The following is a 1,124,382-nucleotide window of genomic DNA, read 5'->3' on the forward strand; positions in this document are numbered from 1 at the left end:
CCTGACCCCGTCCCTGCGCCGGCTGCTGGTGGAGCAAAGCGCTGCCGTGCCAGGCACCGTCACCCCCTCACAGCTCCCCAGCAATAACCAGGGGAGCCCACGGTTCAGCGCGAGAGCCGTGGAGGAGCTTTGGTAAGGGGGCTCGGTCGAGAAGCTGGCCAGCCCCACTTAGACACGTCGTTATTATTCCTTGAGGGGAACCGGAGACCTGCCAGTTCAGCCCAGGGAGCAAAAACCAGAAAATCCATTGCTGCCGCTGCCTTTCCTGTTTGTTATTTACATTTTTATTGATGCCTACAGTGTAAAACACCCATTATTTTAACTGGAAAATCCATCGAGTGGTCTAATAAAGCTTCCCTTAAAAAAGGGATAGAAAGGCATGAACAGCTTGACGCCTCCACTGAAACATAAAATGTGTGTTTTACTCCAACTGTGAAATACCTGGAAATCTTTGAAAAATCAAACCCTTCGCCTTGCAGGAGCCGGAGAGGAGCCCGTGTCCTGTCTGGCAAAGGGAGGGCACGGCCTCCCATGCCTTTTGGGGGGACAGTGGCGGTGCTGCAGGTGATTTCTCTCACCACCTCTGGCCTGGCCGCAACGGGAAGATGCCACTTTGCCCAAAAAACCCGCTCCACTCTCAAGTCGGCAGCTTTGCGAACCGCTGCGCTCTCCATGGGGAGTTTCGGCACCGATGAGCTTGCAGCCTTTGAGGGGTCTCAGGAAGAGTCGGAGAGCCAGGGAGATAAAAGCGGCGGAAAACCAGGCACGGTGCTTTGCAGAGGTGCTGTCAGGTTGGCGGAGATCCTGATGCTCGTCCCTGGAAGGAGCCGCCAGCCAGGAAAAATAATAGTTAAAGCACCCCGACGTGACATTATGAGATGATTTGGAGACCATTTTTTGGTTACATTGTAACAGCTTGGCAGAAGAATACTAATGAGGACGCGTAATTAGTCCCGATTCATATTAATAGCCTGGCACATTAGTCATAGCTCGGCGTTGCCTCCGTTCAAGGAGCCGGTGCAGCGGTGCAGGATGCGTCCCGGCCATCCCGGGCTCGGACCCCGCGCTTTGCTCAGCTCTTTGCAGCGAGGTGGGGAGGGTCGGTGGCTCCGTCTCCCCCATGGCAGACCCTCCCAGCTGGGAGGAGGATGGAGAAGCACAGAGGAAGGCCCGTGTTTGCCCAGAAAAGGGCTGCTCATAGTAGCTGGTGGCCGGAAAAGCAGGGGACTAATTTCTTTTTGCTGTCTCGAAGCCAGCCAGGGTGTGTAAGTCAGCCAAGGGCACAGTCGCGCGAGGCCCCCCCCCGTGCAGATTAGTTTCCACTTGTTCCATCCTTGCTCAAGCTCATTAAATGTGTTGAAAAGCTTTGCTGAGGGCTCCTTAAAAAAACCAAAGCAAACCAACAGACCAATATTTGAAGCCTGCACAGCTGAGGGGGATGTTTCTGTAATTGCAAAAAAATATATATTTTTTTCTTCTTCCAGTGCAGAAAAGATTTAAAAAACTCTTGTGATGCAAGGCAGATTTCAAACCACTTATTAAATAATGCAGAGTAAGAGTTAAAAATTGATGCTAAACTTTATTTTCTTTGGCCTCCTGAGAGGCCGCTCGGCTTGTTACAGCCCGGTGTCTCTGCCGTTTATCAACAGCCGTAAGACTCGCAGCGTGTTAATACTTATCAAAGCTTGCGGTAAATCTCCTTTCTTTCATCTCCTCTCCCACCCGTGACTTTTTCAGTGCAATAACATGCTCTTTCCGGAGGAGCCCCTGTGCTGCGGGGTGGAAGGGGCTTGTGCTGCGGTGGGTCAGCAGCTCACCGCCCTGCCCGGCTGCCGGCAGCCCCGGTGCTGCTCCTTCCGTGCCCCGGCACAAGCGCACTGCCATCCCCTGGGGTTTTATTCAGAAGAGATACCCAAAAATGGAAGGGAATAGATGGTGGAAAGCAAACCTCTGCTGAGAACGGAGCTGCACCAGGGTGATTTATCCTGCCGGCATTGCCAGCGCAAAGCTTCTGCCTGCACAGTGCTGCAAGAAGTCTCCTGACTCCTCCTCAGGATTATTAGGCAATTAGACTTCTCTTTCTCTCTCTGCCAGCGCAGAGCTGATGCCTTCTGGTTGATAGCCACACAGGCTTTCGATAGCTACACCCCTGATGTGGGACTGTAAGGAATTCATAGGAGGCAATTTAAGAGACAGCCCTTGCCTGGTCCGGAGGCGGGAGGATCTGCTGGGAGGTGATGTGGAAGCCTTCCGTGTGCCAGAGACAAAGACCAAAACCTCCCTCCAGCCGTTCTCTTCAAAGGACTCACAAAGCGGCGGTTGCAGCGGGATGTCCACGTGGTCCGGGTGCCCGGTGGGGAATTCCTCGCTGGCCATGATCCCTGTCGTCACAGGCGTTGCCCTCGCGCTGCCCAAGAAGATGCCAGGGACACGTGGGACAAGTGGCCTCAGTGCAAGGGAAGCTGCTGTGTAGCACTTGGGCTTCACCGTGCCGGATATCTGCCAGCTGCCAGCTCAGAGGGAAAATCCCTCTGAAAAGACCCCGTTTGGCTCTCTAAGGGTGCCTCAGTGCAGCAGCCGCCGAGCTGGGAGATAAAATCTTTGTAGATGTATCACAAGCCTCCTGCAACATGCTTAGGTTTTAAACAGGCTAAATAAATATTAATAAACCATAAAGAACATGGGCTCCATTATAAAAGTAGAGGATAACAGATGGTCTGTAGTTAACCATAAAATTATTTTCAGCTGAGAAGCCGGGCTGGTATAAGAGACCGTGCGAGCAGCGCTTGAGCTCCTCTCCGGGCTCCTCGGACCGTGAGATGTGAATGCTTTGATGAACTCCAGCCCATCTGCGCTCTCCACCGCAGGCGGCAGGACGGGCTCGCTGCAGGAGGAGCCCTGGGCAAAAGGCACTGTGCGCCCCTTCGCCGTGCAAACCCATCGCTGCTGCGTAGCATGGGATGCTGCCGCTGCCACCACCCCCCCCCCGCCACCCAGGGCACCCAGCACCCACTGCCCCCGCCACCCAGGGCACCCAGCACCCACTGCCCCTGCCACCCAGGGCACCCAGCACCCTGCCAGCCTGCTCCGCCGGCCGGTGCCATTCGGCGGCTGCCCGCTGACGAGCAGTTCGTTAACTCAGGTGTCCGGCTGAGGAACGTCAGCCTGGATGGCCAGCGGGAAAGCGAAAGAGCGGGGCTTGCCGGCTGACCAAGCAGCTCGCGCCTTCGGGAGGGCGAGAGGTTTATACGTGGGCGCTGCCCGCCGCAGGTGCAAAAAGCAATTAAGAGGGGGGGAAAAGTGCCTCTGACAACAGAGAGGCCAGAAACCAGCAGTAAGCAGAAGGATCTTCAAAGAAGCTGCTGAAGCAAATGAGAGAAGAAAAAGCCGTTACGCTTTTTAATATTTTGTGCCAGGCTTGGAAGAAAAAGCAGCAATGTGAAAAGAAGCGCAGTGTAGCATCCTCTAAATTACCAGAGGAGTCCGGGGGCTTTGGGTGGTGACTCCCAGGGCAGGGGGGGCTTCCCTGCGGCTGGCAAAGCGCTTCATGAAGTCTGCGGCTGGTAAAAAGATGAAAAGGGAGGGAATGCATTGAGGGTTTTCTGCATTTGTTTTCTGTTTTCCTTTAGCAGGGCAAATAATGCAAAAAAAATCATCTGGCCACCTCCAATAATCATCAGAGGGAGATCAGAGGGCCCTTCATTCACTGCAAGTTTGTAGGAGAAAAGGAAGCAAGACGAAAGGATGGCATTTATAAATTGTAGCTGTTAAATCTAAAGGGGGGGCACGAAACAGGAGATAATTGAGCTGACCAGTCACTGCAAGAATAAGATTTAAATTTCAGCAGTCAGCAAGAAAGCTTTCATAGATAGAAATACCAGCTGTTCAGGTGGAGAACTTAAAGATCTCCACAGACGTGAATGATAAAAGAATTGCTTGAATACATTCAGAGCCCATTGTTCAGGAAAAGAAAGCAGAAAAGAAAAGGAAAACAGGGCTCCTCAAAGTAATGAGTGGAGCAGATGAGGGAGAACAAAGGCCCGGCAGCTCCCCTATCCAGTTAATTTGTTCCTATCTCATTGAGGAGAGTGAGAAGCGGGCAAGGCAGCAACGTGGCTGTTTGATGCTACAGAAAGGGTGCCGTTATTACAGCTTAGATAAATAACCGAAGAGGCACGAGTCGGGGGCTGATAAAGCAGATCAGGCTCTAGAAATTGAGTTTGGCATGCAAGCACTTCCTAAGAGGGTTTAACATCTCCGGTGTCTTTATAATGAATCTGATTGCACCCGTTCCCAGTAACTCCGGCAGCCCTGGCACGGGAGTCGCTCGCTCCCCGCGCAGCTCAGAGATGCGCCAGCAGAGATGTGCCGGAGCCGACATCCACGTAGAGCGGCCATCGAGCCAGCACCGCGCTTCCCCGCGTTAAAGCAAGCTGCCATAACCTCTCCTACCACGCTGTTTATTGTTCTGGGCTGCGCTTATTTCCAATTATGATTCAGTTTATCCCAATTAAATGCCACTTATACTTCAATGTAGTTATCCAGTCCAATACTCTTAATTAGTTTGTAAAGTATTAGAAGTCAATTTTAATTATTTCCAGTGGGTTTCAGGGAAATCTCAATTAGATGTCATTGCTTTTACTCCAAGCAGCGGCTCTTCCTTCGCCTCTCCAAGTGCCTTTTCCTTCTCCACGTTTCCCCTCGCCCACTGATGGAGCCCGGCCACAGCCGTGGGGATCCGGCCGCCAGCCTGGGAAGCACAGCGGGGGGCACGGGGGCCACCCAAGCCAAACCCAGCAGAGGGGCAGCCCCCGCCGCGGCGGGGTCCGAGGGGAGCATCCCCGCCGGCGGGTATCAGGCAGGGCGAGCGGCCGCCAGCCTCTCTGCCAGCTACCTGGGGAGCCTCCGCACTGATAATTATCTACAGTCATACGGCGCCTTTTTTTGGTAATTGCTTCATTTTGCATGGAATTTAATTACTGAAATCCACATGGGGAAATTGCTGCACGGTTCGATTTTATGTGGCTTGTTTGCTTCACGGCGAAGCCGTAGCTGGGGAGATGGCGTACGGGTGTCCCTCTCCAGGCAGACACATTGGTTTGGGCTTGTTTTGCAGCGAGGGACGCCTAAAGGTGGCTTCACCCAGGGTCTGGTGCTGATGGGGGTCCCTGTGCTGTGCCATGCTGTGCCATGCCATGCTGTGCCATGCCACGCCGCGCCGTGCCATGCCCTGGCCACCCACACACATAACATGGGAAACTCTTCACAATGGCACTGCGTGTCAGCAGGCGCTGAAGAAGCAGTCACCAATGGCAATGAGGGGAAAAGACAACTCCTTAAAATGATGAAAAATAATCTCCAAGAGCCCTGTTGAGCATTATTCAGACGTAGCCTTGCTGCGCAGCATCTCTGCGGACGTCCAGAGTCGTTCGGGTGAGCGGCACGTTAGAAGCCCTGTCACTTCGGATGGTGATGAGCAGCTGCCTGGCACTCGCGCCTCTTCACGTGCGGATAAATGCTCCTCGCTTGATCTTTGAGGGCTGGGAAAGCTGAGCAACAGAATCCCCCCTTTAGGGTAACAAAATAACAACGCCCAAAAAAAGATAAAGCAATTCTTGGCTCCGACTGAAGACGAATCCTCCTTTCTACTCATTATAAAATACCTATTATCTCCCTTTATCTCCTAGCCAACAGTGTTATTTCAATTTAACAGCGTATGAGAAATGCAAGGAAATATAATAAAGGAGCCATGGATGCACTATTTAATGTCAGAATGACAGATGCTTCAATTAGGCAGACAGGGCTATTTCTCCCCAAAATAGATAAAGATGAAATTTTTATAAGTTTGCATTGTTTGTGTTTACGATACAGTACTGTTACAAGCTTTCATTACAATATAAATTAAAGTAAAAGCTCCTATTTCAGTGGAAACCCAAACGGATTTGCCAATAATTTTGCAAGTCGTCAAACCAATCGTCCCCTCAGCGCACGGCACTGCCTCGGTGCTGCTGGGGCCGGAGCCGGGGCCGTGGGCAGCTGTACCGTCCACGCAGGCACCTGGCCGGCGGAGAGCCCTGCCGCTCCCCCAGCACGGCATCGCCACGCTCTGCACGGTGGCGGTGGGGCTTCCTCCCACGTGTCCTCCACCAAGATGACCGTGAGCGGTTCCCTCTGTAGATCGGGTGGGTTTACGGCCCCTCGGCTGCCTCACCACGCGGCAGCGGTGACCTTCCCGGGCACGTGGAGGCTGCCGGTGACACCGGCACCCATGTTCACTGCAGCCGACTCCAGCAATTTGCTGCTCCGGGATGTGTGTGGCTACCCGCAAGCCCTTGAAATTTCTGAAGCTCTCACCTTTCTAGCGCTGCTAAATTCCAAGGCATATTTGTACAGTAACTGGGTCAAGGGATAGTCAACAGAAAAGTTATGTCTGTGTTTACCCTGGAATTATATATATAGTTTGAATTATGCATGAATTAAAAAAGTCAACACAGCGACACAGTAAACATGTTGGCTTTGCCAGCAGTTTGAAGAGGGGGATCAAGTGGGGGATCGTGCCGAGAAGCTTCCCACGGCGCTGGAGTCTGAGGTGGAGCGGTGCCGTGGGGTTCCAGGATGCAGGCACTGTGCCGTGCTGTGCCGTGTCGCACTGTGCTGTGCCGTGCCATGCCGTGCCGTGCTGTGCCATGCTGTGCTGTGCTGTGCCATGCCATGCCATGCCATGCTGTGGTCCAGACCCTGATGGACTGGTACCACTGAGGCTGGAGCTGAACCGGGCACAGGGCTGCAGAGCGTCCGCTTCGGCACCCGCCTTTGCACACACGCTGCTGCACTTGCGCTGTTGAGTTTATTTATGGCTTGAGCCTGACTTTAATTGTTTCCATCTTGTATGTTTTAGCCATTTAGCGTGTGTCTGATTTGTCACATAGTGCTGAGGATGTTTTGGTAACTAAGTGCTATAAACATTATTTATTATTATATTTCAGCCAAAACAAGCATTACTCTAATTTATTTATTAATCACTTTTCAAATTCAAAGGAAACATCTGTGCAGATTTGCAATTAAGTGGGTTTATGGCTCAAGTGAGATTTCCCTAGAATTTCTATAAATAGATCCAGTTTTTATTCCTCATTGTCTTAATATTTCTGAACAATAATAATCATAATGATAATCCTTCCAGCCTGCTGTAACCTGTTCGTAGCCCTGTGACCCAGGCGCATCCCACTGGGAGGATGCAGTGATGCAGAAGTGCTGCTGCTCCTCTCCAAAAGCCTCCCCGCCGGGGCTGGGCTGGCGGGCAGACCGCTGGCAGGGTGGAAGCCTTCTCATGTGAGCTTGGGTGGCAAAACCAGCCCCGTCCCTGCGGCCGCATCTGGTCACTCCAGTGATCCCAGGAGCATCGCTGCTGCTGTTTGACCGCCGCTGGTCTGCAGGAAAAGTCTGCCGCTGCTCTGCAAGCCCTGAACAAGTGCTAAAGCCCAGAGCCTGCCGTGCCATCGGCACACCAGGCATGTCCGTGTGAAACTGCTCTGTCTCCTACCTGCCTGCTAATTAAGCCCCAGCGTGTCACTAATCCATCACAACTTGAAGCTGCCTCTTCGCCGCTGGAGCACTAAGCTCTGCTAACCAGCGGCCCCGCTTTCCCGCAGCCCTCGGGGCGCTCCGAGCTCCCCGCCGCTCCTCACCACCATTGCCATGATCCTGACAGAGCCCCGACCAGGGTCCCCAAAGCGCCACATGCCATTCGCCACTGGGTATGGGATGTGTAAAATCTGGCAGCATCCTTGGGGACAAAAATTCTAAATGAGGTGTTACAACTCAGCAGTTCCATCCAGCTCTCAAACTTAATAGATTTGTTAATGATAAATACATTAATACCATTAGCATTTCAGAGAACGAGAGGATGATGGAGCGCAGGAGAGACCTCAGGACATATAGATGGCTTAATTGCAAGGCAATGACTTTTGATAGATGGCAACGTGCTGCCTGCCCTTTAACAGCAAGTAAACACCTTGTCCTGAAGGACGTAGCTCCCAGGCCAAGAGTTTTTGGTCTTGCCCCAGCTCCGGCATGAGAAGGAGCATCTCATCTCATCTCATCTCACCTCATCTCATCTCCCCGAGCGGGCAGCCGCTGCCATCCCACACCGCCGGCAGCTGCAGCCCTGGCTATGGCACCGGCTGTGCCGGCAACAAGCAGCCCTGGCAGCCCCGGCTGCATCTTCAAAACTGTCACGCCTGGGAGCTAAACTGCTTCTAAAGACATTGGGAAACAGGCTCCATATTTCAACAATTTTTTCCATTTTGCTTTCGGGTCTATAAATCACCCTCTCTTAGCAGGAATTTCCATATTCTGGCCATGCTCTGCTCTGCCAGCCATCTCCGAGCCAGGCTCTAACCTGGTTTGCTACCCGCAGACACAAGTAACACGTTTAACCTTTTTTATGAGGCATATTTATTGCTTTCAAGGGCTACCCTTTCCAAATCTCCTCCAAACAGACATTTGTCTTTTCGAGGTTTCCAGTGTTTCCAGTGCAAAGTCTGAGAATCAATACAGCTCACATCGTTTCAGCTTTCCCAACTGCCAGATCCAGATTGGATTTAAGCGGGGCTCTGTCCCCCGTTTACGCTTTAAGCATCCCAAGACGGTGTGCGCTCACACAGCTTTATTGACTGCGGTGGGGAAAGTGTGATTTATCCTCACTGATCATCAGTTCAATTTGCCCAAAGGACCCACTCCTAGGGATGGTTGTAAGTAGGACTATAAATGTATTTTATACTCTTCTCCTGCAGCAGAAGAGGTAAAATATAGAGTAGATGGCTCTATTATATCAGCTTCTGGTTATTCTCTCTAATATTTATTTCAGAAATCCTGTGCAAAAAACACTTTGTGCAGGGAGGAGATAAACCTGCTCTTGAACTAATTCCAAATCACTTTTATTGGCAGTGCCAGCCACCGGCTTTTGCCGTGCGGTAGCTCGGACCCGTTTTTATACCGTCTATCAGAAACGAAGCTGAGATCACCCCGTCCACGGGAGCTTGCACTCCTCGTCCAGAGACGTCGGCAGCTGCTGCCCCAGGTGTGGGTGCCTGTCCAGGCACGGCTCCCGCGCCGTCCTCGTGAGTGATGTGAGAGAAGCCGTATGCCCGGCGCGGGGCTCTCAGAGCTGACGCCGGCTCGCCGAGCTTTGCTGTTGGGAAGCCTGGGAGAGAGCGCTTTACCGGGACGCGTCGTGCAGCTGCTTAGCCATTTCGCCCTTACAAGCCCATGCTTGAAAGAACCGGTGCCAGCGCTGGAATTGCAAAAGAGCTGGCAAAAGAGAGGAGGGATGTGGAAGGCAGCCAGGTGGTCCGGCAGCCGCAGCCTGGCACCCTGCGCTCCGCCGGCAGCCCAGCGACATTCCTGCAGGGTTGTCTCTGGCCTGTGTGCAATGGCAGCGTGCAGCTTGTGTGCGATGGCAGCATGCAGCTTGCGTGCAGCAGCAGTGTGCAGCTTGTGTGCAGTGACAGTGTGAGCAGAGCGCCCGTACATGTCCCAAGCTGCACGAGAAGCCGGGCTGCTCAGGTGCTGCTCCTCTTAGGATGCACGTTATTGCTGCTCCACGGCTGGCAGCGCACACGGGTTAGAAGTCATCCCTTCCAGGGGCCTATGTGCAAGCCATGGACGCCTGATCAAATGGGTACGGGGACCCCATTTCTTTAGGAGCTGGGCTATTCGTGGCACTTACTGTAATTATTTGCTTGCAGATAATTTCTGGACGAAGTTCTGTTTCCTCCCAGGAGAGGGCAATAACAGACACACGCTGGCGTGGCCATCCTACTGGAAAGGCTCCTGGCTGATGGACTCCGGAGATGCCTCTGGGAGCGGAGAGCAGAATGGGACCGCGCCGCCTGCTTGCACAGCTCCTGCTGCGAGTCCAGAGTGTGTACCCGCAGTCCCACTGTGGGCAAATCAATTTAAAAAACAAACCTTCACTCGTCTCCACTGAAGATGGCTAGAAAATCCCAGAATGTATGGGCTTTATCAAATCAGTAGAAATTAAAACAGCTTATTCTCAGGAAATCATCTGCTTCCCAGATAGTCAGGAACGACGATTGCTGGCATCCACCCAGCTCGCAGTTAACAAGCAAGCCTTGAATACGTGGCAGTGAGATCCGATGCAAATTATTTGTGCAAAGCTGGAGGATTTCATCTCAGGTGAGCTGCCAAAGTGGGAAGTTTTAATAAGTGAAATCCTTTAACATAATTAACCAGTGAAGAGATTGGCCCTGGAAGGTTTAAGCGTCACGGGCTCTTGGTGCTGCAGACCGAGGGCCGCGAACGGGAGCTGGGACGGCGGCCGGTCCCTTGCCAGGAGGAGCTGGAGCCCTCCCGGCCCCCCAGAGCAGCTGGGAATAACGCGCTCGCCTGATGCTGTCTGAAGGAAGGGCAGGCTCTCCCGCATGCCCAGAGCACCACAAACAAGCCGAGTAATTGAGTTATCTGTGCGAGAACGCGGGCAGAGGCTCGACCCGTGGCAAAACTCATTTCCCACGGCGCAGGGCTGGCTCCTCGCGTCCTCCTCCTGATTTCGGGGCTGGGAAGGGAGCCGCCGCGCCTGCCCTCTTTCTGTCGTTTTTCTCTCAGATCTCTTCCAAAGCAGCACGAGCAGGGTGAAGAGCCTTGGCGCGAGCAAATCCCCCGCAAACCATTCCCCGGAGGCGGTGAGGTCTGTGCTCTCCCTGAAAACTTCGGTCATCAGAAAGCCTCGAACAAAGTGAGTCTGAAATGGCCCTTCCAGAGCCAGTTTAATACAGAATGATTTGGAAGCTGACGAACAGGAGCCCTGCAAAATGCTCTGATTTGGGATTAGACCGTGTTTGGCTGCAGGCTCCCGTCGGGCTGGGCGGGCGCGGGAGAGTCGGAGCAGTTCATCAGCATTTCTGACTGTCAGCTCCGCGCAATTCCCCAACAAGTGGAGTTTCTTAAAGACCCGTATTAAAGCAATCATGTTGTCTTCTCTCCTCTGCTCTGGTGACAGTTTCCCCTGATGCTGCCGTTATTGGAAGCTATATTCATGTCACATCAGGAGTACGGATCGGCTCTCTGGAGAGTCCTTCTTTACTGGGAAGTGGCATCTCTGTCGTGTAGTCCGGAGAGAAATCAATGAGAAAACTAGTCAGGGATCAGCAGACAAGGCTGATAACTCTTTCCAGTTACACCAGCAAGCCTCATTTTGGCTTGTTTAAGGGGAGAAATGGCAGAAGTGTGGCAGACACTGAAGGTGGAGGGGCGGAACTGGGCGCTGGGGCTTCCCTGCTATAGTGGGTCTGCTTTTTCCCATCCCACCTTCTCCCTACCTGCATTTCCCAGGCAGCTGCGTCCCCCAGGACCGCAATATTTCCCATCAGGAGGTCAGGTGTGCTTGGGGTGCACTTCTTCACGCTCAGTAGGTCTTTCTTGCAGCGAGCAGCAAGAAGGGAAATACAAGAAAAATGATCAGATTTTCTCCTTCATTGAAACGGTTGAATATTAGCTCCTGATGCACAAGACAAAGCGGGGATAAAGGGTCACAATTCCATTAGATCTTCTTAATTGGGCTTTTTCCTGAAAGCGCAAAATCGATATTTTCATCTACATGCACCCGATAAGCTATTAGGGTCTCCTGTAATAATGCAAATCTGGCCCTCGTGCGCGCAGGCTGACGGGGTACGGGCAGCTGCCTGCTGCAGGCAGGGCGCTCGCAGGGCCCTGCCGAGGCCGAGCCGAGGAGATGCCCCCGCTGCGCAGCCGGGCACGGCCCCACGGCACGCCGGAGAAATGCCACCTGCAAGGAGCTGCCCGGGCCATGCCGCGGGGATCGGGGCCGTGCCGGCTGTTGGGAGCCCAGCCAGGCGCCGGTGGTGTGCGAGCGATCGGAGACTTTGGCGCCGGAAAAAAAAAAAGGCAATTGTGAGCCCAGCATCCTCAGTCAATACCTGCCAATTCCTAAGAAATTGGCCACCTTGAAGTAAATGAGTGACAAAATAGAGCCGATTAGAAAAATTAAACTCAGACCGAGCTGGAAAAAAGGCCATTCGGCTCACTGAAAACAGGACCTGCTCTAATTGGAAGCTTTGTTTAATTTGGCTTTGAAATTGAATTCCTTTTCCTTCCCAGAGAACTGTTATTACCTTAATTCTCTGCTTTGAATAAGGCCATTTATATGGTCAAATAGGGCTTGTTTGCAGCACGGCAAACTCACCGAGTGAAGCAGCGATTGCCTTCTTCCGTGCCGGCTAGCGTTGGGCAAGCCACGTTTGTCAGGCCCCTGCATTATTGCCTCGTATCGATGCGGTTTTACCCTTTTCGTTTTGCCTTCTCTCAGTAATTGTATTATCCATGAGAAGAGTGAAAGATCTGTTTTAACTTCATACTCCTTCCGAGGCAGACGCGGGCACTCCTCACGCTCCCCATTTGCATTCAGAGCAGCGGAAGGGGAGCGAGCTCCGCCACGGGAAGATTTGCAAGCGGGGACACCTTCGAGCAGGAGGCTGCAGCCCTGTCCCTCCGCCGTCGCTGCTCCAGCCGGCGCTCGCCGGCACCAGCTTCCCGGGGAAAAGGAGCCCATCCTAACGTGCCCGTGGCCGCTGCTGGTTCGGGGTACGAATGGCAAAGTGGGTTTTCCCGCCTCCGTACCAGCTCGTTTCACCAAATTTAGCCAGCTTGCTGTAGTGTAGCTTATTTGCAGAATGGCAGCAGAGGGAAGACAACAGCGTAATGAAAGCATTGCATCCCAATTTCCAAGTGTGGCCAACAAGATCAGTCAGGCACTTTGGAAAAATCAAGAACTTTATCTCCAATCAGCCAGCTTTTATCTGCTTAGGAATAAACAAGGCTGAGGAAGCTAGTGGTAGCAACAGCTGCATCGTAAATAAGCCTGAAGCCAGACCCTTCTGCTGGAAGTAAATAATTGATCTCAGAAAAATTCTGCTTAGGCAAAGCCATTTCAATTACCTGGCAGATGACGACGAGTGCTGGGAGAGGTTAATGGCTCTAAAATATTTAAAGCGAAGATGTTTGCCTGGGTGCACCGTCGTTTGTCTTTCATTTACCCAACTGAGGGAGATTATTTGAGAAACTAAGTGGCAGGTAGGTGTGACCGGCCCGGCCCGCTCCGGTGTGATTTATTGGGGCGACCCGCTCTCCAGGAGGGCTGTGAGGGGCACCCGGTTTAGGGGTGAAAGCAGAGATGGCTCTCCCCTGGCAGTGTTCCCGCTGGCCACACCAGCCTTAACTGCGACTTCTCCGGGCTCCCGGAGCGCATCAAGGGCTGCGAGCTCTTCTTGGGGATTTATCTGTAACGCAGCAGAAGTCAGGCACTTCGTGGAGCCAGGGAGGTGAGACATAAAAGGGAGTTGCTGTAAGTGAGGAGCCGCTGTGCAGCATGCCCAGGGGCACCGACAACCCGGACATTTAGTTTAGTGCTGCAATATTTCTCCCTCGGCAGAGAGCAGCCTCCTGAAACCGCCCGTCGCACTGCTGGAGCCGGGGAGCAGCGGAGCCGCTCGCTGCCGGTGGGGTCGAGCCTGGATGCTCTTAGCATCGCTAGAAACAGCCCTTCTTTTGGGGTGCAGGAGGGAGCCCTGATCTCCTTTCCATTGAATTTCAATACCGATGAGGTTTATTGCAGGATGGTATTAGTGAAACAACGGCTCTCGATGAGCACTGTATGCCCGAATGGCCTCCAAGTCCATTCCCCAGCGGCAAAGTGTATCCCCCAGACGGATGCACATGGGAGGGGAGCACCCCGCGCTCGGCTGCACCGTGCCGCTCGCAGCGCGCTATCAAAGCCTCTGTGTTGATCACCGCGGTGGGTTTCTCTGCGATTGGCTTTGGTTTTGCGGGAGCTTTGATCATGATACCTCAGCTGTGGGAAATGTGTGGTTCTCTTTGTTTCGGTTAACTTTCCTTTCTTCACTTTCATCCTCATAAATAATTTATTCTTGTTTGTTCTATTCACTTTCATATTTTTGTTTTCTTCCCCATTAAAATTCTGCTTCAGTGGCTCGTAGAGAAACTTTGAAGCTCTCCCTCCCTGTCCTCAACCTTTCTGGGGAAACAAATTCCTCCCCAGAAGGGTCGTGGGAGGGAGACCCTTAACTCCCTCGCTGCCAGCTGCTCTTCGCAAAGCGCTCGCCCCGCGTAAGCCCCTGTCCCCGCGCGCCTCGCGGGCGAAGAGCATCTCTGGGCGTGCAAGCAGCAACCAGGCATGGGAAGAGCTGGTGCACTGGACAGCGGGCAGAAACCCGGTTCAGCAGAGGAGCTGACCATGAAGATGAAACTATTTCTGGCATTATAGCATATTCCACTTTGGATATGCTGGGGCAATAAAAGCCTTCTCTAAGGAGGGCTTGCTTCTCTGATGTTAAAAAGATTTTAAATTTTCAAAGCAGAGCACAGATTCAGGGGACAAAAATGCCCTTATGCACAGCTGCTGAGGAGGTCTTTCAAAACCACAGCATTGCTTGTCCCCCATCATAACAACAGTGGTCCTCAGCCGGCTTTTCCTTTCCCTGCAGCAGCTTCTTTAGCTGGCCTCTTCTTTGTAGAGCTCTATTTTTTATCTTTTGTCAATATTTTTTCACCATAGAAAAATGGATTTTATTGTATTCACCCTTCAATGAGTCCTCCAAAAATAAACAAGGTGCATCTGCCATTTCCCATCCTATCTATTATACCCACATGGCTGTTTCCAGGTTTAGTAACTCCACCCGTGCTCGCATTAGCATCTGAGTGGGTTGGTTTGAGACACCTGTGATGGCAGCAGGTTTTCCCACTTTGGCAATCAGACCTCAGGCTTTAAAAGCCCCAGGGCTCTGGGTCAGGTTAGCAGCCCTCTGTCTGGGAAGCTCTGTAGCCCTTCTCCTGGGATGTGGGGCTGGAGACTGGCTGTGCTCTGCCAACAGCGCCCGGGGAGCAGAGGACCAGCCTGCGTGCGGAGAAGATGGGCTGTTTACCCTCTCGGGTAAACAGGTCGTCTGCAGCCTTTTGCAGGAATCAGAAAGGTAATTACTTGGAGGGGAGTTGAAATGCTTTCACATTAGGAGGTATCATTTGTTCTAGGGTAGCAAATTGTGCTGTTGTTGCTATTATTGCTTTGACAGCAGCACCCAGGGCCCTTCTGAGGAGGGAGATGCTGCTCCTCGCCTTGATGAGCGTGGCGTCTCTTGTCTCCTCTAGTTACCATCAATATTTATAAGTGTATTGTGGAGAACTGGGTGTGCTTTCCAGCTTATGGAGGCTCAGTGTGTGTCTCACCTTGAGCTACCCAGTGTAATAAAGGGGCAATTAACAATTATTGTCAAACATCTCAATGATGTGATTTACCCCAGAGGATGTGGGAGCACTCTTTAAATTACTGTCCCCAATCCTGCTGTTGAGGAAAGGACCCATGAAAACTTACTGAGAGTGAGTCTTGCCCCTGGTACACTATGAAATCGTGCCTGCAAGGCTGCCACTGGGGAGATGTTGCTCTGATTGTAGCTTCTGTCTGAAATTTCTGGGTCAGGATTATTGATTGGGATCACTAATTGGCCTGGCTCTGTGAGCGGGGGGGTGCAGGGCTCCATGCCACCACGGTGCCTTCGTAGGCATCTCTCTGCAGCAGCCTGCCGAGGCTTTAGTTCTGATTCTGTATGGGTGGGTCTCCTGGAAGATGCTGCTGGTTCATTGCCTTTTTTCTGTCCCTCTTCCACCACTTATAAATACAGCGGTGCGCCTCCTTTCCTCCCCTCTCTACGGTGCTTGTCCCCAACCCTGTGTGCCATACCCAGCTCCCTGAGTAATGCCTTGGGTGTAAGTGCCCAGCATCGCTGCGGGTCCTCAGGGCTCCCTGGAGAGCTGGAGCATGAATATGAGATGTCTTTACTGGTGTGCCTGTGCAGGAGGTCTCAATCTGCGATCCTGAATAAAGCCGGTATGGTTTTACATTCTCCCCAGGAAAGGGAAGATGCCAGCCCCACTTGTGAAAAGGCATATTTGTTTGTGGGGAAACTTCATATCTGTGACTCTCATGGCAAATATATTTCAAGCTGAAGGGCTTATGGCAATAATAACCCTCAGATATGTCTCTTTTCTTTACCGCTGTGGGATTTATAGCATCCAGAAAACAGTCAAGCCTGGGATAGCACCTTAACCAACACGTATTATGTCAGTTCACACCACGTTACCCTCCCTGCATATTTTCTGTAGTAATCGGATTTGACTACTTCCCTGCAAATTGACAGAGCTCACAGGTTGGCACATAGGCAGACACAACTCTCTGAATTAAAAATAGTTCTCCGTGTCAGGGCTCATCTCAGTAATCAGCACCACGGGGCAGCTTTGATCTCAATCCCATGCGAACTGCGATGGCTTTCCAGCTCGGCATGGCTCTGGTGCTGCGCAGGCGCACGCGCTGGGTGTATGCGCGCGTGCTGAGCACGAGTAGGGGTTTGTACATGTGTGCAGAGATGGGTGGGCTCCCAAACCTGCCTGAAGGACACTTTGTGAGGCCCTGCGCCTCTGCAATATGCTGAAAACTGATTTGAGGGCTGGGGATCAAGGCTGAGATCTCCAGAGTCGTGTGAGGGACCTGAACTTCCAGATCCCATCACAATGAGCCGACTCACTTAAAATAAGCCATCCAAATCCCGGAGAACTGGCAGGTGGGAGCACGAAGTGATGAGCAAGGGGGGACAGTTGTGGCAGGGCTCGGCTCCTCAAGGAGGGCAGGAGCAGCCCAGCATGCTATGGGATGCTGCATCGTGCGTTGTTTCGGCTGAAAGAGCAGTCCTGGCTCTGGCAACATATGTGTGCAAATTACTGGTGCATCAGGTTAACTCCCTGCCGTAATTCTGCCGCTCATTGTGACGAGAGCTTTAGCTACCTGGAAAGTGGGGAAGGGTCTCCCAAAAGAGCCCTCCTTGGCTGCCTGTGGGAAAAGGCTCCATTTCAGGGAGGAGCAGAGTATTTCTCGCATCCCGAGCTCCAGACCTATTTGGTTGTGACAGGCAAAGAAAAGGCACTTCCAAAAACCAAACTCACAACTGCAAATTTTTCAGAAGCAGTGGCTGGTTTGAAGGAAATTGGAATTTCTTAGCCTGGAGGAGGGAGGAAAGACAATAGATACAGTTCAGTTAAACAGTAATCACAGGTTGAGGAAAAGAGCTGAGACATTTAAAGCTAATTAAAAGTATCTGAGTTTTTCTAAACCACTTCTAAAGCAGACAAATGGAAATAACCTACTGAGTGATGATGAGCTTTGAATTTTGTTAGAAATCACAGAATAATAAATTTAGCAAATCGCCAAGAAACATCGGAGCTACAGCACACAGTTGGTACTGGTAATTCTCCAAATTCCTGACAATTATCCGTTTTGGGAGACATTTCCACTTATTTTACCTCACCTTAAAACCTCCCTATTGAACTCTGCCTTATTCGTGCTCACCTTTCTCTGTTCTCTATTATTGCTTTCCTCCATTTCTCAGCGTGGTGACATCCGTCCTCACCTACCTGTCCTTTTTCCTGCTACTGCTCCATCTAAGAAGGATTAAGCTTTTAATTGCAGGAGGGTTCTGCCTTACATTGCTGCCAGACAGCTCTGATGTCACAGCAATCTGAGGCTTCTGGGGCAGCTTGAAGACTTTCCAGAAAGCTGCAGCCCTGTGGGGTCCTGTGGCATTCCCCGACGGGGGGATGCTCCCGACAGCAGCATCCCTTCCAGGAGGGCAGGGTCTCCACCCCAACCAGATGTGCCAGGGAGGGCAGCGATTCTGCCTCTGGGAGCTGACATACGAATGCTGATATCTTTTTCTGAAAGAAAATGGAAGTGGGAATTTTCCAGAAACTGTGTTTTTAAAGGTCACATGCAAGACAGAGAAAATGCAGAGTGAATAAGGATGCCACCGTCAAGATGTCCCAACACCATTGGCCATGGCACACAGGAGCTGGAGGACGGAGAAGGAAGAAATTATGTGATGGCATAGTAAGGAAGAAGAGATAATAATAATAATAAAAAGGGAAATGAAATAAACACAAGAAAAAAACCAAGCTGCATCTCAATAGACTGTAGGGTTCAATGAGCAGCTGGGACAAAAAAAATGCAAACACCGTGCTTCCTGAATAATACAGAGAAGGGAGTACAGGTGATAAGGCAATGGAAAGGAGGGAAAAAATAGAAAGGAGAAATTACTGAAGGGAGAAATCTGCAGGTGATGTGCTGTTTTGCTATGCTAATAAAGAGATGAAAGCAAATGGATCAGGAGCAGAGACTGGCAAAAGTCTTACTTTTGTTGGAAAGAATAAGAGGATAAATGTTTTTAACATTTATGAAGTAGCAAAATAAAGCAAAGGAAGGCTCAGAACATCAAGCTCTGAGATGAGGAAATTAAAGTACATAAAATATTTAGTCATTTGTGCTTAGTGGCTGTCAGCCATGTGTGCATTGGAGAAATGGTATGTTTCTAGGCACAGTTTTATTCTTGCTCCTATTTTTTTCCTCCTCTCCCAGAGATGAACAGGAACAATTTGGTAAATAGTAGCTGAACGCTCAGCTCATTTTCTACATTCCATTAATGTTTCATTTCTTAATACCCTGGAAACAAAAATGGGAAGTTGGTATAAAACATTATTCTCCTTTCAAATCATGGTGAAAAGGAGCGTGGTTCCAGGCCAGTCATCAAGATTATAAACTGGCATCTGTATTAAAAGGGGAATGTAGTGCTGGTGATGTGTGCCAGATTGGAAGCGGCCCTTTAATGAGCCACGGAAAGAGAGATGTAACACAGGTTTTTTCATGTCACCAGCTGTCTCGGTCCTGGCCCAAGAGGACTGTTTCTGGAGGATGCTCTTGGCTTCTTGGCCTCTGAATATTTCACTTAACATCCTTGCTGACACGGCGAGCAGATTCATCAGCTCAGGCAACATTGGTTACCGCACTGGAAATGAAAGCAACTTCCTAATTACAGATGTGGGCCTCAGTGACTTGAAAGGGCAGCAGAGCACAGCATGTTCCTGAGATCTCTACTAGATGCTTCTTGTGGTGGCACTACGGGAGCGGTGCCACCAGTGCCTGGTGCTGTGCTCCTGGACCTGGGCACCGGGGACAAGGGCCACAAGGAACATCTGGCTTTGTGGAATCCCCATCCCTCCCTTCCCATGCCTTTCTGGAAGAAATCCAGCTGTGCACAGTGGGCAAGAGCAAGACACAGATCACTGCTTGGAGAGGGTGGCTTGTCCCGTGGCCGGAGCACCATGCCTTTGTGCCCAGGCAGGGGATGCGTCTGCAGGGGACCCATCTGCGGCACCCAGCTCCCAGTGCTGCCGTCAGGAGGAGCAGCACCGTGCGGCTCAGCAGCTCTTGGCACCGGGAGAGCGGTGCAGGGATGGTTCAGTCGCCGGTAGCTTGTCTTCATTGTCTGCGCAGCAGCGCTGGCCCCAGGCAGTGGGGATGTCAGCCTCTGGCCTATTGCTAATTTTAATTTGTTTGATAGGGAATCCCGGGTGCTCCGGTGACTTGGCTGGCATCGCCTGCTGCCTGTCAGATGCGTTTATTCTCCACCAGCAGCATCTAGAGTTTACCAACCCTGAGCTAACTTGCTAACTCCTCTTGTTCAGCAAGTATTTCTCTTTCGATCGCTGGGCTGCCGTTACCCATTTAGCTGCCTGTTTGTTTGGGCTTTGGGACCCCTGCTGAGCTGGTGCCCTGGGTCAGGCAGCCGAAGCTTCCTGGGAGCGGGGTGGGCTGTGGCGTGGGAGGCAGAGAGGTGCCCGGGAGAGGACCCAGGATGCAGGGGGGATGAGCCCGGGTGTGGAGCCGCCCAGGCAGAGCAGGGTTCTGCCTCCCTCCTGTGAGTGGCCTGGCAGGATGTCACGGGTGGCCGGAGCACGAGGACCTCCGGCCGGACTGGAGGCCAGGTCTGGAGATGCATCTCCATGGGCAACACTGCTTGGAGGGAGCTGCTTTGTCCTTCCAGCTGAGGTTGGGTGGGTGTCTGTTTTTGCAAATTACGAGTGCTAATGTTACATTTACATGTTTCCCTGGGTCTCTTGGGATTAATGGAAAAGCTGCTGGCTAGTCCAAGGGGTTTTCTAAATCCTACCCTTCCAGGAATGATATCACAGGAAAGCTCCAAGTGAGCCTTGGGCAGGGTGGGAAGTGCAGGAGAGCCCGCCTTCTCCTTGTGCATCCTTTGTAAAGCACGGAGATGTCGGTATTAATTTCATTATGAAGCTCCAAAAAACCCTTTATCTTGACTTTATCAGAAATGATAAATTCTTGGAGAATTTCTTAGTCTGGGCATTATGGTTTCCAGTGAGACACTTGGATAACATAAGCTAAAATCAATTCATTGACTTCAGTGGGGATCTGTCAACTTATACCAGTGGAAAAGATGGTCTTTTTTTGTTTTCTGTTGACAATTTTATCTAAGTAAAGCTGACCCAGCCTGAAGGAAACAAGGAGAAGCAGATAACCACAACAGGCAGTTTACCGCATACCCAGATGATGCAACTTTCATCTCTGATGCGGATCAGAATTTTCTCAAAGAGAGAAAAATAGAAGCAACAATTTCTCAGGATCACCACTGAGAAATCACTTTAACAGCTTATAATGACACTTTACGGAAGGTGCGCACAAGCTCCCACATCACCGCGATTACAGTACTTCCGAACCGCGGGTGCTGCGGTGTGCTTCCTAATTGTGCCCGATGGGAAGCTGGGCGCTGTGGAGAACTGGTGAGCAGTCACCCACAGAAACACGCTGCTGGGTCCTCGCCAGCCATGGAAGTCAAAGAAAACCCACCTGTGGGGATAGAGCTTACAAATGCGAGGGGGCTGTAATCGAACTGCGTGTAGATTTAAGTAAATGGGGAAAAGGGACTATTCTGGAAGAAGTCTTCTGTAGGATTTCCTCCAGATCCCTCGTGTCTCTCTGATGGTGGTTGACAGACGTAAGCTGTGTTTTGTGTATTTGATGGGCTGTGGCGAGGTGCTGCGGGGGTGCCCCCGTGCCCGTATGGCACTGGGGTGAAGGATGCGTGCTTTGCCTCTTTGCTGTGCTAATCCTCCCTGCCTCGCTCTCCTCTGAAGGCTGTGGTGCGCATCACGTCTTTGCTGGGCTCCAAAGCCCTTCGTATTTCCCCTGTGGCCTTTGTCGTCAATGTTCTGCATATAGACTCTCTTGCAAACCCTTGCACTTAATTCAGTCTCTGCTTAATTTAATCATCTAATTTAATCAATACTTCATGGACCAGGTCTTTGTTTTTAAAAAACAAACAAACAGAAAACCTTCTAGTCTTTTTTCTGATTGCTTTATGCAGGTATTATTAGGTCAATGCAATCAGTGGTGATAAAGCTGCCCTCCATTTAATGAGGGAGCAGCCTTGTTCTGCATGTCGTGGAAGGGAGGGGAGCTTGGAGAAAAACCCACGCGCTGCAGAAGGTGGGTTCTTGAGACGTTACCGCTGGCATCATCAGATTCACAGAGGTGACCCTTTCTGTTGCAGACATGATGGGAGGCACCAGCAAGGACTCCACCTCCTCTCCGGATACTCCGTGAGACGAGAGTGAGAGGCAGGACACGCTGCTGTCTCAGGAGGCGAGGAAGGATGGAGAAAGGTAGGAGGATGGAGAGAGCGGTGCAGTGAGGAGCACAGGTGGAGGCAGTTTGAGAGGTTTCCCCAAGGTCATGTGGCACTTACAGTGGGGAGTGCAGTCTCTGTTGACACAGCGTGAAGCTGCTTTTCCTCGTCAGAGCTCCAGTTGTGCCAGGGCACTGGTGCAAGGCTCCCAGTTCCGGGAGCACCGTTGGAGCACGTGCTCAGTGCTGGCTCTCAGCTTAATGAGACGATGCGCCTGCTCTCGATAAGGATGAATCCTGCAGCAGTTGTTCCATCCTTAATCAAATTTGTAGAGCCTAAGGCCATTCATGGGAGGGAAAAAAGTGTTTTCCATCTGTAATAAGGGGAAAGTTTGGCTGTCAAGGGGCGCAAATCCTGATAATGAAGCTATCCTTTCTTGTTGCATTTTGCTATGAATTTCTTAAGACTAATCTCAACAAAGTAATGATGCATGTAGAAGATTTTTCAAGCTCTGTAAGAGGGCTGGTAAATGGTAGCGGCAGCTTCCACTTCCAGGGCTTAGTGATGCATTAGCGTGTCTCCAGCTTTCTAAATCACGCTGTGCAAAGCAGGCGGGGAAGCCTGCTCATACAAAACCTTAGTGTGGATGGGTTTTGTTTAAAGGGACAAATGTGCAGAGGGCAAGGTGGGGGAGTGGCGTTGCCAGTTCCTCGGAAGGAGCTGCTTTGCCACCCAGGGAGCCGCAGGCTCCCAGCTCCGGGGATGCTGCGCCGCTGGGACTCTGAGATACAGTCAGTGCTGTGGGTGCTGATCCTGCTGTAGTGTGGGGCTGAGAGCGAGACCTCTGTGCAAAGTGTGTGGAACAAGAGCCGTGGTTCTGGCAGCTGCTTGCTGGGATTTTTCAGTCCTAGGTTGAGCATTTGCGGATGGTCCTTGACGTCTGTGTCTTCACCCATTTGGGAAATTTTGCCTGCAAGTTTTAGCGCTTTTGTTGCGTTGCACCTCTGCTGAAGAAAACTGACCATGATGAAGCTAGTGAGGAAATAAACCTCCAAAGAAGATGCAATAAGCACCAGGAGGGTGATAAAAAACAACAGAAACATCTCTACCGTCTTGTTTTTTTGAGACGGGTCAATTGACTCCCTGCAACCTCGGAGCCCATAACAAAATCGATGATGCTTCATCTTTAATTTGATTTTTCCATTCAATAAGGGTGGTAAGCATTAGTGTCGCTGTAATTTTACAGAGTACCATTAGATAACAGGAGAATATCAAACGTGAAGATTATGTGCAGTATCAGTGGCAAAATATTGTACCCAGCGATGATTTAGAAGAACATTAATGTCTCAGGCATGCTATAAGACATGTCATGAATTGGACAATAAACTGTCTCGTTCTTCAAATAATTACTCACGGGCTGACGTCTGGCTGTTCGGGAGGCAGATTGGTGCCCGTGGAAGTGAGTACCCCATCCGCAGCCTGTGACCTGCCAGTGGTCCTCCTAAGGCAGGCACCTCCGCTCTCCTGCGGCTAATCCTGCGTGGCAGCGAGGCGGGCGGGTGACACGGCCAGAGGAGTGACGGATGCTGCACATTTTAAGCAGGTCGATAACAGGATCGGTGTAGACCATGGTTATTTTTGTGTTTAATTCACTGAACAAAATGAAACAGGTAAATCACTCAGAGGAGATGTGAGCTGATGTTAATAGGCACATTTGCAGCACTATCTAAAAATGAGTTCTGCAATTACTGACTCATGCCATCGTTTGCGCTCCGCGGCATGGAGCCGGGAAGCAGCCCTCTCCCCCAGCATCCCGGGGAGCAGCCCCTGGGCTCCAGCAGCCAGGGCTGGGGCACCCCCGCCGCAGGGACGATGCCCGGACCCTGGCAAGGCGCAGCAGGCACGCGCTGTTCCGGCGGAGGTGCAGGGCATGCTCTGCTTTTCCGTGGCCATGCAGGAATGGGGCTGAGCCGGCCGAAAGCAGCAGGGCTGGGCAGCTCTTCCAGGCTGCGTTTAGCAAGAAAGGAGATCGCCCAGTCGTCTTGCCTTCCTTGCCCAAGGGCAGGAAAGCGAGCAGTTAGCGTGTCGGTGGCAGGGAGTCAGCAGTCTGTGCAGCTCTCTCTGCTCCCCCAGCTTCCCCACAAACGCTGGCATTGTGCATGGCCCAGGGAGCTCAGCTAATTTGGTGCTGCGGCTGCCGAAGAGCCCATTCACCCAGGGCTAATAGCAGGTAGCAAAAAGCACAGCCGCTAACAGCAACTGTGGCTGAGGACGAGAGACTCCAGGATAAGCGTGAAATTGGATCAGCACAGCCGTTTACCAGCGAGTGACGCCCGCAAGAAGCTGTGGCGTGCCCAGCTCCCCGCAGAGGAGGCTGAGCTGGCGTGGAGGCTTGCTCACAGGGGGGACACGTTTGCCTTGAACCACCCTGGAGGAGCCTCGTTAGAGAAATGGGCATCTGTCCGGGATGAGAGATGAGAGAGATTAGCAAATTATTATGGATGTGTTTCGGCACTGTTGCTATCACCTCTGGCTGTGAGCGGGCCCGCCTGCGGTGCTGCTTGGCTTCTGCTGGGCTCGCTGCCTGCCTGCTTCACCTGCGGGCTGAACGCGCTTCGCAGGGGATGTGGCTGAGCTGAAGGGGCTGCAGGTGAAATGCCAAAGGATGGGAGAAAAGTTCCGTATCCCTTCTGCTGAGTAAACCACCTTGCAGCACCCCAAGGCGGCTGGCGGTGGGGTGCCCGGGTGTGTGGTGTGGGTGCTGACAGTGCCGACAGCCGCTGCCTCTTGCTTGCGGTGGGACTAGAAATATCCCCGGTGGTACGAGGCAGCCTGCACCCCTGCACGCAGCCCAAACGTGCGTAAGGGTGCAGAGGAGATGTACACACCCCCATGTTGCACTACTATATTTCAGCATCTGTGCCAATTCTGCACAGCCGCCGGATCAGAGGCAGGGTTTTTCTGTGACTAATCTTTGTCCTGCTAGCTGCTGCGATGGAGGTATTGCTGAGCTCTTTGGCTAGCTTTGCTGCAGAGGACGCAGTGCCTTTGTCCAGAGGAAATGCAGAAGCTCGGCCATGGGGGTGTGTTTAATCTCTTGCCCCATGGCTGGGGTGGGACGCAGGACCTCCTGAGCATCCTTAGCCCCGACCCTTCCAGACCTCTGTGCGAGGACAGCAGCATCGGGATGGACCAGGCGTTAGGATGGGCCCTGCGGAGCGCTCTGCTAGCTTCCCAGAATAGCATCCTATGCAAGGCTGGATTAGTCCCTGCGGAGCCTTGCTGCTGGAGCAGCCCCCCGGGTGGATGGGTGCTGGGAAGCACTCCCACCGGCACGTGGGGTTTCCACCTCTGCAGAAGGAGAAGTAAAGGATTAGGGACCTGGATGCCAGAGCCATCAACCCTTTTATTGGGAAGGAGCAAAATTAATCGCTTGGATCAGCAGAGTCATTGTGGCTTACTGAAAACAAAACAAAGCCAATTATTATTCGAAACTTGTCGGGGGGGCTGTGGCTAATCTCATTACGCGCAGAGCAGCAAGGCACCGGGGAAATCTCACGGTGCCGATAAAGCGCTCGGCAGCTGCACAAAGCAATTAGGGTGAAACCTCTGGGCCACTTGCAGGGATGCGCTGAGGGCTCAGCCCCTCCTTGGGGCCAGGCAGGGTCTCGAGGGAGGGCTGTCCCCAGCTGAGCACCCCCTCCCTGCGCTGCCTGCCTTTGCAGGGAGCCCCTTCGTGCCAGTAGTGCCTGGCGAGCAGGGGCAAGGCAAGGAAAGCGCTCTTCCTCAAGTCCATCCTCGTGTCTTTTCCCATGTAAATGTCTGTCTGCTGTTGCCTGGTCAACACGGGGCTCTGCAAAAAACTCTGCTAGAAGCAAAGCAGTTTGCTGGGGGCTGCAGGACCAGCCCCTCCGTAGGCACCCTGAGTGGGCAACGACATTCTTGCGGTCCCTTGCCGGGGCCGTCATCCAGAAGGCCTCGGGCACATAACCCTCTTGGCACTGTGGAACAAAGATATCTTGTCCCAGAGGTGGTGAAAGATATTTATGGGTAGCCGTGCAGGCCGTAATTGAATGGCGTTAGAGTGGTGCTATTTTTTGGGGTTTTTTATGAATCTTAAATCATTCCTCAGCTCTCGCTACTGTTTTAAATTGTAACTTGGCTTTTTAAAAGTTTATCGTGCACTAATTCATTCAGCCTGTTCATTTACATTCTGCTGACAGGGTACAAAATTGCTTCTTTTTTCATCCCAGAGAATTCTAGCTTTGGCAATTTATGGTGCCTTTTTGATTTAATCAGGATATTTCCTAAACTTCCATGGCAATAATAAGACATTTTTCAAGAAGCACCTGAGAGAAGGCTGGGCGTTATTAATATCCCTGGTGCATGCAGTATTTCTGAAGGACTTCCCATGAGTTGCTGGCACTTGTGCACGGGCTGGAAGCCGCGGGTCGGGATAGGGGTCCCTCCAGCATCGCTTGACCGTGCTCCCCGGGGAGGACCTGGAGACCCCCTTTTATGCTTTTTTTTGCCATTGTTAAAAATGCCCGTGTGTCATTCTTCCCACCCAAAAGCCTTCAGGGACTCTCCAGGGAGAGCTGGGTGCCCATCCGAGGGACCTGCCACCACTGGCACGTTGCTTGCGTGCTGTGGATGGAAGCCCTTTGGCTCTGCTCCACAGAGCCAGTATCATACCGTTATGTGCTGAAACACTGTTATTTCACTCTTCTAAACACTATCAGAGCAAGTCACGGGAGGGATTATTTTTGGCTCTGTTCAGCGCAGTTACCTAGCAATTTGCAGGAGGATTGGTATTACTGGGTGGTTACTTGAGCCGCGCGAGCTGCTTTGCAGCGAGCAATTCATTTGTTGCATTTGGTTCCTTTTACTGCTCACAAATAGTCCAGACGCCAGCTTGGAGTCTTACAAATTTGTTCTCTGCTGGAAAGATTTCAGCCCTGTTGGTTGTTTGTGAAATATTTCCTCTGATCGTTGCTTTTGAGAGCTTGCCGCCTGTAATTCCCAAATCATGCCAGGGCTCGGTCCGCTGGCATGACGCAGTGCTTTTTCTCTGCCCTGTGAAAGGAAGGGAAAACAGCAACGTATGCTGATATGAATATCCTGTAGGACATTGCTTGGAAACCTCTTCCGATATTTTGCTTTCACATTTCTCGGGTTGAAAAGAAATAATGTGCAAACGCCTTCCTCTTCCGGCTTCTCGCTGCATGTGTTCCCATGCACGCACAGCATCACTGCTTTAATGAGCCATAAGTACTGTTTACATTTGGCTTATTATTTCTAAGGTAATTCATGCTTTTTTGCTCATCCAGGGCATATACAGGCCTTCTGTTCCCTGCAGAACTTGAAGAATTGTAAAGAGGAATTGTTATTATTCAGCTAGTGAGCAATATTGATTGCTAAAAAGCAAACAAAGTCATCGCTTTCCATCCTCCCAGTGTCAAACTGGAAGGGAAAAGCCTGGGGGAAAATCCCAAGTGGTGCAGAACAGGGAAAATAACATCCAGGTGGCAAAGAGCCATGGCGCTATGGTACATTTTCAAGAATCTTAATTACGAACAAATTAAAGATACTTCAATTCCATGTATAGCATTACCCACGTTTTTAAATTATAGCTGAAAAGGAAGAGAGAAAACCTGCTCTAGACTTCTGCTTATGGGCATCTCCTGTATCTGTCCCCAGCGCTGCAGAGGCTCCCGGGTACCAGGTCTGTGGCCCAGCTTTGTGCCCGTCCCAGTGGGTGCCCACGCTGAGGGCCGCTGGGTGCCCGCTGGGTGCCCGCCTGCCGCCCTGGCCACGTTTTGGCCCAGCCAGGCTGGAGGAGGCAGCGATGCTGCTCCCCACCACAGGGTCTGCACATGCTGCCTGCCGCTGCCAGCTGCCGGCGTTCCGTCCTCAGCCAGTGGCTCCGGGTGCTCCGGCAACAGCTTAACGAAGGCCACGACGCAGCTTCCTTCCCTTAGACACTGCAGCGAGCAGCAAACCGGCCCCACATCAGCACGGCACCTGGCAGCGGAGCCTTGGAGTGCAAATGCGTTTGCATACGTTGCAGCACAGATGTGTGCTCAGCGTTTTTTTGCAGGCGGCAGTTTCATATCCTGACGAAGCGTTTAGCGCAGGCGGAAGCTTGGAGCTAGTCTAGCTCGCAAGCAGCTTTCCAACAAGGCACCACCTCGACGGGTGCCTGCGCCTCCAGCCGACCTTGGCATCCTACCGCCTACGGTCTGGGCTTGCAGATGTGAAAGTGAGGTTTTATTGTCTGCTCCCTTGGAGATTTCTTGCAGCTTGCCGCTCACTTGCATGAGGCTGGGTGCTGCTCGCAGGTCGCCAGGAGGCTGAGCCCATCCTGGGGCAGCAGCAGCGGGTGAGAGCATCCCCGAATCCTGGCAGAAGCCTGGCAGCACGCACGAACTAATGAAGCAATTACCATAGCTGAAGGACACTCATTTAATCTCATCAATGCAGCGGCTGTGTTTGTTCTTCAGCAGGCAGCTTTTGTGCACGATGATGTTTTCAGGTACGGCCGATGCTTTTCAGGGGAAGCGTGTTTATGAAACTTTGCTCCCGTGGCACGTAAATGTTTGTTAGCTCTATTATCCCGACCATTTTGTTCTCCGAAGTGTTGCAGAGAAGACGAAATGAGAGCAACGGTTCTTTCGGAGCTCCAGCACGCACTGGATGTTTGCTTTAAATAGAATTAACCATGCAAATTGAATCATGTGAGCGTAAATTAGCGCTCATTTCACTGGTGCTCTTGGTATCTCTTAACCTACCATTTACCCTAAGACATCTGCTAAGTGCCATTCTTTCAAGTACTTAAACAGCACCTATTGCTACCAAAAAAGCCCCAGCCCCATGGCACAACAAAGCTGCCGGAAAGCCTGTAATTATCATTAAAGGACTATTGTGCTTCTGTCGATGATAAAGACGGCGGGTGAGGCTTTCCAGGCTGGCTCTCCCGCTTGCCAAGGGGAGGTGGAGTGGAGCTGGGGCCGAAGCCTGCTGCTCCCTTCCCCTGGCTGCTCCGGCAGCTGGGAATGTCCCCGGCACGCGACCACACCGATTTTGCCGAGCCCCTGCTTGGTTTCAGGCAGGGCCCGTCCCCTGGTGAAGCTCTGCAGCACGAGGCACCGCGCGACCTCGTAAGGGAGCGATTGGGGGGGGAGAGCCCGCACAGCCCGCCTGGCCGGCAGCTACCGGCTGCGCTGGGGTTTGGTACGAAGAATTGGAAACGTGCCGGAGGAGGAACGCCGGAGTGGGGCTGGGCTCCCACCCCGTGCAAGCCTTGGGGAGGAGACCACGCATCTGCCAGCAGATTTCAGCCTCCGCTATCTCTTGCCGGCATCGCTTCCTCTGCAGCCGATAAGGAGAGAGAGGGCCCACGGCTGCAGCGAGCGCGGCATCGCTCCTCCAAGCCTTCTGCAATGTGATCTATTATTTACATGGTTATTTAAGCCTTTGTTGTCGTAGTTGGGAGAATTAATGCATTAACCTCGCAGAGAAGATGGAGTGCCAGCAGGCTGGAAGCACCCAGCGCTCTGCCCTTCGGCGCAGGTTTGCTGCTGCAGGTGAGACCGCAGCTGAAAGCCTGACCGGTGGGGAGGAAGGGCAGAGGGGGATGGCATTGCTGGTGCCCGAGCAGCTCGAAGGGGTCCCACAGATGCTCAGTCTGCTCCTCGTCCGGGCCCCTCACGAGAAACATGGCTGGGATGCTCATCGGCTTCTCGCGAGATTCCTGCCCCCTTCCCGCAGCGTGAGAAAATTCATTGTGTCTGGTGTGAATAGAATTGGACACAATTCCTCCGAAGCGGTTATGCAAATTCCCAGCCATAATGACACATTGTCTCGTGTGATCCTGCGAACAGATGGCCCAAAGACAGGCTCAAGATCTGAATTAGTCCTGGGCTCCTGCAACGTAGCTGGGAGCATATGGTCCTCATAGATTTGTGGTTTAGCCTTAATAGCAAAGTGAACTATTTCAGAGGAATAAAGAAAAAAGAGGAGGAGGAAAAACAATATTGTGATGATTCAGTAGCACTCGGACTCTTCTGAAAAACTGAAATGGTCCCTCCTCAAACTCATCCATCCTTCCAGCTGCAGATGAAGTTTTGCTGTTGATGATCCGTAAAGACGTGAGCAGCTCCTCTCCTTTGCAGAAATACAGATTGCTCGGGCAGGTGCCTGTTCCTGGGCACGTCCCGGGACGGCAGATGTCACATCAGCCTGGAGGAAAGCCTCCGTTAATACCAGATGGCTAAGCTGGCTTTCAAGCTCACGTTGCCCAAGAGCCTGGCTGTAGTGAACCCGTCCTGCATGGCACGCTGGCGGGATTTGGGTTTCACGTGGATGTGCTGGAGCTGGATTCTCACAGAGGTCTTGCCTGGGTATCACAGACCACATGTGCGGTGAGCAAAGGCTGGAGGGCTCTGATCTCATCCTTACTGTGAAAAGCAAGCTGCCGCCGTCTCCAGCGCTGATTCCCCTGCAACGTGGAGAGGCAGGGATGCAGGCAGGAGCACAGTCCTGCCTGCAGCAGGGCTGCCTTTCAGCCAGGGCTGCTCCTTCGGCTCCCATGGCATCGCTCCCGTTTGACGGCAGCGGTCTGCATGGGCCGAGCTCAGAGCCTGCTTCAGACCTGTTATTTATGCTACAGCTTCCCAACCGGTTCCAAAAGTACCAGCGGTGGTTTGTAATTCTATTTGGCACTTTGTTTTATAGCAAGGCTTCAGGAATTGCTTTGATAGATAGCTTCTTTTCTCCTGTTTGTCACATCCGTGCTACATGTTGCATTAGTTGCTGGTTTCCAATTTGAAGCCATCAAGAGGGGCACCTGTGTTGGAAAATGGGGCATCATGTATTCATTTCTTATGGCTTTATAAATCCATGAGTTTCTTCTCTGGTTTATTTCAGCCTAAAGATGTTTTTAAGGCAGCTCATCGATGCTGCTTGGGATTTCTCTAAGGACCAAATAGGAAAGTAATACAAACAGTGAAAGTGCTGAGCAACGATGATTAATTCTGTCAGTTAAATATCATACAAGTATTAAACAGCGTATGCTGCCGTAACTGCCTCCCCTCTGACATCAGAAGAGCCATACCCTTCCCATCAGCAGATGAGCTGTCACTTCAAGTCCAGAATGCAGCATCTGGATGAAAAGGGATTTATTTTTTTTTCTTAAAGCTATACCATTTCTAATCAGTTGCGGGTCTGGGTCCTAATATCTGCCTAGAGCAAATTCTTTCAGTAATCTGAATAAGTGGTCCCAAGGCTCATAACTGTGAAAGCGTGCGGAAGGGATTTTGGCACCTGTGCCACAGCCACGTGGTTTTGCAGTGCTGCAGACACGGCCGTGCCAGGACTGGGCTCTGCCGGCTGCCCCGCCGCGAGCGGAGTAGCTGTCCCGGGGCTGCGCCAGCTGCTCCTGCGCTTCTTGCAGTTCTCCCCCCTACAAAAATAATAAGCAGCAGCAGATGTTCCAGCTATTTGGTTTTTTTTCCCATGTTTTGCATTAGTGTAAACCAGCTCAGCAGGTCTGCTGGGATTTCCCCGGTACGAGGGCACTCCCACGCTGGGTAGAGGAGAAACCCAAAATTCAGCATCTCCATGCAAATGAAGAGCTCCAGACGCGTGGGGACCCGGGGAGGCTTCAGGCAGTGGCACGGCAGGGCAAAGGCGCCAGGCGTTTCGGACTGGAAATGAAGTAGGGTGCTGTGGAGTGGGTCCGTCAGTCCTCGCTGCAGCTGTCTTTCTGCAATGTCACCTTTCTCTCATGTGAGCAAACGCAGCACTCGCTGCTGTCCCTGGATTAGTCGTTAGGATGCTCTTGGAGGAAGCTCAGGCTGTGGCAGGGGACATGAGTGACCTTTCATTTACTTTTAATTATAAAGTGGATTGGTAATTAAATTGATCCTGATATTTTCTTGGAGAGGGATGAAAAGAAGAGGACAACGTGGTTTCAAATCAGGACAGATGAAATACCAGGGCAGACAATATTTAATGGGGCAGTGCTGTGAGCTGCTTCTCCAGGCTTCAGGGGAGCTCTCGTCCCCGTGCTGGGCAGACTGGTGGCTGGTGACCGAGAAACACCGCAGGGTTTGCATGTCCTGTTCGCACGTGTCCTGCAAATACCTGGTAGAAGGGGTTTTCTGACACCCTCAGCCTCAAAGAGAGCTGGTCCGGGGCTCACCTCACCCTTGCCATCCCCTGCCCTCCGGCTGAGGCTGGGTGACCTCTTCCAACCCTTTCCACGGGGTGCGAGCAGTGCCGTGCTGTTCCAGCAGCGCTGGCTGTTTCCCTCGCCTGCAGAAGAGGGCTCGGCAGAACCAGCCCTTCCTCCCCACTGCCTTCCCGGGGTCCTGCCGGAGCCAGCGCTCCCCTGTCCCTCCTGCCCACCTCTGCGAGCCGCCGGGCATCGCAGACCTCCATCGTCAGAACAGGTCCCCCTGTGCTCACCACCAGCTTGGCAGCGCTGCCGGCATCTTTGGTTTCCGTGGCGACCGCAGGATGCTGTGCCGTGGAGCTGGGTACCTGTGCATGCCACGGCACCGCCAGCTTCTGCTGGTTCCTTCGGGAAGCGGGTGGCACGAGCTGCTTCGCAGCTGGAGGAGCCTGCGGGATCCCAGGCACAGGGCATGGTGCGTGGCTGGAGCCAGCTGTGGGGGATTTACTTTGTGGCAGAAAGAGAGCAGAACCTCTGTGCTGGAAGGGAACACTTGCAACCCTGCAGAGAAGCACAACATACATACATATATATATATATTTTTAGCAGGGCAGCAAGACAAACGAGCCCAGCTCTTTGAACCATTAATCTACCTCGTGTGCCCTGGACCCCTATTGCCATCACGACCTTTGCCAAGTAAATTAAGTCCTGCGCCTGGCACTACTTGCTCGACTGAGCTGTTGTGCTCTGAGGCACAGCAGCCTGCGGTGGGTTTTCAGGAGCCCGTGGTGAGACCCGGCTCTGTGCAGGGTGCTTGGCAGGCGGGGCATGATGCGAAGCGAAGCAACTGGGCTGCATGTCGCGCAAGCAGGAATTTCGGCCGTGTTTTCCTCTGCTGCCAGACACTACCTTGGGGAGAAGGAGGCTTGCAGGCTCCCAGGCCTTCCCAGTGCCTAGCAGGCTCGCTGAGTTGTGACCGTTATGCTAAACAAGGCGAAGAAGTGAGGAGAGCAAACCCCAGGGAGGAGCAGGAAAGCCACCAAGCTGTGCCACCACGGGACATGCTGCTGCTGGAGGGACCGGCGCGGTGGAGGTGCTGCCCCAGCATCGCCGCTCGTGCTGCTGGGGAGGGCACTGCCCAGCTGGAGCAACAACTGGTTTGGTTTGGTGTTAGAAAACAGCCCATCTCTTGTTTCTGCTTGCATAGGGCAGATATACGCCACAATTGCTGGGAAAACAGCTTTCTCTGATGCTGTCCTTGGAGTGAAAAGTTAGGATTTTATCCCCTGCCTTAACCAGAGACACTCGTCTGGATGCTCGGGGTGGACCGTGGCCCCGCAGTGACCGTGGCTGCCCACGGTGCTGCCCGTAGCCCCCGAGCAGCGCTGTGACTCCCAGCCCCTCGCCTGCCTTAGATGCTGCAGGCAGAGGGGACGCAAACTGTTAAAATCCGATGCTGGGGTTGTTCTAAGAGCAGTATCCTGGTGTAGGAGACTCCCTGCTGCCTTCCAATCACTCTTTGCTGACACGCAGCAGAAAAACCCAAGCAAGCAGGCTGCCGGCTGAGGCTCTGAACGTGCTCCCTGCACCCGTGGTGGATGGTGCTGCCGCCTCCCTTTCCTGCGCAGGACCTGGCTATGCCGACGGGAATTATTAATGCCTGGAGCTGAAGGGCAGGGAGAGGCAGGTTACACCTTTTCCAGCAGTCTCAGGAAGTCTGCAGGTGACAGATGCTTGTCTGTTCTCTTAATTTTCACGTTTCTTGCCCCCAGGGGCGAGGATGGGCAAGGACAGTGTGACAGCAAGCACCCCGCGCTGCGGCTGGGGCTCCCTGTGCTCCTGCTCCCTTTGATATAGGCACTTTTCTCTTTCTATAGATCGTATCTTTTATGTGTATTGTAACTCACTCCGCTTCATGCTGACCATCACCAGGTGGAACGGAAGGATTAACTTACCATGTGTCATATTCTGTCGGCATCGTGACCCCCGATGACGGGGCATCGCTTCCCTGCCTGGGAGGACTCTCCTCTCCTTTCTCCTGTTGTCGGAGGCTGGATGCTCGCAGCAGGTCTCCGCGGCCTCACCACCTCCCCTCCCAGCTACAGCCAGGCACCGGCACCTCGGCAGATTTCCCACGCACATGATGGATGCACCTCATTCCCTTTTTAACAACCCCACAGCCAATAAAAGGGAATAAAATGTGAAACGCCACGCAAACGGCATCCCCGAAGAGCGGTAAAGCGCTAAACTGCTGCTCCTTGTGACAATCAGAAGAGATTTTTGTCTTTAAACAAATAACCGTAGTTAACAAGGAAGAATATTCAGATACTGTAATAACGCATTGAAGGAGTAGAGGCGACTCCTTGCAGGCAGCGGGACGTATCCTGCGCTTGGCAGCACCCGCATCCCCGGGCAGCTGGAGCACATGCCGATGGGGAGGAGCAGGATGTGGCTCTGCCCTGCTGTCCATCTGCTGCTGGAAACAGCTTTAATCTCTCATAGTGTCTCACACGAAGCAGCCAAGCACTCAGACCTTGCACCCAGGGGGTCTGGGTGCTGCCCTGCAGTGCTGGTGCTGCGTTCAGCCCCGCACACTCGCAGCCCTCCCGGTGCTCTCGCCCGGTGTGCCGGCACTGCCCCGGGGCTGAGCATCGCCACTGCGGAGCCGGAGCCGCAGGGCCCAGGAGGGCTGGCAGGGGAAGCCACACAGCAGCACTTTGCTGGGGTTTCAAAATGTGCTGTATAAAGGCGAAGTGCCTGTGCTGCACCCCAGGACCTTCCCACCCTGGCTGGTGATCTCCAGGAAAGGAGCCCTCCGGCGCAGCGCAGAGAAGAGAACGGGGAAGGCACAGCAAGCACAGAGACAGAGGTAATTTGGGACCATCCTGCCCTAATGAAGTTGCCTGATGGAGATGCCCAGCGCAGCGCGGTGGAGAGCTCGGTCTCCCTGGCAATGGTTGCCATGCGATAGCTGCTGTGGCACTGCGTCCGCCTGACTTCAGTCAAACACGTTTTTCTTCCCAAGGGAATGTGCTTGTGTCAGAGTCCCCAGGGAGGCACAGGCACCAAGGAGCCCTGCGATGTGCCGACGACTCGGGACTGGGGACGGAGGGGCCCCCGCTGATGGGGAGAGGGGGAGAAGAGGGAGAGACCTGGAGGTCTGAACCCTGAAGGTGGAGCTGCCCCCGGGCCTGCAGCGAAGGCATGAAGTGGATATTGCAGCAGGAACAAACTGCGCGTTCACCAAACCGTGCCCGTGTCCTGCCCTTCCAGAGTCCTTCCCAGGTACAAAATCCCGTCGCGCCGTGGAACACGACCATCAGCCGCAGCCCTGCAGCAGATGCAGTTTTCCAAACATAAGGTGGCCTGGAAGACTGTTATAACCTACTTTTTGGTGGTTATTCAACCCTTTCAAGTCGATGCCCAAGCTGTAGTTTGCCTCTGTAGTCTCACAGCCTCTTCTGCGCTCCCACATTTGATGGACTAACAATTTTATACTAGTGTTTTCTGACCCCCTCAGCAAACAGTTAGAGTTACACTGTAAGACAACTCTGCTATTTTTAAAAATACATTCTCTGTAGGAATGTAAGTTTCTTATTCTAAATCGAAATGTAAAAAAAAAAATCCCATTAATGCTAGAAGGTAGTAGAAAACCAGTGGGAAGAGGCAACACCCCCAGATGAACAAGTGCTTTGTCTTTTGACATCCTGTGACTAGTTCAGCTCGGAGATGTACACCCATTCACGCTGCGCCGCCACGTAACGCTGCGAACGATGTAAGGAACAATGCCTGGAGCGCAGGGGGTTGCCGAGACTCCCACCAGCACAGGTTTTAATAGGCATTGCGTGCGGAGGGGTCCTGGCTTGGAAAAGTGTCTGATCACGCGTTGAAAATAATCAAGTAAACGTTTAAAATGTGTTGAGAAATATGCACCGGTTGTTTAGAGTAGGGCTGTAACCGCCAGCACCCGTCACTGGGTAGAGTCGGGTCCTGAAGAACCGCCTGTGCTGGGGTTGGTGGCTTTATCTGCCATCAGCGGCGATTTCAAGAGTTGTCCCAACAGAAATCGCCTGGTGTTTCATAAATTACTTGCATCTGACTTTTGTAGCTACTTTTCCACATGAACAATAACGTTGAAGCGAACGTCAGTCATCAGACAGACATAATTGGATTTGGGAAGTGTTATATTGTGAATTAAGTTGACTGATGGGGAAGTGTCAGTTTTATTAACAATCTTCCTTCAGATGATAATTTTATATCTGTAAGGATGAATTACAAAAGAGTACTTGAAGGCATCGGTTCAAAACGATGAAGTCATTTTAATAAAGGCTGACTTTCTCTTTCATATACTTGTTTTTAAATATTTTATCTCCTTGTGGGAAACTGTATCCAATTAGGAGCCAAAACCAGCGTAAAAAATGCCACATAATCAAGCGATGAGTTTGCATCCGGACCCCGGGCACGCGGAGCTGCTGCGCAGCAGCCGAGCAGACAAGCCCTGGTTGTCAATGGGAGGGTTTGGTTTCCATTTTGCTGGGGGGACCTGGCTTCTGGGGATGATCGCTGCATGTTACTTATTAATGAGAGCAGAGTGTCTTTTCCTCTTCGCACACCGAAATACCTTCGCCCTTGGGAAAGCTCCCCTTTAGGCGCAGCCTCGCAAGGAAGCCCTTGCAATGAAGGGAAAGGCGCCAGCCCTGAGCACGGCCCCAGCTCTGGGTGATGGATTCGAGCTTTGTCCCGTGATGCTGTGGGATCTGAAAACATTTTGCTGCATTTTTTCCCTCTGAACAGCTTTCATGGTTTGTTTTTCGCATTATTCCCGTGGCTGTGGGGAAAAGCGAATGGGCTGAACTCTCCGGGCAAGAAGGAGCCGGACAGTGTGTTCTGCTTCCAAAAAATAGTCTTTAAGAGGAATTCACTGCAATACAGTACTTGAATAAATCTGTGGATTATACCAGCGTGAAACAGTTGAAGTTTTGCAGTAAAAACCTGTTTCTGTTGTGTATTATGATAAATAACCATGTCATACGCAGATAAGAGCAAGCAGTGCCCCAAGACACAGATTGGGGATGTAGTTAATGTCTGAACTAACCGGCGCCAAGTCGGGATCAGGCAGAAGGTGTTGACATCTCTTCACATCCTCTCCCAGCGCATGTAACGGAGCGCACTCTCGTTGCCACACACCTTCAGGAGTTTATACCGTTGCCCCGCCGGGGAGATGCGGGAGGGAGTGGCTTCAGGTACCAAGTGCATCACCGCTGCCTAGGGTAGCTGCCTCCCCCTTAGCTCATCCCTGGCCCTGGCCTCCTCCTCCTCCCGTTATCCTGAGCTCCAGCTGGGTGGGGAGGCCGGCAAGCCTGCTGCATCCGGAGAGGCGGCGGTGGCAGCTAAGGAGGAGAGGGGCCGCAGGAGCCCGGTGCCCAGCCGGAGGGGACAGTCCTGGGCATGTCGCCTGCATCCAAACTGGCTGTCCTGTCATCCCAATTTCTCCACCACGTTGACACCTGCCGGTCCTTCTTCTTCGGGTTTCAATGCAAATCTGAACATTGAAAAAAATCTACTTCCTTTCATTGTATTCTTCCAGAAGAAAGAAGTGGGAAACACGGTAAGAAAAGGAATGAGACGGACAAAACCGAACACTTGGAAACGTCCCCAACTCCCTTCCACTGAAAGAAACTTATTATTGGCTTTGTTCCATACCTTTCACAGCAAGGAGATGTTTTTCCCCTCATTGTTTCCAGTCACAGTACTGCTGAAATCAAAAGGGTTGGGGTTTATACATCAGTGCTAGTGGGGCAGCTCAGAGCCCTCTTCTAAAGATGCAGGTCACTGCTTTATTTCCCTTTTCTACTTAAGCTTATTCTAATTAAGAATGTCTTAATAAATATTTGATGTGCATTTCAGCCGAAATGGAGGTTGTGAGCCATGCCTATTACAAACACTGGCCAATGCAGTCTGCAATCCTGGAGTCACCTTTGACCACTCATTTATCACCGGACAACGCCCGCTTCATTACGTCTCTATTGATCAGTTAAATAGTTTGTGCTTTATTTATCCCACCGACAGGAAGGAGTATTGCAGGAACAAAGAACAATCAGGTTAGACTAAAATCTAAGGAAGAAAAATGAGCTGATAAAAGCTGTGCTACGCCCGGCTTCTCTTTCAGAGGGGGCTTTGCAGGATTTGGAGTGGGGTTTCTTTTACTAATGAATAAAAGTGGCTGCAACCCTGGAAATCAGTGAAAAATCTCTTTGGCCAAAGTTTTAGTGTTCTGCACGTTTGCAAATGATTATGCAATGTCCCGGGTGAAGGAGAAGGTGGTCTGTACTTCCCAAGGGAGCAGTGCCCAAGGCACAGCAGTGCTCCAGGGAGCTCTGGGCTTTCGTCCCCAGCTCCTCTGCCTCCGGGTCTCGGTGGCACACGGTGCCCTTGGCCTGTTGTCAGGCGGCCTTGCTGGGCTCGGAGGTTTTCGGAGCTTTGGGAGGTGCTGGGAGCCTCCTGGCCCAGCGGGATGGCCTGGTCCGGGCAGTGAACACAAGCTGATTTCCAGAGGTGTCTTTGCCTTGAGCTTCGGATCAGAGGAGAAGAGTGAAACCCACTCTTCTAAACTGCTGTTGTTCTAAAATGGGTCATTGGAAAACAACAGGCATTGACCAAAATCCTCCCTGATGGCGTTTTTCCCAGCCATTCATTTCCCTTCCCCCTGTGCTCCTTCTCCGGCAGCAAGGCAGCGAGCCGCTCGCATCCAGGACCGGGGACGGACCGAGGGCCGGGGCAGACCAGCCGGCTCCCAGCCCCGGGTCGAGGTGGCCGCAGGCAGGGCCGGGCAGCGGCACGGACACTGCTGCCTGCCTCTGCGCTGGCGCTATGGCAAGTGTGGTGCCGGTGTCACCCCGGTGAGCTGATTCACCAGCACAAAACCGCGCTCCCAGCATCACCGCCCCTCCAAGCAGAAGGGACGGGTGGCCCGTTTATCTATATTTTCCTTGAGAGACAAATGGAGAGAGCCAGCTGCTGTGTTGGCCAATAACAAAATTAAACACGCCTGCGTAGCGCCTTGGGAGCCCCAGCGCTGTGCAGAAGGGTGAGGTGCTGTTATTGCGATCTAGACTACTACTATTGCCGGGATATAAACCCCCGCGTTTGCAGAGACCCGTCCTGACCCGCTGTTAGAGATAGAAAGGCGCTACATCAGAGGATGCTATCAGATATGCCCACCGCTTTTCCCCCTTATAAAAGGAATCCCAGATTTCAAAGCAAAATTAGAATTCCGGTTGTTCTTTGGTGAAGATCTGAATCACTGCCTTCTGCTGAAATGGTTTTGTGCTGAAATGGTTTGAAGTCAGATGCTTTAGCAGCACAGAGAGCGTGAGGCTGGATTTGCATGTGAAATGAATCACGCCTGATGTGATTAAAAATGCCATAAAGGTTGAATTTAAGACTTTTTTTTTGTTACTTACTATTAAAGTTTTTCAGTAATTTTCCACCCCCTCAGATGAGCGTTTTTCAGATGAACTGGAGAGAAACTTTCTCTGTGATTCATTACTGAGGGGTCTGAGGGGAATTCTTCATTTTTAAGTGAAAAAGCAAAGCTAAAAATAAAGGTTTTTCCATCAGATAAGTATTTTTGCATAAGCTGAGACTCTGGGAAACATGAGGGCAGCGTTTTATCTTGTGAATTGTCGGTGGTAACTAATTAGGAAAGGGAGAAGGAGCAGGCAGGGCGCAGTGTGTGATGGGTACGGCGAGGGATGAGCCGCTGCTGCTCCCGGTGCCCTCCCGTGTAAGCATGTTTGGCGCTGGCAGTAACGATAATATAATTCGATCTGGAAAACACAGGGCAGGGCAATGGAGAAGAGCCAATTTCCCTGCCATGGGATGATTCCCTGCACAGCTCGGCGGCTGACTGACGGCGCTGCCAGGCTCTGCCACCCGCCTGAGCTTCGCGCACTTTATTTGCTCCTTTGGCCCATCCCGGCAAAGCCCCGCTTCCATGGGATCTCAGAGATCTTAGAGGTCACCATGGATTGCAGAGATGTGCATTTGGGGTTAACGCCTGGCTGACCCGGTAAGTCATCTGGCTCCGCCATCCCCCCTGTACCTCCTTCTCCAGCAGACACCGGCATGAGTAGCACAGCCGCTCTGCGTGCTGGCAGCTCCCGGGAGATGGGGACGTGTTGCGCCAGCAGCTGCTTTCTGTGCTGTGGGACATGAAGTCGGGACCCGCCTTCAAAGTTTGGAGACTTTGGCAAAACGGAAGGTTGTGGTGCTCAGGCATGTGGGGGCCGTGCAGGGTCTGGGCAGAGTCCGTGCAGGGTCTCTGCAGAGCAGCTCTGGGAGCAAACAGGAGGCTGGACTGGGTTTGTGTTGCTCCGTGTTGGTATTTCAGCATTTGTGCATTGCTAGTTTGGAGAAGCAACCACTGGGCTCAGGCACGGGAATGAAGAGCTGACATGAGCTTTCCCAGCCATGTCTGGCACCAGTAGCACAAGGCTGTTGCCAGCCCTGGAGCCGAATACAAGCTCCCAAAGCTTGCATGGCACCTGTCCCCACACAAACAGCTGGCACAAATGTGCCTCGAGGCCTGGGAGCAGTTCCCACCAGCGTCCCCATTCCACCGCGTCCCCGTCCCACCGCCTCCCCATCCCATCAGCATCCCTGTCCCACCTGCATCCCTGTGCCACCCACATCCCCATGCCACTGCATCCCTGTCCCACCTGCATCCCCGTGCCACCCGCATCCCCATGCCACCGCATCCCTGTGCCACCGCATCCCCATCCCACTGCATCCCCATGCCCACGGACACGGCAGTCCCTGGGGAAAGATTATTTGCATGATTAAAAAATAAGGGGGAGGAACATCATAAGGAGCAAAACAGATTCCTTAACTGTACTCTTATGAAACAGATGCATGTCAGCACATGTCTTAATATGAGCGTCTATACCAATGATAGCACAATCAGTCAGTGGCTGGAAGAAAAAAGGAGATATCTCTCCATCTACGTAGATGCGGGGCTGGAATCATATTTGTATGTAAATGTGGTTTTTCTAAATGCACGCTAACTTACCAGTTGCTACAGGAGATATTGCGTATTCATAGCAGGAGAGCTTTTTACCAGAACAGGAATTTTCGAAAGTACTTTGCATGATTTTTTCCTTTTTCTCTGAGTGTCGGAGTTTGACTAACACATTGAAAATTAAAAAATAATTGAAACAGATCATATGCAACTCAGCAGGGGCATTATTTTCCGGTGAGTGGCAAGGGAACGGCGGAGCAGTAATGCACGGCTTTTGTAGCCTTGTCACTTTGATGAATTCTTTAGTACCATCAGAGGCAGCGCGGGGAGACTCGGGCTTTAATCCGCCTCTCCCGTCAGGGAGATGCCAGCTGGAGCAGCAGCGTGGGTTGGAGTCAGGGAGCCTCATTCCAGAGAAGAGCGCGTGTGTTTTCTGCTAATCAGCAATATACTTTTTCCTTGTAAACACGAATTGGACATGGGGAAACGTCGTTAGAAGGAGTGCTGATTCATGCCTGCGCTTTTCCCCGGGAGCGGAGCCTTTGGCCGATTGCAGAGGAGACGCCTGGCAAAGGCTCCCCTCAAACCCAGCAGTCCCACTCGGCAAGCCACGCAACGTCAACGGCTTTGTTTGAAATAGAAACCCCCAAAAGCATTCAAGTGTGGGGCATCTGAGCAGGGCAATCGATGCGAGTAAAGATTTACCTCCTAATTAACCGCGGATGCTACTCCCCCAATCCATGCCTTCGTCTCAAATGCAACCAATTTGTCCGCTCCGGGCTGCCCACGGCCAAGTTCACCTTAGGCGTTACATTACCCAGTGTTGGTCGTGAAGTTTGAACCCCCGCGAGGGGCGAGCGCATCTCTGGGGGGCACCGGCTCCTTGCAATACGCGGGTTGATCCCGTAATTCTGCGTGGGCAGCTGCGAATCGTGGCTCCTGGCAGACCCGACGGCCGCATCTGGCGGTGGTGCTTTCTGCCAGCAGATTCTGCAAAAACAAAGCCTGATCCCCGGAAGGCGCAGAGCAAACAAACACGGGGGTACGGGGGGGCGGCCGGGCTGGAGCGGTCCTGGGGCCCCCGACGGGCTCCTGGCTCTGCTCGGAAGGGTCGGCCAGGGACGACTTCCCAGGGAAAATAAAACCAAATCATGGCTTGGAATCATATCTGCCTGCGAACGTTTCCATCCTACATCTGCTGCTTTGAATTAGGACCTGAATATTCATCTCCAAAATGTATAATTTATACTTACAGCAGACAATTCATAATTTAAGTGTTATTGCTCTAAATTAAGTATAACATTTAAGCTGGCTGCAGACCAGATAACTAAAACCAAGATACCATGAAGAAGGATCCCGCTCTCTCGGTGGCTCACGCCACAGGGTACCAGCTGGATGTCGATACCCAAGCGCATGTCCAGGGCGGCCGGCGAGAGGATGCCCCGTCCAGAGCAGAGCGGGACCCGGCTGCGTGCGATGCCCCAGCCGGCGCCTCTCCCTCCTCCGATGGCAGTCGTTAGAGAAAGAAACAAAAAAAAGAGTCAGAAATGAAAAAGGAAAATTAAACATGAAAATTTAATTAAATCACCCTTTGATCACTCTCTGTGGAATGGACTTAGTTCAGAAGATTATTTGTTGGAGAGCAATAATAGCTTCTAATTAGGATAGGATTCAATGTGAAATGAGGTTTTTATTTTTTTTTTTTTTAAATCAACCCGTTTTTCCCCTACACAAATCAACAAAACTCTGTGCACATTACCAGCTAAATATTATTAAACTTGTATTTTATAGCCCGGTTACTTGCCATTGTTTATCTGTCTGAAATTTCTGGTTTAAAGTCAACTCAGAAATATAATCAAAGCAGTCGATGACGAAGCAGTTTGTGCTTTAATTGCAAAAAGTCGGTGCAGGCTGCAGCCGTGCGCTCCTACGGAAAGCAAGGTTGAAGAAGAGCGTTTTTCCCCGCCAAGCTGTCCGTCCTCTCTGTGGGTGCTGCTGTGCTGGGGTGGCCAGTGCGGCGTGCGCAGCCCTGTCCCCACCGTCCCCGGGGACCAGCCGGCCCAGCCGGGATGAGGGGCCAGGAAGCTGGAAGAGCCGGGGCTGGCGGAGCGGGCGGCGGGCGGCACATACGTACCCCAGTCTGGTGAAGAGCGGGGCCCATGGGCGGCAGTCGTCCCCATCTGCCAGGCTTTGGCTCCTATACTGTAAATCCCCTGAAAGAGCAGCCGTGGCTGCCTCAGCTTTGTGAATGAGGCCCTTAAAGATTTGCATACATCATAATAAATGTGAGTCATAACCAGCCAGCATTTAAAATGCTCACCGAAAGAAAGAACCAAATATCCCCATTAGAGCTTTTATCCCCTGCTATTTCATATCACAATAAAATGTCAAAAGGAAAAGAGAAGCAGATTTCTGATATTATTACTTTGAACTTTTCTCGGCTATACTCCCCTGAAGCATGACATTTACTGAGGAGAGGGAAAAAAGAAGAGGCTGGAATATCTCCTTAATCATCTTTATTTCAGCACTGTGGCATGGAGCAGCTGGACCTCGTCTCCTGCCCATTCGGGAGTGGTGAGCTGGGGTGGCACCGCGACCCTGGGACCCTGCCTTCGCCCCGGCACCCGCCGGGGACCTGGCACCTCCAGGCTGCTCTGCCTGGGCGCAGCCCAAGGGAAGCAATGGGCAGCATTTATATTATCATCATCATCACCATTATCAATATCAACATTAATATTAATATGGTAACACAGGGTGCAGTACAGTATAGCACGATATAGTATGGTAATACAACAATAACACCACTGAGCACTGTTCAAGGCATCAGCCAGCCGATCCCACTGCGCTCCCGAGAGGAGCAGCACGAAGAGCCGGTCCCTGGGTGCTGGCACAGCCATCCCGATGGGTCTGTCCTGGCAGTGCCCCTGAGGTCTGGCTTTGCCGTGGGATTTACACTGCGGGGTAAAGGTGTCTCCAGGGGATTACAAATGAATCGGCTTGTAAAAAAATTATAAGTCATTAAAAGTTCACAGTGAAAGGGAAAGTGTGAATAGACGTCGTAAAAAAGTTAGAAGAATAAAGTGTTTCTTCCATCAAAAGCTTTTACAAGTCCATTTAAGAAATCCATTTAACTGTATTTTAATTTCATTTATGGACCTAATAAAGTCAAATAGCGTCAGGGAAAGTCACAAAGGTGGGGCACTAACACCATGTACGACTTCCATTTCGGAAAAAACCCACTTTTTGCCAGGAGCTGACAGTGACTGAGCTTCCAGAGGCTTTGCCAGAGGGGAGTGGGTGGCAGGGGTATCCCACTGCCTCGGGACTGCAGGTGCCGGGGACACCAAGCAGCATCCACCACCTTCAGTGGCCCATGATGGGCAGCTGAGGAAGAATTGAATAGCAAAGCTGAAAAGTTAAGCCCGCGGACCAGGGTGTGAGGAGCTTCTCACGGGCATGAAGGGACCCTGCAACAACCCCGAAGATGCCTTCTTGACCGCTGCGTAGGGATGCCCGGAGTTTTGGCGTTCCCGTCGGGTTCTAGCAGCTCTGGTCCCCGGGAGGTTCAAAGCGGCTCCGCCTGGAGCTCCCTGCAGAGCGACTCCCAGACCGAAGGCGTGTTTTCCATCCGCTCACCAGGAATATTCAAACCCAGGCTGTGCTGCCAGGTTGCACAAATCACCGGAGCTCGTCTCCCTTCCCTGCAGCCTGGCTCGCGGAGGCGATCCACCAAAGTCTCAATTTCACGTCACATTTTCATTTCAAATTTGCTGGGGTGCTGGTCAATTTTGCAAATCCAAAGGGCATGCCTGCCGAGCGTTCAGGCGCGTGAGCTGTTTCCGTGTTTCCACCTTTGCCACGGCCAAACCGCGGCAAGGTTTTCTGAAAGGGAATACTAAGAGGATGAGGGGCCAGATGAAGCAAGGCTGTTTAATAAATAAATCAATCTTGCGTGGCGAGAAAGAACGGGAATTAACACGCACGGGCATTATTTGTCAGCTCTCGCTCTCTCCTTCCCCTGCCAGGCAGCTTCTCACCTCCCGCAGCCGAGGAGCTGCTCGGTGCCACCCGGAGGAGGGGGCTTAGGGGCTGTGATGCCGATTCGGACAGGTCCTGCCGTGCCACGCGCCCTCGCACCCCGCTTGAGGCAGGGAGAGAATTCGGGGATCCCTGGGCCATTTCTGTTCCCTTGGGAGCACGCGGTGTTGTAAATGATTTTCATCTTACTTCTGCAGAACTCCTCGAACCGCGGGCAGGGTCCGGCTGCCAGCTCTGGAGGGCTGTTTGCACGACTGGTCCCACGTTGCCCTTTCCGGAGGCTGCGCTCCACTCCCTCGTGGTGCTGCTTTGCCTTTGGTCCTGGTGCTGATGCTGCTGGGGCAGCTTTGATCTATGTAAGTGAACCCAGCGTAGCAGCTTCATCTCCCGTGTTTAATTTTCATGTGAACATAGGAGGCTTATATCCTGGCACAGCAAGGGTCCAGAGGCGGGACGGGGAACTTCTAATAGGCAGCAGCTTTAACAACTTTGTAGGAGGTACCTGGAGAGGGAAGTTCTTGGAGCGATGCTTTCCCTCTGGGCTCTGGGGAGATTTCAGGGCAATTAAAAAAAATATAATCAAAGCTCCTGCCATTGAAGCATCTCATGCAATCAGGATTCAGTGATAAGCAAGGACCTGGCAGATGAACGTGTTGACCTGCTCCTTCGAAAGACAGGAGCGGGCAGGAGCGCTGCCAAGGAGCTGCTGCATGCGGGGCTCTGGTTTTGTCCAAGTGATGCCAGAGGCGGCTCAAATCCTCCAAAACTGAGACCCAGAGCTGAACCATCAAAGGGCCACGGCGAAGCCTGGCAGCCGTGGAGCCGCAGCAGCGCCGGGGGGTCCTGACCGCGCCGGGGGTCCTGCCCGCGCTGGGGCCGGTGGGGTTTGGGGTTTGCTGCCTGCGGCGGGGGCAGAGGCAGGGAGGGGAGCGGTGGCTGCCGTGCGGGAGGAAAGGTGTTGTTATGGTAACAAATGACTTGTATTCTCCAAAGGAAGCACGATTTGGGTTTAATAGGGGGAAAACGCAGGGAAGAAGAAAAGGATAATATTTCAAAAAAATTTAATGAGACATGAATTGTACATGCTCATTCTCTGGAGTGTGTAATGGTTCAAGAGGGAGGACGAGTGGCGTTTACAACCCATCTCACCCGCCGAGCGGGGCTGCCACGCCGCTGCCAGCGCTGCGCCCACCAAGAAGCCAAACTTCAAGGCGCCTGCTCGGCTCCTCCGATGCCAGCAAGCCACCTCAGCCATGATGCCCTGGGAGATTTTATTTGTTCTAAAGCCTCAGCCTCTACCAAAAGATGCTGCTCATCCGATGGCGCCATGGGGGAGCCAGAGCCGAGGCACCCTATGTAGGAAAGTCTGGCAAAGGGGAGCACCCGAGCAATGCCGGGGGGCTGCTCCAGCCTCCCCATGGAGCAGCTTCCCTGGGAGGGACGGTGCTCTGCAGGCGGTGGGGCGGAGGCAGAGCTGCCCTCACCCTGCCTGCCCACTCGCCGCGGCCCTCTGGTCCAGGAGCATCCCTCCAGCGTGGCACAGCCGTGCCGGTGCGGCCAGCGCCAGCCGGGGCTGCCCGGGCATCCCTCGCAGACTGCTGCAGCGGCTGCTGCCTTCGTCTCCTCTACCCCGTCTCCTCTACCTGGCAGCATTGATTTGCCGAGGAAAGGCCGTGGTTTGATAAGGAACACAATAATTAAGCATGTGCCAGAAAGCAGGTATTAATAGAAGTGCTATTAGAGAATTTATGGATGATTTAAGATGCAGCCCATTCTCCTAGTGAATGCCTCGTCTGTTTAAGAGCAGTAATTGCCTATTATCTAGCAGCTTCTGATGTGCTTGGCTCGTGCTGGCATGGCACATGAAGATGCAGCACATATTTAAAGAGCTAATGCCAATTCAAAGGACCTGCTTGTAATTTTAAACACAAGAATCCAATAAAATTCAAATGGCAGCTGGGAGGTGGAAAAGCAAGCGGCACACGCCAGGCACCGAATCAATAAACAGGTAAGTGTGCCATAGCAGGGAAGCGGGCGCAGCCCCTGGTAGCTGCTCAAGCTGCTGAAGACAGTTCTGCTTGTCTTCAGCATGGGTATATTTTACCCCTCCCTTACTATATACCACTTATTTTGTGCCCTGCAGCAAAGACGGTTTCATTGATCAAACAGAAGCCAGTTAATGGCTAAAGGAACGTGGAAAATAATGTAACACTGAGCACGTCTGCGAGCGCCCTGTTTGTTTATCTGCACGTAACTCTTTTGAAATACACTGATTTGATTTTCTTCACAATATTGAGGAACCTTTTTGCTCTTTGAAGTGCACTAATCTACCAGAGAAGCCTTAATTTCTGGATTGGGGGTAAGCATCCTCTCTCATCCGCCGGCTGCTTTGTGCGCTGGGCCCCGCTCCTGAGCGGGAGGAGCGTGATGCTGAGTGTGGGCTGCCCCGCAGATGTGATGCTCAGGGGAATATCAACCAGCAGAAGCATCGAGCCAAGTTTTGGTCCGGCTCCGAAGCTCTGTAGCTGAGCTGACCTGTGAATGTCCATTTCTTGCACTGAGGACGGAGTGAAAGCAGCCAGTGACCATGCAGGAAGGAGAGCCAGACCCATGCTCACCCCATGCCAGATGGCCCTGGACCTCCCTGCCCGCAGACACAACCCGTCTTCCACGGCGACCTGCCAATGCCGAGCCCAACGCTGCCACTGCCGAGTCGCCTTGGTGCCTGCGACGGAGCCCCCTCCGTGCCTGCCTGCCTTCCCTGCCTGCCGCCACCACAGTGCACAGACCGCCATGGCAGAGGTTTTTCACATCTGCTGAAAGGAATCTTTTGGTGGCAAAAAGCTTTCTTGGCGGCGGAGGGAAAGTTCCTGCTGTTCAGCTTGCAGGGCTCTACCTCACTCTGCGAAGAATAAACGCCTTTTGAAAACCAGTCGCAGCAGCCGGGAAGCGCGTTCGACTGTCTTCTTGGCAGCTTTTAATTTATAGTGCCTGCACTTTGATGTGTTGATCTTCGTGATTGCACAAGGAATTGAATTTGATTCAGATTTATTTGTTCTAATTTGTGCCTCCTGTTACTTATCGCTGCAGCATCGTAGGCCGTGGACAGGTTTTGTTCAGCCATCCCAATTAAAGCCTGCAAAGTGCAAATACACACAAGAGCAGCTGGCAATATGATGAGCAAAGAGCAAACAGGCAAACAAGCCAAACCCCACAGTGACTGCAAAGCCCCAGCCGTTTTGGTGCGAGTTTCTCCTCCCACCCCTCTGCCAGCGAGGAATTGCCTTCCCACCGTCTGCCGCCCTGCTACGAGCCCGCACGGCTCAGCCAGCAGCCGTGCCCGATTGGGTGTCAAGAGCCGAAAATTACTGTGCGTGATCCAACCCCGGCAAAGGCTTCGGCCATCCGGAGTGGGCGGCGGGGACCCCACCGGGGGGGCGCAGCGGGGGGCTTGGCTGGGACCTGGGCTGCACCCATCTCCCCTGCCGCCTCTGCCTTGCTGACAAGAAGACCGTGCTAACGGCAGTGCTCGCGCTGCTCGCAACCATGAAATACTGCGAGATGTTTCTCCTGAGCTGCAGTGTCCGTTCTGCTGCCCTGGACATCTTCCCGCTCAGGTTATTATATCCTGCCTCCCTCCTGTCCCCTGCAGTCTCAGTTATTTAGAGCCTCATTTTCGGAGGGCTGAGCACCAGCAATTCCAGCTGACTTCAATTTCCTTGCCTGCAAAAAAGGGGACAATGAGAGCGACCTCCTTTACAAAGTAGTTGGAGATTTGCTGATCAACAGCTGCATGCAGGAGGTCAGGATTAGTAATAATGATTGGGAGTAAAGATAAAAGGGCTTTGCACATTGCAGTAGCAGTCCCTTTCTGGCTAGTGTGTAATTTTTTCCCCTCTGGAGGGGTGACCAGCACCCACAGCTGCCGGGTCCCAGACCAGCACCCTCCCTGCTCCCCTGGCTGAGCCCTCCCTCCCCGCCCTGGGGCCAAGACGATGCACGAGCGTGGCAGTCCTTGGCTGCTCCCTCGGGAGAGCAGAAAGGGTCCTCCTTGGGCTGGAAATACCAGGAGTCTGCCATTTCTCTCAGTATCGTTAATTGGCCATGGTGCGATCGGAAAAAAAGCCTTCAGTTTTAATTGGAGTGTGTCTGGCTTTAATTCCCGTCTGTTGGTTCTCGCAATACTCCTCTGTAGCTGGAAGCCCTGCAGTGCTGCCCCTCCCATGCAGGTCCTCGTGCAAAGGGGCCAAGTCATCCCCCAGTCGTCTTCTAATAAGCTCAATAGACTGAGTTCTTTCATTTCCTTTTGGGGGAGAGAGTTTTCCAGCCCTCAACTCATTTTTGCCTGCCTTTTCTCCACGATGCAGCCTGCCTTCTTTTTGTGGAGCGTTTGCTCTGTTTCTGTTGCCATTGGCTGGGATATTCCTTTCTCCTTTTTCAAAAAGTCTATGTTGTCCTCGCAGGTGGCCCTATAGAAATCCATAAACAAGTAACACCACTGCTGAATGGCTCCGGCGGGTCACACCCTCATACCTGCTTCTCCAGAGTTCAGAAGCATTCGGGGGCTGCTCCCGCCCGAGGCAGGCTCCGAGCATCGAGCAGAGCATCGCAGGCTCTGCCTGACCCCGGCACACCTGCCTGTCCCGGGGAAACCGCAGCTCCCCGCCATGCGCCGGTTACTGCCGACAATGTAATCTCGCTCCCTCCGGCCTCCCGTTGTGCCCAGAAGTGACAATGACATGGCAATCGATGGCAATGATCTCCCAAGTAGCCCAGCTGATAAACACGCTCTCAAGGCTGCTGCGAGCGTGTCTGAGCTGCTCGCTCTGAATAAATTGGGTTTGATGTATACAACGCGAGGTGTATATACTTTTAAATTTATTCCTTCAATTCCCCTTGCTTCCGAGCCCTGCTGCTGTGGGGGTAGACGGGAGCACTGATGAGGTCCCCAATGATCCGTCGGGGCATGCCCGTGCCTGGCAGACCCTGCCACCACGGGGACGAGGGGGACCCGGCTGCAGGAGCCAAGCACCCACCTTCGCAGCCGCACATCACCATGGTTCCCTGCGGTTCAGGACCACAGGACTGGTACTCCTGTGTGCTCAGCACACATCTGCTGTAAGGATCCCTCTCCCCCTTGATGGGGAGCATGTGTAAAAGCAGCTGACACACATTATCCCATCTATTTGAAATCAGTCGTTGCAGGTCAAATGCTTGCATTCACTTCCAGTGAAAGGGTTTAGCAAAGGTTGGGCTTTAATGGCTCCACCAAGGCTGCAGTAGAAAGCAGCAGCGGTGGGAGCACCGTGGTTTTCCTCCCTTAGCGGGGCTGCCGTGCCGGTTACCCAGATGGCAAACCTCTGAAGCCGGGCGATCTGCGAGCTGGGGCGGCAGCTGCTGCAGGCGGTGAGCGAGGGGCTTGGGAACCGCGGCTGGGGCTGGGGCTGGGCTGCTTCCCCGCAGGTGATGGTTAGGGCCAGGCATCGCACCGAGGCAGCAATGTCGCTGGCCTTATTTGGCTGAATGTTTTGTTTGTGTTTGCTTTGTTTATGGGGTATGTATGAAAAATGAATATAAAGGTGCTAATCATATTTGGTTCTGAATATGAATCTGCTGCAAGTATAAACCGAACAGCAAGTGGAGGGGAAGATTTTACTGGAAATCAGGTTTTCACTTCAGCTGGGAGCTATAACTAAAGCTCAGTCTCAAAGCCTCGACAGGCTTCACAGTCCGAAGCCTGACCGGAGCGAAGCAGGCGTGCGGGGAGGGACGGGCTGGGACGCTGTATGCAGCACGTGTACGGAGCCCAGCCAGTGCCTCCCGCCCCCCAGGGCTGCGTGCCGGGGTGCAGCTCCTCGGCGGGTGCTCCAGTGCAGGGGCACACTGCTGCAGCCTCCAGCACAGCTTGAGTGCTGGCCTCCGGGTCCCCTCTATCCTTGTCCTGTGCTTGACCTGCCGCTTGCAGCTTTATGTAAAAACATGGTGTTTGCACAGGGAAGGTGAGAAGCCCCGGCTCCCTGCCTCCCCGTCCCCCAGGTCCTTCCGTGCAGGTATCCATCATCTCCTTTGTTTGGTTGCCTTAATTGAGCTCGCTATTTATAGCTGATTATTGGAACCAGGTCGAACTCATCTCGGTGCAATTTCCGTAAGGAGACAGGCAGTGAGTCCCTCTGCGTCCCTCCTGCCCGTCCCTGGCGTTGTCCCTGCGCTCGGTGGCAGCGTGCAGGGCTGTGCGCGCTCGGGGGGATGCACACACGCTGGGCCCCGCTGTTCTCTGCTTAGCACCGTTACTGCCTTACAACCACCCAACGAGAATGCCTCTTAAACCTGAGGTTAGCCTTTGATTTACAGTTTTGTTCTGCAGAAAATATACATTAGCCTTTTGATCCCCAAAGTGGGCTTTTGAGAAGGATTGCAGTAAAGTCTTCAGGATGTGAATGTTGAGCTGCGTAATTACGCTCCTGGTAACATAATGAATGGCCGCAGCCAGCAGTTCTTGCCGTGTCTCCACGTACTTCAGCCGCCGTTTAACACAATCATTTTCTTTTGCTGGCTATAAATATGTTTGAATTCTCTGACCTCGTGAGCCAGCATTATTCTCGGAGGCAGAATTATTTCTTGCTCTGTGGCTCGTAGGTTAGCTTTGGCCTTGAAGCTCCCCAGCCCCTGACAAGTGCGTGAAGCCCAATTTACAAAGCAAACGAGACACCGGCAGCAGACCTTGGAGGGAGGCAGGGCAGTGGAGCAGAGCGCCCTTCCGACTCCAGCCCCCGCTGGCACCTTGGTTTTCGGGTGACAATTAGCAAACGATCATGCGCATGGATATCACTGCTGCAACCGCGGCCACGGTCCCAAGAGCCAGGAGGAGCCCGTGGTCCCACACGTGGGACCCCTGATGCTACGTGGATGTTTGCACAGGTGCTGCTGCACTGCTGCTTGCACCTTCCTGCGCTCCCCATGGCAGCGTGTGGCAAGTCTGTCTGGCAGCCACAAAGCAGCCTGAGAGCTGCTTCCCACAGACACCCCTTGTCTGGGGCAGAAAACAGCCCTACCTCACATGCGCTGCCTGCTCCTGCCTACATCCAGTACTGACCCCTCCCTTCATCCGCAGCAATTTGCTTGCATAATTAAGACTATGGTCTCCTATGACTTGTTCCTCATATTCACTGCTAATCCCAGCATTTTGCCAAAAACCTGTTTCTTATTAATCACTTCTGTTTTACAGTAGCTCTTAGCTGTGCAGTCACTTATTAGCAAACCTGTTCCGACGTTCTGCTGATGGTGACCTTGTCCCTAAACCCCTCTCTACTGCTCTTCCCTATGAAATCATTGTGCCGTAACAGTGCTAGAGTGGAAAGAATTTACTGCTCAAATAATTCGTCTAGATTCAGTACAGAAAGTCTTTTGAGGAGATTCATCAGCTAATAAAGAAAATTGATTCTGGAAGCCAAAGTCAATACGGGGTTAGAGAAACACCACCGCCCGCCGTGGGCTCCCTTCCAGAAGCCTCCGCTGCCACATCTGGCTCGTGCTGCCACACACCTCCCAAGCACCGCCGCCTTTCCCAAACCGGATCGTATCTGGCTCCCCACCCGTCAATCCTCGGGCACCTTTTTTTCCCTTTTTTTGAAGTCCTGTGTTTCTGGTGAGACCTGTACCTGGACAAGGCATCGCTCAGCCTGCTGTGGAAACGGAGAGCACGAGGGTGATTCACGTGGCAGAATGCAGTGCCACGGGGCGATAAAACCTGAGCACGAAGGTGACGCAGTCCCCCCTCTGCATGCTGTGATCCTCGGGGCAGCTGCTCCGTCGCCAGTTTTGGAAGATGGTCCAGCACAAGCCAGATCCTTCTGAGCTTGGTCACGAGACCCCACTCGCACAAAGCTGCTTCCTGGCACCGAGTTTGTCTTTGTTAGGTCTGACGGGCAGGTGAGGTTCTGTCACCCCTGCACTGTCCTTAGCTGCGGAGGCTCAAGATGAGAGCAATGCTCGGGGCCGAGCGGGAGGTGGGACTGATGCTGTAAATCCAGAGCGAGCAGCAGGGCAGCGCTGCCCCTTCTCCAGCGGCTGCCAGGGCACCCTCTGCCCCACAGGACCAGCCCTCTGCCCTACCCAACCACCCTTCTCTGATTTTTAGGGGATATTTTTTCTCTGTGCCATCTGGAAGACAAATACAACAAAATGTAAGAAATGGAAGCATCCAGAAAATGGCTCAAACTGGCCCTCAGAAAGGGAGGTGGGACGTGATGCCGTGACCAGGGATGCGGAGGAGACTGGGCACCTTTTGTGGCAGCCCATGGAAGATGAAAAATAGCCAAAGGAAAGAAAGAGAAAAGAAAATTTGGCAGAAATGTTTGGCCATATGGCTGATTTGTACTTCATGTGTGTTTCTCCATATGTTGCACGTACATGTGTTTGTTTACCCCCCATGCACTTTGCATGCCAGTGATAGTCTCAAACCCATCAAAATTATCTTGTAAAAGACTGAGGAGCTTTAGGCATGCTTTCCTTCCCTCGGCTGTTCCTCAAAGCTGTTTTCCCAAACCACCTTGATCACCTTGAAAAATTAAAGCTGACTTTGCCCTGCCGTGGCTCTTGCCCTCCCCGAGCTCTCCTAGCAAGCCGTGAAGCACGAGGTGTGCAGCACTGCAAGCACTCAGTGGGCTTAGCCAGTTAATTTACTGCAAGACCGATGACATTTGCTGGGAAGGGAACCACTCTCGCTGTCTTCATTGCCTCTGCTGGAACCCATGTACTGATCAATAATTCAGGTGCCCTTACAGCTACCACCAGCAGATCCCTCCCTGCCTGCTTAATGCGAATCCACGTTTCGGTGCCCGGCTCAGGCAGCGATCTGTGGGCGAGGAGCCGGCAGCCGAGTGGCCGGCTGTAGCCCTAGGAGCTTCCCAGCCTCCCTCCTGCAGCAGCGCAAGCGCCCGGGCCGCTCTGCCCCGCAGCCGGGCAGGCAGCCGCTGCCGAGCAGGGAGCCTAGGGCTGCCGGGTGCGAGCCGGGCTCGGGGGGCTGCTGCCCTCTGAACCAGAGAGATCGGACCTGAAGGTGAAGATGAGTGTAAAACTGGGAACATAGAGGAAAAAAAAATCCCCAGTCATTGCAATCATTACAACTGAACGAATATCTCCACGTGCCAAGCCTGCTCTCCGAGTGTGATTTAAGCTGAAAATTCAGAACCATTTCCTTGTACAAATCATTCGAGCGGGATGAAACAATCAATGGGAGATATAATCTGCGACTCCTCTCTGCAGCCAAAAACATCTCATCTGTGAACACAAACTCATTAGGAGGGTGATTAATGGGGTCTGAAAGCAGGAGTCGGGGGTAGCGAAGCTATCTGCAAGCTCTGCCCAGCGCTTAACCTGCGCAACCGGTGCCGTGCCAAACAGCAGCAGCCCTGCTCTCCCAAAGCCGAGGCATCCAAGCTCGCTCATGGAGCCAGTGGAGGGATGAGGAGCTCTGCACCACGTTAGCTGCCTCAAAAGTTTTCCAACAGCTTTTTCCTCCTTTGCTGGAGGGAAGAAATTTTGCACTCACTGGAGCCGAGGGGAACAGCCAGACCACTCCGTTGGCAGGAAAAGCGACCCTGGGCTGTTAAAGGTAGAAACAACAACCAAAAATGGTCTCCAAAGGGCAGGACCGACTGTGGAAAGACACAAAAAGAGGAGAAATGTGATTGCAATTAGTAGGTGACAGATGTAGGGGGGCTCTGCCTGGGGCCAGCATCCCTGCAGTGCTGGAGCGGGGAGCCAGAAGTTTCCCTGTCAGTGAGGTCCCTTGAGTGCAGCTGGTTTTCAGTGTCAGCAAAATTTGTATGCAGAAGGGACCTGATTTGGTTTCTCTTCTAAATTGCCTGCTTGATTAGATGTATCAAAAGTGCACTTGGAGGAACAAAGCTCCTCTTGCCACTGCGACCTGACACCGGCATAAGAAATGACCCAAAGCCTCTCGGTTTCCCCGTTCAGCGCTGATCCTTGCTCAGCAGCAGCCTGGGCTGCCTCCCAGCACGGCTCGGCGGTTAGCCTCCGCTCTGCTCCCCTCGGCCGCTGCGGAGCCTCACCCGGCGATGCCAGCGCGCTTGCTTTCCCCCTGCTCTGACCAGCGTGCGCTCTTTTCCCTTCCCATTTGCCGTGGGACATCCCTGGTACTCCCAGGATGCAGGAGGGGAAGGCGCAGCCCCGCTGCCTGCAGACCCCCAGCTCCATCCTCTACCCGCTGCCCGGGGGCTTGGTGGGACGCGGCAGCGCTGAGCCATGGGAGCGGTCAGGAGCACAAGGATGGGCAAGGTCAAGCAGGCTTAGAGAAGCAAAAAGGGGGGAAGATTTTAGGAATATGGTTCAAATAGTGAGGGAATTAATTCTGGAGATGCCATGGAAATGATGGCCCATAAAGTTAATGAGATATGCTGAAGAAAGGGTAAACAATTAGGACTATTAGCTGCAAAGATAAACCAAGACCTATTGCCCTCAGAAACACTGAAACTAATTAAATTGAAAATTACAACATGGGAGTACAAAAACAAAAGCAAATAAATTGAGAGAAAGAATTAACTGGCTTAATATCATGATGATAATATTATTAGCAATAGGAAGTGGGGATTGTATGATTAAAGCTGTTTATTCTCGCTCTCTTTCACTGAGAGCAGGCGGCGAGGGACTCGGGGCAGGCAGGAGGGGACCCGTGGCTCCGGGGGGTCTGCGTGGGGTCCCAGCCCCAACGCTGTGGCCCCTTGCAGAGGTGGTTATATCGTCCTGGTGCCCTCCCCGCTGCCGGCACTGGTGCCATCCCGCTGTGCCGGGCTGGAGGTCAGGCTCATCTGCCTGCAAACCCTCCAGTGCCCTCGCCAGCCGCAGCCCGGGAGAAACCTCCAGAAGAGTCATTAGCACTTCAATAATTGGTTCCATTTAAAGGGATTAGAGCCAAATCAACTTTGTGGTTTGCCACCCAGAAATAATCCTATTTTAAGTGGGCAGATTCTTCCGTAGCGTCCAAGGAGACTATGAATGGGCGATGTACTGCTGGAATGAATTCTCAACAGCGAAGGGGGCTCCTGGTCCTTCCTTGGGGGGACCTCTGGCACAAACAAAACTCATCTTATGGGGGTTGATGAGGTGGGGGCTGATGCATTAGCAACGGTTTCAGCCGGCATCCCAGCGTGGGTGACGAATTGAGGAAGAAAACCCAGGTGGAGAACAGTAAAGGGACGCTTCGAGCAGGAATTTGCGCACCGTGGAGGGAAAGGAGACAAAATCAATGCAGCCATTCGCAGAGCGCTCACTCCCAAAGCCAGCTGGCCCTGCCCGGCCATGCCCCGGCAGCACGGAGGCACGAGCTGTTTCTCCCAGCTGCCGGCCAGGAGTGCCAGCAGTGCTGACCATCCCCTTCCCCGGTAATTGCGAGCGGATTAACTCACTCAACGGAAGATTGCAGAGCCGATTTCCACGTGTCCGAGATGCTCTTTGAGAACATCAATAAAGTGGATGCAAAGGCAGCGACAGCCGCGGTTTGGCTCTGCACCACACACAGCTCCCAACCGGGAGGAGGCTGTGCCGCGGGCCCCGGGCTAAAACCTGGGCATTGCTCGGATCAGTGCAAGGCTCCAGCTGATAAAACAGGCATTTTGCTCTCGCAGATTTACCCCTTCTGGTAAAGCTGTCTTTCCTGCTGCATTGCAAACCCTGTGCTCAGATATGTGTGGCTTCTCTAGAAAATGATTCCTCCCTTTCCAGGTCTCAAAGACTGAACTCTGGGTTTAAAGCCACACGCAATCTTCCTAAGATCCTTATACACTTTTCAAGCGCACAAGTAAAGCTGAGCAAAAGGCAGCCGATACCTCGGAAACTAAGAGAAAGCTGAGAAGTTTGGGAAAGCAGAAAGCGTCTGCAAAGGGGGGTCGAGTTTATCGCTTGCTTCCATACAAACCCTTCTGTGGCTGAGGGCCAGCAAGCGCGGGCAGTCCAGGACCAGGAGCCTGGCCGCGTTATCGGAAGCAGATCAGCTGGAGGTGGAGGCCCCTCAGCAGAGCCGCTGCTGCCGGGCCGCGGTGGACAAGCCGTGCCCCCCCCGTTGGGCTTGGTGTCCTTGCGTGAAAGTCTGCGATATTTGTGATCTGGTGGTGGAGAGCACAGTCTCTTTTTACGGTCCTTTCATTATGATGCTTAATTTCTTCTGCAGAAGCAATTACGTTCTATGGGCGGAAAGCAATATTGGAGACGTACGATTGTTATTGCTATCCCACCAGCTCCTCGGCTGGCGGCTGCCGCTGCCTGCGCTCCCGCTGCCGCAGGAATAGCAATCAGGGCGCGGGAGCCAGCGGCTCGGGCTGCACCTGCCTGTGCCAGGACAGATAAGAGACTTTGCAAATGGGAAGATAACCCCGTCCACTGGCCAAATATTTACCTGAGAGGGGGTGCATATCGCATCCAAAGGACGGCTCTACAAGGGCTGATCAAACACTTGGTGACCTCTGGGAACAAACAAAATTGATAACTTGCCCCATGGCTGGGCTCCTTTGTTGTCTGTTTTCATCACCAGGTTCTCTGATTATTCAGGAAACTCATCAGCAACGTGCGTGGTTTGGGCTTTGGTTTTTATTTCTTACACTGTCTTCACCTAACAAAAGGAATTAAAGCCAATACATTCAATTTTCTATTTCTTATAGGCTAAAAAGAAGTCACTTCTTCATCCAGTTAAATGAATCTGGCAGGAAATACAAGGGGTTTTTTCTAGCCAGTGGCCCAATCTGCACAGGTATTGAGGGGGTCTAATTACAAAACATCTGAACCAATTAGGGACCTCGTGGCCATCAAACATTAGTTTGTTGTGAAGATTAGTCTACTTAATGATGTTTCCCCCATAATTAAAAGCAGTGTATCAAGGGTTACAGTGCATCATGTGCTGGAAAAGTAGCTCTGAAGGCAAAGAAAAGATTTGCCTGAGGATTTGCACGGGCTCTGTGTCAGGATACCACCATGCACACATGGTGAAGGAGCAGGAGGGGTGCTGAGCACGTCCAGGACCGCGCAGCATCCACAGGCAGACACGCGCCAGCTGCAGCGCGGCCCCAGCGAGGGCCGTTGCTCCTGGCCGCAGCTCCGGCGTGAGAGGTCTTGGCAGGAGGCAGCGGAGAAAGCGGTGACTGCTGCCTGGACGGCACCCGTCAGGGATCGTCCTGGCTTTGGCTTTCAAGGCTTGAAGGAAATTAACCGTGGCGGTCGCAGGAGCCAGGTCGGATGGTGATGGCAGCACCGGGCGCTGCGCGGTGCACAGGCTCGGCAGGACGGGGATGCTCGTGCCAGCCAGCGCCTCCCGAACAGGCAGCGGGGCAGCCGCAGAGCTGATGCGTGGCAGCAGCTCGTTAGAGTGTAATGACGTTTGCGGAGCCAAACGCTGATAGGAGCCGCGGTGAAGGATCTCCGAGTACGTATGGCGTGATATATGCTGCCCATCAAAAGGCAGCCGGGGCTGAGGCGCACGCAGGGCTCTGCTTGCCACCCAGGTGTCTGCTTTTAATGGATATAAATGCTGCTGAAAAAGCTGAATAGATACAAATATTACCAATACCTTAAGGGTGCACTGGGCCTCGTTATCCTTGGGTAATCGAGGTTATGTGGAGCTCTTCCCCTTTATCTGTCACTGTCTCTCTTGACAATGTGCTGAAGCAGAAAAACCTTGAGGATGAATTGCCCGGGAGGCTGGAGGAGAGCTGGGACCCCAAAACCTCGTCCGGCGGAGGGAGCACCCACGTCCTGCCTTGCTGCAGGCGCAGCTGCAGGGACAGAGGGAGCCTTCCCATACATCCCATGCATAACTGGTTTCAATTAAATCTCTGCAAGTAGTTCATCGTGCATTACTTAATCGATACGTTTTCGTTTTGTTTCTCTTGGTCTTTACAAATCACTGGCAAAAAGCGAGTGATATTCTCAAACAGATCCACAATTCTTTCTGACTCTTTCCTGGAAACATTGCAATTTGTGCTGTGTGCACTGAGTTGGTATCGCACAGGATAGTTGCTTTTCCTTCCCTGCGTAAACATCTACCTACGTGCTACCCATCGCTGCATGCAAATGCTATTCTGGAGAGCTACAGAAATATCCCTTCAGTAAACAAACCCAGTACTACCGAGACTACCCCTGGCAGTGAATTTCAGGGGGTTTATCGGTCTGGTGAAGCCGGCTGTGTTGGGGAATCCCACAAGCCACATGCGGCTCTTCCTGCTTCTTGGTGGGAGTTATCTCGCAGCGCAAGTTGTGTATTCTACAGCTGAATCTGTAATGCAAGCACCAAATGCATGAGCATTCAAGCTGAGAATTTGCTTTCTGCAAGTATTCTTACTAATGAGACTGAAGCCGTAAAATATCCCTGGAAAGTGCTTACAAAAGGCTTTCAGATATGTCAAATGATGTTTTTCATGTTATCTCAAATTTGCTTTCCATTTCTAAGGAATACTCAGACTTTCAACTCGTCCCCTCCTTTTCCCCCCCTGCTTGCAGTGCACGAGTTGGGTTTGTAAAGAGGAGTAAGGCGGTGTGCTGTATGCATAACTACAGAGCAGTGCATCCACCGATCTTCTTACCAAAATCTCTCTGAAAATATTGAGCTGTGTTTTTGCACTGAAACATTCAAACAGATTCATAAAGCTCCAACTCTATTTACTTCTTCATTAAAAGGGGGGAAAAAAGCAGAGTTTCAAATAGCTCTCCTTGGCAGAGTAGATAAGTAGTCCGCAGAGGCCAAAGCCGATCCCAAAGCAGCGTGTGACGTCTGCCAGGAGGGAGCCAGGACGCGGCTGCCCCGGGCCCCGGCGCATGCCATGTGTGCCCAGGATGGAGGCAGCCTCTTCACCGATCGCGTCCAGTTTGTTGCAATGTTCATCGAAACCCGCTGCCCTGCAGAAAAGCGGTGCCGTTGCAGAGCTGGTCCAAGCCCAGCTCCTCAGGTCACTTTTTTACTCTAGGCAGGAAAACCACTAATATGATGAAAATGACCTCAAATTGCTATTGCTGGACTATTTAATCAGGCCAGGCTCCTTTCCACTCTCAGCCACCATAAAAGAAGACAAATTGTCTGTCTGGTGTTTAAAGGTTTGGGAATATAGGACAGCATTGATTTTGTGTATCTGAAAAGGTGATGCTCCCTGGGCTTGCCAGCGAGTGGGGGGTTTTGATGACAAAGCATCCTTCGGTGCTGATCCTCCCCACGGATACTGCGCATCTCGCTTCTGCTCAGGGGCGAGCGGCTGGCGGCGGCATGGATAACCCAGGGAACAGGGAGGGCGGGAAGAGGTGGGGTGAGACCACGGGGAGGAAAGCATCAGCTCCCCGGGCTCTCTGCTGTCACCCACCCTCGCTGCCCACCCTGCCCGGCTCCGACCTGGGCTGGCTGGGACCCGGCTTGGCTCCACGGGGCCCCTCTGTGCCCGCTGCTCCTCCAGGCAGCTGACGCGTCGCCCCTCCATCTCCTTCCCGAGGAGCTGAGCAGATGGAGCGCTTTCCCTCTCCCTGGGAAGCATTATTTCCAGTCCTTGACTCAAAGGGGATAAGCGCTCCCAATTTCAGGCGTTTATCGAGCCCAGAGGGCAGCCTGGTCCCCGCGGTGCCAGCTCCTGCTCTCCCAGCATCGTGGCCTTTCTCACTCCCACCTTGCCGCCACCGGAACGGGTGGGGAAGTCTCTGTCACCCCCCCCCCCCCGGCGAGCTGCTGGGGCCACCAGCCCGGAGGAGAGCCAAAATTGCCCTCTGGGAATTCTCCCCCCTCCAAGAGCCCCCGGGCAGGGGGACGCGGGGCTGCGCACCCCGGCGAGCTGTGTGTCTGTAAACCAGGGCAATTACACCCCCAATTAGTTTACACACAAAATAAAATTAATTCCTTGTTTATGTTTCCTTCCACAAGTTCCCAGGAATAGCCCACAAAGGGGAAGCTACAAAAGGAAAAGTGATTAATTCTCGGTGGGACATTTAAACACCGTTTTTATTACAATTCATCCTTTTCACACACTTTGCCCTTTTCTGATTCATTCTTGCTCTTTTGAGGTAGAACAAGGCTGATGTGTTGCAGCTCCCCTTTCTCAAGAGGAGTTTTTAACTCTTGATTTGCTGTTGTAGCTGCGTGATGAATGAGAGCCTTTCCCGCCGCGCCCGCAGAAACAGGGATGCTCTGAGGATGCTCCCCGGGAGCAGCCGCACGCTCTGCTCTCCCAGCACGGGGCTTTGCTGCCCTGCAGGATCCAGCCCGGGCATGATGGGGTGCAGAGGGGTGCAATGGGGTGCAGCCGGGCCAGGGCTGTCCCCAGCCGAGCCACCAGCCCCCCCCCGGCTCTGCCGCGCAGCGCCTGTGCTGCAGCGTTTTACAACGCAGCACAACACCACCTGAAATGTGCTGGAAATAATTCTACTATCAAATGCATTCAGCTCTGTTTGTTTGCTTTTAAATTAACATTGGGGATGAAATAATTCACTGAACTACAAAGAAACGCCTTGACTTGACAAGAATCGCAGGCAGGATTTTTTCCGCTTTCAGTTATCACAGGAAAAAACATTTCAACATCTTGTCTGCTCAGCGCAAGAAAAATAGTTTTGTACTCTATGCCTGGGAAACAAGGAGCTTATCAAAAAAATCTCAGGCATCAGAGGGACGAGATGGCAGAGGCGCCGAGGAGGCACCTTTTCTCTCCGCCGTGCGTAACTGGGAGCTGCTGCGGGGAAGGACAGGTCTCCCAAGCCCTGCAGAGCCGCTCTTATTAACTGCTGGTGTCCGTGATGAACAGGACGGGTCCTGCGAGAGCCGTAGCAGAAGGAGCGGCTGCGCTAACAGGGTGTTCAGGGCCAGCACCACAGCCCAGAGCCAAAGAAACCGGGGAAAAGGGAAGGTTTGTCAGGGATTTTCCTGCAGAGAAAAGGGGGGAAATGGCCCGGAGATGCAGGGGGAGGAGCGGACAGAAGGAGCGGGCAGCGGGGTCCGTGCCCAACTGGGCTGCCCATGCCCTCATCACCCCATGCCCTGCATGCGGGTCCCTTGGAGGTCGCCCGCCCCTCCTCACCGTGCAGCATCCTCAGCCCGAGCAAGAAAAGCATCTCCCCCCCTCCCTGCCTCCCACCCAGGTTAAGCTCCTGGCAGCAGCCTGCAGCAGGGGTATTCCAAGAGCCTCCTTCATCCGGACACGAGGCACCCACGTGGGGACGGTCGTAATGATTAGGAGCTGCTTTAGGTAATGATGAGGAGCTGCGGCAAAGCAAGCGCGGGTGGATAAGCCGGACTAGTCAAAGAGCACATAAGCCTAGAGTCATAATTAGGCATGGGGAGAGGAGCCGTGACCTTGAAAGTATTAGGGAAGAGGACTTCTAATTAGGAGGCAAAAGGGCCATGCGCTGATAACCTGCTTCTAAAAGTCATTAAACTGCCCTGGATGACTTTATTGCCAAGAAGATTTGGAGGACGAGCCGACAAGCTTGACCAAAGCTGACCGGGTGAGGAGAGGGGCCGGGCTGGAGAGAAGGGCACACTCCTCTAACAGCCGGCCCCGGCGCCAAGTCCTCGGGGCTGCCCGTGCCACCAGCCAGGACCGGGCACGAGGTTAACAGCAGATCAGAAACAGCCGCAAGAATTCACCAGCAGCCTGCGGAGGAGCGGGAGAGTCCAACAGCTCCATTTGCTGGTGCCCTCAGGACAGGCTCCTGTGCAGTGAATATTTCCAGGTGGATTAGGGCTGGAAAAGGCATTTAAGTCAGGGAAGAGACTGGTGAGGTTTTGCTTCTGGGAAAACCAGACAGAGACAGAAAAATGGATGTCAGGGAAAGGTTCCTGGAGAAGATCAGGCCGCAAGTCATAAATTTCCAAACCATTTTAGTGCACAAATCCCTTTAGTTTTGGTGCCTTGGGAGCAAACACAAAACAAAGCTCGGAGAATTAAATAAGCCAGAGGAACTAAAATTTTCTCTCAGTTTCTTGCCCTTTAGGTATGAAGCTCCAGCTGCTGGTTCTCCAGCCGTGCAGAAGGCTTCCAGGAGTGCCCCGGCTTGCAAAGGCATTTCTTGCACAACGCTGACATGTCCTCTGCGGGTGGGCTTCGGGTGGGAAGCTGTTGCTTGGAGACTCATCAACACAGGTGAGAAGCTGAGGGATGTGGAAGTTTAAGCTTTAGGTTGGTTTTTATTTCTTTTTAATTGATCTGGCTTGCTAATTCCAGTTTGAAAGCTTCTGACTTTTCCAGAGTCAACAAGGTTACTCGACGATCAAGCTCTCTGCTTCCATCAGGTCTCTTCCACCCGCTTAATGAAAACAAATGCCACCCGGGACAAGGGCCATCCTTCTTATTTGTCTTCTCGGGCCCCGAGAACGGGCTTGGTTTAGACTTCTTTTTGTGTATGTTATTTTAACAAATGAACCAAATTATATCCTGGCTGCTCCCAGATACATCTAATTCCCCAAGCGTAATGGAGCTGTTTCTGGTCTCTGGTCATTAATCCTATTAGTGTCAGCCCTTGCGTCTGGTCCTGGGCGCGTGAAATACCAGTTGCTCTAAGAGGGCACAAGGTAAAAGCTCGTGGAAGCAGTTTCCCGCATCAGGGCTCCGAAGGGCGGGATGGGGCTTACGGCCAATTAACGGTGGCTAATTTCCTCCGGCCTGCCCCTTGCCCAAATACGTGCCCTCTGAAGGGGGGAGCAGTCGTTGCTGGCACGGCGGCGGTGGGGCTGCTGCAGGGCTGCGGGGGGGGTCGGGAGGGGAGGGTTAGTCCCCTTTTATGAAGTTTGTGATCCCGGCTTTGTAATAAAATCCGGTGTTTCAGCCGGTGAAATGCAATCGCCTTTTAAAAGCAGGGAATTAAAGCTTCCTAGACGGCTTACGGCAGACCCTGAACAGGAGAAAAGCACGGAGAAGCCAGACAGCGGGAGGGGATATTTGTGCCATAAGCCAGTCCTAAGACTGTGCAGGCAAGCAAATAAGAGTTGATGAGAATCAATTGGTTTGCAGCAGGACCTCGACTGCAGCAGCTCATATTTCCAGCAGCATCAAACTTCATTCACTCCTAAGGACCTCCAAACTTCAAGACCATTTTTTTCCCCTCAGTATTCAAGTGCTGGCAGTCTCTGGCTTGCCAACCCCGCAGGTACCGGGGGGATGAATAAGTGCAGCATGAAACAAATTGGAAATAACAGCTTACTTCTATTGTGAGATAAAAAAAAGAAGACAAGGGGAGAGTGGAGAAGCGCTTAAATAAAACTCTGCAGCTCGGGCTGGAAGTAACAGAGAGAGGCAGAGACACCTGAAGCAGGTAACTGCAGGGATGGGCGTCTCAGCTCCCCTCCATGGCTGGCGCACAAATCCTGCGGCCGCTTGTCTGTCTGTCTGTCTGCAGCCTCATGCGCTCGGTCCGCGCACGAGCCCTCGTGCAAGGCGTGCACACGCGCTCCATGGCATATGCATGCCTCCCATCCCGCCGAAGCGACTTTCACAGTAGCTCACCAAGCCAACCCTCCCTCCCGGGGGAAGAGCCGCCCGTGCACCGAGCAGGGTGCTGCCAGGCTGTGGCCGCGGCGCGGGTGCCGGTGCCTCGCAGCCTTCCCCTGCTGCCAGCTGCCGGCCGGGCGGCACCCAGCTCAGGTGCAACCGGGGATCCCTTTGCAGACAACCATGGAGGAGCCCCGAGCCCCCGGCCCTGCCCCATCCTTCCTGGCTGCGCCTCGCTCGCCTCGCTGCTGCTCGCCTGGAAAACAGCAGCGGGGGCAGCAGAAAAAGGCATTGAGTGCTTTGGTTGGGCAGAGACCAAATATTTAGGTGTTTGTCTCAAACTTGTTACGTTTGGCATTCTTCTGAGAGCGTTTACTTCCTCTCTGTGCTGAGAACAGGGAGATAGAGGTTGCAGCGGGGGTTGAGAGAGGACATGGCGATATGAAGGGGCTAGCATGAGAACATGGAGATGTTTTTTCTGCCTCTTTTGGAGGCAGCGAGCCAGGCTCCGAGGAGACCCGCGGAGGGTGGGATGCTGGCTGTCGCCTCCCTGTCCGCCCCACCCAGCTGGATGGTGGCGGCCGGGAGCCTCGCAGGGTGATCCGCGGCGCTGCCGGGACACCCTCTGCCCGATGCTTCGCTGTGCTCGGGACAGGGCGGCTGGGGCTGGGGAAAAAGCCACCCCCTTTGCCGGAGGACGGTGCCAGCGAGAGCGGTGGCGTGGGGGGCCGCTTGCCCCCGGGGCAGCCCGGGTGGACGCTGCCCTGGCCGGCACCGCGAGCTGCTCGGGGCTGCTGGCGAGAGGGCTTTACCCTTGAGGGCTTGTTTTGCTTTTGTTCTCTGGAGCAAGACACCTGCTTCTCCCACAAACAAAGCCATAAATTGTCGTGCAAGCAGGTTTCAAGGGGAAGAAAAAGCGGAGCCGGGATGACAGCGACAGGGAGCTGTGCGAGGAGGTGAATTACTTGAAGTATGGCTGAAAACTTCCATGCCATAAATATATTTCTGATCACAGCTAATAAATCATCGTAATTATTCTATAAATAAGGGAAAGGCTGGCTGTATGGTACCTGACTTTTTTTCTACAGGCCTCTGGAGCAAATTTGTTAGCATCTTAAAATAAACTATTTGCTCCAGATAGTTTTGTTTGTACTCTCCAGGCTGAATTGTCTTCTCATTCATTTTTCATCGCCTTTGGTTTGGTCGTTGGGAATCTTTTTGTGCTTTTTTTCCCTGCCTGGCTCTGTCAAAGAGATACTGGGGGGGGAGTGTGTTTAAAAATCAACCAGAAAGCGCTTGGTTTTCTTCTGTGCTGTGAGGGGTCTTGACAGCAGAGATCAAAGTTTCCTTCCACGTCCCCCCGGGCTGGCTAACGTCCACGTTTGCCTCTCGGATGGGGAAGGGATAAGCTGGAGAAGGGAACATGCTGGATCATGGTTATCCCACGGTGCGGAGCCGCGTGCCCGAGCATCCCAGCCCACCTGCGGCCCAACCAGAGACCTGCCTGTCCGCCGCTCCCTTCGAGGTGACAAAGACCATGAGATATAAGCTGCAAACACAGAAGGGATGAGGCATAAAGGGTAATTCTGCTTTCGTCCTGGCAGCTGCAGGAAATCGTGTCCGGCTGCTGGGTAAGCGGGGACTCAGCTGGGTGGTGAAACCTGCGCCGAGGTTTTCCCTCGACATGGAAATGACAGATTTCACGACCGGTTTGCCTCAGTATCGTCTCTGCAGCCAGTTGTTTCTGCGGGAAGAAGCCTTTCAGGGAAGTAAGAGTGCCAAGCGGCCTCTGATGCTGATGCCAAGCAAGGAGCGGGTCCTGAGCCACGTGTCCAATGTGCAGGAAAACACAGATGGAACAAGGTTTCCATTCCCCCTTTGCTGCATCTATTACTGGGGAGACCAGAGCTCCTGACTGGTGAGAGCGCAGCAGGCGCACCCGTGCCTCGCAGTGACGGAGAACGGCAGGGGAGCATCGCTGCCTCAGATGTCAAATCCTATTTATTTCATTTCGGGTTTCTTCAGTGGGAAAATGATCAATCAACTCCACTTACATTTAAAGTGGCTGTCACAGGGAAAGCTTGTACACGTGCAGGAGCCCATGCCCGTAGCCCCCCCGGTTGCAGGGGAGGAACCGCAGGGTTTATGAGTTTAATTTGAGGACGGGAGTCCCGCAGCCTCACGTCACCCAGCGCCTGCCTGCGAACCGATTTCTGTAAGAGAGTTTTATAAACGATAAAGGCCATATCGGTCTGAGATGAGACAAACTGTCTCACATCAGGTTTTATCCCGGGCAGAGGTGAAGGATGCCGAACGCCCCTGCAGCCAGGGGTGAGCCCAGTTCCCTGCACACACGCTGCATTCGTGCCCGTCTCCAGCGCGGAGTTCAGCCCCCCTGGTCTCCCAGAGCGCTCCGAGCTAAGGACGCCTCTCTTTAATGTCTTTTCCACAGGGCTATAAACTCACAACACACCATTTTTTCCCTTTTATAGATCAGCATTACTAATTTATTGGAAGTTTACTATTTGGAAATGTTCTCATATAAATTAATGGGAAGGTAATATTAAACCTCAGTCCCTGGGGGAGGAGAAAGCCAAACAAAAGCCACATTGCCTGTGCTGGAGCAAAGGCAGCCCGTTAAATCACCCCCTTTGCTCCGCAGAGGCCATCGCTCCAAGGGCAGAACAGCACGGAGGAGCTCTGGCGCTTGGGCTCCGGCTCTGCCAGGGCTTCCTGGGAGTCCCGTACCGAGGAGCCAGCCCGGCTCCAATGCCCGGGGCGCGCAGGTCGGTGTTTATCGCTCTCAACAAGATTGGCTCCTCTCCAGCTCCCAGGTCCGCACGATCTTCCTTTGTAACTTCAGTGGGGAAATACGCAGCCCGACTGTACTTTCTGTAGCGCTTTTCAGGCATGCAGACATCTCAAGACACTTCACTGAACATTTAATTACACGCCAGAGGAAGAAGCACCCTACTCAGACACCTTCACTTGCCGCTGCGAACGGGCAGCGTCCTGCAGGCCACGGCGCGCAGCACGAACCTATGCCTTTGTGTCAATTAAATGGCATAATAGGTCTGCGCATTCCTTCGTTAAACACAGACAAACCTGCACGGAGAAGGGGGGATAAGGAGCTGTTGGGTGCGTGTGAAGGAGGAGGAGCGTTTTTTCCAGCGGCACGAGCCCTTACTAAAGACTGCGCCTTCATCTCACGCGTGTCAGAGGCAAGAATGGAAGTTACCTGCCCCAAAACCAGCGCCTCCCAGCATGTCCCGCTTGGCAGGAGGTTTCCCAGCCCCGGGGCTGCAGCCCCATGGGCAAGCCCGAGCTGGAGGGGGGCGAACTCCCACTGCTGCCGGGGACGGGGCTCCCTCCGCATCCCCGCAGCCCGGGCAGGGCTTGAAGCGGCGGAGCTGAAGGGGAATGTTGTGTTAATTCACACGCGCCTCCTTTCATTTTATAAAACTATTGCCATTTATGAGAAAAGCTTATTGAGTTAAATCACTTCTCCCGCAGTAATATAAAAATGCTGCGGCTCAGGAATACTGACATGCATGAGAGTCGGGCTCACTTTTCTTGCTGAGCAGATGAGGAACAGGAATGATTATTTTGTATCACTTTATGAAAGAGACCTTACTGTAATATACCTGCTGTGCATTGATAAATAGCACCAGCAGATAATAAGGGCCTTAGGCAAGGAGCAAGGAAGAAAAAAGGCTTTCCAGCATGTGAACACAAATGCTTTAAATGTGAAGTAAATTGGCCTGATCATTCCTCAGATTTGCAAAATTAAACCGTGCCCAATTGTCAACATCACTGAGATTTATGAGACAAATATAGCCAAAGCAAAGGGAATCTATAACAGCCCTGCTAGAGACGCTTGTAGGGATTAAGAAGCACATACTGTTTATGAAACCAAGTGTTATAATTTTGTTATCCTCCCTACCACCTCCCAGCAATGGAGAGCCGGAAAAGTTCATCAGCCAGGGACACGCGAGAGACAGCTACACCGGCACCAGAGCTGGAAATAAGCCAGGTTTAGCATCACGTCTCCGCCCTTAAGAAAACCTTTCCATGAGGATCTGTAGAGCTGGACCTAAGCATACTGTGCACCACCATCAAGGTGAAAAACCCGTAATTCAGTGTGAATAAGCGTCCTAGGAAACAGCCTGCTGCAGACATGCTCAGAGCAATGGAGAAACCTGCACAGGGAAATCGCAGCCGGTAGCCCGCTCTTTCAAGCTTTGCCAAGCACTAGGTTTGCTAACGCCGTCATCTTCTGCTAGGGGCTGTAGTTTTAAAGCAGCAGCTGCTCCGCATGACGTAGTTGCTGTGTGGCCGACGGGGACTGCAAGTTAGTGAAATCAAAATTACCTTTGCTATTGCCCTGACCTCACCTCATTTACCTGGAGCTCAGGCTCCCACCAGAGCTTGGAGCCCACTCCTGCAGAGGTTCAGAAAGAGTACCCCTCTTGCTGCATTTCTCTTGTTGTATTTGCTTACCTTGTCCTATTTAGCAAAACAGGAGTGGATGAGCTTTTCTTTCTCCGTGAGAAACGGTGCAAAGCATTGCACCCTGTAATGGTACCTCTCCTTTGCCAGGCAGAGGAGACCTCTGATTTAGTTTCACATCTCTGGGTTGTTAATGTCTCCCAGCCGACAGCCACCGCGCAAAGGAGAGCCACCTTGCTTCACCTTGCAGCAGCTAGATGTAAAACCTGGGGAAACCATGGCAATGCTGAAGTCACTGTCACCTCTCTAACGATGCCAAGGAATTCTCGGCAGACTTAACAGAGGCAGGGTACCTCTCGAGCTGTTAAATGCACAGTCCCCGGCCTCCCGCAAGTGCTGGTCCTTATGTGTTTGCTTTTAACCCCAGCCGGTGTCCCCGGGCTCTCCAGCCCCTGCCTGACCCCCCCGGGCTCTCCAGCCCCTGCCTGCTCTGCAGCAGCTTACGAGAGACCTGTGGGCAATAACGAGCACCTCAGCCTGGGCAAACTCTGTATCTGTCGGGCACTGAGGCTGCTGGGGCTTTGGCATGCTCTGTGGCTGTATTAGGGGTATGGAGAAGGTAGGCATTTTTTCCTCCTTTCATTCATCTCTTGGGCTTTAGCTTAATTATGCTACTGGGCTGCTAAGTCAGGGCTTCATGCTTTCTGATTTTTTTCTTTTGTCTTGCATACACATACGAGACAGATTTTGCTTCCACAAGGGATATTTATAGGACATATGTTAGAGCTTGAAGAAGCTGATTAGCAATGTTTAGATTAACAAAGAAGAAACTGCACGAGAGCAGCCCAGCCAGACCAATCCTGCACAGGGTGCTCTCTTCTGGGTAGCGACTCCCCCGCCTTCCTTGCTGGTTCTCAGCACTGGACAGGTTCGGCTGGGAGGGCACGGAGCCGGGAGTGCGAGGCAGGCTCTGCGGCAGGGCCAGCATTAGTCAGCGAAGGCAGGATGCTCTGCCTCCTCTCCTTGGGGAAGGACTTGGAGGACAGAAGTGGCTAAATAGCATGCCTCCCTGGAAAAGTGAGCTCTGGCTGGAAAGCCAGGCAACATCCCCGGGCTGGCAGCCCACGCTGCAGGGAGGGCTCCGTGAGGCCACAGGGGCTTGTGGTGACTCTTCCAGGCAATGGGTGGAAGGCAGATGTGCCCCACTAAATACTTTCTACCTTTTTCACATCTTCTCAGCCCTCCCCTCCAGCTCACCTGCCTCTTGACTCCTTCCTTCCAGGGGTCTGGCGTGCCGGAGCTGCGCCTCGCTAGACAGCCCCATCGAGACCATTAGAGGAGTTTGAGACCTTGGGGGATGCTTTCTTAAGTGAATATAAGTCTGTGAGTCCCCTAAGAGCTGCTCAGAGTATAAAATCTGATAGGTGCTTTCCAGAATCCTAGTCCCTGTCAGCACTGCTCTGAAAAAACAAAGTACGATGTTCCAAGGAGGTAGAAATTGCATTATACTCCTCTCTTCTTCACAATCTCTAAGTAACACTTCTGCTTTTTCCATATGAAAGGAAAACGGGTAATGACAACCTAGTTCTATTGAAGAGACAATTTTCACTCTTCCCTGGCAAGTGTAGCCGGGGCAGCGTCTTTCTTCCCACTCAGAAGCAAATTAACAGATTTTGCCTCAAGACCGTGATGGGTGAAGTGCAGTGCAGCCGGCAACGTTCACCCGCCATGGTTAGCAGCACCCTTGGGGAGCCCACACCTGGTAAAGCTCACGGTGGGTGGGTGGGTGATAACACAGGTGTTGTTATGGGACACCTGGGAAGGGCAGTTCAGATCACAGGGAAAACCCCTCTTTTCTTCCAGACTACGGGTCTGTGTGAGCATCTGTAACCCGCAGCGTGGCAGCCAGCTCCAGTCAGTGCTTACAGCTTTGCACCAGCGTCAGGAACTTTACTCTCTCGGAGAGATGACTCTGAGAAGAGCAAGTTAGACAAATGAATTCGTTAATGACTTCCTTCCCTCCTACTTAAATGGTGGGATAATTCACAGTTCCGGCTCCTGCAGCGGGCTGCTCCATCGCCCGCCACCCGCTCTGTGCTAGGCAGCCCCGGCAGCGCTGCTGAGTAACTGAGCCAGACAAAGGGGGCCAAGATTGCCGATTGGCATCAATCCACCTTTTAAAACGCCACTAAAAATGGTGCGCTGGCTATTTTAAGATGGTGCAGAAGCGAGTGCCTCACGTGTCGCCTGGCCCAGCGGCGGGCAGGCAGCAGGCAGGGCTCTCGGAGAGCAGGGAGAACGTGGCTCAGACACCCAGACTCTGGCCAAGTATCCCCCTCCCTGCAAGGTTTACACTCCGAGCATCTCAAGCCAGCCCTGAACCCAAATAATGGCCTGTATATAAAAGCTCTGTCTGCAGCATTGCTTTGGTACTGTTGAAAGACTCAACTCCCCTTCGATATCTCTTTTTTTCTGGTTCAAACATGTTCTGGGAGCTTCTGGCTGGTAACGTTTCAACGCAGGGCAGAGGCCAGAAGCTCTAGAAGAGGCTAGGGGCCAGAGGAAAGCTGATGGCGAGGGCACGGGGCCTTTCAATACCGGGGTTCACTTGCCTTACTAATGTATATGGAGGTGTAACAGAGGTTTATAGCCAAACAAACACAGGCAAAGTTTCCTGCTGGCTTCCAGCCCCCTTTCTCAAGCTTGGCCAGTGCTGCCGGGCCCCAGAGCTCCCCAGACGCCATCCTGCGCCCCCACCCCAGGATGGGTCCCCGGCGCACAATCCCCGCACCGGCTCCATGCGTTTGGCACAAATGGGGAAATAATATTTTTTAAAGTGGGGATGAGTTAAGAGGATTTGTTTCAGATACAAGATAGCTCTCATTAATGTTTGTTCGTTTGGGTTTATTTAAGCCTTAATTGATTGTCTTCTACTTAACTGCGTTCCAGTATCTCCCAGGCTCCAGAACAGACTCTTACGAGACTGACAATTGCACACTCTTCCCTTCTTCTCTCTAAAGATCTTTCATGTTAGTTAGCTGGGTTTAATGGATGATAAAGTCCCTGGGCTTGCAGTAAAGCCGAGCTTTCTCTTTCAAGTCACTACACATACAGCCTCCAGAAAAACGGCGTCCAGGTGAGCGTTGTGCTTTGATATGTTTTTGCTGAAGCTGTTGTAATTTGCAGCTACGAACGTCACGCGTGAAATCATGGGTTTGCACGTAATGAACGTCCCTGGGTCTCGTGGCTCCCTCCCTCCAGGCTGTGGAGGGACGAGAACTGTGGCTGGGCAGAGCTGCGGTCCAGTTTGTAACTGGCCTCATTACGGGGAGATGGAGAGGGGACTGTCACCGACCTTGCAGCATCACCGAATGCACGCTGCCTGGCCTGAAAGTCGGGATTTCATCTGTGGCTCTGAGGGAACCGTGCCCAAACTGCCCCAGCAGGTCGGAAGCACGCTTAGGAAAAAAAAAAAATCAGCCTGGCCGTTATTTAGGTCGCTTTTGTATCCCTGGTTCTGCTTGGCCTTGGACAGGAGAGGTCTGTCTCCCCAGCAGCTGCAGTCTCACAGGATAAGCTGTTCTTCAGGCCAACCCCCGCGATTTCATCCTTCCCAAAATAGGGTCCTTCCAACCGGGAATCCACCTCCAAATAACGCGGGGGTTTGGATGCTGAACTAGAGCACTTCTAGCGGCAGTTGGAGCTGATCCACCGGGAGCACACAGAAGGAACAGGGACTTGCCAGGCGTCAGAGGGACAACGCTGACCTGTCGTCTGGCTGCCTCGCTTACAGGAGGCTCCTTCGGTTTCTAGAATGAGTTTACATGGAGGCAAGAAAGAAACCCAGGGACTCAGAAAGGCAGCGGAGACTCATTTCTACCTAAGTCTTGCTTCCTGGTGTGATTGTTTGGAACAGAGCGAGCCGTGGTTGTTGAAGTGCCCCTTCCTTGCTGGCCCCGCGCAGAGCCGAGGCGCATCGGAGGTTTGTTCTGCGAGGGGACCGCCCAGGCAGTTTGGACTGCAAACTGCGGGCGTCTCTCTCACTCGTAGCCAGGGGCAGCTTCGAAGAATCTGTCCCCAAATTCATACAGAAACTTCTTTTATTGCAGCAACTGAACAGACACCACCCAAAGCAGCTTATCTTGTCGGGAGAGGCACTTTCCTTTCAACACACTAGCTATAGGAATAATTTAGCTTCTTACTGGCAGCACCCCTGGAAAAAGAGAAAATGTATCAGGCTGTGATGAAACACCTCTTAAAATAACCAAAGCCCTTCCCAAACCGTTCACTCGTCCTCTTTGTGCTCCGCTGCCCTTAAACGAGCACAGAGGGAAGAAGGCACGAACGTTCAGCTGAAGGAGATCTGGTGGCGGCGGCCGCACATCTCTCCGACCCGGGAGTCGGGGGAGGAGGAGGAGGAGGAGGAGGAGGCGGCTGCCCGCGCGGATCAGCGCTCTCGCTTGCTCGACATTCTCCCCGCAGACCAGATGTGCGGGATCAGGGGTGGAAACTCCTCGGGGTTTTTCGGTGGGGAGCGGGATGCCGGCGGGCACCGCTGGCCCGGCCAGCCTGCGCCTGCTCCCCCGGCCGGCTGGCGGAGCCCGCCGCAGCCCGCAGCCGGGCCCGCTCCTCCGGGCGGCGGGGCCGCGGCTCCCGCACGGGGGGTGCGGGGGAGCGCTGCGCCCCGCGCCTCTCCACGCCCGGACTGAAGGCGCAGCCCCTGCCCCGCTGCCCTTGAGGAGATCGCCTCCGGCGCGGGGCCGCGTCGTGCTGGCGGCACCGGCTCCTGCGGGGACGGGGAGAAGCGCGGGGACGCCCCGGCCCCGCACCGCTGGCGGGCGGCGCGGCTGGAGCCGGTGCGTGCGGCCGGGCGGAGCGGGGGGTCCGCCTTCCCCGGGCGCCGGCAGCGAGGTGCAGGTCGGCAGCTCCAGCGAGAAGCAGCGCCCGGCGCGCAGCGAGGGGAAGCCCGAGGGGAAGCTGCTGCCCAAACGCGGCGCCCCGGGCCCCTTCCCGGCGGCCCCCCCCCCCCCCCCCGCGGGACCCCGCCCGCCGCCTGCGCGGGGGCTCCAGCGCCCGCCACAGCCGCGCCCGGCCCCGCCCCGCCCCGCCCGGCCCCGCCCCGCGGCCCCGGCCCGCCCCCGCCCCGCCGCGGCCGCGGAGCGGAGCGGAGGGGCCGCGCTCCGCCCCCGCCTCCTCCCCGCGCAACTTCCCCGAGCCGCGGCCCCCCGCCTCCGCCCCGCGGGTGCGCGCACGGGCGCGGGCGCGGGCGCGCCGAGCCCAGCCGAGCCCAGCCGCGCCGAGCCCAGCCGCGCCCGCAGGGGCCCCGGCCGCCCCGCGCCTGCCCCGCCGCGCATGGGGCGCGCAGCCTCCGCGGGCGCGCAGCTGCCCCGCCGGCGCTGAGGGGCCAGGGCAGCCGGAGCGCCGAGCGCCGCCGCCCCCGGGCATGCCCGCCCCGCTGCGCGCCAGCTGCCCCGCCGCTGAGCGCGGGCGCGGGGCGGCGCGCCCGGATGGAGAGCTGAGGCGGTGAGCCCCGCCGGGACGGGCCGGGCCGGGCCGGGCCGGGCCGGGAGACGTGACGATGTGGATGCGACGGCTCCCGGGAAGCAGGTAGGGCCGGCGCGCGGCGGCCCCGCGGAGCCCCGCGGAGCGAGCGCCGGCTGCGCTCCTCGCCGCCGCCCGCCCGGCGCGGGGAGCGGCTGGCGGAGTTAAATCATGAACTTGCGGGAGCGGGGCGCGGTGGGGAGCGGGGCGCGGTGGGGAGCGGGGCGGTGCAGCCCCGCGGCTGCCGAGGACGCGGCTGGCCCGGGGTCCGGGCGAGGTGGCACGCTGCCTCCGCCTCCCCGGCCCCGCTCGGCCGCCCTGCCCGGGCAAGTCGGTGCTCCCTGCCCCTTCGCCGGTTGTTCCCTGCTCGCCGCCGGGAAGGGTCCCCCCCCCCGCCGCCCCGGTGGTGCCTTTCGGGGAAGGGGCCGGGGCGTGTGCGGCGGGCGGGCAGACGGGCGGATGGATGGGTTTGGGAGATTAATCGAGAATTGCGAAGCGGAGGAGAGGGAGGCAAAGTGTTATGTAACGCGTTTTCATTACCGCTGCGAAGTCGTCTGAGCCGAAATCCTGTTATTCCCACGGTGCTGCGTGCGGAGAACGCTGGTTCCCCAGCGCCTGCCCCCCGCGCCGCAGCAGCACCCGCTTCCCTTCTTTGGAGCCTGTCCCGGTGGGATACGGTTAGAGCAGCAGCGTCTCAAACAAGCAAGATCGTAAGGAAAACTACGCTGCGGTGTGCTTCGTGTTCTGCTCCTCTCCCCCAGCCCGATTTCGTGTTTAAAAAGTCCTGGTTTTGAGGCGGCGAGCGGTCGGTGTGGGGCAGGGGTCAAGCCCTGCCACCTGCCCCAGGCCTCCCCTCCGCGGAGCGCGAGAGCGGTTCAGGCGCGGCGGCGTCTTCTCCAGCTGTGCGGAGGGTCTCGCTGCTGCAGAGAGGGGTCCCGCGGCGCGGGGTCCCGAGCAGGCGGCCCCACTCCCACAGCTCGCGCTGGGCCCTGCCGTCGCTCCCCAGGGAGCAGGACTCGGCATCCCGGACGGATGCGGGGTGAGCGGATGGACGCGGCCCTCCGCCAGCCCTACCCCGCGCAGCAACTAGGGGAGCCCCCAGCCGGCCCCGCGCCCCTGCGCTCCGGGGGAACATGGCTGCTGCTTTGGGGGCGCGGGAGGGGAGGCAGGCGGGGCCCCTCGGGAGCCGCGGGCAGGCTGCGGGTGATGCGAAAGGCCTTTGTCTGTCACCCGTCGGAGTCGCTGGAGGCTTTGTCCTTCCACCTGAGCTTTGGCTGGAGTCCTGGAGGGTGAAAGTTGAGCTGAGGTTTTGTCTGCGCTGAGGAGCTGGGGGAGCCCCTCGGCTTTTGTCTTACACTTGCGTGTGCCGTACAGCACATTCCGGAGGCACGTGGCAAGTGAGCTCCCGCTGCCCCCGGCCTCGTCCCCTGCCCTTGGCCGAGGCACCCCGACGGCCCGGGTACGCGAGCACCTCCCCGCTGCCGCCGGAGATGTCCGTCTGTCTGCCGAGGGAGTGCTGCTGCGTGGTGGGAAGGACAGAGTCTCTGGGGAGTCTGCGGTGCTGTAGTGACCTTAGGACTTACTCCTAGGGAAAGCACCCGAGATGTTTTCCGGGGTGCCTCGCGTTTGGATTTATTCTGTGGCAGATGAAAAGGCCGGTGGAGCTGGAGGGCTGTTTCCTGAGGCTGGAGCCAGCAGAAGACTGTAATCTTGGGAACAGAGGACGCCCTCTGCTTTTTTATTTTTGTGAGGAGTTTAGCAATGAAAACAGGAGCCTTCCGGTCGCTTCTCTCCTCGATTCGCCTTGCAAATTTCTGTGCCGTGTATCCTGGATCCCCGGTGCCAGGCTGTCCTCTGTACCACCTCATCAGCTTCCAGTCCCTCCGTGTTTTATTTTTAATAAGAGATAACTTTACTGCTAACCTCGCCTGCTGCTCTAGCTTCTCTCTAACTCTAATTGCTTCTGGCTTTATTTCTGACATTTCCCATGTCATTTCCCCTCATTTTCTTGAAGACTGTTAGAAAAATAGCTCCAAGAGAAGCAGGAGACCTTTCCAGCGCCCGTTTCACCCCGCGCAGTCTCTGCCTGGAGCTGCTGCCTGGCGCGGGGAGATGGTACCTTATTGCTCCTTTCAAGTCGGGTTCCTTTTGCCCCGGGGCAGCCGCAGCTGCGTGCCCTTGCAGGCGAGCCTTGCTCTTAAGCAGAGGAGGGCGAGACCTGCAAACCCGCATCACTCGGAATTGCTCTGCCCTTGCTTTCGTGGAGGGGAGCTTGCGGCTCCCCCGGTTCCAAGCGCTGCAAGGAGCCGGGCTGGGTGTGCGGCGTTACCCCTTAAAGCCCCTGCGCGGTCCCGGGGCTGCTCCGGAGCCGCTCTGCCCTCGGCAGCGTGGCAGGCGCGGGCATGGGTGCTGCAGGGCAAAGGTCTGTTGTTTGGGGGGACGGCAGCTACTCTGTCACCTCCTGAATGTGCACCGACATACGTGTGCGTGCGTACGGCTGCGTCAGTGCCTGCGCCTGCCTGTAAGGGCACGACAGCTTTCTGCAGCGTGCCGTCTGCCTGGCTTCTGGCTGTGGCTGAGGACTTCCCTCCCAGAGCTACAAATGCAATATTTTAAACAATATGCCACAATTTTACAGCGTTTAGCTCCGGAGTGATTTGCAGTATGAGTAAAAATACTGTTTGCAATTTCTTCCCGATTGTATAAAACAACTCATTAAAAGCATATATCCGTGCGCATTGGCGCTGAGGAAGCTTTATGGGCCTTGTAGTTACTGCCAAAGCAAACATTTTCCACGAATTTCACTCATCAAGTTCACGCTGTCAAATGTAGATTCAGCCGCTCGTCGAAGATGCAAGCCTTGCAGTCTGGAAAGTAATGAGAGGAGTAAGCAGTGGAAGTTAATGGCCTCCACTGAGGAGTCCTTACTCATCCCGCATCCACGCAGGGGCTGAGCTGGCTGCTCCCAGGTGAATTGATTGCCACAGAAATTCATCTAGTGTCACCGGCTATGATACTTAACAGCCACAATAATGCTTGAATAAACTGCACTTTTATGCAGCGGTTCGTACCTCCTAACTGGCAGCAATTTCACAGATGAGGCAAAGGGAGCGGCGCTGGGCTTTAGCAGCCTCTTCCCCAGAGCATGAATAATTGTTGTAACAAGCCGGAGCCGCCGCGTTGCCTTTGTGGCATCTCCGGCGAATGGGAGCTGCCGCTCGCCCTGGATGCTTTGGGGGCTGCCCCACATCGCCAGCCGTCCTGCCTGCCCATGGGACGTGGGAGCTGCCGGCCCCTCTGCTCCAGGCGTCGGAGCGCTGCAGCTTGGGTTTGCTTTACGTAATGGTCATCTGCTGAAAATAAGGAGCTACTAATTTTCCTTCAAAGCCCAGCCTGTAAAGGGGAACCACAGTGAGCTAGAGACCAGCTCTCCAGGTGGCCCGATAACCTTGTTCCTACCTTTCCTCACCTGAGTCTGATCTGCGAGGTCTCCCAGCACGGCTTATTTACATTTGTATCTATATGTATGTATACGGTGTGGCGGTGAGCACCAAGGGCGGCTTCACACAACAGCTCCATAGGGTGCGAATAATCCATATGACTTCCGACAGGTCTGAGGTTCATTATGGAAATGTATGCATGCTTAAGCCTTTAAATATAGCTAATAGGAGAAGGACTGGGAGGAAGGATTACGGGAATCAATATGCTGAGCCGGAGGAGCGGGAGCTGCTCCTCTCCGGGCTGTGGTATCCGTTATTCTCGTTAAGGGCTGGTGATGACAAAGTGGGTTACAGCAATTCAAGCCCAACAGAGTTTGGGTTTGAGACCAAAACTCTTCTGGCAGGGTAACTCCTGGATGCTGAGTGTGTTGGGCGGGATCAGCGGGGAGGATGGAGTGGCATCATCAATGCTTTCACCCCCTTGTTTAACACAGAGGGGTTTTTCCTTCCTTCTTTCCTTCCTTCCTTCCTTCCTTCCCATGCTGGATGGTCCCACTGGGAGAGGGCTCCTGGCCAAGGCCAGTGACCCGGCGGCCACCACCATGGGTTTTCTGGGGAGCGCTCCCGAAGCTGCCGCTTGGCCCTTCTTCGCCTTGGGTACACGGTTTTCGTCAGAGTGAATTTTTTCACTGGAATAACGTAAAACTCTGGACCTGAACTGCCTCCTTAAAAATGGAATTCGAGTTGATATGAATATTTCCTGTGGCTCTTCTTACCAGGGCCTGCACCTACAGACTTTGATAGCTTACATAATTTCCTGTGATGGAGATGTACTTCATCTAATTTCACTTTGAAATGCATTGATTAAATCAGAACTGCTGGGAGATTTAAACTGAGTCTCTGTGGCCTGAACTTAACTGTGGGAGGTTTACCTGCCTTCATCCTTCAACATTAATTTGGTTTTATGAGGATTCCTCGTGAAATGAGGTTTTGTCTGCCGCTGAATTGCTACTGCTTTCTGGGTTTATCAATTTCTTCCTCTGGCCTCAGCAGCTCCGCGAGTAGAAGCTGTGCTAAAGCCGCCTCTCAGCGTGGCGTTGGATGCCCGTGCGTGGAGCCACGCGGGGGGACGCAGCGGGGACCCGTGGGCGTTTCTGGCGAGGCGTCGTCTCTCTCCGGCGCTTCTTGTGTGGGTTGCCCAAGCTGGAGGTGGAGCGCCTGCACTGCTCGTGGTGTGAGCAGCAGGGCCAGGCAATGCCGCGGCAAAGCTCTCGCCCGGGGCCGTGGCTGCTGGGTGCGATGCTCATGGAGCAAGATGGAGACCTGCGGCGGTAACCCCAAGTGCAGGAGGATGTGTCCTCTCGTCAGCGCCAAGTGATTCAGCCCTTCTGGTACCAAGCAACAGCGATAAAAGGAAAAGAAATCCAGCCTGGCTGGAGATGGATGAGCAGTTGCATGGAAATCAGCAGGGACAGGGTCAGCGAGCACCGAGCGCTGCGGGGCAGGAGGCCGATGCACCCACCGGGGACTCATCCGACGTCCTTCCCGGCAGAGCAGTGGGTCGTACATCCCCGGCAAGGCCTTTGAGCCTAGGTCTGGTTTTCTGTCTAAGACCACTGACCGCCTTTGGGCCAGTGCCCCACTGAGATTTGGTGGCAGAGACTTCCCCAGCCCTGCACCCTCCACCTTCTTTGGCAGTCCTGGAGAAATTAAATGGATTTTAAAAAAAGGAAAAAAAATGAAGCTTATCATTCATAAAGTGTTCATTTTCAACTCTGCTCTGCAAAATGTCTCATCATGACTTGGAAGTGATGTGTGGGCAGGAGGCATACTTTAGTATGGGATGATGTTAGTTTACGTTTGCTCTGAAGGTCTTTCTCAGCCACTCTGGTTTTCTGGAAGCGTTGTTGCATCCCCAGCTGCACTGTGTCTGTTCTGCTGGTGGCTGCTGGTGCATCCCAACGAGTGATACTGCTGTCGTGCTCCAGCAGCATCTGGCTTGCCCAATCCTGCATGGAGCAAAAGCCGTTCCCTGGTGCCGTGTTTTGCGGGAAGCCTTGGCTGGAGTGGGTCATGAATACAGCTTGCTGGTTCCTAATGAAGAAGATGGTGGGGAGCGAGGAGAGGCAGAGCCTCGGCTGCAAATCTGCTCTTATCCCCGGGCGAAGGTGTCCGTGGGACGAGGCTTGGCTGTTGCAAAGTGGCAAGGTGGGAGCGGTGAAGCTTTCCTCCGCCTGGCTGGGGTGCGAGCACTGCAAACCCTGCTGGCTTCCAAATAAAGGCTGGGTAAAAGCTGCTTCAAGAACAACACGTTATCTGGGAGCGGTGACATGCTTCCTGCAAGAGAGATACGAGTCTAGACCCTTGAGGTGGAAAAACTGGAGCTTGCCCGAGTGCGCGTGCCCTAACGCGAGAGAAGCGAGGGGATGGGGACGTGCTGGCACAGGGACCCGTGGCGAGGGGGGTGGCTGTGTGCCTCGGGACGCCGCAGAGCAGCGCATGCCGTGCAAGGGACTGCGCTGTTCCGTGCAGGAAAGCGGTTATGTGGAGTTTAGCTACAACCTCGCAGGGATCGGTCGCTCCCATCCATAAGGGGCTTTGGCCGTGCCTCCCTTTCTGCAGCATCCCGGGGTGTTCAGGAGAATCTCCTTGTGATACCCACTCCAGCCGTGGTTTATAGCCCTATAAATAGGAAATGTGGCTGCGTAACGCTGGCTTAGTAACTGCGTAAAGCTTTTGTGGCTCGGTGTGGGAGGGCTGAGGGCTCGTTGCTCAGCAGACAGCATTTGAGGCTCCGTTAAGAGCAAACGTCGCTAATTGATGTTGCCACTTGACTGCGTGTCATTCAGGTTAAAAAACATGGCAAGGTCGGGGGGGAGCCTGGGTTTCCCCCCCCCGGGATTTGCCTGCCCGGCGAGCCGAGCCCGCCGCACGCGCGGCTTCCTCAGGGACGCGTTCCTCTAATTGCCGGAGTCCCGTGTGTGACCCCAGCCCGGCTCCCGGTGCCTGCGATAGCATCTCCGCCTCCGTCTGCAGGACTCAAGTAATGAAGCGTCAGTTAATTGACATGGATTAGGACATCCACTTAAGTACCCACCGAAACGTGGGTGATTAATGCTGGGAGCCGAGGCCACGTGGCCGCTCTTCCTGCCGGGAGCACGGTCGGGCTCTGCCTCTCCCTGGCAGAAGCCGAAGCTCGGCTGAGCCCGCAGCGGCTGGGTGTTATGCAGGGAAAGCGTTGCCATTGCAGATGCTGGCAAGTGCTGTTTTGGAAAGAGCTCCCGAGAATAATAAACCCATTTTCTACAAGTAGTTGCCTTTCATGGGTTTTCTTATTAAGTTTTCTCTGGGAAGGATGAGGATGAGTTACTCATCTTGTTTCTTGGCTTCGTAAGAGGCACTCTACTCCTTTAGCGTCCTCCGACATGAGATATTCAGAACGTCTTCTGGGTTCCCATCAAAGTGACATGCTCTCTAGCAAAATCAATTTTGCTAATTTTGATGGATGAGGATGGAAGCATTTCTTATGGGCAGCTCCTTGGGATGTTCTGCTCAGGCATCTGTCGGGAAGGGTTATGATTCCATGTTCTTCCCTTCCCTCCTTCCAGAGGTCCAGACCCGTGCTGTGTGATGTTGCTGGCACGCGGACCCAGCGCAGGGGCATTTCAAGAAGCCAAGATGCCGCAGGAGAGGCAATAAACTGCAGAAGTTTGCAAAAAGCAGCGGGGGACGCAGGAGGTCTCCTGCCGCCGCGGATCTGCCTGGCAGAGACCTCCATCTCTCCTTTAGAGATAACGCTCTGAAAAGTTTAATCGCTCCCGCGAAGGGGATTTTTTTTTAATGAGATGCAAAGCGCAGCGATATCTGACTCACTGGCAATTAGGCTCGGGAGGGTGTGTGCCCACAAACAGCACAGTGTTTTCTAGGCGCTCAGAGGGCCTCTGGTGACTCATGTTCACCTTGATCCGGCAGGATTTCGCTCCCGCGGCTGCCGGAGCGGGAGAGCCTGCGAGCTGCCCGGATGCTGTACGCGTGGTGAGGTGGCCAGGCAGGGAGAACTGCTCTTCTCCATGGAAGAGAAATTGTTCGGTGCTAAAAGGGGATTTAAACCTCTGTATGAAAGGATCAAGAGTCTTTGTTCCAGATTTCACTCTCGCTGCCTTCACTTTCTGTTTTGGTTTGGCTTTTTCTCCATCTTTTGGGGCCGTTCCCCATGAAGCATGTCGCGCCGTGAGCCTTCTCCAGCAGCGGGATGTCCCACTGCGGGGCTGGGCACAGCCCCGGTGCCTGGCTCGGGAGCTGGGGGGCCGGGAGCTCCCCGGCACCGTGCCAGAGCCTCGGCCGGGCGATGCGATGCCCTGCGCTGTGCTCCCTTCCCTCGCACCCCCACTCTCATGGCTTTGCTTTCTCCAGGCTTTCCTATTGATGTTTCACACCTTCAAAGAGTGCTCTGCTGCTTCTATTTTTTTTTTATATTGTATTTCTTGCTCCATAAAAGCCATCTGTCTATCTGTCTGCTTTTAGAGGCCGTATTTCTCTCATCTTCTCCATTTCTCTAAGAGTTACTGGGTCTTTTGAAATCCTTTACCCTTTCCGGGTGTTCATTCCCGTGTACGGCCGCTGAGGTTTCAGGGCAGGCTGTGCATCCCTGGGCTGCCAGGGACTTCCTGGGACAAAGCCAGGTTTGGGTCTTGGATACTCCGGTGGAATTAAGACCCGAGTCGGTCGAATTTCCCAGGGGATCGCACAGCCCTGTGCGGACATCCAGCCCTCGCCACGGGAAGGGGATGGCTGGGCCCTATGCCGGTCATCTGGGCATTTCCAGTGGGGTCAATGCTTGTCTTCACTCCTGGGAAAGTGGAGCTCTTTGGCAGAGAGTCATTAAAAATCCCATTAGAAGATATTTTCTCCTTGGATATTTTCCACAGCGGCAATATTTCCCATTCATGCGGATATCTCAGCGGGCGGAGTGGCGGACTCCGATGCGTGGCTCCTACGAAGCCCTATTGTGTTAAAACGATGCAACCTACCCATTTTAATTATTTTGTTTTAAAGCTTGTTAAGCTGCTACTTTATATGTACTGAGCTAACTTATATTTTTTTTAGATCAAAGCGTTTCCTGTGTAAGTTGTAATGACATGTTTGAGCACATTAATTTAGAAAATACGATAAGCGCTCGGGTTATTTACCAGTGGAGCGGTGGTATTAAAGGGTGCTGTAAGCATAGCTTGTACCATGGTCTTCCTCTCTGTAGGTCCCTTCAGAGCCGGAGGGCTGGGTTGAAATAGTCGCTGTCTCTTGAAACAACCATGTCTTTGTGGATGTGGGCTTCAGAGGAGGAAAACCCCTCGTAAGGCTTGTGCTCCAGCCTGGGATCAGGCAGGATTATCGCAATCCCAGTCTTTGTCCGCTCAGCTCCTGGCGGGGAGAGCCCCGCTCCTGCCGTCCCATCCCGCAGCGCTTGGGCTTTGCATCCCGCTCATGCACCCTAACGTGGTCGTTTTGTCGGAGGAGGAGGCCTGATCATCCTGCAAAAACCCGGCTTTGTCCACAAATCCATTATACAGAGGGTAGACGTGTAGCAAAGGAGGAAAATTAATGAGCAAAGGGAAACAAGCAGCTCCTCCGTTTGTGGCTACGGGGGATGCGCACCTTCCTCCGTGAGCCTGTGTCCGCATCGGGGAGCCGCTAAACCGAACTGCTGTCCTTGTTTATTCTGTACAGCGTTAGGGATGATCGCTAAGCTCCCGGGTTTAGTGCTCTCACACATATGTCGCAGTCCCTTCCCTTCCGCAGACGGGTTTTTACATGCATTTGGTAAAAGGGGGAGGTGTTCTCCGCTCTCGTGGTGGTGATGGAGAGGGCAGCGTGGTCCGGCGTGCCCGGGGACCTCCCGGTGAGGTGTTAGTGAGTAAAGACTAGGAAGTAATTTTGTGGTGCACACGGGGTGGTGGAATACACGAGGCGGTTTAGATAGAATTTAAAATAGGAAAAAACCCTTATTTCCTTAGATTTATGGGATTTTTTTAATATCGCCAAGAATGGAGCTTGAGGCTATGACTCTTCAACGGGATTTGTAGCAGATTTGGAAATCTAAGAGAAACTTCCCAGCAGGTTGTGTCTGAACTGATGCTCTTGTCGCTGCCTGATCCCCGGCGCTGGTGCAGAATTCGTGGGGGACGAGTGAAATAAGTCGGCGACAGGTGCAGGTTTGGGCTGGAAAGCCAGCGTTCACAAACCCCCTTTATCCAGCGGGACAAAAGCCGAGTGTTATTTCCGACGGTTTGATGAAGCGCCCCACTGTCCGGCCCTGCCACGCTAAATGCGCGCAGTGTTTGCCGGGCGGCAGCGGGGGAAGCGGCGGCCGCGCCGTGCCCGCCGGAGGGGATGCTCTAGCGGTACCCCGGCCGCAGGGGCCGAGCATGCAGCTGAGCCGTGCCCCTCAGCGAGTGCTCGGGGCGGTTTGTCACCCGGCCGGGGCGGGAGGCGGGGTGACCGCCGTACCCTGCCCGCAGCAGGCAGCGCAGCGTGCCTTTGCCCAGGCCCTGCCTTGCAGTGCCTGGCAGATGAAACCGCAGCCCGGTGGGTCTTCCTGGGGGAGCTGGGCCGTGCGTGGAGCTCCTGCCGCCGGAGCAGCGGTGGGTGAATCGCCGAGCGCCGGTTTTCACAGAAATTTGCTGAAGACATTTCTCTGCTGAAGGCACACGCCGACTTCTGGGCTTCCCACCCCCGGCGCTTTTCAATTCCTATCTGAAATAATCCCGCAAGACCAGGGAAACAGCAGACGTTGCATCCCTTTCAGATCAAGTCGAACTAGGCTGGCAGTCTTGGACGATGTTCGCCTGCTCGCTGCGTTAGCTGAGCTCTCACGCTCATCCTTAGGCTGGCTGCGGGCGCTGATCACCCCTTAGTCCTCTTGGCGTCCTTTTAAATGTTTAAAAATTAGAAATGAACTCAAAACCAGGGTTGAAGTTTGGCTCGGCTTTGGCAGCGACCAGGCACGTGGCCGCCATGGAGCAAACCTGCTTTTGCCTTTGCAGCAATGCCACGTGCGCCTGTGTTCTCCTTTTTCCTCTTCCCCGCCTGGCTCCGCAGGGCCGTGCTGCTTCTCGCGGTGTGGACGTGGGATGCACCGGTGGGGTCCCGCGCCGGTGGGCTCCAGCACCACCCCGGGCTGCTGCGCTTGGGGCTTTGCCCTTTCTCTGCCTCCGGCGAAGGACGGGTCCCGAAGGCGAGAGCAGCCGGGGCCGCGGCACTGCTGCGCCAGATCTGACAGCCTTGGCAGGGGCTGCGCCTACCGCATCAGCATATTGGCGGTACCGCTGGGTATTAATTATGCCTTCCGCACTCGCGGCTATTCAAATGTTAAAATTGTTTATTTGCAGCTGGGCGAGCTCAAGACAGAGGCAGCAACGCCGCGCGCGAGCGGCTCCCCCCTGCCGCGGCCGCCCTCCTGCCCCCCTCTCCTCCGCGGGGTGCGGCTCCCCACGTGCAGGCAGGGACGGATCCAGCTGCCTCTGTCTCGGCATTTCTGTCCTGGGGAGGACTCGCTATTCCCCAGCCCCGGCCGACCTCTTTCCACCCCGTTTTCCCGGGGAAACGGGGGCCGTCTGCCTGGCCGCGAAAGCGTGGTGGTGAGGATTCAGCCTATTTCACCCTCTGCTGATTTCCCTCCCTGATAAATCCCATCCCCTCCGCCGCAGGAAGCAGTGTCGGTTTAATTACTTGTGGGGAGAAGGGGGAGAGCAGAGGAACTTAGGACTTGTTTTAAATATCACTTTTATTAGTAGGTAATCCTGAAGCTCAGTTCTGTAATATAGATAGGTAGTGATGTGGCACATTTAATTTACCTAGGTGCTACTGTGTGTCAGCTTTTGTGCCTTAATTCCCAGTCCCGGCTTTAAAGAGCTTGGCAGCCATATTTTCTCAAATTTATAATTATCTTGGCAGAAGCCGTGACTGCAGACAGCGCAGTGGATAGTAAGTTCCCAGTTGCCGTTGGGTCTGGGCTCAGAGTGACTTGTCCCGGAGCAAAATATCGCTTCGGAGAGAGGTGCTCGGGTCGGCGGTGCCCGCGGTCCCACACCTCCGCTGCCGGCGCCCGGGGAAGCGGTGTGGGATGTGGTGGGCGCTGTGCTGGGTGCCCTGCCGGGGTGGTCCATGGGCTCTCCTGCTGATCCCGTGGCGTAACTTGCCATGTGCCTTTTGGCACCCATCCGTGCCACCCTCTCACGGGAACGTGCACCTTCCTTCCTCTCAGCCCTGCAAGGGTCTCGTTCCAGCCCGGAGTGAAACGGTGATGCTCTGTTTCCATGTCGATGGCTGGTAGTGTCACAACAAAGGACAGTCGCTGCACTGCAGGGATCCTCGGGCAGGAAAGCGGGGCTGGAGAGGAGAGCGGCTGCGGCAGGCGCCGGGTCTGCAGTCCCCATCTCGGCGAGGACACGCGATTACAAGCCAAGTGTCTACCACTGCCATCGCCGAAACTTTCCCCTCTTCCTCTTGCTCCAGTGTGAAAGTCGCCCACCGAGATGCAGCGGCCTCATTCTTTTTCCGTATGAAGCTGGCGAGTTCCTCCACATACTCTCAAAACACACCGTGTTCCGAACGCCTTTGTAGGATGCGCAGCCGCTCTGCTGAGGATGCTTTTCCTAGAGCGTGGCGCCTGCTTCCCTGCCATGTCTTGCCTGGGACAAGCAAACATCACCCCATCCCTCCAGCCACGGCTCCTGCTCGCGCTCCAGGCATTTGCAGGAGTGTTTTTGTCTCTGTCTTGCTCGGTGTACGGAGGTATAAAATGCTCAGAGTTCGTAAATCATCCCAACAAGGACGTAACCTTGATTCCCTGTGCAATACCAATAGATTACCTAACAGGAGGCATGAAATGGAAGAATGGCTCCATTTGTATAATTCTGCATTAAAAATCAGCCTATTCTGCGTTTAATGCTGCCTGTGAAGTGTCTCCACGGTCAGGGGAGAAAGGGGTTGGTGTTGGAGAGCAAACAAGTACCTTATGAAAGGGACGTAAATAAGCACCTCTCGCCGGCGCTGCCCGGGGATTCGCACTCGAGTGAGGCTTTTGAGGCCTCGGGGAAGTGGGTTATGTGCAAACGGCTCTCAAGCTGCTGACAATTTGTGTTTTGCAGTTTGTCAGAGCCACTTGGTGGCCGTGATCCCAGTTAATTGCTTGGACAGATTACCAAACTCGGGGATTTCTGGGTGCACAGCGGTCGCCTGGTTTTGCAGCTGCGGGATTAACCCCTGTCCTGCCCGCAGCATCGGGGCTCGCTGGCGGTGCCACCATCCTCCGAGGGTCCCTGGGAGGCGTTTCCCTCCCGCTCCGTGCACGTCCTCTTGTGCATTGGCTGCGCCGGCTGTTCCTGCTTTCCCTTCTTGCGTGTGTGCAAGTGACAGAAGCCGATTTCCAAGGCAGCATCCCAAAGTGGCGCGGGGCTGCGCAGCCTTCAGAGCTGCGTGAATTAAAATCCCAGGCTTTGCAGTGAAGCAGCAGCTTCTCTGGAAGCTCTGGCTCTCACTGGGGCATGGCAGAGTGCGCGTGAGAAGTAGCCTTGTGCAAGGGTGCGGTGGCTGGGGTGCTGCCAGCCCTGGGCTCGGGGGGCCTCGCTCCCATCGTGCTGCTGGACCCCCTATTCCCACAGCCACCTCTGCCCTGGGGATGCTCATGCCGGCTGCCTCTATGGATAGAAATGCAAAATAACATGCGTGGAGGGTGACAGAAGAAGAGGGGTTTTACTCCGCTTGTCCTGACTGCTCTCATCTTCTGTCTGTGCGGTTTTTCCTATGGATTTCTGCCCAACTTCCATACTGTACTGCTCTGCCAGTGCATGCAGCTCCATCATGTCAAAAGCAGTAAGCAATCCTCGATGCTCCTTATTGATTGGGAAACATCGTGTAGTTGATGCAAACAGCGCTCCGCGCCTGTGCATGTGCTTCAGAGCTGCAGCGGTGCTGCAGGAGCCGTGGCTGCGAAGCGGCAGCCCTGGGGCCACGGGCCCTGCTGATGCCCAAGGGGCAGCGGGTTTGGGTTCGTGGCCGGGATGCGGGTCGAGGGGGGCCAGGGGCGGCCTTTCCCAGGCCGCTGCTTCACGTGTTTATAAGGTAATTCCAGGACAGAGATAATCTTGCATTTTCAGCTCTGCAGCAGTCCGAGATGGCTAATTACCAAAGCATTTCTCTTGCTCGTGTGTGCTCCTCAAAGCACTCGGGGGCTTCTGGCTGTACATGAAGCTTCATCGGGGCGGGAGGGATTCGGTCGTCCTGGCTTTGCTGGCGGGAAGGAGCTGAAGGAGCACGGGGCTGGTGGCAAGAGCCGCGTTGCTGTTGCCCGCAGGGGCGGTGAGGAGTCAAGCAGCATCGCTGCCCCGGCCATGAAAGCGTCCCGGCAGCTTCTTCCCAACCAGCGAAGAGCAAGTCGAGCTCGCGTCCTTCAGCCTCCTCGAAATTAATCTCTCTTAAGTGCCGACTTCCCTCCTCTTCTAAGCAAACGGCCGCATCTGGAAGGATTTGAGAAGGGGTTTTCATACTGGGGAGAATTCTGGAATGTGAAAAGGCTGCGATGGCTCCATCCGAAACACCTTCCACACCCGTAACTCCATTGCCTTTAAAACAGATTGGCTCGGCTGGGCTCAGCAAAGCAACCCTGGAGCGCTTAACATGCACAATCCCTGTAATTATCCGAGTAGTTTCCTTGAAGTCTGCTCTTGTACTTCTCGCAAAGCACAGGTAAATATTTGTAGCAGTTTCCCTTATGGTGTGAGGATACGGCCGCCTCTCCAGCCATTAAGCTGTGGGAGCGGATTTGTGGTTCACGGGAGCAAAGGCTTCGAATGAGGAGGGCGAAGGAGGGATTTCATCTTCTCAAATATCTCTGCTGCTCCTTTCTTTTTTTAACCCAATTTCAGAGTTTTGTTGAATTTTTCCTTGAGTTTGAGAAGTATTTTGGGATAATGTTCCCATTCACCTCCAAGATGGGAAAAGAAATAACATGAAAATTGCCCACACTCCCCGTCTCTCTTCGCAATGGAAACAAAAGTTGTGTGTCCATGTGTATGGGGAGAGTCATGAATAATCAAAATCCTGCTTCCCAGAGGGTTCAGCGAGCAGCGTAATCGCAGCCCTGCCTGGTGCATCCCTCCAGCCCACCACGTAACCCCGGCCGGGGCTGGGTCTGTGCCCCCGAACCAAGGCAGACGGGTGCTACGTGCACAGCCGACCGATTTATCCCCTTCCCTATGACAGCAGCCCTCGCTTGGAGTGCAGTCGGTGAGTTATTCCATGCACTGCGAGCAGTGAAGGTTCCTCTTGCCTCTGCTTCCCGGCCGGTGGGATGCAGCTCGTGCAGTTGGAGGAGGGTTTGTGCCATTTGATGTCTCAGCAAAGCTCAAACGTCCTCCCGGCCTCTGAGCAGCAGTGATTTTTGGCTCGTGCCTCCCGAGAGGCGAGCGGGTGCTCCCCTGCCCGGGGTGGCGATGGGGAGGCGGGGGCTCCCCAGGGGCGGTGTGGCGGGAGCGGTGGGCTTTCATGGGACAGCCTGGGGTTTTTGGGGCTAGCACAAGGTGGCAGGACCTCCGGGCTGGACGTGTCCCCGCTCCCTGGGCTGACCTCTGGGACGCGTCTCTCGCCGCCAGCTTTGGCAGGGTGCTTGGGTGGGGCTGGGGGAGCGGGAGGGAAGGGAAGGGTGGTCCTGCGGCGGAGCCTGGGGCCCCGGCTGCTGCCGGCCCCGCCATGCGCTGCCGCATCCCCGCCGCCGCGCCGAGCACATCGCGCTGCGTTGCCTAGACAACGGCAACTCCTACACGCTGCTATTTATTCTGAAGGACACTTGCTCTTATCTGTTGTTGCAAAGCCCTCAAAAGATTGCATGCCACGCAAAATTCCTCTGAGGTAACCGGACTCGCCGCTCATGTCCCAAAAGCCACCTCCTGGGGATGTGCCAGCCAGCGGGGTGGCCGGGGGGCCGCTCCTTGGCTGACAGCCCCTTGGCCAGCATCGCTCAAAGGGACGCAGGCGGAGGGTGACCCATGCCGTCCTTGGGGCAGGACGGGGTGCTGCCGGGTGCTCTGCTGCCTTGCGCTGCCCCGTACGAGCCGTGGGTGTCCCCCACCGTGTTCCTCCCCATCACCAGAGGCTCTGGCCTGGGGAGGGATGCCAGGAGCAAGGGATACCCCTGCGTTTGGGTGTCACCCGGCACTGCCTGGCCATGCTCGAGCACAGCGTTTCTGGCATGACCCTCCTGAAGCCGGGGCTGCGCATTGCATTTTCCCACGTGTCCTCCTGATGCAGCCATGCTTGGGCAGGTCCTGCACGGGAGCAAACCCCCGCGAGCTCGGGGCTGCCGTCACTGCAGCTTGAGAATGCCACGAGCAAGCAGGAGGAAATGGGAAGAGGGGGAAAAATCTCTTTTTCCTGCAAGCTGCCAATCCCGAGGACTGGCATTTTTGTCTTTCAGAAGCTTCCGCACAGCAGCTGAGATTTAGCGAGCACCAAGTTTGAGCTGGGCGTATCTTCCCTCGCCTCGTTCAGCGGCTGTTAATACAAGTGGACCGTGTGCGCTGCTTGCTCACGGAGGGCAGGGAAGAGGTTTGGGTGCGAGAGGTGGTACCTGGGGCGAGCGTAGCCCTGGGGAGGTGCCCGGCACCTCTCCTTCCTTGCGAGGAGACATTTCAGGTGGTGTTAGGGAGTCGGGCAGAGGCCGAAGTCGAGCCCGACATGCCTCTGGAGTGAATAGGAGCATTGCAAAGGTGAATCTGTGTTTAATGCTCTCGCTGGAAACCTCAGCTCCTGACTCCTCGCCGGTGGAGACGGGGTGTTGCGGGTGGCACCACTGATGCACGGCACACGGGGGATGCTCTTCGTGCTGTCCCCCACGGCACTGCCGCTGCTCTGCCAGCCTCTAAAAAAAGCCCACCAGCAACATGTTTTGGGTGCTTTGGTTTTTTTGAAGCCTTGAAATCCTTCCTCCCCCAGCCTGAACTATTTTGGTTTATGTTGTCTGTTTCTGGCTCTTCCCTTTCTCCTTCTGCGCTCTTTTCCTGCGTCACCCCAAAATAAATGCTGTTACACTTTGAAAAAATACCCAATTAGGGGGGGGGAAAAAAAAAAAGAGGTCCTCTGAGCAGAAAAAGACTGTGCCTGAGAGTATCCAGGTCAGCTCCTTTAGCTTCATTTGCTCATGCATGGAGGGAGTGTACAAATGCTTCTGTCAACCAGATGCACATTTTGTAGTGCTACCAAGGACTTTACGGGGCGCGGCGCTGCGGAGGATTAGTCTATTTAGCCATATAAAGCTCTCATTAACTCCTGCTGAGTTCGACCAAAGTCTTTCTTGTGTAAAAGCTGAATAAAATGGAGTAAAGCTTTTTGGGCTTTGGCCTAATGATTTTTTTGCTGGGAAAAAAAAAAACAACAAGAAAAATTTGTGTATCAGCCATTTTCTTACCACGAAACACCGTGCCTCATGTGGGGTAGCATCTTAGGGGAAGATGGAGTGGAGCAGAACCTCGCAAGGTGCGGTGCCGCTGAGGAAGGACGAGGGCTTTGAGGTGACCTGACCTGGTGGAGGCACGTTACCTCAAAGCACAATTTTAAATACTGAGCGTGCCACCAGTGCAGTGTGATTTCCAGCTATTCTGTGAAAGAGAGAGCAGCGAAAGGGCTGCTTGTCCTTCCCTGCTAGGTCAGGGGCTTCGCTGAGGAAACACCCCGTGCAGTGCCCGGCAAGTCCTCGTGCCGCGGGGTCGCGTTCGGTGCCGTGCTCCACAGGAGGGGATGCTCCTGCTGCGGCGTGGGTGACCTCCTCAACAGGACATGGGTTACGCGTGGAAACACAAGAGTCCACAGACTCTTCTGCTTCAGCTCATTGAGGGATTAATACCACCGCCCACCGTGGGCTCGCTCCTTGCACCTTGGCTTGGAAAGCCGGGGAGCAGGGGCTGGGCTCCCCAGTACCTCTGCAACTTAGAGACCCCGGAGCAAAGGCTCTTGCTGCTGGCGCTCTGCTCGTGCTATCTGCTTTAGATAATTCATCTAAAAGGGCTGAGTTTGGGCAACACGGACGCTGGCCGCTTCCTCAGGGCATTTCGGGGTAAACACCATCCTCGCGTTGTTCACAGATCCACTCAAAAGCAGCAAAGTCACGGTTTCGGATGGGGGTCCTTCATCTGCCTAGCTCGTGGTGGTGGGTTTTACGGTGGGAGGAGGGTGGGGAGGGGGCGCAGGGTGCCCTGCGATGCTGTTTCGGGGGTGCTGGCTGGAGTGCCGGGGGAGGATGAGGGCATGGCTTTCCCGCGCTGCCGGGGGGTGTTTCGAGTGGCTGGGCTTGGGGAGCCGGGACGCGCCGTGCCGGGAGGGAGCCCTGGGTTGCTCCCCTGCCTTTCTAACACTGTCGCTGTCTGTCTGCAGGTCAAGTTGCCCGCTCGGAAGCCATGCTTGGGTTTTAATAGCCATGTTCCACCTAGCCATGGACCTCGCCAGCTGCCAGCCCCCAGCCAGCGGTGCTGGGGGGAGGCTCTCGCCACGGCCAGCGCTCCGGCACAGACTGTCCCGCGGCTCGCTGTGGGGCACGGAGAGCGGGGAGGAGCTGCGGCCCCCTGGCCCCCGCTGGACCTGCGCCCCCGCATCCCCCCCGCAGAGACCCCGCTCCCGCCGGCCGTCCCCCACTGCCCCACTACCCTCCGGCCTCCCCCCCGGCCGGCCCCGCTCCCGGAGGGGCCGGCGGCACCTGCGCGGCCACGGCTTCGCACCACAGGACGGGCAGTCCACAGGACTGCCCGAGGTCATCGTCTGGGGCCCCACGGGTGAGGAGGACTCCCTGGAGAGCAGCACACTGCCCGGCACCTTCGCCACCGCCGCCGCCACCACCGCTGCTGTGACCACCACCACCACCACCACCACTGCTGCCACCGGCACCGCTGCCACACCGCCCCGCGTGCCCCCCAGCACGCCGGCTCCCGCGCCTGGTGGGGACGCGCCCCGCAGCAGCCCCGGCCGCACCAGCACCGCCGAGCCAGCCGCCGGCCACAGCAGCAGCGGCAAGGATGCTCGCCTGCCCCGCGGGCTGGGAGACAGCACAGGTAGGGACTGCCGGGGGGCCGGGGCGGCAGCGGGTAAATGGGGAGGGCTGGGGGGTCCTGGAGCGGAGGGGTCGCTGCGGCACGCGTTTCCCTGGTACAGAAGTAAGCGTGTGATGTTAAGCAAGAGCACTCGGGAAGCAAGCGGTGGCTCTGATTTACCACTTTTATCTGAGGTGTTTTCTAGCAGCTTGCTGTGTTTTTCCCATTAGTGGTACCTAGCCACAGCCCATCTCCTGTAATCGTATTTAGCGCGGCGCTCGGGCAGGGCGATGCGTTCCCCCAGCGCTATCTGCTGCATGGACATGGATGGGAAAGCTGCCTCCCATTTATTTCAAATTATATTTGTTATTGCCAGTATTAAACTGTGGGATACCATTGTATAGTTTACAGAATTTATTCACTGTGCTTTTAGCCTACAGTGCTTTTCTAGTTGAATCGAAAGAGAGTTTTATGGCCTAATCTTAATCCCAATTAATTTATCTAGCCTGCCCTGCTTGGCAAAAAGAGACAAGCCAACCATAATGTTGTTCCTGACTTAGAGGAGTTATTTATAGCGGTGAAAAAACTCCCAACCTACACACCTTTTAAAAAAACGTTGGAAGTGGCTGGGTAAATTAGCAAGGGAGTATCAATAATGACTGCTGGCATGAGCTGCTCGCTGCATGACAGGCATGGTGAGATCTTCAGCCTTATCTCCCCAGACCGGCCGTGGTTGGTGCCTCCGGCTTCGGTGGCGTCGTCCAGTCCGGGTGCGCAGGGTCCGGTGGGCTCGTTGCCGTCGGCTGGCTGCGGCAGCCCGTCCCTCTGCTCCGTTTGCAGCTTGTGGGAGGATGGCCCTGGGCATGTGCCGTAGCTGAACAGAGTTGGCTGCCTGGTTTAGGCGAGGGTGACCTGCCGGTGCTGCCACCACCACCGCCGCCACCACCCTCCCTGGCCGGCAGATCGGCAGAGAGCCCCGAGCCTCCGCGTCCCGGCAGCCTCCCGGGGGGCCGGCTGCTCTAATCTGCCGGCTCTTAGCTCTCATTAGGGGTTTTTTCCAGGATTGGAGTTTTTGCTAATTAACTTATTTTCGTCGAGTGGTGAATGCGATAAACGCCTTCCTGGGGCTAAAGGACCTTTTTGATCTCAGCCCGTCCACCCTGTATTGAAAAGCGCCTGAGCTCCAGATCTGCTTTTCCTTCCGCTGCCGGGGCTGAGTGCCCAGGAAAGCCCCGGCAAGCTCCCGGCGGGGAGCACCGAGCCCCTGCAGCACTTTGGGACAAGCGTTTCGGGAGCCAGCGGCCACCGCTGTCTCGAAGCACCGGCCGTGCGATCGCCGGTTTTGCTGGCGGTGCGCCTGTGCCAGGCTGTGCATTTTTCAAGCCCTGCTCCTCTCTGTTATATAAGCTTTAGCGGCTGGAAGTGTTTGTTCTCTGCTGGGAAAAACATATGGCTACAAATTAGGATTAGGTAACTCATCTGTACTTTTTATTTGCCTCAGCAAGCATTGCGAATCCCCGTCCTGTGAGGCACTGCGTGTCGCGATAGGAGCCCGAGGTGGGTGGGTGGCTGGGGAGGGATGCTGCGCTTGCAGCCTGCGGTCCCTCAGCTGTCTCTGGCAGCAGCCCTGGGGGTCGGGCTGGTCCCGCCTGCAGCACCCAGGGGAGCTGGGGCCATCCTGGGAGGCAGCCAACCCACCCCCAGGCTCCTGCAGCCGAGCGGACCCGTCGGATCGGGTGCTGCTGTCGTGCTAAGGAAGGTGCTGCGTTCCCCCCGCGTCCCTCCTGCGCCGAGGCCTTCCGTCCCTCTGCGCGTTGCCGGAAAGGGACTGGCGAATGGGCGCCCGGTGACGCTGGGGGACCGCGGGGGTCCTTGGGGCGCGGGGGCTGGGGGCACTGTAGCGAAGGCAGCAGCGCTCGCTTAGATGAGCAGTTAGAGCAATCCTGCTCAGCCAGATCTTCCTCTCGCCCCGCTCCTCCTTGCTGAAGAAGCGAGAGAAAAAAAGCGAAAAACAATGTCTCCGTGACTCACTAGCAGCAAAAACAAGCTTAGAAAAATTTCCCTGGAATAGCAAATACACTGCTTGTAGGTAGGAGAGAAGGCAGATGAGTGATTACTTGTGCTGTGCGGAACGAAAGCAGAGGCTGGTAGGTGCCACTCTGGGTTGGTGGGTGCCGCCGGGCGGGGGGGTGTCTTGGGTAACCCACAGCTCAGGTGTGTTTGTCCCGGTGCCGCCTCTGCCTGCTCGGCGCCTGGCAGAGTGCTGATGGCAGTCAGATGGGGACGCAATATGTTCACCCAGGCGTAGTTTATGCTTATGCTTTTCAAAAATGTGTTTCCTTTTTCGGGGGCTGTCATAATCATTTTATGGTGGAGCATGGAAAGAGGCAAGGACTGTAAGGAGCTTTCACCGGGGCAGCCATGGGGCTGCCCTCCGTGCGGGCTGGGCTCCTCCGCCAAGGCAGAGCGTCCTCCTGGACTACGGGCTCAGCCAAAAAACAGAAGAGAAAAGAAGAATGAATCAGAGACTGTCAGAGTGAAGGCATGAATTGCGCTTGCTGGGTTGTCTGAGGCTCTCTTTTCAGTATTATTAGAATAAAGGCATCTTTAATTAAACCTTTAAGTGCTTTATAAGGCAGAAGACTTTATGTGCCGTCTGCTGCTCTTAATGGTGATTTGATCGCCGGTACACAACGGGTTTGGCATCGTGCTCTGCGAGCAGCGTGCTCGTGAAGGAGCCGGTGCTAAGGGGCACCCCCTCCCCAGGGCCGGGGCAGAGCTGGGGGCCGGGTTTGCTGGCCGGGGGTGGAGGCGAGGGGCTGCATGGGTGCTGGCATGGGCACCCGCCGTGCCGGCAGCCGGAGCCGAGCTCACAGCATGCCCCAGCCAGCCCTCCGCTCCCTCCCCGCTGCTGGCCAGGAGCGTATCGGGAATAAATAATAATAAAGAGACATTGGCTGCCCCGCTGGGAGATGACCCTGCCTTCGAAAAGAGGGTGCAGGAGAGGGGGCGCTGGATGGAAGGAGATAGCGGATGCAAAAGGCTTCAAAGGAATTAATTAAAGATAAAATGTGTTTAAAAGAAGACCCTGGGCGGTCGGGATGGAGCCGCTGCTTTGATCCGCCGTGCAAAGGCGTGGGGAGCCATCGCAGCCGGCGGCTGGAGAGGAGGCGAGGGGGCTGGACGGCGTCTCCTGGGCCAGCACCCGCCAGTCGCCTTTCCCGGGGGGTTCCCGAAGGATCCTTTGTAAGGCCGTGCATCAGCTGCAGTTTTCCTTAAGGATGGAGGATGATGGCTGAAGCAAGAAATGAGTGCGGCCGTAAGCTGAGCTCTCTCTGGCGAGGGAGAAGAGACGCTCTGTCTCCCCGGGATTAGCAGATGTCGGGCGTGCGTGTGTGCCTTCACCAAGTGTGTATAAATGAGCCAGAAACTCTCCTCTGCTGCTCTCAGAGATATTTATTGCTCGGTGATATTTGCTGTAACACCTGAGAAGATAAGTCCCAGTGTCTTTAGCATAAGCCCCTAGGATCTTTGTTCTTGGCAAGAATATTTCACAGCAGCAGGATATTCTCCTTTCATCAGTCCAACCCAAAATACCAGGAGGTTTCCAGGAACCCTGGGTTTTTTTGCTGAAGAGCTGCATTTTCACTTCAGGATGACTAATGCTCACTGGGCTGGATTTTGGAGCTGATCGCCCTGATTTACCAGGTGGAAAACCAAGGGGCTTTGCCTGCACAAACTCCGCTTTGAAGGCGAGAGGGGTGTTAAGAGGAGCAGCCCCGAGGCGGTTTCCCGGCGCAGCGGGTCGGGCAGCGCATGAACTGGCTTTGCACCGGAACAAGCTTTTCCAAGAAGTCTCCTGCCATATCTCCTCCCCTGTATCTAACCCTCGTGGGTTTTGTAAATTATTTTTCTTACAAGCTATTAAACAGCAGTAGGGTTTGCGTTACAGCAAAGTCCGACTGATCGCCCCTGGGAAAGGCCATTTGTGGCTGCAATTGCAGCAGAGTGGCCACGCAACGCTCCCGATTGAATTTTTCTGTCCAAAAGCAGTTTTATCGGCCAGATGAGGCTTTCGGGGATCAGATGGGTTTTCTGATGGCTGGGGAAGCTGTAATGCCTCTCGAGTCCAGCTGGTCTTCCCCAGTGTCTGCACGATGCTCGGGAGGAGGCAGAGGTCTCGGTGCCCAGGGCATGCAAGAACAGAGGCAGGAGACTCGTGGCAGGGATGAGGATGGGATGCCGAGCCCCGCCAGAAGATCCGCCCCCCCTTTGGAAAGAGCCCCTCCTCGGGCAGATGCCGGCACTGATGTCCCTGTGCCCAAAGGCAGCTGGGGACGATGCCTGGATGCCTCATGTGCCTGCCTGCCTGCCTGACTGGCGTGGAGTGGATCCTCTCCAGTGGTTGCCATCCTGCGTTGCCTGCTCCGCTCCCCGGAGATGCAGTACCCGGTGCGGCTGCTGCAGACCGGGGAGGCTCTGTGGAGCCCGTCAGGCCAGCCCTTCCCTGTTCTGGGCTTGCGCAGCTCTTCCAGCTGTATTTTGCCTGCTGGGATGTAGGCAGGGAGCCAGGCCAAGTGCCGTGGACAGTGGCTAAGCCACTGCTGGTACGGCTGTTGCGGGCAGCAGGTACTGATGTGCCCGTCAGGCTGGGGGACGCGGCGTGATCGGCTGCCCGATGCGCTGCCGAGCCGAGCGCAGGGCAGGGCGGAGGCAGTGGTGACAGCGCCAGTTGTTGGCTTCTGCATGGGCGGTGATGTTCACCATGGAAATCACTTAGAAGGTTATCTTTCCCAGGAGCAGTTGCCACGGCACTGATTCCATCTGCATTTCCATCATTTCCCTCTCTATAAGCTCTTCAGCTGCTCCCAGGAGCCAGTTTCTTTTCAATGCTCGTTTCTGGGAGCCCGTTTGGGAAGGTGTCTCCCTGGCTAGATGCACTGCTTTGGTTGAGGAGCGAGAGGGAGAGGCGTCAGGGCCTGACCGAGCACGTGGAAATCCTGCTGCAATCAAGGACGCGTCTCTGGCTCACCCCCGCGACGCCGCATGGGCCCTCCCCGCTCCCTGCCACGTGCCAGCAGACCCAGCCCTGGCTTATTTAGGAGATTTACCCTCTTCCAGCATTTCACCTCAATTTGGGAGTTGTGGAAAGGCTGAGGCAGGGGGGCGGAAAGGAGCAAGGAAGCAATCGCGCGGCACGTGTGCGGGAAGGGGCTGAGGTGCTTCATTGCAGCCCTCCCGGCTGGGGTGTAGCAGGTATTTGGAGCATCTGTTGTTTTCCTGCTGCTAACGGTAACTCAAGATTACGCTCTGCAAAATGAAATGGAGCTGGTTTTTCCTTTTTTAATTTTATGCAGCTTAGACGCCTTGACGAGGGTCTTCAAAGAGTTGCAGCTCATAGCTGTTTTTATTGGGAAAATGAAAAATACGGTCTCCCTAACCAGAGCTGTTGAAATAAAGGCCTTGGGGGATAGAGGTTCTCTTTGTTTTTAATTAAGAGCTTATATCTCCTGTTCGCTGCCATTGCACACTTCTGCAGTAGCAAGACATTAGTCTCAAATGGATTTTCTCATGGAATTAATTCTGTTGATGCAGAGCTGTCCGGGAGCCATTTCAAAAGGTGGCCAGAAAGGCCAAAACTCGGTGCTTTCATCTTGGTGGCAAATATATGGTCTTTAAAATAACATATAACACAAAGTCCTGGCATTTGCTTCCTTTGAGAAGATTGGGTTTTTCCCCGGACTTGGGGAATTTGGAGTTGCATTTTGCAGGTTGGCACATGGCCGCTGCCTGAGCGGCCGTGGCTGGGGCTGCTGCCCGCGGGGGTGCCGAGGCTGGGTCTGCCGCCGCGGGAGGGGACGAGAAGTCCCCGGCGAGAGCGGAGTGCGGTCGGACGTGTGAGAGTGGAAAAACCCAGCAATATTTCAGCATTTCCAAGGGTTCAAAGAGCGCCTTTGAAGAGCTTTCCCTCCTGGCAGGCGACACATTAAATTCTGCTGCACTAGCAGAAGCGCAGGGGTTTGGACACACTTTCAATTCCATTAAATACTTCTCCTGTAATTACCCTCGAGTTAAATGGTCACTGCGTCAAATTGCCTAGTAAAAGCCTTGTAAGAGGGAACCGCGTGCAGTCCCCTCGCAGTGATGAGGCATTTACAGCTGCCGTGGCCGGCGCTGGATGGGGCGGCAGCTCGCCGGGCGTCCCTCCCCGATCCCGCACGCCAGCCCCTGCCCTTCCTGCAGCTTGTTTCTTCACCAGTTATTAACGTGTAATTAAATGACGGCCGGGTTCTGTAACTTGCTGAGATCGGAGTTTTGCCATTTGAAACGTTTGCCACGGAGATGAGCAAACGAAACGCAGCCACCATAATTCCTGCTTGCAGGTTCTTTCCTGCAGCCCGCCCCGCGTTCTGGGGGCGCAGGCTTTCACTGTGAGTTACACGCGCGCCAGAAGGCTTCCCGCGCCGGAGGAGGAGGGTAATTTTGCTTTATGAGCTATTGATTTTATCCTCCAGGTCCCTTTCCTCCAGACAGATTGGGCTCCTAGGGCCGTGTTTAAAATAATGCTTTGCTCTTCGCAGCCATCTCTCTCTTTCATCTCGCCTCGCCCCCAGGTGGTACGTGTCCCTTACGGGATGCTCCCCTCTCCCAGGATGCCCCATCCATTAACACCTTCTCCTGCCGATTGGATATTTCTGTTCGATTTTGCTCTGTACAGTTCTATATATTTCTTTGAAGGCCTAGAGGAAAGGACCTGATATATTTGCAAAGTAAGAATAAAGACCTATTAGACTTTATTGCAGTGGGTATTGCTATAGAGCTTCCCAGGGAATCATCCCAGTTACCCATCCCGTCCCTTTCCCTCTTTCCATAGCTGCCATGGTTAATGCTGTTGGGAAAAACATCTCCCGTCCCCTTGAAATCCCCCCGGGCTCTGGTGCAGAGTTTATATGCGATGCAAAGGAACTTTCTTTTCTGCCGGTACATATGGCAACTTATGTATGTGATGGAGTCTAAAATTATCCAGCCTTTCTTAAAATCCATGTGTCCTGCTCTGAAGAGCTGCCATCCTTCCCAGTGCTCAGCCACCTGCAATCTGTTCTGCCTGTGTGTTTCCCATTATGTAAGTGCAAGGATTAATTGCATCGTTAGGTTCTCCCATGTCCCTGCCGCCTCTGCCTCGGCTCCCATCTTTGCAGAAGGTCTCATTTCCGACGCCGCTTCTGTTTTCAAAGGAATCGGGCACTGGGCTGTTTTTATTTTATTTTTAGAGTCTTTCCTTTTATCTTTTTCGGCAGTGTCCCACTGGGAGCTGCTCCAAGATTGCCGCGAAGGATGCGGTCGTGCTGGCTGTGCCGGGCTGCTGCTGGCGTGGGCATCGCTCCTGACCTCGGCACGCACGGGAGCACCGAAGCGGCAGGGCGGGCGTGAGCTGGGAGCTGGCGGCTGCACTCCTCGGGTCCGTCGGGACACGGCTCCTATCGCGACCGTCCTCTGGGAACCCAAAGGGCGGGGCCAGAAGCCTTTCTTCGCGCCTCGCCTTCAGCCAGCGGCGGGGTGCCGGCGGGAGGCGGGGAGCCCTGTGGCGTTTTCCCCGTGAATTCCCTCGGAAAGGAAAGCCGGAGGCTCTGGCTCCTGAGTCGCTGGTGGGAGGTGGCCGATCTCCCCAGCTTGGGGGAGGACGACTCCGCCAGCCCGTGCAGCTCCGCGCCCTGCCCCGGGTGTCCCCAAGGGTGTTGGCTGTCAGTTCAGAGCCCCCCCAGCCTGCAGAGCCATGAACGGGTTCTGCGATGCCCTGCCGGCCCTCCTCCTCGAGGGCACGAAGCCCAGCGGCTGCTCCCCAGTGTCGGACCCCTCCGGAGCTGGAGCTGGAGCTGGTGCGGAGGAGGTGGGTGCTGGGTCCCACCACCATCCCCAGCCCTCACCTTTGCTTCCCCTGACCCGCTCTTTGTTCTGCAGCTGCGGGTGCCAGCCGTTCTCCGAGGAGCCTTGTCACAGCCTGTTTGAACCAATTGAAGTGTAATTGGGAGTAAATGGAGGAAATGGGTCATTTGCAAAATAGGTGCTTGAGTAGAGGGAGAAAAATAGCCCTGACGCATCCCAGCCCGCTGCGCTTGGCTTCGCCAGGGCACAGGGGCTGGCGAGCAGCCATCCGTCTGTCTGTCCGATGGCTCCCCAGGGAGGGAGCGTGCGGCTTGCGGTCCTGGGGAGCAGAGGAAGAACCCTAAAGTACGCGGGGTTTGCAGCATTCTGCACCTCCTGTGTTTTGGTGGGCTTTTGCCTTCTGCTGGCTCGGCACTGAGACCGTGCCAGGACCCAAAGAGCCGGCATTTCGGAAGCGTTGGCCTTTGGGAAGTCATTTCTCCTTGGTCCTGTCTCTAGAAAACCCCTCTCGCCAGCGATGTCCGTGGCGTGGCTGATGTCTGCCACCGCCTCTCGCTCCAGATCACATCCTGTCCTTAAAACCAGTCAGGATCCTTGCTCTTTTCTCCAGCTCTTCTCCCAGATCTCCTCCATCGAGTATCCGCTGGCAAAGCGGAATAAACGCTAGAAGGTGCGGGGTGCGTGCTTCCTTCCAGAAACCTTGCTGCTTTTATTTTGGAGGTGAGTGCTTTTGCTCCGCCAGATGCCAGAGCTTTGTGGTCGCCGGGGCGGGTGCCAGGCCATCACTCCCCTCCTCTTTGCACCGGTCCTTTCCGGGCAGCCTGGTGTCGGTCGCTGCTGCTGCCCGCCCTGCGGCACGCCAGCTGGGAGTGAAGCCTTCCCCGCGAGCGATCGCTACCCCAGTGCTTGGCACCAGGCATGTTTTGGTGAATCAGACTCGCCAAAGGTGACCTTGGTTTTATTATATTAAACTGTCAAGGCTCACATTTCTGAGCATTTGATTTACGCTCGGGATGCATCCTGGCAGCAGAGTCCGCAGCGCTTCCTAAAAAGGTGTTGCTGCTGGCTGGCCTCATTGCTCAAAATCTGGGATTTTATGGGTCTCCGCATCCAGAGCGGGGATCCGCGCCTCCTTCCCAGGGCGGCCAGTGGCAAAGCCTAGGTCCTGCGGCGTGGACAGCATGGTGACGCTGACAAGGATGAGTGGCGGTGGCCTTTGAAAGGTGACTTATATCCCTTCATACCCCCGCGCTGAGCAGTTTCCATCTCCCCTCGGGAGCCCTTGCGGGTCGTGGCAGCCTTGTGTGGCTTTTCTCCCACTCTTCCCCAGGCCAGAAGCACTTTCCGTCACGTTTCAGGGGGATTAGGGGTTCTTTGGAGGTGCGTGGGCTGGGGAGGCGTTGAACGCTGCACGCCCTGGGAGGTGGCAGCTTTGCCCTGGGAGTCAGGCTAAGCTCCAGCAGCTTTTCTCCCTTGATGAGTTTTGTCGGCAGCGTGGGTGCACGGGCAGGGACCCGAAACCCCCGGGGCGCGGGGGTGAGCAGGGGGAGACGGGATAACAGATTTCAAGGGAGTCAAAACTTTTGTCCTTCGAGAGAAGGCAGTGGAGCAGCAAGCGTGATCCATGGTTTAAAATACCACCAATAAATCTCGTCTGGCCTAATTACCCAGCCTGGTTCTTGGGCTGCTGCTCAGCGTCTCACGCAAGCCTGCCGTGAGAGCGGTGTGTGCTGTGCCAAAAGCAGGGGAGACACGGCGTGGCCCCGAATCCACTGCTCAGGAGCGTGGGAGAGCCCTGTGCGGCGTTCCCGTGGGAGCGTGGGGATGCTCTGCACAAAGTCCTTGCGCAGAGCGGCACTCCGGGCTGTGGCGGGGGCACACTGCTCCCGACGTGTCTCTCCCGGGAGGGTTTTCTGCCCTCTGAGGAGGGGGTGTGCCTGGCTCACACCGCTTTGCCAGGGAAGGGATGTGCGTGCATACGGTTGAAAGAGCTGCTGCGGCCGGTTCGCTGCCGAGACCCGTGGCCGGGCAGGCAGGCAGCCGTCTGCACGCCTCCTTGCCAGGTCTGTGGCTGGGGCGGCCCTGTGGGCATCCCCGGCTCCGGCCGTGCCGTGGCCCCTGTGCAGAAACCGTCCTTGCCTGCAAGCAGCCGGCCAGGAGCCCGTGCGCTCTTCTGTGGGAAGGAGTAGTGTCTTCCCTGCCACGCACACCCGCACGAGCTGGGAGCGCTACACATATATTGCACAGATGCGCATATATATATATATAACGCTGCTTGTTTTCCTGTCATGCTAACACTTATTTATTTATTAAAAATACCATCCATCAGGAGCTGCAACATCTGTTTGTGAAAAATAGCACATCCTTGGGCTGCAGCCAGGAAAATCATTTCATTACGAAATTGCAACTGTAAAGCAGCACCAAATCACAAACATACTGTACATTGAGATGCTTTTGTTTCCAAACTGCTCATTAGGAATGATACACGAGCCAAAATTATACCCTGTGTAAGGTGAATTAGAAGAAAATGAGCCCATCCGACCTTCTAAGTGAGCAGCAGTTAGTGCAGTAATTATTATCTCTGGTTAATCCTGCACCCACTGCAAGGCTGCGCTCAAGTTTCCCTTTCTGTCCCGGAGGGGATACGTCTTCACATCTCTTCCGTTCTTCGTGCCTAATTCGGGCTGACAAGGAACATACTTGAGAGGATAGGAAATGAGAAGCCTGGCTTAAAGATTATTTTATGTAAGGCAGGAGAGAGGATTGCGTCGCCGCTGCCGGGGGCTGTGTACGGCCCCGTGCCGGGGAAGGACTCGGGGGGAGGCAGCGGGACGGGGGGGTCTCTTCGTGGCAGGGGGCTTTGCTCGCCGCTGCCCAGGATCCTCTTGGCTCCTGTTCCCACTCTCTCTCGTTTCTTTTCTCTGCAGGTCTGGCGGTTCATCAGATAATCACTATTACCGTGTCCCTCATCATGGTCATAGCCGCTCTGATAACAACTCTTGTCTTAAAGAATTGGTAAGGTCCCTCCTGGGTCTCTTTGGCTTTGGGGGTGGCGCAGGGATGGGGACGGGGGGGTGCCTTTCTGGCTGCTAGCGCTAAAGCCCGTGGCATCCGCTGGGATGGCTTCGGAAAGGCATTGCAGGAGAAAATGGGGTTTTTTATACTAAAACCTCCAAAGAAGGTTGAAGCACCTGGGTTCATCTGTGCCCCTGTGGCTCCCCCGCCTCTCACCGCGTGGTGGGTGGCTTTGGGGAGCAGCACGTGGCCAGGGTCGGGTGGCCGAGTGCCACGTGGGACACGTGCACATCACTGCTCTGGGATTGCCTCGCTGCCACGTGATGCCACCTGGTGAGGTCAAAGTCGTGCGTTCGGCTGCAGCGGCTGTCCCCGCAAGGGAGCCGGGACCTGCCCCGCGCTGGGTGGCATCTCCTTTGCTGCTGAGCTTAAGCAGCTTTGCTGCTGCTCCTTAAAACACCAGCCTGGCCCAGCAAGCAACAATTGCATTTTCTGACCTTCCCTACGACTCCAGGGACTGAAGGGCATCTTCCGAGCCCCTCGGATGCCGCCGGTTTGAAGTGCGCCCCAGCCCCCGGAGCGCTCATGCGCTCCTCCAGCTTAATTTGCTCCCATTTATTCTCTCGGCATGGCCAGGCGTATGGCAAAATAGGTTAGCTTGTCGCTTCAGGCGCTCGTGACTTTACCTATTTTCCCAAGGAAAGTGGCCTACTTTGAGGTCAGTGTTGCTGGACCGGTGGGAGAGCTGCCGCGTGGTGCTGCCGGGCTCGGTGGCGGCGGTTGTCTCCTCCGGTGGTCTCCTCTGGCCGGGCTGCCTCCTGCCCGCTCTGCCCGCCCGAGCTCTCCCCGGGTGCTGCGGCAGATCAATTCCCGCGCCCCAGAGGAAATTAGAAAACCGGGTTGATGAAGAAGCCTGCTCGCTCCCCGGGATTAGAGGAAAACCTATTAGCAGGGCAACGGAGGCATCTTAATCTCGGCAGAGCTTTAACGAAGCGTTGCAGCTGGCTGAAAGCGCCGAGTTACTCGCTCCACAGCCGGGTTTGCTTTGCTGCGAGCGGACCCGTGGGGAGGCATCGGGATTGCAGCTGGTGACGCCCGGTTTTGTCTCAGACAGGATTTACTTTACGAAACTTCCCTAGTTGTAGCAGTATTTCAGTGAAAGAGCATGGAAAATACTTTATAAAACACTTCTGGGATTTTTCTCTAATAATGGTCATAAGCAGCACACATCATTGATCCGGCCGACCACAGCTTGGCAGAACAGCTCGAGTAACATAACCCTGAAGCCAAAAAGGGGAAAAAAAAGTAAATACAGTAATCAGTGTAGAATAGAAATTGTTTACAATAAGTGAAATTGGGAAATCACCAGAGAATACCTGCAGGCGAGCGCACTCAGCAGTCAGATGTGTCACAAGCAGAAAAGCAACACCCGGATGGGTTTGCTCAGCTCTGACGTTTGCCAAACTGTGCTTTGGTTTGTCACGCATTTTTTAGGCTACCCCCGGCGCTGCGTGTGCCGGCGAGGGCCAGCCGCACGCTGGCTGCAGGCTCCGTGGCAGAGCTGACCCAGATCACACGCTTAGTCCCCGGCCCCAAACGGGAGGTGGTCTCTACCCCCGTCCTTTGGCTAGTGCGTGGCCCCTGCGGGCAGGACGGGTGAGCGATGGCTGTGCGTCATGCAAGCGTCCTCCTTGTCGTTACTACTTCTGCAAACGTGCCGTGGCGGAGCTGACGGTTATTTTAGCGGCTGTCTCTTTCGGTTGTGTCAGCCGGTGCAGAGCAGGCTGTGCCCCGCCGCTGGCAGATGCTGCCGCCCCGGCGGCCGGTGCCGCTCCCGAGGGAGCATCTTGCTCCTGGCCCCGCAGGTCTTCCTCCGCAGGCAGCGCGGGCAGCACCAGCATCCCCAGCTCCCGCTGCCCTCGGAGTTGCGATCTTCTGAAACTCCAGTATTATGACAGGCACTGTCAGTCCAGTTTGGAAGAAGTGACATCTTAATTAAGTCAGCGTCTAGACCCTTAAATTGGAAAGCCCTTAAATTGCTAGCTGGCATTCTCCTTGTTTCGCATGTACCGAACCAGAAGCCTTGCACAGCCACGCGGTCCCGTTGGAGCCTCCGGAGCCGGTGGAGTCACCGGCGAGCAGGCCTGCCCCGCCAGCCGTCCCTCAGCCGAGGGGGAGCGTGTCTGCCATGTCACCCCAGTTTCTGAGCTTGCTTATCCCAATAAGTTAAAACCTTTTGGTGCCTCCCAAATGGGAAGGGTTTAGCTTCATTGTTCTCACCTATGACTTTTCACTTGAAAAAAGGCTTTAATTTCCTGCAGGTATAAATGTATGACTTGCTAAGTAATTCCTCTGGTAGTAAAAAGCTTGTATTTAAAATTTAAATTTGAACCTTAAAAACAAAAAGGCAAGCAAAATGACTGCTTGATTGTGGCTGATCTTTCCAAAGTGCCTGCATTCTAATCTAATATTGAGCAATGTATAATTAATGGTCGATCACGCGCGTTCCCCTGCCGAGCGTCAGCGACGCGCGGTGCGTCGTGTCCCTTCTTCTCTCCCCTGCCGCCCCAGTTGCGCGCAGAGCGGGCGCCCGCGGCGCAACAGCCACCAGCGCAAGCTGGACCAGCAGGAGGAGAGCTGCCAGAACCTGACCGACTTCGCCCCCGCCCGCGTGCCCAGCGCCCTCGACATCTTCACCGCCTACAACGAGACGCTGCAGTGCTCCCACGAGTGCGTCCGGACCCCCGTGCCCGTCTACGCGGAGGAGGCGTTGCACTCGCCCGGGGATTATAAAACAACCTTCAATGGAAACAGGTGAGGTGGCCGGCGCGGTTTCCGTGCGGGCTGGGGAGTGCCGTCCTGCGCCGGGGGTCTGCTGGCCCCTCCGTTCCCTGGGGAGATGCGCGTGGTGGAGCTGCCTTCTTCCGGCTCCCCGTGCCGCGATGCTCGCCCACCCCATAGCTCAGCGTGGGCACAGCCGCTGGACCTCTCATCCTGTCCGTGAGGACGGGTGGTCGGCGCGGCAGCCCGTGTCCTCGCGGTGTCAGCCGGCCTGACCCCGCGCACGGCTCAGCAAGCCCTGGCCGCGTTCAGCACTGCACGTTTTTCAGTTCCCGGCTGCCGCCGCCAGCACATAAATGCTGCTGGATCCATCTTCCAGCATTCGTGCTGTCTCCTAAGTGGCATCGAAAGAGCTGCTGGGTTGCGAATGAGCGGGGTGATTAATGGAGGAGCAGGCGGCGAGAGCCAAATGAACCATTTGTCTGGCGTGAAATAATGATGCGTTAACAAGGGGTCTTCGTAGCAGCTGGCAACGCGGTGTAAAAGGTGGGAGCCCTCGCTCTGCGTGCCCCTTCCCTGCACGGGGAGGGAGGTGGACGGGAGGGTGGGGTGAGGGACCACCCCACACCCTGGGCTGGCTCCCAGAGCCCTTTCGGTGGGTGCTGGTGCGAAGTTTCACCGCCTGGTAAATGCATGTTCCCCATCAAAGCTAGACAAAAAATGAGGAGAGTTTTGAGGGAGAAAATGAGCAACGAGTGCTCCAGGCAGCCTGGCTGGACCGTGGCGTGCGTGCCACCCACAGCTGACGTCTACCTGCATGAAGGACAGACACCTGGAAGCCAACAGCTTAATAGACATCTTTTTAACCATCATCTTCCGTGTGCACATGGGGTTTTGCTAGTTCACATTTTTGGGGGTTTCCTCAGATCTTGGAAGGCAGAGACTTGGCAGAGATTTTCCAACCATTTCGTTGAACGTACGCGTGCATTGATTGTGACGTGAACCCCAGCCACGCAGCGCAGGCATGCCCTTGTCCTGGATGGAAGGGGTTCGTTGCTTTTCTGCCGTCAGGTGATGCTTTCTGGGATGCTGCTGCCCTCGGTGCGTTTCCAGGCAGCCTGGCGGACCCCGTGCAGGCGATGGGCATGGCAGACCCATGCGAGACCCACGGCGTGGGGCAGCGCTGCTCTTCGGCAGCTGGGGACGGGGATGAGGGAGGTGGCAGACAGGAGATGCTCTGCTGCCGTATCTCCAGGGCAATTGGCTGCGTTAAAAGGTGCTCATGCACAGGGGTAAAAACGTTCGATATTGCAGTCCGTCTTTTTCTTCTTCTTTCTCTGCTTTGCACCACCCTGGTTTCCAAGGCCTATAAGCCCATTCAAAGCATTACTTCAGGGATTTTCTTTTTTTCTTCCTCTACAAAAGCTGATTTTTGCAGCAGGCCAGCTCGGCTTGCTCCTTGTGTGTTACATACCAGCACGTGCAAGCCCCTTTTTCTGCTCGCTGCAGACCCTCTTCTTCTGACCGGCATCTTATTCCCGTGGCCTTTGTGTCTGAGAAATGGTTTGAAATCTCCTGCTGACTGGCCGAAGCCTGTTTGACTTCTGGGGGCAGGGCAGACGCCATCGGGCTGTTTCCTGGTACGTACCGCGCTCCCCCCGCGTCCATCCCCTGTCCACCATCCCGTGCCCATCGTTCCCTGCCCGCAGGCAGCCGCTCTCTTCCCTGCCTGGTGCCATCCTCCCGCTCGCGCTTCTTTTGGGACATCAGACCTGAGCGGGGTGGCTCACCCGGCCGGGATGGCTGGACACATCTCCTGCCGTGGATGGGACGTTGGGTACCACAGTGGCTTTTGCACGGAGGTGAATTACAGATGGGCACGAGCTAAATGTCAGGGACTGGGATGGATGTGGGCTTGAGAGCGAAGGGTCTGTGGGGCAGCCTTGAACTTCAGCCTGATCTTGTGGTTCCAGCTCACGTCTAAAACCTCGACAAGCGATAGTAATTTCCGTGCTGTGAAATGGCCTGATCTGTAATTAACCTCTTGTTGCATGATGGACAGCCCGTCTCGGTCAAGAGTCACGCATCTGACATGCATGCTCCATCAGTACCCGAAAGCTCATTTGATGATGTTTGCTGTCATAAACACTTCCATGCTCCCTCTGCAAGGGTGCTGGGGTCCTCCTCCTCCTTCTCCTCCTTCTCTTCCTCCTCCTCCTCCTCCTCCTCCTGCTCCTGCGCCCCTCCTTGCTCTGCAGGAAGCCGAGCCTGCAAGCCCATGTGCACCGTCCCCAGCAGCCAGGTTCACACCTCAGGTACTGCTGCAACCAAAGGAGTACAACGATGTTGTGCTGGTTTCAACAGTACATTATTTGGGGATTTTTTTTTCTTTTTTTTTTGGCTTGGCTTGAGCTGTTTTCGCCTCCTTGTATTGCTTTTGAAGGCGGCACGGCCGATAGCGGTGGCAGGAAAAGCAGTTAGGGTTCACGGTGTGCCAGCTCACCCTGGGGCAGCAGTACCTGTTCGAGCCACGCGCTCAGGTGAATTAATTGGTCTGTCCCAAGTCCCTGCTGTAATGAATCATATATTTGGTGAAAATGAAATTTCCAGCCTTCCCTGACTGCAGCTTACTCGGAATAGCCTGTTTAACATTATGCTCAGCTATTGAACACAGAAATATAATTAGATTAGAATGGAAGGGAATAAAAAGTTAATGGTTTCGGCTGTGCTCGGGGCTGGCTGTGCCTGGGCAGGCCAGGTGAGGTGTGCACCCGCCTGCCTGCGCGGCGGAGGGCAGAAAGCAGAAAGCAAGGGTTCAGCCGTCTGCCCGCCGGCGTCTTTGCCCGCCGGTCCTGCTGGCACGACCCCGCTGCTCAGCGGGGCGGCTCTGCCCCCCACGAGCCTCTCCTGGCTGGAGGGGCTTTGCTATTCAATGTGAAAAGGCTCTTACTCCCCATCTGTTAATGGGCTGTCGTTATTTCTCTGACTCTTTTGCTGTGGCCGCTGTCTGGGGGGACAAGGTGCGAAGGTACCTGGCCGGGGAGCTGGTGTTGGTGAGCAAGGGCAGCTGGAGAATGAACGGGAGAGGTTCTGTGCATGCGGATGCTTCAGAAAGCAAACAGCAATAACCCACTGTACCTTTTCCACCATGAGTTTTGTAGCTTGTGATGTCTGTCCATTGGCTTAAAATGATTTTTAAAAACCCACAAAACACAAAACCCAAGCCAGTCTTACTTGGATGCCATCAGCAGCTCTCGTGCCTGAAGTAGAGGGAAGGAGAATGAGCAGCTCTGAGCTGTTGCCCACTATGGGAAGCCTGTTGCAATTCCCACCGCTCCTGCCCGAGGTCCTGTGAAACTCTGCGCCGAAGACCATGCCCTGGCCATCGCCATAGATTTCTTTAAATAGTCCAAAGCCAGTCCATTATGCCTTATTAAATCCTTGAAATTCTCATTGACCTATTTTCATGGAATCCATAAAACTCCTATTGACGCACTCTGGAAAAATCTATCCAAGTCATACCTGGAGCATTAGCTCCGTAATAGTGTTTCAATTATTTATACAATTCTGGAAGCTGATGTTTGGTTTCATTAATGTTAACAAAATGAGATTAATCCAAAAACTGTTCTCTGCACGTGTACAGGTGTATGTGTGTATTTGTGCCAGGATATTTCTGTAACTCACATGCGAAAGTGGTAGGTCATGGTTAAAACCAGGTGACTGCCATAGATCCCTACCGTATGTGAGCAGTGATGTAGAGAATGTCACCACGGCACAGGTAACAGGAGAGATTGCCCTCATCCCAAAATGGCATCAACCCAAATCCTTTCAAAGTTCAAAAAAGGTCACTTCATATTTTTTCCACACTGTACTATTTCCCATGCACAGTTGCCTACATCTTCTGCCAGGGCATGGTTGTTAGAGTGAGGAATTGCCGGGGCACAGTTGTTAGAGTGAGGAACTGCCAGGGTCACGGCGTGGGTGTCTCCTGAGTGGGCTTCGTTCTGCGCAGCGGTGCTGCGTGGCTGTCCCTGCGGCAGCCCGGTGTTCGCCCCGCAGCCCGTGGTGGTTGGCGTGGCTCCCCGCAGCTTCCCAGAAGCCCGCACTTGAAAGATGCATCGCAACCCCATGCAGACAGCGTTTTGCATGAACATGTAGGTGCCAGTTGGGACATCCCACAGACAAAATGAATATTTCAAGTTTCACATGTCACTGTGTAAGGTAAAACCTTCCGAGAGCAGATGGCGTTGAGATAAGTTCCCTGGTAGACTGTCCCCTGTCGTCGCGGTTGCCTTGTACTGTCAGTGGACAGATGCTGCTAAGCGCCGGCAGAGCGGTGGGACTGAGGATACCTTTCCAGCTCTCATTTCTAGAGGAGAGGCTGGTGGAAAAGGAGATGCAGCTGCTTCAGACTGCGCCTTTTCTGGAGGGATGGCCATTTTCCTGGCTGGCTTTCACAGTAGCAGCAACGTAGCCTCAAGGTGACGGTTGATGTTGACCCGCTGCATCTCGGCAGAGGTGGAAGGATGCTCTAGAGCATGCGGAGCTTCCTGGCTGGAGGCGCGATGCGCAGCTTTTGTTTCCCAGCCCCTTTCTCTTGGCGTGTGCGGAGGACAGAGTGGGGCACGAGGGGGGCACCCCCGCAGCGGGACGAGCGGAGGATGGGGGGCTCTCCCCGCTCTGCAGGCACACGGCCACGCGCTGGGAGGGGTCAGAAGCTGCACCAGTCTCTGTGCCGGAAACCGCTCTCCTTGGAAAGGCTCACAGCACTTCACAAGTTTTAATTGATGGCACTTCACAGCTCTTAGCTGTCTAATAAGCAAATTAGTACTACGGAATGTGTAGAGTCAGAGCTGGAGGCACAAGAGGGACGATGTGGCCAGGGACGGGGATGGCAGGGCAGAGAGGGTGTGTGGACATTTCGACTAGATAAGCGTCGGAAGGCTGGTTGGAGTTTAATGTGGACTTTACATATTACAGTCCATCAGCACTGTGTGAGTACCGAACGTCGTGCTGCCTAAATGGCAGTCTGGCATTTGACGCTGCTGATGGCACCGTAAGGCTGGGCTGAGCGGTTGCAGGGAGCAGATGTAAGGGATGGCGCCGCAGAACAGTCTCCAGCCTGGAGAGCTGCAGGCAGCGCTGAGGTTGTGTCGGGAAACCTGGTGAAGCTCATCTAGTTACACGGCAAGCAGATGTTTAAGTTCTTTCCTGGGGTCGGGTTCATCCCGTGCCAACAGGAGCGACGGGGAGGGTTCCTGTGCCGCCAGCGCGGTCCCTGCCGGAGCACCGGCCCTCCCGAGAGCGGGCGGCGTCGCCCGCGGCGAGCAGCTGTTGGAGCTTTCCAGCAGATTGCCTCCGCCGGCGGCCGGGCCCCGCTGGAGCGCTGGCTTGCGGAGGGATGTCACACCAGGCAGCCGTCAGCAGCTCCTGCCGAGAGAGGACCCGGCCCGTCCGGGCAGCCCGGCGTACAGGCGCAGCAGCGTGGCCCAGGGCTGGTTTGGGTGAGGAGTAAAGCAGTCAGTTGACGCGTTTGTGCCAGGCAACTCACTGGAGAATTATCTGCACGGAGGTATAAGAAGCAAACCTATCTGTTCCCCGATCGCGGCAGATGACGGAGGAGGTGCAGCGCCAAGGCAGAGGCAGGAGCAGCCGCCGTTTTGCAAAGCAAAAGGTGAAATTTGCTGAAGACTCGAGTGGCTTTGGCCAGGCACCACAGCAAACCGTGGCTGTTTTGGTTTGATTTCGTACTGGGTTTGGGGCTTTCTGAAGTGAAGTTTGAGATTTCGCATTATTCTTGTCCTTAATCCCACTCTCTTTGACTGAAAAACCCCATGGAATGAGATTATACAAAAATCTGTAAGGTTGATCAAGCGCTGACCTACTTTGCACAAAGAGGCTATTTGGAATACAATATAAATTTTACATCCTGCAATGCATGCATTAAGTAGCATTCATCCAGAACTATGTAAATGTTCGGCATCGCTGTTAGGGAAGTGGCGATTTGAGACCTGAAAATCGTACTGGTACGGTAACATTGATCTGACCCTAGCTTTTGCACAAGGCAGTTAAAATTTACAGTTTTGTATGTTAATTCCGTGCTTTGAACACGGCGAGCAGCTGCTGTGATGGCCCCGTTCTGCCTAACAACAGCAAATGGTTTGTATTAACATTAACAGATAATGAGTCATCATAAAAAATCCAAGCTTGTCTTCGGAGGAATAACAGCAGTCCCAACACAGCCCCAGTGCAGGAGATTAAGGGCTCTGTAAAATCTGTCTTGCTAATTAAGACTTCAGTGTTGTTCTTGGAGGTGCTATATATTGGGCATCGTGCTTAAAAATAATGTTGAAGAAAGAACCCTTGAACAAAAAGCATACTGCAATGCTAAATGCTAATAACCAGCTAGTCAGAGGTCATAGTGTGGATTAGGGCATGAATGTCATGAGCACACTATAGGCAGCACTTCTGCATATGCTGTATATACATCTGCTGTATATAAAGCCCGCACGTGGGTAGCTGTCTCAGGCACGCGTAGCTGTATTACAGCAGGTGCATAAAATCACATACACGTAAAGCAAGTGGCCGCACGCTAATGATGGGGAGTAATTGTCTTCGCACAGAGGTTTAAGGATTACGTAGGGAGAGATCTTTCAGAAGGCAACAAATAAATAGCTTAAGAAGAACTTCAATAGGATCTCCGTTTTTGATGCTTAACCAATTCTCTATTGATTTCTTTAGGGCATTTAACTTTAGAAAATCTTGTTAGTACTCATCATCGTCTTCTCATCTGCCAGAGCACTCGCTGCTCTTAGCCCAAGTATGAAAAGCTCCAGAATGCAAGGATGCTCAGAAATAGATCACGCTTTGCAAAACGCACTGAGGAGATAGAAGTGTGCAGTAAGGTACACCGAAGCCTCTCAGTCACTCCCACTGCTCGCCAAAAGCATCCCCGTCCCAACGCGTGTGTCCCCGTTCAGGAGCCTGCCCCGCGAAACACGGCTGAAGACGAGCGGGGCAAGGCCGGGGCTTCTCCAGGGAGGCAGAAGTAGTGGTCCCAGTCCCAAATGCAGCCTGGCAGCTGGGGAGGGGGAGGTCGTTGACATCCCGTTGCCTCCGTACCCCGCTCCCCTGGGACGCTCGCCCACTGCCATCGGCATTTGTTCCCTTGTGCCCTGCTGTGCCGCTGCTGGGAGGAGGGGGAAGCCTCTGGGCTCCTGGGGGGCATCAGAGAAGCGATGCAAGTTGTGATGCGTTTCCCTAATCTTTCTTTTCTTCTTGTCCTTAACAGGATTCCATTGGTGAACCTGTAAAAAATATAAAAAAATAATGGGTTACCTGTACCTACCATTTCTGTTTACCAGTAGGAGACTCAAAGAGCAGCGTTCTATGGGCCAAATATATTTTTATAAAAATGAACATGCCTATAGGTAACTGCGTTTTTCAAAGAGCGCGTTTTTTGGAGAAGAGAAAGAAAAATGTGTGAGCAAAGAATCCTGTGGAGGAGGAGGAACCGGCGAGGGACCGAGAGGGAAGGACTGAGCGCCTGGAGCCTGGATGTGGACTGTGACTCTGAACCTGTGCCAATAATACCATTATGTGCCATGTACCGATGCAAAGACTTCACGAGAAGCCGAAGCTAAGTCGCTAACGCCTAGAAACGTTGTGGAGGACGAGTGGGGTGTCTCTTCTGGTGGGGTCATTCATTCCGGTCCATACGCATACATACATACGATATATGTAGAGAGGAAAAAAATATATATATACACACACAAACACTTTTTGTACTGTAGCAATTTTTGAAGATCTTAAATACTCATTTTTAAAGAAGATGTCATGGGCTAAAAGTCTTATTTCTTTAACACGCATAATACAAACTAGGTGAACCGATGTTTTCTACTTTGGCAGCTTGCCTTTCAAACCTATATGTGTATATATAGGTAGACATATATACATATATATACGTGTGTGTGTATGTATAAACATATATATGTATGTATACATATATATATATAGTTTTGGTTCTTTTTGGAAATGCGTTTCCAGTGGTGGCGACGTGACTGGACTGCATCAGCGGGTGGTGGGGGACGGCCGGGGCTCGCGTTGGTGTGCACCGTGCTGCCGGCGCGGCAGGCTGCCGGCATGGAGAGGGGGAGAGGCTTCCCAAAACCCGGGAGGAGCGTGGCTGCGCTGCCCCGTGGTTCCTCCAGCTCTGGAGGGATGGCGGAGCGCTCTGGAGGCTGGTCTGGAACGAAAGGAGAAGGGAAGCGGGCCGGGACTGTAGCTAGAAGGACGCGTCTGGGCCAAATTCACAAAGTGCATTCCTGCTGTAGGAGGTCAGAGGAAGCGTAATGCCGCGGCGAGAGGAGCGGGCAGGAGAGGAGCTCCCCTCCCGCCGCTGGCTGCTGCAGGGCTCTCGGCTGCCCCGGCACTCGCGGGGCGCTCGGCCGTTGTAAGCCCCCTTTCCCCGATGCGGGATGCCACGTGCGTGGGGCGGATCCTGCTCCCGCTCCCCACAGAGCCGTGTCTGAGGCAGTGCTTGTGCACCGTTGTGTTCCCGGGAGCAGGGCAGCGGTTTACGGTGTGGGACAGGGCGAGCGGGAAGCGAGCAGGGAGCTCGCAGCAGGCAGGTCCCCCAGCTCCCAGCAGCTTGCAGCAGCTCGAGGAGGTGGTGAAGGGTATTTCCAGGCTTTTGTAGCCCGATACATCATCAAGGCAGATGGGAAGAAGCCCGAAAGCCTGTGTCTGCCCTGTGTTTCACAGAGGTGTGGTCCCCGCTGTATTAGGGATGATGCCTCGGGGCTGGCCGGGGACGGGTTTTAGGCACGAACTTTCAGAGGATGGGCCTCTCTTGGCACAAGAGACAAATTTCAGGAGTGTGATGTGGGAGTTTTTTTGGAAAATGGGTTCTAAGTTGGCCACAACACCAAAGCTTGCTCAAGCCCTTGTGAGAAACAAGAGCGGAAGGAGCCCGTTGCCTCCTGACCCAGCCCAAGGGCAGCGAGCTGTGGCGAGCCTCTTCCTTTGCTCTCATGGTCCTGGCTGGGTCTGCCATGGCAGGAGAAGATGCAGCCCGCTGTCCGCAATCATGGGGATCATTTAATAGCATTAAAAAGGGAATTTTGCCTGATGGTTTGCCAGGGAAGTACCGTTCCGCTGGCTCAGTTTGGTGTGTTGCTCTAGAAACACGTTCCATTGCCCGTCCAGCTCCTGCTGGGGTGGGTGTTTTTGGTGGGTGCTGATGAGCACACCAGCCTAGCCGCAAGCCCCCCCGTTCAAGTCTTTCCACGGAGTTGGGTGCTGCGGTTGGTGCGGCAGTCTGTGCTGTGCCCCTCCAAAGCGGCACGGCTGGGAGAGCCAGGCGGGGCGGGGAGATGGTGGCGGCGGGCTGGGGTCTCCCAGCCTGCCCGGTGTCTCACCACAGTTTGCTTCTGCTCTTTAACACGTGCCCAGCTCCAAGCCCGGGCTTGCCCACGTAGATCGTGCCAAGGCAAAGCTTGCCGAGGGCTCCCAAGCGGCTGCACCATACGGCTTCGTGTGAGGGTCTGCTTCAGATGGGTCTCGGCTGGGTTGCTTCAGCATTACGTGGCTGGGAATGACAGCAGTGTTCAGACCAAAGTCCTCCAGTTCTTTTTGTAAACTGCCCTTCGTAAATATTAGTGATTTTTTAGAATTGTCCAGACACACATTTCTACTCATCCACTAATTACTCAGCTCCATTTCTTTATTATAATGAGCGTGCAGTTAAAAAAAAAAAAGCAGAAACTTCTGGTATTGCGCATAGCCACGTGTGCAGTCTCTCATTTCCGTACCCTTTTCTGTCCTTTCCCGATGGAATTGCACAGTCTGGATTATTTTTCCTGAATTTTTGGAAGCTGCCCTGGGAAGAAGTCAGAAGTCTTCCTTGCTGGACCTGACGGTTACCTACAGACTTGAACCAAGTATCTCCAAAGGCATTGGCAACATTCCCTGTGACTCCAATGAGCCTCGAGCATCTCCTCGGGCGCGTTCTGCACCGGGGTCGCTGCCATCCGGCAGCCGGAGAGGAGGAGGGGGGTTCCTGTTGCTCCTGGCCAGGTTTTAGTCCATGACTGAACCCGTTCCTTCTGCGGAGGTGGTTTCTCGTGAGCGCTGAGCTGGGCAGGCGTGGGTGGCAGCAGGGATGTGCATCCCCAGGGCTGAGTTTTGCTGTTGGGGGGTATTTAACAGGGCCAGGTCCCCTTAGTCTTCTGCAGCGGAGCGGAGATCGGCTCTTCTTTTTGTGTTTCGCAGGAGCCAACCTTTCCATGATGGGGCCGAGTGCTGGGCAGAGGGGTGTCTGCTGGGCGGCTCTCGTGGCCGGCTCTCCGGGGCGTTGGGTGGGATGCCTCCCCAGGATGCCTCCGGGGGGACAGTGTCTCGCTGGAGGAGTGACCCCCCCGAAGCCTTAGCCTTCCCTGGGAAATGCGGGGCGTGTTTGCCCTCGGGGTGTCCCAGGGGTCTGCCCCAAAACAGGGAGGCACGGCGGTGCTGCGTGGGGTCCTGGCAGTCTCACGTGCGTGCTGAGGGGGCTTTGGGCTGCAGCGCGGTGCAATTGAAAGCGCAGCGTGTTACCTTGCTTGGATTACAAATGCCCCCGCTCAGGGGGTGCACAGGGCAGCACCCCAGGCGCTGCTCCCCCCTGGGGCTCTGCTAGAGCAGCCAAAACCTCCCGAGGAGCGCGGGATCTGAGCAGCTACTCCAGGGCGATCCGTCATCTCAGTATACTGGGGCCTTTGTGTTTTACTGATGTGAATGGTGCAGCCCCTGCAAATTACCCTTGCTGGCCCAGTATTTGAATTCTCCTTCTTTGTTTGACTTCGCTGGCATCAATCCACTCCAGCTCGGGAGCTGCGTCTGTTGTGCTTCACCCATTGATCTTCCTATTTATTTGTATGTGCTGGCTGCACCCAGTAGTTCTTGTGGGTATACCAGTGTAATCTCGATAGCAATTTGACATCATAAAATACATCTCAACGCCCTCGTTCCCGAGCGTTTGAAGCATCGTTCTGTATTTCTGCATGTATGGAACCCGCTGCCTGAAGGGGAGTCCTCGGGCAGAGCTGGGGGCTGGCAGGGCGGTGCGGGCGGTGCCGGTGATGGTGAGGTGCCCTGCCCCAAGCCCGGCACCCGGCTCCCGGGAAATGCCCGGCGGAGCTGGGGGCAAGGAGGGGAAAGTAAGCATGTGTGTGTGGCTGTGTGTGTGTCAGGGAGAGAGAACAAAGGCAAATAACTTTGACCCCAGACGACGGGAGCAGGTTTCTGGCAGGACTTGCATGACCTTTCCACGTAGTCTGCAGAAGGACACATCCTGGTCACCCAGAGGTGAGCGGTGAGCCAGGGAACAAAAGTAGATGCACAATCTTCCCTTATTTATAAGGACCAACAGCACTTGCACTTTATCAGAGAAACCCTCCCATCCCTATGCATGCCAAGCACACCACCAAGGGACAACTGCCAGGAGGAAGGGAAGGAAGAAGGGAAGGGCTGGAGCTGCAAATGCGGTGATTTACGAGGCAGGATCCAAGCATCCCCATGTCTTTCACAGTGAAGAGAAATGAACTGTGGCTATTTCATTCCCTACCATTGATGAAAGCCAAAAAAAAAAAAAAAAGGAAGGAAAACATAAAGTCGTATTTTGATGGAATAGACCAACTGAGCAGATCTTTTACACCAGGGAAAAAGCAGGCAAGCAGACACGTTCCCTCATGAGCTTTGCCATGTTTCGGCCACATCGTCTTGCCCCGAGGTCTTTTGGCTGCTGCAGCCACAGGTGATGGCTCTAGATGGGCTCCTTCCATCGCTGCCCTTTGCCAGACACAAAGCTTCATCCTGAGCTGGCGGGAATTGTGCCAGGGTCTGTTGGCTTGAGCCAGCCCAAGGCTTACTCAGCAATAACGCTGTGGTTTTGCCAATGCTCGAGCCACCAGGTACGTTGAATCGGCTGGAGCCGCTCGCCTGAGCAGCAGAGTCTTGCTCCTGTGTGGGGACAGAAGGGACTTGGGCGCGTTTGGAGAATTAGGGATTTTCCTGTTGTCATCCAGAAGCCGAGTCCATTTTCCAGCCCGATAGCGTTGTGCAGGTAGCAGGAAATATTCCACCGTGAAATACAGCCCCGAGTGCTGGACGGCATCATTTGCATTGCGACGGATTGAGCAAAGGCTTACAAGTGGCTTGCGAGCAGTGAGGTGGTGATTGTCCCTTGTGAACGTCCCCGCTGTGTCCGGGCCAGCCACCTCGCTGCGGTGTCGTGCTGGGGAGCTGCGCGCACACATGTGGTGGGACTTGGTGGATGTACAGTAAATTCATGAGAGCAGCCACAGCGGGCGTGGGGTGCAGCCTGCAGCATAGCCCAGATGCGGCATTGGGCATCCGCCACCGCCTAGCAAAACTAGGTTTCCAGTGTGCCCTTTCCTTGGAAAAACAGAGCTTTTTACTGTGTTTTGTTTCATCGTGGATCTAGCAGCTTGGGGAAAAAAAAGTTTTGCTCCTTGCTTTGCCGTAGACTTACAGCTAGCTGCTGCTTGTTTCTTTTCGGTTCATTTTGCGGATTTCTTAGCCCCTCAGTAGTTACTAAGAAATGCGGCACAGCTGCTGAAAGGCTGCCAAATCCCCCAGATGTGTAGTGGTGTGTCTGTGTGTTGCTTGTGGCTCTGTCTTAGAGGGAGGATGGCTTGAGACGAGCCCTCCTCACCGCCCGCCTCCGCGGGAGCCGGCAAAGCCGGCTGCTCCTGTGCCGGGACAGCTCTGCTCTGCTCCCCTGGCAGAGGAGAGGCTGGGTCTTCCTCGGGCTCCGCAGCAAGCCCAGACCTCCCTGGGCTGCGCGGACCTCTCCTCCATCAAAACTCAGTGCAAACACCAAGCAGGAGCTGCAGGACTTGCTGCTCCTGCCGAGCCGGGGAGGCGGCGCGACTCCTGGGGCGAGGGCTGCGGGCAGGGCTGCTCGCTGCAGCCGGCGCTGGTGGGCTCTTCTCTGCGCCAAACTAGGCTGCTTTGGGGCTGCTGGTCCGAGCTCGGGGTACAGCGTGCAGATCGGTAGGGTTTGGTTTGGTACTCGAGCCTCTGATCTTTGCAAACCGGGGTATCCCCAGGGCAGCGTCTGCCCGTGGCATCCCCGGGCGCGCAGGGCTGCCCGTCTCTCCAAATCTCATCGTTTACCTTCACTCTGTCTTCCCAGCTGGGGAAATGGGCAGCCCGTGGCGGCGGCGGCGGAGGGGCTGTGCGGGAGGCGTGCTCCGCGGGGCCCTCCCGCCTCCGCGCCCTTCGCGCCGCAGTCGGGGGGTTGGAGCAGCAACGGCAAAACCAGCGCGGGAGAGCGTGCAGGGGTGGATTTCGGGTTTCCTCTTCTCCATTGGCAGCTTGTTGCGAAGGAAGGTAGTTCAGCTAAAATGGTAGTTAAATAGTAGATATTCTACACATATTATATATTTTGTAAAAAAAATGAAAATAAAATAGAACAAAAATATATATATATACTATCTCAGCCCACCCATTTCAGGATGAATGTGGTTGGAATTTTCATTCAACCGGGTATAAAATCTGCAAGCGATTTTTTCAAAACCAGCAAGAAATCCCTCACCATTTCAGAAGTCCGTGGGTTTGGTCTCCAGATCTCATGTAACGCTTCTCATGCATTTTTAAGAATTATTCTCAGCGTTTGTAGGTACATTTTTAATAGTGTCACGAGTGGAGATAATATTTACTTTGAGAAAAAGTATATGTTGCACAAAAATGTACACTAAGGGCACAGATTTCTGACCCAGATTCTTCTATTTTAGGTTCCGAGGGGTTTATTTTTTTGTTTGATAGGACATGTACAGTGAAGTTTACACTTTATTTTTTATTTTGCCGAAAACCGTTTTCTAACATGAGACAGCTTTTACTTTGTAACCGGTTTTACATCACTGAGTACTTCTTCATTTTCCTGGGAAACTCCTGCACCGCGAGACATCCAGCACGCCCGCGTGCGATGCTCTTGCACGCGCAGCCCTGGCAGTGGCCGCCAGCCCAGCGCCTGAGGCTGTCGCTGGTGGAAGCAGCCGTCGCCTTTTGGCATCACGGTCCCCCCGGGGCGCCCGCGGTGCGAGCCGGGGCGATGGTGGGGTGCTGGGGAACCGGCTGCCCGCGGGGCCACGCAGGCGAGAACTGTTTTCTTCCCGAGTGGTTTTTAATTTGTCTCTGTACTTCGAATCTGTGTATTTGGAAGCACTGTAAATGCCACCCTATACCGATTTCCCTGTGTATATTTAGTACTCTGATGTTGCTATTAAAACTGATATGAGAACCGCGCAGCCGGGTGGTGACTGGGTTCCTCTGCGCGGCGGCCGCAGTCCCTGGGGAGGGGATGGGTTCGTTTCGGGGCTGGGGGGGCCGACCCCTCGGCAAGAAGGAACCCAGGGGCTTCCCTGGAGAAATCTCCCTGTCTCCCCAGCTCACATCCCTGGGGTGAGCAGCTGAGCCTTCATCCTGGGAAAAGGGTCTCGCTTGTCCCCTCGGGGTCCCCACTGCGGCAACACCCACCTCTGGAGCCTGCGGCAGAGGCAGGAGCGCGCCGGGTCCCCAGGCTCGCCCAGTGTCCCCCCGGGGCTCGGGGGGGACACCCGTGTGTGTGTTGGGACAGAGTGCTTGAAAGAGGGAAGCCCTTTAATAGGACAGTTAGGGAGTTAATTAAACGTCACTAATGGTGTTTTAAATAAACAGCTACGCAATAAGGTGAGCGGGTGTTCTGGAATTGCTTAACCTAGATACATGTTTTACATAAAGATGCATTTTGCTGTGAGCAGACGTGTATTAAAATGGTATTTCTTGTTTGCAAATTCGGTTTGAATTGGTGATGATGGTTTACACTCGGGCCGTCGTGCTCCCTGGCAGGGCTGGCCCTGCCGTTGCACAGCTGCGCTCCGCTCGCCGGACAGACAGACGGACGAGGGGACCCGGGCACCGTGCAGAGGGGGCTCTTGCAGAGCTTGCCGGGCGGCAGGGACAGCTTCCAGAGCCCTCCTGTGCTCCCGCCAGCGTCCTCCCCTTCCCCAGGACACCGCGGGACGGCGCGGCTGCGATTCTTCGAAACGCCATCTGACCTAGAAAGGGGAAAAAAGCCTTTTTCAGCGTCTGTGTCGGCTTTGAAGAGGGATGACCTGAGAAGATGGAGCTCGGCACAGCCGCCTGCTGCTTTCATTTCCAGGCTGTGGCAGCAGCCTTCCCGCAGCGCCGGGACCCTTTGCAGCGATCCCTGCCAGGCCAGCCGCCTGATGGCACGCCGAAATGAGGACCAGAGGTGCCGTCCGCCCCCAGCCTGGCCAAATCCTCCCCAAAAGCTCCTTCTGTGGGAAAATATGTAGGAAAATAGGGAGGGACAAAGTGAGATGCTCTTCATTTTAGGGCCAAATTGCCAGCTTAAATCACTGTGACAATGTGTACAAGCTCACAGGATGCGAATGGCCCCGGAGCCACATATATCAGCCGGAGAGCTCTGTTCATTTCCAGATACAAGTGGGATTTCAGAGCATGAAATACAGTGTTGGGATCTCATTCCTTTCCCTGCTATTTATCACAGCCGGGAACGTACTCGCCAGCTTGAGTTGTTGCAAGTGTCGCTGCTGGGAGCACAGAGGAGAAATACTGTGCTGAGCCGTGCGGCGTGGGAGAGGGGACGTGGGGGACGAGGAGGAGACGAACGGCTCAGGAGGGTGGGTGCTGCATGGATTTGAGCGGTTCGCTCCCAGAGATTGCAGCCTCTAACGGCCGCGGGCAGCCGGTACAGCTGCAGGAGCAGGCAGGAGCAGGCAGCAGCTCGTTGCTGCTCTGCTATTTGGGTGATTTCTCCTGCTTCATGGAAGACCATTGCTGCAGGAGCTCCTGCCCAGCCCGGTGAGCTCAGCTTTGTCATGGCAGCCAAAGGGAAGAACCGGCCCAAACCGTGTCCCCGCAGAGCCGGCCGCCCCTGTCCCCCTCCAGCACCAGTCGCCCCCAGGCACGGAGCCAGGAGCATCCTCTGCTGCTGCTCACCCGCCCTGCGGTGAGGACCAGGGCACAGCCACCGTGTGCCGTGCCCCGGGGTAGACAGTGCCTGGAGCGGTCCCCGGGCTGGAGGGGCCTTGGCTGGGTCACCGTCTCCTTTTCAGCGCTGGAGGCGGCCACCTCTGCATCCCTTCAGGGCTGCCTCAGCCCAGCAGCGGGGTGAGACTGAAAAATGAGGCTGGAAACAAAACGCGAGTGCACTGATGCCGCAGCACACAGTTCTGCTAAAAAGTAGGACTAAGCATTATCCAAGTTTAATTATTATAATTATACCGGGGCGAAGTAATTGCTGGAGATATTTTAAGCATCAATCAACATGCTATTTTGAAAAACGAAGCCCTGATTTATCCAGGGCTAGGTAGTAACCATCAACATACAACAATGCTGCCTGCAGAAGGAGGAGCCTGCCAAGAAAGGGTTCTTTAAGCTGGTCATATCTTCTTATTGGCAAATAGGGATTTTGGGGGGTTGGGGAGAGAGATGAGAAGGGGGGAGGTGGAAAGGGGTCCCCTCGCCATGGGGAACCAGTCGTGCCGGCATCCCCATGTCCTGCAAGACGCGCGCTAGGAGCTGGGCTCCTGGCGCCAGGCTGGGCTGGCCAGGAGGAGCATCGGCTTCGGGAAGAGGAGCCGTGTGCGATGCGGTGGCCCCACCGCGGCGGTGGCTTTGAGGAAGATTGGCTGGGGCTGGATGATTTAGCGATGCTGAAATCATTTAAGCTTGTTACTGTGGTTTCTATGGCTCTCTGGCTGGATGTAACAAATTGTCTGCATCATTTTCCAGATGGATCATTCTTAAATCATCCAGGACAGGCTTCAGGGCTCAGCACTGAAGCAGTAGAAGGCATTTCAGTTCAATAAATGTTGGAAATGTGCTATACTGAGTGCTATTTCTTATTAAAAGTTTAAGTATATCATCCAAGCTGATGGGTCTCACAGCCAAGATCTCCGTGCTTCACACCCCTTCTAAGTGCCATTAATTCCCTGTGGGGATGGGGGACAGGGACGGGGCCGTGCATGGGTGCCCGTGGGCAGAGGTAGGGTGGCTCCGTGGCAGTGTGGAGGGGACTCTGGCAGATGAGCTCAGCCGGCAGCTCGTCCCTACCCCCAGTGTCCCCCCTCCCTGGACAGGTACCAGACCCCGGTGTGCGTCCGGCTCCTGGCTGGTGGCATGGCCCAAACATGTCTGGACTTCGGGCTGAACAAAACCTTTTATTCAAATTGGAATCACTTGATTCATCAAAAAGTTCCACTGCAAAACGGAGGGGTTTACTACTGCTGTTACCAGTCGCTGAAGCAGACCGTGGGGTCATCCACCCCGGCCTCGCGCCGAGCCCCCACCAGCAGCCCTGCGGCGGGGCGTGCTGCTGCGGCGGCGGGGCTCGCATCTCAACATTTGACCATGGACGTGCATGCCCAATAAATGACGAGCGCTGAGAGAGCATTTTATTACTGCCAGGCAATTTGTGCTAATAAGCAGTCTGAAGCAGCAAAACCTCTCGGTAGAGAGATGAATTACGGCAGGAGGGCGTTGGAAAGGAAGAGCCCCCAGGATGCCGCAGTGGAGGAGACCCGCATGGAAGGCGCCGGTGCAGCCTGCGGTGGGTTTGGTCTGTGGTGGGGTCAGCCCGTGGTTGGGGTCAGCCCATGGGTGGGCTCAGCCCGCAGGTCTCCTCTGCCTGCCCACCTGGGACAGGGAGCGCGGCGGCTGCCCACGGTTTGCGCTGGGGACCCGCTCCCCGATGGGACTCGTGTCTTCTCCCGAAGACTCAGGAAGCAAGTGTGGATGCGATTTGCAGGATTCAAATGCCAGGCTGGTGTTAGGTCTAATATTGGGTTTTATTGACGCTGATACGACTTCAGCCCCGAGACTCGGGGACCTGTTCAGCTCTGCCAGCAGTGACATGTCTATATGTTTTTAATAAACTTACCAGAATGAAATCCTTGCTGTTCATCCTCCGAGCATGATATTAACTGAAAACGCACATTGATCTTACTGCCTTGTCAGGCCGAAACAGGGCCGGAGTTTCTTCGGGGTTATTATTATCTTTCCCTTGCAGATTTTCAAGCATGAATAAGTGACTCAACTGGAGCGGAGGACGGGAGGCAGGAGCCGGTGGCGGGCGTCCTGGGAGCCCGCTCCTTGCCTCTGCCGCCACAGCGGACCAGCACGGGAGGTGCATTAGCACAAGCCCCGGTGGGACCCCGGGGCTGCGGCCAGGCACTGTCCCTGTGCGAAGCCCCGTGCGAAGCCGAGGTCAGCAGGGCTCCCTTCCCGGTGCCCAGCGCCCGCCCGAGCAGGGTGTCACTCAAGCAGCGATGCCAGGGGAAGCGCGTCCACCTCCGCGGGCGAGCGGGGTCCTCTCAGGTGCGGGGTTTATTGACCTGTCAAAGGGCTTAGACATGGCTGACCGCGCTTCCCCCTGCAACAATTGATTTTAGTCGGCTTAGATCAGGGAACAGTTGATTTCTTTGCCTGATACTCGCTCTGGCCTTCGATAAGTGTGAGTGTTTAGAAATACATCGCTCAGGTTTGCTGGCTGGAGAGCATCGCCTGATGTTTCCAGTGGGCAACACCACCAGATATGGCCCCAGTATGGCCTTGGGGCTTTAGTTTCCCAGAGAAAGTCATAGTCAAGCAATGCTAATTCAGCCTCTGGTTGCCCCTATCTCCAAGTTCCCTGCTAGCCCAGAGGACTGCTCTGTTCATGATGGTAACAGGAGGGCCAACCCTCATCCCATTTTTGCCTGAAAAGCGGGATCCACTCGGTGACAGCTCAGTGCTCTCCTCCGAGTCTCCTCTCTCCGACCTCGCTGGCTCCGTGACCGGGGCAGATCTGGACCGGCCCGTGCCCAGGCTGTGCTGCGAGGGACACGGCCCCTTTGGTCTCACACGAGCCGAGCCCGATGCGGGGAGCCGGAGCGCAGCATCCCGGTCCAGGGCCATCCGGCCAGGTGTCCTGATTGCCTGGTGGTGCGGGAGCCAGACTGTCCTCCTCCGGGCGCCTGTTTCCAATTGCCAGCACATCTTTCTCTACTTCTCTGCGTTTGAAAGGCTGGCCAGCACTTTGCCCTCGGTCTATAAAAAGCACAGCTTGACATTTGTTTTTCCCTATCTATTTCTCATTCGTGTTTTCCTTCTCCTTGCTTCAGACTCCGCGCTGACATCCAGACCAACAGCTATACACATAGCAGTGGATTGCAGCCAGCTCCATTTATAAAATGGTTTTGTGAAGCCATGAGAAGAGCAATATCCATGTAACACTCCATAAACCTGTACATCGAAGCAATTAGCCATGATCACAGTCCCTGGTATAGAAAAGCCCCACATTCACGAATTTGCTTTCAATCAGCCCAGAGAGCTGCTCAGCTGGGAACCATCCCGCAGCCGGTGACATCCGTCGCTGCTGTTAATGCTTTGGGCCGGTATATTTGCACTGTTATAGTCTCCCAGGGTTTTGGAAGGCAGGATCCCTCAAAATGTGGCCCTCCTGAGCAGAGAAATGGGGACGCTGGGGCTTTTCTGCAGCCGTACGTCGCCTGTCGCAGGGCAGGAGCTGACTTGTGCGTGCTCAGAGGTGCTACCCTTATTCCACCAAAGTCTTTGCAAGTCACGTGGAGCGTGTGGCTGAAAAGCAAGAGCCAGGGCTAATATTTAAAATGCAAATAAAACCTTTTCCCTCAGGGTTGGCAGGTTTTGGCGCTGTCTGGCTTCAAATAATTGACTCCCAAAGCCGCTGAGGCTGCCTCTCCTTGGGCAGAGGGTAAGGCAGAGCAGCGACCGCCCGTACTGAGCTTTTTACGCCTCCCAGGGTCTCCTCCACCTTAGAAGTGACTCAGTGGGATATGGGCGAAGAAGCAGCCAAGAGCCCCCAAAAATCCTCTCCTGAGCCCGTGTCCCTGCTCAGTGCCAGGACCCACTCAGTCCCTGCTCAGTGGGTCACTTGTGCCAGGGAGACTTGGAGCAGGGCGAGCGAGCCCTTCGGAGCAGACCCCATCTGGGGAGACAGCATGCTGGCAGGGACAAAGCCCGGTGACAGCTGAGTGACACCGAGCAGCGGCCGCCGGAGCCCAGGAGCATCCTTTCTCCAGGGGGCTGGGAAGAGACCGGACAGTGCAGCCTCCCGAGTGGCAGCCAGCCAAAAGCGCTCAGCACATTGAATGAGCAAACAAAGTGTCGGGACAAAAGGCCCAAAAGATGCAGTGCTCGCCGGAGACCATCTGAGAGCGGTTTTAACCCACTGAATTGATTTGGAACAGTTTTCTGGCAAAGCGCAGCCCTCAAGTCATGCTGGGGCTACACAAGTGGAGTGTCAGCTTGAGCTAGGTTTGAGGACTGCAAAGAAAGAGAAGAAAAGAAAAAGTGAAGGTTCACAAGCTGCGTGAAATTCCTTCCCAGAGTCCAGCTGAGGCTCCCTGCAAGGGAGCTGAGCGGGGGGAAACGCAGCAACCCTGGCAGCGGCAGGGCTGGCACGGCAATTCCCAGGGAAGCGAGGGAATACGGGTGTGTTTTCAAGGAGAAAAAGATGAGAAAAGGGAAAGGAGTAGGAGAAAGAAAGGAGGCAAGGCATCGGTAGGATGCAGCAGGAATGGTACCAAATGGGCACTTCTGCTCAACTTAAGCAAAGTTTGGAAGAGCTGTTAAAGCGGGAGATCAGTGAAGGGGGAAATTGAAATGTTAGGGGCTGGAACGGAAAATTAGGCACAGATAATGGCACAATAGCACTAGGGTTTAGAGCACCCTCCAATAATTTGTTGTGTAGAGCTGTAAAACGCTCCCTTGTGAGATCATCTATCTATCCAGGCACCCGGCGAGCAAAATCCCCGAAGCGGCGGCGTGACGGGCACAGCTGCCCTGGGGTCAGGAGTTCCTGCCGCTGTTCCCCGGCATTACCGATTGGTGCAAGCAGACAGCAGGATAAAACCTGGAGATGAAGAAGGGGCTGGAGATGCTCGGGCAAAGCAGCGGCAGCAAGACCTGAGGGAGCCGATTTCTGCAGCCCTTTCGAAAAAGGCAGCAGGAGCTGGCTTGGCCTCCCGAGGCTCTCTGGATTCTGCCCCGCTCTGGATTCATCCCCTTCTGCCCGAGGAGATGGGGCTGGTGGGCACCCGTGGCCGGGCGCCATGCTCTGCACCACCGGCAGCGCCGCGGTGCAGCGGGGATTAGGGCTCTGTCTGGAAAGCCAAGCGATTGGGCTGGGGAGGTGTGGAGGTGCTTTGAAATCTGTCAGAGTCAAATGCCTTTTGATCTAAAGAGGATTTGGAGTGGAGTTGGATGCGCTCGTCCCCCCGCGTTTTCACTGCCAGAAGCGATTAGCGTGGCCAGCATCCCTCTCCCACCAGCGCTTTTGCCTGTGCAGTGCAGCCGCCCCAGGCCAGGGCTGTTCCAGCGGCAGCGGGTCCCGGAGCCAGCGCACAGCCTGGGCTTAGCAAGCGCTCCGTGCACTGTGGGCAAAGGCTCAGCGAGTGTTTGAAAGCCCATCACTGCTTGGGGTGGGGGTACCCCGCGGTTACGTGATCTTTCTGTACTCCCTGACCCAGCTGGAAAGTGTAGGTGGACTAAATCACTCCTGCAGCCTTACGGGGGCTTACACCCTCTATCAGCACTCTCACATCAAATACAAGTGCCCGTGGAGCATGGATGTTAGCACAGAAAGCTGCTGCAGACCTTTTCCCCTGCTCATGCGGGCTATGAGAAGCGAAGGGAAATCGTGAACATAATGCAAATAACACACCAGAGGCTGAGCATAGCCGTGGGAGCTGGATGGAGCAACCACGTGCGGTGGGGTGGAAACCGTGGCGGGGATGGACGGAGAGCCTATCCGTCACACTTGCTAGCAAGAAGGGCTTTGCCATGGCTAGTAGGACTTGAAACACCATTCGGTCCATGAAGCAAGAAAATCCCTGCGAAGAAAACTGGCTGTAGCAGCCAAACACAGCTACAGCTGGACGCGTCTCAGCCGAAGCAGGGCTCTCTAAAGCAGGGCTCTCGGCAGCCCCAGTCCAGGCGCTGCCTCGCAGGGGCTGGGGACCACCAGCACCCAGGACACCCACGTTTCAGAAAGAGAAGCTTCTGCTGACAGCCCGTTGTGCGTCACAGCAGGTCACGCCGGGGCTGGGGAGAGCCGGTGCCCGTGGTCCCCTGGCTGGGCTGGGTGCTGAGTCAGCCCCTTTCACAGGTGGGCAGGAGGGTGGGTGGGCAGGCAGGCATGTGGGGCGGGGGGCGGGGGGAGAGGGTATTTAACACGCAGGGAAGGAGCCAGGGCTGCCTGTAGCTTGGGCCCTGCTTGTGCCTCCTGGGAGCCTGGTGGCAGCGTGTCCCTGGCAGGTATGTGGTGGCCCGTGGGGAGCTGCCCCTCTTTTCGAGGGCTGCCGTCGCATGCGTTTCCTTCTAGCCCTCCAGCTCGCGGTAATAAGCCTGGTTTAGGGAGATGTGCTAATCTGGCAGTTGCTATGAGACCCACTTGATGTTTTTGATGCAGCATGGAGGTAGGTGAGTCATTAAGAGGAATATCGTGTTTTCTGGCACTGTTTGAAGAGCTGCAGAAGTTTCCTGGCGGTTGGTGGGATGTAAATGCTGAGAGTCCCGGCTCCCCCTCTGCAGCGAGGGCATGCGCTGCCTGGGGAAGACGGGAATGGTGGCTTCTCCCTATTGTGGTTTCTTTTCTTTGTGGCTTTCTGATCTCCAGCAGCTGCTAGCTGCTTACAGGAGAATATTTCCCAGGGTTAATTCTGAGGAGGAGAGAGCTTAATACGTGCTCCGCTCTAATTGCGGCTCGGTCTCTGCCAGCAGAGCCTGGGCTGCAGCCCGGCGGCTCCCACTCTCTGTCAGTACTTACGGCTCCTCTTCAAAACAAGTGCAGATGGAGCGCTGGACGGGGGAGCTGGTGTTGCTGTGCGCGGCCCTCGGGCACACCGCAGCAGCACCGGCGCGGCGAGGGGGCACCCGTGTCCCCCAGCAGCGGGAGCTGGGGCAGGGGGTCCCCTGCCTGGGTCCTGGTGGTGAGCCGGAGGGGAGGGCAGAGCACAGCTCCTTCCTCACAGCCCTGGCATTTGCCGGAACGGGAATCATCAAAATGGGATCTTGTCTGCAGCGCTTGCATGATGTGCAGTAACCTACGTAACCGGCGGAAGGAACCAGCGCAGCAGAAACTTTTAATTATGTATTTGACTGTACTATTCTCAGTTTGAGTTCATGCAACATTGGTTAGTTACCTCAGTTAATTAGAAATTTTACAGATGAATAAAAAGTTTATAAACTACTGAAAAGAGCAGGGCATTCGAGATGGCAATGGTCTCTCTCTCTGTTTTCTGGAGAAGTGAACTGCTTCAGAGGAGCCATGCACTCAGCAGAGCCCCAGTTCCTGCGGCCCCCCCCAAGATGGTTTTGCTGGTGGATGCAGACCCGCTCCCTCCCAGTGTTCGGGTTTGGGAACTCCTCGGCCGGTGCCGGAGGAAGGAGGGTTCAGCCCAAGCTGCTGGCCCAGCCCAGCCAGGCTCGGGCATCCCCTCGCGGAATCGTTAAATGAAGCATAATCTAGCGGTAATTCGCAGTCATGATAAATGTGATCGATGGGCCCCAGAGGTGGGGACGGGGCAGTTGCCTTGGCAGCTGTGATTTAAGAGCAGTCCAAGGCCAGAAGGTGGTCAATTTGAGGTCTCATTCCACAGTTCCCCCGGCTCTTATTGACACACCCCGAAGTGCTAATTCAGGTTTTGTTAATAAGGTTTTTTCCTTCCTCCCTGGCATCCCCTTATTGAAGTCTGATAGAGCAGAGGTTCAGGGAGGATATTAATACTCACCTTGACATTATCAGCATATTGGAGAAATGGGTGTTTGCTCCCTCGCTGCCCGGGAAGCGCATCTTGGTGAAAGCCGTCCCCTGGAGATGCCGAGCACGCTGTGCTGGCAGCGAGTGTTGCTCTGCCGAGGGGTTTCTGTGTCAGTAACACATCAGCCTGCAGCGTTTTGGTCCTCTGGGGAAGAGGGATTCGAGGAGGGAAACATTAAAATAATACCTATTGCAAAGGAGTGTAACAGCACAGGCTATTATTTACATTTGAAGTAATAGCTCGGCGCCTCACGGCAGCGTGAGAGGTGTCTCAGGGCTGTACGCGAGGAATAAAACTGATGGATGCCCGCACTTCCCTTATGTATAAGGCTCATGATGGAGGGTGCTCCTGTGATTTAGCCGAGCGCAGCAGGCGCTGCGAGGCTGCTGCTTGCTGGGGCTGGAAACCCAGGGGCGAATGCCCCCGAGCCGCCGGCCAAGGTTTCGGCTCCGTTTGACCCCGGAGCTGCCCGGTCTGGTGCACCATCTCCTCCTTGAGCCTGGCTGGGCTGCTGTCTGTGCGGTTTTCCCCTCCAGCTCCTTGTAGCTGCTCATCATCCCTGCTCATGGCTTGCGTGGGAAGCTGTCCTCTCTGAGCAAACCTGCAGGAGATCCACCCCCAGGCAACCTCTTGTCCATACAATTTTAAATTGTTTTTTAAAGCCTGCATGATTTTCAGATTTGGTGCCATTAATTTACAGAAACAGCTTCCACAGATGAAGGTCTTGCAATGGCTGGTTCATGCAGATGCTGAAGTCTCCTCTGAAGCTTACAGCCTTGCAAATTGAATAAGTGTTTCTTCTTAAAGTATTTGAAATCAGTTTTATTTATGTAATCTGAAAAGTTATTATGTGCAGTCCTTATCTGAATCCATGATTTATGGGCAATATCCTCAAATCTATATTTGAAATTACTATTAAACAGAATTTTTTGCCTCTTCAGCTGAGATAGAAGCACCATTAACAGTTGTTGCCCTAGAGCTCAAGTACTTCATTAGTTTAGGAAAATTAATTGTTTTCCATTAAATCTTCCTAGGATTCTGATGCTATATTTGCTTGTAAACTTTCAATAATAATTTAAAAGTTCTGCTAGTTGTGATCTTTGGTTTCCTCCTCTCTTTAAGGTCTTGGGTACATGCAACCCGAGGCTGCATCGTTTGGCTCTGGGTTGAGCGGCAGGAAACCCCGCTGCTGTCGGGGGAGATGTGCATAGGCAGAGTCAGACCTTGTAGTTGAGGGGGGGGGAAAATCACCACCTGATTTAAAGCAGCTCATCTTGTACTGCTTCTTGTTTAGATTATTGTAATGTTCTTTCAAAGGGTTACTGGAAGAGCTGAAATTTCTGTGGCTAGGCTCCTAATCCAGTCTAAAAAGCCAAAGCATGCTTCAGCAGCCTCATTACCCGGGTTTGCTGCTAAAAGGTGCTTTGCTGCTTGCCCTGGGAGGCATCGCTGCTTCCCCCGCCCCCTCCCCGGGACCGTGGGTGCCTGTTGAGGGGTCCCTTTGGATCTCCCCTCTGCTTCTGTGCCTCCCCGGAGGGGCGGCAGGCAGGAGCCGGGGTCGGGGTGCATGCGGGCACCCCTGCCTGCGCCTCGCTGCCCTGTAGTGTAACACGAGGCCATATGCTCTCTGTTGTGTCGGCCTGGTTTTTTTCTGGCCCATGTGGATTTTGCTGCTGGAATTCAGCCGCAAAGCAGGAGGACCAGAAATAAGAGCAGCCGCCCAAGAGCATGGACCCAGGGCAGGGGTGTCCCAGCCTCACCCCAGCTCTCAGCGTGCTGCTGCCTGCCCCGCGCGCCTGCGGGCAGGGTACTGCAGCGGGGCAGGGCACGAGCAGGGGCTGCAGTCGCTCCAGCGTCGTGCAATGCGGGCGGGCAGGTGTTGGGGTCAGGCACCCGAGCTCCTTGCGCTGACCACAGCCCCTTTCTCTTTCCCAGCCCTCACCGTGAGCAAAACCCCGGATCCATAACAGATCGTGCATTTCAGTGGCTGTTAACAGGGCTGCTTCGCAGAGATAGCGGGTTTTAGTTAACACTGAATTATAAACAAAACCCAGATTGAGGGGGGAGTCAGATAAGAGCTGACTTAAGCTGTTTAAGATGAGCTGATTGCCCAAGCAGTGGGTGCTCCCTTTGTGCACAATAATGCACATTTGCAAAGCGTTAGAAACCCAATGTGCAGGTTACACCTTTTAACATCTCTCCTTGCAAGCAGCAAAGAGGAGGCAGCTTTTAATCTTCTGCTTAATGTGGGGGAGCAGAGCTGGGGTGGGGGGGGCAGAGGTGCCACACGTCTGGGGGGTGCCGTGACCCACCTCCGCGCTGTGGCGAGTGTTGAGAGGTTATGCAGAGATGCTCAGCAGAGAGTCAGGAGGTCAATTCCGATAACCAAAACTGATTGTCCACGATGACAGATGGCAGCGCCATGGGGTCAGGCTGGTGCGGTGAGGTTCCCGCCTCCAGGCGATGCTTAAATATCCATCTCTTATATACAAAGTTCAAATGAAGCTCATTTGGTCCAAGCTGGGGAGCTGACCAAGGAGGCGGATGGGATCGTGTCGCCGCGGGGTGCCGGCCAGCCCATCGCCAGCAGTGGGTGGCAGTGTTTGCGTGGCACTGCCATGCCCAGGCAGTAGGAGATGCTCTGGGAGCACTCTGGAAGTTCACAGTGCTCCTCTTCTCCATCCATCTGCTGCTCAAATCCTGCAGAGAGGTGCCTTTTCAAGTGAAGATGAATCTGAACTAATTTGACTTTCTCTTCATGAGGCCAGAGAAAACGCTAAAGACTTCTCATGTATACAGCTACTTCTGGCAGGTTCGAGGTCTTGTTAGAAGACACGTTACTGTTTTTGTGCTCCTCCAGCTTCATAACAAAAGAACTGATAGCAATCATGTGTATATACGTGTGTACTATTCCTAGCCTGGAATATTAATTTATATTGAATTCTATCACATTTTCTTACATCTTTCTAGATTAACTTTTTTCTTCTCCTACTTGGACATTATTCTGACATTTTGATTCAAAAGTCGATAGAGGCGGGCTGCAGGTCTCCTTCAGACGTGTTCACCACTCCCGAGGATGCCTCTGGCATTCTGTTTGCAATCACATAAGGATTGCAGAGCTGAGGACCTCTGAAACAGCACTGAAGAGTGAGGCAGTGGTTGTGTTTTGGAAAGCCAACCTGTGCAGCAGGATTTATGGAGATATTCAATACTTCATGGACAGCACAGTAAATTTCTCTTTAATAGAACCTTAAATATTCACTTGCAATATTTACATAAGCATTGTAACAGCTGCAAAGGAGTCATTAAGGACTACTTAGGAGATAAGCGCGATTTAAAAATTCCTTTAATGTGTGTTTCCAGAGAGATTACAGCCACATCTATCTGGTCAATAAAAAGCACATGCCCCTCCGCAGGGTTTGTCGGCAGAGTGGGAAGGCAATCGAAAATAACCGGGCAAAACGTATCCGGATTAGGCTGTGTTTGTTTCTGGCTTCTGTTGGCTTAGTTGGCAGCCTAATGCCATTTCAAAGGAATATCGTGTGTGCTAATTAGCTACCGTGCCTAAGCAATCAAATGCACAACTGATAAAATCAATCAATACCCCAATAAAAGGTTTTCCTCATCCACTTCCGTCCACTGGAGTTATTTGTGCTGGCAAAGAGAGGTAGGGTTTCCCATCTTCCTTGGCTAACGCGGAGAGGCGTTTCCAAGTCGTGATACTTGTGCTACGTCAGCCAGGGACTGCTGTTGTGGTGAGTTATTGATCGTGAAGGTGTTTCTGGGGCCAGTTTGTTATTGTTTATTCGGTTTCCAATTTTATAACCTTCCACAGCATCTCCTGGCAAGGACGGGTTTTGCCTGCGTCAGACTTCCTATTGCAGCACCGAGTTCTGCCAAAGCACCATGCTCAGCACCTTTGGCTAGGCTATGGTGGCTGCTATTTCTTTATCGTATGTATAAAGTTTAATCTCTTGTCGGAGCCTTGCTTGAGGAGTCTCCTGCACAAGCAGACTTTCTCCATGGCTGCTCCGTGAAGAGCCTGGTTCCCATCTAAGAGGAGATGAAGGAGACCAAATTGCCAAGCGCCTTCTCACAAATCCGGCAATAGCATGGTATTTAACGCAAGTTAAATGAAATATAGAGATTTGAAGATCCTGACTCCTTCCCCTCTTTCAACATTTCAATTGGCCGGGTGTGCAAAGACACTAATTTGAGCTGGCAGCAATTCATGTTCACTTCTCAGGACAGCATGGCATCGGAGTAGGCAGGAGCAGAGCTCGGCTGAAGAGTAGCTGAGAGGCCGGGGGGAGGGATACGCGGGGAGCTGCTCCCAATGGATTCAAATGGAAAAAAGGAAAAATTAGGCTGCTGGTCTCCACCTAACAGCTCTCCTGGGCTTGGAAATGCTTTCGCCGAGGTTTTCGTGAGGTGTTGCTTTTCATTCTCCCAGAGGGGCAGAAGAGCTGTAGGGAAGGGCGGGAGATGAGGAGGGGCAGGAGTCGGAGGCAGATGTGGGCAAGGGCAGCGTTTTGTCTGCAGCCCCTTTGTTGTGCAGGTGGCCAAGCAAAGCGGAGGGCACGGGCTACTTGCAGACCCATGTGCAATCCACTGGCAGAGCTGGCAGCAGCAGCATGGACCTTTTTTCCCTTCCCTTAAGCTTACAAAATGGGAAAATTTCCTTTGGAATCATGAAGAGATAATAAATATGGATCGTGTTGCTTTGTGAGTTTCCCGCACAGAACAGTACTTTAAGCACTGTAAAGCGCCACTGAATGTAATGGGAAACAATTCTGGGTTGAACAGAATGCATAATTGCCTTTCCATTCCTTTCCTTCCTTTCCTTCCTTCCTCAGTCCCATTGAAGCCTGGACCTCTTCCCTATTCCTGCTGACCTGGGAACTGCTGGCTCTGGGGGTTTGCCCTGGCAATCCCAATTTCTCTAATTCCTTGACTCTCTGAGCCTGAGACTCCAGAATCTTGTCTGTATGACAGCTGAGCTCGAGCTGCTGGAGGCTTTCCTGGTTGCCAGCCCGAGGTCCCTCGAGTGAGCGATGGCTTGCTGTGGAAGGTGGCAATTCACCAGCCTTGCTGTTCCCGCAGCGCCAGTGTGTTGCCTGTCAATTATTCATAGGTCGCAGCAAAGCCCGGCTTTGCCTTTCCATTGAAACCCTCATCCTGCAGGACTTGTACTCCTCCTGGTTATAAATATTTGATTGTGGCTGGGATTTCGGCATGCTATGAGCTGTGGGAGCAGAGTCGGTAGTCACCTCCCGTTCCTGTGCGATGCTCCCCATGGGGCTGGGTTGGGGCAGTCGGGGCTGGAGGTTGGCCCCAGCTGCACACCTGAAGTGATTACTCAGAGTTTTACACAGCAGCTTAGAGCCAAGTCTGCCCGGTGAGAGTGATTCCAATAACTCTGCCCTGCCTCTGAATCTGCAGAAGTTTAAGGAAATGAACCTGTTTGGTGCTGGGGCTGATTTGAAATGGCTTCACTGAACAGCCCTGCTTCACTGAGCTGGCAATGTTTGGTCTGAAACCTCTCCAGCCCAATGAACTTCTCCTGCCTCCCAGGCTGGGGTCTGGGCCTGGCAGGCTGCCCTGCAGCGAGGGACTTGCTTTGGAACAAGTCCAGATGCAGAAAAATACGTGGTTTCCTCCCCAGGCAAGCCTTGTTTTCTTTCTGCTGCCCCCCAGCAACCTCTGGTTCCAGCTGGCGATGCCCCGGCACTGCTCGTCTGCAGCTCTTCGGAGGAAAGCTTTTGGCTGGGAGGTTGCTCCCTTGACCTGATCCTGTTGATGGGGCAGAAACCAGCCCGGAGTTTCTCTGGGCAGCGCCACAGAGATGCTGTGTGGGGCTGGAGCTGCTGCGGATGCTGGAGAGGGGGATGCTGATGCTGTGCACAGGGGCAGACCCGCAGGCGAACATTGGGCTTCGGCTCTGTTCATGGGGTCCAGGAGCGGTTCAGGTGCCGTATCCTGTGCTGGACCAGTCCTGTGCCCTTGGCTCCACGAGGCTTGCGGCAGGCAGAGGGGAGGGCAGTGGGGCATCCAGCAGCTTTTCCCACGGCCCGCTGCCGAGACTTGCTCATTTTCAAGAGTGCGGCTTTCAAGCCCCTGAGCCTGCTTCTCACCAAGCCTAACTTTCATCCCTGGTGTAAGCAAACAGCACTCCATAGAAACTGCATTTTTCCTGGGCTGTCAAATATTGTTTTGCCAGAGGAGATGAATGAAAAATTTCAAAGTAAACACTTGGGAATAGGTGTAGGGGAGAGGAACCAGGACCCTCAGGATATTCTCCCTCTCTGCCAAGGCTATACATGCTCCTTTTAATTTCAAGAGGTATTTATAGCTCCTTCCTTCTTTTCCAATTATCGCCATGAGAAGGCGGTGGAAAGGAAGAGGAAAGCAGGAGGGAACCGGCTCCGAAGACGGGACCTGGGTCTGCCTGGCGTTTTCTCCTTGCCTTGCCCACCATGGTTCTGCCTGCAAATGTCGGAGGCTGGACCCTGTGCCGCAGACCTGCCGGGGCAGGGAAAGGCATCCCCGTGCTGTGCGCTCGGGAGGATCCCGAGAGGTGCCGGCTTGGGCGCTACCTTCTCCCCTTGCTAGCGAGAGGGAGCCAGGGGAGGGGGGGAAAAACAAGAGCCAGAAAACAAGCTGCAATTTCAGCTTGTAATTTTATTTCGTATGTAATAGCTGAAGCAATAATTGTATTTGTGGAGCCGAAAAGTGAAAGGAGATAAATGGTTTAATTTGAATCAATATTAATTTTATGCAATTTAACTTTTTATCACAGCAAATACAATTATCGTACTTGGGATCCATCAAGAAAGAAAAAAGTCCTTTCAGCTCAGAGAACGCTTAGCTAACCAGGCAGGGTGTTTGTGGGCTGAGAGAATTGTTTATTACTCCAATTTTGATGGGTTGCACATTTCTGTTTTAAAGGAGCCGGTCCCTGCGGGAGCGGGCAGCAGCTCTGCCCGCACAGGCAGGCAGGGCTCGCCCATCGGGTGTTGCTGCAGAAGGGAAGGCTCGGCAAAGCACCTGAGCGTGTGCTTCGCGCCTCCTTTTCCCTGGCACTTTAGGCCGCTGTAATCAGGGAAATGTCTGAAAATAAGGAGTTAGACCTCTAGCATTTGCTAAGAATTAAGAAGCAAGAATCCATGCCCCTTGTCGTCTTTCTGAATAGATGTCCAGGCAACAAGTAATTAAACTGCTGCGGGCTAAGAAGCAGCCATCTCTTATCTTCCTCTTTGCCACGACTGGCACAGGAGCAGCCCGAAGCATGCTCAATTTGCGATTGCTTGCGCAGGAGCAGCCCAAAGCATGCTCAATTTGCGATTGCCCTGGGGCTGTGCCGATACGGGATACCCATCGCACGCTCACCACAGCAGCAGGCGCGACGTCAATAATAAAGGGCTTATTAATGACGGCATCCCATATCTGCGCTCGCTTTCAGAGCTGCATTCAAAGCTAAACTGCATTCTCGTTGCGCACGAGCATGGTGGGAGCGGAGCCGAGTGGGATTTATTCCGCCCCTCAGCTGTGTGTGCGGTCTGTCGGAGCAGAGGTGGGAGTTCCTTACAGCACAGGGGCTCTGGCACAGGGTCTGGGGCGTGAGACCCTACGGGTCAGACCCGGCATCACTGCTCTGAACCAGCGTTGGCCGCTGGTATGAGTGGGCAGGGCTGCAGGCAGGAGATCGAATGCGTTTGTGGCTACACCCAAATGAACGATGTTTGTGACTTGTAACTGGAACAGAACAAAACCCTGTGGCTCCACTGCGAGCCTTCATGTCTTGCGATCACCTTTTAAAAATGCCAAAAGGCCGCTTGGGACAGAAGTGATCTTTTTCTTACAAGTCAAAGCTACATGCTGCCTTTTTTCTGAGCTTAAAGACATGAGAAGGTCACCAGAACAGGCCCACACTTGGCTTCAGCCATGCCCCCGGTAGAGCTGGTGCCGTGCTGGTCCTGGCACGGGTCCTCGGGGGGGCCGGGCAATGCGCGCTTGGCGCATCCTCGGGGACCGGCCGTCTTGGTTTGGCGCGGGAGCCCAATTCATTGGCACCCTCCCACTCTTCCCTGCATCTGTCCTGGGGAAACTTGGGTTTACAAACCCGGAGTGTCGGCTGCGAGGTGAAGTGTTGGCATCCTTTAAAACCGTCAATGTAAACTGTTTTAAAGTGAGTCCTCGCAGGGCCATGTTTTATCTCTTTCTAAAATGTCTCTCCTCAAACCGCCCGCCAGTCAAGGGGCTGCGTTACTAATGCATAGGCATTAATTGGGAAACGCTGGTACCGTCTCGTATACACCAAGGACAGCTTCTTGAACAATCATCGCTGCAAAGTATTAAACACAGCATTTATCTTTCTGAAAATTGGTACAGGCTTTGAACATTGATTTTTACCTTAGGGCTAACGTGTTACTTTGGGGAAATAGCTGTACAATAAAGGATGTTTTGATCTGTTTTGCTTTAACCTTTTTAAATACATCTCAAGCACAAATGCTGACTGCTCATTCATTACCTGTTTTTGATCACCTGCAACATGATTTGGAGGAGGAGAGGAGGGGGGATCAGAAGGACCGAGTGGTTATTGCTGCCGACAGCAGCTCGCGTCCGCGGCACAGCGTGCCTCTGGCTCGCTTTGGGACGCGCGTGCCACAGGGACGGGTGCCGGGCAGATGCTCAGCCCACGACCGGAGGCCAGCGGGACCAGCTGCGGCACAGTGTGGCGTGGTGTCTGCGTACGGCTCTTTGTGCTGACTCGGGATTCATCTCCTCTAACTTCAAGTGGCCAGCAGCTTGGTGCATCGCTCAGGCTCAGCTCCCTCAAAGTCCCCTGCAAAACCAGAAGCGCCTGCAGTGACCCAGGGATGCTCGCCGAGGGTTTTGGGTGAGCCGGGTGCGAGCACAGGCACATCCTCCAGTGTGCAGAGTGAGCGAGGCATCGCTGCACCTCCTGTCTGGGGCCGTGACCGCATCCCAAAGCCTTGGGCAGTGCAAAGCCCAGGGATGGGGGAAGTCCAGACTACACAAAGTGGGGGGGAAAACTCTCCCTTTGGGCTTTGCAGAGCTCTCGGCCAGGCCCTCGCGGGTGGGTGCGGAGCCGCAAAGGGCACTTCTTGGCTTGCTGGCGCAGAGATGCTCAGCCACTGACGTAGCCAAAGATTTCTGGCAGTAATAGCCGGACAGCCAGAATAACTCATTCTTTTTGCACAGGCCTGGGGGAGCTCTGTCTCTGTTACTTCTTTCTGAGAACCAAAGAAAAACCCACCAGAGACAGATGTCCGGATTTTAAGGTCATTTGTTTCCCTTTTATATGGTAATGTATTAGCTGAGCAGACGCGATCCTCAGTAAGTGCCTTAGGACAGAAGAGCTGTTTTAGGGAATTGGCTGTGAGATACTATCTTTCACTTAAAGTGCAAGAAATAAATATACTTTCCTCTTCAAAAAACATGGGGAAGCTATGCCATGAATCTTCCAGAAAGTTAGAAGACCTTTGAAGCATTCAGTTTTAGACATAATCAGTCATGCTATGTAGTTAAAAAGCAAGCAAACTGGGAAACCAAACTGCAAACCTCTCTTTAATGTGCAAAAGTTTTGGAAAGTTTCATTTTTCATGGTGACTGATGGTTGAGCAGGCCCAGCCGCTTGCTGAGATCTACATAAAGATCGCATTATGGTAAAATTTATGATTTCAAAACATGTTTTCCACATGCTCTACTAAATTCCTCATGTTTTACACCACCTTCTTATCAGTGCCAGGCAGGTATTGTATAACACTGAGGCTCCGTAATGTTAACAGACGACTGGACGAGCTCCTGCGCTCACGACTGCTGTGCGCTGCTGCGCTGAGAGGGTTTGGTGCCACGAGAATGACGTACGGCTGCATATGGTATGGTCCTCCATCCCTAACCCCACAGCGAGGAGGGCTTTGGCTGCTTTGCGCCGGGGTGGGAGTCCCCACCGCGCCACGCTCGCTCAAGGAGATGGGGCTGCAGTGACGTCTTGCAACACACAGTCTCGCAACACAAGTTAACTCCTCGCTGAGAGTGAAACGGTTACTCCATTTAAAGGACACGTCTTTACCTTGCAATGCTTTTTCTTTCTTGTAAAGAGTCAGGTGTAGAAACCATTAATGGTTTAAATTGTGTTCAGTCTTAGGAGTGGTGCTGGCTGCTGAATAGCCTTTTGAGCAGCAGCGCGATTAGGGTGTCCTCATCCCCCGTGCGACTGTCGGAAACGCAGGCAGGAGCTAGCCGGGAGGGACTGGAGCCGGGAGCGGGCATGGGGCCAAGACCCCAACCACCGACACGGAGCCGGTGCCGTGACGGAGAGAGCGTTACTCCCTCTGAATGCTACAGGCTCCAGCTGGAGCCGATTTTCACGGATGCCATTTCCCTAGCAGCAGGTCACAACGTTTTTACTGAAAGCAGAGGCAGCTCAGCATCCAGCTACGCGGCGAGCTTTCCTTCCCTGCGTGCCAGGGCCGGGACCTGGGAGGAGCCTTGCGAAGGGCGCTCCCCCTCCGGCGCAGCAATCGGTAAATGACCGTATTCATCAACAAACACAAAACAAGGTGGCGGAACCAACCAGGATTTTTTCAGGACAAAGCAAGTGGGTATAAAAGACCATTTGGAAACAAAACATATTTGGGATTCATTGTTCCCTTGGAGCAAATCTCACTTTTAAGGTAGAAAAGACTTTTGACTAAGTGCAAAAGCATGTACTACGTTCTCCTGGAAAGAAAAATGTGTGATTTGCATCGCTTTTAGCGCCAAAACCTCCCAAACCTACAGAGAAAGGCTGCGGCGGTTGTTCTGCTTGCAGAGGTGCCTCGGGCAGCTCTGCCCCTCGTCTCGCCCAGGGATGCAGCGTAGGCTGGCGGGTGCAGCATCTGCCCGAAGAGTCCCAAAAATGCTACCGGGGGAGACCAGGCATCCTGCTCAGTGTCTCAGCAGGCTTCCTGAGACTGGGGATCAAATAAAGCACTTCCCTTCATCTCCCGTGTTTCTCCTCAGTCTAATCATTAATTAAAGAGTGTGTCTACATTCCTGCCACGGCATTTTCACTTCAAATGCGGCAGAGGTCACAAATTCCAGAAGCAAACAGCTGGGCATCTGTTTCCCGTGAAATCTCACCAAAAGGAGGCCAAGCGGCAAAGCATTTTAAATATCTCCGTGAGCTTCCCACGACGCGTGCGGTCTGTCCTCGGCCACTGCTGTGCCTTTGTCCGAGCCCTGCCAATGTCCCGTCGGGAGGGTGCAGCTCGTGCTCCAGCTTAGCTTGTGCCTAAGTTATTCCAGGTTTTTAAGAAGAAGGGGGCGGGAAGAAAAGAAAAAGTGGTTTAAGGATTTAAGCAGAGGCCTCTTGGTGACGGAGGGAGCTGCCTGGGGCGGCGGCTTTGGCCGGGATGTCCTCGGGGTGACGGATCTGGGTGCCCAGTGCTGCCCTTCTCTGCCCACCCGTCCTCAGCTGCGAGGCGTGAGAGGGGAGGGAAAATCTGCCGAGGATGCAGAGCGGGGAGACGGGTTTGATGATTTCTGCGCTGGCCACTGCCTCCTCGACAGTATTCACACACCCGCCGATCCACTTCAGCGCATCTTCAGCTGCTGCCCTTGAAACTGCAATTAAAGCAAAGGGAAAAGGTACAATAAACCTGATGTATAATAAACACAATCCCGCATCTGCTGAAGCCGTTAACCAGCGCTTATCCAGCAGTGTTCCCCAGGCTTCAATCCGCTGCCTGGGCTGCAAAAGCATGAGCGGGGCCGGACGGCTGCGCCTCGCTGGGACCGCAGCCACGTGCCTGCGCCGGGCGCTAGCTCTGCCCTGGGGACCATGTAAAGCAAACGCCTGGGGAATGCGGTTCAAAGCTCATCGACACTCGGGGAATCTCAAGCTGGGTTATGATGATGTTGGTAGTCCGAAATAATTATGAAATACAATGTGTTGTGTCAACAGCTATTGCTTTCTATGGCATTTGCGGTACTAAGGCAGCAGAGTGCACAAAAACTGTGAAAGTTAAGTGGAATAAGGTGAAACAGCCTGTTTCCCAGTGCTGGTACTTCCCAGCAAGTTTCCCTGATTTCAGTAACGTAAAAACACTTCAGTATATTTCTGATATTTTCACATCAAAACATAATTATGTTTCACTATTCAAATATTTAGATGACAGTTCTTAACCAATCCTTGCTACATTAATTATTCCTATTAATTATGTATACATTTATAAATAGCAATATATTTAATATTTAACAGTATTTTTATTAGAGAATTTCAAAAGTGTGTTAAAAATCTGCATATCTGAAATGCTACCGTTTAAATCGAAGGACCGTTTTCTTCTTCATCTTCTTCCTCACTCTGTCTTATCAGCTTAAACACTGTCCATGCGTCTCCCCAGGGAAGATATTTTAGTTCTGGGCTTTTATTTTTTAATCATCATTTGTAGTAGGATGCATAAATTGGGTGTTGCTAATTAGAGCTGATCCCGTGCAGGCGTTATTCCCGGGTGGGAGGCCGGGTGAGGGCTGTGCCTCTGCCCCATCCCATCCCAGGGGAGCGCTGCACCTGTGGCTATTGCAGGGTAATTAATCACCAGGAAGCTGATTGATTGATTTCCTCCTGGGAGGGCTCAGAGCAGCTCGGCAATGCCCTGCCGACCGGCTGGAGGCGGCGGGCTCGCAGCGGAGCAGCAGCTTCCCTGGATGCAGCCAGGTTGGGGTGGTGCGAGGCTGAGCTGCACCTTTGGTCGCTCACCGGCGCAGCATTTCCCGAGCTTTGCTGGCACGAGGGGCTGCCCGTGAGTCCTGCGTGTCCCGCTCCTCTCTAAGGTGCAGGAGGACCCTTCGCACCGTAACGGGTGCCCACCAAGGCTGAGCCGCTGGGAAACCCCAGCAACCCCTCTGTGGGCTGTGCAGTTCGGAGCCCAGCATGGAAAACAGGGGTGATGTCAAGAAGAGGGGTGTCAGTCCTACCAAAACTGGTGAGCAAGTGCAGGCTGCCAGTGCTTGCTGAGACTTTAAACGGGCTGTTGATTTGCTGCAAGGGTAACAAAGGCGACTCGGGATAGAGGTAGAAATACTGGGGGGAAAACCCGCAATGGTTCAATTTGTGAACCAGCTAACGAGCCTGATGCTGTGCTCCCTGCCCCAAGCGGAGCGGACCCTGCCGCCTCCAGGCAGGCGTTGTGCAGCCGGCTTTGTGCTCGGAGAAAGCAGAGCAAAGGCTCCTGTCCCGGCCGAGGGGACAGGGCAGGAGGGTGACACCTTCCCAGGGGAGGCAACGCACGTCCAGCCACCCTGTCCCCGTCCCCAGGGCTCTGCTCTCGCCCCTGCACCGGCCGCGTTGCAAACGCAGACTGAAACGGGAGCGCGGTTCCTCCTCCCTGTTTTTCTCCATCACCCAATGCAGGAGCGGGTGCCGGTGGTGCCCGGTGCCCAGCGGTGCAGCTCGGCGGAGCCCAGCCAGCCGAGCACCTGCTGCCAGCGATGCCGGGCTGCGGTGAAGCCACTTACACAAATCACTCGGCTCCCGGGACGCTGAAAACACGAGTCAGCACAAATCCTCCCGGCTGCATCAGGTACGTGTATTTTCTCTATTAACATAATGCAATCCACCTGCCTGCGGTGCACACATTTTATTTTTATTTGCGATGCCTTTTACTTTCCCAATGGCATCCTCCGTCACCCGAGTGCGGTATTTCTTACCTCCAAACATCGGCATGAACATTTCTCAGCAAGTGCATTTGCTCCAGCTTGGAGATGGGCCCATTCTTGCTTGACTCATCACTTTCTCACTGTTTTCTGAAAAGAAATTCCAGGTTTTGTTGCTGATTTTATGCAGAGTGTAGCATCCCAGGAGTAGCTGGCGTACTCAAATGGGGCATAGCATCTGCCTAGATCTCTAAATTACGGTGTTTAACTCCTTGTGATGGCCAGTCCCGTCTGCACGCTGCAGCTGCGCTCACTGCAGCGAGGGGGTCCCCAGCCAGGTAGTCTGGTGGGGTTAGCGCCCCAAAGTGTGATTTTTGGTAAAATTGATGAAGCTATTTTCTCAAGAGAATGCGCCTCTATCAAAAGAGAAATTAATAATCATCTTTTCTCCTGGCGTGTTCTGCAGACTAGAACAAAAGAAGAAAAAAAACCTAGAATGAACTAATGGAAAATTTCAGTACAGTTTTAAATTGAGGAGAAGGAAATAAAGCCTATCTGTCGGCATCTCTAACTGCCGTAGAGGCTGCGTTTCAAGCCTGTGTTATCCCAGCAGCATTCCCCAGGCCCCAGGAACGATTGTTAGCGAGCGGGTTCCTGCGCTCCTGCCTTGCATCTTGAATTGTTTCCAGTCTTCCATCACCTTGAAAAAAATCTGCATATGGTGATGACACTTGGGTCATCAAGATTAATAACGATAGACTTCTGCTGGTGTTTAGTCAGGGAAAAACACCTGGAGCTGCTCTTTTATGACTGATTAATTAGGGGGAAAAAAACGCCGTGGTTCTAATTGGCATTTGAGTTCTTTCTGAGTTTTAACATTCATGCTATGCAAATATATCAATTCCTAACAATGTCTAACAAGATCATTTGAAAATGAGTCTCCCTGGGGGACTGCAATCACGGCTTTGGGAAAGGCCTCAGCCTGGTTGCCTTCCATGGACTTAGAGAAATCAACAGAAAAGTTGGTGTCTCCCATTCGGCGGCCGATGCGCACCCATTGGGTGCTGCCCTAGGGTGGGGGGCAGCTCCTGCTGGCCCCCGCCTCTGCTATCGCCTGCTCCTAAGCGTTGGGAGAAGATGCCGTTCATCTAACGCTTGTTTCAGCACCTAACTGTAAGAGCAAAGATGGGCTCCCGGTCTTCTTCCTTCGTCTTCATGCCGCCCCTTTGCTTTGTCCCCTCTTGCTTCCCCGCAGCTGGCGATGCTGCTCTTGCAGCCGGGGAAGAGGAGGCTGGGCTGCGCCTCTGGCCCCTCTCCTCCCTGCCTGGCACCAGATGTTTCGGCAGAGGGAACAGAATCGCCCATGATTAATTTATCCTCATGAAAAAAACATGTCTGACTCCGACTAATAGCTGGTTTTAAGGGTGTTGCGTAACTCGGCTCTGGAAGGGAGACTGCCGGTGCTGTCTCGGCGATGTAAGGTGTTCCTGGAGGTCTTGTTTACACCGGAGTGATAAAACAAGTCCTCGACGTATTTTAATGTGCTAATTGGGGGTTATTACAGCCCTTTTTATTTACGATTATATTATGAATGTAATACTCCGTCTCATTTTACTCTGCACTAAGAGCTTTGAAAGGATGATAATTACCTCTCATGTAAACCTATACTTATATAGAAAAAATGACGTGTGAAATGAAAGGCCTGAAGAAACGGCATAATCTGTGTTTGCTTTGCGTAGACGTGCAGGATACGCGCCCGCTCTGCTCCTGGATGTATGCAATATTTACACTGGAGCAGCTTGTTAGCGCCGCAGACGCGCTGCCGCGTTCGGGCACCGAAGGCAGCATGAGGGGACCCGCGTCCCTGCCACCTCCCTGCTGTTTGCTTAATATTAAGGCAGCCCTCTGTGTGTAAATGCTGGCTGAGAGGTGATGAATAATTCATCATCGGCATGCAGAGGGGACGGATTTTGCCTCATTTTCCCTCCCAGTTGAAGTCCTGCGTGCAAAGGGCATCACCACCCGCCCCGAGCCTGTTGCGTCCTCTGGAGGAGAGCTGAGATGTCTGGAGAGTATTGCCTCCCTCTCTGTTCCCCACGGGATTAGGGGTCCGAAGCTATCGGGTTTGGAGGGTTTGCTGGCCAGGGCTTGCGCTGCTCCACGCTCATGATTGCCTTTGCGTTTGTTCGTCTCGTTATACGGAGCGCATCGTGCCACAGCGTGAAAGATTAGCCAGAGATTTAAAAAAAAAAAAAAGTCCAAGGCTATAAAAGCAACAAGTTGGTGAGGCACGAAGGAGGGTACCGAAGCACCCGGACTCCCTCCCTCGGTAGCGCATCGTTTCCCTCTGCCTGCAGGAACACTGTGTCGGCTCCCGGAGCTGGTGAGGAAACTCGTTGCTGCAGCTCTTCCCTCGCGCTGCCTTTTCTGTTCCTTTTCCCCTTTTTTATCTCCAGGGCCTCAGGGTGATAATTATCTTTTGACTGGAACAATAAGCCAAAGCTCTGTGACTGGCAGGGAGAAGTTTGGGTTGTTATTTATTTTAAATGACTAAGCTGATTTGCTTAATGCTCATCTCTCAGCAGGGGACGTGGAAGGGGCGGCTCAGCTCGACCTCTTGCTTTGCCACCGCGGAGGAAAGGTAAATATTTCCTCGGGCAGAAAGTTTCTCCAAGCCTTGCGAGACATGGCAGCCGCTGCCTTCCAGCGCAGGGCGAACCTGCGGCCAGCTCGGATGCGCAAAGTAAATGTAACAGGGGCTCTGGCCCCACCGCTGTCACCACTACCCCGGAGGCCCGTGCGGTGGTCCGGTGCAGCGTGAAAGCCTCAAGGGACAGCGGTGATCCCGAAGAGAGGCAGCCCTGAGCTCGGAGCTCCCCATGGCGCCTTCGTCTTCCCCTAGGAATGATGACAGGAGCAGAGGGATGAGCTGGGCTGTGCTGGGTCCTCTCCCTGCCCAGCGCCAGGATGCGAGCATCCCGCGGGGGAGTGAGGTCGGGCCCCGGCACCCAACACCCGTCTCTGTTCAGCAATGCCTCCAGCAAGGGCATGTCTCAGTTGCATCAAGAATGAAATTCTAGCTAAATTTGAATATTTTTTCCCTTCTGTTTTTGAAGTTTGCCAGGAAACTTGCTAAGGAGGCTGATGTGGAGGCTTAAGCCTTTTCAGAGCAAAGCCAGCTGACCCAGTTAAGTCACCGGTCCCCCAGCATTACAGGATATCTGCTAAACCCTTCGGTGCTGCCGGGGAACCGCTGCAAATCCTCCCTGACGGTGCGCTGCGTCACAGCGGGAACAGGGGATGGGGTAACGGGGCAAAGCATCCCGCAGACTCCGTGCTGCGTCACAGCGGGAACAGGGGACACGGTAACGGGGTAACACATCCTGCAGACTCCGCGCACGGCCGCATCCCTCCCTGTAAGGTTTATTTTGATTCCGGGAAGGACAGAGATCATCCCGTTATCCTTGGGCTCACCCAGAGCACTGGAAAGGACTTGCCTTATGGTGGATGCAGCTTGCAGCGCTGCTCCGCTGTCACTCCACTGCTTGCTCGCCTCTTCTGTTTTTACTTTATTTTCCCAAAGCATTCACAAATTAGCTGGTCTCTGCTTTACAGCCCTGGCAGGCAACAGCTTTGCCGCACGGCTGGCTGCTGCGGCTCTGCGGGGCCTCTCGCGCCCGGGTCCAGCGGACGCTTCAAGGGCGCTTAATAAAAGCCAGCCAAACTACTTCCAGCATTCGAGCATGTCGCTGGGCTGCTCTTGGGGTGCTGAAGAAAGGGCTTTACAGCTGCCGCGGGCTCGCCGAGCATCCCTTCTGCCAGTGCTCTGCATCCCACCAGCAGCCCAAGGAAGATGCTGACAAACCACGAGTGGATGGTTTTACACCTACGACTGGGCCAGGAAGCGTCTCTGGTACGAGCTGCCACAACCCGCCCAAATATTTGCATTGCAACAGATGTTACTTCATACATTTTCTTTCCCTTAAGTCTGTGGTTATTACTGAGAGGCAGAGACGCCAGGTGTGACTCTAACTACCAAAATCAGGACTCGTTCAGTGCTTTGATGACATCAATTAGCTTCAGGGTGCAAGTGCCAAGATTTCTCCAATTATGGCAGGTAAATCTTTCAGTCTATAATAATCTCATTTGAAGTGGTTCAAATTAGTTCAATTTCTGTTATACGGAGACATACATCCATATCCACCTATAGATGTGTGGTGTAGAAAACTACTTGCTACACTGTGACCTTTGTCTATTAAGTCTGTGTTTACAGATACACTGATTTTTGTGGAAAAAAATCTCTTTTCTGCTGCTGTCTATGTGCTGATCAAGGCTGCAGCAAGTTGCCAGCGCAGGGAGCTTTCTGCAAGAAGAGAAACACCTTCCTGGAGTGAGCTGAGACCTTCCAGGCCACCACTGAGAACTTGTTTCTGGATGAATGGGAGAACGAACCTACAGAATTATAAGTAAAAAAAAAAAAAAAAAAATAGCACAAAACCAGTCAATTTTCAAGACATGGAAGATGAATTTCAGACAGTCTGGGGAGTCTGTTCCTTCGAGGACTCTGTAGCTAGATGAATAGTAACACGGTTTTCAAGTACTTTTGCAAGGAGGGAGGTGCTCGGTGCTGCTCACCATGGTCTGTGGTGGCTGAAGGCCATCGAGGTGATGGAGGGGCATCCGAGGCGATGCCTCTGCACTGGGCAAATTCCTCTGGAGCGGTTCAGCCGCAGCGGGAGAATAAGGGAACTGCAGAGATCAGCTATACAGAGGGAATAATTCATGGGCATTCTTGATCTGGAAAGTGCTTCATTTAAATCTAGTCAAGAACTGGGACCGTGGTCCCGCATCGCTGCCGGCGTTGGGTGGAGACGGAGCAGGAGCGGCTGTCCTGCAGGCAGGGCTGCCTGCGCGGGGAGAAGCCTTGTTGTCCTTGGTGAAACTGTTTGGTGGATAAACAGCCACGTTTAATCTTCAGAGCTTTCGCTCAAACACCTTTCATCAGAACTGTATTAACTTCTTTTCTTTTTTTTTAATGAGGGAGTATTAAATCCGAGAGGATTTGCAGCAGAAGTGAGTTTCATATCCCAGTTTCTGCACACAGGAAACCAACTACTGAGTCCAATCGTTGTCAGAAACGGTTACCAAAAAAAAAAAAGGAAGAAACTCAAAATCTGCACAGAAGAAGAAACGCAAAGTCTTTGGTGTGAAGGGAAGAGGCGTATCTCCCTGGAGAATATGATAATTTATAATGAAACATTATCTACAGACCCATATGTTACATTTTCTATTTATGGCTAATTTGCTTAAGCATTTATAATGTGCGCCCCAAGGGAGGACAATTTGTCTTTGGGCAGCTGGCTAGCCAGGGAGGGAAGAAACAACGTGCTTTTTCATCTGAGCACGCCAGCAGCCAGGAAGCAAACAGCACCCGCTCGAAAAGGTGCTTGGAGCTGCCTTTGGGGAGGCTGCGCCCGCTCAGAGAGAGCTCTCCCTGCAGCCGGGGCGGCTCTCGCCCAGCTAGCTGCGGCGCAGCCAGGATGCTCGCCATGGCGGAGGGACACCGGGGCACGAGCCAGGGGCAGCCGGCCGCGCTGACGGTCCCTCGGTCTCTGGGTCGCTGCTGCAGCCCCTGGGCTCGGGGCTGCCCCCAGCACATCAGGGGCTCAAGAAGGTACCTCCCGTGCTTGCAATTTCTGGTGTGAAATGTCAGGGGCCAGCTTCTCCCGAGGCACGGGCTATCCTTGGCGTTTCCCCTGAGCATCTCATCCCTCCTGGCCGGACCTGCTGCCGGTGAGGCTGAGGAAAGGGCTCGGTCCCTCTGGTGCCATCAGGTTAAAGCCGGGAGCGGTGCTGAAGGAGAAAGGCCTGCAGCAACCCAAAGAGCGTGTATGAAAATGATGAATGCTCCTCTCAGCCTTGCTAGGAGGCTGAGGAGATCCTGGGATATAAACATGACAGTTTATACGCCGGGTATGACTGCTCTGCTCTTCCCGGATGATATTCAGCCACAAACATTTCAATCACATCCTCAGCGAGGGGTGGATAACCCAGATGACTCTCTGAATCACGCTCTGCATCACTAAAATATTCTCAGATCTGATCCTAGACGTCTCAACAAGATGTTCGCAAATCAGCCCAGGAATAAGTCTCCTTGCCTCTGATGTTCAAATTTCGCCCTTGAGCTCTCAGAGCAAAAAAACCCGAAGATTTTGAGATTTCCTCCTGCTGTTTGACCCAGATGGCTCCTCACGAGCGCATGGAGCTCATCAGGGTGCGCGGGCCCGTCCAGAGCCCGGGGGGTGCTGGCCCCCGCCCTCCCGGCGGCAATGGCCCCACCGCAGAGGATACCTTCATTTTGCTGAAGCAAGGCTTGGCTGCATAGCCACGAGCTGCTTGGGGACATGATGTGATTTGGCTTCGGAGTGAGGTGATGGCTGTTTTGCTGAAGTCAGAGTTACGGGTGCTCTGCACCTGTGGGGCTGCAGAGGCGATTCATTCCTAATCCTGCCATTCCTTCTGCACGTGTGGCTGATCACACGAGGGTGGAGTAAGAGCGTTAATTTATCGGCTATCAGTGATATCCGTAGTAAGTTCAATCATGCTTTTCTTTCAGGGAATAGAAGATTACAAATCTGGATTTCTGCTCTGATGATCGTGCATGTACATGCACCATTAGCTGGGATGTAGATCCTTGGTGAAAGGAGCAGGTGTAGCGCTGGAGCTGTATGTACGTGTATGTGTCTGGTGGCAACATGTGCACTTCAGAAATGAAATAATATGTCAGTCAGCTCCTGCTTTTCCCTGGCCAGTTACATCCCCGTGTAGCTAATCAGCAGCGGAGGAGAAGCTCACCCTCCCTGAATACTCAGATGACAATTTTATGGATACTTCACACCCCTGAGACATCAATCCAGCTCTCAGCTTTGCCCAGGTTATTGATTAAAAGCATATTAACGATCAATAGCTGGTTTAATTGCAGGGCTGCTGAAATGGCTGCCTCCCACGGCTGTCCGCTCTCACCACGGCCGTGATGCTCGGCGGCAGCAGCGTGCCGTTCCCTCTCCCTCAACCCCTGGAAGCTGTACAGCTGCCTGATGTGTGACCGGGGATCTAACATCTCCCCAGTACAATATCAGACTCCTGGAGTCGATTTCAATAGAGGAAATCAAAGTGAACTATTAAAACTCATTACCATTTTTATCTCCAGTGCTGCAGATTCTATTTGCTATAATTTTATTTGAATCTGAATGCACTTTGTATTTGCATAGGCAAGAATACCCTGTCTTTCTCTCCCTCGTTTTTGTTCTAAGCAATACTCAGTTGTAACTGTAAGTGGAAGAACAGCAGCCACATGCATCCCTTTCGCAGCCAGGCTCTGAAAAGAAAAGCAGGTCTGAAGTGCTGAAGATCGGGGGCTGCAGAGTTGCTGGGAAGCCTGGACTGAGGAGACTGAAGTTCAATAACAGGGGTGAACGTTTTAGCGTGTTTAAGTATTTTAAACCGGTCAGCAGGTGTACGCGTCGGTGCTTTTCCTCATCTTAGTGCCTGTTGTCTCTGAGATGTGCAAGGACAAATGGGAAAGTTGGGCTCTGTTAGGCTGCTGCCGGGCTCTGGGAGCCCCCGCGTTCCCCAGCCCTCGCACGGCCAGCCGGGCATCTTCTCAAGCAGATGCCGGCATCACTTCCTTTTGCCAAATGCAAAGTTTAGTGTCTGTTTTACAGTAAACCCTGATGCTGTTTCTCCAGTCCCCTTCAGTGCTTTCGCTTGGGTGTGCTCCTGCCATCCCTCAGGGGCTTCACGGTTGCCTTGCTGAGATGGATGCAGCGCCAGCTGCCAATGGGGAGCCGGAGCCGGGCACCGAGAAGCAGCCTCTGGCCCTCTGCGCCCCTTGAAAAGGATGGACTGGATCCCACCTTCCGCTCAGGCTGCTTCTCAGCCTTCGGCACAGCCTGGCACACAGGGTGCCGGTGCTCGAGAGCAACGTAGAGAAACTCAACACACCCCAGCGGGGCTGCTGAGAGCAACTGCTGGGAACGAGACGGTTCAATTCCCCCCGCAGTAGAGGGATGCCAGCCGGCAGCGTGCGCTGGAAGGAGCCAGCTTGGCAAGTACCCCCCGCAGCGTGCCGCCGCATGGGGGTCCTGGCAGGACCCCCGACACGGGCGCAGCCGGGTGCTCCGCAGCGGCCGCCTGGGTCTGGCTTCCCCTCGCCCACCCGGGCGGACTCATTTTCACGCCTGCCCCCTCCCTGGGAGGAGCCGCGCATTTTCCCTCACATCATGTGCGAACCGCCTTTCACTGCAGCCCACGTGCTGGTTAAAGTTAGAAACAGATTAACATGATGCTAACACCAAGACATCGCTTGGAGCAGCACGGAGCACCACAGCTCGGGGCCATGCTGAGCGGTGAGCTGCAGGGAGTGGGGGGCAAGCTGGGGTGAGCCCCCCCGAGTTCCCGCAGCAGCCAGGGGCTGCCAGGCTGGGACGGGGCCAGCGTCAGGAGCATCCCACGGGATGCCGGAGTGTGGGGTCACCCGCAGCCCTGGGGTTCCCGCGGTGGCAGCAGGACCAGCGCCACGTTTCCCACGCTGCTAAAAATGACCATCAAGCGGCAGATTAATACACGCCTGTAAAGGCAAAGAGCTCAGATCTTCCTCCAAGGCTGGGCTTTGATGTTTCCCTCAAAAACACAAGGAGAAAGTGCCAGAAAGAGAGAGCCACACACCAGTATTTTTAGAGCCCAGTGTGTGGCTGTTGCAGCTGCTGAAGCCACGGCGCGTTTGGGCTCGTTACAAACAGTTGGCGCTTCTCCGATGGCAGCCTGGCCATGGGGATGGAACGATGGCGGCCGTGGGAGCAGCTCCCCGCGGCTCCCACACCGTGCCCCGAGTATGAGCCCTTTCCTAACCGCCGCTGGAGCGGGGTGCTGGCGTTGCGGGGGCAGCGAAGCCGTTGGCTGTGCCGGCGCTCACAGCTGCCTCACCCACCAGCAGCCGCTTGACGAGAAAATGCAAATAGCCATTAAGATGCAAAAATGTGAATTGTGAGGCAAAACGTCACCTCAGTAATTGGAACATGTCCGAGAAAGGAGGTGAACAAGCAGGGATGGCCACCACTTCTACCTCTTCCCACCCGGGTACAGAGCCGGAACTTCGGGGTTGTTTCCCTCCTGAAATAAATGACGCCCAGTTGTGTTTGCACTGCGCACTCACCCGGTCGTTCATACCAGCAACAGAAGTGGGACAGCCGGGAGAAAAAGAGCGATGTTCCCCCACCCTCCGAGCCTGCCGGGTGCGGAGGCAGCTGCAGGCAGCGATGGAGACCGGGCTGGGGGACAGCGCGGCGGGGAAATGGGGAGCTGGCACCGCGGCCTGGAGAGCAAAGGCTTTGGCTGGCGGAGCAAAGCCTCTCCGCCCTTTTCTGAAGATGCGGAGGGGTTTGGGAGCCCTCATGGGGTAAGGCCGGGCTGGCGTCCGGGCAGCGGGACAAACCCTGCCGACACCAGGGGAGGGAGACGACCGCGGCGTGAGGTCACATACTCCTTCCCATCCCCTGGTTTCCTTCTCCTCTACCCAGCGCCAGTACGTTGCCATGATGGTTTTCATTATGAAAACAATGTATTTCATAGTTTGCCAAAAGAGAAAAACAATATCGATTTACCCACAGCAGCACATTTCATTTGCCATTAAATTTTTATGGAGCATAACGAGCTGTGTGGTGGGTGTGATCATTCCTGAGCATTAATGTAATAGCTTCAGTAGATATGAATGTTGCTGGTAAGAGAGTTCATACAAATCAGCTGCTCCGTGATCGCCAGGTGCTGAAGGCTCCCCGGCCCCGGGAACCTTTTCTCTGCTTCCCACCGAAGATCCCGCAGCTTCTCACCCAGCCTCCACTTTGCTGTCATGCTTTATAGTTGGACTGAAAATGGGAAAGGATTCAGAGCAGCAAAAAGAGGCTTATTCTCAAGGCAGAGAAGATGCTTTGGTGCAGCTTGCTCTCCGGCGCGGTGAACGTTTAGTCTCTGGAACAGTTTTCCGCCTTCCAGCTATTTATCAGTTTCCCTGAGACACGGTTCTGTCTGCCAATGCACAAAAATTCATTCTCTGCTACCACACGTCGGGGCTTCGTCTCACTGTAGTTAAGGCTCAGGACGTTGAGGGGTTGTTTTTCTGGCTGCTCTGAGATTTTCTTCCCGTGTGCCACAGATGTTAATTCCAGCTGTAGCCAGCCTGAGAATGCAGGGAAATAATTTACAGCGGGCAAAAGGCAGTCCAGCTGAATGCAGGTAACTTCCAAAATCTTTCCTAAGATGTATTAGGCAGCTTTTCGTGATTTCTCTGTATAATTTGTCATTGTTATGCCGCTGTAAATTCTGCCGGGCAATAGGTGCAGCAGATGGTCTGTGGCAATTTATATTTTAATGCCTAAGCCATGCATAAATGTACCATATGTAAAACCAGAGATATAGGTATATTCAGCCTCTTACTGAAAACCAGGCTGGCTTTCTGGCCTGTGTCTTGCTCACTAGCAATATCCTGTCTGAAAGAATAAATTCCTGGCTTTTTATATACTATTTTTATAGTCTGAAAGAAAAAAGTTCTTAATGGGGCCAAGGTCCTCCCGTGCACTGCAGACCGACGAAAGCCTCAGTGTGTTAATTAGAGTTGCCCATTCCCACCACCCGGGTGCTAGGAAGCTGCAAAGGCATTACCCGACAACTACCGCAACGGCACACGGCAAAGTGACAAACACTATGTAGGGAAGTCATAAAATGAAAAAAAAGCTATCAAGCAATAAGCAAAGTAATTAAAAGTAAGGCATTGCACGTGGGACACAGGGCATAACGGGTCTTCGTCATTTCACTGGGAGGCGTAGAGACGCAGCGTAAGTTCAGTGGGATTATTGATGCGGAGGAAAACAACCTGTAGAAGACTTTTGTGCCATTTTCCTACAGAAGGCACTCCCCCCGGAGGGGGACTCCTGGAGTCACCGCTGCCTGTGACGTGGGACATGCGGTGCCTGGCATGTCTTCACAGCTCATGTTCAGCCTGGTTTCTGCCAAAAAAAATACAGACTGAAGGGTCAAACAGGGATTGACGGCCGTTCCTTAGGAAGGCGCCCAAACCCAGCCTGCTGCTCTCCGTCCACACTTCCATCCTTACTGTCACGAAGGGCCACTTCCTTGTATGCAGCTTTCCACAGCCCTTACCACACAGGAAAAATCCTTCAAAAGCAAAGTCTGCTCTTGTCTGCAGAGGTAACGTAAACCAAAACACTGAGCACTTGTTCCTTAACTGTGCAAAACCTCAGCACTTGGCTGAATTACTGCTAGACGTTGTGCTAGCACGTGCCAGGATTGCACGCAGGTGCCTCTGCTCTCCCCTGTACGGGCAGGTTCAGGAGGAGACGCAGACTTTCCCAAAATGCCATCCTTTCTGGTGAAATCCTATCCCCTCCCCAAGTTTCAGCAACAAAATCTAATCTTCTGCAATGAGCAGAGGTTCTTTTTTGACAGCCAAATTAATATTCATTATTCATCAGGGAAGAAAATGCTGAGCTGTTTATCATTGCTTCATTAGATTTAGCCAAATACCAGCTAAACATAATTACTTGCGTAAACTCCTGTGGCAAGGCTTGAAATCTGCAGTCAAAAAGGAAACTTTAAGGAAGGACGGTGGAAATCAGCCTCATGGGTCTTAGCGGGGGCCCACGCTCAGTGCTGGTTTCTGAGCTTGGCTGCTGCTGGAGGAGCAGGCTGGCGGGGGACATCCCACGCCGGGCACGGAAAACAGGCAGACACGTGCCGTAGAATGTATCCCTGGTCTTTGTCATCTCCTACAACTAGCAGCCGCCCTACCAAACCGCTCTGTTTCTGTCTGACCCTGCTGCAGCTCCAGCAAGGGAGCTTTCCCCGTCCCTCCCAGCGCTGCCGGTGCCACGCGCCTGGCACGGGAAAACCCGTACCATCCCCAGGCTGGAGCTCAGCCCTTCGCAGCTGTCCCCAGAGAAGAAGCAGGGGAGAAAATGTCCCTGTTTGCTCTCTTCAGCTGCCGTTCTATTTTGTTTATCACAGCTACACCCACAGAGGATCGCGGGGAGGCTGGACCTCCCTCCAGCCCCCCCAGGTACGGGCCAGAGCGGGGCCGGCAGCCCCCCCAGGTGCCCCCGTTGGGTTTTGTGGGTGGGGAAATGCAAGCCATTCCCCCTTCCTACACACTTAATTAAACTAATCAAGCCTTCCCCCTCCCGCTCTGCTTCCCTGCCAATAAAAGCAGGGTAGGGGCTGTAGGAGCCCCAGCTGCCGTGCCCTGCTGAAGCCCCGCTCCATCCCAGCCTGCCCACCGGAGCCTACCCAGGGATGCCGTGGGATGCTCTCCAGCGCGCGTGGAAGGCAGGTCACCTCTCCTCCTCCCCAGGTCCCAACCAACGTTAAATACCTCTGACAGGTACCCAAAGAGGAGGCAAAGGCTCTTCTCTGCCTTTCAGATCCACTTGCTAATTACAAAGCGCGTTCATTTTAGCACCCTGCTATCCTGTAATTGATGTTGGATACCTCTCACAATGAGCTTGATTTAAATGTATACATGTTTCTCCTTCTCCTGGAACCCTGCTGGCTGTGAGACACCTAATTAACAGCAGAGCTTTCAAAGTCTCCCTAACAAATGCATCCCTGTGTTTCTTAGTACAAGGACTCTCATTAGTGAAGCTGTGCTTTGTGATTATTTATACCCCTTCTATAATTAAAAATTCTGAAAGCTAATTACAATTATCCATCAGTTTTTCAACAAACCGGGACTAGAGTTCTTCACCTTTTTTTACCATTGTTTTTCTTTTTTAACCGACGTTCCCCTCATCCTTCAGGCACAGGCATGCACAAACCCCTCCCAGGCTACACCGCTGCCCGTAACCTCCTCTTCAGCTCCTTCCCGTCGCACTTCACAGCCGCTGGTTATTTGCTTTTATTACGTGCTTTGCTCCGTTGTTGCCAGCAATGGTGTTTGCTTTGGTAGCTGAAAGTGGAAGCAAGCAGCAGCAGTTGCTCCTGGCTCCCGAGAGCCGAGGGAGCGTGCAAGGTGCTCGCGCGTGCGTGCAAGGTGCACGTGCACACGTCAGCCCTGCTGCAGCCCTGGTGAAGCAACACTGCGGTGCCGAGGAATCGCGCGTGGCAGCAATTAAGGTTCCCCTCCCAGGACCGGTTGCCTGCATGGCACTTTCTCTTTCGGTTTCGGCCAGGTATTCCCATCGCCGTGGCAACCCACAAGTTGAGCTGGGTGCTGCATCCCCCATCCCTGGCCCCCCGGTGCGTCGCCCACCCCCCCGCTCCCTCCTCGCGTCGTGAACCCCCGTAGCACCTTTCGGGGTTTCGGAGTGGGGCTGAAAAGGGACTGTGAAAAATGAATTGCGCGCAGAGCATGTTCCCTGCGCGGGCTGCATCTGGGAAGTCATAATCTTAATATGAACATCTTTAAATATCCTTACTAATGGGCTCATTCTTTAATTTCCTGAAGCAATGACAGTTTCAACAGACCCTATATCACAGCTAAGATGGGATCTGTCACTGAATGGCTGAATTATATTTCATCCTTTATTTTTATCAGCTCTGCTGACTTATTTATTACATTTAGAGTCTCGGCTGGCTTTTGTCTGGCCTGTACTTTGCTGCTGCTCATAGAGGAAAAAGCAATAGTTTATAAAGCCATTTTCACAGCGTCCCCATAATTTTAGGCCATGTCTGAGGCTTCATTTTGAATGAAACTCTGTAGATAAACTGTTATTCATGGTGATGCCTGTGAAGTCCTTGGCAGCCCCCAGAGAATGCTGCCTGCTTATAAAGGGCTTTCCCTCAGATTTATTTTTGAAGAACAAAGGGCAATTTTCCCATCTTCGCAGCAGCAGCCCATGTGGCCGATGCCGCTCGGGGTGTTATCTTGCAGCACTTTTTTTATTGAAAACGTAATAAAATCCCAGGCCGCGTGTGGCCGGAGAGTGAGCCCTGGGAATTGCTTTCCGCGCAGGACCTCGGTGTCTTTGCAGCAGGCGGCTGCTCTGCGGGTTGGCGGCAGCCCCGGTTCCAGCCGGGCTGCTGGGCAGCGCCTGGGCGGGCAGGATGGTGGGAAAGCCCCCGCAGGTTTCCCCGCCGGGCATCCCTGGGTGGTCCTGCCCCGCCGCCGGCACTGCCGCATGCCAGTTGCCCGGTTTGCCCCGGCACGGCGGCGGGAAGGTGACTTCCCACCCGACTCGTCCCCCGCCACGCTCCTCCGAGAGCCTCACTCCCAGTGGTTCAGCCTGAAGCGAGTCCCAGCCAGGCTTTAAGCATCTGGACGTTATGAGTACGGGTGTTACTGAGCCAACAGAGCATTTGGTCGTGTTGTCCTGGATGCGTTCCCGTGCTCCCTGCTCCGCTCGAGTGTTGGCTCCAGGGTCGCGCGTGCCCCCAGGAGTGGTGAGCATCTCCCGGCGCTGCTCTGCGGCACCGGGATGGCTGAGCGCCATCTGCGATCCTCGCCGGGCGGTTCAGGGCAGCTCACAGTGGGGCACAGAGAGGAGCTGCCGGCAAATGTCGGTGACCTCCAGCCAGCCGCAGTTTCGAGGACAGGGAATTTTCCAGGCAGAAGAGGAGAGCAGAAAGGAGCCAGGGAAGCGGAGACGAAGCACACGAGCAACTCCAAGAACTTCTCCCGAGACCCGGCAAGTGCCAAAGTTAATACATTTAATATATTTTGTATGCGCTATGCCAGCCATTAGAAATGTGCTTGTTCTGTCATTGCTCTGAGGCAATCACGGTGAAGCATTTGTCCTCTGAGTGCACAGGGAAAAATTAGAGTGCCCTGAGCTGAATTGGTCAGCCAAAAATAATGTACGGCTTTATCCTTGGAAGGAAATTGGGCATTGATTGGAGGACAGAAGTTCAGCACAATACTTAAAGCAATGTGACATTTCCATACGTTAGGGAAGAGCGCACGGCAGGTGTAATTCAGGGTGTAAATCACCGGTTCCTGGTTGCACTCTTTCTCATGCCTCCGTAGTCGGAGGAGTGCAGCTCTCGCCAGGCACCATGTCCCGGTCCCCCGCTCTGTGCATCGCCCAGGCACGGCGCTGTCCCACGGGAGCAGCCGTGATCCTGCCGCAAAGTTGCTGCAAGATCAGCGATTTAGCACTGCCATAAAACCTCGAGTGGGGAAATGATGGCAAAGCTAATGCAGTCATTGCCACATACTGATTATCAGTCGTGGGGAGAGACGATGGAGCAAATGCAGGCAGCTGCCAGCCTGGACCCAGCCTGACCCACTGACCCATTCGTTGCCTGCCCTCCACCGCTGCTGTACGGCTCAGCGACGGGTAGGGTGGGATGAGACAGATACAGGGAATGGCTTCAGTTTTTAGGTGTATGGTTTGAGCATCAACAGCATTTTTCCAAGTCTTTTCATATTATTATTAGAAGTCTTCTTAGCAAGTATTTCTATTCCTTCAGTTCCTATGCCAATGGATATTAAGGGGGGGAAAAAAAAGGCTTAGGTAATTATGAGATTGCTTCTATTGCTGCTGACGCAACAGTGGGAGTATATGAGCTTGATTTCTTCCTGGAGAAAGGCTGAGCAAAGACCCAGAAGAGAGCCTTTGCTAGAGCATCCTGCTAGCACGAGGCGCCAGGCAGCTGCGCGTGCTGCCTGTGCAGGCTCGCGGCTGCTCAGCCAGTCCTGGCGTGCTGCAAGCAGCAGACCAGGACCATCTATTCTCCACTCTGGGGAGCGTTTCCAGCCTCATCGCGGGATGTAGGAAGGACAACCTGTTGCCACTCGTGAACAAAAGGCCTATAGAAAAATTCAGCCTGCGGATTTCCCTGAGAGCTTGTCCGAGGTGACAGCTCCTACAGCCCTTAGCAGGCTCGCAGAGGTAATTGCATTAGTTCCCGTGCATCAATCTGAAGAAGTGGAAGTTCAGATTGGACTGGCGCTCTCAAGAGGGAATTCGCAGTTGGCTGGGCGGCAGCTGTATCTGTGTTACTGCACGGTAGTAAAGCACTGTGGGAGCTTTTGGGATATGTTCCCGCAGCAGCGATGCAAGCGAACTGATGTGCATCAGGGCGAGAACATACTCACCGTGGCCTTCCTCTGTCTCACTTCACCACAGCTAAAACCTGGAATAGCCACAAAGCCGCAAGTGACCTAGAAAAATGCCGAGGTGTCCACCTCTTGCTCTCCGGTGGACAGTCCCTTAATGGCATATTAGCTCCAAGTGCCAGTCTGGTGCTGCCACCGGTGCAGGCTCGTGAGCCCCGGGTGACCAGCACAGCAATGCCCTTCGGGGAGTGGCGGACGTGGGGGGAGAAGCTGCCCAGACCCTTCGGCCGGAGGCGCTTTCCCCGTCACAACCCATCCAAACCATGAGAAATTTCTCTCAGCCCTATGAATATTTAAAGTAACTTGCAGGACCTCAAGGGCTCCCTGTCTGCCCTTCTTAGGGATGGTAATGATCTCTGAATATGGAATTAGGAATAATTATAATCCATTCATCCCTTTAATAGTGAGTCAAATAATTCCAGTGCTCGTTGGCAGAAGTTCTCTGAAAGTTTTCTGTCCTGTGTGAGCCGAAGCAATTTCACTGCCGGCTGAGTCAGTAGCTTTTCTCTTTGCAGCAGCTCACAGCCCTCCAACGCCTGGGGCGGTCCGGCCGGGCAGTGTGTGTACCTGCCTGGGGGCAGCCCCTGGCTCTCCAGCTCCTGCCCTTTGCACCGGGCGCTGCCCGGGAGCCCGCAGAGCCTCCGCGCAGGGTGCTCACCGGTGCTGCGGCACGTGCTCCGGCTCTGCCCCGCCGGCAGGCAATTTCCAGTTCCTGTCCCTGCATGGGAAAAGGCGTTGGGAAGTCTTCTGGGTTTCATTTAATTGATTTTGCTGTGGTTTTAATTAGCAAAAGGGGGATCAAGCTCCAACTCTCAGGTAATGAGGGCATTGTCTGTAGCTTATTTATGCTTTCCTATTTAAAGAGCATTGGCTTTTATCTCATTGCATTTTTCCCCTTCAAATAACTCAGTTGTAATTACCTTTTCTCATACGGATAGAATGCTTCCATTTTATCAGCTTGGTTTTTAAAAGGCTGCTAATAGCATAAATGCCGCAGAGACTCGGCACCGAGTGACGCGAGTCATGGTCCGCTCCTGCGCTTGCTGCCGGCGAGCTGCTCCGTCTGACGGGGCATCGTCAGGGTGCGTCCGAGAGCTGCGGCTATGAAGCGATCTGTAAAGATGGAGAGCTTTTATTTCAGAGCAAACTTTCCAATTCCAGCAGTAACTTGAGGAATTCCCAGGCACGTCCGAGGACGGAAAGCCAAGTGCTCCATTCGCAAAGCTAATATATATATAGACAACAAAAGAAAAATGGAGCTTATGACGAAACATTACAGTAGCCTGAAGAGCACAGCAGTATTTTAAGCTACTGCCTGCTATCTTTGGACTGTGACTCTCTGATGAGTAACAAAATATTTGCTTTTTCTCCCTTTATGGGTCTGTCATTTCAGTGGCAGAATCTTGTCCTATTGACCTGAAGAACCTCAATTTCAAAGCTATTAAAACCTAATTTTCTATACCAGGCTCCTGAGACAGGCACTAACTTTCATAGAATAATTCATTTCTTCCATCTGAAAAAAAAAAAGAAAAAGGAGAGAAGAGAAAGACGTTGGAGTGCCTATTCAAAGGGCAGCCCGGGACGGAGCCGCGCAGCCAGGCAGAAGCTGCCTGCGTGTTTGCTGCTGATATTTCCCTCCGCAGTGTCCTTCCAGGCGAGGAGCAGAAACACTCTCAGATAAATGCCCGTTTAGTAGCCGCAGAGCGTCAGCTGTATTTACGCAAGACAACTGCCATTTGCTGATAAAACACAAAGCCCGTGCCGCCGCGCTCCGTCCTGCTGGCGGAGAGAGCTGGGCAGCCAAGGTCGGCGGTGCTCCCCGCAGCTGGGCGGGCAGGGGCCGGCGAGGCGGCTCGTCTCCTCTCTTCTCAGGGGACGAAGTAAGCTTCCAGCCTCCTGCTCCTCCGAAGGACTTTGAGACCCTTGAGACCCTTGGGAGCTCGGTGCTGGTCTATAACCAAGCCCTAAGCCTTGCATGGCCACCACGCTGCACTGATGCGATGGCCACTTAGCTCCCGATATTCCTGCAAGGCTAATGGGGTTCCAGGGAGGTGGGTCAGGAGTCTGTAGCTGCTGGGTGAGTCAATCCCACAATGCTGCCGCTTCCTTTGCCAAAATATAAATGTAATGGAAGAGAAAGGCATGACAGAGTAACGCCTGAACTGCATTTCAGCACCTGGAGGAGGGTTTGCCGAAGAGCAAAGCCACGATCCCAGTGGGGGATGCGTTTTCCCAATCCGTTGCAAAAGAGGATTTCGAAGGCTGACGCCAACGCTGCTGCCAGGGCCGCGCTCACTGATTTCATTACTGGTCAAAGCACATGAGGAGTAAAAGGAAGGTCGCAGCGAAGGAAAATACGCCATTTTCTGGGGCTGGCATCTCCTTTTGGTTTCTGGTACCTGATGATTGAGCAAATATCCCATGGCTGCCTTCTGTAAGAGGAACAAAGGGAGCGTTTGGCTAAGGGACGAGTTCGAGGGGGCATGGCGGGGGGGAGCCGGCAGCAAACTGAGCAGAAAAAGTCGGGAGCCTGGGGACACCCCACTTGGGTATTGGGAAACCGGTGGGAGAATGGTGGTGTTTTGCTGGGCTGTGCTGTAGCGGGGCCATGGAGACGCCCCGGCTCTCCCTTCCCGCTGCAAACTCCTCACAGTGCTCGCTCGGGTGCCAGCAAACCCTGCAGCTGGCAGTGCTCCGCCGAGCCACCGTTTAATATTCTCAGTCGTGATAACACTTTGTTGGATAAGTGCTTTTTAAACCCTACAGATAGATAGAGTATCTGGAGTGGCATTTTAAAAGAGAAAATTGAGACAAGATTCATTACAGGCACCAGTAAATGTCGAACATTTTATCAACTGTGTAAAGTGCCGTGTTAAGCTGTCTTTTCCCCCCAAAGCTTGATTAAAACTATAAATGCCTTTTTAATATTAATATTATTCTCTTCTCCGTGCTGCTTGTTTGGTTATTTGCAATGGCAAGAAAGGGCTGGTGCTTAGCGGAGGAGGCAGCGTGGGCAGGAGAGGCAGGGGTGCAGGCAGCGGGAGCCCTGCGGCTTCGCTCAGCCCCGGCGATGCGGGTGCCGGGCTCGGGGCTGCCTCCGCCCTGTCCAGGGCTGAACCCTCCCGCTGCGGGACCCCCATCCTGGGGCAACCTTTCAGGCTCGGTCCTGCTCTGAAATTCCCCTGCACGCGTTTCTGTCGTACAAGGAGAGTTGTCTATAACAGGTCCTTCTCGCTAAGCTGTATTTAATTAAAAGCTGGCTCTTTGTTGCATGTGCTAATTAGCACTCTTTGCTTGGAGGCTCAGACTCAATCAATATCTAAATCCGTGGTCTAAATCTAGCGCAATAATAAATAGCTGCGCAGGCTGTTTCACGAGGATCCCAAAGCTGTTGTGGCTGTTGTCGTCTGCAGCGTGAATTCAACCCCGGCAGCGCTGAGCACGTCTGCCAGAGCCAGCCCACGGGGCCGGGAGGGGCTCGCACATTTCCCCAAAGACTCCCTGAATTTGCAGGAAACGTGCACTTTAATACAGTTTTCCTCCAGAAATTGCCTGTGTTTCCAGATAGGAGGGTAGCATGCCTTGGGAAGAGCCATCTGGGCATACCTTGCTTGCAGGGCGCTCGTTTCCCCCCTAAACCACCTGTAGCAGGTTCGTTCCCCTTTGCGGGTGCAGCCTGAGCCCCTCTGCAGCCCCTGAGACCCCACAGGGACCGCAGGTCCCTACCGCATGCCTCCGCCGCAGAGCAGAGCAAGCCAAACTGCATTTCTTTCACCGAGATGATCAGAACCAGCTTTTCAAGCAAATTATTCTTTATAAAAATTACTTCTGTTACAGATGCATCTGATCTTCCTAAAGGGTGCAGTTTCTGATAGCGGAACGAACTCATGAAAAATACATGACCCGGAGCGTCTCTAGGATATTTAATTATCCAGCAAGTCTCGCTCGGGGCGTTAGGGTGCTGCCACCTCCGGAGCCACCGGCTCTCACCCTGCCAGACCTGGGTCTTGGTTTTTGGGACTAGCCAGAGTTCCTGCATGCTGCCTGCAGGCACATCGCTGAGAGCTCTGAGTTGCATCTTGGCCACAAGATAAACCAGGGCATGCAAAGACTGCGCTGAATAGCCAACATCGGGTCTCCTAGCGAGGTTTTGGGGCAGGCATGAAGCCTGGCTGGGAGGCGGCAGCTTCTGCCCCGCTCAGTTCGCCCGGACTCTGGGGGACCGCAATTTCTCCTGCTGCTGGATAAGGCTGAGCCTGTGTTTTTCCAGTGTTTTCCTGATATTTTCCCTGCGAGTCGCCTTCAGCCAGGAGCCGGTCTGGCAACTTCAGCCTGGCTTCCTTTCCCTAATTGCGTGAATAATACCGCTGTGCTGTTGGAGGGACGTGCTGACACAATGAGTTGTGCTGGGCTGTGGCATAGCAACAAGGCTATCAATTAGTTTCATAGAGAGTGATAGGTAAAATAAATGACGGTAAATGAATTAACTCTGTTTGAGGATTATGGCTGCCTGCGCACAAATGGCAATGCTCGTGCTGGCCGGTGTTTTCCACTTGCGCCGGCCCCGGTGAGGCGGGCAGGAGGACGGCGCGGGTACCGGCAGCCTGCGTGGGAGCCGTGCCCCAGCTGCCCACGGGAAGGGGGGAGCCGGCAGGAGCCATGCTGAGCCCCAAGCACGGGTCCCATCACCTCATAGCGAAATTGTAAACGAATTTTAAATTTACACTGCTGTGCTAAATTTACAAACTGATCCTTAAGGATCAGCACTTTCCCAAAATGATGCTGTTAACTGGTAGAGATATTAACTGAGGCTTCCTATCGGTCTGTCACCTCGCACTGATGCTCAGCCTCGGCTATATAAACACCATTTAGCAGAGTCACTTGAAAAGATATGTAAATTGAGAGGGAAGAGGGAGGCAGAGAGAAGCCCAGTGAGCATTGTGGGGAGTCCGGAGGTCACTCAGTTGTGATAAAATAGGCATTTAATGATACTGGGCAAGACTGACGTGTGCTCCGTGGGCAGGGTATGATTCAGTCCCAGCAACTTTGCCTTCAAGTGCTCGCACTTTATAAATGAGGTAGTTGGTAACTACTTTGTCGTCACTTAATGGTCTCAGTGGGTTTGGGGCGCGGTGGTCTCCTGCCCTGGCGCCCGGCGGGAGCAGGCATGTCTCCCCCCGCACCCGAGGGGCGTCCTCAAGGGAGAGACATGGGACAGAAAACACTTTTCAGGGGTAACTTCATCCCTGTATCAGCACTGATACTAATCCATGCATTACACTGGAATATCAGACTCTTAAATCCCGTACCGAGAGCACCACAGAAGTGGATTAGAGCCAGACATTTAATTACCATAGCAAGGGGTTTATTTATTTTTTAGGTATGGGCTGGGAGCGGGAGGTTCACGCAAGCGCAGAGAAAATGGATGGTTGGCAACTCCCATCTGTGCAGTCCTACAAATCACCCGTGATTCACAGTTATATAAAGCTTCTTATATAGTAAACAATCTTGTTAATAAAAGCAGAAGTACAAGGTCCAATGTAATCCAGCGAGTGTGACTAACTGGATTTATAGGCTCACTCCCAGTGTCGAAGCGGAAAGATTCCTCAGATCTTACAGGAACTAATTTTTGCAAAGATCCTCAGCAGCGATTTTTCCCCCTGGAGAAGGGGCAATGGCATGGAAATAGGTTAGCGTGATTTTTATTTTTTTTTTTTTTAACTTGCTTTCCTAGAATCACGATTTGAACAGCCCACACCAGCACGACCCGCTCTCCACCGACACGGGCTTTGCATCTGCAGAAGCGGGTCCAGGGCCCCGCTCCCGCCTACCCCCAACGCCACGCCGGGGAAAGCCCGGACCCGGCCGGCAGAGCCCAGCTCGTGCAGGGGCGTTCGCGGACCACCACCACTGCCTTCCCCCTCCTTCGGCCCTTCCTCCCTGACCCTCGGGCCGTTTTGGGGACAGCGCTGGGTTTGCTCCAGAGGCAATACTTCCCACCCCACACTGGTCTCGCCGCTGCCGGTGACTCCTGGGCATCACTGATGGACATCCCACTGCCAGACCAGCCTCTGTGTTTTCTTGCTGGCTCAGCGTCAGGACAGAAAGCTGTTTTCCTTTGAATAAAGCGGTGATTATGGGGTGACCATCACCTCCCAGGGTACTTTCGCAGAGATGAATGTGTTCCCGTGATCCATAGTAGCCAGAGCTTTTCCAGCTTTCCATCTCTGGGTCTGGGGCAGGATGAGTTGGGTCTTCGCATTCCCATGATGGTTTTGTCCGTGCCGCTTGTCCCCCCTGGGAAGTGAATAGTGAGCTTAGGTGTGCGGTTTGGAGAGAGGAGTGGGCTTTGGGGAGGGCTGTTGAGAAGGAGGCTTTGAGAACAGTGAATATTTATAGAATATCACAGCAATGGCATTTGCAGATAATTTTGAATATTAAAGGAAAATAGCAGCATTTGCTTTCCCAGCTACACAAGGTATTTGTGCTGCCAGCCTCCCAATCCAGCGAAGGCACCGTTCCCATTGCTCCCGTAAAACCTCTCATGACTTCTTTTGTTACTCTCAGAGGCAGCAAGTGGGAGAGTTTTATCCTCCCAGAGGCTCCACCAGCCTCAGCGCTGCCTTCAGCATTCCCGAATTGGGATGCCCGTTCAGGGCCTGCCCTGGGCGCTGGCGCAGCCCCTGCCCCGGGGTTCTCGGTGGCGAGCCCCGGCTCTGCCCTCAGCCCCGCTGCTCTTCAGAGGAGCAGAGAGTAAGTGGAAACAATCAAATTAATTTAAGCACCTGCCAGACCTCCGCCTTCACTCAAGTGGAATAAAATTTTATAATTAGGAGAGTGTGCTTTAATTATATATTTGAAGAACTAGAGGTTCAGCTCTGGCGCTGACAAGGAGGATCCTGTTAATTGGCTTATTTTATCACCCAGCGCCGGCACGTGCCTTGCGGTTTCGCTGGGGCGGCGCTGGCAACGCGCATGCCTGCAGGTAATGGCACCCGCCGGCGCAGGAGGCAGCAGGCAGCATCCCGGTGGGACCGGGCGCGGGTGCCCTCCCTGGGGAATGCCGCTCCGCTCGCCTTTCCCTGGCCCTACCAGTGCCGATTAAACCGTCGTAAGCTGAGGTGCCATATGTCATCTTTCCCTACAGCCTTTTTAAAGTGCGAAGAAAGAGACAACTGTGAGAGATGGCATTTCCACGCTCGGTACCGCAACATATGCTTTTCGTGAATAAACTCAGCCTATTATAATACAGGCAACAGGTAGCGTGACATATTGCCGGGCTGTTCTGGAGACTTGGAAAGTACAAGTGGTGGCCTCTGAGCTGGCCCTTGTAAAGACGCTGCCTTCCCAGCGTGGGTTCGGGCTGGGTCCCGCCGGGGAGGATGCCAACACCCCGGCTCCAGCACGTCCCTGGCTGAAAGCCGTAATCGGGCTGCCCGGTGCTTGCAGCGGCTGCTGTCAGTATAACCTAGAATACCGCAGATCCGGCAACGCAGCTTAGCTCACCAATACAAACCATCTTTCCAGCTCATTTGGCTGCGATAGCTCTTCGGGCTGCTAATGTACAAGATGCAGCCGCTGGCTGCGGGCTCCCCGCTTGCCTAATTTCCCATTTCTCTCTTTTCTTTCTTTAAAATTCTGCTTAACACTCCCTGGGCTCGGGAGCCACCGCAGCATCCCCAGCAGCGGCTGTTCGGGCCGACTGCCTTATGTAAGCGAGGGGGGGACTTCGCAAAACTTCCTCCATTCTGAGGCTTATTTAATTAAAAGCCAGTTTTATGGTGCATGTGCTAATTATAACTTTTTAGCCCGGAGGATCAAAATGAACTTGTTGCTTATAATTCTATAATTCAAATCTCCTGCAATTAGGTTGGATGCTCAGAAATTTTCAAAATAATTCATCTATATAAATGTGCTTTGCTGAGATGATTTTTTTCTCACTTGAACTTTTTTTATATGCTTGTATGCAAAGGAACCTGCCTGAGGATGTGTTTCTTGCAAAAAGTAGGGATGCTGAGTCTTGAAACTATTATGCTGGTGAACAGTAATAATTATCCATGTTTTTTTAATACCGCAGTGTAAGATATCCCAGGCAACTGGGCATTGCAGAAGGGGGAGCCACCCTGGAGAAACACCAAGCCATTTTCCCTGGTGAGAACAGCAGCGGTTTCCCATTCGGGTGAGCTCTTGAGACATTAATTTGGTGTTTTCCTTTGAAGTACAAAGGCTGCCGAAAAGCCAGACCCCGTCCGTGACTGAAGGGGAAAGGGTGGGAAAAGCAAGAGGCCATTAGTCCCTTGTTAATGGCCTGCAGGCACTTTCCCTCTCGGGCAGCTCTGGGGGATCCATGGCAGCAATAAAGATGATTTCAGGGTTTGGCCGCAACACTTTGAGTAGCATGTGGGATTCGGGGAGGTTTGAAGTGCTGGCTGGCAAAAGGGAGGCCCGTCAGCGCATGGCTGGTGTGGGGCAGTGGTGGGACGGGTGAGGACCACGACGCCGAGCGCCCGTGGCTCAGGTCCATGGGGATGCAGCGTGGTCCGACCTGGTGCTGTGCTCTCGGTTCTCCCTCTCCATGGCTGGAGGCATTGGCTGTTGTCTGTGGCAGCAATTACAGACCCACCGGCCAGGAGGGCTGCTGCATTCCCATTTGCGGTGCCTTGTGTGTTTGCCAGCGTGGGTTTGGATGTGGGTGGATCCCAGCCCTTTGATGCAGAGAACCTGTTGTCGGAGCATGTGGTCCCTTTGCCCCAAGACAATGATGATTCTAAATGACATCCACATCCCTCCTGCCGTGTACGCTACGAATCGCTTTAGCACCGTGGCTCTGCCAGCACAGGAGCCCGGGGAAGGCATGCTGGACGAGGATGCCTGCACATCCTGGGAGTGACCTGCCGGACTCAAGAGGTGCCAGGGCTGGGGCCGGAGCCGGAGCGTAAGCCCACGCTCCCAGCATCTCCCTTCCACGCTGGCACACTGCTGCCAGAGGCCACGAACCGCAGAGCTGCGGGGAACCGGAGGGATCTTGCCAGGCAGCAGCACGTCGCCTGCCCTGGCCGTGGGTAAGTCGCAGCCCCCGCAGCACGAGCCGTGGTGTAAGCACCAACCTACCCCACGCATGTCGAAAGCCATTTGTGGCCTCTGTATCGCTTACTTTGGATAGACCAGGGAAACTGAAAGGGGAAAAAAAAGACTAGTCTAAGTTCAGAGTGGAAAAGGGCAATGCTGAATTTGTTCTGGAGAGTGGAGCTGGGTCTCCTGAGCACAAGCAGCAGCTGTTTTTCCTGAATGCAGAGTGAAAGATTGGGCCAAATTCTCCCAGGAATTTTTAATTTTCTGTCCAGTGATTTCAGAGCTGTTTCTATCCCGACTCGCGAGTCACGGCGGCAGGAGGCTGCATGCATGCTGATGCAGGGAGGCTGCCGGCAGCGCTGGCTTTCCCAGCTGCACCCCAGCAGCACCACCAGCCTCGGCAGCTCCTTTCCCAGAGCACGGATCGCACCTTTCGGCTCTGTCCGGAGGCAGCCTGACGAGCAAAGGACGAGGAAACGTTTCCCACTCAACAGCAGCCCCCCTTAGCTCCCCACTTCACACCACGCCAAGGCGGTGGCAACCACTGGGCAGCCTGGGGACACCTTGCACTGCCAGCTCTTACTCTTTCAGAATTACTTATTTTGATAAAACAGATTACTCTGGGGGAGAAAAAGGCTGTCTGGCCCTTTCCAGGCTGATTTGGAGTAAATCACTGTTTTTTCCTTTTGCCCAGTGACTTAGGGATGCCGGGGTTGGTTTGCCGTGCGTCCTGACCCTTTGGACGAAAGCCGAGTGCAATGGGTCATGCTGACCATTGGTGGGCGAGCGCTTGAAGCCAGGCACCAGGTCCCAAACGCAGCGAGCCCAGGAGGGCGTTTCGCATACTCCCGATTTCTTATTCTGTGCTTCCAGGAGTACCTGCAACAAGCTGCTTGCTCCACTTCCACTGGGGAAGATGGTATTTTTGCTTCAGTTCATTATAAATAAGCATCCAGGGAAATATTAAGTCAGGAATTAAATTCCAGCTACTTGTGGGATTGACACAGGAGCACATCATCTTTGAGGGCTAAGACGACAGAAGCTTATGTAAATAGAGCAGCTTACACGCGGCTCCGGCTCCCTGCTCTGCGCCAGCGCTCCCTCAGCCCCTGGACCGGGATGCGGGGGGCGGGAGGCGGCAGCCCACCCTCCCCGGGACCGGCCCAGGGGGCTCAGCCTCTCCTCCCTGGGGGCAGCAGCGGTATCGGGGGTTTGAGCACGCGCTGGGGCCTGCCAATGGAGGAGAGAGCAGAGGTTTGGGTCACGCCGCTCAGCCCCGTCCTTAGACGCCGACTCCCTTACTTCTTGTGCTCGAGGAGTTTGCATTCAAAGGGGAGAAACCCAGTAAATCTTGTTGAAAAGGTTGCAATCTGTTAATAAGTAAATTGCTCATTTAATGATCTTAATTATGTTTCGCTGAGCTAATGTTATTGCCAATACAAAGGGAAGAAAAGGAGAAAAGAAAAAAAATCCCCTGGATCAGCAAAGCCTCGATTACGGGCAAGTGAGTAACATGTTTCTTTTTAAAGCCTCGATTACTCTCCGTTGCACTTGATGGGCCCAGGCTGAAAGGAGCGGGAGAGAAGGAAGGTCGGGCTGTTTCCCCGCTGTCATTAGCACTGGTGACTGCCTCGCCGCTGCAAGCTCAGGGCACGGCAGTGGCTGGTTTTGTGCTTGGCTTTTTACCAGCACCACGTTCCCTGGCTTTGAAAAATCAAGGCAAATGCAATGAAGGTGGCTAGAGTCAAGGAGGAACGATTGACTGCCGTGCCTCGGTGCCTTTTGCTGGTGTGGTTACATATACTCTATCATTTCTCTGCAGTACAGTAAACTGGTGCTGTGCTGCTACCAAACACTGTACACGGTGCGTGGCGTGCCGCACGCGCACTTCCTGGCTGATGGTGACATTGCCAGTTCCCTCTGCGGTTTTTCAGATTAAATCTGCTTTTTCTCCTCCCTCAGCCGAGGCTGGGGAGTCGGCAGAGCTCCGTCGGGAGATGCTCTCTCAGGGCAATGTCCGCTCAGCGCGGCTGAACGCCCACGGCTCCGTCCTCGCCCTTCCTCCGGCGTTCTCCCCCGTGCAATGCTCTCTGTGGGAAGATGCAACTCTTTCGGTGGCTGAGACCAGGCACCGATTGGGATCAGAATAATTTCCAGGTTTTCAAGGTGCGCAAATGTCGGCGTTCGATCAGCACAAGGTGAATTGGGAAGGGCACGGCCCCTGTTCAGCCGGCTGCTGGCAGCGCTTGCAGAGCCCGTGATAAAACTGCCACCAAACAGCGACGCGTTTAAGCGTATGCTTAAATGTTGTGCTAATGAGGGCTTGTGAGAACATGTGCGGTAATTACATTTTTTTGCTGTTAAAACCGCAGCTACTATTATTGTATAAATAGATGGAGCAAAGGCAAATGTGTTTGTTTCTACCTTACCTTATGCGTTACAGGAAGAGCACCAGCTGCCTTAAAAAACATATTTATTATTCACTCAGAACACACTTTAAACAAAAAGGAATAAACAGCAAAGTCAAAATATTTGGTTTCGACAGCAAGCTGAGGCTGCCGTGGGACTTCTTACGGCATGGAAGCTGAGGAGCCGCACGCCACAGAGCTGTGGCATAAAATGAAGGGAAGAATAATTTGAGATCAAAAGGTTCCTGTTCAGCTTGGGGTGCTTTGGCATCAAGCTGTTGCAGCGCTGAGTTACATCATTCCAAGGGCACAGATCCACATTCCACGACGGAGCCAGCCACCTCTGCCGCTCCCGCGGGAGCGAAGCTTTTCTGAAACCCTCCTGTTTGCTGGCTCTTCACACCCAAAGAACTCCAACAGCCCCTAAGATGGCTCATTTCAGCAGTAATTAAGGCACCGGGAGACCTTGCAGCACGCTATGACCACAGCAGCCACAATTCCCTGCTGGTGAGGTGGGCGGCGTGCACACTCAGCTGCCGCATCACATTTACTTTGCTCGCGGGACGGGAAAGTCCTTGGCAGGATTTATGCGGCCGGTACCCGCTCGGACACGAGGCATGTCGCTGCAAGCATTACTGGAAGGGATATCCGCGGATATTGGGCTGGAAGGAGAGCTGGCTCCCAGCAGCATGTGGATAAATTATTTCGACACTGAGCAGTCAGGCTTTTCTGAAGGATGCTTTTTCAAGGTGTAGCGGGCGAGCACTCCTCCATATAGGTATAGGCCCCGATCGCATCTTTATGGCGATGGCACGTATGGTAATTACAGGCATTTTGTCTGAAGGCGTTTAGGCATTTTCTCCTATCAAACTGGGGCTGTTTTCAGTTTAAATGATGATAATGGTTTTTGGAGGATGAGTTATGGGCAGTGGGGAAAAGGAGAACTTTGTCTCGCTCCAGCGCTGCGTCAGGTGATGCCACGTGTCACCTTGTGCCCTCGTCCTCCCGATGTGTTTCTCCCTGCCTCTGCTTGGCCCATCCCCATCCTGGGAAGATAAAAAAATAGATAAATAATAGATAAATGATAGGTAAATAATAAGTGCTGCAACGGGTGCTCCCAGCAGCAGGGGACCATGTCCTGGCGCTGTTTCAGAGCAGCAAGCCCATCTCCGCGACCCACTCGCCAGCCCGAAGTTGGCCAAACTTCATGCGCTTCAGAGGCCAATTAGGCAGGGTGGGAGGTCTGGAGTGGCCGACGGACACCGTCGACAGCCGAGGTGTGCGCGGTTGCCACCACCCACCTTTCGCACGCTAGGAAGCTGAATAATCTGGTTTTCCCCAGCCCCAGACAGAACAAGCACGTCATAAATATTCATCTGCTCAAATGAAAGCATTAGCCGTTGTTTCCTCGAGTGGAACTAACTGAAAATTGATGATAGTTTTCTGAAAAATGCAAGATTATGTACACAGAAGCAATTACATATAAACTTATTAATTATTTAACAGCTTGTTTATGAGCGAGGTTTGGTGTTGTAGCTTGGGCCGTCCCGCCTGTTTGCTGTCGTGGGCGGCCAGGCATGGGGAGCTGAGGGACAGAGATGCTTTTCACGTCTTAAAGGGTGACCTTTGGATGCCGAGCTCCGGGAGGTGATGGTGGAGAGGCTGGCTGTGGGGCCAGGATCCAGCGGCGCAGCAGACCTCTTCATCTCCAGCTCCAGATGCCTGCTCGCAGCCTGGAAGCATTAGCTGCATTATACACTCTTGAAGTTCTCATTAAACATGAATAAATGGAAATAATTGGATTTTCTAATGCAAGCGAACCATTTCCATTGATAGACAATGCATGTTCCTTGAGCAGCACTGGTGTGCCAGAGCAGCCGGCATTGCTGGCTGGGCTGCCAGCGCCCGCTTTGAGCTTCCTGCAAATGGAGGTTCTCACTTTCGTTGGAATTCCCGAACACCCTGAGCTCTGTTATGTGCTAGCAGTGTGAACTGGTTTATGTTGTTAGGTGTGGGAGGTCTCCGGTCAGGTCCTGCTGTATCACAAGCACCCTGCAGTCACTTTGCAGGCGACAGGAATGATAAAGTTTGTTTCTATACCTGTTGTGGTGCTGCTTTCAGAAACTTTTTTTACATCATTACGACCCGTGCCAGAATCCAGATACGCACCTGTAAATCGGTGCATGGCACACGGGGATTCGGGGCGAATGAAATCCAGCAAGCCAGTTGCCTTGAGCTTGGTGGAAGATTTGTGCGTAATAAAAGTAAAAACTAATAAACACTTACAAATGCAAATAAGGGGAGGTACATTACTTATGTTAAGCAGCTTATGTGCATTACTTACAAATAGATTCCTTACATGTTCGTGGACATGGAAAGCAAAATACACCATATAACTGTATACGTGGATTCCTTTGCATGTCGAAATACTCCCCACCCCAGCCCAAGCCTCCACCGTGCAGCAGCATGAAGGATAACGATTCCCCAGCTGAGGAGCGGGAGCGGGATCGGCTGGGGCTGGGGCAGGGGCAGGGGCAGGGGCACGGGGTGGGTGGATGGGTGGGTGCAGGGCTCATTAGGGAAATTAAACTCAGCTGCAGAGGAAACGGCTTTGATGGCAGAGGGTGAAGCTATAAATTACCCCATCAGAGGGCAAGTTGCCTCTTAGTGCTTTCACAGCCTTCTTCTTTCTCTCTGTGTTGTTTCAGAGCAGAAAATCCTTGCTCTTTCTTGCAAAGCAAAATTTGCAAACCTGGGGAAGCTGCATTTGTCTCTGATTCTGCATTGAATTGGCATTAGAGGAGAAGGGCAGGAATATTTCACGAAGTGAGCAATAACAGGACGGCCTCTGGGCAAACCATGCCCTTGCTCCGCAGCAGAAGAGCACCAGCTTTCCCAGTTGCATGTGCTGCTTGGCCTGCCATCCATCGCAGCCCTTGGGGATGTCGCAGCCCTCGGGGACATCGCTGCCCAGCCCAGGCTGGTGTCTGGGCTACTCCTGCTGGAAGGCAGCTTGGGAAAAGACAGGAGCAGGTCAGGAACTGGCAGAACCGGTGAGCAAAGCATGAAATAGCGGGCAGTGGCACGGCAGGACAGGCAGCGGGTGTTGCAGCCAGGCACGTGGTCACATCTCTGCTGGGTTTGGCTGATGCTCTATTGCGGAGGTGCCAGGCAAGCCCGTCTCTGCAAGGCAGCCCCTTGCAAGGAACTGATCCATTAGTTTGCACTTTAATTCTCTTTCCTCTTCAGACAAGAGGACATTTTAAAATTAAATGTAGTGTAGATTATTCAAATTTAATATAATCTGCTTCCAGATTTCAGCACCAGGCTGACGGCAATGTTTTTTGCCCCATGAGCTAATTTACTTATTCCTAGAGGAAGCAATGCAAGATCTTGTTAACTGAAGTCTGCAGAGATTGTGTTTTAATTTGGGCAAACAGGAAAGCTGTCAGGCAGTAATCTGAGCAATGGAAAAATTAATAGGGGCATTATTAGAGACACGTAAATGCCATTAGCATAAATGGGGACAGATAGGCAGGGTTTATGATGTCTCGGTGATCATTACTGGGGAAACGGGATTCCATGTCAGTCAGGAAAATGCATTTCCGTTACTTTATTGATCGTTATGAACATGACAAGCAGAGTGGATGTGACTTCTTTGCATTTTAAACATCAAAACCTGCTGCGGAGGCTCTCTCGACCCCGGCCAGGCAGGGCAGGCACCCTCCGAGGCGGCTGCCCACAGCCTGGCCGGTTTATCGCCAGGGGCAGGCGTTTCCTCCCGAACGGTCACGGTTAAAAAGTTCTTTTAAAAGCTGCTAGCAGAAGCTGTTGGCAGCAGGTATTTAGATGTCTCGGTGGAAAGGCTTCCTGCAGAAGATGTGTAGGTTTAGGGCGGAAAAAAAGTCCTATCACATTTTTGAATACGTATCGCTGATGAGGAGTTTCATTGCATTATTCATCCTGGAAACTGCATAAACCAGGAAAGTTAAAAAGAAGGAAATTGCCGCTGTAAGCCAAGGTGTTTTAACATGCAAATGATGGCTTTTTTCCTAGTGATAAAACTGCTAGATTTTTAATTTTACATGCAATGTACTTGCTTCGCTGTCGGTGCAGGCGCAGCAGTCCTACAGCTCTGGCTGGGGTCTCCCCTATTTCCATTGCTATTGAGCAGCTCTCAGATCTGTGATAATTTAATTAACCTGCCCTATTCTGCCGTGTCTGTTGGAGCAGGGGAAAAGGATCCAGACATCCAGGCAGTTACTTCTTTGCCTGAGCACATACGTATCCTATACAAAAGCCACAGAACAGCAATTTCCCCACCTGGAGATCTCATTGTGGGATTTTAAATTATAGATCGTTTTCATAGACATGTGTCAACTGCTCGGGGCAAAGAAGAAAGCAATCTATTACACGGATGGTGTGCGGTCACGTCCGAGCTGACCCTGCCCACGCGGCTCCTGGGCGTCGAAGCTCCGGGGGAAGCTGGGAGCCAGGGCTCGCCGGCCGTGCTCGCTGCAAGCACTGTGTGTCGTTACGTTTGATAGCTGGCTGAAAACCCAAGGTGTTTGCACAAGGGCAAAGGCATTTCAGAAGTTTAAAGGTAAGCTTTGACCCTGCCGCTTGTCAATGTGATGCTTCATAGCTCTAAAAATAGAGCGTCTCTGACAGAGGAAAGTTATTTTTGGAAAAGCTAGTTACTGCAGCCAATCTTGTGTCATTACCACAGCCCCTGCTCGGAGCCTTCCTTTAATTTCCTTCTGCACGTACGTTTTATGAAGTGCCAAGAAAGAGCTGGCGTGTGCCCTTGCGAAGCGCCCCCCGGACAGAGGGGGCCCCCTCCTCGCCACCCAGCCGGGGCTCGCATCTCACCCTGGCAGGGGTGAGGCTGGGGGTCGATGTCCAGCCTGACGTGACATATTGTCTCTCTGCAAGCTTTAACCAGCCCCCAACCCTTGAAGTACGGCTGGGGATATCAAACCTGGCCAAATATCCCTCTCCGCCTCTGCACGAGGGCTCGGAGAGTTCGGCAAACTCGCGTGGAGGTGTGGGCACGGGGGTGCAGGATGCTGCAAAGGGCAGGGGAGCACACGGGGCGATGTGAAGCACTGTGTCCCCCCCGCCCAGAGATGCTGGGCACCTGCTTTTTAGAGGCAAAGTAATGAGCTGCCTGCAATCAGGTAGTAGGGCCGGGAAGTGGTGGGAGCCCCAAGAGATGCAATTAGTCATCGCTTCACTCAAGGCACTACAGTGAAGCCTGATTTGAACCATTAGAAAATCTGATCCCGTGGGTCGTGCTTGTGCCTTGTAATGAACTGAAGGGAATGCCCCTGGCAGTTTATTTACCAAAATCACTGCTCAAAACACGCTTTGAGAGGGACTCTAAATATAGGGAAGTGGCTAGAAATGAACTCCAGCTAGAAATCTGCTCGGAGAGAGCAGGTGCGAGAGGTGTATTTTTCTTTTTGTAAATGGAAAAAGAAAAATGTACTCTTTTTGCTCTTGGCTCCCAGCAGACAGCTCATGCCAGCTCTGCCACGTCTCCCTGATAAGGATGGAAACTGCCTTGGATGTCTCTTACAAGTACTGAAATTAATATCCTTCTTCATTGGAAGTGGCATATCCAACTACTCCCCCAAAGGTGAACATTAATATTCTGATTTTCACTTGTTAGACCCGTGCTCTGGCCTCAGAGCTGCAGAGATGGGGGAATGAAGGAGGAAAGCGCAGCTCTGTCTGGGAGCCGGGCAGTTCGGGTACCCCAGCCTCTATTCCCACAGAACCGGTGGAGGGCAACATCTCTGGTGAGGCCTGATCCTATCAGAAAGGTTGTGCCATGATAGGTCCTGTGTCAGATGGCTGTCTTGAAGCGTTTTCCATGCAAGAAAAAGCAGAGATAAATCTTCACGGATGCAGCCTCATTATCTATGTGGCATTTAAGCGTAATTTATGCCCGACGTCTCGCCACTTCTCTGGTAGGAAATTGCATTGTTGGTTCCCCTGCTCTCGGCTTCTGCGGCACCCGTGTCAGAAATATTGAAATAAATCGATCCGACTTGAGTTCCCTGTGCATTTTTATTGCCGGTTTATCAACACGGGCAAGGCACTAAATGAGTTATTTTCATGGGAGGAGGAGGAAGGCGAAGGCGCGGTGGCCTGGCTGCCCGTGCCGTCACTGAAAAGGGGTTTGGGTGTCTCAGCAATCGCTGCTGCCCACGCTAGGGATCCGGCTGAATTCTCTGTACCTCAAGTTTTCCTTTTCTTTTTTTAATCGCATCCTAATTAGGGAACCAGCAAAAGCTTTAAAAAAAGAAAACAAACAAACAAAATTAATGAGCAGCGTCAGGGGAGGAAAAAAGCGTTTTCTGGCCGGAGTCCTTGGCATGGGTAGGAAATAGCTGCTCCTCCTGGAGAGCGTTTAGTCCGCTGCGAGCTGCCAGCTGAGGAAGTCAAGTGAAAACCAAGTGCCTGGAAGCCGAGTTCGCTGCAGCCTCCCTCTGCTTAGCTCATTTAGTGCCTCAGCCTTAGCAGTGGGTACTTGGATGTTTATTCCCAGACTAAATTGCTTTTGGAGCTGCGACCCGTTTGTCAGTGAGAGAGAAAACAAGCTGTCGTTTGGACTAACAGCCTTCACAGCTCCTTCTCTTGGTTGTTCCTGCTGACATCGAGGAGGCAGGTGGTGAGCATCCTCAGCCAAGGGCCAACGCCATCCCTGTGGCGAGCGCTGCTCGGGCTCTGCGATTGAGGCGGCTGGTGGGCAGGGGAGGAGCCATTAGCATCTTGCTGATTAAATCCTTCTGTAAAGACCCAGGCTGGCATCTGGTCCCATGAGTTATAGCTGGGCTGAACATCCCCATGCCCCTGGGCAGCAGTTCCAGGAATCCCCCGGAGCATCCCACTGGAGCAGCCTGGGCTCCCTCCCTGCTCCTTGGCAGCCGCGCTGCCCGGAGCTGTTCGTGCCAATGTTTGCCAGCATGGAGAGAAGGGCTCCTGGCGCTGGCATCCGTGTGAGGGAGGCTGATGCACGCAGAGCCGCGCACTGAAGCTGCAGAATCTTGCGGGAAAACTTTCACACATCTGGGAAATGTCAGAGTCTCTATCAAACTTTGGAGCTTCCCGGTTCCTCTGGGAGACCGGCTTCGCTTGCGGGCTTTGCTCAAAACAAACATCGCCAGGTGCTCACACAAATTAGGAGGCTGTCTGGTATAGACTGCAAGCTAAGTAAGAGTTGATAAATCCCCAGCAGTTGTTTATACACGCAGCTCCTGTTTGTATACGGCACTGGGTAGCAGCTCATGGTGTAAACCTCCTTCATTTCTATATCCCCCTGTACAGTTTGGGGGGTCAGTTTTATTACCCTTGTGTTTGATTCTTTCTGGCCAATGTATATTTTGGGGTTGAATTTTTTGGCTTGTTCTCGCTTTGGGGGTTTTTGGCTGGTGGACCGCTCTTGCCTGTGGGGAACTGGTCCATCTGAAAGTCGAGTCTTGCTTTGCCTTTTGGCATCACCCGCTGCTGCAGGCAGCCATGCCGCTGGGCTGCGGCCGAGTAAGTGTGACTGCATACGAGTAAAATACTGATCCTAGTGGGTATTTCTGGAGTTCCCAGAGTCATCGGTGTTTTCAGTGGCTTTAAGCCTTTCGTTGCAAAGGTGGTTGATATCATGGGCCACTTCTGCAGCCAGCGCTCTCTTACCCATGGCAGCGTTGCCTTTCCTCTCTGGAAGGAAGGCTGAGCAGCAAAAGTTTTCCTTGTAGGCTGCATGAAAAACTCATTGCAGGGGAAAGATTGATAAAACCTTATCTTTATCCTCAAGGTCTGCTTCACAGAGGTAGCAGGAGGTAACTCACTGATTTTTAGTGACTCTGCCATATATTGGCCTGTGAAAGCCCTTGCTCCATGAAGAGTGTTTCTCATGCACGTGTGTTCTTCCTCTCTTCCTTCACGGACCATCCCAACTCTCTAGAGAAATCAGCAAGTGGTTTCTAGTCAGCGGGGAAGTGATGCTGGATTGCTTTTTTAGCAATGTTCCTTTTCAGTAGAACTTTCAGAATTTACCCCAAAGTTTTGGGTGGGAAGAAGAACATAGTTTTCTTGCTTCAGCGTGAAGTTAGGAACCCAGATAGAGCCATTTAATGCCTCACAGGGATTATTAGAAACAAGAAAGCATTGGAAAGAAAGCATGCCATAAATCCAAGCCTTTCTGTAAGCTCTAAATCTGTTACATGTTAGACCGTAGTCTTCTAAAACAAAAGTGACTGCACCAAATAGAGACTGTTATTGTTTAAATATTTCTGCTGGGAAATGCTGCATGAAGCGAAGACACAATAGCTGCCCTGGTGCAGGATTTATTAGAGCAAGTTGGCACCAGTCTATTTGTAGGGAGCAGAATATGCTTGTAGAGATTATACCAGATTTACAATGATTAATAATGGATTGGACATGGCAGACTTCAAAGGGCTTGGCTCCCTCGCAGTTTGGTGGTAGGTTGAATTGAAATAAAATTGCAGATTTGCTCCAGTGGTTCAAACAAGTTTTCTTCCTTGGAGAGCAAGGTTTTTGGCCAGACAGCATCGGCGAAGCCCCGCTCCTCATACCCTTGCCCCCCTTGGCTTTGTGTAAGCTTCACAGCCAACGCGGTGGCATGCTGAGGTTGCCACCCAGCTGAGCATCATTCCCTGCAGAGACCTGCTGGCCACCATGGCCAAACCGGACTCCGGTGCAGCACCCAGGTGGCCGCTGCACTCCGGGAGGGGCCCCGCTCCGGGGAAGCCACTGCACTGGCTGAAAATGACCCCACGGCAGCGAGAGCTGGCTGCTGGGGAAGGGTGAAGCCCTAACCATGGGAAAGGTTCTTCTCTGAGATGGAACGGGGAGCTCACCTACCAGGAGGATGAGCAGGGATTTTTGTCATCAGTCTGAGGGATTAAGCGAGCCGGGAAATGTAGGACATCCCTCTCGCTCGCAGTGTCGTCTGTGCACGCACAGACCTCGAGCTATTTTTAAAGACCTTCCAGCGTACGCTGCAGCTGTAACTTTTGGTATTAAACACTTGAAATCTGCTCCTTGCAGCAGGAGCTCCCTCTCCCACTTTGTCTGGAGGCTCCGGACCATGCTGAGGACAGCACAACAAACAGAGATCAAGACTTTTGAAATTAATCATAGTGTTATTAATTATGCATTATTATAAATACGCTCTCATTCTATCTTTGTCAGGCAATTCAGTAGTGTCCTGCATGCAGCTGCGATTGCACTCTGCCCAACCATATCACTTCTCTTTCCCCGTCTGCTCGAGCACTCGGATGTATGCCTGTGCATCTTAATGTAAGATCACTCAGAAGAGCTGGGAAGAGGCCAGGGCAAGTGCAAGTTGCCGAGGAGCCTTGGACGAATGTATTTCATAAGTGATAAATGCTTCGGTGTTAATCAAACATTATTGTGTGTTATAGTCGGGAGGCATCTCGAGCTAATGAAGACATTTTCCCTCTATCTGCCGTCATCTGGGCGCCTGGAAGAACTGCGGAGGAGCTCTCGTTCTGCTCCAGGCAGGGCTGATGGGATTTGCACTGGTCCCAGTTGCCATGGAGAAAGTGTTGGATGGCTTTAATACATCTCTGCGAATTTCTCCCCGGAGTTTTCCCATGACAAGCTGGACTGGAGGTAGCGTATAAGAAGCTATAATCTTCTAACTTTATGAAAAAATGATTGATGGAGCGTGAGGGGCGTAAACAGCTTACTGGGGCTCTGGCAGCACGTGGCACTGCAAGGCGGGTGGCGGGCGCCAGGAGGGACCGGCCGTGGTCCCTGGGGGCTCCCCCAAGGGACATGCCCCCAGACTGGGGCTGCACTGCGCAGCTCTGAACCGACCCCGCTCTGCCATCCAAACCCACGTGTCACCCTCGCCCCACGCCTCTTGGGGGTCACCCGGATGTCCCCCCCGGGACGCACAGGGCGGGATGGGGACGGCAGCCATCGGGCAGCCCCGCGCCGGGCTGTGCCCGCGCTCCCCTTCCTCATCGCCAGTCCAGCCATGTCTCTCATTACCCCTGCTTCTGTCAACAGAGCTGAGCCCCCCTTCTCATTAACATGCATTCACCAGGAATTAAAGGAAAGGAAATTAAACCTCTATTTGTTTTCATATTGATGTATTCCCGTTTAAAAATCTGAATGTTTATATTTGCCTGTTTGTTTTTTAAGTTGATGAAAACATGAATGATTCATAAAAAAAAAGGAAAAAATAATTTTGAGCTTGGTGTGCCAAGAAGCAAGTCATTCACCTGCCTGGATAGCCTGACTTCTCATTTTGGCTTTTTTCCCCCTTGACTCATCCCATTGCCCTGCCTTTTGCCTAAAAGATTATGGGACACGGATTGTGATGGAATCAGCTCAGCCTGAGCTGGATGCTTTCAATGAGAAAGGAGAAGGCAGGAAAATTAAGTGGAGCAGAGCAAGACGGGCTGGCTGTCAAAACCTGCAGTGGTTTCTGGAAACTTCAGGAACGAGACCCGGGCGGTGGGTTTGGGGGCCAGCCGGGGAGCTGGCAGTCATCCTGTCAGTGCCGTCTCCTGCCTCTTTCTTTTTGCCTTCTTACTGTATTATTTTTACCCCCCACCACCACCACCCCCAGTGGCACTTCTAGCTGCTTTAGATTCTCTAAACATTTTCTCTTCAGCAGCTCATGGGCTTTTGAAATATGAAGTCCATCAATCACCGGTTAATGTCACCTCTGCAGCAGTTTCTGCTCTCCGCCGGGGCCGGGCATGGCACTGCAAGGGGCTGGGTTTGGTGAGCAGCTGCTGCCGTAGCCAAAAATCAGGTCACCCGGCTCCTTCTCTCCTTCCCTTGTTTTCCAGGGGTTTCAGTGAGATCCCCCACAAATTCAGCCACTCCGCTGGAGGCCGCCCCAGCGCTCGGCTAGGACGACGATTTCCCATGGAGTGTGTGGAGAGGAGAGGTTGCACGGCGAAACGTGTGCTTCAGCTGATATGCCGGGGTTAAAAAGTAATTAATTAGTGAGTTTATGGTGTTTTCCCATCTGAAATTAAAAACAAAAATTATGCAGAACATACAAGGTAATTAGGAAGCAGCAAGCTGCAACGCACCTTTAAACGAGAGTTCTAAAAAGCATGATGTTCGGCAGCAGATTTTTAATGTAACAGCTAATAAAGGCTCATGCCCTCGGTCGTGTTCCTAGCAGCATTCATCACACTTTGCTCTTCCCTTACGCATCAGGTAGGATCCCAGCAACACCCGAATTTTTCATATTCTTGGTGCTTACCCATGATCAGATTTCCCATTTAAAATCTATTAGCCAAGATGAGAAAATTCATTCCTATTTTATGTGCCTAGTTTAATTTTTTTTCCCTTGCATTTACAACTGGCCCCTGGTGTTTCATCCACCCCCTAATGATTTAGCTGTGCAAGATGTTCCACCAATTTATTAGAGTGGAATGCACGGAGCAGGTCGTGCATATTAAACGTGAAGTTTTTACTACAGTTGGTTCAATAATCTGAAAGAAAAACATTTAATTTTTTTTTCTCATTTTTTACTGTGTACCAGCTGCTGCTTTTGGCAGGGCGGTTTCTCAGCCCGGCATCCGGCGCTGCTGATGCGCTTCCCGGGGGGAGTGATGCCCGGCAGGCAAAGGGCATCCCCTCCCTGCCCGCTGCGGGAAACAAACCTGTGCTGTGCGAGTCGATGTGACGAGGTACATCCAGGCGTACCACCTTTCGGGAGATGAGGCGACAGTTGATCCGTATGTCTCTCCCTTGGCACTAAAAGCTGGCAATCGAAGTTTTACACTATTTTTCCTTTCAGCCAGGTCTGCAATGCCGGCAGCAGAGGCGTTTGCACGGCGTGCCGCTTCCCCCTTTGCTACCCTCACCTAAACCCGTCTGCACGGAGGCTTGAGAGTTTTCCTCCTGGGAACCTTGTGCTTTGCGTGTGTTTCCAAAGGCTCCTCGTTTCTCTGTGGGAGGTAAAAGCTCGTTCTGGGAGCCGTGACCAAGGAAGCAGCTTCCCGGCCGGCTGGGCGATGGGTGGGGATGGCCGGGCCCCTGCCCGTAGCCCTGGATGGCCAACAGCCACCCTGGCAAGGCGGCTGGAGCTGTTCAGCCACACAGAAGTATTTCCCTGTCTGGGAACCATTGGCCTTCCCACGGCCCCGTTGGTACTCAGCAGCCGCTCAAATTTCCAGCTGCACTTTTGTCACCTGTATCCGTCATCGCCTGCTCTTATTGCTGGCCCAGAGAAAATCTTTGGTTAGATGGGGGCTTGATTTAAACTATTTTGCTTAGTTTAGCACATGGGGATGCTGGATGCCAGCCCGAGGCAGGGGAACCGGCGTGTCCGGCACAGCTCTGCACCCTCGACCCTGCTCCCAGCCGGGCAGGCTCTGGGCTGTGGCGTTCATTCCAACACTGCGAGCGCAATCAGGGCTCATATATTCCTGAGATAAGGACGACTAATTAACATACAGCCAATTGCTGCTGCCCTGCTTTCCCATTTCTTTTGCTTGTCAAGCTCAGAGTCGTATCATAATTGGAAATTTTTAGGAACAATAATTTTACATGAAATACTGCTTTTCCTCTTTTTCAGCGCAGGGGGTGGCTCGTGGTCCCGCCGTGGACGATGGCTGCTCTTCGCTTCCCACCAGCACTGAAAATAGCACGGGGGTCATGACTGGGAGCTGGCTCGGACAATTAGCCACGGGATGGCTGGTTCTCCTCACAGCCAACTGAGGCAGCAGCAGAAGGGAAGGGGGAGCAAACAGCCGAAAATTTGGTCCGAGCATCTTCTGCTGCAGGAGTTGCAGCGCTGGACTCATGGTCCACTGCCACAGGGGCCAGCCAGCAGCAGTGGTGCTCGGGGGACTCCTAAATGAAATTTCTGGTTATTATGAGCAGTAATCAAATCGGTTAAGCAATTTTAAAGACAGACCATTCATTTTATCATGTTTCTTAATGGTTTTCCCTGTTTTCCCCCCTGTTTCCCAGCCTGTGCGCTTGAGGGCAGTGCCCCTCGCAAAAAGCGGGGCGAGGGGGGATCGGCATGAGAAACGGTGGCGAGGGGAGCTGAGCCAAATGGGCGGCGGAAGAAAAGTCATCCTGGCAAAAATGCCAGCGTCAAACCTGGCAGGGAGAGAAGGAGAAAGATGGTGTTTGAAGGAGGAAAACATAAAAGCCTCTGTAGGAATGGTACCTGCGCGGGAAATACTGCCCCAAAAGACAATGTTGGGGGATGCTGGAGGTAATGACTCTTCTCTGCTTTATTAGCTTCACACGCACGCGCTGGGTAATGACTGATCATGCTGTTGTTTCTACAGTTTTCTCTGTATTTTGTGTTTCTACTTGCTTTCTCCCTCCGTTTTCTTTCTGCCTCTCTCTCTTTCTGCTATTATCTGTCTTTTCCTTTGATTGTAGGCAGCTCCCTCCCAAAGACGACAGGCGCATCTGTATTCCCCACAGCAGCAGCCTTATCTCCTGCCCCCGGAGCAGTCTCGCTCCTCGGGCCCTCTCGTAAACTCACCCAATCTGCTTTGCCCACGACGTCTGGTTATCCTTCCAGGTAATTATTACGTTTGCCCAGGCTCGCACTGCCCGGATTTTGGGCGCGTTTTCGAGGTTGCCGTACCCACCTTCATGCCGCCTTTTGCTTGTCACTTAACCTGCAGAAATAGCGAGGGATCCCCCGACGCACCAGCTCGGGTGGGTGGGGAAGATTGTGTGTGACGAATTTGCTGCAGGCAAAGGCCTTTTGTTTCTATCCCAGAGCTTGTGGGTGGCAAGGATTGGAGAGACAGGATGCAATGCTGGATTGCTCCCCCCCTTCATGACAACGTGAGGGACGGGACGGGGCAGCGCGGCGAGGAGGAGGCAGGGCCTCGTGGTGGCAAAGTTGCCGAGGATGGTGGGTGCAGAGCAGGCACCGCCGGCGCGAGGGTGTGCGTGGTGGTAGTTTGGTTCAGTGCCTGCAATCAATACGAGCTTGCTCGGGGTAATTTTTTTGTGTCTTTGGAACAGTTTATTTGGTTTCTAAAGTGCTCGTTTTCTAGAGTAATTTCTCAAGCCTTGTCCAAGCCTCTTGTCATGTCTGCGCTAAGTGAGTTTGAGGGCTATTTTCTAGTCCGCTTTGTCATTTCTATTTTATTTTTTTGTTGGCTCTAAATTTACATTGAAGTGTAATTCTGTTTTGTTTTGCTGACTTGGGCATGAAAAGAAATACGTTACCATCATCCGGAAACCACTACAAGGCACTTGTCGCTCAGGCAGCCTGCTGAGCTTTATGGGTTCTGCTTTTCTCATCCCAAGCCCTTTTCCCCTGATTTCTCTTCTCCTTCATTGGGCTTGCGCCATGCCCAGGGATGTGGGGATTTGGGGATGGAGGGATGTGGGGATTTGGGGATGCTGTGCCCCACAGCCATGCCAGCCCTACTGCCCCAAGCCCCTCTAAAATCAAGCAGTAAATTAAAGGATGGCCCATGAGCCATCATGGGAGGGAAGAGAAAGCCTGATCTTTAGAGATGACATTTAAGCCTGCAGAAGGCCAATGTATTTTACCCACTGTCACATTTAAAAGGCACTGAATTCATTATACCATTGAATAAATCATTTTTTAAAAATTTATTTATCCGGAGAAGAGCCACTGCTTTCCAGTCAAGAGCTGCTCCTGCTAGGGCAAAACCTTCCAGCTCGGGAGCGAACAACCCAGCTCTCTCCTCTCCTGCAACGCCCACAGCTGGTGTTCGGATCCCAGGCTGCCTTTCCCACGGGGACGAGGAGCCGAGGCTTTGCCTGGGGGAGCGATTGAGGGCTGACAACGCACCAAAGTGCTCGCACTCCTCCACCACTGACAGTCGCAAAGGGTTAAGTTTCTGAGATGCAGCTTGGTAAATCAGGCAGGAAAATAATCAGCTCCTGACTGAAGTGAGGAGATGCTTGATATTTTACAGCTTCTTTCACACACTTTACAGAAACTAATGGTTACGCAAATAATACCTAGGGGATGGTAACAGGCTATAAATAATTCAGGGTTCTCCGGCACAGAGCTGCCGGGTGCAGGTTTGAGGAGCGCACGGGCACCTTGGGATGACTCGTGCCCCGGTCGTCCCAAAAGAGGCACGAGGGAACGGTGTCCTCTTACCATCCCAGCATCCCTCTCAACAGTGTCCCTGCCATTTTCCCAACCTTTCCAGACCAGCTCCGCTTTCTCCCCTTTGCACCTGCGTCACCCGCTCCCCTGGCCGCTGCAGTGCTTATTGGCAGTGCCGTTTGCCGATGGTGCCAGAGGTTTCCCAGCCGCAGTGGGACCATGCAACCAGCTCGCCAAACCCATCGCCTTCCACACAGGTTTGTGCATAAGCTGCTTTGACGTCCGACTGACCCAAGGAAATGGATGTATTTCTACATCTGAGCTGAGCATCCCGGGAGAGCGACTGCCTCCTGCTAGCCCTGGGTCAGGGCCAGGCAGGCGCGGGGAAACGGCTCTGCCCAGCTCTGCGCCAGCGCAGCAGCGTTTTTCACAAGTATTTGAGTTTTTTTGAGAGCCATTGTGCAGAATTCCCCATCTGCGGATGTAGCGGTTTCAGTTAAACTCTGCCGCTAAATATTTTGACAGCCTCTCTTCTTAAAGCCTAGTACAGCGTGTCATGTTGTACGGTAACAGTCCCCTCGGCTCCCCGCCGTGGCACACCGGCACACCACGTGCTCCCTGCCACCGAAACAGGCTGCGCTGGGCAGCTGTGACCCTGCCGGTGGGAAATGCTCCCGGCTCAAACCCCGGAGATGGGAAAGGAGGCGAGGAAGAAAGCTGCTCCGCAGCTGGCTGTCTCGAAGCGGGGGGCAGGCTGCCTGCAAAAAGGGGGGCTCAGCTCATCTCCCCTGAAAGATTCACAAACACCAGGTTCCCCGGCTGCCCCACTGGCTGTCTTAGCATTTAGCCCACGAACTTCTTGCTCTCTTAATGAGAACAGGGCCAGAAAAGTTGGTGGCAAGACCCACAGCTCAATAAACCAAGAGAACAAAAACCTTCTACATCGCAATTTGGAAACAAGTTTTTTCTTCTCAGCCCGTTTCGCAGGGAGGAATTGATCTGTCTAATCTCTTATCTGTGACTATGAAATTGTATTTCCCTCTTAATAGGCCTACAAATGTTACAGATGAATAGTTTGGGAGACGCGCTGCAAACAGCCGGAATACTAAAAAGGGACATTAGGTTTTGCCCACTTTGGGTTGTGGAAACCAGCCTGCAGCAATGCCAGGACCTGCATCGGCTTCAGCCCCACTCCTCAGAGACCCGTCTCAAACCCCGACGTTTGTGCCCCATTCCTGCTTAACTCGGGCCGGGGAGGTCTCCAAGAAGCTGTGTTTAGTTTAGGCATCACGAAGCTGCCCTGTCCCCTCCTCGCCTCGTGCCTGCATTACAAAGGAAGAGGCGACAGCAACAGACCCGACTCTTGTTCCATCGATCCCAGTTTCCCACATGGAAAGGTACTGAAGCCTGGTTTTCCCACACTGGGATGGCCACCAAGTGCCTCAGCTGTTTAAGGTCCCCATCGGAGTGACAATTGCCACCTTCAAGGCAGAGGAGGGGGCTCTCACCGCCTCCCCCGCTGTCATCGCTGCATCCTCACCCTCCACAGCTCCGTCAGCCGGGTTTCTCCACAATTTCCCTTGCGAGTTTGCAGGCGCTGGCTCTGTGCTTCGATATTTGGGTTGCAAAAATGTGAGCTGACAAGGTCCTTCTAACCTGCGCTCCCCGCCTCGCGCCTGACAGGGGCTGTCTCGCTCGGCAGCGTCTCCAGCATGGATGTGATGTGTTGCTGTGAAGTGCCCCCAGCCCTGTCCCCCGCCTCCATCCCCAGGAGAGGTTCCTGGGACCAAACACCCGAGGTGAAGCAGAGGTGCGAAAAGTTCGCTCCAGCCCGGGAATTTGGGGCTGCAAGCAGCAATCCCAAAGCACTGCTAAATGTTTTAGAAACAGGGAGAAAAGTCAGCCTCCCTCCCCGCTCCCTGCTGCGAGAAGCCTGCACAAGCAAGGAAAAGCAAAAGCACACCAGGCCCCGCGATGACGCTGGTTGATGAATGAATTTGGAGCGGCCGAGGTGACATTTTCGGGAGGAGATGGATGCTGTGCCTGCCCCCGCACATCCCTCGTGCCTGCCCAGGGGATCGAGCCCTTTGCAGGACGCCGCTCGGCAAAGCCCCCACCTCCTCTGGGGCGCTCATCACCGAACCATCACAGTATTTAAATACCTCGGATTAATCACTTTATCATCCAAACACAGGTGGATTAATGCGGTCACCTAATACTCTGTTTAAGCAGCTGATTTTTAAAAAAAGCTAAATAATTGAGGGAATTACTGTAAAATTAGAAAACTTAACGGTTTATTTACTGCTTATTGTCAGAACTGCCGGCCAAGAAAAGCTGGTGGATGCACACGGCTGCCCTGGCTCGGTGGTGTGGCAGGGACCGGGGGACGGCAGGGACCGAGGGACGGCGGTGGTGTGCAGACCCCGCTGTGGAAACCGCAAATGCAAAAAGTGTGATTCCTCTACCTCCCTTTTAGCCGCCAACCAAGTCTTTACAGTGATTGCTGCTGCTGGTGTAGCTGAGTCCTGTTATCGAAACAAAACTGCAAAGGTGAGGAAATAATTAAAAAAAAGCAGAGGCACCGTTATTTTCTCTAGATAAAAATACTTCTTCGGTAAAAGCGGTATCAATAAGCTCTCATGTCTTCCCCTACAGCCCATCTCTTTTCAAACAGCCCATCCGTTAACACAAATCTGATGATCCTGTGCTTTGTTTGTCTTGACTGTGCCCAGGGCAGCTGAGCCGACTTGGAAAGCATTTGGGTTTTCAGCCCCTCGCACTGGCATTTGATTATCAGCTGTGGGCAAAGGCTTCTTTGGAAGAGGTCTCCATTGTTTTGCAGTGGGGAGAGGCAGCTCCTCCATGCCACATGGTAGCAGGAGATGCATCCTCACCGAGTTTTGCCACGCCGGCTCAGCCCAGGCAGACGGCAGCCCAGCCGTACCCAAGCCGGTGCAGAGGCTGCGGGGAAGCGAGGAGCGATGCCTTGTTCTCTCTTCTTTTTTTTTTGTATTCCATTCACTGGTACCTCCGTTCTTGTTGCAGATGAAAGGTGGCTGGCTGGTTGCAGGTGGCTTGGCCGGCCGAGGGGCTCGCCTGTCGCCTCGTGCGCTGGAGACGCGGCGCTCGCTGCAAAACACGACGGGGAGCGACGGCAGGAGAGCGCTCGGTGCTGTCACACAGATAAAAGCCCCATTTCCTCGGCACAAAGGAACACAGCTGCCACGAAATGATGGGGTTTATGCCGTTCATATTAGCAGGGAATGGGACAAAAAGCTGGAGAACTGCATGCTGCAGGTGGTGAAACCCCTGTACCCTCTTCTTCTCAGGCAGCGAGAAGACGGGGAGACAGAAAGACGTTTCTTGGTGGATGCCTGCCCAGGGTAAGGACTTCATTGCCCTCGGTGAGCAGATGCTGAGGCTGAGGGTCCTGGTCCAGCTCTGGCTCCAGAAGCCCTTTGGTCTCCCCAAAACGCAGCCGCGGAGCAGGAAGGAGCTCCCGGAGCTGTGGATGGGTCTCCTGCCCGGACCGCTGCAGCCAAGACTGAGCAGGCAAGTGTGAAAATAACTCTGTCATGGGAAGAGACGAGCTTCATCTCCTCATGTTTTAATACAGGAAATATCGCCTGCTTCCTTAGCTCCTCTCATAAACAGAGAATTTATCTGTCAGCAAGCTAAACCAATATAAGTTGAATAATATTTGTTGATTAATGTAGTCAATGAATTTCATATTTTCTTTAAAATATTTGCTGCATATTTCTGTAAATTATTCATCCGGTTTATAAGGCAAAGCAAATATTTGTGAATAGATATGAATTACGTGATTTATAAAAATGAAATATTCATAAGTCATTTTCATTATTCACCTCATCCTGGAATTGCTACATAAATCTGATCAAGCAAATAGATTTGGTGACGCTCAGCCCGAATTTACAGATATCATGGAGCTCACTGGCTCCCACACAGCAAACCAGAGTGGATTTGGACCAAACGTTTGAATGGCGTGCTCGACTGCTGCTGCTCAGGCTGCCGTCCCACGGCTTCGAGGAGAGGGAGGAAAGGACGTGACGGCTGAGCCTGCAGCGTGCTCTGCAGCACCTGCTTCACGCAGAAATCGGCTTTAACCTGAATTTCAGCAGAGGCAAGAGTAAGAACAGGAGACTAACGTTTTCCTTCCCTGACAAGGACGCCGGCACTGCCGGGAGGTCAGGCAGCACCGCAGGGAAGGGTGCCGGGGAGAGGTGTTGCGACTGGAAGGGACAACCGCAGACAGCGGGAGCATCGACCGTGCAAAACGAGTGAAAAACTGGATACAAGGCCTTCCTTGCCGTTGGGCAGCTTCGAACCTGGTGCTTGCAGATGCCCTTTGCCAGCCTCCAGCAAGACGGGGTTTGGCATGGGTGTGCAGTTGTGAGAAGTCCCCCCGAGCCACCCCGGCTTCCCGCGCATCCCTCCCCACCTGCCCGTCGTGCCTGCTCTCCCACCCGCCCGCTGCTGGGCATCTCGGGCTCCTGTGTCCATGGATTCTGAGCTTCAGGAGGGAAGGTTTTGCCCTCTGATCGCTCCCACTACCTGCTGGGGAGCCCTATCTTTCTGAGAGGCAGGCTGCTCTCCCATGTGCATCCTCCAGAACGTCATCTTTGCCCCCTACCTCTTCATTAAAAGCAATTTATTTGACAAGGCGCTGTGCAGAGGCGCTACCCAAACCGCTGAACGGCCGGAGCAGCGAGAGAAGTGTCGTGTGAAGGCCATGCTTGAGCAAGGGGCATTTATCTCAGCCTCTGCTTTCCAAAAACCAAAAAGCACCTTGGCGTGGTGAAACGAGGACAAGTATGGAGAACGCTGACGGCAGAGCCGTGACTCCAAGGGAGAGCCCCCAGAAGAGTGGGGGACGGTGGGACCCCCCCGGCCACAGCTGCTTCGCAGGGTCAGGGTGAGTCTGGGAAGGAATCTGCTGCCAGTCCTGGTGTTAAACAAAAATAAAAAAATTAATGTTAAATATTCAGTTAAGCAGATGCTTAACTTTTAGGACGTGAGTAATGCCTCCAACTACGCTGGGGCTGTGGGTCTGCTTAAATTTGTGCGCACGCTAAGTGCTGCTTGGACCGGTGCCACGCAGCGCTCGCTGCTGCTCAGTAATGAACTCGGCTTTTTTGTAAGCTGCAAAATGAGCACTCAAAAATTCAGCTTTGGGGACCTTCATATTTTCCAAAGTGTTAAAGTGCTTTCTTTTTAAATAGCAAGCTTCCATTTAGAAAATAGTCTGTTCCACAGATAGCATTATACATCTTCTGCCACCGGCGTGTTTTGCTCAACACTGCGTGGGGACATCATAAAAACCATGTGCTTAGCCAAGTGGAATTGCTGACTCTATTACCCTGGTCAGAGAAAACCGTCTGTCTTCATCCGCCCTCTTATCCATCAGGAAGGGGCCGGCGGTTCGGCACTGTTACGTACTACGCATCCCAGACCTGCAGCCGGAGCGGATCAAGGTGAATTAAGTGGAAACTCTTTGGGGATGCAGAACCCAAGGCCATGACTCCTCTCCGCTTATTGAAGAGGTCAGACTGACACGTAGGATTATTTAAATCTACCAGAGGGAGGACGGGCACCCTGGACCCCCGCAGCCCTCGCCAACGCTCCTGCACTGAGGTTGCAGCCATGAAAGCCAGAGCTGCCATGGCAGGATGCTGTTTTAATGGCATCCCAGAAAAGACGGAGCCGTTCCTGCAGTGGCTGCAGGTAGCGATTGCTCCTCGCCCTTGCACATGGCGGGGGCAGCCGAAGGACACCGAATCCCCCCGGCGAGGGGTGGGCGTGCAGGGACCCCGGGCAGCGGGGGCGGCGGCGGCACCAGCACCAAGGAAGGACACAGGGGCTGTGGGTCCCCGGCAGCTCCCTCTGCACTGCTGGCTGCTGGCACGCTCGCTCGCAGCTCCTTCTCCCAGAGGTCACGTTGCTGCCAGCAAGGCAGGAGCAGCGACGTTTTATTCTGGCCAAGGCAGTTCCTGAGTTTTCACACTAAACTCCAGACTTCTTCAACCGTGGGATGGCATTTTTCCCCTTGCTGGCTCTGGAATAGCCACAGAGAAGCCATTTATCAGCACTGCGTGTGCATCCAATCTCCGGGGCCCTCTGCTTCGCCTCCCGTTATCGGCTGTCTCCACGGCACTTAATGAAGCAGCTATTTTGAGGCAATGGCCTAATGAATTTGGAAAGTTTTTGACCCTTTTATTGCAATGTCTCAAATATCAGGTATCTGGAAAATAGTTTTAATGTTGCATAGACCATTATGAGCCAATGTATTTATTCTAGGTATTCTGCTCTCAGATGTTTCACAGAGCTTTGGGACAGCAGGCAGCAAAGTAGAGTAGTGGGAGATTCAGCAGGTAGGGCTTTTCCTTAGAGAGATTTAATTTAATGCTGCTTTCATTCTCCGTGCTTCTCCATTTAATGCTTCTTTCCCGTATAGCGTCTGTCCCATGCCTAGCAAGCACGTTGCTGCATTGTGAGGCTGGAGGTTAAAGCAGACTTGTGGTCACCACAGGCAGAGCCGGCATCAGCTTTGCTGTCGTGCCGAGGCTGGCCGTCCCGCGGCACAGCTGGCACTGAGGAGCTGCCTGCCCCGCTGGCCCTTGCCAAAGGGCTTGCTCTGAAGCATAAAGAAATAAAGTCTCACTGGCAGGAGGGCCCAAAGGGCAAGCAGAAGATGCCTGTGGGTGCCTTTCCCCTTAGAAAACAGGCTGCAATATTGAACGTGGGGTAAGAGCAGGTAAAGGCAGCAGGAAGCGGTAGCTAGCTGATCTGCAGGTCTTGCACGGGCACGCTTCACGCCGGCACGGCAACACCTCCAGCCTGTGGCAGGTCTGGTGCTGGCCACAGGGCACTGAGACGCAAAGCCTCTGTTTCCAGGATAGCAGCCTTTCCATAAAGACGCCTTTCCCATCAGAGGGCACGGCAGGCTGCTAAGCTGCTTAAGAGCTGCCAGCTGCAGACGCGGGCGATGCGGCAGTGCCGGCAGCGGGAGAGGCGGCTCACCAGCAGCAGTATCCCCGACAGGGAGCTGGGCTCACCGGTGGCATTCTCCAGGCAGGGTCCCGCGCGGGGTCTGGCCACACCTGGGTCTACTTCTGAGCCTGTTCAAACTCTTTGCTGTAGCTGTCTTGCTATGGAGAACGTGTTTCCACAAAACGAGCTCCTTGTTGGGAAGTCCTCCTCCGAGCAAGGGTGTTTCTGCATGTTTTGAGGCACAGACGACAACGCAAAGCCCTGGGAAAACACTCTTGCCGAAAACGAAGCAGATTCTCCTGTATCTGCATGCTTGGCAGGGAAGCACATTCAGCCTATGTGCCTCGTGGTGTGCTGGGCAAGGGCTGGACCGCGTGGTGCCCATGTCCCGCTGCGTCCCCATCACCCCTCTGGCTCCCGGATCCAGCCGGGAGCGCCCCATGTGCATCTGTCCCTCCCGAGCCGCCCGTGGCTCCCAGACCCACGTATTTGGGGGATGTTGAGCCGACCTTTGCAGGTGGGTTAAAGCCACGCGGGTTTTTCTGAAGCAGGAGGGAGGGGATGTGGGGAGGTACTGTTGCTGCAGCAGGGCCTCCGAAGGAGGGGACTGAGCTGGAAACCCCCCGGGCACCACCTGGCCACAGCTGGGAGAGGTTTCCGTGCTTTGGCCTCAGCTCAGTAACGATACACGGGTTTAGTAACAGAGAGAAATTGCACCCTCGGGTTAGCGCAGCTAGAAATAACGCCTGCCAATATTGGCCCATGTTTGTTCGGGTTTTTTTCCCTCCTGGCTCCACATGGTCTCGACAAAATGAAGCACAGCACGCAGGTGAGGGATCTGAACTCAGACAGCAAACTTTGTAGTGGTTTTGGATAATATGGAGTTTTACACAAGAAAGCAAGAGTTTGGTGACTTAGAGATGACTGAAGCTTTCAAGGGCAAGGCAGTAAATCGTCCCTTGTTCACAGCACTGCTCCAGAGAGACTCGGGCTGCGTCTGAAGTGCAGCGCTGCTCCGGGGTCAGGGGATGCTCATTGAATTACTGCAAGCGTGCCTCAATAAATACAGGATCCCAGCTTCCCATCGGCACGCTGTGCGGTCTCCTTGCCCGGGCTCACACAGTCAGAGGGAAATCCCAGCCACTTTCCCGGGTGCCGCAGCCCGACCTCCCGTGCCGCTGGCTCCCTCCGAGAGCACAAAAAGCAGCTGCTGCAGCCTCCCTTCTCAGGGATTTCTCTTTTCAAGTTTCTTTTCCCCCATCTGATTTGTTCCTTAGTCATTTACGTTTTAAAAGAAAACCAAGATAAAAATCTCCAGTCCTCCAAGGGACATTAATTGCTGCTACTTTAGAGCAGACAGTGCGGGTAATTTTATTTTTTGCTCAGCAGCTGATGGACTTGGAAACTGCATTTAACGCTGAAAAGGAAGGGTGAGGTATACCATCTCCCCGGTGAACCAAGTATGCGTTTTCGAGCACCGGGACAATGCCTGCGTTCTCCACGACAGCAGGGAATCCCATAGCAAGGGCTGGGAGTGGTGAAATGAAAGCCTGAAAGCAGCCCTTGAGGAGCGTGGCCTCTTCCCCCTTCCCCTCCAGAAACGCTTCTTGCAAACCCTCCTCACCCGGGACAGTTTGTTTGTCAGCACCAGGAAACAAATGCAGGCAAAGCCGTCGTTAGCTCCTGGCAAGATCAGCTATAATTTTAAGGTCTGTTAAATATGATTTAAATATTTTTTTACTCATTAGCAACAATTTAGAATGATTGTCTCTTTTTCAGAAACTTCAAGTATGATTGTAATAGCTTTGTAATTTGGGGCTCTATCATTAAAATTAATGATATCCTAATGCTCTATGTGCACTAGAAAAGTCTGATCAGTTTTTTCCCCTTTATATATCATTACTAATAGAACATTTTAATGGCTGTAATTTCCAGCCCTATAGATGGAAACCTAAAAATAGGAAGAAAGCCTATTTCATCACACCATGCCAGCCCCTCAATAATTCAATTACATAGACCGGAATATCTGAAGCTGGGTGTGTTCCCAGCTGCAGATAACCAAAAGTACTCGATAGGACTTTTCGAGCAGGGCTGGTTATTACGAGGTCTCACCCCCTGGCCCCCGCCAGGCCAGTGCCGGGGATGCCCGCATGCAGCCAGGATGCCCACGCGCAGCCGCCAGCTGCAGAGCCGCAGCAGCTTCCCCTCCCCAAGCCGGGGGCTAGAGACTCTGCCGGGCTCCGGATGGATCCTGCGGCGGGGCAGGAATGGGGCTCCAGAAATTCAGCCCGACTCGTAGTAAGTACAAATGCCCATCGCCGGAGGGCAATGCCTGCAGCCAGTGTCTGGCGAAGGCTCCTCCACAAGTATCTTGGGCTCCTCACTGAAACTGTCCCTCAAATGGCCCTTGCTGTGTTTTCCCTGCAAGTCTGTCTCTCCTAGCTCTCTTCCCCCATGGGGAGGGGCGAGAGCATCACCACAACCGAAGCCTCAAGCTTCCCTAAAACCCTGCTAAGCACCTGGTTTATTACTCCCCACGGTCTTTCTCCTGCTTAGCTACTTCTAAAGCCTTTCATCATCCTACACACACCTACGTACCGCTAACTCGTTTCACATCTTTACTTTGCAGACGTTATCAGACGTATTTCTGCTATTTATTGGTTTATTCTTTGCCTCCACCAGCAAGAGTTCCCCATTAAATTCTCACTGTGGGGTTTTTTTTCACTTCTTTCTTTTTCTTTGCCTAAGACAGTGAGAGGTCGTTCTCATGTGCTCGTGTACAGAGCTGGTATCTCCCTTTGGCAGCCCAACCCGAGTGGTGGGTGGGAGGAGAGGGGCAGCGCAGGTTGGTTTCCAGCCTATGTGTTTTCTCACTTCAATAACACACCGTTTTGCTCCAGACCCGCAGTGTCGCTGCCGGTCCCTTGTAAGCACAGCGGAGCAGAGCATGGGCTCACCGAGGCTGTGGCAGAGGTAGTGACTGTGCCATCGCATGCTGTCAATGTGACAGAGGTAGCAACCATGCCATCACATGCCATCAATGTGGCGAACCTGCCAACTGCGCCTGCCGGCGGCTGCCCATCCCACCAGCCTCACCTGCACCGCGGCTCCGCGGACAGCACGTCAGCGCCGGGCAGCAGGCGCTGCCAGGGGAAAGGAAAGAGAAGTCCAGAAGTTACCTGTGGAGGAAAGAAACACAACTTTTACATGTCTTTATTAACAGTTCATGAGCCAAACGTGGAAACAAAGGAGGCAGCCTGGCCCGCGGCAGCAGCAGTCCCACAGGGCAGCATCACAGCTCCAGCCACTTAGCCCCGACCACCGGAGCCATCAGACAGTTTGCGGTTAGGCATGACACAAAAGGCCAAAATAATTAACACAGGCACAGCTCGCGCCTGGGGACCCTTTCCAGAAACCCCCGGTGCCTTGGGCAACTGGCCACGCTTTGCCTCTTTCACCATTGTTTCCCATGGCTTTTCTCATGCCTCTCACTGCCCGAGTTTGCGGACCCACTCCCGGGAGCAGCCCCCCCCACGCTCCGGGTTTGTGGAGATTTTCACTTGGCTCCAAGCAACCCAGGCACGGGCATATCGCCTGCTGCTTGTTAAATACAATGCTGAGATTGTAGCTTTTTTTTCCCCCCCCTAGGTTTGCATCATCTGTGTGCTCCATCCCAGTGCACCAAGACCGAGGTTAGATGCTCATCTTTATGGTGAATATTTGTTTTACAATAATTGCCTGGTCTGAGCTTTCCTGTGGTTCCCCCCCCGGGTGCCACATCCTGAATATCACCTTGTACCACTGCGTAGGGAGGAACGGCCGGACTCCAGAGGGGAACGGGGCAGCGCTGGGACCTGCTCTCCTGTGCTGGCAGTGAGCCCTCGCCAGCGGAGGGATGTCAAAGGTAATTATTTAGTGGGATGGACCCAGCTCCCGCCCGAAACGCAGCAGACTGCGTAAGTTAACCCCCCTCCGCAGCTGCAGGTACGTAGGCACAGTTGGCCTTGCAATGCAAACTGGCAATTAAAACCTGCCTTTTTGTCTCTCCTGAGGGTCTCCTCAGGCTCCATCATCATTTACTGCCTAATAAGGAGAGCTTTTACATTTTGGCATTTCTTTTCTTGTGGTATTATCAGTGCTTGGGAGAAAAAGGCAAAACAACAGAGAAAATTAGTGCAGCTGCAGGTTATTGGGCTCAAAGCAGGAATGAGTGCGGGACCGTCCCCGGTCTGTGCTGCGGGAGCTCAGGCTGGGTGATGGGATGGGATGCGCCTGCAAATGCCGCACGCGTTGACCCCCCAGCCGCTGTTAGAGCATGGCCCTTCCCTCGTCCATTAGGCAGATGAGATTTGCAGGGGTCGAAGCCTCGTCTGAGAAACGAGCGTGGTGGAACAAGCCAGAGGCAATTAGGGAAATGTCAGAAATTGCAAAATTAGATATGAAACCCCTCCGAGCGTGGATCGGCGCGAGGCGGCTGAAGCGAGGAGCGGAGCTGACCCCGGGCTGGGTGAGGTTACGCTCCTGGGCAGGCGAGTGAGCCCTGCGTGATGTTTCCAAGGCTGTTTCCAACCCAAACCTTGCGCCTTCCCAGGCTGTCGGATTTGCCATCCTCTTCTCGCAGGGTGCTGCAGGCATGGCTCAGCCGCAGCTCCTCCTGTGTGCTCGGGGTCCCTGGCAAGCCTACGGCAGCATCAGCAGGAGAGCCTGCATCCCCTACGAGAGCTGCTCCGCTGCCCGTGGGGTCACAGCATCCCCGGTTCAGCCCTTCCCAGGTGGTAAAGCTACAGCCAATTTATGCAAAATGCGGTCGGATGGAGCTCAGAGGGCTGTTAAATCGATTTGGCTGTTCTCAGGTACCCACATCAGAAGGAAAACAGGCTCTGCCGAGAAAGAAAAATCAAGCGAGGTCGGGGAAAATTGCATTTATTTTCAGGTGGTACGCAAGTGAGGGCAGCTGGCAGTGGCCTCTGGCTGGCAGTATTGCCTCAGGTCTCCAAATCAATGTTTACCACAGGATGAGGCATTTAATGTAGGTTCTTCCTAGGAGCTAATATTGCTCAGATGCTAGCTGTGTGTTCAGGAAAGAAAGCAAACAAACACTTTTATTCCACCTCGTCTTTGGGCTCCCACCGTGGCAATGCCGTAGAGCCAGTGCACGTTTCGTTTTGCCTTTCGTGTTAAAGTTTGGGTGCCAAAGGGAATACGTTATCACCCGAAGAGCAGCACCCACAGCAGCCAGCTGTAGAATAGTACATGAATTTCAAATTGGCAAAAGCAGGCTGAGTAAAACAAGGTGTCGTTCCTTCCGAGACGCTGATTTACAATGCATCAGCCCTGACCCCGCCAGCACTTTCGCCGCGAAAAGGAAGCAATTATCTGCTTCCAGCCCTCCACTGAAACACAGCGCGAGGAATTTTAGCTGCAATATTCTGTATTTCAATTACTCTATACAAGTGGCCTGCCCGAGTTCCTAAACGATTCAGGACGTGTTGCGCTATAAAGCCGCTGGCGCTCGCCCAGCCCCGCGCACCCAGCCCTGAGGCGGGCAGGAGCAGGCAGAGGGGGTGCGGGTGCCCGGCTTTTCGGGGGGACAAGAGGGGAGATGGATCTGCTGCCCTGCTCCCAGCAGTGATCGTATTGCTCCTTTCTCCCTCGGAGGCAAGAAGCAAAAGTCAGTGAGCAGGAGGCCTTCCATGCTCTGCAACAGATCAGAAAACCACAGTATCTAAATATTTGGACTTGTTGTTCCCAAACTATTGCTGCATTAAAACATAACCAATGCATTAAGGATACAGCTCTTAAAGGCACAGTTATCTAAAACCACCAGGGTTATCGCCTTTCATTCTTTGAACGACACAGGTCTGAAAACGTGACATCCTGGCTGTTGAAGAGGAAGGATTTCTTTATTATGTTGACATTAGGATATCCTGATGCTTCTTGCCTCCTGCCCACAGCACCCAGCCCTCCCCAGGCTCCCGATGTCTCCGTTGCTCCGTGGCAAGTCACAGGCTGCGATTGCAGCGCAGGTAGAAACCCAAAGGTGGGTCTTTTCAAGGCATTTTAAGAGGCTCAGTCGTTCGGTTCACGCTGATTTGCAAGAGTACATTGCTCCCCACCTGGAAAGTGCAAAACAAAATCTTTTAGAAGAGGCAAACTGGGTCTTTGGGATAAAAAAAAAATTTAAAAAAATCCTGGCCAAATTCCCAAGGAGCAACATCAATTCCTTCGGCACTGGGGGCTGCAGCCCGCAGCAGTGATGTTTCCCCCGAGGAGCTGGGATGCCGTGCTCCTCCCTGGGCACTGCACATGCATCTCACCCGGGCCAGCGTCCCCCGGGCTGCAGCTCGCCCCATCTCCACACCGCCCTGCCCACGGCCCGCAGCTGTTAGAGGGGGAATTACCCTTTGCGCTTCCACTGGCGTGTAGGAAAATGGCTTTACAGCAACCAGGTTCTTCTGTGGTTTATCAAGGGGTTGATCTGCACATTTCTGAGAACAGGTCCTCACGCGCTTTGCAATATTTTCCCTGTGTACAAGGATCAACATTTTCTTAGGAATATGAATTTATCGTCACTTTTTTCCCCCTCCTGTCAGCAGCGGGAGTTTTTCCTGCCGAGCACAGGGGGAATGCAGAGAAGAGCACGTGAAATCGTGGTGTGGCCCAGCTGAGCTCCATGTGTGCTGTGAACAGCTATGGGACAGTTGAGCCATGAATATAATACTTTTCTACAGCGATATATTCAGTGCCTGTGTTCAAAATTGATACGCTTTTCTATCTTAAAAATACTAATTGGTGTTTATCAGTTGCATCAGACTTCTCCATGTGAGTCCTGTTCCACCATCAGCTATACACATGTTACAGTGTGGTAAAAGATATTAGAACATATTCAAAGCTGTATTTTGTGGCTTCTCTCCTCTTTGGAAATTCAATTCCCGGTGGGTTGTTCAAACGCTGGTTCTCAGGTCCACCATCTCCACGCTGGGAGCACAGCCCTCAGCCGCAGCCCCGCGGAACCTGCCACCGCAGGCGATGTGACACGGATCCAGCCGCAGATCACACAAAGGCTCCATCTAATTGCACTCAGTTTCCTTTAATGCATTCCCGGTTCTCGGCTGATGCTCTTTGAAGGAGATTCCCAAGTGCAGGGGAAGGAGATGGCTGTGACCTGCAAGCAGCGGTCTCCGAGCCCATAACGCTCGGTGTAACTCTCCAAAACTTCTTTTCTCACAACCAGAGAAAGTGCTCAGGGCAGCTATTAAAGTGTAATCAATCAGTGTCAAATAAAAGTCATCAGAATATGACTAAGAGTCTGATTGCCTGTAACCAACGTAATTAGACAGTGAGGATTTTCTTTCCTTCCCGTTTCTGTGAGAAGGCTAAAAGCCTCCAAAATTGGAGCTAATATCCTGTGTCTGGAGCAAGGTGAATTCACATTTGACCTATTGTTCAAATAAAAATTCTCCTCAAATCCAGCCCAACCTGGCGACGGCAATCACGGCAGAGGCTTCAGCACAGACCTATCCGAAGAACACTAAAAAAAATATAATCCCTGAAATTTCTTTCTGTTTGGTATGCGTGATCGGGCAGGTTTCAAGGGTGACGGGGCAGGAGAGAAGGTCTTCGTCTCGCTCATTAATCACCACCGTGCGAGCAGCCTTCGTCCCAGAATAGCTGAGCATCGGGCTGGAAGCATTCTCTAAATAAAGCCACGTGTGCATCGGCGACAAGGCAAGGGAGGGCGAGATAAACTGGGTTGAGGTGGGAGAGAGGGGACATGCCGCAAGCACAGCCCTCTCCCCGCGGCCCCAGTGTGGCAGCGTCTCCACTCGGGAAGGCTCAGCCGAGGGCAGCTGTGAGCCCCGGCTCCCTCCGAGGGACAAACGGCTCCTGCCGATGGGTGGCCCTGGGATGGATCAGGAGCAGGGCGAGCTGCCGAAGCCTCCCGCTTCCGAGATGGAAGCAGCAGCTCCCTGCCAAGGCTCTGCCGGGCTACGGCTGCTGCCTCCTGCCTGGGAGGTCCCGGGCTGGGACACGGAGCCTGGCACTGCTCGGCTCGGCAGCGAGGGCGGTCTGCCTTGCCTGCTCCTCTTGGGCTCAGACTGAAGGGCTCTGTTTTCTGCAACAAAAAAAGACCTTGCTAGGAAGCGAGGGATGAGCCTTTAAACGCGACCCCATGGTGCTGCGATGCTGCAGTCCTCTGGCCAGGCTCGAGCGTACCTGCACGATGCCAGCACTGCTGTCCCAGCTGGTCCCAGCCTGGGCACCGCAAGCATCCTCTATCAAAGCGGTCATCTTTGCATCTCCAATAACACTGTGCCGATTTCCTCAGCCTGATGAAAGTAGGCCGTGTTTCCACATTCCCTGTCACCGCTTATCTGTCTCCTCTCGCTCTCCAAATCCTCTTTCCATTTATATTGGCTTTAATGAAGTGCTGCCGACCCGCAGCGCCGCTGCCGCACCCTTGCCCATCCGGCACTGCCTCACGTACCAGTACCCTGACATTGGCCAGCTGAGCCAAAGGCCAAAGTTACGGCTCTTATCCCACGTTTGCAGAGGTGAAGCACGAGGTTTTCTGCCTGGTTGGCCATACCGTCTGGCTGGCGTTTAGGTGGGTTTTTTTATCTCCAGCTGTTTCTTTTTTATGAGATATTTGATGTTTTTCTCCTGGCATCCTGCCTTTAAGGCAACCTGCAAAGGAAGCAAACAAATGAGGCTCTCATTATTTTGTCCTTTTTTCTTCACTCCTTGAATGTTTTATTGATCCATTTCTTCCTCACCTCATTTGTGCATGTTTTGGCATGGAGGTTTTTTGGGAAGTTTTATGGTAGGAAAGGCCAGTTCCTTTCCCGATGCAGCTCTGCTGCCAGTGAAGGTGCTGTTGCTAGCTGGGAGCTGGCGGCAGCAGGGTGCTCTGGAGGAGCCGAGCATCGTGGTGGGCTCCCTGGACCAGGTCTCCTCTTCCCAGGGCCGGGTGATGTTAGGAGCCCTGGGGGTGCTGAGCAGTCTGAGCACACAGCCCACACGGACATCCCCGGCCTCTGCTCCACGGGACCAGCCACTGGCTTCACCAGCTGTCCAGACCTCAGCATCGCCCCAAAAGGTCCTCGGCATCACCCTGAAAGGTCCTTGGCATCGTCCTGAAAGATCTTCAGCATCACCCTGAAAGGTCCTCGGCGTTGCCCACCGCGGGGTCCCGTCGGTGCCGAGCATCGCCAGGCTGCCACAGCCAGCAACCAAACCATCCAACTGATCTACTTTCCTAAGCACAGAGTAATTAAAAAAACAGTGGATGGAAGTAATTCCCACTTAGGAGAAAGGACCTGCTGGAATTCATGATGGGAAGGAGGCATTCAACAGATGTGCATTAGCATAATGTGGAAATGGCATGAAGCATGATGCTATTTTTCTCCCCAAGCCGCTTACAGTAAGCGGAGCTGCCCTCCCCTCTGCTTCAGGTTTTCCTACCAAAAGGGAAAGTCGGAATAAATAAACCCAAAGAACGGTGTGGCTGGAAGTCCCGGTCAAGCGAGCACCAACCTTTCTCCCAGGGCTCTCCAGCGTGGGTGCAAACCAGCTCGGTGTAAGCGCGGAGAGGCTTCCTTCAGTGGTAGGGCGAGCCAAGCTGGGGCTGCGGGAGCCCTCCCCGGGGCACCCGACCCCCACTCCTGCCGCAGCCCCCCCAACTGCTGACATTTCTCCTTGGGCTCTGGCATTTATTTTAATCCACGCTGGTTTTGCATTTCCCTCTCAGGATTAACAGGCAAAGCAGCGAGCTGTTTATACACAAAGTTTGATTCACCCCATGTGGGAGACCCTGCTGTCAGCCACAGCCCGTGGTGAGAGAGGGGAAACTGAGGCAGCCTCAGCATTCCATGCGAGGGATGCGAAGCCCCCCAGAAACCCTGCAGGGCAGTTTTTTGTGCCTCTCAAGTGCTGGCATAAGCCATCAGACACACGGACACATGTGCCCAAGGGCCCACACCAGGTCCCCTGTCAGCTTGCATTGCAAAGCACAACAAGTCAAGACAGACGCTCTCCATCCCTGTCCAGGCATCGCCTGGGAGATGGACAGATGGACAGACAGACAGGCCATCCTGCCTCACTCCCCAGGCACTGCCTGGGAGACAGATGGGCAGACGGACCACTGTGCGTCAGGGCGGCCGGCCGGCCGGACAGCCGCTCGCCGGCCAGCGTCTTCCCAGCGGCACATCGTCTGCCTGCAGGCTCCATCTTGTGGAAGATGCTCCCCGGAGTTGCTGGAGCGGGAAGCCGCCCCTCGGCACGGGAGCCGGCGTGCGTGGGTCCGCTGGGTGCTGCCGGCATGCCGGCACAGCAGGAGGGTCCCCGGTGGGCTGGCGGTGCTGGCACCCAGCCGGCACCCTGGCTCCCCCACTCTGCCTCTATGGGCTTAATAATACATTACGCCCCTGTACAGTTAATTGGAGAAATAAATGCAGTGGAATTTATTTCAACAGATGGAGGACAATTTTCTTCTCGTCATTTAACCGACACACCGAGCAGCTCCTCCCTTCACAGGGTCCCTGGGCGGCAGAGAACTGATCTGGAGAGCAGGTGCATTACGCCGTGCTCATCCTGCCGCTCTGCTGCAGAGAGAATTTATCTCTCCCCATTTAGGGGCATTCAGATTCAGCAAACAAGAGGAAGGAATGAAAAGTGGTGGCAAGTCCCGCCACACTGTACTGGATAGCGATGCCTCGGGCTGCGGCGCAGCAGCACCAGGGCTTTGCCAGCAGCGGCACCGGGCAGCTCCCACCGTCCCGGCCCCCAGCACCCCGTACTGCAGCAGAGCAACTCTCACTCATTGTACGTCTCAGCGCTCAGCTGCAGGATAAAACTGGGTGGTTTTCAGTCTGCTGGATGTTCTGCCTTCGTTGAGGTTTATTTACCATATAACGTGACACAGTAATTTCACTGTATATAATTCAACGACACGTGATTAGGAAAGAATTAATCACTGGAAGCGGCACTCTCACTGGGCTGCTTCGGTGAGGTCTGGCGAGAGGATCCTCGCTTCCAGCTCTCGCTACCCAGTCCCGGGTGGTGCAGCCCCTCGGGAGCCAGGGTTCGTCGGGCATCGCCACAGCGGGCAGGCAGAAACGCTGCCGGCACCATCGCTGCCGGCTGTCTCTCCCCAAGTGGCCCAGGTTCCTTTGCAATCCGGCTGCGCCCCGAGGCTGGGGACACGGCTGGAGGGACGTGGCTGGAGACGGCGCTCGGTAAGAAAACAGGATACGCAAAACTCTCAAGAGCACATCCAATTTCCACTCATTAAGCCATAATTTCCATCATTTTAATTACATAAAAGGCAGATAAATGGCAAGTATGCTCCTACTTGTGCCTTTTCTCTTAATTATTAGTCCTTTGCACGGGCCAGTTTGCAATGAATCAGCCTTTAAACAGTGTTCAATCGGAACATGTTCTGCTTTATTTGAATTATCTTGTTGGCCGATCATTCCCCAGAACATAATAAAACAAACATTAATTACTACTTCAGCGGGTGTAATCTTCTTGAAAGCACTCAACGCTACTCAAATGCCATTGTAGCCTCATGCTCGGCACTTTAAGGCGCGTGGGTAAACAAACTCATTCAGCAGGTCTGTGTCCGCAAGCAGAGCTCACGCCTGCCACTCCAAACAGGCAACTTCAGAAAAGTTTGGAAAATGTGCAGGTAAGCAAAGGAAAAAGCCAAGCCTGTTGTCCAAAGAGGATGGAAGATCCTGCATGGTCCACCAGGCTGGCTGGTGGCTTGGTGGGATGCTGCGGGATGCAGCAGGATGCAGCAGGGTTGGACCATGCCACGTGCCGTGGCACACCAGGCTCCCAGTGCTGGGACATGCTGGACTCAAGGCAGCTGGCGAGCAGCCACAGAAAGCCATGCCGATGCTTGTGTTTCAGCTTGTACAGGGCTTATTTGGGTCTTGCCTCGATCGATTTGGAACATTTCATGTACATGTAAATGGCAACTCCTAAACTCCTCTCAAAGTTTCCGATGGCATTTCCAGCTCTGTTACTAAAAGACTCCGGGCGTCGCACCTCGCCAGGGGACAACGGAGAGCCGGGCGCTCAGCATGTGCAAATGTCTACTAAAACCCAAGCCGACAGCTCAGGATGGGATGGCAGGCACATGTCTCCATCTCACCTGTCCAGCTTCTTTACGAGCCCCAGCAAAATCAGCCAAGAGGCAGGGGGAAAGGAGGGGCTGGGGCCACGCTTTTCAGGGGTGGTGGAGCCAGCAGTGCTCCCTCCCCAGCTGGGGATGCTCACAGCTGGGGCCACTCAGCATGCCCCGGCAGCTCACCTATAAAGGGCTGCTGCAAAGCCCCAGAAGGCTTTTGGATGGAAGGAGAGGTCTCTGGTGTGAGGGCTGCCCAGCTGGATTCACTCCTCCTGCTCGGAAAATCCCTGACAGGTAAGATCTGCTGAGAAAACCTCCGAGCATTGGCTGCTGGTGGGGCTGCTGCAGGCTCTTGTGTGCAGCCAGGCTTTGCACCCCCAGGGCTCCTCTGCCCTCGGGAAAGGCTTTCCCACTGGCAAAGTGATCAGAGAGCCAGGAAAAGACCAGTGTGGGGCAGGAAAGAGGATTTTTCAGGAGTTGTGAGCTTTGTTGAACATGCATGAAGCCTCCTCATAGTAGCCCCTGGGCCAACACTGGAGACAAAAGGTGGGTCAGGGTTTGGGCTTTCCCAGCTAGGGAATGCTGGCTTGAAGGTGGCTCGGGAGGTCTGGTGGTCTTAATTGCCAACAGTGAGGTTTGAAGGTTTGGGGGGGGTCCTGTCCCCCAGGGAAGAAATCCCCAGATGCAGAGTGAGGGGAAAAGCAGGACTGCAGCCAACAGCTGTTGCGACACTGATCCAAAATTCAGGTGGTACCGAGTGGGTTTCTGTACAGACAACTGAAGGGATTTGTTCTGTTGGGGACTTCCAAACACAGGGGATTGAGGAATAAATCTCAATTCTCAGCATCTTTCTGCCACACTGACTTACAGGGAAGCCGTGCGCATCCGCCTAATTAGGGGCAATATTTCTGGCAGTCGAGTTTCTTCCTCTAAGAGATAAGTGGGATTTCTTCCCACTGGCACCTCTCGAGAGCATTGTAAATGTTCCCTGCCCAGGGATCCCTCTGGTTTCCTTCGTGGGTCGTGGCTGAGGAAGCATCTGATGTTGCTGGTGTGTGGGCATAGCTTCTTCCCGTACCCCTGCCCTCAGGGTATGTCGCTCCTGGCCTGCCAGTGCCCCCAGGACGGGGATGGGTGCTGGCCTGGAGGGTGCTGACTCTCACCAGCCAGCTTGGAGATCTAGTATTGCCTCTGGTGTTCTGGCTTGTCCGCAAGCAAGGAGGGGTTTAGCTTGGTGCAATCCAGCCATGCGTTAGCTGAGGGAGGGAAGAGACATGTCTGAAGCCAGGCAGCAGTATGACATTTTTCCAACCAGTTGAAGTTCAACATCATTAGACATTCCTCCTACACGTATCAAGGCATGGAAATGCTTCAGCAAGGTCTTTCCCTGGTGGGGCTGCCTTCTCTGAAGCCGCTCCCCACCTCCCTCCTGCTCCTCCACCTGCAGAAACCCAGCCGTTTGGGTTTTCTCTTGGAGTTACTAAAAGCTTTAAAAATGCGGGCAATTTTCCTTGCCCATAGCCCCACTGCCAGCTGCAGCACATTTCCAAGAGGATCTCTGCATTTCATTAGATGCAAAGCTTCTGTCTGAGAGAAATCAATTGCAGCCTGAATCTTAAAGACAAAAATCAATTGTAACTCCGCTTTCCAAGTGTGGGCTCATATGCATACATCGACTGAAGAGGCTCGGGCAGCCTCCGGGTCCAAAGGGACCCTTATGGACTGTCGTGTTAGGCATCTGCAAGAATGAAAATCAGATATGAATGCAAAGAAAGCACAGGCTTCTCTTTGGGGTGTGGTTGTTTAAGGGGCCGGTTCTTGTCAGTGTGGGAATGTACCCCAATGTAGTGAAAACCCCATCCCCGGTGCAGGTTTCCATGGAGAACTACGTGCAATCAAAACTTAGCCTGTGTCAATGCATTCTCAGGTGTGCGTATTCAAATACCACTACATGCCAAAAAGAAAATGTCTGAGTTTCCTAAATATTTGGTAATGTTACTTTCAAGCTCTGGGTTTGCATTTGTGCAAGAAAAAAGGAATTTAAATATGCTTTTAAATGAGAAAATTGTTTCATGTCATTTCGTTAACATCCCACGCACCCCCGAAGGGCCGTGCATTTCTTTTCCTTTCGTGTTTCCCCCGAGCAGGGTGCCCAGGAACGAGGGTGGAGAGGCGCAGGGCAGCCAGGGCAAGCCCCAGTCCAGCCCCGGCATCCTGGGGGGAGGAGGAGGAGATGCTCTGCAGATAGAGCCATATGTTGTCAAGTTAATAAAAGACCTTGGAAAGCATAAATCCTCTCTATGCTGGCTGCTAGCCCAGGTGCATAATTTCCTTGCCATTGGGGGGGAGCAGACAGCATCTGTACAGCTTCTGTATTGTAAGCTAATGAAAAAGCCCACAATGAAACGCTCCATCCCCCAAGGACGGCGAGGGAACTCGGCGCTCTCCGTCAGAGCCATTATTTGTGTTGGAGGAGAGCCTGGCAGCTCGAGCAAGGCTTCCTCCCGCTCCCTGTGCCGGGGAAAGACTATTCCTGCTGCAAACTGCTCCTGGCTCAGAGATGAGCATCCAGGGGTCCCGGGAGGCACGGTGTGGAGAGAGGCATCTCCGTGGTGTGTCCCCCCAGGGAACGTACCATGGGGGGAGCGAGCCAGGACCTCACCTGTGGCATGGAGGGGCACAAGGAGCTGCTCCTGCAAAAGGGGGAAAGGCCCATTTTCCTGCTGCACGTAGCTGACCTGCAAAACCTGTGGCTGCAGAAAAAAAGTCTTGGATGTGTTGAATGGGATAAGTGTGGAGGGGAGGAAGCAGCAAGGGCTGCGGGACCCCGAGATCTTCGCTCTGCCTGAGCCAAATGCTGCTTCAGGCGGCCCTGGGCCCTGCTGGGCTGTGGGATTTATGCCAAGAAATGTTTTTTATCAGTAAAACAAATTCTCAGTGACCCGCCGGAGGATTAGGAGGAACAGGGAAGCTATTGTGTATATGACTTAACTGTAATGCAAAGCTATTTCCTTTCTCATTTGCGAACCTGAACATTGAGACATTCACAAATTAATGAGTATTATTATAAGCCTCATTAAAAGAACTGTTCTTTAGGGGGAACCATCTTCACCAATACAAGCACTGTGTTCTGTTTGCTCAGCTATTAATTGATGCAAACTGTGAAATTCTCAATTTCATTATGATTAACTTGTGCAGTCTGTAACTTCTGGCTGGTCGCCTTCCCGGTGCGAGCAGCTACGGCGCAGGGTGCTGTGCTGTTGCCAGAGGGAGAGCTGGCTCTCGCACCCGGACACTTGTTAGGGCCCGTGGGGACAAAGTCCCACATGGCTGAGGCTCCTGCTTTGCTCTGAGTGCAGTGCCGCTCCAAGGACAGCCTTGCACCTCCAACACTGAGTGAATTCATGCCAGACTTCTCAGGGAAATAAATACCATGCTGATTTTTTTCTCCTCATCCTCATGTGGATTGATCCAATACAAGTGTTCATCCCTGCCTTAAGTAGAGAACCCACGCTGCATCTCGAAGCCTCATTTTGCCTTTTGCCATTAAATTATATTAAAAGGGCTTTCATGTTATCTCTTAAGTAGGTGCTCTTCATTCCAGCCACATTTCCTCCCTTACTGCCAGTCTTCTCTCCTCAAAGCGAGAGCTTTTCTTGCGTGTATAGAAACCGAAGGCATCTCGGTTATTTCTCTCGTGCAGATTTCAGGCACCTTAAACATGATGGGGTGTTACGATCTGAGTGACAACCTCTTTCCTGTGGGCGTGCAAATAGGTGTGATCTTCTCCTGCCCCTTCACTGCAGCCCGGGGGTCCCCCCGCCTCCTGGCAACCCCTCCATCCCCTGGGAATTAAAAATGCTCGCAGTGATGAGCTGAATGCCAGCGTGTCTGGAGCCGTACTCGCTTCCTGATGTTGAGATACGTGTTTTCTATTGCACACCCATCTCTAACAGACGTGCTGGAAATTGAGAGCTGGGCATGGATCTTTCTAATTACAAGTCATCAGTGATTATCTTCCTGGAAAAGGCTGTGCTTTCCTTGCAGGCACACGGACCAGCCTCGGGGAAGCAGAGGCTGTGCAGAAGGGTCTCCTCCTGCCCGCCCACCGCAGTGGGTTCCTTCATGTGCATTAATCTCAGTCTCAGAGACCAGGAGAAAAGGCCAGCTTCCCCGGCGTGCCTCCTGCAGCTTTCCAACTGTGCGCACGCGGTGCTGTAACACTGAATTATGCCCCTATTACCCGCTGCGCCCAGAGGATGGTGTCAGCTGGGGAGCAGGAAGACTGGGACCGTCTCTGACGAAGTCTGCAATCGAACTGGTTGAGGAGGAGGGATGGCTAGCTCATCACCCTGACAGAGAAACCATCAAGCCATCCCTACCGGTCCCTTGGATACCCAAGGATCCGCTGACTGATTGGGAGCGATGCGTGGCCGCTGACTAATTGGGAGAGATGCTTGGCCCAAGCCTCATTTGAAGTCTCGAGCAGATTTTTCTTTTACAATGGATGAAAAAACTCTACTTTCAAGAAGTGCATCAAGCCCTTAATTGGGATTTTAATTCCTAAATGGCAGCGGGTACAGCAAACCTGGCTCCCCAGGCTGATGCATCCTGGTTGTTAGAGAGCAGATAGCCCTTGAATGGAGGAGAGGCGGCAGCATTTGCATAGCAATGAGGCGTTCTGGCAGCCCCGAGAACCAAAGTTGATTTTCTTTTGCATCTAAAAGCAGACATGAGTGGTACTTATTAATTTGAGTCCACCTCTGAATGCACTTAACGATTCAAGTCCAATTAGTTTTCAGAGTGCCCAGGTAGGAAGCAATCATTAAAAACATGTAAATTAAGTTACTGGGGAGCTTAATAGATTAGTCATTGACTTTCTAGCTTATGTTGGCTCTTAACCTTCAGTTTAAATTAATCACCAACAATTCCTCTGAACCGGCTACAAAAGGTTAGAGCCCGGAGCCTGTGGCATCGACGGGAGGAGAGCCGACCTTGCCAGCGAGCGGGCAGGGGTCCAGCAGCCACACCGACAAAGGGAGCCTTCCCTCGGCATCTCCCTCGGGAGAAGGAGCCTGTGCTGGCCATCGTGCAGGAGACCCCCTCTCCTTCCAAAACCAAAGGCCCTGGTTGCTGCAAGTGCTTTATTTGTGGGTAGGGAGCCGCTGCGCCCGAGCCGGGGGGCTGCCTTCTGGCAGGGGGATTGCCCCTGGGCATCAGACCGCCCGGGAGGTCCCGCTCCCCGTGCTGCTGCTGGGCTCTGCCCAGACCCGGAGCCCAAAACCACTCACTGTATGCGGAATGATCATTTTATTAACTTACAAACAGTGATGTGTCTCTCGAATCAGTGCCTCAGGGATGAACTGTTTATTAAGCGCAGGTCTCCGTCTAATTCTCCTGCTGACATCTCTTTTACTGGGCTATTTTCCCTCAGTGTATCACTAGCGTGTTTCCCAGCCTGCAATAACTGAATCTCAGTTGCAACTGGAATTAATAACAGTTAATCTGAAATTATTAGGGAACTCCTAATAGATGCCCTAATAGATCAGGAGGTGCCTAACAGAAAGACAGAGTCTCCTGGAGTGGTACAAACCTCCCGGTCTGTGACAGGGGAGCACCCGCAGAGCCCCCGCTCACCCTGAGGCATCCCCTGCCCCGGCTGCCTGGGGCATGTGCCACTGCGGGCAGCAACTTTATCAAGGAGAGGAAAATGAAGGAAGTATCTTCTCAAAAGATATCAGGCTGTGAGCATTTGAAAAAGCTATTTCTAAAATTGCAATTACCACGAAAGAGAACAAATTACCACTTCAGGGACTGTCACACATGGAGAATCAGAGCTTTGGGAAATAATCAGAAGAATATATTCACAGAAGTGCATTATTTATACTGAAACATTTTAAAGTAAAGGTCACGAAGGGAACCTGAAGATTAGTAAATAGGAAAATGCGAGGATCACTTTACTGCTGTAATGATTATGGTCCATTTTGATTATGACTGCGTTAGTCACCAAGACACATAAGTCACCACAGATCAGCACCCAGGCAGAGGCTTTTAGGAGTTAAGGAGATGATGGATCCTCGCGCACCCCTCAGCGGCACCTTCGCTTCTCCCTGCTCCAGATTAAGCACTTGCACTGTTGGCAGTGTCAGCAGGAGCCTTCTCAGCGAAGGGCAAGGCCAGCCAGCTCTCTCCTCCTCATGCCCTCCAGGAAGCTTTGCCTTCAAGAAGTAGATTCCCCTGTCTCTGCAGACCCTGGAAAGGGTTTCTGGGACCTCAGGGGTCCCACAGCTCCTGCACTCGTGGGCCAGTGTGTGTTACCCTGCGTGCACCACCTCTCTGCCGCTCGCCTTGTGTTGCGTCAAGGTCTTGGTGTTTACTGATGGTATCCACCGCCTTTAAGGAAAAATCCCACATGTGGAGAGCTTTTCTCCCACAAACCCAACAGTGCGCAATACAGAGGACCTGTTAATCGCATTCCCTTCCGTGCCTTTCAGAGATGACTTCTTGTAAGACAGCGGTTCCTTTTTCCTCCCCTTTTATTATCATAGATCATTTTTAATACTGTGCTAACCTGTCAAGCTTCCCCTGGCCCCATCTAAGCTATTATAAAGGACTCAAAACAGGTATACAGGTGGTGTGAAAGCCCATACGAGGCAGGAGATAAGGGTGCTGGGTTGTCTCCTGAGCCCCTGGGGTGCCAAGCAGCGCAGGCGAAAGCCGGGGCTCACAGCCGCTGCCCCCTTGCACATCCTCCACGGGACAAAAGAGCCAGCTGAGCCGGACTGCGAGGCCAGCCCAGCTCCTACCCTCCTCCCTCCATGCTGAAGTAGCCCTGAGAAAATATTTGCCATTTATAAGCAGCAAAAATAGGATTGATTTACTGTAGCGACATCTCAAAGCGTGAAGTGGCACTTTCACACTCGTATCACCCATTAGACATCTGAAGGCATCAGCACAGCCCATTTCATTTTTAAAGACGTACAAAATGCTCAGAGGAAGCCATTTGACATCCCCATTCTGGGAGCTATGATAGCATGCTGAAAATAATACAAATGCATCAGAAGTCTTATGTCTACTTGTTTCGGTCCCTGTTTTCCCTTCGAGTTGTGTCAACACGCTGCTAAAGAGCTAGTAAGTGTTGCTCGGTAATTTTTCTATGTGTCACAGCTGTTGAAGAAGCTGCCTGTGGACAGTGCGCTTAAATCAAAGCGGCAGTCGGGTCCCCATCTGGCAGGGGCTCCAACCTCACGCGCGGGGAGCGTCTTATGGGGGATGCTGGAGCCGTTTCTGGAGGCGGTGTGTCCGGGCAGCCTCTGCTGCCCAGGAGGAGGAGAAAGGCACTTCGGGCGAGGAGCTTTCCTGCTTTTCCCTGAAGCTGGGCTGTGATAACCTCTGAAATCGCTGCCCTGTGTGGGGCATCCCGTCTGCGTCCAAGCGTGGAGTGCGTCACCCGAGGCCTCAGCCACCCTGGGGGCACCCCGGCTGCGTGGGGGCTCTTTCTCACCCTCTGCTCCGGGGCTTTTCTCTCTGGACCCAGCAGCAGCTCCCTGCTGGAAACGCTCACAACTTTTAATGGTATTAATCCGTCACCGGGTGCCAGAGGGGAAAGAGCCTGACTGTGTTTCTGAACGGTAATAGCTGCGTGCTGAATAGCGCTGGCCCTGATTTATTAACAAGGAGATTTCACAGGCTCCTGGCTACTGACAAATGGCCACAGTTTTAGCCCCCCCCCCCGCCCCCCCAATCAATACCTTTTAATCAAATCCAATCGCACCAAATTAAATTAAGGAAAGTGCCCAAAATAACCCCAAAGTGCCGGGGTGCCGGTCTCGGCACAAGCCAGCGTAGGGAGCTGCGGGAATTAATCACTTCGCTGCCGGCGAGAGGAGCCCCGGGGGCCGGGCAGGGGAAGGAAAGGCAGGGTAGACTTGTGCCCCCATCACCGGCGTGGGGAGCCGGCCGCTCTGTGCAATCCCCAGATTTCCTTGCCTGAACTCCAGTGGTTTTCCTGAACGTATCCTGGACCTGGAGGTGCTGGAGAGCCCATTTAATCACAAGGTTTCCTGTGGCCAAGGGCTGCTCTGGCAAAGCGTTTATACCACCCAGGAGGTGTTGAAGCAACATGCCCAGGAAACAAAAGGCCTAAATATATATATATATAGAGAGAGAGCATCCAAAACAAACGGTGCTGTTTCTCTGGTGTCCAACTTGGCACAAGCAAATCCAAGGAGCTGCATCCTTCTGCTGTGCAGAAGGAGCTGGTGGCGAGGGAGGGGACCTCCCACCCCTTCCCAAGGCTTTTCTCACTCCCCCTGCAACCCAGAGTGGGGGCATGACTTACAAGAACTATCCTGGAACATTTTTTATCATTGCTTCTGTATTGCACTCGCACTTCTGTCATGTTTGTGCAGTTTCCTTATTGTTCCTTGGGGTTTGCTCTATTTAGCTGCTCATGCTTCCACTAAGTTTTAGAGCTATTTCTGTGTATGAATTATTCTCTGACATAATTTTGCAGCACTGGTTATATTTAGAGAGCTCGTTCATTGGGTGAGGCTTTCTCATTTTCCGTTTCGTTGGGTGAGCTCCTCTGATTTCTGTATTCCAGATTTCAGGCTCCAGTTGATGTGCGCTAACTAATTACCTTGTGGGATGCCAGATGAGGCCGAGCTCGTGCTTCCTCTGGTTTTTATAGTGATATTTGTTTGTGATAACGCAGAAGGCAGCCGTGGAGATACACATCCCCGTGTGCGCGTATTACAACTGTATCAGCTTGCGCTAGATCAGCTATGAAAGAAATTTTCACCATGAAAAGAGAAAAGCTGGCGCAGTGGGACCCGGATTACTTTATTATGCTTTCTGTCTATTAAGGGCCCAGCTCTCTGCTGCCATGTCTGCATTTCACGTCCTCGGCCGAGCGTGGCTCTCTCCGGGGCCATCTGGACAGCTTTGCGGGATGGCCGGAGCCTCTCAGTCACCGGGGCGTTTTCCCTGGGGGCTGCGGCAGTTTGTCCGTCTGTCCTGACGTGGCTGGACGCTTCTCCTCCATCTTACACTGCTTCTCATCCACCGCTCCTCACACAGGCTCTCATTTCCCCAGCCACCTCTCTCACCTCGTTACCTTGATCTATTTTTAATGCTGCTCTTGTTTTTCCTCCTCATCCTTCTGCCTTCCATAAAATACTTGACTTTTCACAGCGTAATTGGTGTTTTACGGGTACTCCTCTTGCACGTGCCCTGGGTTCCCTGACAGCCGGCCGGCGGCTCTCGGGAGCATCCCGGCAGCCCCACGCCTGCCTCCCCAGCCGCTCGCCCGGCTCTGGGCACCGCCGACATGCCCCCACGGGCACTGCAGCCTGATTGCGTGCAGCGTGACCTTACTCCTGCCGGGAGTCCCTGTCACCCGGCGGTGGCTTTGGTGACCAGCCCCTCTCCTGGAGCTCCTCATCCAGGCCCAGCATCCCAGCACAGCCTTCGGAGAGGATGGCTGGGCTGCTGGAGCTGCGCCAGCCACAGCAGCTGGAGCCTGGCAGAATTAAAGCCTTAATTGCCTGTGATAATTAAAAATCTGAGGAAGTTTCCCCAAAGCACGAAGCTGCGTCCTGGCCCAATCCGAGCGTGCGCAGTTGTGGGCGGCGGAAGGACACCTCGTCTGTGCCTCCAAATCAGCCCAGCCACGGTTTGGGGATGGTTTGGGTTGCATTTTTTCGGACTCCTGCGGCAGACGGTGAGGCAAAGCTGCCCGAGCCCTTTTCCCCGGGAGGGGATTTGATCTGAGTCCTGGACCAGTGGTACTGTGTAGGCAGCTTCTGCAAACTGCGTCGGCATCCCGCCCAGCAGGTCCTGGGGAGGGGGTAGTGGCGCTTGTTAAGAGCGATGCCAGCCATGGCTAATTAACGGCTGGGGGGGGGGGGCACAGGCATCCCAGCTGCCCCAGCAGGCGCCAGCCCTTGGTGGGCAGTTTGGGATCCACATGCGGATGGCCCCACGTGCCATGGGGAAGGTGCTGTCAGGAACGAGCTTAATGAGCCATCGACTGAGGAGGGAGGGCCGAGATGGTGACAGAGCTGTAAAGGCACAGGGTCTGGCTCTGTGCTCGACTGCACGCACCAGGGCTGGTCTCGGCCCCCAGCGAGGGAGACGATGCAGGAAAGACTTTAATAACCATCTTTAGTCCTGTGCATGCAGTTAACTGCAGCTGCAGATTTACGGTTCTAATTAATTGTGCGAGTAAATTAGAGGCACCCAGGTGAAACCATAGACAGAAGACATTTTCTACGTGTTTTTCCTTCCTTGGCGCTTGCCCATCCATCCCTGCCCACCCCTTGGAGGGAAGGGCGGGCTCCTGCAGACCTCGGTCCTCCCCCACCGAGGAAGGTGTCAGGGACGTCGGTGTTTGTTCCCGAAGGCTGATGCTGCTCCCCTGGCTGGGTCTGCCTGCCCCCAGGGCCATCGCCCCCCCATGCACCCCACCTGGTGCCCCGCAGCCTGGCCCATTGCCCTGGCCCCTCCTTCGTCGCAATCAGATGTACAGGGGCCAGGCACTCTCGAGACTGTTCCGGGGGGCTGATCCTGTCCCTGTTAGGATGCACGGCTCTGCGAGCACCCTCCAGAGTGGTGCACGGTGCTGCAGGGCAGCCCCTGTGCTGCAAAGCTCTGCCTGCAGCCATCCCGGGAGGGGGTCATCTCTCGTGCTGGGGGCTCATGGGGTCAGACCGGTGTTGGCAGCAGCCCTGTGACCTCGCCGCTCTCCTCCCTCAGTCGAGACAAGCCCTGGCAGATCATTGCTGCTGCAGCAGGATGACCTTGCAGTCTGCACTCCGCCGCTCCCTCTCCTCACCAGCCCACAAAGCCGCGGGTGAGCTGCTGCTTCCCAGGAGAGAGATCCATCTTCCCTGTCGACAGTGCATCCCAACTCCCAGTCATCAAGCAAATCTCATCAAGCTCCCTCCTAACCTTTGTGCAAAGGTTGTGAGAAATACCAGGGCCGTATTTCACGAGAAATATGAGTCCGAGCGGTCCCAGGCTCGTAAAGTCTCCGGCAGGAGATTCAAGGGGGCGGCCAGGCTCTGCCTGCCTGCAGCAGGAGTTACCCAGCCCCTGGCAAGCGCTGCAGCAGCCACGTGGGGCCGGTTCGTTTGGAAGAGGCCGACCCTCTGTGGCTCGCTGCAATGGATTAGGAGAGCCAGGCTTGCCTGTGCTGCCTTATCTGCCCAATAATTGAACAGAATAAGCTCTCTTATCTCTCTGGTCCTGCTTTTCCCTGGCGGCCCACTTATCTCCCAGCCCTTGGAGAATGCAAGCAGCCGTCGAGCATCTCGCGAGGGTGCTGCATCCATCCGCTCCTGCTGGGCTTGGGCATCCCAGCATGGTGGGGGGGCATGGACCCTCCTCTGCCCCTCATCCTGCCGTGGAGACGCGGGTTCTGCCGGAGAGGGCTGTCCCGGGATGACGCTCCAGCCGGTGGCTGCGGAAGCGAGGATGCTGCTGGGGGCTGGGGCTGCAGGCAGCCGAGGGGTGGCGAGGGGTGCACAAAAGCCTCATGTTTTTAACAGAAACGGGACCAGAAATCCAGAGAGGACCTTGCCTGTGTGCCTGGACCACCCAGGGTTCCTGCTGCTTTCACAGCGTAATTTTCACGTGTGCTGTACTCTGCTGCGTGGTCTGCTCATTGCCTGGGTAATACAGGGGAAAACTGAGTCTGCTGCCGGTTATGGCTGCGGTTCTGGGGGTTGTACAGCAGGGTGGATGCCTCTCCACTCGGGCGAAGGAGGAACTGAACTCTTGGAAACAAATCCAGAGAACTGGCCCATCCTTTTTGTTACTGACCACCTCTTTGCTTTGCCTTTGATTAGCACCTTTCCTTGCAGGCACCCCAGGCCCTGTCCTTCAAGGCGCATGCAAAGATTGTGGGGGAAAATATTGACTATTTGGGTTTGCTTATTTTATTATCGATTATTGTTGATTGTATGAGAAAATGGAGGATAAAAAGCAGCTGTGAGTGATTGGCACTAGACGGCAATGAAAACGTCAACGTGCCTTGACGTACGCAGCCTGGCAGGGCTCGTGGCCCTGGGCTGCCAGCGGCAGAGCTTGCGGCTCTCTGGAGACATCCCCAGCTGCTAAAGGCCCCCCGGGAGTGAGCTCGGCCCCTGGGCCAGGGTACCCCAGTGTTCCCGGAGCCTCTTGCCCATTCCTGAGCCCTCCTGGGGAACCCAACAAATCAGGACAGAAACCATTCCGCTCTTTGTTTTTTCACCCAAAGCCTTGAAATTATTCCCCTGCCATACATGATGCCAGAGGAAAAGCTTTGCTGCGGATGAAGCGATCGGCGGTGTTCAGAGTTTATTTGCGATGTTCAGAGTCAGCCCGCTCGGAGGACAGCATGTAATTGGGTCTCTTAGGTAAACTGCGCTGCATTGAAGGCGTCTGCAGCTGTAAGAGCTGATGGACCACTGAGGAGACATTAGGATGTGAAATGATGACCATTAACTTGATTAAAGAAAGGACACAACACGCATTTTGTTCTTGTACCAGAGCTGCTTCTTCCCATGAATCGTTGGTTAGGGATTTTGATTTCCTTATGCCAGGAGACAAAACACCTCGGAAGTGATGGGTGATTGCTTATGGGCTGAGTTTTTCTAGGCTAACCTAATCTTGCTGGGGATTTGCTTTTAGCTTCAATGTGAGGATGGATCTTCCTTAAGATCTGGATGAAAAACATATATTAGAAGCAGAATAAATTACTTCTGAGCACTGGATTTACACAGGCTTTTCTTAAGCGATGGCTAACCCGAAGAAGCCAGCCCCAGTCCTATCCACGGGATCCAAGGACCAGCCACAATGGGTGTGATCCTGATCACGCCGTTAGCTCCTGGAAAAGTGACCGTATGTGTGGGAAAAATGCCTGGGCACCCCAGCCCGGGATTACGGCACGGGAAACTTTTCATGCAGAAAGCACTCCCCTGGGGATGGCTGGGCAGCACCCAGGGCTCGGTGCCGGGAGGGACGTCCCCAGGTCCCTGGAGAGGGGTGTCTGGCAGTGCTGAGCAAGCACCGCTGCCCCATCCCTCTCTCCTTCCCTCCCTCCGCTGGCCCTGATGCCGGCGCAGGTCAGCCGGGACACGGCGGGAGTGGGCAGATGTGCTTGTAATTAGGATGCATCAAATCAGTTAAAGCTGAAGACAAAGAAAATTAGAGAAAATGAAGAGGAAATGAAATGGCTCGTGCAGATGCAGGAAAAATATTTTTAGTTCTTCTAAGTCCATGGCGTCTGTTGTTTTTGAAGAGTCCGTGCTGAATCCTCCTAGGACTTGCTTCCTTTCAAATGAGGTTGCCGTCTCCCAGTGCTGCAATTAGACATGTCCGCACAGCTTCTATTTAGTACAACCAAAGCACTTAATTTTCATTAAAAAGATGACATTGTGAGCAGTTATGAAGGACAGGCAGCAGCCACTGGTATCCGCATTCCTGAGGACAGAACGGGACACACAGATGCATAAATTATCAGGCTCCTTTTCCACATTGCTGCTTCTGCTTCTCTGCAAAGAAGATTGACTCGATTATAGGTGCCTCTCCTGATATCTCTTTTTAAATCCTATTTACATTTGTGTTAGATAATTCAGTATATCCATACATTAGTGTTGAACATCAGTTTGTTTTATGGAAGTGTTGAATAATCTCCGCCTCATGTATATTCATGGTCCATCCCAGGATCCCCAGCAGAGGTAGGGGAGGCCGGTGAGCGTTGACAGAGAGGACCCTGTCCTCCTGCCGTACCCCTGTGGGGTCCCACCGAATTACCACTGGCCCATCGCAGGCTGGGGCGCTGCCCAAAAGCCAAAGCCAGAAGGGCATTAAGGGAGCTCTCACTCGATTTTAGCTCTCCGCGTGGGAGGTAACGGGGCTGCGTGCATCTCCCTCAGCATCTCACCAGGGCACGTGTTGTCCTTGCTCCAGGAGCGCTTCCCTGCCCCAGAGCAAGCCAGGGGTGCCCTCAGACCATGGATGCCACGCTTCGCATCCAACCCGGTCCAGCCACTGTGCGCTGTCATAGCCAAACTTCTACAGTGCCTTTTCTTGCTCCTGCCAAACCATTGCTGTTTTTTAAAGCACAAACCCCTGGCGCTGCTGCCTGCCTTGGTGTGGGGGCAGCTGGCACCCAGCTGACTTGCCCAACACCGTGGCAGCCGGCCAGCTCGCTGCGCATTGCACGTATCGAGGTTTACACCACAGCATGGCCAGTCTCTCCGGGAGCGGCAGCGGGCCCCTGCAGCCACGCTGGGCAAAGGCAGCCATTCTCACACGCTCTGACACGAGCCCTGTGGTCGAAACCTCGCACAGTGCCGAGAGGAAGAAACCAGGGCTGGATAAAATAGCGTCATTTTTATTTTTCAAGTTTTCCGTGTTCACGAAAGCAGAGATTCATGCGGCTGAGCCTGAAGACAAACTGCTTCAAAGAGCAATTTTAATTGAAATGATAATGATGAAAGTTTTGCAGCCAAAATAGAAATATGCATTACAAGTATTCCCTCCTCCTGCGAAGTGCGTCCACGAAGAGCAATAACAAAAACAGGGGTCTTTCGTGAGAGCCCTTTGGATTCTGTCTATGAGCGGTGGCAGTTTCCTCGGTCCACGGATTATCTTTTTCTCTGTAAAAATCAGTAAGTGACTGCACTACCCAACTTCTCTGCAGCTTTTCTCATGTTCCTCCTCTCCCCTTGCTCCAAGCACCCAGGCTGGTTGAGCATCGCCGCGGCACTCGCCTTGCCCACGCTCAGCCAGGTGCCGGCCGCTCCGCGCGCTGCACCGGCAGCACGCAGCACTAACTCACGCTGACGTATTTTAGCACAGCTCTGTTCCTGCTCCGAAATCCATCATGGGTGGCGGTGCTCCGAGCTGGGGCTGTGCCGTATGTCACAGCATAACAGCCTCCCGTGAAGTACCGTGCAAAGTGCTGCCGTCCCGCTGATGCACGGGGAGTCCCTTGCCGGAGGCCACGCTGCTGTAAGTGGCCTTGAAAGGGCAAAATTTAAGATGTTTTTAGAAAGGAGAAGGCAGAGGTGCTGGAGCCAGGGCCTCGGTGGAGCACTGGTCTCCCCGGAGCAGAGCAGTGCAGCAGCTGCCTCTCCCAAGCAGGGTCCCAGGGCTGCAGAAACACCTCGGAGATTTCTGGCATTGCTTTCCTTTTCCTATCAAAGCCTGAAAAAAAAGGCAGGGGTGAGGAGGTGGAAGGAAAGCCTTCACCTCCCCCGGGGAGACAGGCAAGACAGTGAGGAGGGGCAGGGGTAGGCAAGCCTGAGCACGGGGAAATGATCCCGAGTGGAATAGCTCTCGTCTGGTTTTGATGAATAAGAGTCGAAAACAGTAATGATTGCTTTTCAGCAGGCTGGCACTTGGGGAGTTATGACTTCGTTTCTAATGAAAACAAAACCGACTGGCAGAGCCGATGGGGTGAGCGTATGTTGGCAGGCGGTGGGATGCTGCTGGGGCAGAGGAAGGGGTTCAGTCAGGCTGTCCCACTGCCAGCACTTGGAGAGCCTGGCTGGGAAACAGGACGGATGCTGCCGGACCGACCTGCGCTCCTGCAGCGCTGGGACTTTCAGGTCTGCATCCAGGGGATGACCCTCCTGCCCTGCCCATGCAGGCAGCTGCCTCCCTGCTGCCAGCCTCCCCTGGGGCTGCCCAGCACTGTGCTCCTGTGCGGTGCAGATCTCTGGGTCACATCAGGGAACCTTCCCTGGGCAAAGACCATCAAAAAAAGCCAGAACACCCCTCTCAGTTCCAAAATGTCATATTCACAGCACATTCCCATGCAACCCGTGACTGTGCCCAGAGCGATGGCCAGATGAGACCGTGCGTAGTTCTTATTACCCGGCGCCAGGCATTTGTTGTTGTGCTACAAAGCCGGGAAAGAACAAAGCGGCATTCGACAGGAGGCCTTTATGGGGACATGTGTCTTTTAAGAGCTAAGGAGAAGACCAGAAATGTATCTGGAGGGAGCCGCTGTTTTACCTGCCAGGGAGTAGAGGGATGCTGCACTGCGGGGTCACTGCCGGCACGGCAGGAGCAGAGGGGCTGCATGGGGCTGTAACGGGGACCCCTCTGGTCTGTGCCTTGTGCCATTGGCAGGTTGTGCTGCCGCCAGATTTGGCACCGCTCCACCAGGTTAGCAGATGAAAGTGCGGAGCTCCCAGAGCAGGATGCTCCAGGATGCTCGCCCCAGGGGTGGGCTGGCTCCCAGCGGGGTCGGGATGGAGCACCCAGGCCATGCGCCCCGGCTGGACTGCTGCCGGCTCCCGGCAGGAGCACAGGGACCCCGGGGGTGAAAAGCTCCTCTGCTCCCCAAACAGAAAACGAACGCTGGTTCCCCTCTCCTCGGCATTAATCTCTGTCCCTCCTGGGAAATTACGCCACAATAAATCTTTATTTCTCCTGATGGCTTGCCAGCTTTAATAACAGTTTTGTGGGGGACAAGAGAAGCCAGCAAGCTGGAGCTGGAGTGTAGGCTGGAGGATGCTCTGCTTCACCTGCAAACACCGACAGATCAGGACTGATTTATCCTCCTTCCCCAAGCCCTGTGTGTCCGGCTGTCATGTAGGGCCGAGTGAATAAGTGTTTCCTCAGTAAATTTAGCCTCTTCTTAATCTTCAGGCATCCATGGGTTTCTGGAATTTGCTACCCAAATGGAACTGGATGGCAAGAGATGTCGGTGTTCAGACGCTCCTTATGCAAGGATGCCCACCTCACTCTTGCACCTGCAAATGTGGGCAGAAGAACCGGTCTCCACAGGGTGTGCTCCGGAGCCGGCCGCATCCTGCACGTGGAGCTGGCTCCGGCATGGCTGAGCAGCGCTGAGGGACAGCAGCTACCTGGGGTCCCACCACCGACAGCGGGATGCTCTGCTGCGTAACACACCGATACCTGCTCCCCGTTCTGCTGGCGTCTGGAAGGAAAACACGTTGCATTGCAGCACCTCGAAAGGGCTGGTTGGTTGCCTTGTTTGCTTGAATGTATGAATGTTGCGGTGCCAGGGATTTTTATTGTTTTCTAACTCAATACAAACCATTTGTAGAGCTGCGTGTAAGAAAAATGGAACTTGCTCTTAGTTCCCACAGTATCCGACTGGCAAATGTGAATAATTGTGTTTTCCCTTATTTGTGGAAGTAACTGAATGGCCAAATCCAATTACTTCTGGAAATTTTGCTGCAGTGCAGAGACCAGCATAAGCCCCGAATCGTTTTCCTCTGAACCGGCGTGGCCGGTGCTGCTGGTAAGCCTCGGGATGCTCAAGAGCCAGCCTGTGCTCGGCTGTCTGGGTCCCTCCTGCTCCTCTTCTCCGAGGAGGAAGGGGTTGAGAATACACACTTATGCCCAACGAATACGTGACCTACAGATGAGGAGAAAAGACCTGTTGCATCTCGTCCTGGGAGCCGGTGTGTGGGGTTGCCACACATTCCCTCGCCGAGCAGCCCACCGAGCCGGCGCCAGGCTGGCAGGTTTTGTGCCTCCCTTCCCACCTGCCCACAGGCATTTCTTGGGGAAATGCTGCCAAATAAACACCAAAATGGAGATGCTGCCCCTGTGACTGGGCCACTCCCACAGCCACCCGTATGGTGCTTGTAATGGCTTAAAGCGGGTCCTGTAATGGAGGGAGAAAAATGAGCACGGGGACTCCTTGGCCGAAGCTCCAGCCGAGGGCTGCTCCGCTCAGCTGGCAATCGGGGCGGCAGAACAGCTTTCGCAGGGGTGAGTGTCAAATGTTTTAGCAGGGAGTTACTATAGAAACTATCTCAACTCTTCTTTCTGTGGAGCCTCGTTGCTACTAATAAATAGCCTCATTATTTTGCAAAAAGTGCTTTGGAAACCAGCAGCACCACAGTACCAGCCAATACAAAATTAATGATCGAAAATAGTGGGGCCATTTTTTTTGTGTGCCATAAAAAGCGGGGAGGCTGGGGTTTCCATTAGGGAGAGTTATGGCTCATTTCTTCGCTTTTGCTGTATTTATGTTTTATGTATTTGAAAGTGATTTCAGCCACTATCACAAATTACTAATTCCCACGTTCCATTAAATGTCTGTGAACAGGAATGGCTCCTGCCTATCAAAATAAACCAGTAAGTGCCGTGCTGGCAGGGACCTGGCCGGGGAGCAGCACAGCTCGCTTGGGTGATGCTCCCAGGGGCTGCTGGCGCTGCCATGCCGACTGGTGCCGGGGGGGGGGGGGGGGGGGGGGGGGGGGGGGGGGGGGGGGGACGGGACTGCCAGTGCCCAAGGCAATGGCAGCCCTAATTTCCATGACGGATTTCTCCCCTCTGTGTTGCCCCACCTCTCTGCCTGGCTACTTAAAACGTGCAATTTCCATTTCATCTCAAGCGTGCTCTTCCCGGTGCCCCAGAGCAGCCCAGGAGAGGACAGTTAAAAATAATAACAGGAATAACACAACCCTCCAGAGAAAAGCTAAAGCACAGATTGCTCTTTATATATTAACAGGTCCTGTTGTTAATCACTTTTATTGCTGTTTCTCTCCCAGTTGGCAGTGTTCCATCCACGCAGGGCAGTCGCTGTGCCTGGGCTCAGGCACGTGCTGGACAGTGTATAGGCTTTTAGGATTTGCATTGCGGTCTTAAATGTTTGTGGACATCAGCCCTCTGATCAGCTCGACATGGTCACCGTCCTGTTGTATGCATCCAAAGCTCTCATAGCAAACCAGTTCCTTGTTGACTCCTTTAGTGCTGGAGACTCCCACAGCTTCCCCTGGATCTGGAAGGTCTTGTCCGACTCAGGCTCCGAGATCTAGATCGCTTGTGCCATCTAAAAAAACCTCCGGATTTGGATATCAAAAGCTGGACCCCTTTGCTCGTGCAGTCAGGCTTCACTTCATCACAAATACCACTTGTATTATCTTAACCGCATGCAGTCATACGTACAGCTCAGCAGTGGGTCACTCTTGTAAGTGCAAATGGAGCATTTTTAGGGAAAAGCTCCGGAGCCAGCTCTCAGACCTTGTTTTTTCTGACAGATAGCCTGTCCTCCTCTCGCTGTGGAGAGTACAACCGCTCCGATGGGAAAGGTTGCATTTTGCTCTTTGCATTTTGCACTGCCCTGCCCGTAGCTGACTGACTTCTGCTAAACTGAATATTATAATTCATGGATCCGAGAGGCAAATATTGCCCAGGAGAAGATGAGTTCAATATTTACCTCAAGGAAGATGGAAGCTGGTAGTCCCCACAATAAACCATCAGCGTATGTAGCGTATAGCTGTGCACCTTCCCCTGTGGTGTCTGCAGGCATCTTGTCCATGCTACCAGTTTGCAAAACCTTTCGCAGCCACAGTTTTCTCTCCTGTGCCTAGTAAAAGCTGGACGTCATTGTTTATATTCTCATGCCATGTCTCTATATGTAGGCATTTTTGTAAAGATCTGAAAGAAAACTAGAATTGATCGCGCTGGTTTGCCCCTGGCATGAATCACCACATACAAATAGGAAACACTGCTCTCCACGGCTCTTCTTGGAGATCACGTTAATGACTTTCCATGGTGCAGACCCAACATCTCGATGGGAGGCAGCCAGGCATCAGAGAAAATGATGGGGAATATAATGAATCATTTGTCTTCCCTGTAGAAGGAAGAGTGGCAGTGGAAAAAACAGACAGCTGCCTGCTGCTGCTGCTGCTTGTGTTCGCAGGCTCTCTGATGGGCAAGCAAAAGAGGGAAAAGGAGCACGGGAGACAGATGAAAGAGGACATTACCGTGCTGGCGTGTTTTCAGTGTTTAAAATGGATGCAGGCTTGCTCTCCAGAAAAGCCTGGTTGTCAGCAATTGCTTCTTTCACTGTTAACAATATAGGATTGCTTGTGGAAAAGGATTCAACTTTCTCAATAATGGTAAATAAAGTGGATTTGGCTTCATGTGCAGCATCCTTCATCTGAGGTCCTGGGGACGCCGGAGGCACCTGAAGACCGACGCCTCCAACATGGGCCGGTGGTAGAAGAAGCCGCATCTGCCAGGAGACAGCTGAGAAATCAAGGCAAGGCAAGCCCCAGTCCTTGCCCAGAGCTGCCCTTTCCAAGGGATGCTTTCGGACTGCATCTCTGCCTCTCCCCAGCATGGCTCTGGGAAAACACTGCCTGGTGCAACAGGCTTCGTCACCCAACTTTTGGGCTTCATTGTCCCTGTGGGACACCCCACCAGGACGTCCCCGCTTGCTGCTGCCCGGGGCCGAGCTGCCCGCCCTGCCAGCTCACAGCTCCGCAGCCAAGCCAGGCGCAGGGGGCAGGTTTGGCAATGACAGCAACAGCTTCAGCGCCTCGGGCATGGGAAGCGGGTCGTTGCATGGTTATGCATTGCAATATAAAAGGGCACGAGCCTTAAAAGCCTTGCGGTTAGAAACACAGTGACATGCAGCTAAATTAGAAGAGTATTTGCTCAGTGTGCTCAGCACCAGCCTCCTAATTACGGGTGGTGAATCAGTGATTTTACGCAGCAGCACCAGCAGCTTCATGACACTGGTTTTGACCTTTCCTTTACCGGGCAATAAAAATGAAAGCGCAAGTGAAAGAAAGATTGTGTGGAGAGGGCAAAGGTAACACATCTGGCCAACCTGTGTGCCCTCGTGATGAAGCATAAAGGGGTCTTAAGAGGCGAGATGGGGGGGAATAACCCAAAATTACATTGTAAAATTTTATTACAAAATCTGCTAAAATTTCTCCAGTTGTGCTAATATGTTTGTACATTTTGTAAGCAGTGCTTTTTGAACAGCTAGGGAAGCATGGAGCACAAGGAACCGTCCCGTTGGCCATGACCATGAACAAACGACTTTTTGCTCTAATTAGGGCACGGAGGGGCCTCCCCAAAGGCAGACCCCGGCGCCCTGAAACCCGGGGTGCCGGTAGGGCTGGCTGGTCCCCCCACGGCCTCCGCAGCCCTGCCTGCAAGCGCATCCGTTGGGAGGAGGGAGCGTGGGGTGGACACGCTGTGTCAGACCAGTCTTCCTTTCATTTAAAAATACGGCACGAAATCTGTTAGGGTCTAACTGCTACCAGTTACACTGATCCTGGGGGAGGGACAGCCTGGAGCCAGTCCACCCCAGCTAAAGTGTCTGAAACGGGGGGGGGTTCTTGCTGTGACCTGCATAGACGTGGAAGGGAATCATTTACCTGTCTGCGTGGGTTTGTGTTTGCAGAATGAGCACCCAGAGGCTGCTTTTCAGGTGACTTTTGCATCCTGGCTGCCGAGAGCTGTTTGGGGGGGGTTTGGTGAGGGCCACCCGCCAGCACGGGGGAAGACCGGTGACAGCGAAGGGGACCGGACCGTCAGGGCTGCAAACTTTCTGAGGGTCCCTGAACTGCTGATGGCTAGGAATAAATTACCAGCTCCCATTTAATCAACTCTGCTCATTGTTTCCCGTTGAGTGAATTAAAAAGCTTTCAGCGGCACGTACAAATTGCGGTCCAAACTTGCGAGTGAGAAATGTTCCTTTTGAACTTTAGCACAATAGGGGAGACGATTGAACTTAACATTTTTAATCACATAATTTATTTTAAATGTATTAGCCAAAAGAAAAGAAAGCGTTTTTTTTCTTTATTATTTTCTTCAGAGGAGTTGATGTTAAGGATAGATAAGGTAGTGCGGTAAGCTTGGCTCTGACATTACCATTCAACCTGAGTCCCACAGCTCGGGCTGAAATTGCCCACTTCCAGTGAAATTGGGACTCAGCCGGGGCAGGAATTTCCCCGGCAGAGTTTGGCAGCTTTCCCCACCAGCAGGTCCCACGGCAGAGCAGGCAGCAGGAGAGGAACTGGTGGCTCTGTGACAGCGGATTTGCATGGCTCCTCTTTGATCCCGGCTCCTCAGATCCTCAGTTGGAGTTTAAAGGTAACATCGTCCCGGAGCATCAGAAACCTGCGGGACAGAACTCAGGGCAGGGCCCCAACAGCAGCGATGCGTCTCGCAAGGCAAAATGGAAACAATGGCTCCCCTGTCTCTGTCAATTAAGGAATTAAAGTTGTTTCCCTCATAAACCACTCAAAAAGAGACATAATCAATCATCTCAAGCAATTTCATTAATACATACACGATCGTCTTTTTTTCTTTTCAATAAGATCTGACTTGTCTTCCTGAAATCCAGTTCTGCATTTTAACTCAACTCATGCTGGGATGAATAAGCCACAGTCACCCTTGAAGTCTGACAGCATAACTAATATTTGCAATTTAAATAGGGTAACTGCTTGTGGAGCATGAAACGAACATCACACAGATAATGAGCGCCCAGCTCTGCTCCTGGTGCTGCCGCGGTGCCACCGCAAACCTGCCAGCCTGGCACTTGCCGTCCTGCAGGACTTTCGCAGCCGTACGGACAGGTCTTATAACCACCATGCATCCCAAGTGGAATTTGCACGTAACAGCACAGTATATACATGCATTACAGGCCAATGAGCTTTCCATGATTATTGTTATTACCATAATTACCAAAGGAATTAGTAATGATAAACCATCGAGAGTTAAAGCACTGGAGGCTCAAGAGCCATCCGACACATTGAAACGCTGGGAAGCATTTTCCTAGTTAAGAGTCATACAATATTTACACAGGATGGCAAACACGAGAGGGCAGTGGGTACATAGAGCGCTTGGCACTGGGAATACTCACAGTACACTTGAAGCAGAGGCTCTGGGCTGCTGTCACACCAACGGCGTACGGGATGCTTTAGTTCACAAGACTGAAAATCAATGCAAGAAGGAGGAAAAAGGCCAAGTGCCTGCGCTTGGCAGGCGGAGCTGGATCCTGCCTGCCATGGACCGATAGCCAGGATGCAGCCGCAATCTCTGCCCTGGCTGGCTGCTGTGGAGCAAATCCCTGTGCCGGCTCGGCACCAGCCCTCACCCGTGGGACGTGCCAGGAAGCCGTGCTTGGGTTTGCTTTTTTTTTCCAACCGCATTGCTGCCGTGCAACGCAGAGCTGACAGGATTGCTTTCGCACTCTGGCTCTGGCCAAACCAGGGGCACGTTCTCCCTCCAGGAGCTCCCCCTCTCCATTAAGCAGGGTGCCAGTGCAGCTGGGAGCCGGTGCTCGGGCAGTTCTCATCACCGCACGGCTCCTACCTCCGGCAGCAGCCTTAAACCCAACCTGTTGATCTTTTTGACAACTTAATCTTTATTTGCTACTGACAACAGTGTATGTAATTACAGCCCTTGCAGATCAGATAGAGCACTCCAGACACTGCAAGGAATAAATGGTAACACATGGTTCAAGCTCAGTGCGTCTTCACCTCTTCTTGAGATAGCTATGAACTCTGCTCCGATGGCAGCAGCAGCAAGAGGACGATGGTCCTGCCACGATGTGCTGTGGGCAGTCCCTGAACCGGCTCCCTCTTGCAATGGCTGAACTTCCACAGCTCCGGGAAGTCACATCAAATCCAGTGGTCGCACTGGATCCCCGCACGTCCCGTTAGCTCCGACAGATACAGGCGCTCCTGGGGCTCTTGCGCACTTCCATTTTCGGGGATGAGGACCGGCTGTGCAGCAGGATGCCAAGCAATCACCGCCTCCTGCAAGCCTTATTGCCGTCTCATAATCAATGCCCCTGCCAACGATGCCAATAACTTTAATTCTTGATAAATGGCAGGCATAAAACTGAGCTATTGTGTTGCTAAAAGAAATTTAATTAAGGGCGAACAGAAGGGATTCATCACTTGGCAGCATAGCTGTTCAAGTCGACTGGTCGTCCAGCCCCCATCAATAGCCTTTCAGCAGCTCGTGCTGGTAACGGCAGGTCCCTGGGTGCTTGCAGCGTCGGTCCCCGCTCCCGAAAACCAGCCCATTCCCGTCACACGGCTCCGTGCCTCTCACTGCTGTACAGCCAAGCAGGTGTCCGGCCCCCTCCGCATCCCCTCTCAGCCTCCCCCCTCAGCATCCCTCCTCGCCCCCCTGCCTTCGGGCACATCCCGGCACTGGGGACTCGGTCTCACCACGGCCACTCACGGCCACCTCCAGCCCACCCTGCGGCCGCAGGTCCATCGGCCCGTCCCTTGGGTGTGCATAGAAGGGATTTTTGTCTGTGCTAAGTTTTTAATTACGGGCAGACTTTTCTTTGGGACACTTACTTATTTATGTCTGATTATTTTTCTTAACGCATCTGTGACATAATCAGGGTTTCCTCTGCACGAACAGGAAGACTTTCTTCATTAGTTATTAGATTTCAGCCCCTGAAGAGCAAATTAGGGGACATGAATATGCAAATCTAATGCTTCTAAACTGATAGCACCAGAGCTTCCTCTGGAGGGGATCAAAGCTGCAGTGACATTTGGCTTCCAACTCTTTGCGTTCGGGGGGGTGGGGTTTTAGACTGTCTTTAATTTGTTTTTTGCACTGGAGAGAGCTAAAAATAAAGCTTCCACAAAAGTTGTTCTTTTTGCTTGCTTGGCTGTGTTTGTTTTGGCTTCTTTCAAATAATATTTGCACCGTGTTGACAAAGCTGGCCAGCTTTCAGCCGGAGGGGCCGAGGCTTTTCCAGCCCGTGCTCAGGTGCCGCCCCAGCGGTGCGCTGCCTGGTCCCCGTTTAACACCGCAGTGGGCGGAGGGCGGTGACACGAGCACGGCTGCCACGGCGAGATGATTTAGCACGAGGGACAGCTTGGGGATGTGCTGGATGGCAGAAACTGTGCGGCATCACAGATGGCTTCAATTTGGGCTGTAACTTCCCCAAACAAGTCATTTCCCCCCTTTAAGCCTTTCCAATCCCACCCCTGGGAATCCTGCGGCAGAGCAAGAGAAGTCAATTAAAAGAGCTGCGGCTCTGCTCCCTGCCCGGGGCTCGCTTTGCAAACGAAGCCTCTGCAGCCCACGCAGGGTCAGACTCGCTGTGAGATGCCAGCATTTAATATGGGAGGGTTAGCTTTAAATCCGAAGTAATTTTGCAGGCTCCAGGGAGGATATTCGGGCTCCCGGACCAAGGTTTTTAAAACAATGTAGGTCAGCGGTGGTTTCTTCCCACCTGTCAGTGCTGGCACAAACACACAGTGTCGGGTCCGGGACGTGCCCCGGCCAAGGGGTCGGGTCCGTCCCGAGGCACTGCCACGTGCCGGCGTGGCACCGGCTGTCCCCACATCCCTCCTGGCCCGGGGTGCCCCCTCAGCGGGGGGCGGCCGGGGCTCCGCAGGCAGCAATGGCAGGTTTGACCACGGCAATTAAAACATGGACCTCCAGAGGGTAACAAATGAGGGAACGCTGTCAGGAGGGAAAGGGGAAATAAAAGAGGAAGAGCAATAAATTCTGCACATCGGGAAAGAGGGATATTTTTAACAAATACTCCATTAACTGCCAGCAGGATTTCATCTTTTTTTTCTTAGCATGCAAAATGCTCAGGGAGCTTCAAATGGTGCTTGGCGGCAGCTTGGCTCCTCCACTCCCATCTGTGCGATGCTGCGTTCAAATTAACAGCTACGCCAGAGCAGCCCCCACCCCGATGAGCTCCCCCAGCTCCCCCCCAGCCTCCCGCATCCTCCCTTCTGCCGGGGCTTTGGGCTTGGGCGGCTTTATAGGTCCAGCTCGGGGGCTGGACCCCTCTGCGGCTGCCTTGCACGGGAGCACGCAGGGACGGGAGGAGGCAATCATCCTCACCGCCACGTTATTTCATTATAAGAGAAAAAAACAGTCGCTTTGCATCTTTGTAAGAGAAAAGCACCCCCTTTGCATCCTGGCCTGGCTGGAAATGAGGTCAGTGCCACCGGGACAGTCATCAGCACAATTACCATAAGCAATCAGAATTTGTATCTTCTCCTGACAAGAGGACTCAAAAGCAAGCACGAGAAGTGAAACGAGTCCCGCTGCAATTATTAACCCCCCCCGGGCAGGCAAGGGAGAAGTCAGCGGGTGAGGGGGAGCGAAGGTGGGGTGGGCTGCGCTGCGCACCTCACCCTCCGCTCTCGGGAGCAGACAAGGAAAGAGCGATGGACCGAGGTCTGGGTTTGGGGGAATTCTGAACACCAGAAAAAGAGGCAGAAATTTACCAAACCTCTTTTATCTAAATTATGTGGCACTTCAGAAGATTAAAGACTCCACAGAAGCCGGCAGCCCCCAAGTTATCAGTCTCTAGGAGGAAATACGAGCTCCTGAGCCGTGCCATAGACGTTTGCAGTGCATTGGCAGTAATAGATTTCATCATTCTTTGCTGCGGATTGGAACAAAACAGCCTTTCCATGCGGAAGGAGAGACGATATTTCACGGGAAACAGGTATTTGCGAAATCATCAGGCAAACCAGCATAACACCTCTGGACGAGGTGTTGCAAACCTCTGGAGGAGTGTTGCAAACCTGCAACGCTTCTCCACATGTTCAGAGTTAACACCCTGGAGACGCCGAAGCATTTGCAGGATCCAGACCCGCTCCTGGCATTGATGCGTCCCGCTCCGTCACACGGGAATTTCTGCCAACAGATGCGTGGGCCTGAGTGTCTTTTCCCTGCTTTATAGCGATTTTTATCACGGTGCGCATCTCTTCTCAGACTTCATCCTAACTTTCGGGGCTGGAGGCACCCGCTGCCTGTCCCCGCGCTCCCGACGGATCTTTGGCAATGTGCATGCAAACAGGAGGATTCCCCACGCTTCCCAGGAAGGGCTGCACGCCGCCCATCCCACCTCCACCAAAGCATCCCTCCGAGCCCCCGGACCACCCCGGCCCCGCGCCCACCCCCAGCATCGCTGCTGCAGGCAGCTGCCTGCGGAAGGTGCCATCCCCTCCTTCCCCTGCCTGCGCTCATTAATAATGTACTGCAAATGAAAGCTAGCACGGCGCGCTCTTTTTATATCTAATCGCAGCGGGGAGAATTATAGCTGCTCCGAAACAAATATTTATGCTTTCTCTGGATGGCTTTCAGGGGCCCTCGCAGTCAGTGACTGCGGAGGCGAGGCAGTGAGGCGGGCTGATGCTTATTTGGATAGAAGAGGACGTGTCCCTGACCTGAAAGTGACCACGTGCTGATTCTTCTTCCTCACTTGATAGAATTAAATGCACGAAGCCCCGTGTATTACAGGAGGATCAATAAAACCGCAGTGCCAAGAAGAGTTATGTTCCCGATTGCCGCACATGAGCTGGGATCCAGCTGTTTAAACCCTCAGCCCCTCCGTTTCCAATAATGCGTGAGCCCGCTGGGATTTCATCCTTGCAGCTGACCACGAAGCTGACCACCAAGGCCCCAGTTACGAATCCCGCGGCCACGACCAGCAGGCAAACGTGCCAGGCTCAAGACAGCGGCAGTGCCAGGGGAGCTCAGCTGGCAGAGAGGGCTCTGCACGGTCACATCCCGCATCCCCGCGGGCATCACCATCCCGGGGGACCGCTGAGGTAACTCTTCGGTAAATGTTGGGAATCGGGGGGGCAATAAGAAACTCCAATAAACTCCTCGCCAGAAGCAGCTGTTAGTTCATGTGTTGCCACCCAGGGCTGTAAATGCCCTTGGCTGGCTTTCGCCCCCATCTGTGCCAGCCCAGCCTCTGCTAGTAAGTAATTAGGAGATAATTAACATTTGTAGCATACAGTGGGAAACATCTGGGCCTGATAACATATGAGGAGTCTTCGAGGGTGAGTAATGGGGTCTGGAGGAAAGAGAGCTGCGGGTGGCTCAGCAGAGCATCTTGCTGGTGGGGATGGGCTGGGGACTGGAGGGGACGGGCTGGGACAGCACAAGGGAGCTCCAGGGATGGGGACGGGGACATCTCTTCCCACCTCCTCCAAAGCAAGGGTGGGAAAGCAACGTCATGCCCCTGGGAAGAGGGTTTCCCAGTCGGGAGCCGATCACTCAGAAGCGACGCAGACTGGGAGGAAAAACAGAGGGCATGTGGTAGAGCTGGAATTTATTTCATATGACTCCTACTTAATTAAGTACTTCATTTGCATAACCTTGTGCAGTTACTTACTTCTGTCATCGTGAAATTCAGCCATGTGCAAACAGTTAGCAAAAATAACACACATAACTCAAACTTATGTTTGTTGTAAAAATGGTTTTACACGATGTGGTTAAACGGGCCTGACGTACAGCCCAGAACAGTCTTTCCTTCCCCTTTAAAGAGAGGAATAAATCTCTGCATTGATTTCCAGGGAAATTATTTTAGACTTTGCTCAGCTCCATCAACTCCGCTTTGGCAGATTTCCCTTTCTGATTGCTCCTCCGCAGCAGAGGGGGAAGCGTTGGACTACCCACAACCACTCACATTTAGTTCCCCATAAATTAGCAAAAGGCCAAGCTGAGGGGTCCTTAAGGCCTAATGTAACCTAACTAAACCTTTCCCTTGCTCTTAAAGGTTACCTGTGTCCAGGTCTCTCCAGCCTTTTAACTAGCAGCATACGTGTCGAATCACGAAGCAGCCAAAAATACATACGTCCCCATGCAGATACGTATTTCCAGGGCTGCTCTGACCTTCTGCAGCTTGCTGCTGTCCTCCCCGTGTGACACCAGGAGAAATATCCCCGGTGACACGTGGTGGCCGCTCAAGAGTGGCCTGCGAGCAAGCAGCACCGCGCCGCACGGGCTCGTCAGCTTTCAGGCGGACGGTGCAGCCGGGAGGGTTTAGCGCTGCGGGGTGCCTGGCAAACCCAGCTGACATTTCCCAGCATGACATTAATAAAGGCGGGCTTGAGCGACAAAGGGAGCTCCGGGGAGAAGCCGGAGCATCCCTGAGGAGGGAGACTCCAGGGTCTGCCAGATCCTGCTCTGCTTTTCCCTTTTCTCACCCGCAACGGAGTGATGCTTAAAAGCGGGGCGGCAGCAGCCTGTCCCGGGGCTGCAGCGCATGGCTCTGCGCATGCCTCTGCGCCCACCCCGCCGGTCCCCGGGCTCCCCGCTGCCCACCACCATGGGCGAGCAGCCCTTCTCGAGCCTGGCATTTCTAGGGCACCCGTGGCCATGGCGGCGTGAGCAGCGGCTGCCGAAGGACTCACCGTCTTGCAGACGAATGCTGCAGCCAAGCTCTCTCGTGGCTTCAAAAGGGCTCAGCATGGGGAAAGGCATCATCCCAGGGAGAAGCTTTTCACCCATATCTGAAGGTTTCAGAGTTGCTTGCAAAGTTTTTAACGTGTTAAGCATGAACAGGTCCAGTTTGCCAGTCTCTCTGCCACCCCTGCACGGCTACATCATTGCTGCTGAGCCCGGAGGTCAGGGGGTTATTTCCAGGCAGTCAAATGCCAGCTCACCCTCCGACATACTCAGCATGGAAAACTCATTTAAACGTACTCTGAGAGGCTCCAGGAAGCAGCTGAGCCTGGGATGCCCTGACGTGCAGACAGGGTTGCACGCTGCACTGGAGAACCGCTGCTTGGAATCCCCTCATTAGCAATATTAGCAAAGAGCAACAAACCTGCCCATGCCCCCGTCTCCTCCTCTGTCCATGGACCCATGCAGCTGCACGGTCCCGCCGCCGCATTGCCAGGAGCACGCACGCTTGTTTCTTATGGCAGAGGAAGAACAATTCAAAATGTCTATAAATACCCAGGAAGGTAAATGCATTAACCTTATCTTGATCCTGAAGTGTAATTACATAAAGCCTGGCTCCCAAGTAAATTAGTACATTAATAACAATTTTGTTCCTGTAATTACTATCATTTCTTAGATCTTGCAGCTATTTGCTAATTCAGCCGCGCATGCAAGGGCATTTCCACCACCGAACCCGCCGCCGCCTGCGATGGCCCAGCCTTGGCCAAACAGCTCTGTGCAATGCACAGGCTCTCAGGAAACCTATTTTCAGACCACAAAGACTGTACATACTTTAAATACAGATGCTACAAAAAAATCAACCTGATTCTTGTTCAGTGGAAGGGTCAGGTTGGTCCCCACCTGAAGATAAGTGCTTCTGCTGGCCAGGCTCCCCAGGGAGCCGGGGAGGGGGTCAGCTCTGATGTCCGAGAATAACTGAAAGCCTGTTCCAGGCGCACGTGCGCAAAGGAGCTGCTCAGCGTGGGATGTACCGGTGTGGAGTGAGGCACTGAGAAAGGGCATCGGCACTGACAAGGAAACATATAGCTGGGGAGGAGATGACGTTTTTTCACAAGGCGCAGACACCAGTGGTAAGGAGAGGTCCCGGGAACTCCTCTGGGACTGCCCGGGGAGAAACCCGCATTCCTCAAGCTATTCTTAACCTCCCTCCCGCACATGCATGGCTGCCGGTGGTGGTGGGCACGGGCGCCAAGCCCAGTGCTTTACGGGCAAAGCAGAGGAGCTGCAGCAGCGCCGGTATGCCCGGACCAAAGACGCCCGGTCCACCAACGGCAGCACGTGGCAGACGCGGCTGCGGAGCCGCTGGATGCCCAGGGACCCCTGGGCCCCCACCACGGGCCATCCCCAGGAGGGTGCTTCTCCATCGGCTCCGGAGGAAGAAGGAGCATCCGCTTAGATCTCCATGGAAACCCATGCCGAGCGGCAGGGAAGGCTTTAATTTGAAGTGCTGATTTGGCTGAGACCCTGGGAGCAATCGGCAGGAGATGAGCTGCATTAAGAAGCAGCAGGGGTGGGATGCTTCTCCGAAAATGGGTGCCAAAAGAGTATCTGATACCATTAGGCTTGAAAACCTGCTTCTGAAAGGCAGGGAGCCGAGCTGGGCAAGGGATTTATTTAATTCATTTGGCCCCTTTTTCTGTGCACAAATTATCCATGAAAAGACTTTGATTATTTTTTTTCTTTCTTAATTTGCCTGTTAATTTGAAGTGAGGGGGCAGATGGTCCGCGCAGGCAGAGCTCAGAGCATCCTCCGGCGTGCACCACAGGCAAAGGCAGAGCCCGCTGCTGTCCCCACACTGCGGGCACCTCAGCCACTGGCTGCCAACCCAGCGAATCACCCCAAGTTTGCAGAACCTGTTCTTGAGAAAGATGCAGGCCTCTGGTTTGGGGGCAGGTATTCCCGGGGCCAAAATGCCAGCGCTGGCTGCACCACGGTCTTCTGCTGTCAGCAGCATGCGGGACTCACCCAGGAGGAGGTGAGACGCCAGATTAATTATTTCCAGTTTGCCAGTGTTGGAGTTAATCACCAACAATTAACTGGGATGGGATGGGATGCTGCACGGAGCCAGAGCCCAGGACTGTTGGCGATGCTCAAGCACCCATCATCCAACAGGCTCCAGCCGGAGACGCCCAAGGCCGAGCAGAGGGTTCCCTCCCGCAGATCTCCGGGGGCACCAGGGGTGGCACTGGGGGGGGGTGCCGCCGTACTGGCAGAGGCGGGGGGAGCCGGGGGCAGAGAGCCCCCGCCTGCAGCTGACGCCTGCGCAGCCGGGTTCGTGCTGGGCGAGGGCTGGCAGCGAGTAATCCTGGAATTATCCCTCAGCAGCAGATGTAAATGCTAGCCTCCATCCCAAGTGGAATCTAAACCCATGCTGAAGGCAGAGGATGGGTTTAATCAATTCTCTTTTACAGCCGTTCTCCAGCAAAGCGGGTAGAACAGCACGGCTGTTCCCGAAACCCTGGGTGACACCATGTCAGATGCCAAGAGGTGACTCACCAGAAATTTTAAGAGATTTCCAGCTGTAAAAGCAAAGCCTGGTCCACCCGGCACACAGTGGATAACCCATTGACGTCACTCCAGGTAGAACAGGCAGCCCCTGCCCCTCCGGCTGTCCCGGCAGCCCCGCAGCAGGTTTTCTCCTCGGCTGGCACCATTGGAGATGCTGGTAACAGCCCCCCAGGCGATTTGCACAGGGCTGGTTTTCAGCAAACTTGCAGGTCTGGTCTTTAGGACCAGACACACCTTTCCTGAGGGAGAAAATACAAAGCATGGAAGTATAAGACGCTCCATCATACACGGAGCCACACAGTAAAACTAGCAGAGACCTGGCCTCGCCCTCTGGCATCTCCCGTTCCCATCTCCCACTCCATCCGTATTTTGGAGATAAACAGAAGGCCATAGCCTCTGAGGCTTTTATTCCAGAACTTTTCATTTAATTTAATTATTGAAGTATGTTTCCCCCAAGATAAGATCTGTGTGACATTTGATAAGCCGTACCTCCTGGCATCGTCAGCTCTCCTCATGCACCAGCTACCAGCTGAATAGATTTACAGAACCTAATAAACGGGTCTTTCTGCAGGAGGCAAAACCAACCTCCTCAGGAGGAGTCTTGGAGCAGCTTCGGTGAACACCTCATGGATGAGCAAGGAGGGTGGCAAGCCGGAGGAAAGCCGGGCACGAATCAAATGTTAATCTGGGCTGGGAAGTGACGAATGGCTGTCAGTGCTTGGCTCGTTGTGTCCCTAAAATCAAGTGCTCTCTAAGCGTGAATTCGGGGGTGCACTCTGCTGTACCTGCTTTGGAGACCTCCACGCTGGACTCCAGCTGACAAGCCAGAGGATGCGGTCTCGCTCCCACGAACGCCTTGTCGCCAGCCGCTGGGAGCTGCTGCAGGAGCAGCCTCGCCAGAGGTGTTTCATTGCCTACAGCACCCACACAGTTTATTTAAAAAGCTTAATAGTATTTGGAAATAACAAGTAAACACTCGATGCCATTGACCTTCACTAAGGTGGACGCTGCTTCCCACCTCTGTACAATAAATTAATTGGTAAATGAACACAAAGCCTCAATTCTTCATCAAATGTCAAGCCTGGGACAGAAAGAAGGGAAATGATTTAACAGCAACCGGCAGCTTACAAATGCTACAAATTTCTCATTATGTAGCTGCAAATTAGTATTAAAAACTAATCTGCGTTTCAGTGTTGCTCTACCTGCACAGAGCAGTCCGTGGGAGAGAGGCCCCGTCTCCTTCACCCGAAGGCTGCAGAAAGTCCCACCAAAGACCCCAGAAACCCTTGGAGCGTTGCAAACTCGGAAGCCCCACTTGACTTTAAACCCGGGCAGGAGACAAGCTCCACGGGGAAGCAGCCAACATCGCTCATGGCGGATTTTGATGTGTATTTGTCAGGATCCCCTCACCGTGGGTCCGGCTGCTGCAGCCCGGGCTGCAGAGGTGCTTCCCAAGAGCATCCAACGCCCTCCAGGCAAAGGCCACCGTTAGGCTATTTCACCTCGGAGCTCAGCAGGATGGCTCCCATCACCCTCGTCCCAACAGGAGCTGATTAGATAGCGAGGACATGTTTTGAAAATGCCCTTCACATCTCATCCATCGAAGCTGAATGGGAGTGCAGCAGCCACAGCTCGGAGGCTTTTCATCTCTTCTGCCAGCCCTCCTTTCTGCTGGAGATGCTAATAAAATGCATTTCCCACAGCCATTGTTTCACTTATGGAACCTTCAGCCTGGTTTTGATTGAGTGCACTTAATATAGTTGCTCTTGTTGTAGAAAGGATTTTGAGCCTGGTATTTGACAGCCTTGATCTTAAAGAAAGCCATTAAAGGCAGCTTTATCTCCAGGTTTTGTAACCATTAAATCAGTTTTTTATCGAGTTGGTGGTGCACTTTCAGGAAGACCTGTGGGGGAGATGGGGAATAAACCTCCCAAACTCCAGTGCTGGGACTGCTGTGCCGTGTTTGGGCTACATGTTAATAACCAAAAGGGGATTTTTCTCTGCAGAAGAACATCTTACACCTCACTTCAGAGAAGTACAGGGCCTGAACTTCCAGAGGATAAGAGACAATTGTAATCGGCCTAATAATAAATACTCCTTAGCATATTCCCTCTGGAAGGCGAGAACCAGGAATCACGTCTGGCTTCAGACACCGAACATCCACTGGTCCTGGTACCAGCAGCCACAGGGAATATAGGTTCACATGCTGTTGGAAACACCTTTTCTTCCTTCTCGGGTAGGAAAATTAATGATCCTTGAAGATAAAACTTCCAAAAGAAAGCTTTTGCTAAAAGACAAGGTGCCAGGACCCTGCCTGGGGCAGTGGATCCGGGCACGGCCCCGGCTGCGCCACAGGAAAGCCGGGATGCTGTCTTTGCACCTCAGCCACTGGATCTTTGGTTTTCAGATTTCTTCCTCTGGACAACCGTCCCGAGGAAAGGGGAGGGCAGAACCCAGGCTGGGTTTGGCTGACCCTGCCAATAAGCCCAGAGGAGCCCATGCCGCCCGGGAGGAGCCCAACACCCATCTCCACGGTGCGCTGTCACCTCTGGAGTAATTTGCTTGTCTTAAAACTAATACATTATTACTACCATCAACTATTTCTTCACTGTGAAGCCCAACAACTCCGTGGAGTAAACTTCTACGGGTTTTCTGAAACGCTTTTTCTAATAAGGAGCAAAGTATTTCAAGTTGTGCTGAAGGAAAGGCTGCAGGTGCTTGCCAGCACCCCCAGCATGCAGCCGCTTGGCGCAGGAGCAGGCAGGGATGAAAAGGTCACTTGTCCCACTAATGGCACAAAAATGTCGAGATCATCTTTGGCAACCCTGGCCAGCGGCTCCCACGCCTTCTCCTCACTTTCCGGCACATTTTCGCTCTCCCCTTGCACTCGGAGGCACCTTTCCCCGGGAAGGGCGATGGGGAGAGCCGGCAGCCCAGGAGATGCTCTGCCTTCACCCAACTCGCGGAGCCAGGGGCTCCTCTGCCCGTACGCTGCTGGTGCATCCGAAGGGCTCCTCCTCCGAGGGCAGCCGGGGCCACAGAGCACAGGAGGGCATTCAGCTTCTCTTGGGTGAAATGTACCCAAGAAAGGAAGAGACGTGCGGTGCTTGGAACCTGAGAGAGCAATTATTGAACCTGCAGCCAGAGATGGTTTGTGCAACCTCATTGAAGGTGCCTCGAGAAAAAAACAAAGTTGCCACATCTGCGTGTAACACATATACACACATATGATGCTTCGCATTGCGTGCATCAAAGTGAGCAGAGCAGTAGTCTGAAAGGTAGAAAAGTTACCTGGAGCTGATGACCCACCGCACGGCTCCCGCGCAGCTGCCAGCAGCCTGGTGGTGGCCACGGCGGTGCCCGTGGTGTGAGCCACATCCCGCGGCCGCTTGAGCCTGCTGCCCGAGCCCGCACCCGACTGGGCGGCAACATGCAGCCGGCGGGTTGAGGTACCATGTGCCTGCCAAAGACAAAACCCAATAAATTCATCTCGGGTGAATTAAAGCGTTTCATTCAGAATTTGACCTTTCAAAAGAAAATTAATAATGCATTTCAAAATAAAAACTCATTTCAGACTTGAGAATCAAAACACTTCCAGCTGGAAACGCCAGGGCAATCCATTGTAACCCAAAGTTTTTTGATTCCCTAGGTGGAAAGTCTGCTCCCTTAAATCTCGGTGCCAGCAGCCACCCCACAGGCAGCTGCCCTGGACCGCTGGGTTTTCTCTGCCCTCCTCCTCCAGCCCCACCAGGCTCCTCAGGGAATTCGCAGGAGTTCTTACAGAGCCAACGGAGCGGTGGTTTTCCCTGGTGTTGCAAGGCACAGCACTGGCCTGCCGGTCACCCCGGGCTCCGACAGCACCACCAGCTGCGTCCAGCACAGAGACCGTACACCAGTAAATTCATAGTGTAACCGTCCTTCCATGTGTTGTGGGTTAATTGATAATGAAAGTATTTTCCACATTATAATCGCCCTGAGGAGTGCCGGACCGTGCAGCAGGCTGGCGCAGCTGGCCCGGGGTTTTCGCCAGCCTCAAGGCTGGGTGATGCGCTGGTCGCACCCAAGCAGCCCCCGTTCTCCAAGTGCTCTGCAAAGGGGCTCTTTCAGGGGCTCCCCATCGCTCTGGGCACCGCTCCTTCAGCCTGCAATTAGGCATTGCAAAAGTTAATTGGCTTCAGTAATAGCCAGAAAGCCAGATCTGCTTCTCCCAGCTGCGACCGCTCCCCCCACCACGGGAAGAGAAGGCGCCCTGCAGCTTGGCCAACGCCAGCCAAAAGGCGAGGCACAGCTCCATCAGCAGGACGTCGCGTCTGCCGTAAGAAGGTGCCACACTACGCCGGGGGGGGGCTGACGCCGGGGGCGCCTTCTCAGCCCCCTCCTGCCACTCAGGGTGACACAGCCATCCTCTGCCGCGGCCAAGCCTCATCGGCATGTTGCAGAAGCATTTGCCTGATGCTGCAGTGCCACTTTCAAACGAGTCTATCAGCTTGCAATTTGGCAGAGACTCTAAATACTCATTTCAGCTAATAAAGATACGCGGTAGCGCTGCATTACAAGGCTGGCAAGCTCCCAGCAAATATTATGGTGAGTCTTTGTTTAATTAGGGGTTTCTCAGGCAGTCACAATTTGATCCTTATAATGGGAAAAATAAGGTGGGTTTAAAAGTTCGGGCTCAAGGATTACCCTGCTGAAACCTGGGCATCTTGGGAGCCCATTTCCCAGTCTGAAAGGGCATTTTGCTGGTGCAGGTGCTTTTGCACCCAACTCCCTTTTTCTTTTTTAAATTTATTTTCATCTTTTAGTGGCCTCTCCCTGCTTCAGGTGTGGGTAGGGCTGGGCCGGGCGTACGGCTGGGAGCTGGGGGTAGATTTAGCAGCTCTTCTTGCTCCTCTGCTGCTGTTCTTGCAACACCTCCCGCCTGCCCCTCACCTCTGAAAACCTGGAGTAACCTCCAGTGCCAGTAGCTGGGGATGTGGCGGTGCTGGCACCAGCGAGCCACCGCAGCTCCTGGGGGAAGGCAGCACGGGCAGCTGTGCGCAAGCATCAGGCAGGGCTTTCTGCCTGCTCCTGCCTCCCCCGGGGCCCCACGTTGCTGATTCCAAACACAGCCCCAGACAGGTTGTTTGTTCGGAGGATCAGTAAAGTTCAGCTGCCGCAGCAGCTCACCAACGGCAACTTCTGTCTGGGAACAAATGAATTTTGATGCGTTTTCCATCCACCATGCTCAGGATGGGAAATGCCAGCACTGGTTGGCAAAGCTCGCGGAGAGCAACCCATGGAGGCAGTGGGAGCAGGAGCCGGGCAGGAGCCATCCCAGCACAGCCGCCCGGTCGCATCCGCAGCCGGGGAGGGCGGAGAAAGGTGCTGGAGCAGCAGTGTGGCAGGGCGCATGCCGGCATCCCTCAAGGTTCCCATCATTACTCTGAGGCGAGGGGAGCGCATGTCCCACGGTGCCAGGGCAGCCAGCGCCATGCTGGATGCCTCCAAGCAACAGCTACAAACCCCACCGGGACACAGATGCCTAGAGAGGCAAAGCACAAGCAGACTCAAACCAAGCCGTGGAAAGCCTTCAACGGCTGGCTGAAGCACCTGGCAGAGACACAGAGCATTCCTGCCTTCACCTCCAGACAATTCAGCAACCCGTACCTGATTCCCACCAATGGAGCGCAATTGAAGAGCCGCTGAGGAGCGTTGAATCTCCATTCCTCGGGACACGCTGGGGCCCCAAGGCCAGGCAGCAGCAGAGCTCTGGGGGAGCAGAAGGGAAAGGCAGCCCCTCGCCAGGACACTCCAAGGATCTGTCCCCCGCAGGCTATGCTGCCTCAGGAACCCAGCCAGATCCACCAGCATCAGCGCCCATCAGCCACCCCAGCACCCCCGTTTCGCTGCCTGCATCCAGGCTGGCACGCAGCCTTCCCCGGGCTCCCGCAGCTTCCTCCTCCTGCTGCTGCATGCTGCCCGCAGCGCTGGTACAGGACCCAGGCTGCCGTTACACCCCTTTGACAGCTGCCGTGATATCCGAAATGCTGATTTGGGGGTGCACGTGCTCCTCTCGTGGAGACCTGCCGGGAGGCAAATGCCAGCGGGAGGAGAAACAGATTTAAGAGACTTGAGGCTGCCCGGGACAGAGCATCAGCGAGGTGAAGGCAGCGATGCTCAGGTCCCCGAAGGGCCCTGCCTGCTCCGAGAGGGCAGAGCAGTCCCAAGAGTTACTGAAACCACAGAAAGTGCTTCCCAGACATTTCTTCCCTGTGTGCTTTGGTGATGAGATGTGAGCTGAGATTTTTAGGGTGAATTCACAGAATCACTAAGGTTGGAAAAGACCTGTAAGATCATCAAGTCCAACCATCAACTAACACCACCGTGCCCACTAAACCATCTGCCACAATGCCTTGTCCACACAATTAATTATATCATTACTGGAATCCAATTTTCTTCCTGACATGAGTGCAATGGGAAGAGAACAAGTTGCATGCTAGACACATGGTGCTACAAGTTTCTTGTCACTAGCGGGGACAAATTCATTCACAAGTGCGAAGCCCAGAAGCGGCTCCATCCCAGCCCCTGCCCGGCAGAGCCGGGCGGCAGACGCTGCTCCTGCACTTGCCCTGTGCTCGAGCAGCAGCAGCAGTTCCAAGGGCTGTGGTTTTAAGGCCAAGCAGCATCGTGCACGACCACAACCCCTTTTCTGCCAGGCTCTGCAGCGGCTCTTTGCTCTCCAGCAGGATGGGGTCTCACCCCACCGAGCCCCCTGCCCACGGGGCTGCCCCTCTGCTGCCACAAAGGAGGAGCAGCTGTGGGTGTCCAGGTGCCTCCCAAAGGAGCCGGGACACAACACACCTCCCTGCCCACCAGCACATCCCATTCTGGTGGCTGTGACCACATGGCACTCAACACAGCCCCGGAGCTGCCTCTGCCGCAGCTGAGGGTACAGCACCAGCTCATTCATAAGCCTCAAGAAATATCGTTGTATGAAAATGTAATGAAAATTATTCAGCTAATCTACTTTAATAACCCAATGTAAGGGCCTCTCTGTGCTGCAGACAGTATAATAATTTTTAAAATATTAACTGTCATTTCCGATCAGTCTTTGGGAGGCAGAGGAACTCGGCACACAACTCCATCGAGGCTACTAATTCAGCAGCCGGCAACCCCTTGAAGAGAAGCAACGTGACATTCCTGGGGGCACAAATCTCCTGGGGGTGGTGAGCTGCCCACCGGGGCTCTGCCCATCACCCAGCTGCAGCAGCAGAGGGGCACAGTGAGGGGCAGGGACCCCCGAGCCACCCCCATGGGAGACACAGACACACACCCCGTTTGCCTGCCTCAGCTCCCTTTCTTGTCACCTCTCCGCGGTTTTCCCCCTCCACAGAGTGAACGTAATGCACCACGGCGTGAGTGAACAGCGACAGATGTGCTACAAGCTGGTGAGGAAAGGGAGGAGCCTTTTAGTACCCAAAAAAGCCATCATCCCTCAGCCCCGGAGGTGTCAGCCCACACCTTATTTTCCTGCCATTCCCCTCCACAGTCCCTGCACTGACCCCCAGCATGCTCCAGGGAACTGGGGGTGAGGCAGGGGACGCCCGGTGCTCCCCAGGATTGATGGCACCATGGTGGTGGGCAGGGTGAGCCCGGCACTCGCCTCTGCAGGACACGGACTCCAAGGGTTTCCACTCCCACGGAAGAAAACGCCGCCACACGCTGCCAGTTCTGCACAGCAAGTTTAATTGATTAGTAAAAAGTATCGAAAATCCCAGAAAACTGCTTCAGTGTGTGCAAAACTCACTGTAGAATATAAAATACTTTAAAAATAGTCTGCAGAATCAGATCTGCAAACTTTAAGTTAAAAAAAGATTCCAACATGCCTAAAATATAGTAACGCTTAATAAAAATAAAGACATCCTACGGCCACAACGCACAGTAGCAAATACAATTGCTCTGCCCAATTTGTGCAGCTGGAGCCGCGTGACACCACCGGCGCTCACGGCAATGCCCGGGGATCCTGGCAGACAGCAAGACCTCCCCAGCTCGGTGAGGTGACTACGAGGGGACCGGGCTCACAAGCCCCTATGGGAAAGACACAGGCATCCCCGAGGCTGCACTGCCGGGGCAGCCGCGGTGGCCAGTACAGAGACCAGCCGCCTTGCCGCGGCGGGCGGGCAGCCTCACTGGTAGAGGACCTTCACACAGAAGGTTTCCTCGTTTTTGTCCTCGTGGTCGTTGATGTGAATCAGGATCTCCTCCTCACCCACGCCCTGGCTCGGGGCGAACCGCAAGCCGATGGTGTACACCTCCCCGCCAGCGACCTGCAGAACAGGCAGGAGGAGAGGTGGCAGGACCTGGCGAGAACCCCTCCATGTGCCCACCCTTCCCAGGCTAGCACAGCCCTCCTGCAGCAGCATGCCCTGCATCCGCCAAGCATCGCGCTGCGCCCTGCACCCACCGAGCACCGCTCCATGCATCGCATGGTCCAGCCAGATGAGGGCAGGGGTCTGGCAAGGGGGTCCAGGGGCAGGAGGACGTACCTCGAAGGAGTCCTCCTTGAACTGCAGGAGGTCGGGCCGGTTGGTGCACAAGAAGTAGAGCCTGGGCGAGGGGTAGGGGTTGGTGTAGGTGATGCGCTTGTTGCAGCCTCTCCCACCTCCCGCAGGAAGCGAGATCTCGAACGCCTGTGGGTCAAGCACAAGCCGTGGCAGAGGCGGCACAGACCGCGGGGCGGGCAGAGGGAACAAGGGGCACTCCTCTAAACTGACTACGGAGGATTGCCTCCTGCACCGATGCACCGCGGGAGGCATTTCGGGGGCACATTGCCCTATGTCCCCTCCTCTCCCCTTCTAGACCTTACATTTGATCTCTGCCAGCAGGTATAAAGAAACCACCTTCAAGTGAAAGCATCCTCCTCGTGCTGCCACTGGCACCCACGCATTCGCAGAATTAATTACGAGCCCGAATGACAAAGGGCCAGGGGAGCAGCTGGGACTGTCCAGCTCATTCTCCAGCTAATTAATGGACATCCACAGGCTCTCAGATAACGCCCCGTGGCACCAGGAGGGGGGCTGGCACTTGGCAGGACATTGATCTGAACTTCCCCCAGTACCAAGGGTTTCAGGAAAACATTTTTAAAAGGAACACGTTAGCTGGGAAATCTAATTTTCTATCTTTGAGGCACAGACTCCACCAGCACAGTGCTAATGGAAAGCAGCATGCTGTAGCTTTAATTTCACAACCGGGGATACTTCAGAGTTGGCACTCCTCAGCATGGGACTGCCTTCAAAACAGCCTGAAAGACATTTTACCAAGGTCTTCAGTGAGATTATTTGAGCACCAGAGGGCCAAATGCATGCTCAGGGTGGCAAGCGCCAAAAACCCCATAGATGTAAAGAGAGGAAAAAGCAGGAGACAGCCCCAGGTTATTGGCCAGACCGCGACCACCGGTCCAGCGCCGTCACCACGTTTTTCCGGCGCGAGAGCCACCGTACCTTGGAGATGAGGGGCTGCCTGCAGGACAGGCAGAGCAGCCAGGAGGACACCAGCTGGTGGGACTCCACATCCACCAGGTTGAGGTAGATGAACCTGCTGCCAGCCCGCCGGGGCCTCACGCCGACGTACAGGTCCTGGATGCCGTTGGCGGGGAGAAGGAAGGCACCATCCGGATCCACCTGCAGAAACCAGCACCAGGAGCTGCAGCCATCCGCAGCAGCCTACCACACCTCCATGACGTCCAGCTTGGAGTATAAACTAGACCCCATTGCTACTAAAAACCTCTGCACCTATGCCACCAGTATCTGATCCCATCTAGGTGAATACGCCGGGACTGGCGTATGTGTGTCAGGAAGGAAAAGAGACACTCGGGGACAGCCAGCTCCTCCCCAGCCCGGGGACTCCCTCCCCTCACAGGCTTCGCCTGGGGAGACTTTCTTTTGTTTATGGGACAGTGATGGAGTTTTTGCCTTTTATTATTCACGTTCGCAATTAAGGCTAAACAAATGCTAAAGAATTGTTAGTTTTCAGATGGTCTCACTAACTCAGATAATTTGCCCTCCAGGGTTTCGTGCCAATGATCCTACACATGACAGCTCTAATCAAAAGATAATTATCACAAACACTTTACAGCAGTAAAGTGTTCATAATTCCGAATGGGCTGCCTTTCCCTTTCCAGAGGGGATTTCACTGGGCCTGTCTGGGCCAGCTCCCTGCTCGCCACAGCCACAAAGAACCTTGCCAGCCACAAGCCCACCCGTGGTAGGGTTACCTCCAGCTCCTGGGGGTGGGAGGTGAACGCCTGCACCCTCCGCGGGGCCGGGGTGCCCCGCAGCAGCAGGGAGAGGCGGGTGAGCTGCCCGGTCGTGCAGCTGACGTCCAGGCGCTGCAGCGAGTGCAGGTAGAACTGCCAGATCTGGACAGGCACCGCCAGCCAGGCGTCCCTGCAGCAAAGACAGACAGACGGGGCTCGCCGACGGCACCACGGGCTCAGAGCGAGCGGCTGAACGCCAAGCGGTGAGCCCAAAGAGGGAGCCTGAGCACCAGGAAAGCTTTTAAGGACCTCAATTTCAGTCTCCCCCATTCTTAAAACTCATGTAACAGGATCGTCTGACACAGAGATAGCCCGGCTGGCTCAGAAGGCGTTAGCTTGCACACCGGGGATGCTCTGGCCAGAGATTATTTAGAGGAAAAGAGAATGATGTAAAACCCTAAGGTGCAAACATTGTGGGAAGCCTCCTGCTCAGCTTTCTCAGCTAAGCCGGACAGGCTTGGGAAGCTGCGAGCAAGGAAGGGGCAGTGCGAGCTCCCCTCCTGCCCTGCCCACGCTCGGGGTTAATGTTTCTCGCTTTTTGGGGTCCTGCTACTTACGTATAAATAGCAACGAAGAACTTTTTGATCTGCGGACTTGGACCTCCGGCTACTTTTAAGAAGACATCCTGCGGCTCCCCAGGCCCCTGCGCGCAGAAATCAGAGCATCGTTCCAACAGTTAACCTCGAGATCAAACCAGCTAATGAGGACTCCAGGGTTTCCTTCCCATTAACGGAAAAACCCGCCACCAACCCACTCACGAAAGCAGATGCTTTCAGTATCTAGTTAAACTATGTTATTAAGTTATTATACAGCTTGGCTGAGCTCTTCCATTATTTTTAATTACAAAAGAGGATACAAATGACTATCGCATTCCAGGTCTGCATCTGTAATCAAATTTTGGCAAATTTTCCCCAAGTTTTCTAACAAGCCGTAATCCAATTATCACACTAACATGTTTCTGCAACGCCAATTAGCAACTACCCTTCATCACCATCTGCCCGTATGTGTGCAAGCTTCTTTTTTCTTTCTACCTGCCCCAGCTGCAAAGCAAGCCCAGGAAACTTTTGCTAGGCATTGCAAAGCGTGGGCTGCACGTGGGGAGGGACGCAGAGCGACGGCTAGGCTTGGCCCAAAGAGCACCTCAGCCTGGCATGGCCCTCCCCACCGCCCCAGCATCACCCAGAGCTGAGAGCTGCTCTGCCGTGCGCTCAGAGGACATGCCGTGCCCACACCACACGCCTCCAGCGGCTGCGGATACCCCAAGCAGCGGGGAAGCTCTATCCCACGCCTGACAAAAGGCTGCTTTTCCCCAGCATTTTAATCATCTGGTATTTGCTCAAAAGAACAAGCGAATACAGGCTGCTGCACGATGCGATAAGGTGCAGCATTCAGCTTCGACCACAAAAAAAAACAATGCAGCTCCTTCTAATTGGGAATAAAGGGCAATGCTGGCTTCATCACTGCCAGTGTTTCACTACCACGGGCTGATAAATGGGGTTGCTCTGTGGGTGCAAGGCATTTCTCTGCCAACGAAAACAACCCACAGCAGAAGGACGCAAAGGACAGAACAATGCCAAAGCGTAACCGGTACCATATTTTTGGTTTCGCAAATGATGTCAGGGTCACTGCAGCGAACAAACATCTCAGGCTCCCCTCCCGGCATCCCCACCGGCGCGCCTGCAGAGGAGAGAGACCGGCGTGAAACTGTATTCAGTGTTTTCTCAATTTGTGCATGCTACCCTGCACCCCACGCAGCCACAGGCCAGAATCCGTTATGCCAGGCTACCAGCAAACTACACGGGCATACTGGTGAAGGGAATTAAATATAAAATTAACACAGGCAAGTGGATGAAGAGAGAGCGGGGAGCCCAAGGCTATGAAAGGGCAAGGAAGCAGAGAGGAGCTCTCTGGATGCCATCCACACCTCCAGGAAGGCCCCCCATGAGCTACGGATGCTAACGAGGAAGAGCCCGAGCCCTTGGCACGCCGCACACTCACCAGGGAGGGTGTGCCAGGGGGGCAGCCGAATGGTCTTCTTCAGGAAGGTGAGCTCCGGGTGGTAGAAGCGGAAGGTCTGGTCCACCACGTGAGGCTGCGGCTCCACCTTCACCCGCAGGAGCGCGATGGGCTTCCCCCCACTCACCTGGAAAGAGACCTGTCCCGGGGGGTCGGCGGGAGAGGGACAGAGTTTTGCAAGAGTGATGCTTCTCCCACACAGCCCCTCAAGCAGCATTTTCACCCGGCTCCCTCACCTGGATGTGCTTTGTCCGCCCAGCCCCGCTCTTCCCCAGGGAGCGGGTGGCCACGTCAGCACTGGTGCCCAGCCCTGCCGGCCCCTGCGGGGTGTGAGAGCGTGTTGCCTTGGGATGCAGCACCGCCATGGCTGCACAGTGCTCCCTGCAGCAGTACCACCCTGCCCTGCATAGGCAAAACACAGCCGAGGGAAACGCTTCCTACTGGGAACAGCTCAAAACAGGGGCCCATGCCTACCTGCACCGCAACGACTGCAGGGTCCGCAGAGAAGGTCTGGTATTTGAAGGGGATGCGGACGGTCTCATTGGGGCGCAGGTAGACCTGAGGCCTGAGGTCGTCACGGAGGTGGAACATCTCCTCCTCCACCGGTGTAACGCTCTTGGTCAGTTCCTTGAAGTGGCGCCACTCCCTTGGGTCCAGTATGACACTGGGGGAACAAGAAGCAGAGGGGCTGGTTGGGAGGCGGTGCCACACTGGCATCTCCCCACACACATGGGGGAAATCCCGCTTCAGCCCCAACCTGAGCTCGGGGTGGTCAACCTCGATGGTCACGGTGTGCTGGACACCGTAGGGGTTCTTCAGGGCGAACTCGAAGAACTCTGCTGTCCCCAGCACAGCGTGCACGGTGTGGGTGGTGGTGATGGCCTGGCTGAGCATCTGGGAGATGCTCTCACCCTTGATGTGCTCCCGGTAGGCATCAATGATCTGCAGATCCCGCACGTGCCGGGCGCGCTGCTCCTGCCAGCCCTGCCGGGAGGAAGGGAACCGTAAGCCCAGAGCCACCACGGCATCCCCAGCCCAGTGCCCCTCTCCTCACCGAGAGCTGGGGCGTCCTCCCGCCGCCAGCGTCCTCCTGCTGCCGCACCAGTGCCATGCGCCGCAGCTTGCGCCGGCGGGCAGCCGCGGCCTCGCTGGGTGCAGTTGGGGGGGCCAGCCTTGCCTCCGGACGGCGGCTGCGCAGCACGGCCACCAGCTCGCCATGCACCTCAGCCAGCCTCCGCGCCCGCGACACCCGCCCACCTGCAGGGAGAGAGCACCATGGCACCGACAAGGGACCCCCAATTAGCGTGGCACTTCCTGAGGGCACCCTGCGATGCTGCGGGGCTGGGAAAGGGAGCGCCAGAGGGGGCAACCACCCCACGGCTGGGGTCAAAGTGCCGGCACCACAGTGGCAGAGACTGGCAGAGACCCTGCCAACCCAAACCCGCGTGGGGAGAAGGGCCAAGCCCCAGCCCGGCAGGACTCACCGCTTGCGGCATTCAGGGAGAACCAGCTGCCAGCTGGGATGCTGCCAGCGCCATCCGGTGTGGGCACGGTGCGGGAGCGGGACAGCAGCGGGGACGGTGGCTGCCCCGGGGTCTCCTCGCACAGGTGGCCTGCCACGAGCAGAGACAGGGGTGAGCGGAAACCATCCTGTTTTCACTGTTACAAAATCTACTGCAAATTTTTACCCTCACCACAGCTCTTTACAGACAATTTAAAAAAGCAGGAGCATCTGGTTGCTAATGATGCTCTGCGAGCCCTATGGCGCTCCCTCCAGAGCCTATTGCTGTTAGCACCATACAGCCATCAATCCAGAGATGGAGCAGCATCAAAAGCACAGTCCCATCCCGAATGAGTTACTGCCAAGCCCCTCACCAGCTCCAGTTTTCATTTCTGTAATCCCCATCCCTGGGCTGTGACGCTGCTGCCGGCACAGCCACACGCCCCTGTGTCTCCCCATTCCTGCTGCCATCCGCACTCCCACAAAGGTTATGCCAAGCGGAGCTGGACAAGCCTCCAAACCCACCAGGTATTCACCCAGCCTACAAATCCCACCCCCATCCTTCGGGCAGGGGCACCAAGCTTTTCAATACTATTTTTAACAACAGTATTTTGAAATTTAAAAAAGGAGGACAGCCAAAAAACAATCAAGGGTGGCTGTTGTCCTGGTGCAGCACCTCTGCTTCCTTGCTCCCTCTTCTTTGTGGGGTCTGAGTTAAACCTCTCTGTGGGTTGTGAATCTCAGATTCTCCTTCCCAGGAGCTTATCATCCTTTTGCAGGCAAAGTATGGAAACGCCGATTTAAGATATCTTATAATGGAGCTAATCTTTCTTCTGAAGATAAGATTTTAAAACCTGGAGTCACTGCACATTTATAGGACGGGGAATTAAATATATAAAATAAAAGCAGCCAGCAGGTTCTGGGAAGACTAACGTTCTTACAAGCATGGTTTTCCAGTCAGGTACAGCCCTATGCATGTCTCCTGGAGCCCCATTCTGTTTGCTAGCACCGAACCGCATAGCGCTGTCCCCGCACCACCAGCCTCCCCACTGCCTTGCGCCAGCATTTGCAGCTGAACAGGGACCAAAGCACAACCAGGAGCCACACACACCTCTACCCACAGCCCGGTGGCACCCGGAGCCGAGCAGCTGGCACCAGGACAGGGGCTCCAGCCGGCACCGGAGGTACCTGGTGAGGGGCACATACTGCAGGGCACTGGTGCCGGCACCCCAGCCTTTTGGCTGCGCGAGCAGCAGGCTCTTACCAACATTTGCCAGGCAGAGGTGGAGGCGGCCCCTCACCACCACGCGGACACCGAGGGGCCGCAGGGCGCCGTGCCGCAGCGCCTCCCGGCCCATCACCGTCATGTCCGGCTCATACTCGGTCGTGGCCACCTCCAGCTCATGGTGGGTCTTGACGGCCGCCCGACCCTGGCGCAGCAGGGGCTGGAGACAAGCAAGGACGGGCAAGGGGTAACGAGTTACGGGGGAAGTCAGGTTTGGGGGGTTAAGAGGTCTGGGTAAGGATGTCTCTGGATGTCCTAGGTCTGGGGGTTTAGCCCTAGAATACTGCAGGAGTTCCAGGGAAGTGGAAGAAAGTCAATGTTTTGCCATCACTTTTGAGAAGATGACAAATCCCATGATTAGGGGCTTGTCAGGCTGACATTGGTCTTGGTTACACAGAGACACTGACAGCAACTCAATTACTAAAGACGCGAGGGTAATGCAACAGCATCTCAACATGGAACCAAAGGAAAAGTCAGGCTCTTAACACTCTGCACGCTAAGCAGGGGGTCTCCATCATTAGTAGTCCTGAAGGCCTAAGGGGAAAGACATCCAACTTAACCGATACCTCCAGTTTAACCAATACCTCCAGTTTAACGGCAGCAGACCCAACAAGGAGCAGGGAGTCTCCATCCCAGATGTCTATCTGGAGGCTGTGCTCAGCCAGGTACCGCACAAACCAGCGCTGCTCCCCGGGTCGCAGGAAAGCAGGATCCACCATGTACTTCAGCTGCAAGCCCGGCGGTCCTGAGAGACACACAGCATCAGCGTGGAAATGGAGCTTCTGCCGGCACTGGCACGTCAGCTGCAACAGGGACACTCTTCTGCCCTGGAGAAGCCTGCCTGCTTGCACAAGCACCCTCCTCCACTTAATGAACCCGTCGGTCAATTAGTAAGGTCCAAGGTCCCCCAGGATTGGCACCCTCCCACAGAAACACTCGGTCTGTACAACACCGCCCCCCCCCATTTCCATTAACAGCTCCACGCAGAGAAGGAGCTTTATCAGCCAAAAGTGCTTGGTGTCTCTTGGGACCAGAATTTAATAAGACACAGAAAGAAACAAAAAAGCATCCAGCTAGGAGGATCAGAGCCGCTCAACTCCAGGTGCTACGCTCTCACACGTTGCCTTTCTGTTCGTAAGGTGCTTAGCTGCAGCAGGAGGCAGCAGCTTTGACATGCAAATCACACCACCAACACTTACCAGTGTTTTACTTCAGATGTTGGACATCATGATCATTTTTCATGATGTTCCATGCAAACTAGCAGAGGTTTGCTATTAAAGCAGACACTGGCCCGTTCCTCAGCCCGGAGGCAAGCCCAAATCTGACCGACAGAACAGGAGTGGCCACGCAAGGATGCTAAAACCGGAGCTTACCGGTGCCGAGGGTCCCATCCTCGTTCACCCGGACAAGGAACTGCGCTGGCACAGCTGGCCCGGCCACCGGCCCCCCATCTGTGCTGACCAGCTGCAGCCGCGGCGTGGTGACCGGCGGGAAACGGTAGAACTGGAAGGTGAGGAAGATGGTTCTTGGCCACGTCCCCTCCGCGCCGTCCTGTGCATCCCTTGAGCGAGAGAGGAGTTTGGGTTAGCTCATGGCATGGCACTGCCTCCCCATCACAAAATCCACATGCATTTGGCACGCACTGACAGGCAGAAGAACAAGAGAAGATCGACAGCATCACAAGTATTTGGACTTCTCTGAAGACAGCAGGCGTATGGTTTGCCTTGGCTTTCCAGAAAGCTTCATAATTCCAGCTGTCTCCCACCATATGCTACGACGGAGGAGCCCAGCAAAGGCAGCGTTTTACCTTCGCACAGCACACTGCCATCCACAGAAAAAACACAAGTGGGGCCTTATCCAGCCAAAGCCACCCCCACAGGTGCCAACTTTCTCAACTCCATATACATTTATGGAGAAACCCTGCATTAACTAGCTTTTACATCACATTGTGGCTAATGGCTACAACAAAAAAAATTGGAATATGATTTAAAGAGTGCCCTGAAAGGACAAGAGCATCATTGTAAAACCCTCTGTGGCTTTCCCTCTGTGGCAGGTGTTGGAGGAAGCAGCACCTTTGCAAGGACATCTTTCCGGGAACGAAAGGACTCTCCCCCAGGAGGCCCCTGGAATCTGCCTGCAGAAGGCGCCACAAAGAGCTGCCATCCCACCTGCCAAAAGCCAGGAACTGGAGGATTATTTCATTGCCTTGCAGAGGGTCAGCTTCCTCCAGCTGTGGGCTGAAACTCGCTGGGTCCGCCAGCTCCGAGATTTCCACCGGCTCCTGGTTGTGGTCTAGGATCTCTGGGAAGCCAGCAGCATGCAGGCGCGCCAGGGAGGCACGGGAGAGCGGTGTGCGGGAACTGACGGAGAAATGGGGGTGAGCCACATGAAAGCAGCCATGGGGCACCCTGACGGGCCACGCAATGGGGGCGCAGGAGCCCGGGGAAGGGCAGCTGAGCATCACCTGCCTGCCTGCAGCCCCATGGCAGCGATGGGCACCTGCAGCGGGGCGAAGGGCAGCGCCCGCAGCTGGTCGCCAGCACAGGGCTCTGGGTCCAGGGAGCCGAGGTCAGCCTCCAGGTGAGTGATCCCCGCCTCCTGCCAAGAGCCATGGCCGTGCAGCACCGGGCGATAGCCCCTGCCCCGCGGTGGGGCTGACAGCTGGGACACCGACAGCTGGCGGGAGAGCAGCGAGCGTGAGTGCCCGCAGCCCCGCGCCAGGGGAGCAGCCCCCTGAGGCAGCCTGCCCTGCGGGAAGCCCCACGGTGAGGTGGGCCAGCAGCCCCTCCTGGCTAAGGCAGCTCAGATGCCACGTGCTCCAGCATCGCCGCTCCAGCAAGAAGCGGCACAGCTCGGCTGCCCATGGGTTTGCACCTCTGCTTCCTATTTGGCAGCTGCATTTTCCCTGGCAAGGGGAGGGATGAGAACATGCAGCACGAAGATCAAGCCACTTAATGCGGTCTTATGAAGCATTTCATTTCATTAAAAATATTTGTGTGCATTGATCCCTGCATCGAGATATAAAAAAGCATAAAGAGGGATTTCAGTATTCATAGCTCTCCTTAAATCCCGGTAGCTCCACACAAAGAAACCGTGCATCACTGTCAGCACATACCAGGGACAACAGTACTCAGCAAATCTGGGCTGTCAAAAACCAGAACTGCCCTTACAAATACATTTGGGGTGTGAAAAGAGCTCAGGGAATTCTGCCCAGCACGTTATAGGGAGGATCCCTTTTGCCGCCCCAGAGGAGGTGGACTTGAGCAGGACACTCGGTGCCTCTTGGCCACAGCAGCCAGGAAAAATGGACAGGACCAGGAGCATGTCCTCAGCGCACGGGACTTCCCCCGGGAACACCACTGCCCGCCACCCACGTCTGCTGGCACGTGTGGCACTTACCCCTGGTCCCCGCGGGGAGGCTGCTGTTTGCAGCAGGGCTGGCGGACCTGCGGAGAGGGACAGGAGAGATGCTCTAGCAGAGCCGTTGTGGCTGTGCCCTCTGTCAGCAAGTCCCCTCCAACCTCCCACCTGCCCTTTTACTTTTTGGGGGTGGGACCAGCTTATCGAGGTGCCTTACCATCTCTCAAACACTTATTTGACTTATGTTTCCAATAAGACTGTTGCCTGGGGAGGGGGAAACATAACACTTCTCCAGATCCATCTGTTATTTTGCCAGGAATTAGGCTAACTCTGCTGCAAAAGGCAGCTCCTCCATCCCCAGACAGTGCTGTGGTTCCCCTACGGCCGTGAGGCGCTGCCTAAGTGGGATGCTTAATGAGACGTGAAAGTTTTAGGATACTTAAGGTTTTCATCGCTCCTCCGTTATTTCTTGTCACTCCCTTCATCTGTTCGTGCATTCGTGCCCCGAAACGGTACGAGCTTTATCGTGTTTATATTTGGCTGCTCGGCTCGCGCGCCAGCACAGCTGAGCTCGCTGTGCCGCGGGTCCTTCGGAGCAGACCAGGGGCACAGATGTTCTATCTCTGCATCCACGTGATGCTGAGACCTTATTTTGCTTTCACTGCCATGTATATTCCAGCTATTTCATGCTGACTGCTGTACAAAGGAAAGCACCCTGTCTCCCTTACATCTAAAATACTGTTTTCTCCCAGTTAGGATGGCTTTGGCCGTTGGTAAAGAGACGACAGACCATCAGCACCACCGGCAGCTGAGCTGACAGAAGATGCACTCAGCCTCCTCTGGCCAAAAGGACCAGACAGCAGCTCATTTTCCAACAGAGCACAACAAAAAGTTAATATGCTCTTTTTTTCAGCAGCTCAGGGCATGGGCTGGCTCTTGCACATGGCCGCTCACCTTGTGGCACGACTCTGGGACCACCACCATGCTTCCCAAGCTCTCCCAGGTGCCACCATCACCCCAGAGACAGGGAAACACCATGCAGCTCACCCCCCAAAATTGCCCTGCCAGGGCATCCCACCCTCACCAGGCACCCCACCTGCACTCCAGCATGCCCCCCACAAGCCAGAGCACGCCAGCCCAGCGCTGGGCTGAAGCTCACCATTGGCACACACTCGCTTCTCCCTTCATCACACTGCAACCCCCCCAACGCCCTGGCCGCCGCCAGCCGAGAAGCGTCCAGGAAAACTTTCAAGCAGTGCCAGGAAGGTACCAGCAGCAACGCAGCCACGTTGCAGAGAGCCTAACCCAGCACACCCCCAGACCCCTCGTTTCACGCATGAAGATCTCTGCTCTACAGCCCCTTACACCGGCAAACCCGGCTCCTCGCCGCCAGAAAGGCGGGACTTGCTGTGGCAAAGCCATGGTGCCACTGCCATCTCGTGGAAGGCGCAGCAGCGCCGGAGCCGGCACCGGGCATCGCCCCGACCCGCGGGCGATGGGTTAAACACTGTTAGGTATCATCTGGAGCATCGTACCCAGACCTGCATGGGAACCGCAGCAGAGGCAACACTGGAGGGGAAAGGGGAGTTTGTTTCCCACCGATTGTGAAAGGGGGGAGCAGACAGAAACAAGCCGGAGAGGATTTCCAGGAGGCCGGGACATTGACTCAGCTCCGCACCCAACCCAAGCCAACAGCAGTTTTCTTTCTGCCTCCAGCACACAGCAGATGGGCACAGAAACCCCGACCGCCTGGCACCCCTGCGTGATAGATAGATGCATACGCGCACACACGCATACGCAGCCTGGTTTTCCCCGGCTAGGTGCTGGCTCAGCCCGTGTGTGCCGATCGAATGCGTGCTGCTGTCACGCTCCCTGAGCAGCAGTGCAACGAGATTGTTATTTTTTTTCCTCAGCCTATAATTGACATCCCTCCTGTCCTGAGTGTCTGTAAGGATTCAGAGTCTAGACAGACAAGCAGCGGCACCGGCAGGGAGCAATGCGAGCGATGCACTGCTGGTGCAGCTGCTGCGCCCTTCCAGCTGTTCTGGGTGTTGAGCACAGGAACCCACAAATGCTGTCAGAGCAACCCAAAACGGGAGCGGGTTGGTGCCGTGCTGGAAATCCCTAGGGATTTTGCACAGGGCTCAGTGCTACTATCTCAGAGGAATTTTGCAAGTTAAAAAGTGAGAGCTGAATTCAACTCAATAGAAACTTGGTTTGCTCTGGTAATTCATAAAGTAGCTCACGGAAAGTCAGCAAAGTCGTGTTTTTTCTCGTGAGCAGACACCAGTGCCACACTCCGTATTTTAAATGTCAGCGATCTGGAAAACACTCACTCAGCAATGGCGTAGGAGGCTTCTCCGACTCGTCCCTGTCTTTACGTAGGATCTCTGCAGCAGTTACAATATGTTCTTCCGAATCAGTGGAAACATGGAATTGGACAGTCCCAGACTCCACGTGCTTCCCCTGAAATTGGAAATGAAATACTTTTAGACAGCATGCTACACGCAGACTCCCTCGTCCCTCTGAGAGACGATTCCCTTGCCCTGCAGCCAGAATAACAGTGGTGCAAGCTGGAGGCAGAGCTAGCCAGGGGTTCTACTTTAATAAACTGATCAAATACCTCTGCCCTTGCAGAGACAAGCACACAAACCTGCCAACTCCACCCATCGCCACCCGGTATAAGGCTTTACAGAGCAAGTTCTGCAGACACCCATCCATCCATCTGACCGTCCACCTGTCCATCCATCCCTCCCTCTCTCCCCATGGCAGAGACCAACCTGCACAGCTTAGCACCACAGCTGTATTTTGGCCACCACCCAGTGACTCCTTCACCCCAGCCCTAACCTCCTTTTGCTGATAAACACTTGGGAGCCAGGTCTTTATCTTTTGCACGTGCATCACTCAATAAACCAGCTCATGTCACAGTGGCCTCCAAGAAGTATCGCAATAAGTAACTGTGTTGACCAACTATGTGACAGCTCAGTCTGCACATCTGCAGCAACTAAAGTCAAGCAGCACTGGAAACGAAGTGCATGATCTATCAGCATCGATGCGTGCTGGCAGGGGGTGCAGGGCTGTCACCCTCCTCTTCCCATGCCTCTCCATTCAGTCGCAGATTAGCAGAGAGCTTCTCCATCGCCTGGGCCCTTACAAAGGTTTCGGCAAAGTGCCTCTCTAACAGTAAAGCTGTCCAAGCACCAGCCACGTTCCAGTGTATTTGCAGTGCAGAAGCAAGCCCTTACCTGGCGGGAGCTCCTGCTGCTCGGCGGGGTCTGGTAGACCAAGGCTTGGCAGGGGCCACGGTGGGCACCGCCGCGCAGGGGCAGGACCACCTTCTCCTCGCCGGCACCCAGAACGGGGCTCCAGATGGCCCAGCGCACCGAGCACATGTCAGCCGCCTCGCCACGGGCGCTGCCGGGCAGGGCCTGGATGGAAGCAGGGGGGAGCATGGTGAGCACGGGGCACCCCCGCCTCGCCACCAGGACCAGGGAGCGGGTGCTGCTGGACAGACATGGGCTCTGATCTCCCACCTGTGCCTTCCCACACCCTGCTCTGGCATTGCAGAAACCACTTCCCTTCAACCCGTTCTGGAGACATTCCACTTCCCAGCACCTCATTTCTCTTTTTGCACCCATTTTTCTCCCCCACCGACCACACCTTTCTGCTCCCATCCCTTTGCAGGCTCTGAGGAGCACCAGGAACACTTCTCTGATGGAGAGGGACACATTGGTCCCAGGGCGAGCACCTGGGATAACAAGACCTCTCATGAAAGAGCACTGAGCTGGCCTACATGGTTTTGAGGTTTGCTTCTCTTCCCTCTGCCAGCAGTGCCGCAGGCAGAACCGGCAAGGCTGACCACAAACTCACAGCCACAGCTGCACACAGGTATGAATCCCACTTTCTCCCTGTAAACCCCATACCAACCTTCCCACACAGGTACTCTTTGGTTTTTCTTGCACATACCCCATTTCCCCAGCCTGTGGCCAACATTATTCCCCTTCCTGCAAGCTGCAGTTGCAGTACATCAGGCACCCGTGCTCCAGGTAATTGCACCTTATCCCTTCAGCAAATGACACAAGGGACTACACCTCTACATTATGGATCAGCATAATATAATGCTGATATAATATAAAAGCACAATATAAGGCTTTTCAAAAATAACAGGGTTTTCATCCCTTGTATGTATTTAGCACGTGTAGGCTGAGACAAAGACACCAGCGCCCAACCAAAGGGCTGCAACCCCCTCAGTCAAGCAGCTGCATCAAGGGATATATATTTGACCCCCCAGCCCTGGCAGATGGGAAAGGCAACATAAAGGCTTCCACTTACCCAGGCACATCCACAGCCTCCCCTTAAACCGAAGGAGAGGCGCAGAAGCAAACCGAGAGGTCTCTACCAGCGCCCACAATCACCCTCGCAGCCTGCTAATTATGGCACGGAGGACAAGGCGATCAGTGTGGCAAGCGGCTTTGGGATTAACTGCTCTGCCCAAGGACTGCGCCGCCGGGAACCGGCTCCACCACCGCCCCAGCCAGCACTCCCAGCACCCAGCACAGCCAAACAAATAGAGCTGCATCTGGAGCCCCAAATCTCTGCAGGTCCTTGTGTTTCAGCTTTTTAAAGGCGTTGAACCCAACACCTAATTTCCAACAGCAAGGCTCAGCTTCTCCTCCCCCGCTCAACACAAATACCTCTGTCCTGGCACACATGTCCCACTTTATAAATACCCATTTTTCCCCCAGTTTTGCTCTGGACAGCTCTAACAAGAGAGACACTTGCTGCATTATCAACAAGCATCTTAGCGGGATGATTAGGGCCTCCAAACAAACCCATGGCCATTAATTCAGCCACACTACAGGCTAATGGCTGCAATAGCAAAGAGTCTTTGGAGGGGACAACTGAACTGCTCACTAAGCTGGGTTTAACATGCGGAAAGGTTAAACTGAAATACATGTACATGATCGGTAAGTAGATGTTAGCAAGTGTGGTCTCTGCAGTCAATACAGAGGCTTCTCCTGGCTTTAAGGTCCAGAACATCAGGCTGAATCTTGCAGAAAAGCCTCAGCATTCAGGACAAAAAAAAAAGAGTGGGAGGGGTTAACTTCTTTTCAGCATAAATGCTAAATTCTAAAGAAAAGCCTTTTTTAAATTAAAAAAGCTGAAATTTTCCAAATTAGCTTGGCAGAACAATATGGGACTGCTGCAGGCTACATTTCTCCATATACATATACACGGTGGAGAAATGTCACCACATGTAATTAAAATGATTCAATAAGCCCATTTGCAGGATATTTCATGCAGCACTGTGCAAAGACCTGAACACTTTGAAGGGCCGTTCATTAGGCAGCACGGCAGCGTGACGAGGAGCCGCTGCGTCTGGGGGGTGCGGGACGGCAAAACAGGGGCAGAGGATGAGTTACTCGGCAGGGCTCGCTCCCCCAGCGACAGATCTCTGCTCTTTACTAAGGGACACAGACGAGGTGCATGCACACCCAGCCCTACCTTCCCACCGGCTCTCCCTGAGGCACAGAAGACGTACTCCAGCAGGAAGCAGACCCCAAATGCCGGGTGAGGGACCATCTCGCTCAGGTGGATGCGGCTCCTCAGGACCAGAGCTTGACCTGCACCCCTGCGCCAGGATGGAGAAGCAGCTCTGGGCAGGGCCCAAGGCGGGAGGGAAGCAGCACCGGCAGCGCTGGAGGGTCTCCCCCTTACCTGGCTCCAGAGCCCAGCACCCCCGGGCAGCTGCCCTGAACCGTCTCTGCCTCCGGCACCAGCACAGCCACCTGTGGCACCTGGACGAAGCGCAGGCCATTGTGGACGCCGATGTGCAGCCGCCGCTCCCGAACCACCACCCCATCACCGTCTGGTGCAGCATTAGCCTGCAACAGGAAAGTTTTCCAGCTCAGGCAGCGAGGTGGCACGGGGCGGCTCAGCATCTCTCCCTGTGCTGCCCGTGGCCAGGAAAATTCAGGCAGTCCAACAAAAATCCATCGAAACAGAACCCACGCCCCAGCGGCTGATGGATATAAAAGTGTTTCATTCTTACGGCAGCATCCATGCAAATCTGGCAAATAAAGACCTGCCTGGCAGTCCTTACTGTGCACCGAGCGCTGCTGTTCCTAAAGAGACATACTACGATGAGCACTGCATCTTATCTTTGCATTTTCCATAGCAGAGCAAACCCAAATTCTGCTTATTAGTGTCTGGATGCTCAAAACAAACCCAGCACTGAGCACCTGTGCTCTAATCCAGCAGTAAAGCAAAAGGCTTGCACAGCAAAAAAAAAATTGGAGACTCCAAGTGAAACAAATACACAAGTGCCATTTATCTGAACTTTTCTGCTCTGTCCAGAAATGAAGCACCAGCATTACTGCTCGGGCACTATCCTTTCCCCTGCCATAACTGCATTGGCAGTACCTGAAGTAAGCGATCGCTGTTCAGTAAGTCCAGCAGTTCTTCCTCAAATTCCTCCAGAGAAGGGTACAGCTGGACAGACAGCCTTTCCAGATAGCAGGTGACCGGCTTCATCAACCGGGGTTTCTGCAAGCAGTCACCTGAAAAGACAAGGTGGTGGCCACAGGTCATGCTGCGGCCGGGGGGGAAGTCACTGGGACCACAGGGGCACCCACAGCTGGACCTGAGCCAAAAGCAGCACCTTTACACCCAGGAGAGGCCCAGATATACTCACCACCTTTGGTGTCAATGAATGCAATCTGTTTATTTAATAAAGCCACTGCCACTGTTGTGCTGAGATGCCTTGCGGTGCAAGATGCTGGGTCTCCCCTCTCCTGCTTTTGCACAGTGGTCTCAGCAGCACCGGGAATTCAGCTGCTTTGGAGACCTTGCTCAGCTCTAACATTAACAGTAACAACCCATAAATGGTTAGCAATAGGGTTTTCCAGGCAGTAATTGAAAGAATAATTCAGCTGCAGAATTGGGGATACTTTTTACCCTCTGAATCTTCAGATTATGTAATTTTAGTCACAGCAGCTTGAACGGCAAGGCTACCCACAGGGAAAGATTAACGAGGGCTGAGCGTGCGAGAGCTCGTCCCCACAAACCTGCCAAACCCCAGCAACCCTGAGCCCTGCCGAGGGGGACGACTTTAAACAAGCTGCAAGGGCTTCTCCTAAGACTCTGCTGAACGACTGTTAATTAAACCAACTATCGTTTCTCCCTAGCAGCTTCCCAGGAGTGAAGCAATTAACGGAAGAACAGACCGAAGCCATTTTGACATCTTTCAGGATGAGCTATGAATGCCAGGGCTGCAGCCCCGCCAGCCCATGCAGCGGGAGATGCTCTGGCCAAGGGGCAGCACTGCAGAGAACCCATTGGAGTGCCCAGAAACCCCACGCCAGCGCCCTGCCTGCCTTGCCCGCAGCCTCCCCGGGGACCTGCTGCCTTCAGCAGGAGCGGTGCAGGCAGCAGGGAAAGGGAAGGAGCCCTTACTCGCATCTCCGTGCACCGGCAGCAAGCCAGGAACAGTCTGCAGCCCAGATATCAGAAGGTTTTCGGGAAGGAGGTGAAATATCGTCTCCAGGGGCTTGTGGGGCTTCAGGGAGTACTGCAGGTGGCTCTTCTCCATCACCGTCAGGTATTTATTCTCTGAGAAGAGGAAACATCCCAAAATGACCAAAACCAGGGGAGACAGCTGTGTAGCGCCACTGTTGAAGAAGTCATCATCCAAGAACACACGTGTTGGGAGCAAAGCAAAAACCTGGGTTTGCCCAGCCAGGCTTTTCCCAGCTGGCAGTAAGGCACAGTCCACCCAGCACTAGCAGGGGACGGACAACGTATCGCATCGACTGGACACACACGATACTTATTTGGATAAGAGAGGCTGCCAAGAAAGGAGGGAGACACAATGTCTTGCTGCTTCTTACTTTCCATGGGGTCCTGGAAGCGTGGGTGCAGTAAGGCACGGGGTGTCCCATGGTACAGCTTCAGCCTGAAAGCAAAGAGCACATATGTAGTGATCAGTAAATCCACCCTGAAGCACATCATCTTCCACAATGCCTCTGCTCAACAGTAAGAAACCACCTTCTTACTCTGTACCTGTGGTAAAACCCTATCCTTTACAGAAAGGACAGGCATCACTTACAAACCCGTCACTGCTTCCCAACAGCAAAGAATTACATTTTCTAAATGTTGGCTTTGAGTCTGCAGCCCCAGGACCACCCTTTCCCCCCACACCAGCCGTGCACGCTGCCACCCTAAATCCCAACATGCCCCATCATGTGGCAGCAGGGGGACCTACGCTCTGTCCTCGGTGGCCGGGTCAGTCACCTCCGACCTGCTGCCGAAGAGGGGGATGAGTCCAAAGCCGCAGGAGAGATGCTGAGAGCCCCTGTCCCCTTTCCCGGCTGTCGCCACCACTTCCACGACGGCAGTGATGCCAGGGTGGTTCAAGGAGGTGTGGAAGTAAACGGTCTGGGACGGGAAAGAAGAGAGAAAGGGTATTTCAGAGCTGGCGGTGGCAGCTGCAGGCAGAGCAATACCTGTTGCATTTGGACAGCCCGCGGCACTACCAGAACATCCACTAAAACTTCCAGACAGTGACTCACGGCAGATGACCTCCAGCACTGCTCAGAAATCTCAACCTCTTTAAATATCAAGCATCATTACCATTTTGGGGTTTTCTTTTTTTTGTTGCTAACACACATTTTCCAGAGTAACTTGCAGGCTGCAGACCCTGCAAGAGCAGGGCTTCAACGTGCCCTTGACCTACAGCGTTACAGCAAGCCCTGCAGTGGGAAAGCCAAAGGAGCTGGAAACCTTCCTGCTGCAGGGAGGGGAGATGGGGGTGGCCCAGACCTGCAGGCAGGAGGGGACGGGACACAGGTCACCTCCCTGGGATAGGATTTAAAGCTAGGTTAATCTTTCTATTAAAAACTCATTACCACGGTGTCCCAGGTAAAACCTTTACTGTAATCACAGGCTGTCAGGAAGGTATAACGGAGAGAGACATTACTGCATCAACCCAGGGAAATAAATCGTTATTCTATTATCTTTTATTGCAAAATGTTGAAATAATGACTGCTGGCTGCAGACCAATGCCTCACCTTGCAAAGACACAGAGCCCTTAAAGGAGATCCCTTGTAAAACCGGGCTTGCTGTTCCCTCTGTGAACGCTAACAACACTTTGCGACAGCTTGTTCCTCTCCCCTAAACCCTGTGAGGACAACGCAGGGCAAATCCTGCTGGCGGGGTCACCCTAACCTGCCACACATGCAGACGCCGTCCCAGCCCATGCACCCTCCTCCTCCGGTGAGGCTGGCGAGCGTGCAGGCAGCACGTGCAGGCAGCAGCTCAGCACATGGCCTGTGCAGGCAGAGGATGCAATGCTTCCACACGCTGCCAGGTCCCGTAAGGCAGCTCTCTAGCAGCAAGGAGCAGTGCCTTTCCTCCTTCCTCACCTTCCACAAATTGATTGCGTCGTACCTGAACCCTTTGCAACACTAAACTGCTGAATACCACGAAGTTAAAGATCCCAGTGCTCAGCTGCGATGGCGGCTGGTCGCATCACACCTCAGACCGCCCCTCCTCTGCCCTGTTGCCTTTGCAAGTCCCCGCACGCTGCGGCTGCACTGTGAGCGTGCAGGGCAGGCTGCAGGGGACAGGCAATGCAATTCAGCGACTGCAGAGAGGCTGCAAGATGCAGTCCCCTAACACCCTGAAGCTACTGCCAACTGCTCCCAACTGTACACCAAACACCCAGGAAGCCTGCAGACACAGGGATGGTGCTTGGAAAGGCAGCTCCAGCCGGCATCTGGCAAGGTGGGGAGCAGCGCCACGCTTTCCTCACCACAGCACTCTCTGCCATAGTTTTTTCTCCATCCCTCTTCAAAATAGCAGGGATTGGCTGGTGATTAAAACACTCATGGAAGAAATGCATGCATCAATGCCCCTCAGGTACTACTACCAATTTAAATGAATGAAGGAGCATGGCTCTAATCAGTGCTACACTTCATCTGCAGCACAGGGCACTGGAGGAGGTGGAAACAAAAGTTAAATTAGAAAACATGACATCTCGGCTGTCATCCACGCTATGGGGCAGCGGGGCCTCCCCGGTAAGGGGGCACCCCGGTTTGCCGGTGTCAGCAGCAGATGGAAGCATGGCTTTGGCTGAGTTTAGTTCCCAGGTAAGGCAAGAAAAAAAGTGCTGAGCCGGAGGGCAGGCAGCTGCTCCTTCCCTTCCTTCCCACTTGTGGAGAAACACTGCTCTCTGCCGCCGGCTCTGAACGCAGCAGGCGGCACACAGCGGCACACCGCTGCTCCCATGCTGTCACCCAGCCCTGGAGGTAACCCAAAACCCCAATCTTCCCCATTCCGATAAACTGTGCATAGAAGCTTAATAATTGGGCAGTGTCTGGGATGCACCCTGGGCAAAGGATCGGGAAGCACTGGAAGGGAAAAGGATTTGCTGCTGCTGTCTGCCTGCATGCAGGAGAACGAACCGCCACAGACAAGGCTCAGCAGCAGACAGACCACAGACCAGAGCCTGTGCATGCTTCAGACTTGCTGCTTTAAAAGGCTCACAGCTACAGCATGCTGAACGCAGGCTTCCAGAGCTCTCTGAGCTCCACCTCCACCAGACTGACAGAGAAAACCAGCACCAAAGGAGAGCAGCTCCTGGCTAAATTCGAGCAAAGATAGTTTTTCCCTTCACGCATTAAAACCTCCCTCCTCAGACCTGGCTCCTGGCAGCTCCAGCCACCTCCCGGCGGGATCTCTGCCCCCACCCCCCCGGCTTCTCACCGCCCCTTCCCAGGGGGCTGCCAGCATTTTCCCAGACCCAGCCGGCACAGCTGCTCCCCTGCCCACCCACAGCCCCCAGCACCCTACCTCGTTGAAAGCCGCCCTGGCCAGGCGCGGCGGGGCAGCACAGGCAGCTCGCCAGCTGCTCCTCCATGTCCTCCCAAAGAAGTGGTGGTAAGTGGCATCGAAAAGGGAGAGGCGCAGCTGGTACTCGGCTCCCTGCAAGGCACGACAGGACAGGAGGTGCCAGCGTTCGGGCCCGCTCAGGGATACGCCAGCTCAGTGGCCCCCAAAGCTGCAGAAAACAGACTTCAGTAAGAGAGGACAAATAATTCCCGTTTTGTAATTGATGCCCAAAGCAGGCACACGGCCACATACAACTTCGCGCAGTGCTGGAGAACCTGTCTGAAAGCCAGAAGTTGAACAAGCAAAGCGGGAAAACTGAGTATTAAGCATATAATAAAAGGGGTAGCAGACTTTTAAAGTGCTATGCAGAGATTTTGATTTTAAAATGCTTACTTAAATTAAAAACTAACAAAAATTAAATTAAAAGTAAACACTAACTCAGATTTGCAGGTAAAAAAAGCGTGGGACTGAGACATGGCTCTGATTTGTGTTCCTGGGAGATTTACAGTTAGTTCCCCCAAACAAATAACCTTGTTTTGAAAACCTGCACCTTTGCGGGCTATGGCCCGCAAACACAGCGAACCCCAGCAGCACTGCAGAACAGCAGCAGGCAGAAACCAAACGCTCAGCGAGAAGGCACTGCCGGGCTCTCCTCCGCAGAGCCAATTCCCCCCTACCTGGGTGAGGGCAGCCCCTTCCAGGTACTTCAAGACACAGCGGAACGCCGTGGAGCCTGGCAGGCGATTCCGTCTCCGCTGGCAGTGGGGAGGAAGGGCGAGGTTCTGCAGAAACACCTTCTCCCACTCGCTCATCTTGCTCCCCCAAAGGTCCCCTCTCCTGCCCGGTGTCAGCTAGGGTGAGCGCTCGGCTGGAAAACAGAGGAGGGAAACGCACACTCCGGGAACGCGCTCCTGAGCTGCAGAACTGCACGCACAACAACCCCGACGGGACGCGTCTTAAAAGACTCCTGGGCCCTGCGGCACCCGCACAGCAACACACCGGCCTTCCCGTGGGAGCGGGCAGCTCACCAGGGCGTCGCGCTGAGCCCAGGGTGCGGCTGGAGCAGCCACCACGGGTCACCCGAGGGTGTGGTGAGCCACCCGTCCTGGCGGGCTGCAGTCCCTCCGGCTGCCACCACTCCTGTACAGCAAGACCCACACACATATGTGCACATGTGCACACAGAGACCCACAGACACCCATATACGTATGCGCACGCATGCACAGAGACCCACAGACACCCATATACGTATGCGCACGCATGCACAGAGACCCACAGACACCCATATACGTATGCGCACGCATGCACAGAGACCCACAGACACCCATATACGTATGCGCACGCATGCACAGAGACCCACAGACACCCATATACGTATGCGCATGCATGCACAGAGACCCACAGACACCCATATACGTATGCGCACGCATGCACAGAGACCCACAGACACCCATATACGTATGCGCACGCATGCACAGAGACCCACAGACGCCCATATACATATGGGCACGCATGCACAGAGACCCACAGACGCCCATATACGTATGTGCACGCATGCACAGAGACCCACAGACGCCCATATACGTATGTGCACGCATGCACAGAGACCCACAGACACCCATATACGTATGTGCACGCATGCACAGAGACCCACAGACGCCCATATACGTATGTGCACGCATGCACAGAGACCCACAGACGCCCATATACGTATGTGCACGCATGCACAGAGACCCACAGACGCCCATATACGTATGTGCATGTATGCACAGAGACCCACAGACACCCATATACGTATGTGCATGTATGCAGAGACCCACAGACACCCATATACGTATGTGCATGTATGCACAGAGACCCACAGACACCCATATACGTATGTGCACGCATGCACAGAGACCCACAGACGCCCACAGAACGTGTACAGAGACCCCCGCACATACGCGCACGCAGACACCCAGACAGGCGCGCGCCCACACGGACAGAGGCCCACACGCCGCCCTGCGCACACACAGCTCCAGGGGGTGCGGGACGGCCCCGCAGCGCGAGGCCAGGCCCCCCTGCGCGCCCACCCGCGCACCTCCCCGCAGCTGCGTGCCCGCGGCGCCGAGGGCAGGGGGAGCCGGGCCGCTGCCCACGCCAGGCCCGCCCGGGGACGTGTGCGCGGACGGGTCGTCCCCGCCGCGGGGTGAAGCCACGGACCCGCGTGGCGGCCAGCACGGCCTGTACGCGTCCCCGGACCCACACGTACACCCACGCGCGGCCACAGGTGCCCGTGCGGCGCGGCAGGGCCCGCGGCCCCCGCCGCCCGCCGTCTTGAACCCCCCCGCGCACTGACCACGCCCCGACGCCATCTTCTCGGGCCCGACCAACCTCGCGCCGGGCCGGGGGGGGACGGCGGCGCTGCCGCCGCTCACTGCCCCGCCGCCCGCGCTCCCGCGCCTCTCCGCCGGCGAAAAGAGGAGAGAAGCAGCGGCGGGTCGATCTCGGAGCGGTGCGGTGCGCGGCGGCGGCGGAAGCGGCGGCGGCAGGGGAGGCCGTCCCCCCCCGCGCGGGTGGTCGCGCCCGGCTCAGCATCGGGTTACTAGGGCGATGGTGCCGCACCGCGGGGGGCGGTGCCGCGCCGCTGGGCCGGACCGGCGCTGCAGCCAATGGGAGTGGCGCGGGACCCCCGTCATTTGCATGCGGCGGGAGAGGCGGGCGGCGCGGCCAATGGGCGGCGGGCGGGGCGGGGCGGGGCCTGCCCCCCACGAGGGCGCCGCGGCGGAGCGGTGGGGAGCGGCGGACGCCGGGCAGGTGCGGGGACCGCGGGGACGGGGACGGGGACGGGGACGGGGAGGGCGCTGCGGGGGAGGATGGTGCAGATGGCGATGGGGACGCTGATGGGGGCCGTGACGGGGCTGGTCGTGGGGATGATGGGGCCGGGCGCGGCCGCGGGCAGGGGTAGGGTCAGGCCACACCGCCGCCCGCGCGTCCCCGGCGCCGGGCTGCCGCTCCGGCGACATCGGGCGCGTGGCCCGGGCGCGGCGGGGAGCGGGGCGCGGCGCAGCCGGTGCCCCTTCCCGCGGCGGGCCGGCTCCCATCGTCGGCCGCGCCCCGGGCACCCTCCCGGGCGGTATCGGGGGGCGGCCGGCGCAGGCGCGGTGCCGGCGGCGCTCCGCGGGCGCGGAGGAAGACGCTCGGGCGCGGGGCGCAGCCCCGGCCCGGCCCCGCCGGCAGCCCGGTGCCCGGGCCCTGCTTCTCCCGAAAAGCCGCGGCTGTGGCGCAGGTTTTCCCTCTCCCGGGCGCTTCGCTGGCGGCCCCGTGACGGCCCCGCTCCCGCGGTCGCTCGGGCGGCCCTCGGTGCGCCCCCCGGCCCCGCGCGTGGGGAGCGGGGCCCTGGCCGAGTAGGGCCCCTTCCCCGCGCAAGGACCCCGGTCTGTCCCCCCTTCTCCTTCCCCGGCAAGGCAAGGTAACCCCGAAGCGGTGCTCCGGTTGCGGGCGGCCCGTTGTCGTTGCAGCGGGGAGCGGCAGGCGCTTAAACCCCGCTAACGCGCCGCGCTGCCAAACCCGCAGGAGAACGTAGATGTTGGGTTTTCCCAAAACGTCTTCCCCTGTTTTGTAATCGGAGCCACTTTGCGCACAGCGGAGACAAAACCGTCGCGCTTTCCACGGGAGACGGTGGCTTCGTTAACCCAAATGACACGTAGAGTCGTTGGAAAGGAGGACCCTTCTCCCGCGCGCTGCGGAGGATCCCCTGTCCTACAACCCAGCCACTGCCAGCGCTCCCCTGGGGCTTTGCTTCAACCATGTCCTAAACCCGCCGGTTTCTTTGGCTTGCGAGCCCCTCTCCAGCCTCCACTTCTTAAGGCTGTTTTCCTTGAGATCGGGGAGCCCCGTCAGTCCAGTGCCAGCTCAGCCAGCAGCCGGGCCCCCGTGCTGTTGTGGTTAACGCAGGCGTCCTGGGACTGTTCGGCCGGGCGCCTCAGGCTCTCGTCCCGGTGAGAACCTCTGGGTAGAAGAGCAGAGCCCGTGCTCCGCGCCATTGGGAGGTGAGACCAGGTGGCCGCCGGCTTTGTGCGGGTAGGGCATTGAGCCAGCTGCCCAAAAACCACAGGTTTCTTCCAAAAGCATCGCTGGGAGCCGTGGTGCTGCGTCGTGGATGAGTGCCAGAGCAGGCAGGCTGGGCAATATATATCCAACATATATTGCATGTATATACGTATTGCATACATGCAGCGATTCTCCTGCTGGTTAACAAGAAATGCCTCTGCTCGTAGCTGTTAAGGGAAGATACACAAGAGCTGCATTTTTATTATTTATTATTATTATTATTATTATTATTATTATTATTATTATTATTATTACTTTTATGAGGAAGGCAGCAGGGCCAGCCATCGCCTCCCCGTTTTTGGCGCGCAGGTCTGTGGGTCGGACACATGGCAGAGCAAGAGCAGAAAACCTCAGTGTGCAGTTTCCAGCTTCGGCTGGAGAAGCAAAGCCGCTGCCGTGCTGGTGCTGGGGAGCAGTCCCTCAACAGGACAGGGTTTATGGCCTTCCCCGCCTGTCGCACGCTGCTAGCGGAGCTGCCACGGCGTGGAAAATGGGCAACCTGCCAGCATCGCCTGCCCAGGCAGGGCCGAGCAGGTCCCCATCAGTGCCAGCGCGGTTCGGAGCGGGCCGCATGCTTGCTAGCCCTGTCAGTGGCAGGACCGCACCGGGAGGGCAGAGGAGGTGGCAGGATGCCGCAGTGAAGCTGAGCAGGACTCAGCGGATGGGGAGGGACCAGTTTTTCCTAATTTATAAATGAAAAAAGGAAAAAAGGGCTGCTGCGCACTTCCGAAGCCCTGACCCCTTTTTACTGGCTTGGCCTCTGGTTTTCATGTTAAATCCAGCTGCTGGCCAGGTCAGAGCTGTTATCGCTCCAGGATTACAGTGCAGTGCTGCCACTGGGGACCAGAGTGCTCCAGTTACTGGGGTGTCTCTGAACTGCATGCGCCGGGGTGGATTTTTTGCCCAGGGTGGCCAAAAAGCAAAAGCCACTGAGAAGGCGCGATTGGCGCATGTGGAGGAGGACGGCTGACTGCCCGGTGGGACGCGGCGCCTGGGCAAGCCCCGGTGCTGGGAGGCAGCCCCACAGCATTGCCTGTGGACACCCTTATTTTATTTTGTAAGAAAAACACCCGGCATGACTTAAAGGCATCCAGTGATGGAAATGTCCATCTCCAGACTCCCTGCGGCCGCCAGACGAGCCTCCTCTCATCTGCGCTGCGCAGGGGTGGCCGGTGCCGGGTGGCAGCTGCTCGCTCACCCACACACGCTGCCGGTGCCGACACGGTTAAGGCAGCGGTGGGATCAGGAGCCAGGCTGCACGCTACGGCTGCACGCCACGGCTGCACGCCACCGCGGAGCCAAACTTGCCGAGTCAGGATGTAAGAGCGGCAGGGACGGCTCTGCAGCATCCCTGGGTGCTGCCGCATCCCGGGGTGCTGAGGGCTCAGCTTTCCCTCCGCCAGACGCCTTTTCCCAGGGACGGAGCGGGAATGGGGTAGGAACCAGCACCTGCTCTGTTTGCCTCCGGCTGTCGCGGCTGCTCTGCACCGGCACCAGTGCTGCTTCCCTAAACCTGCACAGCCTCCAGCTCTGCTGACAGCTGGGGGGTTTTATTTCTTTTTTTGTGCCTCCTGACCACGCATCCCTGTTAGAGCACCGGAGCCAGGTAGGTGCGGTGCTGGGGTGGACGGCGCCAGCGGCAGGTCCGCGGTGCTGTGGCGGCAGCTCGGCCGTGCCTGGCCAGCAGCCACGGCGCAGCGGGGAGCCTGCCCGCCAGCTTGCTGGGGAAGGAGCGCATGCTGGCAGTGCTGCACATCGGGGACCTGTGGGTGCTCGGCAGCCTGACGGACCCCGTTGCTTTTGTGCTGGCGTACGTGAAGGCAAAGCAGGAATAACCCCATCTGACATGTCGCGTGTGGTTTTGGGCTGTGTCATTGACTCTGGCAGCTGAGCAGCACTGGGTGCCTGCGCTTCGGTGCGCACAGCACGATCACAGGCAACCTCACGTGTCGCAGCTAAATCCCCAACGCTTGTCTTGTTCGTTATCTTCATGACCAGCTTGTAAACATGCCCAAGCCCATGGGCCGCAGTCCGAGGGAGCCCGCGCCACATGGCAGGCTGGGGGAACGCTGCTCTGCAGCAGAGGCTTCCCCGGGCAGAGGGAAGGGGCAGGGCTGCTGCTCTGCGGATCCCTGCAGTGCCGGTGCTGCGTGCCGTGCCGGGGGCTGGGAGCAGCCGGGGAGCGCACGGGACCCAGCGCGGGGCATGAACGCAGAGGTGACAGCAGGAGGTGCCGGGTTGAAAGCCGTTTGCAAGCCAGAGCAGGGCAGTGTGAGTAATTGTGCTAAAGTCACCTTTCCAGTGGCATGTTGCCGGGGGGGGGGGGGTTAGTGGGGGTTGCTGAGGGTGCTGTTTGCAAATCCAGTAAAAAAGGGGTAGAAATACAGGCACAAGTACCTGGAGTGGGGAGATGCTCGGCACGGTCTCCCCTGCATCCCTTGCCTGAGCAGCTGGGAAGGACGCTGGGGTGCCCAAGGTGGGGGTCCCGCAGCTCCCCTCGCCCCAATGCCTCACCCTCGGGGGCTCAGGCTCATCAGTGGGTGAGGAGCTTCGTCCTGATCTTCAAATTAATTCCATGTACAGTTTTACCTCCTCTTGCTCCGACTGCAGCGTGTTTGGGAGGCTGCGGTCTGCAGACCATCCGCCGGGCTGGCCCACCAGAGCTTTGGCTCCCGGGGGGCTTCCTGGCCATAAATCCTCCCAGCATCCCAGCACCCATGCTCCCCCAACCCTTCGTGCTGGCGGGGAATGGGGATGGAGCTGGCTGGGAGCACAAGCTTTCAGGGCACCCTTGCAGCCGGGTCCCAGGCGCGTCCCACAGAAGAAAACACTTTTCTTCCCTTTCCATGCATCGCCCTGCAGAAACTCCTGCAGTTGCCGACTCATGGCTGAGTTTTGCCATGAGGAAGCTGAAGGTGCAGGAGTGATCTCAGAGAAGCACCAAACTGCCAGCACGGAGGGGACCAGGATTTCGGCAGCACCTTTGGCTCAGAGGACCCGGAGGGGCGGGTTGACCCCGGGAGCCAGGATGCTCTGGCTCCTTGGGGCGCAGAGCCCTGCCCCATGTCCCAGCGGTCCAGCGGCGCTTCCCGGCAAAGTTCCTCCAATGCTGTTGGAGACTTGCCAGCCACCGCACTCGGTTCCCCAGCGTTACCACGAGGTAGTGGATGCGGGGCCTTGGGTCCTGTTGAAAATTGCGGAGAGCTGAGCTCACCGCACCGCAGATCCCCAGCATGCATAAACAAACCCAGCCCTAAGCCCTGCAATAAGTTTGAGTCTCGGTTTGTGGCGGTGCAGGCAAGGAAACTGTACGGCTGCCCGCCTGCAGCTGGGGCGGGGGGGGGTCCAGCCATCCCTCGTGCAGGATTTCCCCACAGCTCACTTCAGCTTCGTTATACAGCCTCTAATTAGGTGACGCTGGATGGGCAGGAAGCAGCTTGCAGGAGCGTGCATGACGGTGCCCAGGTTGTTGACCCTGCGTTGCTGCAGGCAGCTGCCCGCTGCCAGGCAAGGGCCACGGGGAGCCGCAAAGGTGACACGAGCAGCCCCCGGGAGGAGTCGGGGGGTCGCAATGGCTTTGGGGGCTCGGCAGGGTCCTGCTCAGGATGCGCCATGCAACGATGCGGGGCCATGGGGGAGCAGCTCCCTCCTGCCCTCTCAAAAATAAACCCAGCTTTATTGAGCCCGATCTCAAGCCCCAGTGCGGCTGCAGCCAGAAGGAGCCGCGTTTCTGCGGTGCTCGGGGGAGGAGGGAGATGGGGCTCGGCACGAGGGCTGCAGTGGGGCTGGGGGCCGCGGCGGGCAGGCAGGCGGGCAGGCGGCTCCGCGGGGACGGGCTCGGCTGCCGCAGCCGCTGCCATTGGGCCGCGTGGGCTGCAGGGGCTGCGCCGGGATGCAGGCACGCGGTGCCAGGATGCTGGAGGGATGCAGGATGCAGGAGGGATGCGGGACGCAGGCACACCATGCCAGGATGTTGGAGGGATGAGGGATGCGGGATGCTGGAGGCATGCAGGGTGCTGGAGGGACGCGGGCATGCTGAGCCAGGTTGCAGGAGGGATGCAAGATACAGGAGGGATGTGGGATGTGGGCATGCTGAGCCAGGATGCAGGCAGAATGCGATATGCAGGCATGCCCTTCTGGGATGAGGGAGGGATGCAGGGACGCAGGCACACCGTGCCAGGATGCAGGCAGGATGCGTACCAAGACATGAGCACACTGTGCAAGGCCACGCTCTTGCTGTGCCCGGGGCAGCCTGGGAAGGAGCCCAGAGATCTCTCAGTCCCCATCTGGGGGAAAAAGCAGCCCATGGTGGGCCCAGTGGCATAAAGGTGGCATTTCACGGGCCTAAAGAAAGATGGGTTAAATTTAAAAATTAGCCTCAGTTTTGTAGGAAAGTGTTGTGGTTTTCTGTGATGCTGGAAACTGCTGACGGTATTGCAGGATGGGGAGCAGGAGCAGGACCACAGCACCGTAAGGAGCCATGCTGGATGCCCCCCTGGCATGGGGATGGGCACGGGGAGTGTGCCCCCCGGGCATAGGGATGGGCACGGGGAGTGTGCCCCCCTTTCCCTCGGAGCTCCTGCTTAGTGTGGGAGCCCTGGGGTCTGGGGCTGGCAGGGCTGCCGTGCCCTGCCTGCCCTTGCCCATGCCGCTGCCCTCACCACTGCCCGTGCCACACGCCCATCCGGCTCGCAAGCTTCTGCAACAGGAAGCGCCGTCATGCGCGCGCCCCAAAAAACCCCATTTCTTCCTCTTTTTCTCTTCCCCTGTTGCAGGGGTGAGGCGGCGAGTGGCTCCGGGGAGCCCAGGCTGGCTCCATGTATCCCGAATCCACCACTGACTCCCCGGCGCGACTCTCGCTGCGGCAGACAGGCTCCCCAGGGATGATTTACAGGTAAGGGCGCCGGGGGGTGCTGGGGGGGGCTCAGCAGGGCTTCAAACCCGGGGGTGCTACCCCTACAGGTGCCATGGCACCCCAAAACCGCTGCGGCACGCTTCATGCAAAAACTTCCAGGACTGCAAAAACCCACATGGCGGCAGCAGCGTTTTTGGGCTCTGGTGCCTGTTATGGGAAGAGTGGATACTTCTGGGGAGCGTGCCGGTGCCCACTGCACGGTGCCCCCAGCGATGCGGCAGGGGTGGGCACCACCAACCCTTCCCGCAGCCTCCGGCTCTGCCGCTCGGTCCCGCTCCACCTTTCTAACGGGGTTTGTGGCATCTTTCTTCTTTCTCCCCTTTGCTGTCGGAAGCGCGAGGTACGGGAGCCCCAAGCGCCAGCTCCAGTTCTACAGGTAACCCAGCCCTTCCCCCTCCCCAAAATCTCCCCCAACAAGCAGACGTGGCCAAAGCCCGGGTGGCCCCTGCCCGTGCCCGGGCTGCTGCCGGGATGGGTGCTGCCAGCATGGTGCTGTCCTGCCCGCCACGCGGGTGCTGCATGGGCTCCTGGGTGGGCATGTGCGACCACCTCCGCGCCGGCACCAAAATTCTCCAGGTGGCCCTGGCAGTGGCGGTGCGGGGGTCCCTCCGTGCAGGGCAGCATCGCCGGTGCCGTGTTTTCTCAGCCTGCTTGTGGATTCAGCAGTGCGATGTGGGGACCCCGCGTGTGTGGCTGGGTAGGCAGAGGCCGTCCTCACCAGGTTCCCCAAGCAGGCGTGGCAGAGCGTGGCCGGAGGGCTGCCGTGGGGCAGCCACTGCAGGGACGTGGGGCTCGGCTCGGGGGGAGCATCCTGTGCCAATGCTGCGCCGGGAAGAGCCCGCTGGCTTTTCCCAAGGGCAGCTCCAGGAACCCGGCCAGCCGCTCTGCTGCTCCTTCCATTAAGAGAAGCGTCATTAAGTGGTACAGAAGGCAACACTTTCTCCCCCCACCCTTTTATCGTCTGAAGTGGAGGTGGCACTTTCCCCTGCACACTGTGCCAGCGGCCGCTCCCGGGGCCGCAGCGGCCCAGCGGTGCTGGACAGGGTCTGTCCCGGCCGCAATGGGGCAGGGGAGAGGGGGCTGCCAAACCAGGCAGGCACAGCCACGCACCTGAACTGCTGGACACATCTGGTGTGAAAGGCTCCTGAGGCTGACCGGCAGGAGCCAGCTTGCCCATGGGCTGCCTGCAGGCAGCTGCCGCTGGTGCCTGTCACCCAGCCCCATTTCGGGGCTTCTGCCTGGAGGAGTCCATGTTTTGGTCCTGCCACAGCCCAGCTCCAACCCTGCTGCCGTGGGGACCGTGGGGAGGGCTCTGTCTGCTGCAGGGGACCAGCTCTGCTCCCCGACGGCCCCCAGCACCCCTGGCTGTCGCTGCCGCTCCGCGTGCTGGTGGCGCAGGACCTGTCACCACGGGGCGAGGGTTGGCTGCGGGCGGAGGCAGCAATGCCAGGTTTGATAAAGCAGCGGCGCATCCCCGGGCTTTTAGCGAAGCGGCCATGAATAATTTAGCTCCCCTTCGTGAGGAAGAAAATCCCCTAATAGGGCTAATGGAGCGCGGTGAGAAAGCTGGGCTCTGGGGGGGCCCGTCGCAGCCGCCAATTGCTTTGGACTCCGAGCGCCGACACTCCCCTAATGCAAAAAACCCGGCAGCGGTGCGTCTCTTATAGCTGCCCCAAGGCAGCCCGGCCGCCCAGAGCTTTGCCGTTGATGAGCAGCATCCCCGGTGCGTGGGTGAGTCGGGGCCGGCAGTGCGGGTGGCGAGCGGGGACGGGCACAGCCGGCGGTGCAGCCCGCTGTGGGCAGCAGGGAGGATTTGCTGCGCAGGAGAACTCAGGATTTGGTGGCTTGGGGAGGTTTTCGTTTGGGGTCTTTTTGGTTTTAGGCAGGCTGTTGATTGCCAACAAGTTCCCAGCTTGGCAAGCTGGGCTGGACGGACGCCTTTCCGAGCAGCTACCCTGTGCACCTGAATGTCACCCACTTGTTGTGCCCCTGACGCGCACTAACGGTCCCCTGTTATCCCGCAGAGCCTGTGTCCTGCCCCCATCCCCACTCCTTCCCTGCAAAACAGCCTTTCCTGCTTGGGCACAGCGCTGCTGGGGCTTCGGCAGCTCCTGCAGCCCCGTTGCTTCTCGTCCCTCGGGCAGCATCAGGATTTCTGCTAACGAACAGCCTGTGGATGAAGCCACTGCCTCCACGCTCTCTCTGCTGCCCGTAACATTGCTCAGCCTAAAATCAGGGAGGTGTTGAAATGAGGCAGCTGGTGGATTCCCACCCCGTTCCTCAAAGCAGCCCAGTCCAAACCCCCCGGCTCCCCTTGCTGCAGCCATTTCATTGCAGCACGGTGAAGCGAGCTCAGACTTTTCCCGTCCGCTATTGGGCAAGGGGATCCCACCGGGGGTGAGAGGATCCCGCCGGGGCTGGGTGCTGTGCCCATGCCCAGCCGGAGCCACTGTCACTGCCCTAATAAAAACCACCAGCTTTGGAGAAGGACTGGCGCCAGTGGTGCCGGCTCCGGACTCTGGTTTCAAGGCGCGGCAGGAAGAGGAGGCTGGTGGCCAGGGTTCAGTTTAGCTTTGCTGCAGGAGTGGGGTCCCCTTTCCACATCTCCCTGCATTCCCAAGCCCTTGCTGCAGAGCACGAGGAGCGCGGGAGTGTCTCTGGTGGTGCTGGGTATTGCAGGAGCCCACCGGGGCTTCGGTCACCCCTTGCCAGCTGCTGCTCTGTATCTTCTGGGTTTTCTTCTTTTTTTTTCTTGAGGTCACATCTCAATGGGAAAGTGCACTTTGCTTTTGGCTCCTGCTACCGTAACTTTGAGCTTTGTGGGGAAAGAAAAAAACCACCGGCTGGAGCCCAGCCGGAGCCTGATGCCAGCACAGCCCCAGCACAGTGCACTCCCAGCAGCCTCTTCGGCACCAGTGCCGCGGTTTTGGCCCGGTCCCCGCTCCTTCTTTCAGACACTGAGTGCGAGGGATGCTGCAGAGAGCAGCAGGGAAATTGATGCCGGTGCCACCGCCAGTGAGATCCCAAGCATAGAGGCAGCAAGCACCTCCGGCATGCGAGGAGCCCGCTCTGCGGCAGGCTATTTTCGGCAGCCCGCACCAGCTGGGAGGTCGCTGCCATGGCTGCGGGGAAGGTGTTGGCTGGCGACGCGGGTTGCGGCAGCCTGCCGCAGGCATGGCAGCCACCAGTGAGCGCCCGGTGCCCACAGCCACCCTGTGGATGCCCACCCTCCCTGGGGAGCCCCACAGGGCCATCTTTCTTGTCCTGACCTCTGCCACCCGCTGGCACGCTATGCTGGATTCTCACCAGAGGCACTTGTGCCACTGCTCGCCCCCCCCCAGCCCGCTTCCGGGGCCCACCACGTCCCTCGTGGGCATGCAAACCATTGGCAGCCCAGCTGGTGCGAGCTGGGAGGCAGCGCAGCCAGGGCATGTGCCAGGCTGCAGCAGCTTGCCGGGCTCAGGGCAGCCGTGGCGGGCACCCGCTGCAGCCCCAGCTGCCCATCGCCTGCCAGCCATGGGCAGCTCCGTGTCCCTTCCCTGCCGCGCTGCCGCCCTCGCCCTTCCTTTGCTCTTCGGCTCCCCTGCCAAGGTTTTACTCTGCTGAAGTGACTGGCTTTGCCAGGGTCCCTGCTCTCCCCTCCCCGCGCCGCAGACCCGCCGCACATCCTTGCAAGGGTGGGTGCCACCACTCCGGTGTCGCAGTGCAGGCGCAGGCACAACTCTTCCACGAGCAGCGGCAGAGCCTGGCGTCATGGCGGGGCACTTTCCTGGCTCTCTCCGTAGCATCCCTGAGCAGTCGGCAGCGGGGCCAGGCCGCAGAGCCCGCGCTCGGGTGGCGGGATGCTCTCCATGACGTACAGCGAGAGCCTGCGCAGCGTGGCCAGCCGGCACCCCCCCGAGTGGGGGCTGCCGCCGGCCCCCCAGCCGGCAGACACGCTGGAGCTGCGGCGGCTGCGGGACGTGCGGGCGGCGGCACGGGCGAAGACGCTGGAGGAGTTCCTGCGGATGCACGGGCTCTCACTGGCCGACAGCACCGCCCGCACCACCGGCATGAAGTACAGGTAAGGCAGCGCCGGCACCTGCCGAGGCGGCAAACACTGGGAGGGCCAAGCGCGCCTGGCCGGAGTTGTGGGGATGGAGCAGGGGATGCTGCTTAGCGCTGGTTTTACACCTTACTGGGGAAAAGCTCGGCTTTCACCGATTTCCCTGTGCCCAGCCGAGGTTGAGAGGAGCTGGTGCCCTTGGCGCAAAAGGCAATCTCGTGCGGCGTGTGCAGGAGAGGCTGCAGCAGGTCAGCGCCGTTACCTCTTGCTTGCTTGATGGTGGTCTTTGAGCTTCTCACTTGATGGTCCCTTTTGCTGTTGGGAAGTTTGCAAGTGCAAACACACTCTGTGCTTTTAAAGATCAGGTGGTTGGAGCAATCTACAGAGATGCTTTATCCGTCTGACGAGCGTTCATTGCAGAGCTGGTGCTCCATTAAGTTCGCATGCGGGTCCCGGGCGCAGCATAAGGTGTATCAGGATTTCAGCCAACTTTTGTCCTTCTCGTTACCCGCCTGTGTGGGGAGGATGCACCGGGCAGCCAGAGAGTCGGCCGCTGCTCCTCTGAGGGCACATGGCTGGTTTTCCCAGTACATCCATTCCCCTCTGCCCCAGCATCGCAGGTGGGGTGATGGGGCATGAGGCCGGGCACCCCCGAAGACCCAGTTCAGGCTTGGACTGGGGACACCAGGGCTGGGGCCAGCAATTGTTCCCCCCTGTGAAAAATGCAGGGGTGCCCCTCGCCCCCCCGCTGCAGCGAAGCCCCTGGGTGCCGGCAGCTCTGCCGGCTCCTGCCGTGCTGTGCCACGCTGCGGGTCAGGTTCCCCTCCGCTCACAGTGACAGAGGTAACATTTACACAGTGGCAAGAGCCCATCTAATATTCATGGGGCGATTATTTATTGATGGGGAGAGGCTGGCACAAGGCACTCCCAGCGATGCTTCTTCGGGCATGTGCCCACTGTCCCCAAAATCTCTGGGGTTTCTCCTCCTCCGGGAAGCTGCTGATTGCTGCCGGGTCCCCCCGCCCCGGGGCTGGCTCCAGCGCTGGTGGGATTACCCAGCTAAGGAGCTTTGTGGCAGAGGGAAGCGGAGATTACAAGATTTCTCATTAGGTCAGGGCCGAACATGCGTAATTTCCCCCGCAGGCAAAGCCCCGGCCCCACTCCTTGCTCCTTCCCCCGAGGGGCACGGCGGGTGCCGGCAGCCGGCACATGGCCCCAGTGCAAAACAGTGCTGTAGCACAGCCGGCTTGCATCCCTCCTTCAGCAGGAGATGCTGAACTGGCTTTCGCCTCAATCCACTTAGCTCATGCTGGGCAAAATCTAGGGGACGTGCCGCTGGGGCCGCAGCCCCGAGGCGGGCAACCAGTCCAGCTTCGGCAAACCACCGGGCTTTGCCCGCGGGAGAGCCAGCGGCATGGCCACCGCCTGCGCACTCGCCCCAGAATCATGTATTTGGCGATGTGCAAGCGCTCCTGCCGGGAGATTTTTGTTTTGGACGTGCATCCGCCTGAGAGGAGGGATGCTGCGCTGCCGCGGCGCAGCTGAAGGGAGGCAAGAGGCACCTTCGCCCCGGGGCCTCAGTCCCCCGCTGCGCCCCAAACCTGGGCTAGGCTGGAAGCGTTGCCCGCGGGGGCTGCCTGGCAGGGTGCGGGGGGTCCCTTTGGGGGACACCCGCTGCGGCGCTCCCCTTCCTGCCCCCCACCTGCCCGGGCACCGCTTGCTCGCTTCCTGAGCTCATCAAATATTGAGGGCAGGAGGGCTGACGGGAGCCAGCTCTGCGCCCGCTGCCTCGCAGCCCCCCGCCGTCACGTTGGTGGAGCGGCGGCGCGTGGGCGCGCAGGAGGAGCTCCCCGCCTCGCCCGGGGCGCTGGCTAAATTTAGGCAGCTGGCACGGCTGCCCGCCGGAGCAGCATGCAGGTCTCCTTTGTGTGCTCCGAGCACAGCATCAAGAGCCGGAGCGCGGAGGACCGGCTGAACCGGCAGAATGCCGGCAGCCCCAGCCTCGGCACCCGTGGCAAGTTCCGGGCAGTGGCCATGGTGGCCCGCAGCCTGGGGCAGCTCTCGGTGCAGAACGTCCCCTCCTCCAGCGAGTCCAGCATCAAGCAGCCGGGGATGAAATACCGGTAGGAGACGGGCGCGCTGCTCCGGCAGGCAGATTTGCTGCCTGCTCGGCTGCTTTCTCTGTTCCTTGTTGAGATTTAGGGGGTGGCGGGGGGGTCTGGGGTGGCTGGATGTGCTGCACTCCCCTGATCCCTGGCTTGTGTCCCGCTCTGTAGGTTTCTCGGTGCTAAAAGTGCTGACCGTGCGCCTCTGTTGCCTTCCTCGCCATTTACTCCTGTCCCCTCTCGGCGTGGGTTTGATCCAGTCTCACATAAAACCAGCAGGATGGGGGGCAGAAAGTCACCCTAAAATTTGGGGTAGGATTAGTAGGATCCTTGGGACCTGCTGAGCTGGGCAGGCTGCGGAACCAGGGGGGGTCTGAGAGTCGCGGGGCGAGATCTGCAGACTGCCATGCCATCCTTACGGCTCTGCCAGAGACTCGCTGCCCTGCGAAGCGTGCGCGGAGCTATAAGCCAGGATTCGGCCCTCGGCTGCCCGCAATGGGTTTGGAAACTAAGGGCGGCATTTGCACACTGTGCCCCCCGCCCCCCCAGCCAGCACCCGCTGGGTTAACGCGCTCCACGTCCCTGGCACTGGAGCAGAGCGCTGGGGGGACGAGTGTGTACCCAGGCTGGGGGCTCCCCCCGGGATGAGCGTGCACGCCACGGTCCAGCTGATGGCTGCTGCGTGCCCTCGCTGCAGCCCAGATGAGACCGGCATTGGGCTGCGAAGCGCGTCAGGCTGACAGAGCACGGGGATGAGACCAGCCATTACCCACCATCGTCGTCCAAATCAGCCGAGTCCCCTCGCCCGGGCGCTGGGGAGGGGTCCGGGGCGGCCCCGTCCAGCTCTCGAACACTGAACCCTGGTGGTGGCGGCGCTGGGGCCACGGGCAGTGGCACCCTCCGGGCTCTGCGCTCGTGCCCCGCGGTCGCGTCCCCATCTGGAGGAGGAGCGCACCAGGGGCCACCCTCTCCTGGGCACTGGGTGACCAGCTCAAGGGTCCCCGCCGGCAGCTGCGGGGGGGACGGTGACACAGGGGGAACACTGTGCAAACGGGCAGGATAGGAAGGCCATGGCGCAGTGCGGGGGGATGCTTGGCCTGCCCCAATATTTGCCAGCATCTCTGTTGGGCGGCCGGTCAACACGCTTTCAGGCAGGGAAGGTGGGAGCGGCAATGTGCTGCTGGTGCCCACCCGCCCGGGAGGACCCCGGCAATGCCCCTGCAGCCTGGAACGGCCGGGACAGGCCTGGTGCCATCCCCTCCCCACCGCAACCCCCCATCACAGGGCCCTGAGCCGCCCCTGCCCCACGGCGGCAGCCTCTCCCCACCGCGAAACGCTCTAAAAATAACGCGGGGTTGGGGGGGCAGCGCCCGTGCCTCCAGATGTTGGGCAATAATGCGGTGGTGCGGAAGGAAGATGCCCTGACTCGGCTCAGCCCGCGATTCACCGCCGCCGCTGCCGGACTGTGGCTGCTCCCTGCCCGGCTCCCCGTGCCCATGCCGGCGGTGGCGGTGCCTCCCGGTTGCTACGCGACACCCGTGCGGGCGAGCTGCCACGTCTCACCTACACTTTATTTATTTTAACGCTCATTGCTCGAGCCTTTGTCATTTTTAACGAGAAACTGACTCTCCATCACCGCGGCGAAGGCGTCTGCCAGCCCGGCCCCCTTCCCCAAAGCTCTTCTCCGGCTCCTTGTGCCAGCCAGATTTTCAGGGGTGCTCCATTTCTCCGGGATGCCGCTCTGCTCCCGAGCACTCTCTCCCCGTGCAACACCTGTGCTCCCCCGTGTCACACCGCAGAGAACGGGCACAGCTCGCGCCGTGTGTGGGATGCTCCAGGCCTGACCGCTGGTGTGCCATCTCCCCCTGCTCCTGCCCTGTCCCCCTGCGCTGGCGACACTGTCAGGGGAGCCGAACACTCCGGCCTCATCATGGGAGCCACTTTAATCAGGTCACTGCCCGCTGCTGCTCCCGATTAGCCTGCCGGGCACGGCAATTATTTTGCGTGCAGGAAACAGCATCTCTGCGCCAGTGCTGGCCATGCCGCCAGCGAGCTGCGGCGTGCCTGGCCTGGGATGGCTTTTTAATCAGTCGCAGGGAGACCGTCCCAGGTGGGGATGAGGATGGGCTCCCTACAGGAATGGCAGTAGGGAATGGGGATGGGGACCAGGGATGGGGATGGGGACCAGCACTGGGGACCACGACTCGCTGGCACGCAGATGCATTAGGCAGCATTTTGGGGCTCTCTGGTGGCTTTCCTAACGGGTCTCTGTCTTCCAGGAACCTCGGGAAGTCTGGGCTGCGCGTGTCCTGCCTGGGCCTGGGTAAGTGCCGGGGTTTGCCACGGTCCCTTGGCAGCTCCTCCGTCCCACGGCTACTGCCAGTGCTCCCTGGCGAGGGCGGCGCTCGCCTGTTCCGGCGATGCTTTGCAAAGGGAAGGAAAGGGTTTTCCTCCAGCCCGGCAGTGGTTTTGAGACACGGCCCAGAATTTGTCACATTATTTTCTCTTTTTCTCCTCCGACATGATAGGAAGTGACTGGGCTGTGCTGGGAGTGTCATGCCACATGTAGTGGGGCCAACCGCAGCCACCGCGTGCTGCAGCTGTGCCGGGGGAGCCAGGGTGGGTGGCCAGGGTCTTGGGGCAGCGGCGTTCGGTGCTTACTGCGATCACCACACTCACTGTGCTCACCATGCTCACCGTGCCTGCACCCTCTCTCCTCCGCAGGGACATGGGTGACTTTCGGAGGGCAAATCACAGATGAGGTAAGGATCGCACCCCATCCCTCCCCGGCCTTTCCCGAGCGAAGCGGGGAATGGATGGGGCTGGCACAGCCACAGCTGCTGGTCTCGGTGCACATGGTGTGCCGGAGCTCACCAGTGCGCGCCTCCGCACTCCAGCTCTCGGCCACCCCCTTCCCCAACCCTCCCCGCTCTCCCCTCGCAGATGGCGGAGCAGCTGATGACTTTAGCCTATGACAATGGCATTAATCTCTTCGACACAGCAGAAGTCTACGCCGCCGGCAAGTAGGTACCCCGCTTCGGCATCAGCATAAGGGGCCTCATCCTGCACCCTGGCCTCCGGCACCTCTGAGCCATGGCAGCACTGGGTGTCTCCTGGGTTTGCCAGCTGCAAAGCAGCTCCCCGGACGGGGCAGCAAGTGCTTGCTGACGGGGGGGTGATGGCTCATGAGGTCCTGCACTGCCTGTGGCTGCCTGCACCACGCAGGTGTAGCCGTGCACCCTCTGCGTCACGGCAAGCAGCGGCTGCAGCCGGGGAGCAGTGGCTTGGAGGCATCACAGTGTGTCCACATGCCCACTTAAAAATAGCGAGCTCGCGTGTCAGGGAGCAGCTCGGCTCTGCGTGCTGCAGCCGGAGGGGAAACGGCATCCTCACGGCCACTGCATTTGCCTCTTAGTCTGCCGGGGACTGGGGCCGTCCCTGCTGGCTGCCACCCCTCCCTGGGGCCGCAGCTGCCGGGGCACTGGCAGCTGACATCCCCTTCCCTTGTAGGGCCGAGGTGGTGCTGGGGAACATCATCAAGAAGAAAGGATGGAGGTAAGCCGGACTTCATTCCTGTGTGGCAAAGCCGTCACCACGGTGCCGTTGGGCTGGGGAAAGCTGGCAGAGCAGCCCCAGGCATGAATGCGTGCGGGCAGGGAGCGGGCAGGGAGCAGGCAGGGCGTGTGGGGCTTTGCAGGTGCTGCCACTGGTGACTCTTTCTTTCTCCCTGCAGACGGTCCAGCCTGGTCATCACCACCAAAATCTTCTGGGGAGGAAAGTAGGTAGCGCGCCTGCCCCATGGCAGAGTGGCCAGAGTGCGCCGTGCTCTCACCCACCTTTCCTTTCCCAGGGCCGAGACGGAGAGGGGCCTGTCCCGAAAGCACATCATAGAAGGTAGGGATGCTCACCGGCTGCTGCCGGCCTCGGTGCCAGACTGTGCCTGCGCCAGCTGCCTCACCGGCTGGTGGCACAAAGCCCGGCACCCCTGATGGTCCCGTTGGTGCGGCAGGTTTGAAGGCGTCGCTGGAGCGGCTGCAGCTGGAGTATGTGGATGTGGTGTTCGCCAACCGGCCCGACCCCAACACACCGATGGAAGGTGGGTGCTGTGCCGCGATGCCGCACTCCTCCCTGACGCCTTTTATTGCTGTCGCAGTTGGTTTGTGCCAGGTTTTTATTTCAAGGGCATTTTCCCTTCCCGAGCAGAAACTGCCCCTCCGCCGCCGCAGTCAGCCCACGCCGTGGCTAAGCCTCTGCCACCCTCAGCCCGCTGCCAGGACCCCCCTCGGGCTGTGGCAGGGGCGGGTTGGTGGCACGGCGACGGATCACTGCCCCCGCTCGCTCGCTCCGCTCCGCCGGCAGCGGCCAACTGCGCTCTCTCTCAATCTCTCTTTTATCACCAGGGCACCCATTTAGTTCCTCCAAGTCCAGGACTTTCATCATAGAAGGTACTCCCTGCCCGCACTCTGCCCGCCGGCCGCCGCCTGTGTCCCAGCGGCATTTCCTGGGGCAGACCCCCCACTCCTCTGAGATTTCCATCCCTGTCCCCCCTGCCCCTAGCAAACCCTGACGTAAAATGCACAGGCAGCAGCAGCACAACAAAAACACACCCCACCCCTTCAGACCATCGTGCTGTTAAAGGGGAAAAAAGCAAAGAGGCTCCCCAGCCTCCCCAGGGTCCTTGCCATGGGGCACCCTTCGCAGCCGTGCGGGGGACCACGGCAGGGTCCCTCCTCGCCAGGGCAGCTGTGAGCGTGCCAGGCCGTGTGCTCCGGCACCAGCCAGGCGAGCCTCGTGCCCATCGCTCTCCCCGCTGCCCGCCTTCAGCTGCAGGAACGCGCCTTGGCTTGGCCCCAGCCCGCATGGCTCAGGGCCGGCTCCCCCGGAGACCCCCCGCGCCCCCAGCATGGGGTCTGGAGTTCCCTCCCTCTCCTGGGTCTCGGTGCATGGGCGATGCTTCAGGTCTCTCCCCCCACAGCAGTGCCAAGCACGGCGCCGGCGCTGGTACCCTGCGGGGCGTGAGGCCAGTGCCAGGAGCCAAGCAGCTGGTGGCTGGAGAGCCCCGGCATCACTGGTGGCATGTCAGGGTCAGCCATGGTCCCCGGCACATCCCGAGCAGCTGCTCCCTTGGTCCGCATCCTGCTCCTGCTCCAAAAGCATCCTCCTCCTGCTCCGAAAGCATCCTCCAGACACAACCCAGCTCCTGCCTCCCGCCTTGGCATTGGGGAGTGGGATGCTCACCAGCCGTCGGCACAACACGAGCTCCCTCCTGCCAGTGCAGCACCCCGCTAACCCCTGCCTGCCGCTCTCCCCTTCCCTCCCGGCAGAGACGGTGCGAGCCATGACCCACGTCATCAACCAGGGGATGGCCATGTACTGGGGGACCTCGCGCTGGAGCTCCATGGAGATCATGGTAGGGGCCCGGGGGGCCGGGGCTGGCCGCGGTGAAGCAGCCCCGGTGCCACTGGTGCCACTGATTTAATTAGACAGCAGCTGTCAGGAGCCAAGTGCTTGCAGATGTGCTTGAGCCTTAATTATTTTTTGGGGCCGCTGCTCAGGGCTCAGCCAGGAGGATCGGGGAGGGGTCGACGAGGGGCTTGGGGTGGGCGGCGGGGCACTGAGGGTCCTGGCTCTTCGGCAGGAGGCGTACTCGGTGGCCCGGCAGTTCAACCTGATCCCACCGATCTGCGAGCAGGCCGAGTACCACATGTTCCAGCGGGAGAAGGTGGAGGTGCAGCTCCCCGAGCTCTTCCACAAAATAGGTAGAGCAGCGGGGGTCCTGCCCCAGCCCCCCCAAAGCACGGCACTCCCCAAAGCCTGGCACTGCCACGGCCAGGTGGGACACGGCACACGTCCCCGGGGCCAGCCAGCCTCTGTGCCACAGTGCCCGGGGGAACTGGGGGGCAAAAGCGTCACCCCCCGCTGTGCTCTGCCCCCAGGCGTCGGAGCCATGACCTGGTCCCCGCTGGCCTGCGGCATCGTCTCGGGGAAGTACGACGGGGGGATCCCCCCCTACTCCCGCGCCTCGCTGAAGGTGAGCCGAGCCGGGGCTGAGGGGGGGTCACAGGGGAGCAGGGCCAGGGGCATCGCAAGGTCCCAATGGGAGCAGGAGGTCCAGGAGCCATGACCTAGGAAGTTTGGGGATGCCCTGCCTGCGCAAGGTCCTGGTACACCCCAGTCCCACCATGACACCCCCTCCGAGCCCCCTCCCACCCCCCCCAGGGATACCAGTGGCTGAAGGACAAGATCCTGAGCGAGGAGGGCCGGCGGCAGCAGGCAAAGCTGAAAGAGCTGCAGGCCATCGCTGAGCGCCTGGGCTGCACCCTGCCCCAGCTTGCCATCGGTAAGGGGCCAGGGGAGGCCGGGGGGGTGCGGGGGGGGAGGCCGGGGGTGGCCGGGCCACGCTCAGGCTCTGCTCTCCCTGCTGCCCCAGCCTGGTGTCTGCGCAACGAGGGCGTCAGCTCCGTCTTGCTGGGTGCCTCCAATGCGGACCAGCTGATGGAGAATATTGGAGCAATACAGGTCAGTGCTCCCTGCCTCGTCGGCACCCCGGCAGCGCGCGCCGGGGGAGGCTTCGCCATGCGGAAGCGAGCAGACGCTGCTTGCGGGGCTTTAACCAGGCAGTGCCTGCCTGCACGTGCTTTGCTGCTGCAGTGCTGCAATGCACGCTCCTGCAGCACATGCTCCTGCAACGTCCAGTCCCGCAACGCTTGCTGCTGCAACGCGCTGTGTAGGAAAAGGAGGTTGTGAACCTCACTTGAAACAAAAATTATGGGTTTTGCTTCATCCGAAGCTGAGTGGCAGAGACGAGGCTTTGCTGGGCTGAGAAGGCAGGGGCTGAGCCTGACCCAGCCTTTCCGTAACTGGGTCGCTCAGCCGGCAAGCTGGGGCTTGTAGCATCAAGGTGGCGGAGTGGAGGCGGTGAGCGCGGCACGGCCACATGCTGCCCCTGGCTGCATCCTCCCACGTGCACCAGTGGCACGATCCCGACTCCCAACGGCATCCCCATCTACCGCAGGTCCTTCCGAAGCTGTCGTCTTCCATCGTCCATGAGATCGATAGCATCCTGGGCAACAAACCTTACAGCAAGAAGGACTACAGATCCTAAGCGCGCGCTTAAGCGCGCCGCCCACCGCGCAGCCCTCGCCGCCCGTTCGCTTGCTTACGCTTTGTTGGAGCAAAGTGGAGAGTGTGGTTTGCACCACGAGCCCAACGCGCCACGAGCGCCGAGAGCCAGCGCTCCCGCCCGCGCTGCCCCGGACCATCGTACCGCTGCCACCCAACATGGCTCTGGAGCGCAGGGACGGCCGCTGGCGGGGAACGCGTGAGGGCGAGCCCCAAGCTGCCCAGCCACCCTGCCCGCAGCCAAAGCCGCTGCGGGTGCCGCCAGCGCGGCATGGGGACCTGTTGCATGCGTCGCTCCCGCCCCCCCCGCGTTGCTGGAGGCGGTGGGCGTGGGGGCGGGTGTGGGGGCGCGAGCGGGTGCTGTACGCCCACAAGACCGACAACACGAAGCTGTTCCCCAGCCTGCGCCCCGGCCCCTCGCCTCTGCCCTGCCTGCCTTGCGGCGGTGCCAGCCTGGCACCGGCACCATGGGGGCTGCAGTCCCACAGGAGCACCCGCTCCCGGGAGGGGGGAAGGGGGCGGCGGGGCAGGGGGATGGGGTGGGGAGGGGGTACCCCTGTGGGTGGGGGGCAGCCCCCCAGGGCCACAGCTGCCCGCCGAGGGAGCCCGGGGTGCCCCCGCCTGGGCCAAGCAGGGCGCTGGGCTCAGCTGGGGTATGGGGGGGTGAGGGGGGGTGAAGGCCAGTGCGTGAGCGTGTGTGTGCACACATAGACACGTATGGATATATGTGTATGTGCACATTTTGTACACCTGTGTGCGTACATCTATATGCATATCTACAGGCAGCTGTGTAGATATAACACTGTATCTACAAGTACCTTTAGCTACATTTACATACAAATGCATCTATATATGCACACACATATATAAACTACAAGTTTATATACATACACACATACATCTACAGCTGTGTATACAGATGTAGATCATTCTCTACCTATATCCCTATAGTTATACCAATCTTTTTACAGATATCAATACCTATTTATATATCTAGATGTATGTATGTAGCTATATGTGCACACATCTATGAAAATTACATATATAATATGTATACAAACACACAAATGTAGACATGTGCATTTGTATATATACAGACATATATATCTATATAGTTATACGTAGGTATATAGATGTGTACATATCCACGTAAATATATTGATATAGCTACATATATATTTGTATGTATGTATATGCACACATATATGAAAATTACAAATAGATATATACATAAATGTGTGTATATACAGCTATATGTGTATATACAGATCTATCTATAGCAATACCTAGCTCTATAACTATATACTCATATCTATACCTATATGTATAAACATCTGCCTATATATACATGGCCATATACATATTTGTAATTTAGATATAGCTATAGATATATCTCTATATATATCTCTGCGTATGCTCTCTCTGTGTAGAAATACACACATCTTTGCCAATACCTATATATATATCTATGTCCACATACATAAATACACACACACATAAATATAAAAGTTACACATTTACATACAAAACTGTAGCTCTATGCATAGACACATATATATGTGTGTGTTTATCCACTGTATATGTAGATAGAACTACCGTAAATGTGTGTGCACGCGTGTCTCTATAGATGGGGGGTGTACGTGTACACGCACACACAGAGTCTCTCACAAACCCCACACCAGACATGTCACGAATCTCTCGGTGTGTTTGTGGGGGAGTCTGCGTACACACATACACACCCCCTTTAGATATGTCGATTTATTGGCATCTAACCTACAGACCTTTATCTATATGTGTATATCTATTTATAGATATAGAACTACATTATTTATAGATATAGAACTACATAGATGTTTGTAGGCACATATAAACATACATATACTCATATATGTATAAAATTACAAATATATATGTGTGTATCTGTGTATACACACATAGGTATACTACATATGTGTAGCTATACGCTTTTATCTGTATCTATGTCTACACTTATATATAAATATATAAAAATTACAAATACACGTGTGTGTATATACACACACAGATCTATATACCTATATAGCCATATAGAGATACAGATATAGCTATAGCTACATATGTGTGTGTGTGTATATATACATATATACATTACAAATATATTTTTATGTGTATATATACACACAGACACATATATGTGTGTATATACCTATGTAAACACAGATCTATACTTACATATATACATCTATGCCTATCTACCCATATCTGTGCCTATATCCATACACACACCCCTATATATTTACTTATAGATTTACATAAGCATATATCCATGAACACACATGGATTAAAGCTACAAATGCATTATATACACATGCCTATAAAAATATACAGATGTATGTGTATATATACACACAACTGCATAGATATAACTGTACCTAAGTATCTCTACCTTTAGCTATACCTAAGATCAATATATAAGCATACATAGATATAAATAGGTAAAGATCTATATGCACACACCTCTCTAAAAATTACAATTCTATGTGTATCTACAGATGTGTATACCTAGATATATACACATCTATATATATGTATATACATACATCTATGTATGTGCATATGCACCCATATAAAAATTACAACAAATACCAACATACACACACACATTTATGTCTGCCCGTGTGGGTGCGCGTGCGTGTGCAGGAGGAGCAGGGGGGAGCCGGGGGCTGCTGGGCTGGGAGGGGGCAGCTCCTCGGCCGCCGGCCGGGCAGGGACCCTGCATCTGCGTGTGCATGCGTGTGTGTGTGCACACCTGTGTGCGCAGGATGGCGCGGGCGCTGTGACTGCAGCCGGGACCCCCTTGGGGCCACCCAGTCACCGCCAGCGCAGCCGCCTCCACCCCCCGCGGCGGGACCCCTGCCCTCACCCCCCCCAGCCGCTTGCCCCCACCAGGCTCCCGCTGCATCCTTCCGAAAGGATTTATTAAAACACAGAGAACAGAAACCGGGACACACGGAGTACGACGTGAATGCGGGGGCTTGCTTACAGCTGCCGTCAGCCTCCGGCGAGAGGCCACCACCGTCCCAGCTCCGGCTGTCCCCTCCCTCCCACCTGCGTCACCTCCACCCGCGTGCCCCAAGCCCGGCACACGGGGAGCCCCAGCCTTGCCACGACCCCGCTGCCGGGACAGGGCTGGGGCTCCCCGCGGCAGCGCTGGCACACGCTGACGCTCCCACCAGGGCTGGGCAGGCAGGCTGCAGCAGTGGGGCTGGCAGCACGCATGCACTTGCTCAAACACCACGAGGACGTAGAAATGGACCTTACAGGGAAGCTCGGGAGCGGGAGCCAGCTCGGCCCCGGACGGGTGCCCTGGAGCCGCCAGCCAGGAAGCAGGGCTTCCCCTCACACCCGCACGTGCCAATAAAACCAGACACAAACACCATGACTCTACCTCCCTTCTCAGCTCAGCCCACCTTGCTCAGACAAACTCTTCAAGTCTTCAATAAGAAAGTGCAAAAAATGTACACGGAAATGAAACCCCCATCCCAGCCGCTCCGGCGACGGCGGGGGGTCGCGTCGGTTGAAGCACACTTGAAGCGGGAGCGGGAGAACCTGGCAGCGCCAGCAGCAGCTTGTCTTCCACGCAGGCAACGCCACTGCGCTTCCCCTGCCCTTCCTCCAGCGACAGGGCAGCTTTCGGCTGGGGGGCCAGGGAGCAGCCCCCGGGGTCTGCTGCAAGGAGAGGGGACAGCTGTCCGTCAGTCAGGCTTCAGACCTTCCCCACGCCAAACGAGGGGCAGGGGGAGCATGCCGATCCCCCCCCGGGCAGAGGCAGCCAGCTCGGGCATCCGGCCCAAGGGCTTTGGGAAAGATCCTGCCCCTGCTCCTGCCTCACACTGGTACTCGCTGCAGTTGCTCGAGCCAGAGGCCGCATCCAGACACCGGCACTTGGGGAAGCAGCCCAGAGCGGAGCCCTTGTACGGCCCCCTCGCATGTCTGCATGCGTGTTCTCACGAGGCCCCCGCGAACGAAACACGGAGAGCAGTGAGCGCAGCCCTACCTCAGCTGGAAACGGGAGCTGCAGAGGAAAACCGTGGGAACAGCTAAATATCTGTCATGAGAGAGAGGAAACACCCTGCTTACCCACCGTCCTTTGGCGATGCTCCTGGCCCATTCAAATCCACCCCCTGAATTTCTCTGCCCAGGAGCGACCACTCGAAACCCCTACCTACCGGTCACGTATGGTCCCAAAGGCATCTGACTGTAGTTGACAATCCCGCCCGGCCCGGGACCTCGGAAGTTTGGCCCGAAGTTGTTGTTGTAGATCTGGGAGGAGCCGAAGGAGCCCTGGAGAGGTAAGGAGGGAGAAAGGCCGCTGACATGCAGCCCCAGCCCCACTGCCACCCCCCAGCGAGGAGCTCCATCCTCGTCCCCGCTGACCTGCTGGACAGCGGGGTCCCCCCCGCGGGTGGCCAGGCGGCTGAGGATGCTCCGCTCGGACATCTGCAGCCGGGCGGCCACGGGCGGGATACGGGACAGCATGGAGGGCAGGCGCGTCACGTCGGCCTTCATGTCGCTCAGCAGTTCCTCGAGCTGGTTCAGCACTGCAAGCAGAGCACGGGGGTGCTCAGGCTGGGGGGACGCCTGCCAGACCCCTGGCAGACATGGGAGCACCCCTGGCGTCCCAGCCCCGGGGACTGGTGAGCTCCAGCAGCCAGGAGCCGATGGCAAAGAGCACTGTGGGCCCCGCCACCGCCAGCTGCAGCAGCGGCATGCCGCTTGCTGGTGCCCTCACTGGCAAAGTGAGCTGGGGAGGAGCAGGCAGCTCCTGGCCGAGGGAACGTGATACAAGGACAACCTCCCAGCTGGATTTCCCCACAGTCAGGGCAGCAAACCCTTCCCGGCGCCCTGGGGCAGGCTCCTGCCCCCACATCTGCGGGCACACACCCTTGTGCAGGACAGCATTTGCGGGCTTATTCCCAGCCAGGGACTCTTTGGAGAGATGCTGGTGGCTCTCGGCAAGGCACTCCACTTCAGCCAGACGGGCGTTCAATGCCATGGCCGGGTGACTGGGGTCTTGGGTCATGTTAAGGTACGCAGCCCTCCGCAGCTGCTCCTCGATCACCAGGGCCTGCTCCAGCAACTGGGAGGTACAAGAGGGGAAGGATTCAGGACCAGACCCCGCACCAGCGTAAACCAGTACCGCTCCGCAGACTCCAGCTGCCCACACAGTTTGTGCCAGCAGAGCCTCTGCCCTGCCGTGCACCCCACTGGCCTCACCCCAAAAAGCTCCTGGGGGAATAGGCTTAGCCCTTATGTTTTCTTATCCCAAACACCCATTCACATGCTGAGCGTCCCAGAAAGTGATGTGGGCAGCATTTCCACAGCATCGCACACGCCAGGAGCGGGCAGAGCACCCAGCCCAGCCCACTCGCAGAGAGGAGCCCAGGACAGCCAGCCTGGTCCCATGCACCATGCTGCAGAGCCTGCAAGCTCCCCGGGATCAAGCCCTGGCTGCTGGGTGCCTGCTCTCCTCTGGCGACCACAAGCCCCTTGCAAAGCACACAACCACTCCCTGCTGCGCTCCCAGAAGGCGCTGGCGGGTTTTCCCCCGGCTTTGGGGTGCTGCTCTGCTCCCCCCCGCCGGTAAGAACTCACCAGCCCTGGACATGCAACTCACCTTGAACCGCCGGGCAAGGAACTTGTTCTTCATCTCGAGGTAGTTCCCCTTGTGTATCTCTGACTTGAACGGCTCATTCAGGATCACATAGCGCGGGTCGTTCTGGATGTCCTGCCAGCGGGCATAGCCATGACTGGTGTGGAGGGAGCGTCAAGGGAAGAACCAGCCAGCCAATGGCATGCCCACCGCCCTGCAGCGACACCGCGTTGCCAAACCCCCTCCCTGCTCATCACCGCACCATCACCCCAGCTCCCATGCCCTGCAGAGGCCTCCCTCGCCTCGCCACCTCCCCGCCAGCCAACGGCAGGAGGCATGCTCCCACCAAGTCAAAGGGTACGTGACAATTCCTGCCAACAGCCAGTAGTCGTGTCGGCGGTGCCAGATGTCATAGATCTTGCCGGAGGAGATGGCAGCCCTTTCCTCGTTCTGCCACAGCGTGTGCAGCTCTGAGGAAGCAGAAGCAAGACAGCCCAGTCAGGCAGCAGGGCTGCCGGGGACATGGCACAATGCATCAGGCAGGGCGAGCGATGACATTTCCTGGGCGGCCACGGGCACAGTGCAAAACAGAGACACCCTGCTGCGAGGCTGAAGCACCATCCCATCTGCAGCCTTTTCACGTGGTTTGCATTACTTGCATGGCTTCAGAGCTTCTGGGCAGAAGCTCTGCAGGAGCGGCTGATGCCTTATCTCTTGCTCTTACCTGTAAAGCCACCGTCAGCAATGTTGAACATGAATCGGAAGTTCACGTTTCTGTCATCCTTCTTTCCTTCCTCCTCTTCCTCTTTGTCACCATTTTGCTGAGCCTCACTTTGCTCCTTCTCCTCCACCTTGGCGTCCTCTGCTTGGCAAACACAAGAAATTGCACCTGCCTAACCATACTCTGCCAAAAGACTGACCGCTGTCATCCTTGCCCCATCAGCTGCCGGAGGAACTCCCCACTAAAGTCACTGTTGGAAAAGCCACCAGCCTGCTCTCTGCCCCACGGCAGCCAACCATCTGCCTCTTCCAGCAGGTCCTACTGTTTGCATGGCAAGCACAGGCAGCGCCTGCTGTAACAGGGTCTTGCTCCCACTCGTGGCTCCCGAGCATCACAAGACGACAAGCACCAGCTGCTGTGGGTGCTGACAGCTGTCCTCGCCATCACCCCGCAGACACGCTCCCTTGCCTCTGCGCCAGGCACCTGCCTTGCTTTGGAGACCCTTCACACCACTTCTTGTCCCAAAGCCTCCTTGCACCTCACCTGGTTTGACTTCTTTGTCCTCCCCTTTCCCTGGGCTGCTGTTCAACTCCAGCTTCTCCAAAGGCTTCTCTTTCTCTTGAATCCCTTCATCTGCAGAAGGTAACGGGACATGAGAAAAGCTTGACATGCAAAACATTCTTCAGGGAACAACAACTTATTGTCTGCATAGACTTTCCCTTTTAGAGTAAAGTGATTATATTGTTTGTACGTTCAAGGCATTCAAAAGACTTCAAACAGAATATTCTTCTGCATTTTATCAAGAAAACTTATTTAGTTTTCCCTCTTCCTTGAGGCATCTGGAGGAACGTATTGCTAGGAACAGAAAAGGCCACCCAAAATGAGCACTTCTCATAATCTACAACCTGGAATTGTTGTTTTTTCAGGAATTGCTACAGAACCTTGCAACAGGTTTCCCACTGTGATTTGGAGACAAGAAAGACTCAAGCAAGATGCAAGTGCGGGAGCCTCCCACCAGAGGGAAAGCCCGCCCGTCAGGAGGCACCAGTGCACGTGAGGCTGGTAGGATGCATGCCATGGTCTCCACACAACTTCAGCTACAGAACTTCTCCAGTGCAAATTGATGTCACTGCTGAGTGCCACAGCCCCACAGAAGTCCCAGCCGCAGCCGAGAGGGGAACCTGTGCGTGGGGATCGCGTTCGTCCGAGCCACCGACACTCACCTCTCACCAGGGGCTCAGGAGAAGGCTCAGCCTTTTCACTCTCCTCTTGCTTCTCTTCCCTCGGTTTCTCCTTGCTGTCACAGCTTTCTGGGTGCTCTTCACTTTCCACCTTCTCGGCATTCGCAGGCACCTTAATGTAAAGCGCCCACACCAGATCAGTCCAGCCTTGCCCCTTCCTCAGGGAGCGCTCCGAGTTTCCAGGCAGGCCTCAAGAAGGCCTCCCGGAGGAGATGCCAAAAGAAGCCACCCTACCTGGCTGTCAGACACCTTTCTGGACTTCTGCTCCACTTGGTCCTTTTCCTCCTGGAACCCAAGCTGCATTTCTGTTTTGTCTGTAGCAACAGCGAAGCAAGGAAGCTATTGACAGGGGCCCCGGAGGGCCGCACACACTGCCAGGGTAGGCAGACACCTGCAAGACCTTCTGGTGTCTTGGCCCACCTCCCTTCCCGAGCCAGACCAAAGCCACGATCCCCTGGAAGCCCGTAGGCACAACTACCTGCAAGGGCCACAGCTCCCATGTGCATATGTGCTGGGCTGTCCGGGACAGGCGTGTTGGGATCTGAAGACACAATCTCGCTGGACTTCTTGCTCTCCGGGCCCTCAAGAATCAGATCTGGGGTGCTGTACTTCCCGTTGACATGCTCAAACTCCTGGACCTGGGGCAGATGCACACCATCAAGTCAAACACAGCAGAGACGTTTCCAGCCCAGTCAAAAATGGATGTGCACTGAGCCTGGGAGATTTAGTAGGGGATCCCTGGCGAGAGGCATTCAGCAGCCAACGAAACCCCCAAGCCTCCAGAACATACCCGAAATGGCACCTTTAAAATTTTACTCACCCACCTTCTTCCTTACTAGTGACATAACTCCTATGCGAGTCAGCACGTGCTGCCGTGACAGCCCTTCCCGGGGAACACCGTCCGCAAAGGTTTCAGCACCGTCTGCCCCAGGTTCACACAAATGTCTCATGAAGAGAGAGACGTACGCCCTGCGGAAGGGAAGCCAGACCTCAGTCCAGCTTGGCCCACGGACTCCGTGCTAAGCCAAGCACCCACACCATCTGCTTTCACCCACGAGTGAGGGTAGAGTCTCACATCCAAGCTAAGATATAGCCTATCATAAAGAGAATGATAGCAGCCCCCTCAAATGAAACAGGCATTGCCTCCCCAAAAAGAAACCTTGGTCGGGGTGTGCAGGCACTTGGGCTACTGCTGCCCAGCTGGCTTTGTCACAGCACAGCCTCTGCCTTGCCCTGGGGAGCCCGGCAGAGACGGTGACATGGCAAGACAACAGGGTGATCAGTTGGTCCCGAATCTGTGAGCTAAGTGCTTGCCGCGATCAACCAGAGCCCAGGACAGACCTCGGCCTGCCTGCCCGGGACCCCCAGTACCTGAACTCCTTCTCACTCTTCCCTCGCAGATCCCGGACCAGCCAGTGAGAGTTGAAGGCATCCTGGGGCGGCATGCCCCAGCGCATGATAGCGTTCAGGAAAGCCTTGCGCTGGCGGGCGTTGAAGCCGAGAACCTGCAGGGAGCAGAGGTGTGGCTGGGATCACAACGCAGCCTCGGAAGCATGTGGCATCTTGGAGCCTGACGGCTGTTACAGGCGTGCTGGACCAGGACTAACGCGCTAGTGACTCGGCACGGAGTAACCCAGCCCGTGAGCCCAGGGCAGCCCTGGCACAACTGCACCAGTCGTGCTCTGGCTGAGGCTGACACTCACCTCTATATTCCCCCCAACTCTTGCCAGCAAAGGAGGGAGAGGCTTGTCCCGGTCACTCTTCAGCTGTCTCCGGGATTGTCTTCTGCCACCTAGAGTCAAGCAGCCTCAGTGATGGATGGGCCCAGCCAGCGAGGGAGGATGGCTGAAGTGTTCATGCGGATGGCTCTGTGCCCCAACCTTCCTGCACTCCCTCCCGACGGAAGCAGAACCCGGGCAGAGCAGCAGCCCAGGCTGCAGAGTCCCTTCCACCCGTGCCGCTGGCCTCCCCGAGCCAGGGCACTCTTTTGCCCTTACCAGGTGAGGGGGTACCATGCCTGCTCCTCCTGCGGTCCCCATCCTTCCACCGCAAGGACCAGAGCAAGGTCCTGCAGCAGCCACTGAAGGAAATGGCAGGGTGCCTTCCCTGCTCTGGAAATCTCCTCACCTGGCAGGCAAGTGGGGATATACCTCCCCCTGAATGGAAGCCCAAAAGCATGCCAGTCCCTCCAACCCAGACATTTCTGTTGCACCTGAGTGCCAGGGGCTTCCCGCAGAGCAAAATCCCAAGGAGTATCAAACGCATTAACTCACTCTGACCTTCTGGCCTCTCTTCAAAGTCTTCATCCTCGTCCTCGGAGCCGATGGAGTACTCCGACTGGTTGTCAGAGAGCTCGTCCTGCCACTCTGCAGACCGCAAGGGAGGCCAGGTTAGAAGAGCACCCGAGCAGTGGGACCCTGCCTGGGAGGGACATGCAGGACAGGCGAGAGTCTGCCTGCAGCTGCAATGGGCATCCACCACCAGGCAGCGAGAAAGGAGGACACAACAAGAAGCAGGAAATCACATTCTTGGGTTTTCCAAAATCAGTATTCTGATTTGAAGTATTTTCCCACAGACACATTTTTTCCAAAATTCTTCCAGCAAAAACAAAGTTTACAGACCAAAAATAAAAAGAAAAGTCTTTGAAGAATTTCTATCCTGGAAAGTTTAGGAATCTGGGAAGTACAGAGTCACGCGGTCTACCGAACTACAGAGAAACGCCAAGCAAACCACGCCGCCGGCAGTATGTCCATCAGGGAACCTGTCTGCGCAGCTTTTCAGAGCCAGCCCGCAGGGCCTGCTGCCCACCCCGAGCCCGGCCAGGAGCCGAGCAGCCGCAGCCGTACCTTGGTCCTCCTGCGAGGCATCGTTGTAGTTGACCTGCTTGCGGATTCTCTTCCCTTTCCCCAAGTTCCTGGCCAGATCTTCCTGTTGCTGCTCATAGTGGTGCCGCAGCAGCTTCTCCCAGTAGTCCGGGTCCACATTCTCCTCTTGCTTGATGATCTCACGTTCCACCTCCTCCTGCAAAGCAAGACACAAGAGGCTTGAGATCGGGCAGCCACAGACCTGCCCGCATCGCCCCACTGCCTGTCCTCTAACGCACTCCAGGGAGAGAGGGAAGAAGGGCACCGAGCCACTGGCTAGAATTTGTCTCCTGGGTCTTTGCCCAAATGTACTGACCTCGGTGCAAGGTTGTCAAAGGGCCGAGACAATCTCCCACCCAGAAAAAGCTCTTCCGAACACTGCCATCCATCCCGCCCTGCAGTGCCCGCGCTCACATTGAGGAAAAAACTACGGATCTGCAGAGACCTCCCAGAACAGCAACCTACTATCGGCTTCATCAACAGATGAAGGAAAGAAGTCAGTCAGCTACTGGGAAAACAAATGACAGCAGCGCAGTACATAAGCAGCACCATGCCCGTTCCCAGTCTGCAGTGGAAGGGCCTTCAGAAGGACAGGAGAAGGTGCCTACGGATGCTTTGATCGAAATGAGGTCCTGTGCAACAGGGACAGAGTCCGGCTTGCACCGTGGGCTGCACAGGACAAAAACAACTGTGCTTCCTCTGCCTGCAGCCGGTCCAGTCAGCCCTGGGACCCCCAGGTCTGGAACAATCTACAACAGTCATAGACAGAGAGCAGGGAGGAGTCCTGTGCCGCACCGAAACACCCACAAGAATAGGAAGGGGAAGGGAAGAAACACAAACAGAGGGACGTACAAAGAGGTGCGATTGTAAGACATGATACTAATCACATTACCACACCATCCTCTTCTCTCACAACATACTGGGCCACTTTAAAGGAGCTGAGATACTCGTTCATATTCTGCAGCTCTGTGTCATCAGTCGCATCCTGGTTTCGGTCCAGAAGCTTAGAGATGGCAGCGTCGTCGTAGTGGATCACACTGCTGTCATCCACGTCCTTATTGTCACCTGGAGAGCAAAGAGAAAGGAACTGAAGTGCAAATCATCCTGCCAAAGACAGCCCGCTCCCAGAGCCAGGGGAGCTCAGGTTGGCTGCAGGGCCAGAGAAGGGGATGGGTCGCCCCAACAAGGTGGGCTACACACCTGGTGGGGTGCCGCCGTGCTTTTTTTTCATGCCGGGAGTCACGGTACCCCCTTTGGTTGACAGTGTGTCAGAGAAAGGGGTGACAGCATCCGGCATGGCGATCCGCTGTCCCTGAGACACCATGCCTGCAGGCGTAGGAAGAGGAGAATGCGCCCCAGCACCTCAGACAGGGCCCTGCCTCATGCAGAGCATCCCAAGAGCCTTCCCAATCTCACCTTCCACATCATCCTTGAAGAGCTCTTCTGTCCCAAACTTGAGGATGTCGTCCAGCTCTTGCTTGGTCATGGAGCCCGACTTGGAGCCGAGCCCCGGGCGGACCACCAGGTGAGTGAGCATCATCTTCCTTTTGGCCACCTGGGTGATGCGCTCTTCCACAGAGGCTCTGGTCACAAAGCGGTAGATCATCACCTTCTTGTTCTGCCCAATGCGGTGAGCTCTGCTGAATGCCTGTGGGCAGAAAATGAAGCTGTCGAGGACAGCTCCGTGCCGTGCCAGCCAAGGGGTCAGAGTCTCTCACCCCTCCAGGCTGCACAAAGGCAGCACGAGGTCAAGGCTGAACTCATCGTTCAGGCTGCTGTGGGGCAGTGGAATGAGAGGGGCTCCTCAGAGCCAACCTGAACGCGCTGGCCCCCTCCACTGACTGCAGGCAAGCCAGCCTCCCCATGTAGGCCCCTAACTGAAGGGTCTGAAGGCAGGCAGCGAGGACACGCTCCTCCCAGGAACCCTCTGGCTGCAGATTCACCAGGCCCGCACTGCTCCTTCACCGCCCTGCACCAGCACATCCTCTTGCCTAGGACCCAGGGCAAAGCAAACACTGGCACAAACGGATGGCAACAGTGGATGTAGCTTTGGAGAGGACCTTCTCCCAGCCAGGGAGCACGGGAGGGACACGCATTTCTCTTCACTTTTCCATTACTTTCAGAGGCATTGGCTGCTCGCCCACTCCAACTGCCATTTCCCATTGGTGGACAGTCCTTAGCTAGGGTCTGCCCCGGGCTTTTGGAAACACAAGTGGAAGCTCCCCAAAAAAGGAGGGGGCACCTGGTTGCAAACAAGCAGCAGGAGAAAGCGAGAAGCCAGCAGAAGAGAGACAGTTTTACATTCCAGGTCTCTGCCGTGCCGCACACAGGCCAGGGCGAGGCCAGAGGATGCGGGAAGGGGGCTGCTGAGCAGAAATGCGCCCCACAAACGCAGCAGAAAGTGTCGGCAGCCCTTGAGAGGAGAGACCAACTTCCCTGTGCAGGGTGTGCAAACAGAGGGCAGAGTCACAGAGGTACTTACTATATGGGAAGGAAAAGGAAAAGTCAGAAACCTGGATGTCATTGTGGGGATTCCAGTCAGAATCATAAATAATGACTGTGTCAGCCGTAGCAAGGTTTATGCCCAGACCACCGGCGCGGGTAGAGAGGAGAAAGCAGAACTGCTGAGCACCAGGAGCTGAGAAAGACAAACCCACAGGTGGCAAACGGTAAGACAGAAAGCAGCGCTGCTTACACAGAAAGGTGCAGTACTGCGCTTTAGGGATAAAACAGCGGGAACCGTCGGTCTAAGCCAACAAGCAAACAGGCAGAGAAGGCAAGGAGTGAAAATACATTGTTCCCTGGGAACCAGTTACTGGAGAAAATGCAGCTCCAGAGCCGAAGGGGAAGCTCTGGCATGTATTGAGGCCTCAAAGGGAAATGCCGGAGTCCCTCAAACTAAGCAGCCTGCCGTTGGCACACTCACGAGTTCATTGTGGGACACAATTCAAGGGCTTAACGACACGGTACAAGCAGCCCGCACTGTGCCTGAGGAAGCTGGATCTGCCAGCACGGCACAACCGATGCCGCCTGGCCTTCAGGCGAGCAGGGACTCTCGGGCACAGCCAGCCGGCCCCGCTGCTGGCTGCGTGCTGCAAATCCACCCCGCGCCCTCTCCTCGGCAAGGCAGGAACGCGAGTACCGTTAAACCTGTCTATGGCCTCCTGGCGCAGGCCGCCGGTGATGCCCCCGTCTATCCGCTCATACTTGTAGCCTTCATACTCCAGGAAATCCTCCAGCAAATCCAGCATCTTTGTCATCTGCAGGACAAGGCGACCCTGCCGTGAGCGGCTCTGCACGGCCTGGCTCCCCGCCTGCCCCCGCGTCCCCCAGGGACCTGCCCTGCCCCGGCCAGGCCCCTGCCCGCAGCCCAGAGGCCAAGGTGGCGGCGGCACCGCCAACGGCTGAGTACGGCCCCGACAGGCAACTACCAGAGGAGCGACACTCGCGTCTCATCCTCTAGAGGCAGCTTTGCCAGCACGAGGGAATCATGTCTGAATGGCCCTCCCTGAAAGGGAGCACTGTTACTATTATCTCCTCTTTATCCATAGATAAAAAGAGGTTTTAAACTTTACAGGAGTCCCTCGGGAGAGAGTTGGGACACAGTCCATCCATCATGACTGCCACAGCTGCCACGCTATCTGGGGGATAAGCTGTCACCAGCTCTTCCACCCATCTTTATCCATTCCTAGCACAAAATTCTCATACAGTACCAAAAAAATCCTTTAAAAATGTATTTATTATTAATCCTTCCCTGTGCTCACCTGGGAGAAGATCAGAACTCTGTGACCCCCATCCCGTAACTTCTTCAGCATCTTTTGGAGCAGCATCAGTTTCCCAGAAGATTTGACCAAAGAATTCCCATCATAGGATCCATTGGGCAGAACCGGGGCCTCCTGTGAAGGCATCCTGGTTAGCCTCTTCCAGGACAATGCTCGTTAAGTTCACAGAGAAATTCACATGCATTTCAAAGACAAAATCCTTGTATGAAACCACTTGCATGAAAACCCACACCATTAACCAAAGCAAGATCATGGACACAGCCCCCACTGACGGCTTACACACAATATTCTGAGAAATGTCTCCACGGTGCAAATACAGTTGACGTACCACCGCCGCCACAGGGAAGAGGTACGGGTGATTACAGCACTTCTTCAGGTCCATCATGATGTTCAGCAGCGAGACCTGGTTCCCACCACCTTTTGAATTCAGGGCTTCGAAATTCCTTGTCAGTATGAACTTGTAGTACTTCCTGCAGGAACGGGGACGGGACAGACACCCTTGTTAATTTGGCTAGATGTGGGACTGGCATAAGCAGCACAGTACCAAATTAAACCCCACTCACGTCACTTCAAAAGGGACACTTGGACGTTTTTAAAAGCGACAGTTCAGCACCCTCAGCCCAGGGCCGAGTTTATTCAATTGCTCTGTGGACATCGCAGCCCCTGTAAGTGGGATGGGCTTGGGGGCACAGTGGCTAGGAACACTCCCCACTGCTGGGTGTAAACAGAGCCTTGCCCCGTCGTGCCGAGAAGAAGCGATGTGCCTTTCCCTGCAAGTCCCCCAATCATGGCAGAAGATGCTGTTGAAGCTGAGCAAGTCAGCCCAAAACAAACAGAGCTGAGCAACCGTCCCCTGGGGCAGCAGTGATGCTCTAGACTGACACCAGGCAAGCTGGCAGCACAGGCTAGTGCCCTGGTGCTGAGAACAGGAGAAGGAGAAGGGGCTCAGCCTCAGTGTTTTCTCTGTGCCCCCCAGAACTAGCAGGGCCACACCGACAGGCTGCCAGCATCAATCGCTTCCTGCTGAGCAGCCAGGACTGCACGGAGACCAATTTAACCAGGCTGAATGCGCTCCCTGGTGAGACATAAAGCGCTCCAGCTCTTCCAGCAGCAGGTCTGAGGACAGCAGGGTGTCTCTGACCTGTCAAACCCCACTGACACCCTGCCGTGCCGCAGACGAGGCAGGGTGAGGGAAGCCAGCCACCCTGGGGGAGCTGCGCTGGAATTACTCACTTCTGCATCTGGCTCAGCTCCACTCTCACAATCAGCTCCGTCTTGGCTGGCATGTTCTTGAACACATCTGCCTTGAGCCGCCGCAGCATGTGGGGACCCAGCAGATCATGGAGCTTTTTGATCTGGTCCTCCTTGGAGATGTCTGCAAACTCCTCCAGGAACCCCTCCAGGTTACTGTGAAAGCAGCCAGAACCACACAGTGCTGAGCAATAATGGGACATGTGAGAGCAAAGATATCTGTTTCTTTATGACTTAAAAACAAGGGCAGAGCTCTCATGGCATACGATGAGGTAACGCTCCCATGTCTGTATCCGAGCAGAGCAACAGCCAGACTGAGGAGCCGCACTGATGACTGAGGGGAAATTCGCACTAAATGCACTAATACAAGGTCTGAACAAGTTCCCCGAAGTACTTCTGTCTCCTCAGAGAGCGGGAAGAGAAGGCAGGTTTCAGCTCCTCAGTCACAAATCTCCTGACCGATAGCAAGGCAATGGCTACCCACAGGACCCAAAAAGCAGTAGTCCACGGGAATAAATTTGGGGTTACATAAAACGTTCACGTAGCTGCTATGACAAACCACAGGGGCGATGCGTTTTGCCATCTGCCTGCTGGTGCAGATCAGTGACATCGGCACAGCAGTAGCTGGATCCAGGCACCCCCACACAGACAGGAGCCCTGGGAAACTGGAAAACCTTTGCTGAGCCTCCCCACTGGCCAGCAAGAGACGAGGTCCCAGCTGCTCTCCCTTTTCGGAGGGGGGAACTACTGCAACTTACTTAAACCTCTCGGGAGTCAGGAAATTGAGCAGGTGGAAGAGCTCTTCCAAGTTGTTCTGGAGCGGAGTCCCAGTGAGCAGCAGCTTGTAATCGATCTTGTAGCTATTTAATACTCTAAAGAACTGGGAAAAGAAATGAGGTTAGGTGAAAAGAGCTCAAAGGAGCCGATTAGTCATCTGGGGACTCTGCAGACTGCGCACATGGAGACTCAGCAGTGACCTCTCCCCACCACCCGGCACGCAGAGCAGACCACAGCTTGCATATCCTGCTCTGAGCCATCCCCATTGAGCACAGGCAGCAACCCTGAATGTCCTTGGGTCACACCACCTGCCTCCCACTGCGCTGGGGACTGTGCGAAGGTCCCAGGAGCCAGAGACTGCATTTAGCCTCAGGTAAAGGGGAGAGGAAGGAGAGGGATCGGTTCCCTTCCATGACAGCACATCAAAGGACTGTCAGGCTGCCAGGCAGGCTGCCACCTCTTCCACTGCTGAAGGATTTTTAATGCCAGAGGATGTTAAAGAGAGCAAATCCACCGAAATGCAGGTCCCAAGCAGAGCCTGTGGAAGCTGAGGACATCTGTCAGCTCCCAGGGAGGAAAGCAGGGAGCAGCAGACCACCAGTGCTGGGGTGTCGTATCTTTGTGGCAGTGGCCACACCACAAAAATCACTCACAAACATCTGCTACCTACTTTGGACTGGTTGTTCTTCAGCCTGTGCGCTTCATCCACCACCAGACAGGCCCACTCTATGGAGCCCAGCACCGCCTGGTCAATAGTGATCAGCTCATAGGACGTGAGCAGGACATGGAACTTGATCTGGGCTTCCTTCTGGAGGAGCAAAGGGAGAGAAAAGCCTGGATAAAAGAACAGGGACCAGGACAGCCTCCACCTTTGCTGCTGCTGTACATGACCCAAGGAGAAAAGTGGGGGCTGCCTGCACTGCACTGCACAGTGCCAGCAGCAGGGCCGAGGCATGAGTCATGCCAGCAGAAAATCTATACCCATCTGAACATTAGAACCAAGTAGGGGACTACAGAAACAGAAAAGGGTCTGGCAGGAGTCTTTAAAGCTCATCACAAATCTCCCTCATTTGTAAATAGTGCCAGCTTCCCTCCTTGGAAAACAGCTGATTAGGGACCTAACCAACCTCCCTCTCAAGGTCAAATTCTGCTCTCTCCCCTTCTTACTGATGGTTAAAGTACTGGGTAGGGCACAGACTTCGCTCCCACCTTCATCCGGAAGACCTTCTTTCCACTCCGGATGGCATTGTCTTCAAAAGAAAACTCATTTTCCCGGATGACCGACCGGCTTTCTTTGTCCCCTGTGTAGGTCACGACGTAGAAGTCAGGTGCCCACATCTCAAACTCGCGCTCCCAGTTAATGATGGTGGAGAGAGGGGCGCTGACCAGATACGGCCCTTTTGAGTGGCCCTGCACGGGGAGACAAAGGGCAAGCTGTTCTCCCCGTACCGAGCAGCTCTCAGCCACCTCGGGGACTGCTGGGTGCTCCACTCACCTCCTTGTACAGGGAATACAAGAACACAATAGTCTGCACAGTCTTCCCCAGCCCCATCTCGTCAGCCAGAATTGTATCTGTCCCTTGGGCCCAGGAAAATCTCAGCCAGTTTAGCCCTTCCAGCTGGTAAGGATGGAGCGTGCCTCCCGTGGCATCGATGTACCACGGCTGCTTGTCAAACTTCACTGTAGGCTGAAAAGAGAGAGACACGATGCAAAGCAGTGAGAACCAACTCTCCCTCCTTTCTCCACGGTCAAGCACATCCCTCTTTAGCCTTGTGACACCAAACAGCCCCAAAAGAGATGCAGAAAGGGTCCTCAGCACAGCCCAGCCCTCAGGCTCCTCACAGCAAAGCCACCCCGGAGCTTTGAACGAAAAAAACCCAGGAAGGAACTAGAGGAGAAAAACTTAACAGGATAGGGTGGCTAGACAGACCTCCCTCTCTCTGGGCTCATGCACCGCTGCGCTAGCCCCGCCATTCTTACTCACATCCACGAGAGGCGTTTCTGGAGGCTTTTCCAGCTTCTCCTCTTTCAGCTTTTTCCCTTTCTTGTTCAGCTTCTTCAGAGGGCGCGTGTCCTCCCCCAGCATCAGCTCCCTGCAACAGCCAGTGTGCATCAGGAAAAGGCAGGCAGGCATTCCTCTCCCAGTCCCCAAGCTGAGGCACAGAAACGCCTCTCAAACTCCACTGCCTTTTCCCCACGGGAGCTTTTCTGGCCCAGTTAGCACAGGCACTCACGGAGTGTTAATTCTCCCCTCCCAAGAGTCCACACGACATCATCCAAAATGAAGAATAGCAATCTCAGCAGGGTGCTGTGGTTTTCCCCCAAAACAGACAGGCAGCAGCGCCATGGAGCCGCCCTGATGTGCTCTGACGCCACAAATATTATGGCAGTATAAACGTAGGGGAAGGGGAGCACAGGCTGGAAAACAACAGGTAGGCAGGACTTCCCAGCAGCCGTGAAATGGCATTTCAGGAGGGCCAGCTTTCCGAAAGTGCTCGGCCACTGCTCTCTGAAGAGAGGTCCCTGGGAGCGGTGCCAGTATGTTCAAAAGGGGGGCACCTACAAGCCCCGGGTCATCCCAAATGCCCGTGCAGGCTGCTCCAGCTCTGCCTGACTCTCCCAGGCTGCAGCAGCCTGGCTGCAGTTCCACTGCCCAGCTGGTTCCTACCTGTGGTTCCAGTAGAGGTGTTTGAGGTTTTCGTAGTACGGGATGTCTATCTCATCGATCTCCCAGGTGCACTGGTCATACGGCAGGTCTTTCCACTTGATCAGGTAATGGATTTCTCCCTTTTTATCAAAGCTGTAACGCAGGGCGTGCAAAGCCTATCAGTGAACTGACACTCAACCCCCCGGAAGCAGCTAGCCATAACCTTCCACAAAACCGGTATGCTTCATCCTCTGCTTTTACCTACAGACCACGACATCCAAGCAGAGGTAGAAAAACAAAGTATCGACACTTTCCGGCAGAAATGCCTATTAATCTGCTGCATATGTTAAATCATTAAGGCTGCCCTTCCATTCCACTGAACAACTTTGTTTTCCTGTTTTACCGGGACTGGATGAATACCAGCGCTCACCCTCCTTCTCCTGCAGCATTCACTGCCCTATGAAGTTTTGCTTACACTGAAAAATGAATAAACGCACTACCGAGTCTGATTATATGTCTATGGGGGAAAAAAACCTTGCCTTATTAGCAGACAATGTAAAGCTCGCATGAAAATTAGCCAGGCAGCTTTATTTATTTTCTGCCAAGCGGCTTTCAAGCAGAGTTGCCACTTGAAATTTCAAGTTGCCACTTGAAGCGTAGAAATTCAACAAAAAGATGTCTCTAGCCGCTCGATGTAAAAACCCATCTGCACATCATATTTCATACGCAGGAAATTTCTTCCACAGAAAAGAAATGCAAATGTCAAGACTTCATAAGGGAGTCAGGCACCTGCTCAAACTCCTCTCCTCGGGCACCATCCCTATAGGCATCAGGAGAGGTAAGCAGGAATAACGTACCTCTCGGGTACACATAGCACCCAAATCCCTTCTGGCGCCTCACCTTTGACGTGAGTGCAGAGGAGCTGCATAGTTTCCAAGAGTAGCAAATGATCTACATGGAAACGGGCTGCTGTTCCAAAGCAGTTTAGGTGAGCAGCAGCAGCCGCAGGGCACAATCGATGGAAGCAAGACCCACCATCGGGTTGCAGCCGAAATTTACAGAATGATTAGGCTGTAACAGGGACCCAAACAACACATCTGGGAAGAGTGGAACAACGCTGTGCATCCACCTTTGGGAAAATTTACTATCTCTATTTTTAACGTGCAACGTAGCACAAATTAAAACAAAGCAGGCATTGATTCACTTCTGGCCTTGGTTTCACCTCGGCAGCAAACCTCCAAGGTGACAGAGGCCTTGAAACAAGCCAGCAGCTGAAATTCCACCAGCCCGAGATTTGGCTTTGCAGAAGGACAGCAAGAACTTCCCAGCCCCGGCAGGGAGAACTCAGCCAAGCCCAGAAATCCCACAGCAGGCAGTCCCAGAGGCTCAGCTAACCGGGTAAACTGTCTGTGTGAGAGCTGCGCACGAAGGGAAAACCCACAGAGAGCACAGACCCGCTACTCAAAGCTTCATCTGCAGAACTCGCAGGGGTCCCACCAGCACCCATGCTGCTCCCCTCCCCGGCTTGCAATGGCATTGCACAGCACCAGCACTACCAGGGGCTCGGGCATCCTGGCACACGCCTTTCTGTGGCCCGTTCACGCAACCCCCCTGCACACAGTTCCTCACCTGTGGTTCAGGATGCGGTGGATCATCATCCACTCAGGCTTGATGCCATAGCGGTAGAACCGCTCCTCCATCTTGGCGTACTGTGGGTCTTTGTTCTTCCGCTTCTCCCTCTGGCTGTCCTCATCCCCAGAGCCGTAGTCGAAGGCTGGCGGCTCGTCCATGTCATTCTTCCGTTGGTAGTTGCGGTACATCACGGTGTGGTAGAGCTCCAGCTGCGGCAGAAGGGAGCTGCAGTCAGCCCGTGTGTGGCAGGGCAGCAGGCCAGGCAGGGGCACGACGACAACGACGCGCTGGCTCACCTGCAGCTCCTTGACCCAGGAGCAGTGCCAGTAGGAGAGGCCTGCCCACTTCACGAAGAACTCGCGCTCCGGGATCCCCTCCAGCACCTTCGGCGGGGGGAGAGCCAACTCCGGGTCTGGGGCAGGCAGCACGGGCGGGAGGGGGGTGGCTGGTGGCTCTTTCCAGGCCCAGTGCAGGATGCGTTGGACTTTGCCCTTCAAGGGAGGGCACTGGGTATAAAAAAGCAAACAGGCAAGAGCACAGAGTTTAAGGTGAGCCCCTGCCAGGGGCCACGGGCAGGAGGGCAGACCTGGAGGGCAGAAGGGGTCTCGCAATGCCGAGCGGACAGCAGCCATCCAGGGGCAGCACAGCCAGGGCTCCAGGGAGTGTGCCGACACAGCCTGTGCTAAAAGCTGCTGCCAGAGGGAAAGCCCAGGGCAGAGAGCAACCGTGGATTCATCCGCCGGGAGCCAAGTGTTGCAAACCCCAAACCGGGTGACCTGAACGGTCCCAGACCCTGCCTGCATCTCTCTCACCCCGCAAACACCACCACTGCCCCTAGGCACAAGCAAAGCACTGCCCAGGTCCCAGGCAGAGTTACCCGTTTGCTATTTCTAACGGGGCAGACAGAAAGGAGGCGGTGAGGGTGCCTAGGGTGGGCGGAGGCTGGCGGGCGCAGGCATGCCCGAGAAGTGTCCATGACAATGCCGCATGCCCCATGGGAATGGGTCTTGCCACCAGGCAAAAAAGGCCCCTCTACACAGGCTGTGCATCAAATGGGGCTTGATGTCCCAGGGAAGGGCAGGGAAGTTGCCAGCCAGCAATCCCCATGGGGAGACCGCACAGGCGGCAGAGCCATCCAGGGCCCTTGGGTGCACGCGACCGGCGGCAATGCTCCTCCAGGGAGAAGGGTTGTGGCAGAGGGCAGGACACCGGCCCTGCTGCAGGGCACCAGGAGAGGGTGCGAGGGGCAGTGGCAGCTGGGAGACCCGCTCCCGGGCTGGGTGGGTGTGGGAACAGGGACAGGGCAAGGAATGCTGGTAACACTCACTGTACAGCGAGGGCAGAGCCATTCACCGTTTGGTATTTCTGGCAGCGGCGGGTTCAGGCAGTGGAGGTGGTAGGAGGACGGGCAGGTGTCGCAGCACAGCAGCTCCCCTCCGTCCTTACAGACCCGGCAGAATTCCATGTGGTCGTCCTCCTCCTCCTCACCGCCTTCCTCTTCCTCCTCCTCCTCCTCCTCCTTCGGCTCCCACTGAATGCCCTCCTTCTCCTGGGGAAGTACAGCCAGCGTAACGCCGAGGGTTTCTGCCAGCCAGCCACCCACCCACACGCACAAGGCCCCAACCCCACTCACGCAGTGGGGGCAGCTCCACTTGCCCTCGGGGGCCTTCTCCAGCTCGGGGTCCAGGCAGACAAGGTGGTAGGCGCGAGGACAGGTGTCACACAGGATGATCTCCCCTCCCTGCTGGCACACCTCACAGTAGTCCTGGTGGTCCGTCTCATACCCGTCCCCTTCTTCAACTGCAAGCAAGGGACAGGCACACAGTCAGAAGGACAGCAGAGCTGCCTGCTCTCCCAGGAGGGAATGGGACACTTGCTCCTCTATGATACAGTTAAGGAAATAAGGAAAGCATTTCACCTTGGACCCCTCCTGTTACATCCCCCTACCTCTCTGTCCCTCAGCACCACAGTTCATCTTTGCACACAGCATCATCTCACCTCTGTCTCTCTTTCTCTCTCCACACTGTATCATCCTTTGGTTCCTTCAGGCTCTCAATGGAGAATGCCAGAACCTGGAGAGGTTGCAAGGGAGGCCAGTCAGAGAAACCTCCCCAGGTACCAGCGTCACCAACTGCAAACGCACCATGCAAGGGTGACACGGCCGAGGAAGAGGACTCCTCTCCTGGGTCTACTCTGCTCTTCCTGGGTGCTCACTGGCACAAAGGCAGGAGCTCTCTCAACTCGGCCCAGACAGGAGAAGGAAGGGAGGGACAAGGGCTTGCAAGCACCAGAATGGCTCATCTCAATTCCCAGCTCTGCCACAAACTCCCAGCGTGGACCTCCAACCTTCCACTCCTCCAGCACACAGCAGGAGCTGCCTAGCTCCAGCATGAGGGCCCTCGTACAGCAACAAGCCAGGAGAAGAAGCAATGCCCTTCACACGCAAGACACGGAGCCAGCTGGCCAGCCCTGCCTCTTCGACCGACAGGGAGGCTGGCCAGCGTCACAGCCTAACCGTCCCCCAGCCCAGAAGCCACCCTTCCATTTCTTGGAAGCAAAAACCCATCGTCAAAGCTAAGAAGCCAAAGGATGCGCCTGGATCTGAAGCATCTCGTCCCGAACGGGGATGCGAGGTAGAAAGGCAGCACGTGTCCTGCAGCAGTGCAAGAGGCAGAGATGGAGTGGGAAGCCAGGCAGGGCGGCACCGGGCCCCGACAGTCCCGGTCAGTGCTCGGAGCTGGAGCAGGTCTTGGGGCAGCTCGGCGAAGAAGGGCTGCTCTCAACAGCAGGGTGGGGATGGAGGTGCCATCGCACAGAATCCACCCGCAGCCCTCCGCGAGGAAAGGGATGAAGGAATATGCACACAAACGCGGCCACGCAGCCACTGGGAGACCCCGACAGATGCCTTCCACTGCTGTTCGCATGCCTCCCTCTTCCTGCATTGCTACCAATGATCTACCGCCTGCCTGCTGCCTGACCACACGTCTCACGCAGACAAAATGTCCCTTGTCTTAATGCTTTCTCACCCACAGCCTGCCCTACTCTGCTGGGAGCCTGCCACAAGGCATGTCTCTCCAGGGGCTGCTCCTCAGAAAAATCACTTCCCTGGAAGCCCCACAAACTCTGAAACTTTGCTGCTATAGGACAAATCCTGGTGGGATCACATGTGCAGGCAGGCTGCCAGGTGCCCACGCTGCCCGTGACGTGCCCCAGTGCCCAAAGCACAGGCAGGGTCCTGGGACGGGCAGGGGGCTCAGCCGCCCTGGGTGGCTGGGGCTGTGAGCGGGCAGCGAGACAGGGCAGGTGGGCTTTGCGAGCCACGGCACCACGGCAGGGCAGAGCACCACAACCATGGCTCTCCTGAAGCAACTCCAAGTGGCAACACAGAGCTGGCTCGAGGGGAGATGAGCCCCAGGCAGTGGCTGATGGCTGGAGAGAGGCCTGGAGGGAACGCTGACTGCGGATCGACAGAAAAGCCCTGCCGCTGGGCTGCTCCGCCGCCACCAGCAGTGGGGGGGGGAGCCGGCGCCCCACGGCGGGATCCACTCGCTGCCTTCTTGCAGGCACGAGCCCACCAGCAGCGGGGCTTGGACACCAAGAGAGCACCTCGCACTCCACACACACAGACAAGCACAAGCACGTCCTCTCCCACAGAGCCAGCACCAGACACAGCCTGGAGCTGCCAAGGCCAGGAAAGCACCATCTGAAGAGGAAAATCCAAACAGAACAGGAACAGAGTACAAAGGATGGCGTACTCCTCTTTTTCTTTCTCCTCCTCTTCCCTCTCTTCCCCAGGCCAGCTGAGCACTCGGACCGCACTGAGGAGCTGTTGATGCTGGCACTGTCAAAGTCGGATTCCTCCCGTTCTTCCTCTTCACTCTGCGGAGGGGAAAACCAAAGCACACACAGTCCAATCGCTGGCATCCCAGCGGTCACTCCCAGAGAACACTGCTCTGCAGCAGAACAAACCCCCAAAGACCCACATAAACCCAAGTGGGATCATCGACCAGCAGGTGAGCTTCTTGGGGTGCCCCCCCTTCCACATGCATCGACTAGCCAGAGCAACAGGGATGGTGGCAGGGCGAGCGCGCTCCTGGCACCGACAGACAGTGTTCATAGGAGTGTGGCACAAGGCATTAGGAAGCAGGGAAAACTCCTCTATCAGATCGATGTCCCAGCCAGGCAATCAATCAGCATAGATCTGGATTATCACTAGAGCCTGAAGGCAATTTTCTTGCACTGCTCAGCACAGCGGCAGCTTGTCCGGTTCACAGCACCATCGAAGTGCAATCACTGAGCAAATCTCAGAGCATGTTTAAAATACGTAAATCAACATGCCAAGTCCCTGACAAGAGGTGGGCTCTGGGTTTCCCCCCAACCTGCTGTCCCTGCTAGCACAGAGCATGGAGGTACCGCACAGTGCAGCTGGCCAGGCACAGCAGGAAAGGCTCAGCGTCTCGCAGGCATCGGGCATCGGCCAGCTGCAACACCCCACTGCTGTGACAACATTAGCGTGGGCGCAGACACCCAAAACAGAGACACGTGGTGGGACGACCCCCTACTCCCACTCCTGGGTAGTCAGGGGTCCCCTTCTCCACCGCCTGGCAGAACTTTGCTCCCTCTCTCTCGACACCCGTTTCAGCTTGTGTCAGCCTGTTTGTGTGCATGCATGTAGGCATTCACGCTGGACCTTCCTTACAACTTGAAAGGAGTTAAACAGGCCCGGCATTCAATGGCATCAAAACATAAAAGCACGTCTGAATTCTTATTCTGGAGACTTATGCATGCAAATTGCCAATTTGCATGCTATTAATCAGGTGCTTAGCGCTTCAGCTGCATGAGCAAGCCCAAGCTCTCTGTAACTTTCAGAAATGCGAATGCACGGACCTAGAGTGCACCTGGAGACAGCATGAAACTTCTGTGATGTGTGACTGAAAAAATGCAGCAGCAAGCGGCTGCCTCGGATTGCCCCTTTCGCTTCAACCTCTGATGCACAAAATTATTTATAACTTGTTGTGTGAACTAGAGCTAGAGAGTCAGTGAGCTCCAATATGGGTGAACTAATGGGATTTTGATAAATATTATCAAGACCTACAAGAGTTCCACCCCTATTCAACAGTTATTTATGAGATTTATTCTTTAAAATGCTCTGCTATTCTTTAAAACATGCCTGATAATCGTGTGCTGACAAGAGCACGGCACACAAACTGCAGTAGAGCCCTGTTGCCAAGCTCTTACTGGGAAGCTGTGATACCCCTGGGCTATGCTGCGGGATCACAGATGCCAGGAGGCAGGCTATACTAACATAATTAAAGCATTCGATAATTCGCTTTGACGTACGGTTCAACTGGAGTGCAAGCCCTGAAGAATTCCTTTGCAAATGAAATCTGAAATAATGGCATTACCAACCTCATCACTGAAAGCAAACATGATTATATGATTTTAGCGGAAATCATACCCAGGCACAACGTCTTTACAAATCTGAGCCTGGACACAGCTCCCTATCAATGGGATGAATGGACATGCTGACCAGAGACTGGCGCCTCACAGAGGGGCATGAACGAGGCTGTGACACCCCTACACATGGGGGGCTTCTAGGGGAGGGCTTGTCCCGGCATTTCCTTGCCACGCCCCCCGCACCCAAGGCCCTGTACAGAAAAAGGCGGTGCACACTTACAGAGGAGCCCTTTTTCCTTTTGTTGGGGATTCCTCCAAACCGAAATTTCAGGCCTGCCATCTTTTTCCCCTTCCCCTTTTTCTTCCCGTCTTTGGAGCCCTTAATTTTCTTCCGCACACCTGGACCTGGAAAAACAGAAGAGTTTTTTGCTGCTCTACGAACAGCTGTCCCCCAAATCACCCCTGTAAATCCTGGGGTTGTGGTGGGGGAAGATGAGAAAGCACTGGGGACCCAGGGAGCAGCGTGCCAGCTAGCACCATCCACTGAGCACGTCCTTTGAGGCAAAAGTCTGCAAGCCCAGACCCAGCGCTTGGGAAGAATCAGGGGAGGAAAGCATCTGCCCTGGGATCCAGGAGAGGGCCCGCAGCCCACAGACCACAGGGCTGCGAATACCAAACAGGGACTCGGGGTCTGCAAGGCCGGGAGAAAAGAGGCGGCCACAGAGAGGCAGGAACACTGCACTGAGCCCACCGTGCAGGAAGGCTGCTGCAAGCTGCAGTCTTGGTCAGCTGCCAGCTCCAAGCCGCTTGCTCAAAACCTCTCGAGGCATCAGGAATTGACAACTGCACAAGTGGAACGGCAACCTTCCCAAGGAGGACACGGTGCTAACAAAGGGAGATTCCTCCCTTTCCCACTACTGCCCAGCTTCTACAGCGATTCACTCAGCCCCTTCCAAGCGTAGAGAAAGCAGCACCAATCTGCCGTCAGAAACAGGGAAACATTGACAGCAAGAGACCCTTTCAATAAATATCAGACTATTTCCAGAGGAGCTACTGCAGATTTATATGGCTGGCTCACTTCCTGCAAGTGGGCTTTTAAGACAGTCACCTTTCACCCAACCGCGAGGAGAATAAATCCTTTATTCTGAAAAAGAACTGCAGCCTTACTGCCAGTGCCTTTCCATCACTGAACTCCTTGCTATCTCAGAGAGAAAGCATCCAGCTCGACTGCCAAACAGTGCACGTTCATCTGGCCAGACCATACCTGCTTTGCCAACTCACCTCTGTCCTAGCCTTGCTAACCTACAAATCTCTTCAGCTTGGGCACCAGACTCTGAGGATATTGCTGGTTTCTGGAGGGCTTTAGACCCTGCAGAATCCCCCATCATAGAAGATGGCACAGAAATACATGACCCAATCACTTATTTAAGATATAAGAACAAAGGTGAGCATTAATTCCCACAAACTGACAGAAGTCCAGAAGGTCCAGAGGCTGCCAGGGTGATCTGCCATGGTTCACAAACCACAGCCCCCTCTAGGACTTCTGCAAGGGAAACGGGAGCTGCAGACACACCTCTGGCACTACCTTCGCTTGCCCAGTTTGTTGAAGCATGTCTCCTGCCTGGAGAAGCTTTCCCACCTTTGCCAGCCTGAAGATGTGGCTGGCTAGCTCTGCAGGCCTGGCAGGCGGGCCGTACACCGCCGGTGAGAGCAGCCCCTCCGCTCAGCCCACCGCAGCTGGCACCTACCCTTGCCTTCCTTGGTCTTAGCCTTCCTGATGACAGTGGGCAAGGCAGACTGCTGGGGGCTGGCGGTGAGTGGCGGGGCGATGGTGACGGTCTCCACAGCTGCAGCAACGGCTGCTGCTGCCGCTGCTGCCGAGCTGCCCTTGAATGGGTTGTTGGCACTGAACTCTCGCCACTTGGCACCGAGCACGGTCATCATCTTGGACATGGGGATCTTGGGGTTCTTCTTGGCGATCAGAGGCCTGCAGGGCAGGGGAGAGGGAAAACCACGCGTTAACAGAAACGCTTCACTGCGCATCTGCTCCTGCTCGCCATGTGCTGGTACTTCAGCCCAAGAAATGCACCAGTGGTGCATGCGTCACAGCAGCAGGTTGCTGCGGCCCACTGGTAGCAGCTCCACTGGAAAGGCAGCAGAAACCAGAGCTTTCTTAAACAAGTAAAGATACATAAAGGAGCACACTTAAACTTCCTCAGAGACCACCTCTCCCTGAAATACCCATTGTGTTTTGAATGGCTCGCAGTACCAGCAAAAATTCATTATTGTTACTCAATTTTTCTCATGAAACTTTGCAAATAAGCTCATACCAAAAATGGCATTTTGGAGAGAGGAGAGGAGAGAAAAACACTTCAGCTGTTCAGTCAATCCTGCAATTAAGATGGAGTCCTGAGGACTGAGTCAGGCAGGGAGAAGCAAGAAGGAGCTCGCGATGCAGAATTTACTTCACAACCCACTTGACTGAGCAACGCCCAAATCTCAGCCGCTACCCAAAGCTTTGTCCAGACCTACAGTTTCCTACCTGAGAAACTGGCTGAAAGCCTTGTAATTAGTCAGAGTATGATAATCTTCTTCCGAGAAAATGTAATCTACGTCATCGAGGCCCCATTCTTCCATCAGCTGGGCTGAGCTCTTGGGCTCCTGTAGATTTACAGAGAGACATCATTAACGTAAATGACCGTGACTCTGCAGACAAGCAGCACAAAGCTGGGTCTGTCATGTGCTCCATATCAAATGCTCTCCCTAGTCAGCGACATGCAGGGATTTGTTTCTGTGATTTTAAAAACAGAGCAGGCACAAGTGCTTAATAAATTAATGCTTCACACACTTCCAAGAAGCAAATTAATGTGGCACCATCCAAATGCTCCCCATGCCACGTAATACAACGCAAAGCCTTGGCAGGTTTCACGTCTCCAAGAAATTGAATTTCTCTCTGCACACAAGATAAACAACAGTGAAATACAACCTTTCCTCTCCCAGTCATTCACCTGCAATCTCTTCCTCACCAAACCCAGGAAACCCCTAGGCCACCTTCTCTAAGCACAAGCTGCTCTGCCACTCTCTGTCCTCATGTTCAGAGGACAGACGCCATGAATCTGTTACTGGCAGGATGTGGGCAGACGATCCAAGAAGGCAAGCTGCTTCAGGCTGAGAAGCTGCAATTTGTCAGAAGATCCAAGCCACCTGCCTAGGCCTCTGACCTCAAAGTAAAACACGCTGGCTTCATCACCACGAAAGGTACTATGAGGACTTGTGAGCACACATCGCCACGTGGCTAAATGCACAGCCCACCAGGGAGCGCTTTAAGGGAAATTATTCATCAGCGCAAGGTGAATGGCCAGAAAACATGACTCGGCTCTGAATGAGGTAACTCGCAGGGATCTGCCCACACCCTGAGGTCTTATGCTCTCCCACCAGCTCAGGGTAAAGGAATCTTTGTTACCTTTAGACCTCCATCCTCATTGTCATCCTCCTCTTCATCCTTCTTTTTTCGTTTTGGTTTTTTCTCCTTCTTGTCCTTCAGTTTTTTCTTCTTTTTTTTGTTGGGGGAATAGTCACTCCCTTCACTCTCAGATTTCTCCTCGATATCCTCTTCATTGTCTGACATTTCATCATTGCTCCCCTGAAACGGAAAGTGACAGTAGAGAAAGAGCAGAACCTGCCCCCGCTCTGCTCTCCTCCTACAAACCCTCCCAGCCAGTACAAAGCAACTGCTGTCATCAGCCAAAGTCAACCCTCCCTCAAATAACCCTGCTGTTACATTGGGGGGCTGGGGCAAAACACCATGAAAATCAGATCTGGGAATGGCAAGAAGCACCTGACCACAGGAGACACAGACAGAAAGAAGTCTTTGGTTTATCTGGAAGTGTTTCTTCAGGGCAGTTCCGTGATCCCTAGCCAACCTTCTGCCCCAAGTCCCCACCTGTAAATGTGGAAGCCCTATGGAAGCACTGGAAAAAGAGAAGGTCACGCAATATGGATAAAACTGGGTTTTGGAAGAGCTTGTCTAGGCCAAGGTATATGGAATGGAACCTTTGTGCTTTTGCCTCAAGACTTGTTCACCGAGGGGGGCAAGAGAAGCAATACTGAGCCACAGCCGTGCAGATGGATGCCTGCTCTGCCTCCATATTGTAACGTGCTCCTCCAAAAGTGCCCAGACACTGGAACACCACAGCGCTCAGGTACTGTTCTGGTGAGTGGCGGTATGAACAGAAAACCAGGAGACAGCAAGCCAAGTAAGTGAATGCGCGCATTAAACATAGCTGCTTAGTAAACCAAAGGGCAACTCCTCTGAGAGGCAGCTAACTGTTCTGCTAAAAGATCCTAAATTTTCAGACAGGCAACATCTGGCAACATTTTTAATTGCTATACACAGGTAACATATGATGTTCCGTCTTGTGTTTGCTTACAGCTTTACACAAATAAAATCACACTCTTCTACCACAGTGTGAATGGCTAAGAAACTGAAGGAAAGGAAGAGGAGATCTCTTCAGTCATATGCAATCTTTTAGCTCACCAGACAGATACTGTGCTAGGGTTTTGCTTTGTTGCCGTTTCTTTTTCTGCCCGGCTGGGCACTACGTGCTGCAGTAGAGCTGCGTGACAACAGGAGGATTTCAGCTGTCACATGAACAAAACAGTCCTGGTGGATGCACAGAGAGTCTTGAAAGGGGCAGGAGAGCAGATTAAGTCAGGTGAGCCTGGCTGAATTCCCTCACTTTCACAGACAGGCAACCACATGAAACCTCCCATCTCCAGTAGCGACTTGGTCACACACAGCTTCAGCAGCAAGGTAAGCCAACTGCTTCAGAAAGGCCTGGGCCTGCCGGATGGCTGATGGATGCATTTTGCTTCCCGACAGTCAGAAGGGACCAGGCTCAGATGGCTACACCACGCTGGGCAGAGCTAGAGTGGAGACTGGTCAGGTGGAATTTAGGTTTCTTTCTGGGAGAGAGACCGTGACCCGCTGCACAACTCTGATACATTACCATCCTAAGGAACACCACCACCTGCCGCTGGAGCCCTCGGGTCCCAAGAGAGCCTGCAAGAGGATGTGTGCGTTCGGACATCCCTCCGTCCCACCCGGAGCGCTCTGGACCTGGACAGCAGAGCCCTCATCCCGGCGTGCGGAGCTGCGCAATAGCTCAGCGGGAGGGCTCAGCACTGCGGGGAGGGCCCGGCCCCGAGGACAGCGCCGGGCTCAGCACCGCGGACAGCGCCCGGCCCCGGCTCCAGCACCGCGGACAGCGCCCGGCCCCGCCGCCGCCGCCCGGCCCCCTCCGCCCCGGGCGCTCCTGCCCGGAGCCACCGCCCCGGCAACGGGAGTTCATCTCAGTGCCCAAAGCCAACGGCTGCCGAGGTGCGCTTTCGCTCGGCGGCCATTACGGAGTTCTGGTCCTTCTCGGTTCAGAATAAATCGAGCCTTTCCTTCAGCGGGGTTATAAACAGTTGTAATTTGGCACGGAATAATTGGTTGCCATGGTAACTGCTGCAGTACAGGTTGAAATTCCCCCTCTCCGCTCCCTTCTCTGACAAGGACCTTCATCTCCATACGCTGAGGTTCAAACCGCAGCCTGGTTATTTTATACAGATTTTTCCAGGGATTTGCAGCATCAGTTCCCACATCAGGGCTTCCATCAGGGTCGCCACAAACTGAACCAGTTCCACTGCGGCTGACGCTGGCCAATTCCCACACAAGTGCAGCATGGCAGGAGTCCTGCGCTACGCTCCAATGCCAAAACCATGGGGGACGACAGGGTGTCAGTCAGTCACGGCATGGGCACCAGCCCCACATCACAGGCTTGCACCTCACTCCCACCTTCCTCTGGCAGGAGGAAAGTCCACTTACCCCACAAAACCCTTGAGGAGGAGCTTAGGAAAAGGAAGCCCCGTTCAAGGCCCCCCTACCTTTTATATCCTCATCCCAAATGCAGCCCGGGTGCTGCTCAGTGCCTACCAACAGCTACAGCACCAGCTTCTCCCTGGCTTTGATAGACAAGGGAACGGTCTCCCATAGGCGGAACAGAGGTTGGTTAACACTGCCCACACAAGGCATTAATTAAAAAAACAAGCGCACTTAATGTTCAGCCTGTTATTTTCCCCCCACCCCCAGTAAGGCAGCAGGCAGACTCGGCACAAGCTGCACATGCTGCTGCTGGGTTCAGGCAGGCCAGCATTGACAGAAAATGAACAGAGGTGAAAATACCACAGGGTTTTATTTTATTCCCACCCTCCCCCCAGAAAAGCAGCATAGGAAAAAAATGCATCCAACGATGGAAGAGGCACAGGGAGGCAGAGGGCCTGAGCCAGCTTTGTGTGGTATCTGCAGAAAGAGAAGAACATCACCACGGCCATGAAGGAAAAAAGCTTCCTCGGGGCCGCAACTTCTGCAAAAGGCCAGCAGGTAACACAGTGCAGGATGGACTCAGCTTTCTTTAAATCAGCAGCTCACCCTGCTCCCATCAGTAGCAAAAGCACTTTAACGCGCTACCTCGTCCAGCCAATCTGTTTTTCAAATCCCACAGGGATCGGCTGGAGGAGGGGATGACTGGAGGAGATCAGCATCATTCAGCCCTGGTTTGGCAAGGGAAGGGGTGGGGATGCATCTAGTTGTGCTAGATGAGTGACTTCTCCCCAGCTGCAGTGTCTCTGGGGAAGGAAGGAGGCTGAAGAACCTCCGCTGTTCGCCCTTCCTTCCCAACAGCCTATTTGCATTTAGTCAGCGAAAAGACCAGCGCACAAGATGTCTGCCCCTGTCCTCGCATCCAGCGCTGCCCAGGGACGGGAGAGCAAGAGGCAGAGGCTATGTGGCGCAACACGGCAGGGAGCCCAGCTCCGGGACCACGCCGTGTCCGAGCCAGGTGCCCCGGCAGAGCACAGGCAGCACCAGTCAGCCTTCCCGACCAGACAGCAGACCCCCAACAAAGCCTCGGGAAGGCCTGATCCTCGAGGACACAACACCTCATCTTTGTTTTCCTACGGAAGACCGAAGAGCCCTTCCATGTGCCAAATCCTAGAAGTCACTATGCTGTCTCACTTGCAAAATGCCCTGGACGAATGCAACCAACACCGACATCCACAGAAACCTCCAAGCCCTGCCCTGGTCGCTCCCCCAACACGGCAGTTTGCATCTCCCTCTTCAGAAATACGAGCCCCAGATGCTGCGTCGGTACACGACGTGCCAGAGATATTTACTGCCCACCCCCAGAGATAACGGCAAGGAGGTGCTGCACTGCAGCAGGGCTTCAACAAACAGGGACAGACGGTACCATCGCACGCACCAACATACGAACCACAGCCGAGCCCCTCCCAAGGGGGTGAGCAGCTGCATCGCTGCCGGAAGGCGCGGTGGCCACTTCTCCCCCCAGCTGCTCTCCAGAGACACTCGTAGGGCAGATTTCCACCCCAGAGCATTCGAGCTGGACAAGAACTACTCTCGCCCCGGCTCTGGGTCACCTCCCAGGGCCAGGAGAGCAGCTGCTCAGCAAGGGAACATGCCGATAACGCCCCCATCCACAGACACCTGAGAGGTGTTTGCCAGCAGCGCCTTGAGCAGCCTGCCTCTGTGCCACAGCTGAGAGGAGCACCCCCGCCCCAGGCCGGCGTGAGAGCATGCAGCATTACCTCCTTCTTCCTCCTCTTGATTTTGGCAGCTTTGCTGTCTTTCAGCTTCTTGGATTTCTTTTTTTTCTGCACAGCGACTTGCTCTTCTGCGAAAAACTCATCCAGTCCTTCCAGCACCCCATCATCATCTTCTGGGGACAAAAGGGACAGCTCACGCAGACGGATTGCACAGGCACACAGGACACCACATTCGCATATATCCACTCAGGGGTGCGCACCCGAGCAGCAGCATCAGGCCACGAGACACAGAGCTCCGTGGCCTCTCCCGGAGACCCTCTCGCCAGCAGATGATCCACTGCTGCCCCTCGAGGGAGCCCCGGCAGAGTCCTGCCCAGGAGCACCGGCCCCGGCACTTCTTGTGCCCAATTCCTCGCTGCCACTCGCATACAAACACCCAAGGTTTTGGCAGTCTGCATTTCATTCTCGGGAGACAAGGGAACGCCCCTGTCCTCTGCCTGCTCTTACTGATCTGGGTCCGCGGGTAATTCGGGACCATTAGGCTTTTACCTTTCGGATCTCCAAGTAGAGCCCATTAAAACGGATTCAATGGAAAGCGAATGACGGAGAGGAAGGCCTCACGTGGAAGACGGGTGCCACGGCTCATGGGAGGTTGTTCTGCTGTGGCTCCACACTCGGGGAGCGCCACAGGCACCCAACCAGGCTGCATACGCCAACGCAGGGACCCCAGCCCCAGACAGAGGCACCAATCCCATGCTCTCGCCTTCCCGTCATCGTTACCTCCCCAAACCCAGCGCTCGCCAGCGAGTCCCAGCATCTTGTCCAGTCTTTGCATGTCCTTAAGGCCTACGTCAGTATTTTTCTCTTTAATTTCTGGGCTTATTCAGTAACAACACTCCAGAGTCGTCGGGACATATCTCATTTGACTTTAAGCTGCGCCAGTTTAGGCTCTGCCAAATCAGGTGCCTGAGCTCCACCGAATCCACCGGGAAGGGCAGAAGCTGGGCAGTGCCGGGAGCCCACCTCCTCCCGGTGCCCCGCGCAGAGCCCCCGGCCCCCCTGGGGAAGGGGTTTCGGAGCCGGCCCTCCGCTGTGCTCCAAGTGAGGGGCAGCCGTCTCTTAGGGGTGCAGGGAGGGGCTGGCGCCCGGGGAGGACCCGGGCCGCCGCCGAGCGCCGCTCCGAGAGGAAACCGCGGCAGCGCCCGGGCTGGGAGCGCAGCCCGGTGCTCCCCCCGGAGCCAGAGCCGCCCGGAGGCGGACCCGCGGGCGGGAGGGGAGGGCCCGGCACGGCCCGGGGACAAGCCCCGGGCCTCGGAGAGCCGCCAGCTCCGGCCGCCGCGCCCGGGCACACCCCCCTCGCCGGGGCCGCCGCAAAGGCACCGCCGCCCGTTCGCGAGGCACCGGGATAACGGCGCTGAGCCGGAGGCGCAGCGCCCAGCGAAGACCGCCCCGGGGCCGGGAGGGCGAGGCCGGCTGCCCCCGGCCGGGCCGCGCCTCAGGGAAGACGCCGCCGCCGCCGCGCCCCCCGCCCGCCCGCCGCCTACCCGAGACGTCCTCCTCGTTCTCCGCGTCGTCCAGCAGCTCCCGGCCGGCCGCCGGCCCCCGCATGCCGGGCGGCGGCAGAGCGCCGGGGCCGAGCGGCGGGCGCGGCCGCTCCGCGCCAAGATGGCGGCCGCCGCGCCACGCCCACCCCGCCCCGCCCCCGGGCCTCACGCGCCCCGCCCCCGGCCCCGCCCCGGCCCCGCCCCCGGCCCCCTCCCTCCCCCCCGGCGCTCCCCGAAAAGCGCCGAATCCCCCCGAACAGCCCCCCGGGGCCCGCCAGCCGCCAGCGGAGCGCGGGGTATCAACAACTCTCCCCGCCGTTTATTCCAGGAAAGCAAAACTGTACAAAATGGCTGCCGGGCGGCGGGCCGGCTCAATCCTCCTCCTCCTCCTCCTCCTCATCCTGGTTGATCTGGAAGTAGCGCAGCTCGTAGCTCTCCTTGCTGTTGGCCACCACGCGCAGCCAGTCGCGCAGGTTGTTCTTCTTCAGGTACTTCTTGGTCAGGTACTTCAGGTACCTGCGGGGAGAAGCGGGGCTTGAAAGCGGTTCTGCGCTCCCAAGTCTGCGGCGTTTCTCCAGCAGCACCTCTCTGTCCCCCTGCAACACCCACAACGGCACTTTTGGCAAACACAAACCCCCGTTCCCACAGGCTTCCACCTCTGCCAGGAGCAACAGGTCCCATTGGGCACGTCCCGGCAAAGCTTCTGCCAGGAAACAACACCGCGGGGGGAATCGCACCGGCACCCCGCGACACAGAGCCCAGGAAATTATTTCCCTCCCCTGCGACCACACGCCGTATTCCCATGCCACCGGTTCAACATGCCACAGCAAATCTCTGCTCAGACGGCGGCTAACTGCTGCCAGGTCCACAGCGGCTGCAGCACCGACGCAGAGAAACAGCATCAGCTGAAACGTGGGTGCTTACAGAACAGGGCACCGTCCCAACACCACACACGGTTTTCCTCTTCCCACCATTTTAGACCTCACCGTGCCACCTCTGCTGCGGCAAAAACCACGTTTAATCAAAGCCAGACAAAGGACGGGCAGAGGGCAGGAGACCAGCAAGACAAGGAGTGGAAAAGCCTGGCTGTGGATCAACCCCTAAACTCCGCACTTGGCATCCTTTCAGCTGTGCATCCTCCCCAGCTGCCCACCCCACCAGCCCTCCCAGCAGGATTATTGATCACGTATCTCTCTCAAAGATCATTTGGGAACAGGCAGCCACCACACGGAGCGTCACACGGCATTTAACCAAGAGTCTTGGCACAACTCCTGCACTGCGACATCTCTTCACTACCAGGCCCTCCTGCCAGCCAGGCTCCCATCTGAACGCCAGCGATCCCGCACCGAGGGCCAACTGCTACCAGCAGCAACCAACCACAGCTCCGGGCACCGGCAGCAGCCACCCATGGCTTGGCACAAGCCCAGCAGCGTGCCTCATGATGGTGACCGGCACCACTGGGACACGGGGCTGCCCTGCCGCCTCACCTCTTGGAGAACGGGACCTCCGACGTGACCGTGATCTTGCTCTTGCTCCTTTCGATGGTCACCACACCCCCGCCCAAGTTACCCGCTTTGCCGTTCACCTTGATCCTTTCCTGCAGGAACTGCTCCTGCAAGAGAGGAATGCCACTGCTTAGCCGGGACCACCAGCTCCTACTGGACAAGGCGTCCCCAGCTCACCTGCGCCCGGCACTTCGGCCTTTTGTTAGAGTTGGGGAAGAGAGAGAAGTGCCATTATGCCCAGGGGAAGCAGAGGAAAGCAGCCTTCCTGCAGGCCGGGAGGCTCTGAGCCTGCTGCTGGTGCCTTCCACAACTAATCCAACTGGCCCATTCAGACCTGCACGTAAGTGAGGTTCTCAAGTCCGAATGCACCGGATTAGCGAGGCAGGGACACGCTTCCTGCCTTCCGAGGGGCAGCCAGTGAAGTGATGGCTGGGTTAGGATTCTCCAAGGACACCTCAGCCACAGCCCTGTGCTTCAAACACACACTCGCATAGTTTGAATGAAAACAGGTTCATCAGACAGCACTGAAGCGCAGTGTGCTCTGCCCTTGCCGTTCCTCACAGCGTAACAGAAAACACACACCACAAGGTATGAACAGTAATACGGTTCAACAGGTAGGGAAAATGCTTGCGCTTTAACTACAAAGTGTTTAAAAACAATAAACATCTCATAGCCTCCAGCAACACCCAGGCTGCCTTTGTCTGCGGGGTGTTTCCCAGTGCTGCAAACTTTTATGCTGCGCCCTGGTGAGAGACAGAAACAGAGAGCAGGGGCAGCGGGGGCTGCCGGGGCTGTGCTCGCCAGCACGCTGCTGGGAACGGAGCCAGCAGCCCCCCCGCAAAAGGCCCGGCAGGGCAGCAGAGCCGTCATGTCTGCCCCCGGGGCGGTGGGGAGGCCCTGCACTCACAAAGTTGGCGGCGTCCATGATGCCATCCTCCACAGGGTGGGTGCAGTCCAGGGTGAACTTCAACACCTGCTTCTTTTTTTTGCCACCTTTCGCTGCGGGCTTCTTCTGCAGCGGGGGGAAAGAGAGAGCCGTGAGGGATTGGCTCCAAGCGACGGGCCCGGGGGCAGCAGGGATGAGGGAGGGGGCCAGACTCGGCTCCGGGCTGAAGGCAAGGGGACCAGGCCGGGCTCCATGCCGGGGAGAGAGGAAAGGAGCCCGGGACAGGATTCGGGCGGGGGGCAGCGGGGAGACGGAAGGGCCCCCCACGGTGGCCCGTCCGCCCGAGCCGCACGCCCGGCGCTTGGCGGGCTGGGCCCGGAGGAGGCCCAGGCCCAGCTCCACGCGCAGGCCCGGGCCGGGCCGCGCCGGAGGGGATCGCGCCGGAAGGGAACGGGCCGGGACAGACGGCGCCCGGAGCGCGGAGGCCCGGCAGGCCCCGTGCGGGGAGGACGGGGAGGGGCCGGCCCGGCCACCCGCCGCCGGCGGAGACTCACCACGGGCGCCATGGCGGCTCCAGCGAAGGGGCAAAAAGGGAGCGCCGCCCCGCGCGCATGCGCGGAAACACCCTCGGGCGGGCACGGCGCATGCGCCAGCCGCCGCACCGCCTGCGCCCACGCCGCCGCCGGGCCGCGCGCAGGCCGCCGCGCGCCGCGCGCCGCGCGCAGGCTGCCCTAGCCGACCGCTGAGAGCGTCGATGGCTTCCGGCCCCGCCCACGCACGCCTCTGACTGCCCCGCGAGCGCATAGTGCTGCCTGGCTGGGCGGCGCACGCGCGCGGCGAGCGGCGCGGGGGCGGGGCGGGGCGCTGGGCTGTGGGCGGGGCTCGGGGCGGGGCTTCGGTCCGGGGGCGGGGTCCTGGCGAAGGGGGCGGTGCCTGGCGGCAGCGGCTGGCGGGGCATGGGGGGCACCGGGGCCGGGGGGCCGGGGCCGGCCGGGATCAGGGGTCGGTCTGGCAGGGACGGAGCGGCTGGACCTCCCGGGGGCACAGGTGCGCCCCGGGGAGCCTCGCTGCCTGCAGGGCGCCCATGTCCCTGCACGCCGCTCTGCCCGCCCGGGGCCCCCTGCTCCCCGGGGCCGTCGCCGGGCCACACGGATGCCCACGTCCCGCGGCCCGGGGGCGCCCCGGGGCCACGCAGCGCCGTCTCCCCACGCTCCCAGGGCCGGCCCTGCCGCAGGGCGCCGAGGAGCGCGCGGGGCTATTTTTGGGCCGTGGCGTGGCAGCCGCCCGGCGGTGCCAGGGGGCCCCGCGTCACGGGGGCGGCGGGCCCCGGCCGCCTCGGCATCCCTCTCATTCCAGCCGGCGCACGGGGAGCGGCGGCGCGGCACGGCTCGGCACGGCGGAGCCCCCGGCTTGCAGACGGGGAGAGGTAAAGCCTTCGCCCGGCCGCAGAGCCCCCTGTGCCGGGGACGGGGGCTCCCCGGCGTGTGGGGCAGCTGGCTGCCTTCGCTGCTGGGCTGCCGTCACAGGGGACATCCCAGGGCAGGGGACAACCCGCCGGGGGGGGATGCTCCCTCCTGGGGGCCACCCTGGCCTGGGGCATCCCCCAGCCCTGTCCCAGGGGATGCTCTGCTGCAGGGGATGCTCCTTTACAGGGGACACCCCATCCCAGAGGATGCTCCTGCTCTGGGGACGCCTGCCCTGGGGGACACCCCGCTGCGGGGGCCATCCCACCCAGCCCTGCTGCCCCCAGACCGCGGTGCCGGCGGGACGGGGCGCATTGCCGCCAGCCTCGTGCTGCGCTGCTCATAACCTAAAAATAGGTGGCAGCTCGCAGGCCCTGGGGGCAGGATTCGTCCTTTGCGCGGTGGCCACGGTGCTCGCACAAAGTGGTGTCGTGCGGGGCCCCCCCAGCACAGGGGGTGAAGCAGGGCGGGGGGGGGCCGCTCTCTGCCCTGCAGATGGCCGGCGGCATCTTCTCCCCACTGGGGAGCTGCTCGGAGCTGGAGAAGGCCAACTGCCACCCGCTGGTCTGCCTGCTCTGCCACGAGCCCTACCAGCACCCCTGCCTGCTCGACTGCTACCACAACTTCTGCGCCAGCTGCCTGCGGGGCCGTGCCAGTGACGGGCGCCTGCGCTGCCCGCTCTGCGGGTAAGGGACAGGCACTGCCCAGGGGGACGCCGGGACCAGGGCATGCAGCACACGGCCAGCAGCCTCTCATGGCACTGCTCCCGGTGTCCCCAATGTTGCCCCCACCTGCCCTGGGCAGGTGTCCCCATGCTTATTGCCATCCCCATCCCTGTCCATGTCCCCATCCCATCCCCACAGGCACCCCTCGGTGGTGAGGGGGGGCACGGGGCTGCCCCCCGTGGACCGGCTCCTGCAGTTCTTGGTGGACAGCTCGGCCGACAGCGAGGAGGATGTGCAGTGCGCCAACTGCGACCGGCGCTGCACCAAGGCGGTGAGGGCAGTGGGGCAGGCAGGCGAGGTGGGCAGGGGACCCCCGCCAGGGCCATGCCCACCGCCAGCTGCCCCCGGTGCCCACACAGGAGCTGGACGCCATGTACTTCTGCAACACCTGCGGGCAGCCCCTCTGTGCCCCATGCCGCGAGGAGACCCACCGCGCCAAGATGTTCACCCGCCATGAGATTGTCTCCCTCTCCAAGCGCACAAAGGACATCCACAAGAAGTGCCGTAAGTCCCATGCTGTGCTGCACCATGCCATGCCAGCCCGCACTGTGCTGCGCCGTGCCAGGCTGCCCGACGCCCCTGTCCCTTTGCAGCGCTGCATGAGGAGCCCTACATCATGTTCTCCACCGAGAAGAAGTCCATGCTCTGCATCAACTGCTTCAGAGACATGCAGGGGTGAGCAGCCCTGGCCCCACGCCTGCCCCATGCCCCGTCCCATTCCATGCCCTGACACCCATGCCTGCAGGGAGAGCCGGGCGCACTGCATCGACATCGAGACAGCGTACATGCAGGGCTGCCAGCGGCTGGACCAGGCGGTGATGGTGGGCAGGGGCCAGCGGGTTTCGGGGGGGGCATGGGGGTGCGGTGCTGCCCGCAGCACCGCAGCTGCCCCGCTGCCCCTGGGCAGGCTGTGAAGGAGCTGCAGACCTCCACGCGCGAGGCCATCGTCCTCCTCAAGGCCATGATCGAGGAGGTGCGCAACAGTGCCAGTGAGGAGGAGGCGGCCATCAACTCCCTTTTCGGCCGCATGCAGGTGCGGGGCAACAGCCCACACACCGTGCCCTGCACCCATGGGTGCCCAATGCACAGGCACCACAGAGCTGGGGCAGCGGGAGGGGACCAGGGTGGCTGCAGTACACAGGGTGGCCATGGGACACATAGCAGCCACAGGACACAAGGCAGCCGTGCCTTTTGCAGGAGCAGCTCTCTGAGAGGAAGAAGACACTCCTGAAAGCCGTGCAGAGGTGAGGGGCCACAGGCTGAGCGCTCTCCCAGGGCAGTCTCCCTCCCGGGGCACGTTGGGGTGCCCTGGGGCCAGACGGCTCCCCGGTGCCCCACAAAGTCTGTGTCTTGCCCCGCTCTGCTGCAGCCAGCACGAGGAGAAGGAGAAGGCGTTCAAGGAGCAGCTCACCCACCTTGCCTCCCTGCTGCCCACCCTGCAGGTAGGGCCCCAGGCCGGGCAGGGATGCCCTGGCCCCAGGAGCCAGGCAGGGGCTCGGCTCCCACATTCCCGAGGGGTGCCAGTAGTGACACCCCCTCGTCCACAGGTCCACCTGGTGACCTGCTCGGCCTTCCTGAGCTCCGCCAACAAAGCCGAGTTCCTGGACCTGGGCTACGTGAGTGGTGACAGCACTGCAGTGCCACGGGGTGGCTGGTGCACCCTGCCAGTGTGCCACAGGGTGGCTGGTGCATCCCACCACAGTGCCGTGGGGTGTCCGGTGCACCCTGTGGCAGTGCTGGGCTCATGGGCGGGGTGCCAGGCACCCCTCACCGCGCCTCGCCGCTGCCTTTCAGCAACTGATGGAGAGGCTGCAGAGGATCGTCAAGCTGCCGCACCGCCTGCGGCCGGCCCAGACCAGCAAGGTAGAGCCCTGCCATCTGTTCGGGGCCAGGCCCCTGCCTGCAGCCCCGGCTGCCAGCTTGGCCCCGGCATGAGCCATGCTCACCCCTGTCTTGCCCCCCAGATCAACAGCGAGTACCGGGCAGAGTTTGCCCGCTGCCTGGAGCCCCTGTTGATGCTCAGCCCCCGACGCTCTGTGGTGGGCAGCGCCAGCAGCATTGGTCCTGGCATCGCCGGCACAAACATGTGAGGGGCTGGGATCGCACTTGGGGCCGGGGTGCATCCTGCATCCCTGGGTATCCCACCGGGCCCCCCGCCATGCCAAGCTTGCCCCCGCTGCTGCCCTTGAGCCTGTCACCTCGGTGGTGGCACGGGGACAGCACAGAGCACAGCTGTGCTGACGAACGACAGGCACAGGGGCTTCAAGTGACAATTCTGGGAAGTGGAGCGGGCAGGCAGGCAGGCAGCAGGGCTGGCAGCAGGGTGCCTGGGTGAGCCTGCACCCCACTCCCCAGCCTGGCCCCCCGCCACGGTCCCCGGAGGGCTGTGCCCTCGCTGCCGCGGGTGCTGCGCTGGGGCCAGCTCCTGCTTGCCCGCACACCCGCGGCGCCGCAGCCTCTTTGCCCGCCACTATTTTTATCAGAATTTCAGGGAAGTGCCCAGCCTTTCCTCGCCTGGGATATATTTAGGCCCGTTGATGTCACGGCAGAGCCGGACCTGTCAGGCACTCCTGCTGGAGAGGACAAACAGGCGCTGCCGCCCCATGGGGACCGCTCCTTACCCCCGGCCAGGCTCAGCACCGCAGGGTGGCTGAGCTTCTGAGGATTGCTGGCCCCAGCACGGGCAGGGGGAGCGTGGTGCTGCACGGTAGGACCGATGGCGGTGGGGCAGCAGAGCCAGGGTGGTGAGCAGCATGGGGAGATTGCGGAATGGGGGAGATGCACGGGCAACAGCGCCTGCCAAGGGGCCAGCAGATGCTGTTGGTGAGGGAGCGAGCTGCATCCTTCCATTTAGAAAGCGGAGCATGCAAAAGCTCTGCTCCTGTCTTCTCCCTGCCGCAGCTGGTACCGAAACTGTGGGCGTCGGGAGAGCAGCCCACGGAAACCTGACTTACGGGGCAGCGTAAGGCACCTCCAACTGACCCTGCGTGCTTGGGCGAGGGAAGGGATGTGCGGGGCTGGCGTGCCCCCAGGCACCCTGGGGGGCGAGGGGCAGCAGGGCTGAGCCGGCGGCATGGCCCCTGGCACCTCTCCCCCAACGCTGATTGCCTGCAGCGCGCTGCTGTCACCCTCTCTACACAGGCTCCCTGGCGGCCAATGCTCCAAGACCCTCATGGTACCCGGCTGCCCCACCGCCGGCGATAAAATGTCCACTGGCCCCATGGTGCGGAAGCCGACGATGCACCGGTACATCAGCACCAAGGTCCTGCTGGCCGAGGGGCGCGAGACCCCCTTCGCCGAGCACTGCCGCAACTACGAGAACACCTACCGGGTAGGGAGCACGGGTCGGGCTGGGACAGGATGGGCCGGGACTGGAGGGTGCTGCTCATGTGGCGGTGCCCCCCGGCCCCCGCAGATGCTGCAGACGGAGATCCAGGGCCTGAAGGACCAGGTACAGGAGCTGCACCGCGACCTCACCAAGCACCACTCGCTCATCAAGACAGAGATCATGAGCGAGATCCTGCAGAAGTCTCTGCAGATGGACGTGCAGATCGCAGCTCACTACTCTGCTGTGGAGATGATGCGCAGCGTCTTTGAGGAGGTACAGCCGGCGTGTTCCGGCAGAGCAGGGTCCCTCTGTGCCATACCACAGCACACTGCCCGGCTCCCTCTCTCCCTTCTAGGTCTGGGAGGAGACGTACCAGCGGGTGGCAAACGAGCAGGAGATCTACGAAGGTACTGGCGACCCCACTCCCCTGGCCCTGAACCCCCTGTGCCCGCTCCGGGGAGGCAGCCGTGGCCACAGCCCACTCCTCTCACCCCCCAGCCCAGCTCCACGACCTGCTGCAGCTGCGGCAGGAGAACAGCTGCCTGACCACCATCACCAAGCAGATAGCTCCCTATGTCCGCTCCATTGCCAAGGTGAAGGAGCGGCTGGAGCCCAGGTAAGGGATGCGGTGGGGCTTTCAGGGCTGGGTGGGACCCAGCTGTGGCTCATGCCCCTCCTGCCGCAGGCTGCAGGAGCCCCGGGAACCCAAGGAGGAAAAGGTGCAGATGCTGCTCAAGATCTGTGACGATAGCGAAGCGGCGCCAAGGTAGGCGACGGCAAGCGCCTGGGTGACAAATTCCCCCCGTGCCCTTTCCTGGCTGCTCACCCTGCCAAGGTGCCTTCCCTTCCCCAGGGATGCCTTGCCCAGCAGTAAGGAGGGGGCTCTGGCCAGCCTCGGGGAGGGCTGCACGCCCAGCAGCATCCCCGGAGACCCCTCCTCAAAAAGCGAAGACTGCTGCAGGGGCCAGCAGAAAAGTGGCGCTGAGAGCACGGCCCAGAAAGAGCTCGCACCGTAGAGCCCGATGCCGAGCGAGCACAAGGAGCTGCTTGGCACTCGCTGCGCAAAAGCGGTGCTCCAGTTGTCGACTGGCTCCTCTTGCCTCGTGCCACAAGCCAAGGCAGGAAAACACACCCCAGGCATACAGCATCTGCAGCGTATCAAAAGCCTGCCTTGGGGTGACTTTGTTCGTCTGAAAAAAGTAATTGTCTTTACACTCTCCCTCTCGTGTTACAAGTGAAATAAAAGGGCGGAAGTGTAGATGTCCGCTTGGTTCTGCAACTCTGGACAAAACGGGGTGGCCAGCTCAGGGTGGCCAGCTGCTCTTAACACCACAGTTTGCAAACATGGGGAAAAAAAAACCCTAAAAATAGCCTAGTTTAGGGTAGAGCCAGGAGCTCAACACACAGTCTGAGTGCGTCCTGCAAGCCGCCGACAGGCAGCGGAGGCAGAAGCACAGGCAGGGTGCTAGAAAGAGGTGCTCTACTCCTTGTGCATCTGTGCCGTTTAGAAACTTACCGACTGCTGTGGCGCAGGAAGGCAAGGTTTGACGGCTGACTCCGGCTTTTCACTAGATTCAGATGCCTTCCCCTCACCTGGTGAGCTCCTGTCTCTTCACTGAGCTTCCAGTCACAGGATTCGGGAAAATAAAAGGTTAAGAGAGGCTGCTGGTCTCAAAAGCACCGAGAGGGGTCTGAAGATTTTGCTCAAGGTGAAGTTTATCCCTTTCTTTTGGTGCTAACACATCCCACCTTGGTCAGACCCTGCCGCTACACAGCTGGAACCGGGGTCAGAGCTAGCACTGGCACGCTCTTGCCAATTAGGATCGAGGTGCATTTACTACAAAGAACAACTTGAGAATAAAGCTTAGTTTCCATCGTCGGCTCACGTCAAACCTAAGCGACAATCGCTTTGTTTGTTTGTTTCCACGTGCACTTCTGCAAGTTCACAGCAGAAATGTTAACACCTACAAAAAAATTAGTTAAAAATTAATTTGCCTGAGGCACATTGGCTACAACAGCAGGTCGCAGCTTCCATGAGGACATGCATGGGAGGCACAGAAAAGCCCGAGCAGTGGCCTATAAGTGACTACGCAGAGAAATCAGCACTATTTGGCTGGTGTATTTTCACATTTGCTCTTTTCTCCCAAGCTAAAAACATGCTCAGTAAAAGACAAATTACCAGCGATGTTCCATGCAGAACACACTCTGGAATACAAAGCAATACAAAGCGGAGGAAGGACTCTGCATCAGTTAAGCGAGGAGAGACAGAGAATTTGCCCCATCTCTGTGGCTGCGCGGCCCCGTGAGTCACGGTCGTGCTTCAATGCAACACTGGACTGTACTGGGAATTGTTTGGGAACTGCCTGGGAAAACCCACTGGGAACTGTAAAAGTAAGGATTCCCATTTTGATGATGTCACCAGCACCTCAAGAGATCTCCAAATAACCACCAGACAGAAATTAGCAGTATTTTTTCTAGTTTTTTATAAAAAAAAAAAAAAAAAAACAAACCAAAAACCAAAAGCAAAACCAAAGCAGTTTCCATCAGTGTCCCCTTTCCTGAGCCATACCACAGCACCTTCACCAAGGAACACCGCAAGCCCAAAGCATGAACTGACAAGCAACTCGTTTCCATTCCAGCTAGGAAGAATAACATAAAACTCAAGAAAACAGTGAACCTCTTTGGTATATAACGACAGAATAAGTTATACCACAAAGCTCAAGTAGGAACCACTTCCAATGGTAACGTTTAAAATAGCATTAGCTAGCCAAACTTTTTTCCCCCATTTGGAGAATTTCCCTAGAAGCATCTCCTAGTCGTGCCAACATCCCAGGTTCGCCCAAAAAAGCAGGGAAGGATCTTGAGCTCTAAAGCCCTTGGCAAGCCCAGCAGCTGCGGTTCTTTCCCAATCCAAAATCCTGGGATCTCTGCAGGACAGAGGCGGCCTGGCAGGATAGGAAGCAGCATGATTCAGAAGTGGGAAGAGGGAACAGAGGTGGCAGCGGGGAGGCTCAGGAAGACGGCGGCTGAAACGGTGACTCCCGAATTCGTGGCAGCAGCCAAGGGAAGAGTGGGCTCGCTCCCCTGCTGCATTTCAGAGATGCTCGCGATCCAGTGGCATGAGGTGAGCAGAAAAGGCTCCCTGTGAATGTTAATGCCTGGGGGAGAACCGACTGGTGCCGTGCTGCCGGCTCTCCAGCAAGCAGAGGGTAGGCAGCCCCTCCGCCTGAAGAGTGAAGAGCTGGAGGCCTGCCCTTGCAAGCCGCCCGCGCGCCAGCTTTCAGGATCGGGCCTAAAGAGATTAAAGTCGCATTGCCTGGCTTGCAAGGTCAAAAAGCTTTAAAAATCTAATTATGCCATAGGAACAATCTGCCGACCGGCACCTTCCCTGCACAGGGGCGGGAGGGCAGAGCTGTTCTCCGGAAGAATCGGTCCAGAGGCGTTTCAGTACAATTCAGCTGCTGCAGGCAGGAGGGTTCCATTCTCTTTAGGGTCACTACAGGCTAAGTTATCTGGAAGATCCCTGAATGTGCAATGAAGGACTTATCTTGAGGAGGACGAACAAGCTTCTGATCTGCTAGCGACCCGACAGGCCACCCAGCTCCACAGCCCTTCGCCAGCTCCTCCTGGGTGGCCGGGAAATACCAACAGGCTACTCCCGGTACCAGCACCACGCACCGTCCCTCGCCCTGCGGCGCCTGGAGCTGGGCATTTGCTCAGCCAGTCTGGTTTTCACCCACATTACAGTTCCACTTTGACTCCTTTAATAAAAGGGAGACCTGACGGCACCTTCCTTTTGTACTCCAGGTACTCTTCTCCAAAGAAGTGAATGAGCGTGATCTCCTCCTCCTCGATCCGCTCCCTGAAGAAGCGCCAGGATGCCAGTGCGTAGCCCACCACACAGATGGGATTGCAAAGTAACACCTGCGAACAGACACCAGTGGTTAGCATCCCCTCGCCCCCCAAAGAAACCGAGGCTGTCCCCCACCCCCACATGCTAATCACCCTTCATTAAGTTTGCCATGAGGTCTAAACGCTCTCCACAAAAAAGATCCCAGCACCTTTTGTGGAATTTCATTCTGGGGAGAAATTAGTGCTTATGAAGAAAGCAGCCTGTGGGCAGCTGCTGGCTCCTGCTGCCCCAGCTAAGAGCCCGTACATGGCCATGCTGCTCCATGTGCAGTCTTTACGGTCTCTCTCCAGAGAAATAAAACCAAATGCCAACCACCAGCCAACCAAAAGAAAAGAGCGACTAAGGCAGCGCTGGGTTACAGCTCGACTGCGGCTGGCTTCCAGTTTACCCTCTGGCCGGGGCCCTGGGCACTCTTGAGGGAGTTTTCTTTGCTGTCCAGCACAGGACTGGTATTTGGCAGGAGCAAGGTTGAGTCCGACTGCTTACGGAAGGCATTTTGGCCGTAGGAATGCAAGGGAACTCTGGACACCAGCTTTAGGCTAGCAGAGGATTACACCCCAAGCCTCCAAGAGTATTCTGGCTCAAACCACAGCCCCGCCACCCCTGCTTATTCTGCACAGGAAATTAAGGCAATGGGGTCTTCCCAAAGATCGCACGGGGCAGAGCGCTCGGCGTTTCCTGACCCTCTGCGTGCTGGTGGGAGGGAGGAGGCATCAAAATCCACGCTCAGGCCACCCCTGCCACCGACTGCTGGCGGTTTGCATCCTGTTACGGGTGTGGGGCAGCATTAAGAAGAAAGACCCAGGTTATAAGACGAAAGTATCTGAGCGCATTGTATACGGTACCTGTGTTCCAATACTCCAGTAAAACCATCCCACGTAAGACGGGTGCCGGAACCACCCATACACCCCACTTGTCACCAAAGTATGAGTATCCGATTTCTCATTCTGAACAATATGGTTGAAGTTGGAGCCAGCTGTGAGCATGGCCGCTTTCCTCAGACAATCCCCAAAGATCACCATCAACAACCCTACAGTACTCAGCCAGGTGATCTGCTTCAGCTCTGCAAGTGAATAAGGATGGGTCACAACACGTTTGCACAGGTCAAGCTCGCGGTGTGGGGGGTCACGGGGGTTTGGGTCGGTGGGTGGGCTTTTTCCCTCCCATCTCAAAGCGTGACAACATGTAAAACACAGCCAGCGTTCCATGCGCTGCCATCCCACCATCAAAAAAAAAAAGAAAAATAGCGTCCCCGGCCATGGAGGCACCCACAACACGGAGTCTGTACGTCCTCGTGGCCAACTGCCCTAAGGGGAACCCAGCGCCGAGGCGGAACCCAGCTTTACAGTCTACAGTACAGCCAACATAAAGCACAGGCAACCAGACACACTTGGGCTGGATGTGGGGAGCTCTGCAGCCCACACTGCCGTTATGAAGTGGGGAAGGAGGCTTTTAGCACAGAGAGATTAAGGCCACATCAAAGCCCTCCTCCACTGCCGGCACGGGTCAGCTAAGCGGGGGTCACCAGCGCTTTGCTTCCAGATGCGTGGGCCCTGGGCGAGCCACCTGCAGCCGGCAGCACCCGGCAGAGCCAGGGGACGGCAGGCAGGAGGGCGGGTGGCAGGGAGGGGCAGGGCGGCCGACCTGGGAAGAGGAGCTTCTCCAGTGTGAACTCCACCCAGGAGGAGAGGGCAGCCAGGTTGTACTCGAAGCTGTGGTTGAGCAGGAAGGAGTCCAGCGAGAGGCTGCGCGGGTTGTTGATGGCCGTCACCAGGTACTCCGAGTAGTGGAAGAGGGAGAGGGAGCACATGTACCTGCAGCGGGAGGGAGAAAACGCTTGGCAGGGCCGGGGGCCGTCGCACCCACCCGGCTCCCCCGGCCCCTCCCTTACCATCCGAAGTGGCGCCAGGCGGAGCGGCCGGCGCTGAGCAGCAGCCCGCAGCCGAAGGCGAAGCCCAGGAAGCAGGCCCGGACGGCGATCTGCAAGCAGAGGGAGGGCAGAAAGCGCTGCCGCCGCCCCCCGGGCCCGGTGTCCCCTGAGCGCCGTCCCCCGAGGGCCTCCCCCGCCCCGCAGCCCCCCGGGCCCGGCTCGCCCCGGGCCTCCCCCCGCCCCCCGGCGTCGTCCCCCGCCCGCCACCCCCCGCACCTTGTAGAGCGGCCGCGGGTAGAACAGCAGCAGCGCCGCGTTGACGCCCGCCACGTGTAGGGCGAGCGCCAGGCGGCCGCGCAGGCCCGGGGCGGCCAGCAGGCCGGGGGAGGAGCCCAGCGCCACCGGCAGCGCCGCCACCGAGGCGCCCAGCAGGAAGGCGGCCAGGCTGGCGCGAGCCTCCCGGCCCAGCCGCCCCCGCCGTGGACCCGCCGCCGCCGCCGCCGCCGCCGCCGCCGCCATCATGGCGGCGCCCGCCCCGCCCGCGTCGCCCGGGAAACGGCCGCGCCGCTCTCGCGAGAGCTCCGCCCCGCGCAGGCGCAGCAGTCCTGAGTGTGGCGTCGCTCTCGCGAGAGTTAGCGGCGCCGCGCAGGCGCACTCGCCGCCGCTAGTGGGACCGGGCGGCTCCTGGAGCCCTCCCGGAGCCCGGCCCGGCCGTGCGCGTCACCCCCGGCCCGGGGCTGGTTTTGCCTTTGGTTGTTGTTTAATATCGCAAACTGGAACGCGCCGCGCTGAACAGCCCCTCCGAGGGGCGAAGGCGCCGTTCCCGGCCCGGGCTGTAACCTTCGGGCCACCGTCCCCTCACCGCCCGCCGGGCCGGGGCCCGCCCGCCCTCTCCCGCTGCGTCGGGCCCCGCCCCATCCCCGGAGCTCGGTCTGGCGCCCGCCCCGCGCCTGGGAATCCGAGAGAAACGTGGTGCACCCCGCGGGGCAGACGAGGAAAGCGGTGGTCCTGCCCCAGCCGCCGTCACCCCCGAGGCCCAGCACAGCTCGCACCCGGCCTCGGGCCCCAGGGTGAAGAGCTGCACGGGGACCAGCCACAGTCCCGGCCCAGCGAGGGTGCGTGCTGGTGGGGTCGTGATCCTGACCGGATGGCTGCCCAACTGGAGCTATTCTGGGTTTACCATTGAAACTGGTGGGAGCCTGCTGCACCACTTGCGGAGCTCGGGAGGAACCGGGGGGAAAGGCAGGAAGAGGGAAGCAGTGCAATGTTTTGGAATAAAGCTCCTAAGCCAGAATTGCTGCTGCTTGAGACAAAACAAAACAAAAAAAAGCAATGCTCCTTTTATTTCAGTCAACGACAACAGACTTTATTTATGCCACAGGATTCCTTAAATAACTTAGATGTGCACAAAGAAACTACCTAGAGATGCCAATGAAACGGTCCGAGACATTCAGTACGATACCGGGGCGCGTTTCTTGTCACAAGTATCGTACATAAGCTTTGGTGTGCAGTTTTAGGACATACCGGCACAGCATCACAAAGACTTGTGGCCTCACGCATCCCTTGTGCCACCACGCGCCTCTGTCCCGCTCCGGCACGGGCGGGAGCTTCGCTTACAGGATTGAACAGTGAAAACAGGGCTGCAGAGGCGAACGGCGAGCGACCAGGAAGGCTCCCAGAGGCTTTTGGGGTGTTTAAGCCACCTAAAGCACAAGGTTTACGGCACTAAACCGATCAGCAGCGAAGCAACCGCACCGCCGTGGCAGCTCCGGCGGCAGGCCGGGGCGGGCGAAGGCGCGAGGCCCAGCGCAGACCGGACACAACACTAATGGGAACCTGGACATTTGGTGGGCGAAGGCTGCGAGAGTGCGGGGCGGGGTCACTGCTGGGCAGCCTGCTGCATCTGCGCCTGCCGCTTGGCTTTTGTCTGGAGGTACCTGCCCTTTCCTTCCTCGAAGCGCCGCTTCTCATCCTCCGTCTCTGTCTGCCGGCAACAGAAAGAAAGTGAAGCCACCGGTGTTAGCTGCCTCAGGGCACTGCAGCTCTCCCACACCACACCTTGCAAGCATGGGCGGGAGGGAAACGCGCCTCCCCTTGCAGGAAATGTAAAGGAAAACCTGTGCTCCATGAAATACATGTTTTGACAGCTAATGTACTCCTGCACAGAGCAGGAAAAACTGCGCGGGATAAAATATTAATCAAGAAACAGCCCCCAGTCAGGCGCGCCGCATCAGCAAAGCCCTGCTGGAATCAGGAGAGCTAAAAATAGGGAGGAGAGCTGGAGCGGGGACGCCACAGGGAGCAGGGACGGGGGGACACGGGGGCCTCTGTAACCACTCAGGGTCCCCTCCCATGCATCTCCAGTGGGGAGGGGAAGCTGCAGAGCCTGCATGCAGCCTGTCCTCAACCGCGAGAAAGGAAAAAATCCCCAATCTCTGCAATTTTCAGAAGAAATTAAAAAAAAAAAAAAAAAGCCCTGAAGCCTGCTTTTGAAAGGCTCATTCATGCTCATTTTTTTCTGCTGAATAATTCAAGGGAAGAGGGTTTGTTGGACAAAACAGCTGGCTGGGGTCTGCCCTGGGAGGAGCAGGAGAGGGGCTGGCCCAGCTGGCTCATAGCCCGGCGGGGAGAGCTCTTACCAGCAGCTGAGGGACAGGCAGGGGTTTCCCCTCCTTGCTCAGGGAGACGTAGGTGAAGAAGGCGCTGACAGCACGGTACCGCTCCCGGGGCTCATCCACAAACGGGTCAGCATCCACAAAAACTTCGATTTCCATGGATTTATTGCTCGTGAAGGTCATGCGCCCTGAAATGGTGATGACGCTGCCTGCGAAGCAGACAGGGGCTGGTTAAACAGGTAGCCCCCGCTTCTGCTCAGAGGAAGGGAGCAAGGGGTCCCACATGTTTTATGCTTAAGCCATGTCTTAAGCGGAGCTTCTCGGCACAGGGCAAGTCTAACGGGGACTAAATTTCTCTGCCAGTGTGTCCCGAGCACGCACCCAAGGGAGCCAGAACGTGGCACTGCAAGAGAGCAAAGCACCCGTCGCCACCCCCCCCCCCCATCACCTTTTTTGATCTTCTCGTGGAAGTTGATGGCATCCACCGAGGCAGTGACGATGTTGGTCTTGCAGTGGCGGGCAGCCACAATCCCGGCAACCTCATCCATGAGCTTCATGGTGACACCTGGGGGGGGAGGCAGAGGGTCCCATCTCAGGGAAGCCGGTGGGATTTGGGAAAAAACACATGTAGCTTGTTAAGGCCTTTGCACAACCAAAGCTACGCCGAGGAATTGGACCAGAGATCGAATCCTAACTGCAGGAAACCCCCGGTACCAGCACAAAGACTCCTGTCAAGAGTACCATCAGGGTGGCATCCTCCCAGACCTGGGCTTAAGATTTAGGCCAGCTTTGGCTCTCCCAAATTTCTTTGAGCAAACCTCAGCCTTGCAAGGCAAGATCAGTCCCACAAACTTGCTGCTTGGAAAGAGCTCTGCACCACATTGGGTTTTTTGGGGTTTTTTCAAGGACGCAGTTAGATGAAGAGTGGCATCCAGCATCGTCCCAGCCCTCGGCAAACACGCCCGTCACCAGGCTCACACTGCATGCATCTGCCCTGCCCTGCCCACCCAGCAGGCGATGGGTGCTGCCAGCCAAGAGGAAATTACTCCAGCAAATTGCAGTCATTGTACAATGAGAGTTTATAATCCGGGATTTGCAATTTAAGAGATGATGACAAAATTGTAGGATTTACAGTTTGAGTATGTCAGTTTTCGGGACCTTTCTTTTTTTTAAGCATAGAAAAAGATGAAGCCTTTGTCTCAGATGAAGCAATGCCGAACCTTACAGATGGTGGAAAAGGGCCCACATGCCTTCAGAAGCAGAGCCCACCTCCCAAAACCACCAAGATGCATGAGTCGCTCTCAAACTGAGCTTCTGCTCAGCTGTTGACCGAGGCAGCGCTTGCTCACCTCCGTGCACAAAGCCCAGCAGTGTGCAGTCCGACGGTCCCACCAGGTGGATCAGGCTGGACTGGCTGTAGCCAACGGTGTGCGGCTCTGGTTAGAGAAAGGGAGCAAAGCGGAGGTCAGAGCTGCTCAGCCAGCACCCGTATGCCACCGTACACCCCTGTCTTAAACTGTCTGAAGGACGAAAACGTGGGGCTGGCTTGTGCAAAGCTAAAGTATGTTCAAACCAGTGTTTAAATCAGCCCCGAGAAGTCCTGAGAGCAGAGGCCATTCACCACCTGATGGGCTGCCACCTCCCTCTAATGCCCACCCATCAATTTTATTCCAGCTCAGCTCATTTCTTCTTTTAAAGCTTTGAAAGAGCCCAAAAGCAAAGAGGAGTGAACTGGATGGGCACATGGCTGTACACCTTCCCTCCTCAGGCCACCAGCCGCAGCCAAATCTCCCCAAACCTGCCACTTAGCGGCGTCTACCAAAGGACCGTGCTTTCCCCTCAGTGTGAAGATCTCAGCCCCCACATCCCCCAGCCCTGGCATATGCTGGTGACACCTGACTCGCCACTAAATCCAGGTGACAGAAATCGCACCCTCTGACTGCCGGCAGAGAAAAACCACTCTCAGGGACAGCTGCGTTTTCCATCTAATGAGAGATGCTAAAGGCACTTAGCGCAGGAAAAACCAGCTGAGCCCCCGACCACTCGGCATCGCCTCCTCGGGGAGGACACCCAAGCGGCAGCGCCCGCGGAGCCTTACCTTTTGTCTGCCTATCTGTGAGCAGGGAGAACAGAGGGGAAAAAAGCATTTGAGCAACTTTCATCCCACATCACCCCCCCCAAAGATCCCCGCGTGCCACCTCTCCGCCTCTGCCCGCGGACCGCAGCTGGTCCCAGAGGCCATCGGCCGCTTGCGTCTTCGGCTTGCCGTCAGTGCTGCCATCGTGTTTCCAGAAGCCGGGGCAAGGCTTTCAGTAGGGAAGAGATCCCCAGCAATCCCCTGGGGAGACCATGACCCCCAGCTCCTCCCTGCCTTCAAACACCGGCTGATAAACTTTGTGCTAAAAACTGACTTCCAGAGAGGGGCTGCAGCTACAGAGTGTGCAAAACCCTCGCCCAGCGCTTGTGTTTACCCTATGCTGAGCAAAACTATCTCCTGCTGCCCAGGAGCGCATGAGGGATGCAAGGAGTGGTGGCAGGAACCGTGTTTTGGCAGAGGGCATCCCACCCACCAGCCCCAGCGGGGGATCACAGGCGCCCACCCGGCTCCCCACTGCTCATGCACTGCAGCTCCAAAGTCCTATCCCCATGCCCAACACAGTGTTTTGGAGCACACGCTTGCAGCCACAGGTGCCCGGGGATGGCCAGAGCTGCCTTGGGGACCAGTCTGGCCTCCCATCACTGCCGGGGCATTTCCACGGGCCATGCACCGCCTGCATTACCTGGGTTGATGACGGGGAAGATCATGTCACCATTTCTCTGCTTAGTTTCCAGCCGATCCAGCTTTTGCTCCTCATAACGCTTCTTCCCCTCGTCCTCCTGCTCCTTTCTTGCATACTGGAAGGAAAGACCAGTAAGAACAGGGCTGGCAAAGCCACCAGCGCAGCCGGGGGTGCCAACGGGGCCAGGATAGCACCATTGCCCAGGAGAGAGCAAGTTTCAGTTTTTGGGAAGCAAAGTGAGCCATCCTACCTGGATGGGGGGAACCTCAAGGACCTTGTTCACATTCTTCAGGGACAGAGGCACGTACCACAGTGTCGCCTTGTTTGTCACCTTCTTCGCCCCTGGAGGAGAGGGGGGCAGAAAGTGACCACACCAATGCCAGCAACGTTTCGCTTGCAACCAGCACTGCCGCGGTCCAGGGTTGGCTGCACACTGGCGATGCTGCCGGCACCAGGCAGCCCCCTGCCCTGCTGGCTCCTGCCTGGCTTTGGCTCAGGGTGGATGTGACAAAGCGCTTTTGGAAAGGCATGCCGGCAAGCAGAGCCGGTTGCCACAGCAACGGCAGGAAAAGGGTCTTTTTGAGGCCAAAGGCAGCCACAGGCAGCAAATTAGGCAGGAGGAGCTAACAACGGATTTTTCCGTTCTTCGCTAAAAACGATCAACGGAGCTGTAATCCCCAGGGAGCCTGCTTGGCTTCCCTTCCTAGCACTGACCCTCCCCACCACCCCCAGCACTCTCAATTAAAGTGTGTGATCTCCCCTCTGCCTGATGCTGCCGGCGACAATGGGCAGAGGACAAGATCACTGCCATGAGTTCTCAACTTATTGCGGTTATTCCTGGAGTTTTGGGACTGAGCCGATGGCAGCCACCCACCTGTTAAAATGTTTTCGGACATGACGTTGACCTGGACCTCCACAGAGTGCCGGGAGGTGTAGGTGATCTCAGCACTGACGTTGGCCACCTCGCCGATGCACACCGGGGAGAGGAAGTCCGTCCGCTCCACCCGCGCCAGCGCGGCCACACAGGGCTCCTGGGGATGGCGGGACAGCGAGGGTAGCAGCTGCAGCCATGCCGCGCAGGACCGCAGACGGCAGCTCCCTGGGGCCGGCCTGTGCCGCGTGCAGCTCCGGCACTTCAACCTTTGCCTTATCAGCCGGTGCTGCACTTCCTTCCCCGCCTGTAACTGATGCCGGAGCCGCCTCTGACTCACCCTTTGCGGGAGTTAAAACATTAACAGCAGCGTAATAACATTTCTGCTCATAAAACACAATTTCAGCAGGATGCTTCTGGCTACCAGGGCCATGCTCCGGCAGTAGCTGGAGCCACTGGCGGTTTGCACGAGGAGCAAGTGCTTCCGGTGTGGGGGGATGACCAGGGAGGCCCCCAGGGGTGCCCGGTGGCCCCGGGGGGCCCCCCCCTGCTCCCAGCAGATCCCTGAGGCGTGGCGGGGGGGTCGGAGAGTCACCGAGCCAGACCCCAGCAGGCACTCTGGCACCTACTCACCCCGGCCTGGGAGTTGCAGTGGCGGGTGCTGATGATGGCTCCTGCCTCTTCGATCATCTTCAGGATGGTTCCCCCGTGGACATTCCCCGCAATGTTGGCGTCGTCTGGGCGCATGATCCTGCCAGGGGAGGGACATGGGAGCTCACACCTCTCTGCCGCATGCCCAGCCCGGGTCCCGGTGCAGCCGCCCGGAGGCACCGCTCTCTCCCTACCGGACGAGCTGTCGGGCCATCTCACCACGCTGATGCCGGCAACGTCACCGGCACTGCCTGCACGTGGCTTCCTGCAAGCGGCGGTGGAAACCGCCCTAAATTATCGCTGAGAGGGGAAGGAGGCATCGCTCCTCCGCGGGGCGGCCGGCTGCTCGGCTGGCACCGCATCTCACCACCGCCCCGCAGGGGCGGACGGGGACTGAGCCGGGCACGTCCCACCGCTCGACCTGGCGTCCCGGCTTTCGCCGCAGCGGCAAAAAACTGACCGGAGGAGGGAAGGCAAGGCACGGTGGCGGTGGGGCAACGGCTGTGCGCCAGCCCGGAGAGGAGCGGCGCTTCGGCAAGGCGGCCATGCCGGGGAGCTGCAGCGGGCAAAGGCAGGAGAACCGGGGCGTGCCCTGCCCGCCCTGCCAGCCCACACGCACCGGAGCAAGGGCACGGCGCTGCTTCGCTGTGCCCGGTGCAGGCGGCGTCGCCGGTGCAGGCAGCGTGTCTGGTGCAGGCAGCGTGGCCGGTGCCGGCAGCAGTGCAGGTAGCCCCGCCGGTAGCATCCCGGTTGCAGCCCGGCCCCGGCGCCCGCCCGCGGCCCCCCAGCCCGCCGGCCCTCCCCCGCCCAGCCCTCCCCCGGGTCCCCGGCTGCGGGAGGCGCGGCGGGGCCGTACCTGGAGACTTGGATGGCTGCCGGCCCGGGGGCCGCGGCCCCCCGCTCCGACATGGCGGCACCGGCGCCCCGCCCGCAACGGCGCTGCGGCACCGCCACGCCTCGCCACGCCCCGCCCCACGCCGGGGGACTCGGCCCCCGCGCCGCCCCATTGGCCAGCAGCGTCTCGCCACGCCCCCGCGCCGGCAAGGGGGCGGGGCCGGCACGCTGCCGGCCGGCGCCGCGCGAGGGCACAGGGCGGGGCTGGCGGCCCGTGCTCGGCGGGGCTGCGGGGCTGCCCGGGGGCTGTGCCCGCCTCACCGGACAGGGGCCCCGGTGCCCCCCGAGCCCCCTGCGCCGTGCCGTGCCGAAACCGCCCCACGGCACCGCAAGGTGCCGCCAGCACGGAGTCATGGCCGCACCCCGCGATGACCCCACGGTGGCTGGGAGACGCCCGTGGCGGCGTTTTCCTGGCGGGAGGTTTCCGGCACACCGCCGGTTTTCCCGGCCACGCTTTCCCCGACTCGGGCAGCGTGGCGCTGCCAGGCGGGACCGGCTGCGCCCAGGACCCGGCGGGTGCCAAGCAGAAGTGCTTAGTCACCGGGAGCCCTTGCGGGCAACCGGGCGGGTGCCTGGCGTGCCCGGGAAGCTTTCCCGGCCCTGCCGCCCTGTGCACGCCGGCAGCACCCCGGCGGTGAGCGGCCGGGGCAGGTCGCGGCTCTGCGCCCCCGCTGCCCGGCAGTGCGGGGCGTGCTGGCAGGGCTGGTGCTCACAAACCGCCCCCAGCCCCTCACCGCCCGCCCGCCGTGCGCCCCAGCGAAGCCTCCACCGTCACGGTGCCTTTGCGGTGGAGGTGCCCCAGAGCTCGCCCCACTGTGGGGCTCAGCTCAGCCTGGAGGTGCTGCGGGCCCCTCACCTTCACCTCCCCTCGCTCCGCTGCCCGCCCCAGGGAGCGCCCTGCCTGCGCGGGGGCTCGCGGAGGCCACGGCCTTCGGGCCGGCACGGGCAGCCGCAGCACCTGCCTGAGCAAGCACACCCCCGGCGCGGGCTGCGGTGGGCAGCCTCCCCGCCTCGCTGGCGGCTCTCTCCGGTTGGGACAGCGCTCCATGGGGCGCCCAGGGGTTGCGGGGTGGGTGGAGGCGATGGCCCTCAGCAGCCGGTGATGGATTGCTGCCGAGCGCGGGCAGGGGTGTGGGTGGGGACAGGGACGGTGGGACGGATGGGGAGGGATGGAGGGGGTGCGGGCCAGGGCCGGGGGGGGCAGGCCTGGCCAGGATGGGCCAGGAGGATTGGAGGGACGCAGGCCAGGGCCGGGGGGGCCGCGGCACTCACGTCCTTGCCAGCCAGCGGCAGGATGAGCGTTTTGAGCTGGTCGAGGCTCTCGTTGATGTAGGCGCGGTGGCGCTTCTCCATGAGGGGCTGAAGACAGGGCGGTGAGGGCGGGCGGGGGGCCCGGGGGTGCGGGGGGGCCAGGCATGCCGGAGCTCTCATCTTGCGCAGCTCGGCGGCGGCAGGAGGGGGGCGTGGGGGCCGGGGGGGCTGTGGCGCGGCACCTGGCGGGGACATGGTGCTCCGGCACCGGTACCGCTGCCGCCACTACGGGCCGCCGGCGGGGCAGGGCGGGCAGGGAAGGCAGGGCGGGCAGGCAGGCAGGGAGGGCAGGCAGGCAGGGAGGGCAGGGAGGGCAGGGCGGGCAGGGAAGGCAGGGAGGGCAGGCGGGTGGGGAAGGCAGGGAGGGCAGGGAGGGCAGGGAAGGCAGGGAAGGCAGGGAAGGCAGGGCGGGCAGGGGAGGCAGGGCGGGCAGGGAGGGCAGGGAGGGCAGGGAGGGCAGGGCGGGCAGGGAAGGCAGGGCGGGCAGGGAGGGCAGGGAGGGCAGGGCGGGCAGGGGAGGCAGGGAGGGCAGGGAGGGCAGGGCGGGCAGGGGAGGCAGGGCGGGCAGGGGAGGCAGGGAAGGCAGGGAAGGCAGGGAAGGCAGGGAGGGCAGGGAGGGCAGGGCGGGCAGGGGAGGCAGGGCGGGCAGTGAAGGCAGGGAGGGCAGGGAGGGCAGGGAGGGCAGGCGGGCGGGGCGGCCGCGCCGCTGTCCGCGGTGCTGAACGCGCACCGCCGCCGCTGTCCCCGGTGCTGACGGCGGGGGGTGTCCCAGCCTGCCCGCGCTGCCCGCTGCCCGCTGCCTGTGCCCGGAGTAACCGCCGCCGCTGCCCGGGCTGCCCACGGGTTCCGCCGTCCGTTCCCGCGGAGTCGGGGCCCCCCACTGCCCATCCCGGCCCCCCCGCGGCAGGAGGAGGCGGGGCAGCCCACCCAGCATCCCCCCGCTCCTGCCTGTGCTGCCGGGACCGGCAGGCGCACGTCGGGGCTGCCGGAGGAGCCAATCACCGCCGCGCCTCTCGCGTTGGCGGGCGGCGTGCGGGGAAGGGGACACCCGTGGGGCGGGGGGAGAGCAGCAGCTCCCCGGGGCTGTGGACGGCAGGGCCGGCAGCTGGGCACGGGCGGCTCTGGGGGTCGTCCGGGTGGCCCCCGGTCCCGGCCGCAGCCCGGCAAAGCCCGGCTGCCCTGGCAGGGGCCGGGGGGAGCGACGCGGGCGTCCCGGGCAGAAGCAGCGGGCAGCCGCCGCGCCGTCGGGCGGGGCGGGCGGAGGGGCGGCCCCGGGGGAGGAGGAGGAGGAGCCGGCGGGACCGGGGGGCGGCGGGGCGGGAGCGCCGCGCAGTGCCAAGCGGCGGCCGGGGCCGCCGCCGGGGCCGCCGGGGCCGGGGCCGGGATGGCGCTGGAGCGGGCGCTGCTGGCGGCGCGGCAGGGCGACGTGGAGGCGCTGCGGGGGCTGCGGGCGGCCGGGCTGCTGCGGCCGGGGCTGCGGGACGCCCTGGGCGCCTCCCCCGCGCACCACGCCGCCCGCGCCGGCCGCCTCGCCTGCCTCCGCTACCTGGCGGCCGAGGCCGCGCTCCGCGGGGACGCGCGGGCGCGCAACGGGGCCACGCCGGCCCACGACGCCGCCGCCACCGGCAACCTCGCCTGTCTCCAGTGGCTGCTCACGCAGGGGGGCTGCGGCGTGCAGGTGCGAGCCGGGGCGCGAGGGGCGCGGGGGGCAGGAGCCCCGTGGGCGCGGGCAGCCGGGGACGCCTTTCCCAGCCCCGCGCGGGTGGCGGCCGCCGCGGGGCGACGGTCGCGTGTGGACCCTCCGGCTCTGCCGCCGGCGAGCCGGGGTCCCGGCCAGCACGGGCGGGACACCGTCGTGCAGAGTGGGTGGCAGCCGAGGGACCCGGAAAGCCCCCGGCATCCCGGCGGGGCTCAGCCCCGAGGGGGGCACTGGCCCTCCGCAGCCGTGCCCGGGGCTGCCGGCCCCTCCCGGGGTTACACAACGGCAGGACCGGGGCGGTAAGCGGCTTGCCCCGCGGCCGGCCGAGAGCTAACGACATGTGACGGGCCGGAGGAAGAGGAGGCGGCGGAGGGGCTGGGAGCGGGGATTAAGCGGGCAGGACGGCGTCAGCACGCTTCGGCAGCCTCCTGGCCGGGGGCCAGCTCTGCCCACGCCCCGCTGAGCGTGGAGGGCGGCCGGGCCGGCGGCACAGCGGGGCTCCGCGGCGAGCCCCCGCGGGCAGGGGCTGCCCGCCGCCGGCAGAACAAGGCGGGCTTTGTGCAGCACTCGCTGTCTGTGGATGCAGGCCCCGCTGGAGGGCAGGCGTGCTTGTCCCATGGCCCCTCCGATGGCCCGTCCCTTCCCTCCGGCCCTGCTCCGTGCAGACCGGACCTCTGCCCCGGCCAGTCCACCCTCCCCGGGGCCAGCTCCCAGCTGGGGGATGCTTCGCGGCCACCCGCGGTCCCCGGCCCCAGACACGCTCCCTTGCCGGAGGGGCTCGGGTCCCCGGTGCCGACAGCAGCCGCGCTTCCTCCCACAGGACACAGACAACTCCGGTGCCACCATCCTACACCTGGCAGCCCGCTTCGGTCACCATGAGGTGATCGACTGGCTCCTCCGCTTCGGAGGCAGCGACCCCACAGCAGCCACCGACACGGGAGCGCTGCCCGTCCACTACGCCGCGGCCAAAGGGGATTTCCCTTCCCTGAGACTCCTCTTGGGACACTGCCCCAGGTAACAGCCCCCGCTGCCGGTGGGCGAGGTGAGCTCTGCACCGGGGGGCTCGCCGGCCTACCAGCAGGAGAGCGGCTGGTGGGGGAGCAGGGTGCCCACTGCTACCCCATCCCTCCCTCCAGCCGCCGGGCAAGGTGCCAGCGCTGGGGATGGATGCTGCAGCCACCCTCATCCCCCGGCTCCAAGGGCAACGTGGCAGCGTTATCAGGCCGGGCAGCCAGCTGCACCTTCTTTATGGCCCAGAAAGGGCGAGCAGGAGAGCAGCAAGTGCTGGCAGAAATATTGCCGCCGGCTGCCGGATCGGTTCCCTGGGCTCCTGGCGCGGGGTGATAACACAGCCGCCTTTGTCCTCCCGCCGTTATGTAAATGGATTAGGCTGCCCGCTGAGGAGAGGCTGCTCCCCGCACCGGAGGCAACCTTTCTGCCTGGCCAGGGCCACGGGCATCACCAGACGCGGCAGCTCTGCTCAGCCAGCACCACCGCGGCAACGTCCCTGCTTCATCTCCCGAGCGGTACCCGGGGCCGGGCTGGTCCCCTGGGGTACGCAGCACGGCAGCCCACCAGGCACAAGGTGCCAAGCCTCACTGTGGGGCTGCGGCAGGCGATTAGGCCGCCCCTAATCTGATTTGCCGCGGGGGGCAGAGGCTGCTAGAAATAACCCCTGGCCCCAGCCAAGGTGGAGCCCAGGGGGACGTGCTGTCACCCCACTCTGTGCCCGGCGGGCTCGAGGGCTGCGGATGGGAGGGGGTGCACAGCTCCCCGGCATCCAAGGGGGTCCCGAGGCAGCAGGGGGTGAACCGGAGCTCAGCACCCCTCTGTCCCCGGGTGCCACGACCCCAGGGCCCCCCAGCCTTCCCACCAGGCAGGACCACAGAGGCCATTGCAAGGGTCCCTGTATCCCCGTGGCACTCAGCGCCTGCCCCTGCTCACCAGCTGCCAGCAGCCTCCCCAGCCCGGCCCTTTATCCCCTTGCCCCAGGTGTGCCGGCTCAGCCCCGGGCACCTGTGGGGATTAACCCCCCGCAGCCCACAGCCCAGTCCTGGCCCAGCCACGGCTCCCCTTCAGTGCCCGCGGTGTCAGCCCCGGTGTGGTCCGGCGCTGGCGGCAGCCCTCTTGCCTTGGCTTTCACGCTTCTTGCTAGGGTTGCTCTGCTGCCGGGTGCTGCCTTCCCCCTGAATTATTTAGGGCTGGCCCCGCTCCCGTCCCTGCGCCTGCCCAGAGGCTCTGTTACAGCCGCGAAATCCAACCCGCTGGGTGCTGCCACGGGCTGCTGGTGCTCCCAGCCCACCTTCACCCTGGCGCCGCAGGGTCCCCAGCAGCCAGCAGCCTGGTATGGTGTGGGGTCATGGCCATCTGGCAAAGCAGTTTACCAGCACTTGCCCAAGTAGCTTAACCCCTTCCCAATTAGTGGGAAATGGCGATCAGGGGCTGAATGTGTGCCTGTGTCCCTGCCGTCCCCTGCGCCCTGGCCCAGCCTTCCACCACCCCAGCTCCAGCCCCAGCCCCTGCTTGGGGAGCACCCAGTGGCACACCAGCCCAGCACTGCGGCACCGTGGGGCAGGCACCCTGTGGCACAGAACGGCAGGAAGGCAGCGCTGGCTGTGGCCCGTCTCACGGTTACAGGGATCAATTATTAAGGGCCCACGATCGTTGCGATAACAGAGCAGAGTATTTATTGCTCTTCCTTTTTTAAATATTCAACAGGGTTTTTTTATGGAGCACTTAATAAAACAGCTTCCTGCGTGGCAGGGGTGTGGGATGTGGGATGCAGGATGCAGAATATGGGGCTATGGGATGTGGGATGCAGGGATATGGGTTTTGGGATGCAGGATGTGGGCTGTGCAATTCGGGATGCGCAATGCAGGACGTGGCGATGCCAAGGCCTGCTGGGGTGGCGGGGGGATGCCCATGCCAGGCACCAGGGCTGGTGGGGGCAGCGGGGCCAGGCAGTGCAATGGTGCAGGTCGGCTTTTCCCCGCCGGCTCCCCTGCGGCCGGTGCTGCCTAAGCTGCTTATTTTAAAATACTGCTAAATTGCAGGGTCCAAAAACAGCCGGAGGAAGGAGCTTAGCCTAAGCAGGCTGATTAACTTAGTGACCTCCCGTCACAGCAGCCGCGGCTGCGCAGGGACCCAGGGGGGAGCCGTGGGGTGGACGGCTCCAAGCCCATGCTTCCCACTCTGCCCACTCTACCCAGCCCTGGCGCTGCCCTGCCTGTCCAGCAGGGCATGTCCCCTGTGTCCTGTGTGTCCCCTGTGCCCCCACATGTCCCTATGTCGCTGCAACCCACGTGTCCCCCGTACCCCCATCCCAGCATGCTGCCAGTGGTGGTGGCCGTGGGTGACAGGAGCTGTGCCCCGCTTGCAGCACGCTGAGTGCCCAGACCAAGACAGGGGCCACCCCACTGTACCTCGCCTGCCAGGAGGGCCACCTGGAGATCGTCCAGTACCTGGTGCAGGACTGCGGGGCTGACCCCCACGCGCGCGCCCACGACGGCATGACCCCACTGCATGCTGCCGCCCAGATGGGCCACAACACCATCATCGTCTGGCTGGTAAGTGCTGGCTGGGCACAGCGTGGCAGGGTGGTGGCACAGCATGGTGACACGAAGTGGGGCTGGTGGCGCTGGCACTCAGCTCACCTGCCCACACAGATGAGCTTCACGACGGTGAGCCTGTCGGAGCGGGATGCTGAGGGGGCCACGGCCATGCACTTCACCGCCAGCCGCGGCCACGCCAAGGTGCTGAGCTGGCTGCTGCTGCATGGTGGGGAGATCACCACCGACGGCTGGGGCGGCACGCCACTGCACGACGCTGCTGAGAATGGCGAGCTGGAGGTGGGTGCCGTCAGCTGGCAGGGCGTTGGAGTGGGGGGGCTGCCCTCTGGCCCTGCCACGCGCTCCCCCTCTCCCCAGTGCTGCCAGATCCTGGTGGTGAATGGTGCCGACCTCAGCATCCGCGACCAGGATGGCTACACGGCGGCTGACCTCGCCGACTACAATGGCCATGGCCACTGCGCCCAATACCTGCGCACTGTGGAGAACATGGTACGGCGGTATCCCGTGGCCGAGCGCGCGGGGAGCATGCAGAGCCCCACCGCTCCCGCCCCACCGCCTGACCGCATGGCTGTGCCAGCAGAGCGTAGAGCACCGCGTGCTGTCACGAGACCCCTCAGCGGACGGGGAGTGCCGGCAGCCCGACTCGGGCATGTCGTCGCCCAACACCACAGCGTCAGTGCCCCAGGCGCGCTTCGAGGTGGGCTCTCCCGCCAGCACCCTCTCCAACTACGACTCCTGCCACTCCAGCCAATCCAGCACCGGGGAGAAGAGGGGTGGCCCCGCGGGGGCCCCTGCCACCCGTGAGTGCAGGGCCGGGGGGTGCGGGGCGGGGGGCGGGGGGCCAGCTCCCCCTGAGCCCCTCCCCTGCGCAGGGGTGCCCGAGCCGGCGCTGGTGGACATGCAGGCGTACATGGACATGCTGGACCCCGAGATGCAGCCGCGGGGCCGGGGGCTGGCAGGTGAAGGCCCCCCCCCGCCGCCGCCCCCCGCCTTCCCGCCGCCGCCGCCCCCACCCCCTGCTGCCCGGCTGCCCCCGCCGCCCCCTGGCTACCCCGCGCCCATGCCGCCCGCCGCCCCCCACACTGCCGACATCTACGTGCGGGCCAAGAACAATCTGCGGCATGTGGAGACCCAGGCACTGCGCCGAAAGGTACGGCCCCGTGCACTCTGCCCCCTGCGCCGTGTGCACCATGCATCATGTCGCATGCACTGTGCACCATGCACAGCTGCTCCTGGCCATGCAGGTCAGGGGATGTGCCACCCAGGGAGGGCGTGCCACCAGGCACTGATCCCCCGTGGGGAGCTGTTAGCTCTTGATGGCACCAGGAGGGGATAGCCCCGGCTTGAGGCCACGTGCCCATGACACTGGCACGCACCAGGGGGCTGGGGTGCAACTGGGTGCAGCAAGCTGGGGTTGGCGATGCTCCAGTGCCTCCACAGCATTGGGTGGTCCTGCTCCACCGCCGTGCCGGCTGGGGCACCTGGTGGCACCGTGCAGGCTGGCGCATGGCTGGCCATTGCAGTTGCGCCCACGTGGCCCTGGCGATGCCACCAGCACCACGCCGAGCTGGGCGTGGGCGGCTGCGCAGGCTGTAACCCGAGCGGCCGGCTCCAGTGTCGCCTGCGCTGCAGGTGTCGGGTGGCACAGCCGGCGCTGCCAGGAGCTGAGAGGGCTCAGCCGGGCGTGCACAGGTAAGAGGGGTGCAGCCCCCCGGGGCAGGCCAGGGGGGCATAGGGACACGGTGGGCTTGGGGCTGCCCTGACCCCCTGCCATGGCTCTCGCCAAGGCAGCAGGCATGGGAGTCCAGTGCTCAGCCACGGCTGGGGCACTAGCAGAGCCTAGCGCCACAGGGGACGGGGGCATGTGGGATGGGGTCTCGTGGGATGGAGCAGTGTGTGCCAGGCCCGTGTGGGGCTCAGGACCCCATTGTGCTCGTTGTGCATGGCCCTGGCTTGTTAGTGCTTACCAGGGTAATGAGCAGCCCTGCCCGGGGCTACAGAGCCAGGCTGCCCTGAGGAGGTGCAGGTGTGTGCCAGCCCAGTGCCAGCGTGGTGCAGGCGCTCCATGCAGTGAGGCTGAGTGGCACAGACCCTTGTGCTGGACCAGGGCTGGGGCTGCTGGAGTGGCAGCCAGGCTTGGCACAGCGTCCACGGCAGTCGGAGCAGGAAGTGCTGAGCTGGTGCTTGTTGACTTAGCTGGGGCTGGCAGTGGCGGCGAGCAAATGCCACGGCTGGAGGTGGCACATGGGGAAATGCAAATAGTGGGGCCCCTGGCACGGGGAGCGGGGCCATGCCACTGTGGCACCCCAAAACCGGGGAGCGGGCACAGCCCCCTGCAGCGCCAGTGCTCAGCAGCACAACCCACAAAGCCGCTGTGGTATGTGCCAGGGTGAGCTGAGGCTGCACTGCCTGAGAGCCCTGTTCAGAGGGAGTTTGGAACCGGGCCCCAGCCCCACGGGTGATAAGCTCCTGGTAATCTGCAGGGCCGGGGCTCGGCACTCCTGTTCCCAGGGGGTTATCCTGGGGTAGGCTCATCAAGGCTCCTGGGCACAGGCTATGGGGTCACAGTGCCTGGCACCGACGGTGCATGCTGCCTCCCCAGCATGCAGCCCCTGGTGCAGCCTCGTGCCAAGCAGACCCCTGGGGCATGCACCGGCCATCTCCCCAGCCTGGCATCTGCCTCACAGGCACCAGTGGCATGGCCACGCTCCGCCATGGCTCTGCCCCACAGCCACCCTGGTCACAGCCGGGCATGGCTGCGCTGAGCTGCATTCCCCATTGCAGCTGGAGTCGCGGGAGAGCAGCCCCGAGGGCCTGCGCCGGGCCGACTCCACCAGGCGGTCGAGGAATTTCGGCAAGCAGCCGAGCACCGGCGACTACTACAAGCACCTGGGGCACGGCACGGCTGAGCAGCCCGGTCCCCGGCGAATGGCGCACAGTGAGGAGGTCAGCCCCCGGCCCTGAGCCACGAGCCTGCACACGGCTCACCGGCACTGGCACCAGCACCGGGCAATGCCTGCCCACGCTCTCTTTCAGGCGTTGCCCATCTCTGCGGACAATATGCGGAATGGGGAGAACAAGCCTGGCACTGAGCTGCCACCACCACCGCCACCGCCACCACTGCCCGATGCTGCCTGCCCACCGCCCCCGCCACCGCCACCGCCGGCTGAGACCCCCGCCGGCCCCCGCCGCTCCTCCTCCTCCACGGGAAGTAAGTGGCAGGGCGCCGGGCGGGCACAGGGAGCGATCCCGGGCACCGTCCCGTTGGCTGCACTGTGGCGCCAGCAGCCCTGGCGCATCTCCTCCTGTGGCACTCCGTCCATGTGGCTCCTGACGGCCTCTCTGTCCTTCTCTCCTCCGGTGTCGGCGCGGGGGCCCCCATGCCCGCCCGCCCCCGCCTGCTCTCACTGCTGGCCGCTTCTCTTCTCTCTTGTCTCGCGGTGGCCAAATCCTTCCTCTGCCACGCGCCCTGCGCCGCCTCTCTGCTTCTCCCCCTAGGAGGAAAGGCGCTCAGGCAGATGAAGAGTAAGTACCGCAGCCCCATGCTTTTCCCTGCTCAGGGGGTGCCCTGGCACGGGGCACGGCCGGAGGGGCCCGACCCGGCACAGTCCCGCGCCAGAGCCACGGGGCATTGATGGCCACCGGGGCCGGCAGCTGCCCGCAGTCCTCCTGCCTGGCGAGCCCTCGCTGCTGCGTTGCCAGGCTGGCGTGCCACGCGGGCGTCCTGAGCGCTGACGCGGGGCTGCCGAAGCCGCCGGGCAGGGCTGGCAGGGCTGGGCAGGCGGCTGGACCCCCCTTGCCCCCCGCGGCCCCCACGGCCCCGCTGCCTGCCCCGCACACAGAGGGCCTTTGTTTGCGCTCAGCCGGCCAGCGTGACCCCGCCACGTGAGCGCACCGGCCGCTCCCCCGCCACTGATTGCAGCCGGCGGGCTTGGCCACCGCTCAGCGCCTGCTTTATTAGCGCTGGCTCCCTGGGCTGGGGGGTCTCAGCCGGCACTGGATGGCAGCGCACGCGCCCCGCTGGCCCCTCAGCACCCGCAGCCGTCTGGCCCCGGCACGGCACAGCCGAGCAGGGCGAGCTGTGGGCACCAGCGGTAGGGAGGGGGCTCTGCGTTGGCACAGCACCATGGGCCATTAGGGACCCGCGCATGGCTACCACAGACGGTGGGTGCTCGCGGGGCGGGTGGCACGAGCAGCGGTGCGGGCATCCCCGGGGGCACTGCCGTGCCCTGGTGCCAGTGCCATGCAGCCCTTGGGGCTCAGGGCTGGGAGTGGGGCTGGCTCAGGCTGCCGGTGCGTCGCTGCTGGGGGCTGCGGGGGGAGTGTAGGGGGTCCACGGCCCCCAGTGAGGTGGCACGGGGCCATCCTGCTGTGCCAGGGCTGCTGCCAGCCACGGGCCCATCCCTCCACAGGCAGATCACTGCTATCGCAGCACAGTGCTGTGGGGTGGGTGGCACTCGGGGCTGGGGCCAGAGGAGCTGGATGCTGGGTGCTGCTCCAGCAGGGTCCCAAGGACCCAGTAAGCTGGGTGTTGGGATGCTGGTCGCATGGACCTGGAGAGCTGGTGTCAGGCTGCTGAGTGCTGGGGTGTTGCTCCGATGGTGTCCCATGGACCCAGGGAGTTGGGTGCTGAGGTGCTGTTCCAATGGACCTAGTGAGCTGGGTGCCAGGGTGCTGGTCTGGCAGGATCCCATGGACCCAGGGGGCTTGGTGCCAGGGTGCTGGTCCAAGGGATCTGGGGGGGCTGGGTGCTGGGATGCTGCTCCGATGGGTGACCCAGGGGCTCCCGGGTGTGGGGAGCAGTCAGACAGCCACCCAGCCACCCCCATGCCCCATGAGCCAGCGGGGGAGCTGGGCGGGGGGGCTGCTGCCGGCAGCGGGGCCCTTACTGCCCACCCTGCCTCCCCCCAGGCACCAAGTCCTTCAACATGATGTCCCCCACCGGTGACAACTCGGAGCTGCTGGCTGAGATCAAGGCTGGGAAGAGCCTCAAGCCGACGCCGCAGAGCAAAGGCTTCACCACCATCTTCTCTGGCAGTGGCCAGGCAGGGGCCAATGTAGGTGGTGGTGGGGGGCAGGGATGATGGTGGCACGGCATGGCGCAGCACGGCAGGCGCCCACCACACTCCCTCCCTCCTTCCTCCACAGGCAGAGTCGCCAGTGTCCTCCCCATCACCCACCAGGACACCCACCCCACCGGCCACCCCTGAGGCTGCCAGGCCGCCACGCTGCCTGGCAGGGGGCTCGCCAGAGCCAGTGCTGAATGGGAGCTCGCCAGTGCCGGCGGCGGGTGCTGGGGCGGCGGTGGAGGTGGAGGCGCTGGTGCCGAGCCATGACGAGCAGGGCCGGCCCATCCCTGAGTGGAAGCGGCAGGTGATGGTGCGCAAGCTGCAGCTCCGCATGCAGGAAGAAGAGGAGCAGCGGCGCAAGGTAGGGGTGTCCCACGTGCTATGGTGGCGAGCGCGGCGCAGTGCGGGCATGGCCCAGCGGCTCAGGACCTGGCGAGACGGCATGCGTGGCATCGCCTCTGGCTCCCGGCCGCGCCGGGGGACCACCCCACCTGCATGCAGGGGTGTCGTGCCCCAGGGGTGCCGCGCGCAGCGGCAGTGGCAGGAGGTGTGCACAGCGTGGCCTCAAGAGCCCCTTTGCCCTCTTTCCCGCCGCAGCCCGGGAGCCATTCGCCGCCCCCGTGCCGGCGTGGGCCACCCACCCGCGGGGGCACGCCGGGACCTGCCGGGCAGCCGATGCGGGAGGAGGACGTGCGGCACCTGGAGAGGCAGCTGGGGAGCCTGCGGGTGATGCACGAGGCACAGCTGGTGCAGCCACTGCCAGGGCGGCCGGAGGAGGAGCTGCTGCCGCTCCCGCCGCTGCCTGCCACCCCAGCGCCCCAGCGCTTCGCCCTTGCCCGCAAGGACCCGCCCGCCTGCGGCAGCCAGCCCCCCACGCTGCCGAGGAGGAGAGCTGCACCACCGGCCATCCTGGGGGGCTGGGAGGGCCCCAGGGCAGGGGGGACGGTGGGTGGCCCCAGCGCCCAGCACGATGCCTGGCGCGAGATCCTGGGCTGTGGCGTCTCCGTCCGCAGCCTGAAGGCCAACTATGAGGGGCCAGGGGGGGCCCCCACACCCCTCCCCAGGGTCACCAAGCGCAAGTGGGCACAGCCCCACGGCAGCACCCGCCGGCCTGTCCTGGAGGAGGAGTACGGGGATGGGGCACGGCGGTGGAGCCGACCAGTGCCACCAGAGCCAAGCAGCCCGCGGCAGCATGCTGAGGCACGCAAGGAGCGCGCCGTCTTCCTCTTCCTGGAGCACTGGAAGAAGTGGGCGCTGGCGGCGGTGCCCGGGGAGGAGCGGCCGCGGTGGCTGGGGAGGCAGCGGCCAGGGGCGGGGCGGCTGCTGGCCCGCTGGAGGAGCGTCGCCCGCCAGGTGCCGGGGCGGCAGATCCGGCGGCTGAGTCGCACTGCGGTGCTGTACTGGCCCCAGCACTTCCTACCCCATGTCGGTGGCTCGCCCATGCCCCACGACAGCCTCCCACTCGACCTTTTCATGCTGGGCTACTTCCAGCTGCTGGAGATGCCGCTCAGCCCCGAGGAGCGGCGCTTCCGCCATCTCCTCTGCTACGAGATGTTTGACCGCCTGGGCAGCCACAGCTGGCACCGCGTCCGCCGCTTCCACCGTGCCGTGCTGGAGCGGGTTGAGGCCGGCCACCGCCACTGGCTCGACGGCTTTGAGGACCTTGCGCAGGAGTTTTTTGGGGACGGCCCCGCTGCGGTGGTGGAGAGCCTGCCAGAGCCCCCCGCGGTGGCCCTGGGAGGGGAGGGGCCAGCATTGCCAGTGCCGGTGCTGGAGCTGGGCGAGTTCAGTGAGGAGGATGTCTGCCGCTTCATCGACCGCAGCTTCTCCTTCTGGAAGGAGAAGGAGGCGGAGATGTCTGACACCTGAGCCCAGTGGGATGCTGCGGGCTGTGCCAGCGGTGTGGCGCAGGGTTGGCCGGGAGCAGGCACCGGGGGCAGCCGGGGGCAGCAGGACCTGGTGTCTGGGTGTGCTCAGCCGCCTCTGCGGCTCTGGCAGTGCGGCGGCTCGGCTCGGTGGAGGGCTTGGTGTTGGTTTGCGCAGCCCTGGGCCGAGGTTGCGGTGTGCCGCTTGCCGTGGCTGTGTGTTGTGCAGGGGATGCAGCACTGGGGCTGTGCTCCCTTCTGGTGTGGCGTTTGCGGTGCCGGGGCAGCGTGGGCCCCTGCGTGTCAGTGCAATAAAGCTGTGGTGTGCTGCGAAGGGCTGGCCGCGCCACACACTCCTTCCTCCTCCCTGCGCCGGCAGAAGGCAGGCGGCGAGGGGCCACCTCAGCAAGTCATGTGCTGGCGAGCCCCCGCCAGTGCCAGGCCGGGAGCACAGCTCAGCCTGGCCGCCAGCGGGATGTGGTGCCACGCACCAGGGCGATGCCACTGCCCTGCAGTGCCAGCAGCAAGGGTGGGCTCCCGGCAGTGCTAGTAACACAGGCGTCTGTTGCAGGAGAAGGAGGAGGAGGCACGCCTGGCCAGCATGCCGGCCTGGAGGAGGGACATCCTGCGCAAGAAGCTGGAGGAGGAGAGGTGAGCCGGGGCTGGGGGATGCCGCACTGTCCGGCCGCCCCTGCACCGCTGCTAACCCCGCTCTTCCCTTTGCCTTCGCAGGGAGCAGAAACGGTGAGTGCTGCAAGCCCCTTCCCTGGGTGGGCAGACGGGCACGGTGGCTCTGCTGACTGTGGCGCCCTGTGCCCTCCGCTGCCAAGCAGGAAAGAGCAGGAGAAGCTGAAGCGGGAGGAGGAGGAGAAGGAGAAGGAACAGTCGGAAAAGCTAAGGACTCTCGGGTACGATGAGACAAAGCTGGCGCCCTGGCAGCGGCAGATCATCCTCAAGAAGGGGGACATAGCCAAGCACTAGCCACGCAATGCCGCACCCTGGCTCTTCGCAGCGGGAGGAGGCTGGCAGGTCCCACCATGGACTGGGACATGCCTCGGCACCCTCCTCCCGCCGCGGATGGCTGCGTAGCATGACCCAGAGGAGCCCCCACCACCGCCCCAGGCAACCGTAGGGCCCATCCCGCCGCTGCCAGCCCGACACGACCCCATGCTGCCCTTCGCAAAGCGAGCTGCCACAGCGTGGGGCACCTGGCTCCTCGCGTGCCGAACGGCTCGACCTCTGCGGCTGGGCACGCCGCGCCGCCTGGCTCCCCGTGATCCCCACTGCCACCGCTCACTCTTGCGGCTGCGGCGCGCCCGCCTCCATTCCTGCCCCTCCCACCTCTGGAGCCGCTCGAGGCCGGCTCCTGGCTCGCCTCTGCCCTGGACCGCCTGCCTTTCCAGCGATTAAAACGATAAACCCCGCCAGCAGTGCCCCGCGCCTTCCTGGGGCTGCCCATGCCACCCCCCTGCCTGCACTGCGCTGCGCCCACCGCCATGTCCCCATCGCCCGTATCGCCCCCATCACCCACATCGCCCCCATCGCCTGTGGTGGCCACATCACCAGTGGTGGCCCTGATGCCAGCGGTGCCCCAGTGCTCGGCTGGGCCAGTGCAGCCCCAGGAAGAAGGGCTGAGGGCCGGTGGACAGAGAACATGCCACTTTATTGGGGCGGGGGCAGGCGCGCCCGGCAGCGGGCGGCCTCGAGAACTATCCCATGGGTTCACGGCAGGCTCGGCGCCCGCTCGTCCTGCGAGCGGCCGGGCAGCCAGTGTGCCAGGGTGCGGGGTCCCCCCCGGCCCTGGGAGCAGGGGGACATAAATAGGAGGGGCAGGCAGGCAGGGAGGGGACATAAAACTGACATAAAATGTCTACACGGCATAAGTAACAATACTTAGGGGTATGGCTCAGCCGAGGCGCCTGGCAAGCCAGGGAGGCGCTGGGACCTCCTTCTGCCAGGGTGGCTGTGCCAGGGGGGTCAGTGGCCCGCCAGCAGGCTCTGGCGCAGTGCCTCAGCACAGCCAGCCAGCTCCATGCGCTCCAGGGCGGTGAAGACACGGTCGAGCGTGGCGCTGGTCTGCTGGCACCAGCGCTTCAGCATCTCATACTGCTGGTCGCGGATATGAGCCACCTCCAGCTCCACCAGCTCAATCTCCGCCTCCCGCAGCTCCAGCACCCGCATGAATTCCTTCCAGCGCCGCACTGGCACCGCATCGATGACGGTGTAGAGCTGGCTGCCCTGCAGCAGAGCGCCACGGGGCTCCGGGGGGGCAGGGGGCTCCACCTCACCGCCTGGCTGTGCCGTGCCACTGGGCTGCTCCCACAGTAAGGCCCGGTGCTCGGGGCTCTGCCTCGCCGTGCCAGTGGCACCTTCCGTCACCCAAGGGGAGCACGACTGGGTCCAGCACAGGCTGTCCCGCTGCCAGGCACTGACCTGGCACCATGGCGTGGCTGCAGCCCCGGCCATGGGAGTGACCGCCCGCACCACAGGGAGGGGTCCACCTGCCGGGGCATCGTGCCAGAGCCGCTTCCTCTTGTGGTAGATGGCGAGGGCACCCAGAAAGAGGGGCCCGGTGAGCGCCAGCAGGATGTATTCCAGCCCCGAGCCTGCAAGGAGGAGCAGGAGCATCCCTGTCAGCCGGCCAACACGGTGTCCCCCGTGCTGCCGCACCCAGCCCTGCCGACCCCGCACCTTGGCCGCTGCTGCCGCCGCACGCCCGCTGGCACTCCTTGCCGCACGTCTCCGGGGCGCTCCTGCAAGGAGAGGGGAGCCGTGGGCGCTGTGCTGCACCATGCTGCGGGCCCCGCACGTGCCCCCGGCTGGGGCACAGGGAGGGTCAGCGCTTACGTGCGGCATGGCCGGCACTCGCCACCCTCAGCGTAGAAGTCAGGCTTACAGCTGCCACAGAGGGTGTCCTGCGCCTCCGAGCCTGGGGAGAGAGCGGGCATCAGGCAAGGCGGCACAGCCAGAGGCAGCACAGCCGGTGGGGACACGCTGTGGGCTAGCGAGCCACACTCACAGGGACGCTGGATGAGCCGCCCAGTGCAGGGCTGGCACTGCTGGCAGCGGAAGTCGCTGCAGTGCTTGTCAAGGCAGTCACGGAAGTGGCCGGGCTCACAGCCGCAGGCGACGTTACTGGTGGCCGAGCAGTTGCTCAGCACGCTCTGGAAAGCTGCAGAAGACAGGCGGTGAGAGGCACGGCACAGCACCGTGCAACGTAGTATGGCACAGCATGGTGTGGTATGGGCAGCACGCCACCTGCTCACCTTGGCGGTCGCACTCGTAGCAAGCCTGGCACTCAGGGAAGGTGTTGGGCTGGGCACGGAAGGTGCCGGTGGGACAGGCAGAGCAGATGCTGTCGTTGCCGTGGCTCGAGCAGGGCCTTTTCAGGAACGTCCCTGTGGGGACAGTGGAGTGACAGGGAGCATTGCCACCTGGGGTGGTGTGTCTGGTGTGCCACAGCATGCTGTGCCACGCCACATGGGCCGGGCTGCTCTCACCTGAGGGACAGTGGGCACAGCACAGGCGAGCCCCCTCGATCCAGTTCATGCCAGCGGGGCAGGGGGGTCTGGTGGTGTGCCTCCGCAGGCGGGTGGGTGGCCGCACCAGAACCCGCTGCCCTGATGGCATGGCGTGGTCCTGGCACCCCGGGGGCTGTGATTTACTTGCTGCCAGCCACAGCGCTGCCAGGATCACCTGTGGGCAGGGAGAGGGCAGGGATGCAGGCAGCCAGCGCACCCCAGAAGCTGTACACCCATGGGGGGCAGCCCTCGCACTGTCCTCCCCACCCTTCCAGCCACACACACTGGGCTGCTGGAGCCAGAACCAAGCCCAACCCAGTGCTGTGCGGACACTAGTGCCTGTGCCAGGCAGGACAGCTGGAGCCCAGGCCCCGTGCCCCAAAGCTGTGTGGGTGTGTGGCCCCAGGGCTGGGAATGCCCCACGGCAGCCCCTGCGCTGTGCTTTCCCCACTGTACCGGAGCAAGCAGCTTCCTGCTGGCGCCATGGGGCACACATGCTGCAGAGGCCACTGTGCAACCCCCTGTGCCCAGGGACCTGCTGTCGGGTGCCTCTCGTGTGTTCTGCAAACTGTGCCACCAGGCTGGCTGGGGAGCAGGGCCGGGATGCTCGACAACCTGCCCCTTGCTGCATCCCTGGGGACAGGGACAAGGGAGTTGGGCACACGGGCCGCCGGCAGTGCTGGTGCTCCTGCCTATGGGATCGCCAGCCTGGGTAGGTGTCAGCAGCCAGGCACGGGAGGGTTAACGCTGCTGGCGTTGACTTCCCTGGGGTTTATCTCCCTCGCAGAGGAGGCGATTTCCTCCCAGAGAGGAAGCTGTGCCTGGCTCACGCTCTCCCCGATGCTATCGCGCCTCATACGTGCGTCCCAAACTAGGTCACCGCTCCCCCGCCCCGAGGCACCGGGCACTGCACCCAGGGGAGCCCCATTCCGCAGACAGCCCCAGCGGGGGCGGCGAGGGGGTGCCCAAGCTAGCACCCCCCACCCCAGGGAAGGCAAGGGACCTGGGGGCCAGGGAGGGCTGTGGCAGCGCGGGCAGGGAGCCAGGGGATTCCTCGCTGGGGGCTGGATTTCCCAGCCACGATGGCCCCGATTACAGCAGCTGAATCATTTTCTATTAAACCTTCCGCCACTGGCAGACTGGAAACCGCGCATGGGCTGCCCCGCTTGCAGAGTGCTGCCGGCAGACTGGGGCCTCTGCCTCGGCCGCCAGCGGCACGTCTGAGTCACCGCCGAGGCACGACCTTCCCATGGTGGGGCTCTGCCTGCGCACCCTGCCTGCAAGCAGGCAGCTGCCCCCTTCCCTGGCACAGGGAGCAGGTGCCCCCCGGGCAGGGGAGCCGTGAGCACCAATGCCACCCCACCGCTGGCTGTGGGGTGGGGAGAGCCACTGCTTCCTGTGTCGCGCAAGCGCCACCCTGCCTTTAACGTGGCCCCGGTGAGGCCTCTGCTCCTGCTGCCTGTGTGCCAGGGCAGCCACCTGCCTAGCCCCGGGATGGCCCCCAGCAGCCACCACCGCCGGCAGCCCTGACCCGTGGCCGCAGGCTGCTGGCACAGCCAATTCCCATGGCAATGCCCTGCCTGCAGCCCTGTGGCTGAGCCCACAGTTCCCATGGGCACATTGTGGCCGTGCCTGCAGTCTTCATGGCTGTGCCATGCCTACAGCCCCCGCGGCCGTGTCATGCTGCAGGTTTTTCAGCGAAGTAGACCCCAGTTCAAGGCATTCAGCCAGGAGGACGAGCATTTTCAGCACACTTGGCACTGGGCTTACCCCTGCCCCACCTCCAGACCCCCCATGGCCACAGCCCTGGGGCACCCCCCAATTGGTGCCAGGGGGCCACAGGACCCCGGCGCCGCTGCACTCACCCAAGCTGCCCCGGGGCAGCAGCGCTTCATCCTTGTGGCCAACGCGGCTGGGTCATGCCGGGGCGTCGAGGGGACCAGGGCGGTGGGCGCAGTGGGGTGTTGGGGCAGCTCAGCGCCTGGGCAGGGTGCCCCGGCACCCCATCACTGCTGCCGCCAGCACGCAACGCGTGGTGAGTGAGTGCCAGCCCTCCCCACACAGGCTTTTACGCCCAACCGCAGCAGGAGGAAATGCTTTTTTGGAAATGAGTCCAGGGGGTGTGAAACCACATAACGGGAGTGCTGGGTGTGGGAGGAACCTGTGCCGCCGTACCACCGTGCCACAGGCCGCCCAGGCGCCGCCCTACCGTTCCTGCTGGCTTGGACCCACCGTGGCCAGGGGTACACAGGGGGTGCGGGGAGCAGCACTGACACCCCTCCCCAGGGCTCCATCCCCACCCTGAGGCCCAGGGCACAAGGCTGGAGCCACCCCCAGCCTGGACGTGGTGTCTGCCCCTGCGGGGCTTCCTCGGTCGTGCCGCATGCCCCCTTGGTGTTGCCCACCATGGGGTGCTGCTGCAGCTGAAGGAGAGGCCAGGCAGGCACGAGTGTGCACCAGCTGGGTTTATTGCTCAGCCGGGACACGGAGCACAGCCCAGTAGGGGAGGGCAGCCAGCACTCCGGCTGCTGCCACGTCCCCCCACAGCTCCCACGCTCAGCCCTGGGTGCTGCTGTCTGCTGCCGCCCATCCCACCCCACAGGGCAAACCCTGCCCCCACCAGACCCTGGGGCCACCACCCGTCCCATCCCAGCCCCATCCCCTCCCACCACCACCACCCTCAGCCTCCTCCCCACAGTGCCTGCAGCACCCCACTCTGGGTACCGCATCCCTCTCAGCACCTTCCCCACTCACCACCACCACCGTCATCATCCATTCCTTGCCCACTGGAGCTGCCCTACAGCCCCCCCCAGCACTGGTACGGCTGGGCCCCAATCGACAACCCTCGTCTCTGCAGACAAGGGTTCGGTGCAAGCCACGTGCCGTGTCCATCCCCACTCTGGGGAGAAGCGGGCAGCCCTATGCCGACCTGCCCAGGGCACGTCCTCGCCGAGGGGACCGGTCTGCATCCCCATCCGTATCCCCAGCGGCAGGGCATCCTAGTGCCTGCTCTGCCCGGCCCCAGCGTTGCACTACAGTTAGAAGCGGGAGCAGCTCCTCGGCACAGCCATGCGTCCATCCTTGCCGCCCCAGCAACTCTCAGACCTCCCTGAAAGGCACAGAGTGGAGATGCCCTCAGCGCCAGGACCTGGTCCCTGGTGAGCACCCGGGAGGGCTGGAGCATCCTCCAGGAGCGTGCGGGCAGGAGCACACTTACGAGGCAGTCAGCGTGGAGTTGAGCAGCAGCGTGGTCCGGATCCGGTAGAGCTGTGCCAGCGTCAGCTTGCGGTGCTGTGCTGACTGCGGGTCCGAGAGGGTCCGGTGGGCAGTGGGCAGGGTCTTGCGACCGAGCTCCCCTGGGAGGGACGCCGGGCTCTCCACTGGCTCTGAGAGCTCAGAGGTGGAGCTGCCACTGCTGCCAGGGGTGGCTAGGGGGACAGGGGCTTGGCTAGTCCGGGGAGAGCTGGCGCAGAGGTCGGAGAGGCTGCGGCTTTGGCTGAGGGTGGCTGGGGGGCCAGGGGGCAGGAGCTGGGGCAGACTGGCCTCCGACTTGGACTTGAGCACCCTGGCCGGGCAGGGCAGGAGCTGCACGGGCATCCGGCGGCGCAGCCGGGGCGAGGGGGGCCGCGGGGCTGGGGGCGCCAGAAGGGGCTCCCGCCCTTCCTCGGCCACCCCCTCCGGCTGCTGGCCAAAGTCCCGCATGGAGGCAGGTGAGAGTGTGCCATAGGCGCTGTCGATGGAGGATGAGCGGCAGCCGCCGGCCTGGGGGGCTGCGCCATGGGGCAGGGGTACAGGCAGGGCACCCGCAGGCAGCTCCCGGGTGGGGGTCTCAGTGGAGGTGGGGGTGTCGGCAGAGGTGCCAGTGCTGACAGAGGAGCCGTCTGAGGTTGAGCCGAAGGGCCCCGCGTCCCAGTCCGGGGAGGAGAGCTCGTCGCCGCCGTCTGCCGCCACCATGGCGAGGGTCTCAGTAGAGCTGTCAGAGGGGCTGCGGGAGCAACAGAGTGAGGAGGGGGCTGCACTGGGCCAGGGGGTGTGCGGGGCCCCCCTCCCACTCCCTACCACCGCTGTGAGTCCGGGCTGGCGCTGCCGTGGCGCAGGACAGTGGGTGAGCTGGCAGCCGAGGCGCCGCTCTCGCCGTCCTCCTTCTCCTCCAGGTGCCGGCGCTGCCGCAGCCGCTGCAGCAAGTTCTGGGGACAGGGAGGCATCAGAGAGGCACGAGGCACTGGTGGGACCCCCGCCCACCCCCCATGCCCCTCACCTGGGCGTTGCGCACCGCCTCGACCCAGCTGCGGCACAGCGACTGTCCGCTGGCCTGGAAGGTGTAGGCGGCCACGGCACTCCCCAGCTCGTTCAGGTAGATGAGGAGGAAGGAGCCTGCAGGCAGGGGCTGTCAGCAGCACCCAGGGACCCCCCCCACAGCCCCCGTCACCCCCACCGCCACTCACCTGGGTCCCTGAGCTCCCGGCAGATGACCTTGTCCACCAGCAAGGGCTGCCGGACCACCTTGGTGCGCTCAGCCTTCTTGAGGGGCTTGGTGATGAGGAAGAGGTCAGTGAAGAGGAAGCAGTAGACGTCCATCTGGGGGCAAGAGCGGGGCCGTGGGCACCAGCCAGTGTGGCGAGTGGGGGCGGGTGGGCAGGGGCCAGGGCCAAGGCTCCCCGTCCCCCGCGGTCCTCACCTTGCTGTCTTTACCTTCCCGCATCCGCAGGCTGCCCTCAAGGAGGAGCTGCCGGGTGTCCTCCGGCGAGGTGCCGGGGATGGGGGCCGTGAGGTCCAGCCGCAGGAACTCCTTCAGCAGCTGCCGGGAGCCCCCAGCATCAGCGCCAAGCACAGCATTGGGTGGAATAGCGTGGCATGGCATGGCATGGCATGGCATGGGGTGGCTTAGCATGGCATGGGGTGGCATAGCACGGTATGGCATTGGGTGGTATGACATGGCAATGAGGTAGCATGGCTTGGGGTGGCATTGAGTAGCATGGCATGGCATGGGGTGGCAAGACACAGGGTGGCATGGCATAGTAGCTCCGCCATGCCCAGCCTACCTTGTCCACCTCGTCCGTGCTGCCCTCCACCACCTCATAGGCGTCGATGCGGTCAAGGATGGCGGCCAGGCGCTGCCGCTCCTGCCGCTGGCGCATCCGCGAGTTGACGTGGTTGATGAAGTGCTCCACAGAGCCAATCTGCAGTTGGGGTGGTGGGTGCAAGGGGCCAGGGGGGACCACCCCACACCTCGCCCAGTCACCCCATGCCCCTGGGCCCTTACCATGGCAGCGACGGCATCGCGGGCACGCGGGTCATCTGTCTTCTTCAGCACAGACTTCAGGAGCAGTGGGTACTTCGTGAGGCGCTGGTGGGGCTTCACCAGCATGTCACTCAGCTTCAGGCGGCTGCACTGCTCGTGCCTCTCAGCCCACTGCAGCACACAGGCGTCAGACCTGGCACCGGCCCCAGTATTGGCCCCAGCCCCCACCTGCTCCCCTTACCGTCACGTAGGCGCGGAAGAGCTCGCTGTCCCGCAGCAATGCCCGCATGTACTCCATGCAGCCCTCCTCCTCCATGCAGTACCGCACGTAGGGCTTGAAGAGGGAGCCGAACTGGGGGGGGGCGCAGGGAGAGGTCACCGCTGGGTGCGGCACAGCATGGCCCCCTCCTGTGGCATGGGGTCCCCACTCACCATCTTGAAGCCATCAAGGAAGTCAATGGGGTCGAGCAGAGCCCCGGTCTGGCGCGCCTTGGCCAGCACCGGGGCCATGACACTGCGCCACAGCTCACGGTGCAGCCGGATGATCTCCCCAATGTTGCCGAAGAGCCGCTCGGCATCCACCTGTGGGGTGAGGCAGGTAGCTGTGCGGGGACGGCCCCCTGGCCCTGCCAGCGTGGCCAGACTGGGGTCCCATCCCCAACCCGGGGGTACGCAGCCTCCCAACCGCTCACCTCGCAGAGCAGCCCTGACTCCTGCAGGTTCAGCAGGCAGCAGAGGAAGAGCTGCAGGGACAGAGCGGGGAGCCGGTGGGGTGCAGCCGCAGCCCCTGGCCCCCCGCTGCGGCATGGCTGCCGTCGGCACTCACATCGGTGATGACTTTGAGCTTGCGGATGTAGGTAGCCTCAGTGTGCAGCAGCTCCCAGATGGCTTCCTGCTGGTGGCACTGCCGGCGCGACAGGGCCTGCCGGGCTGAGTGTCAGCATTGTGCTGGTGGCTGGGCAGAGCCACCGTGGCCCCCCAGCCCCCCTGGCCCTACCTCCGTGCCCCGGATGATCTGCTGCCAGCTGTCCTCCAGTGCCAGCCCTGCCTCATCCCCATCCTCCTCCCAGGAGTCGCGGTCGAAGCGGAGCTGGGGCGGCAGCTTGGGCAGCCCGAAGGTGCTGTAGGCGTGCAGCCTGTTCGCTAGCTGCTCCAGCTTCTCAGTCTCCTGGCCGAAAGCGCGGGGCAGAGCGGCTGGGTGGGGGGCCGGCAGGGACGCGCCACAGAACCCCTCACCCTGCCTGCAGAGCTGGGGGGGCTCAAGCCCCAGGGGGACCCATCCCAGCTCCCCAGCATTGCTGCGGGTAGCTCCCACGCCCCCACCCTGTGTCCATGTCCCACCTACCCGCCCGAAGGAGCCGGCACCAGTGCCGGAGCCGAAGAAGCCACTGAAGCGGCTGGCGGCGCGGTTCTTCCAGGTGTCGGTGCCATTGGTGGGCAGGGAACCACTGCCGTGGGGGGCCGGCTCAGGGCCAGAGATGCTGGTGTCCCCCAGGAACTCTGTCATGTTCTTCCTCCGCCGGCCTGGAGCCTGCGGTGGGGACAGCCGGTGCCCCCCGGGTCACCGCCTGACACCGCATCCCCCGGCCACCAGGATGGGGACAGCGGCATGGCGCAGCGCGATGCCACCGCAGGGCTGACCTCGAGCACCCGTGGGACAGACAGACACCTAGATGGCACCCCTGGGCAGCGGGATCCCCCCGGTCATGCTCCCCTGCCCGCACTGACCTGCCTACCTGCATCCCGGGGGCGTCGGCCCCGGGTGCTGCCTGGCCAAGCCCAGCTGGTCGTGCGCAAGCGGCCCCAGCAGTGTGGGGCCTCAGGGCATCCCACGGGGCGCAGCAACCTCGCCAAGCTGCCCGCCCAGCCGCGCTCCCAGCTCGGATGGCGGAGCCAGGCAGGCAGTGGCCGGACTCCTCCGAAACAAAAGGAGGTGGGGCCAGTGCCGAAAACCTAATTTCCCTCCTCGCCAGATAAGCTAACCAGAGCCAAACAATTCACCGGCAGAGATCAAAGCACCCCCGGCCGGCCGCAAGAGCTGGGTCATGGCCAAGCGGCTCCTGCCGGCCCAGGCACCGCTGCACCGGCTGCTGCCTCCCCACATATCCATATCCCAGCCATGCTGGGACATGGCCCCTGCCATCTCCTGGCCCCCGGCACAAAGGACAGCAGAGCCAGGGCTCCCCGCCTGCCACGGAGCCACGGGACGTGGCACATTGCCACCACCACCGCTGGCACGGCTCTACGCCCTGCCACGTCCCCAGTCCCAGGTGGGGAGAGCCACCGCAGGCACCATCCCCGTTACTCACCATGCTGCTGCGTCCCCAGGTGCCCTGTCCGCTGCCAGCCCCATCGCCCTGGTGTGGCTCGGCTGCCACCTGCCCCCAGGAAGGCGGCCGGGGCAGAGACCCTTGTGGGGGCAGTTGGGTGCCCGCTGCCCCCCCTGCCCCGCCAGGGCTGTGCCGGTCCTGCAGCCAGGCATCATAGTGCTGGACGCGGGTGGCCACCAGCCCTGGCCACATGGCCAGCTTGCCACCTTCAAGGGCTGCCGGTGTGGGGCCGAGCACCGCGTCCCCCCCGCCGGCACCCCCGCCACCGCTCCCCACGAGCGTGGCAGCCTGCTCCCACGGGGAGTGGCGGCCAGCCCGGCCCCACGCCTTATCTGGGGCCAGGGTCCACAGGGCAGGACCAAGCTGTGCTCGGCAGCTGCCTGGCACTGCGGCGAGAGGAGGGCTGGCGGCCAGGGCGAGCCCCAGGGCTGGGGCGGTACTGAGCGGCTGCCACTGCTGGGGCCCCTGGGGCTGCTGTTTGCCTTTGCTCTAGTGCCAGCCTGTACGTGGCACAGCCGCAGGGCCCGTGCCACTGGCTGAGCTGCCATGCCTGGCACAGGGCGCTGCCCATGGACCACCACCATGGCACAGCCAGCATGGCACAGCCAGGAGCCAAACTGGCTCTTGGGGGGGGGGCTTCAGCCCACACCACACAAGGCCATCCAGGAGACGCCGTGCTGCTGCCCCACGTCCTCATCTTCCCAGCAAGGATGGCTATGGGGGAATCCTGCACCCCACCACTCCCTCCCCGATTCATCCCCCTGGGGCTGGCACTGGCACTCACCAGGCTGTCGATGCCCTCCCGGCACGCGGGCACCAGCTCTGGCGCTGTCCCGAGGAGCATGGCAGTGCTGACGGGGTGCAGGATGGGCAGGCTGGCCGACCTGGCGTCCTGCGCTGCCTGCTCCACCTTCAGCTCATCCCCAGGCTTGGCTGTGGGAGCATCAGGTGGTCAGAGTGCCCCGGGAGCCCTGGGCTGGCCGAAACTCCCACCGGGCCCCCACCCCACCTTTCACCCGCAGGTAGTGCCCCCCGAAGCGGTACGCCTCGAACTGGAGGGAAAGCGGTGTGTGGGACTGGTCCAGGTAGATGTCCACCTTGCCTGGCTCGATCGCCTTCCTCTCAAAGACCGGCAGCAGCACCTCCCTGCAGGGACACAAGCTCCACATCTGTCCCCACATCTGTCCCCGCATCCATCCCTGCATCCGTCCCTGGCAGACTCACCCCAGGGACTTCTTTTTCGTGGCTGGCACGATCTCTGCCTCGATGTCGACACCGAGGTCAAACTTCAGGGTGAAGCACTCCTTGCTGGGGTCCTGGGGGGAGGTGGCAGCCGCTTGCTCACGGGTCCCTCCCACCCACCAGGGCCATGCCGCTGCCCCACAGAGTGCCCCGAGGAGAGGGGCTGGTGCCTTACGTCTGTGTGCCTGCGCCAAGCCTTCTTCTTGGGCAGCTTCAGCGCCGAGCTCCTCCGCTCCCTGCGGGCACAGGGTGGGCAGAGTGATGGGGACGCTGCGGGCTGGGGACAGGCTGGGGACATGCAGGGCCGGGGGCTCACCCTCTGCTATCCACTGGTCCCTCCTCCTCCTCCTCCACATCAGAGGCGGGGCTGGTACGTGGGGGACACGAGCGCGTCGACATGTTGCGGGCCAGGATAGAGCCTGCAAATGGGCATTGAGCTGAGCTGTGCCAGGGCCCCCAGCCCCATGCTGGCTCTAGCTGCATCCCACTGCCATCCCTGTGCTGCACCAGCCCCAAGTGCAACCCATTCCTATTGCTGCACCATGCCAGCCCCAGGCACATCCCGTTGCCACAGAGCCACCAAGAGCAGCGGTGCTGGCCGCATCCAGCCCGGCTCACCTTGCAGGGGCAGGTCGAAGCGAATGTGGCCGTCGAAGTGCATGGCGCCATGGAGGCGGCTGTCGCAGAGCTCACACAAGCTGAGGGGGCCGCTGCGGTTCAGCTGCCGGCACTCTGCGTGGTGGCATACCTGCAGGCGCATGCGTCAGGGTGGCACAGGCTGCCCGGGGGCCACCGGCCACGGCACACCAGCAGGAGGGACGAACAGCACCATGAACAGCAGGGAACCCCCTTCCCATCCCCATCTTCTGCCCACACACCACTTGTGGGCAACATTGAGGCCAGAGTGGGTGCAGGGAAAGCAGCATGAGCAGGATACGGCCATAAGGCAGGGGGGTCTGCACCGCAGAGCCCCCTCCTCGCTCCACCACACTGAGCAGGGACCCCGGGAAGGCTGCACATGCCTGGCCCGGGGAGGGGGAGCTGGGGGACAGCCACCTATGCCCGTGCCACCCACACCTCACTGGGTGCTGGGGAGGCCGTGCTCCCATGTCGCAGTCCCTTTGTGCTGGCGAAAGCAGCGTCCCCGCGGCAGGACGGAGGAAGCGAGCGTCTGCAGCGAAACAATGCTTGAAGCCGGCGCATTTCCTCTGATTGTGTGCCGGCCACGGCCATGGCCCCAGCCCCACCGGGCATTCACAGCAGGTTATTTTTAAACCCCTGGCCTGTGACCCCCGGCTAGCATCCGCCTCGTTGCTGGGGACAGTGGTGCTGCAGGACACTGCCAGCGAGCCCCACTGCACTGCTGGCACATCCCCATTCCCATGTGGGACCCCCATCGCTGCCCTGCATGCAGAGGGGTGCGAGGGGCTGCCAGGGAGGAGGGAGCCCTGCCTGGGCTTGCCTGCAGTGCACCGTGCTGCGGTGGGAAGGAAGCACCCGTGCAGCTCCAGCCACCCCCGCTTCCTGCCCTCCTTCCTCCCGGCACTGCTGAAGTCAGAGTTGACGCGCTCCCGCCACCCGCACACTCCCTGAGGGGCCGCCAGCCCCTCTGCAGCACCCAGCGCTGCAGCACTCTCCGGTGTGCTGCCATGAGGCAGCCACAGCGCCAGAGACACGCTGGCCTTACCAGCAGCCCAGGACACCCCATGCCCCTGGCCCCAGCCCTCCTCCTCTCCCACCGCGTGCCCCAGCCCAACACCACTGTGGCCATCATGGCACCTGGGGGATGTGGAGCACAGCGTGGGGCTCTGGGCAGTGACCGCAGCCCGCGCTTGCTCAGTGGAGACTTCAAGGGATCCTCAGCAGCCGCCCCGCCGGGATGTGGGGCTCCCCATCCACCCTGTGCCAGCAGCTCAGCCCCAGGCTCGTCCCCACAGGAGGGGCCGGGCAGGATGCCCAAACCCCCCTGCTTACCCCAGGGATAAGCTCCCGGCTCCTGGTCCCACCGTGCTCCCGGCACGCGGCAGCTTCGCCCTTGGCAGCTGCCCCACAAAGCGAGGGGGGATGCGATGCAGCTCCATGCCACGGCAGGATGAGCCCCCAGCCCAGCCAGGACCCCCTGCCCCACGCTACCTGCCGGGTGCCATCGGGGGACTCTGGCGACAGCGGCGGGATGGCCCCAGCGGGTCCCTCCCAGGGGTCCCACCTGCACCCTGGGGCAGCCACAGCCCAGCACCATGCGTGTCCCCGCCGGTGCTGGCCCTGCTACCCCAGGCGTGCAAACAAAGCGCAGCGGCACACCTCCCGGTGTGGCTGGGCTGCCGTCCTGCCTACTGCGCCAGAAAGACACCGCCCGCAGTCCAGCGCAGGAACGTTGGGGACTCACTGGCAGCGGGTCTGTAGGTCCAGCCCGGCCCTGCACCTGGCCAGCTGGTGGGAGAGAAGGGACCCTAAATCCGCTCCGGCACCATGTTAGCAACCAGGGGGACAGACAGGCTGGCGCAGATTAGCCCAAATCACACCAGCTAGGGGAAATGGGCCAGTCGCTGCTGCGCCATTAAACGCCGGCAGGACCGCGACACCACCAGGGAATGCATGCCCAGCACGGGCCGGGGGGACACGGCTGGCAGGGGCTGCCAGCCATGCCAGGGGGTTTCGGGGAGCGGCAGGTTGGGCAGAGCTGCTGGCTGCCCCTTCTTACCTGCAAGACCGACGCCAGGCGCCAGCAGAAGGCAGCTGCCCGGCGCTGCCCACCACCCCACAGGACCCACCTTGGCCGCCCTCCTCTCGCCGGTGCAGTCAGGGTTCTGGCAGCGCAGCACCGTCTCCTCTGGTGGGCACGGCTCGGCTGCGGGAGAGAGTGGGGAGTCAGTGCTGGGGTGCCACGGTGAGCCCCCTCCAGCCCCGCTCCCAGCCCTGCCCGCACACGGGTGCTGCACTGAGGCTCCTGCACTGCAAACCCTGGGTTTAAGAGCTTGGCAAAGCACGCGGGCTCAGCCAAGGCTGGGCCTGCCCGCTCCTGCCTGCCCCACAGCCTATCCAGGGGGATGAAACCCCACGCCCAGGAGCCAGCACTGCTTCCCTGCTGAGGGAAGGCGCTGTGCATCCTGCAGGGTCTGGAACCTCCTGCCCAGCACCCCAATTCGCAGGATCAGGACACAGACCTGCCCCAGCTCCCGCGGGGCCGGCACGGACTGGGGCTGTAGCAGGAACACTAAATCTGCCACTTGCCAGCCCCCAAAGGGGCTTAGGAGCCACGTTAAGCTTTGACAGTTAAATCGGCCTTGAGAACAAATCCTATTTTGAAGGCTTTTGTTATGCGTCTCATCTAATCGTTTAAAAATAACAGACTCCCGATGGCTCGCAGCAAAAGAGCGGCGCAAACACCATCCTGCAGGACAGCCCTACCACAGGGCAGGGATGCTCCGACGGGAAGCTGCCCCACCAGGCAGGGAGCCGGTGCAGGGGCTGTGGAGAGGCCAGGCGGCGCGGCTGCACCAGGCAGCACAGCTGCTCCGGCCCGCACGCCACTGCGGCCCCGGCAGCAGGGCAGCCAGCACAGGGGCTTCCCCCGCCACACCGCTCCCCTCTCCCGCATCCCTCCTGCCAACAAAAACAGCACCCGCGCTGGCCCGAGCGGGACCACGGCCAAGGCCGGGGTTAGACTCAGTCTGCGGGAAAAACTGCCTTTCAGGGCAGCGCCGAAAAAGCTGCTGCTTCTGCCCGGAGAGGGGGAGTCAATGCGGGCCAGCACTGGCTGCCCCAGCTCCTGGCCAGGAGGCGATCCCGGCGCAGGCAAGGCTGCCCGTGCCGGCAGGGGCTGCCGCAGCATGGCGGGCGCTGCTGGACGACGGCGCAGTGGCAGCCGGGCAGGGCTCGGCTCGCCACCCCCCGGGAGAGGGCTGGGGCTGCTGCGCTGCCCCCGCGGCCGGAGCACAATGAGGGCTCTGTCCCCGCGGCCGCCCCGCAGCGCCCGCCGGGCTGGGCTGGCCCCCCGCCCCCCGCTGCTGCCGTTTCACTTGACCTATCGGGAATAATAACGGAAACAAATAAGAAATTCTTTCACACACCCAAGGGAAAGTTTTCCAAACTCACCGAAAACTCGAGGCCAGCTGGAGCGGCCGGCAGTGCCGGGGACCAGCCCCACGCCGCAGCCAGTGGCACGGCCGGAGCCGCGTTGCTCTTCCCAAACACTGACCCTCGCAGCAGGTCACACGCTCACTAGGGCCTTAGGTGTGCCGGGCGGGAGCTCCTCGGCAGGGACCATGCAGAGGGAGCCCCAGTTTCTGGCAGAGGCAGGAGGGTGTCTGGGTCCCCACCAGCCCTTCGGGGGCTGGAGGAGGGATCCTGTCCCCACCAGCTCCTCTCCCCAGCTGGTCACCTCCTCCTCCTGCTGCCAGCTGTATTATCACACCCACCTCTCCCGGTGACGGCAAATGAGTTTGAAACCGGACCGTCCTTGCACCAGAGTGCACCGCAGCAGGTTGCTGTTTCAGATGCCTGTCTGAGCCGGGAGGGAGCGGCGCTGGTGCCACAGGGCAGTTTGCCGAGCACTCCCCGGCTGCACCTGCAGCATCCCCACGGCATCCCCGCAGCACCCTCTCCTTATCCCTGTGGCATCCCTGCTCTGGCCAGAGCTTCTCCCGGCCCCTCACCCTCATTGCCAGGCCTAGAGGTTTCTGGCCAAGCGCAGCTGCCCACAGCCCGCCAGCCCCCCGTGCCCCCTCAGCCACCTACCCCCCAGCTCCTCGCTGATGTCCAGGCTGGAGCTCCAGGAGAAGCGCTCCACTGCCCCATACTCCAGCCCCGCCAGCCCGGCGGGCAAAGCCTCCAGCTCGTAGGCACCCCGCTTCTTCCAGTACAGAAACATCCTGGGGTCGTGGCCAGGGGGCCCCCCAGAGCTGCGCCCACCCCGCTGGGGCCACCGGTGGGACTAACTGGGGGAGCCGGGCTCCAGCTTTAAGAGCGGATCCCAGTCTCCGGACAAGCGGCGCATTCACACCGGCGGCCAGGAGCCGTGGGGCGGCAGAGGGTGCCGCTGGAGGCTGCCCAGCGCCCGCACGGGGGGCGCACAAAGGGCCTTTCTTCAGCCTCCTACAGACATTGCACAAATTTCACTTTCCGCTGTCTATGAAAGACATTCGTCCGTGGAGACAAGACGCGCTTGTGATTAAAATAATCGGCATGAAGAGGGGAGCTGTTCGGCGGCTCTGCCATCAGACGGCTTTGGGGGGGGCAAGAATGTGCTGCCCCAAGCCCCGGCTGCACCCCCGCACCCATGGGCACGCCGGGGGCCCCCAGCCTAGGCAGGGAAAGACAGGAGTCTTTAGGGGGGTTTCCCCCCATGCTAAATGCAAGCAAACGGGAAAGCACTGGCTAGGGCTTAAAACCCAAAAAGGCAGCAAAGGACAGCACCCTCGTCCTGCTGCATGCAAGTCTCCCTAGAACAGGGCGAAAACCAAAACATCGCGTAGGACGATCAGCCCAGCTGAGACCATCCCAGCCCCCAAACTCATTGGTATCAAAACAGCATCTTCTCCCGAAGGTGCCACATGCTCCCCATAATTTTGCTGCTTCTAGGCGCCCTTTGCCAGAAAAGGTAGCCAGAAATTAAAAAAAAAAAAACATTACTGCAAAGTTAATATATGCTAACATATTAAAAAAAAATAATCCTGCTTTATTTAGCACATCCTCGATCCTTTAAGTGCTAAGTAACTGATTTCCTCTCGATCACGGTACCAAGTGCCCCCCTCACCAGCAGGTTGCTACACGGAGGTTTAAGCTCCAAAGCCCCCAGCCACCCTATTGCCACTCTCCTTCTCCGGACAGACCTGTGGCGAGTGCTGGGAGCCCACGCAGTCCCCTCTGCCCGAGGCTGCACCATCCACCTCCGGGCCCTGGCAGCTTGGTGTCCGTGTCCCACCTCCCCACCCTCCCCCGGAAAGGTCCGAAACTGGACACTTGAGGCTCCGCACGGGCACACAGGGTTTAAACACTTGTCCCACGGCTCCAAGGGGGGGACCCCTGCCAGTGCAGGTCTGTCACCCTTGACCCGGCAAGGTGGTTGCTGGGGCACCAGGGACAGCACCAAGGGGGATGCTTGGCCCCGTGGAGTTTCAGCACTGGGCATTTCAGCCATGACGCTCACCCATCTCACCTTTCCCGGTGCCTTTTCCACCTGCTCCCCCACGACTTGAACCCCCGTCGCGCTTGGGATTTCCCCCCAGCTGCACGATGGCCCCTGTATTTATTTTAGCCACTGTTCAGGCCAGGTTGCTGGCCAAGTCCTTCCTTCACTGCCAGACCTAGCCAGATGGGGATAATTAGGCCTGGATTAAGTTAAAGCTTTAACTCTTTAAAAGGCAGCAATGCTGCACAGCTCCTCGCCGTTCCTCTCCAGCTCCATCCCCTCCCCGCTAGTCGTCCCATTTAATTTGTTCATTTACAGGTACACGCTTCTGGAGCGCTAGGAAATCTCCTTGCAAACCAGATAAAAGCATTTTTCGCAGATTACTCACACTCACAGCGGCCGCCAACTGAAAAGATCAGGCACCAAGCAGTGCACTGCATCCCTCCTTCCTCCGTGGGAGAGACCTGGCCACAGGGGATCTGAACGGGCATGCATCTTGGGAGGCTGCGGATCCCACGGCCAGACTGTCCCCCTGCTTTTGGAACACAGGCAGAGCGATGCCACATGAGCAGGAACCACAGCCAGAAGCTGCATTATTTTTGCGGTCAAGGATCCATTAAACGCCTCATGTGCCGATATTACCCATTCAGAAGTGGGCTGAGTTGAGGACCTTTTTGGGAAAGCCGAGACGCTCACTCACCTCTGCATGACTCCCACCAACCTCATCTTCACTCAGGAGTAAATCGCTGCCCCAACGAAGAGCTGGGGAAAAATATAAAAAAAAAATAAAGTTCCTCTAGTCTTTCCCTGTGGGCCACAGTCCAGGTGACGAGAGTCAGGCAAGACCAAGCATCCCAGTGCTCCATGCAGCACATGTGTAACAAATTCCTCCCCACTTTCATCCCATTTTAACCTCTATTCATTCCACAGTCTATTTAGACAATACGGGGCAACACATTCGAGCTAGACCCAGAGCTCTTCCCAGACCAGCGCTCAAGGCGTTGAACTCAAACCATAGCAACAGGGTACACGGCCAGGGCCAGCCACGAGGCGGAATAAAGCAGCATCCCCAGCCACAGAGGGCTGCGCAGGCCCGTCACCAAGGCGAGCTGTGACGGCGCAGAGACAAGCGGCGAGCGGCTGACTCCCTCCAGCGGCTGTATCTGCGGTCACCCAGGGAGAGAAAGGATTTTCTAACTTGCTCCTTCCTCCTCGGTCTCCTCTATGGGTGAAACACCCAAAGCTGCAGGTCAGCTGCAGTGCCACAGAGAGAACCTCTGGCACCAGCTCTTCCCCAAACCACGAGCAGCCCAGGGTTATGGCTACCATGAAGTTACGCTCACGCCACCGCAGATCATTCTCCAAAACCCAGAGCTAACCGAAGGCTAGACTTCAAAGGGAGAACTGCTGCTGATTCAAGACAGAGAGCACTTTCAATGATAACCACCCGCAGCTTTTATCAGTCATGTCCAAGTCAACACAGGCTAAGGAAAAAATTCAAACCAAACCAATGTTTTTAACAGGTATTTATTACAAAACACTGAAATACAAACTGAAAATATAAAACATTATCAAAACCAGACACGCTGTAGTATCTACACCGGACACCTGTTCAGGGTCTTTCAGAGCTCTGCAGCACGCAGGGCTTCTGTGACCACACCTGGCTCTTGCCAGTCTCCATACAAAACAAATCCCGCGGTCCAAGGTCCCCAAGGCTTTAGGCTTAACCACACTCGAATGTGTACTCCCTCCTCTTGAAATGCTTCTTCTTTTTCAGCTTCCCAGACCCCAAGATGCTGTAGTTATAATCAGATGTGACGTAGGGGATCTCTCCCTCAACTCCTTGCTGGAAAAAACAGAAACAAGTCTAAGAGCTCCTATCTTCAATGGAACGGGAAGCACTTTCCTCTACAGACTGACAGAGCTGACTGGAAAGGAGCAAGCTATCACTGAACAAACCCCGCTCTGGTATCTGAAACACGAGAAGAACGTTCTCCTTTCCGTGTTTTTCCTGTGTTAAGGACAATTTCCTAGAGAGATAACCATCTGCTAATGCCCAGACATCTCTGGGCATGCATAAGCCTCAGAAATAAGATGGAAAACCTGCCAGCCAGCCTAAGCTCAGCCAGCTTCCACCCTCTTCCTGTGCAGCTCCTACCTGGCCCACAAGAATGCAGTTTGGGATAGCAATATTTCCAAGGAGCAGACAATTCACTAGTCTCAGGTTCTCCGGAGGCACCGGCGTCAGAACATGGTAAAGCTTCTTCTCCATCTCAACCCCTCGGACAATTCCTGAAAAAAAATACAAAGTTCAGTCTTATCTCCACCTGATCATTTCAGACTGTATAACCAGATGCAGACGAAGCTCTTTCAATAAATGACCCTTTTAAAACCAAGAGGATTTGAAACACATCTTGAGAAAAACCTGCCTTGCTGTTTCCTGCTTTTCCAGTATCCCAGTGTACATACAGACAGCAAACTTTGCAAACTGCCTATCCTTGTACATTCCTACAGAAACTCGAGGAGCTCTGCATCAAACTCCAGGTCAGAACTGTAATATTAAATCGAGTCGTAGAAGGAAACTGATAGACAACTAAAAAAATTTTGCATAAGCCACGTGGAATCTCTTTTGAGAATGTGAATCCAAAAAGCAAGTAAATTGTCAAGTTACAAAAGAGTGAGAGAAGCAAGCTACCAAAGGCACCGGCTCAGTGACATTCCCCATAGCTGTTACCACAAGTTAATGAAAACCAAAGCACTTGAAGCACAACTTGTAATAGAAGAGAATTCATGATTATTCTTTTATCTCATCCCACTTTTTCAGTTGTTTCTGAAAGAGCAGGCAATTCCGTCACTCTGCAACTTATGCGTCAAAACATGACAGGTAAGAATGCAGCTCAAGGTTTCCTGGGCTGGCTCACCAAAGCCAAGGCAATCACAGACCGGTGTCTGTGTCAGCAAGACTGGCCCGTCGGTTTGGCATCTGATTTCATCCGGTATCCTACAGAGCCCAACCCAGCTGGCGTTCACTGCATACATTATGTTGGTAGGAGCAACATCAGTGTGAATAACCCTGAGTGCAACAGCACTGAAAGGTACCTGAGGGGGTAAAAAAGGAAGAAGAAACTGTATCATCAGCTCAACATCAATTTAGTTTGAGTTCAGAGATAAGATAACGCGCTAAGCACACAAAACCTGAAACCTCCCAACTCACACTTACAGACAGACATTACCTCAGTGGCAAACGCAACAGTTTCAACACCAACAACTGAACACACAGAAAACATGTGCCACACTGACGTCTCAACAAAAGCCTCAACTTCTAGATACACTGAATAAAGTCATTATCTTTTTACAGATTACAGAGCGGTTTTCCCTCTTCCAAAAAACATGTGCAGTACAAGCAGAACTGTCAATTACTACGAGCTGGGCTCTCTGCAACATCTTCAAGCCTTTCAAAAACGCTCATTTACCTGATATGGCACAAGACAGTGCAGTGGAAGCACCGCCCCTATGTCTGGGGACTGCAGCTGACCCAGGTAACCCAGTATGGACATGTCACGCAAGATGCTGCTATGTACTCGCCTGGAAAAATAACCGCAACAAGTCAAGGAAACGCAGCACACCCTCACACAGCGATTCAAAGCAGATACCCTGGACAGCCCCAAGTACGCCATGCAGTATTAGCCACTATTTCATATAAGTTTAGTTTTTAAAACTTCTACCGCTGAAGAAAATTTAGAGCTATGTTTTTAGTACCTCTAAGGAATCACAGGATTTAGGGCACTGTTCCACCTTTAAAAAGGCATTAATTAAGAAGGTTGGTGTTTGATTTTTTTTTTAAAACAAAGTCTGTTATTAAATAATGGGTAAGAAACCTCCCAATTAGAAAAAAAAATGGAGTCATAATATTCAATGATTCCAAGTGGAAGTCATGCCCAGTGTAGAAGTAAGTAACTGACAGCAGTCACTGGAAGTACAGCAGGGAGAAACAACCCCCTTGCCTCCCCAACGTAAAAAACCAACCCTACAACCTCCCCCCCGCCCCCCGAAACAACACCACCTCCCCAAACAAAATACCCAGAAAACCCAAACAAACACCACCCAAACATAACCCCCTAAGTAAACTAATAAGATCTGACCTATTTAATGGAGCTCTCAAGGCCAAAGAAAAGCAAGAGCCTTTACCGTCACGACTATGCATGATTTTGTTAAGCCCATAACCACCACATAGCACTCAACTTTCTACTTACGCTTCACCTGCAACCCCTGCTCGAGGGAATTCTGGATGGACATACAGCAACTTATACTCGGGAACCAATGCATCTCCCTCCCCTTCAGAGAGCTTCCAGTTCTCCGCTCCACTCGTAGCCATCTGCTTGCACTTGGCTTGCTGTTTGCCTTTGGTGTACAGGCCAGGAGTGAGATGAACATACTCTGGGGTGAGCGGAGCCATGGCCTTCCAGTCATATACATCCATCTGAACAATGTGACTGGGTGACAACAGCCGAATGATATCAATCAGAAGCAGCAACCCCTCACCTTTAGGGACCAGAGAAAACACGATTGCTGCCGCTACATATACAGCTCAGGACACTGTTAAGGAAGACCAGTACTAGCTCAAGGGGGATAAGCTGTATGTACTGGTTCCAGACTCTCTAGAAAGCATGGTAGTGTACTGCTACGATTATTACCTTCCTTCTGCACTACCTGTTGAGAACAGATTTATCCTGTTTACCTTTCACCCAGCCCATGGTGTTGATGACTAAAGGCACTTCCTTCTTGTAGGAGCTGAACACGTACTTCACAACATCAAGGTATCTTTCTGTGTCCTGCTCACAACTAGTCTGTCCGTAATACACCATCTTACGTGGGGTTTGTTGATGAGTGAAGGGTGGACCTGAAAAAGCAAGCAGCAAACCTCTTGTGGTTTCAGTAACTCAAATCAAAAAAATCCCATCCCTGTAGCAGCTACATGCAATCCCTTCCGAAATAATCTGTCCTCTTTCCACATGCTAACAGTCCTTCTTGTACAGCCTGTACCTATGTAGAAACTTTTCTGTCGCTTGCAAGACTCCATGCTAGGAGCTTTGTCTGTTTGGGTTTTTTGTTTTTTTTTTTCATTTGTGTGGTTGGGGTGGTGGTTTTTTTTTTTGTTTGTTTGTGGGGTTTGTTTTGTTTTGGGTTTTTTTTAGTCGCTGGTTACACACTTGTGAATTTTAAAACAACAGTCTTCTATGACAGACTATCTAAAAAGTAAACCCATCTGGCCATATCCTTTTTAGCCAGTAACACAAATCCACAATACCACCAATACCAGCAATTTCTCTGGCTCTAGTTTTTTTATGCTCATAACAGCCCCCCAGCTATGTGGATCCACTTTGTATTTCTCAAGCTAGTTTTATCTACGGATACTAAAAACTGGGAAAGATTTTCCCAAAGAGACCTTTCATTTCAAATCTGAAAGGCTGAAAATCCATTTTCACATGCCACAGCCTGTTCCACCACCTTATAAACAACTCTCTCCTCTCTTTAAAACAGAAAAAACAAGCAGGGAGAATAGCTCCCTGTTACTTAGTGAGATTTTCACATGGAGCTTAGATGCCCCTAGCAAGAAAACTTCAACAGCCTTTGTTTTACCTTTGACAGATGTGGCAACTTCCCCTAAAGTACAACCTCTACTCAGAAAGTACCTTGTGGAAATGCAACAGATTTCTGGCAACTGTAGAAAACAGCAAAACACGTACCAAGAATTGGCTCTGTTACATTACTTAAAGACACGCATCCAGGCGGTGTAAATTCAGTTTGACCTACGTCACATTCCATATATTCAACCGAGGGAAGGCTGTGGTGAAAGAAGCCTGTATATTAGCGTCCATTGAAAAAAGAAACAGGACACGACCTGAAACACATCAGAAGCAAATCTGATCTTGTTCCAGGTCGTCAAAATTAAATTCCTGAACACAATCAAACCACCACATGTCTCTCTCCTTCCCTCACTTGAGGGCATTAAGCAAGAACATAAAAGGCTCACCTACAGTTCAATATTATATTACAATAGCTTGATACCCATGCAGCTTTAAGGAAGTAGCTAGAACAATAATCGGAGGTGGTACTGATCAGTGTACTGCCTCTCCCCTGTTAACTGAGCACCCTGAGACCAGCCATTTGAGATTTATAAACTTTATCATCTTTATTTTAAGCATGCAGTCATCAGGAGAATAAGCTTCAACACCTTGATCTGCGAAGAATCTTCAAAGACCCTAACAAATATAACTTCCTGCGTGTTTTTAAGTGTTATAATTCCTAATTCCTTATTGAATCCTAACTGCTTGGTGCCAAATTAGTTCACATATTCCAAGACAGCAATTTAGTAGTATTTCAACAGAAATGTTTCAGTAGTCGACTTTTCTGAAAGCAATCTAAGACAAGAATGCCTATTTTTCTGGATATTTGTTTGTTTGTTTTTAAAAGATAAGCCACCTTCCAGTCATAACAGCTTTTCTGAGAATCTTGGCAGGCAGTTTTTTCCTTCTCCCAAATCCGATGCAGTACTTAAAACCTTGTAGAACATGAAAAGACTCACCGATTCAGTAACAGATTAATTAGGTATCTGTTAAATGTTGATTTCCCAGTGTTTTTTGGGCCACACACCAGAACCACAGGGACACCTTCATCTTCCGCTGGAAAAACAAACATACTCTGAAATGGACCAATGCTGTCAGTTACTTCGATGTGCCCTGTTTACAGAAATTTGTCAAAAAAACAAAAAGCTGGAAAAAACCTACAGACTCTGTGGTCTGACTAGGATATATTTTAATTAAACAGAAAAAAATCCAGTAACATTTCAAGCACATTAAGTGTACCAGTGTAAAGGGAAAAAGCTCCTGAAGTGAGAAGCAAGCCCTAGCACTACAACCCAGCGTATATGAACTCCAATTGCTCATGGTATTTTAGATGTTGCTGCATAAGTAAGGGGGTGTTTTTTCTACTCACTACAAGAGAGCAAAATTAGAGTTTTAACATCAGAGTGGAAAATGCCTTTAGAGCAGTGAGCTGTCTGTCTGGCAACAGGCACAAACCCACTCGAGGTGATGCATGTGGTCAAGACTCCCACTATTTAGGAGAAAAACACGACCCTCAATCAGCACCTGCCACAGGGCACACTCTCCCGAACTTTAACTCACAAAAAGCCTCATGAATTTCCTTTCATCAGGCTACTAAAGCCCGCAACCTCACCAAGCACACGCACTCACCACAGCACGCTTGGATCAGCTCCTCCAGGGCCAGGAACATGCTCTCCGACACGAGCAGCCCACGGTCTGGGCTACACTTCACGATGCCAACAGACGCCAGAACCGCATCTTCCGGTGTGAAGCTGGATTCTTCCTTTTTCTAGGGAAGAGCGGAAAAACGCTTAGTGAGGTGTGCGTAAGGCCTTGTAGCTGTGCTGCTGGGTACCGACAGGCACGCTAAGCGGGGTGGCCGCCTCTCGCTCTGCACGAGGCCTGTTCCGGGGAAGGCGCGGCATCCGCGCCGCCACCCAGGGCGGAGTGGGCATCACGACGCCCTCTGGGTCTCACCTGGGGCTCGAAGAGCCGCGACAGCAGCGGGTGGCTCAGCAGGAACCGCGTCACCGGTGTGTCCAGGTGCTCCAGCAGCACCACGGCGCACTCTGGCGAGAACCGCGCCATCACCTTCACCCGCGCCTCTGCAACGGGGGGAGAGCGCCGCCCTCAGCCCGCGCTAAAGCGCGGAGGCAGCGCCGCACGCAAAATGGCTGCCTCCCCGCACCGCACGCAAAATGGCTGCCTCCCCGCACCGCACGCAAAATGGCGCGCCGCAGCCGGCGGGCCGTCCTCCGCCGCCCCCCCCCGGGCCAGCACTCACGGCGGCGGACGCTGTGCGCCCGCATGGCGGCGCGGGCGGCGGCGCGGAGCTGTCGGAGGTCGGCGGCGGGCGGGCGGTCGGCGGGCAGCGCCTCCAGGGTGAGCGCGCAGTGGGTGGCCGGCGAGAAGACCGGCAGCCCCGGCTGGTGCGAGCCGACGGCGAAGCCCAGGAGGCGGACGGCGCCGTAGAGGCAGCGCAGGCGGCATTTACCGGTGAAAGTCAGCGCCTGCGGGGGGAGAGGGCGGTGAGGCGGCGGAGGGAGGGAGGGAGGGAGGGAGCGGCGGGGCCGGTCGCTGCTCACCTGCCGCGGCGCCAGGAGGAGGACGGCGGCGCCCTCCGCTGCTTCCACAGCCGCCAGGCCCGCCTCGGCCGGCGGCACCATGCCGGCGCGGGCGAAGGAGGCGGCGAACTCCCTCCAGGCCGCCTCCGCCCGGCCCCCGCGGGACGGGGCCCGGCGGGGGCGGCGGGACGGTGGGCCGCGCCGCGCGGGCATGGCCGCCTCAACCTCCCTCCGCCTCCTCCTCCGGGGCCGCCCCCCGGCCGAGCGCCGCCCGCCCCGTTAAGTGGCGCCGCCCGGCACGGCACCGCCCCGCCATGCCGCTGCCTGCCCTGCTCTGCCTCTGCGCGGCCGCCGCCGCCTCCTTCACCAGCCGCGGCGACTACCGCCTGGCCGGCCTCTTCCCGATGCACGCCCCGGCGCCGCGGGCCGCCGCCCGGCCGCTGGTGGACGGCTGCGACGAGTGAGTCCCCCTCGCCCCGCGTCGCCCCGTCTTCCCTCAAAAAATGCGGTTTTTCCCCCCTTAAAACCCCTCTGTGTTCGCGCAGTGCCGCCACCTTCAAGAGCCACGGCTACTGCCTGTCTCAGGCCATGCGCTTCGCCGTGGAGGAGATCAACAACTCCAGCGCCCTCCTCCCCAACGTCACCTTGGGCTACGACATCTACGACACCTGCTCAGAGCCCGCCAGCCTCCACGCCACGCTGCGCGCCCTCGCCCGGAAAGGCGGGCGGGAGGTTGAGGTGCTCCCCACCTTCCGCTGCTACGAGCCCGAGGCGGTGGCCGTCATTGGGCCCGACAGCACCCGGCTGGCCCTCACCACAGCAGCCGTCCTAGGCGTCTTCCTTGTACCGGAGGTAAGCGCGGCTCCCCCAGCAGACGAAGAAAAGGGCTCTGGAGGAGGGATGGTTTGAGGGAGAATGGCCTTGGAGCTGAGGAGGCAGGCTGAGCTGGAAACACAGCCCCTCTGTGCCTGCACTGGCCCAGATCTCTTCCCAGGCACTGTCAGCTAGCAGGCAGGAATTGCGGCTGGCTCGCTGTCCTTCAAAGGTTTCTCTCGTGGCAGTGCATTTGGCTCCGGGTCTGCTGCCTGCTCAGCCCCAAGTCTCTTCAGGAGACGAGCTGCCTGTGCCCTTAGCTACTAGGGTGCCGCTGCCTAGGGGAGTGCAGCCCCCTTTCCCCTGGCTCCCTTTGCAGATTAGCTACGAAGCCTCCTTGGAGACGCTGAGCCTGAAGCGGTTCTACCCCTCGTTCCTGCGCACCATTCCCAGCGACAGGCAGCAAGTGAAGGCCATCTTCCTGCTGCTGCAGCGGTTCGGGTGGACTTGGGTTGCTCTGCTGGGCAGCGACAACGACTATGGCAGGGACGGCTTAGATGCCCTCTACAAGCTGCTGACCGCAAGCGACGTGTGCGTTGCCTACCGAGGCATCATCCCTGTGAACAAGGACGCCGGCAGCCCGGAGCTCCACAACCTGGTCAGAATCCTCATGGACGTCAGGGTCAATGTCACCGTTGTCTTCTCCAACAGACGAACTGCCCACCCTTTCTTTGAGGTGGTGGTCCAGAAAAATGTCACGGGCATGGTGTGGGTGGGCTCCGAAGACTGGTCGTTAGCCCAAACAATCTGGCAGGTGCCTGGCATCCAGAGTATCGGCTCGGTGATTGGGATAACAGTTGAGAAGACAGAGTCCACAATGCTGGAACGCTTTGAATCTTGGAAGATGGCAGAGGAGAGCGCTGTGGCTGAATGTGCTGGCAGCACGGGGGCAGGCGAGGGAATCGGGTGGAGCACCCAGCTGGACTGCACCCAGCGCTGCACCGGCTGCCACTCGCTTGCTGCTGCCCCTGACATGTACGATGCTCCAGCCTCCTTCAACGTGTACTCAGCTGTGTACGCCGTGGCCCATGGCCTCCACAACCTGCTGGGCTGCGCCTCAGGGGGGTGCAGCAAAGGCACAGTCTACCCCTGGCAGGTAAGAGCAACACAAGGAAGGATCTTCCTCGTGGAAGAGGATCCATGAGGATCCTTCCTGACAGAGAAGGATTTTCCCCTTGTGCTTAGGGTTTTTCTGTCCTTCTGAAAGGCTCACGTCCCAGCTGAAGAACCTCGTGGGCTTCAGCTGCCCATCAGAGTCAAAGCAGCCTGGACTTAGACCCAGACCCCCACCCTAGATCACTTCTGCTCCGCTACTGCCAGCCCCTCGCAAAAACCTGGAAAGGACTTTCTGCAGCTGGGCATATGCTAGCTGTTGTGGGGGCAGAAATAGGAGCCATAGCAGAGAAGGGGCCCTCTAGCACATTTCCCTCCTGAGACAAGGCACTCCTCAGCCAGAGGCTCATCATCAGGAAGGGCTTTTCTCTTATTCTTCTGTTTTACAGCTCCTACAAAAAATCAAGCAAGTAAACTTCACCCTGTACAAGAGCCGCATCTCTTTTGATGCCAACGGAGACATTCATAAAGGCTATGACATCATCATGTGGAACTGGAGCGGTGCAAGCTGGGCTTTCAATGTGATAGGAACTTTCAGCGTGAATCCTGACAGCCTGAGCATTAACCAAGGCAAAATCCTGTGGCACACAAAAGATCGCCAGGTACTGTTCTGCACCCAGATCGTATTTATTGCTTACTGCTGAGCCAGCTACATCCCCAACACTGCCAGTTCTGGGGTATTTCCCCATAGCAGGACAAAAATGAGGGCAGAGAGAGATGGTATGGGGGGGCGAGCCGCGTTCTGAGTATCAGCTTTCATCCTTCCAAAAAACAAGCAGGGCACACGAACCGAAAAGGGTCCTACTTTTACCTTTAAAGAGTCTCATTTTCTCACACCTCTGTAAGAACCACAACGTGGCGAGCTCTCTGCTCCTGCTCTGGGTCTGTCCTGAAAGCCGGCAGCAAGCTGCCCGAATGCTGCCAGGCCTGGGACCGGTGCTCAGTGAGGTGTCCTGGTGCCTGCCCCCCTGGTGTGCCTGACCCTCGCCACACCCCCAACAGGCTCCCACCTCGGTGTGCTCTGAGGTCTGTCAAGCTGGGGAGAAGCGGCTGCAGCAGAGCCGCCACCGATGCTGCTTCAGCTGTGTGGCCTGTCCGGCAGGAACCTTCCTGAACAGATCGGGTCAGTATGCCCTGGAAGGCCACTCCCTCCCCTTCCTTCCTGCTTGGCTCCCCTGCCTGCATCCTGCCTCCTCCTCTCATCAGCTCCTTGCTTCTGTCTGCCGTTCCCCCAGCCTCTTCCCTTCCGCACTCTCTTCCTCCCTGTGGTCAGTAAAAACCTCTGAGCTGACCTGAATGCAGTCAGTCTGACTCCCATTTGCTTACCTGTGGGTATGCAAAGCTCACACCCTGCGCTTTCCAGGGAGCGCTGCCCACAGGTGGGCCCATGCAAATAGCAGAGATGGCACCAGCAGAGCCCCTTCTCCCATGGCCAGGGGACAAGGGACGTCCGGCCTGACAGCCGTTTCCTGCACCGCATCCTCTGGCAGGGAAATTCAACCCAGTGGTTGCCTTTGTGCCCCAGCTGGCACTTGGGGCTTCCGCACCACACAGTCACCAGCAGCTGGCATATGGAAATGTCCCCTGCCTGGGACAGGTGGCAGGAATCTCCTGTCTCAGAGTCACTGGCCACAACAACAAACCCCTTGCTGGCAGCTGGTCCCTCGGCAGCATCGGCCTGCACTTGGGTTGAGGGGAGTAGAAACGGACAGTTCCGGATAACAGCAGGAGCAGGGAGCCCCCAAGCACAGCTGGTCAGCATTACTGTCCCATACCCCAGCCTGCAGAAGTGGGGCGGCTGCTGCAGACCCATCCCAGCCTTCACAGGTTACTGCTGGATGCACAAACCCCTTCCCACCCACAGCCCACGTGCCCCTGAACCTCAGCTCACCCTGCTCAGCTCCTGCAGGCCTCGTGCTCTCAACCCAAGCAATGGACTTTTGGGAAGTCGACTGGGGGGACTTCTGCGGGGGTGTCTTTAGGAAGAAAGCTCCCTCTGCTCCCCAAGGCTTGGAAGTGCCCAAGGGGAAGGAGCAGAACATGAGGAGTGGGCACGTCTCGCAGAGCCCAGGGGGCTGCAAGGGTGGGGTGCTCCACAGTGGCAGATCTCTTACCGGGGTGTGTGAGGTGCCTCTGTCACCACCTGGGCTTGTGTCCTCTGCAGACCTCTACGGCTGCCAGTCCTGCGGGGTTGATGAGTGGGCCCCAGCAAGGAGTGAAGCTTGCTTCAACCGGACTGTCGAGTTTCTGTCCTGGTCCGAGCCCATCTCCTGGGCACTGCTGACCCCCACCATCCTCCTCATGCTGGTCATGGCAGGGCTGGCCATCCTCTTCGCCCTGAACGCTTCCACGCCAGTGGTCAAGTCTGCAGGTGGGAAGATGTGTTTCCTCATGCTGGGGTCTCTGGCCTGCGCCTGCAGCAGCCTCTTCTGTTACTTTGGGGAGCCCACCTGGCACACATGCCTGCTGCGGCTCCCCCTCTTTGCCATCAGCTTCACCATCTTCCTCTCGTGCGTGGCGACACGCTCCTTCCAGATCATCTGCATCTTCAAGCTGAATGCGCGCTGGCCGGCCCTCTACGAGGCCTGGCTGCGGCGGAGGGGACCTGTGCTCTTCATCGCCGCCAGCACGGCGGCCCAGGCGGTGCTGTGCCTGGCCTCGGAAGCCGCCAGCCCCTCGGCGCCGCGCAGGGATTACGGCGTGTCGGCTGAGCGGGTGGTGCTGGAGTGCGGCCCGAGCGCCGCGGCGAGCAGGACTGCCGCCGTCGCCTACACTGTGTTGCTCAGCGCCTGCTGCTTCGCCCTCAGCTACGCGGGCAAGGACCTGCCCGCCAGCTACAACGAGGCCAAGTGCCTCACCTGCAGCCTGCTCCTGCACCTCGCCTGCTCCGCCGCCGTCCTCTGCACGCAGGGCGCCTTCCGCGGCCGGGAGGAGGCGGCGGTCCGGGTGCTCAGCGCCCTCTGCACGCTCGGCGCCCTGCTGGGCGGCTACTTCCTCCCGAAGGCCTTCGTCATCCTGCTACGGCCGCGCCTCAACACGCCCGAGCACTTCCAGATGGCGATCCAGCGGTACACGCGGCGCCTGGCCGACGCCTGAGCCGCCGGGGACGCGGAGGGCCCGGCGGAGGCGGCGGCCCGGGCCCCTGAGGCGACAGGCGGGCGCGCCGCCCGCCTCCCCTCCGGCCGCGGCGCCCGCGCGTCACATCCGGCGCGCCGGCAGCCGTCGCGCCCTTACGCCACATCCGGCGCGCTGCCAAGATGGCGGAGGCGCGCGGGGCCCGGTAGCGGCGCGGCCATGGCGGCAGCGGCGGCGCACAGCGTCCGCGTCCTGCGGGAGCTGAACCGGCAGCGCGCGGCGGGGCAGTTCTGCGACGCGACGCTGGGCGTGGGCGGGCGGGAGTTCCGCGCCCACTGGCCGGTGCTGGCCAGCTGCTCCCGCTTCTTCCGCGCCCGCGGCCCCGGCGGGCCGGTGGCGCTGCCCGAGGGCCTCGCCGACACCTTCCAGCTCCTCCTCGACTTCTTCTACACTGGTCGCCTGGCGCTCACCGCCCACAACCGCGCCCGCCTGCTGGCCGCCGCCGAGCAGCTCGGCGTGCCCGACGCCGTGGCGCTCTGCCGCGCCTTCCGCCCTGCCGCCCCCCGCCAGCGGCCCCGCCGCGCCGCCGCCGCCCCGAGCCACCCCGGGGAGGCGGACATCGCGGCCGCGGCGCCCCCGCAGCCTGGCGGCCAGGCGGTGCGTGAGGGGGACGGGAGGGGGGGAGCGGGGAAGGGGGTTGGCCGCCCGGCGGGGGAGGCACGGTGACGGCCGCCTGTTCCCTCGCAGGCCACCCCCCCGGCCCCGGAGGAGGCGGCGGCGGGCGACGGCGGGCGGGGGGACAGCGACGCCGAGTCCCTTCCAGAGAAAAAGGCCCTGCGGAGCAAAAAGAACTCCCCCCCGGGGAAGGCGCCCATCAGCGTGGGGGCGGCGGGGGCGCCGGGGAGCAGAAAAGGTACAGCGGTGCCCGTTGAGTGCCCCACATGTCATAAAACCTTCCTCAGCAAATATTACCTTAAAGTACACAACAGGTAAACGCTCCGACTTTTCCTTCCCTTTGCGTTCGCGCGTAGGGACTCCTGCCGCTGCCCCGTGAGGCTCTGCCCCTTCCCGCCTGCTTTTCCACGGGGGGCGGGTGAACGGCCGGGCTTGCGGCCGGCTGGTCTCAAGACCTCAGTGTCCCCGGGATGGAAAGGGAGATCCCCTCTGCCCCCCGGGGCGGGGTTGCTTTGAGCTGGGGGGGTTTATACATCTCTGAAACCCACAACGACTGTCCCGGGCTCCTGCTCTTAGGGGGTCGGAGCCAGCCTGGCTCAAAAAGAAGGCATTGAGGGGCTCTTTCAGGGCTTGTGCCGCCTGCGGGTGGACGATGGCAAATCATCCTCTGGGCTTTCAAAATCAGCACAGGCTGTGGGGGAATTTGCCTGGGTTGTTGGGAGCGCACCGGTGTGGCTGGGCGCTGCGAGGATAACCAAGAGGGCTGATAACCAAGAGCAAAGCCGGTGACTGCAAAGAGAGCGCAAGCTCCAGCTTTGCTCGTCTGCAGGGGGCAAACCTTAGCCCCGTAAAAGTGAGGTTCCGCGGAGCACAGCAGGCACCAATGGCGTGACTGCACTCCGACGGGATTGGCAAAGCTGGCATAAAAGGCAGCTTTTGGGTGACTGTGCTGGCGGGGTGTAAAAGCTGCCTAGTCCTTCCCTCTCCCTTCCCAGTTCCTCCCCAGTGTCCTCGCCGGGCCTGTTCGTGCATCTCTGCTGTTGGACTGGCAGTGACGTTTGTCTTCCCCCTAGGAAACACACTGGAGAAAAGCCATTTGAATGTTCCAAATGTGGCAAATGTTATTTTAGAAAAGAGAATCTCCTGGAACATGAAGCCAGAAATTGCATGAACCGATCCGAGCAGGTACGCCTGGGAAGCTGCCACTGGTGGTCTGGAAAGCGGGTGCTGTTTTGCAGGAGCAGAATTAGAGCCTTTTTCCAGCCACAGTCCACGTCACACTCAGCTACCAAACAAAACCCCCTCATCACCACTGCGCGGCACGCGTGCCGCAGCCAGGATCCCCCCCAAGTCCGCTGCTGATGAGGACGGCAGCAGCTTTTGTCTGATTTACCAGACAACTCTCACTTTTTTTTTCGAGCACACGGGGATGCTCTGTACCATAAAAGATCCAGATCGCTGTGGGCATGGGTTAAACATCATAACCAGCTCCCAGCGCCCGAGTGCCAAGCACTGATCTGAGCTGTGGGCTTCACGTTGGACTCGGTTCTGCGGAAGCCGATGCCGCCCCTGTCTCTTGCAGGTTTTCACATGCTCAGTCTGCCAGGAGGTGTTCAAGAGGCGAATGGAGCTGCGGCTGCACATGGTGTCGCACACGGGGGAGATGCCATACAAGGTCAGCAGTGCCTGCCTTTGACACCCCTACAAATGCCTGCTAGATGCTGGCACGAAGGAAGAGGGGGCAAGCCTTTCTGTTTTGGGGCAGCTTGGCCCAGCCCAGCAGGGAAGCTGAGCACACCAGCTCCCTTCCCCAGTCTGCGGCAGGCCGCTGAGGGTCATTCCCCATCTCTGAGCCAGAACATGCCCCAGGGAGGCATCAAAACCAGGCGCGTTCTGCGGCCTTACCAGGGATTTGCGTTCCTTGTCACAATGGCGCTCCCCTGCCTGTTGCGCCGCCGGTCCTCTCTTTGCGCCAAAATTGCTGTTTGAGGGGCGGCTGGAAGCTGACTCTCCTCTCCTGTCTTTCAGTGCTCCTCCTGCGCCCAGCAGTTCATGCAAAAGAAGGACCTGCAGAGCCACATGATAAAGCTGCACGGCGCGCCGAAGCCCCACGCAGTAAGGGGAGCGGGCAGGCGGCGGTGGGCTTTTGGGAGGGAATTACTGTGCACTCAGGCCTGGCCTGGAGAATGGCACCCATTGTCCTGTCTGGCTCTGTTTAGCGAGACAGGGAGTTACAGAGCTGCTGGAAACAGGTTTTTTGAGTACGGGAGCAGCCCTCATCAATTTTTGGCTGATAGACCCAAGTACTGACCAGCATTTTGCTTTTGTCAGGCTGTCGCAGCTCATTAGGTGTCTTGGAGCTGGGGGTGCTGGTGCAGCTAGCCGCAGGGAGGGCCCCAAAGCAGCAGCGGTGGGCGGAGGGACGGGTCTTGGGCGGCAAGCGGGCCTGTTGCGGGCGTACGCTGTGAACCACACCCGGGCGAGCTGCCTAACCCCGCGCTCTCCTGTGGCCTTGCAGTGCTCGACCTGCTCCAAGTGCTTTCTGTCTCGGACAGAGCTGCGCCTGCACGAGGCCTTCAAGCACCGGGGAGAGAAGCTGTTTGTCTGCGAGGAGTGCGGGCACAGGGCCTCGAGTCGCAATGGCCTGCAGATGCACATCAAGGCCAAGCACAGGTATGACATGACCTGCATCTTCCCCTACGTCACCCTGGCTCTCCTGGCTGCGCTTCCTCCCCCAAGGACCTGGCTGGGTGGTGCTGGGGAGAGGAGTTGGCTGGAGGGTGGCAAGCACCCCCTTCCCAGAGGTGCTGGGCTGAAACTTCTGCCAGAAATCTGGTGAGGTGCCAACCAGCATTCTGCTTTTCTCTTTTCCAAAGGAAGTGCAGACTTTGGCACTTCCTCTGAGGGTGCAACCGTAGTAATGCAGGTGATGACCAAAGCTAATTCGTGTTCTTGAAGCGGCAAGCATGCGCCAGCGCCTGCTCTCCACACTTGTCCTTATCCACACTTGTCCTTAGCGTTCTGTTTCCTGGGCTGGTTATAGTGCCCAAGGGGCGGGAGGCTCCAGCTCGGGAGCCTGTGGCTATAGAATAGCATTTGTGGGCCTCCAAAATACTTCAGTTTGAGATGGGTTGAAGTAGGATTTAATTACAAGAACTTTGGGTGAGGAGCAGCAGCTAACCTGAGGGGCTGAAGCTGGCAAAGGCAGAGATGAAGGTAACGTTTCCCCTGCCCACAGGAACGAGCGGCCGTATGTTTGCGAGTTTTGCCACCATGCCTTCACACAGAAAGCCAATCTCAACATGCACCTGCGCACACACACCGGCGAGAAGCCCTTCCAGTGCCACCTCTGCGGCAAGACCTTCAGGACGCAAGGTATTCCCTTGGGCGCACGGCTGGGCTGGTAGTGCTGAGCACCGCGCTCTGGCATCCAGGACCTCAAGAAAGCAGCCGAGCTGTGAAACCCGCTTTCTCCTGCCCACTTCCCCTGGGGAGCAAAGTCACGCTCCTGTGAGCACATGCCGACGCTGAGGAAGGCACGTTCCCGTTACCTCCATTACCCTCACAGCACAAAAGAGGAAGAAATGGATGAGTTTTCTCCAGTAAAAAGGGGGAAAACTGCTGCTTGTATGGCTTCTAAGCCTTCCTAACCCGCCTGGCACAGACCAACTGCAGTGTGCACGTGTGGTCTTTGCTGTGGCATGGTGCATACCTGAGCCCGAGGATGGGGGGCACACACCCCACCACTGACCCGCCTTTCTCCCCCCTCTCTCCCCCTGCGAATGACAGCGAGCCTGGACAAGCACAACCGGACCCACACCGGGGAGCGCCCCTTTAGCTGTGAGTTCTGCGATCAGCGCTTCACGGAGAAGGGGCCCCTGCTGAGGCACATCGCCAGCCGGCACCAGGAGGGGAGGCCCCACTTCTGCCAGATCTGTGGGAAGACATTCAAAGGTAATGGCCAGAGCGCCGAGCTTTCACGTGGCTCTTTAGAAACTGCCCTCCTTCCCATGGTGTGGGTTAGCATCGCTGTGAGCCCGTGCAGTGCGGTGCCACCGCCAATGGGCTCTCGTTTCCCTTCTCAGCTGTTGAACAGCTGCGTGTCCATGTCCGCCGGCACAAGGGCGTGAGGAAGTTCGAGTGCACTGAGTGCGGCTACAAGTTCACGCGGCAGGTGAGGCCCTCCCCGGCTCCGGGTACGCTGCGGAGCACGCTGCACCAGGGGAGCCAGCCCTCACCGGGCCCCTTGTGGTGCCTCTTCCTTTTGCAGGCTCACTTGAGGCGCCACATGGAGATTCACGACCGGGTGGAGAACTACAACCCCCGGCAGCGGAAGCTGCGGAACCTGATCATCGAGGACGAGAAGGCCGTGGTGGTGGCGCTGCAGCCGCCCCCAGAGCTGGAGGTGGGCTCGGCTGAGGTGATCGTGGAGTCCTTGTCCCGCGGCTCCCTGCCCGAGGAGATCCCTGTGCAGAGACTCTGCTCAAACGAGAACTTCTCTACTGTGGATGTGATCGAGCAATCGCTAATTATAACGACGATTCCTGAAGACTGTGAAACATAGCGCGACCACCTGCGTACGTCCTTCCTACCAAAACACAATAAAGCGTTAGGCTGGAGCCACTCTCTGCCACGCTTGTTCTTTTCGAGTTGTGCATCTGCCCCTTCCCCTCCTTCCCTGCAGAGCTCCCACCCCAGGTTGCAGGGAAATTAAGTTATAATCGGGTCTCAAATGAAGAAACAAATGTGAAGCTACTTGGAATGGCTACTTAAATAAACGTACATACGCTTATGAGGCAGGATGTGACTGACAACTCCATGTGTGTAATACTGTGAATTACTTTTTAACGAGCTCTTGTGCAGCTGCAGGGACAGCTGGCCTCCCCTTTCTCCAGCACTCTCACCTTGCATGGGCAGGTCTGCCTTTGGGTCTGAAAGCTCACGACTGAAGCTTACCTTCCCCAAGAGAGCGCGGCTCTGCCCCTGCCCTTAAAGGCTTGCCGAAAGGATTCTCCTGTTAGATTTGTGCCTTATTTCTACTTTTTTTGTCAAGCTTCTGCTAATTGCTGTTTCTTTACCACATTAAAGGTGGGGCATGACCTGTATCTTCCCACCATTGAGATAATTTACCTGTTACTTAACTTGAAACGCATTATCTCAAGGAGCTGGACAATGCTCTAAGCGCCTGTTTTTAGGGGATTTATATTTGTCTGAAATAACATGATCCAGGATTGCCGTGAGATTGAGAATCGTTTCCTGAGTGTTCCCAGGGTGGGGGAAGATCACCGAGTATACCCACATGCCCCGAAATCGCAGCCGCGCTCTCTCCCTCTTTTACTCACTGAGAAGGCAGAAAGTTTCCAGTTTAAGTGTACCTCAGGCCTAGAGTGAGAAACATCACAGTAAAAACTTACTCCAGTAATCTTCCCCTCAAAAATGACAGGGAGATTTATGTAACGTGTTTTATTTAACTTGACTGCTGCAAGTAAATTTAAAAACAAACTATGAGAATAAAAATACATTATCTATAAATGTAAAATGCCTTTGTTTCAAAGGATGGTATTTAAACTGTACTCAAAGATTTGGACACAATGAATTTTACAAAAAATAAATACAGATCCCTAACTGTTCAGCTGGTTGGGGAATTTGGGGGTGGCAGGTCCAGCAGCGAGCACTACAGTACGAGACAGAGTGTGCGTGCTATTTATAGTTCAGCATAAATACTTCGGTCTGCAACGCGAGTTCAGCTGCGTGGCGCACTCTGTCTCTCCCTGGACACCACATGGTGCTGTGGGGACAGGCTACTTTGGCCTTGCGGGTTGGTACGGCAGGACATGGTCATTACTCCCAGAAACGAAGGAGCCGTCCCAAATCACGGGCCCCTGCGCGTTCCTGCCCCCCGGCTCCTCCGCCCAAGGCGGGGGCCCACCACACCCCAGACTGCGGCAGCGCCGGGGAGGGTTTTAAACCGAGAGGCTGCTACGGCGTGGTGAGGCCCCTCCGCGATCCTCCGCCGGCGTGCAGCGGTTTCAAGGCACTGTCAAATTTTCAGACTTGGAGAAGAGCCCAGATTTCACAAGCGGCTTTCCCAAGTTCCACAGCTGAGGAGTGGCATAAAACAGCATTCAAGGCAAAACAGATTTTTTTAAAGCTGCAAAGACGCTGATGTTGTGGAGGTGGGGCTCTGACACTACTCAATCCAAGGGCAAGCCAGAAGGCGCTATCAAGTATACGGGCTTTCCATCTGTGAATTAAGTTTAAATTCAATTTTTTTTCCTACTTGTTAAAAACAAAAGATGGAAAAAGCAAACGCATCCAGTCAACACTTCAGCCGTTGTCACACTTTTTTTTTTTGGTTAGTTTTCCCAAAAGATGTGATGCTCATTTTCAGGTGAGCCGTACCGCAGTTTTAGCTGTTTACTCAAGACAGATTCCATGAGTAAACTGCAGGCAGCTTCTCTTCAACTAAGGTAGAAAGAGGAAATACAGCCCAAGCTAGCTAGGTCACTTGGGCGAGTATAAAGGCAAATCTTACACAGGCCAAAAAACCCCCAGCAAACCCCAAACAAAAAGAAGAAAAAAAATCCCTAAAATAACTACCTTTCAATCCGCAACACTCTGGCTAGCTCCTACACCCTCGCCAAAACACCTCAGCGGCATTTCCCAATTGCCCAAATCCTGAGAGCCCCTGCAAACCAGAGGCACGACAGGCACGAGACCTCTCCAAAGGACCGGTGGGTTCCTTCACACCAGGTGATGCATTTAAAAGCAATTCTGGATCAAGGTATCTAAGCACCACCAGCCATTCTGCAAACTTGGGGTGAATCTCCTGAGGAAGCCGTGCTCACCTTTCCCAGTAAGTTTTTTTTTCTCTAAAATAGTACAACGCCAACTTACCTCCTTTAAAACAGTGAAGAAATAAAAACTCGCCCTTGCTGCACGGGGTCTATCTGCCCAACCCAGCGCACCAGCCGAGAGCTCAGCACAGGAGAACCGACAGCAAACAGCCCTCGCCACAAGCAGCAGCTTTTTCTGCCCAGTTCAGCCCCGCTATCAACAAGCCCCGTCACATCGGGAAAGGAAAACAGCTCCTCCCCGAGGGCAGCAGTGGCCAGCCCCAGGAGTCACTCCTTGGGCTAGCTGGGAGGGGTACTCACTTCGCCCCTTCCCCTTAAAGGGGGGCACAGCTGGGGTGATCAGAAATGAAAACAATCCGGTTGTGAGAAGGAGATTAAAAGATAAATAAGGGTGTTTCTTCTTAGAAGGAAAAAGTAGTCTGCTAGGAAGGGTGGGAAAACAAATACCTGCAGAAGTTTAAATGCTGCAACTTAAAAAAACCCCGCCAAACTACAGGAAGAACTGAAGTTCAGACAAAGGGAAAGGTGAAGCTTCATAACCCAGCCTCGGCGAGATCCCTGCTACAGGACCCCTGTTCTTTCTGAAGGCATGAACGGGAACCGAGGGCCACGGCGACAGGGCAGGAAGGGCCATGTTCTCATATTAACCTCTCACCCCTAACAGACCTCCAGCTTCTTGTGGGAAGGCCTTTCCCCTCTCTAACCATGCAGAGGAAGACATGCACAGGAAGTCTGTCTTCCTCCAAGGCACAGAACGGAGGTGGGGGTCCAGACCACCATCCTACCAGACGGACCCCTCCCAAAAAAGAAACTGAAGAAAGGAGTTTGGTGGCAAAGGAAGCGTTACAGGGTGAAGGAGCTCCCAGGCATCTGACTAAAAGCTGTAAGTTGCAATGTCGTTGCAATGCGATCGCTTTCCTCAGAGTTCACTTCTCGGGCCTCCTCTGCAGGCAGTGCGGCACCTTCTCCCATCCCAGAGAAGGGCCGAGGGACACCGCAGCGGAGGCCTCACCGTCTGCCGGCTGCAGTTCCACAACAGCACGTCAACGTTCAGAGTTTTCACTCCCTCTACGATCAGTACGTTTTTGTTTCCAAGCACCGGTTTGCCTCTGCCTTCTCTCAAAGCAACACAGGTTCTGGATAACAAACTTGCGTTGAGCCAGGGGGACAGTGCCTTCCCCTGCTAATGAAGCTCGTTGAGGTTCTGGTTGTGAAAGTTTTGGCGCTGCCTGTTCAAGTTGATGGTGTTGTCCAGCATGATGCCGTCGTCCCCCTGCGTGGTTTCCGGCATGAACTGCCGGAATATGCTGACGCTGCCATGCCAGAAGATGGGCTCAGGGAGTCGGCCCACCACACTCCATGTTCGTGTCTCGGGGTCGTAGGCTTCCAGGACGTCCGAGAGTTCAAATGTGTTATCGTAGCCACCGGAGACATAGAGCTTCCCACCAAGCACAGCCACGCTTCCGCCAACGTGAACCTACAATTTACAAATAAATATACATAAAAATTAGAAAGGAGGGGTTTGCCCAATTAGGCAGATGATAAAGGTGTCGGGTACTGTCCTGCAACTGCTCGCTTGGGTGGGACTCAGCGCCCACCACCTGCTGCCTCTGGACCAGCGCTGCCCAAACCCTGGGAGGAGACAGAGTTTTCTAGCTTCGCCCAGCTCTCGCCTGCTGGGCTGAACACACCCGGCTACACAATCACAGTCCAGGATTTTTTCTTCCAGTTGACTCTGACACGCTTAAATGCATTCCATGTGCAAGGGGTTATAATCTAAAGAGCACCTTGTTTTCCAAAGGTAAATTAAGCCAATTTTTAACACTGATAGGCATCCAGTAAGTCAGTAAGCGTCCTACCTGAAGCATGGCAGGGATTTTATCCCATTCATTCTTTGCTGGATTGTAAACATCCACTTCAGCCGAGTCATCTCTGTGGGAGATAACACAAAATTACTCTTCTGCATTCTAAAAACCTCCCGCCTTGTCAAGCCCCCCAGTTCAACAGCCTGAAACGCCACCGTGAGCACTTGTGCTCTAATCCTGCTACATATATCAGAGACCAAAGGGTTCCTGTACAAAGCACAGGTCTCGATGCAGACCCCAGCCTCCAGCACGGGCTTCTCCTGTGCCAGCAATGACGTCCAACTCCAGAAAAAACCCACTTTTCTGCTGCACCTCTGCACACGAAGCAGGCTGGCACAGACACTGCGCACGTACCACATATTAGCGCAGGAGTGCGTCTCATTCTCAGCACCAGTGACCTACATCCAAAGAGCCCGAATGCCCCTCTGATCTTCTCTACAGGCAAAGCAACGCGCTGTTAACTTTCTGGTATATGCTGAGTTTTAGGACACTGCCTAGGAGGGAGGGCAGACAAGATGACCGGAGACCAAGCAAGCAGACAGCATGCACTGTTTTCTGCCTCCTTAAGTTGGTCACTCCACCAGAGATGGGGGGCAAGCTGCTCCAGACTGTGACCCCACTTGCAGTCCAGCACGCAGCTACACCACTGCTGAGTCGGAAATTGCTGCGCAATCCCAAGGGCTTTCTCAAATCTAGTCTTTCTTTATGTCTGCATCTACAGTAGGTGTGTTTACAGACTAACTTTCTGCAAGCCTGCATTTCACAGACCAACCTGGCTTTGGTGCCAAGTGCTTCAGGGTCTGGAAGAAAAGTTACTGCTGTTCTGGAGAGGCTTACACCTCCATGCACTTCAAAGTAACAAAGGCATCCCTACTGCTTGAGTTTTTCGCCCACGCCAAATTTAGATGGGCCAGAGGACTGCGAGAGAAGAGCTGGCAGGGGCAGCGTAATCCCCCAAGGCTTCTCTCACCCGCTCCACTCGCGAGATGGGAGGGCGACAGCAACAGGTGAGGGACGTTTGTGACACAGAAACGCATGCTGCTGACACAAGAATGTGAAGAGGAAAAGGTCAGGGCAGCTGGAGAAGTGCTGTCAGTCACTCCAAGACAGTCCCATTACAGACGGATTCAAAAGGCCGCAAGGAATATTTTACTGTCTTTGTATCTATCGTGACATCGCGCATTGCTATGCATTGTGTGGGTGACAAGGTATCGCTATTGATTGCTGACATGAATCTGAGCAGGGGAGGGAGTGAAAATAAATGAGAAATCTCACCTACAACAGCAGTGCCTGTTCAGCAAACCATTACAGCAGAAATCTGCCTGCTAAGCCTGTGGTGAAGCCGATGTGCATGCCGTGGGACTTTCTGGTTACACTCTGGACAAGCATTCCTAAGGTACCCATATGATACATACTTTAAAGCCAATTTCTTTAGTTTGAGTTATTTTTTGTGATGTACCCAGAACTGAACTGATACTCATCTGAACGAAACATCTTTAACATGGGCACACGTAAGCGAGCACTCCAAGCACCACAGAGCCGCACTAAGACCAACCTTTCTTCCTCAGAACTGCTTAGAACCAAGAGCTGGCACCTGCCTTGGGACTTAAACGCTGCTGCCAAGCCGTTTGTACCTGGAAGAACTGCTGCTGTTCACAACGATCCCCATAACTAACAGCAGCAGGCAAGTCAAAGACTTCTAAGTATGAAGCTGAAAACCCCGATGGACTGGAAGGGAAACGAGGGGCAAAGGCAGTTCCAGGCACCGGTGATAGTCAGGCCAGGACCTCTCCCATCTCAGGGTTAGCTCTAAGAAGGATGCAGCTGAAGACCTAAGCCTCACTGCTATGCCATATTTATAGTTATAAAACTAGTCCCACTAGAGGGGATCATCAGAAGCTTTAGTCTGAGCTATTAAAACTAACCAAAAAATGAGTTTGCGACTTTTATTTGTAACCCATTCCTCTGTCCTCCAAAGATTATCTTACAGCTTTACACAGAGCAGCAGTCTGCGTGCAGCATGCGAAATGAGGGGAGAAAAACCTGACCCCGATAAACTCCTCATTAACTCCTGCAGATGCATAAGTGATCAGAAATCCTGAAGTGTCAATCATCAGTATCTTAAAATGGATAGGAAACTGGCAAACCTACAGAATCGGCTTGTCACAAGTAGCCAAATAGCTAGAACACCCCTGCCAGTATTTACTGAAAACCAGGTGACTCAAACTGCTATCTGCAAACAACTGCCAGGAACGAAGACACTTTGCTGAACCCAAATGAATCAAATAAAAGGCCTTGGGTAGAAGTTGCTGCTTTATGCAAAGCCAAGAGCAGATTAAAAAAAGAAAAGTGTCTGGAGGCCATCACAGAAGTCTATGTTTGCTCAAAGTCAACACAACAAGATGAAATACTTCAGTGCTAGCATGCTTTTCAGTTTATTTTTAATTAAGTGGATACCTGAAGTATTTCCACCACCAGGACAGCTTCAGATGGGTAATTAAGTCCCAATTTGGAAAGGCGCTTAAAAATAGTGACCAATCATTTCATCTTCAGTCCTCTTATCTCTGCTGAGACTGAGGATGTCCTCTCCTGCACTACAGTTTAACGTTTTCCTGGAGATTACTCGCTTATTTATAGCAACAAGGGGGGTTGAACCAGAAGCTAAGAAAACCAAGAAGTCTATTTCCAAGCAGCGCTGCTGGCTTCAGCCAGATTTATACCTGGCTATTCCCCAGTCCACAGGTTTAGATTTAGACATTTTTACACGATTTTAAGTGTAGTCCTTTGAGGTCTAGCTACAACAGAAGTAAAGGAAAGAGGTGTGGCAGTTTACTGACCCACCTGCACCATCAAAGGAAGCACCACTGTGCTTTCCCAGTGCAGCGCTCTCCTACGATAACATGCAAAATCCACACGTCTTCCAAGGGAAACCCTGGGCTTGCCCAGCGGGGATGTGGGGAAGGAGGCGATCGCTCCCACTACTCACCTTATGAAGTACATGAGGCCGTTGAGAGTGACGGTCTTTGGGGCAAAGGACCAGGGAGGCAGGTGGCCGCAGTTCACGAGGGACCAGAGGTCACTGTCGGGGTCATAGCACTGCATAACCATGGACTCTTTGCCAGCCAGGGAGCCTATGGCGAACAGCTTGCCACGGCACGAGGTGGTGGAGCAGTTGTCCATGGGGTACAGCATGGGCTGCAGAGCCTCCCAGCTGTCCACTGAGTGGTCATAGCGTTCCGTGCTGTCGGAGGCGATCACGTACAGCAGCCCATCCAGGACCGTGGAGCTGTGGTATTCTCTGGCTTTCAGCATGGGAGACACCTCTGTCCACTCATTCACACTGGAATTGTACCTCCAGACACAGTCATACAGCCTCGACCCGTCCGATCCTCCTGCAGCACAGCACGCCACATTTCAGAGTGTGGTTTCGCAAAGGGAGGTACTATGGGGCAATGGAGGAGAGGGCTTGGCTTGGGACCGGGATCTCTGTCATGTCTTCCAGCTACACCTTCTTACTACCCCACCCCACCCCCCCTTTTCTCCTTCCCAGGGCCATACATTATGACAATATTTCAGTACTGGGGGACCACAGTAGTGTGCACTGCAAGGATTTTCACAGAAGTTTTGCACTGTTTCTTTCCCAGCAAGCCAGGAAGGATTTCTCCCGTGTTGTTCCTAGTCTGTACTCAGCCACAACTCAGAATGAGTCTCCCAGGTTTGACTATCTCTGTCCTTCCAAATAACTGTTTTCTTCCCCATTTTGCAACCCCCACTCCATTTCTATCAAGAAGCTGCTGCAACATAGCGGAGACTAACACTCACCAGCGCCTGGCTGCCAAGGCAGCGTTACCGCTGGCAGCACAGAAAGCTTCCAAGCCTCCCCGCTGCCTGCACTACAACACTGACACTAAGCAGAACGACTGAAGATCCCCGCCAGCAATGGCCTTGCCGAAGCACGGGGGTCTCAGCAGTATCAGCACCCTCCAACCCAGCTGGCATTGCTCTGGAAAGCTCCCACGGGACATAAGGGCATCCGTACAAACAAGCTGCATGGTAGTCCATCATTTTGACACTTCTGCCCTTAAAGCATAGCCTTGTTTTCTGTTCGTGACTAGAGAACAAACAGTTTTCTGTTCACCTGCACTTGACCTGCCCTTCAAATCTTTGTCAGCGCGTCCTGCGCACCCAGAAGAAGCTGTTCTGCAGCACCTGGTTTCTCAGGCCTTGGTTTATTACAGCTGCCACAGGGCTGCTGCTCCAGCTATGGGGATGTAGTTCAAAGGAGGCATCTACATGCAGATTAACAGCCAAATTTACACATCCGTGTCACCTTGACAGAAGTAATTATAGCCTCAGCAGACTGCAAAGAGGCAGGATTCATGCCAGGGAAGGTACTGTGACTCACAGGCACTGGCTGGATGAGGAACCCGGGGCTTTCTGACACGCCTCTGCCTCGAGCACGCGCTTGGCTTGTGATTCACGGGGCTCTGAACCCAAATACCTTCTTTGCAGCCAGAAATTCAAAACCCTCTCAAGTCACTCCTGTCCCCCAGAGTGAGCGGTTAGAAAGTTCCACCAGTGCAAGATTTGCGACTTCTGCCCACATGCTCAAGAGCATTAGTCATGACAAAATACTTCCCGGATTAAGACCAGCTGCTAAATCCAGCACCGACTTCAGGAGTCCCTACATCTGTCTTCAGGCTGCAGCCATACTGAGCCTGAGCGGAGTTTCAGACTCTCTGCTACCCCAAGAAACACCAAGCCTCACTGCTAGAAGCAACCTATTTTCAATGGAAATCTCAACACTGGTGCTTTTGTGCCCTGCGCGCCTTACCGGTGACGTAGATGTCATTGCCCAGCGCAGCAACACTGTAGCCCCCGCCCAGGTGCTCCGGGAACTCGGCCAGGTAGCGCCAGTGGCCGGTGCGCGGGTTGTAGCAGTCGACGGTGACGAGCTCGTCGCAGTCGCGGTCGCAGCCGCCAACAAGGACGAGGATCTCGGCGAGGCCGGTGGAGGGCCGGGGGCGCATGCGGGCACAGGGCCCCCGGTCGTGGCGGTCAAGGCGGGCGGCCTGGAAGTCACGGGCCTCGCGCAGGAGACGCAGGCAGGGCGGGCAGCGGGCCACCAGTGGCTCGCCCTCCACGTGGGCCAGCAGGTAGAAGCGGCGCACAAAGGGCAGGCGGACGTGGGCCAGGAGCTGGGGCAGCAGCGGGGCGCGGGAGGCAGGGTCGGCGCGCACCCAGCGCAGCGCCAGCTGGAAGGCAGCCTCCTCCTTGGGGATGCAGAGCCCATCATCCCGCAGGTAGGAGAGGAGGCGTGGCAGCGGCAGCCGCTCCAGCTGGGCGCCCAGCTCGCCCACGTGCCGCAGGACAAAGCGGTGGGCGGCAGCCGCCAGCGCTGGGCAGGCAAAGGCCTCGGCGAAGTCCTGCATGTCCAAGGCATTGGCGGGCTCCAGCTGGCGTGCCAGCCAGGCACCGCAGGCCTCCTTGACAGCAGGGAACTGCAGCAGGTCAGCAGCGCGCAGCAGGCGTTCGGCGATGTCAGGGCCCAGCCCGCCCACCCGGCCGGTGTAGGCGAAGTCGAGGAGGCGTGCCAGGCACTCAGGCTCCACACCATGCAGCCGCACCCGCTCTGCCCTTGCCTCCCGCAACGCCCCGCCAAACATGGCACGGAAGTAGCCGGATGCAGCAGCCAGGACAGCGCGGTGCGCCCCAAACTCCCGGCCACCTGCCACCACCGTCACATCCAGCAGGCTCCGCTCCGCTCGTAGCGCGCTCAGCCCCCGCAGCAGCGACACCGCGTGCGCCAGCTCCCCTGTCGCCGCCGCTGCTGCCGACGTCCCGCCACTGCTGCTGCCTGTGTTCGCTGCCATGCTGTGCCTGTGGGAGAGCACACACTGTGTCACACCCTTTGTGGAGCCCCTCGGGATTCAACCCCAAGAGCAGCTTGCAGGACAAAAAGAAAAGGGAGAGGACAAAAAGAAAAGGGAGAGGACAAAAAGAAAAGGGAGAGGACAAAAAGAAAAGGGAGAGGACAAAAAGAAAAGGGAGAGGACAAAAAGAAAAGGGAGAGGACAAAAAGAAAAGGGAGAGGACAAAAAGAAAAGGGAGAGGACAAAAAGAAAAGGGAGAGGACAAAAAGAAAAGGGAGAGGACAAAAAGAAAAGGGAGAGGACAAAAAGAAAAGGGAGAGGACAAAAAGAAAAGGGAGAGGACAAAAAGAAAAGGGAGAGGACAAAAAGAAAAGGGAGAGGACAAAAAGAAAAAGGAGAGGACAAAAAGAAAAAGGAGAGGACAAAAAGAAAAAGGAGAGGACAAAAAAGAAAAAGGAGAGGACAAAAAAGAAAAAGGAAAGAGAAAGGTGGGTTAGTACAGGGAAAAATGTCCTCTGGCCAGGAAGCGGGATAAACTAAACAGCCCTTGAAAACATCCTCCTTCCCCCATCATGGAGCAGCGGCAGTTGCATAACGTGCTGGCGCTGCCAGCAGCCTTCCCTGCTTAGTCTAATTATATTTTTAAGAAGCCCGGGTTGAAGCTTCCCAGGATTAAGGCAGCCTCACAAGAGCTGGGCAGAGCTTGGTAAACCCGATAGCTTTGTGAACGTTGTGCCTAAGCCTCCGGGCGCCTCGCCTCAGGGACAGGGTGCCCAGCGGGAGCGGCCCCAGCCACTGTTTGAGGAGGACAGTGGGATCTTCCTCAAAAGCCAGGCGCCGAGGCGGGTGTTCCCAGGAGGCACTCTCTCCGACCCCCCCGGCTCCGGCCTGACCCCATGGCTCTGTGGTGCGGCCCATTATCAAAGGCAGGGCTTGGCTATGTAAAGCCAGAGACCTCCAGCGTTTTGGCCAAAAGCATTATGGCTGGTGTCCTGCCAGGCCTCCCCGTCCCTGCTTGCATCCAGCTAGCTCACTAATCACTGCCAGTCAAATAAATGCCATAGGAGTAAAATAAATTATTCTTCGCTAAACTCGTGGCGTTTTCAGCCTTTTTGGATGCAACGGTCCTACATAACCCACGTAATACTCCGCAGAGTACATGCGGGTGCGAAACAGGATTCCTCCATGTAGAGGATAAACCGCGCTTATCGTTAAAGAACCGAAACACGGTGGTAGCAGAGAAAGCAGATGCAGAAGCGGGGCAGCAGGTCCCTAAAACCAAGGCTGCCGCTTCGCGTCCCTCTCCGGGATCTGCTCTGTGCCAAGCGGCACTCAGGGGCCCAAGCCGCAGCCGGGCGCCAGCCATCGCCCTGCGGTCGCGAGGGTTCCAACGGGCCGGACAGAAACGGAGGGCTGCGAGGTCCGGGTTGCACCGCTCAGACGGGCGGCACCGCGCGGGGCCGGCGCAGGCCGGGCGCCGGGAACAACGGCCGGGAGACGGCGCGGAGAGGAGAAGGGCGCGGGTGCGGGGGCAGGCGGAGGAGAGCAGGGAGGCCGCGGCGGGGCCGAGCGAGACTGGAGCCGGGCGACCGACCGGGCCGCGCTCCCGAGGACAGCGGGGATGGAAGCAGCTGCCGCCGCCGGGAACGCGGAGGGCTCGGACGCTGCCGGGAAGGCGCCGGGTGTCTGCGCGGGGAGCGGAGCGAGAGGCGAAGGCGGCTTCCAGCGGAGCCCAGAGGCCAAGGCTCACGAGCTGGCGAGACGCGGCCGCCCTGCCCGCCGCTGCCCGTCCCCGCCGCCACCGGCCGGGCCCTGCCCCGCGGCAAGCCGAGGGCCACCCCCCTCCCACCAAGGCCTACTGCGACTCTGCAGCGGGGCCCGCGCCCCACAGCCGCCCCGGTAACGGGCCGCCCCCGGGCTCACCGCTCCGCTCCGCTCCCCGCCGCCGCCGCCGCCTGAAGCGCCGCCGCCCCGGCCTCGCCCTCCAGCGGCCGTGCCCAGACCGCCGCTCCCGGCGGCCCCCGCGGCCGCCACTGCGCATGCCCGCCGCCCCGCTCCCGGCGGCCGCCCCCGCCCAGACTACGACTCCCGGCAGCCCCCGCGCGGACGGACTACCGTTCCCAGCACTCTCCGCGCGGGCGGACTACCGTTCCCAAGAGTCCCCGCGCGGGCGGCCGCCCCTTCACCGCCTCCCGCCGGTACCGAGCGGTTCGCGGGTGTCGGCGCTACCCGGTTGCCGCTGCCGTCCCGGCCCCGCCTCCGCCTCCTGCGCCGGGACATGGACTCCGACTCCTACACCTCTCCGTTCGCCCCGGAGGTGAGCCGGGGCCCCGGGGCGGGTGGGGGGGCGTCTCCCGCCGCCCGGCCCGGCCCGGCCCGGCCCGGCCCGGCCCGGCCCGGCCCGGCCTCCGGTGCCTGTTCTCCGCCGCCTGCTCGCCGCCGCCGCCCCGCCGCGGGGCCGGGGCCATTTTGTGCCGGCGGAGCGCCGGGGCGAGGAATGGCGGCGGCGCGCCCCGCCGTGCCCTGCCGCGGGGGGCGGCCCGCCTGAGGGCCCGGTACTGGGACCGGGGGGTGCGGGGGGTGGGGGCGGTGGCGGCGCTGCCCGGCTACCGCCGCCGCGGGGGGTGGGGGTGGGGCGGCGCGGGGAGCGGCGGCGGGCGGGGCCCGACTGCGGGGAGCGGCGGCACCTCCCCCCGGCCGTGCCCGGCCCCGCCGCCGCCGCTGACCCCCTCCTCTTCCCCCGCAGGACTTCTCCCCCGCCTCCCGGCGGCACCGGACCGTGGAAGACTTCAATAAGTTCTGCACCTTCGTCCTGGCCTACGCCGGCTACATCCCCTACCCGCAGGAGGTGAGCGGGCGCGGGGGCACCGGGCACCGGCCGGGCACCCGCGGGGCGGCCCGGGCGCCCTCCTCGGGCCCGCGGCCGCAGCGGGTCCTCCGCAGCAGCGTCTGCTGGGCGTTCTTGTAGAATCGGACGTTGCGAGAAGGTTACGCCTCCGCGCCGTGTCCCTGAGACAAAAGGGGGAATTACAGCAGCAGGGAGGGCTTTCAGTGACGGGATGGGTGGCTGCTCTTTGGGCGGGGTGAAAAAAGTACGGATCCCGGAATCGCTCCCTCAGCCTTTCCGGGGCCTGGGCAGCTCCAGGCTGTGGCTCTGCCCGGCTGGAGATCCCTGCGGCAGCGCAGGCTAAGGGGCAGCGCGGGAGCTTGAACTTGGGCGAGACCGGCCATCCGAGGCAGGGCCTCAGGGGAAAAGGGCGCAGTGCCTCAGCGCTGCACGTGAGTCGGCTCCAAATTAATGCTTTTATCTGCTTTCTCAATGTTTTCCAGGAAACGCCGCTGAGGAACAGCCCTAGCCCTCCTAACAGCACCGGAGGCACGATTGACAGCGATAGCTGGGATCCCCGGTTCAATGACATCCCCTCTTCCGTTTCCCTGCCCGCCAAGAACAGAAAGAACTTTAGTCAGCTTAAGCGAGCGAAACCATATGGTTCCCTTTTCCAGCGGGCAAAACCTGGCAACTTCCTGCCAGAGCGAAAGCAAATTGATAAGATCAGGAAGAAGAAAAAGCTGAAGAGGAGGGAAACAGAGGTGTCTGCAGAGGAAGACTACGAGGAGAAGCTGCTGGAGCTGGAGGCGGAGGACCCTTACGTAGAGACGCCGATGAGTCCCTCATCTGAGGGCGACCCTCAGTCTGCAACTGAGCACTGCTCGGTGTGGGACTCTGACACACCTTCCAGTGTCTCCTACCCTGCCGGGACAGCCGAGCAGACAGTGGAGATCCAGAGCGTGGGCAAGCGCACGGTCATTCGGCAGGGCAAGCAGGTTGTCTTTCGGGATGAGGATGGCACCGGCGACGACGAGGACATCATGGTGGATTCAGGTAGGTGGTCTGGCTGTCGAAAGAGGATTAGCCAGGTGGAAGCTGTTGCCGATCTCTTTGGTACTTTACTTGTAGTCTGAGGATAACACCAAGATGTGTTGCCTCAGCAGAATTCAGTAGCAGTTGAGTTGTCAGGGGGAAGTGGGGCGTTGGTTGGCTGCTTTTGCAATAAACTGAGTGAAAAGCTGTGACTTTAGACAAGCAGCCAGCTTTCCTCTCCTGGATTATGGCCTCTCTCGTACTGCAGAGAGGCTCTTCCTGCACAAGAGAGACCGGGAAAAATCAGCAAAGTGCCTGTCTTTGAAACCCAGGTAGTTAATTTAGCATGAAAGGAGAGCAAATTCCCGGTGCGGTGGGAGGTGTTGGCCGTTAAAAATGTAGCTTGCTGTTTCTCTTTGCAGATGATGACTCGTGGGACCTAGTCACTTGCTTCTGCATGAAGCCTTTTGCCGGGCGGCCAATGATCGAGTGTAATGAGTGCCACACCTGGATCCACCTCTCCTGCGCCAAAATCCGCAAGTCGAACGTCCCAGAGGTCTACATATGCCAGAAGTGCCGGGACTCCAAGTTTGACATTCGCCGTTCGAACCGCTCCCGGACGGGCTCGCGCAGGCGCTTTCTGGACTAAGGGAGGGAGGTGCGTGCTGGTGCACTGCTTGGGCGGGCGGGTGAGCTGTGGACGCCGGCCGGGAGGCTGGGGAGAGCTCCCCCGAACTGCTGCTGCTCAGGCTGAAGGGCTGCCCGGCCGGCCTGTGGTAACATGGACGAGGAACCACCAAGTCATGGGCAGCCAGGGCTGGAAGAGGCAGACTGGTCAAAACTGCTGCTAGGCACCGATTAGCTCAAGGGACAGACTGAGCTCTCTGGGTTCGGTGGGGTTTTGTCCGGTTACAACTATGAACTGGGTGATGTCTGGGGAATGTATAATACCTTTGCCACGTATGTTTTCTCATCCCATTGGGAAACTGCAAAGCTTCTCTGTGCTCGGAAACTCCTCCTCCTCCAAAGAGGGAGGAGGAGGAGGGAATCTGTGTGAAGAGTCTGAAAAGTAAATGGCCATGTGTTTTAATTTTAATGTAATATTATACCTGCCCATTTGTCCGTATATATCAATCTTAGATATTCTAAGGCTCCGTAGGAGTGAGCATCAATGCATACTGACCTCTGCGTGATCTGCCTCCTCTTCACTGGGCCCGGGCAGTAGGGGAGTTCTGTGATATGGCATCGTTCATGTGAAAACGGGACTTCTTCCTCCGCCAAGGGACCGGCGTGTTTAAAAGAGAGCAGCGCTTTTACTGGACAGGCAGCGCTGGGGATTAGTGACATCAGATTTCTTCCTAGAAGGTCTCTTCTTACAGTGATTTTTTTCGTGACTTTGTTTTGCATGATCAGCTCAAATGTGTGTATGGGGGGATACTGTTTTCTCCGTTTCCCAGCCCTTCGTTAAACTCTAAGGTGCTGTTTTAAGAAGACGATGACTCTCCCTTTTCTCGGCCCAGAATTCAAATGTGGACTGTAAAAGGGGCCATAGTAAAGTTGGAACCTGGCAGGTCTGGTTTGAGATTTGATCATTTCCATCGAAGTACTACAGCTGAGTTGACTTTTGTTTTTGCTGTTTGTTTTTTGAGACTGGATTTGTAATCAAAGAAAATGGAATCTTTAACCTATTGCTTGCAAATTATATGGATAAAAGCAAATGGAGGCTATGGAGCTAGCAAGTTGAAGGGCAATGAAGATCTGTCTGGTGCGGGGGAGGACAGGAGAGCGCCCAGGCCCCTGCCGATGCTGTGGTCCCTCGACAGGACTTCCTGGGGCCTCAGCCCAAGGGAAATCTGTTCAGAAACGTGACAGGAAGTAAAGGTTCGTACTCAAGGCCACTGAGATGGCGGCGTTGTTCCTCGATGACCAAACAGAGCGAGCCGTATGTATCGCACAAATTCAGCTTATGTTCGAGGTATTTCTCTGAAGTTATGCCTGATGAACAATGTGTGCTCTGTCTGGTGAGACCATGAGGCAAGGGGAGTCACTGGATGGTACCGCGGCCAAAGCGAGACTAGCCACACTGGTAGGAATGTGTCCACGTTAGTCCTGCAGATACATTGTGTTAGACCACCGCCTTATCCAAGTACTGGCTCATCAGGAGATGCATCCTGGTAATGACCAAGTGTCTTTCCAGTACACAGAGTCAGGTACCTTCCTGCAGACGTGTGACATGGGGCTGCCAAAGCTTCAGGCAGGCAGTCCAACACTGCAGTGCCCTGGGGCTCCGCTGCGTGGGACACGGGGGTGAGAAAGGTCTGCCAGCCCAGGTCAGGATGATGGAGCTGCACGATGTGCAACTGTTCTTCAGTCCTGCTTCTTCGTAAAAATCCTGTTCCACTGAGCTGCAACAACTGACTCTAGGTTCTGAAAACCAGCTCTAGCTTCTGTAAAATCTTAAGACCGTGACTGTGGTATGCTGCCTTCCAGAAGCTATGTGGAACCATCGAGGAGTTTGCCAAAGACTTGCCCCCGATGGCTGCCTGACTGTTCTTTGCAGCCAGAAAAATAACCAAAGTTCTCAAATGCTGCCATTTCACTCTGCAAACAGAAAGGCTTTGGAAGATCCTGGTCGCAAGCTGCGTAAGGGCTGGACCTGCTCTGAAAATTGCTATCTCTGTGTCTACAGCATGTCTGAATTCAACTGGACCTCCGTGGAACGCGTTCCTGAAGCTTTTATGGGAGAAATGGTGAACTGCCAAGCAAACTGCCTCTTTTTCACAGAGGTTCGATACTAATCAATGTGTCTGACTCTTGTTCTGTTACCTTTTCAGATTTATCCCAATACATGGTGTCTGACAAGTCCAGCACATTACAATATCAGCAGAGAGGGGAAAAAAAAAAAGTACCATCTCCATTCTTTTAGTTCATCACTTTCAGCCATGTATAATTATAGTTTAATTCAGAACTTTATTTTTTCATTAAAACTGTTTTAATGAACCATGTTTTTTTCTTAAATGTGAAACAAGTGAACAATGCTTTTGTTTTATTCAGAACTCAGGAGTCTGCTGTTATGATTTACTGGTGTGTAAAGCAGTTGTGCCAGGTGGCAGCAAGACTCGACACTTCAAGCACTCTTCCCTAGATGATACACAAAGTCAGGTATGGATAGGAAGTGCTGCAAACATATCTTTCATGTGCTGACAGGTATCCCCACCTCTCTTTGTAGTGGTTGCTCCTTGCCCAGCCTTTGCTGTAAGGTAAATCGTGGTGGAGCGCTGGTGCAGGGACAAGCATGGGGCAGGGTGGAGCAATGGGAGGCAGGCGATGCCTCCTGCTGCTGCAGGAGCCCAGAGTGGCTGAAGGCAGCTGGGATGCTGCACTGGGCTTGCTGACAGGGACCCACTGAAAGGTGTGAAGGCTGGCGCGAGCCTGGGGGAGAGAGCTTGGGTCAAGATGCCTACAGAGTCGGCAGTGTGTGGTCCTGGCGGGGGTCCTTCGTGGAGAGCGCCTGGAGGCGAGTTTGGTGTGTAGAAGCCAGGCTTACGGCAGAGCAAATCAAGGGCTGGCCAAGGTGACCCCATGCCTGTCCCACTTGCCTGGGAGCTGGGTCCCTGCAGGACTGGGTGCTGCAGCCTCAGAAACAGAGCTTGGGCTGTGCTGCATCTGCCTCGCGAAGACTGGCCCGCTCAGCCAGACCCAAACCAAACCCCCTTTAAACCCTGGGGGAGCTGTGCTGAAGGAGAGCTCCTTCCTTCCCACCCCTGTCCCACTGCAGGGTAGCACTGAGGACCCCAAACCACCAAAGGGATGCTGGTGCCTTGGTGCCACCCCTCAGCTCTTGTACGTCCCACGACTGCGAAGGCACTGCTGCTCAGCCAGCTGCATTCAAAGCAGCCGCCTTAACATCTTAGCAAACTTAAAAGATGGCTTGACTCTTTGCAAATGGCACTGGATCATGTTAGAAGCTAAGCTCTGGTTGCTTATAGCTTCTATTTTAATTCTATTTGTAATTTTGTATTATATAGAGTGATAAACAGAAGTCAGAGGAGTTGTAGCTGTAAATTGGCAGCTTCTCACAGTGCAGAAATGGCGCTGTTGAAAGTAGCGGTTTCTCAAGTGGGGCTATTCTTACAGTCTCTTTAAAACTTTGCACTCATAGAAAATAAGCAAGAGAGGAGGAGGTGGGCTGGAGTAAGTATTCCGCAGGAGAGACCAACCCAATACCTGGCTCCAAGGGAGGAGACAGTCGGGCAGCGGACTCTGGCGTGTGGATACAATTCAGCAACACTTGGCAATTACAAACACTGCAGGGAAGCAAAAATGGAGCTCACAACTACCTGCTGTGGCAGCCTCGTGGATGGGGAATGGCACTCGCACTACTTGAAAGGAGGGGAAAAGCAAGAGTCTGAATTCTTGATGGGCTGATCTGGCAGGAAAAAACAAGCTATATACTTTTTATTACATTTAGCCAGGGAACGGGGCAAGCCTGTGTTAGTATTAATCGTGAGGGATTTTACTTTAACGAGCGTTGCAAATTCAAATGTTCAAAGTACAAAGTTAAGGTTCATCTGTCCCTTGCACAAATGTCTTTCCAATTAGAGAGAAAGATAATTCCAAGGTGCTTGGGAAGACAGCACAGAGGGGGAAGGCAGGAGAACCGAGTCAGTTCTCTGATGAGAACACAACTGTGATTAAGAGGAAAGCACCTGCTTGACTCCAAGCCCTGGCCCGGCAGCTAAGCCGTCTTCAGGTATGATCATACTGGTTGCGTTGCATGGGAGGAGGTTTAGACAGTTTTTACAGCAGAACTGGTGCCTGGAGCTGTGGCTTCTTGTAGCCTTTCACTGGCTGAGCCACCTCAGGACATGATTGTCAAAGATGAGAGCACATACAGGAAGATAAGGGAAGACTCTAAAAAGTAAATCCTAAACCTGTATCTCCACCTCAAAAATTTACAGTTTAAAGGCTCTGGCTGAAAAGACTAGTGTGTGTTCCCGGATCCTCATTATGGTATTTTAAGCATTTGCTGGGTCAATTAGCGACAGATGTGTCACCTCACACTTCTATGGCATTTTAAAGCTGGCACCCAAAAATGCTACCTTGTTACAGGTTTTACCTGCTGGAGTAGGAGCAATGCACTCTGCCCCTCAGAAATGTTATTTTTCAAGTGTAGAAATACCATGGGAAATCCTGAAGTACTGAAGCAGTTTTTAGAATCACATTGCTATTTCTCTACATTTTAATGTAGACTATGCAAGAAAACACGTTCATGACAGCACAAACTGCATCTCAGGAAATTGTCAGAAATGAGAATTGTTTTATTGTGAAAACTTTTTTCATAAAAACACTCCTCAGTGTCATTGCTCTGCTAGATACGGGGCTATGCTAAGATTCTTCTTTGTAATTAGCAGTAAATGTGTTGTCATTTTACACTTGCTTAGGCAAAGCTTAATTGTCAGTACTCCTCCTGGGAGTATTTTGCCATGTCCTAGTTACTACAGACTGGCTCTCACTCTTGACCATACACTTCATGCAGGGACAGGACATGAAAAAAGGCATTTCTGGTGGAGATTTCTGCCCAGTTCAACTATTCAACTACTTACACATACAAGCGATCAACAGAGGTCAATAAGCAGGATGTGACAGAGGGTGCAGTTACATTTACAAAACTTGCAACCCTTGCTTTTCAGGAGTTTATTTTTAAGAGTGTCTTACAGATGCAAAGGGAATGTGGGCTACTTTTCAGCTGAATATAATTTATTGCACATTTTACATGTAATTTCAGATGAACAGAGCACTGGTTGCAAGTGAAGTAAAATCCTGCACCAGGAGCTGGTCACAACTGAAGAGTTTTGTTTTTAATAAAAACAAGTGAACACCCCTTCATTATATGAACTTTTTTTTTAAAGGGGGGGAGCATCTCTTTCAGACTGGCTCAAATAAGTCTGCTTTTAGAAATCTAATTCTCCTGTTACAATGACTTGAGCAAAGAGAACCCCAGTTGCCCAGAAAGAGGGGCCAGGTATATGTCAGGAAATGGTTTATGGTAGTAGTTGTCAAGAGCAACAATGCACGGCCAAGATACATGTCCCGTCGTGTTCCCCCCCAGCCCCGTTTCTCACATGTAAGCAACAAAGGCTCTTCTAGGACCCACTAAGAGCAGAACGGTGACAGAAATAGCCATGATTATTCCTTTTCTTTATGAAAAAGCCTTGGTAGTGTTGACCTACACAGTGTGTAGTAGACACTGTAAGGCTGCCGTTTCCATCTGCTGTGTCACTAGAACAGGACTGTCCTTTTTGCTGGCAAATCACTGGCATGGCTTCTATACAAGATTAATCCAATAGATTTATGACATAACTGATGCTTTTTAGAAAGGGCAGCTGAATTTTCTGTTTTCAGCTCTTTACCCATTTGGCATCTCTCCTCACTTTGGTCTCGCTTACTTGTATAAACTATGTTCGTCTTTTTCCTAGAAATAAATTAGATAGATGGGAAGAGATAGCTGCAGCATCAGAATCAAATGAAAATAATTGCTGTCCTTCTCCCCCACTTGCTTTCCTCTTTTCTTGAAAAGCTTGATAGTACATGGTTCTAGGTGGCAGAAGAATTAATAAGACTATTATACCCCCTGTCCTTGTCTGGAATAGCAGTGTTTGAAATGAGCAGCTGGATGGATTCATGCTGAGGAGGTCCATGTTACTACAACAGGTAAAGAACTTCATTTCAAACATACTTGTTCTTAACAAGTACATTTCAAATACAGATTTGAGATGGAAAACAATCTCTCCTCTCTTTCCAACAAAAGTATTTACACAGAGGCCTTCCAGGAGGTAGCCAGAGAACGTAACTTCTCCTCAGGAGCAGAAAAAGGTATGTTACCTACCCCAGGAAGTATGTCGAGAAGTGAGAACAACAGCTCTTTTTCCCTGCTCAGTGCAAGAACATGTATGTGAGACCGCACAAACGGACCATGGCCAAATCGCAGCAGGAAAGACATGGCTGCATGACGGGTGGTGCTCAGTGCCCGCTCACACAACCTCAGCAGAAAGCACTGCGCATTCAGAGTCACGTTGCTTTATTGGTTACTGAGCCACAATTCAGAGAAGTATTGCCTTGGAGCCACCTGTAGAAGCAGGTTCTCTCATTTTGTCTCCTAACATAACTGGTAGGACACCACCTGCTATATGGATAGTAAAAATAAAAATGTCTCTGTTCAAACTTGTAGCGTCCAGGGAAGGTTTTGTAGTTTCCATTGACCCAAGTACTGTAACGGATGCACACACTCTCACCAGATTAGCCATCTGCATCGATTCTGTGAGCTGTTGGATGAGAACAATAAATGGAAACACGCCACTTCTATCGGATGAGACACATTCTAGTTTGAACTTACCACTGTACCAAGGGAGAGACAGGAACATTTCTGGCTGCTAATTGAACACGATTCATATACGCCTCCAATGCACTTATGGAAGCTTTGTAAGCTGGAAGCTTTGTAAGTTGGATATGCTTCTTAAACTGGGTGAGGGAGCTGGTCTAGAGTAAACACGAGGTTTGTGCCCTTTAGCCAACTCCCCAGACCTACAGGAGTACCAGTAAGACTTGTCACTAGCAGGTATCGGTTTCATAAAATTATTCTGTCAGGGAAAATGCTTTGGCAGGTAGATAAGCAGGGATGAGGAAGAAATCTGGCTCAGGCCTCCAACCTTGCCTTCATACATTCAATTCACTCCTCAAAGGCCAATCCAATGCTGTGAATTGCCCGACAGGGACACCAGCAACTGTAGGAGGCCTCTGCTTCTAACTCCAGTTAGATATATAAGGTTAGATGGTATAAACAGCTGCAGTGGTACTGCTGAGCTCTTTTAGGCCATAGTCCAGAGGCGTATCATGGTCAGTCCATTTCAGTAATCCCAGTTCTGAACCCCAGAACCCCAGTTCTGTGTGCTTTGCCACACAGAGCTGAAACAATCCTTTACTGGTTCCCGAAGGAAGAAGCAGAGCAGTCCTTGCTACTTACATTGCTTTGGTATCCTAAGAGCCTCATTGTCAGCTGACATCACTTGATGCAGAACTCCTCGGAACTGATAAAGCACTTTCAAACTCTTCTCCTCACCCACGCAGGGGTCGTAGAAACCTGGCAGCCCAGCCTTGAACCAGAGAAGGACAGACTGAGCATCAGGGAATGGACTTTCACAGCTCTTCAACTGACCCAAAACATTTATCAGTGCCAGAATGAGGTGTCATTAAAAAAAAAAAAAAAAAAAAAAGAGTTTTGTTGCCAATGATATGAGACAAGAAGCTAAGGAATCGCTTCCCCAGTGGCAAGTTCTAAATGCAGAAAAGAACGAATCAGGGGGCTGGGAAGTTTCTTGTGTACAGCTCCAGAGCCTGTAACACGCACTGTCCCACACTGAAAATATGGAGACACTGTTTCTTTGGCACTGGAAATGCCCAGAAAAACAGAAGTTCCTGGAGGTTCATAACACTTGGTATGTAAATGGCTTCTCTAAATTCATCTAGAGTCACTAGCTTCAGGCACACTGGAGAAATCCCCCAGTAGGACAGCATATTATTCACTCGAAATTCTGAGTCACACATTTGACCTCTGGGCTTTGACAGAACAGCTACGTACCTTGGATGCCTCTGTAAGGATGAGTTTAGAGTCTTTCACCAAGCACTGCAGGGGCACAGTCACATCTATTACTTTCACCTTCTCATTCTTCCTGCTGTTGTCATTAACAAACTTCCCATACCAGGCATTCACTACAATCAAACCTGTATTTCACATGAAACCACAGATGTGATGAAAGGCTTCCCACTGACAGCTAGGCAGACACTGATGAAAAGACTATCCCGGCATTTTCTCTTGCTTTCAATGACATTTAAATTTTCCCTGCCTGGACTCGTGCTTCTCAAGGCAGAAGAACATTTCTACTTGGGTGTTTGTTAGCAATCTTTAGCACTAGGACAGAACAACGTGACTTCAATGCCACACTGATGTGACAGTCCAAGTGGATGTCAGTCCACTTTGGAATGTTTTCTTGGAAATTGCTAGCAAACATCAGAATTCTGATTTCCATTACAACCCAGGGGCAAACTGCGTAAGCTAGGCACCAGCGAAACCTAAACTTCAGACTGTAACTTTTGCACATATTTATATACACACCTCTCTTTTGTGAAGAGGTGAATCCAGACTATTGTCTTCACCCTGTTGATCCACCTCACAGCATGTCCCAAGATAATATTCAGTGGATCCCTACTAAACTCAGGCACCAGAAGCCAAATCATAATGGAACTTCGCCAATACACGCACAACAGCAGTTACGCTGTGCTTCATCAGGGGTGGAAATGAAGAAACAATACCTTGCATTTCTCCCCTTCAACCACCCAGCCTTTGTATTGTTCCTTCCTCTCTCCAAATTTATGGAACAAGTAAATGGTGTTGTAATCTTTACCCATTCTGGCTTCCTCCGCTTCAATTATCCTCCGGACAGACTCTTGCATTAACCGGACCTGTCACAACACAAGGGGCAGAGCAAAAATCAAGCAGTGTCAGGCACCGTGTCCAAAACAGAAAAGTCCAGAGTGAAAACACCTTCCTTTAACTAAGGGGCATTAGTTACAGGAAAGGCTTACCGCAGCTTCAGCCTCCTGCTTCTTCTGAAGGATGTCGCTGGCTGTAGTCTCCCTTTGCTTCTCCAGCTCTCTGGCATAAGGAAGTCAACATCACATCAGGTCTACACAGTCGATGGGATTCAGCCACAAAGTGGCAGATGTCTACTTACCCATCCCAATTACAACTGACCCACAACCTCACACAAATGATCTCAGTTTTAAGGTTCTTCCCCACCTTTCAAGCTATTTTTGTAGGCTTCCAGAATTCAGTAGTATTGGTGATGTAGTAAACCACAGTGCCTCAGATGAATATCCCAGCCTTTGCACCAAGCTCCCAGAAGCACCTGAGTGGGACTTCCCAGCTCTGAATTTAAAACACAGTCTTGCGAGCTCACCTCTCCTTTTGTGCCCTGAGGTAGGGTTTGATGATTAGCCTATGCATGGCAAAGTAGATAACTAGAGGTCCCACAGTGGCATAGAATACAGCACTGGGAAGCAGCTGATCTGTTAGGTGGACAGGGAAGAAGTAGGTCTGGCTAGCCCTATTCAACCTGGAACAAAAAAACAACAGTGTGACAGGTAAGAGGAAACGCAGAGTTTAATGTGCTTGATTAAGTACACTTAGCAGCAGTGTATGCTGCTGAACCAAAGGAGAGATGAATGATGAGTTCAAAAAGGTGAAAATCTGATAAACCAAAACAAGACAATGGTAAGACAGACAGTTGACACTACCCAGAGCCAGACTTTTCTGTAGCAGACATCTTTTGTGACAGTACCTGGCTATTCTAAAGTGGTTTTTTAATCTTAGGAGAATTTATTTGGTCATTAATTTCACCAGGGAAAGGGACCAACATCATCGTCAAGAGAAAAGAAAATGCTTATAGAGAAGGTCTATGTTCAGAACACCAGCATGGGCCCACAAGGAAGGAGTACATTTATATTTTTCTGACACTTATAATAATATTTATTTTAGAAAACATTAGTTTTCTTGGGACAGAGGTCTTCACAGCTTTACAGCTTCCGCATCCTGGCACACCCTCTGCTGGCACCTATTAAAAGTGCAATACAGTGTATGAACCCTTAAAGGGTTCAGCCCCTCTTTGTGAATGGCATCTTATTAATAGTATAATCACCTATATTAGTTAACGATAATTCACTCATTCAAATATATACTTGTGTACAGTGTTATAAAAATGGAATGCAATTAAATCCAATTCTACTAATAATATTTTTGGAAATCTTCCATCCACTTACCATAATGCTCCAAACCTTACTTTAAGCTGTATTTTCAGAATATTTTGATGCACACACACACTAGTCCTGAAAGAGGTGGCTCAGGCTCAGAGTAACACCGACAGAAGGCACACATTGCTTCCGATGGGTACCACTTGTATTAGAGGTGAGGGCAGCTGCAACCTTTCACAGTGATATATCAATATACCTGTATTGCCCTAAGACTGGGACCTTCCCACCTGAATATTGGAAATAGAATAATGCAGGTTATGGTCAGCCTCTGCAATCTACAGTTGTAATCTTGAACTGACTTGATTTTCAAAGACACTCCTTGGGGAACACCAACACTGACGGTGGCTCCTAAAATGCTGTGCCTGGAAATCTTCCTCTCTGCTCCATACTCCACTATGGTCCCAAAGAAACCTGCCCTAGAACGACAGAACCAAAAACTGGTGAGACAGGGAAGACTCTTGAATTTCTCTTTACTGAATGCTGCAATTCCCCAACAAGTGAAACATGGAAATACATCTGTGTGCAGCAGCTGTTGATGGGATGTTACTGGAAGATTCATGGTGTATCTACAAGGTGAGATTAACCTTTTCGGCTTGTAAAGTAGTAAACAGACTACAAGAACTTCTGGCTGTCTTATTGGTGATGATATAGACATATCACGCACAAGCATTTTAAGTTCCACTTATCCGAAGAGGCACACAAAGCTAAGCCTCCAAGACATTCACTTCAGCATTTACCAGATTTAGTTAATGAAAAGCAGATTCCCCAAAGACCACAGAAGCATTTGATTTGTGTGGAACCTGGAGGCCCACAGCAGCAGGAGAGGACAGATTCTTCAGGCCATGAGTAATATGAATTTCCTCTTGCACACTTACTTGAGAGAACCTTTCACTCGTGTTTGATCCTCATCCTGAAACTTATGCTGGTAACTGACCATCATGAAAGAATGGGGGATTCCCAGCTGAAATACAAGAGGCACAAATGTATGAAAACCTACCCTCAGCCAGCACTGAATGTTCCCCCAAATTTCCTTTCTTATCCTTTAAGTGATGCAGAAAGCATAGCAATGCTTGCCACTGACCCATCACAGCCTGCAATCTCTGCAGTCTGTGTTCTGCATCCTAACTCTAATCTGAGCTGACCCACATTAGATATGACAATGTTGGGTGCAAAGTGTTGAGCTCTGCCAAATGCAGCTGGTTACCTATGTTACGTGTTCGTACGAGACAGTAACGACTGCTCTGCTATTCTCTAGTCCCAGGCCAAAATACTGCTGGGACAGAAAAGCTGAGGCACTTCTCTCCCACGGGACGGTATCACTGTCCCCTGTGTACAGCAACAGGACTCTCACCTGTAATGCCATGGTGAAATGGCTGGTTTTTGTATCTCGGACAATACTAGTGTTCATGGCTGACTGGATGCCCCACCGCCACTGTAAGTACCCCATTGTGTTCTTGTCGAGGTTGCGGGCTAGGACTGTGGTGAGGCCTGGGCGGATCCCACGGGATGAAAACTGCAGGGCACAGTTTGTAGTGATGAAACTAGGAGAAATAAGGAAAGCCTCATCAGTGATAAAACACAGGCTCCCAGATGGCCTCAAATTCCTTCTTTCTCAGGAGCCTTGCTGAATATGCAGGGACTATCCTGTAAAGAGCATGATGCCTGAGGGTTTCCAGGAAAAACTCAAAACTAATTTAGACTATACTGACCACAGCACCGCCCAGAGGAGCAGGGTTATGCCCTAGTTTTTTGGTCTGCCACAACACTGCAGCCAAGGCAGCAGGCTACCCTCCAGCCTTTACCCTTCTTGCCCTAGGCAGACAAAGCCCTGGTCTTCTGTGGAGGCAACACACTTGGCTGCTAGAAGATAGCAGCCCTGCTATTTAATAATCCTCAAGCATCAGCTCCAAAAAACAGCATTAAAGGACTCTACAGGGTCTACAGAGCTGTATAAGCTCTGAGAAATGGCATATTTACTGTTAGAAAATATAAAAAGAAGGATGTCTACACTGGCACCTACAATGCTCTAACATATATGCCTTCAGTCACAACCCTTACCTTGTACTCTCCTTTGCAACTTGAGACCTCTATTCATTTGTAAACAGACACCACACTAGTGGAAAATTTGGCATTATTTCCCTAAAATATGACATACCATCTCCTCTTTTGCTGTCAGAAACTCGGTCTTACACATGGAAGCCCCGTAAGAGCTCCCCAACTTTTTGTTCTGCTCCCAGAGCAAACTTCTTTTGCTCTGATTGTGAGATCACGCCTCAAGTATCACGAATTCATGACAAGATCAAATACAAATCTAAGGATGTGGAACACAGACCTTCCTTAAACTGGAAGTATGAAAATGGATGCCAACACACAAAAAGAATACAAGAATTTTGATGAGTACTAAAGCACAACCTTAAGTCTAAAGAAGAAATACCTTATTTTGTAGGATAGAAAACAAATTCAGAATTAACACGGAAGAGAATTCAAGTCATTTAGTTCCTTAGTGTGGAATATTAGCCATTAGACCATTTTTCTAATATTTACCATCTTGGTGTAAGATTACGGAATATCTTCAGACCGAAGAGAGGTCCTTGAAGGTCTCCTGCTCCAAACTCCAACTGTTTAAATGCACAATGTTGAATTGTTAGAAGAAAACATCTTTTACAATAGTGACAAAGTACTTCACAAGCGTCATTTACATCACAGACATTTTACACATCCGAGTAACATTTACCACATATTTCAGCATCCTCTCTTTTCTGCTAGCTTTGCATTCAGAGTAAGAGGAGTCTCACTGAGTCAAGTCCTCATGAGTAAAACAAAGCCAGTTTCGCAGTGCTACAGGCTACTACTACTGGCACCTGCTCTGGTTGCTCCAGTGAAAATGAAGAAAACACCTCCACCACAGCCCCACAACAGCAAACAACAAGGCTTGGCTTCTGCCCTCTGAGGATAAGAGTCCTTCTCTGGACAGCCTCACGGTAGTGTTGTGCTGCTGCACCATCTCAGCGTCTGCAAAATGCGGCTGCTGCTTCATCCACTAGTCTGGGTGACTTCCAGGGCTGCTATTCAATGTTTATTTGGTGCTGTTTAGTCTCATTAGCAGAAGCAGTTCTTAGACTTGACACTTCCCATGACAAAACCTGCAAATGCAGTTCCTACTACATCTGCATCTCCCAAGTAAGTTTATTACATGGGTTTTTTAAAGCTTTTTTAGTCAATTGACTCATGCAATATCCACAAGTATTAGTAATATTACAAAACTCTGATGCAAATCAAATGCCTCCGGTCTATCAATTCCCAAACAAGAGGAAAACTCCCATTTCTCACAAGCTGAGGAAACAGGTTAGCAGGAGCCAGTGTGCAGAAAGGAAGAAGCAGAAAGCAGCCACCAGCCAGCCATAACAGCGACGTCACCAGCATCTCAAAGCCACCGGTCTAGTGAGGCAGAGCTTGCAGGTGGTAAATGGGACCTTTCAGCTACTTAGATCACATCTGCTTGGGAGTCAAACTATTTTACCCCATAACTTCTTCCCTTGTGAGCAGAGCACTTTTTGACACGAAGGCAAACTATCACTCTGCCCTAAGATGCATGCTCACAGCCTCCGGAAGGCACCTGGGAGGCTTCAGACAGTGAAATTAGAAAGGCCCTGGAGACAACAGGTAATGATTCTGTCAGTGTAAGTGAAGTCCAAAATGCACAGCCAGACAGAAAGGGGAAACAAAGTTTGGTCTTCCCTTTTTCTTAAATTCCTTTGAGAATTCCTTTTTCTACATTCTACAGAATGCAGAAAATGAGAGATGAAACAGAGCTAAAGTTGCCTAAAGGAAATAAACACTAGGTAACTAATCCAAGCAGCCTGAAATAGGCTGGATATAAAAATGCTTAACAGCTAGTACTCTTACCTCTCCCCATCCCTTGGCAGAAGTCACTCGTCTCAGAGCAAGATTAATCGATCCACCTCCATTCCCATTCTGGGTGGAAAGGTTACCAGACAGTATTGCTGTGTCCGTGGCAGTCAGTGGTGCCTGAAAAATTAATATATTGTTACAAATTACTCTGATCCCAATTCACACATTTAATGCATGTTCTGCAAGGACATAATCATGACTGCAGAGACTGTAAGCTCAGAGAGACATGTAACATTCCAGTTGACTCCTTGCCCTCCACTAAGCCCAGGTATCACGTATGGCAAAAAGTGAGAAAATTCTTACAGTACCAGATATTTGTGACACCTTTAATGTGCCACCTTGAAGTCCTGACCCTGAGCTGCAAACCCTGCTAATCTCACTAGCAGACTAAATTTCTTCAACTCTCTGGAACAGAAGAATCACTCCCCCTTCTTTTCCTTACCCACATCCTCAAAAGTGGGAACTGTTTGTTTTCATACACTAAATACTCCATGTTCAGGGAGAACTAGATACCTGTTTTCAATCACGATTGAGCCTCCCTGCTAGCAGGAAGGCAGGACCGCTGCAGCCTACAAACCAGTCACACAAATGCATGCTGTACAGTCAACACGCAGTGCTGCTGGGACTGAGCTTCCTCTTCCCACCCACGCTGGTAACCGCGTCCTTCCGTAAATCAAGATGAGAACCCCCTGAGCAGTGTTTCATTTTCTGTTGCTTTGCACTGTAGTGCCTCATTAGCTCAGGCCCTGCTCCACACCAGCAGCAGTGTCTGCCCTCCTTACCTCAATGGACTGGGATATGTGCATTTTGTTTATCTCAATCTGGGGAAAGCTGCTCCCAGGCACATCTTCGTATTCTTCGTCGTAACGATCAAAGAGGTCAGTGGCATCTATTCCAACACTAATTGTTCCCTAAGGAATGACAAGTGAATAACTAGTTAGCATTAACAAACATCCAACACATATAGGCCAAATAGCTAAACCATCCTTGTATATGATTAAATTTTTTTGCAGTTTTTTCTTGTTCTGCAATGACCTTTTCCACTCTAAAATGTATTTCTTACACATTCAAAACAAACAAAAACGAATGATTACAACATTCTAAAACAGCAATATAAATCATAAAATAAACTGGATAAAAGACAGTTTTTCAGCAGGAATGCAACTTGCAATACCAGTAGGTAATTTTTCTATTGTGACACATTACAGAAGTAGGTAGAACACTTTTACACAGGAGGTTTCTCCTTTCCCCATGTCGTGGTTTAACCCCAGCCAGCAACTAAGCACCACACAGCCACTCGCTCACTCCTTACGAGTGGCATGGGGGAGAGAATCAGAAGAGCAAAAGTGAGAAAACTCATGGGTTGAGATAAAGGCAGTTTAATAGGCAAAGCAAAAGCCGTGCATGCAAGCAAAGCAAAACAAGGAATTCATTCCCTACTTCCCCTCGGCAGGCAGGTGTTCAGCTATCTCCAGGAAAGCAGGGCTCTATCACACGTAATGGTTACTTGGGAAGACAAAGCACCATCACCCCGAACGTCCCCCCCTTCCTTCTTCCCCCAGCTTTAGATGCTGAGCATGATGTCATATGGTATGGGATACCCCTTTGGTCAGCTGTCCCAGCTGTGTCCCTTCCCAACTTCTTGTGCACCCCCAGCCTACTTGGTGGTGGGGTGTTGTGAGAAGCAGAAAAGGCCTTGACGGTGTGTAAGCCCTGCTCAGCAATAACTAAAACATCCCTGTTTATCAACACTGTTTTCAGCACAAATCCAAAACATAGCCCCATACTAGCTACTATGAAGAAAATTATCGCAGGCAAAACCAGCACACCCCAACACTGACTCTGCTCTGTCAGTATTTTAAAGTGGAAATAATATATTTTAGAAATTGATTTTCTTCAATGGAACTTGGCCAGAAATCCTCTAAATGCTTTCTTCTTACAAGTTATCTGAAACAACTTAGTTTTGAGCTGCATCATTCACTTGCAATTGACCTCATTATTAAAAAATTTTGTTTTCTTTTTCCTAGTTTATATCTTGTAATCAGAAAAAAAGCTTGACAAACATAGGAAATATTTACCACTTGCTAAAAGTCTTTCTCAGACCATAGAAAAGCTTGTTTCTACAAAAAACTAGGCCACAGCTAAATAGTCTGGCTACCTGCTGCTGTGCTCACTCAAACTAACTGCAAGAGTGGGTTTATTTGAAAAGGGCACGATTAGATCCTTGTCTGGGTCATATAACTTCAAGAGGCTTTGGAAACCTTCCCTATAGACCTATTAAACAGCACTCCAGCTCATACAAAATGTACCAGTTGCAATAAAAAAACCCCACCTCTGCACACAAGCGCAGAATGAACTCTGAGCAATTTGTATAACGAAACTCAATAGCTGGCTAGGTACATCTCAATGTTTATTTTCTGATTTCTTATGCAGCAAAAATTGGATAAATATTTTAACACAGGCAGGTGTGATTATTTCCAGAAGAACTCTGGAACAGGGGCTGTGCCCCAACTGTTTACAATTTACTCTTGGCAGGCTGGCGAATTTCAAAGCAATTATGCTCATTGTTCTGTCTGTGGCAGCATCAAGACGAGCTTCTGCCCTTTCTGCAGAAGACTACTTTTCAGGAACCATCTGCAAAATCACCTTCAAGGGATGTGCTCTCCTGACACTACAGCTTCTTCAGTTTCACTCCTCTCCTATCTTGTGCTGTTCCTTGAAACGAGGTCAAAATAAGAGAAAAGCAAGGCAAAACTGCCAACCACCTAGGATGCGGCACAGCCCTGCGCTGCTGCTCCAGCCCTCTGGAAAGACACGGAGTAGAACAGCCAAAGAGAAACAGAAAGTGTCAACTCCACTCAACGAAATTCCAGCAAATGCACTCCAGAGTGGCTGATCAAAGGTGTCTAAATACAGGTGAGCATTTGTTTTAACAAAAGAGAGAACTATTTCCATTTTTCCCTGATGCTCTTTAATTGAAGAAAGTATAAAACCCAAGATCTTTTGTAACAGAGGCAGGATGGAAACAAAGGTTTTCCACGTGGAGCGGCACATTCAGCGCAGAGCCTTTGCCAGACTGCAACTCTGAATTCCAAGTTAAACATTTTTAAACGAGGAATAACATGCTGAATAGTAAGCATGCTGAATTTGAATGGCAAAAAGACAGAAAATTGCGTATTTTCAACTCGGACCAGAATATAAGCAGCAGTAATGCTTTCTCAAGAATTTGCATTAAAAAAAACCCCAAACACTGAAAAACATCTTACTGTAGTATGTTCATTCTTACTGCAATGCTTGTACTCTTTGTAAAGATGCACCAAGGTCCACACACATTCCTGAAATTCATTGCACCTCCTTTCTTTCAGTCGTACTCAAAATCTTATGATTTCCTTTTTCACACCTATGAATTTTAGAACAAATATCACTCCCAATTAAAAAGGAAAACACCTGAACCTGTCCATGAAAATCCACAAGACCCATTCAGAGGAAAGGAGCATCTCTCTGTTCCCTCCCCAGCTCCTCAGCAGATCTTTGATTTAGCTGCCTTTCGCTGAAGTGAGCAGTGGACTCCATGCAGGCATTTCACCTCCCACCAAGCAGGTGAAATCACCCTCAGAGGTCTATAGATCCTGGCAAGGAAACTGGCTCAGGTGCAAGCACAGGAAAAGCAGCAGATGGTAAAGTTAAAAATATTCCCAGAGAACGACAGCACCCCCTATGCCACCGGATAATAGAGAGGAGACCGCTGCTGCTCGCAACTCCCCATCAGCCACCTGCTCAGCCCACTGGAAATGTAAAAGCCCTCCCCAAAGTAAAAGCAGCAGGGAAAAAGCTGTAAAGCTCTGCTCAGAAGTCAGTGGTGCAGGCACGCAAGATGCTGCAAAGTGCACCAGCTTAACGGGGCAGGAAGCTGGGAAGCAGCACTACAGAACCATCAGGGTTGTTATCTGGTATCGTCTTTCAAAATCACCTTTGCCATCCTGTGAATACGAAACTGACTTTACTGATGGAATTACGAGGTGTGCCAGAGAAGAATATACTCTCTCCTCGCCTTTTTTCTTAGGGATTTACCTTCTGGAAGGTGACATATGGAAGCTGTGCAAGACTAAGCCTTGAGGGACCTGCATTTCTTAGATGTTGACCTTCCACAGCAGGAAAATAACAGGATTTAATTTCTCCTAACAGGAAGGCATTCTTCTCAAATCAAGTAATGAACTTTTCAACCCTTCTGCACGTCTTTGAAAGCAAAAACAAAGCTCTAAAAGCAAATAATAGACTCAATTTGAAACCTGCCAAATTGCCTACATCTGGTTATTGCTCAACATTTCTGGTTAAAATGCTTTATTTTGCTGGAACCATTTTATAGAACTGACAAAATGTTGGAAATTTTAAAATAACTTGCGTTCGTGTATGAAATGATCACAGCTGCGCTACCTAATTCCACAGGAACACTGCCTGGAGAGACATTTCTATAGGCTGCCAATCAGCAATTGCTGTAAACACCCAGATGGCTAATTTTATCACAGGACAGAGAGGCTGAGGCTTACAACACAGCTCCGCTTTTTTCTGCTCACAGCCACGGTGAGGCGCCCAGATAAAATGTCAAATTCATAATGTCACAGAGAAGCATGAGGTAGAGATAACCATGCCCCTGTCCAAGAATTCCCTTCTGACCCCAGTCACTCTCATCTCCAGCAGAGACAGTTCAACTTGCCCATTTTGTGGCATCCAGAAATCCCTTCCTGCCTGGAATAATGTCAGCAGATACTCATGTAACACCTTACGCTTATTTACCCTTCCAGTACAAACAAGTTCTTAGTATCTGTGCACTATCCACAACAGCCTGGTGATCTGTATTAATCCATTTGCTTAGCTAAGGCCAGCACAGATCCAAAGTCTGTGCCAAGGTGAATATCTGAAAACATTACAGGTCTTCCCAGATGGACATTTTTCCGATACAGTCCTAAGCATACTGTACTCGCACTTCGGTCCACTCAGAAAACATTGCGATTTTAAACTGCTGACCATGAAAACACCAGCAATCTTCAAAAACAATAGTAATAGTAGTTAACCAGCCGGTATTTTGTTTCTTGGGTTACGCAAGTTCCGCTACAACACTTTAGAAGTTCATGCATGAAGACAACGACACAGAAGACCTCCTCTTTCAAAGCCACCGAAAGAGTACTGCCACCTGTGCTTCAGGATGCAGAATCTGTGTTGACTGCAAGCCTCCAGTAAGAGCTCTGGGGATACCCAGTTTTCCACCAGGAATAGAAGCATTCATAAATAAAACAAAAATTGACATCTCATTACAGTTTATTTTTACAAGATGGAGAAAGTTTGTCTACATAAATATCTGCGCGGTTACCTTGGGTAGACAGAGGAAAATTAAGGCTCCCCCACCATGGACCACTTCTATACTGAATAGAAGAAACGGATTTCCAACACATTTCAAGAAATAGGTACAAAATGGTTTCTGATAGCTTAAGATATAAGTAAACTAAAGTATGAATACATTTGGTGAGTGCAGATGCAGCTCTTGGATAATGTTACTCACTGCATGAGAACCAAGGCTTTTGTGATTCAACAAGCTTTGAAACCTCAGTCAGTGACGATCCTGACAAAATCTGGGTTTGCCTAGCATACTTATCAAGCCAAGAGCATTAGCATTCTAAACTATCGGAGTATTCCAGTCGCAGCAGGTGACAGAGGAAGCAGCAGTTGATCGTCATTTCCACCTCTGCCTGCCATCCCAATGCTACCATGAGAACATTATCCTCAACATGGTATTCTTCATCATCTCTGAACAGCCAAGATTCAGCTGCGAGGTGGGTCATTTAGTGTCAGTTTATGGCTGCTCAAACAGACTGAGAGATGGAAATGGAATACACGATGACTCTCATCCTGAGAGAGCGATCAAGCTTTCCTAAAACAGACACTAACTGTGAAACTGCCAAGACCCCAATCCTGTTCAAGTTCATTTTGCTCACTCTGCTGCAGCCGGAAGAGTTCTGCTACCCAGCTGGTTTCGTAGCTGCCTCACATTTTTCATTGGTTTCAAAGCTGCGTTTGAGTATCTCCCCGCATTGATGTGACACTACAGCAGTGTCAAAGGGAAAACTTGACAGGTAACTGCAGGGAGTTTCGCTTTATTTGGAATACTTGGAAAGAAATCATAAACATTTCAGTGTAACGTCTGTTTTCTTGAAATTGCTGAAAGAGGTATTTTGCTCCTGCATGTTTCAACGAAAAAGAGAAAAATAACTTTCAACAGAGGATTACTGCTCAAAGAATTAGCTGTTCTCCCTACATTGTCCAGAGAAACTGCATATTCAAAAAAGGAAAAGTAACTCACTAAGTGTAGGTACCTAAGGGGCAATTTACTACAGCCCCTCATCTAGGCTCATCACACCCTGCATATTCATAATAATTTATGGATGCACTCTTAAGACTGGGATGAAGCCTTTGCTTACCTTTGGATTAGTTCGCTGCTGCAGTCTTCTCTCTTCCCTCTCTCTCTGCAAACGCTCAAATTCTTCCCTGATTTCAGCTGGAGTTCTCCTCCTTTCCACAACCTGCTCAGAAAGAAATTAAGAAAAACCCAAAAGATTACCAGAAAGAGGATGTTCAGGGCATTGCATTGCTGACAGGACGGAGGTCCACTGACCTGGTATGCTCTAACACGTTGCCCCTGCTGCTGCTGTAAGCCACTCTGCATGAATTTCAATACTCAGAGTTTGGAAGCAAACACCTGGGCCAGATCAAATGGCAGGCATGAGAGAAACCCCCATGCTTTGAGAGAAGGGAAAATAGTCTTGTTATTTCTACCCCCTTGACAAAACCAGGGCAAACAGCTTTCAGACCACAAGTACAAGATACTGCAGTGCAGCCGTTACCAACAGCCATACCTTAACTTCTCTACTAGGTGTAGACACAAAAATGAAAATGACTGAAAGTTTCTGGCCTGAGGTAAACTGATTAAGTGACTGTTTTGTGATTTTAGGCTACGCTGATTCATTTACCTTACATGGCTCAGGGAATGAGGGTTTTAAACAGGTATGGCTCTAGATATGGATAAAAAGAGTATTGGATTTGGCTTTTCAAAATAAGATCAAGTCTGCCACAAGCAGCTCAAAAATGTTACACACTGTCACTGCTCCACATTTCTTGCTACTAACTCCAAACTTGACCTTGGTACTGACCTGACGCAACACAATATGATTCTGCAGCAAGCAGCGTAGTGCAATCAACTAAGACTGGCAGAGGCTAGCAAGGGGACTTAACAACAGGAAAGCCAGGAATGGACAAGTTCTCTTTCAAAGCCTAAAAAAACCAAACCAACAAAAAAACCCCAACCCCAAAAAGCCCAGAAAGAAAAAGTAACTTCAAACTCAGAAGCTAGCTGATGCTGAAAAAAAAGTTTCAGATGAAAAAGATGAGACTAGATGGACAGTAACGACACATTTGTCTCAGACAAAGATATTGCCTGCCACGGTAATATGCTGTTAGGGAACTCTGAATGTCAGGTTTATTGTTCTCTTGTCAAGTGAAAAACCTAAGTATTCTTTGAAAATCCATCATGGTGTTTCAGCAGAGAGAGAGATACAGAAATAACTAAACAAGGTTGCCTTCGAACAAACAGGCATTTATTACCATGAAGGTGTCAGTGCAGCTTGATAAAACAAGAATGTCAGATAAACGTGGGTTTAGCCAATTCCACTGGCCATAAGGTGCTAGATTTCTCTCACCTCCCATCCTTCCATTTCCAGTCCTCTCCTCCCATATATGTCATAGATGGCTCTGGTCTGTGGATCACTAAGCACTGCAAGTTAAAAATCAAAAGAGAGGAGAGAACTCAGTTTTTGGTCTTCTCCTCGAATTTCGGACCAAGACACTAGTGTTACTTGGAATTCAAGCACAGATCCTGGAAATTCGTTGTTCTACAGTTGCATCCAATTTTTACATTAACTCCCTTTAATGTTTTGACATGCTATATTAACAGGACACACTGACTTTTCCCCCCAACAAATTCCTTTTTTTTTTTTTCCTCTTACTTCTAAAATGAAAGAGTGAAAAGAACACAAGAGACATGCAGACTAACTGAACATGCAGCAGGGTTTTTTAATATTGCTTTCTTTGACTAAAGGGTGACATAAGCCCTCTAACAATCAATCATTCAGATTATTAGCAATTCAGCGATAGCAATCCCTGGAAACTTTCTGAAGCAGAATGACATCTACCTCTGCCTAGCTTTCAAAGCTCTTTGGTGCTTCACTCCCTGCCTTTGACCTTCCTTACCATCCCTATTCACCAATCTTTTCCCACCCTGCCCAAACATGTGGAACATGCCAAGCACCAACACAGCAATTTCCATCAGTCAGTTAATGCCTTACCAAACATCAACTACAGGGTAATTGCAAAAATGCATGTAGAATGCAAATCTCCCAAAAAGTCACCCAATGCAATGGAGAAAATAAAATACACTAGGAGACTGCAGAACAGTTACTTTGGAAAAAGACTGCACGTAGAATTAAGAAGAATCTCTAAAATGTAAGGCCTGTTTAAATGCATAATCTCTCATACCACACCCTTCCTTAAAAAAAATATTAAAAAATCATCAGTATTTTTCCCACAGGGTTCCAAGACCAGCTTTATCATTATCATGTATTTCTTTTGACTGTGGAGAAACTGATGAGTCTTCAGGGAGCTGGGTGTGTATATTAAGGCAAGAAAAGGCTTATACTAGTAATTGAGCTTTGATCTGAACTACTTGAAGATTGTTGAACCTGTTAAATGTCACAGGCAAATACTATTTTAAATTCTGATAAAATAGATCTTTTGTTGTGTGATATTAAGAGATGGAAGAGGAGGGGGAGAAAATAGGCAGGAGGTGGGGTGGCTTATTTTCAAGATGCCAAAATTTTTGCTTGTAAAATATTATGCTCACGTGTGGTACTAAACGAGCAACAATTTACATATACATCACAACACAGAGCTGAGCAAAGCCACGGAATTCAAAGGGAAAGCTGACTCTAATGTAAGACCTGCTCATCACATTAAAATTACATTATTGAAGCATCCTGAGTTTTTATTCCCCATTCATCAATGTAAAACCGTCACTGTTCTCCCCAGCAAAAGCTTCCATATGTTCTGACGCCTAACTAGGGGCAGTGTAAAAGACTCCACCCATGTTCAAGTCCAACTGGAAGAAACAAATGCTTATCATTCAGAAAACACGAGAGTAAAAAAAAAAATTATTTTAGCTCATCTTTGAGGTATAATAAAGGAATATTTATTCATCATCTTGCTTTAGTTTCTCTTTAGGCTATGTGACCGGGCGTCTAGTTTGCTGCACCAGTTTTTTAATGCAGAAGAGTCCTACCAGCTTCTAATCCATTTGCATTCCAGGTGCCTCTTATCACACTTGCAAAATGCTGCAAGCTAATGCTAACGAATCACTTCCTTGTGCCTCAGTTACACTATGTATTACCTATGGTAACACCAGGATTTAAGTAAATGTCATCTTAATTCAGAGTATTTTTAAAGGCCTTTGGCATCCTTGGATGAGAAAAAAAACCTCTAACTGCTATGAATCAATTGTCGTCATCTCCGTCCTAAAATATGGAAGAATTTGCTGAAGAACAGTGGAGACCACAACCAGGTGATAGAGAACAGAAATTCAGGATGCATCAGTTCACAAGTAAAATACGACATTGCCTTTCTGTTTGAAGCCTTTCAGTCTCTTCTGGGAGAGTCTTTTCAGAAGTAAGGGAAGTGGCGAAAACATTATTTATGACATGCAGGAAATAAGACAGAGACTCCACATCTCGTTCATTGCGGAATTTATACTGCATTGCTCCTCTGATTTACAGGACAGAAGCAGGAAACAAAGCATTGATAAATATCAGCAAATTTTATTATTACTTTGTAATAATATCTATCTTCTTAAAAAAGCACGAAGACACAGCTGTCCTTCTAGAAAACCCCTGAAAATGGTTTCTGCAAACTTCAAACTTCCACTGACCTTCATAAGCTTGATGAACAAGGTTAAACAGCCGCTCAGCTTGAGTTTTGAGCTCGGGGTCTCTGTGCTTGTCTGGATGGTACAGCATGCACAGTCGGCGGTAGGCAGCTTTTAGCTCTTCCTGAGAGGCCTGTGAAAAGCAGGAAAAATGAATTCAAGTACAACCAATGTTATTTAAAAAAGACCATTCTCAAGATCAGCGCTAAAAGAGAAGTCCATCAGCTATAACATTACACTACTTTTACTTACACAAAATCAAGAATGGACTTCTGTTTCATTACATGTTAATGGAATGTTCAATTAAGCACACTGGTATTTTCCACACTATTGACAGTGCAACAAGTGACAGCAACAGCTCATCAGCATATACCTAGGTATAAAAAGTTAAGTAAAAAAACCCCAAACCACCGAAGCAATCTGTGTTCATAGATTGTTTTTATTAGGCAACTACTGTTTCCTTGATTCAATGCAGAAGAGCAAGGAAAAATAAAGTCACCTCAGGACAAAAACACTTAATTCCAGAGATGTACATCAAATTCTACTTGAATTTCAACCTTAAACCCTCAAGTAGACACTATAACTATCAAAAAGCACTGACTTTCCACAGCAGTAAAGGTTAAGAAACGTAAACCTACAGTTTTACATTCGTCCCTTCACTGCTATGCTCCCTAGCACCTCCCTTCCTATATAGCAAGGGCTCTCTGTTGTGCTGTAAGAAAGGCAAGTGCATCATCTGCCTGCAGAAACACACACACCTGCAGTAGATGGATAGCCAGAAGAATAGTGTGTCACTAAATGCATCAAGAAAAAAAAAAAAAAAGCCCTGTTCTTTACCACAACCACTCTGGAATTTCAGATGGCACCTGGCCTCATTCCAAAGACACATGGTGGAAACAGATTTCGGATGGCTCTTTCAGAATCAATGGAATGAATATTCATTATCATCTCTCAGGAGACAACCTCACAGCAATATTATTTTTTGACTCTAGAGAGTCCTGGTAACTTCCCCTTTCTCACCTCATTCCTGCAACAGTCCTTATATTGCAGCAGCTGTCTACTCCTTGGAGGCTGGTTAACACCTATTTAGAAGTGCCGTTGCCAAAATCAACCAGAACTTCCCCGAAAGGCACAGGTAGCACGTGCAGCTTCACAGAGCTACCAACTGGCCAGTTACAAAACTGGCCAGGCAAGAATCAGTTCCCAGGGCACAGGAAGCAGAATGCCACTTCTCTGCACCAGGAGAAATATGCAAAGTAAAATAACCAAAAGAATACGACATGTACATGCTGGCCTCCTTCAGGAAAATGTCATCCCCTTTGTTATAGCCAGCGGTTACAACAGACAGGAATGCAATGCCAGCAAGTGAGAAAGGAGCACCCAGAAAATTACTTTTTGATAACAGAATTTAAAGACCCAAATGCCATTTACTCTTAATGCTCTTCCGTGACTGAAGCTTTCACAGTTTCCAAGCTTCCATTGTGGAAATAAAGGCCCTAAAAGTTTGTTCCTTAAAGTAACTTCTTTTTTCCAACTTGTGGCAAGGAGTCTGGGTTTTCATCAAAAAAATGCATTAATTTGTGTACGAAAGCTAGAAATCCATTCAATTTTGAGGATGGCTTAGAATAAATGTTCTCCCTGCACATTTGTACTATTTCATGTTAATGTTTCTAAATGATATAGCAAAAGGGCATCTGCCAAATTTGCTGGCCCCAAGACAGTAAAGGTAGCTGCAGATTAGTTTACTTCTTTTTACTACCTTGTGCTTTCTTGGACATCGAATTTAAACTCGACTGAGAAGGCAAGGGAACATATAGGTCTAAAATGGCATTCTTTAATCAAATTAATGATAAATGGTTTCATGTGCTATTGATTATATAATAGAAATTAGTAGTTTCATTTTTCATAAATGCCATGTTCAGTAAAATGTTGGATTGGGCCTTTCATCATCATTGAATAGCTCACGTCATCGGTTCAATATTTCATGAGCAATAGCCTCTTAGAAACCACTAAAGAAATACTGACATCATTTCAAATTGCAATGAAATATGCAAGTCAGTAATAATCATATGTAAGTTACATTTCTATTACCAAAATTCCAGGCAAAATTAAAAGGCATCCCATCTCCCTACTTGGGGTTTAAACAGCTTCATTTAATGTCTCAAACAGGCCACCACATTTTTAGTGGATTGAAATCTCTAAAAGATTAAACATTTATATATGCACATATATGAAAATCACTGCTCAGCAGGCTTATTCTCCTTGTTGGGGCTGCAAAGTTCACTGGTTAACTATTATTTTAAGCTCAGCGGCCACACCACATGAAGTTGGCTCAGCACACAGTAATGCGAGTTCACTGCATTCCACTGCTTTGCAGGATAGTACTAGTAAATTTAATTAGCAAGGGGTAATTAACAAAGCAACTGCTACTCTCAGTTGGAATTACTCCCTCAACGACCATTTTAACTTGTTTTCCAGCTCCCTGCTGTACCAAATCTGAATTTTCTGGTCTCTAGTGAAGAGCTGAAAGCCTAGCTAAGTTAACTATTAAGCCTTCGCTATTAATCTCCCAAGCAGTTGCAACCCTTTTGTGGTTCCTACCTTTCTTTTAGCCTCTACATCTGGACACTGCTGACATTTGGGAGGATGAATTACAAAAGCTGTCGAGTGATCCAAAAGTACGGCCCACTGGCTTTTAACAAGATTTGGGCTTGAGTCGTACAGAAATTTTTCGAAAAAGAGCACACAGCATTAGACAGTTGTGCAAACAGAGTTACTTTCATACATTTTTCCTCCAGAAATGCGGAAGACTTCCACAAATGAAACACATGAAACTGCCACCGAGGCTGCCAAGTACTGACGTTAACTCCAAAGATAATTTTTTCAAAGCTATCAGACTGAATTGCTTCTAAGTTTTGAACTCCTATTACACGCAGTAGCAGTAGTTCAGTAAAAGCCTTCTTCAGCTCAAATTGTTAACATCTAGGCTGATGTGCCTGAATACTTAAGTCTGTTTACATATATGCACATACACATTTCATATATATGTATTTTGCTATTGCAGCTGATGAAACAAACTGCAGCACAGTTTATACATTCAGATCTTTGATGATCAACCTAATCATTACTATAAAAAACGTAGTTATCTGCCATTAAATTCCAAACTGTTCTAGTGTGGCAAAACTACACCAGTTAATACCAACCTATTCTTAAAAATGAAATCGAGGACTACTGATTCTCCTTTTTTTGACGAGAGAGGTGTTTTGCAAAAAACGTAGGTGTTTCCAGTTTGGAAACATTTGGGAAGTCCACACAGCGCTGACTGGAACAGGAACGAACATACAACCAAAGAGGTAAGTAGACTGTACCCGGGCGCGGAGGTGAGTCTAAGACCAAGCTACCGCACGCCCTGAGAAAAATCACATCAGCACAACTCGCTGCAAAAACCAACCGCCTCTCCCCCGGCTCTCACGTCCCGCCCCGCCCCGCCCGCTGCGCACACAACAAGCAGCCCTGCGATCCGGTTCGGATTTCTGAAGTCCCGCTCCCGGGCAGCGGCCGCCCCGCTCCCGCCCGCCCGGCCCCGCAAGGGCCGCGGCCCGGCCTGCCCAGGCGGGCACCGGGGTCACGGCCCGCCCGGCCCCGCCGCTCCGCCCCGCGGCGGCGCCCCGCCGCCCGGCCCCGCCGTCCGCCGCCGCCGCCAGGCCTACCTCCCGCCGCACGTTGAACAGCGAGTAGTAGTCCTCGTTGTCCGGCACCTCTTCCCCCAAGGCCGCCGCCATCTTCCCGACCTCTCACCCCGCGCCGCCGCGCGGCCGGGCGTTGCAGGGGCGTCGCAGCGGCGCGAGAGCGGACGCGAGGCGCGGCGCCGCTCGCCGCCGCGCCCCCTAGCGGCCCGGCGGGCCTAGCGCATGCGCCCGGGTACTGTCGCGCGTGGCCGAGCCGTCTGCGCATGCGTGGCCAGGCCCCGTCCCAGAGAGCCGTGAGGCGAGGCGGGCGGCGGCGGGTGCGGGATGTCGCGGTGAGTGCTCGGCTCGGCCCGGCCCGGCCCGGCCCGGCCCGGCCCGGCCCGCTCCGCCGCGCCGCGTCTGAGGGAGCCGCGCGGGATAGGCGGGTCTGGCCGTGCCTCCTGCCCCGGGGGGAGCGGCCCTGTTCCCTGAGGCGTCTCCCGCCGCGGTCGCTCCGTGCCCGCGCAGTCGCCTCGGCCGGGAGGGGGCCGAGTGGCGGCTGTGACAGCAGCCAGCGGGCTGCGGCCCGGGCTGGCGGAGCCGTGGGTGGTCAGGGTCTCTGTCCGCTCCGTTCCTAGGTAAGAGAGGGAGGAAGAGCGGCCGCAGGTGCCACATGCGCTGCTCTCTGCCTTGGTAAGGTTGCTACGGCGGTGCGTGTCCTGTCTGGCGAGTGCTTTCGCAGCGGAGCCCAGCGCTGTGCGGTTCCGTGCCGCTGTGCTCCGGGGCAGCGGCGGTGGGGCTTACGCTGAGACTGCAGCGTGTCCTCGAGGCGTGCTCAAAAAGGGCTGTCTCTTAAGCATATTATGTATGGGACCTGTAGTCGCATATGTTGCCCTGAGGCCTCTTGCCTGGCGTGACAAGGGGATCATTTCCACACCGTTTGGTGAGCAGTGTCTTTATTTCATGAGTAATTTCTTACGAGGTTGACTTGCACAGGTTATCTGAGAAATGTTGCAGCCTGTTACAATGCAGTATCGTGAGGTCAAATCTTTTGACTTGCACAGAATGCGAAGGTGAGCAAAAGATGATCTCAGCAATGTCAAACCTGCTGGCACAGAAGAGCTAGCAGGGAGCAAACCATGGCTAAACCTTGTTCTTATTTTGTCACCGGTATAAATCCGGAGCAGTTTTCTTCAGGTCACTAGAGCTGCTTTGGCTTTTTACCACAGAGCAGAGAATATGGCTCTAGAGTTATGCCGTGTTGCTCTACAAAGAGCAAACAGTCTTGATGGTGGATTAACCACGAGAGGGCACTCACCAAGTCTTACCCAGTAGCAAAATGGAAAGAAATGCCCCAAAAGTGTGGGGAGCAGACACAATTTTTAGCAGAAGAGCTTCCTGGTCTGTGCTTTAACCTGTGCCTCCTTATAAAGCATGCTGGCACAGACTGGGTGTTTGTTGGCTTTATTGCTGTGATAAGGCAGCTGGGAAGAAAAATAAGGCCTTTCCTGCTCGTGGTTGGATGTTCCCTAGTGACTGGATCTGATGTTTGTGTAGGGGATGGTGGAGTGATTTTAGAGTACTGCTATCCTCAAAGAGGAGCTTTTGAAAGACGGCTCATTAACACCAATACAGTCTAGCAAGAAGCTGAAACTGTGTTTTCCCATTCCAAAGCTCAGCTAATCTGTTTTGGGTTTTATCTTCACGTAACTTTTGTTTGAAAACAGGAATGTTTTAATATTTAGTAAGTTTTTTTCTGGTCCAAGGGTAGTTAACACGGAAGTATTGATCGTGTTATAGAAGTTCCTCTGCACTTGTAGTAAGTGCGATGCAGTCGTTGGAACAAGAGGTCCACAAAGGCTTACTTTCTGAGAAACCATGTACAAATGGGTCTGTTTCACAGGGAATCACCTGGCAACATGCTTTTCATGAATGAACCTGCCCGCTAGACTAGTTTTTTTCCACGTGCTTTAGGAGTCATTGAGTCTGTGCAAAAACGCAAAGAAGACTCGAGTTCTGAGGATGTCAGTTGCTGTGGCGATGCTGTTTCCCATGGATTTTGGTCCTGTTGTAATTGTGCTCTTTCTCTAACGTGGTTTGGGAGTCATGCAGTCCTTGGGGATGTTAGTGGCAGAGTTACTGGGAATCCTTCCCCTTATCAGATTGATCTAACACTTTCCTAAAAGACACAGCTGCTCGTTGCCAGCTCTGGCTGCTGTTCTGCATGCATCACAGATGATTCAGGGGAATTTTTTGAGAACAGTCCACAGATGTCACGTCTTGGCAGGGAAATATAGGAAGAGAGAAATATGACTTTAGGGAGCTAAATATGAACTGTGCTTTCTGAGCATGTAGAGATAGCTCTTTAAAACCCTAAATTATAACAGAGGAAATGTAATATCTATGGCAAAAAGCAATTTGGGGGGAAAAAATAAAAAAGAAAAGTACTTGTTTGTGCTTTACTGACTTGCCAAGTTTTGGTTCAGGGTGCCGTGTTCCTTTTGCTCACATTGCTACTCACAGATTCCTGACACCACACGAGAAACCATGACGGTCTGTGTGGGATGCGATCTTTGCGATGAGAGCAGCAGACCCCAGGAATCAGATCCTGGGTTTAGCCACCCCGTGTGCTGTCAGACACATGATGTTGCGGCTTCTGCTCCAGTGTGTGTAGCGTGCTCCTTTTGTAAACTGTGAGTAGCCTTACTAGTGTCCTGATACAGCTCTGGCATTTTCCAGAGGTCACAGTCTACCAGTACCTCTCCTCCTCAGACGTAACTGGTTGGGTTCCTTCTTAGAGTGGACTGTATGATCCATGGAAATATAAGAAACTCTCATTGTTACTTGTTTTTTCCCAAGCTTTAATGTCCCAGATTTTTTATAGACAGAAAAGAAACTATGCGCTCTGTTTAAAAGACATTGAGCCCGCACCTAGAAAGGGAGTTGAGCATAATGATCCTCAACATCCCCATTCTTAGCTTAAGGTGTCGAGTTCATAAACTCTGGTTAGGTGCTTGTTCTGGGTAAGCAGTGGGTAGCGGAATGTGCTTGAGAGGGTTTCCAGGAGGGTCCCTCAGGAGGGCTTGTGCAGTCCATCCGGCCATGTTGGAAGGGTGCGTCTGAAGTGCCAGCGTTTCTCAGCTTAGGCACCAGTGAACAGCGCTGCGTGGTAAAAGAGGACAGCAAACTGGGAATGTCCCTGTCTGGAAAGTTAGGTTTGGAGCAAAAAGTTATTTTTTTAAGCTAAGGGAAATGTCTGTGCTTGTGTTTCTCTGGCATGCTAGTGACTCCCCTACAAGGTGCAGAGGTGTTCCAGAATTGACTCACTTCTGCTGCTTTAGAGCCAGAGATACCTTCCATCTACTGAATCTTTCCTGTAAGCTAGCAGGCTGGATCGGGAACCATCTTCCCTAGCCTGGTGAGAGTGGCAAGTGACTGTGAGGAGGCCTTGTTTAGTAGATTTTCTTAGTAACTGGAATCATGTAGTCGTCGCTAGAAAATTGCCCCCGCACAAAGTGTTTTTGCTAATATTAACTTTAGTTCTATCTCAGCTCAATGGAGGGAAAAACTAGAAAGTACCATAAATTCAGCCAAGCTTGTCAAAGCTGTCAAATTACCACCTGATAAAGCTCCTACCTCCTAATGATTACAGCCATCAGCCAGAGAGGAAATGTATGCCGATGGGGCTTTCGAGCGACAGTGCCAGGGTTCAACGTTGTTAGACGTTTAATGTGGTGTCATCTGGGGGCTCTTCGGCTTCAGTGGACGATGAAGCTTTGAGCAGAGTTATTTCTTTTAAAAAAATGTTTAAAAAATCTAAGGATGTAGACTAGCATACTACCCCTCTCTTATCAGCCAGATTAATGCTGACTACTAAATTTTAGTAAAGGTCTTCTTTGGTCCCATTTGTTAGTATTAGGAGTCCACAGAGATAATGTCTTTTCACGTATAAAAGATGCTATTGATTTTCTGTTACTGTTGTCCTGAAATGTGCACAGTGTGTCTGTGGAGCAGTGACAATCCTCCATCACTAGCTTTGTGGGAAAAGAATGGTTATTGAATCTCTTCCCATAAAATATAATCTCTTTCTCTCTTCCAGAATTTGCCAGCCCTTGTGGGAGTCTCTCATGTTATCTCTTTGAGAAAATTGATTTTTTTTGTCTCCGCTTTGTACACTTGTGTTTAGTTTTATTTTTAATTTAGCTCATGTGATATGAAATGAAGCCTTCCCTAATGTTAAGCGTGCTTTCTCAGTGTTGTACTGCATCTTTTTCGTATAGATTAACACTTTCAGAATGTTTTAAAATAAAATAAAGATATTTGCTTGGCACAAGTCTCTCTTGTTGTTGCTGGGAATTTTTTTACTCTGAGTCATTGCCCTACTCTTTCTTTACAGGCAGGTCTGAGATACTGACAGCTTTTCAGCTGCTTACAGGTAAATTCGGGGTAAGTTTCTAAAGTCAACACAGGCTGATTGATTTTGGATGAATGACACTGTAGCGGAGAACACAACCTGCAGTACTGTCTGCTCAAGGAGCAGTGGTCTTTGAACTTGAACAGTGGCAAAAATACTCTGTCAAATTTGTCCTTTCCTCTGTGTAGCCAATGACTGACGATGGGACTTTTTCCTTTCAGGGAGGAAACGGCAACATGAATTCATAGATGATGAGTAGGATGCCAAAGCCAGAGATGACAGTGCTCTTGAAGAAATGCTGGGTAGAACAAAAAGGTAAAAGGAACAGCTAATTGAGTGCATTTTGGAGCCTGGGGGACTTCATGTGGTACCTTCCCTCATGAGGCAAATGGCACACTCCCTCAAACCATAGCTGAGTTTTCTGAATTCCCTCCTCTTCAATTTTGCATGAAGTCCCAGTGACGCCTCTCACTCCTGACCTACTCTTTCTATGCTTAGGTCTTCCCCAAAGCTGCATCATTCTGTACCTAAAACCCCTGCGAGACTTGTACTTTCAAATGTGTCCTTGCATGCACACACTTGCAGGTCCACCAGTCGTCTCATCCCGACCTGCAGCTCACACTGCCAAATTAGTCTAGCAATCATACCAGGTTGTCTGCTGCCGTGTTTTGTGATGAGAACAAAAAGAAATAAGCGATGAACTCCACTAGTTAATTTGTAACCAGTGCCATTCTCCTGAGGTGACGGTTCAGTGCAGTCATTGCCCGTACCGTCTTCTGACTTAAATCTGGGCAGATACACATGGTTAAAATGTTTGGAATGCATTACAAACAGGTTGCCTCCACGAGGACTAAATTGCTTTCTGCTACTCTGATGCTTTTTTACTGCATTTTGTGTTAATGCTGTTGAGACGCCCAAAGGAATCACTTCTTACTGGCTCTTTCATTCTGAGAAATTATCTCTGTAACTGAGGCATGATAGTCCACTTGGGGACTTTGGGAAGTAAGAGGCAGATTTAATTACACCTGCAGAGAGCCATGCAGTAGAAGGGCCTTCGTTACACTCATCCAATGGCAGCAGAAATGGCTGAAGCAAGTGACAAGAAGCAAGAAAATCTTCATTAGTAACGTAGCTCTCCTTGGGATATTTTCATGCTTGTTTATGGAAGACTGACTTTAATACCGCAAAAGTCAAAGGCAAACATTCTCCTTGAAAACGTTTCCAGGTTTGTAGTAATTATCTGCGTGTTGCCCCCTGCCTCTCAGCTCTTCTGGCAGGAAGTATATGGGACAGAAGGGCATTTCTGTGGCAGGCAGAAGATCTTGACAGTACAAGAAGCAGGATAAGGTGTGAATGGTTGATATATACGTAAATAACAGTTGTATTCTGCTGGAAGTGTCATCTTCAAAACAACAATCAGGGAGGAATTTGCTATAGTTTAGGTGTTGGTGCCAGTTGTGATTTTTATGTGCTCAAACTGTTTCTAATCAAGACATGGTCTGTCACACGGAGCATTGTGCAGGGCAGGGTTAAGGCTTTTGAATGCGCTAACACCACAGCCTCTCTTGAAGATCAGTAGTGCAGTTTTGACAGTGTCAGAAATTATTTCTTCGGGCTTCATACTGCTAGGAAGTCTTCTGAAAGATCCATCAATTCCATATGTGCACTTAGTGTCTAGGGAGGGAAGTGCTGGCTTTCTGTTGAACTTTGGCACCTCGTCGTTTCCCACTGAAGTGTGTTTCCTGCAGCAGTATAGCTTAAACCAGTGCATTCAGTGTCTTTGGATCCCTTCAGCCAACTGCGTAAAGAGCCTGTCATGGGGACAGAGCTCTGCGTTTGGGCATCGCTTTCATCTGTCAGAAGCTGTTTTCAGAACACACAGAGCTTGCCAGAAAGCCAACCTTTCTCACTTTGAAGATGAGAAACATATAGGAATTACTTACAGATACCATTTTCCATGGACAGCCCTCTGGATTTTGTGCAGTGTTGGTGGCTGGAAGCTGGTAACCCATATTCCCTATGAGCTCTTCTCTCTCCAAAATCAGCCTGCAACTTACCTCCAGTAGAGTAGTTCTCTGAGAAGAAGTCAGTGACTTCTACTACTGTGTCAGTGAGAATATTATTTGGACTCAATTCTACAGTTTAATTTTGCCTCTCTTGAGTAAAATACTTTCCCATTATTGCCATGATAAGGAGCTGCTCTGGATGCTACAAGATGTCCTAAAATCCTTGTTATGTTTAGACCACATGATGTCACAGGGGAGGAACAACATCAGATTCAACTCTTTTGGTGGAAAAGTAGTAGTTTGTCCTGTCATTTGGGAAATGTAACCATGTTTGAAATATCGTATGAAATATACAGATTATTTTTTAAATGATCATAACTTGCATAAGCTATCATATAGTTAAAATGTATGAGGATATAATTTTTACTTTAATAACACCAAAGTTGAGAATTCAGGCATACTTAAAATAGTAATTAGCAAATTTCTGTTGTTGTCATTCCATATTTTGTGAGATCTGATAGTTTTGTTCATTCTTTTTCTGCATATGTGTACGTTAAGGCTGTTGGTGTGTTATTCAGCTATTTCTATAAACTTGGATGTAAATCTGTTATGCTCTTTGAGTTTCAGAATTCTTCACCATCAATCTGGAAAGCTTTAAGTCTGCTAAAATTGGAGTACAGTCAATGTTGGCAAGGAGCTGTGTCCTTACGGTTGTGCTGGTTCCCCAGAGCCAGGACTTGCAGCCGTTCCCTGTTCCTCCCGCTCGCCGTTGGGGGCCCTGGAGCCTAGCCAGCACAGCTCGGTAGTGGACCGCGGCACCCTGCGAGTCTGGCATCACAGTGGGCTGCGCGAAATGGAGAACAGGGAGTTGTTTTTCAGTATTTGCTGCGGTTTCAACAACAAGCACTATATACATTTTATTTTACTATTCATGCCACTAAACGTTAGCTCAGGAAAGATGTGTGGTGCTATTGCTTTAACGTGGCTAGTGGCCACTAGCTGTGCTCAGCATCACCTCTGCCAGCTCCAGCATTGTGGCACGTGCTGTCAACTCAGCAGTGGCTGGAAAGCTCAGATAGGACCAGATTTGGCATCAGCATAATCTCTTCTGCAGGCATTGTGCTTTGGATGTTGCCAACTCCTCGGCTGTTTCTTCTTTCTTCCAGCACGTGGTATTTTATATGACCCTGAGGATAGACAGCTGCCTACTAGACTAGCTTGTGGTTTTTTGGTTTTTTCCCTCAGTTTTGTCGGCATTCAGGTTTTCAGTTGCAGGGGAGCACTGGGAAATACGTATTATATTTTGCTTGCTGTCCTGCTAACACTTTAGCTTGCTGGAGTCAGTGAGAGATGGCAGCAGTGGGAGTTAGTGTGCTGTTAGTCATGCAGGTGACATGGTCTGACAGAAAAAGCTCTCGGGCTAGTAAAGGAGGATGCTTATCTAAGAGAGTCACATCCAGTCGTTCAGTAGCCTCACCTTACCACTTGACGCAAATTCTCTTACTCAAATGTAGGTGGAGCTTTTCAGAGCACCTAATGTTATGTTTGTGTTTAGCCTATGTCTTGCAAGCATAGAAGAAAGGAAGGTGAATCACTCACTTGTATACTTTGATCTTAAAATTCAGTATTATTCCTTTTCTGTAAGTCATTTGTCAGACAAAATTTCTTAGTCATTGTATTTGAAGATCTTGCCCTCAATGTCAGAGGCAAGGTAGTTGGAGGAGATGCAGTTAGAATTCTTCCATCTGTGAAATACTTGATTTGGCATAGACTATTTCATGGACCCATCAATGCATTTTAGTAAGACCATATCCTGTGTCAGTGGCTGTTACTACAGTTGTTGTTACTAGAAGAAATTGTGGGCATTTTTGACTAGTATAGATTAGTTCCTCAGATGAGCCATGGACAACCTTTTGCTGCAACTTTGGGTGTTTTAATCCAGATACTTGCTTTCAGCATACTTGCTATGAACCATACAAGCACCTTTTGGGCAGATAAACTTTCAGTATCACTACTGAGAAGTTGAAATTTTGATTCTGTGGAAGTTATGATGAGTATATTAATATCTGCCACATGGTTTGTCTGCTTCCAACCATACTCTTCTAAAGTAAAAATTTGCCCTTTTTGAATAAAAGCTGGCAACTGATTGGCATAAAATAAACGAGGTATTTTGAGAGACAGATTTTCCCATAGTAGATGGTGGATATCTAGCACTAATGCACTGCTCACTTTATGGGATTAGTGTGGCTAATGAGTTATTTATAATAGTTTAGTAAATAAGGGCTTTTGTGGAGTCAGTGTACAAGGAGGAAAATGCTAAGAAGTCCCCATAGTGATTTTGGATATTTTTCTTTGAATGTTATCACACCAGTTATTCCTTGTGAAGGATGAACAGTGTTTTCAGCATTTCTTAATCATTGTTGCCCATAGAAAACTTAATTTTATTGGAAGTACCTACCTGGCCACTCTGAATGAAAATCTCTCAGGGAGAAAAACTGTCATTGATTGAGGTACAGTGGCTCTAAGAGTCTAGTTCAGTAAGCATGAGGTTGTCGCATGCCTTACTTTCCCAAAGAAGCGAACGCTTTGGGATTAATTAAACTCTTCCCAGTCTGTACAGCAGTGTAACCTCTCTTTTATGTATTTTAGGGCTTGCACCATGTAAAAAGTCAAATATGCTATCTGTGTGACTCCAAGGTAAAGACTTGGGGTAAAATTATATACGTTCTTGAAATGACATAGACTTGCAGCACTTGTCAGCATCTCACATGGCCCAAAGGACTGACAGAGTTCAAGGCGGAGGTGTTGTTCAGGTGTAGCTCCTAGACTTTCAGCAAAGGAGAGAGCTCTGTCTTTCTCAGTCTGTCTCAGTCTTTGGTGGTGAAGTGGCTTCTACCTGGAGCTTTCAGCAGGCCTTCCAGCATGTGCAGTTAGCACAGTTTTTTTCTGAATAACTGCTACATGCTACTAAAACCATCTTGGTTTCCTTGTTTAAGCCTCTCCCTGTACATAAGAAAGCTAAGCCACGCGGCCTGCTCTGGGCTGTTTCTGTAGCATTAGTACTACTCCGTAGCTGCCATGATTGGAGGAACAAGCTAACACATGCGGCTTGCTCTGTCTTCTAAGAGTGGCCAATCTGACATGTATGTACTGGTTTCAGCAGGTTGAGAGTCCCAGGCTGCACAATCCACGTACGATAGGAAAGACTGCTTACAGAGGGGAAGGGTGGTTTGAGTCAGGTGTCTGAAAACACTTGAGTTCCAAACGGGCCTGAGGCGCAGTTCTTGTTTTAAGAAGGTATCTGTGCGTGCCCAGTGTATGCCTCGGAGCGTTCACCTTCCTAATCTCTGTAATTGCTACCTGACCCGGCTTGAACTTGAAGGCGGTGCTTCTCACCCAGGGCTCATTTTTCCTGGACATCCAGTCAGCTGACTAACGATACTGGATTTAAACTTTTCAGATGTGAGAGGTTTAAATCTCAGTGTGAAAGAGGTGTAAAGCACGTGTTCATGTATTGCTGGCATGAAGAACCTTAGCGTTTTAGCATCTCCCTTAATGAGAAAGAGTGTATCCTATGTGAGGAAGGGAGCAGGACAGAGCTGTGAGGGATTCCATGTGCAAGGAGCTTCCCAGTAATGATGATACATACAGAGACCCCTTTTGCCTCTCACATCTTAAATGGTGCAAGGAAGGAAGCAATGTTTTTTGAGCAAAAAAATGGCCAAATGAGGTGGGAAATACTACATTTCCAAAATTCCGTGATTATTATAGACGATGATAAGCCATTTGTTAGAAAGAACGTAAAGGCTTGCTTTTGATTTCATACCTGAAACTTTGTGGTTAGTCTGTGTAACTGGAAGTCTCCGTGCTGACATGATTGTGTCACATAACACTGGCCGTTGTGGTGAGCCAATGCCATTACTGGCACTTACACCTTTGTATTGTTCATGCAAAACAATTGTTTGGATTGTGATGGGTGCTTGAGGTTAGGGACATAATTTCATCCCCCAGGCTTTCACCTTAACTGTAAGTCCTTTACGCTGAATACACCATAAGTAAGTGCAGTCCTTAGATTATACTCGTCATCAGCACTTAAATTCATAGGCAGACCTTGCAGATCCATTTCTGAAATGTGCTCTTCAGGCTTGTCATCCAGGTGACTGCCCATTTCCATTGATCCCATGTTAATTTCTGCAACTAAGATCTGTTTACTTTTTATTCTTCTGGTTGATTTTGATGAATTGGTAATCCTCCAGAAGGATTAACTTCTAGTTTTAATATTAATATAAATCTATTCAATTTTTTAAGCAGGAAGAGGTGTTACAAAAATTGACATTGTGCAACACTAGGTCACAGGTTTTACTGTTTAATCAGAGATGGAAGTTGAAAGACATCATTCCAAGGATAAAAGCTAATTCCAATATTAATAGTTCTCTTATCAGCTAAAAAGAAGTCATTTTATGCATAATTCTTTTCTTTAGGAGCGCTTACTAATTTTGAATGTCTCCCACTCTAAGGAGTCAGTGGAAGTTATTTTAAGCTGCATTTTGTGGTTACTATAGGTGAGTTGGTAGTAGGTATCTAGTCCTTGGGTGTCATGCTCAGTGTTGCATGACGAGGTCTTTTCAGCACCATGAGAATGGCAAAGTTGTGGTCATTTGGAGCAAATTTTAAAATGTGCGTGAGAGGCTGTTCATAGACGTAAGCACAGATAAAGAGAAGGTTGTGGACTTTGTGTAAATATTCAGATGAGGTTATGCTAACTTATGTTTTTGGAAGATGCTGTGCATTGTTTCCCTGGCAGAAATAGCCCTTCAGGTAAATGGTAAATACAGACTGATGCTGTCAGAAAAAGAGACTGTGTATCACTTAACACCAAAAGTGACACTTCATAAGGACCTTTTTCAATTTATAGTTCAATAAAAAGGGTAATCAGTGTAGGGATATTCTGTCCTTGCCTATAGTTCTGCAGTTCTGACAGGATCACGTTCCTGGTTTTACCTTCATGCTGTCCCAGGCTGAAATACCTCATATTTAACACTGCCTGTCTTAGCAACTGAAGAATAGCAGAAAATTGTATTGTTGTTGAATAATAGGGTTCTTCTGCATTCTTTACTCCTTTACGTCTTAATTTTCACTCTGCTGCTGAGAGTGTAGGAAATGATTTACGCCAATTCAGGAAAAAAAAGTATTACTGTTCCAGTCCTTCAGGGGAGGAAGTTTAGGGGAAAGTCAAGAACTTGCAAATGAAACCATCTAGTAAAGACTAGCTATTTCTGCATATTTTCTGCATATACTGTTTGTATATACTTGTCATTCCCTGCAACTCTCGTGGGTCATATGGGAAAGAATAGTTTTAATGGTTAGACAAGGTTTAGGCAAATCTAGAAAGAAAACTGCTCTGTAGCTAAAACTAATGAGAAAATACTAAACCAGTCATTTTTGTTTAGAAGAACTACTGCATATCCTTGATGACAGAGAAGAAAGTTTTTGTGTATTAAGGCACCGGACAGGCACCCGAGAGATGATTTGAGTAGCTGCACTGCCATAGTACCACTGTAAGCAAGTCACAATTGATTCTAGTTTGTGATACTGGAATTACACTTCCATTTGGTTTATCTGTTCATAAATAATGATGAAAAAAGTCAGGGAAGTTCCTTCTCATTGTGAATTTATAGCATGGCAGGACGCAATTGTGGTGGAGTCCTTTAAAGATTTGAAATAATGATTTCAACAATAATGCTTTTTAATTGAAAGCGTGAGTGTTGTTAATGATGCTTCCACGTTACGCATACACAGAATAAATCACAGGAGTGTATGAACGAAGACTTGGGTTGGTAACTCCAGGACAGGTTTTTGGGCAAAGGGCAGAGCCTGGGTGGTGCTATCATCACAAGTTCTTTGGGGGCAGACTGACTAAGTTACATTTGACTTTGCCTCTGGCTTCCAGTTCCCGAATCTATGTGGCTTTGAACACTTCCTGCCTCTCTTATCATCAATTTATCTTCCTTCGGTTCTCCTTTTGTTCTTCCGTTGTTGTCTTCCATTACTCATTCTTCTGTTTCCAGTGCCTGAGGCTGACATTTTCATACCTTGGTGACTAAAGTTTGGCTCCTAGATCCGTATTTATTCAGTTAATATAGACAGCAGTCCAATTTCAGAGGAGTTAAGTATCCTGGAAAAGATATTTGTTTAAAAGTAGGAACAGAAATTTAGGAGCATACCTTTAGGGATCTTAGACTTAAACATACTTTCCCGTTATTATTTGCTTCAGCTATTGCTAGAGATCTGATATCAAACTAACCTGAAGATTACGTTATCTTGTACATGTTGGGGGGAGAATAAGAATTATGGAAAATGGCCTTTTCCTCAAGTAATATTGGTTACTATATGGGTTTCTGTGCATGCTGTCAGCTGGGATTCCATGAGCTGGCGCTGCCACCTTTGTTGAGCAGCATTTCCTGACGAGTCCTGAGCTGGGAGCTGTTCATCTACTGCCCAGAACAGAGCCAGCTGTGTACCAACATTGCACACGATAGCTTTGCGTTACTGATTGTAGGGTTTATACTTTCTTCTTGCTTCTTAGGTAATAAGTGGAGTTTTGCATACTAGGAGGGGAGAGGGGTTAGGATGTGCGGGAAAAACATTCCCAGAGAGCAGCATCCAGGCTATACAGCTTGTTACAGGATGATGACAGCTTAAAAAAAATAAAATAAAAAAAAATAATCCTTCCATGTACCTTATTGAAGACTGCACTAAAATTATAACTGAGGCTACCATGAATGACAATCATATTACCTCCTTAAACTAAATAACTTGATTGTTGTCTTATAACAGAAAGCAAAGAGAAATGTCCTGAATATAGTGTAGGAAATTGTCTTCACTAAATCTAGCCCAGCATTTATGAGCATTGTATATATTATTTGATTTTGCCAGAATGACATAAATGGGGGAAAAAATTGTTAATGTAAGTTGACTACCAGAGTAAATCACAGCCTAATTATTCTTTTTTTCTGGCTAAAATTAGAATTTGATATACTGGTCAACAGACATTTTCTTTAATTTTTGAGACATAATTTCTAATAGCTAATCCAAATGAATTGGAGAAAGTTGCTGCAGAATTGAAAAAATAAATTATCTGAATATTATGGTGACTTACTGGTAAATCCCCTTAGTTGGAAGCTTTAATTTACCTCATATTTCAGTTTTTTCTCCTCCAGCTGGCTTATGGGTGTATATTAGAGCAAAATAATTGTTATTTTCTTAGTGTCACCAGGGTGCTTGGAGCATGAACCAAAGTGAAGACAGAGCCTGGCCTGTTCTTGTAGGGAAATAAAGGATTAAGGACCACAGAGGAAGGAACATTGGGGCTTGTGGCAGAGGCAGTGTGCCACAGCACTTGGTGTGGCAGGCATTCTCCCCTGGCATTGCTGCCTGCAGCAAAATGCTGGAGGTTGGCACCTTCAGTCAGTTCTGAAGCTGTTTCATGTTGTACTGGAATAAATGGGGCTCCAGCACTGCACGCCCCACCCCCCCCCCCAGCCACTTGTTTCCCTTCTGGACGCAGTGCTATTGTAGAGGAACAAAGCATTTTTGCCCTTGTTTTGGTTAAACAGGTAAATACTGTGTTTAGTGTTGAGGCTACTGGCTTAAACATCTACAAAAACTTCATGAAGCTTTGCACAGCAAAAACATCTTTCCTCCAGGGTCCATTAAAATGCCTTAGGCTCTGGAGTTATGCTTCAGTTTAGTCTGGTGTAATTCCCTATAGCCAACAGAGTTTTACTAGAGATTATTTGAATGTAGTGTTTGTATTTCTGAGGGAAATAAGTGGGCTCAGAACTGCAGAAGGAAAGGGGAGAAGAATGTATCCAAACCCCAGAATATGGAAAATGACAGAGTTCAGCCTCCTGCTAGGGCAGCATGCAGTTTCATCCATTCTGAGTGTAATCCAGTATCTTTAGTTCCTGGTGATGTATATTCTTCTTCCACACATCATTTTGGGCAAGTTATTTGGATGGCAGAGCCCTAAACAGAGTATGCTTCTCTGGAGAACCTTTCTGAAGAAATGCATGTTTTGGGATATTTAACTGGTTTTGATGAACCTGGGAATTGGCAATTATACTTCACAAATACAGTGAAGTCTTGTGAAGCAGCAGTGGATTTAGACCTACACATTGACTTGGTTAAGTCTTGGGTTTATTCCTAGAAGAAACAGCTTTTGATTCTGTAAGTGGAGAGAGGAAAGGGCAAAATAATTTCACTTCTATCATTGTGAGTGTTTTCTTAAGCATCTCTATTCACACTTCTAAGAGTATTTTTGTAAAAACACTTGGCATTCCTTGCTTCTAAATCACAGAGTAACTTTGTGCAAACAATTCAAAAGAAATGGGATTCCAATATTGTCATTATAGCTATTAAAACTGTCTGAATTGTTTTGCTTTGTGATGCTTGCCATAGCAATGGTGGATGTATAATTTGCTGAATATCCATAACAGGATATCTGAATATATTCTTTACAGTGTTACTTCTGCATATACCTAAACACACCAAATCATCACATTAACCCCATTAACCAAGCCAGACCCACATCTGCCATGGAATGACAATGAAGATTTTTTTAAAGAACTTGGTATTTCACCTCCCTCTTAACAAAAAGAACCAAACACCATACATCAGAATAGCAGCAGCTTTTACCAGTATGCTGTTAAAAATTATTCATGACTCAGGCTGCAAAAACTCCTGGCACATCTACTTTCTTGCTGCTTATCAGCTGGAGGTAGCTCTGTGTTTGTGCCCCTAGAAAGGTAAGACCGAGTCAGTTTATCCTGTACCATACATGCACAGAATCTTTGCGGTTCAGTACCTCTGTGCCTTAGTAGTGATTAGACCCATGATTTTTAAACAGTGGGAAGCTGGGAAACTTGAAAGATACCAACAGCACTTCAATTCAAATGGCTTGCTTATTTTATTGCACGAGGAATTAAATGAAAATATTTGGGGCTTTGCTGGCATGTTTGAAGAAAAATCCAGGTTCAAATGGCATCTGTAATACTACATAGATCACATTGCTGTAATAACCTATATGCTACCGGTAAAATAATGTATGATTTCAGGTATATAAGATTTGGTTTATTAGGGTTTTTTTCTCCTGATAGAAAGGCTTATATTGAGGAAGAGAATGAGTTCATTAGCCATGTGTAGCAGAGTTCATACACTACTTCAGTAACCCCTTAAAAATGTCTTATTTGTCCTCATCCACACAAATTCTCATCGTCTTTATGGACCGGGAAGGATCTAGAGAGCCAGACAGTGCTCCTGAAGACACTTCGTCGAGTAGGTTGCATGCTACTCTAGAGCCAAGGTAGGCTGTGTTAGTTCTGGGTGGAGCTATGACCAACCTGTTTAGTGGAAGTTCCTCCTTCCCCAGACTGTAAGGGCTGAGAGAAGGCAGCTGGTGTCCTAAACAACCTTGTCAATCAGACCACATGGACCTCATTACTCTAATGAGCCATAGAAGCATGTAAGGAACTACTTGAGCTTTGGAGAGAAGAAAGAGATGGACACTTTTGTGCACACATGTAGCTGATTGTGCATTTCATTATGCTTCTGGGTGATCTCAAGGTCTAACCCCATGTGGAGTACCTTATGGTTATTTGTTCTCAAGAGTATGTAAGTGAAAAATGCAGCAAGGGCAATGACTGAAATAAATATTTGTGCTCGTCTCCCTGAAAAGAAAGGAAAGAGTATTTGTGGCAACAGTTGCTGTCTACGTACTTTGGAGTGGCCTGGGTTCCTGCTTGCATTTCAGCCACAAGCACTGGTGACTGCAAAACTGAATCTGAATAGCTCTCCTACGTTACTGTGTTTGGTAGCAGAGTGAGAATCTTTTTAACTTGGAGGAGATGCGTTAGCTCCACTATTTCTCTCCTCTCCTTTTCGTTACGTAGTCTTGCCTGAATATCCAAGTGGAAGCTCAAGCCCCTTCTGAATGCCAGCCTGACGTTAATCTTGGGCAGGAGACTGACATGCCAGGAGATAAGCTGGTTCAGAGGAGACAGGCGGTGGGTAGGATTGGCACTCTGCAGGCACTGCAGGCTATGCTGCTTGGCTAATCCAGTTGCCCGTTTCTTGTTGAAGAAGAGATAGCGAGGTAGGTCTGTCCGTAGGGGGTAGACACAGGCACCTGCCACTCTGTGGAGTGCTGGGGATGAGTTCGACATGGGCTCGCGCTCTGCGTCTTAGTAGGATGTCGTCTAAACATCTGATACTTGCATCAGGAAATTGACTTCCATCTCTTAAGTGCAGAGGGATACCTATTTTAACCTAGTGTTTTGCTTTTGCCATAATGCAAACTGTGAGGAGCACCAACTGTATGGCTACCTTGTGCCTCTGCTAAGTGTACAGATCATCTCGGAAGAATATCCAAGGAGAGACACAAATTCCCTACAGCTCTGTAAGAAAAAAGATAGCGCTTTGCCAGCATGGCAACTAGAAAAGTTTCCAGCGTTATCTTGAACAGCTGAAGGAAACAATTAGCTGGTCCTGTAGCTGCACTCATATTTGTGTGTATTTATGGGACTAGAGTATACTAGATTAGCTTTATGACCATTGGGAGTGAGCCTGTCATTCTAGAGCCTCTCCATCAATGTGCCTTTCACGCTCCATGAGATTAGCAGCCGCTGAAAATAGGGAAAAGGAATTTTCCTTTCTTCTAGGAAGAAGACCCATCACACCATACTCCTCTTTTGTCTTGGCTCAGAAATGGCTTCGCTCCTTAGCAAAACTGGAGAGCCAACAGGTCTTTTTAAAGAAGTTCTACTCTCATGAGGATCTAAGGGAAAATATCCTTTTTGCGTGTTTAGTCACGCACATCAAAGGAAACAACCGTTTCAGTCTTCATTTGCATTGTGCAGGCATTAGATGTGGTCCAGTTACACAGAGCTCTGCTTGAGAAGGCAGAAGTGCCAGTACTCGTCAAGCTTTGACGGAGATGGGGAGAAAACTCGGCCAGGCAAAGAATATATTGGTCTTCCAGGGCACTTTCCGTTTTTAAAAGGACAGAGCATTGGTTTTGCAGGAGACTCTTAACAGCAAAAGGTCCTTGACATCCCGATCCTAAAGCGGTGTGTGGTGGGCCATGTGGTATATGCTGTAAGGGATCTGTACAACTGCAAACCGTCGCCCTTTTTCTCCTAGAATGTGTGCGTGCTCATCACAAACTCATTCCTGTATGATCTGCAGGGCTCCCTCAGACTTTTTACATCTCATTGGCAACGGTAACCAGGTTCTCTTTGGAGATCACAAATCCCCACCTCATCGGCTGTGTACCGTGCTGAGAATGGCTTTTTATCCCCAAGCATCATGCTGTCCACCCCAAAATACTCTGGTTGTGGAAGAGCACCTCAGAACTCTGACTTTTCAGTGGTATTGAAAAAATGGGGGAAATAACCTTTGCAGCCCTGTTGCTCCTGTTTAGGTCAGTTAAACAGCATGGCACTTTGTCTGTAATTTTAAAAAGGGGGGTAGAGCATCGGGTTGTGTCCCCTCCCCTCCCATCACAGACGGGCAGACCATCTGACCAGAACACGCGGGGAAATGCCGGTTCAGCACTAACGCAATCGAAAGACTGTAAAAAAGACTGCATTTCTAAATGACCCCTTTTCTAAAAACCAATTCTTGAAGATCTCTCAGCCTGAGGTTTTGTTTGGTCACTTAAGAAGAAAGCGCAGCTCCCAAGTTTCAGGTCAAACGCGGTGTCTCTTAAAACCTTTGACGCGTAACCGTGCGCAAGACCACCCGTGACTGAAGGAGCCGCGAGCGACTGCGGAGCCCTGGAGGTGACGCGCAGCGCCGGGCTGACCGCGGGCACGGGCGCAGGCCCTCTCTGCTTCTCCGGCTGTGCCGCCCCTCGCCCGGCTGTGGCAGAGGGCGGGTGCGGCGGGCCCGTGCTCACGCTGACGCCGTCGGTGTTACCGCGGTCCCGGCGGGCTGCGGGGGAGCCTAGGAACGGCGGAACTTTGTATTAACGGCCGATGACAAGCCCGCGGGCTGCGGGCCGGTGCAGCGGGAGACCGCCCGCCCCGTTAGAGCGCCGGGCTGACTGAACCGGCTCGGCCGCTCGCTGCCGGGGGAGCGTAACGCGGCTCTCGCTCCGCTCTGGAAGCGGGCGGCCTGGCGTTACAGGTGCCGCTGCCTCGCCCGCGCGGCCGTTCGCCCCGGCTACCAGGCGGGCGAGGCCGGGCTGGGCCGTGAGGAGGGCGGGAAAGGCCGAATCGCGCAGGGCCGCGGGGCGGCCCCCGCCGGGCGGGCGGGGCGGGCGCGGGGATTGGCGGCCGGGCCGCCCGCCGCGCCAATCGGCGGCTTTGTTTAGGGTTACAGGGCGCGGAGGGGGCGTGCGCCCGCCGGGGCCTCCCGCAGCCAATGGACAGGCCTGGGGGCGGTGGCGCCGGCGGCCGCCCGGCTCGCCCGTGCCATTGGCCACGCGCGCGGTCACTCTGGCGGAGGGCGCTCCTCGTTGGCTGCTGGCGGCGCCGTGCGTCAATCCTCGCGTCCCGCTTCCTCCGCGGCGCGGTTGGCTCTGGCGGCCGTCAGTCGCGCGGCGCCACTTCCTGAGTGGCCGCTGCGGCCGTCAGTAAAGTGTCCCGTCCCGCCCTCCTCCTCTTCCCGGCGCCGCCGTTGAGTGGCTGCGGCGCGTGTCACTGAAGCGCTGCCGCGCTCCGATTGGCGGTATGTACTGTCCATCGCGCCCATCCCCTCCGGGCGCCCGCCCTCTGCCCGTCGCGATTGGCCGCCGCGGGTGTCAGTGCGGCGGCTCCCCCAATGGGCGGCGCGGGGTGTGCGCCGTGCGCGCGGGGTGGCCGGCCCGGCGGCGGCGGCGGCGGCAGCGGGAGGAGGCGGCGCGCGCCTGGGTCCCGGTCGCGAGGAGGCGGAGGAGGATGTGGCGCGCGGAGGGGAAATGGCTGCCGAAAACAAGCCGGAAGGTGAGAGCGCGGCCGGGCCGACTCCCGCTCCGTGCTGGGCTGGGCCTGCCCGCCGCCACCGCCGCCGCGGGGCTGTCGGCGCGCCGGGCCTCCCGCGCCGCCCCCCGCCCCTGCCCCCGCCGCGGGGCGGCGGCGGCGGAGGCCGGGCCGGGCCGCGCGGCGCGAAGTTTGGCGGCGGCGGGCGCCCCCGCGGGGCCGGGCCGGGGCGGCAGGCAGGCCATGTGCGGCGGGCAGGCCGCGTGGCGCCGGGGCCGCGGCGGCCGGGCCGGGCCGGGCCGGGCCGAGCCGGGGCACGGGCACGCCTCCCGCCGCCCGCCGGCACGTGCCCGCCCGCCGCCAACATGGAGGCTGCGGCGGCACGGTCGGCGCGGGGCGGCGCAGGGCGCGGCGCGGGGCTCCGGGCCGCCGCTCGCCGCTGACGGCCTGGGCCCACCGCCTCCCGGGGGTCACGCTGCGCCGGGCCGGGCCTGGCCGCGCCGCCCCCGCTGCCCCCCCCCCCCCCCCCCCCCGCTGCCCCCCGCCTCCCCCCCGGGCGGCGGCGGCGCACGTGCCTCGCGGGCGCGCGCCCGTCACGAGCGGGGCGGCTTCGTCCGCGGCCCCGCCGCACCGGGGCCTCCGCGCCGCCGGGCAGCGGGCGGGCCGCGGGTGGGCGCTGCTGGCGCGGGCGGAGCGGCGCCGCCCGGCGAGCGGCGGGCCCGGAGGTGAGCGAGGGGAGGGCCCGGCCCGCCGCGCCTGCCCCCGCCGGTGGTGCGGCCGCGGCGGGGGGGCAGGCGGGGCGCCCAACTCCGGCCGAAAGTTACCGGCGCGGCGGGGAGCCGGGGCGCGGCGTGTCCGCAAGGGGGTAGCGCTGCTCCGCCCGTGCGCGGCCCCGCGGCGGCCGCCTCCCCCCCCGCGGCGGGGCCGTCCGGCGGGAGCACGGCGCCGAGCCCGGGCAGGGGAGCGGGGCTGGCGGGGGGCGGGGGCCGCGCAGGCGGTTTCGTGGCTGCCGTTCGCGTCGTATTTGGTATTTTTTGTTTTTTAACGGAAGTTTGTCCAAGCAGGCTGGTGGGAAGCGCTCGCGGTGACTCCTGACCCCGCCGTCGTCTGCTGCGCCGGCTCCGGACGCCCTCCGGCTCTCACGGACGGGGGCATCGCGCGCCGGGACAGTTGTCGCCCCGACTTTTATTTTAATCTTGTGGGGATGCAGGGGGCTGTGGCGGCCGCGGCCCCTCGGCCGTGCCCTCGCTTGGCGTAGCGTTGCGCAACGCAAACGGTACCCGGTGTCAGGGCTTCCATTTTATAGGGGCAGGAGGAGAGGGAGGTGGGTGGTTTGTATCCCACAACCGACTGGTTGCGTAACTAAAATTGGGTAAATTTACTAATACCTCGTGAGTTTATCTGGTTGTAGTTGGGCACCTCAAATGACTGTATGTAATCTGGCTAATACGGATTTTGTCCGTATCTGCTGCAGCAAACGTACTTCCTCACTTTTAACCCGTTTGCGCTCTTTATCTGGAAACTCCTTCTTAGGATACAGGGGTTGTTACCCCACCTCTTCATCTAGATTTTTGCTCAAAGTGCTTTGGGAGTATCTTTTTTCGGTTGTTTCCTGCAATTTAGCAGCCATGGAGCTTCTGTAGGCATGGCCACCTTTGGTTTGTGTTTTGCCTGCGCCTTGTCCAGCATGGTGAAGGCTGAGTGCTCTACAAAAATGTAAATTTTAAGTAGTAGTAGTGATTATGAGTGTTGTCAGCTTCATCTTTTATTAATCTCTTTGATGCTCCCAAATTCATTAGTTCCATCTTTCCTGTGGTCTGGAAAATGCCGGGCTTCATTCTTTTCTCATTTGAGTTGAAGTAAATGATTAACTCCACTGAAGTAGTAAAATGCCAAGTGGTTAACAGGGGTGTAAGTGAGAAGAGAATTAGCGTCTGTCTGGACTTCATAGCTCAAATTGTGACGTTTCGGTTCTTTAGCAGATGAAAGTATTGTCACCAAAGCACACTCGGGCTTGAGTCTCTTTTCGGGCTTCCTGTGCCAACATACGATGATGTTTTTTCTACGTAAAGCACAGGTTTCGGTATACTCGTTCCTGTGAGGCCAGAGCTTTACAGAGCCATGCAGATCAGCGCTCCTTGGCTTGAAAGGTAATTTGGCCTTTACGCTTGTTATTTAATGCAACTTCTATCATGTTTCATATTGGTAACTAATTTTTGTGGGCTGTTGAAGTGTGTTCTTGCTGAGGAGATGGGTCCGCAGCAGCGTTTGCTCTTGTATTGTGCATGAGCTGCTGGAAGAATGACTTTTGTGCCCAGCATTTAAATGCGCCCATCTGACGTTGTAACTGAGCGTTTCACTTGGTTGGTCAGTAGCTGGTTCTCTGCTTTGTACCTGTGTAGAGCACAGGCAGCGTCGCCGAGGTGGGAGCGGAGAATCTTCAGCGGCTCGGCTCAGCACCGGTGCCTGTCTTGTTCTCGTAGTAAGCACACAGAGCCGGTCCCTGTGCTGACCTAGTTCTGTGGTGTATTTTCAAAGAGGCGAGATATATAAACCATTCATTTCTTAAACTTAAATTCCGCCTGTCAGAAACTTAAACGGGAATTGTTTTAAAGTGTGATTCAAGACAAGTGTTTCACCAGTAGTACAGGTGCTGGAGGAGAGAACACAAGCCACTTCAGGTGTTTGTTACTTTAATATTTAAAAAACAAATGTAAATGGCAGCTACCAGGTTAGTTGCATGGAGAAGCACTGTGCTTTTATTGGGGAGCAATCTGCTCCATCCACCCGAAGTGGTACGGTAGAAATGAGCCTTGTGAATAGCAATGAACAGCTCTGCAGACCTGCCCGGTTTTGGAGTTACCCTGTCAAGCTTTGGTCGGGGCTTCTTGTGCCCAGCTAGCAGCAGAAAAACCTCAGCGGTAGGTGAAGGTTTGAAATGAGGCTGGCGTCTCTGTTCCCTGGCTGCAGGAGAGAATTCCATGTCTTGGAAAACTTGGATGAGTTTCCTGTTTCCTGGTTTCCTTAGGCAGGATGAAGTTGGGCTCGATGACCGAGCAGCTCTTACCATCCTTGCAGCAGAGGGTTTCTGGCTTTTGTAGTTCCTGCCTCATTTTGTGTGTCTGAACTGGAATGGGAGGACTGACCATTGGAGGTGCCATCTTGGCAGTTGTAATGCGCTCTGAACTCGATTGGGGTGGCGGGGTCTTCTTTAAATTAAAAAAAGAAAGTTTTTTAAGAAGTTCAAAATAGAAAGAATGTGCCTAGAGAACCTTTCTTTGCATTTCTGTGTGTTCTCATGGACAGGTATCTGAAAACCGATAGCTTTAAAGCAGAGTAGTGCTCATGTATTTAAATTGTGTATTTAAATTGTGTGGCTGACGCAGGAGCTGGGCACTTTATTTGTCATGCCCACTAAGTTCGGTTATATGCAGTCGTTGAGTTTTACGTCTGTTAATTCAGGCAGGGTCAATAGGTGGGAAAGGCAGGAGGTGGAATTTCTCCCTGTAACTCCCACATGAGCTGAGGACGGTGGCAGGGATTTTGGCAGCTTTTCTAGGTTTGTTGTGGATACTGAGCGAGAAGGAAGTTGGAGCTTCAAATACTATTGAATGCTGAGAGACTGTTTGGGCAACATACCTTTGGAAACAAAATATTCTTGATTTGGTTGTTAAACAGCAAATATTTACGTCCCTCTGCAGAAGCATTGAGTAATGTTCTATTATTTAAACAAGCCTGAGCTTATTGTGAGCGGGATGGATTGGATTTTGTGCCATGCTCTCTGTACTGCTGTCCTTCCTGGCAAAACTGGACAGTCACGGTGAAGAGGCAGGGTTTGACACTCGGCTCAGTCCGTTCATTGTCCCAGCATTTTTGCTGAATTTCAGCAGTTGGGTTTTTACCAAAATTTCTGTTGTCAGAGATGGAAGTGAACTGCCTTCTAGTGAAGTTTCTAGACCCACTCAGAGGGCTGTAAGCCAGCAGGACAGTTTCAGAGAGTGGACTCGATTTGCTTTTTCCAAGCAGCAGGAGGTATATGTGTGTGCGAGGTCAATTTTTTCAAGTACTTCTGGTATTACAACTGTTTTAAGTGCAAGATTCCTGATATAAGGAATGGGGCTTGTTTAAAGCTCTAGTTTTTAAATCCAACTCCACATCTCTTCTTGTTAATGATTTTCCCAAACACTTTGGCGCAAAGGTTTTTGGTTTATTTGTGTGGGTTTTTAAAGCTACTTCTGTGTAGGAGGGTTTCCTACAGATGTTGTAACTCAGATTTCATTTCCTGTATCGGGAAACAGTGAAAGGATTATGTAAAAGTAAGGTTAAAGCAAATGTTTTTAGAATTGAATCTTTCAAGGCTTGGTGCTAACTTTACATTACTAATACTTTTAAATGGTTCTTCTCAAACACGCAGTCTTTTAAAGACCTGCATACAAAGGTATATGTTATCGGAGGAAGGGGGGGAAGTAGCTATCCCACCTCTCTGTCCAGGCAGCCTTCAGAAAGAGGGAGCTGGAGTGTGAACTTCCTTTTTTTAGTGTCCCTTCTGTCACTGCTTCAATAAACCAAATATATCTGCGGGGGGGGGGGGCGGGGAACACTGGACACAAACCCAAACCTTTCCGTGGAGTGAAATGAGGCTGGTAGAGTGTGTTGTGGAATACAGTACCGGTTAATTAAAATGCAGGGCTTCCAGCAGCTTCTTGCATCTTCAGCGTTGCCTGGCTTCCCCTTCCACACCTTGCTGAGTCTTTTCTTCGTAGTTTTTTCTCTCACTTCATGTCCTGTTTTTACCTTCCGTGGCTTCCTGCGCCCCTTCAGCCCTGTGTTGTGTTTACCCTGTTTTAAACCTTGCGGGTTTTGAAAGGCAGGTATGCCTGTGGGTGCTGGTGTCTGTCTTAACCCCAGTTTTTTGGAGTGCAGCACCTGCCCTGTTCTTGGGGCGATGCTGAAGGTGCAGCTTCATACTGAGGAACAGTGACGGCACTGGGTGAGCAAGAGCAAGCTCCCGTTATCACTGGGAGTGGAGAGCTCAGTGTCCTCCTGCTCTTGTCCCAGCTTCAGTTCAAGGGTTTTTGTGGGTTTTTTCCCTGCCAGCTGTCCAGGTAGGTTTCCAAACTCAAACTGTTCATAGTGTGTTTAAAAAAAAAAAAAAAAAAAAGTCCATGGCTGGTGCCTGCCCATCTGCCCATGTATAGGCTCAGGGTAAGCAATTTCACTAGCCTTAGCCAATACTTTGGGACTTCTGGAAAATTTGTTGTAGTGTTCAGAGCGCTTGTAGTATTGAAAACTGTATAAATGGATGGTTTATTTTTGCTAGGCTTGGCTAATAATATCCGTCTCTCTTTAGTTTCATTGCAGTTGAATTTGATGATGCAATTTTAGTGAAAACCAAGGGATGAAGCAATTGATGACAGATCTAAACCAAATGCATTATTGGTGGCAGTGAGCAACGGTCTTACCGTTCTGTTGCACTTGTCATATTTAAAAGCAACATGGTGAAAGTCATGCTTGAACACACGAGCTGCGGGAAAAGTTGAAGCAACTGCACTGTTTCAGCGCTCCTAAGGATTGCTTTTGAAATAGTTACTTTTGTGTGCCTTCTGAATTTAACCAAATTCTCCTGGCTTGTATGGTTTAGCAGGGTGCTTTAAACCGCCTGCTAAGGTGGGAGAAGAAAAGAGGAGCCTGTGAAATAGAGTAGCCAGTTTTGTTGGTGGGGGGAAGTAGACTCCTAAGTGCTGAGCACAGTGATAAATGTACAGCATAAGAAATAAATAGCTAATTGTGTAAACCAGACCTTCTCAACCAGCGCGTGGGCTTTCATTAAGAAGAATTGTGCTATCAACTCTTCCCCAAAACACACCATTCGCAGTTTTACATAACTGTGTTTAAATTGCATGCAGTTATAAAATGTCAAGAAACTTTCTTCTATGTGAAAAAGATAAAATAACTTACAAGTAGCACATTATTGGTGGGGAGAACCAGGACGATAATACACAGCAGCAGAGTTTTAGCTATATTTGTATTTCTTACAATTTTAGAACAGTTTGTAGAGCTTGCCATAGCAACAAAATATTTATCAAAAATTTTCCAAGAAATTAGGCTAGATTCAATAACTTACTAGAGGAAAACTATTTCGTTGCTCATCCTTAATACTACTGCCATTTCTATGATTTCTTCCTCATTCCTCCCCTTTTCCCCCAGGCAGCAGTCACACCTGCACGCCTGCTGGTTTGTGTGTCATCTTCTTCTGTTCCTATTTCACGTTTTTTACCTTTGCCCGAACTGTTTATGCTTTCCTTGCATCCTCCCCTCAGCCCCTGGGCTGCTTCTGGGTCTGCCCACATCCTTTGCAGTGAAGGATCAGGAATGCCGTTGCTCAGCCAGCATCTGAGCTGAGTGCTGGCATCCAGTGGAACCTTGCTGGGAGAGCATTGCTGGAGAGCTGGACCAGGTTATCTTATCTTAGCCACTCTCTATTGATATTTAGAAATCTGCTTTTGTTGCCAAGAGATTTACAACTGTAATCGTCCAAATATTTCTAGAAAACAGACCAAAAGCTGTTGGTTTTGCTTATATTGCTACTTGTTTACTGATTGAAAATGCCAGGAACAAAGTTTAACTATGAGAAATAGCATGCCAGTCCTTCAGATGTTTGGATCAGGGATAATTCTTTGCATTTAATTCTGCCAGATTGAATTTATCGGTTTTGTCTGTGTCCAGAGGTCAGCAAGCAAAAGAATGTAGGACTTCAAGGGGACTTCATACCCCCACCCACAGCCCAAGACCGAGCAGAGCCAAATCAATACATGGGAAATACAAACATGTAAAAAAAAGCAATTTCTTTTGACTAAATCTAGATATCTTGACTTTCATTTTTGCTTCTGTCTTCGTATATCATCATTAGAAAAGTGAGTTATCAGAAGAGTAGCTTTTTGTAAAGGGGAAGAACTGCAGCAAAGCCAATAGGGTCGAGAACCACAACTCCAAAGGAAGGACAACGGAGTTGGTGCCTTTGCTTTGGGTATTGACACGGTCGCTACTGAGCTCTCTTACACAAGGCACACGTTCGTTATTTTCCTTGTGAGGAGGGCTGGTGCATGGGTTAATACTGCCATTACGCCAAAGACTGGATGACTTCAGGTAGCTTTCACTTACTGTGTTCGTACCGGTGCCACTTCTGAACTGTACTTACTCGGTTCTGCTGCTTAAGCAGCAGTGCGGTGCGTGGCATCATGGTTAACTTCACGCCCTCCCGTTCCATTTAAGTAGCTAGTAATTACATTGTGATTTTAGCTGTTTGTTTTATACCAAAGTGCCTATTTGTAATGTTTAAACACCTTTTACCTCTCTTGTGAGGTAGTTACGATGGCCAACCCTAAGTTATTATTTCCTAATAATGGGTTTATGAAACTTGTGTTTGTGGTTTTATAGGCATATTCTTTGTATTTATTTCCAGTATAGAACTGTCTGCAAATCAGCTGTTGATCAACACCCGTGCAGCCATTTCTGTATTCTCCAATTATATGTTATATTGATAAAGTGCGGTAGTTAAATGGTCTGCAGATCTAAATTCACCTCCTGGATCACAGAAGATTTAAGAACCAGTTAAAGGGGGGGAAAAAAGGTGTGGGGGAAGGTGATTGTTTGGAGAGCAGGGGTAGAGCATAGACTCACTGTGTGATTTGCTGTTGTGCGCTTTAAAGTTTTATGGCCCATGTTGCATCCCTTGGGAGGATAAAGTGCAAGGAGCATGAAGAAACCCATAAAATTACGAAGGGTTTATGTGGTATAATTAATACGGAACTTTCCATGAACTTTATAATAGTTGTGCTTTCTTAATTTTTTAAGTTTCTGGTTTCCTGATAAGTAATCTTGAAGATTGCTAATGGAACTTAAATTTTGGATTTTCATACTGAATTATAACAAGATACATTGTAGGCTGCTATATTTTAGTATGTAGCTTCCTTATTGTAGTTTTCAGAATTGGCTGTGCATGCCTTGGGAAGCATTTTTGAGCTGAGGCCAGCTTTGCACTAAAAAACCCCCATGTCGATACAGCTTTACTGGCAAATCCTCCTTGTGCAAGTGCAGCTTTGCTTGCAAAAGCACTTTTTATTGACACTGGATGGGTTTGCAGATCACAATGTCATAAGTCGCACCCATAGCAAAAATAATACGAGGAAGAAAGTTCAAGTACAAATCTGGCCTGGATTTGCACAGTAAAATCAAATAAGCATTGTGAAATTGCAGCTCCTTTTTTTAACTACAGAGGAAATTTTAGTTCTAAGTAAATGTAAAATATTCCCTCTGGAATGTGCTGGTTGCTCTGTAAGTTGGGGGTGGATGCTGAGCAGTGTTGATTCTTGCTCCTCTGACTATATCAGAATACTCTATGGTAGGTGAATGGGTACGTCAGGTTGACTAGAAATGACAGATTTGATTCAAACCAAAGAACAACCACTTTTTTTTTTTCCACCTCCCTAAAGATTTAAGTGTTTTAGTTGGAAGGATTGTGATTATTTGTGAGGACCACGAGTAGCAAAGCGATAGTTCATTTGGAGGAATGTGAACTCTTGGTAGCCAGTCTGTAGTGGGGATGACAGATCCTGTGTGGTGTTTGTGGATCTGCTGATGGCAAATGCTTTAGGAAGGAAGCTGAATCACGGGGTGGAGGTCCAGGTGTGACCGAGGTCTGCCAGCACCGTTTGTGCAGGTGGGAGAGCAATCCTCCTCTTCTGTGCCCGGCTACCCCCTTTTATCTGCATATACTCTCTTCCATTTGGGAATGCATCGTGAATGATTCCAGCGGGCAGAGAAGCAAGTTTTAAAGCAAGCGTGTGTGCATCGTTTGGGGCGAGGAACTTTCTTGTTCTTCATAGCTGGTTGGCCAACTTTGTCCTTTCCCAAGGTCAAATCTGTTTTTAGAGGTCATTGAATTTAGGATTCACTTCCCATAACATGATTATTGTGTGTCATTCTGACCACGGGGCTAGAGGATTCTTTAACCAAAAGCCTGTCAGATCGAGGCAGGTGGCAGTTGTTGTTTTCCAGGTTGGGGATTTTTTGGAATGAAGAAATGTCATCGCTAAATGTGGAAAAGGGAAGCATACGTGAGATGCAGTCACGTTACAGGATGATGAAAATTACCTCCCATTGCTATAATAACACAAAGGTATGAGGTGCTTAACAACAGGAGTTGGAAGGCTTGGAGTCAGCAAGTTCGGATAACTTCTACCAAAACATTTTTAAGGGATCTATTATCCATAGGCACTTTCTGGATTAATAATACCGATAATTGATGACAGTGAAAGAAAGTTAATAAAATGAGCTGAATAATTAGAGGTCTGCCAGCCCTGCAAAATGATGGAATGAATGATAGAGGACTTGACTGATACGGAGGTAAGGGGAAGTAATACAATTAATGTCAATTAAAATGTGCCCATGGAAAATAAGCTGATGAGATGTAACTGGGGATGTAGTTTGGCTGATAAAAGCAATAATGTGTGCTGTAAAATACTTTGCCGCCTTAATGAATTGAATGTAGTGCAATGCAATATTTTGAATGAGAAATGAAAACGGTATAAAATTAATGTAGGGAATGTTAAGTAGCTACTTGCTAAATCAGATGGCGGGTCTGAAAATACAGGTGGGAATGGCTGGGGGTCGCTGTGGGGCCCTGCCCGGCTCCATTCTTTGCCCCAAGCAAGTCGGTGTCTTTGTGAATAACCCCAAGTGTTAAAGACCTGTGTGTTTTTGAAGCTTTGAGCGGCCAGGGGTGGTGGGAAGTAACAAAGGCGACAGTCACACGTGCAGAACATTGACTGGGAGAAAGGTGTGGCCAAAAAGCCCTGTAGAGTAACAGTCTGAGATACTCAATGTCAAGCTAGAAATCCTGGAATGGTATACAAAAAAATAATTGAGAGAACCTTCTTCCCAGTTTATCAGTTCGGCAAAGACCAATACTGCCCAACTGCTTGTTTGCCCAAGAAGAAGTACGAAACTGGTAACCCTGTTGATTTAGTCTAACGCAGTCGTACAGTGAAGTTGCCAGTAAGTCGGGGAGCGCACAGGACTCATAAATTACAGAGCAGCTCACGTTTATCATACACATCACTGCTTATCTTGTAAACTCATCTGCTGTGCTTGCACGAGTAGTTGATTTAACAGCATGTATATTGTTGAACTTGACATATCCAAGAGTATAATCAAGCTTTAAAAATACTAGGGATGCCTAGCTGCTGGTTTGCGCTCTTTGCCCGCTTTCTAAAATGATTATGGGACGGGTTCTCTCTGGTTTGCTGCAGGTCACAGGAAATTTCTGTATCGTACATAATTACAGAGGAGTTTTAGCATGATGCTGGCATCTGTTTAATGTCATAAAATGATTAGATGTGTGAAAGGAAAAAGTTAATATCCTTTTTCTGTACACTTCCAAATGGGAAATGACTGTAAATTAATTTTGTAGGGTAAATGCCAGTGAATAAGTGTACTTTTTGTATACCACCGCCTAGTATCTGTCATGCAAAGCATGAGAATAGTGGAAGAAGGCAGAGATGGGGGGGGTTAGGAGGAGAACTAGTAAAACTCCTGTGCTGTAGCTGGGATGCCTTATCCTGCTGCTCCGGTTCCCTTTTCTGTGGGGACTGATTTGGTCTACAAACACGCATGGTTCATGGATGCTTTAGGTGGTGTTGGAGGTGTGATAGAGAGATACAATCAAGTTAATGCTTCTGGGACTCTGCATGCTGTTGTTGGGCTTTTGGATCTCCTTTTTGTTGTGTTTTTTTTTTTTTTAAGGGGGATCAATCCACCTTCTACATCTTCAGCAAGGAAAAAGAATAGTTTTGTTTTCTTCAGTATTTCTGCTTTTGAGACCCCCAGGTATAGTGAGGTATGAAGATTTCCATCCCTCTACCTCACTGTAATGTTGAGGGAACTACATTCACTCTCTGAGCTGTCTGTGGAAAGAAAAGTAACCTGTTTTTAATCAGGTAGAGCGCATTTTAGTTTTAAATGAACTAATAGACCTTGAGTTGCATTCCTGCTGCAGCTTGACAAAATTATAGCAGGTAGTGGGGCTCTGTGCTTATTTACTTGCAAATCCTGTCAAGTGTGAAATTCATTTACGACTTTCCTGGCAGGTCATACTGCTGTGGTCACAGCTTCTATAACGTTTTGTCGCTATTGCTTGTAAAATTTGTCACTGAGGGAAATAATAAGCTAAAATAGGCACAGGTAAGCATGCACGGAGGCTTCTCGTGCACAAATCCATCAAAGCTCTTCTCAAACTTTGCAACCACAAGGAGTTAAACTGTTTCTATTTCTGAAATAAAGGTGGAATTTCAACAGAAAGCTGTCGTTGTCTTTGCAATGACAAATTGCCTGCTCTTTGACAAGTGAACTGGTGGGTTTCCAAGTCTTGTTGTAGCTGGGGTCTCCTAGTGGAAACCACCCATTCTGCTGTATATACATCACATGTCTCCTCTTCTTTCTAGATGATCATGGGAACAGCAATGGCAGTCATGTAAAAATCTTTTTACCGAAGAAGCTGCTTGAATGTCTACCAAAATGTTCAAGTTTACCGAAGGAGAGGCACCGCTGGAACACTAATGAGGTAGTTAAATCTCTTATTTATTCTTAAATGTATCAGATTACGTAATGCTTATGGTTTATTTTTTGAGAGCATGCCATGTAAGCTACAGAATATAAATTCCCTGGCTCTGGAACCTGTTGTTTAAATAATAAAGTCCTATTCCATGTTGAAAGTGAGCTTTAAACTGGACTTGAAGGCAAATGTGGAAGCTGACTACTAGTATAGTAGGAGTCTATTGCTTGTGTGTGTGTGTCACTTGTCTCAAAGAGTCAAATCTTGTATAATCTTATTGACGTGTTTCAAAATTGCTTAAAATTAGGTGTTTTGGTACCATGTTAAACAGAATGTTACCTTACTTGTGTAAAGACTTCAGAACAAATAACCAGTGCATGTTCCTTCCTGCCAAACAGGGTCCTGACAAACAACTAGCTTACTCCTGTCTGAGAAATCCTATTAAGAAAAGGGGACACAAAGACTTGGGCATTTTATACGGGAATCCAGTTACTCTGCATGTGCTAGTTTGCATATCTCCTGTTAACACATCATGGTTGGGTTCATTGAAATGAAACAGAAGTATTTAAAATTCAGGTGTCTGGTGGGCCAAGGTAAAGTTGAAGGACAATCCAATTTGGTCTACAATCCTTTGCCTTTATTCCTTCTGGGCAGCAAGGCTGGAAGTTACACAGCAATACCCACAGTATAGTTTTAGTTTTTGGTAGCGCTGGCTTACAATACCTTTGCCATATTTGTGGGTATTATTTAATAATAGCAGTAATCAACTTTGAGAAACTACTGTAAAACTCCAGTTAGTACCTGCCTGTTGCAAGCTAACTGTTCTTGTCCCTCTCATCAATCATTTGTAACATCTAAACGTGTTAACAAAAACTGTACTCGCGAGTTTAACGACTGCAAGTGGTAAGCTGAGCGCAGAATCAAATATAGATCAGTTCGTGTGTGTATTTTTCAAAGTTGGAGTCCTTCACCCCCCCTCCTTCTTTTGTCTGAAAGTTAAAAGTCAAGTGTGTATTTTTGGCATACTAAGTGCTGTGACAGAATTAATTGGGTCTTTTGGGGAGTTGGTGGCATTGGCTCTTTTGTGTAGATGTTTTTGTCTTGGGTCATTTGAATTGAAATGTAAATTGTAGAAAATGTGAGTTGCAATTTATTCTGTGATAGCGTTTATACTAATGGGAATGGGGCATGGAGTAATAGCAATTCCAGTGGCTCTAAAAGATGATGTTTGGACAAAGACACTTCGGAAAGAAAGTGCTCTGCGCAGGTTTGTGGCAGAATGATGCTCCTTCTTGGAGCTGGAAACAGCTTGTTGGTTTTTAGTCACTTTTCTCTAGTGTTTCTGTTGTCCCTAGTTTAGAGCCATGTGTGTACATTTACACACGCAGGCTTTCAGCTTTTCTTTTTGAACAATGTCTGGTGTGTGTAGCCTCCCAGGGTACAGAATGTGGCAAGTGAAGTTAATCAGATAGCTGAAAATCTTTATTATTCATAAGCGTGATGCAAACAGGAAACCGTAGGTGCTTGCAAGGTGTATTAGGCTAGAAGAAAAATTTGGGAGCGTAGCGTTCCTTCTGAAGGATGTGTCAGCATTCTGGAGAGGCGGAAAGTGAATGGTTTTGATACTGGTGCTTCTCAGTATATTGCTGGTGTAGGTTTGTCTCATAACTTAATTCTAGATGGATTGTTTGCTAATAATCACAAATCATCATCTGGTTGTTAAAAAACCAAAACCAGTCCACCTCTGTCTTTTTGGATGTCAAGTTTGTCACATTCATTCGTATCTCTCTTTCCTCTGAAACCTGTCACTGTGGCCGCCACGCGGCAGAGACAAGGAGCTGGTTCTGTATGTGGGTTACTATGGGTGCCGGTTCTGTCAGCGTACGTGGTGTGTTGGTTAAAGTTTCCCCATTGCGTTATTTAAAAGGAAGAGCTTTCCTTGTGGCCAGAGATTTTGGGCCTCGTTAGCTCAGAGAGGAGGAAAAAAAAAAAAAAAGAAGGCAGAATCTTATGCCTAGGTGAAGTCTTGGAAAATTTCAGTTAATTATGGGGGAGGAGGGAGCTTAGCTTACAGATTTTATTTCCCTCCTCACCCCCAGCCTGGAAGTTTAATTCTGTTCAGTGTTATAAAACTTGAATTTTTCTTAGGGTATAATTGAATAATAATGTTGGACTACATTTCAGAGTAATTCCTAAGGGAATATATTTTTTCATCTGAGTACACAGGTGTTCTGTCTATGCTGGTGAAAACATGAGTTGTAAAATATAGAAGAAGAAAACATTTTATACGGCAGTACTTCCAGAATCTTTGTGTTAATTTCAAAATCACTGGTACTGCTTGCGAGGTGTCTTACTGATAGGTAGGTTTATTAAAAGATATAGAAGACATAAAATGTGTAAAGTAACTTACAGGTTGCAGTATGTCTATGACGTTGCTGTCCTCCCTCAAACTCGTATGTGTTTGGACAAACTCACGGATGTCTGGTCTCACTGTAGACTTCTCCAGAGTGCGAGTGCAGTGGGAATTGGTGTGGGATGTGTTGCGGGATGCATCCCGAGGGGCAGCTGGGGCTGGCCCTCCTAACCCAGCTACGACCTGGCTACTTTCCCAAACCCTGAAGCGTTGCTTCTTCTGCTCCTTTGTACGGGAATATTTCAAACTTATCTTGGCCCTTGTATGCATCTGCAGGTGCTTGAAATAAAGTGCAAATGTATTTACAGCCGCTTGGGCTGATAGTCAGCACAAAGGGCACGCGTTGTGCGCTGGCGTGTAGGCTGATGATTCCATTGCATCTGCAAATGAGACGCTGCCGACGCCTTCAAATGTGGAGGTCAGGGAGTAGCTGGGGTTTGTTCTTTCCTCTACCAGGGCATCGCCATGGGAACGCCGCAAATAACTTTTTCTGAGCGCTTTCATCTGCAGATTGAGGATAATGGTCATATGTTGCTCTGGATTGGGTAATTGGGATGGAGAAGCAATATCCTTTGAGAGCTGAATAGGTTGTGGTTGACTTTACACTTAGTAAAATAATGTGATGAGCAGCAAGAGAAATGGAGCATTTAAAAATGCTTAGAACGCGTTACCGAGATGTTTGCTTTCCGTCAGATTATGTAGTTTTAACTGAAATGTTTGATGGAAATACATTTCCATATCAAGATGTCATCTTGTCTTAAATCAAGTTTATAGTGGTTTTATATTTCCTGGTGAAGGAAGTGTTCCTTCTAATTCAATTTTTTTTTACCAGAGATACAAAATCATAAGTTTAGCCAAGCAATTTAATTACAGATTTACATTTTTTGAGATGCCTGTGAAAGTGTGTGTGTGCTTATTTCTCTTGCTCTGGGGGAGGATAGAGAGGGGATTTTCATACGATTTCTCACGTTAGGACAAATCAGTAAATTGCCAGAAAATTCTGCAACGCGCTGTGCATGTGAGGGAGTTCCTTGCTCTTGGGTTTTAGTTGTTGTTCATTTTGAACCGTTTTAGTGTTTATGTAATGCAGATCTGTTTCTGGTTTTAGTCAGCGGATGGGGCAAAGACTTCCCATAGCGTGGTGCTGCTTGTAGCTTGCTTGGCGTGCTTGTGGTGCGCCCCGAGTGCGGCTTTTGGGAGCGCTGGGTCTCAGGTCCCTTCCACGGGGAGCGGGGCTGATGCTCCCAAAGCACTGCTGGGCAGAGCGGGCCACTGTGGGTCCCTCTGGGTGCTCGGTTGAGCTCCCGCTTCACCCAGCATCTGTCATTACTACCCTTGTGCCTCGTCCCCTAATAGAGGTGGCAAAGGTCGCTGGCTCATTAACCGCTAATCACTTCGGGCAGCAGGAGACATTGTCCGCACGCATCCTGTGTCTTTCTGTGAAGTGACGAGGTTATCTGGGAACTGGGAGCTTCCCAGGCCGCTGTGCTCTCAGCGGTACGGGTGGGTGCAGGGGCTCAAGGGTGTCGGAGTAACCTTGTCCCTGTACGGCGCTTGCCAGAAGCGGGACTGCAGCTTTGAGCAGAGATGCCTTTCATTAATAGAGTTGGCAGCCGCAGTCATTAATCATCCCTGTAAACACTTAATGACACAGTAAGAGAAAGAAGAAAAAGTTAAACATCTGAAATGTAAGATGCTACCTAGGGCTTTTGTTTCTGACAGTATTCTATATTTATGTTCTCTGTTGGGAAAAGCCCAGAATTTCCATGGTAGAAAAAACCAGTAGTAATTGCTTTGTGTGCTTAGGCTTTTTTTGAGCGGCAAGGCAGAAATGCCCCGTTTTCCAATGTGATAGCTCGCATCAACTTTTTGCAAATTTCAGGCTTAGGTATTGCTTGGTAGTGTGCAAATAAGTGCAATTACAAAACTCTCTGAGCATTATTTAGCATAGGAAGAAATTCTTTAACGATGCTGTGTTGGGGAACTTGAGTCGCGTGCTCACTAACCTCTCTGATGTGGTCTTGCATTTTTGCTTTGCTTGCACGACAGTGACATTCTCCTCTTCTGCTTGACATCGAGTTATTTCCCATCTTTTCTCTAAAGAACAGAGAAGCTCTGGAAGGTTTGGAGAATTGCCTGAGGGACGTAAGGGACCCAGACTGATTTGGGAAGTGAGTCTCGAGCGTTGAGGGTGGCTATTATGCTATGAAATGCTAGCAAGGAGTAGGTGAACGCGATATGTCATCTGCCACCTGCTACTCCAATTCCCCCTCAGCCCCCCGGCAGATAAGTGTCAGGCAGCCAGTTACCGGCACGCTCCTGTCATCACAAGTTTGTTCGTCAAAGCACCACTCCGGGTAAAGACAGAGCAGTATGGCATACTACTACTTGTTTTTTTTGAATGCTTTTAAGTGGCTTTTAGAATTAACTCATAGGTGGTTTAAGTTTTCAGACCTAATTTTTTTGAGGCTGCCTTGGATGGTATGGTGTATTGTTAACACTGTGCTACATTACTGTACCGGTTCGTACCTTGTTTAAGAAAGTAGCTTAATGTGTTACAGATTCATGGGGTTGAGAGCAAGTGTGTGGGATCAGCTTTTGTCATCACCACAGTCAGAGCGAGGAAGGGGTGTCTGTCCAGGTCACAGCATCCCCTCTGCGATATGCCATCAAGACGGCAAAACTCACTGTAAAAGCAACAGCGCTCATTAGTTTCCTGAGGACTGTAAAGTTATTCACTGTGTTTTGTTTAATGCTTTCCGCTAAGCTCAGGTTAATTCAGATGTGTTTTGCTTAAGCGCAGAGTTTTCTGAAACCAGAGACTGGCCGTTATCCTGAGAGCTCTGCAGCTGCCGAGCGCTTGCAAAGCTGGAACGTCCTCGCGGTCTGCATCGGCTCTGTGATCTCTCAAGAGCAATGAGAATATTTAATTTTGACTAATTGCCTGCTGCCCATATGATCACAGAGTATAAAATAATACAGTGGTATTGGCAAATATGCTATTATTAGCAGTTTTGTTGCTTTCTGTTCCGCCTGATGATGCGTGTCCATCCTCTTGGCCAACAACAGAAACGTAAGAAGACCCACTTTTTTTAAAGGAGAAGAAAAAGCTCTGAAAGTGAAATCTAAAGGAAGTAACGGTTACACCCTGACTAGAGCAGAGTCAGGAGTAAACTGTTGGTACACCTGACTTATGCCATCTAGCACGTGTGGGCAGCTTTTCTCGCTGCGTGTGTGATTATGATTTAAGGCTGATCAGCGAACGAGATGGAAATTTCTCTTTAACAGAAGCAATTCATTATGGGTTTATTTTCTGAAATTAATGAAATTCTGTGCTTTGCTTAATGTACAAAGCAGAAAATCTGCTACTGGCTTTGCTTTTGCAGTTTCTCAGTCATGTTTACATAATTAGTAAATGTTGTGAGCAGGCTCGGTGATTTAGCAGAATTGAAAGGTTACTGTTCCTGGCAATTTTAAACAAAAGCGGTAATACTTGCTATGCTGTTCGTGCTGTAATAGAGGGAGATTCCTCATCTTCCTCTTAAGAAAATCAGACTTTTTTTCCTTCCCTTTTGTTAATGTTAGGACTGATGTTGTAATTGTATGATGATAAGTCTTTTAAAATGGCTGATTTTGCAGTTCTGTGCAGTTAATGTGTCAGAGTCCTGGGACCAGATTGAATCCCATAAAGCAGAGCAAACAGATGAAATGTATTGTTTTGGATAATGTACTGCCCTCCTGCCTTTTTTTTCCAAGTGACTTCAAATGAATGAATTAAATTAACTTTTTTACACTTAATGATAGCTAAAGAAAAAAATTACTTCGTAATGAGTTTTAGCATATTGTACACGAAGTGTAAAATGCTGATGGTAGTTAACTCGCTGGCTTTTTGACATTTGTAAACTATCAAAATACCTCTGAATATTTTTACAAATCTTGCAACTTTCTAGCAATTAGTTTGCAGTGGAATTGGTCCAGTTTGCTTTGAGCACTCGTGTGGCTGTGCCTCGTATACAGGCTTCACGGCGGGTGCCCTCCTACTCCTGTACGTAGAGAGGCAGCTGCTTGTGTTTTGTTGTTCGGGAAAGGGATATACGGGTTTGTGTGCTGCACCGAGTGACAGAGCAGATGAGAACAGTTCTTGGGTATGAGGACAAAACCTCCCAGCAAACCTTAAGTGGCTATTTCAGATGGAAGGGACTTCGGTTTTTTGCCACGTCAGGCACCTCCAAGTTTCTCCACTGAAAGTGTGTCCTGTACACAACCGTCGTTTAGCAGCAACAAATGCATGTCCAGACATCTATTCTTCTCTGTAAGAGCAGGCTCTGAGTCCTTTGTCTATAGTATACTTAACACACACGCACAAAAGGTATCGTAGATTGCTCTAGGAATGTAGGAAAATAAGGTAGAATATTATTTCCTCTAATTGATTAACCTGATGTACTTTTTCTAACCTGCATCATCTGCTTGGGCTTGTCTTTTTGAATGGTGCATGGTTACTCTGGAGTATAGTCTCAAAAGAGAATGTGGAATCCCATGTAGAGGGAATAAAAAGTTGGAGTTGGCAGTTATGTAAGCCTTTCTTCAAACGTGAGGCAATCAGCAGAGTGCATCAACTTAACTATTATTTAGCTGTTTATCTACAGGAACACCAACAGTAGTGGTAGGTACCGCTGCATCATCACGTATCTGGGTCTCTGGCTTGCCCAGCACTGAGTAAAATACCCACCGGTGCGTTATGCGAGTTGGACTTTGTACCACATTTAACAAGGAAAATGTTACAACAAAGTCAATTTACAAAGTCAATTTAAATGTCTCTCTGCCAGGGACTGGCATATATAAACACAAATGAATCGGTTCGCTTGTCAAATGAATGGAAACGGAGGATATTACATTTTGTAAGTGATTGAAATCCTGTCTTAGTCTCATGTTTGCTGCTTCCAAGGGTGGCTGTTTCATTTTGAAGAGAAAAATCAGGGGATTTAGAGGGAAAAAAGAAAAACTAAATTTGAAGGAAAAATTAGTACCAATAAAAGCAAAGATTTTGTGCAGAGGTAGTACTTAAGAAAAAGGACTGACAGTGAAACCAATTTGTTTTCTGCAAAAGGAGTGATCATTGGGGCATTGGGGGGAACAAAGTGTACCTGGGGGAAGGGTGGGAGAGTGGAGAAATCTGTTGCAATAGGGGAGAAATTAAAAAAAGTCTGTGTTCATTCCTTTGAAATTGACCTCTATACCCAGTTGTTCACAAACATGGCTGTGGATCGTAAGAGGAGGAGCGGGGAGCTATTTGCTGGCCGGCAGACAGCAGAGTGGAGTTAGCAAAATGCTGGTGAGGTGTTGGGCTTTCTGGGTCTGCCCCACGCTTAACTCCAGTCTGTGCTTTAACTCCAGTTTGGCTGCGGCTGCGAGTCAATTGCCACCCCACTGGTAAAATGTTCTTGCAGTTACTTTAAGCTCATCTTTATGCAAACTTTGTGTTACCTGAGAAGTCAGGAGGGAGCTGGGCTCCTGTTAAAAGACATGGCACCCATGACGCGGACTCGCTCCGGGGCTGCCTGCGCTGGCAGCCCTTGTCCAGCTGCAGGCAGCTGTCCATGGGGTGACTGTTCGCTTCCCCATCTCTCACCTTTGAGGAATTCCTGATGTATGGGGTCTTCCTGATCGTGTGATTCGTGGTAATACCTTCCAGCTGTTGAGTCACTGCAAATCTGTGTCTTTGTTGTTGAATTATTTCTAAGTTGCTTGGTTTCCAAACCACTTTTCTCCAAAATGAGGTGGTCTTGCAAATCTGTAGTGTAAATCATGACTAAAGGACCCAGCCTCAGCACACGGGTGAAATAACAGCGGAAAAGCTGACTTTTTGTTTTGGTTCACAAGAATTGGAATTGATAAATGTTGGAAATAATGGCAAGAACTTAGTTTTAACTCCAACATGTGGCAGTAACTTTAGCAGGAGAGTTTGCCAGACACTGCCGGTGAGGGGGACATTAAAAATACAGACCTTCCTGCTTTCTCCAGTGGGTCCTTGGCTGCGATATACGTAAAGCAGGAGTGAAGCAGAAAGATGCGATGTGTTTTCTGGAGAAACATACGGGCAAATTAGATCTATGCACTACACTTCAGCTTTGAATACAGTGATTTTCTGTTGTTGGTGGCTTCTTTACCTTACAAAGAGACAGTTTTGTGGGGTGGGTTTGTTTCTTGGCTTCAAGCGTGAAGCTGTTTTGGTCCAGATGAAAGACTCCCAAAACTTAACACCTTGCCAGGCAGGGGGAGAGAGAGGCAGGGGAGGGACGCTGAAATGAAAAGGGATGTAATGCCCTTGGTGGATGTCTTTCTCCTGAAGTTATCTGATGTAAATATTATGCTCTCTGCATAAATTTAGTATAGATAATTGACTGCATCTTGCTTGGAAATGGGTACCAAAGGGGGTTTTTTATGGCTTCTGTGTAATTGAAATTCCAGGAGGAGACGCCTTTGTCTTGGTAACCACATTTGAATTACTTTTTTATTGTAGCGTTAAACCAGTACGTTATGATGTTAGGAGTTCAGTGTGCATGTGTCAATAATTACTATATTTCCACAGTTACAATGAATAAAGCAAACTCTTGGAAAAGACCATGTAATGCTTACCCTGAAAACAGATGATCTAAAAGTTGTATTGACAGCTATTTGTGTCCTTACCTAAACAGAAGTCTCCCTAACAAAGGTAACCTGTCAGTGCAGTAGCAGGGCTGCATGCTTTGTGCATCGCAGCTCAAGCACTTGAGCCGTGCTGGTTTTTGTCCTGAGCTCTGAAACACATTTTGTATAATAAGAAACCAATGCACCAGTATGGAAGTGGGAAGACTTGTAGAAGGCATTCTTCAGGGAGGTTTAAAATATATATATATATATTAAAAGTTGCTAGAAGTAGGAGTGGATCTCCGTAGCCAGGGTGGTCGTGGCCGCAGGAGGGTCTGCTGCAGCAGGCGCCTCACGCTTCAGCGTGCCCAGGTGGGAGCAGGGCGGCCGGCGGGCGCTGCCGGGTGCTGTGTGTGAATCGCGAGAGCTTTGATATGATTCTATGGAAGGTATTAGTTTTACTCACTGAAGCTCCTTTGTTTTGCAGAGAACTTGATGCAGACGCCCTTTTGGATTTCTTTTTAATAATGTGTGACCCTTCACCTTTGATCCCTTGACCTGCATTACTTTGGTAATCATTTCATTTTTTTAATTTAATTTCATTTTTAATTTTGGTGTGCAAGCTGTAACATTTCATCATTTTAAACTGTAGCGTTCTTTGACCTCCCCAAATGTCTTTTTTTAATATGAAGGTATGTAATGTTGGCTTTTCTCGAATAAAAATTATATCAGTTGTTAAAAAAAAATAAAGTATGTAATTTTCACTGGTTTTTGCTTCTTTTAAGTTTAACTGTGTGTATGTTTCTTGTATATACATTACTTTTTGACCTGTGTTCTCCCAGTACTTAATCTAATTTATTTTGATATTTCTGTACATCTTTGGTTTTAATTTGCATTTCTCTACAGTTCTTTTGGTCAGTAAAACACATGCTGTTTACTGTTCCCCCACACCACCTCCCCAGTCACATTTTGATAGCTCAAAGTAATTGTGGGAGCATTTAAGGTACTCCTATGAGAAAGAAATGTTCTTGGGGTATTGTTTAAAATTTTGTTCCCTGTCCTGAAGATAACTTTTCCGAACCATCAGCTTAAAACTGATAGCTATTCCAAGAAAAGATTAGGCTTTAGACCAAAATGAAAATCTCAATCGAAACTCAATTTACATTTCTTTTTACATTATCACTGAAGCTGAAAGGGAAGTTGTCAGTGTTTTGAGATGCGCTTTAAGCACAGATGTGCTTAAAGTAGTAGTATTGTGTATACATGGGATAGTAAAACCCCCAAAGTTTAGTAGCCATATCTTTCCATTTTTCTACGGAAAGTGTACGGGTGTATGACACAGATTTTGGCCAGATTCTATTTTTGTCTTGTAAATGATCATATGAAATCTACTGAGCATGGCCCACTGAAGCACAGATTATTTTTTAAGGGTGTCATTACTTTATTCTCTAACATTTAATGCTGAAGTTTTAATTGCACACAGATGAAGCTGCTAAATGAGCACTGAAATGGATTTAGGTCTTCTCTGAGCCTTGTTTGATGCTTATAAAACTTTATATCGTTCATTAGAACTGCAGATTAAAACTGTAGTGAGCGGTTCGCCTATTACGAGTTGGCTCCACCGACCTCACCTGGCCACTGCCCTTGTCTGGCCTCTTCTGGAGGAGCCTGAAGCCCATCTGAAAACCCTCCTGCCGATGTTTTCCTTAGAGAACTCTGCTGCAGTGTTTGCTGGGGGTGCTGCTAACCTGCAGGGCTGAGCCTGAGCTGCCTTATTTACCCGTGAGTCCTCTGCAGGGCTTGGTGGGTTAAGCCCCAGTAGGTTTTACCCGTGAGTGGTGGGGAAGTGCCGTCATCACCAGAGTCTATTGCAGGAAGCATCTTCTATTTTTAATTAGCATCCATGCTTGAGAAAATGGTATTTCCAGCACTAATCTTTGTGCTTGAACAGCAAGATCTCTGTTTTTAAACTGCCCTTCATTGTGTTTGCAGAGTCACCTGTTAAAATAACGTGGCAGTCAAAAACAGTATTCACAAAATTCTGCTAACCAGTATCTTCTCCGTGTTGATGTACATGTTTCTCTTTGACCCAGTGGTTAGGAGCCGAGATGGACAATCCCAGCCTACATCAGTATTTGAAGCCTTCAGGTGGTTTTTTCCTTTTCCCCTTCTGTTCCAAATTTTAGCTGTAATAGTTTTTTTAGGCTTAGTGTCATCAATTCTGGTATACAAGGCTGCTGCTCCTACATCGAGCGTGTTTTGGATAGCTGGGATTTGGCCTTTACTCTGATTTTAGTGCTGCCTGTCAGCCTGAGAAGTATGATCCTCCAAAATCATCTCAAGCTATGACTCCAGTCTTCAGAACAGGGTTTTTAAAACTCAGTGGAAAAAATATTTATTTTGCCCAAGAAAATTCCTTGAAGACTATTTTTCTCCTCCTTGTAACACATATTTTATATCAGCAGCAGTTAGATGTGAATGCCTTAACTTTCTAGGAAAGCAATTTTTAAAAAACTTTCACTTAAGACATCTGGAAACCAAAGGGAATCTCCCTCCTCTGTGCAGAGGGCTGGCTTTCTGCTGCCTCCTGGTAGAACAAATAGCGGGGGGCGGGGTGGGGTGGGTGGGAAGCGATGGAATAAAAATGTCTGATGTTGGGAATTGGAGTCAATAATATAAAAACACATGAGGTTAAAAGATGGCTAGAATTTCTTGTTTCAGGAGGTATTTTGTCATGTCCATCCTGCCTTCTTTTCATAAGGTAAGCGCTCTTAGCAATGGAAGTAGTTGGGTATATCTCACAAGATGTTCGGGTGACACAGGATGATGCATGTTATCTTTTTCATGATCTTTCCAAATATTCCGTTTGATGCAGATGGTTATTCACGGAAATCAATGTAATGAATATGGATTATGCCTGTTTAGCTATTGCATGGGGTTCCAGTATGCTAGAGCTGCTGAGGAAGGAGGAGGTAGGGCCCTTGGAAAGGGAGGATAGGAATTGTTCTCAATTTCCTGTATAAACAACAGTAAATATTAGTAAGAAAAACTGCTTCGTTAACATGGCAATAGCATTACCGTTTACCCGAGCTTAAAGTCTGTCTTAGGGTTTCTGCTGCAGTGTTACTGGGTGGCAGCAGGCAGTATCAGCAACAATTGTCCATTTTATGGCAAGAGATGACGGAAATTAATTCATTTTACTAGCTTGTTTTTTACTGAACAGCTTGTTTTTACTGGTTTTTTTTTCAAACACTTAATCAAAGAACTACACAAATGCTGCAAAATGTTGGCAAAGCAAAACATTTCTCTATTTAAATATTAAGAGAATACTCTGAGAGATTTGTTCCTGCTTATGAGGTTTTTCTATTATTCAAAGCCAGAATATCGATAACATCCACTCCTGAAACAAGTCCTAATTTTGAAATTTATGCAATATCTTCTACTGCTGGATGCTTTTATATGCTAAGCTTAACATAAGGCTAAATGGCTGAAATGAAATACTTGGCACATTTACTAGATTTAGAACATTGCATGTCTTGCAGTTCAGGTAATGCAGCTGGGGTTGGATTAACCTAATCTGCTTTATTTAACCTAATAGATGCACTTGTGTATCAATCATCTGCACATGCTGTTCATTTAATAAAATACACATAGGCAACAGATAAATTGCTCATTTCAGTCTGGACTACTTTGAAAAACAGATGTATCAGTCAATACAAGCAAACATTGGGTTTTTTCTATTAATAATAAAACTCATCCAAACATGCAGGATGAAAAAGCCTACAGGACAGATTCCCCCCCCCCCCCCCAAGTCTGTATCTAAGAAAACACAGATTTTTGTACCGAATGTCTGTATGCAGTAAACTTAACAAATGATGCAGACGTCCCCTACTAATGTGTTTTAGGGCTGGCGGCTTCTAGACGAGAATCTTGTTGCTCTCATGCTTGGAGGGGAACGGGAATTCTCACTTTGCAGAGGAAAGCCTGAGCGTTGCTCTAGCCTTGCGGGCAACCCGCTGTTGGAGCAGCGGCTGTGGGAGGACTCATGCCCTGGCAGTCGCCTTCTTGGGGAGTTTTTCCTCTGGAGTTGGGGGTGAATCTCCCAGGCTTCTCACCCCGCTTGCTGCTCTGTATATATTGTTTTGCAAAGTCCTTAAATAATTTAATTACTGCTATTGCTTTAATCTTTAAATTCTCAAAATGCATTAAGGTCTTTGATCGCTGAAGGGGTAAGCCGGCGCCGTTGGGCAGCCTTCCCTGACTCAGTCTTGTGCTTCTGCTTTTACTCTGCTTACAGAAGTAGAACTCCTATAGCAATCGAAACCCTGCATTTGGCTTTCTCTATGTGCTAGAGCTATGGTCCTCTGTCTTTCCTTCGCTCGTAGCTGCAGAGCTCGGGTGAGAAAATGTTCAGTGATAAAAATATGTTTTTATTTCTCCTTCAGGTTTGGCTTGTCTGCTTTTCAGCTCTTCTAGACAGTGGAAATTCCAGTTTTTGTTTATTTTCTCTGGATTCCTTCCCACAAGACAAAAGTGAATTCGGCATGGATTGTTGGGGAGAGCCTTGGCTGGGAATAAGGATAATTGCAGTTTCTGGCTGTGCCACAGATTTACTGATGATTTCTTTTAAGTTATTCACCTGCACTGTATCTGTTTCCTCAGCTGTAAAATATGGGTAATTACCTCCATTGTAAAATGTTATGGGGTCTGCTGGTAATTATGTGAATGAAGTGCTAATTACAGTGATTATTACTTGGACCTAGTCTAGATCTGGGTGATACTCCTGTTGCGATGAATGTATGAAACAAATACTACAACTTGCCTTTCTCCATTCTTCGCGAGGGACCTGGAAGGCGAAGGTGCTGCAGCACTCAGATGTAAATTCCTGATGAGAAGCACCACTGCCTTTTCACCCAGGTCAATCTATTAACTTCCCGTCTTCCTTGGTCCTCTTGCGTTAGCAGGGCGGTAGGCTGATGAGAGGCTAAGAAATTACTAATTCAGTGGTTGGATCCACGTGTAATTTCATAGCAAGGGTTTATGCTTTGGCATTCGCTTTTCCTCTTGGAGATGTGCAGAAGAAAGCAGATTGGGAATGGTACTCTTCGGGACACTGACTGGGTTGGGGCCAATCTGCGTGCTACCTTGTGACCTCAGTTCCTTTGGAAGATCTGACCTTGATGCAAGGAAAGGTGTCCTTCCAGCTGTTGAGATTCTGTCCCTCCTGCAAAAGACTACAGCTTGCGAGACTTCATTATCAAACGTTTTATTTGCCTTTCTCTTCTCCATTTATTTAGGACACATTTTCTTTGTAGCTGGGAGTAGCTCTACTATCCACTAAGCAAGGCTGGGTAGTGGAGGAAGAATTGATATTCTTTAAGGTAGAAATGGAGTGTTCTCCTCCAGAAAATACTGCTGCTACTGCCTGGATGATGCTGTAGTTTCTGATGGTAGTAATAATGAGTAATGTCTTACATCCGTTAATGATGAGAGGCTCCTACCCAATACCAGCCTTCCCTGGACACACGTTTTTGTGGCCAGTAACAACAAAAATTGTGTTCTTGGTTCATCTTGCTGCAGTTCCTGCCCACTCTGTTCTGCCACATCTGCTCGCTCTGCCTTTCTGGGTTCTGCTGGATGGATTTCAGCCCTCACCTGCATGTACCTGCTTGCCATCAACCTCAGCCTTTCTTTGCCCTGGAAGAGCAGCCATAGATCTCAGTAACGTCTTCAAAATTTGGTAGCAAGCTAGAGGTGGTACACTGAGCAGCTCTTCCTTTCTCGTAGTTTCATGATTGCAGCAAATTTTTAACTTTCAAGAGGACAGTTTAGTTATTGTCCAGTATGATAATACGAAAAGGCTTTCCAGCAATGGAAAGGCAATTAATTGCACTTTTGCACTTGAATTTTCCAAACTAGATGCTGATCTCTGACAGCTTATTTCTGATTGATTCTACATGTTGAAATCAATCTGGAGTAAATCACGTCCTCGCAATATTTCAGTTGTTGGCAATGCAAAGTGCATCTAATGCAGCTTATTGGATTATTACTCTGTTTGGGGATAACTAAGGGAGACAAATAGCTCCAAGGACAGGTTTTTTCCAAGGCTTCTAGGTTTAAAACTTTTTAATTCTTTACTGTTCTCTTTGTGTGCATACATCTACATTAACATATACATCTACACTGACGCAAGTTGCAGTTCTGTCTGGAAATGTATGCTTTGCGCCAGGACCTAAACCAGCAAGCCTATGGCGAAGGCATGCTGGCTCGGCATTTCCACACAGCGGGTGCCTGCCCGCAGTGTACCAGACTCACAGATTTTTTTGCCACTGTTGCCCTTTGCACACCCTGTAGCTGCGTGGTTAATCTGCCACCCTACAGCCGGAGCTGGCTGCCTCTGGCCAGCCTCCTCAGCCATGGCAAACAGCCACTGTGTGCTTTTGTCATTTTGCTCTTGGCTTCATAAACGACCATTTTTTTTCATGACAGAATACTTGTGTGCTCCAGTGACGGGTAGCAATGTGTGATTCTGGACAAGTGAAAACAGTCATTACCAAGTAGTAAGTGTATGGAAAGAACTTACCTTGTTAGGTGGAGGAAAAAGTAAACAGAATATCATCCCTCCTGCAATCACTGTTACCTCGCTTTAAAGCATCTAAAATACCAGATAGTTGTCTGTATGTGTGTCTGTGCACTTCACCTAATATTCATGTTAGGTTTTTTTAAAAAATCCTATTGATTTGGGAAGCAAAAAAGTTGGTTCGTTCCTGCAGAATCATCATCTGTTAAGATCCTACAGAACCATTATCTATTCAGATCAATAAATTTGGTGTGAGATGCTTTGAAAGTGAATAATGCCATATAAATGTTCTTATTGCATGTTTCACAGGTGAACTGATCTGTGTGCACTCTGCAAGTCTTGTATAGCGAGGCACATTAAATTACTACATAACCTAAAGGATAATCTATAATTCAGATTCAAGATTTATTCAACTAATTTTACGGCATTCTTGCAAAAAGCAGGGAGGTGTGTGATATCTGTGGGATTTCTATGTCTCAATACCACTCTGAATGCTGTACATCAACAGTGTAAGTAACATCTGAGCTTCTTTTTAAAACTTAAATGTTTAGTAACTTAATAATTATAAACTCTCTCAAGCCTTCCTTCTCTTAGAAATCCGTGAACTGTCTGGTTTTCATCGCAGTGGCAAAGTGTTGCATAAAACCACTGTATTTTATGATAACAGTGCTTTCAAGTATCTGAAATAAAATGTAGCCTCACCACAAAAACAGAAGTATTATAGTGTAAGCGATTCCAAAATAATGTGCTGCTAGATGGAATTTCTCTAGTTTTGAGAGCAGGTTTTCAAACATTAAGATAGGTTGTTTGGGAAGCAATTGCAAACCCCAGTGAAGTAGTCGAGGTGGCGTTTTTATTTGTCGGTGTTACTAAGGAAAATCTGCTTTAACCGTTTTTGTTTTTTGTGTTTTTTTTTTTTTTTTAAATTACCTGTCATTACTTGGCTTTGTGAATCAGTAACTCACATGCAAACACGTTGGATGGTTTCACGCCGAGCGGAGGAGCGCGGCGGTGTTGGGAGCGCTGCTGGCCGCAGCCCCTGCCTTTGCCCCGTCCCGGCCGTGGGTCCCGTCCCCTCTGGCTGTGCCGATGGCCGCGGTGCATTTGGTGTCGCCTCGTAACCCCGGCCCCGCTCGGCAGCTGGAGACGTGGCGTGTGCCGGCAGGACAGCCTGGCGCTTGGAGCAGCCAGCAAAGGCGGCGTGTGCTGCCTGTCCCTGCCGGCGTCGCCGAGGAGGAGGGTTTCTTTCACGCGCCCCATTTCTAGCTGCCCCCGTCTCTGTACGGACGCGGAATCCCCACAGGAGGGTGCTGTGAAGGCATTTAATGTGCAGATTTTGCAGGGAAGATCGGCGTTTTGAGGAAACAGTGATTATAGGGAAGCCAAAGCTACGTCATTTCGGCAAGGACAGCGCATGGATTGTCCCCTGGGAGGGATGCAGTGAGAGGTCCAGCATTGGTGCTTGCTTGCAGCATCCTTGCTGCCCGTGCAGGTGGGCTTCCGCGTGATGGTGTCGGGGCTGCAAGTGGTGACAGCAAGAAAGCCGACGCTCTCAGGTGCCCCAGGGTCGAGCGTGCGGTAACCAGCAAAGCATCCCGGGGCTGTTACCATGCATCCCGTTTACGGTGGGTACTGGGACCCCTCACAATGAGTGTCATCCATGGCCAACGGATCGCATGGCTTCTCGCCAACAAGCCTTGGAGCCACTCGTCTACTTTCCTGTCTGTATTTAGAATATTTAATCCACGTAAGCTGCAAAATCCTTTTGTTGCAAGTAGAACCCCTAAGTTCTGTCCTAAAACACTTTCTAAATCAGACCGTTTCATTCAGCATGATCAGAAAGGCTAATGAAGAATAACGGAGAAAGCTCTTCTAGCTGTAAAACTTTACTTTCAAGTATTTTAGATAAAAGAGATAATTCCTTTTGTATAGTATGGACTCGTGCCAAAATACTTTTATTTGAGAAGGCCAGTTAAATAGCATTTCCCACATGCTGCTTTCTTCAGCTGGGGTGCTGTTTCGAACAAAAGTTAAGTGTGATCATTTAAAAGAAAACAAAACACCCCATCCCAAGGGGAGCTGCGGGCTGTTCTCGTTTGCCTCACGCTTCCGCTCTGCCCCCCACCCTGCTTCTTTCTATTGCTTTTAACTTTTTCTTCTTTTAATAAACTTTTTAAACTGAGGATTGTAACTGAAGTAGAGACTTATCTTTGGGACGACTTCTAAAATGTGGGGGGATTGAATCTAATTCTGTTATACAGAATATGGGTGCTCTGATTCTTTCTTTTAATGGCAATGAGATAAACTGATAGAGCTGTATTATTGTGGGGTTTTATAAATCAATTAGTCATTAAGTAAGAGTACATCTCTCTTAAACTCAGCGACTGGGATCTGTGCGAGTCCCTAGGGGGGTTCACCACTGGCTGTGCGAGTATCACTGCACGTGCCTGTTCTGCACCAGATCCTAGATGTCAGATGTTTGGATGGAGACCGTGTTCGGCAGAGAGGGTGCTTTGTGTTAGCCTTCATTTTTGGCACTTGACTTAAATTGCAGCACCTAAATCTTTTGACGGGATGGATTGTCACGAAGCTTGCCTAATAAACACTGTGAAAGGACGGTGCCCGACAGCAGCATAGGAGCTTTGCTTTGTTACCGACATGATAACACAGCCGTTCTATCTGCACGCCTGTTAAATTGGCCGCAGGTTATTGCAAATAGACTTGGATTTTGGCTTTGTAAAGTGAGACTTTCTGCTTCTTGGAGGAATTTTGGCCTAGCAGTAACCAGCCGTAGTTTTGGTAGTGCTTGGTTACCAAGCAGCATCTATTTGGATGTTAGAAAATTAGAGCATAAATTCTTACGCTGATCAGCTGTGTCATGTGCGTCACCTCCATGACCTCTAACTGCTGTTACTTCAAACAGTTGCCATTAAACACAGTCGATAACACCCTGATGTATTCTACAGGATCTTTTCCTCCTGCCACCTCAAATGAAAAATAAACAAAAGAGCTTAAGCACGCAACATGCTAAACAGACTAATAAGCTGTGAAAATATTTTACGGGGAAATCTGGGGCAAGAGCTGTCTGCTGAAGCAAGCCTATTAGACTTGGCAGCAGAAAGGCTTTGGAAGGCGTTCTTTGGGAGAGATAATTGAAAGATTTTTTCAAATGTATGTGTATTTTTTTTTTTCCTCCTTTCTGAGTAGTTTTAAGAAATCCCTCCCTTCTTAAATTGATTACCTCTCAGCATCAGAACGCCTTGGCTTTAAGTACCCGCTAAGCTTCTCCTGTGGTGATTTGACTTTGCCTTTCTGTTAAATGTAAAACAGTTTTTAATCTTCTCATTTAGATGTTTTAATAGAAGGTAAATATTTAACTTGCTTTGCTGTGGCATCCAGATCTTTAATCCATGGGAACGTTTATAATGAAACGAAAACGTGCTTTTGTTTAAACCCGGCGTTACTGGCCATCTGAGAGATGTCATGAGTATCGGCACTTTCTAGGTGGGAATTGTACATACGTGTCCGTTATTTTCGGCAGTGGCTAAGCATGGGTAGCTGTGCAGCTACGCAGCTGAAGCTGGAAGAAGCAAAAGTGAGTGGCACGGTTTTGAAGAGGCAAAAAGATGCTGGTTTGCCTCTCCGTGAGAAGGGGAGGTGGGTGGTGATTCCTGTTTGGAAATGCCTGGTGCTCACCTCCCCTCAGCTAGAGCTGGTGCCAAGATGCTCGTGTCAGGAAAAGCAAATAATCGTCCGTGAGCCGATTGATAGATGATGGGTTTTTAGGAATGCGACAGGGACAGTGGTGAGAACCCTGTCTTGGGACGGTTTCCAACTCTGGGGAATGGGGAAAGGTCTGTAAACGTGCTGTAAGTTAAGTGTTTATGAATACTGCTTGCAAGTTTAATCACAGCTTTTTCTGAAGGTTTGCGCTTGGAGATTATATATGTGTTCTGATGGTGTTAGAATTGTTGCTGCTCTAGTAAATGAGAGCTGAAGCAGTGCGCTTGCTAAGAAAACTCTGAAAAGTGGGCTAGCATCGGATTTGGTTCCTGTTACACAAGAGGGGGTTTCCACTCTTCTGTAGCCAGTTGGTGTATTTATTTATGCTTAAATTTAGTTTTATTTCTTAAAAAAGGCATTTACTGCTCCAGGACACAAATACTGCTGGCAAATTAACACGCCAAATTCAAAATTCATCAAGGGGAGGAAGCACAGAGCAAATATGGATAGAAACCATCTCAGGTGCAAAAGCAGCCGCTCGTGCCTGCTTTCGTGATGAGGGCAGGACGACAGCTATTTATCCCTTCAGATGCATTATCTGCCTCAAATAAAAATTGGGATTTTTTCAGGCTGAAAGTGTAAGTAAGTCCTGGAAGACCCAGAGCGCTGCCGAAGCCTTTACCTGTGTGTTTCCAACCAGCCTGTGCTGTTGGGAGGGAGACGCCTTTCAGAGCAGCTGGATTTGGAGAGGCACCTACAAATCCTCCATAAACACAATTTCTACCATTTTAAAGATAACTCCATTAATATAGGTTTGTCCGGATAAATAAAGTGCTCTAATTTTCAGGCTCGCATTGTAAGTTGTCAAGCTCTAATTTTGTAAGTGCTGGCGTTATAAATAGCCGGGTGCGTCTGGCAAGCCCCAGTCATCAGTATGCTGAGTTATCCTGCGCTTAGTAGTGAAAACCGGGAGGACGGTGTTGGCTTCTCCCCTCGTGCTCCATGCTCTTGCCAGCCTGAGCTCATTGTGGATGGTCCCCGTACCCACAGAGCCCAGTGCCCGGGCTGGCGATCCTTCCTGGGGACAGGGGCGAGCTCAGATGCAGGAGCATCCCGCGGCGCCTGAATTTGTACCCAGTTTGCACGTCAGCTGGGCTGTGTGTGGAAGCCAAAGAGAAGAAAGCTTTTGATAAAATAATAAATCTTCTTCAAAACAAAATAGTTTACTCCTCGCGAGAGTGAGTATCGGTATTAAGTGCCTCATTTGGAAAAACGTAAACTTAGTATTTCAACTTTTCTAATGAGTTGCTGTGCAAGAGATTGCCAGATTTGACTTTATTTTGTAGGTATTTGTTACTGCGCTTTTCTTCCTAGGGAGAAAAGGGAGCTTACTTCTGCCTCTTGCAGGGCTTGCACAGAGTCGTTGCCTTTGCAGCGTCCACGTTTCAGCATTAAGGTCGTCTTTCCCATGGATGGACTCGGCGCAGAAGATGCTCTCCCCAAGGTACCGCGGCTGCCTGCTGCCCAGCCCGGGGGTCCCTGTGCTGCTGTCAAAGTGACGCTAATGAGCCGCCTTTATTTTAATATCTGTGGGAAGTCCTAGCCAAAGTTTGGGAAAAGGGGGGGGAGAGCAATAAGCCAGACATTTTGTCACAGTAGATTTCACCTAAGGATTTGTCTGCAGTGTTTTTTTTCCAATAAAGGAAAAAAGAAAATCCCCATTTCTTCAGAGATGGGATGCATCAGGAGAATCACTGAGGCTTCGACTTGTTGCAGCTAAAGCTTCAGTGCTCTGAAAAAAACCAAACCCCAAAATAGCAAATAGCCTGTTGGGGTGAATTTGGCATGTGAGGAGCTGGAGCATCTGGGCTGGTTTCATTTCCCACAGCAGTCTGCACAGATACAAACACCTACTTCTGTTATCTTCGCTAATTTTGTTTCCTTTCTTAAAGGGAGTTGGGGGAAAAGTTTGGAAATGTTGTCTTCTGTCAGCTTTTTGTTACTGCCAAGGTAAGGGGCAGAAATCCCTTTTTGACCTTAAATGACAGGTCGCTGTAGGCTGCAGGACACAGAGCAAAATAAAACAGTTCTGTTGGGGACTTGTCCTACCCCAGTGGTGCAGAAGGCGAGGTGAGGGTGGGGTTCCGACAGGGTGCAGTGCCAGCTCCTTGCCCATGAGCTTTCTCATACCAGTTACAGGGTCGGGCATTTTTAATTGACGCGTTTGGATGAAGGCAGGTGAAACAAGATGATCAGTTAAAATGGAGGAGCCCAGCAAAGGCTCAGGGAGATTTTTCTCCGCATTTCTCTTCTTTCTTTGGTTTGTGACAGGGCCCTGGAAAGTTTCATTTTTCAAAATCGGTAGAAAACGGCAGCATTTCAAGGAAATCCCTTCTGCTGGGCGAAGGCAGTTGTCATGTCCAGCTCCGCTTGCTCCTCCCCAGCTGTGGCAGGGCTGGATGTGCCGTATCTCATTTCCACCAGGAATTTTGGACCGAGGTCTGCAGCGTCAATACGCTTATGGGCTGGCATTGCATCACAGGCGGGTGCCGATGGAAAATGATGTTACGGGGGGCATCCCAGCAGTGTCTCCAGCAAAGAACTTGCTGTTCTCCACGAGACGAATTGTGAGCGGTTTGCACCCATCCGCAGGGAAACAGCTGCTCCTTCGCTGTGCTCTGGATTTACAAGTTGGATTTACAGCATATTAACTTAAATGTTTAATTTTCTGAGTTGTAGTCGTTCTAATTAAATTAATTTGCAAATTCTGCCTGTTTGCCTTTTCCCCTTGACTTTGTTTCTTCGTTGACCAAAATCCTAATATCCCTAAATGGTCGCGGGTGCACCGAGATGCTGGGAAGGCAGGGGTGGGTCGAGGAGAGTGGAGCTGGTGCCGCGCTGGGAGGATTGCAGTGAGGTTGGGAACATCGGTGGAGGTGTTCGCATTCCCTGTAGCCCGTAGGAGCGGATTGAAACGCTACATCAGACATATGTATCACCAAAGTAATGAAAGCATTATGAAAGCAATCAGGTATAAGTTACCCGCTTGGCATGTTAGAGGCAGCTCCTCCCCCATGCAAGGCCAAGTGACTCTGAATTCATCCCCCGGGATTTGGCGTTAAAACGTGTTTGCTGCCAGCTGACAAAAGAGTCAAGCTCGGATTTATTGCACCGGCACCTGCAGTAAAAAATGACAGATGATGAAAATGTATTTAATTATCATTCAGCGCCACATCTCTGTCTGCTCCAGTCTCGGTGCTGCAGCTGTTGGCACACACTTTATTTTAAAGTCAATGTGCTTATCTGGAGAAGAGCCTGATCTCCCGGAGTAAATTGGCTGGGGGGAGCAGGGAATCGGCGAGGTCCTCCGAGGCGCAGCTGAGCAAATGCAGATTTGTGTTACACTCGCGTTCACTGCCTCATCCGCTGGACTTCCCAGCAACTTCCCTCTCCGTAAGGAAATGTGCCCTCTCCAAGCCCAAATGAGTAATTCCCTGGAGGCGTCGGGCAGCCTCTGTACAGGGCAGGCTGCCCACACCCGGCTGGATGTGCCTGCCGCTACCTCGCCATCACTGCCCGATGGTGGGGCAGCAGTAGCAGCAACCATTACAGGGCACAAGCAATGTAATTAAACAACCAGGCGGCAATAATTGGCTGCAGTTGTTATGGGGAGGGGGGAGACACATCTCAAAGGCGACTGTGGTTTGCAGCAAGGTCAGGGGAGGCAACGCATGTTGTTATTGCAGCAGAGGCACTGATAAGTCTCATTCCCGAATGACAGTTCCTCCAGTGTTAACTTTTTCTGTTGTAATGCAAAGCTGCGTGTCGCACTGGAGAGCTTTAGTATGTAACGTGTGTGAAAAGTTATATATATATGTGCATATGTATACATATATATTTGGCCCGTGTTGCTGGAGGTGGCCCAGGTGCTGCTGCCCAGCTGATTCCCGGTCCCTGGGGTGCCACGGCCTCTCCCAGCTGTGGTCAATGGGAGCTGACGAGGCTGCTGGGGGAACTGGGACAAGCCCAGCACCTGCCCAGGGCTGAGCTCATTTTGCCAGAGCCGCCCTGTGGTGCAGAGCCTGTTGGTCCTGCGCACCCCTCGTCCCCCCTGCCATCACCCTTGCGGCTCCCTGGATGCCGGTGAGTGCTCCTGCTCTGGCAAGCCTGCAGGCTGCCTGTGGTTGTGGCTGTTTTGGGGCAAAAAAAGGCAATTCAGAGGGTGAGCTGGGGTGCGTGTTTGCTGGAGTTGTGGCTGCAGGCTCTGCTGTAGGATGCTGGTTGCTGTCGGTGCCCATGTTGGGAGTGCCAGCACGCAGGGATCGATGCTGTGCTCTGTGACTCCTGGGTAACAGCAATGTCGTGTCTGGAAGTTGCCAAGGTAGAAAATGTTGTCTTCCATTACTGGGAATGTAGGAATGTGTCGTGTATGCGGGCAGGTGCTAATTCCCTGCCACCGTCTGCAGCCTATGGTGCTTTCCACAAAGCCTTTCAAAATAAACCATCAACAAACCAGGGTTTTAATCAGGATGCGTGTGTTTAAAAGAGAGCTCATGGGGAAGGGATCCTACATCCTCTGGCTTCCTTCTCCTTTGCATCCCTGTGGCTTGGTGGGGGCTGCTCCTGGCTCCCGAAGGCTGAGGATTTGGGGTTGCTGAGGAGTGGTGTCCTTCATGCTTTAGAAGAGGAAGAGTTGCTGTCAGGGCTTCATTATCACTTGTGTGTTGCTTGTGTTCACCAAACCGCTCAGGGCAAAAGGTTTTTTGGGAGAATTGAAACATCTGATTCTTGATGGCTTCTGAATAACAGTCCAGGCAGGAGCTTTTTGGACGTGAACTCCAGCAGCTTTGCACCACGTGGAAGAAACAATAACCGATGAGTAGAGGCAGTCAAACGAATCGGCCAGAAACCATTGGAAAAATCTGATTTTTCACGAAGCTTAAGAGGAAAAACTGAAGTATTTTGATCTTGCCAAAACACTTTTGACGTTGGAGGACTTTCTTTGCTTTTAATAATGATTTTAAAAAATACTAAGTTGAAAGCAAAAACTAGAAGTGATCTGAAAGAGAGGCATTTTCTTAAATGCCCTTTCACAAGGTGTCTTTGCTTTTGTGTGCGGAATAGGGAGGCATTTGCTTTTGTGGGAGATATTGCCTGGCAGGAGCATCTTGCACACCAAAACTTGTGCTTTTTTGGTGGGTACAGAGGTTTCCCCCCAGGGTTTTGGCTGGAGGAGCCAGGCAGGTGCGTGGGGCTGTGCTGGGTGGATGCTGCTCTCCGTTAACCACAATAAAATCCAAATTCAAAAGTGAAGCAATTGGCTGAAAAACAGGGGCTTCTAAAAAGTTTTCAAAGCTTGTGGTGATAATGTTCTCACTTCTTCAGAGTTTGGGGGCTCCGGGGGGGACAGGGCTGGGTGCAGGGCATCGCTCTCCTGCAAGCCCCTGACCAGGAGCGGGGGAGCCAGGCTGGGAAAGTTTCAGAGCGGGTAGTGAAACAAAGCAGTTTTTAGTATTCATGAAAAATGCTTGTGACAGCCTTACCCCAAGTAATGAGAAGCCACCTGCAGTTTGGAGCAGTACTTGATAATGCCGTAATTAGATTGGAGATGCAAAAAGCTCATTAAAATTAAATAACATATTTGTCACTGTTTTAAGAGGTGCAGATTGCCTTGAACCATGCTGGTCTCTTGACCTTGAGTATTTTGGCGTAGTCCTCGCTGTCAAGAGCGTGAAAATAACATTGGAGCATCCCGCGGGCAGTTCAGTGGTGGGGGTTTTCAGCACAAGGTTGCAGGCACTCACCTTCCCTGGTCGCGTCATTTGGCGCTGGCTTGTTTTCGCTGCCCTCACCAAACAGGGCCATGTTCCTGGCACCGGGACACGGATCCGGCCCCGCGGTTCGCAGACTGCGGGGATGTGGGCGCAACAGGCGGATGCTGTCAGGAGAAGTGGTCCCTGCCCGGCTCCATGCAAGGCATGGGTTTGCTCTGCTCTCCCCCCATATCTTTATAGGTTTCCTGCCTTGCTGTCGGGATCCCATCCCTTGTTAGGTGAGAAGGCGCTTTCCCATCTTCTTGGGAGCAGACGCCGCCTTTTGCTGTCAGATGTGCAAAGAGCTTCCAGGGTTTCATGGAGTTCGGGGTAACTTTTCCAGCTGTTGTCTGCCGACCGTGTTCGGGCAGGCAGCGATGAATTTCCCTCATCTCTCCCGTGCCACGTCAAAGACCAGCTGAGAGCTCCTGGCGGAGCAGAGCTGGGAGGAGCCGGTGCTGGAAACCCCGCAGTCCCAGACCCCGCTCCCCAGAAACCCCAACGTGTAACAGGGAGTGAAGTCAGACCGCGCCAAAATGCCGCGAGCTGGAGGGATGGGGAGGCAGCTTGTGAGAAGATGGGAGAATCACTGAATGCAATCGCTTTTCCTCCTTGCGAGTGCAAATTGCAAATGCAAATATACTCAGGTTGCGAATTTGTGCAATGCAGAAATGCGGGCTTCCAAAGGCATTCATCTGTATCTCTTCAGTTTTGATGAAATACAATAAAATGTCTTTTAAATCCCCTTCCTCCCTCCTGCCTGAAAAGGAATGTGCAAAGCCATAACGGCATCTATTAACAAGACTGTAATTTCCTAAAATTAATTTTTAATGACTAGTTTGTCTTGTTTTCAGATGTTTTATACAACACCTATTGTTTAAACTACATTTGTTTCTCCACAATGTCACGATGAAGGAGACCGGTGTTGGTTCAGGGTCTCCGGCTAGACCATCCATCACTGGCTTTGCTCTCTCCTGGGGAGGGCTGCCCTCCCAAAAGGGCTGCACCCGCCGAGGAAGGGGGCCTCTGGGGAAGGGCAGAGGTCACCCTTTACAGAAGGGATTTCCTTTTTTTCCACCCCAAAATGGGGCTGCTGCCAAACAGACTGTTCCCCTCGCTTGGGGTCCCTCCCTCCCTGCCGCTGCGGCCACGTGCTGCCTTTCCCCCCCAGAAGCATTAAACATTCAGGGTCTTCTCTTGCAATAGCTTTTATGCACAGAGAAGAGAATTAAAAACAAAAAGTTGGTTTTTCTTCCGCCTCCTTGCTCGTTGTGTGTAATTACATGTAGGCGTCTTGGAGTGGGAGTGTTTACAGATACTCCGTATTTTTGGAGTGTGGGGATTTTCCCTTTGAGGTGCTCACGTCGTGAACAGCACCAAAGGCACTGTGTCTGCTTGGCCTGAAGCCTGAGTCATCTTTTTAAGTTAGGGGGTGTGTGTGTTGTTTGTTTGTTTTCTTGTTTGGGAATTGGGGGAGAGGAGGGAAAGGCAAGTGTCCCCAAGCTTCTGAGGAAGGAGCATCCTTGCAGGATATTGCCCATCGGTGTCTCCACGGGAGGGGAGTTTGTAGTGTGACTTCTGGTGCCTTACAGAGAAACTTGTTTCTTTTTTTTAATACTTCTTTGCCTGCTTAGGAATGATCTTCAAAGGGCTAAGAATTGGGTGCTAGCAGCTTGTGCTGCTTTGCAGCTGGGCACGCTGCTTGGTTTTGCTTATTGCTGGTTATGTCAGTGTTTTCTTTTATATTCCTGGCACCAAATGGGATTTTTTTCTGAGCTTGTTCTGACTAATGTTGATGAAAGGGCAAAAATTCATTATTAGAGAGAAATGGCTGATGCTGGCTGGTGTTCCCTAGGTGCATGAGTAAATATCGGGGAACTTCTGTAGTGAAATTTCTTCTGCAAAACCTTGCCAGTGGCAGACCCCGCTCGTGCTGTGTGGGCTGAGCTGCGAGAGCCGCGCAAACCCAGGTGTTTGGAAACACCGTTCCCTGCACAGCACCTCTGTGTCTGCTACGGCCGCCCAGGTCTGCGCCGAGGGTCTCCCCGCCACCCAGGCACCAGCCAGCTCCTCTGGGAAGAGGCGGCTGCGCGGGGGTCTCCAAAACCAGTACGAGAGCCCATGATGGGCAGACAGAGCGGAACCTTAATAAAATAAAATAAAATAAGGTGTTTTCACAGGCACAGGTTGAGATCGGACCCATCCGCCTTCCCCTCTAGGGCTGGGTACTTGATTATTAGCAGAATAATCCTCATCCATCGCCCAAGTGAGGGAGATGTGAGCGAACGGGTCTCGCTGTCCATGACAAGCATTTCCAGATACAAAGGAAAGTGCAATTCCCGTTGTGCTCGGAGCGAAGCAAAGGGTTATCGCTCTGCCTCGCTTGGGCTCCCGGTCAGATCCATGCGGGTCCTTTAAGCAAGTCTCCAGCAGCTTCAGAGGAAAAGAAAACCCACCAAAAAACACTTAGCTTGTGTGGTTACACTGAGGAATCTGCTGGCAGAGTAAACCCTGGGTAAACATCCTCAATTTGCTGCCTCCTGAAATGGAGCAGCTTTTAGAGTTTCAAGCCACAATTTGTATTCAAATGAAGGTCATTTGAAAGGTGTAACATAGTAAACAGCCATTATTTCATTTTGATAGTGGTACTAAAATTATAGTGTTGGTTGAATTATTTTAGTATAGGACCATTACCATCTCCCTAAAACACTTATAGGGATTTTTATATCAGTGCTGCAGTCCTGAAATTAGAGGAAAATTAAAAATCACATGGCTGTGGTAGGGAAGTAATTTTTTCATGAGCGTGCCTTCGTTTTATCGTGCATTCTCTTTCCCTCGCTTCTCTGCCAAAAGAGAGATGCACGTCTTCTGTCGGGGGCTGCCGCTGACAGATTGCTGCTGCTGCCAGTCCTCTCCCATCGACTGCCCTGGGCCGTTTCTGCTTTGGCTGCGAATTGCGCTGGGACAGCATCCTCGTCCTGCGGCGGGCTCCATGCTGCTCGGCAGTTCCCGTCTGCACCTTCATGGTGCTCATGGCTTGAGAATAACACGTTTGAGAATCAGCTACGCCTCAACAGCGATCAGGCTTCATGGGAAAAGGTGTTGTGCAAAAAACAGATGGAAAAAAGAATGGCAGAATGCTGCAGGGTTGCTTTGGGGAGCTCCTGCAGAAGCCTGTGATGTTTCAAGCCTCCTGCTCCAAGGGTGGAAGCATCTCTTGCTGGCGCTTCCAACCGCACGTTTTCCTGGTACCTTCAGCCTCCCACCCATCTGCTGGCCACCGTGCCGAGCGTTGTCCTGTCGTGGCAGAGATGGCTTCGTGCTGCCAACGCTCTCCTCCCTACGGTAATGTCAAGCCTCCAGCGCCCGTGGTCCCAGGGCTGTCTTTGCCAGGGCAGACTGTTATCCTGGCTTGGGGTGGGCAGAGATTTTGTGTTCAGGTTGTGTGTCCAATCCAAAGTTTGGCATGACCTCACAATAAGCTCTGCCCAAATGCCAAGCGTGTCAGTGTACAACTTGACCGCGGCCACTGTGATTCTACAAAATGCATTTATTTACACTAAATTTAAAGTGCGTGCGAGGGAAGGACAGCCCTAATGATGCACTGTACACAGCGATGAAGTAATGGCTCTAACAGGGGAGGAGAGCTGGAAGTCGCCATGGACAGCCCTCTGAAAATGTCGGTGGCCAGCCGTGGCCAGAAGGGTCTGGCACTTCTGCCATGCCTGGCTTACCTGCTGGGCGTGCCGTGGGGTGCGAGCGCAGGAGGTGTTCAGGGAAAGCAGGATCAGTCTCTCTCCCAACTCAGAAACGAAACCCCAAGAAAAAATTTCTTTGCAAGGAGCTGGAGGGAGCATGCCTGCACCTGCATCCCTGTAAAAATGCAGCTGTGCTGCAATGAGCCCTAATAAATGTGCCAGCGGCTTTCAGGTGACCAACGACTGGTCCGGGATGTTTGGGGGATGAAGGGGCATCAAGATAATCTTAGTGACAAGCTGAAGACTTAAGAAAAATCGCTGCTTTTCCAATTTGAGAGTTGACCTGTATGGTTTGACTTCCATGGCACGCTGCTCTGCATCAGTAGCTCGTTATCACCCTTGGTTGGGTGCCCGGCGCTCTCAACACCCAGACAAGCTTTAAAGGCTCGCCTTGCTGAACGATGGGAAGGCACCAGTTTCCCATGAGTCGGGGCTTTCATGAGCCACCTGTAAAATGTAGTTAGGGTTTGTTGGTTTTTTTTCCCCAATAAAAAAAGGTGCCATGGTGTATCGCCTGACTTCAGTGCTCTTTGTCAGCATGCTATATTTAAAAGAATACTCGTGTAGGGGAGTAGATACACATTTAAAATCTCTCTGTATTTATTTTCTTTTAGGAATACATGTAATAAAAGTTTGAGTTAATAGGATGCCAGTAACTTCCCCCATCAGGCCTGCCGGGTGAGGGTGGCTGGACGTAGCACAGCAATTACGGCTGCCATTAGGTGGAAGGGTTGATGCACAAGGGGCTGCGCGTGAGCAGGGACTGTTGGACGTGAACAAAATCTTAATCGTGAAATTCCCATAGTTTATTATAGCTGCCTTCATTAACATTTTCACACTCGGCTGGCTAACAAATGAGGAGAAGTACCGCTGGATCTATAACGCTCCGAATCCCCTCCATACCTCTGTGCGTGCCAGAGGTCTGCGCCCTCGCCCTGTGGTGTGCTCATATTTAAGCAGAAGGGATTGTGTGCTTTTTATGGAAGGGAGAGAAAAAAACCCAGGCGTTCTGTGAGTATTTTTAGTGAAAATCCGTATTGGTGAAAAGCTTGCTCTCAATAAAATGGAGGAATACCATGCAAATAAAATTCACCTTAATTTATAATTCCCCCAGGAATTTAAGATGTGAAATTTCTGCTTTCTAGCTGCATCTTTGGCAAAGTTCAGATTGAGTTTTGATCTGGTTTTTATGGGTTCTTTTGATCTGTTACTGCTTAAACTCCGTGATATTTTTAGTTACACGAGGAGGATGCCAGTGTATATCCACTGGGAAAGAGCTTAAACTCTTAAACCTTGGAAGTTTTGCTGCTTTAACAGTACCAAAGCCGACACAAATAATGCACCAGCCAGGGAAGGTGGCTGTGGACGGCCACTGTGTCATGTTGCAGGTCAAGGGCATGCCTCGTGTCTCTTCTGCAGCCTCACCATGCCTCACCTTGCTCCTGCTCACAGTTTTGCCGCTGGAGCACTCCACGCCGGCAGCGTGAAAATGTTTTTGTGATGAAATCCTGGGACTTTCCCATGCAAGGTGGTGTTGGGGTGGATGGTCCCCATCCTTGTGTGAAGGATGCTCTCATAGAGCAGCTCCTCAAGAGGTTTCAAATGGGGGGAAAACCTACAGCTGGGTGGGGATGCCCTCAGAGACGAGCGTTGCAACCTGTTCCGTATTTGTTATGGGCAACAATTTGACTAAGGGAGAATTTAGATTAATAACATTCAGCCTGGAGAAGTAATTTCCTTTGAGAAAGCGATTTACGTGCACTCTGCCAAAAAGAGCCGTCACCGTGTGCTCTCGTCGTGTCAGCTCCAATAATGAAGTTGGAAATAACATGGGAGGTTAATAGGTCCTACTTATCTCCTTAGTGCCGGAAAGGAAGATTTACAGTGCAGAGCCTGGTTTGCATATTTCCATTGGAAATGGAAAGGTTTTTCCCAGCAGAGATTGATGAGACGTTGCAGTTACAGGGTGTCTGCTCTGCTGCTGCTCACGGCTGAGGCTGTAAACCTCCATCCTGGGGGATGCACTCGTGCCAGAGGGAGCCACCTTTCCCTAAGTCACTGGCCAGGGACTTACTTAGATGCCCATGCCGCCGTTCCAGTGATAATTATTTTTAACTAGCTATATTTCCTCTAAGCCTGGAAGTCCATATAGACACGGCTGCCATGCAGCGGTTAAAAAACGGGTCGAAGCTTGCTGGGTTTTCCCCTGGAGCTGCCCATGGCGTGCGAACAGGAAAGTCATCTGGAGATGCGGTGGGAGGAGGCGCCGGTGTGGAGGACGCCTGCATCGCATCTCGGGCTGCTGCTTGTGTGACGCCATCCTCTGGGCATACATTAGAGTGTGTTTTATCCTGCCGTAACCCCCGGGGAAGGTGATCTACGTGATGGCCCGTAGTGCTGGGAGCAGCCAGACGGTGCTGGTGTGTTAGCCAGGACCTGTTCTCTTAATTAGAAATAGTAATGACCTTGTCATCGCTGGCGAGGACGCTGCTGCCTTGGCTTTCGATGAGGCTGGAAATAGCTGGAGCCGCCCCTGCAATTGCACCTTCCCCCCCCTCCCTTTGCCTTGCTTACGTATGGATGGCAGCGGCGTGCGCAGGAGGGGCCGTTGCGCGGGCGTTGGAGCCCTGTCACTTCGAATTACTCTTATTAAACTCCCGAAGGACTCGTGGCACGTTATGGGCTATTGTGGGAGCTATTTCATTTCAAACAGCAAAGCTATCTGTGAGTTACAGGAGTACAGAAAAGCTCTCAAATTCTTCTTCTGCTTTTCTCCCCTCCCTTAGCTTTTTAGACAATAGCTTTCTAACTGCTATTCTCTCCCAGCAGATTTATGTTTGGGTCCTCGGCAGGTTGTTGGGCTCTTCCATACCGGGAGTGAAACAAACTTTGAAAAAAATAAAAAAATAAAAATTGTTCCCTCTTGATAATTTAAATCACATAGTGCGCTGAAGCCTGCTTAAAAGAATAACTCTAAAAGGGATAGAATTTTTAATAAATGTTCTGTCTAGCACAAACTGTAAAATATTCATTTAAGTGGGTTATTTCGCATTATCGAATAAGTGTAAGAAGAATTAACTTTCTGAACAGCTTAAGGTACAATTCAGTAATAACCTGAGCCATTTAATGAATGAAATATTTAACATAATTTGCATACATTAAGTGATGGGATACGGAGTATAACAAATGTAACTCCGAGTCGGAGAAGAACATTGGGAGGAGCAAACAGGAATTCCTCAGTGTGAACCCAGACAGCTTCCCTTTGCAGCAGCACTGGGATGGGGAGAGAGCTGAACTCGGAGGCCATCGCGCTGGGCAGCCCTCGAAGGCGGAGGATGGACCACATCAGTATGGTGGGTCTCACCGCCTTGCTGCCGTCTGCCAGCGCAGCGCTCCCTGCATCAAAAACCTCCTTGGTGGGCGAGGAGGAGAAACCTCCATGTGTTTGACTTCCCTGGATGGCGTTTTCTACTTCCGTACACTTCTTGCGTGTCTGCAAATAGCGTAGCTTTTCCTCATCACCTCTTCTCTTGGTGCTTGTCTCCAGGGTGGGGGTTAAGAAAATGGCACTTTTTCCTCCCCATCTTTTACTTTCCCATGGGAACCAAGCAAATGGAAACGCCACCATGTGAAGACAGGGCTGTGAGCAGACTTAGCCGAAGTGTTTTCTGTTAGGCAGCACAGGTTAGGGCGAGCATTGCTTCTGCTGCTTTTCCTCCTCTTGAAAACTCCCAGTCCCACAAAACACAATTTTTTGTGTGTTTTGTGTATTTTAAGTGCACACAAGAAGCTGGAGACTCCTCTTGGCAGCACAATGCTCAGCGTGACGTCGTGAAACGGCCTGGGAGCTCTCCTATCCCAAAATACTCCAGGAGACCTCCGACCACAGCTGGGTGTGAACCCGCAGAAAGCCCGTCCTCAGGAGGGGGCTGCCGGGCTCTCCCTCGGGGCACGCCTGCTACTGGCTGTCTCCGGCCGTGCCGTCTCTCTGCGCCCGGCGCGTTCAGCATTATCTGCACATCCAGACTTCCCCCTGGTCGACGTGGGCTTTGTAGCTGAGCTGCCCTAAGGGGTGCTGAGCGTGCACGTTGTGTCCCCAAGAGTGGGCATCCCTGAGCCGGCACTGCTTTAGGACGGTCGCAAGGTAAATTGGGGCTGATTAAGGTGGCAAAAACCCCAGGAAAGGAAAAGAAGAGGTAAACCTTGGTGCTTTCCTCCATAAAAATAGAGAGAGCTTTAACAGGCATTAGGTGACCAAGCAGTTTGTTCTCAACAGGTCACTTCGGGAGGAGGTGGTTGCTAATTTACGTGTGACCAGAAATTGCAGTTCATAGTCAAAACAGTGGCTAGATTCTCAGTTATGCCCAATTAATATGGGACTTTGATTTAGTTTTCCCTAGCTTAAGTGCTCTTTAATTTGTTAAATTCTCTTTCTTCTTCTCTAAGTGGCCACCCTTCTGGAAACTCCATAGTGACATTCAGTGTCCCAGGGGGAGAGTGTGTGTTTGTGTATGTATGTATGTATGTATATCTTGGGGGTGGGGAGGGAGGTGGCTGCCCCGTGAAGCGAGCCCTGGGCAGCGCAGGATGGACCTCTCCAGTCTTCTGCTGGTCATACCCCTCCGGCCAGCGGTAGCTGTTGCCCTGTCTTTACGTGAGCTTTTTAGACCTGGAGCATCTTGATGGCTCTTCTTCTGCCCTTTTGTTTCAAGGGTGTTCTGGGTGGGAGGATGATCAGTACAGCATGCGGTTATCCAGGTACAGCAGCACTGTTGACTCATCCGAAGGCTCTATAATCTTTTATTTCTTTATCCCGCTCCTTTTGCAGCCTGCTTCTTCCCTCTCTGCCACCCTGGCACGCTGAGCAGAGGTGTTTATCGTGCTGCATGCCCCGATGCTCTGATGATCTCGGATCACCTGGAGGTGATGCCATTAACGCAGAACCTCGCTGGCTGTATGCATAATGCATCTTTCTCTTCCAATCTCCATTACTTTACTTCTCCCCCGCCAACGCTGGTTTCTATCATGTTGATCATTCGCCTAGTTTGTTTAGGTCTCTCGGCTGGCTTTCCAGCCTGTCTGATCCTGATTTCTAAATGCCTTTTGTCACATTCACATGCTACCTCCTCACTGCTCGCTTTCCAGGTCGTTGGTAAATATTAAGCAATAAAGGGTGTAGGCTGAAGACTAAATATAAAAGGAGTTGGGCAGGGAATCCCTGTCTGGCCGGGAACGCAGAGCTCCTTGGTGTCAAAACTGACTCTTAAGAACTTCACATGCTTAAAGTTAGAGAAGAACAGAGTAATTCTGAAACGCAACCCTTTCTTTGATAAACAAGATATTTAAAACCACTTTTTTAAAAACAAAAACTTATGAAATGAACCCCCCACTATGGGCACGAAACACAGACTTGGATGAGTATTTGAGGTCCCCTCTCGGCAGCTGGATTTGGACTACCTTAAAAGAGGGAGGGTTGTTTTCATCCCTGCTGTCGATTTGCCTTGACAGCTCGTTAAAGTCAATATTACCCTAAAAATGTTCTGCTTTCATAACAGGCAATTTTGTTTGTGATGAAAATGCTTTGTTTGACTTCGGGAGCCATTCATTACAGGATCAAGGCTTCAAATTGGAGCCAATTAGGTCTAAGAGTTGCTTTTAAAAAGCTTTTTCCAAATGCCAAGAGCTTGAAGGTTAAAATGCAGTGAATTAAGCATCCAGCCCCGCACGCGGGGAGTCTGCCCGCCGTGGCATCGGGTACCACCCGGGGCCGGCATCCCCCTCGCTGGGGCTGCATCCCCTGCGGGAGCTGGTGGCTGCAGTCACGCTGTGTACGGTGGCTCACCCTTTTTCTATATTTAGTAAGAAATGCATCAGCATCCCTTTTCCTCCCTGAATTCCCTCTGGGAATGGAGCTAGTAAATAGCTGTTGCACTAAAAATAACACCTGCGCCAGCCCTGGCAGCCTCTTTCCCTTCTCTGGCTGAACAGGGACCCAAAGGGCTCTCACCCCGGGAGCAGATGTTTGGATTTACGATTATTTTTATTTAAAAAAAAAAAAAAAGCAGAAATCAACCACTTAAACATGTAAAGACCATGAAACCGCCTGTAATGCTTAACCTTTGGAAAACATTAGTAGTGCTCTCAGCCGTCTCCTCTCTATTTAATAAAACAGAAGGCAGCCCCAGCACAGCCTGCAGTGATTTTCCAGCCATTGCTGGCAGCCAAAAGGTGACCCAGGATTGTGCAGGCAGAGCGGCCGGATCGCTCCAGGAGCGCGCGGCCCTCGCACTCTCCCCTGGGTAATGTGGGCATCGTTCCTGGTTTTACACCGACCTTCCGGTCGACTCCTTTCCAAGGAGAGATGCAAGAAATCCTGGGCAATTTGCTGCCGTGGCACTGCTCAGAATTGTAAACGGCTTTTATCACACAAATAATGTCCTTTTTTTCTTGCTGTCTTTTTTTCACCTTGTCCTTTTTTTCTTAAATGTTTTTCGAAAGTGAGGAATGAGTAGAATCTCAGAAGTCTGAAAATAACTTGCAAAGAATTTACGGTTCCCTGATGCTGCTCTGGTTTTAGGTTGTTTACTTTCTTTTCAACACATCAAATAGTTCTGGGCTGGTGGGTGAGTTTCTAGCAGATGAAAACCAGCTGGCGAAGGCAGGCCCTTCTCAGGGGTCAGATCTGCTGCGATGCCCCAGACTAATGGTCCTGGGTTAATAGTCATGGCTGGATACCTACCTGGAGCGGAAATAACTTCCACTTTGATGGCCCATACAGAAGGGAGGATGGTTTGATTGCAGCCATGAGCATAACGAGTTGCACAGGAGCTGATCCCATCCGTTAATCAGCATTTGTGAGCTGCTTCCAGAAACTTGACCTGTCATTCCCGTTTCTGCAAAGAATCCGCCAATTTACTGGGGGAGATGTGGGGAAGAAAAACCCAACAAAACAAACAAACCCAACCAAGGGGAAAAAAACCAAACCAAACCAAAAAAACCCAACCCAGCAGCACCAGCTGGGAACTGGAAATGGCAGCCAGGTTCCAGTACTTATTTTTCTTTTTTTCTTTTTTTTTTTTCTTTCTAAAGAAAACCGCTGTTGCGGTTGCTTCCCGGCAGGGAGGGCTGGGGCATCCCTGCAGACCACCTGGCTCTGATGCTCAGTCTGTAGCTGCTCCGTCCTGCCCAGTGGAAGGAAGGCGTATTTCTTAATTCATTGTGTAATGGGATAATTTATAATGTTTTATGTAATACTACCAACAATTCCAAAAGGTCTTTTTTTATCCCGTTGACACACTAGGTTTTGTTTGAGGTTTATTTGGATTAATTGGGCCGATGTTTGGGGAAGAGAACAAATACCTGCTGGTATTTGATTTTTCTCGCACAGCTGTGTGATGAAGAGAAATGGCAGCAGAAGACCTTAAACTCCATTATATTGTCTCTGGGAAGATTTCTGAGGGATAGCTGGGTCCTAGAAACAGAACTTGGGAGCCTTGTCACTGCAGTTAACCAAGTGTTTTCAGGGCTGAGCATCGGGGTGACCCAAAGAGGCTTTAATAACTCAATGGGCACCACGTTTTGCATCTCTGAACGCTGCGCAGTAGGGAGCTCTTGGTTTCTGCTAATAGCTCTGTGGCCTGCGAGTAATGAGCAATCAATTTATATTAATATTTGAATAACATTTTTTTCTGTCTGCCTCTACTTGTTTACTCCTGTATTTGACATTGGTCCTTCTTCCATTTAGTTTTTTTTAGTTTAATAGAGCAAGACAAGATTATGGACTCTTGCAACAGATTGGCATCTGGTGATGCAGTGGATGCGCCTCTAGGAAGGACAACCGAAAGCTATTAGTCTCATAGGCCCTGTTCTTTTGGGATCTTGAATACTTAATGAAACGGTTGGGAGTTGTATCAGTGCATGGCACGGCTTCATTTCAAATGCTTTTCGTAAACTTTCATTGGCCTCACTGTGCTCAGGTATGGGGCTGTGAATGCTGTGATGCTTAAGACTCTATCAGTACAATTTTATCTGATCACAAATATGAAACGTTAAAAATTATTATAGGAATGATAATAATGAGTAGCATTGGTAGTTTTTTATGAGACTAAATGTTGTTTGCGATATTTACAGAGCACCTTGGAGAGCTGGGAGAGTCTTCCATGTAAACAATACAAAAGGAATAAAACCATTAAATAATCACTTAAGGTAAAGCAACTCCTTTATTTAGCTAGATCTTCAGGAGAAGAGAGATCCTTGCACTTGGAGGGCAGGAGGGGGATATATGAAGCATGAAAGCAGCAGTGTCCAGGACACCATTTTACACTAATTAAGATGTGGGGGACAGAGTTCATCGCAGGACAGCGCTGCTTTAGCCAAGAAAGTAAAACGTACCAGTTACTGCTACTTCCCGGTTTCCATGCTTTGTGGCTCTTGGTCCGACCAGCATCATCATTCGAACACAGCTTTTATCATGATTTAATATGTATCTTTTCAGAAGGGTTTTAATTCCCTGTTTGAAATAAGAAAATGCCATAAATCAGAGACAGAATCTTTTAACATTTACAGTTTTAAATGAATTCCTGTTGAGAGTCTCTTAAGCCAGATTTATATCTGATTCTGCACTGAACTGTGTCATTATGTGGGACTGAAAAACTCTTACAAAATTAGGCATAATGCAAAAACATGCTGAAAAGACAGTTCTGCAGGAATGTGAAACATTATTATGTTAGAGAATATTGGAATGAGGAATATGCAGAAAGGGACAGTTACTGCGGGTATTTCCCTTATAATGAACCTTGCACAATTCTTTGGTGGAAGGGTTTGCTGCTGTCTCCTAGCAGGAAAAGGCAAACTGAGAAAGCCCTAGCATTTTCACCTCATCTGGCATTTTGGCTTAGCTGCCTCGCTGCAAGGACCAGGACTTTGTGTCCCACACGTGGTGGGAAGGGGACGAGCCGGGCTGGAGGGTGATGCTCGTGGCCAGAGCAGGGTCAGCTGCTCCCCAGGGGGCTGGAAGCAAAGGGCACCTGGGTTTGAGGGGCTACATGCGCAGGCTCGTTAGCGAGGCCACCGTGTTCCCAATCCACAGGGGAATGTGCGATAGGTTTCTGGTCTCAACTCGGAACGAGGGCTGGGGCCAGCCAGGGCTTTGCTCGGCGCTGGATGGAGATCTCCCCGGGTGGGTGTATTGGCGGTATCTGCACAGCATCCTCGTACCATCTCGTAGCCTAGTGCCACCGACTGCGATTTACAACTATGCGTTTGGCACGTTGGAAAAGAATAATTGCAAGTACCAAGCACAGTGTCCTGCTCTAACTAGTGCTACTCATTTCGTGTCCATGTTTTACTCTTTGAAACCCAAAAGGAGGAAATCGTAGCAGCAGGTTGCAAATAAACAAAACCCAACGTTTTCCTCCAAAATGTGTTCCTAAGATGAGCAGTCCGGATTCTTACAGCTTAAAATCCACCAGCATCCTTCAGCCCCCTTGTTTACCGGGGCTGGAGATGTTGGACTCAGCCAGTCTTGATTGGAGATACGGAATTGCCTTGCACAGGAGAGCATGCCCGGTGGCATTGACGGAAGGTGATGGGAATAGCTCCACGGGTTTTCCTCTCTGCGGATCTCCTCCAGTGTCTGCTGTGGAATTGCTCCCTTGATCAGGGTTCAGCTTCGGGTGCTTCCTTGCCTGTGACAAGCTCCTGCTTTCCCTTAAAAAATGGAAATTGAGGGGGTTTGAACTCCTCTAATTTGGACAGAAAACAAGAAGTTAACCTTAGTGCATTTGCTGACAATGCGGTACTTAAACCTGAATAAAATAGGAAAAAAAGATTAAGAACGCAGATACCGCCTGAAGTACTACTTCAGCCACTCTTCTTCCAGCTGAAATTAACTTGGCTGTTTTATTGAAACAAGCCAAAAGAACTAAATATTCTCAGTTTGCCCTCCTCAATTGAAGAAGACAATAAAAATATGAGGTACTGTATGTTTAATACTGTAGCCCACATGCCTTAGCTGGGGAAGAATTAGAGAGGTGAAGGGGGGGAAAAAAACCCCTATCTACAGCATCATAGTGGCATGTTTTGTACAGAGATCCCTTGTGTTTCTCCCACAGGTATGATGGTTTGACTGGGCTCAGTGGGAGACAGCGAGAATAAACATGAAGTGGTTCAGTGGCAAAGTCATTTGGGGCCTTTTCTCTCCCGAATCTGCATTTTTGCTAAATCTTTGGGGTAAAAGGTGCCCTTTGATTTTACATTCAACAGGGCTCAAAGTCTTGCATTGCCCACAAAGGTAGGTTAACAGAAGGTGATCTGGTCTGTCCCGCCATGATGCACCGACGCGCAGTGGGGGTTCGCCGGTCGATTGGAGGAGAGCTGCAAAAAATTAAATGCTCCTCTTCGTTTCTGTGGCAGTCGAGAGCAGGGTAGCATCTCCCCATGGTGCGTGCCTGCTCCGGAGCACAGGGACAGTCTTCAGCATCTTCAAACCGTGTGACTGTTGGAATTATGTAAAATAACAGAGGTTTTTACTATTACACAGTGGTTAATACATCGTAGATACATGTATCTTACTGAATTTTCTTTTTTTATCCCACTGCATATTTGACTCCTTCAGGCAACGGAAGAGAAGTCCCGTTTGCAGTACTAAAGCTAGCAGCAACAGCAAGACGACAGTTCACATGTTTCTTTAAATCACAGGGTTTAGTCTAAGCTCATTTAAAAGAAAGAATAATAAAATAATCATATAATGATCTGTGGGTATTTTCCAGTAACTAGAGATTGGGCATTATTTAATATCGCTCTCTTTCACTGACTATCCCTTGGTTTGGGTCTTACATGGAAGATAAAATCTATCCTAATGCCATTAGGCACCGGCTGATTCAAGGTCTGACTTCGCTAATACTTGCGACTAACAGTACTTCTGAGCCGAGCGGTTCAGGACAACAATTGCTAAGTCTGTTTCTGCAGAATTAGGGTCTTGCTATTATAAAGACCCATTGCGTATTTAAGTTTACTATTTTCCATGTGTATCTGGCAGATGAAATTGCTGAGCAGATCTCGTTTAACTGTGGTGTCTGTAAACCACTACTTATTTTTTTGATTGGGTTTTTTTCTTCTCCTTTTCCTGTGTTTTAGAGAAAATTATTTTTTGTCTTGATCCAGTTTCTTCATACCAGGTTTAGCCTTCAAAATAAAGCACTTAAGTTGTCCACTTACTACTTTGCAGAAGTTTAAGAGTGACAGGGGCTAGCCACTTTGAGCTCTGGTCGTGCTGACCTGGAAGAAATGCCTTGGTTTAACTGAGCTGAGCCTCACAAATCTGTACAGCTCAATTGACGTTTTCCTTCTAGGAATAAACAATCTCCAGCAACTCCTCAAATTAAAATTTTAATAAAAAGTGTAGCAGAGTGGGCTGAAGTCTTACATATGCTGGAAAAAGATCTATGAATGCAGTCTAAATGGGATCGTGTAAAATAGTCATTAATTATTAATTATCAGCAGAGAGTGTCTGAATTTGCGGGGATGCAGGAAAGCGGTTGTTAAGTGGGGATGCTATGGGGCACTTTATCTGGATAGGTCAAGTTCTCTATTTCCGTGAAATATCCCTGGATGTGTTTAGGCGTAGGTGTAAAACCTATTGTGGCTTGGGTTTGGATGATGTTGGCTGCACGTCTGACTTTTTTTTTTCTTTTTCATGCACTCCTGTCTCTTTCCGCAAGTTTTCTTTGGCAGTATGTCCAAGCCTGTTCGAAGCCGTTTTTTCTCTTGTGCTGAGCCTGCCGTTGGTTTCGCTCTTTTAATCCTTTAACTTGAGGAGTTAAGCCAAGCTGCTCAAGTGTTAAAACTCGAGGGGCACCCCTTTCGGCAGCGCCCTGGGTGCGCGCTGCCCTGGCGTTACTGTGAAATGCCTTCACAGTCAGATGACTTGGTCGGCTATCAGAGCTCAGGATTCCTAAATGTCATCCTATAATGTCTAATTAAGGTTGCAGTTTGAAGACATCATGTACTTTAATTGAAAACTGTAAGAGTAATCTATTCCATTTTTTTCTGTTAAATTAATAGTGTGGACCTCTAGCAGATGGTTAGTGAGACGCTATTATTAATGAAAACATCCCACCGCCTGCAATCCAGCCACTTGTCGCCGTGCACAACGTGAGGAAACAAGACGTACATCTCCCCAGCCAAATGCGCTTTCCACTCCGTGGCTTTATTCTCCTGCGGTGCCAATTAGTGGTCCCAGGGCTGCCGTTGCACCTCTTTTGCAAGATTTAAACTCTGCAGAGGTGTTTTCTGCCAGGCGAGGCTGGGTGAAGGAGAGCTGGCAGCAGCCAGCGGGCTGCAGGTCGTCATCTGCTCTCTGGCAAAGCAAGGGAAAGCAAAAAACACTTTGGGCCCCCAAAATTGTGGGTTTTTTTCATCCGTTAGGGTAATAGACCAAGTGGCCTGGCTTACGCTATTTAATGATATTTTCACGGGTATAAATAAGTGCCTGTGCTGCGTGCGAGCACGCACTGTGTTAATAGGGGTGAGCTCTGCCCCGCATGCTTGTGGGTGAACGTCACTGGGTCGTGTTCGGCGGTACCAGGTTTTGGTAGCGAATCTTTTGTTCTTCCCTTTACGCTTCCTCTCTCCCTCTCCCCTCTCCTATTGCTTTGCCGCTTCCCAGGGGGACAGGCGGCAGCAGCGGAGACTGGGGAAAGCCAGAATATTTATCACTCTCTCCTACACAGAGGCTCTAAAACGGCTTCTGCAAAATAAATCTCCTTTAAGACCCTTCTGGAGTGGGGTTTGGCTTATTGCTCCAGGAATAAAGAACAGCCTTTTCTTCCCCAGGCGACTGGCTGGGACCCCCAGCGGTGATGGCTCAGGAAGCCGCCACGTCCTGGCAACTTGTGGTTTTTCTGTCCGCCAGAAAATGCGCATTTAAAAACCAGCCATTTGCTGGGGGAGCTGTGGTGGTGGAGCACAGGGCGAAGCAGAGCATCCTTGCGCAGGTGCCATCAGGCGGCTGATGGAGAAGGGCATCCCCAGGGCAAGAGCATCGCTCCGTGATGGAGGATGCTCAGAGGGAGGAGCGTCAGGGATGCAGGGATTCATATTTCCCAACAGCGCCTCATCTTTACGGAGGAGGAATTTGCATCGGCTCAGAGGAGATGAAGTTTGAGTCCCGATGAGGCAGGGACCTCGTTACAGAGCGGATCTCTGTCCCCCAAGAGTGTTGAGGAAACGGGGACCGATGCCAGTTTTCCACGCAGGGGACAGAGGCGCAGCGGAGGTTTTCTGCCCGGCAGCCCCCCCGGTACCGCCTCCCCCTCCCAGGGCAGGGAGCCCCTCGGCGCAGTGGTGACTGTAAATGATTCAATTAGTTAGCTGCAGATATTGATAATAAAACCTGGCTTCCATCTAATTAGATAGAACATTAGTTGGTGTATCCTTACTAAATTAGAAAAATACATTTTAAAATGAAGTTTTAATTTATTTTTGTCTTTAATTGCGTCACGATGGAAGAAGCAACGTAGTAACTGGAAAGCTTGCTTTCAGGTATCAGACACCAAATGAGGTCATGCCGCGCCGCTTCTCCCCACTGTGTTTTTGGGGGCGGTTAGAGCGCGTCCCACCAAAGTGCGGCTGCTGCTGTGAGGCTGGGCAGGTTTTTGGAAGAAAGTTCACGGCACGCTTTGGAAAACCAAAGCCACTCAAGTCCTGACTGACAGCCTACTCTGGCTTGTCTTGGCAAAATGCAATACTAGGAAGCCTCTATCCCGTTGGCCTCCAGCTTGTATCGCTAATGCAGGTTGTCAGTAAAACCATAGTAATATTTGGGCTTATTCCCCTTCTCAGCTTCAGAGTGCGCAGACCAACATTTTTGCTGTAGCGAGTTGCAGATAGGTAACAGTTCAAGACCAAACCAAAAAGCACTACCTGCAAAAGGAAATGAAACGTTTGGTTTAGAAGTTTTTTGTTGTTGACAGGTATTTGTCAACCAGCCGGCAGCCTGACTTGCGTTTCTCTGCTGGTTACTCAAAAGCTTTGTTTGCTTTTCTTTTGCTTCTGATTTCTCCCCAGCTCACCGAGCGATGTCCCTTTTGATGCTATCTTGCTATTTTAGGGCAAACAACTGGACGAGGGAAATGGTACTGCGATTTTTGTTACAGCGATGCTAAACAAGGTAGTGAGAACTTGTTCTGGGTGGCCCTCAGATCAGTTTGTGCTTGTGATATTCAGAATATTAATGGCTTTGAGAGTGGGGACGGCTAGAAAATGAAAACTGCTTAATCCCAGCTGAGAAGATGCTACATAATCAACATGAATTTGTATTTTCACTTCAGAGTGGAAGGACAATAAGGAAGCCATGGGCTGGAATTTGTCTTTATAGCAGTGAGGACGTGGAGATTTCCTAGGAGAATAAATGTGCTTGCTTAAGAGCTCGCAACTTTATTAGCTCTGTGGTATAAATCCAGAGTTGTGTACAAACTCTCCTGCTTTCTTTTAAAATATACATATATTTCAGGCTTATTAATTTGGATACGTATAATTCATATAAAGTAATAACTTGAAATTCAGACTCTTTTTTTTTTTTTTTTAAAACCTAATGATTTATTACTTTGAGACAAGATAGGTGGCCTAAGCTACCTAGCACAGGGAATCCTGTTTGGCTTCCAATTTCTCTTTCTCTTTTGAGAGAGGTCAGGTGGGAATTGCTGATACCCTCGCAACAATGCAGAGATGACCTGGAGGGGGATTGAGCTGGGAGAGAGCTACTGCTCGAATCCATGGCTTTAGACAGCCCCTCGGTACCGTCCCTGGGACAAGAATCCCAATTGACTTGTGCTGAGGAGTGCCTGCGCTCGGGGCTTAGGGTCAGAAGCCGTACGGGGCGATTGTCTGCCAGCTCTGTCAAGTGAGGCCGCTGCGCTTGCAGCCCTGCTCTCTCTGGAGCTCATGTCTCTATTAGCATGTGAAGCCAAGCTGATGTGAGCGTGAGCTCACCCTGGAGCGCACTGCGCTGCTCGGGCGCTCCTGCGGCACGCTCGCAGGGGTGCTGCCTGTTCTCCCCGTGCCTTCACTGCGGGGCAGGATGCTCCGTCCAATAGCGTCGGCGGGAGGTGCGACTACAGCTGCATCCTAAACGCATACGTCCCATGCAGTAGCCTTTCCTTGCATCTCCTCTGGGCTTAGTTCAGATTCAGAGACTGTCTTCTGCCAGGCAGCGGTGTTCATTGTGGATTTCACAGCCTTTTATAACTTTTTCTCCCAAACAGTGTGTGTGTTCCACCGCAAGTCTTTCAGCTCAGAGCAGAACAGAGTCCGCAGCTTTCCTGCGCGTGTGATGGGTAACGGGCCTCGCCGACACCGCCGGTGTGTTGGACCCCTGCCCATTGGTCCATCCCCTGCTCAGTGACAGTGTCCTCTTCAGCTCCTGTACATAAAGAGAAGCACACTTCACAGAAGCTGCTGTGCAGCACGCGGTGACGAGCGCTCTGCAGTGGGCTGCTCCCGGCTGCTCCCTGTCCCACACTGCCAGGCTGCAGTGCTGCAGCTCATCCTCTCCGCGGCAGCTGGGACACGGGAGGTGAGATCAGGTCGCCCGCTGCTGCAGCTCCGGGTGGCGATGTGCTGTCGTTAAATATTGAAGCAGCCAAGAAGCTGCAGTCACGTAGCGTTGGGTGGGAAGCATGGTGCTGGCTCTCCGGCCACCGCCGCCCCTCAGTCTGGGTCCCCGGCGCAGCACCCTGAGCTGATAACGTCTGCAGTTCATTCCTCTGCTCTGTTCACATGAGGCTTAACAGCGCAACTCCAGCGCAGGGCTTTTGGGGCGAAGCTGGAGGAAGAGCGATGGGAAGGGCTTCGGTGGCAGTCATCTAGAGACGCTGTAGCCCACGTGCGTCCTGTTTAATGCAGTTAACTTGGCTTTACAGCTGATGGCTCTTTGATGCGTTCAAACTAATAACCTTAATGAACAGGGGAATGCAAAATAAAAATAAAAGTTCATTTATAGAAAATGCTTTCAGCCTGAGCAACAAAGTATAAATTAAACCACTGAATTATATGAGTAAGTTTAAGATAAAACATAACTCATGTGATTTTTACTGTTAAATTACCTAATTGCTTTACAGGGTGCTTCCATTAGCTGATCAAATTAAACCTTTTTTCCTCAACGGTGTCTTACAAGCTGTGAATACAGGACTCGGTCCTACAGGCTCTCACTTAGGTGGCAAAGCCATGCTCTGAGCATTGCCGTGAAATCGGCAGGCGCGGTCGGAAACAGATCTGGATCTGCGCAACTTTCAGTATTTCGACCTTTCTCAGCAATTCTCGCTCAGTTTACTTGCTGACGTTGTTTCCAAAGCTGGGTTTAGAAGGGATGCGGGGCCGGGTGGGACATTCCGGCGTAGGGTCTGCTGGCCTTGGTGCGCGGTACCCTCACCCACAGAGATGTTCTTTGGTGGCCTTCGGGTCCACCCAGTGCCACTTACCCTGACTGGTGCCTCAGGGGGACTCGCCAGCAGCGGTGAGTTGGGTGTTTATGGCGAGCGTGCGTGTCCTTTTATTTTCTTCGCTTGCTTTCTGATTAAACAGCAAAGCTGAGGACAGAGAGCTGGGTTTCAAAGCTTGGCTCTGTCTTGTCTGACCTTGCTGGTGCTACGCTGCCTTTTGTTTGTAGTCTCGGGCAAGAAGCAATGGAAAAAGGGTTTGATAGGAGACAAAAGCAAACAATAGCCTCCTCCAAAGATACGATGAATGGGATGTAATTGAATTTTTTGGTGAAGACATTGATTTGACCCTGTAAGACACACAGAGTGAATCATTAGGGGAATTAATGCACATTAAAATGCAGGGTTTTTTTAAATCAGAGGGCTTTTATTGTGCCTATAGTTTTGGTTTTAATTATTTAATGACTTTGTGTCTTCTAGTGATAAATCTATTTCTTCCCCCTTTTTTCAAAAGGAGAAACAGCATTGGTGTGACAAAGGGGTACATGCCCCGAGCAGCTCACAAGTACCGGCTCTTTGTTAGCAGCTCTGCTTGTGCCCCAAAGCGCAGACAGGCACGTGCTTTAAAAAAGCATCTCCTGCAAACTGTTGATAAAACATCAGCGTTGGTCTGACCACTTTCATCTGGGTCTTTCAGATTTATTTTTCCAACCTGCATATAGCAAAAACTCTGTAGGAATTCATTTATTGCAAGAAGCTGTGTGAGATACAGTGTTCGGGAGGAAAATTTCCAGACTTGGGCTGCTCAGGGTGGGTTTGACCCTGGGTTTTTGGAGAGCCGACCGCTCCCAGCTGCAGCTCCTTCTGTGCTGCCTGCGGCTTCAAGGCTTCTGAGAAATCTCATCCTTGTATTTTGCGTCTCACAGGTGGTGCTTTCCTCACCACGCCGACAGATTTGAAAAAAATAGCTTTTTTTATGACTTGAGCTGCTCGGGCTTGTCCTTAGCTTGGTTTGGGCTTTGCTTGGAGGAGCTGCTTGGCTGCAGATTTGTGCGTGTGTGCCGCCTGCGTCGTCTCTTCCATGAAAAGCATTTCCTTTCGCTCCTGCCTCTGACCCCGGAGCATCCGCTGCTGCACGTGCAGTACCCATCTGTTTGCTGCCAACCCTGGATTCTGCGGTTTGCTGGGACTTTCCTGGGCGATGGACATGAAGTCATAAACTTACAGAAAGCAGAACATCTAAAGAACAGGATTTAAAGGGGGCTTGCTGCTGATGGTAGAGAAGCCTTCCCCGGTGCATCTTCCCCACCCTGGTCCTGTGCATCCCATCCCTGGGACAGGCTTTCCCCACCAGGCTGTGGGCGCTGACCCCAGGCGTCTCGCTGCTGAGCTCCTCTGCTTCTTGTGCCTGGTGCACGCAGCTCTCCTCTCTATTTCCCTTAGAAAACCAGCATTTCGCTGCGCAGCGCCGGTTTAGGGTTCACCCCAGAGCCCAGGATGTGCCTTTGGAAACTCGCCTTTTTGCCTGGCGCTGTGTGTGTGTGTTGTGTGTGAGTGTTTGCCGTGAGCATCACTGAGCGTCCCCGAGTCATCTGTTTCTCGCGGTTCTGCTCCAGTTTGAGGTGGCAGACGAGAGATGATTCTCCCAGAGTCTTGGTGCTTATGTAGTGACAGAAGTTGGCGCGTAGGTGTCAAACCGTAAATAGGCACTTCTGCTCGCTTCTCCCCTGCCTGGCCTGGGGCTGTGTGGCTGGGATGGCGTTCAGCCGCTGTGGCAGAAGCTCTCCTGACACCAAACCGTGTTGGGACTCTGCGTGCCTGGTTTCGGCTGCCCCTGCACCAGAAGCCAGGCGAACCGGATCGAGGAGCCGACAGCGCGGTAGCTCGTGACGCTGAGCGCGCCGGCCCCTCCTCGCTGGTGATGCCGAGACATCCCGGTGAAGGATGCGGTGCCCCGGGCAGTGGGGTTGCAGGCAGGCATGGGCAGGGCGAGCAGATGGTGCAGGAGGTTTTGGGGGGGGTTTGGGGGCTTTTTGCCCCATTTGCGTGCCAGTCCTTGTACTGGGTACTCGGGGCACAGACGGCAACGTGGAGGATTCGCTGTCTCTCTGCTGCACGTGTTAATTTATAGCGCTGCCGTGAGCTAGATCTTCCTTGTTATCCAAGGTATTGCCTCTGGAGGAGGGAAATCAGGCTGTAATATATCATTAAGCAGAAAGCCTGGGGGAGCTCCTATCCTAGTTGATGCGGATCCTTCTTTTATCCTGTTAAAAGAATTGAATTACACGTTTTGAGTTGTCTGAAGATCCAGCTTGGAGCCTGGTTGGAGCTGTGGCTTTCCGTACTACCGCAGCAGGGGTCGGAGCTCCCCGGACGTGTCAGTAACACGTGTGTGTGTTTCCGCGGGCCACCCGTGTGTCTGTGGCATTGATCTGCAGCTTATTCTTTGGTCTGCCCAAATTTGCTGAGCAGGCCCAGGCCAGCAGCGTTCTGCCTCCAAAGGGGAGCGTCTTGTTGCCGCAGCTCCTCCCGTCGGTGACGGTTTTGGGATGAAGATTTCAAGCGTGCGGGGTATAGGCCGGCTGGAAGCAATAACTTAAACAAGCCTCGGGTAAGACTGACATTCGTTTACCTGAAATACTTTGGTTTTCTGTGCTATAGCAGTATGTTTATTCAGCCATGAAAGTTAAAAATTGCTTTATTCTCCTTATGGCAAGTTGATTTTTTAGTAGGAATAGGCAAAATCCCATGCTAATCTGAAACCCCCCAAACCTGCCTGCTTTTGTAGGATTTTGAGAGTGCATCAGCTGGATCCACCTCTGCATTGAAGGGATTTGTTTCTGCAAATACCTCTCATACAGACCATCCACCACAAGCGTCCGGGGGACTTGGGTGTTACAGAGGATGTATAGCGAGCTCCCTCTTCGGCATCCACTGGTGCTTGTTCCTTGGTATCTCCAAAGCTCGTCTCGCTGTAAGGTGTGAGATGATGCAGATTTGTAGTGAGTCGAGGACATAACGTCGGATGGGTTGGGAATAAAATTCTGCAGACCACAGCACATTTGGTGGAAATACTGTACTGGCTTTAAAAAAAAAAAAAAAAACAGGGACCTTGTTTCACATTTTCTGAAGAATTTTAGTTGCAGAGTATTTTATGGGTTTATATATATACATATGTATGCATAAAATCAGTGGTTGGCTCCTACAACTTGCACCCTGCGTCAAAGCTGTGAGTTAATGCTGCATCGGCGGCTCTTGCAGGGAGCGATGGGTGGTGTCTCTTCGGAGCCCAGTGGACGCCTGGGGCCAGACCTTTTTGGCTGTGCAGTGTCTGAATTTTAGCCCTTGCATCTGATTGAACTGCGGCTCCTGTAAAAGTGCAAGGTTTGGTGCCTTCTCTGGGAAGGTCACGAGTGTAGGTGCTGTGCCAGTGCCTGGCGTCTCGGTGGAGGGCTGCACCGGGTTATTTTGATACTGAATTTTACGCAGCAATTAGCCAGCAATTAAAAAGAGGTGGTTTTGGAGCTTCGTGTCACTGCTCCTCCTCCTGGCTCACGTAGAAGCAGTACTGCTCCCATCGTTTGCCACTACGGTAATTGTTTAAAAATGCAGAGTCGGGCTTGGGAAACGAGGGGTGCGGCGGAGGATTCTGGGAGAATTTATTTGCAGTGTAAACATGTTGGTTAGGAGTCATTAATATGACATTCACACAACTCTAATAAAGTACATAACACGGAGATCTGGCACTGCTGCAATACCCGGAGGACATTAAGTATGAGTCTTAAAACCAAGAGTATTGGAAACAAGATATTTTTACGTCTCGTTTGGGAGTAATATAATTGCATTTTGTGGCTCTAGCAGATGCTTGGGCCAGCTGGTTGGAGAGCATTGTGGATTTTTTTAGCTTTGGTACTATACAGCTACAACCCTTATATAGAACTATCTTTAAAAAAAAACCAAAAAATCCTCTCCTGGTTGAAAGACCCGTTTCTTGCATCACCTTCGTGATGGCGCAGCCTGTAGCCACTTCGGTTGCAGTAGCTCTGGAGATTAAACTGCACGTGGTTTTGGGGTCTAATTTGAGGCAGTTGGACATTCAAGGCAGCTTCACTGACCCTTCTGCATAGCTTTTGCTATTGCAAGTCTCTCTGAGAGGGACACTCTGGACCCGGCTGGGAGGCAATTTTTGGGAGAGAAGCATCAAAAAACTACATATTTCTGAGTATGTCTTTATGTGTGGGGGGCAAAAGCTTGTTTCCAGCAGCCTGTGGACTGCAGCCCCGGGGGTCCTTGGCATCTCCAGGTGTTGGGACGTTGCTGGCGTGGTGACAGCAGCCGTCGTGGTTAGGGACTGTCAGTGGTCCTGCATCTCCTCTGGCGCGGATCGCCCTGGACTTTCCCAGGGCTGCCGACGATGCTCAGCCTGTCTGCGGAGTGGCTGCCCCACAACTGCTCTGGGTTTGTACCAAGGAAATTGATGGGCGGCCATCCCACGTTCGTCAGGCATACGTACAAGCACCGTTGTGAATTATCTCGCCGGCGCTGATAATTTCCTGCAAACAAATCGGTTCTGATCTGGAAGTAATCGCCCGTATCATTCCTGCAAGTGGGAGCGATGACTTATGTTGATGTCACCCGCTGGCTTTTTATGGCAACGATTAATAATTCAGTAATTCTCTCTGCAGTGATGCTGTTCTATTTATAAATATTTAATTTAGCTTCCTGTGTCCATGTTGTTGCTGCCCCCTCCCCTTTGCCTTCTGACGTAACACCAGGCTCTTGGCGATGCTGCAGTCACAGAAATTACCAGCAAATTGTCTGTGCTGGAAAATGTTAATGCCCTTCCTCATTTGCATCTCTTCCTTACATTATTTAAGTCTGGCTTTGGTGGCATGAATATGAACGTCGACCAAGTGCGCTATTTCAGTCAAAACCTGATTTAAGCTGCAGACCTAACCCGGGGCTGGCAGCTCCTTGCCTCTGTTGTAAAAATTCTCTGTTATAAAGCTTTCCAGTTTCCAATGCAGCCACGCAAATAACTTTTTTTTCTTTCTGCATTTCTCTTTCAGGAAATTGCAGCTTATTTAATAACGTTTGAAAAGCATGAAGAATGGCTAACAACTTCCCCTAAAACAAGGTAACGTTGCTCATGCTTCAGCATATTGACTCATTCTCGCTGATGACTTGACTCGCTAATCAATGTGTTGGCCACCGAGTGAAAACTCCAGTCATGCTTGATGGCTTGTGACACCAAACTCTCATTAATTGACTTAATGAGCATTTTATTGAATGAAATCAGATTGATTGAAAATGGAACAGCTGCAATCTTGACAGGTTAAAGTTTTAACCCAATTGTTCAGGATTTAATTGTATCCCTTCAGATGAATGGATCTGAAAGCCTTTGAGTGAGGTTGCAGGCTATTTATCTTGACAGTGCTCCCCGCAGCCTCCAACTTTAAATAAATAAAAGAGCGCAAAGCCCTCCCCTGTGCTCTGCCTGTTTAACATGCAGTCACAGGAATTGTTTGCATTTTGGTGTTTTTCGTGCTGGGGTTAAGTGTTTGATGGCGAGGAGATCCCAAAAAGCCGCATTCACAGACATGTTTGCAGTTTATTATTCAGTAAATGTCATGTCTTCTTCGCACTGCCATAAATGTTTAACTCCTCCGCTCCCCTGGGAACTGATTCATGAAGTTTCGGCTGCGGATGTTTTCCTGCCATTTCGGCTGTGTTCAGGTTCACAAAGTTTCTGTACATCTCACTAACATAAAAAACGACTCTTGCTTTCTGATGTTGTGAGTTTTTTTCTTTTTCCCAATCCACCCCTTCCCTATTGAAAAGGGCAGGGTTATTGAAGGGAGCCTGCTAGGACCAGGGCGGGAGAAAAGCCTTTTTTAGCATCCTGCATCCCATCGCCATCCGCTGCAGAGACCCGTTGCCAGAGGCATCCTGGGCAGCTTGTTGCTGGGTTTGGCATTGCCTCCCTCTGTAATTAGCAGGGGCAGAAATTATAGTGAGACGCAAGGTTCAGTATTGAACCTAAAGAATAGTACAGATTAATTCCCCGGGTGTTTCATAGCTCCCAGCCGAGGAGAAGCTGGAGGTGGAGGAGGGCAGTGCAGCAGCAGTCGGGGCACAGGGAGGACCTGCTTTCCGTGAAATATGGGAAAAAAAAAAAAAGAGCTATGCAATTTTAGTCATGTCCCTCCCACGTTGTCGTCCTCCTCCCCCCCGTCTCTTCTGTATTTTTTGTGACATCTTTAAGTAAGGCATTTGCTTGTCGTATTAAAATGTGTCTGTAATACCTGGAAAGGGAGACATTTGAAACCCGATTGCTCTCTCAAAGGGTTCTCCAAGACCCAAAGCTGCTGTGGTGGCTGAAGGGCCCTTAGATGGACCTTTGCCGCTGATGGCAGCTGAGACTCTCACCTCGGTGAGTGCATAAATGCTTTGTTTCGTGCCCCTTCTCGGCTGCAGGACAGCAGGTAATTTGATAATATTAGAGACGGCTTTTTTTGACCTGGTAATCCAAGCTTCAGAATTAACGCAAAACACTTTCTTGCTGAACCTTTGCTAGATAAGTCTATTAAGTGGTCAGAAAACATGTTAACTAGTTTGAGTATACATGGTGTCATTAAATATATGAGATTATAAATGTTTTTATAGCAGTGTCTTATGATTTTAAGGGTTTGGTTTGCTGAAGGCAATGCATGAAAATAATTTTCTGATTAATATTACAATACCTTCCTCCTGTGTGTTTACATTTGAAAGAAAGAATGTCCCAGGAGAAGGAAAGTTGCAATGGCTGTTCAAGGACCTTCTTAAATCGTTGAGTTAGTGGTTTGGTTTTTTTTTTAATATTATAAAAATTAATTGGGAGAGTTAAATGCTGAGTTCATACAATCAGGGCTCTCGGTGTTACAGAATTAATGACATCGATGCAGTGCTGAACTGGAACACTCCCTGTTCTTTGTTTGCTGCTGTGGGTGCCACTAATTTCATCTCAGAAAATTAATAAAAATGAATTGCACCACTGACACTACTGGAGTTTCTTAATAAGATGATGTATAGTGTGATTTGAGGAATCGCTGCTAGATGGATCGCTATAGTGGACTCTGAGAGCGGTTGGACGATGCACTTCAGGAGCCGGCGGCTGTCGGAGCTGTTGGCTGATGGTGGATATTGGCGATGGGGTTTCGTTGCAATCCAGTTCGGCTTCCGGCGAAGGAGCTGCCGCTGAGCGGGCTCAACGTGGTGTGACCCGCCAGGCCGTGGGCTTTGAAACTTCTCAGGGTACTGAGCTAATGCAGAAGGTGGCAAAAGAGGAAGGGTTCGTTTCGAGGCATGCCTGCCATTTCTGAATGTCTTCATCTCTTTCTCGTAAAGAAGTTCCCATGTTTACGACACAGTACCAGTCAGGTATTGCTTTGGTCATGGATGGAGGAGGAACCCTCTTAGGATGCCATTGTGGTGGCATTAGAGGAGTTATGAGAGAAATCTCTAAAACTGCTTTTTTTAATGAAACTTCTTGTTGAATGACTCTGATAAAATATGCTGATATAAATATACTGGAATATTATTACAACAGTCTTCTGAGCGCTCCAGTTTATCAACATAAATTAACAAGTACACCTCGCAAGGCATCGACCTTGATGTTTCCTTGAAGTGGTGTTTGGTTACTTGATAACATGCCAGATAATCCACAGCGGGTGTTCCAGGCAGCAGGGTGAACTGGGGAAGCTTTCTGCTAATGCAGCAAGGCTGAAGTCTCTGACATTTCCAAGTTTAAATGCAAATCGTGACGACAAAAAAAAAAATTACTTGACATTTGTATATGACGTAGAACTTAATTGTTATTTGCATTGGAATTCCAATGACAAAGCTGACTTTCTTAGTCCAAAAACGTTCTGCTAGATGAAGATACTTTGCTCATCTGTTTCCAAGTGCCTTCTGTAATTACCATTTTTAGAGTATTTCAAAAATACGCTTGAGCAGTCCGACGTAGCTTCACCTGTGTTTCACAAGTGAGGCTCAGGTAATCGAAAAGACTTGGCCGTGCCCAGAAGCTGCAAGGTTAGTTTTCAAGCTGGGAATGCAATTCAGATGTGTTTATGCCCATTACTGCGTTGCATTTACATTTCTGCTGCATGTACAGCAAAACCAGAGGTTTTTGGGCAGGCGGGCAGCAAGTACCAAGCTCTTGTTTCCTTCCTCACAAAGCCCAAAAGATAAATGTTTCTTGGGAAATGTTTCAGGAAGCTGACGCCGTGATAAGCTGTCGCTTGTACTAATACGCGAAGCGGCTGGGGAAATTCCCAGATGCGTGTTTTTCAGCCCGGAAAGAGCCCAAGTGCCGTTTTTAGGCAGCGAGACTTGGCAGTGATTAATATTTCTGCAACTGAAAAAAGTTGGGTGGCAGCCTGCTCCTACAAATCAATAGCGATTTGCATACACTGTCAGTATGCATTTGGGGTAATTCAGTCTTACTTCTGCTACCTACTGGGTTATTTTTAGCATTTTAATTCCCCTCTCCTGGCTTCAGGAAAACAAGTGTCACTTTGGGGTAATAGGCAGGGACAGTAGGCTGGGCGGCGTTTCCCACTGATAAATCCCAACCTAATAAATCACAGAGTTGTTGGGACCTGGTTCGTAACAGCGGCAACAACAACAAAAACGGGCAGAGCTCCAGGTCTGGGTGGGAGTGGGAAGGGCTCGTCCCGCCCGGCGGAGCTCTCCCTTCGCTCGGGAGCAGGCGTGCGCTGCAGAGGGCCGATGCTCTGCAGCCCCCATGGCGAGCCGAGACTTCGGGGCCGCTGGACCCAGCTCAGGTCCTGAGGACGTGCCAAGGTAGCGAAAAGCGGAAAAATAAGTAGCCTGGCTTTCTTTGGTCATAGACATTGTGTCTTGGAGAGGACTGTTCTACCTCAGCTTTTGCTGATGCTGGTTGCTAAAACAGGGGATGCAGATTACATTAGACTGGTTGGAAATCACTGTTCCCGATTGAAAATGCACTCACAACAATCACTGTTTTCCTCTCTTACTATTTTTAGTGATTTTTGCTGGCTCCAGAGTTTCAAAATTTCCTGAGAAATTAAATTTCTTATGTTAAATGTGGGCTCATGCCTAGGCTGGAGCGGAGGGTACCAGTCCGCAATGAGATTTAGAGGGAGCATGGCAGGAAAACCTAATACAATTATTGTTTCAGCAAAACTGCCTGGGGGGATGTAAAAGTGAGAAGAAACGCGCCCGTCTCCACTGGAGAGCATCGCCCTGTGCGGTGAGCCCTGCTCCGAGCCTGGCCCTTCCTGCTGCTGGTGCCGGGGGGCAGGCGAGGCGCTGGAGTCGGGGATGGGGCAGCGACAGGGTCAGCACCGACCTATCCCTCTGACTTAGAGGGATTGCTGGGGAGGACCGACGCTGCTCTGTGGCAAGGGGCAGGATGAGTGCTGTCCCTGGAGCCTCGCCTCCTCTCCGTCCTGCTGCCCATTGCCCAAGGAGCACGATCCCGTTCCTTACCTGTCCGTTGGTCCAGCTTAAGGAACATATTTTATATTGGCTAACTTTATCAGGGGCTTCTTAAAGATAAGTTAGGATCTTGCAGTATATTAATTTTGTATTACATAATTAATAGTAAAATTAATTGAATTCTTCAATTTTCAGGTAAAAAATAGGGTAATAAATATTCATAACTTATTTTATTAAGGGAATTTCCATTTCCTATGTCATTAAAGTGAGATTAACTAAGGTTGGGTTTAAATGAAGACTGAAAACAATTGTGCTTTGGAATTAATTTACTGCGTTAGGTCATTACCTTGCGAGGCGGCTCCCCAGTGCACTCTCTGGGGGAGCCATCCTGCTGTGTTGGGTAGATGCTGCTGCCAGGATGTCCTGGCACTTGTGAAATGGAAGCTCCGTGTTGAGGAGAAGCTCATGTGAGCTGGAGGTTGTGAAAAGGCGACCACCCAGAACTTGTGATCGATGGCAAAAGTTCTGTCCCCCTCCCCTTCTGCTTGTCGCAAATAAAAATACTCTTGAGATCTTGTTTAGACTTTCAAGGCATGTTTTAAAGGTCCTCGCTTTCTCACATAGCTCATACCCTCCACAATATCCAGGACCATCAACCTCACATATGAGCAGTGCGGAAATTTTGGGGTTTCTGCTCGTGCTGCTGGAAACTCTCGTTACATGTTTGGGGTCGTGTATGACCTATTTTTCCTTCATCAGAGGCAATGTGTGTGCTGTCAGCTTTTTCTGGGTTGGGATGCAGCTTGACATAATCCCTGCTAAATGTGGCATATCTCTCTTTACACTTTAGAGATTTCATGACTCTCAACACTTTCTTCTTGCTGCTCTCAGTATTTCCTACTCTTTCTTTTTTTTTTCCCCTGAAGAGGATAAACAGTACAGAGATGGTTTTAAGAGCCATTGATTCATATAGATTTTTAGCTGCTGTGGTCCAGGGGTGTTGAGACGCCAATAATTAATTCCTTTAACAGCTCACCCCGTCTGGTTTAACGTGACCTAACGGCAGGATCGCTGGTAGCCATCAGGATGCCTGGCCCAGATCAGTCAGCGGTCTTCAAGTATTTCATGCAAACCCTTCCCATGATTGATCCAGCCTGGGCAGTGGGTGCAGGCTGGTGCTCCTGGAGAGCTGGTGCTCCTGGAGAGCTGTTTTCCCTTCATATTTAACCGGCGGCTCAGGAGAGCTGCATCACTGTGGAAGACAGCACAGGCCAACTTGGACAACCGAGGTGAGGTGTCTGTATATCCATGACAGACGGGATTCACCTGGCACGGACGCTGAAGGTTGGCTCCTCCAGCCTGCTGATCTCTGCAGCCACCATGCGTGGTCACCAGGCTCTAACTTTGGCACAGGTCAGCTGGGTACAGTTTCAAAGACGCTGGCTCCATAGCTGGTCCGTGCACACGTTCATCTTCTCCTGTCCCCGCTGCCCGGCTTTGCGGGGGACGGCGGTGCCGGGGTGCGAAGGCTCCTGCTGCATCCTGCAGCATCGTCACGCCAAGTCAGGGGAGAGTCCTGCAGCATCACCCCTTGGAGAAGCAGAGAATCCTGGAAAACATGGAATCGTTGGAAAAAGCAATTATCTGATAATAAAGTGATTAAATTATTCGACAAACTACTGTCTGCCTTCAGCGAGGCTTGGTAAGCTTTTCCCGTTGATAGATATGGCCAAAGAAAATGCATGGCGTTCATTTGCAGACAAAACTGATACTCAAAATCTGGGCAGGCTCTGACTATTTCTAGATCAAAGGTTACAGGGGTGGGAGGATGCTCGGGGTTTCAGAGGCTGCTCGGTACAGGTGGGTCCCTCCGAGTCAACCGTGCAATCTGGGTTTAACAGGCTGTGAGCCAAGTAAGAGAGGAGCCGCCTTTGTCCCAGTTAGAGCAGATGACAGGTAAAAATGCGCAAGGAGAGTTTTTGGGTTGGGGCTCCTGATGGCCAGAACCAGACCCACCGGACCATCCAATATTTTCATGGATTTTATGCTTCCAGTCGAAGGGTGTACCGAGAAGGATGGAGGCTTTAATTGCCGTTGCGGGACCATTTTGGAGATGCCCTTTTCTACGTAACGTGCAGAGGCTGCAGAAGTGCTAGGAAAACTGGTATTTGTTCATACTGTTTTAAACAGCAACAAAATTAGTGTCTTTGTTGCATTTTAAAGACTTTGTAACTTAATTTATATTCTGTTATGGTAATGAAGAAGCATCTTTTGTCCAGGAGGTGAGATATGCAAAAATAACCTTTAAGTTGCTCGTAATTAACCTTTAATGATATTCTCTCATTTTTTCCAATATATTCTCTGTATCAAAAACAACGTACAGAAAGAGTGCCTGAGACGGCTTGTTGCATCTTAATGGCCTGCAAATACCAGCTCATTAAAAATAAACTATTCATTGGGATTATTTATTGACAAAGTTTTTTCCCTTCAGGAAATCTGGCACTGAAGTTGGAGTGCTGGGCTGGAGCCAGGCACCGTGGCTCTCCCCGCTCCCCGTCCTTGGCCAGCAGCGATCAGGACCCCCAAGGTCCGGTGGAAGGGGGTGTGTTGTGTCCGGAGGGTGGATGCTTTGCTTTCCAGATGGGGACGGTGTAATAGCTACGGCAAATATAGCTTGATTAAAACTGCGCATCGGCGCGTTAGCAAGCGTGTGCTAGAAATCTGGAAGTGGGAGGAGTATTTTTGCGCCCCGTGTGTGTGAAGAGCGGCCGGGAGCCGTGCATCACGGAGGGCCTGCTGTTGAGATTGGAAGAATACAAATTGATTTGTGTAACAAACCGTGTGTCAGAAGTTGAGGAGCTGACTACAGAGGCTGATTTTTTTCTTCTTTTTTTTATTTCTGTGCTGAGTAACGGTGTTTGTAGGTAATGAGCAGGCTTTTATCTTGATGTGGCGTGAGGAATAAATTGCTAACCTGCTAGCTGGCATGCTTGGCAGGTGCACGTGCCGTTCGTGAGCACGCTGCTAGGCTTGTAGTGCCCTTTGATTTCTCTAAAGGGGTCGTGGTCTTCCTGGATATTTACAGAAATGTGAGATTACTCCTTTTTTTCCCTCCAAAAGGTTCTGTCCTTTGCACTAGGAGTTTCTACTTTCATTTCTAGTGTACCTAAACAGTAAAAGACTTCTTTCTCCTGCTGCGAGGTGCTAACTTCAGCCTCCCATTGTGTGTTTCTTTTTCTTCCCTTTCCCTCCGAGCTTTTTGAACAACATCCTTTTGCAGTCGATGTGAACTGGTGCAACTGAGAGATGTTTGTTGCTGGTGGTGCAGGCGGCGCTGCAGGGTTTAATTATTCGACTAACGGGCAATGCCTGGCGAACCCGGCGCCCAGCTGCACGCACCTCGGTGCTGCGGGAGGGATGCTTATGCGAGGGTGCTGCTTGTGGCTGCCTGCTCTCGTTTCAACTCAAAACTTGTGGCTCTTTCCCCGGTTTGTCTTCCTGGCCCCTTGCTCGCTGCTGCGCAAGCTGCTGTAAACTCCTGAGGCTGATAATTCACATCTGGTTTCCTGCAATTTGCCCTCCCCTTTTCCAAGGCACCGATTTCACAGCCCCCCAGTCCTTGCTGGGGTTCTGCAATATCAACATTAAGACAAAGCTAATTTTGACCGTCCTTCTCATATTGTCACCGTCGGGTACTGAGGGACGTATTTTTCCATTTCGCTGCTGCTGCTTTTCTGGGCTTCACCCACGGACTGCTGTGCCTGCGGTATTCCATTTCCACGTGGCTTTACGCATTTTCCTATAGGTATATGGCTGGTTTTCCAGGATCTGTACGTCTGTGCTTGCATTTAGAGGAGAATCTTGTGGGAGACTCCTTGTGCGTAATGTAGCAACACGGAGCGCAGCTCTGGCCTCCCGAGTCTGGTTATCTGTGCGGAGGCTTCTCCGAGAATACACTGCTGTTTCAGCCCCCACCACTCGGCAAGCGGTGGCGAGAAATGCTGGCGAAGTGCACGAACCTGCTCAGTCCAGATGTGGAGGAGTTGGTGGGTGAGCAATAAATATGAAGGCTGAGAGCACAGATACAGAGGCTAAGATTCTTTTTTTTTTTTCTTTTTTTTTCTTCCTAGTCCTGACAAACACAGATTTACAAAAATCTGGCAAAGATTCTTCTGGAGTTACACTTGGTTGGCATTCTTGCTACGCACGCTGTAACAATACTTTAATATAATTAAATTTCAAATTCCGTGTAGAATCTGGTGGGTAGGCAGATGTACCGGTATGTTAAACTTTATGTAACTTAAAAATGGTTTTCAAGTACATCAGAGGGAGACCATCCAGCTGTAAAATTATCTGCTTTATGACGCTGCATCGCAGCTTTGGTCTTTTTGTTTTAATTAAAAATGTACCTTAAATCTCACACCCTCAGATAATTTCCACCATGACTTTTTGTTTCCTGTAGTTTACTGACAGAATGTAAAACGACACGATTCTTCTGCCAGTTTTTGGTTTACAGGGGGAAAAAGTTTGTTAATTAGGATAAACACTTTCCTGTTTTCCTTGGCTGATTGAGTGCTGGATTTCCTTCTGTCCGGCCGCGCGGCGGGGCTGGGTGCGCTTGCAGCCACCATGCTGATGTCTGGGGCTGGTGACTGTGCTCTCACGTGAAACAGCCCCTTCCCCGGGCTGTGCTGTCTCCTGGCTGGGAGCAGAGAGAAGGGTCCTGCCGGAGTTCGCTGGAGCTGCTGCTGCTGTTCGCTGGGCGCGAGAGTGTTTAATTTCCCACTTGTGACGCAACTGCTTTACCTACCGTTGTTTTTCCACGTTAACAGAGAGCGCAACCTTGTAAAGCTCTCCTGGTCTGGGGCTGGTGCAGCCCGAAGGGGTGTTTCCGGTACACCAAGGAGTAAAAGGGATTTCGGGAGCTCTTTGCAGCATGTAGGCAGGATGGGCGCACGTCAGGGCCCGTGTCGGGAGGGCGCAGGCGTGCAGCCCCCGTGGGCTTTGCCTGCTTCTGCCGAGGGCTGCTCCCAGGCGCTGGCGCCCGCCTGGCACACGCCGGGCTGCAAGAGGCTTCGCGCGCGTTTGCTCCGCCAGTAAACCTTAACTGCTTGGCCAGCAGTGACCGTGCTCGATGCGGGGTGGAGATCTCCAGCACCGCAAAATACGGGTCTGCTGAATCACTAGTGGTGCCGTTTCTGGAATTAAATAAAAGGCCTCGTCTCCTGTCAAGGCGTCCCATGTGATGATTTGCTGAGTTTTGCAATGTGACTTATGTTTGGCTGAAGGATTATTGTTTTCTGTGGGTTCTGAGGGAAATAAAGCAGCAGTAAAAGCCCATTGCAAGCCTCACAGTGGAACATGAGAACTGGAAGCCTTCCTGCCAGAAATCCCATTGTCTCTTTGGTGGTGACTTAAGCTGCTGGCCCGGCCGGTCTCAAAGTGAGCATCGCCTCGCACTCCTCCTCCTCCTCTTTTTAGCATCGTCCAGCGAGGGTGCGCCTGGTGCTGCTGTGACCGCCTTGCTGGCCCCGACGCATGGGTGGGGTTTTAGGCACTTGATTAGGGTCCAGCGATGCTGAAGAGGCTTCCTAGGATCTTCCCTACCATGTAGCTGCTGGAGGTGATCCCTTCATGCCCTCTCCTGCCCCACCTCAGTCGTGGCATGAAATTAGAACCTTTTCTCCCATGGTTCAGGAATTCTTTTTAATTCTGAGAAATTAAGTTTTGCTTAAAAATTACTCCACTTACCTAGAAAGCACTGGTTTTTTTCCCCATCTCCTCCAGTGTGCTGTAGTCCCAGGGCGTGTTGTTTGCTTGCTGCTCAGATGCCTGGCACTCTACAAAATGAACAGTAAAATCTATCGACTCTGGCAAAGCTGTCATGCCTTTTTGCTGTAGAGCCAAAATGTGCCGGTGTGTGCAGTTTGAATGGTTTTTTCCAGCCTAATTTAACAATGCCATGTGCAGCGTGAAGCTGCTGAACAACGTGGCTGTATTTTTAAAACAGCCAAGTGATGATCATTTCTTGAGCACGGGTCAAGATAGTGGTAGAAAGAGCTCCTCCCAGGAGGGCCAGGTAACAGCTGGGTGCCGGTGCGCACACTGAATGGACCGTGCGCGGCTTCAGAGGCATGTCTGTGGCTTCTTGTGATCAAAAATCTAGAATTGGTGGATGTGATGAATCCCGTGTTCCTCCTCTGATGGCACCAGGGACCGCTGGACCGTCACACCTGAACCTTGGAGCGCTGCAGGCTGTTAACTTCCATCTCCATAGACGAGCCCTCACGTCGAGGCACGCCTGCTGCAGGGTTTCGAGCAGCAGGGAGGTGTTGAGGGGAGAGCGGTACCCGTGGATCCCCTCTCCCGCCAGGCAGGCAGCAGCATCCCTCCCCGTACTTCATCAGAGCGTGCAACTCCTGCTGCTGCCAGCGAGAGTGAATTGTGCCCCTAGTATTATTTCTGTATTTATTTTATAAATGTCAATGATCAACTAAATTAAGATAAATAAGGCTGTTCTCTCTTGCTGTTTAATTTACAAAATTTTAATGAGACTAATAACATCTGTACTTGTTCCGTCTTTTGACTGGCTGGAAGACGGTTAGCGGGTCTGACAGCTCTCTGCTCGGCTTGTCTTCCAATAACGTTTAAAAACGGAGGATTTCACAAATGTGGTATTAAGCCATTTGGTTTTGCCTGTACTTCATCTTACACCAGTGGAGAAGTTGAGGGAGTGATGCAGATGACAGAACAACACCATCTTTACAAGTGAAATTGTATTGTTTTAAGCACAAAAAAGTGCAAGCCATGGGCGAATGCTTCGCTTTGAATTGCAGCGATGGAGACGGGCAGAGGTGGGAGTAAAGCCTTGTGTATGGCGTCTTACTGTAGCCTTCTCTTTTCCATCTTCATGGGGACGCTTGTCCTGGAAAGGGGAGCCGTGGTGTCCTGTGGGTTCCCCTGGAGAAACGGGGAGCCGCTGCTTGCCCTGCCCGCAAGGATCCCGCAGGTTATTGGTGCTTTCCTCTCCCTCCGTAGTCTGCATGGTTGGTTTGAGGACCAAAGCGGTGTACGGAGCATCCCTGCACCATCGCTTCGGTGCCCTCTGGAAGGTGACCATTCATTTCTCATCAGCTGAGCCTCTTGCACAGCAAATGGGTCATGCAGGGGAGATCTTCTTGCTGGATAAGCAATTAGCTAAAATAAACTCCTCAAAGGACAAATTATGCAGGACTCTTGCTCTGTAACAAATTAATTAATTGACTTTGGTATTTGTGGGATGCGCCCTGTATTTTACTTAACTCTCTCCGGCTAAAAGGCTCCTGCATTTCCTCCTGCTCTTTGCTGCCGCAGTGAGCAAACAGGGTATTAGGAGCTGATTTACGTGGTTACCAGTAAAGGAACTGAAGTGGTAAGAAAATGTACAAAGGTTCTCTTAATTAAGAGAGACAAAACTTCTTTTGTTAGCGTGTCCAGGAGCATCTGTTTGATTTGTTTATCTGGGGTGTTACCAGTTCTCTCTGCAGCCTCACGCAGCTCGTCCGGAGCAGCCTTCGCGAAAAACAAGCGTGGCAGCAGGGCGTGCGCTGGGGTTGCGGTCCACACGCTTTTGCAAAGGCGTTGCGAATGCCGGTGCTTCAGCACAGCGGCTGAGCTGCCCTCGGGTCGGGCCTGAAAGTGGGCTGCTCCTGGGACAGAGGCGGCCAGCTCCGCATCGCTCCAAGGTGACATTAACACCGAATATGTTTTAGGGGCTTTGTCTGGGTCTTTTGAAGTGGCAGGATGCTGTGAGCAGTGCGTTACCTGGGGCTGTGACACGGAGCTGCAGCGCGTGCTGCTGGGACGAGGGTTACGACTCTCACCAAGTGATCTGGCCAGGCTGCTGGTTTATTTACACAAAGTAAATGAAGGCCCTGGTGGAGATCTTTGCTGTGTAACAGGATTTGTGAGCAGCTGAGAAAGGTTGAAACTGTTGGACGGGTTACCAAGAAAATATTTTGTGCGTAAGGCGGGATTTGGTTGACTGAATGACGTGTTGTCCCAGCCACCAACGCTAAGGTGAAACGCAGGCGAGAGTCAAGTTTTTTCATTGTCCTGCTTCTTACTTCTACTTTGCGATATTCAGAGGGAAACTTCTGATGGTGACATTGTGGAGGAGAGAGAAATTGGCTGGGCGGCGAGCTGCCGACTTCTTAGTCGTCGTTTATCTGGCTGCTGACTTCTCGCTCTCTGGTTTACTGGTGTGTTTGTTTCTATACCGTACTGGTGCTGTGGGCTAGAAAGCTTTTGTCGAGCGCTCAACAAGTGCAGGACAGACATCGCAGCTCCTGAGCAGCCGCCGCCGAGATGTCGCTTCTTCCCAGGTACCCACCAAGACCTTTTCTCTGGCATCTGACTCCATTTGTTTCCATCGTAATCTGGAAACATGGAAGAGCTGTGGTCAGAACAAAAGCTGCTGTTGTAAATGTTCCAAATTCAGTTATTCTAGGAACTTCTTGGGGGTCTGATTTGGAAAAATGCTGAGGAGAACAGTGTCCAGCACAGCATCCTTAGACATCAAGGGCACCCATAGAGTCTTGAGAGAAGCCTACGATTTGTGGCTTTGGGGGTTTCATTTGGGTTTTTTTGTGATTTGGGGTTTTCTTGAGAAAACGGTGTATTTCTTACCTGGCTTGAGCTCTCCGGAGGCTGCCTCACCCCTCCTCAGCCGTTGGTGTCTGTGGTGATGCCGCGGTGCCACACTAACAGCCATGCGCAGCCTTTTCCACTGGCTGGGGCTGTCATTCATTTTGCATCCCGACCTTTCCTCCTCGCTGCCCCGACCTTGCTTGTATTTCTGGGAAGGGACGCGCACACAAACAAGAAATACAAATACTGAGCACCAGCTGCAGCCGCCCAGCGATGCGTGGGACCGGGATGCGTCTTCCTGCTCAATGGCATTTATAATCCCAGACCGCGTTAGAAGATCTAACCAGCTCTAAATTGTTTGTCAAACAATTTTTTGATAAATTGTGCCCTTTGATAACAGGGCCGGTGAACAGGGGTTCATTGTTTTGCGCTCCACTTCAAATTTAGGATATTAAAGATTTGGAGGATTTTATAATTGCAGCTCCGCTTGCTTGCCCTGCCTCCTCCTCTCCCTCCAGTTTTACTCCCAGGCTTTTCTAAATGCTGCTCTGTTTGTTTTCTTCTCTTCAGTCCTCCCTCTCATCTCCTTGACTCCTGAAATTTTAAAAAAAAGTCACTTCTAAAGCCTGCAGTGCTGTTGCACAGATCCTGGGTCAAAAGGGACCCTTATATCTGATACGACTTCCTTTATTCTGTCCTCCTGCCTCTACCGAAATCCCCAGTATTGGATGAGATCCCGTAACCGGAGGCTTGTGAAGATCACTCACCTCTGCGGGCTGGCGTGAGCACAGTCAGGCTGCTTTGGGTCAGGGAGCGGGAGCGGACGGGAGTGATGGAGAAATACAAGCGTAAGCCCTGGGGGGTGCTGCGGGGTCCTGCCGAGGACTGGGGCGTTGTACCGGTGCTGGAGGACTTGCTTCTCCCCAGCCGTGCCAGGGACGGTTTTAAGCGCTGGAAGAATTGTTGGAATTGGGAAAAAAAGAAAAAAATTGCAATGCACCTATTTTTGCCCTGTTCTGTGTGGCGTAATTTAAAAGAAACCACGCTGCGACCTGCCTGCTGCTCTGACCCGGCAGTGTGGGGAAGCCGCCTCTAAGAGTGAGGAATGAAACGACAAAGTTATCTTGGATCGCTGTTTGACCTGCCCGTCGTCTGCTTGAGCTTTGTGTGTGATCAGACACGCAGGAAGAACGTATGTATTCTTTAAAACACAGGGGGCCCAATTTCTCCAGCAGCACTTTGCAGCTTTGGGAACCGGGTATGAGAGCTGTCGGCTGTTATCCCAGGACCCAGGAGACGCAGGCGATGGACCTGGAGATGTACACGGCACAGAGCAGAGTTTTGCTGGTCAGGCTTTCCTACCCTCACTGTATTCCTTTTTAATTACTTTTTTAATCTGGTTGCTGTCGGGCTGAGATCTCCAGAGGTTTAGGGCGCCAGGCTGGTCCCTGGCCGCAGCCCGGCTGGGTCCCAGCAGGCTGGGGGCACCGCAGTGCCCTTCCCCTCTCCGATTATTTTTTTACATATTTTTTCTTAAATCCTCGTGTTTGCCTCTTGCAAGAAGATTTTTGCAAAGAGAAGCACTCTGGCAGAGATCAAGGCCTGACCGCCTCTTTTTGGGGTTTTTGTTGTTGTTCCTGAGGGAGCTCCGTCGGTTAGAGAAGTGGTTGTTGCTTTTGTTGTGCTGCTCTTGGTGCTGCTTCCCTGTTACGTTTCTGCTGAATGGCCTCATGAAAGTCAAACTAACAAGCGAACGGTGCATTTTAGATTTTTTTTTTTAATCTATTTTTCATGATTAGTCCTGCTTCCTACTGTTCAGGACCCACTGATGGCAATACAGTCTTTTGACAGCTTCAAACCAAGTCTCATCTGAAGTAAAAAAAACCCAAAAACACAAAAAAACCCAAAACAAACAAAAAAAACCCCCGACTTGCTCTCAGGACTTTCTGAACTGTTACCGATTTTGCTTGAAGCAGTTCGGTCTCTCGACCCTCTCAGGTGAAAGTAAAACTATGACGTACAAAGTATTATTACTTTTTAAATTATTATTATCTATCAAGTTAGCTCTTTCCTAAGCCGTGCTTCATCAGAGTTAAATCTGTCTCCTATCGCATCTCTGTTGCCTGATTCTGCGTGGATTATTGTTTTTTGCACCGTGGAGCATTTTTGCTCCAGACCAAATCTCTTCGTGCAGCAGATTGTCCTGTGATAATACGGGAATTATTTCTCAGCCCCTGTAAAAGTCCTGCTTTGTTAGCTCGGTGACTGGCTGGTAATTTGCAGAGTCACTTCCACAAGTTTTAATGTTCTCTGGCTGAGAGTCCTGTTAACAAATGTATGAGATCTTAATGGTGTTACCCTTCCATCAGAAGCCGGGAGATACTAGAGTGCGTAATTAGCTCTGACCACGGGGTAGGCAAGCGCCAGGTAAGAGACCACGGACATAGTGGGTGGAAAGCCTGTACTGAGTTGGAGGCGTTCCTGGGTACCGTGCTGCATCTGCACATCGCTCCCTGCGAGCCTCGGGCATCAGCATCGGGATGTCCAGGCTGCCCATGACCACTGTGCGGGGAAAAAACCATGAGGATTTTACTGCAGCTGGCCTGGTGCGTCCATCTCTATCTAAATTAAAAAGGATGGGGTTGGCAGGGCTCCCATCTCGTTTGCCAGATCTGCATATCACATCAGCGGTAGAGGTTGGGTGAAGCCAAAGGTCGGTGACTTCGCAGGCGCCTGAGCCATGTTTGGCTGAATGTAGGAGTGGTCAGCCAGAGCAGTTTATCAGAGCGCTGCCGGTTGTGGCTGTTGGGATGGATGCTCAATGAATATCTTGAACTTTCCAGTGTCTGTTGCATTTGGAACGTAAAAACATGGACCTTTAATGGAAATACTTTATGGGAGAAATTCCCATATTGCACAGGCATCAGCCATCGGAATAGATGGAAAACGCCTGGAGTGCATTCCGTAACACAGGCTCAGGATTTGTGCGGTTTATACCCAGGATTTCTGTGTTCCCGATTGGAAAAATGTGTTGGGTTATTTGCTGTATAGAACTGCACTGAGAACCTTAGGCTTTGCCCCGTGGTTCAGCCTGGGATAGAGTCCCAAGGGTGTGGAGGGGGCGATCACGGTGACAATTGTGTCCTTCGACTTGGAGATTCTTCAAGTATTCAGTACTGTTCATCTCAGCAGTTCAAAAACCAACCAAACCAGCTGATAAGCAGTCATGGTCTCGCAGTTGTAACGTTAATGCGCTGAAGTGGGCATCTGTTAGAAAGGGGTTTCTGCCCTTTTAAAGGACATTAGTGCACTCTCAGTAACGTATACAAAAGATAAAATAAGTACGTGGGTTTTTTTCCCTTCAGATTATATAGTTTATATAGAAGCTAACATTTAATCTTAGTTTTTCGCTGATAGTAATAATAGTTTGGTCAAGGTTTAGAAAGTGAAAATCTTGCACAGCACAATTACAGCTTGTAACTCAGTTACAATAATTAGATTGAGTCTTTAAGCTTGGCACATTAAGAAAGCAGATTTTAAATACACTTAGGATTTGACGGTTGCTTCAGATAACAGCTCGTGGGAGGCAGGTGAGAGGAAAACTGTGGCATCCGTGGTTGGATTGAAGCAGCCTGTGGGAGCCCTGGGAGAGGCTGGGTTTCCTCGCATGGGTGGACGGCGCTGTGCCGGGCAATCCCGCGGGAATCGCGAGGCGTCTGGCGGGGAAAGCTTCACGTCCCGGTGGGGTCCTGCTGATTGGAGAGGGGTTTCTAACGGCTGGTTTGGAGGGGAGCTCGGTGTCGGGTGTGTTTTAAGCCTGTGTTCTCATCTTGCGCTTCTCCATTGATTGCAGACCTGAAATACCATTAGAAGAACATTGCCCTTTGATTCGCTAAAGTAAATCTTGTTTCTGTTGTGAGCCCAGTGGCTGTAAGTGAACTCAGGGAAATACGAAGCGTCTGGGTCGCTCTGTAAGTCAGTAAAGATGACAAATCCCCATAAACCCGTATTTTCCTTTGAGAGCTGCAAACCCAGAGCATTTAGGGCACAACAGGAGCGCACGCGTGTCTCGAACCACGGCGCTATTCGTGTCCCTCAGGACGGGTAGCTGCTCTCCCCGGGTGGGTGAAGCCGAGCACGGGCTCCTGATGGCTGTACCAGCACCCAGACGGCGCGGTTGAGCTGGCCAGCATCGTCCCGTTGGCTCCGCCAGCACCCCGTGCTGAGGAAGGGAGGCGGTACGTTCCTGAAGCACGGCTGCTGTAAAGGGGTTCCTGGAATGCAGGGAAAGATTCTAGTTATCCTCATAAAACCTGGAATTAACCAGGCGGAAATGCCATAGAAGGATTTTATACAAACCGTGGGGGACGAGTACCAGTCCCTGGGAGACTTCTGAGTATCTGGATTGTCCGTCTTCGTCTTCTGGCAAGCAATTACATAGATCGTGAAAATAATGGGCATGTGGACTCATTGCTGCTAGCTGAAATGATAGTAAAATACCTCGGCTGCAAAGACAGCAAAGAGCCCTGATTAAGTGATAAAATAGATGCTTTCAAAGTAAAGATATTCTGGATTATATCAACTCAGTTTAAGAAAGTATTCATGAGAGGATTGGTTTGGTTGTTTTTTCCCAAGTAAATAGCCAGAATGACATTGTAGTTAAATTTTTAAATGATTTCCAGAATCCTTATGTATGTAAACATATACAAGGCACTTGTTTGTTTTTGAAGTGCTTTTTTTAAACAAACAGAAAAGATCGTGCCTTTCTTAGCAGCATTTCTGGTGCCAGTGTGTAGGGAACAGTCAATGCCAGACTCAGGGTCTGTCACTGTCGACCTGGGCTCAGAAAATAACAAAGGGAAGAGCAAAACAGGAGGGTTTTCATGAAAGGAAAGTGGGCAAACATTTACCCTTCGATGCCCGGTGCTCTGCGCTGCGTTTGGAGACGGCCAGTGTGGCTTTGCTGGGGGGTGTGACACAAGGTTTAAATAGTGATTCATGCTAACTTAGATGGTCTCAAATTAGGGCACGATAGAAAAAGGATTTTCTGTTACCGAAAGTTAGTTTAGGCTAAATTAATCTGAAAATGTGTCATTTCATCTCAACTAAAAATACTGTAATGTAATTAAATTCAAAAGTAGGATGAGCTGAGAGGGTATAAGAAAAGATAAACATCAGAATAAGACAATAATTGAGTTTGTATTGTAAACACATTCATTCCTATGGGAATTTGGGATATTTTTTTTAAGATACTTCATTATAAATTTTAATTTGAGAGTGCTAAACTGCTTTGGCATGTTTTAGAGAAACAGTTGACTACCTTTATATTTGTTTGTGTTCTTTGCAGAATTTTCTGTATTTGGGTTTAATTCTCTTATCGTCTATTCGTTTATTAAGTTTGAAGGTGAATAAGGCTTAAAATTGGAAAATGTGTGTTTCCATGTGCAACTGGTTGTTTGGTGGATTCGTGTAAGCTTTCATCTAATTTTTCTAATAATTTAGAATAATATAGAAAATTGATAAATTAGATTAGTATCATTTAAATACTCAATGTATTAATTCTGAAGTGCGTCACATTAAATATTGGAGCAAATAAGTCCTCTTCTTTCTGTGCACAAGTCATTTGCTCAGTTCTTCAAGCCAGCAGGGTAGGAAAGCAGTCAGGGTCAGGTTGCATCGTGGCCTCCTTCCCTTGTGATGGTCATGAGCCCCACGTGAAGGAGAGCTCTTGACAAGGATGAACACTTTATTAAGTCATCATTTGGGTAAAATTGTGTAACACCAATTTGAGCATTTTCAACCCAAAAACTGATTATTAGGGTGCTTGAGGACCACTACGGTTAGCAGTTTGAGACTCCTTTTCCTGGTGCTGGCATCTGTATCTTTGCGCAGTGAGTGTTGGACGAGGGATGGAGAAAATTGACGCCGTCTTGCTCTTGGCTTGATCCAGAAACCAACCAGCATGGGGAAGGGAGATGCTTAGGAAGCTGCCTTGCATCTCGTTGTAGTAATAATGGCTAATTTAATGCCTCTTTTCTGATACCGCACAACCTGCTCGGTGCTGGTACGTTGCATTATGGCACTGTTATTGTTTTTCGCAAAGGTTTGCAGGAAAAATGCAAAAATGTTTCCTTTCCATTTGCTAAAAATACTTTACCCTTAATTCTGAAAAATTACTTTGTGGATCTTCATATTTCACAGACCATAACTAGATTACTACCTTTTACTGGAATACTTTGTGTTAATGAAGACCGATTGGGATTACATAATAGATTTCCTCTAAAGAAGGCATTATGTGGTTATTTTTTACTGTCTGGCATTCTAGTTAATTGCCTTGTCATCATTAATTGATGGGACTAAATTGATATAAATAAATAGATTATATTCCTGAGGTTAATTTGAAAGAGAGGAGGGGCTTAAAACAGGTTTCTGCAGGGTGTTTAAGCACATGCCTCACACGCAGCGTGCAATTAGTGACCGTTGAAGAGAGCTTGTGCGCAGAATCACAGAATCACTAAGGTTGGAAAAGACCTGTGAGATCATCAAGTCCAACCACCAACCCAACCCCACCATGCCCACTAAACCATGTCCCACAGTGACACGTCCACATGTTCCTTGAACACCTCCAGTGATGGTGACTCTATCACCTCCCTGGGCAGCCTCTTCCAGTGCTTCACCACTCTCTCAGGAAAGACATTTTTCCTAATATCCAGCCTGAACCTCCCCTGGTGCAACTTGAGGCCGTTTTCTCTTGCCCTGAAGGTCATGTTCACGCTCAGTCGGTGTCACTGCTCGTAAATATGCTTGGAAGATGGATGCAGCTGAGCTCTGCCCTCCTGGGGAGGAGAGGGAGCGCTCGCTTTCCCCGGACGAGGCCAGGGTACTTGCATTGCCCTGTCTTCTTAAAACTAGCCTCAACTGTTGGCTTGGCTCAGTCCTGAGCTTCAGCCCTGCAACAGCCGGTGGTCCTTTCTGAGGACTGAAAAGAGCCAGCCCCATCAGCCCAGCTTATTTGACAGTTTGAGTGCCTCTGGTTTCCAGGTTAACCCAGATTTATGTATATAATTACTATTAATCAGCAATCAACTTTTTTTTTTTAATTAGATTGCAATATTGCATACAATACTTTTGCCTGGAAAGAGAGAGACTGTGGTGTTGACAGGCGGCATGGTGTCTCCTCTACCAGCCCTTCTCGTAGTGCTCTGCACATCTTCTGCTGTGCCTTGCTTTGCTGATGGGGGACAGATCTCTGCATTTACATCTTGACACCACTCCCAGACTGGAGCTTAAGTGCTGTGTAAACCCCTGCTCTGGAGGAGCATTCCCCGGGGCTCTATGGGAAGCTTCCTCCCCCTCCCTCGTGCATCCCTTGTGAGCACGCCAAGAAGAAGAAAATAAACCCCTCATCCCCGCCAGGCGCCGGGAAGAGGCTGCGTGCCAGGGCAGGCAGGACGCTGGGGCAGCCACATGGAATCTGGGCTGCAAGGACCGAGGCATCGTGCCCCGCTGGCTTGGCAGAACGGAGGAGCCGCGTCGTCGCCGCTGGGGGGAGGGCACCTTGGTGGCTTCTTCCTCCTCTCTCTCCAGCCGTCAGGCCAAACATCTTTGTGCACCGTTTTGTGCGTGGCGTGTGCAGGATGCAGTGCTTCTCCGTGGCGTTGCCATCGCTGGAGGATGCTCGATACCTGGCGGTCGGTGCCCAGGGTTTGCGCTGCTCCTTTGGATTCATTTTCAAGAGTTGTGTTTGCTCAGAAAGCTGGTAGATGCCAATTCGTAAGGCTTCAAAACCATGTGAGAGAGGAAACAAACGGTTCCTTACATGCTTATATACTTAGTATGCCTTATATGCTTAATACGCTTAGCGTCTTTCCTGAAGTCCCCACTGCCCTTGCCTGTACGTTGTCTCCAGGGGTCAGCCCTTGCCCTGTGCTGGAGCAAAGTTTGGGAGTTGACTCCCTCCTATCGGAGGGTCGCAGGCTCTTCCAGAGCCTCGCCAGCCCCCGGCTCCCCCGGCTGCTTGGTTAGTCTTGGTGCTGCTGCACATCTGAGGTCTCTCCAGACGCCTGGAGGACACTGAGGTATGCCAGCGCGGTTCTGCCAGCCGTTTTGCTGGCTGCAGTGTTGGAAGTTCATCGACTGTTGAACTGCCATTCCGTTTTGAAGTGGTTCTCAATTAAAATTTATAATTAATGAGTTATTATGCAATTTTCAAATATTTACAGATTCTTGTAGTGCCTCAAGTCATGAGCCAAGCTCCGCGCTGCTAGCGGAGGGAGAGCCAGAAACCTTTTTCCTTACTCTCGGCACTTTGCATGTGGTACAGAGCTCCTGTCTCCTCCCGTCCCCTCCGAGGCTTTCCCGATCCCTGGCAAACCCTGCGCAGCTCCCGCCAGTTGCCATGCAGGGGGAGACAGCGCAGGTCAGAGTCCAAGGAAATGGGCCTCGATGGCATCCTGGCAGCTCCCCCAAGAATACTGTATTTTGGACAAAACCGAGGTACGGCCCCGCTTTGGCACAGTTGGAGAAAATCTTGTAAGCCTTGCGCCAGAGGTTGCAATGAGCAGGGAAGTTGAACTGGAAGTAAGTTAACTAAATAAATAGAATTTTTCTTCCATTTTCTCCCTCCCCCCATAAGAATACGGCAGCCTTTGTGGGTCCGGGTATCACCGCTGTGCTGGGAAGTGACCTTGCTTTAAAGCTGACGTCTGCCTTCGGCAGAGCCATAACCAAAACAAGGGCTGCAGAACGAGGCCATCTCAAAGGAAGTTTTTTAAAAGTTAATTGGAGCCCCAGGTCCTTGCCATAACGACCCGTTTCCATGGAGAGAGCAATCGATAATGCAAAACGGCTGCTGGCACACAGTGTGTTGGGAGCCCTTCAAGTGTATGTGAACATATAGATCGAACAGGGGCTCTCCTCGGTACGCTAACAGATACTGGGATGATTAATCTGAAAGCAGTTTAAAGCATTCATGAGTTGTAAGAACTAATTCCCAATAAATCAAACAGCATCCCCGTGGGTGTAAGGAAGAGAAATAAATGAGGGCTAAAGAAATTGATAAAGATCCTTGAGCAATAAAGAGACGAACACCAGTTCTTTTAAAATTATATTTAAATGAGCAAAGTTGATTTAACTGTCTTTTTTCATGCCTTGTACTAAGATTTAGGTCTATAGCATGTCATTATATCAAGAAATAATTTGCCAAAAGACTTTTTAGCGTTTCATGTGCATTCCACTTAATGACAATTTTAATATTCTAGCTTTGGTCCTATATCGTTATGAGGAGGTTTCAATTGCTCGGCATACTGAGGAGTTCGTAAAGATTGTTTCTAATTTCTTCTTCAAATCTGGTATAGAGTTCAGAACCATCAACACATGAATTATCATGTTATTCAGTAAAAATGTTGGGAATACTATTGTTAGCTGCTTGAACTAAATATACAGCTTTGGGACAGCGCAGTTTCCAGAAGGATATTTCTGCTTCGTGAGCTTCCAGATGAGGTGCTAAAACCAAGTTCTGACTTACTACATTGCTGGAAAGAGAAGAGCTCGCCTGTCTGGTCCTATTAGGAAAACCGTGCATGTGAGTTATAGCTGGCTTCCCAGTCTCGACAAAAAATACCAGGCGTTATCTTACCTGTAAGTGTATTAAAGTGACGCTTCAGAAAAGTTTATATTCTCATGGTGATCAGAGAGCATAAGAAGCCATCCACTGGGTGAACTTTTGCTTATGGGTTATTTTGCAGTAAGTGCATCTCCAAATGTGAATTTCCAACTCTAGGACCTCAGTGGGGTTTTTTCTTGTGTTTTCTTACTCTCCTCTGCCCCCAAAAGAAGAAGGGTTGGGTTTAGCTTTTCTTTTTCCCTTCGTCAAATAACTCTTTCTTGCTGCATTACTCCAAGAATAGAGGGACAGGGGTAGCTGCCCACAAGCAGCCTCTAACAGTGTCCGAATTTAGCCGGCGAGCGCTGGGGACCAAGGGCTCTGCTTGGACCCCAGACCACCCGAAGCTCAGGGAAATTCTTCCCTGACATCGAGGGTTTGAATGAGGTTGCTCTGCTGAAGAGCTACTTTGGAAGGCACAGACCTGTGCTCCCAGATCAATACGGCAGATATTTATACCAGTAAAGTACATCAAGCTACGCAGTGCACAAAAGTGATTTAAAATAATGCATAACCTATAAACTCCGTGGAAATTCCTCCGACCTCGGTAATGAAACATTTCTTCAGCACATGTTTATTTTCTCTTTGTAGATATGTTTACGGTCTCGAGTTACAGATATTTGAGTCAAGAAGCAGATCTGATAAATTGTAGGCATGGTACAAGTCAGGGTGATCCAGGATGCTTTGTGCTTTGCCAGTACAAGGTCTGGTAGTGGGGCTGCCCGAGTTCCCTCCTTTGGGAGCTTTTTAATAGTCAATATTTTGGGCCGCTCAAAAACATAATAGCACACAGAAATTATTTCCTGCAAAAAAACACCACTCGGACTCAGAGTTTGGCTGTTGGCACTTTCACAAGACTCCAGTTTCTAACTGTGATGTGCCCTAATGTGTAAATCGGGGAAGGACAACATCCAGATGATGCTGGGGAGGAAGACACGGCGATGACTCCAGAAACCGAAGCAGGGATGGGGGGAAGATGGTCATCTGTTATGTCAAAAGCACTGACGATACAGACTTTTTTCTTCCAATTGTTTTGATTGGCTCTAAAAATAAGGGAACTGTTAATGGTTGAATTAATCAAGCTGAGTAACCACGATACACAAAGATGCTGGATGAATCTTCCGTGGAGTTCACTCTTTGGCAACAAAATGCGATACTGTTGAGTGTAAACGACAGCAGAGTAAATGTTTACTGAGAAGCCAAATCCTATTATTAGTTGTATTACTATTATTAGTGCTGTTACCACCGTTCCCTATTTTCTAGTTGTGTCAAGAACAAGTACGGAGAGCAAAAACATACAGGCTTTTCCAGCGCCTTCATAAAAATAGGTCTTAGCACAGGAAAAGTGGTACCGGTCAGAGCTGCTGTTAAATGGAGATACCTGCCCCATAGCTGCCCCATTGCTCTCCGTCTCCACAGCCTGCTGAGGACTTCAGCAGGGGGCATGGGCAAGGGTCAGCCAAGCCGCCGTGCTTGGCTGTGCCGCCGCTGCCTGGTTGCCTTGTGCCACAGAGACATCACCGTTGGCAAGACGGCTTAGGACGGACTTTGGTCCTGCCTAAGTCAGCAGAGCCCCAGATGTTACTTGGTTTAATCTCTATAGCAATGTACTGTGCAAACAGAAGTATCTGGAGGATGCCTTTTTGCGGCACTGGCATCCTGATTGCTCCTCAAATAGCCCCAGGGGACTGGTTTCGGGGTAAGATTTGTCAGTGGGTGTCCCAGCACACACCAAAAAAATGCCCAACACTTTTTATAGTGCTTTGTAGCTTGTATTTCAGTCTTCAAAATTTATCCTGATCATACAAAAATGCTTTATTTGGCAGCCCACCAACAACAGTCCTGTGGTACGGTACAAAAGCCAGCTTTGCACTGGCACGCACTTGTTCAAACCTGTTTGTTGGAGCCATAGGTAATTACTCCCATACTTAATGAATAGCGTTACTTTTATTGATGAACGCAGAGGCTACATGCTGGAGAGAGGAGGTAAGGATTAAGTTTTATGGCCTGCTGCTATGAAAAGGAGCATCTAGACACCAATTAATGTCCCCTTGATGGGATTAGCCATCACGTTAACTGCAACTCTGGATAAAATTGCTAAGTCTGTTATTTTAGACTTTAACTTCTTAAATATTGTAGATACAAAATAAACTGGCTTTCGTCTTAAATGCAAATGACATTTAGTTCTAGAGACAAAAAAAAATCCACTGTATTTACATTTTCTTGTGATTTATATCTCTTCTTACATGGATAAGAAGACTTCTTCTGAAGTTTTTATTTCATCTCTGCAGAATTCAAAGATTAGGTAAATTTCAAACATGTAATCTGGAATTCCTTCAGTTGCCACACTAATAAACTCGACTTTAAGTGAGGGCGACGGGGACTGTAAAGGCAGTGGCCTTTCTCTGCAAGGTGACACGTTGCTGGGTCCTCAGCAGATACAGTGAAGTCTTAACATCTGTATTAAGTTCTTGTGAGGGCCTTTTCTTTTGTTTGTGGTCCTGCTGAGAAAGGCTGAACATAGGCTGGGATGTCTTTCCCTCCAGAGCGAGTGTGTGCCATTGCCTGAGGGTAAAAGCCAAGCGTTTATGTGGGAGGGAAAGGGAGGGGGGAAAAAGGTTTCTAAAACCAGTTCCTGTGTGATCTGCCAGGGATACAGCTGTGATGGACAAGTTCCCCGAAGTCTGAAAACGTTTGTCCGTGTAAATATTATTTTAAAACTCTCTGTCTGTATGGAAGAGAGCTATAGGTATCTGTTACAGCATCCTTCAGATCTGTTCCTGGGGTGGTGCGGTGATGCATTGCCCTCTAACAGAGGCGTTACGGCTGTGCCTCGCCTTTGGGTGACCCCTTTCTTAATGCCGACAAGTGAATCTTGGTCACCTCCTAAACCAACACCGAGTGTCTGGGTGTCTGCTGGGCCAAGGACAGGCTTGCTCTGAAATGTGGGGGTGAGACGTCCCGGTGTGTGGCTGCTCGAGATTCCTCTTTCAGTTTTCCATTTGGGCTTTAATCTTCTGCTAAGCCATTGGTGCAGCGGAGGGGAAATGTCAAGGTAAATGAAGACCTAGAGAGCAGCATTTCTCCAGGGAGAAATAACTTCTGTCATCAGATTATTTTTTTTCTGTAAAAACAAGAAATAAGAGATGAGGTATTTCTGAAATATTGATGTCAGTCTGGAGCAATCCTGACTGCCAGTCCCCATGCATCCCTCCTTGCCCTGCAAGTGAGAGCTGCAATGCAAGGGCTTTAAAGCTGCACACAGTGCAAAAAAAAAAAGAGGAGAAATTAGTAGATGGTTACTTGAAATCCATCACCTGGCGTCTTTGATAGCCCCGGCTGGAACAGAGCTCTGCAGGATAAAACCGTGCCTGCCCTGTACTGCTGCATGGCGAGGGCTAGCTCGGATGGCAGGCGCCTGGGAGCACTTGCTCCTGCCCATTCCCAAATCCAGCCAGCACTTTGGTGTGGGTTTTCACTTCTGACGCTGCACACTCTGTCCCCCTTGGGACAAACGGGCAGCAGGAGGGGATGTCACAGGTGGTGGGTCTCTGCTGCCAGATGAGATCCAGAAGAGACTGATGCTGTCAGGTATGGCCAGGAACAGACCGAACGTGATTTCCAGCGAAGCAAAGCGAGTCAGTGACATAAACTGAATAGATGATGCTTTTAAGCAAATTGTCTGAGTATCAGATGAAGGGATTACCGGCCTATGTCAATCTTTTCAGATGTTATTATGTACGCTCTGTGTTAAAGTGCCCTGTGTTGGCCACACACAGTTTTTCTTGGTGTGTTCAAAGAGGTACATGATTTCCTGCGGGTATTGTATTCTCAGTCTTCTCTCTTTAGTTTAATTAACTTTTGAGAAGATATTTTGAGGCATATATTTCCAATATTTGCAGAATATTTCTTATGACGATAACCCCTTCCAGAGCAACCTTCCCCTTCCACCTTGTCCCATGCTTGTGTTGCAGCCATCTTCTTGGTGGAGCTGTAACTGCGTGCATCGTGGTTGGTGAAGCCCACTGGTGGGCTTTGACCCGTCTCTCTCCTTTGTGAGCTTCCCTACTTCTCCGTTAAGATGTGTGATAAGGGAGGGCTGCCTCGACTTTTTTGTAGAATGGAATTCTTCATTATAATCATCTCGATAGGATTTCGCTTCTGTGTCAGTAATATGAGACAACGCGCAACAAGAGGAGTGCGTGCGTTTTGCGAGTTTGGAGGCTAAAAAGTAGAAATATCTTGCAGTGTGTAATAGCACCGGCTCCTGACTTAATAGCGTGATGTTGCCTGACGCGTCATGACTTGCATGTTGTTTTACCCCAAACCTGGGAAGCTTTTCCAAGCATGCTGAGCAGGAGAACAATCGCACTGCTCTTTTAGGAACTAACACAAAACCATTGAAGAGAGCAAGCATGGTTAACCATGACTCCTGCTTTATCGCTTGCTTGGATTAGGTGGGAGGCAGGTATAAGTGATGTCAGCGTGTTGGACCACACTGTCATCAGTCAGTCCTGCTGTAGTCTGGGATGCAAACGCGGTGCATTCTGCAAGCTCTTACATTGCTTCGGTTTCCAGCAAGACAGCTCCTCGGAGAAGGGTGTCCTCGTGCTTGTTGCTGGCTTGTTTGACACCTGTGGGAGGAGTTAGGGTTCTTGGGATGAAGGCAAATTCAAGGACTTTGTCCTCTTTGTGTTCACTGGGAAACAAGGGCAATGATTCAGTGCAATGATTTATCACAAGGTTGTGTCTGTCTTTCCAGGGCTTCCTCCAAGAATCCAGCTTTTCCCAGCCCGTTTCTGCATCAGTAGGTTGCTCCTTTGGGAGAGTGGAAGTTAATTTCTCATTATTATCATGCATAGATTCCGAAGATGGAAGATAGTCCCCTTTTGCTGTCCCTTGACTCCATGATAACTTCATAGCCAGAGAAAATAAAGCTAACAGTTACACAGGATAAAAAATAGCATAATCAAGACTGTTAGCAGGAGCCATTCTCAGTGCAGTGTGTGGCAGGGGTGGGAGGGATGGAGGGCGGCTTCATCACCTACGCGCTGGGGGCGGCTGCTGCTTATGCACCAGTACGGTACAGAGGTGTCTGGTGTGTGATACCCTTCTGCTTTATCGCTTTAGCTGTCGTCGCCTTCCGGCTCCGGGGGATGGCGTAGGCAGGCAGCGCAGCGGGAGAGGCAGCTGCCTCGCCCTCGTGTTGGGATCGGCCGGGAGAGGATTTCGCCAGCTTTGCTGAGGCAGCCTTTCCCCCTGCTTCTGCGAGCCGTGGCTCGCTGGAACAGTGCTCACCTCGCTGCCGCGGTGCCGTTTACAAGCACCTTCTGGGCTGGTGGCGAGCTCTGGGGCTGCCGAGGGCCGCCGGCTTCGGCAGGGCCCCGGGAGCAGCTTCACGCCTACTTTTGTGGTTTTATTGTAGAGAACTGAGCTGCTTTAAATATCCGCCTTGGCAGAGAATTGAAATAAATATGAGATGATAAAATAAAAAATCAATTTTAGAGCCATGGGTCTTCTCGAGGAAGGGTTCTGGCTGATCTTATTCCGTTGTCCTGGAAAAAGAGTCGCTTTTGGCCATGCAATATTTGCAATTCCCTTTCGGCAGCCCGAGCTCCCTAGGCAATAAAACATAGTTTTCATTAAATGATACATCTGACATTTACCAAATCTTGATGTGACAATTTAGAGGGAACTAGTTGCATTGAACAGCCTTATTAATATTGCGGTAACGTGATTAGAGGAACATCTCGGTCATTTAGGCCAAAGGAACTTTAATTTATGAGCACATTGATATGAAGCAGATACGAAGCATCAGCTGACCAGAGTATCCTCATCTTAACTGTTTTTCTCTTTACTCCCTCCTTGTATCTAGTTCGTGTTCATGATAAGATAAGTGGGTTTAGATTCCTATTACCTGAGTAAGGGACTTCATGTAAAAGAAACAAAACCACCTCAGGACGGGACTTGGAGCTAGAGGTAGGTATGTGCAGCTGAATTGGGTGCCAAATCCAAAATTACATTTCTGGAAAATCTTCCCTGGAAATCCTCTCTGTTTCCTGCTGGTACAAGCACTCTGTTACCACCTCTCCCCGTGTTACTGAGAGAAACTCCAGTTTATCCGGTGGCCTGGTCCGGTCCTGAGCTGGAGGTGAGCATCCTCAGGAGCCCCGAGTAGCCCCGAGCAACCCAGCAGGTCCCAAGACCCATCAGCCACAGGGTGTGATTGTTCGCTTTGAAAGTAAGTCTGAAAATTGAATTTAGCATCTTCTACCAGGCTGTAGCAGGAACAATTTGGGCAAAAGTAGCTCTTACGCTGTTGTGGCAATTTGTGAGAGCCATTGTGGTAAATAACAGGGGGAGAGGGAGGGAAACATCTCCAATCTCATCAATACTGAAGACAGAAGGCTTTCTGCTCTGCAATTACTCTTCCTGTCCTTTCCCCTCCTTCCCCCAGGCCGCAAGCAAGAAACCTAAATAGAGATCAGGCAGCTTTTAAATGCCACAGGCTCATAAAAGAGGAAATTCAGAGTTGTAACTTTGCAGTGTGCTATTTGGGTCTGTAAGCAAGTACACCATCCTGCAAGCTCCACACAGTGGGACCAGATATAATTGCACCGTCTCTGCAAAGAGCCCGGCTGCCCTTGTTTCAGGGCTCAGGCGTTCGCTCCTGCGCAGCTTTTGGGGAGACGGACAAGCGACGTGCGCGGCTGCTGGCACCAAGGGCAGGTCCCCGCCGTCGTGCCTGGGCTCACGGGGATTTTGGAGGGGGTTGTGAATTTGAGGATGGGGTGCACATCTCTGCTCGTGGAGCAGCAGCAGCGGTGGCCATTGCAAAGGTTTGCTTGTTGGTGTTCCCAGCCTACTGTGGTTTACACAGCAAGGCAGGCAAAGTGCTCGTCTCCACCGCTGCTGGGGGTGCTCACGTTTTAGGATTGCTCTGTTCACCTCTTCCCAGTCTCTTTCCTTTTGTTTGCTGCCTTTTTTGTAAGAGCAACAAACCCTTTCTTGCCTCCTTGCTAACAAATTTATTCTGAGTGGAGGGGGAAATGCTATTGACCTTTCTGCATTATCCTGGGGAATCAGCTGGAATGAGTAAGCGGAGTAGCCTGGTGTTTGATGTAGAGCAAATACAGGTGAGGCGACCTGCTGTGAGATCGTGCTGCCATTTCACAGCCACGATTCTGGTTTTTGTCATATGGGGGGGGGGGGGGGGGGGGCATGCAGTGGCCAGGCTCTGCGGTGGTCCACTGACCCCTCCAGCAGCCCCAGCACCTCATGCTGCAAGCACAAACAGGCTTCTCGGTGGGTTTAGATCACTCTGGCTTGCTTGCTTTCAGCTGTACCATAATATTAAAATACTATTTTATTGTTTTCCATTTAGTCCTGCATTAATGAAAAGAGCACTGTGTACCTGCAAAGTAGTAGCTAATCAAATCGAGTAAATTGCCGTTAATGTTCCAGTACTTGTTATTATTGCCGTGGTTCCAGGTGGAGTTTAATACAGAGGAAGACGATTGCTTTCCATGTCTGGTGATGCGCAGGCAAGCCAACCTTGCCTTGGCTGCCGGCTTCCTAAACATGCGCCCGCAGGAGCTGGCAGGGAATTGCAGTCCCAGGGTAGCTCGTGCTCAGGCGTGCGGTTTCATCCCCTTCTTCTGCAAAGGTACGAATGAAATACCCAAATTCAGGTTGAGCAGCAGAGGAGATCTGGGTTGGAGTCTCATCCATCATGCGTCCTGGGAATCCCTGCTGGACCTCATCTTCCGAGTCTTGCCGCAACCATCAATTTGCTGCTCTTGGCTGTGTTTGTGTGTCAAAGAGATAAGCACAGGAGATCTTTCCTCTCTCTCCTTTCTTACAGCACGTGAAATATAGTAGCAATGTATATCAGGTTAAAATTGCCTCTCATTTTATGAAGGTATCTTTAAAAACCAGTCGCTTTCTATGAGCCTTAAAGCAACTTGATAACACTCTTATCAAAATCGACAACTGCTCCAGAGATCCTTAAAAGGTTTTGTTTCATTGTGCTTTATTTTGTATAAATCTCGTTAACTGTGTTCCAGTGACCTCTTACCGTGTTCTTTTTTTATCGCAGAAATAAACCAACAAAAACCTGATTCCAGCCTTGCAGAACAGCAGCAAGGCTGGAATCACCCGCGCGCTCTCGTGGCACTGACTGCGAGAAAAGCGGTATTTTGCTTGCAGCAAAAAACTTTCAGGTCCTTCGAGTGCATGTTTTCCGAAAAGCTGCGTGTGCAAGTGCGGAGGCACTAGGCAGGAGATGAGTTCCTGCACCGTCTTCTCATTAGTCGCCCTAAACATGCAGGTAACTTGTTGTAAGCCATAGGGCACGTCTCCGCGACAGCAACAAGGGGAAATCTTTGATGTTTTGAGAAGGGTTTGAGCTGAGGTGTGCCATGACTGGAGGTTTATGTAATAAACACCGAAACAAGATATGTAGTATCTCCACTGAATTAATCCCGCACTATCTACGACGCTGTCAGATAGACGCCGTGGTTGCGCTGACACCCAGGTGTTTGTTTTCAGGGTGATGCATAGCAGTAGAGAGGAGGAGCAGCCTCACCGAGCCCTTGGTCTGGGCTGCTGGGACATGGGGGGCAGCAGGAGGAGGTGTAGTTTGGGGGACCAGAGCTTGGGTTTCTGGTAACAGGAAATAAATATTTGTGTGTATGTGGGGAAAAAAAAAAATCTCTAATTTCTGTTTTAGTGAAAAAATGCGCTAATAATCACTTAGATCAAAGATCATTTCAGTCTTGCATATGTATTTGGAAGTAGAAAGTCTGTTTTCATACTGAAAGAGACTTTGTGCAGTTTCCCGTCCACATTCATTAAATTTGTGATGTACACGTGCGTTCTGGAGGGCAAACGCTGAGGGTAAATCAGGCAGGGCATCCTTTTGCATGTACCCAGAGATGCATACTTACGTGCAGAGACAAGGGAAAAAGATGGGTTTTTGGCAGCAGATCCCGCGATTGCTGATCGTGTTCGTTTTGACGGAGGAAGGGCGTTGTATTGGTTGATCTCGGTAATTTCGGCTGGCTGGTGGTGGTAGAAAACCATCATGAGCTTGTTTTCCTCAGAAGTAAGGTGCCTTTATGCACTTAATAGAGTATTGGGATGAGTTACTGTGTAATTAACAGCTTTTACATCAATGTTACTGCCTTCTTATTATGTGATAAACATGGGTGAAGGTGGCTGTCTTCAAATGAAGTATTTTGTCAGAGAAAAATGAGGAGAGGGTACCTGCAGAAGCTTGTTCTTGTGCTTATTTCATGGTGTAGTGCTGTTTGAAACGTAGAAGCGGGAGGGAAGAAGGATGCTTTTCCAGCTGGGCCAGGCACTGATTTTTGCACCTTTGGCATGGCTCTGAAGTCACAAGCCAATGTTGCATGAACACAAACCGCTTAATTTGGCGTATTTATTTAAAGAGCTTCCTTGCATCAGCTTGGCGTGAAAATATTTGGTGGCTTTTTTAGCAATTCCAGCTATCGCTCTGCTCCATCTGAAAACACCTGGCTGCTAATGTCCGAGAAGTTGAGGGATGCGAGGAGTGATGTGAAGTGTGGACTGGTTGGGGAGGGGAGGACCCTCTCTCTCACTCTCTCCCACTCTCTCCTGAAAGGCTTCTTTCTGTTGATTTGGTTTGTTATACAAGTTCAGGTGCTTTACTTTATCAAAAGGCTCCGGCCAAAGTTTTCCTGTGAAAGTTGATTATTGCTGCTGCTGCTAATGTCGTTTTTCTTTCTGTTCTTGGTGTCCTAAAGCCAAATTACTGTGACTAATGCACCACTGTAACTGCAGCATCTACAGTGCTGCTGCCTGCATGGGATGCATGCTGTCTTTGCAGTGTCAGGGGGTTTTTATTGTTTATTTTTTAGTATTGCAGCAGAAATGCCCCTTTTGTGTATTGGCTTAGCAGATGGCAAAACATTTCTGTGAACTATTGTCATACACCAAAAAGATGTTGACTCCTATCTGTTGGGTAAGCATCAATGTGCCTTTATTGATATTCTAAAGCATCAGCGTGGTTTCTAAGTGGAAAATGTCCTCATGTGTCTTTCAAATCAAGGAGGTGCTCAAAAGAGAGAAAGTTATTCCATGTCTAACACTGACCTAAGCAGGAACAGCGAAACCAATGTATAAGCTAACACTTTTTTTCCCCCCCCGTTCTTTTTTGCTTGTTTATTGTCTTTTTTAAGCCAACATCCATATTCTGGTGCTGCGTTAGAGGTGATTAAAAAGAGAGAGATTGTCTATAATAAAATTATAACAATCTTTTTTTCCTTAACCGTTCTTTCCTTCTAATTTTCAGCGTGTAGCTGAGCCCAATCATAATATATCCTGTGAAACGCTGGCTATTTTATGTCAAGCTTTCCTTTTTTTTTTTTAATACCTCTCACTGGCGCATTTACGTCATAAGGTACAAGATTCTCAAGTAAAATTTTTCAGATTGCAAAACATCAGTTAATCCAGTTAACAGCAACAAAAGGTGAAGATTTATGTTATGCTAAATACAGAGTGTTGCTTTTCTGTAGAAACTTTCACTGGTCTGCAGTACATTGTTTCATAAACTCTCTTAGGGTGGATTTTTTTCTTTATGTAATCCAAAACTCTTTCTTGTTTGCAGACCGCAGAATGGTTCTATGATCCTGTACAATAGGAAGAAGGTGAAATACAGGAAAGATGGATATTGCTGGAAAAAAAGGAAAGATGGGAAAACCACCAGAGAGGATCACATGAAGCTGAAAGTCCAAGGAGTGGAGGTAGGAGAACGGCGGGGGGGCGGGTTTGGGTGGTAAGTGGGCTGGGAAGCAATGATTCCCCAAAATGTGTTCAACGTGAAGTTGTCCACACGTTCAGAAAAATACTTATATTTGCTGAATTCCAGCTCCCCCCTCCCTGCCCACCCAAAATATACGCGTGTTCTTTATTACTGCTTTGAGCAAAATTTGAATACAGCTTCACCGTCTGATTGTGTTACTAGTCCCTGGTTGTCGTGAGGTTGTACGGCTGCAGTGTTGGAGAGGGACACTGAAGTGTCTTCACACCGAGCGTCTTTTGGTAGAATACAAGCTTTTTGTAACAGGTACTTCACAAGGGTGACCAGACATCTCAGGGTGGGTTGCTAAGCACTTTTTTTCACTGTGTACGCTTTGTACTTATATGATTTCATTCTCGCAAAATACTGGCTAGTTTTTGGTAGCAATTGCCACAATTTTCCCTATGCTTATTAAGTGTTGGTCTTACAGTATGCAGAAGTAGAATTTCTGTTGAATTCAGACCAGAATCGGACTCTGCTTCAAGGCATGTTTTGAAGGAGACCATTGCTCTACTGATGGTATTTAGCCACTCACAGAAATTCAGATGGATGATTTCACCTGATGCAGTGTTTCTGGAATAAGCCTGTTTGTTCTAAAACATGTTGTTTGACACAACTATCCTTTCTTCAGCTCTTGTCCGTGTGAGGAAAGAGCTGTTGGATCACACTGATCACTTCTGATGTTAGAGGTCTGGACAGATGCAGATAAGAAGTACATTTATTTAACTTTTGTATTTTATTAAATGGGAATTATATTTTCTGATCGTGTAAGTCCAACTGCAAAGCTTTGCCTAGCTTAGCTCCTAAGACAATAGGGCTGTATTCCCTGCATTGTATACTGAACTCCAGGCCAAAATGGTAAAAGGGTGTTATAACGTGTAATTGTAGCATTTAGCTGTGTCATCAAGAAATACTCCAATTTCGACAAATGAATAGTGAGCCGTAAGGGTATATGTTTGTATAAGCTCTATCGACTTCTGCAGTTAATTGACTGCGTGCATCACTACGGATGGGAAGCTGCACCCAGTTGTATGGGCATCACACAGCACAGTTTGCAGTATTTAGAATAATTGGTGTTGTTCAATGACAGGCAAAGTTTAACCCGTTATCTCGAGGCCCGTCCGATAGCTTTCAGGCTGGACTTCGGGCTAAGCTAGGCGTTTCAACCTCGCCCCCAGGCCCGTCTTGGCAGATGTTTTGCACGGCATTAACCTTTCTCACGCCTGGGTGATGAGCATCCTGCGCTCCCCAGCGTGGCTCCGGCAGTTGCGCTGGGGGTTTTTTGACACTTGCACAGTGTTACCGAATTCGGCACAGGGGATGCGAAGCGCCCGAGCGCCTGGAATACATCTTGTGCTCCAGCTTCCTTCTGGGTGATTTGTCATTCTTACGTTCTGTCTGCTTTAATGAGGTTTTTGGTTTTAAAATAGTATTAAATGGATTGCATTATATTACACCAGAGAGGCATAACTCTGTTCCATAATTTTTACATCCAATAACAATGTTTTATTATGACAAGCCCCCCCAAAAAAAGTCAGCATAATAGAAATTGTGCATTGGTTTTGTTTCGGGTTTGCAGCGCATGATTTAATTAACTTCTGTGAACTTTAACAATGCAGAATACCAAAACCTGCGCTGCAAAACTTGCCTGTAGGAGGGTGGTGGTGACAATTGCTACCACACATGTACATGATTAAATAAGTACTTTCTGACGTGTTTTTTTAAAGATGGAGCTATCGACCCCTACAGTGCCTGAGTGTGTGGATGTGCGTGGCATTGAACTCAGATAGCGCTGCACTGAACCCAATAATTTCTATTTTATTGAAGTGTTTCTTCTGGAAAGTAACAAATCTGAAATTGGATGTATCAGGAGCTGAGAACGCGCAGCTCTCGGGGTTTCTTCCTGTGGCTGATCACATTCTCCACTTAAGAAAATAAGCATCAAAGGACTTGCTTTGTGATTTGGATGTGCAAGGGTTCGGCCGTTCATTCCTGTCTTTCTCCAGCTTAAGAGCCCTTTAGTACCTCATACTTTATCTCCAAGAAGGTACTTACGCCCTCTCATCAAGTCATCCCTCAATCTTCTCGCTGGGAAGCCCGACAGACCCAGCTCTGAGCCTCCTGGCTTTGGCAGGTGTGGAATGCGGCCAGTTTTACAGTCAATAGGTCTTGCAGCAGATAAAGCAATAACCGAGCACAAAGCTGGCTCCTGAGCCAACACTGTGAACAATTAATGGCGATTTTTACCGGGGCTCAAAACTGGAGAAACACAACTTCTGCGTAACTCTGTGTTAAGTAGCACTAAGGGTTATCAAAATCCAGATGATATTCAAAGTGTTGAAAAGAAATTAGTATTTTTTTCCCCCTGGGTCTCAGAGCATACAAAGGAACCAATGATTTAAGTTGTCATAATTTACGTATGCAAAGGCAGAAGAAAAGAAACCAACAGGAACAGGCAAATAGAGATTTGAGTCTGAAATTTAACTCCCACATAAATTTGGGTCTAGAAGAGTTGGGTCCACTGTAGAAACATCTCTTGCGCTGAGTGTGCCTGAAAACGTGTCTGTGGTTTCTGAAGGCCGGAGGAAAACCCTCCGCACTCTGCTGCGCTGTCCCCTCGTGGACCTGCCCTAATTCCCCCCGTGCTGTCCCATCTCACTGCCAGGGCGGCATCTGAGTGATTGCTGCCAATCTCCATTCTGAACAATGCAGAAAAAGTTCATTTTCTTGACCTCTAAGTGTTGCTTGGGCAGAATTATGTATTTTTAACCTTCTTAACTAATTACCCGATCAGTACACCGTGCTACTTCATGGATAACGTTATGGGTTTATGTTTCTGATACCATCCTAATAGGAAGTGATGTTCTTTACTTGGACACATAGGCAACAGATTTAAAATAGTAAAACAGGCTTTTTTCAAAGTTGGAGTGATACTGTAGTTAACCACATTAGGGTTTAACAGGGCATGAAATAACTGTCTGCCTTGTGGCACTGCCAGATCATCTCAGTGACTCTTGCAGCCAGAAGATAAATAGGTATCATCGTCGCACTGATGGAAAAATACTTGCGAAGCCAACAGCCAAGAGCATCGATAGCATCCAAACAGAGCTTTGGAAACTACGGCTAATACGCAAGAACAAGAAACACATTGGCCCGTGAAACTGTTGACCAGCCAATTCTGAAAAGGGATTGGTATTAGTAGATTTAATAATTAATTACTTCCTGAGTGTCATCAATGAGATGGCTCCTGCGTCTTTCCAAGTTTCGGGTAAGGAAAAAAATGCATTTTGAAACAAAAAGTTTACACCAGATACTTGGGGATGTTGGTGTCTATCAGTACCATATAGAAGGATTTGGTGAGCGTGGACAATGCAGCTAAAGCAAATTTAGGACATAAATAAGGAATAAACTGTTTTAAATAGGAATACACTAATGTAAATAAATAAGGAATCAGAGGAATAAACTCATTAACCAAGTGGATGTTAAATGATAACTGCCTGAAAATCTCGAGCTATTGTCTTGGTTAGCATCACTGTGTATGAGGGTTTTGGATATTATTTGGTTAATCTGAAGCACAATCCTGTTAGAAATTGCTGGATAAATCAGAAAGGAGAAGGTAATTTGGCCTTTCCCTTAATATACCTCTTTGTGCAGTTCTTTGTGGAATCCATTAAAAATCTCCAGTCTGTGATCCTTTTTAAAAATCTAATTAATTAGCATCCCTGGTGATGTGTTCCTAATCAATTCACATAATTAAAAATTTTAACTAATAAATAATAGTAAGGGGAGTGTTGAAATAGCTTTAACATCATTCTGGACTGGTGCTGCTCCGACTTCACAGTTGGTTGACTCAGCTGACGTGTTTGCCTTTTCTTGTGCATGAACCTTTCCAGATGCCTATAAATGGTGCATTCACGTGAATTCATAGTAAACTGCTGCTAAAATTAAAATGAGGTCATATTTTTATAGTGAATTTCCCTCTTGTCCTCTGCATTTTGGAAGGTCGGCGCCGATTCTGTTGCTCTTTATCCTCTATTGAGGATATTTTGGTCTCTCCAAACGCCAGTGCCTGAAGAGAAGTTAGAGAAAAGGGTTCTCTCAAACTCGGGGCAAAGCTGTCCCCTGCAGTGTCCCTCTCTGAGCATGAGCAATCCTACTTGCGATGTGACTTTGCCAAATCGCTGGCAGGAGTCTGATGCTCTGCAAAACCCCAATGGCTTTAGGAGCAGCAGCACATCCGTCAGTGGGGATGCTCCCGTTCCTGTGCTGGGGTGGCAGAGGGAGCGGCACTGCTGGCTGCGCAGTGACCGCCACTGCCAGCAGCCCTGGCTCGTCAGGGAGGGTCGTTCGTCAGCATTCATTTAGTCTGACACCACTAATTTCAGATCGGAGAGATCAGAGGACAAGATGAATGCGCCAGAGCTCATCTATTTGAAATATCATGTTCTCTTATATATAGATGTATGTTATCTCAGTACAATGTGATAATCTTTATGAATTCCTTAAAAAAAAAAAAAAAAAAGTAAAACTTGATTTAAGCCTTATTAAGAGAGGAACTCCCTTGTGGAGATGGAGATGCAGAGTATCAATTTTGTATGCAGGACTTGTATTTAATTATTATCATAACAGTCCCTTAACACTATTACAGATTAGTCCACGAGGACAGGAATGGAAATTTTAGATTATTCAATTACTGCATAAACCCTGGGACATCACCGTCAAAACTTTGCAAACTTCTCTTTAGCGTTTGGGTCTGAAAAGGCAGCGTTCCTAAACTCGGTATTGCACAGGCTCTACAACCTGGGTGATAATAGCGTCATTTACTCTTACAGCTAGTGAGCTGGGAGTACATGCTAAGAACAAGATGACTTTTCCTTTTGGTGAATGACCAAATGGGCTTTTCTGTGTTATGTAAAATAACCCATCATGGAATATTAAACTGCAAAATGTTTTTACATCTCTCAGTTCCCTGCTATTGTCGGTGAAATTTACTTGTAAGTTATTACTGGAGGGTGAAAGCAACTTCTGAGCTCACACGCTCAAGCATCGCTAATCTGGAGAACTATTCCTAGGACAGTCTGATCCAATTTACATGGACTTTGCTCGCCCTCAGAGGTGAGCTGCGTAGTTTGCAAACTAATTAAGACTGCATTGTTTAGTTGGGCCAGTTAATGCATTCCAGAGAAGTACTGCGAAATGGCTTTGGAGGAGAAATGAGAGTTTAATGTGAAAGGCTTTCTGAAAATACGGCCCACACATGTGCATACATAAGCGCAAACAAGCGCAGCCCTGAAGGCAAAGGAGATAAACTGCTCGAGGACGAGGGACAGTTTTTATATAAATCTATGCTTTATCATCGCTACTAAGGGTATTTTCCGTACATCTCTCCTGATATTTGACTTATGCCATTTCTAACCAGCCTCTCCCTTAATCTCCCGTAACTCATTAGAGGGCAGAATCCAACATCTGCACATCTCTGCTGTGGCGTGCCCATCTCTACGATGGACGCAATGAGCAGATGCTTGTACAGAAATGTGGAAGGACTCCTCACGAGCTGTGGTTTATTCTGTTCCCTATTCTAGGCGGTGTTTACGGCATCCAGAACATAGGGTTGTGATGGCATCTTAATGATTCATGCATCTGTGGTAGTCCTGGGGAAATCAGAGAGTTGGTTTACTGTTTCTGAAGGGGAATATGGATTATCATTAAATCTGGAATGGGTCTCCTGAGAGTCTCTTCTGAAGGGAACATACATATCAATAATTCGTTTTCTGTATTGGGATCCTAATGTATTCGCTTGCAGTAACATAAATTCACAGTAAATGGTTGTGGGTTTTGGCATCTCTTCCTAACACCCTATACGTGTCGAGGAGATTTTATTCTTCAACAGACCGGCAATGTACCTAATTCTTTAATTGTCATAGCTTATTTTACAGTGTATGACTTCAGCAGTAAAAGCTTTCTTAATATCTGGGTGTCTCAAAATGAAGATTCAGCTGAGATCAGGGCCACTGACTCATGTGTGATGCTGAAGGAGATGCTCTGCCCAGGTCTGGCGCAGTCGGGATTGCATCCGCTTGGAGCCTTGCCTCAGCAAGAAAATAGACGCACTGGTTGGTGTTTTAGCAGGCAGGTGCATGCAGGAATTGTTTATTCAGAGACATGCTATTAAAGATTTGGCTTTATTTCCTGCGTGGAGTAACTCATACCAAGCCACCAGTGCATTCTAGTGCAACACTAGGAAAACGCGTCTTTGGGAGAGAACTTTCAGAGCTGACATACTCCAAACTTGCTGCCCACAAAGCAGATTAGCGGCATTATTACTTCTGGGCAGTGCATTGTGAGGGGAAAATAGATAACACGTAGCATGAAATGTCATCAGATTAAGGCAGCTGTCCTTGGAACGCTTCTGGTCCAACAGAATTAACTTGTGCCTGGGGCTCGCGGAGATGAGGGGACCGCTGGCTCGGCATGGTCCCACAAGTGATGCCGGTACAGCTGGGTGGAAGAAAGCGGGTCCGTGTTATTTCTCGTTACCCTGGCACGCACAAAACTGTCCTAATCGCAGCTCTTGCAAAGCAACTTGAGCCCATGCTTAATTTTAAGTACTGTGTGCTGATATTTCTATTTGGTCAAAAGTCTGAAGGACTTTCTGGATTCAGCAGGAGGTAAATGGATGGAAGTGGGGCTGCAGGTTGCTTTTACTCCTGTGCTTTTCCCCATTCTTAAATGAATTACCTGTGTAGGGGCCATGCTGGGTTGGATGCCTCCCTGTTGGGGAATCCCTGTCCCCTGTCTCGTTCCTTAACGCGTGCCATGCAGCGAGTCCAGAGAAGGGGTTTGCAGTAACAGGTGAGTGAATATTTGTGGGAAAATTATTAAATCTTGAGACGCTGTAATATGGCTTTTACGCTGCATTTTCTTCACTCTCTCAGCCTGACAGCATTAGTCCAGAATAACTAAATACCGTCTACCAGATGAAAGTGTTTCACTTATGGATTGTCACTTCGTCTATAAAGTTGGGTTACTGGGAGGCTTCCAGATGGAGACACTTGGTAAATGGGGGGAGCCTTAGACTGAAAGAAATGAAAATAAATTCACAAAGAAGTAAAGAGTCTGTTTCTTACTCCTCCTTTTGCAAATAGTCTTTCCAGTGACATATTGGGAATGGACTGAATTACAGCAAAAGCAGGAATGGAGGAGAGCTGCGGGGCAGAAAGAACAGTCGTTACATTTACTTTAACTGATGTAATGCCAAGCAACTGTTTTTACACTCAGTTCACACGTTGTTTTGGACATGAACCAGAATGGAAAACAGGTTTGGTCTTGGTTTTGTATGATTAAGGGAGAAAGGTGGAATAAACGGATTCAATTGCTTTCTCAGGCTTTTTCCCCTTGTATTTGATTCCTACCACCATTAGTTTTGCTTTTAACAAAAGACAGCTTTTAAAATTTAACAGATTGAACTTCCTTCTTTGAAAACAATTTGCTTCATGGCAACAACTGAGGGTTTTGCATAAATGTTACGAAGCAAAGCTAAGAGCAAGAGCTTTTGGGATTGTGGCTCAGCTTGAGCATGTTTGTGTTGAATTTCAGTGAAAGATAAATGGTGTGGTGGGTTCAGCGTTTGCAAACATTGAAGCAGCAAAGGGTACTTGTAGGGCAGGCTGCGCTTATTTGCCTTAATTATCCTTGTGGTTTGAATGCAGTTACAGTAACATTAAGCCTTGTGCAGAGTTACTGCTTGTATACCAGCTAGTATATTTTGAACCCAGTGGAAAAAAATTTCCGTGGGCTTTTTGATATAGTTTAGCAAACAAAAATCTTTGTTGCAATAAATTAAAAAAATAAGTGATCTTTGGACTTCAGAAGTCATCTTAAAATACATTGGAGAAGCAAAGGCATTTAGAACAGTTAGGTGGCTTGTGAAGGTTCTGAAGTAAGATGCCAAATGGCTACAGTTATAGTGTATGGTATCGCTTTATCCAGTAACTGAAGGTTGGTGAAAATAGCAGAAAGGCTGAGAAATGGGGGCTGAATGATATATAATGTGGATGCGGTGTAGTACCGGGTGAAGAGCCTTCAAAGCCAGCCAGGAATGATGTGGGGGGGATTCTTTTGAGTGTACGTCGGGGTCGGGACCCCTTTTTGTGTGATGGGCGGGTGGCCCATAGGCAAGTTCTGCCCAAGTCAAGGGCAACCGTCCCTTCAGCACAGGGCAACAGGTTTGCAGTGGCAGTTCAGATAATTGCTTTGTAATTGACTGCATCACCTTTTCATTTCCCCTGTTTTATAAATAGCGTGAATAAAGCTGAGCCACGTGTGGTGGGATTGTAATTCAAATCCCATTCACTAAAGTCTGAACATTTTTCATTTAGCATGTAAAGGCAGTTTCGATGTAAATTATTCCAAAAGGATCTCTGTAGACTAATGACATTAGCGTCTAGATAGACTGAAATTGTTTGAGTAATTGATGTTGCAACTGCACCACATACTGTGGGGGGAAAAGAGGAGGAACCTGGTGACATGAGTTTGCACACTTCTCTGTCGAGGAGGAATCGGACCCACCCAGCTGAATATGCTGGGTGGGTCTAAAGAAATGGGGTGACAAACATCAGCCCCTGCATTGGGCTGCACGCCTTGGCAGGGGTGTTATTCCAATTCCTCCATCTTCCTCTTGATTTGCCTGCAAAGCAGTGGTAGACATCATGCTTCTTCCTGCCCCCCCCCCCCCCCCCAAAAAAAAAACAACCCCAAACAAACAAAAAAATGTGAGAGATACATATACTTTTATATTATTTAGCCATCCTTGTTAAATAAAACATTAGAACAAGTGTGCAGGCACAAAACAAGCTAACAGGCACCACTGTACCCCCCTCTCTGAAACATGAGGTTTGCGTCACGGCAAAGGCTATACAGCACAAATACGCATTGACATTTATATTGACTATTTCAGTTTAGAGAAATTCGAAATTAAATATATTTTCTGCCAGCTCTGTGGGAAAATCCATTTATGAAAACAAAATCCAATAGGAGATCTAAAGATTGGTGGCCAGAAATGAAATATTTTGAGAATAAAATATATGGAGATTGGATTGCTGGATCTGCAGTCTTGGTTTAACGTGCTGGGGACTGGAGATGGGAGGGGAGGTTTATTGTTCTGAACTTTATCCCAGGGTTTGCAATTTAGATGAGACAGTTTACAGCAAAACAAAATAAACGTAAATACTTTTTGGACCAGAGACAGCTACTTTTTTGCGCACGTAGTTGCCTTTCTGTGCATGCATAGAGAAGGACTAACTCCAAAGACTGAAGTCTTTAACTGCAGGTCGCTCATCACAGAGCTCCTAGAGCGTTTTAAATGGGGTGCAGCTCGTTGCCATTCCTCGCAAGATTAAGAGGTTTCCTTTTTCTGTAGGGATCCCTGTGATTGCACAGAGGATCCAGATGCTGAAGCAGCGTGTGCCTTGTAATCTTGTAATTGCATTGTGGGCTGTGACGGAGATAAGGGCTTCCACTGGAAATGAGGAGCCTCAGTGTCTGTGTGTTACGCGCCTGGGTTTTAATGTGTTTATATTTATTTATTTATTTCACGGTGTGTTGGAAAGGAAAGCAAATCTCGTTTGCTGTATTGCTGCTAATTTTGTATGCATCAGAGATGCATTAAACATTTTAATTTCCTGAGTTCCTGTTGGAGAGACGGATATTGCTTACCAAAGTGTACGTGGGGAGGGGAAGCAGTAAGAGCAGAGTCGTGTCAAGGGTTTGAAGGCATTGGAGTTCCTAAACAAAACCTGCTAGTGTCCCCAAAACGCAGTACGGACACAAAAGCTGGCAAAACGGGATTTCATAGTGTGACCCTGTCCTGCACGTGTGCACGTTTTAATGGCCACCACTTTGTAGGATATTATTTACTCACCCTTTTTATAGGCAAGAGATAAGAATTAATTAGCCAGTGTTTGTACAACTCTTTGGAAATATAAAGCATTAATTACATACTAATACCCTGTTGTCAGAAGTGAAAGGGAAATGCGAAGCAGAGGAATGGGGCTGTGGTGGCTGGGGAACGCCGTCAGCAGCGCGTCCGCCTGCCCTCGCCTGGTACCAGGTCGGTGTCTCCAGCCCGTGCGTAAAGTCGTTCCCTTCATAGAGCCAGATACAGCGGGTGCAGACCCACAGTGACGGTCGTGATGGCTCGTGTGTGCCAATACCCCTTTCACACGTTCTGAGTTGTAGTCGTAATCTCCAGGAAATGCGTATACCTGCTCTTAACGACAGAGTTGGATGAACAAAGTCTGGGATCCAGGTGGGATGCTGTAACCGTGCTTGGATGCTGTGTGCCTGTGAGCAGCAGACGGTAAGAGTTGTACTTACCGGTTCAGCTTGATGCTTTGTCAGGGTGCCTCAACAAGATCCTGGAAAATAACCTTGTTACAAAAAAAAAAAAAAAAAAAAAAGGACAAAAAGCAGGCAAGCATCTTAAACAAAAGGACACTAATGAGATGTTGGCCCCTGCTAATGTAGTTGAGATAATGGCTGGTGATGGGATGGAGCTGACAGGAACAAGATTGTTGGTGTTTTCCATTCACTGAATACGCCGGGTTTGAAAACGTGGTACAGCCAGCCAGTGAACAAACCAAATACTCTATTTCTTAGAATAAATTAACTGATGTTCTCATGGGGACTCAGGTGACCTCAGGTTGTTCAGCACTTTCCAGGAGGCACGCAGCACCCTGCGGGATAAGCTCGTAGCCAAAGCTGAGACAAGTTAGTTTGAAACAGGAGCCATTCTTACCGTGTCTGCTGTAGGTCAAATTAAAATTAAAAAATCATAGGGAGAGAGGGCTGTATTGTATCAATGCTACAACAAGAAAGCACAAGTGACCCTATCGGCAATTAAAGTAATGTAGCAAATGTAAGTTATTGTGTTTCAGAGGGAAAACCTATTTTTCTACTCCCTGCTTGTCTTAAAAATGTCGGGGACGTTGGCTTACGTTTAGCAGTTGCCTCATCTTTGCAAAATATCTTTTCATTATAATTGTATGATAATACATTCGTCCATTCCGGTGTTCCCATATTCCTGCTGCCATCGCGTGGCTGCTGGAGATTAACAGCGCTCTCCCATGTGGGGAGAGACCCTGCTGCCGTCCAGGGGGCTGCCGTCGTGCGCAGCCACAGCCTGACCCCCCCGGAGACCCCGACCCCTCCGCTGTCAGTGCGGTCAGTGCCTGCCCCTCGCCGGGGCCGCGGCAGGGCTCCCCACAGCAGCCGGGCCTCCCCAAGGGTCCCTTCCCTGCTGCAGCCTCCCTCCGTCCCTTCCTGCAGCTGCTCTGGCCCGAGCCACGTTTGCTTTTCCGGCCGCCCGCCTGCAAGGCCGGCCGGGCTCGCTCGGGCACAGCAGGTCCCGTTGCAGCTTCAGCCTCCCCACCTCCTCCCGGTGACTGTTTTACACGTCCAGCTTTACCGTCCTACGCTTTGCATTAGAAGGCAGCAGGATGTAATAAATTCGCGTGCGTGCCTTGAGACAGAGTCCTCCGTAACGAGCTCTGAGCTCTGCTGGCAGCCTCTCCCTGGGTGAGTGAGCTGCAGGGTTGCGACCGGAGTGCCTGCCTGCCTTTGGGATCGGTTTGGGATTTGCTAGGCAGTGCATTCCCCTGCGATTTCCAGTGCTCCCCACCTCTCGTGTGTTTACACCAGGAATTTGGAGTACTACTTTTAAAATTATTTTCAAAGAATAAATACCCAAAACCTGGTAATGACACAAAAATTCTGCAGATTAGAACCAGAGAAGACTTGATGTTCATCTGTAATTGCAGAGCTTTGCAAAGCTACGCTTGGTTCAATAGTTTGGTGAGTTCTCAAAATAAGGTAAGATAACCCTGAACTTTTATATGATAACTGGGTTTCACAAAGTTAAAGATTCAGATCTCCAAATTAATTAATAAACTCAGTTAAGATTGGGATCTCCAAATGCAAAGTCCGAGGGCTGGTGCTGGCACGTCCCGGCGTGCCGTGGTTGCCCCTGCAAGGCTGCGCGTGGTGGAGGTGGTGGTTGGCAGGGCTGTGGCAGGGCGCCCGTCCGGAGCTCCTTAGCTCCAGCTGACCGTCGCCGACCCGGCACGGCCCCTGCAGCGGCATTCCCACCCCGCCCCTCTCCAGGACAGCTTTTCCATTCCTGCGTGTGGCTGCTTCTTGTCACTTACCGCAACAATACGTTGCATTTTTCCATTAAAAGGCCCCATGCTACTGAGGACTGCAGCGTTTTAGAGCACTATAAATATGTTTTGAAGATTATGTCTTCTGTCTGACCTAAGTAGATTCTATAATACTGCATGGGTGTTTTTGTTGATGATTACACTTTGCCTGCAGTTTTGTATGCCTGTTGCCATAAACAAATTTTGAATCAAATGAGAATGAGGAAATATTTTTATGCCCAAGCACTGGAAGTTGGTTACCCAAACGCCATTGGTTTTGCTGCACTGGCTAACACTCCTGCTGCTTTTACTTTTTAGTGTGCATGATGTAAGCAACAGCTTTGCCCCGTCCTTGTCCTTTTGTCGGTCAGGCTCACTGTCGTCCATGGGGGCAGGTTTCCCTTCGGTATGTAATGTCTTACCTGCTGCGGCCAGAACAATTTATTTTGGCTTTTTCCTACTAAAGGGAAGCGTGTTTCTGAGCTTAAAAAGGTGAAATACCGTCCTACAATGCAAATTGATTAGGAAAACAAGTATGTCCCTCAACTAATGATTAAAATATCCATTTATAACATACCTGTTAGATTCTGACATCTGTTTCTTGACATTCAGCCTGTTCCTTTGGCTATTGGGCTCAGTTTGTGTTTTTTCTGGGTGAGCCTGAGATGCTGGCGGACGAGCTCTGCATGTTGTGACCTTGTGTAGTCTGGGACCGGCATCTGGCACCCAAGAGAATGGCTTAGATTTTGGTCACTAATGATGATGCTTTTTTGGTTCATTGCTTCATTATCCGTCTATCATAACAGAGAGTTTCATGCGGCTAAATACGTGAGAAGCGGCTGTTGTATGTTGTGTAAAGGAGTTCCTTGCGCTGGCATCCCCAGCCCCAGCCGTGGCTCATAAGCATCAGTGAGAGGCAGGCAAAACCGCGGGACGTGCTGCTTTTGATAGAAGTTCGTTAATAAGATATGTGGTGGATAAAAATAAATTTTGAGCATTGACAGTGGTATATTAACTTGAAATGTTTGAGAAACATCCATCTAAAAAGGTCAGTTTCTTTTCCCTTATTTTCATATTAAGAGACATGTTTAGACTTCAGTGTCTTTTTAATCGCTCCTTGTTGGAGTAATAAAAAATACATTTATAATTACGAAAACATGACCAATTTTTGTGTGTTAAAGCATGAACTTCCTTGTGAATACTTGCTAAGGTTTCTGCCCCTGGCTCCAAGGCCTGTGGTCCAAAACTGTGATCCTGCCCCATCTCCCTCCCTAGGGCAGGCAGAGGAAGTTCCCAAACCCCAGAGGCCCTTCGGTGTCCCGTTTGTCACACTTCTCAATTAACACTTTTTGAACTGCAGTAATTTTGTAAAATATATGGAAGTGTTTCGATTACAAATCCAAAACCTGGAGGTTTATTAATGGCTGGAGGGCACTGGAATGTAATACTTGCGTGGTTGTCTGGTCAGTTCACAGCATTGAAAAAAAACAGCGGCGGTTGTGATGGTTCTATATATAGCAACTTTATTTGAATAGTCTGCATAGCTTTCAAAGTAAATATTAATTCCATTATGCTATAAACTGTTATTTATCATGACAGAAAACCATAAAGTTATTTTACTAGAATATAGCCAGTAAATTGCATATCCTAGATGAGATACAGCACACATTGAATTCCAGTGGCAATTACCCAACATACTTTATACATGTCAGTATTAAACACACTTAAACATGAGTCGCAGCTGAAGCTTATGCAGAAAACACTCTTTAGCCGTTATCCAGCCGAGGCGATGCATCAGCAGAAGACGGCAGTCGCGTTGCAGTGAGCACCGGCCAGGGTCGGAGAGCAAAGTGCCACGGAGCAGTAACTCACTGATACTGTTCCTTGCATATTGTATGTTTGACTTCTTTAATTACCTAAATTACTCATTGAAAGTGCCTCATAATTGCCTGACTCTGAGGTGTTGCAAGAAGTCTAGGTTTTAATTATGCTTTTTTTTTTTTTTTTTAAGATGTAGTGCATTTAGACTTGTACAAGGCGAATATTTAAAAAGATAGATTTTCACTAACTGTTGTTGTAAATGAAGGTAGGTGTCCCTACCAGAGGTAGGGCTGCTGGTGAAAGCGGTCAGGACTTTATCCTTCCTAAAGTGTGCATGGGGTTAAACTGGCTGCGCTGGCAGCTTCCACAGGCTCCACTTTGATCCGTGGATCAATTATTTCTCACGCACAAGCAGCAGTGCAGAAGGAGGGGTGCTTCCAGCTCTGCAGCGTCCTGGGTAGAGGACATATCAATAGAGCTGTTGTTGTGACAGGCCAGAGGATTGTTGCACAATATTACAAATTTCAGTCGGTTTCATGAATGCTGTCACTGATGGCAGCCTTCGGTGTGGACTGACCTTCAGCGTAGATTAGATCTTTCATTTTACAGCAGAAAACAATATCAGGGAAACATTAAGGTTCATCAGCAGTTGGATGCGCTTGTGCTAGCAGAACAGTGAAGGCTATCTGCCAAAAATTATTGACTTGTTGACTTTTATCTGCAAAAGTAACTCTTTTTATGTATAACCTATGAGAACTGTGCAGTGACTGTTGTTAGAGGAAAACCCCGACAGAGTATTGAGTAAAATAATTAGTTTTTAAAAAATCTAGGTTTAGTTTCTTTTTCTTTAATGAGTAATAAATACCAGCCACCTGTGTCACAAAGCATTGCCCTAAGCAGAAGAACATAAAGTTCATCATATCATATTTGTAAATACTTTATACATTTGTATGAAAACTGGGGAGAGAAAAAGGCTCATTTCATCAGAAATGTCTGTAAGATCAGCCAGATTGCCTTCAATACCAGAAAGATTAAAACCACGAGATTGTCATTGGAGGACTGTTCAGATATCAAAGGATCTTCTCAGCGTGCAATCGCCCGGTATTTGAATTGTAAAAATACCTTTGAAATTGCTCAACTCTTCATTAAACAAACAAAATCTGAAGTGGATTGGGGATAGTTCATGATTTTAGCGTTAGATTATCAAAATCAAAGCAAACTGTGTAACAATTGTTGAAGGTCCATTTTAGGAGGAAAAACCCCAAGCACAAGATTGTTAGCTGTAATATTTCTTGATATCCTGTAACCAGGAGGGTACATTAATCAAAATACAGATTGCAAGGTCAAGAAGAACGACTGTCATCATCTGACCTGTATAGCATACGTCAGAAAATTCCACCTACTGATGCCTGAATTCAGTCCGTGACTTCTCGTTGAGCCTTTATCTTTCAGAAGGATGTTGGTCATGATTTACAGATAGGAAAAGACAGAGAATCTGCTGCATGCTTAGGAACGATGCTTCAAGAGGCTAATTGCTTGTACTCTTCAAATGCTTCGTTTATCGCTACGTTGGCTCTGTCCCCTGCCTTCTAGGAGCCTACAGCTGGATCTCTTCCACCTGGCAGGGCTCACAGTGCCGTGGTCAGGGGAGGTGAGTGCTGATGGCGGAGGCTCGCTCTGCTTGTGGCAGGCCAAGGCCTCACGAGCCCCCCATGGAGGCAGGGGCCTGCTCTGCAGGCTGGCAGGCAGGAGGACATCAAGTGTTTCCCCAGGGGTCAGGACTGGGTCCAGCCCTGTTCAATATATTCATCAATGACCCAGATGAAGGGATGGAGCGTGCCCTCGGCAAGTTTGCCGATGACACACAACTGGGAGGAGTGGTGGACACAGCGGAAGGCTGCGCTGCCGTTCAGCGTGACCTGGGCAGGCTGGAGGGTTGGGCAGAGAGGAACCTCATGAAATTCAACAAAGGCAAGCGCAGGGTGCTGCACCTGGGGTGGAATAATCCCATGCATCAGTACAGGTGAGGGGCTGACCTGCTGGAGAGCAGCTCTGTGGAAAGGGACCTGGGAGTCCTGGGGGACAACAGGATGGCCATGAGCCAGCAATGTGCCCTTGGGGCCAAGAACGCCGATGGCATCCTGGGGTGCATCTGGAGGAGTGTGGCAGGCAGGGCGAGGGAGGTTGTCCTCCCCCTCCACTCTGCCCTGGTGAGGCCGCATCTGGAGTAGTGTGTCCAGTTCTGGGCTCCCCGGTTCAAGAAGGACGGGGAGCTGCTGGAGAGGGTACAGCAGAGGACGACAAAGAGGATTAGGGGACTGGAACGTCTTTCTCATGAGGAAAGGCTGAGGGACTTGGGTCTTTTTAGTCTGGAGAAGACTGAGGGGGGTTCTTATTAATGCTTATAAATACCTAAGGGGTGGGTGCCAGGAGGATGGGGCCAGGCTTTTTTCAGGGGTGCCCAGTGACAGGACGAGAGGTAACGGGCACAAACTCAGTCAAAGGAAGTTCCATCTAAACATGAGGAGGAGCTTCTTTCCTTTGAGGGTGGCAGAGCACTGGAACAGGCTGCCCAGAGAGGTTATGGAGTCTCCTTCTCTGGAGATATCCAAAACTCACCTGGACGCATCCCCGTGCAACCTGCTCTGGGTGACCCTGCTCTGGTGGGGGGTTGCCCTAGATGGTCTCCAGAGGTCCCTTCCAACCCCTCTCATTCTGTGATGCTGTAGGGACCATAAGTCATCTTTGGGAAGAGTACCTGTCCTTTGACTGTCCTGCTACTTATCAACCCCTCATCCCTTGTCTCTAGTATTCCTGGCTTCCATAAAAAGTTTCTCCCACTTTCTCCCAAGGTCTGTCTCCCTCACTCCCAGACTGCATGGGGCTTTGGCCGCGTTGCAAGGCATGTTGTTCAAAGGGGCACGTTTTCTCAAAGAAAAGCAAAGTTCTGTTCTTGTTCAGAAAACCACAGTTTTCTTTCTCACATTCTTTTTTTGAAGTTTGATTTTTTGGGTTGCAAGAAATAGCTTTATTTAAAATGTGCTGGTGTTTTTCCTACTGAAAGCTTAGCCAAAGTCTGTGGTTATTCTCTGGCTGCACAGCAGTATCAGCTCCCTTGGTGATGCAGTGATGCGCATAGGAAAAAGACGTTGTAAACTTGGTCTGCGTAGTGTGGAGAATAACCCAGCTGCTGTTGAGAATACAAAGGTAGAGAGAGAGTCTACCAAATAAAGCTTCATTATAGCAGGTTGTAAAAATGTCACGATGGAAAGTTTGCGAGGTAGGACAGCGTGCGCTTTGAGCAGAATCAGTGGAGCTGCAGAAGCTGCCCGCCAAAGGTCAGGCTGGTGGTTTTGCATAGGGAGAAGCAAAACGATCAGCAAGTCATCAGTATCCATGAGCAGAGCCTGAGATAGGCAGCTTGTCCCTCTCTCCCGGGTGGGAGAGGGCTGGGGCAGGGTGTATGTCCCACCCGACTGCTAACGAGGCGAGAGGGAACGTGGTCTAATCGTTGAGCCAACTCCCAGCCCAGACAACAGGGTGTCGCTCGACAGGCTGTGCTTTGACACGAGCGTGGTTGGTACAAACAAGCCCAGATGCCCTGGACATTGGGACAATGCAAGAGGGAAAATTCGTGTGTCAAAGGCCGCTGACAGATGGCTTTCGTCAGGAGCGTGTATCTGAGTCGGCACAGCCAGGGACTTCGGCACCGGCCAGGAGATGAGTCAAGGCCGTGCCCTCTCCAGTCCCTCGGTGAGAGGCACAAAACTGACCTGTGAGAGATGCTCAGAAACAGAACCAGAATTTTAATGCAGGTTTATAAAATGCATCTGGTGGTGTTGCATGACAGGTGGATCAGTTCTCCACTTTCCGCTGTGCCACGTTACTTTTTACGTATTATTTCTGATCTGAGGAGTCCTGCAAGTTGTTTTAAAACAACGTTTTTGTTGCTCTTTCCAGAAGACTGCTGACGTTTCCTTGTTCCCTCTAGCCACTGTTGCTAAAAGCCTTCCCATGCATTCCGATAACCTCCTTGTCCTTCCAGCGGCTCCCCTCGAGCCACTGATGCCTGGTCAACACTGTCCTTTCCTGCCATCCAAATTCTTTCACCTTTTCTTTGGATCCCGTTAGTGGCATCTTGGCTCCTTCCGCATCTGTTTCAAGACCCTCTTCTTCACCTTTAATGTTTTTAGAGTTTTGCCCCGTTGACGTCTTGTCCTGATTTCCCACTTGGTTCTGTAATTCCCTTCACCCCTTCCGATTCTGTCCCCTTGTCCATCATCTCTTTCCTTTCCAACCCTGTCCATCTCAAGTTGTATCCAATATCTTTTCTTCCTCTGCCCTTGTTTGCCTTCCCTGCACTACACTGTGTGTTCTTTGGGGCGCGCAACGTGCCTTCATCTTTTTCGGAGAGTACTGCGTACACCTGCAGGGCTGTGTAAGTGATTAACCGCACTGATGATAAAATGTAGGGCATAGTGCTTTTTTGGGTAAGAACTACATCACCATTGAGGCTACATTTTGCTTCCAGGGATGTAAATGTCTGTGCTGGTTTTGGCTGGGATAGAGTTAATTTTCTTCATAGTAGCTAGTATAGGGCTGTGTTTTGGATTTGTGCTGGAAACAGTGTTGATAAAGCAGGGATGTTTTAGTTATTGCTGAGCAGTGCTTACACAGAGTCAAGGCCTTTTCCGCTTCTCACACCGCCCCACCAGCGAGTAGGCTGGGGGTGCACAAGAAGTTGGGAGGGGACACAGCCGGGACAGCTGACCACAACTGACCAAAGGGATATTCCATACCATATGATGTCATGCTCAGTATATAAACTAGAGGGAAAGCTGGCTGGGGGGACCGCTGCTTGGGCTGGACATCGGATGGAGGGTGGTGAGCAATTGTTTTCATTTGCATCACTTGCCTTTCTTGTTTGTTGTTGTTTTCATTACAATTTTTATTATCATTATTATTATTATTTTACTTCATTTCATTTATTAAACTGTTTTTATCTCAACCCACGAGCTTTCTCGCTTTTACTTTTCCTATTCTCTCCCCCATCCCACTGGGGCAGGGGGGGGAGTGAGCGAGCGGCAGTGTGGTGCTTAGTTGCCAGCTGGGCTTAAACCACAACAATGTCTTTTCACCAAGTAAAAGGAGCATCTAGGACCTTCACCAAAGCCCTATTTTTATTGCGTGAGGTTCAGGGTGACAAGCAAGACCTTGAAATGCTTCATGTGTACGGGCAAGGGGTTCTTATTATCGTATGCAAACAGAAGTAGCTCCAACTCTGGATTTCGGGTTTTTCCTCCCCGAGACCCTTGAGGGATGTGTTCAAGAAACGTGCTGTCGTGAGTGTACAGACCCCTTCTGATCCTCACTTTTTGGGGGTCACCATTTGAGCTGTTAATCAGATAACCATCCTTTTTGTTATGGAGGAATTTCAATAGCAGTTTGCTCTTTCTCTAAACATAACAAGTTTCAAGATGTAAAACCTTTCCATGCCGGACTGTGGCTTTCCATGCAGGACTCCAGAGAGCAGGGAAGGGCATGGCCGGGAAGTGGCAGGAAGCAGCAGGTGAGCTCAGCAGTTGGCAATTCCCTGTGTAATCTGGGAAAAAAAGGAAGCAGCCCTCAGACAACCTGGCGGGAAGTTGGAAATCAGGGTGTAAACAGAACATGGGGTAATGAAAGGAGATGGTGCTTCTCCTGCCCACACAGTGCATCCAGCAAGATGCTGCCCAGCAGGTCTGAGGGTCATACCTGGAAGATCTGGGAAATAAAAGTGGACCGCGTAGCTGTTTCCCTGCGCCTTCCCAACATAATTAATCAACAGTTACATCCTGTCAATTAGGCTAAGTGGGGAACAACGTATTGCTGTCATTTCAGAAACTTCAGTTGAAATGTGTTCCCGTGGGTCGGGCTGGCAAGTGTAATCTGTTTTTGTTTCCTTTCTATAGTTTCTGTCCGCTGGTTGGCAAGTGAGGGAATCGGGTAAAATGGACAGAAATCGTGCACGCTGTGGGTAGGCAGGAGTGACCTTCTGCTTTTGGAGCTGGTGAAGTTCTCAGGAAATGCTGGGAAATGCCTTAAAGCAAGTTACAAGTGTCCTAATGGTTAAGGTTAAGCTTAGTAAGGCCAAGATAAAATTTTTGAAGTCCCTCTAACAACATTCACAAAGTGCTACTTTCGGTCTTTACCAGAGTCGAGGGAAAACATGAACATAGCATCACTTGCAGCTTTGCCCGGGATTTATTGCAGGGTGTCTCCACCAGAAAACGCAAGAGCTTTGCCTGCATTTTCACATAACTTGCTGCTTTCATACAAGAGAAACGGGGGTATTCCTGTGCACTAGTATTACCCTGCCGTGGCCAGGATGCTGTCCCTCAGCAAGGTGGTTCCACACCAGCACTGGTGTTGCTTTGTAGCACGCAGTACGTGGCAGCAGGACACCCTATGGGATCCTGCAATGGGGTCGCGTTGACTTTGGTTGATTTATGGTCGTTTTTTTGAGCCTGGCATAATCAAATCGTCCTGAAAAACATGGAGGTGTGCAAGAGAGAGGAGTAGTAAAAATCCACCCCCTCTGTACTCTGGTGCCCTGATAAAGTGTTTTCTACCCAGCATCTTTGAGGAACAGCCTTATTTTATGAATGACTTCAGGGAGAGGAGCAATCCCCACCAGGAAACCATCAGGGAGGGTGGATTTTATTATATTTTGGCAGTAAACAAAAATTAGTACATTTAATACTTGCCCAAGTCCTGTGGGATCTCTCTGACTAATGCGAGGTGACAGTTGTCACAATATTCCATATAAATACCCATCTATTTGCAGGTGTCTGTTCTATTTTTAATGTGATCCCACCTTTCTTGCTGTGAGGGAGAAAGGGATGATCGATGGACTCTGCACCTATGTCTATCATTTATATTGTTTTGTTGTTCATAAGAATTCAAGGGTTTTAATACACTCACTAGCTTAACACAGTAATTGTTATTCATGTAATTTAGCCGCAGAGCGCAGATTGACGAGGTGATGTTGAACTGATTGCTCGGTACCCCTGCGTAGTGACGCAAACAGTGGGTGACTGCACAACAGCAACCTGCGCTCCTGAGCAGAGCCGTCACCTCGGATCAGATCAAGGTGCAATAGGTTGGGTTTAGTGAAAGTAGAACATGAATTGGGGAAAAAAAAACCTTTTAAAAAATGAGGACGATTTGTAATGTCACAAGTGTGCATGGTATGAGGACTGCTTTACGCCATATTTTGATAAATTTACAGGCTGTGTCTTTAGTTATAGTTTTATGTGTTTGATCTAGTATTAAGCAAACATTCTTATGTGGCTGGTATTTTTTCTTGTGGATAACTTGATCCCTTAATGTATTTATTAATTTGCATATATACATATCTATTTATATACATATATATTTACATTGCTATAATTTACTTGCACGCATCCAGTGAATTATTCATGAGGGACATTTTGAATTTTAATTCATCATCATCTTGCTTAACGCTGCCTGTAAATGAATTTCTGACCTCAGAGATAGGAAAATTAGCCACGATATTGGACACGTACACTTCCCCACGACCACCGGAAGGGCTTCATTCGAGCCTGGGTGAGGGGGAAGCATCCTGATGCAATTGCTCTGGCCCCAGCCCAGCAGCACACAGATTCCTGTTGCACCTATCAGACCTACGTCCCACTCACCGCGGCGACTCCTGATTTCAGCAACCCGGGTACAAAGAGCCCCAGAACCAGCGCTCCCCGGCTTAACACCTGTGTAACCATAATATTGACCTCTAGTGGAACACGCCAGCTGATGTATTTACATACCGTGCCCGGTTGAAGCAGCCTCAGACAGCCTTTCGCTTTGACTATTGAATAAACCATTTTTGTAGCCTACTCAAAATCTTCTAGCTGTGTTTACATTTTAATAGGCAGTGCTGTAGAATAGAACATATTTTTATTGCTTACATTTATCAGTAAGAGCAAAAACCAAGTGCCTGGTTGCAGGTTTGCAGAGAATACGCTCTTCTAAGTGATCAGCACATGAAACTGTTTAGGGGAAAATACCGTGGAATTTTTAACTTGTCAGATTACCATGCTGTGCCTGCATTTGATTGCTGATATACGTTATCAGAAAGAAATTCTATTTAAAAATAAAATTTTCAGCAATGTCAGTGTGGAATAAAATGAGCAGGAAGCAGAAAGTCACATCTCTCTGTTTCATGCTGAAAGGGAAACCTCTATTACCTTCATTTAAAAAAAAAAAAGTAAAATTAAGCAAAGTATGTAAGCTTTTGAAATTGCTTATTCCAAACATGTTGCAATTGAAGGATGGTTTACCATCGTAACAGCACTCGACGCATTTTGGCTGATACTGAAGGAAGTCTGGAAGGGAAGGCAGAGCTATCCCAGCAAAGGGGTTTTTGGTGGCACTCCTCCCTTTTCAGCAGGAAAATCATGCTTGATTCATGAAGATAAAGGAACAGCTTGTGGACTGTGGGTGATTCCTGTGTGATGACCCCATGGGGGTGTTACGAGCCGGCAAGGTCTGCCCATTCTTGCCTGGGCTGCCCGTCCCCCTTCCCCAGGGTAGGAGATGCTGCACGATGGTGGTCGTGCGATGCACCATCGGCAGCGCCCACTGTCACTGTGCGACACAGGGCGAAAGGCCGGATTCCCCATGGAAGCCTCTCCATCCTCTCCTGGCATTCCTAGGAGGCAGCTCGTTAAAAGCACAGATGCAATTTAAAAGTACGATTGCCAGATGTTTGTTTTAAAACACCTATTGCTGGCAGCAGAAACAGAACGGGCCGAGGGTAGGCGATGCCGTGCCGTGACCGTTCTGCTGGCTGTCGCTCCATGCGCTGATGGGGCGCAGCTGAATTTCAGAGCCAGCCCTGCCAGGCCATAAAGAGAACTGCTCTGGAGGCAGCGGCACAGCGGCGGTTCTCATCGCCTGGCATCCAGAGCGCCTGCGAAAGCCACCCCTCTAACCAGAACATGGCATGGCATGATTTAGGAGGAAGCTCAGATTTTGCAGTCTGCAGGCAATTTGGGCTGATGGTTCTTCTTGCTAAAGCTAATGCGGGTCTGCTCAGGACAAACAGCTTTGTTTGCAAAGCCCCTGCTTGGAAACATTTTGGCGCTGATTTGAGGGGAAGTGCAGTGGTGATGGATGGGCAGCATCCCACAAGCCGTGTGTTAATCAGGTGCTTTAAAAAGTTAAACCAAAGTTTTGGGATTGAATATTGAATCGTTATTCAGACCCTGTTTTCCGTTGGAAAAAATGAATGTTGATGAATCTAATGCTCTTGAATCAATTACTTTTAAAGCAAATTGACTTTGTGTTTTGCTTAGCATGACGATATGCAAGCAGCAAACACCTACTGGCACATTTACCAAAGAAAAAATATGGATTAAATAATAGTTAAAATAGAAGCTAGTTTTCAATATATAGCAATTTCAAGCTATTTTGGTAGCCCGTGTTGGGCAGCTTTCAGCTTATGCTCCTGTGAAGCATCAGCTCATTACGCTGTGCCTTTTTTGAGCTGGTCTTTGACGTGTAGCGTTGCGCTGTGTCTTGAGTTAAGGTGTGTTCTTCACTCTGGGGGAAGCATGCAAATTAGGGCATCAGGGACAAATTACTGCCTTTTTTTAATGAGAAAAAAGAAGAATTTAGATTGGAGGAGAAGTTACCCAGCTCCCTCCCCATACACGAAGCGCGCCACAGCAACTCATCGGCGACGTCCAGCGCCCAGCCCAGGAAGTGGTGGCAGAGGAGGAGCTGCAAGAACCAATTCCCTGAGTCACCAGGGGACCCTCTTGTGCCCACATATCTCCGTTTTGTTCTGTTTCTGCAGTTGTGCCTGGGCGCAGAAGGCGCTGTGTGTGCGTCAGGAAAGACCTGCAATACGCTGCTTTTCTGTTCGTTTTCCCGCTGGTTGTCTGTGGGAATGTTTTTACTGTTTCAAATGCAGATAAGGCCCCGGATCCTCTGGCAGAATTTTTACTACTTTGTTCAAAAGCCACGGCTGGCTGTGCCAAAGGGAGAAGAGAAGGGGAAGACGTCGCAGCATGCAGCTCCCTCATTGTCCCCTCGCCGGATCCAAGCCAAGGCATTTTCCCCGCTGCAGCTCCAGCATCCCAGGCAGATGGCTCACCAGCTCTTCTCGGACCAGAGCACTGCCTGCAGTGACCTTGGCGATGCTTTCTGCTTGCACTGGTTCCTCTCGAGCATCATTGTAACTGGAAAGATGTGGGATTAGAGACTGGTAGGGAAATAAGAGTGTAACTTAATGGGGCTTTAAAATAGTGGTAGATTTTGACCTTCAAGGTGAACTCAGCTAAATGACCTTGAAATAAGCCATTCCCTTCCTGCAGACACAGCAACATTTTTGAGGCTGTACAGCATTAAAGAGGGGGAGTTTTCCTTTTTTTTCCTAAAAAAAAAACCAAACAAGCAAACAAAAACAAAAAAACAAGGGCATGACTTTAACTGGGTTTCCATGTCATGATGGCCGTAGGTTGCTTGCTACACGCGCTGCCTGGGAACGGCAGCAGCTGCCCTTGCCTTCTCTTGGCAGCTGGTTTTCTGGCTGGCCAAGGGCTTCCTCGCTCTGGCGCCTTCTCCTTCGCCATTGCTTTAAAGCAGCTGCAGGAGGGCGGCTGCGGGAGCTCCCCATCAGCGTTAGTCAAGTGTGCTCACCCAGTCTGGCTGTCCGGTAGCAGCATGGCATGGGACGGGCTCAAAACGACTGCATGATCGTTCTCCCTCCCCATGAGCATCATCCGCGGGCGTTATCTGCAGGCAGCTCAGTGCGGCGGCTTGATCAGCGTCCAGTGGCTCCTCTGCAGAGTGCTCCATCACGGCTGTCTCCATCTGGGCGCTCTGCCCTCTCCAAGGAGTAAATAAGGCTCCAAAAGGGGCAAATGTGGTGGCTCATGCAGCAAAATGAAGTTAGAATGCAGTAATAATAATAGGAGTGCTTATTATAAACAGAGTGCTCTATAAAATGTGAAGGTGTGTTTGATTATTGAGGTTAAGAAGTCTCTATGTCAGCTGCTAACAAGTGTAGCAGCAATCACAGGGATTCCTTCTTACTTCTTGCTCTAACTTTTTGAATGTTATTTTCTTTTTTTTGTCTGCATTTCTGAGTGCTTGTCACATGCTCCATCTGCTCCAAGGTGGGTATTTTCCCACCTTGGTAGGGGTATTCCATCAAATTCCAGTGTGCCGCATTATTAAGGCTATATGACGACCCTTTGAGCCTGGTGATGCCAGCCTTGCTGCCTAAAACACGCATCACATGGCAAGAGCCCTGTGGATCTTTTTCTTCTGACCTCTCTCACCGCTAAAATATTGTCCTGTGGATATCAAATGAAAAGGGTACAACCTTATTTCTTCAAAGATCAGCCGATCTAGCCCAGAGGTGTAATAAAATTCCAAACTTTGTTCTTAGAAATCATCTTTTATAAGTAATATTTTTCAGAGTTAAGTGGTAGGTACACAGTTGAGAAATCAAATACCAAGGCTTAGTGCCTTGGAGCTGTGTAGGGTTTTATGTCCTGGTGATGGCTCGGTTTCATTTGGAGAGTTACATGATGTAAAGATGGTCCTTTTTCTGTGGAAGGTCCTTTGGTACTGACTTGGTCCAGTTCTGCTGCTAGTCCTCTCATAACAAAAAGTGGTGTATGGGTCTGCGATGGTGTTCCCCACAAAACCCTTCAAACGTTTGGTCTGAAACTGTCTGTCTCAGCATGGAGAAACTTTCAAATCACTCGCACTAATCTCGAGAACTGTAAATACCTGGATTTCTTGTTAGAGTTGAAGCAAGGGCAGAGGCATGGGGAAGCCCCGGTCAGCAGGACCCCAGCCTGATCGTGCAGACCCCAGCGGTGAGCATCCTGGTCCACGCTGGCCATGTGAACTTACACGGTGTGGGCAGGGAAGGTACGGCTGCTGGGCGAGAGCCTGAGTCTTGTCAGTCAGTCCATGCTCTGGCCGTTATTGGGTGAACGGAGAAAGCCTTATTTCAGTCTGTGGCGGTAAGAGCACTGCTGTTTTTCATGCACAAAATGGGTTCTCTGTTGCCAAAACAGCCTCTTGCCGTCTGCCTGTGGGTCTTGTGCCATCAGCAGCTGCGTTCGTAGGGAGGTTTTACAGCCACGTGGTGTCAGACAACAAATCCGGACTGCCGTGCGAACATGGTCATTAGGATTCTGTGCTTTTGCCTGTTAATGGTACTACAGCATAGCAATAATTATACAAAGCATCGTTTAACATCATTGCCAGTGTGCTCTACGTTTATTTATACACATTTTCATTCACAGTCAGCAGAACCCAGACTCTAAAAAGCACCCGAGAAGTAGAATATCCCGTGGCTATTACTCCGTTACTAGGCTGCAGGTATTGTAATTCAGCTCGTTGTACCATGGGCCATTTTCTGAGTTATCCAAGGGGGCCCTCCATTTGTTTTTATTTCTTGGTTTACCCTTGCGATATTGAAGGACCAGTTCCCGAAGGTAACGCCTGCCGCTGCTTGCTCTTTCTCAGGAATCCTTTAAAAGTTCATTAAACTTTTTACAGACATAAATTCGAAGTGCTCAAAAATTGCTGGAGTTTAGAAAATGTGGGGAGAATATGAAAGGCCTTTCCATTTCTTGTCAAGCAACCTTGCTTTGTTGCTGTAGAACAGCTTGGATGGCCAAACCAGGGCTTCTGCCCTTGGGGGCACTTGGTTTGGAAAATGTACGTTGGCTTTCAGCTACATATCATTGTTTTACAAACGGGTGCATCGCATTGCGGAGGCAGTGCTGGCAGCTAATCGGGTATTTTTAGTGGGTATTTTGTCTGGTTGTAAAGCACCTACGGTACAAAAGTTAAATCAACATTTTGAAGTTGTCGATGTATGGAAGTTGGGTAAACGACTCACTGGTATTATTTCCTTAACCTTGCAGTTTCAGAGTTCCAGATTGAATTGAAAGGAAGGATTTCTGTATGTGGTGGGTTCCAGGTCCTGGTAGCAGGATCTCGGCTCCGTGCCTTGTGCCACCCGGCACTGTGCCTTCAGGAGAAAGCACAGAGAGTATTTAGTACTTCTTGGAGCTTTTTTAATACTTATGGGTAAACCCCAGTGTTGTGGGATAAAATACAACTGTTATATGTTACTTCGGCTTGACATTTACGGCAAGTATAAACCCTGCATTGTTATGGCCAAATCATAAGGCTTAGACCAAGGGAAAAAGCAAGCTGGAGTGTGCAAGTGAAAGGAGCCTTTGTGCAAGAGAGAGCAAAGCGATGTGCCCTGGCTTTGAATAGCCCTGCCTATAAACCAGAAAAGCGAAGAGCAGAAAATGGAAGCCATCACGAAAGCATCAGGTCTGGAGCATTTTTGACAAAAGTCTGCGCTGATAAATAGGTGGCACATGCGTAGGATCAGCATGTGGTCGGGGAAGCATTTATCGTGTTAAACTCCTGCAGCACTGTTGCTTTCTGGGAGGTGCTGAATCTCAGATAGTGGAGCTGCTGCTGGAAATCCTGGTAGGCGAAGCTGTGCTGCTGCCTTCCGACACAGGAAAATTTACTCTTATCTTACTGGCTGTGTTTGGAAACTGCCGGGCAGCCTCCCCAGGACAGTCTATAGCACTGCGTGTCCCTTGCATATTGGCATCACACGCTGCTGGCACGGCAAGGGGCTCTGTCCTCCCTGATGGCAGCACTGCTGTCTGTTCGCACCCTTAAGCGTAGAAGAGTGGGGCGTGATCTTTAGGATCAGTCCATCGTGGAAGCCAACCTTTCTCTGCTTCATTTATAGCTCTTCTTCCCATGCTGCTGCCAGCATCAATATCTAATTTGCATTTATTGAGGAGCAGCTGGTGCTTGCTCCTGTTGTTCTTGGATAAAAACCCAGGGTATCCTAAATATTTTGGGGCTTGATAAATGTTGTAGATCTGTATGTAGAACTTACCCTGTCTCTAAAATGAACTTCAATTTATACTTATTGATAACCACTTATTAAGGAGGAAGATAAAACACAGTCACACTCCTGTATGTTCATATCGGTTCTGTAGGAAGCAGGAGACCTTTGATGGTTTCCCTACACGTGGTTAAAACTCTTGACTTGTTAAACGAGATGTGACCTTGAAGCAAATTCGTCTATTATCTGGAAGTCGTGGAAACAGATATTAAAAATGGACTTAATTTTATTTTACAAGGAGTCAGGGCATGTCAGGCTTCTCATAATTAGTAATAAACTTATCTCTGCCTGACTACTTTTTATGATGTTTTTATTTTTTATTGATATAATCACGCTTATGCCGATCGTTCCTCAGAGGCAATAATGGGATCACTGTAACAGAAACGTCTCCTGTTTTGTCAGCGGGATCTTCCAGGTTTTCTTTCGGTTTGGCAGTCTTTAGCAATAACATTGCTATTGTTGAAGTTCAGGTGTGGGTAATCAGGAAGATGAAGCTGGAAAAAACAGATTGCACTTTGTTTCCTCCAGTAACAAGGAAGGACTCATAATGCTCAGGCAGAATGTGGCTGCCTTTTCAGATTTTTAACTTATAACAAACTGAGATCTGCTGCACTCGTGTTTCTTTTTGTAAAAGAATGCAAAGAGATATCCTCAAAATGAAGCAGAAAAAAAAATGTGAACGAATGCAGATTTTACTCCCTGGGCTTCTGCCTCAGTGCCGCATGTCGTGATGCTGATCTACCCAGCTTTAGTACTGTGGCCAAGCCTAAAAGTGCTGCCTCAGTGTTGAACACCCCGGTACCTAATGCCTGGCAGAGATGCTGAATGATATATTTAACTGTTATTTTTGGCAAGATCTGGAGATATTCCAGATATGCGGATTCCCATCTGCTTTCTGGCTGCTTGTCACCTTCCTGTCTCTCACCTGGGCTGATGAGGCTCCTTCCCAAACACTCCTCGCCCCGCGGGGAGGTGATCCTGTACGTAGGCACTGCGGTGCACAGGCCTGCCGTGTGCACAGCCGGAGTCTCGCTCTTCAGCTCCTTCCACACTTGAATTCAACATTTGGAGATGAGCCTGTTGCTGTTTTTCCATCCTGCTAGCCTAAAAAAGAAAGCACAGAGGTACTTTCCGGCTGTAGCAGCACCGCAGGTTGCTGTCCTCTCCTCCTTCCAGCTGCACTCCCGGAGGGGAGCAGCTCCCCCAGACTCGGGGCGTCCCCTAACCCGTCTCGGCTGGGGTGATGCAGGAGGGTCGTACGCAGGTGTTGGTTAACCCAGCTCATGAGGGCAGAGGGTGTTAAGTAGCTCTTAGGCAGGCTCTGCCGGCTGATCCGAGGTAGCCATCGTCTCCGGTGCTGGGCAGCGGGGGCGAAGGGGAAGGAGGGACATGCGCCCTAGGATCCGGGGCAGACTCTCCCTGAGCCACAGCTGAGGAGGACATGCCTGGGTACCCACGGTGCGGCCGGGACTTCTGCACCAGGCATGCCTTGGGCACTCATCCCTGCGATGGGGGAGCCGGCAGGGATGGCCGCAGGCCGACACCTGGAGTGCGAGTATGTCGACAAACAGGAGTTTAATCAGACGTGAGCCGGGCTCTTTCTTCGTACCGTTTTAAATTCCTATTGCCAGCTGGGGAGGTGAGACTTTCTCTGGAAGCAGGTTTACTGCCGGGGGTGGCAGGGTCATTTTCTGTGCAATGTAAGTCGGCAGCTTCTGGCAGGGAGAGACTGGCCTCTTGTTAATGGGACTGTCATTGGCAAATACAAAACTTGCTTTTGGTGCGTTTATTGCATCACAAGAACAGGAGAAGGTTTCTTCTGCTTTGCTGCATTGCTGCGTTCACTGACTCCCTCTCCCTGCTGCTCTCATCGTTGCATTGGAAGGAGCAATACGGTCTCTGCTGTTAAAATGTCCTCAAATGTAAGGAAGCTAAATAAGGAAGGTTTTTTAAGATGTAACCCGTGAGCTGTTGCAACCAGTGTAGATTGTAACAGACGTGACCTTGGCTGTCTTGTTCTGGGTGACAAATGGGAAACCGTCGTGAAAAAGTCTCGGTAAGCGGGAGGCCGGGCAGGTGAGCCATGAAACTTTTCCATTTCATCTTTATTTTGCAAGCTGTCCACGCGCTTGTTAGCACATGCATCCTCAAAATTGCCATGCAACACGTTGGAATCACTTTGCAAGGTTTTTGCTGTACCTGCAGGAGACCTTGAACTATAAAATAGCATTTTATTATCTGCATAACGTTGGACTCTTGCAGTAATGCCAATGTCAGAAAGATTGTTAATAAATAATGAACAACAGAATGAGCCAAGGGTTGACCTTTTGTAGAGCACCATCTGTCACTGGAGCTTCACTTGATCTTCACTTCCAGTCTTGATTTTTTTTTTCCCATCCCCCTTTGGGGATATTGTAGGTTTCACTCTTATTAATAGCTTTTGTCTGACTTGTAAAAACTCTTGTCAAATTGAGAGGTTCACAGCTTTCATGGGAGACAAATATTTGGGGAACTAAATCAGGGCTGTTTGTGGAACTGCCAGTGACTATAAACGACCCTCCTCGGACCAAATCCATGTGGCAGAGGAAAGCTGCTTGCAAACGTCCCCAGATCCCATGAGTTAGGGAGAGTGTCTAAGAGCATCCTTGGGACACTAGATCATAACCTGAATTTACAGCTGCTGTGTTTTCCACTTTCAATACTGCCTGGCAGTGGTAAGGTAAGGTAAGGTAAGAAAGAAGGCAAAATCCAGGGGAAGAGTTTGCCGAGTATTTTAAATTAGGGCTTGCTCGTGTGCTCTTAAGAAATGGATCCCGCACGTGTTAAGAGGTTACCTGCGGGCAAGCAACTGAGTCACAGCGAGGGCATGCTCCTGGTCCACTGCAGGGTGAGCATCGTGTCTGTCTCATCATGTAATTTGGGAGGAAATTACAGGTAGAGAAATGCCCCAGTTTTTCAAACCGTTCATAAATAAGTGGTTGTTAAAAGCATGCAAGTTCATCCCCTTGGATTGGGGCGTAAGGGGCCCGTTTGGCAATATGGTTCAGGCTTGCTCCCCTCCCCGCCCTCTTTAGCAATAGTGCCATCAATTGAGGGAAATCATGATCAAATATGATCTATGCAAAATTGCCTTCCTTAATTCTTTGTAATTCCAAAGCCTTGAATCATAGAAACCAGATGCAGGGAAAAGCTATTAAGTGATTTCTCCTGCCTTTTGAGCCAAAGGTGGATGATGCCCTGCGGTGTATTTTCTAATGTTGTGCAGAACCTAAAATGTTCCAAATGATGAAACTTCCGTTACTGGGCCAGGAGGTGATTCTAAAATGTAATAAATCATACTGCTACCAAGGTTTCTTTGATGTTCTGCCTGGGTTGAGGAAGAATTTCCTTGTTTCTGCCTGCTGTAAATTTCCTACCATCTCCAAAAATACTTGTCTTGATGTCTGATGGTTTCTTTTCTGTTGGCTTGCCAACTGTGTCCTTCTTCCCTATGCGAGCAGCGTGGTGGGCTGGGGCCATGCTCCTTGGGTGGTGTTGCTTTCTTTTTTCTTTCTTCCTCAGTGTTGGTTATTTTGAAGGTAACTTAGATTTAGCTCATTTTAGCCTTTATCCTGACTCAGATGGAAGGAGGAACGTTTATAGTATGACTGCCTACGTTGTATCTGTAACTTCAAATGGAAGGTTTTTCTAGTTAAATGCCTTGCTGGGCCCTATTTCAGAAGTGTCTTCTGCTTTGACTTGGCTACAGTTTGGATGCAAATCATTCCCTTTCCCACACGTTAGCACAAGCTGATGGTTATAATTATATTTGTAACGTTAGTGGTGCTGCAGAGATGGGTCTAACTGTGCGCGGATCACAAGAATCCTCCCTGAATGACGTCACTTCAGTATTACTCACCTTTCAGGCAATGCAGCGCAGGCGTTTGCTAATTTAAATATAAAAGCGCTTGAAACCCGAACTACGGACCGTAGACACAACGCCACTTTTACCGATGAAATGGGACCGTGGGGTCCCGCCGGGTGAGCCAGAGGAGTCTCTGACCTCCGCCTGCAGGTTCCCTTCCCTGGCCGTGCGCGTCCAGCATCTCGGGTTGCACTGGGGTCGGTATTTCCAGGAGTTAATTTTGGACCTGGCCATGCATCGGTAGCCCTCCAATTTATGTAAAAAGCGACCTTTGCCTGCATTTCCCCCTGTTCCTGTCCTCCCTTCGCAGTCTCTCTCTCCTAAAGAGTGCTGACAGGAGCTCTCCTCCTTCCTTGTCATTTTGGAGATCGTCAGCGAACCCTGCGGAGAGGTGACCTCCATCAGGAGAGTGCGACCGGCGCTGGACGCAGCCCAAGCCAGAGCTCTCCTCCGACGGGCAAGGTGACATTGGGCATCACATCAGCATTCACGGCAGCTCCCTCTCCTTGGAGAGGAATGATTTCTTTCAGAGCGAAAGGTCCTGTGCGCTGTGAAGAGTAGAGCCCCCGGTAACAGGGAAAGAGCCTGGCCCTGCGCTCCCTGACCCGAGAGAGGCACAAAGCCCAACATCACGTTGCAGTAGCCATTCAATTTGATTTGCTACGGTTATTTTCACTGTCCTTCTGTCGGATGCTGTTGGAGTGTTGATGCTCCGGTTCAGCAGGCGAAGGCGGCTCAATGGCATGCACTGCTGTCGCTGCCATTCTGACCTGTGCCGCTCGTGATGCATCTTGCATGATGCCCATGCCTTCTCGTAGGGATTTCCAGGAGGTTTATTGCTCTAAACTGCTCCTTAGCCGAACATAGTGATCGCTCCGCAGCTTTCCTGTGGCGTTGGCATCATGGCTGCAGCGTAGGCAAGGTGGGGAGGCAGCCGTGGGTGCCCTCAGGGGGCTGGGGAGCAGAGAAACTCTGTTTTGAACTGAGATAAGGTAAAAGTAGAGAGGTCTAGGTTTTTTGAAGCCCGGAGTCCTGTTAAAACTCATTTAAGCACCAGAATAAGGTTCAGTAAGGTAGTGCCCTTGCTGGGGAAGCAGGCCTGTGAACCCCTGCAAGCTGCTCGGGCTGCAGACGGGGCCAGCAAGCGGGACGTGCAAAATCGCGCTTGGTCCTCTGCACGTGTAGCCGGCGCAGGGGCGTCCTTTAAATAACACATGCCTTGATGTCTGAGGGAGAGCTGGGTGTCGGGAGCCGAAGGGTAAGAGGCTCTGAGGGGCAGGGTGCTCTCAGGGCTCCCAGGTGAGCCCTGTGCACAATCCTGTGTGGCACCTCGTTTTCTGCTCACATCAATGCTTTGTATTTCATTCCCCTCCCCCCCCCCCTTTTTTTTTTTCTTTTTTTAAGCTAGCTGTAGCTGGAATAGACAGAAAATTTTAGAACTTTCCTACTTTGTCTCCCATGGCCACTGGCACTTTTAATTGACTATCTGGACTTTTACTCATGGGACTGCTTCTCATCAGAATGAGTTACTCCATGGTATCTTCCTCCCGAGCTGCGGAAACAACTTTATTTGATTCAAATTACGTGGAAAGATAAAACTTGAAAGTCAATTGACTTAAATGTGGAAAAAAATGCAGCTTGGTTATTATGGTGTATGCTAAATTTTAATAGCATTTAGAAAGTGTTTTGTGGGGTAGAAAGGAGAAGCAAACCCATCAAACCTCAGCTGTGTTCTGGTTTATAGTGCAGAAACACTTTTCTGCTGCCATCCAAAGGCTTTAAAATGTAATAAGGCACAGTTGAACCCAAGGGTTTCAAGATATATGTAAAAAGCATGCATATAAAGGAGTAGAATAAAAGGTTCCACTGCAGAGAAGGTAGGATTTAGGCAGAGATGCTTGTAGTGGAAAAGCCTCTTTGACTTGTTCTGTTTCGTAGAAAATTATTTACTAACATGAGCGATTACTTAAAGAATAACATTTTGAAAAGTTTTGAAGGCTGGGAGTATCTCTAATGTATTATGGTTCTTCTGTTTAAAAAAAAAAAACCACAACCAACCACCACAATTGCAATAATGTAGTAATCTGTATTTTTAAATACATTGAAAAAAATCAATAAGAGAAGCTGCTGTTCTTTGGTTAAAAAAGTAAACCTGAAGAGTGATATATTTCAACAATTTGAAATATTGGTTGCTGTTTCTAACTTGAGGAAGCGCTGTCACAGCTGATGCCTAGTTTTCATCTGTAATTTTATTTTTTATTGTGTTTCTTTTTTAAAGATCCTGTGGTTTTTTGCACAGCTTTATAGTCCTTTCATCTTTATATGCTGATAAGTATGTTGTTATGCGCTTTTTGCAAACTACTGCAGAGAATTAAGCCTGTAAGTATTTCCCTGATTTTAGGTCAGGTGTTCTGTCCGGTTACTGAGTGCATTGCTTTTTAGTAATGCCATGGGGCAAAAAAAAAAAAATAAACCCAACCTAAAAATGAAAAATAGAATCCAGACTTAACTGGATTTTGCTCTTACTTGTAGTGATGTAGCCAACAGCTGGAATGGCTTTCCCAGTTCTCTCGGGTGAGTTATCCAAAATTTTTATTTGCGAAGTGAGAGCCATGAATTTGCTCAGTTATGAGGAAAGGCTGAGGGACTTGGGTCTTTTTAGCCTGGAGAAGAGAAGACTGAGGGGGGATCTTATCAATGCTTATAAATACCTAAGGGGTGGGTGCCAGGAGGATGGGGCCAGGCTTTTTTCAGGGGTGCCCAGTGACAGGACGAGAGGTAACGGGCACAAAATCGGTCATAGGAAGTTCCATCTAAACATGAGGAGGAGCTTCTTTCCTTTGAGGGTGGCAGAGCACTGGAACAGGCTGCCCAGAGAGGTTATGGAGTCTCCTTCTCTGGAGATACCCAAAAGTCACCTGGACGCATCCCCGTGCAACCTGCTCTGGGTGACCCTGCTCTGGTGGGGGGTTGCCCTAGATGATCTCTAGAGGTCTCTTCCAACCCCTGTCATTGATTCTGTGATTTAAAAACCCCGATTTGTGAGTATCTCCAGGCTGGTCTCTGTGTGGTTCGGTCCCTGCTCTGTGGCTCAGGCTTTCCACTGACTTTGAGCGGCAGCTGGGACACCAAATCGAATACTTTCCTTTAAAAGTGCTGGTATAAATGCATATTTTAATGAAGCTTACACTAATAATGCCTGAGAGTAGGAGAAATCTTGGCTGGGCTGGCTGCCTGAGAGCGTGGTGGAAGGGTGGGCTGACCCAGCTTCGCAGCACCCGTTTGTGGTAGGGAAGCAGCCGTTTCTTATTCTGGTTTACGGGTGATGGTGACTATCCCGCCAGGCAGCTTTCACAGCCTGGGTTCCTCTGTTTTGCTGTACTGAAGCTCCCACCGTTTCTGCATAATAAAAAGTTACTGCATGTATATGCAGACTAGATAATTTTTTTAAAAGCTTTTCCTTAATTGCAGCAGCTCACCTCTGTCTGTTAGCAGTTTAATGGAGATGAGAGCTAAGTGCATTAAACCCCTCTTTCTATATACATCTGAAAATGGGCTGTCTTTCGAACAAGTGTTTTATCAGATCAGACCTATTTGAGACGCTAATCTGATGCTGGCGGAACCTGCGCATCCCTGTGAAACACAGGATCAGGCCCCGCGTAACGAGTCCCACCGGGTGGGTGGGTGGCAAGGGGAGGCGAAGGGACAACAAGGGAGGGAGAGCAACCCATGCTTGATGGCAGAATGAGCCAGATCCCTCTGTTGTTGATGCAAGTGGTTTCACTCACACTTTGGACAGCCAGAGGATGCTCTTTCAGGGCCGGGGCCGTCCGTCCTCGCTCACAGATGGAGCCAGCGGTCCATCTGACGGGAGCAGAGCGACGTCTTGATTTCCAAAGTACAGTGGCTGTCAACAACTTGGGTCCTTTTTTTTTCCTTTGGACGTAAATGCAGATGGCCTGCCTGGAGAATGGTATAAACCAGTTACAAAGTCAGTGGTCCCAGGAGTTTCAAGTTAAAAATGGTAACCTGTGGAACATGCTGACTGGCATCAACAAAATTAGATGCTAGAGGTGAGATACGTCAGCATGTTTGTTGCAGCATTATTTATTAAAATATGAGTTATAATTGTATAGATAAATCATGTTTCTCACAGATCTCATTCTCTCTACCAGTGGAGTAGCTACAGAGTGGAAGGTTGCTTAGGATTTAGGATAATGCCTTCAGGAGCTCCTCATGTCTTCTGCAAAAGCCTGTCACCTTCCTCCAGTGCATCTTGTGCTGGCGGTTGTCAGAAATGGGAGACTAGACTAAATGGGGATGGATCTAGTGTGATGTCTCTATTTCACGTCTGCCAGTGGATATCCCCCACAGATTAAATTCTGAACATGTTTCCATGAAGATTCGTTTACCGAAAGACTCTAATGATTCTCCCTGATACACCCACAGATGCATGCGAGTCGCATGGCAGGAGGTGCGGCGGTCCCGTCAAAAACACCACGATGACTGAAGAGGGAGACACAAGCAAGAGCTGCTTTTCCTTAGACTTCTCTTGGGTCTAGCTGAGGAAGCCTATACATTGTCTGAGGAGTGGTATTAATCCTCAGCTTCTGAACGAAGATGCTGCCTTTAATAGAGCTTGCTTTTGAAACATAACTCCTGGAGTTGTACAAATACCCTATCAATAGTGCAGCGGCTCATTGCATTGTCCCCAGTGCATGCAGTCTTCATTATTTGCACTGTTGGTAAAAGGCGGCGTTTCTAGCAGATCTGCACTACTCCATTTAGCCGAGAACAATGATTTATTCCCCCCTCGCCATTGGACACCCTCTGTTTCCCCAGCTAATAACGAACTCTGGCAGCGAGGGAGGGGACAGGGAAGGATGGCTCTGCTGCAAGGAAAGGCAGCAAACCAGACGTTGGGAAGGAAGGCTCCCACTCCGGATGGCATTAAAACACATACACGTTGCTTAAACCCCTAAGTTATCTGCTAATGTAGACATCGCTAAAGCAGGCTTTAATTCCGAGTAGTCTGGCACCCTAAACAGGGCTGCGGATGGAAGGTGCTGTCTTGATGCTGGTGGTTTGGGGCCATACATCCCCTTCCTCGTACCTCTGGGGCTGCCTCTTTCTTTCAGCCTATGCTGGGGCTCAAGTGGGTATAGCAAGTCTTGCTGCAGACCATCAGTCCACCTCCGGCTCCTCTCGTGATACCCAGTCCCCACTGGCTTTCCCTGCAGAAGGTTCTTGGAGCAGTTGAGAGAGAGAGATAATGCATTGCTAGCAGGTGAAAGCAGGGATGTTTTAGTGGCTTTGTTTGTTTGTTGTTGAGGTGTGGAAATCACATTAAATTTCCAAGACTCAGCTGTCTGGGCCATTGGAATAACATGCCAGAGAAGAAACACAAGCTGCTGCTGTCATAGGCATTAACAGGGGGTCGTTAGCTCCTCAGCGTGAGCCTAATGTAGGGCAGGGCACAGCTCGGTGCTGGCGCTGGACTGCAGGCAGAGAGGCAGCTCTTCCAGCTCCCGGGAGTCCCTGAGCATCCACCGCTGATGACTGAAAGAAGCAAATACCAGGGACCTCTGGCTGCCAGGTGTTTCTGCCTTTTTTACTTCCCACCGGCAAGCTCGCATGTGGGACGATCGATTAAGCGCTTGCGTACGGTTTGTGGGTAAGGGCAGAAGGTGCCTTCGGTCTCGCATGGCTGGTTTGCACCTTCCGCTGCAATTTAACAGCTCGTGCATGCTGGATAGGCGCAAAGAGCATCTGCATCCCCAGAAAAGGACAGGGAAGGGCATCCTTGCTGTGCTGCTTTAGACATTTCCCTTCTTTAAAACTGTTCTAACTGGGCAAACTGGTACAGCAGAGCCGTGTGATTGTCACTCGGGCGAAGGAAGAGATCTGTTGGTATCTCTGTCCAGCTGTCATGCAGAAACCTTCATCAGCCACTTTTCTCCCCTGTAAGTGCCAATCATGACAGCAATTCGGTTTCACGGCTGCATGCACATGTGGGCTGAGTCATTTGTCCACTCCACAGCCTTAATTCTTCCAGAGTCATTGCTTTCCAGGGTACAGCCTCCTCTCCTAAAGCTCACTATTCAATTATAATTCCCAATTGACCACTGCTTTTGAGATCTGTCAGCTAGCCAGCTTTTAATCCATTAAATGTGTGTGTTACGGTTAATGTATAGTGTTATTTTTTTAATGTTAGAATGCTGTTTGGTACTAAGTCAAATGCTGGACAAAATGTGAATTGCCTTACAAATATGTTGCCTTTGTTGGCCAGACTTTGAAGCTCCTCAAAGAATGAAATCAGGTTTGCTTGACAGAATCTATTTCCCACAAAACCAAGTTGGTAAGCATTAGTTGTAGTCACATCCTTTAATTCCTTATTAATTGAATCTCATACCAATTTTTCCACTGCTTTGCCCAGCTGATGTTAGTCCAGTCAGCCCAACATGAAAGAATGAGAGGTTCATTCTGCTTGACCTTTTTGGATATTAAGAGAGAAATTATACAGAACATAGGTATTACATGTGATTAAAAGTTAGTAGCCCTTCCCGTGTTACAAGTGGCAAACATGACAGTGTATTTACTTCCTCTCATTCCATATTGCTATACACTGCATACAGATATTCGATGTAGTTAATGCCAGCCAAAAAGTAGTGTTTCTGGTGACTTTATAAAAAGCAGAGCGCCATGGTGTTAAGAACAGCAAAATCTCTTAACGTTCCTGTGGATGTTCAGCATGTGCATTGTTACCTCTGCGTCTGAGATAAAAGTCTTTAAAACTGGCTAGGTGGCAAAACCAGGGCACGACTGAGCGCGTGGCGAGAGCCAGCGTAGGGGGGTGCTAGGTCCTTGGGTGGCAGAGGGGGAATTAAACAGATTAGTCCTGAAAAAGCGTTTGGGTTGTACCTAGTGGGAGACACGTTGAACGAAGTACATCAGGTACATCAAGGCAGATGACGCTATTATGGTTCCACCCTGGTTTCATTAGGGAAACAAAAAGAATGGTAACTAGATGAAATTTTCGGCTTCATCCAGTAATATATTAGAATAAGCCAGCAGAGAAGCCTGCAACTTTGCTTAATCCTAGGAAAAAATGTGGTGGGTTTTTTTTTTATTTAAACATTCTTGCTTCAAGCTTAAGCATGTTCTCATTTGGGAGTATGTTTCCAGTTATTTGCAATGTGCTAATTACCCAGTGGCAGAACCTAAGTGGGTGTAAATTGTCATATCTCTGCTGACTTCAGTGGAACTGTGGCAATTTTCACTTCAGGAGGATCTGTCACCTAGATTCTTGCCAAATTTGAAATCCCTTCGCTCTAACTTGGCTGGGGAGCCTCAGGCTCGTGGGAATACAGAAGAAAGCAAGTGTTTTGCAGAGCTTAAAATTCTGTGCCTCGCATTGATTTGTTAGCGTTTGTGTTTGTTACTCAATCCGCCACAGTAATGTGTAATGGATACTTGAGCCATCTTGACTGATGAGAAAGGAATCCTGCTTCAGATCACGCCGTTGCCATAGATACTGCTGCCGTGGTACCCGCACGGGCTCCCCGCGAGCTGGAGGGGGACATCTGTGATAATTTGATATAGAGGAGGCAGCAACACACGCAGCCTTCAAAAGCCTCTGTGAAGTCAAAAACATGTTAAAGGCTTGTGCCTTTTATGGCTTCTTTTGACGTGACCGTGCATCTGGCTAGGACCTCTAAATGCCCACGGAGTGGCTGGGGGCGGCAGAAATACCTTTCCTCCCCAAACAGCTAACCCTTCCTTTTCAAAGCAGAGTAAATGAGAGATGACTCAGGCTGATGGCAAATAGCAAGTGGGGAGTTCCAGGCAGAAGGGCATAAATACAGATTTGTTTGGCCATCTAGCATCCTGACATTGCCTGCTGTAATGGCCTTTTAATTGATCAATCCTAATATAAAAGATTCAAGTTGTCAGCTCACTCCACAGTTTTTTCAGTTCCGTGTCAGCTCGGAAGCCGACAAAAATGTCTCTCTCATTGATGAGAGCCATGGAGAAAGCGGTAGTGATGGCAGAGGCGGGCACTGGCTGCCCTGGTGCCTCTGCCACAGCTCGGTGAGAGTGGCCATACCTGAGTGCGAAAGGCCGTTCATGCGCTGGTGGGAGCCGACTGAAGTTGTTCTGCCGGTTGACTGCACTGGCGAGTCATCTGGTGGTGAAGACCAGAGAGGACACCAAGCTGCAGCTGGTGAACTGCACTGCCCACCCCATGTCTTCTCCTTCAGGGCAGGTTCTCCTCTTTGTCCAGGCTGTTGATAGGGCTCTTCATGGCTGCTAAGCTTACTTGGGCATGTTGATCGTGAACCCTTCCCTATAAATCCTGCGGTGCCTACCGACCTTTTGAGGGGTTTTCTCTTGGGATGTTGCAGGAGGTGGTCAGCTGGTTTTCTATGTCTTCCAGGGCTATAAAAATGTTTGAGGTAATGACATCACTAGCAGGATGATACCCAAGAGCCTTGTGAGACTCTGCCCCTGCATCTAGATGCATCAGGCAGTTTCGGCTGGAATTTGTCTATTGGAAGAAGAAGCAAGAGGAGAAAGCAATCGTGTTTTCCCTTATCTGTTCATTCCTCAGTTGCATCGATGTTTTCTCAACGTTTTAAAAGCAAATGAAGGACTTCCCTAAAAATCAGAGTTATATGAGTGCTTCTGAGAAGATATCCTATGCAAAGCCTTTCCATTTTTTTAGATATTAATATCAAAATTTGCCTTTTGCTTTGTAAAACAAAGCACCTGCATCCCACCTTTCCTCTCATGTCTGAACTTACTGAGCATCCTACTTGCAGTCACCCTCTGCGTGCCCTGCCCTCTCCTCCCGTCCCAGGCACGCTCTGATCCAGTGTGTGTCCTTTATGCTCATCCAAAGTCAGCTTTGCTCAGATGCTTCTCAGCCACCCTCTTCCCCCACGCTCCTTGCCTTGTCTTGAGCCTCTGACACTTCTGACAGCCTCTCCCCTCTGTGAATCCTTCCATTTGCAGCTCTTTTTTCTTTCTGGCTTATCTGCCACAGGGTGCCTATCTCATTCGGTGTTCAGAAGCTCGTATTTGCCTCCTGTTAGTCCCTGATGCCAAACGCCCCCGCGCTCGCTGGCTGAATTTGCTTTTCCTCGTGCCTTTCTCATGAGTGTCTGGTGAGATGCATCCTTGCTCCTCCTTCCAACTGTCCTCTGCCGGGATGCCTGCAGAGAACTTGCAAGTGCTTCATCCGATGAAGTGCTGTGATCGCTGCCTGTGAGGCGGAACATCGTTTTTTCCATCGTTCCTCCATATGTCTTGCAGGGTCTCTTACATGACACAACAGAGCCCTGTCCCCATCCATTGTGTCTCATATCCACAGCAGTATTACAATGTTGTTTATAATCGCAGCGAAGGACCTGAGGCCACCTTGCTTTTCTGCGTAGCTTAAATAAAGGTGGGGTGAATAGTGAGTTTCTCACTCCCTCTGTGCTTTAACTCTTGGTATGGTTAAATACTGTCATTGGTTTTTTCACCTTGTCTGATGCTAACTGTATTTATTCATGTTATGTCTTGCTTTGAAGGCATTGGTATTTGGCATTTGTTTGAGTCAGTGGCTCAAATGATACAGCCCTTTCTGCGTTTCTCTTACTGCCTGCAGGTACATGGAAGTGAGCATAATAATCCTCTAGCAAGTTGGGCAGACTTTCTTAAAGAAGATAAATCCACAGGCAGTGAGAGATTTTTCCAGAACCTTATTTATCGGCCATCTGCTTGTATGTCTCACCCCTTTCCCAGTCAGGGGAATTTAAAGGCTCTTAGACCCCATTTCCAGGATGAAAGAGGGGCAAATATTGGGGTGGGGAGGGCAGAACGGGCTGCGCAGGTGGCCTGTTGCCAGCATCTTCGAATTTACCATACCTGCATGTCCTTTGTTTATGAATGGCTAAATGTTAAAAGAAATAAACGCATTGATTTCATAAACAGGTGTAATGTACCAGGTAGCAGATTTTTATCTACTTCGAGCCTAATTCATTAACATTTTGCTTGTACAGGCATATCGTTATCTTTATGTGGCTTCTCTGGTTGGCCATATGGGTTTGTTGGCTGCATAGTATTTTTCAGCAAGGATGCAGCAAACTTGCCATCTGGGTGATGTTCGCCAGACTACTTGAAATAGTTTTCTTAAAATATGGACGTACGAAGTTTCTGGTATCCCCCATTGTACTGTGGGTGGTGCGTAGTTTGCTTTCCTCAGCATTGAAGCACTGGGCAGTGGTGGCCAGGGTTCAGAAGTTTGCTGTGTGGGGATATAGTCAACCTCTCTGTACTGGGCAGCAGACGTCTCTGCTGCATTATGTGCAAAGGTCTCCAAACTGAGGAAGCTAGTTTGGGAGCTAATAGAAAAAACTCAGTTCCTTTGAAAACTGACGTTGATATTCCAATAATGAGGGTGTATTTTATTGCACTATTCCCGGATTGGTACATTACTTCACATGAAGTTGATTTACGGACAGAGAAATGACAGCAAGTGAACTGCAGGAGCCATCGGTATGGGGGCGTACTGGAACATGCCTCAGCTGCGGGAGCTGGGAGGGTGCTCCTCGTGCTGGGAGTTACCGTCTGGGAGCTCATTTCCTTCCCTGGTGAACGCTGCGCCCGCTCTTGGTGACAGGACACTGGCCTGCACAGCCGGGTAGCTGGTGAGCATCGCAGCTCTGGTCTGTATTGCTCACCTCGCTTAGCTCGGTAGAAGAAGAGGGAACGCACAATGCCATGTTACTAAGCAGCATCTGGAAAATTGCCCTTAGGTCTTACATTCATGTTTGTAACCTTTGTAAAAATATTATTTCCCATCGCTACCCGGTTTTTAGAATGTCAATATACTAAGCTCTACCTCCCAGTATTACATCTTACACACAGCGCTGCCTTCTTTATACCCTAGAGCACATGTGTTTTCTAAGCTGGCTCTCAAAAATAGCTGGTTTTCAAAAAAAAGAACTCATGGGAGACTTTGCTGTTGGCAGGGAAAGACGTTTTTATCGTGGTCTGGAGCGAAAAGCGCAGTGGATCTTTAATTGAAGTTCACCTTTAGTGTTCAGGGTTCTTCTGGCTGCAATTTGAAAGCCATTGTTGTGGATCATTATCTGCAGAGATTAGCTTTCCTTTGGGACTTTCTTCTGTGCTGCAACTCCAATGCACAGAGCCAGAAACACCACCCACATACCGCGTGTCCCGGCCGCTGGTGGTGAGCGTGCTGTCTGCAAGCTCTGGGTCTGACGCCCTGCAAATCGCCGTGCACTCGCTCTTGCACGGCTGCCTTTGGTGGTGGTGAGCCCTTGTGAGCGCTGAATGCGGAGGGCTCGTGCCTGGGAGGTCAAGGCGGCGGCGTGAGATGCCTGCTGTGGGGTAGCTGGCTCCATCGGTGGTCTGGCGCATGCGGTGCTCCTGCCTTCAAACCTTCCTCCTCCTCTGGAAAAACTAGCTTCCCTTCTATTAGTTTTTCAAATTTTGTCCCATCTAAAAACCTTATTATTGTCCCGTTTTCCCTCCCTGAAGTGCAGCATTAAGAAGCTGCGTTTAGATTATGGAAAGGGCTGCCCAAAAATATGCATAGCGGAAAAGGGCAGTTCCTAATCAGCAGTCATAACTTCAGTAAATGTAATGGTAATGCAATTAGTTGTACAATGCCACTGGTAGTGATCGAATTCTGTGGAGTTGCGCTGGAATTTCAGGACATTAATACAAATCATGTATAACACTCTTAGTAAGAATACCAAATCCTAGCATCTTATGTTTTGACATGTCTATTATTTATATGCAAATTCAGTCTTTTCTGCAGAATTTCCTTGGAGATAAACATTTTACTAGGAAGTTAAGGGAGAGGACACAATGCGTTAAAGGAAGATAATCAACACATAGCTTGTGACTGGGAATATTAACAATGAGAAAGAGGGAGACTAGCTTTTATATAATTTTTATTCTTTGAGATGCACTCTCGTTTCCCTCTACCCCACATAAGTTCTGCTTGCAGGCTGTGTAAAACCACACTTTGTTAAATTGCATGTACTTAGCAATCCTTCACACACTGGAAGATCTTTGCAGCTAAAACCGGTGTCTCATTTGTGCATATAGGGTGGCTATATGCATATAATATGCAGTTGCATATTCTTCGGAGTTTGTTAGCCTCAGACAGCACGTGTTAATGGCAATTACGGCGTGTGCAATTCTAGAATGCTTCAAAGAAGGAATAATGGGCAGCCGTAGGGCTTGATGAGGCCACTGAGCAAGGTGGCGTTACATTATTCACAACACTGTATACAGTGGAGGAGAACAGTGTTCAGGAAACATCAGTGGAAAGCAGAACAGAAAAGGACAAGTTGAACTGATCAGGAAAATGGGTTGTTTTATGAGCGGAAATAAAAAGCTTGTTTAGCTTGTTTAATCTGGCAAAACCAAGGCTGAGAGGTGATATGGTTGCTCCATCTACAAATGTCAAAGGAATAAAGTGGGGAGGTGAAAAGCCGCGTAAACTGAAGGACGGTGTCGGCACAAGAATTACCTGGAGCAAGAACAGCTGCAGGTAAATGCACACTGAAGATGAGAAGACAGCTTCTGTTTATCTCAGAGCCTTGCATCTTTGTACAAGCCCTCTCGTAGGAGTTAGGGTGCAAGGCGCAGGGCTCGTGTGAGGATGGAGCTGGGTAGGAGCCGAGGACTGAGCTCACCTGCGTCATTTGCACGTGGGAGCATTGGGCTCCGTGGCCAGAAATCGTCAGTGCTGGTGAAAGCGACAACATTGACTGCTCTGGACCAGAAGGCTCTTTTTTCCTTCTTTTTAATTTCTTTTTTCCCCCTCTCCAGAATATAGTTAGATTTTTGGTGTGTGCTGAAGCGTTGTTTGTTGGTTAATTCTGCTTAGTGCCAGATTCATCGTAAAACGCTGGAAAAGCCACACCTTCCTGGGGTGGCACAATCAATATTTAGAAGGCTCCGAAAACTGCAATTAGCCCTATACTTTATAAATACCTGTCTGCATTATTCTCCAAATGACTCCATTTCACATGCTGCTGCTATCATCGTGATGAATCATTTCACGTACAACTTTGAGATGATGACTTCTAAATTTAGGGCTTGGCTTCATGAAACCTCCCTGAATGTCTGTTTATGATAAAGAACAGTTCTGCCTGTAGGTGCCAACAGCTGAGCTGGATGGCTGGGCACTTTCATGTGCTCGTCCCACTCAAACAGTACAGGTTTGGCTTTTGTTTAAATACATAGTGTGTGGTTGTATAAAGCGGTGGATAAGATGTACTTTGCTGGCAAACCCAATCTTGCGAAGTCGGTACCTTCTGCAACTAAAAATGCCTCTTTTTATGTTAAGAGAAAAGAGAACAAGGTGAAGAGGATGATCATAACACACCAGGTAGACACACGACCTGCAGAAAAAGATATTTTTATAAAGATGCCTGTGTAGTTGTGCAAGCACAGGTATTTATTTGTGCTGGTTGCGTTGTGCTTGGAAGGCTTTGGTGGTCTGATGATCCTTCAACAATACTTTGTTTCCTTGCACCATTTATTGTGTGTCTTTTAAGTTACCTGAGGGAAGTTTTGTATTTCAAACTGGGTTTGTGCCCTTGGCAGCAGTAGTAATAGAATTAATAATTACATTTTTCTAGAATTAATAATTACATTTTAATAGAATTTTCGTTTGTAAAGTGCATTACAACTGGTCTGTAATTAATTGCGTACCTGTAATGACACAGAACTGTATCAGAGACTCTACAATAAGAGGATTACAGAAGCCCTTGAATTTTTGAGGGGCTGCTTTCCGTTCTTTCTCATTAAGGCATCTGGTTTCGGGGCAGACCCACCTTTGGGATGCTGAGGTGGGTCGTATGGCTGCCATCAGCTGTTAATTGGGGGACTGGAGGTGGAGCAGGCACTGTGTGTAGAAACTCGTATTCCACATAACCCAGCAAATGATGTCGTGCAAATGCTGGGAGAACCTGGAATTGGCTTTTCGGTATCCAAGCGGTGAGGAGTTGGAGGCCACCTGGGCTGCGATGGCTCTCCAAAGCAGCTGATTGGTGGCTGTTGCTGCATGGTTTATGTCTTGACGGTGCTCGTGGAGCCCCGATCCTCGTTTGCTCATTGCACGCAGCAGCGTGTGCCACCTCCAGCCCCCGGCACGCTGCGTGTGCTCCCTGTGCCGAGGAATCCTGCTGCCTGCAGGAGACGATGCTCTCTACCCTTCCTGGCAGACTGCATCTCAGCTCTGCTTTTTTTTAATGTACTTTCAGCTTTCTTGCTTGTACTGATGCTATTGAAGGATAAAGCATCCTCTCCAGGAGATGGGGGTGTTTTTGGTCCTGGGACTGATAGGAGCATCCATGGGGCTCTGTTGCCACTGCATCTGTATCACCATGGCTCATTCTTTTTGTTTGTTGGCTATTAATAGAGTATTTAATCTTAGCTGGGCAACAGCAACCGACGTTTTTTGGATAAATAAGTCTGCACAGATATTTGGTTTAGGCTTTTAACTTTCAGCTTGAATATATTTATTTCAACTTTTTTTTTGAGCATCCTCTCTGTAGGGATAGTTTGAATGTTTAAATTTCCTCATCACAAGCAAAGGCTGTTAAGTGAGGTGAGACAGACATCTTGGGGAACAGTTCAGAAAGTCAATCCCCCTCTCAGTGTCAGAGGGTAGCAAAACCAGGTAGCCTGTAAAGAAACGTTGGGCGCTCAGCAGAAATATTCACAAGCTGAAGGGAAAAGGATCTTTTCTACTGTATGAATAACACTGTAATGACACTGACAATGTAAACTTAGGTGAGTTATTTAAGCTTGATTTGTTGTTCATAGTAGCAAATCCTGACAGCCAGGGAAGGTACTTTAGAGTGGAGGTAACCAACCAAAGGGTGTTGGGGTCCCGGATCCGGGAGGTGGGCACAGCCACAGGGCGATGCTCAGCCCATGGCTGCATGCTCCCTGCTCGAGCTCATGTTCACTGTGCTGGTGTTTGGGGAAATATTCTTCTCCGCTTGCTCGCTATGCTGGTGCTCCTCTAACCCAGCTGCTTTTTCCCAGCTGCTGGTTTCCCTTGGTGCTTTTCCTGCTTAACCAGTTTTCTTGGACCATCTACTTGCTAAAGTGTGCAGTCCAAAGCTGAGACCCTTTGCATAAGGAAAATCCACATCTCAGTAAGCATTTTGCTGGGAATTGCTTTAAGCAAAGAGTCCACAACCAGTCTTGGACTTCTGTGGGAATTAAGTTTTATCAAGGAAAGGAGTGTTACTTTATGTACTGTAACACAAAGACAGAAACAGGGTTATGTGTCCAATGGGAATACATGAATGAACACAGAAAACTGATTTCTAAATATTTATAGTACTGAGATAATATCAAAGACTATGCACAGATGTGCAGAGACCTACGAATGAAATGAAGTTTAAAAAACAACACTGTGAGATTTCCAGAAAGATTTGGGTTAGACTGAACCCTTTGAAGCATTTACTTTTTAGGAAATTTTGTCAGGTTAATTGATTTTTACTCTTGCACCTTCATATATTTCAAAAATAATAGCCAGAAAGCATCGTTTTATTGAAGTCGTCCTGCAGCTGTGCTTGCTCAGGCAGAGTGCAGAGTGTCTGCCCTGGGTGAAAGCCACCTCCTTATGTATGCCTGAGGGTTTTTAAGCCTTTAAGTGTATCGGTGCCATTCTGTGTTTTCTAATCCTTAGTGTGACTGACGCTCCCACGTCTCTTGGCCTGAGATATCAGCTGCTCCCCTTCCATGTGAGAGCATTTCTCCTCATCCTGCAGCACTTACGCTGCTATTCAAATAATAAAGAGCATTATTATTGTTCAATAAATAGCTATAATTAATGAATCGTGGGCGTAGCTTGCTTCGCTGGTTTACCCTTGACTGGTCCCCCAGAAATAGATGCCTGCAGCTCTCAGGCAAGGTAAGCTTCAGGACAGATCTGCTTGGGCACATGGCGTGCAGGGTAATTTGTCTTGGTTATTAGAAGTGCTGTGGAGGGAGAGCAGACAAGCCTGGCAGTACAAGCGGCTGCCACCCCGTCACGCTGCAGCTTCTCGGGTCCTGCCAGTGCCTTGAAGTCAGCATCTCAGTCCTGAACAATTCAAGTAAATTCTCGTCTAGGGAGAGGGAGGACAGAGCAGGCAGGACCATGGTTTCCCCTTTCATCCAGCCTCACTCTGTTTCTTTCTGAGTCGGGTTTATCTGTGCGCTCTACAAGCCCAGAATTAGCAAGCTATAAAGGTGAGATTAATCAGGCTGAGTAGGTAGGTAAAATAATCTGATGGATGCTGCTGCTGCTCCGCAGGTTAAGGCAGTCAGTTGGGGTGCTGCCAGTATCATCACTGCAAATCCTGCCCGAGCTGATGCTTCGGATATTTGATGAGTACCGATATAAAGAGAAAAATAAGCCCGCAACTGGATCTGTGGTCAGCCCAGACCAGGCTTTGCCAGCCATCCTCTCGGCGCCCGGCGCCGCAGGCAGAGCGGTGCGTCGCGCAGCGCTGGCACCAGCGCGGGCATCCTGGTTGTGGTCTCATTTGAACCAGTTCCTGCAGGCAACAGGCGAACCTCATGTGATTGCCTCTGCTCGTGGTCTTTCCCCTGCTGGCAGGCCATATAGCATGGGCAGCGGCCATGGTCCAGGGATCCCTTCCCACCCATGATTCAGCCATTCTCTCCTTCTCCATAGTCACAAAACAGTTTCAATATTTTATGAGAAGTCTGTCCGCTTAGAATAAGGTAATTGATACAAGCAATTTCAGTTCCCTTTAATATAACAGTTCTCAAGTGTGAAACCTCCTTAGTTAATGATCAGCATAAAATAAAAGTCTTTTTTTAGTGTAAGTTCTCAGTTAATTTTACAGTTCGGTTGAAGTGAAAATATCATTAAACAGGGTAGCATTAAAATTTATACTTATTGGACCTCCCCTACTCTGCAAGGGAGAGATAAGTTGGTGTCTCAACAATCGCCGTTGTGAATCGATCATTCTCCAGTCCCTGTTTCTTGCACGCATCTGACTGCCAGCATCACAAGTGTGAAGAGGCAGGACGACGAGGAGGTCTGGGTTGCAAGCATCCCTCCTGGCGGTGCAGGCTCCGTACAAGCTGCGAGGGACGCACAAGCAGGATAGGTCTGGCTTGTGGATGTGCAGGAAGAAATGTGATAAAATAGCTATTTCTCGGTGCCACATCACCGTCTCGCCCACTGCATGCATCACATAGAGCAAGACTCAAAACGTAAGAGACGCTTTGTACTGCAGGGCACACTGATGAGGGCAAAAATATGTTCCGTGGGGAACATTTGGGATCCTAAATTGCATCCTGTTTGCCAGCACGGGGAGGCCCTAACGGAAGGGACTTCACGCTCTAGCTGAAAAATGCACATTTGGTCTGGGAAGAGCAGCTCGTGGTGAATGGTACAGGGTTCCCATACCAGTGCGGTTTCTGATTGCTTTCACTATGGATGTGAATGCAACTGCCCTGTGACGGATCTCTTCCTTAGGGGCATGTCTCACCTCCAGCCGAGGTACCTGTTTCGAGGTACCTGTTTCGGTGCGCTGGTCCGAGGCAGGAGCCGTTTGCAGAGCCGCGGCTGAGCAAAGTGCTCACCCAGTCGCTGAGGAGCAGCCTGTCCACTTGGGCTCTGGGGTTGGAGCTGAAGCAGGATAGATCCCGGCTTTCCCGCGTTTCTGCCTTTCACAAGTTGAGGATGACGCCCGCCGGGCAGCACGGCAAAGGTGGCAGACGTGGGCGCTTATGTGCTGGGTGTGGGTCAGACCCCCTGGCAGGTGCTCTTGGAGCACCACGCTCACCTGTGCCATGCAGCTTATTTTGTCAAATAGCAGAAGATGCCCAAGATTGACCGGAAACGGTTCTAAAATGAGGTGACTGCTGTTCTAGCCTGGGTTTTGGTGGGGTGCCCAAAATTAGCTCTGAGCGAGCACTGGGAAACTGGTACAGTTCAGAAGAGTCTCCAAGGGTATAATCTGCTCCCCGAACCCTGCAGGGATGCTCAGCTGATAATCACGGTCGATTCCAGCCTTAGCACAAATGAGTCCCTCTCTTTTCCTTGACATCATTAGAGAAACATGTTTTTATTCTGAATTAAATTTGCAAGCGAGCCTTGAAATAAAGCAATGATACTGCATTTTATAAAGCAAGCACTAGCATTGTGAGGTGGCATCCTTAACATTAAAAAGGTAATGCTCAATTCATTAAGAGTGCATACTGAATTTTTAAAAAAAAAAAAGGTTTGAAGAGAACCTTTGTTAGTACTGCTTTCAGCTGTAGTCCTGTTTAGTTCAACGCTGAACTGAAAGAAGTCCTCAGTGTCGATCCGAAGGCCGCGCTGGTTCAGGGCAGCGGTGCGAGGACGGGTGAAGTGCTGAGGAGGAGGCACGCACAGGTCCTCTGTAATTGTTTGCTCTCCGCTTGCGAAGAACAAGGAGCTTTGAAGGGTACGGGAGCTGTGGAGCTTTGTGCTGCTGACAAAGGACAGAGGATGTGGTTTCGGCTTTTCATCCCGCTGCTTTCCCTTCCTTCAAGGAGAGCATTAAGTACACGTTGTGATTGATTTTGTAGTGAGCCAGGGGAGAGCAAGCTTCCTCCCTTGAGGCAGGACAGGTAAACGGCCACGTTTGCTGTTTTTAAAACCAAATTGGGCTGTAAGCTAGACTTTATCAAAATGCGACATGGCAACCAGTGAGCTTGGAAAAATGAAGGCAAAATAAGTTTTCAATTTAAAAGAGAGTTTAACACTGTAAAGGAAGAGATAACGAGGAAACAAACTGTTATTTGCTTGAACTCCGGGAGACACTGTTGTTAGAACAAGAAAGGTGAAAGATGCTGTGTTAATTTGGGGAAAAAAAGGAGTCTGGGGAGTCAAAAGGTCCTGCTTCATGAAAGCAGGCGCACTCAATCCGCTTCACAGAGCGTTCTGCCATGAGCTCTGCAGTGATCATGGGCTCCTTTCAGGTGTCACGTTTGCTCTGCAGTGTCGTCTTTGTGTTTGTTTCAAATTCTGTATCTAATTGTGTTAAACATCTCTTTGAGATTTGTATACGGTAAGGAGACGTTCTCTAGAAAAGGAGCCTCTAAGTCCCAAGGGTAAACTTTAAACCACAAGTAAAATAGCGTCTGCTGTTGATAGATTTTGGGGGGGACTGGAGATCTTTAAACTATTTGCCTGGGCTGCTGTTGGGGAGCTCAGAACCCGTCGGCTCTAGGGCTTTGTGACAGGCTGCAGCTCCCTCTGAGGTGTGGACTGGTGCACGGGGCAGACCCATTCAGCATTTCTGTGCAACCCCCTCGGCCCCGATTCATTTATCTTTGGCGCTTGCTTGAAACAAAACAAAACGAAAAAAAAAAAACCTAAAGACGCAAAGGGTGAGTTTTTAAGGAATGATGCCGCTTGTTTCCTAACAAAGGAATGTTTTATAGCATTATGTCCTCTACACTTACACCAAAGGTGCGGTGGGGTCTTGCAGGGGCTGTGGTTTCACACTGTGATTCTTCAGTCTAAAAGTTTTGCTCTTCTTGCGTGTGGCTCTAAACCCAAATAAATCTCGGGCAAAGAAGTGTCCTGCGACGTGACAGTGACAAAGCTGTCCCCGTCAGAGGCACTGCTCACGGCGCCCAGGAGAGCGTCCCTGTCCTTTGCCCCGTCTGCTTTCACCTTAACGATATAACGTCTTCATTAGCCGCCCTGCTGGTAATCTGCCGCTGATGGAGATTAATAGAGAAAATATTTTCTAAACACTTCTGTATGCGTTTTCATTAATCTATGCTTGGAAAATTAATCTTGTGGGGCGACCTGCAAAAGGTGTTAATTGCAGTTTCAGAGGAGGATTTATCAAAAGTTTGAGGAGGTGCAGCAACAACCGCACAGCGGTGGCAGGAGTTTCAGAGGGAACGTCCCTGTCCTTCAGACTCTTATGCCTAATGCAAATAAAACCATATATTTTTAAAAGCTCTTTGAAGCCAGGTGCGGTCTTGGCTCTGTGGGGGCTGTGTTCTTGCCCCTTCAGGTTCAGCGTGGGATTAGAGAAGAAAGAGTAGGTGAATAATTGAATTAATACCCATCCTTAATACTGTATCATTATTTTTGAAGACTGCTCAGATGGGGGGTTTTTGTTGTGCGGGGTTTTTTGGTTTTTTTTTACAGTTACCGATAATGAAATTTGGCATGAAAATGAAACTGAGTGTGTTATGTGAGTGGCTTAGGTATGATGATGATTTATTATCCGCTTTTACTTGTAAAAGCACACTCAGTAAATTCCTTGTGATTTGTAAACCTACAGGCAACGTATTGCGTAAAAATGATTAATTGGACAGCATAGGGAACAGATTTCTGTCCGCTCATGGGACTCATTTTTAATGACACTTTCTGCGGTGTTAACATGAGGTTTGGGGAAGCGAGCAACCCAGAATTTTCTGTGTTTTCTGCTTTTCCTTGAATCTTGAACGTGAGTTGGTTTCAGTGACTGAGACAATATTGCTTTTCGATTTTGTGCTGTAGCCGGCTTAAGTAAGACTCAGTGCACGGTCAGTCTCAACGAAGCATTTTATCTTGGCAGTAAACAAGTATATAAGCGCGTATTCGTGCTTCTTCTCCCAAATGCTGAAAAACTTCTGTTTGCAAAAAGGAAACAATGTTTGAATTTACGCATGTCGCTGTGAATCTTCCTGTGATCTGTCCGACACCATGCATGTCTGGATGCTATGAATTACACGTGAAAGTATTGATCTTCTTTTGAGCTATATTTAGCCAGTGAAAATTTTAGGAAGTGTTTGTAGTTTCTCTGTACGGATACCGGTTTTGTAAGAGGGGACTGCTCTCAAGGGATGGCATTTCACCATTTCCAGCTTGAAAAAAGCTGAAATAGTAAGTAATTTCATGTTCAAGTAACATTTCAGTTCTTGCTCAGATGACATCCTTAATTAGATCGGTGCATCTCACCTTCGGGGAGCTGAGAATGAAAAGCAGCCCTCCGAAACAGAAAAGTCAGCCTTTGCAGACGGGGGAAATGAGGACCTCGGAGCTACTCTGATAAAAGCTAAGCTATTCTCCAGCAGATTTGTTTCCTGGGCCAGCTGTGTCCATCCCTGCAAAAGGACGGAGGTTTTTCGGAGCACCTGGTCTGCAGAAGCAGGAGAGACGGGACTCAGAGCAGCAGTTCAGCATACCAGTCGTGCTGCTGCTGCTCTAAAGGAAAAATGTCTTTTCTGTTTACGTTAGTGAAGCTGTACTTCATACTCGCATTCAAGGAGAAAATAGTTTGGGTTGAGAAAAATGCTGATCTGCCTTACCGAGTAAAACAGTCTGAGAACCAGGGGAATGAAAAGAACAGACCTAATGGCATAAAGCTTAAAAGTTTATTTTAGGAAGTCTTGTGGGCTTTTCCAATCACTGTCAGCCTAGAAGAAATGTTTTGAATGTTTTAATTGGCTGTGATGGGGAAGACGGAAGATTCCCTCTGCATGAGAAGAGGTGATGTACTAAAAATGATTCAGCATTCTGTTTTGTCAAATATCTCACCAGCGCTGTCTTGCTTTTTTTGAGAAAATATGCAGAAAGCTCTTTAGAAGCAAAACTGTTGAAACTGCCAGCTAATCACTTGACTTTCATTTGCCGATGCCCTGTGATTGCCTGGGTCTCCTTCCCTCTGCACCATCACCGGCGTCTGTACGCGCGGCGGGCCCCTGCAGCCCAGGGTAGAGCCAGGGAGGTGTGCTGCACCCGGGGCTGGGGCAGTGCCCGGCTGCTGCCGTCACCCTCCGCGCAGCGAGGTCTGGGTGACCCCCAGGGATGTGGAAAGCGCGGCCACAGGGGACTTTGCAACCCTCATTACCTGCTAAATAACCTGCGGATTCGATTGATGCTATTTGTTAGTGTTTTCAGCTTCTTAGTTAAAAGGTACAAAAGGTTGAAGAGGGATGTGTAAGATCCCATCTGTGTGAGCAGAGTTTATAAGATTAATTTGTGTGAAGGCTTGCATCTAGTTAATCCATAATTAATCAGCAAAGCCCACCAGTTCTATAATTGGATGCTAGTGACAAGTTAGTTAAAGAAAAATTAAATCCCTTCATGTCACGTTTGCGTATGGGAGACATTGCAGATTCCATACTCAATCGATGTGCCTTTGTTGTGGGTATCTGGTCATTGCTGTGGCAGCTGAGCAGCTGGGGAAGTGTGGGAGCATCTTTACCAAGCGGCAGGTACACGGTCCCAGTACGGTGGAGTCGAAGGTCTCGGGGCCACGCAGTAGCTGATACTGCGTGGGCAATACATGGCAGGGCTCTCGGAGTGTCTCTTCGAGGAGAATAGTCCGTGCAGAAGAGCATAGGGACAGCTCTTTGCGGTGCAGAACCATACTTTTTCTGCCCCCCAGCTGAGCGGCCCAAAGGACAGGAGGAAAGGGACAGTCCAGACCTAAGGTCCAAGATGCCTCCACCTTGAAGTCCCGTTAGACCTGAAAGAATGCAAATAAACCTTTTCTTGGCCACGTGGAGGCAAATCCTCTTTAGACATCTATACTTTGAATACCAGTGATAGAAATCACTATTATTTTACAAACGTAAAGAAAATTTGCTCTTAGCTTGCAGTTTTTGCTTGTATTCTTCATAATGTCTCAGGGCATGTGGAAGATACTTGCTTTTGTGTTTAGAGTTTTATTTTCCTTCCTCAACAGTCCAAGTGTCGTAACTGTTAAATAGTCCTAAAGAACTCTTCAGAATGCTGAGCAATAACTTGCAAAATCTTAGAGATAATGTCACCTCAGGAAGACACAAGGAAGGTCTTTGAAATTCTGCCGTTAAATGGATAAAATGGTCTTGTGTATCTTGCCGTAGCTGACCTCTTCCAACGTTCATTATCTGTCATGAAAATGAGCTTTCCATTCTCTGATAAAAAATTAATACAAGTAAAACATCAACCTTTTTGCTGCTTATTGAATGTTGAAAACACTCAGCTGTTTGCTGGTGGTGAACTTCAGTAAATTTAGGCACACTAATCTTGAGAAATTAATGCTTTGCTGTTTGGGTTTTTGGGACAGGAATTAAATATTTATAAGTTGGTTGCAAGCAATATAAACTTAGTATTTCTACAACAGCTTGTCCAGAAAGACGTTCTTAAATACTTGCTTACTGTAGCTCCTGCCATGGCTTGTGAGCGATAGTGAAGCTCTAAGGATTTTAAATTGGAATGGGAAGATGTAGTATTGGCATTCACAATAATTTCTTTTAGGTTGTGTAAGTGCTTTTTAATTAAGGGATTCGTTGGAAGGAGGTTTGAAGGCCAGGTCCTTCCAAGTTTTCCATGCACTTAGATTCAATTTTCAGAATTCAGGAGCTGCTGAACACCTTAAATAACTTCCTGAAACAGGGAAGGGAATATCAACTTCTGAAGCTCCCCTGATGGAATACAGATAGCCTTGCCACAACCGCGCTCTCTTTCCACTCGGTATTTTTGATGCTATAATGTGAATTATGCCACCTTTGCAAAGAACTTGAAGTGACCAGACAGGGAAGACTGCATGTTGATCATTGAATCACTGACTTCAGTGGCTTCTGGTCTCAAATGTAAGTGAGCGGTATAAAGAGAACAGGACCAAGAAACTGGGTATCTCACAAACCAGCTGAATGCGCCACTTTGTAGGCACAGTGTAGAACGTCTGCAGATAACTCCAGGGCTAATTTTGCACAGGAGAGGATGCCAAAAAAAGATTTCGGCTAAGGCTTCTGGTCCATTCCAGCACAAAACTAATCCAAGCTAAAACTGTGTGTATAATTAATAGCTCCCAAAAGTTCTTTTAGATATTTATATATTTGCTGTAAGTTGCATGTGTTAGACTTGTCCTTATTTACCCGAATCTGAAAGACGGTGAATGCATCAGACCCGTGTGCGTCACGCGATGGCACCCTGTGCCCTGCACCCCACTGTGGTCATTAGCAGACGTGGCTTTTTTCTGTCGTGTGTGTGCAAAAAATACTGGCTCAGCCTGCATTTCCCCAGGGCATTATCAGATTTTGTCTAGTTTCCCCATGCTGTAATCATCTTTTTTTTCCCCGAAAAAGAGATTCAGCCAGATAATAAAAACTTTTCTAACTTCTGTGCAACCTGCCTGTATGGTGGCTGCAATAAAGGCAACTGGGCTTGAGACAGTGGTGGTGTTTTTATGGCAGTTAGTGGATATTTAACATTCACATTCTGAGCCCGTCCTGGTCTCTTTCCCACAGATGCAGTATTCGCTTTTCACCCTTCTGGCTCCCCATTGGGTGTCCCGTGGGATTCGCTTCCCTGCTCTCTCCCTGGGTCCCTGTTGAACAGAGCACAGCCAAGAGCATCCCAACAGGAACCCAGGGTAAAAATCCAGATCCAAGGTCAGGCAGAGGTATTGATGCTCTCCCTGTCGATGCCTCTTGCCCCGGCTTTTGTCATAGCTTTGCAGCGCTCCGAGTTATTGAATTATTCAGTCCTTTGCAACCCGTCTCTAATACCGAACTCCCTCTTTTCCATGGTGCTGACTTCCAAAGGCTGGCTATCCCCTGAAAAAAGAGTATTTCCTCTTTGCTCATTCTAAGTTTATCAGACATTAATTTAATCAAGAAACCCTTTTTTCTTACAGCAAATGTTAAAATGGAATGACTAATCACTTTCTAAATCTTTTTATAATTGTGTATTTGCTACCTCAGTCAAGTCTCCACTAAGAACAGCTCAATAATCCTTTTTTTGTGCAGTGTTTCCTCAGATATAAACGTATTTAGACCTCTACCTATCTTCATTAACCTCTGCCGAATCTGTTCGGTCTCAGCCCCCCTAACAGCTGAGACGACCAACACAGACGTTAATGGTTTGTACAGGTCTGTATCTGATTTTCCATTTATGTTGTAGTAGACATGATTAAAGCTTTCAAGTAAAATCGCAGCTAAATCCTGTCATAGCCTAGTCCATTATTTTTTTGTTCTCCTATTAGGATTTTAGGCATTTCTTTGACATATTTTTATTGCCAGATTAGGAGGAAAACACTTGACTTGTTTGCAACATTCTCATTATATTGTCTTTATAACATTTCTAAAAGAGAATAAATGTAAAATACTCCTGTGTATTGTGGTCATATTTCAGTCTGACGGTAATATGCTCCATGATTTTCCAGCTCACAATTCTTCTAACCTTGTGGTGACAGTCAAGAAACCCTCATACCTGGGGACACGTGCGGTTGCACAAGCTGCTGGAGTCTAGATGATGTGCAGGGACCTGGGTAATGTCTCTGTCCTGTAGGTTTTATGTATCCCACTTGAGTAACTGCCAAGACGGTGTTGGGTTAGAAAACAGACTCGTGGAGCCAAAGCAGCCTGTCGTACTGCTTTTCCTCTTATTAAGCCCCTGCTGATGTCAGGGTCATTGGGCTGCTTTTCCCTTACCGGAGAATATCTGAGTCTGGGTTTCACATTAAGCTTATGTCACCCAGATCTGCCCTTAATAATCGCTTGCAAACTTGGACTGTTTCATATTTAACAGAGTGTCATTAGACCATCCATCCGTAGAGCTCATGCCACCCTGTTTGTACCCAGATCCAAAAGGGACATCTGTCTCCGAGTCCCTTTGAGGTTAGGTGGTGGAAAATGCTGGAAACCTTGCCCAGTGAGAATCCTTGCATCCTGCGTACCCGGTCGTGCAGAGGTTGCTTGGAGCGTGCACTGTGTGCAGCTTGATCCGTCGATGAGTTTTCTTACCCTTGCATGACTGATACGGGCCGTCAGTGCCCCAAACGCCTCTAGCCCAACTGCGCCGAGGTGGTTGTCCCAATGACGCAGGGGCTCTAACCCTGACCTGCCGTTGCGGCTTCCCAGAAATCTTACCAAATATTCCCGTGTCCCCAAGGGATGGTAAGAGTGCAGGACTGTTGATAATGGACAGGCTGACCTCACATGTGCCACATACCTGATGTATCTCAAGTTGGTAACCTGTGTCTCAGCCTCGCTTGGATTGTCTCTAGGACACGTCTCAGAGGCAGCTAGGTGGGAACAGAAGAGAGCAGCGGGTGGAGATGAGACCATCCACCTCTCCCAGATTTGTTCTAGTACAGAACCTTTGGTATTTCAAATGGGTAGTTTACTATCAATTTAAATTTGTTTAGCCTGTTTTTCTAGACATTCATTTCTTTGTCTTTCTCTCCTAGATTAGTCACTAAATAGCAAACGTTTGTATCTCTGTGAATACTTTTGGTAAAGGTGTTTGGCCACTGTCAGCTTTTTGCCTTATGTTTTTTAAAATAAACAAAATAGGCTGTGCTCCACCTCTTCTACCACAATACATTTTTTCCGGTCCTCTCCTTATGCCACCCCAGCTTTTCAGCTGCAGACACCAAATCTGTTTATTTCTTTCGATCTCTGGTTTCCTTCACCTCTTCAGCATTCCTTGAGTATGCGTCCAAGAACCAGATTATCTCCCTTCGCCCTGGTGTTGCATGGCTGTCACGTGAAGCGGTGTGCAAGCTGTGGCTGTGTAATCCTTTCCAGAGCCCTCACTACCCTCCAAGAAACGTTCCCCCATCTTGGAGAAATGGTTACTCAGATGCTTATTCTCCTTGAAGGGAGTTCATCTTCCCAAAACATCCTGTTCCCTCCGCATGATGACCCTGCCCATGCTGCCTGCTCCTCCATGCTCCTTTGGTCACTTGTTACTTTTTTTTGCAGCAACTCCCAGTTTGTCGTCAGGTCACTGATGCAAAGCTTTAATAGTGCTGGGCTTCGATTCCTGAAGAGCGTGATTGCGAGACTCCGATTTTAATTTCCAGTGAGTGGCCACGAGAAAGGCTTGGCAGCAGGATGGCTGTTGCTTATTTTGAAGCAATATTGACTGGTGTATTCGCAAGATGCCTATTAGCTTAATATCCAGAGCCAGTTCATGACAAACGCCTGCTTCTTTGTCACAGAGTTCAGATACATCTTGTCTGCCAGCAGAGTGGAACTTCTCTGTAAACTTCTCTTTCATGGAAGAGAAGGTGACGTTATTCCTGAGATTTGGATGTTTCATAAATTTTTTTGGTCATTCAGAGCATCCAGAAGAGTAGCTTCAGAGCAGTGCTCACGCTGCATGGCCTCTCTCCTAGGTAATCCTCCTAGATATCAGTGATTTGTGCTCAACCTTGCTCTTACCCATCATCTGAAACATCTCTCAGGTCTCCAGAAAACCCTGGAGATTATTCTAGAACATTCAAGCTGGCGGTCGCCAAGCCATGGGGGTCTTTGTGGTACAGGAAAGCGATGGGCAGGAACTAATTTGGAGCAGGATGCTGCGCAGGATGCCTGGCTGGGTTATCAGCTGCTTCGGAGCAGTCCAGTGGCCTCCAGGGTGCCCGGCTGGGTTATCACGGTCATCCCCCGTGGGGGGTATCTTTTATGATTTACTGTTTTGGGGTTTGGTGGCGAGCGACGCAGGTAGCAGGGAATGAGGTGGGTAGTGTGAAGCCTTTTGTGTCAGATTAGGAGATGGTTTGAAAAGGGTATTTCGTAACTAATTGGCCGTGACCGCTGGCCCTAAGGAAACTTTCAGCTCCTGGAAAGCTCGTAATCCCGTCAAGGATCCCGTGCACGCTCCCCACTTGAATTGTTCCCGAGGGAAAGCTGCGACATTTTTCTCCTATGTCTCACAACTTTGTCCCTATCCAGGCAGCATCCTTCCTGTATGGTTCTCACCCAGGCCACGGTGATTAAGCACTTAAATTGATTAATCAAATTTCTTGTGATGAGAACTACTGTCATTCATTAATCTGAATGGGATTATAAATAAGAGTTGGCAGATAGGGGAGACAAACATGTTGACAGATAGACCTGCTGCTTTGAATACAAATTACACCGCTGCATCTGGAGGGGTTTAGCTCCTGGCAGCCTCAGGATATAGCTTCCCTAAAGGTAAAATTAGACTGAGATTAAAGTATCCCCGGATTAATAAAGAAATATGCATTTATGAACAGGCAGCTACTGCAGGTGGGTGTGCAGGGCTGCATACCAACGATCCTACAGCAGGACCGGGCTGTAGATTTTGCTTCCTATGGAATTCATGAAAGATTTTATGAGGTTAGTTGTAGTCAAAACTCAAGGATAACCCAATTCCAAGTGTGTGGCTAATACCAATTTGAGCAATAAAGTAGCAGGCTAGCGTGGGCAGTTCCTATTGAATCGTCTTGCAGTTGACAGCATCGCAAATGACAGAAAATTCGTATCAAATTTTGTGTTTGTAGAGATGCTGTCTAATGTTCACTTTTTGGAGAAACAGCACCTCGTGCTTTTCATACCATGACTTAGTGCAGGATGTGGTTTAGGCGACTTAGGAAAGATGTTGAAACCCTCGCCACGCTGCAGGCGATGGCAGAATTCCCACCAACTGCAGCAGGGCTGGAGTTTCGCCGCCGGGGGATTAGGTGGCTCTGCAAGTCGTTTCTCTTGTTGCAGAGCAGCAGGCAGGATCGCTGCAGAGCATGCTGAGATTAAAGCTATCGCTTCTTGTTGAACTGGCCTCATGCATTTCTTTTCATAAATATTTAAAGAATTCTTATTAAAATAATTACCAGTTTAAAAAATTAAGAGTTTGATAGCTGGCACGTAGCATGCTGCGGTGTTGTTTCAGTCTGCAGTGGAAGGTCAGGAAACCAATGTGCTTCTCGCCGTCAAGGAAAGGCGAATTTCTCTGCGTTGACACTGCCTGCACCTGCCCAGCCTCCCCAGAAATGGCGAATGGGTCGGCAGCGAGGTCCGTGGCCAGGCTCCCTCAGACGGGAAAGGCAGGGACTTAGACAGGTTGTAAACAACCTGCAGAAAGGCTTGACCTTGGACTTTAATTTGCTATTGAGCTGCAGGTAGGAGATCAATGGGTAAGTGCCAGAGGATTCGATAGCCAGTGGACAGTACCAGTCAATGCTCTTACTGAAAACACAGGCTACCAGCAGAAAGAGCAGGTACTGAAAAGAGAGGTTTGGGCAGGCTGGAAAACGCAGTTACCCGCTTGTTTGTTATTAGAATAATTTAAGCCACTGCATGACAGCCCCACTGGATTCGTAATAACATTTCTGCTTAACTTTTCCCTTGCGGCAAGTCTGATGGAAAGAATACCGTGGTGCCCGGCTGTGCAACGGGCTTTGAACGTCTGCACGAGGCCGTGCACGGGGCTTTGATTACCGAGCCCCTTCCTGCGAGGAGAGTGGCTGTGCACCGTTAGCGTCATAATGAGGAAGGTGGGAAACCCAGCGGGAGTTTCTGCCGAGGCGGAACCGCCGAGTCCCCATCCTCTTTTGCTCCAACGTGGCACCTCTCCCCATTCCACCTGTGCGGCGAACCTCAGCGATGGCAGCGCACCAAATTCCCGGACCCAGGTTTTTTGGACTAGGGAAAAAAAACACATGTGCGTTAAAAGAGGAAATGTCGCTATCCTTCAGTACCAAACAGGTAACACAGTTTAGCGTATCTCTTTCTCATGCATCAACATAATACATAGAGAGTCTAAAGACTAGACCTAAAGGAAGTAGCGCTCACTGGAAAAATCAAGGGAAGATGCTAAAATGCATCACTTTCTAGCGACTGATCTCCTTCCTGCGTGTAAGGAAGCCGCAGCAAAGTGTACCGGAGACGGGAGTCATTCGTGGGGATCTGAGTGAGAAGTCTTCAGGTGAAGAGCCATAGTCTGTGCGGCAGGACTATAGTAAAGAAAGGTCTGAGGATCAGATTGGGAGGGTGGAGGAACATCTGTCAGACATACAGTGTAGGATTGCAGGCATAAAATTAAAATTTTAGAATTTAGGGCACCGAAGATTGGTACCCAGATACGCAGATTTCTGCCAGTTAGCCAATGTTGTTAGAAGAATATTTCCAACAGTAAGAAAGTTAAAACCCGCAACCCTTGCAGTGACTTCAGAACTCCACAGAGGGAAAACAGGGTTTGAAAAAGAACCCATTAAACATTTAAATATTTCATTAAATATTGAACATTTCAAAAATTGCTTTCTAACAAGTCCCGAGGTAAACAGAACAATATTTGGTAACAAAAGCTACCAGAAGTGACAAGGTCCTGCAACGAATAGAGCTTGGCTCTACATTTTGAGGCTGCGGTAACCTCTCCTCCCTTGATTAGCTGTCAAACAACATACCTGGGCTCAATCCAGAAACTGTTATCTAGGTATAACTACTGGTGACATCAAGGGCATCAGGAGGGTTTGAAACACGTCAGAAAAAGAGCCAATAGGGTTAAAACCAAAATTCTTGCACCAGGCTGAATGCCTGAGCGGTGCCTGGTGCCCCAGTGCTGCAAAGAGGTACACTGTGGTGCTGCAGCTGTGCCAGCTGTAGCCTAAAAATGAAGGGTCAGGTTCTCCGGGGTTTTGCAATCGCATGGAAATTTTAAGATGGATTTTGAGATCTGCTGTCAGTATATAGGGACTCCTTGCCCAAAATGGCAAACTATAAGCAATTGCTTACATTTTGTTGACATAGATAAAAGGCAAACCTTGCCCGCAGTGCAGATCACTCCAGTGCTGAGATCTGAGCACGTTTTTTGCGCTTTGCTGAATCAAAGTTACTGTCTATAAATGTTGGAGGAAAATCCAAACCCATCTAATGTCTGTGTTTCACTAAGATCAGGAGTGAGAAAACATGTTTAGCAGTGGTTCCGTTGAAGATTTGCTGCAATAATAGGAAATTTTGGATGCCTTCCTACATTACGACTTTTTTCCCTTTTTAGATCAAATTAAGACCTCCAGGTGCAGCCCTCCTGCACCCCTGCCCCCGCCCCGGGTGATTCCTTGGCGCTGCAGGGTTCAGCCATGGTTATACCTTCCTATTTTAAAAAGCTGAACTGGGGCCGGTCTGTACAGAGAAATGTTGAGGTTGGTTTCTTGTCGCATCCCTGTCAACTTGGTGTCACTGTGCATCACTTTGCCCTATGAGAATTGTCAAAAACGTGCTTCTCCACTCGCTTTGCCAAGCCCCGGTCGTTGCTCCCCCCTCCCCAGCTGCATCTAACTCCGGGGAAGGAAAAGTAAGATTGATGGCATTAGGTTCCCCTGTTGGGGTGTTGGCATCGAGTCAGGGGGTTTTATAGTAGCACGTTGGCTTTTCTCGCTGGATTTTGATTAATGGAGCAGGAGGGAGCCGCTGCTGTCTCCCAGCTCCTGCAGCTGACAGGGGTGAGCCTAATCTGATGTTTAAACGGATTTGGAACATGTCCGTGGCTTTAGCATCCCTGTCCTGAAGGAAGCACCATCTGCTACAAGATAACCCAATCTCGGAGGGCGTTTACTTCAGGTCTGTTGGAAAAAGAGAGGCGACACACGTAAAATTTGAGGGTTTTCCCTGATGCTTGCTAATTTGGTGGCCAAGAGGCAGCTCATGTTAGAGACTCGAGGTTTTCAGTTGCCTTGCTTTTCTAACTGTGCTCTGCCCCGTCAGAGAAGATCGGCAGAGAATTTTGTGGGTACTTGTTACTGACACAGATGGAAAATCACTCCTACATGTAAAACAAATTTATTACTACAGACAGCTAATAAATTTCTCTGGTCGTGATTTGTATGAAAGCCAGAGAAATCGGTTTCAGGCAGATTGGGTAGTGTCTCTGTTGGGATATGAAAAAGTTGGGGGAAAGAATGGGGTAACAGTGGTATCTGTATGAAGAGATAATGGAAATGTCTGTGATAGGGATGGGAGAGTGGGTTTTATTGTTGCATTTTGACTGGTACCTCCGAAATGTAGGTTACTGCATTGAAGGATGCTGAGATGAGACCTTACAAGCGGCTTTTCCATTTTCCCTTCTGTGTCTGAGAAACCTGTACCAGATGCAGCCTGCATGCTATCGCACAGCTGCAGTTCCTGCATTGTACCTTTCCTGGTGCAGTGCATGGCTGCGCAGGCTGAGGGTAAGGGCAGAGCTTGGTTGGTCTCAGACACAGCCGCTAATTTAGGAGACCTGTACCCTCTCATCAGGGTGATGGGAAGAATGAAGGTAACGCCTCATTTGGCTTTCCCGGGAGGTTTGATCCACGGTAGCAGCACCGCCACTGCAAGCAGTATGCTATTCCCTGATGGAAATTGGTGGAGAAGCTCTGAAATCGTTGGTGTAATTACAGAAGGAGATCCCGTGCAGTACGGCAGTGTAACGGGGATGTGATTAGCTGCTAGACTTGAGTGCGCGCTGCTCAACACCACCACGAGAGCTAAGAGCGGCGGCGGTGGGTTTCCATCCTCCGGTGCTACCAGTGTCACAGGCCATTGAAGCAGTTGTTGTCCCTGTTAAACATCAGCATTATGTTCCTACCGGGGGTTTTGATGTGCTGCTGTGGGCCATGGGAAATGTTAGGTTTGATTTTAGGGCAATCGGCACCAGAACCAGCTTCCAGAGATGAGCCTGCCTTTGCTCATCACGCCGTCGCAGAGCAGAGGACTGAGCAGAAGCCGGCACATGTTGGAGCACGCGTCAGGGCAGCTCTCGGGGCCTGAGGCTTCCCTGGCATTGGGCTCCTTGGGGTATTTGGTGGTCGTTTCTCTGTGGGCTTCTGGCTCCTACCATGCCTCAGGTGGCTGCAGGCAGCAGCCTTTCTTTTGCAGGTGCATTTGCTTGATTCAGGAGCCTTTTCATAAGGAATTTCACATCTCCTATTTTGATGATTTCATGCTTTTTTTCTTTTCTTTTTTTCTTTTTAAACCATGTTTTGGATTTCGCTCATCTGGTAGTCAGATTCCATTATTTGGGGCGTTTTTTACTGCTGTTGCCATGAGCATGTTCGTTTGAAAAGACTGTTTGTTTAGGGATTTCAATGCAAATCCCGAGCTGTTAGGGTTCGCACAGGGAACACGTGCCCTTTCCCAGCAAGTTCATTCCTCCCTCTCTTCTTTCCTCTCCAAAAGAAGCAAGGAGGATCTGAAAAACCAGCTGGCAGGGAGAGAGGGACGCCAACACAGCTGCTCCTTGGGAGGAAGGGGACATCTACGATGCCCCACACTCGGGGGTTTGCTGTTCAGGAAAGGCACTGTGGCAGGAGCGTGCATCCGTGGTGCCGAGCAAGGAGCCTGGTCCATCCCTGCCTCCCCATAAGCCAGTGGGCAGAGGGCATGGTCCTTTTTACAAAATAACCTGTACAGATCCTGCTTGTGATGTCTGCAGGCCACTGGGGTGTTGGAAGTTGAAGCCCTACAGCATGAAATACTCGAGTATATTTTAATAATTTAGATCCACAGGTCTTACGTGGTTTGTTCTCTAAAGATTGATTTAGCTTCTTATTAAGGGAATTGGGAATTCAGTGTGAAAATCTGAACAAAATCTAGGCAGTTTTTTTTTTTTTAAATATCCACTAGTGTAACTTATTGGGGAGAAGAATTTCAAAGCCTATCCGACGCTATCTTGAATTTTTGATTGTCTTGCTTTCCTATTTCTATTTCCAAAGTGTTCTTGTTAAGGAAGAACACCTCAGCATTATTGTATTATTTTTAAATAAGCCACAATCACTTTAAGGAGCTCAGGATGAAAAAATCCACTAATACTTTGATCCCCGCCCCCTTCCAGTTTTCACAAGTTTGATAATGCAGGATGTGGACTGCATATAAATGGAGGGGTAGGCAGTTCTAATTGCACAATTCTCCCGCTCTTCCCAGAAAAGGGCCTTTTCTCTTTAGTTATCCATCGATTTTAAAAAGGTGCAAGATGAAGTGGAGCTGGTAGGGCCTGGCTCTCCGGGAGCAGCGTGGGGGCCGTAAAGAAGGTGCTTATAACCGTGAACTTCTGGAGGCAGGTATGGATTTCGCATTCAAGGGGAGCTGCGTGGGTCGTTGCTCTCGGCTGGTTTGTCAGCGCAGAGAGGGATCCCCCACCACTGCAGGACTTCAGGACCAAGTCTGTGCGCCACCCGACTCTGAACGCCGTGTAATTTGCAAGGACAAGCACACCCCTCCCCGAAAGGCAACCGTGGCATGCGCTGTGGGAGCCAATGCTGCAGCGCTGGACTGTGCCGCCGCCATGGGCATCCCTGTCCCGCCGCAGCAGTGGGGACAATAGCGATCCCTGCGGGACAGCGTCCGCGTCCCTTGGCTGGTGCCATCTGGGGCTTCTCCGAGGGACAGGCTGATGCCAGCTCCCATGCCACGTGGCTCCCGCAGGAGGTGACGGCTGCTCAGGTCTTGGCCTCTGTTCTCAAAACAGAAATCAATAAGCTGCTGAAGTGGCATTTCTCCTCAGACAGTTCAGAAATGCCGTTTCTTTTCTCCTAGAGATTTTGTAAACTTAAAAGAGAATCACAAAAAAAAAATGTTCTCCCCTGTCCAGCCCATTAATTCAGCCTGCTCAGGACAGAATTAACCTTGGCAAGCCTTCCAGAGGAGAGAGTCATTCTAACCTTAAAAATCTGCTGATTAAAGCTGGTTTCAGGAATTCGATTTCACTTAATGCATTGGCTGAGCGCCCAGCCCGGCATTAACATAGCCACAGACACACAGGCCTGTGCGTTTTTTACCTCCCTGAAAAAGGAAAAATAAATAAAAAAAGAAAACCCAGCTAATGAAACCCCTTTTGCCTGTTTTGAGCAAGAATTCATTTTAAACACTCCTTTAGCTAAAGGCATTAAGTGTGCCCTGGCTACCTGTCTCCTAAGGCCAGCTGGGGAGGTAATTCCATTCTCCTAATTAGTTGCAGCATCGCGTGTCGAGCTGTCCTCTGCCGACCGGGCGCTTGGTGGCCCTGACCCGCTGCGAGGCAGAGGGGTTCATCGCCGCCCCGTGTCGAGGGCGGGGGTCTGAGCGAGCCGAGTGCGGGAAAATCGCCTCTGTGCGCCCTCTCCCTGTAAACCCACACGTACCGTGCTATCAAACTTTAGATTTTGTGTCATCTAACAGTGTCAGGGTGTTTCTCCCACCGCAGTGCATTTCTCTGCAGCCACGCGATGTCTCAGTGCAAGCACACAGTGCCCGTGAAGAAGAGTTCCCTGCTGTCTCTCCGAGGCCGGGGCGCTTGCTTATGCGTGGGTCTCCGTCATCCCAGCCGCCCAAGTTAGAACGCCCAGCCCCAAAACATCAGTCCAGAACTAGATTCCCATGTCATGCCATGTGGGGAAAAAAAGAAAAGAAAATGTAAAAAAATCACTTCTGTGTTCTGGATGCTTTGTAAATTATGTGAACCGTTAGGGTTTTCTTAGTGTTTTGCTGAAACGTTGAAAAACAGTTTCATGGAGGTGGGATGCTTTTATGTACTTCACTATTGACATCTCTAGAATTATATGCGAGACAGATCTGGAGATAGAGGGCAGCTTTCCTGCGCACTAAATGCGGTGAGCTACAAGGAGCTCAGCATTAGTGCTTGTCATTATTTTTTGTTTTAATCATGGTGAAGTTTCGATCGACTTCACAGCAAATCAGGGTTGTGAATCAAGTGGGGGTGTGCTGATATATAAAGATAAATATTGATGTATGTCGCACGAGCCGCTATGGGTGTTCCTTGCTGTTGCGAAGGCTCCTCCAGCGGCATGCTCCAGACCAGCTTTCCCATCCTCGCTGGGACTGGGAGATGCTGCACCTACCAAGCTGCTTTCCAAAGCGAGGGGACCAGCTCTGAGTCAGCAGGACTGAACATTAAAGACCTTTGAATGCAGCCCCTGGTGCCGTGCAGCCAGGAATCACTGTCAGGGATTATCTTAAACAAACGGTGTCTGCGTTTCCCCAGGCTGAGTAGTGGGATTTAAACATTAAGCTTTTCTTTGGATTATTTTCTGCAGGTTTTTTTCCCCCTGTGTTTTTCCTCCCTGCTTTTTTTGTGTGTGGCGTGTACCCTTGACAGATTTAAAAACATTATTAATCTTTGTCATTTGTATTTTAAAAATAACTCGGTGATAGCAGCCAGCAGTCCTTAAATCCTTTTTAATTCAGGGCGACCTTGTGAGCAGTGATCTCGGGGAGGAGACGCTGCCACCAGCCTGCCCGTGTGCTTGCTGATGAGTGTGCACGTTTGACGACACACCTCCACGCTCGCCCTTACGGGGCACGCTAACGATGTCGGGGCTGGCGAGCTTGCTGCTTGCAGCGCGTTTTCACAGTTTGTGAGGTGCCTTCCGGACAGAAGGATTATAAATGAAGATTTACTGACCCTTTGTGTTCGTGTAAATGGCCGGTGTCCTGCACTGGGGGGATGCCATGGATGGAGCCCTGTCCCGGCGCAGGCTGGTGTGTGGCCGGGATAACAGCGTCAGCAGGGCACTGAGCGTGGGTCACCCCCACCACCGCTGGTGACGCCTTGATGCCACGCATCAACCTTCACATCACTGTTGATGCCGTGGCATCCGTATCTGCAGAAACAGGTATTCGAGAGAACTAGGATGGTGACTTAGTGATAAGTTTTTTCCAGTACCCGTCCGCTTAGGTCCCACTTAACACTGTTTAAAGACTTGCTGAAGTCTGGCCGGAGCCAAGGCCGACCCGTCCTGCAGGCACTGCTGCTGGGAGGATGCTTGGTGACGATTCCCGCGCCCTGGACCGGTGAGGACCCCCTGATAGGGTGCAGACAGGGCTGCGAGCGAGTGAAGAGCGTGTTAATCGTGAGAGTCGTCATAATCGATGCAGTCACTGGAGTAAAACAAAAAAAGAAACTCCCCTTAAAAATCCCCTGCAGTTGGATTTATTTATTTTTTCCTTCTGTAATGGCAGAATACTGGTGTGCCTAACATACGCATGGCCCTCAATCTTCCAGGGGAAATATCTGAAGAAAGCTGCGAGCAGATTGCTGGGCTGTTGCAATCTCTTATTTAAGGAAAACTAATCACCTTCAGTATGGGAGAATATATCATTACATGCACACCCATCCCCCATGTGCACTATATTAAAAGCTAGCAGAGTCAGAAAATAATATTGCTTTCTTAATAATAAACAAATCTTGTGGACAGGAATTGTTCCGGGATCTTTTAAATTAAAATCAGTTTTGTGTGTTTGGTTTGCACTGGGCTTAGCTTCCAACCAACAGCGGTGCTGAAAAGTTTTAACATACTGGAAATTTGATTTTTTTCCTGCAGAAAGAATTCCTTAACCTTACTTATTTCAGTTAATCTGAGAAGCAGAGTTCATTTAAAAAAAGAAGAGGGAAAAAAAAGTACCTGTATTTTGGCATTTTGCTCTATAACATACCTGACAGCAATTTTTTCTGTTTATAAACCCTAGATTTTCAGTTTAGGTACCTGTGTGATAAACAGTGGAAAAGAGATGTTTGCGTTGTGTTTTTTTTAAAAATAAAAATATGTTGAAGCAAAGATTAAAATTCTGCTAACCACCACCACCACCTCTGTGTTGTGTGTCGGGATGCAGAGCGCCGGGGGGAGACTCCGTGTGCTCCGTCCGCACCTGGATGGCTGAGCCGCGGGTGAACACAGCCCACTGGCGCACCGGGGGCTGTTAGGAAAGTGATTCTGTAACCTGTAGCAATGTTTAAAAAACAATTTTGGGGTGCTATAGTCTGGCGTTGTGTGTTACCAGTCATGGACTGACTTCGGAAACAACATCCTCCGGTGGCAGATAACGCGCTGCCGGTCCCGTCCCTGGCACTGCCTCCTTGGGTGCTGGTTTCCTTCGCTAACCCGACTCTGCTTTCTCTCTTTTTGTGTCCCTAGTGCTTGTACGGCTGCTACGTCCATTCCTCCATCATCCCCACGTTTCACAGAAGGTGCTACTGGCTTCTGCAGGTAGGATGACGACAAATTCCTCTCTGATGGGGTAATCCGGTCGAGCCCATAGGGCCGTGTTTGACTGCTGCCAGGGAGGCTGGCGATCCCGTGTTTCATTGTTTGGGGGGATTTTGTTTGTCTGAAGGTGATGGGGATTTTCTTAGTTGTATGTCTCTGTTCAGCGGTATGATATATTTTCTCTGGATAAGTTTCTAGCAAATATATAGCTGATGGCAGCTCAAACATTCCCGAAACAGAGTCAGCCAAAGTGAGTTTTCAGTTGTGTTTTCCCGTTCTGAAGCGAAGCAGACACCGGAGCTCAGGAAGCTGACTGCTGTACTGGCATGCGATGGCATGGGAGAGAAGTCAGCCCGGTGGCTGTGTTTGAATTTGGGGTGAGCCTTGTGGCCAGCCTTGTGGTGGATCTGCTTTCCTCTGGTGGGGAGTTTGGTCTCGAGGGAGTTTTTTGGGGTCACTCAATGATTTTTCTTCTGGCTGTTGTGGGCACAGCGAAGCCCCTGGAGGAGCCAAGCAGAGTTTTCCTCCTGTTCCTGCAGGGTTTGGGTAGTGGCCGGATCCCCCCAGGGCTCCTTGGGCTGCAGTGGGTGCGCTCGGGTTCATGTGCAGGAGTTTGCCCAGGGTGGGCGTTTGCTGGACCAACATGCTAACCCTGTATTTGCCGAGCTATTTATGTTATTGACTGGTTACCTTGCTTACAGGGTGGAAGCAATTTGTTTTCTTTTGATAGAAGACAGCATTTGACACATATTGTAATAATATTATTGTTTTAAAGATTAAACCCAGCAGTCCTGAAAACAAACAGGTCTGAGGAAAGTGACATCGGGTTCAAGAAGCAAATGGAAAATAAACCCTTTTCCCCCCGGTTTTGCAATTGCACTTCCATATTAAAAAAGAAGGCGCTGCTGCTGTGACTGGTGCATGAAAGATGACCCACAGTGGACAGTGCCCGCGCCATGGACGTATTCAAAGGGAACGTGCACAAAATGTCACTGTCCTCTATGATGTTTATGTGCGTCTCAGCTCTGTTTGCATCCTCTGCTTATAAATGCCGTGTGTAAGTAAAGGGGAAGATACTTCGCTGCAGCAGCAGGAGCAGCATTTCACCTCCACGGAGGAAAGCTGTGACTCCACTGAAAACGCAGCGCGACCATGTCAATCCTGCAGACATTTAGCGCTTTCCCTGCAGCCTCTCGAGGTCCTGACCTGCATCCATGGTTGGATGCAGCGAGCAGCGAGAAGAGGGGGAGTGGGGTGTAGGTACAGCTAAAGAAGCCATTAGATGTTCACAGTTCAGTGTGCCGAACTGAGCAAAACCTCTAAACTTACGGTCCAATTTGCTTGGGGCGGTAGATGGCTACTTGTGTTGCTGTTCAGCATCCATCTCTGCCAGTGCCCGTGACGGATGGTGTGACACAAGAATTCAAAGGAAACTGAATTCCCTCCGCATAACTGCCGGCACGGCAGTGCTTCCCCAGTCAGTGTCTGTTACGGGTGTCCCTGTGAAGGCAGAGAGGACCACGGCGGGTGGAATAGCAGGTCACTTGATTCCTCTGCTCTTGCCTACTCAGGAACAGGAGTTTGGGCTGGGGCTTGGTGGAAGCATCCTCCATCCACCACCCCGGGAGCTCGGGGAGGTACCAGTACTGCACAGGGTTGAAAGCTGCCGCAGGTCCCCCCGTCGTCACCGGTCTGCAGCAGCCCTGAGCCCAGGCGCAGTCACCACAGGCGCTGGGAGGTTTCCAGCATCCCTGAAGGGCAGCTCAGCTCATGAAATGTTTTCACATAAACTGAAAATGTTAAGGAAGGCCCCTGTTTCTGAAGAAATTCAGGGCAGACAGCAGAGTCCTTCCTGTTAGATCCCAAGAGGAACAGATGACGCAAAATCAAACTGCAGAGCTCCAACCTAAAATTGGGCTGTGACCTTTAGGGAGATTAGCTCCCAAACAGCAAAGCTTTTTCCATTACCTTTCAGAGAGTATTTTCCAGCTTTGCCCATCTTTCCATTGGGAAATTTCCCATGATTTCAACCCGTTATTCAGCAGCCTGAGCGATGCTCGCATAGCCCGACCACTCCCTGACCACGGACAGTCCCCAGACCCTGCTCTGTTGCAGCCTCCCCTCGTAGGTCACCCCTCAGCTTTAATCACAAGTCTTGTATTTCTTCTTATTTTTGTTGCATGCTATCTCAAAGTATTGCTGGACTTGGCTGTTGTGGCAGTTAGCAAACTGACACCTAATGAGTTGCATTGCAGCACCATAGGATCTTCTTACCTTCACCCTGAGGTCTGGCTCGTTCACGTTCGGAGGGGGTGTGTCGACATTTAGGCCATCATCTTTGCTCTAATAATTGCTTTGGATTGAGATGAGTGAATGGGAAGTATGTTTCTCACGAGCCTATTTATAAAATGTGATGCAGGACATCTCGCTGTGAGTGTAGTATACTTGTATTCAGAAACAAGGACACGTTCTGCCTTCGCTGTGGGAGGAATAGGGGTCTGTGATTCATGACACCATCTCCCAGGCATCCATGGGCATCCTTCAATCATGCTTTCAAGGTTATGCAGCTGGAGAGAAAAGTGCTGGTCAAGAACCGATGACGCTTTTCTAACACCTGCGCAATGTTTCTGTTCAGCTCCACAGTGAATTTGGGGTGAGTGAAAGCAGGAGAGAGGGAGGAGGTATTTTGTGCATCTGCTTCAGAGTCTTCCACTTCAACACCACCCAATAAGTGACATTTATATTCCAAAACAGGTACAGACAGGGCAACGTTTAACATTAGCCTCCAGCAGAAGGTTTGGCTTTTCAGTTCACAGAGGCAAATGGGTGATTTTTGCTTTTTTTAGAGAGTCTGGTAGTACCTTCCTGGGGTATGGCGCTCTCTGCCTGCGAGTCTCTGGTCAATAAGAAGTAAATACAACTAGTCTGCAATCCCACCTGTGTTTTATGGGGTGATCTTCCTCTAAATCCTATTGTCAGGTTAGATATTGATTAAAAATCCCCATACAATTGCTCTTGATCTTTTCTGACTAGCATTTTCAGCGTAAAGGCCAAGACTCAAAGAAGCCACAGAGACTACGGGTCTCTCCTGTGCATCTATGCTGTGCTATAGCCGTTAATTACGTGGTGGGATCTGATTTCTTACTTAAACAACTTTGCATTGTCATTTATGATTACACAATGTGCCTTCTCCCTGCAGACTGGTCAAAGGGATAAGAGATGAAAACCAGTCAGCTTGAACTGTCAGCAGGCAAAATGCAGTTTTCTTGAGTCCCTGCTACAAGAAGTTATCCTGCCGTACAACGCACCACAGCTGAGGTCTCCTCCTCTCCATTCTGAAGGGGTTTACATTTTTAAGACATTTCAAGCTTTCTTCACCGTGGATTTTAAATGCTGCCTTACCACAAACACCTTTAATATTTTTTTTAATAGATGTTGTAATTGCCAAGCAAGCACTGTGGTGTCTCTGCAGGAGATGGTCCAGCCCGGGGCACTGGCAGGCTCTCACATGGGTCTCTTGGAGCTGAGTGAAGGAATCGCGAGCCGAGGTGGTGGTGGTGTTTTCCTACATTGGGTTCTCCTGTTTTTCTTCCAGTTTTCTGATTTGTAGACATACGAGATCATGCTCTGAGCAACAGGCAGAGGAAGGGGTAGGGCTGGTGATGCAGATGACCTCTTCAAGGGGAGCTGGGGAGGACTCTTCAGCAGCACCTTACGACAAGGCTGCTGCAAAGCCTCCTTACAATGTGCTGCATCTTTAATGAGTTGCACGCGCTTTTGGAACACTTTCCCGTTTCCAAACATTTCACTTGGCCCTCCATGTTTCCATTCCCAAGGAAATTACCCAGATCGTTAAAAAGAAACAGATTTTTTTCTTTGCATTCTGCCACAAATCATGTGCTACCTTGTCTTTCCGATAATTATTCTGGCTCTGAGTGAGGCACTGCCTTAAAAGCACTTTTTTTTTTTCATTACTGTTAACTTCCCAAAAGAAGTAATGCTCTAGCTGTTTGCAGTTAGTCAAGCGCAGAACAGCGCTGCTGAAGCCTTTTTTTAGGTATGAGTGATGGCAGGTCCCCAGACTCCTGGAAGGGCTTCAGCGCACAGACACTGCCACTGGGTTTGTTGGCTTGTCTGCCAGCAGGACGTGCGTGTCCGAACACCCGCGCTGCGCGGGTTTAGAACTTCAAAATGGCATCAGATTTTCTCTCAATGGAAAAAGAAGAAGGAAAAAAACCTGTTTGTACTCATAATGACTAATGCAGGGAAAACGTGGGTTCTCAGATATAGACAACTTTCAAACATTGGCACAGCTGAGTAGCAAAATGCAGCGTTCCCTTCTGTGGATTGGGAATTGGCACCCCAGGAATTTAAAATTAATCTAGCTGCCAGGCTCCTGGGGCTGGCTGCTGTTTGCAAAGGTTATTGGAGGCGGGCTTCATCTTACCCATTAATATCGATACGTCTCTTGCCATATAGCTGGAGACTAGTTTGTTGGACAGTCATCGTTTTCTATCCTGCCTTTAGCAGCTTCTGATATCTTTTTTGGTGCTGGTGTTAAGGTGCTGTGGTTATGGGAGGTAATACATCAAAAAAAAGTGTTGCCCTTTTTCTTAGTTAAGAAGTACATAAGCTGTGCTATTGGATCATGCTAAAAACTTTTTGTGAATTTAGACAGTGGCTAAATATTAGTTCTTCGTGACGTGGGACAGAACTTTTCATATTGCCATCTTTTCTGTAATTGTTGGCCTAAATACGGGAAAAATGTACATTTTAGGCATTCAGGTTTCATAAATTTTCTTATTTGTTTGGTTTTTTGAATGACTCCCCACCTTCTGCAGTAATTTAATAACAGCAACAGTCACAGCAAGGCAAGATTAGGAATCCTCGCCAGAGTGCTGCCGACATGATAGGACATCCTGCCATTCAGCTATAGAAGAATTGGAATAAAATCAAATTAATTATGATCATACATTCAAATAAATCCCATGCGTTTGTTCAAAGAATGTTCATTACCTTATTGGTTTGCCAGTAGCATTTGCAGAGGGGAGGTTTTCTTGATGAAGATGCTCGTGGAAATGGGAGGTGCGGGGAATACTGATAGAAGTGGATAGGGATGTTCAGCCCGTTGCTGTTTGCCTGTTCATCTCAGCCAGTCAAACAAATTAAGGCTAAAAAGCATTCGAGAGCAACATGTAGGCAGACACGTGTTTCAGATGGTGTGCACATTAACTGCTCGTTGAATAATTCCAAATTGATGAAAAAGTGCGTAAGTGGCACTTTTCTCGCAGGTGAGTCGGAGAAGCAGGGCGAGACGCGGGCTGAGCTGCGCCGGGCACGGGGAGACGCCAGAGTCCCTCAGAGCCCTGTCGTAAATGGGGCTTTCGCAGTAATTGCTGAAATGTGATAATCCAGTCCTCTAGCAGCTCGGGGGAAAGAATTGCATTGCATCTTTATTCCTTGCACACTCGCAGGGTGTTCTCAGCAGCCACAGGAGTCACTGGGATGCTTTACGGGGGGGTAGAAAATGGCAGGGAAAAGTCAGGGGACAGCAGCAGTCATACCAGTGGTGAGGTCTGGGCGAGACATCTGTCCTGGAAGGAGCAAGTGGGGGATGCTGAAGGGGACACCGTAGCTGCGCAATATTCTGTTAGCGGTCTTTAATTATCCTTCACGTGGTCCTACATGCACCAACTGTACCTCGCAGAGTGTCCATAAGCACTGATTTAATGTCAGAGACGTGCGATATTTTCTCTTTAAACCGTTTTTTCCTGGATTCTTCCTTCTGATACACTTTGATATTCAGCTGTTTATGACTATTAATGTCTACACTGATGCTTGATGTTCCCTGAGTGTTCCCTTCCTAAAACGCGGCTCGTCTGAAAGCTTTGGGCAGAAAGTATCAAGGTCTGAAAATCAGTTAAAACATTTTGCATGATGCCTGCAGCTGTCCTGCAGAGATTTGGTGTTCATTCTGTATTTCTTTGCCTCAAATTTTCCATTATGTCCTAAGCGAGAGGAAAACCTTCCCTTTTTTGTTTCACAGTGTCCCAGCAGAGCAGCATTTCCCTGTCTGATCACTTGTGCCACGCTGCCTCAGCAGCATCTTCCGTGTCCTTGGCTGGAGGAGCAACAGGCAGCTTGAGGATTTTGGTCTTTTTCAACATAAATTGGAAGCATTACAGTCTCATAAAAATTCCTGAGACTTTTGCTTAGTAATAGGGTTTTATTTTTCATTTGGGTAAAATAGAAATGACTGGGCAATAAAGCATTGAAGATCGTGCGCTGTATGTGGCACTTTAGAGTGGTCCCATATTGTTGGGGAGCAAGGTGTAAGTTAGGCTCTCGGCATAATGAGCCTTTGCAGTTTTTTCTAACGGGAATATAAACTGTTGCCTCTATGCTAGCACATTTTCCCAAAGTGAGTTTTAGCCTATATCAAGAAATTAAGCGTGTGTTGAAGTATAGCAGAGTATGGCACAGCATACCTGACCGGTGCTGGTGTGGTTCAGCATCCTGAGCTCACAGCTGTGATGACCCGCAGCATCATGGCGCAGATGGGGCTGGGTGACCTTGGGACAGCTACTGAACAGTCCGAGGTCCAGGATCCCATCAGAGCGATGGTAGCGATGGCACTCACGACCTGTGGTGGAGGCACTTGGGGACCTATTGACTTTAGCGCTATTTACTTTTGCAATGTCTTGATGCACTGTCTCTCCCCCTTGTAGAGGCTGTTACTCAGTGCTTGCCATAAAGCTAAGGAAATCCAGAAGAGAATATAAACATAAGGTGGTATAAAGTGCTATTTGTTGTTGTTACATGGTCAGAGTCTGTGGGTATCGGAGGGTTAACTTCTGCTGAAAAATGCAGAGCTCATCTGCAGGCAGAGGCCCAGCTGAGATGGACCACAATACCCAACAGATAGAAAAACTCCCACGTTCCTAAAATGTGGCCACAAACAAAGTCGAAAGGAAGAAAAAGTTCTGCCTTTCTCATGTTCAAAATGCCGTAATTTCTAAAGGCTCAGGTGTTTTCTGACTGCTGTAACACTCTACAGTGCCCTCCTCTGACCCGAGCTTTGGCTCTTCCTTTTGCGGTGGCATGACGGGAAGAAGCTAACGCGAACCCCTGGTGATTTTTCTCAGACAGACGCATCCAGGCAGGTACGACCCATCCCTTCACATCCACTCACAGTCTTCCCAGTCTCTTCCTGATGGTTGTTTTTCAGCTCACATCTCTGAAGACGCACGAGCCGTGTTTGCCAGCCTTCAGAGACCCCGCTCTCTCTGAAGCCCCTGCCTTTGTTCCTCTCATGCTTTCAGCCCCGTTTCAAGGGCTAAACCCTGTTTGCTTTTGTTGTTCTTCCCGGAGTTTTCCATTGCCTCTCCTGCAGATGTGCAGCTGGGCCAAGGTGCCAGCCATCCCCTTGGCCTGGAGGACGTCCCTTCAGCAGGAGCAGGCACACCTCGGTGCCTCTTCAGCACGGGCGTCTCTTTGGAAAGCGTTATTTCTGCAGGACCACACAGGACCTCCCACCAACAGGTGGGTATTTACAGAACAGTCCTTTTGAGCAGGCATGCTTTATTTGCCTCGGATTCCTATTTTTAGTGCAAAGTGTGCACATGGAGCTGTGCTGTGAGAGAAGACAGTAAGCATGGTGGGAGCACTCGGTGCTGCCAGGAGAGCAGAATTGTCTTTTGCATCGATTTAGCTCTGAGCTGCAACAGAAGAAGTGCTTTCGATACCCACTCTGGCCAGAAGTCGATAGGATACAGCAGTCAGTCCCCTTGCATCTTTGCTGTGCTTCATGATGCTTCCGTGTGCAAAAGCATTTTCAGAGAATGAAAAAGTTGTAGATACCCTTTTCAGGCTTCCTTAATATTCCTTTGACGTGATCTTTCTAAAAGACTGCTCTCTCCTTTCTCTCCTTTCATCTTCTCGCCAGCTCTTTTTGAAGGCACAGTGCTCCTTGCCATGTCTCTGCTGCCGTGGATCACAGGAACAGCCGTGTCTCAAGACTTCCCATCGTGTTATTCAGGGATTGTTAAAGATCTGAAATACTCCTGCAATTGGTGGAGCTGTGCAAACTGTATTGCTCAGTCCAGCTGAAATTCCAAGGGTTTTGTTAACTCTTCTATAATAATTTTCTGTTTTCATTATTTTGATTTTTATTTTTTTTCGGTCATGTTTCTAACAAATATTTACTGCTGAAAATGAATTTCAGAGAAACCATGTGAGAGCGGTGTTAGCTGTGCCTCCTCGCAAACGCTTTAACCCTTTTCATTCATTTTGGTTCGAGGGCAGAAGCTGCTGGGTGCGTTAGCCTGGTGCCCAGCTGCCAGTCTCAAGAAGCCTTGGGTCTGTGCTGGGATTGCCCTCAGCAAAGCTCTGTTTAACAGCAGGATGAATAGTTAAATTGGTTCAAAGGAGCCTTTTTGTGGCTCGGCACATTGCGTAAAACTTAAGTTCCATTTAGCACAAATGCCCCAAAACTTCATTTTAACTATCATTAGGGATAGCTTTAACGATAACAATTCATGTCGTGCTCTGCTATTCTCCAGTGTTTTAGTGAAACATGCCTCCAGCATCAGGAACCTGAGAGGGACCGTTTCTCTTTGAGAGGAGCCAGCTGCTGCAGGTCTGCTCTCCGTCATCTCCCTCCTGATCGCTCCGGCGTCTCCCTGGGGCGTGCGGGGCCACTGTCGCTGCCAGCTCTTGTGATGGGCACTGAAAGTCACACGCGGCGACAGCCACTCTCTTCTCCCCGACACTCGCGCACGCTTTCTGCCTTTGAAATGTCTCCTGTGTTTTGCAGCTGAGCGTCGGGAGCTCCTGCACCCTGTGAATCATGCCGGCTGAAGGTGGAAAAGCTTGCAGCTCGTCTCTTGGACCGGTGCTTGGGCAGTGTGGTTGCTGGCTGTAGCTCGTAGCTAGCTGATGTGCGGCTCCTCTTGGTCAAGATGCTTGCCTGAAGGTGCTTGGTTGGTTTTGCCGAATTTCTGGCAGGCAGAGCACCCCCCTAGCAGCGTGCGGTCAGCCTGGGCAGCCCAGGGGAAGGACGGGTGCAGTGGCGCTGAGCCCTGCCAGGGCTGCTGAGATAGCCAGGGGGGAGTAGCCCCAGTGACGGCCCTTCAGTACCTGCAGTGGTTCACCTGGGGGTGATCCCGTTGAATAATACTCAGTTTTCCACTTCTTTTCTCAAGCCCTGACTTGCTTCCAGAGCAGCTGCATCCGTTGAAACCCACCTTCAGTCTTACAGTCTTTTTTCAATAGACACACACACGATCTGTTCAAGTTGAAGGCTATTTTTGCTTGATTTTTCCTCCTTCAAGTTTTACTTGCTCACTAATTTCAGCTTCTCATAGAGTCTTCGCCTTTCACTAAAATTACATTCCATCTGGCAGAGCTCATCCCAAGCTGTCTTCCTCCCAACCGTCTCCCCACTCTTCCTAAGAACGAAGCCGTCCTGTGCACCATGCTCCAAAATCACCCTGTTTAGTGCCACGGAAAGCACGTCCCGTTTGCTGTCAGGGGAAGGACAAAACACGGGAGGGAACAGCGTCTACAAGAGCCCTCTTTTTCGGGAGAGTCAGCAGCCTGTCTGCATTTTACATCCATCCTCGCACGCAAGACCACGAAAATAAATCAGGATGTAGCTTTCCTGAAAAACGTTTTTCGTGACAAAAATCTGTAGTAGATAAAATTGAGCTTGCGACTCAGGCTGGGCCGTACCCTTTTATCACTCTGGATACCTTCAAAACAAAGATGCGTTTTGACACCTGCAGGATGAGTAAAATAGAGCTGCGGAGAAAGGCAGCAATAACCCTCTGCTGATGTTCCAGCGAAGGGGAGGCAGAGAGGATTACAAATGAACTGGTATCTCGGAGGCTGGAAACATTTTAGCAGGAGTGCTTTATCTTTTGTAATGTTTTTGTAAATTATTTATTAACACACTTGCTGCATTTTCCTGAGAAATCGGATAGAAAAGCAGAATGTATAGTCGGCAGATTATATTCCTGAAGAAAGACGCCAGTGATTAAAAAACAATTTCCAACCCTTTCAAACACATAACTTTATTTTAGACGAGTAGTCTGCTATTTTTGTATTGCTCTCCACCATTTTAAAGAAAATCCCGGATTCATTCCCTAGATATATGAGGAGACTGACGTTAATGCGAGCAAACTAAAAAGCAGTCAGAGCGCTTTAGTTGTTGCTTAAATAATCCGTTGTCATTTATAGAAGAGATGCATTTCCCAAACTGCTGTGGGACGTGCCTGGGTTGCTAATCAAGAGGAGTTATTACAGGGGGGACGTAAAAAAGTCCCAAACATGGCCGACTCCCGCGCAAACGGAAAGCAGGTTTTATGCATTTGGCTCCTGGTGGAAATGATGCACCATTTGCACTTTACGCCTGACTTGGGGGATCGAAAGCAGCGTCTCCGTCACTTTATGGTGGCTGCAGTCCTGCCATGTGCCATCAGTGCGGCTGGGGGGGGCAGCCCCTGCCTGAGCCAGCGGCAGCTTTCTGTGCATAATCCGGGCAGCACGGCGCGGATGTGACGCGGCCTCGTGCGAACAGCCCTTCCTCTGCCCGCTCCCAGCAGCTTTTACAGGAGCACCTGCCTTATCAGAAATGCATTTTGCCACCACGGCTACAAAGGGAGCCGAAAGCAGGGCTGGTTCGGGGGCAGCCGGGAGCCCTGCCGAGGACCCTGCTACCGCTGGGGAACATCGGCGTCTTGACGGCGGCACCCAGAAGTGACGCGACTGGAAACCGGATTGGTTTTGCTCCAGCGTACGCCCACCTGTTCACCCAGGAAGACCCAGAAAGTGGGACCCTGTATCTTTCCGCATTCTGCTCTGGTTTGGACCGGTGATGCTATCACCGAGATATCCTCAGGGCAGGGATGGCAGTCATGCGACAGCACAACTCAGCTGGAAATCAGATCAAACCACAGGCTCCAAGACACTTATTAATATGCTCTGTATACTGAGGATTAGGCTTTTGGTGACACTTAAATTGAATTCTAATGCTATTTTGAAATATATAATATGCTGAATTTACTTCACCTCAGGTTTGAGTTAATGTTTTATTAAATTATGCACATTGCAGTAGCAAAGCTGTTTCCTGGTGTAGGACTCTGAGGCTTGCAGTGGCAATGCAGCAATTTTGCTGATCTCATCCACATCCTCCCTGGTCAATTATTAGATCTGCAGGTGTCTGTGAACGTATTATCCTGTCGGCTGAAGTTCCACCCTCACCGGAGAGGCATAATTGGGGATTGGGTTGGAAATTCTGTAGTGAAGCAAATTACAATTTGAGTTCAGAGATTTGGAGTTCGTTTTGGTGTGAGCAGCGGAAGACTTGCAGCAGATGTTGCCAAGGCTGAAGTCTCTCCTTCAAACACAGGGTATTTTTTTTCTTTTCATATGCAGTGTTTTGGCCTGCAGTGGGTTATCCCCCTTTTGTATTTTGTCTGTTAAGGCACGCTTTTATAACTGTTTTGGGTAAATTACTTCCCAGGTGCCTCCAGTTTTGAATGCTTTTCTTGCCATCCTTCTGCCTGCATGAACGTCTCTCTTATTACCCCAGTTGCTTTTGTTCTCAAAATAATCTTTCCTTTCTGAAGGCGTATCTGTCTATTCCCTTTCTATTGACCGGCTGCCTTCGGCTGTCACTGATGTCCTGTGCTGCCACCACTTGCCCCCAGTTAATGAAACTGCGATGCCTCTTCTGTCTCGCCCGGCCCCGCTGGTACGAGGACTCTCAGTCCCAGTCACCCGTGGCCGCCACCATTATCACTGCATCCCTCTCACCGGTCCGCGCCCACGGTGATGTCTCATGTCAGACCGATGGATGGGAAAGTGGCCATCACATATGTGAACATATATATGGCGCACTACCCTTAGTGAAAGTCAGTAAAGGTTGTTAAAAACAGCCCCAAGTTCACGGTCTTTGCTATAAAATGATGCACCCACCTCCGAAGCCATAGGAATGGTGTCTACAGACCACGGTCTTAGTCCTCTGTGAGGTCATTCGATGGTTTTCTTTAATGTGTTAGTGAAGGGGCAGAAGCTGGAGGAGAACGACCTAAACGGCTTTCCCTCCTGAACAGGCGTCGTACCTCAGGGCATCGTTTTCTGTGTCGAGGAAGAAGTGCAAGATTTTGCTTATCATACATTTGTTTCAGTTAAATGTCAGCCGGTTTGCATCTGCTCCTCACGCCGCTGCAAGACGTATGTCGTATGACAGTCTGCTAGCTCGTACCAGAGTTATTAGCCATCAGCAGTAAAGAAAGCACAATTTAGATAGAGTAAAATAGAGGTTGATGTTTTTATCAGTTTAGTCTCTGTAAAATGGGATGGCCTCTTCCCGGGAAATTAGATTTCTTGATAATGTAACCGGCACAAAACAAGACTGTTGGATTGAATATGTCTTCATATTGTCCTCCTTTTACAACCAAATATTGCAAAAGATTCCCGAGAAAGGTTGAGGGTATTTCTGATCTCCTTGCAGCAAGTGAAAATAATGCACTTAACAACAGGGACGGGTGGCAGGAGGACAGCCCAGCTGACGGACCGCCTGCCTGCGCCCCAGCACAGCATGTGTAGCGTGTGCGTTTAAGTGTGGTCTGCTCGCAGTCCTTAGAGGTGTGCAGGGCAATATTTGTGTTAGAAAGGTATGTTTGGGTGGCATCACCAGTACTGGGTTTATTAGTTACGATGGCTCTTAAACACCTTGACCAACCTGATCGGGCCACCCGTAACAAGACAGTTTTCTGAGTATGGAATAGCTATTGCGTTGTCGGGGGAGGAAATTCGGAAAATGGTGTCAGGCTGCATGACCTGAATCTGCCTTTGGGCTTAAGGTGCTTGCTGCTCTTTGCTGGGAAGAGCTCTGACCCAAAGGAGGGCTTTTGGCAGTGTCGGTCCACCGCTTGCCCGCAGCAGCTGGGCGGGAGGGTGCCGTCGCAAGTTCAGGTAGCGTGAGCACGCACGTGCCCGGTGCTGCAGCTGTCAGCCGCTTGCTTGGGGCGGAACACCCCGGCGGCTGTCCTACAGGACACTTCACGATTAGAGGTGCTTTCAGAAATGTTGAGGAAAAGGGGTTGTTTCAGGGTGCTGCGCGCTGTTGCGTGGGGTATGGCTAAAACGGGTGAAGGTCAAGGAAATCCACTTCAAGTGGAACAGGAGGAGAAAAAAAAATCCAAGCTCTGGAGCAGTCGTGAGAGGGATGAAATTCAGAGTATTTGGGGTATTTGAATGATACTGAACGATTGTCTAAGGTTAGAATATTTTCCACATAAAACAGGCCTGCGTTGCTAACTTACACACTTTTCTTTCCGATATTTTGATATACTGTGGGAAAATAGTGCTCATGCGCTTACGATTACTTAGAGTTTGTCCAGATGCAGTGTGTGTGCGTGTGCCATAGACGGCTGCTAATAAGCAGCTGTCGGGAGTGCCGAGCAGAAGATAAAACCAAAGGTTTTTTTCTGGTGCCACTTGGTTATTTCTTAGAAATTCAGATAATGCACTTTCAATTTGTGTTAGATCCATATGCAGATTGGAGGTATCGGAGATACTCTTGGCCCGTCTCATTCCGTTTGTTCATTAGTTGATGTATCTGTGGGTAGTGGGATCACCTCGGAAAAGCTTTTTTATCGTATTAAAACAAAAGTAAGTATACTGGCAGAATCCTGCCAAGTTTTCAAATAGCAGATGATTCTCAGGGAGAAGGCTTTACTTTGATTTGTCTGTAAGTATGACAACACGGTTGTCATACTTCCCTCAGTTCAAATTGACCCTTGTTGCAGTAACAGGGGACACACCACCACTGCCACCCCCAGTGCCAGATACTGATGAGAAAAGGACAGGAATATGCAGTGCTACCTGTTAGGTATGCTTGAGGCTGTTTCCTGACAAGGGAGACTAGGACTGAAAGTGATTTTGTCATTTCTTTAATGTCTTAAAAAAAAAAAAAGACCCACAAAAAAACCCCTAACAACAAAACAAAAAAAACCAAAAAAAAAAAAAAAAACCAAAAACAAAAAAAAAAAAAACCCCACCAACCCCACCTGATTTATCGATGGTTAAAGAAATGGTATTTTTCTTTGGTCAAAAGTACTTGCTCTGACAAGAGAAGGCTGTTCTAGAGCTTTACTTCAAACGTATGGGATCAAACGGGTTAATTAAAACCTTGGTTGCAGCAAAGGTCAGCCAGCAGAGAGACAAGCTTGTAAATGCTGAAGCCTTATTGAGGAAAGCATGAGAGCTGTGAAGGAAAGGAGGCCTGCAAGAATATTGCATCTCGGACTAAAACCTGCAAGAGAAGCTGCGGGCAGCTTGTTGCACGCCAGGGCGCAGGAAGCGGGTGGATCTACTAGGATGCTGCAGCGGTGAGTGCCGCGTGCCCGTCGTTACACGGAAGAACCAAATCGCCGTTTCCATCCTTGCCTGCGCCTGGCAGAGGCTCCCGGTGCCATCGTGGCCGGAGGGGTGGCACGCACGCCACTTCTCTCAGCTGCCCTTTTGCTTGGCGCCATTTGTAGTTCAGCAAGCCGTCGCAGGCGCTTTCTGCTGGAAAAGGGAGAGAGGAGGCTGCCGGGATTTTCACCATTCTTCATTTGTATTTGTTCCTGGCATTTTAAAAGCTGGCATCAACGGCTCCGTAATTGCAGCCTTTATTTACAAATGCTGAACACTTGTGCTTCTTTCTCTCTATATCCTACACTTGAGCCTTCTTTAGGGATTTTGCTGTTTTTAAGATGCAGCACTGGTGGCTGTAGTGCTTTCAGAGTGCAAGGAGGACCTTCATCAGGTGTGGTTCAGCCAAGCATCACCATGTGCTTTAACCTCCATGGTCCAGTGGCCTCCATGGCAGCACGGTCTTTGTGGACACAAATAAGTCTCTCTTTATAGTGTCCACATACAGATATTTAATACTTTGGAGAACTGTTGCCTTTCTGAAACACATCAGTCAAATTTTGCTCATCTCATGCTTTTGCATTTCATGCATCTGTCCTGCTAGGAATTTGCCTTGCATGCATTGTGTAAAACGTTGTCGGAAGAGGAACCTGCGTAGAAAGGAAATCCCCTTCTCAGCCTACATTGAAGAGAATGGAGCCACGACATCAGTTTAGCTGTGAACGTGTTGAGCGAGGTACAGAAATCAGCCCTGAACTCCTCCTGCAGTGCTTGGCACTTGCACAAATAGCTCAAGCCTCAAATGCTGTTATTCTTTTGGGTTTATTGAACATTAAATCCATCACAAAAATATGCAGAAAGAAAAATGAATGCAACATCTTTCAAGGTCACTCGTTTCCATGGAGGCGATGTAACTGCGCTGGGCTTTCTGTAATAAAGCAGCGTCGGTGCAGGAAACCATACATTTCATAGTACAAACTCTGAATCGTGTAGCAATGTTCCTTTTTTCAGGGAAAAATACAGCAAATATGTTCTGTATCCTGCTACCTGTGCAGTGAGGCACTCTGATAAACAGTAATTATAACTATTACGGGATGTCATCTCCTGTCTGCCATTTATTGACCTTTTCTTCAGTGTAATTTTCTTCTCAGGAGCTGAGGTAACTAAATACCTCAGGAAGACTAGCCGTGTGAGCGTGTAGGACAGCGCAGCAGCCGAGGCTCGCTTGAGTTCTGAAAGGTGCTCGATTTTGGACCCATTTAATAGTTACATTATGCTGACAAATCTAGAAACCTTTGAGAAAAGAAGTTTTTTCTAAGTTCACCTTGTAGTCATCGAGGGGGAAGAAGAAGTTACAACTGTTAGATGCTGGGAAGCTGCTAAAAGAAGTTGTCTAAAATACCTTTTCTGTCTGTAATACCATTTTAGATCTTTGAGTCTTTCCAAGCTCGAAGTGACCCATAATCTTGATTGTATAGTGAGAAACATTGTCCTTCCGGGGAACTAAACCCTCAATTTTGGGCGTTGTAGAATCACAGGAGATCAAATCTGAAAGCCGTTACAGATTCGGGGATTGATAGGACCTGAATAGTTTTTGGAGAGGCAAATCTGATTTTGGGGAAAGAAGCAGTACCAAGCTTGGGTTTTAACAGCGGTTTGCTGAAATCATGTGAATTAATATCATGAGCTAAGCACAAGTGAAGCCATCAGTTGCTTTACAGTGTCAGCTTCGTCGTAGCTTTACTATACATCAAGCAGACCTAGGCACCATCTTTAGGCATGGCAAAGGATGGATAATCTGTACCCCGCCTCGCTGTGACCTTGAAGTGGAGCATCCCTCTGGCAGAGGCTTCCCGCTGCCTCTGGTGCTTCGGGGACCAGGGCTGCGTGGGCTCAGATTTCCAGCCTGCCGCTCCTGTTGCAGGGGAAAGGAAGGAGGAGATGTGGAGTAGGCTTGATTAAAAAGTGCTTTTGCTTTTTCTCTTGAAGGATATTTGCAGTGAAAACTGTACATGAAATTTACACTCCTCTCATATGATTTTGACTGGTTTTAGTGCACAAATTCTCAGTAGAAAATGTATTCAATAAAAATTTGATGTGGAACTATAGCTCAGCAGAATCTTTTGTAAGAAATCCAGCTCTGGAATATTTATTTTGTATCTAGTTTCAGCTTTAGTGCCTATTCCTTCTGCAGATGCCCTCGTTAGCCTGCTAACGGTTTATGAAGAGCTCAGCCCCTCTTGCGCCTGGATCCCAGCATCCCGGCGCTGCCCGGCGCGTTTCTGCAGTGCCTGCCGGTGAAGCTTTTTGGGGGAAGGCGCAGCTGCGTGGAGTGCGACTTTAGGCTGCTGCTGTTGGCTTTTTCTGTGAGCAAATCCATGCTTTTTGTTAATGAAGAGACCAGAGGGCTTAGGGCTCACTTGAGTAGGAGGGGCTAAGCCTGCGGTAGGCAGAACGTTACCACGCTGGTGGGCAGTGATGTGGCCAACAAGAATACGGTGCACTTGATTTACAGCCAGTCTACTGGGAAACAGTTTTAGCAGGAAAAGTGCAATAAATCTGGATTTATTCTCCTTTGATGCTCAGCATGCAAAAGGAGACTGTTTAGGGGAAGTAGGAAAGGAATCCGAGATGGCCACAATGAAGATTTCAGGGTAAACCTGACAGCTGTGAGCCTCTACAGTGTCGTTTCTTGCTGTGGAATAAAATACCTTCAGTGCCAGTAAGAGGGGTAATCCCAGGATCTAGGATGAGTTAACTCCGATCTGTAGGGGAGGAGTGACATTTTTTCAGGCTTTGAAGCAAGCGACAGTGATGAATTAAATCCTTGTTCACCTTCTTGATTTCTGACCATTGTCCCAACAGGTTCACGTTTGTTTCCCAAAATTGCAGGCGAGCGTCACTTTGTTAGACGGCTGTTTGTCCAGCTCCCCCCTCCCTCTCTGCGCTGGGGGAGGCGTCCCAGGGCAGTGATGACCAGAGGGGCACAAAGTGACTCTCCAAGCATAAATCCCAAGGTTGAAACCTCTGCTTAGCATTTCAAGGTCACTGTAAAGATTTCTAACAGGTTTCTGGTCCATCGTAGTGAGGAGAAGCAGATCCCGAGCAGTGAGACAGAGTGCTGCCCCCATGAATTGCTGTCTCCTCAATACGTTTTAACGCAGAGCTGGAGGCTGAAGGCACCGAGAGCTTTTTCCTAATGTTTAGTGATAAAGTTTTGTCTCCTGTGAGTAAACAATCTGCTTGCTTTGCCACTTTTTTCAATGTAAACAGGAGTACACTGAAGCCCTCTTGCAAAAACATTTATTATGTCAAGCAAAACTGGAGGGTTTGGGTTGTGTTTCTGTAGTCTTTTTTTTTTCTTTACTTCTAGTGTTCTCATATCAAATTTTCACTCAAAAAATACTGCCCAGAGGCATGGGAAATGGCACATGGCTTTATGAAATATACCCCCATCCTAGGATACGCCGTGTTTTTGTTTTGTGACAGTCCAGGATTCAGTGCGTGGCCTAAATATTGTGGCATCCTATTTGATTTTTGAATTGTTGGATGGACTAGATGCTATAGCTCACGGACAACATGACCATTTTTCCTCGTGGTTTACCCTTTTTCTAGATTACTGTCTGTAAGTTTCAAAATGGAACAGGATTCCTCTGTGGTTTATAAATTAGGGCCATATTACAGCAGCACCCAATAGTGCTGCTATATTTTAGATGGTGTCAGGTTTTCTATTATAAACCTCATTTTTCAGAGGTTTATAGCTCAGCCATAAAAATTCAGTGTATGCTGGGACTCGGAATGTAAGAGCTGCATCTCAGCCATGCAGAGGATATGTTTGCATGTATTTTTTACAAGCAAAACAAAGCGTGATTTGTGTGCATGTTTATACATAGAGTTCTATGTAATTATATTAAAAATCAGTATGAATTTATCCTGCCGGTTGATTTCAAAGTTAATTGCTGGGAAGTTAGGAAATGTCCCCTTTTTGGCAGCCTGTGCAGCTTTAATTCTTCCTGTTTGCCAGCCTGCTCTGTGTGCTGAGACAGGATGCTGTTTAAGGAATAACAGATAGGGGTGTAATTAAAGACTGTCACGGATTGCTTGTGCCTAGAGAGCCAGAGCAAGGCTCCTGCCCTTGGGGAGGGAGCGCTTAAAATGCTGGCTGGCGGCAGGAAAGGCTGCGTCGTCCCGGAGGAGGAGGTGGCAGAGGATGCGCCTGGAGCCCAGCCCCGCTCCCCTCCCTCCATCCCTCCGGGAAGGGCACGGGCAGCTGGCACAGAGGTGCCTGGGCGTGCGGGAGCGTCGCCGAAGAGGGATGCTGGGGTCCCTGCACACGGGCACCTCTCCCAAACACCCTGGGACGCTACAGTCTGTCGGTTCAGGGTAGGTGTTTCTTGAACTAGAGTAATGAGACGGGACGCAACCTTTTTAAGGGCAGAAGCTAACATCTGCTAACGGCTTTTGCTTACTTGGAGTAATCGGCTGGTAGCCATATTAATCGTAAGGGCCATTGTTACTCACCGGAGGGTATCTAGCCTACACAGGAACAGTTGCCCGCAAATATTTCCGCTCTACAAAATGAAACCTTGAAAACGTATTTGCAACACAGGGTGTACCTCCAGTGTTATCTACATGCTTGCGTGCCTTTGAATGTATATAATCGGTAGGTTTTCTTATGTTGACATACGAATAAGATACCAACACCCTCCTTTTAATAGCCTTGCATAATGTTCACAGCTGCTGTAGTATAATTTGCTGCGTTTCAACAAATGAGCTAGCTCAAATGAATGAAGAATGTCTTTCCATAGTGCTGTAGGCACTCGTGTCAAAAGAAAACAAAAAGGGGCTATTTGTGGCCCGGCGCTATATACAGCAATTCAAACAGTCATCAACACAGAAGCAGTTTCGTATGTGCAATAATGAAGGACACAGATTCGGTTCGAATGTAAAAAAAACCAAGAAAAGTAAAAACACACAATCTGCAAGTTGGCGTTAACCTAATTGCATCTAAATGCATCTTTTGTGACGTTTTGGCTGTCATTGGCTTTCCATCTGAATGAGTTTTGGCATCAGTGCCAGACAGGCCTGTCTTTAAGCTTGCGGTTTTCTGTATGTAAGGCATTTTGACCTTAGTGCTATTGGCCCGTGTTAATTCTGACTCTGAAATTCTGCCTGGTAAGAGGCGCCCGATCAGATCTCTCTTCAGGTGCTGTAGTGGCAAGAATCACGGGCTGGTTTTGTTTTAAAAGTCACATTGAATTACTGCAGGGAGCACATTTCTACCATCTCTTCCCCAGGTGCTCCTCAGCGTTTCTCATATGAATTCAAACCTAAGTAACAACATACTGTTACGTGTATGGTATGTAATGACAGGGAACTTCGTATTGCACAGTGATAGGGGTGTTATGCCGCAGCTAACCCCTAATCTGGCTCTCTTCAATGCGCACAGAGCTAGACTGCTTTCATGCACACACCTGCACAGCCTCATTAATTAATACCATGTTTTACATTTCATTTTAATAAAGCCTTTTCATTACGGAGCTTGTTCCCATGGTAGGAAAAATTGAAATTCTTTGCAAGAGCATTATAATTAAGCTGTAGTGCAATGGGGAGGAATGTGTCTTGCTGGGAAAGTGTGTCTGTCTAAGCTGTCTTGTTGTAAGGGCGATCCCAGCAGACTTGGGCAGTTGCTCCTTTGGCTTGTGCTTTGGAAGATTTCTGTCCGAGAGGTACCGTCTGCCCAGAGCGTTGCAGCCGTATTTCACAGGCTGGAGAGATGGAAAATAACCTCTCTAAGGCAGGAGTTCCCAAATTTTTGGCTCACTGGACCATTGCAGCTGTCAGACGTGCTCGCAGCCGGCCAGGGCAGCGACAGGGAAGCAGGTTTCATTGCTAAGCGTGGTTCTGCAGGTTATTTATTTACTGTAGGCTGCAGTCTGAGGCCGTTCCCAGCCGACACCACGGCGGGGATGAAGGGGTGAGAGGTCTGCCGCATGGAACCAGTTTGGGGGGTTTCTTCAGTTTAGTATAAAATACGAAGAGTGGCAATATAGGAGGTAAAATACTTGGCTATTTTCGGTCTGCTGTGGCTTGCTCCTGTAGTTTGAAAATCAATATACCTAGTGTATACGCAGCTATTCATAACATGGAGATTCGTTTTGATGAGCGTAAGGAAACTGAGGTTCACAATGAGGTTAAAGCATCACTGTTCAAGAAAGGCAACTCAGCAAGAGGAGTTAATTAAGTTGTGTCAGAATTACTTGTGAATTTGGGAACAGATTTTTATTTTCTCTTTGACAAAAAGTGGGGTTTATAAAATCAGACAAAGTCTGCCCAGGAGGAGCTGTTTTGTTCCTGCCTGCTAGTGCATCTCTGACCTCAGGGATGCTTATTTACGAGCTATACAGCAAGGAGATTGAAATGCTTCATTAGCAACCAACATTGCATGTTATCTGGAGAAGATCCTAATGGAGTAAATTGGGAGGGAAACATCTGTTGCTTTCTGTCTGGGTTTTAGTGCTCAAGCTGGTGCTAATTCTGGCCTTTTGTGACCTTTTTATATGTCCCTTCATCTTAAATATGAGACATGTTTTGTTCATTAACTGTGGATGTGCGTTGCAACCTTTGAACTGAAATGCTTCAGAGTTCATCTCTACCCGCTAGGAGAGATTTGTTCCCTTCTTATTTTCCTTCATTCCTGAGACCTCACAGACAAAATGTCAGCGGTGGAGTTGAAAGGAAAGGAGGCTGAGAGGCAGTAAAATCCTGAGCCAGGCAGAGAAAGAGATGTGTGTATACACACATGCATGCACATATAAGATGTGGAGTTCTGCTCTCTTCCCCCTTTTGTATAATGATTTTATCATAAAAAAATAGCTACAGCTTTTAACAGAAAATCAAAGTCTTGGTTTACACAAAATTCATGGCACATTTAGGAAAAAATATTTCTCTCAGCTTCACATCTAAATGTCCAGGTTTGGTGCAAAGAGAGGTGGCGTGCAGAAATTCTCTTCCTAAATCATACTTTTTCCACCGACTGACACGGCACTGGCAGGCACAGAGCCACTCAGCTGCTTGCCAAATTCAGCACGAGGTGCTGCTGCTGGGTCCTTCCCATCATGAAGAGGCTCCCCTCCTTTGCGAGGAAGATGAGCTGGTGTTGGCAGGTGCTCTCCATCGGACGCGGGTGAGCATCAATGCTGTAAGCACCAAGTTGCAGCCGTTGTCACAGTCACAGAGGAGTGTTGTTCAAGGCTTAAAATGCTTGCTCAAATTAATGACCAAAAATGTCAAATGTGTCCACAGCTAATTATTCATTAGATGCGTAATTAGCATGAGATGATGGTGACATTTTACTGTTATTAATTTTTATACTCTAACAGGAATTAAATCAGTCTACGATCACAGGACACCAGTTTGAACTCTGCACTGGAGATGCCTGTTGCTGGGCTGGGGATGATGCTCTTAGGAGCCCTTGCTGCCAAAGGCTGCATGTTAAAGCCCACAATGGCGTTATTCTGCCCTGTTCAATAGCAGGGATGCAAATGGAAAGCGTGGTCCTGCAGGGATTTGGGGAGGGGCTGTGGGCCGCACGGCAGATAGCGAGGTGCAAGGTTCTCTGGCAGCTTGCAAAAAGAAGACGGAATTACAGTGAAAGAGCTGGGCTTTCATTTGGGTGTGTTCTGAAGGGAATGGAAAGAACTGGCTTTGTTGAAATCCTCCAGTCACCTAGCCAATCATTACTTTTAGGTCATTTAAGGCAGGGTATCCTTAAGTTTATTGCAAACAGTGGACAAAACATTTTGCATTCTAACACACCTTATCCCTAGACACTGTATTCTAAACAAACACCTTCTGTCTCTTCTGATCAGATAAGACTTTCACTTGGCAGTGGTTTCCCTAATTGCATCTTCTTTCAGTCCTTGCTGGGAAACATGCTTCGCAAATTCTGTGTTGTGATTCATCTGTATGAAGGATGCAGTGTTGAGTTTCACGGCTTCTTGTCCCTCACAAATACATTCATTCCTCAAAGGACGTTTAGAGCTTTTACGCCAACAAAAATTCGGGATTCTCTAGCAAGTATAAAAACAAATGAGCATGAGATGCAGCGTTTCTGTTAAAAGTATTTGTTTATGCTACACTGTGCCACCGATCAGTGCTGAGACACTTCTAAGGAAACTTGCTGATGGTTGTCCATATTCTGCCTCCCTCCCTTTCCCATCAGAAGAATGTAGGAGATGCCAAGTCGGGAACCTGTGCACCTTCCTGATTTGGTCAACCCAGCAGTCTTAGAAGAGAGTGCATGGAGGCCAGCTGCTATTAAGCAAGGACTGCTGGCAAGAAGAATCTTCCATCTTATACGTGGACTCCACTTCTCACTCTGCAGTGGGTGTCCTCCACTGTCTCTCACAGATGCCTTATCAAGCCCGTTCTGCAGGTCCTGATGAATCTTCCCAGCAAGCATCGTCTGATGAGGAGAGCAAACTGAGTTACACATGCCCATCGCAGTAAAAATATAATGATGAAGGGACAGGTGCCAAAAAAAGAAATATTCGTGAAGATGTCCTTAGCAGACAGAAATAAAGTTGCTGCAAAATTAGGTAAAAGTTTGAGAATACAAGAATTTAAGAATATAAGCCCCCTAAAAATAAAATATAGGCTTTCCTAAGCATGTGGCTTTCTTCGTAAGCTTGGCAAGTTCTGCTGCCAAAGAGTCGTGGTTCTGGGGAACATGTTAAAAGACCTCTCTCTCCAAATGATAATTCCTCAGGCAACAGGAATTTCCTTTCATGGATGTCTCTGTTGGTGGGGAGAGTGACCCAGACAAGTGAGCAGTAAGTAGCATTGCAAGCGTAGTTCAACGCATTAGCTGCAAACAAGTAATTATTTCTGCAGATGTTGATTTTTAAGGCGTTTTGTTCTGAAAGGGTGTGGATGCTGTTGGGTTTCCTCAGATCAGTTTTTCACTTCCTGCTGTATCTCTGCTCTAAATAGAGAGTTGTGGGATGCAAGTAGACGGGCTGAGCCTCCTAAATACCAAGCCTAGTTGTCTTCATTAAAGCAACTATAAACTCAAAAAGAGCAAAGCCAAATGTATTGGATTCTGTCCATTAAGAGACTGGTGGGTTCTGGCTTTGTTGTCTTTTAATACACCAAGAACAGATGCAGGCTGAAAAGTGGCATCAGCCAAGGGACACAGCTTTATAAAGTTGTGTTGAAGCGGGGCTTGGAAATAGCCAGCTGTAATCTAATTTGTAGCCAAGTGGAATAAATTGGAGCTGATAGTTATTCAATTAATGGCATGGGCAGCAAGGTGAGGTCTCCTCTCAAAATAGCAAAATAAGATTTCTTGACAGGGAGGTTTGGGAAAACGGGGCACAGCACCAGGTTTTCAATCAAAACCAGCCATTAGTCATCTAAGTAGCAGGAGGGACATGTGATTATCATAGAAAGGCTCAGTAAAACGGTTTGAGTGAGCACTTCCCAAAATGTGACAGAATCCAAACCCAAGCCAGCGGACATGCCCCAGAGCCTGCCTGGAGCTGAGGATTTCCTAGACAGCACTGCATAAACCAATAACCTCTGTCCTGCAAGAAGGAGCAGTCAGGGCCAAAGCTGTGCGGTCCTCTTCTCCTGGGCTTCTTCAGACGCACCGATGGCATCCCTGGACACAGAGACTAGACCTCTTCTGCCATTCACCTGCTAAGTTAGAAGTTCCTTTTATATCTGAAAGTGTTGTGTTTGCTTCCTGAGGAGTTCAGTAAGAATGGACAACTTTGGTGTCTTCTTTGTGCTTTTTGTGCGTCCAGTGATGCAGAGTAGGTGGTTCGCTAAGGTGTTCTCCAGACTTCTTGCAGACTCCCATGGTGTGGTGTTTCACATCTTTGGATAATTTGCATAGTGATGAAACTGTCATAGTTCTCTCCACCACAAGCAGACCAAGAAATACAGAGAGGCTTTTTTTTTTAATCAAAAGAAAAATTTCTTCCTATGCAAATGGCCTCTGTAATAATATTATCAGTGTTGCCTCAGGCTTGCACGAGCTGAATGGAAGAGAAGCTGAATTTATGGTTTTCAGCAGAACGGTTTTAAGCTTTATCAGTTCAGTATATAAGTAGGAAAGGAAGACTCATTTTACCTGGAATAATGGGATTCTTTGGTTGCATTTAAGGGCAAGCCAAACAAATAATTTAACAGGAAAGTTGATGTCGGTGGCTGGAAGCTGACCAGATCATCTCAGTGCTGCTGTTCTCAGGGCACCGAGAGCTGGGACAGCTATAGCTGTCAGCACAGCTTGTACCCTCAGCCGGACCACGCGGCTGAGCACTCCTCTCCCTGCGCGCGTTGTCTGCCACGACCCGCACACAGTGCTGAAGCCTGCTCGCTTAGATGTTAATGAAGTTTCGGCACCAGCTGCAGCGGGGTCAGGCTTTGGCTTGCAGTGCAGAGAGCATGAAGCTCATCGGCAGCAAAAAGCTGGTTTGCTGCCTACGCGTGAACCGCAGGCATCTTGGTGGGTCTGTGGGACATGTGCTGGGCTCTGAGCAGCCTAAAGCAGCAGCAGGAAGCAAAAGCTTGTTCAAGAACACGGTTAATCCCCTTAGTCTGGGCTCTGCAGTCACTAGACTACCGAAGCGTGAGAGCAGGACTTTCCTTCTTTGGCACTCAGCAAATCCCCAGCAGTGCTGCGCATGAGCGTGCTGCAGTTACACATCGTCTGATGTTTTGCTTGATGGTTGGGAACTGCAGCGCACGCTGGCACGTGCAAGAGATAGCAAAGCAAAGGATGCCAAGGGTTTTTCCAAAGCCTACAAGTTCTCCTACACGAGCTTTTGGGGTATGTGGTTTGATTCGGTCTCAGTGCAGCGCAGTGCCCTGTGCCTTGGGCTCCCTTGGGCTGAGCGGCAGCACCCCGCACGCTGCTCTTCACAGAAACCCAGGATGGCAGGTGTGAGGCTTTCTGATTTATGCTGGCATTTTGTTTCCAGTTATGATTATTAAAGAAGTCATGGAAAATGCTTTAGCAGTAAACAGCAAGGCTGCTGTGGGCTTTCCCCGAAGACAGTAGCAGGTCATATTTGGGTTTTGGCACAGAGACTGTTCTGGCTGCTGTGAATGAGAACAATTGAAAATTTGTGCAGATTAGCTCAGAGATTGAGGTCAACGTAAATGAACCACATAGATGAAGTCTAAACCATGAAACATTTCTCAAGTTGTAATATAAATATAGTCCAACATCTGTGGTCTTTCATTAAAAGTGAAGTTATGAGAGTGAGATTTCACTCAGCGACACTGATTTGGTGCCTGCGAAATCATTAACAATTTGATATTGTAGCTTTCTCATTATAAACTTCTGTGGGAAAGGGGAATTAATTTTTCTGTGCAGTCAGAAGTTGTCAGAGGAGATCCCTCCTTTCCTGCATAACCAGATCAGAAATTCCTCACGCGCATGCATTGACCCCTTCTCTCTGGGGAACACATTAGTTGAAGTCACACTTCTAATTAAACTTGCGCTGCAGAAGAGGAGTGTAAAAATAATGCAGAATAACAGTGGCAAGCCTGGAGGAATTTGGAGGAGTATTAAGCAAGGCAGAGGGTAATACATCAGGCGGCTTTCAGATCAGGACTCTAAAGAGGAGGCTGCTCGTGGCAAATCTTTTCCGCTTGTACGCAGGATGTTTTTCCGTAAGTGAGAATATAAGGAAAGTCATAGGATCTTCTTATTGTGGCAACATCTCGCGCTGTCTCTTGATGTACAAGCACTTTATCATCTCGCTGGAAAGCAGAAGGCGTACCAGGATGAAAAGTGGTTCTCTCTCCGTCGTCGCACGTCCTGCTCCCTTTGGAGCCTATTACCATGTGCGTGTCTTCCCCTGCTCCCTGTTTTCACCCAGCGGTGCCAGAGCATGCCTGACGGTAAACCGGAGAGGAGTAGAATGCAGACCTGCTCTTGTTTCCCCATTGCTCAGCAATCTATTATCTTTCTGACTTAGACTAATGTCTGTTAAGAGAGAAGTGTAAATTCAGCTTACCAGACCCATCTGACAAACCCGTCGTGTTTCTGGCTGCTGGCTATTTTTGGTTTTGCTGATGAACGCTTCTCCACCCTTTCTTTACATCGCTCCCAAAGCCGGTGCCTCAAACATAGATCCTGCCTCTGCCGTGCACTGACAGGGAAAGAAGTGGGTAGTGCAGAGAGGGACAGGGGGTTTGACACCGATGGGCAAAGGCGCCTGCTCCTTCTGGCTGGGAGCGTGTCCCCCCGGGCTCTTGCCCCCCATCGTGAGCAGAGACAGAGACGACTTGCTAGGGCCAGCCTGCACGTCTTTTCCCCAAGCCGTTCGTCCTTAGTAGGATGCCCCGTTAGCATTATCTGTAAAAAAATACATGTAATTCCATTGTGAAGAAAGCAACTTACATAAATGGGAAAAATGAGAAAAGATGCAAGCGGTCTTATCTAGCGCTGTTACCAAATTTACAAGGTAGACAAGACCTGTATTCTCAACAGTGCTTCGTCTTACCAGGTTGAAGTAGTAATGATGAATATTTCTCTTTGGCAGTGTGATATTGACGGGGGGATTCACTTTGCCATGGTTGTGCTCCCATAAAAGCTCGGGAGAGCTCCAGGTGTTCTCTCTTTAATATTGCATTGATAGCCTGGTGGTTTCTTGCTGACAAAACTTCCACAGTTCTTAATATCAGCCTGTCTGCATTCATCAGCTGCAAAGGTTTTCCCTCCTGTCGGATACCGGAATAGCATTAGACAGAAAATGGAGAAAGCGTAGGAAGCCAATATGATCATTTTTTAATCTAACTCCCCTATACCAGGGAGTTGGTTGTGCTGTGATGAGTGGAAGTTGTGATGCAAAGCGGAGAAATACTAGATGTCATTTTAGTGAAGCATGTAGAAATACATTTTTCAATATTCTGCTTGTGTCCAGCTGCAGTACTAAAAAAAAAAAAAAAATGCTTATGGCCTATGCAGCACTCCTGTACAGGTCCTATACGGAGCCTGTGGGGCGTATGCTTTAGGAATACGGAGTGATACTTGGAAGGAGCTACAAGTCCCATTCAGCAGTCCGTGTGGATTCAAAGGCGAGGAATATCCATGCTCTGCTCTGGCATCCCTTAAGAGTTATTGTCTTCGAGAGCAACTGTTGCTGTTTTTATAGACTGTCCTATCATTTATCAAGGAAATATTGTGTAATACTGTCAAGGTTCAAACTTGATATTCCTGTAGTATCCCCAGAGGTTTGTTCCTGCGGGGCTGCAGAGCAGTGCTCACAAAACTTCAAGCTGGGGAAGGATTAGGCGTTCGACTTTTAACCACACTCTCCTTGGGTATAAATATTAATGCCACGTGCAAGGACTGTCAAACTGGCACATGCCCTGTGGACTGCAACAGCTCGCTGGTGGATCTCGCCACTTCCTTGTTAATGGGAAATTTATCAGTTTGTCGTGGCGGCTCTGGTGGCATCCCTTTGAGACTGGTTTTCAGCCCAGTAGTATTCAATATTTTATCAGCCATCTGAAAGAAATTATAAAGTCATTACCTGCAAGTTTTAGCACCACTTCCATTTGTGAAGTTTTGCAGGATAATAAATATTGATGAAGATTGGTCACTGAAATTAATCTGAACACGGTTATTAGAGATGGGTGGAGTTATCAACATGTGTTTGAAGTGAAAAGCAAGCTTTTGCATCAAAAAGAAGGGTGAGAGCAGACTTACAGGGTAGCAGCAGCCAGCAGTGTCTCTGAAAAGGGCTTCCAATCCATAAATGTCCAAATCTATGGAAGTTAGGACTTTGCATGGTTCTGTGATGAGTAGTGCGGGCACGCACCCAGCCAGGGTCCTTTCAGTTTTAAAGGTGGAAGATTGCAGCAGTTTCAAAGGAGAGCTTACCGTGAGAGAATAAAGCAGCTGGGAGAGGAGACTGAGCGGTGGTTTGAACACAGCCTCTTAATTGCACTTGCTTTTAGGCAGTTTTAACAGACAAAAGCTGAACAAGAGCTACAGTACCTCTGAGCTGAAGTCAGCAAAATTAAAACCGTTCGAATGGTAAACACAGTTATCAAGGGAGCAAGATACTAAGAGACTCCCTCTCTTGAATTTGGTGGGTTTTGAGAACACGTGTGTCTCGCTCGGCCGGGGGTCGCTGGTGGGAACCAGCGGCTGGAATAGACCTGCCTGTGTTACTGCGCAGGGAGTCAGGCTCGGGGTCAGCAGTGCTGTCCGCTGGCCTTAAAAGCTAGAAAAACATGAAATGTGAAAAGTTTGCAAGATGAGCGTTGAGCTCTGCAGGTCGTTCATGGACAGAGCTTGGAACCTGCAGGTCTGTGGGGTTTCTGCCCAAATCTCTTGCACGGCAGCAAGGGCCTTTGCGAAAGAAGGGAAGCTGTTGGAATTGCACATAAGGGATGCCCGTCCTGGGGTTCTTGAGGCAGCGATGCCAGTGAGCCTGCCAGTCCTGGCAATCCTCATGGGCCGCCCCTCAGGCAGCAGAGAGGCAGGGAGGTGTTGACCCTCTGCCTACTTAAAAACAAAAAACAGACCCACCAAAAAAAGCAAAAATCCCGATCCCAGACAAACCGAAGCCTCTCTTCAGAGGACGCTGCCAGGGCAGAGGCTTCTGTGGCAGCGTGGGGCTCTGGGCGATGCGTGCCAGGTGTGCAGCACAGGCGGTGAGACTCGGCACTGCCAGCTGGCAGGCAGGGCACCGGCACCAGCTCCGCGCCTTGCTGCCCGGCTGCCTGCCCAGAGCAGCGGCAGCCTACGTGGGCTGCCTGAGGAGCAGGGAGAGGGCAGGGGAGGGGGAAGCGGGGCTGGGAGGCTATTTATGCGTGAAAGACTGTCAGGGCTGGAAAGATGAAAATCTGTTGTGCTCTCCCAGGGCTCCTAACTTTCTCCCCTCCAGGCAGCTGGCAGGATTTCTCTAAATATTTGAGATGGTAAAGGGCTTAAACTGGATTACTCCTGGACATGAGCAATTATAATTGTAAATGCACTATTATCTGAGCACTCTCCTGATGCTATTTTGGCACTGACGCATGACACAGTGACAGGGAGGGCATGAGGGTCAAGTGCAATGTCAGGAGAGCCTTTCCCTGGTATCTCACTAGCTGATTTGCAGTAGACCTGACCTACTGGGAGTCGTCCCCTGCGAAGCGTCCCCTTCCCAGCATCCGAAAGCTGCAGAAAGGGCTTCCAGATGCCTCAGGCTTCAATAATTGTATTGTGTTGCAACTGTATTTATTAAATGGACAAATACCAATTAGGAACAAGTATAAACCCAGTGCATTTTACTGTATATCAGTTTCAGTTGGACTTTTCTGGACAATAATGTTCTTTTAAGAAGGCTTGGATGGTTTTTTTGGAACTAAGCACAGCCTTCTGTTTTTTTCTGAAGTACAGTATTTAGATATATTTACATATATTTAAAGCTATGCCACTCAATTGATACTAATACAAAGGGGGAAAATCCGTATTCAGAGAGCAAAAATAATGATGGTGGAAAAGATACAAAACATCCGTTTCAATACACATGTAAAAAAAAACCCTGGCAGCTCACGTGGCAGCCCAGCAGCCCTGAGATTTATCCTGGAGTTTGCTGCTGCCAGGATGGACGGCAGCTGGGGAAGGAAGGTGGTTGTCCCAGCTAGAGGCTGGCTGGACTGCAAGCTCCATGTTTCAGCATGGGATTGGTCTCTGCCTCTTTCCTGCCGCTCCATCTGGAACTCCAGTCAAAAAGCTGTCAGCCTTCTGCAGCGGAGGGATGCTGCTGCAGCAGCCCAGCCGATGCCGCAGCCTGAACTGGAAGAGCACACAGCCGCACGCCCTGGGAGACCCACGCACCTGGAGCATGGGAATTGGGTATTTACAAGCAGAGTCCAACAGAAGAATCTTGGAAACTGTGGGTGCCAGTCCAAGGGCTATTCCAGATGGAAGAAAGCACAGGGAGGACGTGGCTGCATAGGTGAACCCATGCAGACGGAGTCACTGCGCAGAGCGTGGCACGTTGAACTGTAAATCACAAGTGGAAGGAGCGTGTGAGGACCAGCACGGGGTCCTCCTCTCTCTAGTGGGTAATGCACCAGTGGAGGAAGCAGCCCCCAGCGCGGCCAGAGCCCGCCGGGCAGCAGGAGCCTGAGGTCCAGCGCAGGCAGCTGGTGTGCAGGCAGCTGGTGTGCAGGCAGGGGTCTGGGGCCAGGTCTGCCGGCGTGGGGCAGGTGATGGTGCCAGCATCTCACAAGAACCCAGCATCAACCGCAGGGGAGAGCTTGAGAGGCTGTGCAGAGGGCATGTGCTTTGGAGCGGGTGCCCCAGCGGCACCTTTCCTTTATGGTTTCATGTTTGAGGGGAACAGGGTGTTAAAAGAACCTGATGTTTTTAAATGCATTTGTATTTCAGTGTTGAATTTAACTGATCCAAGTGATTGGCAGTGTATTATTAAATAGGAAGTCAGTCTATTGGGCACAAAGCGAGATCCCTGTTCCTGGCAGCAAAGGGTGCGTTGGGAGGAAACACGCCACACAAAATGCAGCATTTTCTACAGCCTGAAATCATTCCCCTTCCCTGAGTCGAGAGGTTGGGAATTTACCTCCTGCCTGGTTTCCAGAGAGATCCCTGTGTTACTGTCACACGGAGGAGGACAGATCAGAGGACATTCAGCAGGAGCTTGGGAGACTGGTGGTATATGAGCCTTTTAAATGAAGTGTTTGCATGTAGTAGTGTTGGAAACAGGTAGCCGGTAATTTGCACACACGCACACCCATGAGCTCAGTATCCTCAGCATCTCTCTAGCCTCTGGGAAAACAGCTGCCTTCTCTTTCCAGCAATATGCAACTTCAGTATTCCCCCTGTCCCATGAAAAGGCAGGAAAAAGATGATGCATGTGAGCATCCAGCATGATAGGAAGGACCATGATGTCCCACCTACTTGTCTAGAAAGCTTGGCAAAATCATCTGATACAATTTTTGCTATGACTTCTGTTGGGAAAATGAGGTAGACCTTTAGCTTTTTAATGAAATAGCCTTCAGGACTTGATTGCAGCCCTTTAATTAGCTGTCCGGCACAGCTCATCCCTCTCCGAAAGGGTGTCACCAGCCGTGGTCTGCACACCAGGAGAGCTGCGCTGCAGTGCCGCCAGTATTTAGGTTAAAGCCTGGCATGTGTGCAATACAGAGCTTCCTTCATGGGAAGGGTTGATGGGAATAAAGAAAAGACACCTTCAGCGTGTCCCTGGAATATCTGCTGATCTCTGGTGCCTCGCCTTGGTGTTTGAAAATGGTTTGAAGTCGAGGCGTCGATAAAAGGAAAGCTTCATAAAACAATGCCAACAAAAATAAATGAAATCCTTTTATCTGATTCCTCGCCGGTCCCCCGAGGTTCAGGAGACGTGGGGTGGGGGGACCTCAAGGTCATCTGCAAAGAGTAAGCTGGAAGGGCTTTTTTTTATATCTGCATGAGCAGTTAACTGGAGCATGCCACAGAGTGTTTACTAGCAGGATTTTGGCTTCACAGTGGATTAAAAGATTTTAAAATCCATCTGCAGAATATCTTGAACTTTAGCGTTGTGGTGTGCTCAAAATAACGTTAGTCTTTTAATGTTTGATGCTCTGGGAGTCTTGAGGGGAATCAAAGGATTTTGAAATGGCGGGAGAAGGGGAGGGTGGCTCTTGGCATTAACGGGGTCCTTTTTGAATCGGTGACACGGGACCCCCTGCCCGCTGCCTGGCAGAAACACCAGCCCAGAAACCATCCGTGCGGAGCCAACGCGGGCGGATGGCTCGGGAGCTGTTAGACTCAGCTCAAGCATCTGAGTCGCTCCTCAGCCTGCGTAGTGCACCTGCCTGGTCCGGGCTGGGGTTTGGGCTGCAGAGTCAGGGCAGACCCCCACCCCTTTCCCACAGCCGCTGCCAGCTTTGCTTCTGCCTCAGCTGAAGCTCTTAGCAGCTTCTTTTTATCCAGAGAAGCTGCTTTGTAAGGGAGACGTTGAGGCTGGGTCTGCAGTACGAGCTGAGGCTTTCACGCTCTATAAAAAAAGACGCCCTTGAACATCCCAGAGCGTGATCTCGTCCGGGAAGGCATTTGCTGTGTTCAGGAGGGCTCTCCCTATTGCTTTGGGCTACATTCGGTGATTGTCTGGTGTCCCGAGCACCTTTGCATGCAAGTGCCCACTTCCTTTTGCTTTCTTGCCCCTCTTGCAGAAGACACCCTTTTCTGGATTTGGTAGCGGGGGATCTGGAAACATGCAGAAAGAGGAATGGTAGCTTGGTGATTTGCAGTGCGGGCACAGGCAGGGCTGGGCAGGCTGGGGTCTCCCCAGAGGAGACAAAGTACGCTCTGTCTCTGGATAGAGCTCTTGCTCCATCTTCTCGGGGGCTCGTGTGAATTTGGGAAGCCTCTTTTTAAACCCACACTTAAGCCAATTTTCAGAATTGCTCAGAAATATCATCAGTAATAGTTCCAAAGTCCCACAAATGCTTGGCCACCTGGAAAAGTTAAGCAGTCAGGGTACGAGGTGGCAGCTTTCAAAGGCTCGGGGTCCTGCTGCCGTCGGTACATCTTGCTGTGGCGACCTGGGGCACTGGGATGTAGAGGTGCCTGGTGCTGTCGCCCGGACACGCTCCTGGTACCCTGGGAGAAGCCCGCTTCTGCCGTCAGCTCCTGATGCCCTTCCCTCTCGCAGGCGGAGGGGGCAGAGGAGTACCTGCCAATACGAAGCCACGCATCTTGGCCTGTGACAAATCACTTTTTAATTGCCTCAAGGAAGAAATCCATTAGTCTTCCCCTTACGTGAGAATCATAGCAAAATTCTGCTAAACGTGAGCAGATGATGCGCTACAAATAATGCAAGCGCTGCTGCTGGTCTTGGTTTACATCACTGTCCAGTTTGGAGCATTAATTTTCAATCCAAGAAAATTGAAATGTTTGAGCCCCCTCCCACCCCTTCCGAGCAGACGCAAAGAAAGCTCTACTGACACAGGGAATGGCATTACGGTGATGCATTAATTGTCAAATAAATTTATCTGGTCTTAGTCCCTAGTTCCTTTTTTTGGGGTTGTGGGTTTGTTTTTTTTTTAAAGCAAATGACAGTTCGTTCTTTTCTTAGAAGTGCAACCGATAGGACCTGGAGGGTTTTGACCCTTCTGGCAGCAACATCCCTTAGCTTTCCCACATCTCACGATTGCAGCAAACAGGCAGAAACCTCAGAGAACGTTGTTTTGGCAACTTGCTGCCCTGCCATCTTAATTTAAGCATCATTGCTACAAAAAAGGGTTCAGAAGCACCTCTGAGCTGTTGACAGCTGTGGCAATCACAGACTGCTTTTGCTGTGGCTGGTGGCTGTTTCAGGCAGGTTTGTCGCTATTTTTAGGTATCTTTTGTAGGAAGAAATCCACTTAATGGCAGAATCTGATTCCTACCAGTCCACGATAGTTTTTTCTCTCTGGGCTTTTCCCATTTTGTGAGGATTCGCTACATTCTGGCACAAGTGTGGAGCAAGACAGCAAGAAGAAAACCCAGGATGTGGGACCACCTGTAAACCAGCCTCTCTATCTGCTTTTCTAGTGATAGCTGATGATTTAGCAACTGACATTCCCTTCCATCGTGCTTTGTCTTTATGGCATCTGTTGTGGGTGAGACGCGACCTGCCGGCGATGCTCCTGCCGGGGTCAGGGCAGAAACCAGCCTGGTCTGGAGCAGAGCGCAGCAACGTGCTGCTGGCTGTCCCCAGCAGTCCCTGCAGCGCAGGTTACAAGACGCGAAAAGGATGAAAAACCTGGCTGGAGCGCGTACCAAGCTGGAAGGAGGTGATCTGGAGCCTTGGTCACCGAGTGGCATGATCTTACTGTGTTCAAATGGTTGCCTAATCTCAGGTAGAACAGTAGCAATAAATATTACTTCATACCATACAATCAGGACATAAATTGCAGGGAGGACCATTTTTCCAGACAAGGAATACCATTGTTGGATGTTTCAGTGTAGAAAGCGAGACCAAAAAAGGTGACTGTAATTGCAATTTGCTGTGTAGAAAAGGATCAGTGCTACAGGGAGGAATCTAGGGTCAACACAGGCGGTTTGCTAACCCTCTGCAAATTTTACCCTGTTGACTCTGTTACTTAACTTTATTTCTAAGTTATTCAGTAGAAACAAATCTCTTCACGCTTGTGCATTTGCTCTGCTCTTATAAGGAATGTGTATCTTTAAAATTGCAGATTACCATTATGTTAAAACTCATTATTATAATGTGCGCAGGGAAATTATACTAATATAAACATTTATGAGAGAGTGTAATTGTTCAAAGTTCAGCAAGTAGTCCCAGTTTAGTACCCAACCTGTAACATGAAACACTTCTCTGGTCACAGCTCTTTCTTGCTTATGGGACCAATAAATTAATTCGCATTTGCAAGTTAAATAAATCCTTTGAATGTATTATTGATGCAAACAAATGAGGATTGGGGCTCTAGACAATACCTAATGAAGCTGACTCGACACAGGCTGTTCCTGCTGAAGGGTGCCAGGTTTTCGTGTGGGAAGATGGATGCCTGTTTCATCCTGTAATTATCCCGTGGCTTACGCTTGCTTTATACGTTCCTTGGCTAGGCACAAAGCTAAGGGCACCACGATAAGTCATTAAGTACTGGGGATCCACTGGCAGCTATTGAAAACAGATCATGCTCAGTTGATAGTTTGTGACTGTATCTGCGCTTTGATCTCCTCGTAGAATCAGCGTGTTCACTCTCTCAATTATTTTTTCTGGTAAATATTGCTAATCGGAAAATCTTTAGAAGAGGTTTGTACCTTTTCTGAAGATGGTTGCTTTTTTCAGCTGCAGACTCCAACTGGGGCTAAACAAACTTAGTCAAAAAGCCCTACTCTATACATCTGAATTATAAATAAGGTGCACAGCATTGAAATAAATGCCAGCTGAAAGGCTGCAGCAGTGTGCGGTGGAAAGCACCTTTAACCTGCAGGAGAACTAAGCCTTTCCCTTCCCTGAGAAGAGAACCACCTGAGAGCAAAAGGTTACTCTCCTCTTATGCCGTTAAGGAAAGCATTCCCAGCTTCAGGACTTAATCCAGAAAGCAAATCAGATGCTTTACGCTGGAGGGTGGGGCAAAGCTGCTATACATGCTTCAAAACTGCATCCATGGGCTGCAAGAGCCAACGATTTCCACATTGAAAATGAATGTTTGTGATATTGTGAGGTGGGTTCAGCCCAAGTTAATAGGATCCTGTTTCCTCTCCAGGCATTTCTGGTCTCAGCTCGGTTCCCCAGGCTGCGTATTCATGCATGCAGAATCTGCAAGCCTGCAGCAGGATGCAGAGCGCAGCAGGCGTTCATCAGCCCTGTCCCATCAGTGGGGTGCTGTGGGCAGGGGCTCCAGCTGCAGGTCACGGGTTCGTAACCTTACTTGGAACAAGTCACTTCATCTCACTTTCCCTTGGATCTCGAGCTGCAAAAGATCGTAGTCTGTTCCCTAAACTGTCTAGACGCAGTTAGGCATTTCAAGTCGGGTGGCACAGGCGTAGCAGCACCCTGTTTGAGAGGTGTGTGTACCCGGTGAGTATCGAGAGCCTGGTGGGTACTGTAAAACTTTATTTCAGCTCATCAGAGACAAATGTAATGCTATGGAGATCTTCTAAAACAAAGAGGCCAGACAGTCACCCTGAGCACCTTTCAGAGTAGGTTTGTTTCCCCTCCTCAGGAGGGCAAGCACAATTCTGGCGGATAACGCTTCTCTTTTCTAACATAATTTAGAAACCAGTCTCCATGCCTGCCAAGGCAGATCAGCACCCTCTTTAAGATACGGGGGGTGAAATTTGTACCTTTTTGACTCTTCCACTTTTAACTATCCTTTTTCAGCACCGTAATTCAGGTGTCTCGGAGAGATGACATCCCAAATAACATCCCTTGATGGGCCACAACAGTGGTGCTTCTAATTACAGGGTATGCTGCCTGAAAGTTCAGCAATCGCAGAAAGACAACAGTGTTACAGGGCAGGGAGGGATGGCGCTGGGTTAACGAGACCCCAAATGCAGCTCCATTCCCTGACTCCCTTCTGGCACAATGTGGCAGATGATTTTGGTCGTTCTTGTGTTCCTCTGAATTTGAGGCTACGCTGCTGGAAGTGGTACGTTTTAGAAAAAAAGGCATTTACTGGGTAACTGGGGGGGAGCCACATCTCTCTGGACCTGTCGGCAGGAAGGTGTCCCCATGGAAATAAATGCAGCGTAGGAGGCCCAGCAGCTATCAGGGTGACCTCCAGAAATGCCACCAGGTAAGACGAGTTAGGTGGGGCTGAGCTGGACTCTTGTGTCCCGGGGCCAGGAGAGAAAAATACAAGTTTGCTTCGAACACCTTGATCTAGAAGTGGCATCTGGAGTTTGCTTGTTTCTCAGCTTTAGTTCTCACTTGCAGCAACTTGAATTCATAGACCTAATTGCTGGTTCTCTCTTCTGTGCAGGTGGCAACCAACTGGCTGGTTGGCAATGAGTAATGCATTGGGTTAAATGCTTCAGAGGGATAGTTATGTGGTCAGAGAGGTCGCAGAAACTATTGTCAAGGCCTAAGCACCAAACAGAGCTATAGCGACTTGATTAATTGGCTAAATTAGAGAGGCTTTGACCTACCTTGCGGAAGTTTAATGAATTAGTTGATTAGCTACAGAAAGTTGTTTCACCACAGCAAAGCAGGGAAGGTGGTTGGTCTCCAGAAGATGACCTCCACTGGAAACTGGCAGAATGATGCTTTTGGGCAAACTGTTTATCTCACTGTGGTGGAGTGAATGACGTTTCCAGACCCTATGCAAAGCATGACAGAAAGGAGTGTATTAAAAATCTGAAAATTCTGCAATGCACGGAACCTTGCATTATTTTTCAGCATCCCAACACTGGTCAGACTAGCTTGCTTGCTCATGGCTTGTGCATTCCTATTTTCCACCCTTCTTCCCTTCTTTTTACCTCTCCGTTTGCTGTGTTAATGTGTTTGAAGAACTTGCCGCCCTCCCTCCTGTTTTGCACTAGCTCTGTGTTATATTCAGCAGGAAAGCTCATTCTCCAGATGCTACTTGAAAATTACCTAAACAGATAATTTTTGACCATGAATTAAAATCTTATTATATCTCCAAAAACACCTTTATCAATAGCAGTCTATTTTTAAAAGAAAAATGTCATGTCTCTCATAGTCATTGTTGTTGGGCGGGAATTTGTGAGTTGCGATGGGTAGAAGCGTTGGTATCATGTCCCTCAAACCTGATTTGATCAACAAAGCAAATTACCTTAAGTGAAAATAGAACAGCAATTGTAAGCGTGTTAGACAAATAAAGTAATTGCAATCTGTTGTACATGAAATGAAAATCCCAGTTTCCTTATGAGTTACTAGAATATATTGTTGATTACACAAAAAGCACAGATATGATTCATTTGTATTTTATTAATTTGCAATATGTTTAAGACCTGCTTTGTTGTGTATAAGGAAAATAAAAGAGTAGGTAGAGATTTGGTAAGTATGCATTGGTGATGCAGTTACAGTTTTCATTCAAAACTACCCTGTTACGCTGTTCCTGCCTAGGTTTAAAGGCTTGGTACCAATATGCACCGCAGAACAATGCTGCAAATCTGCTTTTGGTTTGGCATACTCCAGCGCAGTGGTAACAGTTTGAGGTTAATCGTGCTTGTGATACAGTAGTTTTATGCGGGGATGCTAAAGTGCAATAGTGTGACTTTGGGCTCCTGCCTGCATTCATAATTTCGGGGCAAACGCACAGATAAAATTGGGTACAGAACATCTGCTGTGAATACAAGGCAGGTTGCTTCCCTGTGATTTGAGTGTAGAAGACAGGATGGGAACGGAGCAGGAGGACACACCTGTTTTCAGCTGCTCTGTCCCCAAATTGCGAAGGTTTCCCTTGCCCTGACCTGCTCCTTGGGAGAGCTGCAGATGACACCGCGGTGCCATGTGCTCCTTGGGCGTGGGATTGGGGTTGCTTTGGTCGGTCCCTCTCCTTTCTGGCTGATTTCAGACCGTTTCTGGGCTGTGGTGGGACCCTTCACGTAGCTGTCAAACGGTTTGGTACGCCCAAGCACAAGAATATGTTTTCTCTTCCCTTTGACACACCCAGGTACAGTTCATCATCAAGTGGTGAATAAAAGAGGACTGCTAGGATTAGCATTTTGGAGCTTGCTCATTACAAGTCGTTGCACTTTTAAAATGAGTTTCCATTTACATTTTTTGCCAAAAGGCAGCTGTGAAAAAGCCCTTGGACTAAACTCTCTCCTTAGGGGGTAAAGCAACCTCCAGTATATTTTAATGGATTCTTGTCAAATTACTGATCAGAATAAATCCAGGTGCTGTTGGAGACTGAATGTTTCTTGTTAAACTCTCCAAAAAAGAATAGGATTGATTTGGAAATGTCACTTGTGATTTAAAAGCTTAAAGGTGAGAACGTCGGGATATAATTAGCAGCAGCTGATTTCTCTTTTATTTATTCCTTGTTGTCTGTGTGGAAATGCGATGCCCCCGAGTGACTTTCTCAGCCAGCCCAAACTGGTGGCCAGCAAAGGTGGTACCTGAGCCAGAGGTGGGTCTGAGATCTCAGTTGCCTCCCGTGAGTCAGGGAAACCAAGCAAATTCAAGTGATAGCAGTGTGATATGGACCCCTCACATTGCTGCTTTCTGTGCTGCTTTTTGTTTAAGTATTTTAAGTATTGAAATTGTCACACGTTGCAGGTGATCTCCCAGGTCACTCCCTGTGTTTCCAGACAGAAACATCCCGTCTCGCTCTTGAGCAGCCGCTCATCCTTCACCTCTCGCTCATCCTTCACCTCTCGGCACCTCCTTGCCCAGCACGTTCAAAACCTCTCCTCCCTTTGATGTCTTGCTTTGCAGCCCACATGGAGCTATGATGACATATGGTCCCAGTGCCACCATCACCTCCCTGTCCCCAGGCTCCTTGTCTCCTCCTAACCCCTCCGGAGCAGGGAAGCCATGGCAGGAGCCCAACCTGGACGTCTCTGCCAGGCTGGTTCAGGAACTGAAAGAAGCGGGAGGAGACCCTTGTGTCCCTGAGGGATCCCCTCCTCCCTCCTCCTTCTCTGGGTTCTGTCTTGTTTTCCCTTCGGAAGAGAGAAGATGCAGAGCCATAATGAATCACAGTCACTCCCTGCTGAGGCACACGGATGAGTTCAGCCCTCGCCCATCATCAGGATGCTGGGCAGCCCTTCCCTTCCCTGAAGGAAACCCATTAACATTTATTCAGGGACACTTGTTTCTCACCAACTTGCACACACAGCGTTAACCCTGTCCTTGCCAAGGGGATGAAATTGTGAAGCCAGGTGAGAGGGATCGTGCTCTTATTTACCAGGGCAGTTTCTGAAGCTCACGTTGGACATAACTCGGCAGCTGTCTCCCCGGGGAATAAAACACCTGAGGAGGAAGCAACATATTCTCTTTTCCCTTTTAATGCAGACTGTCCAAATCGGGATTTACTACTTACTGTGATATGATGAAATCGGCATTCCCCTGCACAAGGAAAGGCGGCAAAAAGTAGTGATATCTAAAGAGTAATTTTAGCAGCCAAAGTCAATATGATAAAAGGCCTGCTAATAGTGAGAAACTTACTGGATCCTCAGTTCTTAATTTAATTGGATTCTTTCCTAATTTAAGAAAAGAGACAAGGTCCTGCAACACTGTACTAATTTCCAATATTAGGAGATATTAATGTGAAATACCACTGTCGTATCCACCCCAAAGCCAAGAGGACAGCAGTTTCAAACAGGAAAGGAGCGAGGTGTCTTTGCTGGGGAAATGTAGAGAGGAGAGGAACGCTGTGTTGTGTTTCCCTATCTGATCGAGATGAGCAGATGTTTGATCGACAGGACGTGAGATGGTCCCTTTGCTCAGCTGGCTCCCTGTAAGAGGAGATGATGTTTCACACAGGAGCTTATCGATGTGTTGCTGCATCTTCCCTCTTGGTTTTGCTTTCTCGGCTGTGCTTTGAGCATTGACCTTCTGCCTTCACAGGCTCTTTCTGTACTGGGGAAAGTGCACACAGTATTGTTTCTTGATATATTAGCATTTGCAAACGTAGTTGATACTTTCTGAAGTTAGATGTGCTACAATAAAAAGTCCGGAGTTGCCACCCTGATTTGAAGAGACTTTTTAAAGAGATCTACTGCCATTGGAAGGCAATCTTGCAGCAATTAGTTGTAAAATTAGATTTCAGGTGAACAGCGTACATCATTTTAGAGCTTAATTCTTCTGGAAATACGATCTTTCATCACTCTCGGTATTACTTTTGAAATAAACTCCTTTATTTCTCAAAAATAGAATGTGAGCCTATAAGTAGAAATCATATTGTGAATTCAGATTTTAACTGAAATCAGTGATATAAAGTATCCAAGATACAGTCTTTGAAAAAGTCTGATTGCGATAATCCCACAGCATTAGAATTATATTGTGCCGCCAAAGGTATGAAAAGACCCGGTCTCTCTTTTTTTCAAATACAGTAAGTGTAGCCATTGATCAGGATCAGCTGGTCCATCCCCCATCCTAGCTTTGCCCTGATGATGTGCATTTCTTCTGCTCTTATTTATCTTTGTTGAATTTGAATACAATTCAATTTCCTGACATCTAAGGCTCTTTGTACCTTGCAAATTGTTATCCTTAGTTATAAAAGAGGACATATTCATTCTGCTCTCCGATAACTGTGGACAAAGAAACATGCTAAGGGTGCAACCCTGTTATTAGCATAAGGCAGATGTGGTGCACTGTGTGCTCTGCAGGTAACTTGCACGTGCCTGGCTGTAACTGCTCCTGGGGCAGTTTAAACCTCATGTCTGTAATGTCTGGATTTACTTGAGTGGGGCAGGCAAAGAAAATGTGTCAGGGCTTAAATTTGGAGTGTGCTGGCGGACTTTGCTGAGGTCGTGGAGGGCAGAAGGGGATGCCTGAGCATAATGCCCAGCACGCCTCAGATTTAACTTGGAGTGGTGTGAGAAACATCCGCACTGGGAAATCCATCGATGTCAAGAAGAAGAGCAGAAACTGTTCCCAGTGTCCAGATAAGAGATTGCAGGCTTCCTATACTTCACCTCAGTGATTTCACCTAAATTTCCATTTCGGTTGTGATACTGTAAATGTATGTGAATCCTGCACTAAATGTTTATGGTAGCAGAGGTCAAGGAAGTATTGGATGCTGTGCCCAGAGCGGAAGGGAGAAACTCCCCTTTTTTGCTGCTGCTGCCAGAGCAAGCAACTCCCATTCCCAACCATATGGGGATCCATCGCTCTGCAGCTGCCTGCGTGCTCCAGAAGAAATTAAATACTGGACAGGCAGAATTGTGTGTCGATAGCAGGTCTTTGCCAGGTGCTTATGCAGACACAGCGGGTTACTCTCCATGGTGCTGTCTCCGCACTCGTGCCTGCAGCCCAAGACACAGGGCAGAAACCAGCCGTCCTTCCCAGGTACTGGTAGAAAATGAGCCTGTTTCCTACATGTGTCTTTTTACCCAGCGAACTTGTGCTGACAGAGTCAGGTACAGTGAGGCAGAGGAAAAACGGTGATGAAGGAGGCGTCCCTGGGGCTGACGGCTGCAGCACGGTGGCCGGGGCATCGCTGGCATCTGCAACTGGGGGAATGTGGCGTGACGCACGCTCCTGCTCGCCTGAACCACGGGCCTTTGGCGTCAGCTGTTCAGCGAGCGTGTATCTTCCAGTGCCAAACTGGAGTGATTCCTAGAAACCACATCCCAGTTTGATTTTTTTTTTTAAGGGAAAACCCCATCTTTGAAAAAAGTAAGAATAACTGTGAGCAACAGGGGGAGAACGTTGATGTTTCTCTGACGGGAGTAGTGCAGCATATGGATAGTGCGAGGCTCACAGCACCTGCGGGGAGCAGACAGCAATATTGATGCCTTTTACGTCTGCCGAGGCAATTGCTGGAAAAATCCTTCCATGAGTCCTTGCTTGTTGGCAGGGCGAGGAGGATTTTCGGAGCAGGAGGGTGCTGTGCTTGGCAGCGTGCCCGACCCGTGCGTCTGCAGGTGCTGCCATCGCTAGTCAGAAGCGCTGTGCCTCATCTGTACTTGGCTGTCAATACCAGCTTTGCAGCACTGAGGACAAAGATGAGGACAGTGTAACCCCATACGACAATAGGCCTGAGGAGCCGGGCTTCGCTATGCTCACCCCAGCCCTTGTGCATAGCCCTGCATCCCCTTTTCCCTGCGGCGCCGCACCAGAGAGTCAAGGATGCATCCTTATTGTAACCGGGTGCTCTTTTTACATGGCAAAGCTCCAGATCGCAGAGCAGAGTCTCTGGGCCAGGGCATGATCCGTTCAGTTCTGGTATGGCGTGTCCTTGCATCCCTCCATCCTTGTAGTACGTTACCCTGCCATCTCCTTCCCAGGCCTGGCAGCATCGTATAAAGGCTCTGAAAGTGTCCTTGCAGAGTCCTTCATCCGTCAGTGTTTTTCTGGTGCTGCTCCGGCGACATAATGAGCCTTTGTCAAGGAGTAAATGAGTTTAGAGGAGGAATGGCCTGACCCAACACTTTGCAAGTGATCAGCGGTGAGTGATGCTGCGTGGGACGGAGCAGGACAAGCCCACAGGTGCCGAACAGAGCTGGCTTTTCCAGAATCATATCGCCCTGGCCTGTCTTTCCCTGCGATGGCTGGGAAGCAAGCAGTCAGTGTAGACAGAGGATGGAGAGCGGGAAATTACTGCAGTCTTTTCCTTGCTAAATACAGGTTGAAGTGATTTACAGAGAGAAGCATCTTCAGTTTCCCTGGATTGAAGCTAGGCTTTTCTGTGTCCCAGATGCTGACATCTGTTTTCACTTTAGCGTCCATGCAGCCACCACGATCTCAGGAAGGAGGCTGCAGAGATAACGTTGAGGAGAGGGACTGGGTCTGCCTCTACCGTAGCTGCAGAGGATGTAAACTCTCGGTGCTCAGTTTCTGCTGCCTTAGCCATTTTTAAAAAAGAAGTCTACATTAGGCAACCGTTACTCAGCATATTTTATGGTATTTTGCCCTGGTTTGAGTGTGTAAAGTTACTAAGCTGTTTAATTCAGCACTTTTCCTGCCTAGTTGGATTGCATAACTCAGTTTGAGGTCAAATTCTGTAGTAGCAGTGTGGAAAAGGGACCTCAAGTTTGGGGAAACTTGAGCTTTGATTGCTACCCACAAAACTCCTGCCACAATGTCAGTGTCCCTCTGACACGTTTGTTCAGCCACTCTGGTGTGTTGTGCGGCGGCAAACCTGAGACTTGGCCTTTTCCCAGCTCCTTTCTGATACCCCACCTGTACTCACCTGAAGAATGGCTTGGGGTTTGCTGGTTGCTTATTCCTCTGGTCTATTCTCTGCTGGTTCCTTGGCTCTAACTTCTTTATTTATTTTTTACATTCTCCCAATGAACGAGTGGCGTAGCCACAACAATAGCCAGCAGGTTATTAATGTCACCTCCAGGTTTCCTTGCAAGTAGTCTCTGAATGGATCTGACTTAAATCAGTTAAATCCAGCTGGCGGCCGGTCACAAGCGGTGGTACCCAGGGCTCAGTATTGGGGCCAGTTTTGTTTAATATCTTTATGAATGATCTGGAGGAGGGGATCGAGTGCACCCTCAGCAAGTTTGCAGATAACACCAAGTTGGGCGGGAGTGTTGATCTGCTTGAGGGTAGGAAGGCTCTGCAGAGGGATCTGGCCAGGCTGGATCGATGGCCGAGGCCAATTGTATGAGGTTCAATAAGGCCAAGTGCCGGGTCCTGCGCTTGGGTCACAACAACCCCATGCAACGCTACAGGCTTGGGGACAAGTGGCTGGAAAGGTGATCCATGGAAAAGGACCTGGGGGTGTTGATTGACAGCCGGCTGAAGATGAGCCAGCAGTGTGCCCAGGTGGCCAAGAAGGCCAACGCCATCCTGGCCTGTATCAGAAATGGTGTGGCAGCAGGAGCAGGGAGGTGATCGTGCCCCTGTACTCGGCGCTGGTGAGGCCGCACCTCGAATGCTGTGTTCAGTTTTGGGCCCCTCACTACAAGAAGGACATTGAGGTGCTGGAGCGTGTCCAGAGAAGGGCGACGGAGCTGGTGAGGGGTCTGGAGCACAAGTCTGATGAGGAGCGGCTGAGGGAGCTGGGGTTGTTTAGCCTGGAGAAGAGGAGGCTGAGGGGAGACCTTATCGCTCTCTACAGTTACCTGAAAGGGGGTTGCAGAGAGGTGGGTGTTGGTCTCTTCTCCCAAGTGACAAGTGACAGGACAAGAGGAAATGGCCTCAAGTTGCGCCTGGGGAGGTTTAAGGCTGGATATTAGGAAAAATGTCTTTCCTGAGAGAGTGGTGAAACACTGGAAGAGGCTGCCCAGGGAGGTGGTGGAGTCACCGTCACTGGAGGTTTTTAAAAGACGTGTGGATGAGGCACTTAGGGACATGGTTTAGTGGTGGACTTCGCAGGGTTAGGTTTACGGTTGGACTTGATGATCTTAAAGGTCTTTTCCAACCTAAACAATTCTATGATTTTATGACTGTTACATCTACCATGTTGTGCTGATATGATATTTAGCAAGAAGCAAAGGATTTCTTCTGCGCCTAGCCCTGTATTTTCACGTATGTTTCCAGCTCTCAGGATAAGGGCACAAATGCATACAAACGTATGCATGCTGTTCCAGCTTATCCACGAGCAACTCCCAGAGCTGATGCCTCCCAACGTTAGCATTGCTAACGGTGCTGTTTCCTGGGCTGCATGGAGGTGACCAAGTCTTGAGCGTTGGCAAAATCCGTCCTATTTGCAACTCAGAGTTCAAGCTTACAGCAAAAGCCCTTTGTTGCATTGCTCACAGCAGAAAATCATTTCCATCGGTTCCTGTAAGACACCATGTGAAAGACTGCCTGTTGCATGGGATTCCCGGCGATGAGGGGGCAGCAGTTTGATGAAGCGGGAGGGTCGGAGTGACGCCAGTGCCACGTCTCACGGTAGCAGCCCATGTCCTCCAGGCCCGGTGGGCAGGGTGACAACGGTGCATGCTTTGGGAAGGGTCTTCCCAAGGCATTCCCTGCCCTGCTGGAGGCTCCCCACCGCAGCATCTCCTCCCTCGCAGAGTCTTGGCATTTGAAGAGTGAGCGCAAGGCTGCCCTGATTAAAATTTAATGAGGCTTGGTATTATTGAGGACCCTTTAGTGTCAGTTCTGCACTCATCAGCAAATAAATACATCAGCCGGTGGTGTGGGGGCAAGCCCCATCTCTGCCGACAGCCCGGGCGGCCGCGGGGTCAGCTTCTGCTGGAGAGGATCGGTGGGGAGGGAGCGGCTCAGGGCAAGGTGGGGAGCTGGGTGGCTGTTCGTTTTCTCTCCAGCAGCTGCTGGAGCAGGGGTTCCCTTTTATTTGTTATTTGCATACTTTAGCCATTGGAATTGAATTTGTGCCCATTAAAACTAAATTAGCGCTGCCTGGAATTTTAAATAGGTTCTGGAAGAGCAGCCCATTAACTCTATCGGAGCGGTTTCTGCAGATCCCTCCTCTATAGGCGCACGATACACAGTGGAAACCACTGCAAAATGTTGATTATTTGCATGTTCCTGAGGATAATTGGAGTGCTGATATTAGAGACAATGTATTACGGTTTTGAAAGCCATCAGCATGGCTCAGAGCTGGATTTAACTTCCTCTGCTTCAAAAAAAGGTATGGTGTAGAAGTCTCACCAAATCAGTTTCCAAGTCCTTGGGTTTAATACCATATTAATGCCACGACCTCCGGGTCCCAGTGCCCCCCATCCCTCACACGAGGCTCTGGCTCTGCTCTGGCAAGCCCACCGCTGCCTCTTGAGGTTGCCCTGCTCCATCCCTGGCAGGTCCACTGGCACCCCCGGACCCCAGCCACTTCTTCCTCATCCCCCCACAGCCTTTCTGCTCTTCCGGGGCCCTCGTTGATAGTGTGCCCAGGACATTGGCTGGTCTGACCTCAGGTTTGGGGCCCTGTTGGCTGGAACCCCAGGAGCGGCCCTGACCCCTTGCCAGCTGAAGGGATGCTTTGCACCTTCCTCCCACCCCTCGACCCCATCCCAGGCGTGGGAGCCCCACATTGGGTCCTTCGCAGCCCTTGCCTGGAAAGCGTTCAGGGCTCAGGTAGCCTTGCCAGGTCTGGCAGCACAACTTGCCCAGCAGCTCTGGGAGTAAATGGACGCTATGTGTTGGACTTGCTATTAAAATAATCTCTTTTGTTCGATAGTCTCTAATGAGAAAAAAGAAAATACACCTGAGCGAAAAAGTGCGTCTTGTTTACAAAGAGTGGAATTTAATTTAAACCTTATTCTTTGCAGAAAAAAAACATGTTCAATCAGCCAGGGATACTACAGCAGAGTTTACGAGACAAGGCTTGGCTGCCTGTTCCCTGTACCAGCCAGGATCTTCAAATTCTGTTGGATTATGTATTGGATGTCTTTCATGATTATGAAATAAGAGAATGGAGCATCACACTGGTGTTCTTCCAATGTTACGCACTTCTCAGCAGTCCCTGCTCCAGACATTTCCCAGGCACGCTTCCATCAGGCCCTTGTGTTGGCTTTATTTTTCTTGGCTACGCGCGTGTGTCCGTACATCAGTAAAACAACCGAGGAACTTTCTCATTAGAGCCCAGAGAAATGGGTCACCACTGCAGAGAGAGACATCCTTCTTTTTTTTTTTTTTCCTTCCAGAGCCAAGTTTCCTGGAATGTCCAAAAATGCTTTGTGGCTTTCCAGGCCGAGGGAGATCACCCAAATGCAGGGTGCGTTGTCCCCAAGTACAAAATGACATGGTGCACATCCTTAATTGCTGCTGCAACTCCTCCATCCTAGGGCAGGTGCTGCACAGAGAGGGGGATGGCCCCTTTATCACCTCAGATGGCAAGTCTCCATCTCACGGTCCTTCCTCATGTAATAATAAGGAAATACACTGCAGGCATCAATCTACAGTCAATAAATTCAGTTCCTTTGCTTCTGCAAAGCCAAAGCATGACCTGCCCTGGTGTGTCTTGTTGGGCGCCCACCAGGCAGCTGGGAGGGGAAAGGCTGGGAATTGGCGCTGCGGCTCGGAGCAGCGCAAAGCAAAATTTCTTCTAGAATTTGATATAAAGTGGCCAACATGACTCCTGTGTAATTGCTTTGAATCCAATTAATGCTGCCTGAGTAGATGTCAGGAATTATAAAGAGGAATGTGAGTCTGAACTTGTCACCTAAACTATGATAATATTCCTTCAAAGGAGGCACATTTGCAAACATTATTAATTACCTGGGGAACAGCTCAGGGTTTAAACTGAATTAAGGGGGGAGTATGTTATTGTGATTTTGGGTTTGATTGAGAGAGAGAGATTACCGTATTCTCAAACAATGGAGCATTTCTTTGTTACAGACCTGGCAGCAAAATACAGGGAGTTAGTCTGCACCAAGTTCCCCGCCCCGCCAAACCAATTCACCAGCAAGGATATTATGCCAGGAATTACCTGGGGCCAAAAGAGCTTTTAAAAGTGTTTAGCACAGGCTCCTCTAATCAGAAAAACCCAGGACTGCATAGATGAAATTTGGCTTTTTTGCTTTCCATGAAGGGTCATTTGGCTTTAGGACGCATTGGAGTTTTTTGGGTTTGGTTGTTCTCAGGGTGGGATGTGGGTACCTTTGTGGGGTCCTGCAAAAAAACCCAAAACAAACACCTTCAGATGGAAGTGGAGGTACCCAACCAAATTTCCCCGACCGCTTCTGGCAGGCAGGAGGCAGGGGAAAGGACGGCACGACCCCAGGGTAGTGCGAGGTCGGACAGGCTTGTGGCTTGTGTGGGGCCGGCAAACCTTGATGTGGTGCAGGCAATAAAAACCAAAGGACCCAGTACCTGCAGTGCAGGCTGCGGGGGAACTGAGTACAAGACTGGTATGAGAGGAAGACCGCTTAAACCCTATTCGCCAGGAAAATACCTAGTATCTCTTTTCTTTAATCTTGTTTTTTCCTGCTCTCAATATAAAGAAATCATCAGCTTGTCTGAAATAACCCCATCCTAAGCCAAAACTACCAGGCAGATCTCACCTTCATCAGAGGTCTGCTTGTCTGAGAAGGCACCTGGAGCTGGTTTCAGCCCCCAGTTTTACCGGCATCGCTACACCTGAATGGATTTAGAACATTCAGGAGATCTAATTACTGTAATATAGAGCATAGCTGGGTGAGTCCTTTATAAACCCTTCCCTGGTCCAGTACACAGACAGCCCTGGGAGGGAGACTCAGCAAATGTAGTGTCCTTTTTTGTCCAGACATGTGTGGCTACAGAGTCTTGATGCTGAGATTACTTTTCCTACAAGCCACAGTAACCTGGTGTTTCCTTAATTGCAACATGCAAGCTGCACTTGAAAATACTCTCAGAAGGTATTTGCTGCTTGGCTCAGCTGTGAGCTGAGGATTTCAGGGAGTTTTGCATGGAAATAGTATCTTCCTTCAGCCCTTGAGCTGCTGCTGTCACCAGAAGGTAAGTTTTATTTTAATTCTATGGTGGTAAAAACCCCAGTGCCTTTGGTAGTGTCTCTGGCTGCGTGTGAGGAGCCTGCAGTCACATCCCTTGAATTGCTAAGCAACTGTGGCCCCTTTGCTCTCGTGGAGCAAATTGAAACATTGATTTATCTATTTGTTTTGCAGCCAACACCAGGGTTTTGTTACGCCATTCCCTAGGGACATACTCCCACGTGCTCAGATTGGAAATTAACTCCTTTTAGCAAAAAGCGTGCATGGCTTTGTTTTTAATTTTGAAGAAAAGTCCAGAAGCGTTAACGCTTGGCTTGCTCTGTGTTTGCATACAGCCATGGGCTGTTTCAAGAAGAAAACATGGAGTCTCCCTTCCCTGGGCTGCTGGTTTCACATCCAGGTCTGATCCAGGTTGTCGTTTGAGCCTTATATGCCATCTATAGGTCTGTGATGTATGCTGCTCATAACTGTACCACAGCTAGTTAGTCAGAGAGATGGTTAGTTGAAAGCAGAATTCAGCAGCAGTACAGACAAAAATTTAAGATGCCCATCCAGTACAAGTGATAAAAGGAAGCGGCATACCCCAAAACTGGCACGGAGCAGATGAGGAGGAATGCAGGTGCTGAAGCAGGGCAGGAATCTGTTCAAGAAGTGCCAGACTTTGTGCATGATCACTGGGAATGTTCTACAGAAATTACCTACCCACACAAATGTGCAAATTTGCATGTCATGTAGGCAAAACACAGCAGTCTTAGTTTTACAAAAGTGCATAAAAGCTTGGTAGCAGCAGCCTGTGGCTTCCTGATGCTCTGCTTGCCAGGCATCCCTAAGCCTAGCTTTGTGGAGCGGGACTGATTTTTAGGGATAGGCAAGCGTGGTCCATGGCAGAACAATTCCTCTGAGCCTTTGCTCAGAGGTCTGTCTGCCCGTTATCTTGAAGCTTGTTGGAGGAGTAAAGGTCTGAGAGTTGGTCTGTGATTTGGTGCAGGTGGGAACCACCAAAGGTCCCTAGACAGGATCAGTGTTTAACCCTTGGTGAGCTGAGATGCATTGCCCCTGCAAGAGCCACTCTTCCGTAGCACTCCAGCATCCCCTAACCCAAACAGTAGTGTCTGCTTAGACTTTGTTAGAAGACTGGGAAAATGGTAACATATGTGTACAAAATTAGATGATCTGTTCCCTTGTGTTGAGCATTAAAATATATAATAATGTGATATAATGCTTAATTACATGAGTGAGTATTTCGTTATGTGGTTGGATGTGCTCCCATATGGAGCATAAGTTGGGTTTGAACGTGGGACTTTTGGATTCTCTTGAGCTAAAGAAATAACTGATGGCAAAATGGGGCTGCTGCTTTTGGTATGGACTGGAACTGAAGCCTTTGGGGCAACACCCCACACAGTTTTATGTGCAGTGCATGGTTTGTAAGTGGACGGTTGGGAGTTGCAGTGCGAATGAGGTGCCAGTCCCAAGAACAAGGGATGGCGTGATGGTTGGAACAGGTGTGGTGCAGTCTCACCGCTGGTGTTGAGATCTGCCTCTTGCAGGTATTTCTTTACTGATTGGGCTGCCAAATTGCGCTATTTCACTTGTGAAGCACACACATAGCGGACATACCGTATCTTCCTGCACGTGCTTTGTGCAACCACAGCCTCCTCCCGCCGCGTGCATCCACCTATGTGCCTGTTCTGCTGGGGCATGCTGAATTTCACTGACAGGTGTGGCACTTGTGGCCAGCTTTTGTTACCTTTGTGCAAACCACATGTGCGATGATGCTCTTTTTTCTTACACCACCTCTGATGATCCAAATGGTCTCAAGGTGGGGATCTGCTAGCTCATCGCTGTTCACTTTTGAAATAAATTCTTTGGGTCAGCTTCTCCCCAGAATCTGGCTGCTTCCTTTTTTGGTGGCTGATGTTTCCAGAAGTGAACAGAAAATAGTTTATAGCAAATCTATAATCAAGCAGATTAGCTTGATGAGCTGAAGCGAACTGTACAGGTTGTGGCAGCTGCCGTATACTCTTCTTGCAGGAACCAAAACCAGAAGCTGTCTCGCAGCTGCTCCAAATGTCATCGTATTGCACAAGGATATTTTTAATTGGCACCTGGACTCAGATCTTAGCTCCAAAAATACTCATGGCAAACTAAGTTTAAGGACTTTTTTTTCTACACACACACCCCCCCCTCCCTCCAAACATAATAGCTAAACACCTTCCCTGATGTTTCAGCCATCTTCCATCTTTTGCAGTGAGACTGTATGGTCCAGAGACCAGTCATGGGGATCCTGGGAAAGGACTCAAGAGGAAAATGCAGAAAGGTTCTACTTAAGGAAGGATGTAGGACATCTGTGTTCATTCTGCATGCTGTTGGGGGTTAGGTCTGCACCTAAACTTGTCCATTTTGCTCCTAACATTCCTGGACCTCCTGAGAGCATGCTGTGGAGTGAGGGAGAAGGGGGGCCGTGCTCCTCACACCTCCCCGCGCCCACAGTGCAGAAGGAAACTTCCGTTCTGCGCCCCTGAGAGCGTGCACCCTGTGCAATCTGAATCCTGCAATTGCAAGACCCAGGCTGAGCTTTTCCATGCCTTCCAGGTAGCTCTGCTCTTCAAAAGTTCTCCTTCAGGTCGAAAGGAAATGGAAGTACATGGGAAATAGGAAGAGGAGGAAGCTAAGAAGGTACATCAGGTTTGAGGATTCTGGCATAATAAATTAACAGATAAACAGGCTATTGATTTGATTGTCTAAACTTGCCCCATGTCAATGAACGCGAAGCATGTTTGCTCATTAAGCCCAAACCATGTTAACGATTATTTTGCAAAGCATTTTCAGGAAAGTAACAGTAATTAATAATCTTTAAAGTTCGTGCAAGTGCTGCTTATCCTGAGATTTCCTTTTGTACTAGCTGTGCATTCCAGCTCCCCAGCTGCACTTTGGCTCGCCATTCCTCACATGCAAAATGCATTATTAAAATGCACTTAAGCAAAACACAGCAAATGGCTTCCCTTCTCAGATGGAGCAGAGCTGGCTGCCTCTGCTTGTACCAATGGCAGTTAGCTGCTGAAAGAAGAGAAATGATGAAGTATGAGGCTATTTAAGGCTCAGTCTGCCTTGGTGGAATGTGCTTAAAATGAAGATGTTGCTGATGAATAGAAGAAGAAAAGAGGAGTAGAAGGCCCTGGGCCAAGGGTACTTGGCAGTGGGGAGGTATTATCTGGTATTATTTGAAGAACTTTTTAGCCAGTGACTAAATGGTGTATGGCATCTCATTCAAAAGTTACAGGGTTGGGGAGGGCAGGACACAGTAACAGAAGACTGAGGGGGTCCTATGCTGTGAATTTCTTGACTGAGGCATCCAGCAACACCTGCAAGGAGTTAAAGTCACCATTTTGCTGTATTCAATCTAAACATACAGGGAATTACTACTCAGGATTATTTAAGTAAAATTAGGGCTGTTCTCTGGGTTTTCTGACAGTCTTGTCATCACAAGAGGACATTTTGACAAAAACATTGCTGTCTTAGGGGTATGTCCCACATTCAGCTGGCAATCCTAAGGAATTCCTAATAGTGAAAACAAGGCTTCAGCAATGTCTACCTATGGCCTTGCACCCTGTAGGAAAGGTGAGCTTGCTTTTCTTTTTTCCTCCACCCACCATCAAATAACTGTAAAGAAACATCAGTTATTCCATAATGGAAATTAATAACCCATATTCTCTTTGATGTTACATCCTGTTAGTACACGAGTATTAAATGTGCTGCATATCCCAGGGCAGCTCTTATGAGCTGATAAATGGTGACATATTTGTGTTTGCTTTCCTCTCCCATGGGGATGCTGCAGTGCTGGTGGAGGTGCTCTGATCCTGATGTGCTTCGGTCACGGCATCCGGGATCTCATCTGCCCCAAGGGCACTTCTCTTGAGCCATGCAGTCAAGTGCGCACCTCCCTGCACAAGTACAGAGCTGGTAGTTGCAATGCACTCGCTCCCTTTTCCAAAAAAAGAAGCAGAGAAGACAGACTGGTTTTCCTTCACTTGGAGTCAGTTATCTGTTTTAATTCCAGCTGAGAAACCAGGGCAAGGAATATACATCAACACCATACAGACACTTTCTAAATCACCACAATCAAGCTTAAATTCTTTTTATTCTTCACTGTAAACCTGTCCTAAAGTAGGTTAGTGGATCAGAGCAGATCTGCTCTATATTATTTATAGGTTGTTTCCTTCTGGTTCTTGCTGCTTGACTGGATGCTGCTAAAGAGGACTCCATGTTCCAGCAGTCTCTCTCTTTGCTGCAGTGTTAAAACCTTCTATTTTTGTCTGTAGGAATCCCAGCTCCCCAGCTCCCTTCTCTGCTAAAATCAGCACACTGGCAATGCTGAAAGTCTTTCATTGCGTGCCATGCCAAGATCTGACTACAATGAGAACTGCTGCGCTGTTTTGTTAGTGGGTGAGCACAGGTAGCACAGGCAGCACCAGCACAGGCATTCGCCTGCCATGCTCCCGGGGCCAGCATCCTTCACGGGATGTTTTCAGGGAAAGCTGCTTTCCTCTACCAAAAGGGTGCTTTGGCCAGGATACTGCTGCACAAGCAGCACTTTGAGGCACATAACCGTTCCGGAGCATTTGCAGCAAAAGCAATAGTCATCTTTGGCCACGAGTAAGTTTGAATTCGGCAGGGTCCAGCAACCCAATGCAGGGCTGCCCTCTCAGCAGTGCGAGGCAGGAGCCCTCATAATTTTCAAGGAGCTCTCATAATTTAAAACTGCTGTCAGGTGAAGAGACTCCACGCAGCAGCCAAATGTGATAGGCAGGGTAGGGCTGCATAATTTATGAAACTGCATTTCTTTTTGATGAGATTTTGAGTCTAAAAGCTCTGGGAAGGGTGTGCTATTTTTTATTGCATCTCTGAACTCAAATTATGTCAGATTCTGTGGGCACAGTATGTGCTTGGAAAAAAAAAAATTCAGGCTCCTTGCAAATCTCTGCTGAGCGCTCCCAAGGATTAGTCTCTCTGTATCCAGCGGGAGCACAGGCTTTAGCAGTGTGCCAGGGATTATACGCACATCCCCAGCAGTTGGGTGCTGGTCCTGCTCAGCCGCAGGATGTTTGGGTGGCAGGGGGACGGTTCGTTCCCAGGTGCTCTCTGCTGTATTCAGAATTACAAAGTCCAACTGTGTGCCTTTAAATGAATTGGCTTGGATTACCCTTGTATTCAGTATCTCTCTGTCCCAGACCCCTTTTGTGTATTGCATGATCTGGCTGGACCTTGGGTCCAGTGCTGGTCTGTAAAAGCTGCCTGAAGCAGCAGCCAGGATTGTCCTTCCAGGCATTTCATGGCCCTGGCTTGTACAGCGGTGTGAAACGCTCATTGCAAGTTAATTCCCAGTCACACCGTAACCTCTGACAGGATGGAAATTCGGGGTCACTGTCTGCTCTTCTCCTGCATGTCGAAGGTCATTGTGTGAAAGGTGTGTGGACGGTCATTGCTTCACGTCAATATCAGCACATCAGCCCAACAAATTCTGGTTTTCACTGCAAAGACAGGTGCCTGATGTTCAGAGTGTTGGAAGTAGACTGCTTTCTGGTACAAGGGTTCCCTTTTTGAGCAGATTATTCTGAGTAAATTATTGCAGTACTGTTTGAGGTCAGAGAGGCTGATATCGCCAGCTGTACTAATGTGTAAGGATTTGGGACACATATTGATATTTTCGGGAGATAAACTGCTAGAAATCAGGAAAATGTTATAAAACTGCAGCCCAAGTTCCTGTTCCCTTATCTCTGCATGAGTGTTATCAAGAATTTAAAATATGTGTATGATAAAGCACTTCACGGAGCAGTTGCAGTGATGATGTGTCCTGAAAAGCATCTCTGCCTTCCTTGGGGATGGGGGAGCCCAGGACACCCATGCCACGGGGACGGGAAACCACTTCTTTTGGTCAGATCAGTGTTGGAGCACAGGATGCTTTGGATACTGGGCTGTCAAGAATCAAGACTTTTTTTATAATGTGTATTTTTAATGGCAAGCTGGGAAAGAGGAAGAAAACTGGAAAGCTATTTCTTAGTCCTGTAGGTGTTTGGGGTTTTTTTAAGATATCATTAGAGGCAGGCATGGTTTGTCAGTGTTTCTCTTAATGTGCAACTGGGTTCAAGAAGTAAAAAAAGATGTTTGCATTAAAGACAAAAAGCAGAGGGATTGAATAAAACAAAGTCTGTCGTAATACTGTTACATAGCTCGGTGTTTCAGCCTTGCCTGGTATGCTGTGGGTGATGATGGACGGCCCTGTTCAGGAGGGCTGGATGTGGATGTGGGGGGGTGGGCAGCAGAGATCACTCCCTGGAAAGGTCCTGTGAAAAGAGAATTGAAAAGAGTATTATTAACTGACTAAGAAAAGAGAAAAGAAAGTGTCATACAAATACTGTGTAAGATGAGGAATTGCTCCCAAAATTGTAGAGAAGACACTTCTGTCCTTTTTATCTTACAGTACTGAATAAGGAGAGAATGAATTTTACTAAACAGCAACAAAAGTCAAATCTGATTTAAAGAAAGGAAATACTGTGAAACTGCTGCGAGAAGTCATTTAATTTCTGAATGTGGTAAATTCAAAAATGGAATTAAAATATGCATGGATGGTGAGAGCATCCGGAGAAATAACAAGCAATCTTGCTAGGGGGACTGCCAGAAGGGATGTCAAAGCTTGGACCTTACTGGGACTGGCCGCACTTTTGGGACCACTCGGTGCTTTTAGTCTGCATCCTGCTATATGACCTCCCTCCCTACCATGCCACAGCACTTTTTCAGCTCCATGGATGAATTTCCTCCCTGTCTCAGGTCTAGCCTGCTGCCATCCATCATTTCTTGTTTGCTTGAATTTCACCTCCAGGGCCCGTGGCAGCAATGATATGGACATGGATGTGGGCAGGTGGAGGAGCATCCCTGCGGGACAGTGCTGGAGTGCACTGAAATGTGGGTGCCTTGCTCCCCAAATGCCTGCTAGTCCTTCCCAATGCGGGGTGATGGTTTTCCTTGTGAGGCCAGGGCATCCACTGGAGACCTGACTGGGATCTCTAACTTAGCGCTGCAGTGAGCTATGCAAAGATAATTCAAGGCGACAGCCTGTAAGATTCATCAGCATTGCTGGAAATCTCCCAGTGGAAAGAAAATGGTGCTGAGCTGACACCAGTGCCGGGCTTGAGCAGGCACCATCACAAGCCCGTTCAGGGTGGGACCCCACTGCACCATCTCCGTCTCGGTGGTGCGGGTTTGCTTTGTGCTGGGAGGTGTCCTGGGGGTGCCCTCGCTCCACCAAGCACCCTTCCGGTTCATCCTGTTAAGGAATGGCATCCCTAATCATCAAAATACTTTTCATAGGAGCTCTGGTGATTGCATGAGCGGTATTAGAAGTCATTAATTCTGAAATGTGGACCCTAGGGGACACTTATAGCAAGTTCAGCTAGCAAAAAACCTTTCCTTGTTAATGCATCCCCTGTTAGGCAGGTGCTGGACTGACAGTCACCCACATACAACCCTCCTCAAAAAGCAGCTGGAGCATCCCTCTTCTGCACCATCCCTCTGAAGCAGAAAGGGCAGAAGATTCCCTAAGCCCCAGCAAAGCTCTTGTTTTCCCTGAGATAAATATTTCTTCAAAATAATACACAGCAAAGTGGCTGTCACTTATACCCCTTTAAACCAAAACAGTATCACCTGGTGTGTTATGTGAGCTGTGGTTTTTGGGTTTTTTAATATTATTTGTGGCGATACATCCTCTGAGGTCTTTCTAATGTAATCTGAGATTATTTGTGACTTCCAAGGTGCAGGTTCAAACTCCCTAGTTGTGGCTGCCTGTTACGCTGAGCAGCAGTTGGACTGTAAGGGCTTTCCAGTCTGATGGCTTTTGGTTACTGAGCAGGGAGTTAATACCTAATACTCAATAAAAAGCCTACATCTGGCCTATGAAAAGGAATGAGTTCTTTCTGAAGTGCTTCAGTATTGAGACACAACTAAATCAAATTATTGGGTGAGGGGTGGGTTTCTGCCACGGGGCTAGCAGCTTCCCTTTAAACACTAACTGCGTGCGATGCCTGAGCTGAATACCCTTCAGAACTGCTTAAGAGCTTCTCTTTTCCATTTTGGTGATATCTTTCTAAATTATACATTAAACTTATCAGTGTGAGTAATGCATCACAGCTTCCCTATGTCAGACTTAATGTTACTTACTCAGCTGTAGCTTCGTGTTTGCCTTTCCCTTCCGTTTATCTTCAGGCTCTGTGCTAGGGTGGAGCAGACCCTGGGTCCTCCTTTCCCAAAGCTGTCTACTGTGGAGATGTTCTGTAGGAAACCAGAATATGACTTCTGGCCCAAGCACTTCAGGGAGGTGGAGTGCTGCCCTGTACCAAGGCAGTGCTCTTTCATGAGAGCAAGATGTACCACGCTGTAACTTTTGGGAAAGGTCCCTGGAAAATGCTGTATTTGATCAAACTTGTCCCACTGTTCTGTGGGATGCAGGTGCTTTCTGTAGGTTGGCTTTGTGCTTGTGAGTAAATAAGCTAAACAATCCAAAGAATTTGAGCTGCCGCTGCACAAGGCAACGTGGGAAGAACGGTCACAGCAATTTATCAGCTCCGTAAGTGTTGATTTTCAGCTAACGAGGGACCGATAAGATAGCAGTTGTAATTCTAGCTGCTACAGGAAAAAACCTCATTTGCTACTTTTCCGTGCCAATATGTCTGAAGACAGATAGTATTTGGTTAAGTGCAGCTTTGAAAATGAAACCCAAGCAATTTTCTTTCAGTGGCTTTTCAGAATGTTGCGCAGCAAGATGCAGCTAAGAAGAAATGCATCTCTCTCTGGTTTAAGTGCTATATATTAATGCTGGTTTCTTTTGTGAAATTACTGGGCTTTGTTGCTGAAATTCTGCACCCGTTTGCCTCTCATAGAAATTGCATCTCGTCTTCAGGCGCTGATGACAAGTGTGTTTCTAAACCTGCTAGAACTTCCGAAATGTTCACGTTGCACAAGGATGACAAAGGAGGAATTCCTAATTTTAGGTTTTTTCATCTTGCAATCTCCTTGTGTTGCGTTGCCTTTTACATTTCTTCTACTAGCTGTTAAATAACTCACTCCAGGAAGCTGGCCAGAGTTCCCTCTCTTTCCATACTGCCTCTCTCTTTAGCTCCCTCTGCCAGGACTCCCCTGTTTGATCTACCTGTTTCTTTGGCCACATAAGGCACTTCAGTATGCAGATGGTCTGCAGGACTGGTGCTGTTTCAAACAGTCCTTTTATAACGTTCCACTTCATTTTATTCGGATGCGTATATATAAATGATTGGATGTCTTTAGTACGTTGCAGCTATATTCCTGAGTCATACTTCCACCATTTTTCCTCTTTTTTTTTTGCAGAAATCAGTAGGTGGATGTGGGAATTGGCACTGCTCTTTCAATAAATGCAGTCACTCAAATGCCTTTAGCACCTGAGTGGTTTTTTCTGAACAGCAGTCAGCTTTTGCTATTTGTATCGCCCTTTCACCTTACTATGTTTACATTTCTATAGCAAAACACTGTATGTTTTCAGCAAAATTAATCAGTATAATTATATGTGATTTCCAATGTCAGGTTCAGCTGAAACACTGATTTAGGGTGGTGATTAGCCCTATCAGAAGCAATGAGGACGGAGAGCTAATCTGTGCCTAAAACTGTTATTTTGAAAGATGCCGTTTATACTCTATTCATAAATTGATATTTCCTCTGAACCCCCCCAAACCAATTTGAATAGGAAATGTATTTCTGCTAGATGGCAGTGCATCTTGTTTGTTTTAGATTGCTGCTTTGCTGTTGTTAGCAGAGGCTGCCATTATTCAGGCAGAAAGGGGTTGAGTTAGGTATAGGTATTTAACAACAGGACCTCTGCACCTTTGTATTTGGCTGAGGTTACACCAAATGAAATCTTGAAATTATTTAAATCTGCACAGTCTTTATCTTCTCGGATCCCTAAAAAAAATTAAGTCCTGTGAACATTGTCTATGAATAGTGCAAGCAAGAGTAGGCATGCCTTGAAATGCTGTTCCTCCCATGTAAAATACCTGTGCATGGCTTGCTGTCTCGGTGCATCCCTTGACGTAGAAAAGTTCTTGAACCCTTACAAGGTTCAAGGTTCGTTAAACATGAACATGAAAGAGTCTTGAAGTGTGGATTTATTCTTCAGCAAATCACTTCAACCATGTGGCTTTTCAGAATAAGGAGCGTTTTAAAGATGGAAAGCTCCAAGAGTGATTAATTTGCTATTTTAGTCCTTTAGAAAGTGCAATTATATAGAAACGAAGTTCCCGTGTTGTAAAAAAGTTCAGATCAATTAAAACAATTTACTTGGTTGCTAATGATTTCAGACCATTGCAATTTATTGGTAAATAAGAGACTTCAAAACCACGTTCATTCAGTGAGTGCACAGAGGAAGTGTTAACAAGTTCTTGGGTAAATTTAGTCTTGAATTTGGTAACAGACTCTTACTGCAAACCATTTAGGGTCAGCTTGCCACACGGCTTGAAGGATTCCAACTTTGGGAGAACAACTAAAGCTTCTGATGGGTGTTCAGTGTTCTGAGAAACGCAGGTAACAAGGGAGTGGTCATGGGCTGGACTGGTGAGCAGCCCGGGTCCTTGCAGCCTGCCGAGCTCCCGCGGAGGAGGGTGCCTTGTTCTTCCCCACAGGCACCTTTTGGGGGTGCGCCCCTTCCCGCTGTGCTGCTCTCGACCATCAGGAGGAAGCAAAATGCAAATGTGCTACCTGAAGTCTGGGTGGGTTTTTCTCCTTCAGAGCTGTGGATAGACCTAAGCCCCATCTCATCAGTACCAGCAAAGGACATATGAGCGCCTGACCTCCAGCCTCAGGAATAGCATAGTGCTTCCCACTAATGTCCGCAACTTTGAAGCATCTCTCTTCCATGCTGTATTTATTTTGAAAAGCTATTTAGTTTGGTTTTCCCTGATTATTTCTGTTACAACTAAAAATTCAGGGTTTTTTCCATATGTGGACAAACAATATTAACAAGGTGAGGTGTGTCCCTGTAGCAGCCGTGAAGAATTACTGGTGTCAGAGAACAGGCTAGGTCCATGTTTTGATGTTCAGCAGAGGTGAGAAGTTAAACAGCAATTATTGAGCAGCTGTTACATCAGCCACAAATACATTCTGTGAAATCTTTTGAATGGTCTTTTAAAATGGACCTTTTTTAGTAGAACTTAACAGCATTAAAAAACTAGGAGTCAGCGCTGGTTTTGTCAAGGTCTCACTTATCCAGTGGACAAGTTTGCTGCAGCTTCAATTTGCCTGCTTGGTAAAATAGGCTGTCACATGCCAGGGACAGCCAGATCTGTCAAGCTCCACACAGTTTTTTCCTTTATTAGTTCTATTGGTTTTATTGCCTTTCTTATGCTCTGAGGGATGATGGTTGTTTAGTGACAAGAACCTGGAAAATCATTCAAGTTGACAATGCTTTTTAGATTTCGTTTTTTCCTTGTGTCTCTATCTATAAATAAGAATGACTTGACGACACAGTGAACTTAGTGGGGAGTTTGCGGTATTACTGAGAACTTGCCTTCAAGTTCTGGGGTCTTCTTTTGTTGCCATCCCCACATCACCAAACTGCAGTGATGTACACGCTTTCACCTGTCGTATTAGAAGCCCTGGTTGGTACCTCACAGCTTTTTGTATAGCAGGAATGTCCTTTGGTTTTTTGGCAAACAGTGACAATCTGGCTTTAATTTCCTTAGGCGTGGTAGTTGTTCCAGTCATTTCCAAATTGTGTATGCGAGTCAGGAGGGAAGATTTTTGTGATGTTTTCCAGGTTCTTGCAATACTGAGCCAGTTGAAACATTTCTGATGTAATGCTGAAATAGCAGGAAACCTGGAGAAGACAAAAATCAAACTAGCTATGATGGAGGATCTCCTCTGGCTGTGCATGGGTTTTCGTCATTAAACATTCTCTGCCTCAAGAGAGGGATGCCGTGTTCCTCAGAGTGCTCTCCTAATGCAGAGCCAAAAGGAGACTCTGCAGGGAATCCATGCATTCACCCACACTGGTTTTGCTGCTTGTAGTCTCGTTATTTATTCCTTTACAGGTTTCTTTAATACTCCCTGACGTGGCAGGCAGACAGCATGTATCATGTGAAATATCTGCCCTTCAGGCTGGCAGAGCAGGACATGGTCTCCCTCTTGCTTTAGCATCAGCATCCTCAGTAGCCCTGGGATGGGCAGTGCTGCTTCTCCAGTCCCAGAGTGTAGGAATAATGTTATCAGCTTAAACATATGTAATGAGAACAGAATCCCCTCTGCCTTTCTGCTGTTCTATGACTGTCACCGTGATCACACGGGGGAGGCAGAAGGAGGGCAGTGCTGGCATAATCACTTCAAATGGGCGGTGGGTAATGGCTGTGCTGGCGTTACGGTCCTAACAGGCAGAGGTGAGAGCAGCTGCTCCTGTGCAGGGCATTTGCTGCTTTAGATGTGTTTTTCTGAGAACAAGTAGGCAATAACATGGGGAATCCCAGTGACTTGAGTTTCTGCTGTAGCTGACGTTTCTGCCGGGTCCTGCACTCTGTAGCTGTGGCAGGTGACGGAAGCGCTCCTGATGGCAATAGAAATGTTCCTGATGAACAGGAGAAAGCAGCCACAGCTCCTGTGTCTCTGCCAAGATGAAAATCTTTCTCGTTGAGCTGTTTGCAAGGAGGCATGACTGCAGTCACCCCAAATAACACTGTTGCTGAGTCAGCACCAACTCTCCATTCTGGCAATATTGGAGAGTAATGATTTGTGGCTGGGTGAGCGAAGACACTCATATCTAGCAACAAATAGGAGGCATGTGGGCAGGATCTCAGACTCAAAAAGGCAGTCTTTGCTGGTGAAAGAAAGAAGTTCACAGGCAGAAAACCTATGCAGGATACGTACAAATGCTAAAATGCTAAATATGGGCATTTTCTGGCAAAGCACAGCACTGTATATTTGCCCAAGGTAGAACATGCTATGAAAATAACTTTGCAAAAAGCTTTTTGATTAATTCTGTTCCTTAATGTAAGGGATATACTTGTTCCTTAAAACTGGAGTGTAGTGAAGTTGAACTGGTACAAGGGGACTAGATTTTGTCCGAGTGAAAGGGAATGGGAGATGGAGCAAAAGAGAAAAAGATACACTCTACTATGAGTGTCCAGTAACAGCCAGGAGGTCAGGCATGGAAAACGTCAATATTCCTCTCAAATAATAGTATCTGCAGTAATGTGTGGCACACTTAACAGCAGACTTTCAGATCAATTTTCTTGCTTTTATCTGTTCTTGAGGCACTGCGTGGTAAAAAGTGACCTACATACGTGGTTGATAAATAGCCAGAAAGTTGTTGTAGCCACTCACACCTGACGATCTCCAACAGTTACTGCCGGCACAGTGCACACCCATGGTCAGAGCCCTGCAGTGGTTGGGGGTCTTCACCACGGGGCTCCAGGGGGGCTTTGCTGACTGGCCCCAGCGCCACGCAGCCTGCAGCAGCAAACGTTCTTCGCCGTACGGGTGGAAGCAGCAACTTTCCCTACTGTGGCACCAAATAAGGTTTTTTCTTTTTTCTCCTGTGTCTCGCATCTGCAGGGGTGGCATTACTAGCTATTAATTAATGATACTAATAATAGTATTCTATTCTAATACCTCTTCATCAGACAGTGTTTCTCACATGTAGCTACAACCCTTTCAATAGTATGTAGTTCAAGATCTGAGATGTGCAAACTGAAGAAGAAAAAATGGTTTATCCTTTTTCTTAAAGGACAGTAAGACAAGGGTCTCCCTCCCTCTTCCATGTTCTGTGCAACCAGGAAAAAAACAAAAACAATAAATTTGGAAAGTCTGGATAGTGGAAAATATTGCTGTTTCTGGGATTTCAAGGATGCTTTTCGTAAGCTGTTCATTCCTCGGAGTTACCTATTTCTTAGATGCTACTTTAGATGCATCGATGTCTAAGCTGGAAAAAACCCCTTTGATCTGCACTCACTTTCCGTAGCATTTACAAACTTAAAAGTACTCATGTTAAACTTTAATTATTCCCATGTCTGGCACTGGATGTTCCGACTGCTGCTGCTTTTTTGGGATGTCTCAGAAGATACCAGTGTATGTAGCTGGGTCAAGTAGCTGATGGGTAAAATGAATAATGACTTGCTGTGTGTAATAGTCTGTGTGTCCATTACTGAAATTTAGCAGCTTCCTTGCCTTTTCATATTTTGTAAAGTGTACAGTGTTGTTGGCATTGTGCGTTCTTATCTCTTGCTAATGTGAGTGTACACCACAGGCAGCAGCGCTCAATTTATAAAGTATCTCCACTTCATAGACACTTTTGGTGAGTAAATTTAAAAAAAGGTAATTTCTGCATGTAGTAGCAAATGCACTGCTATTTGTTACATTCTTCAGAAGGCATTGCCAAAACTTCACTATTGTTATTAGAGCATACTGTGAAATAAAAAGATCAGGGAAAAATCTCCAAAGGAACAAAGTGAGACACAGCCATGGAGTTACCAAAGAAATTGGTTCACCTGATAAATTTGCTCTCACTACTTAAAAATCTAATTGGTTGTAGTGTCAGCATCTGTCATCTGCTCAGCCTGAGCCCAAGGGCTAAACAAAACTCACCTTCTTCTGATTAAATAACAGAGCTTTTGAGGTTATTGGTGCCCTGTCATCTGCTAGGAAATTACCAGGCTGCTCCCATGCAGTGGATTTGAGACTAATGGATTAGGCTGAAGGGCAATTTACTTTGCTTTAGCCGGGTTGCAGCACCCCTTCTGCTTGCTGCAAATAACAATGTCTCTAGTTAGCAACCAGGTTGGTTGTTTTACCTTGGGAGTTTGAGGAAGGATGGGCTCACTGTCTTGCCATTCTCTTCTCTCAGTGTAGCAAAGACACACCTGGGCAAAATGGAGCCAGGAAGGAATGTGTCCTCCTCCTTCGAACTCGGAGTTGTGTCAGCACTAACCAGGTCTGTTGGTCCAGCCTGGGGGTGTTTCTGTGTTTGCTCTTATGTGAAATAGAGAAACAAAATCCGGTTGTCAGATGGTACGAGAAGATCTCCCTAAAAGAAACCTGAATACCGACATGTCTAGAAAGGACTCATAGTCCTTGGAGAGGTCTGATAAGGAGATAACTCTGCTCTCATCAGCAGGTCAGAGAAGCCCCTCTGAGCCACACAACAGCACTGGTGGGGTTCACATTTCTTCTTAAGATTTCAAGGCATCCACTTGGGAGTCTAGAGATAAATATACAGGAGGCCCAGAGAGCTGGGTTCAGTCTAACACAGCCTACAGCAGGAGCTCTTAGATACTAATCTCTGTTTGGTAATCTCCTCTCTCTCGGGAAATTCGAGGTTTCTGAGTGATAGTGAAGAAGAAAGAAGGGTGTCTAATAATCTTTTTCTTGCAATTCAGAAGAAATTCAAGTCTGATACTTTTTTTTTTGCCTTAGGATTTGATGTTTCCAGTCTAAAGTGCTGCATCAGTTCCCAGCTGGCTGCTCTGAGTCTTTTTTAGGACTCCATGCCTAACTAGTGAGAGCCAGCAACTGTAGTGAGAATGGAGGAGTTCTGCACATCCTTGACATAGCAGTTTGGTGTATCCCTGGTACCTGCCCATCTGTGCCTCTGGGGACAGCCCCGGTGTTGCTGGCCTCCCTATGCATCTTTAATTTGGACTCTCGCATCTCTGAGCCCTCGTGTCCAACACAAAGTAAAGTTGGACTCCAAAACATGTACCACAGGAGGAGAGCTTTGGATTCCCTGGCACTGGGGGTTACCTTTGGAAAGGTTATCCAGGCACAACAAAATCTGCAATGAATAACCTATATGCTATATAGCAGTGTCATAAGGGTTACGCCATAGGAGCAAAAATGTTGCAAGACTATCAAAGCTAACATTATGAAAGTGTTTTGAAGGTTATTGATGTTCTTCCTCCGGGAATTGTATTACCAGTCACTGATATCAAAAGTAACAAATTTAAAGAACCTATAAATGACAAAGCCCTCGGAGCAAGAGCAAAGAGTAAAAATAAAAAGGACTTGTTGGCTTACACGTACCATATAGGCTGCGTAGAACATTAAATAGCATTTATCTCCTATTCCTCCAGGCAGGCAGCAAGGTCATGCTTGCATCCTTTCCAGGCACTTGGAGCCCCATGTCTCTGCACTTGCGGTGCTTGTGCAGATAGACGGGAAGGGGAGAGGGCTGGTGAGCACCATGTCCTGGTTGGGGCGGGGAGTGTCGCATGCTGTGAGGGGCAGCATGTATCCGTCAGACTGGTCAAAGCCATCCCCTGATCCAGATGCCAGCCAGAAATGACAGGTAGTCATATAATAGCAGAGCATGACTGTATAGGGAGGCCGTCATGCCTAACAAGAGGTAGTGGAGAGTCCTGCATCCTCCTGGCTGTGCGTGGCTGCTGGCCATGGGAAGCCGCAGCAGAACCAGGCAGAGCTGGCTGCTCAGCACACTTCAGCCCCTGGGATGCTGCAGGAGCTGCTGTCACCTTCCAGCACTGCAGAAAGCTCCTTTTCTGGTCAGTGCATGCACAGGTGGGTTGTGCAGGGCTGGGAGTCCACGGCACACTGTGAAATGCTGAGCTGCTGATTCTCTCTATCTCACATGCATGCAAACCCTTGGATGCATCCTTAGGTCTACATTCTCCACTCCTGCTTGCTGATGCTCACATGCTGCTACTGTGGGAAGTATACACGGTTTTTGAGGGGCAATCAGCTTCCAAATTATTTTAACACATTTGCATACATACAAAAATAGCTTACAGCTTGATGAAGCTTTAGGAGCAGCACTGAGGGACAGCATGTCTGAGGAGGGAAAGCTTATCGCAAGCTCTGGCTACATTCTCCTGGGGTTTTCTCGTTTGGTATTTGGAAATGTCAGCTTCCTATTACTTGGTCTGCCTACAACAATACCAATTAAAAAAATAAAAAGTGAGGTGTCTTCAAGTACACATTGAACTGTTCTTAATTCGCAGAAATGCATTAATATTTAAAAGTTAATAGTGTTATTGAGGCAAACTGGGCCATCAGCACATGAGAGAGAAACCTTGCACCATCTGCATTCAAACCAGAATTTGAAGCGGTGCATTCTGTGGCTATAAACTTTGAAAGCACTTGGTGAATGTCAGCAGATCTTTGAAATTAAAATTTCTTCTTATTTCAGACCAGCTATTGTTGCATCTCTGGCTTGGGTGAGCTGGGAAACGATAGAAGCCACTTGGGGCACGCTTTATAATGCTGGCATTTCTGGAAGGTGATGAGGATGGAAGTGGTCTGAGCTTAGCTCTGTCTGAGCCTGTTTGAAATGCAATGACAGAATTCCCATGTAAAGGTTGCAATAAAAACAGAAAGAGGGAAAGGAGATTCTGTACTTCAGAATGAAGAAAATAAAAAGTCCTCACAAATGTCAGCTGAAGGATCTCTTGGCTCACGCTTGTTGGGGAAAAATAGTCTGAATGCAGGAGCAAATCTTTCACACAGTAACAGGCTGCAAAGATGCTGGCACCATTACATCATATTCGATACCTTAATATTTACGTTTGTACGTGCTGATTTGACATGGCTTTGTTAGTGTTTGCATGGATAGCATAATGTAGTTTTGAACTATTAATGCAACTGCAGGGCAGAACTCTGCTCTGCGTCTGCAGCTTTGGCCTTGAGGTTCTTCACTGACAGTTTGTGTGCTATCAAGCATTTGCTTTGTTTTACCCTAGAAAGAGCTGTGTTTTGCTGTTAAATCAAGTAATCCCAGTATATAACTTTGGCTGTATTGGTTAGCAAATTCTTTGAGATGTTCTCAAAATGAAAAGCACAATTCAAGTGCAGGACACTTTAAAATAAGATGGGTTTGATTGTCTCCTCTGCACCACTTTCCATGCAGAAGAAATTATGCTAGTCTGGAAAGGGTTGCGATATGCAGGTTTAATAGAAGAAAACATAGAGGCATTGTTTGAGTGTCAGTCTTCAGAGGTGGAGAATAGGAGTAGCAGTATATGTATAGAATAGCAAGAAATGTATCTGTTTGTAGTAAGCCTCATTTATCAGGAAGAGTACCTTATAGGAATTCAAACCCAAAGAAGCTTTTGCTTTGCCCTCAGAGTTATTCTTTGAAGAATCTCAAGGCTTTTGCAGAATGAGTTGTAAAACCTTGGACAACTGGAGAGAGCAAGTGACAGAAAGGAGGAGGAATGCTTTGGTGATATCCATGGCAAATTTGTCTCCCTTAAAAAGCAATCGATACTAGATGCAGCAGCTGGGTTAAATGGATCCATTGCCATTACAATGTGGTTTCCATGAGCGAGCTGTGTGTTAAGAAAGAATATCTCCAAGCAAGCTGAAGTAGGGCAAGTTGCTATCTGTAAGTTTTCTCTGCATGCTTTTATCATGGTTATGTTTTTATACGTGAGCAATGGCATAGCTTTAGGAGGTTATTTAAATTCACTCAAACCACTGCCCAGGCACCTCCTGTGACTGCCTGTTCAATGGTTATTGAAGTCTCAGGCTGGTCTTTCAAGAATCCAGATGTACAGTCATAAAGCATTGAGTGGAAAACACTAAATCCCATGGTTTCGAAAGAGGTAAGAGCGGCTTTTGCTCCTTCAGCTCCTCTGCTGTGGTTTGAAGTCTGGAGCCTGCTGCCATTCTCCGGGAAAACCCTTTGCAGACCCCTCTGCGGGCTGGAGCTGAGCTGTGCTGCAGTGGCAGGTGCTGCAGCAGAGAGGGATGCACTGCTGTTCAGTGTCCCCCGTGCAGGGTGTTGCCAGCACCGTGAGCGTTTGGATGCCAAAGACTCGGGTCTCCTCAGCCCTTCCCAGGTGAACACTCTCATGGTCTCCACTGGGTTTGTTGCTCTGGAGCAATAAGCAGGACAGGAGGTTTCCCTGCTGCGTGTCTGTCCCCGGACTCCAGGACATGGGACTTCTGTGTCAGCACCACCAGCTCTGCTGGGTGTTTCTAGATAAACAAAAGCAGTCCCAGCTCATGGCAGAATTATCTTGTCCCTGTCAGCTGCCTGTGTAAGTTAAAGCTTCCAGCTGGGAGCGGTGACATAGATGAAAAGAAATTTCCATTGTCCGGAAGAATAATACCTGTGTGAGAAAGAGAAGTGCCTTTTGTTTTATTTTGCTGCAGGCTTCTTGTTGTGCAGTATAGTCCTTCTGTTATACCTTCTACTAGCACAAGAGGCATTGCTATGAAAGATAATAAGCAACTTGGAAATCAATTTCTTCTTGGAACTTTGGAGGCTAGAAATTACAGCACTGTATTTTTCTGTATCTTTCAAAGTCCATATTAAATGAATACTCTTGGGGATTGCATTTAGCAGCTTTGTATATAAAATACCTTCAAATGTATCACATTTGATCATGTATTAGTAAGTATTTGGTATTTGTTCTATATTAAAAATCTTACGTTGCTGCTTGCGCTATCTGAATACTGCCTGATGATGACCGGGCTGATCCCTGTGCTGTTCGTAACCCCACAGGATTACTTCCAGGTGCGTGTACAAAGAAAAGCTTATTCGGAGATCTCCTGCCTTTCTTGCCTGGACAGGACTCTGTGTGTTTCTGGGGTTGTCTTGGGGCAATTCAAATCAAACCACCCGTATTGCTAAATCCTGACCACCGTGGACCTTTCTTTTAAGGGGGAGAGAGAGACTTCAGGACCATTTCTGCTCCTTTACTGCCTTCTCCCAAGATGGTCCGTCAGGATCCTCTGCAGTTGGCTCTGCCGGAGATCTGCCTCGGGTGATGCTTCTGCAAGTCTCGAAGAGAAGGTGCTTGGGACAGGGCTCTCACTTCTGTTTGTATTCAGGTGTCATCGCCAGCACGTGGAGGACAAATCAGCATTTCAGCCAAGGATGCTCTTCGCAGGCTGGCTGTTAGGGACCTGAGAGCAGTGCTCCCAAGGAGCAAGGGGGATTTGCCCCTGTCACTGGTGTTGTAGGGATGGGACAGGTGTAGTTTGTTATTGGGAGAAACGTACGGGTTATCAAAGGACACCAGGAGCAGACAGAAGAAGGAGGATTAAAAAAGAAAATAACAAAAGGAATACCTGTACTTTTCTAATCCAAACCCTGCCCCATGCTGGCTCTGTGCCCCCTAGTCATTCTTTTGAGACATGAAATGTAGAACAGAGTACAACTACTTTCCTGATTACACTTTATCTTCCCTTACCAAGGTATTGAAGAGGAACTGCGGAGCACGTTATAAAGCATACAGCCCTATTAAATCTTGATTGCCTTTAAAACAATTGCAGGAAATCTCACTCTTATAATTGCACAAGGGTTGAAATAATTTTTTAGCTTTGCAAGCCCCTCACGATTCGTCGTTCCCTTGTTTGCAATACGTGGAGCTGTATCGGCCTGTCGCCAGTCTCTCATCTCAAAAATCAGTGGATTTAAACAAACAAAAAATCTCAAAAGGATTTGGGCTGAAAAAACTTGGAAAATGACTCTGTTTTGGAGTTGCGGGGTGACCTGTGGTATCCATATGGTGTAAATCCTGCGACTGCAGACATGGCCAGGATGGGGCGGTGGGGGAGATGGAGAGGACGGCCACCACCCCGGAGGGGACCTGCTGCTCCTGTGCCCAGGCAAGGACGATGGCATTTAGCAACTGCTCCTGAGCTGGTGCACATCAGGATGCTGATTTAACCAGGTTTAAAACCATATATGCCCTGATGTCTTTCTCTGCCTGGCTGACCCCAGGTGTCCTCTCCTCCTGAGGAAGCTTTTGAAGGGAAATAAGTTCCCCTAGCTCTTTCATGCAGCTGGAGCCATAGGATATAAGATTAGTTCGGAGACCTGTACAGGCTAAAATGGATTTCCCAGCAAAAGGGGTCTTGCTCTGCATCACGAATTCTGCTTTTGCATCTGGCTCTAGGGTCCCCCTCTCTTCGAGGTGCTCTGGTGCTGCAACTCTCAGGTGCCAGGGCTGTGCTATGTCTTTGTTAATCATCTCATTCTCCCTAATTAAACATGCCCACCTCAAGATAACTTAAGGCACTGGGTTGTGTGTTTAAAGTCAATGTTAGATTTATTGGTTTTTGCTGTTATTGTGAAAGATTAACATTCTAATGCATCAGCTACCAGGTTGATGTGTGGGGCAGGATCTCAATTAGAAATTAGTTCAAGGATAAAAAAATTGCTGGTATTCAAACCAGTAATCTTGTCCAAAGCTAGCATTTAGCCTCTGGAAAGGAAAAAATCCCACTACTTCTGTATCCATGTTGTGTATTTGTGCCTTGTACTTCAGGTATCCCAGGCTCCACTCTCAAACTATTAAAAATCCAGAGGAAACCCTCCAGATAGATTCTTCTGCTATTTGTACCAGTGTCGGTCATCTGCACCTCCATATGCCTGGGAATGGTGTCATTCCTTGGTTTGTTTTTAGATAATATATAGGTGATACACAGACACTCCCAGTACCTGTCTCCGAGTTACCTGTTGGTACTGAAGCATAGCATAACGGCAGCCTCTCAAAACCATGGAAGCCTTTTTGTATTATCTTTTTCTGGGTGATAATCTGTTATGTATTAATCCAGCCACCCCACGGTGATGGATGTGAATTATGTTCCCAGAAAGCTGAAATTCCTTTTCAAGCTTTTGGGTGGTTTGAGGAATACAAAGTAAATCTCATGAATGAATAGCTGTCAGAAAAGAAAAAAACCTTTTATAATTTCAGGAGTGAAAAGGGAGGGAGGGGGGCACAGGAGCTGTCTCTGCATCCCCCTGCCATGCTCCTCTGCTCCTTCTGCCCTTTTGCTTTGTGGTTTAGCTGTTAGGGCCGGAAAAGGCTGGTTTCACCTTCCATGTTTTTAATAATGCATAGTACTTTGCAAGTCTTGATACAACAGAAATAACGCAGGTACGCAGTGAAAGCAAGGGTGACTGGCCACACAGCGGAGCAGAGCTGTTGCTCCCAGGGCTGTATTTAGGGGTAATTTCCTTGCAGAGTGGCTGGGATTAAATTCACCGATGCTCATCCGTGAGGATGATTTATTTCCTTTCATCCTTCCAGCAGGGAGTACAAATGCAAAACTTCCAGTTCAGAGGTATTTTTCCAAATAAAATATCTTCAGTTGTGGACATCAGTGATTTGGTAGCCCCTGCCAGTGAGATTTAGCCTTGAGCTGATTGCCATTGCTGAGCAGCTGAAAGCTGGCCAGAAATGGCTTTTGATTTTTTTGCTTTAAAAAAACAAACAAACAAAAAAACCAAAAAAACCCAGAACCAAAGAAGTATGCTTTGGGTTGGGGACAGCAAGAAGTGAGAGGGTTTTTTTGTGGTTATCCTTCTCTGCCTGAGAAGGGAGACTTTCCTTTGTGTGGGGGACTGACTTTGGGTAGTGATGAGCAAGCAGAAGGTGGTTGCTGAAATGAGAGAAAGGTTTCCCTCATGGCCCTACCACCTTGGAGCGCTGGTGGTACCTGCCATTCCTTCGTCCGAGTATTATTCAGCCCTTCACAGGGTGGCCGTGCTTTTCCTTGCATTTCTGCCCTCCCTGCCTGTCAGAACTGAGAAGCTGGAGCAGCCCAGCTTGTTTCAGCTTTGTGTTTCCGCTAATGTGAAAAATACAAACATGGAGTGGGCTGGTGGAACAAACAATAGCTGATTTACTTGGTTAATTTAAATAGCGTGTGGTGGGTAGCGCTGCATCACTGCTCTGGCAATCGTGCTGGGAGGGAGGTCTGCAGCGCCATTACGTGCTATTATTACTTTCTGGGTAATGTATACATTTCCACTACCACATAGTTTTTCTCCTTCATTTTTCATGAGAACTGGCACTAGATTAATGGTTAAGCCATGGAAGAAACGTAACGCCATGCCAGTCTGATTTATTGACCACTTAGTGCTGATGAAGCTGCAAACAAGAGTCAGACAGATGTTGCAGCTGCATTTTTCTTTATCAAAACTAACAGCTTTTTATGTTTTTTTTAACCGCTTCTTGCGCTGTCTCCTGCTTACCATACAGCACCGGGGTACTGGAAAAAATTCCTCCACGACGCGAAGGAGACTCTGCTGAAGAGGCGGGCTAGAAGCCTCTGGTGCAGTGTGCTGAGGAGCCTTGCCCAGTTTAGGGACAGATGGCAGCAACTTTGACTCGGATGCGCGGGAAGCAGAGCAGCTCTGCAGAGGCTCTGGGCATTGACATTATGGGCGGCTTTCCGACGGGCGCGTTTCCAGAGCCATCGGCAGCCCGGTCCGGGGCTCCCTGTAGGACCTCCCTGCTGCCTAGGGGAAGGGCTTCTGCCGTGGCGTGTCCAGTGTCCTGGCACATTTCCCACATGGAAGTTACATTTGTAATTTTTCTTCTAGTCTTTCGCATCTCTCTTGTTCTACTGGTAGGTCTGCACAAAGAAATAGTGATTCTCTGCTGATTTACTTACGTATTCTCTTAATTTGTGTCATAACATTTCAATTACATACATATTCTCTTAATTTGTGTCAAAACATTTCAGTTTACTAGGTAAATTGGCATTCATGAGACTTGCCAATCTGAGGTCAACTTTTAGATGTAGACACAAGGAGCCAACCTGTTGGTTTTGTGTTTATTTTATATATAAAAATATATAAAAGGTATAAATTCCAGTGCCAACCTGCTGCTGAGGTCCATTTACTTCTGCTGCCATGAAGTTAGGAAGCCCCGTCATCCTGACTTGCCTGGTGACAAACAGGCACTGTCAGGCTGTGAAAAATACAGTTTATCCAAAACGAAGGAAGAAGCATCTGTGGAACTGCTAAGTCACCCAACGCCGTGGCGGCAGCGTGTCCTTGCTCTCTTCTTTGAAACTTCTCTGAGAGCAAGAGGTGTCTTTACACGAAATCTCTGAAGCATATTACTTTTTATTACTTCATCATCTAAATCACTAATTATGTTAAATTAGCTGATGAAGACTATTTGGGTGTGTAGGTAATCATTTTTATTATCCGAATCTTTTCTGAATTATACATGAGGACCGTAATGTTTCAGACCTCCCTGGTCCTAGTGGAAGCGGCTCAGCCACCCCATTAATTCCCTGGGAGTCTCAGCTGTCACCTCCATTGCCTTTAAAGGGTAAAACAGGAAGGCTGAAAGGAAACCATGGCTCCATTTTGCATGGTGACCTGAGGATTTGCACTGCGGTGTGGAAAGAGTGTGGTGTTCTTTGGCAGTCTCTCGTCTGGGGCAGAAGGTGGGCCCTGTGAAATGGAAGGTTTTGAATGCCTAAAAATTAAACATAGACAGTCCAGTTGTTTGTCTCCAGGAGAATCTCAGGAATAGAAGAGCAGGTGGTTTTCTTTGCTTTAGCACTTTCCAAAACTGCTCTGGAATAAGTTGTTGGCAGTTTCCTTGCCTCTTTCCTGTGCAATACAACTCTTTTTAACACCAGGCTCCAAGAACTTGATACTGCAATCTAGCAGAATCTTCACTGAAAATCACCCACTTGCAGTTTTCATTGACAGAGGGAGAAAAATGCAAGTTCCTGCTTGCATGTCTTCCTAACTTAAGAGAGCTTCTCCTCCAGACAGAGGGATGCATCTGGTTACTGGGGCCCTGATGGGTACCAGCGGCAAGGGGATGCAGACGGAGGGCACACTCTGTGGGGCTGCTCTGCTTGTCATGCTGCTGTACATGGTCACCACATGAAGGGGTGGCCCTTCAGCTGCCAGCACCATCTTGGCAAGCCTCGAGGAGCTGGGAGATGTGATCAGCTGCCCCCTCATCTTGGAGACGTGCAGGACGCTCCCTGCGTGCAGGGCGCATGAGTGGGCGCACGGTAACTGCTGCCAGGTGAACGCTGCCCTGCTTCTGCTGCAGGCTGGCTGCAGGTGCAGCTGCCCGGTATGCCATGCCTGGCCTCAGGGCTGCGTTTTGCCTGTCAGAAGTTACCTTCTGCTGGTCTTTCCTTTGTGCGGGTGTCCACGTAGTGCTCCAGCCCCCTGCAGCTGAGCGCTCCCATTAGCACAACCTTTGCAAACGAATGATGGCTTGTGTTCCCGCTCCTACTCAGAACAGGGCTCTCACAGCATTAATGAAACATTAGAGTTTTAATTACACTATTATCCTATTTATTTTTATAAATAATTCCAAAGCAGTCATTAAAGTTTGTGAACTTAGGAGTAAATGACTTAAGGGAAAGAAATCAGCTTCTCAATCTTGTTATTATCTATTGTACAATCTCCCTGGGACGCTGTTGGGAAACTAGCAGAGTTGTTTTCTGTTGCTGTTGTTAAGATGATTCATTTACTCGCAGGGTGGTAACATGCTGCTCAGCTCCCTACTTGAAACGCCTGTGTCAGTGGGACGGCACTGCAGTGCGTCAAAGCAGTGTTGCATCCCCTCTCTCAGCCCCCGTAAGAAGGTGCACAGGGAGAGAGGAGAGCGTTAAACAGCCCTGTGGGAGCAAGCACCTTGCAGTTTTTCTGCAGCCGTTCTGCAAAGGGCACGGTCTCTTCCAGTCCCGACCTTTTGCAGCTCACTATTTTCATTGCAAAGCTGCAAGATCTTCAAAAGACAAGAAATTTTGGGTCTGTTGGAAAAGACCCTGTCTGTAATACTGAGGCCATCTGTAATACTGTTTGTGAGCCTCCTTGGCTCTTGCCTCCCTCTTCCTGCTGCTGTGTGGAAAGCGTGGCTGTTATTGATATTCTCGGGTTAATTTCCGTGTATTCGAAATACCCCGATGTGGACCAGAACTGATGAAAGCATTGGATCAAACAGACCACAGGTCCCTTAAACCAAAAAAAAAAACCCAAATTATCTGCTGTTTGTTGCAACTGGTGTTTGCAGGACTCTTGCAAGTGTTCTGTGTTGTATGGGTTGGAAAGAAGGTTCACCCTGAGCACACAAGGGGAGCAGGAGAGTTGCAAGCAAAAGGTACTCAGGGTGGGGGGGGAAGCTCCATGCAAACTCTTATGCCTTGTCTTTTGGCTCCTCTTTTAAAGAACAGCTCTGATCTCGGGAAAGTCTGGTACATACTGGGATCTAATTATGGTGCTTTCTGTCATAGTTTTAATTAGGAAGGTAAATGCAGAGAGCCCTGAGCAGAAGGAAAGAGGCCCAACAACATAACTTTTGCTCTCCTCTCCCCACAGAACCCAGACATCGTGTTGGTGCACTACCTGAACGTCCCTGCTATCGAGGACTGCGGGAAACCGTGTGGCCCCATCTTGTGCTCAATAAACACAGACAAGAAGGAATGGGCAAAGTGGACAAAAGAGGAACTCATCGGACAGCTCAAACCGATGTGTGAGTATCTGGAGGCTTTTTTGCTCTTTTGCTTTACAAAGGGTTAATTTAGAGTACGGTATCTCTCACTGCCACCAACCCTCCCTGTGAAGCAGTCATTTGTCACCATCAAACTCAACTTGCATCTGCGGGCACTTTCTTTCTTCCCAATATTCAACACTTCTAGGATGCATGGTATAAGAGTTGCCCAGACTGTCCCAAAAAAGGTCATATCCCAAAAAAAGGTCACCTCCACACACTGGAAAGAAATTGTACTTACGGTCTTGCATCTTCAAACGCTGTTTGTAGGCACCTACTTGGTTGCAAAGAGACTTTGCAGTATTGGCAGGTAGGTTTCCCCCAAGGGCACTCCATGTTTGCGTGGTTCAATGTCAGATCGGAATGGGTTGCTGTTGTTTACAGCTGGACTCCATGGAGCTGAGTGTTTCAGGGTGGATATCGTTTACTACTGTTCTAAACTTTGCAGTCTAAAGAGAAGGCTGCTTAGATGTGCAGAGTGATCAAGAAGTTTGCTCTGCAAACAGGCAGCTCTGTGGAGTTCTGTGCATCCACCCTGGAATATATTTTCTTTCACATTGCGGTTACATTGTATGTCTTCCTCTGGAGAATACCTCCCTATGTGCACACAAACACCCTTTTGCAATGAAAGAGAGTTTAGGCATAAGGTGGGTCTGTAAGCAAGAGACAATTAACTGCAGGAGCCATAATACCAAATCTAGGTGCTTGCATCTGAGTCAACAAATACCAGGTCTGCTTTTCTCCCTCACCCCTGCGCCCAGTTGGATGCTGGTGTCCTGCCCGGCTTTCTGCAATTAGAGGTCACAGCCGTGAAGTACATTCTGATGTGTCTCAACCATCAGTGAAAGATCAGTCTCGCGCTGACCACAGCATTAGTAAACTAAGTTTGCACTGCTCCTTTGTTGCATCCCGAGCTCTGCAGGCCCATGTATTCCTTTTCCACGCAAAGTTGGAGGGCAGAAGACAAGCAGAAGAGAAGAGAGAAAATGACACATTTGCTAAACAGAATATTGCTCCTGGGACCGATAGCCTTAGACAGAAATTCAAGATGTTGAAGGTGTAGCTGAGACTGGACAAGTACCTTAACATTAAACAGGAGAGGAAGTGGCAGCCTGTTAAAAAATCTGCAGTGCATCAAGAAAATTACGTGAAAACTACAACGAACTCGCCATAAATTTAATAACACTTGGCTCTTTTATGTCTCAGGAGGGAAGAGTGAAATTCTGCACAATTATTCAGAGTATATATGCATGTACACGTCTCTGTTTATGGGTACATATCCTGGGAAACGCATCCTTAGAAATGCAGCTAAAATAAAAGCTTTAGATTCTGATCAGACCTAGAAAACAAAGAGGACACGGATAACCATGTTCAGGGAACACAGAGGGGCACTGCTCGCCAAGAAGCCATCAGATTTGGTTCCAGTATTGGGTGTGCCATGAAATTCTGGAGCCAAGCACATTAGTTTCATCACATTTTTGCATTAATCACATTCTTTCACAGACTTCACAGTTTGATTGCCTGATGTTTCCAAATCTCTCTGCCCTAAAGCACATTTGTCAATGACTTAATCAAAGCATGGTGCATGGTGTTGCTGGTGAAGTGACAGTCTCGCCCTTTTACCTGTTACGTGTTGCAGTTCATCTAGTTTTATTCCTCAGGACTTGGAAGCTGTGTGAGGTTTTTGTTGATTCTTTTGTTTTCTTAGTTGGCATTTTTCTTAAGAATTTCACATTTAAGACAAGTTAGCAGTGATACAGCTAGGGTGTGCATGGAAGGCGGAGGCCAAATGCTCTACCTGCAGGGAGGTTTTTGCATCCTGTTTCAGGCCATTGATGTCATTCAGAATTAGGAGGAGAAGCTGATGCTAGTTCTACCTTTGGGGGAAAATGCCTCCTCCTGGTCAGAGGCTAGTGACAGCATCCAGTTCTTGACTTGCTGAGAACAAGTGCTGTTTGCTCAAGTCCTACTCAGTCTGGACCAGAGTCAGGTATTAAAGCTTTTGACCTCCATCAGGTATTACAGCTTTTATATTAGAATCTAGGATAGCAGAGAGTCAGTGGTGTGGCAGCCAAAGCCTGGGAGCATGTTCTCTTGGCCGTGTGTGCCTGGAGAACTAAAAGTGATGTGGCAGATGGCTGGCAGGGAGAGAGGCATCGGTCTGAGAGTCCAAGCCAGACAAATATATCAAACTGTTTTTCCTGAAATGCAGAGAGACCCTGACTGCGATGAGCAGGGAGTTCACTCACATTTCTTGCATCCATAATTCACTCAGCTCCCTCTTCCTTCCCTGCTGCATCATCCCAAAGTCAGTCCAGGCTTCAGCAAGTGTTCAGCAGGCATCTGGGACAGGCACAGGCACCTAGTACCAGACTGCATCACCTCCGTGACCAGAGCAGTGCTCTGAGGTCTGGGCTGTTGAGAGGTGGCTCCTGGTCTTGAGGAAGACCGCTGCAAACCCAGAGCTTCTTGACTGGCTTCAGAGGTGTTTTTTCCTAATGCTGCGACTGTGCTTTGAGCTAGTGGTTGTGGATGGAAAAATACCTTTTCAGGCTGGCCACACAGCTCTGAGAGCTTTATGGAAACACCATTAACTTGTTCTAACATAGCTGGTCTGTGAACTAATTAAGAAACTGAAATTAACCCATCTGAACATCCATGAAAGGTAAACACTCACTGCAGATGCTCTGAGGATTTGGGTTTTTTTCAACATCTCCAATTGAGTTGACCTTAATCAGCCTGACTTCAGTTTTCGTGGCTTTGGATTTTTGGTTTAGTTCTGATATATTTGTCACCTGCCTTCACACTGGGACATCTATGACCTGACTGTCCTGTCTGGACTGTCACTGTTGGCTTGTCAGACCTCAGTTTGGCAGTCCTTGAGACTGAAGCAGACAAGCCTGGAAGGGCTGGATACACTTTTCATGACCTCCAGCAGGATGATTCCTCTCTCTTTCCAAGCTAGGAGACGGGGCGCTTTGTCTCAGGGGTGTAAGCGTGGTCAGGGAGGGCTGTAAAGCCTCCACTGAAACATCCTGCTGCTGATGGCAGACCTGTGATAACCTGACTGTCAGCAGCATCCTAACTGGTTGTCTGAATCAAACAGGTCATCATGTGTGTTGCTTCTGTACGAATGCAACCTTCCGGGACATTTGTGCAAAATGAATAGCGATAATAGATGAAAATTCTGCGGGAATGTTGTCTGAGACATCAGTAAGTCATTTCAGGATGCCTGGTATGAAGAATGGGCCTCAATTTGGCATTGCTTTCAATTTTTTCCCCCTCTTGTGCCCTGTTACAGTCTTGCTTTGAGATTTCTCTGAACAGATTAGCAGATGTCCTTAGAGGCATCTGGTGGTAAAAGCAAAATGCAGTGGCAGAATCCAGCACAGCAGAATTCTCTATATAAACTCCATATGATCAGCAAATTGTGGGCCAGCTCATGTTGGGGGTTTCTCCAAATCATCCCCTTTTGGCTTTCTCATCCCTCAGCTGGCAAAGTATGAGTTACAAGCTCACAGCTGGTGCTACATTGCAATCCTTGTTTAAGGTCCACTATAATTAAGAGCTATCTTTCTTTTGGAAAAAAGCTTTTTTCATTCCTCTGCTGCTTGGAAACTGATTGCTCCTGCTCGTGCCGGCTGCACGCAGCCACAGCTGGGGAAACTGGAGGTTTCATGTGGCACCCCTTAGACTTAACACCTTTGGGCACAGGCAGCTCTTGCCTCTCCCTGGAGTCACCGATCCTCTCTGTTCTGCCTGTGTAAATGAGACGATCTGGGGCTCTTGGAGGTGACCTGAAACTGCATCCCTGTGTTGTCACAACTGGAGAGGGCATTAAACACTTGTAGCCCAGAATGAAGTTTAAATAGCAATAATCGGCATTAATATGGTTTAAAGAACTGAGTTGTTGGGTATTTTTATCTTGACTTGAATTTATATTCAATTTCAGTAATTGTGTTTAAGGGAGTTTTTATATTTAATCTTAAAAGATCAGCTATACAAAAATGCTACATGGGATGATTTTTACCACTCCCCAGCTGGTTTGTCAGAGCTACAGAGTGACCCTCAATGGAAACTCAAGCTTGCCAGCTTAGTTCCAACTGATCTCCATGTAAAAAGTAACTTAGATTTTTTGAAAGAGTTTGGGTTTAGTAATGCAGATGTACAGTTTTGCTGGAATAGTATTTACATGTTATTATAATTGGCTGTGGATTTTTATTAAAAAGAGAATACAGTAGCAGGTGCTAGATAGGTTCTTATATCCTGCTGGCCTCTTAGACTTTGAGTGCCTCCCATTCATGTCAGCTGCATAGCCAGTTATCAGCCACCTGCTCAGTTTCTCACCTTCTCACCAAGACGCATCTCCTAACCCTTTCATTACTGCAAGTGAGGTGCTCCAAACATGTGTCACGTGCAAGAATTGCACCTTTCCTCTCCCTCTTATATCTGTAATGACCTTTATGTCCCTGGAGGAGATTGTTCCCATGCCTATATGGGCCGCTCCTTAGGAAACATGGTTTCCCTCACAGTCGAGTTGTACCTACTGTACAAAGTTCAACTTTGCCAAAAGAACGAAATTAGCAACCGTTTTTCACCTGGTGCTTTGGGCAGTCTTTCAACTGCACTTGTAGATACCCCAGTGAAATAATCCCAGAGCTGAAATTGAGTGCTGATAGTGATCCCGTAGGAACCGGGCTGTTAAAGGTAATGGAAGTGAACTTGAGGAAAGCCAAACCAAATAGTTTCCTGTCCCCCTAGAAGTTGGATATTAAACCCGATGCAGCAATTACAGAACCTCTCTGAGGATGCTGTGGACACACCAGCCTTTATTTTCCGTTCCTCCTTCGCATTTTATCTCCCCTCTTAGCATTCGGCTGTAGGAACTGTCAGACTCGATACTGGAGCATCTACTCAGGCGGCCGTCCTCTTTTCCTGGCAGTTCCACCCAAGAAGTTAGAAAACAGTAGCAGTTGTTCCATGTGGCTAGGACGGCCTCCGACCCCCCGACAGGCCCACGGTGAAGCCGTGGAGGCCGGTCCAGGGTTGTGCCCGCGGGAGGCCCAGCAGAGGAGTGGAAGTGCTGGACTTTCTCGCCTGCCGTGCTCAGGAAGAATTTTTTCCCCAAGCCGCCCAGCAAGATTTTTGCTAAAAGGCCCCAAAAAATTCGAACGGAGATCGGCTTGCGGGGGCCCTGCGGGGCCCGTGCGGGCGGGCAGGGGGCCGCCGCCCCGCCCGGGAGGCCACCGCCGCCGTTCCTTATCCGCTGGCGCCACCTGGCGGCGCGGGGCGGCCGCCGGCCGGGTGCCGTTCCCGGCAGGGCGATGGTGCCCTTGCGGCCCGGCGGAGCGGGGGGCGGGAATGGCGGGGCCGGAGAGCGGCGGTGGCGGGCTGGACGAGCGGCGGTGGCGGGCTGGACGAGCCCTTACGGCTGCGCTGGCTTCCTCTGGGCCGCCCAGGCGCGGGACTCCTCGCTCGGACGTGCTTTCGAGAAACACAGTCGGGGACGAGCGCCTTCGCGCTCTAATTACGCTACAGGCGCGTCCAGAGCTTAGCAAATCAGATCAGAAATTTCGGAAGGGAGCGGTCCAGCGATAGCAGCTTTGACCTGATTAACATTGTCAAAGGCAAGAACTCCTAGCGCGATCTGCTTTTTACTACAGGTGAGTACCGTGTAGGTGGCTGAGGAGAACAGTTTGAGGGAATTAGCTTCGGCACTGCTCTTTCAGGTGTGAGCAGCCTTGAACTTCAGGTGGCTGTAAGTAAAAATTGCTTTAGCAGTAAATAAAAGTCGCAGAAGTCTCACCCCGAGCAGCTTCAGAAGAGTCGCGTCCCTCTGGTCCTCTCTGAGGGTGATTGAACCACACGGACTTCCCACTTGCTATTAAGCATCCAGTTGCATCTGAGCAAACCTTCGAGGAAAGGTCTCGTTTTGGAAGAAAGACTTCTCTTGAAAGAATGGCTAAGAGTGAGACATCGCATGAGTCCTTACAAAAACATAAAATTCAGGAAGTGTCATGAAGAAACAGCAAATATGCAAGGTGATCTTCCCCGCCTGCATCCCCAGCAGCGAGGTTCAGGAAATCTTTCCTTCGTAACCAATAACGAGTGGAAGTGGAGGGCTGGAAAATCAAAGCTGAATTGTGTGTGGGCATCTGGATGCAAAAGGATAAATCTAATTAAAATCTCCTCCAGCCGAACTGAGAAATCAGAGCAAGGCCTTTACTTCTGTCAACACCAAAGTGGCAAAAATTGAAGGGACAAGGCTGCCATTTCCAATTGACCATTGCCATGGAAACAGCCTCCTGGTGTCAACAGTTGGTGGAGCCGGATGTAGGAAGCAAAGCGGGTTTTCATCCCCATCAGCAGGGCAGTAGGACAAAGGACCTGCTCACGCTACCGTCAGCACTTGTAGGATTTTTAAAGCGTTTTGTGTTGGTCAGGAGCGGCTGAGGGCAGGACTCTGATGCAAGGGTTTGCAGCGGGCCATCTGAGATACATCAAGAGGGAGAGGCAAACAGAAACCAGCTCTGTCAGTCTACCCAAGTTATCTGTTTCACGTGGGAGATGTCATCATTGTTACTCAAAAAACAAAAGACAGGCCCTTACCTGTCAAAATGGGGCAAAGCAACAGCACATATAGGGTATAGGGAATGGCTTCATTACGTAGCATACATATATGTGTAAGCTGTGTTGTACATATGTGATACAGAAGAGCAAAAGCTTTGGAATAGAAACAGGAAGTATAAAATGGATGAAGTGGGAAAGAGGAACGCCTAAGAGCATTCAGAAAGGGTGAAATGATCAGATTTAAATGCAGGAAGGTGTTTTAGGGACAAGTTTTGCTTAGGGTGGAGGAAACCACAGAGAGGGAAATAGTCAGGGATTTAGCCATTGATGGTGTTTGGTCTAGAGGGAAGGTGAGACAGCAAGGTAAGCTGGAGGTGATGGGGAGGAGGAAGATACCTGCAAGACTGGAGGACTGCAGACCTGGTAATTGTGGAGGCCTGAGTACTACAAGCAGTGGAAGAAGGCAGAAATAGCCAGGGTGTGGTAAGAAACCTGGACAATCATATTTTTCTGTGTGCGAGTTTCCTTTGGCTTCTTGAGCTGCCTTTTTCCTGGTAATCTAGATCATTTTTCATTCCTTTGCTCTTGATGGTCAGACAAAGTCCTGACAGTGCTAATGAACAGGGAGCCGCTGGGCCAGTATTGGAAGGTCATTTTTATTGTCTTTCCTTCAAAAGGGAAGAAAGAAAAGAAAGGTGTGAGCCCATGCTCCCAAAAAGGGATTGGAGGCATTTCTGCAAGGAGCAGCATTAGCACTCTGAATTGTGGACCTTCTCCAGCTTCACTTCTCTTCTTCAAACATGCAGTGAAATACCAGTAATTCTCCCTGGCTGCTCTGCCTGAATGCTACAGGCGCTGTGCAGCGGGTGCGTGGCAAGGAATATGTTGCTGCTGTAATGCAGCAGCTTTTAGACCCATTCGTGGTATAACTGGAAAGGAAAGTGTTGGAACAGTTCACAGCTTTCATTTTAAATTATAACGAAATGCAGGAGGACTCTGAACAGAAATCCAGATTAAAATACTTGCCAGAATTTCTGTCAAGTTTCAATCTTTCCTTTTTTTTGTGTTCCTACATTCGAGCTATATTTAATCAAATGTAGTTCTACAGTGGTTTCACTTTTTGAACCACTAAGAAACAGGAAGAGTGTGTGTGTGTATGCTTTTTATTAACCTTCCTTTCATAATGCACTTTCTTCCCTATAGAAATCTCCTTTCCTGCTGATTCATTATGTGTCAGGAAGCCAAGCGTGACATGTTAAAAGCCATCTTGATATATTTGGTATTCAGTACTAACAACTCACCAGCTCACAGGAGTTTTTCTTTAAAAGGGGGAGGGAGAAAATCTGTATATTTTATGTGCCAAGATAGTGGATAATTTGCATTAAGCATCCAGACATTCTTTTTTTGCAATCTGTCACCCTTCACTGGCTTTTTATTTTATAACCTTCATAACATAGAGGGAGCATAAGCACTAAAAAAAGTTGCATCACATGGACAGAAGCTGGAGCTGGAGCCCTTTAGGATCAGCTGGAGCAAGGCTAGAGAAGGACCTTTCTTCAGCAGCAATAGATCCACAATGGGACTTGGTTATACTGGAAGGACCTGAAAATAATAGGCATGGTACTAAAAGTATCCAGCTATAAAGCTGTATGTTATTTCTTAGCTTCCAGATCTCAGCTTGAATACCCAAACCATGAGATGTGATTCTCTTACCGGACTTGCCCCCTGTAATATGCTGCTCATCATTGCCCCCCTGTAATATGCTGCTCATTTAGCAGCAGTAGGGAGCAAACTCTGACATAGTGCTGTAAAATAGACTTTCTATACCTAGCAACACATGTGAGCTCACTTCTTTAGCAAAGCATTTCTGAAGTAATCAGAAATAACTTAATGCAAAGTTTCTCAGTAATAATTACAGTTCAGTAACTTTATATAGTATAGCTGAAAGTATTCCAAATCCATTACTGCATTTTAATCTTACTGTCAATGTATTTTTTGCAAAACTGGTTTTTGAACATCACTTATTAGGCATAACATCACATGTGACAGAATAATGTACCTAGAATAATAAAATGAATGTGAGTGGAGATAGTGAAGCAGTAAGCCTATATAAACTTAAAATTAGACATAATAACAGATACTGAGTGTTAAAAGGAAATTCAAAATTGTGAACGTACTAGAAAGCAAAATCTGTTGGGTACGATAACACTAAATGTGGTTGTCAAGCAAGCATAGAGGGACTCATTACTGAACTAACTGCAGCACTTTAAATAGTGACATGAGGAAGAATACTTGTAAACCTTATTTACAATATTTCTGCAAGTTATCCGGCCCGGCCAATAAATATATGAATTCCATAATATAAAACTAGACCAAGATGAGATGCTGTTAGGCAAAGTAACAGCAGTGGGTGATGAGGCAACACAGCAACAGGTGATAAAAGCAATAAAACTGCTTCACAGAGCAGATGAAGGAACTCTGTTCCACCAGCTGCTTATGACATACCAAATAAGCAGCATCAAAGCGGAGAATAGGAGATTCACGTGATATCCTGCCTCTTTGACAACGGTCATTAGCTGTCATAAACATGCCATCATTTGCTTCTGATCTTCTTGCCTGAAGCACCTTACAGCTTGCTGCTCCAGAGTCTGCAGATACTTCTGGCCAGATAGTGATTATCAGCCTGATATGCTGTTGCCAGCTTTTCATGACCTCACATCAAGGACCTTGACCATGCAGGGATCTGTGTATTTAGAGCTTAATCCTACAAAGTTGAAGTCCATGGGACTTTTAACTTTGATTCGGTATATTCTGGTTAAGGATTTTAGAATACAACATGCAAGGAACATGCTTTGCCTAGAGAATGACAAAGACTCTCCTGAAAAGAAGCAGCTCTTCAGGCCTGAGCTGCCAGGCACAGGGACATCTTGGAAATGATGTTGCCACCAACCAGCACTTTCCAAAATCAGCAAGTGAGCTCTAGTGCACACAACGGATAAATAAATAATATGCACGTATAAATTGCCTAGAGAGACATTAAAGGAGACAGAAGATGCTTTGAGTCAGTTATTATGGAGAAAATATTTTATAAATGCTATTTCTATTGTAAGTCAGGTTGAGAACATCACTGTTAGGTGAAATTTTGCGTCTAAAAAATTCTGAGGGGGAGCCTTTATTCATATAATTTATGTGCATGCAGTTTAGACTTCTTATTTAAATAGCTAACAGGTCAAGAGAGTTCCCAAGAAGAGAGACCTTCAGTTTGCAACACGTTCTGCCATGTCGCCTCCTGTCCATTTTCCCAAATTACTAAAAAGTTGTCCAGGTGAGGAGCTATTCACACAGTGTCTGTTACTAACTCCCAAAAAAATGAGTCAGTCTTCACTGCTACCAGCCAGGATCTGACAATGAAGACCTGGCAAAAGGTGTGTATTTGCCATTATACTGGCGTATTTTTGGCTGATGATTTTATTATAAAACTAACTAATTTTGTTTTCATATTAGACAGAAAAAGATTCCAGAATGCTCCTTGGAATTGTACTGTTTTACTTCAGTGAAACAGAAGTATTTTGTTGCTTTCAGGTTTTTAATGAGGGTTACATGAACTATGCAGATAGTCCATACAATTTTTCAGCTTAGTTAGAGAGCCACTATTAACAGCAAGCTGAAATAGAGAAAGATATTCTACTGAGTTTTTTTTTTCTCTATACCTAATCCAGGAATTGCATTTGGAAGCCTATGGATATCAGGGAGCAGAGAATAGTAAACCAAAAACCATTACTGTTGCTTTTTATAGGTCTCCTTCAGTTCTGACAAAAGCAGGAATGGGTTTCTGCTGTTCTTTTGTTGTGGCTTTTGATGGTTTCTGGCGTGTTTTTGAAGTTTCTGATGGGAAGTTTTACTGTTCTCTTTGCAGTTCATGGCATTAAGTGGACATGCAGCAATGGAAACAGTAGTTCAGGGTTCTCAGTGGAACAGCTTGTGCAGCAGATCCTCGATAGTCACCAGACGAAACCGCAGCCTCGGACACATAACTGTCTCTGCACTGGTACCTTGGGTGAGTACCTTGGGGAGGGCACAAAATGATCGCAGCTTAATCCAGACTTGGAGTAGGGTTTGTAGTACTGAAATGCTGAAAACACTGTATCATGAAACGATGAGATACAACAAACTCAGAGGTGACAGAAGAAGTCTTGAGCATAAAAAGATGCAGCTGGAACTTCTGGAAAAAATGTCAACACTTTGTAATGTGCAAGTTTTAATAAATGCTCTTTATATGTGACCTGCTCAAAAAGGCATATTCTCTTCTACATGCTCAGATTTTGTTACCGAAGCCTCAAAATTTGATGTTCTTCCAACTTCACCCTCTGAACTCCTTGCCCTGCAGTCCACTTCACTGAAGAAAATGGGCTCAAGTGGTTAATTACAAGGTATCACTGGGATAAGACAGGTTTTATTTAGGTATCATGAAAATACAGGAGATTTCTTTCGTGTTAAAGAAGGCGGCTTTGTTTTGAGTGAGACTACGACAGCAAGAAACAGCATTCTTAGTATTAGCATTTTATATAGAGTGGGAAGCTGAGTGATTCACTTTTCCAACTCATCTGCTTTATAGCCACTCCTTCCTAGTACTTTGGTCAAGTAAAATATATAACACATTAATTAGTCTTTAGCAAAATTTATAAAGGAAAGCTGTCAAGGGGCTTATTTTTTTTTCTTTTTTTGGACAGTTGCATTATACAGTCAAGATTTAAGTAAGAATGATGACCTCTGAAATACCTGAGTTTGGATTAAAATTCAACCCTTAAGGCTCAGCATTTGATCCAGGCTTGCAGATCTGAACATGAATCCTTTTATTCTTCCCTTTGATGTTTTGTCTTGTGCTAAGTCTACTGCATGCTTTTTAACATAACAGTATCGCTTTGTTTTGTAACAGCTTGCACATTGACACATACGTTCCCAATTCCTTACTGTTATCCGCAAAGACGGCAGCGTGAAAGCCTCTTCCTTGTTCCTGTTCATCTCTATACCTAGGAGAATAGAGAGATTTAACATTGCATTTAGTCTCAAAAGCACTGTCCTGAACTACTTTAAGCGACCTGATTCAAATCTTGAGCACATAATAGAGAAGTTTCCCTTCAAGGGCAAGGAACAAAAGATTTAGCACGTTGCAGCGGCTACACAGATGCTTTATGTTACCCAGAATATGGCATTTATAATTGTAGCCGTTAGCTATAAGGAGGAGGTTTCTTTCCCCCTTTCGTCATTATGCAGTATCATAATTAATGTTCTTACCTCATTCTAGGGAAAATGAATCAATTAAGAAAAGAAACATCAAAAATTCATGGCCTGTTCTTCTTTAAACAACAAAAGCAGCCCCTGCACCAGAGTTTGTGGCTAAAATGCCTTTGCAGACAGAATTGCTTACTTCATCCTACCTGATTTCTAAGCTCCCAGGAACTCGGGTGATGTTCATATTCTGTCGGGCCAGTAAAGGCACCAGCTGGCTGAACTCCATGGAGGGTTGTCTTCTGGTGACCTTTGCTTGAGTGTTCTTCAGCCGCTCCAATACTAATTGTGTGCTCTGCGTGCGACCTCTCAAAGTACAAAATGTTTATCTGTCAGCACGTGAACAGCTTAGAACAAGAGAAACGCATCACCATCCTTATGGGAGGGAAAGCTTTCTTTGTGCTGGCTAATGTACTGCTTCTTTAACAATTTGATTGGCAGCTGTAATAGACACAATGATGACAAGAAGATAAGGGTTGCAATCTAGGCAGCAGGGTGATGCCAGGGACAGGAGCATGCTATGGCATCTGTCACCTCCAGATTACCAGTCAGCATGCAGCCCACGAGAGCAGTTGTCAAACCACCCGACATCAGCCAGTGTGAAGAGCTGAGCATCTGTGTCGCAGGGGGCTGAGGTCTTGTCCATGGTGCAGATGAAACAGGGCCTGCGAGGCGGAAACCCTCTGCCACAGCTGACAGCGACAGCCCTCGCTTTGCAGACTTTGCACTGAGATCGGGCACGTTTAAATAACTCCGAAACTTGTCATAGATGCCGATTCCGCTCCTCCTAACGTACGGTCTGATGGGTCAGGGAGGAAGGGGGTAGGGTGCTATATGGGATGAGGTGAAGGGTGCACACACGCCTGTTTTGAGGTTGCTGTCATTGCACGCAATGGATCTGTGCATTAGATGGAAAGGGAGCTGTCAGTCTGGCACTGGCGAGAAATTAATTTTACTTCCAAGGTCTCTCTTGCTGTCTCGTACATGTGCTGACTGTCATACACACACGTGCGTAAGCACAGATCTCCTTTGCTACAGCCATAAGATATGCAACTAGCATCATCTTAATTTTGTATTTACTGAGTGGCAAATGTTGTTGTTTTCTGGCACAGGGGCAGGAAGCAGTGTGCATCACAAGTGTAACAGTGCCAAACATCGCATCATATCACCAAAGGTCGAACCAAGGACAGGTGGGTACAGCGCTCATTCAGAGGTACAAAATAACGATGTTTCTGAAGGCAAGAACGAGCACAGCCATGGCAAGGCCTCCAGCCGAGAGAAGAGGAACGGCAAAGTGGCGAAACCAGTGTTGCTCCATCAAAACAGCACTGAGGTTTCTTCCACCAACCAGGTGGAGGTCCCTGACACAACCCAGAATTCTCCTGTGTCCATCAGCAGTGGATTAAATAGCGACCCGGATATGGCGGATAGCCCGGCTGTCACTGGTGTGTCCAGTATGGCTGTAGCATCAGTTATGGGAAGCTTGTCACAAAGTGCCACTGTATTTATGTCAGAAGTCACCAGTGAAGCTGTGTATACCATGTCACCCACCTCTGGCCCAAATCAACACCTTCTGTCCTCAGATGCAGCTGCACAAGGACTGGTACTTGCTGTGAGTTCAGATGGACACAAATTTGCTTTTCCAACAACCGGCAGTTCAGAGAGCTTATCAATGCTACCCAGCACTGTCTCTGAGGAACTTGTGCTCTCCACAACTTTAGATGGAAATAGAAAAATTCCAGAAACCACCATGAATTTTGACCCAGACTGTTTTCTTAACAATCCCAAGCAAGGGCAGACTTATGGTGGAGGAGGTATGAAAAGTGACAGCATCAGTACCAACATAAGGCAGTCACCCACAACAGAACGTAGCTTCAACTTCAATACAACCCTCACAAAAGAAATTAAAACTGAGGACACATCTTTCGAACAACAGATGTCCAAAGAAGCATTTTCCTCCACTTCTGCATCTAACGCTCTCACCCTCACTACTGGTTCAGGTTTGCTTCCATCTGGTGGAGGTCTGAGCCCAAGTACCACCCTGGAGCAGATGGACTTCAGTGCCATTGACTCCAACAAGGACTATTCTTCCAGCTTCAATCAGACTGTCCAGAGCCCTCACGTTCATCAGACCCCTTCCCCCAGCTTCTTTCTGCAGGATGCCAGCAAACCTCTTCCCCTTGAGCAAAACACTCACAACAATTTGAATGACACAAATGGCTCATTTGTGAACACGTTAGGAATCCCCAGTGTGAAAACAGAGTCCTCGTCCCAAACCACTTCCAACTGTAATGGCACAGTGGAAACCAGAATAGAGTCCACCTCTTCTCTCCAGCTCATGCAGTTCCAAGCAAACTTCCAGGCTATGACTGCAGAAGCTGAAGTTCCCATGGAGACCTCCCAGCAGGCAGAAGGGAATGAAAATCTACTTAAATCAGGGGATCTTCAAGCCTGCAGCACAGAACACTATTTGCAGCCTGAGGCCAATGGGGGTATCAGGAATGGGAACAATCTCCCTATTCTCCAAGGAAACATGGTACAAGGACTCTATCCTGTGGCCCATCCCAGCTTAAATAACTCCTCCAACATGGAGCTTAACTTGGACCACTTTGACATCTCCTTCAGCAACCAGTTTTCTGATCTAATTAATGATTTCATATCAGTAGAAGGTGGGAGCAACGCTCTCTATGGACACCAGCTGGTGTCGGGTGACAGTGCCGGACTGTCTCAGCCTGAAGACAGTAACAGAGCAACCTACAACCAGGCTGAAATGTGCATTCCTTGCTGCAGTCCTCAGCAAGCCAACATGCAGCTCAGCAGCACAGAGAACGGAGCCAGCACGATGGCGTACATGCATGTGGCTGAGGTGGTCTCAGCAGCTGCGGCACAAGGCACTTTGGGGTTGCTGCAGCAGAGTGGGCGCTTGTTCATGGTGACAGATTATTCACCAGAATGGTCTTACCCTGAGGTAAGTCTAGGGCTTTTACTCATTACCATTCACTCTTTTATCTTCCATTGTTTTGTTAATAAGGGCTCCCAAGAACTGTTTTGTTAAATCTGTGGCAAGGCTTTTAAAATATTTCTCTTAGAAGTCAGAGCATCCAAGGCCATTTGCATGTCTGAGTGTACTTTTAATTAAGCATTTCATTACCCTGACAGGGCCCTTTCTTCAGTTAGGAAGCATCTGAACAGAAATGTTTGGTTTCATTGAAAAGCAAAGTATTTCCCACATGATGGCTTCATGGTGCTACCTAGCCATGTTAGAGCAATAGAGTTTGGAAACTGGAGCTGACCCTTAAATCTGTCTTTGATGTTCTTAGTCGACTAACTCCTTACCTGCATTGCCTTAATGGGTTCAGCATTTACTTCCATCCCCCAGACTATCCAAAATCAGTTGCATGCACAAGTTAAAAACATCAGCAGCACAGACTTTTCTGATATGAAGGAATGCTGGAGGAAGAGGCTGTTTTGAGCCAGTAATGGAGAGGCAGGTTGTTTTGAATTAAAAAAAAAAATGGTCCTTTGTGTTTCTGTAACACAAATTTGGAGCACTGTTGTATCTGTTACCTTACAGAGGTGTGTAATAACTGCTCAGGAAAAGATCTCTCTATTCCTGTTGACTAGTGCTATCTGATTTTCAGTCCTGTAATACCACCCCCAGTAAGTGTACATCTGATACCGCTGGATGGCAAGTTTGCTAGTGGATGAGGCAGCAGAAATATGCAGTAATAAGCAGATGAGGTGGCTTCACCTTCAGCTGAATGATCCTGTGACAGCTCCAGCCCATGGCGTTACAGGAGCAGGTGATGAGTTGGTATTCAGGGCCTCTGAGAGTTCACATACTCTGCAGTATGGGACTTGGTGTGAAAACATGGGTGTTCACTCTGCAGATGGAAAGAAACTGAGGTTGCCAGCATGCAGGAATGGCCAATGGGCACTGATGAAAAGCCTCTTTCAGGAGTTTTTGCCCTCCATTTAGTTGCTCTCTCTCCAGGCAAGTCCATCATGGCCAGCAAGGTGGTGGTGCAGGGTCAGGCACAGTGAGCAGGTGAAGGCATCCCACCACTCGTTACAGCCTCACCCACCCATTTGCACAGTCTGCAGCTGACAGGGAAATCTGGGTCTGACAAGGGCAGGAGATGCCCAGGGGTCTCACAGCTGCCAGCTGCCAAATCCAGAGTCCTCTCTAAGAGACTAGGTGGTCACTGATTATCTACCACTCACCACCAGCTGGAGTTTACCTTCTCTTGGTCTTGGTGGAAAACTGGGTCTGAATGCTGGTCTTCTGCTTCTCTGGAGTATAATACAAGCTGAAGTGTCAGCACTGTGGTGGTCACTACCAGTGCTATCTAACTGACTGGTTAACATGGAACAATAATGCAATGATGGTCTGTTAGCAGCTGAACCCAGTTAGGCTTCATTTGCAAGAAGCACAGTATTTCGGGGGCGTTTGGCAATGTTGGGCTACAGATACTGCTTCTGCCGTACCTGTTGTCCAGACAGTCAGTCTGACTCTCTCTTGCTTGCATAGAAGGTCCCAAAAATCAAAAAAAACCCCTAACAGCAAACCTCCAGCCTTCCTGGTGCAAATCTTTCTTTTTGGCTGATACCATGGAAACCTTTTTTTTGTTATCCATTGCTACAGTAATTAGTTGTTCGACTCCTGCTGGCAGAGCTTGTTTTGCATCTGTTTTACACAGACCAAAGGCCTAATCCATCTGCAGAGACTCAGCAGAACGTTTGTCAGAACCAACACAGGTCCAGGATTGCTTTCTGCTTGCGTGGATTCATACCTGGAGCTTCAGGTTTTGATTTGCAAGCAGCTCAGAGCGATACCCCAGCTATACGTTTTCTTTATGTGCTAAACGGTGTTTGCTGCTCATGTTGTGAACCCGGGAGGACCAGACAAGTCACCAGCAGCGCTGCCTCTCCAAGCGAATCCCGCCGCAGGTGGAGGGGTTCTTGGGACCCGGCACTGCTGGCTTGGCACGGGGCTGACTTTGGCTTCCCGGGGCGGTACCGCTGTCGCCCGGCAGACATTTGTAAGCCTCCCCCGCAGCGGGACCTGTGTCCCGGCTCTGGCGGGGGGGCCGAGGCCGCCGTGGATCCGCCTCCCGAGGGCGGGCAGGCCGCGCTCCCGCCGGCGGCCGCCCGAGGGCAGCACGGCCGCGGGGAAGGGGAGGGGAGGGACGGGGACGGGGACGGGGACAGGGACAGGGACAGGGACGAGGCCCCCCGCGGCCGCAGCCGGCGGGGGTGACCTAGCGGGTGCAGGGCCCGGCAAGGAGCAGGGCGCTCTCCCGGCCTCGCCTGGGCGCTGCCGCGTCCTGGCGCCGCTGGGGTGGCCGCGGGTGCCCCCCTCCCAGCTGGGCCCTTGCTGTCCCGGGCGGAGGCGCCGGGACCCGGCCCTGCTCCTGCAGCTCTGAGCGTGGACGGTGGTGCATTTCCGCACCAGCGGGAGAGGCGGACGCTACAGAGGTCCCTTGGGTCCTTCCCGTCCCCAGCGCGTGAGCCTGAGGGAGCCTGGGCAGGGAAGCAAGGGGAGAGGTCCGCGACAGGCTTGGCCCGGGGCGCCACAGCTGTGCTCGAAGCATCTCTCTGCAAACAGAGCCCCGTTCTGGGTCACCGTGCTGTTGTCACACCTCCTTATTTAACCCAAGTGCCCAGTACCCAGAAAAGCGCAAGTTGCGTGATTGCTTTTTTTAGCTGAGATCTTCCTACATCACGGTCTGTGAGATTCATAGTCCAGCTCCTCTCGTGCTTCCAGTTGTGACTTCAGAGGCGATGTGTCACCTTTTGTGTCCTATACACCGTCTTCCATCTATGTCAGCAGGGCCAGGGCGGTGATGGCAAACGTGCAGCACGCTTGCTCTGATTGACCTGTGGCACTTTTCAGTGGCAAGGAGACAAGTCTGGAGCCTGCGCAGGCAGCAACGAAGAGGCGATGGTGGGCATGGCACACCCAGAAGTTACCAAGAGCTGCCTGGTGGGAGGGATGTCTGGCTTGCAGCATTGATAAGGTTTGCCATTACTGGTCTCAGAGCTGGCGAGTGACCCAAGAAAGGCAGGCGGTCTGCAGCGAGGGTTACACTGGCAAAGCATGGGACTTAAGTGTATGCGCAGGAGCAGGGAACAGAGCAAGTGAAGAGAAACAAAGATGCCTTACTGTAGAATACTATTTGCATTTCTCCCACAGTGGTGGGAGACTGGGGTGTCGGTGTTGACTGGTGCCAAGGATCTGTGTTAGCTTGGCTCTTCTGTTAGCCCTCATGATGCTATTTGCCATTCAGGCATTTCAGTGCATGGTCCTCTCTGGGGATGGCTTCTTCTGTAATGCCTTCTTTTTCCCCTCTTTTCCTCACAGGGAGGAGTAAAAGTCCTAATTACTGGTCCATGGCAGGAAGCCAGCAATAATTACAGCTGTCTGTTTGATCAGATCTCAGTGCCTGCATCTTTAATTCAGCCAGGGGTACTGCGCTGCTACTGTCCAGGTAAGGAACACCTTTCTCCTAAAGTTGGTGGTTTCAGAGCAAGTTCTTAGCCTAATGGTGTCATGTATATGTCTTGACTAAACTCGTGGACCCATTGTGAAAGGTAGTGCATGAACATCGAGAAGCTTTTCCTTTTTCTTTGACCTATTTAGTGTGAGAACAGCAATTTAGGATCTTGATGCATCACAACAAATAGTATTTAGAAGCTCTGAATTAGCTTTAAAATAATTATTTGAAATAAAATAATTCTAAGCATTTCTTTAGTTTTGAAATAGTAGAATAAAGAGCAACTGTTATTCAGGGGTGCACTCGCTGCTCTGCTGACTCTTAATTTGCCTATATTCTGCACTTTGTCCTTGGTACTTTCAGGATGAGAACACCTCCAACCTCCCTGCAGAGATTTGCAGTAGTGCTGGCCTCAGCTTCATTGTTAGGCCCCAGCTTCCCACTGGAAATGCAGTGAGGCTGGTTAATCTTTAGGAGCACATGTGATTCTGCCTCCTGCCAAAACAACCATTAGATGACTCTGAAGCTTACAACCTTCATGTTTGAAAATACAGATTGGCATTTTGGACTCTTCAGTTATCTAGTCACAAAAATATTGTCAAACGCCCCCCCTCTCCTCTCACTGCATCTGCTCTCAGCCTGCCGCTTAGCACGTGGGGAGATCAATAGAATAATACCTAGCCATGCATTTCTGCGGGGAGGTTTCCGTCTTACGACACGCTCTTTCCTTTTAGCTCATGACACTGGGCTCGTGACTTTGCAAGTTGCCTTCAACAATCAGATCATCTCCAATTCCGTGGTGTTTGAATATAAAGCCAGAGCTCTGCCAACCCTGCCTTCCTCCCAGCATGACTGGCTGTCCTTGGATGGTAAGAAGCTTAAAATATTCTTTAATAAAGCTCACCAAATGGTAGGACTGTGAATGGAAGGAGCAGCTCCTGGAGTGGGGGAGGGACGTAGAGGGGCAAGTTTGTGCTGTGGGGAAGGTGTGTTGCATAATTAGTCAAAGTCCTCATGCTGAAATTTCTTATTAGTTCTTTTGATGTGAACAAAATGTGGCTGCATTTGATGGGAAGGAGACAAAGGGGTGTTTTCTTTGTCTGAATAGAAAGCTAATTGTTTCCCCAAAACAGGGACTAACTACCCAGTCCCTAGCAGGAGAGGAGCATCTACCCAGCAGTTGTCTTCCCTGAGAACTCTGAAACTTGAGCTTGTCTAGAAAAATGAGTATTTACATAAGCAGAAAGTGGGAAGGTGGTGAGACAATTTAAGGAATGAGGGGATTTTAGTCAGCCACTGCTGTGATGTCCACATCCCACCTCATTACCTAGGAGTTACCAAATGGGGCAGATACAGATTCTGTGAAACACTTGCAAGTCTCAGTGCCAGAGCAGTCTGTGCTAATGGCAAGCCAGACATGCTCTGGCACATAACAGCCACAGTCAGTCTTTTTAGACTCGTAAGAGCATCCCTTGTGCCTCACAGGGATGAGGTGGACACCTTAATTAGCTCTTAGCCAAGCAGTTGGCAGAAGAATCCATGATTGATCAGAACAGATCTCTGGTACCAAAATGTTACACCGAGGGATGGGAACACGAGTTCTGGATTTGTATGGCAATTGTGCATGCAAGTTTTAGGCTCAGGTTTGCCTGGTAACCCTATCCCCCCCAAAATGCATTTTATAAAGGAGCAAGATGAGAAGGATAGCAGGGGAACTTAGGAGCCTGAAACATTCATTTCCCTTCCCGAGTGCGATTGCTAGAGAAATGCAGAGTCCAACTCAGGCCAAGGAAATGCAGGGAAAGAGCTGGTTTGCATGACACACTGGGAAAGGACCAGTAATACAGATTTGAAGCACGTGTTACTGTGTTGTTGTTATTATTTTATACCTTTGATGGACATGGCAAATACTTAGAACTGTTTTACTTTAACTGGAGAAAGTTTTGAGCTTAATTCAGGCCAGCTCCATGTCAGTGCAGGCAGGTGGTGTTTGAAAGGTTTTTGGTGGGCTCCCTCGTTCTGTCTGGGAAGCCCTGACAGGAAGAGCTTTCTTCATTAAAGCATTCATTAGAAGCTTTCTCCATACCATTAGCAGCTGTGAGCCTGGGGACTAGTCATGTAGGTCAAATCTGAGCACCCTGACAGTGCTGATGAGAGCATCCGCAGTTCATCTGTAAAACGTGAGTGCCAGGGGCACGTGAGGAGGAGCCATTTCTAGCTGGATTCTGGCAGAGCAGTGTTTGTGTGCAGAGTCTGAGCTGATGCTTTTGGAGACAATTGGGGGGAAATAATAAGAAAATAGAACTTCCTTCAAAGTAGCATCAGGCATGATTTCAGTGGCACATTACTTGTATCTTCAGATGTTCAAGGTTATCCATTAATATTAGCAGCAGACTGACACATCCTTCCCTGGCTGTCCCCCTCCCTGTAACGTCACAGAACACAAACATTTAGTTTGTCTCTGCTTTCTGACCTGTAGCTGCTGTGTTTCTCATGCCACATACAAGAGGGACATTTTATGGAAGTCGGGGCAGCACTGCTTCCAATGTTTGTAGACACGAGCAGAATGGAGACAAATCACTGTGGTTATTGCAGGAGTAAAGAGAGGTTTGTGAGTTGGCTGTAGAGGCATACTTGCAAACAGAAATGGAAATGGCTTTTAAAGAGGAAGTGCACTTAGTCTTATGTTCAGCATCAAAATTGCGTTTGATTTCTGAGTATTGGAAGAGTCTGCAGGTGCTTTTCATCTGCTACTGAGGCTGCACGTTGCATGTGAAGTACAGCTGATACTGATGTGATGGAGGCTGATATTCAGCTGTTAGCAATCGCTCCAGTGTGGCATGCGAAGTGGATAGGTTTTAAAACCTTTGTTTGACAATTCCCTTAGTGCTGGTGAATTCGGAGGAGCTGCAGAAGATGGCTGTGAGTGCTCTCTGGTGTTCCTGCAGTTTGTCTGGGAGCTCCTGGTGAGCGGGTGAGCTCTCAATTAGAGATTGTTATGATGTGGTGATGGTGGAAGGGAGGGGGACTGCAGCAGTGAACAAACTAGGGCATTGCTAACAGGGAGGGGAAAAAAAAAACCAGTAAAAGGACCGCTGCATTGCAGAGGCCCTTCAGGGAAAAAGACTGAATAATTATACTAACCATGACTTATCAGAAGCCTCTGCTTTGATGCACAGTGCTCCAAAGGGAGCAAATTACACTCTTATTTAAAGGACCAGTAACATCTTCCTGTTTATTCTTAGAGAACAAATGTTAGCTTAGCTAGCTAAGGTGTAAGCTAATGTGAGTTGATTCTATCACTAGAATAAATAACCAAATCCCTGTCTTCTCTGTTTACTTTAATTGCCCTGCTTCAAATCCTTGCCGTACTGCCTGTTACATAGTCTTGAGGGAAGGATTTCAAGGAATATTTGTAGTTCCAAAATATTGACTAGAATTTTAAAATTCTTTTTAATTAACTTGATGGAACACTTCAAGTTCCTTTGCACTACCTTGTTAAAACACAGTTAATGATTCCAGCTAGTACGATCACTGTGAGAGAGGCAGGATTAACAGTCAACCATACCCCAGGAACAGCGTAGTAAAAGGATAAGCAATTTCCATCTTACATAAGTTTAGACAAACAATTGTCTTCCATAAATTTCTTTAAAATAAAGACAAAGACATCCTATATGAGAACTGTATATTTTCAGTTACATTAAGACAAAAATTAATCTGCCTTCTTTGTTCAGTTCTGCAGATACCTGAAAGCCTTTAGCCTCTGTTTCTTTCTTAAGGAGGCAAGTCTTTAGCTGCCTGACCATGCCCAGCTTACAGTGTAGTGGCTTCAGTTTCTCTGCAAAAGCTCCTCTTGAGAATTGTGTAGTTGTTGTATGCCTTTGCAGTAATAGGCTGTGCTACACAGGCTGTAGCACAGCTCCAGACCTAAAAGGGCAGACAGTAGTAGTACAATCATGAAAGGATATGGGGTAAACAAAGCCAACAAATAAAATAGATATGTTCATAAAATTGCCGCTCTCAGGTATGCATGGCTCCCAGTTAATGCTAAGATAGTAGGCACATTTGGAATCACACCTCTGTAGAAGTTTCCAGATTTCAACAAAGATGGGTTAGCAAAGAAGCATCTGAAACCAAGCATGCAAACCCAGAGTTCCGTGGTGACCAGCAGGAAAAAGTGAGCACAAACTTTTTTGCATGCTGAGCAGCTCTCAGTGCAGGCTCAGAGCAGAGATGCTGCTCGCTGGGGGACATTGCTGTACCTTCTGTCACAGAGGAATGCCATGACATCCACGCATGTGCCTGTGTAGTGTCGCAGCGGGATCTGCTTCCACCTGGCTACTGTACTAGCAGAGAGCAGCAGTGGTACGACGTATCGCGCTTCCTTCTTACAAGCACTTATAGCAATTTTTGGTTTAAGTTTTTTTTTTAAAGGCAGGTAATTCTTCTGATTATTCAGGGAACGTTTAACCAGTGCTTGTAGGGCTCGGGGTCTGGGAGAGAGATGATGAACAGGAGGGTGTTTTGAGTGAAACAGTGGGAATTGTGTTTCCCAGAGGAAAACATTTCATTAAATAATTTCCCAGTTTATAGTAATTGCTACTCTTGGAAGTAGCTTGGGGCAAAGGTAAAATCCCACCATTTTGAGCGCAGAGCAAGTATTGGCCATTGGGATCAGGAAGCAGTACTGCAAATAACTGGAAAGTGTTGTGAGGCCATTTTCCTCCATGCCCCCTCTTCATAGGACTGTATCAAGCCAAGTGAAGGAAAGTGCAGAGAAGGAGTTTTAAGGGGCAGCAGGCTTGGTGGACATCCTCTGAAGGGCTGCTTCCTTTTTCAGTGCCAGTGCTGCACTATGAAGGATAGTGCATCCTTTTCCCAACTATACACAGCCACCCTTGTTTTATTCTGAGTTTTCCTTATTTTACTCCGCAGACGAGTTAATCTTTTACAAGTGGACAGTGGACACCAGCTGCTTTCAAACAGCGTCTGTAGAGATGATGTTTCCTTGACATGGGACATGAATAGAAATTCATGGAAATAGAAACTCGTACCAGGGAGACTAGTATGAGTGCTCCTTGGCATTTCATACCAGGGAGACTGGTATGAGTGCTCCTTGGCATTACGCTTATGCATCGGTAGGAAAGAGGTTTGGGAGGAGTAAGTGCTGCCATAGAGAGCCCAAACAGAACTTAAAAATACGAGCAGGCAACGTGTGAACTGATGAGTCAAGTGTGTATGGGATGGTCAAGGGTGTGACTGGAACTGAATGTAAACGGTACTGATGCAAGAGAGCATAATAGGCAGCCTTTCAGCTACTGTTGGATTCTCAGTTTAAGACTTGGCTACCTTTCCCATCTGGAAAACATAAAAAAACCTGGGGGGTTTGGTGGCTCACTCGTGTTACTTGACATAGCCATACTTCTGGCACCCAAACTCTCGTTTTGGCATGCAGGAGGTGGATGGGATTGCATGCTTTCAAGTTATCTGTGACAGTAAAACATGTGCATGCTACCTGTGGCATTTCAGAGTTTGACAGGTACGTGATTTCTGTAATGCAGTGGTTAAGCGTGCAAGATGGTAGATGTTCATCACTAGAATCCATGGAGGATGTCTGTTTACTGGGACCAGATGCCCTTTCTAGCCTGCAGATGTGATGAGATACAGACAACAAAGAGGTGTTCAGTACTGGTGAGGTCCTTAGAAATGTTTTGCAGCCATAAGAGACTTTTGGTAGGAAAAAGTCCATGTCCATAAACAGTAGCACTGTTTATCACTCCTCTATCCATCTGGGTAGAGGTGACTGTGTGTTTAACTTTACATCTTGGATTTTACCATAAAAGATGGTATGTTTGGGTTCTCCTCAGGAGGAGGGGTGAATGTTTTGCACCGTGTTACGGGGCTGTGGGTGCAGCACACGGGGACGTGGGAGCCTTGGTAAGGGACATGGATACCTTGTTCCTTACTGGGAACTACACTGTAAATTTCAAGTGTTTCCATTCATCCTCCTCTCTTCCTTACTGACTCCTAGCCAGTGTGGAGGCTTTGTCTGTTTTGTTTATATTCCTGTTGAGATTTGTTTGGTTGGTTTTTTTTCCTTTCACACATGATCGTTAAGGACAGGCTGCTCTGCTACAGTTATTTCGGGGAGCTTGTCTTCCGTTGCTTTGACTGCATTTCCCAGACTGTCCTTTTCTATTTCGGCTACGATGTGATTGAATTGAGGTGAGGAGTATTGCATTTTCTGCTCTGGATGTTGTCTTTTGAGCCAGCCTGGCTTCATGGTCAGACACCCGCTTCCTCTGAAAAGTCTTTTTGTTCTCAGGCTGATGACTAAACGCGCTCCGCTGCTTAGGCGAGTCTGCAGTGGAGTCTGCAGTTCCTTTTTGGATCAAGTAACCGCACAGACGTTCTCCGGAATTTTATGTCGGGTTTTAACGCTCTGCAAGTTTGCCTTATTAGGGCAATTAGTAAAAGTGTAATTATTTCGTGTGTAGCGAGGTGAGGAGAACGGCACGTAAGAGCGTGCCTGCTTGAAGCTGACGCAGGTACTTCACGGCCCGGCCCGGCATCGCTCTCGCTTGCGGGAGCCCGCCGTGTAAACGCACGTTTTCCGGAGACGCTCGCTAGACGCCTGCGGTCGCCCTCCCGGCCGGGAGCGGCGCGGGGGAGGCCGGCAAGCCGGGTAGGAAGCTGGGCGCGCACACGCTCGTTCGCTGCCAGGCTGCAGAGGGGAGTCCGCCCGCCGCCGGGGGCCGCGGAGGCGAGGGGCCGGGACCGGGACCGGGACCGCGGCCGCCGAGCACGGGGCGTGCGGCAGAGGCCGCCGCGGCGCGCGCTGTAAACACGGGGGCGGCCGCCAATGGGGGCTGGTGACATCACCGCCCGGGGCGGGCGGGGCGGGGCGGGGCCCGGCGGTCGCCGGCGGCGGGGAGCGGGGCAGGGCCGTCCGGCCGCGCCGACACAGACAATGGGAGGCTGCGGCCGCAGCAGCCTCCCGCTGCCCGCGGCCGCGCCGGGCCGCCGCTGAGCGCGGCGCGGGGAGGCCGTCGGACGGGGCTGGTATCCCGCTATGGCGGCGCCGGCGGGCCCCGGCGTGGGCTGAGGGCGGCGGCACGCAGCGCCCCCGCTCCCCGCCGAGGCGGCCTGAGCCGAAGCGCGCACCGGCGCGGGGCCTCGGGGCTGCCCCCCGCCCCGCTCCAGGCGCCCCGAGCCCGGCGAAGGGCCGCTGTCCGGGCGCCTCCGGTACCTCCGAGCGCGAGAGGGTGTCGGGCGCGGCGATGGGCCCTGGGGCGCGCTCGGGGTAACCGGGGCCACCGCCCCGCCGGCTCCCAGCGCCTCGCCTGGCCCGCCGCCCGGGACACCGGTGCCGTTCTTGGCCGTCTGCTCCCGCGGTTCCTGTCACGGGCTCGTCTGCAGGCTCCAGCGCACGGCGTGCTGGCGGGGCGGGCGGCAGCTGGGGAGGCGGCCGGAGCTCCGAGGCGGTGTCCGCCCAGGCGTGGGCGAGGTTCGGCGCCCTTTGCCCGTGGCGGGGGAGGTGCGGCCCGTCTCCGTGCAGGAAGACTCGCACGTCTCCCAAATGCTGGACCGTGCCACGCCGCGGCCCCAGAGCCCGCTGCTGACCGGAGGAGCCCTTCGCTCCTGCGACGCTGTCCCTCGGCTCCAGCATTCGGGCAGTTGTGTGCGGCGCCATGCCGCCGGCCGCTGAACGTCGCTCGGCCTCGTCTTCCGCTGCGGACGGCAGGACTCCTCCGTTTCCCAGGCATGCCGGCGGGCGCTAGCCCGCGTGCCGCGGTCGCAGAGGTGCGGAGAGGGCAGAGCTGAGACTCCCGCCAGCGCTGCGGTAGGACGGGGGGGCCCAGCTGGCTGCGAGAATGCGAAAGACGACAGCCAGGTCTGTGGGGGAGCCCGCTCTGTCCGCCCCTGCTGCGGGGTCTGCACCAGATGCTGGCTGGAGCCTCCGCTGATGCCTTTGTAGATTCCCAGGTCAGTCCTCTGGCGCCAGATGTTGCCGGCGTATTTACCTGGAAGCAGGTAGAGGTACCACAGAGGGGTCCGGGACCCCCACCCGTTGCAGGTGGACGTGCAAATGTGACAAAGTACTGCTTCCAGTAAGTATTACAGGATGATGTGTCGTGCAGTATTTGTTTGGGTTTAAATCTGCATGCTTCTGTGTTGTCCGTCACTCTGCTGTACTCACAATGTGAATGTGCGCTTTTTTAAGCTCGCTGTTCCTCCCCCTTCTTCTCACTGTGCCCCCAGCTGTGGCACACAGTTGCTTTTCCATCTACTCACCCTCCCTTGTTGGTCCCCAGCCCTTCCAGGGTGATGTTATGATGCAGGCTCAGAGTTGTGACAGCACTTTTATTGTAGCGTCACGCATGCAGAAGGATGGATAGCATCCTAACGCCTCTACATCACGATCTCGTATTCTGAGTTGGTACGGTGTAGGATGAGGTCAGTAGCCCAGACCTTCCCTTGGGAGTTTAGGGATGCCTGAAGCACACGCCTGCTCTGTGCCAGGTTGTTGCAAAACTTGTTTTGCAGGGCACTTCATCAAAAAGAGTAGGACTAGGAAGGGGAATTCAGAAGACCATGTAGGCCACTCTCCGTTTAGAGATGGGGTAAACGTGATGGATGTCTGACTTCTTGAAAGCTTCCAGTGAAGGAGGTCTCGGTCTCTTTTGCTGACCTATTCTAGTGTTTCACAGTTTCATAGCTTGAGCAGTTCCCATTTATCTAATTTTGCAGCAAATAGAGGCCATTTTCTATCATTCTGCTCATCAGTCTGGTGATTTCTGGGTGAATATTTTGTTTTCTTGAGTTTCCAATTTTTATGAGAGAAAACTTGGGTCAGGATTTGTACCGTCCTTACAGTACCGTAGCGCAGATACTGCATAGTGCCCTGTGAGGTGTGCTTTTTTCCTGTTTATAGCTCCCTTAGCGTGTAACCCTTGCAGGAGGGAGTCTCTGTGAGCAGTGGGTAGCACTGTGCAGGTGAGCAGCAGCACAGCATGTCCGCCTTGGCTGTTGCTCTGTTGCTATTTGCATACATCCAAAAACACAACATGTTTCGTAGTGTTGACCCCTATGTGAAAGCACAGCCAATTTCTGACCTGAGAGGCAGAGAGGGACTGTAGGCAGCCAACTGTTTTTATACAAATTACTAAATAGCACAAGAAGTGACATCTTTAGCGGTCTGCCCTACCTCTGAAATACATCAAGTCCACATGGCATCTCTAAAACCTTCCGTGGTTTGCTGAAGTAGCTGTTCCTGGATAGTGTGAAAATCTCACCATCCCTAAGCTCTGGGGAAGAGAAGCCTGAAAAAAAGGCAGCAAGTGCTGTATCGCTGTTGCTATAAAGACTGCCACTTGGGGAAGATGTCAGCCTGAGCCACCCCCTTTCTCTTCTCCTTTAACGGCATGAAAGAAAAGTAACGGGAATGACCATCTTTTGAGGGAGCACTGGCTGCTGGGGATGATAGAGAGGAACAGTGCCACATGGCATGGAAGTAATAGCTAAAGTCCTACAGCATTGGAAAAACAGCGGGAAAAATGTTGCTGGTAAGAAGTCTTGCCCTGGTAGGTGGATTAATGGCTTAAAATCAATGACAATGCCTGTATGTGCAGGTCTGGATTACTTCATTGTTCCTGCCCATGCCTAGTAGTGTTTATTTCTTCTGTGAAAGCACAGACTTTCTCTTCAGCTGTCACTTAGGCTCAGAGTGTAGATACAGTGTTTTCCTCGTCTTGTGCCTCAGTAGTTGTGGCATTTCTCGCTAATCAAAACGCCCAGAAGTGACTTGCCTCACTAGCTCAGATAGGCATTTGTCTTAGAATATTAAGTAAATATTTTAAGTACTTTCAGTTGCTGGTAGAGACCATGACCTGTAATAGCTTACTGCTAAACAGAGCTTTTTGTAAGATGCATTGAGGATGCTACTGCAGCTTCATTTCAGAAATACGTGTTCCTGCATTGATGACACCTCAGAAATAAGTGCTAAACCAGATCAAATTGATACTGCGACATGGAAGGTGTTCAGGATTTTTACTGTATAGAAGAATTTAGCAAGATTTTATAGGCAAGTGACAGTTCATTTGTAAAATAGAAACAGAGCATTGGTGCTCAGAGAAGTGATGTGTCCTTAGACTGCTTCCATCCCCACCCACAGCTTGCACTGGATGAGAGAATATGGTTTCTCTGACTTGCTCTGCGAAACAGAAAAATATCTTTGCACTGCATGTTGTTTTTTTTTTTTTTACAGTGCTCAGCTATTACACTTCTTAAATTCAGTCTGCATGTGTTCATACAGTGAATGTTGTAACACAGAAACCGCCATTAAAGAAACTGCGTGTGCTGAGAAGCCAGTGCCCTCAGAGTGGCTTCTTACCTCCTGAGTATTTAAGCACAGTACTTGGGAATAGGTGCAGGTGCAGATCTCGCACAGCACCATTAGCTCAGTGGTCAGAAGTCTGTGGGGATATAAGTATGTCCTGGGCAGATACTGCCCCAGTGGAATGTGCAGGAGATCACACATCCTCGCCCTTTAGTCCTTCCAGTCAAATACTACCTGTCATTTAGGTTGTGCAGTGTGGCAAAAACCCCATACCTCCAGGTGACAGTGTGTAAAAACAAAAAAACACCAAACAAACAAACAAAAAAACACCAAACAAACCCACAAACAAACCCAAACCCACAAACAAACCCAAACCCACAAACAAACCCAAACCCACAAACAAACCCAAACAAAAAATCCCCAAAGAACAGCAAGTAGACACTGCTCACTGCTAAGAACTGCTTAGCTTTATTTTTCATCAGTGCAAAGCAGTATTTCCTCTGTAATAGTTCTGGCTGCACTGCCATGTCATGAGTGGTACAGACAGTTTCTTGCTGGTTGAAGCTTGCTTGGCAAAAGGGTGAAAGAGGAGATACTTTTGGTTCTTTACTTGTCCAGTAAAGTAGTGTGCAGAGATTAGAAAAGCATCTCTCTGTGCTAATTTCTTAAACTTGGCTTGTCAAGGAAAGGAGGTCTTGTCACTCGCTGCTGTATGCTGGTGTCCTCTTAGCTCCAGACCTGGACCATAGTGGTGTTTTAGGTACCATGCAAACAAAGTGCAAGATCTGAGACTTGATGTCTGCTAACAAACATGTGGCTTTACTACTTTTTGTAATAAAGCGTGAGCAGGAGGTGATGCTTTGAGCCGGTGCTTGCATAGCTCAAAAATAGAACTAATACAGTGTCTTTGGAAGGGTTCTTCAGGTTAGAAGATGGGGAGGGCCATGCAGAGTGGGCTGTGGCAGCGGGGCAGGTGAAGCATTGCACTTGTAGCTCAGCTGTGCAGCACAGGCATTTCTCCCAGATTTGGTCCTTGGTTTGCTATACCATTTAGGGTGGGGACTCCACCCTTTAAGTCTTGAGTGTCTTGTCTGCTGCTGGTGGGATGATGCGGCTGAATGCGGGAGTGGGGGGGTGTCTTTCGGTACTTCTGCAGGACCTGCCCCACTCAGTGTATAATCACAAATGTTCCTGGTAGCAACCCAGTTGCCTCCTTGCATGGAAAAAACTTGTACTACATTTGCAGATGCTGTGTTGTAGCTACCCTTTTAATACAGGGTATATGTGGTCAGGAGCTGTTACAAGCTGTTAGCAGGCTTCACAAGACAGGTGCTCCTGCAGTCTCAGGTGAAAGCTTGTGTACTGGGTGTAACTGTGCGAGTGTGCATGCTGTAGCTCTGTAAAATGCTAACTGATGTACATAACCATGCATCCTTAAAAGACTTGTACCAGAATAGTTTTGCATCTCTAGAAATGTTTTGTCCATAACTTTCTATCGTTACTGTAATCAGTAGTAGGCTCCCTCTGAGTACAAATTAAAAAGAAGTTCATTCTACACTCAAATGATGGTTCATGTTTTAGGGAAATGAATATGAGATTCAAACCAATTTCTTGGTGTGGGTCAAAATCTGACCAAGCAGCTCTTTCCAGTCCGTCCCTGCTGGGACAGTCAGGCTCCCCTCAGGCTGCTGGTGCTGTGGAGCAGGCCAGCCCTGACGTGACACTGGAACAACTGGTTTTCTCAGGAGGTCTGGACCCTGCAAGTAAGTACCACCATGAATAATTTTGCTGTGTATCCTAAGCTTGGTTTTGAATCCATGGGATAGCTTCTCACTCCCCTATGAAGGGCTGAGGACAACAGAAGTGAAAATGGGTTTGTGTGATGGAACAGATCCCTAAACTAACGCGTGACCCAGGGGTGCACTTGAGGCTTGCAGAGCTTCACAGAAAGTGCAGGGCGAGAGGGCTGAAGCGCTAGCGAGTGGATGCGTGTAGCTCCATCAGATGCCGAAAGCTTCAGAGCTCCCATCAGATGAAAGCAGTTGCTGGTGTAAGAGCTCTATGAGACCAGGCCATCTTGTCTTGCTGGGGCTTGGTCTGTTCACAAAATAGGCCCTTGGGGCCTAAAGCCACCACCTCTTCCTGTTACACTAGGGAATAACAGTGACAAGTAATTTTGATGTAACATTTTTATTGTTAAATTTGAAGAATACTGATTTTCAGAAAAGAGACAGTGTTCAGAGTGTGAGTTTGAGGTGTCTCAGAGATACAGAAATGCAGTCGTTTTCATCACCTTCCTGGAGGCAGCCTTGAAGAACAGCTTCAGAAACCTTCTTTGTGGTTTCTTAAAGAATATTGTAACGTTTCTTCAGATTTATATGTAGTGGAAAAACTCAAGAAATGGAAAAATTTGTAAGTCTAATTTTTTGGCTCACAAAATATCTGAAATTTGATGATTAAAAGCAGAATCCTTGGGTAAAACCTGAACTATGTGGATATGTTTGTATCCACGTGCATGTTTGCTGCCTTTGGGAAGAGTTGGGGTGCTTCCAGTGCAAGACATCTTGTGCTGGGCTGGAGCTGTTTAGATTTCCTGTATAATGTAGCAGGAGAAAAGCTTATTTTGACAACTTGATTTATATGCTGTTGAGCTCTGTCTTCAGTGCACTGCAAGATAGATACTTGTCATGAGAACCTCTGTTGAATATAAAAGACAAGAATGTGGAACCTGTGTTCCTGCAACTTCCCTGCTAAGCAGGTGGCTCTGCACAGACCCCAGAAGTGAGCAAGACAGAAGAGTGTGACTAGCAAAGTAAGAAATAGTAAGGGGTGAAAGGTCTTGAACTTATCAGTGATACCTGTAACATCCAGCCCTATGGCTCTTATAGCCTGTCTCTTAATTATTGCAAAGTAAATTGCATAACTTCAGACAGCTTTTTTTTTTTTTTTTTTCCCCCATTTGCGCTTCATTTTCATGTTGTTTGTGGTGTTTGGGCTTTGCTGACAGTGCTTTTTTGACAATTGGGGATTTCACATGAAAATGGTTTAGAGAGTCAGCATGACTAGGTCAGATTTTGTCAGGTTTTCGTTACCAGAAAACATGGTTTTCTTTTGCGATGAAGCACGGTACTTCGCTTAAAGAATGTCTTGGGGCACCATCTGATACCTTTATTGTTGAGCTGGAGGATCTTGTTTCAGACCTCAGTTATATTCGGTACATAACACAAACACACACACCAAAAAAAGCAAGCATTTGCTTCCCAAAATGTGAGAGATTTTTTCTGTCCAGTTCCTCTAAGTTTCACACAGCTGTAGCAGCCATCCTTCTATATAGGCTGCTAACATGGATACAGATACATCAATTTTAAAGATAAACCGGGTGTATCACATGTGACTCATGTGGTATGTAAAGCTGACTTTGTTTTTGACCCTGTTGAACCCAGGACTATATAAAGGAAAGAAGATGCTTTCATGCCAGTTTCTGCGGCTTAAGTTGTACTTTTATTTTCAACATTATGCTGTTGTCCTTAGGGATGAATCTAGCCAAGTGCTGTTGCTGAGAATACAGAAGTGATAATGTTTTGATACCAGCTGGCAAATTTGGGACTTGCAGAATATTGACTCATAGGACGTCACTTAAAGACTTACCCTTTAATTAAACCCCTGCAAAATCAAGGTTTTCAAGGTACAAGATCATCTTTATTGTTTGTAACTGAATTTTAACAGGGTACGACTAGTGCAGCCTGCTAAAATAGTTTGGAAGTTCACCTGCCTGTGGACAGTTGATTTTTAAAACAACCCTGAGAGATGCTGCAAGAGTTCACCAAGAGGAGAGTGTGTAGAAATCAATATTTGTATGTGGTTTACTTTGGGAGCCTAACTGAAAGCAAGCAGGTTCCCTGGCCCTGCTCCAAGTAAGGAAGGAAGGAAATGTGTTGTTTAGGGGTTGAATGGCCCAGGGGTCTTCCACATAGTGATGTCTGTTGTTCTCGCTGTAGCCTGGGCAAGGCATCCGTTGGCTTATTAGCAGTTTGTGAACTGTGCTGACCGTGGTCCAAATGCCATTAATCTGGCATGCGTCCAAGCCCCCGCAAGGAAGAAGAGGAGCCTTTCATCTCACGGCTGAGTCCAGGGGGAACCTCGGGGGAAGGTGTCCTTCCCTTTGGTTGTTCCTTTGTGCTTAGGTGTCCTTGTTTTGTTAAGGATGTAGCAACTCTTGCAGCATAGCTAGTTGCTGTCTTCCCTTTCCTGTTCTTGTGCTTTCTCTCTCCCCCTCCTTTTTTTAAAATTTCATTTTTAAATTTTTTAATTTTTTTTTTTTTGTAGACTAGTGCAGTGCATGCACTTCAAGTGACCAGTCACTTTTGAAGGGGAAATCTTGGTGTACTTTGTACTATGGAATTTATTATGGAAACACTATACATAAATAGTTTTGAAATTGCCATCAGTTGTGGCTTTATTCTAGCTGCTTAGGTAACAAGCTTAATCACCTGGAAAATGGGCAACATGGGATGCTTTCTATGCACTACCGCCCCACTTACCTTATTTGCTGCCTGGAGCTTTCTAATCTGAGGGTATGCCCTGCTGCTGGGTAAATGCCAGCAGTCTCTGCTAGACGTGGAAAGGGCTCCCTTCACTCTGTGCTGGTGCTCCAGGATGTTTGTTTCCATTTCCCATTTTACTAATAGCGGCATATTTCTGACCTGCGTGTAGAATAAGCGGCAATTTACAACCATCTATGAAAAAACACCGTTGTCTTAGTAAGATGCTGAAGGTTACACGTTTAAGACTGTGATAAGTTTATAACGTCTGTCCTTCAGACTTCTGTTAAGCCAAACAAATACCTTCTGCTACCTAAAATCTGGTAGTCTTGCCCTAAATACTTCCTGGGAGCACTGTCCAGGTGTCTGAATAGGAATACATGAGAGCACTAGATGCTGTTTCAAATTCTGTTTCCTAAGAAAAGTTCCCTGCTTTTCTTTCTTTGTTTTAGTGTTCCTATCTGGGAACAGCGGTGGTCGCAGACATCCCTTTAGTAACTTCAGTCTTCTGACAAAAAGTGCCAGGAAATGCCTGGTGTCATTAGCTCAGTATCAGGAAGGGTGGAGGCTTCACTCATTAGAGATCACAGAGCGTAGAGAGAAGAGCTTGGAAAATGGACACAAACACAGGGCCCTCCATTTCTGTTCCACAATGGTTTTGGCATGGAAAAAAAGGAAAAAAAACTAGTAATCTGCATAGTGTACTTCTGCATCTCACTGGAATGATTTTGTCCCGCTATTACTGGCTGTGCAGAATAATTATTCGCTTCTGACAGCTAAATAGACAGGAGCAAATCCCCAGTATGTTGCAGCCCTCGGCTGCTTGTTCTATAACATCAGTCCAAGCCAAATCTCCTCTTCTTTTAAAAAGATGCTGCTTTTGTCTGTATGAGGCTGAAGGCTCAGATAGGATACCCAGTGTGTGTTGCTACTCTTAGCTGTAATAAGATGCAAGTGCTGGCCACCCAACTAGAGAGGGTGGCATTAAATGTGCGGAACAGAGCCGTTAACCTGCGTGGCAAACCTGGACCCTTTTCCTGGTGCCTGAGTTGTGGTAGCTCTGTTTGGCATAGGCCTGCGGTGAGAGGGGATGGCTCAGCCGTGCCAGGTCTCTGTCAGTCTCTGCAGCGTATGTGCTCCGCCTGGCAATGGGGAAGGAGGAGACAGCGACATGGACTGCACTGCAGCACACTGCAGCACTCCCAGAACAAAGACTTGCTGGGAAAACACAACTTGTGTTGCTGCTCTGTGCTGACCGCAGTTCAGAGACAGGGCCGTGAGACCGCATCTGCATTATGAATATTTCCTCGTATAACTGTCAGTCACTTTCCCAGAGGCTTTGCAATTGACAGGACAACTGAATTATTAATAAGCCGCTAATAATAAGTAATAGTGTTTTGAACTAGGCGGGAAAAGACCGTAGTGAGCTCACCTCTGAAATGAGGTTTAAGAGGGGGTCTGCTGGCTGCACTCCTTTGTCCCTGGCTCTTGAGCAGCCAGGGTAGGATGCTGCATTACAATGTGTTGGAGCTGGCCAGAAGGGAGCCGAGTTCTTGTCTACTGTCGAGCCTCTTAGGGCGAGGGGGATGTCTTTAGCCAGTGGACCTGAGCTGTCTCTTACCAATGGTCTGCAAGATGGTCTTCAGTGCAGTACAGCAGAGAGATCCGTATCTAATACCTTCTAGTGAGAGTTGTGCCTTGCAGAGTGTAGTATACAAGTACTCCTGCAAACTGCCAGGGAGGACTCTGCATATAACCAGGTCATTCAGAGAAGACTTTCTCTTTTAAAACCCGATCAGAGCTTGTTCATTTTGATGCACAGATTACTGTCAGTAGGCTTTGTTCTGCAGTTATCAGTGCTCTGCACCATCACGTCGTCACCATGGATGCATGAAACCAATCAGGATGAGGGTTGTCTTTTTCCCCACAGTTTATGTATGCTGTTAGTATGATAGCAAGATTCATTAAATGTTCCTTATCCACAAAATTATCTTGCCCAGCTTCACATGAGCTGCATGAAGCTTCTCCCTTATGGTCACAAGACGGAAGGAGCCCTCTGTGTTTGCAGCCACTTGAGCTGCACTGACTGGCCCTAAACACAAAAAGATTGCTTGAGTTGATCTCTATAGCATCAGGTAGCAATGCCCTATTAACCTGTCTAAATCTCCCTGCTCCACTATTCAAGTATTAGCAGCTGTATCGTAATGCAAGGTTACAGTGCACGGAGGAGAAAATAACTAATACAGCCTTTAGACTTCTGCAGAGACCAGAGGGCTCAAGAGTTGTACTGCTTTTCAGAATTATGTTCCTGGATTATCAGTGCCCATACTCCATGCTTTCTGGTAGTTCTGTTTCTGGCACTTGGCTGAAGCTGTTTTTCCAAGAAAGGGAGCCTGTCAGGGAAGGAGTGAGTGCCTTTTTAAAGGCTCCTTTTTCTAAGCACAGAAGGAAGCAGAGGAGTCTTATTCTTCCAGGTACCATTATTGCATGGTTTCAGGAAGCAAGCCAAGCTGAATTCAGGACCCTTGTAAGTAGGGGGATTGACTCTAAAATTGAGAGTATTTTGACAGATACGATATGACTGAAATGCTATCTGAATGGTTATATTTGCTTAGGGTTTACTTGTGTTTTCAAAGAAGTTGCATTACCCCAGTCCTTTATTGTGTGGATACAGCTAAAATCACAAGGGAAGGGATCCGTCATCTGCCTGCTTTTCTCATTTTTCTGTCTGTTTTCTTTAAGGAAGTTCTCTGGAATTGCAGTCAAAGGGATGCTGCAGGAACTTGAAGAGCTAGGATGCTGCAGGGCAAGTGTTCCTGTGCATTGCCAAGCAGAGCAAATCTCCTGTGTGACTTCCAGGATAGTTGTTTGTGGCTTCCTGCAGTAGGCTGCCAAAACCTGAGCTTTCTTTCCATGGAAATATCCTTATTCTGGCTTTCTCCAACCTAGATAACCAGTTCAGGATGTCAATACTGGAGCGACTTGAGCAGATGGAGAGGAGAATGGCTGAAATGACAGGCTCCCAGCAGCACAAACAAGGAGTAGGAGGCGGGAGCAATGGGAGTGGGAATGGAGGAACGCAGGTGCAGGTAAGAACCCCGCTGTGTCCAGACACAGCAGCTTTATACTTTCTTACCAGAGTTTGTTTGGGGGGGGTGGAAAGGATTATGGTTTTTCCTAAACAACAAGTCTGGTTTGCGGGTGTCTTTAACAGCAGTTGGCTTTCACTCGCATTTGGCACTGTCTCAGTACTTCTAGAAGTGGAAGGCTGCCTGCTCAGGGCAGATTGCAGCTCCCCTCAATGATTAAACTGGGATGTGTGTGGTGTTTCAGTGCGTTTCTGGGACACTGGGCAGCTGCTTCGAGAGCCGTGTGGTGGTGGTGTGCGAGAAGATGATGAGTCGTGCTTGCTGGGCAAAGTCCAAACACTTGATCCATTCAAAGACTTTCCGAGGAATGACACTGCTCCACCTAGCCGCTGCCCAGGGCTATGCTACACTGATCCAGACCCTCATCAAGTGGCGGTAAGACCCAGCCCGCTGGACTCTTGGGTGTCAATACAGGCATGGCAGAAGCGTATGTAAGCTCTGCTTGGTCCAGATTTCTGGTTGTTCCTTACAAACAGCCAAGTCCCTGAACTTGTTCCTGTCCCCTGATCTGATGGGACCTGTCTCTTGAGAGAGCAAGTCCACTCACTGGATATATCATGCTCTTAAAGTCTGGTGGGGGCACCATCTGTAGTAAATATGTGTGTCGTGGGCATATGTGTGGCCACTTCTTTGTGGTATGGTGTATTGGATAAAGCTGTGCATTTAGGCAATGATCCTAACATGCCTACAGAGCATCATTTGTTATGTTGTTTCCTCTGCAGCACTAAACACGCAGACAGCATTGATCTGGAGCTGGAAGTTGACCCTTTGAATGTGGATCATTTCTCCTGCACTCCTCTGGTAAGAGCAAAGACTGAAACTTCTGAGAGAGTCTGAGGACCCTCTGGAATTCTTCCTGATGTGTTATTTTCCTAATGTGTTTCACACTCTGAAGAATAGATGTTTCTTGTGTGTCCTTGCTGTGTAAATGGTAAGACACAGCACTGTCAGCTTTCTGGCATTTTGTTGGGAGAGACCACGCAGAGAAAACCTTGTCATTGAGTAACATGAGGAAAGGGGACAGACAGATGTCTCTGGTTTGTGTTTTACCCAAAATCTAGTCTTCACTCTCGTACTGGGGAAAGGGCTTTACATGCCTTCTTTAAAGTTGTTCTCTTTGAATGACTGTAGAGGTTGTAAAACCATTACAATATCTTGGTCATTGGAATCATGAAATCGTAACTGAGAACTTAGGCAAGTAAAATGCCAAAGCAGGTGGAACCAGAAGTTTACAACAGCAGAGTGTTGATTTTATTGTTGCCAACCTTTAGTCCTGTCTGCGTGTTTCTGATCTCAGAGATTCCTTTGTGTATGAGGCTGTTCTGTCTCTGCAGTGATTCCAGTGTCCAAAAAAAAAAAAGCCAAAACCAAAAATGTTTATTACTAAATAAGAAGCTGTCAAACTGTCAGCTTCATTTGGCAGATGAAGGTTTTTCTGTCATAGGAGAGAATAGCATGCATCTAATGCTCTGTAATGGCCTTTTGTCGGGACAGGACATTTATAAAAGCTAGTTGCTGGCGTTCAAGGTTGTTATGGTTTTGCTTATCAGAGTCGCTTTTCTGTGAGCTGGGGAACAGACTCCACTGTGTTAGCAAGAAAGGAAGGAGAAGGCAGGTTGCCCAATGGGTCAATTGTCTTTTTTTTTTTTTAGATGTGGGCGTGTGCCCTGGGCCACATGGATGCAGCTGTTGTGCTGTACAAGTGGGACCGCCGAGCCATCTCTATTCCTGACTCTCTTGGGAGGCTGCCACTGGCCATTGCCCGGTCTCGGGGCCATGTGAAGTTGGCGGAGTGCTTGGAGCAGCTACAGCGAGATGAGCAAACTCAGCTTGGGCAAAACCCCAGGATTCAGTGCCCCTCGAGCACAGACTCCAACACAGAGAACTGGGTGTCCCAGTGGCATAGTGAGCTTATTGCCTCTCAGGAGCCTCAGAAGGGAGTCACTGTGATTTCCAGTACAAACACAGGTAAAACAACCTTGACAGCATGCACTGCTTTGCTGACATTTGACATGTGAAAACCTGGGGGCAAGGAGCTCACCTGGGTGGCAGATGCCACCTGTAGCCCTGCTGTCCATGCTTAATTCTTTTCTTGTGGGCTGCTATGTGCTCCATGCACTTGCATAAGTATTGGGAAGAGGAGTGAATGCCTGCTTTAGAAGGACGTGTGTATCTTAACAGTGCTGAGGTAGTATCCTCCCTGGTTGATAGTTACTCTCTTTGCATATATTGTCGGGTGTCCTAGGGCATGGCACAAACTTCCACCTGCAGCTCTGCGGTAGAAGCTGTTGTAGTTCTTACAGCGATCATGAGTTGCATGTTTTGTTTTTACCGTTGATCTGTGTGTTTCCAGAGCTGAGACGACCAAGATCAGAACCTTCCAGTTACTACAGTAGTGAGACTCAGAAAGATTACCCTGCACCCAAAAAACATAAGCTGAGCCCTGAATATTTTCAAGCCCGGCAAGAGAAGCTGCTTTCCACTGCACTGAGCCTGGAACAGCCGAGCATCAGGAAACAGAACTCCAGCTCCAAGCAATCCTCCACTGAGACAATCAGCCCCAGTGAAGGGATAAGAGACTATGGTCGGGAGCTCTCCCAGCACATCCCAGAAGTTACTGGGTACCGGGGCTCTGGCAGCCAAGCAAGCATCAAATGGAACCCAAAAGACATTTATATTGGTGTGTCAGCAGTGCAGGTGGCGGGGAGCCAGAAGGGGGCTGCACTGGGGAAGGACACTGTAGCCCATCGGCTACGCCAGCGAGAGCAGATGAACGTGCTGATGATGGCTGACAGGGAGATAGTGGATGCAGAGCTCTTGTCCTATAGGGACAATGCAGGGGATGAGGACTGTTTACACCACATGGATGACTTGCAGGTAAACATACCCATAGCACCAAGATCAGCAGTCTCAGAGAACATGGTGGCTGCACAGAGGAGCCTAACTGTGAGAAACTTCTGTGGAGGCTCGGAATTGTGTTTTGTGAAAGGAGGTGGTCATACAGTCAATGTACACTTTCTTCCGTTTTCAAAGGGTATCCTTTCAACCCAGATGTAAAGGCTAATGGTTAGCATTTAGGGTCATGCACTGGTGTATGCTTCAACAGTATACAGAATGTACAAAATTATTTGTAGTTTTGCAAGGAAAAAGCAGAGCCTCCTGGTCACATCAGTAAATGAGACTAAGGTGGCCCCATAGTCCTTCGGGAACTGGGAGGCACTCCCTATGAAGACAAGGTGACCTGAGAGAGGCAGTGCTGTGGTTGTGGGCCAAGCCACTGCACTTTAAAGGTTAAGGAGGTAAGAGTGGAGAAGGGGAGAGGCAGTGGGTTTGGGGAAGGAAAAATCCCACCAGGAATAGAGGAAATAAAAAGACGACAGAAGCAGGACAGACAGATGAGAAGTAGTCACTGTGAAAAAGATACTGTGTTTGGTCTTCTGCACGAAAAGAGTAATGGGAGCACAGCCTATATGCACTGCCTTGGCATCTCTAAATACTCTCATCTTGCTGGCGTAACACGGATGAAACGTATCTTTGCAAAACAGGAACTATTTTCTGTTCTCTATATTAAAAATTCCTGTGAACCTTGGCAGATGGGGTGATATAGTTCAGAAGGACTCCTGACAAAGCTGTGGTCCCAAGGGTTTTAACTTCTCTTGATGTGCCTTTATTGTCCTGTTGTCTGCACATCTTGGTGAAAGAGTGGCAAGATTGCTTTTCCTTTGGAAACATGATGGTAGTGACAGGTGTCAGTAGCGTACAGCAAAGGTCCAATGACATAAACCTTTCACCAGATCTCTCAGGCTTCCCATACGCTCAATGAAAAATAGGTCTGGGGAATATGAAACCCTGCAGTGCTTGTCAGAAGAGACAGAAAAGCAAATGAGCTTTGGTTGATGAATTTCTCTCCAGTGCTGAGACAAACAGTAGACTCCAGCTACCACAAGTTTGGGGAAGACGGGGCAGTCTGTCTAAAGCTGGGCTGTAACATGCAAGCACAAGGCTCCTGCTACCAGGCTGCAAAAGTTTGCTCTCCTTCACTTCCCAGGTGAACATGATGACACTTGCAGAGCACATTATTGAAGCTACGCCTGACAGGATCAAGCGGGAGAATTTTGTGCCAATGGAGTCACCACTGGTGGAGAGAACGGACAGTGCTGCCATGAGCACCACAATGAGCTGGCTGGCCAGTTACCTTGCTGATGTCGATCATCTGCCGAGTGCTGCACAGATAAGGTCAGTAAGAGCTGTGAAATTGCTCTGGGTTTTCGAGTGGTCTGTATGCTGGGCAGCATGCACTCATTCTTTTGCTTGGCAGATGCTATTTATCAGTGGGACTCAATGCTGGTGTTCCAAGCCCAGCCACACTCTTGTGGTCAAACGTATGGTTGCCAGCACAGCTACAAATTCATGGAAGAATAGAAGTGCATGCAGCAAGTAGGCAGGAGGGGAAAGTGGCCACAAGGTCTGTCTTGTGGCTTCTCCTCCAGTGCCATCTTGTGCAATGCAGTAGAGGCAGGCTCAGGAATGTGGGATGTTGGTTGGAGAGAGGGAGGGGGAGCATGAGCTGCCTTGCGCTGAGAAATGTTGTAGTCCTTATCTGTGATGCCAGCTGAGGTGCTTTGTGAGCCAGTAATTCCTACTGTGATTGGTATTTCAGAAGTCTGTATAGTGAACCCCTGACCCCTTCTTCGAACACCAGCTTGAGCCCCGCAGGCTCACCAATCAGTGAAATAGCTTTTGAGAAACCCAGCCTTCCCTCGGCAGCAGACTGGTCTGAATTTCTGAGTGCATCCACCAGCGAGAAGGTAGAAAATGAGTTTGCACAGTTAACTCTGTCTGATCATGAGCAGAGAGAGCTTTATGAAGCTGCCAAACTCGTCCAGACGGTGTTCAGGAAATACAAGGTATGTGGCCCAAATGTCCAATATCTCCCTTGTTAGGTGTGAGAGAATATAATTTGTTACAAAACAAAATGTGGGTAATATCCACTCCTGGGACAAAAATACAGTTTCTGTCACAACCTTTTCAATGCTTCTAGCATTTGCTTGTTGATGTTTACCCAGCAACCACCATACTGGAGAGAGCATGCCATGCCATAGCATGCCTTCTGTGCCGGAACAGCACTTACAAGCATATCCTCAAAATACACCCCAGAGGGTCTAGTTAGTTGCCTGCTTAGTGTAAAGATCAATTTTGAGGGTTTGTCCCTTATGTGAATTGACAGTTAGAGGTATCTCTAGGAAATGCCTAGACCTGAATCAGACTGGGTAGCGTTGATGGGAGACATTTAGAAGTAGGTGGCCTGCAAGCTGCTGTGAGCCACTTAACATCACCTGTCCTGTTTTCTGGTGCACTCTGACTACTTAATGTTTCTTTCCTTCTCTACATAGGGTCGTCCTCTCCGGGAACAGCAAGAGGTGGCTGCTGCTGTTATTCAGCGTTGCTACCGGAAATACAAACAGGTAATCAAGGAAGTGAAATTTTATGAAACACATGTAAGTGCCATGAACACAGCCCTTTGTAACGGGAATTATCCCACTGTTCCTCTTGTATGCTTTTCAGCATGCAGTAATGAAATACTCTGCTCAGGCAAAATTGAAAAGGGAAGAAAATTCGTGTCCTGATTCTTAATTTTGGAGGGTATCCTTGAAAGTATTTTTGTTTATGATTATAACCTGCATTCTTGCTATGAGATAGAGGGCAATGATGTACTCCATATTGGCCTTTATGCATGCTATAGCCTGGTAAGACTATTCTCTGACTAGTTGCTTGCCAAATTTCATTGTGAAATTGAAGTTGGTTTTGCCTTTGATAAAGGCAAAGATGAAAACCAGGTTGTTTTATTTTGCACATACTAAACTTTTAAGCTATGGGAAGTCATGTGTTTTAGCTTGATGCAAGTTGTTCCAGGACTGAGACTGTTCTCCAGACTCTAGTTGGAGATATGCTTTTAGGCTGAGTTCTCAACCCCAGAAAAAGAAGATAATTTTTCTTTTTCCTTTTTGGTTTTTGTTTTCTGGTTGGATTTCGGGTTTGGTGTGTGTGTTTGTGGTGTTTTGGTTTGGGTTTTTTTTTTTTGTGGGGGCTAGAGTCCACGTCCCTCTTTTCACTATACCCTGCTAGGCTCAAGCTGTCTGATGCTTGGTGACATGTTACATAAAGTGAAAGGCAAGATGCCTGTGCTCTTTTACAATCTTCAAAAACATTTATTTGGGAAGCCTTTCTAGTGTTAGGTGATTGCAACATGACTCACATTCAACCTGTCACATGGCTGTCATTCTGGAGTGATACTTCCTGTAACAAGGAAGCTTAATTCCTTTCAAAAACTGCTTGACAAACTGCTTTGTCTTGGATCCTGGAATCGCTTCTTTCAAAAAAGAAGATGGTTTGGTTTTTTATTTTTTCATTCTTTATTTGCAGAACTAACATTAACTGTATTTTTCTGTTTCTCCCTAAGCTTACTTGGATAGCCTTGAAGGTAATACAAACACTATTTTGGAAACAATTCCCCATGGGTCATTTACTTTCAATATAAACCAGGAGAACCTGGAATTTAGAGAAATGTTTTAATAGTATCCACTATGAAATACCTGCGGTTGAGAAATCAGTGACAAACCAAACCTTATGGGAGATCTGAAGGAGCTGCTGTGCCACAGTGTATCAGTAGTACAACTAAAAAAAAAAAACAAAAAACCCAAAAGTCGTCTCCTGCTTCTACAGGTACTCATATAAGCAGTGCTGGGCTGAGGTGCAGGAAGGGTTTTGAAGCTAGTTTCCAGAGGGCAGGCTTTCCTTTGTTGCTGCTGATTAGCCATCACTCAGTGATCTTTGCCTTGGCAGTCAGGGAGCACAGGAGAACATTTATCTCACCCTTGCAGCCAATGTCCTCTGCATTCTACCTGCCAAAGTATTTGAACATGCATCTTTGAAATACCTGTGCCCTGAATTCCTAAGACCGCCGTCTCATGTACATTGCTGCTCATACTGGAAGCACGACTGTTGATGCCAGTCTTAAATTGTTCATGACCAATAATTTTCTACTCTAAAGAAGGATTTCCCAGCTATGCACTGTCTTGCTCTCATCAGGTACTAGTATCAGCTGAGCTTCTCTTAGAGCTACCCAGGAGGCAAGGCATGCTCTTCCTGGAGAGAGCATGTACTCAGGGTAATGTTCCATCCACAGCTTCCTCCTGCACCGTGGTTTTGTATCAGTCACAGTACTGTTCTATCAGCACAAGTGAGCTGAGCTTTCCAGGGCTGCTGTACTAGCTGAGGCTTACCACTTCGCAGAGGTTAGGTGACTTCTCCATTTATCCTCTTACCAGCTGGAGGGAAACAGAGGACGAGAGGGACCAGCTAATCAGCTAAGTGGGTCTTAGAGTTGAATGCAAACATATTGGGGTCTAGTCTATCCAGTGACTGCTATTTTCTCTTTCACATGCCTTATTCCTCTATTATGTTACTGTATTGCTGAGATCAGCACAGGCTTATGACTAGATTTGAACAGTCATAGCTCGCATCACAGTTTCGTATTTGAACCCTTCTATTCAGGGGTTTGTAACTCAGCCACAGAAGTCCCACCTGGGCTAAAAATTGGAAGGAAAACCATGACCAGCCCGTGAGTGGACTTACTCAAAATAGCTGATTTAAAACCACAATCTGATCCATTTAATTAAAAATCCTAAAAAGAAAAAAAGAAAAGAAAGAAAAATAACAAATGGAAATCAATAATGGCAAAATATAACTGCACCTAATGACTGCTTCAATTCCAAAAAGTGAAATTTGGTAAATGGTGGTCTGTGATGATATTGGAGGGGTTTTTGCTTTGGGGTGACTGGGGGCGGGGGTGTTGTGTGTTTGCTTTCTGGGTTTTTTTCCCAATAAACAGGAAAATTCCATTGAGATATGTTAGGACATTACCCTATACAGGGCAGTGGCTGATATTTCTGTGTCTCATCTGTCTGTTAAAGTGAGCAGAAGTCATAGCTGATAAACTATCCAGGAAAAACAGACACATAAGTTTTGAAAGTGTTAAAATTTTCAAAATAAGATCATAAACACTGAAAACCTTTGCTGTAGTGTTATTTCAGAGGTATGAGTGCAACTTCTATGCATTATTCTACATCTCTATCATAAAAAGGACTTAAAAATATGCATGAATGCATATGGTTTCTGTTAAATGGCCATCTACTTGCGTGCTTTAAAAGGAAAAGGATGTAGAATAAAGAAGATTTTCTTTTTATGAGTTTGTGCCTGCTTTATTTGGAATCATGGGGCTAGAAATAATACAGTGCTAGAGGGAATACTGGGTGTGTGTGACCATTCATGCAAATTTGCATGTTCAGTGGATGCTTGTTACAGACTTCTGTGAGATTTAGTTTTGCCTATGACTTAAGCTCAATATTAGGCTTGCTTAATTAACTGTTGTGGTTTTAGGATTTTGTTTGGTTTTGGGTTTGTTTGGGGTTTTTTTTAAGTCAGAATCATGTGTTATTCCATTTGAAATGCTTGGATTTAAATGGATATATGAGCAATCAAAACTTTTGCAGTATTGTGCTATGGCGTAGAAATAAGAAATGAGCTGTTTAAAAGTTAATTGTCCTGGGAAAGTGGAATACAGTTGTGAACAGAAATTTGGTTCTTAAAGTAATTTGTTTAAAAGGTATTTTTAAAGAAAGACACAAAAAAGTGTATTTTAGGTTTAATTTATTAGCATTCTGGAATAGTCATTCACACTGCTTTATCCTTATAGTCACTTAGTTGGGTGTATTTTGCTGCTGTTGTTATGAGTCTTTACAAACAATGGCTGCATAGAAATGAGCATCCTGTACTTTGTAATGAGATTTCTGTGTGCAAGGGAAAAAAACAATTCCTCTAAGTGTGGTCAGTTGGTTTATCTGTAATGCAGACCCATTGCAGTACAAGTAATGAAACAGTGTAAACATGACTCAGGATCAGCTCCAGTTGTTCCAAAGTTGTTCATATGTATAGTGCAGTTGGATCTGGTCATTAGCATGTACTTGTAGAGCCTCTGCTAGCTAGGTATTAAATAAAACCAATCCCATCAAACTATTCCAGGGGCAGTAAAACAGGTGGTTGCTTTCCTGATGCAGACTAGGTTCTGCACCTAACCTCACAGTTGTTCCAGTTTGCTGTCACCCTTTTCTCATGCAGTGCCCAATCGGCAAGTAGATACTCATCATGTCTTAGTGGCTTAAGAGTCTTTCACCATAGGAACCCGCTTCTTGCTGGTTTTATTGGAATGCCTCAGCTTCTCTTTGTTTCTCTTGTAGTATGCACTTTATAAAAAGATGACGCAAGCTGCCATCCTTATCCAGAGCAAATTCCGAAGTTATTATGAGCAGAAAAAATTCCAGCAGAGCCGACGAGCCGCGATGCTGATCCAGCAGTACTATCGCAGCTACAAAGAATGTGGGAAGAGGAGGCAAAACCGTCGGGCAGCCACCATTGTACAACAGAAACTCAGGTGCGCTGTTGAGATGTTAGATGCTACCAGGATCTTTATATATTGTTTTTACACTCATCAGGGCTGTGCTGTAATTTACAAAGGCCACTGGGAAAAGGACAGCGGTTCATAGGATAATTATTCTTGCATTTAGTATTATTGTCCCCAGTTTTTGCCTATGCTTCAGTGTTGGGTTTTTTTGTGTTTAGAAGCAGTCTGCTTACCAAGAAGCAGGATCAAGCTGCTCGCAAGATTATGCGGTTTTTACGACGCTGCCGCCACAGGTATGACACTATCTTTTGGTATCTGCCCTTCATTAGAGTAATGCAACGATATTCAAGTGTGTCAGCAATGAGTGCAATGTAAAGGATAATAGAATCGGCTAACTACAGATCTTTTAATCAAATAATGAAACCCAGCTGCTTCCAAGACATACTGACAAAAATTAACTCTCTAACTTAGGACTGTTGCTGAAAGAGTATCATGTTCAGCTCCATTGCTGATATACTAAAGCAGCCCAGGTTGTGTTGGGCAGACGCAGAATAAGGAAACTTTGAGCAAAGCAAGGCACAAGACTTTAAAAGTTGGACTTGAGGAAGTCTGGAAAAAAGCTTACTGAATCATAGCTACAGCTTGTAAGTGCTGCACAAAGCATTCATGGTATGTAGGAAAGTGCAAAATGTGACATCTGGTGTTGCTGGAAGTGCCTTTAATTTAGTCACAGTATCATGTGGTAAACTATCATCAAATACAGGTTCTTTTTAATGTGGATAGGTGGAATGTGCCTTCAGAGCAGCAGACAAGTTAGTTCACATCAGCCACTCTACACATACCTCAGTAAGCTGGGAGTACAGACACAGACATGACAATGAATCGTCTCCTGCCAGTGTGGGAACCTGCACAGGCTTGCCAAAGTGCTCACATGTGGCAGCTAGTGCTACCATACCAGTACTCTGCTACATGCAGGGCGTTTGTTTTGATTTTTTTCAATGAAAGGATCCCATATATGATCAGGCTGCAAACTGGAACTTTGTCTAGACAAAATTCAATACAGATGTTTCTGACTCTGCTCCCTCCATTTTCACCACACAAGCATTTCATCCACTCAGGAGCTGGTCAGACCTGATGTATTTTGAAGCATGTCTAGTTCAGCCCAGTGATGTTTGAACAAGGAGTGCTCTGAGAGGCAGAGAGGCATGTGATAAACTTGATTTTAGAAACAGACTCGGTACTTTTTGTAGGATTTCAGAGCTGCAGTTTGCAGGAGGTCAGTGTGGCTCGTGTTGTGGAAGGACATCTTGCCTGCAGATTCAGTGGGAAGTAACATGTGTGGACAAGAAAGAGGGCTTCATAGTTTCCAGGCCAATTCCAAATGCACTTGAAACAGCCGCAGTTCTTCATGAAGAAGCACAAGTGGCTTCTTGCTCTCAGCAGGGCATGTGGAAGAGGCCAAAAGGTTTGGTTTGTTGTGTTAGTTGGGCAGTATGTCCTGCTGAAGCAGGCAGAGGCTCAGAACTTCTTTATCCTTGCAGATCTGCTTGAGATCCAGGCAGTCCCTGGGAAAGCCACATGCCCATTTCCATCTGTGGAGGCTCCGGGGTGAACAGAGGCTCTTACAGCCAACTCTCACACACAAGCCCAGACAATACCTCACAACTAGCTTTATCACTGGCTTTCCCACCAGTGTCCAGGATGCGCCATGCACTTCAGTCACGCTCAGTTAAGTCTCCAGCTGTCGAGTAACCTAGACTCTCCAGGGCTTAAATTGCCCATGGAACCAGCAGTTTTTCTTGCCTTCAGCTCATTGCCTTTCTTTCTCAGCATCTCCTGTTTCCTTTGGAGAGCAAGACCCTACTCATTTGCATCACTGAAGTTTGCAGGCAAGTCCCTTCCCTTTGCCTCTAGTCAGTCTCCTCTCTCTTCAGCGGTGTGGTCACTGCTGCTGTGCGTCTCTGGGAGACGGGTTTAGGTCTTGGGTATTTATAGACAGGAAGTAAAAAGAAGGGAGGGTATCCATTATCAGTAGGCTCTCTCTGGCTTATGTCACACTGCACAGTACTTGAATTTCTGCAACAGTGCAGTCCTGTCTGTGTCCATAGGCACTTAGTTAGTGGTTATGGTTACTTGGGAATTCGTCCATGGTTCTTGGCTAGGATGCAACAAAAGAAAAAAGTAACTTATTTCAGCTGAAGATGTTAATTGTGTTTCAAAACTGCCTTGCTTTTCCTTCTGAAACAAAAACGATCACACATTCGTGGTCATGTACTTTCTCCAAGCAATCATAAGGGTTTAAAACTGTGTTAGTGTAACTAATATTAATAATTGTCACAAATTTTAACCAGGAGCATTCTGGCATTGGCAAATGCTAAAAATAAAAGCAAGAATTACTAAAATGGCAAAACTAGCATTTAGAATCTGCTTGGAAAAGACATAAATTTACCAGCCTACTAGACTTACAGAACTGTTTAGAAATGTGACAAGTTTGGGCCTTTTTCCCCATATTCCTCCTGCTTGCCAAAAAATCTCTAGCAAGCAGTTGCAAAGAAAGATGTTTCCCAAAACATAGTGCTTTGTGCACTTAAGCTGCATCTGTGATCCTGAGATCACACTGTGAGAGTATCTCATGGACGCTTGGACTCTCCTGGCTGCTGGTACCATACAGAGAGATCTGGTCCCCGTGCTTGTTTGTGCTCAGTGAAGAACAACACACAAGTTTCTTGGAACTTTACTACCACACAGGATTTCGAAGACAAACAGATTGAAGTCTTTTGCTTAGTAAATAACTGCAAAGGAAAAGTATAATATTGGAAATTATACAGATCTACTTATTTAAAACAGCTTCTTGCTTCAGCATCTCAGCTGACTCAGACTGACCCGTTTGCTTCCTCGCCCTCCACCCTGAGGGGGAGATCTATGTGCTTTCCCTAGCACAGCCATATCCTGGCAAGACCACCCGTATTCATTCCTTCCCAAGCTTGGCTCTGCAACCCCCATTCTGAGCTGCCCTGTTCATGGTGCATGTACACTGGAGTACCAGGTGGAAGGTGATGGAATTGCTTCCTTCTCATCTGCTGCTCTTCAATATTTCTGAATTTTCTTTTCTCTGTCTTAATAATTACATTTATTCCCCACTGTTTGACTTTTGTTGCTTACCTTTTCCTAAGGATAGAGTAATAAAACTTTGGATGTTAAGTAAGTTTGAAACCACCTCTGTGTAAGCCTCCTAATTATATCCATTCAGTCTACTGTGTAACACTCAGGATACAGCTGATGATGATTTGACTGGTACTTAGGCTAACAGCCCCACCCACTGTTTCAGGAGTACTGCTTGTTGGAATCCCATCACGGACTCCTCTTGAAATGCTCAAAATTTAGCACACTGCTGCTATAAACAAGAAATTAAGAAAGCCTCAGGCTCCGTAAGGAAATATTTCAGCCATTCAAGCTCCTGAACATCCAGGGACAAGCCATAACAACTAACAGCTAATGTTATTTAATGCCCTGTAACATAAAAATGGCCCTGTGGAGTCACTTGTTAAACCACAGTGCCTTGTCAGTACAAGGGATAGAATTGACAGATGTGGAAAATCTGAGGGAGTTAGAGAAAAGAGCATGCACAGGAACATCAAAGAAACAGGATCTTGTAGCAGATTTCTGTCAGCTGATAGACAGAGGTGAGGGGAGGAGGCTGTAAAAGCCACTTGCAGTCTGTCACAAGGATAGTGAGCTAAGTGAAAAGACAGTAAATTCTTAACTTTAAGAAATTCAACCTTAAAAAAACAACAAAAACAACTGTTTAACCTAGGTTTTTGTCCACAAGCAGATTCTATTGCTGTGCCAATGAATTACTCTTATTAAGAGCTCATTCTGTAGCCTTTAGGCAAGATTTACTCAGGCTTTCACTGGCAACCATGTGGTTGGTTGTTTTTTTCCTATTTTAAATTGATCAAAGTCTAGTTTAAGCCAGTTATGAGAATTCTTTCTCTGCTAGCATTCAGAACAGCTTAAATGGTCATCTTGTCCTATTTTGCTTATTAACTTTTTGGTGCAAAGGCTCAGTAGCGCAAACACTATTCCTTTCAGCTTGAGGATCCAGGGTGCATAGGCATGTTGGTCTTGTGTTTTCTGATCTCCCGACCTTACGCTTTTTGTCTGATCAGACAGTATTTCAGATGTTTTGAGGGAGTTAATGAGAGAGGTTCTGAGTTTGGAGCTCTGTCAGTAATGGATGCATAGATGTTGATGAAAATCAGAGAAGAAATGTAAGTTTTGGTCAAACATGTTCTTAGAGAAGAAGAGCTCTAGTAGCTGAATATTATCAGGTGTCATGGAGTCAAAAGTGGTCATTCAGCAGCAGCAGTCATTCTGATGGTCAGACATGTATTGTTTCCTTTTGACTTTTTGGGGAAAAAAACCCAAACGTATTTATCCATCTATTGTCATATTCTCAAAAATCTGGTGAAAAACATGCATCAGCCATAACACGGCATCAACACGACTTGTCACAGAAGCATTGTTTGTTGAGAATGAGAAACAGAAACTTCCTGGCCTCCCAGGAGAGCTTCATCCATCTTCCGGTGGTGCCCGCACCTGTTGGCTGGCACTTGACTAACTTTCAACCTAAAACTTGCCATTATACCTACTTTGAGTTAAGTTGTCTCCTGGCATGCCGTCCTGTGTGAGGCAGAATCAAAGTTTACATATTTAATGGTTTTGGAAAGACGCCACCTACTTGATGATCCCCAGATGTGACACATCTAGAGCTGCAAGGAAATCCGAGAGCTCCAAAGTGGGTTTGGGTTTGCTGAGCTGAATCCGTACATGGTCCATACAGTCAGCTTTCACTGGGAAGGTAACCTCCTATTTCCTATTCTTTCTCCGATTCTTAGGAAGATTTTACTCTTCTGAGAGGTATCTACACCATTGCTAGGCTGTGATTATGATCTGCAGTGTTTTTTGTAGAGTAGCACTTGGAATGAGATAGAAAATAGATGATCGCTGTAAGGGAAGGCAGGATGCAGCTAGAAATGCCACGGGGATGACAATATTTGGTTTATTTTACTTGCTTATTACTTCCTGCGCTAAAACGCCTAAACACAGGACTGCTCTTCCCCGGTAAAGAGGAGGAGTCCAGTAGGCAGGAGTGGGAAGGGTTCTTTCTCTCCAGGCAAGCAGAAGTATTGTCTCCTCCTCCCTGAAGTGAAGCTCTTGGTAAGGTATGGTTATTGCCATGTGTGTGCTAATAGCTCTTTGGTATTGTTTTGCAATCTGAAGCCCACTGGTGGACCATAGGCTGTACAAAAGGGTGAGTGTAGCTGCCTGCTAGCCAGTTCCTCTCTTCCATTTTAAATATTTTTGCTTTCTGCTTGCTTGCATGGGGCTGCAGCCGAGATATGCCAGTAAGTTTCACCTTCATTAATTATATAAACCAGAATCCTGTATAAACTAACCCTACTGCAATGACTAACACTGCTGCTTTTATAACAGGACAGAGCTCCGCAGTAGATGTTACCAATGCATGAATGTGTGAAAAAGGACATGTATATTCATCATGGGCATGCTTAGGTGGTGGTGTTGGTGGGGTATTTTTTCAGTATCCGAAATGACTATTAGTAGATTCTGGAACTTGATGGGGTCTACACTTACACACGCTCAGTGAGTAACTATGTCCTTTGTCATGGGACTGAGACAGCGTTCAGGCTAGATTGTAGGAAGCTGCAGTACAGATGCAGCCTACTCTAGATGGATATTTGTTTCTGCCTGAGTCAGAAAGAAGCAGAAGAGCTCTTCACACTGCTTTTTACTCCCTAAGGTGGTTAAGCAGCAATGCTTATCTCCTAGAAGTCGGTCTTCGGTAAGTTACATGTCTGGTTACCTTACTAGGACCAGCTTTTTGACAACTGCTTTTCTCAGCTGTTAATCTATGTGGTGGGAAGGAAAACAAAAAACCTGAGATGAAGATGCTGTAACTGTGTTACAGTAAATGCCAAGTGAGCTCCTGTCAGGGGTCTCATTCTCAGCGTGAAGAGAGCTCGCTCACTTTTGTGCTTGGTCATATTAGCGGGCTGGTTTGCTACCCGACAGCAGGGTGGGAACACACTGAAGCATTCCCATGGAAGGTCAGAGTCCCTGTACGAGCAGGGAATGCTATGGCTTTCAAGGCACATGCCTGACTTGTCAGCAGGACTGCTCAGTACCATCTTGCATTTGAGAGGTTGTAGGACAGCAGGGTTTTTGACGAAAACTGCAATCGGAAATAAGACCATTTGTGTGCTTATTGCTACTCTCTTCAACAGGGGGTGAGAGGCAGAGGGAGGGATGACCCGGACTCCTGTTTCCATGTAACATTCAGAAAAGAAAACTGAATTGTTGATCACGGAGTTTTACTGACTTTGAATTGCAGATCATTTTTATGACTTAGAAGTGAGAGTATGAATCGGGCTTAAGCCTGCTGGAGACATCGTTATTTGTTTAACTGTTGAGCCTAACAAAGCAGCAATAGCTAATGACATTTCTTTCCAAACCATGACTTTTATGCTACTATTTCTTGTTACTTGTAAAAAAATGAGGATATGCAACAATTTGGGTTCTTTACTAATGACGAATGAAGTAAGAATTGGATGAAATGGGGACAAAGGCCCAGATGTGCCTTAACTGTTTAAGTGCTGCTTTCATGGATCTTGCCCTGATGGAGGAAGAGAATCATTACTCCTGATTGCAGACACCAACGCTGTGAAGTTGTTAGTCAGAAAACTATAGCTCCAGGTCTTAACACATACAGTAATGTGCTTTACAACTAAAGCAGGTTAATTCAGGAACTGTGTAAAAATAGTTTGTATTCTTATAGTGGTGGAGTGACTAGGTGACTTGTTTTTACTAATCTGATGCTTTGTGTATAGCTAGGGCTGGTAGTTTTTGGCCTACAGTTGGGTGTCTGGTTTCAAAAGCCCCTTGAAGAAAAAACGTAATTTATTTTTGAAAAACGAAATTCACTAGTAACTTTAAAAAAAAGAAGTAATTCTGATTCGATAAATCGACCTTCCTCCATTGTAACGATGTAAGTAAATGTCTATTTTTATACAAAAAAAAAATTTAACAAGTTTAACCGTCTTTAATCTTGGGGTCAGTTACCCTATCCATGGGACAGTAATGAATGCTGCAGACAAATGAGACATTTTGTTTAGCAGCCAGTAGAGCAGTATGCTGCAGGGCAGCGCTGCCTGGGGCTGGGGCTGGCTCAACAGCACACCTTCCCTCCCCGGCAGGCAGTGTCCTGACTTCCTTCCTCCTGCCCTGAGATAGGCCCGAGCAAGTTGCTGCAGCCCCCGCAACGCAGCGTGTGCCTGTTGCGGCAGGAACCCTTGAACTCTGTGGTGTGCAAGTGCAGAGCCAGCCTTGTGGCCACCCAGCACACTTTGGGTCGTGGGACAGAGAAGGCTGAGCTGCAGGGCCCATGCCAACCAGAATGGTGGATGCAGCCACACTGTCTTTTCTCTGAGCAAAAGCCGAGCACTACAGTTCTGTTGAGGGTGTGAAGCCCTTTCAAAAGCAGCAGAATTGGAAAAAAAAGTTGCAAGATGGGGGTTGCAGGAAGAGAAGAGACAGAGCAAATGTTTTTCTCCCTGCACTGCCTCAGGCTTATTCTGTAGCAGGGGGCTTCCTGGTGAGACCTGTTCTCTAACACTACCTGGAGATAACTGGGGGTCTCCCAGTCTTCCTGGTTTTGTCTGGGTAGCCATGGACCACATCCTACAGCGAGTAAGAAAAGGGACTGGTGTGCATGTCTGCAGCTAGATGCTGGCATGCTCAAAATATATTCCTGCCTCCAGGTACTCCTATTTTTGCAGTTTTGGTGCTCTCTTCTTAGTCTTCCTTCTCTCCAGGGAATTCCTGCTGAACTGATTTGGCTGGCTGCATGCAGTCATGCCAGCACAGTTCCTTCTGCACGCTGCTCTTGAGCATCTCTGCCCTGGTGTCTGCGGGCTGGGGCTGCCCACAGAATGCCCCTGCTCAGTGCACTTTGCAGCCCTGGGAATGGCGCAGCCTGGAACCTGTGCTGCATTCTCCACTAACAGCACTGTGTGTAACCTTTGCATGCCAGACAGGAGAGAGTATGTTTTAAGACCTTTATTCTATGAATAGAAAAAATAATTTAAACCTAAAATGTGCATCCCAAAGTGGGCTAGTTGAACTCAAAACTGAAAAGAATGTGCAACATACAAGTTGAACATACAAGAATAACGCAATTGTGCTATTGTGCCTTTCCATTCAAGGTTAGGATTCCTACTTAAGAGAGCAGGGGCATGCTGCAGTCTCAAGATATACACTAAAACTGACCTGTGTTGTGTGGTCAGCGTGCTAGTAGAGGGGACTGTAAAGAGGAGCAAGTGCAGGATCCAGGCCCACAGCTAGTGCATGGCTCCCTGGACTTGAGCAAAGCTGGGAAGCCACCCTTGAGGGCATGCTCTGTAGATAACTGTATGGTGATTCTGCTCTAGGTGCAGCTGACAGGCCAGTCATTGGTATTGGAGGAGAAATAGTTGTCGCACTTCAAGGCACTGTGTATGTAACAGCGTGTGAGAAATTAGCAGGAAGCAAATTCCAGAAGTTTAGTAGCATTTGCAGGTTTTGCCTTGAATGGCAAGTGATGTGGGATTGATTGGGAAATTGGGGAGTTCTGTGCTTATCTGGAAAATGCAAGCTATGAACTATCAGAAAAGGTATTAGCAAATGATTCTTTGCTGCTTTGCATTCTGATAGCAACCTACGTGCATACGCTGCTGGCGTGCATGCACATAAGACAAGTATTTCTGGGCCTTCTGATGTGCACAAGCTGACATGTCCATATATGCTGAAGGAATGCATGCAAACATATGCTTGTCTGTAATATACAAATTTTGATGTATTCTGTACACTGACACTGTGCTTATGTAGTCTGTGTGTGCAGATAAATGATCACAGCATTTGCCTCCATGTTTCAGTTTGAAAACCTCTTTTCAGATTTATTTCATTAATTTTTCTGGATTTATTTGGGTTACGTTACACCAGGATCAGTAAAGAGGGACAGCCGGGAGATTTATTAACCAACTTATGCGAGACAAAACTTGCTATCTTTCTGCAGTAGAAATGAAAAGACTTTCTAGGGGAAAAAAAAAAATCCAGTTACTATTGCCTTTAAGTAATAGTTTTCATCTCAGGGGAACCCGCTCCAGTGAACAGATTTCAGCTAATCACAGTGCCTGCTACACAAATGTTTCCATGCTCATCGATTAAACCATCCACTGTAGCCTCCTGTGAAGGAAACCTTTGCTCAAGGTCCAGATATAGGACATGAACAAAAATACAGAGCTGCTTGAACTGTGACACTCTCTGCCGTACTCCTGGTAGGCAGGTGATCTGGAGCAGAGCACAAGGAGCAAGTCTTTTCACATCATTAGGCTAGCTGATTGCTTTTTGCCTGCGGCAAAACTTCTGTCCTCTGTGGGGCAGAACAAGTGCAGTTGTTATCTATGATCATGAGTAATAAAGAATGCATTCATTCACGGCATCTTTCATTTAAAAATAGATCCCCTTACCCCCACTCTGTTTCTTACGGTTTGATTAAATGCTGCTCTCCAGTTTGGGGAGTGTGCATGTTACACCTGAAGTCAGTTCCTCTGGTAAGTACAACTTTATTTCATACCTGAATAAACAACATCTACTATATTTTGTTGTTCTTTGCATACCCTTCCCTCTCTTGGCATTTCAGCAACAAACCTTTCCTACTCCTGTGCACCTAGGACTTGTATTTTTTGTATGTTTTTAATATGTGCTATGCAGCAGCCACTTCATTTAAGTGCCCTGTTTCTTACGTCTCTTAGTAAGATTGAGAATGGGGGAAAATTTTAAGGAATCGAAAAGTCCCGTTCGTTCAAGTTGAGGACAATGTGAGAAAATGTCATATTGGAATATGCATCACTGTACCTGCAACAAAAGTTTTCCAAGTAATTTCTTTTTTCATTTACCTCTTGCAGGGGCTGAATGTATTTGGAGCTCACATGTGTGTGTTAAATCGCAGACTGCGTGCTCTGGGGTGTCATTCTTATTGGGCCTTTCTGTCTTTTTTGTTTTGCTGCCCAAATGAGATATCTGGAAAAAGGCAAGAGTTCCCTTTTCTTAAATGTCCCACAGGCCATTTCAGCTCTCAGAGCAACAGGTAACTCGCCAGACAGCCTTCTCTGGCTCCTGCACCCTGTCCTTTACACTGATCTTCAGCATTCAGATTCATTAAGCATTTCCCTGGCTGGGCGTTATGGAGTAAATTTGATGAAGCAGCTTTGTGTTATGCTTTACCCATGAAGCCATTGTTTGCTGTAACTTTTTTCTAAGTAGGCCTAATTCATTTGCTGACACACTCCCATACAAGACTGGGGAGGGCACGTGGGGAGAGGAGCTGCTGCTCGCTTCTGGGGCTGTTGCTTTCTACATCGCTTCAGCACGTAATGATGCAACCTCCTGTATGGTGTCCAAGTAAGTATCACAGTTCGAAGGGCAGAAGCTTTGTCTGGCTGGAGCAATCTGGGAACCAGGACGTAGCTCCCGAGTGTCAGGGTTCAAAGCTTATAGCTGAAATAATCTTCTCCTCCCTTTCTGCACATCAGCACCACGGCTGTGATTCAGACACCTTATCAGTGGTCATCTCTATTGCACGTGCTTTTTCCGTCCATCTGCTCTTCAGCAATTGCTGAGGGAATGACTTTGTACCTTAGAGGTGCTTACTGTCTAGAGGAAATGTTACTTGAGGTTTTTGTTGAAGGCTTCATCAGCGCAAAACCAAATTTACAGTCCTTGCAATTCTGTGCATGGTTTCAGTAGCTACTGAAGCAGGATGGTATTTCTTGTTTGGAGTCTTGCAACAGCCGGAGCCTGTTACCCTTTCTGGTGCGCTCTGGCTTGCAGCCGTGTGTCACCTGAACTGTCCTCACCTCCAGTCCCCATGCAGCTGGAGGCACTTCCAGAAGTGATTCAAACCAGCATACAAGTGCCTGTAGACCTCTGGAGAGGTTTGTGTACCATCCATCAGCACCTGGCCTGCTGGTATTACTTGCTCTCAACGCTCTTGGTTTTTCTGTTATTTTAAAAAAAAAGTCTCACTATAAGTCTACTAAACTGGATTGAAACATCTTCTCTCAGAACATCCTTTCTGCTGTACCCTTCTGTAAGTTCCGTAGTGTTCTTTTTCTTGGAGCAGTTTATTAATGCTTGTAACTGCAAATGTTAACACTTTGGCCCTCTTCGCCTGCCTGAATTTAAGAGTGGAAAAACATGAACCAAATAAGATTGCCTTCTAGCATGAAGGCAATGCTATATTGTTCACTTAAAAGCTCTCCTAGCAGCACTTAGTGGATTTCTATTTTCAAGGGTCACAATTCATCCAAAATTCTTCCTTGGTCAAACTGTATTTTTAACTGTATTTGAAAATTTAGAAGGTTTATTACACCGAGCATTAATGAAGAAGAAATACTAGCCCCACACTCATGTTGACACTTTATATTGTTGTAACAAAATCAAATCAAAGTACCACTGAGTAAGGAAATTACTCAAAAAGAAGTGTTAAATGAGGACTAAAAGGACTTTTAAGACACAGGAAAGGCTGCAGTACAGACTATCCAGTAACAAATTAATTGGTTAAAAACAATTAGGTTTAGGTTCTCTTGATAAAGCAATTCAGAGGCTTATTTAAGAACAGTTATTTTAATAAAATAAATGGATTACCTTGGTCTGGTATCTAGCTTGATGCGTGCACTGGTTCTGGCAAGTCATGTTTAGCCTTTTGTTTGGGCAAGAAGCAGGGTATTCATAACAACGCTTCAGTGCTTCCGCAATGTCGATCTGGCTATAGATTTGCTCAGTTATTGGTAGCAGTTACAGGTACTTCAGTTCCACTCTGGCTGTGCTACACTGCAGCTACCACAGCTGAGTGGGGCTGCCTCGAGCCTGCTGCCAGGAGAGGGGAGAACTTCTCTGGCTTCTCAGTGTCAGCTCTTCTGAGCGAGGAGGAGAGATTGTCAGCCACAAACTGCAGGTCTTCATACTTACCAGGCAGTGTATTATACAAATAAAGGGCTTGTAGTACCTACCTGCACTCCTGTTTTTAATGTAACACATGCACAATTATGTATACTGAACACAGAGGTTAGTTTAATAAAAAAAAACATGGTAGCTTAATAAATTTGGATGGTCATCATCTTGAAGCTTAAGTTTATAAATGCTATGGAATGCAGGGTTTGTTTTAAGCCATTACATACTAAACAGCATCTTTCAGTAAAGTACTTATAACAAATTTCAAAGTCTGTAACTTTGCTATAGGGAAATTCTGTACTAGTATGTGCTTGTGTTTTTAAGCAGTAAGGACCCTTGCACTTGCAGCATTTTTATAAGCCTGAAAATTTGTAAAACAATGTAAAGCACACTTGACCAAGGAAAAGTGTTGTGTATTTCTGAGTAGGATCTGTACTAGCGCAAATGTTGAGTGCTGTAGTAACTAACTTCCATGGGCATGTGTATTCCAGTTAAACGGATCCAGTAGGTCTGCACCAGTACAGCTATTGCATGCTGTAGGTTGAAGTGTGCAACAAAGCATGTCTTGCATTCTTCCAGCAAAAGTGCTTTGTTAGTGTAGCCCTTGCATGTTGAAGTGCTTAAACTAAGGTATAGCATGTCTCAGTGAAAGCCACCAGCTTATCTAATGTGCATGTTCTCAGTAAGAGATCTAAAATAACAGGTTAATTTTACATTACAGTACTGAAGTGCAACAGAAAACACTTGGAAGTTGCACTGCAAATCATGCATTAGTAGATGGTTTCTTGAACATAGTTAATATAAGCCTTAAAAATTGCCTAGTGTACAGAGGCACACTGCATTTTTTTAGTATAGCAGTGATCTTGGCTCACCTTCTGCTTCTAAGTAGTGCAGTAATGGAAATATTAGTAATAATTTCAAGGGAGAGGCTGCTTTTCTGCTGCAAGAAAAGAAAGAAAACTGAATATTCTGAAGATGGTCAGTTGGTCATTTGTGAGCATTTTCAGTTCACTCTACCAGTACTCCTATGTTTCCTATAATGAAAAAATGATCTGGACTTACCCAGCAGATAGCACCATAATACATCATCACCCACTGGGGGCAAGCAGAGGCTTGAAGCCCCCACTCCCCTGACGTCAGCAGAGTCTTTTAGATGCCAGCTTGCGTAGATCCGAAATTTCTCTGTAAAGTTGTAGCAGGCGTTTAGGCTCAGCACAGCACTACCCAAGTAGGAATTCAGAGTGGTGCTGCTTGCTACCTTTTCCCTTCCTCAGCCTGGGGATCAGAGCGCTTCTTGGCGTCTGGAAGAGCTGTACTGAGGCACTCCTCTACCGGACTCAGATTTCAGAGGAGGGCCGTGACCCCTTAGATGTAGGTCTTCAGGCTCTGAAAACAGCATGTGCATTTGGACTAGCAGAGCCCTCTGTCTTTCCATACATGATATTCTCAAACAGTTCAGTGGAATTAAGGTAATTAGCAAGGTCTGACCTGCATATTGGTTAGTGTGATTTATTCATTGACTCCTGTTTCCTCCAGTTTCACAAATAAAGAGAACGCCTTTGAGTGCTAGAGCTTTGAGTCAGCTAAAACAAAGAGATAAAAGCAGCCAGCTAGCTCCCTTTTGACTGTGATTCTAAGTAATAGTACGTGCAGAAAAATGAATAAACAAAACAGTGAAACTGAGGTGTATTTATAGAGGTCAGTTTATAGCCTTCATCGTATCCGAAAGAGGATGCATGAGTGGAAGTCTACGGACAGAAGCTACGAACTGGCATTGCTGCCGCTTAGCTCTCCCGGCATCTTTTACTATCTAGATTTACTTAGGCTTTGTTAAATTCATTCACTCTTAGTTGGATTCTGTTACGCAGACTTGCAGCTCTGACACAAGTCTTTGTACCATGCCTTTGTATTTGTCCTTTCAAGTTTTTGCTACATCAGTTGGGCATGTACATGCTTTGCTAAATCACCCTAATTTTAGGCTGTGTTCTACTCCTTTTGGGGTGGGCCTCCCCTTGCAGTAATGGAGGAAGGACACATGGAGCCGGGTGGCAAATGGATTGCACTGCGGAAAGGAGCTCCCTGCAAAAGGAGGCAGAGCCAAGCTGCCGCAAGCTCAGCTGGGCATCTGCCTTCGGATTTAGGGGCAGCATGGGAAGTCCCCATGGATTTGTTTTGGCTTCTTTGCAGGAAGCGTTCGCTGACATGCAGCCAGTTTGTCAGCCTCAGCAGAGGATTGCTGCTACTCCAGCACCAATGCAGAATTCTTCTTTATTTGATGGGATTGAAATTACTCCCTTCTCTTCATCCTTTTAATTTCATTTTTAATTATTTCAGTTTTCAGTGATGATTTAGTTCTTATGCTGACAAGTGCTAGAGGAGGTAATGTATCGCATGCATTTTAAAGAGTTGAGAATTGAAGCATCAGGCCACATCTAGGGAGAGTGACTCTTCCGCATTGTAGGTTCGTCTCCCTTGGCATGCAGAGTCCTCCACTGCTGGCTGGGAAAAAGCATGAATCTACTACAAACAACATGATAGAAAAGAAAATACGGCCACTGGCAGCTGGAATAAGTGTGAAGTAAATTACCTTTCTTCACACCCATACCGGTTCCTTCTACTCACATATAAACACTTTCTTATGTGAGATTCTATATCAACATCAAGCTTCCTTTGTAAGTGTGACTGACTGATTTTCCCCTACTGTGCTGGGCACGACATCAAATTGTCGCCGCTTCAGCAATGTATGGAGAAAAGAGGTCAACACTGAAAAGCCCCTTTGCCATAACAGCTGGCATAGCAGGCAGCTGCAAAATCAGTTAACGAACAGCAGTCCAAAAAACCCCCAAGCAATTCAGTAGGCTAATACCAGAATGAAGTCCAGCTGTAGTTACAAGTATCAGGAAAAAACAGTAGCTGGAAATAAGTATATCTTTCCAAATGTGTTTGTCTCGGATTTCTAGTGGCCCATTCTTGCACTTCCAACTGTTTATGGTGTCAGGAACGTATTGCCTTCCTGTCATTTCTCGGGGAGCTGACTTTTTTGCACGGGAGGTTGGAGTGAGGAATCATTTTGATTTTTCTGTCTTGAAAGAGATTTGCAATAGAAGTGTTATATAGCTCCTCTTTGTTTTTTCAGAGTGAAAGAATTGAAAAAGGCCAAGGAACTTGAAGATACGCAGCAGCATCCCGTAGCAATGTGACATTGCTTTTCAGACTGTTTTCATTTTCTGTTTTTAGCAGAGACATGCAACAACAACAACAAAAATACCCACTGTAGTTCTGGAAATACCAGCTGCAGGATTTTAACAGTAATGTTTTGGTCATTGCATTTGCACTTTCATGGACAACTTTTAATTTGTTCAGCAAGACATCTTGGAACTCAATCTTCTGTTGGATCATGGGGAAAACAAAAGACACCAGGAGGAAATTGTGAGTTGCTTCATTCTCCGAGAAGGAAGAAGCGATTAATTATCCTTTTCATATAGGGCTGTATTAAACAACATGTGGAACTGTACAAATATTATACCAAAAATATTGTTAAGAAAAGGTGGGAATGCACAAGCAACACAAGAATGCTGTTCCTGCACCTGTCAGTCATCTCCAAGAAACTGAAGCTTTGAGAGTCTCAGTGGAGGGGCTTAGATCAGTACATCTTTATTGGGTCCATGCATCCTCATTTCCTTCGCACTTCTGTCCTTTGTGTTTTATTTAAATCTCTACAGCACACTTAATGCAACTTTTTAAATCTGCAGGTTTTTAATACATCCCGTGGGAACTTACAGAAGGGGTTGGTGTATGAGATAAACGGGTAATGCATGAGGAACGGAGATAGCAGCTTAAGCAAGTTTTAAAAAGTTTTTTTGGTATTTTTACTAGAACCTGCAAACATACCAATTGTCATGTACTTTCTCTCATATTCAGCACTTTATTTTCTAGCCTTACTTTCATGTACTATTATTTTAATTAAGTTCTTAAAATAATTTGTAAAACACGTAGCTTTTTATCTTAAGTACTTGTCAAACCTCTTGTCATTTTGCAGAGTCACATACATATGTTGCCTGGACATTTTATACCACCTAAAGATCAGAGTGGTGCTGCATTCTGGCCAGTAAATTTCTTATTTTGGCTACTTCATCAAAATCTGGGCAGTTTCTGTATATATAGAAGGTAGAAATGGAAAATGAGAAAAAATATTTGAAAGGGAATATATTGATTAATTACTAAATATTTTATTCACAAAGGGTCAATAACTTGGCAAGATAAAATTATTATTTGTATAGTTTTGTCTGAATGAACGAGAAGAGTGTGGATGTATTGTTTGTACATATTGTATATACTAAAACAAAGAGATATGTGCATGAACTCAAGAAAAAGAAATGAACAAAGCAAAGCATTAGTGGCTATGGTCTGTAAAATGAAACAAAAACTTTATTTCACTATAAGAAACTTTATTTTAAATGTTCTTTAGAAGAACATTTTTGCTAAAGCATGACTAAATGGCAAAAAAAAGAGCTACTGTATTTAGACTTAGGAAAAAAAGGCAGAGCAACATTACTTTAAAAAAAAAAAAAAAAGAAAAAAAGGATATGTTTACATTTGATTTTGGCTACCAGGAGTTTGGTTTGGTTGGATTTTATTTATTTATTCCTTCCTTCTTTTTTTTTCCCCGTCTTTTTTTTTTTTTTTTTTTGCCAATGGTGCCAAGTAATGTGAATGCTAATATTGCTTAAGAAAATTAAGTTACTTTTGCAAAGCAGATAATCATAAGAGTACAAAAACCGTATCTAGCTTAACACCATACACTCACTCCAATAAAGAACACTTAGAATGAACATAAAATGAAAAAAAAAAAAAAAATAGTACGAAAGTAGAAAAATATGTTTCACATTTTCATATCTCCTGCTGGAAGTCAGAAAATGTAATAAAAATTGCACAAAAAATTTAAAAAAATCAAGTAAAACTCTAAAAAAGATGCAAACTGATCTTGTAGGGGTGTCATGGTATATTGCTATTTCCACATAGTCAGGAGCCAAAGAAATTAGATTTTTTAAAATTGAACTACTAATTTAAAACTGTCACAAATTCTTGACAATGGGAACCAGGTTCTGATCTTTATTACACAGGAATGTAAGGGAAGAAACTCCTGAAGTCCATCTCGTTACTGTGGGTTATGTACATGTGTCTGAGATCAGAAACTGCTCCTGTGTGTTTGTTTTGTTTGTGGCAGTTTAAAATTTCTGAATGGACTGGTGTAAATTTGAGATTGTTAGTTTTGGAATAGTTGTTCTTGCTTGATCCCGGCCACCAACTGCAATGTTTAAACGCAAGGCTTGTTGTGAAGCCTAAAAATATTCACACATAAGAAGCTTTTAAACTGGTGTCTTTAAAAGAAGAGTAAAAACAAAGATTGTGGCAAAAAAAAACTGGGGTCAGTGCTCTTGGTGCCTTTTCTATAATTGTACCTGTTTTTAATTACTTCTTTTCACTGCCAGCATTGAATTACAGTAGATGTGCTATAGCTCATTATCAGAATTCTCTTGTACATTTCTGAACTGCTGCTTTATGACCTGATTCAATTTTAAAAAAGGGAAAAAAGAAAAATGAATGGCCTGGCGCTCACACTGTGCCTGTGGGCAGCCTCATAGCCTCGATTTACTGTATGGAATTGGGACCTTAACCGTTACATTTTCCTTTCACGCAAAAACAGAACAGGAGATGCTGAAGAATCTCCTTTGGAATGAATTGGAAATGCTCTGTATTAATACTGGAAGAACTCTGACATTTTGAAACTGAAATATTGCTCCCATTAACCAATACGTGACAATATAGAATCGACCTTTTCCTAACAAGAGTAGTGACCTCAGTGGAAATGTTTTAACTCCCTGTCTTTACAGAAAATGATTCAGTAATATACAGAGCTATTTCAAATTACTCTTCCAGATCCATGGGCCTGGTGGTGTATCTACTAATCTAGATCCTGCTTCAGCCAAACGTTTAAGCATGTACTTGCTGTTAAACATGCAAGCAATTCCGTGGGCGCAACAGAACTACTTGCATGCTTTAAGCTAAGTACAGCTTCTAAGTGCTTTGTTGTGTCGGGCCATAACCCTTCAGTGTCTCACTGGGAAGTTAGAAAGACTCCCCCCGCAGTGAAGTGATTCTGCTCACCCTTTTCTTGGTTGTGGAACTTACATTTTCACAGAAGTAAGTGCAGCTTTCCGGGAAATTTCGAATTCCCAAGTGCCAGGAGCCAGATCTTCTGTCTTCTGATAATGGAATTGCTCCTTTGTGAAACACATTCGACAGCAGTAATACTGTGTGAAAGAAATACAGAATATAACATGAACCCCCTCTCTGGTTGCACGCTTATGGCAGTTCCACACGATAGTTGGTGCCCAATGGGGGGTCCCCAAGACTTGCATGTAAAACTAGTATAGATGTCTTCTCTTTTGTAAGTTTTATTTTTGTAACCGTGCATGTAAAGCATCACTGAATCAATGGATCTGTTGAAGAACTCAGCTGCTGGAACCATGCAAAATGTTTTGAATTGCCCTTAAAATATGGAAAATGTTTTCTGAATGCTTTATATTCTTTCTGCTGTAAATTAAAAACAAAGAAAATTTCCCCATACGAAGTGTGCGCCTTTTTTTAAACACATCTCTTCCATCCTAGTTTAAAAGAGTGATGTAGTCCTTTAGTCACTGTAAGTAACCATGAAAAAAATGTGTTTCTTTTACTACATGAACTGCTTGTAAGTGGCATCTAGTTTCTTATGGGTTGTAATCTGAACAGTCCACAGCCTACCCGCAAGTGGAGCGTGGAGTGTAGTGGGATTCACTGAAGCCTGGTTTGGTGGAAATGAGTTTTCAAGGAAATATGCTGTAGTTTATCAAATTTGGAAACATTCTGTGAAATTATGTGACATAATACTACATATTTGTAAGTATTTCACCAGTCCTTAGATGGCCTCAATTCTGATTAGGTTTTCTAACACAACTTAAAGCAGTTCTACATAATCGTATGTACATGGCAGATACGTACTCATCTATGGATAACTAGCTTTTCTGAGATCAAATTATTTTCAGTTCCTCTTCAGTAGACAGTCACTTTCAGGGCAGGGTGCCTGGGCATTTCATGAGAAACTATGCACACATAGTAGAATGCTAAATCCTACATTGTGCACAAAGCAGAGGTGAATTTCAGTAGAATTCAGGAGGCCTGCAGATGGCAGAAACCTAAGAGGTCACAATAACACAGTAATAACTGTTGCACTGAACAGGTATGTAAGTTACATGAACTGACCCTCAATAATGCAAATTCTGTACCTGACTACAAGGCTAGCCTAGCAGGGAAAAACAGCTTTAATAAATTAGTCATCTGGTCTGTGAAAGACGTATGTTAGAACTATTACAAGTAAGTTCTTCCAAAACCCAGGACCACAACAGAAGATGAGATTTCATTAAGAGAGTTTCTTCTGGACTACAGAGAAACAAGTTTAATTATGTTTCCCTTTAAGAATGAATCAGCATTTAACTCCCCAGTTTGCTCACAGATACTTCCCCGATGTTCCATTTTACATGCTTGTTAATTCCTGGGTTCTCCTGTAGCATTGTGGTGGGTTGACCAGGGCCAGAAAGTAAGCACCAACCAGCTGCTTGCTCACTCGCCCACCTCCTGCCTTCTCCCCAGCAGCATGGGGGAAGAGAACTGAAAGAGCAAGCATGAGGAAAAAAATGCCTGGGGTGAGATAAAGACAGTTTAATAAGTGAAGGAAAAAGGAAAAGAACAAAAATAAGAACAAGTGATGCAAAGGCAGTCACTTGCTACCTCCCACCAGCTGTCCTATACCTTGGAAAGACCACCCCCTCCATACCCAGCTTTACTGCCGAGGATGATGTTATCTGCCGTGGAACAGCCCTTCCGTCTGCTTGGCACAGCTGTCCCGGCCATGTGCCCTTCCAGCCTCTCGCCCACCCCAGCCTACTTGCTGCGGGGGCAGCGTGCGAGACAGAGAAGGCTTTGATGCCGTGCAAGCACCGTTCAGCAACAGCCAAAACATCAGCATGTTACCAACACTGGTTCGGTCACAAATCGAAAAGACAGCACCGTACAGGCTGCGATGAAGAACATCACCGCTTCCATCCCAGCCAGGCCCAGTATGGGCATCACGCCACTGGGCCTTTGAGAAATGAGCCCAGGCGTACTTCTGGGCTTAGCGCACACCAAGAGCCCTTCACAACCAGCAACAGGGACAGGAACAAACCAACCACCTTGGCAGGCCGTCACCCTTCAGCGTCTTCCATGTGCCCTCAGGTGATGCAAGGCACACGCTGATCGGAGTTAAAAAAAAAAAGCATGCACACTTTTCCCACTGTGTAAGCGCAATGACATCTCAAAATCACTGCGTGGACTCAGCAGTTCAGGCCAGGCGGTTGCTGCTAAGGCAAAGTAACTGCAGCACTTCTGAGGGTGCTACCACAGAGAACTGGGGCCTCGCACACACGGGCAGCAGCCCCGAAATGTACACCAAGAGGTCTCAGCACAGAAGAGAGCCCGCAGCGCAGGCCGCGTCCTACCCAGAAACTGGCTGGGAGCGGCGGGGGGGGGCTCGCGTCTGCACCCACGCACACACCAGTATCAACCGCACTGGCCTGGCCCGCAGGCACAGGACGCGGTACAGAACGGCAGCAGATCGGGCCCCGGCCCCCCCCGCCCCAGGCACCCCCCAAAGGGGCCGACACAGCACCACCACCGCATCACCGCAGCGGAGGGAGCCGGGGGCGTCTCCGTGGGAAGGCCCTCCCCTCCCCTCTCCCCCTCAGGCCCGGCCCACCAGGCCCTGCCGCAGTCGGGCCCAGGCCCGCGTTCCCGCCCGCAGCCCTCGCCGGGCGGCCTGGCCCCGACTCCCTCAGGTATTGCCACTTGCTAACACCTGCCCGCCCGGGCCGCCTCGGGGCGCGGTGGGACCGAAAGGCGGGTGGGGGGCGACGGGCGGCGGCACACAAACACACAACGCGCCCCGCCCGGCGCCTCTCGCCGCGCGCTCGCTGCCCCCGCCCTGCTCCGGGGGCGTGGCCGCCGGGCAACGCCCTTACGGGGGCGGGGTTTCCTCGTGCTCCGCCCTGCTGGAGGCGGGGACCCCAGGCCCCGCCCGGGCCCTGCCCGGGGCTGGCGTCACATCCGGGGCGCCGCTGGGGCTGCGCGCAGTTCCCGTTGGTAGCCGCCCGGACGCGCTGGCCGTGCAGCGGTCCGACCCCGCCGGCAGGATGTGAGTGTGGGCCGCGGTGCGCCCTGGGGGGGCGCCCGCCGTCGGGGGAGCCGGGGAGCCGCGGCCGAGCCGAACGCGCCCAGGCGGGCGGCGGGGGCAGGGGCAGGGGCAGGGGCAGGCCTACTGCGCAGCGCGGGCGGCCCAGCCCGGCTCGCCGGTGGCGGCTGGATGCCTCTGGGACGGCGCCGCTCGCGGGCGGGGGTTCCGGGAGCGGCTCTGCGTGGAGCCGCGAGGTGCGGCTGCGGGCGGGAGACCGAGCCTGGGCCGCACGCCCTGAGCCGCTGCTCGGGCCGGGTACCAGGGCGTTTGGCTTCCGCTCGGGCGGGCTGCCCCGTCCTGGCGGCTCTGTAGTAATCTAGGCGGAGTTCTGCCAGCCCCAGGCGTCTGTCTCTGAAAGCACTGCCCACGTAGACCGGGCACAGAGGGAGAGCTTTCTGATGACTGGTTTGTTGTTGTGTTTGGAACCTCTGCTCTCAGGAAGAGGTTTCATTTCTGAGACTCTTCACCCTGGGACCAGCAGTGAAACAGCATGAAAGGGTGACTTAAGTGCCAAAACGGAGGAGCAGTTATATTGTATTATGCATGGACTGCTCTTGAGCCATGTCACAGACTTCTTGGTTTGCTTATTGTGCATGTCTACACTTGTTCTCACTAAATGTAAATGAGAAGTCAATGTGCAAACGTGTAAATACAGCCAACAGCCAGATTCAGCTCTTTTGAGTATCAGGATGCACTAATGTTGTGGATTAACCCCAGCTGGCAACTCAGTACCACACACAGCCACTCGCTCACTGCCCCAGGTGGGATGGGGGAGAGAACGGCAGAATAAAAGCGAGAAAACTCATGGGTTGAGATAAAGGCAGTTTAATAGGCAAAGCAAAAGCCGTGCATGCAAGCAAAGCAAAACAAGGAATTCATTCCCTACTTCCCCTCGGCAGGCAGGTGTTCAGCCATCTCCAGGAAAGCAGGGCCCTATCACGCGTAATGGTTACTTGGGAAGACAAAGCACCATCACCCCGAACGTCCCCCCCTTCCTTCTTCCCCCAGCTTTAGATGCTGAGCATGATGTTATATGGTATGGGATACCCCTTTAGTCAGCTGTCCCAGCTGTGTCCCTTCCCAACTTCTTGTGCACCCCCAGCCTACTTGGTGGTGGGGTGTTGTGAGAAGCAGAAAAGGCCTTGACGGTGTGTAAGCCCTGCTCAGCAATAACTAAAACATCCCTGTTTATCAACACTGTTTTCAGCACAAATCCAAAACATAGCCCCATACTAGCTACTATGAAGAAAATTAACTCTATCTCTGCCAAAACCAGCACAACTAAACAGCACATGCTTCTGACGCAGAAGAAATTAAAACATGGAAAAGCAAATTGAGTACAGATAGTTCTAGAGATATGCAACGAAAACTTGGCAAAGCAGTGAAAAGGGTATGGGAAGTATGTACAGAGGCGCTTGCATCCATTACAAAGATGCAGGGTGTTGCAGCTGGTAAAAGGAACTCGACTGCCTGAGGTTATGAATTCAAAGCTGACCAGAGGTAAATTGTTGTATATGCCGAATGCTTCTTCCTTCTTGTGCTTTCTCTTGCTCCATGTCAACTGTTTCAAAAGAGTAGAGACAGAGGCAACCACTGGAAGAGCACATAGTTAGAATAACCATTAAGTTTCTGTATTTAATTTTTTGTAAACTACTGTAGCTTGAAGCATAGTATTTGTGTTCATACTGGAAAACAAGAACACCCCTGAGCGCAAACTCTTGAATGTTTCAGCCCTGTGAACCGTTGTAGGAGTTGTCATATGCCTTATTGTAAACTCTAGTATTAGCGAGCCATTGCTGTCTTCTAGCACATCAATCAATTCATTGGCAAGATGTTGGGACACTTACACCTATTGTCAGCTCTTAAAACATCACTTCTCCAGTAGAACACTGCCCCGTATTTATTCCAAGGAAACAACTTCCCTGTTTTCAGGAATGTCAGATAACTTGTGTACTCTAAGCATATCCACTTAAAACCAAAACCACAACCTGTCAAAAACTAAACAGAATAATGATGACTTTCTTTACTGCAGGTCAGCCAGTATCCCTGGAAGCTCAAATGTGGCTGCTGGCAGTAATCGTCGTCTTCAGCAGACTCAACACCAAGTAGATGAGGTAAAAGTCTAGTCGGATAGCAGTGTAATCATTTTCTTTCAGGAAACATCTATAACTAGAAGGGATATTTTAGCCAAAGCAGTTTCCCCTTCGTTATGTGAAGAGGTAGCCTAGTATCATTCAGCATGCTTTATTATACTTGCGTCATCTTAACTGTTGCAAAGGTTAAAAAAAAAAAACACATCCTTTCAGTTGGAGTGGGGCAATAAAGAGGAAGTTACCAGTGTCCAAACATTAGCTGCAAACTTGGTGCTTGAGGATTTATAGAATCATTTATGTTGGAAAATACCTTTAAGATCATCAAGTCCAACCGTAAACCTAACCCTGCTAAGTCCACCATATTTATCTTTACTTATTTGGCATAAGTAAAGATAAAACCCCTTCTTCCTACAGAGAACAAGCTTTTTTATCATCAGTAGCAATGAAGGCTGACCACCAAATATGACATGTCCAGATTTCTGTCGAGTCGAAAAGCCAGGCTGGCTACCAACAGTATTTTTTGACAGGTGGTTGACGATCATGTTTATATGCCTCAGCTCCTTCTGAAGCAGGTCAGGAGTTGTTTCCCAGGTTTAAGGGAATGCCAGCACAACTGGCATTACTGACATTTTAAAGTAGATATTAGGGGCTTCTAGCCACAGGTGAATTTCATGGTTTTGTTTACACTTAGGACTGGATGTACTAAAAGGCAGTAGCTCCTACTTCTGAGGAGAGAACATTAAGAGTACCATGTGTTACTATCTGTTGCCTGCAATTAAGTTCCACAGTGGGTGATACAACTGATAACTTACTGTAAGCATTAAACTGATGTAGGTTGTTGACATCATGAGAGTGAACGTGGACAAGGTATTGGAGCGAGATCAGAAGCTGTCAGAGTTGGATGACCGTGCTGATGCACTGCAAGCAGGAGCTTCCCAGTTTGAGACCAGTGCAGCCAAGCTGAAAAGAAAGTATTGGTGGAAGAACTGTAAGGTAACCATGGCTTGTGTACTTACACTATGCAGTACTGCAGTTAACACTGTTATGATCGACATCTCAAAAGGCAGAAGTAGAATTTACTTTAGCCGATGTTATTTAAGTTATAGCATCTATTTTTAAAACATGGCATAGGGGTTAGGTGAGGTAACCAAAAGCTGGATTACCAGCTGTGCTGCTTGATGCAAGACCTTGTCTGTGATGGTAGTGGCCAGAGGGAAATGCCTCAGTAATCTGAGGCTTTGGGGAACAGGAATAAAAAAGACCAGAAATGTATAGGTTGAGTTAATGTGCAGGAAGTATTAGAAAGCAGGAGCTCACTCAGACTCCTGTACTTGCAGCTGTTGGCAAAGGTTGGAATCTTCTTTGGTGAGCAGCAGAGACAGTGAAAGATGCGGTATAGGGTTGTTGTGGTTTAATCCCAGCCTGCTATTAAGCACCACACAGCTGCTTGCTCACTCGCCTCCCCTCCCCCAGCAGGTTGGGGGAGAGAATCAGAGAAAAAGTAAAACTTGTGGGTTGAGATAAAACCAGTTTAATAGGACAGGAAAAAAAAAAGAAAATAATAATGATAAAAATATACAGAACAAGTGATGCACAATGCAATTGCTCACCACCCACTGACCGATGCCCAGCCCATTCCCAGGCAGGGGCTGCGGCCCCCCTTTTTTTTTTTTATCATGATGTCATATGGTATGGAGTATCCCTTTGGGCAGTTTGGGTCAGCTGTCCTGGCTGCGTCCCCTCCCAGCTGCTTGTGCACCTGGTAAGGCAGTGTGAGAAGCTGAAAAGTCCTTGCCTCAGTGTAAGCACTGCACAGCAACAACTAAAACATCAGTGTTATCAACATTATTCTCCTCCTAAATCCAAAACACACTACTACACCAGTTACTAGGAAGAAAATTAACTCCATCCCAGCTGAAACCAGGACAAGGGTAAGAGTAGAAACAGTGATACTTAACAGTTCTTTACTCCTGCTTGTATAGTCATCTGAGACAGGCTTTGCAGGGAGGCACAACAGAAAAGAACCTGTTGGTCTGCTTTGCCTGTGTGCACAGCCTACCATCTCTGAGCGGTAACGGTGAATCACGCTTACTTGAAGTTTTACTTGCTGTGTTAGATCTAGCACATGATGCAAAAGTGCCTGCAGGGGCTGCTACCCTGTATCCTAAAGCCCAGTTAATGCTGCTGCATGGTTTGTAGTAAGTGTTGTATGGCTTTTTTCACAGATGTGGGCAATATTGATAGCTGTTGTTCTCATTATCATCATCATCATCATTATTGGTAAGTTTCACCAAAACAGGGATTTCTCACAGAGTTGGAATAGATGTTGTTAATTAACTGGCACAGTTTAAATGAAGCCGGGATACTTAAAGGAAAGTATATGCAACATTAATTTGAGATAGCAGTGACTGCTTTAACAGCTCTTGCCTGCAATGAGTGGTAAACTGATCAGTGTGGGAGCTGTAATGGCTGAATCTCAAACACCTGTGCAGAGTGAAGCAGGTGAAAGTAGAAATAGCAAGGACTTAAAAATACAAGGATGTTCCTGGTTTCTACAGCTGCATGTTGCAGAAGTATAAGGAGAAATACCATATGCCTCTCTTGTCTGAGAACTGTTTTTCATCTGCCCCAGTTTCTTGCTAGATGAATCCTTCTCAGTGTGGCAGTTCTAAGTGCACTGCCACAGTAGGTAGACTTTTTTCAAGTAGACACTTTAGTGCTGGCTGAAATGATGGTGATATTGGGTCAGGATAGCAAGCCAGGAACATATAGTTCAGTCTTTGGTTTGAATTCTCATGTAATCCCCAAGTATTTCGTAGGAGGACAAAGGTTAAATTTGTGCTGTAGTAGAGTAACAAACACTGCAGTGACCATTGGCAACAGATGTATAATCCTGGGCGAGAAATATCAGTGTGCAAGCCCAAATGAAAACCAACATGGGAAACTCTTAAATGCCTCTTTACCTATGTCTGGTATCTTAACAGTCCTCCATTTTAAGGATTTATGGTGAGGGGCTGAAGGAGACTGTCCTTTGTCCAACTTTTCTCCTCTTCTTGTAGTCTGCAGTGTGCCTTCATGAGTTACAGGAAGAAACTCGGATCAACTGATGGTGCCCATCTTCAGCCACTCCACTTCAGACCTGCTGTATTTTCAGCCCATTTACTGCTGTTTAAAGCAAAACTATTTTGATTACTGAGATGTTAGCTAAATTTACCTGGTTGCCTTAAGACACTCCTGTCATAAATTACTAACAAGCACAGCCCACCACTTGCACAGTGCCTTGATAAACTGGGGCACCGAGCTGGTGAGGAGGATTTGGCTCTAGAATTTCTGCTATTGATGCTGTAACGGGTCACAGGCTCTGCAGACGGTGTTGGGATTTATCCTCCATCCTCCGTGCCTGCCTGCCCCTCCTCGGTGCTATCGCGGGGGGGGGTCGGCTCCCAAACGGTCTGTGCGCTGACCTGTGCCTTGCTGGGAGCGCCCCGGCCCCGGGCTCACCCCACTAGCCTTAATGCAGCGGAAGAAGCCGCCACCCGCTGAGCACTAACGCCTTCGCTAACGCTGGACGCGCACGGGGGCCGCGCCGCTGTGTCCGCCGCGGCGGGAGCTGCATTCCCCCCCCCCCGCCCTTCCCGCGGAGCCGGGCGGCGAGCCGCTGCTCGACTCCGCCGAAGACACAGGCACCGCCGAGCGCCGGTTCTGCTCCTCACCGGGCCCCGTCTCCGGCCCGAGGGGCGGGGGCCGCTGCCGGCCGCTACTCCACCCGGGGCCGGGGCCGCACGTGGCAGCGGGGCAGGCGCGCGCACGGGGGCCGCGTGCGGCGGCGCGTGAGGGGCGGGGCGGCAACCCCGCTCGCCCCGCCCCACTGCGCGGCGTTGCCCCCCTCCCCTCCAATAAAGCGGCTCTGACCCTGCCTCCGCCTCCTCTCTGTCCGGGGCGGGGCGCGGTGCACGTGGCCGAGGTGTGTGGGAGCGGGGCCGCCGCGTGCGGCCGCCGTTACGTAACAGCACGGCGCGGGGGGGGGGGGCGGGGCGGCCTGCGGCGGCCCGCTCGGCAGCCGGCGCGTCCCTCCCTGCCCGGAGCAGGTAGGGCCCGGGGTCGGGGGGGAGGGCTCGGAGGGGCGGGAAGGCGAAGCGGCGGCCGCCCGGCAGCAGCCGGGGTCTGCGGACTGAGGTCCGTGCTGGCGCCTGCTCGCGCGAGCTGGCGGCGCTGCCGGGCCGTGAGAAGCGGGGGCGCGTGTTGGAGAGGAGCGCCGGGGGACGAGAGCCCGCCCGGACGGCCGGTCGCCTCAGCAGCGGGGCGGGGGGCTTGCTCCTCCCGCCTTCCCTTGAGGCGGTGTCTGTTTCTCCCGCAGAGGACGCGCGAGGCCCGTCTCCCGCACCGGAGGTGGAGGCTCGGAAGGTGCCGAGGAGCCCGGCCGCGAATGCCCCTGCGCTGTAGCGTCCTGCGGGTCGGAGATGGACGTGGGCGGACCCCGAGGCGGCGGCCCGGCGCGCGGCGCGAGCTGCTCACCAGCGGCCGCGGAGGAGCGACGGGAGGCGGGCAGGCCGGCCGGCTCGGGGCGGCGGGACGCCGGCTTACGTTGCGCGGTGCGTGCGGGAGCCAGCTCCAGCGGGAGGCAGTCGGACGGGCCGGGCTCCGGCACAGCCGGTTTCTGCGGCTGCGAGTCAGCCGGGAGCTTCGCGAGGCAGAGCACGCGTAACAGGTAACTGCTGCCGGCGTGCGGAACCCATCGCCCGGGTGCGTGAACTGCCGTGCCGGACTTCAGCAGAGAGCTGAAGTCGGAGCCAAGGGCCTGGTGCAGCTGCGGCCCAGAGCTCTTCTCGGGGCTCGCTTACCTCAGGACACCGGGGAAGCTCGCCTGAACCACAGACCGTGATGTTTGTAACGGTCTGGCACGTGGGTTAGACTGCTGCTGCCCGGTTCCTCGCGCGCTGTTCGCCCCGTTCTTAGACTGGCCGATCCAGATACGTCACTGACCCTTTTGTGGCTTCTGTATATGCTTAATCTAAAGACTGCCTTTAGCAGTAGTAAAGCAGAAATTACTTCAATGGTATTTTCCCAAAACGTTCGGAAATTCAATGAGGTGATAATTTAATTTTTAATTAATTAAAATTTTTATTAAAAAAAAAAGTCGTTCAAGAGCTATAATTTATGCAATGTTGAACTGGCACGTAAAGTTAACATGCAATACTTGAACTTCTTTAGCGATTTATATAGTAAGAGTGTGATACTAATAAAATGCCAGATGGACGAAAGTTATTTAAAAGAACGGGGTTTGATACTTCATCTGTAGGATTAGAATCAATCTGTGTTTTGAGGATATTGACTGCTTATTTTTCACTTGGTGAAATAAGCAAAAGAAGAGGGAGATTTTGCTTGTTAATAACCTTGAAGCTGTTGAGGCCAACAACTCTGTTAAAACTGTAATGAAGACTCCTGAATCACACGAGGAATGAAACCTTCGCATCGGGTGTTTTTGAGGACCTTGCGTTTCCCTGAGGTGCTTATAATGAGATGCAGACTTAAAGGCCAGAAAGACTTACATACAAAAAGAATCGGCATCTATTCATGAGTTTAATACCAGTGAGATTTAGAAAGTCAACATTAGCTTATTTTTAGTTGCTAAGCATCTTAGCAAGCCGATTGGTTATGATACGACTTTGCCGTCCATGACATGTTGGAGTTGGAAAGGAGGAAGGTAGAGGAGAAAAGATTAAGTAGCAAAGAAGTGAGAAAGATACAACGGGAAGTACAGCGAATGAACTTCAGGACATTTCCGGATATTCTGTGACTCTCTGGTCAAGCCCATAAAATGTTAATTTAGCGAATAATTTTAATTAGTCGACAGAAAAGAAGCTCCTATGCCAGAAGTCTCCAGTAACGTTTAACCTCTGTTTTACAGTGAGCAGCTGAATTGGAGCCAGTCTTACAGAGATCTGATGATGATGATCCAAGAAATGAAAAGGTGTTTGCCTGAAGAGAAAAGGAGCTCCAGCAAGCCCAGTACCATCAGTGCTCTCAACTACGCCTTGCAGTGTGTCCAACAGATCCAAGGTATGTGTGGAAAAAATCTGGAAGCGTAGAAGCTATACAGCAGCTTGGTTTGAACAGACATGTCTGGCAACAAATAACATTAAAACAAATGAAAGCATTCCAGTTATCCTGCAAACAGTTGACTTTCTGAAGCACTGTGGGGTTTGGGTTTTTTTAAATAATCATCTTATCTTTTCTATTGTAATACCCACCTACTGCTTCTCTTTTCGTCAGGATCCTAGAGCTAATAGGTGCCTACTAATAACTTTCTGTGTATATTGAAAAAACAGCATTCCCGTCCGACTTTGAAGTTATTGGATAGTCTGTTTTCCAACAGAACTAAGTAGCTAAAACTGTTCTTGTGCTGTCATGTTCTGTCCTTTCTACTTCCTCATGCTCGTTTTCTGTAACATAAATAGGTCACTCCAATAGTATAATCAGTATTCCTTTTTCCTTTGTCACTACACAGACCTTCCTCATCTCACCTTGGACTTCACCAAAAAGATGACAAAAGTACAAGGGCTGTAAGAAATACTTTCAAAATAGTCTCCTTACTGACTTCCTTGTGTTTGTTTTGCCTTTCCTGTTTTTTTTTTTTTTTCAATTAGCAAACAACGACTTTTTCCAGGCTCTGAATGACCGAAGAGTGTTTCAGACAGATGCGATAACATACAGCATTGAAGAGTTGGTGGCAGTTGCATCTGAACACACTCCAAAAAACACTGTAAGGAATTCAGGCACACTTGAGTTCATCACTTGCAGTTTCACACTCTAGTTAGTCTCCTTACATCGTTTTGAGGAAATAGAATGTGTAAAATTGAAAAGCCTTTAAGTTTTAGCCAGACAGGCCTTTGTGTTTTTAAAGGTAGATCAAGACTACTTCTTATCTGTGCTGACTCAGGGTACCCACAGCAGTCAATGAAGAAATTACTGGTTTTCTTTTTTTTTTTTTTTTTTGCCAGAAGCAACAAATACCTCTTTGAAAATCTTATTTGAGAATTCATTTACAGCATAGTAATCTTTTGAGACAGACTTTAGCAGAATGTTTTCATAGCTGATCCAAGTCCATAGTTGTGAGGGACTTTGGTTTCTATTTGTACTCCTGGATTTTTTTTTTTTTTTTTCCTGATTTGCAGTATGTGTCATGCTTTCTGGCTCTGCTTCAGAGAGTGTTTCTTGTGATTCAGTACTGTTAGATGCCGTATCAGAAATACTGCAAATGCTTTCTGCTTGGAAAATTCTCAGAATATTTTTGTATGTGGAATTGTGGTTAGTTAATACTCTGAAACTTGGTGAGGGGTGTGTGGAGTGATAAGCAGTCATTCTGGACAATGGCAAGCATCACTGTAATCTGTTCCAGTTTTGATATTGTAGTCTTATTAGCATTTGTAAATCATGAGTAAGCTACTATAGCATTGGAGATTGTAGTAGCTCATGCACAACTTTAATTGGACGCGAACTTAAGAACACATTTTTGAACCTTTGTCTTAGGTTGTGGTGTGTGGTGGGTTTGGGTTGGTTTGTTTATTTTGGGCTTGGTTTTGTTTTGTTTTTTTATCCTTACAATATTGCTACCATGTGCTGGGGGAGGATTGCCTTTAACAATGTGTTTTTTTTTTTCCAGGACACGTTTGTGGCTGTGTTTTCCTTGCTTTCTGGACGCATAGTACATATTTCTGAGCAGGCAGCATCCATTCTAAACTGTAAGAAGAAAGTGTTGGACTCCTCCCGGTTTGTAGAGCTGCTTGTCCCTCAAGATGTGAGTGTGTTCTACACACACACTGATCAGTCCCACCTGCCGCTTTGGAACATGGAAAGTCAAACAGGTGGGACGTGGCAATGCTCTTGAATGCTTTATGTGTCTTTCGCTCTTTGCAGAATGAGGCTAGAATAGTTGTTCATAGGCCATACTTGTTCCCTTTCCACTTTGAAAACTTGAGTAGCTATGTGGCTAGTCCTAGCTAGTCTCCTAGAGGCTTAACTCTTGCTTGGGGTAAGTAAAAGGCAGATACTTCATTGTTTTGTGTACCATCTTACTCATTCCAAATACTGCTGCTTTTTTAAAAGAAACTAAAGGTCTAATTGTGAGTTTGAAGTTGTTTAATCTACGTCTGATGGTTGCTTAGGTGCTTTGTCTTTATGGTCTGCTTGCAGCCTGCTGTGAACACAGCTCACTGAACCCAAGTTTTAAGCTGCCTTGCCATTTAGTGCTGGATGTGCCTAAATGGTGACTTTTGAGTCCTATGTTATTTGCGAGCAATTCAAGTGTAGCTTGCATGCCACGGCCATATCTTGTGCCCACCTAGCCATGGGGCTGTTCTGGCATCAGAACTGGGAAGTCCAAAATCCTTGCTCCCAAAGTTGTGAGACATCAGAGGCTGCTAACGCTAGCGTGCCAGGGATTCCACAACTTGGAAGCCAGTCATGTGCCTACCCAGCAGAGCAGTGGCACCCCTATGGAGTTCTTATTTTCTTGCTGTGAACTGTTACTGAATTTTCCTCTCCCCATAACTCTTGGCTGTATATAGTTTTTGGTCCATGGCTCATAAAGCCAGGAATTTTCACCTTTCCTTTCCACAGTGATGCACTGGGGAAAGGAGTTTTTTAGGTCATATGTGTTTCCTCTGTATTTAGTTTCAGGTCAGCCATTTCTCCAAGAGTGAGTGGGCTGGAGAAGAGAGATAACATTTGAGGTGGGAGCAGACTGTTGAACAGCTAATTCAGTAGCTAATCAAGAGCAGGTTGTGAGACTTCGGTCTTGCTCAGAAAGTCTGGAGAATGCAGAATTTAAAATAGTTCTGATAGGTGTGACCTTTTTAAAGATATTAACTGGTACTTTCAATGTGTGTTCTTCTTATTAGCTTCTCTGTATGAATATGCCCAGGTGAAATCCTTCTTCTGCAGGATCAGGCAAGTACATTATTATAGTTTTATGTTTGAGAAGGCTGGGCAAAGGGTACAGTACTGAGCAGAAAGTGTTCTGTTGTTACAACTGAGCAGTGTGAGCTCGTGGAACTCCATTACAAAATTGGCTTATTGTGTTTAATATTGGCATCCACCAGGACATTTTGGATAGCTTTCCCATAGTGATGCTTAAACTTGCATGGGGATAGAAGGAGAACTGTTCATACATAAACATTTTACAATAGTTTTTCTTCAAATTTTCATATGACATCTCACCTTCCTTTATATAACAGATCCTTTTGATTATGTGGGCTTCATGAGTAAAAGTATTTTTTCACAAGCACACACTAGGCTTCAGTATGAAAATGGTTTTTGTGGGTTAAACTTCTGCTATATCCAATTTCCGTTTGGGTTTTTTTTTCTTTTTTTCCGAAAGGGGGAGCTGTTAGTATTAGTTTTCATGACACTAACTTCTCTCTAGAAACGTTTTACAAAACTAAATGTGGAATAAGAAAGTAATTTGTAGTGTAAGTTGATAACGTCCAAAAACTTATCTCAATTTTTTTTGTTAGAGCTGGGTAAGATACTGCAATTGCACCAGGTGAAAAAAGCACTTGCAATAGAAACAGGCAATTGCTAATGCAGTTGTTACAAAGCCCTCATTAAGATCTCACGTAGACTGTTGTGTGCTGCCACTGCTCACACATGTTCTAGGAAGACAAATTCTCCTAGGAGGAGGACAATCAAAGAACAACAACTATTTGTGAACTGAGGCTGGAGGAGTCTTACTTGTGTAGGTCAGAGAAACCAAACTTTGGAGAGACAGATTTTTATTTTTTTTTTTTTCCTAAAAATGGTACAGAATAAACAACAAACAGAAAAAGAGCTGTTTAACTTGAAGGAGAGCACAAGACAGAATGAGTGATTCTCGTGAATACATTTGGACTGAGAATTAGAAGGTGGTCTTTAACTGTTAGAGTAATGGCGTTTCTAGAACAGCCCCTGAATGCAAGTATTGGAGGCAAAACACCTATTTGGTTTTAAGGGGAGCGAGATCAGTATTGCTGAATGTGTTGGCCTTGGGTCGCAAGGGAGCGTGCATAGGACCTTGAGAGATTCTGATTATCTGGGTCTGAGTGCTCAGCATAACTTCTCTGTGCAGGGCTCTCAGTCCTGGCATAAAGTGTCTGAGTCTTGAAACCAGTCCGCTAATCCTTTTCACTTTTCCTCAGGGGTGGTAAAGATCAAGAACAAGAAACACGTTGTTACCCCTTCCGAATCACCCCGTACTTGGTACATGTGTGTTCTTCTGTCCATGTGGATGCAGAATCCTGCTGTTTAGCTTTGGCTGAGAAAATTCACTCTGGATATGAAGGCAAGTCAGGAGACTCCGGTGAAAAAAACCAAGCCAATAGGAAAATGCAATATATGGAAGTCTGCTTCCTTTGTTTAGAACTTGTGCTTGGGTAGTGTTACCCATGTAACTTCCAGTTTGTGTGTGTGTGCCTGCATGCGAATCCAGAGCATCTGTGCCTTCTTTGCAAGGCCCCAAAGCATTTGACCTCTTCTCACTATTTTTATTTTTGAGAGAAGTCTGTAGCACCTAAAAATTTGTAATGTTTCTATGAATTACTGGTCAGAAAGCAGTGAACAATTAAGAAGTTCGGGAGCCAATAACTCTCTATCATGAGCAGAAGTAACGGTTGGATTTTCTGTCTTAGTGCATATTTTGTTTCAAGAAATATCTCTTTTTCTATTAGCTCCTCGAATTCCTACGGATAAAAGAATCTTCACCACCACTCACACCCCTGGATGTGTTTTTCTTGAGATAGATGACAGGTGAGATTTGAATCATAAGACCTGTGAGGTGTGTATGGAGAGGTGGCAAAAAATCCTTTGGTGATGCAGCTGGAGACCCAAGTAAAGTAGTTGAACTGTGCAGTTGACAATAGTTAATTAAACAAAGTAGTTTTGTGTTAGTCCGCTCTTGGAAAAACATCTAGAACTCCACGGACGTAATCTCCTTTGTTGACTTAAAATGTGAGTTAAACAGAACTGCAGTCAGTTTTCGTTATCCAGGGCAATGGGGACCTGTGGTAACACAGACAGTGGAAAACCTACATAATGCAAAGTTCTGGAGATCACAGTGTGGAGATACAGCTGTACTGAGCTGGGTCAGATAACTTTGGCCAGACTAAAGCTGTCTCCTGCAAAGCCACAAGAGTGTTTTTACAACAAACTTTGCAGCATCCCTGTCAGATTTCTTAACGACATTTTGCCTGTGACCTGTTTTTCTTCAAGATCCCGTTTTCTTTCTTTTTTTTTTTTCCTTTGCATACAGACAGGCACAAAACTGCCTGCCAATGTGAAAATCTGTTAGATCTCCAGGCACAGAAATGTTTGTCATTGTTATTTACGTGTCTGCATTGCACTGGGGGATTATTAGATGGGCTGGAAAATGTTCTGTGGCCTTAGTTCATGCCATTTTAGATCATGCGTGGAGACTTCACCGACAAGCAAATGGTTAAGGATGTAAATACTCAAAACTATATTATAATCAGTGATAATGCGTTCGGGTTTCAGAGCAGTGCCTTTGTTGGGTTACTTACCTCAAGATTTAATTGGAACATCCATCCTGATGTATTTGCACCCAGAAGATCGTTCTTTGATGATTGCTGTTCACCGGAAAAGTAAGTACAGTTGCTGTAAGAGGAATTTCTACTGGTTTTAATATTCTTTCATTATCCTGTTGCTTGACATGTGACTGATCTGCAGTCTAGACAAAAATTAATGAACTAATGAATTAAAGCAACCAGTTTGAGATCAAAGCAAATTCAAACCCGAAGTTTTAAAGGACCCCGGTCATTAGTGTTTGTGCTTGCAGTACTGTGTCATAATGTAAACTAAACCTTGTTTCTTGATTGTTTTTTTTCAGTCCTGAAATTTGCTGGCCAACCCCCTTTTGAACATTTACCTATTAGATTTTGTACTCAAAATGGGGATTATGTCATATTGGATACCAGCTGGTCCAGTTTTGTGAATCCTTGGAGCAGAAAAGTAGTGTTCATCATTGGCCGACACAAAGTCCGGACGTAAGTCAGTTGTAGAATTGATCTACTGAAGTGCTTTTCCTTGAATACTCTGCAAAACAAAAGAGTCTCAGTACTGAACTAGAGATGTAATGTTGCTCCTGCAGTCTGTGACAACTATCTAGCATCTGTCTTGCAGCCCATTCCTTCAGAACAGCATTAGTCTTGTTTATTAACTGTGAAAGTAAGTAAATTACCTAAAAGGCAAAGCCAACTTTTTTTTAGCATATGTTTTTGCGCATGGTTGATGTCCAAATACTGTGACAATGGACATGTCTAAATGAAAAATATCAGTTTTAGACAAGCCGAGTAAAAGCTACAAAGCAACATAAAAAGTAGATCACTTTAACAAATAATTAGTCGACATTCATTCCTGATTGGCTCACCAAAAAAAACCCCATTAATTGACAGACATGTAGCTAAAATCACCTTCTGGCTTGTTTTCTTCTGGAACGTTCACTTGATACAGAATCTAAATATTTACCAAGGTAACCTCTTTTAAAAATGCAATTAGTATTGAATGTGTAAGCTACTCTTTCAGATGTTTTTCCTTAGTTTCCAAGAGATTTGGAAATATGACTGCCTTCCTCTTTCTTGGATTCTTTTCTAGGAAATGGCTTTTTGGGATGGCCTTTTGACTTTTCAAAGTGATCTTTTATTCATTATTTTATGGGGTGTGAATTTGTCTTCTGAGTGAAGGAGGCAGAGGGGTAGATGCTTGTCAGCCTTAACTTCTGTCGCTGTGGTTGTGTACCGACTTCCCTGGGGCTTCACATGAAGCACTGCTTTTGTAGCACTGCCCCACTATCCTAGCAGAGGTGCTAGTGGAACAGATGACATCCCTTTGTGTTGATTCAGCAAAGCGGTCAAAATAAAATAATGATAATAAAAAAAAGAATCTGTTCTAACTCTGTTTATATCTACCTTTTCTCCATAAAATTAAAATTAATAGTGAAATTTTGTTGGCTCTCTCCAGAAGCCCTCTGAATGAAGATGTCTTTGCTGCAAGAAGTAAAGAAATGAGCAGTGTTGAGAAAGAGATAAGAGAATTGCAAGGGCAAATTTACAAGCTGCTTTTGCAGGTAAAGAAGATGAAAGAATTTCAAAACACTGACTGGCCTTCTCAAAGAGAGGCTAAAGAAACTTGGGTCTGTTTAGCAGACTACTTTGGGGATGATTTTTTTTAAAAGGGCTGAAAGGAAAGTTCTGAATGGAGGCAGGCCTGTGTGATGGCATTAAAAATATGGCTGCAGGTAGCCTACCTGATTAGAAAAAAATACTTTGTTTGACATATTTGCAAAGTCTTTATGTTTAAAGATAAATCTGCATCCTGAAACAGCTTTAAGCATGGTAGAGAATTTCTCCCACACAAGTGGTAGAGCCCAGAGCAATACCGACTTTTCACTTAATTTTCTTTGTTTACTTGAAGTTCTGTGTTGCAAAGTATGTTGTTCCCTTCTTTTTGTTCTCTAAGGGGATGATTTTTTTTTTTTGGTTACTATTTTTTTTTTTTCCCCCCCCACCTCATACAGCCAGTTCACAGCAATGTTTCCAGTGGTTATGGAAGCCTTGGAAGCAATGGCTCTTACGAGCATTACATCAGTATAGCATCTTCAAGTGACTCCAATGGGAATTGTGCAGAGGAAATGCAGGAACCAGTAAGTCTATAAATGTGTCACTGCCTGCAGATACGGTTTTAAAAATGAACATTTTCACTGTGTGCATGTGCACCACTCATCATGAATTTTACTGAAGTGGGAAGATACAGCTATGTTCAAGCTAAATGTACTTAAATTGGTCAATTATAGAATACTGGCTTTTGGTTTTTGCTCTTAATTTTGCTGGCTAACCTGAGCAGATAACTACTACGGTGGTTCGCTAAAGTAAATTGAAGACTTGCTTAAGATCAGCCTTCTCAAAGAACCAGTGGACTCGGAGAAAAAAGTGGAAGAACCATGCAACCAGAAAGAGGATTGATGCATGTGGAGGGGTTTCTGTTTGCTTGGGATTTTCTGTTCTGTTTTAAAAAGGGCACTAGACATACAGTGTAGACTGCTATAGAAGAGAATGGAAACAGTGCTGTTCTAAAACAACCATTACAATTACCTAATTTCCTTGTGAGGCTCCTGGGTAAGTCATCAGCTTACTCCCACTCTCAAGGCTTGAATCGGTATTAAAACATTCAAATGCTGAGGCTGTTTGAGCTTTAGCATAGTTAATTTAATTAAATTAACCATGATAATTAGATTAATTAAATTTAAAAATACCAACAGATACCAGGCTTAGGCTGACAAGTCTACTCCCTTTCAGTTTGGAGACTACAAGAACCCAAGCCCATCTTAATGGTCTCCTACGGCCTCTTTTTTATTAATTTTATTCTGACTTCACATTTTCACGTATCTCAAGATGACATTGCAACAAGTTTGTGCAGATGTCAACCGAATAAAGAATTTGGGACAGCAGCTGTATATTGCGTCAAGGAGCAAGCCACAGTATGGAAATGAACAGGCTGTGAGCTCAGAAATGCTGGGAGGTAAGTTAATGTAATTATGATCTTTAAGGTAACATGAACACCTGTACATCTATAGCTGTGAGTTTGGCTAGCTGGTGTTATGCTGAAGAACTTAAGATAGCATTTTAGCATGGCTTAAATTTGGGAAGTGTTTTGATGTTGTTTTGGTGTTTTGTTTTGTGTTTTTCTTTAAACCCAAACCCAATCAAAACCCAAACAAACAAAAAAACCCCGAAACCTACCCAAAAAAACTCTCAGCAGATGCAATAACTTTTTAACTGCTCCCTGAGATATGGAGGAACATACCTGTCTCTTTCTAGGTTAATAGACTTATACTTTTATTTGTTTTAACATTTTCTAGTGAAAATGCAGACTTGCTTGTAGCAAGTATAAGTCTTCTATGGAAGCTTCCCATAGTTACTTTATATGGACTCTCAGAAACAATCCATAAGTTGGAAAACACTGCCCCACTTCCCACTGGAGTAATGGTTTATTTATTGAGTGCTTAATATTATGCTAGTGCACATTATTTGCAGTTAGTACCTAAAACAAGTATAGGGAGAAAACTGGATGCTTCCTCAAATATCGTAGGAATCTGTATTAAAACATTTTGCTCAGTTATACTCTCTACATAACTTATAATTAACTCCTAATCTTGTTGATAAGAGGACTGCACTGTGAATGTCGATACTACTCTGACCGGTGTATCTAGGCTAGAAAAAGCTGTAAATTACTGTTAAATAACAGGTTGGATTCTGTGATGTATAAATTGAGAGAGGAGTAATATTAATTGCAGCTTTGTTTACAATTTAAATACAATTGTTTTTTTTTCTATGCTGTTTTCTTTGTGTTTACTAGTTGTTCTGAGTGGATGTTTAAGGTGTTGTGTGGGCTTTTTTTGTCTTTAGACATTCTTTCCGCTTCTCCCTCCCCTGCCTTGAAACATGTGAATTGAGATGAAAATGCAGAATAACTTAGTAATGAGAGCTGTGCTGTCATAGGCATATCCCTGTATAATATATATGTATCCCAGTATGCGTGTGTATGTATGTGTATGTTTTGGTGGGGGTAGTGTTTAGATGCCTTTGAGAGGAGTCTTAGAGAATTTCTTCTTTTCTAGGGAAGAGGCACACTGCTTCCTGTTTTCGTCAGTCATTGAGAAGTGATAGCACAGAAGAACCAGGCAACACATTTTATGATGATTCAAAGACGACTCCACGTGTTCCTTCCTATCAGCAGATCAATTGTGTTGATAGTATCATCAGGTAATAAACTATGAAGCGATTTTAGTGACCTAAGTTTAAGATTAATTGGTGGAAGGTAGATATCCGAGCAGTTTGCATAGATCTAAACTGTCTGGGTTTTGAGTTGTGAGATAAATTTGGGATTGTTTGTAAAGTTTTCTGCCTCTCTGGGCAATCCATCCCAATGCTCAGGTAATCTGAATTACACAGTAATGAAGAATTTAGGGCCTAAGATTCTGTTTGCAGCTATTGATGTTTGTCTACTGCTATTTTCACCATTGGTACAACCCGAGTTTAAGACAATTTCGATGGGTGTAATATGTCAATGTCTTCTCAATATGTGCTTTGAGAACATCCATATAAAACAGAAAGCTGATATGATTTATAAAATGTTGGTATTTTTTAATCCAGTGGATAACGTTGTCTTTTGTTCCTTTTTTTTTTTTTAAGAGTAATTGATACGTTTTATTTAAAATACTCCTTGGAAAGCAGATATGTGTCAAGAGCTTCCTGCAGTGGATTTAAATACTACTTAACAACTTCTGGATCTCCAGTTTGGATTGTTCAAATGTTTGTCTCTCCAAATGGAGAAAAAAAAACACAAAGTAGGGAGAGCTTCCTGTGATATGCCTTTATTTCAGATATTTAGAGAGCTGCAGTATCCCAGCATTGAAAAGGAAATGTAAATCTTCTGCAAATACATCATCATCATCTTCAGAAGATGACAAGCAAGTCCAGCAAAGTCAGCGGGAAGTCGAGGCATTGGAAGGTAACACAAAGTATACTGACATTCATAATAGAACTGCAACAATTTTTTATATGCCGCTGTTGTATGTTCCAAGGTTTATGTCCATGTCTTAAATCGTTGTCACACTAACAGCACAAATATTTTGGTTATGTGGTAAATATTTGCTTACCGTGTCTAGATCTCACAATTAAGCATAAGCTACAACATTAAGTCTTTGAACATAGAATGCATCAAAAGAACTATTGCTGCTAAATGAACCTTCTGTTGCTCACTCATTTTATGCCATGTTTAGCATGTGCTGACGTTGCACTGGTGTATGAATGTTATATTTATTTGTATATAAGACTGTCTTATGTAATAGTCTGCATAGTTACTGGTTGTTTCTGAACCAGTCAGACGTGATGAATTGGGAGCATAGTGCTTGAAATGAAATTCCATTCCTTTCAGCAGTTAATTCCCAAACTCCAATGTCTGCTGATCGGGAAGAGACGCTGAAAGGCCAGACAAATGCAGGCATGGTGGGAGCTCCTCTGGCAGACCTGACCCTGTCCAACAAGGCTCCAAGTGTGGTGTCTGTCACCAGCCAGTGCAGTTACAGCAGCACTATAGTGCATGTCCCACACCCTGAATCAGGTACTGTTCACACTTGCAAAACAGTGATTTGACTCACTGATTTTTAAATTTATACAATGTTTCCAAACTGAAGTACACAGTGAAAAAGTTCTGTCCATTTGAGGTATGTTCTCACAAATGCGAACTCTGAAATATAATTAAGGTATTTCTAGGGACACTGTGAAGAAAACCTGAGCCTGGAAATTTTTTACAGTATTTTAATAAAACCTAGTTTTAACAGAGTGCACTATTGCCTTTCCCCTTTGACTTCATCACATATATCTCAAACACAACAATGCGCTTTTGGCCACTGGGGATTAAAATAAAAATGACTATTGGGCCAGTGTTACTTCATTTCAATGCAGAAAGAAGCATAAAAATAAGTATTTAACTGCTATTGTACTAAGAAAGTATGAAGAAAGAAGTGCCTCTGTAACGTCCAGACCATGCAAAGTAATTTGCTCAGTTGATGTTAGTGTAGCTATATTTGAGTGTAAAGGGTGTTTTCTCCCCCCACCCCTGCAACCTGTATCTGCTTGGTGTAGCTCAGACGAGATTGTTTTCTGTGTAACCCTCTGGGTGTTGTGGGAGTTCACACCAGAATGCCAGAGCAAAGAGTGAATGATTTATTTTCTTCCCGCTTCAAAGAGGTGACTACAATGGAGGATACTGCTGTTGGAAGTGAACAAATTGAGCTGCTTCCTGTGAATGCTCAGAGTCTCACTATGGTACCTGAGGACTTAAAGCCAGTTGGGCTAACAAAAGAGACGTTGTCAGCCCACACTCAAAAGGAGGAGCAGAACTACGTTGACAAGTTCCGCCAGAGGATCTTGCTCTCTCCGTTTAGGACTTACCTTCGGCAGGGGAGCAGAAGTAACAACAGACGTTCCTGTGGCCCAGGTAGGCAGCCACTTTGAGAAATAAAGACTTCTGAGATGACTTACAAAGACCAGCCTAGCAGCAGAGTTTGGTTCTCCTTTGTATGATTTAGCAAGTGTCTTACTATGGCTGCAAACAGAATACTTTCTTTGAACTGCCAAGGCTTGACAACATCATTGCCCACGCAGGTGGTCTACTCCATCTTGGATGTTGCTTAGACTTTTTACAACGCAGATAATTATTACAATGAACCCTACAAATCTCAAGTAGTTTATTGCCTCCCTTTGAAGGAATGTAAAAGATCTGACTGGATTAAGCCAAAATGATCGATAAGAAAATTGATGACGTGAAGGAAAATATGGTAGATATGTCAGCAAATCTATCACTGTAGTGTACGGAAGAATTATCCAGAGGGAAGTCAGCTCTCCAAATAAACCACACTCAATTATCTGGATGTTTTCCTCTCTTATCTTCATCCCCCCTGCGCCCCCCCCCCCCCCCCCCGCCCCGCCCCCCCAGGTCTGTCATTTCAGTGAATGTATCTATTTTTCTTCCTCCTTAGGAGATTCCCCTTCAAAGCAGATGAGCCCAGCCAGCCGTAAAAAAGGCAAACATGGAAAATTCAAGCGCCAGAAACCTCAGAGACAGTCCTCAGATAGCCACTCTTCTAGTAAAAATAGAAATAGTCTTCCATGTGAGAAGAGAACAATTCAGAAACAGTCATTCTCTCCCTCAGAAGTGTCCTATCTGAGCTCCTCCAGTATGAATGTCCTTCCTCCTATGGGATTGCCTGTCTATTCGGATCCACTGTCTAGTTTTCCAGCCTCTTCTGTAGGAGAGGAGCTTGCCCTTCACTCCTTAAAACCTGAGTCCATGTCACCATCACAACTATGCTGTGAAGCACAGTCATGCCCAGCACTTTATCCCCCAAACATAGGCATGTTTATGGCTGTATTTTTTCAGAGTTTCCCCATGTATGCTCAGATGCCTCCATATGTCTTTCTTCCTAGCCCTCAGTATGTTTATCCCCCCTCTTCATATCCCTGCACTACACTACCTCCAGCCCCCCCTCTTTCTGCCCCGTCACCAATAGTACTGCACTCTGTGAATCAGCCCTTTCGAGCCTCTTCTGCCACATCCATGGAGGACCAGCAAGAGGGCCAGCGTGACCAGGCCCTACTGCTGAGTAGCTCACGGAGCAGCTCCCCACTTCAGCTGAATTTGCTTCAAGAAGAGCTGCCAAAACCGATGGAGCTTTCCATTAGTACTGATGTTAAAGCACGTGCAGAAGCTCAATGTGTAAGTAACACGAATTTTTAACGTAGAGGAGAAACTGACTTTCACAGTGTTCAGTCACCAAAACCAGGATGATGATCTGTGTTTCAGGGTCACCAGATTTTGTTAGCTGCTTTTTCCAGTGGCGGTGCTATGTAGACCGCAGGGCACAAATAGCACAGGAGGCGGAGAAAGCTGTTTATACTTGCACCCGTGGGAACTTGTAACAGTACAGTGTTGGCACTTAGCAAATGACAGAAATGCGAGATCGTCTGGTCTAGGCTGCCACAAGCTGCTTTTGCTCAGCATTTTGACATCAGCCTTTTCAATTAAATTGTCAGCAGGAATTTTGGGTTTGGGGCTTTTATGCATGTGGAACTTGGTTAGTGTTGCGCAATTCGCACCCTTTTTCACCCAGTCCCGCAGTCTCTGTGGAGAACCAAAACAAAGGGAAGATACTCTTCTAATTACTCCCTCTGTCTCCCAGGGATGCAGCTAATGAACGAAGAACAGGGATCCATGTGGGTCGGTTTCCATACATGGGCATAGAAAAGGCCTCTCCAACTTCCGCGGTAAACTCAGAGGCAGGAATCTGAGCTCTGCAGGCAAGGAAAAAAATGTTGGCTCCTGAATCCAGATTGGGCTGGAAAGGCTGGATCAGCTGAAACTGCAGGGTAGGGTCCTGAAAGGGGAGTTGGTGTACCTGTAGCTGCTGAAGTGGTGAGCTTCACATAGTGAATCAGGGGAAGGCTCTCATTTTCCCTGTAGTGCACCATTGCTTGATGTGTGTGGCTGCTTCATGCCATCTAACAGGATGTGAAGGGAACTGACTCCTGCTCTCCTGTCAGCAGAAAATACTAACTTAATGCAATAGTACGATATCTTGACCCAGTGGGGAAGGATCTACAGTAGAAACCAGTAAACTAGAGCCCAGATGCTTGTTGATTTCACCCATGAAGAGTGTTATCCTGAGTTCTAGACAGCCATTCATTTTCAGAGCTAGAAATTCCAAACCTATTGAATTGATATGAGAACTTAGTCAACATGTGACAAATTCAGTAAATGCATGAACTTCCTTTTTCAAACTTCAGTGTAACTTCCATGAATGTGTTTGTTTTGACTTTTGTCTCCAGGACAATGATCCAGAAGACAGTGGTAACAGTGCTAGCCATTGTGCTTCTAGTGAATTTACTGACCGCTTGCTGTACAAGGACTCCCAGCTGGGTACAGGTTCAGCAGCATCAGGCAGTGGATCAGCTTTATCTGGTTCTTTAGGCTCTGGCTCCAAGGAGACTTCTGCTTGTGGCACAGGTAGGGAAGTTCAAGATTTGGATGTTGGTGCTAGATGGCTTGCTAACATGTTGGTAATTTGTAACAAGATACGGTAATGGGAATGGGAAATCCCAGTAAGAGGATCTGTAGTCTTTTCACCAACTTTCAGTGTTTGAAGCCAAGTTTGTTTCAGTCACTGTAGTTGGAAATGGGAATCTAAGCAGCTATTCCTTTAACCTGTCAGTCAGTCTTTCATTTTGCTCATTATCACTTTCCTCTGCATTAGATACTGCCTTACATCTTAGTTGAGTAAAGGTAAGTCTGCCTAGAGCAGGACCTTTTGAAACAGAAGCAGAGAGGATGAGCCAGTTAATTTTTAGAAGAGTAAATAGAGCTTTGGAGATCTTTAGTAACTTAATAGAATGTACTTTCTCTTTGAATTCTCAATAGATAGTAATCACTTGCTAGAGCAATCATCTGGGAGTACCTGTGTTTGTATTACAGAACTAGCTCACAAGAATACACTGGTGTTCTTTTACTTTCTGTACTGAATTACTAGGATTTCTCAGGCACCTGTATTCATTTTTGTCACGGTAATTCTCAGCAGGTAGTGGCAAAAGCAGCAAGTATTTTGCCAGTAATGATTCTTCTGAAGTTTCCAAAGAAGAGAAGAATCAGGAAGCAGAAGAAAAAGGGGCAGCTCATAAATCCAAACATGAGTCAGCCTGGGTGATGATGGATCACACACCTGAGCGAGTTCTAATGACTTACCAAATGCCTAACAGGTTGGAAAACATCAACAATTTCTGACATGTAGTTTGGAATTGTGCATAGAACCATAGAATTAAAAATGAGACCATGGGAACAGTGCACATACCAATGAAACTCCAAGAAGGTGTATTAATTTACTGTTTGTTCATTTTACGCTCTGGTTATTTCCTTTTGTCTATTTTTTCCCCCACCAGGTAAAATATGGTAACATGTAGCCTTTTTGTTCAAGTGTTAAGGGGACTGGTTATTGTCCTGTACTTTGAATGCATAAAGGGGTAAAAATACTTAGGTGTTATTTGCAAGTTGCTTGCAATTAGCTTATATATAATTTGTAAAGAGATTCCACATTTTAAAAAAAAAAAAAAACCAACCACCACCACACAAAACAATAAAACAAAACAAAAAAACCCCACACCAAACACCAAAAAAAACCCAACAAAAACAACAACAACAAAACCCCTGACAGTTAGACCAGTGTTGGAAGAAGCTTTACAAAGCAAATAAGGTATAACAAAGTATAGTTAGTTTTCAATTGTTGATACTGTCTAGACTTCAGCCATAGATACTGGTGAAGAGACTCTCCCAATGTGACTATAATCAGTGCCTGCCTTGCTTCATTTAGTACAGCTGTGTTCACAGGTGTCTGTTACCTGCAGAATTAAAGAGGAAGTTTTAAAGGAGGATCTGGAGAAGCTGATGGTCATGCGAAAGCAGCAGCCTTGGTTTACAGATGGGCAAAAGAAGGAGCTTGCGGAGGTGCATACGTGGATCAGGACCCAGACTGTCCCACTGCAAATCAGCACCCAAGTAAGGAGTTTTGAAAGGAATCAGCAGCTTATTCATGCCTTGGCTAGCCAGAGACAGTGCCATTTCTAACCAATGCAGTCTTACAGTGCTGGGGTCACTGATGGTTATTACTTGTAAATGTAAGAAGGAAATGAGTACAAGTATGCTAGCCAGATGAGAAATGCCAAAATACAGGTCTTCCCGTTGCATTTTTTTGCAAGATGTGCAAGTTCTGTGTAGGAAGCCCCTGTAGCAAAGTTCTGTCAGTCACACTGTTGGATGAATGGGAATAGTGTCACACTCTCACATAAGAGTCCATATCTACTGATGTTTTTTTCTTTTCTGTTGGTGTTAGGTCTTCTGCTCTTTTTTTTATAAAGTTGATTGCTGCTGTGATTGCTGCATGTAACACTGGAATGTTAGTGAAGGTTAGAGCAAGTGTGTTCAGCAAGCTGAAAAATGTTCATAATCACAGAGGAAGTTCAGGCATACAGTAAGAAACACAAAAATAGCTTGCTTTTTGTAGGTGGATTCATTCTTTAAGAATTTTGGTATCTTATGCCTGATTATTTTATCTGGTATAACTCTTGGGAACTCTGATAAGCTACTTATGATTTATATTAGTATGTGTTAGAGAATGTCCTAATAAGTTTAAAGTGCTCCCAGGTGCTATGGAGAAGAAAAGAGCAAGGCAGAACTAGTCCCACAAAGATCAAGAGCTCCAATGATGAGTTATACAGAAAATTTCAAGGCAGAGTGGGCTGCATTCATGTATTCATGCAGCAGAAAAATCTAATGTCTGTTATAGCACTGCATGCTCTATGTGCTAGTATTTTCAAATGTGGCATTGTGAACTGTGGTATTTATTGTTAGAGCAGAAAAATTGAGAAATCTATGTCCTTGGTTCTAGAACAAGACCAGAAGATTAGTCTTTGTTTTCCTAATAGCTTGTTGATAAAAATCTTGTGTGTCCTACTGTGGTTAGGACCATGTGTTTGATTCAGGTAGCAAAATGATGTCCAGTGGTCTTGCAGAAAATTCTGTTGAATGTTTACATCTCAGATGTTGTGAGGTGTATTGGTATGCAAATACAAATATTTGATATCTAAGGTGCTAAAACTGTTCCTAAGCAGTAGGTCATGTTTCCAATATAGATGAAGAACAAGAAAAATCTGGTCTGTCAATACACTCAGGCATTTCAGCCTTTTTTTTGTTGGTCAGTATTGTTGCTGTTCAGTTTGCAGTCTAAATTCTTAATGAGCAGCTTGCTTATGAGGCCTTCAAATTCAAGGAAGTTAACGTGCCTTTTAATCTCAAAGCTAAAACTGTATGTTCCACTAACCAAAGAATTCATTTCTGAGACAAGGTAAGTTGGAGGTGCAAGTACCTGCCTCTGACAATAAGATACCTGTATAATACCTGCTTTTAAAGAGATTTCAGCTCATTGGTGGGAGGTTTCAAGAGATTGCAACATACCATGCTATCAGGTTTTGACTCTTTGAAATATAAAAAGGAGAATTTAAATTACTGTGTTCTTGTTCCTTTTTAAAGGGCTGTGTTACATGTGACATCAGGGAAGTGAGTTGTGAGGCTGCAATAGCTGATGACAATATGGAAAACAAGGGAAAATCACCTCCACTCCTGCAACACTGAAGGCATCAGCACTTGTGTTAGTAAAACTGCATGGTGTAATTCCCATTGTCTTTTTCCTCTGGCTTTGCTACATACTAGCAGTAAATCTGACTATCTCTTCCCAACATGAGCACACACATGTGAAACTAAATCTTCCTCCATTACCCCTCCACTGCTGGCATGACTTTGAAGACAATCTTTCACTGGGAGGCTGTTTCCTGTCCTGACCTCACAGACTTGACACAGAATGGGTTACGTTTCTAGCCTTTAATTGCTCAATGATGAGCAAAATACAAAAGTTTTTTGGTTTGGGGTTTGTTTTTTTTTATTTGAACTTGGAAAGTAAGAGTCTGAAAAGGTGCAGTGGTTAAGAACCTGCAGTGATGAATCTAACTGTTTACTCTGCAAGTAAGGTAGATGTGTTGAAACCAGCATTGAAACCAAGCTACAACATAGTGTGCTTCATTCTAGTTTGTTCAGTATCTAAAGGTGTAAACTGAAGATCCTAATACTCTGAGGCTCTAAAATCACTGTAGCTGGTTCGAGAATCCAATAAGCTTTTTAGTGAGCAGCTAAAAACTGGCCAAGTTACTCTGCATCAAAATGCCTTTCGCCAGCTTGTGCCCATCAAAAAAAATAAATTGAGGTGGAAAGAAGCAAAGCTATTCCCTATATTTTTTGAGAAGTGTTTTGGAGCCGGTTATTTTATAGCTTTTGCTTTTAAAGCTGTGTTTCTCAAGATGGGAGTTTAAAATTAATTGAGGGTAACTAGTTGGCAAATCCGTTAGAGGTTAAATTATAAATAGCAATCAAAAAAAAAGTAGTAACAATTCAGGAGTGATTTCCTTATACAGGATCTGCTTTTTATTAAAAGACACATGGAAAACCTTCTCTGTCAAGGCACAAAGGCCTAGTTATCAGTTCAAGTAGCCACATGCAATCTTTCGTCTTATGTTGCTAGCACTCTGGAAGGCAGATTTGTATCTTAATTTTTCTGTTGTTGTATTAGAGTAGTCAGATCAGTTGAATCCAGACATAGTGAATAGGAAATTTTGAGCCATTTCCCTGTTTTGTTTTTGTTGTGGTGATGCCAAAACCAAAAAGATTGAGCTTCATTTTTTCTGCTTTCTTGAAAAGTCACGTGTTGTGGAGCCAAACTTGAACATCAAACCACATATCCATTATTTCTTATCACTGTTGACTTCCTGTACAAGTTTTAACCACCTTCTTTGTGATGGAGTCTCTGGCTGTTGAAATCCATGGACGAAAAATTAGTTTGTGCATAGCGTGAGTTTGTTGTTCAGAAAGTGGTAACCACTTTCATTATGTAAAAGGACTTGTTCTCATGTTAATAATTCTAGCTTAAAGCTGAATGGCTCAAAGTGCTCTTCAAACAGGATATACTTCACTAAAACCTAGTAAATTTTGTCTGATTTCCCCTTTATTTATCAAAAGCTGGATGTAATCAGATTTTCCTTGTGGTGTTATTAATCACCTAGGCCTTCTCAGCAAAGACTTTTAGAATGTAACACGTTATTCACCCTTTTGTTTTGTGTAACTCTTCCTTTCCTGCTATGTGAAGGATTTTCACTTTTTCAGTTTCATTTACTAGTAAGCTTCAAATTGTTAAGTTAAAAATGCTGTGAACTGCAGATCACTGAAGGAAAACTATATTTAGCTAAAGGTTTTCCTTACTTTTGAAAATCAATTCAATCAATTCAGTGACAATCTTTGTCATTAAAGGACATTATTTCAAGGAAAGTTATTTTTACAGATTTCAAGTTTTCAAGACTTATTTGACTCAGGCAGTGTTCTTCTGAGTTTTGTTTTGGTTTTTTTTTTACAGTATGCTTGCCTGCTCTATTTATACCTATTGCTTTCTATTTATTCTGAAACAGCATTTATTTATTTGTCTTTCACTTTTTTCAGCTTGAACTTGTTTTTCTCAAGCATTGTAAATCAGCAGAGGTCCTCACATCCTCGTTACTTTTTGTATTTGAACTTTAAACACTTCTTAAAATAAGAGACTTCAATAGGTGTTTACATATAGCAAGTTATGTACTCAAGTAGGAAGATGTGGGCAATACCTTATACCTGTCCTAGTCTTTTTCCAGCACTTTCCAAATACGGTATTCTGTTTTATAACCACACTGCCTAAAATATTTGCTCTAAAACATGTAAGAAGATGCTTTGTGTATAGGTTCTTTTCTTAATTGGGAAACTTTTTAACTAACTTAACTGTCAAATTAGACTGATGCACTAGAATCCATTCTAATTAGCTGTGCTTAAATTAAAATGACTGCTTTAGTGTATTTTGAGACAGTGAATTAGATTAATCTGAATGCTCCAGGTAAGGACGGCCGTCTCCTTCAAAATAGTTTAAAGGTGTAAGCCAGAAGGAAAGTTTAGATAATGTGCAGCGAGAGAGTTGATTATTTCCACTGTTTATTTCCTGAGTATGAAAATGAGATGGTTTGTGATGTCTTAGCAGACATACATGTCCTCCATTTTATAAAACAGTGGGACTTAGTTTAGGAGAATGGTAATATGTACCTAACACTTGAATAATGCTTTTCATCCATAGGTCTGGAAACATGTCAAAAAGATGACTGTCATTTCCCAGTTGTATAAAAAGAGGCAGAGACACAAAGGACTTGCATAGGTGCATACCCCCAGTTCATACCAAATCCAGGAGTATAATTTGGGGATCTTCACTCACTGTATCCTGTGCTGTCTTTGCTACAAGTGGTCAATAGTCTGACCTGTACGTAGAAATTTGATTGTATTAAATGTGTTCCTTGTTTGGAGATGTTAACGCTTCTTGTACCACCTACTACTATGAATTTGTGCCCAGTAGGATCATATAGCAACAGAAATCCTAGACAGTTTTTGTAGTACTGTGAACACCCTATCTTATGACCGTGTGCATGTGCCTAGGAGTTTGAATACAAAGTTTGTAACCTTGGCTAATTCTTATGTGAAACATTGCTTGTCTGGGGCTACACTAGTCCTGGGTTATGGAAAAAATTGTGGTATGGGAGAAGAATATCAGAGGAATGAAGAGGTGAATCAGTGCGATGTGTGCCAATGAAGCTAAATTATTTTCCCAAAAACACGAACAGTCTTGGTTACAAAACCAGGTTTAGGACAAAAACCAGTTTCCCAAGCTACTCTTTTACCCCAGTAGAACCACAAGACCTTGCAATCAGATGCCTTATCAAGCCTTTTGGGAAGGACCTAATTTCTGTAAGTTTTCAGGAACTGGTAGTTTTTACATCAGCTTATATTAATCTTTCAGTCTTGGTAGTTTGCTGGAGTTGTTGAAGTGAGATCCAGTTCTGATCTGAAAGACCAATGGAGTAAATATTGCAACCAGATTTGCACATGCTATTTTGTTTATGTGACTTTGTTTTGCCCGGCATAATTAAAATGTTGCAGACAGTTTAGAGCTGCTTGGAAGGTCACTTTTTTGGTGATCAAAGGGAAAACATGCAAGTACAGTAATGATGCAGTTACTACCCCCTGTGGGGGCATCAGCAGTTTGGAAACCCTTGGTGGATTTCACTGGCAATTTTTTTTTTTGTATTCATAAATACAGAATTGTGTTTTTAAAAGATGAGTTGATGTGCGAATATTTTCATGGCATTGCTATGAACAGGAGGGACCCGGGTGTATTTTTTTTTATAGTGTGCTATAAATATTTGCTGAATGATTAATGTATTGGTAAGTTTACCTTCCAGCTGAATCGAGTTTTAAATCACAACCAAATTAATTTTTACATCAGTTGATAGGAATATTTTATTGAAATAATATTCAGCTGTGGTTGAATTTACAGTTGTGATTTTGACAGTACACTTCAAAGGAGCTTCTGTTTTTTATTAATAAAAGTGAAAAATATGCTGCAAATAACTGTTTCAAGTGTGTGTTTACTTTTGTTGTTTGGTAATTTCTAGAAAATAGACTTTTAAGAAAATATTCATTACATTTTTCTGATTGTATATAGGTGTTGAGGTTGTGGGTACAGTGAAAATGGTGATATAGTGGCGATTCATCCTGCTTTGTGTGGGGTTTTGTGTTTGTTTTTTTATCTCACTCTACCTTGCCCACTTCAGGATGTGTTATTTCTTTTCTAATTGCATTCCACAAAGAAGGGCAAGTACCTTTTGAATGTAAAGGATTATATTTGGACGTGTAAGTTGTTGGGGTTTGGCATGCAGGATTTAAAGCTTCTATCTGTGCTGATTTTGTTAGAAAAGGTAAATAATAAACACGCTGGGAGCACTTTGGCCCCACCATGCTAAAATTTGTGTTCTAGAGGAAGTGCAAAGAAATGATTCCTAGATTTAATTCACAGGCATGTCTCATAGAGCAATAAAGTTCTTAACTAATTGCAGAGAAACAACCTGCTCATCTTTTTTTGCTTTAAGGGACTTTAAAGAGAAGTGTGGTCCACAGTGCTTAAAGAAGCCTGCAGGAGAAAGGCCAAGTCACTGCAGGGAGTTCACGGTACAGAACAAAAGATGTAGCATCTTATTAAAAATGGGAAAGAAAGAAGTAATCTTAGATAAGTATGTAACTGGAAGTGCTTCTGGCAAGGTGAGTGATGTAATTCCTTGAAATGCAGGCATCTCAAAGGTAACATTGGTTATATTTTTGCTGATGGTTTATTTTTAAAAGGGTGATTTGGTTATTCTAAACATACTTTAAAACGTGAGCCAGATTATCTAGGTATTTTTGGTCCAAAAGTTATGAGGAGAAGTGAATAGACTTGTGAAATAAAGAAGTTCAAGGTGGTGGTATGTTTTTATTCAGAGATCTAGGCAATGTCAGTCCAGCTGTGTTACTGGTTTGTCTATATGAGTCATCCTTCTGTCAGCTGAAGTTCTTGCTCGCAGTTAAAAACCTGTAGCTTTCGCCTCTGCGTGGATGTCAAAGGTGAGCTGAATGATGCACTTCTCTATTTTTGGCAGATGGTGAGAGGTTAGTATTGGACATGTGATTCTTACTCACCCCAGTCTCAAAAGTAGTGGGACCATGGCTTTTCTGTAGTAGCTTTGCTCCACAGTTGCATTAACTTTCAGGATATGTATTACATACTGCTCCTGGGCAGCTCAAACAGGTGTCTGCCTGCTTGGCTCCCGTTTGATGCTCCAGTCTGCTGCCTGAAACCGTGCCGGCAGGCTCAGGATGGCATAGACAGGACTCTTGGGGCTCGCTTCCCCAGCTACAGTTGCACCTTTCTGCCTTGCTCCAAGAGCCCTGCCCTGTCCAGTAAAAAGACGATCAGCCTGGCCTCCGAGCTCTTCCTACGATCTCTTTAGTTTTCTGCGACAGTGCCAGCCTTCTTGTTTCTGGCCTGCAGAAGAGAGGAAAAGCTCAGAGCTGAAAGCTGGCAGGAGCTATAGGTTATAGCAGGATGGGGGAGAAGCCGAGTTTGCTCTTCTCTGTCATGGACTGGCTGGGCTCTCCGCTCTTGGGCCCTGGAACTGAGTTTATCTGGCATCTGCCATGAACATTTCCTTCAGGAAGGAGGCAGGTGGGTCTGCCACAGGGCCTCGAATGGTTGCCTTATTGAGAACTAGCGGTCACGTCCAAAGATGCAGTCTGAACTCCTTCCTACCAGAGGCAAGGACTGTGAATGACTGGAAGTTTCAGGCTCTGCTGAAATTCTGCTATATTAGACTTAGCTGAATTTTCCCCCCCAGCCCCTGCTACTGTGCTGTGCCCTAGCTTGCACACAGTAAGTTGTCTGAGTATTGCTTCTGTAGACGCCAGAACTGCTAGCAAGTATTTTTGCAGTGTTGAAAGCTGAAACAGTTTGAGGGTTTATAGCTCGGTTACCTCGTCTTTGCTCCATCCTCACCACCTGACAGCTCTCTTCATTCGTTATTTCTCTTATGTAGATGGCTAGTGAGCTTTTTAATACTTGTAATATTTTTTGATTATTGTTCATTGTGGTTTTATTTATTTTGCTTTATGTTTGCAATTTTTGAAGTGGGATCAAACAGGTGGATTTTTTTTTTCCCCCCAGTCTTTGTTTCCCTGTCTATGAAATAAGTCTATCTTAGATAGTTATTCATTTATATGAATTTGAAGTCTCTTCTTACAAGTTTTTACTGACTGATGAAGTGGCAGGAAAGGAGTAATTTCCAGACAGGCACTGACTTCCTGCATTGTGTACAAGAAGGATGAATGTTCAGAAGATTTCAAATAGCTGCACAGTGCATCCAGCTGCTCTGCATTTGTAAGGACATTTTTTCTTTGTTATAGCTGGCTTCATCTGTCTTGGAGCTTGTTCACTTCACATAAATTGTATCAAGCCTGTAGGCCTTGTTTAAACAGCACAGTCAGAGATTTATGATGTATATTTTTGAGATCAATGTAGCATGTGTATCACTGTTAGGTGAAATTTACTTCAAGCTTTCTGAGAGCCTTCATTAGCACGAGGTTTATGTTGAAGTATGTATTGAACGAGGTAGGACTTCACAGCTCGGAATGTGTGTGCACATTATCAAGATTGCCATCCCCTAGAGACAATTGCTGACTCCTTAGCTCTATTCATTGCAGATACTATCAGGAAGTACCTGGGATTGAGGAAGTATGCTGGTACTGCGTGTACAAAGCAGTCAGGCTAGAACCCTTTTGCAGCTGCTTTTTTGTCTTCTCCCTCATTTACTTTAGACGCTAAGATACAACAACATTATAAGCCGTGTGGTGGCTCAGGGGAACAGATCTCACTGCCCTTGAGTGCCCAAGCCAGGAGGTGGCTTGCCCTAGTAACACTTGGGATCCATGTCCATATATCACCCTCCTGCATCTGTATGTGCAGCCGCATAAGTGCGGGTCACAGTCTGCCTCCGCTGACTGTCCGCAAATCTGGGTGTAAAGCCTTGACATTGACAACCATAATGTTTACCTTCCATGCTGTACTTGATGATAATCAGACGCAATTGTTAAAGCTTGTGCTATGCACAAGCAATCCTGTTGTCATAGGCAGCTGGGGACTAGGCAAGGTGCTGCAAAGAAATAGATTTGTGGGTCTCTCTTTACAAGTAACTAAGAGAAACAGCTATCTCTCTCCAGTGGTAGTGGGAGCAGATGCTTGATCCTGACATGTGCTTATTGTTTTTGTGGTGCCTTGGGGATGGCAGGAGGAGACTGGGCACCGTTAAGCTGCCCTCCCTCATGGGCTCAGCATCATCAGGGAATGCAGCAATGACCCTTTCTTCCTGGCACCCCAATCTACACCACGTGACAAAGGAGAAAGTCCTCTTGCCTCTGGACTTAGACGCAATTGAGGCATCACTCTTCTAGGAGGTTTCATGGGACCCCATAGGAATCTTGCTTCCCCTGCCTGAGTTCTCTTCATGTTGCATATTTATCTCATTGTCCCGTTACTTTCTTCCTGTTGTGCTGAACTCTAAGAAAATACTACACTACTCGCAGCATAATTGCAAAACATCAAGAATTTATTAATTTCCAAGTAGGGTAGAGTCTAAAGTTAGGAGCTGTCTTCATGTTTCTTCATTCTCATTTTAAATCAAGCAAATCTATATACATGTTTTCAGACATCTGTATAAATTATGCAACCAAAGTCAGGGATTTTCTTCTCCTGTTTACACACAGTATTTCCAGAAGCACTCAGAAAGATTCCCACGTTTCTTGTACTGTTTCCTGTCCTTGGTCAATAAGCGGCCCAGCAAAGCAATTCGAGGATGATTTCCATAGAAGGTCTGAGGTCAAACAGCATTAGACATGTTATTGTTGGATGGTAAATGTTCCCAGCAGTAAAGTACACTCTTCACTGCCCCAACTGGTCACCCAACCCTGTGTTCTGACTGGGAGAAGGAGAGGCAGCTGCCCAGTGTGCCCTCTGATTTAGACGATGCACTAAAACTAGTTCCTTCCTTCTGCCCTTGTATTTAATTCAGCAGACAAGTGAATAGGAATGACGTTCTCCATTTACCTAATGGTTCATAACAAATCTGATACTACTGTGTAGCCTATGTTGTAGTGGGGGGAAAAAAATTATGTGCCGCTAATACTGGTTAATGTATTGGCCTGGCAAAGCTGGAAATTGGCCTTTATTTAGAAAGCTGTTTTTCTGGGGAAAAAGTGAGGAGTTTAGAATGAAATGCTCTGGATTACTCACGCTTTTTTTTTTTTAAATACTTTCCTTCCCTGCTTGTCTAACTGCTAAGTGATTCCAGCTTCAGGAACACTGTGGCATACTTTAGTCTATACTGTTTATGAAGTCTGTGGATCTTAAATGATGTCTCAGTACTAATTCTATGTGGTTTAAAATGTGGAGTCTTATTTTTCTTGTTTCAGTGACAGATGGTCATTTACTTACCTCTTTGATATTTTCCCTTGGGTTGTAGCTGCTGGGGCTAAGACCTGGTAGAGGGGAGACATAAAATGTTTTACCATTTAGAAATCATGAACCTACACAAGTCATTCTTGTGTGCCATAATGCTATAGCCAGTAGAAATCTTCAACTGGAATGTTCAGAGGACCAGACAGAAAACCCTCTTGCTGCAGCATGGCCAGTTCTTGTGGCACACAATTCCAGCAGGATTTGGGACGCTGAAGATGCAAGCTGTACTGTCCTCTTCAGCAGACATCTGTTATGTCTGTTGCCTCCCAAACCATCTATTGCTTTTGACTCTGCACTTTCTGTAAGTATTGATATTTGTTTTTTAAGAGACCATGCTACTTTTTGTCTGCTAGCTCCTCCTAGGCCAATCTGCTTTGCTCCAGTTTTGCTACATGGAGGTTTTGCTAAACTAATTTGGAGACTTTTCCAGCTAGTATTGAGCTGCAAGCATGGCTGCTCAGCAGGTTTCCCCAAGGTCCCAGTTAACTAAATGACATCTGTCTGTTGCCTACACATAATGTTGTATTTCAGTAAATACCCAGGAATCAGGGCACAGTATCTGTGGCAGCTGGACATGCAAACCATGGGCACTCTCCAATAAAATGTCGTGGTAAATCCTCACCTGCTTTGTTGTCTTCAGTCAGTGTGCCCAAGAGTTCTGGCAGATACTGAAGCAGGGAAGTGCTTCCCAGGCTGCCCAACTGCTCCAGTTTTAATCTCGAATCTTCATCAGCTGCAAATGGAAGATGACAAAAACAGGCATTGGGTAAGAGTCACTTGCTTTGAATCCCTGTTTCAATCTGTCTCAGATGATTCCTGATCAGGTCTGTTGGCCCCACCTGTTGAAGATTGTAATGAAATTGCCAGTCATCCATCCTCATTTAATGATTGTAATAGGGGATAGTTGTGGGGTTCTTTTCCTTCCAGAGCTTTGAGAAAAGTTACCTTCCTGATGTTAATCTCATTCTCATTTGTCTGGGAGATTCTTCAGAAAGTTTTTTGACCAATAGCAGCCCCTCCCATTGCTTGGGGAACTCACAACCTAATCCTTCTGGTACCCAGCTGTAGACAACCCAGACTTGTGTGTGTGTGTGTATATATATATATTTTTAGTCCTTTATCAACTAGTTCTTATGCTGGAGCTTTTCTGTGAATAAAGACAAAACTTCCTGTTCAAGGCCTATCAACCTGCTCAGTTTCCCAACTATTAAATGCAATAAAATGTGGGGAAGGGCAGGAATAAATGTAGGAAATCTTAAAACCATATTTTGGCAGCTATGCTTCTCAGTGCATTTCAATCATCCCTCTCATTTAATGTGCGTGCCAGTACAGATATTATTACTTTTTCTGAAACAACAGATTGCTGATACCTGATGGAACTAATTTGTGTTTGCATAGAGAATTTAGAATTCTGTAACTAGCCTGTGCCCCAAGGCAGGTTGCCAACAGGAGCTCTTAGGGGTGTTATACTTGAGGTAAATAAGGCTTTTGTAATCTGAGCAGTAAATTTCATCTTTGCTAATATATAGCAGACATTCAAAATTGTGGGCAATGAGAGGGTGCTATTATCAAACTCTAGTGGTGTAGATTATATTCATTTTGTAGTTGCACTTTTAGATGATACTATGGAGTTTTAGTTGCTCTTACCTGCAGGGATGGGTGAGACTGTATAGCTCCTCAATAGGTAATATGTAAGAAAACAAACTGCTGAAAATAATGCCCCAACATTTCAAAAACTTGGACCAAGATCAAGAACTTGAAGACCTTGGACATCCACATTGTTAGTTTGTTCACTGCACAAAAGGACAATTGCAAAGGACAGTGGGGGTTTCAGTGCAAGACTCTGAATAAGAATCCTGTAACTTCCCTGTGTTATGTGGAGACAATTCGTATGTCTAGCCTTGTATTATTTTTTAATTCAGAGCAGTGGTAGCAGGTAAATTTGCCTTGAGATTTAAAAAAAAAACCAAACCCAAAACAACCTTCTTTAATACAGAGTTCTATCTTACCCAACCTAGAGACTATATTAGCAAGGAAGATTTAATAAGCCTAATGGAAGTCTTCAAACAAATGCGGTAATTTTTAGAGCCAGCTTGTTCTTCCTGTGATGTGATAGATGTTATCCATACTGAGTCATGGTTTCCTGTAAATGCAAGTTACATAGCGGAAGGCTTGAGAAGATGCTGGCTTACTGAGTCCAAGATTTTCAAAGCAAACTAGGGACTACTGATAGCTATAAACCAGCACAACAGCTGTTGCACCTCCAAAGCAGGTAAAAGCAGCTACTTTTTTTTAATAGTCAGCTTTATGCAATAACTTTGGGTTTGATTTGCTGATTCTTTCAGAATTCATTTCAGAAACTCTTCCAGCACAGGTCAGGTCTGATGACAGTAACTTTTCAGACTCTGTTGTGCATTTTTACTGAGCCATTTCAGTGTTCATTTATACTATAACTTCAAACTTTGAGGACAGCTTTTTCAAGCAAAGATTTATTCTTTCACTGGACTGAGTGGAATCTGCATTAGTGCAAATAAATAGCATGCTCAATACATTGCTATTTTTGTAGTGTAAGACAGACTCGCCTGTTCCTGATGCAGGTACGACTGCATTGATCTTTGCAGTAGGTTTCCTCCTTTTTAAATACAACTTCAGTTAAACATAGCTCATTTTAAAGTGTAGCAAGAGGAGAGACGGTACAGCCGAGTTTCTTTAAATTACCCAATGCCTCATAATGCTGCTTCAAAGAGAGATGCTGTATATGCCAGCTTGCGTTCAGTGCTAGAAGGCTCAGACACCTTTGTTTCCTGGATCTCAAAGCAGCAAGAAGAAATATTTAGGGCACCGAACATCCCCATTTTACAAGACTAGCACCCACTGATGATGTCACTTGCACTGCTAGTGTTCTGAAGACATTCCTGCTTTTTCTACAGCTAATCGGCACAGGTAAAGGCCCCTCAGAAAACATAACTGCTTCTCATCTGGTTTTACTGCTCCAGCCCCTGCTTTATGACCATTAAAATCAAAAGACTCTTACCTGAGAGTTGGTAAGACATCTCACTGGCGTTGATGATGGGGAGAGACGAGAGAGGACAGGAGAAACTGATAATAATGAGACAGCAAAACACCAGCTTATGCATCGTTGTCGTGTTGAATATATTTCGTCTTTGTCTACCCCTGTAACTCAGAACTTCTGTCTGACTGTTGCCTCTGCTCCCAGTTTCACCCGTTATATAGCCGCTCATGACCTCATAAATATCATCATGTTCTCTCCCCCTTCAAAAAAAAATCCAATGAATTTATTGCCCATTGATTCTAAATAGAAACCACTTTGCATTGATGTAATTTTTCAAGGTAACAGTTCATAGACAATAAATTTACTGTCTTATAGCTTGGTGTACAAAATGGGTATTATATCAAACCAAGCACAGTAAAGTTTATAAATCTGGCATTAAAAAAAAAAAGTAACTTCCCGTTATAAATCATGAGTTAACAAAAGGGTCAGACGTTGCTTGAAATGACCAGGGCAATAAGACAGCTGATTTATGAGCCTTAGCAGGCTTGACGCAAAGCATCTGATATGAAATGCATTTTTTCTATTTCCTTTTTTGAGATGGATGGATGTGTTGTGTTGTATTTGGGGTTCTTGTGCCAGAAAAAGTAAAAGAGAAGGGGAGTTAAAACATCTAGTTAATTTACAAAGAGAATGTTAGGGGAGTTCCTTTTTTTTTTTTTTCTCTCCCTTGTAGCATTTCACATCTACTTATTTGAGAAGACCTCATCCAATGTTGCCCTAGAGAATTGTCTTGGCAGAGAAAGTACAGCTTCCATATGGAGACTTGCTTGGTACATATAAACTACTTTGGTTGATATTAAACGCAGGTCCCTCGCTAGACTGGGAGACCCTTTTCCATTTCATGTCTCTTTCCCTCAGTTGGAACTAACTACTTAATTCTGTGTGGGCTAGCTACTTTTTTTTCCCTGTTTGCCTCTTATTTAATACTAACACAGTTGTTGCCATATGTAATCTCTTAACTTTGGCCTTCATTTCCCTCCATCTAGAATATTTTGTTTTCTCTACTTACAATTTAATTTTTCATATCAAAGAGCAAGGACTGACTGGACTGGTTCCTCATCTTCGTTCTCTATGAAGCATCATATCCAACTGTATAGAGCCTTGAAAATAAAAAAGTAAGTTTACGACAATTTTCTTTCCTTTAAGTGGTGAGAAGATTATGCCTGTTCAGGTTCGCAATAAACTGAGGTTCGGTAACTTTCTTTCCTGCCTCTCTAATCAAGTGTTTGTGGCTTCAAATGCTCTTCAATATACTATGAAATCCAACTAATGTTATTAAAGTTCTTTCCCTATGCTGAATTGCATGATAAGTTCACTCCTTTGGCAACTTATAATTACCTGCTTCCCTTTTCCTTTTTTAACATTCCCTGTTGAAGATTAATTTTTATATTATAAATTCTGTGGCTCCTAGGACTAATTTCAAACTAGCTACGTCGGTCATATAGAACAGATGTATTTCTGCTGCAGGTGTAATTCAAAGAGAGCATGCCCCACACATGCACGGTTAACAGGTTGTCCAGAAAAGCTGTGGACTCTGTGAATCACAGGACAGTTGAGGTCGGAAAGCATCTCTGGAAATAATCTAGTCTAACCCGCCCTGCTCAAAGCTGGGTCAGCCAGAGCAGCTTGTCCAGGAGTGTGTCCAGTCAGGTTTGAATAGCTTCAAGGATGGAATGGGGCAGAATTTCAACACTAGGCTTGGCAAGGCCCTGACCATTCCCATATAAGTGCAGAGGTGGGGAGTGGGAGAGGTGAGAGAGGACCTTCAGAGGTCCTTCCAACCTAAAGTCTTCTATCATTCTGTGTGTACAGAGAGGTCTAGTATTGACTTATAGAACACATGCTGCAGGTGTCTGAACTACAAATCCTGTTTCTGTGGACTTCTCTTTGCTGAAATGAGTGGATATGCAAAAGAATTTCTCTACAGAATTAACCTAATACTTTTTTTTATGCCTCTTCCCCTGTGCATCACTACAAGAGAAATAAGTAGCTAGAGAGGAATTCTCTCTCCTCATCTGAGTCATGCAACTCTTCGTTCCAAAACTGCAGACAGTAATTAGGTCTGATCTGATGCATGATCTCACTGTTGGTGCTGGATGCTCTGTACAAATGCTTCTCCTTCAGTGAACTATCAATGACAATGGCATTATCAATATTCACTCTGAGCATCCTCCAAGGAAAGCTAATGAAGCACTCTTCATGAGCAACTTCTGTCCTTTGTCTTCTCTCAAGGAAGACTCAGCCTCTTAGAGCCATCATGAAGTGCGTCATGTGGAAGTTGGGCAACTTGCCCGCAGCTTATTGCCTTTACTCAGATTTGAAGTTGTCACTTAGACACTCTTTCCTCTACTAAAATGTCAAAGGCATTTTCCTCAGGGGACAGTGCCCACGTCATCATGCAAAGCAAAGAAACAGCTCATCCTAAACAAAGGTACAAAACTCTGAATACATGGGTGAGGGAAGTAAATGTGAATTGCACTTTGACAACTTGGAAATTGATTTGCAAGAAACTGTTTTAATTTTTATCAAAACTACTATTTTGTGGGAAAACTTTAAGTTCTTATTTTTGCTAATAGACTTTCTTTCAAATGCTTCAGTTTAAAATAACAGGGCAGCAGTAGCCCAGATAAATTACTGAGCAAACTCTGAGTAGTAAGTATATGTTACCCTATCATAAAAGATTATTCTTAATTATCAGAAGAAACAACTATTCTTGGTTTAAATGAATGATGGCTTGTGAAGAGTAAGTTGATAATGAAGTCAAGAAAACGTAAAACCAAACAAAAACACCCCCAAAAATTATCCACCTTCTGAGTAAAATAGTAAGGTTGAAATCTAATCTATTATGCAAAAGTTCTTTTCCCTGTTTTAAAGTGCTTTATGATAAGTAAGCACTAGTTATTATTTTAGTCAAGTATTGTGACAGTTGGCAAAAGCAGGAATTTCAGAGAAGACGTGATTTAGCAGTAGCATTTGTATGAGGGACTTTCTCCTGTGATACAACTTTTGGTGTAACTTTTTGGCTTGAATTTCGTTTGTATGAAGAGAGGCATGCAGTAGAATATTTTTGTATTGACACTGTAATTGCAGTGTATTATTATATAAATGTCCCGCTCTTTGTTGAATCTTACTAGAATTTTTAACTTCACATCTTGTTTCAATGAGTTATACGTGTTGGCTGCTGTGAGAGAAAAGATATTTGTAGTGTTATTTACTTCCCTGCTAGGGTCTAGCATATCATTTAGGGGTTTGGGGGTCTTTGTTTTGCTGTCACTGCTGGTTTAGCTGATATTTGTCCTCATTAACACCTAAGAAGTTAAAGTTAACTTAAAATTTCTCATTTTAGCTAATTATTCAGCTTTGTATCATGATTGCTAGATCTATTTTGTATACTGAAATAGCTGCCTTGTGAAATCATATGTGCAATACGTTTTTTTCCTGCCACTAGCTTGCATTGCCTTATATATACACTGCATTTTAAAGTGTACTGAAAATAGCCTGTTGGGAGACTCAGCGGATCAAAAGAAAAAACTAACCATAACTTAGGTGTTTGCTGTCAACTTCCTTTTTTGAAGATCTTCTTCTGCCCACTATGTGCGAACTGTGATGTAGCACAGGTGGTGTATGTTCTGTATAACCAAATCGCACTATATGGTGTATTTGGGTACGCACAGCAGTATTTCTATCTTCTGAATTTCTCTTAAAGTTATGTAGGATCTCTGCGAGGTTCTGACCTAGGTTTTCGTGTTCTGTGGTGGGCTGAAGGTGCATAGGTGTGTATGTGTGTTTAACTGAACACACACCTCTGCGTAAATGAAGACAGCAGGTCTGTAGGCCTTTCTGAAGATATTTTATTTTGCTACAGAATTGGCAAGTGGTCTAAAAATTCTCTAGTACGGGATCACAGCTGCCAAAACATCGCTCCTTAGTAGTATAGTTTCCATCACTTTGGGGGGAAAAAACCCTCTTGATTTTTGGCCCTGCTGGGCTGGCACACTGTAGTCTGGGTATGTTCTCCAAGTGAAGCTTGACAAACTGGTCCTTAGTTCCCCTGTCCTCTCAGCACTACAGAATTAGCAAACTGAAGCTTCACACTGACATTGAAGGAAAGTAAGTCTGGCATGACTGGAGCTTGGAAATACAGCACATCGATATGTTATGGGAATCAGATTCTGGATAATGCAGCCACAAACAGAGGAGCAGAGACCAGACCTTGAAATAAGGTTTCTTCCACCAAAAATGTAATGGAACTAACTATGCAATTAGAGTTTATTTTTAAAACTGAAATTATGAGAGCAAATGGTATAAGGAAAGAGAGGAACACTTCTGCAGCAAGAATGGAACTTTCTTTTTACCTTTCTCCTGCTCTCCCAAGGTATCCCAAATAACCTGTTCAACCCTAAAAAGAAATTATGATCTGGACAAAAGCAGAATAAAAACTTCTTTATCTCATTGTTCTGGTCAGCATGCTGCATAGAAAGGAGTACAAAAAGGTGTATAAGCTGTTAGTCAGCGACTGTCCATACTTACACTCTCATTTCATCACTCTCAGCTATAGAGCAAGCTGGAGACTTGGGCTCATTTTATTTGCAGGTGCCTGACTGCTTCTGCAACACTGCTGCACTTGGAACCAGTAAAAGTTTCCAATTTGGGCTTCTTTGTTGCAGAGAAGTCTGTTGTGAGGCATTTTCAAGGCAAAGCAGTGGATTTTGAGAGACCTTCCAATAATCCGGAGTAGTCCAAATCAGCTCTGATCCTAGACACAGTGCCCCAAGCCCTTTCCTTCCTGGTGTGGGGAGTGCGAAGGGAAAGAACTGTTGAGAAATAACTGGGATAGGTGAACACGTTTTCTGAATAGGGCTAGGTTAACTTTTGGGTGGCTGTATTTTTTAACAGCTAGCCGTGTGCCTCGGCCAGTAACAGGTACCTCGTTTTTTCAGACCACATTTCAAAGAAAAGAAACGCGCTGTCTCTGCTCGTGCTGGCGTTGTCCCTCGGTGGGTTTAAGGAGCCGATAACGGAGTTACAGCCCCGGAAGGTGGCGCTGGGAAACCTGGAGAAGGCTGGCGGGCCCAGGGAGCAGACCCTGGGGTTGAGTCCCCTGTAACAGGCAGTGGGGTAGAGACTTAAGACTTATAACGAAATTGGGGAAAAGTAACTGTGTGGTGTTGGTTTTGTTTTGGGTTTTTTCTTCCATTTTTCTCTTCTGAAAAAGGTTTTATTTCTCTTCCCTTCTTGCATGCATATACGTTTCTCAGCTAAAGAAGTCTCTTACCTTTTATTGAAGAATGATTAGATAGGGTAAAGGGACTTTTACTCTGGATGTATTCCAGAATACAATGTATTCCTTAGACATTAGTTTTTCTTGAGTAGCTTCTCTGATAGGAGTCAGCATCACTGCTGGTATTGGAACTGCATTGGAAGCTCGGTCTACTAAAAAGCATCACAACAATTATGTGGATCAAAGTAAAGCAGACCATCAGGTCAGGACAGAGTCTTTGCTCATGAATGGTTCTTGCATGAAGAGTGGTATGATCTGCTCTGCTTTCTCATTTACTATTACCATCTTTTTCCTTCTCCTAATGTCTTTGCTCGCTTGGCATTTCTAGAAGCAGTCAAGGCTTCTTCTCATGTTAAGAAGCCTCGAAAGCCTGTCTCTGTTACCTGGTTTAACTATTTGAAAACACAGCTAAAACATTTTGTGCAGGATTTTGATCTTCACAGGTCTTTTACGTAGCAGCCCCTTTGTTAGTCCTTCCTTACATCTTGTTCTATTCCATGTACTGGTTTATCTTCCTTCTCCCTTCCTGCTTGTGCTCTTGTTATATTCCTGGCACTGTTCCTCTGTCTGCAGTGCTCAGCCTTGTCTGTCTGTTTGCAGTAGGTTGAAGTGTAGGGAGTGGAAAGAAAGCAGGAGCTTTTAAAGGGAGGGTTCTGGAAGGTGCTTGCAGGAGTCGGTCCTTGTTTCGGCCTCGGCACAGGACCATGGACAGGGAACGGAGGGTGACACTGGGTGCTGCTGGAGCCCTTGTGGCTGCACAGGCACGAAGTAGCTGCTTGTTGTGTCTATGATGTATGAATTAATGAACATACCGAATAAAGATCTCTTTTTTTCTTTTTTTTTTTTTTTAACTAATTGTCTTCTAGTTTGGTGAGAAAATAGACATCCTCAGCAAACAGAGCTATGGAGTTTAGCATTGCTTTCCATTCCCCTCCATCCTTGAGCACATAAGCTTGTTCACATCTCTGCCTCCCTGCAGTTCTGGTCTCAAGAGATCCTAACTTCCAGTCAGCCTTGGTCCTGTCCCTGCTGGTCCACGTTCCCAGGTTGTCCGATAGCATCTGTAGGGATGAACTTAGCAGTGGGGAATAGTTGCCAAACTAAATATCCAGTAATGTTGCTATATTTGTTCTCAGGATGATTAGCTTGGATGATTCCCATCAGCTATGATACTTTGTAACTGAAAATACAGTGTATCATGTTGATAGCTTTTTTCTGAAAATGTTTAAATAACTGATAGGAACAAAATACTACTTTTTGAATATTTTGTAATAACAACATTATTCAGAAATCAGTTTTAATTTGGCTAGGCATTGAAGCAGAACCCTTGCTTATTGTAGAGCTGAAGAGCATGAAGGAATAGCCCTATGCTCTGAGGACAAGATAATAAAAAACTATAGGTTGATATATATCATGATATTGCAGGGGGTTCATATGAAACTGCTAGCTCATTTTTTCTACTGTCCATCACTATACTAGCTCAGCACAGATCATATAACTTTTATTTTATTATGATTTAATTAAATCATTTTTTCTGTCTGCCAGAGAAAAGGCAGAGGCTGGAGGCCGTGAGCATGGCATGAATATGCATATGTGGTCTAGGGGATATATCAGGGAGCAATACTCGTTAAGATAGTTTTGGCAATTGTCTTGGAGAGAAGGAATCAAATTTTGTGCATGCTATGTAGCAGGTTTTGGTACAAATGATGGGAACAGCCATGCTTGAATCTTCTGTCAGAGGCAATTGATTTGCTACAAAACAAAGCTCACAAATGCACAAGCTTATGTTCACTGTGGATGATTAGGTAGCATGATCCTTTAGAAATTCTAAGCAGCCAAACACAATGCAGGCTTAACAGTACCCTTCTATCTGTATATATTACAGTACAGACATACAGACCTTACTAAACGTAATTGAATTATTACCTTTGTTTCATTTTGTTTATAGTATTATATAATAACCTGCCTTTTTTCTGCAACTGTGGATTGCATGTACCTTGTATTCCTGTATATTCACAGTAGTTTTGCTCTATTGGGATATCTTTGTATCTTTGGACTTTTGCGTAAGTACTGTTGTTATATAGAATAGATGTGCATTCATAGTTTTATCAGCAGTAGATATTATATTTTTCTTTCTAAAGCACTAGCGCAGTCTTCCTGAGGTTTAATTTACGTTGTGATAACAAATTACCAAGCTAATCCTGCTGCAGAGCTAGGTGACTGCTGCATACTATGACGTTTTCACTCTTGTTCTGTTCTTGAACTTAGACCATTCATTATTTTTTGTTAAGCAGATTACTGAGGGTTTTTTCCATAGAAATTATTGTCCTGGAGCCTGCCCACACAGACATGTATACAGATGGGGATTTAAAGAAATTAACTTCAGCTTTAATATTTTTGTCTCCTAAGGATTCAAATGCAACTTTTAAAAAGATGGTGGTACTAATGTCAAAAAGGGAAGCAGCAATACCCTGCTGATTCTTTTCTTAGTAGTTGGGATGACGGGGTGAGCAGGCCAGACTGTTGTCTTGCACTTTTTCTGGCTCAAAGTGAAGAAGTGCAGAAATACTAAAGCAGCAAACTGCAAGAGATGGATGAAGCGTAAGAGTTGTCTTCCAGACTTCCCTGCTTGAGACTACTTCATACTCTGTTAATTGCACAGTGCTCTGCCTCATTAGTTTCTTGTTACAAACCATTTGATTGGAAACTTACTACGATTTTGCTGTCTTTGAAGATAGTGCCCTGTTTCGTTATCTAAAAGAGGTTAAGGGCTTGTATGTGCAGTAGGGATGGAACAAAGGCAATTTTGTCAAAGGTGTCCTTATGCTTTTCTTTATTTTTTCTGTCCAGATTTTCACATTAGATGTATGCATGTTCTTCCTGGTTTTACCAGAGGCTTAGGATCACTTATCACTCTAGTATCCACAACTGATATTAGAGGACAAATTTCAGGCAGTTCTGTAGAAGTTCAGTGCATGGGCAAGTTCAGTGCATGGGCAGGAGCCACTGACTAATTAAAGAGGTATCCTAATAATCATTGGCATTTAACTGTCCTACTTAGCGTAGGCAGTAAATGAATGGCTCGCAAAAGCAGACTTTAATTTTTTACTTTGCTTTCCAAGTGCATAATCCCTTCAATACTTCACTACTTGGAGGTTTTTCGTTAATTAAATAGAATCTCTGCAGGCTCGGTGATTCACGTTTCAGGACAGATACGTGTGCTTAACAGGGGGAAAGTTGGCATAGGTCTCGCTAGGCAACCTGAGGTTTAAAGCCGTTCTTTCAAGGGTATTTTGTAAATGAATGCATGTTTCTTGGCAGTCAGCCTCGCGGAATCTTCCCTTTACTGTTTAAGAGATGGATTCCAGATTATCAAACAATTCCCAATACAAGCATTAACTGATCTTCTCTGTGATGACTGACTGACTTTCTGATTGGTCTTGACTAGAGTGGAAAGCTGTCCCTAGGGATGGGAGTGATCAACAGGAGTAGGAATTAACAAAGGTGAAGGAAGCAGATATCAAATCTTTGTCTTCTGATTTGGCAAATTGAGGGATTCTTGCTGCACTGAAACTAAGTAATGGGAGCAAAATTCTCTTTCCTGCAAGAATTCCCAAGGCAGATTTACCAAATAAGAGTTCTGAAGAGCAGTCACTGTTCAGCCTGTCACTCTTAATTCCTTTGCTACGTCTGTATTTTTTATGAGTAAGGCTTGTAGCAGACAGGACCACCTGGTTACTTCTCAGCACAGTCTTCAGAAGAGATACGGAAACGAGAAAAATCCACCTGTGCATGGAAGCGTATGGTTTCCATGCTTGGAAGAGTGGGATTAGGACCTGTATCACAAGGAAAGGCTATACATCTGATGTGCTCGTTCTAGCACAGGTCCTGTCTTTTCTCTTTATGGTCTTGCTGCCAGCTGCGTAGCTCCTTTCTTCTAACGTGCAGAAGAACCATCTGGTTAAGGAGAGCCCTCATATAGCAGGAGGTGAAGGCTATGTAAGACCAGGAGAGGAAATGCTGCAGATCTTCGCAAAGAACAAGACTCGAATTAACTTTTAGATGCCCTTCAAGTTCTTGCTCTCATTCCATCCATTTCTCCACTAGCCCTTGTGACAATCCTCTTTACTTAAGCTGGAGAGGGTGATGGGGAGGTATTTCTGGCTGTTCATACCTGCCTAGCTGTATTCTTGGCCTTTTCATCTGAGGAAATGGGTTGCTTTACAAAGCCTAGAGCATGCATATAGTATGCCATCCCAGCACCCATGTAGCTTTTCTAAAAATCCTCTACAAGATAAGCAGGAGTTATGCTTAGAAGGAAATAATCCATTGCCAACTGCCACCTGTGGAAATAAGATAGTGCAGGAAGCCACCAAAGCCTTCTTCATTTACTACTTGTTTCTGCCTCCATACTAACATTTTATTTACATGATGATCTCTTTCTGTGTCATTAGGAATGACTGGAAGAAGGTGCACAAACAGTTATATAAGGTAGGATAATTAGTACTGCCACAGCACAGTAAATTCTTTTCCTGTTCTGTAATTCCCTGAGGCATATTTAATCACTCTTGAAAAGCACATAAATGTTACATGTTACAGCCTCACTGTTCCATGTGAGAAGTATTCTGATTATAGCCTACCCTACTGATGAGTGCAAACACAGTGAGATGTAATGCCAAGAAAATACGTTGCTGTCATATCTGCTGGCTTCCTGAGTAGGGTCCCTGTTCAGATTTCTAAATCCTTTAACTCTCAAGTTTAAGAAAAGAACAGTAGCTTCCTTTTGTCTTATTAGAAATCACAAGTTTGAGGGAACCATCAAGCATTTTCTGTGGTTACACCTCTACTTCTGTAAGGTAATACACAAGGTGTACCACAGCAAGTCAAAAAGATGCATTATTAAGGGTGGCTGTAACACTGATAATGTAAATTGGTGGGGAAAAAACCTCTTTGGCCTTCTGATGAGATTGTAGCTTGGAAAGACAACTGTGGTGCTGAACTTGCAATGTTGCAGCTCCTCTGGAGTCAATGTTTTCTCCTACCACTCCTTTCATATACCTGTTCACTGTATTTTCCATTCTAGTTTAAGAAAAATATATTATGCTTTAGATACTTCAGTAAATTTTGCTTTAGACATGTATGTACATTTTCTTTAGAATTGTGTTGTACTTTTTCAAAGTTGCTCTAAAATTTGTATAACGGTGCACTGAGTAGAAGTAGTATGATACATTTTTTTCCCCTTTTGGTTTTTTTTTCCCCTGCTTACAGGCCTGTATAGTGTTCTTTCCAGATTAAATGGTTTATAGTTGTTCTAAATGGAAAGTATCAAAATATCAATGCTGTGAATATTAGAATGATTTATTTTTTTAAATATAAACATTTCTCAAGTCTATAGTGTTGTAGCTTAAGACAAATTATCTCTTTCAGCACTCCATCCACCTTCCTCTTTTTTTCCAGAATTGTGTTTGTTCTAAATCTGCTGAAATGCTTGTGTACAGGAGAATAGTGAGCTAGTATAACCTAAGATTTGGTTTAAAACTGACTTAAATGGGTAACTCAGATATTTTATTTCAATTTTGAAATGGTTTGTTTCAGTTTGGATTATGTAAACTGAGAGTAGATTTAACAGGTTTAAGAAGCACTATGATAAGTCATCCTTAAATTGAAGTAGGTGTCCTTGTATGGGGACAAATCAAATAAAACCTGATTTATTTTCTTAAGGTAAACAGGTTAGACAAACAGGAGAGATTTTCCCTGATTTCAGCAGGTGCTCAGCTGGTGGTTTTTTCATTAAAATATAATGCAGTTTGCTTCAGAGTATCACAGGAATAGTCTGCTGCTTTAACTGGCAGGCACCCAGGATCTAGAAGGTGAAAGGAAACATAGTAGGTGATATCATAACAAACCCTTGCCAAATTGAGGTTAGAGGGAATTTCCATTTTCTTTGTAGATGGTATTAAAAGTTCTTATTTACAGTGAGGGCAATGACGGTATCCAACAGCCTTTTTCATGCCAGTTCCAGGGATAGAAGGATGCTCAGCCATCTGTTCCTGATGCACAGCTAACACAAAACCTGTGGGATGGAGAACCTCCTTTGACAGACTGAAGAAAGCACTGTATCGGGGAAGGCTTGTTCATAGCTGAGAGAGGAACTGAGGTAACATTTGGTGATAGACTAAGACTTTGTATAATTTTAATAGTGAAACTTACCTTGACTTTTTATTATCTATTTAAAATGCAAGCAGAGTGGTACAAGTTGCCTGTTTAATACTATTTCCTATTTGGTAAGTCTCTTCAGAGTGGACCATCTCCTGTGGAGGTTTTCGCATGATTAGTGTTAGTATTGGAATGACTGTCAGAGAAGACTATGCTTTTATCCTATGAAGGATCTGATAGAAAGACTGAAAATTAGAAATAATATTCTGCTTTTTAAAAATGATATTATGTTTATAAGTTTGAGAGGAGCTATTATAGTTTCAGAGTCTTTATCATCCAGAAGTATCAGGCACAGAAATGCATAAGGGTGCCTGTAGAAGAGAGGGAAATGAGAGACAGAAAACCTTTTGCTTTCCTTAGCCACACAACTCTTAAAAGAAATTATGAAGCCAAGACATGTGACAAACACTGTTTTAATTACTGATGCCAGTAACTGTGCCAGGAAATGGTGCTGGTTCTGGAAGCAATAAAAAAGCAGCAGGCTCCCCTGCTTAAACTTATCTTTAAAGAGGATTTGCCTCCTTTTTCCATGCCTTCAGAACTCTGCCTGACATCACCCGGGCCTCCACACAGTCTGGCTAAGAGGACACTTTTTGACTTCCAAGAAAAACAAATGGAAATGCAAAATCTTGCATCTGGCCTGTTACCTCATCCTCAGCCACCTGGGCTGCTTGAGAGTCGTCATGGCATTCCTGGTTCCTTTTTGCTTGCTACATAATAAATTAAAAAGACTGTTGAGAAAAGAGACATTCACAGAAAGCAGACAACACTTAGAGCTCAAAGAGTTAGAAGGTCTGATCTGCATTATTTCTACATGAACTGGTAAGTTTCTTCAGATATTAAAGAATCTGTATGTGCAATAAAAGCTCCCTGTGAAGCCAAGATGCACATGATCTATCAAATACTTGTCATCACCAACAAATATTTCTTTTCCACAGCCCTAGTTCTGAATTACGGACAGTCAGGCTTTACTCCTTCCTTCTGCCTTAATTACGAATAATCAAAGATACATAGTGCATTTTCTTCCCCTCCACCCTTGCTGGATGAAGGATTTTACAGTGCTTAACATGCATGCAGGAAGGCTGTCATCCTCTGTGTTAAGAAACAGACAAATTCAGCTCCAAATTAAGCTAGTAGGAGCTTAATTCTGACAACAATGTTTCTTTTAATCTAGTCATTGATGATCCCTAAATCTTACTGTGCAACACTTTCACAAAAGCTTGAGAGAATAAAACATTCAAAAAATTGCATGTGGTGTCCTGAACGATTTATATCAGATGCCTACAGCATTTCTGCTTCTGTGACTTGTAAGGTAGCCATTTGTCAGTTACCAATCTGTACATTATCTAGCTTTAACTGAAGTTTTATTAGCTGCCTTGGATTTATTCAGAAGACAAAAGAATAATTTTAAAAGGAAAAAAAGGAATTTACAAATATGTGGCTTTTTTGCAGATGCAAACTTCTGAACAAACTTAATTGAGGAGTTTGCCCGCTGCATTTCCATAACATAGTGCCAGAAGTGGTTTTACAGCTCTGTCTGCTACATGCATAATGAAAAGGAAGATTTAGGCAAGTTCTTCAGCACTTTTTAAACAAAAATATCTATTTATGTGGGGTCTAGAATGGGAACAAGCTTCTAATATATTTGTTCTATCTGATCACAGTGAAGGCAAATTACACAACACACAATGATTTTATGCTCAAGGAAGTGCACACTTCTATGGCTGTAATTTGAGTTCTTTACAGAAAGCCACAATTCACAGAACTTGAATATTGAATAAATCTGAAACCTGCTAAACACTCCAACTATCTTAGTATTTACAGTGCTGCTTTTGTTATGAACTGTGCTGTCCTGCTTTGGTGCTTAGCAGCAAAACAGATTAATTCACCTGTATTTGTTTTCAGTTCTATGAGGACCATGTAAAATACAACATTGCTGCCAAGGCATTCTGGCAGCAAGCAAGCACTGCAGTCTGTAGTGTGAAGTGCCCCAGTCTTCCCTTTGCATTTGTATCACTATTTATTTCATTTCTGAAAAGAAGGTATCTTTCAGTCTTTGTTTTCAGGGCTTCTTGGTTCTTATTTACAAACATATCTGCTTTGTAGATGTAATTGAAGTATTTGACAGAAGTACAAACTTAGCCAATCTCTTACTCTTCTTCTATGTCCAGATGATGTGGGTTGTTGTGATATGCAGGCATATCTGCATATGTTTGACAACATTCTTGTGCCAACAAAATCTGTTTTATCATTAATTCAGGCTTCCACACTCTCACATGGCAGAAGTCATGGGTAGAATTATCCCCATTGTCCTTTGATTGAAAGGAAAATTGCTCCTGACATTTTATTCAGAATGTATTTTCTTCCTGTGAATGACTATTCCTTGAAACAGTCCAGAAAGCCAATTTTGGTTATTCTCAGAAATCAATTTGCACGTTTTTAGGATTTTTTTTTTTTCCCCCTCCACAGGCTTTATTTTGATTTATGGGAATTCTATGCAACTCCTGAAGCTTCAGCATAAAACAGCAAAATCAAACTGTCTGGAGAAAGTGTTGTAATGAGCACCTCATTGTTCAGTAAATAGATTTACTTCTGCTTCAGGTACAGAAAAGGAAAATAAGGGGTTTACACTGCCTTTGGAGCATTTCAAAATATATGCACAATGCACTAACTAAATGTAAAATTCCAACTGGTATCTCTTTTTCCAAGGAGAAGACACCAGGTGTTTTGAGTTTTTACAGGATGTGTATATTAATTCTCATACCTTATGTGTGGATTAGAAACTATTCACAAGCAGAACTATTTTATCCTGTTCTAAGATATTGTCCACTGGCGCAAAGGTTGCTCTTTGATTTATAAATAGATCGGGGGCTTTTCATGTGTCCTGTCCCTGTCTTCAAGTTTGTGAACCTGACTTAATAGTGACTTAGTTCTCATGGTTGAAAGTACTAAGAGAGAAGAGACTTGGGCTAGGGATAAAAAGAAAGATGTATTTAAATATACTGAAGCCTGAACTGTTAAGTTAAATATGACATTTATTTTCTCACATACTGTTTTATATTTACTTGTATACAAGTTTATCAAAATGTGTAAATGTGGTTTGGGAAAATAATCTGCTATCATAATCTTCTACTGAATGGAGAGATGGGCTGTCATTCTTCAAACACAAGAACAGGGTTCTCTAAGTTGAAATCACACAGAGGGGAAAATCATCCTTTACGTGACATTGGTGGGTTTTCATTCTATTTTTTGAAGAACATTTACTGAAGAAATAAAATATTTGGTTTTGTAAGAGATTAAAAATGATGTTGTAAATGCCATGACTCAAACATGCATTTTCTTTTTTCTCTTCAAGACCAAAGTAACAGTAATTGATCAAAGAGACAGATACAGTGTCTGATGTTAAAGTCTTTCCAACCTCAGTTACAAAAATAGTACCAGAAACGTATCACATCTACATATACCACATCTGCAATGTACATAATATGTTTACATCACCTAAAAGATCAAAGTGGAGTGATGTAGGACTGAAGGTGGTGCAGTCCAGCTGCACAGTAACATTTTGAGATCAAGTCAACCACAGCTTTTCTCAGTGTTTCCACTGCCTCTCTTAAGCCAATCGGCGTAATACAACAGCAGATGCAAGCTATTGTAAAAACTTTACAGCTCTAGATTTTTATGGCTTCCTCTCTCCTACATATAAGAAGGTGTGCAGTGGTCAGGCTAGGTATCTCTTTCTAGGGCTGATGGGATCTGAAATGAGGTCTACCTGTATTTGTACACAAAACCCCAGGCTGTTGCGTTTGAGCCACACTTCAGGAGGAGCTGCAGCTTTAGACTCAAGAGGATGCCTGGTAATGGTAATACAGACCATGAGTGAGACACGTGGCTCTACTATGTGCTACAGATCTCCTTTATAGCGTTAAATGCTTTTAGACTGCATGTAAATTATAGCTCAGGCACCATTTATAAGGGCCACCAGAAAGCCATTCTGCCCTCCCATTACTGCTTTTAAGCGCAGTACTTCTTTCTATATGTAGATCAAGTACCCCTCCTTAGAAATATGACTCCTACGCCTAGAGGAAGAAAGTCAGCAAACTAGATTTATTTATTAATTTATTTATTTATTTATTTATTTATGAGATGGAAAAGATATACTTTTCTCCTCAGGGGCTGGGCTGTTTAGCGCTCTGAAATTCACAGATTCTGATACCCTCTCTATTTATGTAAACAGGTTCTTGTTCTGTGTTCCAAAATGAAACTCAAATGTGGTTGACCTGGACAGTCCAATTCCTAGTTCACCAAAAGATCTCTGAATTCTGTGGATTTGCCACGGTCCTGGTATTCACCTTGTTCTTCCTCAGGAAAGCGGCAGCTGCAGGCATCATCTTCCTGAATTGACTGTTCAGGTGTGGTATGCACTAAAGAAAAAGATAAAATGTTCACTTTCTGTTGTATTTATTCAGCCATCTTATTTCACCCTTCCTCAGTCACAACTGCAGGAAGTCAGCAAGAAAAATTCTTCCAAATTATTCAGTCTGAAATTATTCCTCTACAGCATGTACATCTGATAAAACTAATTTATCATACTTTGTTTTCCCTAATGCAACAGGGGCTGCTAGTGCTCTGTTTGCCATAGGAATGAAAGGAAGACCAACATGGAGTTGTTAAGATTTTTGGAGTAATGCTATTGTCTCCTATATTCAGAATTACACTAGAAGAGCAAACCCTTATCTATAGGAAAGGTGAGAGGAAGAGAGAGAGAATAACCCAAACAAACAAAAAATCCCAACTATAAACTCTGTTGGATGCAATTCTACCTCATCTTTGTGCTGAACTCCTAAGCCTCCCCAGGGCTTATTAGCTCTCAGAGGGCAGTGCTGTATTCAGGCTGACCCTGCATCTGTGTAGCAGTATGTCCTGACTGATAGCCCCTCCTCTACTGCATCAAAAGTTCAAAGACACTCACTCCAGGCCACGTGTACTGTTTCTGAGCAGACAGAACTGGAAAGTGCTATTGCCACGCATGCCAAGGATGGTACTTGGAAGTAGTAAACAGAACTGACCCTTAACTGGATCAGCAAGGCTCAGCTGAGCTTTTTCACCTCCCATGAATACTTCATTTCTATGGATATGCATGCAGTTAACCTGCAATGTTGATAGAACACCCACGGGTAATTAAGTGCTTTCTGCAGTAAAAATTCCAAAACTGTTTTCCTTTCAGTTGTTCTTTTCGACTTACAAGGCCAAAAAATGAAGCTATCTGCAACTATCTTTGAAAGATTCTTAAAAACCTGGATTCCTGATTTCTGCCTAGTTTCAAAAAGAAAAACTGAAGAGTGTATCTATCTTACTTTTCTTGAAGACAGCATGTAGTTTCTTCTTCTGCCAGATACTGAGGCATACACACGAAGGTAGCAGAAACACTATGCACAACAGCCCAGCTACAGTAAGAGAAATTCTGATCATGTCCATCTGGAGGTCCTCCCCTAGGAAGCAAACAACATTCTCTAAGAAGTGTTACAGAGCAAAATTCTACTGCCCTTGAATTAGCTGACAACTTTGTCTCCAACTCTGCTTCTGGATAAGTCTGCAACACTGGAAATGGGTAGAAGAAAGGACTCTTGCTTTAAATGGTAAGTGAATGAGATATAGTACGTTTCAAAGTGGGTCATAATTCCTTAGCTCTATAAGCAATATTATACAATGACTCACCTGGCACAGTGATAGAAAATGGAATTGCAGGAGACATGGTAGGTAGAGTAGTGACTAAAGCGGGATTATCTGAAGCGTGTTTGCAAATGACATCTTTTGCTGCAGTTCCAGGCTCCAGGATCTGGTTTGCAGAGCACCTGTAAGACATTTAAAGCAAAACAGGGGGGAAAAAAATCATGGAAAAAAACCTCAGTCAAGTGTACCAGCTGTAGCATTTATTTTTAGATTACTTACTTTGTCCAGTTTTTACAGGAGCCATTGGGCTGATCGTTAAAAGTTCCATAACGGCAAGTTTGGCAACCTTCAACAGCCAAGGACAGGTAAATTTGTACAAGATAAGCATTTAAAACAACATGTGAAACATTATTTTTGCCTGCTTGTACAATGACTATGACCCATATTCATAGAATTACTATTTCATAAGCTGCTCTGAGTATGGAAGGCAAGTCTTTCCCTGCGAGCTATGGACCAGTACAGTACTCGGCTACAGACCCAGTTATTTGGCACAGGATGCCACAAATCACGTCTAACTCCAGAGTTCCCAGCTCAGTTTCCCACATGCCGGCGACAAAAGAGCTGTCCTGCAAAGGGAACTAACTGGTGCATGATTTGAGCTGCAGTAGGGCTCAGAGTTCGGTGAGTTTGTCTGCTGCAGTGCTCGCTTCACACACCATGCAAGCTGTTTAGCAGCAGTGGCAGCTTGTATCTTGCAAGGTCCTTACTCTAGTTGTTTCCGTGCTGCGCAAGAAGCAGGGGTGCGTCTGGTGCAGTGAGCGCAGGAGGCTTAAGCTGGCGGGGAAAGGCAACCTTACCGCTCCTGGCGTTCTCCTGGCCCACGCCGCAGCTTCGGTCGCAGCGGGTGCAGCCGTCGCCGCTGCAGCGATAGCCCTCCTTGCACGTGCATTCAGCATCGCTTTTTGAGGAACACTCTTTTAAGTACCTGAATCTTCCTGGAAAGTGGAAACGAGTCTTAGGTTACATACGCGCTCAGGCACACGCAGTGCAGCGCAGCAAAGGCTCGGAACCTTTGCTCTTCCAAAAATTAGGCTGGTGGCTTCCCTGAGAAGCCCCGCAGACGCATCGCGTTATCCCACCACCAGCGCCGTTTTCAGGCGCAGCGACGTGAGTAACGCAGGCTCTTTCACCCCAGGGGATAACGAAGGGGCTGCGAGGAGCCGCCGCCGTCCCGCCCGGGCCTCGCCGCCGACCGGTACCTTCGCACTTCCGGCAGAGAGTGCAGCCGCTGAGTCCCGCCGCGCTGGAGAAGGTGTCGGGCGGGCACGGCCGGCAGGCCGCGCCCGCGCCCCGCCCGCAGCCCGCGCTCACCACGAAGGTACCTGCGGGCCGAGACAGAGAGAGGGGGGCTGCTGCGCGGCCGCGCGCAGCGCCCGCGCCCCGCGCCCCGCTCCCCGGCCCGGCCCTCACCCGCGGGGCAGCCGGCGCCGCACGGCAGGGCGGTCGCGGGCCGCGGGCTCAGCGCCAGCGCCAGCAGCGCTGCCGGCAAGAGCGCCCGGCACACCCGCGCTGCTGCCGGTCCCATGGGGTCGGTGCGTGGCGGCGCGGCCCGCTGGAGTGCGCGCGGGGCGGCGGGCGCCGGCCCTTAGGGGCCGCCCCCGGAGGGCCTGGCTGCGTCAGCCCGGGGGCGGCGGGGAAACCCCGGCCCGGCGGGGCTTTCCGGCCCCCCCGGCGCGACCCCCGACTCTGCCGGGCAGCGCCCGCCGCTCCCCACCGGGGCTTCCCGGTGAGTCCCGCGCGGAATCCCCGCGGTGGCTTGGCCCTCCGGCCTGCCTCGGCCTGTCCGGGCAGCGGGCCGCTCCCCGGCCGCGCCCCCGAAAGGTGAGGAGGAGAGTCTGGGCGGCGCGGCCGGTGCGGCCCGCGAGGGCGGGGGGGTAGGCCGCGCCGACATGTCTCCGAACACCCCCCGCCGTGCACGGAGGTGCTGCGACGGAGAACGCCTCGGGACGAGGCAAATCCCACGGCGCAGGGACAACTGAGCACTGTCGCCCGAGGGCGGCTCCCGCCGGCGCCCGGCGCCTCCCCGCGCGGATCAGGCCGGGGGCGGGGGGGGCCGCTGACTCGGGCCGGGTGACGGCGGCGGGCGGGAGGGAAACGGTGCCATCCGCGCGAGCAGGGGGCGGGTGACGCTCGCTGCGCACGAGCGGAGGAGGTGCTCGCGGAGGAGGTGTCCGGCCGCGCAGCCCCGCCCCTTGCGGCTCCCCGCGGCCAATCCCCGCCGCTCTTGTACGGGCGCGTGGCCGCGGGCGGTGTCGGCACCGGCCTGTGGCCTCTGGGCCAGAGCGCGGGCGGCGGCGGCTGCGGCGCGGGCAGACGAGAGCGGGAGGGGTGACGGGGAATAAGAGGGGCGTATCCAGAGCGCGTTATGACTGACCAGCGAACGCTCCCTTCAGCCTGTGCGTGCCTGGCGTACAGGCAAGCAGTCAGTGCAAGGACCGGCCTGCCGAGGCGGTTGAGTGAAGCCCAGCGTGAGTAGCACACAAAACCTTCCCATGGCGGAGCAGAAGCCCGCAGCAGTTCCAGGAAAGCCCCCAGCGAAGTCCTTCGCGGTGACTTGCTCTCCTGTTACGTGACTGTCCTGGTGTCGGCTGGGATGGAGTTAATTTTCTTCCTGGTAGCGGGTATAGTACTGTGTTTCGGATTTAGGAGGAGAATAATGTTGGTAACACTGATGTTTTAGTTGTTGCTGCGCAGCGCTTACACTAAGTCAGGACTTCTCAGCTTCTCACACTGCCCTGCCAGGTGCACGAGAAGCTGGGAGGGGACGCAGCCAGGACAGCTGACCCAAACTGCCCAAAGGGATACTCCATACCGTATGACATCATGCTGAACAAAAAAAAAACCGGGGGGGGGAGCTGGGCAGCGGGGAGGGGCATCGGTCAGCAGGTGGTGAGCAACTGCATCGTGCATCACTTGTTCTGCATATTCCTTTATCATTATTATTTTCTTCTTCCTTTTCTGGCCTATTAAATTGTTTCTATCTCAACCCACGAGTTTTGCCTTTTCTCTGATTCTCTTTCCTCACCGCACTGGGGGGGAGCGAGCGAGCGGCGGTGCGGTGCTGAGCTGCTGGCTGGGGTTACGCCACGGCAGCGGCCTGGGCTTGAGCCAGAGCTCTCCTGAGTCCGTCACCAGGGAACCCGGCCGTGACCGCCAGCACCTGCCAGTAGCCGTTCTACACAACAGGGCTATCTGCAGTCCCGAAGGGCCCCTTTAACAGCTATGTCCGTCTTCAAAATATCGAAACTTCTCCTTAAAACCTGGGAAATGTCTGTCCTTGAGCCACGGGCGTTTTCTGTGTAGGGCGAGCCTCGGGAAACAGGGGTGTCGGTTAGGCGTTTTGGGCAGAACTTGGAGAAGACCGGTGACTTGGTTCAGCGCTTCGTCGGTGTGAGAGCTGCCAGAGGAAAAGCAGCAGCAGCTCGTTTTGAAGGTACGTACCTTGCGATTTCGCTGCTGTAGGAGCGTGGCGTCACGGTGGCGGGCCCCGGAGCACTCTCTGAAGCGGCATACTCGTTAACGTGAGAGAAACGGAGCGTTCTGCAAGCGGAGGACAGACGAGCACCGGAGGCGTGACCGCGACGGGAGCACAGGCAAAGCCCTGAGCGGGGCGGCGGGGGCGGGCGGGCGGCCCGCAGGGCGGGGCCGCTGAGCGGGCGGGAGGGCGGGGCCGGGCCCCGGCGGGGGCGGGGCCGGGCCCCGGCGGGGGCGGGGCCGGGCCCCGGCGGGGGCGGGGCCGGGCCCCGGCGGGGGCGGGGCCGGGCCCCGGCGGGGGCGGGGCCGGGCCCCGGCGGGGGCGGGGCCGGGCCCCGGCGGGGGCGGGGCCGGGCCCCGGCGGGGGCGGGGCCGGGCCCCGGCGGGGGCGGGGCCGGGCCCCGGCGGGGCGGGGCCGCTCAGAGTCGCCCGCAGCTCGGCCGAGGTGAGTTGCCGCTGACGCTCCCGCCGCCCGTGCGGGCCGCCTCGCGCCCCGGGTCGCCGGGTCTGGCCGGAGGAGCCCCCCGGGGGGCGGCGGGAGGTGGGCTGGCCGGTGCGGGCCGCCGCTAGCGGAGGGCGTGGGTTTCGCTGGGCCGCGCGGGGCCCGGAGGCCTGCCGGGCTGGCCGCGCCAGAGCAGGCGCCGCGGTGGCCTCGCTTGGCGGCCGCGGGCAGGGTGGGGAGGCCGCTTGCTTGTCCTCCGGGGACCGAGCCCCTTCCCCGCAGCTGTGCTCCGTGCGATTGCAGGCTGCAGCCTCGCCCTGCGCCGCTGTTCGTGGTCGTCTGAAATCCTTGCTGTGTCGAATGGCGCCGCGTCCTAAAATAAACGCATGGGCACACAGGGACGTGGCCTTTCATCCAGACTGGCTGAGCTGATGACCCTTAAAACTTCCCTCACCTCTGGTAGCTAGCTGTTCGGTCGGGGCGCTGAAGGGTGTGGGTTTTTTAAAGCCAGCCTTCTTAGAGTTTCTGATTCAGCCGCCTGCCAGAAGTCACCGTCTCGAGAAATGTGCGTGTACCCACGTAGGGGAATACGTTTAGCTTAGAGGTTTGAGGCAGCCTGTGTGTATGCTGGCAGTGAGAGGCAAATGGAAGACTTGTATTTACTATGCGTAGATAGCTTGTTAAATGAAGTGCCTGTTAAGTCTGTATAACTTGGTTCTGCCTTCTCGGAAAACAGTCTCACCCTGGTAGCGTTTACAGTGTGACAGCTATTTACGTATGCACCCACGTAAAGGACAGTACTGATGCTCAAGAATTTGTTAGTGTATTATGATAAATGTCAGTAGGGAGAGACTGCATTTGGCTAGATTAGGGGAAAGGGAAAAGCTTTCAGGGTCAGGTGCCTATTTGCATCTAAAGAACTCATGAAAGAGAGGGATGCAAACTATGGTGTACAGTATTTTTCTACAATAAGAAGCAAATGCAGTATTTCTGCGCTGTGGCTATTCAGGTAGTCCGTTGCTTGTTAGTCAAATTCATATGAAAATTAATTTTGCAGAATCAATATGTACCTTCAAGATGAATTATTAAGAAGTTCCAGGTTGTCCTGAAGTTATTGCTAATACCTATGATTTGAGCGTACTTGTTCAGTTGGCCTTGTGTTTGGCAGTACATAAAGCTGCCCTGAAAGTGGGATTTGACGCACTGAGTTAGTCTGCTTGGGCTGGTTCTGCATGCTGCAGGACATTCTGCTGTATATTACTGCATTCTGGAAATAGCATCTTCCTAAATGAGGCTAATAGCAGGGAGCAAACCTGAAAATAGATTAAGTTGAAGCAGGATGGGGGGATGGTTTTCTTTTGTGTAGGCAACTAAACGTGGATCTCATTTGATGACAAGCTCCCAGGTCCTACATGCATTTCTGGGTGGAAAGTCCCTACATAGGAAAAAATCCCTGTCTCACAGAGTGGATGACCTGTGAAATGCCTTCTCATGCTTTCACAGACTTCTGTCAGACCAGTATGACTTAGTGTGTTTTTTACATGATGTAGTTAAAGCTACTTTAACTTAACCTTCAAATGGAAATTTGGCCATTCACCTCAACTTGACTTTAAGAGCTAAAAAAAAAAGTCTTAAGCCTAGTTTGTTCCATTTGCTGAAGTCTGTGGTCTGCTCCCCCATCACACATGTGCACATACATTTCTCCCCCACAAAACTGTGAAATACCCAGAAAATCTATTGCTCAGGTTTTGCAGCAGCACGGGTCGAGTCATTATAAGTCACAGGAAACTCTTCATGAAGCATGCTGTGTGACAACTAAATACCAGACGTGAGGTCAAAGCTCATGCAAGCTCTTTTTATAAATGCTGACCTGGGTAGGAGTCAGTAGTCTGGGTATGAGTGAGGGTGTGCAAATTGAAAACAATTCTGCCACCCACCTTGAACCCTTCTCTCTGGCAGACTCAAGTCATGTAAAGTCTTGATGAGGCCAAGCTGCATCCTGTTCTGGTGCTGGTGTGCTGTGTTTCCTACTGCATGAATGTCTTAATCCCTTAATATCATAATGCATTCTTTGTAAAAAAGCTCTTTAGTTAAATGGGATTGCTATGAATATTAATTAAAACTAGTGAACTATTTTGAAGTGGCTTAAATGAAAGATAATGCAAAAATGCAAATTACTCACTGTTAGATTTGACCATTAGGAAGGATTTGCACTAGGGAATTTGCCTTCTAACCGCATTGTCTTTTCTACACGCCCCCGCCCCCAGACCCTTCCTTCACAACCATCTCACCTAATAGCAACCCTGCAAGATATGGCCTCAAAAAGAGCATTGGTGATTCTAGCAAAAGGGGCAGAGGAAATGGAAACTGTAATCCCCACTGATGTTATGAGAAGAGCTGGGGTGAGTATGCAGGCAATGAAAAATCTTTTTCTGAGTGCTTGGTCAAGGGAAAATCTTTGCCTCAAGTTGATGTTCATTGCTACGAGTTCAAGGTGTAGTCTTAGTAGGTGAAAATTTACCTGTGCCTTCTTACTGATTAGCAATTATTTGTGCCATGTCCCAAACAAGCATGCATGAGAACTGACATTTGTGCAAAAGATAAGCTTTTAAAATATGAGCCTAATGTAGACTAGAGGAGATGTTTCAAGTAAATCTTAGCCTGTCAGAAAATGTGACTACTCCCATGCGTAGTAACAGGAAGTGCTTTTTTTGTAGGGGTCTGAACAGCTCAGTACTTTACAGCTCGTGACATTACGTAGCTTTTCTGGAGCTACTTCTAAAATTCTGTTATTAACTAGAGTTCTGTCTGTTGGGATTCTGCATACTGTTTTTTACTTTTGCAACCGTAGTGGTGCACAGTGTTATCATCTGATTAGGTATGAAAATAAAATTTTAAATAAATACACCAACTTCACGTGTATAGAAATGACTAAAATAAAAATTACCTTCTCCCTTCTCTTGAACACACTGTAAGTGTGTTTGAGAATGGCTTGAGCCTGCAGAGAGACTTTAATTCATTAGCTGATCTACTTAGTCTGGCTCTCCTGGGTTGTATTGTTTTATTTTGTTTAAAACCTGTGGGATCAGATAGTCTCTAAATGACCTGTTTGAAAAGTTGAACTATTAGAGGTATTTGTTAATCTCTAGGTGAATATCACTGCTTACCTTGCATGATTGGACTTAATCACGGTTGGGGAAGTGTAAGTGCTGCCCTGTTCTTGACAGCTTTCAGTCATTCTATGTACTGCTTAAGAACTAACATATAAGAAAAATGCCCCAGATTCTTGAATTGTAACAGTATATGTATTCTTCTGTTAGATCAAGGTGATTGTTGCAGGCCTAACAGGAAAAGAACCAGTGCAGTGCAGTCGAGATGTCTTCATTTGTCCTGATGCCAGTCTTGAAGATGCCAGAAAAGAGGTTGGTTATCACCCTGATCTGATATAATGGCCAACATAGTCTTTCCTACAGTTTCCGAGGTGAATTTGGACAGCTTATGCATTACCTTTACAAATATGTTGCATGTCATGTTGGCTGTATGCAGTAGTGAACACGGAACTGCACATCCCGCAGTGCTCCCCTTCAGTGTTGTCTAGCTTCATAGCATGCTAGGATCAGACAGATTTCTTAATTCTGCACAGGTACTTTGGTTTTGCAAAGCATCAAACATAGAGCTTTATTTTGCATGTTAGTTGGCCCAACAAAATACCACGATTTGGAACAACTGAAAAGTTCTGATGGGAAGCTGAACAATGCTATAGTTAGACCTGTACAGTGAGGTTGGAGCAAAACCACTTGTCCTTACACTGCAAGAGCTGCCATTTGCTTGCTGAAGCTCTTAAATGCACTAGGCTTAAAAGTTAGTTCTGTGACAGACCTTATCGATAATAGGCTCTTCCTGGAATAGGAAGCAGTATTTTGTACCATAATTGGAACTGGTTCTCTGATCATAAAGTGTTGTTCAATGGAGGAAAAGGTAGATGCCTTTGCTTCTCACTTGTCTCAGCTGTCGTAGCCATAAAACAGTATAATGTATCTACCAGCCTCTGTTCAACAGAACAATTTTATCTTTTGTTTGTTTAGGGGCCTTACGATGTCGTGGTCCTACCTGGGGGTAACCTTGGAGCTCAAAACTTGTCAGAGGTAAAGTTCTGGCATCTTAAAGATTCATGGGCATCCTCATGAGTTGTGGGTGATCTACACTTGCTTAGTAATCCTGCAAATTCAGTTCAACATCTGGAAATTTTCTTCTGAATGAATCAGTAAACTAGTTGTTAATTGTCTTAAGCCCTCTTGTGAATATATAGGTGGGACAACTGAGTAAATTCTTGGACTTCAGTACCTAGTTAAGCAGAATAAAAATGGAAGGGTGCTCTGTGTTGTGGGAAAATCTCTGTTCATAATGATATGAAGATGAACCAGTTGCAAATGAAGATTTAATTTCATGAAATATAGAACAGGCTGAACCCACAGGACTCTGTTCCTTTGCCCAAGAATTCTGTGTCTGGTGTAAAACTGTTGTAGTGGTGGTGTAAGTACCTTGTGGAAGGCAGGCGGACGAATGAGTGGATCCATCAGATCGGATTTAGATCACACAGTTTGTAAGCCCTGGAATGTGAGACAAATATCCCATATAAATCTTCTTGAGAATGGTAGAAACTGTCTGGAGGTATCTTATGAATACTCTTTCCTATTTGTGTTGTGAAGTTTTCGAACAACACTTTCTATGGCTGTGGCTTAACTAGCTTTTATGTGGGCCAAGTACTTCCTTGCAGTTCCTTCTCATTTCCCTGCTCTTTCCTTGTGGGGCAAGTAGGGGGTTTCAGTTTTTCTCCTTCTTAGTGTTTTCATTGCCCTCTGTCCTGAGGCAGGATGGAGAGCTGTCAGCTGGTTTTCTTTGTAAAACTTGTTTATGAATTTGCAGTGGAAAATATTTCAACTGTGCTTCAAATAATCAACCCCAAACAATGACTTGTGATATGGTTTCTTCATACAGTCTGCTGCTGTGAAAGATATTTTGAAGGACCAGGAAAACCGAAAAGGCCTGATTGCTGCTATCTGTGCAGGTGGGTTAACAAGATGTCTTGCTTGTAAAGCGTTTGGATATTTTGAAGGGGTATGCAGACAGTTTCCTGTCTTAGAAATCTGTATTCCTGTAATTTAGTAGCAGGGATTTGTACTATACATGCACCTATCAGCATTTGAATTTTTTTGTAAATTTAATAGCAGAGGAATCCCTGAAATAGTGTGAACACTTATCCTGCAAGTTCTGCTTGCAGAATTGCTTCTTTCCAATCAGTTGTATTATGGTCTTTAAAATAAAAAGTGAAAGGTTAACGTGCTAGGATTTTTTTACAAAATACTTGCTTATTCTGGTGATCTTTCAGCGAGCACACAGTGCTGGCAGAACATCATTGCTATAAATTTATCTCACATCTCCTCTCCTGCCCTTTAGCTTCAGAAGGAAGGCGGTAAATACAGAATTACAGGCTTAACCTTTCTCATCTGAGTGGTAGCAAAAGATGGAATTACTCTGAGCAGAGGGTTGTCTGCGTACATATTCTGCACAGCTAGGTATCCAACTGATTCCTTTGTAAGATTTGTATGTAAAAAAAGCAAGATGAACAATTGCCAATACTCCCAACTGAACTGAGAGGCTGGCCTAGGTATCTGTAGCTGAGAATTAGGAGAGTAGCAATGAGTGTGTAATAGACAGTCTAACAGACTGTGTTTGTGTTTTCACTTTTATTTTCTGGTACGTTGCTGGGGGTTTTTTTGCTTTCATTCTTCATTTAGGTGATATGCATGCAGAGTTGTGAACGTTCTTGAACTTGGCAGTGGTAGTCTTCTACTTCTCTATCTGTATCTCTTGCAGAACAATCGCAAATTCGTGGTTGCCCAATAAAGGCCTTTGCTTGTAATCAGGATGGTTCGTTTATTTAGGTATAACGCTTCTTAGAGCTGATTCCAGCTGAACACAAAGAAGGTTATTTCCTGGACTATATCTGAAATGAATGAAATGTGCAGAAATGAAACTCACATTAGGCAAATCCTCCCTTCAGTTTCTTTTGGAATTCCCGTAAGGATTTTCTGTCAGATGACCTAAGACTTCTTGACACAAACTCCTTCCTCAATTCAGGCCAAGGAGGAAGTATGAAAAGAAAAGAGAAAGACTGTTAAAACCAAAACCTCAGCAGTTAGCCCATGATCTGTCCAAAATACTGCTTGGCACAAAACTCCAACATGTAAAGGCTTGCTCAAATGAAATTTTATCTGTTAAGTCTCTAAATTCAAGGCTTAACAAGGTCATAAATTAATTTTCCCTAGTTAATGTTCAGATTGAAATGCAGACTTTTGTTACTTGCTTTCAAGCAGTTTTTAAAATAAAATGTATTATCTGGAAGTAAACCAACCATTGTTCTTGACTCCTTCAAAGGCAGTGCATTCACAGCTGTGTGAACTGAGTATTCCCTAAACCTTCTCTTTTCTTCATCTGTTTCTCTGCATAGGGCGTTTTGTGTAATAGAATGGGAGAGATTATACAGGTGTGTTCGTTTTGAGGCTTTTTGCTTCAGAGATGGGGCTGGCATCAGCTTTCTAAAAAGTAGTCTGTTCACAGTGAGCTTTGGCCCCTTGAGGGCCTAGTGCCTGAACTTGTGTTCTTAAAAGTGTTTGCAGCAGAAAACAGCCTCGCTGGTGCAACTTTGTGTCCTTACAGGTCCTACTGCCCTTCTGGCACACGGGATAGGGTTTGGAAGCAAAGTCACAACACATCCTTTGGCCAAAGATAAAATGATGAATGGAGGTATGTAATTACTTTTCTAAGTTTCTCTCTAAACCCTTCTCAGATTATTTTTTTTTTAGCTGAACCCTTGATTTAAAGAAGGGAAAATAGCTCTTGTATCTTATTTTGTATCTCTGAATTTCCTTAATGCTTTCCTGAACGTAATCAAAATTCAACTGAATATGCTGTGTCTGTTTAACCTGAAAATACAGGGCTGTATTAACATTCTCATCCCTGGGGAAAATATGCTGCTGCTGTCATACTAGGAGCATTTTTTCCCTTATCCTCTTGAGGCTGAGCCATCTCTTGCCCTTTTGGTTCTTTGCCTCAGTGGTCCCAACAGCAAATGCCAGCAGCATCTTTCCTGCTGTCCCATGAGTAGTGCTTTGATGCTATGAGCAGCTGATGGGTCCACACTTCTTTCTCATACCTGAAGAAAGTGGTGGTGAAGCACTACTAAAAAGTCATTCTGTGAACATTAACGAGTCTGAGGTGAGCAAGAGATGTCAGGGTTCCTCCAGTTTCCTCTGCATGCATTTGGAAAAAAGTAAGTTGTTAACAGCTACACAAAAGCAGTCTGACTTCCAAAAGTAACCCCACGGGAACTGACAGGCACAGTGAGCCCTTCTTGATGAGCTTGTAGAATCAGAGGTGCATTCCCATACCACGTGAATAACGTGCCAGAGGTCCCTGTGGGCCCTTTTCCTCCCTGAGGACTGCAGGCAGTGATGAGCTGCTTGGTTCCGGAGGGGCAGGGGTACAGAGCCCGAGGCAAGCTGGGCCCACACAGGTGGCTGAGGTGCCTTCTTGCCGAGCATGATGCTATCTGTCTGCGAGCATGATGCTATCTGTCTGCGGGGAGCTGCTGCTCCTCAGCTGCTGTAGCCTGCAGGCGGCAGTGCCCTGCGGCAGGCAAGTCTATGCTCTGCGGCAGCTGTGGGCACTGTGCTGGAGACTGACCCTCTTCCTGTTGTGTGTCCCCTCAAGCACACTACTGCTACTCTGAGAGCCGCGTGGAGAAAGATGGGAACATCCTCACCAGCCGAGGCCCTGGTACCAGCTTTGAATTTGGGTTGGCCATTGTTGAAACGCTGATGGGGAAGGAAGTGGCCGAACAGGTGAAGGCACCCCTGATACTGAAAGAGTGAAATCCTGGTGTGGAACAGGGAGTAGGACAATTTCAGATGAAGAGTCTTGTCCTTTGTAGAATAACTGTAAGATGCACTGTTGTAAATGCAATTTAATTGTGGGTGAGATTAGCAACCGTACTTAACTAAACTGGGATACCTTAACAAAACAATGGTCTTCATTTCTGGGAAAAGATCCTGTTAGCAAAAAGCTTTGTCACGAAAAAGCAGCCAGCATCTAATAATCTTAGTTAGCTCTTGGATAGCATTTAAAAATCACATGGGAAAATGTTTGCTGAGTAAATAAAAACGAAGCAACCCTGCTTGTGTGTTGTTTCTTTGTGTGTTTTCTCCCAACCCAGGCCTATGAAACCTTTTTACCACTATGGCTATCAATGTACTATTCAAAACAGCATCTATCTAGAATCTCACACAGTTCTTCTGAAGTATGAGATGAAATGAGAAGGTGGTCAAGCACTGGAACAAGCTGCTTAGGGAAGTGGTCATGGGTCCAAGCCTGTCAGTGTTCAAGAAGCATTTGGACAACGCTGGTTTAACTTTTAGGTTGCCCTGTGCAGAGTCAGGAGTTGGACTTGATGATCCTCGTGTGTCTTTTCCAACTCAGGATATTCTGTGATTTTATGAAATAGATTATTAAGTTGTAACGTAGAGTTTGTTAAAACAGTATTTAGTTTCATGTATACAAATAAGGCAAATAACTAGTATTAATTCTAAGACAGCATGGAACTAAATTAAAAGTGGGAATACTCTTATCTTGTCAAGCACCCTAGAGTACCTACAGTTACCAGATTGACAATGATACCATTAGAATTTGTCTTCTACATTAAATGATTGCAGATCCATTGAGCTATTTAGGCCGCTAGTAATCAGCATAAAGCAGGAAGTTTGGACTTAGTAGCTTAACACCAGTAGCCGTGCTTGTTTCTGCTTACTATAAATCGGAACTTGCTAGAAGCCTGGCTTAAGTGACGATATGTCATTTAGACAAGTTGCTGGACAGGTCTCTGGAGGAAGTAGTGGAGCTGTGTCCCCATGAGAATTAAGAATTTGGAATCAATCTTTGTCTTTGCTACCTTTTTTTTAAACCAAATAACTCTGCTGTTATCTGGCTCTGTCAGCAATCACGCTTTCAGGATGGCACCTCGCTGGACTCTGAAGTTACCACAGCATCTGGAGACCTCGTTCTGCATACATCTGAAGTGTACAGTCTGAACTTCAGAAGACAACTGCATAGGTGCCTTTATGATTGCTTATTTTAATGGGAAACAAGTTCATTCTCAGTTACTGCATTTTGGTAATGAAATACATAGGTACTTTTGCAAATTTAGAATTAAGAAATGTCTCTACATTGTTAATATCTACTGGAAGAACTGCTTTAGCTGTATGCGCTGCCTCTAATTTGTTTAGGAAATCTTCCATATGTTTCTCTAGCTTTGAAATATGCTGAAGATATGCAAAAAGTTGTAATCTGTGTAAGACTGGACATGTTTGTTCATTGACTCTGCATGTCTTAATTGGTATTGCCATGCAAATGGAAACCAAATGATGCAAAGATGTTGTGTCCTAGAATCTAGAATAATCACTTGGTTTCTAAATGGGCATGATTCAGAATACAGGAAAAGCTGTGCATTCACAGAGTCACAGAATCGCTAAGGTTGGAAAAGACCTGTGAGATCATCAAGTCCAACCACCAACCCAACCCCACCATGCCCACTAAACCATGTCCCGCAGTGCCACGGCCACACGTTCCTTGAACACCTCCAGTGATGGTGACTCCACCACCTCCCTGGGCAGCCTCTTCCAGTGCTTCACCGCTCTCTCAGTAAAGACATTTTTCCTAATATCCAGCCTGAACCTCCCCTGGCGCAACTTGAGGCCATCTCCTCTCATTCTATTGCTAGTTACATGGAAGAAGAGACCAATACCCACCTCTCTGCAACCCCCTTTCAGGCAGTTGTAGAGACCGATGAGGTCTCCCCTCAGCCTCCTCTTCTCCAGGCTGAACAACCCCAGCATCCTCAGTCGCTCCTCATAAGACTTGTGCTCCAGACCCCTCACCAGCTTCGTCGCCCTTCTCTGGACACACTCCAGCACCTCAATGTCCTTCTTGTAGTGAGGGTCCCAAAACTGAACACAGTATTCGAGGTGCGGCCTCACCAGAGCCGAGTACAGGGGCACGATCCCCTCCCTACTCCTGCTGCCCACACCATTTCTGATACAGGCCAGGATGCTATTGGTCTTGAGCTGTAGTACTGCTTTATAGCATTAGAAAGAAAATATTTCCATGCTTGTATTATATTTAGGCTTCCAGAAATCTTTTAATATAAGGCATTAACAAAGTGGCCAGAAATTTGATTATACATTTTCATTTTTTATTCTAAGGCTGAGAGGGTTCAGTTTACAGAAATGAGGTTTTCAATGTGTACATTTTGGGCTTTCCTACTCCTATTAAAGTAGTAATAGGAAAAAGCACTCAGTAAAATGAGCTTAGAGCCCATTAATGGATCTGGTTAACTTGCAGATTCTTTCACTGCATTCAACAAATGTGGTAATGCTGCTTCCATCACAGTTTCCTTCATAAAGCTGACCCTGTTCTCAACCTTTTACTTTGCAGATGTCCAGCAAACCTGAATTTACATGGGTTCTCTGTTTCTGCCAAGGTGTCACTAAGTCTTTAAGTTAGGGGAGGTGCATGAACTAAGATTAGGCTAATGTTCCTCTTAGGGGAAGTTGTTAAGGAATTTGCTGATTTGAGAAAAAAAAAAATTGCCTTCCAATTTGTGAAATGCTTTTTTCCTCCTTATCCATTTCATGCAGAGGTTCCCTAGCTGTTACATACCTCTTTTCCTAAAATCTCCATTATCTGCTGCTGAAAGATGAGAAGAGTTACTTTTCTGCCCTGTGCTTCATGAACGCTGGAAACTTTGTGCCTTTTTATTATTGGCAAGCTTTAGTTTTAGAGCCTATGGTAATTGGATATTTGCTGCCACAGAACTTGGCTTAAAATGAAGAGAGTGCAGCCACTCTTCTCTAGCTAGCATTTACCATTTTGTTCACTGACAGTTGGAGGATTTGAGGATTTGTTTGTTCGTTTTCCTGCTGAGAAGGTAGTCATTTGGCATCTGCTGTATGCCTCCTATCATCTCTTAAGAGTAGTGTGGGGTTTTTCTCTTGATCCTGGTTGTTGAGTAGGTTTGAATGCATAATTGAGAGTGAGCTCTTTTATTGAATTGAGAAGTAGTATATGACTTAGGAACAGGAATGTACACAAGATGGCACAGATACTAGTGCCAGCAGTAAATACTTTCAATGCTGAAAAATATTTTCCTTCAGAATGAAGGAGCTTATAAATGAAGAAGCAGATCTGAACCAGAAGAAACAAAGAACATGTGGAGAGTGAGCAGTCTGGTTTTGCTGCAGTTCTTTGGCACGTTTCTTTCCAAAAAGGGAAAGCAAAGTACACAGGTGCAAATCCTAACCCAGGAATATGTCCCTTCGAGCAACAGAGAAAGGATGCTCTTCTAGAGAGAAAGGCATTACTTTTAAAATAGGTGGAGACAAACACAACCATAATGGATGCAAAACAGCCTGCGTGCTAGTACTTACAGCTGTAAAAATACACAAGGGAATATGCTTCATCCAGTAATTACAAGCCTTGGACAGCTTGCTAGCCATTTTGAATATGCATACTATTTGGTATGACCTAACTACAAGGCATGAAACCCACAGTGACTGTCACTGAGCGAAGAATGGTTACGTGATCAGATTCCTTTGTTTGTTCTTTCAACAAAAAGATGCGTTGTGACGCAAGATATAAGCAACAATCGCAAAATTTTAAGACAGCTGTCTTCCAGCAGCCTGGATGATATGTGATTTGGTTGGCAAGATAAGCATGTAACAGAGAAGTAGGAAGGTACCAACCGTAGAAGTACTCACGAGCACTGCATCCACACTGTCATTCATGTTCCCAAACTGTGCCTCCAGAAAAAAAGATGCAGTGCTGTTACATGGAGACTACATTTTAGTAGGACATGGGATGCAATGTTTGAAGTCTGAAAAATAAGCAACAAAACACTGAGTGAATGAATAAATTGTTGCCCAAAATTTTAAATAATAGTTTAGCATGTTTAGAATGCGGTCTTGCATGTGGTACATCTGTGTGAAATGCAGTATGGGAAGAAAGCAAAATATGTAAAATGAGAGCTGAGCAGGTCCCAAGCCAGACGTGCCTACCTGCTGCCGTGATCTGTCAGCTGGACGGCTTACTCAGCTAACATTTCCTAGCACTGAACTTCCATGGAGATTCTGTAGTTCTTGCAGCATCGTCACATGGCAGGAAGTTAAAAGGGTTCTGGGAAGAACAGCAGAAAGGGACAGGCTGCCCCTGCTGGATCAATTTATCTGGCCTTCAGCTTCTTCCCTGCCATCTCTTGGGAAGCATCCACGGAAGGGACAGGGCTAGGAGCAGGGCTAGGAGCAGGAGCCGCCTCAGACATTGGCCCAGCTCCTTCAGTTAGCATGGTTCCAGTGGGGTAGGCATCCCAAGGCAGACCTTACCCTTCCAGAACTGCCAGCCCTGCTGTACATGAATCTTCCCTGTCTAGGAGCATCCACCTTTCTGCATATGCGGACACTCGGCAGACCTCTTGTGTATGTAGAGGAGGCCTGGCCACATAGCCCAGAGGTGAGGGGATTGAATCCAGGTCTCCTGTATCCTGAGTATTCTAACCAGTAGATTACTAGTTAAGGGACTAGGCAGCATTATTCTTTTGTCTTTTTCTGGCCACACTTTGGGTAACAGGGCTGACATACGTGATAGGCTCCAGAAGCAGGTTCAGACTTGTAAAACCCAGTATCTTATTTTTTAGGTAACTTAATTCCTCTACATTGTCTAGGTGCATTGAGGACTCCGCTGGGTGGCACAGCAGTTAGGTATTGCAGTGCTCTGTATTGTGTTCAGTTTCTTTAGTGGCTTTAGAGCCTTTCTGCTTTCTACAAAACTGTTCTGTGTGCTAGAAGGCATCACTGATTGAGAGGCAAGCTTTTATACTTGGGCTTGTTGTTCTTTTACTTCACTAACTTTATTCAATAGCTTCTAATTATACCCTTTGTGCAACTTTAAATAATTCCTTCCTGCATTGGGGTTACAGCCCTTTGAGTCTTGTAGATACTTACGTACCTTTAACAATTTAATTCAAGACCATTCCAGTAATGGTAGAGGGAGGAAGAAGCAAAGGTGTCTGAGGATCTTAAAAAAGCACTCGTATTCTAAAGCACAGACTTATGTCTAGAGAGACTTGTGTAACAACGGTGACACTGAAGTTTTCCTCAGCTGCTGAAGTTTCCCAGCAGGACTAGGGACATAATGATTTTCTGAGCAAATCCTTCTGATTTCTAAATATTGATGGTGTAACTATTTTTGTTTACACCAACAACAACTCTGAGCCACAGCCAGAACTTGCCTGCAGTTCAGGTGTGTACTCAGTTCAGTAACAGTTCTAAAGCCTGCAACCATCCCCTCCTCACTGATGGTTATGGTAGAATTTCCTTTGGGATTCTCAGTGTTCCTTGCAATCTTGTAGAGCTGCTGCTCTGAATCAAAGGAATCCCCTGAATGCAAATGGGCATGTTTCTGCAGGTGCTTCTGAAATGAAAATTTCATCTGCTGTGTGTTGAACAGAGGATTTTTTACAAGGGCATGTAGCGATAGGACAAGGGTTAATGGCTTTAAGCTGAAAGAGGGTAGAGTTAGATTAGATATTAGGAAGAAATTCTTCACCGTGAGGGTGGTGGGGTACTGGAACAGGTTGCCCAGAGAAGTCGTGGATGCCCCAACCCTGAAAGTGTTCAAGGCCAGGTTGGATGGGACTTTGAGCAACCTGATCTAGTGGAAGGTGCCCCTGATCATGGCGGGGGGGTAGAACTAGATGATCTTTAAGGTCCCTTCCAACCTAAAGCATTCTGTAATTCTGTGATTTCTTCCACTATTAACTGTGTAGTTTGACTCTGACTGTAGCCCCAGATATTTAAAGATCTTTATTTTTTAGCAGAGTATAAATTTAAAGTGTAATTTTGTGACTTAATCCTTTCAGTCTAGTAGCAAATTGACTTTTCCTTAATTCTGCATTTTTATTTGCTGTTCAAGACTTAGTGAAAAGAGAAGTAATTCAATTCTAAAGCATCGGTGAAGTTCCCCACTGATAACTGTACAAATCAATCTGTCTCCTGTATTCTGACCAGGAATGCCCAGAGGCAATTTTCAGGTTTTTGGTAAGAGCTTTTGAAGTCATGTGCGTTACAGCACCGCATGCTTGAGAAGGACTTCTTTCTACTTCAGGACATCCAAAGTATTAGCCTAACTTTGCTGCCAGTTCATAAAAATTAAAATTTTCTCGAGCGGTGACCATCATTCCTTCAAACAGCTTGGAAGCAGTTTCTTCTAGGGTTGAGCAGCAGCTGTGGGCACTGAGAGCCCATCATGGCCCTGACCAGCCTCACCTGGGCCCTCTCAGCACCCTCCGCCCATGACCAGGAGCTCCATATAAGCTGAGGCTCAAGTGTAGCTCTAATCTTTGATGAGCCTGACTTGCTGAGGGGGCCATTTGATTTTGGACTTGCTGTTTTGCTTCAGAGCTGCTTGGATGATTGGTTACTGGACTGCTGGCTGAAGCTGTTGCTTCCACAGGACCTGCTTGGCTCTCCTTGCTCAGGTACTGTGGGGCTGTGCCCCTTGTTGGTGTAAGGTGCTGCCCTGGCTGGCATCACTGTTTCTTTCAGCTGTGTTTATCTGCCGTTGTGGAAAAGCTACTGCTATTGCTCCCTGCCAGTCAGTAGTTCTGTGTTTGCTCTTTAAGAACACAGGATTTGGTTCTGGGCAATGAAGTGTCATTTGCTGGCTCTAAACCTGGCAACAAGGATACTTTCTGCTCTGTAGTTTAGTTGGAAGCGCTTTAGTTCTTAAATGCTCTGGTTTTGGCTTTTGCATGTAGAATGTAGGGGTTTCTGATTTGCTGTGCTCTTAAGAGGCATATTTCTACCGAGGTTTTTGCAGTCACAGCTCTTCTTTAAACTAGTTACTTGGTTTCTCCGTGCTGTTAAGTTTCAGTGAGTTATTTTGGGAGACTGGTTTCTATGTAGTTTCAAAACCACTTTTTAAATTGCATGCATCGCACTGTAAGTACTGTAGACTCTGGGAGCTGCCTACTGTTGTACATTGAAACATTTCCAAGTTATAATGAATTCTCCTAAGCAAGCATTGCTTACTTCCACATCCACGCAGCTCTAGTCTCAGACTCGCATTTTCTCCTGTATTATTTTGTGTGTAAAGTGGAAAAAGGCCTCTCACACTCAAGTCACCAGCTAAGCCAAATAGTAACGGGCAGACAGGAGGCAAGCTGCCTTGAGCGGTGATGAATCTGACCACTGATGGGCACAGCACTGTCACTGGCATTTTTAAAAAGAAATCTGCTGTCGGGTGGGCAAGTGCTGTCTCCAAGAGAACTGGCAACAGAAGATGCATTTATCTGTGCTAGCTTCTCATTGCCGCACCTGGTGCATCAGCCGGTTGCTCTTCCACTGCGTTTTGCAAAGGAGTACTTTCCCTTCCTTCCGGTTGTGCAGAAAGGCAGTGGATGGTTGTAGTAGGGGGCTCCAGGAATAACGCAGCTCTAGGATCCTGTACGGGCTTACGAAGACGGAGCCTTTGCCATCAGCTGTGCCATCGGAGAGAAGAGCTGCTGCCGAGCCCCGAGGGTGCCGTGCCCTGCGGGGCCGGTACCCACTGACCCTTCCCTTCCGTTCCAATTGCCTGTAGCGGGCAGAAGAGCCGCCGGGCTGGACGGGGCGGCAGCGCCAGCGCGCCCCCGTGCGGGGCCGGCGCGCCCCTGCCCCTCCCCCGGGGGCAGGCCGGCCTCCCTCCCTGCGGCCCGGGGCGCTGCGCGGGCCGAGCGCCTGCGACAGGGGCTTCCGCGGGCGCTGAAAGGGGTCGGCGCGCTTTGGGTGGGAGGTCTTGGCCGCTCGCGCATCGCTTTGCACAGAGCCCCTTTGGGGAGTAGTCAGCCTCGCTGAATTCTCCGGTGCCGAGGCCAGCGAGATGGCCTGCATCCCGTCCTGTTTCTTGAGACAGGCAGGGCTCTGTATTGGTGTTGCACTGGTCGCTCCCTTGGGCATGACTGAATGTCCCAGTGTAAAGCTCGGGCGTTAAATTGTAAACTGGACTGCTTGTAAAACAGCTGCCTTACTCGTGCTGCTGCTCCAGGGCATGCAATAGCATCCTGTCTTATCGTGGAGACTGCTTTTGGTCAAGTTGGTCTGATTAAGCTCAGATGACAGGAGAAGCGTGGCCTGGGAGAGGCAGTATATCCAGAGCACCCTGCAATGGCCTGTTCAGTTACTAGCAGCCTGAGAGGCTGAGCCATCTTGACCTAACCCCTGTGGGCTCTGTTGTGTTACCTAAAGCCAGGACTGGACTGCTGCCTGTGCTTGCTGTCTCTGTCTCAGTGGAGTGGTAGTCTGCTTCTCCAGTGGAAAGGTTGATTGGGGAGCGATGGGGTCCTTGGCTATTCCCACGGAACAACACTAGCGTGTATTGCGTCCAGCACAGGTCATCATATGACTTATAAAACCTATAGAAGAAAAAGGCCTAATGTGGTCTCCTCACCCCTAAAAACATGTATGTTTAGACTGCTGGTCTTCAACAAAACACTAGCATTAAACCATTTAACTTGAAGCTAGGAGCTAAACAGTTCATCCTTCCTTTAGGCTAGCCCTTCATCTTCAGAGTCCTGTGCCAGTTCTTCATCAGCCTCTGTATGAGGCAGGAGCTCAGTGGCACTTGCCTCTTGGCCATCCATTTTTAGAAGAGTATGTTTCGAACAGGGCTGTCTGTCCCTGTGGCTTTTAATGAAGTGACCATGTCAGTTCATTGGGGTTTTTTCTGCATAATGAGAAGATGGTCTGTGAAAAGACAGCCCTCCTTCCCCGCAGCAAAAGCAGTTCAGGCTATTTTAATCCCATGAGCAACAGAAAGTGTCAGGGTGCGTGCTGTAATCTCATCTCCGCCCTGAGTTGTTAGAGGCCTCTGCATCGCCACGTGCCTATCGCTGTGCTGGAGCAATGTAGATTGTGCATCATAAGAGCACAATCCAAATTCAAATTGCTTAAGCTCTAAGTGCAGGGGTGTGCAATCAGGATGCAGGAAAACTTCTCTTGAATAACTTGTCAACATGACAGATGATAAATGAAGTCACCAAGTGCGACCTAAAATGGTTTTCCATTTCTCAGGTTTCCTCTGGACCTTGCTTAACAGCCAGTAAATGACAACACAGGGGTTGCAAGGCAATGAGTAACCTTGCGAAGGTCCACTTGCTGTTTGCTTGTGTCTCTCTTACACCTTGCCATGCAGCAGTTGGACTCAATATGGCATGAGCTGATGTGGTCCTTAGTGTGAACACCCCTGAAGCTGGTAAGTTCCCTGAGAGCTTTACACCTAAAGACTGCGTGTATAGGGCTGGTTGTATGTTCCAGCTGCCTTCCAGAAGGGCACTCAGTAGTGCTGACCCAGCCCTTGAAGTTGTTGTGAGCATAATAAACACATTAACAAAGGTAAAATTAATATTTTTAGGCAACAGGACCATGCCTCTCTGTCACCTGGGTAGGTGGTGGGCATGAGATCATTCTTCGGGGTCAGGGCTGATGATCCTATGCTTGATCCAAAGACTTTGCACGTGAAGGGCCTCTTAGTATTTTATACTCTTAGTGGCTCAATGTGCAGTGGTTAGTATCCTTGAGCAGATTCAGGGTGGTGATGGTGGGATAATCTGGCATGGTTTTTTTCCTGGTGTTTCATGGCAGCGTATTTGTGCCCTTCTTCCTTTGCAACTTTCACATGCTAATAATTTGTGTGTGACAGTTTCAATCTTCAGCAAGAAGCTGCAGGTTTTAAACACAGAAGCCTCTCTTCCTCTGAATCACTTTGTAATGACACGAATAGCAGTAATGGTTCCCATGTTTCAGTGGCATGCCACTTAAAATTTGGAATACCTAACACCTTTTCCAAAATTAACCGCAACTGGGATCAAGGTGCACACCAATATATAAATAATATAGCAATGGTCTATGAGCAATCACAGGTGTGGCTTCCATATATGATTCAGAAAAAATAATGAGCTGTGTGGATGAAAAATAGGCATTTGGGCGGGGATTAGGCAAGGCCTGAATTACAATGCAGGATGGGTGGGGGTAACACCTCTTTCAGCTTACAAATGCTAATCACAAGCTCAGCAGCCAGAAATCTCTGCAGTGCTATTTAACAAATATTAATAAGTATAATTAAACTTTGTGTGCTAGATTTTCAGTGCCAAGGAGCTATGAGAAACAGAAAATTTGCTATATGTTTTCAGTTTTAAATTAATATAATCTGCTTTGGAAAGCAAGCTATCTAGAAAAGATTAGGCTACTTTAAAAAAAAAAATAAAGTTTACCCCAGGAACACTCAATGCACACACAAAATTAATAGGTTACCTAACTGCAGAGACCCTACAAGCAGATAAAGTGATACATCTTGTTACCTCCATCTCAGATTTCCTTCTTGACAGTAATCTAGAGAGTATGTATTTAACATGTGGCTTGTGGTACTATTAAAAGTGTTTATAAGGGCTGCAGTCTGTAATCATGAGTCTGAAGGGTGGGAGTTCCACCATGACTGATCGGGTCATCATCTTAACCCTGAATTCCTGACAAGACTCAGTTGGAACACCATCAGCAACTACTCCCTACTGTAATAACTGCCCTTGCAAAACTGGTGTCTTTGTCCTGGACTAGATGGATGCTTTCCTTTATCATGTCAAACCTACCACTTCACTCAGACTGTTTAAAAACCAAACCAAGGCTTCAGCAGGAGGAACTGCCATCTCAGTGAGAGCTCTTCTGCAGTTTCAGTACAGTAGCAATTGTGCCTATCGCAATCTGGCAGCGAATGGAAAACTAATAGTGATAGCAACAACAGTAAGTAATTTTAAATGACTGCAGAATTTAATTATGTTGACAATCAGCATGCTTCCAAATCAGACTTATTTTCTGTCTTGATTTATCTCTTTATGATGCAAGAGAAACTGATGATTGAGAGGTTTTTAAGTGACCTCCCACCACAGCTGTGTGTTATTTTCTGACATGATCTGTTTAAGAGCAACTTAACATGATGAGGTTAAGCTAGTGGGTTTTTCAAGTCACCAGGTACTAACACAGCCTCTTCCTTTCAGGAAAAGGTGTATTGAGGCAAACATCCTATACTTACCACCTAGACTCAGCTCCTCTGGGTTGATTTGGTAGTCTGAAACTCACCAAGTGGGTGTTTCACCAACATCAGAGCAGCCAAGCAGCACTAGGCAATGCTGACCCTTACACAGCGTAGATATGACAGATGCTTCTTGTGCCACTGGTTACTTAAAGTGTGCTTTTGCTTGTGGTCTTGACAGTTTTGCGCCTGGGGGAGAGATCACGCGCCCCCCCCCCCCCCCCCCTTCTCACCAACTTTGCTGCCAGCCACCCCTTGTTGAGGTCTGCTCAATGATCATGGGTTGACCATAGGGCTGCTCTGGATCCAGCCCTCTGTAGTTTGTTGTGGTACAACTCCCTTTGCCCCAGCTGCCTCCTGGGACCCATGGATCTTCACTAACATGGCTGGGTGGTTACAACAGCACTGCTGAGGCAGGAAAGAGACTGCTGGGGGGGGGTGGTGGTGGGGTAGTGGTGAGCAGTATGTGTAGCCTGCTTCTTGAATCGGGAGGCTGTGGGAAGCATTGCCTTTCATTAGATGCACGTCTGTCTTCCCTGCTCTAACACAAATTCCGTGACTCTTCAGACTTCAGTGTGTCAAGTTGTAACTGCTTTGAAGTGTGATTATTCCAGTCAAATCTATCTGGCAAGGGGCTTCCTCCTCAGAGGCAAGCTGTCAGGCCTTGCCCAGGTGAACCCAACCTCTAAATATTCAAACATGTGATCAGGCTGTTGCAAAAGCATGTTGTGTCCTGACAAGTCTTATTGTATGTCAGGGGATGAGCAGAGAAATGTCTTCTGGCCAGAACCTGCAAAGCTTCCCCCACAGCTCTACAGCCTTAATTACTCACTTGGCATGATCCAAAAACTGTATTCTGTTTTCCAACTTTGTCCCCCAAAGCACAGGAATCTGGTGTCTAAGAGTATACAAGCGAGGCTTGCACCTGCCTTTGTCAGTGACCCCCTCATTGTCATCCAGAGAGAACCACTGAACTGTGGATCGAGTCCTCAGTGAAACCTTATTACTTTGGATTTTTAAAGGGAAAATGGCCAAGTTACTTAAATGCTCTGACTTGCCTATAAATTACTTTCCTCATACTGAAGAGGCACATGAGTGCTGTAACCTGCCTGAGTGTCTTGCTCGTAGCCAAGCAGTTCCAGTCACTATTTTCAATTCAGGCTCAGTCTGTTTTACTTCAGTTACAGTTGCACTAAAGTTCATCATTTACCTTTTGGAATGAGACTTAACACTCTACTGTTATTCAGGTGACATACAGTAGGAAAGACAGCATCACTACAGAGTAATTCTTTTAATACTCAGGACTGAGTAGACAATATCAATACTTTCAGGAAAGGCGTATGCCAGTATCTCTCTTTTTCTAGCAGAAAAACTGTAATGGAGGTTATATTAAAAGTCTTACACTTTCTTGGAATTTCAGAAAATGTTATGTAAGACCATTCACAAGCACAAGTTTTATAAGGTTTTCAAGCTTTTCAGCACTATAAATATGAAAATAGCTCGTACTCAGAAGTAGATCTTATTCTGAGGAAGTAAAAAGTGTCTTGCTGCTCCATTAGCAGAAAAGGGTTTAGCCCCATGACTAGGGAACTTCCACTGCTAACAGAAGTGAAAATAAGTGGCGGAGTGCGGGGCTGGGGAAATTGTAACAAGTACCCCATTTTATACCAAAGATGTGTTCAGCTGTTTGTCACTTTAGAAGTCTCTTTGGCTTGCCTTGTGCAAATACTAAGCAATAGCATCAGGCCAGTGTGAAGTGCAATGAAATAGGACAGAAACCTTATCCCATCGCTGTATTCACAAAGAGAACAGTGAATGAGACGTGGCAGCAAGCACGATGGCTCAGATTTGCAGTTTTACTTCATCCAGATGCAATGCCTTATACATCCAGTAATACAGAATGCCTGAGCTGGCCTCCCTGTCAAGAGGGGTTAATTTCCCAGTGTGCACACTAGCCATGTGGCTTTTCCCCAAATGCTTTGAGCTAAACAATCCCACTGAAAGCAGGGAAGATGCTTACTATGGGGTATCTGGATGGGGAAGCTTTCTTCTTTCCCATCCAAGAGCGGCTTTGCTACTAATTTGAGAGTAAATGCCACTAAGGGCAGAACTGAGACTTGAGGCCTTTGGGAATTCAAGTGCTTCCAGGTAAGGGGAAAAAGAGCACTTAGTTCAAGCACAGGAACCTAGGCTAAAAAGGAGGCTTCTGAGTATCAGGAATGGAGTGGGAGCCAGAGGCAAAAGCTAGAAGAGATTTGCAGGGCAGTTGCTTGGTTTTAGGCTGAGTTCTCCTGAAATGACTACTGAGTCTATGTTGTCTCACCATTGACAAGGAATGAGCTGCAGCTTAGCAGCGTTGGTGTGTTTGCTGCAGCAGGGATTGTGTTACTGAGAAGGTATGTTATTTTGGGGCCCTAGGGTTAAAGCTGCTCAGATTTAAAGGGAAGGTTGCAAGTACCAATTTGACTTTTTCCACCTTAGAAAAATCTAGGGGGTGGAGGGGAAGCAGAGCTTTCAGTAGGATGAACATTATAGTCAACAGCCTTGCACAGGATTAGATAACTTGTTTATGTTTTGGAGGCCAATCTGCGTGGGTTCTTAGCAGCGTTCTGGCATAGCAGTAGGTTTTTAACCGCTTACATTAATGAAGCTTAGCAATCTCCCCAGCTATAAAAGCCAAGTAATTAGGCATTACTGAAAAACTAACTTTGCCATCAAGTGTAATCCCAGGGATGGTAACCTGCTTTGTTCTGAAATAAGTTCATTCACAGAAAACGTGAAGACTTCGGACTGCCAGCTTAAGGCAAGTATTTACCTGCATACACAGCTAGACGATCAAAGTTGTGTGATGCTTCATATCTTCCGCAACCTTATCCATGGGTCACATACTACAGTTAAATATACTTGCTTTGTGATGAGTATATGCAATTTCTTTCTCCTGTTAAGACTACCATGCTATGCTCAAGCTTTTTTCATCACTAGAACATGAGTAGCTCTTCTTCAGTCACCCTTAATGTACAATTTAGTTCTTGTCTGACAGGTGAGAAATTGAAGATGGGGACACTACTGCCCTCTCTTTTCTATACAGTGGTGCCTAACATGCTATGGGTGACTTTTAGAAATAACAAAGGTTATTAATAATGATAGGCCAAATAACTTAATCTTACAGGATGTTTTATTGCCAGCACAAAACTATAGACACCATGCTACCAGGCAGTAAGGAGGAATTAAAATTAATGGTGTGCAATGTGAGTTATTGAACACTTCTGCAGAAATCTTAATTTTAATTAAATGCAAGCTGAATTCAACATTTGTTGCACATTTAACATTATTCACTTTGAACTCTCCAGTAAATCCAGAACTCAAATGCACAATTGCGTATTCAATAAAGCAAACCCCAAAATGTATCATAAATAAGTATTTTATAACTTTATTAAACTCAAGACATGACAATATTCAAAATACAAAGTGAATTCTTTTTTTATTCAATACTGTACACGATGCAGAAATATCAGTGCATTTCTATAGCATGTATTTCACCTTCATTTAGTTTGTACTAAAACAAATAAAAAGTAAGCTTTAAAATAGCTCAAACATATCATTCAGCAGTTTAAACTGTAAACAGCTTGTTTATTTCTGTCAGGAGGAACACATTCATCTTCTGTACCTCCGTTAATGAGCACCCTTTCTCTTGTGCTTATCTGTAAGAGGCTAAATGTAATAAAAACGAGCATGAGAAACTGCTAATGCACAAATACGGCACCTCAATGAACTTTAGTGGATCGCTGAGGCACAATGAGGAAAAATTAAACAGCAAGAAGCAGCATCTGAAGCAGCGAGAGATGGAACTGACACTGTTCATAAATGGAATAATGTTTTTTCCTCATACCCTCCTCCTCCTCTAAAATACTGAATAGAAACCAAAACACAAGACCAGCTTGTGCTGTGTTTCTGAATTTAATACAGTCACAATTTCAGACTCCAGGTGAGCATGTAGTTGTTACTGCCTACTTAATAGCAATCGTATAGCTGCTTATATCCTCTGCCGCTTTCAGGACGCTCTCACATGTTTCTAGGATCCAGCAGGAAAAGAGCAGCAGCAGAGGCTTAGCAATAGCTGGTCCAAGTCTCTCCTATGAAACACTGCAAGATTGAGCCAAGTGTGTCTAGCAACTGACAGAATCCACAAAACCTAACTCACTTTAAAAGTCTGTTAGTGTCAAATTAAGTTGTAAAATAGATTCATCTTTCGAAACATGCTTCCAATATGCTTGCCAAGTCCTGAAGCAGATATCAGATCTTGCAGTTACCTTCTTACTAGGTTGGCATATCCTAGTCAAAGAGGATAGAGTCTGTTCTCAGCAGAGTTACTGTGTGAAAGAAATTTTGGAAATGCCTGATACAAAAACTGTACTGCATTATCTGCTCTGTTGTCAGCTTTGTAAGTGACTTGTAAGCAAAGCTAGATTTTTTTTTTTGATAATGTGACTACCAAATACGTTCATCTCGGTAGCATATGACTGGCCAACTGTGACTACTATCCCTCCATATGTTTCTATGGAATCTTTGTAGGTTTTCAGCTCTACATACCAAGACAAAAAACAGTCTTAAGAAACATATCAGAGATGCAGCGTAAGAGGACTTTACCATCTACTTTCCAGTTCTCGAAGGACAAACTGGTCCTACTTCATTATCTGAGAACCTTAAGAACTTTGTAATGTGATAAAGTTCAGCTCCATCCTGAACAATTGAGCTGAGACAGTGCTCCCAGAGACTAGGGGGAAACCACGTAAGACAGGTGTTTTCGTTTCAGATGACCAGCTATGTCCATTCTAGGTTTTGAGTCCAGCTTTGTTGGGGCTGAAGTGGCTGTGCAGTCACCAGACCAGGACTGAACATCTGTGTTAGAGTTACTTTCTTCTGCTTCTCTGAAGAATTTCTCATACTTGTCCAAATATGGAGGCCTTTCAGGCAGCAGATAGTAGTGCGTTGAACTGGCCTTCTTACCATTTTCAATAATCGGAAGAATGCAAGGGACCCTGTTGGAAGATCCTTCACTATTTTGTCTTTGTAGAGCTTTGCTGCTGACGTACTTAGGATCAGGTGCAAAACTCTGGGTAGGGGGCATAACCCCATTGAGGTATGATGGCAGACTTTTGGGACTTGGCGTACGGGAATTGCTGCGTGACAAAGGTTCTCTTGGGGGCACTTTTGGAGGCCTGTCTTCATCACTGTATGCACTACAAGCAACTTCTGCTGACCACCTTCTGTAATCTGGTTTGAGAGCCCTTGGAGGTATGGGAACCCTTGGTGGAATCTCCGGTTTATCTTCATCAGAGTTTGGAGAAGACCTGTTTAAGTGTCCAGACAGTCTTACTACTGGTTTATTAAGAGATCCAGCTGGCCCGGAATGGGACCTTCTCAAACGTCGATGCAGCTGCTGCGGAGGAGGAGGATAAATACTGGATATGTATCCATTTAGGCTTTGTGTAGGGTTGGCATCTTCTGGTTTTGGTCCTGTTGGAGTATCTAAGTATGCATAATTGATTTGTCCACAGCCCCTAAAGCTCCGCCGGCTTGGAGCACTGGATTTAAAAGGCGGAAGTTCATGATCTTCTAACAAAAAGTCAGTATCTGAGCTAGTCAGGAATTCTACCTCTCTGTCAACCTCATCTGGAATAAGGTCTTCAGAAATAGGCAGAGGGGGCAGTGGCCTGGAGCTACGGTCATTGGAAGATGCAGACAGAAATTGAATTGGCCCATTTTTTACTGGCATGTGATGAGGTGTTTCTTCAGAAGCACAACCCATGGTTAATGACAGTTTACTAAAGCCAGGAACGAGATGGTCTTCACATCTTGAAATCGGCTGTTCATTTTTGGGACTTATAGGAGGTGGACTGGATTTCTGAGATGGGACTTGGATGCAACTTTCAGCAAAGCCGTGGTCATTCATGGAAGCGTGGTTGGAAGAATGCCCTAAAAAGGTGAGAAAGTCTTAGAAACACTTTCCTAAGTAACACTCCAGTGCATGACTTTGCCACTGCATATTTAACTATTTAATTCCTTCTAATACAACAATAAGTAATGTCTGCTTAATGACTCCAGTAGCAAAACTTATGCTATTATAGATCTTTTCCGGTTCTGGATTTGTCTTTAATTAAGAGAGCGACTCATTACCTTACTGTTTTAGGCCAGTGCTCCAGTTTAATGAGGTAGTTCAAGGGACCCCAAGCATAAGCAACAGAACAGAGCTACAGCTACAAAGATCCCAGCAGAGGATTATGACGGAACAAGTGCTGGTTTACTAAATGGCTTTTCTGTCAGAAGTGTAATGGCAACTCAGAGGCCTCTAAGTACCAGGAAAAGGGTTTTGTTTGCTTTAACTTGATCACATTATTTAAAATGGGATTTTTGTTGTTGTTGGGCTTGAATAGTAGTACTTTCTTGAAATGTTGGCATTCTGTCACCAGAGGGCAGCCTTACATCCAGAATGAGAAAGCATTTAGTGTCTTAGTGAAGACTTGAGGATTTTTTTCAAGACAAATCCATTACACTACTTAAACACATGTCTGTTAGTTGTTATACTTACCAATGGATGGTAAATGTTGCTCTGTTGATGGATTCAAATTATATGCCACTGCTATAGGGTCCACATTAAAGAAAGTACTAAAAAAAAAGAAGCCTTTGCTGTAAATAAACCGTAGGTCAGTACTGGTGCAAGTAATCTTAACGCTTATCTCATACTTGAAGATGCAATAGATAAAATTTTAGCCTCACTCACTTTTCAAATCCACTGTGGCTACCCCAGCAGGTTTTCAGACTCCCCATGCCTTGACTAGTGTGAAGAAATCCAGTTTTTAATGGGACTCTCATCTCCTGAGCAGCAACTCCTGCAGTTGACATTGTGCACCGCTCTCTGGTGGTGTCTCAGGACCCTAGAAATTCAGTCCTTGACAGGTTTCCTGCAGCTTTCATTCCCTTCAAAAGAGAGGGACATAAATATCAGAAATGCAAACTTGAGGAGTTCATCTCTCATCTGAAATTTCAGTATTTCAAGGAATTAAATAGCTCTGTAGAAAGGTCTTCTGTCCTAATACTTGCTAGTAGGAAAAATTTACCAAAATTTTGTGTCTCACTGCAGAACTAAAGTACAAAATAGTTAAGTTCTCTTACAGAATTAAACTGTATAGAAAAATATGTTCAGTAAAGCTATTGATATATGGCAACTGTGCATCAACAACTTCAGTTCTTGTACATAAACTGCCAGTTATTCAGGCAAAAAGAATATGTTTCCCAGAACAATTTTTAGTTGTATCTTTTTGCTAATGAGTTTATGGTTTCCACTGTAGCCAACATATAACAGCCTAGTCTGTTTTTAAGCATTGCCTTCAATAGCCTAACAAATGGCCTTTGCTCCAATAAACAGAATTACTGACTACTTAAATCAGAATTCCAAAACTTCTTTTATATAAAGCAATTGCTATTATGAGCAAACTTAAGCATTAAGATACTTTAAATCAGCCTCAAGTCTTCTAGCTATTTCAAACAAATTGGAAATCTAGTGATTTGAAATAATCTCAGCTTAAACTGTCCTGCTGTATTCAGATTTATTTTGACTGTGTGAACAATGCTTTATCTGGCCCATTTACAGCAGAAAAAATGTGTTAACAGTTGCTTTATATTGAATAAGTATTCATAGTCTAAGGAACAAATTGACTCATGGGGCTTTGTTTAGGAAATTCAGAATGGATTATTGGGGGGCGACAGTGTAAAAGTAGTCAATATTCTGAAGGCAGGAGAAATTAAGTCCAAGACTATAAGCAAAGATGTTCTCTGGGTCTGTGCTTCATCTACACAAATCCTAAATTCAGCAAGTACAATATCATGTTATATGGCTGTTAAGCCATATAACCCCCCGAACAGTTTAATTTGTATCTCTCTTGAAAATCAAGACTATGACCAGCTTCTTAACATGAACTTCCTTCCTCGTTCTTCCACACCCCACCCCCCCCAAGGAAAAAATCCCACCTGAAGTCAACCAACTATTGAGGGCCAGCTACATCAGTGCAGTGTACATGTCAAGAAAACAAAACCCCTTTGCAGTATGGTACTGCAAGAAAACAGGGTACAGAAACAAGTAATAGGTTATGCTTATGGTAAATCTGTTAAAAATGGGCATTCTGTGCAGATGTGTAATCTTCCTTTTCCTTTAAGAGGAAAGACCCATTATACTCATTTGCAACATGAGGCCTGGGCAGACTCCTAAGCAGGACTGTAAACCAGGTGCCCCAGGATTAATTTGCAACTTACCACCACTATTTGCTTTTTATAAACAATTGTTTGAGAAAGAACAACTCTGCTATGCTTTTCCAAAGTTGAATTGGGTCCAGTATTGATCATCCAAGCAAACAGTATATGCAAAATAGCTTCTGACTGTATGTATGTTTACAATGTGCAAGACCTAATCACATGCTCTTAAAGAGTGTGATGGTTTTCTTGATCAGGACTACCAGTGATCACCCTTGTGCCAACAGAAGTGGGATTTTTTTATTCACTTCTAGATACCCAGTGTATCTTAAGCATTTAAGAAGAGCTCTAGACAGGAGGCTATTAGCTTTAAAAGAAGTGAACAAGGGCCAAACCAGTGTTCTGTCTGCTGCAGCAGAGCATTAGACTCTTAGTCCTACTTACTTCAGCCCTCCTAATTTTAGTAAGGACTATGTTCATCCTTTTCAGACAATCTCCTTAAAAGCTAGCATAACCCTGGAAACTTCTGCATTACACAGTCAAGTTGAACCCTTCCCAGTAATGGGAATTGCAGATTTTCATAGTAAAATTAAATATAAACATACAGCCCCAGGAAGCAATAACATAGTTCTGATGAGCAAATGAGTTAAAAATCTCTAGTAGGCCTGTAACAGCAGTTCTTCCTTCCAGTTCTGTAAGTGCAAGCAGAACTATTGTCTATGGGTGAGCAGAAGACTGGAGAAATCCATTTGTCAAAAAGATTTAAGCAGCACAGTACAACACTAATTCTAAAATTACTTCCTATCGTGTTAACACAATTGGCAAATAAAACATCCATCACATCAGCTCACACTGTCTTGACCAGTGATTTTTTTCGTGCCTCACAGATCCTATCCTATTAGCAATGAATCCACAAAAGAAATGAAGCAGAGAATGAATTAGCAAACTTAAGGCTAAAGCCGATGAAGGAGTTTGCGCTTCCATTTCGGTGTTTTTTGAAGTCAAATGCAAGTCACAAGTTGAAAAATCACTGATACAGAACACTGATTAGTCAGCAAATGATAGTACTCGTCAGTGCGCATACAAGATCTGACAAGACCATGAGTGAGACATTGATTATGGTATAAAAAATGAGACAGGAAGTGGGGGGTGGCATTGCTGTAGTTTGAGAGCACATGTAATGTGCTTGCTATGATAACATACAACCCTTGTAGGGCTTGTTAAGAAGCCCAACCTCCATCAGATCCCACGCCAAAACCACTGCTAGTAATTACTGTGTCAGCTTTCTGAATGCTGTCTAAATCTCAGCTCTCAAGACTGATAGTTGCACAATTGCCTCTCTGAAATCCCTCTGGAATGCTAAGCTCAACTTCTGAAATGGACTTAAATATTTACATACTCTAGGAAAAGGTAATTTTCTCATTTGAATCAACTCATTTTTTAAAAATAAAGCACAGACAAATTTTGTAGACATAAAACTTGTTTGCTTCTAACAATAACCTCTTTGTGAATTCACAGAAGGTGACTTGCCTTGACATTTCAGTGGGGAGTTGTGAATGGACAGAGTTATGAAACTGTCCTCCATGCCTTAAGCTAAGGAGTATCAAGAGAGGTAAGGCATGTGCTCTTTCACTAAATCACCTAGTTATTTTTTTCAGTGGACTCTGGAAAGTTGGTGCTTATATTTTAAAATATGCATAAGCTTATTTGAAGAAACAGTATCTTAAGAGGGAGCCATGAGGACATGTAATTGAGGACTACAAACTCTGTTTTATATGGTGTGCTCTTACTAAAGCTGAGCAGTACATATTTCATGGGGCTACTATTTTCTAGTAATTGGCTTTAAAAAAAAATAAATTTGTAAAAGTCAGTCATGAAGATATAAACACCAACAGTTTCTGTTGTAACTCTTGGACCAAGCCTGCATCCTTAAAGACTTAAGGATCTAAACTTAACCATAAATAAAATCAAAAAGAAAATGGACACTATGCAGTAATGAAACATTCTGGATCTCACGCTTGTCTGCCGCTCATTTGCACAGGATGGGTTTCCGGTTACTCTGCTTGTCTGGCCTAGTTATGCATAGATTACAGCATTTGGAAAGATCGAAGCACTTTTTAAGATGTTAACAGTTTCAGTGTTATTCAAAAGGAACTGAGTTAGTTAAAACTAAAACTAGAGCTAGTAATTACTACAATGCAGATACAAGCCAAGGCAATTCAAAGGTTTGTCAGTGCATTAGGAAGCTATCAAGACCATTGATTGTAAGGCAAGGTAACTGTGCAAAGGAGATACTTTTTTAATTAGTTATGCCTGCCCACATTAACAAATATGCATTATTCTAAATATTGGAGATGAGATGGATTTTTTTTTACAAGGCCAAATATACCTTCAGACTTGAACTTATGAGTGATGAATAATAGGATGGATATGTGTAAGCTGAAAATGGTCAAATGTATCTATAAACAGTAGGGTATCTACATAGTGAGGAATGTATATGGGAATATATCAGAATTTTTGTGAGCTGAAGTTGAGTTACATAAAACATCTCAAATATACAGTTTTCATACTGATACATATCACTAAATACTTGTGTTATAGCAACAGTAATCCTCTATTTAGTAACTAAGAAGCATTTGTCTATATTTTAGCTCAACACCTAGCACGGATCACACAGAGAAACTTGTTACTCTGTTCCCTGCTCTCCCAGCCCCAATGCAACCAAATATTTGAGGCGAGTCATGTTCATAATAACGAAAACCTTCCTGGTATGCACAGTAGACCAAGGCATGCTCTAGAATGTTTCACTTAATGGGTATGGAATATGGCAATTTGCTGTACAGATTTTTGAATGCCTGCACAAATTTTGGACAGATTTCACAAAGGCAACACTCTTGACAAGCAGCTTATATACTTCTTGTAAGAAATGGGAAGGGGGGGCGGGGGGAGAAGTAAGACCTACTTAACCACTTTTGGGAGGGGAAGAAATGTGGCTACCTTAAATCCACAACCTATTTTTGCTCACCTTGCCACCACATATCTTTAACAAATCTCAGAAGCAATTCACAGGAGGAGGGGCACATTTTTGCACTACAAGTCATCTGCTCCAGCTAGCTGTTCCTTATTTGACAATGTGATGTAATTTCCTTTTTTTCCTTTGACTTTCTGTGTAATGTAAGTACCTGAGAGTGAGCCACCCCTTTTAATATTTAAGTATTTCAGACTTCTAACTGGACTTTCGAAAGCCTAAGTGCTGTTAGTATACTTTCTAGACCTCCATATACTAAAAAAAAAAAAAATATCCTGGTTCTCTAGTGGTGATATCCCTTAAGTGCTTTTGTCTTTGCAACTAGATGAATGTTCAGTAACTGAAACCTAGCAGAAACAGACTCACGAGACGGTTAGTTTAAATGTACTCATTTAATAAATAATTAGATTTTACTTACTATGCACCAAACCTCCACAGTGCAGTTCAGTATTCCTCTGAGTCACAAGCCAAATCATGCTCAGATACAGGGCTCAGAAGTTTTTTTCCATTTATAGGAATTATATTCTTTACAGTTATTATATAAATGAGGCATATTCTTAGTTTTGAGAGATTTTTTCTACGCATTCTGCCAACCAGAAAAGAACCATTCTGTGCAAGAAAATTTAAGACTATGATCACTTAGTGAAGATGGATAAAAACACTGCTCAAATAGTACGAGGTTGCAAATGAGATGAATTCTACAGGTATACCCCAGATGATGACAAGCATAAATTTAAAGAGACAAATCAACTGAACAGCAGGCAATGTATTTAGATTATAATAGTCAGCTATTTTGGAATATATTTGAAGAACTGCAGTTCATCACGGAGTTTAAGTTCAGTTAAAATTTGGGCTACCATTTCACAGTCCTACACAGCAACTGGGAGGAACCTGTAAATTGCCAGTAGAAAACTAATAATTAAATAGCAAGACAATTGCCTTGCCTCTGCTTGTCAGATTTCAGATGCATGCTTAAGGTATGGTACTTCACCCTCCTGAAAATTTTAATGTGAATATAGCCAGCTTACATTCAGGAAATAAAAATTCCTTTATAGCTGACTCAGAGTCAGAACCATAGTGTTAGACATGCTGTGATAAGTTTTAATTCTGTTTTCCACTACAGAGAAGTAGAACTGTTTTCCTCTGAAATAATTCCTGTATTGCAGAGGATGGCAAAGGGCTTCTCCAAGAACATACGACCCCTCAAAAGACAGGTTTCTATTTAAAAAAAAAAAATTAAAAATTGTCCCATACAGGTAAATTGCTAAGGCAAGAAAACTAGGTTTGTGCGTTAAGTAACATGGGTGAATTGAGCAGTTTGTTTTCCTCTTTTATTTTACTAGCTTATAAATGCAATTCACAAATGCGTTTGTGATGCAGAGGCATTGTTCACCTGCCACTCCAGTATGACAAAGATACAAGTATCCCCAAACTGACCAAAGAGACCTTGCCCCCAGAGCCTTTCCCATCCAGTGTATCAATATATGATTAAGTACTGTTATCTTTATATCAAGCATAACAAGTTTTTTGCTTATTACTTCAGCAATACTGCATAGGCTCCTTAGTCTGTGTGCTAGTGACATGAGACCACTGAAGTCTCACAGTCACTTGGACTGCTGGCTTTGTGTAACCAATGTAGTGCATGTCCACAGCAGGCATACATGCTTGACAGATGCACTGTAAATACTTGAAGGGTACAGTGGTGTCTCCAGATTTAAACACCACAGACTGGCTATTTTAGAAAATGGAGAATAAGTGCGTACTGGGGTATTAAGTCACAAAAACCTGTTTATTCTAAATTAAGCCATCCAAAATCAGAGTGCGAAGCAGAGAGCCTGAGCCCACAACACGGTCTCTTGTTTACTCACAGGAGCAAGAGGAGCAGCTCGGAGGCAAGTTGAGAGGAAACACCGATATTGTTTCGGGTCAGGAAGAAAATGCGTGGTGTGCCGCGTTGATTTCCAAGAATGTGGCTACGGGCACCGCTGACCCCGGGCGGGTCCCACCCAGAGGGGCTTCTGCCGCCTGAACACTTCTCATCCCCGCGAAGGCGCGCTCCCCACCGCGGCAAGCAGAGCACGTATCGCACCGAGACGCCTCCCCGCCGAACCCCACAGGTGAACGGCACAGCGGCGGGTCTGGGACCCAGTGCCCCCTCTGCCAACACAAGGGCAGAAAACGCGCTCCCGCTCCTCCCCGGCGCGCCTCCCGGGCCACGGCCCGCCGCCTCCCCCCGCGCCCGCTGGCGTGGGCCGCACCGCGGCTCAGTGCCAGGGGCCCGGCTAGCCCTGGCGCCGCGGCCCGGCCGAGCCCGGGGGACCCGCAGGTGCCGCCGGCGGCCGCTGGCGCCGGCCCCCGCTCCTCTTCCCAGTGGCGGGGCCCGGCGCGGCTGGTACGGGGCGGCCCCGGGCCGCGGCCGAGCCCGGCCAGGCGGCTCAGGTGCGCGGCGGGCGGAAGCGGCCTCAGCAGGCCGCGGCAGCGGGGGGTCGCCCCGCCGCCATGGCAACGAGCGGCGCGGGGCGGCGGGAAGTGCCGCCGCGGCGGCCCATCACTCACCCTGAAAGAGTCGCGCAGCTCCGCATGTCCCCGCGCGGCCGCCGGCGCGACACGCATGCGCCGAGCCGCGACAGCGCCCGATCACTGCTGCGCCGCGCGCAGACGGCCGTTCTTATACGGAGGGGCGGAGCCGTCAGGGAGCCACGCCCTACTGGGCCGCGCTCCTGCGCACGTTGCGCTCTCGTTGGGAAAAGGCTTAAAGGGGCGATGGCCGCGCGTGGGATGGTAAAGGTGCTGTGGGGGTTTCAGGCGGGTGGGTGCTGCCGGGAGGGTGCGGGCCTCACTGGGCGCAGGGGGGGGAGCGGGGGCTGTAGCGGGCCCCGGTGGGGGCCTGGGCGCCGGCAGCGCTGTCCGCTCCTCCGGGCCTGTCTGCGGGAACGGCCGCTGGTGCGCCCTCCGGGCAGCGCTGCCGGCGTGGCGCCGCCCCCGCCTCGGCGCCCCTTCCGCCCGGGCCTGCGGAGCCGGCTGCCTCCGGGCTCAGCGAGAGGCGCGAGCTCCGGGCGGGGTGACCGGGGCGCGGGGCCGGCCAGGGAGCTGCCGCTCGGCGGCGCGAGTGAGGAACCGCCGGGGGCTGTGGCCGGCGCAGGGGCGGCGCGGCACCGCGGGAGCTGGCGCTCCCGCCGACGGCGCGGGGAGCAGCGGGTGCCCAGCAGAGGCTGTGAGGCAGCGCTGGTAAAACCCTGCCGGGGCCGAGCTTTCCCTGCGGCGGCCGGCTTCACCGAGCGGACGCCCCGTTCGCCAGCGCTCGGCGTCCTTTCCTGTGCTGGGCCTCTGCTTGGCTTTCCCTGGCTGGTGCGCTGACCCTTCAGGGGAACTGCCTGCCGCCCCCCGCTTCAGTGTCTTGTGCGTCACCGGCTCCCCGTTTCCTAGGGGATGGGGATGGCGACGGCTCCTCGTTCCGCTGCCCCCCCGGCCAGTCCGGGTCCCGTTCCCGACACTGCCAGGGCCGGCCGCCCCGCTCAGCTGCCGCGCAGGGTGCGCCCGCGCCCCTCGCCGCACCGGCCGGGCTGGGGGCGGGAGGCCCCTTCCCGCGCCTCGGCAGCCGTTCCCCGGGGACGCTTCCCCCGCCAACCGCGCGAGGCCGGCGGAGCGGTCCCGCCGCCACCAGGGAGCGCTCGCTCTCCCGCCCCGAAGCAGCTGCTTGCAGCGGGCCGTCCCGGGGGGGCGGAGGGGGGGATCCCGCGCTGGCCGTGCGTTCCGGCGAGTGAGGAACGCGGCGGCTTTGGCTCCGCGCTCTTGTCTCTGCTGATGCGGGCTGCGGCTTCTGCGGTGGCGATAACGGCTTCGCCCGAGCCGTGAGGTGGAGCTGGTCCTTGCCCCACGCGTTTGGTGTCCAAGTGTTTTGCAGTCACAGGGAACGCTTTTCCTTCAGTGTCGCCAGAAGGAAAAAGACGCCAATGCTTTCGCCGTTCTAGCGACTGCTACTGTGAATGTCCGTTTTCCTGAACTTTGTGTTGAAATAAATCCATCTTCGCGTGTAATGATTTACCGGGCACCTCAAGTAATCGTGTGTGGGTTATCGCAGATTTGACAGCGTGTTTTGTGTCTAGACTTAGCGTTTGTGATGGCAAAATGCGGTGGTTAGAGCAGTAGGATTCTCAGTGAAAGCTGCTGTGTAAAGACTTTTGTGAGCATTTGCAGGCGATACTGTTTATTACAGCGTAAACAATGTGAACCTGGTTTTTGATCAGTTTTGCTGTGCAGAGTAATCATTTCTTTGTTGGACAAATAAATGTTAGTGTGGGACTCTAAAACTCCCAGTGCTGAGAGTTGCTAACAATAGGATTAACAAATTGTGTCTGCTATGTTCTTTGAGCTGGAATAGTTATTAATATTGCTAAGAAGGAAGAATGCTGGATTTCATTGCACAATGTGGTGCATGTCTGCAGTTGACTTCAGCTTTCTCTTTTGGGGTTTCTATTGACCTCTGGTGAAGGTCCCCCATCTCCCCTTCTCCTTAGGGACCGTATGCTCTCCTACTGCATGTTTGTTATCACAAGAACTGCTGTATTCCTCTACAAATGAAGCTGATGTGAGAAGAAAGGGCAGTAATACAAACTAGAAGAGATTTTTTTCAGTGTCGTTTTTTTCCCTTGGATGTGAGAAATTATGAAGAGGTCCTCTAAAGTTGGCTGGACATGTTATGCAGATGAGAGAAAGTGAAAAGAATATAAGGGGGGTGGAAGCTGTCAAAAGAAAGGAGGAGAGCAGGCAAGTGAGGTTTTGTGGTTTTGATGAATTAGGGCACACTGTGTTAGTGGTGAGACTGCGCTGTGTTGTGTTCTGGACCCATGTTTAGAGGGGGTAACAACTAGTGATGATGGCTTGTGCTGAACTATACGTGCTCAAAGACGACTTCTAAATGCTTTGCTGTACTTCTGTTGCTCTGGACTTGAAGACTGCGACTAATTGTTTCTGTGGATGAACTGTGCATGCAACACTAGTTATCTTAAGTTTAACTTGTCCTGGTTGCATATATGTGGCGAGGAGAAAGTAGTCTCTTTTTTTTTTTTTTTTAAATCCTGATATGTTGATGTATATACTGGCTGATGGTGCAAATAGCCCTAAATGTTATTATGAATGGATGCAAAGGACAAACTTTTTAAAAAAATGTGTTTCAGAGTCAGTAGGACAAAATTCTGCAATGCTTCCATCGTGCAACATGAGGAATAAAAGATGTTTGGCTTTTTAACTTGTTTGTGCATGAGAATCTTTGGTCCAGGAAAAGATCATTCTGGCTTTCCCTGCAGATGTTACCCTGTGGCCTCTGTACTTCCATCAGCAGGCCTAGTTTTACTCTGTTAGATAATTTAGGAGTTAGTTCATGTGCATGTAATGGTATGGAATTTTTGTCTCTTACTGTTAAATTACTTTACGTATGGCCTTTGTTCACTAAAACCCCACTGCCTTGAATTTCTGATTGTTCTACTGAATAAAAATGTTTAGTAATGGTGTCACTTGTAATAGTTTCTGTGCTGACTTGTGCACAGAGGAAATTGAATTCTGTACCAACAGTTACATTCTCGTTTCTCTCCCTTCTTTGCAATATGAAGTTATTTCAGGACTCTTAAACCACCTCACAGTTCTGTAGGCATGTGTAAACCACCCTTTGCAATTTGCTAATTGCCCTAAAGACTAACTCCTAAGTAATCTTGGGCATCCTGGTTGGTTAATACTAGTTAATAACAAGTCTGCTAAAAAAAAAATAGCTCAGGTAATATTGCAAGACACTTTAAACCTCTTTTGTACCCTGTTTTGGAGATCTGTAGCAGATTTGTCTGTATTTAATAAATGAAACATCTGAATTCTGTGAAAAAAGAATCTCATGGACTTTCATTCATGATATTCCCTTTCATTCATGATATTCCCTTTGCAGAGGGAACCCCTGTGATACTGCATGTCCTTTGATCAGAGTTGTCCTATTTCTAGCTTGCTTTGCAGCATATGCCTTTTCAATGACCTCAGTTCCCTTGATATTTCCCATTTTCAACACAAAATCTTTGGTTGTTATTTTTGTTTGTTTTGAGACGAGAAAGGCATAAATGTAAGCAGCAGCTGGAGAAGCGAAAGGCAAAAATCTCTTGAGGAAGCTAGAAAATGATGAAAGTAAAATTTCATACTGAAGGACTAACATGGGAAGTAATAGATACCTATTTTTAATATAGAATGTCAGATACAACTCTTGTATAGTCATTCTGTAGATTGTCCTGATTTTTTTGGTGAGCCAACTTCTATAAACAATAACTTTTACTTTACAGTAGCTCTGCTGTAGTATTGCTTAATCCTACTTATTCGTGCCAGCTGCTCTTGAGCAGGAAGCTTGGGGTGTTTTTTTTTTTCTTTTCCGTGTTTTCTGGTAAGCATGCCTCCAGCCTGGTTACCTGAAAGGGAATGAGTAGCTTAGACACTCTTTTTTTCTGCCTTGTTTATGACTAGGAAAGGTAATTGTGGTAAGTCATCAGAGAGGAAAAGCTTTTCTGAAGAGAGGTAAACAAAGTGTAAGTTGGATGCTCTGGTGCTAGTTTTTGCATGACTAGTGATGTGAATGAGGGTGGTCTAGATACACTTCTACAGCGCCTCCAGAGGTGCTTCTGTGGAGCCGAGACCATCTGTCACTTTCATTATTTCAGATGTAGCCTTATGAACCCTTTAAGTAGGGGTTTGCTTGGGAAAAGCAAACCTAGCAAAAAGCGATGCAGAAGGTGGTCTGAATAAATCTTTCCATCATGCAAAGTCCTGAATTCTATCATTATTCGATAGATTAAAATTGAACACATTGGACTTGGCTTCAATACTGACTTCCAAAATGAATGAGTTGTCATGTCCCCTTTATCTCTTTCTCAAAAATAACAGCCTGTACCTCAAGCAGAATGAAGACGTGCACAGTAGAAGTTAAACTGTGTTGCAATCATTATGTAGTTTCATTTCATAGGTTTTATTCAGATCCTTATCTTCTGTTCTGTTTTGTGGTAGTCTGACAGAGTGGATCTACCTATGAATATTGATGTTAAGGAGTCTGCATGGTACTCCCTTACTTTAGTGATGCATGCATTATGACAATATGAACAAAGTACGCACATAATCAAATTCTTACTTACCTAAGTTTTGAACATCCATCGCCCTGAAGTGAGGGAGATCAACTCGAGTAGCTGTTAATTCGAGGGAAAAAACAACACCTATGGGATGCATCGAACTGCTGTAGTCTTACTGAACAGATAGCAAGTCAGAGACTGTGGTGCAGCAGTGGTAAACTCATGTGCTGGTACGTGAGTGGAGAAATCATACCGCCCAAATTACAAGCAGTTAAATTTTATACTTCTTCAATTCTTACTGTACGGGGGATGTTGTACTGTGGTACTTACTGTGGGATAGAGAAAGATGTGTAGGTGTGCAAGGAAGGGGCAGAGACAATGAGTGTAAGGCTTATCCATGGATTAGCAGTGCAGACTCTCACATTGCAAGGGTAACAATAGACTACTGTGCAGACCTGATGCTGAAATTCAGCCTCCTACCGGGGCCATTACTCAGGCTTTGTGTGAATTCACCCTATACAAGACTTAAGAGGCAATTTAGCGTTATCCAATTGCTTTAAAGTGATCTATAGAAACTGACACAGATAGCAAATCTTTTATGCTTCAGGCATATGGAAGTGGTTTGTGATGCAAACATACTATCTAAAGTGGAAGTACAGCATGGCTTTTGTGAGCTCTCATCTGTGTACCTTGATTGCATCTTTGTCTGCTGCAAATGCCGGAAGTTTTACATGGCTTCAAAAACTAGGCACAGAGAGAGCCTGATGAAAGAAAAATCCATTAAGGCTGTAGAGAAAGTGCCTTTTATCAGACTGCTGGGAATTGGGAGAGGATATTGCCCACTGCCCTAAACATCTCGTTTCCTTTTTTCCTCATACTAGGGCAATATTGGGTTAGGTGGACCTTGGGATTTGAGGCAGTATGGCTGCTGTTAGGATACATCCATACTTTGCTCTCCCTTTCATATTTCAATTGGACTCTTCCATCATTTTCTGCCTATGTAACTGGGTGTACAATGATTTAATTATGCTTACAAGATTCAGCTCAGGTCCTTGTCCCTATAGATGTAGGGTGAATCCTTCCAGAAAAGGACTGCGCTGTTGAGTTAGCAGACAGCAAAGAAGGGAACAGGATTAGGAGAGCGCTACAAAACTTTCAGTAAAAGGATTCATTGTTGCTGTGAATGAGGAACATGTGCTTACTTCACTGGTCAGATTTGTATGAATGCAGTTACACCAGGCAGGTATAGGGCAGAATGAGTGTGTTGCATTTCCAGTTTAGCCAGAAGACCCACAGAAGGGAGGAAACTCATGGGTCAGTAAAGGAGGGCTAAATTAGAGGTTAGCATATTCAAGTGTCTAGACAGCAAATACAGACATACTGCAAAAGTCAGTCTGTCAGGGAGTGGAGAGTCTAGATTAAAAAGCCATTTCAAAGGCATGCTGCCTGGATGGGGTAATCATGTGCTCAGACTTTTTCAGTACATAAGCATAAGCAGAGTGAGGGAAGAGATCAAAAAAGGACACAAAGATTGACACAGATTCTGTAGCTGCTTAGACTGGAATGGAACTTGATAAATTAAAAATAGCTGGTTGTTCACACTTGTGGCCACAGCCACATCTGTTTTTTACCATCCGTTCTGTAATATTTGAATGACTCGTAGAAATATTAGATCCATCCTGCTGCTGTAGGGACATTGTTACACAGTCCTTCCAGGCTGAGTTCATTCTTGCTCTCAGACATGTAAAGTGGTCATTGTGAAGCCCAGATCTAGTCTGGTGAAATACCCAGAGCTCGCTTAATCCCTGTTAGATTGGATGCTTTTAGGGCAGTGTTGAGAGATGTTCCACTGCAGGATGCTAGCGGATCAGCAGGAACAGAGGAGCTGACTCAAATCCCAGTGTAACTGCCCTGTTGCATCCCATCTCTTTCCTTACAGAGCCAGAGGGCTTGCTGTCAGCTGACTGCCTCAGCTGTGTTTTTGTACCCTTTAGGCACAGTGTTTCACACAAGTGTAGTGTTATGCGTAATGACAGTTTGGGGGAGGTTCCAGGGATCTACCCGCATGCAGTGTTAGGGTCTGCAGCACCGCTGGAGTTCCTTTTCATCCTTCCCAAAAAACATGTCATATTCTGTTACCTTTGTCTATTACATACTTCTTTTTCAGTGCGATTTTTCTGCCATGGTCATATCACTACATAGATAGATGTTGTTTTTGCAGAGAAGATAAATGGCCTGAGAACGATAGGATGCATTCACACAGTATTTTGCATGTAGAGGTGTCTGCGGTGGCTGTTCTTCTAAACAACCAGAAGCTATTAGTGCTTAGCTTGAGCTGTTATACCTTGCCTCGTTTGGCTTTGATAAACTGACAAAGTGAGCTTGCATCTGAAAACTGCAAAACACTGTGTGTGTGTGTGTAGTGTTTCTTATCGCTGCCAGGGAAGGATTTCTTTCTCTTTGCTCCAGGAGGTCTCAACTGGTTTGCCCACTGCAAGGAGTGTATCTGATGCAGGGACCTCTGAACTGATCCCTGCACAAGGGAAAATTTATTTAATTACTCTATCACAGACACCAAGGTAAGGGACATAAATTAGATCAGGTAGGCTATCTGTGGAAGGAGCCAGTCCTGGGTGATCTGGTGCACTGCAGCGCATGCTGCTGAGGCCCTACGTACGCTGAGTCGATCTCCAGGCACGTCATGTTGCATTGCCCAGTGTGAGATGCGTGGATTGCTGTGCCCAGACCCTTGTTTGTCAAGACTGAACAGGAACTCTTCAAAAATAACTAAATATGTCAACACCTATAGCTGTTGGGTATTTTGTATTGGTAAGCCTAGAAGTCATCAGTCTTAACAGTCATAATTGGGCAGTACGCTTCACTGAGATTGGAAAGAATGGTAGCAGTCAGCTCTTTGCTTGCTTTTTGCCTTTTCCTGTGGCTTGTTCCATCCTTTTTACCTATCAAAGGCAATGCTATAGTCTGTTCTTTTGATAAAATTGTTTATTTATAGAGTATCATCAATAGGCGTGGCTTATGATCTCTACAAAATAAATAGTAAGCAAAACTGACAGCCTAGGAGTATAGCATGCCATTAAAAACATAACCCAGGGAAGTTTGGGGTGCTGTATGTATCAGGTGGGTATTTGTGAGACCTTTGAATGCAGGGGAAGGAGATTTCACAGATTTTACAAGATCTGAAGGTGGAATAGTGTGTGGCTTTGGTGAGCCAGGGAGGTAAGAGCAGATTGAGCAGGAAGGACAGTGGGGGTAAAGCTCAGCTGGTTCTCATTCTGAACCAGTAATTTCAGTTGAAAACCTATATATATAGAAATGGTATTTGGAAACAGTTCTAAGTGTATCATTGTAGAAATTAATAGTTCTGTAACTTGATTCCCAAATAGTATAAAGTTAATTTTATTCATATTTGAGATTCTGCCTATATAGGGCATGTGTAAGGGAATGCAACAGACTGCCAAGCATTTGTATTTTGAGATGTGTGTGTGTATTTGTGCTACTGATCCCTTGTTACAGACATCCCCAACAAAGTGAGACTCTACTGCTGAACTTGCTTCTGTTTTTCTGTCATGTTAAAATCTGACATGTGTTTTAATGTCTATTTATGAATGACATCTTTAATTCCAGAGCCTAATGCTTACTTACCTGAGTGCATCTTTGTGCCTACTAATAAAACACTAATTTTCTGAGAAGCCAGGCACTACAGGACCTAGTGATTTTGCTGGAAAAAAGATTAATCAGCATCTCTGAATTTCAGCTCTTACTTGTGTCTACCCATGGAATTAAATAGCTGATATTTAAAATATTTATTTAGAAGTATTTTTAAATGTTGGTGTCTCTAGTCCCCTGTCTCTAGTTAAGGTTATATATATATATGTGATCTAAATAACCTTTGTGGGGTTTAGAGAGAAAACTAAGGTCATGCCTTTAAGATCAGGTTGCCTCAAAACATTTTAAATTGGGCATCTCAAGAACTGAAGCATGAGAATAGCTTTTCACTCTGAAACGTGTATGTCATACGAATGTGTACATTGTGCATGTCCAGGACAGGTCTTAACTGCGCTTGTGCGTAGCAGCATTGGCTGCAAGCAGATAAGAAGGGGAAAAAGCTGGTGTGATCACAATAATTCTCAACAAACTTTTTGTACAACTCTTCTCAATCTTTTTATCGCCCAACTTGTCTCCTTTTTTTCTTAGTGTTTGATTTACTAACTTCATTCACCAGCCTGATGTATTTGGACTGAAAATGAGATTCCTCTTGCGCTTGCACCCAACGCTCACACAGTTCTCATTTCAAGGCACTGAGAAATATCGTGGAGTGAACTCCTGTGCTTGGTTTGTGCTTCTGAACCTTGTGGCAGTTGTCGGAATTTCCAGTTGTCGCCAATGCAAGTTGGTGGGGAAAAGCAAAGCTGGGGATGTATGGACTGACAGTTAGTAGGTATCCTGACAGACAGATACTTTTGCACATAATGCATTAAAATAAGCTACTTGATTACCTACGTTCTTATAAGAGCATTTCTGCATGATGTGTACTTGGTATCTTATGTGTATTGGCTCTACTGTGAAGTTGGGGCCGGGGGGCAGGAAGGATTCTAAGGTGAACCAGAATTTATTAATGCTGTAGGAATAATAATCTGCTTTTAGGAGTGACAAACATGATGTTTTGAGGGTCGTGGTCTGCTGTTCAGTATCTTCACATTTCACATAAACATGGATAGAATTACAAAAATACAAATTAAGGGAATAACCTGATTCTGTGTGTTTCCCCACTCCTCCCCCCCCAAAAAAAAAAAAACAAACAACCACTAAAAAAATCCTTTGTCCTCCTTTAATATACCACATTGAAATACATAAAGCATATTTTGTCAAGCTCTGAATTGAATTCCCTTCTGTGTTCAAGTTTAAGAAATTTACAAGGGGTGATTAATTTATACAATTTCTTGTTCTTAAGTACATTGCAAAAAATTCATGGGAAATATTTCACACTTGATTTGAGGGGTGAATCCAAATGATGGTGGAGTTTTTTTGAGCAACTAAGTAACTTAAGTTTCTAGCACATCTTTGATTTTAACTACTGAAGTTATATGTTGTTTGTTCTGTCATAAGCACCACCTTCTAACTGTTAATAAAAATGGAGTGAGTACCATAGTCAAGTATATAACCTTTAGTCAGTTCAGAGGCGTTTGAGTTTTACGTTTTTAGTGTACGCTTGTGGTAGTGAGATGGAGCTGTTGAAAGTAGATGTGAGCAGTAAAGTACAATCAAACTGAGTTTGCTGTTGAGCTTAAAATACGGGGAGGAAGAAGGTATTCCTGTTGCATGGCTGGGGAGAGCAGCGGGGTGAGCTCTGGGTGGTGAGGCTGCACCCTGTGGTGGGTGGCGCGGCCAAAAGCCAGCGTTGACCAGTCCAGAAGTTGCTGTTGTCTTGAGACCGCACTCTCTTCCTTCCTCCGCAGGGTCCCTGCACGGGAGCTCGTGTTTCTTTGTGGAAATGTCTTCTCTTCATCCCGGGACCTGCTGAATTTCTTTACGGGCTCGGGGCACAACCGCCGCTCCCCAGTGAGTCCGTACAGCCCTCCGCAGCCTGTGCGACTGACGCGCCCGGCCTGCAGCAGGCACGGACTTGGCTGGGGTGGGGGGTGGCCTTGGCGTGGCAACCCCTCTCTCCTGATCCTGGATCCCTGTGTTCTGTTCTCCCTCCGTCACCCCCTCTTCCTCCTTTGCTGTTCCTACGTGCTCGTGAACACAGGAAGAGTAATTTTCTTTGTCATTTACCAACTGGGAATCCTATCCCAGATAAACTTTAACATTTCCAGGAAGTCACAGGTACTTCTCTTTAAAACATAATGAGTTTGTCTTTGTTTTCTCCTTCTCTAATTGGCACTTTCCATTCTAATAAACCAACACCCACAAACTATGCAGCCACATGATCTTTTCAGTTAATACAAATCATCATTTCCAGTCCAATAGACTCAGTTAATTGTGCAAACCTGCAACACACCCATGAAGTGGCTATCTAGTTTGTTATGCAATGATGAGTCATGAAGGAAATGTGGAGCGTAATTAAATACAGTGATGCAAAGATAGTAGTATGAAGCCGAAATCAAAGTATAAGTGATAGTCATCTCTATTAAATGTTTGTTTCTGCATGTTGTTTTCTGAAATTACGTGAATGATAAGTTATCTGGCTGTTGCACACATGCCTGGCATATGTTTTGACAAGTTGAAAAATGACCTGCAAACCTGTAAAGAAGCTGAACCAAGTCTGCTATCAAAACAGTCTTTTCGGGAAGGAAAAGGTATGTGGCTCAATCTCAGACTGGCACGCAGGCGCTTTATAATTCTGGTGTGATCTCCAAAGTTTTCTGGTCTTGCTGGAAGCAGTAATTTCAAAGTGAAGCTTTCATGAAGTTTCTGCTGTGAAATGATTTCTAGTAATACAGGCCTTATCTCCAAGTTACTTTAGTATCCTCTCACTCTAGTAGGGAAAGATGTTGTCTGTATATTGATGGAGAACTTTGGACAGGTTTTCTAGTGATGAGTTAATGATTTCTCTTAAATCCTCTTTTTATAACTTTGAAAATAAGCTTTACATATAGAAATGCTCACAAGCAGAGGGGTGGCTGCGCAGTACCCTGCAAGTATGTTGTTTTGCCCTTTTCCAAGCTGCCCACTGTATATGAGAGCATTTGTCTGCTTATTTGCTTGTCTTCCACGCACAACAAACACTGGTGATAACCTCTGGCACATTCGTGGTAAACATGTTAAGAATTGTTTTCCTTGTCTGTCAGATGGTATTGTATTCCAGCGCAGCAGCTGACAGCAGTTCAGCAGCATTTTTGTCTGAAGTCAGCTGCTGGCTCCCAAAAGACAGCCCGCATTTCAATGGAAAAGAAAGATAATCTAGAAGTACGTGTAATGAAAGTTTTATCTGTTCAGGATCTTGTGTGTGTGCATGAATATAGAGACAGTGCACAAACTGAAGTTCTGAATTTGGATCTTCTGTTTGGCTGTGGGTGCAACTAAAACAGAGATATTTGTGTGTGGGAATAAACATGAGAAGTGCCCTAATGGGTCAGACAACAGTCCATCTAGGTCAGTAGTTGGACTGCTGTGGGAGCAATAGGAAAGGCTACTTGGGGGAAAGCTTGCAAACGTAGACAGTTTTGTGGTCCAGTCCTCCCGCATTCCCCCAGAAGCCACGGCTGTTGTAGCTGGGTTACATCCCTGCCTGGTCTTACGTTTTCTGGTTACAGATCAGTTTTCTATGCATTTATCTGGTCCCATTTTGAACCTGCTGAGCGCGTGGCTGCTTCCACAGCCACTGGTGGTAGCACGCGCTGGGAGTTCCCTGCTCACAGCATGAAGTGTTTTCTTTTATCTGCTCTAACCCAATTTGCTGCTAGTTTCCGCAGGAGCCCCTGCTTCTAAAATTACAGGGTCTGGCAAATAACTACGCGTGGTGAGAGCTGCACGTTCAGCTTGTTTACTGCCTTTATGGGTTTTGTTAACCTGGATTGTAATCCCACCAGTCTCCCGCAGCCTTCTCCCCTCCAGATGGAAATCCCATCCCCGTCCATCTCTCCTCATGAGCCCCTGTTCCTTTCATCGTTGTAGTTACCTTTCTCTCTGCATCACCCCCGGTGCAGAGACCAGAGCCACGCGTGGGACAGACGCTCTTGTCTGGCCATATCCTTCTACTTTTTGTTATCAGTTTTTGGCGGCTGCCCCAGTTTGAGCCTCTGATTGTGGAGGGCTGTCGTGCATGACTTGGCAGTCTCTTTTCTGAGTTTTAACTGCCAGTTCTGGGTTCGGTGTTGCATAGGCCTGGCTTACGCTGATTTTCCCTAGATGCATTAGCTTGTGTTATCTGTGTTGAACCTCCTCTGCTTCCTAGAGCAAGTAGAGGCCATAGGCATTACTTTCTCTGCCATGTACTGGTTACAACTTTGAAATGTTACCACAATTCCTCTCGAGCTGATGTACTTAGGTAGTTTTTATGTACTCCCACAGTTTTGCTTTTACAGAAATTTCTCTGAGAAATGGCAACAGCCATTGGTTGTTGTGTTACTGATTGGAGGGAAGGAAGATTAATTTATTTACTTTTTTATTCAGCACCTTCAAGCATTTTCAGTGTAAAAAGAGATTGCTGAGGAATAAAAGTGTATGCTTGTGTTAGTGGGAGCAGCCAGCAAATTAGTTTGAAGTATGTAAGGTTAGGATGCTCTTCCATCTGCTGGGGTCAGGGCACCACTGTTACTTCAGTGCTAAGCGGGAACATGGCTGGCAGATTTCAGCAGTCAGCATGGCAGCTGCTTTCAGGCATTTTAAGTCTGCTTTCTGAGCATTTTTCCGGGAGTTGTTGGAGGGTATGCTTTACGTTTTAAGGCTTGGAGGTTCTTAAATCAGTCTATAGCATGAGTGGGTTACGGGTTAATTTAAAACAAACAGATGGCGTAAGGAACGGGTGGCTTTAAGCAGCCTGTGCTCCAGTACGGTCACCAGCAAAGGTGCCCCTTCAGGGCAGGGTGAGCTCACGGTGGCTCTGAAGGGCTGGTCCAGCATGCCCTGTGTCTCAGCATCCAAGAAAGGAGGGGGGGGGGGCCTGGAGCAGGTAGGCAAACCATCTGTGACTGCTGAATCCCTATCGGACAGTGGATAGTAGGTGAAGGTTCCTCTGCCCCATTTCTAACGTGTTTTACTTCCATGTTTGTTAGTGGGTTCTGTCGGAGGCAGTGCACAGGGATGGAGTTGAGTAAGGTGTTATGTGTTATGTAAAACAAATCATGTTTGTTGTAAAACAAAATTTGCGGCAGAGCATTAGAACACCTTGCCAGGTGGGTATAAAATGGTTCTTGAGTAGGCAACCCCACCGTAGGGCGCTCAAGGAGAAGGATATTGGCAAATGTCCCAGGGATAATGCCTTCCCTACCTGTTTGCTTGCTGAGGAATTGCTGTGTGATACCTGACATGCTTCCTAGTGCCCTTCAATACATGCTTTGAAATTGCCATGGATAGTAGGATAAATTAGACTCAGCCTAGATAAGAGAGACTGTATTAAGCTTTCCCTTTTCCTCTTCAAGGTTGCATGAATAGCCAAAGTCTCCATCTGCATCCGTAAGGCTGACTGGTCTGTAATTCACTTCAGCACCAGGTGGCTGGGCCAGACTGGGTAGCAGGGCTTTGTATCTCGCCCCAAAGCTCCAGGATACCTGTGATTCTCCGGGGTGTTTCTGCTATATGGCATTTTCAGAGGCTGCTTTGCTTCTTTTAAAATGGAGATACCTAAGAATATTTTATGCTATAAAAGTTATGTTGAGTGTATTTAATCACTTGAATTTACAGTTTCTGGGAAATTACTTAAACTGTACCATTGCTATCCGTACTTGAGAGAAGCTGGAGCAGCTTGCTTGTACATCAGGTTCTGGTAGCTGGTGTTTATTTTGTAAAGAAGATATCAACAATGTTATTTGGCAAGCAAGTGAATGGGAAGAAATGTCACGAGAGTCATTATTTCTTGGTGTCAAAGTGAAAGGGTTGGCTTGATAATTTGTCCTGATAGCTGGGTAACCCTGAGTCACCTGAAGTAAGACTTGACTGCTGAAGTCAGATTTAAGGTAGCTGGGATATCCCAGTCTGTAATCTCTGTTGTTGTTGTAAAGTTGAAATCCTTCTCCCCTTGGGTGGGGGTGGGGAAGCAGTCTGTCAGCATTTTCCATATGTTACTATGAATTCACCTGGAATTCCTTCAGGGGTGGCTTGCACAGCTGGCCTACATCTCTCATCTGCCCGAAGTTCTGCAGAAATTAGCACATGCCATTGGAGTCATCATAGTATTGCCTCATGGTAGAAGTTGTGGCTTCATCTGCACTGCTCTGTCTGGTAGTCTCCAGGGCAGGGGCTGAAAAGAAGGTAGTTGCTGTTCAGTGTCTGCTTTGGGAGATTTTTTTGTGACACCCTGAGGAATGCTGTGGAGGAGAGGAAGGAGAGACTCCAGCGCTGCTTGTGGATGCAGTTACCTGCAGAGTGGTAAAGTCCTGGGCATCCTTCGTCTTGCACCGAGGAATTAAAGCAGAAAAGGTGACATGGGATCTTTCTTTGCAGGGACCTGCAGGCATCCTTACAGCTGAGATTTAAGGAGTAAACTGAGGAGAGAACAAGAGCAAGAAATCCCAGGAGGGTTTCTAAGCAAAAAGCAGCAAGCTGTTTTAAGTGTAGGGGATGGTGTGGTGAAGGTGGGAAGTCAAGGGCGAGCAAAAGGAATGAGGTGGCAAGTAGGAGTAAGATGAGAGCAGGGGTTTGAGAAGATGAGTATGCCACTATGAAAGTTAGGAAACTAAAGGAGGAAACTGTCAGAAGAAAAATTTCTGTCATTGAAAAGACTATTTTGTCATCTGCAGCTGGGTGTAAGGGGGAACTTCCTTACAGTGAAGCAGTCCAGCATTGGAACACGTTGCTCAGAGCGGTTGTGCAGTCTCTGTCCCTGGAAGGTTTTGAGACCAGACTGAATAAAGCCCTGAGCAACCTGGTCTGACCTAATGGCTGGTGATCCTGCCTGGAGAAGGAGGTTGGACTGGAGACCTCCTGAGGTCTCTCCCACCCTAAATTGTCATACAATCCTATTTGTACTAAGCGCAGGAAAACAGAAAGCTTTAGAAGTACCTTTTTCCAGCTTTGCTCGAATTTCATTTTTCCAGATGACCCTGCCCAGAATATGTGTGCTTTGTTTGCTTTCACAATACTTAAAACCAACACAGCGATTAACTTTTGAAAAGTTACCTTCTAAAAATGCTAGACTGAGGAATTAAAATGTATTAGTATAAGGTGGTTGGTTTTTTTTTTATGGTGAGTAAAGCCCTCTTACAATTTCAGAAAAAAATCCGCTTCCCCAGTAAGGAGCTAAGGACAGAAACTCCTGAACGGCTGCTGTGTTTAATGACAATGAGTTTCACAACTGCCAGACCAGCTGCTGATAGTATGTCCCAGGAATTTGTTTGGACACTTAGTTTAACTTTTTTTTTAGTCAGCTAGCTGTGGCATGGTTAGAGAAATGTTTATAAACATCTCAAGTGTCCGAAGTTGCAGGATTCTCTGTCTGAAAGTAAGTCTGTGCAAAGAACCTGGATTTTGTGTGTGTGGAAGCCTACAGACTCTTATTTGGACCAAACAGTAAGAGAGAAAAGGACATTGCTCACTTGGCTGTTCCTTGAGGTTGAGTCAGGAGGGGTGTAACAGAGTGAGCAGTTGGCCAAAGGTGAGGGTGCTGCAGAGCCCCTCCCCGAGACGGGCTGGAGGCACTTGGCGCAGCAGCCTCTGGCCCTGGGGACGCTGGGGAGACTGAACACTTGCAAGACGCATCCTCACATCTGACTCGGAGTTTGGAAGGGACTGTACTGATTGCAGTTGCTGCAGAGCAGTGCATTAGGCATGCTGAACTGGAAAGAGAAATAAAAAGCTGTATATGAAATCGTCTTTGTTGCTAAGATGTCAAAAATATCTGAAATGCATTCTGGCAATGTGGGAGGGAAAAGGTTAAGCAAAGGTACTGCATGTCACAGGTACAGCCTCACCTGGGCCTCTGGCCAACAAAGCCGGTATTTCAGGTTGGATAGGATTCAGAAGAGGCTAGCCCTCCTCTTAAGTATGTTAGATCTGGCTGCTGTCTCTGAAGAAACTAGACTGGAAAACAGAAATGAGAGAAAAGCTGAGCCTAAGTGTCACTTTCAGTGCTGCTTTTCTGTGGAAACAGGGAAAATGCAATTGTGCTTCATCTGTGTATAACTGATCGAGAAAGATCGCGCCACGTGCGTTCTTCAAGGCTGCTGCAGACTTGACTTAGGTGAGTCCCAGGGCACTGCCAGCCTTCTGAGGACCCTCACTAGCTCCTGGGAGCTGCCAGTGGTGTCAGAGGGGGACAGTCCACAACTGCCTTGTGTTGGTAGCAAGGCTGAGCAGCCTGCCCACAGTCCTTCGCAAAGGGGGACTGCAGCCCCAGAAGGACTACCTGTGACTAGCAATTCTTACTGTTATTCGGCTGGGCTCTTGCAGTACTGTGTATTTAAAGCACCATTACAACTAGTCAACAGAGTTCCTAGAGAAATTCCTTTCAGAACAGGTAAGCCCTTGTGGATAGGAGGGCAGCTTGCTGAGCCGTATTCAGCCCCACTTGTATCTTACCTGCAGCTGAGAGAGGCTGTTATCTAAAACCCGCATTAGAGAATTACTTAAGTACTGGTATTTCCACCTATGATCAGTTCCGTCTCGCCAGCGGTCGCCTCCTGTGGTCATCTGCTGATCGTCCTTGCTGAAGGATTAATTTTCCCCAGTCATAAAACTGCTAGCTCACTTGTTTGCCAAGGTTATGAAGTGGGAGCTGGACCTTTAAAAGGCTCTGGCATAAGTCTGTCAGCGGTGATTTTTCCACATCAGAGAGAGGCATTGGAGCCAGGAGGATCACTTAACAGCGCAGTGGGTGTTGTTGTCCTTTTTGGCTCAAAGTGATGGGGCATTGCACAAAGGAAACTCGATAACCAGGTTAGCTCTTTCTAGGTGAGGAAAGCTCTTATCTGTAGGGCTTTTTTTTGCATCCTGCTTTAAGGAAGTTGGTATTGGCAACTCCCTTAGGCAAGACACAGAATTAGATGGATCCTTTTTTTTGGTCCAGCATATCTGCTCCTTTATTGCTAGCAGCAATGGAGAGACTATCTCTTTCTGTGCTTATGCAATGACTGCCATTATTCATTGCGGTGCTGTTAGGAAGTTAGAGCAGTTATTTGCATTGGGCTCAGTACACAACCTCTGGAGTTGTCACAGCAGGCAGCTCAAGTTTGCTTTGCAGCTTCCCGGTGCTGTGACAAATGTTTTAACTTCAGAAATGTTGTCCTCACCTCATGGCCCCTTTCGTAGTTAGGCTTTCATAGAACCAGTAAGGCGATTTCCATCGCTCCAGCCTCTGTTTGCGTAACCCAGATGTTTCTTAAGCAATACCAAAACGTGTGTGGTGCTTGCCATGTGTAAACTTGTGTGTGTGTGTTAATCAGAGGAAAAGGAAAAAATCCTTTGTGGCCGATTCCTCTGCTTGGAATGCTGAGAGGGAGAGCTGGAATGCTTACTGAGCCACGAGCGGTTATGGGGACAAACCATTTCTGCTTCTTACTAACTAGAGAGACTAAGGGAATAGAGAAGTTCTGTAAGGAATAGTCAGTGTGAGGTTAACGTGTCATCTGTTGTTTTGTTGAAAGTTGGCAAGGCAAGGTATACTTTTAGTATCTGCCTGCTCCAACCCTTTCTAAAATGTGCTCACACCCATCAAGGACCAGCAGGCAGCGCAGAGGAACCTGAGCTGATTTTTATGAAGCTGAAACACTGTCAGGCTAACTATCTGCATCCTTAAGGATAATGAAATGGAAGTCCACAAAGCTGCTGGTGAGGAAGAGAAATAGATTTACACAAATACAAAGCAAAACTTGGAGATGATCAGTCTCCAGTGATGGAGAGCCTAGAGTCCTTCTCAGACTCCTGTCTCTGCCTGAGGTGGAAGGTGATGCAGATAGTCCAGTGTGTACTGATGAGAGGGGAATTCATTTGCCCTTCTCCCTTGTTAGTCTGCTCCCGCAGCCTTGTCGCGAACACCGGGTATCAGGCCTGTGCAGAATCTGCAGCAGCTTCACTTGTGTGACTCGGGGGATATTGGGAACCACCAGATGTAACTGCCTGTCTGCAAAGAGCACATGCAGTTAGTGAGGGTACTTTATTTATCAGTGTAAGAAACTGCTTGCTGGGGGTCTGAGAGTTTTACCCATTAATATTTCTTCTTTTTTCATTTAAGCTTATTTACCACTCTGATTTAACTGTATAAACTGTAAAGGCTAGAGAAGCATTAACCCAGGTCTGCTGTCCAAATACACACAAATTCCCAGCTGCATAGATAACAGCAGATTCTTTTTCTTGATTGAGCATGCTAATTCCTTTTCTTTCCACTTAAGATTTAAGAGATCTGGGCCTGTGTTGTCAAGAAAGTAATTCTCTGGGCTTACTGGAGCTGGCAGGTAAAACAGCGCAGCTTGCCTTGTATCCTGGCCTTGCCACCTTTCAAGTATTTAGCCTTAAAATAACTAAATACATGTTTATGTTAGATTTTGGCAAATACTAAGGTGTTTTCTGCCAGTCACCTTTTATGAAAGCTGTTTGCAATTTTGAGTTAAATTTTCAGTAATTAGAAGTTAAAATATCTTGATGTTTTGCATGGAGAAGTGGAGCATTCTTGGGACCGGAGAGGGCTTTTCTGGTTTTTCAGACTAACCATGACCTGGAGCAGCAAAAGGACAATTCTCCATTTCAAAGTGCAAGGGGGAAGTTGCTGGCCCTCTGCAACATACCTTGAATTCCTACATTCCATTTAAAGCTGGGGCTGGATGGGAAGAACAATTGGAAAGAAGCAAGCTACAGATAGAATTAACAGTTCTTTTCTAACAATTGTGTTTTTGAAGCAGTGGTAGAAGCAGCTTCAGCTTCTGCTTTCACAGTACAGGTTCTCTAAATATCCTTTAGGAAATGGCATTTCAATTCTTTACTAGGTTCCTGCATGGAATAACGCATTTCCCATTTCTGCTTTCATTGTCCTGTGCACCTTCGGTGAATGATTACAAAGCAATGTATATGAATCCAATTATTGTAAGTAAAGTATGATTAGTATCGTTGGTGTATGGTGCAAGAGAGCAGCTGTAGTTCCTAGACACAGAGATGGACATTCCCTTTGCAGTGCATCCCAGGTGCATTACAGTATTGCAAAGTGGAATGGGAAATTCTTACGGAATGCCAGCAGCTACCATGGATTTGGGAGGAAACAAGGGAGTTCATTCTGCAAAGAATCAACTGTTTGAATTGCAGATCACATAGCCAAGGGTTCTGCTTGCCTTGATGATACACTTCATGTTCTCTCTTCTTTTTTCCTATGAACTTCTTGCACTGAGTTACCTTGTGTAAATTTGCCTGCTGGCAGTGTTGTGGGATCACTGCAGTTTCAGTCTTCTTGTTGTCTTAGTGATCCGTGCAGAGAAATACAGCATCAGAAAACCAAGAAGGATGGTAGAGTAAACCTTTGCTTTTGTGTCTTGTGTAGAGAGAGGAAGTTTTATTGAATTAATTGTCATTTTAATAGCTATAAATTCTTATGAATGTCCATTGAGATCTACTATCTGTAGTGACTGAAACAAATACCAATCTGAAGAGTGCTGCATTGGCAGGAACTAAACATCTATTCTAGCTGGCGTTCTTTGTTTGGAGATGTTAACTCTCTCACGCTCAACTCCTGAACCAGTTCTGACTTCCTTAAAAAAAAAAAAAAAAGCCCAAACCAAACAAACTGACCCCCCCCTTTTCAGACCTTATCAGTGATACATTCAGCTAAACGTTGACTGACTCCATTTTAGTCTGCAGTTAAATACAACAGGCGATCCTGCCTTGTATCTTAAAATTATTAATACTGTGTAACTGTAGCATACATCCCGCATTTCTAGCGGCCCTGTCTTCCTAGACACTGGCAGACGTCTCTAGACTGTGTTTAGTGCTTATTTTAAGTGAATGAGAAGCGTTCAAAAGGTTCAGTTGGCAGTTCCTGCAGGGAAAGACCTGCAGGAGACAATTTGATGGATGTTTGGCCTTGACAAATACCCAGGCATTTTGAGTAGGCATGGTGGTAATCTACAGTGCCTACTGCTTGAAGGAGAAGCTTTCACAAACATCTCCCAAGATGGTAGGTTTTGAAGTTTGCCTTTTGACAGAAGGACTGACAAAGCCAGGGAAGACTGCATAATTGGAAAAGTGGTGTTTGTAATTCAGTAGATTGAATGAGGGATTGGAAATTAATTCTGTTGATGCAAAACACCTACAGGAAGCGCAAGACTAGACTCCTTGACTTAGACACTCAAATTGTCTGTCTTCAGGTGAAGGTTAGCTGGATAAAGATCCAACGCAGAAATGCATCTGTTTTAATGGATAGATGTATGTAAACAGAGGAGCACAGATCACGGAGCACTAGTTGATTGGGGCACACTTGGATGAGTCATTGACGGGATGTAGTAGGGATGTAGCCAGCATCACAGCTGTGATCATACTATGTGCCCAGTTTGAGAAACATTGGCTTGTAGTGGAAGAACATGAGGAGGAGGGTTACACAAAGCTGTAAGAGATGCCAAGTCTCTTTTGTTCATGACTCACCAAGGCAGTGGCAGCTTGTACGTGCTGCTCCCTGACTAATGCAGGGGTTATTCCTGAGTGTTCAAAGAATATTGGAGGTTACTAGTTCAGAATTTTTACGCATTACATCATTTTGTTGTGATGACTGACTCATTGGGTCAGTTTATTTAGCAAGTAAGCAGTGGTAAGCGAGGGAACTGTAACAGGGTATACCTGCATTGGCTCAGCTGACAATACAGTTTGCTCCCTGTTCTAATTACTTCTTGATAAGATTTACCTCCTTTCCCAGAGGCAGAGAGAACACAGCAGTACTTGCAGGTGATACGAGTCTTAAACAGAAAACCAGTTGGGGGGTGTGTGTGTCATTTATTTTGTGGATAAAATAAAAAATCCATTATTTCCTGAAATCTCATTTTACATGGCTTTGTGTACAGGAAGCAGTATCTGTTACCTGTAAAGCAGCGTGCTGTAGGCTGCATGGAAGGGGAAGAGGCCAACCTGGAAGAATCAGTCTTTAGGTGTAACAGACACACTCTGAGGCACATATGTTCCTAAATATCTGAATTTTTCTGAGTGCAAAATAAGCATAGCATTGCGCAACAAAGACAAACAGTTAAAGGCAGTTCTAATGTCTTATTTTGCCCTAGCTACTTAAATCTTTCATGAGCCTGTCAGTCACTAGCATTAGGAACAGAACGTTGCCTGTAGTAGTAAGGAACGCTTGCATCATCAGGAAAATTATTACCTGGATATATATTTGCTAAGAGATAGGATTCTTGTATGGGAAATCATGCCTGAGAAAGTAGGAGAATGATACTATGTTGTATTCCTCCAAATCTTTTAATTTGTAAGAATATTCACTTTCTTGTATACTCTAGTTAGCTACCATACAAGTTCTCCTTATGATGAAACTGAATGTTTACAGACTTTCAGTAAGACTTTGAAAGAAATAGTATACAATGCAGAGTGCGTTTTTTACCTTGGACAGAACTCTTTATGTAGAATATAGGCCCCAGGTTGTGTGAGTTTGTCCTGCATCTCCACATAGGTGACAGCAGGTTCTAGACATAGTTAAAACCTTGTTAAAAGGAATTTTTTTTTTTTTTTTAAAAGCTTGCCCCTGATCATACTACCAGCACCTGAGTTTGCTGATGCAAGGTGGCAGATCTCAAAAGGTTTCAAGACTCAGGACAGATAGAAGTCTTCCATATACCATAATGTGTTAAATCACGAGGAATGCTCCCTATTCTGAAGCAAAAAGAAACTGCCTTACTTTTTGTTTCATCAGGACATAATTGATTTTGATCTCAGCACATAAAACTATTCCAAATGGAAGGCATTTTTACTGCACTCTTACGTAAATTACTTTGCATGTTTCTCTAGGTTACGATGAAGACATCATCTCTCAGAGAAGCAACTATAGTTTGGAACCTTCTGTAGTGGGGGAATAAAATGTGATGTAATATAATATTATTTCTAAAAGGGTTTATGCTAATCAGCTGGAATACATTTAACTGGTGTGGTCTTTTCAGTCAGGAGTGGTGGGCTTCACTGTTTGTAAAAACCACCGGTTACTCTATGATTTTTCAGACAGGGCAGATGTTTGTTATGAACGTATCTATGTTCAAGACTTGCCCATAGAACTATGCTGCCATCTTTGTGATGATCCTGTCCACTGCCCCTGCACAGTAGCTGCACTGTGGTGTGCAGAACTGCACTAATTCATGTATCGTTGATACGCTGCTATGGACACGTTCTGATGTCACTTCTGGTGTCGTATTGTCACAAGGTTATGGATGCTCTCAGCATCTTGCATCAGAAAGTTGCAATCTGGAACGATTTGCAAATAGAGTACCATGGATCCATCACCTGGAGGAATAATGCTGGTGGAATTAGGCCTTTGTGAAAAGAGAGGGTAGAGAAAAGATTGACAGTCTGGAGTAAGTCTATGGGTCACCTGTACTAGTGAAAAATCAGGCAAGATAAGCTTCTTTCAGAACGAATGTAGCGTTAAAACTATTTTAGCGAATGTGGTGTTAAAACTATTTTAGTGTGGATTAGAGGAACTGATTTGGTTTGAATTGATGCTACAAGGTGCTGTTAAGGAGCTGAAAGACCATGGGCATTTTAGAGGGCTTTTCTCCTCTTCTTGCCCCAGGACCCACCATGCCTTTTGTTGTGCGCGCATTAGCTGAAGAAGGCAAATGCACTGAACTCCTTGATTTGCAGTCCCTCAGCTTAGAAGGTGATTTAGAAACCTAGATTCCCTGCCTGATTTTAGCTCTTGTCAGGCACAGGATCTTTCTCCTGATGTGGAGAGAAATGCTGTTACAACTGGAGCCCAAGGCACTGCTGATTCATGTACATTATCTGTCTCTTGCATTCTGAAATCACTCGGCACAAGCAAGATTCTCCTGCTGCAGTGTGCCCCACCCTATCCAGGCCTTCTAGAAAATATCCTCTTTAAAAAAAAAAAAAAAGTCTTTGCCTTCCGATTTCTGTAGTGACACGGAAGAGTCGGTATCTTATTGCTGAAGGATTTTAACATAGGTAGTGTTCCCTTATACACAAGGGAAGACCGCCCACTAGCAAGACTTGTGGTGAAATGACCAGCATTTTTTGAGGAAGGAGTATCGAAGGCTCTGCGGACAGTATTGACCACTAGAAAGCTAGCAAAAACATGCACATGAATCTCACCTGTGTGGTAATGACCATCATGAAATTATGAGAGACTATTAAGACTCCATGTTTACCTAAAGAGAAAACCTGTGTGCTGGTTTTTCCATGAGCTGTGAGAACATCTTGAAGTCTTCACTAAAACTTCTCCCAAACAAATGGAAGCTTTCTCTGAGTCCAGTGTGGCGTTTTCTTGGTGTTTGGGTTTGTTGTTTTTTTTTCCTCCCCTCTTCCTTTGTGGGTTGTGTGAATACATATGCTATAGCCTTTATGGTTACGAACACTAAATCTTTGCTCTCTAGTTTTTTCTTGTTTGTCAGGGAACGGTAGAGAAGTGTGCTGATTACTTAGGATGTAGAGATTTCGGGGAGAGTAGGCAAGCACAAATCATCATGAGAGAGGGAACAGTGCAGAGGAGCATCTCTTTTTGATGCTTGGCAGAGATCAGATGCTGTGTCCAGATTAAGGAGCAGACACTTCAAGATCCTGCTTCTCCAGTCATCCAGGTCAGGTACCTAAAATAGAGTGTGCTCTGTCTACCTGCTGGCCTGCATATTCCTTCTCTGTCTGTGAAAATGAGGCAGGGATGGAAAATGAATTGCTAGCAGATGCCCAACTCTTACTTCAGTATAGGGTCAAATTGTGGCTGGAGTAAATGCACAATGAGACTTGGCCTAACAGTTACAGATTTCGCTCCACAAGTTTAAAGTAAGGCCCTTTAGGCTACCTTGTAGACAGCACTAGAAGGAAAAAAAGAGATTAATACTTGTGAAAAAGTTTTTGTGAATGTTTTGTCTTTTGTATCTATTCTCGCTTTTATTGCCTAGGTGTCTGAGCAGGAAGAGAGAATTCACTGTTAACTGTCATTATGATCGGGGGTATTGTGTAGCTGTGGCAATCGGGGAACAATTTGTGGCCTTTTCCATTGTTTGTCATGTCTGTTTTTAACATGGGTATGCTTGAATCATCTGCTTTCTCCTTAAAGGGACCATTGAGCTTTTTCTTCTATCAGCTAAGTGATTGCAAGCCTAGTGGAGAGGAGTATTGGCAATTTCCTTTCAGCAAAGGGTGGCCTAGTAGTTCAAGTGCTATTATGCACCCACTCTGTTTGAAGGGTGGGAGGAAAAATTAAGAGCTTGGCTTTGGTTTGGCTCATTCTCTGAGTTTACTCCCAAACTTGATTTATCCGAGACATGTTCCTAGCAGCTCTGAGTCTAGCTAGACACGGTGACACAGAGGTGGGCATTGTTGTTTCCAGACTGCGATTTTTGATGAACAAATACTTCGCCCAAAAGGAGGAAAAAGCATAACCTAAACATGAAGCATTTTCTTAGCAATTTTGCATTATCCTTTTGTCACTAGTGCAGGAAGTGCCTGGGGGGTAGACAAGGCTTCTCCTGGACTTTCCCGTTTGCGCTTCCTGTGGTCAACTTAAAATACAGTGCTAAACGACGTTTAGAAAGTTTCTAAAGAGGCAAGGTTAGCAATAAATGACTTTGAACTTTACATAGACAGTTGAGAATCAACCTCTACATTTCCATGTTATTGCTTCCTCAGTGAAACTCCTGGCTTCTTTTTGGGAATGGTGGATATCATTGTAAAGAGCGAACTGGTAATGGTTATTAGTGGGCAGAGCTTAAAAGCTTAAATCCAAGGCTGTAGTTAGATACGCAGGAGCTGTACTCTGTCAACTAGATTAAACAGGCAGTGCCCCCCGCCTCTTCTGCCAATGTCGTGCCAGAGTTAGTGTGGCATGGTTGTGAATGGTGGCTTGGAGAGCTGGACGAGCTATTGGACCTGTGTGCATGGAAGAAAAGCAGCGATAGGGTAGAATTTGTGTCGTCATGTACCGCTTCTATATCCTTGCAGTTCTTTCTTTTGAATTTCTGCAGATGGTCTGAGACTGTTCATCACACTTCTGTACAGGTGCAGAGCTCACTTGACAGGCAGCGCAGAGTGAAGCACCACATGCGTTCCTCAAGTAAAGGTGAGGGCAGCCTGAGTGAATAGGCTGTGTTCTAGTCTTGACTGCAAGTGCTGCAGAGTCATCTGGGAGCGAAGGCCAAGCCAGTCTTGGTCTCTAGCACCGCACAGCGGTGTGCAGGACTCGGCGTGTCAGAATTACCGAAGCGCTCTCTTTCATGCTCATTCATTGTGAGCCTAATGCTTTGGGCTATTGGTTGCTGCAAACCACAAAAGCTAAGAGCTTTTCTAGAATCTGTTTCGTGTCTGAGGAGCTGATTGACAAGATGGTTGGTATTTTCTATGTCACGGTTTGTACTACAGCTCATATTGCTTGTTTTCAATTCAGTTTGCCTTCAGCTGCAAACATGCCTGTGAGGGTATGAAGTTACGTTTCAAAGGCATTGCTAATCTCTCATACATAGCTGCAATTGTAGCAGCTACTTTTTTAAAACAGGCGTTCTCTGGTGATTCATGCCAAAAAGTGTAACCAGACTTGGCTAACGGATATTGTTAAACACCAGGGTTTTATCAAGAGCATCACAGTTTCCTGCCATCACGCTGTGGTTACTAAAGATGAGTAAAGCTTGCTATGTGTCTATTAGTGTTGTAGTATGAACCTAGATCCCACAAACATCAGAATTTGGAGCACTAAGTTCTTCCTCTGTGGTTTGTAGCCATCTTTTTATGATCTGAAAAATTCGTTCATGAGTAATTTTACTCTGATTTCACCATAACAGGGGCCAATGGGCCCTTCATGGTTTCTGACAGATGGATAAAGCTTCCCCTTCCTGTTGATAAGAAACAATCCCCATATGAAAACTACTAGAGAGTCTGTTTTATAGTTGTGCCCAAGTCCATCTGGCCTCTTCTGGGAATGCATGAATAATGAAATGAACTTCTCAGCACACTGCATAGCCATGACTGAGGAACAGACTTTCATTTGCAGATTCCACTTACATACTATCGTGAACCACTTACTATAAAGAACAGGCATTAAGACTGGACAAGAGTAAAGCTCTAGGAAAGATGAAGTTTACTTTTAGCTCACTTAGAGTGTGCATTGCAGAAAATGACTGTAGCGTATGTCTATAAATTATATACTGTTTGGATGATGTTCAATATATAGCAGTCCTTAGCATCCAGAAAGTTTAACACTGATATGCCTTTATTGTACTCAGCTAAGTTCCTGAGGAGAAAAAAACCCAAAAAACAACCATCCAAGCTCATAAGGTGCCAGGAAGACCTTCACAGATATAGGTAGTGTTTTAAAAATATTTTGCTGTATTCGTTCCTAGGTGTTACCAAATGGTATATAATGTTCAACTTTGTAATCAATAATTTTGAGTGTTTATGCTTACAAATGTAACAGTATGGTGGTTTTATGTACTGTCATAACATCAGCAAACTGTTATTTGCATTCGGTTGCGTGGTAATAGGCTGTTGGGAATACGGTCATAATGTATGTGTAAAAGTAAATATAGCCAGTGAAACAGTGTGTTTGTTTGTCCTCAGTACCCTGAACCTCATCTCTCTCCTTCTTACAGTGTCTCTTTAATCAGCTGACAACTGAGCTTGTGTCACAAAGCAATCAGTCTTAGAAATAGTTTTGGTCTTGTAGGAATCCTGCCGAAAGACTGCAAGGTCCACATAGATGGTCTGGAATACGAGTAACTTCCTAGTTTTCTGACTCACCCCATGTATGAACAATTTTATGACTTTTAAATAATAGCTTACGAATCATCTGGAGGGCTGTAAAGGAAGATGTGTGACACTCATTTTTGTGCCAACACTTTCTCTGACTGTGATAGGGTATTAGCGAATCGTAATCAAGGGAGAAGAGCGCTCGCGTGAACATCGGCAGGAGCACTGGGACCTCACAGGGAGTAGCAGTGGCACAAAACATGGAATTTCTTTGCCTTTTTTTTCTTGTTAGAATCTTTTGGCTTTGTGTTACCCTTTCATGGCAGTATTTCTTTCCTTAAATCATTGGCCTGTTATTCATGTCTTGATGATTACACTTCTGTCCATGATTTTACTTTTTCTTATCTTGCATAGCTTTAAGCTTGTACACTTTCTCACACCTTAACAGCAGTCTTCTCAGCACAACAGGGCTAAGGTTACACACCTATGCTGTATTAAATTAGGCTTTGGATCAGGGCCTGAAATGCTATGCTGAGTGTTAGAGGGTTAGAAGAAGCATCGCCGCTACACTCGTTGTTTTAATGTGGCCTGCACCGTGAGATGAGCACGAGATCTCTGTGCTCTACAGAGGTGAGGTTTCTTCAGGCTCTTCACAAAATATGTTTGATGTTTGTTCTGTTATGCTGCTGCTGCATGCTCTCAAATTTCCCTTCTGAGAAGGTTCAAAAGATGAGGGGCAGTCTCCTAATGGAGCACAGCTCACTTCTGTCACTGAGGCTCTTCTCCTTAACTTTTGCCCACTTGTTTGCATGACAGCGGGAGTCATTACTGTTGGTGTTATCAAGCTGTAATGATTCAGCTGTGAAAAGCTGTATTTACAGTCAGCCAGATGAAACACACAAGTACACTTAAGTCTTGTCCTTCTGATTTGTAAAATAAAATACGGTGGTATGTTCTAAAAACCACTGTGCATGTTCCTATTTAAATTCTGCATTAGCCAGGAGACTGATATACATGTAATTCTTGAGTAACGTGGCAGATGCCCAATGTTCCAAGAAATCTTGCTGACAATTTTTTTTATTGTGTCATGGTCTTTTCTTAGTCATTTTGAAGAAAAATGAAATATCTTTCATGTCGTACATGATTTTAGGTGACACTGTGAGCAAAATGTAAATTCTAAATCTGCTTGCATTATTTCTGCGACAGGAGGTCAGTACTTTTTTACATAATGCAAAATTACAAATGCAGTACAGTAATAGCCCTTCTGCATCTCAGTTTCCCATTTTGTAAAATGGAATGATTCAGTGGAATTAGAATGGAATACTGTTATATTGTTAAAGCACTCTGTATTATGTTACCCATTTGCAAGTTATCGGTGGTGTTTCAGTCTCCAAACATAGCTTAAAATGCTGTTTGAATAGGATAGTAGGGGATATAAGATAATTTGTATAGGAAAATGTTTTCTTTGCTCACGTAACAGTATTGACTTGGGAATGAAAATCCTGCTGACTTGTCAAAATATACCCACAGTCATATGGGAACGTGAAGATTATTTGCAGACTTCTGACCATTTTGAAGTGAAGAGCCTGGTCTGGCTGATCAGATCTGATCTGTAAAAACCTGAGCTTCGCATTATAACCTAGGGGAGTCAGGAGTCTACTGGCATAGGTTGCTGTGAATGACAAAGCTCATATTCAGTGATGAGGAGAGTACTTGTGGCTGGAATAGCCGGCCCAGGAATGTTCCCGTCAGCTTTGTGACAAAGATTTTTGAGTCGTGTCCAGGGATTTTCAGTGCGTCACTAAGTTATGTGGTTGGCTGTTTATAGACTGGACAGTCCTCAAGAAATCTGTGCTTTTCCAGTCAGATGCGTAATCCTGCTGCCGCCTTAGGTCAACGGTAGATTTTTTCAGCTAGTTTAACAAGACCAGGAGTTGGATACATGCTCGGGATTTCCAAAGAGTACAGAGATTGCTCTCCAGTTTTGAATGGGGCTCCCATGCTTTTAACCAGCTACAGAACAAGTACTGCTTACTTTATGTGTAAGCGGCTCAGAAGGTGGCAGGTTTGGTTAATACGTGTCAGCTCAGTGGTGGGTGTTTTGGGGGCTTTTTTCCCTCTTCCAGATTTGGGATTCCCCTGTGAGTATGCCGGAAGGTCTCACTTTGTGTTTTTGAGGTTACGGTCTTTGAGGAAGATGAAATTTCCCAGACTCTGCAGGCACACCAGTCTCTTCAGGTTCTATAGTTGTTGATTAATCTGTGAACTGCATGCTGTGCTCAGGAAGAAACAGAGCAGGCAGGATTTGCCTGTCCAAATATAGACTTCTGCTTTGGAGCTGGTTGTCTCGGTTTCCTCGGTAGTCAGTGGAGAGAAACAGGTGTTGCTGGGGTATGACTCATCCCATCCAAGGCTGTGTCCCAATAACCGTCTGGCCGCTCAGACCGTCAGAAACAATGTGGTCAAAGTTTCATCAGAGCAGGACTCATTCATGCTGGGACTAAATATTCCACGTTTTCTTCACAAGCTCAGAGCATGTTCGCAATTAGCTGAATATTACATGCTGTTTATTTGACCATGCATATTCCTCTTGAAAATAATAGCCTGATTTCTATTGTGATAGGTTTTCATCGGCTAAACTCAGTGGTTTTTTTCCTTGTGTTAATGGAACAGAGAAAGAAAATATGTACAGGATAAGAAAGTTTTTGGCTATTTTTAACAGATTAGGTGGCCAAGTAAGTGGCTCTCCAAGTGAATTCACACTTCATTGACTGAGAGCAAAACTGCAGGTTGTCTATTTGTAACAAGCCAAGAGTAAGTCTTATTCCTATTAAATGCTTGTTCTTATTTTACCTTTGTGCTGGCAAATGCAACCTCTGCAGGACTCTGAATTTGAGTAGGGTCTTCACCATTTCAAATGGAGAGAAGTTTTGTGTCACAGGAAGCTCTGCACACTTATGGCCCTATCTTTGCTATAGCTCTCATTTTCAAGTGTGCCAAAAAGGCTGGTCTTCAAGGATAGTCTCAAGAGATTAATCTCTCTCCATTAACCAGTCTTGGTGAACAAATCCTGGCAATATTCCTCTTTCAGGATCTTGATAGAATACTCTCAGACTTCTAACGTTTCTTCTAGGATATGAAACCAGACTGGAAGAATTGCTGGAGTGTTAATTTACTCCAGGAGACAAACACCAGGTAGGAAGAGGAAAAAAAAACTGGAAAGCCGTAGTCTCCCACTGGAATCTTGGCTCGAGGTGAATATATGAATGACGACATCTCTGTTCTGCAGTGGGGCCTCTCTGACCTTTCGGTTCCTGTTGAGTTGTGAAACAACAAAGTAAACATTTAACTGAATGTGGCAGCCTGAGACAATTGGCCCTATTGTAGAAGGAACACCAGTCCCTTCTCTCTCTGCATAAATTCTCTTCACTGGCAATGCTAATAGAGCTGCAGTGGAAGAAAGCCAGGCCTTTCATTGGGCAAGACCCAAGTTTAAGCAGAAATACAAGTAGTGCGTGGCTTGGTCCCTGGAAGTGTCCTGGATGCAGCAGGGCTGCTGAGGATTGCCCACAGTCAGAGACCTTTAGAAAGTATTTTGTTTGTAGCATAGGAAATCCATTTGCAATACCAAAGCCTTCAAAGCTCTGCCATGGGGGTTGGTGGGAGTGGTTGGATATGGCTTTTTTTTTGCTGATATAACCATTCCAGAGTGGAACTGCTGAGATGTGTTCCCTGTACAAAGAGGAGTCACTCTTCAAACACGTTTCCTTGATCTCATAGCACTGCCATGACTCTGCATTCCTAGCTGAGGTAGGCTTCTCAGCATTAATAAAACCATGAGTTCTAAAATGCTGTAAATTTACCTGAACTTATTGGTCATCCAACTCAGATGTAAATAGGCTATTCCCTTGTTCCAGGCTCACCGGTTCATACCAGCCTTCAGCTGTGCTTTGTGAGGATCTGTCATAATGTTGGAGCCTGCATGACCTCCTGCTGAAGAAGACCTGGCTAATACTGACCCACTAGTGCCAACCTTGTGTATTTCCAGAATATAGTCCGACCTTGGGTATTTCCAGATATAGTCCGTGAGAACATTTTGTCCTGCCTTTAAAATACTGTCTACTGTACATGTAAGTAAACATTACAAGTAGAAAGAGACAATCTGGAAATATGTTCATTTTAATGATAGTTCTGCCCATCTGATAAATCTGCTGCCCTACTTTATTTATTGTGGGCTTTTTTATTTTAGAGCAGATTGATAAGTAAATTGCTTCTAAACAGATTATATGTCCATAAGGATGGTACATGTTTAATGGACATTTAACACACTTACACGTATAAGGACTTTTACTTTCTCCTCTCGACTGTGCTAGAATGCAGATGCCAGTCTCTTCTGACTTCCTGTAATTAATTTGATAGTCAGGCTGAATCAAATCTACATTCAGAATACTGTTGCTTTCAAAGAATATTGGTCTTGTGCAACAAAAGCAGTGTATTGGCTGCATGAAGATCTGCGTTGTAGCCATCTCTTGGTCCCCAGAGAGCCTTTTCCTCTCTACAGCACTGTATATTCTCAGTCTATTTAGTCAGAGAGTTGTCTTGTGGAGTATTTCAGTTTGCTTTTATTATTGTTTTCATATCAAGTGGAAAAAAGATATTCAAAATGCTTTTCATATAGGTGAGGGACACTTTTCACACAGGTTTTCTGCTTGCTTTCGTTCTTGATTCATTTTGTGTACGTATCTAATTAGTATACAGGTAGTCTCTCTGCAGATGTTTCTGCCAATGTATCTTTGCAATAACATTTCTTAGTGAAATGGGTCTGTACAGACAGTCCTTATCTTAAACAGTTAAGGGAGTTAGGGACCAATGATATCTGCATATCATGCCATCTCTCCCATTGAGCTCTAGCTACAGACAACCCTCGCTTTGGGTGATCCTTGAAATGAATTACTTCTGTCATGTATGCAGAATTAGAATATTTCAGGGAAAATGCAAAAAAATCAACAAAATAGGTGGTATGTACACAGCTGACCACTGGGGCCTGCCGTTTTGTGAATGGGAAAGTCTTAGTTGATTGTTTTGGACTCCCTTCCTGGATCCACTTTCTTTTTTTCAGAGGCTGTGTCCTAGATGGTTTTCACAAGCATGTATTTCCCAAGCTGTTTTCCAGGGGGACTTTTAAATGTCATTTACTTTGATCTGCCAAGTCCCTAGCCTGGCAAGGCAAGCTTGCAACTTCTCCGTGAGAAAAATTAAGGGTTTAAAACTGACACTTCCCCAGTTTTTCAAACATACTGCTCCTCTGTTTATTCCTCTGGCACGACCCAATGTAAATGAGTTCCCGTTAGTCACACAATATTTTTTTCATAACCCAGTATGCAACGATGTATTCTCAGTCCAGCATTCATTAAATTGTTGTACCTTTGTGTTCATCACACCACTGTACATCAGTTCTTTGTCAGATGGGCATCTATAAGCTGCCTAGGAGACATCTTACAGATATCTTCAAATTCTCGTGACTTAGACCTGCTAACGTTGTCATGTCTTCTGTTTGGTGAGGCTCCATCTGAATGAGGATGAACTTCAAGAACTGTAGTTCAGACAGCAGTCTTAATTTCAATGAGAGCTTAGTAATTTAATTTTCTTCAGGGTTCATTGCTTTCTCACACTTGCCACCATGATCACTGCTATGCTGAGCGCTGCTGATTTTTTTATTACTGCTTGGTAGTGAATCTTTTAGATGGACCTTTTGGATTGTAACTCGATGGGGTTTTTTTATAGGTATATTAAAAGTGAACTGTGCAAAAATATTATAGTGTATACAAATCACAATACCTATTACTTTTGCTCTGTGGCTTACAATGGACCCGCTATGTTGTTTAAAGAGAAAAGGAGTCTAAACAGCTGAACTGTTTGAGCTGTCTGACTCCTAGCAGTGAATGTCACAGCCTAAGGCTGGCTTTGTTGGAAGCACAGACAGGACAAAGCCACTCCTGCGAGTTTTTCTTCTTTGGTAGCAAGCTGATGAATTCCTGAAGTAGAATTTTGATCAAGGCTGGGCATGGAAAGCCTATCTTGCCTTTGCCTGTGTGGATGAAGGATTATAGGGGGAGCTGGTATTGCCAATGAATGCCAGATGCTGATTGATGCTTCTTCTGTTCTAGTCACTTAAAACTTTTTTTAAGTTTATGCAAATGAGCTGCTGGGCCCTCTTGTTTTACCACACTTGAAATAATGGAGAAACTGTCTAGCAGAAGCAATGAAACCAGACAGAACAGTATCTTGCTCTTTTATGTACTGTCACACGACAAATTTAACTGTGTGTATTTGCCTCACTTTCTGCCTCCGTTCTGTTTTGTCACTGTAGTTGCACTGATTCCCCCCCCCCCCCGAGCTTTCTAAGGCTTGTTCCTAATGCTACACCTTACAGGCTTCCCTGCCCATATTGCTCTATTTTTGGGTAACGACCTCTAAACAGAAAACGTTTTCCAAAGTCGGGGGGGGGGGGGGGGGGGAGGGGGGCGGGCGGAGAGAAAAAGAAAAAAAGGGTGAATTGACTTTAGGGGCTAGAACGTAAGAAAGGAGTCATCTCACACAGAGATACTGAAAAAGATTTGTCCTTTTGTGCCTTTGGGGAAATAGGCTCTTTGCTGCTTATGCTAGGTGTTACCTGAATGCTGTGTAGGATTGTCAGTCTCTGTGTGGCCCTTCTGTACGTGTACAGCACTGCAAGTCACGGTCAGTGTTTTTGGTCACATGTTCTTTCCCTACTTGTTCCAAGGATAGACTCTCTCTGCTTTAGTCTTTCAGCTCCAAAAGATTATTTTAACTTCTCAAAATTTAATGGAAGACTGTGCAGATGGGCAGCTTAAAAACTATTGTTCAGCTCCTTCCCTCTTGTGAAGGTTTATTGGTGTCGTGTTGGCAAGCGAAACACAGCTCTTTTTTCCAGAAGCAAAATTTATGATTCTTCCTGCCTGTTTAAATTCACTCAGACCTTCTGGAGTTCATCCAACCCTAAGTTTTTGGACTTGAAACAAAACACTGGCATTGGTTTGTTTAGACCTATCTCAAGTAGGAGAGTTTTAAAGCTGGTATTTTTAAAATACTTTTCTGCTTCTCTAAATAAAGAGCTTAGCAGGACTGACTCCAGCTATTTTTTTTGACACACACACAAAAAACCAAAAACCAACTCACCAAAAAACCTCATAAACCTTTCCTTGAAGAAAAGTATTTCCTTTGCTAGTTCTAAAAAATTATTAAAGGCACACTATTTGAAAAATGAAGATAATTTGTCACTAGTGCTTCTTACTGTGAGGTGATTCTTCTGTCATTTGACATTTGTAAACACTGTCTGGGCTTCTTCCTGAGGATTTTATCCAGCTCACACTCACTCTTTGCCTTCAGAAATGACTGTGTAAAACTTCAGGTCTCCGTGGTGTCAGATCAGAGCAGCGTATCACATTGGTCTTCTCCAGATTTAAATTCTAAGAATTTTCTTTTTCAAGATCCACCTGTCAGACAAGTTCTGTTACTTACAAAAGTTAGCTCTGTAGAAGTTTGAAGTGTGTGTTGCTTTTGAGGTGAACTTGCAGAAACCTTTTGGGATCTACAGACATTAAGGCAGGACAAGAGACAGAAGAAGGTCTTGTGCTGCACAAGAACCTCACAGAAGTACAGAGTTGCTGGAGGGAGAGGGTGGGTATTGGGACAGGGGAAGGGTGTTTGGATGGCAGGACTGTGGAGAGGACAGGAGGAAATGAAAGACAGGGACTGTCCTCTCCTGCGCCTCTCCTCCTGGAGAGGAGAGAAGGCATGTACAAGCCCAGAAGTTTTTCAGCCTGTGAAATTTAACGATTATTTTTACTCTTGCCTTTTCCCCAGTCTTCAGCAATGCAGTCATCTGTATGTATATCCTGCTTCTCGCCAGAAGCAGCTGCTCTGTGCTGCCCCAAGGATCTCTACTTTGCTTTTAGTGGAAGTGTTAACAAAGCCATTTCCTTGTTCTGTCTCCTGCAGTTCTAAAAAAGAATAGCATTTAAACAGGCTACAGGAGGTTTTATGCAAGCCTAAAATATGGACAAGAATATTGTGCTGTTATGTCTTCAGATGGCTTTATTGTCACAAAATTTTCACAGCAGCTGCAGGTATATAGGCTTAGGATTGATGGTATCGGTCATACAGGCTGTAAAAAGACTTTAAAACTGAGACACAGACTGCCAGATCTGTAACTGTAACTTAAGCTTTAAGGGGAACACTGAGTTTTTGGGAGTGGGCTTTTCTTCCAGTCTTTTAACCTTCAAAGGTGTCCGGAGATGTCAATGCTACCTGAATTTTAATGAAATTAAATGGTAGGATGCCAAGGGGGGAGAGGGGGGACGTTAGTTTTCATTTTCTCTTGTTAACAGGGAGAAGATTTTTACTAGAAATGAGAACTCGGGTTGTGTGAAGTAAATTTTTTTTCCCTCAATAAATAGTATTCCTTTGAATAAAAATCCCTGAGTTCTCAGACCACCTATTTATTGTTTTTATATGTCCTAATATTTGCCTTCAAATAAATTGAAATATTAGCAATTAAGGTGTAATACTTAGTTCTATTTAATTTCTGTGTTATGAGCATTACTTGAGAAATAGGGTTAATGACAAAGGAAGAGATTTTTGAAAGTCAGAATTTTGTGTTTCTTGTTCCTCAGAATTGCTGTTTACATGGGCGTTTGAGCATTTGGTGAGGACGAGTACAATCCCATCTGTGACAATTTCTAGCAAACTGAGAAGAAATGGAGTCTTGGATATAATTATTTTCATATACATTTTAGAAAATAGGGAGCTGTTGTGCAAGAATGCTCTGAGTGTAACCTTGTCAAGTTTGTCTCTCCAAACTTTTTGTCAGCTGGCTTTTCAGAGCAAGTGTGGCAGCCAGCGTGTTTATTTCACAGGAGTCTGTTGTGACAGGAAACAGAAGAGTGTTTTACTGGCATGAGTCGAGGACAGCAGAGAACTGTAAATCAGGCAGGAGCCGCAAAATCCATTTAAATCTGGGTTCCACTACTTCCGCTGCTCACAGAGCTGCTTTCTTTGAAAGGTCAGTAAACTCTGTTTTCTACTAAAATGGCAGCGTAACAAGCTGCACGGTATCTATTCGGTATTTCCTCATTGGTCAAAAGAGCATCCTTTTCCTGCGAGGGCAGGTCAGGTAGAAGAAGTCAGCTGACAAAATCAAACTGACACAAGTGCAGCATCAGCAGAACAAAATTGGGCGGTCAGAAGAGATGCCCAATCTTAATAGCCAGTTCTAGTACATGCCCCTCTGCAGCAAACTATGTGCGTTAGAAATGCCTTGTAGTTTATGTGCTTCAGGAGCTCACTTTACAAATACACACACACAGGGGTGACGAGAGTTTGTCTCAGTCACATCCAGTCGTGTCAATTAGAATGGCATTCATTCACAGTGATCCCAGTGGCTCCAAATAATACAGTTTCATTCATATTCATCCTAAATGCAAAACTTTACGATATATAAAATACCTATGTTATTTCCATATTAAGTGACACAAACGTCCTGAGGAGTGCTGCACTGCAGTCAGGAGATCCCTTCTCATTATTGCACCAGCATTCTTACTGGATATACTGTGTGTGTGTTAATTAGCATTAGCTTTTTAATATGTGCAAGAAATAGTGTCCCTGACCAGAAAAACAGAATTCACTGCTCAGAAAATCAGTAATCAAACATATAATTATTTTTGCGTAGGATAAACATCCTCTTAGGATTATGTGCTCATACTTCTACAAAGGTGCAGATTTAATCTATTTTATGATGAAAGATTAAAATCACAAATCCCGTTTAATAGTGGATCTCCAGCAATAAGCAGCTATGTCATTTTATGGCTAATGTCCAACATGAGAGTTAATAATAAGGACACACTTGTACCTGTTCCACAGTGAAGACTAACTTGAGTATTGCCTGTACGACAGGAATCAAGTGCTTCCTTATACGTGGGGAGCATGGCTAAACATGCCAAATGACAGCACTTAGTCTTGGAATGGATAAATCGTTCTGCAGTAATTTTGCTAATTATTGATTAATTTATCTGCTTAGTTTTAGAATAGGTCTTTTCAGACTAATTAAAATGCCCCTGTAAAATGTTTTATTGTAAATTCCTGGCGGTCAGTCCTGGTTACTTTATGCTACGGTATTTGTTTGTTACAAAGAATACGTGCATTTGGTTTGAAATGGTATTTGTCAAATGCATTTATTTACTGACTCTTATTATAAAATATAACTCCACGTTAGTACAGCTTTTGAATTACACAGTTTATTATTATTTTTGGAATCTGGAAATCTGGAGGTGGGTTTTTTGTTGTGTTGGTCGGGGGTGGGGGGGGTGTCCCCAGTATGCTGACACAGTTCAGTAATTTATCCGTTGGGTATTACACAAATGGGGCAGAGGGAGAAGCAATTGAGGTGCTATGTAAACTTTGAGCGACATTGTAGAAATCAAAGTGACTGAATAAAAAACTGTCATCCGACTTGTGAAAGCATTAATCAGCTAGGTGTGGCTTGAAAGAGGATTTGCTGCTGTTGGAATATTCCCTTCTCCGGTGGGCATCGTGCATACTCTCCGGTTATGCATGGTTTGGGAGGCAGCAGTGGTAGAACCCGGAATTTTTGTGAAAGTCATCCATGACTCTGTGGTGTTAGCAGTTTAGTAGTAAGTTTACTTACAATATGTTCTGCTCATAATGGTGTTAGTGATTTGGAGCCGTGTTTGGTGGTTTTCTAATACTTGGAAGTAGGAACACAATACAAGTTTGAGATTAGTTTAATGTGCCCAAAAAACCAAAACCTTCTGCACAAAACCAGAAAAACCCAGCACTTTAGTATGAAACATTAATGCTGTGACCTTAGCATGAACATACAGAAAAATAAAGTTACCACATTTGCTGATGTGTAAGAAACATAGCAGTAGCAATAGATGAATAGCTTCTTATGAGCAGTTAGTCTTAACAAATGTATCAGTGTGCTAGCCGTTCAGTTTTTTCCTGTGTTTGAAGAGGCGAAGGGTTTCCTCTTGGAGGGGCGGCAAAGGGCTATCTGTTCGTAGGCCTTATAAGCAGGTTCCTTTTAGTCTTCAGGAAAATGCAGTAATGCAAACTCTACCGATTGGTTTTAAATTGACTTAGGTTTTCCAGAGCAAGGCAAAAATACACGTGTAGTCTGGATTCAGTCCAAAGCATCTTTACCTCTGAACTGGTTTAGGCCAGAGAGACAGGATGTTCCACAGAGCAGAAAAGCATGTGATTAAAGAGCATGAACTAACACAGAGTATATTATTAACAAAACACCAGACTGCATTTCATGTTGGGTTTTCTGGCTGGTGACCCATGGAGTTGACTCAAAAAGTTAACAGAGAGACAATGGTCCAGTCTGTTCTAACACAACTAATAATCACAAAAGACTCCCTGAAGCCTTCTTCCTGGGTGGCGGTCTTAAAAAGCTGTTCACGCTGGTCCTGACAGTGGTACAAATACACCACAGTGAGACTCTCTGCTCGGGAACATGTGCTGAGAGAAGGTTAGGGCATCTGCTGTGGAGGGGTTTTACCTTGATTCACCATCCTGTACGTGTCTAGCAATTAGGCTCCCTGTTATCTCCAGGCTCCTCATGCTGTCGCCACCACCTTTCATTTCTCCCTCGTGTTCTGACTCACAGGTCTGTCAGTGCCTTTCTGTCTGTCCTATCTTGTGGCCCCTTCCATTTTCAGGATGTGGCTGATACCTCCACATCCTGATCTGCAGCTGTCTAGGCCATTATCTGTATGGGCAGACTATGAGTCACGCTGCTTTGTGGCAAGGATGCATGTAGTAGAGGCACGAAGTGAAGTTTTTTACAAAAACTGCCTTCTGCTCTCTGGGCAGTGTGTGGGGATCTTGAGAAGGGGAGTGTCAGGCCTATTTGCATTTATTTTTCACAGAAGTTTGCTTTATTACAAATGGACTTTAATGTATCCTGGGTTTTCTTTTTCAGGGCTTCACAAATACTGTGAGCTTTTCCATCTGTATTTAACACTTCGAGCCAAAAGGGAGCTCTAGCTGTAGTTTAACTCCTCTTTACTGTTGCAGGGTCATCATATTTAACATGCATTTTAGCCAGGAGGGAAAGGAGCATTTGGTGCTGTGGAAGCAGTGCGTGTCGGATGCCTGACAGGCAATGTGCTGCTGTTGCAGATGACAGCTTTTCGTGCACTGCCCACAGCATCGCTCAGGAACGTGTCTCCTCCCTCGCAGAGATGCCAGCTGCCTTCCCTTCCCGGCCTGTCCCGTCCCCGCTGTTAGTCAGCAGACGCCCTCCGCTCCTCCGGATCTGAAGCAGAAGAGGTTTTCATTTTCGCTAACGCTTCTTCGCTCTTCTTTTTTGGCTATCTCCTCTTTGTCACTGCTGAAACTGAGATTTCCCGAGGCGCTGTGGCCATGGGGTTGGTTGCTTTGAATGCCGGGAGAGGTACTGTGGAGCAGCACGTATGGGAGCTGCAAGGGGAGGCCCTGGGGTGCCTGCCCAGGAACGGGGCGGGGGGTGCCAGCGTGAGTCACAAGCTGCAGAACCGGGCGGGCAGGGGCGTCAGCACCCTTCCTGCTTGAATCACTCTTCGCCAGGAGCAGGTCAGCTGGCGGATGGCTGCAGCCCGAAGTGAAAGCCTGTGACTCGCCAGCCGGCACACGGTTCCAAAAGTGAATATCTGCATTTCATCAGCGTCTTGTATTGCCTCGCTGAGAAATGGTATTCAGTTGCAGGTAATTGGTAGTGCTTTGGTTTCCTGTGGCTTTCCACCTATTCATTTGCGTTGGGTCAGCTCAGCTGCTTTATAGCCATGGAAATGTGCTTGAAATCTGATGAGCTTGCAACACAAAAGAAAACCTAAAATGCTATTAGATCTTAAACACCAGAACTGTGGGGCTTTTTACTAAGCCTCCGGTTCAGGTTTGGACATAATAGTGAAATTAAAACTTGGCACTTCTTTCAGGCTCAGTCAGAGAAATTGTTCCTAGGTACTGTAAACAATTAAAGGACCAAATTATTCTTCAGTGATTGGGTTCTTCAAAAAAAAGACAAATATGTGGGAATCCTGTAGAAGTCAAGAGGAAACCGTGGTACCAGTGAAGTCAGCTGGCCTAGAAATTGTTTCATGTGTCCTCGGTATGAAAATGCACTGAAGTTTCGCAACAAAATGGCAAACATAACACACCGTGACCTGTTTTCTAACCCTGGGACAAGATTAAATTTGAACTGGTGACAGGTATCAGAATATTTGCCTAAGCAAACACGGTAAAAGTTGTGTTAAACCTTTTGGAATGTTCAGTCACCCACTTCTGCGTGATTTGCATGATAAAATCTCAAAGAATGGAACAGAAACACTTTTCATATGTAAAGCAATAATCATCAAGTTCTTCCAGAATGTTCTATCTATATACTGAAATGTTCTGCCGACTTTTCTGTAAGTTAGGTGGAGTAAAAAAAGCAAATTTACCATCTTAAATGCGGTTTTCTGATTGCGTCCCAAATACATTAAGCTACAATTGTTTCCTTAATCCAAACATTTTGAAATTAAAATTGCTTTTACTTGGAGTTCTGTCACTGTTGATGTCACAGCGTTTTATTTACTAGCAGACAAGTTCTAGTTGGAGGCCATAAGACGTAGGTTTTTGTCTTTTCATCTCTCCTTCTTGCAAGACCTCCCAAATTCTTCGTAACTTAAAAGTATTCCTATTTTTTAGTAAACAGTTTTCTGTGGTGCAGACTTAGAGGTATTTTAGCTATTTGCTGGCTATTTTCTCCAAATACTTCAGAGATTATTGTGTCCCAGTACCCTAAGGCACTGGTACTGAACCTTGTTTTACAGCCCAACATCCTCCCAGCTCAGTGTTCATCCATGAACAAAACTCTGCCACCTTTGATGTAGGTGCTCTGATCAGTCAATGGCTGTGGAGCGTCTTTGGCCGAATGCAGAACCTGGAACATTTCTTATTAAGGCCTTTTGGTGAAAATGTTGGTGCCGGCAGCTTCCTGGAAAGCTGAGCAGTTTGGCAAGAGTGTGATGGGTGGTCTGCTGGGTAGTGCCTAGGTGGCAGCTGCTTGCTTTTGGAACGCCCTCCCTCCTTCCGCAAAAAGGGAGTTCCTTCTCCCGCTTTTGGACTGGTGTTGAGCTCTTAGTCCTGGATTGTCCTGTTTATACTTCTAGAAATTAGCTTTCTCTCTGACCTATAGAGCTTGCTTATTTTTCAATGACTTGCAGAAACTCAGTGTCAGCAATCAGATCTTCAGACACCTTGTAGGGCTCAGGGGTGCTGATTCACTAATATCTCACCTTTGGTACTATTTAAATATGAGTCTGAATTGTTGGTTTTAAGCTATGATATGATATGCATCATCTTGCAGTCCAGAGCAGAAATAACTGTGAGAAATACATACCTTTTCTGTATTACTGTTGACAGATTTTTACCCTGTGAATATAGTAATGGACAATCGGATTATTACAGATGTTTTTATAGACTGTTGTATTTGGTTTTGTCCTAATGTATTTAAACATTTCCAATTGTCTTTGTCTGCTGGAAGGTGGGGGTTTTCGGTTGGTTTTTTTTGGGTTGGTTTGTTTTGTTTTTTCTTTTTTTTTTTCCACCTTCTTCACTGCCTATTACTTCCGTTATCTGTTTCCCAAGCTGGTTATGTATAGCTGCTGCTATTTTTAGCTCATTTCTGGCTTCCATTAATCTTGATTTTCCAAGATTGTCAATACTACATTTGGGACAAGTGTTTTCTAATTAACTGCATCTCTTTGGAACTGCCCTCATTTCTAGGATCTGACCAAGAAAAGGTGTATTTTAAATATAATTTCTGATTGCTGGAGATGCACCTTTTCCTGCCACAGGTATAGTCGGCAGCCCAAGTTTTTGTTACAAACCTACTTTGTTTCTTGTTTTTCAGGTCAAAGTAACATCCAGTCAGACTTTGCATGGCATGAGGCAGAAACAGGATTTTCTAGCACGGTGAGTACTTGCAGAATCAACAAGCTGAATATTTCTAATGACCAAGAATTCAGGAGACACTGCATCCTAAATAAAAGTAAAAGGGGGGTCAGTAATCACCGAGTAAATTCTGTTTCAACTCTACCTGTTTTATAGGTGGCTTCAGGGAGGAATTTAGGAACGGCACATTGCGGAATGACTTAATGTGAGCTCTCATGATGATCGCAAGGACCACTACCAGGGGGAAGTTCACAAATGGAGTTTTGGAGGAGCTATTTAAAATTATAGTGTGGGTAGGGATTTAATGATGGTGTTCATGAGAAAACTTTAAATAGGGATCACGTAGCAGAGGATGTTCTCCCCTTTAGCACTCGCTGTCTTTGACTACAATTGTAAACTCTCTTTCTCTTTTGTCACTTTGCTAGAAGTAGAGTTTTCAAGCCTGTTTTGGCTTTTTTAGCTTCCACAGCTGAACACAGACCAGAAGTCTCTCTTTTACCAGTTCTTAGTTTGCTGCTTTTCCAGGCCATTTTCACTGAATGGTTCCAGGAAAAGCTAGAAAAGACCTTGCAAGGTCACAGAGTTCCTCTATTTCATCTCTGTGGCCCAAGGCAGGATCTAATAACCCTAACCTGCTCTCAAGCATCCTGGCAGATGATCTTTAAAGTCTCCAGTGATAGACACTTTTCTATCTCCCTAAGCAATTTAAAATTCTTTTTAATGGAAATTTTTGTCCCCTGTCTAACTTATAATAAATAAAATAAATAAAACAACACGATTTCATTAATTGTACAGGAGCATTCAGGTTTTGACGTGGGCAGCAGAAGGAGAGTGCTATGAACTTGACTGCTGTAGCTTCATTTTGTGTTCCGGTGTGACCCACCACACGAAAGAGGGCACGATTAAGGTATGCACAGTTTGCCGCAATAATGACCCCCTCTGCTCACCTCTTGGCCCCTTGATTTTCTTTAAGGTTCTGTACCCTGAAGAATGCTCATTTATTCTGACATGTTTTCCTGATCTTTGCTCATGCTGGTTTCGTGAATGAAAATTTATTTCCTGTCTCCAGTGAGGATTGTTAGTAAAAGTGGTGTTACCGACATACAGATGGGAGAGAGACAGGAAAGGGACTAAATTAGACCCAGACAATACACAGATAAATGATGTGCAGATTAGGGTCATATTTCATAGCAGGGCATACAGTAATGATTTACCTCAGAAGGAATAATGCCTTAAAAAATACACGGAGAAAGTGTATTTACTAATATTTTTTAAAATTAGGCCCCAAAGGCAGCACAGTGAATGCCAATTATTTTGTCCAAAGTCTGAGTATCTGTCCATTTGGTACTTTTTCTTGCGGTGTAGCCTGGGATCAGTGTGATCCAGAAATAGAAGTCTGGGAAAGCCACTATCCAGAAAATGCTTTTAGTCACTTCCAAGCTGTGAGGGAAAGAGGGCAAGTGCCACTACCTATCCAGAGGAAGGGATGCGTGAGTCAGATTTTCTGGTCGTGGATTGGATCAGTGGTGGTGAATTTATGGGTGGGCAGAAGCAGTGTAGAGTGCAAGGCAAGAACCGTTTAGAACGGAATTGTGTGTGAAATGCATTTATTCAGAGCCAGGCCCTTCCTACACAGTAGCCAATCTATTACAAATACAGATTTCTCTGGTAACCGCATGTTATTTGATTTCTTTGAATGCTATGATACTATTAGTTTCTTGCGATCTAGATGCCTGCAGTACACTGAAGAATTGCTTCTGCAGCAGAAGTAATTACTTTCTCATTAAGTCTAAAAAATTAGATACAAAGTCCATGAAGTTGTACCTACCTACAGGCCATGTTCATTGCAACCGAAACCCTCTGTGCTGTGGTCTGTTGATGCACGAGAGTCACATCCATAGGCCCACAGTCAGTCCCACTCTGCTCCAGGATGATCATTAAGTGCCACTTTAATGGCATCTTTTCTACTTGCCTCTTGCCTAATGGAAAGCAATAGTATAATGTTCAGTGATGCAGCAGATGTTTCAAAGTCCTCATCAACGAGGAGATTACCCTGTTACCTACATTAGGCATATTATGGAATTTCAGAAATGCAAAAAGAAATGTCCGAGCTAGGTTTGAATTGGCTAAGAAAGTTTTGGGATTAAACTGCATAGGGGAGGCCTCCTATGATACTGGCTTTCGACCAGAGTTTTATGGTCTTTTATTTGTCTGGTGCCTGTTCTGTCCCTAAAACACTAGTGCAAGGAGCAGATCAGGAGAGAAAATACAGTTGGACGATGCACTTGGTTTGCTGTAGAGGAATCATTTACCTTTGCATTGCTTACTTGCCCCCTGACTTCTGATTTACCGTGACCTGCAAGGGAACATTCCTCTACCACAGCCAAGGCATTCAGGCGGAGCTCACTGAGCAATTAAATGATCAGGTGATGGAAGTAAAAATCTCATCCACACAGTGGATGCATTTAGCAATCTGACTCCTTTTAGTTTGACTTACTATTATGTAATGTATGTGTTGCTACATAGGTGCACACTCTGTGCAAAACAAAGAGGTAAGCAGCTGTTCTGACGTGCACTTTAGCTGACATGGGTTTCATGACTTCTGCCGTCTCACCATAGAAGAAGGTGACAGTTAGGGTTTCTGAGGATAAACTGTGAATGTGGACAGTCCATTTAATAGAGCTTCCCTTCCCAACTCCTCCTTTCTTGGAAGTCTCTTGTCAGGAGTTTGTAGCTGCAGCTGAACTAACAAACACATGAAAAAACCTTTCTTTCCAGTTGGGTGCATTCCACATCTAAGTATCCATGGAGGAGCGTGCAAAGCTAGGCAGTGTCCAAGTGCTGGTGGGTTTATACAGAATTGCAAAGGGAAGCAAATTCCATTTTGGTGAAGAGTAACAATGATGATGATGGCTGAAGATCCATTTGGTATGACAAGTAGAGGCAATCTAAGATGCGTGTGTTTTCGGAGAACGTTGTGGAGATGTGATGTTTGTCTATGCCAGCTGTCCAACTCAGCAATTCTGGGAATGATATATGCAATAAAAGCACGTCAGAATTCTAGCTCCCTCTTCCTGTACAGAACTACTACTACACAGATTGTTGGTTTAGCTGCAAGATAGGTAATGGTAGAAACCACACCTGTCCACAGCAATGCTGTTGTTATTAAACAGGTAGAAGACAGGCCATTAGAAACGCTGTTGTGATAGACAACACAGGGAGACCTGAAACCCTAGAACGGAGGACTGAAAAGGCTGCAACATGCTCACTGGGACAAACTTCTGCAGTGAGGTTAGTCCAGGGTACAATGGAGAAAATGCTGCTGGATAGATCTGCTTTGCTCCCATGTTCTGTGTGTTGTCTGATCACATAATCTCAGACCATATTAGAATAGAGGAGAGAGAGAGAGAGTCCCTTTTGGCTTGGTAGAAAGGTGTGATTTTAAATTAAAGGGGGTGTTGCAAAAGGTCATGAACATTGACTCTGCAAAGTTAAAATACGTTGTTTCCTTCCCTTTTATTGATAGTACAGAAGATCTTAAAAGAGACTACATGTTTCTGCCCTATTGTTCTCAAGGGAAGGTAATTCTGAGGGGATGTCCAGACTCAGTGTGGTCCAGTATGCCTTAAAGCTGAGGGAGAAACTAGCCGTGGTCATCTCTTCTGTTGGAGAGAATGTCTAGTAGGCACAAAGTTCCCAGGACCAATATTATAGTAAGACTATGTGCTCCTGTATCTGTGAGCTGGATGTCCAGGCATTATTGTTACAGAACGTAAAGGGCAGGGCCCGTCTGAGGTTCATGGACTAAATTTCGTGGCAACATTTCTCCTTAGGCAAGTGGGTGGCTTGAGAAGCTGGGCAAAGGTAGGTAACAAGTTAATCTGCAGGAAGACTCTTGGATCAAACCTGTTTTTCTCCTATTCGACTTGCCCAGAAATAAAAGATAGCGACAAAAACATACTTTATGTTGTATAAATCTCAAATATGAATTTTCACTTCTGTCTTTTATGGCTGTTCTTCAGCTGCGAAATCACACAGTGAAGACATTTGTTTGATACTTGAAATTTAAATGAGCCCATATTCCAGTATCTTAGGATATCCACCTTATTTTTTTGTCAAAAAGTTCTCCCATTTTATTATCTCCATGTAGCCTGATCACATAAGCAAGTCTCCTAGTGCACTTGGATTTTTAATTTAAAAAAAAAGGGGGGGGGGGGGGGGAAGCAGGGAGGATGTTGCAAGCATTTGTCACTTGGGCACAGGAAGGTTGTCCACCATCTTGGCCATTGTGAAAAGGAGAGCCAGGAGAAAATATGGTCTGTTTGAAGAAATTGGTTTGAGGTTATCACATCCTTTTCTCTGACCGTAAGACCTCAGAAGGAGATTTTTTTGGCTTTGCAAGAGATGGTAAATTGCCTTAGTGTGGAGCGGATGTGATCTGGCTCTGTCCCTACTGTCTTTGAAAGAGATTGATGAGATAGGTGCAAAACTCTCTTCCTTATGGCTGCAAGGGACCATTAGTCTCGTGGACTGAGCTCTCATATAGCAAAAAACATCATCTACCCATGTTCTCCTTTCCTCCCGTGATCTCTGTTTGACTAATGCATATATTCCACAGAAGTACGCATGTCTACTGCTTCCCTCGGTAGCTTATTGCAAAGACTGATCTCTTCTAACTCTGAAAAACATGTATTTTAGTTGTAATTTGAATTTGTTTAGCTTTAATTTTCAGCCCTGTGTCTTTTTCAGGAATTCAACAGATAGAATTCTTTAATTAGATTATTGCAAAATGTTTTCCAGCTTGTAAATAATTTCTGCCATTCTTCACTCCGAGTTTTTTCAATGCTGTCTTTCATTTGTGGACCCCAGAGCTAGCCTCAGGCTCCAGTGTAGTTTTCATCCGTACCAGGCCTAGTAGGGAGAATACTCCCTTCAGGTTTTAAGGTATTCCAGGACTGTGATCAGGCTCCTTCCTGGAGAATGCCTCTGTGCGGCTCAGCCTCAGAAAAGAGGAACCAATTACTCATTTAGTGATTCCTACATGTTCAGTCTTCAGACATAAAGCTGACCCAGAAGTTGAACTAAACCTTCATATAGAATCAAACCCATGGATTCTCTGCAAGCTCTACTAGTCCTACACCCAAAGAGCTGATAACATTACTGAGAAACTGATGAACTGTATTTGCAGACATCACTTACTCCTCATGGGTGAGGAAAAAAAAAAAAAAGTAGAGAAGTCAAACTAACAGCAAGCCTGTTTTTATTCTACCGGGCAGGAGATTAATTAGATTACTTTGAGGCCTGACCTCCAATTTTGTATCCAAAGGTCATGGCTCTTGTTGGAGAGATCAATTAATTTATCAGTGTATCAGGCTGAACACAGAAATGCCATCCAAACAGTGTGCAGGGAACCTTGGCGTACTGTGTATTTGCCCTAGCAGATAGTTAATCTGGGTTACTGTTTGCTACCTGTTCCATTTCTGTTGCTCAAGAGCGTTAGCAAATGTTTGTTTGACAGCATGTTCTGTTCCTCTCCTCCTTTTTTTTTTTTTTTTTCCTTCTCTCTCCTAAGAAAATGCAGGCTAACCCCAGAGCAACTCCAGGCTGCAAACATCATGTTGAAGGCTGGACTCTAGTCAGAGAATTTTCATTACTGCTGATGGGGGAGAGTAGAAAACATCTTGAGAATGATCTGCCAAACAGGAAAAGGGCCTTTAACCAAAGGGTAGGAAATCAGAAGAAAGGAATTACTTACAGCACTTTGACTTACCTGAAAACACTCAACAAATTGAATACCAAGGTGAATAGTCTATTTAGACCAGTAAAAGCAAAAAGCAGGCTTGTGCAACCAAGTGTCAAGTGTCCACTAATAGCCCCTGCTGGAAACAGGACTGCTGTCTCATCTAGTATGGCTGCCTTCCTGTTGTTTTAGTAGGAGGATGTGTTCGAAAGATCTCACTGAAACATCTCCAAAGGCCTCCATGCTAGTCCCACAGACGCTGCTTTCCAGTATACAGATTAATGAATTTCCTTCAAATGCTATTCATACACTGCATTGAAAGTGTGGAGCACTATACAAGTCCATATCGTTCCCCTGTGTACATACGATGCAGAGCAAGTGGTAGTTAGCAGTGCTGGTTAACGCTTTAAAGTGACAGAAATCCTGGTTGCTAGTGATGGTTCTGACATGGCAGGGTGCTGGAATACCGCTGTCAGAGATGGACATTTAGGAGGGAAACAAAATAAGGATAAGATGCTAAAAACCCTTATCCCTTTGACCATGCTTCAGGGAAAGGTAAATTGTACTCATCACCCAGCAAATGTTCTCAAATTTAGTTCCCATAGGAGAATTTGCTGAGCCATATACACTTGTCAAATCATGATGCTCGGCCCCTGCTTGTTTCTGCGCTCTGCGGGAGTCTGCTCATGGCTGTACTCTGGTGCTTTGAGGGTTGCTTTGGTGTTCTAGGCAGACAGAGGCCCTGAAAGAGACTGCTGAGCTCTGAGAGTGGCATAGGGGTGTCCTTTTTCTGTTACTTCATCTCTGCCCTTTTCTCTGCCTCAGTGGATGCAGGAGGCAAGGAAGACTGTCAGAGTGGCTTTGGGGACATCCAGGAATATTAAAGCACTCATCTGTACCTGTTTACACCAAGTGGCCGTACTGCACCCCAACTTCTGTCTGTCTCCATAAGGTAACTAATTGTTTGGGATGGCACGTAGACACCCCTATAGTCTCTGCCTTGTTGCTAGACACTTTCAGGCAGAAAGGGGATGGCAGCCCCTGCCTCTCCTGTCTGACAGGCACTCTGTACGGATGGAAGAGGCTACATTAAAAACAGCAGAAGTAGACTTTCTGGTTTTTCTTGATAACTGGTATAAAGGAGAGAAGGGAGCAGTCTGTTCACTGCAATTAACATAGAGTGCTATTGCAACTCATCCTGTAATGCGATATAGATACAATCTCAGCAGAAAATTGAACGCTGCACTGAGTCAGAAACATAGACCAATGCTGGGTTTTGAAGAAACTAATTAGCCCCAGGGACCCGGTGGTTTCTCATTTCCCCTGTGGTAAACACAGGGAAGTGGGGCAGTACTTCCCGTAGGCTTCCAAAGTCAATTTAGAGAAGGTATAGAGCCAATTTATGCACCAAAGTTTTAATGAATCCTTAGCAAGAGACAGGCGCACCTCTGGTCTTCCTGCAGTGCCCACCACGTACCCCTCGGTGCCACGCTGCTTTGTTTTCATGAGCTCTAAGTACCCTCTCTCTGTCCCAGTGCTGCTGAGACAGCTGAAGCCCCTGCTGCTGCAGCACCGCTTTGGTACCCTTCGCCACCTTGGCCACCAAGGGCGATGGCAAGATAGCCGGTTGCCAAGAAAACTTTGATCTTGCTAACGACAAGACCTGCTGGTTGGAAGCTGCAGCTCACAATTAATGCGACAAGCAAGGAATTGAGCTGTCCAGGTAACATAGTGGGGATGACAGTAATCTCTATTTATGCTCTATCTTTAAATGAAAATTGACTTTAGTTCTAAAATATATGTAGCCTGTGCCTGCTCTGGAGGACTGCAAGTTCCTGCATCCAGGATTCTCGCTCCTGCTTTCCTGACATACTACTTGTCACCTTTCGGTGGTTTGCCACGTCCAGAAAAAAAACAGCAGGGTCTTTGGGGCATAATCATGTCCTTGTCTCTTGTGAAATGCATAGTCCACTTGAGGCATCACTGTGAAATGAAATACTGTACTTCAGTGAGTTTGCCACACTGCTTTGTGTGTTCCTGCACCTCTTTCCCCACAGCTGCACCCAAGAGTGACACTTAGCACCAATATCTTGCGTGGTAAATATCTTACATGCCTGCAGTTAACACTTTCGTTAAGCATTTGTCCAGAAGTGTATGGTCAATGTAGCCTAGCACGTGTGTTGCCTCAGAGGAGAGTTTATCCTCAGCCTTCTTTCATTCAGTTGCTGGAAAAACAGAAGATGATAAAGATCTTCTGAAATATTATTATTTCCCTGGTTCTGTATCTTAAAGTGTTGTCACAGGAGCTGGTTAGGAAGTAAATGCAAAACTCGTTATTTGGACTCTTTAAACTGTTTGTAGGACTGTAGCCTTCTGATACCAAGCGCACTCTCAATCTTCTGGATTCTGTAAGTGCCCTCTAGTGACTAATTCTCTGAACTGTGCTGGGTTTTCCTTGTCGGAGAGAGACCAGCCATTGAAGGGGTGGTTGTCTGGTGAGGGCAGGAGCGAGGTAAACGTCCTCATATTATTTTGAAGGCAGCACTAGTTTGTCACACAGAAGCAAATGGAAATGCTCATTGAGCAGTCACTGCACAAAGCTCAGGAAAGCAAACGACTAAATGCGTGCAGACTGCTATTGTGGAAATTGCATGCCTGAACCGAAACATGAATCAAATCAAGTGCAAACCAGTGGGATTAAAACTATTGGGCTGTCACTGCACAACACTTGAATGGTTGCAGTGAAGCGTGGCATTAGCGACATTTTTCTGAATAGCTATCCTCTAAGGTTTGAGAAGGGGCCACAGCATTCTCGTTTTCGCTTGGTACAGCACCTGTAGACTAGGCTGATAGATTACTGATGTTTCATTTGTACCGTGACAGCATTCCAGTTTTTCTAAAACCTAATCGGTTCTTTACCAAAGACTTTGCTTGTTTAAAAAAAAGAGTTTTGCCTGTTTTACAAAACAGTTGGAACTGCGGTCCAAGACTGTGTCCTGCTTTGTGTATTTGTCAATAGCGGGGGCATTTCTGTGTCTTCCTATTATTAGAGCTCTATGCGCAATGCTGTGCATTGTAGTTGCCTGGCATGCTTGTCGGGGCATCTTGAAGATACTTCTTAATGGATTGTTTCAGGAGCATGGCCTCACCTTGCACCTGAAAAGAATTGGGTAGATTTGCTCTGTTCCCGGAAAGGATGGGAGTAGACACAAACTCCTTTTGTACTTTGTTGTATCCACCCAAGTGCAGACTTACAAAGTGCAGACAGTAGTTGTCAGAACATGCATACTTGTTTCTTTAAAAATTCATCTTCTTATCTTGTATAGTAGCTCACTATGTTGAATTTATTTTCTCAATGAATTGACAACTCAATGCAAATGGATCAGTGCTGTTACCATTGCTGTTCATTCTGCAGCAAAATACTGGGTTTTGTTTCTGGTGGTGGTTTGGGTATGGGGTTTTTTTGGGTTGTGTTTTTCCTTCTTTTAAGTAAATATTCAATTGCCCTTTTAAATGTTTAATTACGTGCATTAATATAGCCAGACCTTATTGGCATGACTGGGCATTTACAGAAATAGAAATTTACTGCTTCAACTGATACCATAAATGGTGTAGAAAGCAGAGTTTCTTTTGGATTCAGCAATGGAGCAGAAGGTCTCGTGTACCTGGAATACACGTGCAGGGAGAGTTCAAGGGAAGAGGGCAAACTGGCATCGGCTTTTGAAATGACCTGGAAAAGTGGATTGCAGAAGGAGCAAGGACAGTTGGGATTTAGAGAGCGCTTCAGCCTGTATGATGAATGCCTGTGTTCGTCCAGGTAACTCCAGCAGTAACCAGAGAACAGGACACAAGGAAATGGAATGAAGCTGAGTCAGGGGAAGTTCAGATTGGACATTTGGAGAAGGTTCTTCACTGAGAGGGTGGTCGGTCACCGGAACAGGCTCTCCAGGGAAGTGGTCACGGCACCAAGCCTGACAGAGATAAAGGAGTGTCTGGACAACGCTCTTAGTCATACAGTTTAGTTTTAGGTAGCCCTGCAAGGAGCAGGGAGTTGGACTTGATGATCCTTAAGGGTTCCTTCCAACTTGAGATATTCTATGATTCTAACTCTTGCAATTTTTGTCATTGGCAGAACTAACTTTTAATAAGTGTAAGACTGTCACGAACTTGCCATTGAAGGAACGTCTCTGTCCCCGGTTTGCAAACTCGTCACCTATACAAAGAATCTAGGGTTGAGCTGGCACCTGTTTAAATTATTCTAGTGCAGAAGAGTGATAGCACCAAGAAAACTGCAACATTTCCCTAAGAAAGTTAATCAATAATGTGACTTTTTGTTAACTGCACTGGACAGAATGGGGAATATACTAGGTAAAAGGAAGAGTTGCATCAAGCTTTCTGAGAGATTACAGGAATATTTGGAGCATTGAACTTGCTTGGAAAAAGACTGCATTTAAAAGAGAGGTGCCTGATGCCCAGTAGCAAGTCTACAGGGCTTTACTCATAGCTTCCTAAGTAATCACACTGCTTTCTAGTTTTCAAGAAAAAAGTTTCAGGGAATAGAATAGAATAGTTCAGTTTGAAGGGACCTACAACTATCATCTAGTCCAACTGCATGATCACTTCAGGGCTGACCGGAAGTTAAAGCATACTATTAAGGGCATTGTCCAAATGCCTCTTAAACACTGACAGGCTTGGGGTGTTGTGGTGGGTTGTCCCTGGCTGGATGCCAGATGCCCACAAAAGCCACTCTGTCACTTCCCCTCCAAAGCTGGACAGGGGAGAGAAAATATAATGAAAGGCTTGCAGGTTGAGATAAGGACAGGGAGATGACTCAGCAATTTAACCACCATGGGCAAAACGGACTCGAGTTGGGGAAATAAGTTTAATTTTATGACCAATCAAAATCAGAATAGGATAATGAGAAATAAAAACTAAATCTTAAAACACCATTCCCCCACCCCTCCCTTCTTCCCAGACTCAACTTTACTCCCGAATTCTCTACCTCCTTCCCCCTCGACGCGCCGCAGGGGGACAGGGAATGGGGATTGCGGTCAGTTCATCACACGTTGTCTCTGCCACTCCTTCCTCCTCAGGGGGAGGACCCCTCACACTCCTCCCCTGCTCCAGCATGGGGTCCCTCCCGCAGGAGACAGTCTTCCATGAACTTCTCTTTCCCACGGGCTACAGTCTTCTTCACGAACTGGTCCAGCATGGGTCTTTTCCACGGGGTGCAGTCCTTCAGGAACAGACTGCTCCAGCGTGGGTCCCCCATGGCGTCACAAGTCCTGCCAGCAAACCTGCTCCAGCATGGGCTCCTCCCTCCACGGAGCCACAGGTCCTGCCAGGAGCCTGCTCCAGCGTGGGCTTCCCACAGGGTCACAGCCTCCTTCAGGCATCCACCTGCTCTGGCGTGGGGTCTTCCAGGGGCTGCAGGTGGATCTCTGCTCCACTGTGGTCTCTGCGTGGGCTGCAGGGGCACAGCCTGCCTCACCATGGTCTTCACCACGGGCTGCAGGGGAATCTCTGCTCTGGCACCCGAAGCACCTCCTCCCCCTCTTTCTTCACTGACCTTGGTGTCTGCAGGGCTGTTTCTGTCACATATTCTCACTCCTCTCTTTGGCTGCAGTTATGCAGGGGTTTTTTCCCCCTTCTTAAATATGTCCACAGAGGCGCTGCCACTGTCACTGGTGGGCTCGGCTTTGGCCAGCGATGGGTCTGTCTTGGAGCTGGCTGGCATTGGCTTTATCGGACATACGGTAAGTTTCCAGCAGCTTCTCACAGAAGCCCCCCTGCTACCAAAACCTTGCCACGCAAACCCAATACAGGCATCAGCCACCTTTTTTTTTTTTTTTTTTTTTTTTGCTACAAAAGTACTGTGAAAAATCAGTGGGCTCGTTTTGTGCATACAGAAATATCTAGTCATGCCTGTGTATAAGAGGAAGCGATGCAGATGCTGACACCTTGTTCTCTGCACGTGAGCTGAGATCTTTATATCTCACTTGTCCGCTGGAAGAGTTCCTGACTATAGCTTTTTGAAAGTATGCTTTTGCTAAAATACCAAGACTGCGTAAGTAGAATAGGAAGATGCAACAGACTGGGACGTGGTAGGTTCAGAGGCAGTAACCAAAGAAACTGTTGTACAAAGCCACGTAAGCTGAGCGGTTGTTTCTCCCCTAATCCCTTCTGAAAACTCACCCAAAATTTCTTGGGCAATTTAATTTGTATCAGACAAATGTCTTGAAAACATGGTGCTAAATCCTATACAGCTTGAAAGAACCTTAGAAAGTCACAGTGTCTGTATACATCTCTCTCTCTCTCTCTCTCTAAAAAACTACCAAGTGTAGACAAGCATATGTGCTGTATAATAGCGCTGGCAGCAACTTTGTAAGATCAGCTATGGTACTAAGGCCTAGCGCAGCAGAGCTAACTCAGTCAAATACTCTTTCAATGAGAGCTAAACATTGGCAACAAATGGGTAAGAGATCTCAACTTTTTAATAAATTTTTAGTGCTTTCTTTACTCTAACCTTTCTGCTTGATAATTAATAAGGAGTGGCACCCCAGCCCCACCACCACCCCCCGCCCTGGCTCCTGCAACCTTGAATCTTATTCTCCCAAACAAAGCAAAGGCTTTATTTCATTTTTCCTTTTGAAAGACTTCAGCATGTGGACAATAATTAACTTGGCACTTCAGTGTGGAGTAGGAAAAGAAGGATATTTAGTTCTTTCTGTATTATTAAGTCTATTTCTGTATTATTAAGTCTATGGGGCCTGATGGCATCCACCCAAGGGTGCTGAGAGAGCTGGCGGAGGAGCTTGCCAAGCCGCTCTCCATCATTTATCAACAGTCCTGGTTAACGGGGGAGGTCCCGGACGACTGGAGGCTTGCCAACATGACGCCCATCTACAAGAAGGGCCGGAAGGAGGATCCAGGGAACTACAGGCCTGTCAGCCTGACCTCGGTGCCGGGGAAGATTATGGAGAGGCTCATCTTGAGGGTGCTCACGGGACACGTGCAGGATAACCAAGGGATCAGGCCCAGCCAGCACGGGTTCATGAAAGGCAGGTCCTGCTTGACCAACCTGATCTCCTTCTATGACCAGGTGACCCGCCTAGTGGATGAGGGGAAGGCTGTGGATGTTGTCTACCTGGACTTCAGCAAAGCCTTTGACACTGTCCCCCACCGTATTCTCCTGGAGAAGCTGGCGACTCGTGGTTTAGACAGGTACACTCTTCGCTGGGATAAAAACTGGCTGGATGGCCGAGCCCAGAGAGTTGTGGTGAATGGGGTGAAATCCAGCTGGCGGCCGGTCACAAGCGGAGTCCCCCAGGGCTCAGTTTTGGGGCCGGTCTTGTTTAATGTCTTTATTGATGATCTGGATGAGGGGATCAAGTGCACCCTCAGCAAGTTTGCAGATGACACCAAGTTGGGCGGGAGTGTTGATCTGCTTGAGGATAGGAAGGCTCTGCAGAGGGATCTGTTCAGGCTGGATCGATGGGCCGAGGCCAACCGGATGAAGTTCAATAAGGCCAAGTGCCGGGTTCTACACTTTGGCCACAACAACCCCATGCAATGCTACAGGCTTGGGGACGAGTGGCTGGAAAGCTCCCCCGCAGAAAAGGACCTGGGGGTGTTGATCAACAGCCGGCTGAATATGAGTCAGCAGTGTGGCCAGGAAGGCCAACGGCATCCTGGCCTGTATCAGAAATAGTGTGGCCATCAGGAGTGGGGAAGGGATCGTGCCCCTGTACTTGGCTCTGGTGAGGCCGCACCTCGAATACTGTGTTCAGTTTTGGGCCCCTCACTACAAGAAGGACATTGAGGTGCTGGAGCGTGTCCAGAGAAGGGCGACGAAGCTGGTGAGGGGTCTGGAACACAAGTCTGATGAGGAGCGGCTGAGGGAGCTGGGGTTGTTCAGTCTGGAGAAGAGGAGGCTGAGGGGAGACCTTATCGCTCTCTACAACTACCTGAAAGGGGGTTGCAGAGAGGTGGGTGTTGGTCTCTTCTCCCAAGTGACAAGTGATAGGACAAGAGGAAATGGCCTCAAGTTGCGCCAGGGGAGGTTCAGGCTGGATATTAGGAAAAAGTTCTTTACTGAGAGAGTAGTGAAACATTAGAACAGGCTGCCCAGGGAGGTGATAGAGTCACCCTCTCTGGAGGTATTCAAGGAGCGTGTGGATGTGGCATTGTGGGATGTGGCTTGATGGGCATGGTGCTGTGTGGTGTGGGTGGGTTATTTTTGGTGTTGGTTGTGGTGTGTTTTTGTGGTTTGTGGGTGGTTTTGGTTTTTTGTGGGTGTCTGGTTTTTTTGTTTGGTTTTTTTTTATGGTTGGACTTGATGATCTTACAGGTCTTTTCCAACCTTAGTGATTCTGTGATTGCCAGGTTAGGGTAGTCAAAAATGACAGATTAAGCTAGACCACTTACTCCTCCTAAGGAGCAAGAAACATGCAGTGTTTCATTCTGGGCACAGGGAAGCTTTAGTCTTTTCCATGCTACAGAAAGGAAAGTCGTCCAGTACGTGACAGCATCACTGACTTGGGAATTGTGCAAAGTGACTTGAGATAGGCTTGGCAATTATTCTTCTGTAACCTATGCGGCTCTGGATTTTCCTCACCCATTGCCCTGCCACCCTACCTCCTTTGTCACAGAGCTCAGCAGGGGACAAATTGAAGTCCTCCAAACTAAGCAGCTTTTCCCCCCTTCAAATGAAGTGAATTCTGCTAAATTAGAAAAGAAAAAAAAAAAGTCACTTCATTTGAGAGCCTTTTTCCCCTCTTGTGTCTTCAGAAGGGAATACAGTTTCTGAGGTTTTCTTACAATATTGTCAAGGCAACTCTTTTATGTCAAGGGCAACCAAGCTGTACCGCTATCGCAAGCCTGTATGGTTTGTTCTGACGAGCTCTCTGTGGCCGTGCCCATGGTCTCCCACAGAAACGCAGCAGTGCAGAATGTGCGCATTCATGGCCCTTCTGAAGGAAGAGGGGTTACATGTGATCTCTACTGGCATAGTTTTTCCTTGACTATTTTGCTTGTGTAAGAGCAGGCTGTCTGCCGTTCTGTAGGAAGTGGAGGATAGCTTGCGGAGGGCATGCGCAGGACCCTCCGCAGACATAAAAACTTGGTAACTCATCAGGCCTCTCCCTCTTTGTGTCATTGAGCGTAGATTAATCTTTGCTCCAGGATTCATGTGGCCTTCGGGTGTTCTGAAGCGGCAGCCCCCAAGCACAGAACAACTTTCACAGCGTGTCTGTTTGGTACAGACTTCGTATCTCCCCGAAAAAAGAATTGAGTCATGCTTGGGAAAGAAGCTGCCAGTTCCAGGTGGATCACTGAATGACATAGTGGAGCCACTGAACCTAACTGAGAGATGTTTTTAAAATTAATTTTAACATGAAAAAAGAAAAAGGAACACCCAACATCACACAACCGAAACCCTGTTCTTCGAGAGAGAACAACATACTCTTTGTTGGTGGCTTGCACAGAATTTCACTTGACTGGAGCTAATGTTTACCTCAGAGAAAAGGATTATGAGGACAGTAAGAGAGGTTTCCAAGAAACGGAGGAGTGGTCCTGATCTGAGTGAGGCAAATAATGAGGTTTGCTGGCAAATGAAACAGCTAGCCTAACATGAAGCTGTAAACAAGCAGAGAGATGAATACGCCTTCAGAAGCTCCTTCATGGAAAGACTTAACAAAAGAGTTCGACGAATGCAAAACATCTTGCACCCAGAGAAGGCAAAGAGGGAACAGCACAGATTCATAGCAGTAGGTATTCATCACCAAAGCTCGCTCTTTTGAACGCTGTTGTCTTGAATTAGTACAAAGTAAATGAGTATCTTTACATTTCAACAACAATTTATGTGTAAGCTCACAGAGGGAAGGAGATTTGTGGTTTCTGTTTTGTCTAAAGCCCAAAGGATGCTGATAGATGAATGTGCAGCAGGAATTGCTTTTGTTCTCTCCAGTGTTCTTACCCTGGGAAGAAGTAGAGTGCCTTGTCTCACCATCCCAAGTGGACAAACTGTGCTAAATGGTGTAAGGGTTAATCCTTGTAAGTTCTGAGCAGACAATTTTATTGAATTGAACATGGAATAAATGAGTTTAATGTCTCAAACATGTTCACAGGGAACAAATGATCATATACTATGGCCACGACTGCCTGCCGGCATTAATAATATAACACACTCTCCATGCCCAGGTGGAACAAAAAGTCATCCTCGATGACAAGGAACAGGGCTTTTAAATACCCCGTTCATCTCGGTATCTGCAGAGCTCTCTAGCACGTGGATGGTGGGTAGGACCGAGGGTGGCGGAAGCACAGGCCATTGCATTGTGTTCTCACTTGTCGTCACTGAAGGGACAGCTGACTCCGGCGCCTGAGCAAAGAAGGCAGCAAACAATTCTGGGTGGTCCGACAGCCATACGCTCACAGCCCATTTAGCTGTCCCTCAGCACTAGAAGCTGGGTGGGCAGCAGCTGGTGCTACTACAACTACTGCTGATGGTAACGGTCCCTCCCAGCAACAGACATCTCTTGCCCCACCTGTCTGATCGCTTTGGGAGGCAGCAGACCTGCCTGCTTATGTTATCTTACCAGCTGTGGCACCTGGCTGGACCTTCCCCTGTTCCTGCCCTTCACCCTTATGGTTGCAAATCTTTTTTTGTTTGTTTGGGTTTTTTGCCTTTGCTGTTCAGAAGCATGAAAAATCTTTCCAGTGGCTGTGGCATTGGAGGCATGTAAATAAAAGGGATGCCATCAGCCCATGGTTTTGAATGAGAACGTGATTGTTTTCTTCCAGAGCCACAGCAATGGTTTTAATTGATTCATTAAGAATGTGGTTTCTAAAACCAGTTTGTTCTCTCAATAGGCAGCAAGTGGAGCAGTGGCTGCAGTATTGTGGATGAGACCCTCTGGCAGGAGAAGCCACAGCATCCCACTCTGGCAACAGCCATCTGGCATCAGCTCTGAGAAGTGGCGTATGGCAAGGCTGGGTTGATATAGGCTCCAGAAGTCCCATAGCTGGGGGGCTGAAAGGAAAAGCTCAGCACAGACAGGTGAGGGACATCTCGGTACCAAAATTGCCTCAAATCTGCCAAAAGTAGTGGGGATAGATTGTATGTCAAATGAGGAACCTGCAGCATCTCCGAGAAGCCTGCAACAGTGTCTGGGGTGGCAGCAAAAGAACAGGTGTTGTTTGAGCCAAATAGGTGTATTTTGGGATGATGCCATTACTCAAAGATGTCTGACATCAGACTGACTCTCCCATCTGTGTTCAGTTTACCTGCATGAGCATTTTGACGTGGGCGAAGGAGGCGGTGAAACTGGATCAAACAGCTGAGAGCAATAGTGCCAGCATTCGATAAGTTTATTGCTCACTTTTACCTAGTCTGGCAGAATCAGGCATGTATCTTAGGGTCACTTTGGGAACAACATGCTTAGACAGGGCCCTGCCTTAGAAAGCAGTAAAGGGAAAAGTTTTGCTGTGACTATTGATGTGCTGGTTGGGATGTGGCTTTGAGGAAGAATATTTCTGAAGACAGGCAAGTAACCCAATCCCACTTTCATTTAGACCAGTACAAACCCCCTTCTGTCCTATGAACGTTGTTGTACTGTGAGTGAGTAACCCTTAGTGTTGTAAATAGGTCCTTTACACTGCTGTTGGATTACATAAAAGCTAACGAATGATACTTCACCAATATAATGGCCAAATTGACATAAAAAAAAAAAATCAAACAACACAGATCAGGTGAGAGGGGATCTGTGCTGATAAGAATGTTCGGTGGTCTCTTGCACCTGTCCTTGTGATGCAAGATTACCCTCATTTCTCACAATTTCTTGTCGGGCTTTATACGAACTTGTGCACTAGCTGAACCCCACCTGCCTCAAACAATGCTCTTTGGCATCTTTTTCAGATGTTGTGGTTGCACCACCTACCACATAAACGAGAGCTAGTTTTCTACTGACAAATGGTGCAATACCTTTTATTGCTACTGTGACTAGTGATTTATGTGCAGGGAAGCCATCGTGCTGCTACAATAAATTCTACAGGAGCTAAGTCCTTATGTATACGAAGGATTCATGCAGTGTTATGGTAACCTCTGGACGTAAAATTAAGCATCCTTAATGCCCTCAGTTTGAAGTTTTTTAAAAATACACAGAGCAGCCTGTACTACATAACGACATCTTTGTTTGCAATCGTGAGGAAATCTGGAACAGAAGAGCACAAAGTATGGCACTATAAAACAGAACTGCCCAATCGCCTTACCCAAGGAAGGGGAAGACTGAGCGCTACTGTTCATGAGAGAAAAGTGCAGCGTCACCTACAGCATCTATTCTACGGGCCCATCAAAAACTACCTCTGCTCCCGCTAGAAATCTGACTGTCAGGATCCGCTTCCCGTGCGAGTGCAGTGCCAGCAGGGCTGGGTCTTGCGCCTGCCTGGGCTGAGCACCGCTACAGAAAGCGGGCGCTGCTAGCAACGAGGCAGCGGCGCTGCCGTAGGTAGTTTGAAGCGAGAGTGGTTGACTTCCCTCTCCGCTGGCGCCTAGCTACCCCCTGCCTCAGGCTCGGGGGCGCTTCCTGGACAGCCCCGAGGGCTCCGGGACCGCTCCGGGCAGGGCCGTGGGAGCGGAGCTCCACAGCGGAGGGGAAACGCGCGCCGTAAAGCGCGGCCGCGGGGGAGGGGCGGTGCCGTCCCGGCCTCCCTCCCGCAGCCCGCTCGTGCAGCGGCCAACGCCGCCGTGACCGCCCTTCTGGGCGGTGCGGGGGGCGGCCGCTTCCGCCGGCGAATCTCGGGGGGCCGGCTCCGGGACGGACGGCCGCCCGCCGCGCGGGACGACGTCACCGAGGCCGGGCCGGGCGCCGCTGGAGGTAAGGCCGCCGGGCGGGGGAGCGGTGCCGGTGGGTGCCGGTGAGCGCGGGTGTCGCTGCGCACTGGCGGCTCGGGGCGAACGGTGGGCCCGGGGCGGTGAGGGGGCGGCGGGCCCGCCCCGGGGCGGTTGCGCAGCGCGTGCGGCGCGGCTCGTTCTCGGCTGGCACGAGCGTTTGGGGGGTGGCGGCCCTTGCTCGGGGTCGGGGTCGGCCTTTTCCCTGCCACGCCGATGTGCGTGGTGCGTTTGGAGCCCTCGGTACTCACTGCAGAAAAATCGGCATCGGATTCTGCCAGAGAAGGAAAAACTTATCTCAGCGTAGAGGTGCCCGGGAGGAGCGGTGATGACCGGGCCCTGCCCGCCACACACGTTTGCTGTGCGCGCACGTTGGGCTGTGCAGATAGCAGGCGACAGAACCAGCATCGCCGAGGCCCTGCAGATGGAGATGCGCGGTTGTTGGCGTAACGAACGTCAAGTGCCAAAAATCACAAATAACCGTCGACAGCAAAAGCTAACAGCCATGTAATTGTTTTCCACGCTGAAGGAGAGGTTTCCTGCTTTGACGCTGTTGAGATCAGAGGGTGGATTCACCTGAGGACAGGCTTAAGTCCTTTAAAGATGTCCTCTAGTGAACGATTCACAAGTTGAGGAAAATGGGCGATGAGGAGTGTAGGCTCAGCTCACAGTTTTATGCTGACTTTCTGCTGGACCAGTGACACGCTTTCAATAATAGTCTTTCATTCCAAGTAATTGCAGATCACCATGTGTGTTTTTCAGCTATGCAGACGGGTTCTTTTGTTCTGTCGCTATAACATTGCCGCTTACGACTCACAATACGGTCTCTTTGCAGTGCACATGGTACAGAGCAGGAACGTAAAGAAGGATCTAGCATGAAATGAAACTAATAGATGAGTATAGGGAGATCAACACCCTGGGTGCAAATGGCAAGGTGTCTCAGTAGTGAGGGGTGGTGCTAGCACAGCTGTGTTGTCATGTTTCTGTGAAAGGGTTGTTAGAGCGTTTGTCATGAATCTGATTGGGTTTTTGTTATGTCTTTTTTTTCTGGTACATCTCTCCTCATTTTTAACAAATTCTTATCATGAGGGAATTACTTTGACCTGAAGGCTGATAAAGGTATTCCTGCAAAGTAAGTTCTCTGCTTATGAAAGACATGGGTCCTAAGAAGTCTTCAGTAATTTGTGAAAACATTGTCGAGGGGAACACCGGTGCGGGTATCTTTGTAAAATCTCCATACGTTTCTCCTTCTGTTGTTCTATTTAGGGGACTCTGTATCTAATGAGCTTTCCCGACAAAATGCAGCTTGCTGTTGGTGCCTTGTGAGATGGGGGTAGTCAAGGCACGTAGTTACAATTGCGAATCGCTTGTATGCGATTCGTAAGCTTTATCATAAACTTAGACTGAGGTCCTGATTCATCTTAATTCAGCTCGAGTGTATTGCAGGTAAATGTAAACCCATTGTTGGTATGGGAACTCCTGGGAAGTGTGACATGTCTGACTGCTAATTGTTTTAAATATTTCAATCTTAATCCCCGATGACGATAGGCAATGCCCAGGTAACCAAGGTAGGATCTCTGGTGTCTTATTTGTGCAAAGACGGAGGAGACATGCCCATAAAATGTACATGCCTCATGTCAAGAGATGGAGAGAAAAGGTTGTAACTAATACGAAGGCTGCACTCAGTATGTGAAACGTTGAGAAATGGTTTGAACTTCAGTAAGTGAAATTAAGCAAAGTTTTTCTTACTCAACCATTTTATTCTGAGCTATTTTTCTTCCAGACGCCTACCCGTGATGATTCCACCATGTGCAACAACCCCTGTCAGCGATGCTGTGCTCTTGCCAAGCGTGGCTTCTCAGGAAATCTGGAGGTCACAAGTTTCAGGCTATTCTGGATCGGTCACAGGGCACATAAGTCATCGGGCTAACAACTTCAAGAGACATCCGAAAAGGACAAAACACATCCGCCCTTCGCCACCACCGCCGCCAAATACTCCATGTCCTATTGATTTGATTGACTTCGGGGATCTCCAGCCTCAGAGGTCTTTCCTAGAACTCCTGTTTAATGGGTGCATTCTCTTTGGGCTCGAGTTCAGCTATGCCATGGAAACAGCCTATGTTACACCTGTACTGCTTCAGATGGGGCTTCCAGACCAACTGTATGGAATGGTGTGGTTCATCAGCCCTATATTAGGTAACTTTCCTTTATGCTATTTCTTCCCTCTTGATTTTTTCACTGTACGGGGGTCATATGTTTTTCTTTTCTCTACCTCAGCTGTTCACAAGTATATTCTGTGTGCTCTCGAGGTTAAGAAGCACTAGCCTTAATATTAGAAAACTGAATGGAGAATAATTCTTGCTGTGTCTTGCCTGAAATGGGCTCGGTGTGATCAAAAGGTCTGTTCTTTTAATGACTTCTCAACCTCTAACATCTTGTGCTAGGGTAAGGTTTGGTTACTCCATCCCTATGTTTAAAAACTAGCAAAAGAGAGTCAGCGTATCCATTTACATGCCTGTGAAAAAAAGCATACAGAGACAGTTCTCAAGGGTGTATGAAAAAAGCAGAGTGGGATTGCCTTCTCCTGTTTAACTTTCTGAAACAAATGAGGCGTTCCAACAACGAAAGACCATCGGCCACTACTATTATGGGCACTGAATTACTTGCCATAGCACGGAGGTAGGGCTGGGACCGTATCCATTACTATGGGAAGAACCGTAGGATGGGCTATTACCGCTTGGAAACTTTGTTGTGCCTGTTCTCGTACTCGTGGGAAGTGCTTCAGAAGAAGAGACGAGATAGGCCCCTACTCCCAGGCTGGCTCGGAGTAATAAAGGTACCCTTCCAACTTGCATATTTGTTTCCTGCTATCTTCTAAGCTCGTTCTGCAGGGGATTTCCTATCTAAGATGGGGTAAATGAAGTAGCTTGTAAGGAAGAGTGTGTTTTAGAACGTAAAACTTTTGTATTCTAACTCTGCACCTCATGTCAAACTCTGCTGTATTAATGATGCAGAGTGAACTGCCATGACAGTGAGCAGCGGCACATTACGTTATTCGGTCCTCGACCTGGGAAATACCAGGAAGTACAGTGTGTGTGCACCTGGCTTGCTAATACCGTCTGGGGTTATCACTATGCTATGGTGTCCTGCCTTTAAGCGTGCCTCTCAAGCTACCTACTTTAACTCCCCTGTGAAACAGGTTTGTAGAAATACGCTATTTATTGGTGATTCTTTTTTTCTAGGGTTCTTGCTACAGCCTTTGCTGGGGGCCTGGAGTGACAGATGCACATCAAGATTTGGGAGGAGAAGACCTTTCATTCTGGTCTTAGCAGTAGGTGCGTCTTCTAGAAACGACGGGCATAACACTTGTAAAGTAGAAACATTGCATATCTCTCTTCTGTGACATCCCCTGCGGCACTAGACTGAACAAAACGCCTCTGAATTGTTGGGTATTGTGGGTCTGAAGAAGGTGGTGAATGGCACCGAGGTGATGCTTTGGCAGCCGGAGATCCACACGTAAAAGATTCTCTTGTCATAGTTTGAAGAGATGATGTTTTGAGGGTCAAGAATGTTTTTCTTTGGCCAAAAACAACTCCAGGCATTTGTAAGCTTGAACAGTGGAAAAAGATTATGTACATCCTATAAGGCACGCTCATTCCCCAGACTGTGGTGATCTGAACAAGAGCCGTAGTGCTTGCCGCAAGGCTGTGCAGGTAGTGCTTTTAGAGCATGGAATGATGCAGGTTTTTTTGCTTACGACAGTCGATTGATTGATTTTGATTTGGTTTTATTCCCAGGAGCGTTGCTTGGGCTCTCGCTTATGCTGAATGGCAAAGATATGGGGAGTGCCTTGTCCGACACTGCAAATAATCACAAATGGGGGATCGTTCTTACAGTCTGTGGTGTTGTCCTCATGGACTTCAGTGCAGATTCAGCAGACAATCCTAGTCATGCCTACATGATGGATGTATGCAGCCCAGTGGATCAAGACAGGGGCCTCAACATCCACGCTTTGTTAGCAGGTATGCTTTCCTGGTGCTTTCTGGGTGATGTGAACCCTAAGTAAACAAGCCCTGCTGTGAGAAGGCAGAGTGTAAATCACTGGTCTTTTCCTTTATAAGCATAATAATCAAATATCTGGAGAGGTAGCAGTAATTAACTTTGAAAACAAACTTATGTTTAGTGTAAAAGGCTTTTGTAACTACCGAAAGTCAAACAAGACACAGTCTCTCATGTCATTTAGAACACCTATGGAAGCAAAATTATCCCTCGAGGGAGGAGGTTCAGCTTCCTGCAGAGGTGAAAAATGCCCTTTTTAGTCGCTGTATTGGAGGGGAGAGCGCATACTGGGCGCTATAATCCCTTATTGCTGTCACCTTCAATTGCTGTACTGCCCTAGTCTAGTTTTCCACTCCATCAGGAGACTGTTTTATGCTCTTGAATGTGTTCATAAGAAAGAAAGGATAGCGTCGTAAGGCTTTCACCATGTGAATGGAGTGAGAGAGGTTATCTGGTGCCCTCAGAACTTCCCTGTTCCTCAGTAGTAATGCAGTGGCAGTTTTGTATGCTGTCGAGATGTTGCTGAGTAATGAGCTTGCTGCGTTTCTGAAGAGGTTTGGTCTGTCTTGGACGCAGTTAGATCTGCATTCCTCTAGCTGAGTGAGGAAAATGGATTTTCACTTACTTTCAGGAAAACAGTCTTAGCTGACTGATTGCAGAGCCTTGCCACGAGGCTGGGGGACACTTCTGTTTTACGGACTGAAATAGCTGAAGGTAGAGTGGTTTGTTCTTAGCAAAGAAAGAACTACGATTTTTAATTATTTGTATCATTACTTTTACAGCACTGATCTTCTCCCTCTTTCTGTACCGTGTTTCTACATCCAGACTGTTCTTGTGGCGCGGATAACTGTGTTTATTACTGCATTTGAATTGAAAAGGGGTTGAGTGGTAAATCAGGAGTAACATGTTGGATTCTACTTACGAATCATTAGACAAATGGTGCTGTGCTGTTACTGACTTCCAGGATTGTCTAGGGAAGATAACCTTGGCTCTGTTTTTCCACCAGGTCTTGGAGGTGGCTTTGGTTATGTTGTTGGAGGAATACACTGGGATAAAACCAGTTTTGGGAAAGCTGTGGGAGGGCAACTTCGTGTCATCTATGTCTTCACCTCAGTTATACTGACTATCACAACTGTGCTGACTCTAATTAGCATTCCAGAAAGACCCTTACGGACCTTTAGCAGGAAGAAAAAGGTGATGAAGAGTCCAAGTCTTCCTCTCCCTCCTTCTCCACCTCTCTTCTTTGAGGAGGGTGTAAATGAAAACTTTGCTTCTCATAGCTCAGCTCGCTTATATGCAAGTTTTACGAGTCCCGTTTCCCCCCTCAGCCCACTCACACCCAAATATGGCAGTTTTATCAGCAGAGACAATTCCTTGACAGGAATTAACGAGTTTGCGTCATCATTTGGGACTTCAAATATTGACAGTGTGCTTATAGACTGTTTTACAGGCGGGCACAATAGCTACTTAGCACTTCCAGCTAGCTTGCCCAGGCAGCCTGTCAGCGTCAGCTTTCCTCGGGTGCCTGATGGCTGTTACCAAGGAGAAAATGGAGTTCTGGAGCAAGGGGAGAGCAGCATAACGCCAGGGCCTGATGGTGAGGCGCTAAGGGTGGGCTCGCTGGATGCGATAAAGCCACGGTCATCAGGGATCCTGAAAAGACCTCAGACCTTGGCCATTCCAGATATTGTAACGGGACACTGTCCAGAAAATAGCAGAAGAAGAAACGTAACCTTCAGCCAGCAGGTAAGGGCAGAAAATTAATGATATGGCCATGTAAACCTGAGCATTCATTTAATCTCTTTGTTTAGTTTTAAATGTGTGGTGCACAAATTCCTCATTAAAGACTGCTCATGACAGTTTGCTCATAAAAGTCATTATGGGAAGAGCATACCTGCTATGACTTTATCACTAAAATAGTGGGTAGAATGTGAATTATGACTGGCAGTCTGTCAACTGCCTTTGTTAAGATGGCAGAAACGGGAGCGTTCTGCTCTCGTCGGGCCACGTGTGAAAGTTAGGTCGGTATTTTTAGCCCTGATTCGCCACCCAGGGAGCTACCACGTGAGAGCAGAAAAAGACACATTTTTATTGAGCCTGTATCTTCCCTTTCCACAGAAATACCCGCAAGATAGGGCCAGGGATAGGATTCTCCCATGAGCTTCTCCTTATGGCAGTCATTACATCTGGTTCCACCAGGGAGGTGAGGTTTCCCTTACCCAGGGGTAAGACTCTGACCTCACCTCTCACTGTTGGTGATAACTTGGAATGTCTGAGACCTCTGTATGCTGGCCCATATTTTTATGATCCGGGATGAGGTAAACTGTCCTCTGTTGTTGTGGGGTTTTTTGGTTTTTTTTTGGGGGGGGGCCTATGTGTGTGTGTGTGATTTTTTTGTTTGTTTGGGTTTTTTTGTTTGTTTGTTGCTGTTGCTGTACTTTGACTCAGTTTGTGAGAGCAGACTTCATTAGGACCAGGATTTTACATACTGAGCACATAGAGATCAAGCATCAAGGTTAGCAAGCAGTGAGAATGTCAGTTAAAATTGGCCTCTTCTTCCTCGATGTCTCTAAGACTTTAGGAACCAAATTCACCTGAATGTGGGTACAGCACCTATTAAATGCAATGAAATTTATGCCTTCCCTACGCTAGCATCTGGATGTGGTTGCCAAATACCCCGGAGAAGTGAAGAGTACTGTTTCAAGTATACTGAAAGCTGCAGTGCAGTGCTGCCATTTAACACTTGTTCCAAGGCTGGACTTAGAGCTTAGCTAAATACACTGTTCTTAATCTCCAAGTCAATATACTGCAGCAGCAGAGTTTAACTTTCAGATTATCACATAGGTGTGTAATATTGCATAGGTTTGCTCAAAGGATGTTTGTGTTTTTCTTACTGTGTTTGTTGACCTGGGAGTTCTTATGGTGCAGGTTGCTAATATCTTGCTGAATGGTGTTAAGTATGAGAGCGAGCTGAATGGATCAGGCGAGACCTCTGAGCAGCCACTCTCCGTGAAACAACTTTGTTCGATGATCTGCCAGATGCCCAAGGCTCTTCGTAACCTCTGCATCAACCACTTCCTAGGTATTCAGAAAGTGCTGTCTTGCTTTCACTGTGAAGTAGTCTACCTCGGCTGAATGTTTTTAAATATTCTATTGCTGCCATGGCTGCTAACTAGAAAGGATGTGATTTGTTCCATACACGCTCACCAATAAGGTACTTCCTGGTATTTAGTTTCTTAGAACGCTGAGAAAGGGAAAAAACCCCAACAAAACAACAAAACAGTAAAGCCTACATTCCTAGAAAGGGAATAACAACGGCTTAAATCAGCACATCTGTTAAATGGAATGTTTACACCGGGAGGAGAAAGGCCACTGAACCGAGAGCTTGAAACTGTCGACATTTTTTTTTTTTTTTTTTTAAAAACGCTCTGAAGCTGGCATTATAGAGCAGAAAGATGAGATTAGTTGTATTTCCCTGCTTACACCTGAGACCGGCGTTCACTTTCCTCCCTTTGACAGCATGTGCATAGGGGTCCCAGAACAGGCCGTGAGGCGGTGCGGAACGCGACACTGCAGGAGTGACCGTAACCTGTGCACTGTTACCTTTAGTCTTACCAGTGCGTGACTGATGGTTAGAAAGGGCTTGCAAGCAATCCAGTTTACACAGAATTGGACAGAAGATAACAGGTAGTTAATACTCATTGGCTGTGAAAGGATTTAAGAAATTGCCTGCATCAGTGGCCCCGATGCCGGTTTGTAAGTAGGAGTTTTTAATTGTGTTGGAGGCGCTCTAGAGGCTGCAACCATGACAGAAGAAGCACTCTTCCAGTTCTATGTGGGAGGCCAACAGCAAACTGGAACGACTGTGTGATGAGCCACTCTGTGAAACTGAGCGTTGTGTCTTGTCAAAGCCTAAAGGCAGCTCAGACTGCTGTAATCTATTTTTCTATCTTGCTAAACCAGTATTCTGTGGCCTGCAGTCAGCCTCTAGGATTCCACTTAGAAATTCAAGGGATAAATCCTCGTCTTTAAAATCCTGAGTGTCTCTGACAAACGTTGTAGCTTAATGCACGGGGAACAGCAGTCTCAGATAAATGTGGCTGAACGTTATGTAATACTCATGTTGCTCAACCTGTTTTCAGCTGCGATTTGTAGTATAGCTAATAGCATCTATGTAAGCTTACAAGGGGAAACAGGTACTCTGCAATCCTAACAGGTTACTTCTGGCTTCTTTTAGGATGGCTTTCGTTTGAGGGGATGTTACTCTTCTATACCGACTTCATGGGAGAAGTAGTGTTTCAAGGGAATCCGAAAGCGCCTCACAACTCAGATGAGTATCAGAAGTACAACGCTGGGGTCACCATGGGCTGCTGGGGAATGTGCATCTATGCATTCAGTGCTGCTGTCTATTCAGGTACTTGGTACAGCCATCTTAGCCACTGCTGTGAGAAAGATGCAGCCGCTCATTAAGCGGTCTTTCTGCAGCAAGTAGTCCGGCATTTATATTGCGCATAGCCTACCACGTGGCACGAGTGCTGAAGCAGTGTTCTTTTTCACTGTATTGTCTCTGCTAGTTAGCTTGGCCTGCACTGACAGCAGATGTGGTCAGCGGTCCAGTGAAGACACATCTGTTAGTATATAGTTCCTTTCGCAAGTGGCATTTTCAACGTACGTTGAACCCAGAAATACACGCAGCTACCATAGGCACAGGTCTGGCACAGCAGCACTCAGTGCCCGTATGTCCCTGGCAGAGCACCCCGGTGTCATGCACCACCCCAGCACCTTGTCGTGTGTGTCGTGTGTCCCACCCCGCCCCCAACAGTTCCCATTTACCCCTTTGGGACAAGGGGCGCTGCCAGGCTTCAGCTCTGCCGTGCCCTCCACACAGGTAGGCTGCAACGTGGCAGTGGGATTTGGAAGGGGTCCTTGGCACTCACGTGCCAATTACTCAAAGGCGTTAATGGTTGCCGCTGAGACCTGGCTGCCTACCGGCCGGCCTGTGGGCCCCGAAGGCGCACCCCTCGGGTCCACTGACCGGCTAGCGGCAGGGAGGGCCGCAGTGCACCCCCAATACGGTGCCATTGTATTGCAGCCATGCTGGAGAAGCTGGAGGAGCGGTTCAGCACACGAACGCTGTACTTTGTGGCCTATTTGGCCTTCGGGCTGGGCACGGGGCTGGCCACGCTCTCCAGAAACGTCTACCTGGTGCTGTCACTGTGCGCTACCTACGGCATCCTCTTCGCCACGCTCTGCACACTGCCCTACTCTCTGCTCTGTGACTACTACCAGAGCCGCGAGGTGAGCCCTGAGCCGGGGAGGGGGGAGGGCCACCTCCGGCGCCCCCTTATGTTGTGTCCCCTGCAGTTCATAGGCTCGCAGGTGGAGGGCACACGGCGTGGGATGGGCGTTGACATTTCCCTGCTGAGCTGCCAGTACTTCCTGGCGCAGATCCTCGTGGCCTTGGCCATGGGGCCGCTGACGGCAGCTGTGGGCAGCGCCAGTGGAGCCATGTACTTCGCCAGCCTGGTGTCCTTCCTGGGCTGTCTCTTCTCCTCCCTCTGCGTCACCTACGAGTCGCCGCCCGCCGAGGAGCTGCTGCCTGCCGAGGAGCAGCGCCCGCTCTTGCCCCATGCGCGGAACGAATAAATGGGAGAAGCCGCCACAGCCTCCGCTCCTCATTGTGTCGCCCTCACCCTCCGCGGCGTGGTGGGCTCATGCGCCCCTGGGACGGCAGCAGTGGGCACAGCAAACGGCGAGAAGGTCTGCGCTGGCTTCACTGAGCTTTCCCCTGCTCGTGGGAGGATGAGGGGCGAGTTGGTGGCGCCCGGCACCGCTCATCCTTCCCCTGAGGCAGCAAAGGCCTGTCTGTGCCCCCGGGGCCAGAGCAACAGGGAGCGGTGGAGTCAGCATGGGACCATTCCCTCCAGCTGCCCCACGGTGCCGTCATTCCCAGGGTGAGGTGGGGGGGAAGAGCAGCGTTGTCTCGCCTGAGGCAGGTGACCGGGAAGTCTGGTGCCTGGGTAGAGCTACCACAATCTCTGGAGCGGCAGCGAGCTGCAGGGCTCCACACGCCGCTGCTGGCACTGCCACTGTCGGAGCACTGGGGCTGTGGCTCTCCGCCAGCTTCGTGGACAGAAGGTTCCATCTCACGTCCGGGCAGAGCGCCCCGGTCCTTGGTCGCCGAGGGCAGCAGTGACTCCTGCGAGGCCTTGAGGAGCGGCGGGGCTTACCTGCGGGTCCCGGCCTCTGCCTGTGGTAGGCCTGGCTCTGGAGGGTGCTTTTCAAAACTTTGGAAAGGCTGAGAGCGACTGATCTTGCTCGGGTGGCCTAAGTACTCTGTCAGGTGCCACGGCCGGGCTACTGGGTGTGCAGAGCTCCCACCAGCAGAAGTGCTCCAAGAACTGCTCCGGGGTGAAACTGCAGTGGGCTGGCTCCCAAACCCTGCTCTGTAGGTTCTGGCTGCGGTCCATGGTGATGGTTGCCAATATGTGCATATTTCCTTCCACGCTGGACTTTTAACTAAGACTGTAAGGGCTTCTGATGACTTAGCAGGAGGATGGGCAGTTGTCTGTAACCCAGCTTTGGGGAGAAGGGCCTTTTTGCATCAGCTTCCCTTGGGTAGAAGCTTACTCTGAAAGTTAAGTTGAGAATTTAAGAAAAATAATTTGTGTGAAAGCCTGCAGCACCTCATCCTTGTTTTTTATACAGTTGTACCTTGTAACATTTTAAAATCTGCATGGACATCAGTAATTAAGTACTTGTTAGCTAGAGCTGCATCTTCCATATCTCACTGAAACTAGTAAATGGGCTTTGGGTTTCATTATCTGTGAGAATTCTTAATTACTTTGATTTTGGAAGGTGGTAAATGTGTGAGATCTCGTACAAGTTCCAGTTAAGCCCAGGAGTCTTTTAAGTCTTGAGAGCAAAGATGAAAATGGAAATAAAGCCATTTCTAGGATTTCTGTCAGCCTGCCTCCGTATTTGGGTAGGCAGCCAAGGTTTACCAAGGCTGATGGGCATTTTGATGTTCATGTGTGCTGTGCACGGCATTGCTGTAGAGGTTATTTTTGCTCGCCTGGTCACTCCTCTTAAATGAATTGTACTTGACTGGTTCACCGAAGTTTATTCTGATGCTTGATCTGTGATGCCAAGATGAAATAACTTGTGTAATCTTTAGGTGTTGTGGCTTACTAGACTCCAGTGCTAAAAGCATAACGCGCAACTTGTAAGAACCTCTCGTTTTTATCATCTGCCCCGAGTATTACTTTTTTTTATTTGAGAAGCAAGTTTCGTGCTACTCGGTATTTACTTAAATGGAGGAACACTACTGAAGTTATGAAGTCAAGCACTCAGACGTAAAGGACTGTTAAGATTGATGAGTCTATTCATCTTTCTTTTCTTTGTTTGGGCTTACGTAGTGTAGCCCATATCTGCAGGAAAATCTGTGACGTGCTGTTTCCTTGATTATGGGACAGCTGTCTACAAGAATGTTCAGGATGAAGCTGGAACAAAATAGCATGAGAAATTGTATATTTAGCACTTCTGATTTCTGACAATGTAAAGACTTGACTTTGGAGAGTTTTTCTTTTCTTGTTGGTCTGCTGTGTAATCTTAATTTCTCTTCCTTATCTTACTGAACTCATAAACTAAAAAAGGATTTTTTTCTTGGTCCCACTAGCTAATGCGGCACTAGTTCCTAAAATGTTTTCTTCTCTTAAGTTTTGTAGCCAGCATTATTGCACCAAGTGGATCATGAGCACTTTCCTTTTCTAGGTAGCTGGAGTTGCAGATCATTTTGTTGCAAGCGAGGATCTTCAAAAGATTGATAGAATTGATGAAGTCAATGTATTTGATGGTAATGTTTGTCTCTGCTTTCGTCTGTAAATATTATGAAATAAGTTTATATAGTTACAAAACTACTGCTATGCCCGTATGTGTTGCCTAATAGAATATATATTACATTTTCTATTTTACAGGATACGGGTTTTATTTTGCATATGTATTTATGTAGTGTTTACATACATATTACCTTTAAGTCAACATCAATGTATGCTAATTTGGGGCTTTGAGCAATACTGGTGGCGTCTGGAAAAAACAGAGCCTGCCACCATCGTGCAGAGTTGGAAGTCGCACCAAATCCACAGAAATAACGTAAAAAAAGAGGCATTGCTTACTTGCTCATTCTCTTCCTTTGTCATACATTTTGTGTCTTACAGAAATTACTGTATGTGGTCACTGTTGAACTGTGAGCTGCAAAGTGATGTTTACCTTTTGGAATCCAAACGCTGCAAATAGTCTGTCTAAATCTGCGAGCTGCTGTTTAGAAGTAAGATGCACGAGTTTAGGCCAGGAACACGATCTTACGCCGTGCTGTAGTTTAATCTCTTCAGCAGTGCCTAAAGGTTAATTTTGATTAAGTCCTTATCATTAAAGGTTGCTTGATGGCAATTATTTATGGATGTTCATAAATGTATTTATAACACATGTACAGAAGTAGGGAAAATGGGGAGCAGGATGGAGAAAGCACCAAATCAATTGTCTTATGTTTGTAATTAAGCTAGGTTGTAACCATTTCAGCATGTGTCTGCAGTTCACTCGACCTCTGCCATGTCCCTCAAAAAAGGCAACCTAACAATTTTGGAACTTCTGCTGTGTCTTTGAATGAAGAAAATAAGTCTTTTCAAGAATCAAATAAAATAAAATTGCATGACTATATGTATTTAAAAAAAAAGCTATCTTGCGAACTATTTGAAAAGAGTTGTCTAGACAATTTATTTTCTGCTAACAAGTAGTTAGTCACCTTGTACTCTATAGGAGATGCACTTTATTTTATTAAAAAAAGAGTTTGTCTTTGGGTAAAAAGCAGCTTGCTTAATGTATGCTCTCCCTCCCTCAGACTGGAAGACCGCCTTAGCAAGAGACTTTTAGATGCCATTATCATAACAACACCCAATGGATTGCATTAAGTACAATAAACATTTTGAGAATTCTATGACTACTGAAGCTGAAATGCAGAGGGAGATCTCCAGCATCTGTTCAATGTATCTAAACGGACATTTTCCATACCTCTGGTTGTTAAGACATAATGATTCATTTAGCCTAGCTTTTCTGCTGGGAAGGTTTTTGTTGATGTTCACTAAGGAAATGGCTGCAGCAATTTCCCATTGCTGTTCCTGTGCCCCAGGCTGCTGCTTCTGTAGCAGGGTTAGTGGAAGGGGAGGTGCTAGTGAAAGTGGGCCTGCATTTAGGGTGGCAAATTTCAGGCTGCAACACCCAAGACAACGGCAAAAGCTGTAGGGCAGCAGTGCTGGGATGGACTAGAGGTCTTTTACTAGAATCCTTAGTTTTCTTGGTATTGCAGTCCGTGCTGTCTCCTAACAGGTTTGAAGGTGCTGGGAAGACAGTGTTCTACGGTGTACAAGTTCTTTGTTTTAAATGCCTTGCCAGTACGCTCTCTCTCATACATCCTGTGCAGAAATCGATTAATGCATGGAATAATGAGAATTTTTGGTGTATGCAGCTTGCTGCCTAACGTCCCCACCCACAGTGGTAGCTAAGGAGTTTTACTTTAGATCTGAAAGGCAACGGCATAGTCCAATACCCAAATAGTGCTAATAGTTAACAGTAAACAAAGGGGGAGAGTGCTTCATCAGCTTGCCCGGTGTATGGAAAACAAGTATTCTGGGAGCAGGAAGAAAGCAGGAAATGAGCAATCTTATTCAGATGAATCAAATGCTAAATATGCACGGAGTAGCAGTCTGCAGACTGAGGAGCAGTCTGCAGTGGGGATGATGCAATATTCACCATGTGGATGTAAGCTTTTTTTTGTTTATTTTGGTTTTGCTTTTTCTAGGATACAGCTATTGCTTTCTCGAACAAAGGATAACAAATTTTGTTGCAATAGCCAAAGGAACAGCCAACAGAGGAAATCACAGCGTTGGAGCAGAAATGAAGATTTTAGTTTGTGTGAGTACAGTGCTAACCAAGCTTATGAGAGCTACTTAAACAATGAGGAATTTAACAGTATTGCTATCAAATGCTATGGAGAATTACTACGGTACAGATTCGAGCTTCATCTGTAGCTTTCTTCAAGCCTAGCTTTTGCTGTGCGACAGCCTCATGATACTCTACTCCGCTTCTGACTTATGCTCACTCCTTGTATGCAGTTATTTTTTTTAGCCCACACAACTTTTGGGGGAAGAGGGAAAGGTGACAATGTAGCTGAATAAGTTTAATAGCTTCCTCCTACCAAGAAAGGAAAATTCTTGCTCCTTTTGCCCTAGCTCTTGCTCTTAGAGAAAGCATTTAGTGCAGTGTCTACAGTAACACATACACCCTTGAACCTAGATCCGTGTATGTTACAACGTACAGCCCTCTTAAGCAATGGGTCATCATGGCTCCAAAGAAAAGTATCAACTAACCTCTTGAAAGGCAGGTTCAGCCTGAAGCATAAATGGCGTTCAGTGCTCATAGCTAATTCCTACTGGTTTTCACTAGCAAACCCCAGGAGGCCTCAGCCATACCCTTTTTCCAGCACTGCACCTCTCACCATTTGCAGGATACTAGAATTGATCGTTGTGATTTGTTCACAGCCTTCACCCACTGACAGCGTCACAGCAGCTAAAAATTATGCTTTGTAAGCTCAGTCTGCCAAGTTTTTTTTTTTTTAAGAGCTCGGGCTGTCCTGTACTGGTGCACAGTACTCGCATCTCTGTGCAGAAAAATCCACTGCTTCCGTAGCAGGCTGTGTTTACTGTGGCCCAGAGGCTGTGCATTGTTGCACAAACTATTTTTCTTCTGATCCACATGCAACAATTTAGGAACCCTGAAAAAGTAATTTGTTCAGTCCACAAGAAGAAACAGACTCACCACTTCCACGGACAAGGAAGAGGGAGTTAGGTGAGGACAAACACAGTTTTCTGCTGAGTCCCCTCAGATCAGTTGTGTGTTTCTCGGTGTAGCAGGTGCCTTAGCGGGGGACTTAAGATTTAAGACAATAGGCAGGGCAAGAAAAAAGCTGAGACAAGCCACTGAGGAAAGCATAACCTCAGCACTGCTGGGCTCTCCTCTTAGTACTTCTTCCATTTACCTGGCGTTTATTACCGTGTCTTGCGACAGTAACGTCTGATGCTAACAGTCACTCTCACCCTATGGCATTACGGAGCACCTCTGTAGCACTTGAGCATTCAAAAGGACATGAAAGCAACTGCCTTACTGCTTTGTGTACGATTGTGTGATCCTTTATTTAATGACAAAGCAGTATATTTTTTTTAACAGGAAAAAAAGCCAGGCCTCCACAAAGCTGGCTCAAAAGAAACCTTACAGACCTACCTTCTTGTGTTCGAAGCAGAAAGCTCCAGAAAGGGAAAGCTGTGCCGTACCTTTAGATTACAATAGGAAGAACAGCGCAGATGCAAACATTTACCTTTGAAGCAAGGAAATCTAGCGTAAGCTACAGAGGAACTTTGTAGAAACCCTGTACCAGAGTACAGTTACCATTTTGTATAAAATGTGACTCCGAACATATCAAATAGATGGAAGAAGGGGGAGGTATTAGAAAAGCAATACCAGCTTTCACAGCCTCATCCACTTCTCAAAGAAGCGTTTTTTAATCATACTCTAATCTTTCATCTGTAAGCAGAAATAAAACCACCCATTCTCAGTATTCTGATTTTGTTAGAACCACGTGAGCCCCTTTCTTAGGGTTTTGTCTATTCTTTCTCTACCGGGGTGGTTACGCTACAAGCCTTATCGGGATGGAAAACCGAAATGTTGTCTTTGCTTGACCTTTGTAGAGTCATGTAAGAATTGCACCAAAGGAAACCCCCAAAAGCAAGAGGTTTATCTAAGGTCAGAGAAAGACTTCAGCAGGTTTCTTGTGTCTCGTGATAGGGTCAAATACGTGATGACTTGTATCTCACTTCATGCACACCCCACTCCCTCTTTACCAGAGACTGAAACCTTTCCCTTCTGCTTCTAAATAAACAAATAGGCCCAGAACCTCTGTGGAGAAACTGAATGGAAACACAGCTGCAGTCTTATTTGCATTTGTCTGCACCAGGCTTCTCCTGGACTGTCCTGTTACGGTAAATCAGAGCCAGGCATCAAAACACTTCATGAGCGCAGCAGGTAAATGGAAGCTGGCAGCAGTCAGGCCATTGCTGCAGAAAGCGATACGCTAGAGCTAATGCCGTGCCTTTAGGAAAAGCTGTATATGCCTGCTGGAATGGTTCCGTATCTACATTATAGTAGGAAAACCCCTTTTCTACTTGCTGCACCAAATCTGGCAGCAATAGTAAACTTTTCAGAGCAGAGTCTGGAGAGAGCAGCATACGCACAGTGTAGAGTGTGCGAATGAGACTTTAATGCGGTCAGATGGGCTAGTGGGGCACGGTGCATCCGCGGGACAGCGCTGTCCTGGGCCGCTCGGCAGCCCCTCGGCCGCGCCGTCTCTCAGGGGGTGTCGCTGGGCTCGGGCGAGCCGTCCGCAGGGGGCGAAACGGCCTCCTGCGCCCGCCGCCGCCGCCTCTCGGCGCTGGTCACCGTCATGGGGTGGAGCGGCAGGAACCCCGCCAGACCTGCAAGGTGAGGCGGTGAGCCGCGCCGAGCCGTCCCGGCCCCCCCCCCCCCCCCCCCCCCGCCCCGCTCCCGGTCCCCCCCGGCCCCGCTCCCGGCCCGCCCGCGCCCCGCCCCGCCGCCCCTACCCAGGAGCTTCTCAGCGGGCCGGGACAGCTGCGCGCCACAGCCCAGCCAGTGGCGCAGCCGCTCCAGGTTGAGCCCCGCCACCCTCTCGCCGTGGGCGTTGGGCAGCGGGTCGAGGCAGCCGAGCTGCTCCAGGTACTTCCCGTCGCGGGCGCGCCTGCTGTGCGCTGCCACGATGCGGAAGAAGGGCCGGTTGGTGCAGCCTCCGAGGGCGAAGCGGATCACGACGTGCCCACCGCGGTAGCCCTTCAGGAGGCGGCTACCTGCCAAGAGAGCGCGAGGCGGTTAGGGGCCGGGCCGGGCCGCGCGGGTGGACGGGCAGGCACTCACTCACCGAGCTGCACCATGGCGGCGGCCGGGCCCTCTTTGCGTCGCGGGGCGATGACGCACCAGGGGCCGGAGGCGCGGCGGCCCGGCGCAGCCCTAGGCTGAGGGGCGGGGGGGGTGGCGGAGCGCGGGCCGCTCAGCCCCGGGGGAGCGCCCTCTCCCTTCCTGCTGCCCCCAGGAGCTAGAGGCGGGCGCGCGCCGAAGCCCAGTTTCTTCTCGCTGGCAGCGGGTGAGGCCCGGAGCCGGAGCCGGAGCCGGCCAAGAGCGCCGGGAAGGCCGCGGATGTCAGGAGGCCTCCTGCCCGCTGCCGTGTGTCTGGAGGGGAGCGGACGGCAAGGGCCGCCTCGAAGGGCTCTTTGTCCGTCCCTGGGCTGAGCCCGGGCGTGCTGGCGGGAGGATGGTGGGGCCGTGGGGTGAGCGGGGCGGGCTGGGCTGCAGGGCAGAGGGCTGGCGGGAGGGGAAGGGCGTGCCGGGAGCGCGGGCTGGGGGCGCTCCGTAGGCGCAGCTGTTCGGAGCGGGAGGGGAGAGAGCGGCGGGACAGGGCGGGGGAGCGGTGCGGAGGGGTGTGCAGCTCCGTCGGCTGGCTGTCTCCAAATCCTTGTAAGCGAGAGCCTGCTGGATTTGTGACTTCTCTGTGGAAGCGGGATCTCTGGGACGTCTTTCTCCATCTCCCTCTGTTCCGATTCTTTAATTCCTCCCGCTCTGCCCTGTAGTCCATCGCAATTTTTTTTCTTTCTCCATCACTATCTGTCTGGTTCCCTGTTCCTATTTCTTATTTTTCACTATCTGTCCTGCAGCCTGTCACTATTTTTCCTTTCTCCATCTTCCTCTGTATGGCTCTGGGTCCCTACTTTTTAAAATGCCTCCCTCTGTGTCTTGTAGCCCATCGTGGTTTTTCCATGCTGAGTGTCTCTCTGTCTGGCCCCCCAGTCCCTATCTTTTAGGGCCTCCCTCTCTGCCCTATAGCCTGTCGCTATTATTTTCTTTCACCATCTTGCTCTGTCTGGCTCCTCGCCACTATTTTTCATTTCTTCCCTATTTGTCTTGTAGCCCGTTGCTATTCTTTAGTTCTCCGTCTGGTTCCCTGTCCCTATTTGTTAATTCCTCCCTCTCTGCCCTGTACTTTGTCTCTTTTTTGTCTTTCTCTCCCTGCCCCTATTCTTTTTTTTCCTTCCTCTCAGTCATGCTGCCCGTCCTGGCTTTTTTCTGCATCTCCATCCTGCTCCTCATCTTTCTTTGTTGGTCTCTGTCCTGCTCCCTCCCCCTCTTTCTGCTGCCTCTCTTCCTCTCTCCCTGCTGCTTCTTTCTCCATCTCTGTCAGGCTCCCTGTTCCTATCTTTGTGTTGCTGTCCCATTCCCCTCCTCATCCTTGTTACACGGCCCCTGTCCAGCTGGCTGCCTTTTTGCTCAGGTGCAGGGTGTCCTACACCCTGCCTCTCATTTTTGACGGCCTCCGCCGCTGCCCAGCAGCCCATCGCTCCGGAAGCTGACCGACCGACCGTCCATTCCCTGCCAAACCAACGTGCGTGGCTCCAGGAATGACTACCGAGGTGTTCCAGGGGCAGCGGGAGGCAGCGGGGCGTCAGGGGCCCCGAGCCCTGGAGCATACTCGCTCCCGGGTCTTGTTACACGCGTGACTGAATAAACAGTCGCTGTCTCCCTTTTGCCCTCCTGGCTGCATTTGCACTCAAACACATCGGGTGAGGAGCTGTGAGAGAGCCCAGGCGAGGCGGTGATGCACTGTGCGGATCGGGCGATGGCCCCCTGTTCCTGCTGGGCCCCAGCTGTGGGCTGGGGCTGAAGGAGCCCCAGGTGTGGGCAGTGAGGCTGGTGGTGATGGCCCCTCCCTGCAAAGGGGTGGCTGACGGTAGAGGGCCTGGTGCTGCCCTGCCCCGGGGGGACATGGGGGGGCCGGTGTGAGCCAAGGGAGGAGGAGCGGAGCAGTCGCCGAACATCACCGAGCTGCGGCGCACCTTGCACCGAGGGAGAAGGTGAGCGGGGTCCCGCGATACACCGGCGGGTCCCGGGGAATGCCCCGAGGAGGGCGGTGGTGCCTGCTGGGGGGCAGCGGGGTCCGCGTCGGAAGCACGGAGCCGCGGCGGGGGTGTGGGGGTGCCGCGCCGCGTTGGAACCAGCGGCGAGGGCTGCCGGGCGCCGCGGAGGCGTGAGGGAGCCGCGTCGTGTTGGAGCTGGCGGCGGGGGCTGCCCAGAGATGGAGCCGGGCGGGGGTACGTGCTGCCCGGAGCCGCGCTGGAGTGCGCGGGGCGGCACTCGCGGCGGGACTTCAGGTGCGTCGGCGGACGAGGGGGAAACGGTGTCACCGTAGGGTCAGAAAGCGGGGCAGGCTGCCTCTCGCGGCGTGCCGGGGGCTGTAATCCTGGGGCTTGGGGCTGCTCGTCGGCCATGTTGGTTCCGCGGAGCGCGCCGGGAGGTGTAGTCTTGCGACAATCGACTGCCGGGCGGCCATGCTGCGTTTGCCAGTGCGTGCCGGGAGGTGTAGTTTTTGCGGACTCGGCTGCCGGGCAAGCAGTCTCCAACTCGCCAGAGCTCCCCCTGAGCCTCCTCTGGTCCCAGTTGCCCCGTGCAGCTGCCTCCAGCTCCGGCACCTCTTCTGAACCCTGTCCCGTATTCCCCAGGTCGCCCCCAAGCCCTGTTGTGAAGGTGGCAAGCTGCTCTCAAACACGCCTGACTCTTTCTTCACGCGGGTGCTGTTGGCAGCAGTGCGGGGAAAGAGCGGTGTCTCCAGAGCCCCCGCAGAAGGAGTGTATTTGGCCAAGGACGAGCTACGGTAATAACGGTCACTGCTGCTTCTTTCCCACTCCCAGAGGCTGTGCTGAGGACACGGTCGTCTGTTCTTTCCCCGGGGATGCCGTTGACTACACCCGCCTCAGGCTTGCGTGGGTTGTCTCCGCCTGGCCTCGCTCCCCTCACAGCATGGGGTGAAAAGGGACAGGCAGAGCACTCGCTAGCTGCGGACAGGAGCTGCTGAAGCTGGAGAGGCCAGAGGAAGGTAAAGAAGAGGAAATCTAAAGTCATGTGTCTGGCAGCTGCCTCCCGCTGCAGGCAAGAAAGAGCCAGCCTCTCCGGGTGAGGAAGGATCCCTCTTTGTAATCCGCAGCAGGCCAGACAGCCAGCATGCACCGCAGGGTCTGTATGCGTAATCCAAAGCGCTGTACAGCTGTGTAGTGTGCGAGTGAGCAAAGCTTCATGTCTAGGAAGCCTCATCTTGTAAGAGCTGTAAGACACCCACGTATTCTCTTAGGTGGAGGACAGCCAAGTGACCGGAGTTACAGAAGAGGAAGGGATGAGAGAAGGAAATGAGAAGCATCTGAACTGTCAAAGTCTGTCAGCAGTGCCGAGAGTGAGAGCTGCTGGGAATCCTGGGTCCTCGGGGCCCTGTCTCCCTTCTTGTGCATCCTGGGCTCTCCCTGCCCTTCTCGTGGCCCATCCTCTTTCCCATGCTGATGTGATTTTTTTTTTTTTTTTTTCCTTTCTTCCCTGTATCTCTCATCTTTTCTCTATTCTTCTGTCCTGCTCCCTCTTCCTCCCTCTCTTTCTCTCTCTTGTTCTACAACTCCCTTTTCTTCTTCTCTCCGCGCTTTTGTCCTGCTCCTTCTCCCTCTTTTTTTTTTTTTTCCATCTTCTGTCTCTGTCCTGCAGCCCATTGCTGTTTTTTCCTTTTCCATCTCTTTGTCCTGATCTCCATCTGTGTCTTTTTCCTCATAATTTCTCTGGCCTGTTCCTTGGCATTCTTTCCTCTCTGCGCCTGTACGTGCTTCTCTGTGTCTCTGCCATCCTGTCTCTCTCCCTCCTTCCTTCTCTTTTTTACTCTATCCCTTTGTCTTGCTCACTGTTGCTGGGTTGTACTTTTTTCATTCTGTATCTCACAGTCCCTGTCCTCCTTCCTGTTCATGTCTTAACTGTGTCTGACCCTTTGTGCTACTCCCTGTCCCTGTTATTTATTGCTTCACCTCTGTCCTGCTCGCTGTCCCTGTTTTCTCTTGTGCTCCATTTCTCTGTCATTCTCTCTGTTGCTCTCATTGGCTCTCTATCCAAATGTCCTGCTCCCTGTGTCTCTCTCTTTTGCAGTATCCCACTTTGTGGCTCCCTGTCTGTGCTGGTTTTGGCTGGGGCAGAGTTAATTTTCTTCATAGTAGCTAGTATGGGGCTGTGTTTTGGATTTGTGCTGGAAACAGTGTTGATAAAGCAGGGATGTTTTAGTTACTGCTGAGCAGGGCTTACACAGAGTCAAGGCCTTTTCCGCTTCTCACACCGCCCCACCAGCGAGTAGGCTGGGGGTGCACAAGAAGTTGGGAGGGGACACAGCTGGGACAGCTGACCACAACTGACCAAAGGGATGTTCCAGACAATATGACGTCATGCTCAGCATATAAAGCTGGGGGAAGAAGAAGGAAGGGGGGGATGTTCGGAGTGATGGCGCTTGTATTCCCCAGTAACCGTTACGCGTGATGGAGCCCTGCTTTCCTGGAGATGGCTGAACACCTGCCTGCTGATGGGAAGTAGTGAATTAATTCCTTATTTTGCTTTGCTTGCATGTGTGGCTTTTGCTTTGCCTATTAAACTGTCTTTATCTCAACCCATGAGTTTTCTCACTTTTACTCTTCCAATTCTCTCCCCCATCCCACCTGGGGGGAGTGAAGGAGCAGCTGTGTGGTGCTTAGTTGCCAGCTGGGGTTAAACCATGACACTGTCTCTCACCTGTTTTCTATATCCCTCTATCCTCCTTCTTATCTTTCCTTGTCCCTCTGGCCTGCTACCCATCACTGTCTTTTTTTTTTTTTCTTTCTCCATCTCTCTGCCTTGGTCCTGTCATCATTCTTCTCTCTCTGTCTCTAATGTTTATTTCTCCATCTCTGCTCAGCTCCCTGTCTCTCTTCTTTTATTCTCTCTGTCCTCCATCCTCCCCTTAAGTTTTTGTCTGTACATCTCCATACCACTGCCTATCCCATTGTTTCTCACTATATCCCCGTGCCCAGCTCGCTGGTCTGTTCATTATTCCCCTCTGTCCTGCTCCCTGGCCTTCTTTTCTCATCCTGTAGTCCATCACTGTTTCCTCTTTCTGCATCTCTTTGTCCTGATCTGTGTCTCTCTTTTTTCCTCAGTCCCTCTGGCTTGTTCCCTGTGTTTTTCTCTCCCTCCCTCCTTCCTTATTCCTCTCATTCAATTTCTCTCTCAGTCCATCTGTTCTTCTCCATGCTCATAATTTTCTCTGTCTTTCCCTCTGTCCTGCTCCCCGGCACTGTTATTCTTCCACCATGTCCCTGCAGGGCTTCTCATTTCCTCTTTATTGATTTCTCCATCTCACTGTCCTTTTCCCTGTACCTTTCTTTACCTGCTCCTCAGTCCTTCTCCCTCATTTTATTTTTATCTTTCTGTTCCTCCGTCCTGCTCCCCATCAGTGTATTTTTGTCCTGTCTGCTGCTGTAGTTAATGACTGCCGAGTGGTCCCAGGGTGAGTATACAGGCACCAAGCCCCAGAGCAGGCTCACTCCCGGGACTTACACGCATTAACGAATAAACACCTGCTGTCTCCTTTGCCCTCACGGCTGTGGTTGTAGTCCTTTGTACTTGGTGAACGGCTGTCAGAGAGTCCAGGGGAGCAGGTGACAGAGTGGCTGTAAGGGGCTGTGGCTGCAGCTGTGGGCTGGGGGAGCCCCAGGTGGGGCCAGTGAGGCTACTGGTGCCCCAGGTGGGGCCAGTGAGGCTGCTGGTGATGGCCCCTCCCTGTAAAGGGGCTGCTGGGGAGGGGCTGCTGCCGGTGCTGCCCTGCCCCGGGTGGCCGTGGCAGGGTCGGTGTGAGCCGCAGGAGGAGCGGAGCGGTCGCCGAGCGTGGCCAGGCTGCGGCTGCAGCGCGGGAGAAAAGGTGAGCAGGGCAGGGCGTCCCTTTTGGACCCCGAACGTCCCAGGCGGTGGTGGCCCCGGGGGTGGGGGGGGGCGCCTCTGCCCGGGGCCGGGGCCGGGGCCGTGGCCGTGTGGCTGGACAGCAGCAGTGGCTGTGGGAAAGGCCCCGGAGGCCAAGGCGCACAGGGGTGGGCAGCGTGCCTGGGCAGCAAGGACAGGCCTGCAGCCCGGGCTGTGCTGCAAGGGCATGGGTGGCACCGTGGGGAAGGGGTTCCTCCGCGCCGCTGGGCCCAGGGGAGGCTGTGCCTGGGCGCTGGCTGTGGGCTGGGGCTGCCCGGGTCCCGGCAGACACGGCCACGGTGGAGCGAGGCCAGCGGAGGCCCCAGCTGGTTGGGAGCTGGAGCACCGGAGGCACGGGCAGAGGCCAAGGGCGTAGGCTCTGCTCAGCCTGGAGAAGAGGGAGCACAGGGGCTCTGCCTGCCTGTCTTTCTCCCGAGATGGAACAGGTGCTGACGAGCACTGGGGGAAAACTGTCATCTTTTATTGGCCTCAGAAAGCTTCCACAGCCGAGCGGAGGCTGGCAGCAGAATGTCCTCAGGGCAGCTGAATGCCTGGGGCGCTGTCCATGCACCCATCCCTCGCGTGCCTCCCCTTGCTGCTCCTTCTGGATGCTGTGCAGGCTCAGGGCCAGCTGCCATCTTCGGAGACCCACATGGTGCTGGCAGCGGGGCGCTGTTCCTCTTGCTGTCCCGTGATGCAGGTACAGCGGAAAGCTGTGCGCAGAGCCCTGAGCGCCCTCCTGAAGAAGGAGGGCCATCGCCGTTGAGCTGGGGTGTGCGGGAGGGCGGCCATGCCTGTGGGGGAAGGAGAGCTGCAGGCAAGGGGCTGGGCGGGTGACAGGCAAGCTCCTGCCTGCCACTCGCCACTGAGGGCTTTCCCCAGGGAGGGGTGGCCAGGGCACGGCCAGGCCCCAGGTGAACAGTGCTGCTGGCCTGGCCTGGGTGACGCTCACTGGGAGAGCCGGGCCAGGCCTGCCCTTGCCGGGGCAGTGCTCGACTCGGGGACGTACCTGGGTCATCCTCGGGCATGTCCCTGGAGGCAGAGGAGGGCTGCGCGTTGCCTCTGTGCTCTGAGGCCGCCTGCATGGGGAGAGCAAGAGCACAGGTAGGGGAGGGAAGGGATGTCGGCAGGATGACACAGAGAGCACCAGGCATCTCCCTGCCGTGCACAGCCCGGGCACTGCGTCTGCCTCTGGCACCTCAGGATGCCCGCTGCTGACCACACGTGCCTGGCTCACCTGTTGCCGAGGGTCCCGAGCCAAGGGAGTAGCCACTGGGTCTCTTGCATTGTCTGCTGCTGGGGCAAAGTGGGGTGTGCCAGTGTCTGCTGCAGGGTTTTGAGGCATTGAAGAAGCCACTTCATCCTTGTGCGCTACCAGGGAGACAATGGCTGTGCTGGCCTCTCCTTGATGGTCTCCAGACATGGGAGAAGCCATGTTTTCTCCATCCTGGCATGCCGCGGGGACGAGAGGGGCTGTGCTGGCCTCTCCCTGAGGCTCTCCAGCCAAGGGAGACTCTGTGTCCCGAGGTGTTGCAGGTGTTCTTGCTGCCATTGCCACATCCATGCTTTGTGCCAGGTCCCGCTGTGGCGCTGGCTGCTGCCTGGGTCCCCGGCTCCCAGTGAAAGCCTTGCCCAGGGCCTCATTCACGAGGCACCGGGCTGTCTCCCGCAGAGCTGCCTCATAGGCTGCGGGGCTGTGCGGGGCAGGTTCCTGGCTCTCTGCCTGTGCTGCACTGGCCTGCTCGCCCAAGACAGGAGAAGCTGGTGCCTTGCCCTCCACTTGTGCCCCGGGAGCACGGTGCCCCTCTTCCTCAGGAGCTCCAGCCAGGGCAGAAGCTGCCAGCTCGGGATCCGTGAGCCCTGCCGGGGCAGGAGACGCGCTCTGCAGGTCGCCATCTGCCTCTCCTGCCGCCTCTGTGCCTGTGCTGCTGGGCCAGGCAGGCCCCTCCTCGGGATCAGCGTGGTCATCCTGGAAGAGTTCCGGGACCAAGAGGTTGACCCAGATGTTGTAGAAGGTGGTGTCTTCCCCTTGGGACAGCTCTCTGTTGCTGCCTTCTTCCCACTACTCCTCCTCCTGCCCTATAAAGATCTTCAGTCAGTGAGAGAGAACAGAAACAACACTGAGACAACTCACACAGTGCTCATTGTCACTGTGTAATGCATCTTTTCCTCCAAGTAGTATTTTTACAGTAGGAAGATGACGATGCAGGAATATGCGATAGAAGGTGTTCATGAAAACCCAAAACTCATTAAGAAATTCACAGTACGTAAACACTTGTGACTGTGTAGGATGTCATGCTCTTTCACATTTCCTAGCTCAGTCTCTGCTTTCAAGGAGGCTTTGTTCAGGTTAAACAGTTGTCAGTGCTAATTCTACCCTTTCTCACTCAGGGAGAACTGACCATGACAAGTGACATGGAGAACCTGCAGAATGCCCTTTTCTTGGACACAGTGCCTGAGTCCCGGATAAAGAGGGCTCACCCTTCCACAGCCAGCCTGGGCACATGGTTTGCTGACCTCCTCACTCGTGTCAAGGAGCTGGAGGCCTGGACAGGAGACTTTTCCTTACCCTCCTCAGTGTGGCTTGCTGGGTTCTTCAATCCCCAGTCTTTCCTGACAGCTATCATGCAGTCCACAGCCCGAAAGAATGAGTGGCCTTTGGACAAGATGGCTTTGCAGTGCGACGTGACAAAAAAGAACAGAGAAGATTTTGCCAGTCCTCCCCGGGAAGGAGCATATGTTCAGGAATGGGAAAGATGTGAAAGACGGGCTCTCCTCTGCAGCCTAGAGTGGGTATCCAGGGTGGTCAGATGAATCCCCCCTTGGAGTTGTCTGTGTCATGTCCGTGAAGGGAGCTCAGGGTGGCCAACTTGGACTGATGCATCTGGTTTTTACAGGGTGGATCTCAACCTCGGTGTACGTTGACTAAGCTCTGGTCGGTACTCATGGCGTTACTACAGACAGAAGACACGGAGGCCCCTCGGACGGAGCGGGGCCGCCCGGGGCGGGCGGGGCCGTGCCTACCGGCGGGGCTGTGGGCGGCGCGGCGCCCCCGCAGTTTGGGCGGACCGGGCGGGCGGCCCCAGCAAATCGGTGCCGGGCGGCGTCACGCGGGCTCGGCCCCCGGCCCTGCGGCGCGGGGGGGGCTCTGCCTCTGCGGGCCCGGGCCCGCCCCGGCCCCGGGGGGCTCGCCCCATCCCGGGGCGACGGGCGGGGTGCGGGGGGCAGGCGGGGAAGGAAGCCCCTGGGGAGGGGGGCGCCGCCGGAGCGGCTCTCCAGCCTGGCCCGGCCGGGGCACGCACCGGTGCGGGGGGTCCCGTTCTCCCCCCCCGCCCCGTTCCCGCTGTCTGCAGACTGGAGAGGGCGACAGATCCCCATTGCCATGGGAACACCACATTCTGCAGAAGAGCTGCCAACCTCCCCCCTCCCCCGGCAACGTGGGAGTTGTTTTGCTGGGAAGGGAGGGTGCTCTGGAAATGGAAGGAAGAGCTTGGCTTGGGCTTCGCTGAGGAAGGGGGGAGGTATTCCCCCTCCCCAAATGAGTAGAGCTCAGGGGCCTGACGAGGCCAGCCTGCACCAAGTCACCAAAGAGCCATGCAACACAGGTCTCCTCCACGGGGGAACTGGTGGTGGGAATGGCAGGAGACACAGATGAAGCTCTGTCTGTGATGCCACTGGCCACAAGCCTTAAGTTTTAGACCTAGGGCTGGCAGCAGTGAGGATGCAAACAAGGGCTTGCTCCCTGCAGGCTCCTCTAGCTGCATGGTTGGGAAGGGGCTAAGCAGAGCTGCTTCTGCACAGGCAAAATGTCCTCGGACCCAGAAAGCAGCCTGGCAAAAGACCTCTTCCGTGCTCTTGGGCAAGGCGGAGATGACAGAGGAGGAGGGCAGCATCAGGGAGCTGCTCTCCCTGGGAGTTTGGGTCCCAAGGCACCCCAGGGAGGAGCAGCGGCATGCAGGATGGCCTGCCCTGTCCTCACCTCCTCTCATACCCCCTGGCTGGGCTCTGCAAAAAGGGCTGGCACTGTGAAAGTTGATATGAAAAGTCATACTGAATGAAGGGTTAAATCACTGACGGTCCCTGGCTGAGACCCTGCTGTGATACATAAAAGCTTTACTTGCATAGTTTTAGTTATTTGCTGAGCAGAGTTGATAATAGGATGTTTCAAGACGTGTAACTCCCTTCCTGACAAGATCGAATGGGCCTTGAGGTAGCTCGTTATGCCTCCTGAGTATATCATTGATAACAGGGACTCGGGACATTTGTGTCAAGGTAAGTGCCAAAGAACTAGTTCAAACTGACCCTTTTGTAACATTCCGAGGCCAAAGGATGGATGAGCCAATTCCATGACCATGTATGGACAAAGGAAGGCCAAAGCTCAACTAGCGGACAGCGTGAGGAAGACTATGAACAACCACCGGAGGGTGAAAAGACCCTAACCCTAATTTTACTGCGCATGCTTGGACTATGCAAGTGAATTCCGGGAACTCATCCACGTAAGACCGCCCTTTTTAGAATTCTGATGAATATGTATGATTTTTCTGTATATGAACTGAGGTGCTTTGCTAACCCATTGGAGCACTCGTGGTGGACGAATCCCCAGTGCTGCCCAGCGCTGTATTAAAGAATGCCTGCTTAATAACAAACTAGTTGTTATTGAGTTATTCATCTCGGAAAACCGTCCCGATCGCGGGCTCGGTACCGACTTTGTTGTTTCACTTCTGCATATCCCTGCTGCCTCCAAGGGTGCTCAAGGGCTGCGCCTCCCGCATTCCCTCCTCCTATAGCACTCTGAGCATCCTGCAGGGCTGGAGGTCTTTGCTCAGCCTGGTCTGCTCACCAGCATGCCCTTTCTGGCCCTAGCATTTTGATCTAGCAGAAAACAACCAAATAGAGCTCACCAGGCCCAGCCTGGAGCTCAGCAGTGCGGCAGCTGCAGAGACTGAGGGTCCCCTTGAGCTTCCATACAGCTCAGAGGTTTTCCCAGCGCACAGGCGCTTGAATTTGGCTCCCCTCCTGCCTGTCCCCCAGCCAGGCAACGTCGTCCCCTGGCCAGGCACAACCTGTTTGCCAGCAAATGGCAAAGGAGCCGTGGTTGGCTGGGGTCTCCCAGCTGGAACCAGCGGTTTTCTGGCTGGAAGGTTTTTGCCAGTAGCCAGCTCTGACCTGCTCAGTCCCAAAATAGGGAGTCAGGACTCCTGGTTTCCCCGCAAACAATTAAAATGCACCAAATAGGCCAGGGAAGGACTGATGCTGAATGAAAGTCTGCTGGACACTTTCAGAGATTCAGAAGAAAGGCATGAAAAAAGCCCAGAAGATCAAAGAGTCAACAAGAACCTGCTGGTGATTTTTACTAGACTGTCTGCTCCTTGCAGCAATGTCTGTCTGCAGGTATGCCCAGCACCTAGACCAGGCCAGGGCTACTTGCATTGCCAAGACACACAAGGAATGCAAACACTAGCCCTACTGCTGCAGCCCGTGTGTCCATCAGCTGAGGGTGGGGTCCCTTTAGCCTCTCAGCACTGCCTGCCTCCCCACAGCGCAGAAGGGCCTAACCCCCCCGGACAAGCCTGAGCTCAGCTCCTCTCCATGACCCTGGCAGGTCCGTGTTTCTTGCTGTCCCTCCCCAGAGACACTGACTGCTCTGGCAAGCTCTGTACTCTATTTTTAATAAATTAGCCCTGACCTCCATTTGTGTGGATAAATACAGCATCAACCACACTGCCAAGCCATTTTTCTCTTGGTTAACACATTAATCCAAGCTGCTCTATTTGTCTTTCCTCCACAGACTCATATTGTTCTGGATTCATTTTGCCAAACAAATTGCACAAGCTGGACTGCCCATTTACCCAGTGCTGCTTGATTATAGGGGTTATTTATGAAACAGCAAGATGTATGGCATTAAGCTTCTTAATAATAATGAGAGAAGAGAAGGGGGAAAGTGTTTTTTATTACAGACAAAAGCTCCTGCCACAGGTGATAAATTCCAGACACTTTTTCCAGTTGCTCTTGTGCTGTTGGCATGATGAATAGCACAGGCACCAGCATGCAGCTCGGCTGCAGGAGCGTGGCCATGGGCTGCAAGGAAAGGAGGGAAATGCCAGAGCATACACACGACGTGAGGCTGGCTGAGGCGTGCTGGGGCCACTGGCCAGGCGATACAGACCACACCCAGCCCTTCCTACTATCAGCACCATGCCTGGAGTCCCTCCCATTGCAGGCTCAGAGGAACCTCAGAGGCGGTGTGAGGGCAGGTGACATGGCCTTGCCAGTCCCCTGCCAGCATTGCTCCTCCCAAAGCCCAGCTGCTACGATCAAGTGATTACTGGAGAACCTGGTGTTTGAGGAGCAAATTATCCTCTAACTCTGGGGTTGCAAAGCAGAGCATGAAGAAAGAACATGGCACAGAGAAGAGAAAGCCTCAAGCTACTTACTACTGAGCACTCAAATCTGTAAAAACCGCATCTCCAGCCCAGTGAGAATCTAGGCCAGGTCCTCTCCTTCTCCTACATTGTTCCCATGTTGGATAGCCTCCATACATGCAGCTAGTTTTTCTACTGCAACCTGTATAATTTCCGGCCGGTACTCAGACTGCCCAAGATACTTAGTTTCTGCATAACTAAACTGCTTTTGAACCCATTTCCCCCTCTTCTCTCTGAGAAGTTTGGAACCACTCCATTCACCACAAGCAGAGCCCAGTTAGGTCTCTGAACTCATCCCCCTCTAACCTGGCCATCCTGGCTCTAGTGACAGCTTACTGCAATTCAATCAAAACTTCTTTCAAAGGGAGATGCTTGATTAAGGGCCTGGGAGACCTTGAAAGTACAGTCATTCCTTCAAGAGGAAGGTAATTAATTTTTTAATCAGTGGGCACTGATCTCAAGGTCAGAGAACAGAGTCAGCAGCAACCTCACTCCCACAGGTACATAGCGGAGTCCTGCCACATTATTGGAGATTTCAGGGAAAGTGTTGGGAACTAGACTTGGCGCACACCAACCTGCAGAGCTGCTGCATCATCTCATCCTTCTCCCTGGTGGGAGCAGTGTGGGCCATTCCCCTGGGGCAGAGGCACCTTGTGCTTTTCCCCCCCTCACCTCTGACGCGAGCAAAGCTCCTGGTCTTCCCTTCTCACCCTGTCCCAAAAAAGGAAAAAACACCAAGCTTGCAATCAGAGACAGCATCAGACTCCAGAAATAATTCATTCCTTAGCAACCGAGACTCCCCTCACTGTCTTACAGGGCAGACCCTGGCAATGGGATAAACAAGCTCAAACGCTGAGACTAAAGGCTTTCCCCTGGCAGATGCAAATGGTTCTGCAGTACCAGCCTCAGCTTCTGCTTTCTTGTTCATCAGCTAGCGCAGACCTGGGGATGCTGGGCAGGCAGAGTTAATCAGGCCTCTTTTGTGATTACAATGAACTCCTGCATTTCATGGCCTGCATCCTAAACCTGCTTTCTGATTCCCCAAGGGAGAGGGATTTACGCTTTCAATTTTATGTCTAGTTAGTTAATGGTCCATTACTGTCAAAAGGATCAGTAGCTAGAAGTTAAATCCTACAGGATTTACGATAAGGAAGAACCAAAGGCTGTGGAAGAAAACGTGCCAGACAGAGGGCACGGGAAACACAGAGGGGCGTTTGCAGGTCCTCAGCGCTGTGACACTGGTGGCTGCACACTGGCCCGGTGACGGCTCTAGAACAAGGTCCACCCCATCACACCCTGCTGGCTGCTTCTCCCTTGTATACGGTACCAAGTTTCTGCCTCAAGTATCTCCTTGGAGAACATCTACCAGCAGGCTGCCCGGAGCTAGGGAGTTCAAGTAGAGTAAATTCCTCAACTTCCAGCAAGCAGGGATCTGAGTTGCCAGCCACAGAGAAAGGTCCCCGCTCTCCATATTGAGCCAGTTACCAGACCCCCATCCTCCAGCAGGATTCACCACCAAGACCAAGTTCAGCTGGGGCAAACAGGCACCATGCTGGCTCTGCGTATCTCCTCCCTGCGCCTACCTAGCAAACTCTAGGCAACCCCAAGTCTGCAGAAGACAGCGTGACCTTACTTGAGCATGGTCTGTCAGGGACTCTACTTCCCTACCGCTACAACTGGAGTGATAGTACTCCAAAACTGCTGGAAACTAGAGGGGCTGAGAAAGGCAATGCCCTAGTACACGTACAGTACAAAACAGATTTTGATGGGACCTCCAGAGTCCAAGCTACCTTTCAGACAGGATTCTGCTTGTTCCCAACATAGTTCCGCTTTAGTCTCCCTCACGGAAAAATACAGAACTTGAGGATGGCATACTGCAGCCCTCACCTTCCCAAAACGATTCTCCAGAGCCTCTCGAGGGGGAAGCGAGGTCCTGTTTCCCCCACCCCACAAAAGAGTTTGCTTGGGCTTTTACCCCTACCCAGAGCTGAGCTAACATTGCAGACTCTGTAGGATTTGGCCCTTGAACCACTGGCCAGTATTGCTGAGTGACCTTGAAAGCTACTATATTTCCACACTCGAGCATCGCTTAGGTGAAGGTAGGCCATGGCATCCCATTAAACTGCATGGGAAATCGGGTGGCCAACACTTTGTTAAGCTCTGGCCTACCTTCCATTAATGCCACTCACAGAAGGATCCCAGGCTCTGCTGTGGGTAGAAAATTATGCAGCTACCTCTGAAGCAGGACACCATCACTATTCCATAGCCCAGAGAAGCAGCCCTTGCTGCAGGCAACCGGAGGCTCAAAGCAAACCAGTAGCTTTGGCAGGACTGGAACGGGTTTGCCTTGCTCATGTTGAATTCCTCCCCCCTCCCCACCAAGAGACACTGAAAGGTCTCCACTTCCTTAGCAAGATAAAGGCTTCTGTGAAGTATACACAAGCCTGCCAATAGTTGAAAATGTCTGCCTGCTTCTGATCTCATCCCCTGAGTTGCACGGTGTTGCTGCTGTCAGAGCAGAGGTATTAAAGCAGCTACGCTGAAAGCTCTGTCAATATTACAGAGCTTGCTGTGCAGGGGTTTATAACCTGCCCATAAAAACCTCACTTCAAGCTGAAGCAGGGCAAACAAGGTCCCCATGCCCCTTGAGTGGCGTAGTGTTATTTTCTTTTTATTTTTGCAAACAAGGAAACAATTTTTTCTGCTGCCTGAAGTTTTTCTGAGTTGTAAATGGTGGCAAAGAGACAGAGTTTGGCTAGATGGGGGATAGGAAAATATTTAAGTGATCAAAGAACAGTTACTGACTGTGTTTCGCAAGAGGCTGGAAATTATTTTATAGGTCAAGGTAGCTTGAGCTGCAGCCAGGCAGGCAGCACGGTGCAACTCTGAGGTCTACAGCCATCAAGGCAGGTTCAGGGTCCTTCCTCAGCCTGGTCCATACCTGCAAAAGAAGAACACATTAGGTCTGGAAAGCCAATCCAGGAGAGCTCCCCCTTCTAAGCCCCTCACTCCCTCACCACCAAACACAGATATGCCAGCAGTGTTGCTGGCCCTGGAAAGCCTGGGACAGAGAAGGCAGACTTTAACACTGTTCAGAGACACTACTACCAGTCTGGCTTTCCAGCAATACTGTAACTCTCTCCCTGCCAGCACTCCCCACTGAAGTCTGCCTTGCCCCTTTGATACAACCATACAGCTTCCTGGAACTCATTACACACATGATACACATCATTGCCAGCATTCAGAAGTTGTACTGCTATTACTTTTAACCATTTCATCTAGTAAGCTTCTAAGAGATCAGCATTTTTTAACTTCTTCCCACTCCGCCTTCCCGTAGAGCTAGGAGCAGTCCTCCCCACTGAAATCTGTGCTTCTCTGCTAAAAGCCTGCCGCAGTAACTTAGACCTACTAGCATATACACAAAATAGAGCTGTAGGACTCATGACAAGGTGAGTCCATAAAGCTCACTTTCATCCCTCCTATCTACCCTACCAGGGAAGACAAGGCTAAACCCTGAAAACCCAAGGATCATTAAAAAAATAAAATCAAACCCCACCCTACCAATGGACTGCAGTCCATAAACAAAACATAGGACTTTCGGCTTCTACAATGCATTTCTTTTCACATGTAAGAACAGACCACGGCAGGACCTTAGGATCCAACCTGCTCCACCCCAACAAGCCTCACGATCCTTAGGGAAGACTGCAGCACTACGCTGGTTCTCAGGAGCGTACTCCAGCAAAAGGCAATGCTGCCCTCGGGCGCTTCCTAGCAGAATAACCGGTCTGCCCACCAGTCACCAGAGCTAACACAGGGGCTGCAAGCCACGGGTGTTAACATCACGCTGCTTCCCCCCATCCCTCATACAGGCCAGCTTCCCTGTATCATGCAGCTTTATCATGGAGAACCATAGCACCCTGGGCTCCCTAAAAGACTACACTGGGAAGAGATAACCGACCACGCTCACTGACCCCCCCCTCACCCCAATAGCACAGACCACCTCTGCCAGGGAAAGCCATCAATTACACGCAGCAAGGTGCAAGGGGCTGTGCTCACTCTCACCCGTGCAGGCCAGGGAGCGGTTTTCTTCTCCTCCCCCGTTAAAGCTGTTTCTGACTCAGCTGGTGTCAGCGTAAATTCCCTCCTGTATCTCAACAGCAAAAGCACTAAATGTCGTGTTAAGGAGAATGGAGGAAGCAGCTAGCTCTATCCAGTCATTGCTTTGCATGAGGAGGACACATGGAGACTTCAGGGCGGTTTTTGTTGGCCCTTCACGCTTGATTAATTCATATTTACAAAGTTTGCTTCGGTTGAATACAGCTTTTTGTGATTTATTTCTAATATATTTTCAGAAGTGTAGCCCTGGCCTGCCAGCGCAGACAGGAATTGCATTAAAATAGGCTGTGGTTTAGTTCCTAGCATTTATTTACTGTTCTTGTAGTAAACAGCAGATTACATTGTTTGTGATGCTTAATAAATACCCTTTTTGTTAAGTGTGTGTTTGTATGTAAGTAGAACCTTCCCCTGTGTCTGTGTGCGTGCATGATTATAGTAGCACTGTTTTCCTCTGACAGTACGTGTTTTTCATCTAATTCTTTCCCTATCTTTCTCATTTTGCCCATCTCTCTGTCCCTGCCTCTGATTTTAACCGACAGAACTTTCCATTTTTCCTTTGGTTGCAAATAACTTGTTCTTCGGGGGGTTTCTGAGTTTCACACTAATGTGCGGCCTCAGAAATACCTGTAAGTACTTCCTTCAAGTTAAGAAATAGCAAGAAAGAAAAGGAATCTTACTGAATAAGATGCTCAGAAACACGCATATTTCCCCCGTGTAACAGCTGCATAAATTCCAATAACATCTATTTTGAGAAATATATTTTCTTTACTATTCCTAGCCCTAGCCTAGATTGTGGTCATGATCCTAAACATTGCTTTTTTGGAGTATCTTGCCCAACACACTTTTTGACTGAAATCTGAATCTCTTCAAAACAGGAATTCACAACATTAAAAAAAAATCACAACCTAAAAAAAAAATCTACCCTGTGTAAAGAGTAAAATGACACATCATGTTAGGACTGACTCATCACAAACACCCTCCACTGCTCACATAATAAAGAACTATGTAAATAAACACAGTTTATATGTATATAAACATAGTAAATGAAGTATGTAAATAACCATAGTAAATAAAGTCAAATGATTGACTTTATCCTTGCAATAACAAGCTGAGAAACTTACTTGCTCAAAAGGTTTCTAAGCCAGCATATGAACTTAAGCAGCAATTTATTTTTGTTTTTTAATAATCTCATGTTTATAAGCTTGTTTTATAAGCTTTATAATCTCATGATTTATAATCTTGTTTCAGGACTTTGAATGTCTCAGAGGGCTCAGTTTAGCAAGCTAGGAGAATATTGTGATACTCAGACTGGCCAGTGCTTTGTATCCAGGAATTTCAAGGCAAAGAAAAGTACAAATCCAGTTGCAGGGAGAGGAAGGATGCAGGCTTGAGAAGCAGAGCTAGGAGGAGATAGCATAAATCTTTTTGCCCACATTTTTTTTCCTGCCATTGCACAGGAAGGGTGGAGAAGGGGGGCTTCTTGGTAAGTTGATTTCTAAAAGAAACCGAGGAGACCACTGAAAAATAGCAATAATTTCCTGGCCATATACTCTACAGTGACAGTATTTTTGCATGTTAAAGGGCCTAAAATATTTTGTTCAGAATTCAACTCCAGAATTATATAAATGCAAGGATTAATGGATCTGCTCAAGAAATCAGGCTGGGCTGCACCTGTGTGCTATTAATTGTGCCTCAGATGGTGCCAATGAGGGCTTCTGCCTCTGGCACCCCAGGAATGCAGCTGGGCTCCCTATAAGTAGCTTCCCAACAGTAGGTGAAGGTTTCTGCTTGTGCTGTGGTTTGGTGTGAGGGAGCTGAGAGGTGCTGGAAGGGTCCTCAATGTGTTCAGGATTAAAGCTTCAGAGAAAAATGGGCTGATACAGGTATTTGGCTGGAGGTTGGGTCTAAGTGTTTTTGGAAACAGAGTTCCTAAAATATTTTTGGGGGTTGTGGACTTCATGAAGGAGCTTCCATTTTAGTTAAGTGGTTACCTGGGGAGAGTAGGGTATTTGTCAAATTTTTTCTAGCTCTGAGTTAACAACTAAAATGCTGAGGGAGGGCCAGTGAGGCTGGGTGGTCCTGTAAGTGTTGTAATGCCAGTGGGAGCTGTGCCTGAGCGGGAAAGTCAGGTAGCTCATGGAAGGGGTACAGAGGGGTCGTGCTTCAGGCTTAGCTTAGCCTGGGTGATGCGGTGCCTGCTGTTGAAAAATGGATGGCTTGATGCCTGCCAAAATGTGGGCGCTTTAAAAACGTGGTAGAGGATCACTGTTCAAGAATGGCTTTGAGACCTCTTTGCAGGGTCCTATCTCCTTTGGGAGGTCCTCAGGGGCCTTGGGGGAGGCTAGGGCATTGCTGAAGGGATGCTGGTCTGCCCTGTAATTTAACATAGCAACAGACCATGATGATAAATCTCCCCCTTGCTTGGGAAGATTAGGGGTCAGCTGCTCTGAGTTTGTGGGCTATGCTGGTGGCCTGCTCTCCAGACCAGATTTGTCAGGCAATATAAATGGTCCTGGGCGATGCAGAGTCTAATCTGGGGGTGTGGGGGGGGGCGCTTTGCAGCACTGAGATGCACTTTGGGTGGTAAAGCCTGTGTTAGTAGCTTGCTTTGGCTTTATTTAGGTCAATTACCAGTGTGCTTACTCTGGGACAAACACTCATGTAACTTTTCCGAAGTGGTTTGACACTGGAGGCTTGAGTCGGCATGTGGGGGCTGAGCTGCCCGCCTTCCCGGGTGCTCTCTGCTGGGCATTGGGGCTGCACTGCCTGTGCTGCCCCTTCCCCTTCCTAAGCAGCACTGGAGCCATAAGGGGCTCCGAGCACCGGGCAGGAGGCTGGTCCCAGGCTGCCCCAGAGCTCTGGGCTCTGCCCATGCCTCCCCCAGGGCACAGGCCTGGAGCTTTCCAGGCAGCCTGCCTGCCTGGCCAAAGGCCTTGTCAATGGCTGCAGGCATAGGCACCTCTTGTGGAGCTCACTGGGCACGAAATAATGCCATGAAAATCCTAGGGGAAGAAAAACTGGAGAGAAAAGGCTGCTCTGCCAGACCTGGCATTGTGTGTTGCTGCTGGCATCTGCATTATTGTCTGCTATAAAGCTGTCCCCTGCCTTGAGACTGTTCCCTTCCAACAAAATTTCTAGTACCTTTTTAGAGTATAGCTGTAGCAGACTGCTGTTTTGCATTGATTAGTACTGGATCCACATGTTGGTGGATCACCTGGCAATGAAGGTGTTACCTATACCAGTGCACAAACAGGTTTTGTCCCCTTTGCTGGCACATGCAGAGCTGTTTGTGCTGGCTGTGTCAGCTGCAGGAGCAGAGATGATAGCCCATCTGGCATAAACCTGCTGGGACAAATCTTCCTCTGTCAGACGAAATAATACACTGGAACACACCTGACTCAGCAGAGTGAACTTACACTGATGAAGAAGTTCATGTTGGCACAGTAACTCCAAGCTGGTAGCAGACACCCAGGGCCTGGATGTGAGCTTCCAGTTCCACTAGACGTCAGCTCTTTAGCTCATGAGAGTGCTAAGACTCTCTAGAGAAGATAATTCATGAACCGGCTATGGGGTCCTGCTTTGCCTTGCTCAGGGGTTCTTCTTGAGGGAGTATTGGAAACTGAGGTGTCAAGTCCCCTGGAGCCGAGATCCCTAGATAGCTCACCACCTCACCCATGAGGCTACAATATAATCCTGGCCTGCCTGTTGCTTATTGCGGTCAGCCTGATCATCAAAGCTGCTGTGCCGAGGTTGCAACAGCCCCATGCGATGCATGGCATCCTGGCTTGTATCAGAAACAGTGTGGCCAGCAGGCCTAGGGAAGTGATGGTACCTTTGTACTTGGCACTGGTGAGGCTGTGCCTTGAGGTCTAGGGCACAACTCTTGGGAGGAGCAGCTGAGGAAGCTGGGGTTGTTTAGCCTGGAGAAGAGGAGGCTGAGGGGAGACCTTATCGCTCTCTACAACTACCTGAAAGGGGGCTGTAGAGGGGTGGGTGCTGGTCTCTTTTCCCAAGTGACAAGTGCTAAGGACAAGAAGAAATGGCCTCAAGTTGCATCAGGGGAGGTTCAGATTGGATATTAGGAAAAACTTCTTCACTGAAAGGGTTGTCACACATGGGAATGGGCTGCCCAGGGAGGTGGTTGAGTCACTATCCCTGGAGATATTTCAAAGACGTGTGGATGAGGTGCTTAGGGACATGGTTTAAGTGGTGGACTTAGCAGTGTTAGGTTAACGGTTGGACGTGATGATCTTAACGGTCTTTTCCAACCGAAATGATTTTATGATGGAGTAGGGGGACTCAAATGTCACCCTGGTATTCAAAGTACACTGGCTCAATGCTCTAAGTTCTCCCTTCTGTACCTGCCTGAGCAAGCTGAAGGGTATGGCCAGCAGCTAGCCCTGTGGCATTGGAGAGTCCTGAGTCAGTTTTATAGGCAGAGACCACTTAGCCCTGGTGCCTCTGCTGACTCGAGGTTGCTTGTGTTTGTCGCTGGCAGTTTTCCCCACCCCTTAAAATGACTACAACAGTTGCCCGGTCAGGTAGGATCCCTGGGGAATTATCCACAGGGTTGCAGTCTGACCCAGGACCTTGTTTAAAGGAAAATGTACGTTTCCCTGCTCACCATGAGAACCTCTGTGCAGGTGGAAAGATGAGAGAGTTCTAGAAAATACGTGCTTAAAAATGCATAGGAAACCAGCCTTATATCCTTAACTTTTATGGCTCTGTCTGACCACGCATTCCAGTGCAAAGACAGCATACTTACTCCCTTTGGAATTCTTACTGGCAGAGGAATGATACTGCCAAAGCGTTTGTTATGGGAAAACAGCAGCACAAATGTGGCAAAGATTAAAATGGATGTATTTATGTAAAAATCACCTTAAGTAGGCGCATGTGGTGAGAACTTGGGGGAAATCACATCAGAGCACATAATGCTTATTTGGAGTTTAAAAAAAAAAAAAGGAAATGAGAGGGCCTCTTGTGTCAAGCCAAGCTCTGGAGTAGCCTGTGGACTGCCGGGGGCTGGCTGGAGCAAACCAGAGGACTCGGCCGGGTCTAGCTAGGCAGGGCAGGTGGAAAGGAGATGAGAGGTGCTGGGGCCAGGATGCAGGTGCGGGAAGAGCTCACGCAGGGGGGGCGGTGGGGGACAGAGCGGGGACAGGCGGGTGTGCGGGGAGGAGGGGGCAGAGCCGGTGGGCGGGGCCGGCCTCAGGTGAGAAGCGGTGGTGGGCTGCGAGCGGTCTGGGCGGGAGAGCTGATGGGGTGCCCGCGTGTCGCTGAGGGGGCTGTGAGTGTCCTGAGGGTGACAAAGGGGGGCGGGGGGTGCCCCGCGTGTCGCTGAGGGGGCTGTGAGTGTCCTGAGGGTGACAAAGGGGCGGGGGGTGCCCCGCGTGTCGCTGAGGGGGCTGTGAGTGTCCTGAGGGTGACAAAGGGGCGGGAGGTGCCCCGCGTGTCGCTGAGGGGGCTGTGAGTGTCCTGAGGGTGACAAAGGGGCGGGGGGTGCCCCGCGTGTCGCTGAGGGGGCTGTGAGTGTCCTGAGGGTCGCCAAGGGGCGGGGGGTGCCCCGTGTGTCGCTGAGGGGGCTGTGAGTGTCCTGAGGGTGACAAAGGGGCGGGGGGTGCCCCGCGTGTCGCTGAGGGGGCTGTGAGTGTCCTGAGGGTGACAAAGGGGCGGGAGGTGCCCCGCGTGTCGCTGAGGGGGCTGTGAGTGTCCTGAGGGTGACAAAGGGGCGGGGGGTGCCCCGCGTGTCGCTGAGGGGGCTGTGAGTGTCCTGAGGGTCGCCAAGGGGCGGGGGGTGCCCCGTGTGTCGCTGAGGGGGCTGTGAGTGTCCTGAGGGTGGCAAAGGGGCGGGGGGTGCCCTGCGTGTCGCTGAGGGGGCTGTGAGTGTCCTGAGGGTGACAAAGGGGCGGGGGGTGCCCCGTGTGTCGCTGAGGGGGCTGTGAGTGTCCTGAGGGTGACAAAGGGGTGGGGGGTGTCCTGAGGGTGACAAAGGGGTGGGGGGTGTCCTGAGGGTGACAAAGGGGCGGGAGGTGCCCCGCGTGTCGCTGAGGGGGCTGTGAGTGTCCTGAGGGTGACAAAGGGGCGGGGGGTGCCCCGTGTGTCGCTGAGGGGGCTGTGAGTGTCCTGAGGGTGACAAAGGGGCGGGGGGTGCCCTGCGTGTCGCTGAGGGGGCTGTGAGTGTCCTGAGGGTGACAAAGGGGCGGGGGGTGCCCTGCGTGTCGCTGAGGGGGCTGTGAGTGTCCTGAGGGTGACAAAGGGGTGGGGGGTGTCCTGAGGGTGACAAAGGGGCGGGAGGTGCCCCGCGTGTCGCTGAGGGGGCTGTGAGTGTCCTGAGGGTGACAAAGGGGCGGGGGGTGCCCCGCGTGTCGCTGAGGGGGCTGTGAGTGTCCTGAGGGTGACAAAGGGGCGGGGGGTGCCCCGCGTGTCGCTGAGGGGGCTGTGAGTGTCCTGAGGGTCGCAAAGGGGCGGGGGGTGCCCCGCGTGTCGCTGAGGGGGCTGTGAGTGTCCTGAGGGTGACAAAGGGGCGGGGGGTGCCCCGCGTGTCGCTGAGGGGGCTGTGAGTGTCCTGAGGGTCGCAAAGGGGCGGGGGGTGCCCCGTGTGTCGCTGAGGGGGCTGTGAGTGTCCTGAGGGTCGCCAAGGGGGGGCGGCGGGTTGCTGCTGTGCCGCCGTGGGCTCCGCGGGTGCATCGCTCCCGCGCGCCACAGGGGGGGCGCCTCTCGCCCTCAGCCGCGCCTGTGCCTGCCCTCCCTCAGCGGCGGGGCGGGGCGTGTCGCTTTCGCGCCGCCTTGGGCTCGTCAGGCGCCGACGGCGCCGGGTTTGAAACCGCGCTGCCTCACTGCTCCGCCGTTCAGCGAGAGGGACGGCAGCCACACGGGCTGAAATGCGCGCCTGCGGCTGGGGTGCGCTGTGCAGGGTTTGGTAATGGGTCTTGGAGTGGCCGTGGGGCAGGCTTTGGGCTGTTGCACAGGGAGGGAGTGCTGGGCAGCTGCCTCAGGGGACAGCACGGTGTTTCAGTGCAATTTCTGAGGGAACAGCTGAGGTAATTTAGAGGGGACAGTGAGCTTTATGGGGGTGGGGGAAGCTGAAGTAACTTAAAAGGGTCAGAGGGGGGACATCTTGAGGGTAAAATGTGAGATAATCTATAGGGGACAGGATGACCTTATTGGCGGGAAAAGCTGAGGTAAGTTAGAGGGGACAGAGGTGACATTTTTGACAGAAAACCTGAGGTAATTTAGATGAAACAAAATGACCTTTTTTGGAGGGATGAATCTGGGGTGATTTAGAGGGGGAAAATGAGCATTTCTGAGGGAAAGTGCTGTAACTCAGAGAAGACAGAGGCTGCATTTTCGACAGAAAATCTGGGATAACTTAGAGGGTATAGAGGTGATATTTCAAGCTGAATAGCTGGGGTAATTTAAAGGGGACAAAACAAGTGTTTTCGTAGGAAACTCTGAGGTAATGTAGAGGGGACAGGTGGCATTGGGGAGGGAATAGTTGAGGTAATTTAGAGGGGAACCACCAGACAGTTTTTATGGAAAATCTGAGGCACCTCAAAATGGACGGAGTAAGCATTATCAATGGAAAGCCTTAGGTTTCTTAAGAGGAACAGAAACAGTATTTTTGAGGGGCAAGTTTGAGGTAACTGAGATGATAGGGAAGGCACCAGGAGAGACCTCCATCATTTATCAGAGAAAAATTGAGGATGGTTAGGATGGGGTGAGCATGTTTGAGGGCAGTATATAAGGTACCTTAGGGAAGATATTGGCAGCGTTTTTGTGGGAGAAGCTATGGTGTTGCAAGATGCTAAAAGTAGGATTTAGGATGAAGATGTTAGGAGGTCATGCTACATGATTTGTGTAGTTATTTAGGCTCCAAGGTGCAGGACAGCTGAAAAGAGGGTCATGGAGAGGGATTTTCATAAAAAAAAAAGGCATGTGCATAGGACTTGATTCAAAATAACAACTTAGCAATGGTATTTTCTATTATTTAGAGTTCTGAAGCCCAGTTTCAACAGAAATGCATGGACATAATCTTCCTGGAGGAAAGGAGATAAAGGATCAACCGGTACTTAATGGTGAGTTCAGCAAAAGGATTACTTGCAGTGAATGGGCAGGAGGGGTGGAGAGAGAGAACATGGGGCTGGGTAAGAAAGGAGAGGAGGATGCATGAAGCAAAAATTGTACTTGATACGGGTTGAAGACAGAACAGGGACTTAAGGTAATGCTGCTCCAGGAGTCAGTCCTTCTCCAGGTTTAGAAGTTAGGAGTTGGCGCTTCTCAGGGCTAACTGTGTCCTCCTTCCTTGGCAGCAGCTGGCGGAGAAGAAAGAAGAGGCGTCGTGTGGAACGGCGAGGCAAGAGTGAGCGAGAAGAGGAGCAGCGTCGGGCTGAAGAGGGGGCACGAGAAAGGCGCTCTGGGCAAAGGGACCTCCCTGTCAGCAGGGCGCGGTCACGTAAGAGCCTCGCGGGCACCTTTGGGGTGCCCTTGGCTGGCGTTGCGCTGGGCGACCGCCCTGTAACCAGGGCTCGGTCTTTGCTTTTGCTGTTGTTGGCCTTTTGCCACCTTGCTCCTTTGGCTGCCCGGAGAGAGTGGCAACCCTGTAAGGAGGGTGAGAGCCACCGTCTCCGCACCCGAGGGGGAAATGGAGCTCTCTGGACCCCAAGCCCACCCTGTAAGCAGGGGAGGGCCCTTTCCCTGTCCCTGTCCCCCTCCTCTGGCCCCGCGGCTTTCTGCCTGCTGGCGGCCTGGCCCGCGTGACCCCCTGGAGTCGGGGCGTGTCACAGCATTTGTCCCTTGGCGTGTTGAGGCCCCTCTGGCCTCCATGCAGCAGCCCGGGGGGCAGGTCTGAGGCTCTCCTCTCCTGCTCGGCGGTAGGGATGGCTCCCCAGCCATTGGCTGCACAGAGCTCGCGCTCCCTTCTGGGAAGTTCTGTCTGTGTGTCCTTGTCCTTGTTGGTGTGAGTGAGCTTGTCCTTTAGGCCCCTGTAAAAGTCGCTGCAGCTTAGCTTAAACTTCCCAGGAGGGAAAGAAGGGCTCTGTGCAGCTACGGGGAGTCCCCTCTGAGCCCGCGAGCGGAGGGAGAGTGTGGGCTTGCCCCTTCTTTCTAAGGACGGAGCGAAGCCGCTTAGTCGTAGCGCGGGTAATGCGACCCGCCTGTAGTCAGGGCCTGGGTCTCTGCCTGCGTGGCTGCCTGTCCTGCTGGCGACCTGCCAGTGTGACCCCCTGGAGTCGGGGCGTGTGTCACGAGCTGTGGAGCCCTCTGTCCCCAGGAGCAGCCCGACCTCCCTGTAAGCAGGGCCGGGGAGGCTCCTTTAGCCAGCCAACAGGAACGAGCCCTCCCTCGCCCTTTAGAGGGTGCAGGTTGAGGAAGTGCTGTGCCGGAGGGCGCAGTCCCGCCTTTGGCGCTGCTTTTTGGCTGGGGCGACCTCCCCGCGGTTGGGGTCGAGGTCGCTCCCTGGGCTCCTGAAGATGTGGTGTTGTGCTGCAGCCAGGATGGCCAGCCCGTAACTCGGGCGCGGGTCGGAGCCTCGGGCTCCGTGGGGCTTGTTGGGAGTGCGTGCCGAGCCGAGGGGGACCGCCCTGTAAGCAGGGCTGCGCGTGCCCCCTGTGCTTGGAGGGACCCCCTGTAAGCAGGCGGGTGTCCCTGGCCCCGGCCTTTCAGAGGCGTGGGGCCAGGATGCGTGGGGCCGGGCGTGTGCCCCCCCTGTTCTCGGGGCTGGGGCCCCGGCCCCCCCGGCCTTTGGCCGTGAAGCTCCACTGCCTGGCTGTTGAGTCTCGTTCCTGTTGCTGCGGGGGAAGGCCGAGCTCTCTGGCTCCCTGGGTGTCGACCCGCCTGTAATCGGGGTCTGGGTCTGGGAGCCTTTGTGCTCAGCTGGCAGCCTGTGTGGGGTGACCGCCCCGTTAGCGGGGTGCGGGTCAGGGTGCCCCTGAATCCGGAGAGAAGGAGCCTCCGTGGGCCTTTGGGACCAGGGCTGCCCTGTAAGTCAGGGCCCGGCCAGTGCCCTGGAGTCCCGGGCGCTTTGCAGTCCAGGCAGCGGCTCGAGCCCCCTGTAAGCAGGGGTGCAGCCTCTTTGGCCGCTGCCTTGCATGCCCAGCTCCATTTGCCCAGGGTGCCCGCCTCTGAGGCCAGCTCCAGCACCGGCTGGGACTCTGCTGTGCGTCGCTTGGGTGAGACAAGCTGAAGTAGGAGGGGTGTTGTGGAGGTGGGGGCTCTGTGGGCGGGCGGGCGGGTGGGTGGCGGCTGGGTTTGTGCCTTGAGGAGCTCCCTCCAGGGGTAGGGGACCCCGTGTCCTTTGGGCGGAGGAGTTGGCGCTTCTCAGGGCTAACTGTGTCCTCCTTCCTTGGCAGCAGCTGGCGGAGAAGAAAGAAGAGGCGTCGTGTGGAACGGCGAGGCAAGAGTGAGCGAGAAGAGGAGCGGCGTCGGGCTGAAGAGGGGGCATGAGAAAGGCGCTCTGGGCAAAGGGACCTCCCTGTCAGCAGGGCGCGGTCACGTAAGAGCCTCGCGGGCACCTTTGGGGTGCCCTTGGCTGGCGTTGCGCTGGGCGACCGCCCTGTAACCAGGGCTCGGTCTTTGCTTTTGCTGTTGTTGGCCTTTTGCCACCTTGCTCCTTTGGCTGCCCGGAGAGAGCGGCAACCCTGTAAGGAGGGTGTGAGCCACCGTCTCCGCACCCGAGGGGGAAATGGAGCTCTCTGGACCCCAAGCCCACCCTGTAAGCAGGGGAGGGCCCTTTCCCTGTCCCCCTCCTCTGGCCCCGCGGCTTTCTGCCTGCTGGCGGCCTGGCCCGCGTGACCCCCTGGAGTCGGGGCGTGTGTCACGAGCTGTGGAGCCCTCTGTCCCCAGGAGCAGCCCGACCTCCCTGTAAGCAGGGCCGGGGAGGCTCCTTTAGCCAGCCAACAGGAACGAGCCCTCCCTCGCCCTTTAGAGGGTGCAGGTTGAGGAAGCGCTGTGCCGGAGGGCGCAGTCCCGCCTTTGGCGCTGCTTTTGGCTGGGGCGACCTCCCCGCGGTTGGGGTCGAGGTCGCTCCCTGGGCTCCTGAAGATGTGGTGTTGTGCTGCAGCCAGGATGGCCAGCCCGTAACTCGGGCGCGGGTCGGAGCCTCGGGCTCCGTGGGGCTTGTTGGGAGTGCGTGCCGAGCCGAGGGGGACCGCCCTGTAAGCAGGGCTGCGCGTGCCCCCTGTGCTTGGAGGGACCCCCTGTAAGCAGGCGGGTGTCCCTGGCCCCGGCCTTTCAGAGGCGTGGGGCCAGGATGCGTGGGGCCGGGCGTGTGCCCCCCCTGTTCTCGGGGCTGGGGCCCCGGCCCCCCCGGCCTTTGGCCGTGAAGCTCCACTGCCTGGCTGTTGAGCCTCGTTCCTGTTGCTGTGGGGGAAGGCCGAGCTCTCTGGCTCCCTGGGTGTCGACCCGCCTGTAATCGGGGTCTGGGTCTGGGAGCCTTTGTGCTCAGCTGGCAGCCTGTGTGGGGTGACCGCCCCGTTAGCGGGGTGCGGGTCAGGGTGCCCCTGAATCCGGAGAGAAGGAGCCTCCGTGGGCCTTTGGGACCAGGGCTGCCCTGTAAGTCAGGGCCCGGCCAGTGCCCTGGAGTCCCGGGCGCTTTGCAGTCCAGGCAGCGGCTCGAGCCCCCTGTAAGCAGGGGTGCAGCCTCTTTGGCCGCTGCCTTGCATGCCCAGCTCCATTTGCCCAGGGTGCCCGCCTCTGAGGCCAGCTCCAGCACCGGCTGGGACTCTGCTGTGCGTCGCTTGGGTGAGACAAGCTGAAGTAGGAGGGGTGTTGTGGAGGTGGGGGCTCTGTGGGCGGGCGGGCGGGTGGGTGGCGGCTGGGTTTGTGCCTTGAGGAGCTCCCTCCAGGGGTAGGGGACCCCGTGTCCTTTGGGCGGAGGAGTTGGCGCTTCTCAGGGCTAACTGTGTCCTCCTTCCTTGGCAGCAGCTGGCGGAGAAGAAAGAAGAGGCGTCGTGTGGAACGGCGAGGCAAGAGTGAGCGAGAAGAGGAGCGGCGTCGGGCTGAAGAGGGGGCACGAGAAAGGCGCTCTGGGCAAAGGGACCTCCCTGTCAGCAGGGCGCGGTCACGTAAGAGCCTCGCGGGCACCTTTGGGGTGCCCTTGGCTGGCGTTGCGCTGGGCGACCGCCCTGTAACCAGGGCTCGGTCTTTGCTTTTGCTGTTGTTGGCCTTTTGCCACCTTGCTCCTTTGGCTGCCCGGAGAGAGCGGCAACCCTGTAAGGAGGGTGTGAGCCACCGTCTCCGCACCCGAGGGGGAAATGGAGCTCTCTGGACCCCAAGCCCACCCTGTAAGCAGGGGAGGGCCCTTTCCCTGTCCCCCTCCTCTGGCCCCGCGGCTTTCTGCCTGCTGGCGGCCTGGCCCGCGTGACCCCCTGGAGTCGGGGCGTGTGTCACGAGCTGTGGAGCCCTCTGTCCCCAGGAGCAGCCCGACCTCCCTGTAAGCAGGGCCGGGGAGGCTCCTTTAGCCAGCCAACAGGAACGAGCCCTCCCTCGCCCTTTAGAGGGTGCAGGTTGAGGAAGCGCTGTGCCGGAGGGCGCAGTCCCGCCTTTGGCGCTGCTTTTGGCTGGGGCGACCTCCCCGCGGTTGGGGTCGAGGTCGCTCCCTGGGCTCCTGAAGATGTGGTGTTGTGCTGCAGCCAGGATGGCCAGCCCGTAACTCGGGCGCGGGTCGGAGCCTCGGGCTCCGTGGGGCTTGTTGGGAGTGCGTGCCGAGCCGAGGGGGACCGCCCTGTAAGCAGGGCTGCGCGTGCCCCCTGTGCTTGGAGGGACCCCCTGTAAGCAGGCGGGTGTCCCTGGCCCCGGCCTTTCAGAGGCGTGGGGCCAGGATGCGTGGGGCCGGGCGTGTGCCCCCCCTGTTCTCGGGGCTGGGGCCCCGGCCCCCCCGGCCTTTGGCCGTGAAGCTCCACTGCCTGGCTGTTGAGTCTCGTTCCTGTTGCTGTGGGGGAAGGCCGAGCTCTCTGGCTCCCTGGGTGTCGACCCGCCTGTAATCGGGGTCTGGGTCTGGGAGCCTTTGTGCTCAGCTGGCAGCCTGTGTGGGGTGACCGCCCCGTTAGCGGGGTGCGGGTCAGGGTGCCCCTGAATCCGGAGAGAAGGAGCCTCCGTGGGCCTTTGGGACCAGGGCTGCCCTGTAAGTCAGGGCCCGGCCAGTGCCCTGGAGTCCCGGGCGCTTTGCAGTCCAGGCAGCGGCTCGAGCCCCCTGTAAGCAGGGGTGCAGCCTCTTTGGCCGCTGCCTTGCATGCCCAGCTCCATTTGCCCAGGGTGCCCGCCTCTGAGGCCAGCTCCAGCACCGGCTGGGACTCTGCTGTGCGTCGCTTGGGTGAGACAAGCTGAAGCAGGAGGGGTGTTGTGGAGGTGGGGGCTCTGTGGGCGGGCGGGCGGGTGGGTGGCGGCTGGGTTTGTGCCTTGAGGAGCTCCCTCCAGGGGTAGGGGACCCCGTGTCCTTTGGGCGGAGGAGTTGGCGCTTCTCAGGGCTAACTGTGTCCTCCTTCCTTGGCAGCAGCTGGCGGAGAAGAAAGAAGAGGCGTCGTGTGGAACGGCGAGGCAAGAGTGAGCGAGAAGAGGAGCGGCGTCGGGCTGAAGAGGGGGCACGAGAAAGGCGCTCTGGGCAAAGGGACCTCCCTGTCAGCAGGGCGCGGTCACGTAAGAGCCTCGCGGGCACCTTTGGGGTGCCCTTGGCTGGCGTTGCGCTGGGCGACCGCCCTGTAACCAGGGCTCGGTCTTTGCTTTTGCTGTTGTTGGCCTTTTGCCACCTTGCTCCTTTGGCTGCCCGGAGAGAGCGGCAACCCTGTAAGGAGGGTGTGAGCCACAGTCTCCGCACCCGAGGGGGAAATGGAGCTCTCTGGACCCCAAGCCCACCCTGTAAGCAGGGGAGGGCCCTTTCCCTCTCCCCCTCCTCTGGCCCCGCGGCTTTCTGCCTGCTGGCGGCCTGGCCCGCGTGACCCCCTGGAGTTGGGGCGTGTCACAGCATTTGTCCCTTGGCGTGTTGAGGCCCCTCTGGCCTCCACGCAGCAGCCCGGGGGGCAGGTTTGAGGCTCTCCTCTCCTGCTCGGCGGTAGGGATGGCTCCCCAGCCATTGGCTGCACAGAGCTCGCGCTCCCTTCTGGGAAGTTCTGTCTGTGTGTCCTTGTCCTTGTTGGTGTGAGTGAGCTTGTCCTTTAGGCCCCTGTTTAAAGTCGCTGCAGCTTAGCTTAAACTTCCCAGGAGGGAAAGAAGGGCTCTATGCAGCTACGGGGAGTCCCCTCTGAGCCCGCGAGCGGAGGGAGAGCGCGGGCTTGCCCCTTCTTTCTAAGGACGGAGCGAAGCCGCTTAGTCGTAGCGCGGGTAATGCCACCCGCCTGTAGTCAGGGCCTGGGTCTCTGCCTGCGTGGCTTTCTGCCTGCTGGCGGCCTGGCCCGCGTGACCCCCTGGAGTCGGGGCGTGTGTCACGAGCTGTGGAGCCCTCTGTCCCCAGGAGCAGCCCGACCTCCCTGTAAGCAGGGCTGGGGAGGCTCCTTTAGCCAGCCAACAGGAACGAGCCCTCCCTCGCCCTTTAGAGGGTGCAGGTTGAGGAAGCGCTGTGCCGGAGGGCGCAGTCCCGCCTTTGGCGCTGCTTTTGGCTGGGGCGACCTCCCCGCGGTTGGGGTCGAGGTCGCTCCCTGGGCTCCTGAAGATGTGGTGTTGTGCTGCAGCCAGGATGGCCAGCCCGTAACTCGGGCGCGGGTCGGAGCCTCGGGCTCCGTGGGGCTTGTTGGGAGTGCGTGCCGAGCCGAGGGGGACCGCCCTGTAAGCAGGGCTGCGCGTGCCCCCTGTGCTTGGAGGGACCCCCTGTAAGCAGGCGGGTGTCCCTGGCCCCGGCCTTTCAGAGGCGTGGGGCCGGGCGTGTGCCCGCCCTGTTCTCGGGGCTGGGGCCCCGGCCCCCCCGGCCTTTGGCCGTGAAGCTCCACTGCCTGGCTGTTGAGTCTCGTTCCTGTTGCTGCGGGGGAAGGCCGAGCTCTCTGGCTCCCTGGGTGTCGACCCGCCTGTAATCGGGGTCTGGGTCTGGGAGCCTTTGTGCTCAGCTGGCAGCCTGTGTGGGGTGACCGCCCTGTTAGCGGGGTGCGGGTCAGGGTGCCCCTGAATCCGGAGAGAAGGAGCCTCCGTGGGCCTTTGGGACCAGGGCTGCCCTGTAAGTCAGGGCCCGGCCAGTGCCCTGGAGTCCCGGGCGCTTTGCAGTCCAGGCAGCGGCTCGAGCCCCCTGTAAGCAGGGGTGCAGCCTCTTTGGCCGCTGCCTTGCATGCCCAGCTCCATTTGCCCAGGGTGCCCGCCTCTGAGGCCAGCTCCAGCACCGGCTGGGACTCTGCTGTGCGTCGCTTGGGTGAGACAAGCTGAAGTAGGAGGGGTGTTGTGGAGGTGGGGGCTCTGTGGGCGGGCGGGCGGGTGGGTGGCGGCTGGGTTTGTGCCTTGAGGAGCTCCCTCCAGGGGTAGGGGACCCCGTGTCCTTTGGGCGGAGGAGTTGGCGCTTCTCAGGGCTAACTGTGTCCTCCTTCCTTGGCAGCAGCTGGCGGAGAAGAAAGAAGAGGCGTCGTGTGGAACGGCGAGGCAAGAGTGAGCGAGAAGAGGAGCGGCGTCGGGCTGAAGAGGGGGCACGAGAAAGGCGCTCTGGGCAAAGGGACCTCCCTGTCAGCAGGGCGCGGTCACGTAAGAGCCTCGCGGGCACCTTTGGGGTGCCCTTGGCTGGCGTTGCGCTGGGCGACCGCCCTGTAACCAGGGCTCGGTCTTTGCTTTTGCTGTTGTTGGCCTTTTGCCACCTTGCTCCTTTGGCTGCCCGGAGAGAGCGGCAACCCTGTAAGGAGGGTGTGAGCCACAGTCTCCGCACCCGAGGGGGAAATGGAGCTCTCTGGACCCCAAGCCCACCCTGTAAGCAGGGGAGGGCCCTTTCCCTGTCCCCCTCCTCTGGCCCCACGGCTTTCTGCCTGCTGGCGGCCTGGCCCGCGTGACCCCCTGGAGTTGGGGCGTGTCACAGCATTTGTCCCTTGGCGTGTTGAGGCCCCTCTGGCCTCCACGCAGCAGCCCGGGGGGCAGGTCTGAGGCTCTCCTCTCCTGCTCGGCGGTAGGGATGGCTCCCCAGCCATTGGCTGCACAGAGCTCGTGCTCCCTTCTGGGAAGTTCTGTCTGTGTGTCCTTGTCCTTGTCGGTGTGAGTGAGCTTGTCCTTTAGGCCCCTGTTTAAAGTCGCTGCAGCTTAGCTTAAACTTCCCAGGAGGGAAAGAAGGGCTCTGTGCAGCTACGGGGAGTCCCCTCTGAGCCCGCGAGCGGAGGGAGAGTGCGGGCTTGCCCCTTCTTTCTAAGGATGGAGCGAAGCCGCTTAGTCGTAGCGCGGGTAATGCGACCCGCCTGTAGTCAGGGCCTGGGTCTCTGCCTGCGTGGCTGCCTGTCCTGCTGGCGACCTGCCAGCGTGACCCCCTGGAGTCGGGGCGTGTGTCACGAGCTGTGGAGCCCTCTGTCCCCAGGAGCAGCCCGACCTCCCTGTAAGCAGGGCCGGGGAGGCTCCTTTAGCCAGCCAACAGGAACGAGCCCTCCCTCGCCCTTTAGAGGGTGCAGGTTGAGGAAGCGCTGTGCCGGAGGGCGCAGTCCCGCCTTTGGCGCTGCTTTTGGCTGGGGCGACCTCCCCGCGGTTGGGGTCGAGGTCGCTCCCTGGGCTCCTGAAGATGTGGTGTTGTGCTGCAGCCAGGATGGCCAGCCCGTAACTCGGGCGCGGGTCGGAGCCTCGGGCTCCGTGGGGCTTGTTGGGAGTGCGTGCCGAGCCGAGGGGGACCGCCCTGTAAGCAGGGCTGCGCGTGCCCCCTGTGCTTGGAGGGACCCCCTGTAAGCAGGCGGGTGTCCCTGGCCCCGGCCTTTCAGAGGCGTGGGGCCAGGATGAGTGGGGCCGGGCGTGTGCCCGCCCTGTTCTCGGGGCTGGGGCCCCGGCCCCCCCGGCCTTTGGCCGTGAAGCTCCACTGCCTGGCTGTTGAGTCTCGTTCCTGTTGCTGCGGGGGAAGGCCGAGCTCTCTGGCTCCCTGGGTGTCGACCCGCCTGTAATCGGGGTCTGGGTCTGGGAGCCTTTGTGCTCAGCTGGCAGCCTGTGTGGGGTGACCGCCCCGTTAGCGGGGTGCGGGTCAGGGTGCCCCTGAATCCGGAGAGAAGGAGCCTCCGTGGGCCTTTGGGACCAGGGCTGCCCTGTAAGTCAGGGCCCGGCCAGTGCCCTGGAGTCCCGGGCGCTTTGCAGTCCAGGCAGCGGCTCGAGCCCCCTGTAAGCAGGGGTGCAGCCTCTTTGGCCGCTGCCTTGCATGCCCAGCTCCATTTGCCCAGGGTGCCCGCCTCTGAGGCCAGCTCCAGCACCGGCTGGGACTCTGCTGTGCGTCGCTTGGGTGAGACAAGCTGAAGTAGGAGGGGTGTTGTGGAGGTGGGGGCTCTGTGGGCGGGCGGGCGGGTGGGTGGCGGCTGGGTTTGTGCCTTGAGGAGCTCCCTCCAGGGGTAGGGGACCCCGTGTCCTTTGGGCGGAGGAGTTGGCGCTTCTCAGGGCTAACTGTGTCCTCCTTCCTTGGCAGCAGCTGGCGGAGAAGAAAGAAGAGGCGTCGTGTGGAACGGCGAGGCAAGAGTGAGCGAGAAGAGGAGCGGCGTCGGGCTGAAGAGGGGGCACGAGAAAGGCGCTCTGGGCAAAGGGACCTCCCTGTCAGCAGGGCGCGGTCACGTAAGAGCCTCGCGGGCACCTTTGGGGTGCCCTTGGCTGGCGTTGCGCTGGGCGACCGCCCTGTAACCAGGGCTCGGTCTTTGCTTTTGCTGTTGTTGGCCTTTTGCCACCTTGCTCCTTTGGCTGCCCGGAGAGAGCGGCAACCCTGTAAGGAGGGTGTGAGCCACAGTCTCCGCACCCGAGGGGGAAATGGAGCTCTCTGGACCCCAAGCCCACCCTGTAAGCAGGGGAGGGCCCTTTCCCTGTCCCCCTCCTCTGGCCCCGCGGCTTTCTGCCTGCTGGCGGCCTGGCCCGCGTGACCCCCTGGAGTTGGGGCGTGTCACAGCATTTGTCCCTTGGCGTGTTGAGGCCCCTCTGGCCTCCACGCAGCAGCCCGGGGGGCAGGTCTGAGGCTCTCCTCTCCTGCTCGGCAGTAGGGATGGCTCCCCAGCCATTGGCTGCACAGAGCTCGCGCTCCCTTCTGGGAAGTTCTGTCTGTGTGTCCTTGTCCTTGTCGGTGTGAGTGAGCTTGTCCTTTAGGCCCCTGTTTAAAGTCGCTGCAGCTTAGCTTAAACTTCCCAGGAGGGAAAGAAGGGCTCTGTGCAGCTACGGGGAGTCCCCTCTGAGCCCGCGAGCGGAGGGAGAGCGCGGGCTTGCCCCTTCTTTCTAAGGACGGAGCGAAGCCGCTTAGTCGTAGCGCGGGTAATGCGACCCGCCTGTAGTCAGGGCCTGGGTCTCTGCCTGCGTGGCTGCCTGTCCTGCTGGCGACCTGCCAGCGTGACCCCCTGGAGTCGGGGCGTGTGTCACGAGCTGTGGAGCCCTCTGTCCCCAGGAGCAGCCCGACCTCCCTGTAAGCAGGGCCGGGGAGGCTCCTTTAGCCAGCCAACAGGAACGAGCCCTCCCTCGCCCTTTAGAGGGTGCAGGTTGAGGAAGCGCTGTGCCGGAGGGCGCAGTCCCGCCTTTGGCGCTGCTTTTGGCTGGGGCGACCTCCCCGCGGTTGGGGTCGAGGTCGCTCCCTGGGCTCCTGAAGATGTGGTGTTGTGCTGCAGCCAGGATGGCCAGCCCGTAACTCGGGCGCGGGTCGGAGCCTCGGGCTCCGTGGGGCTTGTTGGGAGTGCGTGCCGAGCCGAGGGGGACCGCCCTGTAAGCAGGGCTGCGCGTGCCCCCTGTGCTTGGAGGGACCCCCTGTAAGCAGGCGGGTGTCCCTGGCCCCGGCCTTTCAGAGGCGTGGGGCCAGGATGAGTGGGGCCGGGCGTGTGCCCCCCCTGTTCTCGGGGCTGGGGCCCCGGCCCCCCCGGCCTTTGGCCGTGAAGCTCCACTGCCTGGCTGTTGAGTCTCGTTCCTGTTGCTGCGGGGGAAGGCCGAGCTCTCTGGCTCCCTGGGTGTCGACCCGCCTGTAATCGGGGTCTGGGTCTGGGAGCCTTTGTGCTCAGCTGGCAGCCTGTGTGGGGTGACCGCCCCGTTAGCGGGGTGCGGGTCAGGGTGCCCCTGAATCCGGAGAGAAGGAGCCTCCGTGGGCCTTTGGGACCAGGGCTGCCCTGTAAGTCAGGGCCCGGCCAGTGCCCTGGAGTCCCGGGCGCTTTGCAGTCCAGGCAGCGGCTCGAGCCCCCTGTAAGCAGGGGTGCAGCCTCTTTGGCCGCTGCCTTGCATGCCCAGCTCCATTTGCCCAGGGTGCCCGCCTCTGAGGCCAGCTCCAGCACCGGCTGGGACTCTGCTGTGCGTCGCTTGGGTGAGACAAGCTGAAGTAGGAGGGGTGTTGTGGAGGTGGGGGCTCTGTGGGCGGGCGGGCGGGTGGGTGGCGGCTGGGTTTGTGCCTTGAGGAGCTCCCTCCAGGGGTAGGGGACCCCGTGTCCTTTGGGCGGAGGAGTTGGCGCTTCTCAGGGCTAACTGTGTCCTCCTTCCTTGGCAGCAGCTGGCGGAGAAGAAAGAAGAGGCGTCGTGTAGAACGGCGAGGCAAGAGTGAGCGAGAAGAGGAGCGGCGTCGGGCTGAAGAGGGGGCATGAGAAAGGCGCTCTGGGCAAAGGGACCTCCCTGTCAGCAGGGCGCGGTCACGTAAGAGCCTCGCGGGCACCTTTGGGGTGCCCTTGGCTGGCGTTGCGCTGGGCGATCCGCCCTGTAACCAGGGCTCGGTCTTTGCTTTTGCTGTTGTTGGCCTTTTGCCACCTTGCTCCTTTGGCTGCCCGGAGAGAGCGGCAACCCTGTAAGGAGGGTGTGAGCCACCGTCTCCGCACCCGAGGGGGAAATGGAGCTCTCTGGACCCCAAGCCCACCCTGTAAGCAGGGGAGGGCCCTTTCCCTGTCCCCCTCCTCTGGCCCCGCGGCTTTCTGCCTGCTGGCGGCCTGGCCCGCGTGACCCCCTGGAGTCGGGGCGTGTGTCACGAGCTGTGGAGCCCTCTGTCCCCAGGAGCAGCCCGACCTCCCTGTAAGCAGGGCCGGGGAGGCTCCTTTAGCCAGCCAACAGGAACGAGCCCTCCCTCGCCCTTTAGAGGGTGCAGGTTGAGGAAGCGCTGTGCCGGAGGGCGCAGTCCCGCCTTTGGCGCTGCTTTTGGCTGGGGCGACCTCCCCGCGGTTGGGGTCGAGGTCGCTCCCTGGGCTCCTGAAGATGTGGTGTTGTGCTGCAGCCAGGATGGCCAGCCCGTAACTCGGGCGCGGGTCGGAGCCTCGGGCTCCGTGGGGCTTGTTGGGAGTGCGTGCCGAGCCGAGGGGGACCGCCCTGTAAGCAGGGCTGCGCGTGCCCCCTGTGCTTGGAGGGACCCCCTGTAAGCAGGCGGGTGTCCCTGGCCCCGGCCTTTCAGAGGCGTGGGGCCAGGATGCGTGGGGCCGGGCGTGTGCCCCCCCTGTTCTCGGGGCTGGGGCCCCGGCCCCCCCGGCCTTTGGCCGTGAAGCTCCACTGCCTGGCTGTTGAGTCTCGTTCCTGTTGCTGCGGGGGAAGGCCGAGCTCTCTGGCTCCCTGGGTGTCGACCCGCCTGTAATCGGGGTCTGGGTCTGGGAGCCTTTGTGCTCAGCTGGCAGCCTGTGTGGGGTGACCGCCCCGTTAGCGGGGTGCGGGTCAGGGTGCCCCTGAATCCGGAGAGAAGGAGCCTCCGTGGGCCTTTGGGACCAGGGCTGCCCTGTAAGTCAGGGCCCGGCCAGTGCCCTGGAGTCCCGGGCGCTTTGCAGTCCAGGCAGCGGCTCGAGCCCCCTGTAAGCAGGGGTGCAGCCTCTTTGGCCGCTGCCTTGCATGCCCAGCTCCATTTGCCCAGGGTGCCCGCCTCTGAGGCCAGCTCCAGCACCGGCTGGGACTCTGCTGTGCGTCGCTTGGGTGAGACAAGCTGAAGTAGGAGGGGTGTTGTTGAGGTGGGGGCTCTGTGGGCGGGCGGGCGGGTGGGTGGCGGCTGGGTTTGTGCCTTGAGGAGCTCCCTCCAGGGGTAGGGGACCCCATGTCCTTTGGGCGGAGGAGTTGGCGCTTCTCAGGGCTAACTGTGTCCTCCTTCCTTGGCAGCAGCTGGCGGAGAAGAAAGAAGAGGCGTCGTGTGGAACGGCGAGGCAAGAGTGAGCGAGAAGAGGAGCGGCGTCGGGCTGAAGAGGGGGCACGAGAAAGGCGCTCTGGGCAAAGGGACCTCCCTGTCAGCAGGGCGCGGTCACGTAAGAGCCTCGCGGGCACCTTTGGGGTGCCCTTGGCTGGCGTTGCGCTGGGCGACCGCCCTGTAACCAGGGCTCGGTCTTTGCTTTTGCTGTTGTTGGCCTTTTGCCACCTTGCTCCTTTGGCTGCCCGGAGAGAGCGGCAACCCTGTAAGGAGGGTGTGAGCCACAGTCTCCGCACCCGAGGGGGAAATGGAGCTCTCTGGACCCCAAGCCCACCCTGTAAGCAGGGGAGGGCCCTTTCCCTGTCCCCCTCCTCTGGCCCCGCGGCTTTCTGCCTGCTGGCGGCCTGGCCCGCGTGACCCCCTGGAGTTGGGGCGTGTCACAGCATTTGTCCCTTGGCGTGTTGAGGCCCCTCTGGCCTCCACGCAGCAGCCCGGGGGGCAGGTCTGAGGCTCTCCTCTCCTGCTCGGCGGTAGGGATGGCTCCCCAGCCATTGGCTGCACAGAGCTCGCGCTCCCTTCTGGGAATTTCTGTCTGTGTGTCCTTGTCCTTGTCGGTGTGAGTGAGCTTGTCCTTTAGGCCCCTGTTTAAAGTCGCTGCAGCTTAGCTTAAACTTCCCAGGAGGGAAAGAAGGGCTCTGTGCAGCTACGGGGAGTCCCCTCTGAGCCCGCGAGCGGAGGGAGAGCGCGGGCTTGCCCCTTCTTTCTAAGGACGGAGCGAAGCCGCTTAGTCGTAGCGCGGGTAATGCGACCCGCCTGTAGTCAGGGCCTGGGTCTCTGCCTGCGTGGCTGCCTGTCCTGCTGGCGACCTGCCAGCGTGACCCCCTGGAGTCGGGGCGTGTGTCACGAGCTGTGGAGCCCTCTGTCCCCAGGAGCAGCCCGACCTCCCTGTAAGCAGGGCCGGGGAGGCTCCTTTAGCCAGCCAACAGGAACGAGCCCTCCCTCGCCCTTTAGAGGGTGCAGGTTGAGGAAGTGCTGTGCCGGAGGGCGCAGTCCCGCCTTTGGCGCTGCTTTTGGCTGGGGCGACCTCCCCGCGGTTGGGGTCGAGGTCGCTCCCTGGGCTCCTGAAGATGTGGTGTTGTGCTGCAGCCAGGATGGCCAGCCCGTAACTCGGGCGCGGGTCGGAGCCTCGGGCTCCGTGGGGCTTGTTGGGAGTGCGTGCCGAGCCGAGGGGGACCGCCCTGTAAGCAGGGCTGCGCGTGCCCCCTGTGCTTGGAGGGACCCCCTGTAAGCAGGCGGGTGTCCCTGGCCCCGGCCTTTCAGAGGCGTGGGGCCAGGATGCGTGGGGCCGGGCGTGTGCCCCCCTGTTCTCGGGGCTGGGGCCCCGGCCCCCCCGGCCTTTGGCCGTGAAGCTCCACTGCCTGGCTGTTGAGTCTCGTTCCTGTTGCTGCGGGGGAAGGCCGAGCTCTCTGGCTCCCTGGGTGTCGACCCGCCTGTAATCGGGGTCTGGGTCTGGGAGCCTTTGTGCTCAGCTGGCAGCCTGTGTGGGGTGACCGCCCCGTTAGCGGGGTGCGGGTCAGGGTGCCCCTGAATCCGGAGAGAAGGAGCCTCCGTGGGCCTTTGGGACCAGGGCTGCCCTGTAAGTCAGGGCCCGGCCAGTGCCCTGGAGTCCCGGGCGCTTTGCAGTCCAGGCAGCGGCTCGAGCCCCCTGTAAGCAGGGGTGCAGCCTCTTTGGCCGCTGCCTTGCATGCCCAGCTCCATTTGCCCAGGGTGCCCGCCTCTGAGGCCAGCTCCAGCACCGGCTGGGACTCTGCTGTGCGTCGCTTGGGTGAGACAAGCTGAAGTAGGAGGGGTGTTGTGGAGGTGGGGGCTCTGTGGGCGGGCGGGCGGGTGGGTGGCGGCTGGGTTTGTGCCTTGAGGAGCTCCCTCCAGGGGTAGGGGACCCCGTGTCCTTTGGGCGGAGGAGTTGGCGCTTCTCAGGGCTAACTGTGTCCTCCTTCCTTGGCAGCAGCTGGCGGAGAAGAAAGAAGAGGCGTCGTGTGGAACGGCGAGGCAAGAGTGAGCGAGAAGAGGAGCGGCGTCGGGCTGAAGAGGGGGCATGAGAAAGGCGCTCTGGGCAAAGGGACCTCCCTGTCAGCAGGGCGCGGTCACGTAAGAGCCTCGCGGGCACCTTTGGGGTGCCCTTGGCTGGCGTTGCGCTGGGCGACCGCCCTGTAACCAGGGCTCGGTCTTTGCTTTTGCTGTTGTTGGCCTTTTGCCACCTTGCTCCTTTGGCTGCCCGGAGAGAGCGGCAACCCTGTAAGGAGGGTGTGAGCCACAGTCTCCGCACCCGAGGGGGAAATGGAGCTCTCTGGACCCCAAGCCCACCCTGTAAGCAGGGGAGGGCCCTTTCCCTGTCCCCCTCCTCTGGCCCCGCGGCTTTCTGCCTGCTGGCGGCCTGGCCCGCGTGACCCCCCTGGAGTCGGGGCGTGTGTCACGAGCTGTGGAGCCCTCTGTCCCCAGGAGCAGCCCGACCTCCCTGTAAGCAGGGCCGGGGAGGCTCCTTTAGCCAGCCAACAGGAACGAGCCCTCCCTCGCCCTTTAGAGGGTGCAGGTTGAGGAAGCGCTGTGCCGGAGGGCGCAGTCCCGCCTTTGGCGCTGCTTTTGGCTGGGGCGACCTCCCCGCGGTTGGGGTCGAGGTCGCTCCCTGGGCTCCTGAAGATGTGGTGTTGTGCTGCAGCCAGGATGGCCAGCCCGTAACTCGGGCACGGGTCGGAGCCTCGGGCTCCGTGGGGCTTGTTGGGAGTGCGTGCCGAGCCGAGGGGGACCGCCCTGTAAGCAGGGCTGCGCGTGCCCCCTGTGCTTGGAGGGACCCCCTGTAAGCAGGCGGGTGTCCCTGGCCCCGGCCTTTCAGAGGCGTGGGGCCAGGATGCGTGGGGGCCGGGCGTGTGCCCCCCCTGTTCTCGGGGCTGGGGCCCCGGCCCCCCCGGCCTTTGGCCGTGAAGCTCCACTGCCTGGCTGTTGAGCCTCGTTCCTGTTGCTGTGGGGGAAGGCCGAGCTCTCTGGCTCCCTGGGTGTCGACCCGCCTGTAATCGGGGTCTGGGTCTGGGAGCCTTTGTGCTCAGCTGGCAGCCTGTGTGGGGTGACCGCCCCGTTAGCGGGGTGCGGGTCAGGGTGCCCCTGAATCCGGAGAGAAGGAGCCTCCGTGGGCCTTTGGGACCAGGGCTGCCCTGTAAGTCAGGGCCCGGCCAGTGCCCTGGAGTCCCGGGCGCTTTGCAGTCCAGGCAGCGGCTCGAGCCCCCTGTAAGCAGGGGTGCAGCCTCTTTGGCCGCTGCCTTGCATGCCCAGCTCCATTTGCCCAGGGTGCCCGCCTCTGAGGCCAGCTCCAGCACCGGCTGGGACTCTGCTGTGCGTCGCTTGGGTGAGACAAGCTGAAGTAGGAGGGGTGTTGTGGAGGTGGGGGCTCTGTGGGCGGGCGGGCGGGTGGGTGGCGGCTGGGTTTGTGCCTTGAGGAGCTCCCTCCAGGGGTAGGGGACCCCGTGTCCTTTGGGCGGAGGAGTTGGCGCTTCTCAGGGCTAACTGTGTCCTCCTTCCTTGGCAGCAGCTGGCGGAGAAGAAAGAAGAGGCGTCGTGTGGAACGGCGAGGCAAGAGTGAGCGAGAAGAGGAGCGGCGTCGGGCTGAAGAGGGGGCACGAGAAAGGCGCTCTGGGCAAAGGGACCTCCCTGTCAGCAGGGCGCGGTCACGTAAGAGCCTCGCGGGCACCTTTGGGGTGCCCTTGGCTGGCGTTGCGCTGGGCGACCGCCCTGTAACCAGGGCTCGGTCTTTGCTTTTGCTGTTGTTGGCCTTTTGCCACCTTGCTCCTTTGGCTGCCCGGAGAGAGCGGCAACCCTGTAAGGAGGGTGTGAGCCACAGTCTCCGCACCCGAGGGGGAAATGGAGCTCTCTGGACCCCAAGCCCACCCTGTAAGCAGGGGAGGGCCCTTTCCCTGTCCCCCTCCTCTGGCCCCACGGCTTTCTGCCTGCTGGCGGCCTGGCCCGCGTGACCCCCTGGAGTTGGGGCGTGTCACAGCATTTGTCCCTTGGCGTGTTGAGGCCCCTCTGGCCTCCACGCAGCAGCCCGGGGGGCAGGTCTGAGGCTCTCCTCTCCTGCTCGGCGGTAGGGATGGCTCCCCAGCCATTGGCTGCACAGAGCTCGTGCTCCCTTCTGGGAAGTTCTGTCTGTGTGTCCTTGTCCTTGTCGGTGTGAGTGAGCTTGTCCTTTAGGCCCCTGTTTAAAGTCGCTGCAGCTTAGCTTAAACTTCCCAGGAGGGAAAGAAGGGCTCTGTGCAGCTACGGGGAGTCCCCTCTGAGCCCGCGAGCGGAGGGAGAGCGCGGGCTTGCCCCTTCTTTCTAAGGACGGAGCGAAGCCGCTTAGTCGTAGCGCGGGTAATGCGACCCGCCTGTAGTCAGGGCCTGGGTCTCTGCCTGCGTGGCTGCCTGTCCTGCTGGCGACCTGCCAGCGTGACCCCCTGGAGTCGGGGCGTGTGTCACGAGCTGTGGAGCCCTCTGTCCCCAGGAGCAGCCCGACCTCCCTGTAAGCAGGGCCGGGGAGGCTCCTTTAGCCAGCCAACAGGAACGAGCCCTCCCTCGCCCTTTAGAGGGTGCAGGTTGAGGAAGCGCTGTGCCGGAGGGCGCAGTCCCGCCTTTGGCGCTGCTTTTGGCTGGGGCGACCTCCCCGCGGTTGGGGTCGAGGTCGCTCCCTGGGCTCCTGAAGATGTGGTGTTGTGCTGCAGCCAGGATGGCCAGCCCGTAACTCGGGCGCGGGTCGGAGCCTCGGGCTCCGTGGGGCTTGTTGGGAGTGCGTGCCGAGCCGAGGGGGACCGCCCTGTAAGCAGGGCTGCGCGTGCCCCCTGTGCTTGGAGGGACCCCCTGTAAGCAGGCGGGTGTCCCTGGCCCCGGCCTTTCAGAGGCGTGGGGCCAGGATGAGTGGGGCCGGGCGTGTGCCCCCCCTGTTCTCGGGGCTGGGGCCCCGGCCCCCCCGGCCTTTGGCCGTGAAGCTCCACTGCCTGGCTGTTGAGTCTCGTTCCTGTTGCTGCGGGGGAAGGCCGAGCTCTCTGGCTCCCTGGGTGTCGACCCGCCTGTAATCGGGGTCTGGGTCTGGGAGCCTTTGTGCTCAGCTGGCAGCCTGTGTGGGGTGACCGCCCCGTTAGCGGGGTGCGGGTCAGGGTGCCCCTGAATCCGGAGAGAAGGAGCCTCCGTGGGCCTTTGGGACCAGGGCTGCCCTGTAAGTCAGGGCCCGGCCAGTGCCCTGGAGTCCCGGGCGCTTTGCAGTCCAGGCAGCGGCTCGAGCCCCCTGTAAGCAGGGGTGCAGCCTCTTTGGCCGCTGCCTTGCATGCCCAGCTCCATTTGCCCAGGGTGCCCGCCTCTGAGGCCAGCTCCAGCACCGGCTGGGACTCTGCTGTGCGTCGCTTGGGTGAGACAAGCTGAAGTAGGAGGGGTGTTGTGGAGGTGGGGGCTCTGTGGGCGGGCGGGCGGGTGGGTGGCGGCTGGGTTTGTGCCTTGAGGAGCTCCCTCCAGGGGTAGGGGACCCCGTGTCCTTTGGGCGGAGGAGTTGGCGCTTCTCAGGGCTAACTGTGTCCTCCTTCCTTGGCAGCAGCTGGCGGAGAAGAAAGAAGAGGCGTCGTGTAGAACGGCGAGGCAAGAGTGAGCGAGAAGAGGAGCGGCGTCGGGCTGAAGAGGGGGCACGAGAAAGGCGCTCTGGGCAAAGGGACCTCCCTGTCAGCAGGGCGCGGTCACGTAAGAGCCTCGCGGGCACCTTTGGGGTGCCCTTGGCTGGCGTTGCGCTGGGCGACCGCCCTGTAACCAGGGCTCGGTCTTTGCTTTTGCTGTTGTTGGCCTTTTGCCACCTTGCTCCTTTGGCTGCCCGGAGAGAGCGGCAACCCTGTAAGGAGGGTGTGAGCCACCGTCTCCGCACCCGAGGGGGAAATGGAGCTCTCTGGACCCCAAGCCCACCCTGTAAGCAGGGGAGGGCCCTTTCCCTGTCCCCCTCCTCTGGCCCCGCGGCTTTCTGCCTGCTGGCGGCCTGGCCCGCGTGACCCCCTGGAGTCGGGGCGTGTGTCACGAGCTGTGGAGCCCTCTGTCCCCAGGAGCAGCCCGACCTCCCTGTAAGCAGGGCCGGGGAGGCTCCTTTAGCCAGCCAACAGGAACGAGCCCTCCCTCGCCCTTTAGAGGGTGCAGGTTGAGGAAGCGCTGTGCCGGAGGGCGCAGTCCCGCCTTTGGCGCTGCTTTTGGCTGGGGCGACCTCCCCGCGGTTGGGGTCGAGGTCGCTCCCTGGGCTCCTGAAGATGTGGTGTTGTGCTGCAGCCAGGATGGCCAGCCCGTAACTCGGGCGCGGGTCGGAGCCTCGGGCTCCGTGGGGCTTGTTGGGAGTGCGTGCCGAGCCGAGGGGGACCGCCCTGTAAGCAGGGCTGCGCGTGCCCCCTGTGCTTGGAGGGACCCCCTGTAAGCAGGCGGGTGTCCCTGGCCCCGGCCTTTCAGAGGCGTGGGGCCAGGATGCGTGGGGCCGGGCGTGTGCCCCCCCTGTTCTCGGGGCTGGGGCCCCGGCCCCCCCGGCCTTTGGCCGTGAAGCTCCACTGCCTGGCTGTTGAGTCTCGTTCCTGTTGCTGCGGGGGAAGGCCGAGCTCTCTGGCTCCCTGGGTGTCGACCCGCCTGTAATCGGGGTCTGGGTCTGGGAGCCTTTGTGCTCAGCTGGCAGCCTGTGTGGGGTGACCGCCCCGTTAGCGGGGTGCGGGTCAGGGTGCCCCTGAATCCGGAGAGAAGGAGCCTCCGTGGGCCTTTGGGACCAGGGCTGCCCTGTAAGTCAGGGCCCGGCCAGTGCCCTGGAGTCCCGGGCGCTTTGCAGTCCAGGCAGCGGCTCGAGCCCCCTGTAAGCAGGGGTGCAGCCTCTTTGGCCGCTGCCTTGCATGCCCAGCTCCATTTGCCCAGGGTGCCCGCCTCTGAGGCCAGCTCCAGCACCGGCTGGGACTCTGCTGTGCGTCGCTTGGGTGAGACAAGCTGAAGTAGGAGGGGTGTTGTGGAGGTGGGGGCTCTGTGGGCGGGCGGGCGGGTGGGTGGCGGCTGGGTTTGTGCCTTGAGGAGCTCCCTCCAGGGGTAGGGGACCCCGTGTCCTTTGGGCGGAGGAGTTGGCGCTTCTCAGGGCTAACTGTGTCCTCCTTCCTTGGCAGCAGCTGGCGGAGAAGAAAGAAGAGGCGTCGTGTGGAACGGCGAGGCAAGAGTGAGCGAGAAGAGGAGCGGCGTCGGGCTGAAGAGGGGGCACGAGAAAGGCGCTCTGGGCAAAGGGACCTCCCTGTCAGCAGGGCGCGGTCACGTAAGAGCCTCGCGGGCACCTTTGGGGTGCCCTTGGCTGGCGTTGCGCTGGGCGACCGCCCTGTAACCAGGGCTCGGTCTTTGCTTTTGCTGTTGTTGGCCTTTTGCCACCTTGCTCCTTTGGCTGCCCGGAGAGAGCGGCAACCCTGTAAGGAGGGTGTGAGCCACAGTCTCCGCACCCGAGGGGGAAATGGAGCTCTCTGGACCCCAAGCCCACCCTGTAAGCAGGGGAGGGCCCTTTCCCTGTCCCCCTCCTCTGGCCCCGCGGCTTTCTGCCTGCTGGCGGCCTGGCCCGCGTGACCCCCTGGAGTTGGGGCGTGTCACAGCATTTGTCCCTTGGCGTGTTGAGGCCCCTCTGGCCTCCACGCAGCAGCCCGGGGGGCAGGTCTGAGGCTCTCCTCTCCTGCTCGGCGGTAGGGATGGCTCCCCAGCCATTGGCTGCACAGAGCTCGCGCTCCCTTCTGGGAAGTTCTGTCTGTGTGTCCTTGTCCTTGTCGGTGTGAGTGAGCTTGTCCTTTAGGCCCCTGTTTAAAGTCGCTGCAGCTTAGCTTAAACTTCCCAGGAGGGAAAGAAGGGCTCTGTGCAGCTACGGGGAGTCCCCTCTGAGCCCGCGAGCGGAGGGAGAGCGCGGGCTTGCCCCTTCTTTCTAAGGACGGAGCGAAGCCGCTTAGTCGTAGCGCGGGTAATGCGACCCGCCTGTAGTCAGGGCCTGGGTCTCTGCCTGCGTGGCTGCCTGTCCTGCTGGCGACCTGCCAGCGTGACCCCCTGGAGTCGGGGCGTGTGTCACGAGCTGTGGAGCCCTCTGTCCCCAGGAGCAGCCCGACCTCCCTGTAAGCAGGGCCGGGGAGGCTCCTTTAGCCAGCCAACAGGAACGAGCCCTCCCTCGCCCTTTAGAGGGTGCAGGTTGAGGAAGCGCTGTGCCGGAGGGCGCAGTCCCGCCTTTGGCGCTGCTTTTGGCTGGGGCGACCTCCCCGCGGTTGGGGTCGAGGTCGCTCCCTGGGCTCCTGAAGATGTGGTGTTGTGCTGCAGCCAGGATGGCCAGCCCGTAACTCGGGCGCGGGTCGGAGCCTCGGGCTCCGTGGGGCTTGTTGGGAGTGCGTGCCGAGCCGAGGGGGACCGCCCTGTAAGCAGGGCTGCGCGTGCCCCCTGTGCTTGGAGGGACCCCCTGTAAGCAGGCGGGTGTCCCTGGCCCCGGCCTTTCAGAGGCGTGGGGCCAGGATGCGTGGGGCCGGGCGTGTGCCCCCCCTGTTCTCGGGGCTGGGGCCCCGGCCCCCCCGGCCTTTGGCCGTGAAGCTCCACTGCCTGGCTGTTGAGTCTCGTTCCTGTTGCTGCGGGGGAAGGCCGAGCTCTCTGGCTCCCTGGGTGTCGACCCGCCTGTAATCGGGGTCTGGGTCTGGGAGCCTTTGTGCTCAGCTGGCAGCCTGTGTGGGGTGACCGCCCCGTTAGCGGGGTGCGGGTCAGGGTGCCCCTGAATCCGGAGAGAAGGAGCCTCCGTGGGCCTTTGGGACCAGGGCTGCCCTGTAAGTCAGGGCCCGGCCAGTGCCCTGGAGTCCCGGGCGCTTTGCAGTCCAGGCAGCGGCTCGAGCCCCCTGTAAGCAGGGGTGCAGCCTCTTTGGCCGCTGCCTTGCATGCCCAGCTCCATTTGCCCAGGGTGCCCGCCTCTGAGGCCAGCTCCAGCACCGGCTGGGACTCTGCTGTGCGTCGCTTGGGTGAGACAAGCTGAAGTAGGAGGGGTGTTGTGGAGGTGGGGGCTCTGTGGGCGGGCGGGCGGGTGGGTGGCGGCTGGGTTTGTGCCTTGAGGAGCTCCCTCCAGGGGTAGGGGACCCCGTGTCCTTTGGGCGGAGGAGTTGGCGCTTCTCAGGGCTAACTGTGTCCTCCTTCCTTGGCAGCAGCTGGCGGAGAAGAAAGAAGAGGCGTCGTGTGGAACGGCGAGGCAAGAGTGAGCGAGAAGAGGAGCGGCGTCGGGCTGAAGAGGGGGCACGAGAAAGGCGCTCTGGGCAAAGGGACCTCCCTGTCAGCAGGGCGCGGTCACGTAAGAGCCTCGCGGGCACCTTTGGGGTGCCCTTGGCTGGCGTTGCGCTGGGCGACCGCCCTGTAACCAGGGCTCGGTCTTTGCTTTTGCTGTTGTTGGCCTTTTGCCACCTTGCTCCTTTGGCTGCCCGGAGAGAGCGGCAACCCTGTAAGGAGGGTGTGAGCCACAGTCTCCGCACCCGAGGGGGAAATGGAGCTCTCTGGACCCCAAGCCCACCCTGTAAGCAGGGGAGGGCCCTTTCCCTGTCCCTGTCCCCCTCCTCTGGCCCCACGGCTTTCTGCCTGCTGGCGGCCTGGCCCGCGTGACCCCCTGGAGTTGGGGCGTGTCACAGCATTTGTCCCTTGGCGTGTTGAGGCCCCTCTGGCCTCCACGCAGCAGCCCGGGGGGCAGGTCTGAGGCTCTCCTCTCCTGCTCGGCGGTAGGGATGGCTCCCCAGCCATTGGCTGCACAGAGCTCGCGCTCCCTTCTGGGAAGTTCTGTCTGTGTGTCCTTGTCCTTGTCGGTGTGAGTGAGCTTGTCCTTTAGGCCCCTGTTTAAAGTCGCTGCAGCTTAGCTTAAACTTCCCAGGAGGGAAAGAAGGGCTCTGTGCAGCTACGGGGAGTCCCCTCTGAGCCCGCGAGCGGAGGGAGAGCGCGGGCTTGCCCCTTCTTTCTAAGGACGGAGCGAAGCCGCTTAGTCGTAGCGCGGGTAATGCGACCCGCCTGTAGTCAGGGCCTGGGTCTCTGCCTGCGTGGCTGCCTGTCCTGCTGGCGACCTGCCAGCGTGACCCCCTGGAGTCGGGGCGTGTGTCACGAGCTGTGGAGCCCTCTGTCCCCAGGAGCAGCCCGACCTCCCTGTAAGCAGGGCCGGGGAGGCTCCTTTAGCCAGCCAACAGGAACGAGCCCTCCCTCGCCCTTTAGAGGGTGCAGGTTGAGGAAGCGCTGTGCCGGAGGGCGCAGTCCCGCCTTTGGCGCTGCTTTTGGCTGGGGCGACCTCCCCGCGGTTGGGGTCGAGGTCGCTCCCTGGGCTCCTGAAGATGTGGTGTTGTGCTGCAGCCAGGATGGCCAGCCCGTAACTCGGGCGCGGGTCGGAGCCTCGGGCTCCGTGGGGCTTGTTGGGAGTGCGTGCCGAGCCGAGGGGGACCGCCCTGTAAGCAGGGCTGCGCGTGCCCCCTGTGCTTGGAGGGACCCCCTGTAAGCAGGCGGGTGTCCCTGGCCCCGGCCTTTCAGAGGCGTGGGGCCAGGATGAGTGGGGCCGGGCGTGTGCCCCCCCTGTTCTCGGGGCTGGGGCCCCGGCCCCCCCGGCCTTTGGCCGTGAAGCTCCACTGCCTGGCTGTTGAGTCTCGTTCCTGTTGCTGCGGGGGAAGGCCGAGCTCTCTGGCTCCCTGGGTGTCGACCCGCCTGTAATCGGGGTCTGGGTCTGGGAGCCTTTGTGCTCAGCTGGCAGCCTGTGTGGGGTGACCGCCCCGTTAGCGGGGTGCGGGTCAGGGTGCCCCTGAATCCGGAGAGAAGGAGCCTCCGTGGGCCTTTGGGACCAGGGCTGCCCTGTAAGTCAGGGCCCGGCCAGTGCCCTGGAGTCCCGGGCGCTTTGCAGTCCAGGCAGCGGCTCGAGCCCCCTGTAAGCAGGGGTGCAGCCTCTTTGGCCGCTGCCTTGCATGCCCAGCTCCATTTGCCCAGGGTGCCCGCCTCTGAGGCCAGCTCCAGCACCGGCTGGGACTCTGCTGTGCGTCGCTTGGGTGAGACAAGCTGAAGTAGGAGGGGTGTTGTGGAGGTGGGGGCTCTGTGGGCGGGCGGGCGGGTGGGTGGCGGCTGGGTTTGTGCCTTGAGGAGCTCCCTCCAGGGGTAGGGGACCCCGTGTCCTTTGGGCGGAGGAGTTGGCGCTTCTCAGGGCTAACTGTGTCCTCCTTCCTTGGCAGCAGCTGGCGGAGAAGAAAGAAGAGGCGTCGTGTAGAACGGCGAGGCAAGAGTGAGCGAGAAGAGGAGCGGCGTCGGGCTGAAGAGGGGGCACGAGAAAGGCGCTCTGGGCAAAGGGACCTCCCTGTCAGCAGGGCGCGGTCACGTAAGAGCCTCGCGGGCACCTTTGGGGTGCCCTTGGCTGGCGTTGCGCTGGGCGACCGCCCTGTAACCAGGGCTCGGTCTTTGCTTTTGCTGTTGTTGGCCTTTTGCCACCTTGCTCCTTTGGCTGCCCGGAGAGAGCGGCAACCCTGTAAGGAGGGTGTGAGCCACCGTCTCCGCACCCGAGGGGGAAATGGAGCTCTCTGGACCCCAAGCCCACCCTGTAAGCAGGGGAGGGCCCTTTCCCTGTCCCCCTCCTCTGGCCCCGCGGCTTTCTGCCTGCTGGCGGCCTGGCCCGCGTGACCCCCTGGAGTCGGGGCGTGTGTCACGAGCTGTGGAGCCCTCTGTCCCCAGGAGCAGCCCGACCTCCCTGTAAGCAGGGCCGGGGAGGCTCCTTTAGCCAGCCAACAGGAACGAGCCCTCCCTCGCCCTTTAGAGGGTGCAGGTTGAGGAAGCGCTGTGCCGGAGGGCGCAGTCCCGCCTTTGGCGCTGCTTTTGGCTGGGGCGACCTCCCCGCGGTTGGGGTCGAGGTCGCTCCCTGGGCTCCTGAAGATGTGGTGTTGTGCTGCAGCCAGGATGGCCAGCCCGTAACTCGGGCGCGGGTCGGAGCCTCGGGCTCCGTGGGGCTTGTTGGGAGTGCGTGCCGAGCCGAGGGGGACCGCCCTGTAAGCAGGGCTGCGCGTGCCCCCTGTGCTTGGAGGGACCCCCTGTAAGCAGGCGGGTGTCCCTGGCCCCGGCCTTTCAGAGGCGTGGGGCCAGGATGCGTGGGGCCGGGCGTGTGCCCCCCCTGTTCTCGGGGCTGGGGCCCCGGCCCCCCCGGCCTTTGGCCGTGAAGCTCCACTGCCTGGCTGTTGAGTCTCGTTCCTGTTGCTGCGGGGGAAGGCCGAGCTCTCTGGCTCCCTGGGTGTCGACCCGCCTGTAATCGGGGTCTGGGTCTGGGAGCCTTTGTGCTCAGCTGGCAGCCTGTGTGGGGTGACCGCCCCGTTAGCGGGGTGCGGGTCAGGGTGCCCCTGAATCCGGAGAGAAGGAGCCTCCGTGGGCCTTTGGGACCAGGGCTGCCCTGTAAGTCAGGGCCCGGCCAGTGCCCTGGAGTCCCGGGCGCTTTGCAGTCCAGGCAGCGGCTCGAGCCCCCTGTAAGCAGGGGTGCAGCCTCTTTGGCCGCTGCCTTGCATGCCCAGCTCCATTTGCCCAGGGTGCCCGCCTCTGAGGCCAGCTCCAGCACCGGCTGGGACTCTGCTGTGCGTCGCTTGGGTGAGACAAGCTGAAGTAGGAGGGGTGTTGTGGAGGTGGGGGCTCTGTGGGCGGGCGGGCGGGTGGGTGGCGGCTGGGTTTGTGCCTTGAGGAGCTCCCTCCAGGGGTAGGGGACCCCGTGTCCTTTGGGCGGAGGAGTTGGCGCTTCTCAGGGCTAACTGTGTCCTCCTTCCTTGGCAGCAGCTGGCGGAGAAGAAAGAAGAGGCGTCGTGTGGAACGGCGAGGCAAGAGTGAGCGAGAAGAGGAGCGGCGTCGGGCTGAAGAGGGGGCACGAGAAAGGCGCTCTGGGCAAAGGGACCTCCCTGTCAGCAGGGCGCGGTCACGTAAGAGCCTCGCGGGCACCTTTGGGGTGCCCTTGGCTGGCGTTGCGCTGGGCGACCGCCCTGTAACCAGGGCTCGGTCTTTGCTTTTGCTGTTGTTGGCCTTTTGCCACCTTGCTCCTTTGGCTGCCCGGAGAGAGCGGCAACCCTGTAAGGAGGGTGTGAGCCACAGTCTCCGCACCCGAGGGGGAAATGGAGCTCTCTGGACCCCAAGCCCACCCTGTAAGCAGGGGAGGGCCCTTTCCCTGTCCCCCTCCTCTGGCCCCGCGGCTTTCTGCCTGCTGGCGGCCTGGCCCGCGTGACCCCCTGGAGTTGGGGCGTGTCACAGCATTTGTCCCTTGGCGTGTTGAGGCCCCTCTGGCCTCCACGCAGCAGCCCGGGGGGCAGGTCTGAGGCTCTCCTCTCCTGCTCGGCGGTAGGGATGGCTCCCCAGCCATTGGCTGCACAGAGCTCGCGCTCCCTTCTGGGAAGTTCTGTCTGTGTGTCCTTGTCCTTGTCGGTGTGAGTGAGCTTGTCCTTTAGGCCCCTGTTTAAAGTCGCTGCAGCTTAGCTTAAACTTCCCAGGAGGGAAAGAAGGGCTCTGTGCAGCTACGGGGAGTCCCCTCTGAGCCCGCGAGCGGAGGGAGAGCGCGGGCTTGCCCCTTCTTTCTAAGGACGGAGCGAAGCCGCTTAGTCGTAGCGCGGGTAATGCGACCCGCCTGTAGTCAGGGCCTGGGTCTCTGCCTGCGTGGCTGCCTGTCCTGCTGGCGACCTGCCAGCGTGACCCCCTGGAGTCGGGGCGTGTGTCACGAGCTGTGGAGCCCTCTGTCCCCAGGAGCAGCCCGACCTCCCTGTAAGCAGGGCCGGGGAGGCTCCTTTAGCCAGCCAACAGGAACGAGCCCTCCCTCGCCCTTTAGAGGGTGCAGGTTGAGGAAGCGCTGTGCCGGAGGGCGCAGTCCCGCCTTTGGCGCTGCTTTTGGCTGGGGCGACCTCCCCGCGGTTGGGGTCGAGGTCGCTCCCTGGGCTCCTGAAGATGTGGTGTTGTGCTGCAGCCAGGATGGCCAGCCCGTAACTCGGGCGCGGGTCGGAGCCTCGGGCTCCGTGGGGCTTGTTGGGAGTGCGTGCCGAGCCGAGGGGGACCGCCCTGTAAGCAGGGCTGCGCGTGCCCCCTGTGCTTGGAGGGACCCCCTGTAAGCAGGCGGGTGTCCCTGGCCCCGGCCTTTCAGAGGCGTGGGGCCAGGATGCGTGGGGCCGGGCGTGTGCCCCCCCTGTTCTCGGGGCTGGGGCCCCGGCCCCCCCGGCCTTTGGCCGTGAAGCTCCACTGCCTGGCTGTTGAGTCTCGTTCCTGTTGCTGCGGGGGAAGGCCGAGCTCTCTGGCTCCCTGGGTGTCGACCCGCCTGTAATCGGGGTCTGGGTCTGGGAGCCTTTGTGCTCAGCTGGCAGCCTGTGTGGGGTGACCGCCCCGTTAGCGGGGTGCGGGTCAGGGTGCCCCTGAATCCGGAGAGAAGGAGCCTCCGTGGGCCTTTGGGACCAGGGCTGCCCTGTAAGTCAGGGCCCGGCCAGTGCCCTGGAGTCCCGGGCGCTTTGCAGTCCAGGCAGCGGCTCGAGCCCCCTGTAAGCAGGGGTGCAGCCTCTTTGGCCGCTGCCTTGCATGCCCAGCTCCATTTGCCCAGGGTGCCCGCCTCTGAGGCCAGCTCCAGCACCGGCTGGGACTCTGCTGTGCGTCGCTTGGGTGAGACAAGCTGAAGTAGGAGGGGTGTTGTGGAGGTGGGGGCTCTGTGGGCGGGCGGGCGGGTGGGTGGCGGCTGGGTTTGTGCCTTGAGGAGCTCCCTCCAGGGGTAGGGGACCCCGTGTCCTTTGGGCGGAGGAGTTGGCGCTTCTCAGGGCTAACTGTGTCCTCCTTCCTTGGCAGCAGCTGGCGGAGAAGAAAGAAGAGGCGTCGTGTGGAACGGCGAGGCAAGAGTGAGCGAGAAGAGGAGCGGCGTCGGGCTGAAGAGGGGGCACGAGAAAGGCGCTCTGGGCAAAGGGACCTCCCTGTCAGCAGGGCGCGGTCACGTAAGAGCCTCGCGGGCACCTTTGCGGTGCCCTTGGCTGGCGTTGCGCTGGGCGACCGCCCTGTAACCAGGGCTCGGTCTTTGCTTTTGCTGTTGTTGGCCTTTTGCCACCTTGCTCCTTTGGCTGCCCGGAGAGAGCGGCAACCCTGTAAGGAGGGTGTGAGCCACAGTCTCCGCACCCGAGGGGGAAATGGAGCTCTCTGGACCCCAAGCCCACCCTGTAAGCAGGGGAGGGCCCTTTCCCTGTCCCCCTCCTCTGGCCCCGCGGCTTTCTGCCTGCTGGCGGCCTGGCCCGCGTGACCCCCTGGAGTCGGGGCGTGTGTCACGAGCTGTGGAGCCCTCTGTCCCCAGGAGCAGCCCGACCTCCCTGTAAGCAGGGCCGGGGAGGCTCCTTTAGCCAGCCAACAGGAACGAGCCCTCCCTCGCCCTTTAGAGGGTGCAGGTTGAGGAAGCGCTGTGCCGGAGGGCGCAGTCCCGCCTTTGGCGCTGCTTTTGGCTGGGGCGACCTCCCCGCGGTTGGGGTCGAGGTCGCTCCCTGGGCTCCTGAAGATGTGGTGTTGTGCTGCAGCCAGGATGGCCAGCCCGTAACTCGGGCGCGGGTCGGAGCCTCGGGCTCCGTGGGGCTTGTTGGGAGTGCGTGCCGAGCCGAGGGGGACCGCCCTGTAAGCAGGGCTGCGCGTGCCCCCTGTGCTTGGAGGGACCCCCTGTAAGCAGGCGGGTGTCCCTGGCCCCGGCCTTTCAGAGGCGTGGGGCCAGGATGCGTGGGGCCGGGCGTGTGCCCCCCCTGTTCTCGGGGCTGGGGCCCCGGCCCCCCCGGCCTTTGGCCGTGAAGCTCCACTGCCTGGCTGTTGAGTCTCGTTCCTGTTGCTGCGGGGGAAGGCCGAGCTCTCTGGCTCCCTGGGTGTCGACCCGCCTGTAATCGGGGTCTGGGTCTGGGAGCCTTTGTGCTCAGCTGGCAGCCTGTGTGGGGTGACCGCCCCGTTAGCGGGGTGCGGGTCAGGGTGCCCCTGAATCCGGAGAGAAGGAGCCTCCGTGGGCCTTTGGGACCAGGGCTGCCCTGTAAGTCAGGGCCCGGCCAGTGCCCTGGAGTCCCGGGCGCTTTGCAGTCCAGGCAGCGGCTCGAGCCCCCTGTAAGCAGGGGTGCAGCCTCTTTGGCCGCTGCCTTGCATGCCCAGCTCCATTTGCCCAGGGTGCCCGCCTCTGAGGCCAGCTCCAGCACCGGCTGGGACTCTGCTGTGCGTCGCTTGGGTGAGACAAGCTGAAGTAGGAGGGGTGTTGTGGGATGGTGGGGGTTGTTGTCAGACACACTGCAATGCAGGGAGTTCCTTTTGAGAGCTTCTTTTGCATCTAATTTTCTGTACCATATATGCAGCTCTGGCAATGGGATATGCTGGTGTGATGGACGTTGTTTCTTCTGCAGAACTGTTTCTTTTAGGCTGTTTGTTATCTTTTAGATTAGATAGTGGTGTGTTTTCTGTCTCAACTGTATGTTTTTATTGCAGCCTCTCTATAACTGAGAATGCAGGTGGACTCTAGCGTCCGGAGAAGCTGTTCCTGGACAGAAAGGAAAATGCATCTCTGACTTCCCTTTTTCCCCTTATTCGACATTCTGTGTCCTCAATAAAATGCTTTTTCAAACTCTGTGTTGTACTCATAGCAATTTCAATATCCTTTTTTCATTTTACTCATAAGATTGTGCTACACCTTTTTTTGCTTTTGCAACAGCAGTTGCAACTCTTGCTGTCATGAGGTGGTTGTGTATTTGACTCAGGTGCTTCCACGAGGACTCTTGGGTAGCTCAAGGTGTTGTCCAGCCGCATTACTTTTCAATACCTCGGTGGACATTGTGGGGCAGAGCTGGTGGCTGTCTTGAAGTGCTCCACTGGGGGAGCACTGGTACCCCCTGCTCCGGCAGATATGCTCCACCACGAGCATGCAGAAATTCCTTTCAAAAGCGAAAAAGGAGGCATAGTTGCACTTTTGCACTTAGGCTTATTTATGTACATGTTTTATTCTGGACTTGCTTTTAATTTGCTCTCAGAGCCTATACTCATAAATGTACTGGAGCAGAGGCAGGAGCAGTGAAATGAGGGACGGGGGGGAGGCTGCATAGTTGTACTGCACTATTTCAGAGCTCTGTAGCAGCTGCTGGCGAGAGCTGAGCGGAACATGCTAGAAAGCAGGTGTGGTTCTGCACCTTCCCCAGTGTCACAGCCTGCTGCTAGGTGCTTTGTTTACAAAAAAAATACCAGGCTGCGCATTTAACATGCGGATATTGTTGTCAGAAGCAATATTCAGATTAATAAATTTATTTTATTACTAAGACCGCTGAAGCTTAGCGGTTAGGCTTAGGGATCTTAAACCAGCAGTAGAAAATAGCATACTGCCTGGGCGTAACAAAAATAAAAGAAACAAAACTTAAAAAAATAAGAACTCTGGTGCAGCAGTAGAAAATGGTTTGCTCCCTGGGAGAATTTTTTTTTTTCAATTTGTTCTAGAACCCCACCCCTCCCACTACACCTCTCTCCCTGTACTCCCATTTCATGAGAACCTAAACTACACTGTACTCACCCCACTGCTAACCCAAAAGAAAAACACACCACTGTCCAATCAGAATCAAAAATTACATAAACATGCTCCCTAAACAAATCACCAAATATTCCTAAACAAATAACTACACCTAACAAATTAAAACACTAAAAAAACTGAAAAAGGAATCACAACACAGAAACAAACAAGCAAACAAAATTTTAAAACCCGCCATAACAGCTACTGCAACCCCCAACAATCCCGAAAACTCTATGATGGGGAAGTCCTCCAGTACCATAGAGATGGGCACTCTAGGATACAGAAGTCCTCCAGGGCCATAGAGATGGACACTCTAGGATACGGAAGTCCTCCAATACCACAGAGTCGGACGCTCTAGGATCCACACGGCCTCTAGTACCATAGAGACGAACACTCTAGGATCCGGAAGCCCTCCAAGACCATAGAGCTGGACTCTCTAGGATCCGAAGTCCTCTAGTACCATAGAGAGGAACACTCTGGACCCGGAAGTCCTCCAAGGCCATAGAGAGGAACTCTCTAGGACCCGGAAGTTTTCCAGTACCATAGAGACGGCCATTCTAGGACCCGGAAGCCCTCTAATACCATCGAGACGGACACTGTAGGATCTGGAAGTCCTCCAAGATCACTGAGACGGACTCTGTAGGATCCGGAAGTCCTCCAGTACCATAGAGACGGACTCTCTAGGATCCGGAAGTCCTCCGATACCACAGAGTCAGACACTCTAGGATCCGCACGGCCTCCAGTACCATAGAGACGGAGATTATAGGACCCGAAAGGACTCTAATACCATCGAGACGGTCAGTCTAGGATACGGAAGTCCTCCAGAGCCATAGAGAGGAACTCTCTAGGACCCGGAAGGCCTCCAGTACCATAGAGATGAACACTCTAGACCCCGAAGTACTCCAAGACCATAGAGATAGACTCTGTAGGATCCGAAAGTCCTCCAGTGCCATAGAGACGGGCACTCTAGGATCCAGAAGTCCACCAGGACCATAGAGACGGACACTCTAGCATCCGGAAGTCCTCCAGGGCCATAGAGACGGACACTCTAGGACCCAAAAGTCCTTTAATACCATCGAGATGGACACTCTAGGATCTGCACCAGAACCATAGAGACGGACAGTCTAGGATCCGGAAGTCGTCAAAGACCATAGAGACAGACTCTCTAGGATCCAGGCAGCCTCCAGTACCATAGAGATGGACATTCTAGGACCCGGAAGCCCTCTAATACCATAGAGATGGATTCTCTAGGATCCGGAAGGCCTCCAGTACCATAGAGACGGACAATCTAGGACCTCAAAGCCCTCTAATACCATAGAGACAGACACTCTAGGATCCGGAAGTCCTCCAAGACCATGGAGACGGACACACTAGGGCCTTTGTTCTTATTCTGCGGTCCGTCAGACCACCTTCAATAACGGCACGCTCTCCGCGGCAGCAGGTCTGCTGGCGTCGGGTGGGATTCGCCTTTCTCGGAGTGGGAAGAGGCTCGTTGGCTCGTTGGCAGACCTACCTTCAAACTAGACTTGAGGCGGGGGGAGGGATTTAATGTCAGGCTTGCTCGGGACAAGCTGTGGGACCACGCGCCGAGGCTAGAGGGAGGGGCTGCTAGCGAGGGCCCTCAGCCGGTTGCTCTGGGACGTGCCGGGTACACTGGAGCGCGCTTGAAGTCTTACGGAGGTGAGCCGGGGGCTCCTCGGGTAGTAGGAGCCAACAGGGAAACACGGGTGGAGTACCTGAAGGGAGTTAAGAGGCGTTCCTCCGAGAAGGCGACACGGCCGACAGCCCAGCTGAAGTGCTTCTACCCTGATGCGCGCAGCACGGGTGGCAAACAGGAGGAGCCGCCAGCCACTGCGCCTCTAGAAAGCTACGACCTTGTGGCCATTACTGAAACTTGGCGGGACGAATCCCGTGACTGGAGCGCGGCTGTCGATGGCTGCCGGCTGTTCAGAAGGGGCAGGCGAGGAAGGAGGGGCGGAGGGCTTGCCCTCCGCGTCAAGAAATGGATCGTCTGTGAAGAGCTGTCTCTGACTAAGAGCCACGAGCAGGGTGAGCGTGCCCAGAGAAGGGCCGTGAAGCTGGTGAGGGGTCTGGAGCACGAGCCTCACGAGGAGCGGCTGAGGGAACTGGGGTTGTTCAGTCTGGAGAAGAGGAGGCTGAGGGGAGACCTTATCGCTCTCTACAACTGCCTGAAAAGGGGGTTGTGGTGAGGTGGGTGTTGGTCTCTTCTCCCAAGCGACAAGCGGTAGGAAGAGAGGAAACGGCCTCGAGTTGCATCAGCGACGCCGGTAGCCCCTCTGGGATGACCTATTTAAGAAGGGCTAAAAAATGCTGCGCAGAAGCTGCGATAGGGAAAACGTGAGTGTGAAACAGCCCTGCAGACGGTGTGTAGCTATGTGTCCCTGTCCACCCCCGCCCCATCGTTCGTTGTCCTGGCTCCCTGTCCCTGTTGTTTCATTCCTCCCTCCCTGCCCTGTTCTTTGTTGCTTTTTTGTTCTTTTTCTCTCTCTCTCTGTCCAGCTCCCTGTCCCTCTTCTTTTTTCCTCCCTCTCTGTCATGCTGCCCGTCCCGGGTTTTTTTCTGCATCTCCGTCCTGCTCCCCGTCCTTCTTTGTCGGTCCCTGTCCCGCTCCCTCTCCCTCTTTCTGCTGCCTCTCTTCCTCTCTGCCTGCCGCTTCTTTCTCCATCCCTGTTGGGCTCCCTGTCTTTCTGTCGCTGGCCCAGTCCTGCCTCACGCTTTCTCGCTACACCCCCGCTGCCCAGCCGGCTGCCGCTTTTCTCACGCCACCCTCCCCCGGCTTCTAGCGTCCCGCACCCCGCTCCTCCTCTTTGGCGGCCTTCACCTCTGCCCAGGAGCTGGTAGACCGACTGACGGTCTCTTCCCTGCCGGGTGATGAGTGTGGCTCTGGAAACGACTGCTGAGGTGTCCCAGGGCAGGGGGAGTCGTGGGGGCCTGGAGCAGACTGGCTCCCGGGACTGGGTATGTGTGTGACCGGATAAACCCTCGCCATCTCCTTTGCACTCCCGGCCGCCTTTGCACTCCCTTTGCACTGGCTGAGGGCCTGCGACAGAGCCCCGGGGACGAGGTGACATGCCGTGAGGGTGGGGCCATGGCCCCTGTTCCCGCTGGGCTCCTTCCGGCTGGTGCCCCAGGTGGGGCCAGTGAGGCTGCTGGTGCCCCAGGTGGGGCCAGTGAGGCTGCTGGTGATGGCCCCTCCCTGTAAAGGGGCTGCTGGGGAGGGGCTGCTGCTGGTGCTGCCCTGCCCTGGGTGGCCGTGGCGGGGTCGGTGTGAGCCGCAGGAGGAGCGGAGCGGTCGCTGAGCGTGGCCAGGCTGCGGCTGCAGCGCGGGAGAAAAGGTGAGCGGGGCAGGGCGTCCCTTTTGGACCCCGAACGTCCCAGGCGGTGGTGGCCCCGGGGGTGGGGGGGGCGCCTCTGCCGGGGCGGGTGCGGGGGGTTCGCTGGGGGCCAGGGAGCCCCTGCGGAGGGAGGGGCACTGGGTCTGGTGGCGGGGCTGCGCAGTGGACCGGCGGGTCCTGGGGAAAGCCCCGAGGAAGGTGCGGGGTCGGCAGGGGCCGTGTCGGATGCATGGGGCGGCGGCGGCGGGGATGCGGCGGGGCCGGGTCGGAGGCGGCGGCGGCTGTCCGGAGCCTGGCGGGGGGCCGCGCCTTGTCGGAGGCGGCGGCGGGGACTGCCCGGAGCAGCGCTGGCGAGCGCAGGGCTGCGCTCGCGCCACGGTGGGGCTTCCGGGTGCGGCGGAGGGTGGGTACGGTGTCCCCGCAGGGTCAGAGAGCATGGCGGGCTGCCTCCGGCGGCATGCCGGGAGCTGCGTGTCGGCTGGGGTGGTTCGCGGAGCACGCCGGGAGGCGTAGTCTTCCGGCAGGGGGCTGCCGGGCGGCCATGCTGTGCTTGCCAGTGCATGCCGGGAGGTGTAGTTTTTGCGGACTCGGTTGCCGGGCAGCCGCATTGCTCTCGGGCGCGTGCAGGGAGGCGTAGTCCTTGCTACCGCCGCGGCCCCCGCTGCGCGGCGCGAGGTGTCGTTTTTGTTGTCGGTTTCGTGTGGTTTTCTGCAGGTTTCAAGCTCTGCCCGCTTCTCGGTAAGCGGTGCCGCGGTAGCGCATGCGCGGTGGGGTGTCGCCCGGCATCCGGGCCCGCGCGCAACGCATGCGCGCTGGTGCGGAGCCCCGTGCGTTGCTGTTGCCTGGCGACCGCAAGTCGGTCCTGCTCAGTCCGACTTTGCGCATGCGCGGTGGGGCGCTCGCCCATGCTCACTGCTGCCGTCTGGCGTACACAAGCGGGTACTGCAGGCGGGGAGCCGCGGGTGCTGCCCCCCGGTAAGGAAACGCCGCTGCCGCCCGACGTGCGCGCTGTCGGCGGGTGCTGGGCGGGGCGCCGGTGCCAGGCAGGCGTGCAGCAGTGCCGCCGCCGCCGCCTCCCGGCGGTGGGCGAGGGCCGAGGCCAACGGTGAGGAGCGAGGCCTTGGGCGTGTGCCGGGGTATCTACTGCCCGCCGGCGCCCGGGGGTGGCGGGGCGGGAGGCTGCGAACCGCCCGCTGCGGCAGGCTGCTGCTCAGCTGGAGGCGGGCCGGGTCCGGGCAGCCCCCGGGAGCCAGCCGAGAGCTGGCAGAAGGGAAGAGGGGAAGGAGGCGGACACCGGCCCAGGCGCAGCCACCAGCTGCCCCCCCAACTCGCCAGACCTCCCCCTGCCCCGCAGCTGCACCTTGTGCAGCTGCCCCTGTTATCAGAAAAGTCGGTCCTAAAAGAACTCCCTGACACTTCTTTGTATGTTAGAAAGCAGGTCGTCTTTATTGTGGCGCTGGATGCACAGGGGATAATTCTATCTAGCATGCATACCTGAATAGTGTTAGTTTGTAGCTTACATTGGCCTATTACATACGTATGCGTTTGGTTTCCTGGTATTGTTATACGTATTCATCTTATTTTTGAGAACTTACTAACGTATGCTCGTGTCCTTCGTGCATGCTTGTTGGTGCATCTGGGTGTGCGTCGGGGGTCTTCAGATGAAGGCTCATACTCTTCTTTACTGTGTTCGCCAACTGATCTCTATTTCTGTGCGAGCTTAGTCCTGGAGTCATGTATACCATGTCTTTCAAGGCTGGTTTTGTACTCATCTTGCAGCTTGCTTATTTTTATGGTTCTGTGCATCTGTTCTTCTAAGGCCAAGCTGTCTAAAGTGAGATTACTCTCGAGCTCCCTATCTTACAACTATTCTAACTATTTCTAAGTTACAAAGATTTCCCTTCTGTTTTGGTTACATCTATTGAGCAATAGCTCTAACTGCCGGACTGCCTGAATTGGTACTGGTATCACGCCCAGCACCAGCACTTCCCCTGAAGCCTGTCCTGTAGCCCCAGGCCCCCCCCAAGCCCTGTTACAATGGTGGCAAGGTGGCCCTCGAACGTGCTTGATTCTCCCTTAACGCAGGTGCCGTTAGCAGCTGTGCTGGGAAGGGTCAGCATCTCTAGGAGTCACAGAATCATTAAGGTTGCCATGTCTACTTTTTTTTTTTTAATATATCCAGGGATGGTGACTCAACCATCTCCCTGAGCAGCCTTTTCCAATGTTTGACCACTCTCTCATTAAAGAAATTTTTCCTAATATCCAGTCTAAATCTCCCCTGATGCCATTTCTTCTCGTTCGCTAGTTACATGGGAGAAGAGACCAACACCCACCTCACCACAACCCCTTTTCAGGTAATCTGTCTGGAGGGGAGCTACAGTAATAATGGTTGCTACTTGTTCTTTCCCTCTTTCAGAGGCTGTGCTGAGGACATGGTTGTCCATTCCTCCCTCGGGGATGCTGTTGACTACACCCGCCTCAGGCTTGCGTGGGTTGTCTCTGCCCGGCCTTGCTCTCCTTGTGGTGTCGGGGCGAAAAGGGACAGGCGGAGCGCTTACTGGCTGTGGACAGTCATTCATATTCTTAGCACTTGTGTTATCCTCTTCCGAATGCCATTTTTTATTTGTTAAGATCGGGGTGTTGTATTCTGATTGGCATTCTTTTAATACCCCCAAATTTATCCTTTTCTTGCCTCTAATTTAATTGGATATTGTTTCCAGCTCACCGGTCTGGCATCTGGTTTCAACTGGATGATTACCGATTCTGCCTCTTGGATTGTCCTGGTGTTCCTGAAGCCCATAGTAGAGGTGTTAACAGCCTTTTCAGCTTCTTCTGGTATCTCCTATAACTCGGCTTCTTTCTGTAACATAAAAACATGGGCATCCAAAGCTTTATTTTCAGGAATATGGATTTGGATTTTTCTTTTTTTAAAAAGTAATTTGTACTTTCACTTATTATATCTTGTCCTATTGGCAACATCATAGGGCAATCTGGAATATAGAGGAATTGATGGGTTAGCACCCTTTTCCCAATTCCAAACCTCAAAGGCTGGAAAACCGGCCCATTTTCTATCCGCCCTGTGGCACCAACAATTGACGTGCTTTGACTACTCAAGTTATTCTTGCATGTATTCAATACTGAATAAGTAGCCCCCGTATCTACTAAAAAATTTTATTTTCTCATTCCCCAACTTTACTATAACCAGGGGTTCTGTTGAGGAGGGTTCCGATTCTTCCCCCAGTCCCCCCTCAACCTTAATCTAACGTCATCATGTTATCAGCCTGCCTCGGCATTTCCTCAAGGCCCTGCCGACTTAACTGTGGACACTCCCTTTTCCAGTGTCCTTTGTGCTTGCAGAAAGCACACTGATCTTTCTCCAATGGTATTCTGGCCCTTTGTGCTCCACTGGGAATCCTCCTTCCTCATCCAAATTATCTGAATCGCTATTTCTTTGTTCCCTTTTCCTTTGGCTCGCCCCCCTTTCAACCTGCTCTGCCATATCCTGCTCATTTCTCCTTGCTCCATTATCCCTTCTCGGTCCAACCAAAATCTCAACATCCTCCTCTTCTTCCCATTTCTCTTTATATTTGTTGCATCGCCTGCTGATGCTACGTGCTGAACAAGAATGCTTAGGTGCTTTCTTATTTTCTGCCTCTAGTGCTAATATGCCACTTTCATTCACTTGCAATCAAACCACGCTCATTACGTATATCATAATTATCCCGTAACGCAAAGAACAAATTAATGTACGGCATGTCATCCTATTTTCCTTTGTGTCTACAAAACAATGTTAATTGCAACACAGTATTGTAGTTTATACTTCTGTTCTTAGGCTATTTCTCCTGATCATCCAGAGTATACAAGGGCCACCAATAATTGCAATAGTCTACCAGCTTCTTCTGAGTGAGGGGGTCACCCCCAAACTTGCTCCAGTATTTTAATATACAACCCAAGGGCACTTAAGAATTCCACTAATTATATCCCATTCTGATATTTAAAATCCACTAAACCGCATTTCTTTGTTTTCCCAACCATTACTTAAAGCAAAAAACCCCAAATCTACATATGGAATCTCATCCCATTTATCAGTTCTACAAAACAACATCAGTTGCAGAATAGTATTTTAGGTTAAAGATCCATTTTCAGGACATTCTTTGCCATCTTCTAATTGAAATTGTGGCCACCATTGATTACAATATCTTTTCAATTTATCCTTAGTCGTGGGACACCCCCCCCCCCAAATTTATTCCAAAATTTCAGGATGCATCCTACAGGGGAACAAGTGGGTGTTTCCTGAGAAGCAGTTAAACCCATTTTGGTACTGAAAATCAAACCAGTGTTTCCACACTAATTTTTAATATTGCGTATGCTCAATAAACCAGAAACCAGACCAGAGTGTGGGAACAAAATTATCCCTAATGTGCTACCCGTTAGCGCCTTATATAGGGCGAAATATTCTTTGTTGCGCAACTTTCCCAATGCCACCTTACACAAGGTAAATATTTCCCAGGATTATAAAAAGTTACCACGTACGCGTACCCAAACCAAAATCCGGACTCCGGGTGTCCCCGTGGCAGCGTACAGGTTACACAATAGTGCACTTCCACTACCAATAGCTCAACAACGTGCACTTAGTTCAGATACGACTTCCTTGTAAGCAGCCACTACCAAAACTTATAACCAATGTCATTAATCTCCCAGGTAGCCATCGTAGAAACTCACCTGACCAGGGAATCGGAGGGCCTCCCTGAAAATACTCCTGGCGCATTGGAGTCCTCACGATTCCTGCGGTCTGTCGAGACTCCAGAGAACTTGTCCCTTCTGGGTTGCCAAATTTCTGCTGCCGAAAATCGTAGACAAGAAAACTCTCCAAACCAAATGATAGTTTAGAAAGCCGACATTGGTTTATTGCAGTGCTGGGTGCATGGGGGATTTCTCCTCCTAGCATGCACACCGGGTTGAAGTAATGACAAGTATTTAAAACACTTAACAAAGTTTGTTACACCTACTGGTCGCACCCCTTAACTAACTAGTGGTCAGTACCTTTCTCACTTCAGCTTAAAGATACAGTTCTCTTTTAATTCACTACGCATGCCCAGAAAGTAGGGGGCTTATTTGGGTTGGAGGCGTCTTCTAGCTAGGAGGTGTGGTTTTCATGTTATAATGAAGCAGGTCAGCCTCAGGACACTATTTTGGCACTCTATTCTATTTTCCTAGAATTCGTCCTTGTGTTAATCCTTGTTTTTAGTTAGTGGAGAGAGGTTTTTATCTTTAGGATGTCTAAATACCAGGTGCATTCATTACAAAGTATGTTGTTTACATTCTTTCCATTCTTTTAACCTATTTTTGACCTTGTGTTTCAAGATGCTCTATAACAGGAGGAGGGAAGGAGAAAGAAGCGTCTGAAACTGTCACAGTCTCGAGTGAGAGCTGTGGTGAGTCCCAGGCCCTTGGGGCCCCGTCACCCTTCTTCTGCATCCTGGTCCCTCTCTTTCCCATGCTGCTGTGATGATATTCCCCCCCCCCCCCCCCCAATTCCCTGTACCTCTTCTCTCCATTCTTCTGTCCTGCTCCTTCTTCCTCTCTCTTGTTCTGCTGCTCCCTTTTATATTTCTCTCTGCGCTTTTGTCCTGCTCCCTCTCCCTCTTTTTTTTTTTATCATCCTCTGTCTCTGTCCTGCAGCCCAGCGCTGTTGTTTGCTTTTCCATCTCTGTGTCCTGATCTCTGTCTTTCTCTCTTTTTCCCCAGAATTTCTCTGGCTTGCTGCCTGGCATTCTTCTTGTCTCTGCGCCCGTATGTGCCGTTCCATGTCCCTGCCCTCCTATCGTTTGCCCTGTTTCCTTTTCTTTCTCTCTCTCTCCCCCCTGCCTTTGTCTTGCTCACTGTCACTGTTTTTTTTCTCATTCTGCATCTCACTGTCCCTGTCCTCCTTCCTGTTCATCTCTTACTCTCTGACCCTTTGGGCTGCTGCCTGGTCCTCTTCTTTATTGCTTCACCTCTCTGTCCTGCTCGCTGTCCCTGTTTTTTCTCTCGTTCCATTTCTCTGCCATTCTCTCTGTTGCTCTCGTTGGCTCTCTATCCCAGTGTCCTGCTCCCGGTCCCTCACCTGTTTTCTATATCCCTCTGTCCATCTTCCTGTCTTTCCTTGTTCCTCTGGCCTGCTACCCATTGCTGTTGGGTTTTTTGTGGGTTGGTTTTTTTTTTTCTTTCTCCATCTCTCTGCCTTGGTCCTGTCACTCTCCTTCTCCCTATGTCTCTAGTGTTTCTTTCTCCATCTCTGCCCTGCTCCCTGTCTCTTTTCTCTTATTCTCTGTCCTCTCCCTAACTTTTTGCCTGTATATCTCCATACCGCTGCCTATCCCATCGTTCCTCACAGTGTCTCCCTGTCCAGTTCGCTGTCCTGTTATTCCCTCTGTCCTGCTCCCAGGCCTTTGTTTTCATTTTGCAGTCCATCAGAGCACCTTCAAAAACAGCACGGTCGACACGGCACCAGGCCTGCTTGCGTCGGATGGGATTCACCTTTGTCAACAGGGAAAGAGGGTCTTTGCTCATGGGCTAGCAGGGCTCGTTGACAGAGCTTTAAACTAGACTTGAAGGGCATAATGTCAGGCTTGCTTGTGACAAGCTGTGGGACAACACGCCAAGGCTAGAGGGATGGGGTGCTAGAAGGGCCTTCAGCCTCTCGCTCTGAGACATGCTAGGCACGCCAAGGTCAATGAAGAAGGAAGGGGAGGAGGTGCTCCAGGTGCCGGAGCAGAACTTCCACTGCAGCCCATGGTGAAGAGCATGGTGATGCAGGTTGTCTCCATGCAGCCCATGGAGGTCCACGGTGGAGCAGACATGGACCTGCAGTACATGGAGGACACCATGCCGGAGCAGGTGCATGTGCCTGAATGAACCTGTGACCCAGTGGAGAGGAGCCCGTGCTGGAGCAGGTTTTCTGGCAGGACCTGTGGCCCCATGGCCCTGTGGGAGGGACCCCATACTGGAGGAGAAGAGGAGCATGAGCAAGAAGGAGCAACAGAGACAAGATCTGATGAACTGACTGATAGCCCTGCTTCCTGTTCCCCGCTGTTTCTTGCGGGGAGGAGGTAGAGAAGTCAGGAGTGAAGATGAGCCCAGGAAACAAGAGAGGCACAGGGGGAAGGTGTTTTTCAGATTTATTCTTATTTCTCATTATCCTGTTATGATTTTGATTGACAATAAATTAATTTCCCAAAGTCAAGTCTGTTTTGCTTGTGACAGTGATTGGCGAGTGATCTCTTTGTCCTTATCTTGACCTACAAGCTTTTTTGTTATATTTTGTCCCCCTGTCTTGTTGAGGAGAGGGAGTGATAGAGCGGATTGGTGGGCATCTGGTGGCCAGCCAAAGTCAGCCCCCCACAGTTTCCTTTTATCAGCCTCCCTGGCCCTATTCTTTAATTCTTGCCTATGTTTCTTGAACCCCATCACTTCTGAAACTTTCTTTCTATCTCTCCATCCCTATTTTTTTAATTCTTGCATATGTTTCTTGAACCCAGTAGGCTTTTAAATTTTCTTCATACCTTTCCCTCTTTATGTCACCCTGACCTAATTTTAACTTATTGCCTGTGTTTCTTGACCCTATCGCTTTTCAAATTTTCTTTTTATGTCTCCCTCTATGCAGCTCCGTGTACCTATTTAATTCTTGTCTACAATTCTTGTATCGTGTTGCTTTCAAAATTTTCTTTCTATGTCTCTGTCTATCCATCTCCCTGTCTCTCATTCTGAATTATTCCCGCTCTGTCCTGCACTCCATCACTTCTTACATTTTTCTTTCTACATCTCCCTCTTTCTATGCCCCGTCTCTATTTTTTTTTTTTTAGTTCTTGACTATGTTTCTTGTACCCTGTCGCGCTTTGAAATTTTCTTTCTACATACATCTATATCTTGCTCCCTGTTTCTATTTTTTATTTCTTGCCTATGTTTCTTTCCCCCATCACTTTAGAGTTTTTCCCCATCCCTTGTCTTGTCTCTATCTTGTTGCCCTGCTGGTCCCTTCTGCCTCTGTCTCCTGCTCCCTGTCTCTCTTGCTTATTCCTCCTTTTTTTTTTTTTTTGCTCAGTTTCTCCTCTCTCTACACTGTTGTACTGCTCCCCGTCCCTCTCTTGTTCCCAGTATCCTATTTTCTGTCTCCCTGTTCCACACCTCTTCTCTATGTCCCTCTGTCCTTCCTCCTGCTTTTCTCTTGCCTTTTTTTCTCTCTGTCTTGCTGCCTTTGGGCACTGAGCCTTGTAGTCAACTCACTGCTGGGATTTCTTACACGCATTGATGATTAAACTTTTCCTGCCTCCTCTGTGCCCCTGGATGTGTTTGCAGCCCCTGGGTACAGAGCTTGTGGCTGTGGACAGGTGCAGGAGAGGGGGTGATGTTCTGGGGGGCTTTGTTAATGGCCCCTATTCCTGATGGGCTCCAGCTGGGGCAGCCCCAGGTGTGGCCAGTGAGGCTGAGGATAGGGCTGGCCCTGCTGTGTAAAGGGACTTCAGCTGTAAATGGGGCTGCCTGAGCACACCTGCCTGAGGGAGCTGACAAAGGGGAACTGGCTGAGGAGGGAATCTAAGGGGGCTCTGCAGGCAGGTGCCTCTGGCCAGGCATGGCCAGTCCCTGCAGCAATGAAGGATCCCTCCAAGCTGTCCCTGACAAAGCTGACCCCAGCATGTGGTGCTGGGAGCCTGGTGCCTCCATCAGCTACGTGTATGAGCTGCCATGTGGTGAGGACCATCAAGGCATCTGCTGTGAGCTGCTGAGTGGGTGAAGGTCGGGCAAGCAGTACTGTGGAGGAGGAAGGGGCAGAGGCAGAGAGAGAAGCTTCAGGGTGGTGAAGGTCTCCTGCCAGCACAAGCAAATGCTGTGAGTCATGCATCCTATCCTCTGAGTGCTGGCCCATTTCTGCCACCCTTCTCCAAATGTCTGCCTGCCTCCCTTTCTCTGTCTCCATCTCTGCTCACTCACCTACCTGTATGGCTCCCAAAACCTTGTTGTTCTTCTGCTAACTCTGCCCAGTACCCCACTGCCTCTTAAATTTTTTCTATGTCTCTCTTTAACCGTCTCTCTCCCTATTTTTTAGTTTTTCTGCACTGCCTTGTACCCCATTACTTTTTAAATTTCATTTCTATGTCTCCCTGACCCTATTTTATATATACCTCCCTCTGCTCTGCACCCCATCACTTTTCAAACTTCCTTTCTATGCCTCCCTCTATTGGGCTCCTTTTTCCTATTTCTTATTTCTTTCCTTTACCCATTGGTTTTACAATTTTCTTTATATGTATTTCTCTCTCCAGCTCCCTGGTCTTATTTTTTAATTCTTGCCTGTGTGAATTGTACCCTGACACCTTTTGAATATTCTTTCTATTTCTATCTTCTTCCCTGTCCCTGTTTTAAAATTCTTCCCTGTGTTTCCTCTACCTCACTGCTTTCTAGTGTCCCTTTCTATGTATCCCTGTACCTGTCTCCCTGTCTTTACTTCTTAATGTTTTCCTACCTGTCCTGTACCCTGTCGCTTTTTAACTTTTACTTCTATGTCTCCCTCTATCCGGCTTACTGTCCCCATTTTTCAATTCTTCCCTTTAGCTGGGGAAGGGTCTGCCCAGGCATGCATACCTGAGGGAGCTGATGTAGGAAAACTGGCTGAGGAGGGAATCCGAGGGGGTCCTGCAGGCAGGTGGCTCCAGCAATGAATGTCCAGTCCCTGCAGCAATGAAGGATCCCACCGAGCAACAAAACTGGGGGTGGAGGTGGGTGGGGGGCCCCTGCTTGGGACTGGCTGGGCATCGGTCGGTTGGTGGTGAGCAATTATAATTTGCATCACTTGTTCTTCTTGGGTTTTATTTTCCTCTCTGTTGCTTGGGGTTTTTTTTAATTATTTTTTTTTTAATTGTTACACTGTTTTTGTATCAACCCAGGAGTGTCTGTCTCATGTTTACCCTTCCAGTTCTCCCCCCATCCCAGCTGTATGGTGCTTAGTTGCCAGCCAGGGTGAAACCACGATGCTGTGTCTACTTTTATGAAGCTGCCTATTGTTATTTTTAAAATACCTACATATTTTTTTATATTTTAAAATATTTTAAATATTTAAAAAGTCTCCCATGTACCCGGTCACTTTTAAAATTTTCTTTCTGTGTCTATTTTCATCTAGTCCACTGTCTTTATTTTTTAATTTGTTCCTCTATGTCCTGTGCCCCATCGCTTCTAAGTTTCCTTTCTATTTCTCAGTTCACTGTCACTATTTTCTTAATTTTTCCTGTCTGTCCTGTACCCAATCACTTTTAAAATTGTCCTTCTATGTCTACTTTTATCAAGCTGGGTATCACTGTTTATTAATTCTTTCCCGGCTACTGTGTAGCCTGACGCTTTTTACATTTTCTTTCTAATACTACTTTAACCTATTCACTGTCTTTATTATTACTTTATTTCCTTGATCACCATTGCTTTTAAAAATTTCTGTCTACTCTTATCCCATCTGCGGTCCTTATTTCACTGTCTTCCATTTTTAAAATTATTTCCTGTCTTTCCTTAATGCCGTCGCTTTTACATTTTTTTTTCTACCTGTTTTAGTCAACTGTTACTCTTTTTTTAATACTTCATTTATTGCCCTAATCCCCCTCACTTTTTAAATGCTCTTTTTGTGCCTACTTTTATTCCCTTTGCTGTCTTTTTTTTCCATTATTTCTTCTGTGCCATTGCTTTTTAGATATTCTTTCTGCGTCTTCGTTTTAGTTGGCTGTCGCTATTTTTACAGTTTTTCCTTATTTCCTTAATCCCCCTTGCTTTGAAAATTTTCTACGTTTATCTCGTTCGCTGTCTTTAGTTTTTAATTATTTTTCCTTGGTTTTCCTTAGGGCCATGGCTTTTTAGATTTTCTTTCGACGTCTCCCTTTTAGTTCGCCGTCGCCACTTTTAAATTTTTTCCTCATTTCTTTAATCCCCGCTGCTTTTATCTACTTTTATCTACTTCTATCCTGTTTACTGTCTTTATTTCGTCGTCTTTATTCTTTAATGATTTCTTCTCTTTCCTTAGTGCCGTCGCTTTTAAATTTTTCTTTCAACCTGTTTTAGTTTCCTGTCGCTGTTTGATTTTTTTCCCTTTCCCCCCCTAATTCCCATCGCTTTTAAAATGTGTTTTCTACGCCTACTTTTTTTCCCTTCGATGTCTTTATTTTTAATTATGTCTTGTCTGTCCTTTGTGCTGTAGGCTTTTAAAATTGCTTTCTACTTCTCCATTTTAGTTCAATGTTGCTGTGTTTTAATTTTTCCCTTATTTCCTTAATCCCTGTTGCTTTTACAATTTTCTGTCTAATTTTATCCTGTTTGCCATCTTTATTTTTTAATTGCTACTTAGCTTTCTTTTGTGCCGCCCCTTTATAAATTTTCTTGCTACATCTGTTTCAGTTTGCTGTTCCTGTTTTTAAATTTTTTTTCCATTCATTTCTGTAATCCCCGTCGCTTTTAAATTTTCTACTTTTATCATGTTTGCTGTCTTTATTTTGCTGCGTTTTCTGTTATTTTTTTCTTCTCTTTCCCTAGTGCCCTTGCTTTTTAAAGTTTTTTTTCTACATCTCTCTTAGTTTACTGTCCCTATCTTTTATTTTTTCCCTTTATTTCCCTAATCCCCCTCGCTTTTTTAATGTTAGTTCTAGGCCTCCTTTTATTCCCTTCGTTATCTTCACTTCTCATTATTTCTTTACTTTCCTCAGTGCCGTTGCTTTTTAGATTTTCTTTCTACACCTCCGGTTTAGTTCACCGTCCCTTTTTTTTCAATTTTTTCGTCATTTCTTCAGTCCCCATTGCTTTTAAGATTTTCAGTCTACTTTCATCCCGTCTACTGTTTTAATTGTTGCTTGCCTTTGATTAGTGCCGTCGCTTTTTAAATTTTCGTCGTACGTCACCATCTTAGTTTGCTGTCCCTATTTTTAATTCTTTTTTCTATTTCCCTAAACCCTGTTGCTTTTAAAATTTTCTGTCTACCTTTATCCCATTCACTGTCTTTATTCTTTAATTGTTTCTTGTCTTTCCTTAGTGCAGTTGCTCTTTACAATTTTGGTCTCTCTTTGTTTAGTTTGCAATTGCTATTTTTTTAATGCTTTTCTCTCTTAGTCCCTTGGCTTTGAAAGTTTTGCTTCTTTTATCTACTTTTATCCAGTTTGCTGTCTTTTTTTTTTTTCCCCAATTGTTTCCTGCTAGTCCTCTACCTAGTTGCTTTTGAAATAATTGTCTTTCTGTGTCAAGCTTCCTATCCGTATTTTTCAGCAGTTTTCAGTATGTTGTGTACCCCGTTGCTTTTTCAATGTACTTTGTACGTGTCTCTCCCTCTTTCTTTATTTTTTAGTTTTTTCTCATCTTTCCTAATAGAGGTGGCTTTTTAGTTTTTTCGATATCTAATTTTATTGTATCCAATGTGTTGATTTGTTAATTCTTTCCTCTCTGTCCTGCAGCCTGCGCTTCACTTAAGAAATTTTCTTCGTATGCCTCTGTTTATTTTGATCACTGTCTCTCTTCTTTGATTTTTTCCTCTCTTAATCCCTTGGCTTATCCAGTTCCCTACTGTGGAAAAATCCCCCTCCTCCGCCTCTCTGTCTCCTGCCTGTGGGTGTCTCCTCCTCTCTGTCCCTCTCTGCTGTCCTGTGGTCCTGCTCGGACCCTTCCATCTCTCACCCCTGCTCCCTCCCCCTCTTGTTTATGGCTCCATCTCCCTGTTCCTCTGGTTCTCGTGCTCCATCTCTCCATCCTCCTCCTCCTCGTTGCCCTCCATTTCTCTCTCTCTCCACCCTCGTGCGGCTCCCTGTCCCTCTTTTTTTGTTCCCAGCATCCCATTTTCTGGCTCCCTGTCCCACACCTCTTCTCTACCTTCCTTCCGCTTTCCGCTTCCCTTGTTTCCCTCTGTCCTGCTGCCTTGGGGCGCTGAGCCTTGGAGCCAGCTCACTGCCGGGATTCCCTATGATGTGCTTTAATGAATACACTTTTCCTGCCTCCTCTGTGCCCCTGGATGTGTTTGCAGCCCCTGGGTGCAGAGCTCGTGGCTGTGGACAGGTGCAGGGAGGGGGGGATGTGCTGGGGGCTTTGGCAGGGGCCCCTGTTGCCAATGGGCTCCAGCTGGGCCTGGAGCTGGGGCAGTCCCAGGTGTGGCCAGTGAGGCTGAGGGTGGGGCTGGCCCTGCTGTGTGAAGGGGCTCTAGCTGTAAAGGGGGCTGCCACCAGGGCATGCTTTCCTGAGGGAGCTGCCAAAGGGGAGCTGGCTGAGGAGGGAATCTGAGGGGGCCCCGCAGGCAGGTGCCTCTGGCCAGGCATGGCCAGTCCCTGCAGCAATGAAGGATCTCACCGAGCCGTCCCTGACAGAACGCACCACCAGCACACCGTGCTGGGAGCTCGGTGCCTCCACTGGCTGCATGTGTGAGCCACTGGGAAGCCTCAGAGCGGAGGAGCATCGAGGCGCCTGCTGCTGAGGCAGACTGAAAAGCCTTGGGGTGGTGAAGGTCTCCTGCCAGTGCCAGGAGCTGTGGTGAGTCACGTGTTCCCTCGTGTGCGTCCCGGCCCACCTCTGCCGCCCTTCCCCGGATCTCTGCCTGCCTCCCTGCCTGTCCCTGCTTCTGTCTCCCTCTCTGCCAGCCCACCTGCCGGTCTGCCTCCCCAAAACTTGTCACTCTTCTGCCAACTCTGCCCTGTACCACTTCACCTATCGATTTTTTGTTCTCTGTTTTCCTCTCGGCAGCTCCCTCGTCCTACTTTTTAATGCTTTCCTGTGTTCCTTGTACCCCGTTGCATTTTAAGTTATCTTTCTATGTTTACGTCTCTCCAACACCCTGTCCCTATTTTTTAATTTCTTTCACTCTCCTGGTCCCCATCGCTTTTTAAATTTTCTTTCTATGTTTCCTTCTATCCACCTCCCAGTCCCTGGTTTTTTAACACTCCTGTGTTTCTTGTACCCGATCACTGTTAAAATATTCTGTCTGCTTTGCCCTCCATCCATCTCCCTGTCCCTATGTTTTAATTCTTGTCTATGTTTCTTGTACTCAGTTGCTTTTTAAAATTCCTTCTACGTCTCCCTCTACCTGGCTCCTTTTCTTGAATTTTTTTTTTAATTCTTCCCTGTATTTCTTGTACCCCATCGCGATTTAATTTCTCTTTCAACAATTCCCTTTATTGGGTTCCCTTTCCCTAAATTTTAATTCCTTAGTCTTTCCTTAGTGCTGTCGCTTTTTAAATTTTCTTTCTACGTCTGTTTTAGTGTGCTGTTCCGATTTTGTAATATTTTCCTTTATTTCCCTAATGCCTACCGCGTTTGACAAGTTGTTTCTATGCCTGCTTTTATTCCCTTTGCTGTCCTTTTTTACTATTTCTTCTCTGCCTTCTGTGCCATCGCTGTATAGGTTTTCTTTCTAGGCCTCTGTTGTAGTTTGCCGTCGCTATTTTTAAATCTTTTTCCCTATGTCCTTAATCACCGTTGCTTTTAAAATACGCTGTCTACTTTCATCCTATTCGCAGTCTTTTTTTTGTCTGCCTTTCTTTTTTAATCATTTCTTGTCTTTCCTTCGTGCCCTCGCTTTTTGTATTTTCTCTCTATGTCTATATGTCACCATGATTTAGTCTTTTCCTTTATTTCCTCAATCTTTTTGCTTTTTAAATTTTTTTCTACGTTTGCTTTCATACAGTTCCTGTCCCTATTTTTAAATTCTCTCTTGTCTTTTGGGTACTCTCTCAATTTTTCGATTTTCTTTCTATGTCGCTGTTTATTTAGTTTGTTGTCCCTATTTTTTAACTTTTTCCTCCTTTAATGCCTTCATTTTTCAATTTTTTTTCTATGCCTACTTTTATCTAGCTTTCTGTCCCTATTTTTACATTTTTTTCTCCTCTGCCTTGTCCCATTTTGCTTTTAAAATTTTCTTTCTATGTCTACCTTTAACAAACTGTACATCCCTGGCTTTTCATTCGTTTTTGTTTGTCACATACCTTGTCGCCTTTTAAATCTTCTTTGTGTCTTTTTTTTTTTCTCTTCTCTCAGTTCATCCCGAGGCTTTAGACGGTCTCCTCGGCACGCTTTTATTTCTGGAGTGTAATTCGTACCCCCTTGGTTTGTTAGAACATCTCAGGTTATCCTTCTTCCTCAGAGTAGTGTTTTTGTCCTCTCCTCCATCTCGACGGCCTCCAATGGGTCAGTGTCTCCCTCACAACATCTGTACTCTGTTCAAATCCCCTCCCGAGTCCCTTTGTGCCCTCGAGCCTTCTCTCTGGCCACCTCAGCACCCCTCTATCTCTGTCCCAATGCTTCCTGTGAGCGTCCTTGCACTCCATGGCCATCCTTCAGTTCTGCAGCAGGCGTTGTGTCTTTCTTATCCAGAGACAACTCCTCCTCAGGCTTTCATTTTGCCCCAGAGCACTTTCTCACCTTCCCCTCTGCCATGTCCGATGCCTCCGTTTGGTCCCTGGTCCCCTGAGTACGTCTGTTCAGATCCCCTCTGGAGTACCTCATTGTGTCAGCAATCCTTTGCTTGTCTCTCTGTCCATGCTCAGCCGCGCCCCCAGCCCTCTTGTTCCTGTCGCGACGCCTCCCGAGACTGTCCTCGTGCCCCACGGCACCCCTGGAGCTCTGCAGCCCTCTTTGTAGCTCTCCTATTCAGACAGAACCCTTCCTCAGGCTGTCTCTGTGCCCCACGGCTCTTTTACCTTATTCAACGCCATCTACGTTGTCTCCATTCCGTCGCTCATCCCCTGAGCACATCTGTATGTTGCTGGGACACCTTCCCGAGTTTGGCATTGGGTCCCAGAGTCACTTTCTCTTTCACTCTCGGCACCCTTCTCCTGCCGTCATCGTGTCTCCCGAGCACAGCCTTGTGCCCCACAGCTCTCTTTTGGCTCTGCAGCACACTTGGTGCCCTTCTCGCTCCCTGGGAACCTTTCCCGATGCAGTCTTTCATCTCCAGAACACTCATGTTGTCTTCTGTGCTTGCTAGGATATCTCTGTTCAGTCCCTGGTCCCCTGAGGATATCTGTAGTCTGTTCAAATCCCCTCTGGACTTCTTCATCATGTCCTCAAGCCTTCTTTTGTCTGTCCCTCTCAGAACCCCTCTGCTACTGTCACGATGCCTCCTGATGTTCTCTGCAGCACACTTTTAGCTCTCTAAGCCCCCTTTGGACCCGTTCTGTTGCAATCGCACCTCTCCTAAGAATTCTGCTCTCAAAAGAGAGCATTCTTTTTCTTCTCTCTGCCATCTAGGATGCCTCCCGAGACCTTCCTTGTGCTCCACAGCATTGTGGTAGCACTCTGCCTCCCTTTTAATCTCTCTTATGTCTCCGAGCTTTTCATGACCTCTCTGCTCCTGTTGTAAAATCACTAAATTTAGTTAGGATAGAAGTAGAATGTTAGAATGTTGTTTGTTCTGAAACTTGCAACCATAGGACCCTTACCAAGTAGTCTCTGTTTCGGGTCAAGGATGAAACAATGAAGAATTGAATAGAGAAAGTTTTGTTGAGTTCTGTAATTATAGGAACCTGTTATGCACCAGTGATGCTGCTTGGAAATCCTTTCACCCTTCCCATCTTGATTAAAGAATCCAGGATGCCAATCAGTAGATATTAATAGACATGGTAAATGATTCATTTAAGTGTAGATATTGATAGAATTGTGTAAGAGAGCAATTAAGGAAAATAAAACCATGTATTTTGTGTAACGGTAACTAGGTATGATTTATATATCTTGTTTAATTATAAACTAACTGTTGAACAATGTGGCATTGTGAAGGAGCAGGATTCGCTTGTCAAGAGGGTGGTAGGTTGTAGGCCTGGTCAGTAAACTGAGAAAAACTTTACAAGATTCCAAGAATGGGCCTTTGCAACTGAGCTGAGCATGCGCAAACATCAGATTCAACTAGCGGACACCATGAGGAAGACTACCAGAGGACCTCAGACGACCACCTGTGTACCTGAAGGCGCATGTGTCACGAGTATTTACGTATATTAATGAGTTTCTGGAAATCATATGAATATGATAATAATTTCTTGGAAATACGGTGAATATGTCTATTTTGATTGTGTATAATTACTACAGTGGAGAAAGTAAGCACGCACACTAGGTGGAGCGATCCCCTGTGCGTCCAGTGCTGCAATAAAGAAGTGCCTGCTTTCTACACTTCAAATTTAGTCTTAGAAAGTTCGTATCTTGCCGACTTACGGTAACGCTCCCAGTCACCATGCCTCCCGAGACCACCTTTGTGTACTGCAGCCCTGTTTTAGCTCCGTCACGGACTTTGATCCTCTCTCATTCCCTCAGAAACCCTTCCTCGGGTTTGTTAGTGCCTCAGAGTGCTCTTATCATCCTCTGGTGCCTCCATTAATTTCTCTTTCAACAATTGCCTTTATCGGGTTCCCTTTCCCTAAATTTTAATTCCTCCCATTTTTCCATATACCCTGTCACTTTTAAAATCTTCTTTCAACACTTCCTTCTCTTCTGCCCCCTGTTCTTATATTTCCTTTGTTTCTTGTAGCCCGTCACTTTTTTAAAATTTCTTTCTGCCTCCCTCTATCTGATTCCCTGTCCCTATTTTTTAATTCCTCCCTCTTGGTCCCGTACCCGGTTGCTTTAAATATTTTCTTTCTAGGTCTCCATTTATTTAGTTTCCTGTCCTTCTCTTTTAATTTTTTGCCATCTATACTATACTCTGTCAATTTTAAGTTTTGTTTCTGTGGCCACTTTTGTCCAGACCACCATCTTTATTTTCTAATTCTCTCCTGTCTGTCCTGTACTCTGTTGCTGCTTCAATTTTCTTTCTATGTCTACTTTTGTCAAGCTCCCCATCCATATTTTTTAATCCTTTCCTGTGTCATGTATCCCGTTGCTTTTCAAATTTACTTTTATGCGTGTCTCTTTTTTCCCCGTGTTCTTATTTTCTATTTATTCTTGTCTTTCCTTAAAGCCGTCGCATTCTAAGTTTTCTTTCTATGTCAAAGTTTATCCACTTTGCTCTCCCTATTTTTTATGTCGTCCTGTTTATCCTGTACCTCGTCGCTTTTGAAATTTTCTTTCCATGTCTACTTTAACCAATTCACTGTCTGTCTTTTTTATTTGTTTCCTGTCTGTCGTGTACCCCATTGCTTTTGAAGTTTTCTATGTCTCTCTGTGTATTTCTCCCTTTTCTATTTTGTAACTTGTTCTTGTCTTTCCTTAATGCCTTTGCTTTTATAATTTTCTTCCTGTGTCTCCCTCTCATCACCCTACCCCTATTTTACAATTTTTTTTCTGGTTTGTCTTTATTGCCTTTGCTTTTGAAACTTTCTTGCCATGTCAACTTTGACCCAATTTTTTGTTTCAATTTTTTTTTTTTCCCCTGGTTGTCCTTTACCCAGTGGCTTTTAAAATTTTCTTTCTGTGCCTACTTTAACCAATTCACTGTCTTTTTAGTTTTAATTTTTTTCCTGTCTGTCCGGAACCCCATTGCTTTTTCAGTTTCCATTCTATGTCTACCTTTATCAAGCTCCCTATCCACATGTTTGAATTTATTCCTGTCTGTCGTGTTCCACGTCACTTCAAAAAAATTTTCTTTCCATGTGAGTCTCTAATTTTTTTTTTTACCCTATCCTTATTTTTAAGTTTTTTTCTTAACGCCATCGCTTATTACATTTTCTTTCTATATCAACATTTATTATGTTTGCTGTGCCTGTTTTTCATTGTGTTCCTGTCTCTCCGGTACCCCATCACTTTTTAAACTTTCTTTCTACGCCTCTGTTTATCTAGTTTTCTGTCCCCCTTTTTAATTTTTTTTTTTTTCCTGTGTTCCCTGTAGCACAACTTGTTAAATTTTATTTCTGTGTGTGCTGGTTTTGGATGGGATAGAGTTAGTTTTCTTCACAGTAGCTGGTACGGGGCTACGTTTTGGGGTTGTGCTGAAGACAGCATTGATAGCACAGGGAGATGTGTTAGTTACAGCTGAGCAGCGCTTGCCCAGCGTCAAGGGCTGCTCTGCTCCTCACCCTGCCCTGCAAGCAAGCATATTTTTTTTCCCTTTACGCCTACCGCGTTTGACAACTTGTTTCTATGCCTGCTTTTATTCCCTTTGCTGTCCTTTTTTACTTTTTTTCTCTTTCTTATGTGCAGTCGCTGTATAGGTTTTCTTTCTAGGTCTCTGTTGTAGTTTGCTGTTGCTATTTTTAAATCTTTTTCCCTATTTCCTTAATCACCGTTGCTTTTAAAATTTGCTGTCTACTTCCATCCCGTTTGCAGTCTTTTTTTTGTCTGCCTTTCTTTTTTAATTCTTTCTTGTCTTTCCTTCGTGCCCTCGCTTTTTGAATTTTCTGTCTCTGTCTGCTCTTGAAATGTTCTTTCTGTGCCTACTTTTATTCCCTTTGCTGTCTTTTTTTTCCATTATTTCTTCTCTGCCTTCTGTGCCATCGCTTTTTAGAGCTTCTTTCTGCGTCTTCGTTGTAGTTTGCCGTCGCTATTTTTTAAAGTTTTTCCTTATTTCCTTCATCCCCCTTGCTTTGAAAATGTTCTACGTTTATCTCGTTCGCTGTCTTTAGTTTTTAATTATTTTTCCTTGGTTTTCCTTAGTGCCATGGCTTTTTAGATTTTCTTTCGACGTCTCCCTTTTAGTTCGCCGTCGCCACTTTTAAATTTTTTCCTCATTTCTTTAATCCCCGCTGCTTTTAACACTTTCTGTTTGACTTTTATGCCGTTCCCTGCCTTTATTCTTTAATGATTTCTTCTCTTTCCTTAGTGCCGCCGCTTTTAAATTTTTCTCCCAACCTCTGTTTTAGTTTGCTCTCCCTGTTTGGTTTTTTTTTTCCCCCCCTTTCCCCCCCCCAATTCCCATCGCTTTTAAAATGTGTTTTCTACGCCTACTTTTTTTCCCTTCGATATCTTTCTTTCTAATTATTTCTTGTCTTTCCTTAGTGCCGTTGCCTTTTAGATTTTCTGTCCATGTCTGAGTTTCAGTTTGCTTTCCCTCTCGTCCAGTTCTTTCCTCTATTAATCTCTTGGCTTTTTAAATTTTCTACCTCTATCTCATTCACATTCTTTACTTTTAAAGTATTTTTTTTTTCATTTTTCCTTAGTGCCCTTAGTTGCTTTTTAACTTTTCTGTCTACTTTTACTCTGTTTGCTGTCTTTTCAGTTATTTTTTCTTGGTTTGCCTCAGTGCCATCGCTTTTTAGATTTTTTCCCTACCTACCTGTTTTAGGTCAATGTTGCTACGCTTCAATTTCTTCCTTATTTCCCTAATCCTATTTGCTTCTAAAATTTTCCGTCTGCTTTTATTCCGTTCGCTGTCTTTATTTTTTAGTTATTTCTCGTCTTTATTAGCGCCGTGGCTTTTCAAATTTTCTTTCTACATCTCTTTTAGTTCGCTGTCCCGGCTTTTAAATTCTTTTGGTTTCTTTCCCTAATCCCCATTGCTTTTTACATTTTCTACGTCTATCCCGTTCGCTGTCTTTATTTCGCTGTCTCTTCTTTTAATTATTTCTCGTCTTTCCTCAGCGCAGTCGTTTTTTAAATTCTCTTTCTACGTCTCTTTGAGTTCGCGGTCCCTATTTCCTCATTTTTCTCTTCCTTTCCCAAATCCCCCACGCTTTTTAAATGTTCTTTCGACGCCCACTTTTATGCCCTTTGCTGGGTTTTTAAAATTATTTCTTGTCGTTCCTTAGTGCCCTCGCTTTTTAAATTTTCTTTCTGCATCTCTGTTTCACTTTGCTGTTCCGATTTTGTAATTTTTTCCTTTATTTCCCTAATGCCTACCGTGTTTGACAAGTTGTTTCTATGCCTGCTTTTATTCCCTTTGCTGTCCTTTTTTACTATTTCTTCTCTGCCTTCTGTGCCATCGCTGTATAGGTTTTCTTTCTAGGTCTCTGTTGTAGTTTGCCGTTGCTATTTTTAAATCTTTTTCCCTATTTCCTTAATCACCGTTGCTTTTAAAATTTGCTGTCTACTTCCATCCCGTTTGCAGTCTTTTTTTTGTCTGCCTTTCTTTTTTAATTATTTCTTGTCTTTCCTTCGTGCCCTCGCTTTTTGAATTTTCTGTCTCTGTCTGCTCTTGAAATGTTCTTTCTGTGCCTACTTTTATTCCCTTTGCTGTCTTTTTTTTCCATTATTTCTTCTCTGCCTTCTGTGCCATCGCTTTTTAGAGCTTCTTTCTGCGTCTTCGTTGTAGTTTGCCGTCGCTATTTTTTAAAGTTTTTCCTTATTTCCTTCATCCCCCTTGCTTTGAAAATTTTCTACGTTTATTTCGTTCGCTGTCTTTAGTTTTTAATTATTTTTCCTTGGTTTTCCTTAGTGCCATGGCTTTTTAGATTTTCTTTCGACGTCTCCCTTTTAGTTCGCCGTCGCCACTTTTAAATTTTTTCCTCATTTCTTTAATCCCCGCTGCTTTTAACACTTTCTGTTTGACTTTTATGCCGTTCCCTGCCTTTATTCTTTAATGATTTCTTCTCCTTCCTTAGTGCCGCCGCTTTTAAATTTTTCTCCCAACCTCTGTTTTAGTTTGCTCTCCCTGTTTGGTTTTTTTTTTCCCCCCCCTTCCCCCCCCCCAATTCCCATCGCTTTTAAAATGTGTTTTCTACGCCTACTTTTTTTCCCTTCGATATCCTTCTTTCTAATTATTTCTTGTCTTTCCTTAGTGCCGTTGCCTTTTAGATTTTCTGTCCATGTCTGAGTTTCAGTTTGCTTTCCCTCTCGTCCAGTTCTTTCCTCTATTAATCTCTTGGCTTTTTAAATTTTCTACCTCTATCTCATTCACATTCTTTACTTTTAAAGTATTTTTTTCTTGTTTTTCCTTAGTGCCCTTAGTTGCTTTTTAACTTTTCTGTCTACTTTTACTCTGTTTGCTCTCTTTTCAGTTATTTTTTCTTGGTTTGCCTCAGTGCCATCGCTTTTTAGATTTTTTCCCTACCTATCTGTTTTAGGTCAATGTTGCTACGCTTCAATTTCTTCCTTATTTCCCTAATCCTATTTGCTTCTAAAATTTTCCGTCTGCTTTTATTCCGTTCGCTGTCTTTATTTTTTAGTTATTTCTCGTCTTTATTAGCGCCGTGGCTTTTCAAATTTTCTTTCTACATCTCTTTTAGTTCGCTGTCCCGGCTTTTAAATTCTTTTGGTTTCTTTCCCTAATCCCCATTGCTTTTTACATTTTCTATGTCTATCCCGTTCGCTGTCTTTATTTCGCTGTCTCTTCTTTTAATTATTTCTCGTCTTTCCTCAGCGCAGTCGTTTTTTAAATTCTCTTTCTACGTCTCTTTTAGTTCGCGGTCCCTATTGCCTCATTTTTCTCTTCCTTTCCCAAATCCCCCACGCTTTTTAAATGTTCTTTCGATGCCCACTTTTATGCCCTTTGCTGGGTTTTTAAAATTATTTCTTGTCGTTCCTTAGTGCCCTCGCTTTTTAAATTTTCTTTCTGCATCTCTGTTTCACTTTGCTGTTCCGATTTCGTAATTTTTTCCTTTATTTCCCTAATGCCTACCGTGTTTGACAAGTTGTTTCTATGCCTGCTTTTATTCCCTTTGCTGTCCTTTTTTACTATTTCTTCTCTGCCTTCTGTGCCATCGCTGTATAGGTTTTCTTTCTAGGTCTCTGTTGTAGTTTGCCGTTGCTATTTTTAAATCTTTTTCCCTATTTGCTTAATCACCGTTGCTTTTAAAATTTGCTGTCTACTTCCATCCCGTTTGCAGTCTTTTTTTTGTCTGCCTTTCTTTTTTAATTATTTCTTGTCTTTCCTTTGTGCCCTCGCTTTTTGAATTTTCTGTCTCTGTCTGCTCTTGAAATGTTCTTTCTGTGCCTACTTTTATTCCCTTTGCTGTCTTTTTTCCATTATTTCTTCTCTGCCTTCTGTGCCATCGCTTTTTAGAGCTTCTTTCTGCGTCTTCGTTGTAGTTTGCCGTCGCTATTTTTTAAAGTTTTTCCTTATTTCCTTCATCCCCCTTGCTTTGAAAATTTTCTACGTTTATCTCGTTCGCTGTCTTTAGTTTTTAATTATTTTTCCTTGGTTTTCCTTAGTGCCATGGCTTTTTAGATTTTCTTTCGACGTCTCCCTTTTAGTTCGCCGTCGCCACTTTTAAATTTTTTCCTCATTTCTTTAATCCCCGCTGCTTTTAACACTTTCTGTTTGACTTTTATGCCGTTCCCTGCCTTTATTCTTTAATGATTTCTTCTCTTTCCTTAGTGCCGCCGCTTTTAAATTTTTCTCCCAACCTCTGTTTTAGTTTGCTCTCCCTGTTTGGTTCCCCCCCCTCCCCTTCCCCCCCCAATTCCCATCGCTTTTAAAATGTGTTTTCTACGCCTACTTTTATTCCCTTTGATATCCTTCTTTCTAATTATTTCTTGTCTTTCCTTAGTGCCGTTGCCTTTTAGATTTTCTGTCCATGTCTGAGTTTCAGTTTGCTTTCCCTCTCGTCCAGTTCTTTCCTCTATTAATCTCTTGGCTTTTTAAATTTTCTACCTCTCTCTCATTCACATTCTTTACTTTTAAAGTATTTTTTCTTGTTTTTCCTTAGTGCCCTTAGTTGCTTTTTAACTTTTCTGTCTACTTTTACTCTGTTTGCTGTCTTTTTCAGTTATTTTTTCTTGGTTTGCCTCAGTGCCATCGCTTCTTAGATTTTTTTCCCTACCTATCTGTTTTAGGTCAATGTTGCTACGCTTCAATTTCTTCCTTATTTCCCTAATCCTATTTGCTTCTAAAATTTTCCGTCTGCTTTTATTCCGTTCGCAGTCTTTATTTTTTAGTTATTTCTCGTCTTTATTAGCGCCGTGGCTTTTCAAATTTTCTTTCTACATCTCTTTTAGTTCGCTGTCCCGGCTTTTAAATTCTTTTGGTTTCTTTCCCTAATCCCCATTGCTTTTTACATTTTCTACGTCTATCCCGTTCGCTGTCTTTATTTCGCTGTCTCTTCTTTTAATTATTTCTCGTCTTTCCTCAGCGCAGTCGTTTTTTAAATTCTCTTTCTACGTCTCTTTGAGTTCGCGGTCCCTATTTCCTCATTTTTCTCTTCCTTTCCCAAATCCCCCACGCTTTTTAAATGTTCTTTCGATGCCCACTTTTATGCCCTTTGCTGGGTTTTTAAAATTATTTCTTGTCGTTCCTTAGTGCCCTCGCTTTTTAAATTTTCTTTCTGCATCTCTGTTTCACTTTGCTGTTCAGATTTCGTAATTTTTTCCTTTATTTCCCTAATGCCTACCGTGTTTGACAAGTTGTTTCTATGCCTGCTTTTATTCCCTTTGCTGTCCTTTTTTACTATTTCTTCTCTGCCTTCTGTGCCATCGCTGTATAGGTTTTCTTTCTAGGTCTCTGTTGTAGTTTGCTGTTGCTATTTTTAAATCTTTTTCCCTATTTCCTTAATCACCGTTGCTTTTAAAATTTGCTGTCTACTTCCATCCCGTTTGCAGTCTTTTTTTTGTCTGCCTTTCTTTTTTAATTATTTCTTGTCTTTCCTTCGTGCCCTCGCTTTTTGAATTTTCTGTCTCTGTCTGCTCTTGAAATGTTCTTTCTGTGCCTACTTTTATTCCCTTTGCTGTCTTTTTTTTCCATTATTTCTTCTCTGCCTTCTGTGCCATCGCTTTTTAGAGCTTCTTTCTGCGTCTTCGTTGTAGTTTGCCGTCGCTATTTTTTAAAGTTTTTCCTTATTTCCTTCATCCCCCTTGCTTTGAAAATTTTCTACGTTTATCTCGTTCGCTGTCTTTAGTTTTTAATTATTTTTCCTTGGTTTTCCTTAGTGCCATGGCTTTTTAGATTTTCTTTCGACGTCTCCCTTTTAGTTCGCCGTCACCACTTTTAAATTTTTTCCTCATTTCTTTAATCCCCGCTGCTTTTAACACTTTCTGTTTGACTTTTATGCCGTTCCCTGCCTTTATTCTTTAATGATTTCTTCTCTTTCCTTAGTGCCGCCGCTTTTAAATTTTTCTCTCAACCTCTGTTTTAGTTTGCTCTCCCTGTTTGGTTTTTTTTTCCCCCCCTTTCCCCCCCCCCAATTCCCATCGCTTTTAAAATGTGTTTTCTACGCCTACTTTTATTCCCTTCGATATCTTTCTTTCTAATTATTTCTTGTCTTTCCTTAGTGCCGTTGCCTTTTAGATTTTCTGTCCATGTCTGAGTTTCAGTTTGCTTTCCCTCTCGTCCAGTTCTTTCCTCTATTAATCTCTTGGCTTTTTAAATTTTCTACCTCTATCTCATTCACATTCTTTACTTTTGAAGTATTTTTTCTTGTTTTTCCTTAGTGCCCTTAGTTGCTTTTTAACTTTTCTGTCTACTTTTACTCTGTTTGCTGTCTTTTTCAGTTATTTTTTCTTGGTTTGCCTCAGTGCCATCGCTTTTTAGATTTTTTCCCTACCTATCTGTTTTAGGTCAATGTTGCTACGCTTCAATTTCTTCCTTATTTCCCTAATCCTATTTGCTTCTAAAATTTTCCGTCTGCTTTTATTCCGTTCGCAGTCTTTATTTTTTAGTTATTTCTCGTCTTTATTAGCGCCGTGGCTTTTCAAATTTTCTTTCTACATCTCTTTTAGTTCGCTGTCCCGGCTTTTAAATTCTTTTGGTTTCTTTCCCTAATCCCCATTGCTTTTTACATTTTCTACGTCTATCCCGTTCGCTGTCTTTATTTCGCTGTCTCTTCTTTTAATTATTTCTCGTCTTTCCTCAGCGCAGTCGTTTTTTAAATTCTCTTTCTACGTCTCTTTGAGTTCGCGGTCCCTATTGCCTCATTTTTCTCTTCCTTTCCCAAATCCCCCACGCTTTTTAAATGTTCTTTCGATGCCCACTTTTATGCCCTTTGCTGGGTTTTTAAAATTATTTCTTGTCGTTCCTTAGTGCCCTCGCTTTTTAAATTTTCTTTCTGCATCTCTGTTTCACTTTGCTGTTCCGATTTCGTAATTTTTTCCTTTATTTCCCTAATGCCTACCGTGTTTGACAAGTTGTTTCTATGCCTGCTTTTATTCCCTTTGCTGTCCTTTTTTACTATTTCTTCTCTGCCTTCTGTGCCATCGCTGTATAGGTTTTCTTTCTAGGTCTCTGTTGTAGTTTGCTGTTGCTATTTTTAAATCTTTTTCCCTATTTCCTTAATCACCGTTGCTTTTAAAATTTGCTGTCTACTTCCATCCCGTTTGCAGTCTTTTTTTTGTCTGCCTTTCTTTTTTAATTATTTCTTGTCTTTCCTTCGTGCCCTCGCTTTTTGAATTTTCTGTCTCTGTCTGCTCTTGAAATGTTCTTTCTGTGCCTACTTTTATTCCCTTTGCTGTCTTTTTTTTCCATTATTTCTTCTCTGCCTTCTGTGCCATCGCTTTTTAGAGCTTCTTTCTGCGTCTTCGTTGTAGTTTGCCGTCGCTATTTTTTAAAGTTTTTCCTTATTTCCTTCATCCCCCTTGCTTTGAAAATTTTCTACGTTTATCTCGTTCGCTGTCTTTAGTTTTTAATTATTTTTCCTTGGTTTTCCTTAGTGCCATGGCTTTTTAGATTTTCTTTCGACGTCTCCCTTTTAGTTCGCCGTCACCACTTTTAAATTTTTTCCTCATTTCTTTAATCCCCGCTGCTTTTAACACTTTCTGTTTGACTTTTATGCCGTTCCCTGCCTTTATTCTTTAATGATTTCTTCTCTTTCCTTAGTGCCGCCGCTTTTAAATTTTTCTCTCAACCTCTGTTTTAGTTTGCTCTCCCTGTTTGGTTTTTTTTTCCCCCCCTTTTCCCCCCCCCAATTCCCATCGCTTTTAAAATGTGTTTTCTACGCCTACTTTTATTCCCTTCGATATCTTTCTTTCTAATTATTTCTTGTCTTTCCTTAGTGCCGTTGCCTTTTAGATTTTCTGTCCATGTCTGAGTTTCAGTTTGCTTTCCCTCTCGTCCAGTTCTTTCCTCTATTAATCTCTTGGCTTTTTAAATTTTCTACCTCTATCTCATTCACATTCTTTACTTTTAAAGTATTTTTTCTTGTTTTTCCTTAGTGCCCTTAGTTGCTTTTTAACTTTTCTGTCTACTTTTACTCTGTTTGCTGTCTTTTCAGTTATTTTTTCTTGGTTTGCCTCAGTGCCATCGCTTTTTAGATTTTTTCCCTACCTACCTGTTTTAGGTCAATGTTGCTACGCTTCAATTTCTTCCTTATTTCCCTAATCCTATTTGCTTCTAAAATTTTCCGTCTGCTTTTATTCCGTTCGCAGTCTTTATTTTTTAGTTATTTCTCGTCTTTATTAGCGCCGTGGCTTTTCAAATTTTCTTTCTACATCTCTTTTAGTTCGCTGTCCCGGCTTTTAAATTCTTTTGGTTTCTTTCCCTAATCCCCATTGCTTTTTACATTTTCTACGTCTATCCCGTTCGCTGTCTTTATTTCGCTGTCTCTTCTTTTAATTATTTCTCGTCTTTCCTCAGCGCAGTCGTTTTTTAAATTCTCTTTCTACGTCTCTTTGAGTTCGCGGTCCCTATTTCCTCATTTTTCTCTTCCTTTCCCAAATCCCCCACGCTTTTTAAATGTTCTTTCGATGCCCACTTTTATGCCCTTTGCTGGGTTTTTAAAATTATTTCTTGTCGTTCCTTAGTGCCCTCGCTTTTTAAATTTTCTTTCTGCATCTCTGTTTCACTTTGCTGTTCCGATTTCGTAATTTTTTCCTTTATTTCCCTAATGCCTACCGTGTTTGACAAGTTGTTTCTATGCCTGCTTTTATTCCCTTTGCTGTCCTTTTTTACTATTTCTTCTCTGCCTTCTGTGCCATCGCTGTATAGGTTTTCTTTCTAGGTCTCTGTTGTAGTTTGCCGTTGCTATTTTTAAATCTTTTTCCCTATTTCCTTAATCACCGTTGCTTTTAAAATTTGCTGTCTACTTCCATCCCGTTTGCAGTCTTTTTTTTGTCTGCCTTTCTTTTTTAATTCTTTCTTGTCTTTCCTTCGTGCCCTCGCTTTTTGAATTTTCTGTCTCTGTCTGCTCTTGAAATGTTCTTTCTGTGCCTACTTTTATTCCCTTTGCTGTCTTTTTTTTCCATTATTTCTTCTCTGCCTTCTGTGCCATCGCTTTTTAGAGCTTCTTTCTGCGTCTTCGTTGTAGTTTGCCGTCGCTATTTTTTAAAGTTTTTCCTTATTTCCTTCATCCCCCTTGCTTTGAAAATGTTCTACGTTTATCTCGTTCGCTGTCTTTAGTTTTTAATTATTTTTCCTTGGTTTTCCTTAGTGCCATGGCTTTTTAGATTTTCTTTCGACGTCTCCCTTTTAGTTCGCCGTCACCACTTTTAAATTTTTTCCTCATTTCTTTAATCCCCGCTGCTTTTAACACTTTCTGTTTGACTTTTATGCCGTTCCCTGCCTTTATTCTTTAATGATTTCTTCTCCTTCCTTAGTGCCGCCGCTTTTAAATTTTTCTCCCAACCTCTGTTTTAGTTTGCTCTCCCTGTTTGGTTCCCCCCCCTCCCCTTCCCCCCCCAATTCCCATCGCTTTTAAAATGTGTTTTCTACGCCTACTTTTATTCCCTTTGATATCCTTCTTTCTAATTATTTCTTGTCTTTCCTTAGTGCCGTTGCCTTTTAGATTTTCTGTCCATGTCTGAGTTTCAGTTTGCTTTCCCTCTCGTCCAGTTCTTTCCTCTATTAATCTCTTGGCTTTTTAAATTTTCTACCTCTCTCTCATTCACATTCTTTACTTTTAAAGTATTTTTTCTTGTTTTTCCTTAGTGCCCTTAGTTGCTTTTTAACTTTTCTGTCTACTTTTACTCTGTTTGCTGTCTTTTTCAGTTATTTTTTCTTGGTTTGCCTCAGTGCCATCGCTTCTTAGATTTTTTTCCCTACCTATCTGTTTTAGGTCAATGTTGCTACGCTTCAATTTCTTCCTTATTTCCCTAATCCTATTTGCTTCTAAAATTTTCCGTCTGCTTTTATTCCGTTCGCAGTCTTTATTTTTTAGTTATTTCTCGTCTTTATTAGCGCCGTGGCTTTTCAAATTTTCTTTCTACATCTCTTTTAGTTCGCTGTCCCGGCTTTTAAATTCTTTTGGTTTCTTTCCCTAATCCCCATTGCTTTTTACATTTTCTACGTCTATCCCGTTCGCTGTCTTTATTTCGCTGTCTCTTCTTTTAATTATTTCTCGTCTTTCCTCAGCGCAGTCGTTTTTTAAATTCTCTTTCTACGTCTCTTTGAGTTCGCGGTCCCTATTTCCTCATTTTTCTCTTCCTTTCCCAAATCCCCCACGCTTTTTAAATGTTCTTTCGATGCCCACTTTTATGCCCTTTGCTGGGTTTTTAAAATTATTTCTTGTCGTTCCTTAGTGCCCTCGCTTTTTAAATTTTCTTTCTGCATCTCTGTTTCACTTTGCTGTTCAGATTTCGTAATTTTTTCCTTTATTTCCCTAATGCCTACCGTGTTTGACAAGTTGTTTCTATGCCTGCTTTTATTCCCTTTGCTGTCCTTTTTTACTATTTCTTCTCTGCCTTCTGTGCCATCGCTGTATAGGTTTTCTTTCTAGGTCTCTGTTGTAGTTTGCTGTTGCTATTTTTAAATCTTTTTCCCTATTTCCTTAATCACCGTTGCTTTTAAAATTTGCTGTCTACTTCCATCCCGTTTGCAGTCTTTTTTTTGTCTGCCTTTCTTTTTTAATTATTTCTTGTCTTTCCTTCGTGCCCTCGCTTTTTGAATTTTCTGTCTCTGTCTGCTCTTGAAATGTTCTTTCTGTGCCTACTTTTATTCCCTTTGCTGTCTTTTTTTTCCATTATTTCTTCTCTGCCTTCTGTGCCATCGCTTTTTAGAGCTTCTTTCTGCGTCTTCGTTGTAGTTTGCCGTCGCTATTTTTTAAAGTTTTTCCTTATTTCCTTCATCCCCCTTGCTTTGAAAATTTTCTACGTTTATCTCGTTCGCTGTCTTTAGTTTTTAATTATTTTTCCTTGGTTTTCCTTAGTGCCATGGCTTTTTAGATTTTCTTTCGACGTCTCCCTTTTAGTTCGCCGTCACCACTTTTAAATTTTTTCCTCATTTCTTTAATCCCCGCTGCTTTTAACACTTTCTGTTTGACTTTTATGCCGTTCCCTGCCTTTATTCTTTAATGATTTCTTCTCTTTCCTTAGTGCCGCCGCTTTTAAATTTTTCTCTCAACCTCTGTTTTAGTTTGCTCTCCCTGTTTGGTTTTTTTTTCCCCCCCTTTCCCCCCCCCAATTCCCATCGCTTTTAAAATGTGTTTTCTACGCCTACTTTTATTCCCTTCGATATCTTTCTTTCTAATTATTTCTTGTCTTTCCTTAGTGCCGTTGCCTTTTAGATTTTCTGTCCATGTCTGAGTTTCAGTTTGCTTTCCCTCTCGTCCAGTTCTTTCCTCTATTAATCTCTTGGCTTTTTAAATTTTCTACCTCTATCTCATTCACATTCTTTACTTTTGAAGTATTTTTTCTTGTTTTTCCTTAGTGCCCTTAGTTGCTTTTTAACTTTTCTGTCTACTTTTACTCTGTTTGCTGTCTTTTTCAGTTATTTTTTCTTGGTTTGCCTCAGTGCCATCGCTTTTTAGATTTTTTCCCTACCTATCTGTTTTAGGTCAATGTTGCTACGCTTCAATTTCTTCCTTATTTCCCTAATCCTATTTGCTTCTAAAATTTTCCGTCTGCTTTTATTCCGTTCGCAGTCTTTATTTTTTAGTTATTTCTCGTCTTTATTAGCGCCGTGGCTTTTCAAATTTTCTTTCTACATCTCTTTTAGTTCGCTGTCCCGGCTTTTAAATTCTTTTGGTTTCTTTCCCTAATCCCCATTGCTTTTTACATTTTCTACGTCTATCCCGTTCGCTGTCTTTATTTCGCTGTCTCTTCTTTTAATTATTTCTCGTCTTTCCTCAGCGCAGTCGTTTTTTAAATTCTCTTTCTACGTCTCTTTGAGTTCGCGGTCCCTATTGCCTCATTTTTCTCTTCCTTTCCCAAATCCCCCACGCTTTTTAAATGTTCTTTCGATGCCCACTTTTATGCCCTTTGCTGGGTTTTTAAAATTATTTCTTGTCGTTCCTTAGTGCCCTCGCTTTTTAAATTTTCTTTCTGCATCTCTGTTTCACTTTGCTGTTCCGATTTCGTAATTTTTTCCTTTATTTCCCTAATGCCTACCGTGTTTGACAAGTTGTTTCTATGCCTGCTTTTATTCCCTTTGCTGTCCTTTTTTACTATTTCTTCTCTGCCTTCTGTGCCATCGCTGTATAGGTTTTCTTTCTAGGTCTCTGTTGTAGTTTGCTGTTGCTATTTTTAAATCTTTTTCCCTATTTCCTTAATCACCGTTGCTTTTAAAATTTGCTGTCTACTTCCATCCCGTTTGCAGTCTTTTTTTTGTCTGCCTTTCTTTTTTAATTATTTCTTGTCTTTCCTTCGTGCCCTCGCTTTTTGAATTTTCTGTCTCTGTCTGCTCTTGAAATGTTCTTTCTGTGCCTACTTTTATTCCCTTTGCTGTCTTTTTTTTCCATTATTTCTTCTCTGCCTTCTGTGCCATCGCTTTTTAGAGCTTCTTTCTGCGTCTTCGTTGTAGTTTGCCGTCGCTATTTTTTAAAGTTTTTCCTTATTTCCTTCATCCCCCTTGCTTTGAAAATTTTCTACGTTTATCTCGTTCGCTGTCTTTAGTTTTTAATTATTTTTCCTTGGTTTTCCTTAGTGCCATGGCTTTTTAGATTTTCTTTCGACGTCTCCCTTTTAGTTCGCCGTCACCACTTTTAAATTTTTTCCTCATTTCTTTAATCCCCGCTGCTTTTAACACTTTCTGTTTGACTTTTATGCCGTTCCCTGCCTTTATTCTTTAATGATTTCTTCTCTTTCCTTAGTGCCGCCGCTTTTAAATTTTTCTCTCAACCTCTGTTTTAGTTTGCTCTCCCTGTTTGGTTTTTTTTTCCCCCCCTTTCCCCCCCCCAATTCCCATCGCTTTTAAAATGTGTTTTCTACGCCTACTTTTATTCCCTTCGATATCTTTCTTTCTAATTATTTCTTGTCTTTCCTTAGTGCCGTTGCCTTTTAGATTTTCTGTCCATGTCTGAGTTTCAGTTTGCTTTCCCTCTCGTCCAGTTCTTTCCTCTATTAATCTCTTGGCTTTTTAAATTTTCTACCTCTATCTCATTCACATTCTTTACTTTTAAAGTATTTTTTCTTGTTTTTCCTTAGTGCCCTTAGTTGCTTTTTAACTTTTCTGTCTACTTTTACTCTGTTTGCTGTCTTTTCAGTTATTTTTTCTTGGTTTGCCTCAGTGCCATCGCTTTTTAGATTTTTTCCCTACCTACCTGTTTTAGGTCAATGTTGCTACGCTTCAATTTCTTCCTTATTTCCCTAATCCTATTTGCTTCTAAAATTTTCCGTCTGCTTTTATTCCGTTCGCAGTCTTTATTTTTTAGTTATTTCTCGTCTTTATTAGCGCCGTGGCTTTTCAAATTTTCTTTCTACATCTCTTTTAGTTCGCTGTCCCGGCTTTTAAATTCTTTTGGTTTCTTTCCCTAATCCCCATTGCTTTTTACATTTTCTACGTCTATCCCGTTCGCTGTCTTTATTTCGCTGTCTCTTCTTTTAATTATTTCTCGTCTTTCCTCAGCGCAGTCGTTTTTTAAATTCTCTTTCTACGTCTCTTTGAGTTCGCGGTCCCTATTTCCTCATTTTTCTCTTCCTTTCCCAAATCCCCCACGCTTTTTAAATGTTCTTTCGATGCCCACTTTTATGCCCTTTGCTGGGTTTTTAAAATTATTTCTTGTCGTTCCTTAGTGCCCTCGCTTTTTAAATTTTCTTTCTGCATCTCTGTTTCACTTTGCTGTTCCGATTTCGTAATTTTTTCCTTTATTTCCCTAATGCCTACCGTGTTTGACAAGTTGTTTCTATGCCTGCTTTTATTCCCTTTGCTGTCCTTTTTTACTATTTCTTCTCTGCCTTCTGTGCCATCGCTGTATAGGTTTTCTTTCTAGGTCTCTGTTGTAGTTTGCCGTTGCTATTTTTAAATCTTTTTCCCTATTTCCTTAATCACCGTTGCTTTTAAAATTTGCTGTCTACTTCCATCCCGTTTGCAGTCTTTTTTTTGTCTGCCTTTCTTTTTTAATTCTTTCTTGTCTTTCCTTCGTGCCCTCGCTTTTTGAATTTTCTGTCTCTGTCTGCTCTTGAAATGTTCTTTCTGTGCCTACTTTTATTCCCTTTGCTGTCTTTTTTTTCCATTATTTCTTCTCTGCCTTCTGTGCCATCGCTTTTTAGAGCTTCTTTCTGCGTCTTCGTTGTAGTTTGCCGTCGCTATTTTTTAAAGTTTTTCCTTATTTCCTTCATCCCCCTTGCTTTGAAAATGTTCTACGTTTATCTCGTTCGCTGTCTTTAGTTTTTAATTATTTTTCCTTGGTTTTCCTTAGTGCCATGGCTTTTTAGATTTTCTTTCGACGTCTCCCTTTTAGTTCGCCGTCACCACTTTTAAATTTTTTCCTCATTTCTTTAATCCCCGCTGCTTTTAACACTTTCTGTTTGACTTTTATGCCGTTCCCTGCCTTTATTCTTTAATGATTTCTTCTCCTTCCTTAGTGCCGCCGCTTTTAAATTTTTCTCCCAACCTCTGTTTTAGTTTGCTCTCCCTGTTTGGTTTTTTTTCCCCCCCCTTTCCCCCCCCAATTCCCATCGCTTTTAAAATGTGTTTTCTACGCCTACTTTTTTTCCCTTCGATATCCTTCTTTCTAATTATTTCTTGTCTTTCCTTAGTGCCGTTGCCTTTTAGATTTTCTGTCCATGTCTGAGTTTCAGTTTGCTTTCCCTCTCGTCCAGTTCTTTCCTCTATTAATCTCTTGGCTTTTTAAATTTTCTACCTCTCTCTCATTCACATTCTTTACTTTTAAAGTATTTTTTCTTGTTTTTCCTTAGTGCCCTTAGTTGCTTTTTAACTTTTCTGTCTACTTTTACTCTGTTTGCTGTCTTTTCAGTTATTTTTTCTTGGTTTGCCTCAGTGCCATCGCTTCTTAGATTTTTTCCCTACCTATCTGTTTTAGGTCAATGTTGCTACGCTTCAATTTCTTCCTTATTTCCCTAATCCTATTTGCTTCTAAAATTTTCCGTCTGCTTTTATTCCGTTCGCTGTCTTTATTTTTTAGTTATTTCTCGTCTTTATTAGCGCCGTGGCTTTTCAAATTTTCTTTCTACATCTCTTTTAGTTCGCTGTCCCGGCTTTTAAATTCTTTTGGTTTCTTTCCCTAATCCCCATTGCTTTTTACATTTTCTACGTCTATCCCGTTCGCTGTCTTTATTTCGCTGTCTCTTCTTTTAATTATTTCTCGTCTTTCCTCAGCACAGTCGTTTTTTAAATTCTCTTTCTACGTCTCTTTGAGTTCGCGGTCCCTATTGCCTCATTTTTCTCTTCCTTTCCCAAATCCCCCACGCTTTTTAAATGTTCTTTCGATGCCCACTTTTATGCCCTTTGCTGGGTTTTTAAAATTATTTCTTGTCGTTCCTTAGTGCCCTCGCTTTTTAAATTTTCTTTCTGCATCTCTGTTTCACTTTGCTGTTCCGATTTTGTAATTTTTTCCTTTATTTCCCTAATGCCTACCGTGTTTGACAAGTTGTTTCTATGCCTGCTTTTATTCCCTTTGCTGTCCTTTTTTACTATTTCTTCTCTGCCTTCTGTGCCATCGCTGTATAGGTTTTCTTTCTAGGTCTCTGTTGTAGTTTGCCGTTGCTATTTTTAAATCTTTTTCCCTATTTCCTTAATCACCGTTGCTTTTAAAATTTGCTGTCTACTTCCATCCCGTTTGCAGTCTTTTTTTTGTCTGCCTTTCTTTTTTAATTCTTTCTTGTCTTTCCTTCGTGCCCTCGCTTTTTGAATTTTCTGTCTCTGTCTGCTCTTGAAATGTTCTTTCTGTGCCTACTTTTATTCCCTTTGCTGTCTTTTTTTTTCCATTATTTCTTCTCTGCCTTCTGTGCCATCGCTTTTTAGAGCTTCTTTCTGCGTCTTCGTTGTAGTTTGCCGTCGCTATTTTTTAAAGTTTTTCCTTATTTCCTTCATCCCCCTTGCTTTGAAAATTTTCTACGTTTATCTCGTTCGCTGTCTTTAGTTTTTAATTATTTTTCCTTGGTTTTCCTTAGTGCCATGGCTTTTTAGATTTTCTTTCGACGTCTCCCTTTTAGTTCGCCGTCGCCACTTTTAAATTTTTTCCTCATTTCTTTAATCCCCGCTGCTTTTAACACTTTCTGTTTGACTTTTATGCCGTTCCCTGCCTTTATTCTTTAATGATTTCTTCTCTTTCCTTAGTGCCGCCGCTTTTAAATTTTTCTCCCAACCTCTGTTTTAGTTTGCTCTCCCTGTTTGGTTTTTTTTTCCCCCCCTTTCCCCCCCCAATTCCCATCGCTTTTAAAATGTGTTTTCTACGCCTACTTTTATTCCCTTCGATATCCTTCTTTCTAATTATTTCTTGTCTTTCCTTAGTGCCGTTGCCTTTTAGATTTTCTGTCCATGTCTGAGTTTCAGTTTGCTTTCCCTCTCGTCCAGTTCTTTCCTCTATTAATCTCTTGGCTTTTTAAATTTTCTACCTCTCTCTCATTCACATTCTTTACTTTTAAAGTATTTTTTTCTTGTTTTTCCTTAGTGCCCTTAGTTGCTTTTTAACTTTTCTGTCTACTTTTACTCTGTTTGCTGTCTTTTCAGTTATTTTTTCTTGGTTTGCCTCAGTGCCATCGCTTCTTAGATTTTTTTCCCTACCTATCTGTTTTAGGTCAATGTTGCTACGCTTCAATTTCTTCCTTATTTCCCTAATCCTATTTGCTTCTAAAATTTTCCGTCTGCTTTTATTCCGTTCGCTGTCTTTATTTTTTAGTTATTTCTCGTCTTTATTAGCGCCGTGGCTTTTCAAATTTTCTTTCTACATCTCTTTTAGTTCGCTGTCCCGGCTTTTAAATTCTTTTGGTTTCTTTCCCTAATCCCCATTGCTTTTTACATTTTCTACGTCTATCCCGTTCGCTGTCTTTATTTCGCTGTCTCTTCTTTTAATTATTTCTCGTCTTTCCTCAGCGCAGTCGTTTTTTAAATTCTCTTTCTACGTCTCTTTGAGTTCGCGGTCCCTATTGCCTCATTTTTCTCTTCCTTTCCCAAATCCCCCACGCTTTTTAAATGTTCTTTCGATGCCCACTTTTATGCCCTTTGCTGGGTTTTTAAAATTATTTCTTGTCGTTCCTTAGTGCCCTCGCTTTTTAAATTTTCTTTCTGCATCTCTGTTTCACTTTGCTGTTCCGATTTTGTAATTTTTTCCTTTATTTCCCTAATGCCTACCGTGTTTGACAAGTTGTTTCTATGCCTGCTTTTATTCCCTTTGCTGTCCTTTTTTACTATTTCTTCTCTGCCTTCTGTGCCATCGCTGTATAGGTTTCCTTTCTAGGTCTCTGTTGTAGTTTGCCGTTGCTATTTTTAAATCTTTTTCCCTATTTCCTTAATCACCGTTGCTTTTAAAATTTGCTGTCTACTTCCATCCCGTTTGCAGTCTTTTTTTTGTCTGCCTTTCTTTTTTAATTATTTCTTGTCTTTCCTTCGTGCCCTCGCTTTTTGAATTTTCTGTCTCTGTCTGCTCTTGAAATGTTCTTTCTGTGCCTACTTTTATTCCCTTTGCTGTCTTTTTTTTCCATTATTTCTTCTCTGCCTTCTGTGCCATCGCTTTTTAGAGCTTCTTTCTGCGTCTTCGTTGTAGTTTGCCGTCGCTATTTTTTAAAGTTTTTCCTTATTTCCTTCATCCCCCTTGCTTTGAAAATTTTCTACGTTTATCTCGTTCGCTGTCTTTAGTTTTTAATTATTTTTCCTTGGTTTTCCTTAGTGCCATGGCTTTTTAGATTTTCTTTCGACGTCTCCCTTTTAGTTCGCCGTCGCCACTTTTAAATTTTTTCCTCATTTCTTTAATCCCCGCTGCTTTTAACACTTTCTGTTTGACTTTTATGCCGTTCCCTGCCTTTATTCTTTAATGATTTCTTCTCTTTCCTTAGTGCCGCCGCTTTTAAATTTTTCTCCCAACCTCTGTTTTAGTTTGCTCTCCCTGTTTGGTTTTTTCCCCCCCCCCTCCCCCCCCCAATTCCCATCGCTTTTAAAATGTGTTTTCTACGCCTACTTTTATTCCCTTCGATATCCTTCTTTCTAATTATTTCTTGTCTTTCCTTAGTGCCGTTGCCTTTTAGATTTTCTGTCCATGTCTGAGTTTCAGTTTGCTTTCCCTCTCGTCCAGTTCTTTCCTCTATTAATCTCTTGGCTTTTTAAATTTTCTACCTCTATCTCATTCACATTCTTTACTTTTAAAGTATTTTTTTCTTGTTTTTCCTTAGTGCCCTTAGTTGCTTTTTAACTTTTCTGTCTACTTTTACTCTGTTTGCTCTCTTTTCAGTTATTTTTTCTTGGTTTGCCTCAGTGCCATCGCTTTTTAGATTTTTTTCCCTCCTACCTGTTTTAGGTCAATGTTGCTACGCTTCAATTTCTTCCTTATTTCCCTAATCCTATTTGCTTCTAAAATTTTCCGTCTGCTTTTATTCCATTCGCTGTCTTTATTTTTTAGTTATTTCTCGTCTTTATTAGCGCCGTGGCTTTTCAAATTTTCTTTCTACATCTCTTTTAGTTCGCTGTCCCGGCTTTTAAATTCTTTTGGTTTCTTTCCCTAATCCCCATTGCTTTTTACATTTTCTACGTCTATCCCGTTCGCTGTCTTTATTTCGCTGTCTCTTCTTTTAATTATTTCTCGTCTTTCCTCAGCACAGTCGTTTTTTAAATTCTCTTTCTACGTCTCTTTGAGTTCGCGGTCCCTATTTCCTCATTTTTCTCTTCCTTTCCCAAATCCCCCACGCTTTTTAAATGTTCTTTCGATGCCCACTTTTATGCCCTTTGCTGGGTTTTTAAAATTATTTCTTGTCGTTCCTTAGTGCCCTCGCTTTTTAAATTTTCTTTCTGCATCTCTGTTTCACTTTGCTGTTCCGATTTTGTAATTTTTTCCTTTATTTCCCTAATGCCTACCGTGTTTGACAAGTTGTTTCTATGCCTGCTTTTATTCCCTTTGCTGTCCTTTTTTACTATTTCTTCTCTGCCTTCTGTGCCATCGCTGTATAGGTTTTCTTTCTAGGTCTCTGTTGTAGTTTGCCGTTACTATTTTTAAATCTTTTTCCCTATTTCCTTAATCACCGTTGCTTTTAAAATTTGCTGTCTACTTCCATCCCGTTTGCAGTCTTTTTTTTGTCTGCCTTTCTTTTTTAATTCTTTCTTGTCTTTCCTTCGTGCCCTCGCTTTTTGAATTTTCTGTCTCTGTCTGCTCTTGAAATGTTCTTTCTGTGCCTACTTTTATTCCCTTTGCTGTCTTTTTTTTTCCATTATTTCTTCTCTGCCTTCTGTGCCATCGCTTTTTAGAGCTTCTTTCTGCGTCTTCGTTGTAGTTTGCCGTCGCTATTTTTTAAAGTTTTTCCTTATTTCCTTCATCCCCCTTGCTTTGAAAATTTTCTACGTTTATCTCGTTCGCTGTCTTTAGTTTTTAATTATTTTTCCTTGATTTTCCTTAGTGCCATGGCTTTTTAGATTTTCTTTCGACGTCTCCCTTTTAGTTTGCTGTCGCCACTTTTAAATTTTTTCCTCATTTCTTTAATCCCCGCTGCTTTTAACACTTTCTGTTTGACTTTTATGCCGTTCCCTGCCTTTATTCTTTAATGATTTCTTCTCCTTCCTTAGTGCCGCCGCTTTTAAATTTTTCTCCCAACCTCTGTTTTAGTTTGCTCTCCCTGTTTGGTTTTTTTTTCCCCCCCTTTCCCCCCCCAATTCCCATCGCTTTTAAAATGTGTTTTCTACGCCTACTTTTTTTCCCTTCGATATCTTTCTTTCTAATTATTTCTTGTCTTTCCTTAGTGCCGTTGCCTTTTAGATTTTCTGTCCATGTCTGAGTTTCAGTTTGCTTTCCCTCTCGTCCAGTTCTTTCCTCTATTAATCTCTTGGCTTTTTAAATTTTCTACCTCTCTCTCATTCACATTCTTTACTTTTAAAGTATTTTTTCTTGTTTTTCCTTAGTGCCCTTAGTTGCTTTTTAACTTTTCTGTCTACTTTTACTCTGTTTGCTGTCTTTTCAGTTATTTTTTCTTGGTTTGCCTCAGTGCCATCGCTTCTTAGATTTTTTTCCCTACCTATCTGTTTTAGGTCAATGTTGCTACGCTTCAATTTCTTCCTTATTTCCCTAATCCTATTTGCTTCTAAAATTTTCCGTCTGCTTTTATTCCGTTCGCTGTCTTTATTTTTTAGTTATTTCTCGTCTTTATTAGCGTCGTGGCTTTTCAAATTTTCTTTCTACATCTCTTTTAGTTCGCTGTCCCGGCTTTTAAATTCTTTTGGTTTCTTTCCCTAATCCCCATTGCTTTTTACATTTTCTACGTCTATCCCGTTCGCTGTCTTTATTTCGCTGTCTCTTCTTTTAATTATTTCTCGTCTTTCCTCAGCGCAGTCGTTTTTTAAATTCTCTTTCTACGTCTCTTTTAGTTCGCGGTCCCTATTGCCTCATTTTTCTCTTCCTTTCCCAAATCCCCCACGCTTTTTAAATGTTCTTTCGATGCCCACTTTTATGCCCTTTGCTGGGTTTTTAAAATTATTTCTTGTCGTTCCTTAGTGCCCTCGCTTTTTAAATTTTCTTTCTGCATCTCTGTTTCACTTTGCTGTTCCGATTTTGTAATTTTTTCCTTTATTTCCCTAATGCCTACCGTGTTTGACAAGTTGTTTCTATGCCTGCTTTTATTCCCTTTGCTGTCCTTTTTTACTATTTCTTCTCTGCCTTCTGTGCCATCGCTGTATAGGTTTTCTTTCTAGGTCTCTGTTGTAGTTTGCCGTTGCTATTTTTAAATCTTTTTCCCTATTTCCTTAATCACCGTTGCTTTTAAAATTTGCTGTCTACTTCCATCCCGTTTGCAGTCTTTTTTTTGTCTGCCTTTCTTTTTTAATTATTTCTTGTCTTTCCTTCGTGCCCTCGCTTTTTGAATTTTCTGTCTCTGTCTGCTCTTGAAATGTTCTTTCTGTGCCTACTTTTATTCCCTTTGCTGTCTTTTTTTTTCCATTATTTCTTCTCTGCCTTCTGTGCCATCGCTTTTTAGAGCTTCTTTCTGCGTCTTCGTTGTAGTTTGCCGTCGCTATTTTTTAAAGTTTTTCCTTATTTCCTTCATCCCCCTTGCTTTGAAAATTTTCTACGTTTATCTCGTTCGCTGTCTTTAGTTTTTAATTATTTTTCCTTGATTTTCCTTAGTGCCATGGCTTTTTAGATTTTCTTTCGACGTCTCCCTTTTAGTTCGCCATCGCCACTTTTAAATTTTTTCCTCATTTCTTTAATCCCCGCTGCTTTTAACACTTTCTGTTTGACTTTTATGCCGTTCCCTGCCTTTATTCTTTAATGATTTCTTCTCTTTCCTTAGTGCCGCCGCTTTTAAATTTTTCTCCCAACCTCTGTTTTAGTTTGCTCTCCCTGTTTGGTTTTTCCCCCCCCCCCCTTCCCCCCCCAATTCCCATCGCTTTTAAAATGTCTTTTCTACGCCTACTTTTATTCCCTTCGATATCCTTCTTTCTAATTATTTCTTGTCTTTCCTTAGTGCCGTTGCCTTTTAGATTTTCTGTCCATGTCTGAGTTTCAGTTTGCTTTCCCTCTCGTCCAGTTCTTTCCTCTATTAATCTCTTGGCTTTTTAAATTTTCTACCTCTCTCTCATTCACATTCTTTACTTTTAAAGTATTTTTTCTTGTTTTTCCTTAGTGACCTTAGTTGCTTTTTAACTTTTCTGTCTACTTTTACTCTGTTTGCTGTCTTTTCAGTTATTTTTTCTTGGTTTGCCTCAGTGCCATCGCTTTTTAGATTTTTTCCCTACCTACCTGTTTTAGGTCAATGTTGCTACGCTTCAATTTCTTCCTTATTTCCCTAATCCTATTTGCTTCTAAAATTTTCCGTCTGCTTTTATTCCGTTCGCTGTCTTTATTTTTTAGTTATTTCTCGTCTTTATTAGCGCCGTGGCTTTTCAAATTTTCTTTCTACATCTCTTTTAGTTCGCTGTCCCGGCTTTTAAATTCTTTTGGTTTCTTTCCCTAATCCCCATTGCTTTTTACATTTTCTACGTCTATCCCGTTCGCTGTCTTTATTTCGCTGTCTCTTCTTTTAATTATTTCTCGTCTTTCCTCAGCGCAGTCGTTTTTTAAATTCTCTTTCTACGTCTCTTTTAGTTCGCGGTCCCTATTGCCTCATTTTTCTCTTCCTTTCCCAAATCCCCCACGCTTTTTAAATGTTCTTTCGATGCCCACTTTTATGCCCTTTGCTGGGTTTTTAAAATTATTTCTTGTCGTTCCTTAGTGCCCTCGCTTTTTAAATTTTCTTTCTGCATCTCTGTTTCACTTTGCTGTTCCGATTTTGTAATTTTTTCCTTTATTTCCCTAATGCCTACCGTGTTTGACAAGTTGTTTCTATGCCTGCTTTTATTCCCTTTGCTGTCCTTTTTTACTATTTCTTCTCTGCCTTCTGTGCCATCGCTGTATAGGTTTTCTTTCTAGGTCTCTGTTGTAGTTTGCCGTTGCTATTTTTAAATCTTTTTCCCTATTTCCTTAATCACCGTTGCTTTTAAAATTTGCTGTCTACTTCCATCCCGTTTGCAGTCTTTTTTTTGTCTGCCTTTCTTTTTTAATTATTTCTTGTCTTTCCTTCGTGCCCTCGCTTTTTGAATTTTCTGTCTCTGTCTGCTCTTGAAATGTTCTTTCTGTGCCTACTTTTATTCCCTTTGCTGTCTTTTTTTTTCCATTATTTCTTCTCTGCCTTCTGTGCCATCGCTTTTTAGAGCTTCTTTCTGCGTCTTCGTTGTAGTTTGCCGTCGCTATTTTTTAAAGTTTTTCCTTATTTCCTTCATCCCCCTTGCTTTGAAAATTTTCTACGTTTATCTCGTTCGCTGTCTTTAGTTTTTAATTATTTTTCCTTGATTTTCCTTAGTGCCATGGCTTTTTAGATTTTCTTTCGACGTCTCCCTTTTAGTTCGCCATCGCCACTTTTAAATTTTTTCCTCATTTCTTTAATCCCCGCTGCTTTTAACACTTTCTGTTTGACTTTTATGCCGTTCCCTGCCTTTATTCTTTAATGATTTCTTCTCTTTCCTTAGTGCCGCCGCTTTTAAATTTTTCTCCCAACCTCTGTTTTAGTTTGCTCTCCCTGTTTGGTTTTTCCCCCCCCCCCTTCCCCCCCCAATTCCCATCGCTTTTAAAATGTCTTTTCTACGCCTACTTTTATTCCCTTCGATATCCTTCTTTCTAATTATTTCTTGTCTTTCCTTAGTGCCGTTGCCTTTTAGATTTTCTGTCCATGTCTGAGTTTCAGTTTGCTTTCCCTCTCGTCCAGTTCTTTCCTCTATTAATCTCTTGGCTTTTTAAATTTTCTACCTCTCTCTCATTCACATTCTTTACTTTTAAAGTATTTTTTCTTGTTTTTCCTTAGTGACCTTAGTTGCTTTTTAACTTTTCTGTCTACTTTTACTCTGTTTGCTGTCTTTTCAGTTATTTTTTCTTGGTTTGCCTCAGTGCCATCGCTTTTTAGATTTTTTCCCTACCTACCTGTTTTAGGTCAATGTTGCTACGCTTCAATTTCTTCCTTATTTCCCTAATCCTATTTGCTTCTAAAATTTTCCGTCTGCTTTTATTCCGTTCGCTGTCTTTATTTTTTAGTTATTTCTCGTCTTTATTAGCGCCGTGGCTTTTCAAATTTTCTTTCTACATCTCTTTTAGTTCGCTGTCCCGGCTTTTAAATTCTTTTGGTTTCTTTCCCTAATCCCCATTGCTTTTTACATTTTCTACGTCTATCCCGTTCGCTGTCTTTATTTCGCTGTCTCTTCTTTTAATTATTTCTCGTCTTTCCTCAGCGCAGTCGTTTTTTAAATTCTCTTTCTACGTCTCTTTTAGTTCGCGGTCCCTATTGCCTCATTTTTCTCTTCCTTTCCCAAATCCCCCACGCTTTTTAAATGTTCTTTCGATGCCCACTTTTATGCCCTTTGCTGGGTTTTTAAAATTATTTCTTGTCGTTCCTTAGTGCCCTCGCTTTTTAAATTTTCTTTCTGCATCTCTGTTTCACTTTGCTGTTCCGATTTCGTAATTTTTTCCTTTATTTCCCTAATGCCTACCGTGTTTGACAAGTTGTTTCTATGCCTGCTTTTATTCCCTTTGCTGTCCTTTTTTACTATTTCTTCTCTGCCTTCTGTGCCATCGCTGTATAGGTTTTCTTTCTAGGTCTCTGTTGTAGTTTGCCGTTGCTATTTTTAAATCTTTTTCCCTATTTCCTTAATCACCGTTGCTTTTAAAATTTGCTGTCTACTTCCATCCCGTTTGCAGTCTTTTTTTTGTCTGCCTTTCTTTTTTAATTATTTCTTGTCTTTCCTTTGTGCCCTCGCTTTTTGAATTTTCTGTCTCTGTCTGCTCTTGAAATGTTCTTTCTGTGCCTACTTTTATTCCCTTTGCTGTCTTTTTTCCATTATTTCTTCTCTGCCTTCTGTGCCATCGCTTTTTAGAGCTTCTTTCTGCGTCTTCGTTGTAGTTTGCCGTCGCTATTTTTTAAAGTTTTTCCTTATTTCCTTCATCCCCCTTGCTTTGAAAATTTTCTACGTTTATCTCGTTCGCTGTCTTTAGTTTTTAATTATTTTTCCTTGGTTTTCCTTAGTGCCATGGCTTTTTAGATTTTCTTTCGACGTCTCCCTTTTAGTTCGCCGTCGCCACTTTTAAATTTTTTCCTCATTTCTTTAATCCCCGCTGCTTTTAACACTTTCTGTTTGACTTTTATGCCGTTCCCTGCCTTTATTCTTTAATGATTTCTTCTCTTTCCTTAGTGCCGCCGCTTTTAAATTTTTCTCCCAACCTCTGTTTTAGTTTGCTCTCCCTGTTTGGTTTTTTCCCCCCCCCCTCCCCCCCCCAATTCCCATCGCTTTTAAAATGTCTTTTCTACGCCTACTTTTATTCCCTTCGATATCCTTCTTTCTAATTATTTCTTGTCTTTCCTTAGTGCCGTTGCCTTTTAGATTTTCTGTCCATGTCTGAGTTTCAGTTTGCTTTCCCTCTCGTCCAGTTCTTTCCTCTATTAATCTCTTGGCTTTTTAAATTTTCTACCTCTATCTCATTCACATTCTTTACTTTTAAAGTATTTTTTTCTTGTTTTTCCTTAGTGCCCTTAGTTGCTTTTTAACTTTTCTGTCTACTTTTACTCTGTTTGCTCTCTTTTCAGTTATTTTTTCTTGGTTTGCCTCAGTGCCATCGCTTTTTAGATTTTTTTCCCTCCTACCTGTTTTAGGTCAATGTTGCTACGCTTCAATTTCTTCCTTATTTCCCTAATCCTATTTGCTTCTAAAATTTTCCGTCTGCTTTTATTCCGTTCGCTGTCTTTATTTTTTAGTTATTTCTCGTCTTTATTAGCGCCGTGGCTTTTCAAATTTTCTTTCTACATCTCTTTTAGTTCGCTGTCCCGGCTTTTAAATTCTTTTGGTTTCTTTCCCTAATCCCCATTGCTTTTTACATTTTCTACGTCTATCCCGTTCGCTGTCTTTATTTCGCTGTCTCTTCTTTTAATTATTTCTCGTCTTTCCTCAGCGCAGTCGTTTTTTAAATTCTCTTTCTACGTCTCTTTTAGTTCGCGGTCCCTATTGCCTCATTTTTCTCTTCCTTTCCCAAATCCCCCACGCTTTTTAAATGTTCTTTCGATGCCCACTTTTATGCCCTTTGCTGGGTTTTTAAAATTATTTCTTGTCGTTCCTTAGTGCCCTCGCTTTTTAAATTTTCTTTCTGCATCTCTGTTTCACTTTGCTGTTCCGATTTCGTAATTTTTTCCTTTATTTCCCTAATGCCTACCGTGTTTGACAAGTTGTTTTTATGCCTGCTTTTATTCCCTTTGCTGTCCTTTTTTACTATTTCTTCTCTGCCTTCTGTGCCATCGCTGTATAGGTTTTCTTTCTAGGTCTCTGTTGTAGTTTGCCGTTGCTATTTTTAAATCTTTTTCCCTATTTCCTTAATCACCGTTGCTTTTAAAATTTGCTGTCTACTTCCATCCCGTTTGCAGTCTTTTTTTTGTCTGCCTTTCTTTTTTAATTATTTCTTGTCTTTCCTTTGTGCCCTCGCTTTTTGAATTTTCTGTCTCTGTCTGCTCTTGAAATGTTCTTTCTGTGCCTACTTTTATTCCCTTTGCTGTCTTTTTTCCATTATTTCTTCTCTGCCTTCTGTGCCATCGCTTTTTAGAGCTTCTTTCTGCGTCTTCGTTGTAGTTTGCCGTCGCTATTTTTTAAAGTTTTTCCTTATTTCCTTCATCCCCCTTGCTTTGAAAATTTTCTACGTTTATCTCGTTCGCTGTCTTTAGTTTTTAATTATTTTTCCTTGGTTTTCCTTAGTGCCATGGCTTTTTAGATTTTCTTTCGACGTCTCCCTTTTAGTTCGCCGTCGCCACTTTTAAATTTTTTCCTCATTTCTTTAATCCCCGCTGCTTTTAACACTTTCTGTTTGACTTTTATGCCGTTCCCTGCCTTTATTCTTTAATGATTTCTTCTCTTTCCTTAGTGCCGCCGCTTTTAAATTTTTCTCCCAACCTCTGTTTTAGTTTGCTCTCCCTGTTTGGTTTTTTCCCCCCCCCCTCCCCCCCCCAATTCCCATCGCTTTTAAAATGTCTTTTCTACGCCTACTTTTATTCCCTTCGATATCCTTCTTTCTAATTATTTCTTGTCTTTCCTTAGTGCCGTTGCCTTTTAGATTTTCTGTCCATGTCTGAGTTTCAGTTTGCTTTCCCTCTCGTCCAGTTCTTTCCTCTATTAATCTCTTGGCTTTTTAAATTTTCTACCTCTATCTCATTCACATTCTTTACTTTTAAAGTATTTTTTTCTTGTTTTTCCTTAGTGCCCTTAGTTGCTTTTTAACTTTTCTGTCTACTTTTACTCTGTTTGCTCTCTTTTCAGTTATTTTTTCTTGGTTTGCCTCAGTGCCATCGCTTTTTAGATTTTTTTCCCTCCTACCTGTTTTAGGTCAATGTTGCTACGCTTCAATTTCTTCCTTATTTCCCTAATCCTATTTGCTTCTAAAATTTTCCGTCTGCTTTTATTCCATTCGCTGTCTTTATTTTTTAGTTATTTCTCGTCTTTATTAGCGCCGTGGCTTTTCAAATTTTCTTTCTACATCTCTTTTAGTTCGCTGTCCCGGCTTTTAAATTCTTTTGGTTTCTTTCCCTAATCCCCATTGCTTTTTACATTTTCTACGTCTATCCCGTTCGCTGTCTTTATTTCGCTGTCTCTTCTTTTAATTATTTCTCGTCTTTCCTCAGCGCAGTCGTTTTTTAAATTCTCTTTCTACGTCTCTTTGAGTTCGCGGTCCCTATTTCCTCATTTTTCTCTTCCTTTCCCAAATCCCCCACGCTTTTTAAATGTTCTTTCGATGCCCACTTTTATGCCCTTTGCTGGGTTTTTAAAATTATTTCTTGTCGTTCCTTAGTGCCCTCGCTTTTTAAATTTTCTTTCTGCATCTCTGTTTCACTTTGCTGTTCCGATTTCGTAATTTTTTCCTTTATTTCCCTAATGCCTACCGTGTTTGACAAGTTGTTTCTATGCCTGCTTTTATTCCCTTTGCTGTCCTTTTTTACTATTTCTTCTCTGCCTTCTGTGCCATCGCTGTATAGGTTTTCTTTCTAGGTCTCTGTTGTAGTTTGCCGTTGCTATTTTTAAATCTTTTTCCCTATTTCCTTAATCACCGTTGCTTTTAAAATTTGCTGTCTACTTCCATCCCGTTTGCAGTCTTTTTTTTGTCTGCCTTTCTTTTTTAATTCTTTCTTGTCTTTCCTTCGTGCCCTCGCTTTTTGAATTTTCTGTCTCTGTCTGCTCTTGAAATGTTCTTTCTGTGCCTACTTTTATTCCCTTTGCTGTCTTTTTTTTCCATTATTTCTTCTCTGCCTTCTGTGCCATCGCTTTTTAGAGCTTCTTTCTGCGTCTTCGTTGTAGTTTGCCGTCGCTATTTTTTAAAGTTTTTCCTTATTTCCTTCATCCCCCTTGCTTTGAAAATTTTCTACGTTTATCTCGTTCGCTGTCTTTAGTTTTTAATTATTTTTCCTTGATTTTCCTTAGTGCCATGGCTTTTTAGATTTTCTTTCGACGTCTCCCTTTTAGTTCGCCGTCGCCACTTTTAAATTTTTTCCTCATTTCTTTAATCCCCGCTGCTTTTAACACTTTCTGTTTGACTTTTATGCCGTTCCCTGCCTTTATTCTTTAATGATTTCTTCTCTTTCCTTAGTGCCGCCGCTTTTAAATTTTTCTCCCAACCTCTGTTTTAGTTTGCTCTCCCTGTTTGGTTTTTTTTTTCCCCCCCTTTCCCCCCCCAATTCCCATCGCTTTTAAAATGTGTTTTCTACGCCTACTTTTATTCCCTTCGATATCCTTCTTTCTAATTATTTCTTGTCTTTCCTTAGTGCCGTTGCCTTTTAGATTTTCTGTCCATGTCTGAGTTTCAGTTTGCTTTCCCTCTCGTCCAGTTCTTTCCTCTATTAATCTCTTGGCTTTTTAAATTTTCTACCTCTCTCTCATTCACATTCTTTACTTTTAAAGTATTTTTTCTTGTTTTTCCTTAGTGACCTTAGTTGCTTTTTAACTTTTCTGTCTACTTTTACTCTGTTTGCTGTCTTTTCAGTTATTTTTTCTTGGTTTGCCTCAGTGCCATCGCTTTTTAGATTTTTTCCCTACCTATCTGTTTTAGGTCAATGTTGCTACGCTTCAATTTCTTCCTTATTTCCCTAATCCTATTTGCTTCTAAAATTTTCCGTCTGCTTTTATTCCGTTCGCTGTCTTTATTTTTTAGTTATTTCTCGTCTTTATTAGCGCCGTGGCTTTTCAAATTTTCTTTCTACATCTCTTTTAGTTCGCTGTCCCGGCTTTTAAATTCTTTTGGTTTCTTTCCCTAATCCCCATTGCTTTTTACATTTTCTACGTCTATCCCGTTCGCTGTCTTTATTTCGCTGTCTCTTCTTTTAATTATTTCTCGTCTTTCCTCAGCGCAGTCGTTTTTTAAATTCTCTTTCTACGTCTCTTTTAGTTCGCGGTCCCTATTTCCTCATTTTTCTCTTCCTTTCCCAAATCCCCCACGCTTTTTAAATGTTCTTTCGATGCCCACTTTTATGCCCTTTGCTGGGTTTTTAAAATTATTTCTTGTCGTTCCTTAGTGCCCTCGCTTTTTAAATTTTCTTTCTGCATCTCTGTTTCACTTTGCTGTTCCGATTTCGTAATTTTTTCCTTTATTTCCCTAATGCCTACCGTGTTTGACAAGTTGTTTCTATGCCTGCTTTTATTCCCTTTGCTGTCCTTTTTTACTATTTCTTCTCTGCCTTCTGTGCCATCGCTGTATAGGTTTTCTTTCTAGGTCTCTGTTGTAGTTTGCCGTTGCTATTTTTAAATCTTTTTCCCTATTTCCTTAATCACCGTTGCTTTTAAAATTTGCTGTCTACTTCCATCCCGTTTGCAGTCTTTTTTTTGTCTGCCTTTCTTTTTTAATTATTTCTTGTCTTTCCTTTGTGCCCTCGCTTTTTGAATTTTCTGTCTCTGTCTGCTCTTGAAATGTTCTTTCTGTGCCTACTTTTATTCCCTTTGCTGTCTTTTTTCCATTATTTCTTCTCTGCCTTCTGTGCCATCGCTTTTTAGAGCTTCTTTCTGCGTCTTCGTTGTAGTTTGCCGTCGCTATTTTTTAAAGTTTTTCCTTATTTCCTTCATCCCCCTTGCTTTGAAAATTTTCTACGTTTATCTCGTTCGCTGTCTTTAGTTTTTAATTATTTTTCCTTGGTTTTCCTTAGTGCCATGGCTTTTTAGATTTTCTTTCGACGTCTCCCTTTTAGTTCGCCGTCGCCACTTTTAAATTTTTTCCTCATTTCTTTAATCCCCGCTGCTTTTAACACTTTCTGTTTGACTTTTATGCCGTTCCCTGCCTTTATTCTTTAATGATTTCTTCTCTTTCCTTAGTGCCGCCGCTTTTAAATTTTTCTCCCAACCTCTGTTTTAGTTTGCTCTCCCTGTTTGGTTTTCCCCCCCCCCCCCTCCCCCCCCCAATTCCCATCGCTTTTAAAATGTCTTTTCTACGCCTACTTTTATTCCCTTCGATATCCTTCTTTCTAATTATTTCTTGTCTTTCCTTAGTGCCGTTGCCTTTTAGATTTTCTGTCCATGTCTGAGTTTCAGTTTGCTTTCCCTCTCGTCCAGTTCTTTCCTCTATTAATCTCTTGGCTTTTTAAATTTTCTACCTCTATCTCATTCACATTCTTTACTTTTAAAGTATTTTTTTCTTGTTTTTCCTTAGTGCCCTTAGTTGCTTTTTAACTTTTCTGTCTACTTTTACTCTGTTTGCTCTCTTTTCAGTTATTTTTTCTTGGTTTGCCTCAGTGCCATCGCTTTTTAGATTTTTTTCCCTCCTACCTGTTTTAGGTCAATGTTGCTACGCTTCAATTTCTTCCTTATTTCCCTAATCCTATTTGCTTCTAAAATTTTCCGTCTGCTTTTATTCCGTTCGCTGTCTTTATTTTTTAGTTATTTCTCGTCTTTATTAGCGCCGTGGCTTTTCAAATTTTCTTTCTACATCTCTTTTAGTTCGCTGTCCCGGCTTTTAAATTCTTTTGGTTTCTTTCCCTAATCCCCATTGCTTTTTACATTTTCTACGTCTATCCCGTTCGCTGTCTTTATTTCGCTGTCTCTTCTTTTAATTATTTCTCGTCTTTCCTCAGCGCAGTCGTTTTTTAAATTCTCTTTCTACGTCTCTTTGAGTTCGCGGTCCCTATTTCCTCATTTTTCTCTTCCTTTCCCAAATCCCCCACGCTTTTTAAATGTTCTTTCGATGCCCACTTTTATGCCCTTTGCTGGGTTTTTAAAATTATTTCTTGTCGTTCCTTAGTGCCCTCGCTTTTTAAATTTTCTTTCTGCATCTCTGTTTCACTTTGCTGTTCCGATTTCGTAATTTTTTCCTTTATTTCCCTAATGCCTACCGTGTTTGACAAGTTGTTTCTATGCCTGCTTTTATTCCCTTTGCTGTCCTTTTTTACTATTTCTTCTCTGCCTTCTGTGCCATCGCTGTATAGGTTTTCTTTCTAGGTCTCTGTTGTAGTTTGCCGTTGCTATTTTTAAATCTTTTTCCCTATTTCCTTAATCACCGTTGCTTTTAAAATTTGCTGTCTACTTCCATCCCGTTTGCAGTCTTTTTTTTGTCTGCCTTTCTTTTTTAATTCTTTCTTGTCTTTCCTTCGTGCCCTCGCTATTTGAATTTTCTGTCTCTGTCTGCTCTTGAAATGTTCTTTCTGTGCCTACTTTTATTCCCTTTGCTGTCTTTTTTTTCCATTATTTCTTCTCTGCCTTCTGTGCCATCGCTTTTTAGAGCTTCTTTCTGCGTCTTCGTTGTAGTTTGCCGTCGCTATTTTTTAAAGTTTTTCCTTATTTCCTTCATCCCCCTTGCTTTGAAAATTTTCTACGTTTATCTCGTTCGCTGTCTTTAGTTTTTAATTATTTTTCCTTGGTTTTCCTTAGTGCCATGGCTTTTTAGATTTTCTTTCGACGTCTCCCTTTTAGTTCGCCGTCGCCACTTTTAAATTTTTTCCTCATTTCTTTAATCCCCGCTGCTTTTAACACTTTCTGTTTGACTTTTATGCCGTTCCCTGCCTTTATTCTTTAATGATTTCTTCTCTTTCCTTAGTGCCGCCGCTTTTAAATTTTTCTCCCAACCTCTGTTTTAGTTTGCTCTCCCTGTTTGGTTTTTTCCCCCCCCCCTCCCCCCCCCCAATTCCCATCGCTTTTAAAATGTCTTTTCTACGCCTACTTTTATTCCCTTCGATATCCTTCTTTCTAATTATTTCTTGTCTTTCCTTAGTGCCGTTGCCTTTTAGATTTTCTGTCCATGTCTGAGTTTCAGTTTGCTTTCCCTCTCGTCCAGTTCTTTCCTCTATTAATCTCTTGGCTTTTTAAATTTTCTACCTCTATCTCATTCACATTCTTTACTTTTAAAGTATTTTTTTCTTGTTTTTCCTTAGTGCCCTTAGTTGCTTTTTAACTTTTCTGTCTACTTTTACTCTGTTTGCTGTCTTTTCAGTTATTTTTTCTTGGTTTGCCTCAGTGCCATCGCTTTTTAGATTTTTTTCCCTCCTACCTGTTTTAGGTCAATGTTGCTACGCTTCAATTTCTTCCTTATTTCCCTAATCCTATTTGCTTCTAAAATTTTCCGTCTGCTTTTATTCCGTTCGCTGTCTTTATTTTTTAGTTATTTCTCGTCTTTATTAGCGCCGTGGCTTTTCAAATTTTCTTTCTACATCTCTTTTAGTTCGCTGTCCCGGCTTTTAAATTCTTTTGGTTTCTTTCCCTAATCCCCATTGCTTTTTACATTTTCTACGTCTATCCCGTTCGCTGTCTTTATTTCGCTGTCTCTTCTTTTAATTATTTCTCGTCTTTCCTCAGCGCAGTCGTTTTTTAAATTCTCTTTCTACGTCTCTTTGAGTTCGCGGTCCCTATTTCCTCATTTTTCTCTTCCTTTCCCAAATCCCCCACGCTTTTTAAATGTTCTTTCGATGCCCACTTTTATGCCCTTTGCTGGGTTTTTAAAATTATTTCTTGTCGTTCCTTAGTGCCCTCGCTTTTTAAATTTTCTTTCTGCATCTCTGTTTCACTTTGCTGTTCCGATTTCGTAATTTTTTCCTTTATTTCCCTAATGCCTACCGTGTTTGACAAGTTGTTTCTATGCCTGCTTTTATTCCCTTTGCTGTCCTTTTTTACTATTTCTTCTCTGCCTTCTGTGCCATCGCTGTATAGGTTTTCTTTCTAGGTCTCTGTTGTAGTTTGCCGTTGCTATTTTTAAATCTTTTTCCCTATTTCCTTAATCACCGTTGCTTTTAAAATTTGCTGTCTACTTCCATCCCGTTTGCAGTCTTTTTTTTGTCTGCCTTTCTTTTTTAATTCTTTCTTGTCTTTCCTTCGTGCCCTCGCTATTTGAATTTTCTGTCTCTGTCTGCTCTTGAAATGTTCTTTCTGTGCCTACTTTTATTCCCTTTGCTGTCTTTTTTTTCCATTATTTCTTCTCTGCCTTCTGTGCCATCGCTTTTTAGAGCTTCTTTCTGCGTCTTCGTTGTAGTTTGCCGTCGCTATTTTTTAAAGTTTTTCCTTATTTCCTTCATCCCCCTTGCTTTGAAAATTTTCTACGTTTATCTCGTTCGCTGTCTTTAGTTTTTAATTATTTTTCCTTGGTTTTCCTTAGTGCCATGGCTTTTTAGATTTTCTTTCGACGTCTCCCTTTTAGTTCGCCGTCGCCACTTTTAAATTTTTTCCTCATTTCTTTAATCCCCGCTGCTTTTAACACTTTCTGTTTGACTTTTATGCCGTTCCCTGCCTTTATTCTTTAATGATTTCTTCTCTTTCCTTAGTGCCGCCGCTTTTAAATTTTTCTCCCAACCTCTGTTTTAGTTTGCTCTCCCTGTTTGGTTTTTCCCCCCCCCCCTCCCCCCCCCAATTCCCATCGCTTTTAAAATGTCTTTTCTACGCCTACTTTTATTCCCTTCGATATCCTTCTTTCTAATTATTTCTTGTCTTTCCTTAGTGCCGTTGCCTTTTAGATTTTCTGTCCATGTCTGAGTTTCAGTTTGCTTTCCCTCTCGTCCAGTTCTTTCCTCTATTAATCTCTTGGCTTTTTAAATTTTCTACCTCTATCTCATTCACATTCTTTACTTTTAAAGTATTTTTTTCTTGTTTTTCCTTAGTGCCCTTAGTTGCTTTTTAACTTTTCTGTCTACTTTTACTCTGTTTGCTCTCTTTTCAGTTATTTTTTCTTGGTTTGCCTCAGTGCCATCGCTTTTTAGATTTTTTTCCCTCCTACCTGTTTTAGGTCAATGTTGCTACGCTTCAATTTCTTCCTTATTTCCCTAATCCTATTTGCTTCTAAAATTTTCCGTCTGCTTTTATTCCGTTCGCTGTCTTTATTTTTTAGTTATTTCTCGTCTTTATTAGCGCCGTGGCTTTTCAAATTTTCTTTCTACATCTCTTTTAGTTCGCTGTCCCGGCTTTTAAATTCTTTTGGTTTCTTTCCCTAATCCCCATTGCTTTTTACATTTTCTACGTCTATCCCGTTCGCTGTCTTTATTTCGCTGTCTCTTCTTTTAATTATTTCTCGTCTTTCCTCAGCGCAGTCGTTTTTTAAATTCTCTTTCTACGTCTCTTTGAGTTCGCGGTCCCTATTTCCTCATTTTTCTCTTCCTTTCCCAAATCCCCCACGCTTTTTAAATGTTCTTTCGATGCCCACTTTTATGCCCTTTGCTGGGTTTTTAAAATTATTTCTTGTCGTTCCTTAGTGCCCTCGCTTTTTAAATTTTCTTTCTGCATCTCTGTTTCACTTTGCTGTTCCGATTTCGTAATTTTTTCCTTTATTTCCCTAATGTCTACCGTGTTTGACAAGTTGTTTCTATGCCTGCTTTTATTCCCTTTGCTGTCCTTTTTTACTATTTCTTCTCTGCCTTCTGTGCCATCGCTGTATAGGTTTTCTTTCTAGGTCTCTGTTGTAGTTTGCCGTTGCTATTTTTAAATCTTTTTCCCTATTTCCTTAATCACCGTTGCTTTTAAAATTTGCTGTCTACTTCCATCCCGTTTGCAGTCTTTTTTTTGTCTGCCTTTCTTTTTTAATTATTTCTTGTCTTTCCTTCGTGCCCTCGCTTTTTGAATTTTCTGTCTCTGTCTGCTCTTGAAATGTTCTTTCTGTGCCTACTTTTATTCCCTTTGCTGTCTTTTTTTTCCATTATTTCTTCTCTGCCTTCTGTGCCATCGCTTTTTAGAGCTTCTTTCTGCGTCTTCGTTGTAGTTTGCCGTCGCTATTTTTTAAAGTTTTTCCTTATTTCCTTCATCCCCCTTGCTTTGAAAATTTTCTACGTTTATCTCGTTCGCTGTCTTTAGTTTTTAATTATTTTTCCTTGGTTTTCCTTAGTGCCATGGCTTTTTAGATTTTCTTTCGACGTCTCCCTTTTAGTTCGCCGTCGCCACTTTTAAATTTTTTCCTCATTTCTTTAATCCCCGCTGCTTTTAACACTTTCTGTTTGACTTTTATGCCGTTCCCTGCCTTTATTCTTTAATGATTTCTTCTCTTTCCTTAGTGCCGCCGCTTTTAAATTTTTCTCTCAACCTCTGTTTTAGTTTGCTCTCCCTGTTTGGTTTTTTTTTCCCCCCCTTTCCCCCCCCAATTCCCATCGCTTTTAAAATGTGTTTTCTACGCCTACTTTTTTTCCCTTCGATATCTTTCTTTCTAATTATTTCTTGTCTTTCCTTAGTGCCGTTGCCTTTTAGATTTTCTGTCCATGTCTGAGTTTCAGTTTGCTTTCCCTCTCGTCCAGTTCTTTCCTCTATTAATCTCTTGGCTTTTTAAATTTTCTACCTCTCTCTCATTCACATTCTTTACTTTTAAAGTATTTTTTCTTGTTTTTCCTTTGTGCCCTTAGTTGCTTTTTAACTTTTCTGTCTACTTTTACTCTGTTTGCTGTCTTTTCAGTTATTTTTTCTTGGTTTGCCTCAGTGCCATCGCTTTTTAGATTTTTTTCCCTACCTATCTGTTTTAGGTCAATGTTGCTACGCTTCAATTTCTTCCTTATTTCCCTAATCCTATTTGCTTCTAAAATTTTCCGTCTGCTTTTATTCCGTTCGCTGTCTTTATTTTTTAGTTATTTCTCGTCTTTATTAGCGCCGTGGCTTTTCAAATTTTCTTTCTACATCTCTTTTAGTTCGCTGTCCCGGCTTTTAAATTCTTTTGGTTTCTTTCCCTAATCCCCATTGCTTTTTACATTTTCTACGTCTATCCCGTTCGCTGTCTTTATTTCGCTGTCTCTTCTTTTAATTATTTCTCGTCTTTCCTCAGCACAGTCGTTTTTTAAATGCTCTTTCTACGTCTCTTTTAGTTCGCGGTCCCTATTTCCTCATTTTTCTCTTCCTTTCCCAAATCCCCCACGCTTTTTAAATGTTCTTTCGATGCCCACTTTTATGCCCTTTGCTGGGTTTTTAAAATTATTTCTTGTTGTTCCTTAGTGCCCTCGCTTTTTAAATTTTCTTTCTGCATCTCTGTTTCACTTTGCTGTTCCGATTTCATAATTTTTTCCTTTATTTCCCTAATGCCTACCGTGTTTGACAAGTTGTTTCTATGCCTGCTTTTATTCCCTTTGCTGTCCTTTTTTACTATTTCTTCTCTGCCTTCTGTGCCATCGCTGTATAGGTTTTCTTTCTAGGTCTCTGTTGTAGTTTGCCGTTGCTATTTTTAAATCTTTTTCCCTATTTCCTTAATCACCGTTGCTTTTAAAATTTGCTGTCTACTTCCATCCCGTTTGCAGTCTTTTTTTTGTCTGCCTTTCTTTTTTAATTATTTCTTGTCTTTCCTTTGTGCCCTCGCTTTTTGAATTTTCTGTCTCTGTCTGCTCTTGAAATGTTCTTTCTGTGCCTACTTTTATTCCCTTTGCTGTCTTTTTTCCATTATTTCTTCTCTGCCTTCTGTGCCATCGCTTTTTAGAGCTTCTTTCTGCGTCTTCGTTGTAGTTTGCCGTCGCTATTTTTTAAAGTTTTTCCTTATTTCCTTCATCCCCCTTGCTTTGAAAATTTTCTACGTTTATCTCGTTCGCTGTCTTTAGTTTTTAATTATTTTTCCTTGGTTTTCCTTAGTGCCATGGCTTTTTAGATTTTCTTTCGACGTCTCCCTTTTAGTTCGCCGTCGCCACTTTTAAATTTTTTCCTCATTTCTTTAATCCCCGCTGCTTTTAACACTTTCTGTTTGACTTTTATGCCGTTCCCTGCCTTTATTCTTTAATGATTTCTTCTCTTTCCTTAGTGCCGCCGCTTTTAAATTTTTCTCCCAACCTCTGTTTTAGTTTGCTCTCCCTGTTTGGTTTTTCCCCCCCCCCCTCCCCCCCCCAATTCCCATCGCTTTTAAAATGTCTTTTCTACGCCTACTTTTATTCCCTTCGATATCCTTCTTTCTAATTATTTCTTGTCTTTCCTTAGTGCCGTTGCCTTTTAGATTTTCTGTCCATGTCTGAGTTTCAGTTTGCTTTCCCTCTCGTCCAGTTCTTTCCTCTATTAATCTCTTGGCTTTTTAAATTTTCTACCTCTATCTCATTCACATTCTTTACTTTTAAAGTATTTTTTTCTTGTTTTTCCTTAGTGCCCTTAGTTGCTTTTTAACTTTTCTGTCTACTTTTACTCTGTTTGCTCTCTTTTCAGTTATTTTTTCTTGGTTTGCCTCAGTGCCATCGCTTTTTAGATTTTTTTCCCTCCTACCTGTTTTAGGTCAATGTTGCTACGCTTCAATTTCTTCCTTATTTCCCTAATCCTATTTGCTTCTAAAATTTTCCGTCTGCTTTTATTCCATTCGCTGTCTTTATTTTTTAGTTATTTCTCGTCTTTATTAGCGCCGTGGCTTTTCAAATTTTCTTTCTACATCTCTTTTAGTTCGCTGTCCCGGCTTTTAAATTCTTTTGGTTTCTTTCCCTAATCCCCATTGCTTTTTACATTTTCTACGTCTATCCCGTTCGCTGTCTTTATTTCGCTGTCTCTTCTTTTAATTATTTCTCGTCTTTCCTCAGCGCAGTCGTTTTTTAAATTCTCTTTCTACGTCTCTTTTAGTTCGCGGTCCCTATTTCCTCATTTTTCTCTTCCTTTCCCAAATCCCCCACGCTTTTTAAATGTTCTTTCGATGCCCACTTTTATGCCCTTTGCTGGGTTTTTAAAATTATTTCTTGTCGTTCCTTAGTGCCCTCGCTTTTTAAATTTTCTTTCTGCATCTCTGTTTCACTTTGCTGTTCCGATTTCGTAATTTTTTCCTTTATTTCCCTAATGCCTACCGTGTTTGACAAGTTGTTTCTATGCCTGCTTTTATTCCCTTTGCTGTCCTTTTTTACTATTTCTTCTCTGCCTTCTGTGCCATCGCTGTATAGGTTTTCTTTCTAGGTCTCTGTTGTAGTTTGCCGTTGCTATTTTTAAATCTTTTTCCCTATTTCCTTAATCACCGTTGCTTTTAAAATTTGCTGTCTACTTCCATCCCGTTTGCAGTCTTTTTTTTGTCTGCCTTTCTTTTTTAATTCTTTCTTGTCTTTCCTTCGTGCCCTTGCTTTTTGAATTTTCTGTCTCTGTCTGCTCTTGAAATGTTCTTTCTGTGCCTACTTTTATTCCCTTTGCTGTCTTTTTTTTCCATTATTTCTTCTCTGCCTTCTGTGCCATCGCTTTTTAGAGCTTCTTTCTGCGTCTTCGTTGTAGTTTGCCGTCGCTATTTTTTAAAGTTTTTCCTTATTTCCTTCATCCCCCTTGCTTTGAAAATTTTCTACGTTTATCTCGTTCGCTGTCTTTAGTTTTTAATTATTTTTCCTTGATTTTCCTTAGTGCCATGGCTTTTTAGATTTTCTTTCGACGTCTCCCTTTTAGTTCGCCGTCGCCACTTTTAAATTTTTTCCTCATTTCTTTAATCCCCGCTGCTTTTAACACTTTCTGTTTGACTTTTATGCCGTTCCCTGCCTTTATTCTTTAATGATTTCTTCTCTTTCCTTAGTGCCGCCGCTTTTAAATTTTTCTCCCAACCTCTGTTTTAGTTTGCTCTCCCTGTTTGGTTTTTTTTTTCCCCCCCTTTCCCCCCCCAATTCCCATCGCTTTTAAAATGTGTTTTCTACGCCTACTTTTTTTCCCTTCGATATCTTTCTTTCTAATTATTTCTTGTCTTTCCTTAGTGCCGTTGCCTTTTAGATTTTCTGTCCATGTCTGAGTTTCAGTTTGCTTTCCCTCTCGTCCAGTTCTTTCCTCTATTAATCTCTTGGCTTTTTAAATTTTCTACCTCTCTCTCATTCACATTCTTTACTTTTGAAGTATTTTTTCTTGTTTTTCCTTAGTGCCCTTAGTTGCTTTTTAACTTTTCTGTCTACTTTTACTCTGTTTGCTCTCTTTTCAGTTATTTTTTCTTGGTTTGCCTCAGTGCCATCGCTTTTTAGATTTTTTTCCCTACCTATCTGTTTTAGGTCAATGTTGCTACGCTTCAATTTCTTCCTTATTTCCCTAATCCTATTTGCTTCTAAAATTTTCCGTCTGCTTTTATTCCGTTCGCAGTCTTTATTTTTTAGTTATTTCTCGTCTTTATTAGCGCCGTGGCTTTTCAAATTTTCTTTCTACATCTCTTTTAGTTCGCTGTCCCGGCTTTTAAATTCTTTTGGTTTCTTTCCCTAATCCCCATTGCTTTTTACATTTTCTACGTCTATCCCGTTCGCTGTCTTTATTTCGCTGTCTCTTCTTTTAATTATTTCTCGTCTTTCCTCAGCGCAGTCGTTTTTTAAATTCTCTTTCTACGTCTCTTTGAGTTCGCGGTCCCTATTGCCTCATTTTTCTCTTCCTTTCCCAAATCCCCCACGCTTTTTAAATGTTCTTTCGATGCCCACTTTTATGCCCTTTGCTGGGTTTTTAAAATTATTTCTTGTCGTTCCTTAGTGCCCTCGCTTTTTAAATTTTCTTTCTGCATCTCTGTTTCACTTTGCTGTTCCGATTTCGTAATTTTTTCCTTTATTTCCCTAATGCCTACCGTGTTTGACAAGTTGTTTCTATGCCTGCTTTTATTCCCTTTGCTGTCCTTTTTTACTATTTCTTCTCTGCCTTCTGTGCCATCGCTGTATAGGTTTTCTTTCTAGGTCTCTGTTGTAGTTTGCCGTTGCTATTTTTAAATCTTTTTCCCTATTTCCTTAATCACCGTTGCTTTTAAAATTTGCTGTCTACTTCCATCCCGTTTGCAGTCTTTTTTTTGTCTGCCTTTCTTTTTTAATTCTTTCTTGTCTTTCCTTCGTGCCCTCGCTATTTGAATTTTCTGTCTCTGTCTGCTCTTGAAATGTTCTTTCTGTGCCTACTTTTATTCCCTTTGCTGTCTTTTTTTTCCATTATTTCTTCTCTGCCTTCTGTGCCATCGCTTTTTAGAGCTTCTTTCTGCGTCTTCGTTGTAGTTTGCCGTCGCTATTTTTTAAAGTTTTTCCTTATTTCCTTCATCCCCCTTGCTTTGAAAATTTTCTACGTTTATCTCGTTCGCTGTCTTTAGTTTTTAATTATTTTTCCTTGGTTTTCCTTAGTGCCATGGCTTTTTAGATTTTCTTTCGACGTCTCCCTTTTAGTTCGCCGTCGCCACTTTTAAATTTTTTCCTCATTTCTTTAATCCCCGCTGCTTTTAACACTTTCTGTTTGACTTTTATGCCGTTCCCTGCCTTTATTCTTTAATGATTTCTTCTCTTTCCTTAGTGCCGCCGCTTTTAAATTTTTCTCCCAACCTCTGTTTTAGTTTGCTCTCCCTGTTTGGTTTTTCCCCCCCCCCCCTCCCCCCCCCAATTCCCATCGCTTTTAAAATGTCTTTTCTACGCCTACTTTTATTCCCTTCGATATCCTTCTTTCTAATTATTTCTTGTCTTTCCTTAGTGCCGTTGCCTTTTAGATTTTCTGTCCATGTCTGAGTTTCAGTTTGCTTTCCCTCTCGTCCAGTTCTTTCCTCTATTAATCTCTTGGCTTTTTAAATTTTCTACCTCTATCTCATTCACATTCTTTACTTTTAAAGTATTTTTTTCTTGTTTTTCCTTAGTGCCCTTAGTTGCTTTTTAACTTTTCTGTCTACTTTTACTCTGTTTGCTGTCTTTTCAGTTATTTTTTCTTGGTTTGCCTCAGTGCCATCGCTTTTTAGATTTTTTTCCCTCCTACCTGTTTTAGGTCAATGTTGCTACGCTTCAATTTCTTCCTTATTTCCCTAATCCTATTTGCTTCTAAAATTTTCCGTCTGCTTTTATTCCGTTCGCTGTCTTTATTTTTTAGTTATTTCTCGTCTTTATTAGCGCCGTGGCTTTTCAAATTTTCTTTCTACATCTCTTTTAGTTCGCTGTCCCGGCTTTTAAATTCTTTTGGTTTCTTTCCCTAATCCCCATTGCTTTTTACATTTTCTACGTCTATCCCGTTCGCTGTCTTTATTTCGCTGTCTCTTCTTTTAATTATTTCTCGTCTTTCCTCAGCACAGTCGTTTTTTAAATTCTCTTTCTACGTCTCTTTGAGTTCGCGGTCCCTATTTCCTCATTTTTCTCTTCCTTTCCCAAATCCCCCACGCTTTTTAAATGTTCTTTCGATGCCCACTTTTATGCCCTTTGCTGGGTTTTTAAAATTATTTCTTGTCGTTCCTTAGTGCCCTCGCTTTTTAAATTTTCTTTCTGCATCTCTGTTTCACTTTGCTGTTCCGATTTCGTAATTTTTTCCTTTATTTCCCTAATGCCTACCGTGTTTGACAAGTTGTTTCTATGCCTGCTTTTATTCCCTTTGCTGTCCTTTTTTACTATTTCTTCTCTGCCTTCTGTGCCATCGCTGTATAGGTTTTCTTTCTAGGTCTCTGTTGTAGTTTGCCGTTGCTATTTTTAAATCTTTTTCCCTATTTCCTTAATCACCGTTGCTTTTAAAATTTGCTGTCTACTTCCATCCCGTTTGCAGTCTTTTTTTTGTCTGCCTTTCTTTTTTAATTCTTTCTTGTCTTTCCTTCGTGCCCTCGCTATTTGAATTTTCTGTCTCTGTCTGCTCTTGAAATGTTCTTTCTGTGCCTACTTTTATTCCCTTTGCTGTCTTTTTTTTCCATTATTTCTTCTCTGCCTTCTGTGCCATCGCTTTTTAGAGCTTCTTTCTGCGTCTTCGTTGTAGTTTGCCGTCGCTATTTTTTAAAGTTTTTCCTTATTTCCTTCATCCCCCTTGCTTTGAAAATTTTCTACGTTTATCTCGTTCGCTGTCTTTAGTTTTTAATTATTTTTCCTTGGTTTTCCTTAGTGCCATGGCTTTTTAGATTTTCTTTCGACGTCTCCCTTTTAGTTCGCCGTCGCCACTTTTAAATTTTTTCCTCATTTCTTTAATCCCCGCTGCTTTTAACACTTTCTGTTTGACTTTTATGCCGTTCCCTGCCTTTATTCTTTAATGATTTCTTCTCTTTCCTTAGTGCCGCCGCTTTTAAATTTTTCTCCCAACCTCTGTTTTAGTTTGCTCTCCCTGTTTGGTTTTTTCCCCCCCCCCTCCCCCCCCCAATTCCCATCGCTTTTAAAATGTCTTTTCTACGCCTACTTTTATTCCCTTCGATATCCTTCTTTCTAATTATTTCTTGTCTTTCCTTAGTGCCGTTGCCTTTTAGATTTTCTGTCCATGTCTGAGTTTCAGTTTGCTTTCCCTCTCGTCCAGTTCTTTCCTCTATTAATCTCTTGGCTTTTTAAATTTTCTACCTCTATCTCATTCACATTCTTTACTTTTAAAGTATTTTTTTCTTGTTTTTCCTTAGTGCCCTTAGTTGCTTTTTAACTTTTCTGTCTACTTTTACTCTGTTTGCTCTCTTTTCAGTTATTTTTTCTTGGTTTGCCTCAGTGCCATCGCTTTTTAGATTTTTTTCCCTCCTACCTGTTTTAGGTCAATGTTGCTACGCTTCAATTTCTTCCTTATTTCCCTAATCCTATTTGCTTCTAAAATTTTCCGTCTGCTTTTATTCCGTTCGCTGTCTTTATTTTTTAGTTATTTCTCGTCTTTATTAGCGCCGTGGCTTTTCAAATTTTCTTTCTACATCTCTTTTAGTTCGCTGTCCCGGCTTTTAAATTCTTTTGGTTTCTTTCCCTAATCCCCATTGCTTTTTACATTTTCTACGTCTATCCCGTTCGCTGTCTTTATTTCGCTGTCTCTTCTTTTAATTATTTCTCGTCTTTCCTCAGCGCAGTCGTTTTTTAAATTCTCTTTCTACGTCTCTTTGAGTTCGCGGTCCCTATTTCCTCATTTTTCTCTTCCTTTCCCAAATCCCCCACGCTTTTTAAATGTTCTTTCGATGCCCACTTTTATGCCCTTTGCTGGGTTTTTAAAATTATTTCTTGTCGTTCCTTAGTGCCCTCGCTTTTTAAATTTTCTTTCTGCATCTCTGTTTCACTTTGCTGTTCCGATTTCGTAATTTTTTCCTTTATTTCCCTAATGCCTACCGTGTTTGACAAGTTGTTTCTATGCCTGCTTTTATTCCCTTTGCTGTCCTTTTTTACTATTTCTTCTCTGCCTTCTGTGCCATCGCTGTATAGGTTTTCTTTCTAGGTCTCTGTTGTAGTTTGCCGTTGCTATTTTTAAATCTTTTTCCCTATTTCCTTAATCACCGTTGCTTTTAAAATTTGCTGTCTACTTCCATCCCGTTTGCAGTCTTTTTTTTGTCTGCCTTTCTTTTTTAATTATTTCTTGTCTTTCCTTCGTGCCCTCGCTTTTTGAATTTTCTGTCTCTGTCTGCTCTTGAAATGTTCTTTCTGTGCCTACTTTTATTCCCTTTGCTGTCTTTTTTTTCCATTATTTCTTCTCTGCCTTCTGTGCCATCGCTTTTTAGAGCTTCTTTCTGCGTCTTCGTTGTAGTTTGCCGTCGCTATTTTTTAAAGTTTTTCCTTATTTCCTTCATCCCCCTTGCTTTGAAAATTTTCTACGTTTATCTCGTTCGCTGTCTTTAGTTTTTAATTATTTTTCCTTGGTTTTCCTTAGTGCCATGGCTTTTTAGATTTTCTTTCGACGTCTCCCTTTTAGTTCGCCGTCGCCACTTTTAAATTTTTTCCTCATTTCTTTAATCCCCGCTGCTTTTAACACTTTCTGTTTGACTTTTATGCCGTTCCCTGCCTTTATTCTTTAATGATTTCTTCTCTTTCCTTAGTGCCGCCGCTTTTAAATTTTTCTCTCAACCTCTGTTTTAGTTTGCTCTCCCTGTTTGGTTTTTTTTTCCCCCCCTTTCCCCCCCCAATTCCCATCGCTTTTAAAATGTGTTTTCTACGCCTACTTTTTTTCCCTTCGATATCTTTCTTTCTAATTATTTCTTGTCTTTCCTTAGTGCCGTTGCCTTTTAGATTTTCTGTCCATGTCTGAGTTTCAGTTTGCTTTCCCTCTCGTCCAGTTCTTTCCTCTATTAATCTCTTGGCTTTTTAAATTTTCTACCTCTCTCTCATTCACATTCTTTACTTTTAAAGTATTTTTTCTTGTTTTTCCTTTGTGCCCTTAGTTGCTTTTTAACTTTTCTGTCTACTTTTACTCTGTTTGCTGTCTTTTCAGTTATTTTTTCTTGGTTTGCCTCAGTGCCATCGCTTTTTAGATTTTTTTCCCTCCTACCTGTTTTAGGTCAATGTTGCTACGCTTCAATTTCTTCCTTATTTCCCTAATCCTATTTGCTTCTAAAATTTTCCGTCTGCTTTTATTCCGTTCGCTGTCTTTATTTTTTAGTTATTTCTCGTCTTTATTAGCGCCGTGGCTTTTCAAATTTTCTTTCTACATCTCTTTTAGTTCGCTGTCCCGGCTTTTAAATTCTTTTGGTTTCTTTCCCTAATCCCCATTGCTTTTTACATTTTCTACGTCTATCCCGTTCGCTGTCTTTATTTCGCTGTCTCTTCTTTTAATTATTTCTCGTCTTTCCTCAGCGCAGTCGTTTTTTAAATTCTCTTTCTACGTCTCTTTGAGTTCGCGGTCCCTATTTCCTCATTTTTCTCTTCCTTTCCCAAATCCCCCACGCTTTTTAAATGTTCTTTCGATGCCCACTTTTATGCCCTTTGCTGGGTTTTTAAAATTATTTCTTGTCGTTCCTTAGTGCCCTCGCTTTTTAAATTTTCTTTCTGCATCTCTGTTTCACTTTGCTGTTCCGATTTCGTAATTTTTTCCTTTATTTCCCTAATGCCTACCGTGTTTGACAAGTTGTTTCTATGCCTGCTTTTATTCCCTTTGCTGTCCTTTTTTACTATTTCTTCTCTGCCTTCTGTGCCATCGCTGTATAGGTTTTCTTTCTAGGTCTCTGTTGTAGTTTGCCGTTGCTATTTTTAAATCTTTTTCCCTATTTCCTTAATCACCGTTGCTTTTAAAATTTGCTGTCTACTTCCATCCCGTTTGCAGTCTTTTTTTTGTCTGCCTTTCTTTTTTAATTCTTTCTTGTCTTTCCTTCGTGCCCTCGCTATTTGAATTTTCTGTCTCTGTCTGCTCTTGAAATGTTCTTTCTGTGCCTACTTTTATTCCCTTTGCTGTCTTTTTTTTCCATTATTTCTTCTCTGCCTTCTGTGCCATCGCTTTTTAGAGCTTCTTTCTGCGTCTTCGTTGTAGTTTGCCGTCGCTATTTTTTAAAGTTTTTCCTTATTTCCTTCATCCCCCTTGCTTTGAAAATTTTCTACGTTTATCTCGTTCGCTGTCTTTAGTTTTTAATTATTTTTCCTTGGTTTTCCTTAGTGCCATGGCTTTTTAGATTTTCTTTCGACGTCTCCCTTTTAGTTCGCCGTCGCCACTTTTAAATTTTTTCCTCATTTCTTTAATCCCCGCTGCTTTTAACACTTTCTGTTTGACTTTTATGCCGTTCCCTGCCTTTATTCTTTAATGATTTCTTCTCTTTCCTTAGTGCCGCCGCTTTTAAATTTTTCTCCCAACCTCTGTTTTAGTTTGCTCTCCCTGTTTGGTTTTTCCCCCCCCCCCTCCCCCCCCCCAATTCCCATCGCTTTTAAAATGTCTTTTCTACGCCTACTTTTATTCCCTTCGATATCCTTCTTTCTAATTATTTCTTGTCTTTCCTTAGTGCCGTTGCCTTTTAGATTTTCTGTCCATGTCTGAGTTTCAGTTTGCTTTCCCTCTCGTCCAGTTCTTTCCTCTATTAATCTCTTGGCTTTTTAAATTTTCTACCTCTATCTCATTCACATTCTTTACTTTTAAAGTATTTTTTTCTTGTTTTTCCTTAGTGCCCTTAGTTGCTTTTTAACTTTTCTGTCTACTTTTACTCTGTTTGCTCTCTTTTCAGTTATTTTTTCTTGGTTTGCCTCAGTGCCATCGCTTTTTAGATTTTTTTCCCTCCTACCTGTTTTAGGTCAATGTTGCTACGCTTCAATTTCTTCCTTATTTCCCTAATCCTATTTGCTTCTAAAATTTTCCGTCTGCTTTTATTCCGTTCGCTGTCTTTATTTTTTAGTTATTTCTCGTCTTTATTAGCGCCGTGGCTTTTCAAATTTTCTTTCTACATCTCTTTTAGTTCGCTGTCCCGGCTTTTAAATTCTTTTGGTTTCTTTCCCTAATCCCCATTGCTTTTTACATTTTCTACGTCTATCCCGTTCGCTGTCTTTATTTCGCTGTCTCTTCTTTTAATTATTTCTCGTCTTTCCTCAGCGCAGTCGTTTTTTAAATTCTCTTTCTACGTCTCTTTGAGTTCGCGGTCCCTATTTCCTCATTTTTCTCTTCCTTTCCCAAATCCCCCACGCTTTTTAAATGTTCTTTCGATGCCCACTTTTATGCCCTTTGCTGGGTTTTTAAAATTATTTCTTGTCGTTCCTTAGTGCCCTCGCTTTTTAAATTTTCTTTCTGCATCTCTGTTTCACTTTGCTGTTCCGATTTCGTAATTTTTTCCTTTATTTCCCTAATGCCTACCGTGTTTGACAAGTTGTTTCTATGCCTGCTTTTATTCCCTTTGCTGTCCTTTTTTACTATTTCTTCTCTGCCTTCTGTGCCATCGCTGTATAGGTTTTCTTTCTAGGTCTCTGTTGTAGTTTGCCGTTGCTATTTTTAAATCTTTTTCCCTATTTCCTTAATCACCGTTGCTTTTAAAATTTGCTGTCTACTTCCATCCCGTTTGCAGTCTTTTTTTTGTCTGCCTTTCTTTTTTAATTATTTCTTGTCTTTCCTTCGTGCCCTCGCTTTTTGAATTTTCTGTCTCTGTCTGCTCTTGAAATGTTCTTTCTGTGCCTACTTTTATTCCCTTTGCTGTCTTTTTTTTCCATTATTTCTTCTCTGCCTTCTGTGCCATCGCTTTTTAGAGCTTCTTTCTGCGTCTTCGTTGTAGTTTGCCGTCGCTATTTTTTAAAGTTTTTCCTTATTTCCTTCATCCCCCTTGCTTTGAAAATTTTCTACGTTTATCTCGTTCGCTGTCTTTAGTTTTTAATTATTTTTCCTTGGTTTTCCTTAGTGCCATGGCTTTTTAGATTTTCTTTCGACGTCTCCCTTTTAGTTCGCCGTCGCCACTTTTAAATTTTTTCCTCATTTCTTTAATCCCCGCTGCTTTTAACACTTTCTGTTTGACTTTTATGCCGTTCCCTGCCTTTATTCTTTAATGATTTCTTCTCTTTCCTTAGTGCCGCCGCTTTTAAATTTTTCTCTCAACCTCTGTTTTAGTTTGCTCTCCCTGTTTGGTTTTTTTTTCCCCCCCTTTCCCCCCCCCAATTCCCATCGCTTTTAAAATGTGTTTTCTACGCCTACTTTTTTTCCCTTCGATATCTTTCTTTCTAATTATTTCTTGTCTTTCCTTAGTGCCGTTGCCTTTTAGATTTTCTGTCCATGTCTGAGTTTCAGTTTGCTTTCCCTCTCGTCCAGTTCTTTCCTCTATTAATCTCTTGGCTTTTTAAATTTTCTACCTCTATCTCATTCACATTCTTTACTTTTAAAGTATTTTTTCTTGTTTTTCCTTTGTGCCCTTAGTTGCTTTTTAACTTTTCTGTCTACTTTTACTCTGTTTGCTGTCTTTTCAGTTATTTTTTCTTGGTTTGCCTCAGTGCCATCGCTTTTTAGATTTTTTTCCCTACCTATCTGTTTTAGGTCAATGTTGCTACGCTTCAATTTCTTCCTTATTTCCCTAATCCTATTTGCTTCTAAAATTTTCCGTCTGCTTTTATTCCGTTCGCTGTCTTTATTTTTTAGTTATTTCTCGTCTTTATTAGCGCCGTGGCTTTTCAAATTTTCTTTCTACATCTCTTTTAGTTCGCTGTCCCGGCTTTTAAATTCTTTTGGTTTCTTTCCCTAATCCCCATTGCTTTTTACATTTTCTACGTCTATCCCGTTCGCTGTCTTTATTTCGCTGTCTCTTCTTTTAATTATTTCTCGTCTTTCCTCAGCACAGTCGTTTTTTAAATGCTCTTTCTACGTCTCTTTTAGTTCGCGGTCCCTATTTCCTCATTTTTCTCTTCCTTTCCCAAATCCCCCACGCTTTTTAAATGTTCTTTCGATGCCCACTTTTATGCCCTTTGCTGGGTTTTTAAAATTATTTCTTGTCGTTCCTTAGTGCCCTCGCTTTTTAAATTTTCTTTCTGCATCTCTGTTTCACTTTGCTGTTCCGATTTCGTAATTTTTTCCTTTATTTCCCTAATGCCTACCGTGTTTGACAAGTTGTTTCTATGCCTGCTTTTATTCCCTTTGCTGTCCTTTTTTACTATTTCTTCTCTGCCTTCTGTGCCATCGCTGTATAGGTTTTCTTTCTAGGTCTCTGTTGTAGTTTGCCGTTGCTATTTTTAAATCTTTTTCCCTATTTCCTTAATCACCGTTGCTTTTAAAATTTGCTGTCTACTTCCATCCCGTTTGCAGTCTTTTTTTTGTCTGCCTTTCTTTTTTAATTCTTTCTTGTCTTTCCTTCGTGCCCTCGCTTTTTGAATTTTCTGTCTCTGTCTGCTCTTGAAATGTTCTTTCTGTGCCTACTTTTATTCCCTTTGCTGTCTTTTTTTTCCATTATTTCTTCTCTGCCTTCTGTGCCATCGCTTTTTAGAGCTTCTTTCTGCGTCTTCGTTGTAGTTTGCCGTCGCTATTTTTTAAAGTTTTTCCTTATTTCCTTCATCCCCCTTGCTTTGAAAATGTTCTACGTTTATCTCGTTCGCTGTCTTTAGTTTTTAATTATTTTTCCTTGGTTTTCCTTAGTGCCATGGCTTTTTAGATTTTCTTTCGACGTCTCCCTTTTAGTTCGCCGTCGCCACTTTTAAATTTTTTCCTCATTTCTTTAATCCCCGCTGCTTTTAACACTTTCTGTTTGACTTTTATGCCGTTCCCTGCCTTTATTCTTTAATGATTTCTTCTCTTTCCTTAGTGCCGCCGCTTTTAAATTTTTCTCTCAACCTCTGTTTTAGTTTGCTCTCCCTGTTTGGTTTATTTTTCCCCCCCTTTCCCCCCCCAATTCCCATCGCTTTTAAAATGTGTTTTCTACGCCTACTTTTTTTCCCTTCGATATCTTTCTTTCTAATTATTTCTTGTCTTTCCTTAGTGCCGTTGCCTTTTAGATTTTCTGTCCATGTCTGAGTTTCAGTTTGCTTTCCCTCTCGTCCAGTTCTTTCCTCTATTAATCTCTTGGCTTTTTAAATTTTCTACCTCTCTCTCATTCACATTCTTTACTTTTAAAGTATTTTTTCTTGTTTTTCCTTAGTGCCCTTCGTTGCTTTTTAACTTTTCTGTCTACTTTTACTCTGTTTGCTCTCTTTTCAGTTATTTTTTCTTGGTTTGCCTCAGTGCCATCGCTTTTTAGATTTTTTTCCCTACCTCTCTGTTTTAGGTCAATGTTGCTACGCTTCAATTTCTTCCTTATCTCCCTAATCCTATTTGCTTCTAAAATTTTCCGTCTGCTTTTATTCCGTTCGCTGTCTTTATTTTTTAGTTATTTCTCGTCTTTATTAGCGCCGTGGCTTTTCAAATTTTCTTTCTACATCTCTTTTAGTTCGCTGTCCCGGCTTTTAAATTCTTTTGGTTTCTTTCCCTAATCCCCATTGCTTTTTACATTTTCTACGTCTATCCCGTTCGCTGTCTTTATTTCGCTGTCTCTTCTTTTAATTATTTCTCGTCTTTCCTCAGCGCAGTCGTTTTTTAAATTCTCTTTCTACGTCTCTTTTAGTTCGCGGTCCCTATTTCCTCATTTTTCTCTTCCTTTCCCAAATCCCCCACGCTTTTTAAATGTTCTTTCGATGCCCACTTTTATGCCCTTTGCTGGGTTTTTAAAATTATTTCTTGTCGTTCCTTAGTGCCCTCGCTTTTTAAATTTTCTTTCTGCATCTCTGTTTCACTTTGCTGTTCCGATTTCGTAATTTTTTCCTTTATTTCCCTAATGCCTACCGTGTTTGACAAGTTGTTTCTATGCCTGCTTTTATTCCCTTTGCTGTCCTTTTTTACTATTTCTTCTCTGCCTTCTGTGCCATCGCTGTATAGGTTTTCTTTCTAGGTCTCTGTTGTAGTTTGCCGTTGCTATTTTTAAATCTTTTTCCCTATTTCCTTAATCACCGTTGCTTTTAAAATTTGCTGTCTACTTCCATCCCGTTTGCAGTCTTTTTTTTGTCTGCCTTTCTTTTTTAATTCTTTCTTGTCTTTCCTTCGTGCCCTCGCTTTTTGAATTTTCTGTCTCTGTCTGCTCTTGAAATGTTCTTTCTGTGCCTACTTTTATTCCCTTTGCTGTCTTTTTTTTCCATTATTTCTTCTCTGCCTTCTGTGCCATCGCTTTTTAGAGCTTCTTTCTGCGTCTTCGTTGTAGTTTGCCGTCGCTATTTTTTAAAGTTTTTCCTTATTTCCTTCATCCCCCTTGCTTTGAAAATTTTCTACGTTTATCTCGTTCGCTGTCTTTAGTTTTTAATTATTTTTCCTTGGTTTTCCTTAGTGCCATGGCTTTTTAGATTTTCTTTCGACGACTCCGTTTTAGTTCGCCGTCGCCACTTTTAAATTTTTTCCTCATTTCTTTAATCCCCGCTGCTTTTAACACTTTCTGTTTGACTTTTATGCCGTTCCCTGCCTTTATTCTTTAATGATTTCTTCTCTTTCCTTAGTGCCGCCGCTTTTAAATTTTTCTCCCAACCTCTGTTTTAGTTTGCTCTCCCTGTTTGGTTTTTTTTTCCCCCCCTTCCCCCCCCCAATTCCCATCTCTTTTAAAATGTGTTTTCTACGCCTACTTTTTTTCCCTTCGATATCTTTCTTTCTAATTATTTCTTGTCTTTCCTTAGTGCCGTTGCCTTTTAGATTTTCTGTCCATGTCTGAGTTTCAGTTTGCTTTCCCTCTCGTCCAGTTCTTTCCTCTATTAATCTCTTGGCTTTTTAAATTTTCTACCTCTCTCTCATTCACATTCTTTACTTTTAAAGTATTTTTTCTTGTTTTTCCTTAGTGCCCTTAGTTGCTTTTTAACTTTTCTGTCTACTTTTACTCTGTTTGCTGTCTTTTCAGTTATTTTTTCTTGGTTTGCCTCAGTGCCATCGCTTTTTAGATTTTTTTCCCTACCTATCTGTTTTAGGTCAATGTTGCTACGCTTCAATTTCTTCCTTATCTCCCTAATCCTATTTGCTTCTAAAATTTTCCGTCTGCTTTTATTCCGTTCGCTGTCTTTATTTTTTAGTTATTTCTCGTCTTTATTAGCGCCGTGGCTTTTCAAATTTTCTTTCTACATCTCTTTTAGTTCGCTGTCCCGGCTTTTAAATTCTTTTGGTTTCTTTCCCTAATCCCCATTGCTTTTTACATTTTCTACGTCTATCCCGTTCGCTGTCTTTATTTCGCTGTCTCTTCTTTTAATTATTTCTCGTCTTTCCTCAGCGCAGTCGTTTTTTAAATTCTCTTTCTACGTCTCTTTGAGTTCGCGGTCCCTATTTCCTCATTTTTCTCTTCCTTTCCCAAATCCCCCACGCTTTTTAAATGTTCTTTCGATGCCCACTTTTATGCCCTTTGCTGGGTTTTTAAAATTATTTCTTGTCGTTCCTTAGTGCCCTCGCTTTTTAAATTTTCTTTCTGCATCTCTGTTTCACTTTGCTGTTCCGATTTCGTAATTTTTTCCTTTATTTCCCTAATGCCTACCGTGTTTGACAAGTTGTTTCTATGCCTGCTTTTATTCCCTTTGCTGTCCTTTTTTACTATTTCTTCTCTGCCTTCTGTGCCATCGCTGTATAGGTTTTCTTTCTAGGTCTCTGTTGTAGTTTGCCGTTGCTATTTTTAAATCTTTTTCCCTATTTCCTTAATCACCGTTGCTTTTAAAATTTGCTGTCTACTTCCATCCCGTTTGCAGTCTTTTTTTTGTCTGCCTTTCTTTTTTAATTCTTTCTTGTCTTTCCTTCGTGCCCTCGCTTTTTGAATTTTCTGTCTCTGTCTGCTCTTGAAATGTTCTTTCTGTGCCTACTTTTATTCCCTTTGCTGTCTTTTTTTTTCCATTATTTCTTCTCTGCCTTCTGTGCCATCGCTTTTTAGAGCTTCTTTCTGCGTCTTCGTTGTAGTTTGCCGTCGCTATTTTTTAAAGTTTTTCCTTATTTCCTTCATCCCCCTTGCTTTGAAAATTTTCTACGTTTATCTCGTTCGCTGTCTTTAGTTTTTAATTATTTTTCCTTGGTTTTCCTTAGTGCCATGGCTTTTTAGATTTTCTTTCGACGTCTCCCTTTTAGTTCGCCGTCGCCACTTTTAAATTTTTTCCTCATTTCTTTAATCCCCGCTGCTTTTAACACTTTCTGTTTGACTTTTATGCCGTTCCCTGCCTTTATTCTTTAATGATTTCTTCTCTTTCCTTAGTGCCGCCGCTTTTAAATTTTTTCTCTCAACCTCTGTTTTAGTTTGCTCTCCCTGTTTGGTTTTTTTTCCCCCCCCTTTCCCCCCCCAATTCCCATCGCTTTTAAAATGTGTTTTCTACGCCTACTTTTTTTCCCTTCGATATCTTTCTTTCTAATTATTTCTTGTCTTTCCTTAGTGCCGTTGCCTTTTAGATTTTCTGTCCATGTCTGAGTTTCAGTTTGCTTTCCCTCTCGTCCAGTTCTTTCCTCTATTAATCTCTTGGCTTTTTAAATTTTCTACCTCTATCTCATTCACATTCTTTACTTTTAAAGTATTTTTTCTTGTTTTTCCTTAGTGCCCTTAGTTGCTTTTTAACTTTTCTGTCTACTTTTACTCTGTTTGCTCTCTTTTCAGTTATTTTTTCTTGGTTTGCCTCAGTGCCATCGCTTTTTAGATTTTTTTCCCTACCTATCTGTTTTAGGTCAATGTTGCTACGCTTCAATTTCTTCCTTATCTCCCTAATCCTATTTGCTTCTAAAATTTTCCGTCTGCTTTTATTCCGTTCGCTGTCTTTATTTTTTAGTTATTTCTCGTCTTTATTAGCGCCGTGGCTTTTCAAATTTTCTTTCTACATCTCTTTTAGTTCGCTGTCCCGGCTTTTAAATTCTTTTGGTTTCTTTCCCTAATCCCCATTGCTTTTTACATTTTCTACGTCTATCCCGTTCGCTGTCTTTATTTCGCTGTCTCTTCTTTTAATTATTTCTCGTCTTTCCTCAGCGCAGTCGTTTTTTAAATTCTCTTTCTACGTCTCTTTTAGTTCGCGGTCCCTATTTCCTCATTTTTCTCTTCCTTTCCCAAATCCCCCACGCTTTTTAAATGTTCTTTCGATGCCCACTTTTATGCCCTTTGCTGGGTTTTTAAAATTATTTCTTGTCGTTCCTTAGTGCCCTCGCTTTTTAAATTTTCTTTCTGCATCTCTGTTTCACTTTGCTGTTCCGATTTTGTAATTTTTTCCTTTATTTCCCTAATGCCTACCGTGTTTGACAAGTTGTTTCTATGCCTGCTTTTATTCCCTTTGCTGTCCTTTTTTACTATTTCTTCTCTGCCTTCTGTGCCATCGCTGTATAGGTTTTCTTTCTAGGTCTCTGTTGTAGTTTGCCGTTGCTATTTTTAAATCTTTTTCCCTATTTCCTTAATCACCGTTGCTTTTAAAATTTGCTGTCTACTTCCATCCCGTTTGCAGTCTTTTTTTTGTCTGCCTTTCTTTTTTAATTCTTTCTTGTCTTTCCTTCGTGCCCTCGCTTTTTGAATTTTCTGTCTCTGTCTGCTCTTGAAATGTTCTTTCTGTGCCTACTTTTATTCCCTTTGCTGTCTTTTTTTTCCATTATTTCTTCTCTGCCTTCTGTGCCATCGCTTTTTAGAGCTTCTTTCTGCGTCTTCGTTGTAGTTTGCCGTCGCTGTTTTTTAAAGTTTTTCCTTATTTCCTTCATCCCCCTTGCTTTGAAAATTTTCTACGTTTATCTCGTTCGCTGTCTTTAGTTTTTAATTATTTTTCCTTGGTTTTCCTTAGTGCCATGGCTTTTTAGATTTTCTTTCGACGACTCCGTTTTAGTTCGCCGTCGCCACTTTTAAATTTTTTCCTCATTTCTTTAATCCCCGCTGCTTTTAACACTTTCTGTTTGACTTTTATGCCGTTCCCTGCCTTTATTCTTTAATGATTTCTTCTCCTTCCTTAGTGCCGCTGCTTTTAAATTTTTCTCCCAACCTCTGTTTTAGTTTGCTCTCCCTGTTTGGTTTTTTTTTCCCCCCCCCTTTCCCCCCCCAATTCCCATCGCTTTTAAAATGTGTTTTCTACGCCTACTTTTTTTCCCTTCGATATCTTTCTTTCTAATTATTTCTTGTCTTTCCTTAGTGCCGTTGCCTTTTAGATTTTCTGTCCATGTCTGAGTTTCAGTTTGCTTTCCCTCTCGTCCAGTTCTTTCCTCTATTAATCTCTTGGCTTTTTAAATTTTCTACCTCTATCTCATTCACATTCTTTACTTTTAAAGTATTTTTTCTTGTTTTTCCTTAGTGCCCTTAGTTGCTTTTTAACTTTTCTGTCTACTTTTACTCTGTTTGCTGTCTTTTCAGTTATTTTTTCTTGGTTTGCCTCAGTGCCATCGCTTTTTAGATTTTTTCCCTACCTACCTGTTTTAGGTCAATGTTGCTACGCTTCAATTTCTTCCTTATTTCCCTAATCCTATTTGCTTCTAAAATTTCTGTCTGCTTTTATTCCGTTCGCTGTCTTTATTTTTTAGTTATTTCTCGTCTTTATTAGCGCCGTGGCTTTTCAAATTTTCTTTCTACATCTCTTTTAGTTCGCTGTCCCGGCTTTTAAATTCTTTTGGTTTCTTTCCCTAATCCCCATTGCTTTTTACATTTTCTACGTCTATCCCGTTCACTGTCTTTATTTCGCTGTCTCTTCTTTTAATTATTTCTCGTCTTTCCTCAGCGCAGTCGTTTTTTAAATTCTCTTTCTACGTCTCTTTGAGTTCGCGGTCCCTATTTCCTCATTTTTCTCTTCCTTTCCCAAATCCCCCACGCTTTTTAAATGTTCTTTCGATGCCCACTTTTATGCCCTTTGCTGGGTTTTTAAAATTATTTCTTGTCGTTCCTTAGTGCCCTCGCTTTTTAAATTTTCTTTCTGCATCTCTGTTTCACTTTGCTGTTCCGATTTTGTAATTTTTTCCTTTATTTCCCTAATGCCTACCGTGTTTGACAAGTTGTTTCTATGCCTGCTTTTATTCCCTTTGCTGTCCTTTTTTACTATTTCTTCTCTGCCTTCTGTGCCATCGCTGTATAGGTTTTCTTTCTAGGTCTCTGTTGTAGTTTGCCGTTGCTATTTTTAAATCTTTTTCCCTATTTCCTTAATCACCGTTGCTTTTAAAATTTGCTGTCTACTTCCATCCCGTTTGCAGTCTTTTTTTTGTCTGCCTTTCTTTTTTAATTATTTCTTGTCTTTCCTTCGTGCCCTCGCTTTTTGAATTTTCTGTCTCTGTCTGCTCTTGAAATGTTCTTTCTGTGCCTACTTTTATTCCCTTTGCTGTCTTTTTTTCCCATTATTTCTTCTCTGCCTTCTGTGCCATCGCTTTTTAGAGCTTCTTTCTGCGTCTTCGTTGTAGTTTGCCGTCGCTATTTTTAAAGTTTTTCCTTATTTCCTTCATCCCCCTTGCTTTGAAAATTTTCTACGTTTATCTCGTTCGCTGTCTTTAGTTTTTAATTATTTTTCCTTGGTTTTCCTTAGTGCCATGGCTTTTTAGATTTTCTTTCGACGTCTCCCTTTTAGTTCGCCGTCGCCACTTTTAAATTTTTTCCTCATTTCTTTAATCCCCGCTGCTTTTAACACTTTCTGTTTGACTTTTATGCCGTTCCCTGCCTTTATTCTTTAATGATTTCTTCTCTTTCCTTAGTGCCGCCGCTTTTAAATTTTTCTCCCAACCTCTGTTTTAGTTTGCTCTCCCTGTTTGGTTTTTTTTCCCCCCCCTTTCCCCCCCCCAATTCCCATCGCTTTTAAAATGTGTTTTCTATGCCTACTTTTTTTCCCTTCGATATCTTTCTTTCTAATTATTTCTTGTCTTTCCTTAGTGCCGTTGCCTTTTAGATTTTCTGTCCATGTCTGAGTTTCAGTTTGCTTTCCCTCTCGTCCAGTTCTTTCCTCTATTAATCTCTTGGCTTTTTAAATTTTCTACCTCTCTCTCATTCACATTCTTTACTTTTAAAGTATTTTTTCTTGTTTTTCCTTAGTGCCCTTAGTTGCTTTTTAACTTTTCTGTCTACTTTTACTCTGTTCGCTGTCTTTTCAGTTATTTTTTCTTGGTTTGCCTCAGTGCCATCGCTTTTTAGATTTTTTCCCTACCTATCTGTTTTAGGTCAATGTTGCTACGCTTCAATTTCTTCCTTATTTCCCTAATCCTATTTGCTTCTAAAATTTTCCGTCTGCTTTTATTCCGTTCGCTGTCTTTATTTTTTAGTTATTTCTCGTCTTTATTAGCGCCGTGGCTTTTCAAATTTTCTTTCTACATCTCTTTTAGTTCGCTGTCCCGGCTTTTAAATTCTTTTGGTTTCTTTCCCTAATCCCCATTGCTTTTTACATTTTCTACGTCTATCCCGTTCGCTGTCTTTATTTCGCTGTCTCTTCTTTTAATTATTTCTCGTCTTTCCTCAGCGCAGTCGTTTTTTAAATTCTCTTTCTACGTCTCTTTGAGTTCGCGGTCCCTATTTCCTCATTTTTCTCTTCCTTTCCCAAATCCCCCACGCTTTTTAAATGTTCTTTCGATGCCCACTTTTATGCCCTTTGCTGGGTTTTTAAAATTATTTCTTGTCGTTCCTTAGTGCCCTCGCTTTTTAAATTTTCTTTCTGCATCTCTGTTTCACTTTGCTGTTCCGATTTCATAATTTTTTCCTTTATTTCCCTAATGCCTACCGTGTTTGACAAGTTGTTTCTATGCCTGCTTTTATTCCCTTTGCTGTCCTTTTTTACTATTTCTTCTCTGCCTTCTGTGCCATCGCTGTATAGGTTTTCTTTCTAGGTCTCTGTTGTAGTTTGCCGTTGCTATTTTTAAATCTTTTTCCCTATTTCCTTAATCACCGTTGCTTTTAAAATTTGCTGTCTACTTCCATCCCGTTTGCAGTCTTTTTTTTGTCTGCCTTTCTTTTTTAATTCTTTCTTGTCTTTCCTTCGTGCCCTCGCTTTTTGAATTTTCTGTCTCTGTCTGCTCTTGAAATGTTCTTTCTGTGCCTACTTTTATTCCCTTTGCTGTCTTTTTTTTCCATTATTTCTTCTCTGCCTTCTGTGCCATCGCTTTTTAGAGCTTCTTTCTGCGTCTTCGTTGTAGTTTGCCGTCGCTATTTTTTAAAGTTTTTCCTTATTTCCTTCATCCCCCTTGCTTTGAAAATTTTCTACGTTTATCTCGTTCGCTGTCTTTAGTTTTTAATTATTTTTCCTTGGTTTTCCTTAGTGCCATGGCTTTTTAGATTTTCTTTCGACGTCTCCCTTTTAGTTCGCCGTCGCCACTTTTAAATTTTTTCCTCATTTCTTTAATCCCCGCTGCTTTTAACACTTTCTGTTTGACTTTTATGCCGTTCCCTGCCTTTATTCTTTAATGATTTCTTCTCTTTCCTTAGTGCTGCCGCTTTTAAATTTTTCTCCCAACCTCTGTTTTAGTTTGCTCTCCCTGTTTGGTTTTTTTTCCCCCCCCTTTCCCCCCCCCAATTCCCATCGCTTTTAAAATGTGTTTTCTACGCCTACTTTTTTTCCCTTCGATATCTTTCTTTCTAATTATTTCTTGTCTTTCCTTAGTGCCGTTGCCTTTTAGATTTTCTGTCCATGTCTGAGTTTCAGTTTGCTTTCCCTCTCGTCCAGTTCTTTCCTCTATTAATCTCTTGGCTTTTTAAATTTTCTACCTCTATCTCATTCACATTCTTTACTTTTAAAGTATTTTTTCTTGTTTTTCCTTAGTGCCCTTAGTTGCTTTTTAACTTTTCTGTCTACTTTTACTCTGTTTGCTCTCTTTTCAGTTATTTTTTCTTGGTTTGCCTCAGTGCCATCGCTTTTTAGATTTTTTCCCTACCTACCTGTTTTAGGTCAATGTTGCTACGCTTCAATTTCTTCCTTATTTCCCTAATCCTATTTGCTTCTAAAATTTCTGTCTGCTTTTATTCCGTTCGCTGTCTTTATTTTTTAGTTATTTCTTGTCTTTATTAGCGCCGTGGCTTTTCAAATTTTCTTTCTACATCTCTTTTAGTTCGCTGTCCCGGCTTTTAAATTCTTTTGGTTTCTTTCCCTAATCCCCATTGCTTTTTACATTTTCTACGTCTATCCCGTTCGCTGTCTTTATTTCGCTGTCTCTTCTTTTAATTATTTCTCGTCTTTCCTCAGCGCAGTCGTTTTTTAAATTCTCTTTCTACGTCTCTTTGAGTTCGCGGTCCCTATTTCCTCATTTTTCTCTTCCTTTCCCAAATCCCCCACGCTTTTTAAATGTTCTTTCGATGCCCACTTTTATGCCCTTTGCTGGGTTTTTAAAATTATTTCTTGTCGTTCCTTAGTGCCCTCGCTTTTTAAATTTTCTTTCTGCATCTCTGTTTCACTTTGCTGTTCCGATTTCGTAATTTTTTCCTTTATTTCCCTAATGCCTACCGTGTTTGACAAGTTGTTTCTATGCCTGCTTTTATTCCCTTTGCTGTCCTTTTTTACTATTTCTTCTCTGCCTTCTGTGCCATCGCTGTATAGGTTTTCTTTCTAGGTCTCTGTTGTAGTTTGCCGTTGCTATTTTTAAATCTTTTTCCCTATTTCCTTAATCACCGTTGCTTTTAAAATTTGCTGTCTACTTCCATCCCGTTTGCAGTCTTTTTTTTGTCTGCCTTTCTTTTTTAATTATTTCTTGTCTTTCCTTCGTGCCCTCGCTTTTTGAATTTTCTGTCTCTGTCTGCTCTTGAAATGTTCTTTCTGTGCCTACTTTTATTCCCTTTGCTGTCTTTTTTTTTCCATTATTTCTTCTCTGCCTTCTGTGCCATCGCTTTTTAGAGCTTCTTTCTGCGTCTTCGTTGTAGTTTGCCGTCGCTATTTTTTAAAGTTTTTCCTTATTTCCTTCATCCCCCTTGCTTTGAAAATTTTCTACGTTTATCTCGTTCGCTGTCTTTAGTTTTTAATTATTTTTCCTTGGTTTTCCTTAGTGCCATGGCTTTTTAGATTTTCTTTCGACGACTCCCTTTTAGTTCGCCGTCGCCACTTTTAAATTTTTTCCTCATTTCTTTAATCCCCGCTGCTTTTAACACTTTCTGTTTGACTTTTATGCCGTTCCCTGCCTTTATTCTTTAATGATTTCTTCTCTTTCCTTAGTGCCGCCGCTTTTAAATTTTTCTCTCAACCTCTGTTTTAGTTTGCTCTCCCTGTTTGGTTTTTTTTTCCCCCCCTTCCCCCCCCCAATTCCCATCGCTTTTAAAATGTGTTTTCTACGCCTACTTTTTTTCCCTTCGATATCTTTCTTTCTAATTATTTCTTGTCTTTCCTTAGTGCCGTTGCCTTTTAGATTTTCTGTCCATGTCTGAGTTTCAGTTTGCTTTCCCTCTCGTCCAGTTCTTTCCTCTATTAATCTCTTGGCTTTTTAAATTTTCTACCTCTATCTCATTCACATTCTTTACTTTTAAAGTATTTTTTCTTGTTTTTCCTTAGTGCCCTTAGTTGCTTTTTAACTTTTCTGTCTACTTTTACTCTGTTTGCTCTCTTTTCAGTTATTTTTTCTTGGTTTGCCTCAGTGCCATCGCTTTTTAGATTTTTTCCCTACCTACCTGTTTTAGGTCAATGTTGCTACGCTTCAATTTCTTCCTTATTTCCCTAATCCTATTTGCTTCTAAAATTTTCCGTCTGCTTTTATTCCGTTCGCTGTCTTTATTTTTTAGTTATTTCTCGTCTTTATTAGCGCCGTGGCTTTTCAAATTTTCTTTCTACATCTCTTTTAGTTCGCTGTCCCGGCTTTTAAATTCTTTTGGTTTCTTTCCCTAATCCCCATTGCTTTTTACATTTTCTACGTCTATCCCATTCGCTGTCTTTATTTCGCTGTCTCTTCTTTTAATTATTTCTCGTCTTTCCTCAGCGCAGTCGTTTTTTAAATTCTCTTTCTACGTCTCTTTTAGTTCGCGGTCCCTATTTCCTCATTTTTCTCTTCCTTTCCCAAATCCCCCACGCTTTTTAAATGTTCTTTCGATGCCCACTTTTATGCCCTTTGCTGGGTTTTTAAAATTATTTCTTGTCGTTCCTTAGTGCCCTCGCTTTTTAAATTTTCTTTCTGCATCTCTGTTTCACTTTGCTGTTCCGATTTCGTAATTTTTTCCTTTATTTCCCTAATGCCTACCGTGTTTGACAAGTTGTTTCTATGCCTGCTTTTATTCCCTTTGCTGTCCTTTTTTACTATTTCTTCTCTGCCTTCTGTGCCATCGCTGTATAGGTTTTCTTTCTAGGTCTCTGTTGTAGTTTGCCGTTGCTATTTTTAAATCTTTTTCCCTATTTCCTTAATCACCGTTGCTTTTAAAATTTGCTGTCTACTTCCATCCCGTTTGCAGTCTTTTTTTTGTCTGCCTTTCTTTTTTAATTCTTTCTTGTCTTTCCTTCGTGCCCTCGCTTTTTGAATTTTCTGTCTCTGTCTGCTCTTGAAATGTTCTTTCTGTGCCTACTTTTATTCCCTTTGCTGTCTTTTTTTTCCATTATTTCTTCTCTGCCTTCTGTGCCATCGCTTTTTAGAGCTTCTTTCTGCGTCTTCGTTGTAGTTTGCCGTCGCTATTTTTTAAAGTTTTTCCTTATTTCCTTCATCCCCCTTGCTTTGAAAATTTTCTACGTTTATCTCGTTCGCTGTCTTTAGTTTTTAATTATTTTTCCTTGGTTTTCCTTAGTGCCATGGCTTTTTAGATTTTCTTTCGACGTCTCCCTTTTAGTTCGCCGTCGCCACTTTTAAATTTTTTCCTCATTTCTTTAATCCCCGCTGCTTTTAACACTTTCTGTTTGACTTTTATGCCGTTCCCTGCCTTTATTCTTTAATGATTTCTTCTCTTTCCTTAGTGCCGCCGCTTTTAAATTTTTCTCCCAACCTCTGTTTTAGTTTGCTCTCCCTGTTTGGTTTTTTTTCCCCCCGCTTCCCCCCCCCAATTCCCATCGCTTTTAAAATGTGTTTTCTACGCCTACTTTTTTTCCCTTCGATATCTTTCTTTCTAATTATTTCTTGTCTTTCCTTAGTGCCGTTGCCTTTTAGATTTTCTGTCCATGTCTGAGTTTCAGTTTGCTTTCCCTCTCGTCCAGTTCTTTCCTCTATTAATCTCTTGGCTTTTTAAATTTTCTACCTCTATCTCATTCACATTCTTTACTTTTAAAGTATTTTTTCTTGTTTTTCCTTAGTGCCCTTAGTTGCTTTTTAACTTTTCTGTCTACTTTTACTCTGTTTGCTGTCTTTTCAGTTATTTTTTCTTGGTTTGCCTCAGTGCCATCGCTTTTTAGATTTTTTCCCTACCTACCTGTTTTAGGTCAATGTTGCTACGCTTCAATTTCTTCCTTATTTCCCTAATCCTATTTGCTTCTAAAATTTTCCGTCTGCTTTTATTCCGTTCGCTGTCTTTATTTTTTAGTTATTTCTCGTCTTTATTAGCGCCGTGGCTTTTCAAATTTTCTTTCTACATCTCTTTTAGTTCGCTGTCCCGGCTTTTAAATTCTTTTGGTTTCTTTCCCTAATCCCCATTGCTTTTTACATTTTCTACGTCTATCCCGTTCGCTGTCTTTATTTCGCTGTCTCTTCTTTTAATTATTTCTCGTCTTTCCTCAGCGCAGTCGTTTTTTAAATTCTCTTTCTACGTCTCTTTGAGTTCGCGGTCCCTATTTCCTCATTTTTCTCTTCCTTTCCCAAATCCCCCACGCTTTTTAAATGTTCTTTCGATGCCCACTTTTATGCCCTTTGCTGGGTTTTTAAAATTATTTCTTGTCGTTCCTTAGTGCCCTCGCTTTTTAAATTTTCTTTCTGCATCTCTGTTTCACTTTGCTGTTCCGATTTCGTAATTTTTTCCTTTATTTCCCTAATGCCTACCGTGTTTGACAAGTTGTTTCTATGCCTGCTTTTATTCCCTTTGCTGTCCTTTTTTACTATTTCTTCTCTGCCTTCTGTGCCATCGCTGTATAGGTTTTCTTTCTAGGTCTCTGTTGTAGTTTGCCGTTGCTATTTTTAAATCTTTTTCCCTATTTCCTTAATCACCGTTGCTTTTAAAATTTGCTGTCTACTTCCATCCCGTTTGCAGTCTTTTTTTTGTCTGCCTTTCTTTTTTAATTCTTTCTTGTCTTTCCTTCGTGCCCTCGCTTTTTGAATTTTCTGTCTCTGTCTGCTCTTGAAATGTTCTTTCTGTGCCTACTTTTATTCCCTTTGCTGTCTTTTTTTTCCATTATTTCTTCTCTGCCTTCTGTGCCATCGCTTTTTAGAGCTTCTTTCTGCGTCTTCGTTGTAGTTTGCCGTCGCTATTTTTTAAAGTTTTTCCTTATTTCCTTCATCCCCCTTGCTTTGAAAATTTTCTACGTTTATCTCGTTCGCTGTCTTTAGTTTTTAATTATTTTTCCTTGGTTTTCCTTAGTGCCATGGCTTTTTAGATTTTCTTTCGACGTCTCCCTTTTAGTTTGCTGTCGCCACTTTTAAATTTTTTCCTCATTTCTTTAATCCCCGCTGCTTTTAACACTTTCTGTTTGACTTTTATGCCGTTCCCTGCCTTTATTCTTTAATGATTTCTTCTCTTTCCTTAGTGCCGCCGCTTTTAAATTTTTCTCCCAACCTCTGTTTTAGTTTGCTCTCCCTGTTTGGTTTTTTTTCCCCCCCCTTTCCCCCCCCCAATTCCCATCGCTTTTAAAATGTGTTTTCTACGCCTACTTTTTTTCCCTTCGATATCTTTCTTTCTAATTATTTCTTGTCTTTCCTTAGTGCCGTTGCCTTTTAGATTTTCTGTCCATGTCTGAGTTTCAGTTTGCTTTCCCTCTCGTCCAGTTCTTTCCTCTATTAATCTCTTGGCTTTTTAAATTTTCTACCTCTATCTCATTCACATTCTTTACTTTTAAAGTATTTTTTCTTGTTTTTCCTTAGTGCCCTTAGTTGCTTTTTAACTTTTCTGTCTACTTTTACTCTGTTTGCTGTCTTTTCAGTTATTTTTTCTTGGTTTGCCTCAGTGCCATCGCTTTTTAGATTTTTTCCCTACCTACCTGTTTTAGGTCAATGTTGCTACGCTTCAATTTCTTCCTTATTTCCCTAATCCTATTTGCTTCTAAAATTTTCCGTCTGCTTTTATTCCGTTCGCTGTCTTTATTTTTTAGTTATTTCTCGTCTTTATTAGCGCCGTGGCTTTTCAAATTTTCTTTCTACATCTCTTTTAGTTCGCTGTCCCGGCTTTTAAATTCTTTTGGTTTCTTTCCCTAATCCCCATTGCTTTTTACATTTTCTACGTCTATCCCGTTCGCTGTCTTTATTTCGCTGTCTCTTCTTTTAATTATTTCTCGTCTTTCCTCAGCGCAGTCGTTTTTTAAATTCTCTTTCTACGTCTCTTTTAGTTCGCGGTCCCTATTGCCTCATTTTTCTCTTCCTTTCCCAAATCCCCCACGCTTTTTAAATGTTCTTTCGATGCCCACTTTTATGCCCTTTGCTGGGTTTTTAAAATTATTTCTTGTCGTTCCTTAGTGCCCTCGCTTTTTAAATTTTCTTTCTGCATCTCTGTTTCACTTTGCTGTTCCGATTTCGTAATTTTTTCCTTTATTTCCCTAATGCCTACCGTGTTTGACAAGTTGTTTCTATGCCTGCTTTTATTCCCTTTGCTGTCCTTTTTTACTATTTCTTCTCTGCCTTCTGTGCCATCGCTGTATAGGTTTTCTTTCTAGGTCTCTGTTGTAGTTTGCCGTTGCTATTTTTAAATCTTTTTCCCTATTTCCTTAATCACCGTTGCTTTTAAAATTTGCTGTCTACTTCCATCCCGTTTGCAGTCTTTTTTTTGTCTGCCTTTCTTTTTTAATTCTTTCTTGTCTTTCCTTCGTGCCCTCGCTTTTTGAATTTTCTGTCTCTGTCTGCTCTTGAAATGTTCTTTCTGTGCCTACTTTTATTCCCTTTGCTGTCTTTTTTTTCCATTATTTCTTCTCTGCCTTCTGTGCCATCGCTTTTTAGAGCTTCTTTCTGCGTCTTCGTTGTAGTTTGCCGTCGCTATTTTTTAAAGTTTTTCCTTATTTCCTTCATCCCCCTTGCTTTGAAAATTTTCTACGTTTATCTCGTTCGCTGTCTTTAGTTTTTAATTATTTTTCCTTGGTTTTCCTTAGTGCCATGGCTTTTTAGATTTTCTTTCGACGTCTCCCTTTTAGTTCGCCGTCGCCACTTTTAAATTTTTTCCTCATTTCTTTAATCCCCGCTGCTTTTAACACTTTCTGTTTGACTTTTATGCCGTTCCCTGCCTTTATTCTTTAATGATTTCTTCTCTTTCCTTAGTGCCGCCGCTTTTAAATTTTTCTCCCAACCTCTGTTTTAGTTTGCTCTCCCTGTTTGGTTTTTTTTCCCCCCCCTTCCCCCCCCCAATTCCCATCGCTTTTAAAATGTGTTTTCTACGCCTACTTTTTTTCCCTTCGATATCTTTCTTTCTAATTATTTCTTGTCTTTCCTTAGTGCCGTTGCCTTTTAGATTTTCTGTCCATGTCTGAGTTTCAGTTTGCTTTCCCTCTCGTCCAGTTCTTTCCTCTATTAATCTCTTGGCTTTTTAAATTTTCTACCTCTATCTCATTCACATTCTTTACTTTTAAAGTATTTTTTCTTGTTTTTCCTTAGTGCCCTTAGTTGCTTTTTAACTTTTCTGTCTACTTTTACTCTGTTTGCTGTCTTTTCAGTTATTTTTTTCTTGGTTTGCCTCAGTGCCATCGCTTTTTAGATTTTTTCCCTACCTACCTGTTTTAGGTCAATGTTGCTACGCTTCAATTTCTTCCTTATTTCCCTAATCCTATTTGCTTCTAAAATTTTCCGTCTGCTTTTATTCCGTTCGCTGTCTTTATTTTTTAGTTATTTCTCGTCTTTATTAGCGCCGTGGCTTTTCAAATTTTCTTTCTACATCTCTTTTAGTTCGCTGTCCCGGCTTTTAAATTCTTTTGGTTTCTTTCCCTAATCCCCATTGCTTTTTACATTTTCTACGTCTATCCCGTTCGCTGTCTTTATTTCGCTGTCTCTTCTTTTAATTATTTCTCGTCTTTCCTCAGCGCAGTCCTTTTTTAAATTCTCTTTCTACGTCTCTTTTAGTTCGCGGTCCCTATTTCCTCATTTTTCTCTTCCTTTCCCAAATCCCCCACGCTTTTTAAATGTTCTTTCGATGCCCACTTTTATGCCCTTTGCTGGGTTTTTAAAATTATTTCTTGTCGTTCCTTAGTGCCCTCGCTTTTTAAATTTTCTTTCTGCATCTCTGTTTCACTTTGCTGTTCCGATTTTGTAATTTTTTCCTTTATTTCCCTAATGCCTACCGTGTTTGACAAGTTGTTTCTATGCCTGCTTTTATTCCCTTTGCTGTCCTTTTTTACTATTTCTTCTCTGCCTTCTGTGCCATCGCTGTATAGGTTTTCTTTCTAGGTCTCTGTTGTAGTTTGCCGTTGCTATTTTTAAATCTTTTTCCCTATTTCCTTAATCACCGTTGCTTTTAAAATTTGCTGTCTACTTCCATCCCGTTTGCAGTCTTTTTTTTGTCTGCCTTTCTTTTTTAATTCTTTCTTGTCTTTCCTTCGTGCCCTCGCTTTTTGAATTTTCTGTCTCTGTCTGCTCTTGAAATGTTCTTTCTGTGCCTACTTTTATTCCCTTTGCTGTCTTTTTTTTCCATTATTTCTTCTCTGCCTTCTGTGCCATCGCTTTTTAGAGCTTCTTTCTGCGTCTTCGTTGTAGTTTGCCGTCGCTATTTTTTAAAGTTTTTCCTTATTTCCTTCATCCCCCTTGCTTTGAAAATTTTCTACGTTTATCTCGTTCGCTGTCTTTAGTTTTTAATTATTTTTCCTTGGTTTTCCTTAGTGCCATGGCTTTTTAGATTTTCTTTCGACGTCTCCCTTTTAGTTCGCCGTCGCCACTTTTAAATTTTTTCCTCATTTCTTTAATCCCCGCTGCTTTTAACACTTTCTGTTTGACTTTTATGCCGTTCCCTGCCTTTATTCTTTAATGATTTCTTCTCTTTCCTTAGTGCCGCCGCTTTTAAATTTTTCTCCCAACCTCTGTTTTAGTTTGCTCTCCCTGTTTGGTTTTTTTTCCCCCCCCTTTCCCCCCCCAATTCCCATCGCTTTTAAAATGTGTTTTCTACGCCTACTTTTTTTCCCTTCGATATCTTTCTTTCTAATTATTTCTTGTCTTTCCTTAGTGCCGTTGCCTTTTAGATTTTCTGTCCATGTCTGAGTTTCAGTTTGCTTTCCCTCTCGTCCAGTTCTTTCCTCTATTAATCTCTTGGCTTTTAAATTTTCTACCTCTATCTCATTCACATTCTTTACTTTTAAAGTATTTTTTCTTGTTTTTCCTTAGTGCCCTTAGTTGCTTTTTAACTTTTCTGTCTACTTTTACTCTGTTTGCTGTCTTTTCAGTTATTTTTTTCTTGGTTTGCCTCAGTGCCATCGCTTTTTAGATTTTTTCCCTACCTACCTGTTTTAGGTCAATGTTGCTACGCTTCAATTTCTTCCTTATTTCCCTAATCCTATTTGCTTCTAAAATTTTCCGTCTGCTTTTATTCCGTTCGCTGTCTTTATTTTTTAGTTATTTCTCGTCTTTATTAGCGCCGTGGCTTTTCAAATTTTCTTTCTACATCTCTTTTAGTTCGCTGTCCCGGCTTTTAAATTCTTTTGGTTTCTTTCCCTAATCCCCATTGCTTTTTACATTTTCTACGTCTATCCCGTTCGCTGTCTTTATTTCGCTGTCTCTTCTTTTAATTATTTCTCGTCTTTCCTCAGCGCAGTCCTTTTTTAAATTCTCTTTCTACGTCTCTTTTAGTTCGCGGTCCCTATTTCCTCATTTTTCTCTTCCTTTCCCAAATCCCCCACGCTTTTTAAATGTTCTTTCGATGCCCACTTTTATGCCCTTTGCTGGGTTTTTAAAATTATTTCTTGTCGTTCCTTAGTGCCCTCGCTTTTTAAATTTTCTTTCTGCATCTCTGTTTCACTTTGCTGTTCCGATTTCGTAATTTTTTCCTTTATTTCCCTAATGCCTACCGTGTTTGACAAGTTGTTTCTATGCCTGCTTTTATTCCCTTTGCTGTCCTTTTTTACTATTTCTTCTCTGCCTTCTGTGCCATCGCTGTATAGGTTTTCTTTCTAGGTCTCTGTTGTAGTTTGCCGTTGCTATTTTTAAATCTTTTCCCTATTTCCTTAATCACCGTTGCTTTTAAAATTTGCTGTCTACTTCCATCCCGTTTGCAGTCTTTTTTTTGTCTGCCTTTCTTTTTAATTATTTCTTGTCTTTCCTTCGTGCCCTCGCTTTTTGAATTTTCTGTCTCTGTCTGCTCTTGAAATGTTCTTTCTGTGCCTACTTTTATTCCCTTTGCTGTCTTTTTTTTCCATTATTTCTTCTCTGCCTTCTGTGCCATCGCTTTTTAGAGCTTCTTTCTGCGTCTTCGTTGTAGTTTGCCGTCGCTATTTTTAAAGTTTTTCCTTATTTCCTTCATCCCCCTTGCTTTGAAAATTTTCTACGTTTATCTCGTTCGCTGTCTTTAGTTTTTAATTATTTTTCCTTGGTTTTCCTTAGTGCCATGGCTTTTTAGATTTTCTTTCGACGTCTCCCTTTTAGTTTGCTGTCGCCACTTTTAAATTTTTTCCTCATTTCTTTAATCCCCGCTGCTTTTAACACTTTCTGTTTGACTTTTATGCCGTTCCCTGCCTTAATTCTTTAATGATTTCTTCTCTTTCCTTAGTGCCGCCGCTTTTAAATTTTTCTCTCAACCTCTGTTTTAGTTTGCTCTCCCTGTTTGGTTTTTTTTTCCCCCCCTTTCCCCCCCCCAATTCCCATCGCTTTTAAAATGTGTTTTCTACGCCTACTTTTTTTCCCTTCGATATCTTTCTTTCTAATTATTTCTTGTCTTTCCTTAGTGCCGTTGCCTTTTAGATTTTCTGTCCATGTCTGAGTTTCAGTTTGCTTTCCCTCTCGTCCAGTTCTTTCCTCTATTAATCTCTTGGCTTTTTAAATTTTCTACCTCTATCTCGTTCACATTCTTTACTTTTAAAGTATTTTTTCTTGTTTTTCCTTAGTGCCCTTAGTTGCTTTTTAACTTTTCTGTCTACTTTTACTCTGTTTGCTCTCTTTTCAGTTATTTTTTCTTGGTTTGCCTCAGTGCCATCGCTTTTTAGATTTTTTCCCTACCTATCTGTTTTAGGTCAATGTTGCTACGCTTCAATTTCTTCCTTATTTCCCTAATCCTATTTGCTTCTAAAATTTTCCGTCTGCTTTTATTCCGTTCGCTGTCTTTATTTTTTAGTTATTTCTCGTCTTTATTAGCGCCGTGGCTTTTCAAATTTTCTTTCTACATCTCTTTTAGTTCGCTGTCCCGGCTTTTAAATTCTTTTGGTTTCTTTCCCTAATCCCCATTGCTTTTTACATTTTCTACGTCTATCCCGTTCGCTGTCTTTATTTCGCTGTCTCTTCTTTTAATTATTTCTCGTCTTTCCTCAGCGCAGTCGTTTTTTAAATTCTCTTTCTACGTCTCTTTTAGTTCGCGGTCCCTATTTCCTCATTTTTCTCTTCCTTTCCCAAATCCCCCACGCTTTTTAAATGTTCTTTCGATGCCCACTTTTATGCCCTTTGCTGGGTTTTTAAAATTATTTCTTGTCGTTCCTTAGTGCCCTCGCTTTTTAAATTTTCTTTCTGCATCTCTGTTTCACTTTGCTGTTCCGATTTCGTAATTTTTCCTTTATTTCCCTAATGCCTACCGTGTTTGACAAGTTGTTTCTATGCCTGCTTTTATTCCCTTTGCTGTCCTTTTTTACTATTTCTTCTCTGCCTTCTGTGCCATCGCTGTATAGGTTTTCTTTCTAGGTCTCTGTTGTAGTTTGCCGTTGCTATTTTTAAATCTTTTTCCCTATTTCCTTAATCACCGTTGCTTTTAAAATTTGCTGTCTACTTCCATCCCGTTTGCAGTCTTTTTTTTGTCTGCCTTTCTTTTTTAATTCTTTCTTGTCTTTCCTTCGTGCCCTCGCTTTTTGAATTTTCTGTCTCTGTCTGCTCTTGAAATGTTCTTTCTGTGCCTACTTTTATTCCCTTTGCTGTCTTTTTTTTCCATTATTTCTTCTCTGCCTTCTGTGCCATCGCTTTTTAGAGCTTCTTTCTGCGTCTTCGTTGTAGTTTGCCGTCGCTATTTTTTAAAGTTTTTCCTTATTTCCTTCATCCCCCTTGCTTTGAAAATTTTCTACGTTTATCTCGTTCGCTGTCTTTAGTTTTTAATTATTTTTCCTTGATTTTCCTTAGTGCCATGGCTTTTTAGATTTTCTTTCGACGTCTCCCTTTTAGTTCGCCGTCGCCACTTTTAAATTTTTTCCTCATTTCTTTAATCCCCGCTGCTTTTAACACTTTCTGTTTGACTTTTATGCCGTTCCCTGCCTTTATTCTTTAATGATTTCTTCTCTTTCCTTAGTGCCGCTGCTTTTAAATTTTTCTCCCAACCTCTGTTTTAGTTTGCTCTCCCTGTTTGGTTTTTTTTCCCCCCCTTCCCCCCCCCAATTCCCATCGCTTTTAAAATGTGTTTTCTACGCCTACTTTTTTTCCCTTCGATATCTTTCTTTCTAATTATTTCTTGTCTTTCCTTAGTGCCGTTGCCTTTTAGATTTTCTGTCCATGTCTGAGTTTCAGTTTGCTTTCCCTCTCGTCCAGTTCTTTCCTCTATTAATCTCTTGGCTTTTTAAATTTTCTACCTCTATCTCATTCACATTCTTTACTTTTAAAGTATTTTTTCTTGTTTTTCCTTAGTGCCCTTAGTTGCTTTTTAACTTTTCTGTCTACTTTTACTCTGTTTGCTGTCTTTTCAGTTATTTTTTCTTGGTTTGCCTCAGTGCCATCGCTTTTTAGATTTTTTCCCTACCTACCTGTTTTAGGTCAATGTTGCTACGCTTCAATTTCTTCCTTATTTCCCTAATCCTATTTGCTTCTAAAATTTTCCGTCTGCTTTTATTCCGTTCGCTGTCTTTATTTTTTAGTTATTTCTCGTCTTTATTAGCGCCGTGGCTTTTCAAATTTTCTTTCTACATCTCTTTTAGTTCGCTGTCCCGGCTTTTAAATTCTTTTGGTTTCTTTCCCTAATCCCCATTGCTTTTTACATTTTCTACGTCTATCCCGTTCGCTGTCTTTATTTCGCTGTCTCTTCTTTTAATTATTTCTCGTCTTTCCTCAGCGCAGTCGTTTTTTAAATTCTCTTTCTACGTCTCTTTTAGTTCGCGGTCCCTATTTCCTCATTTTTCTCTTCCTTTCCCAAATCCCCCACGCTTTTTAAATGTTCTTTCGATGCCCACTTTTATGCCCTTTGCTGGGTTTTTAAAATTATTTCTTGTCGTTCCTTAGTGCCCTCGCTTTTTAAATTTTCTTTCTGCATCTCTCTTTCACTTTGCTGTTCCGATTTTGTAATTTTTTCCTTTATTTCCCTAATGCCTACCGTGTTTGACAAGTTGTTTCTATGCCTGCTTTTATTCCCTTTGCTGTCCTTTTTTACTATTTCTTCTCTGCCTTCTGTGCCATCGCTGTATAGGTTTCTTTCTAGGTCTCTGTTGTAGTTTGCCGTTGCTATTTTTAAATCTTTTTCCCTATTTCCTTAATCACCGTTGCTTTTAAAATTTGCTGTCTACTTCCATCCCGTTTGCAGTCTTTTTTTTGTCTGCCTTTCTTTTTTAATTCTTTCTTGTCTTTCTTCGTGCCCTCGCTTTTTGAATTTTCTGTCTCTGTCTGCTCTTGAAATGTTCTTTCTGTGCCTACTTTTATTCCCTTTGCTGTCTTTTTTTTCCATTATTTCTTCTCTGCCTTCTGTGCCATCGCTTTTTAGAGCTTCTTTCTGCGTCTTCGTTGTAGTTTGCCGTCGCTATTTTTTAAAGTTTTTCCTTATTTCCTTCATCCCCCTTGCTTTGAAAATTTTCTACGTTTATCTCGTTCGCTGTCTTTAGTTTTTAATTATTTTTCCTTGGTTTTCCCTTAGTGCCATGGCTTTTTAGATTTTCTTTCGACGTCTCCCTTTTAGTTTGCTGTCGCCACTTTTAAATTTTTTCCTCATTTCTTTAATCCCCGCTGCTTTTAACACTTTCTGTTTGACTTTTATGCGTTCCCTGCCTTAATTCTTTAATGATTTCTTCTCTTTCCTTAGTGCCGCCGCTTTTAAATTTTTCTCTCAACCTCTGTTTTAGTTTGCTCTCCCTGTTTGGTTTTTTTTTCCCCCCCTTTCCCCCCCCAATTCCCATCGCTTTTAAAATGTGTTTTCTACGCCTACTTTTTTTCCCTTCGATATCTTTCTTTCTAATTATTTCTTGTCTTTCCTTAGTGCCGTTGCCTTTTAGATTTTCTGTCCATGTCTGAGTTTCAGTTTGCTTTCCCTCTCGTCCAGTTCTTTCCTCTATTAATCTCTTGGCTTTTTAAATTTTCTACCTCTATCTCGTTCACATTCTTTACTTTTAAAGTATTTTTTCTTGTTTTTCCTTAGTGCCCTTAGTTGCTTTTTAACTTTTCTGTCTACTTTTACTCTGTTTGCTGTCTTTTCAGTTATTTTTTCTTGGTTTGCCTCAGTGCCATCGCTTTTTAGATTTTTTCCCTACCTATCTGTTTTAGGTCAATGTTGCTACGCTTCAATTTCTTCCTTATTTCCCTAATCCTATTTGCTTCTAAAATTTTCCGTCTGCTTTTATTCCGTTCGCTGTCTTTATTTTTTAGTTATTTCTCGTCTTTATTAGCGCCGTGGCTTTTCAAATTTTCTTTCTACATCTCTTTTAGTTCGCTGTCCCGGCTTTTAAATTCTTTTGGTTTCTTTCCCTAATCCCCATTGCTTTTTACATTTTCTACGTCTATCCCGTTCGCTGTCTTTATTTCGCTGTCTCTTCTTTTAATTATTTCTCGTCTTTCCTCAGCGCAGTCGTTTTTTAAATTCTCTTTCTACGTCTCTTTGAGTTCGCGGTCCCTATTTCCTCATTTTTCTCTTCCTTTCCCAAATCCCCCACGCTTTTTAAATGTTCTTTCGATGCCCACTTTTATGCCCTTTGCTGGGTTTTTAAAATTATTTCTTGTCGTTCCTTAGTGCCCTCGCTTTTTAAATTTTCTTTCTGCATCTCTGTTTCACTTTGCTGTTCCGATTTTGTAATTTTTTCCTTTATTTCCCTAATGCCTACCGTGTTTGACAAGTTGTTTCTATGCCTGCTTTTATTCCCTTTGCTGGTCCTTTTTTACTATTTCTTCTCTGCCTTCTGTGCCATCGCTGTATAGGTTTTCTTTCTAGGTCTCTGTTGTAGTTTGCCGTTGCTATTTTTAAATCTTTTTCCCTATTTCCTTAATCACCGTTGCTTTTAAATTTGCTGTCTACTTCCATCCCGTTTGCAGTCTTTTTTTTGTCTGCCTTTCTTTTTTAATTCTTTCTTGTCTTTCCTTCGTGCCCTCGCTTTTTGAATTTTCTGTCTCTGTCTGCTCTTGAAATGTTCTTTCTGTGCCTACTTTTATTCCCTTTGCTGTCTTTTTTTTCCATTATTTCTTCTCTGCCTTCTGTGCCATCGCTTTTTAGAGCTTCTTTCTGCGTCTTCGTTGTAGTTTGCCGTCGCTATTTTTTAAAGTTTTTCCTTATTTCCTTCATCCCCCTTGCTTTGAAAATTTTCTACGTTTATCTCGTTCGCTGTCTTTAGTTTTTAATTATTTTTCCTTGGTTTTCCTTAGTGCCATGGCTTTTTAGATTTTCTTTCGACGTCTCCCTTTTAGTTCGCCGTCGCCACTTTTAAATTTTTTCCTCATTTCTTTAATCCCCGCTGCTTTTAACACTTTCTGTTTGACTTTTATGCCGTTCCCTGCCTTAATTCTTTAATGATTTCTTCTCTTTCCTTAGTGCCGCCGCTTTTAAATTTTTCTCCCAACCTCTGTTTTAGTTTGCTCTCCCTGTTTGGTTTTTTTTTCCCCCCCCTTTCCCCCCCCCAATTCCCATCGCTTTTAAAATGTGTTTTCTACGCCTACTTTTTTTCCCTTCGATATCTTTCTTTCTAATTATTTCTTGTCTTTCCTTAGTGCCGTTGCCTTTTAGATTTTCTGTCCATGTCTGAGTTTCAGTTTGCTTTCCCTCTCGTCCAGTTCTTTCCTCTATTAATCTCTTGGCTTTTTAAATTTTCTACCTCTATCTCGTTCACATTCTTTACTTTTAAAGTATTTTTTCTTGTTTTTCCTTAGTGCCCTTAGTTGCTTTTTAACTTTTCTGTCTACTTTTACTCTGTTTGCTCTCTTTTCAGTTATTTTTTCTTGGTTTGCCTCAGTGCCATCGCTTTTTAGATTTTTTCCCTACCTATCTGTTTTAGGTCAATGTTGCTACGCTTCAATTTCTTCCTTATTTCCCTAATCCTATTTGCTTCTAAAATTTTCCGTCTGCTTTTATTCCGTTCGCTGTCTTTATTTTTTAGTTATTTCTCGTCTTTATTAGCGCCGTGGCTTTTCAAATTTTCTTTCTACATCTCTTTTAGTTCGCTGTCCCGGCTTTTAAATTCTTTTGGTTTCTTTCCCTAATCCCCATTGCTTTTTACATTTTCTACGTCTATCCCGTTCGCTGTCTTTATTTCGCTGTCTCTTCTTTTAATTATTTCTCGTCTTTCCTCAGCGCAGTCGTTTTTTAAATTCTCTTTCTACGTCTCTTTTAGTTCGCGGTCCCTATTTCCTCATTTTTCTCTTCCTTTCCCAAATCCCCCACGCTTTTTAAATGTTCTTTCGATGCCCACTTTTATGCCCTTTGCTGGGTTTTTAAAATTATTTCTTGTCGTTCCTTAGTGCCCTCGCTTTTTAAATTTTCTTTCTGCATCTCTGTTTCACTTTGCTGTTCCGATTTCGTAATTTTTTCCTTTATTTCCCTAATGCCTACCGTGTTTGACAAGTTGTTTCTATGCCTGCTTTTATTCCCTTTGCTGTCCTTTTTTACTATTTCTTCTCTGCCTTCTGTGCCATCGCTGTATAGGTTTTCTTTCTAGGTCTCTGTTGTAGTTTGCCGTTGCTATTTTTAAATCTTTTTCCCTATTTCCTTAATCACCGTTGCTTTTAAAATTTGCTGTCTACTTCCATCCCATTTGCAGTCTTTTTTTTGTCTGCCTTTCTTTTTTAATTCTTTCTTGTCTTTCCTTCGTGCCCTCGCTTTTTGAATTTTCTGTCTCTGTCTGCTCTTGAAATGTTCTTTCTGTGCCTACTTTTATTCCCTTTGCTGTCTTTTTTTTCCATTATTTCTTCTCTGCCTTCTGTGCCATCGCTTTTTAGAGCTTCTTTCTGCGTCTTCGTTGTAGTTTGCCGTCGCTATTTTTTAAAGTTTTTCCTTATTTCCTTCATCCCCCTTGCTTTGAAAATTTTCTACGTTTATCTCGTTCGCTGTCTTTAGTTTTTAATTATTTTTCCTTGGTTTTCCTTAGTGCCATGGCTTTTTAGATTTTCTTTCGACGTCTCCCTTTTAGTTCGCCGTCGCCACTTTTAAATTTTTTCCTCATTTCTTTAATCCCCGCTGCTTTTAACACTTTCTGTTTGACTTTTATGCCGTTCCCTGCCTTTATTCTTTAATGATTTCTTCTCTTTCCTTAGTGCCGCCGCTTTTAAATTTTTCTCCAACCTCTGTTTTAGTTTGCTCTCCCTGTTTGGTTTTTTTTCCCCCCCTTCCCCCCCCCAATTCCCATCGCTTTTAAAATGTGTTTTCTACGCCTACTTTTTTTCCCTTCGATATCTTTCTTTCTAATTATTTCTTGTCTTTCCTTAGTGCCGTTGCCTTTTAGATTTCTGTCCATGTCTGAGTTTCAGTTTGCTTTCCCTCTCGTCCAGTTCTTTCCTCTATTAATCTCTTGGCTTTTTAAATTTTCTACCTCTATCTCATTCACATTCTTTACTTTTAAAGTATTTTTTCTTGTTTTTCCTTAGTGCCCTTAGTTGCTTTTTAACTTTTCTGTCTACTTTTACTCTGTTTGCTGTCTTTTCAGTTATTTTTTCTTGGTTTGCCTCAGTGCCATCGCTTTTTAGATTTTTTCCCTACCTACCTGTTTTAGGTCAATGTTGCTACGCTTCAATTTCTTCCTTATTTCCCTAATCCTATTTGCTTCTAAAATTTTCCGTCTGCTTTTATTCCGTTCGCTGTCTTTATTTTTTAGTTATTTCTCGTCTTTATTAGCGCCGTGGCTTTTCAAATTTTCTTTCTACATCTCTTTTAGTTCGCTGTCCCGGCTTTTAAATTCTTTTGGTTTCTTTCCCCTAATCCCCATTGCTTTTTACATTTTCTACGTCTATCCCGTTCGCTGTCTTTATTTCGCTGTCTCTTCTTTTAATTATTTCTCGTCTTTCCTCAGCGCAGTCGTTTTTTAAATTCTCTTTCTACGTCTCTTTAGTTCGCGGTCCCTATTTCCTCATTTTTCTCTTCCTTTCCCAAATCCCCCACGCTTTTTAAATGTTCTTTCGATGCCCACTTTTATGCCCTTTGCTGGGTTTTAAAATTATTTCTTGTCGTTCCTTAGTGCCCTCGCTTTTTAAATTTTCTTTCTGCATCTCTCTTTCACTTTGCTGTTCCGATTTGTAATTTTTTCCTTTATTTCCCTAATGCCTACGTGTTTGACAAGTTGTTTCTATGCCTGCTTTTATTCCCTTTGCTGTCCTTTTTTACTATTTCTTCTCTGCCTTCTGTGCCATCGCTGTATAGGTTTTCTTTCTAGGTCTCTGTTGTAGTTTGCCGTTGCTATTTTTAAATCTTTTTCCCTATTTCCTTAATCACCGTTGCTTTTAAAATTTGCTGTCTACTTCCATCCCGTTTGCAGTCTTTTTTTTGTCTGCCTTTCTTTTTTAATTCTTTCTTGTCTTTCCTTCGTGCCCTCGCTTTTTGAATTTTCTGTCTCTGTCTGCTCTTGAAATGTTCTTTCTGTGCCTACTTTTATTCCCTTTGCTGTCTTTTTTTTCCATTATTTCTTCTCTGCCTTCTGTGCCATCGCTTTTTAGAGCTTCTTTCTGCGTCTTCGTTGTAGTTTGCCGTCGCTATTTTTTAAAGTTTTTCCTTATTTCCTTCATCCCCCTTGCTTTGAAAATTTTCTACGTTTATCTCGTTCGCTGTCTTTAGTTTTTAATTATTTTTCCTTGGTTTTCCTTAGTGCCATGGCTTTTTAGATTTTCTTTCGACGTCTCCCTTTTAGTTTGCTGTCGCCACTTTTAAATTTTTTCCTCATTTCTTTAATCCCCGCTGCTTTTAACACTTTCTGTTTGACTTTTATGCCGTTCCCTGCCTTAATTCTTTAATGATTTCTTCTCTTTCCTTAGTGCCGCCGCTTTTAAATTTTTCTCTCAACCTCTGTTTTAGTTTGCTCTCCCTGTTTGGTTTTTTTTTCCCCCCCTTTCCCCCCCCCAATTCCCATCGCTTTTAAAATGTGTTTTCTACGCCTACTTTTTTTCCCTTCGATATCTTTCTTTCTAATTATTTCTTGTCTTTCCTTAGTGCCGTTGCCTTTTAGATTTTCTGTCCATGTCTGAGTTTCAGTTTGCTTTCCCTCTCGTCCAGTTCTTTCCTCTATTAATCTCTTGGCTTTTAAATTTTCTACCTCTATCTCGTTCACATTCTTTACTTTTAAAGTATTTTTTCTTGTTTTTCCTTAGTGCCCTTAGTTGCTTTTTAACTTTTCTGTCTACTTTTACTCTGTTTGCTGTCTTTTCAGTTATTTTTTCTTGGTTTGCCTCAGTGCCATCGCTTTTTAGATTTTTTCCCTACCTATCTGTTTTAGGTCAATGTTGCTACGCTTCAATTTCTTCCTTATTTCCCTAATCCTATTTGCTTCTAAAATTTTCCGTCTGCTTTTATTCCGTTCGCTGTCTTTATTTTTTAGTTATTTCTCGTCTTTATTAGCGCCGTGGCTTTTCAAATTTCTTTCTACATCTCTTTTAGTTCGCTGTCCCGGCTTTTAAATTCTTTTGGTTTCTTTCCCTAATCCCCATTGCTTTTTACATTTTCTACGTCTATCCCGTTCGCTGTCTTTATTTCGCTGTCTCTTCTTTTAATTATTTCTCGTCTTTCCTCAGCGCAGTCGTTTTTTAAATTCTCTTTCTACGTCTCTTTTAGTTCGCGGTCCCTATTTCCTCATTTTTCTCTTCCTTTCCCAAATCCCCCACGCTTTTTAAATGTTCTTTCGATGCCCACTTTTATGCCCTTTGCTGGGTTTTTAAAATTATTTCTTGTCGTTCCTTAGTGCCCTCGCTTTTTAAATTTTCTTTCTGCATCTCTGTTTCACTTTGCTGTTCCGATTTCATAATTTTTTCCTTTATTTCCCTAATGCCTACCGTGTTTGACAAGTTGTTTCTATGCCTGCTTTTATTCCCTTTGCTGTCCTTTTTTACTATTTCTTCTCTGCCTTCTGTGCCATCGCTGTATAGGTTTTCTTTCTAGGTCTCTGTTGTAGTTTGCCGTTGCTATTTTTAAATCTTTTTCCCTATTTCCTTAATCACCGTTGCTTTTAAAATTTGCTGTCTACTTCCATCCCATTTGCAGTCTTGTTTTTGTCTGCCTTTCTTTTTTAATTCTTTCTTGTCTTTCCTTCGTGCCCTCGCTTTTTGAATTTTCTGTCTCTGTCTGCTCTTGAAATGTTCTTTCTGTGCCTACTTTTATTCCCTTTGCTGTCTTTTTTTTCCATTATTTCTTCTCTGCCTTCTGTGCCATCGCTTTTTAGAGCTTCTTTCTGCGTCTTCGTTGTAGTTTGCCGTCGCTATTTTTTAAAGTTTTTCCTTATTTCCTTCATCCCCCTTGCTTTGAAAATTTTCTACGTTTATCTCGTTCGCTGTCTTTAGTTTTAATTATTTTTCCTTGGTTTTCCTTAGTGCCATGGCTTTTTAGATTTTCTTTCGACGTCTCCCTTTTAGTTCGCCGTCGCCACTTTTAAATTTTTTCCTCATTTCTTTAATCCCCGCTGCTTTTAACACTTTCTGTTTGACTTTTATGCCGTTCCCTGCCTTTATTCTTTAATGATTTCTTCTCTTTCCTTAGTGCCGCCGCTTTTAAATTTTTCTCCCAACCTCTGTTTTTAGTTTGCTCTCCCTGTTTGGTTTTTTTTCCCCCCCCTTCCCCCCCCCAATTCCATCGCTTTTAAAATGTCTTTTCTACGCCTACTTTTTTTCCCTTCGATATCCTTCTTTCTAATTATTTCTTGTCTTCCTTAGTGCCGTTGCCTTTTAGATTTTCTGTCCATGTCTGAGTTTCAGTTTGCTTTCCCTCTCGTCCAGTTCTTTCCTCTATTAATCTCTTGGCTTTTTAAATTTTCTACCTCTATCTCATTCACATTCTTTACTTTTAAAGTATTTTTTCTTGTTTTTCCTTAGTGCCCTTAGTTGCTTTTTAACTTTTCTGTCTACTTTTACTCTGTTTGCTCTCTTTTCAGTTATTTTTTCTTGGTTTGCCTCAGTGCCATCGCTTTTTAGATTTTTTCCCTACCTATCTGTTTTAGGTCAATGTTGCTACGCTTCAATTTCTTCCTTATTTCCCTAATCCTATTTGCTTCTAAAATTTTCCGTCTGCTTTTATTCCGTTCGCTGTCTTTATTTTTTAGTTATTTCTCGTCTTTATTAGCGCCGTGGCTTTTCAAATTTTCTTTCTACATCTCTTTTAGTTCGCTGTCCCGGCTTTTAAATTCTTTTGGTTTCTTTCCCTAATCCCCATTGCTTTTTACATTTTCTACGTCTATCCCGTTCGCTGTCTTTATTTCGCTGTCTCTTCTTTTAATTATTTCTCGTCTTTCCTCAGCGCAGTCGTTTTTTAAATTCTCTTTCTACGTCTCTTTGAGTTCGCGGTCCCTATTTCCTCATTTTTCTCTTCCTTTCCCAAATCCCCCACGCTTTTTAAATGTTCTTTCGATGCCCACTTTTATGCCCTTTGCTGGGTTTTTAAAATTATTTCTTGTCGTTCCTTAGTGCCCTCGCTTTTTAAATTTTCTTTCTGCATCTCTGTTTCACTTTGCTGTTCCGATTTCGTAATTTTTTCCTTTATTTCCCTAATGCCTACCGTGCTTGACAAGTTGTTTCTATGCCTGCTTTTATTCCTTTGCTGTCCTTTTTTACTATTTCTTCTCTGCTTCTGTGCCATCGCTGTATAGGTTTTCTTTCTAGGTCTCTGTTGTAGTTTGCCGTTGCTATTTTTAAATCTTTTTCCCTATTTCCTTAATCACCGTTGCTTTTAAAATTTGCTGTCTACTTCCATCCCATTTGCAGTCTTTTTTTTTGTCTGCCTTTCTTTTTTAATTCTTTCTTGTCTTTCCTTCGTGCCCTCGCTTTTTGAATTTTCTGTCTCTGTCTGCTCTTGAAATGTTCTTTCTGTGCCTACTTTTATTCCCTTTGCTGTCTTTTTTTTCCATTATTTCTTCTCTGCCTTCTGTGCCATCGCTTTTTAGAGCTTCTTTCTGCGTCTTCGTTGTAGTTTGCCGTCGCTATTTTTTAAAGTTTTTCCTTATTTCCTTCACCCCCCTTGCTTTGAAAATTTTCTACGTTTATCTCGTTCGCTGTCTTTAGTTTTTAATTATTTTTCCTTGGTTTTCCTTAGTGCCATGGCTTTTTAGATTTTCTTTCGACGTCTCCCTTTTAGTTCGCCGTCGCCACTTTTAAATTTTTTCCTCATTTCTTTAATCCCCGCTGCTTTTAACACTTTCTGTTTGACTTTTATGCCGTTCCCTGCCTTAATTCTTTAATGATTTCTTCTCTTTCCTTAGTGCCGCCGCTTTTAAATTTTTCTCCCAACCTCTGTTTTAGTTTGCTCTCCCTGTTTGGTTTTTTTTTCCCCCCCTTTCCCCCCCCCAATTCCCATCGCTTTTAAAATGTGTTTTCTACGCCTACTTTTTTTCCCTTCGATATCTTTCTTTCTAATTATTTCTTGTCTTTCCTTAGTGCCGTTGCCTTTTAGATTTTCTGTCCATGTCTGAGTTTCAGTTTGCTTTCCCTCTCGTCCAGTTCTTTCCTCTATTAATCTCTTGGCTTTTTAAATTTTCTACCTCTATCTCGTTCACATTCTTTACTTTTAAAGTATTTTTTCTTGTTTTTCCTTAGTGCCCTTAGTTGCTTTTTAACTTTTCTGTCTACTTTTACTCTGTTTGCTCTCTTTTCAGTTATTTTTTCTTGGTTTGCCTCAGTGCCATCGCTTTTTAGATTTTTTCCCTACCTATCTGTTTTAGGTCAATGTTGCTACGCTTCAATTTCTTCCTTATTTCCCTAATCCTATTTGCTTCTAAAATTTTCCGTCTGCTTTTATTCCGTTCGCTGTCTTTATTTTTTAGTTATTTCTCGTCTTTATTAGCGCCGTGGCTTTTCAAATTTTCTTTCTACATCTCTTTTAGTTCGCTGTCCCGGCTTTTAAATTCTTTTGGTTTCTTTCCCTAATCCCCATTGCTTTTTACATTTTCTACGTCTATCCCGTTCGCTGTCTTTATTTCGCTGTCTCTTCTTTTAATTATTTCTCGTCTTTCCTCAGCGCAGTCGTTTTTTAAATTCTCTTTCTACGTCTCTTTTAGTTCGCGGTCCCTATTTCCTCATTTTTCTCTTCCTTTCCCAAATCCCCCACGCTTTTTAAATGTTCTTTCGATGCCCACTTTTATGCCCTTTGCTGGGTTTTTAAAATTATTTCTTGTCGTTCCTTAGTGCCCTCGCTTTTTAAATTTTCTTTCTGCATCTCTGTTTCACTTTGCTGTTCCGATTTCGTAATTTTTTCCTTTATTTCCCTAATGCCTACCGTGTTTGACAAGTTGTTTCTATGCCTGCTTTTATTCCCTTTGCTGTCCTTTTTTACTATTTCTTCTCTGCCTTCTGTGCCATCGCTGTATAGGTTTTCTTTCTAGGTCTCTGTTGTAGTTTGCCGTTGCTATTTTTAAATCTTTTTCCCTATTTCCTTAATCACCGTTGCTTTTAAAATTTGCTGTCTACTTCCATCCCATTTGCAGTCTTTTTTTTGTCTGCCTTTCTTTTTTAATTCTTTCTTGTCTTTCCTTCGTGCCCTCGCTTTTTGAATTTTCTGTCTCTGTCTGCTCTTGAAATGTTCTTTCTGTGCCTACTTTTATTCCCTTTGCTGTCTTTTTTTTCCATTATTTCTTCTCTGCCTTCTGTGCCATCGCTTTTTAGAGCTTCTTTCTGCGTCTTCGTTGTAGTTTGCCGTCGCTATTTTTTAAAGTTTTTCCTTATTTCCTTCATCCCCCTTGCTTTGAAAATTTTCTACGTTTATCTCGTTCGCTGTCTTTAGTTTTTAATTATTTTTCCTTGGTTTTCCTTAGTGCCATGGCTTTTTAGATTTTCTTTCGACGTCTCCCTTTTAGTTCGCCGTCGCCACTTTTAAATTTTTTCCTCATTTCTTTAATCCCCGCTGCTTTTAACACTTTCTGTTTGACTTTTATGCCGTTCCCTGCCTTTATTCTTTAATGATTTCTTCTCTTTCCTTAGTGCCGCCGCTTTTAAATTTTTCTCCCAACCTCTGTTTTAGTTTGCTCTCCCTGTTTGGTTTTTTTTTCCCCCCCCTTCCCCCCCCCAATTCCCATCGCTTTTAAAATGTCTTTTCTACGCCTACTTTTTTTCCCTTCGATATCTTTCTTTCTAATTATTTCTTGTCTTTCCTTAGTGCCGTTGCCTTTTAGATTTTCTGTCCATGTCTGAGTTTCAGTTTGCTTTCCCTCTCGTCCAGTTCTTTCCTCTATTAATCTCTTGGCTTTTTAAATTTTCTACCTCTATCTCATTCACATTCTTTACTTTTAAAGTATTTTTTCTTGTTTTTCCTTAGTGCCCTTAGTTGCTTTTTAACTTTTCTGTCTACTTTTACTCTGTTTGCTGTCTTTTCAGTTATTTTTTTCTTGGTTTGCCTCAGTGCCATCGCTTTTTAGATTTTTTCCCTACCTACCTGTTTTAGGTCAATGTTGCTACGCTTCAATTTCTTCCTTATTTCCCTAATCCTATTTGCTTCTAAAATTTTCCGTCTGCTTTTATTCCGTTCGCTGTCTTTATTTTTTAGTTATTTCTCGTCTTTATTAGCGCCGTGGCTTTTCAAATTTTCTTTCTACATCTCTTTTAGTTCGCTGTCCCGGCTTTTAAATTCTTTTGGTTTCTTTCCCTAATCCCCATTGCTTTTTACATTTTCTACGTCTATCCCGTTCGCTGTCTTTATTTCGCTGTCTCTTCTTTTAATTATTTCTCGTCTTTCCTCAGCGCAGTCGTTTTTTAAATTCTCTTTCTACGTCTCTTTTAGTTCGCGGTCCCTATTTCCTCATTTTTCTCTTCCTTTCCCAAATCCCCCACGCTTTTTAAATGTTCTTTCGATGCCCACTTTTATGCCCTTTGCTGGGTTTTTAAAATTATTTCTTGTCGTTCCTTAGTGCCCTCGCTTTTTAAATTTTCTTTCTGCATCTCTCTTTCACTTTGCTGTTCCGATTTTGTAATTTTTTCCTTTATTTCCCTAATGCCTACCGTGTTTGACAAGTTGTTTCTATGCCTGCTTTTATTCCCTTTGCTGTCCTTTTTTACTATTTCTTCTCTGCCTTCTGTGCCATCGCTGTATAGGTTTTCTTTCTAGGTCTCTGTTGTAGTTTGCCGTTGCTATTTTTAAATCTTTTTCCCTATTTGCTTAATCACCGTTGCTTTTAAAATTTGCTGTCTACTTCCATCCCGTTTGCAGTCTTTTTTTTGTCTGCCTTTCTTTTTTAATTCTTTCTTGTCTTTCCTTCGTGCCCTCGCTTTTTGAATTTTCTGTCTCTGTCTGCTCTTGAAATGTTCTTTCTGTGCCTACTTTTATTCCCTTTGCTGTCTTTTTTTTCCATTATTTCTTCTCTGCCTTCTGTGCCATCGCTTTTTAGAGCTTCTTTCTGCGTCTTCGTTGTAGTTTGCCGTCGCTATTTTTTAAAGTTTTTCCTTATTTCCTTCATCCCCCTTGCTTTGAAAATTTTCTACGTTTATCTCGTTCGCTGTCTTTAGTTTTTAATTATTTTTCCTTGGTTTTCCTTAGTGCCATGGCTTTTTAGATTTTCTTTCGACGTCTCCCTTTTAGTTTGCTGTCGCCACTTTTAAATTTTTTCCTCATTTCTTTAATCCCCGCTGCTTTTAACACTTTCTGTTTGACTTTTATGCCGTTCCCTGCCTTAATTCTTTAATGATTTCTTCTCTTTCCTTAGTGCCGCCGCTTTTAAATTTTTCTCTCAACCTCTGTTTTAGTTTGCTCTCCCTGTTTGGTTTTTTTTTCCCCCCCTTTCCCCCCCCCAATTCCCATCGCTTTTAAAATGTGTTTTCTACGCCTACTTTTTTTCCCTTCGATATCTTTCTTTCTAATTATTTCTTGTCTTTCCTTAGTGCCGTTGCCTTTTAGATTTTCTGTCCATGTCTGAGTTTCAGTTTGCTTTCCCTCTCGTCCAGTTCTTTCCTCTATTAATCTCTTGGCTTTTTAAATTTTCTACCTCTATCTCGTTCACATTCTTTACTTTTAAAGTATTTTTTCTTGTTTTTCCTTAGTGCCCTTAGTTGCTTTTTAACTTTTCTGTCTACTTTTACTCTGTTTGCTGTCTTTTCAGTTATTTTTTCTTGGTTTGCCTCAGTGCCATCGCTTTTTAGATTTTTTCCCTACCTATCTGTTTTAGGTCAATGTTGCTACGCTTCAATTTCTTCCTTATTTCCCTAATCCTATTTGCTTCTAAAATTTTCCGTCTGCTTTTATTCCGTTCGCTGTCTTTATTTTTTAGTTATTTCTCGTCTTTATTAGCGCCGTGGCTTTTCAAATTTTCTTTCTACATCTCTTTTAGTTCGCTGTCCCGGCTTTTAAATTCTTTTGGTTTCTTTCCCTAATCCCCATTGCTTTTTACATTTTCTACGTCTATCCCGTTCGCTGTCTTTATTTCGCTGTCTCTTCTTTTAATTATTTCTCGTCTTTCCTCAGCGCAGTCGTTTTTTAAATTCTCTTTCTACGTCTCTTTTAGTTCGCGGTCCCTATTTCCTCATTTTTCTCTTCCTTTCCCAAATCCCCCACGCTTTTTAAATGTTCTTTCGATGCCCACTTTTATGCCCTTTGCTGGGTTTTTAAAATTATTTCTTGTCGTTCCTTAGTGCCCTCGCTTTTTAAATTTTCTTTCTGCATCTCTGTTTCACTTTGCTGTTCCGATTTCATAATTTTTTCCTTTATTTCCCTAATGCCTACCGTGTTTGACAAGTTGTTTCTATGCCTGCTTTTATTCCCTTTGCTGTCCTTTTTTACTATTTCTTCTCTGCCTTCTGTGCCATCGCTGTATAGGTTTTCTTTCTAGGTCTCTGTTGTAGTTTGCCGTTGCTATTTTTAAATCTTTTTCCCTATTTCCTTAATCACCGTTGCTTTTAAAATTTGCTGTCTACTTCCATCCCATTTGCAGTCTTGTTTTTGTCTGCCTTTCTTTTTTAATTCTTTCTTGTCTTTCCTTCGTGCCCTCGCTTTTTGAATTTTCTGTCTCTGTCTGCTCTTGAAATGTTCTTTCTGTGCCTACTTTTATTCCCTTTGCTGTCTTTTTTTTCCATTATTTCTTCTCTGCCTTCTGTGCCATCGCTTTTTAGAGCTTCTTTCTGCGTCTTCGTTGTAGTTTGCCGTCGCTATTTTTTAAAGTTTTTCCTTATTTCCTTCATCCCCCTTGCTTTGAAAATTTTCTACGTTTATCTCGTTCGCTGTCTTTAGTTTTTAATTATTTTTCCTTGGTTTTCCTTAGTGCCATGGCTTTTTAGATTTTCTTTCGACGTCTCCCTTTTAGTTCGCCGTCGCCACTTTTAAATTTTTTCCTCATTTCTTTAATCCCCGCTGCTTTTAACACTTTCTGTTTGACTTTTATGCCGTTCCCTGCCTTTATTCTTTAATGATTTCTTCTCTTTCCTTAGTGCCGCCGCTTTTAAATTTTTCTCCCAACCTCTGTTTTAGTTTGCTCTCCCTGTTTGGTTTTTTTTCCCCCCCCTTCCCCCCCCCAATTCCCATCGCTTTTAAAATGTCTTTTCTACGCCTACTTTTTTTCCCTTCGATATCCTTCTTTCTAATTATTTCTTGTCTTTCCTTAGTGCCGTTGCCTTTTAGATTTTCTGTCCATGTCTGAGTTTCAGTTTGCTTTCCCTCTCGTCCAGTTCTTTCCTCTATTAATCTCTTGGCTTTTTAAATTTTCTACCTCTATCTCATTCACATTCTTTACTTTTAAAGTATTTTTTCTTGTTTTTCCTTAGTGCCCTTAGTTGCTTTTTAACTTTTCTGTCTACTTTTACTCTGTTTGCTCTCTTTTCAGTTATTTTTTCTTGGTTTGCCTCAGTGCCATCGCTTTTTAGATTTTTTCCCTACCTATCTGTTTTAGGTCAATGTTGCTACGCTTCAATTTCTTCCTTATTTCCCTAATCCTATTTGCTTCTAAAATTTTCCGTCTGCTTTTATTCCGTTCGCTGTCTTTATTTTTTAGTTATTTCTCGTCTTTATTAGCGCCGTGGCTTTTCAAATTTTCTTTCTACATCTCTTTTAGTTCGCTGTCCCGGCTTTTAAATTCTTTTGGTTTCTTTCCCTAATCCCCATTGCTTTTTACATTTTCTACGTCTATCCCGTTCGCTGTCTTTATTTCGCTGTCTCTTCTTTTAATTATTTCTCGTCTTTCCTCAGCGCAGTCGTTTTTTAAATTCTCTTTCTACGTCTCTTTGAGTTCGCGGTCCCTATTTCCTCATTTTTCTCTTCCTTTCCCAAATCCCCCACGCTTTTTAAATGTTCTTTCGATGCCCACTTTTATGCCCTTTGCTGGGTTTTTAAAATTATTTCTTGTCGTTCCTTAGTGCCCTCGCTTTTTAAATTTTCTTTCTGCATCTCTGTTTCACTTTGCTGTTCCGATTTCGTAATTTTTTCCTTTATTTCCCTAATGCCTACCGTGCTTGACAAGTTGTTTCTATGCCTGCTTTTATTCCCTTTGCTGTCCTTTTTTACTATTTCTTCTCTGCCTTCTGTGCCATCGCTGTATAGGTTTTCTTTCTAGGTCTCTGTTGTAGTTTGCCGTTGCTATTTTTAAATCTTTTTCCCTATTTCCTTAATCACCGTTGCTTTTAAAATTTGCTGTCTACTTCCATCCCATTTGCAGTCTTTTTTTTTGTCTGCCTTTCTTTTTTAATTCTTTCTTGTCTTTCCTTCGTGCCCTCGCTTTTTGAATTTTCTGTCTCTGTCTGCTCTTGAAATGTTCTTTCTGTGCCTACTTTTATTCCCTTTGCTGTCTTTTTTTTCCATTATTTCTTCTCTGCCTTCTGTGCCATCGCTTTTTAGAGCTTCTTTCTGCGTCTTCGTTGTAGTTTGCCGTCGCTATTTTTTAAAGTTTTTCCTTATTTCCTTCATCCCCCTTGCTTTGAAAATTTTCTACGTTTATCTCGTTCGCTGTCTTTAGTTTTTAATTATTTTTCCTTGGTTTTCCTTAGTGCCATGGCTTTTTAGATTTTCTTTCGACGTCGCCACTTTTAAATTTTTTCCTCATTTCTTTAATCCCCACTGCTTTTAACACTTTCTGTTTGACTTTTATGCCGTTCCCTGCCTTTATTCTTTAATGATTTCTTCTCTTTCCTTAGTGCCGCCGCTTTTAAATTTTTCTCCCAACCTCTGTTTTAGTTTGCTCTCCCTGTTTGGTTTTTTTTCCCCCCCCTTCCCCCCCCCCAATTCCCATCGCTTTTAAAATGTGTTTTCTATGCCTACTTTTTTTCCCTTCGATATCTTTCTTTCTAATTATTTCTTGTCTTTCCTTAGTGCCGTTGCCTTTTAGATTTTCTGTCCATGTCTGAGTTTCAGTTTGCTTTCCCTCTCGTCCAGTTCTTTCCTCTATTAATCTCTTGGCTTTTTAAATTTTCTACCTCTATCTCATTCACATTCTTTACTTTTAAAGTATTTTTTCTTGTTTTTCCTTAGTGCCCTTAGTTGCTTTTTAACTTTTCTGTCTACTTTTACTCTGTTTGCTCTCTTTTCAGTTATTTTTTCTTGGTTTGCCTCAGTGCCATCGCTTTTTAGATTTTTTCCCTACCTACCTGTTTTAGGTCAATGTTGCTACGCTTCAATTTCTTCCTTATTTCCCTAATCCTATTTGCTTCTAAAATTTTCCGTCTGCTTTTATTCCGTTCGCAGTCTTTATTTTTTAGTTATTTCTCGTCTTTATTAGCGCCGTGACTTTTCAAATTTTCTTTCTACATCTCTTTTAGTTCGCTGTCCCGGCTTTTAAATTCTTTTGGTTTCTTTCCCTAATCCCCATTGCTTTTTACATTTTCTACGTCTATCCCGTTCGCTGTCTTTATTTCGCTGTCTCTTCTTTTAATTATTTCTCGTCTTTCCTCAGCGCAGTCGTTTTTTAAATTCTCTTTCTACGTCTCTTTGAGTTCGCGGTCCCTATTTCCTCATTTTTCTCTTCCTTTCCCAAATCCCCCACGCTTTTTAAATGTTCTTTCGATGCCCACTTTTATGCCCTTTGCTGGGTTTTTAAAATTATTTCTTGTCGTTCCTTAGTGCCCTCGCTTTTTAAATTTTCTTTCTGCATCTCTGTTTCACTTTGCTGTTCCGATTTCGTAATTTTTTCCTTTATTTCCCTAATGCCTACCGTGTTTGACAAGTTGTTTCTATGCCTGCTTTTATTCCCTTTGCTGTCCTTTTTTACTATTTCTTCTCTGCCTTCTGTGCCATCGCTGTATAGGTTTTCTTTCTAGGTCTCTGTTGTAGTTTGCCGTTGCTATTTTTAAATCTTTTTCCCTATTTCCTTAATCACCGTTGCTTTTAAAATTTGCTGTCTACTTCCATCCCGTTTGCAGTCTTTTTTTTGTCTGCCTTTCTTTTTTAATTATTTCTTGTCTTTCCTTCGTGCCCTCGCTTTTTGAATTTTCTGTCTCTGTCTGCTCTTGAAATGTTCTTTCTGTGCCTACTTTTATTCCCTTTGCTGTCTTTTTTTTCCATTATTTCTTCTCTGCCTTCTGTGCCATCGCTTTTTAGAGCTTCTTTCTGCGTCTTCGTTGTAGTTTGCCGTCGCTATTTTTTAAAGTTTTTCCTTATTTCCTTCATCCCCCTTGCTTTGAAAATTTTCTACGTTTATCTCGTTCGCTGTCTTTAGTTTTTAATTATTTTTCCTTGGTTTTCCTTAGTGCCATGGCTTTTTAGATTTTCTTTCTACGTCTCCCTTTTAGTTTGCTGTCGCCACTTTTAAATTTTTTCCTCATTTCTTTAATCCCCGCTGCTTTTAACACTTTCTGTTTGACTTTTATGCCGTTCCCTGCCTTTATTCTTTAATGATTTCTTCTCTTTCCTTAGTGCTGCCGCTTTTAAATTTTTCTCTCAACCTCTGTTTTAGTTTGCTCTCCCTGTTTGTTTTTTTTCCCCCTTTTCCCCCCCAATTCCCATCGCTTTTAAAATGTGTTTTCTACGCCTACTTTTTTTCCCTTCGATATCTTTCTTTCTAATTATTTCTTGTCTTTCCTTAGTGCCGTTGCCTTTTAGATTTTCTGTCCATGTCTGAGTTTCAGTTTGCTTTCCCTCTCGTCCAGTTCTTTCCTCTATTAATCTCTTGGCTTTTTAAATGTTCTACCTCTATCTCGTTCACATTCTTTACTTTTGAAGTATTTTTTCTTGTTTTTCCTTAGTGCCCTTAGTTGCTTTTTAACTTTTCTGTCTACTTTTACTCTGTTTGCTGTCTTTTCAGTTATTTTTTCTTGGTTTGCCTCAGTGCCATCGCTTTTTAGATTTTTTCCCTACCTACCTGTTTTAGGTCAATGTTGCTACGCTTCAATTTCTTCCTTATTTCCCTAATCCTATTTGCTTCTAAAATTTTCCGTCTGCTTTTATTCCGTTCGCTGTCTTTATTTTTTAGTTATTTCTCGTCTTTATTAGCGCCGTGGCTTTTCAAATTTTCTTTCTACATCTCTTTTAGTTCGCTGTCCCGGCTTTTAAATTCTTTTGGTTTCTTTCCCTAATCCCCATTGCTTTTTACATTTTCTACGTCTATCCCGTTCGCTGTCTTTATTTCGCTGTCTCTTCTTTTAATTATTTCTCGTCTTTCCTCAGCGCAGTCGTTTTTTAAATTCTCTTTCTACGTCTCTTTTAGTTCGCGGTCCCTATTTCCTCATTTTTCTCTTCCTTTCCCAAATCCCCCACGCTTTTTAAATGTTCTTTCGATGCCCACTTTTATGCCCTTTGCTGAGTTTTTAAAATTATTTCTTGTCGTTCCTTAGTGCCCTCGCTTTTTAAATTTTCTTTCTGCATCTCTGTTTCACTTTGCTGTTCCGATTTCGTAATTTTTTCCTTTATTTCCCTAATGCCTACCGTGTTTGACAAGTTGTTTCTATGCCTGCTTTTATTCCCTTTGCTGTCCTTTTTTACTATTTCTTCTCTGCCTTCTGTGCCATCGCTGTATAGGTTTTCTTTCTAGGTCTCTGTTGTAGTTTGCCGTTGCTATTTTAAAATCTTTTTCCCTATTTGCTTAATCACCGTTGCTTTTAAAATTTGCTGTCTACTTCCATCCCGTTTGCAGTCTTTTTTTTGTCTGCCTTTCTTTTTTAATTCTTTCTTGTCTTTCCTTCGTGCCCTCGCTTTTTGAATTTTCTGTCTCTGTCTGCTCTTGAAATGTTCTTTCTGTGCCTACTTTTATTCCCTTTGCTGTCTTTTTTTTCCATTATTTCTTCTCTGCCTTCTGTGCCATCGCTTTTTAGAGCTTCTTTCTGCGTCTTCGTTGTAGTTTGCCGTCGCTATTTTTTAAAGTTTTTCCTTATTTCCTTCATCCCCCTTGCTTTGAAAATTTTCTACGTTTATCTCGTTCGCTGTCTTTAGTTTTTAATTATTTTTCCTTGGTTTTCCTTAGTGCCATGGCTTTTTAGATTTTCTTTCGACGTCTCCCTTTTAGTTCGCCGTCGCCACTTTTAAATTTTTTCCTCATTTCTTTAATCCCCGCTGCTTTTAACACTTTCTGTTTGACTTTTATGCCGTTCCCTGCCTTTATTCTTTAATGATTTCTTCTCTTTCCTTAGTGCCGCCGCTTTTAAATTTTTCTCTCAACCTCTGTTTTAGTTTGCTCTCCCTGTTTGGTTTTTTTTTCCCCCCCTTTCCCCCCCCCAATTCCCATCACTTTTAAAATGTGTTTTCTACGCCTACTTTTTTTCCCTTCGATATCTTTCTTTCTAATTATTTCTTGTCTTTCCTTAGTGCCGTTGCCTTTTAGATTTTCTGTCCATGTCTGAGTTTCAGTTTGCTTTCCCTCTCGTCCAGTTCTTTCCTCTATTAATCTCTTGGCTTTTTAAATTTTCTACCTCTATCTCATTCACATTCTTTACTTTTAAAGTATTTTTTCTTGTTTTTCCTTAGTGCCCTTAGTTGCTTTTTAACTTTTCTGTCTACTTTTACTCTGTTTGCTCTCTTTTCAGTTATTTTTTCTTGGTTTGCCTCAGTGCCATCGCTTTTTAGATTTTTTCCCTACCTACCTGTTTTAGGTCAATGTTGCTACGCTTCAATTTCTTCCTTATTTCCCTAATCCTATTTGCTTCTAAAATTTTCCGTCTGCTTTTATTCCGTTCGCTCTCTTTATTTTTTAGTTATTTCTCGTCTTTATTAGCGCCGTGGCTTTTCAAATTTTCTTTCTACATCTCTTTTAGTTCGCTGTCCCGGCTTTTAAATTCTTTTGGTTTCTTTCCCTAATCCCCATTGCTTTTTACATTTTCTACGTCTATCCCGTTCGCTGTCTTTATTTCGCTGTCTCTTCTTTTAATTATTTCTCATCTTTCCTCAGCGCAGTCCTTTTTTAAATTCTCTTTCTACGTCTCTTTTAGTTCGCGGTCCCTATTTCCTCATTTTTCTCTTCCTTTCCCAAATCCCCCACGCTTTTTAAATGTTCTTTCGATGCCCACTTTTATGCCCTTTGCTGGGTTTTTAAAATTATTTCTTGTCGTTCCTTAGTGCCCTCGCTTTTTAAATTTTCTTTCTGCATCTCTGTTTCACTTTGCTGTTCCGATTTCATAATTTTTTCCTTTATTTCCCTAATGCCTACCGTGTTTGACAAGTTGTTTCTATGCCTGCTTTTATTCCCTTTGCTGTCCTTTTTTACTATTTCTTCTCTGCCTTCTGTGCCATCGCTGTATAGGTTTTCTTTCTAGGTATCTGTTGTAGTTTGCCGTTGCTATTTTTAAATCTTTTTCCCTATTTCCTTAATCACCGTTGCTTTTAAAATTTGCTGTCTACTTCCATCCCGTTTGCAGTCTTTTTTTTGTCTGCCTTTCTTTTTTAATTATTTCTTGTCTTTCCTTCGTGCCCTCGCTTTTTGAATTTTCTGTCTCTGTCTGCTCTTGAAATGTTCTTTCTGTGCCTACTTTTATTCCCTTTGCTGTCTTTTTTTTCCATTATTTCTCCTCTGCCTTCTGTGCCATCGCTTTTTAGAGCTTCTTTCTGCGTCTTCGTTGTAGTTTGCCGTCGCTATTTTTTAAAGTTTTTCCTTATTTCCTTCATCCCCCTTGCTTTGAAAATTTTCTACGTTTATCTCGTTCGCTGTCTTTAGTTTTTAATTATTTTTCCTTGGTTTTCCTTAGTGCCATGGCTTTTTAGATTTTCTTTCGACGTCTCCCTTTTAGTTCGCCGTCGCCACTTTTAAATTTTTTCCTCATTTCTTTAATCCCCGCTGCTTTTAACACTTTCTGTTTGACTTTTATGCCGTTCCCTGCCTTTATTCTTTAATGATTTCTTCTCTTTCCTTAGTGCCGCCGCTTTTAAATTTTTCTCTCAACCTCTGTTTTAGTTTGCTCTCCCTGTTTGGTTTTTTTTCCCCCCCCTTTCCCCCCCCCAATTCCCATCACTTTTAAAATGTGTTTTCTACGCCTACTTTTTTTCCCTTCGATATCTTTCTTTCTAATTATTTCTTATCTTTCCTTAGTGCCGTTGCCTTTTAGATTTTCTGTCCATGTCTGAGTTTCAGTTTGCTTTCCCTCTCGTCCAGTTCTTTCCTCTATTAATCTCTTGGCTTTTTAAATTTTCTACCTCTATCTCATTCACATTCTTTACTTTTAAAGTATTTTTTCTTGTTTTTCCTTAGTGCCCTTAGTTGCTTTTTAACTTTTCTGTCTACTTTTACTCTGTTTGCTGTCTTTTCAGTTATTTTTTCTTGGTTTGCCTCAGTGCCATCGCTTTTTAGATTTTTTCCCTACCTACCTGTTTTAGGTCAATGTTGCTACGCTTCAATTTCTTCCTTATTTCCCTAATCCTATTTGCTTCTAAAATTTTCCATCTGCTTTTATTCCGTTCGCTGTCTTTATTTTTTAGTTATTTCTCGTCTTTATTAGCGCCGTGGCTTTTCAAATTTTCTTTCTACATCTCTTTTAGTTCGCTGTCCCGGCTTTTAAATTCTTTTGGTTTCTTTCCCTAATCCCCATTGCTTTTTACATTTTCTACGTCTATCCCGTTCGCTGTCTTTATTTCGCTGTCTCTTCTTTTAATTATTTCTCATCTTTCCTCAGCGCAGTCGTTTTTTAAATTCTCTTTCTACGTCTCTTTTAGTTCGCGGTCCCTATTTCCTCATTTTTCTCTTCCTTTCCCAAATCCCCCACGCTTTTTAAATGTTCTTTCGATGCCCACTTTTATGCCCTTTGCTGGGTTTTTAAAATTATTTCTTGTCGTTCCTTAGTGCCCTCGCTTTTTAAATTTTCTTTCTGCATCTCTGTTTCACTTTGCTGTTCCGATTTCATAATTTTTTCCTTTATTTCCCTAATGCCTACCGTGTTTGACAAGTTGTTTCTATGCCTGCTTTTATTCCCTTTGCTGTCCTTTTTTACTATTTCTTCTCTGCCTTCTGTGCCATCGCTGTATAGGTTTTCTTTCTAGGTCTCTGTTGTAGTTTGCCGTTGCTATTTTTAAATCTTTTTCCCTATTTCCTTAATCACCGTTGCTTTTAAAATTTGCTGTCTACTTCCATCCCGTTTGCAGTCTTTTTTTTGTCTGCCTTTCTTTTTTAATTCTTTCTTGTCTTTCCTTCGTGCCCTCGCTTTTTGAATTTTCTGTCTCTGTCTGCTCTTGAAATGTTCTTTCTGTGCCTACTTTTATTCCCTTTGCTGTCTTTTTTTTCCATTATTTCTTCTCTGCCTTCTGTGCCATCGCTTTTTAGAGCTTCTTTCTGCGTCTTCGTTGTAGTTTGCCGTCGCTATTTTTTAAAGTTTTTCCTTATTTCCTTCATCCCCCTTGCTTTGAAAATTTTCTACGTTTATCTCGTTCGCTGTCTTTAGTTTTTAATTATTTTTCCTTGGTTTTCCTTAGTGCCATGGCTTTTTAGATTTTCTTTCGACGTCTCCCTTTTAGTTCGCCGTCGCCACTTTTAAATTTTTTCCTCATTTCTTTAATCCCCGCTGCTTTTAACACTTTCTGTTTGACTTTTATGCCGTTCCCTGCCTTTATTCTTTAATGATTTCTTCTCTTTCCTTAGTGCCGCCGCTTTTAAATTTTTCTCTCAACCTCTGTTTTAGTTTGCTCTCCCTGTTTGGTTTTTTTTTCCCCCCCTTTCCCCCCCCCAATTCCCATCGCTTTTAAAATGTGTTTTCTACGCCTACTTTTTTTCCCTTCGATATCTTTCTTTCTAATTATTTCTTGTCTTTCCTTAGTGCCGTTGCCTTTTAGATTTTCTGTCCATGTCTGAGTTTCAGTTTGCTTTCCCTCTCGTCCAGTTCTTTCCTCTATTAATCTCTTGGCTTTTTAAATTTTCTACCTCTATCTCATTCACATTCTTTACTTTTAAAGTATTTTTTCTTGTTTTTCCTTAGTGCCCTTAGTTGCTTTTTAACTTTTCTGTCTACTTTTACTCTGTTTGCTCTCTTTTCAGTTATTTTTTCTTGGTTTGCCTCAGTGCCATCGCTTTTTAGATTTTTTCCCTACCTACCTGTTTTAGGTCAATGTTGCTACGCTTCAATTTCTTCCTTATTTCCCTAATCCTATTTGCTTCTAAAATTTTCCGTCTGCTTTTATTCCGTTCGCTCTCTTTATTTTTTAGTTATTTCTCGTCTTTATTAGCGCCGTGGCTTTTCAAATTTTCTTTCTACATCTCTTTTAGTTCGCTGTCCCGGCTTTTAAATTCTTTTGGTTTCTTTCCCTAATCCCCATTGCTTTTTACATTTTCTACGTCTATCCCGTTCGCTGTCTTTATTTCGCTGTCTCTTCTTTTAATTATTTCTCATCTTTCCTCAGCGCAGTCGTTTTTTAAATTCTCTTTCTACGTCTCTTTTAGTTCGCGGTCCCTATTTCCTCATTTTTCTCTTCCTTTCCCAAATCCCCCACGCTTTTTAAATGTTCTTTCGATGCCCACTTTTATGCCCTTTGCTGGGTTTTTAAAATTATTTCTTGTCGTTCCTTAGTGCCCTCGCTTTTTAAATTTTCTTTCTGCATCTCTGTTTCACTTTGCTGTTCCGATTTCATAATTTTTTCCTTTATTTCCCTAATGCCTACCGTGTTTGACAAGTTGTTTCTATGCCTGCTTTTATTCCCTTTGCTGTCCTTTTTTACTATTTCTTCTCTGCCTTCTGTGCCATCGCTGTATAGGTTTTCTTTCTAGGTCTCTGTTGTAGTTTGCCGTTGCTATTTTTAAATCTTTTTCCCTATTTCCTTAATCACCGTTGCTTTTAAAATTTGCTGTCTACTTCCATCCCGTTTGCAGTCTTTTTTTTGTCTGCCTTTCTTTTTTAATTATTTCTTGTCTTTCCTTCGTGCCCTCGCTTTTTGAATTTTCTGTCTCTGTCTGCTCTTGAAATGTTCTTTCTGTGCCTACTTTTATTCCCTTTGCTGTCTTTTTTTTCCATTATTTCTCCTCTGCCTTCTGTGCCATCGCTTTTTAGAGCTTCTTTCTGCGTCTTCGTTGTAGTTTGCCGTCGCTATTTTTTAAAGTTTTTCCTTATTTCCTTCATCCCCCTTGCTTTGAAAATTTTCTACGTTTATCTCGTTCGCTGTCTTTAGTTTTTAATTATTTTTCCTTGGTTTTCCTTAGTGCCATGGCTTTTTAGATTTTCTTTCGACGTCTCCCTTTTAGTTCGCCGTCGCCACTTTTAAATTTTTTCCTCATTTCTTTAATCCCCGCTGCTTTTAACACTTTCTGTTTGACTTTTATGCCGTTCCCTGCCTTTATTCTTTAATGATTTCTTCTCTTTCCTTAGTGCCGCCGCTTTTAAATTTTTCTCTCAACCTCTGTTTTAGTTTGCTCTCCCTGTTTGGTTTTTTTTTCCCCCCCTTTCCCCCCCCCAATTCCCATCGCTTTTAAAATGTGTTTTCTACGCCTACTTTTTTTCCCTTCGATATCTTTCTTTCTAATTATTTCTTATCTTTCCTTAGTGCCGTTGCCTTTTAGATTTTCTGTCCATGTCTGAGTTTCAGTTTGCTTTCCCTCTCGTCCAGTTCTTTCCTCTATTAATCTCTTGGCTTTTTAAATTTTCTACCTCTATCTCATTCACATTCTTTACTTTTAAAGTATTTTTTCTTGTTTTTCCTTAGTGCCCTTAGTTGCTTTTTAACTTTTCTGTCTACTTTTACTCTGTTTGCTGTCTTTTCAGTTATTTTTTCTTGGTTTGCCTCAGTGCCATCGCTTTTTAGATTTTTTCCCTACCTATCTGTTTTAGGTCAATGTTGCTACGCTTCAATTTCTTCCTTATTTCCCTAATCCTATTTGCTTCTAAAATTTTCCGTCTGCTTTTATTCCGTTCGCTGTCTTTATTTTTTAGTTATTTCTCGTCTTTATTAGCGCCGTGGCTTTTCAAATTTTCTTTCTACATCTCTTTTAGTTCGCTGTCCCGGCTTTTAAATTCTTTTGGTTTCTTTCCCTAATCCCCATTGCTTTTTACATTTTCTACGTCTATCCCGTTCGCTGTCTTTATTTCGCTGTCTCTTCTTTTAATTATTTCTCGTCTTTCCTCAGCGCAGTCGTTTTTTAAATTCTCTTTCTACGTCTCTTTGAGTTCGCGGTCCCTATTGCCTCATTTTTCTCTTCCTTTCCCAAATCCCCCACGCTTTTTAAATGTTCTTTCGATGCCCACTTTTATGCCCTTTGCTGGGTTTTTAAAATTATTTCTTGTCGTTCCTTAGTGCCCTCGCTTTTTAAATTTTCTTTCTGCATCTCTGTTTCACTTTGCTGTTCCGATTTCATAATTTTTTTCCTTTATTTCCCTAATGCCTACCGTGTTTGACAAGTTGTTTCTATGCCTGCTTTTATTCCCTTTGCTGTCCTTTTTTACTATTTCTTCTCTGCCTTCTGTGCCATCGCTGTATAGGTTTTCTTTCTAGGTCTCTGTTGTAGTTTGCCGTTGCTATTTTTAAATCTTTTTCCCTATTTCCTTAATCACCGTTGCTTTTAAAATTTGCTGTCTACTTCCATCCCGTTTGCAGTCTTGTTTTTGTCTGCCTTTCTTTTTTAATTATTTCTTGTCTTTCCTTCGTGCCCTCGCTTTTTGAATTTTCTGTCTCTGTCTGCTCTTGAAATGTTCTTTCTGTGCCTACTTTTATTCCCTTTGCTGTCTTTTTTTTCCATTATTTCTCCTCTGCCTTCTGTGCCATCGCTTTTTAGAGCTTCTTTCTGCGTCTTCGTTGTAGTTTGCCGTCGCTATTTTTTAAAGTTTTTCCTTATTTCCTTCATCCCCCTTGCTTTGAAAATTTTCTACGTTTATCTCGTTCGCTGTCTTTAGTTTTTAATTATTTTTCCTTGGTTTTCCTTAGTGCCATGGCTTTTTAGATTTTCTTTCGACGTCTCCCTTTTAGTTCGCCGTCGCCACTTTTAAATTTTTTCCTCATTTCTTTAATCCCCGCTGCTTTTAACACTTTCTGTTTGACTTTTATGCCGTTCCCTGCCTTTATTCTTTAATGATTTCTTCTCTTTCCTTAGTGCCGCCGCTTTTAAATTTTTCTCTCAACCTCTGTTTTAGTTTGCTCTCCCTGTTTGGTTTTTTTTTCCCCCCCTTTCCCCCCCCCAATTCCCATCGCTTTTAAAATGTGTTTTCTACGCCTACTTTTTTTCCCTTCGATATCTTTCTTTCTAATTATTTCTTGTCTTTCCTTAGTGCCGTTGCCTTTTAGATTTTCTGTCCATGTCTGAGTTTCAGTTTGCTTTCCCTCTCGTCCAGTTCTTTCCTCTATTAATCTCTTGGCTTTTTAAATTTTCTACCTCTATCTCATTCACATTCTTTACTTTTAAAGTATTTTTTCTTGTTTTTCCTTAGTGCCCTTAGTTGCTTTTTAACTTTTCTGTCTACTTTTACTCTGTTTGCTGTCTTTTCAGTTATTTTTTCTTGGTTTGCCTCAGTGCCATCGCTTTTTAGATTTTTTCCCTACCTATCTGTTTTAGGTCAATGTTGCTACGCTTCAATTTCTTCCTTATTTCCCTAATCCTATTTGCTTCTAAAATTTTCCGTCTGCTTTTATTCCGTTCGCTGTCTTTATTTTTTAGTTATTTCTCGTCTTTATTAGCGCCGTGGCTTTTCAAATTTTCTTTCTACATCTCTTTTAGTTCGCTGTCCCGGCTTTTAAATTCTTTTGGTTTCTTTCCCTAATCCCCATTGCTTTTTACATTTTCTACGTCTATCCCGTTCGCTGTCTTTATTTCGCTGTCTCTTCTTTTAATTATTTCTCGTCTTTCCTCAGCGCAGTCGTTTTTTAAATTCTCTTTCTACGTCTCTTTTAGTTCGCGGTCCCTATTGCCTCATTTTTCTCTTCCTTTCCCAAATCCCCCACGCTTTTTAAATGTTCTTTCGATGCCCACTTTTATGCCCTTTGCTGGGTTTTTAAAATTATTTCTTGTCGTTCCTTAGTGCCCTCGCTTTTTAAATTTTCTTTCTGCATCTCTGTTTCACTTTGCTGTTCCGATTTCATAATTTTTTTCCTTTATTTCCCTAATGCCTACCGTGTTTGACAAGTTGTTTCTATGCCTGCTTTTATTCCCTTTGCTGTCCTTTTTTACTATTTCTTCTCTGCCTTCTGTGCCATCGCTGTATAGGTTTTCTTTCTAGGTCTCTGTTGTAGTTTGCCGTTGCTATTTTTAAATCTTTTTCCCTATTTCCTTAATCACCGTTGCTTTTAAAATTTGCTGTCTACTTCCATCCCGTTTGCAGTCTTGTTTTTGTCTGCCTTTCTTTTTTAATTATTTCTTGTCTTTCCTTCGTGCCCTCGCTTTTTGAATTTTCTGTCTCTGTCTGCTCTTGAAATGTTCTTTCTGTGCCTACTTTTATTCCCTTTGCTGTCTTTTTTTTCCATTATTTCTTCTCTGCCTTCTGTGCCATCGCTTTTTAGAGCTTCTTTCTGCGTCTTCGTTGTAGTTTGCCGTCGCTATTTTTTAAAGTTTTTCCTTATTTCCTTCATCCCCCTTGCTTTGAAAATTTTCTACGTTTATCTCGTTCGCTGTCTTTAGTTTTTAATTATTTTTCCTTGGTTTTCCTTAGTGCCATGGCTTTTTAGATTTTCTTTCGACGTCTCCCTTTTAGTTCGCCGTCGCCACTTTTAAATTTTTTCCTCATTTCTTTAATCCCCGCTGCTTTTAACACTTTCTGTTTGACTTTTATGCCGTTCCCTGCCTTTATTCTTTAATGATTTCTTCTCTTTCCTTAGTGCCGCCGCTTTTAAATTTTTCTCTCAACCTCTGTTTTAGTTTGCTCTCCCTGTTTGGTTTTTTTTTCCCCCCCTTTCCCCCCCCCAATTCCCATCGCTTTTAAAATGTGTTTTCTACGCCTACTTTTTTTCCCTTCGATATCTTTCTTTCTAATTATTTCTTGTCTTTCCTTAGTGCCGTTGCCTTTTAGATTTTCTGTCCATGTCTGAGTTTCAGTTTGCTTTCCCTCTCGTCCAGTTCTTTCCTCTATTAATCTCTTGGCTTTTTAAATTTTCTACCTCTATCTCATTCACATTCTTTACTTTTAAAGTATTTTTTCTTGTTTTTCCTTAGTGCCCTTAGTTGCTTTTTAACTTTTCTGTCTACTTTTACTCTGTTTGCTCTCTTTTCAGTTATTTTTTCTTGGTTTGCCTCAGTGCCATCGCTTTTTAGATTTTTTCCCTACCTATCTGTTTTAGGTCAATGTTGCTACGCTTCAATTTCTTCCTTATTTCCCTAATCCTATTTGCTTCTAAAATTTTCCGTCTGCTTTTATTCCGTTCGCTGTCTTTATTTTTTAGTTATTTCTCGTCTTTATTAGCGCCGTGGCTTTTCAAATTTTCTTTCTACATCTCTTTTAGTTCGCTGTCCCGGCTTTTAAATTCTTTTGGTTTCTTTCCCTAATCCCCATTGCTTTTTACATTTTCTACGTCTATCCCGTTCGCTGTCTTTATTTCGCTGTCTCTTCTTTTAATTATTTCTCGTCTTTCCTCAGCGCAGTCGTTTTTTAAATTCTCTTTCTACGTCTCTTTTAGTTCGCGGTCCCTATTGCCTCATTTTTCTCTTCCTTTCCCAAATCCCCCACGCTTTTTAAATGTTCTTTCGATGCCCACTTTTATGCCCTTTGCTGGGTTTTTAAAATTATTTCTTGTCGTTCCTTAGTGCCCTCGCTTTTTAAATTTTCTTTCTGCATCTCTGTTTCACTTTGCTGTTCCGATTTCGTAATTTTTTCCTTTATTTCCCTAATGCCTACCGTGTTTGACAAGTTGTTTCTATGCCTGCTTTTATTCCCTTTGCTGTCCTTTTTTACTATTTCTTCTCTGCCTTCTGTGCCATCGCTGTATAGGTTTTCTTTCTAGGTCTCTGTTGTAGTTTGCCGTTGCTATTTTTAAATCTTTTTCCCTATTTCCTTAATCACCGTTGCTTTTAAAATTTGCTGTCTACTTCCATCCCGTTTGCAGTCTTGTTTTTGTCTGCCTTTCTTTTTTAATTATTTCTTGTCTTTCCTTCGTGCCCTCGCTTTTTGAATTTTCTGTCTCTGTCTGCTCTTGAAATGTTCTTTCTGTGCCTACTTTTATTCCCTTTGCTGTCTTTTTTTTCCATTATTTCTTCTCTGCCTTCTGTGCCATCGCTTTTTAGAGCTTCTTTCTGCGTCTTTGTTGTAGTTTGCCGTCGCTATTTTTTAAAGTTTTTCCTTATTTCCTTCATCCCCCTTGCTTTGAAAATTTTCTACGTTTATCTCGTTCGCTGTCTTTAGTTTTTAATTATTTTTCCTTGGTTTTCCTTAGTGCCATGGCTTTTTAGATTTTCTTTCGACGTCTCCCTTTTAGTTCGCCGTCGCCACTTTTAAATTTTTTCCTCATTTCTTTAATCCCCGCTGCTTTTAACACTTTCTGTTTGACTTTTATGCCGTTCCCTGCCTTTATTCTTTAATGATTTCTTCTCTTTCCTTAGTGCCGCCGCTTTTAAATTTTTCTCTCAACCTCTGTTTTAGTTTGCTCTCCCTGTTTGGTTTTTTTTTCCCCCCCCTTTCCCCCCCCCAATTCCCATCGCTTTTAAAATGTGTTTTCTACGCCTACTTTTTTTCCCTTCGATATCTTTCTTTCTAATTATTTCTTGTCTTTCCTTAGTGCCGTTGCCTTTTAGATTTTCTGTCCATGTCTGAGTTTCAGTTTGCTTTCCCTCTCGTCCAGTTCGTTCCTCTATTAATCTCTTGGCTTTTTAAATTTTCTACCTCTATCTCGTTCACATTCTTTACTTTTAAAGTATTTTTTCTTGTTTTTCCTTAGTGCCCTTAGTTGCTTTTTAACTTTTCTGTCTACTTTTACTCTGTTTGCTCTCTTTTCAGTTATTTTTTCTTGGTTTGCCTCAGTGCCATCGCTTTTTAGATTTTTTCCCTACCTATCTGTTTTAGGTCAATGTTGCTACGCTTCAATTTCTTCCTTATTTCCCTAATCCTATTTGCTTCTAAAATTTTCCGTCTGCTTTTATTCCGTTCGCTGTCTTTATTTTTTAGTTATTTCTCGTCTTTATTAGCGCCGTGGCTTTTCAAATTTTCTTTCTACATCTCTTTTAGTTCGCTGTCCCGGCTTTTAAATTCTTTTGGTTTCTTTCCCTAATCCCCATTGCTTTTTACATTTTCTACGTCTATCCCGTTCGCTGTCTTTATTTCGCTGTCTCTTCTTTTAATTATTTCTCGTCTTTCCTCAGCGCAGTCGTTTTTTAAATTCTCTTTCTACGTCTCTTTTAGTTCGCGGTCCCTATTGCCTCATTTTTCTCTTCCTTTCCCAAATCCCCCACGCTTTTTAAATGTTCTTTCGATGCCCACTTTTATGCCCTTTGCTGAGTTTTTAAAATTATTTCTTGTCGTTCCTTAGTGCCCTCGCTTTTTAAATTTTCTTTCTGCATCTCTGTTTCACTTTGCTGTTCCGATTTCGTAATTTTTTCCTTTATTTCCCTAATGCCTACCGTGTTTGACAAGTTGTTTCTATGCCTGCTTTTATTCCCTTTGCTGTCCTTTTTTACTATTTCTTCTCTGCCTTCTGTGCCATCGCTGTATAGGTTTTCTTTCTAGGTCTCTGTTGTAGTTTGCCGTTGCTATTTTTAAATCTTTTTCCCTATTTCCTTAATCACCGTTGCTTTTAAAATTTGCTGTCTACTTCCATCCCATTTGCAGTCTTGTTTTTGTCTGCCTTTCTTTTTTAATTCTTTCTTGTCTTTCCTTCGTGCCCTCGCTTTTTGAATTTTCTGTCTCTGTCTGCTCTTGAAATGTTCTTTCTGTGCCTACTTTTATTCCCTTTGCTGTCTTTTTTTTCCATTATTTCTTCTCTGCCTTCTGTGCCATCGCTTTTTAGAGCTTCTTTCTGCGTCTTCGTTGTAGTTTGCCGTCGCTATTTTTTAAAGTTTTTCCTTATTTCCTTCATCCCCCTTGCTTTGAAAATTTTCTACGTTTATCTCGTTCGCTGTCTTTAGTTTTTAATTATTTTTCCTTGGTTTTCCTTAGTGCCATGGCTTTTTAGATTTTCTTTCGACGTCTCCCTTTTAGTTCGCCGTCGCCACTTTTAAATTTTTTCCTCATTTCTTTAATCCCCGCTGCTTTTAACACTTTCTGTTTGACTTTTATGCCGTTCCCTGCCTTTATTCTTTAATGATTTCTTCTCTTTCCTTAGTGCCGCCGCTTTTAAATTTTTCTCTCAACCTCTGTTTTAGTTTGCTCTCCCTGTTTGGTTTTTTTTTCCCCCCCCTTTCCCCCCCCCAATTCCCATCGCTTTTAAAATGTGTTTTCTACGCCTACTTTTTTTCCCTTCGATATCTTTCTTTCTAATTATTTCTTGTCTTTCCTTAGTGCCGTTGCCTTTTAGATTTTCTGTCCATGTCTGAGTTTCAGTTTGCTTTCCCTCTCGTCCAGTTCGTTCCTCTATTAATCTCTTGGCTTTTTAAATTTTCTACCTCTATCTCATTCACATTCTTTACTTTTAAAGTATTTTTTCTTGTTTTTCCTTAGTGCCCTTAGTTGCTTTTTAACTTTTCTGTCTACTTTTACTCTGTTTGCTCTCTTTTCAGTTATTTTTTCTTGGTTTGCCTCAGTGCCATCGCTTTTTAGATTTTTTCCCTACCTACCTGTTTTAGGTCAATGTTGCTACGCTTCAATTTCTTCCTTATTTCCCTAATCCTATTTGCTTCTAAAATTTTCCGTCTGCTTTTATTCCGTTCGCTCTCTTTATTTTTTAGTTATTTCTCGTCTTTATTAGCGCCGTGGCTTTTCAAATTTTCTTTCTACATCTCTTTTAGTTCGCTGTCCCGGCTTTTAAATTCTTTTGGTTTCTTTCCCTAATCCCCATTGCTTTTTACATTTTCTACGTCTATCCCGTTCGCTGTCTTTATTTCGCTGTCTCTTCTTTTAATTATTTCTCATCTTTCCTCAGCGCAGTCGTTTTTTAAATTCTCTTTCTACGTCTCTTTTAGTTCGCGGTCCCTATTTCCTCATTTTTCTCTTCCTTTCCCAAATCCCCCACGCTTTTTAAATGTTCTTTCGATGCCCACTTTTATGCCCTTTGCTGGGTTTTTAAAATTATTTCTTGTCGTTCCTTAGTGCCCTCGCTTTTTAAATTTTCTTTCTGCATCTCTGTTTCACTTTGCTGTTCCGATTTCATAATTTTTTCCTTTATTTCCCTAATGCCTACCGTGTTTGACAAGTTGTTTCTATGCCTGCTTTTATTCCCTTTGCTGTCCTTTTTTACTATTTCTTCTCTGCCTTCTGTGCCATCGCTGTATAGGTTTTCTTTCTAGGTCTCTGTTGTAGTTTGCCGTTGCTATTTTTAAATCTTTTTCCCTATTTCCTTAATCACCGTTGCTTTTAAAATTTGCTGTCTACTTCCATCCCGTTTGCAGTCTTTTTTTTGTCTGCCTTTCTTTTTTAATTATTTCTTGTCTTTCCTTCGTGCCCTCGCTTTTTGAATTTTCTGTCTCTGTCTGCTCTTGAAATGTTCTTTCTGTGCCTACTTTTATTCCCTTTGCTGTCTTTTTTTTCCATTATTTCTCCTCTGCCTTCTGTGCCATCGCTTTTTAGAGCTTCTTTCTGCGTCTTCGTTGTAGTTTGCCGTCGCTATTTTTTAAAGTTTTTCCTTATTTCCTTCATCCCCCTTGCTTTGAAAATTTTCTACGTTTATCTCGTTCGCTGTCTTTAGTTTTTAATTATTTTTCCTTGGTTTTCCTTAGTGCCATGGCTTTTTAGATTTTCTTTCGACGTCTCCCTTTTAGTTCGCCGTCGCCACTTTTAAATTTTTTCCTCATTTCTTTAATCCCCGCTGCTTTTAACACTTTCTGTTTGACTTTTATGCCGTTCCCTGCCTTTATTCTTTAATGATTTCTTCTCTTTCCTTAGTGCCGCCGCTTTTAAATTTTTCTCTCAACCTCTGTTTTAGTTTGCTCTCCCTGTTTGGTTTTTTTTTCCCCCCCTTTCCCCCCCCCAATTCCCATCGCTTTTAAAATGTGTTTTCTACGCCTACTTTTTTTCCCTTCGATATCTTTCTTTCTAATTATTTCTTATCTTTCCTTAGTGCCGTTGCCTTTTAGATTTTCTGTCCATGTCTGAGTTTCAGTTTGCTTTCCCTCTCGTCCAGTTCTTTCCTCTATTAATCTCTTGGCTTTTTAAATTTTCTACCTCTATCTCATTCACATTCTTTACTTTTAAAGTATTTTTTCTTGTTTTTCCTTAGTGCCCTTAGTTGCTTTTTAACTTTTCTGTCTACTTTTACTCTGTTTGCTGTCTTTTCAGTTATTTTTTCTTGGTTTGCCTCAGTGCCATCGCTTTTTAGATTTTTTCCCTACCTATCTGTTTTAGGTCAATGTTGCTACGCTTCAATTTCTTCCTTATTTCCCTAATCCTATTTGCTTCTAAAATTTTCCGTCTGCTTTTATTCCGTTCGCTGTCTTTATTTTTTAGTTATTTCTCGTCTTTATTAGCGCCGTGGCTTTTCAAATTTTCTTTCTACATCTCTTTTAGTTCGCTGTCCCGGCTTTTAAATTCTTTTGGTTTCTTTCCCTAATCCCCATTGCTTTTTACATTTTCTACGTCTATCCCGTTCGCTGTCTTTATTTCGCTGTCTCTTCTTTTAATTATTTCTCGTCTTTCCTCAGCGCAGTCGTTTTTTAAATTCTCTTTCTACGTCTCTTTTAGTTCGCGGTCCCTATTGCCTCATTTTTCTCTTCCTTTCCCAAATCCCCCACGCTTTTTAAATGTTCTTTCGATGCCCACTTTTATGCCCTTTGCTGGGTTTTTAAAATTATTTCTTGTCGTTCCTTAGTGCCCTCGCTTTTTAAATTTTCTTTCTGCATCTCTGTTTCACTTTGCTGTTCCGATTTCATAATTTTTTTCCTTTATTTCCCTAATGCCTACCGTGTTTGACAAGTTGTTTCTATGCCTGCTTTTATTCCCTTTGCTGTCCTTTTTTACTATTTCTTCTCTGCCTTCTGTGCCATCGCTGTATAGGTTTTCTTTCTAGGTCTCTGTTGTAGTTTGCCGTTGCTATTTTTAAATCTTTTTCCCTATTTCCTTAATCACCGTTGCTTTTAAAATTTGCTGTCTACTTCCATCCCGTTTGCAGTCTTGTTTTTGTCTGCCTTTCTTTTTTAATTATTTCTTGTCTTTCCTTCGTGCCCTCGCTTTTTGAATTTTCTGTCTCTGTCTGCTCTTGAAATGTTCTTTCTGTGCCTACTTTTATTCCCTTTGCTGTCTTTTTTTTCCATTATTTCTCCTCTGCCTTCTGTGCCATCGCTTTTTAGAGCTTCTTTCTGCGTCTTCGTTGTAGTTTGCCGTCGCTATTTTTTAAAGTTTTTCCTTATTTCCTTCATCCCCCTTGCTTTGAAAATTTTCTACGTTTATCTCGTTCGCTGTCTTTAGTTTTTAATTATTTTTCCTTGGTTTTCCTTAGTGCCATGGCTTTTTAGATTTTCTTTCGACGTCTCCCTTTTAGTTCGCCGTCGCCACTTTTAAATTTTTTCCTCATTTCTTTAATCCCCGCTGCTTTTAACACTTTCTGTTTGACTTTTATGCCGTTCCCTGCCTTTATTCTTTAATGATTTCTTCTCTTTCCTTAGTGCCGCCGCTTTTAAATTTTTCTCTCAACCTCTGTTTTAGTTTGCTCTCCCTGTTTGGTTTTTTTTTCCCCCCCTTTCCCCCCCCCAATTCCCATCGCTTTTAAAATGTGTTTTCTACGCCTACTTTTTTTCCCTTCGATATCTTTCTTTCTAATTATTTCTTGTCTTTCCTTAGTGCCGTTGCCTTTTAGATTTTCTGTCCATGTCTGAGTTTCAGTTTGCTTTCCCTCTCGTCCAGTTCTTTCCTCTATTAATCTCTTGGCTTTTTAAATTTTCTACCTCTATCTCATTCACATTCTTTACTTTTAAAGTATTTTTTCTTGTTTTTCCTTAGTGCCCTTAGTTGCTTTTTAACTTTTCTGTCTACTTTTACTCTGTTTGCTGTCTTTTCAGTTATTTTTTCTTGGTTTGCCTCAGTGCCATCGCTTTTTAGATTTTTTCCCTACCTATCTGTTTTAGGTCAATGTTGCTACGCTTCAATTTCTTCCTTATTTCCCTAATCCTATTTGCTTCTAAAATTTTCCGTCTGCTTTTATTCCGTTCGCTGTCTTTATTTTTTAGTTATTTCTCGTCTTTATTAGCGCCGTGGCTTTTCAAATTTTCTTTCTACATCTCTTTTAGTTCGCTGTCCCGGCTTTTAAATTCTTTTGGTTTCTTTCCCTAATCCCCATTGCTTTTTACATTTTCTACGTCTATCCCGTTCGCTGTCTTTATTTCGCTGTCTCTTCTTTTAATTATTTCTCGTCTTTCCTCAGCGCAGTCGTTTTTTAAATTCTCTTTCTACGTCTCTTTTAGTTCGCGGTCCCTATTGCCTCATTTTTCTCTTCCTTTCCCAAATCCCCCACGCTTTTTAAATGTTCTTTCGATGCCCACTTTTATGCCCTTTGCTGGGTTTTTAAAATTATTTCTTGTCGTTCCTTAGTGCCCTCGCTTTTTAAATTTTCTTTCTGCATCTCTGTTTCACTTTGCTGTTCCGATTTCATAATTTTTTTCCTTTATTTCCCTAATGCCTACCGTGTTTGACAAGTTGTTTCTATGCCTGCTTTTATTCCCTTTGCTGTCCTTTTTTACTATTTCTTCTCTGCCTTCTGTGCCATCGCTGTATAGGTTTTCTTTCTAGGTCTCTGTTGTAGTTTGCCGTTGCTATTTTTAAATCTTTTTCCCTATTTCCTTAATCACCGTTGCTTTTAAAATTTGCTGTCTACTTCCATCCCGTTTGCAGTCTTGTTTTTGTCTGCCTTTCTTTTTAATTATTTCTTGTCTTTCCTTCGTGCCCTCGCTTTTTGAATTTTCTGTCTCTGTCTGCTCTTGAAATGTTCTTTCTGTGCCTACTTTTATTCCCTTTGCTGTCTTTTTTTTCCATTATTTCTTCTCTGCCTTCTGTGCCATCGCTTTTTAGAGCTTCTTTCTGCGTCTTCGTTGTAGTTTGCCGTCGCTATTTTTTAAAGTTTTTCCTTATTTCCTTCATCCCCCTTGCTTTGAAAATTTTCTACGTTTATCTCGTTCGCTGTCTTTAGTTTTTAATTATTTTTCCTTGGTTTTCCTTAGTGCCATGGCTTTTTAGATTTTCTTTCGACGTCTCCCTTTTAGTTCGCCGTCGCCACTTTTAAATTTTTTCCTCATTTCTTTAATCCCCGCTGCTTTTAACACTTTCTGTTTGACTTTTATGCCGTTCCCTGCCTTTATTCTTTAATGATTTCTTCTCTTTCCTTAGTGCCGCCGCTTTTAAATTTTTCTCTCAACCTCTGTTTTAGTTTGCTCTCCCTGTTTGTTTTTTTTTTCCCCCCCTTTCCCCCCCCCAATTCCCATCGCTTTTAAAATGTGTTTTCTACGCCTACTTTTTTTCCCTTCGATATCTTTCTTTCTAATTATTTCTTGTCTTTCCTTAGTGCCGTTGCCTTTTAGATTTTCTGTCCATGTCTGAGTTTCAGTTTGCTTTCCCTCTCGTCCAGTTCTTTCCTCTATTAATCTCTTGGCTTTTTAAATTTTCTACCTCTATCTCATTCACATTCTTTACTTTTAAAGTATTTTTTCTTGTTTTTCCTTAGTGCCCTTAGTTGCTTTTTAACTTTTCTGTCTACTTTTACTCTGTTTGCTCTCTTTTCAGTTATTTTTTCTTGGTTTGCCTCAGTGCCATCGCTTTTTAGATTTTTTCCCTACCTATCTGTTTTAGGTCAATGTTGCTACGCTTCAATTTCTTCCTTATTTCCCTAATCCTATTTGCTTCTAAAATTTTCCGTCTGCTTTTATTCCGTTCGCTGTCTTTATTTTTTAGTTATTTCTCGTCTTTATTAGCGCCGTGGCTTTTCAAATTTTCTTTCTACATCTCTTTTAGTTCGCTGTCCCGGCTTTTAAATTCTTTTGGTTTCTTTCCCTAATCCCCATTGCTTTTTACATTTTCTACGTCTATCCCGTTCGCTGTCTTTATTTCGCTGTCTCTTCTTTTAATTATTTCTCGTCTTTCCTCAGCGCAGTCGTTTTTTAAATTCTCTTTCTACGTCTCTTTTAGTTCGCGGTCCCTATTGCCTCATTTTTCTCTTCCTTTCCCAAATCCCCCACGCTTTTTAAATGTTCTTTCGATGCCCACTTTTATGCCCTTTGCTGGGTTTTTAAAATTATTTCTTGTCGTTCCTTAGTGCCCTCGCTTTTTAAATTTTCTTTCTGCATCTCTGTTTCACTTTGCTGTTCCGATTTCGTAATTTTTTCCTTTATTTCCCTAATGCCTACCGTGTTTGACAAGTTGTTTCTATGCCTGCTTTTATTCCCTTTGCTGTCCTTTTTTACTATTTCTTCTCTGCCTTCTGTGCCATCGCTGTATAGGTTTTCTTTCTAGGTCTCTGTTGTAGTTTGCCGTTGCTATTTTTAAATCTTTTTCCCTATTTCCTTAATCACCGTTGCTTTTAAAATTTGCTGTCTACTTCCATCCCGTTTGCAGTCTTGTTTTTGTCTGCCTTTCTTTTTTAATTATTTCTTGTCTTTCCTTCGTGCCCTCGCTTTTTGAATTTTCTGTCTCTGTCTGCTCTTGAAATGTTCTTTCTGTGCCTACTTTTATTCCCTTTGCTGTCTTTTTTTTCCATTATTTCTTCTCTGCCTTCTGTGCCATCGCTTTTTAGAGCTTCTTTCTGCGTCTTCGTTGTAGTTTGCCGTCGCTATTTTTTAAAGTTTTTCCTTATTTCCTTCATCCCCCTTGCTTTGAAAATTTTCTACGTTTATCTCGTTCGCTGTCTTTAGTTTTTAATTATTTTTCCTTGGTTTTCCTTAGTGCCATGGCTTTTTAGATTTTCTTTCGACGTCTCCCTTTTAGTTCGCCGTCGCCACTTTTAAATTTTTTCCTCATTTCTTTAATCCCCGCTGCTTTTAACACTTTCTGTTTGACTTTTATGCCGTTCCCTGCCTTTATTCTTTAATGATTTCTTCTCTTTCCTTAGTGCCGCCGCTTTTAAATTTTTCTCTCAACCTCTGTTTTAGTTTGCTCTCCCTGTTTGGTTTTTTTTTCCCCCCCCTTTCCCCCCCCCAATTCCCATCGCTTTTAAAATGTGTTTTCTACGCCTACTTTTTTTCCCTTCGATATCTTTCTTTCTAATTATTTCTTGTCTTTCCTTAGTGCCGTTGCCTTTTAGATTTTCTGTCCATGTCTGAGTTTCAGTTTGCTTTCCCTCTCGTCCAGTTCGTTCCTCTATTAATCTCTTGGCTTTTTAAATTTTCTACCTCTATCTCGTTCACATTCTTTACTTTTAAAGTATTTTTTCTTGTTTTTCCTTAGTGCCCTTAGTTGCTTTTTAACTTTTCTGTCTACTTTTACTCTGTTTGCTCTCTTTTCAGTTATTTTTTCTTGGTTTGCCTCAGTGCCATCGCTTTTTAGATTTTTTCCCTACCTATCTGTTTTAGGTCAATGTTGCTACGCTTCAATTTCTTCCTTATTTCCCTAATCCTATTTGCTTCTAAAATTTTCCGTCTGCTTTTATTCCGTTCGCTGTCTTTATTTTTTAGTTATTTCTCGTCTTTATTAGCGCCGTGGCTTTTCAAATTTTCTTTCTACATCTCTTTTAGTTCGCTGTCCCGGCTTTTAAATTCTTTTGGTTTCTTTCCCTAATCCCCATTGCTTTTTACATTTTCTACGTCTATCCCGTTCGCTGTCTTTATTTCGCTGTCTCTTCTTTTAATTATTTCTCGTCTTTCCTCAGCGCAGTCGTTTTTTAAATTCTCTTTCTACGTCTCTTTTAGTTCGCGGTCCCTATTTCCTCATTTTTCTCTTCCTTTCCCAAATCCCCCACGCTTTTTAAATGTTCTTTCGATGCCCACTTTTATGCCCTTTGCTGAGTTTTTAAAATTATTTCTTGTCGTTCCTTAGTGCCCTCGCTTTTTAAATTTTCTTTCTGCATCTCTGTTTCACTTTGCTGTTCCGATTTCGTAATTTTTTCCTTTATTTCCCTAATGCCTACCGTGTTTGACAAGTTGTTTCTATGCCTGCTTTTATTCCCTTTGCTGTCCTTTTTTACTATTTCTTCTCTGCCTTCTGTGCCATCGCTGTATAGGTTTTCTTTCTAGGTCTCTGTTGTAGTTTGCCGTTGCTATTTTTAAATCTTTTTCCCTATTTCCTTAATCACCGTTGCTTTTAAAATTTGCTGTCTACTTCCATCCCATTTGCAGTCTTGTTTTTGTCTGCCTTTCTTTTTTAATTCTTTCTTGTCTTTCCTTCGTGCCCTCGCTTTTTGAATTTTCTGTCTCTGTCTGCTCTTGAAATGTTCTTTCTGTGCCTACTTTTATTCCCTTTGCTGTCTTTTTTTTCCATTATTTCTTCTCTGCCTTCTGTGCCATCGCTTTTTAGAGCTTCTTTCTGCGTCTTCGTTGTAGTTTGCCGTCGCTATTTTTTAAAGTTTTTCCTTATTTCCTTCATCCCCCTTGCTTTGAAAATTTTCTACGTTTATCTCGTTCGCTGTCTTTAGTTTTTAATTATTTTTCCTTGGTTTTCCTTAGTGCCATGGCTTTTTAGATTTTCTTTCGACGTCTCCCTTTTAGTTCGCCGTCGCCACTTTTAAATTTTTTCCTCATTTCTTTAATCCCCGCTGCTTTTAACACTTTCTGTTTGACTTTTATGCCGTTCCCTGCCTTTATTCTTTAATGATTTCTTCTCTTTCCTTAGTGCCGCCGCTTTTAAATTTTTCTCTCAACCTCTGTTTTAGTTTGCTCTCCCTGTTTGGTTTTTTTTTCCCCCCCCTTTCCCCCCCCCAATTCCCATCGCTTTTAAAATGTGTTTTCTACGCCTACTTTTTTTCCCTTCGATATCTTTCTTTCTAATTATTTCTTGTCTTTCCTTAGTGCCGTTGCCTTTTAGATTTTCTGTCCATGTCTGAGTTTCAGTTTGCTTTCCCTCTCGTCCAGTTCGTTCCTCTATTAATCTCTTGGCTTTTTAAATTTTCTACCTCTATCTCATTCACATTCTTTACTTTTAAAGTATTTTTTCTTGTTTTTCCTTAGTGCCCTTAGTTGCTTTTTAACTTTTCTGTCTACTTTTACTCTGTTTGCTCTCTTTTCAGTTATTTTTTCTTGGTTTGCCTCAGTGCCATCGCTTTTTAGATTTTTTCCCTACCTATCTGTTTTAGGTCAATGTTGCTACGCTTCAATTTCTTCCTTATTTCCCTAATCCTATTTGCTTCTAAAATTTTCCGTCTGCTTTTATTCCGTTCGCTGTCTTTATTTTTTAGTTATTTCTCGTCTTTATTAGCGCCGTGGCTTTTCAAATTTTCTTTCTACATCTCTTTTAGTTCGCTGTCCCGGCTTTTAAATTCTTTTGGTTTCTTTCCCTAATCCCCATTGCTTTTTACATTTTCTACGTCTATCCCGTTCGCTGTCTTTATTTCGCTGTCTCTTCTTTTAATTATTTCTCATCTTTCCTCAGCGCAGTCGTTTTTTAAATTCTCTTTCTACGTCTCTTTTAGTTCGCGGTCCCTATTTCCTCATTTTTCTCTTCCTTTCCCAAATCCCCCACGCTTTTTAAATGTTCTTTCGATGCCCACTTTTATGCCCTTTGCTGGGTTTTTAAAATTATTTCTTGTCGTTCCTTAGTGCCCTCGCTTTTTAAATTTTCTTTCTGCATCTCTGTTTCACTTTGCTGTTCCGATTTCATAATTTTTTCCTTTATTTCCCTAATGCCTACCGTGTTTGACAAGTTGTTTCTATGCCTGCTTTTATTCCCTTTGCTGTCCTTTTTTACTATTTCTTCTCTGCCTTCTGTGCCATCGCTGTATAGGTTTTCTTTCTAGGTATCTGTTGTAGTTTGCCGTTGCTATTTTTAAATCTTTTTCCCTATTTCCTTAATCACCGTTGCTTTTAAAATTTGCTGTCTACTTCCATCCCGTTTGCAGTCTTTTTTTTGTCTGCCTTTCTTTTTTAATTATTTCTTGTCTTTCCTTCGTGCCCTCGCTTTTTGAATTTTCTGTCTCTGTCTGCTCTTGAAATGTTCTTTCTGTGCCTACTTTTATTCCCTTTGCTGTCTTTTTTTTCCATTATTTCTCCTCTGCCTTCTGTGCCATCGCTTTTTAGAGCTTCTTTCTGCGTCTTCGTTGTAGTTTGCCGTCGCTATTTTTTAAAGTTTTTCCTTATTTCCTTCATCCCCCTTGCTTTGAAAATTTTCTACGTTTATCTCGTTCGCTGTCTTTAGTTTTTAATTATTTTTCCTTGGTTTTCCTTAGTGCCATGGCTTTTTAGATTTTCTTTCGACGTCTCCCTTTTAGTTCGCCGTCGCCACTTTTAAATTTTTTCCTCATTTCTTTAATCCCCGCTGCTTTTAACACTTTCTGTTTGACTTTTATGCCGTTCCCTGCCTTTATTCTTTAATGATTTCTTCTCTTTCCTTAGTGCCGCCGCTTTTAAATTTTTCTCTCAACCTCTGTTTTAGTTTGCTCTCCCTGTTTGGTTTTTTTTCCCCCCCCTTTCCCCCCCCCAATTCCCATCACTTTTAAAATGTGTTTTCTACGCCTACTTTTTTTCCCTTCGATATCTTTCTTTCTAATTATTTCTTATCTTTCCTTA

The 1,124,382-nt window shown here is 49.2% G+C and overlaps 26 protein-coding genes across 36 annotated transcripts; 12 read left to right on the top strand and 14 right to left on the bottom strand.

Moving 5' to 3' along the window:
- Window positions 1-81,383: 81,383 nt before the first annotated feature.
- On the top strand, window positions 81,384-108,038 carry AJAP1 (adherens junctions associated protein 1). Its single transcript, XM_059829876.1, has 6 exons — window positions 81,384-81,397; window positions 81,678-81,740; window positions 92,127-92,797; window positions 103,588-103,675; window positions 106,247-106,489; window positions 107,966-108,038. The coding sequence occupies exons 1-6, from the start codon at window positions 81,384-81,386 to the stop codon at window positions 108,036-108,038; spliced, it is 1,152 nt and encodes a 383-aa protein (XP_059685859.1).
- Window positions 108,039-245,032: 136,994 nt separating this feature from the next.
- Window positions 245,033-267,485, bottom strand: NPHP4 (nephrocystin 4). The gene is made up of 28 exons (XM_059829877.1): window positions 267,342-267,485; window positions 266,626-266,757; window positions 264,038-264,210; window positions 263,664-263,728; window positions 263,230-263,385; window positions 262,198-262,334; window positions 261,493-261,659; window positions 261,280-261,406; window positions 259,020-259,202; window positions 258,111-258,240; window positions 255,814-255,860; window positions 254,879-255,012; window positions 254,583-254,774; window positions 253,788-253,975; window positions 252,999-253,159; window positions 252,394-252,574; window positions 251,113-251,241; window positions 250,806-250,885; window positions 250,386-250,612; window positions 250,103-250,292; window positions 249,865-249,948; window positions 249,611-249,767; window positions 249,204-249,289; window positions 248,170-248,255; window positions 247,571-247,742; window positions 246,798-246,977; window positions 245,844-245,987; window positions 245,033-245,624 (listed from the first exon to the last, which is right to left on the bottom strand). Exons 1-28 carry the CDS (start codon window positions 267,474-267,476, stop codon window positions 245,484-245,486), a joined length of 3,984 nt encoding a protein of 1,327 aa, XP_059685860.1. The 5' UTR covers window positions 267,477-267,485; the 3' UTR covers window positions 245,033-245,483.
- Window positions 267,486-275,545: 8,060 nt separating this feature from the next.
- Window positions 275,546-289,056, top strand: KCNAB2 (potassium voltage-gated channel subfamily A regulatory beta subunit 2). 6 transcript variants are annotated; one of them, XM_059830136.1, is made up of 15 exons: window positions 275,546-275,650; window positions 276,006-276,047; window positions 284,101-284,144; window positions 284,546-284,583; window positions 284,765-284,844; window positions 285,332-285,376; window positions 285,555-285,599; window positions 285,672-285,715; window positions 285,831-285,917; window positions 287,146-287,231; window positions 287,460-287,580; window positions 287,758-287,852; window positions 288,041-288,161; window positions 288,252-288,340; window positions 288,837-289,056. In XM_059830136.1, exons 1-15 carry the CDS (start codon window positions 275,574-275,576, stop codon window positions 288,924-288,926), a joined length of 1,104 nt encoding a protein of 367 aa, XP_059686119.1. In that variant the 5' UTR covers window positions 275,546-275,573; the 3' UTR covers window positions 288,927-289,056. The 6 variants fall into 6 exon arrangements, with proteins under 6 accessions (XP_059686119.1, XP_059686121.1, XP_059686122.1 ...); XM_059830134.1 differs by lacking the exons at window positions 275,546-275,650; window positions 276,006-276,047 and adding exons at window positions 279,514-279,734; window positions 286,222-286,266; XM_059830138.1 differs by lacking the exon at window positions 276,006-276,047.
- Window positions 289,057-292,152: 3,096 nt separating this feature from the next.
- On the bottom strand, window positions 292,153-324,097 carry CHD5 (chromodomain helicase DNA binding protein 5). The gene is made up of 42 exons (XM_059829817.1): window positions 324,034-324,097; window positions 322,532-322,662; window positions 318,351-318,530; window positions 317,430-317,548; window positions 316,636-316,874; window positions 315,168-315,292; window positions 313,246-313,369; window positions 311,124-311,290; window positions 310,818-311,039; window positions 309,787-309,996; window positions 309,488-309,699; window positions 307,880-308,011; window positions 307,196-307,304; window positions 306,707-306,898; window positions 306,421-306,621; window positions 305,882-306,019; window positions 305,193-305,314; window positions 304,417-304,590; window positions 303,512-303,653; window positions 303,166-303,297; window positions 302,544-302,661; window positions 301,915-302,039; window positions 300,818-301,049; window positions 300,602-300,727; window positions 300,294-300,466; window positions 299,384-299,558; window positions 298,811-298,903; window positions 298,241-298,329; window positions 297,909-298,042; window positions 297,362-297,506; window positions 297,016-297,175; window positions 296,772-296,851; window positions 296,516-296,649; window positions 295,840-295,958; window positions 295,300-295,437; window positions 294,937-295,045; window positions 294,600-294,732; window positions 293,867-294,062; window positions 293,360-293,523; window positions 293,152-293,266; window positions 292,980-293,030; window positions 292,153-292,651 (listed from the first exon to the last, which is right to left on the bottom strand). The coding sequence occupies exons 1-41, from the start codon at window positions 324,095-324,097 to the stop codon at window positions 293,023-293,025; spliced, it is 5,901 nt and encodes a 1,966-aa protein (XP_059685800.1). The 3' UTR covers window positions 292,153-292,651; window positions 292,980-293,022.
- A 235-nt stretch (window positions 324,098-324,332) lies between these two features.
- On the bottom strand, window positions 324,333-331,864 carry RPL22 (ribosomal protein L22). Of its 2 annotated transcripts, XM_059829983.1 has the most exons (5): window positions 331,826-331,864; window positions 328,010-328,015; window positions 326,446-326,550; window positions 325,521-325,645; window positions 324,333-324,549 (listed from the first exon to the last, which is right to left on the bottom strand). In XM_059829983.1, the coding sequence occupies exons 1-5, from the start codon at window positions 331,862-331,864 to the stop codon at window positions 324,405-324,407; spliced, it is 420 nt and encodes a 139-aa protein (XP_059685966.1). In that variant the 3' UTR covers window positions 324,333-324,404. The 2 variants fall into 2 exon arrangements, with proteins under 2 accessions (XP_059685966.1, XP_059685965.1); XM_059829982.1 differs by lacking the exons at window positions 328,010-328,015; window positions 331,826-331,864 and adding an exon at window positions 326,979-327,035.
- RNF207 (ring finger protein 207) lies at window positions 327,815-333,198 on the top strand. 2 transcript variants are annotated; one of them, XM_059829979.1, is made up of 18 exons: window positions 327,815-327,850; window positions 328,383-328,573; window positions 328,751-328,883; window positions 328,972-329,116; window positions 329,206-329,287; window positions 329,358-329,433; window positions 329,520-329,645; window positions 329,810-329,856; window positions 329,982-330,054; window positions 330,160-330,228; window positions 330,407-330,475; window positions 330,577-330,698; window positions 331,754-331,943; window positions 332,028-332,213; window positions 332,296-332,347; window positions 332,439-332,556; window positions 332,626-332,706; window positions 332,776-333,198. In XM_059829979.1, exons 2-18 carry the CDS (start codon window positions 328,383-328,385, stop codon window positions 332,954-332,956), a joined length of 1,941 nt encoding a protein of 646 aa, XP_059685962.1. In that variant the 5' UTR covers window positions 327,815-327,850; the 3' UTR covers window positions 332,957-333,198. The 2 variants fall into 2 exon arrangements, with proteins under 2 accessions (XP_059685962.1, XP_059685963.1); XM_059829980.1 differs by lacking the exon at window positions 327,815-327,850 and having other exon boundaries at window positions 328,301-328,573; window positions 332,794-333,198.
- Window positions 333,199-334,462: 1,264 nt separating this feature from the next.
- On the bottom strand, window positions 334,463-338,227 carry ICMT (isoprenylcysteine carboxyl methyltransferase; the record flags this gene model as incomplete). The annotated part of the gene is made up of 5 exons (XM_059829878.1): window positions 334,463-335,864; window positions 336,699-336,916; window positions 337,498-337,667; window positions 337,745-337,833; window positions 338,000-338,227. Coding segments are annotated over 5 exons (888 nt in total), but the record flags the coding sequence as incomplete, so codon positions are not given.
- A 1,188-nt stretch (window positions 338,228-339,415) lies between these two features.
- Window positions 339,416-344,854, bottom strand: ACOT7 (acyl-CoA thioesterase 7). Of its 2 annotated transcripts, XM_059829987.1 has the most exons (10): window positions 344,835-344,854; window positions 344,623-344,740; window positions 343,993-344,149; window positions 343,369-343,460; window positions 343,119-343,233; window positions 341,688-341,774; window positions 340,787-340,903; window positions 340,363-340,547; window positions 339,560-339,707; window positions 339,416-339,426 (listed from the first exon to the last, which is right to left on the bottom strand). In XM_059829987.1, exons 1-9 carry the CDS (start codon window positions 344,852-344,854, stop codon window positions 339,603-339,605), a joined length of 996 nt encoding a protein of 331 aa, XP_059685970.1. In that variant the 3' UTR covers window positions 339,416-339,426; window positions 339,560-339,602. The 2 variants fall into 2 exon arrangements, with proteins under 2 accessions (XP_059685970.1, XP_059685969.1); XM_059829986.1 differs by lacking the exon at window positions 339,416-339,426 and having other exon boundaries at window positions 339,462-339,707.
- A 3,375-nt stretch (window positions 344,855-348,229) lies between these two features.
- Window positions 348,230-360,028, top strand: ESPN (espin). 2 transcript variants are annotated; one of them, XM_059830067.1, is made up of 15 exons: window positions 348,230-348,523; window positions 349,365-349,558; window positions 351,924-352,110; window positions 352,210-352,392; window positions 352,471-352,602; window positions 352,694-352,886; window positions 352,959-353,263; window positions 354,898-355,059; window positions 355,150-355,324; window positions 355,612-355,638; window positions 357,025-357,170; window positions 357,262-357,543; window positions 359,619-359,698; window positions 359,780-359,791; window positions 359,881-360,028. In XM_059830067.1, exons 1-15 carry the CDS (start codon window positions 348,230-348,232, stop codon window positions 360,026-360,028), a joined length of 2,520 nt encoding a protein of 839 aa, XP_059686050.1. The 2 variants fall into 2 exon arrangements, with proteins under 2 accessions (XP_059686050.1, XP_059686052.1); XM_059830069.1 differs by lacking the exon at window positions 355,612-355,638.
- Window positions 360,029-361,024: 996 nt separating this feature from the next.
- On the bottom strand, window positions 361,025-364,463 carry TNFRSF25 (TNF receptor superfamily member 25). Its single transcript, XM_059829880.1, has 7 exons — window positions 364,434-364,463; window positions 362,548-362,743; window positions 362,314-362,445; window positions 362,067-362,219; window positions 361,895-361,976; window positions 361,739-361,800; window positions 361,025-361,653 (listed from the first exon to the last, which is right to left on the bottom strand). The coding sequence occupies exons 1-7, from the start codon at window positions 364,461-364,463 to the stop codon at window positions 361,025-361,027; spliced, it is 1,284 nt and encodes a 427-aa protein (XP_059685863.1).
- Window positions 364,464-365,297: 834 nt separating this feature from the next.
- PLEKHG5 (pleckstrin homology and RhoGEF domain containing G5) lies at window positions 365,298-372,058 on the bottom strand. The gene is made up of 20 exons (XM_059829884.1): window positions 372,001-372,058; window positions 371,699-371,801; window positions 371,558-371,618; window positions 371,365-371,456; window positions 371,150-371,286; window positions 370,925-371,073; window positions 369,156-369,341; window positions 368,808-368,978; window positions 368,637-368,732; window positions 368,503-368,553; window positions 368,243-368,392; window positions 368,052-368,162; window positions 367,832-367,981; window positions 367,611-367,748; window positions 367,247-367,366; window positions 367,014-367,146; window positions 366,827-366,942; window positions 366,628-366,755; window positions 365,786-366,553; window positions 365,298-365,677 (listed from the first exon to the last, which is right to left on the bottom strand). Exons 1-20 carry the CDS (start codon window positions 372,041-372,043, stop codon window positions 365,668-365,670), a joined length of 2,913 nt encoding a protein of 970 aa, XP_059685867.1. The 5' UTR covers window positions 372,044-372,058; the 3' UTR covers window positions 365,298-365,667.
- Window positions 372,059-379,030: 6,972 nt separating this feature from the next.
- Window positions 379,031-385,895, bottom strand: NOL9 (nucleolar protein 9). Its single transcript, XM_059829973.1, has 12 exons — window positions 385,704-385,895; window positions 385,403-385,628; window positions 385,096-385,223; window positions 384,769-384,907; window positions 384,099-384,195; window positions 383,260-383,357; window positions 382,251-382,412; window positions 381,766-382,054; window positions 380,986-381,097; window positions 380,434-380,611; window positions 379,671-379,804; window positions 379,031-379,358 (listed from the first exon to the last, which is right to left on the bottom strand). Exons 1-12 carry the CDS (start codon window positions 385,893-385,895, stop codon window positions 379,236-379,238), a joined length of 1,878 nt encoding a protein of 625 aa, XP_059685956.1. The 3' UTR covers window positions 379,031-379,235.
- Window positions 385,896-385,996: 101 nt separating this feature from the next.
- On the top strand, window positions 385,997-390,764 carry TAS1R1 (taste 1 receptor member 1). The gene is made up of 6 exons (XM_059829972.1): window positions 385,997-386,142; window positions 386,228-386,534; window positions 386,875-387,651; window positions 388,058-388,270; window positions 388,671-388,791; window positions 389,833-390,764. The coding sequence occupies exons 1-6, from the start codon at window positions 385,997-385,999 to the stop codon at window positions 390,762-390,764; spliced, it is 2,496 nt and encodes an 831-aa protein (XP_059685955.1).
- A 198-nt stretch (window positions 390,765-390,962) lies between these two features.
- Window positions 390,963-396,037, top strand: ZBTB48 (zinc finger and BTB domain containing 48). Its single transcript, XM_059829881.1, is given in 9 exon segments — window positions 390,963-391,732; window positions 392,492-392,603; window positions 393,001-393,093; window positions 393,447-393,533; window positions 393,937-394,091; window positions 394,657-394,793; window positions 395,208-395,372; window positions 395,504-395,592; window positions 395,689-396,037. Coding segments are annotated over 9 exon segments (1,902 nt in total). The 3' UTR covers window positions 395,983-396,037.
- Window positions 396,038-396,884: 847 nt separating this feature from the next.
- Window positions 396,885-406,013, bottom strand: KLHL21 (kelch like family member 21). The gene is made up of 4 exons (XM_009821828.2): window positions 404,975-406,013; window positions 403,127-403,532; window positions 400,135-400,207; window positions 396,885-399,752 (listed from the first exon to the last, which is right to left on the bottom strand). The coding sequence occupies exons 1-4, from the start codon at window positions 406,011-406,013 to the stop codon at window positions 399,459-399,461; spliced, it is 1,812 nt and encodes a 603-aa protein (XP_009820130.2). The 3' UTR covers window positions 396,885-399,458.
- Window positions 406,014-408,291: 2,278 nt separating this feature from the next.
- On the top strand, window positions 408,292-410,524 carry PHF13 (PHD finger protein 13). Its single transcript, XM_059830076.1, has 4 exons — window positions 408,292-408,330; window positions 408,760-408,861; window positions 409,344-409,896; window positions 410,298-410,524. Exons 1-4 carry the CDS (start codon window positions 408,292-408,294, stop codon window positions 410,522-410,524), a joined length of 921 nt encoding a protein of 306 aa, XP_059686059.1.
- Window positions 410,525-416,939: 6,415 nt separating this feature from the next.
- On the bottom strand, window positions 416,940-438,456 carry DNAJC11 (DnaJ heat shock protein family (Hsp40) member C11). Its single transcript, XM_059830031.1, has 16 exons — window positions 438,385-438,456; window positions 434,678-434,807; window positions 432,402-432,475; window positions 431,127-431,228; window positions 425,436-425,564; window positions 424,648-424,770; window positions 423,286-423,359; window positions 422,093-422,282; window positions 421,617-421,702; window positions 421,041-421,157; window positions 419,892-420,047; window positions 419,518-419,587; window positions 419,337-419,394; window positions 418,514-418,656; window positions 417,899-418,028; window positions 416,940-417,200 (listed from the first exon to the last, which is right to left on the bottom strand). The coding sequence occupies exons 1-16, from the start codon at window positions 438,454-438,456 to the stop codon at window positions 417,175-417,177; spliced, it is 1,680 nt and encodes a 559-aa protein (XP_059686014.1). The 3' UTR covers window positions 416,940-417,174.
- Window positions 438,457-457,655: 19,199 nt separating this feature from the next.
- Window positions 457,656-760,640, top strand: CAMTA1 (calmodulin binding transcription activator 1). 2 transcript variants are annotated; one of them, XM_059830126.1, is made up of 24 exons: window positions 457,656-457,745; window positions 469,223-469,341; window positions 519,752-519,819; window positions 553,091-553,226; window positions 622,838-622,909; window positions 697,927-698,080; window positions 708,585-708,725; window positions 711,070-712,925; window positions 716,322-716,448; window positions 717,189-717,323; window positions 734,284-734,423; window positions 734,668-734,858; window positions 735,206-735,284; window positions 736,136-736,451; window positions 736,837-737,360; window positions 738,532-738,719; window positions 739,144-739,390; window positions 739,877-739,948; window positions 740,944-740,964; window positions 743,780-743,973; window positions 744,162-744,236; window positions 749,227-749,257; window positions 753,966-754,147; window positions 759,149-760,640. In XM_059830126.1, exons 1-24 carry the CDS (start codon window positions 457,721-457,723, stop codon window positions 759,210-759,212), a joined length of 5,157 nt encoding a protein of 1,718 aa, XP_059686109.1. In that variant the 5' UTR covers window positions 457,656-457,720; the 3' UTR covers window positions 759,213-760,640. The 2 variants fall into 2 exon arrangements, with proteins under 2 accessions (XP_059686109.1, XP_059686108.1); XM_059830125.1 differs by lacking the exons at window positions 457,656-457,745; window positions 469,223-469,341; window positions 519,752-519,819; ... (8 more) ...; window positions 749,227-749,257; window positions 753,966-754,147 and having other exon boundaries at window positions 734,239-734,423.
- Window positions 760,641-765,220: 4,580 nt separating this feature from the next.
- Window positions 765,221-770,674, top strand: VAMP3 (vesicle associated membrane protein 3). Its single transcript, XM_009807139.2, has 5 exons — window positions 765,221-765,280; window positions 767,352-767,433; window positions 768,247-768,405; window positions 769,638-769,692; window positions 770,472-770,674. Coding segments are annotated over exons 1-5 (318 nt in total). The 5' UTR covers window positions 765,221-765,278; the 3' UTR covers window positions 770,492-770,674.
- Window positions 770,675-773,357: 2,683 nt separating this feature from the next.
- Window positions 773,358-791,244, top strand: PER3 (period circadian regulator 3). Its single transcript, XM_059829899.1, has 20 exons — window positions 773,358-773,472; window positions 774,060-774,175; window positions 775,076-775,277; window positions 776,313-776,361; window positions 777,588-777,730; window positions 778,116-778,194; window positions 778,939-779,045; window positions 779,291-779,447; window positions 780,421-780,526; window positions 780,977-781,102; window positions 781,851-781,977; window positions 783,077-783,221; window positions 783,842-783,969; window positions 784,399-784,581; window positions 785,209-785,460; window positions 786,002-786,738; window positions 787,848-788,025; window positions 788,654-788,771; window positions 789,414-789,564; window positions 791,095-791,244. Exons 1-20 carry the CDS (start codon window positions 773,358-773,360, stop codon window positions 791,194-791,196), a joined length of 3,321 nt encoding a protein of 1,106 aa, XP_059685882.1. The 3' UTR covers window positions 791,197-791,244.
- A 7,547-nt stretch (window positions 791,245-798,791) lies between these two features.
- UTS2 (urotensin 2) lies at window positions 798,792-802,689 on the bottom strand. Its single transcript, XM_009807055.2, has 4 exons — window positions 802,587-802,689; window positions 800,175-800,285; window positions 799,529-799,572; window positions 798,792-798,908 (listed from the first exon to the last, which is right to left on the bottom strand). The coding sequence occupies exons 1-4, from the start codon at window positions 802,687-802,689 to the stop codon at window positions 798,792-798,794; spliced, it is 375 nt and encodes a 124-aa protein (XP_009805357.1).
- A 15,619-nt stretch (window positions 802,690-818,308) lies between these two features.
- Window positions 818,309-821,377, bottom strand: TNFRSF9 (TNF receptor superfamily member 9). The gene is made up of 7 exons (XM_059829882.1): window positions 821,263-821,377; window positions 821,052-821,174; window positions 820,650-820,787; window positions 820,072-820,138; window positions 819,838-819,974; window positions 819,477-819,611; window positions 818,309-818,543 (listed from the first exon to the last, which is right to left on the bottom strand). The coding sequence occupies exons 1-7, from the start codon at window positions 821,375-821,377 to the stop codon at window positions 818,416-818,418; spliced, it is 843 nt and encodes a 280-aa protein (XP_059685865.1). The 3' UTR covers window positions 818,309-818,415.
- Window positions 821,378-823,743: 2,366 nt separating this feature from the next.
- On the top strand, window positions 823,744-832,004 carry PARK7 (Parkinsonism associated deglycase). Its single transcript, XM_059830050.1, has 7 exons — window positions 823,744-823,771; window positions 826,036-826,170; window positions 827,089-827,190; window positions 827,854-827,913; window positions 828,767-828,836; window positions 830,489-830,575; window positions 831,542-832,004. Exons 2-7 carry the CDS (start codon window positions 826,081-826,083, stop codon window positions 831,700-831,702), a joined length of 570 nt encoding a protein of 189 aa, XP_059686033.1. The 5' UTR covers window positions 823,744-823,771; window positions 826,036-826,080; the 3' UTR covers window positions 831,703-832,004.
- Window positions 832,005-847,107: 15,103 nt separating this feature from the next.
- On the bottom strand, window positions 847,108-849,929 carry ERRFI1 (ERBB receptor feedback inhibitor 1). Its single transcript, XM_009810691.2, has 3 exons — window positions 849,777-849,929; window positions 849,585-849,661; window positions 847,108-848,971 (listed from the first exon to the last, which is right to left on the bottom strand). The coding sequence occupies exons 1-3, from the start codon at window positions 849,896-849,898 to the stop codon at window positions 847,770-847,772; spliced, it is 1,401 nt and encodes a 466-aa protein (XP_009808993.1). The 5' UTR covers window positions 849,899-849,929; the 3' UTR covers window positions 847,108-847,769.
- A 67,552-nt stretch (window positions 849,930-917,481) lies between these two features.
- On the top strand, window positions 917,482-929,379 carry SLC45A1 (solute carrier family 45 member 1). The gene is made up of 9 exons (XM_059830021.1): window positions 917,482-917,491; window positions 919,289-919,701; window positions 920,748-920,840; window positions 921,303-921,527; window positions 922,571-923,310; window positions 924,493-924,646; window positions 925,802-925,978; window positions 926,657-926,862; window positions 926,929-929,379. The coding sequence occupies exons 2-9, from the start codon at window positions 919,302-919,304 to the stop codon at window positions 927,208-927,210; spliced, it is 2,277 nt and encodes a 758-aa protein (XP_059686004.1). The 5' UTR covers window positions 917,482-917,491; window positions 919,289-919,301; the 3' UTR covers window positions 927,211-929,379.
- Window positions 929,380-934,017: 4,638 nt separating this feature from the next.
- MRPS16 (mitochondrial ribosomal protein S16) lies at window positions 934,018-934,616 on the bottom strand. Its single transcript, XM_059829883.1, has 3 exons — window positions 934,601-934,616; window positions 934,269-934,529; window positions 934,018-934,142 (listed from the first exon to the last, which is right to left on the bottom strand). Exons 1-3 carry the CDS (start codon window positions 934,611-934,613, stop codon window positions 934,018-934,020), a joined length of 399 nt encoding a protein of 132 aa, XP_059685866.1. The 5' UTR covers window positions 934,614-934,616.
- Between the last annotated feature and the right edge of the window lie 189,766 nt (window positions 934,617-1,124,382).

Source organism: Gavia stellata, chromosome 27 (genome assembly GCF_030936135.1).
Source record: "Gavia stellata isolate bGavSte3 chromosome 27, bGavSte3.hap2, whole genome shotgun sequence".
Classification (NCBI taxonomy): Eukaryota; Metazoa; Chordata; class Aves; order Gaviiformes; family Gaviidae; genus Gavia; species Gavia stellata.

Bases quoted from the DNA above. Each gene is read 5' to 3' on its own strand.
- AJAP1 (XM_059829876.1), top strand. The intron at 81,741-92,126 runs GTGAGGTGGCCA...GTCTGTCTGCAG, and splicing joins GCCCGGATGCTGTACGCGTG to GTCAAGTTGCCCGCTCGGAA. The intron at 103,676-106,246 runs GTAAGGTCCCTC...CTGCCGCCCCAG, and splicing joins ACTCTTGTCTTAAAGAATTG to TTGCGCGCAGAGCGGGCGCC.
- NPHP4 (XM_059829877.1), bottom strand. From the start codon at position 267,476: ATGAGCGAGTGGGAGAAGGTGTTTCTGCAGAACCTCGCCCTTCCTCCC. The intron at 255,861-258,110 runs GTGAGTGTTTTC...CCCTCTCCGCAG, and splicing joins GCCTCCTACGCCATTGCTGA to GTCCGCCAGCCCTGCTGCAA. The intron at 249,768-249,864 runs GTGAGGGAGCCG...CCCCCGGGACAG, and splicing joins GGCGGACAAAGCACATCCAG to GTCTCTTTCCAGGTGAGTGG.
- KCNAB2 (XM_059830134.1), top strand. From the start codon at position 279,514: ATGCTCTCCATGACGTACAGCGAGAGCCTGCGCAGCGTGGCCAGCCGG. The intron at 287,232-287,459 runs GTAGGGGCCCGG...GCTCTTCGGCAG, and splicing joins GGAGCTCCATGGAGATCATG to GAGGCGTACTCGGTGGCCCG. The intron at 287,581-287,757 runs GTAGAGCAGCGG...CTCTGCCCCCAG, and splicing joins CGAGCTCTTCCACAAAATAG to GCGTCGGAGCCATGACCTGG.
- CHD5 (XM_059829817.1), bottom strand. From the start codon at position 324,097: ATGCGGGGGCCGGCGGCCGGCCGGGAGCTGCTGGACGACGCGGAGAAC. The intron at 299,559-300,293 runs GTAATGTGATTA...CTTGCTTTGCAG, and splicing joins TGAGAGAAGAGGATGGTGTG to GAGGAGGTGGAACGTGAGAT. The intron at 295,046-295,299 runs GTAAGAGCAAGA...CTGCTTCCTCAG, and splicing joins TGCTGACGGTGGCTTTACAG to AGCTGCACACGCTGTGGCAG.
- RNF207 (XM_059829979.1), top strand. From the start codon at position 328,383: ATGGCCGGCGGCATCTTCTCCCCACTGGGGAGCTGCTCGGAGCTGGAG. The intron at 332,557-332,625 runs GTAAGGGATGCG...CTCCTGCCGCAG, and splicing joins AAGGAGCGGCTGGAGCCCAG to GCTGCAGGAGCCCCGGGAAC. The intron at 332,707-332,775 runs GTAGGCGACGGC...CACCCTGCCAAG, and splicing joins GATAGCGAAGCGGCGCCAAG to GTGCCTTCCCTTCCCCAGGG.
- RPL22 (XM_059829983.1), bottom strand. From the start codon at position 331,864: ATGTACCGGTGCATCGTCGGCTTCCGCACCATGGGGCCA. The intron at 325,646-326,445 runs GTGAGTGCAGGG...CCTCTCTTGCAG, and splicing joins TCATGGACGCCGCCAACTTT to GAGCAGTTCCTGCAGGAAAG. The intron at 324,550-325,520 runs GTGAGGCGGCAG...TTCTCCCCGCAG, and splicing joins GAGGTCCCGTTCTCCAAGAG to GTACCTGAAGTACCTGACCA.
- ACOT7 (XM_059829987.1), bottom strand. From the start codon at position 344,854: ATGGCCCGACAGCTCGTCCG. The intron at 344,150-344,622 runs GTGAGTAGGTGC...CGCCATCCCCAG, and splicing joins ACTGCAACTCCCAGGCCGGG to GAGCCCTGTGTGGCCGCGCT. The intron at 343,461-343,992 runs GTGGGTGGCTGC...CCTCTCCTCCAG, and splicing joins GTCCGAAAACATTTTAACAG to GGGCGAAGAAGGTGACAAAC.
- ESPN (XM_059830067.1), top strand. From the start codon at position 348,230: ATGGCGCTGGAGCGGGCGCTGCTGGCGGCGCGGCAGGGCGACGTGGAG. The intron at 352,887-352,958 runs GTGGCCCCGCGG...GCGGGGGGCCAG, and splicing joins CAGCACCGGGGAGAAGAGGG to CTCCCCCTGAGCCCCTCCCC. The intron at 355,060-355,149 runs GTCAGCCCCCGG...GCTCTCTTTCAG, and splicing joins GAATGGCGCACAGTGAGGAG to GCGTTGCCCATCTCTGCGGA.
- TNFRSF25 (XM_059829880.1), bottom strand. From the start codon at position 364,463: ATGAAGCGCTGCTGCCCCGGGGCAGCTTGG. The intron at 362,446-362,547 runs GTGAGAGCAGCC...CTGTCCCCACAG, and splicing joins CTGTGCCCACTGTCCCTCAG to GGACGTTCCTGAAAAGGCCC. The intron at 361,801-361,894 runs GTAAGCGCTGAC...CTCTCCTTGCAG, and splicing joins GAGTGCCGGCCATGCCGCAC to GAGCGCCCCGGAGACGTGCG.
- PLEKHG5 (XM_059829884.1), bottom strand. From the start codon at position 372,043: ATGCACTTCGACGGCCACATTCGCTTCGACCTGCCCCTGCAAG. The intron at 369,342-370,924 runs GTGAGTGCCAGT...TCCCCACCGCAG, and splicing joins GGGAGGGCATCGACAGCCTG to GCTCCAGGCCGGCGGAGGAA. The intron at 368,979-369,155 runs GTAGGTGGGACA...GCTTTCGGCCAG, and splicing joins GTGCCGGCTCCTTCGGGCGG to GAGACTGAGAAGCTGGAGCA.
- NOL9 (XM_059829973.1), bottom strand. From the start codon at position 385,895: ATGCCCGCGCGGCGCGGCCCACCGTCCCGCCGCCCCCGCCGGGCCCCG. The intron at 384,908-385,095 runs GTGAGACCCAGA...GCTCTTCCCTAG, and splicing joins CGCGGCTCTTCGAGCCCCAG to AAAAAGGAAGAATCCAGCTT. The intron at 381,098-381,765 runs GTAAGTAGAAAG...TTATTTTTCCAG, and splicing joins GCAGGGGTTGCAGGTGAAGC to GCGAGTACATAGCAGCATCT.
- TAS1R1 (XM_059829972.1), top strand. From the start codon at position 385,997: ATGCCGCTGCCTGCCCTGCTCTGCCTCTGCGCGGCCGCCGCCGCCTCC. The intron at 386,143-386,227 runs GTGAGTCCCCCT...GTGTTCGCGCAG, and splicing joins CTGGTGGACGGCTGCGACGA to TGCCGCCACCTTCAAGAGCC. The intron at 388,792-389,832 runs GTCAGTATGCCC...TGTCCTCTGCAG, and splicing joins AACCTTCCTGAACAGATCGG to ACCTCTACGGCTGCCAGTCC.
- KLHL21 (XM_009821828.2), bottom strand. From the start codon at position 406,013: ATGGCAGCGAACACAGGCAGCAGCAGTGGCGGGACGTCGGCAGCAGCG. The intron at 403,533-404,974 runs GTAAGGCGCGCA...GCTGTGCTGCAG, and splicing joins CAATGACATCTACGTCACCG to GAGGATCGGACGGGTCGAGG. The intron at 399,753-400,134 runs GTAGGACGCTTA...TGTAAATTGTAG, and splicing joins AAATCCCTGCCATGCTTCAG to GTTCACGTTGGCGGAAGCGT.
- PHF13 (XM_059830076.1), top strand. From the start codon at position 408,292: ATGGACTCCGACTCCTACACCTCTCCGTTCGCCCCGGAG. The intron at 408,331-408,759 runs GTGAGCCGGGGC...CTTCCCCCGCAG, and splicing joins CCTCTCCGTTCGCCCCGGAG to GACTTCTCCCCCGCCTCCCG. The intron at 408,862-409,343 runs GTGAGCGGGCGC...AATGTTTTCCAG, and splicing joins ACATCCCCTACCCGCAGGAG to GAAACGCCGCTGAGGAACAG.
- DNAJC11 (XM_059830031.1), bottom strand. From the start codon at position 438,456: ATGGCGGCGGCCTTGGGGGAAGAGGTGCCGGACAACGAGGACTACTAC. The intron at 434,808-438,384 runs GTAGGCCTGGCG...TGCTTTTCACAG, and splicing joins TGTTCAACGTGCGGCGGGAG to GCCTCTCAGGAAGAGCTAAA. The intron at 419,395-419,517 runs GTAAGCCTTTCC...GTGTTGTGACAG, and splicing joins AGCAGGAGGCTGAAGCTGCG to GTCCGGTTAATGCAAGAGTC.
- CAMTA1 (XM_059830126.1), top strand. From the start codon at position 457,721: ATGGCTGCCGAAAACAAGCCGGAAG. The intron at 734,859-735,205 runs GTAAGACCCAGC...TTTCCTCTGCAG, and splicing joins CAGACCCTCATCAAGTGGCG to CACTAAACACGCAGACAGCA. The intron at 749,258-753,965 runs GTGAGTGTAGCT...TACCTCTTGCAG, and splicing joins ACCATAGGCTGTACAAAAGG to GGGCTGAATGTATTTGGAGC.
- VAMP3 (XM_009807139.2), top strand. The intron at 767,434-768,246 runs GTAAAAGTCTAG...AAACTGATGTAG, and splicing joins CTCAACACCAAGTAGATGAG to GTTGTTGACATCATGAGAGT. The intron at 768,406-769,637 runs GTAACCATGGCT...CTTTTTTCACAG, and splicing joins ATTGGTGGAAGAACTGTAAG to ATGTGGGCAATATTGATAGC.
- PER3 (XM_059829899.1), top strand. From the start codon at position 773,358: ATGATGATGATCCAAGAAATGAAAAGGTGTTTGCCTGAAGAGAAAAGG. The intron at 773,473-774,059 runs GTATGTGTGGAA...TTTTTCAATTAG, and splicing joins GTGTGTCCAACAGATCCAAG to CAAACAACGACTTTTTCCAG. The intron at 776,362-777,587 runs GCAAGTACATTA...ACTTTTCCTCAG, and splicing joins TCCTTCTTCTGCAGGATCAG to GGGTGGTAAAGATCAAGAAC.
- UTS2 (XM_009807055.2), bottom strand. From the start codon at position 802,689: ATGCATAAGCTGGTGTTTTGCTGTCTCATTATTATCAGTTTCTCCTGT. The intron at 799,573-800,174 runs GTGAGGATTTAC...CCCCTCTACCAG, and splicing joins GACTGAAGACAACAAAGCAG to GTCTTAGCCCCAGCAGCTAC. The intron at 798,909-799,528 runs GTAAGTAAATGA...GTTTGACCTCAG, and splicing joins CAAGGGAAAATATCAAAGAG to ACCTTCTATGGAAATCATCC.
- TNFRSF9 (XM_059829882.1), bottom strand. From the start codon at position 821,377: ATGGGACCGGCAGCAGCGCGGGTGTGCCGGGCGCTCTTGCCGGCAGCG. The intron at 820,788-821,051 runs GTACCGGTCGGC...TCCACTTTCCAG, and splicing joins TCTCTGCCGGAAGTGCGAAG to GAAGATTCAGGTACTTAAAA. The intron at 819,975-820,071 runs GTAAGTAATCTA...AATGTCTTACAG, and splicing joins TCCTGTAAAAACTGGACAAA to GTGCTCTGCAAACCAGATCC.
- PARK7 (XM_059830050.1), top strand. From the start codon at position 826,081: ATGGCCTCAAAAAGAGCATTGGTGATTCTAGCAAAAGGGGCAGAGGAA. The intron at 826,171-827,088 runs GTGAGTATGCAG...TTCTTCTGTTAG, and splicing joins ATGTTATGAGAAGAGCTGGG to ATCAAGGTGATTGTTGCAGG. The intron at 828,837-830,488 runs GTGGGTTAACAA...GTGTCCTTACAG, and splicing joins GATTGCTGCTATCTGTGCAG to GTCCTACTGCCCTTCTGGCA.
- ERRFI1 (XM_009810691.2), bottom strand. From the start codon at position 849,898: ATGTCAACTGCAGGAGTTGCTGCTCAGGAGATGAGAGTCCCATTAAAA. The intron at 849,662-849,776 runs GTGAGTGAGGCT...CTTTTTTTTTAG, and splicing joins AGCCACAGTGGATTTGAAAA to TACTTTCTTTAATGTGGACC. The intron at 848,972-849,584 runs GTAAGTATAACA...TCACCTTTTTAG, and splicing joins GCAACATTTACCATCCATTG to GGCATTCTTCCAACCACGCT.
- SLC45A1 (XM_059830021.1), top strand. From the start codon at position 919,302: ATGATTCCACCATGTGCAACAACCCCTGTCAGCGATGCTGTGCTCTTG. The intron at 920,841-921,302 runs GTGCGTCTTCTA...TTTTATTCCCAG, and splicing joins CATTCTGGTCTTAGCAGTAG to GAGCGTTGCTTGGGCTCTCG. The intron at 923,311-924,492 runs GTAAGGGCAGAA...CTTATGGTGCAG, and splicing joins ACGTAACCTTCAGCCAGCAG to GTTGCTAATATCTTGCTGAA.
- MRPS16 (XM_059829883.1), bottom strand. The intron at 934,143-934,268 runs GTAGGGGCGGCG...CTCACCTTGCAG, and splicing joins GCCCGCTGAGAAGCTCCTGG to GTCTGGCGGGGTTCCTGCCG.